Source organism: Anas platyrhynchos, chromosome 7 (assembly GCF_047663525.1).
Source record: "Anas platyrhynchos isolate ZD024472 breed Pekin duck chromosome 7, IASCAAS_PekinDuck_T2T, whole genome shotgun sequence".
NCBI lineage: Eukaryota > Metazoa > Chordata > Aves > Anseriformes > Anatidae > Anas > Anas platyrhynchos.
This window is the reverse complement of record NC_092593.1, coordinates 9032973-10030532: the sequence shown is the minus strand read 5'-3', so window position 1 is coordinate 10030532 and position 997560 is coordinate 9032973. Positions and strand designations below refer to the sequence as shown.

The following is a 997560-nucleotide window of genomic DNA, read 5'->3' as shown; positions in this document are numbered from 1 at the left end:
ACACTGCTCTGGGGAAGTCTTGGCAGGTGTAACTGGTGCTGTACTTAGTAATACGAAGTGAACCTGTTCGGAGCTATGGACAGTGAGATGTATGAGCAAAGACTGAGGTGCTACATCTGTGTCCTTTAGAGGAGAGAGGATCGATGGAAGATCTCAGTCCTGAAATGCACTTGAGAAAACTGCAAAGAGAAAGGAAGTGTTTCCAGGCCTAAGACAGATAAAGGAAGAAGTGCTGGACTGAAGCTGCAGCAAGGGGAACTCAGGCATTAGGAAGATATTTGTACTTTTGTGTTTGCTGATTCTAGGGGGAAGCTCAGAATACATCACAGTAAGCTAAAATATAGTCCAAATCAGCACTTCCCAGGCTGTCAGCTGGTTGATCTATCACTCTCCCTTGGTAAAGTAGTCAAGGGCAAGGATTTTATTTCTCCATGCCTCTTGTCCATTTGAACCACAATTAGGGAAGGTGTAGAACTTCCCCTGCTGGGGTTTAAGTTAGAGTTTGAGTTAGGTAGGTTTGCCAGGAATCCATCTACCCGAAAAGCAAGACGAAGTACTGGATATCTGCATGTGTCAGTTTAAAGAAGAAAAAAGTAAGGATTTGGAAACTGTAAGAGCCTGACTCCATCCAGTACTTGTGGTACTGTCACACTGGCAGAGCTGGAAGGACATTTTCCTTGTTGTATGGCAGATATGCAAATGTTCTGGAAAGGCTGGAAGGACTTGGTGGTGACGTCCCTTTTCAGGGGAAGTCTGCCCTGTGGCAGATCTGCTTTAGATCTGAGGAACCTGGCAAAGTCTGCCTGGAAATCAGCTCCGATCTGGGAACCAGGCCGAGGATTCAGCAAAACTCCGCTGAACACAAGACATTGAGAGAAAAATATTTCGGTCTGCATGGCTGTTGCTACTTTCTGATTAATGTTTCTGATTAAATTTGACCGGTTTATGGCAGAATCTGTTTGTTGCTGCTAATCTCAGAAATGCATTATTTAACAGCATTGAATTCCCTGGAAATCAGATGGGGAGCTGACAGGAGGCAAGACTCAGGCTCCCTGAAGCGTCAGCATGTAACGTGTGGCCTGCCATGTCGTTGCAAGGGACTGCGGGCCAATAATCCTAAACATTGTGCTTTCAGTAGCAGGGAAGAGGGAGGTATGAAACACACCATGTTGTAAATAATTCAGTAAATGACTTGCAGTAAGATATCCACCGTTTCAGTGCGCTAAAGATGTACCGTGCACACACAGGACTGGTTCATCTTAGCAGTGGTGGCACCTGTCCTGTATACAGGGCAGGAGGTATGTGGGGCAGCTACCTTCATCCTCTGGTGTGTTGTACCCAGCACTTTTTCCCTCACCCCTCACTTCTCTGGAGTGTTTTGCCCTTTCTTAACTACACTGACCCTGAGGTGCCACCAGCATGGCTGAGGAGCCAGCTGGGACCGGCCACGTCTGGCACAGAGCAGCTGCGGCCTCTCCTCACAGAGCCTCCTGCCTGCACACGGACATGCACACCAGGCACGACTTTACAAGAAACACTTGTACTTTTAGTCAAAAGGTTAAAAAAAAAGAGCAGGTTACAGGCAAGCACAAAGTGCACAACCTCTTTCTTTGGGAGCTGAGTTTAGGAAAGAAGCGCTTCTTTTGACGAAAGGCCCACACCTGTGGCTAACTCAGGTCTCTTCTTCCCAGGTTATCCCCAAATGGCTGCCGCCATCTGGCACCCCACTGCCCCAACACATGGCTTCCCCAGCTGGGTTGTTTCCCCCTCCAGCAACACCTGGGCTTGCTGAGGCCGCACAGGTGAGAGGAGCTTTGGGGAGGGTTGAAGTTTATCAGCCCCTCTTGGGCAGTAGCCAGTTTCCCTCAGCTAGGCCTTAGGAGTGCAGCAGCAGAGGTTGAGCTGAGTCTGGAAATGCAGAGCTGCATCTGAGGGAGAAAAGCAAAAATGAAGTGAGAGATAAAGGTACATGCACCTGTGCTTTGGGAGACCCTTGCTGCATCCCACATAGAAGAAGGAAGCTGCCCGTGGTGGTGGTGCAGAGCCAGCCTCAACTGTGTGGGACAAAAAAATAAGGGTGGGTTATATTCCACCCTAGTTTTCCACAAAAGTTTTGAACAAATGTTCAACAGTGCCTCTCCTGAGTCGTTGGTTGGCAGTGGCCAGTTACAGAGATGTTACAGAGGTCTATGCATCTATGGGGCAGAGAAACCTATCAGCAACTACCTGCGTAGTAGATAACAAATTCCCATTGTGGGCCAGCACCCCTGTGGCACTGGTAACAGAGTGACGGGTGCACCCCTGGGGTAGTGTGACCGATGGCTGGAGTGGTGTGGGGAGGCTGGGGCAGATGGCCTCAGCATGTCCCCTTGTCCTCTTCCTTCAAGCGTTACACCAAAGGGAAGCTGCGGAAGCAGTGATTGCTTCAGGTATGCTCAACTTGTTTGGAACTTGTACACGCTGCAGTGCTTCTCACTGATGCAAATGCCATAGTCACGAGAAAATAGATGAATTGAAAGCATCTTTTCTTTATTATTTTAAAGCAAATATATCTGTTCATAATTACAAGAGATACACAGTTAAAATGACAGGGGAGGAAATATATCTGAAAGGTAGCAATTAAAACTTTAAAACTTAACATTCATATTAAAAAATCTCTGGCAAAATTTGAACCTTACTCTGAATTGTTAGCTGTATGGAATCAAAACTTTCAAATATTTCCTATTTTATCATAGTGAAGACAGGACTGTTGAGCACTGGCATGATGGCACAATTAGTCTAATTAAATTTGTCATTTCTTCTAATGTTAGATGTGGTCTAGCATCCAGACTGAGTAGTATGACAATTTATCATCAATGTGGGCATTTCCAGTAAAATAGCAAATCTAATAAACCATAATTACTTCTTGGCATTGGAATTGCTATATTGAAACTCATTATAGTAATCATTGATTTCTGCCTTTAAAGATCTTGAAGTATTTGTTTAAAAAATAAAAACATTGGCAAAACAATTTACCTGAAAAAATGTAGATATTTTTTTTTCCTACGATGAGGTGGCAATTGTAGCACCAGAAGTTGTGGGTCTGAGTGTCTGCAGTGTGGTCACAGTTTTGCATAGGCTGTGGCAGCAATTTGTTTCATAAAGCTGAAAACAGCAAACAGGATGCCATTGAAACAGAAGGTGTTATAATTGGTAATAACGTCCTAGCTTACACTTTAGTTTTCTTGTAGTGGGTAACTTTTGTTCTTTAAGTTTTCTACTTTTCTAAGAGTTCTTGTAATTGAAAGTGAAACAACTTGAGCTTTTTTTTCAAGCATCTGGTTTAGCTTCAGTTATGATTTTATGCAATGGGGCAGTATCTCCTTATTTAAGCTGTTACACAGGAGCAAATGTGGAGATGCATGATAATAAAGTCGTGTTTCAGAATGTACGAAATTACAATTTCACTGCTTGGAAACGGGCAAGGATTTTAAAATTTAAGGTATCAGGCTTTTTTTTCATTATCCTCAGATGAATAGATGTGTTCAAGGTCTGCTATTGTTCAAATGCTTTTATACCAAGGACCTCAGTTCAGCCAATGCTTACCTCTGCCTGCCTGTGAGTACTGTAGGGTTTAAGCACCTACTCATAGCTAGCAGGTCTCTGGCATCTTCTCTGAGCCTTAACAGACTAAGATTGCCTTTCTATCAATAACACAGTGATTAAGTTACCCATACCAAAATTCCCTCTTGACTATATCTTAACAGATGTGCTAGCTGAGTGTGATAAGAAAATTACTTTTTCCTTTAAGTTGCTTCTTCCTTAAATGAATGTGGTATAGTCATCCAAAAACAGTTAGGGAAAGAAAAGCTTCTGACACTCCCTCTTTGTGTTTTCAGAGACTGCTGATAAATGTAGCCATAAATGCTTTTATTTTGAGATTTAAATGAAAGTGATGGCCTAGGTATCTGTAATCTGACAAGCTCTGCAGCTCCTTCTGGCTGGTGAAGGCATTGGCATTTACTTGGCGGTGCAGCAGTCCCAAGAAGGCAGGATACTAATGTGGTTGTGATGAGAAAAAGGTATACCAGATCGCTGCTTTCTGAAATGGTCTACCAAGTGTCACAGCAGAGATGGAGAAGACCCTACTCATCCAGCAGGGACATAGGCGACAGCTGCTGTATCTTCAAGCTGTGCGTGGGTGGTCACACATGTGGATGGGGGCAGCAGTGAGGAGCGCTGAGTCATCTGGAGAGACTTTCTGAGTTTCTTTAAAAATAGAAAGGGAGGGGGAGAAAAATATTGTTTTGAAGTGGTTGCTTGGAATTGCTTCTGGTAGGGGCAGATTGCAATTACAGATGTGCTGAATGCTGCATCAGCTCTCTTGATCAATTCAGTATTTGTGCTGCTGTCCACAGTATCTATTTCAGACAGCTTGAGCCATAGTGTTCTGCCTGTAAGGCAGAGTGTGAGCAGAGCTTGCAGATGCTGACAGAGCCTTGTGTTTGTGTTCCTTGCTTACATTTGCTCTGATTGGTGTAATGAAGGGACCAAAGGATTTTAAAGTCAGGGCACTATCAATGTGCACTTCTTTCTGTAAGTTTTATGCCTTTCTGTAGACAGAATGGAAATTGAAGTTTGATGTGCATCTTTATTTGCAGCTAGGCTTTGTAGTCTTTCCTTATATTCTGAAATGGTTAATATTGATCTGAGAGCATTATTCCTGTTCTATTTTTTTCTATCACATTTTCTAGGCATCCAATTGTTTGACTGGATTTTTGACCATTGCTGTGCCTGGAGCAGTTTTTTTGTCTACGCAGAAAGATGCTGTGTGAAATCAGAGTTGTGCAGCACACACAGGTAGCTCTTGCAGAACATCTCAGACTGCATTAATCAACACAGATACTTATCTGTCTTGTGTGAGTAGGAAGGGAAGCTAAAAACTTGAAACCTAGCTTCCTAACAGCCAGTGCTCCTAAGTGCATGCGTTTTTTTCAAATGTGTTAGGGATGAAGAAAGCTGATGCTTCATAAAAGCCACTTGCAATTTTAATTTATCTTAACCCTACGGATGTGACTTTTTTTTTTTTTTTTACTCCACTGCTTATTGTGTATATTGTCTTACAGATATGGTTGATCCACTCATGACAGAAAAAAAAAGTGGCTGACTTCAACATACTTTTTGCACACAGTATTTTTTCCTGAAAGCAGATTTTAAATCTCAGTATGGTTTGAGCAGAAGTTCTCAGGAAGATCTCAATACTGTGCATGCTTTTCAGTCCTTCAGGAAACAGTCCTCTAAACTATTCTTGTAGCTATAAACTGGTTTCTTGTGAGGATCTGTGCATTGAGACTTTATTTGATTCATGTTTCTTTTCCAAACATGAAATAAATGACAGTCAAGGTCCTCTGCAATGCCATAGCACCCTTTCTGTGCTGTCTTCTGTGTTACTCCCGAAGTGGCTAATGCAGGCTGCATGTCTAACAGCAGAAAATGGGACTGCATTTGGACTGAGTCTGTAGTCAGTATCTCACCTGTTGTCAAGTGATGTGCTGTTGAACAGTAAATAACACCTTCGACCAAATGCAGCTGCAGCTGAATTCCAGCTGGAGAAAGGGAATGATCAGAAGGGAAGTATCCATCAAAAGTCAAGTAGGCCTTTCATCAAAACACTTCTGAATGCTCTGTGAGCCTCTAAGTAGGTTGGTGATCTTTCAGATGTGAAGGGAAAGATGTGAAATAGAGGAGCATTTTGTGTCCTGGGACATGGGGAAGGATGAAAAAGCAATTTTTCAGAGCTTTGGGCTTCACAGGACTTCTGGAGTTGTATGCATTGCTGCCTCTTCTGTCTGTTGATGATATTCTCCACCAGATTAAGAAGTAAAAAGCAATTCTCATTTAAAAATAAGTGTCTGTGAAGTTTAAAACTGCTGAATTTTTTTTTTTTTTTTTGTCTCCCCTACCTTTTTAAGGACCATTTGGTAGTCTCACTACATTGTTTTCCTCAGGTTTGTCATGGTTTACAGCCTGGTTGGAGTTGAAATTTGTGATATGCTGAAAAACTTCATAGGTTTTCCTTCCTATTTTTTCATTAGGTAAAGTGTCTTACTTAATGAGATGTACCTTTAAACAATCATCTTTACTAACTTTCTGTTAAAGTGTTTCTACTCTGTAAGACCAAGCACTGTTAATCCAGGTTTTAGGATGTAATTAGAAATGAGTGCTAAAGTTTGTCTGTGTCAGTGACTATTGACCTCCCTGGTGGACCTGCCTGGTCCTGTGGATGGGTTGCAGTGGCCTTGTCTCCTGGGAGAAAAGCAGGACAGGCCAGGGTGAGGTGGGAGATCTCCAGTGTGTGAGAGCTTGAAGGGTAGTGGAAAGGAGTGCAGGCAGTCAGAAGTTGAACACGTTTGTCTGAGGCTCCTTGTAGTTACCTTCTTGTATCTGAGAACACTTTAAAGTATCAGTGAGCTTTATTCCCGTATTATTACATAGTGCCTTACAAAATCTGTTTGCATTTTTGAAGTTGGCCTCTCATGTTGCGGAGAACTGGCAGCTGCTGGATGCTCTGCACCATCGATTCTGCCACACTCTGGCACCTCTGCTTAGCCATGGCATGGTTACATATCCAATAAGACCTAAGAATAGTTCCTATTTTTACCTTCTAAAATAAATTCTTGAAGTTCACCTGCAGGCTTCTACCCTTGATACTCCTGTCTCCCACCCCTACTTCAATGCCTGTTATACTCATTTGCAATTACATTGCACAGAGCTAATGTAATTACTTTGCAAAACTGATTAGTGTTTAATACCCACTGTATTTCTAATTTAAACAACCTCCTTAAAATTATTTATGAGGATGGCAGATGGCATTGTGCTGATCTTTCTAAGACTAATCCCTCCTTTGGCATTATTGGCAGCGCAGGTAAAGGTTCCTGGTTGTATGTTTGTTTCTTTCCTGAGGACCACACTTTTTCCTGCTTATAACTTTGTCCAACTACCAGCCCTTTACAGGAGACATTTCTTTAGAAACACTTCAACCAAAATTGTGGGATCAGAACAAAGTTCAGGGAAAAAAAATCTTGTTTTGCTCCTGTTAAAAATGTTCTTATAACAGCTTTCAGTGGTTAGTAGGCTTCTCAATCATCTGCAGGCAACAGAGCGCTGAAAGAGTCAACCTCTTATATGAAGAGATCTAACCTCAGTCAGTAGCAGGGGAGATGTTGGAAGCAAACCCCAGTGCAATCAATCTAACCTTCCCAGAATATCAGTGAATTGATTTGTGCAGTGTAGCTAGATAAGTGTTCCCTTGTCTGGGGAAGTGTTTCTAGCTGACAGGGTCCTGGCCCACAGTACCGAGCTCCTCCTGATGCTGCTCCTGCCATCCTCCCTGGCTGCCAGGCAGGATGGCTGCGGGATGCCTGGCTCCCCCCCAGCTGGGGGCTTTAGCTGCCAAGTTCTGAGTGAATACAAACTGAGGTAACAAAAGATCTGGGAGGTTTAGATGAATATGGGTACATTTTCACTAAAATAGCAAGAAATATATCCATAATACTATTCTGTTCTCTTAGCCAATGCTTCTCTGATACTTAAAAACATGTGGACAGCTGGAAATCCCAGTTATCCATGCAGGAAAATATTGCTACTGATGAAAAAACATTATTTTTACCAGTCTTGCTTTCAAATGAGCCAAGTTTAGGAAAGACTTAAATCCAATTTAAAATAAATGTCACAAAATTGTTAATCCAATTATCTACCCTAATTAGAAATGAACAGGGTGCTTTTAATTTTATCAAGAAATACCTAGATGTTGATCTCTGCATAATTGCTTCTTAACGGGTCAGTTCAAGTGTATCTGTAACCTACAAGGCTTATTTTTTTCTATTGTACCCCCAACCATCCATTTCTTCCAAAGATGAAATGTTTTGATGTATTAAAATTACTAAATTCTGCAACTAATCAAATACACTCTGCAAATATCAAGGTTTTATTAATGTATTTCACCAGGTGCTGATGCACTAATCTTTGTTATGATAACTGCTGGATGAGTGGATTTTGTATGGTAAATTGTCTAATGGGATTGTCCTGTTATTTCAATCCCATGATATCACTTACAGGAAATGCAGATTTTCAAGAGGCAACTTGTTCACCTATGTCTGTAATAGCTGCATTGCTAACAAGAAAAAATGATGCAACTTAGGCTAACTGAAAGGATGCTGATGTTTTGAGAATGGCACAGCATGTTTTTCCCGTGCCAATCACTATTTCTTCCTGTTGTAGACAAGTTTTTCAGCCATACAAGTGAATCTGTCTGCTTCCCTTTGTCCTGTCCCTTGTAAGCAAATAATGGCTTTTGTGCTTCTGAAAGCTCTATCTTAAGCCTCTTCCTTTTTCTAAGTCCACTTGACATTGGTTCTGAAATATGAAATGATCATTCTTTACAGGTCTAGTACTACTGGAAAAAAGGAGAGTTAAAGCAAGAACACAACAGATTAGAGTCCCTCCTTAAATAGACCCTAATTCTAGCAGTGATGTACTCAAAGAATAAACATTTATGTTAAACATAAGTTGTCATAGTTAGGTTTTTCACCCTTCTTTACCACAGGTATGACTTTACAATGTGCATCAATCACTTTTGGATGTCTTTTTTATATACAGCTATTATAAAAACACATTTTTTTCTGCTACGTATAGCAATTTGGAATAAAACAAAGTGCTGCCACTTAAAATATTTTCAGTGCCCTTTTTACTGAGTTTAGGCCATATCAAATGACATTTCATAGGTAGCACAGGGACAAGTCATCAGCAGGGCAGTCATGTTTAGCTGCTCATTAATGGAATCAGTGTTATGAAGCATGGATTGGCAGAATGAACAAAGCTAAAGCAATTACCAAACTCTCTGCAGAAATGTGTAGAAAATTGAGGGTCTCATTTAAATTGTTAACATCTTACCAGTATTAGATTTGAACCCAGAAACAATTAATTTGATCATCTGCCATACATACAAATTATGATACGGCTGAAGTGATGGAGAAGAGGCTTATATTCCCCTTTAGTGGAAAAAGGAGTAGGAAAATAATGTAATATATACTTGGTAGGGCTGATCTTAAACTGGGAAAAGCATATTGAGTCACTTTCCTTCTCTTGAGCAACTTCCCAGCTTCTCATTCTGGTTTGTTATAAGACGTTTATATAAGCTGCTCATCCTGCTCCTTACCTTTATTGCAGTATTTTTTTCTTGCAGTAGCAGATGTTGAGGTTTCATGCACAATTTTTACCAGCAGACAGATTGGTGAAGTTCTGTCCAGGTGTACACTGAAGTGTGATGTTTTGTTGATGTAGGTTTACCTCATCTGTAAGTAACAGTACTTAAGAGTAAAGCAAAAAGAAATATCTCTTTTTAGGGGTGTTAACCCAGACTTGTTTAACTCCTAGGAGTCAGCTCTGCTTTGGTAACACTTTTACATACTGCAAGTGAATACGTACCAACACCTGCTGCTGCTGCTTGATGCCATAGTCTCAGTGCTCCTGTTAACCTCTCTGTTTCAGCATGGGAAAGAGAGTGAGTGAGGCTGGCTGAATGCAGTGTGGAATAAGGAGCTCTTTCTTACTAGTGTGCAGGGGGCATGGGTGACCAGAAAGCAAAAATGTACATGGTTTTGTGGGCATCCAAAGTTCTGTTTTGAGGTGCATTGCTGGAAGCACATGGGAAAAGATCTGACAAGGGCTGGTGGAGTGCCCTGAAAAGCCAGAATAACTGGAGACATGCTGGGGAGGAGGTCCGTTCTGAGGGGTTAGGTGAAGGTGTTTTGTGTGTGTTGTCTTGTTCCCTTTGAAAGGGCAGAGTTGTTGGGAGGGAGAGGACATGGTGGGAAACCAAATGGAGGGCACACAGAAGATGCCCCTGTGCTGCTCTTTGCTGCCTGTGCCTTAATTACTGTCACTAGTTGTGACCTCAGAGCGGCAGGGCTTGCTCATCAGAGCTAGCTAATCAGCAGCAGAAAGCATTGCAGTCTTTCTCAGGTGTGGGAGCTGCATCCTCACCAGTTACTAATCCAGAGTCCCCTGCAGGAGGCCAGGCTATGCACCACTAACATCTCACTCCACACCAGCCAAGCGATTAATGTGCTGATTAGCAGCAGTTCTTACAAAAAGAGACCAAACAGTGCGTTACTCCCAACATAAATCTCTTGCAGTGGTGCTAAATTGGGTAGGAGCAAGGGAAACAGCCCAAATGAAGCTCGTACCTTGCTAACAGGCCAGTTAGATAGACGGGCTATAACTTTTGAACAGCCTGGAACAAATCTGTGGTGTATATGGTTCCTGAAATGCCTACATTATCTATTGCTTAATCAGTAGTTGTGTAAGAAATCACTGTGGTTATCGGAGCATGGGAAACAGCTTTACTGCTTCCATTAAGAAGTACCATTATGCTATAGCAACACATTATCTTCATAAATCATTTGTACTGGGGATATATTTGTCAGGTTTCAAACAGATTGTGTAATTATCACATAATTTTATTTCAAGGGCTCATAACAGGGAATTAGATATGACATTTGGTAATATAAACAGTGCAATTGACTTGCATAGCAGTTAGCCATAAATGTTTAAAGAACTTGGCTCTAAAGGATTTTTATAATGCTGTTTGACAGCAGGTTCTCAGAATTCATATTGTACCTATGGCATATATATAAGGACAGCTTGCGAGTTGCTGGATCGGCGATGGATGTGCTGAGCATTGTGAGGTGAGCACAAGCACTTTGCAGCATCAGGGCTGCGAACGGTGCCCACAGTGCTTCTGATGGAAAAGCTAAAGGGGAAAAAAAGCATAGAAAAGGTTAGAACTGTAAAACTTCCTACGTTTGTTATAGAGAACCTCTGAAATGTGGAAGATTCAGGAATCTGAGCAGTAATGGGCCAGTAGTATTAATGTATTAATGATGTCTGCCAACATGCTAATATTGCTTTGTGTTAGATCTGTGCAATATTTTTGCAGAAATGCTTAGATGAATTTAACAAATAACCAATGACTTGTCCTATGTCTAGCTCTGTCACCTGCTGCTGAAACCCAGTAGTGTCCAGAAACTCTTTTCTTCCTGCAAGTAATGGGGCTTTTCATTTGCTGTACCCTCGGTATCTCAAAGAACTGTAGTATGGCATGTGGGGGTGCTAGCCCTAGTCTTGGTAACTTACTCGTTTGCTGAAGTGTGGGGAAGTGTCCTTTAGAAACTTGCTTAATTTCATTGCTATTCAATTTGTTCCTCTGTCATGTGAATGTGAAATCTTCTGCCTCCTGTGGGTGCCCAGAGAAGCTGAAGTAAGTGAAGTCCTCAGGTACCTACAGTGTAAATGCAGGGCCTTATTTTTATGGTGTGAAGAGGCCTGTATGGCAAGTTTGCAGAGGGAAAAGTTGACTGGAAACACAAGTATTTGCCCTAGCTCCCAGGCTGATAAGGCTGGTTGTCCATGTTCATTACCATGCACATCCTGCTTTTTGATTCCTGTATTACACTGCTAAGTGTGAGTGTATGATCTCTTCAAAGTAACAGCTTCCCATCTTGTTCTCCTGGTAGCCCTTTAAATCTGTGATCCACAACCATGGAGCTGATAGCTCTGAAATTAGGATGTTTTTCTGGAACTTTTTTTTTTAATAATCCTTAAGTAGGGATTGATGTCAGAATGGACATCTGCTGTTGCACTGCACCCACTGGAGTGACAGCAGGGTGCAAATAAAAATGATTGTTATTAAGCTTTTTTCTAGGAAGTTTTCATGTAAACCCTGGCCTTCACTGCTTTTGGACTGTTTGTTTCTACATTATGTGGTATGCACTAAATGTTTCATACTTCTCAGCATTTACAAATTAAATAGCACAGATTTCAACCACTGTTATAGCCCTGAGAAATACAACTTTCACAGAAATATCTTTTGCTCCCCTTACGTTTCTGTAATTGTTTTAATACCCAGAGTTATGATAAAATACTGTGTTGTACTCCAAATGCTGAATTCTGATGAGAGGGGTCTGGCTGTGGTGCTTTTTAACCTGATTTTCACCACGGTTCTGGCAGCGACACCAGGAGAGCAATACCCCTGTGCTCCCACCCTTTGCCTTTTTCCGTGGGAGAATCTCACTTTTTTTTGAGACAGGAGTTGTCCCCTGTGGGTGCAGGAGTTTGGGCCAGCCCTGTGCAGGGTGTTTCCCAGAGCATCCTGCTCTACCGATATTCTGAGGTTTCCTGACATATCTCAGTCCCCTGTTGCTCTGGATAAAATTACCTATGAAATCAAGTGGCTTAAGAGAGACTGATGCTTAGTTTCAGCATTATTTGTGCATTTTTTTATTTCAGGCATAGAGATCATAGCTGGCTGCTGCTGAGGCTTTTGCTAGTTCATTGTTTACCCAAGGCAATATATTCTTTTTGCTTCTGTCACTGTCAATTACAGCAAAATCCATTATTCTTGTGATTAACAACGAGGCTTTATTTCCATCTCAGAAAGACTAAAGGCTGCAGCAAGGAACTTGGGAGCTTGGCAAATTGGGTTGATTACAGGAGTGACACATGGGTGATGTCCTTGACACCAACGTGCAGATGGTGATACTGCCAAACTCTTTATGTCTGATTAATTGAGCGAAGGCCTTTTGAGAAGCAGTATATCCTGAAGGCACTATGACTTGCATCTTTAATATATTGCTCCAGTTGGCTCTCTGCAAAGATGGTTAGCATTTTATTTTTCACAAAAGCAAGTAGGAGATAACTTGATGCCAGAAGTTTTAAGTGAAATTCCAACAGGCTACTGAGAAACAAGCTATGGCTATGTAGCTGGCATTTCTATTATTTTGAACTTATGTTGCATTTAATTTTACATAAAGTCAAGTAATAGTTGATAACCCTCGGTCTTTCACCTGCCAAAAACAACTGAGGAAAACAAGTGTTTAAAAGGAGTGAATTCACAAAGTTGGAAAATCCTAATTAAGGAATACAACAAACAAAACTACCCCATAAAAATGTGTACTAACACACAAACAAGATCAGTGTCAGTCCAGGGAATCTAAAATGTGAAGAAACACTGATGGTTGTTGGCTGGCCTGAAAGGGGGTAAATCCTGCCCAGTCTCACTTATTTAATAAGACTTCCACTTCATTTCACTTTATTGAATTCTTATTTATTGCACCCCAGATGAACAGGAGCTTGAGGTCAGGGAAAAGGACTGCAAGGTCGAACCCTTCCGTTGTTACCGAAGCAGTGAAGTTGCACTTCAGTTACACGACTGGTGGTACATCAGGCAGACCCACCTAACCCCCTCCTTGCTTCCAGATGTGCCAGGTCTTGTTTTGGACTTACCTTGCTACCCCCAGGTACCTGATCTGTGCCGATCCCATCCCTCAGATGAAATCAGCTTGGTCAGGTGCAAGGCGATCAGTGTGCCTGTAGTGGCTTGGCTGTGGAAGGGGATTTTCCTCAGCATCATCCTGTTCTTCTGCTAAAGGCTGTGATCTGTATTAACTTGAATTCTTGTGAAACAAGCTAAGACCTTCTCAGTGGCATGCTCAACTCCATTTGCATTATTGCATCCCCACTGCTCTTTGCTGTAATTTGTTTGCTGTTTGGGATGGAGCATGGTTTTTGTCTCTGCACAGCACCAGCACAAGGGGCCCAGGCTTGGGACCAGGTCCTGTGGAAACATCCACAGGTCCTCCATGCGGTGCTAGGGTAAGCAGCGCTTTGCTTCTGAAGCTGAGTGAAAGAAACCAGTTCTCATGTCAGCATCATCTGTGTTAGGTGACTAATAGGGATTGTGTCTTTTCTGCATGAGATATGCATGGAATTACAACACCCCTTATTTTGCAGCATTTATCCCGCATTACTTCAAGGTATTTGGCAAACCCTGGGCAGGATTTGATGGTGTGCAGGAGGCAGAATACCAAAGGTGCAGCCCAGGGATGGAGGGATTAATATGGCTTTGACTGCTCTGCCACTCTCGGATGGTATGCTGTTCTGGGGTTGTGTGATATGGGCCACCGCTACATGCCAATAGCAGAGCTGCACGAAGCCACTTGCTCCTGATGTGACCTTTCCAGCAGCTGCATTCCTGGCACACCCCTGGGTTGCAGTTTGCAGGAGAGTGGTCAGGGAAGAGCCTTTGCAGGGCTCGTGTTAGGGCTTCTCTGTGTGAGCCAGCACTTTCATAGGTTGTTCAGAGACTTGGGCATGGCAAAGATCTTCCCTTTTACAAGTATGCACAGTGCATAAATAATGCATGTCCCTGTATAGCAGCAGCTGGCAAAAATGCTTGCAGAATATCAGGAGCTAAAGGATATTGGTGTGAAAGACACAGAAGTAAACGTTTAGCTGTAGCATTCTGTTTTAGTAATTTGCTTATTTAACGTGCGCTGGGGGTAGAGAACCTTCTGTGTTATTTTGGCCTTGTCAGACAAGATCAACATTTTATTCATTTACTTAGATTATTTTATTAAAGGTTTCTGATGTCTTGGGATATCTCTGTAATCCACTACATAGCAGATCTTTATCAATTCTTTTTCACTCCAAATCAAGTAACCCACCACAAGCATGTGCACTGAAGTAATTCTGAGAATTTTTGGTCACTGGTTCATAGGGGAGTGGGTAAATATGAATTTCAAAGGCCGAGGACTCTAAAGAAGAATATTTGGCTTTTTTTTTTTTTCCAGCTACCAAAGCACATGAGCTTGACTACAGCCCCAGCAGTTATGATAGGAAATGGAAAGGTGCAAGGGCTTTGTCTGATAAAACCAATATCTTTGAGTCATTTGGGAACTTCCAAGAAAAAGACTTGTACTGCTTAACACATGAGCTGCCAGTTTTTTCAGGATCACTTGTAATACAGTTAATATAGTCTCTTTTTAAGATGCTAAGGCACAGGTATTCATTACTTGCCACCTCCTCCTGCAAAAGAAGGCTGAGTCTTTAGGTGACTCTTAGCTAGGAAGAGGTTGACTTGGTCTTTTGGCAGTAACAGAGCAGATGAGAAGCCCAGGAGGCATGTCTTTATTTCATGTCTTTATTCAGACCCTTTAGAAACAGGCAGTATCTGATTTTCCATTATTACCAGGATCGGGTTGTCTAGCAGCCTGTCTGTGCTGTGTCAAAGCTATTAACCAGATAAGCAAGGGTGAGGGAAATGCTGGATCTCACTACAACTTTTACAGTACTCAATCAAACCAGAGCATAATCGGCCTAATCTCAACTCATGCATATTTTGGTGCTTTCTTTTGGAGGGATAATGAAAGAAACGTGCAGGAATATTTGGTTTGCAGGGAGGAGTGATTGACGCTACAGCAGCACTGACAGCATTGGGGAATAACAAGTGAGTAAGAGCAACACAGTCTCTGAGCAGCAGATGATGCTCTAGAGAAACAGGACTTTCTCTCTCTGGTCTCTGACAGGGGGTGAATGCCTGATGCCAAGTTTGCTCCAGCTGTTTTCAGCAAATGCTGGAAGAAAAACAGCTTGGGGTTGCCCTGATGCCTTTGCAGCCTGCAGAAGGCTGTGTAGCTCTGCCTGCTCAGCCCCAGCCAGCTGCTGTGCACTCCTGGTGTCGTGCTGGGTGCAGCGTGGGGTTAACGCTGGGCAGACAAGTTGACCTGGACTGCTGCTCCATTGATGTGTGCAGTGTGGTGCCTGTGCTTAAGGCTATGGCAAGGGTAGAAAACAACTTATAGAGTCTGCTCCTTGGCTGCCACCCTCTCAACAGCAGAAAAGTAAAATCATGTTATCTGCCTTGCTTCTTAAAGAAAGTGAAGTTATTGCAGGTAAGCCCCAGTGAGGGCTCTGTCAACAAATATACAGGGAGCTAAAACAAAATCCTCTTCCTCTGGGAAAATTCAGTACAAAATTGATGGTACCAAATCATTCCTGCCAGGGAGCATTTATCCCTGGTAACTCAGAGGTAATGCCAGATATTTTTTTTGTTGAATTGTACAGTGCAATACTTTCTCACTGTTCTTTGGCAAGATACTTTGTTTATAATTACAAAAGCATTTAATCCATTACTCAGCTGTATTTCAAGACAAATTGTACCCAAGGTTTCCTCTTACCATTGGAATGTGGACTTTCTTTTAAAAATAAACATCTTGGGTATTTTTTTTCCTCGAATTTTATGGTATACAGTGAGGTGGGGAAGGCTCTTTGGAGTGAGAAATCATAAGAACAGGTTTGTCCATTTCTTGCTGTTCCTCTACCCATGCACATGAAGCTATCAGACACCATGTTGGGCTTCATGGAAGTGCCTTGTAACGTCAATAAAAGCAGTGCTTTAATCTGGGTAATTCCTGTCTGACTTCAGGCATTCAATGTAAATGTTGAAAAGCTAAAAATGTCTGTGGGTAATGGCTCTCCCACTGTACACTCCATGTGCTGGCACCCTGGGGGTCCTAACTGGCTCCCTGCCGTTATTTGAGCCTCTTCTGCAGTGCCGAAATAGTAAAGGCAGTAATTGGTATCAAAGGCATTTTGTTAGTTTGGAAGGTAATACCACTCTGCCACTACCTCTGGGAAATCTAAATGAATTTATTTTAATTGCTAATTCTGAGTGTTGATGGATTTTCTTCAGGAACTTAGAAAAGTGCTTCACAAACTTCACAGACTTTCTCTGAACTGGAGATTAATTTTTCTATGTGGATTTAAATGTAGACAATGAATGGGATATAACTTGATCATTCTAATTTTTGTCCTAAGGGTGCTTTTGAGTTAGCTGGAGGCAATTTGGCTTAAACTAGCCCACAATGTTTGTTGTCACTGTTATGACTTTACTATGGTTTTTCATAGGCAAGAAATGGAGAAAGAAGCAAATGCTTCATTATATACTAAGCATATTTCAGTTCTTGTATAATTCAAAGCAGGAAAAAGTCCTACTTTGCTGTTGAAGCTATCAGTGCCAGGCATTTAGAAAGTTGTTCTCAATTTTAAAGTTAGTCCTTAATTTCCCTTAGCTTGGAAATCCAACATCCTGTGTCTAAGTCACGTTTTAAAATACTGACCTGCTGTGCATGCAGCAGCAGTTTCCTAATCCCGATTCAAAGGAAAAGCTCAGAACAGTGTCTCAGCACTGTTCTTTACCTGAATTTGATGTGCAGAGCTCTAGGATGGGCTTGAATATGGAGAAGGCAAGAGGAAGACACTGGGGAGGAGCATTCAGTTCAGAGGTGGGTTGGACGCCAGCTGGAAACACCTAGGCTGCCTTTCCCCATTGCCCTTGCTAAGGCTCTGTCAGGGGACGTGATGCTAAGGCACCCCAGGACTATGGGGAGGAGAAACCTTGTTTTGGGGAGGTGATGGGGCTTTTCAAGGGTTCAGGCAATGCAGTGGGTTCGGGCAATGCAATGGGAGCTGCTGGTTTGGAGGGTTTTCTTACCTTGACAGAGTAATGTGTATTTACCACCGTTTCAGTAAAGTTAGGAGAATATTGTTAACATCTCTTTCTGGAAATAAAACATATAGATAAAAACACCCCAAATATCACTTATAGATAGATTTACTCCCCAAAAATGCATTTAAATTTGTTTCCAAGTCAGTAGCGTTAAACAGGCTAGAATCCTGTATTTACCTCAGTCTGTCCGATGAGTTTTCACCCCCCTAAAACTGACTGAACAGATTACTTGGGGACAAATAATGCAATAGAATAATGTGTTAAAATAAGTCTTGAGGAGAAACAGAAGTGAAAAAATACAATTATACCTGAAGAAGAAACTTTATATGACAGCAACCTTTTACAAGAGGCGGCTTGTGATGAATTTCCATTCTTCTAATGGAGTCCTGGTGGATGGCAATAAACACTGTCAAGTTCTATTTGTGTAGTGAAATCACACTGAGTGAAGCTATTTAGAAGTTTTTTTGAGGACTCAGTTCTCCATCAGAATATGCCAATTTGTCATAAGCGAAATGCTTCATGGAAACGTGCAGAATTGGATTCATTTTTCAAGGCAGGGTGGGCTGTGCTGGAAGCTCGCCCAGCTGCAGCTCTGAGCCGGGTCCTGGCGGGCACCCTGAGCTGGCATGGGTTGCATTGGATGCATGCAGGAAAGTATTGCAGCTGGAAGATGCTTGCTTGGGAAGGTATTTTCTTTCTTGGAGAAATGTTTTCTTTCTGGAAACATCAAAATATCACAGAACTGAGTTACTTTGATTTTTCCTTTTCAGTTCCATTTTCTAGACAGCTGTAACACAGAGCCCCTCAGAGAAAACAGCTTTGGGGATTAGCCTGACTGGTTTTTCCTGACCCATGCAATAGATAAGCAGAGAGACGATCTCTGGACATAGATATTCTCACATTAGGTTACCTATTTTGTACTGCTTGTACTGTGAAACAGTATTTACCAGTGCTGGGAATGAAGCCTTTCAGCAAACTTTGGGGAGGGAAGAAGCATAATTACCAGCTTCAGATGTATTACGACAAAGAATTTATGGAAATACCTGTTTGATTTGGAAACGAATAAAAACGAATTTGCCGAACTTCAAAAAATTTTTTCCAAAGCCATCCGTTATGTTTAGCTTTACTGAGGAGGTGTTATTGGAGCACAGTTTCAGGTTTCAAAGTTGCATGCTGGCTCTGGCAGAAGCAGCACCACCAGAACATGTTTGCTGTTGAAGAGAAAACATGAGACAAATGTTTATCCAGTCAAATGTTTGGTCTGATTAGCACTAATCAAGCCAGCAGAGGTGATTTAGTAATATTTGGTTAAAAGGTTATAAGGTTTCATTTGGAATAATATCTAACCAGCTACTGTATTAAAAGATACTGAGATTTAATTCGGCAAATAGCTTGCAGTGAATAATTAATCTCTTCCAGTTACATTTAGTTTTCTCTTCTTACGTTATCCCTCAAAACATTATTGTACAGCCCTCATCTTTGTCTACTTACTGAATTAAGTTGTATTTTTGGCAAATAAGCACCACGCTATCGCTGCTTCAGCTTGGTAGCTGCTTGCAGACGTGCTGGGGGAAGCTTTGCTCTTAGCAGTGTGTGGCTGTCAGCTGTGAGCCTTGAGGATGCTGGTGGCTGATACCACCTCATGCCAGCCAGCTCGGTACCTCAAGAATATCAAACGATGCGAAATGCCACTCTGAGAACAGCAGCAAAGGCCCAACAGCAAGCCATGCTTATCTGTTCAGCTGTGTTTTCCCTTTTCCTGGGCTGCAGAGGATGGGGAGGCAGCACTGTGGGGGGCTGCTGGAGGAGGAGGCTACTGTCTGCCCTGAGCCACAGCCTCGGGCGTGCTGTGAGGCAGCAAAACTCAGCCTTGTCTCCTGTTCCCTTTTGAAACTACCGAAACTGAGATTAGCAAAAATAATAGAGAAATGAGAGGTTTGACCTCTCCTTTTAAATGCATGGAGGTGTTCTGGAGCAGCTCACTGCCTCGGAGCTTGTGATAAGAGGCTTTTAGGACTGAGGTCCTATGAAACTCTTAAAACCTCACAGTGAGGGTGGCTTTGCCTTCATCTGCTGTTGCATCACTTTGAGATCGAAACTCAGGGTGGGGAAAATCTTCTCCAGCAGATTTATTCTTGTCTGTGGCTGACAGCCACATCCCGCAGGAGATGTGGGTCATGGTCCTAGGCCTCAAGGTAGTGACCCCACAGTTTTCTAGGAGCATTCAGCTGAGGGCTGTACATGAGAGCAAAAGGAGTTCATGTGTCTTTTGGATTGTTGCTGTCTGGAAGTCTCACAGCTTTGTAAAAGTTGGAGGAGATGCTCTGCACTCATGTGCTAATGGACTCCCCTGTGAGCAGCTGTGTGGCTGAATGCCTCAGTATCTGAAAATAGTGTTTTTTTGTTAAACATTCCTTAAAGTACCTGGCAAAACATGTCAACTAATAGGAGGTGAGTGAGGCAAGTACTCTTTACTCCTGCAGTGAAACCAGCTGGTTATAGATTTAAGAAAATGAGTTGTTGTGTTCTGTGTCTTAATCCTCGTTATTACTGTGTAAACGACTCCATCCAATTAAACTCTAATGTGTTGACTTTATTATGCGGTGGCAGATTGGGCTGATGCTCTAACAGCCACTGTAGCTCACTGGAAAATAGGTGTGCTCAGAGCACAACAATGCTCTGCTTAGACAAATGGTGCAAGCGAAATTGCTTTCTCATCGTGTGTGTTACTGGGCAGACCTTACAGAGCTCTTCCCATCGCCTCTTCCAGGCTCGTGGTGAAGCCAGTAGGAGCCTTGCCATGGATTTTATGTAAGCAGGCAGAAGTCAGCAGTGAGTGCTTCTCCAAAGTGGCACTGTGTGACACCACGGGGCAGTTTGATGGGCTTGGGCTGCCTCGCAAGGACATCCAGATTGAATTCTCTTACAAGTGGGGTTAAGGCTTCCTCTTCTCACTTGTTTGTCTCTACATAGATTGTGCTCTGAAGCGCTTACGGTCTCCTGTGGCCATGAGAGCTTCTTGTTTTGTTTTTTCCCCTGTTATTTTTGAGGCTTTGTTATAACATGCTCTTAAGCCCAACTCATCAAAACATCCATAGAAATTTTTTTAAAGTTAGTTATCTAGTTATCAGCCTCTGTCCCTATTGTATGTATTAAAAACTTGAAAAGTCACAGAAAAGTTGTCTATAAATATATGCTCAGTTAACGTGAGAATGTATCGCTTCCTGAATTTGACAACTCACACTGCTCTTAATCAGATAAAGATGTTGTGAGCGCAATTTATAAAAGCGAGTACTTGAAGTAAATTTTTTTTGCAGTTGTGTAAATACAAAATTAATTTTGATCTGCTAATTTCTTCAAAAACTAACTTGCAGACAGCATGTGAGTCCAAGTGGATGCTCACTCATCCAAATCTCTACAGCACTCAGTATCAGATCAGAGACTTTCATTTCTGTTAAGATTACATCCAGCTACTTGATTGAAGTTGCAAATATTTTCCAAATTCATTAGATATTTACATGGAGCTGGAAGATAATATCTTCAAAAGAACAATTTCAAAGGTGATTTTCCCCTCTTTTGCTAATCAATGCACAAGCTTGTTCCCGAATCAGAAATTAAACCCCGTCAGAAGTTCAAAAGGAACAATCTTGGTGCATTAGAGGAAGGGTTCATCTCTGTGAAAGGCTTTGATGAGGGATGTGGGAACCTTGTTGCAAAATAGTACCTTCCTCCACATATGTTTTAGGCTGTTCTTGCTTCTTCACAGCACAGACTAGCCTCGCATCAGGGTGTGGGTGTTTAGGTTTTATCAGGGAGCCAGACAGAGGAATCCAAAGCCCAGGCAAAGCTGAGCTATTGGAAGACTTGCTGTTCTGTTCAGGTGCACGTCGGGGAATTTTGGCTGCAGCTTCTGCTTGCCTGAGCATCATCTCCAGTGCTGGAGGCTCTTGGCTATGGGGAAGTCTTATCTGAGTGGGTGAGTTACTTGTGGGGACTGAGGGGGATGGTCAGGACCCCACAGGTGGCAGAGGTCTCAGCATTGGTGGAGTGTGGGTGCAGCTCAATGCACAACTGGGACCACATGCCATTGGACTCTACCTCTGCCTGCTTTTTTTTTTTTTTTTTATCAAAGCCTTTGAGAAATCTGGGCTACTATCTTCAAATGGGGCGAGACATTTTATGCTCTCCTGACCCACTTTCAGACCCACTGCGGACTGGTTTCTGAGTGTTTTCTTATGTAGGGAAGTGTGCTCCTTAGGAACTATCTTTTCTGCTGTGTAAGTGATATTCACTAGGTTGGACAAAGGTAAAAACCTGTTTTTAATGTAAGTTCATGCCATGATTTTCTATAAAGTCCATTTTTTTTATTTTTCTTTTCAACCAAGTGCTATATCTGAAAAAGATCCATAAGACTTAAATGATTTTTTAAATTGTGACTCCAATCCAAAACCCAAGACTGAAGTTCATTTATTGCATGTTTGGGTCCTAGGTGGTTTAGTTAAGTAAACTTTCATTATTTTATCTCTTGTAATATTTGAATTTGATTTGTAAGGCATTACTTATGCATGACTTTGTTTAAAATATGACCAGCAACTTATTAATATTTCTGAGTTCAGATGCACCTAATCACTTGTGTTGCATTATGAATCACCCTGTTCTTTCCTGTAAGTTTCCATGGCAGGGAGGGACGCTTGGGGACTACTAATTGTACTAAGAGATGCAGAAAATCAGAGTATGGAGCAATTTTTCAAATTTTGCACAGATTCAAATGAAATATCCCCTATTCCTTCCAGGTCATTAGTTTAAAAGGTCCTTAAGTTAGGATAACTGTGTTAGTCAGGAGAAGGCTGTATTAAGCAACTTGAAAATCGAATTTATTATCAATGTTATGAAGACTTCTTCAAGGATGTGGAATTTTTAATAACCTTCTTTTATGTTGAGCTGCCTGCTGCAGCCTTCTTGGGAAATAGGAGCTGAAGATGAAATGAATGCTGTCGTGTCTGGTTCCCAGCTTTACCTTAGCAATTTTATAACTGGCAAGAAACACGAAATCCCTTTTTTGCTGTAAATCAGTGTCTTCAAAAAGAGCCCTGGGATGGTACAATGGGTTATAGTTATTCCGTGCTGTGCTAATGGAAAACTTAGAACACAGTTAATTGAGAGAGCAATCACTGTACTTTTGAAAAGTCAAGATAAAATCATTTTTCATAATGAAAGAGGAAATAAGGAGCATTTCTGGCATTCAGTGCAGTCAAGCTTTTATCTGGCTTTCAGCTGACATCAATCTTTGTGCTCAGGCCACCAAGGCTGAAACCTATCACAACCTGTCCTCCAGGGGGGCTTTGCTGGGGAGGGCATGGTGAGGAAGTGTAGGGGAGCAGCAGCTTTGCTCAGCAGCCCATGGCTGCGGGCATGATGTGGGGACATCTGGGGCTGTGCCCCAGGTAAAGGAAAGCCTGTGTCACCCTGGGGAGCTGTGTGGCGGGTGCCAAACTGAGCAGGATGCGTGCCTGGAGGCTGAGAAATACCTGGGAAAGCAGCTGTTCATCAGTATTTTGTGCCTTACTGAAAACTTTGGTTTCTGGTTTCTGTTTTCCTCCAAAATACATCTTTGGGTTTCAGTTATTGGGGTTTTTCTGTTCAGTCCTTCCCTGTGCTTTTCCTTTGTGTACATCTTGGTTTCCTTCCACGTGACCTTAACATGTGCAAAGTCTTAGAAACGGGTGTTCAAGGAGCCACTGTTCCTGTCTGTGCTGGCTTCATAGCGCTCGTCTGAAAGCCAGCGCTACAGAATTTGCAGGGGTAACACAGCACAGCATTTAATAGCTGCACATCTACTGCTGGTGCTTTTTGAAGTATTCCAGCTTTCAGCCCAACATATTAAGGGCTTTGAATAATGAAATGGGGCAGGATTCATGTACAATTTGGGGAGTAGTGATGCTGAATGTTTTCTTGGATGTGGAACAAAGCAAGCTCTCTTTCTTTCATGGTTGGCTCTTGCTGATTCCTCACTCTTGACACGGCATCAGATTCACTTGGAGAATGCTAAATACAGCTCAGACAAACGCTGGTTTTCAGTTTTTTCAGTTCTGACAGCTTTCTATATGAAGCACTCCTATGCTGTACACAGGCTTGTGAAGTGTGTTTGGAGGTTGCTTAATTACATGTGGTGGTATGCATGTTGAGAAGAGGGTCCAGGCAAAAACAAAAGTAATGGTACCTTTTAAAAAATAAAACAAGAGGCAGGTATAATACAGAAGTAACCAAAGAACTGAAAATATATGCCTAATAGCTTTAACTGTTCAAATTTTCGAGGCCATCTATGTGATTTGAAAGCTAGCCATTGTGCAAGTGGTCGGAACTGCAGATCTAAATCCTTTGTCTGGCATTGAAAGTCTCAGCTTGTCATGGAGGTGTGGCTCACAGAAGGAGAAGTAAATACAGACATTTTTCTCATTTTCATTATTTACATAATTAAGGGGTTTTTATTGTTATTGGCATGTGATAAATATTTTCTATTGGATAGTTATTGTAATAAAGATACTGTCTGGAGAAATCTTCATGTATTTATGGGAGAACAGCTGTCAACAGTAGCAAATAAGACTCAGACTCCTCTCCCCATGAACAGAAAGTGCTTCTGTGCTATGTTTGAGGCACTTTGGTTGTCCACCAGCATGGGGACCTGTGCCTGCAAGCTGTGCCTTCTGTTTCCCAGGTGACAACGTTGTGACATCTGCATGCTTGCCATCAAGCTGCATCCATTACTTTTCGTCTCATTTTCCTCTTCCAAGCCCAGTAGGGAAGCATCAGGAGCTTCTTCACGTTAACCCCTGAGGAAGGCTGTGGTGAAGCTCTTTATGGCATGTATAGACTAAATTTCAAAGGCCATAGTGGAATATCTGTGAAAAATTCATGTGTAACAAACTGAACAACCCTTTGGTGACTTCCAGACACCACTGTGAAAATGGCTGTTGAGGTTATGTTAATGTTTCCTGATGGCTTCTTGATAAGTTTCCATTTGAGCTCATAAGAACTACTACTTTCTTGGTGTTGCTACCTGTGGATTTAACCCTTTATTTCAAAGATTTTCTTACTTAGCCCTCAGGAATTTTTCTTTCTTCCCTGAATAGAAGTTGCAAGAGCAGGAACACTAGGTGTGTTTTTTTTCAGGCGAAACAGAATCAAGCAAAATAAACTACAAAACCTGCATGTATTTGAAAGGGGTTCCCTGTCGTGCACTAACAGGTGTGTGCATTGTGTTTTTATATCTAGAATATATAGATTTACATACTTGCATACCAGTGTAGCTGTACAACAGTGAATTGGGGCTCTGGGAACACAAATCTTCAAAAGTATTGTTACAGAGAAGTAGTCTTGGTACGCAGCTATTCTGTTTCTGACAAGGGGATCTCTCTGAAGTGCCAGAATAGCAAGTAGGTTTGTACTTGGCCCACTTTTACTGCTGTGCATAAAATATATGAATGCATGTGTATGTATACACTGCTGTGTATACAGTGTGCGTTCACACCTGCAGGTTAGTAGATGGCAGCCATTCCTTGGGCTGGATTTCCGCTTCTGCTTCTGGGGTGCAGTTGCTCAAAGTTAGAATTTGCTTGGCAAAGTACAGATCCGGAGAGTGCAGGTGGAAACCATTTCACAGCTTGAGAATTTTCTTGGATTTTGTACCCCGCTTCTTAGTGTGATCTTCAGAGATTTACGACAGAATTGACAGCTGTTTATTTTGTAATCCACAATACTACTTAAATGTTCTTTTGGTTAAGATTCAGGCTGAAGAAAATTCATCAGATTTCTGCACTTAGTTGAGTGTTTATTCCAATGTCTGCTGTGCCAAAGTGCAGCATTTGATCATAGGTTTCTCCCTTTTGATGGTTATTACATTGAATAAATACCCTGTGTGTGCGGCTTGTAGATCAACAATAGATTTCTATTGCTTTGGGTGTTAATCTAGCTCAGAAAGACAATTTGGCCTGTCACTCTACAAGAGATCCTACACCTAGAGATAAACTCACCCTGAATAGCTTTGGTTTTAGATTTGACAGCCACGACTCCTTTCCAGGAAGCTCAGTTAGGTTTTACCCTACTCCATGCCAATTTAACCAGGCTTTTCTGCTCGAGCTTGGCAAGCAGAAAAAGAGAAGCAAGAAACCAGCTTTTAAGTTGCTACCAGCAGAGAAAAAAGGTAGGAGGACTGAGTTTGAGAGAAACCTGATCTTGGAAGGCTTTCACTTACTGTTGACTCTCAGAGGATTTGGATAACACTAGGAAAACCATAATTAGTGAATCAAGACCCAAACCTTTAGTGTCTCTTTCATACCTTTCATACTATTGAATGAGGGACCCAAGTGACATTGGAGTGTTTATTGCTTGATACACATGCTTAGGACGGTATCACGGTAGAAAAGAGGTGGAAAATTTTGGATTTGCTGAAGATGCAACATTAACAAATCACTGAAAGCTGTTATAAAATATCTCTGTCCTCTCTTTAGAGAGGGTCCTGCTACTTTTCTGGTTTAAAATGAATTGTAGGCATGGATTTATAGTTCCTTGCTATCCCAAGCTAGCTTATATTCTTAAACCAGTTGACATCAAATCAAAGATTTCTGGAGCTATTGAAAGCAACTTTGTTGCATGCTTTGTAGTTTAGACTTTAATACCTTTCGGTAAGGCTGCTGGATCCTTCTTTATTTCTTCTTGGACTTCTCAGTCAATGAAACAGAAAGCCCTGAGACTGTGAAACAGCCTGGAAATGTTTTCTCTTCCATCAAGAAACACAACATGTCCTTTCAAAGCTTAATTGAGCAGCACAAAGCTAATTAGCTGTCCGAAGACATGCCATTTAATTCACAATCCAGCATTAATTTGTTCTACAGACTGAGCTTATCTCATATATAAATGCCTTTGCCCTGTGGCTTTCCAAACAGCTGCAATACACAAAAAAGACTGATAACTCTGTCATTTGAATGTTGCTTGCTTCCTTCACTTGTGCATAAAATACCAAACTGCATGTGAATTGTAACTGGAAAGTTTTCACTGTCACAATGAAAAAATAATTTGTATTTTTATTCCCTTCTAGCTGGGAATAATGTTATCGCTCTGGGATGCAAAAGCCATCATTTGAGGTTTGTGCTAGATTATCATTTACAACCTGCTAATCTAATGTGTGATTTTGATGGTATGTTGAATAAATCGTTTCAAAGCTTTTTTGTGGATAGTAACTAATTGCCTTATCACTTTCTCTTTATTGTAAAAATCCCAAGTATATTTGTTAAGCTATTACAGCACAGAGGAATTACTACAGTTAATGTGAAAGAAGTTTTATGCTGCTAATCTTTGAAGCATATAGTATCATTTTCTGAGACTATTTAACAAATTCTTTCCCTTATCCATCTTCAGCAAGAAAGTCCTGATTTTCTTAGGATACATAATGAGTGAGTTCATGAAGTATGACTTCTCATGCCCAGATACTAAAGCCTATAATGTTACACTGGCTGCCTTGCTGAACTCATTGTTCTAGCAAATGTTTGCAATTAATTTTCCCTCCTCTTCGTATAAGTTGATTCCTTTGTACATTATGCTATCTGTGAAGAAACCCATTAGGAAGGAAGTTCAGAACCTCTTTTTCGTTGCAAAAACCAAATGATATGCCTGGTCCTTATAAGCTTGTTTGCAGTAAGGATATTTTTAAACATATGTGTTGAAGATTTTAGAGGTCTCCAGGCTTTTCCCAGGCTCTGCCAGATACTCAGGGGCCAGCCTGTGGCAGAGCTTCGATTTTTAGAATGACTCCTAAAGGCTGAGGGGGCAGAGGTGCTGCTTTCCCGGGCTGCCAGCAACTGGGAATAGGGAAAAAGAATGTGAAAGGAGGGAGGAATGAGGGAAAATTGTGGAAGAGGCTGGAAGGACAAATGCATTATTAATACTTTTTGCCAGTAGAGTGAGATGTAACTTCCCAAAACTTAACCCTAATCCATGTAAAGCAACTCTGGTAGGAAATAAATCTATCTCTTCTGTTAACATTTTTTTCATGGAATCCTTTCTCACAAATGGCTTGTATGGTCCAGCTGGCAGGCAAGTCAAATATAACTCCCTGTCAGCATCCAAGTGCATGGCTGTGGGGTCTGCGAGTGCTTTGGGGTTTGAATTTTAGCCTTAACTGGGTACGGCAGCCCAGCCCAGTGGGACCTGCCTTGTTCACTCAAGCCCCAGCTGCCCCCAAAGTCCTGTCCCAGTTAAGGGCTCACTGTGCTCCAACAGGGCTGACCTTCCTCTGGGCTCACCACAAGGGCAGCCCCAGTGGGTCACTGCTGGGCTACCTGTGTCACTGCCACTTGCTTGTCCTAGGGAAGATGGCACTATTCAGGCAAACTGGGGCAGATCTGAGGTCTCTCCTCTTCCTTCTGAGATGACTCCAGTGGAGGTCTGCGTGGTGTGAGATGTCTGACAGCAAATGTGCTGCTTGCATGCCTGATGTCCTAGGAGCTGCTTACAACATCAGTCTGCTGAAGGGTTATCGCTTATCCACTAAGCTCAGGTTTCTGCTCCAGATGCAGGAGACCACTACACAAGTTGAGGTGCTGGTTGACAAGAGGGAAGAGGTAGGAAAAAGGCAAGAAAACTTGAGAGCAAGCTTCCTTAGAAGCAATAGCAAAGGCAGATATCTTGGCCCATGCAAGCTGCATGTTGTGCTTTATCCAACACACCAAACTGACTGCGCCTCTGTTGCTTTTACAGTCTAAGCTTTTTATTCATAATTATCCATTAATTTTTTATTTTTTTTTGCCAAATAAAGACAAACTGGCAGATTGAGTTTCTTAGAGATGTAGATGAATGAAACAAAGCTGACACCTGAGAGGGTCAGGCAAGTCACTCTAATGGTCTGTTCTGGTGTGTGGATGAGAGGGAGCAGATATTAAGCTGCTGCCTGTGAGCATGCCACACTGTATTGACTGCCCCATGTATCCTCACTGGCATCCTCTCTGGACAAAATATGTTTATCCTCTCCTCCAGGGAGTTTCATGCCTGCATCTTTCTTGGTCATTGAGTTGGTCAGCTCTGTGAAGGGAAAAAAATGGAATTGCATTATTATTTGCTCATATAAATTGGTTCCTCAGAGTAGACTAATGGAGTGCTAGTGATTTATAAGGCTGATATATCAAGAAAAGAGATAATGGGAAGATACTTTCCATTTTTAAACCTTAAACAAAAAAAAAGCATCCCTATGAATTTTATGACTGGCTCATAATGCATCTTTCCTGTAGCTAACATATCTCTTTATTTAGAGAAGCCAGGTTTCAGGATTTATAGGAAGCTGCGGGCACTGTCCTCCCAACCTCAGCCTGCAGCTTAAGGGATGAGGTCTCTGGGACAGCCAGCATTTCTCAACATTGCCTGGTCCTGCATGCTGCCTCCTCCAACCCCACACTGTATTAACACGAAGAAGTCTCCTGGGTGCTGAGCTCCTGTCCCTGTCCTCCTGCATGCGGAAAGGTGTCTCCTCTTCTAAACAACAGAGGTGATGGTCCAGTTGCCAGCTGGCAGGAGTGCTGGTGGAAAGGAGGATTTCTACCTGGCTGGAAGGTAAAGGACAAAATTTCACCTTCCCTGAATAACAGCTGGGAAGGTGATCAGTCCATCTGCTGATCAGTTTCCCTGGAAGCATGCTTTCCTGCTCATAAATGTTGATGTTGTTGGTGTATTCAGCTGCTGGTCTCCCTTTGCCACTGCTGAGACTGCAGCAGCTCCTACTGTGAGGCCTGGGGTGAGTAGCTGGGAAAGGACTTTGCTGATGGGTAAAGTCCTTCAAAGCAGTTGTACACACTGTATACCTTATCTTGTTTTACAAAAATGCTATGAGAAAATGTCAGAAGATCACAAAGTCTTGATGTATTACAAAAAAGAGCACTTGTCACTTTGAGGCATTAAAGTTTGAAAGTAGATTAAATAATGCACTAAGGTCCCCTAGCTGGGAAGAAAATGAGTCTGTGAAACTGGTCTGTGCCAAGGCAGAGAGCTGAAAGAGAACCCGACTGCTGTGAGAGGAAAAATCATAGTTTTGGAAATCATAGTTCTGGTTAAGACGTTGTGTTTTGGCTGTCCTGGTTATTCCTAGAGACTGTGTGCACTTATCTGTGTAGGTGCTTGAGCACTCAGTCTACATACCAGCTACCTCTTGCAGAGAGGCTCCTATCCATCAGTTCTTGCTGACTGCATTTGAAAGCCTGTCTTTTCAGATTTTCCTGTTTTTTTTTTTTTTTTTTTTTTTTTTTTTTTTTTTTTTTTTCCCAACTACTCATAACAGTAGCTTCTGCTCCATGTTTTTATAAATGTGGTGCATACTTGGCTGTGGTCACAAGAGCTGCAAGACTTTGTGAAGTAGCAGTCTGCATGCTGGTTATTTAAAGTTGGTATTTATCTCAGTAGTAGACTGAAAAAATCATGATAGAAAAAATAAATTTGACAACATCCTGATGGTCTGGGCTAAGCAGGACAGAACTGAGAGAAGAATACTTCTTTGGAGATCTCCCATTCAGCCTTTTTTTTTTAATTGTTTGTTTTTCTGACCGATTTTCTGAGTTTTTGAAATACTTGGAGAATGAGCTAAGTTTATTGCAACTATTTATATTTCAGAAGAGCTTGGATTATCTATTTTATTATAAGTAAATTAGTTTCTTTTTGATGCCAAACTGTGTTATCTGCATAAATAACTTCACTGTGCATCATCAGTTGCAGCAATCCTTCATTTTGGCACCTACTTTAATATCATTGTTTATTTTTATCTATTATGTTCCATGTGAGATTAAGGAAAGGTTTATTTTTTTTATTAAATGGCAACGTTATTGCTGATGGATGATAATTTACAGCTCTGCTACCAGTAAAAAAGAAATAAACCTTTTGTTTTTATTATGCTCTTGGAACTGATTACTGGTATAAAAGAAATAAAACAACTCATACATCCAGGAAAGCTTATTGCATTATCAGGCAATACACCTGCCTAACTGATGAATAGGACTCAGTCACACAGTTAATAAAAGCCTGGAGTTATTTCAGGCTGAAATATAGTAGAATAAAACAACACAAATATTGTTCTTGACAATTTTACCATCATAAGAGAATCAGAGGTGTTAGCTGTGAGTTGAAGGTAGTGAACATCCTGCTCTAAGTCTGGACTTCTGGCTTTAGATTAATCTTTTGTTTAGCTTTCTAAATATCATAACAATCACTTTGTCTTTAAGATGTTTGAAAATGATTTGGTAGTAATGTATATATTTCAAATACATAAAATCCTATACTTTTTTTCTTAATAAATAAAAAGATTGTCTAGATAACAGACTCTAGTCATCCCAACAATAGCTGATCAACAATTGCAAAGTTTTGCTCAGTAGTATCTTACAGCCCACCATTAGACTATCATCTGGTGAAGAAGATAAATATCCCTGCAGAAGCAAATCAAACCCTTCCCCTTCCAGGCCTCCCCTCAACCATTGCCCACAGCGGCAGCCCCATGTAATGGACTACACAAGTTCTACAGATGAGAAGAAAGAGCAGGGGAGCAGGATGAAGAGAGCTCACAAAGAAAAACAACCCAGAACACACACTCCCCACCCCCATTCTCTAAGACAGAAATAATCTGACTCCTTGTGTGATACCTGTTGACATTACTGAGCTTTTGGTGAGATGTCTTCATCTTGAGTTTGGGAGAGCTCAAGGGCAAGCTTTGCACACCCTCATCTCCCTCCTTGCTAACTTGCTTGCCTTGCTGTTTGGTACCTGAAGGAAGGATTGAGCTCATGAGATAAAGTTTGAAATGATTCAAGTGTCTGGTCTCATTAAACTTTGAGGGAAGACCAAATATTTGGCATTACATGTCATACCATTAATGGGAAACACAAAGCCTTCTGTTAATGCCACTCTACACATATTTAGCAAATGACAGTTCTCAGCTAGTGGTTTCAATAATTGTTTGAATTACATTTGAGGGAGAGGGTGATATTAAAATTTTTTAGGTAGGAGAAATTTATGAAGGCTTTTTTTATTTTTCTTGTGTGCCTAGGGCAAACTTTCTTGGATGATCTTGCAAAGGAGAGTTGGACTTGACAGCTTACAAAGTCAATGAAATTTTCTCTCACCTTTTTGCCTGAAATACTTATACCTTCAAAATAATTTTAAAGTAAGCTTCTGGGCTTTCTGTGGCAATTATTCTCATCTCCTTCTGCATACAGAAAACCTTAAAAGCATAAATTAACTGTCTCTTCTGACAGCTGCACCTCCATCTCTTTTCACTAGAGTTTATGCTGTTTTCTGTGTTCCCATTGGACACCACCTTCTAATTCCTGTCCCCTTTGAACGAGGGAGGGAAACCACACTTACTTTGTAAGTAGATATTTTTCTTACTTTAATGTAATTCAGGGCATTAAAATCAGTGCAAGTCAGCTCTGTGAAAGAACAGCTAGGTGACTTCTGATCCTTTTAAGAGCGAGTTAGAGAAATTACTGGAAAGTAGCTGCCAGGTTCAAAGGTATTTGGCTCCACGTGGAATGTTTGCAGCTTCCTCAGAAGCTGAAACAAATTGCTAGTTATCAGGAAAAAAAGCAAACTAGGGCTCAACTCCCCCTCTCTTTACATCATTCTCAAAGATGAATGCATAAATAATTGTGGGAAGTGAGCAGATTGACTATTTGATTAAATAGAAAAAGAATTATCCTTCTGGGAGGGCAAGAGCATAGAAGTTACAGATCTTTGAATGATTTATTTCCAAGAGTCAGTCCCGTTTCTCTACGTGACACATTCTGGCTTCTTTCAGTCTCCATTAATAAAGAAAAGCTCCAAGAATGGCAATACAAATGTTTACAGGGCGTTCTTGGGATCTTTGGGGAGTGTGGTGTGATCTTCTCTGACCCTGGTGTTCCTCACTGCTGGGCAGTGTCTGGCACAGGGCAGTTTTGTCCTCTTCTCACAGAGGCTACCCCTGCTGCCCCCCACTGCCAATCCCTGCTACCTACACCCAATGCAAGTACCAGAATAACTCCACGCATGCACAGCAGGTTTCTGTTCACAGGACTGCTGCATGGAGACTACCACAATTTTTAAGGGCTTGTACTGGGGGCTGTAGAGAGCCTTTGTGGGCCACTTTGGTAGAACTTGAGAGCTGGATGTGTTCACAACTAAAACCAAGTAATGTTTTAGTACTTTTGATGCTAAAATGTGTTAATTTTATAACAGACTGGCTTGTTAGGCTTTGTAGAAAACTGCCCACTGAAAACACTGATAGTTTGCATCCCCATCTTCTGAATGGCATCTAAATCATCGTTATGTTGAACTCCCATCGCCATCAATAAGGCACATCAAAAGTGAGCAGAAAGGGAAGCCAAGTTTGTTTTATACGTTTGATGCTGTAGAGTTCAGACACAAGGCCATATATCACTTCAACATGCAGTTCCTCTCAATTTACGTTAAATAGGGTTCAGTGGAGAGTTGTCTGTCTCTTCTCATTCTTATAATGGACATTGAGTTTTCTAAAAGAAGACTGACCTAATTCTCTTGACAATTTTGATGGTATTTCTAAGGCAATCGAAAGAGTATGAATGAATATATCCCCACTGATCATAAAAATCAAAGCAAGCACCCCTCATTAATGGCAGGCTGACCCCAGAGTTTCAGTAATCCAAGAACAGCATGCGTCAGTCAGGTTTTTCATGTTGGAAGTCTTCAGCCGACCTGTAAGGTCTTGGTAGGATCTTATGTTCTTTGTAAAGAGCTGATGTTTATATTTGACAGACTAGGACACGGAGAGCTAGAAAACTCCAGCTTTTCTTGCTTCAGTACCACACTGAGCAGCATCAACAAAACGCTTGTCAATCCTTTGGCTGCTTTTGTGTATGGCCTTCTCTTACTTCATTTTAGCTCCTGCAGTACTGCATGTTGGCATGTTTCCTCCCTAGTGAGAGGTTTTCAGCATCTTGAGGTGGTTCCGAGGAAAATAAACCAGCTTTTGCTAAAGCTTAGGCCATCAAACAGAGTAGAGGGGAGTGTGCTTTCTCATAATGCCTTCAAGCTGAGAAGGTTGAAGCAGATGAGATTTTTTTTAATCACTAAACTCATAAGGAGGTTTCTCTTTCCCTTTTTTAGAATTGCAAATTCTCTTTGATCAGAGGGAAACTGATTTTCTGAATGACACCTGTTTTGTACAATGATTAAGATGTAATAACCTCATTTGTTCATAGCATGACATCTCCTAAAATAACAGTAGCAGCTTTAATACTCAACAGTTTGACACTTCCTTATTGCCTTATGGAATATATTTATAAAAGAACCTGCTAGAATTGTCTGTGTAACACATGACTTAGATCTGTGCAAGTTTTAAAATCAATGGTACATTGAAATGTCTGGAATTGCAGTTATTTTGTAAACTTGGGAAGATTGCTAAGTATAAGCCTATTTTGCTCTTTTACAACTGTCTGTTACTTATGTACTTAAGAGCAATTCTACAGTAATAAATCATTCACATGTACATAACAAAATGCAAAAAATACTGTAGTGTTTTTTTTAGTCTAGGGAAGCAAAGAACTTCCAGAGGGTTTTAGAACTAAGACCGAGAAAAAGCACAGGATTTAAAAAATGAGGAAATACATGGCACCTTGAAAGTACATTTAAAGCCTATCAGTAGGAAAAGCTGACTGTATGTGTTGTCAGTGAGTAAACAAGATAGTAAATTTACTGTTTTTCTCAGTTCTTTAGGTGGAATCTAGCAAGGTAAAGTGCTACAGCTTTTTTGTACGTGATGTTATTTGGTCCTAACACTAGGCTGTGAGGTCATTTTACTGCACGTAGGAGTAAACGTTCAAAGAATCAGAAATTCAAGTAGTTTAATCAGAAATCAATTCCAGCCCCTTAATTGGCTGAATGTTCTTTGCTGAGTACAGAAAATTGGATGCGGTAGTTTTTTTGTGGGGTCTGTCTATTTGCACGTTTCTTCTGTGGAATTGGTTTTACCAATTTTTGTGGTCTTGTGTCTGCAACGAGCTCTATCTGAACTGCTAACGTAGTGCATGCATCTTGGAAGCCTTCGGTGACTGTCATCTCCAGATAAAATAATGTAATCAGTTACAGATTTATTTTTATGACTTATTATTGATCATCATATAACCTTTTACAATTCCTTAAAATTTTGCAGATGTTAAATGAGGAAAAATACTTCTTCCAAAGATTTTATCTTTTACCTGTGCAATGAGTTAAGATTTACCTGCCCTCTGGATTTCTCTAGTTTGTCTTGCCCAATAACACTTTGGGAGCCAAAATAATCCTGCTCTGTCTCTTCCCATATCTGTAGAAAACATTTGGATTAGGAGGATTTTTATTTTAAAATAACCTCTTTTGCATTCTCATCCCTGAGCACTGCTGAGATGGGGGAATGGGAGAGTGAGGGGTTGCTTTAATAAGGAATGGTAAGGCAGCATTTGGAGAAGATTTTGGTGCCTCTTCAGCTGTTGCTTGTGTTTTAGGAGTATTTCAATCATCTGTACGCTTCTGGTAACTTGAACCTTCGGCTCATTTGAATCAGCTATGATAACAATAATACTATAAATCTTTCTGAACTTTGGGGCTCAATTAACAGTTGACTCCTCAAGCTGAAGTGGTCTCTGGGTAAGGCTTCCAGGAACACTCATCTGCCTCTTACAGACTGCACAAACTGGAAGGAATGCAAATATCTGCTTGTCTTGTTGGATGTTCATATTAATAATTCAGCTCATTGGATTCCTATTTTCCTATTGCCTGCAATAGATTTTTTTTATAGTTTGATACGTTTCTGTAGGCTGTAATTCAGCAATGTGCAGCTCCCAGCAGTACTGCTGGAGCCTCGGAGGGGTCTATACACATACCTAAATATTTTGCTGAACAAAGTGGAGAGTAGATTTGTGTGATATGAGTGCCTATTCATATTCCGGACTTACTGAACTATGGTAAGCTTTACCTGGAGGCACTAAACCCACCAGCCGTGAAGGAGCTACGTTGTGCTGCAGTGGCTCTTGCAATGCAGCAGTGCAGAGCTCAGTGGCAAACTCAGCCTTTTGCTTAACACCCATATGAAAAAGCAAAAAAAAAAAAAAATTCCTCAGTATGTGCTAGAAGTGCATTTGGTTTTGTTTGGTTTCTGCCATCCCCAAATGGTGACTGGCTGGTCCTTGAGCCATGGATGAGCCTCCCTATGGGTGCTGCTGGTGTCAGCTGGGCTGTTTAGCACAAGGACACCCAGTCCATGAAAGGCAAAACAGTCTACAGCTTTCCTAGTGAGCCCAAAGCTGGCATTAAGTGTCCAGCAGTAATCTAACCATGGCAGGCCATACAGGGGGCAGAAACCCAGCCAGGATTTAGCACAGGTATTTCCCAGCTAACACCTGTGCCGTGGTAGGACTTCTGGCATTGGTGCCTCGTGTAGTTGTCTAGCTCAGGGTTGCCTGTCTGCATTACAGCCCTGTCTTTGACTGAGCTGAGGACAAGTTCAGAGCATTGAAGTTGCTTTTGAAAATGAGATTTAGGGGAGATTAGAAAATTGGATTTCCTTAGCTTATTGACAGGCTTCTAAAGGACCAGCCAAGTGGGCCAGAAAACAGCTTTATAAATGAAATGTTATTTACTAGTGGAACATTAGGGTTGCCTCTGGTGAAGTGTTTTGAATAAGTTTTCCACTGAAATCATTAATGAGCTGAATTCAGAAAGAAAAGCAATGGCTTCGTTAGTTGCTATGATACAAAATAATGCAAGAATTCTCACTGTTATTACTTCTGGTTCTGTAAAATAAAACACTCAGCGTCTTATGGATGCTACGTGTTTAAACTGTATTTGCAAACATTCCAGAATATATAAGCAGCTGTTTTTTTATTTCCATATCAGGTGCTTGAAAATCTTATTACAGTCTGTTTCTGGGGCTTAGCAGCTGCTTTATAGTACAGTGACTGGTGTTTGATATATGAATAAATCAGACAAGATACACCACGCAATATAAAAGAATCAAAATGGGAATGCTCATTACCCCAATATATGCTCTCAGAGCTGCAATGAATACCTGACTAGTACTGGAAATATATGCAAAATTTCATGAATCAGTTAGTCTGTACTCAAGTGACTTTTACCAGCAAAGTGTTTAAGCTAAAGCAATTCCTTTGTACAAGCACAGAGCTCCATGAAAGTGTTTGTATCTGAATCTGAAATGAGAAGTTGGCGCACAATTGGAGAAAGGCTCGGTGTCCTAAAAGATGAAACATCTTCATAAGGAAAATGATATTCTTTATCATTTGCATGGGCACAACTCTGTTAAGTTGTTTATAAGCAAAATTGTATACATTTCATTGTCCCAAGTGTTTGTGTTTTCCTCTAAAAGACGTTTCCTGCCTCAGCCAAAATTTACGAACAAGGTGCAAGAACTGTTTGGTCAAATTCTGCATTGGGTGAGCCAGGTGAAGGTGGCCTGGAGGAGGGAAACAGTAAAAGTAATTATTTGTGGAGAAGTTCTAGAAAATGCTCTGTGTGCCTTCAGAGGAAAAAAATATTGACTGCATTCACATTTTATTGCTTCATTGTTATCTTCCTTATGACATTTGGCTAAGATTGAGACATCCTGCCATAATAGAAGACGGCACCGTAAAATCTACAGTAATCTGTGAAGGACCTTAGTGGAATTCCTGCATTTTTGTTGGATTTAGGAAACCAAGGGCAATTATTTAATGGATCTACTGAGGGGCACCTCAAGGAACTGCACAGGAAAAAGAAGAATATCTTCAGCCATACATTACAAATCATTCTCCACTGTATTTCAGAGTGCTAACCTTCAGAGGACTGTCTCTAAGAAGATTGAAAACAGGTATTTAGGTAACCTGAAGGGTAGAGGAGGAGGTAAAACTCTCTTTAAAGAGTGTTCAGACTGCATTTTCTTACTCTGGTGTAAGCGCGCAGTATCGGCACTGATATGAGATATGAGTGATAGTGTGATACCAGGTATTGTAGCTCAGCTCAACAAACTAGATTTGGCACTAGATCAGCTTGTACTTGAAAGCAAGTAAATCTGATATGTTTGGGACTTGAAAAATGTCATATCCAAGGCAAGATTCTTTTGAATACTTGAAATTGTTGAAGATACGGATGATGATGAAAAGACACTAGGTGAGGCCTAGATGACACCTGCTTTATATACCCAACTTTAGACTTCAGAAAATGTACCAGCACAGTGCACTTGTGGTTCGTGAAAAATGTTCTCTGCCCTTCCTCCTGCCTCCTTTTTTTTTTTTTTTTTTTTAGATAGTGAATCCATATGAATAGTGATCAAAAATTCATCAGTCTTCAGATTAATTCATCTTTTTCACATTTGAAAGTTATTCATGTGCAAGTTTTGTTTGCTGGTGATGCAATGCTTTCAAACTGTCTTGCAGACAAAGATGTGCTGTGCCTGTGTGCTTATTTATGATGCCTGGTCACTGGGGTGATTATTTGCTGGATCATGTTTTTCTCTTTTAATTTTGCTCTTGTTTAGTATTAGTCAAGTGATCATGGAGTGCTTATTTGGATCTCTCACCTCTGAAATGGATGAATGTATCAACTCAGATGCCCCATGTCATTTCTTTAGAGGTGAATATTTCTGCTCTGATAGACAGCAAGTGATTGCCTTTTTTCTTGATGTTTCTGTGGCCAAGGAGTCAGTCTGAAAACTGATGTTGTCTTGCACTGGAGGCTGCTTTGGCTCTTCCTACCCAAGGTGGCTCCCATAACATCAGGGGGTTGGGTAGGCTGACTCAGGGTAGGACAGGATTTTTGGAAGATCTACATCTGGTAGCAGCAAATCCTTCTATTCCCTTGTGGGTTTTTCCAAGTGCTCTGGAAAGGGAAAACAAAGCAAAAGTGATACAAATCCATTGTATTGAAGGAGGGAAAATATCCATTAGTTGTGTGGGTGCTGCTGATGATCTGTGCATTATTTCACAGAGATGTCTCTTTGTATCTTGAAACGTGGATTCATCTTTCCCTTATGAGTTCTCTCAGAAATTACTCTTCAAAAAAGTGTCAAGCCATGTAATAGATTTGTGTGGCTATGACAAATTACAGGAAAGAACAAAAACATTTTTTTTCATCTTACTAAAAAATAGGGCAATTTTGAGACACTTTTCACCAGGAGTAGTTTTAATTTAATGACATCTCAGTAGTCAGATCTTTTTAAAGCATATTCCATGACAAAAAGTGAGACATTTGCAGTGGCCTTTGTATCATTAAAGAAAGTGAGCATATTTAGATTTCCTGATGAGTGCTCCTAAAATCATTCTTCACTGTTCCTAAGGCTGCAACAATTTTCAAAGCAGTTACCCAGTATTTTTCTTCCAGCGGACATTGACGTTCTTAACTGTTGCTTCAATGTGCCCAAAGAATTCAGCAGTTTACAATGTTCTCAAACCTGTGTTCACTGAGAGATGTCCATAGATCTGAAAACAGGTGCAAAGAGATGGTCAACCATTTTGGATGGTTCTACCCAGTAGAAAGTTACTCTATACTAATGGACTGGTACCCCCAGAAGACACCTGGGGAGCAGCCTGCTTGGCTCTTGGACTGGAGCAATCACTTTGGGTTTTGTGCTTCTCATTGCAGTGTCTGTGACCTCTCCAGATTTCTTAACATCTTTGGGCTGAGGGTACCTCTGAGAGCAAGGGATGACATGATTGTCCCTGCTGCTTCTGGTGCAGTTTTGTTTATATGCTGAGCTAAAACTGAGGAAATGGGATTTTGAAGGTGGTGTTAGCAGGACTGTTTTAATCTGTTACATGGACCCACACCTAAGATTGCTTTATTTATTGCTTTTTAAAAAATAATTGTTTGAGCCAAATAAGGATGGACAAGGGGAGCCTCTTCTGGAGTTGCTGATGTCTGTACATTGTGAGTACGTTGTCCCTGTGGGGTTGGGTCTTGGCTATGGGCTGCCTGGGGCAGCTTTATCTTCCTACGTGTGCACAAGCAGCCATTTACATTTAAAAGGATTTTCCAAATTGTCTTTCCCCTCCCTGCCACCCTGTTGATCTCATGCAAATGGAGGGAATTTCTACTTAGCTATGGCCAGCACATTGCTGATACTCCACAGAGAGTATTAATTGAGTAAGAAACAAATTCTTTCTAAGGATCAATAAAATTCTCCACATCTCCTCCTGCTACTGTTGGTACTTGTAGGAGAGCACTGAGCAAGAATAAAGTATTTCTGGTGGAAGTACTGACATCAAAGTGGGTTGACCAACCTCTACCCAGTGCAGACATGAGCCTGAGGTCATGGGACATGCCTTGGTTCAAGGTCTGAAAGAAAAGACTGTGACCCAGCTCCAGTGGGTGTCTCTGCCTTTTCTGAGGAGAGGAAAGAGTGTGACAAAGCTTTGTGGTCCTCTTGAAGGAAACAGGGAGGCCACAATCCAACTACATTAATTTAAAAATGAAGAAATTTTGCTGGAAAGGAAAATTCTGGTCTCAGAACATCTTATAGGAAAATCTTGAGGGTGCATTCACAGGCTAGCCCGCATCACTTTTTGCGGTAGTTTTTGCCAGCTGAAGACTTCTACCACCTACATTTGAAAGGGAAGAACAGCTTAAATAATGGTAAAGTATTGTCTTAGCCCCCCAAAAGATTTGTATATACCTGTTAAAAAGCCTACATGGCCATAATTACTCTCATTTTAAGAACATTTTATAAAGACAGTAACTGTAACATCCTAAACTTGAACACAAAATATGAAATGTTGCCCTCCAGTCCTTTATTCCTATGACAACTGAAAATCTTTGATACTGTTTTCTGGTGTGGGAAAGATAAGAATAAAGGATCAGCATGTTCTGCTCTCTCTGTACTGTTTATAAGCCTGAACATGTCAGTGTCAAAGGATTTTGAAGACTTTCCACCTTAATTTTCAGTATATTCTTGAAAAAACAAAGCTAAAGGATCACTGAGACAAGCTTTGACATATATATATTCTTAACAGTATCTCTGTGTCTCGAATACTGAATTGTTAGTACAGCTTTGCTTGTAATACTGTACTTGTCACTGAAATGTTTTGCTTATCAGAAGCACTACAGAGAAAATGAGTCTTGTTTAAAAGAAAATACAAAAAGTAAATTGGTAAGTGTTTGCATCATGAATTTGGAAAGCTTTCTTATTAAACTTTATTATATTTTTTTTACTGCAACACTCAAGTGAGAACACTTAATTTCACATCATTAGCTTCTAAAATCTGGCTGGTTATTGGTCCTGCCACATGTGCAGCCTGATTTACAAAAGCTGTCAATGCCTTTGGCTCTCTGTGACTTAAGTGGGACTTGCAAATGCTCAGCAATTTTAAATATCAAGACAATAATTTTTTCAGCAATTTATTTTACCCTTTGATTTTTCTAATCTTTTGTGAAATAGTATTTTGGCTGACAATCTTCACTGCTGGCTTGGATCCCATTCCCTTCCCATGGGAAAGAAGGATGCAGCCAACTTGAGATATCTTATCCAAAAGGTATATTTTAGTGCTACAAATAAATTAACTTAACGTAGTAAGAAAGATATCTATCAGCTGCTCTTGGTTCGTTATTCCACAGGTGCCATTCTTTGCATCTTTATCTCTGTTTTTCTCTTTTTAATCCCAGTCCTTTTGGTTATTTTTTCCTTTTGGACCATTTATGCTACTGTACATGAGTATGGTTGGAAATAAAAAAAAAAATAGAGCATTTAATACGCAATGTCTGTTTATTTAATATCAGAGCTGTATGTTTTGACATGCCCAAAGAGGCAGATGAGTCTCTAGTGGATTTTAGAACGGTAGTTATGTGTACCTGTGCCACTAAATAGTTATAAAACGCTCACCTCTGAGTTGTAACGTTTTACAGAAAATGACAAAAAAAAAAAAACCAAAAAACTCACAGGAGCCCTGTTGGTGTTACCCACAGCCAGGAGCGGCCTTGAAGCATGGAGATGTGCAGCCAGCAGCTCTCTGAGATTTTATTTCCTAGCAGAAACTTCTCTGTTTCAGGCTGTGTAGCAGCAGGAGCACAGTGGCTGCTGGTTAGGATTTCTTCTGGACAAGCAGGGAGTGCCCCAAACTTTCTTTTGCCCGAGATGCTTACACTGCTTTGTCTGTGCTAGGAGTGGTGCAGCTGTGCCTGTCATCTGGGGAGGTAGCAACACTGCTTTTTATTGGCTTTGTGAAATACCCCAGCTGCAAAGCCAGCTCTGGTGTCTCAAGTCTCAATCTTTTCTACAGACCAGTGTGTCCATTACAGATGGGTTTGTGTGTCATTTTAGCTTATAGCAGGGTAACATCAGCAGGGTGAGCCTGGATCTGCCTGCAAACACCGTTATTAACTCGGCCACAGATGTTTTGCTGTTCTGCAGATTTTATCTTGACTTTGTATTTTTACTTTGTATGTAGATTCTGAAGTTCTCTCTTTTTACCCCCAAATTATTCATCCTTACAAGTGTGTTATTGAGTTTTTGCAAAATGCTTGGGGGTGCAGTTTTAATGAAAGGTGTATTAAAAACTTTGTGGGATTGTAGAAGTAATGATCTCCCCAAGGTGATATTAAATTCAGTCTGTGTCTACTTTGCTAATGATGGTCTGAGATATTGGTAATTAGATCCGTGTCTGTTGAGTGTTTGGGAGGAAGAAGAGATCGGGAGGAGCTGACCAGGGAGGGAGTGGGAAAAGGCTTCACGATGGCTCAACCTTTGAGGTATTTTATGAAGTGTTTGTCCCTGTCCCCATCTTGCAGGTCTGTAATGCAGACACAGGAGTAATAGGAAACCTTTAGAGAAAACATTCAGAGGGATGTAAAACAGCCACGAGTAGCTACACCTGAGCCCAGCAACTGCAACCTATTAATAAACACCCAATTTTCCTTTCATATACATTCATGTCAGTAACAGAAACCTTTATGCAAGAAGCAGACAAGGGAAAGAGGAAAAGTCATGAAAGAAAGATTGATTCAGATATGGGTTTAACGAGACAGAACTGGGAGCAGGAAGCTTAAAACACAAGAAAAGTAAAAAAGGAAATAACATTGGAGGAAATGAAAGGAAGAAAAGTGGCAAAGAAAATAAGGGGGAAGAAGATAGATAGGAGAAAATAGGACATATGTGTTGCTGCCTAAATGATGTGCAGTGGTACCTACAAAGATTAAATAAAAATGAAATGTTCATCAAGAGCAATGAAGACAATTGTGTGCCTAACTTTGATGGCTGCATAGATAGTGGGATCTTTGTTTTCCAGATGTAGGTTTAAATCTACAGCTGGAAACAGGACCTCATGCTCAGATACAGGGCCACCTCTGTGGAGGTGTCAAGGATTTTCTAATTTTTATCAAAACATTATTTGCCTTTGAAACTGAGTCAAATTTGTTTTGACTTCTAACAAATGCCAGAATGGGAAACACCAGTTTTGTTTGGCTTTACTAATATATAGGAAGCTACCTCTGATGGTTGGTGTGTAAACAGTGCCTGGAAAGGCATGTGGGGAAGGGAGCACGTGAGGAGTTAACACACTTAACAATCTCTGAGGTTGTCAGAATAATTAATGCTTCCAATAAACATGCTAATTAGTTGACGTGCAGAAAAATCTTCCCGGGTACATGCTGGACTTTCTCATATTATCCAGAATGCAAACACCACCTTATCATATCCTTACCTTTGAACACTACCTCTACATCATTTCCTGAGTTTAGACACTTGTTATTGACTATACAAGGAGCGGCAAAAAGACTTAATAAAATCTGACAGCAGGCAGCTTTTCCTGCCTGGAAAGATTAAGTGCTCAGCACTTTGCATTTCAATTACCTAAAACTAATGGAAAAAATATTTTACATTTTAGCCCCTTATTTGGCAAATTGCTTGGAGGAAAATATATTTCTGAACTGGAATTACGTTATTCTTTTAAAAGTGCTTGAAGAGTGGATTAATCTATTGGCTGCAATATATAAGGCTGCATTTTTAATTAAGCAGATATTATGCAAATTTTAATCAATACTATTGTGTCTCTTCTCTTTGCTAATGTGGCCACTGCCAGAATTTTAGCACTTTCCTGATCTAAAAGTATATTTTAGAACTGGTTATATAAATTGTTTCTTATAAGTCATGACTATTCTCATCTTCATAAATTAGCTAACATCATTACTTATCCTTACCAAGGCCCATAAATGAATGTAATCAGTGGAGATTTTTCTGTTTGAATGGTCATTGTATGGAAGAAAACACCAGCTTGAGTTCCAGTTCTCCATTTGTTCTGTTTGAACTCAAAGCTTTTCATGCAGAAAGCTGGTTATTTAAAGCAGCACATACAAATGACTTGAATCAAACTGTTTACTGAATAGTGTCTCCATAAATTATAATTATATCCTTCTTTTTCAGTATTACATATTTCCGTTTTAACAAGTGCAACAAATCTCTTGGCTTATGGATAAGGGACTTGCCAGTTTCAGTATCTGAAGCATTCTTTTGCAGAGCAATCATGTATTTCTCGGCAGGTACATCATACTTTAAATATTGTTAGTAAGAATAAAAATATCATTTTGATCTTGAAACAAATGATACAGCAAGTGGCTTGAAAATGTGTATGAAAAATAGTGTAATTTTAAAGGCAGAATACTTGATGCTTCTGAGTTACTAAAGCAAACGTTCCCACTGTAGTTGGCAACTATCTCTTGAGTGATATTGCCCTTTTAGCCTGGACAGTTGCCAGCGTTTCTTTCATTTATTCCCTTCCTTTGGGAGAAGAATTAATAATGTGGGTCAAGTGTTGCTTTGGCACAGCCATGTTTATAAACATGGATTGCATGCAATTCTGTATCTGTGAATGCAGCAGAAAATGGGCTGCCTCTGCAGCAAGTCCTGCATCAGAAGGGATAATATTCACTCTGGCCTGTGCTTAATGCTGCCTCTTTTCTTTGCTCTGGGCATGTCCTTGCTGTAGAGCAAGGAGCTGAGCACAGACTGCAGCTGCACAGCACCTCACTGGAGCTGAGCACCAACAGTGCTTTAGGGAACTCCCAGACTCTTCTAAAAGGAGCTGCTCTCAGGTGTCCAAATGCATGGCTTTGAACAAGATCCTTCCCTCAAGAGGAGACCAACTCTGGTGCAAGAGGTGATAGGGGAGACCTGGAGCATCTCTTTGGCCCTAACTCAGGCTGCACAGGCACACAAACCCGTGACTTTGTTTCCACGTTTATGTTTTCATGAGCCAACAGCTCATAGGTTAAAATAAAAGGTGAGCTTTTGTTTAAAAATGCCTGGCTAACTTTGATTTACATCTTTGTGGTTAAGTTGCAGATACATTTCTGCAGCTAGGAACAACAAAATGGTGACAAAGTAGAATAAGGTGGCTTTGGTATGTTCTGGTTTTGTACAAATCAGAATTGAGTCCTCCTTTCCACTGAACTAGTTTTTTGTTTAAACTTCTTGAATTGGAGTTTTCAAATTAAATTAAACTGTTTCTCATTAATGTTTCATATCTCCTCATTATTTCATGGGTAGAAAAGTGCCTTAATATGTAAAAAGTAATAAATGAAGAGTTTATAAATTGCATCAGATGGACCCAAGCAGCAGTCTGTCAGATGGCAAGGTTCAGTGGCTGGTGAATAGCTTTGTGTCTGGCTAATAGGTGATGGATTTTGAACTATTGGGTTATCTGCTAATACATATATGTATATTTATTTATGTGTAGTAATTTTCAGTTGAAGAGCATCTAGTCTGATGATCATAATTGTTTTGGAAAAAAGCATAGCACAGAATGAGGAAAGCTCATGCCACAGCTGAATACAAGTTTTGACCACTTAAATACTAAGGGGACTTCCACTGCAGTGAGGACTTGATTGGAATGTGGCTCTGGCTGAAGAGAACAGTGAGAAAACCATAGAGATGGATTTTGTGAGTGGGGAGCCTTTCTCTCTCTCTCTCTCTTTTCTGGTTAAATTAGAGATATAAATACATATATAGCTCCCTGGACTGTACTTGATGCAAACGTTTTGTACCAGTCAAGCTTTCTCTGCCTATTTTACCTCGCTGCTCAGTCTAACACAAAATGTTCATTTTTGTCCCTAAGATTTTATTCAGAAAGGCAAAGTAATTGAATTAATCCTTCATTAGATATCATTAGATATGCTGCTCTTCAATGGAAATGGCTGCAAGCAAATTTGTTAGGCAGTGTTTGCTATACATTTCCCATTTGCTCTGATGTATCTAGTCCTGCATATCAATCTAGAGTTAGCAATCTGCAGCGTGGTAAAGATAACAGAGTGATTTGGGACTGCTGGTTTTGACAGGATCCCATTCTTGTTCCATTTTAAAATCTCTCTACAGAGATAGAGATGGTAATAGGGAAAAAAGGGTGTTCCTCAGGCAGGATAGCAATGGGCAGAAGCTGACCGATAATCTCCAGTATCTCGTAAAGCGCTCTCATTACTGACAAACAAAATGGGCCACAGAGTATGGTGGAATTGAATTACTGCTGCTGTCACCCACTTGTCATGGCAACACGCGAGCATCACCTCTGAGACCAAAGCCTTGAAGCAAATAGATAGTTTCAATTATCTAATTTTCACAATGAATGAGACCTGTTTATTGGAAATCTATAGGTGCTTGGCAATAGCAAATGGTAACTGCGAATATATACAGTTCAGAGTGAGCTGATTTACAGCCTCTTCTGAACTACAGAGTAGCAACGTTATTTCTTGAAATGAACAGATGCAGTGTAAGTACCTGGGGCAGAATAAGCAAACTTTGTCTGCTCCTTAATAGCTTTAAGGAGTTTGAGCTTGTATTTATTTGTAAGTGAGCAGCGGCTGGGGATCAGGACCCTTTGTGCCAGGATGAATAACTGCAGATAATCACTGCTTTTCTGGAAGGTCAGTCACAGTATGTAACAAGATGCCACATGTGGAAAACAAGCAAATAAGGGTGACATTTGCCATGCTAACAACTTAATAGAGTCAAACAAATAAGCTGGTAGCAGCTTGTGACAATTTTATTATCAATTGTTCTCAAATATGCAGAGACATTTCACTTTTAATCAGCTTATTGTTTTGTTAGGTTTTGCATGTGGTTTTATGTTATAGTCCCTACATATCTCCCTAAGTGTGTCTTAGAATAGGTGCAATAAAAGGATAACCAAGGACTTGTTCATGCCCTCTGTTTGGCACAGAGGCCTTCCTACCGTGAGAACACGCTCAGGTGTCCTGCAAAGTCAGTGAGAGGGTGCTTTCCCCTCATGGGCAACCCTTGTGGCAAAAGGTGCCATCTAATTTGGATCACGGCCTTAAACCTGAAGCACCAGGAAATATCTGAGATACACAAGGTGACTGGAGGATTAGGATGGGAACCTCACTGTGGCTAGGACATCTTCTGGGCAGCCACTGGACAATGGAGGACATCCACGATGTCTTATAACAGTTCCTGTGGTTGTGCCCTCTTCACAAGTCCTGGACTCTGTGTCCAGATAAATCATTGTACAGTCTCTGACACATCCAGTGAAGGCACCCAACTTTGTGCAAAGACACTGATTGACAAATAGAAACCTGCTAGTCTGCAGGGATTGTAGAAACTGTTGTTGCTGCTGCCTGGCAGGAGCGGGGCACTGTTTGTGGCTGGGCAGGTACTATCAGCCTCAGGAGAGACCAACCTCTGTCTGCAAACTTCTCACAGTTCCTCCTCCTGCCCAGGAGTGTGGCTCCCTCCTGGTGTGGATTCAGCCTTAATCCTTTGATCTTTATTGATGGATTGATCTGCTGCTCGTTGTGGGAAGAGTGTATCGTCCATGTCTTGCTGACAGGGAGTTTAGCTACTGCCAGCTTTGCTTTCTGTGGAGATATTGAATAAGTCTCCATAAACCAAAGAGCTGTGGCATAAGCACGGTTTTCCTTCACTACCCCTATGAATGTATCTTAAAGATAAGAAACTGGTTAAATAAATTACCCATTCCCTTGCAGCTGAGCTGCTCCCAGGGGGAGCTGCAGCCCCTCCTGACCAGTGGCACAGGTAGGCCCAGGCTGAGCCCCGGATTGCTGTGATCTGCTGAATGCCACTGGGCTGACTTGCTACCACTCGGACTTACATCCCTACTGTCGTGGTTTAACGACAGGCTGAGATGTCCTTGGCTTGGTATAAGCACTGCTCTGCAACAATTAAAACATCGGGGTGTTATCAGCACTCTTCTCATCCTAAGCCAAAACACAGCATTCCACCAGCTACTAGGAAGAAAATTAATTCTGTTCTAACTGAAACCAGGACACCTACCTTACAGGAGGGCAAATTGTTTGGGACAGAGCTGGCTGCGAGACCTGAAATAGTTTTATGTCTTGTGTGCCCACATAACCTCAGGGACATCCGAAGTCTTTGAGAAATGAGGATTTCTTATTTTCAAAGTAATTCTTTTCTTTCATGTGGGATCTCGCCAAAGTAAGTGCTGAAATCTCCCAGGATAAGTCCGGGACATTTCACCAGAGTGGCTGCAGTGCATCCCTGTTTGCCTGCTTTGGATTTGTTTGCTCTTTGGTCTATAAATGAACATCAAAGGAGCATGGTACACTTATAAGAGACTCCTGATTTCACATCACTTGAGTGGCTATTATTAAAGCCTGTCAAGGAACCTATTTGAGCTTTAGTAAAAAATATAAAGGCAGTCAAATCCTTTGAGTAAATTGTTAGAAAGGCAAATGAATAGAGTTCTGTCTGAGCTAGAAAGAAAATGTAGTGTGGGAAATGGCTGCGACCACAGGTTTGAGGAAAACCCTTACAGAGCCCCCAGTGGCATGTGCATCATTGGGGCAGTGCATTCACATGGGGAGAAGCAGCCGATGCTCTGCCTGTCTCCTGCAGGGAGCAGGTGAGCATGTGTGATTTTGATTGCCTTAGCAGACTGGCTGAAAGACAACGTCTTCAACCCTTTATGGGGCTTTTTCTTGTCATCTGCATGGCTTAGTTATGATAAATGAGCAATTAAAGAGAGCATGTTGCTTTTTTTTTTTTTTTTTTTTTTTTTTTTTTTGCTTGTTTCGTTTTCTTGATTTTCCTGGTTATCTTTAACCTCAACATGCACAACTTTTGTGATGTTAAAGGGAAGTTCATTTGTAAATTGAGACCAAAACTAGAGATTAAACATGGGCATTCCTGGTACACTGGTAGCAGAGGGCAATTTGAAGAACTAAGGTTGTGGATTTTGTTGAACAATTACAAAGACGACCCTAGAAGCTGTGTTTAATATCCAGTGTCAGTTATGACACTCCTGTATTTGATTTCAGTTCTATTGAACTAAAACTGGTCATTTTTTAATTAGTGGATAATAGCAGTTGAGGAGCAGTGAAGAAAGTCAAATCTCTGCTCATGGCCAACATACTCTCCTTAAAACAGGAGCTGCCTGCATTGGTGCTAAGTGTAGGAAGTTTCTTATTGATACCTTGTGCCAGTTTAGATACAAAGATAATCAGTCTTTCTTTCACTAAAATGGCAGCCTGATGTCTGGATCAATAACTGCGGCTCCCTCAGTTTGGAGGACAGAGTGGACTCAACCTTTTGCTGATATTTTTTTTACAGATATAGGAAATGCCATCCAGAAGGATTGCATCTGCCCAGCTTTCACTGAATACTGATCAAAGAGGACATAGTGTCTGTTAACCAGGGAAATAGTCTTGAAAAGAAAGAAATTCAGATGTTGTGTTTGTGGAGTAGAAGGCTCAGAAGATAATGAGTTAGGAACAAGCAAACATCCTCCTTTGCTGGGGCCACTGGTCTCGCAAGTCAGCCCTGCTGCATCCTCCTGGTCCTGCTGCCTGCCCAGGGTCGGGGTGTGATGGGGCATGGATCAGTTGTGTGTGAGCTGCAGCCGACGGCCCCCATATGGCACTCAGCATCTCCCATGGGCATCTAGATCACAAAGCTGTTTCCTCCCTGTGCACACAGTACAGAAAAGAAGCAATGCTGGGAATTACTTTTTCAAATGTAAAATACCAGGGAATCCTTCTCCTCGACAGCAGTTTGGCCATGATGATGATCTCGGAAGAATATAGTGGCTGATGTCTTTTCACTAAGGATTAGCCTGAGCTTCAATGTAGCCGTCAAGCTGCAACCTTTGCAGGGCTTAGAACTGTTATTTCCAGGTATGGCTTTTTTTCTACATTATTCAGATGACAAATTTTGTTTAAATTTGATGTAATTACATCCTTTGCCTGTGAAAATCTGCATGGATGTTTTTAAGGTCAAGGATGGTGCAGACCCCAGATAAAATCATTTAAGCTGCCTGTGAAATGTATCTTCGGTTACAAATATTCATGGGGTTGATATATATGATAGAATAGCCTAGTCTGCAGTAGCACAGGGTGAGACTTGCCACACTTACCCAAGTTTTGTAACTAATGTTGCATCCAGTCTTTTCACTGAAATAAACGCATGACTAAATGCAGTTCTTTCCAAAGAACATCCCAGAAAGGTGCATAAACAAGGATTGGAACCCACTGGAAAATAAATGGGGGTAGGTAATGCTTAAAGGTTTATGTAGTGTCCTGCCAAAGCACTGGATACTTGAAGATAACATGAGAGAAGAGTGGTCTGTGCCATTATACATTTAGTTTCATTTTTATGGCACAGTTCTTCATACTGTACATGATAACTGAATGCAGCAGCTGGATTAAAAACATTCATGTCTTGTTTCCTATGGAGGGAAATCAATCCTTTCCTTGATGTATTTCCTATGGAAGAAAATCAATTTAGCGTATTTTCTTTTATGTGAGTTAGTGATTGTAGGAGGGGGAAAACGCTATGCTTAACGTGAACATAATGAAAGCAAATTTTTATGGTTGGCAATTAAAATAATTAAATTTAAAATGAAAACAAATCCCTTTTTGAGGAGGATCCAGGAATACAGTTTCTATGAGATCTGAAATGAACTTTGTAGTCAGCCAGGCCCCTCACATGTCAACCACTGGCATTAATTCAAGGAGACTGCAAGGAAATGAGGTTTACTGAAAGCCAAATTTGACAGGTGCCTAAATGCAGCTTCAGCCTCTTGAAGACGTTCCTCTGGTTTTAACTGAGGGAGGAGAATAAAACCCAGCCCTGCTGACAAACACCCACAAGATCTTTATAAGAAAAAGCTGCTGCTGTCCCCGCGGTGTGATTGCCTTGTTTGCTTTTTCCCCAGAGAATGGATGATTGAAAACAGGGAGATAAGTCATTGCAGTCTGGTTCAAGGCAAGAAGATGGGCTAGGCAGCAATGAAAAAAACATAATACAAAATAAAAATAGCCTGATCAAAACTATCTTGATCTCCGATGGAAAACTCTGTGCAGTGTTGAAGGAAATGAAGGATGGAAATTCAACCCCAGCCTCCCTGGGTCACCTTGCAGGTGCCTGCCTGGTGTGCAGAGAGGCACAGAGCTGCAGCCAGGTGGGGGCACGGCACGGAAACTGCCTCGTGTTGGAGCATAGTGCATAGAAATAATGCTGTTAATGGATAGCAAACTGCACAGAGAAATCATCATTGTCCATGGTGATTTAGTGAACACATGGCTGGAGCTAGAGGTGGCTCAGACCATTTCTTTTACAGCAAAGTGCTTTGAAATGGAAATGTTCTGTTGAAAATCTGCTTTTTTTTTTTTTTTTTTTTTTTTTTTTTCAGAAGTTCCTCTGCAGCTTTGGCACCCTGAAACAACCAACCAAAAATGGTTTTTGCAAGTACATTTCTCAGAGGCAAGAGCAGGTACACTGTCTCCTCAATGTTTTTTCAGGCATTCCCAGCCATATTAATGCTTTATCCATTGATAATTATTTAGCTTTAAACAGCAAAATATTATTTACATATTGCAGTAATATTCTGTAAAGCAGTTCTCATAAAATGACATTCAGCTTTTGTAGCCTATAATATCTTTCACGTCTTTGCAGGAAACGTGCTGAGTTCATGAGTAAACATTTTAAATGGCTTTTCATTGCAAATCCACAAATCAAGCTTCATTTTGCTTGACAGAACCTCATTTGTAAAGACGTCAGTCAGATCTCATCTTTGGCAGCATCGCTCCTATGAAACTGTCAGTTAGGGAAGATTTCAGTCAAGAAACTAGAATTTGGGCTGTGGCATCTGCACGTCGTGTGTGGATGGGGATGTAATAGCAGTCAGGAGGGCTCAGCACCTGCATGCAACAGCCAACAGGTGTGAAGTTCCCCCAGATTTTTATGGTGAAGAGGAGGCGATAAGGAAAATCCTGCACTGTTCATGAATTTAGTGGCAAAATTTTACTGTTCTCTCTCAGACTGAAGGATTTTTTCCAGTATTCAGACACTTTATTTAAATAAACACCACTAGAGAAGATTTGGGTCTCACTGAAAAGTTCTCTTGTAGTTGGAATTAACGTCCTGCAAAGAGTATAGAAAGTAACATAGATTTCTTTTAGTTAAACATCAATCAGGAGCAATCATTAGATAGCAGTGTTGTGTTGTGCGTAAATTTTGTTTTGTGTCAAGTTTGTTGTTTGTCTACAGTGATAATATAAATTAAATAACTTGCAGTATTCATGTTTTTAGAAAAACGTGTTCGCACCTGTCTTATTATTAATGACATAGTTCAGATCATTGATTTTACCTCCCGTATGGCTGGCTAATGATTACAGAAAGGCCTTCACAGAATGTAAATTAATGATATCAATTATTGCGAGCGATGGGCTTTATGGATTGTCATGAATACCAAGTGCCTCTTAGGGTAGGAACAACAGGAACAGATGACATGTGAAGTTATGCGAAGCAGTTAAGGTCATGAAAACTTCCCTTCGTATCTCTTTTCTAAAAAGGTTACTCAATTATAATAATGGTCAATTCTCAGCAGATTAAAAAAATCCTTCATCTGGTTTCCTCCTGGGCATTTAGTAATGGAGCTCCCACCTGCTGTTTAACATTTTATCATGTCATTACCAGTGAAAACAATTTGCACCGGTGGCACTAGCTGAGTGGAAGCTTCCAAATGTTATTTTTAGAGGAATAACAGCACTGAATTTTACGTGCCAACTGCATTCTTCACTATCAAATTCCTTGCTTGTAGTAGGATTTTTTTTAAGGTCTAATTTTACTCATTTTTTAAAAGAAGAGACTGAAAAGCAGGGACTAGCCTGTTTTAGACTAGGCAGCCTGTGATGCCACACTGGTGGTGTGGAGAATTGAGCTTTGCCAGTGACGACCCCACAGACCCCTGCCGTGGTGTCTGGCTTCACTTGGGGGACCCTGGGAGCCCCGCATGGTGCCGAGGAGCCGTCCTACTCCAGAATAAGAATTAGCATTTGTGGTTATTGTCCAGCAATAAGCATTGGTCGTGAACACACAATCAGTCAGATTTGCCAGCTCTCTGTCATCTACTCCAGAGGTTTGGGACGTGAGTGTCTGTGGTGGCTTTACTGAGCCACGTTTTACCCTACCACATAAATCCAGTAAAGGGTCACCACCTGTGGGGCTGTTCCTGCCAGAAAGGGCATGCTGAGGGTGCAATCCTGCTGCTCGGTGAGAAAAGGGGTTCTATGCACACCCAAAAAGTGGTGTGGGAGAAATAAGGTGATGTGTTGCATGAACCAGCTTAGGGTGTCCTCTGCAGGTGGGAGTGGCAGAGGTGTCTGAGCTATCTTCACAGCTGTGGGCTGTGGATAGCTCACAGATATTATGGTATTTCAGTGTAAATATTAAAAAACAAAACTTTTTTTTTTTTTTTTTTTTTTTTTAGCTAAGGAGGTGAACAATGAGAGTTTTTCTTTTAGGAGCTTTCTAAATACATATGAACCACATGGATCTGTTTGTGCTCTGTTTGGTTGTGGTTTCCCTTTGAAGAGGGAGAGACTTTTGATAAAAGTGATATACTTTACACTGGGAAGTGGGATTGATGTTGCAGTAAAATGTGAAATGCCTCGGCCAAGGCAGGTTGGGGAGCAAGGGCTTCACGTCCCCTCCCATGTACAGTGTTCAGCTTGTGGGCTGTGCTTTCTGCCACTGGGGTTTGCAACAATTTGTCTCACAATTTAAGCTGCTTTATCCCTTCCTCTTTGCTTTCTGTGCCACAGGGCTTGCCCTGGGGCTCTGCTCTTACGGACTGGCCCAAATTCTTCCTCCTACCTGCCAGCACCCACCCACTGCGAATTTCTCGGCGTGGCGTTATTACTGAGGTTAACCTGCAGTTCTGTCTGGGGCTGACCAGCTGGCTCTGCCCCAGTCAGGATTTGTCTGAGCCAAGTGTCTGCGTGAGGATGGCTCGGTCACGAGTATGTTTGCTCACTTCTACTGACTTCCAGAAGAGTGATTTAAAGTGTTTGTTGACTTAGTGCCCAGTGAGACTCAACTGGGGGTACTTTCCTGCTGCCGCTCAGTTTGTAGAAGCACAGGAAGAAGTTAAATCACATTTTGGGCTCTGCAATGGTTTCTCAGTGGCTCTGGGAAAGCTGCTTTGCTGCTGTCTGTCTCTTTACTTGAGAAATGGAAGGCAGCAATGCTCACCAGCTTCACAGAGTTTGTGATAATTAATGTTTGAAGATGAAAAGCTACTTGATCTTGTAGCTGGGTTTTGGCTTCTGTGTCTGCTGGTGGGAGACAAGAAGAGCAATAGATGAAATTGCACAGGAGACAAAATCCAAATCACTTCAAACTCCACCGAAGCTTAAATAAAGCCACTGTAGCACATTCATTTTCTTAGGGATATGTAATAACTTAGAAAAAGTATTATAATGGACAAATGTAGACTTTAAGTCTCACTCAGCACTGTTCAACCTCCTTTCCTGTGCAAGAATGCTATGAATTTTCACTGTAGCCTGCTGACCACTGATTTGTCTTCAGAGCATCTCCCACTAAAATCTGGTTGAGTTTGGTTTTAAAGCAAAAATCTGAAGCAGGGTTGGAGCCGAGAGGGACCTCCTGAATTTCACGTCTGATCTGTGGTTGTCCTACACAGCTTTTTAATATTTATGCAAAAAATGCAAACTCTTGTACTCTATAGTCCAATGTATCATTCTGGGTCCAAATTAACAATATTACCCAGGCCATCTTCAGCTGCCTGGCTTCGATGTTGTGACACTGCCTCATTCCTCTTCTGAACTTAGTCCAGGGCAAAAAATTGTAGTGTCATCTGCAATGGTGAAAAATAACATGGTTCAAAGAGATTTCGGTCCCTTCATGGATCAAAAGCTTAAAAGATGAAAACACAGCAAGTTAGAGGGTTGGAGTGTTGATTTGAGATGTGTCAGCCTCAAATTACTTGCTTCTTTCTTGCAGTTAAAATGAAGCACAAAAGCCAGGTCAGGCAGAATCTGAAGCAAAATAAGAGGTCTTCCAACCATGCTGGTAGAAATCTTGGGCCCTCTGATCTTTCCCCCTGGGCTTGTGCTGGTGGTTATTTAACGCCTGGAGAAATGCTTTCTTTTGCTTTCACCCAGCTGATGTGAGCCAGCCTGCAAACATTGGGAGGTGTGTGCATTGACACAGCGCTGCTGTGCTCACGCAGAAAGACGTGAAGCCATTTAATGTTATTAATTGCTAGCTGGCTGATTAGATTTACAAGGAATTGTCAAACCTTAAAACCCCAAATAATCATTTCTCACAACAAAAGAATTTATTGTGCCATTAACTTTCTAGCAGGTTTTCCAAAAGTGAAATCACTAACTGCTGTAAAACTTTTACTGCATATTTTAATTTATTTCTCCCTCCAGTTAGGAAATGTCTCAAAGAGTTATTCTGGTCTTCTCCACTATCATTCTTTATGCATAAAAATAACAATATTTGTGTTTACTTATTCAATCCATTATCAGTTTGAAACCTATGCCACTCAGGTACTGTTAAAGGCAAAAGCTCTCTCCTTTCTTCTCCCAAATGTCAGAGACAAGAAACATCAATCAAGGTTTTAGTTTTTAGGGTTTTTAATGGGAAGGACCAGATGCCTTCTGCACATCTGTGACAGTGGGAAGGAAGAAGATGGACATGAACTTAATTTTCCTGCATCTTGGGTGAAATACATGGCATGAAAACAAAGCACCAGGCTAGCTTCTTTGTTGTGTTTGTGTGTGACTATGGAAAAAGGACCCATGAGTGGGATTGAATACTACAGCGGGAGACCAGCTGATTTTTGACCTCCACAAGAGATGCAGTGGTGGTGAATCAGCTTCTACATGGTGGGTGCAAGCTCCTGGCAGCCTCAATTTTCAACAGGGCTGCAAGGTTTCAGCATCAAAAAAACAATCTCTGATACCTGCAGGAGAATCTTAAAAGCTTTTGGCAGAGTGGTACGCAAGACCCACATGTGTTTTGGTTGTATGAATAATGAATGTTTCCCAGATGCTCAGTGAAGGATCTTATCTCCTGTGGTGTAAGGGGCATCTCTGCGGACAAACTCTCTCTGGTTTCATCAAACCATTTACTGTCAATGACACTCCTGGAAGATCTCCATCCAGTTGCAAGCAGTAGCTGATGTAAGAGAATACAAAAAATGTCCCCATTAAAACCATCTTTAGAGCTCAAAGTCTAGGCTTGGGGTCAGATTAATTTGAGCTTCAGAAATATTAAAACAGTGAAATGATGGTTGCCTCTCAGTGGGTTTGGCAGATGGACATCTCCACTCCACCTTGTCCAGGCTGCCAAACCCTTGAAGCTTTCCCCCATGACTTGGCGTTTGCCAAGCACTTTCTGTTCCTGCCTGGAAGTTTCTGTTGTTCACTTCAAGCTTGCTCGTACTCCTAAAACAGAGGGATGAATGGCTGCTCATGTGCTTGTCAGAACTGTTATATGCTCCCCTGTCCTTCCGATAAAGATATGATTTAGTGGGCTACAGGAGCTGCTGTTGCAGCTAGGGACTCGTGTAAAGGAGCGAGCATCTCCAGCAGCTGGAGTTGTCAGACTCTAGCCTTGCCGAGGAGGGTGTATGAGATTGCCTTCGAAACTTATTGCATCGGTCAAATTCAGCCCACTATCTCCTTCCTCCCTGTCAGATCCTGAGCAACTGCGTTTTCCCCTGCAGCTGACTGTCAGTACAAGGTGCCAAAATAGGAAGAGTACACTTCCATTACTTATGTGTCAGGCAGAGGGAGGCAGAGGGATGCAGAGCAGAAAGAGATGTCGGCGAGTATTAAATCCTTCAAGGAAGATGCTTAGGGAAGCATTAAGACCCTGCTAAAAGCAGCTGAGTGCTATGCCTCAGCATTGCAGCAGCTCCACTAACACCCCTGTGCTCGCTGCATGGGGCTGTGAGTGGGCAGAAGGTGGATGCAGGCAAAGTGTTAAGTGGCGACAGTCCTCTGAACTGCCGCGTCCTTCATCCCATGATGGGTTACACACAGAGCTTGTATGTTAGCCTGAAGGGACCTGCAAGGCCTCGCTTTCCTGCTTATGCCTGGTGATCTCCGTGCTGGGAAGAGCTGGGTGCCGGCACGCTGTGCTCGCTGCCACTTCTCTTTTGCTGTAACCTTTACAAATTTTACAAATCTACTCTGCAGAGCTGCACCTCTTGGAGGGGACAGACACAGAGTGCGGTGTGGTGCCCGTGCATGCAGCGTGGCAGATACAGCCGTGCCCCTCCTCTGGTGTGCTCTCAGATGGCTTCTATAGACGCATGAACTCTGAATGGGGTTCAGCTGTCAAAAAAAGAAACAACAACAACAGCAAACGCCGAGAAAAACATGACATGGAACTTCATGCCGCTCACAGCATCACAGAAAATTAATGAAAGATTATTTCCCACAGCCAGAGACATCCTAATCTGGGTGCTGTCAGCTGCTGTGATGTTTTACATGAGAGCATGTGCAGAATGCTTTTGGAGGAAGAAAAATCTTTCTGGCTTTTTTTTTTTTTTTTAAATCTTCTGTGCAGTTGCACAATTAGCAGTTTCATCCCTGAATCTGTGGTTCATGTGTACAAATGTGCAAATGCTGTGACTTCCCTGGAAGTTAGCATAACGATAGGAGCAGTACGGGTGTTCTTCAGTGAGAATGAGCACATTTAATTTTCTCTCATCATGAGAGTTGTTTTTAATGTCGTTAATCCTTTTTAGAAGATGAAACGTTGACAACACTGTTACATTACTTGTGATAAGAAGAAATGAATATTGATTAATGTGGGAGACTTAATTTAAACTGAATCGTCACGTCATGGCACTTAGATTTCTTCTGAGTGATTTTAAAAGCAAGAGAGACTTCTGTGTTACACAAATATGTGGCTATTTATTTTTATTTTGAATTGCTTTTTCCATCTGTCTTCTTCAAGGCTTTCTTCATCTGTATGCACGAACCTCTCATCCTTGGTAAAACTCTCACGTAATAGCTTTTATCCAACTAAACTCGCTCTCAGTGTAACACAGTAGATCTCACCCTTACAAGAATTGTTCTTCTCTTTGTAGATATGACCATATTTTCATTATGGCGTTAAGTTCGACCAATACCTGAGGGATTTCTGGGAGTGGGGTGGTAAACATCTAATTAGATTTGAAACCTTCATTCTTTGAGGTGCCTGAAGAGTTTAAAAATTTATATTTACAAAATCTGCACTGGAGTTAGGTGATTCCTTCAGTTGCTTATTCACATGTGTTTATGCAAACTAAGAAGTTTTTATTTATGTAATTTCTTAACATTTCCCTATCTCTTTGCACAAAAAAAAAAAAAAAAAAAGAAAAAACATGCTCTGTAACTTTTAAATTCTTTGAAGGTATAGAGATGGTGGCAGGTCTGAATCTGTGGTCTGTTTAGGTGGTTTTGAATTAGTCCTTCCCAGTGTCATGTAGTACTTGAAGGAGAGCACAATAATGAGACGGTGTTTATTGGGATTTTAGGAAACAGTCATAAGTATCACCATGGGGAGAAGATCTGAACATCTCCAAAGTTTGATAGGAGAAAGATTAGAGGGGATGCTGTAAGAAATGCTGCACAGCTTCTACATTTCCAGTGGAAAAGTGGCAAAAATACGCGTATCAGTCGAACAAGAAATTGTAGCATCACTGCTTCCCATGCTGCGTGACAGGCACAGACAGTGTTGTGATGTGCTGTAAGTCTGCCTTGACAATTGCTTTCTGCTTCTTGGGCTGCACTTTCTAGATCTCAAATCAGCCAGAGAGTGTAATCACGTGCTAAGCCTGTCTTTATTCGTGATGCTCTCGAGGATGCTTATCTTTCAGAGGCTTTGGCAGGACTGAGTGTGTATTCAACGGGAGCACACGTTTAAGTGCTTTTCCAAAGTGATGCTTCCCTGAATCAGAGCTATGAAACACAAGTGTTTTGGGGCAGGATACAGCTCCCTCACATCCCCTTGATCTTCAGCTGTCCCTATTCTTTAGGGGAATGCCTTCTTTTCAAGCATGCCTACGAAGTACCTCTTGTCGCTTCAGAGCAGTGGCTGGGAAGGGGGGAGGTCTGGATGCTCTGGCGTGGCTGTGCCTGCACGCCTTGGTGCAATCCAGCTCCCTGCAGCTCCGTTTCCTTTCCAAGAGCTGTACCACAACTAACTAATAATAACAGTGCTGTTGCTGGGGGAAAAAAACATCCTTGTGCGGGTAAGTTCACATCAGATTGAGTGGGATGTCTGCAAACTTGAAAATTAGACCGGGGAGAACAAAGCAGAAGCTGTAAGCTTATTAGCTTCACAGAGGCAGTTTCATGTGAGCTTTCCCAGCTCCTTGGCAGAAGAAGTACTTTCAAAATGGGTTTGATTGCTAATCTGATTATGGCAGCTCGGAAGTTAAATTGAAACATGAAATAAATGAAGGCTTTTGGAGTTATGAATTAATTAGAAAACTAATTAGGATGGATAAAAGAAATGCAAGTCAGTGAATTGTTTTTCTTATCTTGGAATAAGAACATTTAAATGGAAAGGATGATATTAAACAAAGCCTACAAACAACTGGAATTCATGTTAGTGGAAAGATAAGCACTAATAGGGGATTTTTTTTAACGCCATGATAAGGCTTTTCAGAAATGGTTTCGGGAGAAGGGCTCACAGATTGGAGGAGCAGCTGTCAGAAGGCTCTGGGCAGCTGGGAGTGTGCCAGAGTGTCAGGGTAGAAGTATTCTGGTGCTGTCCTGAGCCCACACCATGTACCTCTGCACTTGGTTCAGCCTTTGGATGCCTGCTGGCTCGACATGGTCGTGAGTGCCTTGCAGAGCCTGGGCATCTCAAATTAACATGGCTGTAGTGAGGCTACCAAATCCTTTACTTAAAATATAAGGACTTTCACTGCCATGCACTGTAAAACCAGAATGAGCTTTAAGCACCACTGGTCTAAACAGAATTAAAGAGTCCCTGCCCTGAAAAACTAGAAGGCTAAATATTAAAGAAGTCTAAAGTGTTCATTAACATTAATGTATTTATCTCTTCTGACTACACGAACATGAGAACAAGAACCGCAGAGGTGATATATAATATTCATATTACTTAATGTGTTACAGGGAAGTGTTCAGTCTGGCAAAAAGACAGATAAAAGAGCCAGTACCAGGCAGAAAATGAACGTGTTCCTCAAACGCCTTGCAGTGTTGGGTGATCGCTCAGCCTGGATGGCAGAGGCTGCATGGCAGCTACCTGGCTCCTGCTGAATGACCTGGCTACCGGCTTGCAATGCCTTGTTGAATTGTATGTTAGCAGGCAAGGTTAAAAAAATAATTTCCTGAAGTAGTTTCTCTCTCAGATTTCAATGAAGAGCTTGCAAACAAAGCATTCAAGGAATTAGGAATAGCCCATAGATTACAGATTCTAACAGGTGGAATTGTTGCAATGATGTCTACAAACAGATGATCTGCTTGGATGAGCTATCAAGCATTTAACGATGATTTAAGCCCAGGCTGGGAACTGTGATTAGGGTGTGGGTGAGATGCTGGAATAGCTCTGAGGACCACCACACCTGCCTTTTGGCCGAGACCACGCATGCTGCTATTGGAGATGACACGACCCTTGTGGGTTTTGCCTGTGTGTTCTTCTGCGTGATGAGCTGGGTTTGTACCTACCAAAACACAGGTACATTTCTGCTGCAGGTTGCCTAAGCAGAAAAGCAAACATTGCTGGTGAAGTGACATAAGAGGTCTGTGCTTGTTGTCCTGGGAAAGTTTCCTTCTGTAGTTTTTCTCATGGACTCAGGAGGGTTTTCTCCTGAGGCTGTAAAAGGCTTCACAAGGTTTGAAAGGCCATTGGCAGAACAAATTGAGGATACAAGTCAGGTAGGGCCTTTTGGATTACTGCTTGGGTTTAGATGGGACGAAGTCCAAAAGCTGAAGCCTTAACCGTGCTGATGGTAAGCATTGCAGAGATGAGTGCAGGTACAGGGCTGAGCTTCCTGAGCCCTCTGAGGACCTTCAGACTGGGTGAGCCCTTATGGCTTTGTTTTTTTTTTTGATATGAAAAGCTATATACTGTATAGAAGGGATAATGGTATACCAGGGCAGTGCTTAATCTTCATTATTGTTTAGTCACTAATTTTTCATCAGTAGATTTGTATGTTTTCACTTATTCCAAGTGTCCTGTGCATCAGTGCTCTGACAAATTTGAGTTTAAAATCCCTCTGGGTTTAGGAAACAAAAATTACCTTAAGCTTTAGAAATTTCTGTTTGCAGTAGGTGCAGGAGCATGTGTCAGTAGCAGGGGTCTGAATCCTGACCACCGGGCAAATCACGAAGTGTTTTCTGAGTTCAATAGTGTTTTCTGTTTCATTTTCCTATGCACAGGGCTGAGAAGCAGTCTCTAAATGCAGAAGTGTGTTCTTCTGCGTTTAGAGACCAGCGAGGCTGCCTGCAACTGGCTGCTGAACTTTGTGCTTCGCAATTGCTGGGTGAGCGGCTGTGTGCTCGAGTGGCATCTGCTTCAGTCCCATCTCACGGCGAAGTGCCCCTCTTTGGCACTTCAAGTGCTGTAGATGAATTACAGACAGTAGTCAGAGGAGCCTGTTAATTTTCTCTGAGTTAATAGTTGACTTCATTTTTTTTTTTTTTGATTGTGCCCAAAATGTTATCATAGGGTTGTCATTCCTAAAGTATGGCCTGAAGGGTGGGGGCAGTCCCTTGTGCTTGCCTGTGCCTTCAAACCAGGCTTCCTAGCGGAGCAATTTGGGAGGTGAACTCTGGCACAGGGAGGAGACAGCCACGCTGCCCTTGCACAGGCTTTGCCTTGCTCCAAGTGACATACAGGATGCAGCAGCTCGCTCAAGCAGAGCAGTGATATCCCTTGAGGACCAGCTTTTGGGGCTGGCTGCTGTGCTGCCCCAGGGGTGCTTTCCCAATTATTGTGCTTATAGGTCCTTTGGTGGCAGCCACTTCAACTCAGCAGCCCCAGTGAATGTCTGCTCATGCCAGTGAGTTAGCAAGAGAGTCAAAAGGTGTTCAGGAGTAATAAATATATACATGTTTTTCTTTTTCTGATATTTTGCACGTGATAGGAAAGTTATCCTTCCCCTAAACTGTATCATTTGTAAATCCAGCCTCTAACATGCATGCAAAAAGGTCTCGCTTGGCAGCTTGGAGCGAATCCTCTTCTTTTGTTGCTGTCTTTCCCCCAGAACAGCAGGTTGGTAGCTAGCACCCATCACAGATTTTACCTGATGTTTACATGACGCTGAGTAAACAGCGTTTGGTAAGAGGATTTGATCTTAGTTTCTCTGAATACAGAGGCATGTGGTGTAGCTAATTCTTCAAGAGCAGCTGCAGTCAGCACTGTCACATGAAGGCATCCCAGATAGTTTCAGACAGCAAGGCTGGAGGTGGGAGTATGGCTACAAAGGCAATTTGGAGATGATTTAAGCCTTTAGGACAGCTGATTTTAATCTTAACTTGGATATCTCTTAGCTGCCCTATAGCTGTATGATGGGCACATGAAGTGTTAATGGCTGAGTGGATCAAGGGAATGGTTTTGAGACCTTTCATCCCCAAACGGGCAAAACACACTTGTGGCACACCCGAGAGAATCAGCAATGCTGGGGCAGGTCTAAAAGAGGGTTCAACAAAGAGATGATGCAGCAGTTATAAAACAGCTTACCTCAGTGATCCAGGAGTTAAAAGAAAACACACAGACTTGAAGGAGAGATGCAACAAGAATTGCTATGATAAGATACACTCTAGGAAGCCTGAGAAACTGAAGCTTGGCCTAATTGACAAAAAGTGTCAGTGAATAAAGAATGTGGTTCAATAATTGATTTTCTCACATTTTAATATTTTAGTTCTAGTCAGATATTCTGCAAACTGGAGATAGTGAAAGACTTTTCAACTCTCTGTTTCTTTGAAGTTTAAGATAGGTTGATAGTTGCTGTTCAAAACATATTTTTCCATCATTATAGCACACTGAAAGTAACACAGCTTGGTTTGGTTTCAGCAGTTTAGTGGACGCAGCAAGAATTTGGACAACTATCAAAGCAATAGGATACACATCATGTCTGAATGAAGTCAATCCTATGAATCTACAAAGATAAGGCAGGAAAATATGATCAGAAACTACTTAGATCAATAGGAGCAGTAATGACAGTCAATGTCAACTTTTCAGCGAGAAAAGTTCTGTTCCAGTTAAGCTCGCTTATGTTCTGAGGAAGAATTCAAATGCTATCCATATTGATTGGATAAAACAGAATGGGAAAAAGGAGGATTTGGCTTCTGAATTTATATTTTTAGCCCATGCAAACCAATCTTTTCTGATCATAATCTGTGCAATAAGTTCACCACTGCTAGAACTTCAAGCTCAAAGCTTGCAGGACGACAGTGTGGGGATTAGGCAGCTTTTTAAAAGTCCCTACAGCTCCGAAAACTTCCTCAAATGCTAATCTCCAAAAGGAGTGCAGTCAGTCTTGCTTTTCAATTTAAAATAGTGAAGTAGCTTAAGAGAGAGAACATTTTTCTTAAATTTAGAGCTAGGGCCTCCAACATGCACATTTGTTTTGCTCTGGACTAGACTACTTTGTGTCTGCGAGAGCATTTACACCTCCTGGGTGACTGAGACATTTGACGAAAGCAGCTAGATGGGGTATTTTTAGCAAGTGTTTTCACAAATACTTAGAAGGCCTATTTTGGCCAAATTTATGGCCAGTGAGGCTAGGTTTATTGTCTGATAAGGGGTGAAATGAGAAGAGCTGTGCCAGCATCTCTGATTTGCCTTCCTGCCTGACACGGCAATATTCACTGCAAAGGTGCTTACAGTACCATTAAACAATCCTCAGACTGCAGCACAGAGGTGGGTAGTGATGCTGCAGCAACAAATACAGCTCAGAAATAGTCCCAGAGGCTACTGGAGATAAAAAATACTACTTCTGTATCCTGAGAGAGCTTATAAGGACAGCTGGGAAAGGAGCACTGCTGTATGAGGGGGTGGACACTGCATAGCAGCAGTGAAATTGTGCACCTCGAGCCTGCTCTTGAGCTCCAAAAAAGTGCCTTTGGGTGCCTTGTGTGAGCTGAAGCCAGGGTGTGGGTGTGCTACGTGAGCTCCCACCCTGCAGAAGCACCCTACTGGGGCACAGCTGGGCCCAGGGTCCTGGAATAAAGAAATAGGGATAGGGCTGTCTGGATGCTATATAAATACTCTCAGTTTATGCTGAGCAAGCTGGATAAATCCTGGTTACCCATGGCTTCTTGCAGGCAGGGTGTAAGCTGCCATGGTGGTGCCTCTGCCAAGTCAGGAACGGGACTTTTCTGCTTTATTGGGATTGTCAGGGACACTTGTCACCATCTTACCATGGAGATGGAGAAAAAGAAGGGAAGGGGCTTTTGAACCATTAAACCATTGCCTGCTATCTGCACAGGCTACACGGGCTGAGATGCAATGTTTGGGTACAGACTTGTGAAGTGTGTGCTGCAGAGATGCAGGCGTGCGATTTTAAATTGATTTTTTTTTTTTTTTGAGACTGGAATCCAGGAGGTAGACTCCTTCCCCCTCACTTCACAGAGGATGATGCGTGTAATGTATATGTAATATAAGTACATATTTATATATAAACACAGACTGTTTGAGTAAACTAACTTATGCTAGAAATCAATGTTAAATCTGCTTAGTGTCAAAATAGCCCAAGTGATATTAAACCATCAGCAATTTTCATTCATTAGCCTGATTTAAAGGCAACACCAAAGACAGAAACAAGCACTAATTGGATACCAAATGCATTTCAAGCATCTGCAATAAGCAGCACTAGCAGAAAACAAAGAGTAGTCATTAGGTTCATTTGTTAGGGTTCCCCCTTCATGCACTTTTAGCTCTGGATCACTCCTGGATTCTAGATGTTTTTCAGAAATAGGTTTCTGGGCACTATGCAAGGGTGAAATGCAAGCTCTCTGGGATTATTTATTTGATAAACCAGATAATCGAGCAACTTTGAGAATCAGAGTGATCTTTTTCTAAAGGGCAGTTTGGGCAATCAGCACTTGCCATCCCAGCACGCAGTGAGCTGAATCATTCGTGTTACAGACACTAACAAAACTTGGGTTAGTTAATAAAGCAGGGTGGCTTGCTTAGTTTTAAAAAGGAGAATTACTGAAAGTGCTGCATAATGCTTATGAATAAAATAGGATTCAATTTAGGAGGCTGTTGCCAACCTGAGAAGTAGTGATAGGAGAGGAACAAATTGGCTTCCGTGCGTTTTGTGTCTGCTAAGTGAAGAGCATTTTGCACAGTCACATTTGCTTTTATTTCTGACAGTTCTATGCTACAGCATAGTGCGATTGCTAATGACGCGGCTTCTTGTCTCTATTGATGTGTTATGTGCATTACATCCATTAAGTAATTTGAGAAAAGATGTCCTATAATTAAGATTACAAAACCCAAAAAGCACCTAGCGTTATTTAGCCTGGTATCTAGTTCATGCCCTTTGCAGTTTACATTAAGTGAGTGATTAAAGGATCAGGACTGGTTTCTGGATCAGATCCAAAACAGTAATACATTCATCTGTCAAAGTGTGTTGTGAGTGGTCCTAAATCCAGACCTGCTCCTGAAAATCCTTCATTGGTAGTTGCTGGGCAGTGGTGACATCTGAACTGGGTGCAGCATCCTCCTCGTTTGCTGTAGGGAACTCAGCAGGAAGCGTCATAAACAATGTACTGTAATTAAACATTTAGCAACTGTGCTAAAGATGAACAACCTCATAAAGTCTGTGTTAGTTTTCCAAGGTAATCCAGGCAGGTACTTGAAAACCTCTCCAGAGACATGAAGGCTGCAAGATGGGCCTGGGCAGGGCTCTGGGTTAAACCTGCCTTGTGCTTTCCATGAGTAATCCTACTGGAAAGCAACAAAAATCACCTGTGATTATGAAAACTGACATTTAGGAGGACAAGAATTGCTATCTGCAGACTGGCATTTTCTTAGGGAAAGCTGTTTTGTGGGAAGCTGTTGGAGCAGCTGCAGCAGCAGCAAGCTTTTAGCCTGGCAGGAGGTGGTGCGAGGGGAGCAGGGGCACTCAGGACATGGGCAGGGACACGTCCTGCACCTGTACAGAGGTGTGAGTATCGGACGGGCAGTTCTGCCAGCATCTTTTTAAGATGTGATCATCCATGTTTGGACGTCTTTCTAATTCCCTGTGTTTCTGACCATGGCAGCACTTGTAGCTGGGCTCTCCACCAGAAGTAAAGCTGTGGTGTTAAGCAGCCGATCACTTCGCAAGTCACCACCTTTCTGACATCTAGCTCGGGTTTGTCATTTCATAACAGGGTAGGTGAGTGACTCACGCCTTACTTTTCAATTTCAGAGCAGATGCTGACGTTTAAGGCAGAACATCCCCAGCGGGACGGTGATGAAGTACCTCATTTCTGAGCCCAGTTTGGGCTCAGCCCGGCTCTTGTGAGGCTGTGTTTCAGGATGCAGCCACCTAAGGGAAAACATGATGATAAAGGACTTGTTTCTGCTAGTTCGTTTTATATCCATCCTTTTGTTGGCCTTCAGAAATGCAGTATTATGCCAGAACTTAATTGCAGTGCTGTTAATTGCATGCAGAGCCATAAACACTGAGTTAATGTATTGCATATGCCTAGGTGTGTGTAAATGTCAATTACAGATTACTTAGCTTCCTTTTTAGGCATTTAATTTGTGAACGTTCCTTAGGAAAGTAATCTTGACAATATGAAGTCTTGTTGAACCACAGTGAATCGTAAGCCATGAGGAGAGCTTGCTTGCCTGGTTGCAAACAAATCAACATTGGCATGGAAAAGTCTAACATATTAGTAATCGATAGCTCATCTCTGGGAGAGATTCCAATATACTTCTGTGGAAATTAATGAGGAATATTTCTTATGGCTTAGCAGTAATATTTTAAGACTGCTGTCAAAAATAATTTCACAGAAAAGGTGTGCTGAGCCTCTACAAATCATAGCTAGGTCTAAATATAGCATTTGCAGATGTTTGCTTTTCGTGTGATTTTTTACTTCTGGCATCTTTGTAATGTGCTGGTGCCATTCATCCAACGTGCTCCTGTGATCCCCGTGATTTCAAACACAGCAGCACAGTCGTATATCTCACTGCCTGCTCCTGGTGGAGAGATGATGTTCACATCCCAGGTACCAACTGGGATGTGCTGTGCATGGGGCAGAGGCAAGCTTGCTTCACCCTGAAGGTGTTGTAAGGTTCTTAAAATCCATTTTCATGTTGTGAGAGCAGGGTGGTGTGGGTCAACATTTTTTTTTTTTTTACTGGCAAACTAGTTTGTTAACTAAATAAGTTTTTTTTTTTTTTTTTTTTTTTTTTTTTTTTTGAGTGTCTGCTTTCTGCCAAAACCATTTTTTATTAGAATTGATTAATCCAAATCAATCCAATTAATTTATGATCTAAAACTTGGACTATTTCTGTTTAGAAATGCTTCCTTTCAGAATACCACTGCCATCAGTTTGGGATTCTGTTACCAGTGCCTCTGATTTTAGCGTCTTTTTGGACTCAGTGCCTGCTGCTGCTCTTGCCAGTGACCAGCTGCCTCCCTGCTGGGCTCCTGGTGTGCTAGCAGCTGCCTGCCACCTTCCTGGATTCCTCCAAAACCTTTCTGCAGCAGGGGCTTGCCAGGGGTCCCCTTCCTTATTGAACCAAAAAGGGGCCTAATGTCCAGTGGGCTCTCTGCAGAGCTGTCATCTTCCAGCGGAAGGAAAAGCAGCGATGCCACGCTGGGGGAGACCTGTTCTAAATTACAGACCATACACAACTTCAAGTACTTGGTGTGCATGGAGCTCACAGATATTTACAGATGTGTTTTTTCTCAAAACAAGAAGTTATCTCTTAGGATGGAGTCAAACACATTCCTTATCATTTTGCAGATAATTTATATTTTTCATGCAAAGAAGTTTTAATAATTCTCTTTTTCAAATCATTCCTGTAGAAAGATGGAGCCAAACCAACAGAGCACAAACTTGCTCTCACATTTCTCAAATATTCCCAAATATTTGTTTATAGTTTACTTTGAGCATTTTCCTGAGTCATTTAAGAGCATTCAAAGACTTGATATTCGTGCAGTGAGATATTCTTACTGCAAATCCTTGTGCTTTTCTAATATGGGAACCGAAATACAGAAAGGAGGCTGGAGTACACCCCATTATAAATTTCTTATTATTCGAAGGACTTCATACCACAGAAGCTAGTCTAGAATGTACAATGATTTAGGTAAAATACATAAGTAAACCAGGCATAAGGAGAGAGTTGGTTTTGTTTGGGGTTCACCGTAACCACTTGTTTACCTGTCTATATCATCAGACTCTCAAAATCGGGGCTTATAATGAATCTTTAAGGGAACTGCTTGTTGAGGATTGGCATCTTCAGTATGGTCAGGCATGGCCTGGACTTCAGGGACAAGAGAAATCAGTCTTGACATCATGAAAAGCCCACAAGATGTGTGTAAGCAAGGATCAGCTGAAATCTTTGAAAAATGAAAGGATCCATCTCCCTGGTGGTGCGGGTTAAGGGAGTATCAGCTAATGGAGCCTGTCTCTGGGCTCTCTCTGCCTGCAGCTCTGAGCCTCACGATGAGGGTTTGGAGCCAAATACTGAGCTGATGCTCAGGAGACATGATGGGGCTTTGAACTTGTGTCCTGGTACAGTGCCCTGCAGTGTCCCAGAGCAGAACCCAGCAGTGCCAGGGTAGCTCTGGAGCAGCAGCACAGCACTGGTGCAGCTCTAAGCAGGGCAATAATTTGGCGCACAGATTAGATAATGCTGTTCAAACACAACGGTGATGCCAAGAAAGCTGCTGCTTGGAGGAGCTGAGAGCTTGCTTCTCTTCTGACACAGTCTCATGGTGCAGGGAGTTATGATGGGGCTTGAGGAAAGGGGATTTGACAGTCGTGCCAGTCATGCTTCATTTTGCGAGCAATTTCAGGAGCAGAGCAGGGATCAGAGAAGAGGCCCAGTCTTATTCCAGGATATGTTTAGTACTGCAGGAACGCTTTCCTCTTTCCCTGCACTCCTCTCAGTAAAAACAAACACGCAGCATTAAAACACAGTAACAGGTGCTGAATTTTTTATGCACATGTAGTTTTGCCCTTGCTTTCTCTCTTCCTTGTCAGCTCAGGCACAGTTTAATGATTCAGATCTGTCCTTTATGTAACGTTATTTTCTTCAGTTAAATTAAAACAGGGGAATTAGCCCCTTTGATATTTCTCTTCCAAAGTTGGTTGGAAGTGTTGTACGTGTGGAAAATGAGGTTTTAAATGGAAGGAGAATGACTCATATTAATTTAAAACCCAAACCAAGGAGATAATTGCATATACTCTAACTTCTGCTATAATGAGGATTTAGTCAGAAGTGATTACATAAATTTTAAAGTTCGAATGTGTTTATGGGCTAAATCCCCTACTGGCTAGGGGCATCCTGCCCCCTTGGCACAGGACTGCAGCTGGGTGCCCCGGCATCATTTGGGGTGGGCTCAGGGATTTGCTGAGGACATTTTTTGGTTCCTTTCACACCAGTAGGTTCCTTGCTTCAGCTGGGCACACCACTTTTTGGCCAACACAACTATTTTTGTCTTCTTAGAGTTTCCCAGGCTTTGGGTACAGATTTGACCTGCGAAAGCCAAAAAGCTTTCCCTATTATCTTCTTCTCCCCTCTCCTTTTTGGCCAAGGGTTATCAATTAGTTTGTTAAGAAGAGCAATTCCCAGTACAGATTAGCAACACTCACTGTGAATACCTTTTCTATGTGACCTCTGGAAGAGACATCCGATCCCTTATTGAATTGGCCTTACTGGGTTGATATGAATTACTGAGTTAGGGCTAGTTAGCAATAGTCAAGGAAAAAAACTGTTATGCTGTGCATCAGCAAGTCACATGCCTTGCAAAAATAGGTGGCTAAACCAGTATATGGGAATGAATGATGAAAATGGTTGGTAAAATCACAGCAAAGCTATATGCCACTATTTATTTCCAAACGCTACGTATGCTGGAGTCTCATTCCATCCTGGCACAAATCATTCAGTCTTGCCAGTGCTGATAACCAAGGCCTTTTTTCAGATGCAATGTTTTTGTTTTGTTTTGTTTTGTTTTGTTTTTTTGAATGTTTATTCTCATCTTACTGAATTCCCAGCTCTTAAACTAAAGCAGCAAAATGCCGTCTCTCCCCAGCCCCAAGCCTTCTGTTGTGTATGTACCAGCATAGTTGTGGTTTAAAAGCAGAGGTTAGGCTTGAAATGCCTCAGTAGCGGAGCAGTTTCTTTCGTGATCTTTACAAAACTAAGTGTAACAGCTCCGATACTTTCTTAGGTCTTTTTTTTTTTTGTATTATTAGAAGAATTTCGCTGCTCTCTCCGAGCCATCCTGTCTTCAGTCTTGGCTCTTCTTGTTGGTGGCAGGTACCTCAGGGAAGGAAACACCTCGCGATGTTCGGGTAACATAGAAGGGCATGTTCCCATCGTGTGGCATTCAGACCTTCTGCTGACATAAAAAGAAACATTGCCTTTACAGAGATGTCAGCGTGACAGCTCTTACAAGATCAAACTGATATGCTGCTGCTGCAGGAGGGTTTTTCTTTTTCCCTAATAGAAAGATTTAGTTCGAATAAGTGTGTCCTGCACAAACTGACATTGCCCAGCTGGCTGCTAGGATGGGGACTCGCTCCTTCTGCTGCTCAGGGACACCCCCAGCTCTGGAGGGGATGCTCGGGTACGTTGGAACAGTAAATGGCTACATATGCTCACGTCAGACATTTCTGTTTTCTGCCGCAATTTGTTACACGCTAAATCGATTTTCTGGCTTCTTTTTTCTTGCAAATTCTCTCATTAAATTAAACAGTCTGAGAGGAATAGCCATTAACCGTTCATTCCTTATTAATTAAGTGGTTTAAAATCTAGGTCTTTGAACACTTCCCTAATTAATTGTGTAAAGCTGGGTACAAAGCGAGCAGGGAATGAAAGAGTATTACCTTGGGGAAGCGCTTCGCCAGAAACTGGCGAGCTGTTTGCCCAGCAGTGCGGGACCTGCAAGATGTTTGCTTTCCTGTGAGCCCTGAAAAAACAGGCAGGGTTCCTCCCTGCCACCTCCTGGACCCTACTAAGCCCTTCTGTAGGGTCCCCTGGGACCCCAGGGAAGACATCAGTGCCTCTTGTTTCTAGGCTGAAGGGCCAGGGCTCGTGCACCCCACGGGGTGGCTACTAGATGAGTGCTGTGACTTTTACAGGGGCTGTGCTCTTGCTTTCTGTGCTTTCAGGTTGCTGGGATTCCTAAGCATCTGCAAAGGTCGGTTACACTCGTTTTATAAAATTAGAACTTTAGTCTTCATCCTGATATTGTTTCAGTTTCCCATTCTTGGAGGTTATATATATAGCTAATTACAGATTGCTTTGGCTCTGAATATATTCCTGCATAGATACTGAAGTTAAAGAGGTTAAACTGCTTTAGTACCTCATTAGGAGCTGCATTTCCTACTCATGTCATTCCTGCAGCTCTCCTCTTACCCTTCCCTAGCCTTTTCAACAGCTCCTTTAAAAAATGTGAAAAGAAAATCCTTCCTGGACAGTTTGGGGTCTGCAGCTTACGCAGCCACAGGTTTGCTTTGCCCTCTTGGTGGCAGCTTCTCAGTTGTAGCAGCCACATTTCCGTGGGGACTTCTTGTGTCGAGTCACTTTGTTGCCAGCATCTCTGACCGTCCCATTTCCCACCTTTTAAGGATCTTTAATACACGACATTTTGCAGTTTTAAAATCTGTGTTACTCTGCCAATTGATTTACATAATTGAGCAGTTCCCAATGTTACTGACTACATCACTAGTTTTTAATGTTACCATAAATTTCATTAATGATCACTTATATCTTCTTCTAAATACAAACTGTACGGCTGCACTGAAGTGGGACAGATACTTACATTTAAATTTATGCCGTAAGATCTATCAGTTCTATAATTTTAATCCATTTAGCGTGAACTTTGTTGCATAGTGTCAGAGTGCTCTTCTCAGTTAGAGCATCTCTGGAAGCAAATCAAGTGAGATACAGAATTGTATTCCAACAGCGTGGCCGAGCTTGTACTTAAATGGCAAGACCAGATGACGCTGGGTGCTGAAGACCTATTTTCCATGAAGCCACATCTATTCCTAATTCTCCATTGGTTGTATCTCGGTGGGTATTTTTGATAGTGTGATGTTTGCTCCTGCCCAGAGCTCTTCAGAGGCCACAGGGCTTGGTGTGGGAAGCTGCCCCCGATGCTGCAGGTGCCTGGCACAGAGATGGAGAAAGCAGCACTTCTGGGAGCTGTAGAAATGCTTGGATGGATTCAGCTCCCTTTAAACAACCTTTCCTCTTAAAAGAGCCCAACACAGTAAAGTTGTCTCTTGGCTGCAGCATCTCTTTGGATGTCTCTCTTTTCCCTTCCTTCCCAATGCTTTAATATCCTGAGAGTGTAAAAAACACTTTGATCAAAAGTGTCTGGCATTTCCCACCCACCGACTGAAAGTTTCTGTAGCTAGAAATAAAGCTACACAAGATGAAATGTCTTATGACAAAACAAAGCAATCCATCAGCTTATGTAATGGACTTCATTATTTGGTCACCTGCAGCAGCACGGAACTGGACTGAATGCCCCAGAAAGTCTTTCCAGACCAGTGCAAAATGATTAGAAGCAGAGGAAATGGCAAATACATGCTTGTGTTATCAGGTCTCTGCGGTGATTCTTCATCAAAGCCCAAAGCCAGCGCGAGACCTGTTGCACTGATAATCAAAATCCATGCTATTGCCAGACCAACTTCTTGCCACGGCTGTGTGCCATGAAAGCAAGGAAACGGTGGATAAAGATTTGTAGGACCAATGGGGTCATGTAATGTACTCCCTCACAGCCACAGCTCGGTGCAATAAATCATTTTCATAAATGTACGAACACAAGACTGGACTGTGGAATGAACTCCTGTGTGCAGTACAGGCAGCCACAGAGCCTGTATTATCCACAATTTACTGCAGAGTCTTACTCCTTCAGTCCAGTATTTTTGCCCTTGCATCCATTCACTTTCCCCAACCCAGTTTTGATGTCTCTTGTGCTTTGGATGATTTGGAGAGGATGGGAGAGAAAAGGAGTGTGTTACCCGTGACACTCGGGTAATGCATTTCCAGATCCAGGCTAGTCCCTTGGCAGGTATCTGTCAAAAATAGGGAGGAATGAAACAGCAGCACTGGGTGAGATCCCCAGGTGGCACACATAGGCACAGCTTCTTTGGGCAGCTAGGAAATGAAATTGTTTTCCGCTTGTGAGACACAGACTGAAGCAGGATGAAGATTGAAAAACAAATGACCCTTGTATATTTGTTTTTTAATTTCAGAATTTAGCCCAAACTAGTCTCATTATGAGGTTTGCTTTTATTTTTTTTTTCTTTGGCATCTATCTCTCGACAGACAATATTAAATACTTAATTTCTGTGGACTCTCTAATTAAAGCAATATGTTCATTTTGTTGCCACTTCCCCCCCCCCAAAAAAAAGACATAAGGAAAAGAAATCCAGCGTGAGGCAAAGTGATCAACCCCCTCCAGCCTTTCTTTATGAAAACTGCTTGAATAATTCACTACTCTCATGTGTCATTAGCGCATCAGCTGCCAGCAGCCCAGGATCATGAGGAAGGGAGAGAAATCCCACCCAATCACTCCTCTCTGTGTTCTTTCACAGCAAACTCCTTGCTCCCTGCTGAGAGATGCTGTGGCTGCCACCCAGGACTGAAGCTGAGATGTGCTGTGCAGGCAGCTCAGATGGTAACGTTGTTCCCTGATGCTACTTTACTTTAAAAAAAATCAAACAAGCAAAACTTCCAAAAAGCACAGTTGGCTTTCCCTCCTTCCTAAGCCAGTAATGCTCCTGCAGCCCAGTGGTGAGGCCAGCTCCTCTCCCTGCTCAGACCGACTGCTGGTGCATTAACCACACAGACTGGATGCTGCACTCCTGCTGCACGTGCTGTTGTCGTTCAATCCATTAAAAACCCTTGTGTTTCTCTGGCAGGCCAACATACCTGGTTTGGTAGAGAAACAGAGGGCTGAAGAAGGGAAAAGGGTGAGTTTCCTGACCTTGAGAGTGAAGTGGTGTGTGGCACCGAGGTGTTTTGATTTGATTTCCCAATTTTAAAAGGTGGTAATAATACACAGCTACATCTTGAAATGCTGGGGTGTGCAGTGACCCCTTTGGACCTGAACAGTGCCAGGGGGCTTTGCTGTTGTTGGCATCTATAACTCCCGTTACAAAAGAGATCTTGTTTTCCAAAAATTTGTATTTTGGAGGTCCTACAAAGTAAACAGCTCGTGCTTTCAGAGTTTGAGTGCTCACAAAATTTAAAAAGAAAATTTCTTCTAAAAAGAAATGCAAAAGTCATGGCTTGTAATATAGAGCCGATAGCCCTTTTCTATATGAAAACTGCCTTGAAAATGTAAATGGATTACCGGTTAATTTCTGAAATATGTATTAGTGCAGTTCCTCATGCTGCCTTTCTCCCAGCGCCCCAGGAGTGCGGTTTGGGGATATAATATGGGGGTCCAATGTTATTGCCAGTGCTGGGACTCCATCAAGCACCCGTGGACTGGCTGCTGTAATTTGCTGAGCAGCCAGCAGGTAAAAGATGGTATTTTGGTGCTAGCGCAGACAGAGCGAGGCTCTGCCTGCACACCAGTGTTTACCCAGAGCCCAGATGGATCACAAACAAGTCAGAAACACATAAAAAAGGAATAGTGAAGTAAGCATAGAACTTGAAACCTTTCTTTTCTCCTGAAGAATGTGTTAATCCTGCTAGTCCTGGGGATGAGCACCTCATAAAACTGGGCACAACATCCAATGGGCAGTGTTGTATGCTCTCCTTTCTTCATTTCTCAAACTCACTGACTGGAATTGAAGTTCAGGACACATATTTCAATATGAAACTAGACTGTTCCTAAACCTGGGACAAAGACTGTTGTGGGTTTGGTTCCGACTGCTAGTAGGATAGTGGGTAATGTAAAGTTTTGGTCTGCAAAGAGCTGTAGAGTTCAGAGCATTCCTCAATTCCCAAATTGCTCCCTGCCATTATTGTTTTCATATCAGCCACATCTGTATTGTGTATAAATTGCTTTGGGATCCTTGGGGTGAAAGGCTTTAGATAAGTGTAAATTACTGTGTTGCCCTTAATTATTTTTTAAGTGGTGATCGCTGGGCCGTGCTTTTTATTTGTGTTGTGGGGGGTTATGATTCCAGCATGGAGATATGGCAGATTCAGAATTGGAGAAGAAATATGTTCTGAGACTTTGATTTATGTTTTTCTATTCTGCTCTTTGAACATAAGTAGGAGGGCAAGAAGGAGAGCATGAATGTTTAGTGAACGTGCTCCCGCAGTGTAATTTATCTTTGAGACTGAAACAGCAGGTTTATAAACCTGGTTAAGCCAGCTCCAATTTCTCTGCTCTTTTTCTTCCACCTGCTGGAATTGCTTTTGACAATTCATGTACTTTAATAAAAACATATTTTCAGAATGATTTGGAAAATATACTGAAATCAAAATAATGGTTGGATTATGTGTTTAGAGCTACTATCCTTTTACTGTGCATGCAGGATGGCTGTGTTACATTTGTCTCAGAAGTTATCAGTGAGTGTGATGCTCAGCATTTGCCTACAGGTATCGGAGCTGTCACTGAAACCTGCATTTTGAGGCCTTCAGCATCGCAGTAAGTGTAAATTTTACTATTCCACCCAAGGTGAGAAGTTTCTGGATTTAGTTATTGGTAGATTGAACAGTTTCTGGGGACTCTATAAGCACACATACGACTTGGTTGGTCTCTGACAAATTCCTCCCAACCCTGTGAGCCCCACAGGTCTTCAGTCTCTGGGGTACTGAAATCCCAGACCACCTCTCTGGGATGTACTAAAAGCCTAAAGGAAAGAAAAAGCTGTTCCAATCTCATCTCTCGTCCCTTCGTTAGTTTAAGCACTGTGACATTGAATGTAATTTCCATTGAAAGAGTCCATGGTTCATTGCAAAGTATAGGAGGGAATGATCCACGCTGCTTTTTCCCATATAGTGTTCTACATTTTTTTATAACTGGAATGTAAAAAGGATGCTAAATATAAAGAAATTATTTCTGTGCATGTTTAAGTGATATTTGAATGAGCAGCTGGCAGCAATGTTGCGTCTCATTAACAAGGTTGTATTTCCTAACTAGTTGGAAGCACTATTTGACGGCATTAAAACTCACTGATGTATAAGTGTGAAGGTACTTCGGTACACAGCAACGAGATGCAGACATGGAAACACAAGGAAATAAAAATGTTCACAATGATTTTGGGCAGCCAAAACTTTCAGAGCTTGTCAGCTGAAGCACAGCAGCAATCATGGTGGCTGGGTAATGGAGGCTTGTGACTGACACACTTGTGATTCAAAAGAGAAAGAGAGAGAAGGGGAGAATATAAACATTTTATTATTGAAAAGGCATCACACATCTGAAAAGGCTGAGAAAAGTTATGCACAGGGAGGAAAAGGACTGTCTTCCAGGAACATGCTGCATTTGTGCCTGCTAGCATCAGCAGTAAAAGGCACAGTATGCCCCAGCCCCATCTTCATAGCCCTATGGCAAGGTTTATATCTAAAATGTGAGGTTTCTTGCTGAATTACTTGTGCTTTGATCAACCTCTTCCTTCAAATTCCTGTGGTCTGCCTCCTCCTAGCTTCATGAAGGAGGTTGTGTAAAATTTTTCCCCACAAGTGCCTTCCCTGCACCATCATGCGTTTCCTTTACTGAAGCAACAATTAGAGATTGTGCACAATCCTTAGTTTACTAGGGTCAGTTCACTCTCAGCTCTCAGCGCTGCCAAAATGATTGCTGGCTGCCTGCATGAGGCTGCTGCTGTTTTCAGGCTGCTCTCCCTTGCCCCAGAGGTGGGCAGGCAAAGACGTGTCCTCAGGATGGCCACCTTGGAAATTGGAGCTGCAGGCCTGCTGGCAGGGATCTTGCTGTCCTGCCTTTCATCTCTTTTAATGAAAAGGATGGCTTCTGCCACGACATAGAAATACATACATAAACCATCCCCAGCCAATTAATTAGTACTGTGAGGGAAGAATAAGTCAGAACATGAACCACTCATCTGCTATGTTACGCATGTGGCAATGAGTTAGAGCCTTTGGTGTCCTGAGAGTCATGTAAAAGCATCTTTAAAGTGGGGAGAGAGGAATGCATGTCTTGTAGGGCAGGAAATTTGGGGTTGGCTTAAGGGGTAGAGAAAGCATCTTTTTGTTCTTGATGGTAACCACTCCCATGCGGTGTTTTAGAGAAAATGCATACTTGATTGTAGGCTACCTTTCACCTATGTTAAATCCATCATGTTATGTGTTACTAGATTCACCCTGAGCTAAGGGAGAGTGTTGATCTGTTTTTCAGTAACATTGAAATATAATGTTGGGAATAATTATGGTTCAGTATTATTCTTCTACAGATTTTTTTTTCTTATGCCCACAGGTGATAGCATGCCTCTAAAATTTTGCTTAGGTTTGTATTAACCCAGAAAGATAAAGGAAAAGGGTCTGTAGTAACCAATTTGCATTCTCTCTCCCTCTCTCTTTTTAGCTGTTGTCATGAACTTTTCTGTTTTTGTTTAATCTGGAAAGCATCACTCTTTCCTGCAGCCTCTGAGATCTAATGCAAAAAACTCTATCTCCACTTCAGTCTCCATAGCTACAAACTATTAATTAAAACTTCAAACCCTTTAAATATGCAATCTTTCTTTCTGTCAGGAAGCTACCTCTATGTGCAAGCATCTCGGGGTAAAATTTCTCAGGCCGACACAATGGCTTAGAGTGAATTTTGTTTGCAGGAGGCATCTTGTCCTTCAACCTGGATGCAGAAAGAATCATGGAGCAACTTCCTCATGTTGAGGGGACAGATTTTAGATTGAGTTCTGTTGTAATAAGCTTGGCAACGCCTCGACAAGTTTGCAGGGCTATCTATAAGGTATGTAACTACTTGGAAAGCCGAGTTTGGTCTGAGGGTGGGGATTTGTATAACATTTCAGAGGTTTAGCTACTAGCTGGGGACCAACCTTTAAAAAGGGGGGTTGCCTCTGTGTGGCCCATTACATATATTGCTTAGACACAGCACCCTTGGTCTTGACTGACATTTCATTCAAGCTTCTGTCCTAATCTGGGGCCATCACTAAAGCCCCACTGCACTGTGCATTTTGGATGTGGACCCAATGAAAGACTCAGACCTTTCTTCAGTGAGGAAGAGCATCCCTGGAGGACCAGCGATGGACACTGCTGTCGTGCTCTTGCATTCAAAGTGTTCTGTGTAAAGCTCAGTGTTTTCCATGGCAAGAAAGATTTTAATGCTTAAAGAAGCATAAACTGGTACAGAAAGGCACTTAACACTACTTTGGGCATGTCTCCAGTGTTTTGTGACAGCTCCTGAGTGCTGTGCAGTAAGCATGGGAATACTGCAAAGCTCACAGCAGGGAGGTGGTTAGCTGGGTTCCTCCAAGTCTTCAGGTGTGCAGAAACATTACTCATCCCAGAGCTCTCTGGCGGTAGAAATACTGAATCCTGTTAGGAGTGTGAGTAATAGTTTTGCATGAAATTAAATCTACTTCTCAAATCAGTCAGGTTCACTTTTTTTCTTTTTAGAATGCAGTAGCTCCTGCAGACACAAAGCTAAATGAATGAGAAAATTCTTTACGAAAACAGTAAGATGGAGCCTACTCCTCCTGGGGTCTGCTATGGACTTCATGGGAGATTGAAGAAAAAGGATTTGTTCTTCTTTGCAGAAGTTCCTTATGTGCAAAAATATGTGCTGCTTATTTAAATGCTGTGTGAACAGGGTACAACTTTGGTTTTTGGCTTTTAGGGAATGGCCGCAATGCAAATATGGAATCAGAAAGAGACACTTGTGGGCTAAAGTAAATTAGTATGGCCACATTTTTTTGTTTTGTTTTGCTTTGCTTTCTTAAATCTTCTTGGTTGTTACTCTGAAGAGTAACCCCTGTTGAGCCTGGTAACACCTCACTCCTGTCGATTGCTGCCAATGTGTGCAAATGCAGAATTAGGCCCTGGGTACGTGGAACAGCAGTAAAAGGGAATTTTATGTACTTGCATGAAAAAGAAAAGAAAGCAAACAGCTATTGGAAAACATTTTGTGAAGTGCCTCTAATTACCAATACGCACATTAATTTTTTATTTCTTAAAACAGAGAGTATACAAGGTAATTCAGGAATTGTGGATCAAAAAAATGAAGAAAGCTTTGTGTTTTTTTTTTTTTTTTTTTTTTTTTGGAAGAACATAAGGTTTAGAAAGCAAGCAAGCAAGCAAGCAGCAGGGAAATGTGCAGCCAGGGAACTGTAGCGGGAATCACTGGCAGCAGGTAATGACAGGACAGGGACAGTGATGGGGGCCCAGGGAGATGTACCTCCAGCAGGAGGACCGTCTGTGTGTGGCTGCTCGCTGCATTTGGGCAGCGCGGCAGGCAGGGAAATGGGGATTGGCTTTTCATTTAAACTTTCTGGATAGTTTCATCAATTTTCCTGGCTGATCATGCTGATTTCTTTACTCTTTTTAAATATTTCAAGAAGGGGGGTTGTTCAGCGCGCCGAAGGGCAGCTCTGACACCAGCAGGTACCACCTGCTCTACTGCAATATGTAAGAGAGGCATCTGCTCGCAGCTTTCATATTCTCCAGCATATTTTGGTAATCACTCAGTTATTTAATTGCACCCTAAGGATGCTGAAACTTTTGAACAACTGCCTTGCAGGGCTAACATGGATACTTGTGTTCGCAGTTAACATCCAGAGTGAGGTGAGTTTGCTCGGCAGCCAGGTCCCCGAGAGGATTGCCAATGAAGGAGGATTGACAGCTGCATGAAGGAGCTGAGGGGTGGCATTTGGGGGAGCCAGCAGTGCAGGCATTCTGCTGGCATCACATGGAAACCTGCTCTGCTAACCTAGGTTGTTTCTGAGATGCGTTGTAATGATGAATGGTGCATTTATAGAGTCATTACAACTCCTGATCACCCTCGTTAGGTTCATGCTGTAATTAGGTTGTACCCGGTAAGAGCAGGAGGTGAACCAGCAAAATTTATTCCCCCTAGAAACACATAAATTACAATTTGTAGAAGTTGATTTAAAAACAATGCCAGCAAATTATTGATCTTATCTCTGACTGACAGCTTTTTACCCAAGCTGCTTTTTCATTGTTTTCGTCAAGTAGAGATTTTTGTGTTAGCTTAAAACTTTGTTTGTGTGTGTGTGTGGCTCACATAGGTCAGCCACTATGAAACATAACATCAAGCACAAAAACTTTACACAAAGTTCCCACAGGAGCTTACAAAACTCCACGGCTACCTAGTCCAACTAAAAATATCGTGAGTTCATCCTTTTGGCTTCGAGTAGTTCCCATCTGAGATTGTCAAACACAAACATATTTCAAGATGAAAAAGAAAAATGTGTCCTTGAAGCCTCCAGGTTATCTCTGGCTGCTTCAGCTCGTGGTGCTGATAACACACAGTCTTTCTTTTCGGAAAACATTTGGGTATGAGGCAGACTATGGTGCAAGTCAGAAAGACCACTAGCCTTTGCCCCAAACTGCAGCTTGCTTGCTCCTTCTCCATCCGCACCAACTGAGGAACCTTCAAGTTCAATCTTCAGGCCCATTTTTTTGGGAATGTCGCTTTTGGTATGGTATCTGGAGCCTCATGCAGCGAGAGGCTCCAAACCCACACGTTCCTCGGGAGCCCCAAGCCACGGCTGCTGGCTCTGCTCTCTCCCTTCCTCGTGTCCTCCTGGCCTATGTCGCTGTGGTCTCACACACCCCTCGGAGCCACCTTAGGCAGTTTCTCCAAAACCAGAGGTTATGTAGGAGTGTTGTGCATGCATGGCACACATTTTGCTCGCTGTCAGCCCGGGGTGTCTCAGCCTGCCCGCAGCGCTTACCCACTGCCATCCCCTCACCCCTGCCTTGGGTCCCACCTCAGGTTTCTCCTGTGGAGCAGCACCGTGTGCATGCTGCCCGCGGGCCGGCTTTGCAGATTACACCCCCCCCAAAAAAAAACCCTCAAGGAGCCGTGTGGCCGGATCAGAGCCGCGTTTATCACCGAGAGGGGAGGTTTCAGCCACCCCCCTCAGCGCTGTGGCTGCCGCCACCCCGCACCTGGCAGCGCAGCGGAGCCGCAGCGGGAGCGGTGCGGAGCCCTCAGGACCACCAGCGGTCCAGTTCAGCCCAGTTCAGCCCATTACAAGCCAGTTCAGCCCAGCCCAGCTCGGCCCAGCCCCGGGGCGGTGCCGGGCGTCCCCCCCCCTCCCCCGAGGAGCCGCCGCCGTCGCAGCCCGCTCGGAGGCGGCGGGCACCGCAGCCAGCACCATGAACCAGACGGCGACCGTGTCGCACCAGGGGCAGTGCCAATCCTCCAGGGCCGCCAAGGTAGGGCCGGCACCCGGACGCGGGAGGCTGGGGGGGAGCCGGGGTGGTGGCCGCGGAGAGCGTGGAGAAAGTTTTCGGTTTCCTCGCCCCCTCGGCGGCTGCCCGAAGTTTGCCCGCAGGAGCTGCCGGGGTGCCTCGGGGGGGACGGGGATGGGGTCTTGGGGGCACCGGGGCCAGGGATGTCGCCTCCCCTGCCCCCTGCCTCTCCCCTGTCCCCCGGATCGATCGGGAGCTGCTTCCTCGCCGAGGTGTGGGGCGATCAGATGAAGTTGCCAGGCAGGTTTGTATTCACTGAGAAGCCTCTCTGTAGAGATAAGTGCCTTTTATTATTATTATTGTTGTTGTTGTTTCTTCCTTGGAAATAAGCTGGTAACACAACCAGCGACCCGTGTTTGGTTATTGATGCCTAGCTGTGAAAATCTAACACCCTGAAACTTTGCAGCAGCGATTCAGCTGCCTCCAAGCACGCCATGGGATGGACGGGTGCCCCTCAGGGACTGGGGCACTGTGGGGCCTTCATCCCGGTTTGACCCTCCAGGACAAGGCTGCTTTATCTGGTATCTGCTGGGAATGGGATCTGGGGCTGGGAGCTGAGGCAGGAGGGGATGGAAGGTGTGAATCCTCCAGTGGCACCCTCACTTCGCTGCTGGCTGAGCTCGTGGACGGGGTGGGATGGACCTGGGGCTCTAATGATGGGTCAGGTAATGTGTGACCGTGCCAATCACACTGCAAACAGCTGGTCATTACGTGCTCAGATGTGCAAGGTCATGGGAAGTGATGAATTACAGCTGCCCTGGTCCTCTTTGGAGTCTTAGTGTAACATCACTTGAAACCATTTCATCCTCTGCAGGTCTGTCTCTGAAGGGACCGGGGACCTGAGCAGTGTGGTCCTTGCTCAGGAAAGTATTGCTATCCCGTGTTTGCTACAGCCGATGCTAATTTTTCACTGACAGCAACGTTTAGTAAATTCATTTGACTGGACTTCTAAGCCAAAGCAACAGCAACAACCAATATCAATATGCCATTAACAACAACAACAACAAAAAAAAGAGTGACCCAGACAAGTCAATAGTCTTCAAAAAGAGAGAACATGAATCAGAGCCTTCTAGACGTGAGTCCGTTTTACAACCAGCACAGTAATACTGATGCCATTAGAAAACCATCCCATTTTTCTGCTCTTAATTCAATCTGTCAGGTGTAAAATGTGCTTTATACATAGTTTCAAGTGCTTCCATGCTAAGCAGGTGGCTATTCCGTGAGAAAATGTATATGACAGGTAGTAGCTGCCCTATGGTGATGAGGGCATCGTATTGGAAATTATTTCTAAAATACATCATTAGTGACCAGACAAATATAAATTGCATATTAATCATACCTTGCCAAGAAATATTGTTAATTCCAGGAATTATGAAAATGCAAGAAAAACAGGTTACAAAATTCTTCACACCTGATGTGAATGAGATATATTTTTCCTCTTTATAGTATGGCTTACATTTCTGTAGACAGGACCCAGTGACATCTCATCTCCTTTGCGTTATGATTAATGTAATGTTGCTTTTTGGTGGTTTTGGGATCAGTTACGCACTGCTCTGTAACACAGCTTAAACTTTTGAGCCCCCATCACAAAAAAAGCAGCCTCTAATCCTCTTGTCCAGTAGGTTGAATCTTGTGAACTTCCCCGGGGAGGGTTCCTGGAACTGCAAGGAGGCTGGGGGCATCCATCCCTTTCTCACTTCTCTGCTGTTGAGGGAGGGTGCTGTGTTTGCATCCCTGAGCCCTGGGGATGCACTGTGCTGCATCTGAAGTAGTTTCAGTGACGCAGCAACGAGTTGGCAGAGGAAATCTAATATAAAGCAGAAAAAAAAACCTTGGATAAAATGCAAAATCTCCTAAAGCTTTCTTTTACCTCTAAGCCTTTTTACAGCTTTTCAGAAATGATTGCAAATCTTACACCTTGCTGGCACTACTGTGGATAATGATCATGCACTCTGAGATCTGTAAGAAAAACTTTTAGGGTCTAGCTGGGAGTGCTAAATGCCCGCCTTAGCTCTGTGTCATTGCAGCCTGGGCTCCAGGAGCCCCCTGCACAACAGACCAGGTTTTATTCTTTGCATTCTCACTCGTCAACACTGTGAGCAAACCAGATCTTCCAGGAGCATCACTCTGCAGTTGTGCATGTTTATAGTATACAAATAGCCAAATTAGTAGTAATAGTATTTTTGCCATAGAGGAGATGTCTGTTAAAACATTGTTTAACTTTTTTGGAGAGAAAAAGCACACACACACACACACAAAAAAAAAAAAACAACCACTAAAAAAACAGAAATAGAAAATAATTCTTAGCTGTCCAAGGTCTGCCATAGAAATTCTTCAAATCTTTCAAATGAAACATTTCAACAGAAATTACAGGTACTGCAGATGAGAAACACTTATGTCTTGCTTTTAACACAGTCGGGACTACAATTTTCACTTAAAGAAAAAAGGAGTTAAGCTAATATTTCTGTGGTTTTCCACATTCTTTAATAGTAAAACATTCTCCACCAAATCATGGCTCTCTGCCTGTATCAACCTAGTATTGATCTGTCTGTGAGCTGGATGATGGAAGGAGTTACTAATTGGCATTTCAGAAGCACATAATTACTATGTAATATAATATGTATGTTATCCCCTTTTACTCTACTCTTGCTTCTTTGCCTTCCTTTCACTTTTATTTATTCATTAGCTTTTAGATTGTAAACTATAAAAGGCAGGTGCAGATCTGCCATCAGCAAAAATTCTGCTGCAAGTTCTGGCAGCATCCAGGGACAGAATCAGGAGTTTCCATGTTTCAGGTTATTGTAGCAGTGTTTTAATGCTCACTAATTGATGAATAGTGGCTTACTAGTAGTTCTCTTATTCACACTTAGGTTGAGGAGCACATATTTAAATGGGGGTTGTGATGGTCCCTGCGGACTTCATGTGCTTACAGCATCTGGGACTTCAATGCCAAAGCTGCACCTCAGCTGCAAACATCTGCCTGCTCCTGCAGGCTGCTCTTCACATACCTCCTCCTAAAGCCAGAGGGATACGAATATGTAGCTGGCCGTGTTGATGAAGACAGCCTGGTGTTGCTTTTCAGGTTGAAACCTCAGGTAGTTTGATCTCTAAATGCCCACAGGATGTGCACAAAACAGGCTTTGTGCGTGTGTGGGAATGGTTCAAATCTACCAGCTGCTTGGGAAGCAAATCCCTTAAAATGAGAACAGTCTTTCTGAAATCCATTACATCAAAACCAAGTCACTAACAGATAATCTCAGCAAACATTCAATTATGAATTATCCAGAGTAATATATAATGAAGGGCACAAGGAATATTGTTGGGGCAACAGATGATGGCAGCTTAATAATGTTAAAAAAAAAAAAAGTGATACAGTTAAAACTAGAGGTTTGCAGGGTATTTTGATTAAGGCATCAGATGACCAGAACATCCCTGTGCTGCGTGTTCCCACTGGTGCAGCTGGTGCTGCAGCTCCATGTGGCTGTCTTGAAATGCAGCCTTAGGAGAAAGCAGAGCTCTGTCTTCATGTAGGTGCAAAGTGGGAACCTCACACTTGTCCTGTTCCTGAGGCTCTGTCTGGAGGTGTGTAGCAAGTGGGCTGGGGACACCAGCAGTGATTGTGACACCAAGCGGAGAGCCTGGCTTGCAACAGGATAGAGGTGCCTTGGGTCTTGTTCCCTGAAAGTATTTTGGGCTCTTGTGCATCCTCATCGTTTGTTTTTCTTCCATTCTAGGGAGCTGTTTTTGATCAAGTTTGGGTTGAGGGGAGTTGCGGGCAAGTTTTATTTGTATTTTATGGACCAAAAATACAGCCACGATGGAGAACAAGCTTTCTAGTGTAGTCGGGTATTGCAGGTCTCTCAGCAGAAATGTAAAGGCTAACCACAACCTCTAAATCTTCCCATTTCTACCTATTACCTTTCTGTTCCAGTCTCCCTGCCAACATCTGTACCACCACAGCAGAACCGGTGCCTTAGTTCTTTCTATAAACATCCATTCCTTCATTGTAAGATGTGCAGTTACAAACAAAAAGCTGTAGGAATGAGGAAAAAAATACTGGAATATTTATATCTTCCCCTTCCCATCTATTACAACGCAATTGCTCTACGTCAAAGGGAACATGAAGGTTTGTTTTATTTAGGTCACTTTTGATTGGGACCAACTGGTAGAAAAATAGCTAATAAAAAAAGCAGGATGAGTTAAAAACCAAGGAAGTGGGGACAGAAGAGAGGACGAAGTGCTCTCCAGTCCCACGTGTGTGCTGTGCTCACACAGTGCATCCCAGGGGTGATGGCCCAGCACTTCCTAGCAGTGGGGTGATCAGGGTCTGTCCTCACAGGGGAGCCTGGCTTCACTGCCAGCCACAAACCTGGCAGCGGGCTACGTTTCTTGGCTCTTCCTTGCACATACAAATTGTTAATGTGCCTCCAGAACTTCGCATTCTTAATTCTCTGCTCATTTCATAAAAGCTTAAAAGCAATTAGAAAAAAGCTGCTCGATAGTTGCATATGTTAAAGTATATATACAGGTTCTGTGCTGCAGACTTTATGCATGTAATAAATAAAGCCACACACGCATCCCACTGCATTCTAATATGTTTGCAATTTATAACTTTTAACGATAATGCTGGGAATTTAGAAAAGGCACTCATTGTAAAACTAATATACACAAAAACACATGAACGTTATGATGAAGTGTATTTAATAATAGGTTAGTACTTTCCTGGGTTGTAATCATATAATTCTCCTACCCCAAATCATTACTTTAGGAAATAGGGCATTAAGTTTGATTCTCTCTGAAGCCACTTAAGATACGGGTCTGTGAGTGTTAGATAACACTTCCTGAAAGGACACCACATCACGGAAAATTTAATCTTCCTCATTCTGTAATCCAAAACTGTTTCACTAAAACATGGAAAAATAATTTTGCGCTTATCTTGTTCAGTATTTCATTCTTAAACTGAGCATGGAAAGATTTGCATGCTGTCCCCCAACTAAACATTGCTTCAGGATATATTTAGGACCTTTCATTTCTAAAGATTTTCGTTTCAGGCCCTCAGAAAGATTTATAAATGTTAAATCATGCAACACCCAGGTTAGTGACTGTGCTGTGTTAATCATCTGACAGTTTTCTGGATCAATAACTTTGTCTTCTCATGTGTGTTGACAACACCCAGTGCCACTGGCAGTATGTGCCAGGAGGAAGGAGTCATCAGCATTAACCTCTGTGATCCTCAAAATGTGGTACCTGGCCGCAGCAGAATGCCTCAAGGGCTTCTTGTTTCAAAGAAACACAATTAGGCATGCAGGTTCGTTATGCAGTGAAGGGAGCTAGGAGTGATTCACAGCAACCCCGGGCACCTGAGGAAAGGCAGCAGCGGCAGTCGGTGCTCTGCTCAATGAAGGACCCCACAGTCCTGAGCCGTGAAGGTAATGCAGCTGCCATGGGCGAGGGCAGGATTTGTTTCATCCTGAATCTAACCTGTGGAATAGTTTGAGTGCGTTGCACTGTGAAATGCTCGCTTCTTGGTGCTGGCCAAGAAGAGGCAGGCAGGGCTGTGGTCTGGGACCTGTGGGGCTGACCCCAGCTGGGCACCCTGAGGGGAGCGGGATGGAGTCGTAGGGCAGATGGGGTCTGAGTGCAGTTGGTGGAGGCAGCTGCAGGTCAAGGAGATGGGGCTGGGGTATTGCAGTTGGGCTTCAGCTAAGGAAATTCCTGGAGATGCTGGCTGCTAGATTTGATTGCATTGCTAGATCTGGCCAGCTGCACTGAGATTGTTGCAGAAAGTCTCAGCCTTAAAGAGAGAACAGGAGCCAGGAAACCTTTCTCCCAGCCTTTAGTTTAGGATACAAATTAGAAGAAAGTTTTCAAATCTCAGGTGATGAATTTTTGAAAGTGTTGGGCAACAGGGGCAAGAAACCCCCCCAAAAATCCCAAACCATAGAGTTCAATATGACTGGGCCCCTTGGTTTGTGTAACAGAAACGGTAAAAAAAACAAGTTTGTTGGGAAAGTTATGTTAATAACTATGTAGTTTTTCCCTCTGGGGAAATGTTTTGCAAGGATATAAAAATTATTTTATATTAAGTTGCCTGTGCAATGGTGGTTTAGCACCATGAAAGGCAATGGCAGGGGCAGGAGTTAAACTCATAGTCTCTTCAAAACAGGAAGTTGTTTTAAACTTATTCTGTAATGTTTTAATTCATGTAACTTGTAAAAATGAATATTCCAATAATAACAGTTCATTATTTCTTGTAAAACCAGAGCTACCTGTGTATGTAAAAGATGTCAGACAGGAAACCAGTGACATTTCTGCTCACAGATTTCTACCAATTCCTGTGTTAACACAATTGTGGAGAAGTCAAACTGAAAGCTATTTGGTTAACGGCAGCATGCAAGCCCCTGTGATTTACAGCAGCAGGCTTTGGAGGTGCTTAATGGCTTGCTAAGTGTGGACAAATTGATGCTATTATGTTAAAGGACAGCATTTAGGTTATTTTATTTTCCCATAGCTTGAGAACTCAGTACCACATGCCAGCACTTAGTATCAAATTCACTTTGAAGCTTATGTCATTAAAGAAGATGAACTTGGTGTCGGGAGGGGTGGGGGAGCTGCACAGGCACAGGAACTGTGCTCAGGGGCTGATCCCTCTCCCATGGGAGAAACAACAGAGAGCGACCCAGCCCCTCGGCATGTCCTGCTCTGGATTTGCTCATCGATGCAACACTCAAGGCATGAAGAAACTTTGTTTAAGTGCTGTTGATTTATCAGTCTTATTTATGCTTCAAAACTTGTGGTTTCAGCAGTGTAAGGCAAGTGTCTACCCATCAGGTTAGTTTTCCCTGGGTATTACAGATGAAGAGCAGGTTAACATTTCAAAATTAACTTTTTTGTTTTGTTTTGTGAAAGCATTTGCATAGGCTGGAGAATCCCTAACTTCCCAATTAAGCTATACACCAAGAAGAAATCTTTTTTCCCCCTTTCCCTTTAGAGCACCAAACACTCAGCTTGCAATCCACCCCTGTCTGCCAGCTCAGGATTAATGCCACAAACATTTCTCTTCATATTTGCTGCAGAGGTGACGTGCAGACAGGAGCATCATTTTAAAAGCCAGCTTTGACACATCCTCGTGTGCGATAACAGGGCCAAGCCCTGCCTCTCTCTGCCTTTCTGTCTCACTGGCTCACTGAGGGAGCAGGAAGGGGGCCGGGGAGCACCCGCGCTTCCCTCTGTGCTCAGCCTCTTGTGAGCACAGACCTGGAGTAGCAGCACCTGAGCTGAGGCTTCTCCTGCTGAGCAGCGTGTAAATGCGTGAGGGAGGTCTTCAGGCTTACTTTATTTAGCTTTTTTGGGTAAATTTAGAGGAGGGAGGAGATGTTTTATTACTTTTTTCTTTAACCTGTTTGCCTGTTGGCAGTGTAAGTTTGGACATGTGTTGAGGTTGCAGTCACAGCTCCTGAGCTGGAAAGGAGTCAACTCGCAGAGCTTTTTGCTTTCCCATCACTCACATTTTACCCATACCAGCAAATCCAGTGTGTGCAGAGCCAAGCAGCACAGCAGGCTGGTTGCTGTCTCCGTCCTACATAACCTTGCTCCTCCGTGAGGCTGGAAGGAAATTGCCGCACATCATCCCCTTCTGGGACGTATTAGTTTCTGCTGCTTGGGAGGATCCTTTTTCTCCCTCCCCTGCTAATCCAAACCCATAAAAGCATCTGCAATGATTGACTGAAAGTTCTCCTGCTGTAATTTATACACATATCAATAATCACTTAGGTGACCTTGTGTGTGCAGGACGCAGGGCTGATGGCTAGAGCTGAGAACGGAGTTGGGGCAGACTCACCAGCTGCTGCCTCTGGGGCCAGCAGCACTCAGCCAGGCACAGATTCCACACAGGAACCCTGGGGTGGCTGTATTTTTTGGGGAAAATGAGCAAAAATAGAAAGGCTGACAACCGGCAGGAAAATACTGAGTCAGTGGTAACAAGAGGAGGAAGAGAAGGGAATGGCTCGGAGCTACTCCGTGACCTCAGGAGGTGTGCTTGCTGGTGGTGTGTTGTACAAGTCTGACCCATGTGAATTGTCTTCATCGTGCAGGTGTTAGACTCGGTTTGATTTTTACTTTAAACCTGGAGGTGACAGCGCTGTCCCCATACAAGAAATATTTTCACTGATTTTTCAAAGTTTCTATCTACTGTAAGTCATAATAACAAAGGATTTCTCTGTTTAAAGCCCAGATACAAGCTACTCAGGACTTGCTTTTCTAGTGATAATTTTTGAGCTGTGAATTCCCTGTGGTTGTCTTCAGTAAAACCTCAGTTTACATCCACAAGTACATTTATTTGTATAGGTTTAGTCTGGAGTTTGAAAAATCTCAGCTTTTAAAATTCAACAGCTGTAATGTGTTTGCTGGGAACATTAATGTCTCTGAAACTCGATTATGCAAATATTTGTGGAGGGCAAACAAAAGCTCAGTGAAAACAAATCCATAAAATAATTAAGGAAATATTGGTGTTTTTCTATTTTTCACAGTATTTACTCCTCTCTAAGCATATCCTAAACTCTCTGGATGCTTCTTTAGCCTCGGTGATTTACAGAAATCTCTGGTGACAGTAGGTGCATCCGAAGCAAGGTCACATTTACTGAAGAAACCCATTGAGCAGCTTATGCCATTTTAAGACAGAAGCTCTTTAGCAATGTTTTACAGCTCTGAATAATGTTATCTGTGTTCATAGGTTTGGGCAGAGAAGTGTTCTGGAAGGAGTGTTCTGCGGCAGGTGGTGTGCTGAAGTAACACTCCTGATGCTGCAGGACAGCTATAGACAATTTGGGTCACCCTGCCTGAGAAGATTTCTGTAATTAAAATTGCTTTTACAGAGCATATCTGCCTTTTTGTTTACATGGAATATTTGAAAAAGCTTTTAAATCTCATCCAATCTATCCCCTTTCCCTCTGAAACATATTTTTTATCTGCTAACATCAATTTAAAATCATTTAGCACCAAATTCTGATACAGGAAAAATCATCACAGCAGGATTTTCAAAAACTTAGCTTCTCAGGCTGAGAAAGATTAATAAATTTTATTTTATTTTTTTCTGCATATGTCATCCACTAAGTACTCTGAATACAAATCCCTATAAAATAAAGCTGGCCCAGGTTACATGCCATAGAAATAAAAAAAGATTGAGTTTGACTGAAAACACATTTAAGTCTCAAGTTTTTTATGTTTCACGTTTAAACTGTAATCAAAGAAAGTACTGTATACTCTCATTTGAAGAATGCTGCACACACTGCAGAAAAAACACATTGCCAGACTTTGGAAAAGTGCCTGTGACTGATACAGAGGGTTTTGGACAGAATTTTAGTTTTATGGTGCAGTATTTTTAAAAAAGCTACCAATTCTTGAGCATTGTTCTTGCTCAGCTCAATTATTTTTTGAAGAGCAGCACAACGTGCTCATTATTTCCCACTATTTCTTCTTTGTTGTTACTGTGGCAAAAGCAGACAGTATGTATCTGAAACGTCGCAGATCAGTCTTTAATGATACCTAGGTTTAGAGCAAAGGAGTGAAATTAGTAGCGTTACAGTTTTGCACAAACTTGGGTTTCTGTTTAATAACTGCTTTCAATAATGACCGGTGTAATCATGCTTGCACAATCTGCATTCAGATTTTAATGTTTGAAAATGAAATGTTGAATACCTATCAGTATAGCATTTATAGAGCAGCGAGTGATAATGAGAGAGTTCTCTGGAATAGTTCTGTGAATGTTAGACAAAGTCTCATCATGTCTGATTAAGGAGGTATTGGGGAGGCATTGGGGAGGCAAGGACAATCCCCAGACATGGACTGTATATCTCGAAACAAGACACTGGAACTCATGATAAGGAAGCGGCAGACGGACAGAGAAACAAATGTAAGGACTATAAATCTCAAAATTGGACATTGGAATTCATTATAAAGATACAACAAACGGAAGAATTGGCAACAACCAGCTCTCGCAATTAAGAAATGTGCCAATTCAGCAGATTCCTGACCAAAGGTGAAAAGTACACTGTGAGGAAGACTCGGGGTCTTCCTCCCAAAGACCCCTGCCCACGTCCCAAAGACCCCTGCCCACAATTCTTGGGAGGCTCTGCGCAGGCGCAAGGTGCCAAAAGGCTAATTAGCATGAGAAGCGAGGGAAGGCGGGGATAGGTAATGCATATGTATAGGCGCTTGTAGAATATTGATAGATTGATTGTATAAATTCAAGACTGCTTTCCGCTTTGGGTATGCACGATAGGTGGAGAGATCCCCCGTGCATCCAGCGCTGCAATAAAGAATATACCACTTAAAGGAATTTCGGCTTCGATCTTTGAATCAATCTGGCACCCCAGATGGGACTACCTCTCTGCCGGTCCGCAGGACCCGCTGGGGACAGGACTCCCTAGGGTACCCCCGGGATTTCCCGGAGGGACTCCTCGACTCACCGGATCACTGCGGAGGCAGACAAGGACCCCATCATTGTAAGTGAGTATATTCTTTATTCTGGTTTGGTTTTCTGGTAGACCGGTCATCTGGGACTGTCCAGTAAGTCGGAAGGTGACTTCTGCAGGACAGTGTTTGGTATATACTTTGTGGTTAGTACCACAAGTATATTTGGGGACCTTGGGGTCCATCTGTATCTGGAACTGTCTGTAAGTCAGAAGGTGATCTTCTGCGAGGCAGTGTTTGGTATATACTTTGTGGTAAGCACCATAAGTATATTTGGGGACCTTAAGGAAAGAGCTCGCTTTAAGGTCCATCTGGAATTGTGTTGTTTATTTCGGTTTTCTGACTCATGGAGTATGGTATTTAACTCTGGTTATTGTTACTGTGATTTTGGCTATTTTTCTGGTGGTAATAGTAGGTTCGTGGCATTGTTATAAGAAAGATATCGTTATGGTGTTACACAGTTCGGTTTTCTGACTTATCGCATGTGGAATTTGACTCTGACTATTGTTATTGTGATTTTAGCAATATTGCTGGTAATAGTAGCTTTGTGACATCGCTACTGAAAGATATTGCGTGCCTGTAATTTTGTGAGTGATACGTTTTTGTGATACGCTTTTGTAAGTAACACGTGTATTCTGAAAGTGTAAACTGGAAAATGGGGGGGCGAGTAAGCAGTGAAATTCCTAAGAAAAGTGCGTTAGGATGTGTTTTGAGTCACTGGAAGGATATTGGAGGATCTGCCGGTGGAAGTGTGAACAGGAAAACATTGATAAAATATTGTAATCAATGGTGGCCGCTTTATAAGCTGGAATGTGGAGAAAAGTGGCCCCTAAATGGAACTTTAAACTCTAATGTTTTGCTACAGTTAATGTTGGTTTTGGGAAGGAGAATAGGATGAAATGTTGTATACTGATGTTGTTTCAGCATCTTGGTGGGAAAAGGTACGGAATTAAGTTGGCCCCTGACTGAGCCTTTGATGTTGGCATTAGAGAAGTACAGGCTGGAGAAAGATAAAGGAAGTGTTAAAAGGGTTGTTGAAAGTGTTAAAGGTGTTTGAAGTTGAATGAGCAGGGAAAGAGGATGTAGGAATGTTAATAGTTCTGCCTCTGCTCTAGGCAGAGATCTTAAAATCATGGGTGTTAGCCCTTTGGGGCAAATGGATCATGATGGGTCCGAGAGAGAGTTGTTATGGAAACAGAAAAGCAGTTAACTCTTAAAACAACCTGAGTTCATGTGCGAGCTCAGATTACCGATGGGACCGCTCAGGGAACTGTGGACAACTGCATTCCCCTGACCGACCCCACTGAGACCCTAATCATCCCTAAAATTATGAACGGCTAAGTAAATACTAAAATCTGGATGAATTGGGAATTGAGAATATGCTTCCAACAAGGTCTAAAAGAAACCCCTATGGAATTTTTGGACCAACTCTGAAATGTAATGAAAATAAATAAATAAATAAATAAAACAAAACGGTTTGGACCTGGCTTCGGAGGACAAATTGACTAGCCTTTTTCTAGGGTAATCATTGGTCCCTGATTTCAACAGGAATAACGGGGACCTGGGGAATCTACCCTAGTGGATCCTCCACTGATTATAATGAAGCTAGGGGAGGAATGGAAGTGAAATTTCTTATTGATATGGGGCAACGTATTCAGTTCTAAATCAAGCATTAATGCCTTCACAGAATTATTATGTTAGGGTAAAAGGTGTGTTGTGGTTTAACCCGGCTGGCAGCTAAACACCACGCAGCCGTTTGCTCACCCTCCCCCTCCCTCTCTGAGACGGGGGAGAGAAATGGAAAGTGAAGCCCGTGAGTTGAGATAAAGACAGTTTAATAAGATAAAATCTAACTGAAACCAGGACAAGGTGTAACCGAAAAGGCTTATTTTTGTGAACCTTTGAAGTACAAGTTAGGGAAACAATGGGGCATACACAGATTTTTATATACGCCTAACTCCTCATGGGCACTCTTAGGTAGAGATTTATTAGAGCAATTAGGAGCAGAAATTGTCGTTGAAAAAGGGAAAATGAAATTAAGAATAGGAGAAGAACAACTAATAAATGTGTTAAGCTTGGCACTAATACAAACTGACCCTAAAAGTGAAATACCTTTAGAGATCACAGATCAATATGTCCAGGAGTTTGGGCTACCGAAGTCCCTGGAAGAGCAAAAATGTGACCTTAATAATTATTAAATTAAAGCCAGGAGAGAAACCCGTTAAGGTTAAGTAATATCCTTTGAGGATAGAAGATAGGAAAGGAATTAAAGAGATAATTGATAAATTTTTACAGTATGGATTATTGATTGAATGTGAATCAGAATACAATACACCCATATTGCCAATTAAAAAGGCAGATGGAAAAAGCTATAGGTTAGTTCAGGATTTGAGGGCCATAAGTAAAATCACTGAGGATATACATCCAGTAGTGGCAAACCCTTATACTTTGCCGACTAAATTAAAGAATAGTCAAGTCTGGTTTACCGTACTGGATTTAAAAGACGCCTTCTTCTGCCTAGGCTTAGCCACAGAAAGCCAAAACCTATTTGCCTTTGAATGGGAAAATCCCAATTCAGGCAGAAAGACTCAGCTCACGTGGACATTACTACCTCAAGGATTCAAGAATAGCCCCACTATTTTTGGAAACCAATTAGCAAGGGAACTCGAAACATGGATGCCTCCGGACACTGAAGGTGCTTTGTTACAATATGTAGATGATCTCTTAATAGCTACTGAGACTAAAGGGAGCTGTATTCAATGGACTATAAGTTTTCTTAATTTTCTGGGTTTAAAATGGATATCAAGTCTCTTGACAGAAAGTCCAGCTGGCTCAACAAAGTGTGACCTATCTGGGATTTGAAATTTCGGGAGGACAACGAGAACTAGGAACTGAACATAAGGAAGTCATTTGCCGGACTCCAGAACCTCAAACGGTAAAGGAGCTACAAACCTTTTTAGGAATGACAGGTTGGTGTCGCCTTTGGATTTATAATTATGGACGATTGGTAAAGCCTCTATGTGAATTGATAAAGATTAACCAGTCAAAGTTAGTCTGGACTGGAGAAGCACAAAAAGTCTTTAAACAACTTAAACAAGAATTGATGATTTTAAAATATCAAGCAATATTAGTAGAACAAGGTGATGTGGGAATTGTGGTCATTAACATCGTAAATCCAGCTTCTTTCCTTAGTGGAACTCTGGATCAACCCATAACCTATGATTGTATAGAAACAATGGAGACTGTGTATTCTAATCGACCCGATCTTAAGGAAGAACTTTTAAAAGATGCTGACGAATCTTGGTATACTGATGGAAGCAGCTTTGTGAAACAAGGACAACGTAAGGCAGGATATGCTGTTACAACTGCTCAACAGGTAATCGAGTCTAAACCATTACCCCCTGGGACATCCGCCCAGAAAGCAGAGATAATTGCTCTTACACGAGCACTGGAACTAGCAGCAGGAAGGAAAATAAGTATTTGGACAGACTCTAAATATGCATTCGGCGTGGTACATGCTCATGGAGCGATATGGAAAGAACGTGGATTGCTGACTGCTCAGGGAAAACAAAAAGAAAACATGCTGAAGAAATTTTAAAATTGTTACAGGCTGTAAAACAATCAGAAAAGGTAGCTATGATGCATTGCCAAGGACACCAAAAGGGAAACTCTGATTTTGAAATTGGAAATCGATTGGCAGATCAGGAGGCTAAACAGGCAGCTGAAATAACTGAGGTGAAGGCATTGTCTTTAATACCAGACGGTAAAATCCAAACTATATATATGAACCAAAAAGCCAAATTATACAAAAGAAGACTTAAAATTAATTGAAGATTTGAAAGGTAAAATGAAACCAGATAGATGAGTATATTTAAAAGATAACTGTGTAATAATACCCTCTAATTTGATATGGCCCATAGTTCTTACAGAACACAATAAAACACATCGGGGAGCTGACACATTGCATAAGAGCCTGAGTCAGACATTAGTGGAACAAAATTTATATACAACAATAAAACAAGTAACTCAACAATGTAGCATTTGCTTACACAATAACCCCAATACCAAGAATAGTATAAAATTTGGAATAATCAGTAAAGGAAATTATTCGGGGCAACTGTGGCAAATTGATTTTTCAGAACTCCCTAGAAAAGGGGGGTATTGTTATTTACTGGTTCTGACTGACATGATTTCAGGAAGGCCTGAAGCCTTTCCCTGTCGAACAAACAAAGCAAGAAGAAGTGGTTAAAGTCTTGTTAAATGAAATAATACCATGCTTTGGGATTCTAGTAGCAATGTCTTCTGATAGAGTTTCACATTTTTGTGTGCAAGTGGTACAACAGATAAGTAAGATTCTAAAGATATTCTAAAGACAACTGCATACTCTTTATAGACCGCAGGCAAGTGGACAGGTAGAAAAAATGAAACATTTAATTAAACAACAAATAGCTAAAATCGGACAAGAATCTAATTTGTCATGACCTCAATCCCTCCCTTTAGCATTACTTAGAATTTGAGTTAAACCTAGAATAAAAGGGAATTTGAGTCCCTTTGAAATCTTATTTGGAAGGCCGTATCCATTTCTATTTAGTGGAGAGGATCGAACGCAGTTAGGATTAGAATATTTATATGCATATATAACTGAACTTCAGAAATAATTAAATAAAGTACATAAATTTGTTCTCAGGACCTGGGCTAGACGGTTGGATCAACCAATCCACCCTTTTAAGCTCAGGGATTATATATATAAAGACTTTTTCAGGACAACCCCTAGAGGAAAAATGGAAGGAAAGTGGACGGGACCATACCAGGTATTACTGACAACACACACCGCCATTAAGATTAAGGAGCAAGCAGCTTGGATCCACGATTCAAAGGTGAAAAAGGCCCCGGCGAGGAAATGGACCACGACCCCAATTGGACCAGCAAAATTGTGTTTTTCCAGATCCTAATGATTGTGGGGATATGGTTGTCAGATTTGGGATGGGCAACTTGGGACGAGAACTTACACCTGACCTTAATACAAACTGTATCTCAAGTGATTAATAAGACGAACTGTTGGGCATGCACCCATCTGCCACAGCATGGGAATAAGGGTATATCGTTAATTGGGATTCCCTTGCCTGCAAACTTATCTTGGACTAATTTGTGGGAAAACACATCTTGGGTCAAAAAAAATATGAAGAAGTTTTGGAACTAGAAGTTAGTAGCTTTGTGCCATTGGAATCTTACTATGTATGTGTACAAAGGTGTAACCCGCCTAAGGGTATGGGAAAACAGGATTGTATAAATACAGGTACTACTTATGTGGGAAATCAGACATCTTGTAATCAAACAATTGATATTAGTACAACTAGCAGTTGGGCAAATTCAACCAGCTGGCCAGTTCCAGAAGGAAAAGGGTGGTATTGGCTATGCAATGATACAGCCCGTAAGGTCTTGCCCGAGAACTGGAAGGGAACTTGCACTCTTGGAGCAGTAGTCCCCAGTATGACAGTACATGATGTAGTGCCTCGAGGTTACTTGAGAAATCATATCTGGAGAATTAGACGAAAAATTAACAATCCATTGATAGAGAGACACACCGCTTTTCATAGTTTTGTTCGATGGTTTATCCCATGGTTAGGAGTGAATGAATTGGAAAAGGCGATACTTAATATTTCTGCAATTATAGAGAAGTTAGAAAACAAAACTCTGGATGCTATAAAGGCTCAACAAGAAGAGATATCTAGTTTATCACAGGTAGTATTACAAAATCGGATGGCCCTAGACTTGTTACTGGCCGCTCAAGGGGGAGTCTGTACAGTAATAAATACAAGTTGTTGTATGTATGTAGATCAGAGTGGAAGGATCTCTACCGACCTGGAAGAAATATGGAAGCAGACAAGGGTCCTACATGAGATCAGTAAAGATGATCTTTCATGGAGTTTTAGTGAAATATGGAATAAGTTAACCTCCTGGTTGCCCAACTTCCAATGGTGGGAACAAGTGTTCATTGCTCTAATCACATTAGTAGTGTTAGGAATATTTGTGTGCATGTTGTTTAGATGCCTGCTTTGTTTTGTTACTGTAAATAATAAAAGTATCTGATGCAAAAGAATTTGCATGGGAAAAGAAAAGGGGGGATTGATTAAGGAGGTATTGGGGAGGCATTGGGGAGGCAAGGACAATCCCCAGACATGGACTGTATATCTCGAAACAAGACACTGGAACTCATGATAAGGAAGCGGCAGACGGACAGAGAAACAAATGTAAGGACTATAAATCTCAAAATTGGACATTGGAATTCATTATAAAGATACAACAAACGGAAGAATTGGCAACAACCAGCTCTCGCAATTAAGAAATGTGCCAATTCAGCAGATTCCTGACCAAAGGTGAAAAGTACACTGTGAGGAAGACTCGGGGTCTTCCTCCCAAAGACCCCTGCCCACGTCCCAAAGACCCCTGCCCACAATTCTTGGGAGGCTCTGCGCAGGCGCAAGGTGCCAAAAGGCTAATTAGCATGAGAAGCGAGGGAAGGCGGGGATAGGTAATGCATATGTATAGGCGCTTGTAGAATATTGATAGATTGATTGTATAAATTCAAGACTGCTTTCCGCTTTGGGTATGCACGATAGGTGGAGAGATCCCCCGTGCATCCAGCGCTGCAATAAAGAATATACCACTTAAAGGAATTTCGGCTTCGATCTTTGAATCATGTCAAAACTTAAATTATTGAGTAGCTACAATTCTGCTGTAGAAAGTGCAGTGGAGATTAATAGACATAAAAGAAATCATGTTCCAGATGAAGTACCTGAGCAAATATATCATTTAAGTGGCTGATAAAGTAGCTAAATTGCTATAAATAAACAATAAAATGTCTTAGAGGAAATGTCTCAGGAAAGTTGCATATTGGAACACTGAAAGATAAATGCAAACTGTAAATACATAAAGGGGAAAGGCAGGGTGACTGTTTCTTTGGTGTAATGTGTAGGTTCTCTTGGCAACTTGTCTAATAAAGTTGCTGCTGAACAGTGGTGAATATCCCCTCTGACGTGGAGTCATGCCCAGCATGTGGCAGGCAGTGCACGAGATGGATACAAACTGCTTCTGCCACCAAAGACTACTTATAATGGAAATACCTCTGTGCGCCGTCACATGAAAATGTTCAGTAAAAGTAAAATGTCGGGGCTTTATACCTCATTAATCAATTATAAGCCCTCTTAATGCATAATGGAGTGAGAAAGCAGGGTCCCTAGGTATGTTTGCTTTATGAGTGAGGCCAGTCCTGCAGGGCATCGACTCACTGTATACCACACAAGTAGCTTTCTTTTCCTTTATCATTACCTCCATTATTTGAGTTTCTAAGAAAATATCCAGGCTGGGACTGATCATCATCTGCCTCTGAGGCTGAAGATGTCAAATACATGGTTTTAAGCCAGAAGGTGTTTATGGAGGCATCAAAGTTCTTGTCTGCCAGCCACTGGCTAAATGCCATTGTTAGCAGCTGGGAGCTTTCAAGACGTAACTAAAGTAGAGCCCTGTTGTAAACTGAAGTCTTACTTCACAGAGTAGAAAAAAAAAGGAGAAAATTAAAATTACTAGCAAAGGCAGCAAGGTTGTCAAAAATATTCCCTCCCATCTAACCAGAGGCAGCCTAGAAGGGCTGGAAGAATCTGCATGTCTTGTGGGATCGTGCCTTACTTTGTGCTAACTTTTTCTCTTTCTATTGTATTTTTCATCCTACTTCCAGCTGAGGACTCTCATGTAGATCAAAAGGTAGTGGTAATGAGCCGAGCTGATGAAACTTTCAAAAGAAAAGGCTAGGAAAAAGAGATAAAGTACCGTAACTATTTTCTGTAAGGGGCTTGCTTGAAAATATTGCATTTCAGTTTCTTAGTGTTTTCTCAATTTGATGTTTAAAAATATGCTGTTAATTTCCAAGAAAATGAAGGTAGTAGGAAGTATTAAAATCACACTAATTACTCCTCTAAATTCAGGACTATTTGATGTAACTATTTTCTTCATTATGGTTATAGAGAACATAGATGGCAATGAAAGATGGGTAATAGACTGGTCTTATCCTTTTTTTAACTACTCCCCAAATCTTTATTTAATCAAAACTTACTCTTTTCAGAAGTTTTCTTGTACGTGTTGGTTTCCCAAGTAACATCTGTGAATTTTAGAATTTAGAATTTTCTGTAGGAGACAGTTTATGTTTTCAAGAGACACTTTACCAAATGGTCAACATGCCAACAGGATGAACAGTTAAAATGATTAATTCCTTTTCAGAGTGGACATTGAGACAAAGTGAACATAAGTGGCTTGTGCAAGGCCGCAGAGGAGTTAGTGCTAAAGGTAATGAGACTTTGAGGATTCCTGTCTCATTTCAATATATCTGAAGGACAGCTGCAGAAATAGAAGAATATTCAGGAGGAAAGGTGCTGACAGCAGTTTCTAAAACCCTGAGAAAAAAAGATAATCAGAAGGTGGAAACTCAGCAAAACAAACTGTTGCCCCATTTCAACTCATCCTTACCCAACGAAAGACAACTCCGTGGTCAGCAGAAACTCATTGGGTGTCTCACCTGAGTGGAGAACATTTTATTCCTTAGCAGAATTGCTTGTTTGTACTAGTTATCAGTTTTGTGTGTATTAGCCAATAAATAATCACTTTGTCCTCTTACACTGTGTGTGTCTAGCAGTCTCTTTGCTCACAGTAGAAGGTGTCTGAACAAAGTGACCCAGGGAAGGAGCATCGCACATCCTTGTATGATCCATCTCAAAACCCCCAATATTGTCCAATTTAAAGACCAGTGACAAAAATCCCATTGATTTTAAGAGGACGGAGTCCCTGAATAAGTGAGTTCTGAATTCTGACATAAAGATACAATTATGCTGTTTAAGTAAGGCAACTGGATCTAAGATAAATCACACCTGAATGAGGGAAAGCCCTTGGTGGGGAAAATGCATCAAAACCCTTCCAAAGTTTGAACTTGAATGGCCTCCAAAGCATCACCTAGAATTTAGTACTTGCTGCCAAATCTCCAGGTATCCTATGAGCTACAGGTCAGCCTTCAGCTCTCAGGCAAGGCATAGTGGCACCGAGCTGTGGGAAACGGTGGCTTCTGGCCACAATTCCTCCTGTTTCTGTGCTGCAGTGAGAGCAGCGATGGAAGGGCAGCGTTTGGGTGCGGGAGAACTTGGAACAAACGCCTTTTGGGATCATGTACTTTTCATTGCTACTGTGTTGATTCTCTCTTGTAAATGTCCCGCTTTAAAATTGCCACTTTTCCTCTAATTTCCTATTTGAATTTATTTTTGGTCTTCATCAATAATGGTTCTGGCAATTCAAGAGATTTTTTTAAAATCAGACTATTTCACTTTCTGCCCCTAGATACATTTTATGGATTTTTCAAAAAACAATATCCCAATGCCTAGTTTTCTTTGTGTTTGTTTAATATGAGCAAAACATTACTGTAGCAGTTCTGTGCTCAAATAATTTTTTTAAGAGTTTCAGCCAGGATTTATATTATTTACATTACCTAAATTGGAAGAAAATTATGTAGAAATTACACTAGTATGAATAATTTTTAATTATCTTTGCATTGCCAAAGTAATGAACTGATGTAGCTATTATCTTCATTGCTGTGTGAAAAAAAGTAGGGATAAAAAATAAGCAAGACATCTAATGAAAATCTTCCCTTACCAACCACGTTTGATTGATTTGCTTGCCTTTCATTGACAAATGCCACAGAGTTGGAAAATCTGTCTGGCTAGGTCTCTGCTGAAAGAGTTTGAGTTATGTTTCTTAATAACGCAGCTTTATATTTAGTGGCGACTTAGGATGATTTTGCACTTCTTTCCCTGAAGGCAGGATATGATCCAAGTTTCCTGATCAAATGAAAGGTGATGCTGTTGAGTGTAATCAACATGTGTCAAGTGATCTTATTAGGCAACTCAGTAATACAGCTTCCTGGAGCCTGACTCTGGGGCTCACTGGGGACATCATTTCTCTGTAGAATCCCGAACATGCCGGAGGAATACATAGCATGTATAATGCATGCTGTAGTACATGCTGATGAAATATGAATGGAATCGAATGGTAAAATGGGAGGAATTGTTGAAGTCTGTTGCAGATCCTGGGCGTAATTGATTAATAACTACTAATAACCAGAGCAATGACAGTTCTGCTATGCGTACATTCAGAAGAAGTTAATGTTTAAAGGGAGGCTTGAATACATCTGGGTTTTGTGCAGGTTTCCATGGTGAGACTGCACCCCAGTGCTGCCTTGCATTGCCTTTTGGCTGCACCGCAGCCTCATGAAGCCACGTTGGGAAGGGGAAGGTGCCAGACATCAGCCTTTCTGCGCTGTTCTTAACTCAGTTAATCAGGGTGGGAACACACAGAGGTCACACTGGTTCAGCTGATATGTGGTGACCCCATCTAGCTGCTGGAACGGGATCACCTCTGACCGTGGGTTGGCACCCTTCATTACCTGAGTTCAAAAGTGGTTTTGAAAAGATGTGATTCCTCTGGTAGTGACTGCATTGAGGTCAAGCTTGGCTGGTCTCGACTATGGAAGAAAGACTTCCTGAAAGTTCAAGCACATTAAAGTAATACAAAATAATGGGTGCTTTATGTTTTAGCATGATGATAGACAGTTCCCACTGATTCCCTCCTTCTTAATCACATTTGAGTAGGTGGATCTTGGACAACTAAGGCTAGTAGCCTGCCAATTATTATGTCAGTTTTAATGCCAGCTTATCAATTTTATTTAATTACTGTGAGACTCATTGCAGCTTTCTGATCCAGTAGCATTTGAGTAATTAGTGACCTAACAGACATACAATACCACAGCGGTCATTTTGATGAATATTTTTGTTGGTCAGAATATCAGATACCTTTGCTCCACCTATATGTGACTATGGAAAAGGAGGACCAGCCCAGGCAGGGGAAGATCTTGCTTCTGTAGATGTGATCTGGTGGGGACCATGTCCGAGGAGTTTTCTTGCCCAGCTGGGTGGTGATGGGGCAGGCTGGAGGTGCAGCTGCAAAGTCTGGAAAGGACCTACTGGACCCAAATGCTACGTTACGTACTGCTAAACTGGAAATTTTCAGAAGCCCTTCGAAAACAGATGTTCATAGTAAATCTCCCCATATGTGTGAGAATTGATAAGTTGCTAGTTTTGATGAGTTGTTTTGTTCCAAAGAAATTCCTGAGGGAACAAAATGAAGATTTTGCCTTTTTTTGTATTAATACTTCAGTTAAATATTTATAAATAGAAGCTTCTCTGTTTTACTTTGAAGCCAGACTGTTTCTTAGATATGTATTAGTGTCCAAATCTGTCACTGTAACATCCTAAATCCCTTAATTAGGTTTGCCAGTTCATAAGCAAAATAGGGTTTCTACATCAGATGTTTATTTGAGACACAGAAGACGTTTCCTTGATGTTTCGGCTTATTTAAATTTTCTGCAATGCAAATTTTAGACAGTCTTAAAGAAGGCTAAATCAGCTTGAAAAACAGAGGTCATATCAAAACTGGTGTAGAGCTGTGGCTTGCTGTTTGGGGCTTTTTGTTTTTGCTAAATAAATCTTCAGAAGTGAAATCTCCTCCTTCAGCTCAAGAGTTCATCCAGGAGAAATTGCTGAAATTCTGGTGGCTGAAATTCTCTTGTGGCAATAGACTTCCTTCCATTCTTTTTCCGTTATTTATTTTTAATTCAGGTGTTACAGTGTAAAATCCCCTATAAATTAACAATATAAAAATATACTTAATTGATAGACACTGCTACATTTTTCAGAAGGAGCTGTAGCATTTTATAGCAAGATCTTCTTTGCAGATGGAAAGGCTTTTCAGATTCAGGGTTGTTGGCTGGGGTATGAAGCAGCGTAGCTACTGTGATGAAAGAGTCAGAGTCAGCATGTGGCATGACTTCCTTCTCTGACAGGGCATGTGTCAAAAAATATATATGAAAAGAAAAAAAATGATGCAAGCTTTTACACTGTATATGAGGGGTGACTATTCCACTGGGTCCAACGATGCATCTTGTTCCAAGGAGCAGTATTAGAAAGATAAAACATTGGGTTGGCTCATCTCAGGGGCCCTCAAGTCAAAAGAGTAAGCATGATTTCCTTACTTGTCTACATTCAGAGATATTTGAGGGGGAGGAAGGTTAAGATAGATTTTTATGAAAAATATTCTTTGAGTACCTCTGTGCTTTACATTGAAGCTTACCTTTAAAGCTGTAAGTTTTCTATTTTCATCTAAAATGGAAATGGGTCTTTAAGTAGAAGCAATCATGCTTTGCACAATGTACTGTTGTATTTTACAAGCTCTTTGTGTTGAACTGAGGTCAAATTTCACATGCTGCAAAGGAAGGTAAGATTCAGCCTGCAGAGAAAAGTTGATGATGAGTAAAAGCTGATTTTGGTAACCAAGGGAAGACTTCAGAAAATATATCATAATGGTTCATTTCAGCATGGTTCCAGCTCACATTGAAGAATAATGTAACCAATTATTGAGGGAAAAAAACACCAGTGAAGAATAATTTAGCAAAGTTGTGTTTACTGTACAGTCATACATATCGGAATTAAACGTGACAGAATTTGTCTGGCATTTGAAACACTTCATGTGCTCCAGCTGAAAGATGTGATATTGCCTCCTTTGATACAGCCTTCATGCTGATATAAGCTTGAGGAAGACTGACGAGCATTTGCTCCAGTAGCAATCCCACGTGTACTTCTCCCTGCTGAGATTCAGAATAACGTGACTCCAAAAACTTATGCTTATCTTTTGACCCGAAGGAAGCATCAAATGGGATTGTAGGTGGAGATGTGCAAAGAAAATCAGAAGGGATAAAACCAGCATTTGTTTTGAGAACAGATTATTCTAATAATAGTTCAAGGTAAGAGTTGTCTGCAAACTTTTTTGAAGTTTTGAAGCCTTAGAGATTAAAATGCCATAAATACTACACTTTTTGCTCTAAAATGAATAAGAAATCTGAAAGCTGGTTGTGTAGCTCAAACACGACAGCCTGTTCCCCCAGCTTAAAGCCGTGGGGCATGTGGAGATATTTTAAAAGTAAACAAATACATATTCATTCTCTTTCCGTTCCCCTCATTTGTTACAGTTTGTAGGATTAAACAGGTGAGCAGCAGAAGGCTTACAAGGCTTTCAGAAGAGGACCAGAAGGGTGTTGCAGTCAAAAACCCCTTTGAAAAATGCAAAGTACCTTTTAAAGAAAATACAGTCTTATTAATGATTATTTTACTAAAATGTTGATAAAACACCTAATGTGCCACCTAATCTGCAAAACAAAGTAGCTAGTTTTAACATCAAAGGATCAAAATAAATTTGTAATACCATAAAATTGTGCTGTACAAGGTGCTAAAAGTCTGCAGTTTCCTTCTACTGTGTGAGATGGTCAGAAGTTTCTGAATCCATCCTCTAAAACTCTTGTTACTGCCTCCTGGCACTGCTCATAAATACAGTCCCCTCATGGGAGCGTCTGTGAGAGTTTTTCTTGGAAATAAGACTGATGTTTTCTTCAGATTCATTCTACAGCAGCCCTGGAGATATTTTTGGTTAGTTTTTCATTGGAAACCAGAGACTTAAAAACCTAAAAGCACCATATTAGAACCATAGATTCTAAGTTTTTTGCAGTCCTCTGATGACAATGGTACAATTTCCAGCTTCCAGTGAGTATTTAACATCAGTATTGGATGAATTGGGTCTGTTTTTCTCCTTTTAGCTGACTTCTCAGGATGGCCGGAGTAGGTTTATGAGAGGAGCAGGTGCTGGGGCTCCTTCCAGCTGTGCCAGCTCCAGCCAAGCCACGGCATTGTGCTGCATGGCAAATAAAGTTTAAAATTTGAAAAAGTGAGAACCTGTGCATTGAGATGGGGTGTATTCTTCTGTAGTATGTCCTGCAAGATGGTTTGGGAAAAGAACAGGTCACCTATGAGCCTAGCACTGTGTCCATATATGCAGTAAAATACAGAGAGCTGGAATATTTAATCAGAAGCAGCGACATATTTCAACAGCAAGAGGATTTGTGCAGAAGCATCTAACGCAGGCCTGGCTGCAATGGACATGTTTTTGGGCAGGCCTGAGTAGCTATCCAAGGAGGCAAAATTGATGGCACATTTCTGAAGCTGATTAATAATGACATATGCATAATCTTTAATAAGCTGTTAATCAGAAAGATGCCTGCCTTTACAGTCTCAACAGATACTTCAGAGCTGTGCCCTGGAATATCTGCTTATGCCTGAGTAGCACAGACAGGCAAACAGGAGGGGCTGGAGGCAGACAGAAACTGCAGGCACAAAAATCCCAACACTTGAATACATGCAAAGAATGCATTAGCTTTCCATGAGGAATTCGTGCTGGAATTAGCATCCAGGTCACCAAACAGTTTTTTGTCCCAGGCTGGTCTACTCCTGTCTTCACCACCCCCATGCAGCTCTGGCTGTCATTAGTGATTACAACTTTTACATCTTTAATTACTGAGATACTTTAATTCAATCTGATATGAAATGAACATAAGGCTCTGTGGATTCTTACTCCAGCCTTTTTTTAAAGCAGGGTTTCGTAACAGAGCCTGAAATGTAGTTCACTGCGAACCTTGTAGAAGTTGGGAACTGTTGGTGAGTTTGGGCCCAGTTTTGCCTAAGGCAATGTATGATTTTGTGGGAAATTGCATTAAAATTTTGGGTTTTGGAGGAGTTTCCTCTTAGTCATTTACTTCATGTGAGAAGGGAAAGCCCAAAATATAAAAATTTTCAGGTTACAGTTATTTTTTAGCCGAAGTCAGGAATTGCTTCTGTCCATAAAGGCCCTCCTAAATACACAGTCTGTATCTGCATGCTAAACAGCATGAAACAGCAATGAAAATACACACAGAGAGGAAAATGACTGTAAATGGATTCATGGAGAGGCCAGAAATGCTGCTGATGTAGATGCACTAGTTTTTTCTCCTCTCTTCTCCAGTCCAAAGCCTTCACTGAGCCTGCCTGTCTCTTGACTAAGATGTGTTTGAGCAGTACTGATGGTTTTTATATATAAATACATATGTAATACAATAACATTATATTGACAGCTGTTTAATTTAAACAGGACTTAATTATTAGTGTGCTTTATTTGTAGCAATGCATGTGTACAACGTTCAAGTTAGATAAAGGACTCCACAGCAACAGACACTGCACATAAAAACAGGAAAGAAACAGTCCCTGACCCTGGAGAATCTGCCATCAGAGACAAGAGGGGTAGGACATCGGTATCTGGTTTTATTTGGGGTAACCTGGTTGGCACAGTACCTACAGGAAACCATGTCTTTCTGGGTCATCAGCTGCAGGTCAACCATGAAACCCTGAAGCATATAAAATGACCCTACAGACACGTTTAAGCACCAGGTTTCCTCCAGGGATGTCCTGTACATGCAGAGGGAGGTGTTTGTAAGAAAGCAGATCTCATAAAGCCATATCATTATCTTAGAGGTTTCAGGAACACTGTGCCCTTCAAACATAGCTTGTAGATGTTTACAGGCAGCTGTCTGGCCAGGGAGACAGCACTAATTTATGTGCAGAGTTGTAGTGCCTATAAGCAAAAAGATTTTCCTAAACACAGTTAAATGGCATTATCATGTAGGACAACTAATGCAAAGTACCAATCTGATTATCTTCCTTTTGTCTTGTGGCATTCAGTATTGATCTGACACAAAAGCAGGAGCCAGATAAAGAGCAGCAGGGAGTGAAGTAAGGAGTATAACTCATCCTCGTAGTTAAGCATTTCAAGAAAGAAGTGCTTATCTGGAGTCAGAACTGCAACTGTCTGTAAATTGCTTAAAGAAATGCCCTTGGTACAACTCTTAGAAGCGTGTATTTAATTTTGTTTAAAATATGGATGCTTAGCTTTGAAATGCAAAGAACATGACATAGCATAAAAGTAATTATAGAAGGACACAAAGGCACCCGGATATTCTTTATTTTGCTGTGCTCAGCAATAATATTATACTCTATACCTGTACTGTACCTGCCAGGCAAATGGAGAAATGGTGATGGATGGGCTTGCTGGAAAATGTCAAGAAAGAAATGTATAAATTAATAAGGATATTTCAGTACTTTCCTTTGAAGGTTTTGCTTTAGAAGGAAACTCTAGGCTTCCTAAGGTACTTGAGAAGAGTGAGAAATCAAAATTATGCATGGAGTGAAGGTCTAACTACAGCTAGCTAATGGAATATATTAGAAAACAAGGATTTTCCTTGAACTCTTGCCATCCCTTTAGAGCTTGAGGGAAGAACCACTCTGCTGCCACCCAGAGACCTGAGTCTTCCAAGGACCAGAGAGACCACTCCTTTTTCTCAGCAAATGAGTTTTGAGGAGGAAACACCTACAGATTCATTTTGCAGGGGCTGAAATCCTATTTCATAAATGATGCACCATGCTGGGTGTGCTTCATGACATGAAGGCTGTTTCCTGTCACCATTCCCTGTGGGGCAGTGGGGCTCTCTTCCAGCTGAGTCCCAGCTTGCTCCTTGAACTGGCCTGTGGCTTTGGGCTCTCAGTTTGCCCCAGTCAAGTCATTTCCTTACCTTCTGCATGCTCCCAGGATGGCCAAAGTCAAAGCTGGAAGATGTGGTCGTACACACAACGCATCCAGGAAATCCTTCCATAACTGTGTATCACCAGAAACTGCTGTTAACTTGATAACTAACCTCAGTGTACAACATGGTTACTCTCTGCATCAGTACCAAACCGAGCACAACACCCTCTGAAACTAGAACCTAAGGAAACTGGCTGGCACTGCACCTTTTTGTTACTGTCAGCACCAGCAGCAGAAAAAGCAAGAGAGCATGAAAAATGTGGTCTGTGAATCTCCTGCGGGAAGACGGAGTGGGAAAAGAGATGCCAGACCTCAGGCATAGATAAGGTATTTCTGCAAGGGTCAACTGACAGCCTGGCGCTACAATGTATTATAAATCAGTCCTGCACAGAAGTTAGCTACTGTTTTCAGCTGCTTCTGGTGAAAGCAACACGTACACCTTACCTTGCCATCTGCAAATACTTAATAATAAGTTTTTTCTGCAGAAGTTGACATTTTCATTGCTTTCATGCTACCATGGAGGAACAATATGGTACAATATATCTTTCCATTTTTACTCTTTTACTTTGCTCTGATATTATACTAGAGTCTGCTGGGAAAGGAAATATAAATCTCTGTGCTCTACTATGTAGTTAAATAGAATTTTTGATATGTAAATTGAAAAGCTAGATGGAACTGTAAGTTCATTAGTGAGGTTAAAAGTTGTTTTCACAAAACATTTAATAGACTCTAACCACTAATGTTATCACTGGATTGCACTTGCTACATATATCAGTGAAATTTAGGGAGGCTGAATAGGAGGAAAGTGCCTTGGGTTGACAAGAGCAGCGCTGCACTGAAGAGAAGTTGCAGTTTATAAACAACGTCTGCCTACACAGCAGAGAAGAGAACCTCAGTATTGTCAGCTGAAATCACCAGAAGCCTTTGAGGAAAGATGTCAGGTTTCCCCAGCAAGTTGGCTGCTTGCTGTGTGCTACAAGACCTTTTCCATACAGTCATTTCTGTTCCTGGGAGGGATGGATCAGCACAAATTGTACTGGGAGGTAGCTGTCCTGCCTCTCTGATCTGAACCAAATATTTACGTATTCTGAGAAGGGATGGGTAAAACTTCCCAACTTGAATTCTCTGCAGTCCTCATTATTATATCTTTCTGATTCACCTTTTCAAAGCCAAATATTCACATTGTTCTGAATTTTCTTTTTTTGTAGTGTCATAAACTTTCTGCTTGGAGGCTCATCCACTGCCATCTCCTGTAGATAGCAGACTTTCATGTTTGGTTTGATGACTTTTGTGTTGAGCCTGGTTAATTCACAGATGTCCTTGGGAGTATAAATACTCAGTTCGGGCTGCACTGACAGCAGTGCAGAGAGACCCCCATGTTCCTGCTGTTCTGACTGGGCATCAGTCAGCTGAAATTTGTAGTCTGCTTTAGCCCACGTGTTTCACTCATCCAGTGTCTCATTTCTGCTCCTGCTCTGTTAGGGATGGATGTGTGCAGTGACAAACAGAGGTGAAGGGGTGTTGCAGAACAGACTGTTAACTGACAGATGAAAATAGTGGCTGTACTTTATTTCAGCTAAAATGAAACCGTTCAACAGCCCTGGACCAAGATGTTTAATTTTATCTTAGTTGTACAGTAATCCATACCCTCGCGCAATAACACACCATGAAAGCTTTAATTTTGATGCCACCAGCCAGACTTCTCTCCTAAGGGCTGGGTTCCTGGACCATGCTATAATGAAAAAGAAGAAGAGACAGAGACAGAGAAAGAGAGGTTTAAAATATTTCTAGAAGACTGCTGTCCTATGAAACTTCAAAAACTTCAAAGGATTATAAACCATATCAGTAGCTACTGAAATCTTTAGTCACAAGTATTTTGTGCAGAAAATGTCAGAAAAAACATCACAGAATGTGCTAGCTGTGACTTTCTCTTACTGCATGATCCTGAGTGTACGTGCAAGTGTTAAAAATGAGTATTTTACCCCCCAAACTGGCAGCAGAACAGCTAGCACTTTCATCAGGAAATGTACATTTCTTTTGATGTGGAACATGTTAGCAAGGAGAGATATGCGGAAAATATCATTTACTCACTCAGAATCATACCATATATAATTCTTTTATAAATAATTTTCTTCATATATGACTAATTTCACAGATTTTGTTGGCATTACCTGTTGCTGGTCTGAGATATGCTGGCAGCTGTGATTTCAGGTCTTCACCACTTGGTCTGATACCCTGTGTATTATTATTAAATCTTATGATTGTTTCAAAAATTCTCCAGCGTGGTTTATTCCCATATTCACACTATTCCTGTTTTTTCACAGTTTATTAAAACCTCATATAACATAACATATTAAATCACAAAGCATGCATGGTTTTCCTGACAACAGTGCCAGTCATTTGGACACAAGTCCCTTGTCTAGCAGGCATGTGACCACACCAGGGACATAAAAGCCTGAGGTTGTTGCACTTGAAGGAGAACATGCAAAAGGCATTTGGGCAAAACACTTGGCAGAGAGCGCAGCCCGTTGTACAGGTGAGCACTCCATAAAAACTCTCTAGATGTAAGCTGAGATACTAAAGAAACGCTCAAGAAAAATGTGAATTATTTATTTCCCCATGTCATCCTTTAAAGGCACTTTAAGATCACTCCAAAACACTCCTGTCAGCACACAGTAATCTCAGAAACAGGAGGAGATGAAAGACATACTTCTTGGGAGAGGCTTTGGAGAGTGGAAGTTCAGATAGCTATTGCCTAAATGGGCCGGCACTGTTTTTCTTGTGTTCTTAAGACACTGCAATAGGATTGAGACATTTATTTTAATTTGCAAATATCTTTGCTTCAAAATCCTCAGGCCCTAGTGATCACCATATGACACTGCTCAGCTTACATCCATGCAGAGATCTTGTTGAGCCTCAAAGCAGGGCTTAGTTCTGCTGTTAGCCCCAAATCTTTCTTCTTGCTTAGATGAGCTAAATGAGAGTGGATTTCTGTGCCCCAAAGGGACCTGAAAGAGCATGGATCATCACCTAGTTTCTTCCAGGAGAGACAAGACAGGCAGTGTAACAGGCCCTGAAATGACAGAAGTCATTTCCCTACCTAGCAAAGAGCTGTGGCACAGGCAGCCCCCATTCCCTCCTGCCATTTTCAGTTATTCCTACTTGCCAAGTAACTTAGAACAATTCTCTGAAAAATGTGAAAACAAACTTGCAGCTTTGCTCCCTTCTAGGTGTGCTGGGGCCATACAGTGATCCCTCTGGATCTGGCATTCAGGCTTGAGAGATAATTAAACACCATATGAGAGGTGATCCTTGAGGGTCATTCTTACAATTTGTTGTGTTGGTGGTCAAGATTTGTGGCAGCATTTATTGGCATATATTTAGGGTCACTTACCTTGCTTCGGTGCTACCAAGGTGTGAGGGTGTATTCAGGTCTCTGTCGCGGAGCTGTCTTCATGCCTTCTTCATTCCTTCTCATCTGCTTCATACTAACATTTATTTTCTTCCTTAAAAAGATAAAAGGAGTAGATCAGACAATTTATTCCTAGCATATTTTTAGATTTCTATTGTCTGTCACTAAATAAAAGGGAAATGAAGAGGATGAAATTCTGGGAGAAAAAGTTGTGTGGAAGTGTTTATTGCTAATGTGTGCAATTCTAAAATTCTCATTTAAAATGATGCAATGACCTAAAGATTATGTTTTTAAATTGGCCTTTCCATACTGCAGAGACAGTGCAAAACAATTATTTGCATGGATTTTCAAATATCCTAAATGCGATTTACACTCTGTTGAAGATCAGTGGGATATATTTAAAGCACTGCTTCTGAAATCCCACCAGGGATGTGGGCTTCCAAGGATGCCAAAGTACTCATTCAGGTACTTCGATCTGCGATATCGTTTTGAGATGAACAACTTGCTCACTCTATGGAAGAGGAAATTTAGTCACTTAGTCAGCTTTTTGGTATCTGACAGGAGGTGTTGTTGATCCAGCATTTGCTGGTGAAAGACGCATGCCTAACCACATTGGTTTTGACAATCCCCACTGCAGATAGGATGGCATGAATGAGGCTGCTGGTTACACTTCTGTCTGGGTGGTGTTTGAGCAGGGTCAGTGGATGTCGTGCCTTTCCTGCCAGAGCATGGTTTTATGTTAGCTGATATGGCCAAGGTCACAGGAGAGAGTATTGCAAAATTTGGACATTTTTGTATGTCGATCGAAGCCATCTTTTTTCTAAAGTGCCAAAGTCATTCCAGGAATATAATTGAAGAGCTGATAACCTAATTTGACCTGGTTTTAGCTGCCTGAATTTCCCATTAAAACCTATGACATTTGATGCTACTGTGAAACAGGGAAAATATTTGTAACAAAACTGCATAACTGAAAAATACTGAGCTGTCGAATTGAGAAAGGTTTCTTTCCAGTGTATTGCCTCACTCATGAACTAAGAGAAAAAAAGCTTTGAAATTGTGGGAATATTTTAACAATTTTGTGAAAAAAAAAACAACACATAATTAGTATTCTCTAGTAATTTAAATTGATGATTAATATATTTCTAAAAATGAGCTGAAGTCAAAATAAAACATCTACAAAATATTGAAAAGAAACACCTGCCTCTTTTGAATATATACATAATGGTATTTACAAAACTTTTTCCTGGTTTAAGATGAGAAAAAAAAAAAATGTTTCCCTTAGCTCTATCCAGACCTCTTAAGATGAGAACGATTCAGTACATTGATAATATCTGAAAGCATCTGAGTTCGTCAGCTTACGTTACACAGAGACATAAAGCCTGGCTACAAAACAAGAAAAGAATATAGACTTCCTAGAAGTGTTGTTGAGATTTAAAAAAGCAACTCTCCTCTTTCTGAAGAAACCCCCCCCAAGTCTCTTACATCGCTAAACCAACAGTGCTCTGTCATTTTTTGGAGGTGACCTTCCAAGGTTTCATTTCCCCAGGTTTTCCAGTAACCTGTGCTCATAGGTTAAATGTGCTTTTCTCTTCTGTAATAGAAATATCCAGAAGACAAACCTGTGATATTTATTGCACTTGACTGAACAGAATGCTGTATTTCCCTTCCTAAAAGAAGCAGCTGAAATTATTGCATACAGGGTGGTTTACAGACCATAAAAGATAAATTGTGGAGAAGGCTCTGTCCCCTTTCAGGCAAACAAGGTTTCAGATGAAAAGAAAGCCAGACAAGCCAGTAATAAATTACAATGAAATTCAATTTGCTGTAGTTAGAATTTTGTTTTCTAGATGCACTACATGTCATGTTTACAAAATGTAATATTAGACTGGGTGCAAAAATTTTATATATACATAACTTCTAAGAGATGTGCTAAGTAGCCCAGGACTTGTACATCTGTCTAACAAGTTAAGGAACTACACTCATCCTTACCTGCTCCCCCAGTGGTTTGGGAAGTACTCATTGGCTGCAATCTTTTCTTGGTTTGTTTTTAGGACATAAAATGTAGTCATATCTAGATTGCTGTCAGCTTCCCTACATGTAGGTGATAAGCTTTTTACTCCTCCTGAAACAGAAATGTCATTCAGCAAGCAGGAGAAAAAAAACCCTAAGGAGATGGTTCTGCATCTACTTCTCTTGGTGTAAGTTGAGGCCCCTGAACTCACGAAAGAGTTCTCCAGTTTAACTAGATGTAAATTAGGCTCACTGGATGTTATCATTTCTTCTAAAGATGTTTTGTCTGGAATTGAACAGTCACCAATTTTTAAATATGGAAAATCTATGGCTTTTGAGGTTTTCCTGGGGAACACCGATTATATTTCCCATGCCTTTGAATATGGTCATTCAGTCAGAGATTTTAGCACTGCATAGGAAGTAGTGGTCTCAAGATAATAAGCTCCTGTAAATTTAGGAACTCATGGACAAGTAGAAAATAGAGAAGCTGTTAATGCTGCCAGAGGGAGGAAAATGTCAGTGTGAGCTCAGAGAACATGCAACTTCCATCCCCTTCTAAGGAAGCCAGGAGACCACGCTCAAAAACATCTGCAAACAGGTTTCATCAGTTTTGCTGTTTAGGGACCTACCTAATTACCTATAAAAATGCTTTTTTTTTTTTTTTTTTTTTTTGTGTTTGTGTGTGTGTGTGTTAGCTCTTTTAAGCTGGTTGCAGCCATGGTGGCTCATAGCAAGTACTTGCTAGCAAAAGTGTGGTGTGACAGCACATTTTCTTTCCATTTGCAGATTGAGACAGACCCTGTGATCATACTAAGATTTATTTCAAAGTGCTATGTGGGTATTTTAGCATAAATTATTGGATTAATTAATACTTAGATCATCCACTAGGCTTAAGTTGGTAAAAGACCATTTCCAGCTAGCAAGGTGAAGGTTTTGATTTAGTGAGATATTTGTAAAAGTGAAGTAGGTTTTTGTAATGAATAGGAAGAGACTTGAGCAAAGCCAGGAGACATCACGAAAGGCTGGGCTTTAAATCAGAGAGGGAGGTGAAAAAATGAAGTATTATGTCATTCACTTTCTATACTTCCTTATGAGAACTCCCTGAAATATTTTACCATTACACGGCATAAAGAGTTTGTCCCTATCAGGTAAAAAGCATATCCTTTTAAAAAGCAAGTGGTGAGATTATTATAACTTGCTGTAATTATGTTTCTTCACTATACATCAATGAGGTAAATAGGGTCCAACAAGGTGACAAGGCTGGCAGATGAGAGCAAAGCCTCATGCAGGTCCCTCACCTTCCTGGGAGATGTAGGTAATCCCCTGGCACAGGGATACTCTGTTCATTTTTTGTCCCCAGAGTAATAAAAGTCACATGGGAATGTGTTTTTTTATTAGAAATTCCAACATTCTCTGTAAAAAGCAAGTTTGACTGCTGTATGGCAGGCATGTAGAGCTGGTCTCCTCGCTGTCTGCTATGGAGCACTGTTGGGACCACCCAGCATCTTGTTGGCCCTACAGCAGCTCCTCTCTGACTGACAGTTTGAGGGAAGGCACCAGCAATGAAATTAATATGCTTAATATATACCGAGGAGAGCAACAGCCTCTGCTTGAGTCTCAGCAGGCTGGAGATTGCTTAAGTGGACTTCTCTGCAGGCAGGTTTTGCCCTTGTATGAAAGTCTGTAAATCTTTAATGGCAGCTGTACCTCTCTGCCTTTACTGGCTAATTGTTTTTCATGTAGTTGGGTTTGTCTTTTGGTTCTGTGAAATGATTTACATGTGTTAGGTTAGCAAATAACTCTTGGAAAGATAAGCTTTTGCTCTGTTAGCTGGAGCATTTCTTCCCATACAGGAGAGCATTTGCTTTTTTATGGATGTATCTGCAGTTCAATCCCCTGGAAAAAAAAAAAAGGATCAGGGAAGACCATTTAATGGTCTCACCACTTGCATACCCGCCTTTGAAGACACATCAAAGAAGCAGTTCAAGGGGGAAAGAATAATTATTTTATTTTTGTGGAATAAGTTTGTAAGGGAAAGTTAGTCTGGTGACTATGGCAACAAGGGAATACGTATGCTGTTTGCTCTTATGTAGATTGAATAAAAAAGTAATTATTTTCTAATATATTTATTTTTATATTGGCAAAAATCTAAATAGTGTTGCTAAATATATTAATGCCATACTACATTGTAAGTTTTACCATACAATGTTTTTTTTAAGAAATAATAGTTCAGAAATTTTATTGAAGATCTTACTGCAAATATAAATTGACAATATTTTTCATTGTATTAAATAATTGAATATGAAATAACTTATTTTCACAGAATTATTCTGTGAGCTCCTAAGTAATTTCTACCTGGAAATTTAGAGGGATGCCCTAATTAATTTGAATGGAAATACTCTACATGGTGAAAAAAATACATCATCAAACTCTTATGCTGTAGTATGAATAAATATGACAGATTAGGGTCAAAATAATTAGCTTAACACTGCCAAAACAAGCATGCTAAATTTGGTCAGTGTACTCAGGTTAATTTTCAATGCAGAGCACATGCTTTGATTTGAGCAGTTAAAAGGAATCTGATGGAGTTTTAGTTCAAATCCATGCATGTCCAAGGGATAAAAATAAAACCAGTGGCTGAAAATGCAGCAGTGTTGCTGTGAAATTTGTTGCACTGTTAAGATTTTGATTAAACCCTTCATCCATTTATATTGGCAGAAAAAAATATGGCTTAAGGTACAGTGGACTTGATCGTGTTTTGAAAAAGGCATTAATTGGTCAAGTATCAGGCTAACAAGTGACTGAGAGAGTATTTTTGATCCATGAAGAATACCTATATACTTCCTTCATGACCACAAATATTTATCTTCCATTATGTTCAGATATCGATAAAAACAAGACAGTTTCTGACCACACATCATTTGCAATATTCAGGAGTTAGCAATTTGCTTTATTAGTTGTTTTCTCCTCCTAATGAGGGGGTGTTTTTCTTCTGAAAATTACTCACTGTCTACTTTCATAGTATTTGTTTAATTAGTACCTCTTGCTAATGAATGAGGAACACCTTGCAAAGTATGGTGTATATAAGCTTCTCCTGCAGCACATCATGTTATTTGCTCTTCTTCTCTGGATCTGTTTACAGAGAGCAGACTTTCTTTTAATTGGCAAAGTGATAATGTGGTCTCTGTTGCTTAGAGCTGTTTGGCTGGTGATAAATAGGTAAGTCAATACAAAAAAGAGCATACATCATCAATATAAGCATTTTCCCCAAACTAGGAATTTGACCTGCTTGTAGGTGAATGCTCAGGATTTTCTAAGGTACAGAATGTGTTTATATATATTAATATATGGGCATATACATAATTTTATGTATATATAATATTCTACGATATAATTTAGCTGTAAACAGTGGAGGTACTTGATTCATAGAGCTACATGTAGGAAATAATTAATTTTTTTTTGACCTGTAGACTAACTCTTAGGGAGCAGAGCCTGTGTTTATTTTTCAGTTATGTTCAGGAAAAGTAATCTGTGAAATATGGCCTTGGGAATCCAGTGTTTGTTGTAAGATCTTCTCTAGCTGCATGGATGAAATCTGTAGCATGCCCCTGCTTGAGTTAAGTATTTTATAATGTGGAGTGGGAAGGAAAGAGATTGTAATTGCAATACTCAAGGATTGGTTTGTATACCTTGTTGCTCCTATCAAAGGGGTAAAAACTAGCTAGCTTAATATGCTAAGTGTGGTTTGCATAGTTGTATATATGGCTAGAAATCTGTGAATCAGCTTGTGGAGGCTGTGTTGTTCAACAACGTTTTGATAGCAACTAGTAGCTAAGCCAAACTTCCGTCTCTAATATTGATGTATTTAAGATGCAATAAGAAAAATCCAGTGACCCATTTTACCTGTTATGCCTTACAGGCCTATAATAAGGAAGATAATAGAAGCAATTATAAATCTGATGCTTTCAGCTCAGGAGGAAAAAAAAAAAGATTGGAAAACCAAAAAAGATTATCTTATTGATGAAGTGTTGGGGTGCCTGGTTTTTGGTTTTGAGTCATCTGAAAAGATAACAGAATTGAATGTTAGAACTACTGGAAACTCTAACACCTGCTTTAGCTTTGAAGGTGTAAGCTTCCATTTCCTTATTGTTTCTCAACAGAGTCTGTGCTTTAACTGTTGGTATAATATTAGTTTTACTGTAAAATGGGATAATTCAGAAAGAAACAAATCTTAAAAATGTGAAGATTTTTGTTAAAATATTTAGATATCTAAGTGATGTAGCTACTTTTGAATGAATGTGCACTTTGAAAATAGGAGGTAGTCTATGAACTAATTTTTATTATTTCTTTCTGGTCTGGAATATCTTCATTTATTCATATTACTTTATGTATGAATATATACATGTATTTTTCCTTAGTTCAAAGTCTTAAGTCAAATCAAGATGCCATATCTGTCAAGAACTGTGACTCTTATTTTAGTGAGTTCAAATGTGCTCAGTCTTCAAATTCCAGTGCATGTAAACTTACAGTCTTAAGTTCTTAAGCAAAGTTACCTGCTGCTTTTTCTGCCTGAAAGTAGAGAAAATGAGTTTTTGTTTTTTAAGTGATCTTTACCAGGAGCCAAGGAGAGAAAAAGCTCCCCTGTTATTGTGTGTAACAATTTCAATGTAGTTCAGTAGTGAGTTTTATGCTCATACATCGCATATGCATTAATCTTATTCGAAATCGTGGTTATTGTAAAGAATGAGCTCAGTGAATGTGTGTTAAATGGTTGAATAGATTTATTAATTTGTAAAGTGTTCCTTGCTTTAGGTAAGTTGACTCTGACAAATATTGGAGAGAAGTTGGAGGTTTGGAGAAAAGTTGGTTGGTTTAATGAAGATTAAGAAAGTTTAAAGAAAGAAATTCAGTATTTTCAGAGAGGAATATTTTGAGGTTTGTTTCAGATTAACATTTTCTTTGTTTTGATTTGATCATAAAAATAAGTTTCATACCTATATGAATGGAGTTCACAATTACTGGAAGACCTAGCAGAAGTAGGAGTGTAATATTGTAGGCGGCACTGATAACCTTATAGGTGTGCCATTAACCAGGTCAGTGAACTAAGCCTCTGGAAGATAATACAGCTGGAGAACTGAGATGCTGGTGCAGTGCAGGAGAGCTCGGGAACCATTAGCTTGGTTGGGCAGCTGCTTATGGGGACGCAGCAACAGGCAATGACAGTTTTTTAATGGAGCTTCAAATAGATTGTTTTTGGGATCAATCCTACTTATATATTAAATTATGACCTTGGCACAAATATGAGCACACTTATACAATTTGCTGAAGACATAAAGCCAAGAGGGTTTGTCAATAAGGATTGGAAGACCCTACAGAAAGAATTACATGACCTTGATGATTATAGGAATAGAAATGAAATTTAATAGTACAATGTGAAAGGTCATTCCCTTGGGGATTAAGAATAAAAATTTTAGGTTAGGTATAGGTTGGGAGCAAATTTTGCTGTGGGATACAGACTTTTAAGGTACATTTGAGACTTTATTCCACTCTTTCCTCTTAAGATTATAAAGCAGTGGGTTGTGAAGGAAGGTTCAGCTTATAAAGCTGGGGATTGTGAGGGAAGTTAGTGAATTTTGTTTTCCCAGTTAGTCATATGACAGCTATTTGTGTGAACAATCTGATTCATTCTCTTATACATCTTTTTGTGTATATGCGTGTGTTTATGTATCTTCTGAACCTAGTGCGATGAACAAGGCAAAGAAACTATCACTTTTTATTGTGAGATAGACTGGGGAAAGAAAGGGAGAAGAAGCAAAAGAAAACTCAGCATTCATATTTCCTCAGAAGCTTATTTATGTACTAGCTGGATGTGTCTTTTTCTCCCTCAAGATCAGAAGGTTTCTGTAAGAGCTCAAGGAAGTAAAGGGATGCTGAGAGAAGCTTTGAAGTTTCACTTTAATGCTCAAATCCACACAACCTCCTGTGCACAAACACAAGGGCCCTGCAGAAAAGTCTGGGTGGACCCTGAGTGTGTGGTTTAACTCACCAGTGTGGGCTCTCCAGGGGCTGCAGGGAAGCACTGGCCTAGTGTGTGGAGCACCTCAACCTTGGGTGCTTGCAGGGCTGTTTCTCACACTTTTCAGTGCCTTCACTGCCTTAAAGTGTTTTGTCCTTTCATAATTATGCTGTCCTTGAGGTGTCCTCAGCATGGCTGAGGGGTTCAGCATGGACACTGTGGAGCTGCCTGTGTCCAGCATGAGGCAGCCCCGGCCCTTCCTCACAGAGTCCCCTGCATGCACCTGGACACGTGTGACCAGCACACGTGGTACTGAATGTCAGCAATTTGAAGCCCCTGGTCCTTAGGTGTGCACCTTTATGCCATCCTTTCAAGAGCTGGTTGTTTCAGCTTTAACTGTGGCATGGCCTAGTGACAGATGGCTGTGAACATGAGTGTCAAAGGCAAATACGCTTTTGGTAAGCCACAAGAGGAGACAGAAAGCTATCTGTGACTTCAGAAATACTGGTCTTGTCTGGGGTTAGCAGCTGGAGATGTCTGAAGAAGAGTGCACAGAACTGCTTGCTGTCCTGGGATGGCTGGTGTGTGGTCTGGCGCTGCTGGAGAGAGGCTGAGGTGGCTGAGGTAAGGCATTTCTGCTGGAGCTGAGGGGTGTGAAGTGCTGCTTTCAAGTGATCAACAGCTCAGACTGGGAAAGATACGAATGTTAATGTGGTCTTTAGGGGTGAGAAGAGCTGTCCATGCAGAATTGGAAAGAATTTGTCATATTTTTTTCTAGGATATTAATTTGTATCTTTAAACTGGGACAGTAAACATCTGAGTATACTTCAGTCTAATGATACTGTTGCACAGGAGAGAAGGGTAATAAATAGACCTTTATTAAATTCAAGCTGGACATAAAATGCTGTTAACAAAGAATGTATTTCAAGTTTCTTAGTTTTTTTTTTTTTTTTTTTTCTCCCCTGGCCTACTGCAGCTGCTTTTAGCTAGAGCCTGACATGAAATGGGGTATGAGATGTGCAGTACCAGACAACAGGCAATAGGTAGCTCCAACTCATATTCGGTGGAAAAAAATAAGAAAATAGATATATAGTTAACATAATAGCAATATGTTTCATTAATATGGCAATGATTCAGGATCTCCCACTCTACTGTGCCACCAATGGTGCTCCTCCAGTTGTAAGGTGAGCTTGTTTGGTGGACAAATCCAGCTGATGACTGCTGTGGCTGAAAAAATGTAGAGTGGTTATGCTTCAGGTTGAATATCTTCATTAATAACTTTGACATAAATATTGCTCGTCTACTTAGTTTTGCTTCTTCAGCAAATTTTATAAGAAATTCTAGAGGAATAAACCTACTGGCTTAGGAGACCTTGTTCATTTTGGGATGACATGAAAATATTTTTTCATCTCTTTTGGTCATTGAACTGAAACTGTATTTTTCACATTGTTCTAGTAATAAGTGTTTGTTTATGTACTTTCCAGCCTTTGATACAATGCTGCTAGTGGAAGCGGAGAGGAAATATGAACACAAATGTTTCTCTATTTCTTGGAGAAATTATAAGACTAAAATAAACCAAATAGGAGGGAAAAACAGCATGTTCCAGCTAGTGACGAGTAAATACCATGGAGAAAAATGTATTTCACTAAAGCATCCCCACATTGACTTATCACGGTTGAGAATTTTCTTCAGGAGTGAAAGTTGTTTTTCAAGACCTCATTAAAAACTTAAAAGACAAACAAGACAAACATCTAGGCATGATGTGTTAGTAACTGTTTCAGCTGTCCAGAGGAAATTTTGAAATTATTCATGTGTAAAGCTGGTTGTGTGGGTGCACTTCACTTACAGTGACCTGTGTCTATCATGGTTTATCTTGGATGTTCTGACTGACAAGGGGGAATTAAAGCTAAAGCTTTAACATCTCTCACTATTTGTTTGGAGGAGTTTAATGCACTAATAAATAGTGGATTGCTCTAAAATGGATACTGGGTTGATCTGCACATCTTGGTCCTTAAGCCAGTCCATAGATGATTGAGGCCTCCTGCTCATTCTTGAGTTTGACTACTTCAGCAGTACAGAATCCATGTAATCAATCAGGCATGGTGGACTGACAATGAAATACTGATTTATTTTGAAAATATCAGCAGGAATTGTTTGTTTCTGGTAGGTATTTGGACCTGTGTGAGACGTTTTACCCTTTTGTGGTGTTCTGACCACTGCAGGCATAGCCACTGGTAGAAACCAGCTGAGCAGATGTAAGCTCTGAAGAAGTGGAGAGAGAGGGAGAGCTGTGACATTCCTGAGGGAAAGGGAAGGGAGGTTCAGAAATAACCTCCACAACAGGTTGATGTTACTGCTAAGGTTCTGTATCAGTTTCTTGCTCAGTGTGTCAGACACAGCGCTGGGCATAGTGTTGTAGTTCTGTTGGAGGCACAAATGATGGCTCTGCAGTCACCTGAGCTAGGAGGCAGGATATATTTTGCTGAGCAGCTCTAGGATCAGTGGAGGTGACCCATGTTGGCAGCCATGATAAAGCGCTACTTAAGGAGCACCCTAAAATAGTATTACAGCCTTTATGTAACTTGCACTTTAAAAAAAATTATACTGAGGGAAGGCTTTGGTGATGTGCAATAGATGTGCTTTGTAAGTCTTTGAGCATATCTGATAGCTTTCAAGGTCATTTTTCTTTATTGTACATTTATAGCAGCTGTGTAACAATTATTGAATAATGACTGTCTGCTTTGTCTATGCAGAATTGATTTTTTTGGTGAATTACTGATTGGATTGATTTTATACTTTAGATAGTATTGGACAATTAAGTGTATAAGTTACTTTGATCTCTGATACTTCACTTGATCTGCTGTGGCAAGATCAAGCTTTAGGCATATTTATCTGAACAATTGCAGAATCTAGAATGGAAAAGGCCTCAACTCCTCCAGTCCCTTTGACTAGACAGGACTCTTTTCTATTATGTTTATTACTATTTTTCTGCCCCTGCAAACCTAGAATTGTCAAGGCATGTGATTTTTTTGTTTGTTTTTGTTACTCCTAGGACTAAACCTGGTCTATACTTGAGATGTTTTACCTGGTATTCAGATTCAAGTCTGTTAGACTTTTTTTTTGTGCTTTTTGGGTACCATGATGAGAGAAAGGGGAAGGTCTGACAGTCATCCATGTCAGTGGGATGGAGAAGTGGCTTTTAGACTGGGAGAGTTACATAGCTGTTAAAGCAGAAGACAAGAAGCTTACATCCAGGCAAGGGGGAGCATGAAAAGGGATTCACAATAGGTTTGGTACAGTGTGAAGAGTACTGAGGTATCTGTACTTTGCATTTTTATTTGGAGGAACAGGAGGTAACCTAGGAGCAGTAACCTATTTTTTTCCAGGGAGGATTTTTCTCTCCAGTGGCTGATTTCATATCGGTAAGTAAATAGATAACCTTATGTTCTGAGTAATTTGCTTAATATGTTCGTATATATTTCCTGGGCGTTTCATTGTTGCTGATACTTGCACAATTGTGGTGTTGTCTTATTGATAGCATCTTAACATCTGCTCTTTTTGCCCTCAGTCTATCCTCCCTTCAGGGTATTATTATACCATTACTGTAATATCCAAACACCTCAGTCTTTTATGGCTCTTTCCTCTTCCCCTATGAATTAGGCAGATGCAATTATTCTGATTTGACAAATACAGGACTGAGGCACTTAAAAGCTAAAGGTGATATGCTGAAAGATATTTAGGCACCTAAATGTGTAAAGTGCCTAATGTGATTTTTTTTCTAAAGCATCCAAATACATTAAGCATCCAACTCCTGCTGACTGCAATGGAAGTTAAGTACCTAACTCATCTGGATGTTGTCAAAAAAACGTCCATGGCTGCCAATCTGTCTGGCTCCTTATTTAGGTAAATATTTGAAAATAAAAGTCCATGACTTGCTCTATATTACAGAGGGAGACTCCTCCCCCCCCCTCCCTCCAACTGATAACCTATTACATTAACATTTTTCTTTATCTTTTGTTTTATATTGATTATTTGTTCTACTTATACGATCATTTATAATACTTTATCGTGAAATATTATAAACATGGTACTTTAGCTATCAAGTTTCTTAGCAATTCAGCAACAGTACCACACTTAGATTGAATCATGTTTAGATTACGTTGCTCCTAAACTAGCTATTTTCTTAATGGAATTTATCAAAGCATTTTGGGAGCTGTTATGTCTAAATGCTAGTGTACTTATTCAGTTAGTAGTTGAGTAGGTAGGAAAGGGATTGTGTACTGACATTTAGGTTTCTGTATAAAAGCAATGTTTCATTTTTTTTCTGTGCTTTTAAAACGATAATGGTACTTGCTGAAATGATAAAATACAAGAACTGCATTTTTACACTTCTGAATTGAATTACTTAAGTCTAGGAGGTTGCGTTATTGCATCATTATCGCGGGGTTTCTGGGGGCGTCCAGAGAGATGGTATGAGTGGCATGTATCTCAAAACCGTGTGAAGGTGTGCACCCCTTAGCCTGAATGCTCACCCAGCCCTGCTGACAGCTGCTGCACCAAACATTGCCAGATTAGCTGCTTCACAAGTGGCTGCACACCTGTAGGTGGCGGCAGTAGATGTAAAGGCTCACTCTAAAGATAATCAGCCAGCCACAAAGTGGAATCAAAGAGTAGAAGAAAACTGAAATTAGAAAAATCACCCTAAATCCTGAATGGTATCCATTAGGAGAACGTTTACATCAAAGCTGAGGTCATTCTGGTAAAGAGCTTTGTGTTGCTGCACAGAGTAAGGGCAGGCTGACAAACAGGAAAACTTGTGAAACTGTTGTTACAGAATGGAGATTCAAATTACAAGCAGATCATCCTGCTAAAGCACTACTTTTACTTACTAATGAAGGGAAAGCTGTATGGGCTACCTGGCAAATTGATTCAAATCCTCTGTGGGATATCAGTACACCCTCACAAGGCTGGAGGGTCTCCCCACCACTGGAGCTGTCCAAAGTGATAAGAGCTTGCATTTCTCATGCAAGGAAGTGCAAGATTGGGTAAAATAAGAAGGAATTCAATGGGTGTTTCACACCTCAATCAAATGGGCTGGTAGAAAGAGCTAATGGCTTATTGAAAAGAAATCTCGAACCACGGGAGGCTTGCCGAGGTACACGGCTTCTCAAGCTACTCTCCCAATTAAATGACTGATCCGGACCAACTGGAAGCCCTGTAGGTAGAGCTTTCTTCCTAAAAACGGAGTTTAGCGCTCCACCTACTGGGGAAAAAGAATATCATGCAAAATTACAAGCGGGTTTATGCTTGACAGGGTATCTCAGATTTGTGTACAGCACTACGTCAAACCCAATAGCAAAAAGAGTTGGCTGACTTCTGGCCCTGGCTGGGGTGTCCTGAGATGAGGCATTTAGCTGTGCCTGGGTCGTGGCCCATCTGTGCCTGAGGTGAGGGCTCTGGACAGAAAAGGGCTGGGGTCAGGAAATAGCACTGGCACTTGCCCTCTCCAAAAACATCAAGAAACTTCTCAATAAGGCTTTCTGCCATACTAAATAACTATATTAAATATTTGACAAGTTCAGTTGTAAGGACCCCACCCATAGGTGGTTAAGGGACCAAAAAGCAGACGTCTGTGTCAGCGCCACTCAATGGCAGCTTTAATCTAAGCTGGTTGGAAGATGATGGATCTGTCCTCTTAGCTGCAGACACTGTTCTTGACAAGACAGCTTGTTTGGTGCTGGCTTCCTGATCTACCACGAAGATAATGACATTAAAAATGACCCACATTTGTTTAATATTAATCTTTAAAAAAGGTTTTCTCAAAATGAGAAATTCTTGAATGTGCTCTATCTTTTGTTATTTCCTTCAGGCATTACTTTTGTTACATCTTTTCCTCCTCTGTATCACAATGTGGAAAGAACTTCCACTGAAAGATTAATATTGAAGGGACTGCAACTTCCTAAAAGTAGTACCATGTCATTTTATCAGGTGATAACTTGGTTTCCAAGTGGTTAAAACATGACATATCAAAGTGTGCTGTAGCAGCAAGCAACATGCATCTACCATTGAATTCACATCTATAGCCTACAGTGGTAAAATTGCAATAAAAAAACCACACACACATAATGTAATAGATATTCTAATCTCCAGTTATTATCTCCAGAGTATTGTTCTTCATTAGTAAGAGAACATCTTTCTACACCCTTGCAAGTACTTAACATTACTCATTTTCAGTCAGCTACATACATTAAAAACAAACAAAAACCACCCATCTTAAAAATAATTTTGTGGTTAGCCCTTCATGTTGAACTGAAGTCATAGTTCCAAATATCTAAAATCCCCTCAGGCAGTGGATCACTTCCATAATTTTGTTAACATAAATTAGGAATTTGGTAAAAAATTGAATAATTCTTTCATATCTTCTGCTGAATCAAAACTGAATGAATACACTTTCTATCCATGTTCTTAAGGCAGGCTACTTCTGATCTAAAGAAGCAAGGGGAAAATACAAAGTGCATACAAAGGGTTGTGCCTCCTGGTGGCAGCACGATGCAATTCAGTTTTCCTGTCTACTGGCGGGTTTATGACTAATTTAGGGGAATAATTAATTATGGAGAGTATATTTTGCTGTATGAAACCTAGATTTTTCTCAACTTTAAAAGCAGTCAACACAAAGGAAATAAAGGAAATCAACCTCTTCCATTTTGCACGTGGTTTTCAGCCAATGATATTTTCAAGAGTATGCACTTCATTCTTTTATCTTTTGGAATTCAAGTCTTTTAAAATATGGCATGTCTGTGACATTTGTATCTTGTAAAGGGGTCTTGGATCTGTTATGTCTCTGTAAATTGATGCCTGAAAGGAGACAGTCACACACATTCAGCTGCTGTTATTCTGCTGTTTTACTCTGATGAAGTCCAGAAATATCTCACTGAAAGTGGCAACCTCATCCTCCTTTCAGAGGAAGGCCAATCCACATAGTCGTTCAGTCAGACCAGGGCATTGTCTGGCAGAAGAGCAATCAGACAAAGCCCAGATTTCTGCTGGCAGCAGTAGCAGAGGGAAGAGATTTTTCTTGGCAGTGGCACTCCCATGTACAGTGTGAGGCTGGCACATGCTGGCCATGCTGAGGGCTTGGAAAGCCCTGTGCTGTGGGACATGGCTGCTGCCCTTGGGAGATGAAAGATGCTCCTTTAAAGGGCAGTTTTTAGGAATGAAATAAGGCTATTCATTTGAAGTGCTGGCAAAGCCCATCTTCTCCCATCAACTGTAGATTGAGCTGTTGCAAACTCAATCCCCATTTTCAGTTATGCTCCTGGGGTATGGAGGCTGGAGATTTATAGGTACTGAGGCAGATATGAGGGCTGCAGTGGAGGGAGTTCTGTGCACATCATTTTCAATAATATCTTACAAGAGAAAACCTGCCTTCAGCATGCACTGTGGCTGCTTAGTTTCCACCAGCACATTACCCAGCATTGTTCCCGTGTTCTTTGTGTTCACACAGTAATGTTGCACAAGGTACCAAAAGATATTACCTTTCTGTAATTTTTTCCATCAGCAAAGAAGCTATGTCTAAAATGAAGAATGAATTACTGTGTTAGGTGCAGCCTTTGCTTCTGCCTCCTCTTAGGACAAAGTCTGATTTGAGCCAAGTTTTCATGCCTGCCAATTTGTCTGATGCCTTTCTAGAGCAAGGAGAGAAACTATTGTAGTAGCTGCTGTTCAGAAATGTGGCATTTACCATAAACATCATATTGCAGTATCTAAGGTAATGGGAATGGTTCTGACTATGTCATGAAACTTGGTATAGTGCAAAGCCTGTAGCTGCTCCGGAAAGCTTCAATGCACAGAGCTGTTTTATTGTACCAATCTTCCTGATTTCTGTCTCAATTTCTTAGTAAAATATCCACAGCTTATGAAGAGGTGAGGTTCATATTTAAGGGCAGAATGAAAAAGTGGTGCTGGACAACAGCTAGGAGACTCAGCAAGCATGGAAAAATGTGCAAAAATAGCTTGCTTTGGAAAGTATGTCAAATTTAGAATTTCAATTTTGTATCGGGGTGTGTTAAATAGCCAAACTGTTTATCATTTATTTTTCTTTCACTGAAAGTCAAGCCATCACTACATCCCCAATGTCTAAAATTGAGGAAGATGTCCAAGTCATTTCACTTACCTGTTGCATGTCATCCACAAATCTAAAACACTGATACTTTTTATTTTCCTTTTTCCAAAATAGGCCATGTTTCTAAGGCTAAGGTATACAGAATATATGTAAATGGAGAGAACTACCAAAATATACTTGCCTTGTTAAATCCTGGAATAGAATCCTTTTTCGCTAATTTAAAGAGATCTTTAATTTCATTCATAGGAAGCTTACCTTGAAAAGAAAAACAGGAAACATTTTCCTCAGTGCTGTGGCAGATTTTCTGCCTGTTCACAGCTTTTTCAGATAAACTGTAAGCAAAGAAAAAAATGTTTTATGGAAATAAGTTGTGCACCTGTAGCCATGCTGTTTTGGCAGATAAACACTGAAATCTGACTTTTCCAACTATCCAGTAATAGTTGGAAATAAGGGCATTTTTTTGTGGAGAAAGATGCATGTAGGGGAGATAAGTTAATGATGGCATTAAAGAAATCTGAGTTTTTCAGCTGAAAGGTGTGTGTTTTGAAATGGCAGTTACTTGTGAGGGGAAGCTGATATGGTAGGGGTTTGACTTCTCTCTGGTTGTGACTTCAGGTGTTGGAGGTGGCTGTGATAATTATTATGCTTAGAGCGACTTCTTTCAGTTATGTTTAAATAGTCCCCGTCTGAAAGAGTAATGTGCTCTGCAGATGAGGAAGTACTTGCTCTTTAACTGATCAACGTTTCTTATATTGTATGTTTGTGGCATTCCTGTGGCAGTGTAGCCATGTCTTTTATCTACTTGCCTTGGAAAGGAAGAAAGAAGAGAGCTATTTTTCTCCTCTGAATGCATCAGAGTTTTTTCAGTGTGGTAGCTAATGCAGACAGTAAGAGGCTTGTCCCATCGAGAATTAGTTCAAAGCATTCTGGTGAGAGGTGCTGGACACGGTGTGGTAACTCACTGCTCTTGAGGAATACTTTGGCCTTGCTCTGAAACTTCACTCCATGGTGGGGCTCCTGTTGGAGCAGGAAGAGAAGAGGTGCATGGGTCTGCTTTCTCATCAGTGGTCCTTGCCTGTCATAATCTCATGTGTTTGTCAAGTCACCAACCTTGATTTCAGATTCCAGATGGATTATTTGTTCTCTGCCTGATTAATCAGATGAATTGTGAAGCATACTGGCAAAGGAGAAGAAAACAGTAACATCTGATTTTTATTGTTTTAGATTAAAATAGGTACACATTTCTTATTCTGTGACAGCAGTCTTGTGAGCTGACTGAACTACCCAGAGGGGGAAAATTGCAGAGGTGGTGCTAATGCATCTTCCTTGAAAGGCTGTTGGAATTTCCTGATCTGATGAGTCCCTGGCAGGTCGTATGGGGAAAGAAAAAAGCTCGGAATGAGGGAAAAACCTTTTCTTATAACTATTCTGGAGAGTCTTTTTATTACCTAAAATTGAGAGGACATCGTTTTGTCTCATTAATTTCTGAGTAAATACATACACCCAGCTGTCTGCATTTCTTTAGCAGATTCATCCCGCTAAATCATAAAACAATTTTTAGCTATGTGGTGTGAAAACACTATCACTTACATTGCTTTTTTTTTTTTTTTTTTTAAGATTAGGAATAAAGATTTAGCTTTTTCCAGGGCTCAGCAGAGTATCTTTAGAAGGTCATAGAAATCTTAATTCAAACTAGGCGACGTTCTTAGTTCTCCCCACAGGTGGGGGTAGTGAGGTGCATATTCCCATTCATGCTTTCCTGTTGTGGGTGCAGCTGGTTTGAGTCAGCCTCAATACTTGCAGTTCTATCTAATTGTGAGAGTATCAGACAATTAGAGGAGAATTATTTCAATACATGCTAGCAATGGGCTCTGTTTCAAAAATGGGTATGTAGTGGGTATGGCTTTGACATTGGAGGCAATGACTGTTGCTGTCATTTGGAGTCTTTCCCCTTATTCTTGGGTTTTGGGTCAGTCTTTGGGTTGGATAATCAGCAGGTCTTCTCTAATTAAAAGCCTTTATCTGTGAAAGCTAAGAAATACTTTGTCTTCTGTGTGTATCTAATACAAAAGTTTATTATGCCAGTAGTCTTACAAAGTGTGTTGGGCCTTTCCCTTTAACATCCAGAGTTAGTTGTATGTCAGTGGCAACAAACCAGGCTCTGTATTAATCACCTAAGCCTGTGAAGCAAACATCAAAGCTTTTCTGTTCTGCATAGCATTTTTTCTGCTTTCTAAAAAATGTCTTGTCTCAGTATACACTGTCTGCTCCTGCTGGTTATATCTTGCCTACTCTCAATCAGCTGTCCTCATGCACAGCTTTCATTGTGACTGTCACATCCTTTGCTGCCTTGCCTTCGCTTGAAGTATTTAATCTACTATATTCATCTGCTGCTTAAATTCCTCACAGATTTGGCTGTATGATCCTCACTTCTTTTTTTTTTTTTTTTTTGGGGGGGGGGGGGGGAAGACATCTTTGACTCACCTTTCAGACACATCTCGTCTGGCAGATGGAAAGCTGCCTCTTCCCCACAGTACCCAGTTTTGTTTTTTCACCTCTAAAATCTGTTACTCGTCTCCTTCCTGTAGCCATCACAGATCAGTCCCAGGTAAAATCTTACATATGTAATTTCCATATCTTTGGAGCTAAAATCTCTTGGTGTTATCAGCACACTGTGCTCATAGGGAAATGTAATAGAATGACAGATTTCTAGTAACTGAAGTTGTAAACTATTTTTTATTGGAAACACTTCTGTGTATCTTCTTTGGGCTGTGGGATGCTGTAGTCATCTTGTCTTCCTGGGGGCAGACCAGAATCTTAGGAGACTGACCAAAGTTTGTTGCTATGAGAAATACTGGCAGTAAAGGAAATATCTGGACACTTTTTCTTTATTTTAAACCTAGCCCTTGAGGGAGCTTAACCCCAATAATGAAATGCTGAGATAACTGTACTGTGTTGAAGCTAGCTCTTCTGGTTTTATGCAGATATGACCCTGTGTAATCCTTCCAGGAAGGTGACGATGCTTTTGTTCTTTTGTCAGTCTGTCCCACAGAGACCTCCAGTTGTTTGCTCTCCTTTTCTTCCACTTGTGTCTGTTCCCTCATTTTGTCTGTCTATTCCCCCTCCTTTCTCCCCCTTGTTCTCTCAGTCCCTCCCTCATACTCCTAATACCCTCCTCTGTCACTGTTGGCAAGTGGTGTCCCTTGGCACGATGACCTTGTGCATGTCTCCTCCACATGGCTCAGACTTGACTTTTTTCACTTCCTGCCCTATGGCACTCTGGAAAAAAGCAGATGGCTCTCCAGAAGCCTACTTTAGGCATCCTGATAATCTCTGAAAAATGAGAAAGTGGAAGGCAAAACAAGGGCATGGCCATTAAATGGAGCAATGCTGGACTAGTAGTTAAGGTTGAGAAACAAACTTTAAAGTGCTGTAATTAAATTGAATTCCTCTTTACCTTAATATACAAGAATGTTTCTTAGCAAGGAACTGTATGAAGATGCATGTAATATTTAATGATATGCATTTAGTCCTTGTGAAAGTTAATTATCAGAGCAGCCATTATAGCCAAGAGCAACATATGTTTCCTCTGGAGGGTCTTTTGAACTCATCTAAACAGTCTTTCTAAGAAGGTTATGTGGGGAAAGTCTAGCTAGTGTGTGGTGTCCCTAGAGAACTGTGGTCTGATCTTTCCGTGCTCAAAGGTGTCTACTGCCACTGGTGTGCGTTGTTAGGGTTTATAAACCTTTATCTGTATGAAGCCACTTCCTTCTACCTTATTCAGTTTGGTAATTCAGTAAGGTGATTTAGTGACTTAGCATATTAAGACAATCAAATTATTTTGGGGTCTCAAAATGGTTCCTTTCTCAGCTTTAAATATTTTTTACTTCATATTTTTTGATGCACAACATATTACAAGGAAGACCAAGATGAACTGTTTTCAAAACTGTCTAAAATGGTTGCATTGGTCTATACTCTCATTTATGGATGCCTAAATGTATATGCATCTCAGTCCTGAGCATTGAGAAATGCTTCCCAGGCACTGAGGTGTGAAGTGGGGTTTGGAGAAGTGGCTTATGAAAATCTGAAGTTACCAAACCCATCAAAGCATTTCTGAAGAACCGAAGAATCACCAAGTTTTATTTTATTATTTTTTTTAATTTTATTGCTACTGTGCAGTTCTCTTTCAGAATTCACTTCTTTAGAAACTCAGATTCAAAATGCATTAAATTACACATTTTTAATAGTGGATGTTGTTACCTTTTCAATGAGAACCTGTACATAAAATTCATTTGCCAGTTCTGGCAGCAGTGCTACTGTTGAAAAGTTTGCTGGGAGATTAGTCTTTGATCTGTCTCTGCAGTTACTTGTATTATTCCAGTGCAGTGAGAAGCTCTGAAATTAATTTGATCAAATATTTGTTTTGAATATAATATTTAGAACTGTGAAGTAAATGAAGCTTCTATAAATACACTCAAGGATGCTGTTAGTGACTCAGTTTATAAATCAGCTCTGTTTTGTGCTGCTGAATATAACCCAACCATTGGCAAAGAAAAAATAGTGAAAACATACACCATTGCGTAATGTTAAGGTATTTCGTAGCCTGGAAAATGTGGTGAATTCTATAGAAGTTACAAATAACACTAATAAATAGCCATAGTTTATGGATTGTGATTTGGGGTTTAGATTCAAATTTTTTTCAGCAGGTTGAACAACATACTCCATCTCACCACCTCTCCATGAATTATTTTGATTTCCATATATTTTGCTATATTTTAATTAGTTATAGCATGCACGTTCTATTAGATATAGTAAAACTTAATCATATTTAAAAGGTGCATAAAATCACTTACTGTGAATATATTACATTAAAATATACATTACATGTGTATATCTCCAATAGGACAAATTCTGTAATTCTGTCTTCGTTTAATTCACAATGCCTGGTTCATTGTCTGTGTAGAATGTCTGGCTCTTACAGAGTTATAAGTGAATGATTCAGGTGTATGATACATCTCTATTACGGTATTTAAATCCATCCTTCTGGAAAAAAAAACTTTTTCTTACACTTAACAAATATTTATAGGAAGGAAGTTGTATATAAAACTCTTAAAGTTGTTAAAATGTAGGATGAGTCTTCTGGAAAACAATGTTTTGGTTGCAGTCTTATTAATATTGGACAGATTACAGTTAGGGTATTTGCAGTTGATATTATTTAAATGAAAATGCATTGGTAAGTATTTTAGCTACAAGGAATTATTAGAGGGTGGAAAACTGAACCAATATTGGACTTGATACCTCTTGGCTAATTAAGCAGTGCAATAAGTAATCACAAGGCTAAAATCTGTAGGATTTAAGTTATTCCATGAGTAGTTTGACTTGTAGACTATTGCCTAATTAGAATTTGTCTGGAATATTTTTCATGGCTGCATTGTTCCCCAATGAAAAGTAAACTTTGGCTGCAATTATATTACTATTTACCAGACTAGAACAGATCCTACTCAGCCTTGAACAAAATTAACTTCTAATGGTGCATCACGTTCAGGTTCAAAGTTTTGCTGCTGCGGGTGAATCAGCTTGAGCTAGTGTTAATAGCACAGAAGTCTTTGAGCTGGGCTCTGTTAAAGAGAGGATATGGTAAGACTGCATAATACCAATGTGCTCTGTGACGGGTAGGAAAAATGCTCGACATTCCCAATACTAAAGGAAAATGGTTTCTAAGCGTATCAGTAGACAAGTGAGATTGGTTCGCAACATCAGTTTGGAAGACTCTACAAGACAGCGTATCTGAAAATGAAGCCCACCCTTAAGAGAATATTTTGCACAGGAGTTGCATCAGGCTGGGCTGCAGCAGAGCTAATTGGGTGTTCTGCCTGCAACTGTTGTGAGCAACACTTATATCAAGAGAAAGGTATGAATAATCCTGTCAGGAAACATAAACATCGCCTTGGAAAATGCAGCCTGTTTCCCAGAGGTTGCCTTAAATTGTGAATTGTTAGTGTTTGCAGACATCAAGATTTTAATTAAATCTTTACTTGTAATTCTAGGTGCTTCCTACTGCTCTAAAAAAACAACAACAAAAAAAAGCAAATGCATGTAGGTTGCTCAAAATTACACTTACAAATTGAGGAAATGGGTTGCTGAGGGAAAGATCCAATATAAACAAAATTATTATTCATGGACTGAAAAAGTAGTATTTTGGATGGAGTAGTAAAACTTCCAGTGAAATAACTGAGCAAATGCATCAGACTGTTTAAAGTCTGCCTCTTAAATATTTGTAAATAAAGCACCTGTGCAGCTAGAGTAAAATAGTGGTTTTATTTTTACTCTAGTATATTAATATGGAGAAGTTGCCAAAGGGGAAAAGATGTGTGCAACAGATTACTGGAGGATAAAAGAAATAAACCATCAAAATGAAACAATCTGTAGAAGATTAATATGAAGCATAGTGCAGAGCAGAAAATTAACGTGAGATTCTCCTGTACTAGAGCTCAGCTCTGTATCGCAAAGCTTGAAGTAGCACAGTGCTCTGCTGATACACTTACCTTGGGGTTTTGGTGTAGCAATGCTTAGGAGCCAGAAAGTGTCCTATAAAGATATAAAGCTTCCCATGGCTTGAATGCCTAAGACCCTAAGGAGGTAATTTTCCACTTTTTGTGGCTATTTAAGCTCCAGGTCAGTAAACCACTTGAACTTTCTCTTCATTCAGTTTAAGAGTACTTATTTGAATAGAAGTAGAGTGTGTTGAGTTGAAGCAGGGTGTGTGCTCCAATGTGCCTTGAAATCAATGTTATTTGCTTCGCTTCAAATTGCTGTAATTTCAGTATTTTTCATTTAAAGGCAGTGCGGCTCTGTACTTTGTGTGCTCAGAGCATTTTTTTTTCTCAGCAGAAGTACCCAACTCCTGTAGTTGTATATGACCTAGGAAAGTGATAACTGTACCTAAAGCAGGATCCTTTGGACTTCAACTATGAGAGCTATGAAGTATATTTTTCACTCAAGCATATTTTTGATCTATGACAATTATTGTAGAATGCAAAAACACCAACAATTTTGATTTTTATCTGTCCATGAACACCAGAACAAACTAAAAATGAACAAATATTGACTATAAATGAGCAATTAAAATGTGCCACAGCAATGATGTGTTCCTTCATGTAAACAACCTTGCAGGTTATTGGCTCAAAACTCTCATCTTCTGAGACAGCTGATGTGGTGCAAGTCTGTGGCCCTGCTTGCTGTTGCCTGGCAGTCCTAAAGCTGTATGGCGGAGCTGAGTGAGGATGGACGAGTCCTGCTGGGGCTGCAGGGGAGCTTGTGCTCCGCTGCCATCCGCTAGCACTGGTACCTTGTGCTGCTGCTCCTTACTTTGAGAGAAAAGGCAAAAAGAACATTCATAACAGAGCAGCAGTGATTTTTTTTAAAGCTTTTATGGTAACAATCTTATGTACTATAGTATATATCATAAATTTAGATGTTTTTTTTCTGTATACTATTTTTCTTTCTAGAAGAGTAATGTGCTTATAGGTAGCTACTAATGGTTTTACTCCCTGTATCCAAACCTGGAAAGAGGACTCAGTCCAGAGGCAGTTGAGAGATTTGCAATTTTTGATACCTGCTTCATGCTGTATTTCTACAGCTAAGAGGCAAATAGGAGCTATGTATCTTGTGTTCCTTGTGGCATTGCTGGCAGAAAGTAATGAAAGCAATGCATCCTAAAAACTCAACTGCTTTTTGTGCTGTGTACATCTACAGTACATAGATGCCTGTATCTTCTACTTTTGTTTTCAAAGATTTATTGCAAAATAAATTCATGCAGATTGAGAGTTAAAGATCTTTTATATTTATAGCTGCAAGGAGTCAGTGAAATGCAAGTTCATTCATAGTGAACTTACTTCAGAGAATCACAGAACATCTTGAGTTGGAAGGAACCCTCACGGATCATGGAGCCCAAGTCCTGGCTCCACACAGGACCACCTAAAACCAGACCCCATGTCTGAGAGCAGTGTCCAAATGCTTCTTGAATTCCAGCAGGCTCAGTGATATGACCAATACCCTGGGGAGCCTGTCCCAGTGCCCGACCACCTCTGGGTTGCACCCTTTGGTTGAATGTTTCCCTAACCCCCAGACTGACCCTCCCCTGTCCCCGCTCCATGCCGTTCCCTCGGGTCCTGTCGCTGTCCCCAGAGAGCAGAGCTCAGCGCCTGCCCCTCCGCTCCCCTCGTGAGGGAGCTGCAGGCCGCCATGAGGCCTCCCATCAGCCTGCTCTGCTCCGGGCTGAACAAACTGAGGGACCTCAGCCACTCCTCAGATGTTTTCCTCTCTAGACACTTCCCCAGCTGCATAGCCCTCTTTTGGATACTAATAATTTAGTACTTTTTAAATTGTTGTGCCCAAACCTGCACGCAGTACTTGAAGTGAGTAGTATAAGTTGAAAAAGTAGTTGAAGACTTTTATTCCTTCTAGATGGCTTGCTTTAAAGTAAGTTATTTCAAACTTTAAGCAAATAGTTCATAAAATATGTAAAAGGAACATGTTCAAATGTTGACATTACAGAATTCTTTTGACATAGAGGGAATCTCATCCTGCTGCTCTATTGTTTGACATAAAGGGAATTACATCCTGCTGCTCTATTGCTTACATGCTGATAATTTGTCTTGAATAAATGATCAAATAATTAACTATATAATGAATGATTTTGCTTTAAGAAAAGTCTACATGCAATTATTAGGTGCTTTTATTGTTGTTGCTATTAAAAAAATACATCAGCTTGCAAAGATGTCACTGCTTGAAGTTGAGATCTGGAGCTGTGTCTCCCTTGATGGCAATTCTCATTCCAGTTTTTCAAAGCAATCTTGAAAAATTAAAATGTATTCTAGTACTTTACTTTTTCATGAGAAGCTGTTGCCTAAAATGTCCATTAGTGAAAAGCTTTTCAGTTGTTTGACAAACTCCCTAGTGAATATCACCAAGGATATGATGGGGGTGAGGAGGAAGGTGGTATTTATATTTCAGGGGCTGAGGTGCAGACAGAGCAAGCATGGGCATAGGGCAAGAAGGGAGGGAGAGATCCCACCTGACATCAGGTGTAAGCAATCTCCAGACTGCATTTATGAGATGCCAGGGATGTTAGAGCAGTCAGTCTTCTGTCCTGCCTTTGCATAAACCCCAAGCAAGCCTTCCTACAAGAACAGTTGTTTCATCAGCCTCAAATAGACAAATGAAATTTTAAAACTCATTTAAGATACTGAAACAGGAGCTGTTTTTAAAAGGATAAAAAGCTGGTGTGACTAAGTTGAAATAGAAATTGCTGTGATATTCTCTAACCTTAAAAATCTTGAGCTGCTGTGAGGGCATCAGTACCACAGTGAAGTAAGTACACATGGTGAGAAAACACATGCACTAAAAAACCCACCCACATAAAAGCAGAAGTAAATCCCCTACCTTGAGTCTGAGGGACTTGCAGGAGGAGGCCAGTGGGAATGGAAATTATTTAATACATAGCAAGCATGAAGAACAACCACAGACTGAAAGAAAGGGCAAAGAGGTGGACTTAAGTTAAAAAGAAAAGGTGTATGGGAAATTGGAGTTGATGGTGTTGAGCCTCTGCGATTTAGTTGCTGCATTTCTGGCAGTAACAGGCTTATCTCCAATGTTTTCTCTGCAGGACAGATAGATCAAGCTTGTACTGTTTTCTGAGCTTGCTTTTTGTGAACTGAACACTGATGGCAGACTTGAAGAGAAGGTTAGAAAATGTGAAGGCAATTCAAGATGCGGCATATGGATGCAGGTGCTGGTGTAGCTAATGGTGGTGGCTTGGACAGCGCCTTCTTGAGCAAGTGATGAAGCTACATGGAGGTGGGTCTGCACAGCAGGAGGAGGGTGCTACTGAAGTCCACACTGGACAGCTTTTGTGGACAACGGGAGTAAGACTGAGCACCCTTCAGCAGCCCTCTGTGTGCTTTTGGGGCCGCATGGGAGTGGGCTGCCCACTCAGTGCTGCAACCCCAGTCTGGTGAGTGGGGTGTTGAGGACAAGGGGATTCCCTGAAAAATGCACTCCTAACCCAAGCTAAAATGGTAATGTAGACTTACCTGCTAGCTGTAGCACTGGAAGGTTACCTTTTTGACATCCACTTGGTTTTCCCTCTCTGCTTCCCTGCTGATATTGCAACTCTGGCCTTAGCAGAGAGTAGAGAAGACCAAGACAAGGGAATATTTTTTTTTCACCACTTCGAGAATCCCCTTACTTCTGTATGTATTCAATCAGTGGATCCACTCAGTTGAATAATTGTTTGCTGAGGTATACATATCACTGCTTGTACAGATGCTCATGTATGTATCTCTGTACATATATAGGGAAAATTAAGAATTTATTGCAGCAAATATTTACTGTACCACAATAGTCCCTTATTAAGAATTATTAAAATAATGCACAATATTATTTATTCATGTAATCATTGCTTTTACAAGATGCACCACCATAAAATATACATTGTAATAATTTATTGAATACTTAGCATATAAATTAACTAAAAAGGCCTTGGGCAAAAATAAAGATCGTGAATTCTTGTTAGATTTTAGCTGTACAAAAAACATCAGTATCTGAATATTTGCCTTATTGTGCTGAAGAACTAGAGCTGCACAACAAAGCACTGGAAGTGAAGGAATTTGGTGTCAGTTTTGGAGGAGCTACACTGCTAACACATTTTCTATGATCAATTACTTTCCTATACCTCAGTAAAAGTAGTTTGGGAAGAAATTTTACAGTAGGTTGTATACTGTATGTGTTATGTACAAATTATTTCCCCCTCTGAAGGAAGGAGGGGCTGGGGGGAAGCCATGGGAAGGTGTGTGTTTTAATTGAAAGAATTAATGTCAGAATCAGGAATCACTATCCCAGCATCTTGCGGGTAGGTTCAGATGCTATCATTCTCCCTGCAGGAAAACTACTTTTTGCTGCTAATGGGGTACCAGGGGAAGGCAGCTTGCTCTCATGCTTCTTTAAATTGCGTAGTAGCTCCCTTATTAAGTCAACACAAATGTTAGATGAAGGACAGTCATTAACAGTTAACTCATACCCATAGGGAAATAGGAGTACAAATGAATTATGCTTGAATCTAAGACAGGATAAAGTTCAGTAAGGTATCTGAAAGACCAAAATATTGATTCCTTACCTCCACAGTGAGGAGGGCAGGCAGATTTGGTCCTGATGTTTAGGAATAGTGGTAACCCTCCAGTGTGCCTTGGCCATGTGTTTTGTTCCTCAGGCTCCCCTCGTCTTCCTCAGCCTTTCCTCATAGAAGTGTATAGTAGAAGCAGATAAACCAAATTTTGCTAGGTGGTTGTCAGGCTTGGTGATTGTCTTTGTGTGAGGATAGGACAATGACAGAAAACTGGAAGATCATAGAAAGAACTGGCTATCAAGAAAAAAAGCAAAGCTTTCTCAAAGATGTAAAGTATCTTTAGTTTTACATTGAGAGTCTGCCCATCTCTGTGCTTGGCTCCCTGCTAAAGATTTACTATGTCCTCATAAGGAAAGGGTTATCTAAAATATTGGAGTAATGTACCTCTCTATTCAAAAGTTTTAAGATCTGTCCTTTTTACCAGAGAAGACTGAGCTTTGGTAGTTTTTGCATAGTCCTGTGACAAAAAACAAGTGATGTAGGACAGGAGGCATGTATGTCTCAAGGCATCCCTGCTGCTGTGTTCCCAGTCTCTTTGCAGAAAGAGAAATTGCAGAAAGGAAAAGGACAGAGATGGTACTCAGAAGGGTGTAGTCAGAAGAACCAGAATGAATTTAGCAGTATAAACTCTTCCTGGTAGCTAGTATATGGGGTCAGAGCAGGCGTGACGTGTATCTCCTGACTGCTCCTCCTACAGTTGTGTAAGTAGAAATCCAGTCCTGGCAAGACCAACTTCTCCTACAGACCTTTATCTCAAATACTGCCTGATGACCCAATCCTGTACTTATTTATCCAAATAATTTGAGTCTTTTTCCTTATAAACAACTTGACTGGTCAGATAAAACATGTCTTTTTCAGAAATGACATCTTTTTGCATGCTTTGGCACCTGCTGCACCTGATAAATGCCCTGTGGACATAATTGCAGTAGGTAAAAATAGAGAAGTAGGACAGTCAAAAATATGTTCAATTTTCTTGCTGGTCTTGAGTTATAGCTGTATGAATCAAATAACAGTAGGTCAGCCAGAAGTGACAAATTCACTAACTATATGATTTTATATTGCTGTAGGTTAGAGATTGCTAAAGAAAACATATGCATGTGTATTTTCAGCTAATATGGTCCATTTAAGTGGATTTGTTTGCAGAATTCAAGTTTTTTCCTTTTAAATATTGCTTTAACAATATTGCATTTGGCAGCATGGGAATGAAAAATCTATTTTCTACCCACACTTAAGAGTTAAATAACATTTAATAATTTTAAATTGCTGGTAAATTTATACTGGCTTGAATTGTCAGGATGAGAGATTAAAATAATCTCCTGTAATGACAGAAGGTACTTTAACATTTATAGGGCCTCAATCATTCTGCCATATAAGGAAAATGCATTTTATCCATTTAATTTTTTTTAAACTTTATGATGTGATAGAGTTTGGTTTGACTGATTCATTTTGGTTCTCCTATTTCACGTGAAGGAGAGAATCACCATGATAAATTGATGTATTATGGATTTGATGAATGGTTACTTTCCATTCAGTATAATTATCAGGCGATAGTTTCAATGAAAGATGCTGGGAAATGAAACTTTTCACTTCAGATAACCATCCACCCTGTCTGACAAGAAAAATGGAGCTCTATTTTCAACATATTACTGTGGAGCAAGGCCAACAGAGGTAGGGCAACTGTTTGTGAGTTGTGAAGGATAGGATGGATTTGATTTTGAAGAAGTGCCTGTCTAAATGAATTTGTGAAAGGAATTGTTGACAAGAAATAAAATAGCACATGAAATGTTGAGAAACCTGATTGTTTAAGAAAGATGGTTTTATTTTGTATCTGGCAGAGAAAGGATTATCAATTTGTAAAAGGCACCCAAATGTAGTGGTAGCCATTATTTTTTAACCATATAGATAAAAAGGTATCTCATCCATTAATATGTAGATAGGCTTAGAGGTATACAGAAGGGACTTTGCACATTTTTAAGTGGAGCTCTTTCCTTACAGCCAGGGGTTCTGCTGGTAAATGCATCACCCGTGTGATCTTAGTGCTCTCAGAAATTGCTCTGATGCTACTTTCAGGGTTGTTTCATCCAGAATATGCAGACGGTATGTTTGGAAGAGTGCATGCATATTGTTTTTCCAGATTTTGAGAGACTGTTGTGGGGAAGCTTGGTGTAAATGGAACAAATAGAAATATCAGGATTCAATCAGCTGTCTGTAAAAAGCCACTAGATTTGTTTGTTTTGCAAATATTTAGATAGCAGTGAAACATTTTTGAGAATGAGACTGCTTAGGAGATGTTAGTCTTATTGTCACTGGTTGTACACAATTAACAGAATAATAGCACATGAACTGAGTTTACTGTGAATGTAAGTAAGATAGGAGTTGGAACTATATTCAGATGAAATCTGAGATAACGTTTGCTTGTAGTGAGTCTCAAGAATTTCTTATGTTATCAAAATGCAAAATTTTCCATCTGCAAGAAAAAATCCTATGTTAAATTCATCAGGAAGTGTTCACGAAGATAAATTCAGGAAGACGAAAGTTCATATTTTGTCAAAGATTGTTTTCAAAACAGAGAATAACTTATGCTTTTAGTGTTTTAGCTTCATGAAAGGAAGATGAAGCTCTTCAGAGAAGAGCAAGGAAGCTGGTGAGGGGGCTGGAAAATGATGTGTAAGAAGCCCTGAGAGAACTGGAGAAGAGGAGGCTGAGGGAAGACCTCATGGCTCTCTACAGCTGCTTGAGTGGAGGTTGCAGCGAGGTGCATGTTTTTCTCTTTTCTTAGGTGACAAGTGATAGGATGCGAGGAAATGGCATTGTGTTGTGTGGTGGGGTTTAGACTGGATGTCAGGAAGGATTTCTTCACAGGATTTCTTCTTGTTAGTCACTGGACCAGGTCCCTTAGACCTGTGGTGAAGATGCCTTCCCTGGAAGTATTAGAGACGTGTGGATGTGGCACACATGGACCTGGTTTAGTGGTGGACTTGATAGTGTTATGTGATGGATGGACTTGATGATCTTATGGGTCTTTTCCAACCTAAATGATTCTATGGTTCTGTTTCTTATTTTAAGTTCCTTTATAAAAAAGACTTGTGCTGTAGTGTTGATAATATTGCATTAAAAGCCATAGAAACGGGATACCAGGTAAGTTTTACTGATGTGTACTTTGCCTCTTGTTATATATCTAGTTAAAATTATAAGCATTTTATCTTATGTAAAGTTTTAGGGAAAACTTATTTTATTTTGCAGAATTGTGCCAAGGCTTACTGAGAGTATTCACCTTTCCTATGTTAAGAACTATTACAAATGACAGATAAAAATATTCAATTTCTAAGAAATGAAAAAGCTTCTTTTCAAATGCTATCTTGTATGACTTAAGATGCAGCAACATTTTGTACTGTAAAAATCATTTTGGGAAAATGTATCCATCTATCAATTTGTGAGCGCTGAGATAAGTTCTGTGTTGAGCTCCACCAATTGAGCTATAGTGAACAGGGATGGGCTGTCAGTGACTTCTGTGTTATCTAGTAATTTCCCCATAGATCCTTGTTTTAAACTGCTTCTAGATTTTATTTCATCTTAAAAAATAATCATTTTTGTCCTATCAGTTTGTCTCCTTGTTCTTTTAAAGCATATATATGGTAAAATCCAGCAGAATAAAAATCACTTTCTTTTCAATTTTTCTTCTGAGCCTTGTTGTAAGACCAACCACATGGGGGAAAAATATTTCTTCTTTTCAATTTGTCTTTTTTGTTCTTTTAATTCTTGGATATAGAAAAATTTAGCAGGTTCTCTATCCTTGACAAGCTTCTGCTTTAAGAAGCACCCATTCTATGGATCATATATATATGTAAGTAGAGGAGTTGAGCAGTGAAAGCGTTAGTTTGTATGTGTAAGCTATTTTAAAAATATTTTCCTCTAACTAATATATAGAAATGTAGAAAAATACTTGTAAATTCTATTGACTCACATGGAAGTTTTTTGCACGTGAAGGAAGATTTAACATGTGGTTGCTGAGTGAAACAATGCTGCCCTGGGGGAGTTTCTTTGTTGGTTAGGTAAAACAGAACTGCTTGGATTAATGGTTGTGCTAAAATGTAGCAAGCCTTCATCCAGGGTGTGTTAGTAAACTTTTGTGGTTTTAAAATATCTAACTAGGAGAACAGGAGTGATTTCTACCATGGTAAAGCTTGCAGTTTATCAGCAGTAGATGGTCAATAAAAAACAAAAGCAAACAACATAATCAGAATAACTAATGGTGTTTATCTGGCAGTCTCGAGGTCTAGGCTGTAGAGATCACTAAGCAAATATTTCCATTAGCAGTGACACCACAGGGGCCTGTTTGCCTGGGATTTTACAGGCTGAGGATGAGTTTGCATGCAGATTTCCTCATCTGTAGTAAGGAGTGAACCTACACAGTGGTTTGTCAGCAGGAGCGCTTCTCTGCTCCTCCCGACAGAAGATGAAGAATTTGTTGCAGGTTTGACTGAGACTCATGTAGGTCCAAATTATGGTGGGGTGGTAAGGGCACCTTACCTTATACTGCAATGTTCCAGTGAAATGAAATTTAACACTTGATCTGTGAAGGAGGAAAAATAAGAACAATCAATTACAGCATATGTATTAGTGACACAATGATACAGATAAAGTTTAAGCATGTAACGCCAACACGAAATTACATAAAAATAAAATAAGTTATGATTATGATGAAACAATAATTCTCTGTTAATATAAGAATTTGAACTTCAGCTTGAGTAAACTGAGGCATACTTTGTATTTTATACTACCACAAGGTTTAAATAAGGACAAGAAAAGTTTACACTTTTTCATATACTTTTCACTTTTTAAATAAAAAAACATTGCTACTATTATTGTATATGTAGAAAATCCCCTATTATTTTGCTTCCTTCTATGATTTGTATTGTACTTGTAATATTCTGTTTATTGGTAAAACGGTTGCTTATTCCGTGGGGTTTCTTTGGAAGAGTGCACTGGCCAGCTTTCTCCACTAGGGTGTACAAACAGCCTGTGCAACTCCTGGCAATGGGATAAACATGATCTTAATTCTGCATAAATTTCAATAGTAACAAGCCAGCCCAAATTAATCATTATTCTATAAAACAAGCAAGCAGATGGAAAGATGTTGATGTCTGTAGCAGGAATTTTTTTGAACAAAATATAGAAGACATGGCATTTCAGAGTAAATTAAAGCATATATTTCAGTCTCTACAGCCCCTGGAAACTTGACATCCTGGAAGTGTTACCATGCATTTCAAATCTCTTGAAAGCTACCATCTATTATGGCAAGATTAAAGGACTGAGAGTATTGTTGGAGTAAATCTCATATAAATCTGTTTTGAGTGGAACTCTCGAACTAGTTGGGTAGGATACTTAAGAGGTAGTATGTACACATACAGATAAGAGTGCTGATCTTCATTCCTGTAGTGGAGTTAACTAGACTATTTTAATGATAATTAGGATAAGAATCATAGCTTGAATGTATTTTTGGAAAAGAAAAAGCAAAGTCCTTGCAAGTGACTACTTGATGACCTGAAATTTTATTTACCCAGTTTAAGTTATCTTGAAAGATTTGTGTTTTTCCAGAGGATTCCTATTGTATAGCTTGACTTCAACTGCTAGCTGCTTTAGGATATGGTAGTGATATATTAACTCTTAGCATGCTGTGTTCTTCATTTGTTCATTAAGGGAGCCTGTGCCTGCTAGTCATCTTTCCCCTGTGCTTGTACTAGGTAGCTTTACTGGGGAGCTTGCAGACAGTCTGCTGCTGCTGGAAAAACTGAATTACTGCTCCCATTTAGTGACCAGACTCTGGTACTTGCTGGGTCAGAAACAAAGCTGGGGATGGAGATGTGTGTGCCATGAGATACTCAAGAGGGAGAAGTGTGAGGCCTGATCCATTAGGGAAGTGGTGTGCTGGGGAAGCAGCAGCAGGAGAGTGAATGCAAGTGCAACTTAGTGTAGGTAAGTTCAGCCTCTTCAGGCCACTTGTCTGCTGGAGTTGAGAATGTGTTGGTGCAAAAGAGCTGCATTTTATGTGCCCTGTGACCAGATTGGCTAGGCTTTTCTCTCCTGATGTAGCACTTAATGCTTCTAGACTGAGAATGTTAATAAGGATATCCATCTTTCCAGTTGCACGATCTAATTTAGCACATTCAAATTCCACACCAGTGTGCGGCCCAAATGCTTGAAAGCTATTTAGAAGCGAGAACACCAAAACAATACATCTGCTTTTCTGTCAGAAAATTTGTAATTTAATTAATCACATGGAGACACTTGAAGAATAAGGCCAGTCTTAAGGGTTTGGAGAAGAATGGGGGTTCAAAGTGCAGTGTAATGGTGCTGGTTGCACATTTCATGCAATTCATTATCAGCTCTTATTTTAAGCTGATAACTGACGCTTCAGCTGAAAAATGAAGTCAAGGGGATACAAAAGCTATACACAAAATTCTGAGAAATGCCAATTTGCAATGTTTTATTTGCCAACTGAAAGGAACAGCTTGTGCTTACCTTGGGTGCTGTTGTATACAACTTCAGCAGTGATGGAGAAGTTGGGAGAGAAATGACATAGCTGAGTTCTCAAACTTGCAAGTTTTTACCATCTTGGGAAGCTACTGGCAGATAGTAAAAGATGTAGTGTTTATTTGAATCTAGGTGCAGAAGATGTTCCTTCTTTACATATACAGCTGGGACTATTACAAAACTGGCACAGCAGTGAGCTGGGCTGACCAGTCGGCTATGAACTTGAAATGGAAGGAGTGTGGGTGAAGGTGGTCTATTGGGCTCCACACTGCAAATTACATTTTGCACAGAAGATATGAAGGAGTTTTGGAGAAACAAGTAATTTACTTGTGTGTGTGTCCCCGTTAGCAACAGTAATGGGAAATAAGACCTGTAATACCAAGATGGTTTTCTCACCCCTTTGTAATCCACCTTTATGAGTTTAGGTGGTTCTGTGCTTTTGCAGTGTTATGAGAAATGAAACATGAAAGACAGTCTTGGCTAAATTTGAGGTAAGATCAAAGCCTTATAATACTTTCATTTCTAAAATCTAATTTAGGTAAAAAAAAAAAAGTGGACTGGAACTTTTCTTCAATGAAAATATACAAAAGAGATAGATTTCATATCAATATTTTACTGGTCCAGTTTTCTCAAGATAGTTTCCAAATGCTGGTAACAAATGCAGTTTATTATTAAATTACAGCTGGAGGTTAAGACAGAGGTCTGTAGTGCTCTCTACCTGCAAGTGTATGACTGTATGTAGGATGTGGGTTTCCGGAAGAATCTAGTACTTTTGCCACACTTTCATTTTTGAAACATGTCTGTGTGGCATCTTTAATGTGTCATGTGCTTTGATCAATACTCTGACTTCAGCACTGTTGGCATTGGTAAGAAATTATCATCTCCTTAGAAGTGTTGATTAATATTAATAATTGCTTAATATCAATACGACTGATAAGGCAGGTACATTTGGATGGTGAGGGGATGACTTCTGATTATTTTCTCTCTAATAATCCTTAGTAATAAGCAGAATTTCTTATTTCTATTGTGGTCTGGTTCCCTCCAGCCTCTTGGTATTTTTTTCCCTTCTGCTTCTTCCTTGAGACACTTTATTGTAATCCCTACTTCCCTACTGCCAGCAGCACTGTGGTGGAGTGGAAGAAGTTCAAGTTCTTCTAAGTAGTCTGCCTTAAAGGCTAAGGCTGGTTCGGTGACTTGCTTTACAATTTCTGTTTTAACACTAAAATAGAAATGATTGTAAATAATGTGAAATATTCCCATGTAGGATTATACGAGTACTCTTACTCAAACAACTCTGTCATCTTAGAGGTAGAAAGATAATACTTCTTGGAGAATTTAAGTTACTTTATCTTAGCAGAGAACAAAAAAATGTTTATGCCATCAATTTCTTCTCATAAAGTGTCTTGCACTATTTCTGTGAAAGACATGACAAAAACAGGAATAGAGAATGCTATCAGTGATGGTTAAACAGGGACAATTTGGATGAAAATATTGTAGGTATTTTTTAAATTCAAATAAAAATTATCAGAGGGGTAGGCCCCAGTTTCCATTTCCATCACTGATGTAGTACCAGGATACAGATGTAATGGTGTAACTGGAAGCCAAAATAATCCTTTTGTAATGCTCTTGTAACCTAAACTACTTAAATTGTGGCTAGTAGACTGCTATATATCTTCACACAACAGACAAGGAAATTATTTAAAAATACATAAAGACCCAATTAAGCATGTAATCATTGTAAAATAAATGTTTGTAAAAAAAAAAAACAACAAAAGCAAACAAAAAAACCCCACCTATTTCACGTGTCAGAATAGTCCTTCTAGAAGTGCATGAATACCTTGCATGATAGGCTTATTAATCTCTTAGAGCATAACGATTGTTTTTGAAGTTATCACTGCTAAAACACGTGACACATGCTTTTTCCTGAAATTATTATGTTGGTAAGTAATAACTTCATAGCTGTTACATAAATAATTTTCCCTTTTATAACTCGAACTATAAACTTGCAGACATATATAGGTTGCACTTAACTCTTAAGCCCATTAACATGAATCCATTGCCCAACTAAATGGGGAAAATGATCCAATTTATACCGTTTTTAGCAAAACCATGTTTTCCCTGATGTGCATCTCTTGTATATGAAGTAATTTTTAAGGCTAGAAAACAGCATGGTAGAAGCTGTTGTCTTCCTTTACATAGTGCTATAGATTTGTGTTGTGAACAGCTTGGTGTTGAGATGGCTCTGCGCTAACAATTGAAATAAAAGGAAGAGAAAACCAGAGAGGAGCACTCCTGACTGATTGCAGGTACTGTTCTTCCTCCTGCACTTGTTCTGCACCACTATGTCTTGTCCAGTCATGCTTTGCTTCCTAGAGAGCCTATAACTCATGGGGAAAAGGCCATCTGCCTCTCCTGTACTTGGAAAGCACTTAACACGACAGGGTCTCTGGGTAAATAATGGATAACTATTCTTTTTCTTGCTGTCCTTGTTTGCATGCTATGGTTCAGCTGGCTGTGTAGGAGCTGTACATTAGTCATGTGGAAGTGAAGAAATTGAGCCCGTAGCATTTGGAGGCAGGTCCCAGGCTGCAGCAATGCAAGAGGCTGACTATGGGACTTGGGGAAAGCATGGCTAACATCTGATGTGCTGGCTGAACTCGGGCTCCTTTAGCCATGGCTACCAAGGCAAATAGCCAATACTAAGTTTGTTTTCATACTTCCAGGGAAGTATTTTTAGGTGTTTCTACAGGGATTTTATCTCCAATTCTTGTTGACATTTACAGGAATGTCCTATCTAAATTTATGTGCTGTATTTCAAATGCCGTGACTTACTCAGCATGTAAGCTGGAAATGAAATATGAGAGAATTTTAAGAGTTCACATCTTCCATGTTGCACACCCCCAAGGTGGGTGGACCACGAGAAGCATCTTTGAACTTATAGGGTGTGTTTAACAAAGAAATCTTCATTTTTGAGATCAGAAAGTATGCATCACAGGGCATGGGATTTTATGACCACGAGCACAACAAGGATGCTGCACACTGAATTTAGTCAGCAGAGAGAAAGGATTTTCCTTTCTCATCAGTCATTTACTAGGGTAAAGAGGAAGCAAAGTGTGGTCTAAAGGTTGAAATTAATGTTGTCTGGTGGTCTGGATTTAGTCCTCAGCCCCGAGTGACACTCAGTCAATTTCTGTGCCTGGTCTGCTTCTGTTCTAGAAAGCCTTGTATGTGACTAATGTGTGAGTAGTGAAGTGAAAAAAAAGAAGTAGATGTCCTCAAGATTTGTACTTAATGTGCTGTCTTGAAAGATCCTTTCATTTTTGAACCTTTGTGTAAAGAAAAAATAAAAATAAAACAGAAAATAGAAATTATTGTTTCCCAGAGGGCAAAAGTCTTTCAGACATCAGAAATGAAGGTTTTAGTATAATGGTTACTGTTAGGGGAAGAAAAAGACAAAATCAGAATAGATAACTAGTTATCTAATAGAAGTACAGTCTTGAGAAAGCCGTCATCTTTCTGAAAAACAAACAAAGGTTAGCGGACTCTGTTCTTCAGTGAGTGCTGTAAGTGCAGATCGTTGTAGAATAGTATGTGCCTAAACAGTAAGCCAGAAATAATTGCTGTTTAAGAGCAAAGCAAAAACTGTGAAGAATGGTAAATAGAGGCAGCAGTGATGCTGGAAACCCCAGTTTAAAAACCATTTTTCTTCATCAGGAATCTTATCCATTGGTGCAATGAGCTGTCACTTTCCCTTATGCCCTCTCATCCCTACATGAGTCCTTTTGTATCCGAATTCCTGCCTTGCCATGAGAGATAGTGATTCACAAAGCAGGCTTTGGTAGAGTTTCCTTTCATGGATGACGATGAGGCTGCTACCATATGTGGCATTACAGAGTGCCAGGAGTCTCTTCTCCACTTCTGATTCTCGGGCGCTAATCACCACCCAAAAAGTAGTGTTTTTACACTCACAGCATGAAGACCTGTCTGGCTAAGCTGCTTTGGACAGCTTCAAGGGGCTTACGCCACTCCATACAGAGGTTGTTTGACTCATTTCCAATTGCTGATTAGTCTCCCATTAAGAAACTCCTGTATTTTCTTAATTAAGATAGCTTCCTGATATTGCTTTCCGGATGTAGCTTCCTAGTGTTTTCCTTTAATTGCCCTCAAGATAGTTTTGTGATTGTGCTTCTCAGGTGTGGTTTCCTAATTGCTTTTCTTTAATTACACAGTAGGCATGCTTATTCTAAGGTCATTGAATAGGTCCTGTAAACACTTTTGGTTTAATTTCTTTAGAATTCATTTTACACTGCCATAACTCATGAAAATAATTAACATACTTTGAAATGTATTAATATCTAGAAAATCATGGCATTGTTTCTAAAGTTTGCAACTTTTTAAAAACTTAAATTACCTCTCTTAAGGTAACACCAATACCTGAACCTGTATTTTTAGTGTAATGTGAGAAAAGTTGCTGAGAACCTACAATAAGGTCATGGTGTTCCTGGAGACACATCTCTGCTTTCAGTCTGCTGTCAGGAGGCCAGAGTTTCAGGGGTTTGCTCTGGTTACCACGGCCAGGACCTGTCAGTAGTGTTATTGGCTTTGGACAAATTTTTATAGGGTGTCAGATTGAAGGGAAAAAAAAAGTGATGAGGGGAAAGTGTTATGAGAAATCTCAGAAGGAGAGATGTGTGTCCATGTACAAACAGGTGATAAGTAGTAGTTAATGTAATAAATGATTATTGAGAAGACGTATCTGTGTCAGACTAGTAAAATTTATCTGTTGGAAATGTAAAATTCATTATATGTCTCCAAAAATACATTATTTTTCTGTTTTCCTTTTGAGATATGCAGTTGGAAGCCCCAGGGGCAGTATCAAGAGAAGATCACTTTATTACTTCTATCCTATCAGCAATGGAAAAAGATACATTGCTTTATCTTCATTTCTCTTGCCAACAGGTCAAACAAGGAATAATTTTTCACTTGTTTATTCATGACATTCCTGCAAGGCTAACTTAATTGGAAGAAAAATCCAGTAGAGCACTTCTGGATTTTTTTTTGTCAGTGTAAAATAGATGACCTAAATAGATGTCATGCTAATAATATTACATGAATGAAAGTTAGGTATAATTTTAATAATGGAATTATTGATTTTGATGCTTGGACAGACATACTATTTGTATGTGAATGTTAAATTATGTTAATGTATTGATCATTTAATTGAATACAAGTGTGAGGAGTTGTGTTCTCTAGGTAAAAATGGACATGCAGTTTTTTCCATGCAGGTGGTAAATGAATTGCTTGTAATAGTTCCAGTAACCTGACAAACAGTACTGCATAGTTATCAGTGTTTGTAACTGGCACACCATGTCTCTTGGTCTACCTCTGGTAGTACTGAGGTTTAGTTGACATTGTTAGCCATTTCATAACCTAACAGAGGTAATTCTTAAAATGACTGTCTTAAAACTGTAGATTTGTCAGGATTAAGACTTATGACTGAGGCACAGAATGGCATTAACAGATGTAGAAATGAACTCTGCCCTTTGGTGCCCTTTCATCTCAGCAGCACTTGTACACGTGCCTAACTTTAGGCATATGAGATTTTTCCCCTGGAGATTTTCTGATGTTTTACCAGATTAATGTGTTTCCATGGTGTATTTTCAAATGCTTTTTTTTTTTTTTTTGGGGTGGGGGGAGGGGGGAAGGTGTATAGGATAAGTCTTTGTAAAATGAACCTTTGTGAACTTTTGGAACAAGCTATAACACCTGCAGCAGATAACATTTTGTTGTTATTGGTTGAGAATAGATTTGAGCTTCTGTTGTTTGAGGACAGACGCTTACATCCCTCCATGCTCACTTCCTTGTGGAAGCTGCATCATGTAATATGTGAGTTGGGTAAGGTGCACAAAGGATGCTCGCTAGGTTCAGCAGTGGTAAGAGGGTACATCCAGTTCTGAGCACTGCGTTTCCTGAAAAGATGCAAGGAGGCAGAGAATCCAGATGAGGTCAACAAGAGTATTTGTGAAACCACAGAAGAATTGTAGTTTATGTGAAAAGTGGAGCAAGACATTTCCAATCCTAAGACTGGGAAGAAGTTGTGAAAAGAAAAACTACATACACTGTGGATGGGACAGATGGTAATGGGATTAAGATTAAATACAGGAGATTTAGATTTGATACTTGGAAAAACTTCTTGTTAACAATGAGGACAGTGAAGCATGAGTAGATTAAAAGGGGAGGCTGTGAAGTCTGTCATACGGACTTAGAAATTACACAGGTGTGACAAAATATGGATAAGTGGCCTCTCTTTATTTGTAGATGCTGAACAGTGAACATTGCTCTATTGGTTATTGTATATGGGAATGTTTTGGGTTAGAATATGATCCCGGCATACACTACAGAGTTGGGATTCTGAATTTTGCTACTCCTTGGTTCCATATGCATCTTTTGCGTTTTCAAATTCTGTCTCTGCTGTTCAGTGCAAAGCTGTCTTGGCTCTATTAAGTGAGGAAATGTTGTCAGGATGTAATGTCACTGAAAATGTGTTCATATTTGCCAAACAATTGATCGGCAACATAAATTTATATAATGAGTAAAGCAGAGATTAGATCTCTTTATAAAAACAACAACAACAACAAACGTCCCCCCTCCCCCCCGAAAAAAAACAAAAACAAAAACACTCCCAAACAAACAAGAGCAAAACAAGACTTGCAAATAAATGAGCACGGACTCTTTTAAAAAAAAAAAAAAAAAGTAAAGTACCAATCCATTCAAAAGATCCAAATATTTTTCTCTGGGTTCATTTCTCACAATTGCTTTGATGCTGTTTTGGGGGATGGCTGTGGCTGATGTCAGGGCTCCTGACAGCATTTGAACCTTCAGGTTTTTGATTGCTCTCATCTCCTGTGCTCTTGTGGCACATTTAGGAATGTACTTTGTCTCTAGTAGCTCTAAATCTGGATGCCTAAGAGGTTCCCACTCCTAGTGAGCACTTTAAATAACAATACTCCTATGCAAAAAAAGAATCTGAATGGAACAGACACACAAATCTGAACGTGCTCCAGTGATGATATTTGACAGTTTCCTTAGACAGCTGTGTTAAATTAGCACAGATGTGGGGACTTGCTGTGTTCTCAGAGTAAAGGAGATACTTTCTGTCCTCAGGATCCCATCCCAAATCTGCCTGAATGTTTCAGTTCTGGGGATTGCATTGATGTCAAGTGAACTGGTTACCAGAAAGCTGGTGGCTTAGCACTGCTTTTGGCAAGCCTGTGATAAGGTCTGCATATTTCTATAATTGAGTTCTTCAAAGACTGTTTAGGGATTCTAAAAAAAATGGGAAAATTGCATTTTAAATAATAATAATAAAAAAACTGCAGTTGTGATATGTTATTGATGAAAGCAGAATATTTGATTTGAATAGAAACAAGTACTGGTTCCCATGAGGTGCTTGGTGGTTCTTAAATGAAACTTGTTTTTCTGGCTGAGGTTTTGGGGTCAGCAGCCTAGTACTGTTCTGCCTTGGCTTGAATCTGTTTTCACTCAAGTCAGTGGAAGCAGAAACAGCCCTGGGCTGCTGCTTCTCAAAATCTGCCAGACTTGGGGTTGTCCATGCTGTGCTTTGAAGTGCAGTACATAGATTTCTGAGCTGGTTACTAACCCACCTTTGGAGCTAAAATCAGTCCAAGTGAAGCTGTGACTAAGCTGATAAATCTTTCTGGGAGGTAGGTTAATTACCTTAAGTGTAATAGTGAGAAAATACAGTTATATTGCCTTCAGGTCATGAACCACCAACATCGCACCACTGCATTAAGCTGCATGGTTTTATTGTAATAAACTTGAACTACTGCTGGGACCTTTGCACCTGCTCTGTTACATCTTGTAAATTCCCCCTTTATTCCTTGAAGATGACCTGATGTTTTTAGTACTTCTTATTTTCCAATATCTGGGAGTTTGTCTGCAAAATAGGAAAAAAAAGAAAAAAGGGCATTAAAATATATATAGCTCCCTCACTTCTCTCTGGACTAGGGCATCATAAATGCAGAACTCAAAACCAACAAGTCCTTTCTACTATTAATATATATATATATGGAGAGAGAAATATGCTACATAGTATTTAACAATATTTGCAATATTTAATGTTAATATTAACTGTAACAGTGATTAGTAATCCCATTTGTCTGGTAGAATTTCATTAACAGCTATTCATTACAGCCAGATTATGTGTGTGATGTGTATTACATAAGTTTTAAAATATACACAGGGCATTTCAAGTTGCAGTTTTGCTGAAGCCTGTTTATATGGTTATCATTAGTTTCACGTGCTTGTAAGACCCAAAGTTTATGGCTATATAAAACACTTTCGAGCATTCTAAAACTCTGACCTTTTCAATGGATAACATGTGAATTGCAGTTTATGAATTGAGGACAACTAATAAAACTGAACCATTGTAAATTTAGAAACATGCAAGTTACTCCAGGTCCCTTAGAGGTATTTACCCCCTGTGAGAATTGAACAGCTGAGAGGTGATGAACAATTTCTTGAAAGGGAAGAATTAAACTGCTTAGATTGTCTTAGCAATTGCCTGCTTCTTGGCAGGCTATTTCCCTAGTTTTCCAATAGGCTAGGGTTGCTGCAGTAGGAAAAGAAATGGTAATGGGAGCCTTGGAGTTGGTTTGTGAGGGCAGTGGGTGTGCAAGTTTGTGTTTTCACTTGACTGTGAACATAGCTCCCTGGTTTGAGATCCTGTATCCTCAAGGTGTGCCACTTCACAACTGTCCACCCAGAGTGGTGTAATCCCTTTGAACTTTTGTTCCCTTGCCAAATATCTGGTTTGTTGAGGAAAGTGGGAGGGGATGAAGGAAGCAAGCTTGCATGTTCTACGTCTCCTTAAGTGTTGCTGGATCTTATTTCTCCCATGTGCTTTCCCCTCCCCGGCATCGCTCCTCTCTGTTGATCTACAGTTGGCAATCCCATGGTGGCTGCTCTATTATTGCTGATAAAAGGTTCTTTAAGACACTATCACCCCTTGTTTTCTTCCTTTTCCCTTCATATCCTTATCTTTCTCTTCTACTTGTAGCAGAAACAGTTGGCTTCTTATGTACCCTGACACTGTTTATTTCCTTGCAAGGGAAGACAGAATTGTCTTTCTTAACACACTGTCAATCTTTATCTTCTTCCAAGGTCTTTCACTTGATATATACTTTTTTTTTTTCCCCATGGATCTTGCTTTTTCTTTCAGATGCTCAAAGTTCCCTTCATTGTTGCAATATTTGAAGGCCCCTTCAATCTCTGCTCTTCTTTCCGCCCTGAAACCTCCTGAGAACCTGCCTCTGCTTCCCGTTGCTTCCCTGCTTTGCACTGTGTCCTCTCTGCAGTGCTACTGCGTGGACGCAAGCCTTCCCCTGGCAGCTCCTTCCTGCAGTGCCAGTGGGCATCTTAAAAACGCTGCAACTGCTTCTTCTGGAAGGAGAATCAATATATATATCATGTAACCTGCTCAGGCTTGCGGCGAAGATAGGCATAGCCTGACATAAAAGGAGAGAAACATGAAAACATGACAATCTTGGAGAACATTTATGTTTTGGATACATAATAGTCACAGTCTGAGGTGGTTTTCATTCTGTGTTGTAATGAATATGTATATGGTAACAATACACTGGTTTTTGTTTCAAAAAATTTAATATTTCAATTACTACGAAAAAGCAAGGTCTGCACCTGATCCATGGTAAATGTTGTAGAACATTTTTATATGGTTTCCTGGCTAAAGCAAAAGTCTATTTTAAAGTTATTAAAGTTCTATAATGAGCTACCTTTCCAAGCTCACCGATAAAAGTATAATATTCCGTGGCTCAATGTAATAATTCAGTGAAATTAACCAAGTAAGTGGTCAATGAAGCAAATGATTAAAAAGAGGACTGAAAAATGAAGATTAGAAGGGATAAAATTGTATTTGTTATTACTGTGAATTTTGTAGGTCATAATTAAAGCCCACTGCACAAAAAGGAAAAACACCCTTTTAAAATGCAAAAAAAAAAAAAAAAAGGTATGTAAGGGTGCTTACATTTTTGGCCACGGTATCAATCTGTGTAGCGTTGCTGACTTAATGCAGCATTCGTACCAGGAAGCAACAATCCTACACTCATCTCTGCTTCCATTGCTACAACATAGATGATTGCCTAGGTTCACTGGTTCACCTTAATCTCTTATATTCCAGATAAGCACTTCTAAGTATACAAATTGTCAAAACTGGAAGTGTTAGCTAGAACACCTGCTCATTTTACATCTGTATATGCAAAGAGGATTATGAGGTTTAGAAAGTTTGCAGGAGAATCTGGAAACCAGGGAAAAGGTGAATAAATTACTGAAATGGTTTTAGGTGGCTATTCTAGCTTTTCTCTTTTTCTGTTTTTTTCCCCTCTAAATATCCCTATCTGGATTATACAGGCATCGTGGGGTATAAGAATGATCAATACACTTCAGGACAGAACATATTTTTCAGTTTGTAATAAACATGTAGAAAACAGTTGTTTTATTGCCCCACACTCCTGGATCTCTTGTTCAGCACTGAGGAATGATCTGTTGCACAACTATGTAGTGGTTTTGTAAAGTGGGACAGGTTTCCTTTAAACTCAGGAGACTTGCAGTGCAGAGTGAGGCTATTTCTTATTTCTGTGTCTGTCAGGGTCATTTCAGGAGCACACTGTGGGTATCTTGTGGGTCTATTTCCCACCCTGGTATGTGGGGTGTGGTTGGGACATGTACCTGCCCTTGGGACTTGAAGGGGGGCACTGGGGGACACTGTTACTGAAATGTACTCTACAACTTTAATCTGGGTTCTTCTGAACATATTAAAGGGTACTTTTGTGTGTCCTGGTTAGCACGTTCTGATGTGGAGTGCACTGTGTGCAGCGAGGTTTAACACCAGTTATGTTGCCTTTTCCTGGCCTAATCACAGCTGCAGCTACTCCCAATCCTCTTCAGCTTTGAATGTGAAAATAGCCTTGAAGATAGCCTCAGCCTGCTTCTTCCACAGTGAATGGATGTCTTCATAGCAAATCTACCAGTGCCCTTAGCACTAATTTTCAGTTTTGGCTGACCCAACAGAAAAGCTGAGACTTCAGTGGTAATCTATTGTGATCAATTATTTAGCAATAGGCTTTTTATCTCTGGGAGCACTAATCCATCACCCTGCACGTTAAACAAACATTGACAGGAAGGTTCACAGGCCATTTTAACACATTGTTAAAGCTGCCCTGAGCCCTGGTATTTTGCACAGAGATGGTATATCTGAAGAAGCAATGGGAGGAAGGAAAAAAGTCAACCTCCAAACTGTTTGCAGCATTGTTTGGATGCCGAACAAAGGTGGCTGTGCTTGTGTGAGCAGAGCAGCCACTAAAGAGGAAGGAGAGATGCAGGGCTAGGGGCCCTGCCAGAAGGGATGTCAGTGGAGACGTGCTCGGCAGTCAGCAGGAGCTGTAACTTGACAGGCTGGGCTATTTATTTTAAGAGCTGACTGCTCTTAAATATTCAGTGCCACTCAAAATTCCTTTTGATTTTATAATGCTGAGTGTGATGAGCAGCAGTTTAGAGCCTCTCATGTGTATTTAGTGTCACTTGTTGGCTGTACTGCATGCATGACCTCGTACAGAGACTGCTATGGGCTTGGTTTACAGCATCATAGGATATTGCCTCGTTACATTGATGCCTGTATTTGGGTCTTTCGGATCTTTGCTTTCATGCTATGGCTGAAATATTGTGAAATCTGTACTTGGCAACAAGTCACTTATTTTAGCCCCGTACATAAATTAATAGCCTGGTTTTTCAGTGTCAGACTTTCACAGTACCTACTGGTGTCAGTGGAAATCATTTAACACTGCTGAATTTCAAGCGGTTCACTTTATGCATGTAAACAAGTGTCTTTAGGCAATTGGGTGAAAACATAATGGTTTGAGTTCTATAACGCAAATTCTGTGACCAATTAAGGACTATTAATAGATTTGGCATTATTAAGTTATTTTAATTAATATTTACCAATATTTCAACACTATCGGTATTAGATGGGAGTCTTTGAAAGTCTCAGTGTATCCTGTTTTCATAATTAAGTCTGATTTTTGCGGTTACCTTTAATATCCCAGCTTGGGTACCTCAATTGAATCTAATTATATTACAATTGAAAAGAAGATATTCTACAGACTGAAGCTGTAGATCAAGGCTCATTACTAAACCAGCTCATTATTTTTAATGAGCAACTTCATTATATCTGATTCTACAGAGAACAAGACATAATTTTGTTGATGCAGAGAAGCTTGTTAAGTTTTGCTAGCCAGCAGCATATAGCTAACAGTCTGAATTAGGCAACAAAGTTGAAGAAATTAAATCAAAGGACCCCAGCCTATCCCCACAGGTGTTTCAAAAGTCAGCCTGCAAGATCATTTTCTATTTCTTTTCTTTTGGTGTGAACTTTGTTAGACAATAATTGTATGCTACCTTTTAACCAGTCTGTTACAGAAAAGGAATTGCAATGAAAATTCACAATAAAACAATTTTCAGGAAAGTTTTAGTCTTAAAAAGAAATGTCTTTCTCCCAGTCTGAGTACCTCCTGGGAGCGTTAGAGTACACGTAACATTCCCAAGTGCCGCATTTTGTGTTCGGTCTCTGGATTAGTTTAAGAATACATAAAATCATGTTGCCCGACAGCTCTGTTGGGAGGATGCAAAGTAGCAAAGCATCCCAGGTAAACCTACGTTCATACAGCCTATTGTGGGTCTTTGTGTGCCTCCTGGCAAGGAGCTTGCTGCTGGTGTGCTGTACTGCACCTCTCGGGGATGCTCCGTGAGGGAACAGGAGCTTTGTCTATGCTGTGAGGACGAGTCTGAAGATCTGCTGCTGTATTTCCTGCCTTGTAATTACTGTCTTGTCAAAAAGGAACAGGCATTAATAGAAAGTGAGGATATAACAAGAAAATATGCTTACTTTTGAGTCTGACAAACCTTCTTAGCTTCTCTCTAAGAAGACATTTGCTGAAAAATGCATAGTTTGAACTAAATTTATTGGAGACTTTTGGTTTATTTGTTACTGTTCAGGGTCATAAATGATGTTGTGGTGTCTGCAGCTTTCACACTCCAGCCCTGTGGTTAAGGGAAGTTGTCTGGAGTGCAGAGAGCTCAGCATTGGTTTGCTCCCCTTTCTGCCCAGGCAATGTAGAGCCAACATCAGCAGACCTGCTGACACAGGGTGTTTGGGCTTGCCTTTGTGCTAATTGTGCTTGTTTTCGGAGAAGTATTTGGAGACCAAGATGATGAGAGCAAACTGAAATTCTTCAATGTGAATTTTCATCAAAGTTTTTTAATTTGGGCCAGTTCATGAACCCATTAACTGGAGGAAATTAAGGTAGAGAGCCCCTGTGCAATTCAGCTTCCCTGCCCCAGTGGTGGGAACACTCGTGCTGCAAAATCAAATGTTTCCTGGCTCTGGCAATAGGCATGTACTTGCTAGACTATTGCTTTCTGCTAAGTGTTAAGATCTCACCCTAAGAATAGGGATATTAAATTTTCAAATAAAAACAATGAACAAAACAATTCATTTTTCTTCATCTTCGGGGAAACATGAATTATTAATTAGGCTGTAAACACCCTGAAGAACACTCCATGCATACATTTAGTGTAGGCAGTCCCTTTGATGTTATAAGCGACCAAAAGAAGGGTTTTATAAGAGGAAGTGTTGGTAGGCAGTCCTATCAGCTCTGTCTGTGATATTTTTAATCATTCAGATTCTATGGAAAAGATACCTACATGCTCAGGTAGACATCTGACTTACAAATTTCAATCCTGTGTTATGGGTCTGTAACAAGAACTGGAAGATCTGTAATAACAGGTAATGAAGAAATGGGTGAGCAAGACTGAAGTGGAGATCTTTACGTAGAAAAAAGTTAATTATGACCAGATACTTTTATAATTTAATTCCCGAAAGGGAAAGGAAATAGAAAGGGACAGGAAAAGAAACCATGCTGTTTCTGTAAAAGAAATTAGTTTAAATTGGCAGTTCTCACAGGTTCCACAGAAAAAGAAAGTAAAAAAGAATTTTAGAATCAATCATTTTATTATCTACAGATTATATTGGGCAACATGGAAGATAAGGGAGGTCTCTGAGGATTCAAAAAGGGCAAACAACATCCATCTGAAATGGAGAATAAAAAACTCAGGAAATTGCACCCATGTTAGTCCTAAATTCAGAATCTAGATAGACTCTGTAGCAATTTTAAAACTCACAGTCTGGGGAATAATATGGCAATAAAAAAAAAGGAAAGTCAACAGTGTTGGCTCAAGAAGGTGGCACAAGACCCATGTAACTGCCTTTGTGACTTGTGGCTCAGTTGGAAGCAGTGATGTGATACATAGACTTTGATACTTTCCCATATGACAATGCTATTATATGGCAGATACAGTCCAGATAGAAAACACTGTAAGGCGATCTTGCAAGAGGATGAAGAGCCTTCTAGCAGTGTGTGTTGTCAATTGGGGGTTTTGGTCCTCCTGGGAATTTTTGGATTCAGACTTATTCAGTATTGTCATAGCATGTTATATGATGGGATAGAAAATACACTTATTAAATTTGTAGGTAGTATTTGAACTACATTCACTTATGTTGCCAAAAGCTCTTGGGAAACTAATAAAATAACAAAATTGTGAAGATGAGAAACAAAGTAAACACAATTGTGTATTACTGTATTTGGAAAGGTGATGTTAAATGCACAAATAGAAGAAAACTTGCTAGGCAGTGATACAGTAGACATCTGTCTGTTAGAGAACAAATGAAATATGTTAAAGTTTCATAATTCAAAAAAATCAAGACCTGATGCTGGTCAAGCTCTTATTTTAATAAGCGTCAAAGCTTCTCTGTTTCAGTAAAAATAAATTAAGGTCCTTGTTTGCTGCACTTTTCAGTGATATAGATATGAAGATTTGTTATAAATAATGCTCTTCTCTTCCTTTCTTCCATTTTTTTTTTGTCAGTTTAAGTTTTGCCAGTTCTTGAAATAGAAATGGAGGGATTTCCTTATTGCTGTGACGGTCTCTAAAAGATCTGTCTTATTCCCCCTACTTGTGGGTGATAAACCAAACTACAAAGCATTTCATATGCAATGCGTTTAGTATTCTATTTTTTTTCCCATTTTAAGGGTACTTTTTGTTTCAGTCAGAGGTGTTAATGCGGTATATATGACATACCAAAATTAGAGTGAATCTTGCCAGAACAAATAATTTCAAAAATCAAAACCACTGTTACAGTTTATAGTAAGTTTATAGTATAGTAAGTATAACATTTGTTTGAGTTCTTGGGTGTTCATTAGGTGTTGAGTTCAAGTCCCACCTAATGTAGTAAAATCCTATCTTGGTGTCACTGAAGTTGATATAATTATCCTTATATTTATTATTTCTTCCCATCTGCAACTTTAGACATCAGTTATGACTGGAGTGCTTTGGGATCTCATTGATTTTAATAGAACCAAACCCTAATTAAATTGGCTGCACTGTCTAAATCAATTTCATGATTTGATTTGTGACTAGAATTAATATTGCTGACCACCAGCAACAGTGTTCATATTTTGCATGTATGAAATTTTTATGTAAAGACCTACAGAACAACTACAGCAGCGTGTTTTTACATAAAAAGGAATTGGATTTATTTTGTACCATACAAATATTCATTCAAATTCTTTAAAACACAGCACAAATATACTTGAATTTCAATGTCTTAAAGTTTTCCTTCCTGTATATCGTATTATAGTTGCTAATTCTTATAACAGAGCAATTTTACAACATATAATCCTCTATTTAAGTAATTTCTTCTGACCTAAAGCTGACTACATACTATTTCCATTTTGTTGGGAAGGTTTTTTCAAATTTCTTTTTCCAAAACAGAGCATGTCAGAATTAGAATTGATCAGAAGTGATGCTGCCTATTCAAGTCAGAAGCAATTATCGGTAGGCTCAAAACACACCAGTATCTTCAGAGCACAGGTAGCTGATAATGAGCCAGAAATTACACTTAGAGGGTGTACCTCATGTACTGTTTTGATATGCTATAATGTGCAGTGAATACCCATACTAGCACTGAGCAACATTGATACTGTAAACATTCTGATCTCTAGAGTTCCTTTGTCATTTCTTTGTTCTCATTTCTTTGCCTTCAATTTTAAATTCTGATTTTAGGTATGCAGTGCTTCTTGACGGGTCATATTTTTCACATAAGCTTTTTTCTTGTTTTGTGCTAATATTCCTCTTTATGAGAAGTTCCTTTAAGTATTTTTAAAGGGATCGGATATGGATTAAATCTAGGGGAAATAATTATAATTAATGTAATCTTTCAGGCTGAATTTTGCTCTTCATGTGAATGTGATCCTCCTATTCAGTAACAGAAAATTCAGTAATCTACGTCCAGGTGATTGTTGATATGATTCTTCTCCCACCATGTCCCCTAATTACAGTTTCTTTGGGGGTTTGGGGCCTCCTGGAGAATTATTTAACTGATGATCCCTGCAAGACCAGGCAGATCAGGTAAGTTTACTGCCAGGTAAACCTTAGACAAAGCTCTGAATCACTGCAATGCCAGCCCTCTCCAAATTTAGAAGTCCTCAGAAACTTCTAAGCTTTTATTTGAAGAAATCATTCCAGAATCATCCATGCATCCAATTCTGACTCCATTGTGATTCTGTGGCTCATCAGAATTCCTGTTGGTAATGCCACAGATTCCTTGCTTGGAACAAAAAAATCCTTGGCACTAGCCTAGTTGCAGAGTTTCTCTTGCATATATTGACAATTTTAAGGTGATATTACAATAGGGGATACTACTGTTCTCTTGTAGGAAATACTTCTTTCAGTTTTTCATTCTCTGTATAGCAATAACTTATTGCCACAAAGCAATGCATGCTGCAAAATGTAGTAATATAGGTTGCTGACAAAAAAAGGAAGACCTGGGTATGTGTGTATACAAAATAAATGAAGAAATGCTGCTTCTGATGACTGAAGTCACTAAACTAAAGAATCTCGAAGCACCTTATCAAATATTCATGTTCAGTAAATACTAGTTTGTGTACTATTATTCTCTAAATATACCTGAATGGGTGGTAAATAAATGTAGTAGCTGAGGCGATAAGACTCAAGAAAATAAATGTGCAAACAAATGGTGTGCATTTTTGAGGAAGATAGTTGCATAGTTGTTAAGAATAATTTTTATAATTATGATTACCAGTAAAAAGAAACATGCTGATTTTTCAGATACACTACTTGCGATTTCCCAGAATAAATTGAGGTAAATAGTGTGTGAAGGAGGGATTATTTTTGCTTTTACAACAAGTTTGTTAGCTACCCATCCTGTAAGTAAATTAAAGAATCCTAAAGCAAAGGACCTAAAACAAAACCCAAGTGAAGGCAGTTTATTTATTTATTTATTTATTTTTTTAAAGCAAATTTTGAAGTGCTGCAGTACCAAATGAATTGTTCTGAATGTAAAGCAGGTTGTCATGCAGAATCCTGAATTCACGAGCTAGGTCGTGACTGGCAGTAGGAAAATCTTTATGGGAAAAAAAAAAAATAATCAAAATTAGCAATTGAATTAGTAGTGGCCTTAACCTAATGCCAAGTAGAATGGTCTAGTGAAACACAAGCAATACAGGGCCTATTGCAGGCAAACAATGATTAAAATAGGTGCTGAAGTGGCATCTAGCCATGGAGATCATGAGAAAAAAGGAAGCTAATCATTATTGGATTAGAGTTTCTTAATGTAGTCTATGGATTACTGCAGCTGTAAATATTCTTTGAAAGAGCCATGCTGCCAGGGTCTCTGTGATGAATAGATGCCCTTGGAGCTCTCCTCCAGGGAGTATTTAGAAACTGTGAAGGTAGAAATAGCATAAATAGAGTACATTCCCTTTTCAATAACTTACCCTGGCTTCACATACTGAGTTTTTTATTGTTGGATTTTTTTTTTTTTCAATAGGGAAAATCTAAGAGTCCAAATAATGTTCAGCCTTGTAGTATCCTATAATCACAGCTCCTTTTTGACTCTGTCTTGTGGAGGGTTTGAAGAAGGATGTCAGTGGGTCAAAGAATATTGTTTTGGTGTCTGTCTTCACGAGGTATACTCTGAGAATAGCTTGTTATTTTCATATTTTGTGTTCCTCGCCTAAAGCCATAATTTTTGAGAAATGTTTGTATTCAGAATTAAGTAAATACCAGAGTTGAGAGGATTATGTATTTTTTTTTAATTGTAATGGATAATATCAAGCATTTAGGAATTGTCTAGTTCCTGTGGACTCTTGGTTAATCTCTGGGTATATCCCAGGAAGATGGCAATAGGCATCACTTGAATTTAAGTAATCTCCATTTGCTCAAAGTGTAATGTTAGTATCTTTTTAGGCACTGACAACAAATAGCTGCAGAGTAGCCAAAATTTTATTTATCTGTAGAGATTAATACATAGAAAATAAAATCAGTGTTTGCTTTAAATAACAAAGATCAATAATAACAATATCAATGAACTGCATGATTTTTATTTTTATCAACAAAAATACTTTTTCAAACATTACTGGAAAAAAGTCACAGGCAAGGGAAATATGAACTGTTAAAGTACTTATAACATGATACAAGTGACTTTTTATGGAATAAATAGTAACTTTTGCAGAGGTCAACTGCTAGCTTCAAAAAGCAAAACTAAGTGCTAAGGTTATTTCAAAGATGTCATAACTGTAAATTCAGGAATTATTCTGCTTTGGTCTTAGTAACAGCCTTTTTGTAGTTCAACTGCTTTTCTATTTTGGTCTTATTTCAGTTTTTGGTTCTTGGTGCAGTGGCTTACCTTTATCCATTGTAGTTAAAGCAGTTATGTCATTTTATTTGTCATTTTATTTTTTTCAGATGTGGACCATGTATTGACTAAGTGTTCTTAGCAGAAATGTGCTACACAGGGTTTACAGAAGCGTGTTATCAGAGGGTTCAGCAGCAGGATGAGACTGTAGGCCGCTGACACTTAATGGTTATGTTAATTGATGTAAGGTTTTAGCATCCTTTAACCAAGCTATTTCAAATATTCATATAGTTGGATGTCTGTTGGAATTTGATTAATTTCTTGAATGTTTGTCTGGACAACTTGTAAGACTGTCCTTACAACACTTGTAAGACTTGTGGGAAAGCTCCTTTGAAGTTAACAGGCTCTTTCCAGGTAGAGAAATGTACTGAGAGTTGTTTGACCCGTTTCCTTCCTATTAGCTCTCAAGTGTACATGTTATAGCAGTTGCACAAAGGAATAAAGTGCCAACTGATTGCAGCAGATCAACTGAAGGAGTAATGACTTTTAAAAAACTGAAACTATTTGGGAAATATGCTGATTCCTATCCTTCTTTTCATTTTAGTGAAATGTTCAATTAAAACTTCTGAGCAAAAGGTATGTGATAAATAGACTTCATTAGGAAATCTAGATTACAGTGGAAATCAAGGTTTGAGTTTTCACAGCAGAATAAGGACTTCCTTTCCACATAAACATTGTCCAAATTGGATAGTCCGGAAAGAGTACTTTCTAACATACTTTCTCAGGTCAGTCTCAATCTTTAATTTTTTTGGCCAACTCTACTACTGAAATACGTGGAAATCACTTGATATTTATTTTCTGCAGTAAGTCCTGATCCAGAAAAGCCATTAAGGATAGGTGTAATATTAACTGAGTAGTCCCATTGATTTAAATGGGGCAATCTTGAAGTGCAGATATTTAACTACTTGTTTGTACTGGAACTAGTTCAGGGAATCTAAACAAATATCAGATTCACAAATACCTGCTGATGCACTGAGCAGTAATTAGTGCCTTCTTGACTGATGCATCAAGAAATTATAGGGAAAAAAATAAATAAACTATTCTCATGTGAATATCTACTTTCTCAAACTCTTGTAGCATCTCTAGCAACATCTCTTCTTTTAATATCATCCTGTTCCATGAGCTCTTTGCCATCTGTTTGCAATTTTTTTCTGCAATTGTGTGTATAACCAAAATGTGGCATTGTTGACCACTTTCTGCATCTGTATCACAGTCGATATATCACAGCCTGTTGGCTGAGTATGTAACTCTCAAGTGCCTATTTTCTCTTTTACAATTGGTTTATGACATGTGTGTGATGTAAATGCCTACACCAGTCTTTCCACAGCCTCTGTTACCTTGTTTGCTACCCTGTCCATAACATTGGTGCCTGCTGTGGTTTTTGTCTTGAACACTGTACTTTTGCTGGAGAACATATATATACTTATATACAAAAAACTATATATATAAGTATATAAAAGTATGGGTGTATTTTCCATTTTGGATGTTTAAAAATTTTGTATCTTTTGTACAGAAATTTTATGTGCACTGAAATTTGATATTAAGGATTGTCTATGAAAATAAAAATACTTAAAACATGCAAACAAACCAAAGTCTCAGACTACTATATCTATCCTGAGTTTTCAAAACAGGGATACCTTCATTTCTGAAAAGCTGAACTGAGGATCCTTCAGGGTATGGATTTTTTAAAGGGATCAACAAGTTTGGAGAAACAATGCCTTTGACTCAGCATCTGAAAGCACTGAAACTACTAGGAGAGTAAAGTATTGCCCATGGAAACCTGGATGGCAGAATTTGATTAATCTGTCTCTTCTGAAATTGATTTCTGCACCATTTTGTTACTATTCATTACAATTTTTGTCATAACTTTCCCAATATGTGGTCTTTAAAAGGGAATGGCATTTTACCCTCAGTATTGCACTTGAGGCTTGGAAAAGGAAGATTATTTAACCGGTAGAAGTTACCAAGTAAAAGGTGACTTTACATTTTGCATCCCTATGAAATTAGGCAAATAATAATCATCAGGTTGACAAGTAGATATTGAGACTTTATTTACAAGCACACATCATACATATATATATATATACATAGTTAGACACATATTAAAATGCATGTAAAACCTGTATGTAGCAACTATCCGTAAATGCTAAATTGAATATGATCACTTGTCTTTTCCTTTGGGGAAAATAATTTTAATAGGTGTAGCCTTAAGAAGATACGTGCCTTTGTCAGTTTAATTAGTTCTGTAGGAACAAGTAAAAACAAGATTTTCAGCCTGACTAGTATCTTCTGTTCTAATATAATTACAGAAAAATACCAAGACTAGTATGCTTTGTCCTGGTGTCCATCTTCCTGTTTGGTTCCTTCAGCGGCAAATATTTTAGACCAATGAATATCACCATCTGCTTCTACAATGCTTGAAACCAACTGTTTTGAAAAAATAATTATAAAATTACATTAAAATTCAAAGCTATGACCCTTTTTCCAGGTCCGTAAGACATGCATCTAATTGTCCACTGCATTTGTTTTAGCATTAGGACAAATAACGGTATTTCTGCTGTGAGGATCAAAGTGAGTCCTATTACTGAAATGAATGAAAAGCAGCAGATATAATGTGTGCTAGAAAAACTTACATAATTTTACATTTTTTGCTTTTTTGTTTTGCAGGAATTTATAAAATTAGTCTCCCTCCTGGCTTGCTTGGTCTTCCTGCCCTAGCCTTACTCTAAGCCAGGCTTAGTTTGGGTAGGCAAGGTGCTTGCTCCCTCCCTTTAAGGTAGTTAGGTCTGCATGGATCAGATACACCCCAAGCTCTTCAAGGCACCCCATGCTCCTTAGGAGGGGCACCCATCAGCCTGGTGCTCTAGGCTCTGGCACAGAGAGGGCAGTGGTGCTCTGCTCATTTTGTTGCCCTCAGCAATTTGTACTTCCAGTTATCTGCCTGCTTTGTGCCTAGAGACAACTTTTGAACTTTACAAAAAAAAGAAGAAACTCCAACAGAAAAAAACACCACCAACAAAACAAAAACAAAACCCACCAAACCTACAACAAACAACATAAAGTTCCAAGTCTTAAGGGTTTTTTTTTTTTTTGAGAATTTTGAATAAATCTGAAGGTGTTATCAAGACTGTTTAGTGGAGAAATCTGAGTTCATTCATACTTGTGTATAATATTTTGCAATCATGGGCACAACAAAACCTGAACAACCCAAGCCCTTATCCAAATGAGCATAGCCATAATTAGTATTGCTGCACTTGTAGCCTGACAGTAACATACTGGCTGTTTTATTTGCTCTGTAATATGGAATGAGTATTCCATTTGGATTATAAAGCAACAAGATGAATGAATCGGGCTGTATCGATTGAACTTCTGCACCAGTCAGTAATCATTTTGTTTCTCAAGCTTTTATGCCCTCAGAGTGGGAATTAAAAAATGGTTTAATTAGAACATGGGGAAGTATCCCTTTCAGTCAGCATCTGCTAACAATAAAGAAAAAGGGCTTAAAGCAGAAAGGCCCAATGACTTGTCAAAAGAAATGGGAAGTCATGAAAGATGGTGGTGGTTGTTTCTTAATCAGACTCGAAAAAACAATCATAATGTGTTTTGCTTAATTTTTTTTTAGCTTTTTCTCATTTAATCATAGTATCATCTATCTAACCAGCCAACTATGATTCTTCAAGAATTGTCTATTTTTTAAGAGTCTTGTAATTAAATTGTATTCCATTTAAACAAAAAATATTGGGAACATACAGTAATAGAGAATTAAGGAAATTTGTCCAAAACTAAAAACAAACAAAAACTCCATGAGCAGCCTCTACCTCATTTTTTTTTTTCTTATGAATTCAAAAAACAATGCAACATGGCTCAATCCTGTAGAAGTTAATGGGATATCCATAGTGATTTGCCCTTTCTATTGTTTTTTTATAGTTGTCATTTCTGTTGGGCTGTCCACTAACAAAAAACATGCTTCTATTGAAGTTAACTCCAACAGCATTCATTATAGAACTGGAATAATTCAGTAGTTTTACTTCCATGTGATCTGCTGATTTTCTGTATCCTAGTAAAAAAGAAATGCATTCTGCTGTGTATGCTAATACCATGCATGTGGTGGAAAACTGGATTTGCCCTATATGTGATTATTTATCTCTCCAGCACTTGCAAGAAACACAATGCTTTTCATTTTGGAATCAGCATATTTTGTAATACCTTAGCCTGGAACAGATAAAAATACCTGTGGTGGAGTTTAGTTTTCTATGGGAGACCTCACATGAAGGTCTCCCAGAGCTTCATGGGGCTTCTCAAGGCCTTTTGTTAAAGGGGTGAAAGACACCCTAACAGAGGAACAGTTATGAAATACAGCAGCTGAATTGTTGGCGTCGAAAACTCACCTAGTGACAAAAATGAGTAGCAGATTGTTCGGTTTTCTCCACAATGGGATTCAGAAATAGCTATTTAATACCCCTATTCAGCTTTTGTTGAAATAATGTTGGTTTCCTGTGCTTTGAGTTTGTTATGGTCTGTGGCAGTGCTGGTGTGTTTTTTTTTTCTTTTACCCTAAAAAAAAGAAAAAGCTCTTAAATTGGGTTGAAAGTTATTTCACAAAACCACCACCAGCTACAACAAAGCAATATATTCAGAAGTATACAACTGAAAAGTGCTTTTCTCTGGGTTATAAACTGGCTGAGGACACGAGGTGGGAATTAAGACTCAGGGCAGAGGTGCAGCAGGTGGCTGCCAAGGGTTATTTTGTGTTGTGCATTTCAGGGCTACCTCCTGCTGCTCCTGCTCCCAGGAGCTCTCAGCACTGCTGGCGCTGCAGAGGCTAACAAGGCAGGGCTGCAGCTCAGGGTACAAGGAAGGGAGAAAACCAGCAGGGTTTAACCAAGATTACATCAAAAAGATGAGGTCTGTTTTTCTCTAGAAATGACACTTACTCCATGTCAACTCTGGAGGCTGGGGGGTGGCTGGAAAGGAGGAGAGGGATGTGCATTCAAATAATGAAATTTAAGATGTAGCAGAGATTTTTTGGTAGACTTTGGCTGAACACCCTGGGACAGGGATGCAGGGATGGCAGAGTTTGTTACCTAGCAACTGCTGGAAGGTGATTAACTATTTGGTATCCATCATCGCTGCCTCTCTAGCAGGCAGTGCAGAAGCTGAGTTTCTATAGAAAAGAGGGTTGGGAAGGTTTCTTCTATTTGCAGCCTAATGTTTTATAGAGGCTATGATTAAACTGTTAGTAAAGAAAAAAAAATACTGCTCTGAAATGTTGTAGTTCCTATTTAAACTACTGTAGCCATTGTAGGGTCTGTTAGTAGGTTGTGTATTAACCATGGTTGTGTCCGTCACTAGCTGTAATGTTTCTTCTGCCTTTCTGCAATGTGACTTTCTATATCGTGTCACAAGCATGGGATGTCAACTAATCATTTACTAATTTCCTGCAAACGTGAATATTTTTAAGATCAGAGATTTTTCTGTATAGAGTATAAAGTATAGAATAAATTGCCTATGTATTGTAGATGAGACTCCAAGCAGGAGTCAAGTTTCTGCAGTTAAGAACAGCTGCTGTTCCTGTTAAATCAAAGCAGCCAAAACAGTTACTAACAGTTGAGGATGTAACCGCTAATATGGTGTTACTGGATAACAGAACTGTTTTTCAGATGAGAACTCCTTTCAGATGCTATGGTTTTAATCGTTTGCTAAGTCAGATTCTGTGCAATGTGCAGGAAACGCAGAGGATGTTTAGAGGGCAGTAGAGGACAACACATCAGACTCAATTATGAGTCCTGTAACCCAAAATGAAGACAAGCTGAACTTAAATTACTTGTAGCCTTTGGTGTTAGTGTTAGTGATCAATATCTTTGTCAGGGTGCTTGTGGATATGTGATATTATTTAGATATTTCAGAGTACAACTAAATTGGCTTTTTGTGACAGTTAAATAGAAACCTTGATAAGTGTTACTTAGTGTTTGTTCAATTTTCCCAAACTGGGTTGTTCTTCAGGTAACAACTATTACTTATCAATGCCATGATAATAAAACCATTTGGAGATTTTTATGTTCTTTAAATACACAGAATTGCTACAGTTATTTTTATGATTTTCCTAAAATTATTGCATAGAACATATTTGCAAAGAGGCAACAGGCAAGACAGTCCATCAATTTCCCTATCAAATAGGGGAAGAAATTCCATGGTCTGGTGGGTAGATATATGTACACGTATATACTTACACCTTTATATATAAAGGTGAAATAAGAGGGTGTTGAGCACAAATGAAGTTATAAAAATATTGCCTAGTAGCATTCCCGTATTACTTTATCAGCTGCAAATAAATATAGATTCATAAAATCTCTAGTAATAGAGTTGCAGTCAGTGTGTCTTGGTAGTCTGCTACTAGTAGTCAGCCATTATAGAATTTGGTTTGTGAGCCTCTGTTATTTTAAATGTTCTCATGAAAACTGAGAAATTGAAACTTGAATAATTTACCTCTTTTCAAACTGTTTTTTTTTTTTAAACTTGTTCAACCTCATCATAAACCTCATTATAGTTCTCTCACATTTGTTATGAGTAGTGATTTACTAATAGTAGATTCTATTATGCAAAAATAAGAAAAGACTTGATTGAAAACAGCAATGAAAACTCAAAAGAATACCATGAGTATGATGTGCTAATAGCTGCACAGACAACTTTAAATTTCATCAACACACTGTAATGTTGTTACTGACAACATTACTGAAATAACAATTTTGATTATGAGTTAATATTTTGTCACACTTTCTCATATGAGAAATACATAACTGAAATTCTAACTTCGGGCATATCAAACATTATTAATCTTTTAGGTGACAGTGTAGGAGCCTCATACAAAAATATTTTTATTTTTCATTCTATTTTGCTTATTATTCATGGTTCTGTCTGACCTGTCTGGCTTTGCAGTGGAATGGAGTTAAAAATGTTTGCATGAAACCTCAATAACAGTTTGCTGTTTCTATAGTGAAAGTAGTCTAGTCTTTCATCTCAGCACAGGTACTTTCAGGTGAGATGAAAAACTTCTAAGAGAGAATAAAGGTAAAGAGAATTTTGCATTCATCTTGTTTCCAATAGCTGATGATGACAAGGAAATTGTGAGGTGGTCATTGAGATAATTGTCCCTATTCTTCATTTCAATTTTGAACAGAAGTATAAAGTTTTGCAATATGTAATTTTCTTTGCACTGTAGAATTAACAGGGACCTGCTTGCAAGAAATGTGGGATGGTCGTAGAAGTTGTAAAGCTATTGCAAGAACTCAAGACGAAAGGACAGTAGGAATGGAGCTGTAGGAGTCTAACTGTATTTTACCTCCAGTTACATTGTGCAAGCCCTACAGAAACAGAAGTCTAACAGTTGGCAATATTTTTATTATTTCTCTGAAAATGTTAATTCCTGGGAGATATGACTGTTCAAACAATAGCCTGTTGAAGAGGACCATTGTGCCCATTACTGGAAGTAAGTTCTGGGCTGTTAGTAGCCAGCTCTGACACTAGTGTGAGCATCCCCTTGCATGCCAAAGCGGCTGCTTCCACCAGAAGGCATTGAGTTTCTATGATCGTCATAAAAGCATGCTGGTATCCCATTCTATTTAGTCTCCTCATTATCAGTTTGGTTTTAGACCACAGTTGCAGAAAGCCCGGACTGATTTGAAGGGAGGAAACAAATGTCCAGGATATGTTAGACACAGAAGACTGAAAAATGTTTTAAAATATTATATTTCAAATCCTTATGTGAAGTGGCCACATTCCAGGGTAATAAAAACAGTGGTTTAGTGATTTCTGTGAGTCAACCATCCTTGTCCTGGCAGAAGACCGGAGGCAAAGAGAAATCAAAATCAGTTAAAAAATAGCATTTTATTTCTCACTCTATTTGCTCTGCATTGGGCCATGTTTAGATTATAGGAATTACACATGAACGTGATCAGTGGTTATTGTTAAAAATCCGTTAGGTTTTGCATTGTGGCTTTTTGGCTTCGTGATATTGTGATGCTTCCTTGTGCTCCCCAGGGGCAAGCAGCAGGAATGTCACACTTGCCAGGAGCAATGGAGGGTGACACCGTGCTGGTGGCTCCATGCTGCCTTCTGGGGTGCTTGCCCCTTTTGGTCCTGGTCTGAGACTGGTGCAGTAGGACTTTTCTTCCGAGAACCAGTGCAGTGATGCTCAAACAAGGCCATCAATCTGATAAATGCTCCTAATTTCTTCATCCCAAAAAAGAATTTAAAACTTGGGGCCTTGCTTCTCAGTTCAGTCCAGCTGGATTCAGACCTTGACCTCCAGGGCCATGCCTGCAATCCCCCAGCACACACTGGAAAGGTACCAAGTGACATTTATTTCACAGAGCTAGTCATTAATGTGGTTAACTTGGCACATGTATAATGAATGAAAAGGAAATGCATTTTTTCCCTTTACAGCAATGCTGTGTTGGGTGGTTAATTTGCGGTAATCATAAATATCCATGAATTTTGATAATAATTTGTTCATCTCACAGACTAAAGTCCTTGCTTTATATTTCATTTAATGGTTCAAAATTAATTGGAGACATGCTTCGGAGCTGGCCAGGAAAAGCATGGACAGATGCAACCGAGCTATCTGTGCATGCCACTCAGGCTGTGCTGTGCTCTTCCACAGAAGCAGATCTCTCCAGATCATTTCTCTATGGATGTGTAGAGCTGAACCATTTTTTTTTTTCCCTGTGTTTTTTTCAGTACGTGTTCTTGGCTTAGTGTTATTGATAATTTCTCTATGGATGTGTAGAGCTGAACCGTTTTTTTTCCCCGTGTTTTTTTCAGTACGTGTTCTTGGCTTAGTGTTATTGTTAACGTAAAATGTTCCAAATAGGATATAATTTTCATAACGGTTATGTAAAGGAAAACTTCAATTACTCACTGTGTGACATCAGACTAAAGACTAGGTTTTCCTCCTGCTTCCTCGCAGTGTTCAGTTAAATGGTAATTAGTGACGATTCTTTCAGCATCCTGTTGAAGTAACTATTGCATTTCAAAGACACATCCCAATGTAAAACTTTAAATTGTAATAGGAAAAGAGGAAATGTTTTTCTGTGACTGAGAGTATTTGAAATGCTAAGCTACACAGATTTCTTTCCTTCCTGATTTTTCTCATTGTCCTTTCACAGACATTAACACAACTCAGGCTTAGAATATAACATGACATGAGGCAACAGCAATATAAAAGAGGTCTTTGAAGCTGTTTCTTTTTATCATTCTTTATCCTTAACAGGGTTTCTCTGGTCTAATTCCTTTGCAGTTCTAAAGAGAATTACATTTCAAGTTCCATAATTGCACCAGGGAATTGAAACCTTGTATTAAAAAAATAAAAACAAACAAAACCCAACAAAGTATTATGTCCAATACTGATCTTATCATCAACTAGACTTGTATGGTGATTTATCATAAGAAAATGTTTCGAATGTTGTAGTAAAAATTCTTCTTAATATGCATGTCTGTGAAAAATACAACTAGTGTTAAGGTAACTGTTTTTTTTTTGTACACATATTGACCTACTTAGAATGTATTTGAAAAATTATAGGCTAGAACAAACACCTCAAACTTCATAAACTAATTTTTAACTGAATATGACTTATCACTTTCATTGTTTATTACCTAAAATATGGTATCAGTGATGTATCTTTATGCAATCTTTTATGCTATTTGTGCACAGTTCTTCAGAAGCATTATCTGATTTGAGGGTACTTCTTTTGGTTGTACTCATAAGAAGTCTTGGTGATGCTCTGTAGTGTTCTGTTGATTTACATGTGTAGAAAACTTACAAATGTAGGTTGTCGTTATCTCTCCCGAAAGCATCCAAATAACATTGTATTTTTTATGATATTAGGAAAAATCTTTTGTAGGTCAATCCAAAAATAAATTTATTGACAAAATGAAAAACCCTTCCTGCAGCTGAAGCACATGACATAGAACTACATTTGAATCTTTTCTCTTTTTTTTTTTTTTTTAAGAAAAGATTTTATTTATTTTAATCTTCAGCAGGTGTGGAACTGAAATTTATTTATGGCACTGAATTGTGAGATCATTTATCATATAAATAATGAACATATGGTCCTGGGTTCTGAAATGGCATCAGAAAACTGTTATTGTTATTAAGGAGTGAAACAGATTACAACTGTCTCTAATCGTAGAGGCGTTTATTTTTTTCCTTTTGAAAATTCAGGCTGATCTCTGGTCACAGAAAACCATGGTAAATTATCTCCCCAGCTTACAACTATGTTGTATTCAATGGAATAATATCCAGGTATGCTACAGGTCATCTAACTGCTACTCTAATTTAAAAATACATCTGAAGGTTCAGCATATTATTTGTCCTGTTTAACAATGAATTCTGAGTTCATTTTGGAAGATGGTGCTTCAGTATTCTTTGACAACACAACAATTCAATCTATATTAGAAAGCATTAATTATATTTAAATATAGCTCGTAGATAAAACAAACAAACAACAACAACAAAAAAACACAGGTGGTAATTTACTAAAGCTATATTTGAATGGAAAAGGTGTAAATATTGGAAAAAAATTCCAGTGGTCAAGCTATTCTGAATAAACTTGTGTAGTATTGTAGCAGAGTTATTGAAAATGTTATTTTACTTAAAAGAAAATTACTAATAGCTGTATGGACTATGAAAAGTTAACCCTTGCTATCCTGATATATGGAAGATGCATGGCTTACTACTTATGTAAATGCTTCCATAAATCAGCCGAAAGTTCTGCATAGTGTTTCAGCTTGAGGAAGAGAACCCCTACTGACACAATCTGAACAGTAGACATCAGATTTAAATTCTTTGTTTTAGGGATAATACAAGAAAAAAAATATTATAGCTAACGTCTTTTTCTTTGCCTTTAAAAATAATTCAATTTCCATGTGCTGTGAGTGTCCTTTATTATCCTTTGGGTATCTACATAGATACCAGGCTATACAGAAATATCAAACTATATTAGCACATCATTCTTGTAAAATGTTGCAATATTATTAATAGAATTATCTATTGAAAAGCAAGGCTGAATGTCACATGAGCCCACATTACTGCTCGAACACAGTAATACAGCAAATTACCTAGGTAAGCATTTTATATCCTTACGTAGGGTGGTAACATTCATTATTCACAGGCTAAAAGCACGCATGATCTTACATTTTTACATGAATTAGATCTATGCAGATCATAATTTCTGTTTTTAGTGAATGCTGGAAGAAATGTATTATATAAAGATAACTACTAGAAAAATAATTATAAATTAGTTGTTATTCTGTCTGTCTGCATCTAATTGTAGTCTTTTTGCTTACACTAAGATTGTACATGCCTGCAATGCATAGGCCCTGTTACATTAATTGCTAAGTCTGTGATTACAGCTTTTACATGACCACTGTTCATAACAACTGTTCATTCTGGGGAAAGACACTTGGCAGATGCATTTACCCACAACTTTACCTCATGAAACCTACTTAAAATGAGGTATTTGCCACAATTCCACTAAGAAATTGAAAATGTGGTGGTTTCGTACTGAAAGTGCCAATCTCATTCCTGCATCCGTCTGTTACTCACCTACTTGTTACTTTCTTCCTGTATTACAAATGTTTTCCTAAGCTCTTTGCCTGATTTCACTGTAAATGGCTGATTCCTGATGTCTCTCCTAAGCTGCTTGTTTCTTCTTTGATCAATGAAAATTATCTGTAGAACTGTACATTCAGCAATAGAAATTCAAGTAGATTACTGGAGAAAATGATTAAAAACCAGCCCAACTTTGTACTGCTGTAGCACTTTTGCTGAACGTGGTTGCAGATGTCATGCCCAGCTTCCCTGCTTACACCGGGCAGCTTTGTTACTCTGAAGGAAACATTTGTTCCAGAAGTGATCATGCTGACAGCAAGTCAGTGCAACTAGAAACTTGCCACACTTGAGATTTGTATGTGAGGTTAGCCTACAGCCCTTTGTTTAATTGATTATTGAGTGTATTTAAATAGAAGGCAACAGTCTGAGGAAAAAAAAACTCGAATTGATTATGATATTCTTCTATCTTCCATGCAAACCTCTGGTATCACAGTTTGGCTTTTTTCTTTAGAAACATTAAGCTCTTGTCTGTACCAGGAATCCAATGTTTACAAGCATCGAGACTAAAATAGTGTCTTATTTTATTTAATGATGGAAAAAAAATCCATTGAGAGAGTATCCTGAGAAACAGTGAGTGGCACTATTGGTTTGCAGCTATGGAGCTACAAAGATGGAAGCAGAACTTTAATCAACATTTAAAACAATAACAACAACAAACAGAATTTGTTTTAAACAGATGGAGTTTTTCTTAGGCTGTGTTGGAGCTCTTAGTATGGCTTGCAGAAATTCTCAGATAAAGACAACGTAAGATAATAAGACTGAATTTGGTCATTTCTGTCTGTCAGCATGACATTTTAGTTTGTCACAGAAGGAAAAATGTCCAGCTGACTGAGTTTGGGGTTAATGGCAGTAAAATAATTCTGCAAAAGCCCTGGAAGAGCAATGGCTTCCTCATTCAAGGCAGGCCTGTTGGTATTTGTGGATTTCAAGGCAAGATCATAGCTATGGCAGAAGAGCGAAGAGAATGTGTTCAGACTCTTCGGCAACTGTTTAGAGATCATCTCTAGAAATCAGGTTGTAGTTATCAAGTCTGTTTATTTTTGGGAGGTGAAGAAGTGATGCAGGCGTGGAGTTTAACAAGTAATAGCCTGGGTAATAACACCCCAGTGAAAGACACAATGAGACCTGTGGGATTCCTTTTGCTGATTGTAGAGAGCTTTGCATCAAGAGCTTAAATGCATTTGAATGTTTGCTTCTTTGTTTTTGAAAAGATAAAATACATGCACGTTTAATCTAATTTTATTTTTAAAAACATGGTACACGTTTGACCATTCAATATGCCTGGGAGAAGACAAGTATGGATGTTGCTAGTCTCCTCCTAAATGTGCAGTAATCTGTCCAAATCATATGCAAAATTATTTTTTTTTTTATATTGAGCCAAAAATTTAGTGTGCATGGGCTCAATACCTTTATGCTTGGTTGTCAAACATTAAAATTTAATTCCTATCATGTAAATGTCATTTAAAGAGAGAGCAATTCTTTAAAGAGGAAATATCAGCAAAAGATGAACACAACTGTCATTATCCCCAATCCTTTTTTTTTTTTTTTTTTGTCCTGATAATGGCAATGTGTCCAAAGAGTAAAATTACTTGTAGAAGTTTTACTTGATTTTAAAATTATGAATTCAATGTTACAACATTTCTACAATGCAGCAAATATCTAATCCCCTGTGAATCATATAGAAGCTTGATGGCTAGGAAACCTGCAGAGCTATATATTTGCTTCTTTCTTCACTAGATGGAAGATGTCTGTTACAATTTCTAACAGTAATAACAGCCTATTTGAAATTATGAAACAGTATTGGTGGATTAATTTGGCACAAAAATAAACCCAGTAGCTGGAAAGAGTAGTAGTACTCTTGTGAATAATACTGAATAACGGAATTCAGACTGTAACAGTAAAGCAATTGTCATACTGAATAAGAGACAAGATATTGACTATAAACTTATTGTCAAATTTATTTTTTATTTTTTAATAATAATCATGTTTGTAACAGGATTAGCTTCATGTCAGGGTAAGGATTTGATATTAGTGAGTTAAGTTCAACCTTTTCTTAATTTTGGCAAAGAGGAAGACCCAATGGATTTAATGAGGGAATCTGCTTGTTTAAATGCTTGTTTAAATTCTTGCTTAAATGAGCCATTTTTTTTGGTGAAGTTTGTGTCAGTATGTGGCAGTTTTGTTACTCAGATCACCTTATTGCTGATAACTTGCTCTTCTTCCCTCACTCCATGTTAATGAGGGATAGGAGGCTTAAGATGTAAAGGGTTATTCATTGTTATATGGGGGTTATTTTGTTCTTTTCTCATGAAGACTTCTGGTTGTGTTCATATAGATAAATATATTCTTGTAATTTAGATTTAGGTGGTTCCACAATATTGGGGGAAAGATTGATTTGGCTAGTTATAGATAAATAGTATTGTGATCAAAACTAGCAGCTTTAACTATTACTCCATTGCTGAGATGACTTCTGCCTAGATGCATACTTTTCTTTGAAAGGTATACCTCAAAATGAAATATTCATAAACTCCTATTTTAAAATGAACTAGGTACTCATCATTGGATGACAGTTGATTCTTTTTACAAAAAGTATGGGTACATCATCTGTGTTTGAGTTCTGTTTTAAGATTGCATGTGCTTTAAGAAGGGACTTGTTCTTAAATAACACTTTTTAATGCTACAGAAGTAGATAATATTGATCCCATGGCTACTTAATCTGCATCCTGTAGTCATTATGAAAGAATCTTAGTTTTTATTTACCTAAACACGTTCATAGTCTAATAATAAATTACATTGGTAATGAAATTATACCATTCTGTGTTAATTTTGTGTCTCAATTCCCTGCAACATCTTTGTAGCATTTGTGCCAGCTCCAGATATTTCATGTAATGGTCATCCTATCTACTTCTGGAGCATGTTTTTATTGCACTATGGTGTGACAAGGGATGTTTAGTGCTTCACCTACAAGGAAGCAATGTCACTGTTGCATACTGAGGCCATGAAGTGATCAGTTGAGCATACTTCTGACTACTTGTGTGGATCCTTATTGGTTGTATAAGACTAATTGCTAATCTGTTTTAACTAGCAGAACTTAACTAGCCATTTCCAGCCAGGATGCAAGAGGAACAGTAATTGCCTACACCAGCATAATTCAGGATTAGATACTAGGGAGCATTGCAACAGAAAAATCCTAAACTGATGTTAGTTTTCTTCAGGGTTTGGTACACTTAAAAAAAAAGTTTTTTTTTTTTTTACTACAAAACAAGGTGTTCACTGACACAGAAACTAAGGACTGTGATAATAAAAGTGACTTGCCTTAGATTAGAATCCTTTGAGATGATGAATATGTTTGCCAATTAAAATAGTGTGGGAGGAAATGAAACAATTTAGTCATGAAGAGGAATAGGAAAAGTGCAGTGGTGCAATTCAAAGAAGGAGGGGAGAAGGATAATGATGAAATCACTAGCTGAATCTAGCTTCAAAATTTAAGAAGAATGTAGAGCCAATCCCTTTTTCTGCTCAGATTCTCTGAGAGGAAATTGAATGCAGCCCTCTGAAATGTGAGGGGAATTAGGCTGTGCTGATAGAAAAACCTCAACATGGATATCAGCCAGCAGTATAGTAGAAAAATAAGGTTTTGTGCCAAAAATCAGACCAGATATTGAGTAAAAAGGCAACTTCAGCATTGCACTTGTCCAGCTTGTTGACCGTATGCATCTTGTTTCTAAAAATGCTTTTTTATCATTAATTTACTAGTATTCTATGATTGATATTTATTATTTAATTTGTTACAAGCATATTATCTTGGGGAAGGGCTGTGATATACGTAGGAAATCTGCAAACATTCTTGATAGACTGAGAAGAGGCTTTATACAACTTGATGATTCCAGATAATTAAATATGCATTATTATATTTGCCCAGAGGAGTTGTGGATGCCTCATCCCTTGAGGTGTAAAAGACCAGGTTGGATGGGGTTCTTGGCCAACCTGATCTAGTGGGTGACATCCCTGACTATGGCAGGGGGATTGGAACTAGATGATTTTTAGGTCCCTTACAACCCAACCATTCTATGATATGCTACTTAAGTATTGCATAATATGCTCAGTCTGGGTAGATAACAATGACTCAGCCATTTGCTGTTTGTTTTTTGAAATATAAATAACATTTTTAGTTCTGGAATTATAAAAGTTGTTCTTAATGAAATTTTTCCTTCCCATACCCTGTTTCTTGGACATCTGGATGACATAATGGGTTTTATTGTCACATAAAGGCATTTTACCATGAAGGCCACTTTGCTGGGGTCAATTTGAAAAATAACACATTTTGTCCCAACACTCAGCACTGAATTTTCTGTTCACCTAGATACACACAGTATTGCTGAGCATCCAAAGCTTTAAAAATACTCCATTTTGCACTAAGCCACCATAAAACCTCTTTTTTTTTTTTTTTTTTTTTTTTTGAAACTTCTTTTGCAAGTCTTTGGAGTAAGATCCCACCCATGTAATGGAAATATGCCAAGTTCTAGAGAGCTTTGACAATACTTAGTACAAAATGTAAAGATATATTTTGATATATACAGCTGAACATCAGGAGGTGGCAGTAGTGCTTGCTGAATCCCAAAATAAGAATACTGGGGAGAAAACCCTAGAGGTTAAAATAAGCAATTTTGTAAGTGTGCCAAAGCAGATAGCAATATTCTGATTTATTAGAACAATATAAAACCATCTTATTAAATTGAGACTTTCATTGACTATTTGATATGGTTATTAAATAATTTATCATTTCTATTTAAAAACATTGTAAACTCTGATGTTTGTTTATTCATAAGATGTTATCATCATCTGAATTTGAAAGACTTTCTAGAACAAATACAGGATTTAGTCCTTGGCCAAATTTATCATTTTTGTCTCTTGAAAGGTTAAAACATCAGTCTTATTCGGGTTATAAGCTTTTAGCAGATACAACATAAAATAGCAATCGCTCCTTAGAAGTAAAAGTATATGAATTTATAGTCATTTAATTTTACTGAATTTGTGTGTCTCAAATATGTACATGAACTCATTCTATACAAAACAGTGAAAAGAGAAGCTTTTCTTTTGCGTACAGAGTATCCATATATGATCCTTGCATTGTAAAGTGCTTTTGGCTTCCTTCAGCATGTCTGATATTTGGAATTTATTTTGAAGTCTAATCACAATTTAAATGCTTTGAAATGCCCCGAAGGCGGAAAGAAATCTCCTTATGAAGTCAAAGGAAGCAAGTTTTACATAAAGTGGAGTTACGTTTTATTAGTGAAATATAATTCAATAAGTGTTGAACAGTACTGTATAACGTGTAGCTAAAGAATAAATGAGGCTATACCATTTTTTGTGCATTTATGGAAGATAAAATATTGAAAGTAGAGCTCAAAGTATTGTGACTCTGGTGAAACTATGTTCTCCTTAATTGCTCATTATTCTACAAATACTAAATGTGTTCTTAAGGACATGAACAGCCTTGGATTTTAAAGTAAAAATATACCCACTATATTAGAAACTAACATTATTGAATAACAGTTCATGCAAAATATGCATTGGTGTTGCTGATCATGAGGATAACATGCTGATGAAGCCTTTGTGCAAAACGCGCAGCAGTCCGACCAGCCTGCCACCAGCAGAAGTCATTTAAACCACTACAGGGTCAGTGCTGTCTGGGGTTGATCCCATGGCTGCATGGTGATCCAGATCAGGAAATGGATCCTTGAAAGCTGAAAACTGAATGTGTGGATTTATGTTTTGTTTTGTTTTGTTTATTTTTTAGACAGAGTAGGATGTGGAGAAAAAGGTGACCTTTCCTTTCCAGAGGCAGGCTGCACTTGTGTTGCCTTAAATCTGTCGGCAAGGCTCACTCAGTTATGGCAGGTCTTGAAACATGTGGGTTGAGCCCTATGCACTGTTGTTTTGTCTCAGGACTGAACATTGCTCTTCCAGTTGTGCTGCTTCAGCTGTTGAGGGACAATGCCTGAAGCTGTACTGTGGCAAATACAGAAGATTAGCTCAAATGGATATCAGAAAAAAAATAGTAATCAAATCCCCATAATATGACATAATTTTTGGCAGGCTGCAGGTTGGAGGCTTCCTAAACTGGAGGAGGTCGCACCCAGCCTGTCATGTTAATCATCTTTGAATCTGTGTAACCAGTTTTTAAATCCGTTTTTATTGTTGGCAGTGGCAATTGATCAAGCAGTTTATTTACATGTATGTGAAAAACATTTTCCTTTTGTTCTAAACCTGCTGTCTGAAAAATTCATTTGGTCCCCATTTTCTCTTGCTTTATGAGGGGTACTGACTAATCATTCCCTATTCACTCTGTGTTATTCATCCTTTCTCACTCATCCTTTTTCCCCAGCTGAGGAGTCTCACTATTTAAACTCTCTTGATATTGAAGCCATTATATACCTTTGATCCTTGCTGCTCTTCCCTTTTATCATGTCCTTTCTGAGATCAAGCAATCAGAACTACATGTACTATTCAGGATGCAGGAACAATGTGAATTTACATAGTGGAATAATGATATTATTTTTGTCCTTTTCTCTATTCTTTTATTAAGAATTCCTGGCATTTTGGTCATCATCTTGCTGGCTTCTGAATGATGCCCTGATGTTTCATGGAACTATCCACGAGACACCCTTCCTGAGCAGTATGAGCTAGCATAAAGCCAAACAGTGTGTGGGCATAGCATGGTTACTTTCTTCTCCATTTACAGTGTTTTGTATATGTCAACACTGAATTTCATTTGCTATTTTATCACCCAGTCTCTCAATACTATAAAATCCCATTGCCATCCTTTGTAGTCTATTTTTTTTAATATATTTTTTTTACTACCCTGAATAATTTTGTATCATCAGCAGATATTATCACCTCCCTCTTCGTTCTCTTTCCAAAGCCCTTCCCTGTGCCTCAAACAGCACAGGTTCCTATACAAGGCTGTGAATGTGACCTCCAGGTTTTGTAACATCTTTTACTCCTGCTGTTCTCTTCAGCTACTGTTGTTTATCCTTGCCAGCTTTTGAAGGGATAAGGAAAAAGAAAAAGGCTTTTAAAGCCATAGCTGTTAAAGTAGTTTGTTTACTCTCTCTGCTGTGTTTCATTCAGCTCAAAATATTTCACTCTTTTGTCTACTTGTAATTTTCTTTTGATAAATTTTGATGCTACCATGCACTGCCTCCTTTTGAAATGAGACACTTGGGTAGATTTTTCTTTTCTTTCATTTGAAAGATGTTGAATTTGAATACTGTATACATACATGGTATCAGAATGGTACTCCATTGTGAATTGTCTTCCACAATGCTTATGTCTAAATCCAGAATTGCTTCAATTTACAGGATTTTTGGACTTGTTGCTTCAAAATAATGATTAATTGTGCCTAAAGATGTTTCTTCTGCGATCTCCTCTAACGTTTCACACTCTGTGCACTGGTTGGTTGCATTTCACTTGCATGATTGTTTTTCTTTATGTAGGTAACTGAAATCCGTGAGAGCTCCGCAGTACTCATTACACTCTATTTTGTTTGGTTGTATGCTTTCTTTCACAGTAAGGCTTTTGTCTGGCACAACCAACTCTGTCATTCCCACCATTCCCACAGAGTCTGTTTTGAAATATTAGAGAAAACAATTTTGTGGTATTTTCATTGTTAGCTTATAACGTAGCTGCTGAAAGCATTACTAATTTTTAAATGTTAAGACCTGACATATCAGTGTCATGTCTCTTTGAAAATTGACATTTGGGAAGTTATATGTGATGTCTGAAAGCTGTTTTACGTGCCCATTTTCAGCTCATGTCTGTCAGACTTTTATTGACATCAGATGAACTGAAAAAATTTTGATTTAACTTTGGCACGTGGCTGGTATTTTTTGCTTAGGAGAAAATATTACTGCTATGTCCACTCCTGCAATTCACCACATTTCTAAAGGATACTTTTCCTAGGCTAAGTTCTTCATTTTTTAATGCTTCTATTTACAGTAAGTGAAGCTGGGAGAGTTTGGAGAATGTAAAATATGTGTTGGGCTGTGCTTGAGAGTGCAGCTAATGAAGACAACCAACAGACAGCAATTTGCTGTGCATGCAGAGAGGAGCTAAAATCTTGTCCAAGGACACAGTGTACACGTGTACAGCAAGGTGGTGGCAGGGCACAGAGCATACAGGCCAGCAACCACCTGAGCGCATCAGGGGCTGTGTCAGTTGTCAGTGAGCTGCCAACCCCTCCTGTCTGGGACACAGCCCCTCGGGACAGGAACAGGGGGAGGTGATCTCCTTGAAGAGTCCTGTGGCAATGAAGGCTGGAAGCTGCTGTCTTCTGGCACCAGGAGGAAGAATTACACTCCTTGGAATGAACACTTAGTTCCTATTATTATTTTGAATGTTACTTGATGCTGAGAGTAATGACAGTAATTTCAAACATCGTCTTGTTTCTGATTTACTTTTAGGGAACACTGTTGAAAAAAATCACGATGAAATGTTATACAGAAGTCTGTTTTCCTGAAATCTTTTCAAATTCAGTCTAATTTTGTATTGTGATGGGACATGGGTCTGTTTAAGCATTGCATTGCTCAGTATTCTTCTTGGGGCAGTGGCAGATAATGTCAGATATTCCTGCTGAATAGTATTATTGGACATGTTCTATCAATAAACATATTGCTCTGCTAAACTAATTATAATGTTAGCAATGGGGAGGGTTTTGAACACAAGTCATTAACAAATGGTTCTCCAACTAAGTTACAATCCAGTAAAAAAAATCCAGTAAACAAAATACTGAAAAACTATTTTCACTGCAGTATTGGGAATAAACAAAAGCCTGAACCTGAATAAAAATTAAGATTATAAGTATATCTTCAGCAGGCTTTTCATCTTCTTTTCTGATCTCATTTCATAATTGCTTACCACTCTGAGGATATTCACTTAGAGGGTATTCACTTAGAGGGTATCTCTTGTTCTCTTGCTTAATTGTATAATATGCCACTGCAGGTAGATAAGAAAAATGTATCACTAGTAATGGTTTATAAAGATTGCTGAATGCTTTCTCACATGTCATTTTTTGTACAGGCCCTGAATTCACATTCAGCCTTGACTGAGTGCAGTCGTTAAAGATCTAACACCTTTCTCATAACATTTTCATGAATATGAAAATGAGGAATGCATTTCAAGTGATGAATAGTAGTGCAACTATTAGGATTAATAGTGTGACTGCATTGTATGTGCAGTGATGTTGTCAAGGTGAGTAAAACCTTTTTTAGTGTATTGACTTGATTGGCATGTAACCATGGTTTTCTGCCTTCCTTCTTCCTGCAGTCCATTCACACACTTTCATTTAGTGGATGAATACACTTGACTACTGGAAAGAAACAGTTTTTACACTTAAAGGAAAGAGACCCAAAACAAAGCATTCCAGGAGACTGAATGGCTTAGTGAATCATGTAAGAGTTGCAAAAAATACTGTATTATTCAAAGGAGTTTTTATCACATCTAAGATTGGGGTGACATTACCAATGGCAAGACTGGCAAGTACATAGGCATCTGACATTTAAATAGTGCCAGAAATCTAAAGTTTTAAAGATTAATCTTGAGCTGTATGTTAACTATCAAGGACTATGTGTATGCCCTAGAGGCATTAATTATTCCTTTCTGTTCTCTTGTCGAATTGTGTCTAATAGAAAGAGAAGTTTCAGTTTTTATTTGTAAATAAGATCACAACAAATACAATATTTTTTTTTTAGTAATCTCTAAATCATAAGTTGTGTCCACTTTATATTAAATAACAAATAATTAACTTTTTTTTTTTTTTTTTTTTTTTTTTTTTTTTTACTACTAGGTGCTGTTCTTCCTTTTCTTTCTCTCTGAAGTACAGCTAAGATCTGATTACTTTCAAGTCTAGATGAGAATAAAAATAAAATCCACAAAAAGAAAAAAATCCCACTTTTAACTAAAACGCTGAAGTATAGGCAATTCTAAGAATTCAACACCACAGCTTTTGAAGTCTGTGATAAACATCTATTTGGTCTTAATAGAATTTTATCAGGTACTTACAGTAAGATTTTTACTTTGCAATAATAAATATCATAGCATGAAACATATTAAGCCATTTATTTTTTCTCATGTGCTCTCTACTTTTCTGTTATCCATTTTTAACTTTGATAGACAAAATAATTCTTGATTTCATGAGATTTCTATGTTAAGAATTATAAATATGTGAAAAATGCAATAGTATTCTCAATAGTAACACTAAAATCTTCAACCAGTATTTAAAATTGATCTGGTAAACATTTTGTTTAAGTTCAGATTTTCACAATACAAATAATGGGCTGTATTTCATATTCTTTCTTAGATACTAGCCTTTAAACTGTCAGTTAAAATAATCTAAACATTCAGAGCTTTTAGAGTTGATTCTTTCAATAAGATAAAGCAAAGATCTGACATCTAGAAAGAATCATTTCTTTGGGGTATGTTGAGCTTTGTCTGTCTCAAACCTCTTGAAAATGTTAATTAGCACTACATAAAGAACAATGAAAAATGTCTGCGATCTTCCTTGGAGACTAGGATTTGGGACAAGTAATTTTGCACGTGAGTTGAATATGCAAGTGTAAAGAGATTTAAATATCTGATTTTAATAGGTTTCATCCCACTGGGAGAGACACTTTTGATTATCTATGACCTATACCAATTATTGTGATTCTCCCTGTAGGCTAGCCATAATTTTAATAACTAATCAAACTAAGCCTTGAAGGTTCTGTAAAATGCCAAATATGTACTTGCACTCTTGCTAGTTACAGAGCTCATACTTGCTACCTGACCTTATTTTAGTTTCTAAAACTACTTATTCTCAATTATTTGAAATATTTACCTTTTGAAGTAGAACTTCTTGAAAATCAAATGAAGTTGACAAACAGTTACTTCTTTACTTGTAGCTTCTGATCAAGCATAATCATAAAATAATGTTAGACTCCAATTAAATGAAAATTGGTTTGATGGACACTGAGGCACAAAGCGCCACTGGTATGATGGTATAAATTAAGTCAAATTCTAAAGTGCTAACCCCATTAAAATCTGTATGCAGGGGAACAGCACCTACCTCACGTTGCTTGTCAGGTCAATAAAATATCTTGTCTATTAGTACCTATACTAAGGACTTTCTCCTGCAATATAGGCTTCAGGAAGCCCCGTAGGATCAGAACTGAAAATAGTGCTCTGTTGATCTGAGAATTGGGACTGTTCTTCCAAAAATGCACTTGCTAAGCCAAAATAGGATTTTTTTGCGGTTATTCATCAGACAGTGGTGTAATGCTCAATTCAGAAAAAGCTGTTGGGCTGTTTAGGCAGTCTAAATACCAGCTACATTTCTCTGTTCAGAGTCTGTGGCACACTGTGCTTGGTAGTATAAATTGAAGATTTTAATGCCTCGATGTAAGAGATTATGTTGAGCTCAAGTCAGTGTAGATCAGGTGTTACATTTTATAAAAGTGAGATATAGTTGAGAATTTTAACTCTGTACACAGCGTTGCATATATCTATATGCAACGCTGTGTACAGAGTTAAAATTCTCAAAGTCAATTCTTAAAGTCAAACCCACTTTTTGAGGTGAAACGTTTTAAGGAAGTCCCTAACAGTTACATATAAGGTGAATGCTTGTAAAACTCATAACAGAAGCTATATATAGTAAAAACAGCTTTTAAAGGAAGGAAATAATTGTCTTGTTATTCTGTGAAGCATAATGCATATTAAGAATACCTAAAATATGTGTTTACAAGCATGTGTAAACATTAATGTTGGGTGTGGAGAAAGGAGCTCCATTTTCTGTCATTTGTGGATAGTTGTATATGAAAGAGTATATGACAGTTTGATATGAAACTAATAAGGTGAGTGCTGGGGAGCTGACGCTAATCCCTGAGTTTTTAAACCTAGCATCTCTTGGTTGGAAGATGACTTAATCCCACCGTAATTAATACCTCTGAAGAAGTCTTTTCCCAATTGCAGTTCTCCATTGTTTCAATTGTTCTTGATCTTTCTGACCAGGCTACAGGACTATGTATAAATCGCATTTTTTTTTCCTCGGTTGCTCTCTTTTACATGATTCTTTATCCTTTCTGTAGATGCCACTCCCATTTGCTTACTTCAGATCTTCCTGTCTTCCTGTCAGCTTTCTTCTACTCCCTTCACAGAATCCTGTTGTCTCTTGTTCTGATATCAGAGATCGTGTTCATGCCTGTTATCTCTAATACTTCTCTCAACCCTTTTCATCTTTTCTACCTGTCCTATGTCAAGCCACAGCTCCTCATGGCCCATTGTGCATGCTGCTTTGCATGACTACAACAGCACCAGACTGTGTCCTGTTGTAATACACTTGCTGCCAAAAGTCATGTGCTCAGAGAATGCAGACCTTGAAAGGAGATCTAGGTCTATAAAAGTAAAATCAAGTCCATAAAGTTTTACAGGCTTCAAATTTACTTTCATGCATGTTCCCTTCCATTAAAAAAAAATAAAATAGGTAATGCTTCTATCTCAGTTAGAGGTGTTTAGGAATGTAGCATTTTTTATTGTTAGTATTTCAGGCGGTAAAATTTTGCCAGCTATTTTTTTGTTACTCTGCAATGGATTTCAACATGTTTCTTACTGACTTCTTCTTGAAAATTGGGGACAGACTACTGAGATTTCTTTTCCTCCCTTCACACATTTCAAGATATAGTCTATGTTCTCCGCCAAATGCAAGTCCTCTCCTTGTTCTGGGGCCCAAAAGTAAATTCTAGTTTTAAAGACTTTTGAGGAAAAATAGGAACTATCAGTGCTGGAATGAATAATGTAACGTAATGTAGGGAACCTTATGTTTACATTGTCTTTGTCTGTCAAAAGAACAAAGCACCTTGAAACTAGTTCTTTTGTCCTTTTTCTTGTTGAAATGGTGTTTCCAGATCTGTGCAGAATGTGTGCATATCTTGATCCATTCATCCACGTGAATAGCACCATTGATAAATCCAGCACAACTCAGTAAAATCAGTGAAAGCCAATTTAATAGTTGCATTTTCAGAACACCAACCTCCAAAATGCCACAGTGATGCTCCTCATGCAGAGCTGGCTTGCTGCTGACCAACTTGGAGTACTGGCAGAGGAGATCCAACAGCTTGCACCTGTATCACTATAAATTCTGTATTAACTACTGCCATCCGTAGTCTAATATTTCCTAGCTGATTCCTTATAAAATACTGTCCTGAAATCTAGAGAGATTATATCTACTGTATGCTTTTTATCAGGCAAGACAATTATCCTTCAAAGAGCATATAAAGTTTATCTGGCAAGTCTACATCTGTTAAATCTGTATCGGCTTTTATCTCACTTTCTGTTTACTTTCTTCAGTTGCTTATTCCTATCAATGTCTCCTAAATTCTATGGGCTATCAAAGTCAGACTAATGGATGTGCAGTTGGATGATCATACCATCCTCTCTTGTGAACTTATTACCTGTGACATTCCCTGATCTGCAGCTGGCTTGGTCAACTACATTTAGGGTCAGACTGATCCAAGGTCATAAATCAGGGTTTCCAGGGTTTGTGTTATCATGTCTCAAGTATTAGAATTCAGCCTCTGAGATAGAATTATGTATCAGTAAAACAATTATTTTTTTTTTAATTAGATTTTTTTGTTGTTGCTGTAGTTGCTGTTGTTTTTATACCTTGTTCCAAGAGAATCTTGAAAACGTCTGTTCCTTAATGCACAACAGAGCATCGTAATTTGGGTTCACCCTCTTCCTTCCTGAAAGTCTGATCTATTATTCTTGATTAATAGAAAATGAAATAGAAAATTAATAGAAAAATCTCTGACTCAGAAGCTGTGATTTTCTTTAATGTGGCAGGCAAGAGGATGTATGCCATATATACATGTATAGTCCAGAATTTTGAATTACTGTGGCCCAGTGGTGTTTGTGCACAAGTGCACTTTGAACAAAGAAAAGTATGTAACGTATTAGCTGTGTTTTGCTTAGACTCACACTCTGACTGGACTTTATACCTTAATGGAAATAAGCATTCCTTTATTAGAAAGCTTTGGCTATCACACCATATACTTTCCTGCTGCTGCTGTTTGATTCACTTTGTGGCAGTACATACAAAAATTATTTCACCTCTCCATTCATAATTAATAAATCTAAATGCGTATATGGATACTAATAACAGGATTGTTGGGTTATTAAATCATTTGGCCAAAGCTTGAAGTCTTCATTGCTTCCTCAATCATGATCACAGAATTTGATTGGCATATCTAATCAAAGAACAAGAACAGTTTTAAAAATAATGTAGAGTAGAGGTTTGAATTGTCACAACCTTTGCTTCAATTAATGCACATCATTTTTTTTTTTCCTCAAAAGTAATTTAAAATGCTCTTTCCATTTCTAATTGTTTTAATTAACAACCCTAATTTTTCGTAAACTTCATATGGTATTTTATGTATCTTAATAGTTTTATTAGAATGTAGGGCGTTCAGTGAAAAATATACCTAGTTAAATTATATTTCATAGAATATATATACAGGCAAACTATTTTTAAAGAACAAATAACATGCCATTAAAGTGCATTAAGGTTTTAGAAAACATTCAAAACTAAGAAAACATCTTTGTTTTATTTAAGATTGAATATAATCAATTATAAATATTGTAGTAAGATACAACAGAAAGGAATGTGCTGTAGAATTATGTGGAAGAATATATGTAGTAAGTGATGTAATACATTTTACTAGACCAACTAAAGTATCCTGGAAAATTTACTTTCCTCAAAAGCATAGGACAAGCAGCCTCAAAAGATCTCAGTGATCCAGGATATTTACACTTAAATGTAAGAGAACTAATTTGAAAATAGCAGAGTGAACAAAGGAAGAGAGGGTAATAGGAGCTCTCAAACACCGTACAATGTCCAGCAGAGTACTTATCTTCTAAAGTCATTTGAGGAAAGTATCTGCTTAGAAGTGGTAGTATTATAATGATGATCAAATTTAGTCTGGAAGGGAAATAATGTTTTTTATTGCTTTATAGACCAATTTGATTTGAAAATTGCACTCCAAATATTTGTCCACAGGGTAAACATGTTGCCTATATCTATATAATTAGTGCTTCAAAATCAGCAAAAGTAGAATCGTATGACATCTACAAAAATCATTCAGTAGATTTTCCAATATATTTAGCTCCTTATATATTTTAATTCTACCCTTCATAAGCTAGAGTTGGAGTTTTAGCTCCAAAAGTAACTTAACAGCCCATAACAATGTCATGAATAAAAGGGGCACATAGGTTCTTATAAATTGAATGCAATGTAGTTGAAATTCTCTAAGAGAGGTTCAGAATGATTGAGCTATCAGTAAACCCTTTTTCACCAAGCATTGTAGCAACAATACAGAGAGATTCCGAAGTGCTGTTCTTTATTAAGAACGTATTGAGCTGAATATTTCTGAAATTGAGGCACCAATACTGAGCCAGAGCCAGTATCAGCTGCCATCACTCTGTGAAGTCAATCAATAGCCTCACCTGCTTATCTTTGTTTTGCCAGAACTTGACTGACAGATGGTCAGAAACAAAAATGTCTTGGTTCACAGTTCTTCATCCTTCCTAATCAGCCCAGTTTCAGTAATATGGAATAAAATGATATGTAGAAGTGCAGTTGGGGATTGGTTTGGTGTCATGATATCCAGAATAGATGGCAGTAATCAAACATAATATTGGTAGTTTGATTTAAGGTCCTCTCCCTTTAATGAGTGTCTTCTACTCTCTTTTGTTATATTTATACTGCTAAATGGAAGAGAATTGGGGATTGATCCATGCAGCTATATGGCAAGGCATGGTTGTACCCGTGCCTTGCCATTTGGGCTAGCCCGCTTTGCAGATTTGTACTGGAGAGAGAGAGCTGGAACTGTTGAAACAAAATTAGGAAGTAAGCTAAGAGTTAAGCAGTATGGGTGATTGGAGATCCAGTAATTATATTTGCTAACTGAAATCTTTTTTATTTATCAATATAGTATAGCTAATGGCATCACCTATTAAGTAAGTAGTGTATGCATGCATTTCATGCGGTAACCATAGCCATGTTTTCATAATCTTAATTTGGAGACTGGTTGTGCTCTGGAGTTGTAGAATGCTTGATATTTATGGCCAAGGGCTTTGTATCTTAATTGACCTTAATGAATGTTTCTCTTTGTGCGTGTATGTGTAGGTAAATATAATAAAGGAGACTGTAGAAGTCCATGCTTCCGTCTCAAACACAGCTCTCCAGCCCCTTCCACAGCTCTTTTGTCAATAACACTACCCTTTCAAGGACACCTGATCAGATGCCTCAAGTTGTTCGATACACTGAATCAGAGGCCTGCCAGTAATCTATAAAATGTGCTGTGAAGAGTTTATGAAATCCAGTTATTTTCTCAGAAAGCAGTCTCAAGGTGAAGTGTAGGTCAATACTAGAATGACCGGGTTTAAATCTGCCCTGAACATCCCATCTTTTGCCACAGAGTGCATCATCGATTTGAGACTTCACTACAGGATAAAAAGGCAACTCTCTTCTCTGGGACCAAGAGCAAAGTATCACTGCTAAGGCTGCTGTATTTGACGTTATCAGCCAGGGGCTTGGGACTGATGATAGATTACTATATGGTCTCCTACTGAAGAACATACTTCTATACCAACAGAGATAATCCTACAGTAAATGAAGATTGTGTATCTCAAGCAAATAGCAGCCCCACATAAGAATAGTTGACTTCTTGTGTAATTACGCAAACACCTCCATGCAGTTAGGACTGTGTTAAAGAAATGTGTGATCTGACATTAGAGTAGTCAATACTAAATTAGTGCTGTGCCTGAAAAGTAAGGTAAATTTCAGAGTTTTTCTATTATAATTGGGTGCAAGTATAACTTTTTTATTTTTTTTTAATTTAATTATTTTGAGAGGAAAAGGAGAGAGGAATAGAAATCAGACAACTTTTCAGTGCATATCGGCAAGGAAAAGTGAAGTTCTCTCATCACCAGTATTTTTAACTCATATATGGTAATTACTGATTCTAAAATGCTGTCTGTTGACTATTCCTTGTAGGTTAGGATTTTTTTTTTTCTTTTTCAGTGAGACAACTAAGAAGTTATAATACTTGTGACATTTGGTTTTAGGGGGTTACGCAGAATTTAGGTATTTTCCAGAACAAAATATTTGCAGTAATTATTGAAACACATTCGAACTCGAAGTTTTATTCTAAAATTTACCTTGCAATAAAAGCATTGCTGTATAACTGAAGTAAAGAAACATTTCTCTATTTCAATGTGGCTGTTCTTGTTTTGTTGTGCTATGTGAGAGGCAAAAGTCTGATTTATGCAGGTTGTTTTCTTGAATGTTATTTAAAAGTATCTTTTCCTGTTAAGTCTTTACTGAGTGAAAACAAATTGTGAATGATACTCCTTTTAACTTAAAATGATTTGTGTTTTCGTGTATTTGTCACTGTAGTGCTTGGAATATCTGAAATATTTGGTTTTGGTTTAGATTTTCTTCCTAACTGTTAAATATCTGTCTCACACATGTTTGTTTTTCAAATGTTAAGATGTTTGTGAATGCTGCTCTGGCTTGCTTAGCCCTGTCACTGTGAATCTTTCCTATTAAAAGACACATTCTCATTTTCACTACTTACAGTGGGGAAAGAACTCTCCAAAACACAAACAATTCACCTGCAACCTTCCCATTTGTAACTGATTGAATGTCTCCATATACCACAGAGTGTGCTCCTACCTATGTGCACATGAATACTGCACAAGAGGATAAGATCCAAAATCCTGGATCAAGTTCTGTAATTGACAATGGAATATCTGCACCAATTCTTGGATGTCTGTGTACGCGTATTTGGACTCAAGATTAACGGAAAGTTAAATAAAACTTATAATGGGGATTGAAACACATACTCAAACACTTGATTTTGTTGCTCCCAATTCAGTAATCAATCATATTAAGTAGTAAGTGAATTATAAAGGAGTAAACGTTCCTACATTAAAAAAAAAAAAAAGAAAAAGAAAAAGAAAAGAAGCTGGTTTGTCCAGTATGTGGGCCTAAGAAACAATTATTCTGGATGCAAATCAGGCACCTTCCATCACTTCAGTGGTGGGAATTCAGAATGGTGTAACTCTAAGGACACTGTGTACTCTCTACAGGGCAATACATGCAATAGGTATCTCAAGAGGATGAGTCAGTGATACAGATGTCTGAACTGTCTTTCTGAGCTCTGTGTCTCACTTACAGAAAGACTCCTAACTTAAATGTCTTAATCAAATATCTGAATTTAAGTGAGTGGCATCTGTTTTTAGGTTTGCATCATTATCCACATTCTGTTTGTTAGTATATCTATTTAAATGAATGTGTTCACTAGAAATTGTAAACTTTCAAGTATTCTTGAGCTGTTTAGTTCCAGGATAAGATAGAACTTCAAGTAATTTCTAGCATTCTCATCATCTTATAAGGCCTTGACATTGGTGAGTTGCCTTTCATCATAGTGACAGGCTAACTCAGTGGAGGCCAGCAGTCTAGGTCATGAAACAGAATGGATGGGAAGTGCTCCTTAAATTGTTTGAAATGATAGATATCTGTTACTGTACAGCGAGTTCAATATGAAATTACATTGTGGGTAGTGCATACACATTTTGTTTTTGAACTTACTGTGACTTTGTGCATTAGTGCCTCCAAACACTTTGTGTCACCTGCTGTAATACATGTAACTACAAATCAGAAATAATTGTGCTCAACTTGGTGGAGTTGCACCACGTGAATCTCATTCTAGATGAGTGTAAAGTTGTTTCCCTCTACTTCTTAAATTAGAATAATGATCATTCTTTTCTAAGTTACTGTATTCAGATAATGTAATCTGGAAAATTAGATTCCATGAATGGAACATTTTAAAAATTATTTTATTTTTTATTTTGTTTTTAATATGTAGGTTTGAGAACTGAAAAACCCTAGCCCTTCCTTGTGGACAGTATTTTTCTGTGCTCAGTTCATATCAGTCATGTTACCCAAAAACAGCTTAGAACAGGGGAAATGACTAGTAATAATTAAGGAAGGATTATTGTCTATCCTATTGTTCCTTGCTAGCAAAAATATTTTAAATATTTGATAATTAAAAAGGAAGAGGGGGTGGGGGAGAGGAATGCAGAAATATCATTTAAAGTAGCCCTAGTTCTATAATGCTGTTGTAGACCTTTTGAACAGATCTATTTTTCGTGTCTATATACACACTCTAAATATACCCATTCACTTCAGATTTTTTCTTTACATTAGGTCCTGGGATTCCTCATTTGACACTGCTCAGTTCTATCTTTTGCTTCCACAATACATCCCCAAACTCCCTAATATCTGGGTAGAATAACTTAAAGTTAGATTGCTTCATTGGTTTCTGTACAACATAAAAATTGCTTTTTGTATTTTGGAAAGATTAGAGCAAGATAGATTTAAAGTTAGTATTGCTCCACTTTCCTCAGTTCTGGATGGACAGGTCCTCTGGCTTCTCTATAAAGATCTTCTAAGGCAGAGGTCAGAAATATTCTGAATTATAACTCTAGAATCTATCTGAAGTCAATAGGATGGAAATAGCACTGAGAGAACAAAATTTATTTTTTTTTTCTGTGTTTATTATGCTTGTCATATTTTAATATAATTTTTTTGCATAGCCTTGAAATTAAGCTTTTTATGTAGAAGAATTGCATTTTTGTGAAGTTTTAGCTACTGTAATATAAATGTGAGTGTAGTTTTCTGACGTTTTTAGTTTTCAGATACCTGCACAGATACTGTGTAGTGCCACACAAAAGCATTATTAACACACTATGCAGCATCTCTTCTATTCTGAGATATTTCCTTCTGTATCTAGTCCTGAAATCCTCTGAAAATTTTTGTTTCCCTTTCTTTTCTTTCCTCCAGCCTTCATAGATGTTATATGAAAGGGATGTGCTTGTTTATTTTGTAATACTTAGTATACTTTGTGCACATGAAGTGAGATAGAACCTGTGAATCAGCACATGCTATTATGTTGAGTCATATCAGTAAACTTGTTATAGAGCAAGTAAGTCCGCCATTTAAGTACAGGCAAGTAATATATAAGTAATATATTTGACTAATGTATAAGTATCATAGCAAAATGAAAATTTATTAAATTTGGCTTTGGTTATTAAACAGCTCCAGACATCTGCAGTTGAGAAAGGGCTACCATGAATACTTAAGAAGTAAGACAAACATTTAGCTGGTGTTTCAGTGAAAACCATGATCAGAAAAAGACAGAGATGGGAACTTTAGATTATTGCTCTTTGTAACAGAATGCAGATTTAGGGCATACACAGAAGACAAAACTGTCTCACTGCATACCTGTCTTACTGAAATGCTTTATTATCGTGGAAGTAGTTAGAAGTATGCCTTTTTTTTTGCAGTAGGACTTTTTTTCTTCTGTATTCTGTGTGAAATAGAGAGAGTGAGGATAGTGTCTCAGTAATTCTATAAATGTGCCAGAATGTACATAGACAATTTTTTCAGTGATACCTACATGTTTGTAAACTCATACTGAAACTGGTTGGAAAATGTGCAGTGTTGCACAGTCTATAACTCACATTTTTATTTTTTATTTTTAACAGCATAAGACTGTATAAACTGTGCATGTTGAGGAATATTGCCTCAAAAAAATCCTTAAATTCTCTCAAGGATTATCTATGGACTGTGCACATTACCCCTGGAGAACTTATTCTTCAGCCTCTCTGCTGTATTTAGAGGCATTACCCTTGAAATATCAATCAGCATTTCATTGCACTACCACATGAAATAACACAAAACCTTGCTTATGTCTCAGCCCCACACCATGACTGTTTTCAGCAGCATGTCCATGGTTACAATATAAAATGAAAATACATGATGGCAGAATAAAAATTTCGTAGGATCTTCAGATATTCCAAACCGATAAGAGAAGCATAAAGTGCATTTTTCCAAAATGTTTGCTAAATAGGCTGTAATTGTATTTAGTCCCTCCCCTGTTGCTTTTGAACAGAAATATTCAGAAGCATTCAGAAGTGAGTGTTACTGAACTCTTAAACTTACATAAAAAGATCAACATATGTGCAGTGAATGTAAACAACTGATCACTGGGAATTTAGAATACTTTTGTTAATGTCAGGTAAGTTAATAATAACGTGAAATAAATACAAATATTTATGATGTGATAGGCTGTCTAACTTATGCTATATTCAAGTACCCATCAGTCACTTTTGGCATGTAGTTGGAGATTTGTCTCTGGTTATTTCCATGGCAGAGAAGGATGTCTGACTGTAGATCATTATTTTGCTCATCAGTTCTCTGTCACTCTTTTCACTTGCAAGAATCCTCTTAGGATGACCTATCCACATAATAACAATTGACTTGATAAAGACAGCAGGCTATTTGTAGCTTCCTTCTATATTGCAAGACGGGCTTTAAAAGTGAAATGCTCTTTTGATAAAAGAAACAGCGTCTCAGTGTGTGATGTCACCTACATGTCAGTGCATACGTGGGCATATGAAACATGGAAAAATCTAAGCTTGCTTCAGTTTCATTCTTGAAAGGTAACAGAATCTCACTTGCTTTGGCAAGATGTTATAGCAATGATAATACTCAATCTTTTGTTTTTGGCTCTTTTTTTTTTTTTTTTTCTGTCGTATGTGGGAGATGAGTGTCATGAATGAGTTAACCCTCTGTTTTTTATTGACGTGGCCTCATAACTACTTAAAGTTCCTACAATAAATTATTCAGCAGAAACAAGGATTTTCAGATTTAAATATGGATTATTTACTACTCCAGTAAGCATTGGCTATCAAGGCTGGGAGAACCTCAAGGAGACTTGCTCATAGTTGCAGCACTGAGCTCTCAGGTGACTTTGATCTGAGTTGCCTATGTTTTCAGTAAAGCACTCAGGAAAAGTTATTCTAAGAATGAGACTTGTGAAGGTCTGAATAGTTGATAGGGAAATGGCAAACAACTAGCTGTTAACTAATTAACACAACTAATTTCATCTTATCTTGTTATACTGACATTTATCTTCAACGGAGATACTTAATTACTTTCTATTTAGTTCCTGCCTTTCACTTCCTCTGCACATGCAAGGAGAAGCAGCTGGAGGAAGATTGTCTTAAGTAGGGATGTGTGAGATGCCTGTGGTCACGTTCAAATTTGGAATAAAATATTCCATAGCTCCTCAAATCCTCAGAGCTGGGATTTATTATTTTTCTCAATGTCATAGGGTATTTAAATTTTAATAGCAACATGTCTATTTGGATTGTGGGAAGTAAGTGAACTTCTCACTTCTTATAATTGTAGTAGAGATCTTTGAACATTCCTTTTCTGCCAGAGTAATTCAGCACAATTATAATTGCAATCAATAAAATTACTGGTTTATAATAGAAAAAAAAGCATCTAGGAAAAAAAGGGAATGGACTGATTCACAACTTAAAATGTATCTGATATTTTTTGAGTAAAGTCATTTTATGATGGTGAATAAAATTCAGCATTTTAAAACCTAGTTTGGTTGTATTAGGTCTTAGCAATAAACAGGAAGCCAAGAACAGTAAATATTTAATTGCCTTATCTATATCAGATGAATGCAGATATTTTGCTGCATAGTATATTTCAGAGCTGTTATCGAATTTTCTTTGTAGTGAGAAGAATTGAATATCTGAGAAGTTTCAATACTGGATTTTTAATACCAACTTTAGTAAGTGAAGTGTTCAGCAAAACGCACAGTAAATCAAGAAAGCTTGATTTAACTGCTTGAGCATGTTGTAAGTACAGTAATCAAAGAAATGAGGTAATATTTCTGTTATGAACAGTAATATTTCTTTAGAAAAGTGTAGGACTACAATACACAGTGGTATTTCTGCTTTTTGGAATATCAGATAACACTGATCCTTCACTAGTGGTCTGTCTTCTTCCTTCTTTTTCTAAGAAAGCTTTCAGACACATTCAGGAAGAATGTGTCTCTTGCAGAGACATTTTGGTTTCTGAGTATGATTGTTTTGGCCAAAATGCCTTCAGATGTTCCTGTGTTTGGTCTACTGTGTAAGGTTTGATTCTGATCATAGAACGGAAAAGGTGCAACTCTACTTTCCTAGGACTGTAAAGTTTTGCACTGAGATTTTGTCTTCAGCTTGAAATGTCATATGTGTATACAGTAATTATAGGTATTTATTAAAGATGAGGTACTGAGGTAAGCTGCTGTTAACAAGGTCTGTATTAAACCTACCTAGTTCTTAAGGTTTAGTTCTTAAAAACTAGTATGAAGAATCTAACATGCATAATCAAAAATCTGTAGACTTTCTAGTATGGGAAAGCATGGGTAGGGGTACAATTCCAGCAGTTTACTGATCCAGTACCAATTTCCAGAGAGATCTTGAGCACTGAAAGCTTCACAAAGGGAAAATGGTATTCAAAGGGATCAATGCTTTGGACAGCAAAAACATCTGCCTAGATTAGGCAATCATGGATGAAATCACTGGCCGTGCTTATAACAATCTCAAATGCCAATACAAATAAGTGGGTCTTATTATGAACATTTTCCAAAAGGATTTAACCTGATTCTGATCTCTAACCCCAATGAAAAATTACTTATTTGTTTAATCATCATCAAATTTGTGTGACATGGAACTAATGCCTCATGTTTTGAGGGTAAAAAAATAATTAAACTGTCAAATTAGTTAATTGAAGATACAGGGGAAAAATTCTGTGAATCTTCTCTGGGAGACATTAGCTTTCTTTGTCTAGGAGCTAAATCAATGCAAAAAAACAAAAACCAAACCAAAACAAACAAACAAACAAACAAACAAAAACAACAAAAGAAACAAACAAAAAAAGTTCACAATGGAAGTGTTCTGTCCTCATCCTCATTCACATACCGAAAATAAAGATCAGCTTTGAATTTGCATGTTGAAAACTTCAAATTGACTTCTGGAATGGAGAGTATATGATAAATTACAAAATTTTAGCTAAAAAATCTGACTGTCCTGCTCTTCCACTGAGAAGCTTAAAGGTTAGTTTAGTTACTTGAATTACACTATCCTCAAATACTCTGAAAGTTAGAATTAATTTTTTCTACATCCCCTGGAGAGCTGGAGACAATTCTTAGGCCAGTTTCACTAAAAGGAATGATATTCGATTACCGTTAAATGTCAGTCTAGCCATGGTGTACTAATATGTGAAATATTGTGCTACGTAATACCTCCTGAGGAGGTAATGTTGAAAGAGCCATTAACTTGCTTCAGTGCCGCACTGTGCCTGATGGGGGAGCTGAAAGATAAAAAGGCATAGGTGCACACAAACTGTGAACTTAGATGCTGGGGTACAATAAAGCTGCTACATGCAGAAGTTCAGGGACTAGAAGCCTAAAGATACTAAGTTTTCCTACCAAATCTCTGTTGTAGCTGTGCTGCATATTAATAGCTAAATGTAGAATTTAGCTTCCTTCTTGTATTGGTTATGAAGTTAAATGGACATTAAATTCTTTGAATGAGAAGAGACTGAGTGCTCTGGTTTACATATAGGAAGATCATAGTTTATATTGGAACAGTCACCTTGCTCTACTCTTGACCACTTTGAAAACTGTGACTGATCAGTTCTCTTCCAATGCTCTTAGGTTTGGTATGGGTTAACTAAATTCTTGTTGTTGTCAAAATGTCAACTACAGTATCTTATTTTCTTGAGTTCTTATTCATATTGTGATCTATAAAGCAGAATAAATATTTGGAAAACAAAAATTACAAAACCAAAATAAAAACAAAACAAACCACACCTTGGTATGGAACTTGAATCATAAAAGGAGCTATGCGGGGAGTGATGTTGAATGAATTAGGGATACCAAATGAATGAAAAATCAAATTTCTCTCTTAGGATCTGTTTATACATAAATATATATATATACACACACTGCTCTTATGGATTTTGAAAAGTTTAAACTGTTTGTTATGTAAAATCCTATTCCTTCCCTCAAATTACCTTAATTCATTGCCTTCTTGCTATGATAGTTTAATTGAGTGAAGGGTATAAAGCTAATTTATTTCTCTTTCACCATCCTAATAGTTCTCACTTTCTTTATTGAAAAAGTAATTACTGCCTTTCAATACAATAACTGGGAAATTACCTTTTCTAATAACTGAGGTTATCATATCATCATCATAGTAAAAATCATCAATGCACCAAAAAGAGGGTGTTATGACTAAAAATTTGTTTAAAATAACTGATAAAAAGTGACATTTCTGTTTTTACCATTTAGCCTTCTGCAACAGACTTTAATGTTTGCTATATAAGGTAATAATGCGGGGAAATGTCAGATTTACTTTTCTGATACTTCAAAGTTGATGGGGTAAAAAAATATACATACTGTTTTTACGTGTTAAGGAATGTATGCAATTTGTTGAGACTAAATTCGATGTTTTCACAACATTTATCCCTCTACCCAACATCTCTGAATGATGCAAGTTAATGAAACAAAGATTTAGAGATCTAAAAGCAGATCTCTTTTGCAATTACATAGATATATGTCATAAAAGAAGTTTTAAGTGTTAAAAAAAGAACAATGCAGTGTTGATAATGGCTTAAAATGATTGTGAGGTCTATGTTAACTGCTTTAAAAAAATGAGAAATCTGACACTTTTAAAATCTGTATCAGAAGAATTACTATGTAAGCATTTATGCACTGGAAGTGTGAGCAATTAAAGCTGATGCAAGGATTTTTGATTGCTCAGCTTTTGCAAATTGGAGGCACAATAAGTGGTATAGAAAATAAAATGGTGACTTCTAGTGTATTTAGAATATACAACTGAATTTTCCGCTTGTGCTTGCTTAATTAGGAAATTCGATATAATGTCTTTTTATTAACATGTTTATCAGACAAAATAAGCTATAAATGGGGTTGTTTTCCTTCCTTTGGTTCTGTTGTCAATAATTATTTTGTGTGATAATTAAATAGCTTTCTTTAGAGGTCTATGTGTCTCGGGGTAACCTTGAAAGAGTCATTACATGGCAAGATGGGAAAGGGCTGCGCAGAACAGGTGGAGCATGACAGGCTCCAAGTGTTGGATCTGAGGCACTTCATGTAAGGTGTGTTAAATGGAGAGTACCAGGTGATGATAAAGTTCTATAAATAATAAAAAGTTTTCACCTATGTTTAAGATTCAGTTCATGATCTAGAGCTGTCTTTCCATGGGCGAGAGTCCAAAAGACTTAGTTTTTAGGTGTCGTGGAACAACATACACAATCTTACACCTGGCATTGTGTGAGTACACTTCTCCAGAAAGACACCTGTTATTTTTCCAGGAGATCTGTGAAGTGAAGCATCATTTCATCAGATAATTACAGACCACTGGTAAGCTTGCTTTATTATTTCTATTATCAGGTAGGTCACCTGGCTGATAGGCACTATTCTAACAAGAGATGTATTAGTAACAGCAAGAACAGTGATGCCATGCCAGGGAGATGAAACATCTTTAGGATTTCATTGTTGAAGGCAATTTTTTTCTTGGAAATCGGTCACAATCTAAAATTAAGAACAAACAAATTAAATGCTGATTATTTTTTTTTTGTGTGACAAAAGCCTTCAGAAAGTTAACTCATATGCTTATGGGTGACAATTCAATTGAATATCTATTTCTATAACCTTTTGTTAGATTGGTGTGCTTGTTTAAAAAGAGTATGGAAAAAGATCAGCTGAATGTCCCAAAATGTGAAAGATTTCAGAGACCTAAGATGTAATAATCTTCCCATTTTCTTTTTTTATAAAGCTTAGTCCAAGACCAAATTGCAAGTAGCTAATAGAGAAGAGTCAGTTAACGTCATCTGCATTTAAACATGCTCTCTGGCCAGATCCCAGCACTTGGAAAAGATATTTCCTTTATCTCCATTGAATGACTAGATGACAAGACAAAATAAAAATGTTATTTTTAGCATTTGATTTTCTTTCTCCATGATTTATATCAGTCATGAAACTTGTGCTTCTTGGGGACAGTTGCTAGTACTGGTTTGGGGTCTGCTGTGCTGCTGTTGAGTCTCCAGCTTAACATTTTTATCTCAAGGAGCTGCTATCTGACTTACTTTTATAGTGCATACATAGTCTAATAGTCCTGCTGGACTTGTTGAGAAGGAGGTTTCCAAATAGCACACAGCATATGTGTTTCAGTTGTACAGTTTAGGTAAACATTTTACAGTTCAGGTAAACAGTGTTGTCCTTCAGTCTGTACTGAAGCTCGGTGCCCATGACATCGTTAGCCTCTATTTCAAGGATGCTCTCTTAGCACAGGCAGAAAACTTAGCTCTTGGTGCTCCTTATCATTGAATGTCTCTCCATGGCTTTCCACAGGTATTGATTTGATTTTCTGTCCTTCACTGCCATTTGTAATCTCATATTCAACGTGGAAGTGCATTTGTGTTAAAACCTGTGTCTCAATATTGAACATGCGCGCTCTCTCATGTGTATATGTTGGCTTCCTACACAATCAATTGCACAGAAAGATGAGGCCAGACAGTGTGAACACAGGCATTTCCTGCTGCTCTGAGCTCTGTAACTTGTCTCTGTCACCTTTCAGTGGCCTCCAGCATAAAAGATCCCCTATGCAAGGAATGGAGGATTTGGAAGAGGTGTCTTGGGACTCAAAATTCCATTATCCAGCTGGGGCTGTTCAGCAAATGCCATGTGTCTATTACTAACAAACAGATTTGAGATGCAGCACCACTGGGCCAGTGGGTCCAAGCCTCTGTTATATCAACACAGCTTCTGTGCAATTGCTGTGTTTTGTCCCAGAGGTCTGTTTAAAACATGTTAGGATAGGAGGTAGTTTGAACCTGGTGCTTCAGGAGCTGTTATAAAACATGATGTACAGTGGATGTTGCCTTGTATTGGCCACTGTAAATTGGTCTATGTCTTTCCATATGGCAAGATTAGTAGAACTGAGCAAAAAATTATAGTCATTTTATTGTCATGTGGCCACCTAACACCTAACTTTTCCCTGTATTGTGATTTCTCAAAATACCAGAATAAAGTAACAGAATATCTCTTCTTTGACAGTTTCATCTCTCTGGAGACATTAAATTTAGAATTATGATCTTTAGTTGTAGTATGGCTTCTCAAGACTTAAATTGATCATAATCAACCATTTGCACAGAATGCTATACAATTATTTATTGCTATATTGTGATATAATCTTAAATAATATTGTGTACATGTTATTCCTTGTCCTCATCTTTTCTTATTTTCACTCTAAAATTCCAGCTTTTCTATTTTTTTCTGCCCTTCTCTGCAGCAGAACATATCAATACCAGTGGTAGAAAAGAAATTATGATGCTACCACATGCTTCCCAGGAGATTTGGCTTAGTTAATGCTATAAGTATATTTTTCTACTGTGCAAGGTCATTCTCTCTTCTTTTAGTGGTAAAAGGCACCAAACCCTATGTGCAGCTTTTTGCCTGGCATATTGGTTAGGAAATATGAGACACCTCAGCTCACAGATTTCCCAGTAATAAACTGTATGTTTTCAATACTTCCTAAGTGAGGAAGATGGCAGTAACTTTGAATCAAAGACCCTGTAGGTATAGAGGTCTTTCCCTGAAGACGTATGTATCAGACATTTAAAATGGAATAGGAAAAGACAGTAGAGAGAGTCCCGTCTGAAACATTTTGCAGTGAACACAGTTTACCTCTGTAAAGAACAGTGCACTGCAACCAGAGAGACAAGCTAAAGTCTTGCGCTGTAATGACATCAGTTGTAAAATATCACCAGGGTAATTTATCCCTGGCATAACTCTTTTGACTTCAATAGCCTTATGTATTTTGCACCAGATTTCTAATTTTCCAGAAAGGAAGGAGTATATGTTGTGACAGTTATATTATTCCAGTATAGTTCTGGCTTCAAACTATAAAGAAAAATGGCAGAGATGAAAGAAGCTTTGATGCTGTTCATTACAAATAACAGCAGAAGAAAAAAGACTTGACCATGCCTGAACAATGTAGTTCCTGCTTTGAGATTTAGCTAGTAAGAAGGCTTATAACTTTATTAGGCACCTTTAATAACAGGTGTACAAAGGTGTGTGATCTCTGCACAATCACTTTGGTGGTTCTTCAGCACTAGAAGAGCTGGAGTCAGTATCTTACAAACAGAGGTCTGAGTTGGCAGTTTTCAGATCCCTTGAAGGATAGAGCAAGACTTCCCTGTAGAAGTAAAAGGATCTTAAGCACCTGTTGTAAATTGGTTCTTGTTCATTTGAATGTGTGTTGGAGTAAGTCTTAGCTCAATGAGGATTTTCTTCCATGTTAACATACTGCAGACTATGTGTTCTCTGGGGTGTTGTTTTGTACTGTGAGATTTTAACCAACATCCTTAATTTTTTAGGAGGATGTGGGAAAATAAATCACAGAGAGCCATGCTTGCTTCTGAGTTTATTGATGGGATCATCTTGAGATGTATAGCTGCTTTGAAGTAAAAACACAGTTTGCTTTTTCCAGATAGTGTTCTTAATGCTATTTACCTAACTGCATGTGCATGAGTTGATGAATCAGTTGGCTTTTAAATTTGGTGAGCTGATCTGTTTTTAGAATAGGATGTCTGATAATGAGACCTGTTATGGTATTGTTTTATCCTTATTCTTAATAATGGGTTTTATAATTGCCAAAGGGCGTATTAAACAAGCTTCAGCCTCTGTTATGCTAAACAGGAACCAGACTCTGACCAGCATTTTTATAACCAGCTAAGGCAGCTTTTGAAGTTGACTTGCCATCTAAAAAACATGAAAGATCCATTGGGACAGAGAGAACTTAAAATAAATAGTAAGACCATAGCCTAATATTCACCTGAAAGTAAATTCCTGGGTACTACCAGTGTACATGTATATTACATTCAGGTCCCCAGCAATCACATCTACCTATGAAGTTAGACCTGCTTCGAGGAGGAGGTTGCACTAGGTGACCTCCAGAGGTCCCTTTCAATCTAAATTTTCCTGTGATTTTTTATTTAAACATTTGTTAGGTCGGGTTATTCTTTATTTAATTTCTTTGGTACTCTGACCTGAGTTCCTGGAGTATGCTCTGCAGCTGATACTGTTAATAACTTGGAATGTAAGCTGAAAGAGTGCAACAAATTACATTTATTGGATATTTTTATAATAAAGGTTCCCCGTCTCTTAGCATGTTTTACAGAAGCAAGCAGGTTTTAAATGTTTAACAACTGGGAAAATTTGAGAAGTTCTTTAAATATTTAGCTTGAAAACATAATTATATGCTATATCATTTCATCTTTGTAGAGGCTAAATCATAGTTCAGTGTCCAGCAGAGTCTGTCTTTGAAGTCGACCTCCTAAACATTTGAGCTATGATGCAGGCTCGTTTGACTCTGAAGTACAAAAGCAGATGTCAAGAAATAAGGACAAATAAATCTCAGTCATGGGCTAAGCAGAAAACCTGAAACAAGAAATCTTGCTTGTGTGAGATTTGGCTGCAAAACACACAGATAACCATCTCACCTGCTGTGACTTTACAAACAGGAAAGAAATGATAAAGCTGGCATGTTACATCATCAAACACAATATTCTTTATGGTTATATTCATGAATTTTGTTTCCCTATAGGGAAATTTTCATGATAAGAGCACAAACTTCAAGTGCTTGGGAAGTATATTTTCTACATGTGCACCTTTAATCACCAAAGAGAAAGGAATATAGAATCTATGTTTATATTAGGATTGTCACACTGGCAGAAAAGAGAAGTCCCTTCCTAGCCTATGTTCTTTCTGACTTAATATTTTATAACCAGCCTTAATGCTACTGCTTTGTAAAAGATAAAGGTTCAAGGTTTAATGTTATTGAAAAGCTGGACTTAAAGTATTCCCCAGATAGCTATTGCAAGAATTTTACCTGTACTGAAAGTCAAAGTATTTTAGGTGAGTTTACTATTTAAACTGTTTCCTTCTGTTCAACCTTTTAAACACATGATCTTATACAAAATATTTACCATGTTTGTCTCAAAGTGGATTTACGATCTGTGCTGCTCCTGAAAATGTCTTTTTCACAGCAAAAAAATGTTTTTCTCTAATTGTGTCCAAAAGCATTTTTCTGTGGTGACACAAGAAATGTGCTGAATGGTAATGGCTAGGGCGAGACACAGTTTGGTGAGGTTGATATTATTCATTGAGTTAGAAGACTAAAAGATATAAATGGTATGGAAATAATTGGAGTGATCAAAGACTTGACGTGATGCCCACTCAAGCAGGGAGAATCTTCCTGCTGATTTCTTTCTACTTTTGTTTGGGCTCCTCACTAGCTGTTGAGACCTTGCTTTTACATTGTGTTTACAGTTGCTGCTGCCATCTGCTCTACTCCCCATCATGAGTCATGTTTTTCATTAGATCTGTGAAGGTGACCATATCTTCTCTTGCTTTTACTATATGTGAAAGGACCCTTAATTGGACTAAGGAGTTTGGGTCCTACAGAGATAATAATTAACATAATTTTATATATTCAAGTGTGCTCACTTGCATGTCAGCTGTAACTATTTTAAACACATATGTGTATCTGTTCAGGCTTGTGCAGGGCACATCCCGTTGCTTACCAAACAGAAGGCTCCAATACAACGGAATTCTGTAGCTCCTTAGACACACAAGTTGTGTAATTCAGCTTCACCCAATTCCAAGAATTCTTGGCAGAGCCTCAATGCGTAGTATCCAAAATTAAGCCATGTAACCAGTATTAGCAAGGACTTAACAAAGGCTGCAATTGTACATTTTCTAGTTAGGGTAAAAATGTTGTTATGGGAATAGATTGATGTCCTACCATTTTCTGTCCTTGTTATAGTATTTTTTCCAAAGAGTGTCATATCAGAATTTTAATGTCTTGTATAATCTGAATTATATCATTGTGCTCTACTGCTTTGACCTTTTCTACATACTATAATTTGATTGAGTAGCCATTCCACTGTTCTCTTTTTTGACTGCTTTATTATCCAATAGGGAATGTGTAGGTTAGGCAGACATTCAGAATACACTCCACCCTCATTTTGACATCAACTGTCAGCCTTTTCATTGCTTTACAGGGCTGTTACTCAGCCTTCATATTCATTAATTGGTATCTAAAAGGGAAGTAGCCTTATCAAGGAATATGTTATAAAGAGAGAGCTTTGAAGGAACGACATGTACCAGAATATTGAAAAGTCATTGTAGTGTTGCATAGGTAACATTTTGTAAGGCAGCATAGCTATACATGTTCCCAGATGACACGGAATTAATCTCTGCTGTGATAAAGGTGATAACAGGTGGAAAAAGAAATAATTTTCCCCAGTTCTCATTATGATCCGGAGATAGCAATCTCGTGGTCTTTCTCACTGCTGTAATAACAGCAAAAGGTATGATGAATGTGAGATCGTGCCAGCCATTACATTTCAAAGGGATACAGAAATAATGTTACAATGTTATCTATACTGCATTTGTGGCTGAATGAGATATAAGTATTAAAACTTTAGAAACAATTATTTGATTTTATACTCTTTTACAGAGTTTTCATTTGAAGGTTCATCATGAGAGTGAATTATTTCACTTTCTGATGCCACGGCAGACTGATATTATATGCTTTGCAAATGCTTGTTCTCCGGCATGCATTAAGAGTGCTTTAGGTATGCTTTCTCCTACTGTTTTGTTCAACTTACTCCAGCTTGTTTACTTTACATAAAATAATTTCATGAACTCTTGTATTTACTTTGAAGCTGAAGAAAGAATGATAGCATTATGTGATTGCAACATGCTTTGCAAAGAAGAATCAGTTATGGCTAAGGAGAGACTGGTTTTGAAATATGGATAGACTATGAGCAGAAGTTATCTGCTGTGTACACAATAATGCTTATCAATGAAGTTGACTCAATCAAAATTCTTAAATCCTAGAAGTACTGCACTCTCATCACTTAAAAAGCTTGTAACAACTTTTAACTTTACCTCACAATTAATAAAAATATTTATGGAGAACCATCTCCTTTCACTTCCATTGCTGAGTGACTTTTGAAAAGACAACCTCTAGGCTTTTTCTTCCCCTTGTGCTTTGCATCTTTCCTTTCCTACCTTGGAAGCCCTTGTGTGCAATGTTTTCTTGTATTCTGGCTCATTTAAGTATGTGTTTAGGCTGTGCCATAATACATACAATTAATATAATCAAAATTTAAGTAGACTTGTATCAGAAAACAACTTTGGTATGGAAGTCTTGTCTGGAGAATTGACACGGTATATGTTGAACGCAATTGTGTTCAAATGTATTATGCATATAGTCATCCTTCCAGTTTATTTATTATTGCACTGCATAAACTAGTTGCCTTTCTGTAACTAACTATACAAAAGTTGACTTCCTTGCTATATTCTATAATAGTTCCTGATTAAATGTATTCTATAACATATATATATATATATATATATGTATATATATATTCTATATATAGGATCCAGTCCTAACAAGGTCCCATTTCCCCTCCCTACACAGTACATGTAATGCATCATGTCCAACATAGATGCTGTGACCCAACTTTGTGAGATCAGATCATCCTGCAGTTAATTACTATTTGGTGCCACTGTAGTCTGAACGTAGATGACAATTCTCATTACACACCTATGTCTTTTATTTCCATGGGTTTTATGGACACAACGTTTGAAATGATTTGAAAAAGAATCAACCCCACTGATGGATGCACAAGAACTTTTCCTGTCATCACTGGGACTCTTTCCATTAATTTCCACTGGAAGTTATGTTCAGAACTCTTGTTTGCAGAGACCAAGTCAGAGAAGAGGGGGAGAGAGGCTTTTTACTTGTAATTACAAAACAAAAATATATTCCTGTGGTAAGAAGGATATCTTACAGTTTCCTCCACTTCTTAGGATTAATGTTAAACAAAAGAAACTTTAGGAGCTTTGTCTGCCTTCCGTTTATTCTTTTTTTTTTTTTTTTTTTTTTAATGTATTCCCTCTCTTTATTGCTATTCATTTTCTGTGTTTTCCGCATCTTTTGTACACTTACTAACCAATCAATCTCTCTCTCGAAACTTCCCTAGAAGATTGTCTTTTACAATAATTTGCTATAATCACCCATCTTAGTGATACACTGCAGAAGGCAAAATAGCTCCAAGAACAGACAGACAATTGGTGCTTATTTTCAGACAATTTTCATTTATATGATTTTTTTTTTCTCTTTCAAATGCCCATAAGTAACTACTTGACTTTTTCAAGGTCTCTTCGATGTGACTCTGCCTTAGGAAGATGAATCACTGCTCTGACCTTCATTTCTTTCTCCTCATTTTGATGAGGCAACTTTCCATTTTGTTAAACAAAAAGCTGTTTTCACTTGCAAAATCATTTTATTGTGCCAGTCAAATTGCATAAGTTGTACCAGAATGAATCTCTTTGATTTACCATGAAGGTTGAGGGAACATTTAAAGAATCTTGCTTTGTTTGCATGTGCATTGGGCTTTTCTTGTTTGTTTTTGAAAAAATTCAAAATTATATATACATATATTTTAAGTAGTTTGGTAAATTTGGTTTAGATAGCTTTTAGTAGTAAGGTGAGTGTAGAAATCTTGAATATGCACAATCACTTTCTTTGGTATGAAGGAGATGTTCTAACAAACATATAAGAGTTTATTTAAGATTAAGGGAAAATACAGTTAATGTTTCTAAAAAAATAATTTGCTTGATAGAACCTACTAGAAAATGTACATATTCCACACATCAGACAATTTGAATTGTGATTACTATAAATTACTGATATGAAAGTTTGGTGTCTTAGGAGATCTTATCTGTTCCTCTCCAGCCTTCACAAGTGAGGAGCTACTTCTCTTTTCTCTTTCTCTCTCTTCTCTTCTCTTCTCTTCTCTTCTCTTCTCTTCTCTTCTCTTCTCTTCTCTTCTCTTCTCTTCTCTTCTCTTCTCTTCTCTTCTCTTCTCTTCTCTTCTCTTCTCTTCTCTTCTCTTCTCTTCTCTTCTCTTCTCTTCTCTTCTCTTCTCTTCTCTTCTCTTCTCTTCTCTTCTCTTCTCTTCTCTTCTCTTCTCTTCTCTTCTCTTCTCTTCTCTTCTCTTCTCTTCTCTTCTCTTCTCTTCTCTTCTCTTCTCTTCTCTTCTCTTCTCTTCTCTTCTCTTCTCTTCTCTTCTCCTTTCCTCTCTTGAAGAGGATTTATAAGTTCTTTAATTAGGGTAAAATACTTGGGAAAAGAGAGGTAAGAAGAGAGAAAAACAATTCTTAAGTTGTATTCTATTAAATCATAATTACTGGCATTTTGATGTGCAGTGGGTTCAAAACATCTGCTGTTGAAAACAAACACCCTCATTTATTGCAAAGATCTCCAGAATTTTTCAATCTCTTCCATATATTATTTTCATAACTTTCCTTGTTGGAAGCTATTCATAGTGCATTTTATTAGCTATATGTTAGGTAGCAAACACAAATGCGGAACAAATACCATTCTTTGCCATATACACAGTGTTCTGGTATTTCAAATTTTATGAAACTTGTTTTAAACCTGCTTTTTCATTTTCAGGCTTACAGCATGCTCTGATTTATATAACTGTTGCGACTTATGTAATAGGCACCTAATGTGAAGGAACTGTATTCCTCTGAAAAGTGTAGCACATTTCCCATTTTCAGAGAATTCCTCTCACACGCTTGGTTTTAATTGTCAGCCCCAAGTTCCTGATAGAAACAGGACTTCTGCTTTTTGAGTGCCTTTCATAATTTTAAAAGTCAGGAGGGAAAACTCTGGAAGATTAAAAGAAATATAAAAAATATTAGTTATTCTGTGCATATGCGTTCTCCAAAAACATTGAGGCACAAGATTTCATCAAAGAACAAAATCATAATGCTACTTAATGGAAGAGGAAATTATGTTAGAGAAATAAAAAGTCACTAAAATACTGAATGCCACTTCAAGTAATTTATCAGAGGAAGCTCTAAAATTGGGCTAATGGCATGTCTTGATAAATTTTTTGGAATGATGTTATATCTTCTAGAAAACTTCAATGCCAAGAAGGATGCTATGTCCTTTATGCTGTTCCTGTGTTGATTGTGTTGCTTCTTATTGTCTATTTCACCTCTGGATTCTTTAACTTTTTAAAAAGAAGCTGTATGGGAAGTTTGTTTTAGAAGCCTTTTCAGTTTAAATTCATTGCTCTCTTATGCTTTAATGATGGTGGTAATGTATTTATTTGCACGTAGACCCTCTGGATCTCGTAGTTTACAAATGTTTAAAACATTTAAATGGATCAATTTTATCTTGTTTCATTATTTTAATTAAATTATTTGAGCTCTCTTCTTCCCAGTGACGATAATATTCACATACAATCAGTTTTTTTTTTCCTGTTTTCTTAGTTCAATTATACAAATCCAGATCCTGCCATATGCCACATCTTTAAAAACTGACTGAATGATCATTGCCTTTCAGACTGAAATCAGATGACATTAAGAGAAAATGAAGCCTCTTCCTATTTCAAACCCTTCCTTCTCCTTCAATCCCTTCAGCTGATGCCATTCTGTGTGCTAGAGTTGCCATGTCCCAGAAGGAGGTTGTAGGTCTTCTGATTTATCCAACAGTAACATCAGTGTACCCAATCCTGGACTCATACCAGAGAAAATGTCACGTTGTCTGTCCTGTTGTTTCTCTCTAAAACTCTTAAGTTTCTGCAGTATCCCAGCATGGTTTTCAAATGAGCTAAGACATGTATGGTTGTAGTCAGTGTCCTGTAATCCCTAAGCTTTTAAACCTGTCATATAATTTCAGCTGAATTTGACAAAGTCTTGATGACATTCGATCCCTATAAATTCTGTGAAAAATATCAGCGGCTGCTAGGAGGTAAAGACTGGGTTAATGCTGCGGTGGGAGAGGGAGGTGGTGCTCTGTGTGTTCAGGGACTGAAGCTGTGGCCATCAGCCAGCGTGGCTGCAACCCTACCTGCCTGTCTTCAACTTGTAGTGCTGTCTGTGGAAACGTTAGTTAACTGGAGATCTTTGCAAATTGGGTGTTAACTTTATGGTCATAGAATGTGTTTCTTTGTGGGTGTTGAGGTCCGTGTGAGTGCATAATGGTTATCATTTTTCCAGTGTTACCTAGTTCAGGGATGTGCTTCCAAATTCACCAACCAATTCAATCATTTATTATTTTTTTCTGTGCTACTTACAGACATGGGTGGTTGCACTAATAGTTACATGCACCTGGTGCTGTATGAACACTGAAATGCTCAGGCTGTGTCAGTATGGGTCAGTGAGAAAATCAACAGTGTCTGACCTTGGAGAACATGGGATACTTGCATTAGGATTTTAATTTTCCTATTAAGGCTTGTGACTTTAATTCATAGTTATTCTGTGCTGATTTCTTACCTCTTCCTAGATATACCATCCCTTGAAACATTTCAAGGACAAAATCTGTAGGAATAGGTCCCCTTTTTCTTTTGTCTAAATTACCTCAGATAAGAGGATTTCCAAGGACTGAGGTATGGTGAAATGAAGAGTCTTGGGAGCAACTTTTGATACCTGAATATCTTATTAGATGATCCTTACCTGCCTCTGGAGATTTGCTTCCACTGTTTCCTTTCCTCTGGAATTGATAAGCGTCTTTGGTTGTCATTGATTTCAGTAGGAGTGGGGTTCCAAATTTTAACAACAAAAAAATATGTAAAATTGTGCAAAAGTAAGGAAAGATTATTGAAAAATATTGGGATTTTTTTTTTTTTTATTTTTTACATTTTTTTTCTATGACAGCTCTCATGGAAACTACTTATCTGACATCTATAGCTGTTTATTTTCCAATAGACAAAATTTTCCAGTCAAAATATAAAAGTCTGTGCAAAGCGGACAGATCCTCCCCACCATTGTTCTGTCAGAGTTAGGTTTTCATGAAAAAATCTTCACCCAGAGCTGTAAAACCTCTCATGGGAGTTAGGTATAGAAGTCTTACGTTTCAGTACTAATTTGCTATTTACTTTCAATCTCTCTCTCTGTTTTTTTTTTTTAATTGAATCTTATTGTCTGCTATGAAACTAACCCCAGTAAAATCTGGAGGGATGGAGAGGGACTGTAGCAAATGGTAGAAAATATTAGGTAATACTGAAGAGAGTAAAGCCCTATAAATGTTACATAGTGTTGAAGAGAGTAAGGCTTCTATTTCTCCTGAATTACTTATCTATCCAGCAGTAGGTGCATTCTGTTTGAATTTAGGAAACACGGTTTGTACTTCATTAAATAATTACTTGATGTCAGCTCTGGAGATGTAACTTTTAATATTGCATTTGGTGCCACTTCAGTGGAAAGGAAGGCAACTTGGTTTAAGTGGAAAATAAGAGGCACAAAAAGGAAAAGAAAAAAAAAAAAAAGAGATGGTAAGATGGTAATTACTGAAAACCACTCTCTTTCTGCAGGAATGTTAGAAATAAGCTACCCTGAGTATGCAAAGTAAGTTTTTAAAAAATGGCGCATTTGCCAAGTTATCTAATGCATAGCGATGTTCCCGCTCTTGCTACTGACCCATAGCAAATTAGTCAGGTTGTATAGGAATTTATATGTCTAATACTGCTGCCTGACCTGTGATGAATTTTTGAAATCTCTGCATGAATTTTCCATCTAGTAACTTTTGTGAAAAAAATCAATGTATCCTTTTGTTCGGCGTAAGTATCTGACAAGTTATCATTTCTGGTGTTCCAAGCGGCAGTGCAGGATGCTAATCTTACACCCATTTTCTATCAAAAGCAGCTTAAAAATAACTAAAAATGATTCCCCCAGTTCTGGTTCAAATCACACACATTTTCTGGGTGAGGAGAACATTTCACAAAGGCAGAAACTCCAGCTTCCAGTGAGATTGAATTGTTGAGCTTCTTCTGGCGTTTTAGTAAAGGTGTTCCAAAAAGGATGACTTAATGGGGAATGTTCTTGCAGTTTCCTCCTGTGTAATTGAAATTCAGGCTCTGTAAAGTCAGTAGGAATGCAAACTATTTGCAGAACTGTAATATAACCTAACTGTATTGCCATACTTCACAGTTGGGTTTAATCATATGCTTTTTTAATTCTAGCTGAGTCTGTTGAAGGACCTTGACTTTTTCTAGTTTGAGGAAAGACAACTGAAAATAGTTTTGAAGGGAAAACTGAAATTCTGTTAGTGATTGTAATTTAGTTTAAAGTTCAGTTTTCTTCTTTTGTTTGTTTCAGTTCCTTTTGGCACTCCTCTTGGTTGTAAATCAGTGTAGCATGTCTGTGAATCTGATGTGGTATGGAAAATCATCTTTGCTATTGGGATAATTCATTGCTACCTTGTGACATTGCATTAAAAACAAAACAAACAACAACAACAACAAAACCACAAACAAAACAAAAACAGAAGCCACCAGTCTTTTCTTCCCGTGATGTAATTCTGAAAAAGAAGTGTCACAACACTGTGTTCTGCAGAAGTCTTTGTCCTGAAATGTTTTCTGGTCCCATCAATAATGATATTCTGATATGGATGTGTAAGTTTATGAAATGTGCGTTCCCCTGCCCCTACTGCTAGAGGTTATGTTTTCAAGTTGCTTTCCAGAAAGCTTGATTCCAGTCAGGGATTGGAATTTAATGAAAAGAAAATAAGTGGCCTCCATCCTGAGGGTTAGGTGGCATTAAAATCCAATGGGGTGTTTATGTAATGAACATCTCAAGTTTACTATGTTCTGTTTTTAATACACTTCAGTTTGATTGGGATCTGTAACAGAAACGATGTGCGATGCCATGCATAATGTGAATGCCTATTTGCCATGATCGGGTTGGACTTCTCTACTGAAATCAGCCCTCCTGGATATTCCCTCTAGTTTGGATAGTGGCTTACTACGTGAACTTAACTGCTAATCTCCTGATCAATTCATTTTTCTGACTGTAAAGTGAGAAGTCCAATATAATCATCTCCGTGGAAGAGCTGTGCTTCTCTAATGAGGGTTTTCCAAGTTATTATAGGATTTTCATATACACTGAATGTTTTTTGTGCCTACTTAAATACCCAGGCATTGATTGATTGAATTTTTTCCCATTATTTTCTCAAATTAAAAATTCTCACTGAAAAATATCCTGGGTGCTCTCCTGCACAAAATATATAGCTATATGAAGAAACAGAATAGAACACGACTCCATAAAAGGAGCATAATAGCTCTGCAATATGCAGCAACACATCTCTTCTTAATGGCAGCAGCCTATGGTTTGTGAAGTGTCCCGAGTTTCACTAGCTTCTTTCTTTGTGGTCTTAGTCTTTCAGATACTGTGATAACACTTAAAGGATTTGTTGAAGCATGTCAGAGCCTCATCTCCTTTTGATGCCTTCCTGAAGATCCTTAAAATTAAAACAGAATCTGGGAGAATAGAGAGGCTTAGGAAGAAATCTGTCTACTCATTTAACCCTCTTGTTTTTACCTGTTTTAAAGGCAGATTTATTTATTTTTTTAATTTTCACTTATGAGTGTTTGCATTCCTTTGTCTTTTTTCCTCCAAGAATGCAAATCCAAAGCAGAGAAACCTAAAAAAACAGAGGCCTGTTTGTCACTTTTGGGACCAGATGTCCATGTGAGTTTCAAAGCATTTAATATAGTGCTTGTAAATACTAAGGCAGAAGATTGCTTTGATTCAGAGTATTTAGGTATTCAGAGTGCTGTAGCTGTAGCCCTGCTGGTGACAAATGATGGGAACAGAGTTTGATAAAAATATCAAAGACCTAATTTATGGATTTCTGTTAAATTTTGATGAAGCAGAGAGAGATGCACACTTAGTGGGAATATTACAATCAAGTCTTCATTAATTCATAAATAGTAATTTGAAGCTCAGCCCTTAAGGACATAGAGATAGCATTCCTTGAACAACAGCTGTAGTTAAAAGTATTTTTTGTGCACTTGTTGAGATCTGATGATTTATATTGCTTTAGAATTTTTCCTTTTGTTATAAAAAGCAGAAAATCTAGAATATAGTCAGAAACCTACATGTATATGGGGCTTTGGGTAACCTCGTCTAGTGGGTTGGAAGGAGATGATCTTTAAAGTCCTTTCCAACCCAAACCATTCTATCATTCTACAAGTTTTTGTCCTGATTTCAGCTAGGACCCCTTGCAGCTGGTATGGTGCTGTGTTTTGGATTTAGGATGAGAATAATGGTGATTATTAATGGTGTGTGGTATAACACAGCAATGTTTCAGTTGCTGCAGTGCAACACCGAGGCAAGGACTGTTCAGCTTCTCATGCTGCCCTGCCAGTGAGGAGGCTGGGGTTGTACCAGATTAAACCACAATAGCTTAGAACTTTGACATTGTAGGAACTGGAGCTCATTTTTTGACCTAGTGAAGATGGAATAAATCATTTCTCTTTAGCTCAAAATAAACTTTCCTGGAGCTTTCTCATGCCCCATCAGATACAGTGCATGTCCACCAAAGGGATGCTCTATAGTTGCATAACATTGCATAGCCTTTAAAGTCAGTTTGCCAGTATAGAGAAATAGAAAATCATGGTAGGAAGGTCCCAAAACCTCTTTTTTTTTTTTTTGGCATCCGTGTTCTTACCTGGAGGAGCTTCATTGTTGCCTGCTTGCAGCTGCTGCAACAGGAGCTGGGTATGGAGCAGGACTGAGCAGTGCCAGCCTATTCTGCTTCCTAGGAGCCCATGAAGAATTAAGTCAAGAGAATAGAAGTGAATTGGAAATACATGGTCATTTTTCATCCAAAATGCTCTGTCTTAATATCCTTGTTAAACACCCTTGTTAATATCCTCGTTAAACTTTTAATTACCCAGTGCAGCTTTTTGAGCAGTCACACAACAGTGGAGGAGGCAAACTAGGTGAGGAGTTTTAAGGCAGCTGCTCCATGAATGTTTACTTTGGTCTCTTTCTTGTGCAGAACTGAAACTACCTACCTGGCAATGGTTGCCATGTTTTCTCATGGAAATTCTCTTTATTTCAAGTGACTGATACTGGCATTTGTAGAAGAAGATTTATATTCAATCCTTGATGTCTGAGTGAAATTCCAAGTGGCCATGGTGTGATAAATGTGAAACTTGGGTGTCCGTAGCTGTTGCCCTGTGTAAAACTAAATAAATATCCCCAAAGCTTTCAGTATACTGTGGAGTTGTGGAGTGTGTGTAGAAATGGCTGTAAATGTGCAGAGACTGCACCTAAGTCAATTAAAGATGGAAAAAAATTTACATAGCTGCATTGATTGGATGCATTCACCTAAATCGTGGGAAAAAATAAAAGCCAGCCACAGTTAGCATTTTATGCTTAATCGCAACAAGTAGTCATTTCAGTTTTATTTTAGAATATCCAGTGTTGTTCAGTGTACAAAAATTATTTATTTGTCTACTGTGAGATCAGTCAAGTGAGACAAGAACACCAGTGTAACTAAATAAAGTGATACTGGAGACCATCAAGACAAATATGAGTTTTTATGTTGGATATCGTTTATTTTCTCTGTCTCTCTAAATTTAGAGTTAATTTATAAAAGGATAGCTTTTTTTTTTTTTTTTTTTTTTTTTTTTTTTTTTATCATTAATTAGGTTGCAGACTAGAGCTGTGTTGTGAAATTTGCAGAGCAATTGAAGTTAATGAGTTTTCTCACAAGTGCAGCTGTGTCCTCCAAATACACCACATCAGTATAGTCTAGCCACAAGCAGGCACTGTAATCAGCCAAAGGAATTACTTGTTTGGAGAAAATAGCTATTGGCAGGTACTTACATATAAAATATGTAATTTATGTGTATATATAACGTGTGTGTGTATGCACCAGCATTTACATATACACTGAAATGAATATTTTATGCATTAGCAATATATACATTTAAGTATTTGCCAATACTTTATGTATAAACATGTGAATCAGAGAAATCAAAGAAATGGATGGTTCTGGGTGATTCAGAGAAAAGGATGTTTTGCTCATTCAGTAGCTGCACTCAAGAAATAAAGCAATTTTGTAGGTCAAGAACAGTGTTATGTACATGTAGATACTGATTTTGCCTTCTGTCCTCATTGCTATTGCCATCTTGTTAGAACTACAGAGCTTCGAGTTTGATAAGAAACTGTTTCATCTCAATGTTTCAGAAGATTGCACAAACTGACTAACTTTTGCAACTACTTTTAATACCAGTACATATTTTTTTTTCAGTAACAGACTCTACCTTTTCAAGGAAAAATCACGTCACATGAGATAGTATCTCATATAGTATATGTTACTTCTATATGAAGTGATGGAAAGGACAGGAATCTAAACTTAAATATTGTAAGCATTCTAATAACCTCGTGAAATCATTCTAATTCTGTTATTACCTAAGACCATACACTGAAAAACAAGTAATTAAAAAAAATAAAATTTAACATAGAACAAATAACAGGAAATTTCTTTTGAAAGCTCACAAAGGGAGATCTACTTAAACAAAGCAAGTATAATTGAAAAGTATAATCTTCCTGAAAAGGAAGATCATAGGTTTAATTATAGCAGTCTGTGGTAGTAGTTCACTTTAGAATATATCACTATATTACAAAAATATCTTGTAGCAGTTGAAAAATTGAAAGAGTGGTAGTTATATTGATCCCAGATTTTTAAAAGGAGAATAGTGATGTGTATTAGGAGGCTGCAAAATATAGCTGGCTTAGGAGAACTCAGTTAATTTATGATATCTTAAATGCTACAGGTAATGCCTTTTCAAGTTAGTGTTTCCAGTCTAATGCAGATAATAGGATAATGAGGCATTTATATAAATTATATTTTAAAAGTTACAAATGGACTAGTTTCTAGCCAGCAAGATTGCGCAGACAAACAAAGGGGTCATTCAGAAAATCATTAGAGATGTTCATAGTGCAGAACAGAAGGAATTGAGCTTTGCTGGGCATAATGGTTTCTACTTGTGTCCTAAAGGCCTCTTACATCCTTTTTAAAAATAGCTCTCCTTTCTATAGAGTTTAAAAACACTGTGTTTTTAAAATGTATTCTTCATCTCCTCTATCACAGGGACCAGAATTTCACACATTTTCAAATCCTTTGAAGTCTTGTAGCTCCTCAAAAGCCATAGTTATTTGACATACTCATTCAGCTGCGGAGTGGCAGGGTCGCTTTCCAGATATAATTTTCCCCATCAGCTGGTACCTCAAGTGGTGTAGCCTGGAGTGTGGTCCTTCATGTGCAGGAGCCCCACATCGTTACACTAAGTTGGAGTCCCTCTGACTTGTTTACTTAGCTCTGCAAACACATGATGCAGTTTTAATTTCCTTTCAGAAAGCTATTGCATGACAGGAAACTGAATTTCTTTCAGATAAATAAAGAGGCAAGAATTAGAGAAGTTTGCGGGTTTATCCTCTTTAGTAGCTGCTGGAGTTCGCTGACACAGTAGTTGACGTCTTCTGCCATGAATTTGGAGAGATAAGCCTGCGGTTTGTCCCATGTCGTGAGCATTAAGGGAAAAAAATATTATTGTGTGGGATGGCATCGGTCTTAAATTTACTAATCATTTAGTAAACCTTTTTAAAAAGATCAACAGGTAGCTGTTTTTATTGTGTGGACCTAACTGCAAAGTTAAAAAAATGAACAAACAAATAAACAAAAACAAACTTAAAATTGCATATATGGGATTCCTTTTTTTTTTTTTTTTTTTTTTTAAGCTGTGGAAGTTTATTACCTGTCATTATATAAACTTTGTTCTGTAAAGTCTGCTTTCTATGACCAGCGTGTTTGCTTGTGCTTTGTTTATCATCCTGTAACTTTTATAATATTCAACCTAAAACTAGCTTTTCCATAATTTTGAGTGGAACTGCAATAAATTTAGCTTTAGTTACCAGGCAATTGCTCAATTGCTTTTAACTTTCTGAATACTTACTTGTAGTTTAGCAGTCTGTAACTTAATACTGCAGTCCAATTTATCCTAAAAAAAAAAAAAAAAAAAAAAAGTAAAGACTTGAGGATGAAGACTCGAGGAGTCTTGAACTATTATCCAGACCAGATTATTTTAAAATATTTAGCCTATTTGATATGGTAAAACATTTGCACTATTTGTGCAGTGTGCTACTTAGCAAAGAAGGAATATATTTGAATTTGACGATGATTGTTTGAATATGAATTTCTTGCTATCGTTTCCACCTTTTTTTCTGTGGCTGGTAAAACATTTCCCTGCTCTGAGAATCCATTACTTCCTCAGGAAAAGAAAACCTGTCCACCTATGGACACCTATGGACAATCACTTGTCCACCTTGTCCAACTATGTCCACCATATGCCTGTGTGGTTCTTCATTAGTGTTCTGGATGTCTCTCCCATAGTGGTTCCATGTGATTCTCTTTCCTGTTCTTTGGATGAAAGAAATGCAGATGAAGCTCACCAGAAGCTGAGTAGCCTAAGGCTCAGTGAAAATATTTAAAGCATGCACTTAAAATACTACTGGCAAAAAAAAAAATAAATCTAGATAATCTGTATTGACACTAGAGACAGTTTCATTATATAAAGGAATTATTAATTCTTTGCAATGTAAGTCAAGCTGTAGAAATTTAATGCAGAACTTCTCTTCTGTGTTTTCTTTTTGAATAACAAATATTAAGATATTTAAGGCGATGCATTCTTTTCCCCTTTCTTCTCTCTTTGATGGCTTTATTTTAAGTGTAGGATTTTAGGTTTTAATCCTTTCAGCTGATGGTGTGCTGACATTAATGTTCAAAGTATCATTAAGGACATATCATTACAATAATGTATTGAGTATAACATATTACCCATGCAATGTTCTTATCATATATCAATGAATTAATCATTATTCTGAACTGTTTGATGTATCAACGAAATGCATCATTACTTTGAACCATCTGAATTTTTTGCACTGTAATACATCATTGATATGGTATAACCTTAATGATAAACTAGCATACTACCAGGCTTCATTATGTTAAATTATCTAAAACAAGATTCTTTATCTTGATAAATATATCATGTAAACAATCTCATTAGCTGGGAACTGAGAGATAGAAAAGACTGTTGAATTACCATATGTCTGCATGTAACAGGAGAGTAAACAGCACAATTTGATGTGTTTTGGAAACAAAATAAGTCTTAACATGGCTGTGGAAATAATTAGATAAACCAGCACTTACTTCAAACATGAAACTTGTCACTATATAATTACCTGTTGAGCTTAGCATTATCATTTTGGCCTGTCAAATAAAATGGAATGATAGCTGAAAACAGTAACTGAAAATGAGTATCTGAAAAAAGTTGGTATTTCCCTATATAGTACATGATCATTGAGAAGGGTCAAGCCTCTGAGGTACAGACTCCTGTATTTTCTAGAAAACAGGTGACATTTCTAGTCACAGAGAAAAGAGAAATTTATATGAAATATAAACCACACCCATAAATTTGCTACATTTTAAACTGGTACCATGAATTCTAACATCCTAGAATTCTAACATTCTAGCATCAAAAATGTAACTCCATCTGACTAAAATCATCCACTAAATGAAGGAAGTCTCAGATAGTACCTTAAAAGTAGCAAATTACATGTAAAATAGTTGTTGATAGCAGATTATTAAGAGAGGGACAGTTGTGTAGAATTAGACATGTATATAAATAACAATATTTATCTAAAAGAATAAAGCAAACATTTTCTCATTGGGACATGATTTGGCAAAAAAAAAAGTTTCTCACAGAAAAATGGATTTTATTTTTTTATACAAAACTGACATTTTTATTTCTCATATCAATTAAAATTTTGAATGAAAAAATCCAAAGGAAAAATTTCCCTTTTATTATTATTATTATTAATGGAGTAAACAACCATTTATTATTAATGGAGTAAAGAATTATTGATGGAGTAATGAACCACTTTTAAACTAGCCCTAATTATAATAACCATGATGTTCTATTTACATGGACCTGTTGAAATATAGCAAGACAAGGATTACAATTCATTTATATTGCTAGTAAAATATATTCTTCCCTCAACCTGGAAACACTCTCTTTTGCTGTTTAATTGTTTTCATATAAATGTTTATTAGATTATGTGAAACAACAATGTGATCTCAGAGTTTTAAATACTGTTTATTTCAGTGGAATCTGTCTTCAAGAAAATGGATCTATTTGCAAAGAGAAAACTTAATTCTGAGGATGAACACATGCTTGTTTGTAAACATGGGCTGATACTTCAAAACGCTGATTAACATAGGTAAAGTTAAAGCAATGTAAATGATCATTTGGAAGGGCAATAGCCACTTGTGCTATGCACCATGTGGACAGGTGAAAAAAATCTGGCTTGTTAGCAAGCAGGGTTTCCCATTAAATGTTAAAAAAAATTGTTAAAAATTTCACGTGGTGGTATGCTGTATGAATGAAGATACTGGGAAACCTTTCTCATTTTATTTATTTTTTTTAATGTAGATTGGAAAGCCATTTCTTGATTGATGTGAGAATATCTCAAATACCTGTTTGTGTTTAGAGATCTAAAAAATGACATATATCCTCCAGAAAAGCTTAATGGCAAGGTAGCACCCAGCAAAGTGCATCATTTTGATTGTGTCTTTGTTTATTTCCTGAATTTAAATTTGAATATTAATAGGATTTGCAGAAAGTAGTTAACTAAGAAATGAAATCTAATTTAAAAATTCATGGGCTAAATAAGCAAAAGAATTTGTAGAATATAGTTAAATATTCAAACCTAATTAAAAATATCGTACTAAATTAAAAATGAGAAAAATGTTTTCATGATAACTATACTACTGCAGATAAATTAACTTTTCCATTAATACTATTTGTTTAATGCTCACCATAAAGTTAATGAAATGCTGGGAGATAATTTAGGATACATAGTTTTGCAAATTTTTCTTTTGAGCTTAATCCCGTGTGTATTTTCAAGTTCCACACTGATTACTTTTCAGTAGTCTGTAAAGTTTATGGAGTGAAAGTTTGTGGAGTAAAAAGCTCCACAAAAGATGATTTGCAGCAGCTATGTAAATATATTTGAAATTTAGCTCTTGGTTAAAAATTGATACAAGTGCCGACTACTCTTGATATTTATTTACACGTATTTCTACATCTACAAGCAAATAAAAGAAGTTACCAGATTCAGAACTGATGAGCAAAGTGTGTGTGTATATATATTTGTAGATATATAAACATCAACAATACACATATTTGATATAAAATATATTTATGTATACCATTTGTATATAACATGTATTTTATATATATATATATACACACACATATATATATATATTGTATATAAGCATATTTGCCTTGTCCTGATGTTTCTTTTACCTGCTGCCAATGAGAACAGAAGTTTTTGAAAAAGAAGTTTTTGGAAAGGATCACACTTGACATCTGGTTCCATGGAGACCTGAGCAATTAAACATCTTGACAAATCTCTCACTTTTCTATTTCTGCTATTACTGTTTACTTACAGTAAGGCTCAGAAACTTCAGGCAAAGATGAGTATTATTTTTTTTAGATTGGCACAGGCAGGATTTGTAGTAGAGGACCGATGCCTGGTGCCACGTCTCTCTCTCACCACCACCTATAAGAAAAATGAGGTCAGTGGTTCAAACTTGAACTGCTGACTCCAGGGTGTCAATTTGACCAGTCAAAATAATACACCTTTTTTTTCCCTGTGAGGAAGCAAGCTGTCTTAAACACATACATTCAAACAAAATAAATAAATAAAACAAAAACAGTACAGAGACCACTAATGCGTTAGCTATCTCACATTAAATTAAGGTTTTTAGGCAACAGTTTAATTACAAATTTGTAAGGTATTTGAACTACCAAGGAAATAAGCATTAGAAACAGTAGACATATTCTGTGTAATTATGAAGTGTGCCAGCTGTTGGTTAGGTTGTTAACATTAAGCTAAAAAAGGGAGCCAGAGAATTTTGACACTATTTTAACCCTATTACTTTTTGATACTTGTATAAATTTTCCACAAAATAGAAACTTTTGCCACTCCTGAAAAAGATCCAGAACACATTTTTTAAAAACCTTGCAAATCTTATAAAAATAACTCTGAATATCAACAGTCTAAATTATATATATTCATACATAATAATAATAATATAATAAAAAATAATAAAAAACACAACTGAATAGAAAGTTATAGTGCTTGGTGTCCTGTAGCACCATCTCTCTTTGTTTGCTCTGGTAATACCTGGAGAATGAAATGTAAGAAGTATTGAATGTGAGAAGAATGACATGTGGAGGGTGAATGAATAGCCCATAGGGCTTTGTGTATGTGATGTGTTGAATGTATGTCTGCATACACATAGAAAAAGAGGCAACATACACTCTGGACAGGAGCAGTTGTACTTAGTTAAATGGAGTCATTGGATTTTTTTTTTTTCTGATGCCATTTTTCCCCTTTACTAAATTTCTTTCCCTTCTCTGTGAAATCTCATCAAGAAACTAATCGACAGAGTAAAAGAGCATTGGCTTAGAGTACCTTTCATACAGCTTTTTTAATCAATCTTCAGTCGTGTATTTGGATTCATACAAGACCTTCAATTAACTTGCACATTAACATTGGTAAAACAAATTTAGATCCTTAGCTTATCAGGAATGCTGTATGCAAGGAATTCGAATAACTGAGCAGAATTTGTCATCACCTTTCTTCACCATGCCCATACAATGATGGTCACCAAACAGAAAAGGTAACAAATGAACTGAGGATGTTGCTTTTCTGAGATTTTCAGTTCTTGAAGCATAAATGCTCTCTGTATGTCTCACAGGATAAAACAGGTTTTCTGAAGGGAGAAGTTCTTGCTGTTCCTGTTGACTTCATTTAGGTACTCTTTACCTAAAGAAACACATCTCATTTGGTTTTGTAATGGTTTGTAACATTTGATTTTCTTTCTATATTAGACATCATCAAACATTAACAGTAAAGTATGTTATCAGTAAACTTCAGTTCTAAGACAATGCTTAACTTTGCCCATTGGAGTGGTGTTATCAAAGTCAATGCAGCAGCTCATACAGGAAACCTCAACCCATGCTGTGTCACTCACTCTCTTGGGAATAAAAGCTGTTTCCTAGGCATGCCCATGAAATGGCTAGTGCATCTAATCTTGGTTTTTGCAAGTTATCTGACAAGATTAGATTAGATGCATTGATCACTACTCAACATTTAGACATTTATTTTAAAATTGTATGCATCTCAGAAAATCTGCTAGAAAAAGTGAGTTAATTTTGTGCTTTCCTGTTGGTTTTAAGACATATGTTTATTTGTCATATGGTTGTTTTTAGGGTCTGCTAAGAAACAGGAACTTACTATAATATAGATAGTAAAAATGCACAGTCCTTACCATGAAGGACCTGGATCATTTTAAAATCCATTTTAGTCATTTGATGTCAAATTCCACTTTCAGAGTTTGCAAGGTAAATCTAAAACCCATGAATGGAAAGCATTTCCCTGTGTTGAATATTATCTGATGTTTCTAATTATTCAAAGGTGCTTACAGTATTTTAACCTGCAGTACATTAACTTGTCCAAATTATTTTGTGTACTATCCAAAATGAGATAATAGTTCTTTACCTAGTCAGAAAGAGAACAATGAGTGAGTTTCATATCTAATTATTTTGTTACCTGCTCAAAATTTTTAATGACCAGATGACATTATTTTTATGCAATTTGGCTGGATAACTATTGGGGTTGCTGTGATTGTAGCAATGAGAGGTTGCCTGGTGTTTTGGAGGCATATGGAGGGCCTTCATGTAGTACTCATTGGTGACCCTGTTGGTTTTGAAACTAATTTAGCTTTGAAGTGTGTGGTCAGGTCCACTCAAGCGAAGTTAGACATGGACTTGGCACCTGAGGTTGGAGCAAATCTTTTTTCATTTGACCTAGTGGAACAATTATGTGTAATTGTAATAACCATACAATTGTAACCATTGTAACCATACAATGAGAACCAATGAATATGAGTGAAGTTTATAAATTTATGAGAAAACTGTATGGCATCCCAAAGCATCTCTTGGTGGAACTGTTTGTGTGATATTTATTTCTTGACTTTAGTCTTTTTAAAACTAAGGAAAAAATAATTTGATATAATTTTTGCATCATTTTGCTGATGGGTCACTGTAAGGTTGTATTATGTGCATTAAACTGAACCCATGTCATCGCTGTCACATGTGAGCTTGAACATTTAATGCAATTATCAGACACAAAAAGGACAATGCGATTAAAGTAGAGCATTCCCAACACAGAAATGTGTAATGACCAATTAAAGATGTGAGCACACAGATCACTAGGAATTGCCCAAAAATAAAAGTTCACTTGAAAATAAGGTAATTAAGTTAATCTTCTGATAGTGGAATTTTGCAGTAAGTGCATGTATCAAATATGAAAGTAAGGAACTTAAGAGGTAATTAAAATTAATTCAGGCGTTAAATTAAGCTCCTAGCTATATGAAGTGGTAGTAATTACAGACATCAGAATTAGAACCATATTGTAATCAAAGTAACTACAGTGTAATTAATGTGATGACACCACAAAATATCTACAAAAATAAAATGTAAGGTGTTTGTTTCACAGAAAACGTTACTGTTTTAACTGGAGAGCAAGTCAGTCAAAACTTGGAACAGACATCAGTACTCAAAATATGAACAAAGCTGCCTGCACGCAGGATATGTGCCATTTTCCAGGTGCTGAACCCAAACTGCTCTTGAGTTTATAGAAAGTATAGCAATCTGGCTTCCTCATGTAACTTGACTGTCCAGAGATATACCTGTAGGGTGCACAAGCTTTGCAGACTACCTGGTACATCAGGAGTTACAGGCAGGCAGAGCCTCTGCAGTTGCTTTCTGCAATTAAACTTGTCAACATCTCTCTCAGGAAAGTACTACTGGCTCATTAGGGCTAATTGCTGGCAGACACCTGATTCCCTTTGAGGAGAAGAGCCAGGCTGTGGGGAGGTTTGCAATGGGTGAAGTGAGGATTGCCTGCCAGGCAGGTGGATGCACCTTTAATCATTCCTACAATTGACTTACAGCTACAGGAAACTTGACCTTTTCTTTGATTAGAAACTGAGCTGATGAAATTCCTCTCCTTCCTTCTCTGCAATCAGTTGCCATGTGAATTAGGCCATTACATATGTGTATCTACCTGTCTGCCTTAGGCATGTTGTTAACGCTGCTGTGATTAATTTATTACAAATTATTGGGTCTGAAGAGGGATCTGATAGTAAAAAGTAATATGTCAAAATAGGCATTCTAAAAGGTACAGCCAGTGTCATGCTGTGTTTTTGATTATTTTATATGGCAATCTTGATGTTTTTAACTCTGGCATGAACAGTAGATTACCCATTACAGGTCTTACATTGTAAGGCAACTTGTACATGATCTATGAAGCACATGGAACTAAAAAAAATCTAATTACAACTCAGTCTGAAGAGAGAATGGACCATTTTCTATGCAATAGAAGCAGATTAAGGTTAGCTTTCTATGTAGTACTTTAAGCATAACCCATTTTGAGTTTTGGGAAAGGTTTCTTGCATGTTATTTATCTCTCTCCCTTTTCTTCTGTGTCCTAATTTATTTAATGTATTTGCCTGGAAGGTGTTCAAGTTCTGTTTTATGACTGAATTCCAGCAATTTGCCTACAAAAAGTCTGGTATGTGTCCTACCGCTTTCATTTCAGAGAGGTTTTCCTTTAGACTGGCCAAATTTTTGGCCCAACACAGTTATCATGAAGCTAGATATACCGAAAAGACTAGGATGTTGCAGGTGTACAGGAGACTTCATAGCATCAATCATGCATCTGAAGGTTGATTTTTGGAACTCGAAGTGTTTGGAGATTTCTGTGGGAGTGTTCAGACACACCACTACTCTGTGCCGACGATCAGAAGCACGGGGACTCTCAGCAACACCTCCATGTTTCTAGGACTTGACGTAACTGCTCATTATTGACTCCAGCTGAAAAGATGTGAATTGCTTTGTGTAATTACCCAATTGAGCTACTGGAATTGCCTGAAGGATAAACTGTATATCGCGTTCATGGCATTTATTACTTTTTCATCTGACTAATAAAAAACAGCAGATTGCTGTGTAAGTCTTATCAAAATAAGGACAAGACTGTATTTATCGATAGTCAGGAGTTAACACCGTGTAAACAAAATTCATAGGATAGTCTGAATTTTATGTTAAAACCTGTTTGCTTACTGCATAGTGATGCATCAATGAAAAATATTGTCTTTTCTGTAATTGTGGATAACCTGGATTAGGATGAGGGTAAGAGGAAGGAATAAGAAAACACCCTAGATTTAGAGATGCGGTTAATTCAGTGAATTATGAACCTCCAATATTTTCCAAAAGATAAATCAGAGCTATTTTTCACTTGAATTGTAAGTAACTTTTTGGAGTTGGACATCTGTCCAACAAAACTGGAAAGAAGCTATTAACTATGATTTTTTTTTTCCTGAGAGACCTTTTTTTTTTTTTTTTTCCTGTAGTTCCTACAAAATTCTTAGAAATAAACAAATCTGTCATGTTATTTTTGTATTACTTAGGGATCCACTTCTAGTGAATGAAAATCAGAAATAATGCTTTGATCACCAGGACTGATAATCTCTTCTGTTTCTGATCTGAAAATGCACACGTGCTCCTTTATTGTCTAAATGTTTTAGTTCCACCTCTTTTTCCAATTTGCAGCTGACCGTTCCAGTTTTTACTTCCAAGGGTCTTAATGTGGCTTGCAAAATTGTGGCCCAAATTTTGTGAGTGCAATAAAGTGCTGGGACTTGAAGCCAACATTAGATATGCAGGCATAAAGGGCAATGGAATTTCCACCTGTGACTGAGTGCTTTTGCGATATTATAGGTACTAAAGGGAAAACCAGGTTGGAAATTGTTGAGAATGCTAAATACAGGTGTCACCATGGAAAAGGAATTGAGATTTCTTGGTATTCTCTATGCTGTGCAGAGGTTTGGAAATGCCATTAATATGCTTCGTGTTTATGCTTTACTCTGTATATCTGGGCCATTGCAAGAGGACGGTTTGCAACCTGTACTATTCTTATCTTTTTCAAATAGTTTGTTCCAAAAAATTGTAAGGATAATTCCACTGGCAGGTATTCTGGAGTTTGCTAAGCAGGCAGTTAGAGCTGTAGGAACAAAACGTTCCTTAAACCAAGTTCTAGGGAGTCAAAATGCCATCCAGAGGACTTCAACGTGTGAAACAAAAGCAGATATCATCATTTATTTCTCAATGAGCAGAGGCAGTGGCATAGTCTCTCTATTTTATTTCCTATACCATCTTACTACAACAGTGAAGGAAAATTTAGTATATCTGTGTGCTGCAATTTGGAAGGATGGATACTCAGTTTTTGAGAGTCCTGATTTCTGCATGGGAGCTAACACAATTGGATACTTCCGGATGTGTTTGTCTTGGTAACAGCTGCTCTCATTGGGAATTAGATTATTCCTGTGTGTCCTTGGAAGCTCTGTGGGAGTACATTCTTTGAGTTCTGAATAACAGGAAATCAAGAGTTATGCTTTCTTATTTTCAGAGACTTTAAGGTCCACAATGCAGAATTTTCTCTAAAATTTTGATTGTGAAATGTCTAATATATGTGTGTATATATATATATATATATATACACACACAAATTCTGGGATTTGATGACATCATAAACCTGAGGTTTATGTTCATAACTAGAAGCATTGCATTTTCACTTCCATCTTAGATTTAGCTGATGTAGAGAGCATGAAGCCATGGGAGCATGGGCTGCATATAAACCGTGGTGCCAGAGTGGGTCTAAAGTTAGAACCAAACCCAATTTTGCTAATCCTCTATTGTGGGTCCTTAATATTGTCTTTAGGACTCCAGAGCAAACAAAGCAGTACTTTAGAGCTTGTCTCAGAGCTTGTTTATCTGCAGTGTTGGCAACTCTCATATAATCCATCTCAGTCCTTTTGTGATGGCATGTGAATGACACTGTGCAGAAGAAACCATCTTGTGGATCCACAAGGGCCTCCAAATCACCTGCTATAAGAAATGAAGAAATTTATAAGCAGTTTGAAGCTCTGAGTTGAGACTCCGTAAGTGGACGATATGGATGCATGGAACCAAGTTTTATGATTGCTATGGGCTGGCAGCCACTCCAGGAAGAGTGCAATTCAGTCTGGATTACCTCCTTGTGTGTGATTCTTGCTTATCACCATCTGGAACGTGGTACAATAGGACAGCTGGGGGCACTCTTTGACACAAAAGCGAGTTGACTACCTTAGCTTCATACAGTAATGAATAGTGATGTCATTCCTAAATATTATCCTATGTACAGTTGTTAGGTGAGACCCACTGATATAAATAAGGTAGCAACCACTGAGTCTATTTAATTTTAACACTGTACCATGTGCATTATAAGCTGCCTCTTGAGCAAGAGCTTTGGATGCAATGTTAGAGTACAGTCAGATTTCTTTTCTGCTTCCCATACGGCATGACCTGATCAACAGGACAGGTCAGCCAGAACAGAACTTCAAATTGGGTTGGATGTACCTTGAATTTAACTAGCTCCTGCTGTTTAGGCCACTTCGACCTACCTCGCTTTCTGAGCTGAATGGTTTACTCGTCTACTTTCATCACTTCATGATGAGATGCTGGGTCCAAAGACACGTGAATTGAAAGGACCTCAGGAAACTTTGTAGGCCATTACAATAATAATGGGGGGAGGGATGGCAGAAGCTACCTTTTGAGCTGCCACGCACCAAGTGAGAGCAAGCTCTCTAAAGTGGAGGGCAAGACTACTGGAGTGCGCCACTCCTTAACTTTGTTCCTGGAGCTGGCGATGAATAGGGCAAGCTCCTGCTGTCTGCTCCTTGCACAGCCAGGAGTTTTCAGTAGGGAGCAGGGGAATGGGCCAGAATTAATGGCAGTTCTCCAGGTTAGTCAAGGCCCTCGTGATTCATCTTTGTTTTGTTCCTTACTAGAGTCACGGCTCAACAAACCTGTGTAACCAGTGGTGCTTTTAAAGTCTCTAACAGTAGCAGGCTGCCCTCCTGCCCCCAAATAAAAGGCCGTGTTAGATCCTTAGAAGTTCATATTCATATATGTCTGGAGAACTATACTCGCAGTTCACTCTATCATCAACCTGTCATTTGTAATGCTATCAGATGCGTTTGAAAGGTGACCAGGCCTGCCCTTACAAGGTATTAGGGGCCATGCTGATGTGAATAGAAGAGAGAACAGAGCTGTAGGATGGGACGGGGAACAATGAGGTGGATGGTGAAGTGTGTAAGGTTGGGTGAAGAATGGAAAAGTGTTAATGGACAATTTGTGTACAAAGAAAGCAGAAGAAGGAAAAGCAATAGCAGAGATATTGAAGGACAACACAATTGAAAAGCAGTGAAAGTGTTTTATAGAATGGAAACTTTATAGAAAAATAGTACGAATAGACTTAATGAGTAAAGGGATATGTAAACAATGCCAGAAAAGTCTGATTCTAAGATTAAGGCTAAGAAAGAAACATAGAAAAAGAGGAAAATTCTGTATATGTTTATAAGAGCAAGAGAACTCTATTTCATGGAGAGCTTGCTTTAATCCTTAATTTGAATATTTAATTTAATTATGGCTGTTTGTGTTACTTTCACTAATGCTTTCAGTAGCAAAACTGGTGCCCCTTTTGTTTTCATATGGATGTTGATTTTCTCTTGAGTAGTGACCAATTTTGAGTGCCTCAACAACTCAGATAAACTGTAATTATTGGTTCATGTATTGCTGCAATGCACTGGAAGTGAAAGTCATGATGATGTAGAGTCCACAGAGTAAATGAGAGTTACGACAAGATCTCCTTTATCCAAGTTTTGCTCTACCACTGTGGCACAGAGCTCTACTGGTTACCACCCCAAACTGGTGTTCAGTTAAGGCATCTTAACTAAACACAGATCAGTTAAGGGATCTGTGCCATGCATACAACACAGAGTAGGTCAGCAGCACCCCAGCCATCTCTGCAGTGGACCTCGATAAACCATACGGGCATGCTGGTGGGCATCTGTCCGCAGCCAGCTCCTCAGTCTGTAAACCAGGAGTCCTACCACTGCATTTGCTCAGTGTAATGTTATAGTGCTAAATGGTTTAATAGTTGCAGAATCACTTTTGAAATCCTTTTAAAGTTTGTTATTTTACAGTGTAAATATCTCTGTTGGTGGTAGTGGTGGCAAATAGGTTGTTGCAAGATATTAAGAAAGCATTTCCATTATATGGCAGTTGTATCCAGGTGGTGTAATCTGACATTTCTGGTTTTATGTACTCTTTGAACTTGTCACTGATGTAATTTGATGAAATATTTTTTCATTTGGAAAATAAAGCAGTAGAAACCAATTACTATATGGGGTAAGAAAACAGAATACATCTGCAAAATTGCTGGATGTTACTTACAGAGGGTCTCTTTATAAAGTCTAATTTGTTAGGTATCCAGCTTTAGGTACAGAAAATAGGTTCTCAGAGTACTAATAAAGAAATAGATAATTTGTGTACTTTGCATGCTTGTCTATCTAAGGAGGTGTCTCTGAAATAAGAGTACATATTTCCATTTAAAATATCGAACATCAATTTGCATATTGATATAACATTTCTGTAGTTTATGATTCCATATGTTTACAAATCTATGAATCATTTAAGAAATGACATACTTCTATAGTTAGTATTAGCAGCCTTTTACAGAAGAAAAAGATAACTTTCTGGCTGATACAGTGTTTTGCTAACTCTGGAAAAAAGATTTGCATTCATTAAAATAGGAAAAAAATATGTAAAGGAAAAACAACTTAGATGAAAAACTGAATATTTAGATTTTAAAATCTTGACTTATTTTGTGGAACCAATAAATAAATACTATGCTTCATGCTTACCTGACTACACTCTAATGTTGCATCCATGCTCTTTCTGCCTGGGTAGGACTTGCTGGTGGTCAAAAATCCCTGTAATGCACCCTCCTGTGGTTTGTTTTTGTGCCTAGCAGCTAGAGGTGCTCTGCAGCATCTGCAGGCAAGGCTTTAGATTTTCATCCAAGCTCCATAAAATGGGTCAGACCTGGGTCAGCCTGTTCTGTCACAATGCTCCAGGGAGATCTTCCAAAATTTTCTCTTTCCAAACCCATTTTTCAGCAACTGTGATCCAAAAAAGGAAGGGGTTCAGGCTTGAGCAGAGCCTGAATGCTCTCACCTGCCCAGAGGGTTTAGTGCCACAATCAACTGAGCCCACATAGAGCTGATAATTCATTGTAAGGGACAGTGCTCCTTCTGGTGAATAAATAGGTATCTATATTGTGCCTTCAAAAATTAGTCAGTCTTCCGTCTCCGTAGATCTTTTTACATGTTTTACATGATTTATTTTTTTGTGCCACACATTTGTTTTGTGCCATATGTCTATTTCTTCCTCAGAATAAATGTTTCAACAGTCACTTTAAAAGTACAAAAAAAAAAAAAATTGTCTGCAGCTGAGCTCTCAAGGGCAATGATCTAATAAGAAATGTGTGGATGAAAGGGAAAAATACTTGATTATCCATTTTGAAACCATTATGATGGACAACAACGGTGGAGAAATGTTTTTGACCTATAAAACTTAATTAAATTTTATCTTCCCCTGTAAAATATTCTGGCTGTGTTCCAAGAAGGTTTTGGGCAGGAATGGCTCCCTCCTCAGTCCCTGTCTTCTCAAACGGCTTGAATGACCCTGTGTTAAGCAGTTTGGCTCCCTAAGCACACCATGAGAAGGGCTGGGAAGAATCAGGCTGTAGCAGAACATTACTTTCAAGTGTTGTGCTGGTTTAAGTAACCCTGTTGATGCTGTTTGCTGCTGCCTCTCTCCCTGTCACCTTTAATCTGTGTCAGCTCCTGACCAGGTTCATGATGTGTCTGTCTACAGGCAATGCTGTACATGCACATCTCGGTGAGGTTCATGGGGCATGAGTGCAGGAGGAGCAGAGCAGCTCTCCCTCTGAAGGAAAGCATAAGCAGGACTTTGTCTTTGCTGTACATAGAGCTGGAGATGAAAGACAATGTGGTCTTCCTTGTAAAAAGGACTTCCTAGACCTTTCCTAGCCATGTTCTTGCTACTCGCCTTGTAATTCTCTGTCTTTGAACAGCAATTTACTAGAATCCTCTAGAATTCTTCACTTACCACTATGTAACGTGTATTTATGTCTCATTCCTTTCACATATTTTGCAGACATGTCACAGATAGATGATATCTGTTTCTAATGATTTCATATTAAAAGAAATATGGGAATTAGGGAAAAAAAAAAAAGTACATTCTTCTAATGGAGTTCCCATGCCATAGCAGGTGTGGGGACGAAACCAAAAGGGTGGGTGAAGAGTATTTCAGAATTAATGGCAGGAGATTTTGGCTCAGTATCTATGATAACACTTTGTCATCTCGTCCTTCTGACACAACCCTCCAGAGTCACATTGGAGCAATGAATGGAGGAAAATGAATCACAGAAGCCCTTGGCAATTCTTCTTTGCACAAGGCAAACTTCAGCTTACAGAAATAGAAGACAAGAATAGATACTCTGATAGAAATTAGAGCAGATGGGAGCTGACTAGGCCTAACTGTATTCTCCCAACATTATAAAACACTCAAATTGTTTTCCTGGTTATTGTCTGATCATTGAAATGCTTATGTAGGCGTGGTTTCTCTCTAAAAATGATTAGCTGTAGTAAATTTCTTTCATTTATATTATTGAGGCATTGAGTGGGAAATCTGTTAAACATTCTTCTGTGATGCTCTGAGAAAAACGTTTACGTTTTGCTTTATGTTACATACCCAGTGATATAATACTAAGACCTGAACTGTGTCTGTTTTGAAGAGAGATGTTCATAAACAGTCTGTTCACTGTTCATGAACCTTGCATTTTCCTATCCTTCTGGAATGTAAGTTGTCTTTCTATACAGAATTCAATTTTTCAAAAAATGTTATTTCCACATTTTTCCCCCATCTCTATGAGATTCTCAGACAGCACAGTGAAAATTTAAATAAAATAAGGATGTAGCAATTGTGTTGTCTGATTTTCAAGGACTGTAAAAGGCTACTTCTTTAATCTGAATTCAAGTTAGTCTCACTCTAAATTCAAGGCCAAATAATTTGTCAGACAATTTTCAATGTATTCTGTAGCTAGTGGGTAAGTACCATTATCCTCAGTTCACGTGCATGCCTTAACGATAGGAACTGAATTTAATCTTAGAAAGTGAGTCAGAACCAGAACTAGAACACAATTTTTGTGCATTTAGGTTTGACATTTGAATACAGATGCCAAAGCCAAAGCCCTGAGGTGCTTCTACAACTACTTCTGTTTCAAGCGTACCACTGAGATGATCCCTGCAATACAAAGATCTTTATATCTGTATTTTTGTGCTAATTTAATGTCTGAGTGAACACCAATGTTATGTTAGAGAAGACAAAAGTTAAAGAAATTAATTAAAAATAGGGAAAATTTCTGCTATAAACGTAACTCCCTGTAAATCTTGAGGGCAGATGAAATTCTGCCATGTATGCGCAAGGTGTGCTTAGTGCTTGAAGGAAGTTAATATTAAAATAATTTTATGTCTGACAAAAGCAGGTTCTGAAGTGTGTTCCTTCATGGAACGTGTAGTGAGTAAAGCAAAACAAAAGTGCCCAAGAAAGGTGTTGTCATCCAATGGACAGTTCCAGAATTTGATACAAGTGCCTGGGCATCACAAACAATAACAAAATACTGGTCTGTGAATTCAGACAGAGGTGCTGGCATGGAGAATTGATCAATATGCAGTGTGAAATTTTTTTTTTTTCTTTGATGCTTCTCTTTTCTAAACTGTTACTTGTTTATCTTGGCTGTGTCCATCTGGAAACTCTCTCCCAAAAATGTTAGGAGCATTTTTCTTTTCTGGTTCCAGGGCTGCATGTTGTAACTCCAGAACAAACTGAGAAGCAGTTGCATAGCAGTTGATACATTTTAGAACATACTTTATCTTCCAGCAACTTTCATTTGTCATTAGAAAGTCATTTAAAGACTGAATAAGAGCATTTTAAATTCAATTTAATAGCTCAGCTGCTGCACTGAAAAATTCAGAAAAGGTTTTAGTTGAAACCTAGTTGTATTTTTTTACAGTTTGCATTTGATTCTCACTAGACTACAAATTTTTGTTGTTTACTTTAGAGACAGAATAGCTAGAAATATTTTTCTGTTCAAACAAAAGCTCATATTTTGTAGAAACTTTATGGGAATGCATAAAAACATGCAAACGATCTATTTCTGCAGGTCGCCTACTGATGTACTGAAGTTCAGTCTCTGAATTAAGTAGTACTGCATAAGGCAGGGCAAGAGCACAGCAAATAAATGCAACAAGCAATGGAAGAACAGCTGTTGCAGAAGATGGATGTTTTGCTGTAATGATGCTGCTAAGATTATTAATTTATTTAATAGAATTCAGAAAGGATTCATCTGTTAGCTGTCACGATTTTATCACTGGGAGCCTGCGGGTTGCCATAGGCTATGGGCATGCTGTTTGCCTGTTAACAACATCCAAGGGGGGTCAACTGACAAATAGCTTTGTTTATTACCGTTTGGTTTATAGTTCAGGATTCGTTTGGAACGTCCCAGCTAACATTTGGTCCCTCAGTTTCCTAAGATTGCTGACACCAGCTGTAACAGTAGTCTTTCTCTCCCAGCAAATCTTTCTTCCTTTGATGAGCTTGTTCCTGTAATTGGCCTTACCCCCCTTAGATTTTATTGCTGTTTGTATTGCAAGGGTACCTGCAGAAAACATGACCTTGCTGTTTTAGTCACTGTCCATACACATCACAAAAACATGTTCTTCAAATGTGTTAGAGGCTGTTTAATACAGTTCAATAGGAGGGTAAAATCCACCATGCAAGGAGCGCAAGGTAACAATGATAACAATTAATGTAATAAGCCATCTGCCTCTAGTCACTACCAAGGAGTTTAATAATAAGCTTATTTTCAAACATTGTGAGAAAAGAGATGAGATTTTTTCTTACATATTTGATGACATTCATATGATGTGATTTTTCTTCTCCACTACACCTTTGCTATCTTTTTGTTTTGGTCTTCTCATTCTTTCAATGCCACGTACTAAACAGCTTTTTCCACAGTAGTGACAATTGCCTTAAAATATGCTGGTATCATTTGGAGGCAGAGGGCTGAAGGTGACAGTGATTTATCCTGCCACATGTACTGATGACATCCATATATAATCTCAGTTGCAAGCAGTTATTGATTGTAATCTGGGGCTATAATTCAAGAGGTCTGATTGAATACAAGGGGTGATAATTATTATTATGAAGAAAATTATTATTATGAAGAAGAAGAAAAAAATACCAGCAAGTGTCAACAGAGTCATGATTCCTGTATCACCTGAAAAGTGTGTCAGCCAGCACCCTGTGATTTGATTTCTGAGAAGCTAATGGAAAAAGATGTGGTAATTTCTTGTTCATTATTCTTTATTTTTCTCTTTTCTGTTCATATAAAACTTTTTTGGAAATATAGGAGCTTTGAATGTCTATCCTTCACCTCTCCTATCATAAATCTGTCATACCTTTAGAGAATAATTTTATTTTAATTTCAAGTGTTTTGTTTGTAAAAATTCTGGGGAATGTAAATAGCATGGCAATGCAAGCCACGTCATTAGGATCAGCTTTTCATTGAGTCTCAGGCAGATAACCCAGCTGAATTCTCTTTGTGCTTGTTGAAATAAGGTACGGTGATTCATAAAACTAAAAAGCCATGAGTTATGGGAATCACACATATATATGAACTTAGCAATTAAGAAAGAGAATTAAACATAAGTTTAGTGAATTCCTGAAAGAAAAACAAAGAAAGCGGGAGTGCTGGAAAAAAAATAATAAATAAAGTAAAAATGGCAGCTTCATATTTGTGAAAAAACATTTTAGGCAGGTTTTTCAGATTTTCTAAATCTGATACCCATGCCCTGGTTCAAACCAGTTATCACAAGCAAAAATACCTGGTATCACAGTCCCAAGACAGTGTTGAATTTTAACCTATAGCTTGAGCACCCATTGTTGGGCAGCTCTGCCGATGTCCTTGTCATTGCTCACCTTCTCTTCCATCTTCCCATATTCCCTGCCAAGTAAATAGCACAAAACTGCGACAAAGGAATTTATTACTTCTGACTTACATATTGCAAACAAGTGAAAGAAACGTAGCAGAATTTAAAAGCAGTGACAAGTACTGTGTCAGCCTGAAAAATAGCTGTACCTATGAAAATTAATCAGAACTCAAATGACCTCTTAGCACTGTGCCTTGAAAAGCGAAGTAAAATCTGTCAGTCTTTCCTTAGAAGACCTCTGCTGCAGGTGGCAAGGCATATGATCCTATCCCTGTGAACTAGCTTTTTGGATACACCTTTGTGTGGAAAGTTAAGCTTGCAGAAAATGGCAGCTAGTTTGTCAGTAGAGTCAAAGAGCTTAATTTAGCCATTCAAAGCTATTGTTACAAATGCACTAGGAAGAAATAAATGCATTTAAGCAGTGGTCAGTATACTACAATATTTTTACTCTTATTGAAGTGAATGCCTTTTATTATAAACATCGTGTGGATGCTAATTACAAAGCTAAAAGAAGACCTGTGTATTTTTTTTCAGACCCACGTACATTTTCTTGTGCTGCATTGGCCCTTCCAGAGCAGTTCAGTGAGGAAACACTTGACTGGTCAGGGTGAAACCCATTTATTTTTATTTTTATTTTTATTTTTATTTTTATTTTTATTTTTATTTTTATTTTTATTTTTATTTTTATTTTTATTTTTATTTTTATTTTTATTTTTATTTTTTTAAATTCCTTTATCTCTCCTGTGGCATTTTGCATTCATTAGGTTATGAAGTAACTTAAAATACCCAGTTTTTCCTCTATTAAAAATTGGAAAAAAATAAAAATAAAAAAATAAAACAAATCTGTTCAAATGATTGGGGGACAAAGTCATGTTGTTTAACACAGTAAGAAATGTGACACATTTGAACATTAACTGTATTTTTGGGGATTTTCTGTAGATACTCCCTTTAAGTAAATAGCCTTATCTGTGTATATATGTGCATGCACACACAAAAATATTGACCTATATTTCACTGTTGTTGTGTCTTTTCCCTGTTAAATGACAGTGTTCTGTGAAAGTCCTATAAAATACCTGGCAGTTAGACTGTTAGCATGTGCTGTATTTTTAAACTTTTTTTTTTTTTTTTTTTTTTTTTTTTAAAACAAGATATTTAGAAGTCAGACAAGGTGATAGATAAAGCATTAGGGTCCAATATGTTTTGCTTCCTGTGTCTTAAAAAAAGGTAGGTTTAGAGAACCCTCTCAACCTCGAGAATATCATGATATCATTTAAAGTAACACCGTGAGAGCATTGAGCTCTCCTAACAATGAGAGATGCAGGACTGTACCTTAAACCTGGTGTGGTGGAGGTGGGTGCAGTCAGCTCTACACCTGGATTTCTAGTGTGTCCCTCAGGCTGATCTGTGCTATGCTTGTTACTGCAGGCTGAGTCTTTCTGAATAAGAAAAATGTTATTTATTTTGTAATGTATTCGACATAATAGATTAACTACAGTAATGAAATCCTACTCTGAATTTGCCAAAGCATTATGGATGTTCAGGCCCTATGCTTCAGTGTGGGCTTGTTTCTGCTTGTCACTCCTTAGGGAGATCTGGCTTATTTACTGGACAGATGAGGGAAAAACCATGAAGGGGGGCTTAAGGAAAGGTTAAGGGTGGAGAGAGAGCAAATCTACAATGTGAGTCCAGGTGTCAATGGTATCAGCCTGTTACTTACTTATTCTGTGTTCTGATTCTCTACCTAGATTAAGAAAATTATAATATCTGAAGAGAGTTTTGTTTTGTTTTGTTGTTTGTGAAGGATGAGAGGAAAAGACTCATCTGCATAAATTTCATCTATAGTGTAATACAGCAGAGCCTAGTTTGACTGTTAATCATGTTTTTGTATTATTTGTAAAATTTTGTCTGAGACAAAATAAAGAATATTGTCTTGTTAAGAAATCTGGCATTATTACTGTGACAGTAATCACATTTTCATTCTATTTTCATAACGAAATCTTCAAAGTAGCTCAAGAAATATTCATTACTGATTCAGGCCTCAACATGCAAGTGAATAGCTGTATCAGCACTGTCACATACAATTTCAGCAATGCTATCAAGCACAAGAGAAGTTTAGCTAACTGCAGAATGAAAACAATGGAATGCTGGATAAGATTAATGCAAATGTTCCTTTAGAAGAAAATAAGCATCTTAGAAACCAAACAAAGCAAATGGTAATTTTTTATTAAAGTAGTAAATGCTGCTGTTTTATTGTTTGCTATTGATAAATTCTTTCCTTAAGGCTTGTAGTCCCATGGATTTTAAAGATGATTTTTAATATATTTTTGCTCAGAGGGATTTCTCTACGAACAATACAAAGGAAACAAATTCAATAATTTGGTTACAGCTTCCATGTTTAAAAACAATTTTGGATTCTATCTTTATTTCTGTTATCTGTTTGGAAGTTTCTTTTTATCAGTATTAGATGATGACTCCAAATTCTGAAACCTTTGCCTACAGTGAGAGTCTTTTTGTGTTGCTTCCACTTCCTCATGTGCCAGACCTAAACTTTGCCCTTTGCAACACTTGGGCTTCCCTGGCTTTGTCACCTGGAGGAAAGGTGACATAATCCTTCCAACTAATGTTGGATCTTGTCTGGGTTTAAGTTTTTCTTTAGATATTTATATTTATAATTCTTACTAACTACATTTAAAAAGCTTGTTGAAAAATATTTACTATAAAGATCCTTGCACAAAAGTCCTTGACGTAAAATGAAAACTGGTTATACAATAGACTGATGCTACTCCATTTGTAGAGTATGTTTGATCACTCTAACCCTTTTGAATTACTTCTACTAAGATAAATAAAGTTTAAAAAATGTAGCTAGGTAACAATTTTCTTCTGTTAGAAATGGAAATTTGTGACTACCTGATGGTTATGCAAGAATATTTCAATTACTAGGGCTAACATGATCTCCTTAGTTCTGCAGTATATTTGGAGGTCAGTCTAATTACTTGCAAAAGGAAATCCCCATTGCACATGAACTGAAACCTCAGGACTCTTTTCTGTTTCTTCTAAGTCGAGGCTGTCAGCTTTGAGACACACACACACACATATATATATCTTATATATAATATAAATATATAATTATATTATTATTATTATTATATATTATTATATAATTATATTATTATTATATATAATTATATTATATATAATATAAATATATAATGTATTTATTATATATATATATATACATATGTATATATGTATAGTTTTTTTCTTTCTTTTTTTTTTTCATGGTATGAGCTTCATCAGTAGTGAAACACAATGATGCTTCCAAAGTGTTTCTGTTTTTGAGTACACAAGTGCTTTTAAAGATACTTATCTTGCTTTGTTCCACTGTCATCGGCTTAGGTGACATTGCCCTCATCATCCCTGTTGGTCTGCAGTTAGACAAGGAGCAATGGTTAAGCATGTGACACAGTCTACCTTGTCCTTGTGTTAATTAGTGAAAATGAGGCAGACTACAGCCCCTGCTGTAAAAATTCATTTTTATCCATTAGTGAAGGGCAAACTTCAAAGGAGATCGAGGTTTTGCCAATTCAGGAATAAAAATGTGATACTCCAGGGTATTACAACTCAGTGGTGAACTCTTTGGCAGAGATGTGGAATGGCACAACTGCAAACTGAGAAGCATAATGAGGGGGTGACCACAGTCACTTGTGAAGAGCTGGGGAAGCATATGGCTGCCCTAGGAGGGGAGCACCCAGTCATTCTCTGAGACATGCTGGAAGAAGGTGGTGAGATCATGGTGATGATGAGCAGCTTGAATTGGCTCAAGCAATGGGGAAGTTCGAGAGAAAATTTGTTTTTCCCTCTACAGTTCCACCGGCTTGTTTTTTGTTAGTTTTCCATTTCTTTCATTAACCCAGGAGCAGCAGTTTTTCTACTGAAGTTAGAAATGCAATTTTAAACTTATCAGATACTGTGGAGTTGCAAAGAGAATGAAGAAAACTGGGAAATGAGTCCTCTTTCTTTAATTTTCATACCCAAAGGATAAAAGAGGGGCAGGAGAAGGAAGGTAAAATGTATCCCCACCATGTCATTCTTTACCCACTCAAGGCTGCGTAGTGGTTATGCAGCCCTGAGTCGTGACATGCCTGCATATTATTCCACTTTTTCAGTGTTATTTTTTATCAGGATAGAATTTAACCTTAAGCTACTGGGTTCGGTAAACTGCTTGAAGGGGGAGAAAGGGACAATGGTGGATATGTCCTGTTTGCTTTTTTTTTTTGTTTGTTTTGTTTTGTTTTGTTTCGTTTTTTTCCTGATGGAGCCACCAAATAAAGGAGTTGGAATTGGCAGCACTAGCATTTTAAAACCTGAGATGAAATGTACCTTCACAAAAAGTAGTTAAAATATTTTCAGACTAAATCCTTTTTCTGGTATTGTTCCAAGTTAAGCTTTTGCTGTCACTTCAGTGACAATGCAGCAATGCAAATCAGCATATGGTTTTGGAATGTGAAGGAGAGGGGTATTGCTTTCTAAGTCATATTTATTGTTGTCAAAGATCACCTTGATAAGTACAGCTATACCCATAATATATAAATCCATAATACAAATCTGCTATGCAAGCTAAAACTATGCTTTTGATTACTCACATGGGGATCAACCAAGTTTTATTTCAGAATGCAGTAATTTTTTTTGAATATTGAAATTCATACACAACACCATGGTATGTCCTGATTTTAACCTTGTATGGCCAAAAAAAACAAACAATTACAACTTGTTCTTGCTTGTTGTCCTGCAGTTATCACCATGCTTTAATGTGATGTTACATTCTTAGCAGCTGATTGTGCAGCCTGGAGACCTGGTGGTCTTCCAACAGAGCAGGCACAAATTTTCTATGACTCTCCACATCTCTGCTGTTTTCCCTCTGGAATCTTAGTCTTCTGTGGGTTGTGGTTTTAGGGTTTTTGTCTACTTAATATTTAATGATAGTTACAGCAAATGGAAAAACTTGTGGCACTTCTTGTTACTGAAGAAATGGTTGCGGATTTACTCTGCAATGTAGTGAGGTGATATTTAGAGCTGCTGTAAAGATTTATCTGCTTTTTGCCCTTAAAATTAATTTTTCATGATGACTGCAGTACTACTTCTATTACAAATATTTAAAGAAGTCAAATTAAATAGGTGGAGTGGGAAGAAACAGTGAAGTGGGATTAGCAACAAAACCCCACGTTGGAATGCTGGAGATTTCATAAATCATATCGTATGCTCAGCTGTTTGTGATAGCAAAATAGTCCTAGGCTAAAATAAACATTATGAGGTTCTGTAAAGCAAAGAAATATAAGGAACTGTTACAAGCACTAATAGGGATTGTGTTTAGAAAGGTATGAAAAAAGAGAAGGAAAGTTTAGGAGTCAAAACTTGTTCTGTTGTTTGTATGAAAAGCTTCACTTTTTTTTTGAGATAAATAATTTTACCTTAGCACCAGTTTATTTTTTCTGACATTTCTTCTGAAACTGTAATAAAGCAGCAGTTTTCATGTAACATTCTCCATGCATCAGAGCTTGCTGGTGGTCCAGCTCAAGAGGCTTTGTCAAGTTTTACATTTACTTCCCAGCTCAGTGCCAACAGATGTAGTAGTTGCTTTCCCAGTGTTTAAGTTTTGGGGAATTTACTGCACACATTTCACAGGAAAGCTGTATCTTTGTTATTCAAATGCTGTACTTGATTTTGACTGGGAAGTATGAAATACACGAGAGACTCTGTTCAGTTGCAGATATACTGCAGCTCTCAGGATGAGATGCTGGGCAGGAGCTAATGGAAGACCCTTTCTTTTGGATAAGAGCTTGGAAGACGCACACTGAGTGACTTCAAAAAGAAAAAAACAGAGACCTCATTTATTCTGTATCTGTTGTGCTGAGTATTGCTGAATGTTTCTCCTCAGATCTTCAGGTTCTTTGGCTTCTTTTTAAGTTCCTTCTTCAACCATTGCCAGCACACCCGAGCACCTGTGCAGCAGCCTTGGATTTTGTTTCCAGCTTGTAGGGCTCGTGCTGGGCTCGCACATCAGCTGGGTGAGGAGGACACAGCCACATGTGGCTGCCTGTGCTGCTGCAAGGTGCTGGGTGCTCTGCCCTGCCAGAAATGGACCCAGTGCTGATGGCCCCAGTGTGTGCCGTATTTTGGGCACTGGTGTGCATAGTTTCCTGAACCAATAACTGAAGCAGTAGCTTCCTGTTTTCTTAGTGCAGGCTTCCTTGAACACAGAAAGCTCTGAGCTTTAAAAATCCTTTTTATTTTTTTTTTCCCATCTTTCTAAATTTAGTTCTCCAAGAGCCTGTGTTGTGCCACGTCTGCATTCTGACTGGAGCAGTGTTTCTCCACATCTGTCAGCTACTGAGCTCCTTTTTGTTTCAAGGCTGACCTCTAGAAAGGAACAGATCCCACTTCACTCCTCACACTGTTTTAAACAATTTAGGGAAGAGCAAACATTACTTTGCCTCCTGAGTCTTCTGCCAAGTTTCACTACTGCCAGTCACTCCTAGGTTTTGTTATTCCTGATTCCTTTCCTTTCCTCAAGGTAGGGCTTTCAAAAACAGTGCAGGGCTGTGATGTTTCTGAGTTGATTTTTTTAGGGAAGCACACAAGATACAATGGCTATGTAGGGCTGTTTGAAATTGCAGGGATCACTGGGAAACATTCATAGAGGAAAATTGTTCTTGCTACCTCTTTTTTTCTAAGAAAGCCATGGTTTGCCTCTGTTTATCCTCTGTGTTGTTTTTGTTTTTGTTTTTGTTTTTTTTTTTTCCCACGTGGTATGTTTTTTAATGATCCCTTAAAAAAAAGCTGTTGGTAACAGAAAAAGAAAGGATTAAACAAAACTAAGTAGGACCTCAGTTAAGAGTTGAAAAGGAAAAATTAGAAGAGCAGAATATCAAAACAAGTGAATTGTAACAAAATTTCAACAAACATGGTGCACAGGAAGAGATGAATGGTTTGTGTATGTGTGTGTGCGTGTATGTCTTTCTGGTATATTTGTCACATACTGAAAATCCAGCATTGCTTGAAAGGAAGCAGTCCCATTTAATGAAAGCATAAAGATGTAACTAACATGCCTTGCAAATTGCTGTATGAATAATGGCACCAAGAGTACAGGAAAGAGGGGCTGGTGAGTCTGAAGTAAGAAGAGCTGTGCCAATGCTTAGAAAACTGAGAAACTGAAATGTCCATGTAAACATAATGGCAACTGATGAGAGCACATCAGTGGTAGGGCCCAGTAGGAAATTATCTGGCTGTTAATTAATTTATTTATTTTTGGTAATTCAGTTTCTAAAATTGGGAATTATTTAAGTGTCTACACACTTGATTAAATGGTGGGAGAAAAAAAATCACAAAAAACGAATTAGCTTTAAATAGGACAGAAATCGATCTGTTACCTGGTAAGATATTGTGTTAACTAGTAAACTAGTGTGATGCATGTCAGAAAATAAGGAATATAATGTAGGAGAAATATACTATGAGGAACAAACTGCTTGAGTACAATTAAAGGTGATTTGATAAGAAAAACATAATCATGGTTGTACTCAATAAGAGTCTTGGCTAGTATATTCTCAGCCAGTGAAAGGAATGTGTGTTGCCTTCAGGCAATCCCAGCCTCTCCTGTAATTTGAAACTAATCTGGACAAAGCACAGAGACATTTATCACATGGCCTAGTTCAGTTCCAGAAGTGATGGAGGATGGCTTAGGTGACCTGAATATGCTTACTGTATCTCAAACTTTTATAATTCCATTTAAAGTGTTTTCCTCCCTGTGATTGAGCAATGTAGACATGTCTCTAATCTGTATTCCTCCATCTTGTCCTGAAGGAAGTAGAGATGCTGTCTGGGAAGTAAGTACACTCGTGGTCATGCTCCCTCACAGCAGTTCTATTTCTAGGACCTCCAGTTAGTTTTCACCAATATCATTTGTTCAAACATGACATTTGTCTGCTATCTCCAGAGCCCAGCTTTCACATTTGCAGAGACTTTAGCATTAAGGACTAAGCCAAGGCTCATATCAGTCTGATTCCGTGCTTATCAACACAGCCCATCCCTTATCCATGACTGTAAACTGTTGCAGATGTCTGGCACACAGTGGAACAATCCTGAAATATTACCCGGTAAAGGCACTTTTATCTGCTTGCCTTATACGTTTTCTGATAAACACATAGGATGTGTCATTTTATTATTTTAATAATTATAATGCATGTATATTAGAAAGTAGAGTTACACACTATGAGGTGAACACTGTAGTGCATGAGCAAATAATTTATGCTGTTTCTTGAGAAGTGAAAATGTTGTACCTTCAGATTTAACAGTGAACTTCTTCATTTTCTGATTTTATCTGATTAGTCTGTTATGTCTAATGCTTTTATCTGAACTTTACTATTAGTCAGCTTTCTGACATCCTGTCCTATGACTTTTCTTTTAAAATTCTGTAACCGAGCAGCTGTAATTACAGCAACAAATGCAGCACACAAATTACACTTGATAAGAGAGTAGGGAGGCAGGGCAGAAGTTTGGCCGAACTACCTGGTTTTGCTGTGAAGTGTCATGCTTTTCCAGATTTCAACATAACAAAATTACAAAATTTGCTCAGTTGTTGTTAGCACAATGGCCTTAAAATTAATTATTGATGTAATAATTATTCATTTCCCTGAGGTGCAGTTTAAATGCTGTAAACAGTAGAAATATGAGCCAATATTAGCATTGACACATGTTTAGAGCATTGATTTTACATCTCCTCAGCCCAGTTTGCAATATATTTGTTCAGAGTAGTTAACCTGGCAAAGTGCAAGTATTTCTTTTCTGCCTTAATGTTGAGCTAAAACGTTAGTGGGAAACATACTGAGAAGCTTCTCTTTTCAGCTGTCTCTCCTACATCATTTTCTTTCTTTCCTTTCTAATCTGCAGTCAGCTTCTTTTACTGTCTGCTTCTTCCCTACTGGCTCTGAGTGCAGGCACCCTGGAACAGACTAATGGTCCATCAGGTCCATTATCCATCACTGGTGGTGACCTGTACCTGGGATCTGGTGCACTTTGTGATTTTTTTTTGTTTTGTTTTGTTATTTTGGCCTTGATGCTTGCCAGAGAATCATTTTGCTACACAAATGCATTAAGAATTCACAGCTTTCAATTAAAAAAAAATAAAAAAATAATAATAAAAAAAAGAGGTTTAGACCTTCCTGTTAAATAGAATTCATTTTGAATAGCAACTGAAGGTGTAGCAGCTCTGTTTGCCTGAGTCTGCTGGTATTGTAATGCTGTAAAAACATCTTTACAGTTCTGGTAGGTTTGACTTCAAAATGTAGAAGTCACATTATAAGTAACACTGTGACCACAACATCTGATTCCTTCCTTTGACTTTTAATACCAAATTTCTCCTGCTGAAGAATCTCACACCTACTGTAGTGCCGGTGTCCAAGGGACCAGAAATCCCAGTTTTGTTTTGGACACTTTTGTTTCACGTGCACATGATCTGTGTGCAGGTACCTTGCAAGCTGCTGCTGACAAAAGCTTTATTTTCCCCTTTCATATGTGGTTGTGGTGTTGCATCTCACACGTTAAAGGGGTGCTACATTTGGAGAAATTTATTTTTTATTGAGACTGATATTTTATGACCTTATCTCTGTGAAGGCAGATTTCTTGATTATCACCACACCTTTTTACCAAACATTATATACAAGTTGGAAGTGAACAAATACAAAATGGTCTCCTCTACCCCTAGAAATGTGATGATTGTAAAGAACAATGTCTCATGTTCCTCCCTGTGAGGAACCTCATGGAAGTACTGGGTTCCTTGGGACAATTTGGCTTCTTGGGAAGCTCTTAAATGCAGCTCTTAAGCTGTATTTGGTTTGCTTGGAAGCTTGTTCTCCACAAAAAGCAGTGTTCCCAGAGAGCTGTCCTAGAGGTTGAATAATTTAACCCAAATCTCCAGAGAACAAAGCCTGCCCCCCTAATAGCTGAGCTGAGCAGTTGGGTGTTGGTGTGGGCTGTGAAAGAGGTTAGCTCTCTTTTGCACAGGTACTTAAAAGGGATGGTTCCCACTTTTCTCCAAGGAGAATGAGTTGATTGTGCATATCTGAGAGAGATGTATGTACAGAGCACAGAAAATAGCATTTTTTATACTTTTCTGCTAACTATTTTTGTGCTAGAGCAAGGTCTGTGTGTAGTGCACAAAGTCGGTCGTTTAGCTGGCAGATATTGCAAAGTATTTCTTTCTTCTTAGGATGATGTATGCTGAGTCCTGAATGGATTGTCCCTTTTCTTGATGAAACAAATGGAGACTGTCAATAAGTGAAGCAGAGATAAGATAGATAGTGGCTTGTTAGTGATTTGGGAGTGAGGTGATATGGCACAATAGATTAATGCTTTGCCTTCATTTGTTGACATTTAATCTCTAGATTTTGGTTTGTATTCAGTGCACAGAGTAACTCAAAATCTCCCTTTTGATACTTGTGAATTTGATATTGGACTCTGACTTGGAATCAGCTTACTTAATCTTTAGTATTTCGTTTTTCTTAATAGGTGTTTTAATCTTTGCTTCTGAAAACAGACACAATTTCACCATTTTCCCTCCAGGGGATTCAGTTGTTATGGCTCCATACTATATCCTCTCTTTTTTGACCTTCTTCCTCCTTTCTCTCGTGAGTCTGGTTGGGGCCCCTGTGGTTTTGCTGCATTTCCTAGGTCCTTCCTTGCATCAGTCCTGCATCTAAAGAGAGTAAGGACCCTGAGGCAAGGGGGCAGTTCCATTTCTGGCCATAGGATGGATGAGAGTGCCGATGGATGAGAAGCAGGCATAAGAAGAGCAAAGTGGTATCAGTGGTGTGGGTACAAATCTCAGAAGAATATAGGGTTGTACTATTTTACTGAAATGCTCTTTGTAACAATGTGTTGCTGAGCTGATCATGAATTCAAGTTGGGAGACACAGCACTTCTACTTACAACTGCTGCCAGAAGCATCCATGGCAGGCTCTTTGCAAAAGATAACCATTACACATGCAGCTTGCATTTGAGAGAAGCCATCTTAAAATCACTGATGATCAAAGTTATTTTTATGCAAAGAATTTGTGCAGTTTGGGCAGTAATAACTGTGATTGCAGCCTCCTCGTTTCTGTTCCAACAAGCTTCATTAAGCTCCAGGGAATCTACATCCAATACTGAACTAGAAAGAGCAATTAACTCTGCAGATGTGGTGAAGGCTGCCAGCCCTGTTGATGCATTTGATGATGACCCTTCTCTTCTGGGAACTGCCCCTGCCTTTAAGAAATTTCCTACTTGCCAATGACTAGATGACCTCTTCCACCACAGGAGGACAAACTGGATGGCAGAGAGTGAGGCTGAGCATGGGCTGTGACTGCACACAGAGAGGGAGAGGGAGCTGTATAATGCTTCCTCTTCCCAGCACATCTTTTGTGCACAAACGATGGTGGTAGTCACAATTGTTCCTATCCAGCACACAATTGTCTTTACCATTGCCAAGGGTTTACAGGCACAATAGATCTCTTATAAAAGAAATAGAGTGGCAAAATCAGGAAACTGATCTCTACTGGCACGGAGCAGCATACCGACGAGCCCTGTGCAGCATGCTGCTGCAGCGTGTCGTGCTTAGAGCTGATGTTCTTATTAACCTAGAAAACATCAGTTGAGGCAAAGAGCCAGTTTGTTCTTATATTTTCTGTGATGAAAACAGACTCCTAGATATTATCTTCTCATAATACAAAATAAATGAATAACTATTTCATGCTCTGGATCAATGTATAAATAACATCTTGCAAGGATGACCCCTTTCCTTTGAAAACAACCAGCACTTATATCTTTTTTATTTCAACCAAACTTTCCCAACCACGTATATATCTTCTGCAGCAGGTTTTTCTGATGTTAATATGCATTACCATATCTGAAGATTAATTCTTCTAGTCTCCCCTAAATCAACCTTTTGTGTGTAGAAGAATGCTAATAGATTTTGTTTCTAAATCTTCCAATGTACCATGAAAAACTCTGCTATGTGGCTGACTTCTGCCTGTTAAATATTCAGATTAGTGTATTTGTCTGCACAGCTGATTTGCAGTTGTATAGGATATGTAGCTACACAGCTATTGTAAATACTGCAAAATCCCATAATCAGTAGAAAAAGCCTGAAAAATCTCTTAAAAGACTACTTAAAATAAAACTTCATGAGGTTTCCACTCAGTTCTGCTTGATTTGTTTTTAAAAAATATAGGTCACATTCCTTGTTGTGTGTAGAGCTATATATACACCATATCTTCAACAGCCTCAGATTTATCTTGACCTCCCTAAGATCAAAATCTATTATTGTTCTCCTAGGCTGCCATTCTTCTAGTTTTTAGGAAGGTCAGTTAGGATAGTTGTCTCCATACATCATCTCTTAGGAGTTTGTTAAGTTTTAAGTTCAGCACTGTTTTCTCCATTCCCAGAACCACTTGTAATGATGATTTCCATGGGCTATCTGAAAAACTGTGTGGAGATCAGCAGTCTGTCTTCCTCGCTGCTGTCTGCTATGTTCTCTCTTCTCCAGCCTCTCCTTGGTAGCCTACCATGTTCTGGGCGTCCACCCTCAGGGAGCTGGGGGATGAGTGTCTCTAATGTTGCCTTCTTGATCATTTCCTCAGGTTAATGAATATGTTTGTGGCTTTGGTGCTGGTAATCTTCTCTGGTCCTTGCTATTGCCAGGGAAGGAGAGGCCACCTCTTGGTGGCTAGGTGCTTGTCTGCATTTTTCCTCTGCAGATCCTGGATCCAGCACCAAGATTTTATCAGAGATTATAGAATTGTTTCTAGTCCCAAATCATAACCTCCTTATGTCTGATGCTACTGGGTTTCTTGTAATGGCTGATCCATAAAATGTGATAATGACATTACAGGGCTGGTAATGACATTCTAGCTGCTGAAACTCCCCAGTAACAAATCACGAGCTCAACCTTAGACATAGAGACCTTGACTTATGTGTTTTGATTCAGAAAATATATATGAAACCTTGAACAATACCATTTAGCAGTATGCATTTAACACTTTGTAGAGGATCCTCCTTTGAGGACTTTCTCCATTAGCCATATTACAATCTGGAAAGCAGAATAAGCCCAGATGCTTTTCTTGTATTCTGCATCATAATTTTTATTTCTGTACTAGCTTTTTTAGCAGTGTTGTAATTCACTATCTGAAAAAAAACAACAAAGTCCTGCATTAAATTACTCTATTTAAAAGTTCTTTAATTATATCCCTTTTGGGTTTTGGTTTCTGAGTTTTATTATTTTTTTCCCCAGTATTTTTGCACTTCATTCCTTAAGATTATTTTTTTCCACTGCAATCCTTGGCCCAATCTGATTAGATGATCTAAGTAGGGATAGATGGCTGTGTGCAGTTTGAATCAAGGCACAGAGCTATGAGAGTCTAGACTCCTATAACAATACAGCATTGCCTGTAGAAGGACCAAAACAGGAAGAAAACAGGATTCTAAAACAGATTTTGCTCCAGTGCGGATTTGATAAACAAGCTCTACCAAAATATTTATAATGCTGATTACAGGAAGGCTTGCAGAAATGAGCAAAAAAAGGTCATTTGCTGCTTTCTTGTGATGTTCATGACTCATTAATCAGAATGCAGAGTTTGCATTCATAATTTCTCTAATCAGATAGTGAAGTTGTGAAGGAGCAGGGAGCATAAAACTGTATCACAGATTTAATACTAAAATGGTTGAATATGTGTCAATTTGGCATAAATCAGAGATTTGTAGAGGTCATGCTTTTCTCCAGCAGGGTGGAGAGGCAGTACTCCCCTATACTCCCTAGCAGTTGATTTAAAGTTGAATTACTGCTACAATGAAAACTGTAAGTCCTTTGGTCTTTGAGGTCAGTGTCGTGATGCAGCAGAATATAGATAAGGGAGAGAGGAAAAACTTAAAGGAATGTGGGTATTCTTTTAAAGTTTCAAAAATTCCTTTCTGCAAAAGAAGGTAAATCCCATGCAGATGGCATTTTTTATTTAAAGGCTTAATTTATTAACTGAGACTTTGGAAGCCACTTAGATGATGCTTTGCCTAGGTCCTTTGACATGGAGAAGCATATGGCTGTGATGTAGTTTTAAACATGCAGAGAGCAGGTAAGTAAACCTAAGTTTACTTTATTTATTTATTTTCTCCTATGACTATGTTAACTGTATTGACATCAGCCTAACAAGTCCCTGTCCAGCTTCTGGACATTCACGCCAACCTAAATTATTGTATGATTCTGTGACAATGCTTTTATTTCACCTTAAGAGCAAGGCAAGCATTTTAGGGAGAAAAAAAAAAGTCATTGCAAAATGTGAATCGGTTAAGAATTCATGTTTGAATAAAATACATTTACAGAGAATTAATGCTGTTGACCTTTTAACATAAGCCTTCTGTTCCCTACAGTCAGTTCAGAGTGCACATTTAGTAGGCTACATGTCTTTATGTGATTCAATAATCTTATGGCTGCATAGGTAAGACAACACCAATAAAATTTTAGGAGACTCTTGAGAGTACCAAATTAATATGTCTGAGTGCTGCCAATATTAATTTATATAATACATTTTCTTTTATATAGTAGATCTTCAGTTTATTTCTGGTTATTTTGAATAGAAAATTCTCCTTTTCAGAGTGAGGAGAGCCCATGAGGACCTGTTGGACTTCTAGTCCACTATGAGGTTATGGGTTGAATGGCAGTTAGTGAAGATACTGCCATAGGTGGCCACTTGTATGTGTTTTCTCAATTCAGTTTGGCCTGTTCTTTTGATTTTTGCTGCTTGCTGTCCTAAATATTTTATTGAATATTTGTACAGATCCTTTAAAGAAATACTAAAGTCCAGCTAGCTTAGATACAATGACAACAGAAGCCTGCTGCTGGTCCAGTATATTTGTTTCAAAACTATAGGAATAAAATGAACAACAAAAAAATACATATAAAACTGATTTTTACATTAATGAATTTATATACATGTACACAGCCTGAAAAAAAGAAATCTAGGTAGCAGGAAAGGCCTCAGTGTGTCCCTCTTCTTTTGCCTTGTCCACCACCTTACATTTGGTGAGCACACAGCGAAATTTCATTGCTAGCTGTGGAGGGGAGCCTGCTAAATCATTAGGGAGCTCTGTCTACATTGCTTTCTGTCCTTTCCTGCTGCCTTTTGAACTTCAGTTAATGTGTGAATGTGTGCAGCTGCTGACTTCCTCCCTTTCTGACATTAAATTGAATGAGGGCAATTTTTCTGAGGAAACCTGGGTGATTGAGAGGTTTGCAGATGTCAGGTCTGCTCATGGCAACATTGCCCCCAGGTGCAGGCTGCTGGTGTCTGTATTTCCCCTGTGTGCTTGGGGTGCTGCCTGCTAACAGGTCCTGTCTGTCCTCCTGTTGGCAGTGTCATGCGCATTTTGTAAGGTTTATTTAAAATGGGAAGTAATTTTTCCTTTGAAGCTTCTGACAGCTGGGGAGATAGTTTGCAAGCTTTCCACAAACAGTTGATAAGCTATTGGAGCTGTTATGTGCATTATTTCAAGCCAATATTGTTTACACCTAATAGATACAATTCACTGTTTCATAATTATGAATATTTAGAGTGACTCTGCTATGCATTTTAAGAAACTTTTTTTTTTTTATAATTATTTTCAATACTGTGAAGGAATGCATAATATTTGCAAGAGAAATTACTAAATTTAGTCTTTTATGTCAAGAGATTTATAAAAATTATGGAAATCAATTTAATAAATGAAAATGATACTTCAACCTCATTATTAATAATCATTTTTTGCTCTATCTTTCACTTGGATTCTGACCTCAAGTTTTATCATAGCTGCGTTCTGATTTCAGCAGTAATTACTCTTGACTCTAGACAGTACAGAAAGATTCAGAACTGGCTCTCAGTTCCATAACCCAAGACAAAATGCCAGTCTGAAAACTAACTCTTTTTTTTTTTTTTTTTTTTTTTTTTAAATCAGGATCAAGCAGGAATACTTCTCATCTCACACAGTGAATCTAGCCATTCAAAAACCTAAGGAGGATAGGGGCAATTTTAAGCACTTCTGAAAATGTCTGGGTTTTATGGTGTTCACCAGGAATGCCCAGGGCAACACACTGCGATGGTGACTATTCTGAACAGCAACTTCCTGAGATGAATCCCTGGCATGAGCATAGCAGGGCTTTGTGCTGCCCCACCATGATGAAGAGATCCATGTAGTGAAGAGCCATTGCTGTGCTTGTTGACTAAATGTTCTTTGTCTTTGTATAGATATGGAGTGTTATGGATGTTATTGCATCTTTTTTTTTTTTTTTTTTCCTCTATAATGTGAGTATAATGCTTCTAAACTCCTTTACATGTTTTAAGAATCAAGTTTGATGACAGAAATTTGTAGAAAAGACAGAAAGGTAAAGATTTGACCTGCACAGTAAGCAAGAATTTTGTAGACAAAGATGCATATCTAGACCACTTGTATGCACTAATTATGCATCGATAACCTCTTCTGGCTTCATCCATTTGCAGTGTTGAGGTTTTAACAAATCACATTCATTTCACAAGGCTGCTTAATGTTCTTGATGTGCAAACCTTTGGAAACATTGAATATCTTCTCATGTTCTCATTGATGCGCTAATCAGCTAAAGGACACACACGTTTTGTTATAAGAACAAACAAAGTGCATCTGCTTGAGGGATCAGAGAAAGATACAAGGTTTGACAGCTGTACCCTTCTAAAACAGACTGGACTAAAATGAAATTTTACAGAACGAGCTGTTACTGTTGTGATAATCGTTTTTCATCTAAATAACATTTGCACCAAAGACATCTCTGAAACAGTGACGTTTTAATAAGATATCTGCATGTTTGTATTTGTGTAGTAATATAGTGGAGCTACAAATGCTCCATCAAGATCTAAAAATTGATTTTGCGATATGTCAGGAGAATATAAATGAGATAAACTAGAAATTAAAATGCTAAGGCTCAATAATAAAAAATAATAAGCTAAAGCACAGAGGTGAGAAAGCAATTATGGTATCATATTTACTTTGTATCGACTTAAGCCCCACAAAGCTAAAATGTTACTCTTATCCAGAGGTTTCAGAAATTTCACTATGTTTTTTTTTTCCAAGAACCATGATTTTTCCCTGAAAAATGTTCTTCAAAGTAACAAACATTTTGTTTTTAAACTTCTCATTCCAGTGGTAATTAACTCCATTCTTAATAAAACATTATAAATTCCCCCTTCCAATACAGTCAATCTTAGCCATAGTTTAATTTCTAATAAGTGAAGGATATTTTTTTAACATAAAAATATCATTTCCATGATTAAAGGGTCCCTAATATCCATGTATTCCTACCAAGATGTGAACGTACTCCTGCTTTTTTTGCCTAGTCTCCCTTCCCATTTTTGTATCTAATCTTGAATGCTGTCTCAGGCTTTCCCATCAAGTTCTTCTGTCATCTGCTCTTCCATCATGGTTTCTTCCCCTAATTTTCATTTATATCAGCAGCCACTGAATTTTAGCAGTGCCATGGAGATACAAAACAAATCTGTAGGCCAATGTTTGGGCAGCAATGCTATATAGCAACTGACCTTTGGGTGAGAAAAACAATACAATATTCTTTTGTAGTTTCTGAAACTCATCAGTGTCTAAGACGGGATTTCTGATGGAATCTGGCAGAACAAACTCCTGCACTTCCATGCCATATATGCATTCAACTTAAATACAATATAGTGTGTTGGGCTTTTTTGAAAGAGTTAGAATATATTGTTCTGCAGTATGATTTTTTTTAAAATGTCCTATGTATTTCTGAAATATGCTGTCAATCAACTCATGCACATCCAGAAAAAGACCTAATAAAAAGTGGCAGCTGAAAACTAATACTCCAAACTGTCACCAGCTAATTAATTTTCTCATTCATATTCTAACTACGCTCCCAACTTCCATGAACCTCTGCCAGGGAACTTGACAATAAAATGTTCATTTAAAATTCTTAACAATAAAGAAAATATTGCAAGGTTGGAAATAAACAGAATAACCTTGGATGACACTGGTGTCTTTAGTCTGCACATTTTACATTTGCAAGTATACAATAATATTGTCATCCCTTTGAAACAGTGGTAAAATCATAGCAACTGAGAAGCTTTCTTATTCTGGGACAAATGGAATTGGCCCATATTGGCCCAATATTAGAACCTCTCAGAACCACTCTTTTGTCTTCTCCCCATGTCTTTAAGGATATCAGACAAACCAATGGTTCATCCTGCTCTTACAATGTTATACTACTTATATTAAATGATTTATTTAGAGACTGGCCTGCAAGCTTGGTATCTACCTACAAGTCATTACTTTTAGTTGCAGTTATTGAATTCAACAACAAGATTTTTGAACGTACTAATGTACCTGAAGGTGCAGCTAACGAGATGTATTAGAAAACATCTGAGGACCTAAATCCCTACTAAAGCAATGTAGAAACAACTTGAGACATTACCTGCATTGCTAAGTATCTGTAAAACTCCAGCACAACTACACAGATAATTGTAGATTGCTGGAGCCTGGCTGTGTTCTTACTTCCCCTGTGAAAGTCTATTCATTTAATTACATAGTGTATAAAATTTATAGTTGTTTACGTACACTATACCTGGAATTATGCACTGGTGTTCATCAGGAAACCTGTGTATAGAATTTCTGCACTGGTAACTTTGCACCCTGGTTTCTTGTGTTGTTTTGCTGTCTGGTTAAACGATGCGTTTGTGGGAGCTGTGTTGTGCTGGGATCCTTTCTGACACCATAAAAACATTCCAGACAACAATGTATTTTCTGACACAGCAAGGAAAAAAAATCACCTAACTTTCTCTAAGATGCTGCTTGGTTTAGAAATTGAAAAATTGCTTGAAACTATGCTAAGAATTGAAAGTAAATGAAATGGAAATACAATATATTATAATGAGACAGATGTGAGCTTGTTTTCCCTAGCGCAGGTTCATGGACTGCTCATTCACTTGGTCTGCCTGACATTTAAATTTGAGTAAATTCAGTGGTTTATAAGAAAAGCATCTGTTGTTGAAATGACAATAGCAAGATACAATACCAAGGAAAAGGAATCTAATTGTTATTAGGTATTACACCAGAATGTCAATGAAGGGGCTTTCATTGTGTTGAGATTCTGGCATCAGCCTGGATATTAAATTGGCCAGCTCATCAGGGAATATAGCACATTAGTGAGTGATTCAGCTGTGACTGAGTGTGTGCATTAAAATGTGTGACTTAGAAAGTTTCTAATGCTATAAATCAAAAAGAGATTTAATACACAACACATTCATGAAGGGAATATAATATAAATTAGTGTGCTTTATTTCTACTAACTTTAACCTTTAATGACATTAGGCTCACTCTTTATTTATTTTATTATTTGTTTATTTCTTTTTAATAGAGATCATCACATTATTGTCATGTTTACTGTCCACTCTGTAGCACAGATAAAAGCTTAATTTTTTGCCTTAGTCAACCTGAACCAGCTGTAAAGCCTACAGATTATAGCTTTTGGTTTAAAGCTCTGTATCTGGGCACGTTCAGCAACTGAATAGTGGGGGTTGCTGTTAATGACTTTTAATTAAATCAAAAAGCTCTGAGATCATAAACCTGCTGACTTCATTTCCTTTTTCCAGTGCACTTCAAAAAAGTAATTACTGTACTGCACATATAGGCAAATCTTGTAAAATGCCCTCAAGATGCAACTCAAAATTAAGACTTCTGGTAATGAACAAAGTCTGTAATGTTTTTCGGTAAAGAAGTGAAGCAAAAGTTAGGATATTCTTCACAGCACATTTGGGAATGATTTTATTTCTGTTCTATTTTTTAAATAAGAATTCACAAGAGTCTGCATGTACAAGCTTGGAGAAGGTTAAATGTAAGTCTAATTTTCTATCTTTTTTTTTTTTTCATGATTACTTTCTTATCACTGAAGGAAATGTAAGGCCAGTACTGTACAAGTCTTTACATTTGATATTCTTAGTTTTCATCACTAAAATTAGGCCAAAAACCTTATCACAAAATACTGAGAATGTATAGAAAATGAACACAACTTTTGTCACAGAAGTGTCAGAAAAGTGAAAGGCCACAAAGATGAAGAACAACAATATAAAAATATATTTTATTTTACTCAAAATATTTGAATCTATTTTTCAGGTGATTTAACATCACCTCCATCTTCTCCTGTCTATCTTGTTCACCAACTTTTTTAGTTTCTTCTTTTTGGGCCAAAAAGACATTTTGAAGTAAAAGGTCTGAAAATATAAATTACCTATCAGATTTTCTTTTCTGAAATAAATTTTGTGCTGGTTCCATTATTTCCCGATTTTGGGAAGCATTTGTATTCATGGCATGCCTGCTTTTTTGGGCAGGCAAAGGTAGTTTTAATGAAAAAGATTCCTGACTTTGTATTTTCTCAGGGAGTAATTCTTGGTACAAATTAATTTATATGCCCTGTTTTCCCTCATACTTATTTTTTTTAATCATATTTATTCATTTATTTATTTTATTTATTTTTACTGCAGTGATGGGTGCAGGACATGCACAGCAGAACCCTGTTAGCCTAGTTCTGCACATGACCTGCAATCTCCTAAGCACAGCACTCTTGTTTTGATTTAATTGTAGTATTTTTTTGTTACTTCATCTACATTTTCAGCCAGATGTCTTGTGCCCTTTATTCTTCTGATATAATCAACAAATACATGCCTTATTTTATTTTGCAGCCCTCTTCTAAACAGGGGACAAACTGGTGCTTTGTACCCTCCTGATGTTTTACAGCAGTGTTTTACCCTGGCCTTGTACAGAATGAAAAAACATGACAATTTCTTCTGAATTTTAAGAACATGAAAAAGTGTTCAGTCCATGAAGTCAAGGAAGTCTGGTAGCTGAATGTTCACTCTAATTGTGTTTCGCTTTTTCTCACTCTTCCTTGAAAATCCAGTAGGTATTTTCCTTAGCAGTTAAGGACCCTGCTGTTTCTATAAAATGTTTTAATCTGCATATATGCTGCTTTCAGGGTTTGTGTAAAGCTAACACATCTTTAACATTAATTTGAATAGGAGGAACAGTTTTGTGCATGGTTGCTTTTGAATTAAGACAACAGTATTTTGGAGGTAGAGGTGTGAAATACTTCATTACCACCTAGCAGCTAAAAAGCAGTATCTATACAAGGTCAGGAACCAATACAGTTGTTGCTGGAAAGAGTAATTTTTTTTTTTTTTTTTTTTTACTTTTATGCTATTTTTATCATTTTATTTTTCAAGTAGCCTAAAGCAAATATGTGAAAAATCATGAAACAGACAAAGCCAACTGCTCCTCCCAGGTCTCCCAGCCTCTACCTCTGGTGGCTACCTGTGACAGAAGTCACATCTTTAGAAACCTCTGAGGATTTTTCTTCCCTGATCAGGCCACCTTCTCTATGAACCGCTGTAAAGCATTGACATTTACAGTGTCTCATGGCAAGGATTTTCACAGTCTAACTACAGCTGTCTGAAGGACAAAACCTCATTTTATTTGTTTACTGCCTTCCCTTCCTGTGTGTATTGGTAGAGGCAGTGAACAGCGGCCATCCAACCCCTTCGTCCTAGGCTGTATCTGCATTTGAGATGCATACAGAAGCTTGAGAGAGAACTGTTCAGAGGTGTCTCTGGTAAACAAATATGTAACATGGCAAGATACGCAGGATAGGCTCTGATCCTCTCATGAAAATCTGATCAGGAGTCTTGCAACAGCCAGGGACTGTCCTTCAGAAACGTTACCCCTACCCTTAGGCATTGCCTTCACCATAAACACTACATGGACTGTCTTTTGTTGGACTCGGGACAGTATGTTCTGAAAGACAGCAATTTTTTTTTCAGAGTCTCAGGGTCATCATTCTGCATCCCTTCAAGATGTTAATTTCCAACACAGGAACTAGCACGGAGGAAGAGCTCAAAGGCTATGTCTCCCAGCTCAGAAAATGTTTCTAACCTCTGGATTATGCTATCTGCTTGTACCAGTACCATGTTACATCTTTAGCTGTAAGAAATTCTTCACAGCACAGAGGAAATTCTCTTTGCTTCATTACAATTCCAAAAAAAATATAATTATCTGGAAAGAACAGACACAGTGTCCCAGTTTTATAGCTTCTATTTGCACAGATAAATGTAAATGTGAACATCTCATACCTATCAGTACCCTGCTAAGTTTGGCAGCCACTTGAGGTTTTGTTTTGTTTTTCTGTATTTTTAAGAGAGTGGAATTAGTTGTCTAAAATGCAGGTGTGAAGGTAAAAGATGTAACTATGCTGTTAATATTCAATTTATAACATTAGTTCGTGAGGAGATTAATAATTTGCTTGGTATTAGGAAGGCACTACAATGTACTGAAGTAAGAACATTTAGAAAATGACAATGTAGGTGGAGTACTGTTTATCTTGTTTTTTCAATCCTTCCTCAATTTCAATCGTGACTCAATTTAAAAATTGACAATATGTAGCCTCAGATGGAGGAGTCATCTATAGATTAGTGCTGTTATATTGCCTCACAGCATAACCTTTTTTAACACAGGAATTTGGAAATACGTTTTACCTTGAGGAAGGTAAAATACCATTATTTTATTCCAATGTAGCTTAGTCAGTGTATGCTTCAGAAATGCAGCCCATGGAGAGCGGGCAGGACTACAGAGGGTCTCTCTGCTTTGAGATTGCATGCTGCTGGATGGCAGGGAGATTGGTCCACGGCTGGGGACTGTGGAAGTGACTATAATTTATTGTAATTGCTATCTGACTAACACAGCTAACTTCCAAGACTGCATCTTTGTTTCCCTGCAGTACTGCTGATAACCACACTTCATCTTTCAGCTAAGTCTTGATTTATTGAAAGTATTCAGGTGGTATTGGACTTCAGTTAGGCAGTAATTACTGGAAGAATACTGCTCTTTTAAAAGACATTTAAATACAGGCATTTTATATCTGATTACTGATCATTACCTTCTGAACTGAATTACAGGCATTCACAAAGACCTTTACTAGACCACAGCAGGTGAAATTATCTGAAAATTTAAGTATTTTAACTAAAATATACCTATATTTTGTGGTTTCCAAAAGAAAAAAAAAAAAGTAAAAATAATGTTTCAATTACTTGCTCAAACCTAGGCTCTCACATGTTCATGCTCTATGGAAATGTCATGGAAATGACATTTTTTTTTTCCGGAATGTTCATAATTTTTAATAAATTAGATTTTTGTTTTAACCTGAAAATGTGGTTTTGGGTTCCATGGATTAGTTTTTTACTTTTGCTACCTTTCCTTTCTGTCCCAACCCCATCCCAGGGAATAATATGGGGACATTTATGACATCGTGTGACATTTCATACCGGTACAACGTGGATATTTTATTTTTTATCTGGTGAGAACAGCTCAGTAGTAGAAACATTTTAGTCATGGTGTTTGGTTCCTTTCATCTGTCTGCATTGAAAACATTTTGCTCAGCTGGACTACATTTTAGAAATGCAAAATACAGCATAATAGATATAGGTTGTTTACATATAAGGACTAATCTGAGCTCTCTGGAAATTCACCAGTACTACTTACAGTAACATCTGAGGAATAAACACATCATTATTAATTATTTTAAATGGATATTAATAGTAATGATTTATAAACATCTTTTAAAGAACAAGAGGACACCAAGGACTAATATTAGTAATTGCATTCTTAGCTTTCCAGTAGCACATATCATAGACCAAAAACTTCTTTACATAAATGTTACAGTTTAGTAGGTGTTTTGCTTGTAGTTCTCCCTAGAAAGTTCATTTTTTTCAGGAGGTAATATGACTAACAAAAGATTACTATTTAAAGAATTAAGATACTGCATTCTTTGGGAGGAAAGGAAATGTTAAAACTGCCTTTTTGTATATAAATATTTCCATGGAAATTCAGTAACAATTCTAGCCTTGTAAAATGGAAACTTCTCTCCTCTGTATTTGTGTGCAGTGGTGATGGTTCCACATGCTCTGTTTTCAGTGAGCCTCATGCCTCACTAGCATGGTCCATCTATTTTTGTTGATAAAGAAAGTTACACTTTTCATACCGGATCCTTGCTCCTTCTGGGAAGCACCATCCAGAAGAGCATTTTTGTATGGAAGAGTACACAGACATCAGCAAGGCAGTGCTTCTCTGTAGTCACTGTACCATAGGGGTGGCACTATGTAGAATTGAAGAAACATTATAGAATCATAGAATCATAGAATATCCTGAGTTGGAAGGGACCCTTAAGGATCATCAAGTCCAACTCTTGACACCGCACAGGTCTACCCAAAAGTTCAGACCATGTGACTAAGCGCACAGTCCAATCTCTTCTTAAATTCGATCAGGCTCGGTGCAGTGACCACTTCCCTGGGGAGCCTGTTCCAGTGTGCAACCACTCTCTCTGTGAAGAACTTCCTCCTGATGTCAAGCCTAAACTTCCCCTGCCTCAGCTTAACCCCGTTCCCGCGGGTCCTGTCACTGGTGTTAATGGAGAAAAGGTCTCCTGCCTCTCGACACCCCCTTACGAGGAAGTTGTAGACTGCGATGAGGTCTCCCCTCAGCCTCCTCTTCTCCAGGCTGAACAGGCCCAGTGCCCTCAGCCGTTCCTTGTACGTCTTCCCCTCCAGGCCTTTCACCATCTTTGTAGCCCTCCTCTGGACACTCTCCAACAGTTTCATGTCCTTTTTATACTGTGGTGCCCAGAACTGCACACAGTACTCAAGGTGAGGCCGCACCAGCGCAGAGTAGAGCGGGACAATCACCTCCCTCGACCTACTAGCGATGCCGTGCTTGATGCACCCAAGGATACGGTTGGCCCTCCTGGCTGCCAGGGCACACTGCATATTCAACTTGCTGTCTACCACGACCCCCAGATCCCTCTCTTCTAGGCTGCTCTCCAGCGTCTCATCGCCCAGTCTGTACGTGCAGCCAGGGTTTCCCCGTCCCAGGTGCAGGACCCGGCACTTGCTCTTATTGAACTTCATGCGGTTGGCGATCGCCCAGCTCTCCAACCTATCCAGATCCCTCTGCAAGGCCTTTCCACCCTCATTCGAGTCCACAACTCCTCCAAGTTTGGTGTCATCGGTAAACTTGCTCAAAATACCTTCTATTCCTACATCCAGATCGTTTATAAAAATATTGAAAAGTACCGGCCCTAAAATGGAGCCTTGAGGGACCCCACTAGTGACCGCCCGCCAGCCTGACGCAGCGCCATTCACCATAACCCTTTGGGCCCTGCCCGTTAGCCAATTGCTCACCCATCGTATGATGTTTTTATTTTTGCTTTGGATGGACATCATAGCAGCATCCTTTCCAAGCAGCAATGTATGTATATTGAAAGAACTTTCCAGTGCAGGCAAAATCTTGATCTGTGATGCATTTCAATTGACTCCTATGCTAATTTTCACTAGAGCATGAGTCTGTTCAAATCAGTTTGCAAAAAATGGGATCAACAAATAGTAAAGAAGAATGAGGTTTATACAAGAATAGCCATTTATTCATTTGGCATGTAACCTTTGCGTATTAAGATTTTTCATACACTTTCTTCCCAAAATTCCCTGTTTCAAAGTAAATTATGCAGTGCTCAGTCTCATTAAGTGCTCACTGCTTTGCTTCCATGGAAAGCAGGCTCCATTAAACACCTAATGGTGTTCATGGGAAGCAGAGGTAAAAACAGGCTGACAGGAGGTGTTCTCTTCTTGACTGGAAAAGCTATATGAGGTTCAATGACTGTAATAAAGTTGGCTAGGGTCAGATAAAAAAAAATAAATAATTCCATCATCTATTTACTCTATCTGTGTTTTAATCAATGACTAATGACTTTCTAGTGCCTTTTAGTAAGAAATGAATATCCATATTGGATAGTATTTGGCAAGATAAGGAGTGTAATTACTAGAAAAAAATAGATCACCTGTCTATAACATCATTTTCTAGAGTTTTACTTGTAATGAGGAAGTAGCGATATTTGCAGCTGTCCTTTCATTAAGAAAATAAAGCAGTTGCAGGTGTGTAGTCAGGTGCAATATTGGCTGGAATGTCAAGCACTGGGAGAAGGTACTACTGACATTCTTCCAAATATCATTTAAAGGGATTTATAAATGTGTCAAAGACGGTAAAAATAAATTTCAAGTTACTTCACTAAAATTAAAAAGCTGGATTTAGCAAATATATATTATATTAGACAAACTGTGTTGCTTCATTTGTTCCAAGAGAAAGTTGTCATTATGTGAGAGAGAAGTGATGTATTAGGAAATCATGCTAGGTTTGAAACAGTGGAGCACAATTGACGGTATTCTAATTTTAAAAGTAATTAGAAAAGTCAATACTAATAGGAAGAATAATTGCAAATGAAATTTTACTGAGTAAAGGGCTGTTCTGTGGAGTTTTTTTCTAGAAGATGACACCTTGGATAAATAATTGACCAAATGAGCAATTTGCAGCTCGAGAACGTAAAATGTGAATGCCAGTTCAATAAAGGGGAAAAAAACAAAACTATAGCCATCATACTATCTTTACTGGCAAGGTTATTCCATATGGCAGCAAGCTACTAAATCTAGCATCTTTAGCCCCACCAGTAGACTGGAATTAAAGGAAGATCTCATCATACTTTGCTGGAAACATAACTGAGAAAATCACTAAATTAGAGAGGCCTGATTTGAAAGCTCTTAACCAAGCTGCCAAAGAATGTGACCTTTCTTACTCTCTGAACCCTGAAAGTCCTGTGAAATGGGAGGGTGTTTATAACGAGTGAAAGTTGACCCAAAACAGCGAGTACTGTCCGTCTGCTTTCCCAGTAGTAGAAATAACAGATGCTTTCTCCAGGACAAAGCAGGAAATGTTGCCAGCTGTTTCTTGGCAAATGCTAGCACACGCAGATCCTGGGTATTAGATGGTATCTGCCAGTGGTTTGTAATCAGCAGGGCCTTGGGTATGGAGTGGAGGCAGAGCCTATTGTCCTAACTTGACCTCTTTCTGGTGAGGGCAAGGACACACTTTTCAAGTTCTTTAAGATGTAAATGGTGAGAACTAGGAGCAGAGTGCTTTCAGCTGGTAAAGACAAAACAGGTGGAGGTAGCTGCTCGGACTCCCTTCTTTCCTTCAGCTGGGTGGCTGAAGATCAGGTGAGAGCTCACCCTTGCTCGTTTGGGTAGAAGGAGCATCATCACCTTGTGCCTTGGCCATGAAGGTATGCAGCTGTGTGTGCTTAGCAGCAACCAGAGCTAATTAAAGAAAGCATGTCAGGAAGAAGGAGGAGAGTAGGATATCAGAAAGAACCTGAGAGTACGTGCTTAAGCAGCAGTGAAAGCAGCATGATTTCCAGTTGAAGCAAAGAAGACAGTGCAAGGAAGCTTTTAAAAGAAGTGAGAGGTAAATGTTGTGGTTTGACATACAGAAAATGAGTGGTGCTGGAACTGGAGGCTATTTGGAATCAGATGGAAAGTAAAGTGAGTAGAAAGTTGGATTTGTGAGTGTGTGATACAAAGATAGTTCTGTAAATATAACACTGTGTATGAATGAAGTTACCAAGTGAGCGAGGAGGGCTGAAGTATCAAATAGCACTGAATAATATTAGAAGAGACTCCAGGTGAAGATAGCAATAAATGTCAAAGGAGTGTTGAGATGGAAGAGAGGAATAATAGACAGTGAGGTAGATGCCTGACCAAGAGAAATTGGAGTAGCAAAGACTCTCTGGAAGGAGATAAATTTTTAGGGTTAAACAGCAGAACAAGCCCCTCAAAATGTTTCATTGCTCCAAACTCTAATATTGGCCGATAGATTTGGTTCATGTGATGCTGCATGTTCTATTGCTAGTGAATGAGGAATGATTGCGCAACTTGCAGTAAACTATCAGCACTCCCACAATAGAAATATAAAGTTCCTCAATTGTTTGATGGAGGCTCTCTGGGCACCTAATACAGCTTTCAAAAAAAAATCAGAAAAAAGGAAGATGTGGTGTGCTCCTTCCCTGCTCTTTCTCTCCACAAAAATTTGCACATAGGAAGAATTTTCTGCATGATCTTCTTCGTTTGTTTTAGGATCAAGCTATTTATTTCATGAAATTGAAGTTTAAATCACCATCAGTTGCTAATGCAGAAGTTTTTCATATTCATAGTTATATAAACATAATAGTTTATCTAATTTTTGTCTTAATGTTGATATTTTGTTCACATATTTGTCTTGGTATTTTGTTCTCATAATGATTTCTGAAGTGTCCTTATTTTTTTTAAATCGGCAAAACTAAAAAGAAATAAAAATGCATCAGTCCTCCCTTTAGTTTCACCAGTATAATTAAAGGGCGTTAGATAAAGACTGATACTGTATCCTGTAGCTGAGAGGTAAGTAGATGTTTTACAGCTATAATAATTTGACTTATGCCAAGAAATCTGGTATTGCTTGAATTAAATGTGGCCTTAGTTATAGAAACTATGAACAGCTGTATTGTCCCATGAAATATATGCAGACAAATCCCTGCTGTTGAGACAATGATCAAAGGAAAGTTTTCTGCTGAAGATCCTGTGAAGTGTTTAGGAAAAAAGATATTTTGGAAAACAAAGTGCTGCATTATGTGATCTCTTGTTGGGAAGGTGTTTTCTATGGAACATATCTGAATATTTCAGGCTGCTACTGCCTAATACTACTTCCACTGATCACCTGAGATAGTCCATATATTCACATACACAAATGTATGTGAAACTGTAGGTTGTGGGGAAAGAGGAAAAAGTGATTTATGTTGGACTGAATAGTATTAAGTTAAACCTACTAAGTGATTTTTCTTTTTTTTTTGGCGGTATTGAATTAAACACATTGATTAGGAATCTGTGATATTTTTTAATATGCTTGATAGCTAAGATTGTGTTGTAATTAGGTGTCACATCGTGAAAGCTCTTCTGCCATACACCTTGACTATTATTATCAGATTTAAAAATTAATTTACAGAAACTAATGCTAACCAGGCTCTTGAGTACTCTTAAAATTCCAAAGAGTAAACAATTCTCATGATAACACTTCTGCTGTCATAATATTCATTAATTTTTAAGCAATACACAACATGTTGCAACATAAAAAAATGATCTTGTGTTGTAAAGAACATAAATACAGGTTCAAAACACATTGCAGATAGTGTATATTTTAAATAACTTATTTTAGGGGCACATTTGGGTTATGATGCTTGTCATCGAAACAAACTCAGATTTAGCATGTGGGTATAATGCAATTAAAATGGAAAAATAGATTTTTAAGTAAATGTTAGCATTCAGAGGCAATTGGGAAGTTGACACTTAATCTGGAAGCCCTGATCCTTATTGTCAGATCAGCTAAAGAGATGCTGTATGAAGTGGCTGTCAAATTACATGCTTTAGCAGTTTTTGTAATTGAAATGGTTGCACATAATAACTGTATCATGTCTGGGTACTCTGTATCTAATGCAGCACTGGAATGAATTTTGATTATTTTTTTTCCTGTATGTTTCCTTTTTCTTTCCTTGGATACCGGAATAATCACAAAAAGGTGGATCGTTACACCTCTGATGAGTGTCAGAAAGTTCTGCTGTTGTTACTGTTACTTGGTTGGCTTTGATTTTTTTGAGGGGAAATTTATTTTTCTTTCAAGTCTAGAGACATTTATTCCAAATCAGTAAATGGATGCAAGACTATGGAGGTGGATCAGGGGCAGCTGTGATAACTGAAATAAATAGTTCTTACTGGGTAGTCCTTGGCCTCTAATGGTAAGTGGAGCATTAATTAAGTATAAAAGAACCCAGGTGGTTTTGTGGCTTCAGCAGGAACTCCAGTGCTGGGGTATTTCAGATTTCGTGGGCATACAGAACCCTCTGACCTGCTGCGTGGCAATAGATGAGAGAAAAGAATGAGCAAAGGCAGAGATGAGCTTCATTCACGTGTGTGCCAACGTAATTTGTGTGTGTCTGTTAATCCTCGTGCCTGGCTCTGTCCCTAAAGCTCAATCTTTTGCAGTGTAGAAGGAGCAAGTAAAGTGTTAATCACAAGCACATGCAACAAAGGAAAGTCTCTTTGCTCTGCAAAGAATGCTACAGGTGCATGTGCCAGTTTAACAGGCTGCATAGTGCTTGGGTTTTCATAAACACGACTTGCATCAACTGAAGAATGAGCCTGCTTCATAGATATGGCAGTCTAAGGAAACGGGACTTGTGGATTGTGTTAATCTCAGCTTTGATCCTAATTTTTTAGTCTGTTTTGTCTCTATGCTTATTTCTGTTGAGTGTACCTTGTTGTGTTCTACTTTATCTGCTTGTTGTGTCTTTCTTGTTTCTGTGTTTGTTTGTTTGTCTTTGACCTCAGTTATTTTGGAACAAACTCTTCCTATCCTGTATTGTTAGAAAGTGGAATATTGGAGCAAAAGAGAAAGCATGCGCAGGAATTTATTTTCACCGAATTTGTGTGTTATAGCAGTAAATAGTTGATATTCACCCGTTGGATGACATTAATTTCTATTTGCTGATTTTCCCCTAACTGTCAATGTAAAGTGATGGTACACAATTACCAAAATTTCCCTTGAAAATGTATCCTAGTGACTATATTATATGCTGAACTTATAATCCTAGTATTAGTGATCTCTTTGTAAATATAACAAAGGCAGTATTCAGTATCACTGTACTGGAACACCTTATGGTTTTGCATGGTATAACCATGGGAGAGCAATTGAAGAAACTTTTTAGTATTGCATTTCTGTCCTGAAATTATTTCTTCACGTTTCTAAGAAATTAATAATTTTAGGAGGGAAAAATATCTAACTTAGTAGTGTGTATGTGCATTGCATGTTAGCACAGCTGGTTGTAGGGTATTTGGCATTGCCATGGGAAAATGAATGTTAATGTGGGAGTAAAAGAGCAACTCTGTTTAGATGCCTGCAAATCACCCTGGCATATTGGTTTGTGGATTGTGTGGACTCGGTGAGGTAAATAGAAGATCCAGCATGTGATTTTTTTTTTTTCTACACTGTGGAGATGTAATTATTTAGGTAGCCAATACATAACAAGAACTCTTTATTAATAAAGATTTGTAAGATCAGTGTGCAAGTGTAGTGGCAACATGTGATCTGACGAGCATGGAGAGAATGGAAGATACATATAGGTGGATATCATAGTTCATACTTGTCTGTGATGTAAACATGGTCTAGGCTATATTTTTTACAAAGGTTACCTTAATAAGATTTTAGTCATCATTTAGAGAAGTCTCATGAAGATAACAGATAATGTTGATGTGAAATTTCTTTGTAAATAATAATGTGAAACTTTATTGGGTCAAGTACCTTAACTTTTTGTGTGTGTATGTTAATTGCTTCCATTTGTGTTTATCCTGTTTGTATGTAAATATAAATGTAAACAATCAAAATTCTTCAAAAAAAAATGCTGAAGAAACCTTTCTGCTTTCTTCACAAGATCAAAGTTATTCCTTTTCTTCATTTTCATTGTAAGACGTTTTCAGTTTGATCAAACTAACATCTTTTATGGAAAATTATTCCGTTCATTTTATTTCTAATTCCAGTCTCCCTATGAATACTGCAAAAGCATTGAGATACTCCACCATATGAAATCTCTTCGGTATCTAACACTATTTTAATATATGGGATATTAGAGCTGCAAATAGTTTTGTTTTGAATGATTGAGCAAGAATATGAGAAAAATACAAGGTCACTGGCGAAGCTTTTCCAAATCAGAAATGAATACACAGTTTTGTTGGAATACTATGAAGTTAAGGTTAATTTAGATTTATTGTTCTGCAATGCAGTCAGGGTTATTGTGCACTGTGTGGTTCTTTGGTTTGCTGATTTCATGAGCACACTCTTCCTCAGGTCATCCACGGGGAATGAATTTAGAAGCTTAAGACAGAGGCATACATTATATTTCTTGAACAAAAAGAGCAGCTGCATAATCTGGTAATACCAGCTGGTTATGTACTCCTGGGTATGTGACAGATATAAATACATTTTTGAATATTTTATTTTAGTAGATATACTTTTTTATTTTCCTTGTTATAAACAATCCTGTGCTCAACTTTGGGGAACTTTGTGTGTAGTGTAATCCCTGAATTGATTAACGCTGGTGAGGACCTTCTTGAATAAACGTTTTCCACTGGAAAATAAAGTTATCAGCTCATTTTCCTAGTTCCAGAGTGGAATCTGTGGTCAGAGAGGGGAAAAAAAACACTACCAGAATAACACAGTCCAGCAGTTGCTGACAGAGAACCAGTCATTCTTTGTTTGCTCAACTGTCTAATCCCTCACTTTTAAAATGTGTGCATCATTTCAGTTTCTCTGGCTTAGCTTTCAAGCACTGGCTAGAACGCTGGCTTCACAACTGGATTAGGCAGTCTTTCAGTACCAACAGTTTTTCTTCTGGAGCAATACGTGCACCCTCTAATGAAGTCTCCTTCCACTTGTCTTTTCGTAAGTTTAAAATCCTCTGCCTTCAACTGTAAGATGTTCTTTCTTGCCTGCAGTGTATAGCTTTTAAAATTTTTAATGTAAAAATAGTCAATATCGGATCTATAACCAGTTTTTTCCAGAATCAAAAATACCTTCCTATTCATATACATTTAGTAATTACCATTTTTTAACAACTATTATCATGGTGGCTGTTCACATTGACTTGTTAGCACAGTATAAATTTCCCCCTGCTCCCTTTCAGGGATCTAACCCTTTATTTTGTGAAGGTGATCATTGCATATGACACAACATTCAGCTATGTTAAGATGAATCTTCCCTAAATACTGCCAGCTTATCAAGCAGTTCATGTTTACTCTTATGACTGCCCCGCCCTTGATGTTTACCTGTTTGTTCTTTGCATCATCGGTGGATTTTACCAGCATTGACTCTGTTTCTAAATTGTTTAAGAACATCTTGCTTACAAACAACTTCTGCTTTTCCTTATAAAACTTTTTTTTTTCTTTTTCTTTTTTTTTTTTCCCCCCCAATTCCCTCCCCTCAATCTGCTTCTGATACAGAATTCAAAAAAGTTATCTCATATAGCCAGCCAGTTCTTTGTCTTTGGGTTATTTCCTACTAAGAATGTTTAGGTCAGATATTTTACAAAACAATTGCAACTACATGGCTTTCTAGTCTTCTGGAGTACATGTGAAGCCTCAAGATTTATTGAGCTATAAGTTTTGAGTACAAGTGACTCAGAAGCTATCCCAAGTAGATGTCTGCTGTGTACTTTGATTGCTAGTGAAGTGAGAGGTGTGCTCATCTTCTTTCCAAATACAGATGGGAAATACAGAATTCTTCATCCCTCTCTGTTATTATTCAAAGTGTTACCGTTCTGCTTCATCATAGACCTGTATTATTGCAATGTGTTTAGGAAAGAAACAAAAACATCCCAATGTCTTTCTTGGCAGGTTTTTCCTTCTGTCTCCTCAGTTTTTCTTCTGTTGGTTTTCTACATTTAGAAATTTCTGTACCTTTTGTCAGCGTTCCTGCCAGTCCCTGAAAGCTGACAGCCTGTCTCACTAACTTGCTCTCTTATGAGGTCTCAGCCAAATTTTGGTGCATTGTGTTCAAAGAAGAAACGACATGGGGTTACCTCTGGAGATTGTTTCTCACTCATATCTTTATCACCTCTTTTAGACAATGGTGTCTTAATAACAGGGCTTCTGCAATAAAAAAAGGTTTCTTGTTGGTGCAGGTCATTGGAAAGAACTTTATATCATCTTCATTTGTTACAGACATGCTGGGAGGCAAAAAAAACAGCATTTAATATGTGTGAGCAGTCTGACTTTGGTACTGGTTTCACTGAGAGGACATGGATAAGTCAGAAGGGTTTATTTTCAGGAGTGCTGCTGGAATTTCTTGTTCTGTTTGTGCACACTGTCTTGCTGTGCCAGACAGTGTTTGCAGTGCATGACTTCTTAATATTGATGTACCAGTCCTCCTGACACAGGGCAGCTCCCAGAGATAAAGTGTCTCATAACAGAGGAAAAAAAATGTTTTACAGCCAAGACTGTAATGAAAGGGGTTTTACTGTCATCACACTTCTTTGGGCCATGTCTATTCTGTGCTGGGATATGGTAGTTGGGGCAAAATCTGTGAGTTATCAGGCTACATAAGTGATCTTTTGACTGGGAACTATATGTAGGTTGTGCTTTGAAATTGTTCTAACACAGTAGTGTTGACAGGCTCAACCAGTTGCCTTCATGTCTGTGTATTTTACCTCCTTGGCAAAAAAATTGGTAGGCAATACATAATTATGCTTTCCTCCTCTGATGAAACTGATTTTGTGTGGGAGGATGCCAGCATGGGCACCCAGCTGTAAGGGGCAGGCATACCCCACACATTTGTGCGTGGGTAAAAATGATGGACTTCTGTCCCCCACATAGGAAACCATGACCTTTTAATCATCCATAGTTATTTTACTCCTACATAAAGAAGAAGAGAGAGAGCCCTGATGAGTGTGCTCCCCTCCCTATGGGTGAGTTTTTTTCATAAGCTCTCCTTTCCTAAACTTCCCTAATGATGTCAGGTGTCTGCAGGACCTCTAACAGATGGCTGCACACAAACTGCACTTCTTGGGCTCTGATGTACTTTCTTCAGTATTTAAAGTGCAGTTCTTAATAGTTGCTGTCATAATTTTGGGGTCGCTTTTTTTCTTTCCTTTTTAAAAGCGGAAAACAAGTGCATTTAACCATGAAAGCAGGTACAAATGTATTCCGGTTAGAGGATAATAATGAAAAGTCAGAGAGATTAATGTGCTGTTACTGTTTATTCAGTACTGCATTACTTGTGACTAACTACAATGGATGAGACCTTCTTTCTGCCTCATTAAATAAGTTAATCATGTAAATCAGAAGCAAAAACACTTTGGATAGTGTGAGTATAGGTTGAGCATCAGATAAGCACTTTTTACCACTGGGTATTAAAGGAAAATTGACAACATACAGGTGTCCAGCTACAAAACATTAACATTGGTCTTCCGTTATCTCTAAAGTAAATGAACACAAAATTAAAAGGTCAGACTGGTGCATGTTTCAATCAGGACTACATGGCCACTGACTGGAATTTCTTTCAGAGAAAGAGGTGTGCTTGAAAGGAAATAGAAGTACGTGAAGAGGATGATCAAATTATAATGGGCATCCCAATATATTCAGGTGAAAATAAAGTCTTTATGGATTTTGAGCCGTAAATGAAAAGCATATTTTTTTTATGAAGTAGATTTTACTAAAAGTTCTAGGTACTGCTTTGCTGGCTTACTTGGGGATAAAACAAACAAACAAAATGCAACAACAAAATACAACAATGTACTATGGGTTCAAAGCTAAAAGAATGAAAATGTAAATTAGGACATAATCTGGACAACCAGGGAAGGAATAAGAATAACATTTTTAGATGAAGCTAGCACTACAGTGATAAAGAAATGCAGCTTTTAGTATTACAAGATAGAAATAGGAAAAAATAACTCACTATATCTGAACACTTGTCCAACACATTTTTAAGCCAACGCTGAGCTGAAGAGACTCAAGAAACTTCAGGGTTTGATATTTGATTTTTAATCAGGCTTAGTGCTTACATTTTCTGTTTGCAGATGAAATTGGAAAAAAAAAAGTGGTGATCCAAGTTTTTCTTCTGTTTTCTAAACCTGAGTATTGCTAGAACTCTTTTTTTTTTTTTTTTTTTGTCATCATGGTATTTCTAATCTACAGGTATCAGACAAAGAAATCTTAAAGACTGGCTACTTCATTACAACAATAAAATGACAGTATAGGTAACTGTCAGAAATTGGATTCAAGGATACAGAAGTATTGCAAAAGTATTATCTTCCTTTTTTTTTTTTTATCTTTTATTTTACTTTTAGAGATTGTAGTGATCACAGGGGAAGCAAACAAGGAAGGCTGCAAAAGAATATTGAGAAAATGCCACCACTTTATTGGTCGGAAGGAAATGAGTATGGATGTAATGCAGAACTTTCTAAAATCAATGGAAGGTGCTCGTTAGTTTCAGCAGTATTTGGTCAAGGCTGAATGTGAGTGTGAATGTTACATAATTAGGCTTCCGGCTGCTATTTCACGCAACAAATTGCACTTATACTGAACTCCTTTGAAAAATAGGTTATGTCTTTGCAATAGACATAATCTATAATTCAAACCACTAGTATATAGCTTTAGTATCAAAACCCCTCTTCTTCAATTTCTGGATGACAGTGTAGTAGCTAGTGTTATTTTTTGTTTGTGTGGCTTTTTGTGTATTATTTTTTTTGTGTGTGCAATGCCTATATGAGTTTGGTAGTAAAACCTTATATAAAATTGTCATTGAAATGTACGAAAATATGGCTTAAATCAATTTCATAACAATAATAGATCTAAATGATATGTGCAAGAGAGTAGTAATGAAAAAATGTATAACAGTTTTAAAGTTGCATTCTAGTCGGGAGTTGGTAAATCTCTGGAGGCTTGAGCTTCATTACAACTGACTTAGTTTTTCTTGGAAAGCTTCGATGTGGGGGTGGGTGGGGTGTTTGTTTTTTTTTTTTTTGTTGTTGTTGTCAATGCATTCAGTTACAGTATGGGAAAAGTCAAAAGTAGCATCAGATCACCTTCCACTTTGTGATCAAATGAATCCAACTCTTAATCTAACTTTTGTAGCAGATTTGTCCTCAAAGAGGACCTACAACTAAAATAAATATAAGGTAGGAATGTGTAAGGACTGCTCTCGTGATGACATTTCTATTCAAGGTAATAGAAAACAGGCCAAAATGTCTCAATTTGATACTTATACCATTACATGCAGAAATGTTTTCAGAACAGTTAATGATATTTTGATACTCTTGAAACTAATCCTTAGCTTTATTTTGTTTGTAGTGATGTTCTTTTTATTGATGATTGAAAGAATATACAACTTTTTTTTTTTTTACAGTAAAATTAAGTACAGGTTTAATTTTTTTCCCATTTGTATTCTGTAGCAGTGCAAGTGGGAATACAATATATAGCTTACAATGACAAAAAAATCAATTTAATAAGTCGGTTTCAATTGAAAATATAATATATCCTGTATAAGACACTGCAATGTGGCAGACTGTAAATATTAGGGAAGGCCTACTATAAATGAAACAACATAATTAACACTCTTTGTTCATGATAGGCAAATAAACAACCAAGGCAGGTCTTTTTCAGTGATGGATAACATCTTTATTAAAGAATTAATCTAGATATCAAACCAGGATCTATCTAGTACATAAATCAGGGTCTTGTGGTTCCATTTACAATTCCTTTTACAACCCAAGTGCTAGGTTTATTGCCATATAGCCCAATAATTCATTGTTGAGGGATGCCAAGCCCCTTTCTCCTTTTTTTTCCTATTCTCACTGAAAGTGGAGATACATTTAGTACCCAATAACATCACTGATTTGTTCTATTGTTAGCCAGTAGCTTAAATTCTGAATGTCTAATGATAATGATATAGCTTTATTAAGAATTTTGCAGTTCTGGTGATAAAATGTATTTATATATGCTAAGTGTTTAGTTTCCTCAACGGGTTTGTGAGGTCAGGGTTGCCCTGCTTGGGACACTTGTAAAAGCTCTTAGTCCCATTTCTTTCTGGTTTAGAATACTGCTTGGGATAAGGTTTCTAGGTTGTTTAGACCTAATAGATTTATTATATTTGTCTGTGAGCAGGCTTCTAGACTGATTACTTAAGAACTTTCTGAGATTTTTGTACTTTGATGTGCAATGGATTAGTTGATGATGTTGTTTAAAGAATTAACAGATTTGGGAGATTGCTGCTACTGAATGGGCTCAGCAACTGTTGTTTCAGGTTTCCAGCTAATGCAGGAAGATATGTTTTCAGGGATTATACTCTTCAGACTCTAGAACTTCCAAAGCAAACACAGTAGGATTTTAACTTTGAGAAAACAAGTCTAATCACCAAGTCTCAAAAAAAATAAATCATGGTTTAGGTTGATCTGTTACTAATAAAAATACTATTTCACAAAAAGCAGGGGATTTTGAAAACACCCCAGTACTAGTGACCCTGTGGTTTGGTGTGAAGTCACCTAAGTTTCATTTCCTATCTAGATACATTTATATTGTAGCTTTTCTTAAACTTTTTTTTTTTTTTTTAATTTTTGTTACATTGCTAGTTAAATGTCTTGTGTTTCAAGTGCCTTACCTGAATACTGTTGGTAGCAGCATGGTACCTTTAGTGAGTATTTGTATGGCAACAGCTCTGCTACTGGGTGATAAAAAATCTCAGTATATTAAAATATAGCTAAATATGAAAAATAAAGAACCTCCTGTTCTTGGAGAACTTCAGGATTTAAACAAAAGGATGTATGGTACAAATGTGATATGCCATAAAACCTTGCTGTATTGAAACTAGAGAGCACCGAAGTTGTAATAAGATTACCCACATGGGTATTTTTAAAAAGTTCAATTATGTGTTTCTTTGCCTAGTTGAGAAAAATAAATCTCTTGTTTCAGAGCACCTTACTTACATTAGTTGGTTTAAGGTACATCATAGCTCAGGCACGTTATCTTCAATCAAGAAAGCAATAACCTTTTTCTTATAAATTTAAAAAAAAAAGTGGAAAAGCATTCCTGATGAAAACTGTTTCAGCTAAACTGAAATCAGCAAATCACAGCTGTCTAAACTGGTGTTAAGATGTTATATGCCCAAATCATGGTTCACCCAGGTTTGTGATCAAAGTTCATCATGATTTTAGTACCAAGTGTAAATAATATATTATTATGCAACATAACTGGCATTAGCAGTGGAGAAAACAGGTGGTGCAAGTCGAATGGAAAAAGAAAACTTGAGTAATGATGAAGGCTAGCAAATAAGTTACTCCCAGATTAGCAGTTAAAAATAAATAAATAAAATTCTTGGGATTAAATAAATGGACTACAGTTCTTCTGTAGGAAGCTGCTTTAATTGCTATTTTGTTTCCATAAGTCACTGCATAAATTATATCTTCTCTGTAAATTCTCTTTGTTTTTGGCTTTGCCTCCTGGGGTTTTAATTTATCAGAGTTGTCATCTCTTGAATATTATCACAGATTGAAATGTACAGTAGACACCTGGAGGCTTTTACGTTTTTCCATCCTTGGGCTCTGTAGAAATAGGACCATCTGGCCAGTAGGTCTGGAAGCATCAACATTCCCTCATTAAATGTGTCTGAAGTCCTCACTTTCAATCTGCCTCATTTAGCTACCTTAGGACTGTAGTTAGGTGGTTTGCTGTTTTCACCTGTTCACAAGTGATTTCAATGTGTGCTCCAAACTGATGCTAACATCTCAAACACCCATCTCCATCTTTAGGCTTTGTTAGCACTTGGCTACTCCTGGAATAAGAACCTGGGGGTTACGAGTGGTCTTTTTCCCCAAATTCTTGTTACTGATTCAGAAATAGTTTTCTAGCACAGAGCCTAAAGGGGACCCTGCTGGGTAATCTGGTGGGTGTTTCTTGTAACACAATCAGCAGGGAAGTGCCTGCTTCCAGGAACAGCTGCTGCTCAAGATCTCTGAGGGGGGAGCAATGCAAACCTTTCCCAAGTCAAACAGAGCTCAGGATCCCCAGTGTTACCTGTCAGCCTTGGAAAAAAGAGTCTGAAGGAGAGCTCAGCTCTCTGGTAGTCTCTGGGAAGGTGCTCAACTTTTACGCTGGGAGAAAAAACATCATCTAGTTGTGAACTAGCTGAAGACTGTCATCTTGTAGTGTATCCTGGGGAGAAATTAGAGCCCAGAAAGGAGTCTTGTTTTGATTATTACAAGTGCCTTAACTGCCTGTCAGGAGATGGTGACAGGCTGTAAAACCCACTTCTATTTTGTGTGCTCTGCAAGAGTTGACAGCAGCTTATTGTGAGCTCAGAAATGATGTTGTCGCACTGTCTTGCTAATCGAGAATATTTTTTCCTCTCTGTAGCTAATAAATACCTTTTAAAACTTTCAAATAAAAGTGGAGAGTCTGCAACTCTAAACAGAATCCTGTACCAATTAGCTCAGTCATGTGCATGTGTCACCAGATGTGAATGGCTTTGTGTTCACTGAGACTAGTTACAGGATCAATCATTACAAGTATTTGGCCCAACCTCGCTTCTATTGAAGACTGAAAAAAATCTCCCGTGTAAAAGAAAAACAGCCTGAAAATGTGCTGCTGTGATATGAGCATAAACAAGGACTTACTCGAAGGACCATCAGGTTGAATGAGAAATCTCAACGTGAGCTTTTCCATTGGCTCCTCCAGGACTTAGATTAGAGAGGATTTACTGACATGAGGCTTTATTTTCAAGCCAGCCAGACTGTTGCGGGTTGTACATCTTAGGTCCAGCCTGTATGCAAGATGTTGGGACCTGAGGAGCCTCACTGAACTGTATGCAACTGCAGTTATGCACATATACATGCCTATGAAAGGCTGAGCTGATCATCTCTAATTGGCATTTGTGGACAGTTTTTCTTCTTTCACTTCTACTGCCTATGATTAAAAGTTGTGCCCACACTGCACAGATTGCTTTCCACAGTGACTCCAGCAGTTCACTGTCTCCTTTCTGTTTCACTCCAAGTTTTAATTTATCATAGGGAAAGCAGATTTGTAAACTTGAATTTGCACAAATAAGACTTGAACCTGTGATTGACAGACACAGCACTAACTTTAATAACCAGGAATTCTTGGAGAAGCAAAATAAATATTGATGTTCTCTCCTTTTTTCTTGTTTTGCCTGAAATATATGCAGGTCTATCATTTACTCAGAATAAATGTACATCTGCCAAAGCTTTGGAAGATATAAACCATTCCTGTGTGTTTGCATACTTCAGGTTTGTTTTGATATCATTTCTCTTCTTGTTTATCCCATTTTCTTTGTAGGGAGATAGCTCTCAAAATTAGTGTTGCTTGAGATATTTTCATCTGAAGGTAAAATGTACCATGATTCAGTAGAATAAGTATTATGTTTAGTTTTAAGTTGCTGTCAAGAGTGGACCTGAATCACGCACTTGTCAGGCAGAGGAAGTCAGAGAAAGTCAGGGAGAAAGTAAAGCTGGAGACTTTTACCCCTGTCTCCAGATACTGCAGCAGCAACAGCATGTAACACCATATGGGGCAGCTCTGAAGGCTTTGCCCAGGCCAGTCCCATCACCATCCTCAAGAACATACACAAGCACCAGATGTTCTGATTAAACATGATGTTGAATCTGGTGCTCGTTGACCCACTGTGAAACATCTCCACCCTCCTGTGAGGGAATCACTGTGCCCTCGAACCTCTCACAATCTGTCTGTCGGTGGTTCGTGCTGATTTTTATGTGAACAGAGGAATGTACAACGTGGTGACCTCATCCATTTGTCTAGAAATACTGTTTGAGCCTGAGTTGCCAGCCCCTTCTTGATGATTCTGCCTCTTGCAGCTGTGGTACACCTGCTTTTTTTTTTTTTTTTTTTTCCCCTGATATAACCTGTCTTCACTGCAAGGACATGTATGCAAGTGCTGAGTGGAGGTTGTGAAAAGGTGCCACTCCTCCTGGTGTGCTGGATGTCAGAAGCCTCTGTCCCTTACTTCCAGCTTCAGGGAAATCTTTCTACAAGTTGCCTCCAACTCCAGCAGCCATCTCTACACAAGTAATACCTGTGCTGACTGCCAACATGCAAAAGTTTGGGGTCTGGCCTCCTTGTCTACTGACCCAGACCATAACTTGCTCTGGGAAGGGTACAAATGAGCCCTTCTGCAGAGAAAGGGTTAGTTCTGGTGCATCAGCCACAGCTGCTCACAAGACTTGGCAGTATCCTAACTCCCAAATGTGGGGTCAGAAATTAGAAAGGCTCAGCTGATGGGAACATAGAGTTATTTCTTCTCTTCTGCCATTATTAGTATTTGGCTTTGTCTATCCTTCTGAGTTAAATCTCATGGAGTAGGATGAGACGTTGCTTTCTGCCAGTCGGTAGGTGCGTCATGGCATGAGCCACGCATCACTGCTGCCAGAGCCCATGGCAAGGTCCCTGGTGGATCAAAGCAACAAGCTGAACAAAAGTGCTCATTTAACCCCCTGTGCTATCCTTGAGGGCTTCCTGGCTTCATAAAATGCATTTTGGTCTCTGTTATGATGATTTGATATGTGAATGATTTATGCACCTCAGGCAACAACAGTGAAAGAATATTGAAGAAATACTGAAATAGAAACCAGGGGCAAGATACCTGCCTCAGTCTGAAAGAGCAGTGCCATTGTCTCCTTTCCAACTATTCAACTGGAGTTTGAAAATGAAGGGATGAAACTAATTTACTGCATTCTTCATACTTATAAGAAATAACCTCTCACTGAAGTTAGGCATGAGTGGCTATTTATAGGGTTCAATCAAGAAGAAAGTTTTGTAGTCAGTTGAGAGAGAAAGCATAAATAAAGCATTAGCCCTTATCTCTAAATAGGGGTCTGCACTAAGGGAATCTGCTTTATAAATGGCAAAATCGAGGCATAAAATGATGCACGTGCTTCTGTGCAAACTTCCACCAGACATAACCACCGTGCTGGAGGAGCACAGAGCTTGTTCTGCCTGAGCTGTGTGAGTGCTGTGCATCTGAAGTCTTCGGGATGTGATAGATTGGGAGAAAGTCTGTGGAGTCAACTTGCACATGAGCAGTCACATTTTCGAATGAATCCGTGAGGCTGGGGATTCAGCTGGGAAGCATAAAAAATGAGTAAAAATAACCTGATTTTTCTGCATCAGGTTTCTCAGTTATTCTGAGGAAAAAAAAAAAGTATGAAAAATCATTTTAATCACATCAGTAATTTGTGTGAGAACAGACGTGGGACTCTTACAAAGAAAGCATTGTTTCAGATATGAATAAATTTAAAATTAACAGTAATACCTACTTTCAGGAATACACAATCCATCTTCTATTGGAGCTTGTTACTGTAAATGTGCATGAGTTTAATATATATGCAGCTAAGCAGCTAAAATCATATATGTATTTAGCTGCTTTAGCTGCATATATATATATATATATATACACACATATATACAAAGAAGGTTAAGTTAATAGATGTTATCTAAACTCCTATACTTATAGGAAATATCTGAAATACAGTGAACGACTGGGGTGAGCTCATTCAGTCTTGCAGGCAATAACGAGTGCTGTCTGCTGAAGCCATTCATTATATTGCAAACTGTTTTGTGCACGCTCCATCCAGCTTCAGCTGAGAGAGATCCCAGAAGTTGGTATCCTACTTGCAGTACAAAAGGGTAAGTTAGAAGTCACTGTACTAGTGCCAAGTTATACCAGCCTGGACCTGGTGAGGGTGGGCAGAATAGAGCCCTCTCTGTTCACTCACAGTTTATGAATGTGAGCAAAGTATCTTGCTCTGTTTTCAAACAGAGAAAGAAAAATGGCCTGTTCAGTGTTAATCTGCAAAACGGTATGAAGTGAAAGCTGCCAATTCCTTTCATAAAACTGAACAAGATAAAGGTCCACTGAATGTAAGCCTGAGACTTCAAGTAATAGCGTGACTGCTCATTGCTATATAGAAAACTAATCCAGAGTGTAAAGTTAATTAGCATTAATCACAGAGAAATTGTTGTCTGAAACAAATGTATTCTTTGTGCATGAAGCAGACTTAGGAGCATCTACTCATCCTAATATTCATAATTTCAGATCAAACTTTTTCTTACTATGCAAAGTTGGTAGTGTGAATGCTTTAAAATGGGAGACATCTTATTGTAGTGTGCATAAATTCTGATAGCACTGATTTATATCAAATCCAATCTGAACTGCGTACATGTGATTAACATTTTAAGCTAATATCCAAATCAGGTTGTTATTTTTATAACCTATCAAATGAAAATTATGAGACACTTAAAAATGAAAAAAAAAACCCTCAACAGATTCATGAAGGGGATAATGAGGGAGACATTAGCTGTTTATAAAAGATAATATCTCATGCAAATTTGACATTACATGTCTTACTGAATATTATTAGATGTTCATTGGCTATGCAAATATTATTCATTTTTTGTAAATGTTGTCTGCTCTTCAATCAGCATAAGGAAACATGAACTTCAGTGCTATGGTTTAGCATCTTTCAATGGAAATATAAAAGAGCTACGCTACACACTTGTCTTTGATCAATGCTTAGAATAAAAACAAAATATTAATAGTTATTTACAGTGTTCACTCTAAGGGGACAGTCGGTTGTTTAACTACATAAAATACTTAAAATTTTAATAAGAATAAATGAAATGTATTCATAAATTCTAAAATTGTCATCTATTCATATTTATTGTGTAGCACAAATATTTCTGAGATCTGTAAATTGACAGGCATGTGGAAGACCTGACACTTCATCTGTTGGGTTTCAACAAGATGATGATTTTAAGGGTAGCTTGCAATAGTATTTTTCAGCTGAGGAAAACGTAAAGTGTTTTATTCTTTCTTCATAAAAATTGACATGGCTACATAGTGTGGACTGGAAAAGAATTGGACATGAATTTTCTTATGATTGAGCAGGCCTTTTTAAATTTTTCTAATTTAAAGATGAAATATAAGTCATGATTTAAAATACAGCTGCCAGTGAACAGTGGAGACAGGATTCTTGGAGCTTCTGGGTCATCAGAAGCAGTCCTCTGCTGTGACTTGTGAATATATCATATAATCCTTTTCATGAATTAGATAAATCCTGTCTTCAAGCTGTTCTGTGTTTTTTGCCCCAGGAGGCCATTCCAGGATCTCTCTCTTCTGATAGTTTGAAATTGTCCTCTAATGTCCTGGCTAAATGTATTCAAGGCGACTTATACCCATTTGTTCCTGTGCCAGCATTACTTTTTTTTTACTTTTTTTTTTTTTTTTTAATTTAAAGTATATTTTCCCTTCATGGTGTGCCCCTGAAGTGTTTTCTGAGAGCAATCATTAGCCTAAACAAGCTAGGCTTTTAGCCTTTTCTCCTAAGATTGAAGCCTTTTCCCTAATTAAAATGCCTCTCTGCATCTCCTCAGGTTTTAATTCTTCTGTATATTTTAACCCAGGTGAACATGAATGTTCAAAGCCTTCAAAACAAAACTGGTGCCTTGTACAGTGCTGATTAGTACTTACCGTCTCTTCTTGGCAATATCTCTGCCTACACAGGAATTTACTTTTTTTTCTTTTTTTTTTTTTTTCCCTTTTCCCTACTTCCTCCACAGAAGACAAGTGCATTTTGATCCCTTGCCCCCTAGGCAATTTCTAATTTCATGATGCTCAGTTTATAACCATAATTCTTGCTCATCATTATATGTGTGACCTTGTACTTAGTAGCATTAAATTACATCAATTGTCTATTTCCCCTGTTTTCAGTCATGCAATTCCTCTTGTTTGATATCTCAGCTGACTTTGATATCAATGTTACTGCAAAATTTGTGTCACCAGCAGACTCCACTAGGGCTCCTCTTTCTGTGCCAATCATTAATGAGCAAAAAAGCTGTCCTCTGGTTCTCCATGTGATCTCCCTCCAGTCAATCCTTATCTGCTATAAAGTTCTCTACTTTAGATGGTTCCATCCATCCATAGTCCTGCAAATCCCTTGCACCTTCAGTTTAATTAACATATGACATGCAAGTGAATTACTGAAGGTCTGAAAAGTGAGATCAAATCTGTCTATCCTGTTAAGAAAATCTACCAGGGACTAGCAGGAGTTTTTGTACTTAGCTGCTCCAGAAGACACATGTTGGTGCTTTGTCTTGGATTTGTGACTTTTTCTGCTAAGATCTAACTTCTTTTTTTTTTTTTTTCCATGAAACCTTGTCTTTCACTGATCCTAAACCAACATATCTGAAGTTGTCTATATTACTGTACTTTGGTAAATTGTTTTTGTAATGTCTTAATAGTAAGGAACCGAAACTGCTAAAACCAAAGTCATGCAAGAGTAAAAGTGCCACTTGTGGAAACTGATTTATACTGATGGTATGTCCACACTAGAAGGCAGAGCTGTCATTTTTGCATATGTTAGCTTCTCCACTCTTTAATTTATCAGCTGTAAAAATTCATGTGCATGTAGGTCATGTAAGTATATCCTGTGGGCACATTCTGGGTGGTAGCAAGCATCCTGGCACCGCTTTCCTACCTGTGCTGACCTGCCTGTGCCTCTGCTGCCTTTGCTGTATGGACACCCACAGGGCCATTCCAAACTCAGCTGCCCTTCAGCATCTCCACCTCGGTAGCCAGTCTTAACTTGTGTGCTGCTGCTGCCTGGGACAGGGTTTTGTAAATCCAGTGATCCCGCAGCTCCAGCTACACTTCACCCATGTGCTTTAGACATCCCTAATATGTGTAGTAGATGTACTGAGCAAGAGCCAGGTAACTTAAAGAAAATCAAATGTGTTAGCAGCACAGAACACAGGCTGGAGCCAATCACCAGTTTTTCGGACTCTAGCACAGACAGATCCCTTTCTTTTAGAAACAACCTTGGGTTATATTTTATTCATAGAGATATTCCCTACATCATTGCCTTGCATGATTCCTGCTGCGTACAGATGCGAATATAGTGGCTTTAAATCCACCTGACTGCTGCATATGTCCTTGAATCAGCAGTCTGCAGCGCACTTAGCAGCATTATGATAGCTATTATTTTCCTGCTTCCCAGTGGGCTACCGTTCGTTCCAATCCTGACAAAGCCTCCAAGTGCCAAATCCAGAATTTTAACATTCAATTAACGCTCTGTTTTGTTCAGGGAGCATTTTACAATGGCAATATGCTGCTTGTGTATCATTATAAGAGTAGTCTTTGCAAACACCTTGCTGGAATTTGTGTCACAAAGGACAACAAAAATGGAGCTGTAATTACATATCTTGATAAAGCACAACTGTGTTGGTAGTTTGCCCTAAATTTCAGCAATTCATGATTAAAAACAGTCTCTTCCATCATATTTTTCTTGTATACTACTTATCCGTGACAGGATTTTCTTTGCCTGCTTTTTTTTTTTTTTTTTTTTTGAGAAAGTTGCTGTGATGATCTGTTAGTGAGGTTGTGTGACTTGGCCTTTGCACCAACCATTATTTTCTTTGGCAGACTCCCTCTTCCTTTGGGAGGATTTAGGATACCTAATATATGTGTCTAAAATATAAAGAATGTCAGTGTCTTTGGGTTAAATAGAGCTTCCGAAAGTATCGGAGAAAAACTTCAGCAGCTGTCTGAAGTTGAATTACAATCTATATTTGGTTCATATATATTAGTAGCGAGCATAAGGAGTTCCAAGGTAGAGGATGAATTTGGGCTTACTCAGGCTGTGAGTACTCTCAGCAGACCTAAGATAAAATAGAATTTGATTTGGCCACTTTGCTTTGCTTATTTTCCAATACCCAATTTGTGTTTCCTGAACCTGGTTTGGTCAGTTAAATGCTTAATAAATACTAGCTCTACATTATTTGAGGAAGACGCAGCTCCCAGCTGGGGTGAGCAAACCAGGAGAGAAAACAGGTAATTAACAGGCCTAGAAAAGTGTGGACAACCAAATTATTTTCCTGTCTTGTCTTGTACGAGAGTTATGCATGGATATGCAAAACCCCTGCAATGCTACAGGGACTGGTGCAGACTGACAGGGGATTTATGATCTGCTCAGCACTGCTGCTGTAGGACAAAAAGGACTTCAGGAAATGATGCCAACATTTCACCTGAAGTTTCAGATTTGCTTGAAGCTTAAATTCAACTTTTAGAAACATCACCATTTTTCCACCTATTCAGCTTGAATCTGTCAGTGCCTATGTAGGCTTTAACTTACTATCTAGCAAGACAGAGAATAGTAAAGAAGATGACTGAGGTTTATTAGCTGGTACTGTTGAAATAAATAAGAAGAGCACGTAGTAAAAAATGTTGTAAGCATTGTGAGCTGTACAAGAGTGGGTGGTATGAAATGCCCTGAAAGTCCATCAATTTTTCTTTCCCCACCACTTCTCATCTGTTCTTGTTTCCTACAAGCAGATAAATGGAAGCAGAGTGCCCAAATGCTTTCCTCATCTCTGAAAAGGAATCAGATTTGCTGTATCTCTTATGAAAGCAGTGACTCACTTAAATTATTCTCATTTAAAAGGTCTCTTTCCTTCATTTACTCCTTGCCTAATACTTGAAGAGGGGAAATATTCCTTCCCCGTTGAAATAAAGCAGCTCAAATATCATATTTGTATGAAGATGTTCTGCTTGGAATTCTTTTGACTCAGGAGGGAGCATTTGAAAGACTAAGTTTGTCAAAAATTGAGAAACTGAGCATTTTTATCTAATGTTCTTTATATTGGATAATGGAAACTATCCGTTTGGCTTACTCAAAATGCAAACTGTATTGAAGGAAGGAATCATAAATCATTTTTCTGTCGTTTTTGATACATTTGTGTGCAAATGTTAGACCTTGGGAAGCTGAGAGATACATATGCTTCCTAGCAGGTGAGAGGAGATAGGGAAATTGGCATCAAGGAGACTTCAGTAATGGAGAGAAACAGGAACAGTCACTCTGATCCTAAATTTCAAAGGAAGCTTTCCCTCCCTTCTGTGTCTTATGTTTCTGCTGATTTTCTCTTATTTCCACTAAGTTTCCTTTAGTGGGTGAAATATATATATGTGTTCAAAACTGTAAAGGATTGTGAAAAATATTCCTAATTCTGAGTGCTGTAGACGAAGTAGGGAAGCGCTATTTGAATTATTTGTTAAGGCTAGATGGAGAGTTCCATCTCTGTATGGAACTTTGATGGATCCATGAGATCCATCTTTAAATTTGTTTAACAACAATAAAAACGAAAAAGAAAATCTACTTTTCTTTGCACTATACCAGAATATTCTGGAATTTCTGTGGATGCCCAGAAAAGGGTTATTTTACAAAACTTATGCATCCTGTATGGATTTTCCAAACGTACGTTAATATAAATGAATATGGCTAGCAAACATCATACTAAATAAAAATTGTGTGTATAAGGGTGCTGAGAAAAATATGTTATAATGGAGATCTTGAATAATGATTGTTATGATCTTGAATATAGATTTTTTTTTTTTTAGCTTTAATTCTAATAACAGGCCTTATGGTAATTTTCAGTTGATGTTGTCTATTAGTAAGTAGAACAAAGCAAGTAATTCAAAACAAAGCAAGCAAATAAATAAAGATATAACTTGAGCTATGGTCCAATCATTTCATGGAAATGTAACTTCAATATTTAATTGAACTGACTCATGCCAAACTATTTGGGTGAATTAAAAAATAATATTTTTGATCAAGACTGAATTTATTCAAAATTAATATTTCCATATTCTTTGTCTTCCAGAGGGAAAACCAAATACTCTGAACTTACACCTATTTTTTTAGCAGTTGTCATAAATATATTATTATATTTCATGCTAAAGTTATAGAATTGTAACATTTGACCAATAACCTAAAAACTAGACTAGAAGGAGAAAAAAAAAAGTTTTAGAACAATGAACAGAAACAAAATGAGCTGTTTTGATGAGAAACAGGCATAATTTCTAATGTGTGGTTATACTTATTTTTCAATTGAGAATGAAGGACAGAAAGCTCAGGGGAGGTGAATGAGAAAATCTTGGAGATGGACCATACTGGAAAAAGGAATGAAAATGGTAAATGGCTCTAAATTATCATTATCCAGTGAGGATTAATCCTGAATCACGATCAGACTGTATTTGCAAATATAGGATTCATGCTTTGAAACATTAAGATTGCTCAGCATCGTCTCATCTCTTTAAACTATTACCTCTGTAAGTCAAGGCTGAACAAGGCCATCGGAAAGAAGCCAACTCTTATTATTGTCCCCTTAATATCTCATTAGGAGAGGAGGAGGAATCAAGGGCATAAGGATTACTTCAGTATTTCTCTTTACTTTCCTAAGGCAGAGAGCACAACGTATTGAATGCAATATTTTCAAGTGCCTAACGTGTCTTGTTAAAACTCAAAGACAAAGAAGGATGGCTTTAAATAGCCAAATAATTAGTTACATTAGGTGTAGGATATGTTCCCAAGTAAGAGCAGTAAGATCTTCCAAAGATTCAAAATCACTGTAAATATTGCAGTGTGAGAAAGACTGGGAACCTTTGAGATTACAGATGTTCATAGAATCTATGCTTCTTGAAGGGATGAGTCTGGTTTTTCTTTTTCCTTTTTTTTTTCTTTATTTCCTTTAAGGACAAATAAACAGATGCGTCATTAACCTCTTCTTTTTACCAGCAATTTATTCTTCCCAAGTGGTGAAAGAGAATTGTACCCAGAGGAACAAGATTGAACATTTTCTCCGCACCCTTCATCATTTATATACTGGAATGGATTAAATGTTAATCTCTTAATAATCCTTAATGAAGCAAGAAAGATCTTCAGAAATTAGCATGGTTTAATTGTCAGATGCCACCTCCAAGGAAATACTATTTGTTAGTCAGGGCAGGTCCTACTCATTGCTGGTTTTGAAAATCAATTGTTTATTTCTCCAGGACAAAACTCTTCTGCAACAGCTGGAATCTATATGGTTTAATGCCTGCTGATAAATGATATGTGAGTTATAAGGCTGTGTATCAGAGACAGGTAAATCAGCAATTTGGAAACTGTTGATAACTACTTTCCCCATCTGAAAAATGGGGTCAAGGAAAAAAACAACTTGTAGGATTAATAAAAAACAGTGAAATTGGAGTATAGGAGGAGGATTGAGTTCAGAAATTACAGCCTCCCTTCTGGGGAGTCCTCTGGTGTGTGTTGTAAGTGAACAAAGAAAGGGCAGTGATAAGGTCTGACTCCAGACTGATAAGGTCTTCAAATGCAACAGGGATTTAGTAACAAAAAAAAAAAAAAAAAAATCAGTGAACCATTTACTATTTCTCTTAAAATGCACTAAACTTGAGAATGAGCTCTGAAGTCACTAAAAAAAAATATCTGGAAACAGCCAACACTGCCAAATTAGGTTGAATTGCCTAAAAAATTTTTGATTAAGTAATTTTAAAATTCTTAGAGTTAATCCTAGCAGAAAGAAAAAAACTTGGAATGAGATGTCCGTGGTCTACTTCATTTATCTTATCAATAATGGAGCCTTTTGCACAGAGAATAAGGAATAATAAATCTGTCAGAGAAGTAATCTTGAAGGAACACATCCAAAAGAGTCTGTTATGTTTATCATGTTTTTATCTAACCCTGAGCAAATTTTTAAGTTGTTATCTAAAGAAACTGTGTCTGTCTTCAGATTAATACATGTCAAATGTGAAGTGTTAGCTGTATGCTTGCTTGAACTAGAGAACCTTTTTTTTTTTTCTTTTTTCAAATATGTTTTGGTAAAGATGGGTAAAATATTTTTGCATCTATAAATGAAGAGGAATTGGAGTTTCCTGGAGTTGACTGTGCAACCTTGCTATTAAAAAACAAACAAATGAACAACAACAACAGAATAACATAATAGCCAGAGGATTATTTAATGTAGGGTGTTTTTACTACTCCAAAGTCTCTATCTTCTCAGCCTAACTGTAGTAGGAATACTGAAAACACTGCTAGAAATTGTTTGGCATAAGAATAATAAGAGATCTCCAAAGTATAACCGTAAATACACTGTCTGTCTAAATAGTGATATGTCCATCTTTAAATATTGCATCACTTTATGCCACTTGAATAGGCATGTGAAAAAGAAGCAGGGCCAACCTAATACTCTATATCAGCCTGTATTTGCTGAAATGGAATAAATTACTTTCCTTCCCTAGCGATGCATAATGCAAATGGTTAAGTCTATAACCTGAACCCTTCTGTAATGAGAAGAGGAGGGTGAGGAGGGACCTCCCTGGTCTCTTTAGCTACCTGAAAGGAGGTTGCAATGAGGAAGGTGTTTGTCTTTCTCAAGTGGCAAGTGACAGGATGAGAGGAAACAGCTTGATATTGTGCCACGGGAGGTTTAGATTGGACATTAAGAAACATCTCTTAATGGGGAGTTTGATTAGTTATTGGAACTGGCTGCTTAGAGAAGTGGTGGGGTCCCCATCCCTGGAGGTATTTAAGATACATATGGATGTGGCACTAAGGGATATAGTTTAGTCATGGTGCTTGATGATCTGAAGGTTTTTTCCAACCATGATAATTTCATGATTCTCTAACTGGAGGTTTCAGAGACTAGAAAGCAGTGGGATGTGTACACCTGGCTGTCTGTTATCTCTGTCTCTAAAAATATCATAGGCAACTTGGTCTCCCTCTTCTTTGTCCCCATCAAGCTAAACACCATTCTTCTGAATTTTTCATGTATACAGCTAGGTTTAGTAGACAGAATTGTCTCTGTCATAAATTGGTTTTGCTAATTATCTTTTTAAAAAGAAAATAATTACAGTCATGTGGCTTTTAATGTTTTTGTATCTTTCATTATTTCTATACCTCCCTAAAATTCCTAGATAAGCCATAATAGTAAAATAAATAAATAAAATAAAAATCCTGTACTGGCATTAAAGTAACAAAATAAGCAGCAAATAAGACTAATCAAATCACATGTATCTGAAAAGAGGTAAGGAAAGCAAAGAATGTGAAGCAGGGAAATTTCTTATGAATAATGCTGATAAACAGGAGAAGAAAAAAAAAAGTAAGGTCCATGGTAAATGTTATTTATTAATTTTTGTTGCCTGTTCCTCATGACTTGAACAAAAACTTGTTTGTTATCTCAGAAATATTCCCACACTGCAGTTTAAAAAATCCATTTCACAATGAGTTATATATTTATAAACAGAGAGTTCATGAGCTTGTTCTGCCACTCACTCAGACCTGTCAGTTTTCCACCTTTCAAAGACCTAACAGCATCAGGATCATTTTTCTTCAGTTGCAATGTGTCTGTGGAAGAACAGCAGATATAATTTAAGCCAGAAGAGAAGTGTACTTATTTAAGTGTAGGAGATGTTGAACGCCAATGTTGTACTGTTGCGTAATGCACCATATCAATCCCTATGTAATCCAGAAGTGAAAAGGAACAATTGCCTTGCAGAACCTGAGGGATGGGAAATGCTTTACACGAGGTGCTCTTAACTCAAATAAACCCTTGTGTATTTAAATGTTTGTTTTGGACTCCTTATTACTTGTTTTCTGTAGTGGACAAAGAAAACAAGATCTTCTCACATCTTGCTAACAAGTTCAGTAGCTCCTCTAAATTAAAATGTAGAGCCTTTCTTGAGTGTTTAATGCAGTGTGGAGGAATCGTTAAGTGAGGCAGGACATGTGAATGTTGAGTAGTTGGGAGACAATGGGCTGGTGAAGCACCGTACTCAACTCACATGAGCCTTGGCACGTACACCGCTGGCTGAGAGCCAATCAGGCTCAAGGACACGATGCCCTTGGGCCATCGGGAAAGTCCCTAACGTGGGACAAGTAGCCAAAAGAAGGAGGACCAGACTGAAAAGCCCGGGAAGTGTTAACCAATCCTGAGCTTAGTTTCTGCAATATGTATGAGTTGATTATGTTCAAACTAGATAAAAGGCGACTGAGCTATCCATTAAAGTTGAAGTTCACTGTTCACTCATATTGATGTGCTGGGTCTTCCTTCCGTCGGCAACAAATTGGCGCCCGAACAGGGACAAGTCTGAACAGGATTTGGACACTGCTGGCAGTGATCCAGGGCCACGGTTGGACGGAATAAAGGAGAAGCCGGTCCTGCAACGCAGCCCAGGAGGTGGAAGGGACAAGAATCCCCGCACCCGCGCCGGGAAGGTGCGCGCGAAGGTGAAAGGGAGTCCCCGCACCCGGGATGAGCCTATTTAGGGTCCCGCCGGAAAAGTGCCGCCGAGGTCTTTGCAAAGGCTGCAATCGACGTATATAAAGGTATGAAAAGATAAGCGGCGTATTATTTGCTCAAATGCTTTTTAGAAAAGCGGAGCATTTTAGATACAGATTGTAGAAAAAGATTTGCCAGGGTTATTAGTATATGGGCTAGCTAAAGGTTGTTTTACAAGTCCTGATACAGTTTTTGAACAAACAGAGTGACGTAAATTTGGAAATAAATTGTTTGATGATGTTAGGAACGATGTTAAGTTTACTGGGAGATTTGATGAGGCCATGGAGAGTAGTGGCTAATGCATTAGCCACACATAAAGATGAACAAAGAGTTGCCGCTGCTGCAACAGAGTGGTCAGGACCACCAAGCAGGGTTAATAGTGTTAATCCACAGCAAATAAATATGGAAGGAACAGATTGCCCGTTGCCACCTTCCGTTAGAACTTCTACTATTACACAGGGGGCCTCGGGAATTTCGGGGGTGCCTGTGACAATGTCCTCTGTAGCAGAGGAGGAGCTCTCACTACCAACAGCTCCAACTGCTCCAATAGAAAGTGAGAAAGGAGCAAGTGAAAGGACCAGTGCTAACTCATTTCTATCAAATATAAATCCCTTCACAACGGGGGAGCAGGGAGGAGAAGGTCTGCAGCTATCGAAGGCCTTTGCTGTTACGCCCCCTGTTGACCTGAACGTGCCTTTTGACCCAGGCCCTATTGGCCTTGGAAAGGAGCGATGGAGGCAAATAGCAAATGAGGCACTGCATGAAGGGAATTATGAAACGGCAGCACAGTTAACACAAGCTTTTCCGGTAGTATACTCGCCAACAGATGCACAGGGGAATGTGACCGTTAATATGACAAATTTATACTGGAAACTACTAACTCGATTACGATCTACAGTAAATGATTCTGGTTTAAAGGGGGAACCTACTCGGCAAATGTTAGATTATATTTGGGGAACTAATATATTGCTCCCCGGGGACATACGTGGTATAATGAAGCTGATCCTAACACAACATCAACAGCTTCTTTTTAATGCGCATTGGCAAAGTGCTTGTCAAGAGGCAGTAGCTGTAATAAGGGCACCTGGAGATCCGTTGTATGGTGTCACGTTGGAGGAATTGATGGGACTCGGACCATATTATAGATTAGAGACACAAGCATTGCTGGGTCCAGACAAAGCTAAAGAATCAATGAGATTGGCTCGAAGAGCCTTGGACCAAATTAGAGAGCCAGGGGGGATACCATCCTATATGGGCATCAGGCAAGGAAGGGAGGAACCATTTGGGTTGTTTATTGATCGAGTAGCAAACGCAATACAAGCGGCTGGGGTACCTGATGATCTAAAGGGCACTATTCTAAAGCAGTGTGCAATTCAAAACTGCAACCCTTCAACTCGTAGTATATTAGCTACGTTACTGGGAACTTGGACAATTGAGGAGGGTTTAGAAAGGATGGCTCAGGTACCCGTGGGTCCGCAGGCTATGCTGGTAGATGTAATAAAACAACTAGGGAATAGCATGAAAGAACAGGCACAGGTATTCAGAGAGACTGCACAGCAATCGCAGAATCAAGTATTTGCTGCCCTTGCTCCTTTGCAAACGCCCGGAGGCCGTCCTACTGGCCGAGGGACTTCACTGCCACCGCGTTGTTTTCGCTGTGGGATCACCAGACATAGGAAACAAGAGTGCAAAACGAGATCAGTGTGGTGTCATCTGTCGGTATGGTGCGTCGGGAAACGGCCAGAGCAGCGGGAAGGACCGCCCCGCGACGACACAAAAAGCGGCATTTACCACAGCGGCCGGAACGACACCGTTTACCTCCGACCAGTCACCAGAGGGAGTCTCGGCTTGGATTTGGCAACAGCAGTAGATGTAACGTTATTGGACTCTAAACCCACCAGGGTAGGAACAGGAGTTATGGGACCAGTTACTGTCAATGGTGATCCTGTAGGAGCTTTATTGATCGGAAGATCGTCTGCTACCTTGAATGGATTACAAATATTGGTTGGACTTACAGATAAAGACTATTGTGGGGAAATACAGATTATAGTTTCTGCAATGTTTCCTCCAATGCATGTGCCGCGGAATACAAAGATAGCTCAATTAATTCCGTTGCCACACCTTGCAGCATCTCTACCACCGATGGTCAATAAGGACCAAGGACTCGGAGCATTTGGCTCCGCAGGAAAAATAGCGTTATTAACGCTTGGCATGCAGCAGAGACCACGACAAAAAATCACAGTATGTTTAAAGGATGAGAAACTGCAAATTGAGGCATTGTTGGACACTGGCGCAGATGTGACAATAATCATTGCGCAAAGTTGGCCACTGCATTGGCCTAAAAATGACTTAACACTGACCTTAAAACAAATGGGACTCATACTTGCACCGGAAAAGGTTCAGGAGACAAGTCCCTGGAAGTTTTTGGGTTGGAAAATTACAGATTCCACCATTCAGCCTCAAAAACTTACAATCCAATCAGATATCAAAACTCTTAATGATGCTCAAAAACTGCTGGGAGATTTACAATGGATCAGGCCAGTAGTCGGGATTCCGAATGAACTGTTAAATCCCCTTCGGCCGTTATTAAAAGGAACTGATCCTGCTTCAAAAGTGACACTATCAGAAAAACAACAAGAAATACTACAACAAATCGCATCTTTGATCACAACGAGTGTCACGCATCGACGTATATCTGATAAGCCACTCGATCTTACCGTTCTATGTGGCTCAAAATGCCTGATGGGTGCCATAACACAGCAAAAAATAAAAACGGGGGAGAAGGGAGGAGAAACTGTGGTATTAGAATGGATAGCTCCTCCGTTACAACCTCGACGAAAAATTCAAGAAAAAATTGCAACATTAGCAGAATTAGTAAAGAAGGGGAGGAATCGAATATTGCAAGTGGATGGGGTTCCTCCAAATATTATCTGGTTACCCATGAAGCCAGGCGATTTGGAATGGTATATACAAAACTCTGAAGAGTTACAAGCTGCACTACTACAGGATGGCGCTACTATAGTAGCAAAAACATTACAATCAACAGCTCTGACATGGATGGAAAACCAGGGATGGATAACTAAGCCAAAACGATCCTCTATCCCACTTAAGAATGCAGTGACAGTTTTCACTGACGCAGGAAAACGTTCTCGAACTGCTGCAGTGACTTGGAAGGATGAGTATGGTTGGAAACATCAAATTTTACAAGCCCAAGATAAAGACATTACAGATATTAGAGAGAGGGTGGATAAAACCTTATTTGTTCTCAATCATTTGTGTGTATTTGGAGATGATGAGGAACCACCCGCGACATGTCATTACATTAAGTCTGAAAATGATAATAAATGTATTATGAGAGTACTGTACCAAGATATGAAAACGGGACAATGGCTGGGGCCTGCTGATGTGATTTATATGGGGCGAGGTTATGTGTGTATCTCTTCCCCTACAGGGCCAACCTGGGTTCCTAGTCGATGTGTTAAACCAGCCATTGAAGAAAAGTCATCAAGTACGAATAACAGCAACCATGGCTGATCTAACGGCACAAGGGATTCTGGTTGCGTTATCTTTGACAATGACGGTTGGACGTAATAGTGCCATCCTAAGCAAAATCGATCCTCAAACCAATATGTGGGTCACTCGGGCAAATTAAACCAGACAAAGTTCATTTTGCCTATTCCTCGCTTCTGCGTCTGATCCTTTCGTTGATGAGTTGATTATGTTTGAAATGGTTAAGGGATCATACGCAAAAAATTGTAGTAAAAGATAGTGGGTTCGAAGGTTGGTTTACATCTGTTTTTGGGAACATGGGTGGATGGTTTTTTCTTTGTCAAAGAGGAACTTCGTTTTCTACTTATAGTTATATTGATTATAGTTGCTGCAAAATAAAAACGGGGGAATTGTGGAGGAATCGTTAAGTGAGGCAGGACATGTGAATGTTGAGCAGTTGGGAGACAATGGGCTGGTGAAGCACCGTACTCAACTCACATGAGCCTTGGCACGTACACCGCTGGCTGAGAGCCAATCAGGCTCAAGGACACGATGCCCTTGGGCCATCGGGAAAGTCCCTAACGTGGGACAAGTAGCCAAAAGAAGGAGGACCAGACTGAAAAGCCCGGGAAGTGTTAACCAATCCTGAGCTTAGTTTCTGCAATATGTATGAGTTGATTATGTTCAAACTAGATAAAAGGCGACTGAGCTATCCATTAAAGTTGAAGTTCACTGTTCACTCATATTGATGTGCTGGGTCTTCCTTCCGTCGGCAACAATGCAGTATTGTGCAACATTTGTAATTGGGATCACTGTATTGGGATCTGTCAGTGCACGGAAGGTTTGCTTGTGGAAGAGGATGCCATTACTCTATGATATAGCAAACAGATTTTCTGCCCCAGGACTGTACGGTCAGAAGTGTTGGACACAAAATCATGCAATCTCTCAATCAGCATGACTGGTGCTGGGAGATTCTAGGCATGATATTTTGTGTCTCTATATACAAAGGGACTTGAGGTGCACTTTGAAAAATATGGGACCTCGTTTTTATGGTAGATAAAAATAAAAGTTTTCATGTCTTATTAAATGTATAAATAATAAATCTTAAAGGGAATGTTTCTATGAAATTCAAAATTTCTGCTGCAAAATTGACTTTTTCATTCTCATTATGATATGGTAGACAAATAGAATTTTATTCTGATTGAGCTGTAGGTTTCTCTTAAAAAACTCATCAATACATGCACGTTATATGTGCACTAAAATAAAATTTATTGGGCAATGAGCTCTGTTTCAAACTTAAATGAGAAAATTAAGATTTAAAAAGTTATCTCTATCTGCAGATGTAATTAATGATCAAAGATGCAATTAAGCATTAAAAGATTTTTAAACTTTATTGAAGAGTTTCCTTAATGAGTTTCTAATAATAAGATAATAAATAACTTAGAAAAGTAGTTTAAATAGGCTGTTGATTTTGGCAAATGTAATGCTTTAACACATTTTATTTTAAATCAGAGAATAAAATGTATATACTAATGGAAGGTGTCCAAAACTGATCCAAAGCATATTTTCAGTATCTGTTAACTGTTGCTAAAATGCTAGAACTAGAAATATGTATGTGTTACTGGTATGAATACCAACACTTTCTCAATATAATTGGCATAGTAAATTAAACCCCATTTTGTTGCTGGGGGACATTCCTATGACAAACTTTGCTCAATAAAATGGTATGTGAACTGAATAAGTAGATGGAGCATTTAGAAGACGGTGAAGTAGAAGCTACTTTATTTTTATTTTTTTTTTGAACTAGGGATGATTGGTTGAACTGTTTCCAAATTACAATTTTTAATCAAAGAATGAAGTTTTGCCAAAAATGAATCATTCAGATGAAAGTGTGAAGAAATAGCTTCAAATTTAACAATTTATTTCAGATAAGTAAAAAAAATCTTTAGCATTTTTTTATTTTAGTTTTTGTTCCACCTGTTTGGGTCCTTACATTTACAGAATCCACTTGTATTTCTTATTTTTAAATGTCCTGATAAGATTGCATCTTGAAATTCTTTTGAAACATTTTTTAGTGATAGAACTCTGTCACTCAATTTAGTTCCTTTTCTCATTTGTCTATCAAAAATTAGCAGGGATATTCATTTCTGGGAAGAATGCATGGGTTCATTTATTTATTTTTTTTTAAAAAGGACTTATCACGATAAATATGACTGAAAGATTACACAGGATGTGTAGATAAGATGGTGAGCTTTACACATATCTCCTTTATCTCATCTTATGCTATCGCTTAAAATGTTGGATCTGAATTTCTGTGTTAGGGTAGGTGTTAAAACTTTGGTTTTGAAAACCAAAGAAAAGTGTGTTAGATTGAGGGCTTGTGCTTTATTGTATGAGAAAGGCAAAAAAAAGAGTGTTTGGTTTCTAATGCCTATTTGCATGGTTTTGGGGATGTGACATTTGCTTTGATGCCACAAATGGTTTTGAAAAACTAATTTTTCCACTAGTTTAAATTTGGAGCTAGAAGTTTCACCTTAGTGAGCGTAACACAGTGAGTGTTGTTCTAAATGTTTTCCTTGAAAAGTAAAATTTGTGAGATGCTTGTTTTTATTCTGCCACTTTGGTTGAACAATTCTGTTCTGAATTGAGAAATCTTAATCAGTCCATTGAAATGATTACATTTGAAAAGATAATAAATACTTTATATTGTTAATGACTGCTTGAAAACTACTGTAGTAGAGTGGTTTAAGCTTCTTACTGGATCTTTGTTTTCACCATACAACATCAGAACTGTATCTGATGTTAATATAGTGTGAAAGTAGTTATATTTGTGGTGCTGAGTTCATGGGGATGCTCTGTTTAACCTTCTATTAAATGATGTCTGATGTCTTCTTTCTTTTCACATCAGGATGATATAAATGGGTGTGATTTGTTTATGGCTTACCTAATCTATCTGGAGATAAATACTAAACAATATTTAATGAAGCACAACTAAAAACATTACACACCCAATTAGCCATTTCCTGTAACTTTAATAAAAATATGTTAAATTATACTGACGAAGAATTGCAGTGTGTTTATGACCAATTTATGTGATGATAATTGGGGGGAAATTGCTGCTCTCTTTTTCTCTTTCAAAAATGGAGCCTACAAGCAAAGTAGCCAGCGTGATGAGTCTTGGAAGGGTTTACTCAGAGTAAAGGAGAAAGCAAATGTCTGTGGAATTGCCATGTTGTGCTCAGGTACAAAAATGTACAGTTCTTAGCTCAGGCTCTTCCATTGCCTGAATTATTTCTCCATCTGTGCTGTTTAATGATGGGTTTTTCCTTCTTGATTTCAGTATTTTGGTATTTTGAGCTGGGATTTCTTCCAAGAGGAATGAGGTTTGCTGTCTGTGATCAGTCTTACATACAAAAGTATCATTTCATTGAAAAGGCAATATAGTACAAATGCTACAAATATTTTTTGGCTGTATCTGAAGAACTGCTGTGTGTTGTGATTATTTTTCTCCCTTAGTCTAAAAAAAATGCAGAAATTATTCCTGATATCAGTAGTTCTATTAAAGGTGTCTTTTTTTTTTTTAATGTATTGCTATAAAACCTTAGAATATCTGTTTGTTTAGCCATATGAAACACTATTTTCCTTCATAAAAGGAAAATCAGCTTGCACGTGTAAATTTTGGACATCATATATATATATGGTGATATGCCATATCTTCAGGGCTTAGAGCAAGAAAACCAAATGGAACTTTTTATTTCTTCTCCCACGATTTGAGTACCCAGCAACTATTTTAAAGAGTCACTATCTATAGATGAAGAACTCTTCTGTTTTGGCCATAGACAAACTTGTAGCTTTTTTGGAGGGCAGAAGCAGTTATAGGCTGATTTCCTGCAGTAGCTTCACTCATCCAGAAGTCCACTGTTGTCAGTATTTTGAAATGAAATAATGGCTCATCAGATGCATTGTTTTATCTCCAATTCTAGTTTTCAATTTCTGTTTTCTATTTTTTCCCCTGGTCAATTAAAGCTTGGCATGAAAATGTAAGACTATTAACTATTTATTTATTTATTTGGAAGCAGAAAGGAAGGTTAAAAACCACACCATTTTGGGATGTGACACATAACGCATCTATGTCCATAATGATGTCCACAGAGTGCTGTTGGCATTAAACTTCAGGGAAAAAAACACATTGCACATCATATATATCCCTAAGGGCATTTCTTCATGCAGTAATACTAGAAGCTTGTGGTTGTTTGTCAGGTTTATTTAAATGCAGTGCTATATAGTGTTCATTTCATCTTATTGTCAAATGAACTTTTGTTCATTTTTCTCTGGGAAGTTAGAATTGCTTTCAGATTAAGTATTTTAGTGCTGTCATTCTTTTTTAGGATTTAATGGTGTTTTAATGTCCTTTTTTTTTTTTTTTTTATGAGTGACTCATATTGACTCATTGTTTCTACACAAGCTACCTCAGCAGATGCTTTGCAAATTTTCAGGGTCTCTACATATTTATGCATTTAATCCAGTTGTACCCTGTCTTGGCAGGATCAATCCCTTTGCTATGATGATTTTGGGGATTGATTACTGATTATATGGAATTATTAGTCAAGTTAGCTGGTAAAGACAAGGAGAAAAAAAAAGTATGAACATGCAGAAAACAAGGAGTGTGTTAAGAAGAATAAAGCATGAGCAAGGGTAGGACAGGTTCTGTTTCTCTCAGTATTTAAGGCTGAGTGTCATAACCATGTTGTGCTAACTCAACCATACAATGGTACACCACGTGGCACAGATTTGAGCACATAAGGAGGTGCACACATGCTTTTTGGCCTTTTTGGCAGTTCTGAGGAGCAGTTTCCCTTGTGCATACTGGACACTGAAGCACGTGGTTGCTGTGCCAGATGCCAGTGTCTGTCCTGGAGAAAAGCACTGAGCTGTGTTGGCTGTTAGCACTAGGGTAGCTAACGTGCCTGGGGAGCAGATGTTATAGGTGAGACCTGACATTATTAAAATAGTTAAGCAGGCAAACACAGCAATGCCTGCTTACTCCAGCTCCCCCATTTTTACAAGGATAGCAAGTCCGCATGGAGGCTACTCCTTGCGGCAAATGCCTACGCTGCAAAGCCCCAGGCTGAAGTCAGAGGTTTGTGTATTTCCAGCAGGATTTTGAGCAAAGAAAAAATGTATACAGGAAGTGTAAAAGATGTGGGGGGGGCAGGGAAATGTGGAGTGGATTATTAATGCAGGTGATAAAAAAAAAAAAAAAAGCATATTAACTATACATATACATACAAATATTAAGTCTTTCATACTGGTATTATGAAGTACTATATCTCCAGTGGAGGGGTTTCTCTAATAACATAGCAAGTGTTGAAGTGCTAGAGAGAGAACTTATATGTCTGACCTTCATAACAGTGTCTGCATCTGCTGCTGGTTTGGGAACATTTTCAGTTTTTGTTAAAGTCCAGTTCAGTTGTGTACTGTTTTGTGGAACATGGGTTGGTACACAGGAGTGAAAGCACATTATCTCATTTTCTGATTTCTCTTTAGAAAATTATTTAGCATCTGCAGCTATTAGGTGTTTAGATCACTCAGTCTATATACACAAAATTCATGATCTTTAATGACCCACATTTTTTTTTTATTTGTTTGAAGACTTGATTTTTATTTATTTTTATTTTCTGTATGCTTAGTTCCACCTGGTTTAAGGGATCAGTTCCTGGGCATAACAGCTTCATTGCCATGACAAGATGTTACTAGTGCTCACTTTCAATTAATGGAAGACTTTCTTTGTAGATAGTGGACATTGTTTTCAATATTATGCTTGCAGCTTGGAATGGATTTTTCCTGTTAAACAATAAGTAGGGAAATCAAATTAGAGTACTCCCAGGATAGAAAGTATGTCTCATTTATACCAAAAGGGTGTCTGATTTACAGAAAGGGGGGGTGGGGGAGGAAGAAGGTTGTAGTTCACCATTTCTAGGATTGTCTTTTTGTACCAATTCTGAAAGCTCCTGTATAGGAGTCCAGAAGCATCTGAGATGCTGTCTTAGCTCTAGCACCAGCTGAAAACTCAGCGTAGTGCCATGCTGAAGGACTGAACTATCAGCTTGGTTTCAGCTTCAGTAGCAGAGGCTTTCCTCAGAAAAGCTATAAGTCAGGGGCAGAGCAAGAGACTGATAGCAGGGTAATATAAATCTCTATTTACTAATCTTTGTTTTCCCTTTTTTATGTATCTACAGCTATAAGACTCAAAGACTGGTAAAACTGTCTTAACACTTGAATTTTTCTGACTTTTCAAGGGAACTCAGTGACTCTGAGGTTTGGCACACTGCCTTTCCATTATATACAAATCCATAGCATAAATCTTCTATGGACAACCCTTCTGAGTTTACCTAGACCATATAATTGCTGCTGTATGGCCATAGGTTGGAGTTCCTGTGAATCAGCAGGTAAAATATATTTTGTTACAATAACGCTGATGGGTTTTATCCTCCTGATGCTGATTTGTTTGTTGTCCTTTGGCTTGGATATTGCTTAGAAAATAATTGTTCTTTTTTGTGATCTCTATAGAATGTCCTGTATTCAGGCTATTAGCTGCATTCTACATTAGAAATTAATGTTTTTCTTGTGGTAGATCCTGGTTTCTCAAAGGCAAGCATACTTTCATAAAGCTTGAACTCTGTTAATCAGTCCTTTATATAGAAATATAAAATGATTGACCTTTTCAACATGCTCCCCAAAGAATGGCTTGCTTCTCTTCTGTTCTCCTTTTTCTATTTGGAAATGACATTCTCTACCAGCGAACAATAATTTTCGAGGATAGAAAAAATCTAGAATTTAACAGAGCAGTTTAGAAGGAATAATAATTATGCCTTGTGGGCTTGATTATCCACTGGTTTTCACCTTTTGTAATTCACCAGTGTGATAATGTACGAGTATATCTTGCTTGGTTTGCACAGATGTAGATGATTGCTAGAAACACCCAAGAACAGCAAAGCAGGCTCAATATTTGGCATTTGTAATACTACAGAATAAATACACTGGGCATATAGCTTGAAGAGGAGCCTAGCTTGTTTGTTTTTTTCTCCAGAAGTGAGAAATGACAATTTTAACAGAAATATGTGCTACCTTCTGCCACCACAGGGGTAAATCCAACAGACAACTTCTCATGTTAGTGCAGGACAAAGCTTGAATGGTTGCTTCTGAACTGTGCAGCCTCCTTTTCTCAGTTGATTATTGCTCCAGTTGACAAGCTCTTAAGATGGGTTTGAAATGTAGGTGGTCTTTCAGTCGTTCTGGATTTCCCCCTCTTTATGTTCTCTTGTTATGCAGGACAGGCACTCTTACATGAAGATTGAGAAGACAAAACAGTTTTGTGTTTTCTTCCCCAAGAACTCCAACAGGGAGGTCTTTCTAGATGTCCTGGTGTAAAACCTACACTGCTCTCAGCTGTTCTGCAAACATGTTATGCAAACAACACTTCAAGCATTCTAATCAAAAGTGTTTCTGTTATCACTTATAACCAATCTGGCTTTGAAGTGGCTGTCAGCTCAATCCTGTCCTACAGCAAGTCCTCTTCTATAACTCTAAGTAAGCAATTAATGATTTTCCTCACGATGGCAAATCACTGCATTTTACACCACCTATTCTGTCCTATAGGTATAGAAATCAAAGATGTGGCCCAAAGGGATGGCTGGTAGAAGGTACTCATGCAGTAGTAGTTGTATATGCGTGACAGTATGTTAACACTGTGAAATGCTTTCAGCATCCCGGAGATCCCAGTGCTGCCAGAGGTCACAAAGGCAGTTCTGTCCTCCATACTTAATGGCTACTAAGCTACACTTGAAGGCCAAGCCTAAAGTCTTATCTTTCACTTCAAACAATCCAGATATTTCACATCTGACATGTACTTCATGGCAAATGGTTTCAGTTTAAGTACTATGAATTAATGCTTCAGACATATACGTTGAGATGCTGAATTGCTAAATCAAACCTGTGGGGAGCTGGAGGCCCCGCCAGTCTGAAGTTTCAGTCCATTAACGTTTGTAGCCTTACAGTTTCTGTTGGAAATAGAGAACCTGGTTCTGCATTTGAAGGCTAAGATCAAAACTGATGCAGCAAAACACCTGCTGCTGGTGGATTTGGAGGCTTCCTTCAGGTGCCAGTGTCTGAACCGAGTCTGGAAGCCTTGCTGCTTCCTGAGCTGTGCTGAACAAGGTTGGGGCTATCTCAGTTACTCTAAAGAAATGCAGGGGTCTGGAAAAGGCTTTAACTTCAGTGAACATTGTCCAGAGTGGACACTAGGAACAGTTATTCCTCAATGTCCAAGCAGCCACAATTTTATTTCTCATATTAAGCAGAAAACGTGAGCATCGACTGCTGCTACTAGATAAAGCAGTGTAAGCCCTAATGAAGCTGTTTCATTAATCACCTCCAAAATGTGCATTCAAGCTGTTATTTTTTAATGAAGCAGTGAAGGGTTATTTTTTGTTTCCTTCAGCTAGAGCCCTGATTTTTTTAATTTATTTTTAATTAAAGGGCAAGAAGCAACAAGCAAGGACAAATTGTTGGTGGGAGTAAAGGCATATTTTCAGATGTGTTATCAAACACTTTTTTTTTTTTAATCTTAAACTGAACCGTCCTTAATGCATTAAAAAAGATGTCAAGTTATGGCATGACCCCAGTGGTTAAGTGCCATTTCAGAGAGTTTGATACATAAATGTACACAATTTCTATCACTTAAACCTATCTTGGCATCATTGTGATGGCCTACTGTACTTATGCAAATTACTTTGTCTTCTTTGTGGCTTTGCAATTCTTCTTCTCGACGACATTTCACTGATAATGCCACTTTTAACAGTGACTGTACAAACACAAAAAATTACTAATAATTTTCTGATGCTGTGTTTTTAGATAAAGAGTTTCCTGTCCTCTTATTTCCTATCTTTTTTTGTTCTTTCCATGATTGTATAATGCTGATAGATTTTACTATAATGTTTAAATCTTTGGGTTTAAATATGATTTTCTTTAATGGAAGACTGTGCTTCAAGATTAGGCAGATACTAAGACATGTCATTCTTTAAAGTTGAGTTGAAAGGTGCAATATGGAATACCCTTGTAAAGATTTCATTCTGCAACAAGTAATTAAGTATGGCTTAAGCATACCATAAAATATGCAATAAAAAAAAAAAGACTATGCACCCTGACAGATAATATACTAAACTGCAGTCTTTCAGGTTCTTTTGCCTGCTGCCATATCAGAAAACACAGGTATTAACTTCTGTTGAAGGTCTTTTGATCAGATAGCTACATATTGACTGAACTGAGGTGACTGTCAATGTTGGAACCCAAGAGTCAAAATAAGTATATGTTTACTGGGTGTAAAACAGAGAGCCAGGAAAAGAAAGATGAAAAGCATTTGGATTGTCACAGTTTTTTTCCTTTCTCTCTCTCTCTAGATATATATATGTGTGTGTGTGTATTTAAGGCCCTCAAATATTCAGAAAGTCCTCACTTTCCTTCTGCTTTAAAATCATATTTGATTGTGTTGGGTCAAGCTGCTTTGACCAAGCACGTGCCTTGATCTGAGATTCACATGCATGTACTGCAGTGCTGTGGCCTGCCGTCACCTGTGTGTGAGAAATTCAGGTAACTTAAAAATTGCAATGCATTTCAGAAAACACCTCTGTGACAACAGGGTTATGCAGAAGGCTATCATTTTCATCAGTTTACTCTGGAAAAAAAATAATGTGAACACACTGAATGAAGATTAGTGGTATTCTTTTGCATTCTTCTTTCCTTTTCTAGGTCTCTTTCTTACATTAGACAATTACATTCCCATGCAGCAATAACTTAGACCCATGTCACCGTTATAATGACTTTGCAAAGCTATAAAGACACAGTTTGCAGAGTTTTAAAGTATGTGCTTAAAGTATATTGCTGTTGAACAAAGCACTTAAGCATGTGCTTAATTTCAGGTATGTGGTAAAGTGTCATTGGATTTATTTATGCTGCAGTCTAAGGATGGATGAAAAGTTAATTTGCAGCTGTATTCACCTGTTGTGCGGATCCAAGCGTGGGAGGGAAGGGAAGGGGATGCCAGGGATCAGGAAAACTGAGAGAACTAAGGAACACCTTAAAATCTGGTCCATTCCTGAAGTGCCTGTAAACTACCCCTGCCAGTACTGCTCAGCCAAGATCTGATTGTTGACAAGGGAAATTCCTTATTATTGGAGGCATGCTCCTGAACCATGCCTGTGGTTCTTGGGCTGAAGGTGTTTGCATTTCCACACAGTAGACTTTACAAATCCAATTTATTTAACTACTCTTCAGAAGTTTCTGTAACTGCTTGCCTTATTGCTCCCTTTCTTTTTTTTTTTTTTTTTTGTGCAGTGTAGAATGAGCCACAGACCTGTAAGACTGGTACTGAGAAGAGCAAATAATTTTTTTGCAGGCATGTATATGAGCCCTGCTCTTCATTTCTCCCAGAACTGAAATGTTTTTTTTTTTTTTTTTTTTTTGGGGGGGGGGGGGGAACAGCATCTCACTTCTGAGTTATGTTTATCTCATAGCACACTGCAGAATGGAGCATGGAACAGCCTTGCTGTGCTGCTTTTGGACTGCACTTCTGCCTCTTGTAGCTTTTGTGCACCTGATTGCGGCTCTGTATGGGTAGCACTTTGCATGCATTTTGATTGAATTTCACATTGTTGATTTTGGATCATTTCTCCAGTTCATTAAGCCTGTTTTGAATGCTGATCCTGTTCTTGACGTTATTTGTAATACACTTTCTATATGTTCCCAGGTCTGAATGTACCAGCAAATATCTGTAAAAGTACTCTTTAATGACTGAAATAATGATGGATTTGCACACAAATCTCTGAAAGGCTCTAATTGAAAATACTTCCCCCTTTGGCAATTAAATGTTAAGAAGTAACATTTTGTGTAGTTTATAAACCTTATGTGCAATAACAATTTTATCTGAATCTTGTTTTCTTATGAAAAGATCACATGATACAATTTCTGAACTCTTGAAGTGCTTTCTCTTAATTGTTCACAGATGATTAAAGAAATAAACTAGATTAACTGGATATTAACTAGTCTAGGTAAATCAGTGCTGTCTGTTCTTTTTATCACCTTTTCTTCTGTAAGCTTAAGCTGTTTAGATTTTTTTTTTTTTTTGGAGAACTAAAGTCTCAGCTGCCTGTGTATACTTTGCCTCTTCTTCCTTGTTAAAAGCCACTGTTCTTACCATTTCTCCAGAATTATTCTGTCCCTCTCAAGTTCTCAGCTCTCAAATAGTTCAGAGATGGCTTGATACTTCAAATATTTTTCAGTAGGATTGATTTGCTTATTTGAATGTACTTGATTTAGTTATTAATTTACTTGGTTTATTTATTTATTTTTATATTCTGGCCTTCACAATAGTTAGGGCATAGTTAACCAAGTATCTGGTCTCATATTTTTTTTTTGTATGACAAGTAATAGAAATATCAGCCTTGTTTCTTCTGTCTTCTTTTTGAAGTGTGCCTGTGCTCAAGTCTTTTATTTTTTTAACCTTTTTCTTATTTTTTCATATTAATCTCATCTGAATAACTTTCCAGCTTTAGATTTGTAACCAGGTTTATATTAACGCATTTCCCTAGTGGTTTATTCTTTCTTTTAGAAACATAAAATATTGTCCCTGATGAATACAGAATGTTGGCATGTCATCTTTGTACACCTATATTGCTCTTCCATCAGACCCATATGATAAAAATCCTCCTTGATGTCTGATCCTTCTTTGGATTTTTCTGCATTTTACTTGCTCAAATGTAGGAATGTGAATCTTGGGATATTTGTGAAGATTCAGGTTTCCTCTTGATTTTAAGGTAAAGAACGACTCCAATAGTATAGTACTTTTATTCAGAGTCCATTTTATCTTTACTCAGTCATTCAAGAGGACAGTAACTCCTTCTGATTTGTTGAACTGCAGACTTCAGGACCAGGATGTGTGTTACTGATGCAGAAGCAAGACCAGCTTTCTATCTGTTCATTCTTCTGAGCAGTTTATTACACTTTTGTAACAAAACCAAATGCTGCAATGTATCCCATTAATTCTATAGTGCTGTTTACATTTTGTCTGTGCAAAAACTTAAGCTTCTTGCAATTGTTTTTTCCTTTTCCTGACATTTACATGTCACTACCTTAGATTCTTAATTATTTTCTCTTCTATAATTTAATTTCAATTTCCCAACCAAGTAGTCTGCCTGAAAGTTTCATGCTTTCATAATATTAAGTTTTTGCTTGTGTGATTTTTAACTTTTTTTTTAACTGTATGCTCAGTTTAGCTTATGAGAGTGATGTGAAGAACAGCTTGTCTCCTCAATAGCATTTTTTTCCCAAACCCACTGGATTGTGCAGGGTTAGAAGCATCAGCAATTCTTTATCTGCCTCTCCTGCCCGATAGCCTGTCAAAATCCTCAAGAGGGTTTCTGAATGTAGCTCCCAGATGAGTAATGATGCTAAGGCTGGATTTTAGATGGTTATTTAGAATCAAAGTACTGCTGTGTCAATATTTGGTCCTCTGTAAGCCTCTGTAAGAGAGGACAGTATCAACACGATAGGGAAGTCTGCGGTTTGTGTCCAATTCTCAAGGTTAAAAATAGTCCCAGAGTTTCTGTAACACTTCTTAATGGATCCTCCTAATACTACAGTGCTATTAACTTTCCCACTGTCTGCATTGTTCTTACGAAGTTTGCTTCTAATTAGAGACTCTTGATAATTATATTGAAAGAGAAAGCGCTCTCTTTTGCCTCAAATCACATTCTGTGACTTCTGTAAGCACCCTTAAGTATCTCTGCTACCTTCTTTACTGAGCAAAAGTGTGAAAATGACTGCCAAGCTGAAAATGCTGTGAAGATATTAGAGACTGTTTTCCAAAGAAAATGGCTGGTCACCGCGATCAGAACTCAGAGTGAAGTGGGAGCTCAGCCACTTGAAGTTCAAATGACAGTGTTGTATGGGGGTTACTTTTTTTTTGTTTTTCAAATACTTTGTTGTGTAAGCAGGGAAATAATATGAAATTATGCTTGGATAAACCCTCTGGTATGTGTAGTTTATCCAGGCCCTCCACCAGTGTTTAAGTTCTCAATCATCCTCTTAAATTTACCTGCTTAGTGTCCCCCAAATATGGTCTGTTTCATTGTCAGGAGATGATAGAGTGCTTCTTTCTGAGTCAGTTCTTCAGTATGAGGCTGGATTCATTGCACTGCTGTTTTTTAATAATATTCTTATAAATTCTTAATATTTAATATTAGGATTATAACTATTATTACTGCACTAAACATTGTTAAGAGGATACTTACACTTAATATTGTGATGGCCAATGTGACATCCTGCTGTATTTTTTTTTTTTTTTAAAGAACTCGGATGTTAAAAGCAAGGTTCTTCCTAAATCTCATGCATTTACATGCTGTTTACTTAATGTCTTCCTTGTGCTCTTGACTGGAGAAGACTTTCTTCATTTGCTGAAGATTTTTGCTTGTATTATGCAGTTGCCCTTCTTTGCCTTGGGCTGTAGCTGTGCTTCCCTGATGGATGAATAACTTTCTGCGTGGATAATTTGTATGTCAGTTTGTAAAACAATTTCAGATCCTTTTTAGGGAAAAAAAAAAAAAGTATTATACAAATCTTCAATAATATATACGTGTGTTATTATACAAATGCTTGATACCTTCCATTATATAATGTGTGTTATGGATGAATAGGCTCTTATCATATAGTTCTGTGACAGCTCCATTTCTTATTGTAATATCATTATGGAAAAAAGCTCAGTACTATAATTGTGTACAAAATCTTTTATCCTTCCCTTCGACCTAGGAATAAGTCTTCCAGGATTATAAAACCTACACTATTCAATGCCTTATAATCAGAATTAAAGGTACTGAATAGAGAACAGGCCTCACTGATTTGCAGTTCCTTCTGCCAGTATTTTAAGAGATCGTAGAATTATGGTGGCCAGGCACAGTTACTGCTTTTAGAAAAAAACTGTGTTAGATGCTTTTTAGAAATAAAATGTACAGAACGTCTCTGTTTTAAAGGAAAATATAGTTCTCAATAGAAAATTGGTTTGCAGTCGTTAGCATCATAATGTTTGTTGATTTATTTGTTGAGAGAATTAGAGCTGGTTGGAAAATATTTCACATGACAAAATATGTCATGCAGGAATGAAGTCTGATCAAAAAGGTCTGTGGGATTATGCAGATTTTTACAACGTTTTACAAAGGGGGAAGAAAGTAAAGGGCATGGGTATTGAACTATTTTCTTTGATTTTCTGGCTTCAATTATTTTTTACTTCTGTTATTATCAGCGTATACTGTTATATGTATTATATACTGTTATTATTGGCATATACTTACTACATTGTTTTTCACTTCATAGTTAAGTTTTGCAATTTTCCTCCTTGCAACATTGGTAAGGAGGAATGTTTCCTGAATATAATCAAGCAAGTTGACTAGAACTTGGCAAGCCAAAACGTTTCCTCTGAGTGTATGAGATCTCTCTGGGTCACAGTAAGGATGTGCTCTGTAATGACACTTGGCTTCTGGCTGCTACCCCCAGTGAGGTCGGGGTGGAAGGTCCTGCAGGACTCTCTGCAGGTCCGGATACCTCTGGACACCTACAGTGGCACGTGGTGACTGTTGCAGCCACCTGCATTTCAGACAGTGGTGTTGGACGTACGTATTCGAATGTCCCCATTTCTCTTGGAAACTGCTGTGGTTTATGATTCTATACATCATTAGGTAATCGGAGGTGGTGAAATCATGGTTCCTGTGCTCTTCTGCTATGAACCATTTCTTCAAACGTTCCTGAATGCTGACTGTGCATTTTACCGGTTAGTGAGAGGTATTTTTGGAAATATGGCCCTGTTCAGTATAGTTCAGCTGAAATATTTGCACTTGTGTTTTAATAAGTCCTGTAACTACCTTGCTGGAATATATTTGCATTTATTTGTATTAATTCAGTGTTTGCACCGATTGTTTTTCTAAAACAAGACAAGAAGAGAAAAACACAAGTACAATTTATTCGCAAAGAAAATAGCCTTTCATTGAAACAGACACTAGAATATAAGGTGTTCTGAATGCAGAAGGTGACTGGAATTTTCCCCTCTAAAAGACTTTAAGTGGGAAATTTCAGATATTCTGTCATTTAAAACCAAAGCCCTCTGTACAAACCCACATCCTGTCTGTTTGTCAGGTTTATGTACTTCTGAGTGGTTCCCCTCAAGTATTTTTAGTTTTGGAAGCCCGCAGCTCCACTTACAACACCAGCAAAGAGTAATCAGCCTAACTTTTCCTGGGTTTGATTACATTAGTTTGATTTTTAAGTTCACCTTTATAACTTCAAGGATTTTTTTTTTTTTTTTTTTTTTTTTTAGGCTGGTTGCTACAGATTTAAGACGAATCAGAAATCCATAATCAGAGTATATTCATAAGATCTGATTTTAAAAAAGCCACAGAGAAACTCTCAAGCCTTGATCTTACAGATTTCAGAAACTCCTCAGCGCCAGGATGCATGGGGAGGGTGTGGGTAGGGTGACTGCAGCCTTGTCCTAGGTGGCATGATGCTGAGGTGAAAAAGAGATGAAAAAACACCTGAAGTTCCTGGCTGGTGCAAGTTGTGAAACCCTTTTGATCTCACTCAATTGGCTTAATGGCAAAAAAGCAGAAGCTGTTTTTAGGAATGGGTCAATTGGATGTAGAAGATTTAATGGGCTTTTTATTTTTATGGCAATGCTTATAATTAGCGGTCAAGTAGTATTTACATCTTCACTGAGCTGTACAGATCTCAATTACTCAGTGCAGAGTGCCATCGAAAAAAAGCAGAAAGCAAAACAACCAGTTCCACTCACCCTGGTTTTGTCCTTGTAAAATGCCCCATAAGCAGACTTACCAAAAGATAAACCCCTTCCCTGAGAAAGGGAAGAGACCTTCAGTGTGTCAGGTGCTCTGCAGGTAAATCTCTGGAGAGACAGGACCATGTGGGCTACTGGGTTTCTTAAGACAGAATTTCCCTTGTTCGGAGCATCCTTTGCTTTGCATGTATGTCCTGCCCTTTTACACCCCTACCAGGCTCCTGGCTCACCTCCTGGATGTCCAAAATTGGCACTGTGCATGAGCCTGCTCTGCCAATGAAAAGTCAATGGTATTGAGTTGGCACACAATGCATGCTGTGACTAGTGAGGAATGTTCTGATGGATTCCATATTCTATTTGTGTGGATTGTAAAATACTGGTGTTACATCTTGGTTTGTGCACCCAGGTCTTGTGTATGATGAGGAAAATGGAGAAAATAACAAGCAGGTTGTAGGATAGCAGGTCAGTTGGTAACTTATATGAATTAATGCAATGGCTCTCTAAAGAACTTAATGAGAACACAATTCCATTTAATTCCACAGCTATTTCACCCAAGCCTTTAGAAGGCATGTAAATGATTTTCCTGCTGATACAACGAGGTGTTTTGGTGCAAATGGTACAAGAAACTGCCATAAATACTGTACACCTTAATGGCTTTTACCCATATGGCATTAGTTTTAGTACCAGGCTCCTGTTTCAAAGATGTGTCCCATTACTGGCTATAAAACAACTGTTATTTTAAACAATCCAGTCAAATGACTTTGAACAGTAATTAAAAGGGGGAAGAAGGAAAAAAAAAAAAGACCTAAATAAAATTTTGTGCAGGCAGTACTGAAAAGTACTGAATTAATTTGTTATCTCCAAGCCAGTGATACTACTAACCAAAGAACTGGCATTCAAAAATAATGATAAAAGTGATGATTGAGTGTTATTAATGAGCCTGAGATTGTTAATTAATTATTAACTAGTGATTATTAATTAGGTATTGATTTTAAGAAGCTTTAGATTACTGTGTGTATAGAGCCACTCCCCAAACTCCTAGCCCCCAAATACTTGTTTCAAATAGTTCAGATTGATTTCTGAATACCCAACAAGCAGCACGCATGACCTTTAATGAAACCAGTGCTGCAGATCGCATCCCATTATAGTGAGAAAACTCACTGTGAATATAGTGAATAACCAAACTTCAGCTAAACTGACTGCTAATGTCTTTTTCCTTCTTGATTGATAGTGGAGCTCCAACACAATGGATCTCATCAAAACCAAGCTGAAAGCAATCTCTCTTTGAAACATGCCCATTCAAACCCTAAATCATTAGAATTCTTTAGCTCCGATAGGAGCTTGGTAATTAGTAGAGTTACAATAGACCTGTGCCATAAACAGCATGAATCAGAACATGTCTGTTTCTGAGGCTTATTATTTGTATTACTGTAGCACCTAGAGGCCACAGGCAAAATCTAAGTCTCTGCCTGTTATGCACTGCCCAGAAAAAATAAGATCCTCAGTCCTGCAGCACACAGCCAGCAGAAATGAAGGATTGGCAGCAAAGGCTGCTCTAGAGAAGTAAAACAGAGCAGGGGGGATCGATGTGCAAAAGATGCTGTCTTGGTTGCCCTTTTTTGCTTTTTCTTCACATGGCACAATTGTTATACAAAAAGAAACAGCAGCAGAGGGCAAGAATGTAAAGGGACAGGGCTGACAGCAGCAGCGATAGAGAAGTTTGTTAGGTAAGGAACTGAGAGAGAGAAAATAAGGATGTGAAATGGATGTGAAATGGAGGGGTAACAGCAGGGATGGTGTTGAGGTAAGTGCAGGAATGGCTGATTCCTGGGCTGAGAGGAAGCAACCTCACAGACTGACAACTGGGGTCAGTAACGTATGTCCTCGCCGTGAGCTCCTGAAGGTGGGTCGCATGCAGTGGGCTGCAAGTGAGCTTCGGCATCATACTGGAAAGGAAGAGATCATTGCTAAATTTAGACAGTTCTTCTACCTTAGGTGGCACCATCTGTACTCCTCATGCTCTGGGGAGATGTTTTTATCCAGCTTCGGGGCTGGAGGCCCCCAGACCTCTACAGGTAGCCCATGCCACTGTTTTGCTCCTGCCCCACCATTTGGAAATGTGTTTTTTTCCTCATATTCCACGTGTATCTTTCTTCCTGTTTTTTAAACCTACTATTTATTCCATCCACTTTGTACACAAGAGATTCTTTTCATTCTTTCACAGTACCTTTTAAGCATTCAACCAGTATTTCTGTATCTGCCATAAATTTTCTCTCCTTTATGCTAACTGATCCCAATAGTTTTCAGCTTTTCTTCAGAGGGTGTGTTTGCCAGCCCTCTGGTTATCTTTGCTACACGTCTGTGTCGCGGTGCATTTGCTGACTCTGCCCCTGTATATGCTGTCCAGTGCTCTGCCACCATTGACAAGGTCAGGATTTCTTCCTGTGTCACAGGGCACTGTCATGTTCATGACAGAACTGAATGTAAGGCAGTGTCCTGATGAGATCCTCCATAACTCCCTGATTCTCATCCAAAAAAGTGCTCCAGCCTGCTGTTCTCCATCCCTTGCACACACCCTTTCTGACTCAATTGCAAGTCTTTGAGCCCAGGTTCAGTTCCTTTCAGCTCTGCTGGTGTTCTCCAAGATGCTGCTCATCCTCCTCAGCTTCACACTGCTCGTGAATCCATTTCAACATGCTCCACCACCCTGGTACTGGTGGGAACATGGGCAGCTCCCCTTCAGGGGGTCATTGGGGGCCCCTTGCTGCTTGCCTTGTGGCTGGTAGCTGTGGGAGATGATCAGATACTCAGTTTTATGCACATGATGTTTCTCTATCTCGCTAAACTGTCCTGGAAGGCAGTGCTGGAAGCCCTTCTAAATCAAGATAGATGACATTTACTGCTCTCCTATCCACAGGCCTGTTACCCTATTAAGGAAAGAAATTAGATTTGTTTGACATGGTCTGCGCTTGACAAATTAATGGTGGCTATTAGTCAGCATCTAGTTTTCGGCTAGGTGCTTGCAAAGTTCATCTGATTATTTTCTGTAGAACTTTTATTGGAGCTTGAAACGAAATTGCGTCTGTTCTTGGTGGAGGAGTCGATGCAGTGGTGGGTGATGCGGAAATAATGCTCAGTGCTCTGTGTTGTGGGGCTGACTGGGTTGTAATTCCTAAGTCCTGTGTTCCTACTGTAGGCTGAAATCTTGGTCATTGTCACTGCTATTAATTGCTTGTGCCACCCACTTGGAACTGACCTTTCTTCTCAGTTCGGTGGAAAATAGTGCAACCCACCACTTCTCATGGTATGTGCTCCAAGCTTCCCTTCCACCTGGCACTTGGAGGGACCTTAGCTTGCTGGGGCTGTCCCCACCAGCCCTGCGCTGCCCCCCCAGCACACCCCCTCCTGCACAGTGACAGTTCTGTTTGTCAGGATCACCAACCAGCCCACCCCATCCTCCATGCTCTGACTCTCTCCTTCCTTTACAATGCTCACTGACTCGTGGCCACCATCCCTTGGGCTACCACCTGCCTTTACCTTTCCCGTGCTTAGAAACAAACCTCCCCCGTTATCAACCCTTCCAAAATAAAACCCCTTGTAGCCGGCTACAAGGACACTAGCGCACTGCCCCCGGGACTGCGGTCTGTGTGCACCGTGCGGTGCCTCTCGGGGCACTGGGGCCGGGGGCGGTGGGGCTGTACCGCCCCCGTGCCATGCTGCCGGAATGGTCTCTCCCAGGCCGGCGGGCACCGCTGTGACACCTGCTGGCTGCTCGGCGGCGGGACGAGGCGGGCCGGCCCCCGGCGGGCGGAGCGGAGCGGTGCGGGAGGAGCGGGGCGCTCCGCGGCCGGCGCCCGGCGGTGATGCTCGGGCAGCCCCCGGTGCGGGGCACGGCGGTGCCGGGCGCCCCCTAAGCAGCGGAGGCGCTGCGGTAGAGGCAGCCCCGCGCCCCCCTTCTTATTTCTCCTCCTTCCTCCTCTTCTCCCTCCTCCTCCTCCTCCTCCATCCGCCGCCGCGCCACTTCCAGGGGAGGCTGGTGACATGCGGCTGGCGCCCGGGGAGGGCTGCCCGGGGCCGTAGCGGCAGCGAGAGGCGGCGAGAGCAGCCCAGGCGAGCCGAGCCGAGCCCCCTGCGATGACAGCCATGAAGGAGCAGCCGGCGCACCCCGGCAGGGGGAACCCGCCGCCGCCGCAGCCCGACCAGGTGGGACCCGAGGCGCCAAGGGAACGGGGAGGGGGCGGCCGCTGTCCCGGCGAAGTTGCGCCGAGACGGGCGCAAGTGATGGGGTGGCAGAGGGCGACCCTCGGGGCGGAGGGGCCGGAGCCCCGCTTAGCATCCCTGGGGGGCTGGAGAGGGGAGGCAGCTGTGCGGGGACCCTAGCGAGGGGCAGAACCGTCGGGGGCTGCCGGGAAGCTCCCGGGGTCCCGCAGGAGTTTGTGCTCCGCTTTATTAGGGTGGGGGGAGCCGTGAGCGGTGGGGTCCTGTCCCGCAGAGCCGGGTGCTGCTGAGCGCCGGGGGAAGCGGGGTGCGCCCGGTGCCAGTGGCGGAGCCACCGTGGGGCCGGCTCCGCACCGCAGCCGGGGGCGAGATGGATCGGGAGCGGCCCCGCTCGGCTCGGGGAGGGGTTCCCGGGGGGGTTTGCCCGCATCCCGGCGGCAGCCGAGCCTCTGGAAGCAGGGACAGGACCGCCGGGCATCCCCGCTCCTCTCGGCACCGGGGCGCTGCGGAACGAGATCGGCTCGGGCAACATCAGCGTGAGGAGGGCGGCTGGCGGGGGCAGAGCTGAGCTGGGCTCTCAGCACCGCCAAAGCCAAGTTTTTCGCTACCACAGCCCTGCGGCTGCTGCTCTGGGGCGACGCAGCCGAGAGGGGTCGGGGGCAGCGGCCGGGCGCTGCCGATGCTGCAGGGGCGGCCCCGCGGGAGGCCCGGGTTGCGGAGCCATCCCCTGCCCACAAACACCTGACACGGGCTAGCTCGGACCGTATTTCTGACACCAGGAGTGGTGGTGTTTTGTTTTTTTTTCCACCCTTTTTTAGTGTTTTGAACTCTGAACGCGGGCTTGCGGAGCATAGCTATCTGCATCCCACATTTTCAGTCTCTGTTGCGTGCCTTTGCACAGCTTAATTTTCCCCTGGTACGCCGATACCGGGTGAAAAACATCACCAAGACGAGCTGCTGTGCACGGCTGCGGTTCAGAAAGCCCATCTAGCCCGGTATCCAGTCCTGCAGGGGCTGTTCGTTCAGGCTGTGGGTAGTCCTTCCTATATCAAGGCATCCAGCGTTTGGCTATATTTAAAGATGGGTTCTCTTTGCTGGAAAGTATATGCCTTCTGACACATCTCTGTGTAATATTGATAACATAATACATTTGAGTTTGAGGAGCGGTTTGGTATCTCAAATAAATTAATTGCATAAGTCATGTTATCTGGAAAAGGAAGATAGGCAATGCATCAGTACCTAAATTTCATGCAAATACTAGAATTTATGGAAAAGTCGAGATCACTTTGGGTAGCAGAGATTCACAGAACTCATAAATTTCATGAGCATTGTTTTGCTTTAGAGGGATACTGCTTCTAGACACAATAAAAAATACTTGAACTTAACCAATCTTTATTCCTTCGTATTCGGCTCAGATGTGCTGAATTGCCAGAATGGGTTTGTGTTGTTAGTGGGTGGAAATCTTTTCAGAGCAGTCCTAGTTTTATATACCAAAATGACTCGTTTGACTGCTCTTTTAGGTCATAATGAGGAATGGCAGTAAGTATGCCATTTAAAACACTCCAAGTATTAAGAATTTATCCTAAGTATAGGAATGTTATTACGAATTCTTAGCTTCTCCCAGTGGTGGATGGGGACGCCACTGGGCTCTCTGCTGTGCCTGACTGCGCGGAGCCTGAGTGCCAAGTCCTGTGTGTTTGCATCAGCTTCCTCCAGACCAAGTTTGGTTTTCCTGGTAAAAGTTGATATTAAATCAGTTTTGATTGCCTGTTGCCATAGATGCCAGGGATGTCATTTTGTGCAGTTGATAATGACGTCACTTAAAAAAAAAAAAAATGTTGCTTTCAGTGGATGGCAAATCTTCCTATGGGTTTCAATAGTAGCAGTAGGGGTGTGGGCCTAAATCCTGCTATGAGCTGACTGTTGAGTGAGGCACGAACACAACATTGAGTTTCTGGCCTGGGCATGGGTGGTATGATACCAGGTTTATGTTGGAAAATGTTCTTAGTACAGCAGGCTAAGGCTGTGACCTTAGCAGGGGGATATTATGGGCAGAAGAAGCTCTTAGCTTTTTGTGGTTGAGCTGGCTGCAGCTGTGGTGGGAATGGGCAGAAGAATGAACAGGGGCTTGTACATCCTCCCCAGTTTTCCATAGCCCAAAGCACTGTCAGTGTCTGGTCCCTCTGGCAGATGTAGCTGTCTTAGGGCCTTCAAGAACTCCATCTCTGTCAGGGTACTCTTACTTGACATTTAATTTTGCTTGATGAACTTGTATAAACTTGTAGCCTCACTAGAGGTGATGACTGCAGTTCACCTACTTATTTCTAACGATAAGCCACATCGGCATGGAGAGGGCTTCTTGAGATAGCATGAGTGGCAAAGCTTTGCTGGTATAGAAGTGGTTGGGCCTGCGGACAGTCTACGAATAAGTAAGGAATTGCACCAGGATTTTCTAAGAGTAAATCTCCTTTCTGATTTCAAAGTCTGGTATACAAACCCTCCTGAGAACAGTCCTACTGAAGCTGATGCATTTGTGGTAAATTTATAGGCTTGGGACCTGAGCTGCAGTTTCAAATTATAGCAGGCTAATGCTGGGACTCTCCACTTAAATAAAAGCTTGGATCGACTGATTGAAGCATCCATAGCTATCAGCTTATAAATAAATTGGATACAACTTCATATCCAACACTTCCCTTGATGGTATTTTTAAAGCAACTCTCCCCTGGGTGAAGGCATCTAATAACAACTTCCATTAACAGCACTATCGATGTTTCAGCAATTGGTTTGATAAATTAGCCAGATTTATTCTCAACTCTTTGCTAAATGATGACTCATATTTATTGCTAAAATTACAGTTTTATATTCTGATGATATAACTGTAGAAGGGAAATAGCTGTAAATTACTTGTGTTTCTCCTCGTTTCTGGAAAGCTCTATCAAAGGGCTCAGACTTGTGTCACTTGAGCTGTGTCGGAAGCAAATTTGGCTCCTTCTGTAAAAGACGGAGTACAAAAAAGGGTGTTTTTAATCTCATAGCTTTTAGGAACTGTCCCAGGGTCTTAGACAATGATGTTTAGTGATTGTTTTTAGAAAGAACAACCATTCAGTAGTCAGTGGACACAACATATTTGAGAAATATAATGTACCTCTATGACTTGCTGGTTGATGAATGTTGCTGTCTTTGCAGATGAAAAACTAAAATAATTCCTCTAGGTATTACCTTTGTGAGGCTTCAGTCTGTTTACACAAAACCAGATGATCTACACCACCTGGTGCTGCTTGCTGTTCTTTGTGTATATACAAGACAGACCTTTGAAATTTATAACCATCCTCTCCTGAGCTTCTCTTACTCAGCTTAAGGACTTTTAAAAATCGATTTTAAAATACAAAAAAAAAAAAAAAAGAAAAAGATTGTTTCTTTACTGTTTGTCACTTACAAACTACTGCATTCTTGTGTTTCAAAACAGGTGAGCAGAAATGAAATGAGACTACATTGTGTTGAATTAAATAGGGAAATAATTTGATAAGCATATGAATTACATATTCAGTATACATACAGGCACATAGCTTCATGACTGTCCTGGTTAAGAGGTTGGATTTTTTCTGTCTCAGGACCACTTTCTGTCGTCACCAGGCAAAGGACACATTCTGCAAGTATATCTGAACAAAAGAGAACAATCTGTATTTTATTTTTCAGTGACTAAGGCTAGAATGGTTTATATTTTTAGGTCTTCCTTCATTGCATTTCCCCAGATTAGACTCTGGTCTTGCAGTGGGAAAAATGCTGATGGATTGTTGTGTTTGTCCAAAGCAGTATTTATCTTAAGGTGGTTTTACCAAGGTGAAAGGGCTCTTCCCTGCTCCACTGAGGTAATTTTGAGCTCAGTGGGTCAGGAAAAAGCTTGAAGTCTTAATCGTATACTTACAGCAGTTCCAATAACATGAGAGATTATTTAGGTAGTCAGATCCATGTCCTCTGCTTTTTGATTGAGTTTAGAGTTAGCTTCAAGCTGGGATAAGAAATTCTGTTCTAGTACATAACCCAAAGTGACTTCGCATTTTTCTTTCTTACCCACCTAGCAGAATTTTGTACTTGTTATATTGTGGCAATATATCAAATGTGCTGGTGTGCAGGGTTCAACATAATGTCAAAAGCATCAGGTTAAAAAAAAAAAGCCAATAAAAGGAGAGAAATAAGGTTATATTATTATGCCCATAATATTTCTTAAAGAGTTAACATCTGAATTGTAGCTTTAATATTTACATTCTATTTCTTACACTATATATATGCCGTGCTATTCCCATGCTTGATCCAGAAAGAAATATTAGAGACTTGCAGTATCTGTTTAATATATGACCGGTAGCACAAGAAGCTTATGTAGAAAGTATTAATAGTGGTGGTTTGGAATATCGTTCAGGATTCAGGATCTAGGGGAGGGCAAGGAGTATGCATCTTTTAAATACTACGCATGGTCTTGATGTGCTTTCTCTTTCCCATGTGGCTGTTGAGATGTAGTTCAGTCATGTACCTGATTGTGGGGATCAGCACAAAAATCCTGAAGCTCATCTTCAGTCTTCATTACATTTCTAGTCTTCTAATGTGATCTCTGTGGAGAAGGGGCAAGTAGGATCTCAATTTTGGTGAAGTGCTTCTCATGTTAATTGAGAAACATCATTTCATGTGATATTTTATAAGTAGTCTATTTGCATGTAGGATCTTGTGTAGCTCAAGCAAGCAGCAATTTTTATTTATTTTTGTTGGTGGCTGTATAGCACATAAATGTGTTTCTCTGTACCTCTCAATTTCAGAAGTTAAGAGTTTCTCTTAAGAAACTCTCTTTCCTAATGCAGAATGCTTTCCAAAGAATTTCCAATGCTTGATCTGTCCAGGGCACCTGCAAGGAACACTGCTGTGAAGAGGTCTCTCTTGGAGGACATAAACCAAGGCAATGGTACCCATGCTCTCTTGCTCCTTGCACTTTCCCATCATGGCTCCCATGCCTTTATCTTTCAAAATAGAGTGCAGGAATCAGTGTAGCTCAGCACCTGGTTACTCAGCATTTGGAGCCCTCCACTTTGCAGGTGGATTAAAGGGATTACTCACTGCAGGAATGCAAAACCTGGGAAATAGGGTAATCTTTTTTGCTATTCTGGGTTGCAGTGAGTTACAGGCACGCTGTAGGTTACATAGTAGCCTCAGATATTTGAGCATAAGTACTGCATTAGTTATTTTAAAACCTACTTTCTGTGTTTCTTTCCAATATTTTCCAACTGAGGGTATTGCTTCAGGCAAGCTATTCTGATAATTAACAAGAGGGAGGAACTCTTTAAGCACGCTGAGATGTTGTTTGATGTTGTAGAATTTTGAAAGCCATCATCTTAGCATTTTTTAGTAACTTGAGGGCATTCAGAGATTACACACATATGTTACTGACTCACAAACATGAACAAAGGCTTTCTTTCCATAGTGGTTGTAAGGATGCATTTAACTTGTGATCCCTAGAGAAGTAGCTTAGTTGTTATTGTTGTTGTTTTTTTAAACTATTAGAGCTTGAAATATGCTTCACTTATGGAAAACTTTTAAGTGTACAAGTCCATACTTCTCATATTATACTTTCTCTAACATTGCATTGGAAGACATGGACAGACTCTACTGCTGAAGCAAACGCCTGTGTCCTGCTAGTGGGTAGCCGCAGTTGTTTGATGCTGTGTTTGTAACTGTTAGAAGACCTATGTCATTTTTTCAAGTCCATGCATTAGCCACGAGATTTCAGCTGTCTCAAATTCTGTAGCTTTCCACTTTAATCATACACTTCTTTTGCGCTCCACTCAGCTGCATCGAATAATGTTCATGAATATATGATAGTAAAAAGAACAATGCTGATGGTGACTGATGATGATAAATTACTGTATTTATCCATTAGGAAGGACAGTGGGTGACCTACAGATCTGAGGCTGAAGCTAAAAGACCTTTTCTAATAGTTCTTAGCATTGTTGGCAACAGTCACATAACTTACTATGTATCATTTATGCAGAGAATCTGTAAATATTTTCAAATGATTCTCAACCAAGATAAAAGCCCTCTGATGTTTGGAGGATGATGTCTTAAGAAAATCAGTTAGGAAGTATTATGCAATGTTATAACTTAAAGAGAATAAAGATTCTTTAAGGGCTTTGGGGCATTATTTTAGACCGTCTGGGGCAATATTTACAATTTACATTCCCTCGGGAATGGAAAAAAACAAAACAAACCACATTTTGTAGCTTTCCAGAAAACAAACAGGGCAAATATTAGCTTGCTTTTTGAGAATAAGAACAGAATTCTAAATGTTAGTGGGAAAACCATTAAACTTGTTTGGAATTCTGGCCGAGTGCTAGAAACTAAATCAAACACTGCCAGTGCAACTGATCGTTCAGCCTCAGTGTTTGTTCTTTCTGCTCCTGCCTGCACAGGGACTGCTGGCTTCCTTTCCCCCTTTCCTATCCTAAGGCTTCAGAGACTGCTTAAATCAATGCATTTAATATATATTAGGGGAGTCTTTCAGAGGAAGGATTTGAGCTTAAGTGCGCTTAATTAGGAGTAATGATGTGCTGCAGTTTTAAATTTTATGGTAGAACTATTTAGATTGGATGGTCTAATGAAAGTTCTAAACAAACACAAGATGCCTGTAAGAGTTGGGTGGTATCCGTAAGAAAATGTGCAGAAAATCTTAGTTGTCCCTGCTGGAAATGTTGTTTTAGGCATTCTTACCTGATTTATGAAGAATCCTGCAACGTCCCTGTGTGAACTGCAAAATAACAAAATCCTACTGAAAAGTTTAGGCAAGGACTTATTGTTCTAGGGCACAGATGATTGTATCAAGTAATTAGATGTCATCAAGCATAAATATAAATTTAAATCTTCTCAAGGTAATAAGCTCACAGAGTCAGAAACTTTGAAACGAGTGGGTAGCTCTTATGCAAGGGCATTAGTTACAAAACGTTCCTTTTTATTTTTAATTCAGAGGTTCATTGTATTGTGGCACATTGAATACATGTTACCTTTCAGTCCTTGAGACGGCTGAAAATATTTATACATCCTAGCCTGTTCCTAATGTACTTATTTACAAGAATATTCCCCTAGAAAGCTGTGGGACTACTTATATGAATAATGTCTACAGTACTAATCATATAATTTGCACTATAATCATTTTCATTATATCCTGGAAAAAAAAAAAAAGATAAAAAAAAGTCCTTTAGTATATGGTAAGATGGATCAGGCTGCAGTACTCAATCTGCATGAAAGGTGGTTATCCAGATTTCCTCACTGGCATTTTCTCAAGGGTTTGGTAGCAAATGTTCCATGTAGCGGCATGTTTTCAGACTTAACAAACAGAACTACAACTCCAGTATTATAAGTCATGTTCTGAAAAGATTCCTGAAGTCAGCTGTTACTGTAAGCAAGGGGTTTGCTCACCCACTGCCAGAAAGACAGGGTTTCTACCTATATATAGCATATGCATCTTGTATTTCTTGAAGGGTTTCTACAAGCAATTCTGTGCTGAAGGTAGGATTTGCCCCTTTTTTTGTGTCCTGTCACTATGGATAGAAAAGGAGCTTGATGTTATAGTCGAAAGTAGCAGTGTTAATACCCTACACTTCTTATTTTGTGACTACTGACAACTGAGGGAAGGAAGATGAAAGCTGAGCTGGATGGGTTCATGAAGACTCCAGTGAAGTTTCTTTTTGTTGGTCGCTATTTGGATTGCATCCTCAGCTGTTATTTTGGCCCCTTTATAATCTCTTTTTAGACATGTTTTTGATGCTGTAAACTGCTCTGTTCTGCATGAGCAGTTCTCAAAGCTGTCTCACTGTTTTCTACTTTCAGTTTTATTACATCTCTGCTGTATCATACCTTTCCCCCCCCAGTTCCCCATCTTTAATCTTCTATACTCGGAGTTTTTTCTAATACTTTTATTCCAACAGTCCTTCTGCCTTTCTTTACCAATGTTGTATTTCTCTTTGTAAGCTAAACACTGCCTTTGTCATCTTTGTCTCCTTACTCTTATTTCCTCATTGCTAATCATTTGAAGAATGTTGCCTCATTTGATTGAATGCAATGCTAGCTTTTGTAAACAGTGTAAGAGGAGTCTCTGAGTAGAGGACAATAACATATATAACAAGTGCATGTGTTTTGATACTTCCATCACAATCCAGTAATTTCATTATATACTGAGAAGTTGTTATCTTTGAGGATGTGGAAGAGAATATACTCATGCTAAACAACAGTGCCATTGTGGTAATCTGTCTCAGCTGCCAGAAAGGTGTCTTCAGTGGAAACCATGGCAAACAGACATTTCATAGATTTTTATTCTAGTAGAGTAATTCCCCATTCTAATTTCCTATCCCACAACATTAATGATGTTAATGTATATTAAGCTTGTAGCTTGAAGACTGCACTTGTCAGCAAATGAAAATGAAGTAATCCTCATCAGAGATATCAGAGGAAATCTAGATTCTTCTTATGTCTGGTCTCTGCTATTTTAATTCTTGTAAATATAAAGAGATACTAGCAGAATGCCTTGTTTTTCATGGTAGATGGTATCATTTTTGAAAAGGACTTTGGGAAAAGAAAGTTCCTTCTCTTCTTCCTCATAGTGTAATTGCTAGTAGCGCAGAACCACCCTGCTTATCCAAGAAGAGGAAGAATTGAAGAAAGAAGGCTTAGCATACTAACTCGGTGAGCAGCACAGTGCAGTCCTTTGTATCAGGTCAGAGTATATCTTATTGCTTCATTTACATCCTGAACACCAAAACCAAAAATCTGGAGTTTCCGTCCATACAATGCATACAGAGAGACAATAGATAATTTCAGAAAGAAGCATGTGTAGGGCCATATGTCATGTCAGTGAGGGAATATATTCAGTGTGTAAAGGAAAAATAAGTTTCTCAACTGAAAATGTTGTTTTCTTGAGCTTTTTTTATCTCCCTCATTCTGGTCACCTCCCTGCATGATTTTTTCCTTGGGGATGGGGCACCCAGCTCATCTGGGAATCTAGGTCAGGGTGGGTCTTTTTATTCTAAATAACAAAAAAGAAGCAAGACAACAACAAAAAAGAACCAAAACTAGAGCAACCCTCCCCCTCCAAAACCAACTTTGTGAATTTTCCCCTTTATCCTTTCCTTCATTCATGTTGTACTTTCTTAAATGTTTTGTTTGTATTTAGGAAACTGTCAATTATATTCTTCATAAATCTTTCCTCACTTCTGAGTGGGTAAAGGTTCCTTTCTAAAATGTAAGCTAGGCAAGTGCAATGCAATACAGTGCCTTCTTTTTCTTTAGTTCACCTCAGTTACGGCCCAAGTGGACTTAATACCACTTCTTGCCTGAGATGAAATGGTTCTTCAGTACAGAACCTTTTCTCTTCCCTTTAACTTTAGAAAGGAACAGCAGTTTCTGCCAAAATAAAACATTGGAAGTGTAAAGTAAATGAATGTCCTTACCTGCTGCTGTTAATATCTTTTAAACCACTATAACTTACAAAGGTGTGATTCTATTTACTCTTAATTACTTGCTCCATTTCTTTTTGTCAGGCATCTTTCTCCCATCTTCCCTGCAGTGGGTTGGGAGAGATGCTGAATGCATTTGGGCATTGCTTACCTCTAGGGAGGAAATACTGCACTGACATAATATTCTCCAACTGTTTGCATGCCCTTTGGCATTCCTTTGGTCTGCGGTAATTTCAGTGTTGCAGTGCAATAATGTTTGGGTAAGCCAAAGTAGCATTTTAGATAGGATTTGTTTCACTGGTATGCTTTTAATCCAGCTTGTACTTATTGAACTTTGGCTTGCACCTCACGACAGTTTCTGTGTAAACTGGATTCCTTTAGGATGAAATTAAACAAGGTGATGTGCTCCAGAAGAACGCTTGGGGTGCTCCAGCTGCTAATGGGTATTTGTGTCCAGAATCAGACTAAAGCTGGCACATGCAAACCCCAGAAACATGAAGATTGTGGACATCAGGTCCTAAACATGAACAGTTTATCTCTCCAGTTCTGCTCCTCTGCCTGCTAATATACACAGAGCTTTAGAAAACACAGAAGGTGATGCATAAATGCATAGATTTAAAAGCAATTGGTGCTTTTTTTTTTTTTTTTTCACCTGGTTGTAGGCTTGATACATTTGCTTTGTAAGACATTTTTCATTGTAGCACTGTTTTATTTTTCTTAAGTGTTTGGAGGTATTTGCCATTTTTGAAAAACACTAGTATCTGTTGACTCCCTGGTTAAGATGGAAATATACTGGCAAAAATGAATGGGTTGCAGGTGCCGGGGAGGTCTCAGTTTCACTAGAGAGATGCTGATAGAAACAGCTCAGAATCTGGGTATGGGAGAGAGAATAGACACATGGAAAGATAATGAGTATAAATCTTGCTGGAGGTTTACAGAAAGTATGATGTTTTGTAATTAAGTCTTTTTTTTGGTCTTTTTTTAGCATGAAAGTTTCATGGTGGGGAGGGAGCATACAAGATTTTCCATAATGCTGTGTAGGTGAATGTACCTGAAAGAGTACTGCTGACTTGAAAGGGGATGTAGATTAGGGCATCAAAAACTGGCAAACCAGGAAGAGAACAAGGGTTTTTGCAGGATTTCTGCATGACTTGGGTAGCTCGTTCCATTATTCTAGGAAAATACTCTTAAGCTGCAAATAATGAGAATACATTTGGAGATCAGGTAGATCCAGTACATCTTTCAGTAATTGGCTATAGAGTGGTTAATAGGGCTAACTTTAAGGCATCATTTTACGTGAGTAGTTTGGGGTAGAATTAGTATTCCCTTTTTGTCTAATCCCAGCAGATAAAGTCTGTAAGTTCATTGCCTGTTCTTGCTGTTAGCACAGTCCCATGTGGCTCAGCTGAGCAAGATGGAGTCTTAATCAGTCAACTGTTCTTCAGTAGCCTGTAAACATGAGTTTTTTGGTGCTTGTCTGTGTGCTCAGGGACAGTGTGCCCAAGTACAACATCGAGGAATGAGAGAGCAATAGTCATATTGACATGGAAACCATTTCCCTTAATAAGGGGAATTGAGTTGTCCATTTTACTGTAGAGGATTTCCATTAAGAGCAGGGTGTTCAGCACATTCTCCATCTAAAATACGGGCTGGTCAGAGCTCAGTGGGAAGAAGTACATAAAGTAAGAGTGATGGATGAGACTGAAGTCCCTCACTTTGACCTGCTGAGGTAGTGAACAGATACACAGTAAGTGTCCCCTTCCAGACCTGGGTCTGCACAACATTTCGGTTCCCCATCTTGCAGAAACCATAACAAGGACCAATAGCTATTTTCTTTTCTTTTCTTTTCTTTCTTTTCTTTTCTTTCTTTCTTTTCTTTCTTTCTTTCAAAGGAGCATATTTGTTTTTTAAGTGAGGCAATATAATGCTCATAATAGAACTGCTGAGGTAAGTTTTGAATTCTGCTGCATTCAATGTATTTAAACTAAAAATGGTTTCTGGAAACATGCCCAAGGAAAGATTCTTGTCCTGCAGACAGAGGTATCTGAGTGAAATGTCATGGACTGGAGTCTACAGGAGACAGAATAATGGGGTTTCCTTTTGATGCCTTACAGGCTCTACAGAATGATTAGTATTCTTACCATGCTTGATAAATGAATTCTTGGTATTAAAAAAAAACAAAACACCTTCTTTACCAATCATCTTTCTTTTTTTCCCCTTCTGCTGCTTGACAATGATAGAAAGTTCCTCCTTCCCTTTTTACGTGCTATTGTAAATTTTTGTTGTAATAGCAAAGGAAGAATAGGCTTTCTTATATATGAGCTCAAGAGAACTACTAAAGAGCTGCAATTTGACATATGAAATCCTACTCTTAGGAAAGTTTCCATGCAGCTTCGGACAAAACTTAATATATATTTATTCTTGGGTCTGAAAGCTGCAGCTGTGACTATGAAAAGAAGTTTGAAGCCTGCATTTTTGCTGTATTCAATGGTCAGTATTCATCCATGACCTAGTGTTAATTCTGGTTCTGGGACCCCATCTGGCTATCACTACAATGCAAACTTTCTTCTTCTTTTTTTTTTTTTTTTCCTTTCCTGTCTGACAGTTCACGAGTTTTAATTTTACCAGATCTCATATTTGCTGCATACATATTAAGGAAATTCTTCCTTTCTTTTCATTTCTTTGGCTAGTGTAGTGAAAGGGACTTCTTAGGTGTCCTCTTGGTAAATATATTCAGTGTTGGTTCAGTAAAAGCAGGACTGAAAGCTACATTAACACTTCTTTTGTGGCTTCAGCAGGTACAAGTTTGGCTGTGCAAATGGGTAATGTTCACCTAGCATCCATTTGCTTGGTTGTTCTGTATCTTGGGTGGTATTTCCCACCCAACAAGGAAAGCCTTGTTTTATATCTGCTATACTGGGACTTGCTTTCAAGACTGGCCCTATGGTGGTATTTTGCCATATTGTATCTCTTTTCCCAACATTGTACACTGTGTGTAGACAAGTTTCGTATTTAAAAGTAATTGCAGAAGTGATGTTTAGTCATTGAAAATGAGTTAACTGTTTCTTTGAAGGCTCTCGGATGTAGCTGATAGATTACTGTGAGGATTTTGCCCTTAAGGATTCTTGAGGTTCTTGGTATGGAGAAAACTGTGCTTTGAGATTAAATTATTCAGCAAGTGTTTTTCAAAGTAATTAAAGCTTCTAGCATTTAATGTTTTATGTATGCAGATTAAAAATGAAGGTTGATTAAATCACGACAAAGGGAAGTTTATTCACAAACAGCAGACGGTAATGCCTCCTTTGTGACTGGTGGAGCACTGTTGCGCCTACTTCATTATATTGAATGTTGGCTCTGTTCTGCTAGTGCAAGTTTTTCTAGGTGATGGTATGGTTAAAAAGTGGATGGTGGATTTTGATGCAGTACAGCCCTGGCTTTGCTCAGTAGTGCAGAATACTTTTATTTTTCTTTCGAGTATCTGTTTTATAGGCAGCTTTTCAGCTCGTGTTTTTGAAATGGCCAGGTAAGGTATACAAAGCTCAACAAGATCAAGAAACAGCCAGAGTAATGATTTTCTTGTTGAAAAGTAATAGACATGTCAATATAGCATGTAATAACAGCAGGTTTTGCAGTGTGGTGCAGAACAGTAAGAATCTGAAATATGCATTACATAAATTATCTGAGCATAAGTTTCTGCTGAGTTTTGGGCTACAGTAATGCATTTGTTCTTTTTGTTTTTATTTTCCTAGTCACTTAGAATTTCAGTGTATAAAATCCTGCAACCCTTTAAAAATTGGACTTGGTTATCTTCTCTGGATTGAGTACCTCATCATTTGAATATATATACTAGCTGTTCAGGAATCAGTGAATGGTCTTAATTATTCCAAATCTGCTTTCTTGGGTGCTTTTGTAAGGGCTGCTGCACTAGTGATGGTGGGGCTCTTCTGAGAGTTTTCCTTGGTCAATGAGAATGCATGGAGGTAGATTTTAAAGCACACCTGAAGAGATGGTGTTTTGTCTTTGGTTTCACAATAAAGTCCTGCAACACTGTTACTCCTGAAACAAACTCATATGTGTTTACCTTCCTTACCAGTTCATGATTTTTACATATTTTACACACACACAGAGCTTTCTCCTGCAGTATGTCTTGTGTTTTTATTTCCGTACACATCAGCATATATAATGCATTATAACAGCTTGCTCCTCTGTTTGCTATTTGTCCACAGCAGATCTCTTTTACAACATCCAGGGAGGTGCTCTGCATTTCCTAATCATCTCTGCGAAAAGTAGTCACCAGAGAATGTTAGCCACAAATATTTGTGCGTAGAATAAGGGATGTATTTTTCCAGGTCAGAAGTAAGAGCCCTTATTGTTGAGGAGGGATGCATGTAGAGTGTAAATCCTTAAAATTTCATGAGCATTTGAGGGATTTCCAAGCCCAATTAAATAAACTAGTGAGCTCTGTGAAATATCTTAAGGGAATCATAAGTGTCCACCAGTCCTGCAGAAAACACCTAATAGCTGTTTCTGAACCTGTAAAGGTTTCACATTTTCATTCCACTGGGATGGACTACTCCAGGTGAAATTGATGGATTCTTCCACATGGGAAAAGACTATACCTTTTGCATGGTTTTGTTCTACCTTTGAGAAAGGTTTTGTCATCAGGTTACATTGAAGAAGAGGAGTCTGGTGATGAAAATGATCTCTTCATGTTATGAATGTATTTTCCACACTAACTGTTTTACAAATCCCACTTGATGAACTAGCAACACCACAAAATGTTTTCTGATTTGTTGTTATTTGCTATATTTCATGGCTATCCCTGTCCTTGTTACTCTTGTTGCTACTAAAAAATCCCTGCCCATCAGCAACTGAGCCCTTAGGGCTTAAGTTTAAGGTAATACTTAGGGAAAATGCCTCTATTTTCTGACCATGTTCCAGTCCTCTTCTGAGAATCAGAGGTGTCTGTACCTTACCTTGAAGAGTCTGAAAACAACTCCCTGTTATCAAGATTTGATATCACTGGAGAAAAATCAGAAGTTAGTTGGCTTTTAAGATATTGCCCAAAGGCATTACGTTCTGTACGCAGCGTTCTCTGATGTTGATGAAGCGTGAAATTTAAGACTCTCTAGAATTTCACCTTGAGTATAAGACTTCTAAGTATAAACAGGATTTGGTGGCTGCCCAGAGGGTTAATGTGGGTGAGCTGTTTTCACCACCAAAACCACATTCCATTATGGATCTCTGAACCAGGGCTTTTGGTACTGGGGCATGCAGCTCTGAGTCTGTCAAAATTTCTGCAATATCCCATCTTTTTTAGTGATCAATGGAAGACTTTGTCCAAGGTTGTAGGGCCTGTCATTCTTTCTCTTCAGAGCAGCCACTGTTCTTCAGAGGGCTCCATTCTTCAACTACATGGCACCTATGACTTTATTTCTGCAGTTTTGTACTTCGACAGTTCCAGTTTAGTTCCAAGGGAGCAAATGGCTGCTCAGTGTTTTGGAAAGTTTTGTTTATATTGTGACAGCGCTTCGATCCTCATCCAAGTTCAGGTTGTTCTTCTAACATTTGGGGGAGACAAAAGCATTTTCCTTAAATCCTAATAGATAGGATGAGAATTGGGCAGATGAATGATAAAACTGTTATTTCAATTTTCCATTTTTCTATTTCAGTTTTTCTAAAATGGAAGTGAATTGCTATAGTGTGACGAACCTAACCCACCGGTTGTTTGCATTGACTGTCTCTGAAATGGAGACGGTGTATTTCCATATAGAGGGAGACTATGGAGGGAAGAGTATTTCATTCACTTGAAGTGAATATATATTATTTTATTTTTTAAAGTACTACATAAATAGAAAATTTTCGAACAATCACATCAAACTGGAAAAAGAGGCAGTATATTTGGAGAAAAAGGTAGCTGCAGGGTAGTTGAAAATCTTTAATTAAAACGGTAGGATCATTTTCATGGTGACCTTTCTTGCTCAAGAACCCTTGGTGAATACTAAAAATTTTATGCGTACAGTGAATGAATTTAAATGAATATCTTTAGCATACCATGTAATGGTAACTATCTACTTTAACACTTTATCTGAGTTATAATTATTCATGCATACTGTTTCAGAAAATTTACCGTTTAGCCACCATTGGTACCTTGCTTGTCCTTTTTGGCCATGCTGTATGTTCAGCTCCTTCATGGTCCTGCTTTCCTGTATGTCTAGAAACCTGGGGGTTTGGGTGGGGGTCCTCACCTTGAGCCACTGAAGCTGGAGGTTGCAAAAAGCCTCTAAAAACAGAGACAAACCAACTGTTGCTTCTGAAAAGAATTTCACAGTTGTAATGCTGGCTTTCTCTCATCCCTTTTGTGTGTGTGTGTTCCTCCTCAGCTCTTTCAAAGAGTCTAAACATTGTTTCTGGAAGAAACAGGGTGGTTTATTCTGTTTTGACACTGACCAAAACTAGCCTTTTCATGCCTGGATTAATGATATCTAGCATATATAACAGCTAGTGTCTGTCCTTCCCCTCTTGATTCTTTTTATTTTTTCAGCATACACTCACATCCCTGGAAGATGTGCTAGTGCTTACAGTTCAGTTTGGACATGTGGAGGCACCAAATCATTTGTGATATTAAACTGAGCTGTAATTGGATGTAATGGTACCTACTTCCCAGGACAGTTTACGTTCTAGGTAGTTAACATTTGTGAAGCAGTTTGAAATGCTACAATGAAAGGTGCTTTGAAAATGCAAAATGTTGTTATTATTCCCAAAAATACAGAGCTTCTCACCAGAAGTGCTCATAAACATGTAGCTCTTACTGTTGAGATTTACTTAAGTCTTCATCTTGGGATATGTGCTGTGTAAATTCAGTTGGAGATTTTATTGATATTTTTCTTAGAAATTAATGAAGCTACAAGTAGCCCTGCTGCTTGGAGAATAGCTGTATTCTCATTCAACGTGCTACAGCTTTGAAGAAACCAGCCTTCCCAAAGTGTCTCTGTTCATATAAGATACTGAATGGGTAAAGCTGGATGTGATCTGTATTAACGCTTTACTCTAAGCAATACAGCTTAGAACAAATAACCCTTTCCCCTAAGCAAAACCTCTTCCCCTCAGCAGAATAACCAATCTTGAGAGGAGTAACAGAACAGTGAGCAAAAAGCTTTAATCCAGTCATCAAATCCCTGAACATTAAGCTAAAGCTCCAAATCCCATTTTCCTGTTCAGAAATTGAACATAATGAAAACATTGGTTATCCGCATGTAATCTGCCTCTTGCTCCCCTGTTGCTGGCCATTGAGCAGGGCTCCAGCAGCAGCATGCAGGGGTGGGACATGGTACACCCATGATATATATATTAAAAAAAAAAAAAAAGATATTGGAACAACAATTGGTATTTTTATATTATTATAGCTGCAGATTTTGGACAAGGCGTTGGTGGTTTGAATACTGGAGGAGGGTTGCAGTGTGGGTGGGTCAGGTGGCTCTGCTGTGCCCCATAACGCAGACCAATGCACACAGAAAGTTTCCCGTGAAGCTGTGGCTGTTTCCGTGCCCAGTGGTGCTGCTGGCCTTTGGACCATGCATGTTCTGAATGGTTGTAATGGAAGAGGCCAGGGATGGAGATGGACATGTGGTGGCCAAATGTGCAAAGAGGGGCAGCGCAGCACCTTGTCATTCTGGTATTGTCTGGTTCTATGCGTAGTCTCGATGCTGTTGTGGTATTATTACCTTGTTTCTTGTCACCAGCGTGTCGCTGGCACAGTGATTTTTTCTCATGTTTCTGAGTGTGAATGCAATGATTTGGGCACTGTTTGGAGCTACAGATGCTGAAGCATGGTTTGACCTCTCAGCCATTGGCAGAACTGAGAAGAAAGTCCGAGACTGATTTTGCAAACTCATTTCTCTGGAGAGGAATGTGACTAATCAATATTCAGATGCGCCAAATGCTCACAACATTTAGCTGAAGCTTGGTGTGCTTGGGCTCCTGAAAGCCACTCTAGAGGCAGGAACAATTACAAACCAGTAGGCAGTAACCAATTTTCATGCCATGGTGACAAAGCCTTTTCAAATAATTATTTGAAAATACAGCTTTGAAATATGTATTTTCTGTATTTCTATAATTATTTATTTGATAAGCATTGAGTTGCTAGAATTAATCTTCTTTTACAGACTTATTTCAAACAAAATGCTACAGCTCTGACTGTATTAATCCCATGAGTTTGCCAACATGTGGATATCTAAAGGGATGTTGTTTTGCTTTGATTGGGCTCTTGTGCAACTGATTCTATTTTTAAACATATTTTAATGCATTAAACATTTTGTGTGTTTAATTTTGTGTATTTAGACCTTGAGTAGCCATATTGCTTTTAAAGCATACAATCTCCTATGGTAGTTTCTGGATTGCTTTTTGTTCTTCGGGACTTATTTTAATTTCTTTTTAATTTGAAAGTCTTCTTACCTCACTTTAAGACTTTATATGAAGTTCTTAAATCAGTAGAGAAGATGAGACAAGTTTTAGGTATTTCAGTGTAACAATTCAGGTCATCAGTCCTTTGCTGTTAATTATAGAGTAATCATGGGTGACTCTGCTCTTAAATTAGATGTCTACAGTGATGCTGAAAAGATTTTGGATCTTAGCAATGTGAAATGACTTCAGGTCCCGGTATTTGCAGATTAAATCTAAAATACAAGAACTCTTTTTTTGTTGGTTGCTATTAAAAATGCATTCTCAGAATCAATTTTTATAAACATTTCCTTTGCATCAAAAATAGCAATGTCTGAGCTAGCTTTTCGTCAGATGTTTCCCTGCATTTCCTTTTGAAATGGAGAGCAGACACAAGAAACCAGTTCAAAGAGGAATTATGCAAGACAGTCAGAGCCAGCTGGGTCTCCTCTGCAGTACCTTTGAGCCATTGCTGCAATGGTGTAAGAACAGTGCTGACTAAAATCACAGGAGGTACTTTGGGCCTCGTTTATATCCAAACAGTGCTGTCATAATTATGGTGACTTATGAGAATTATGTCATTTATTTCATAGCTTCTGTATCCCAAGAGAGAAAGTGGCATTGTATCAGTGTGTCCTGGTGTTGTGACATGTAAACTTTATACAAAAGTGACTGGCAAAGATTAATGTTTTGTAATTGTGAACAAGAAAAGGAAGTTGAAGACCTTTGTACTGTGTATTTTTTAAAAACAACCAGCAAGCTGTTTGGAAAAGAATATGTGTGGATCAGCATAGGAATTAATTTCTCTGTGTGAAGAGAGCCTTGATGAATGTTTAGTAAAAATCCACTTTGCTTAGGTTGTTTCCTGGCCTTACTCATGGGAGTGTTTGCAGTAGTGAGTGGGGAGAAGATACAGCACATGAACATCTCTGAGGCTTGTCCCAAGTCCCTGAATCTGCTTGGAGATCCACAGCTGGTAACCATCTTAACCATCTTGTTTTCTGTTTTAGCTGTCAGATGAATAGAGGGGAAATCATCACTGTAGCACTTCTGCAGATTTTAAAAGGGAAAGACAAAAGAGTTACAGTTCTCCTTGAAGCATCAGCTACTGGATGGGGTATTTTTCCCAGTGTTTTTATCAGCTTGTAGTAGAAAGTTGTTGGTTACATACGTGCTTTATGTTGAGGCTCAGGTGGAGTCAGTAAAACGGGTCCACATGGACCATGGCAAAGTGTAACTCACTGATGTGCAGAAGGAGATAGGATTGATTCTGTCTACGTGACTGTCTGTGACTGAGCAGGGACATCATGGGATGAAAGCTGGCAGAGAACATAGCTCTGATACTGTAGACAGCAGGAAACAGTGAAGGAGTGATTTATTCTTCCCAGTAATCTGTTTTTTGTTTTTTTTTGATCATTGTTCAGTTGTGATGTGAGCACATCTTTGAGACACAACCTGTCTGTGTTTTTCCCTCAAAAGAAGAAGAAGAAAAAAAAGACTTGTAGTCAGATAAATGCTTGATTACTTTTCATGATTTATAGACTTCTCACCCGTCTCTTAACACAAGGTTCTCTAATAAAGTGCGATAATAATCAAGCACAGTCCAATTTTATGAAGTTTTATACTGTCACTGGGACTTTCTTGAAAAACGTATCACAGATAACTCTAAATGTCACCCAGTTAAACCAGAAGTCATTTTACCACAATAGCACCTTTATCTTTACATGAGATAAAGGAAATTCTGACGGAAGATATTTGTAAAACATGCATTTCTAGATCCTTTTTCAACAATGGAGCCTGCAGAACATCCTCAGCTGATACAACATGTTGTTGAATGAGCTTCAGACTGAAGCTGGAACAAGTTTTTGTTTTTTCACCAGGTGCTCTTTCAAAGTGGTCCTCTTTGGGCAATGTCTGACTGCTGGGTTAACATATTCAGAAAGTGAAATGCTACAAAAATTGTCTTGGTTTTGGAAATTAAAAGCTCTTAAGCTTCTAAAGTTCTAGTTGTGTTGTTTTGCCTCTGGAAAAATTTCCATCTTTTCCAAGTACCAACGTTGGTTTCCTCAGTATCCTTCCCTCATGACCAGCACAGCATTTACTGATACCATACACCAACATTGGTCAGCATGCCTTCGGGCTGCGTGTAGAAAAGATATCTGTCTTCATGAAGAGAAGAGCCCTAAGGCCCAGGTGGTATCTGAAAAAATATTAGGGAATTTGGGAATAACTTGGGAAAAATAATGACTTGCGTTCCTGAGCCGTGTGAGGCGCCAGGCCTCAGGGCCTCTCCACCCCACATGCAGCCCGTCCAGCATGGTCCTGCTGAGGTGGTGGTACTTCTGCTGTGTAGTGGTGCTGTGAAGGACACGGATAACCATTTTCTGCTACACTGTACAGGAAAGTGAAAATCTCACTCTGTGGCACTTCAAGTACTAAGGAAAAACCAGGAGGATTCACAGAAAATTACTTGAAGTGGAAAGGGAAATTGCTTAATATAAATTAAGCTCTGAATTTTTAATCTGTTCTTACAACTAGGATTGATGGAGGATTATTTATCTATATATCTGCATCATCATGACATGGAAGAAGCCACACGGATTAAAAGTGACTGCCAATCTGGCATGTGCCCATGTGTGCCAGGCTGTGCCCTCACTGGCAGGCCTGTAGCTGTTCAAATTAATGATGCTCCTCATTTACAAGTTTCTGGGGCATATTTAACCTAAAGCTGAAACACAGAGCTCAGTGATGAGTTTCCCTTGTGGGAGAGAGTATTTGAAGTCGTACTGAAAGTGATCATAAACATAGTTAATAAATTATGGGGTGTTTCTGTCCTGAAAGATTTCTTGTACAAGAAGAGTAGACATATCTATATGCATGCAGCAGATATTTCAATCAGCCCTTTTCTGGACACTCATGATTTCTTGTAGTTATTTCCTGTATTTATTTACATTCATTGAAAGCAACGAGGATTTGGCTGAGAGATCTTTGTGAATTTATGTTGGAAAGGAAAAAAGTGAAGAAGCCGGGTGAGGAGGAGGGAGATGCTGTTGAGACTCGGGGTTATTTTAGTGGATTGGAGGCACTTACTAATGATTTCTTCTCTCCATGGATCTGGCTTAGTTGTTACTTTCAGCAGTGAAGAGGGCTATTTGCATGCACAATCTCTTGCTTCCTTCCCTGACTTTTTGCAGGCTGCTTTTTCCTGCGCCCTGTCAGTATTAGGAAGCACTTTTCCCTGAAAGGCTTGTCAAACCGTCCTCGGTTGTATCTCCACAGTACTTCTTTCATCTGTTTATATATAAGCAGTTTTTAAAGGGAACAAATGTCCTGTGTGATCATCCCCCTGTTCATTTTTTATGTATTTAATTCCTGATGCTGAAACTTTGTTTTTCAAAGTGGGATTAGAATTGATGAGGATAAACAGGGCCAGCGCTGCATACAGCAGTAGTGGGGCCTCTGCAAAGCTCAGCCAGGGTTCCTTATTGACAAAGCCTAATTAAAAATGAATGAAGGTAAAGATTTTGCAGTTGTTAGTCAAATGGCCTGCCACAAACTATCTCATGCAGCTCTTCGTTTGGTGGTAACACAGGGGAGCTTAAACCTCAGGTTGGTGGAAGGCTTTGATGCCAAGATCTGGTGTCTGTAGGGACTTGGAGAAATCCTGGGTTGGTGCACGCCACTTCCCTGTGCTGTACCACTAACCCCGCATCACAGTTGCCTGCTCTGCAGGTATTCTATTTAAAAGTCTTAAATCCATTTCCTGGAGCAGTTCCTCAGTGCAGCCAGATTGAGCATCAAAGGATTGCCTGAAGCCCTGGGGTAGAGCTATTTATTAAGGCTGATTAACATGATGAACGTGCTGTGTGTGAATTAATGGCACCCTGTAAATACTGGACCTCTGAGAGTTTGCAGCATGCCTCTGGAGAAGCTAGGTAGGAAGCAGTGGTACAGCCGCTGCTTTTGCATGTATTTTAGTGCTTTTTTGTGTTATCCTAATTTCTTGACACTGCTACTATGTTTTACATTATATTAACTGGTTAAACGAATATCATCTTTATACCAGTTTAGGGGTGTACGGGATGTGTTTATGAATTAAAATAATTTCTTTTTCTTTTCTTTTTTTTTTTTTGGAGGGAGTGTGTGAAGACTTATGAACAGCTTTGTGGAGTAGTGTGTTTTGCTTTCTGTTTACTGACGAATGGTGTTTTCTTCAACCAGCAAGCTGGCAGGGAATTGCAAACAGTGACCTCATTTATCCTACTAGCGCTCACTCTTCTTGACGGTTTCATCAGCCAGGGGGAAGGCGTTTACTGTTCAACTGCTGCCAGCAAATCTTGCACTTATTTTTATCTCAGTGAATACTCTGAACACTGTGTCAACTAAAACAGTGTTACACTCATCTTGCAGGGTACCAAATTTTGGTGAGATAGGAGCAGAAGCAGACCCACAGTGAGGGAAGCAGGTTAGCTCAGTGGTGTATTTTATTACAGTTTTAAGCAGCATGTGCTGTAAAACTGTGCACTAATTTGAACCTCACTAACTGGTAGCTTTTTGCAAATATAATGAAATACACTGGTTCATTGAACCCTTTTGCAAAACTTGGAGGAAAATCTATAGAAATGCAATATTCTCTCACAAGAATGTTGTACAAAATTAAGCGTCAGTAAATGGACCAATAGTAAAATGACTTCATAAAAGAAAAAATATATATATATCCCTGTTTTTTTAAAAGAAATGGGAACTGTGAAGAGTTTCCTGAAAGGTCATGTGCTCCAGATTAGTTGTCAATTTGTAAAATCACACTTGTTAGGCTTTTTGTATAGTACACGACTTTTGTAAAGTGCAAAGTACTCTATTACTAAATAGTACAAGATAGTACTAGATATGAAGTATTTCTTTTAATTTTATTAACAGGTATTTGCAATGCATAATCTCTACAGTATTTATTGTGGTAGTGAAGGACACGGTTGTCCTTGCTGCAAGCTGGCAAACATAAGCTTGTTGACTGCAGATTGGCAGGTTGCTTTTGTACATGTTTTGGCAGTGATTCTGATATTTACATAAAGGAACTTCTCAGGGCATTTTGAAGAATTCATTAGTGCTGTAAGAGTCCTTATCAATAATACGTATTCAGTATTGTTTAGTATAAACCCAGGAATACTGATGAATAATCAGTATATAAATATTTTGAGCAAGTTTTCAGCCCTTGTCCTTTTAGAGTCATAATTAAGATATATAGCATCTTTGCTGAACCATTTTGCACTAAGTTCCAGTGGGAAGAATGATCCAGATTTGGTCATTCAGAGGTGATTTGGATGTCAGCAGCTCGTTTTGGGTTATTGGATTAGTTTGCTTTGACACATCGATGATGATTAGACTTCAACTTCGGTCTTTTTGGTAGAAGGATTCGGGGTGTAATATCCAGCATGTACAAATTCATATTTTAATGTTTTGGATACATCCCAATGAATTTTCCTTTCTAGTGGCCTTTAAAGACAAAATGGCTTGATTTGTTTTTTATTCTGTGACTGTGGAGAAAGAAACAATCCCAGAATGGGAAGACAGGCAGTCTGCCTCTGCTCAGATGCTTAGAGGGAGCTGTGATATTGAGAGTGGAGGAGAGAAAAGGAACGGCATCCCAGTTGTATCAGGCCAAAGCTGCTTGCTGGATTGGAAGCCCATCTTTTGAGATGTTTCGGTAGCAGATCATATGTGAAAGAGAAGAATGACTGGTAAACTGGATGTAGGGGAGAAGAACTGGTAGATCATCAGGTGCAGAGCCTTCAGCTGGAGTCCACGCTGGGAGGCTGCACAGTGTCGCAGGTGCCTTGCTTGTTTGTTGCACCGGCAATGAGGATAATAACGTGCAGGTGCAAGCCCTGAGGCACTCTGTTACCCTGTGTCAGGCAGGGAAGAGGAAGAGCACTGTCAGAGAGCTTCCCAGGGACCTTGCCGTAACAGGATATGGGAGAATGGAATGTCCCACAACTGGAACAGCCTTTGGCCAGTGTCACAAGCACGTACCTTACTGTGTTGTGTATAAGTTGTATATAAAAAATCATGTAAAATGCATCAGATAGATGAATTGTTAGATTCATGTCACATCCTTGGCAAATTTGAATAAATTTTTAGAGCCTTCTGTGTTAAAGAAAGACAGATTACCAGTAGTAACTCAAATCTATTGAGTGTACTATCAAGAGTTTTCTGATCATGTAATGAATTGATAGCCAAAACTTTGGACACTGTTTCTATTCAGATTACTTTTCCTGACTTGAAATTTTTCTGAAATAGGTTGAACTTTGATATTTGTTCTACAGCACACAACTGGGAGCAGATACATCAATTCCAAAGACAAGAATAGCTGATTTGCTGTGGAGGCATAATGAACTCATACTGAATGCTCATTTATTCGGTATCTGCTATTTATATCATTGTGTCAGTGTTTTATCCTTAACAAAACTGCTTGTTACTGCTCTTATTTCCTGAGTCTCAAACAAGACGAAGACAGCATAAAGTTCCCATACTGTCATCATATTGGACTTATAAAACCATTTGCTTTACTGTCCTGAATTTCAAAAAAAAACAAAAAAACCAAAAAAAAAAAAAACAAAAAAAAAAAACAGTACTTTCATTTAAGTTATTTTGATGAGCTTTTTTGTCATTGCTTCAGGAAATGGTACATCCGGTTGCATCTCTGACATATGAATTATGTCCTGTACTATACGCCTATGAGTAAAGCTATCATTAGTTTCTAATTTAAGCTGCTGGTTTTCTGTAGTGACCACAATAATTTTTTTATATACAAAGTTTCAGGACTTGACATTGCCATGCTGTTAAAATAAGATTTTGGTAAAGCAACACAAGCCTTGTCTTATTTTGGGCTCTTCATCAGGGTCTAGAAAAAAAAAATGTATTCTCTGTTAGTTTGAAGACTGAGGAAGGCATATAAACCATATTTTCCAGAAACTAATGCATTATTAAAACATTAGAGAGGGGATAGAGGGAATGTTCATTAGAGAAATTACAGGCAAATAATATAGCTGAAGGAAAGAATTCAGGAGAGCTCTCTGTCTCTTGTCTTGGCTGAAGAAGTGGTGTGTGTCAGCAGCGGAGAGGGGCAAAATCATTGGCTTCCTGTCCTCAGTATCCTATAGAGTTTGTACTGGAACAGGCACAAGCTGGTTGTGTGCATTTGCTTCGCTGTAAAGCAGAGAACATGAACAGTTTCCATTAGTGTTTTATTTCAATACTTAGTTCTGGCCTTAGCAGAGGACTAGTGGACATGCAGATCTGAAGATGTTCATCGTGATTTATAAACACCGATAGCATGGGCAGTACCTAGGAAAGGTAAATCCTGATCAGGAAACCAAGACATATTTAAGAATTTGGGCAAATGTGGCATGTTCATAGGAAAAAAGGCTTTGCTAGGCAGTACTTTAAGACAGATTTGTCTGCAAATATTTGGTGGACAAGAATAGGAACAATTTGCCAAAGAAAAGTATATTAAGATACAGGAAAATGTAGAAAGTTACTACACTAAAGGATAGGTAAAAAGCAGGGAAGATTAGAATAAGAAAACACATAAAGAATGCATGCAGACACTAGCGTTGGAGGACATTCCCTTCATGATATCTGCACTGAAAAAACCTACATTTTTGAAATAGAATATTGATATTGAGTAATGATTGGTTCATTATTGTGATGGGCACCTAGTAATCCAGATCCAGGTTTAGCACACAATAACAGTTATTTGTTCAAATGAGGGTACATCGATTCTCAGAAGGATCGAAGAAATTGTAAGGCATTTTCTATTGTCTAAATTCCTGAGGGGTGGTTCATTTTTCTTGAGAGACCCACAGAATTTAAGAAGAGAGTGTTTTAAGATGTTTGGAGAAGTTGAGAAAGAATTGGCTACTTCAGAAACCTTCTTTGTTCAAGTACTGTATGAAAAGTGTTTACAGAAGTGAAGGGTCTTCAATCCTAGAAGGTTTCAGGGCTTACTCAACCAAAGCTGTAGCAGCTTTGAGGATCATCAAGGGCATAGCTTCAGAAAAATGAATTATATTGAGTCCTACCTTCAGATTCAGTCCCTGCCTTCTGTACCTGAAGCAATCAGTGTGTCTCACCACCGGCAAAGCCCTGGTTGAGGAGGGGACACAATCCTTTTTGTAATAACCATTTCAGCGGGGCTTCTTCTATCTCTTCTTTATAATGTGCTGTTTTCAGTTGGAAAATTCTTGATATGGTTATGAGGTGTGGTTCTGCAGGGGAATTTGTCATTGTCCTGGAAATCTGTATATGGGTGACCCCCTTACTTTAACCTGGCAATACAGAGGGATATCCACTCTACTCTGACCAAATTAAAAATGGGCTCAGTTTGGGTTTCATCTGCACTGGAATTATCTCCTTTCATTTTGGTATTGCTACTCAGAGTGGGAGGTGAAATCAGAATCTGGTCTACTGTATTGTTTATGAAGCTGTAAAAAACAAAAAACCACCAAACTCATTATTGTTGTGAAAATGTATGCTATAACATTCAGTTTTCTGCAGTGAGATAAACCTGAATCTTCAACTCTGTCTTCTTGTCTCTGTTTGCTGTCAAGAAGTGGCAGTTGACCCTGAAGTAGTGGACTGATTTATAGTAACCTGGAAAAAAAAAAAAAAAAAGAAAAAAAGGACAAAAAAAGAAAAAAGAAGCCTTGTATCTCTCTCTCTCTCCCTCCCTCTCTCTCTATCTATCTCCCCAGTCAGAAGATGAAAAAGTTCATTGTGAAAACTTCTGCTTCTTATAATCTTTCTCAGAAGTCTGCTTCTTCATAATGTTTGGGAATATATGCAGTCTTAGGCATTTGTATGGAATACTAATTGTGATAGTTGTAAAATTAATGTTACCTCGAACATTTTTTTGAATCCAATTCCTGTGCCTTTAATTAATCATTACTTCTCTGGCAGTGCAAATTTACATACTTTTAAGGCTGGCTCTGATCCACGTTGGCATCTGAAGCCCAGACAGCAGAGCTCTTCTGAGCAACACAGTGAGGCACCAAACAGAAATATTGAAACTCGAAATGCTGCGTGAATTGTTAACTTCTGCCTAATAATAAAACTCATAGACTTGGCAGGGTAAAGAAAGGGTGGGCAGCTAGTGGAACATATTTCACTTCAAAACGTGCCATGTACTGCAGCACAGGCAGCACTCTCGGGCTCTTTTTGCACAGGGAACTGGGATCAGGGGAAGTTCCCAGAAAATTTTCTTGAAACTCACTGCTTCAATGTGTTCAGAAAGTAATACATGACCATTCTCCCACTATTATCTTATTTCTGTCATCAACGCTGTCCAAGAAAGACAGTTTTTTTAGATAAGAACTAATGGAGAAAAAAACATTAATAAAAATAATCTGTTCAGGGAAGATATGTCACGATGGGTACTTGTGGATGAATGGTATCTCTTGCTAAATTGAGGTTAAAGAAATATTTATAAAAAGAGCTTTCTTAGTGCGAGAAAGATTTGAGAGGGGTGAGTTTGTTATGCTGACTCCAGTGCTGCACACACGGGTGTGATGTGAGGTAGGTAACGTGTAGTTAGGAATTGTCTCTCCTGCTGCTGACATCAAGAGCAGAGGAAATGAGGCTTTCCTCCAGTAGAAACTTCTGGGGAAGACAAACGATCATTCTTCCTGGTAGACTGCTCCTGCATACATGGGTTTAAGATCTGAGGTGGCCTAACAGTCTGTGTGATGATGGTGGAACTTGCCCTATTTCTGGGAGCACATCAAAAGGAGCTGCTGGTGTGTAGTTTTTTTTTTTTTTTTTTTTTTTTTTTTTTTTCAACATTACTGAGCAGATTCAGCATGTGTACTCCTCACTCTGCTAGAAAAGCACACTTTTCCCCTTTCTTATCCCATTGCCTGGCTTCACAGGGCAGGAGCTCAGTGACTGAAAGGGAGCACTGCTCATCTCACATTGCTGCAGCCACCGCGCTGCATTGTTCTTGCTAAACGTGATGTTTGGAGAGGCAGGGTGCAGACATGGTGAAATCTCCAGGACACTTACTTGAAAAGGATGCAGCACTGGGAAGAGGCATGTGCTGTTGTTTCCTCCAAGACTGCCTGTCCTCCGTTCCTCCTGTGGCAAGGTAGGAGCCTCCACGCCTCTCCTCCCCTCCAGAGCTTTTCCCCAGGAACAAGCGTGGATGGTAACCTGCTCAGGTCTTCTCTCAAGCCAGACTCTGACCTGTTACATATCCTTTTCTTTTGCTTTGTTCTGTCATACATTTCCACCCTGCTCTTTCTGTGAGGTTTATTGACTTTCTCACTTTTTTGAGGAGCTCACCTCTTGTAGGTACTGCTGTAGGCTATGTTGAAGGGTTACCTTTCCCTCCTGGCTCCAAGGCAGCTGCACTGTCAGCCTGGTTGTGCTTTCTTTGCCACTTATATATATTCTATATATAGAGAGAATATTTATATTCTATATTTTATTTCCTCTGCAGCCCTGCCATTGACCGTGCTCCAAATTTTATTTTAGGTTTGTTTGGGGTCATGTTGTTTGGCATGTGGGAACTGTGATTGTTTAATCAAGTACCTGGCATTTCTGTGAGTAGAGGCGGGTTTGTGAATCTGACAGCAAGGGGCAACCTGTCCCTTGAGACAGGAGTGGATCTCCTCGGTGGCTGGGGTACTGCACAGCCTTGGCTGTTTGTGGCAGTGCTTTGGGGGACAGTAGTGCTTGCCTGCTGGGCAGTCTGCTCCCTGCCTCCCAAAACTGTGCTGCTTTGTGCTTTAGATATTCTCAGAGAAGTGTTTTGGACCCCTCACCTGAGGGGCTGTCTATGACTCCCCTCGGTTGTCTATGACTTTAGCTTGTACCTCTGTGCCTAAGTTCAGCCCCAAAATGAATCAGTTTTTAGCTCACTCCCATTGCAAGTAAGTATTACTTCTCTCTTGAGAATGAAATTGCATGTAACTTCAGCCACCACTTCTCTCTTTATAAAGTTTTAAGAGAAATGTATTTTCAGAGTTCTCAACTGCTGAAATATTTTTTTTAATGATCTGTTATATTTTAATTAAAAGGTCATGTTTGAAGACGGGAGCCTATTTTTTTGTATAATGGATCTGCTTCTGGAGTGCCTTTGTTCATTAAAATTTGAAAATTAAAATAGAAAAAATAGACAAGGGAAGTAAGGCATATTATACTATTACTTTCATGTTTGGTTTTGAAGGTAAAACTATGTCAAAGTTATAATTGGATTTTGTCCTCAAAATGGCCTTGCTAGAGTAAGTGTATTGATGTAGGCAGCTCTGGTACTTCTTCCTTTCAGGAATTACTGAGCAGGTTACTGAGCAGGGTGCCACTCCACTACAACTAAATTATCACACCTAAAAGCAACATGCCTGTACATTGGAAATACGTAGATGAGAAGTGGAAGCATCATTCTGACACAGACTCTGCAGAGTTGATTTTGCCTTGGAAAGATTTTTACTAAGAAAAATGGCTATATCTGCTAAAACTCTGGACTTAAGCATTTTGGCAACATGGCATCATTGCTAAGCTCTTTTGTTTAAATACTTTTACACACCGTTTTATTTTTTTTTTACGAGCTTACGATATAGATTTATCTTTGATATATAAAAAGTATTTATATGTCCATTAAATTAGATTCACTAAATAAAAAAAAAAAATACACTTCCTCCAGTGGAAGAAATGCAGCATCTGGATAACTTTCCACAGTGGGAAGGCACTTTTCATCCTTGAGTAGGTGTTCTTCATCTGAGTCCACCTTCAGAATTGGATAAGCATCTTATCATCCCTTTTGGAGTCCTGGGGGCTTCCCGTAAAGAATTTGTCTTCCACTGCTGTGTTCATCACTGCATCACTTAAGTTTTCTGCACTGTGACTTAATTACTGATGCCCAGATACGCAGAGCAGCTGAGCATCTTTAACTCCTCAGCTTGGCTTTTGTAAATAAAGGATGGCTGTAGCCAGATTGAAGGATTTCCTCGCTGAATTTCATAAAAACAGAAATTAGTATTTTAGCTTAAAAACTATTTTTAGCCAATCCTTATGCTTTTATTTATTTATTCATTTATTTAAAGGGAGGATTTTCATGTGATACAGGTCTGCATGCTGCTATGTGTAAACAGTAAAGTACAAGAAAATTAAAATGCAGTGCTTTTCATTGCATTTTCACTTGGTTAGGACTTAATTGGAACCATTTGTACTGGGGTAAAATTATCTCTATTGAAATCAAGAGGCTTAAATCAGGTGCCGTTAAAAGCCTGACCCTGAGAGACTGCTGAGGACTCCAGATCAGGTCCATGCTTTTGCATGATCGTTTCATAACAACTGAGCCCTTATAAAGTACGTTCAATACCAATACAATTACGGAGTAAACAGTGATTGCCTATAAACATGAATTGTTTTACCTCTTGTCTGATGATTATAAATTGAAGCAGCACCGGTGCTGTAGTAGCTCTTTTCTTTCTTTCTTTCTTTTTTTTTTTTTTTTTTTTACTTATTTTCCTTGTCTTCTTTCCCTCTCCTTTTTGCTTTCCCTTTCCATTTCCTTCCCCCCCCTCCCCCCCTCTCTTTTTTAGGGAGTAGTTTTGAATTGTTAAACCCCAAATTTTTAATCCTATTTTAGAAAAAAAAAAGCATATTTTTCATATTTTTTAACACTCTCATCAAACTCAGTCTGTCATGATAATATAATTTTTCCTTCCTTGTACCTCTCAAGAATAAAATTTAAAATCAGTTTATAAAATCTTAGACTTCATTTGTGGTTTAGAGAGGAGTCCATGCCCAAACCTGATACATGGCAATAAAAAATGAACTCAAAATTCACATCATTTCAGTTATATCTTTGATTTACCCTGTGACATCTGGTCAAGGTTGATTGACTATCAGTTATTTAATTTTTTATTTTTGTGCTTTTCATCTTAATTTCTAACATTATGAAGTTCTGCTTGTTGCTATGGGAAGATGTCATAATCTCATTGGCCTTCCAGGTTTGTTATGCTGTATGTTTGTTACTCAGATGTTCATTATGTATGCGTAAAGTTACAGTAGTGTTTCCCTGTAGGTACTGCAAACTCACATAATGTCCTACCTTCATTCAAAAATACAATACTAGTTCAAAAGAAAGAATTGACAGAAAAGATTCTTTTCTAAAATAGCAAAAAAAAATTGCATTGACTTTCTTTGATTGGCAGTGCTACGTATTTTTGACAAATCCTTTTTGATGTGAGCTAATACATATTGCAGCAGTAAGTCCCTCAGATTACCGAGTATTTGGAGATGTTGTGTAATGTCTTTACATCGTATGCTCAAATCACGGTAGAAATACAGAAGGTTATGCATGCACTTCTGCGATAAACTCACAAATTCTGACACCCAAGGAGCCTTTTGGACACATCACAGTGAGGTGATTGTGGGGTCTCTCAAATGTGCTGAAGTGTTTTCAAGAACAGGAGCAGTACATCAGTCTTCTTGTAGCAGTTGAAACAATCTTACCAGCTTCATAGTCTTGGAAGATGATTAAAAATATGTCTAAATATTACAAGATATTACTTCTAAAGTGTTTTTTTTAATTATTATTATATAATTAAAACCCAGTTTATTGTCAATAAACTAGCTTCACACTACAATATTGCTCATAAATATTTTTACTTAAATTTTTACCTAACATTGATCTTTTCAAATAAAGCCCTAAGTACTTATACTTGTTCAAAATGTTAGAAGTTGTTATTATCACTGTGAACTTTTGATAAAGTGGAGTGATTTGATTTATCTTTCTTGCTATTAATAGTCATTGTAGGTAACGCTTGCTATTAATAGTCACTGTAGGTAACACTGTAGACAGTAAAACAGTCAATGTGGAGAAAATGAGAGTTGTGGAAGGAAAAGGATAGAGTTCCATGGTGTCTGTAAAAAGTCTGTTCTGTAGAAAGGTAAAGATGAGAGAGACTGGAGCTTTTGAAGAAACGAACATAATTCAAACTCTCATTTCTCAGTGTTAGGGGCAACAAAAACAAGAGTAGGTAAGGAAGTGTAGTGACCTACATGGAAAGGAGAATCACATTGCAAACAATATTTACAGCAACAATCTCTACTTGAACTTGCTGTTATACAAAACAGAATAAGAAAAATAATTTTCCTATTCAGTTCAATGCCAATAATGATGATTCTATCTATTTGAAGAGATGTCTTCAAAAAGTAGTGGCTATATTCAAAAGGTTTAAGTAGGCATACATGAAGACTGAATTTGGGTGTTATACTGCCAAGCAGCAAGAATTTTGAATTTCTGAGCTACCTGTTTTGTTTGAGATTTGTTTTTCCCCCACAGGGTTTTCCACTGTTTTGTGATAACAAATCTATGACACCAGTTTGAATATAGGCTTAGACAGAAAGCTGACAATTGAGACAGACCTGGAAATAAGGGAAATAAAAGTGGATAAGCACTACACAGTCACATTTTAGAAAGCTCTTCAGGTATAAATTCTTATGTTTCTCTAAAGGAATTTTTTCATACTCTTTCTGAGTAATATATATATTTTTGACCTTGTGTCATCTGTGTTCCCTGGTTACTTGCAGTCAGACTCAGAACCCACTGAAATGGATAAAACGTCTCAGTTTTGGCAATGTTTATGGAGTGATTTAGGTAGAATGCAAAATAAACCGAGGGAAAAATAATATAACTGATGTTTTGGCTACTGCTGGTGCCCACGTTTCTGTCTAAGTTAGCGTAATGGCAATCAATTTTTACTGCCTTGGAGTATGTGCCACAATTTATGGAGCTTAATGAAGTTTTACCCATACTGTGATTATCATTCAAAAATAGGTATAAAAATAACTGTTGTAATCACAGAAGACAGTGATGCACAGAAGATGTACAATTGGAAATCACATATAATTGAAAATATGATCATTGTTTCTTTAAATACACATTTAAATGTTAGATCTATCTGGTAATATCTGTATCTGCCCTTAATTTACCTGTCATTAGCTGGCTGCTCAGATACAGCTGTCAGGATAGATGTGGGTCATGAAGATACTCTCCTCTGAGATGAGAGTGGCCTTGTAATGCTTTATATTTCTGTAAGAAGGAGTCTTTGGAAACACTGTCACAGAAGAGGGTGTTGCTGGGGAGGTCGAGCTGCACACGGCTGCTTGTGTTGTGTAAGATGAGTGAACTTCCACTTGTTTTTCCTTCTGGCTATCAGGTCCATTCTGACATGGATTTTCAGACGCAGTCTTTTGAGTTGCAATTAGTTTTACCAATGATTTCTTCCATTCATGTGCCTAATTACCCGATGGAGCCTGCAAATCAGCTTGGCTGCAGTCAGAACAAAAGTAATTGCACCTTCAATTTAAAGCCCGAGTGGAGCACTAGTGAAGATTTGCAGCCTTAATGCACGGCCATGAAGGAAAGCACTGAGTATTGTTTGTGGGCACTTCCTGATAAAGCAGCTGTAGTCAAGGCATTGATTTGATTCTTCTCCTTTGTCCTATCACAATAGCTTGACTTGTAATCTGAGTAATACGTTCGTCTTTTCTTTGCAACTTTCACATTAATGCAGTAATTATTGTGTGCCTGGCATATTACAGAACAAGAGCAGATCTCATTCTTTCAAGATTTTATGGCCTTTTCTTGCTTGCTGTGCTTAAATATTTGAAGTTGCAGTCTTAAAATAAATTGCTTGACAATAGTACCATGGGTTTCTTTCATTTTTCACTTGCAGGTTTACCTAAGTATGCAACTAATAACCTCAGGGAATGCATAGAAAACAGAAAATAAAGCATTCTTATTGCGGTGTCTTGCAGCGCTTTGACTACTGACATGGATATACTCAGAGGGAGGAGGTTAAGGGGAAGGCTGCTGTATTTGTTGGTAGATGCTGAGTAGTATATAGGCAGCTTTTGGGTAAACAGCAATTTTTGATTGCCTCTTTGACAAAGGCACCCAGAAAAATTAATGTATGTACTTCTAGTAGCTTCTTGTTTCAGAAGCTGACATATGCAATTACTGGTGGTGCAGCTGTATTTTGCAAAACTTTTCATTATTCTCTTGGATGTTTTCATATGTATAGTTTTTTAATTAATTTTTTCCATTCTTTCTTAAAGAACAATATATATTTTTGTTTGTAGTAAGGTGTAAATTCTCTTTATAACTTTACACAGTAACAACACTGGTGCAATAAAGATACCAAGTGAAAATGCTGTCCTAGTTTAATTTTGTTGCAAAATTCTTTTTTCATTATGCTTAGAGGTTATTTTATCTAATACAATTATAATAATATGTATATATGTTCCTCTCCTAATGGAAAGAATTTAACTATTCCATAATTTATAATGGGTTATAATGGGATATTATTAAATATATAATATTATTAATAATGTATCATTTATATTGCAGTATATAAATGGAATAATAACAACAGCTGGTAATTTGCTAAGTCAGAAAAATGACTTATAAAATGCCCCACCTAGTACCTTTCAATAATGTTACATGCAGCTGTTTTGATACATTTTAATTAAGAATAACATCAGCAATATGGATATTTAGTTATAATTATCACAGAATCACAGAATCTCTAGGTTGGAAGAGACCTCAAGATCATCGAGTCCGACCTCTACCTAACACTAACAGTACCCACTAAATCATATCCCTAAGTTCTACATCTAAACGTCTTTTGAAGACTTCCAGGGATGGTGACTCCACCACCTCCCTGGGCAGCCCGTTCCAGTGCCTCACAACCCTTTCAGTAAAGAAATTCTTCCTAACATCCAACCTAAAACTCCCCTGGCGTAACTTTAGCCCATTCCCCCTCGTCCTGTCACCAGGCACATGGGAGAACAGGCCAACCCCCACCTCGCTACAGCCTCCTTTAATGTACTTATACAGAGCAATAAGGTCACCCCTGAGCCTCCTCTTCTCTAGGCTGAACAAGCCCAGCTCCTTCAGCTGCTCCTCATAGGACTTGCTCTCCAGGCCCCTCACCAGCTTCGTCGCCCTTCTTTGGACCCGCTCAAGCACCTCGATGTCCTTCTTGTAGCGAGGGGCCCAAAACTGAACACAGTACTCGAGGTGCGGCCTCACCAGAGCCGAGTATAGGGGGACGATCACCTCCCTAGCCCTGCTGGTCACAGTGTTTCTGATACAAGCCAGGATGCCGTTGGCCTTCTTGGCCACCTGAGCACACTGCTGGCTCGTATTCAGCCGACTGTCCACCATCACTCCCAGGTCCTTCTCTGCCTGGCAGCTCTCCAACCATTCCTCTCCCAGCCTGTAGCTCTGCTTGGGGTTATTGCGCCCCAGGTGCAGGACCCGGCACTTGGCCTTGTTGAACTTCATACAGTTGACCTCAGCCCATCGGTGCAGCCTATCCAGATCCTCCTGCAGAGCCTTCCTACCCTCGAGCAGATCGACACAAGCACCTAGCTTGGTGTCATCTGCAAACTTACTGAGGGTGCACTCAATGCCGTCATCCAGATCATTGATGAAGATGTTAAAGAGGACCGGCCCCAGCACCAAGCCCTGGAGGACACCACTAGTGACTGGCCTCCAACTGGACTTGGCTCCATTTACCACAACTCTTTGGGCCCGGCTATCCAGCCAGTTTCTAACCCAACGAAGCGTGCGCCAGTCCAAGCCAAGAGCAGCCAGTTTCTTGAGGAGAATGCTGTGGGAGACGGTGTCAAAAGCCTTGCTGAAGTCAAGGTAGACCACATCCACAGCCTTTCCCTCATCCACCCAGCGCGTCACTTTGTCGTAGAAGGAGATCAGGTTCGTCAAGCAGGACCTGCCTTCCATAAACCCATGCTGACTGGGCCTGATCGCCTGCTTGCCCTTCAAGTGCCGCATGATGACTCCCAAGAGGATCTGCTCCATGAGCTTCCCTGGTACTGAGGTCAAACTGACCGGCCTGTAGTTCCCCGGGTCTGCCCTCCGGCCCTTCTTGTAGATGGGCGTCACATTTGCTAGCCGCCAGTCAGCTGGGACCTCCCCCGATAGCCAGGACTGCTGATAAATGATGGATAGGGGCTTGGCCAGCTCCTCTGCCAGTTCTCTCAGTACCCTTGGGTGGATCCCGTCCGGCCCCATCGATTTGTGCACATCCAAGTGCCGTAGCAGGTCACCAACCAGTTCTTCGTGGATGGTGAGGGCCACATCCTGCTCCCCGTCAAACTGGACGTCTAGTCATACTGGACTAGAAATTTTGGATACTTTTCCTACGAGATTTATCACCTCAATTTCTTTCACTGCATCAGGTTGGAACATCATGTGATTAAAATATCATTGTTTTGCAAATGATTCTGTTGTAGACAGGTAGTCTTTTTGAACTGATGAGACTAATACATTCATTTCAGTTCCAAATGTGTGATAAGCCATCCTTTTTGCCCTTGAAAACTTTGTAGTAAGCATTAAAGGACATAGGACTCTAGGCTACTGACTGTTTTGATTTTCAAAGCTGAGATTTTCTATTGACTAGTTTTCATGAAAAAAAAAATATAAATCACTGAGTATTGTCCCCATTCATCCCAAGAAAAGTCAAGACTAAAAGACTATACACAAAAAAGAATATCTTGGACTGTTGCACAGTGGGTTTTTTTGCAAGACCTGTGATCACTGTCGCATGTGGATTTGGGGTAGAAATTCCAAGTTTTGAACTAGTTGGTCCATCAGACTAACATCAGAGCCAGTTCTATTAGAACTACTTCTAGAACCCAAACTTCAAAACAACCACTTTATTAGAACCAAAACTCCCTATATATATATATAGATATATATATATATGTATATATATATATGTGTGTGTATATATATATATATATATTTAATGTGTCTCCTAACTGCTGGTGGTGAACTTTGAAAGGATGGAGTTCAGTCTCTAGTTTTATTTGCCCACTTCATGTGCTGTACAACAGCTACTTCAGTAGCTATGTTGTGTTGTGTATTTGGGGATGTGGCTGTATGTATCCATCATCCTCTACTTGTGGATTTGCTTCTTTGGAGGGCCACTGTAGCCAGAAATCACAGGTGCAGTGCGTGTCCTGCTGCTTCCTTTATCACTTGGTGTGTGCCAGGCCAGCTTCAAGAATCTAATTCTTTGGGCTAGTTATTCAAAACTAATTCCATGGAAACATCTAGAGCTGCCTAAAGGTGTAACTTCATCAACTGTAATATAGCTGCTCCCATAAAACTTAATAAGTTGTTTACACAAATGAGAGAAGGATATAAAGGATTATTCGGTTATTCTACATGGAAAAGGAGCTTATAATGTTATCAACTGTAGAGAACAGGAAGAGACCTCACAGGTTTCTGAAACATTGCAGACTCAACAGAAAATGTGAAGAGTAGTTTCCTGCACAAGATACTACTAGCATTTTTAATAAACTGTGAATTAGCCAAAAAATAATTAATGGCAGACTTCCACAAATTTGAAATGACACTTGTTAATCATTGGCACTTACATGTGAAGAAATCCACACTTACATTTTCCATGAAACATAAAGGTAGCCTTTAAAGTATTTTATGTAGGTAGTGTTAGCCATTAAGTTAAGAAGTTTGTAGGAAAAAAGAATGCTGGATTTTTAAATTATCTTAAAATATACTGTTGAAATCAATGAATCCTGTAAAACAGCCAAGAAATTCCTGTTATATATGTATTTTTTTTTCGTCTAGTACTGCATCTGCTTGTTAATTGAGTAGAGTGTATATAGGGAGATAAGTTGGTTACCCATAGTCTTTCTATAAATACCTTTTCATAAGCTCTATTCATGTATGTATGTGCATATGAAAAATGTAATGTCATTAGTCCTGTATGGACTTGCATTGCTTTTAAGTGAACTGTGGTCTTGGTTTCATTAGGTGATTATACATACATTATCTCTATATAATATAGTATCCGATCTATGAATCTCCTCCTGTCTAGTCTTCACCCTCTAACTGCATACAGGAAAAAACCATGTCTTTAGTTCTGATGAATCATAATCCTCTGTTTTATGTAAAGTTCTTTTATTTTTCTGTAAACCAGGTAACTTAATCATGGAGATAAATTTCTAATCAGAGCCCAGTGGAACTGGCCAAATAATTTTGTTTGTTACAGCTTTGCTCAGAGGTATTCATCTAAAGATATGTGTTTTGCCACTCTGCCATTACATTGGGGAAACTCATCCAACTTTCTACTACCCTGGATCCCCCTAAAGCAGAGGTTACGGTGTTCCCTTTCCTGCCACTGATACTCTTTGGTTTATTTACATTTGGATTTCTTTATTGTAATGTTGCCTTTAAGAATCTGTGTGTGTGTGTGTATATATATATATATATATATATACATACATACAATGAGACATTTATATGCGTATGTGTATATATATCTATTTATATCTATATATGCCCACAAAAGATTAAGGCATACTTGGATTTTAATTACCCGATTACCTGTTTTATTTGCAAGCAAGTTTTGTATAATCTGAACACAAGTGGAAAAATATTGATGGAAATTTGTGAAATATTCTTTACAAATTTATTCTGTATTTTGATAACTCCTAAATTAATATTATTGACTTTTTTTTTTTCTTCTTCTTCCTTGTATCAATTCTTTGGGGACTCTTAAATGATATAAAATCAATTGTGTGTATAAACACCTGATCAATAAGAAACTCCAGAAGGCGATTTTGGTTCTTCTGGTCTAACAGTAGTCTTTGTTTAAAGTTAGAATCTTCTGCACAGCTAAGTGTTATAACACTACATATGGATTATACTGGATTCAATTTAAATTATAAAATTATGTGGCATGAATTTAACTTACATTGCTGCAGTATGGTAACCTTTCCTTGTTTCTAACCCTCAGTGAACAGTGATATTATGTTGTCGAACAGATGTTTTCAGTAATGCCAAAATTGACTAAGTCAGTTTTAGAAGTCCTCTGTTATGGAAACTTGAAAATGAAATTGAGAATTAAAAATACATTTAAATGAATTTTTTATTTTTAATTGCAAATCAGGCAAATTGTTGTTTAGCTTCTGGGTAATGAAAATGAAGAATTCCCACAAATTACTGTTATATATATTGAAAGATCTGTAGGTATGCAGCTTGTATAGCCTGTGTTAATCCAATTCCGTATGTCTCTTTTAAAGGTATATTATTTTACTTGACTTTTTACTTGATTTTTCTTCAAGAGTGGAAGAAATATATTACTATATTGTGACATTTCATTAAAGTTTGGATCGATGGGAATTTGTGAAAATACCTTTTTGGCCATAAATGACCATGTCAGTATTTATGTAGACTTCTTCCTCTACATCACAGACATCTGCAATAAAATCATGTTTGTGTCTGATGCTTTGCCATCTTTTTCTGTCATTGGCATTACTTTGGTAAAATACATTAAGAATTTTGTTTAATTATGATAAATGAATTGTTACTTTCCTGTAGATACTAATGATGCACGGGCTTACTGGAAATGAACCATTTGTTTTATTTCCATGCAGTCTTACAGGCAATCTTCAAGATACAGATATATCTATATATATATATAGATATTCAGACAAAAGTCTCATTAGCTTCAAGATGAGATTTGTGTGAGGAAGAGAAGATGTAGCACAGTGCAAATGTTGGAGCTTTGGTCTGATGAGGATATTGGGAAGGTAGCCCGCAGTCACACCAGGGTTAGCAGTGATCCTCAAACCCCCAAAGGAGGTGTGACTCTTCTTGACAACTAGCTGTACGGAGGTGAGATTCTCAGGGAAGATTAGTTGAGTGTTGCAAATAGACTTAATTAGCCAAGCAGGTGTTCAATTATCCTACTCAGGAACTTACAAAAATCCTCACAGCTGGCTAAATGTAACTTTAATGTACACAGGTACTTTTAAGCCTCAACATACTTACACACGTCCTACCAGAACTTTGTGATTCTCCATAATAGTCCAAATATTTCTGCTGAACTGGCTAGAGTGCAGTATTTTTCCTTGTGAAACTTAGAAGCAAACTGCAAAAGACCGTGAACACAAGATGAAAAGGGAGAAAAACTTTCAAATACTGAGTCACAATGAAGTTACCTCTGAAGCTGCAATAACTCTATGTGGCATTGTACCTCTTTACAAAAATGTGTTACATTCAACTCAGCTCCCCAAAGTCAAAGCAATTCCCTTGTCTGCTGAAGCTTGTCTCTCCATCATGACTGGTTTTTATTTCAAATACAAACTAGTCTTGCCATCGATTATTATTTTATCCAAGTCTCCATCTGCCACAGCTATTTAGCAGTCCTTACGGACTGCTATACGGACTGACATTCCACTACCTGACTTTTACATATCTTCTAACATTGTGCACCATGAAGCTTGAGAATTTTCTTTTTTTCCCCTTGTTTTTCTATGCTATGAGTGAGAATATTATTGTATGCATAAAAAAGTAGATGGTCATAAATTTTGATTTGTGCACGTCATGCTGTTTTGATCAGCTGTGCTGATCAAAATTTCCATCTATTTAAAAGTCATCTACTGTGAATAGACCCTAAACAGTGATTTTTGGTAGAATGCTTTAGAAGTTGTGCTCTTACTTGTTTTTCTAGTAATAGCTAACTCATTATGTTTTAGTAAATGTTACAAGGTACACTGCAAAATCGGTTGGAAGATATGAAATTCCTTCTTAATACTAACCATAATAGTTTCCATAAATGTTTCTGACTGTTTCCACGAGTGGTTGGAAGTAAGGGTGTTGATGTAGCTCTTCTAAAATATCACGCAGTTCATGAATGGGAACTCGCAGTGCCAGGAGAAAAACCTCTGTGCTTAGAACAAAAATGATCAAGGCTGAAAAAAAGCACAAGATGTTTTGCAGAGTTAAGAAAATACATAACCAGTATGGGTCATTGATTTTCCCTTCTCCGAATAACTTATAAGTGCACATTTATTGTTTGAGTTTATTTATTTATTTACAGAGACAGAGGTGGATTTTTGTCTTCTTTGTCTTAGATTGGGAAGATTCCGCCCCCCCTCCCACCACATTTGGCTCTGCAAGTGAAGGGTTTCCGCCCCCCCTCCCACCACATTTGGCTCTGTAAGAGAAGGGTTTCTCTTACCAGCATATCCCAGAGAAATAAAAACGTGAAGTTAGATTGTTCCCAGAACCAAATCCCATACCTATGCTAAGCAGTATAATTGCTAACAAGCTGCTCTCTTTTTAAAAAGCCCATTATCCACAGGGCTGACAGCAAATCATGCATTCCGGTGAAAGTGGCATTTTACAGCACCTCTGAAAGGAAGCTGAAACATTTTGATGAATGAAGATATTGACCAGAGAAAGTAATTGTATGACCATAATCATTCAGACAAGAACTGCAGCAATAGGATCTTATAACACGGCAAATTGTAAAGGGAGCATGAGGGATGAAAATGATAGGTACTTATGCAAATAGATTGTAACTATCCTGTGCCACTTTGTGGGTCTGTCTTTTAGTCTCTCTTGCTATCTAGGCCATGGGATTACTCAAAAACAGCTGGAAAGGAATGGATGCAATCATTTAATCACAAATTCTAAATGCTTTTTGTAGTAATTTTCCTGCAAATAGTAACACTACAAAATCAAGGCAGGTAGTATTTAATACCAGTTGCAAGACCAGAGCTCCAGAAAGTCTGCATGCTTTTTATTGTAAGTATCCTGGGTCTGTCTTTTAAAACACCTGAGATACAACATGAAACTGTTTGTCTATTTAGGTTTATCACCTTTTCTTCATGTTTGGCGAATGTAAATGATAGTGTTTAATGAAGTAGATGCTGGAGGAGTCATTAAGTGATATTGTCGTGATTACATCTAAGCTACAGAATGAGCCTCATTCTCATTACTACTGCAAAGCAAATTACATTTGCTTTTCATAGCATAATGCACTTTGCCCCTGAAATTCCTGCCAAAATAAAGGAAAGCTGTGATTTAGAGCTTTCCTCTGTAGGCTTTGTCATGGTGACAGTACAGGAACAGTTTAGGAAAAACAGGGAAAAAAAAAAAAAAAAAGAAAAGAAAAAAAGGAAGACAAAAGAAAGACAATTCATTCAAGGCTTCAGAAGATGCTTTGTTAGCACAAACTAACCGTGGTCCTCTGACTGAAATCTTTTCACTGCCCGTTGTACCCCAGCACGTACAGGGGGAACCAGGCAACCACCAGACACTGCTGCAGCTCAGTGCTGCTGTTTTTTCTGCTCCAAAAACCCACAGTCCAGGGGTAAACACCTATGTGCACACCTGCGTGCTTGTATCACTGAACATGGTGAACCTGGTAACGTTCACCTAAGGCTGCACAAATGTCAGCCTCAGCTTTAGCTTTGAGTTGTACCCATAAACATAGCAGAAATAATTAAAACTGTTGGAATTCTTGTTTGTGATTTTTATTGATGGAGACATATTTCTGTGTTTGGATCATCTCACTGTTTATCAGCTAGGTCAGTCACAGCATGGGGAGGTAGTACTATTAGAATAGCTGTTTAGCAAAACTCCAGCTCTCAGAAGGTTTAGTGTCTCCCTAAAAGTTTATTTTTTAATTTCTTGTCCTAACTGGGATGCTGCATTTTAACTAACCTGTGTCTCTGGCAAAAGCCTGGCAGAGGCAATCTTCAGTCCCTAGGCTTCAGCCAGTGCCCTTCAGTGTGACTGCTCCCACCAGGCAGTGTCCTCCTGCTTCTGTCATTAATACCGTGGTAGAAGATACATTGAATTATGGTTTACATAACAAGTTTTCCGAGAAGTTTGGAAAGTGCTGTTAAGGCAATTCAAAAACCAGACTCATTAATGCATCACGTTAAGGCAGTGTTTTTCTGACATTTTGTTTTTGCCTTTGTTGTATGCATGCTTGCTGGAAAAATCGTCTTAAAGGCTTTTTATCGTCATTGATTAAGAATAAAACTGTTCAACTTGTTAAGCTTTAACAAGGAAGCTGTGATTTTCTTCTGGTTTTGCTGCTTACAAGAAAGGCTAAGTTTATTCAGGTGCAAATCTGAAAATATTAGAGGCTGTTACTTTTTTTAATGTATCTATTAATTTTAACTGATTCTTTTTTCCCAAATCAATATCCCCAATGCTACTTCAAAGGAAACAGCACACTTAAATAATAAGCACTTTAATTTATGTGTCAAATGATGAAAGATATCTCTATATGAAATGAATTTAATGGAAACTAAATGAATCTTATTATTTCTATTGTAATAGAACATTGGATTATATCTTCTTGTTAGACTCAGGTGTAACATCCATTATGAAGGTTATTTAGTTATTTATTTTAAAGATAAAACATATATGTCAGACTCCATATTTTGTGAAAAATAGAGACTATATCTCCTCAGCATTGTTGGATGAGGTTACTCAGAAAGAGTAGTCAGGAATTGGAAGAGGTTACCCAGGGAAGTGGTGGTGTCACCATCCCTGAGGGTGTTCAGGGAAAGGTTGGACATTATGCTTAGGGACATGGTTTAGTGGGTGACACTGCTGGTAGGGTGATGGTTGGACCAGATGATCTTTAGGGTCTTTTCCAACCTTAATGACTCTGTAAAATAGTTTGAAATTCAAAGCCACGTCCTGCTAGGACTTTACAGATTTTCATGCTTGCAGTGAATCAGTTCATCATCAGTCAGTAAATTGTGTTATATTTAGACAGCAACCTAGTAGAGGCGAAAGAAAAACACTTCCGCATATTTGATTTTTATTTGCCTTTTGTGTTTTCTGGATGAATTTTTCTAGCATTTAGCATTTGGCAGGAATAGGCCAAAAGCAATTTGACCTACAACATTGGTGTACTTTTCTTGTGCATGAACTAGAATAGATATTTTGTTTTGCAGATGTGTTTTAGTAAGGTATTACTCAATCACAAACTACATTCAGAAATATATATTACTTAAGGATTGTTTTTATCAACAATGCAATTAAATGGCTCATGAAAAAGGTACTTTAAATAAATAATGAGAATGCTTGCAATTGTATTACACTTTAGGCAGCCATTTTCTGATTCATTAGAGTTAGATTGTAAAATCTATAATAACATTATAGATAGTATTATATATAAAACACCGTCTTCAGAAGTTGGTATTTTTTCAAACCACTTTAATATAAGAGCCTTTTAAGAAGATTAGATCCTTAAATCTCCATCTGCATGTTCTCCATCTGCCAGTTAGCTGTTAGTTATGGGAAAACTTTACAATGTCAGAAGCTTCTCATTGTACAGCTTCTTAGATATTTCCTCTTGAATGCCTCTATCTTACCAAAAAGTCACAGCTTCTGTCTTGGCAATGATTTATGGTCTAAAAAGCTGTTTAAGTTCCTCTTGTTTATATCATTCAAAAAGCAGTGCAAGGCCAAATATATCTTATTTATTTAACAACTTATTGTATTTTTAAACTTCATAGGTTGTTCTCAAAAAGTTGCATTGCTTAACATCAAGAAAGTTGATCAAAGATGTCCTTGATACTGATTGTATTATGAGTTTCCATTACTATAGTAATTTTCTGATGTTTCATCAAATCTTTTTTTTGTGTGCATTATCTTCACAAAGGTCTTACAGAATGTTGTCTTTTCATAATGTCATCCTCATTAATAACTTTTAATAAATTGGAATTAATCAATTTTACCAAGTTATTAAAACCAATTTATCTCTTATCTTGTCTTAGAGATAAGTCTTTCTCTGTATGCCAGTTTCCAGTGTTTTCAGCTAGCAAACTAGTTTCTAGCTGGAAACCTGACTTCTTTCTCACTGTGGGTATGAGTAAGCTTTGTGTGCTATTTGATCTTTTCCTTTCAAAAATTTGTAGAAGTATTTAAAGTGGACATTTATTTTTAGAAACTGAATGATATTCACATCTTCAGAGAAGAACCTTCTGAATAATAAAGACTTTGTACAATTTTTAGAGGCTTCAGTACAGAGGACATTCATCAACTTGTCCAGCTTCTGTCATTTTAATTCAATACTTTGCAGTAGCCTCTCACAATTCTCAGGGAATAACTGCTGCTGTTTCACCACAGCTTACTTATACAAACTACAAGTTCTTCTGTTACAATTGGACTCTGTTAAATGTCATAACAATAAGGCTTATACTGTTTTCTTTAGGATAAGTCCTAATTTTCTAGACTGTACTATGAATATCGAAATAATTCTTACTTGAGTGAAAATAATAGATTGGATCTCAATTTATGTCAAGACCTTAGAGATTTTGCAATGGGACTGTCTTGGGATCCATCCAAACCTCATAGCCAAGGGATCACAAAACTGCGTGCGTATGATGCTGATATACACCCTTGAAGACCCACTATCTATAAGGCTATTCAGGAATAGGCAACCACCTACGCCAGACAGGTGAAAGGAGCCTGGTGGCCATTTCAGGGCAGGAGAAAAATCACACAATGGGCGGGATTGGAAGGCACCTCTGAATGTCATCTAGTCCAACCCCTCTGCCAAACAGGATCACCTGGAGCACATTGTGCAGGATGGCATTCAGGCAGGTTTTGAATATCTCCAGAGAATGAAACTCCACAACCTCTCTGGGCAATTCCTGCCAGTGCTCTGTCACCCTCAAGTATTGGAATGCCATCTCATATTCAGCCAGAACTTCTTGTGCTTCAGTTTGTGGCCATTGCCTCTTGGGCCTTCCTTCAGGTTAGTCCTCCCTGCAGAAGATGGCTGAGGTGGCAGACCTACCCTATCCATTTCGCTTACAGAAAGGGGAAAGATAAAATGGTATCTTGTTGTGTGCTTGTGACAAACCCAGATCAAATAGGAGAGACTACAAGTAATCTTTCATCATAATCTTTCATCTTTCTTGGGAGTCTCTCCCTATGTATTTGGCGGCAGCTGTCTCACAGAGCCTTGTTGGTGCAGGTCCAGGTCATGGGGAGGGAGAGAGATTGTATGTGGCCTTACTTTCAAAACCATGTGCGGGGGCTAAATTTCACGTTTTTTACTCCACCTGGTATTCAGTGGAGCTTGGTTAAAAGTTGTGCTGCATTCATGTAATGTAAATCAGCTTTGTAAATAGGCTCAAATAATATCTTCAGAGATGTTTCTTTTCACAGAGAGTGTTATCACAGCAGTTTAATTTTCAGATGATAGTGGTATATATGGGTAAATGTGGCAGAGAGAGTGGATATAGATAGAAAAAATGCTTACTGTGGGAGCAAATTAGGATCGTGTGAGACAATTGTCTTATTGTTTTTATCATTCTGTTGTAGGATGCTAACCTGTTGTTTGGTCTAAAATTGTACTGTGAATACAGGCAGTGCATTGTGGCTATTAACAAATCTAAATTGTGTTCAGCTGAAGTTAGTAGGAGTTAAACATGAACTACAGAGAACATAGGTTTAAGCATACTAGTCGTTACAGAAGCATTCATTTAACATTAGTTACAAGCTACTGTTGATTTTTATGAGTAATAAGGGAGCAGTTTACAGTTGAGCTACTGTACAGAGAAAGAAGGGCTGTTCAGCTTTGGATGGAGCCTCAGGCTGTTCTGTAAATGTTTTCTATTACAAATAAGTTTAATAGTGTACATTAAAAAGGATGTGTATTTAAACCTTTATGGTCCATACCACGTTAGGTGGAATTACAGTAAATTGCTGTGTTTCATTTCTGTAATTATCTTATAAACTGCTAGTTGATATTGTCCTGAAATTTATGTTCAGCACGTTTTAACACCAGTCATATTTTGGATAGATTATATAAGCTCATTTTGTTGTCTCTTAGGGGATATAAATTTACATGTATTAAAAAAAAAGATATAACTAATAAAAAAAAAAAACATGAGTTATGCACCTCAGATATGCACCTTTGGAGTTATGTATGTGTACTATTGAGAGGGGAGGGATAGTGATCAACTCCCATGCTGTGATTATGAGCATGCACTGAGCAATTTTTCCTATTGATAATAGTTCTGGAAATATATGATTATGAAACATGGTCTTTTCCTTTTATTTTATTTTTTTCCATTCCTGTAGGAACTTGGAAGTAACAGCCCTCCGCAGAGGAACTGGAAGGGAATTGCTATTGCGCTGCTGGTGATTCTAGTTGTTTGTTCACTCATCACTATGTCTGTCATTCTTTTAACCCCAGGTAACCTATTTCTTTATTTTTTCTTACTGAAGGTGTATGATTCATAATGCAGTCATTAAAATGACATATAAATGTTAAAATATCTCTTGCCCTTAAGAATTTTTAACTTCTGGCTACTATAAATTTGGTGCCTTTAGGGACTTGAGAGTTACTGGAGTCCTTGTGGAGCAGAGGCATTTGGCTGTGGCAGCAGGTTCTTAGGATTGTGTCAGCCTTGAGGTAGCTACAAGCGATCCTCATTAGCCTCAGTGGGTATGAGCTGAATGTTAAGATTTTATCACTTGTCTTAGTGTAATTTCTGATTCACGGATGAGCTAAGAGAAGGCTATATATCATAGGAAACTAATACTGAGAATGAAACTTACTGAATCAGAAGCATGCATCTTTCATATGTACCTGCACAATCTTTTTCCCTTTTCTTTCTCTTAATAAACAACTATGTGACCTAAAACTAAGGAAACTAGTTAACAGTTCACTTCCCCTGCCTCAAAAGTCAAAACTCAAAAAAAAAAAAAAGTGGGGGGCAATTAATAGACAAAATAACAACTGCACATATATAAATAATTATGCCTAATGGTTATTTTGTTCTAATTTGGTCCTTGTTATTTTCTAAAGATTTTATTGCTGGGGCAGCAACTGTTTACCTACATGTATGTGTATCTTTGAATTCTTTCTATCAGAATTGATTTTTTCCTGTCAAATTTGAATTCCTTCTATCAGATTTGAAATTATGATGTAAAGTATCTGATTTGGATGGTGTGTCTAATAAATATTGGTCTGCAAATGTTTTGCCATGTGAGTTCAATTTGTATAAGCCAAAAGGCTAGCAAAATGCTCTGCATTAAATGATGGTTCTGCACCATTTGACCACAGGATGAAGTAGTCATCAACGGAAGCTTGGTGGGTCCATGCCTGAGCAAGCATGCTAATAAACTGCTGCTGCTTGAAAGGAAGGTGGTAAAACTGAATGGAAAAAGATCAAAAAGCTTTTCTTCTCAGAGGTAGCAAAACAGATACCTGAGAAGCAAACCAAGTATGTAGGAACATTCTGGGCTATTCTACTTCCTCTATTTTGTAGAAAAATTTGCTACATATGAACGGTGCTGTCCAAGGTAATGATAAAGAAATGACTGCATGTTTCCACTTAGGACATTCTGAGACAAATAAAAGCAGAGTTGTGCCTCTCTAGTCTCAGTGCATATGAGTTTCTTCAGGGAATAATAAAGTCAGACACAGAGGGCAAATAGTGGGATGTCATGGTACACTTTAAGACAAAAGAGTGTTTTACTTTTCAGTGAGAGGTTCCTTTCTTTCACAGCTTGTAAAATCTCAGAAGTGTTATGCTGGAATTCACAATGATAAACATCAGTTCTGGCTCTTATATTTGAATAGAATTATTAATGATGTAAAAACATAAATTGAATTCTTTGAAGGCACTTGCTGAAAAAAAAGAATAATCAACCTAAGGAAATATTATTATTTTTGAATATGTTAAAAAAAAAAAACAAAAAACTTAGTGATTTACAACATCTCTGGGGTGGTTTCAAAATCCAGAGAACTTGCTTGAAAACTTGATGTAAGCTGGGACCTACATTTCTGTTCAAGTCATGCGAGTGAAAAGTAGTTTTGTCAGCTCAGATGTTCTAAGATATCCCAAAGAGACTGTAGAACCTGATATAAATAAAAACCTTTTTCCAAAAATGATCTAGTCTGTAAAACTGGGGTTTCTTGCAGGTTAAAAATGCTTACCAAAGAAAGCTTTAGAGGTCCATTGTGGGGCAGCTGCTTTCCCTACTTTTGATCTTAATCAGTGCTGCTCCTCCTTCACTTTCATGATTAATATGTTTTTGGAAGATAATGTTCTGATACTCTGCTGCTTTGCTGATGGGTGCTAAGCACTGTAGCTGAAGCTGTCTGATTCTGAATATATATCCAAGATGACTTTTGGATGTTTAGCAGTCAAGGAAGCGAAAAACTCAGGAGACTACTTCAAAAGTTTCTATTGCAAAGTGATTAGTGCTAAGGTGGTAAAAATGTGTTGTTATAAATATTTGTTTTTGCAATTCAATTCCAATATTACTGTTTTAAGTATTAGATTTCTTTCTCTATTTAGTTCTGCCTGTACTGATGAGTGTCTTTTAGACTTCATACAAATTCCCTAAGCACTGTGCATCATTCTGCTTCTTTTTAGGGGTATAATGATAATTTTAGACAGTGGCTGCTCAGAAGCCTCTTAATTTTTTATAAAGCATTTCAGTGAAATTCATGTCAAGGCAAGATTGTATTTATTGATATGCTAAATCCAACAGAAATGATCTGTTTTACTTACAATTGTTCATACATTGTTTTGTCCACAATGTGAGAAACCCTTAGGTCCACGTACACTAGTAGTTGTACAACTAATACGTTGTCCTTTGACTTATCTCAAGCTTTAAGCAACATCTTTCATGCCTTGTTTGATAGAGGGATCAATGCTTTTTAATCAGCTAACAAGTTGGTTTTTTGTTTGTTTGTTTGTTTGTTTTTAAATTCTACATGTATGTAAGGTAAATGTAAAATGCTTCAAAGAGGCTTTAGCTACTCCTAAAACACAAGTACTGTTATTTTATGACATGAATTATTGCTTGAATGTACAAAAATGGATGTATTTTGAGCTGTTAATATTGTAGCTTCTGCTAAAGTACAAAATGCAATATCTGTGTCACAATTATGGTTGTGGTTTTAGTAAACAAATAATAATATTGGTAATATTTTGGTTCCTGTATATTGTTTTTCATCTGTGATAATACTTGGAAGCTTTAGAAATATGTTAGTTTTCTCAACAAGGAGACTGAAAAATGGAAGAACAGGCAATTTCAGTCGTGTAATGGATTAGTAGTAGGGTCTGAATGGCCTCCCAGTCCTGTTACCTGTCGCTGGGACTCTTAACTGCTCTCTGTGAATGTTTCTCTGTAGATTTAGTAGGAAAAAAGCAAAACAAAACCATTGTGTCCACCAAATATAAATTGTTATGTTGCTCTTTAGGTGGAAGTAGAAGGCTTGCAGACAGCTATCCCTGATAGTTTTCTCTGCAATTAGATAAGTGTATTGAAAAAGCAAGTACATGAGGATATCAAAGAATATAATCATGTTAAAGTAAAGGGCTTGAGTGTGGAAGAACCTGGAGTTTCAGAAAAGTCTGTCTAGGCCAACTTAATTATGAAAACAGTGATATTTTTTTAGTGTGATATTTGGAGATTACTGGAGAAGTATTTAAGAGACAATAAAAGAAAATACTTTGAGAATAATAACTTTCTTTCTTTATATTGTGAATTAATGGCCAGTGCTAAATAGCTGATAATATCTGAGAAACGGAAATAGCTGTTTTTCAGATATTATCATTATATGTCAATATAAACGTAACACAGGTATCTTACCTGTTCTGTTTTTATTTTATTACATTTTTGAAGTTTCATCATATACATGAACATACTGAAATAGTCACAGGTAGACTTTCTGGGGTCAGTGCCTCACTCCTGCCTTTAAATCAGTGTGTTTTCAAGCTTTGCATCATGGCAGGATGTGCCACATGGTAAGAATTACCTTAAGACCTCATGTAAATCTGTATTTCAAAACCGAGGAATGTTCAGTTGGAGGTACTAGAAAATGAAAGCTTCTATATTAAAAATGTTCTAAGAGTTGTCCAGACACTGCCACTTTTGTTGAGGTGTTTTGCTGCAACACTTAAGGCTGATCCTCTTTTTGGGAATGACAGTAGTTCTACCTTCATGGTAGCTTACAGTTTCTGAAGATGTGGCAGGCTTGAATGCTGTATTTGGGACTCCTTTGCTGACATATGTTGATATCAGCATTTAAACCATGTTTGCTGATGTGTGGTAATTACTGTTGAGCAGAATGGCTTCTGAACTCTAGCAAAACATGGTTTGATTTGACACCTCTTGATGGGGAGAAGGACAGCTTTGCAGAAAAATTCCTTTAGGGAGCATGTAGGTCAGCCAAACTCATGGAAGATATTTTTGTGAAACTGGAGTAAAGTCAAGCTCCAGGAATGGAATCTATTGGGATTATGTCCAGTGGGTAAATATTCTGTTTAGAACAGGGTTGGGACCAACCATACCATTTCTCATGTTGCTCTTTAAATGAATAGAAAATGAACTAAAATATTTTTTGCTGAAGTAGATACCCATTACAAAAAAGATTCAAGCTTCTGTTTAATTACATATAGCCTCCATGTAACTACCATAAATTATCAAGCAAGTTTTGATATCTGTTTTATGTCAAGTTGTTTTTCCTTTTTTGTACAAACGTAATACAAACTAAGCTAATTTTTAATTATAGATGTTAGCTTGCACACAGTTAACTAGTGGTGTTTTTCCACTTCTCAGGCATCATTTAATATCAATCTTTTATTTCTAGTGTTAAAACTTTTTTTAATCCCCACAGAAAATTCAGTAAGGAGTTTGACTTAATATACTGCACTAAATAATTTCTAATTTTAGTTTCTAAGCTAGAAAGTAGATTTTGAGGTTTTAGACTATTTTTAATTACTCATTTGCAAAAATAATACACTGTAAACTCATGAAAAATAATAAGGCTATTCAATTTCTATTTTTGCCATCTTCTAGTTTAGTAAACATGAACAGGTTTGTCATTTTGAATAAATATGAACTAGTTGTTGAACTGTTAATGTGTTTAAAGTATGGTGTAGTTATTTGGTTTTTAACATTTGATTTTGTTTATATCTTTTGTAATCTTGTGTTCATTTTCTATGTAATTTCATACCAAAATATAGAAATCCATGGGAAATAGCGTGAGGACAGTGAAATATGATTCCTTCAAGGAATAATTCATTTAAATGTAAAATGGAAAAGAAAGAGAGCTAGTAGGGTATTAGGTAACGTGGTAATGAACATGCAGTGGAAAAAGGTAGACTAGAAATAAAGAGTGCTTTGCAAAATGCATACCAATTTGTGCCTGTGCTCAGGAAAGATTTACCCAGGAGAGGGGGTAAAGAGAGCTCACATGGTGAGAAATTCATCTTGCTATACATAAACTAAGCATTTGGGGAAGGTAAAGTACTTTTTTTTTTTTTTTTTTTTTTTTTTTTAATGTCAAATCTATATTTTACTCAAAAATTACACAATATGCAATATTGTCAGAGTGGAAAGCTGGAAAGCTAGTGTCCAAGATTACAAACAAGGCTCTATTTTGGTCATGACTTTGCATTGCAAAACAACAACAGCAACAAAAAACAACCAACCAACCAACCAAAAAAACCTCACAACTTTTCAAACATATATTAAAGTCGTTTGAAGATGCTGATTGTTTCATCTTAGAAATGCTAACATCAATTTTAAAAGTTACTCTAAAATCCAATTTATTTCAAGATTACTTGTCAGGCTTGTGAATTAAAAGACAGAAAAGCAGAACTGGTATGCCTTTCTTCTCTGATAGTCTTCTGCACACACTTGATGTATTGTTCTATTGAGTTTTATTAAAGCAGTTAAAAAACAATCTGTGATAACTAAACTGTCTTGGGCAAGACAATTTGTGGCAGCATAACAGCTTGTGTGATCTTGATTGATAGTTGGTAGACTGGCAATATATGAGGGGTCACAACAAATAGAAACATAGACTCATGAAAGGTTAGAAGGGGAATCCTTCTGAGATCACAAACAGCATCAGGACCAGGGTCTGTTATACCAGAATGAGTGATGGAAAACAGCTTGTGGGATAGGTAGTATGCAAGGTTATGGAGAGTGGGGAAAATGGGCTTATGAAGAACCCAGTATTTGATGCTGTTAAGTCTAAGGTAGTGTTTTGAAGACAGGAAATATATTTGTGGAGCTGAGCAGAGCATATGTAACAACATATGCTTGCTTTGAAGATAAAAACTCCATGTGTGGCAGGAGAAAGAGCTAACAAGGTCCCATGATGTATGAACAGAGGGATTAGGTATAAACCGTGAGAGATGATGTTACTCTGCTGTAAAGCTCTGGTAAGACTACAAGTGGAATATTCTGTCCTGTGCTGGACTTGGAGACTAAAAAACAACCCAAATAGACTATTTTTATCCCTGGAAGGTAGGAAGAGGCCAAAAAGCTTATTTAAGGATTAGAACGCTTGTCTTGTGAGAGAGGATTTGAAAAACTCTGCATGCTTAACCTTATATCATGTACAAGAGGAGTTGATTACGGTGAGTAAGTGCTTATTGAGAGCTGGGAGGGAGGTGCATGCAAAACACAGAAATGCCATGGAGTGAGCAGCCATGGTGGCCTTGCATCTATCCTAAATGTGTGGCTTGCATTAGAAAGGAGTTTGTCTCCAATGCAGCAAAGATGCACCTTATGAATACTAAATGAAGTGGCTGCAGCAGGCAGTGCTGACATTTAAAAGGTCAACAACAACAAAACCAAAACAAACAAAAAAACACACCAACAAAACATGTTGTTCATTTCTGTAAGCTTTCAGCCAGGCCTCTAATTGAGAAATTTGGCTGAATAAACACTGATAACTGAACAGTGCTGGACTTCATTCACTGTGAAGGGCTCATATTTTCATCTGAAAGGCATTACAGGATACTGCTACCTTTACAAAGCACGTTTTCTTTGTTAAAATTGTGCTGTAGCACATTGGGTCAACATAAAGATGACAATATTGTTCCTTGATTGCTGTGATTCTAGATACTATTTCCTATGGGTCTGTCCTCAGTGGTGATACCTAATATCAGCAATCCAGAAAGACAAAATCTGACTCTAAAAAATAAAAGCTCCTTTCACAGAGTAGTTTGGAGCGCCCATATGTTGGAGAGAAAAGCTCATAGAACAGAGGGATACTGCTGTAATCTATGACAGTCCTCCCCGATAATGATAAAATGATTAAAAGACTCAAGTAGGCAGCTGTCTGGCTGATTGTGTAGGAAGTGAATAGGTGCATATTTCTGCTAGTGCACTAGGGACGTACAACACAGCTTTTGGCAACTGCAGTTCTAAATAGACTAAAGCCATTGAAATACATAGCTGATATATATGAATATTCATTGGAAGCTTTGTGTTTTGACAGCAAAATAGTATTTTTGCTTGAATACTGCCTCTGATATCACACTTTTGTGTGACAGTTCACCTTTCAATCTCTAAAACTTATTGTTTAGTTAACCTAAAGCACAAGAAAAGCAGAATTTAGCAGAGTTTCCTTTTTCATTTCTAAAGTATGGAATTGATTTTAAAAGCTGGCACCTTAAAATAAGTGTTGGCCAACTTGCCAAAGTACTTTCAGGGCCCTCTCATGTTTTGGGAAAAACACAAAGCTGATAGCCAAGGTTAAAAAAACAAGGCTTCAGTACTTATCACTCAAGAACAAGTACAGGCTATAAAATGTGCATTTGATTTTTTTTTTTTTCCTCCCAAGATTTGGATCCTAAAATACATGAGATTGGCTCCAAACCAATTACTTACAGGAGTATATTACTTAGTTTCTATTTGTAAAAGGTGATCAATATGGCCTTCATCCTGTGGCTGTGATGAAATTCTTGTATTGGTTTGAAATCAGTTTTCTCATGGAGTAGAGGGGTGGGAAGAAGGAGCTATACTGCTACATTGCCAGAATAGTAACCAGCCACACACTTCATGTTTCAGCTGTCCTGTCTGTAAGGTACCAACTAGTGCTTTGTTTCCTCAAGCTTTACTGAAGAAAAATGAAACTACTACTTCCAGTGAAAAACGTTAGAGCAAGGTAGTAGTGTTAATGATTTCAACAAGACCTCTGAACTATGTATTCTAGTCCTCTAATTCCAGTGTTTTGCAAACCACGCTAATTATATTGTTTTAATAACCATCATAAATGATCCTGTTATTCTTATTTTAGATGAACTTGCAAATTCATCTGAAACCAGATTGTCTTTGGAAGATCTCTTCAGAAAAGAGTTCATAGTTCATAATCCAGAAGCCAAATGGATTAATGGTAAGTGTACTATCTCTCACGTAATTTGAATCTAGGTGGTCATTTTAAGAACTGAATGATGTCACTACCATTTGAGAAAGAATCAGTTAAAATCTCAAACTCTCTTGAAATTGGCCGGAGCCTGAGTTTTCCTTGTAATGTCTGTTTCATTAATTTTTGAAATGGTTTTCTAATTTTAAATTTCTGTCTATGCCAAAGTGTTGAAATTGATGATAACCACTTGCTTGGATACAGGTTTCTTTTGTGGCGTTCAAAATCCATCTTAAGAAACTCATACAATGGAAAATAATTTTATAGGCGTCATTCAAAATAACAGAGGATATAAGCAATCTAGTGTAAAAGTGATGAGATTGTGCAGTATGCAGCTGGAGGGGAGCACCTTGCACATTGATTGGATATTGGCAGAGTAAGTGCATCTGGACTCTGTACAGGAAAGTTTTTGTGGAAAATAAGTAGCTACTTACTTTACGCACCTCTTAGAGTAGAATTTGAATAAATAATTTAGAATAAACATCTAAAAATGTTATCATCTTGACCTCCTCGGAAAGGATGGGAATAGAAATTGAAAAAATGATTCCTCCAGTAAGCATTTCCTTCAGAATGTAGAGAATATTTTGTAGAAAAATTTCCAATTTTATATTAAGAATTGTGAGTTCGAGATGGATTTTAGGTAAGGTCTAATGTTTACCTGTTGCCATTCAGTAAAACTTTCCATACGAAGATATTAGTTTGTTTAGCATTATCTTTCCAACACAATATTGTTTCTTCCACATTTGGAAATTCATCCACTACAAAGATTATTGCCATGTAGTTACTTCTACTATAATCCAGTCTTAAATAAGAAAAGCTCCTATATGTTTTCACAGTCCATTTTCTTTTCTACTTGAAACTGAGTCCACATTTTTATGTGCTTGCCACCAGTTAATAATTCTTCAGATGTTTAAAGCTGTAGAGGAAGTGCTATTCTTTATCTGAGATAATCAGCTGTTGCCAAATAAATTAATTAGTAGAAAGTTATTAAAGTAATTAATAGAAATTGGTAGAAATTAATAAGTAAGAAAACATGTTTCTATTGATCATCATTTTAAGATATATCTATGTAGATATCCTTCAGTTTCCTCTCACTTCCCTTTTTTTCTTTTTAACTTCAAAGGCAATTTTTAAAGGCTTGAAATTTTGCATCAAATATGCCTGTATTGTTTTGTTTCTTTCTTGCTTTATGGATAAGGGCTAGTATTTTTCTTGAAAATAATCACTCAGCCATTTAGTAAGCTTTTTTTTTTTTTTTCAATTATAAATTGATCAATTCAACTTTATTTAAAAGGACATTAAGGAGAGCATACGTAGCCATCAGTTCAATCAGTGTTATCTGAAAGAGCACTAGATTTCAGAAAGCATTGCAGTTTCTTGGCATAGTTTTGAAGAAGTGATATGAGAATACATCTTTCCTTAGCATTATTGATCTTCAGATTTTCTAATAGAAAGTGAGAATTTAAAATGCTGCCAGTGAATAATAAAAGTAAGTACTTTATTATAGTACTTTTATAAGTACTTTACTACAGCACATTGCTACTGATAAGGCATGTTCTACTGTTCTGCATTAGATGGTGAAACAGCTTGCTTTACTTAGAATCACAGAATATCTTGAGTAGGAAGGGGGCCTACAAGGATCCTCAAGTCCAACTCCTGGCTCCACACAGGACCACCCAAGACCAGACCCCATGTCTGAGAGCAATGTCCAAACACTTCTTGAACTCTGGCAGCTCAGTGCTGTGACCACGGCCCTGGGGAACCTGTCCCAGTGCCCAACCACTCTCTCGGTGAAGAACTATTTCCTGATGCCCAGGTCTGTGCTGTTCCAGGTCCTGTCGCTGTCCCCAGAGCAGAGCTCAGCGCCTGCTCCTCCACTCCCATCGTGAGGGAGCTACAGGCCGCCATGAGGCCTCCCCTCAGCCTGCTCTGCTCGGGGCTGAGCAAACCCAGGGACCTCAGCCACTCCTCATCCATCTTGCCCTCCAGACTCTTCACCATCTTTGCTGCCCTCTTTTTGACACTGTCTAATAGTTTTACATCTATCATGTATCGCGGTGCCCAAAACTGTATACATCACTTGAGATGAGACAGTACCACTGCAGAGTAGAGCTGGAAGCATAGTTTAAATATGCAGAGTAATTACATTTAAGAAGGTACTGCAGTTAAACTTTCCTGGACTTTCTGTTGCCAAAAAATCTTGTTAAGAGATTTGTGTATCTATCATATTGCTTCTGTCTTGAATTTTAACTGCTTTTGACTGATTTTAACCCTGGCTGTTAATGACAATAAAGACCTGAATTTTTTTATTTTTTTTTTTCCTTCTGCTTGTATGAGATTTGATTTCATTTTTGCTGTTTAGATAATCTTTGTCAACCTTTCCTATACATAAAAAAGGTGTGCTGGATGCTTGTTTGTTTCCTTCAGATGGGTATGTAGTCAGCACAGTCATGATATTTTTCATGTATCTAAATTAAAAGTGTTGGAGAAGAGCCTGAAGTCTGAGTGACAGCCTGCAGCAGGCTATGCCCTTGGATCCCGTGTTGTACTACAGCTCAGCAAATCACCTGAGATATAGGTACAGATCTGCTTTCCAGAGCAGGGAGGGATGTGGGCATCTGCTTAAAGTAAAACTTCTGTAAGGTTCTATGCTGAAATTGTGAGATGATAAAAGAAATATTTTTCTCTTTCTGCCTTGCTTGCTGCTGGAGGAGCTGTCTGTTCCTTTACTGAGTAACCCTTACAGTTCTGCATCACAGGAAAAGCATAGGGGGATGTGTATGGCTGCTCAGCATCACATCTCTGCAGGCAAATACAGTCCTGCTGCATAAGGAGGGTAGGTTTTGGGGAAGTGAAGAGAGGACTTGGGAGGTGGCAGGCACCAGCACAGAGGGAATAGCTGGGATGGATTTCAGTGGCTGGTGTTTTGGGGAGGGGGCTCATTTTCCTGTTTGGATTTCATTCCCAAAACAAATGATTTTCCATGCACATAAGTTGTAAAGGCAAAGACTCTCCAACACTTTTCCTTTTACAATTTCATTGTGTTTCTTTTGAGATGATGATAAACTATTTCATCCTTAGGGATGAAATTAGGGATATGGTTTAGTGGGGACTGTTAGTGTTAGGTCAGAGGTTGGACTCGATGATCTTGAGGTCTCTTCCAACCTAGAAATTCTGTGATTCTGTGATCCCAACTCAGAAGTATTTTCACTTTTTCAGTCTGCCTTTAGAACTGTATCAAGACAGTAGATATGTTTTTTTCTTTTGTTTGTTTGTTTTGTTTTTTTAACTCAAGCCCTTGCATTTACTTGTTTTATATTTCTTTTTTCACTGTTTCAGAATTTCCTGTATTAGCTTCAGTAGAGACATGGTTTTCATTTTTCTGAGTAATATTTACTAGCTTTGATGATGGCATTATTATTTAGTTTCACATACCAATTTTATCAGCATGGACAAGAAAGGAATGAATGATGCCTACCCTTGGAATCAGTGGTGAAACCAATGGACTGGTTTCCAGATGAAATCCCTCTCCCCAGTTCATGTTTTATTTTGCAAACAATTACTGTATTTACCAATACAGTCTCTCATTTGTAAATATTACTATTAAGATTAATATACTCTTGCTTTACAATTGATACTCTTGTTTTACAATTTAATAATCACTTCAATGCATTATTTTTTAGATTGTGTATTAAAGTTAGCAGAAAAAGGTGTTACTTGGCTGCAGAAGTATTATTGCTGCTTTATTGCTTTATTCCTTAAGGAGTGAATGAGACAGTGGCTTCCCATGTGCTTATTTGTGTTTGTCCCGAGCATTTTTTCTAGCTGTGTTCTGCCTTTATCACCTAGGGACTGAAATGTGTACCCTTTGCTGGAGCTGGTGCTTTGCTCAAGTCTCTGTTGGATCTCGTTTATCCTGAAAAAAATAAATAAAAAGTGGATCCGGGAAAGTTGGCGTGAAGATGGTTGAAATTGCTGTAAGAATTGTAGATAATAAAAACGAAAGTGGTTTGGGAAGCAAAGCACACTGAGATTCCACAGTACAACCTGTGCCAGCTTTGTGCAGGAAATTGTGGTTTAAACCATTTGGCACTTTTTAAAGGAAGCTTCTTCCTGTGCACGAGACAAATGTGAACTTTATTTATCAGAGCTGAGCGAGGAGTGTTGTTTGCTAGTTGATATGGGTCAAGTGTAAGAAATCAGTCCATCGCTGAGCAACAAAAGAACACAGATTCTGCTCCAGAAAGTTGCAGCTGAGTTGGAGCTGACAAACAGGCAAATCTCTATTATAATTACATAGCTACACATAGCTATAGTGTTGGTATTACTGTTGTAATTTATAATGGATATTATTAAGAGTGAAGCCTTATTTTTTATTTTATTTTCCTAAATGAGTCAGAAGCAGCCAGGCTGGAATGCAGCCATTGTGCATTTTTAGTGCAGCAGGATCTGTGCTTGGCATTCAGCTATTTAGGCAGTGATATGATGCGTTAATGCTCTGGCAGGGACTTCGGAAGATGTGAGAGAGGTACGTACAGTGGTACTCTTGCCAACTCTGGATATAGCTTTCATTATTTATCTGAATCTATCTGTACAGAGCCAGGAGCTGGAAGCCAGGCCAGAGAGTTGTTTTGTTGCCTGTGGTTCACTGTGAAGGGTTTATTTCTGTAAGGCAGTGCAGGGTCGGACGTTGATTCCCCATGTGGGGAAAAGCAGCACGTTGAAGAACAAATAAAAAAATCCCAGACAGAGCTCCAATCTTTGGAAGCTTTTAGCTAAAACTCTTCTTTCATAGAACTGCAGCAGTGGTGAGAATTACACACCCAGTTTTTGCCAAATCTTAATACCGAGTTTTGAAAAAGTGCCAAAAAAAAGGGAAAGATACGTGGAGTGTCTGGATTGACTAAACTTTCTCTCAGAAACTGTCAAATAGGGGAATAAATGTTTTGATCAGTAGTTTTCCACTGATTTATTTATTTTTTTAAAATAACTTGTTAAATGAAAGAGTTAATGCTGTTGTAAAATTGATTGTTTTTTTTTTTTTTTTTAAATTATTATTATTATTTTTAAATAACTTAAACAAAAGAGTTAAAGTTGTTGTAAAATTGTTTGAGATAGCAGCATGATTAATTTCTCTTATTAGGGAATTGAATGCAGGGGTTTGGTGCTGTTTTTGCACTCAGGATGAAAGTTTCTCTTCAGGTCAGTTGTAGGTGGGTAATTGGTCATTCAGGCCAAGGTTGTGGTGGCAACTATCCCTGGTACCAGGCACAATGTTCCCCATTGTGTCCCTTGATGCAGGAATTGTGGCTCTGCAAATAATGGCTGATCTTGGTTTAGGAAGAAATTTTATCTATTTATTTATAATTGAAGTTTAACTGTGGTAGTTCTTTGGTTTTGTTTTCTCTGCGTGTCTCTTGTTACAAAATGAATGTATCCTTAAATTTTATAGGTGAAGAATGCATGAAAGCAGAATATATACGTGGGGTATAAAGCTCCTTAAATTTTAATGTGAACAGGAACTAGAAACAACAAATAGAAATAAATGATTTCATGCGCTATAGCAGAAGTGCAAATAAGAAATCATGAGATAATTTGATTTGCAGGTGTGCATGAATGTAACAAAAACCCTTAAAAATGGATTCTATACATTTTTTTCTGCATGGACATGGAGATTTCATCTTGCATACTAACTTACCAGACAACAGATGGTGGTCTTCAACAGTAGTTGTTGTTATAAAGCAAATACTAATTTTCTTACATGATACAGAGGTACTTTTGTGTTTCAGGTTCAGAGACTCAACCTTGTACAGGAATCTATTTTGATGTGTCAGAAGTTGGCAAAAGAGATCTTCCCTGTGGGGAGGACAGAGGACTGTTCCTTTTATCCACTGATTCTCTGCCCTTCTTTATTGTGTTACAACCTGTGAAGTAGTTTTTCCCTCAGTTATTTTTTACTCTAGGCTATACGCAGTCTAGCTTTTAAATAGTGTCATTTAGTGGCTGTTTTAACTGAACTTTCCTTCACGACCACAGTATCAGGATCTGCTGCATATACTATATTTTTTTCTGTTCTTTATTGATATTATTGAGGTCTCTAAGGTACCACATGATTTGGTTGCTTGAAAGTGGATCTTGGGTAATTTCTGCTCTGATCAACTGTGTTAAGCCCCACTGCTGCGTCGATACTGGTGTCACTGTTAATGATCGCTAACACGCATTAAATAGTGCTATGTATTCAGGGCCATTAACTTGTGTCACCATTGCATTTTGTAAATGACTTCTTAGCACACCTCTCCAGAAATCTCCCTTTCCTCACAGACATTCTCTGTACACTGATACGGCATTGTACTAGATATAACCTCTACACTGTCTTGTACCTCTTTTCACTTGACCATTACCATTATTGACTGCAAAAGTTTTTTTTTTTTTTTTATGGGCTTTTTTTTTTAATTTTTATTTTTATTTTTTTTTTACTAGACATTTTTCCTCTGCAGATTACCACAAATTTCTTTTCCTGAAGAGTCTTTTATTTTTTGTAACACCTTACTTATAGTTGTATTAAGAAAGACATGGAAATATTCCATGCTTAATGGGACAAAATACACAGATTGTGTACATGAAGAAAAATGAAATTAGGTATTCCAGCTAGTGGAACATCAAACTACCTTCTTCCACCTTTAGCCAAAAATACTCATTACAGTCTTTCTTCAAATGTCCCATTAATTTTTGTCTTATTCCACAACCCAAAGCATTAAAAATTTAACAAAAAGGTCAATGTACTTACAAAATGTTTACGCAGGCAGAGTGTATCTGTCATACATGGCATACTGTATTTCAGAAGATGTTAGCAGAATGGTTTACATTTTCCAAGTAAACTTCATAGATATCAACCTCATGTTTGGGGGTAAGTATGGTAATTCTGCATGTGAACCCCTAGGAAAGTGGACCAGACACTTAATAAATCTTACTTCTCCTTGTTTGTTGAAGGAAAAGTCTCCTGAGTATAGTGCACGTATTGAGGTTACTATTTCAGTTACCATAGCAATGTCTGTGGAAGTGGGAGACCTTTTCAAGCTAATACATTTTTGACTAAGAAAGCAGCTCTTAATGTACATGAGTAGAAACCTGATGTGCTACACCATTACTATTATGGATCCTGACCTCTAGGACAAACATTTTTACTGTACGGGAAAACCTAAATGGTGAATTGGAGAACAGGTCCTACGAGGAGCAGCTGAGGGAGCTGGGCTTGTTCAGCCTGGAGAAAAGGAGGCTCAGGGGTGACCTTATTGCTCTCTACAGGTACCTTAAAGGAAGCTGTAGCGAGGTGGGGTTGTTGGTCTGTTCTCCCACGTGCCTGGTGACAGGACAAGGGGGAATGGGCTTAAGTTGCGCCAGGGGAGTTTTAGGTTGGATGTTAGGAAGAACTTTACTGAAAGGGTTTTAGGCACTGGAACAGGCTGCCCAGGGAAGTGGTGGAGTCGCCATCCCTGGAGGTCTTTAAAAGACGTTTAGATGTTGAGTGATATGGTTTAGGGGAGGACTGTTAGTGTTAGGTCAGAGGTTGGACTCGATGATCTTGAGGTCTCTTCCAACCTAGAAATTCTGTGATTCTGTGATTGCAAGTACCGGAATGAGAGCAGATGAGTTCCCTCCAGCATTCCCTCCCACTTCTTTCTATTATACAGGAGGACGTCAGAGAAGTATGTGCTCATGCATCAGCAGGCTTATATACATATGGAGTGTCTCCTTGTTCTGTTTTCCCCAGTTATCATTACTGTTCCTGAGCAGAAGGATTCTCGTTTGTTTACTGGAGCTGTAGTCATTTCACCTTGGGTTGGGATTGTAGTGAACTGCTAACTTTTCCCTTTGGAAGCTGCTGTTTACACATGCAGCTGGTTTTATGGTCCTTCTTACAGGCTCACTTAAATCTGCTCTAATCTTTTTATCAGCTATTGGATCCTCTGCAAAGGAGAACTGCACAGTGGGGGGATATACCTTCAGCCGTAGAGCTTCATGAGACAGCTCTGTTGGCTGCTTCTGCCTTGTTCCCATTTGCCTAAAGCAAATCCTTTTCATTTTCTTCAGTTTTCTTACTTGTCTAAACAGACAGTGCTTTAATGAGTATGGCACAGTGTCAGTGTTCTGTGGCAGATTAGTAAGCTTTACAGTGTTTAAAGTAATCTTTAAAGAACAAAACTTTATGTATCTAATCCTTATGTATTGTTGTCTGTTCTTTTTTTTTTTTTTTGGATTGAGACAGCAAAAATATTGCTGTGTATACCATTCTGTGTTGTTGAAACGCTTATGTAATGGACCCATAAAAATGAATTTCTTAAGCATAGATATATCTACATATATATATATTATATATAATCCATTTATTATGCCTTTAGACCTTTTTTCTTGCTATCTTAGAATCATAGAATCATGAATCACAGAATGGTTTGGGTTGCCAGGGGCCTTAAAGCCCATCCAGTTCCAATCCCCTGCCACGGGCAAGGACACCTCCCACCAGACCAAGTTGCCCAAAGCCCCATCCAGCTTGGCCTTGAGCACTTCCATGGATGGGGCAGCCACAGCTTCTCTGGGCAGCCTGTGCCAGTGCCTCTCTACCTGCATAGTAAAGAATTTCTTCCTAATGTCTAATCTAAATCTGCCCTTTTTTAGTTTAAATCCATTATGTCTTAAAGTGATTCAGATGCATGGAAATGGGTACCAGGCCAAGGTTATTCTTATGAACATGTGGTTGGTACTTGAATGATTTTAGCTGATTATCTCTGTCAGTGTGATGCAAAAGGAAGGACTTTTGGCTTTAGCTTGTTTGGGAAATTTGATATATCCACATAAATTTAGGTTATACATTTAAGATTCTTTCATAAGTCTGTTCACTTCTGGTATTGCTTAAGTTCTCCTGGAAGATGTTTGTACTTCAGAGCTGAATAATGAGGGCATGTGTATGGCATAAATGACAGGAGCAGGAGGCAGTGTAAGCATTGCATGGTTTTGAGAAAAATGGGGAAAAAAAGTATAGTTAAAGTGGAAGCAGGAAAAAGAACAAGAAGGGAAGGGGCAGTCCCTGTGTAGAAGGACACATGGACAGTGAAAGTTTCCACCTAATCATGGTGTTCTTGATCTTTGAGAGTCAAGTGCTGGCCCTTGTGATGAGCAGGAGACATGAGGTTGGTGCTGAAGGCTCATATGTGCTATGTCACTTGTGGCTGTCCCCAGAGCTGGACTAAAGCTCTACAATTGCTCTCACCCCATTGACACGGTGCCCAAGGAACACCTGGTGAGGTGACCTGCCTACCGTTCTGTCTGGCCAAAAGTTGAACTTTACAACTGTAGCTATGTATTTATCTGGGGCAGTGAGAAATGCAGTGAGAACAAAAGTGCTATAAACTTCAAATTATTTTATTTTGATGTTCTGACTTAATTACATTTTTAATTTACTCATGCAGAAATCGAATGTGGCGAGCATACTGTCTGTATGAGACTGATAGTTGAGACAAAACAGAGGCAAATTATATTTGCTCGTCTATCCAGTCTGACAAAGTTTCTAGGCAATTTATGTGAGGTATTTGCCAACTAGTAATCAGTGTAGCAACCATGTGTCTCTTTGCCAAATCATTAAACGTAGATTGATTTTGATCCATTAATAGAACTATACAAACCCATAGACCTCTTGTGAGATAATTGAATTCTGGGCGCTTTCTTAAAATAAAATTACCAAAACGTGGGACTGGGAGAAACATTAATGTTTTTCACTGAATTTAAATATTGGATTCCCATGTTGAAAGTGCTTCAACTTTAATCCAATTTTATCTGATGTTTTCCACAATATTTCTTCTCATGTAAAACCCTCAGGAAAAAAGCCACTCGAGTTTTGATAGGTTTCGTTGTTGTTGTTTTGTTTTTGTTTTTGTTTTTTAATCTGTAGCTGACAGCTTACTTGATGCATGAAACCCATCTTACAAGGCAAGTGCTTCAAATGGAAATGTAGTGTGCTTTCTCTACATACAGCCTACTTTAATCATATGGCTAACAAAGTTTCTTCTGCATTTGGAATATTGATTTTTAAGTTCAGCCAAAGCTACTAGGAAGTCTAAAGTTAGCTTTAGATCTGTAAATTACAAATAGAAAGTAAAAATTGACAGTACTTGAAACTTTAAAACTGTGGCCATGAAAACCCAGGAGTTTACTTCACTAATACTTACAACAAGGACTCTAAACATCAAGCAGCTAAGTTAATCTATTTTACTGCAGGACAGGCACTACATGAGAATTTGTAATAATAGCTTCAAAAGTAATCGTAATTGACCCCATCCTACTACAGCCATTTCAAGCATAAGAAGGCAGCTTCTTTTCTTTTTCTTAGTCCTGGAGTCGTGTTATGAGTCTTGTCTGCAGAAATGGGTCAGTTAATTCTGTGATGATGATTCAGATATTTCTATGTTTGTTACTGATAAGCCAACTGAGAGGGCTCATCTGTAAAGGTCACTACCTAGCTGTTGGATGATGATAACTTTGCAGATAGTACTGGCATGAGTTAGATTCAGAGTGACAATTACAGTTGGCTGAAGATATTTTGTCTGAAAACTCTGAAATTTTCAGTCTTCAAGTTTTGTGTGAAGGAATATGTCTATGGAAGCTTTGAGAAAAAGGGTTAAACATTTCACTTCATCTTTCTTATATTTTGGGTGATGTTATCTTTTAAAAAAAATGAAATATTTTGCATAATCATTTCAACGTCTCTTATTTTAATGTATTTCATATCGCTTGTGCACTCTATTTTATTCATGCCAAAATACTTTTGACATGAATTTTGGCATTATCAGAGAGAACAATTCAATATTCTAAAACAAGTATTTCAGTATGTATTTGAAATTCTGAGGAACCTTTTCTTAAAATAAGAACTAGAAGATTTGCAGCATATTCTAATACGGAATAAAATGCAGGCACTCTCCAATGTTTTGTTTTCTGGTCATCTCAATGGGCAATTTAAAGAAGGAGGCTCTAAGCCATATTACCAATTACAGCTCTGAACTATATTATAAATCACCCAAACTGATGTTGTATTCTATTCATAGAAAACAATTTCAGAGTTAATATTGTAACCTGCAGCATTTCCATTGATTTCTGATGGATTCCAGATATGCAGAGATATGGAAATTGGCTGCTGTTATGAGTTGTTCCAAAGGTGGAAGCTGGGTCTTTGCTCTCCAGGTAACTGCACACGTAATGAAAATTTTCTAAGTTATGAATTTTGATCTTTTTCCATTTTCATACCCAGCGTTGTGTCTTGTCCTCCTAGAGGCAAGGACTTGCTGTTCTAGCCAGTTAGTCCTTTCTTTTTTTAGCCATTTAGAACGATCGTATAAGTGTTACATAAACGTTTCTCTCTTTTAATACTCTGTCCTCTTTTCCAGCTATTTCTTGTGCTCCTATTAAGGTAAATTGTGTTAGTTGAAAACAATTTGGCCAGAAAACTGTATTTTTGAAGACCTTGATTAGCCTATGCATGCTATTATAATGGAAATAATAACAATAGTTCTACTGTATTATTCTGGTATATGTTATAGTGTTAAATTATATTTTTTTTACTGCCTAGCTAAAGTCAGAGGGTCAAGAGTATTGAAAAAGAGCTAAAAGTGAAAGTGCACTTTTTTTTTTTTTCTGCTGTAGGTAATGTTTTCTTCCCCCTCCCTTTTCTACATAGTGTATGGAAGTAGAAGATAGACAATATGCCTTTCGGAATAAACACTTTGTATCCCATTACCATCTTCAGAGTGACTTTTTTACTTTTTTTTTTTTTTTTTTTTTTTTTTACTAATTTTAACAAAACTTTTTTTTTTTTTAATAGGATGTGTCTATCTTGAGTACTGTAACATAGATTCAAAAAGACTGTGAATTAACAATATCATTTATTCTGTTTCTCATTAAAAAAATAAACCTGCATGTTAAATAAATTGCATTCCTTTATGTGATTACTTGGAGTTTTTTTTTTGTTTGTTTGTTTCTCTGTTTTTTATTTATTTATTAAGTATTGCTAAGCTCTGAGGAATTAAAATTACATTTGAAATATAGATTTATCTGGGTGAGACCTTCCAGAAATAATAGCAAGAAAACTGTTTGATGAATAGCTTGACTTCACCTGGCAATTTTGTGGGAGTTCCTGAGCGCTGTGTTAAAAGCAGATTCTTTGATGAAAAACATGAAATTTCTCAGTTCCCAGTAAAGTATTTGGTGAAAGATATTTTCATTCTTAGTAAGTGCATTTGTGGAGATAGACTTAGTGTTTCTCTTATCCTCTGATTCAGGTTTTTGTTTATAAAAATAGAAAACTTCAGAGCGAAAATTTTCACACGATTTTGTTCAATAACTTTGGTACATTGATATATCTGTAGACACTCAGCAAATACCTGTTCATCTAGTACTGAACTTCAGTATGCTATCACAATGGAATATTTATTTATTATGGAGGTTTAAAAAAAGGATATTTCAATTTCAAGGAAGTCAGGATATATGGATATTCATTTTGAATTAATTTCAGAAAGGCTTGTCAGTCATGGATATTCATGGATATTTCCAGTGTTGTTAATCCTCAGCTGAAGAACTGTTTGTTTCATTTGTTGAATACAAAAGCAAAGCAAAACAAACAAAAAATTGTTAACAAATATTATAATAACATAAAACTTGATTTTTAGGAGTGCTGAGCACCTACAGCTTACTATGATGGCTATACATATATAAATATATGTATATATACACACTAATTTAAAAATACAACTTTCCAAAATAGCATATATTCTTTCTTTATAAAAGATTTTAATCAGTTCCTTGTCTGGGAGCTTTCTGTTTCAGTCAATGAGGTTTAGACAAGTGTGAAGAGCTTGGGGCTGAGGAAAAGCATTCGGTCTTCTAGAGAAGATGGAAATTGCTGCTGAGAAAATGCCTAATGGCCACTGATTTTGACAGTACTACCTAGTAGTGCACAGTTCTGAGCATGTGGAAACTGGTTTGATTTAGCAGGCAAAGAAGATTTGTTGCACGTCTTTTCAGGAAGTTTTTGTTTTGTTTTGTTTTGTTTTCACACAACTTGTGCTGCTCCAATCTCTGGTCTTTTTGGGGGTAGTTAGTCTGAATGAACAAATAGTGTCAGAAAGAAAAGATGGGCATCTGTCAGTTATCCTGTGCTTTCCTTGAGTTGTTCACAGCCTCCCTCTTCCCCACTCCCCAAGGAAAAATAAAAAAAAAAGCTTACTGCTGTTTCAAAATATTTACTCAGTAACTGGAAAAAAAAAAGTAAATATGAACATATTTTTCAGTTTAGAAATGCCATTGGTTCTTAATAAAGACATGATGATCTGTATGTTCTATTTAGAGAATTTTGATACACAAAAGCAATTTGCTTTCAGACAAAATCTTAATTATTTCTTGAGAGAGTATTAAATAAAGGACCACGGACAAGAATAATCAATTTACATCTTCACCAGAACAGCAATGAAAAGTTTTTTCAATGTCTTTTTTAAACCATTTACAGTGACAACCTTTAATTATAAGGGTAATTACTTTTATTGCATATTGCAATGTATGTTTTTAACATAATAGCAAGCTGATTTCTTGCATTCATTCCTTCCAGTGAAGGAAGAATCTTTTCTAAGTGCATAATCTGAATTTAAATGAATGCAAACCTTTGTGCTCAGTTTGCATAGCATGAGAGTGATAACTTAAGGAAAATACAGCTTTGTGACACGCTGATTACTTTCATAAAGATAGAAGTATATTCTCCCTTTGATGAGTGTGTCTAACTTCCATTAGCGCTAATGGGAGTTATGCATTTACTCTTTGAAGAGTCTACACTCCAATTAATTATAACACTTTAAAGAAAATGTGAGATGTTATTGAAAGTAGAGATTCTTTGCTGTTAATTTCTTTTCTGAATTTCTATTCTGTTCTTTTTCAATCTGTGAATGCTTTGGCATTGACTGACATATTGTCATGAAATCTTGTAAATACTGGTATCTGTTTAATTGAAATTACATTGTGACATATCGATAGTGAAAGTCGTCTCATGTCTAGTTCTTTCTGAGATATCTAGTCTACCTCCCGTTGGTTCTTTTTCTTCCTGTTTACCTTGAGCTGACAGCTGAATAACTGTTCCATTCAAGTTACCAATTCCAAGGTTAACCTCAGATCAGGTTTTATCTGACAGAAGTTGAGATAGAGGAGTGAGCTCTGTTCCTTGTGCCTTTCCTTAATTTTTCTGTTGTGAGCAGAAACCAATGAGCATCAGAAAACAAACTGTTCTTGTATCCTGTGCTACAAATCTGATTGTAAACAGGAAACGACACTGGAAAAAAGGCTGAATGGCTCTGCAGAAAACAAATGTATGTTGTTGTTGATTGCCACTCATATTGAAGGTGATGCAATAGGTTCATCTGGAAACTAAAAGCAATTAAGCAACTTGCTCTTTAAATAGGTATGTAAATGATAGGAGATCAGCACAAAGTGAAAGAAGATGAATCAGGTTAACCGAAGAGACCTAATTATTTCTTTTCCCCAGAGCAGCTTATTAATATTGGTCTCTATTTTTTCTCCCTGATGTATGACTTTTAGAGCTGCCTAGGCATCTGACAAAGCCACTGTACGAGTGAAATCTCTCTGTGGAGGTTATTTGGAGGTGGAAGAATAAAAATTGAATTCGAACTCAGGATCATGGATCTCAGATCTGAGCAATATTGATAAGAATGTAACAATTTTATATTTATTCTTTTTCACGCACAATGTAAAACTTGCCACTCAATTTGTCACAAGCTTGAGCTGAATCCTCAGAAGATTTTTGTGCTTCTGGCCTGAGAGATGCTGCTGGTAGCAAATGTGTCACTTGGAGTATCTGCCTGAAAGAGGCAGTGTGTTTATGGCATCTGCAGAGCAGAAGAGTAAATATTGAGTACAGAATATGGAAAGATACAGAGGATGTGCAAAGAGATCCAGGCAAAGAGAAAGACTTTCTGTTTGTGTGAGGGAAAGAGAGAGAAAAAAAAAAAAAAAAGCTTCGCTGGATGACATAGCAACTTGGAATCAAACTGCATCAAGCCCACAACTCTAAAGTGCCTGAGAGAGTGGAAAAGCAGACTGGGAAAAAAAAAAAAAAACAAAAACAAAGATGCCACATGTTTCTTCTCAGGCTTTCCTTTGAGTGGAGAATGCTCTTTATCATTTACCTTCCTCTTGCTATAGCTGTTTGGACTCAGTTTCCACTGAACAGAAGAATGGGATTTATGGATCCAGACTACCCAGAGGTTGTCAAAATTCAGCTTGTTTGACAACTAGAAAAGAAGACAGTTGGTGCCTCCACTGATGTGAAAGGTGAAGAAGAAAAACTTCTAATAGCTGCCTTATTGAACCTAAGGTTAGATGGGACAGATATTTCATGCCTTCTTGAAGTGAAGTATGTGGAGCAAGAAAGTTGCCAGTCCCATAGGAGAGGATGACTCCATGTATAGTTTCCTGCCTACTCTTCATGACCTTCTTGAACCCTGCAGCTGCAGGCAGGTGAATGAGGTCTCCAAAGAAAGACTTGGGAATGAGGATTACAAAACTGTTAGACTGCAAGGTCAGTTTTTGTTTCAATGACAAAAACTACAGTCTGTTGAAATGGGATTGCAAGGAGTTATCAGACTATTCTCTCTCATGATTTTTAGGCATGTTCATGATCTCGTCACCTTACCTGCTGGCAACAGGCAGAAAAATCATGGTCCTCTTGGATGTGAAGAGACAATGAACTACTCACATGGATCAGCCCTGAAGGGGAACCAGTCTTAAAATGCATTCTTAGTGTGGAAATATTGGCTCCAAGGCCTTGACTAAGACAAACAGTATTCTTTCACAAAATGCCTCATGGTCATGATGACACCAGTAACTCCTTGAACTATGTGTGCCGAGAAGAGACTGTTGTTCTGGATGGAGTGAAGGCAGCTTGTGCACTGCTGGGGCAGCATAGAGCATTGGCTCCTGCTCCCTCAAATGCAGCACCCTGGCAATTTTCTGGGGGTGAGGTTTGTCCTCTCACTGGCTGCAGCTTGTGTCCTCACCAAATCCCTGGCCAAAACAGTTATCAGAATGGAGGTGGTTCTTCATTATGGTACATGCCTAGAGCCCCATGTCTTGCTGTGGCTGTTATTCTTTATATTTAAAGCTAAATTTTATTATAGTACCAAAGTTTTCTAAATAGAGCTTAGGCTGAAAATATGATGCTTCATAATTTAGTCAATTCCACTTGTTTATTCTATCAACTAATAAGGACTGCATTTTGGTAGTACATGTTTTGTCTTTTCCTGACATGTGGAAGTCCATTATAGATAATGTTTCTTTGTGTCTCTATTTTCTTATTATCCACGATGCAGATTTTGTACTTTTGGAGAGATTTCTTTTATACTTGTGTACTGAGTTTCATGAGAGAAATGTTTTCTCATAGTAGCTCAAGTCAGGCTATTGCTTGACTGAAGAATTGATGATGAAAATCCTGACAGATACTTTACCACAGCAGTGTGAATGTGCTGTTAAGATAGTTTAGTTAGAAAACATGTAATTATGATAATGGCAAAAGAGCAAGTCTCTGTGGGGATTTAGATTTCATCCTGTAATGCAAACAAAAGGCACTCTCAAAATCTAAGTTCTGTTGTTTCATCTGTTCTAATGAGCAATTAATCAAGACGCAGTTAGAAAACTATGCTGATAAGGGTAAAAGCTGGCACATATCTTTGTAATTTGTATTGTAACAAATTGAGAGATGTAATCGCAAGAGAGGAGAATGTTTAAATAAAATTAAAGCTGTGGTATGAAATGACAACAGGAAGAAACTGAGAGTTAAGAATGACATTTTGTCTTATTTTAACAGGGCTGTGAAATGGAAAAAGACCATCTCAGTGGCTTGAGTTCTGTTGAAATGGATGAGCTGTCAGCCCTAAGTACAAATTTCTGGCTTTGTATTTGGTTATGATGTATCAATTGCACTAACAGAGTATAGTTTTCTGCAATTTTCCTGCTTTTATTGTGTTTTAACACAACTAGAGAATGGATAAAAGGTGCTTTTATTTAAAATGGGAACAAACTGGCTAAGTTTATTTGTTACCCAGCAATGAGACTGATTTATTAATAAACATATCACATATATTACTATCAAATGATTTGATTTTGTATCAGAAACCGAGATTGCTTGACAGCTACCAACAGTTATGGGTAAGTTAGAACTGTAACATAAGCAGGAGTCATGTTATGACTGTCATACCTGAGTTTGGAGATAAGCCAGCCTTTTTCCTGTGTATGTAAACTAAAACTTTCTCTTAAAAGAAGAACGGTACAAGGTGTAAATCTCAGTTTGTTGTCATTGTGTTCCATAAGCTATTAAAATCTTTGCTCTTTTAAGAGCACTTGGATACTATAATTCATATTTTTAATTACAAAAAAATAATTTTGTGGAACAAAATTTACGTGAACTGCCATTACCTCCTGGTTCCTTCCTTTGCATAAGTGCAGAAAGAGCTGCTTTGTTTGAGTATGAGTATTTTATTTCTGGAGCTAGGGGACTAATGACCTCAATAAAGATATGCATTGTCTAGATAGCACATTTTATTCCATAGATATTTGGGTGCTTTATCAATGAGAAGCAGAATCACTGTTCCTGGTCTTTTGTGAGGAAATAAAGATGCAGCACTCAAGAAATGAAATTGGTAATTGAAGAGAAGAGAATTATAAACTCTTTATTTCCAGGCTTGGGATGGCAAGAGATTACAGGTTTAGGCTATGTCTTGGTTAGTAGTAGTAGCGTGGGCCTTTAAGAGCAGATTTTCAGAGTGAATCAGCTGGTGCTGAGCTGGTGCTACCCAGTTTGCTAGATGGGATGTTTCAGAGCAACCTATAGTCTTACCTCAGAGACAGGGAGAGAACTGCTGCTGAGGTGCATCAGGTGCCTTCTGGGAGAAAATCTTCTAGTTTGGTGTCACTGTTCAGGACTCTATCCTGTGTGCTCCGAGGTTGCTTTGTGATGTGAAACAAAGCATGGTTGAAGGAACAGAAGTAGGATGAGACACATATCTACCAGGAGTACTTTAGGTGTAGCTGGGCAGGAGAAATTGCAGGAGGAATTGATCAGGGGAAGAGGAAATTTGATGGGGTGGAATAAATAATTTCTTGGTGTCTGTTCTGATCTTTCTTTAGTTTTTAAGTTCAGAAGCTTTTCCTAGCATCACAGGGGAAAGGAGTATTCCTGGGAAGTAAACTCAGATTTCTTCACCCCTTTTCCTGTATTGTAATTATTGCTGGACACTCCTTCCCATCAGGAATATTGATTAGCATGTGAAGCCTGTCATGAACCTTGTAATTTGTCTCTATACTTTTTGCATATTATGTTGATGACTACCTTGCAATGTGAAACCCTGAGAGAAATCCGTTCCAGGGCTGAAAAACTTTTGATCAAAGCAGTAGAATGACTTTACCCAAAGCTCTTGGGTAGCTCAAGGATAAAGTTTAATAATAATAATAATAATAATAATAATAATAATAATAATAATAATAATAATAATAATCTGCTGATGTAATTTATATAATACGTATATTAAATCATAAAGGGTATGCCTACACTATTGGTCTGTTTGAATTGGACTTAATTGATTACCAAGAGTAATCCACAAATGTTTGAGGTATGTCTAGACTAACATTTATAGCTGTGTGCTTAACTCAGCATAATGGCTAATTAATTTGAATTAAAATAAGAATTTGTGCTGAACACTCTTTTGCTATTTCATCTCATGATGGCTCAGAGGTGTGCCAAGGTCTTTAATCTGAAGCCATTCAGTTAATCATGCAGATACTCAGGGTGAATGTGTTTCAAGAAGTGGGATGAAAAATCTTGGAGTTTTTAACCTTTGATAAAGCCCACATATGCCAAGTTACTGTCGATATTGCAAAGCATACTTTGCTCTGTGCTGCATGTTTTTTGTTTTTTTTTTTTTTTTAGGACTGAATGCAAACTCAATTGCAATACTAAGAATGGGAATTGTATGTTGTTATGTTAAAGTTTTTTTTGTGTGAACACTATATACTTCTTTTATTCATGTGCTCAAAACTGCATTAGAATTATATATTTTTAAATAAGGCTACTTTAAAGCAACATTTAAGTAGAAAGTTATATTTTAAAGTATACACGGTAATTGACAGACTTTTTTAACTTGAGGTTCTTGCAAAGTGCTGGTTATTATTACAGTTTTACAAGGAACATACATGCTAGAGTTTCTATTGAACAAAGCTCTATAGAGATTAAATGCGTGTTGCTGGAAGGGAACCACCTCTTAACCTAGCTTCGATACATAGTAATTTCTTTGTTGGGAGGCATAAAATGACAAAGGCAAAAAGGTTGAAGCCAGTATAAGAAAAGGAATCATGGCATCTTTCAATAATAATAATTTACAACACTGTCTAGACCTACAATTCCTTGGTACCAAAATACCTTTTAAATGATCAATGACCGTATTTTAACATACACCTAGTTTTCAGTGTCTAATGCCAGCATTTAGACCTTAATGCCCCAAAAAATGTGATTGTGCTCTAATGGCAAAAATAATCAGGAAACTCAAGTCAAGCTGTTTGATATGAATTGCTGTAACAAACAAATTTCAGTTGTTGTATTGCCACTCCATATTTTTCTCTGCTCCAATATGCTGTCTGGAGAGTGGGATGGTGTAGTTTAGACCAAACAATAAAGGACAATTTCAAAAAAAAAAATAAAAAATAACCAAAGCAGTAGAAATCAAAAAAAAAAGCCACAGAATTCTGGAATCCTAATGTGTTATTCAAGGAAGGGTCTTTGTTCCTGAAAAGCTAAACCCGTTCACAGACATTACACCCAATGAAGCAGAGCCACTAAAACAAACCCAATAAGCAGAATAATGTCAAGATGCTCACTGGCTGTGCCCTGCTCCCTGCTATACCTGCCAAGGTAAGCAGTATTGCCAGGAAAGGTGTTAAATCTTTAAATGACTGTGAAGTAATTCCAAGTTGCTTTGCAGAAAACGTCACTTGCCCACAGGGAGGTAGTATGAGGCCGACCACTTATTCGGTAGTTGGTGAGGGATTGTGAAATCAGAGCAGTCTGATTCTCATGCAAGTGTATCTACACAGAAATAAGTGCAAATTACACCCAAAGGATAAAATATTTGAGACTGGAATTTCTTTTATTTTGCAACTCTCTTAATATGTTTGGGGGATAGGTGTAGCTTCCTTACTTTCATTGATTTCACAGCAGCACACCTCCAGGGATTTTAAGTGTTACTTTGTTTTCTGTAGCAATAAACCTAGACCGAAATATTCATCATCTACAGGCTCACTCTTGCCTGTTGCTGGGATAACATTGAGCTTGACTGAATCAGACTGGCATTTTTTTAATTACAAAGCTATGTGAAGAAGTGAAAAATTCAAGGAAAAGTCCTGTATGTCATCATACAGTGAAACAAGAAAGGTCTTCAGGAATTATCTTTTTCCAACAGCTTAAAAGTTAATAATTTATATTTCTCAATTAAACTGTAGTGTCATCTCATTAAATGGATATTAAGCACAATGTCATGAATGCTGAAATCTTCAGGCAGTCACTCTTCATGGAAATACCAAAAGACTATGTTTCAGCAAACAAATTTAGTCCCACTTCTTTTCTTCCTGGAAGCAAGTTTGATATCTAATTCAAACCTGTGTATAGATGTCCTTCCTTACCCTTAGCTTTTGTTAGGTTTTCTCTTCAGAAAAGCCTTTCTTCCACATTTTTATTTTTTCAGGTGCATGTACCCAAAATGCTGCTGGTGGAAACCCTTGTTAGCCATACAGAACTGCAGGATAAGCACTGTGTTAGTGCAAATAGGTGAAAGAGTTGAAAGAGGTCAGCCATTATAGCTCTTATAAGTCATTGTGAGAAGCTTGAATCTGTTCCTTAAAGCATAATAAGACATGCTGTGCGCCTGCCTATTGAAAACTACTGCAGTGACAGCCTCACTCCATCATATTTAATGTGGCAGGGATAAGTGTGGAAAACCCTTAGGTGAGTATCCTGTTCAGATTCAGGATTAGTGATGTGTTTCATGGCGGATGATTCTCCCAGAGGTTATTTGTTTTGCAGGCTTACTCTTTAAGTGGTGGGAATCTTTAAGTAGTATTTTACTGGGGAGATAATAGTCTTTTTTGACAGAATGAAACAAATTGATTAAATGGCTAAGGTAAAATGGTTAGTGCTGTGGTAAATTTTTAATTCTGAAATTCATGTGTGTTACACATCACTTTGCATTCTAGATTTTGGATTCTGTAAGCTCAGATCAGCCATCTCATTTACGTGTTGATGCAGTAAGATGTTGGCCATAGCACGAGTTCAGAAGAAATGACTGTTACTGAAAGTTATTTTTGTTAATTATCTTTCTTTTCCCATCACACAAAGCAGTTGGAGGGAGATCTTTGTTTTCTAATGATCTGAGAGCAAAGACGGACTGTCTCCTGGAGAACAGGTGGGCTGACTGCTTATGTAGTGTTGTAATGCTCCAACCAGGTAATGGTTGCATTCGAACCAGTAGGCACCTGCACAATCTGGGTGTTCCAAAAAAAGTACAAGTATGGAGAAACTGTATTTTTTTTTTTCCTGAAAGATGAGTACGTAAATTAAGTAAAATGTGTAAGACTATGAAGCTTGGAGAGCAGAAGAAAATTCAGTTATTAGCTAACACTTTTTATAGCACCTGTAATGGGCAGCATCTTGTAGAGACACCTGCAAAACCAAACCTTGTCATAAAAGCCTTGGAGCCTAAATTGAGATAACAGATGTGACAGATCTGTGGAGCACTAATGAGCAAGATGCACCATTACTTAGGCAGCTGGGGTCAGAGAGTAGAATAGCAGGGTGTGCAAAGAAGAATACCAGTAAATAATTCATCATTTCTGAATTGCATCAGTCTGTGTACAGCTAGAAATGTGCTTGTCATACAGCTCAGTCTGCTGAATGTACTCCTTGAAGGGTTTTCTGCTGAGTAGTGCAGCTTCTTTTTCAGGTTAGATATTAGGAGAAATTTCTTTACTGAAAGGGTTGGGCAGTGTTGGAATAGGCTGCCCAGGAATTGGTCAAGTCACCATCCCTGGAGGTCTTCAAGAAACATGTAGATGTAGAATTTAGTAGCATGGTTTAGTGGTGGACTACCACTGGGGTACTAGGCTGGACTAGATGATCTGAGAGGTCTTTTCCAACCTGAGTGATTCTGTGATTCTATTACTAAGAAGAGGTCATCTGTGACATGAGGTGTAACATGTCTGATAAGTGTTGCTCTCCATTTTTTTATGAGTATTTCAGCTCTCTGTGAACAGACTACTGAAGGGCTTCTGTGCAAGCATTTTCCTATTTCTTCTGAAAGTCCGATGATTATCTAATTAGTTTGTTTGTTAGAAGCGAACCGTGTCATAATCCTACAGACGTATTTGTAGCTTTTGTCAGGGTATCTCAAACTTAAAAGTTGCTTTTAGTGAGAACCTTTCACCTTTAGTGTTATTATAATATATACACGTGTAATAGGTAATATAAAATGTATACATAATGTATATTATATTGGTGTATTTTGGTTTCCTTCAAAATCACATCACCAGTGCTCCAATGCAAATGAATGACAGCTGTAAGAAGGGAAAGCAGTAGGTTTGGCCCTATTTCCCCTAGACACAGTCTTGCTGTATTTATTCATGGTCAGGTGGAAGATGGTGACAGCACTAGTGGGTGTCCTGTATGACCTGCCTCACTTCACAGCACAGTAGTGACAGAAGGATGAGCTGTTCCAGAGATGGATAGTCTTGTCTTTGGAATGAAGGCCTTTACATAAGATAAATATTTAAAAGACATGTGCAGGGTTTTAAAAGGTTTAATTAGGATTATGAAGGTTATTTTTTTTTCTCAACTTACAGACATCATGAAAGTAAGTAGGTACCGGTCTGTTCTAACAGAAATTCACCCCTCCCTTCTTCCCACCCTGTTTCTGGGAAATACTGTTTCATTCTGATCCTGAAATTATTATTATTTATACACTAGCCATATTAAAACTGATAGGACTTCTGCCATTTTACTCGAGGTTATGCTTTCACCATAAATCTAACTTTGCACTGTCAAATCTTTGCTCAGTCTAATTACCACTTGCCTCAAGATTTCCTATGACAGCAAGATCAAAAGGTTCATTATATTTTCTGAGAAAATCTTTATTCTATCCATATTATGTCTCCATTTTAATGTAATAAAGGAAACACTTGTCTTTACAGAGAAGGAAAACAGAGTATGAATGATTTCTTTGTTACAGTAGCTGAGGCATTATTCTATCTTTTTTTTTTTTTTTCCTCTGAATTGAGTGTATTGTCTGTAATTTTTTTAATGGAAAGTAGAAGTATATGTTTCTAACTGTGTTCTGCTTTTTTTATTTTATTTTTTTTTCCATGAGTCCTTTTGTGTCTTAGGTATAGAAAATAAATTGAAGATGTACCTCTATGAAATGACTGTTTTTAACATTTCTCAACACATCCCTTTTCCTTATGTAGTTTGACTGTCACAGTCAGACTCTGTCCTGCATTGAAAACATAATACATATGATTTTCTTCTGCTTTCTTTTACTGAGAAATTATAATAAATTCAGAGCTCATTCTTATACATAAATTATTAAAAAAATATTCTCATTGTGCACTCACTTGTGCTTGCCTATGGTGATAGCATTTTGTTCCTGCAGAAGCAAACAACTGCAGTTTACTGGAAATTAGGAGAGAGATGAAATGCACTGGTAGTGTTGTAATGTAATCTGTTGTCTGGATGGAACTGTAAGCACTAGGTTGGCTACATGGCACCAATGCAAAGCTTCTGGGATGGCCCCCATTTAAAATAGACAGAGGCTGTGATTTTTCCACAGCCATGGTGTGAATTGTAGGCTTATTCTCGTGCAGTCAGTGAAATGGTGAACTATTTTCATGCCTGTCTTGTTTTCATGGTGTCTCCCTCATAGGCCCTTTCCTGCCCTTGTGGGGATCAGACAGCTAACATTGCCTCTTGATTCCTGCCACTGATGTGTCTGCAAAGGCACATTTCTTATTGAGACACACACACTTCAGTGGGAGCATCACAGAGGTTCATCATCACTAAAGCTTATGCTTTGGATTGTGTGAGAGGGTATCACACTTACAATGGATTTTTGAGAGGGGATGCAGACAACATACTGTCTGTGTACAGAGTAAAGAAATGGGGGGTTGAGATAAAGATAGCAAACAGAACAAAGGGAGGAAAGCCTTGACATGATCGTTTGTAGGCAGCCTCCCTTGTGCACTTATATGTGATCTAGTACTGAGGGGGAAACCCTTTTACAGCCTAGGTCTTTCCCTTTATTCTGCTCAAAAAAATCCAAACTAAATCCAGTCTGCCCTGTGGGAACTGCTGAAAGTCTAACTCCTAGCTGAACCAAGACAGGAATTCTGAAAGCCTACTAGAGCTTTCTGTACGTGAAAATAATTCAGATTGATATTGAAGATTGCAGTGACAAGCAGGGACACAAAACTCAGGAACAGCTTAGTTAAATATTTAGAAGAATTTTTAAAAATTATATCTCTGGGTGAAAAAATGAGAATCAGGAAATCTGGGATCTGTTTGTGAGTTTAATATTGATTTTTATTTAACTAATAAAATGATCACTTTATTGCAAATGACCAAGTGCCATAATACTGGTGATCACCTTGGTTCATCTGTTGTTAGTCCTTGGATTTTGACTTTTAAAAGTGAAATGTTTTCAGTGGTTAAGATTATAAGATTTATATAGTTTACTAAATGTTGTACTCCTAAAAGTTCTGAATTAACGAATATGGGGAGTCACTCAGTTGATTTGTGAAGGTCGGTCTAATATTTTTAATTGCATTAACTTTTATATCTTTCGGTCTGCTACTGCATCTGCTTTGTTATTTTATTTTGACAATGTCAGATCTATAACTCATCATGTACTTTGGGTAGTAGTAATAATAATAAAAATAACAACAGTTATGTTGCAGAATTCAAGAAAAGATCAGACAGTCCTGAATCTTTGAACATGCTCTGTCCCAGAGGATGCAAATAACTTCCATAATTAATTTTAATGAGTTTCTTCCAAGGTTTCTCAGACCTTACTCCAGCCATTTGTCAGGAAGAAATAGCAGGAGCTTTTGATTAACATTCAGATGACTCTTCTTTTCTTCTATTGATAGTTTCTATGATCATTCACCCTCATCACCTTTTCATAGGCCCAGTATCTTGCCCTTCCTTGGAAAATGCAAAATCAGTTTGGTTCAAAGTTGCTTCGAGTGCTGTAGGTGGAATGCTAGGTGTGTAATATGCAGCAAACATTAAATTTTAATAGTAAGTTTTATACTCTAACATTTTATGAAGAGTTTATTTATTTATTTATTTTCTTCATACTCTGTTGTGGTAAGCTCCAATTGTGGTAGCACAAAGATTGTAGGGCATGTACGTGAAATGTCAGATTGCCAAAGATGCTTTTGTGCTGTTGGGAATTGAACTTGATTCATGTTTCCCAGATAAGTACCACCCTCTAGTACGTTCTGGAGCAGGGATTTCTCAGTGGTTCATGCTGAAGCGGTTTCGTTTTGCATACAATGATTAAATATTGATCCTGAATGCTGCACAGGTTTTGGTAGGCATAGTACTTCACTATAAATTGGGTATTTGACTCCTAGACTGGATGTCAAAAGTCCACTGTATGGTTTATGTAGCCTATGCATAAAATTTTAGGCTGCACAGCTCAGAATTATATAATTATACAATTTCAGCAGGGTTTCTAATACCATCTAAAATAAAAATTCAGTAAACATAGATAAGAAGGGTTTTCTTGAGAGTTTCTAAATAGATTGAGAGTGATAATGGTGATCCTGAGAACCTATTTGTTTCTATATTCCTGACAATTGACATACCTAAATGCTGCAGAGAAGGGACAAGAGGGAAAAAAATATTAAAAATAAATAAATAAATAAAAACGGAAGGAGAAAATTCTCCATAAGTGAGATTTTGAGAAATGTTCTCTTTTCTGGTTCTCTTAAATTCTAGTTAGCTAAGTGCTTCCATGGTGGAAAAGAAAGTGGTCAGTAAGAAGCTTTTATGTAATTTAATAAAAAAGACAGCAATGCAGTGCTACAGCAGAAAAAGCTCCTGGGGTTTCTGTTTGCTGGAATGTTTGATTACAGAACTATTGTACGGTATTTTTGTACTGTAATTACATATATGTGAAATACAGTGTATACGATAACACAGTCCTTTCATACAATTTAATTTGTTCTAAAATGGCTGCTTCTTTGTAAAGCTGTAAAGCTCTTAAATACCTGTTCTGATTTCAGACTGAAAGTTTCAGAGGTAGGCTGTTTAATTTATGGCCTAGCTCCCACTGAATGGAGTTGTCTGCAAGACAAATCATTGCATTTCCTCATAAGGAGGTCAAATTTATTTTTAATGTTGCTGATAGATGAATGCTGAGTAGCTATGGTTGCTAGTTCCTTTCAGTAAGTTATTTCGATTAATTTGTGGGATATGTTCTGTGAATCTGTGATAAATGTGTCATCACAAGCTTACTCTACCTAGACAAGTTTGTGCCAGAAGCCTACAAAGTTGTCTTGTGGTTTTTATTTGCTTTCAGTGTTAAGGTATGAGATGTCAGGGAGTTCTAAAAGGGAGAAGAAAGGGACCATCTTAGAGGCTAATATTCAAAATGTTGAGATTAATTGCTTTAGTTTTGAAAGAAAGAGTCTCTTCTAAAGAGTGCTCTTGTGTGCTCTGAGCTGGCTGCTGAAGGGGCTTGTTTACCTGGGTTTTACTTCAGGCAGTGTCTTGGGATATAAACCCTTATATACTAAAAATCTAGTTTTAGATACCCTCCTAAATCCTCTGGTATGTCTGTGGCTTGTAATCACTGTTTTTAAGCTGTTGACTTTTCTGAATTGCTGCTAGGAAACAAAGATGTCACAAATCTGAGTGGGTCAGTTTGTGTGCTCTGGAGAGAGGCTTTGTGCCTCATTTGTATGGCACAGGCACTGGCAGGTTGTATGACCAGAGCTGAGAAAACCTGTGACAGTTAAAGACAAAAATCTGCTTTCTTCACGTCAAAAGACCACTTACAACAACATTAATGCACCAGAGTCCCAGGACTGAACTGTAAGAGGAAGTCACAACACCTGAGAATAATGACTTAGAGCCTTTGGCAGATCTCCACAGCTGCAGGATTTCTATTGGCAGAAAAAGCTGTGCATCGCAATCATCCCAGTCCCAGGCTATTTCTCCCCCCCCCTCCCCCTTATTTTTTTTTTAGGGGAATCTGCTTATTTGCAAGTGCTGAATCTGTACACTTTTTCTAAAAATCAAAATTTATATTCTTATTTTAATCCTTCATCCACAAGATTCACTTGGGTGTGTATAAGAACATATAAGCACCAGTAAAATCCATGCAAATATTTTTGGAAGAAATTCTTCAGGTTGAAACAACTCTAAAACATAGTATAGGGAGTATGTTCCTGAATATGTGCTGTACTGTTTGTTTGACTACTGAAAAACCAAACATAGTAAAATGTTAACTATAATTTGTACATTTTGGCATAAAGAAATCTTATGGCTGTGGATCATTTAGGTTTTTGTTTTAGATTGCACTGCAATTTCTTAATATCTGGAGGAAGAGATAACTATAATTTAGGAGACCTGTTGGGAAAAAAAAAAAAAAGAAAAAAGTGATAGTCCCAAAGCATCTGTTCAGATTTTGCAGAAGAGTTTTGGTATTAAAATATTTATTTTGCTGTAAATTAAAGACTTGATTACATTGAGTTGTAAGCCTTTGGTTGTGGCTTATAATTAAACTGACAAAAGCCTCCTTAGATCTTTGATAAGATTAAGAAGGATTGATTATCTTTGTATTAATCTAACAATTTAACTAATTTGAATATTGAAGTTAGCTTGCTGATTTAACCTTGATTTGATTGCAATATTGCTATATTGCTTTATTCCTGATTTAGTTTGCAGTTATTGATAGTAGATTTTTTGTTTTGTTTTGTTTTTCCATGTCCCCTCCCTACTGATTTTATTTATTTATTTATTTATTTTAGAAATTATACTGTAGGGTAATATTTCTTTCAAGATAAGTGGAACGTTGGATGACTTGATTAAAACTCAGTTTTATTTTATCAGTCATATGCTTTCCTGTACTAAATAACAAAACCATGGGACAAATTCAACAGCAGTTTTGTTTGCAGTTTGTCTGTATGGAAGGTACGTTACAGTATTATTCATACCACCTATGGTTCACTGAGCCTGTAGATTTCAGAAATTTTGCTGTTGATTTAATTAGAATCAAAACTTCATACATTCATAAGGCAAGAAATTTCTATGTAGTTGTTTATTTGCTCTTATCGTTTTGCTATTTTTAATTTTCTCTCTTCTCCAGAAAATTAATTACAGGGAGAAAATGGATAGTATTAGTATACGATAATATTTATTTACAACATAGAATTATACAGAAATTAAATGTCAAAGGTGAAGAAAAACCATAGAAAGGATTTTTTTACAAAAATAAATCCATTATTTACTGTGAAAATAACATTCCATTTGACCTTATGAAAAATTGTTTGTTGGGTACTTTTTTTTTTTTTCTTTTAGGTCTTTTGTATTTCTCTGTATTTTTTTGTATTTCTATTTTCCATTTAGAGTAATTATACTTCATGAGCATCCTTTGTTTCTGACTTATTTTTTCAGTCTATGTCTTTTAATCTATTCTTATTTCAGAAAGTGGAAATGACGGAGATAATGCAGTATTTTCAATTTTAAGCATATTTTGTGCATTTTATTAGCAATATCTTGTTTACCTTTATTAAAAGTATGCATTTTCATGTGGTTACCAGAGCAGAAATAGTGTTTATTTTATTATTATTATTTTAAAATTTAATATGTGTTGTTGTTTTCAGAGCAAAGATACAAGGATAAATCTTTTCTGTCAGGTGACACTTTAAATTCTATTAATTGTAATTTTTTCATGTTTAGCTTAAAAAAAATAATTCCCTGACTATCCTTCTAGCCTGTATTTAACCTCAATATGTGTTTTGGCTAAAACTAAAACTCTTTTTTTTTTTTTTTTCCCCCTCTAATTCTGGCATCAATCACCAGAAAAATGTTTATTTTACAAATAATACCTATAAGATATCAATATTCGGATGTCTTTTTATATATCTGATGGGATCCAAGTAAGCTTCTTGTGCACAGCATAGCTTTGCATTGGTGGTGTTTTGACCAAGAGTCAATGACTGGGAAGGAATTTACCTGTATCTGAGTCATGGAATGGCCACAGGTACTCAAGAATTGCTGCACAAATTAGCTTAATGCTTTTTTTTTACACTGTCCTTGCAAATAATCTAACAGCTTGTTTATTTGGAATGGGAATTAAAAGTAGCTCTTCGTTGATGAATGTAACTACTGCTTTTTCTAGTGTTTTGCTCAGTTACTAAAAGGAGTTGCTGTAGACACCACAAGAAAGATAAATCCAGATAAAGCTGTCAGAAAAGCATGCATATACACTAGTGTCTAAAAAAATAACTCCTAGATGGCTTTGTTCTTCCCAAGACTAACCCTAGGATGTTGAGGAAGATACTAAGCAGAAAGATCACATCAACATCAGTGAAGATGGAATTATACAAGTGGAGAAGGGATTTAGATAGAATCATAGAATCATAGAATCATAGAATATCCTGAGTTGGAAGGGACCCTTAAGGATCATCAAGTCCAACTCTTGACACCGCACAGGTCTACCCAAGTTCAGACCATGTGACTAAGTGCACAGTCCAATCTCTTCTTAAATTCAGTCAGGCTCGGTGCAGTGACCACTTCCCTGGGGAGCCTGTTCCAGTGTGCAACCACTCTCTCTGTGAAGAACCCCTTCCTGATGTCCAGCCTAAACTTCCCCTGCCTCAGCTTAACTCCATTCCCGCGGGTCCTGTCGCTGGTGTTAATGGAGAAAAGGTCTCCTGCCTCTCGACACCCCCTTACGAGGAAGTTGTAGACTGCGATGAGGTCTCCCCTCAGCCTCCTCTTCTCCAGGCTGAACAGGCCCAGTGCCCTCAGCCGTTCCTCGTACGTCTTCCCCTCCAGATTAGTGGTGATGGTGAAATTTCTAAAAATTGAGCACTGCTACAATCAGTGGTATTTTTGTGGACTTTCCTTTGGTAACCAGGTAGCTAAGAACTATCAGGAAATGGAGAAAAGGAAAAAAAAATACAGTAGAAATGTTCAAGTTCTCAAAACCTGCAGGTGGAAGAAACTGGCATGGCTGAAGTGTGTTTGGTAATCCCTGAGAGAAACTGGGATGGAAACTGGATTTGAGGGAGAGGGAGAGCTACCCAACTGTTTACCACCAGTGATCTTTTGTGTGTCTGTGTCTCTGCTTTAGATGATGTATTCCACCTAAGAGGAAAATTTATAGTTATTGTTACTCCTCTTCCATAGCATGTGTTTATACATGAGTCAGTATATAGGATTTTTCAAGTTGTGTTTTATCTATCCTTTGACTCACGGGTTTACATGGAAATTTCTCCATTTCAATTTGTGCCCTTTGCCTCTTGTCTTGGCACTAGGCACCACTGAGAAGAGTCTGATTGTCTTCTTTACTTCTCCCATCAGGTGTTTAGAGACATTAAAATCCCTCAGAGCATTCTCTCAGTCTGTGTAACAGTCACAGTCTCTGTCAGATGCTCCCAGTCCACTATCATCTTTGCAGCCCTTCACTGAGCTTGCTCTAGTATATCCATGTCAGTCTTGGGGAGCTCAAAAGTGGACACAGCACTTCAGAGTTGTCTTACCAACACTAGGCAGAGATGAAGTATCACCTTTCTCAGCATGCTGACAGTATTCTTTTTCTCAATGTAGTAGAGGATGCCATTGACCTTCTTTACTGTGAGGGCGCCCTGCTGGCTGATATTGTCCAGCAGAAGACCTTCATGACCTTTTCTACAAAACTGCTTTCCAGTCAGGTGTTGTCAGCCTGCAATGTACCTGGGGTTATTTCTCCCCAGGGGCAGGACTTGACATTTCTCTTACTGCTGAACTTCATAAAGTTCAACATCAACCTGCTCATTTCTCCACCCTGTTGAGGTCCATCTGAATGGCAGTGGAACCATCTGGTGTTTAAATCACTCCTCCCAGTTTTGTGTCATCTGCAAACTTGATGAGGATGCAATCTGATACGTTGTTCAGGTCATTAAGGAAGCTGTTAAACACTACTATTGACCCAAGGGCTATACCACTAGTGACTGGTGAACAGCTGATTTTCTGTTTCTGATCACTGCACTCTGAGCCTAGCATTTTAGCCTGTTTTTAATAGCCTTCAATGTCCATATATTTAACCTGTACTTCATCAGTTTGTCAATGAGAAATTGATGGAGCACAGTGTCAAAAGCCTCACTCAGGTCAAGATAAACAACATTCACTGTTCTTTCCTCATCTGCTGAGCTGGTCATTTCACAGTAGAAGGCTGTTGGGTTGGCTAAGCACGATTATCCCTTCATAAATCTATGTCAGCTGCTCCCAATCACCATCTTGTCCTTAATATGTTTGGAAGTGGTTTCTAGGATTAATTGCTCCATCACCTTCTCAGGGATCAAGGTCAGTCTGACCTGTCTGTGTTGCCCCGTGTCTTCCTTCTTAAAGATGGGAGTGATATTTCCTGTTTACGGAAATGTTCCCCAGTTGCCAATACCTATCACAAGAATGTGATTTAAAATATATATATATATTTAGAAAAGAAAACAGAAGTGAAAAGTGGACGTTGACCTTCTACATTCTAAAATGTTTCCTCAAACAAGTTCTGTCTCTTCAGGGTATAGTAGTATGTGCATTATTATCTGAGAGTTAGCTCTAGTAAGAACTTTTCAAAAATTGAATGATTTTTTTTTTAGAATATATACTTTAAAATGAGTAGGACTGCAGAAGATGTCAGTGGTGGCTGAAAGAGAGGTTAGAAAAAAAATTAGAAAGGAAAATAATTCTGTTTACCTATTGTAAAATAGTATTTCTATGACTGATTGAGTTTTGTAATTGGTTTTATTATCTTTTTTAGCAGGAAAAATATATTCTTTGCAAATGCTAACCACTAGCTAAGTAAAATAATTGATTCAAATTTATTTTCTAATTAAAGATGATAATCTTGTCTTACCTTTTTACTTACTAAGTCATATAATATACTGCCTTCATAATTTGCTACTTTAAGCAATTGGGAATATATTTTTCTTTCAGTAGTTTTTTTTTTTTCATATCCTTTCAGGGAAGAAATGAAAAAAGCAGGACCAGATGTCTGTGAATTCCCTTGACAGAGTTTACTTTAGACAGAAAAAAACTTGTCCTTTTTCAGGGGGCACTATGATATTCTTCAGCATTTGAGTCAGTTGAAGGTGAAATTCACCTTCATGTTTACTACCAGAACCTCCTTGCTTGCACTCCTGGTCAGTTTTGCAGGTGGAATTTACTGTGATTGAGTTAATTTAGCACTTTTAGAGGTGCAGACAACCTAGACAGATGGTGAGGACTAAAAAAGTTTGGAAAAGCCACCACTGGGCAGGAATTGTGTTGGATACCATGGATATAGCATGTGTTTTCCAGCTAGGGCTGAAAGACCATGCTTTGCCATTCTGTTTTCTGTGCTCAGAGCTTGGCTTGCATAGGTAGAATTGTAGTAAATGTTTTGTTGGGTGTCATGTGTGTTTACCCTGCCTGGAAATTAAATAGCTCTTCTCTGCTGTTCTGTCAGTTTGTGTCTATTTGGAGTAGCAGTTCAGAGGCTGGAAAGGTCAGCTTGGATGGTGTCACTCTTGGTTCCTTTTCTGTGAGAGGACGTGAGTTATGCAGACTTTTCTTCATTTCTGTTTGCTGACTCTGTGAAGTACAGAACAACAAATGGATTTTATTTTTATTTTTAATTTCCCACTCCTCCTTCAGAGTACAGGAGATTTAAACTAATTAAGGAAACCCTCAAAACCAACTTCAAGATAAATAAGGAGAAAAAAAGAGAAGATATGCTTGGAGCCCATCACTAACAATGAGAAATACAAAATCTGTACAAAATAGCCCTTCAGTTTATGTTTCAGAGCATTTTTCTCTTTCCATAGTTAAAATGAATACAATACTGAAGTGGAGAGAGAATAACTTTGTAAAATTGGATGAATGAGTTACATTAGTGAATTTTACATAATTTAGCAAATGCTGTATGATAAACCTACATTGTTAATTATTATACTACATAAGTGCAATGAAAATCTGTTATTGTAATTAGCATTTTCCTGTTGAATATTGAGTGCTACTTTATTTTATTGAAAATATTTACTATTACAGAAGTCTTCATTTTTTAGGAATACATCGAAAATGCTATAAAGATTAGATATGACTAAATGGCTTTAGCTTCAGGTCATTTTATACAGCAGAAAGGACAGTGGGAGATAAGAGACAGGAAAGGGTAAAAGGATTTGTATATACAGAGGTCTAAACAAAGTGCTTTTAGAACACAGGTCAGAATGAGAAATACTTAGAAGTCAGCACACTTGCATTTCTCCCACTAGCCACTGCAAAGTTATAAATTAAGTAGATTTATTGAAATGATCCCACAAATAAAATGCTTCCTTTATTTTTTATCAGTTAATTCTATGGAACTGTAGTTGTTAAAAAACTGTATATGAGATTGTTTTAATGCTTTTAGTTGCCTCATCAGACTGTTAATGCTGTGTTAACATCAGCAGTTAATGCCATATTGAAAGAAGAAACATTAAGGTTTTTTTTGGTGTGTGTATGAGAATAAAAACTGTAACCAATTGCCATTTTTGAAATTGATGAATGGAAGTGCCAGTCAGCCCCTGACGATTTCATATCTGGGGAGCTCTGCCCGGCTCAGACAAAATATGTACATCAGCTTCTTGAGATGTGCTTAGAGAACTAACAGGCTGAGGCCTCTAGGAAGACTCAAACAGAAGGTAGGGAAAATACTGGAATCAAATGGAAATGTAATTAGATATTTTTTTCCTGAGTAGATGAAGAGCAAGGGTGGATTTTCCTACTGCACAGTCCTGTATGTGCTAAGACACTGTAGAAATAGAGTAGTAAATTCTGATACATGCACACAGAAATTATGCATTGGGACATTAGGGCTAGAGACAGCCAGAATATTTGTCTTCAGACATATCTGAGTGGTTTGGTATCACCAGAGGCTAAGTACAGTTCCTCTCCTACCTCCCATACTACCAGGGCTTGGAAAATATCACAGTATTAGGGGAGGGATGTGTGCATTGCAGAACTTGCTCTTCTTGCAATTTTTGCTCACAGAGGCACCAGCTTCATGTTTGGGCTGCCTCGGCTTTGTTTCATGCTTCTCACTTGCTGTGTGCTTCTGTGCAGACAAGGTACATCAGAGGTAGACTGTGTGCCTTTTGTTACTGGAGCCAGTGGCATAATCAGCTCTGGAAAAACCCACTAGCTCAAACAATGTCCTATGTTTAAATATTTGTCTTTTTTTTTTTTTTTTTTTTTCTGTCAGTTAAAATAGACTAGAATAGAGAATCCATAACTATGCAAAACCAAATCAAAGTAGATTAAGTGGAATCATAAAATGAGGATATTGCTGTTTATTTTTAATGGGAATTACTCTGCTTCCTAATTCAGTTTTCTGAAGGCAGTGTTGGAACAGCTACCAGGCTGAGTGGTGTTCAGTGTTGGAAAATGACAGCTCCAGAGCAGCGGTCCTAGCTGTACAGTGGGAAGGCCATTCATTATTAGGTTATTGGAGTAATCTCCTGTAGGAAGCAATTTGGAATGACTGCAATCTGTCTGCCTGTCTGTTTTCATTTTAAAATAACATTATTTTGTGTAAGCTGCATGAAATGATTGCATGCATGGTAAGCTGCTTACTAAAAAATCCTTATGAAAAAAGAGGTGCTGTGAGTTAGCATTAGGCATGCAAAAAATTCACTCCTTTAAACTCATTTGATAAAAATAATTTCCTTACCATCTGAGAGACTGTGGAGGGCAAGTTTCAGTGACACCACTGGCATCAGTGAATATTATTATACAGGTGCCTTTTAAACCCTTGAAAAGAAGTTAAATTTTAGAAGTGTTGTTTCTTGCTCTTCAGGATCCTTGTGTCCATTCTGGCCCTGTCTCATCATCCAGCAGTTCCTTTGCCATCTCTGTGCAATCAAGAGACAGGCTGGAGACCAGCTTTACAATGTAATTAGCTTTGCGTTTTGGTGTAAATGCCATTGCCATATTACTGGAGTGCCTTACAACTGTGGAGGGAAGAGGGATGAAAATGCTTTTTTTTCCCCTTTTAATAACTGAGTAAATGAGTCAATATGAGTGGTACATCTGAAACCAAGCACGCCAGTAGCGTGAGAAATTGAACTGTATTTTTTCACATTCCAGACTTGGACCTTTTTTTATATTAAGGTAATGCTCCTGCTGGAGTGACTCTCTTTCCTAAACCAGGAATGACAAAAATGTGATCCATGACACACACACACTAGTCTTATTCTACCCTCCCACCCATTCCCCAGGGAGCAAACACATTATAAATGCCAGGTAAATGCTGTTACCTTCCTGTTGCATGTCCGTACAGGTAAAAAAAAAAAATCCAACCAGGATAGCATTGTTGGTTTGCATGCATATCTGCATGGCTTTGCTATTTTTTTCTTTCAGATCATGTCTCAGTGACACATTGCAGCAATGATAAGGGTATGCAGAACTGAGACTGGAGAAATGTTGCTTCTCTTTTTATGAGGATTTCATTTATTGCAAAGCTGTTTCTGAAAAAGTGTTACGTATATATAGCACTATTGGTACAAAAGTTAATACAGAGAACTGATTGTCATAAATTTCAAAGTGCTAAAGAAAGAAGAAAAAAAATAAAAAAGATATTGAAAAGATCAGTTCCCAGAACTGTTAGTGTTGTTTCTGACCACAGAGGTTACTGAAAACATTAGACTTCTTTCATCATCATCTCAGTCAGGTCTCCATTCACCTTTACAAGAAGTGTGAGTTGTGCAAACCACATTAAAAGATGACTCTTTAATCTATAAGCTCTTTAATTTAATGATTGTCTTTCTTCACTTTAGGTGGAAAGGTTAGAGGGCAGTCTCAAAGCTCTGATAATTTACTTCCCTTTACTTTCCTTCCTGTTAACTGAAAGGTCATTATTTAGGGGTTAAGTGGTTGATCCACATAACAAAGCTTATTAATAGCCTCTTTTTGAACAGGATTGTATAATATCATTTTTGCTAGATGTCAAAAATTCCTTTGATATTAATTATGTTATTCCAAAGTTGTAATAAAATATTTTGCTTGTGTATAATTATTATTTCAACCTACACTGGGGACAAGAAAAAAGAGACAGCAAAGCAAGATGTGTACAGTTTCTTTCGTGTTTACTTCTGCCAGTTCTAGCCCTGTCTGTCTTTGATTTTAGTGGAGGTACTCTTGGTGCATAATGGTGCGTATTGTCACAAAGCAGCTCTGAATAAATCTGTGGCTATTTTCTAATCCAGCAATTTGCAAACATCTAGACTAACGGTTGAAGCTTTCAAACTCTTAAGCAGAACTTAATATATCATATGAATCATCATACATCATCATTGTGAGCCAGTTGAAGTGAAATGTTACAGCCCTTTCACAACATCTAGAGATCATAATACAAATGCCGTTGGGAAGAACCTTTTTGTTGTGCCAGAAGTTTCCAGATGTTTCCTCAATGAGGATCACTTGAATATTCCTGGGGAATGTGGGGCACTATGTTATAAGTTAGCCTTGTGAAAGTACAGAGATGGTCTTGGGCTTCCAGGTTATGTGGGTCTATGGAAGATTTTCAGGATGGTGGTATCTTTTGGTCTAGGGTCAGATTTGCACTTTCAAAGTGAGTTACCCCATCACTACCCACTTATTTTACTGAGGTTTGCATTGTGCGTTGGTTCCAAAGCCTGTGAAATGGATTCCTTTCAGATGAAGCTTGCTTGCTCTGTGTGATCCCAGAAGACCCCACATGTACTTCAGTCGCTAATGGAAGCTTAGCCCTTCCTTTTATATATATATATGTATGTGTGTGTGTGTGTGTGTGTATATATGCATATATATAATATATATGTATATTTTTTGCTTTCTACTGTAGAAAAGTAATAAAGCAGTAAGAGAGATTTGCTTTATTTTTTTTTTCTTCCCCTTCATAGCAAGTTCAGGCACTTCACTGAATATCACAAAGTGATTTTTTGTTATAACTCAGGACCTTAGCAATGTAGCATCGTAATTTCAAGTAACCATTGCATAAGTAGTCCTAATAAGGATATATTTGATTCAGTAGCATTACTTGCATAAAAAGAGATTTGTACAATCAAAATTTTATTTCTTGATAACTTTTTGTCCTTATTTTTAGATTCTAAGGATACTTAAAGATTGACCAGATACAAACTCCTCAGGGAGTTACTTTGAATTGCTTTGACAAGAGTACCGTTGACTTCATTTGGCTTTGGATCAGGGCTGTCGGATTTCTAGAAATATTAGATTTTTAGATATGTTTTTGGTATTCCCTAGATTCTATGGATTTAACTGAAAGACCTCCCTTACTTTCCCTTCCTTACTCTCTTTTCTGTCTGTTTCATTATCATGAGAGTGTTTATTCATTTTGCATCTTTGTAGTAATTGTGAAGACCCTGATGCGTGTGATCGTGGTCTGTTTTATGTTTTCTTGCGACAAGAACATGGCTGCTGTGTCTTGCTTGTACTTGACTCAGTTTATATAATTTCAAGAGATCTGCCTTTATCCCATATTTAAAATTTATATTTAAAGAAAATTTTTCATGTATGTCACTATACTACAAATGATTACCATGTATATTCTGGAGGGGGACGTGTGTAGCAAAGATTACTCAGGGAATTAATTGAAAGAGCTGACTGCTCTGTGTTTATCATTGTCATCTAATATTTGCAGTAGTGTTGGCTAAAAACAAAACAATACAGCAAACAAACTCCTCTGCTTTTTTGCCTTGAAAAGCTGCACAAACCCAAATTATGTTTGCTTTTTGATGAAATACTGTTATCAGACCAAATAGTTCCATTTATCTTGGGAAATAAAGCAAAAACAGTATTTTGATCCCTGTTTAATGAAAAATATATTAAAGTTTTTAGAAAGTAAGGTCTTTTGTCTTCCCTGGATATATGCTCATCAGTGCCATATCTATAGCAGAACAGAATGCAATGAATAACATGCTTTTGTGATTATAAAAATATTCATTGTATGATATTGGTTCTTACAAATTTTACTGTAGCATGTTCCTTATGCCAATAAAACTATAAATGTCAATAAAACAATAAAACTAAGCAGAGAATATAAACCAGATGCTAATACAGAATTCAACAGTGACTATTAAAATATAATCCATAGCTCCTAAAATGCATGATGGAGTTTTTTTGTTTTTTTTTTTTTTATTATTATTTATTTTTTGTTTGGGAAGATTCAGTAGCTTGGCACTGAAGACTTTAGACGATAGGTTTCAGAGAACAAAATGTGCAGACAGGTGTGCACTTCTTTCATTGAAATTTAAATTAGTTATGAATTCTAAGGAACAAAATCAGCTCTTTCTGTCAGGAGTGTCTTGCAGAATTTCACACAGAAATGGAGTTGCAATTGCCTCTGGTTATGTGAGTGTTTGTTTTGTGCTGAGACACAACTGAAACCAAATCTCAACACAGTCAGAATGTTTGCTATAATGCATATTTAATTGAGATCATGGAGGCCAATTTTCTCTTTATGTATTTGGAGGCATATTTTATGGTTAATTTGTTTTTAAGCATACAAAAATGTTCAAAATTCCGAGCATTTCCTCCTGATCCCAACACAAAATCATTGATGAGTGGTGCACAGGGAACTCTTTAGAGGTCAGAAGGACATTAATCTGCCTCATCTGTGGCTAGAGTTTTTGACAACAATATGGACCTGTGTGCCCTGAACAAAAATGAAAACACCCCAAACCCACCTATATTCCTACGAAAGATATATTTGTGTTACAATTCTACCACTATTGTGATACAACTGTATTTTGGAAAACAGTGACCCTGAGAAAAGGCTAGCTGTCATGATAAAGACAAGGGACTTCCCAGTGTGATATTCTAGCAAAACAAGACTGGGAGAAGTGGTACCGTCACACAGGGCCTGCAACTGCTAAAGCAGTTGTGGAAGTAGAGAGGTGACTAGCAGCTCAGGATGTGGCATTGGCATGGGTGATGGAATTTGGTACCTCTTGATAGGGGATGGATTAAAAAAGTATTTTCTGTATCCTGGCTGAATGTTACTTAGTTACTGGATAGAAGTGTTTCTATGAAAATGATTGTGTACAGAAGCTCCTACTGCTGAATTTGGGAAGATCCCAGTCCTGTTACTGTTTGTTTTCAAGTGCCTGGATGGAGACCTGCAGAGGGCTTTGTCAGCAGGACTAATTTATTGGTCAAGACTGAGGCTTAAATGCAGGTAGGCATCAGGATGTTTAGCTGTGAAGTGTAATGAATGCTCAGAAGCAGAACTTAAAGTAACTTAAATGTGACAATAAAAAGTAAAGTTGTTTGTCATTTAGGAGTTCTTGAGTTTAGGCAGTAATTAGGAGCAAGATTTAGAATTTTGGCTTCAAGCCCTCAGGATTTGAGTATATTTATTTAGAAGACTAAAGGTTCAGTGTTTTATTCTGATGGCCCCAAATAAGTTGTTTATACTCTCCTTATTACTCACCTATATCATCCACCAAATGAAGCCTTTTGTATTTCATTATTGTGTTATGTTTTGACAACTGAATGTTTCTGCACACCGTTCTCCTAAAGAAGTGGAAAAGAAACTGTCTTAGAATGATGGGCACTTTGCTATCTACCAACTGCAGACTACGCTGAAATGATAGGTAGCTTTTCCACAAGTTACAGAAAGGTGAAGGTTCATTCAGGGAATGTAGCCAATAGCTTAAAGCTGCGGAAGGCCAGGGTCTTGAATGTACATCTCAGCTAGTCCTGATGCTCAAAAGCATGACCTAGAATATGTGATATGCCATTGATTTTTTTTTCTTGAAGGTTCTTGAAGACTGGCTGGATTCCTGGTTGTACTCAGGGCCATTATGCAAACATGGACTCTAAAACTGGACAGTGTATGCCCATTTCCTCTCAAAAAGAAATGAAGTTCAGAGCTGTGAAATATATCTTTGAAAGTTTATCTTAGAAATAAGTATTCTAGAAGGATTAAAATAATGGTAGTCTGATACTTCATCATGAAGTAGAAAGCCAGCATCTTGCTTGGAAAATAATGCACATGTGCATTGTGTTGTCATTGTTGTTATAGCTCACATAGTGTTTGTTTCTTCAAATTCGCTAAAGAAATCACAGGTTAATGCAGGATGTGCAAATAACAATGTGTTTTGCTGTTGTCAGAGAACATCCTTTCCATTTAGTATGTTTACTGTGTGTACACTTCTACACAAAGGCTCATGCAGTAAATGTATCTTCTCTGACGGGTTCACCTGAATGGGTGAAGGAAAATGAGAAGAAGGGTTTGAGAGGGGTTTTGTAGTCTGAACATATATTCAGGTTCTTTACAACTTTCAACTTTTTTTTTTTTTTTTTTTTTTTTTAAGACAATGAACACTTGAAGTCTTTCAAGTTCCTTTGAAACTTGGCTACTCTTAGCTGTATTCACAGAAAATTGCAACTTGTTTTTTGTTTCTAAAAGAGCTGGGTTGTTGAATAGCTGTCAGGCTTGTTTTTATCATATTACATGTTCTCAGGGAGTTGAAGGCGAGGTTTGACATTTAGAGGGAAAAAATTAAAACACCACGCTCAAGTGCTTCTTTTATCTTCCATGTTTCCAGTGTGACTTATTTTTTTCTTTTCCAAAAAAATCATCTTAACAGCCATGTATAGTACATTTCTGTTTAGGCCCAGTCTCTGTATATTAGTGTTTTTAGGTGTTGCAGCAATAGTAAGCAGGCAGCGCAAAAGTGGCTCTGGCCATCAGTTGGACCCCAGAAGGAAGTGATGCCACTTGACAGTGAGCACACTGGAACTCCTGTGGCTGCTTTGCTGGAAGATCATGCCATTGTTTATAGTGCTGCAAGGGGAAAGCACCTCCTCTTGCACATTTGCAGGTGTTACATTCCTCACAGTTTTCTTGGTTTTGTCAATTAACCTTGAGATCTAGTACACTGTCTGAGAGCTGGAAGCACAGCATGTATTAGTGATACTCTTGAGGACGGTAGGTTTCTAAAGCAATTTCAAAGAACAAAACCAAGTACTTCCAGTAGACTCTGGTGATGTGCTGGAACATGAAAATCTTTCTTGGACTAACCTTAGTGCTTAACTGAAGGTGAGACTGGACACCTTTACAGATTAAGAATTCCCACAGGTGGCATAACAAGTTATTCAAAATTGAATTTTACCTTTAATGACAGTCTGTACAGTAAAGAGACCAGGCAGAAATATGATTAAAGGAAATGTCAGTGTTGCAATCCACCCCCTCCTCTGTATCTTTAAAATAAGAAAATAAATAAATTAAGGTGTATCCAGTGCTAATGCAAACATGCATAGTGTCAGTGATGTTCATGATGACATTATAGTAAATTATACTGTGGGAGATCTAATTCTGATTTTATTTATTTATTTTTTTCTTTAAGTTGGTGGAGGGATTTTTTTTTTCTAGTATGTCTGGAAAAGTTCTTAAATGTCACTGGACCTAATAATATCAGATCATCAGATGATGATCTACTGTTGCAGATGTGTAAATACAACATTTTGAGCTGTAAACATGCCAGTTACAGAAATGTTTGGAAGCATAAATATTTACACTTTAAAAAAAAAAAAAAATCCAAAGTCAAATCAATAACTATACTGAGCTTCAACTTGAATCAGTCTTTGTTGATTAACTGAAATTACCATAGCATTGAAAAAATTCCAAATGCTGAAAGTAGTTTTGTTATTCAGTTTTCTGCCATTACAAATCTGTCTCAATGAATTCTGTCACAATCAAAGAATATCACCACTAGTGATGATAAAGTAGATTTCATTGCCAGCGAGAGACCAAGTGTTTAATATTTAGTAGTGAAACATTCTCTGATAACCCTTGCCTTTTCCCTTTTCAAGCTTGGAATACATTATTCTGGGGGGAGAACAGAATGAAACATAAATTTGTAGATGTATATTGGAAAGAAAGGGTTTTGTTTTGCTGCACGTACTTTTTTGGGCCTCTGGAGCTGATACAGTAAATTATTCATTATTCATGACAATTCTGCAAACAAAGCTGACAGCAATAAAATACATGATTAATAGACTATTCTTTAAGAAGATTACCAATATGAATAAATAGATAATGCCTAGGTAGTATTCCCATCTGCACATATGTATTAAATATTCTCCAAATTTGCTTTTTTCTTTGTCTTTGCTTTGATTGCATCTCAAATAAGAGTAAAACTTTGCTCAGCTTGGGTTACCACCTCAAATTTGCCTATTTCCATGTGTGCACTTGATCATTTCAGTGCTCATGTTATTGCTTGATACTGAGCTTTGTGTAATTGATCTCAGCACTCTTATCCCTATTGATCAGAGTGAACAGGATTTCACTTGTATTCAGAATCATTGTACTCCCTCCCAGTCTAGGATTTTGCACACCTTTGAGTGACATAATAGCTGCATTATGGAAACGCACCATAGTTCTACAAACATTATCATGGATGGATTGTAATGGGTTTGCATCTTAGTTTTGCGACATCAAACTTGTTGGGAGGAATCATAACAATAGTAGTGATTGTGAGCAACTGCTGTGCTCTTCTGGAAACAAATAGCAAGAAACACCATGGTTCCTTTCTCTTCCGTGTCACAGCAGTGGTATAAATCACTGTAGTGATTGGGAGAATTGCTGGTATGCTTGATGGCCCCAAACCTACCCCCATTATAAAACCCTGGGATTTCAAGTCTCATGCTGTTTTTTGGAGGATAAAGGTAATTCTTTAGGTAACTCAGAAAAAAGGTATTCTTTCCTGTTTGGCCTGGTATCTGAACCTGCACAGGATGATTATGCTTAAGAATCCAGGCATAAAACTATGTTACCTTTTTAATGTCCTTAAATTCTCCATTTTAATAGCTATAAGCTTATAACTGATTTTTTATAGCTCTATCACAGCTAGTATGCTGTAGTATACAGCAGTACTATATTGTCTTATATAGGAAGATCTATTTCAGGATTAAAGTAAAAACTTGCTTAATAATAATCTTTGCAAATAATTGTCATCCCTGTAGCAAATCAGAATTTGACATTTTTTTGGAGGAAGGAATCAGTACTTGCAAACTTTATACCTGCAAAGGATATGAGTTAAGTGTATATGCAGTACGCTGTTCATAAATATAATTTCAAATGTTTCTATACTCTTCTTCTTTGCAGAACTGGCCTTGGAAATACTGAGTGTTCAGTTCTCATGGTCTGTCAACCCAAAGAAGAATGTTATAATTTTTGGTGATTGTGTGTCAAATATGCAATTACCAGCTTCATGTTTTTGTGTTTACGGACATTTTCCTATATTATAGGATAGTTTTAGGCTATATCTGAAAAGCTTGGTCACTATTCATTCTTCTTTGTTCATACTCAGGTAAAAAAGGTGGTGATCACTTCTGGTAGTGGAATTAAGTGATGTCCTTGCAGACATCAGCCTGAAAGTGCAAGAAAAGAGCCCAGTATCCAATGCAGCTGGTATTTCTGAGAATACGTTGTTGCTAGAAACAAAAGTAGTAGTAATAAATTATTTACCTAGAAATATAAAACTGGCTTAAGAACACTGCTGAAAATAGAGGGAATTCTCGGCCTTGTGAATCATTCATGAAGCTTCATTTAATGCAGCCTTCTTTTTGTCTTCACAGACCAGTGAATTGTATTTTATATCTTTTAGGGTGTTGCAGTGTGATTCATCCTACTCAAAAATAAGTGGTGGGTCATGGCTTCCTTCACCCTCCCAAAAGCTTCTAAGGAATGCTTATAAGGAAACACAAGAGTTATAATTTTATGTTGACTCCCGAGTACCTGTCTGTTTGCTTTTTTTCACAAGTAAATAGCTATGAAAAGACACAAAGTAGTGTTGTGAAGGAAGAAGAAACTTTTAAATAGTTCCTGCTTGATCATGTAATTTGTCTGTTTTTTTTTTATGGACAATGAATGATGTGACACCACAGTACCTTTTAGCTGGTTTCGAGATTTGCTCAGCAGCTCCCACAAGGAAGCCATTATCTGCTCTGCCTCATTTTCATAATTCTAAAATAATGTTACTATTCATATATAAGGATTTAATTAAGCAGCCCATTAAAATCTCATCTCTTACAGTGACAATGGAAAGCTATTTGTGTCAATAGTCTTTCTTTTATCAGGCCATTCCAGAGGTTGTCCCAAACAGGGATGAAAACCAATGCACACCCAGGGCAATCAAGTTTTAGAACTTGTGATACTCCCTTTTCTTGTAAATAACATGTCTTGGCTACATTAATATTTTCTTTAAAATGTGGTGAAACATCTGATTTTACTAATGAGGCTTGACCCCCATCTCCAAATGAGAACAAAAAGAGTCTTTCCATTAACTTGTACAGTACCCAGATTAGGCTTTTAGAGTGACATTCACACCGCAACAGTTGTTTATATGTAGACACAAGAATATCTAATATGAAAAATGTTGCAGGCTGTTCTTTAACCATTATTCTGAAAAACAGACAAAAACAAAACAAAACAAAAGTGTTCTGTTTACTTATTAGTCAGGAGGTTTTATGAATAGTGCTTAATATGACCAAAAATTTATTTTCATATGTATGAATATTTACACTGTTCACATTTGGAGACACATCAGTGACTGTTGATTTGGTAAAGTTCAACTGTGAGCTTCTAATAATCTCCTTGGGACTTTTAAATATTAAATAGCTTGAAAGTTATATTGATGTAAGAATAAAAGGAAAAAAGCATGGAAACACAATGCAAACACATGGTACTTGATGTGCACTGGGGGCAGTAGGGCTTTTCCTTGTAAGTCAGTGCTTCCTTCAGGAATGCTAGCTGTTCAGATATGTGCCAACAGATTTTAAGACTTTGCCTTTCTCTTGCTAGGAGAAGCAAGTGAAGGCCCACGAGAAGGAATCACAGTCACTGAGGTCTCTGTAAGCACTTCTGAAGACTGTGCTTTGGCCCTTTAACCTGCAGAGATTCTGTCAATGCCTGTTTTTACGCATGAGCCTATGAGGCTTCCTTGTTAGGATGATAGGAGGTAACCTTGTAATGCTTATTTGAATGACATGATGAGTTAAAATGTTTCTTTTAGGTGAATAGCGGACCTTCTGGCATACTATTGTTAAAGAAACGTGAAAATATATAAAAAAAAAATCACACACAAAGGAATCATAGCTGGATTTGAGGAAAAGAAGATAAACACTAGAAATATCAAAACCTCTCAATTTTCAGTCCTCTTCTTCTCCCTGATCAACGATGAGCTAAGAATGATGTTTACCGTCAGAGTCAGAGGTAGGATAGATCACAATGACATCCTGGGTCTTGCTTGTAGCAAGACTGCAAGTGAGTTTTGTAGTGGTATATATGAAAGAGAAGCACATGGAAAAAACACTTGAATCTATTTAAAGGTAGTCTGATTTCAGAACAGTTTATACAGTGAAAGACATGCAGATATGATTACATGGTATTTTTGCACATTGCATTTTCTTGTAAAAGCTCTTGTGGTGAGATAGATGTCTCAGAAAGAATGCTCTTTGCAAATATAGATATAATAAAAAGCATACAACAGGCAACATCTATTGGTGGATATCAGATAAATTACCTATTTGTAGCACAAGTCTGATACTAGATTTAATAATATTTGATAAACAAATTAGTCTGACTTCTTGGTGCTGGAAATTACACATTTGTAGAGAAAAAATTAAGTAATGAATAAAGTGGATTTTTCTGTCAAATAGGTCTTCTCTACTTTGTGGCCAAGATTTCTCCACCCCATGTTAGGACAAGTCAGTCAAGTTGGTTTATCTTTGAAAGGAAGAGGTGATCACAAGAAGTGACCTGTAGTTTGTGCATCATGGGGAGAGAATGGAAAAAATCTTAACAGAAAATAATTTTTGCTAGTAGCATTTTTTTTTTCTACTTACATGAGGACCCTCAACAGTTGTGAAAGAAGAGTTATCTGTATTCTCTGCAGCTTACACAATTGTTCTTCGTCAGACTTGTGAAGGAAATATCATTGAAGCAAGAGGCTTTTAATCATCCAAATTAGCAAGAGAATATGGTAATTTATAGAGCGGGAGCCTAACAGAAACATGCTAGTAGCAATAGGAAAGGTATATTCCATATGTGTTTATGGTGCCTATGTAAATGTACAGTTTTTTTCCTAAAGCTAATATTAGAGACTTCATCACCCTATCCTTTTTTTTTTTTTTTTCCTAGTCCATCTCCAATGACGCATATACATTGCATTTTTTCATTCTCTGTATGGATGGTGTCGCCATCTCCATGAGTTAAGTGCTAGGCTTAGTTACTTAAGATTAAGAAAATGTGAGTGAAAAGTTTGATGTATGACTTGTATGACTGGAGTGTATCTGGAAGTTCTTTCTGCCTCTCCTTTCACAGGATTGATTGATTCAAAGCATATTAGCACTTCTCATCATTCTTTTTCAAGAGATGTGTGCAGCTAAAGCAAGTTTTGGCTGCTGTGAGTCCTGAGTTCACTGTTTTGTCCTTTCTGATACTGGTACAGCAATTGCTCATTCTTAGCTGAACAACTGACTGTGCAGTGAATGAATGTTTTGCTATAGCAACTAAACTGAAGAAAGATAGAGGGATGTAGGTGTGTGTATATACGTAAAATGCTGATTGTGGATCAGATCAAAGATCAAGGATTTACTTCAGGTAAAGGGGCTTTTAGTTATTTTGAACAAATATAAAGGTCTGATTCACAAAGGGTTTCAGGTACAATTCATGAAGCAGCAAAAGAAATACACTTCCTTTTTATCTTGTAGCATTTGGGATGTTTGTTAGAGATGTGGTAAACATCTTTTGAATTATTTTCAGCTCAATCATTTTGGAAAATTAAGACCAGCCTACTCAAAAATTGAGAGAGACAGATTACCAGTAAGGCCAGTCTTGTCCTTCCTGCAACTTGAGTTAATGCTGTTTGTTGAAGTTTATGGTGAGGGCATTTGAACTTGCATTTTGTGCTCACCAGGTTCTACTTGTTATGTCAGAAGGCATAGTTGGTATTAAAACATTTTCAGCTCCAGTTGAAGCAAACAACTCAGTCTATTTATTTTCAAAAAGCTAGTTTAAATGGTGTTTCTTTCATCTTTCTAGTACGCAAAATACTCCCCTAATGATAAAAACTCTAAATGTGGTTCACCCAAATTCAACATACTTTTAGCTTCTGTTATTAAGATAACTTTTCTTTAGGTCTACAGACTAATCTTAGGGTGAAATTTAAGAACGCTCGTAACTCAGTAAATTTTATGATATAACACATTCTTCTTTTTCCTTTTCACCTTTTATTTAGTTACTCTTGTACCATTTCTGTAGCTTTTTCAGACATCTATCTTCAACCTTATGAGAAAACTGATGGAAGCTGAAGGTGCAAGAATCTTTAGTCATCCGTATATTATCTAGGGAAAAGTCAGGTATCTCCTCTACCTGTGTCTTTAGGGCATCATTAAAAATAAAGATGGGAGTTTAAAGTACATTATAATGGCATTGCAGCTGTTATAGTTAGTGCTAATACCTCTGTTTTTCAGAGCTGAGGAAGAAGTGCTAACAGTATATCTGCTATATATGTCATAAAAGATATTCCTTCCCATTAAAAGAAATATTGCAGGCTAGCATAACAAATGATATGCAAATTACAGCATACAATCTGCAGAGAGTACAACTAAATAATGTGGATTACCAGAAGGTTCAGATAATGTCCTCAACATTTCAGAATGCCAAAGCTGAATTGCAAACCATAAGCACCTATTTTGTCTGTGTTGTACTACCACTGTTACCCGCAGGGGTTGTTGACATAGGTTCTTCATTAAACCGGGTGTAGTATTCTGACTCAAACAGGTTTAATCTCAATGTTCTGTGACTTTTACTTAAATAATTATAGCCTGTGCTGCTACCTTACATCACTACTAGGGTAATCTGTGCCAAGAAATACAATGTGCAGTTAAGAACTAGGCACCAAGTGATAAAGGCATGTATTAAGATCCTCCAAATGGCCTTATCTAATGGGTATTCTGCTTGGCAATATCATATACCATGTTAAGTTCATTAGTATGTATCTTCAAATGCCTAAAATACAATGGAGACATTACATGTAGCACACAAAGTACTGCATGTAGAAAATAAGGAGGTTGAAATCATTGCAAAATTACAGAAAGCCAGTAATAAAAGTCACACAACTGGTGTGTTTGTTGTTAGTGCAAGAAATTTACATTTTTGTTTTCTAGCTGAAGCAGCACAGAAGTCACCATACTTTCCTTCCTGCCATTTGCCACCATAATTCTATCAATGCAACTTACCTGATTCAAGAGAGAATGCTGCTCCCCCAACTTTTATTTATAATCATGTAGAAATGCTGTCCTTGGGCAGCCACCCACCTAATGTGTTTATGACTGTGTCCTTGAGTTTTCATGCAGACTCCAACACCTTCATCTTTGCTGAAGGTTTGCTGGGATCTGTTCCAGGATCAGTCTCATCAAGTGTCTAGGAGAGTGTCAGAGATACCATTTCCATCTATAGAAAAATAGCAATATGAAAAAGGAAAGGTTTGTCAGCTCATTTTATCTCCTTTAGATTTGAAGAGACTGTAAAATGTTTGCCTGTAAGCACGAATTTGCTTTTGCAATTGAGTGAGCTGACTTCTTACTTTAGTGCCTTCTATTTGCTGTCCTGTAACACTTAAATATTACTGGCATGGATCAGCCGTGAATAGCAAAATCTCTTAATGTTGACTGAACACAAAAAGGAACTGTTACATTTTACTGAAATATTTTTAATTTGTATGCCTCACTCACTTACAGAAATCACCAGCTGGTGAACTAAATGAATCTATTGTATATTCTATAATGGGAGGCAAACTCTTTCTTAGCATTAGTAGCTCCTGTGAGTGGAAAATATTTGTTTAAGGAATTCACCAGTGAACCTTACAACCAAATGCAAATCTCCTCAGAATGCATTTCCATCACCACCAATGGCACTTCAAACAGTTGTAGAATAAGGTACTATGTAAGGAGACCTATTTCTATGCCCAAGCTGTTGAGGGAAATTTTTTCTAACTCAAAGGATGCAAAGCTAGGCAGGGTGCTTTACAGATGAACTTGCTCTGGACAATGTGCAAAATACTTTGATTGGAAGTATGGTGGAAGGGCTATAGAAAATCCCTTGCCTGTTTTACTCTCAGTGTATGCTTCTATGAATTATCAATTAGACTGTGTGCTGATATATTAAGCTTTAAATATTTTAACATTTTCTCTAAAACCACAATGTATTGAAATAGTTTTTCTTCTACAAAAATAATTAAAATATAATTATAAACACAAAACATTTAAAGGAAAAAATATCTATTTTGCATTTTTGGAAATATTATATATGTTAATTACATATTAGTTTTTCAGAATCTATAGAGCACAAATAAATCCTTTTGAATTTATATTCTGGATTAAGTGACTGGTGCTGTGCCAGGTGAGTGTGAGTTCAAGTTCTGGTCCCCTGGGTCAAGGTGACTGCTGTGCTTCTCCTCACTCTGTGAAGCTGTGCTCAAACAGCCTTTGCAGCAGCTGCTTGCTCTCATAATGCTTAATGCCACCCTGGTGTCTTTTGCATGGGAATCATGAACAAGAAAGTACATTTTGAAAATTGATACTCAGAAGAAAATAACTTAATTACATTTACATTATATGAACTGTAGTTTTTCTGTTTATTTATTTATTTTGAATAATCAGTATATGAAATTGTGGAATTGTGTTATTTATTTTGTTGGTGTGATATACATTCATATTATATGATGTGATTGAAGTTTGATTGGACATATTGAATAGTTAAATGTATGGATCTTAGGAAGGCACTACAGGAACTTCAGAATAGTATCTATTCTTATTTCTTTTAGAACTTCCTTTGCTGCTTGCTTGCAATATTCTGTTGTTTCTAAAGGATTGTTTCCCTGAAAGGCTTTACTGAATTGTCTCTGAAATATAGTTTAAAGGGGTCATACTAAATGACCTCTTCTACATGGATATGAGAAATCTTGATGTGGTCTATTCAGTGTAGCTAACATTTATCTTTTGATAATTATTTGTAGAACTTTTTTATTGAATTTATAATGGTGTACGTGAAATGCAACACTGTAAAAAAAAAAAAAAAAAAAAAAAGTACAGTGTTAGATGCCACTTCACTTTAACATTGAACTATGTATCCCACCCTCAGGTTTAACCATCTTTGTTTTTCTGCTTTGCAAGTGAAAAATAAATGTGATGGAATCACAGATACTAATTACAAGTCGTACCTAGAAGCACAATATTTTGAAACCCAGTACATTTTCACTGTGCAAAATATTTTGTTTAAAAGGTGGCATTTAAAAAAATGCAGGTTATTTATTGTATTTCTTAAGTCAGTGATGTGTGGTGTTTCAGAAGAAGAGTGAGTCTATTGGCTATAGACTGCAGAGTATGTTTAATAACATTTGGCCAGTTTTTCATAACTAGAAACAAAATCATGTTCTGTAGGTAGTCTTGTAATTATTGAAATTACTGAATGTATTTTGGATGCATACTCCCACTACAGTTCCTAGAGGTAGGAAAAAAAAGATGTAAGTCTTGCAGGAACAGCCAGAGCCAAGCTGTGCAAAACTGCCAGTGATGAGCTTCAAATATTTTGAAAGGTAGAGTTTTCTCCCAGTTAGTCTCCTTGCTGTAGGGAGTAAGTAACCTGCTCTTGCCAAGAGCTAACTTCTTCCTTTTTTTTTTTTTTTTTTTTTTTTTTTTTTTTTTTTTTTCCACTTCTGTCTCCTTTCCTCTCATTTCCGCAAAACCAAGTATGCCAAGCATGTCCCATGTCCTCTTTACTGTGCAATGACTGATAGTGCTGATATTTCACATTGAGGGGGTTGGATACTCTCTTCTTCTGCCTTACTGCTGAGTAAGAAAAGTGAAAAGTCTTCCTTGGAGTCACTGGCACTAGGCTGGGGGTTCTTGGTCCAAACTAGGCATTGCTTCAAACAAGACATCCATCCTCAACTGCAGTAAATTCCTTCCTTGCTTCCTTGGTGAAGCCATCCTAGAAAACTTTTTTTTTTTTTTTTTCCCAAAGGAAAAGGAGGGAGAATATGTCTGTTGCCAGTGAAGGCCTGTGTCTTAAGAGCTGATCCAATGCTGCAAATCAGTGTTACATTAAGAGTAAAGTTTCCACTTCTTATTGCTTTTTATATTTAGGGAAATGCCACTGTAAAGAAAGGACTGTTTGAGCTCTGTGCAGATGGAATGTGTGTTTGTATGCAGTAAGAAATTTATGTGTGCAGTAAGCAATAGGGATTGTGTAATACATCTCTAGATATACATCATTTTTATCTGTGACTTGCAGTGGCCCAACTACAAAATGTATTTTCAGAGTCATAATGAACCATCAGCAAGTACTCAGAAGTCCATGTTTGGCCCTGAAAACTTGAATGTCACTAATGGAGCCTTCCTAAAAAGTATTGCTGCTGAAAATGTGGGGGATACAAAAGGGCATTGGGAAAGTAGATGCAAGTTCACTACATGTGCTCCTTTCTGGTGGGACACATGAGGCACTAAGGAAGTGTTGAACACCTTTATTTCAGCATTCCTTTTCTGTAGGGAATTTGTGCTTTCAACCTACTGCTTGCAGCCACACTGTCTCCAAGCTCTCAGCAGCACGTGCTGGGCAGTTTGGTCATGGAGCCAGCTGAATGTATAATGCTCTGTTGTCATTGCTGGGTAGGGATTTATCAAGAAAGCCTGCTTCTATAATTGTTTAAACTGTATTTCTCTAAGCCTGTTACTGTTTTGGAAAGCACAGATCTTGATGGACTTAATGGATTCCTGCTTCTTGTGTGTAATATATTAAAATAAATATGCTTCCTCTGCACTGTAATAGTCAGAGAGGGGCAGTATTTGGGGCTGTTTGCTGTAAGTGAGAGGGAGATAGAGCTGAAGCTGTTCACAAAGCTCCTGAATGTCAAAGTACTGAAGCAAGCAGCAGTTTAACTGGCAGTGTAGGGCCAATCCCCACTGGTGTGTTTGCAGTATGATAGATAACTTTAGATGCAATTTTTATTGTTACCCTAATAGTGATTTTTTTTTTTTTACAATGACACAGACAGATTCAGACAGTGGAAGTGCTGCAGCAGGATGGAGCAGGGCAGAATGGGCTCTGAGTTCTTGCATTGCCTTAGTGGGTTTCACACTACAATGTAAAATTAAGTGAATTTATTTTATTCATAATTCCCCCAGCATTATTATAGCAAAAAGTCATAGGTAAGATGTTAACGGTGTCATGATACATTTTATTTTTCTCTTTTGTCGGCTCATATTATAATATGCTAATGTTCAGTCTTTAATATTCTTCTTGTGATGTTATTGTTTAGCTAAATTTTAGTTTAAATTTATTGCATGATGAGCTGCACAAGGTGTCCCTAACATATCACCTTCATAATTTTGAAAGAACTCAAAATACAGGCCCAGTCCATACAATGACATCTGAAAAAAATTGAATGCCAAAGGAAATTCTGCCAGTGTTTTCAAATGTTAGTGCTAAATCTGTGTTTCCGTACCTGTGTTGATTAGAGACCTAAACACTCAGCATTTAATTTTCAAATTAACAGGCACGGGTATTTCCCACGAACTCCAATAGCATGGTAAATTATGAACACATATGAAAACAAGGCCTTGTAAGTACTTACATTTCATAAATTAAATTTAAATATTCAGGATTTAATACATCTGGACAAAAATGTTAATGGCATATGTAACTTTCAAATGTCTAATTCCTGTTCAAAGTCCAGGTGACTGCTCAGTACAAAAATAAATAAATAAATTAGACTGCTGTTTTAGGTTCACAAAAATATATAAATAAAATAATTAAACTGCACTATGATGTGATTTACATATTTCTGGTTGTATAATAATTCTCAGGAACTAATGATCTTCATTTAATCAACATGTTTTTCTTGTAAATCAGAATGAGACACCTGCTATACTGCAGGTTAAATAATTAAGTGTGAACAGAAAATTGCCTACCTTTGTTTATTGTAATAATAATGTTGAATATTTTGTGTATCCTTTGGCAGTATATAATAAAAAAGCACATCCTGCTAATCATGTAATTCTATGACATTTAGTTGCACCTGCTGAATTCTGCATCCACAGCACTGTGAAGCATAATTCTTATTAACTCCACTAGAGTCAGGATTTTAACAAACATGTCTAAATTCTAGCAAAGCTGTTGGATTCAGTGCAATGATACTGAAGCACATGGTAAAGATATTGCTGAAAGGGGCTGAGAGTAAATGTACTTTTTTTTTTTTAAAAAGGTTTACTGAATTTTTTGTACCTCCTACATAGTGACAAAATCTTATCAAAATCAGAAGCATTTATGTTGCACCAGATATATTAAGCTTTTTTCAGGGTCAGATTTTTAGAATTCTAATTTCACTTTCAGTAGCAGCAAATTAGTAGGTACAAAAATGTCTTGTTATCTATAAGACAGAATTCCAGTCTAGATCTAAACTATGTATCTAAGATCATGATCTTTTACCTATTGCTATCCAATTCTCAGACCTAAACACAATGTAAGAAAAAGTAGAGAGGATTGTTTTTCAGATAATTAGAAATCTCTTTCACCATGTGCTGTTCATCTCAAATGGAATACATTGCATATCACCAGTTGATGGTGATGTTACTATTTCTAGAGGTAGAAGCTCAGACTTTAAGCTTTGAAGATTCACTCCTAGACAGGAGTTAATATTTGTTATATTAACAAGTATTTACACAAAGTGACAGCATAGTTCTTGCACTGGAGGATGCTTGCATCCATGCATCCAGAGCCAGAATTTTGGAACCATTTCTATTTTTGGTGATTAATATGCATTAATATTTCTGATAGTATTAAATAAATCTGAAGCAATGTTGTCTTTTGTGTCATTTCCTTTTTTTTTTTTTTTCTCTCCCTGTGGAATACAGATTCAGTACCATTTGTCAATAGGGATGTACCTGTGGTGTACCAGTTGCAGAAAAAAACTAACAGTAGAGAGTCATTCAAATTAGGCTGGATAGAATTAAATATCCTCCTGATCATTGAATGATGAACTCCAGTAGATAATGATGATTAGTTTTATTCTTAGATTATTCTCTCCGTGTACTGACCACAGGCTAAGGTTCAAGATAGTCAGCCTGTTTATTACAGAGGAAAGTTTGCTTGTGTAATGAGTAATTTTCGTGTGTCTAATGAGTAATTTTTGTGTGTCTGATGCAGCCTTACAATAGCAAAGCCAGGTGCAGTAAATTTGGTGATTTCTGTTTTTGTTATAATAGAAAGCTGTTTTTGAAGAAGAGGAGTCATTAAGAATTAAAGAAAATGGAGCAACAAAACGGAATGTTATTTGCCACGACCATATTCTTAAAAAAAAAAAAAAAAAAAAAAAAGTTTTTAATGGGATTGATATATTTATTTCTTGTGGAAAAGTATATATTGTCCTCTGATTTCATTGACTAAAGTTAGAGAGACATAATACATTGCTAAAAAGTTGTCCAGTCCTGAATGAAACATATGATAAGATCTGGGTAAAGTTAATTTGGTAGTAAACCTATCTATTTTTCTCCTTTCGATTGCCTGCTTGCTTTCCACAAAGCCATCTGCAAGCTTTTGCAGTAGCAAATAATCTGTCTCTAGATTATCTTTGCTTTCACTTACTGTTTAAAGATTACATTGCATAATGACTTGCTCTCTACCCTTTATTTTGATTATAATCTCTTTAAGGCGAAGGTTACTACACCTATACTAGACTTAGCACAATTTTAATGTACTATGGAAACGATCTGGAGAGTAGTAAATAATAAGCATCATGAATGTGAGTGTAAACCCAGCGATCCTCTGCTGTGACCTTGCTTGCCTTTCACATGCTTTGCTGGGATTGCTGGATTCTCCAGGGCTGCATTGCACAGCTTGTTAAGGACAGCCCTGTGACCACTACAATATTACGCTTGTGATCTTCTCACTGCAAGCCTTCAGCCTGTGAGGTATGGTAAGTAGTGGGCCACCAGCTTTGGCTGAATCAGCTTGCTGAGACGCGTTCATGTAGACAAATAGGGGTGAGCAAACTGCAGCCTCGAGACTGGTCTTTTACTGCGATATGTACATAGCCAATGAATTTTAATTTTCTAACTTGTTGGTTTTGTCTGTGCCACATCTACAGTACTGTAGCAGGAACAATGCTGAGCTGTCAGGGGTGTTTTCAAAGCACAGGAAGCTTACAATTCTGTCACAGGTTGAAATACCCAGTTTTATTTGAGAATTGTAATTATATAGGACTAGAGAACTGTATAAATCTTCCCACATTGAAATCACTGTTTGTTATACAAAGTACAACCCTGCCAATAATGAGCTGTGTGAAATCTGCCCTAGGCCATGCTGCCTGTTCCGGAGGAGAGCTGTCCATGTCCCATCTGGCTTATCTTCTTGACAGTCTTAGTAGAAGGGTCAGCTCCCAAGGCTGTCAGAGAAGTGCTGTTGTATCGAGATACCTGATTATCTCTCTGGAGAAGAGGCTGGGATATGCTGTGTGACTGAGACTGCAATTTGTTCCCTGATTTTCTCAATAGTCCAGGGACATGTATGTTACTTGGGCAACAGCTGGCTGAGTCCATTGCCAAACTGGCTCAATCATGGTCCTCAGTACAATTCTAAGAGAGCAACCAGAGATCAACTTTTTATTTCAGAACAAAAATGTTTCCACGGAGTAGGGAAAGCTGAGCAGCTTTGTGTGAAATTTGGGAAAAGGTGGACTCTGTTCTGTGCTGGCAAAACTACACTACAAAATGGCTGATGTCACTGCATGATGTGGTGTGAGGAAAAAGTGCTGCTATATCTTTCTCTATTCTCCATCTCTACATTTTTTAGCATCTTACATACAGTATAATTTCTAATTTCAAGTCCCTATATTTATTATATTTTATTTATTTATTTATTTATTTATTTACAGAGGGAACAACTAAATAAAAGCATAGGTACTACAAGGTATGCAGAAGGAAGAACCTGGTGGGCCTTGCCAGCACTGCGTGGCACACAAGCAGTTATGTATCCCCTAGGAAAGCCCTCTGTCACAAATACCGTCCCTTCCTTTCCTCTTTTTCTTGATGCCGATTTACCAGTAATTGCATTTCAAACAAATTGGAATGGACTAATAGACTTGAGTCTATTTTCCTAGCTTTCAACACCATGAAATCATGTTCAATGCTCTCCTCTGTGGTGGGAAATGAATATCCCTAACATTTTACTCCCAGTAATGACAGAAATTTCTGCATTAAAAGAATTTCAGTGTGGAAAGTATGAGGAGAAATGACAGAAATAGACAAATCTCGTGCTTTAGTCCATCAGCTGATTGCTGTTTGAGCTAGATAATTGCTTCCCATTTGTGGCAGTGCACAATTAGCATTTGCATTTACATTTATTTTTATTCATTTCCTTTGCTGTGCTTTGCTCAGTTGTGTTCTAAACTTTTATTATTTCTGATAGGAGATTAATTATGGCATAACTCCTATTTTCTTTTAACTTTTTGTAATTTTTAGCTCCTTAAATTATGTAAAATTAACATCTTGATCTCACGTGGTGAACTGACCATTGCAGAAAGCTGGAGTTCAGCTGTAGCTGCATTGATCCATGTGTGCCCTTGAAATGGAGAAAATGACAGACCCTGCTGGGACAACCTGGATTTGGGAAGTCTGAGTGAGCAGACTATGTAGAGGTGCTGCACTCCCTCCCAGGCTGAGTCCCAGGAGGGCGGGAGTGAACTGAAAGAAAATTTCTCCATCCAGGGAGACTGGAGAAGAAATAGCTTTTACTCTATCCGACAAGGCTAGAGAAGAAATAACTCCAGCCAGCTATTTCTGCTATCAGCTACAGATGGAAGGACCAAAGTCCTCAAGGGGTTATGATGTATTAAGTTACCAGTGAATAAATTGGTAAGCTTGTAGGAAAAACTTGGAAGTTTCTAACTCACATCAGCTTTGTGTTATTATGGCAACACATAGAAGAGGAATGTATCTTTCAAAAACCTGGGTGTGATGGTTTAGTTTCTGTGAAAACTAATTTGACAGAACACTGAGATTCCACAGTGTGTCTGGATTAAGCCACAGTAGAGTCCCTGGGACTTTTTTTCAGCTACGCACTCTGTGATTGCATTCATTTTATACTATCTAGCTATGTCTTTCATGTCCTTGGGAAATAACTCAGTTCCTTCTCTTGTGTTTACATTTTCCCAATACATACAGAAGAAATGACTTGCTTAGGCAGCAGACAGTTTTGTTCTTTCAGCTGAGCTGGTACAGACATTACTGCCTGTGGCTGATGGTCACTGTCCACCTTATTCCCTTCCACAGATCTGCAGTGAATATTTCATCACCGGCTTAGTTCAAACTGAAGAAGGCTTGGTTGAATTGCACTATATATTTCACTTTTTTTTTCTTTCTTTTTTTTTTTTCTTTCTTTTTTTTTTTTTTTCTTGTAAATCAATCCTGAAGCAGAGTTGTTAATACTCAGGAGCTGCCTGCTTCCTCTCTCCCATATAAAGTGCTGACATGAGGTTATCAGTAGTTGCAATTATAAGGCAGGACCCTGTGCAATTGTGTGGTAGAGAAATCTGTGATTCTGTAAATGAATTGTGCCTCTTGAGAGAGTTGAAGATTTTCAAACACTGATGAAAAATATATCTAGGACCACTGAAAGTTGACATAACTGGAGCATGACTTTATATAACAGCTGATGGTATTATTCAGAAAAGAGGAGGAAACATTCATAAAGGATAGAGATTTTAACTCTTCCGGCCAGTCCAGAGCAGCTGGTCACTTTATTTTGGAGTTGAACAAAGTAGGAGGATAGGTTTTGTGCAAATGCCTGCACTCCCACTTTGAGCTAGTTGCCCCTTTCTACAGCATACAATAAAGCAGAATTCAAAAAAATCCAGGTTGGTTTTGAATAGGCTGATGGATTCATCGCTATTAGTGCAACAGTCTGGATCTGCTCTGTCTTCCCATTAATATGACTCTGTGTAATAATTGAGAAGTTGACCTTCTCAGCAGAGCTAATTTGCTGGTGTCTGGAGGAATGCCACTGTGACTCTGCTGCTTCCATTTCTGTAGTTACAGTGCCACAAGATCTCCGCCTGTTTTTTGGTTAGTTTGTGTTTTGCATTACAAGGGAGGGAGAAATAGAAGACTTGGGGAAGTCAGGAAGTCCAGGAATTACCTGTGTCTATAACCACAAATGGTGCAAACCATTATGAATAGGGATTTTTCTACTAAATTAAATTAATTCTCTAGACAAGTGACAGTTGACACTATAGAACTAGTGCTGAATAAATGTTTTCTTGAAAGCACCACTAGCAAGAGCCCAAACTTTTAGAAAAGTAATGCAAATCTTGCTCAGCTGACACGTGACTTGTCTGGCATATTGAAATTTCATCTGAATCTGTAATATCTTTGTAAATGACTATTTTATTTAATTAGCAAACACTTAATTAGACAAAGATTTGTCTAGCACCTCCTGTTCATTAAATCAGAAAGCATTCTCTATTTTAATTAGCATGACATTTTCTATAATCAATTTAATGAAATGCCATCTGTAGTTCTAATAATACTGTGTATAGTGAAGGCTGATTGACATATGTGTTGACAGCAAGGTATCAACCTCCTCTTATGTTTGTATTGTAAAAAAATGTCAAATATAAGAAAAAAGAGGACTCATTTGCTAATTGTTTTGTGCTGTGAAGCAGAATTTTGTTTAAACAAACAAAAGCTCAGTAAATAATTTCAGTGGGAAGATAAGCACTTACAGTCCTCAGGTTAGCACTACAAGTAATTTCAAAAAAACTGCCTGAGGCCTCCTTATTCTAGATATTCCGGATCAGATTTTCAGCATCATTGGGATGTCTCTCTTCTCTCCACTTTTTAGATGCTAGTTACACCCTCAAAACTGTCTGAGAAATTGCCTTAATATATGATTGTTGGGTACCCAGACTGGCTGGGTACTGAGGCTGCTATATAACCAGTAAAGCTGCTTCAGCCCTGATGCATAACGGGAGCCCTGGGGATGCGGAGGGGGGAACCTGGGGCTCCTTTCCTGTCTCATCAACAGGGACCCCCTACCAAGCAAAAGGCAGGCTCTGCTGGGGAGAGGGGGGCATGTGTCAGCTACTCTTGCTGTGGTCCTCATTCAGTATGAAGGAAACACCTTCAGATTCCTGTTCTGTGTTATTATGAGGACATAACAAATAAAATGAACAAAAGACCATCAGGTTTCTGTGATGTTCACTCTTTGTAAATTAGGATGTGACTACTTAAAGAGTATCAGTGTGTGGTGCTTTTGTGCTCCTTCAGCCACATTTTATACTAAGATTTAGTGTTAAGTACAGTGTCTGTGCACCTTCTTTATAGATCAGTTAATTCTTCAATCTATTTTGACACAATAAATTCTAAACCACTATACAGTCAGGTTCTAGCAAGTTGGACTTGGCACGTCTCTTGGAATTATCTCATAACAAACCTCATTACCAATGAGGAATTCCAATGTAGTACCTATTTTACCAAAGTAATCTTGTTTTGTAAACAAATATTACAGCAACAGTAGTGCAAATATGGAAGTACCATCCTCCCCCCCCCAAAAAAAAAAAAAACAAAAAAAAAAAACAACCAACAACTAACAACAACAACAACAAAATCTCTTTGTCACTACTATTAGCATCTGCAGTCATTATTGAAGTAAATCACAGTAAATAGGGTGGAAATGTAGATTTACAAGCTAGGCAGTTTTTGTGTTTTTGATAAGCTTGGATTGCTGTGATGATCATAAAATCCCAGAGGAAAAACACAATGGGAAATGTACACATTATGTTAAAATCTCTGTGAACAGAATATAAAAGAATAATAATCAATAAAATAAACCCACTGGTAGGAACGTAATTCTTGTATGTGTAAGAATGCACAGAAAAAGCATGCACAGAATATTTAGAGTCTCTGATTAAGAAATCTCCTAACTCCTGTAGCTTTAGTAATTCTAAGCTCTCTCTCTGAGATTCCATAAATTGTCAGAGGCCATGCAGGGCAGGATTAATGATTTTTTGTATGGGAATCACCACTTGTTCCTGAGGCTGTTGGATCAGGTGCAACACTAATGACACTGTCTCAATGCTTAATACGTAGTTGACTGATCCTGCTTCATATCTCCACTGGTCGGGAATCTTTTGTAACATATCACAGATTTAGAGACCTACAGAAATACTGACACATATAACATCACCTTTGTTCATTCACATTTAGGACATGACTACCTTTCTGTTGGCTCTCACAGCAATTATGTGTCTCTCAACAGTTTATGGCAGACACAAAATCTCTTGCAGTATGGGGAAAAAAAAGTATTTATGTGATCAGTAGCTTGAAGCTTTTTGTGTCGTGTAATATGCAGATACCAACAATGAAAGAAGAAAGCTTCCAAATAATAAGTCAAATCAATGCTGAGGTGAAAGTGAATCAGGCACAGGACTAAAAATGGAGACTTGAGTTCCTCACCATGCTGTCGACATCCTGTGTGACCCAAGGCAAATCACTTCAGCTCTTCTATCTTCTTTATCTGTTACCTTTTGCATTGTCTTTTCTTTTTTAGTTCTTTGGAACGCAAACCTCTGATGATGGGTAATACGGATTCTAACACAACAAAAGGATTTACCTGTAAGATCAAACAAGGAAAAGGCAGGTTTCTCAGGAAACAGTTGCAGTGCTGAATATTAAATGTATTCTTGTGTAGTAAGGGGTAATGCTTCTCTCTTAATAAATCTTGTTTTTCAAGTTGGTGAAAAATTAATGTTCATTTGGGGAACATTAATAAAAGGGAATAAAAAAAATAGTGCAATAGAGTAATATTTCACAACTGTTGTTTAAAATAATTAGATTATTTATTTGGTCAAGCAATTACAATTGCACCAGAGCAATTACCATTTCTTATAGCATTCCTTGCAGATATAATCATAGTGAGTAAGGATAATAGAGGCGGTCTTTAAACAGTTGTAAGCTTTTAAATGTTTGGAATGTGGAGCTTTAGCCACAACTTAGGAGGTTAGATTTAAAGCATATGGGCCCTTGCCCTTTCTACCTAGTCTGCATAATTTAAATTAGTTGGAGTTGCTTAAGTTCAGTGACATGTGAAATCAGAGTCTATGCTCATCAAATAAACCACCACAATTCAGCATTCTGCTTTCAGAAAGCTAATTTGCTAAAGGCCATATAGACCCCGTGACAAATTCTTACATTAGCATAATTGATTTTCAGTGACATCAGTATAATTCAGGGTGGGATTTAGTCCATTTTTTCCCTCCAAATAACACAGATTTTTTCATTATTTTTTTCATTAGGAATTAAAAAGGTCTTGATTTTATTTATTTATTTTTTATTATTTTTATTTTTTTAGAAAAAGGGGAACAAGTATGCCACCTAGAAAAGGGAATATTGCAAATGAGCTCTGTAGCATTTAAGACATGACAAGAGTGTTATCAACTCGATGAATGAGGGTAAAGAAGTTATTTCAGAATTGTCTAGGATAGGGTTCAAGCTGCTGGTCAAATATGAAAAGTTTTGCATTGATTTCATTACATTTTGTGATATTTTGCCTGTACTTTGACGTTCCCTGGAATAAGGTGTATATAACACCAAGCACAGTATAGAGCTGTAACTCCTGCCAACAGGAGTTACATGCTCATCCTGAGCTTGAGCCTTACCAGTGGTGAACCTAAAACAGGAACTATAGCCTTAGTAAGACTATGTATAAATGTGCTGCTTTTGTTTAAGAGACGATTGGGATTACAATAGTGCTGTATTTATGTAATATCCCATCGCTATTACGTAATAGCCTATCATGAGGATTGGTCTGTTTGTTGTAAATTGAAGAGGTTACCAGGTAAAACTTGAAAAGAGTAGTATGTAGTGTTTATGTAGGACTTTTTAAAATTTATTTGTTTAAATATTATTGATAGGAATGTAGAAGGAAGAAGGAGGTTTCACATTCTTTGCCTAGAGACAGAGCAAGTGGTTTAGACATTTAGCCTTATAATGTTAAAATAAATTATTGTTTGTTCTACATACAATTTTAATAGTTATGTGTAAGAATGTAATATATTGCTGACTCCAGTGAAATAATCATGATGTGATAATCATAGAATAATTTTATTTTCAAGGCATTTTTTTTTTTATTATTATTATTATTTTTATTTAATACTGTGTTCTTTGTGAAAGCAAAATACTTTGCAGGGAACCTGTTCAGCAGCAGGTTTGGTTTATAGAGCTGTATGCTCATTAGGCAGTCACTGAGTCAGCTTTAGAAATAAGATCAAAATCAAAATGGAATAAATTCTTCCCAAAGGGAGTTATCTAATAATAACAGCTAAACTTACCATAACCTTTTCTATCTATCGACAGAGTGACTGCTGAATTACCAAGTTTGTTACCCTGTTCTCACAGTCATTAAGTCTTCTAACAAACCCAGTGGGGTTAGTTAAACTAGATACTGCAGTTCTGGTGAAAAACTTTAAATATACAACAGGGGCAAAGGACAGGAAAGATATTTACAGCACTCTTTGCTAAACCCTCTGCAAACAAGTGAAACAATTTGGGAAGCCGTACTCAAACCATCTCAGCAGGTTTGAGTCCCAGCAAACCACACGCTGCAGGGTGGAGCAGGAGAGGGGAGAAAGAAGCAGCCCATTTTGTCTGTCTGGGAAGGATTATTCTTCTGAGATTCACTGAATTTGCATGCTGTGCCTTTGAGCATCATAGCAGGCATACACCCACGTGGATTCTCTGAACCGTGGTGCAGCATTAACCAACCCCAGTATCCCATCTGCAGCTGAGATCAATATTTGATAGTTTGTAGGAAAGTGGAGTATAAGGCACAAACAGCAGACAAATTACGAATCAGAAGGAAAAATAAATATCCCTTGATCCCACAGGCAGTCGATTAAAAAAACCTCAAAGGGTTGAGATTTTTATTAAAATTGCCTTAACACAGAACTACAAACACAAGTTATGTAATGCAGACAGTCCTGTACTCCCAAAGATTCATTGCAGAAGGGGATGAGAAAATCAATAGAAGGAGTTAAATCTACAGATTCCAAGCCAGAAGTGATCACAGAAGCTATCTGAACTCAACCTTTTATATTTTTACCCACATTCAGACTAAACTAATTCTTGACATAAAGATCTAAAGCATATCTTTAAGAGAAAGTGTCCCAGGGCTGCCGATTCTGTCATCTTCTTTACTGAGCTCCTCCATGCTTCCCTACCTCCATGTACGTAATCAGCTTTTCAGTAACTATATATATGTGGCATAGATGTCTCTGAACTTTCTCTTTGTTAACCTGAATAATTTTAGCTATTTGAACTTTGCATTGTTATATTTGCCTTCTGACCCAGAGTTATACTTACAATTTCTTAGTGCTCCTCTCTACTCATTTCCCATTTGTGCAGTGTGCATTTCAGGAATTGGGCATTTTATGACAGTGTCAATCTCACCAGTTTTGTGACCAGAGACAAGATCACCCTGTGACTTTTACCTGTGGCCCTTACAATGAAGAATTGCATCAACCCTTTTTACCATGCTACTGCAGTGACAATGCACAGTACAGTATCCATCTATATAAACCCATAATTTTAATTTCCATCACAGCTCTTCAATTCCAGTCTCCCATCTACAGTTCTGATTAGTTAACCAAGTGAGACAGATCACTTGATAGGAATACTCTGTCTTCCTTGTTTTTCTTTGTGAGACCACTTTTGGTCCTCCTGATGTGTTTTCCTTTAATTCTGTATGATGTAAGTTTTGGATTCACAATGTCATAAAACAAATCAAATGCCTTGAATAAAACCCAATATACAGATTAATCATAGTTGCCTCTATCAAAAATAACGCTGTCAAAAATTGCTTGGCAAGATCTTTATTCCAAAAAAATGTTATCAGGTATTAATTATATTCCTAGTTAGTATTTTGTAGGAAGAATCACAAATTTATAATGACACTACTTTATCTGGGGTTGTTGACAGGATACAGACCCTTGGTAGTCTTTCTTCACCTTTATTAGCACAGAATAATCTTATCCATCAGAAATTTGAGAACTATTATAAGTAGAAAGTTTTCAATTAGTTGTTTTAAAGATTGCTTTGTGTACATCATCTACAGCAGGAGACCTGAAAATATGTGGTGTTCATTGTGCTTTGCTCAAGATAGAATACTTTCTATTTTTGTGATGTCCTCGGATAATATAGTTTTCAGTGCTGTGTTTTCTGTCCAGACATAGGATTTTTCCATGACAGTACTCTTCCTTCACATCAAATTAAACAAGAAGTTTTGGAGGAGGAACTTTCCTTCTCTGATTGGCTTTGTGAAGTGGTAGGGATCCCTGAACTTCTTTGTTGCAAAGATACTAAGATAATAGTAGTAATAATAATTAAAGAAATAAAATAAAAATCAGTTGTTTGAATAGGCAATGTTAAGGACTGGGTATTATTTTCTACTGTAAACTTTGTGACCCTGGGTAACAAAAATTTAGAAACAAATATGTTTATGGTTCTTACATCTGAGCTATCAATGAAAAAATCATCTTTGTGGCCATCAACTGTCCCATTATCCAGCCTGAGAAGAGCTCTGCAAGCTATTGACCGGAATGAGACTTCTGTAGAAATTAATATGATTACTTTTGAAGACTGCATTTATGCTGAGCACTTGCATGGTATTTTGATGAAATCTTTTATCTGAGAATCTCCATGCATTTTGTAAGTGTTTATTTAATTTGTGCACTTCAGGAGTTAACTACTGAATCCAAAATGCAGATGAAAGCCTGGACTCAGTGAGAGGTATAATTACTGTCCACTAAAGTCTGCCTTTTGGAGAGGTCTGACTTTCTGTTTTCTGTTCTGATCATTTGAATAAAATATGATTCTAACTTAAGAACAAAGGCTTTGCTTTATATAATTCATGGTATCTGCTGTTTCAAATTCTGTTGCTCACCATGTATATAGCTTGTAAGAAGAGCCCTAGGACTGTGTTTATTCTATTAGTAATTTTAAGGGCAAGTTCTTTATGTGAATGAAATTGTCTTGGTAGTATTTATTAATACAGCTTGGTATTAAAAATCCTGTTGACCAGTTGTACGTGGCATATTAGCTAGAAAAATAGATAATTGAAAAGGAGTTATATCCTGATATTGTTATTTGGACTGGGGTAGTTCATTAGGCTCACCTGCGGACCAAATGTACATCATTCAGAGCACTGTACAAGCAGGGAGCATGAACATGAGAGTTGTTGATGGCTGTTCAGTGTCTCTGGGTTATACACACCATTTATCACATTCTGGTTTATTCATAACTGGGGACAGCACTTTGGCTGGGCAACTCTATTTTTGTATAATAATATTTAAAAATGTGGAACAAGATTATTAGGAATTTTCAGTGCTAGCCTACCTTAAAAAATACGTGCAAAAGAACCTACAAGAAGTTGCAGAAAGTTTAATATCGGGGGGTAGCCAGTAACCTGAAACCGAAGCAATTTTCTTTAAATTGTTACCTCTTTTCTGTCAAAATGATTTTGATATCTTTATTTACTAAATTTTTAAATTTCACACTTCACAATATAATTTTTCTTGCTAAAAAACAGCTCTAATATGTCTGTCCTGAATTCCATCAATCCTACCCCACTTCCCAGCCATGATCTAAAATAGCTTAGTACACTCTTTAAATGAGGCTTCATTAATTTTTCAGAACGTACCAGAGGACTTTCACTAACGCTGTATATCTGGAGCTTCTGTGCAGTCAATTAAAATATAGCTACATTTTTCTGAATAAGTGAGGCATATTTTTATGATAGCATAACCTTTTTCTCCAGTCATGTTTACTTGCTTCTTCATAAAATTCAGGGATCTGTAATGAATTTCTCAGGCATTACTGAGGATTAGCAAACTTCTTTTGTGTTTCCTTTAGGCTTAATTTAGAACTTTTCTTATGCTTTTCCATTTTTATAACCAACTAGTTGAAGTTGATTAAATATACTTATTTTACAAGGGTTTGAAATAAAACAAAGAATAAGTATTTGATCTCTTTTTAGAAATAGTGAGAAATTTTGAACCAACTCTTTTTTTTTTTTTTTTAATCAAGGTTTATGTAGTTATTGTGCGTTATGTACTGTATCATTGCAAATATTTATACAAACAGGAACAAAGCCTTTTTCATAGGAACCACAATTAACTTAATAAATCACATTTTTTGTCTGTAGTTCAGATGTATTTGATTTTTTTTTTCTTATGGAAACTTATAAATCAAGATAAGTGGTAGAAGGAAAAATTATGACAGAGTTCATCCCACAGTGTTTTACATGTTTTACTAACATATTGCTTTAACCTTTCTTTCTTAACACACCACTTATCTGATGATCTGATGTTCTTTGGCCCAGCCCTAATCACATAGAACACAGACTGTAAAGATATCTATATTCAGATATCTTTACCAATCCAGTTACCAGAGGTACAGAATAGTACGGAGGTTTTCTTAGAAACATTTCCAAGGAGGTACATGAACATGGTGTCCAGCAAAATGTTTTTGCTTTGCAAAACTTTGGTTTGGTATTCAGCCCTTTAATAGTGAATGTGCTCAGACCTTAAGATGTTAGAGTGGCAGTGATTTCTTGATGGGAGCATTTTGGGTTCAAGATGTTATTTCATTCACATCAATCCCACTAGTCATGTTGTCACCACATAACATATTTCCATTTAAATGAAATCATATTTTTGAATGAGGTGAACATGCCATAGAGCATAAAATAATACTTTTGAAGCTCATGAGGCCGATCAACAAAACTAGCTATGATATATGCAATTCTTCTCTCAGTCTTGTTTGAAGCTCATGAGGGAGATAACAAAACTCATTATGAATCATAAAATGGTTTGAGTTGTAAAGGACCTTAAAGATCATGTAGATCCACCTCCCCTGCTATGGGGGTTCCACTAGATTATGGCGTATGCAATTCTCTCAGTCTTGTTTGTGTATTGTAATGAAGATATTCTAATGACTTTAGTATGCTTGTTTTCTTTACAGATATTTTATTAAGTACTCAATATGTTTACTAATTGTTAATGCCTTTGTTGTTGCAGATACAGCAGTGATATATAAAAATAGGAATGGACACGTTATTGAACTGAATGTAGAAACAAATACAACTACATTATTATTGGAAAATACAACTTTTGTAAGTAATATGTTTTATTTCTTGTTGGAAGTCTGCTAGTCTGCTTTTTTTTTCTTTTTTTTTTTTCTCCCGTAACAGTGAGTGTAATTAAAGATTACAGAAACTATGTTTATAATCTAGAGTAGGTTATATATGTAAATGGAAAGTATAATCCATGCTTTCTTTGGGCTATTTCAAGGATCATACCTGGCATACGTGCTAGTGAATCTAGCTGAAGTCTATTATAGGAAGAGACTTCATAAAATTAGGGCACTCTACCCAAAATTGAGAGCTTTTTCCTGTCAGAAATGGAGAAAAATGTTCAAATATCATATGAAAATTTTCCTTTAAGCATTTACATATATAAAAATATATAGATTTTCCTAGTTGTGGTATTCTCTGGTTTACCTGTTCTTCTGTGCTTTAATGTCAGACTAGAGTGTTGGGGATTATTCCTCTTGACCAGTAACTAGTATACACATGAGTGGTTTGCATATGTTTCTGAGTAGCAGTAATTGCTAAGAAATGTTTTATTTCTTAGTCTACATTTCCCTTTTCTTTATGTGGTTAGTTTCAGTGATACCACTTATATCCTACCCTGTAATTCTCATTTATCAGAGCTTTGCAGCATAAATTCATGGCGTGTCAATCAATCCTCCTAAATACTTCATACAGACCACTAGCTGTTATTGCTAATCCCTGTATTTTTAATTTAGAAAAATATTTTGCACCTGCAGACCAAAAACGATGACTCATTTTCATCATAAATCTTCGGCAAAGGCCAAAGATTTTATTCCTGGTTTGTTCCTGGCCTTTGCTGATACAGATTCCTCATTTCAAAGCATTAAGCCCCTGCTGACTTTTCCTTCTAACTCCTTGAACTAGAAAGGGGAGAGCAGAAGTTTGGGAGAGTGAACTAGACACTGACTTCCCAGATCAATGTAAAAATGAATGAGAAGGGAGGAGAGATTTGAATATTAAGAGTGCATGTGTGAGGCTCCCTTACTGTGAGCTGCACCCTTCCATATGCTGGGACGTGCCTCAATGTACTTCCTAGCCCAAAAAAGACTGGCAGACACAAGTAAAAGTGGATGAAAAGGGGAATATCTCTCAAATACAAACCACAAAACATTGAGGAAACATTTTCCCTCTTACCTGTGTATACCTGTGAGTGCTTTCCTGGCTAAGTAGAGGATTATCTGTGTCAGGCCTACAAATTACCTTTAGCACATAACTTAAATGCAAGTAGCTACGTGGACATCTCTGGCTCTAAAACTTGACTTTAATGACAAGACACGAGTTTCCTCATAAATTAATTCATACATTTTTGGCTGCAAGTGTTTGGCTCATGCAAAGGCTATTGCCAGCATGACAAGCTATTCAGGCCATTATGCTAAACCAGTGATGCCAAGTAATGATGGATCAGTATGGACAAGCTGCTTCACGCTGCGAGTGTCTCATCTTGTCAGAAAGTTGCTGTCTGTTTTTTGTTTTTTTTTTTTGTTTTTTTTTTTATGGAGCTGATTCATCCTGAAGTCATGCAGACTGACAGAACTGTAGACACTAGGTATCTACACTTAATTAAGTGTGGGAAACTGATCCAAGATGGATAATATTCAAGCAACCATTTAATAATTATCTATGGAACAGAGTCAAATGAAAACGTGTGTTTTTTCTTGTGAAGCTTCAGTCTGTACACAGTCAAAAGCTAAGAGTGTTAGGTTTAAATACAGTGGATTTCAGCAGTGACTATTTACATAGAAGTAAAATAAAAAGCTGAAAACAGAGCAGAAGTCTCGATAAGTTTGTTGGCATATGTTTGGCAGAGAGCAATGGGAAATGTTGCTGTGCCTAGTTGTCTGTCTGTTGAAAAAGGTGGCCAATGATCCTAACAGAAGATCACAATATTACAGAGGCAGACTGTGCATCTGAAACCAAAAGCTGTCCTGTTCTTATAAGGTCCATTGTCCCCAAATTCATACTGCTGAAAGTACTCTTACAAGTTAGACGCCTGGCTCGTTAATCAAACATTTTCCCAACTCAGTGTCACATCTGCTTAATCACTAGTGCATAATTAGAATGGTGCTGGTTTAATGACTCTGCAGAGCTGTCTAATATTAATAAAAAATACAGCACAGATCCAGCATAAGCAGTGGCAGTGCAAGTTCCCTTTTTCTTCCCTATAAAAATGTTTCAGTTGCGGAACAGTCACCTTTAGATGGGAGTGATTAGCTTATTTTCAGAGTGCATTCCCTCTCCTGTTTGCCTCTGCTCAAGCAGCCCACAGAAGTGGCAGGTTTTTCTTAGTAATGTTGATAATTATCCACTGAAAACCAAACTGCCACAGTAAAGTCATTGCACAGAGAAGGCTAGTAATATTTCCTTGTCACTACTGATCGGGCAGTATTTGAACCAGCAGAAGACATTTTCTCCTTTCCTTATTACTAATCCTGTAAAGTAGTCTTCCACTGTGTACAGATCACTGCCTTTGATTTGCATCTTACAGACTGCCATTTTTTCTGCAAAGTACATCTCTTTTATCCTTCTTTGTGTTGCTTATTGCCTAAAATCAAAAGTACTCCTATTGAAGAGCTGCTAGCAAAAACAAACAAACAAAAAGCAAACTACATTTTTTAAAAAAACTTGTTATATAGAGTGTTATAAAATACAGCTTTTAATTATAACTAGAAGTACCCATGCACACAGAAAGAAGAAAAGCCAGGGTTTTGACATTCTAACATGCCCATTTGTCTTCCATAGGGAAATACGTATGCAAAGTTCCTGACTTAAAGTATTTTTTTTTTCCAGTTTCATGAGGATTGATTCAGACAGTAGAAGAAATTACTGCACTTCATTTGCCCTCTTCAAATGGAATTCTTTTCTATAATCAATCTATTAGTGAAACAATCTGACCTTTATATAATTAAACTGCTAGCAAAGCAATCTTATGTGTAACAAATACGGTGTTATAAGAGAAAGGAGTAGCTTTTAAAGCATGATGACTAAATTTTAGCTTCTCTGGAGGTCATTATTTAAAGACAGGTTTTCTAAACTATACCTGTCCTCTGCCTATTTTCATGTAGTGTATCCCATTCAAGCTGCCTAATAAATAGTTAATATTCTCAGCCAGCCTCATGTAAATGTTAACAGCTGGAGGCTAGACAGGTCTTCTAGTAGATGGAGCCAAAAAAAGCCCTGGACATTAATCACTGTGTGGCATCCTGATGCTTGCGCTGTTGCCTCGATACATGATTACAATATGTTCTCTATCATCTATCTGAGGTGCCTATCACCATGAGCCTAAGTGACTTGCTTACCAGTTATTGAGCATTTAGCAATACTTTATTGCACATTACAGTTAAACAAAAAAGACATTATGCCTCATTTATCTAAGTAATTTCAGAGTTTAACAAATATTTTATTTATATCTTTTGTCATCAATCATTAAATAGAGCCACTAAAGGCAGGTTACCACTTCCTACACAACCTGGCCACAAGACTTGGGTATGCTGTAGAGGAAAGGCATGGGAGGTTGTTCATCTGGTCCCTTATGATGCTTCTAGCTCAGCCTCCCTCATCTGTTTTACAAGACAAAATGAAGAAAGCAAATAAAAAGATGAGAGAAAAAGTGGGTAGGGGCTGTTCTATGTTCTGTGTCCATATGTGTTGTAACCTCTGAAAGAAGCCTTTAGAAATTTTGCCTTCATATCTTTCTGTTAAAAAAAAAAAAAAGCCAGAATAATTATGACAATGGTAAGAACAGTTATTTGTTCGGCCTCACTTCCACTGTTTTTGTCAGGGATGTATGCAAAAGTAGTCAGATGTCTTGCATGCACTCAGTCCAGAATCCTGGGTCAGAAATGAATCTATCATGACTCCTTTTGCTTTTCCGTTGTAGGTGATGAGAGGTCTGAGTCATCAAATAAGAAGATTTTGATTTCTTTTTGATACCCAACAATATTCTAGTGTCCAAACTGAAAACAGTTACACTTGTAAAGTCTTGTATTATAATAGCTTTCACCCAGCTGTGTGCTTTGGACTCTTCTAAAGCCCAGCCATTGCTGACCTTCTCTCTCCCCTGCTTTCTGTGCCTTTCCATGACTCTTTTAAAGCTCAAGGGGAGACTGCATCCGAGCACACAGCAAGCAAATCCTATTAAGTTGCAAACCTGTTTTCAGGGGCTTGCCAGGACTATACTCTAGAGTGTGTTGTATTGTCATGTTCCTGTGGGCCATCTTTTACACAAGGATGGAGAGAGAAGGATTGCTTCTTGCTGCCTAGTGATGCTGACGGCATCAGAAGGGTGAGCAGAGCAGAAGTAGTCTTGGCTCATGAATCATGATTAGGCTGTGGCAGCCCAGCTGTGAAAACCCTGTGGAAGCCTGGCAGCCAAAAGCCGAGAATGAGCGTTTTAGTATGAACAGAGCTTTTGGCAGGAACTGTTTTGTGCCATTTCATAGAGTGTTCTTCATAAACACCCCTTCTCATTGATAGTCCTCTTTTTGATTTATTTTTTGTTTTGTTGTTGTTTTGTCCCCACACACTCCCTTCTTTTGGTGGGAAAGTCAGTGCAGCATCTTAATGCAATTATAGTTTCTTTGTTGATTAATATAGCCTTAATTGCAAGAGTAGCTTACATGCTTATATTTTAAGAGTCTTGTATAAGAGATTAATGAAAGGGTGAATAATGGTAAATACATTAAACAACATTATATAACCTCATAAATATTAGTAATTATTGCAACACTGGACATTTTAATGACCCACACATGTTGTAAATAGGTTGTTAGGAACACTGCAACATTATCTCCTCTCTCCCATGCTTCTCTAAATGTTAAATAACCCCCTCAGCAAAACCTTTTTAGTAGAGGGGTTTTTATGGGTTAGGGTTTATTGTTGCACTGCACCACTGCACAGAGAGATGGGAAGGCCTGACAGATGGAAGGGTTTGCCGTCACTGTGGTCTGGTGGTGGCCAGTGGTATTTGTTCAAGTACAGGAGGCTTTAATGTATAAAATGCGGTTAAGTATGTGCCATACTGTCAGGTTAGGGTAGCTCCATGTGGGATCTCTCTAAAAAAATACCCCTGATATAGAAAATAGTTCAGGGCTAACTATGCCAAAGATGAGGAACGAGAGGAAAAAAATTCTGTGGTCTAGTTATTAGAAGTTATTTTCTACTAGAGAAGCAATGGTGCAAGGCTCTTCATAGATCTGTTTTTGTTTGTTTGTTTGTTTGTTTGTTTTTGTAACCTAAAATCCATGTGAAAACTCTTGAGGGGGTTGGTTTATGTTTTTCAGAACGACCAGGATGCCCCCTCTATAGTGTAGAGGTCAGATTGGATTATACTTTAAGTCATGCTCACCTTTTACACTGGATAGGAAACCCGAGTGTTAACAATTACAACATACAGAATCACAGCATTTTTGGAGGTGAACTAAAGGCTCAGGTGACACGGGAAATAATGTGTTATGAAATGTAACCTTGGAAACCCAAGTTTTTCAACATTCTAATTATGATGCATTTTCCTAATTATAACCAGATTCTCTTCTCTGAGGTCCCCTATTCTTCCTGCTACAGGGTTTGCTGTTCTGCTAGGCTCCACTCTTCCCCGCTCTCTCATCTAACCTCCCAGTGGTCCGTCTTCTTTCAGTCACAGCAGTGGTAATGGAAGAAAAATCCCATTGCTCCCTTGATTGCTAATACCACTCTAGAAACCTGCTACATGCCAAATCCCTTCTCATTATGCATCTACTGTAATTCTGTCCCATCTGATTCATCTTATGCATTGCCATTTGGTCAAAGCCTGTCTGATAAGTTGAGCTGAATACCTACCAATGAATGCTAATGAACTGTCAAACTTAGGTGTTCAGTTATAACATTAAATTAAAATTCTGATGGAGATACAGGTAGGTGATATAGAAAGATGTATAATGTGCTAGGTAGTAGTATTTCTACCAGCTTTAAAGTGACAGTCTAGAACTTCTGAAATATTTTATCCCGGATGAATAACAAAAATTTTAAAAGCCTGAATATGTGCAAAGGGAGTATTAAGCAATAGAGAAGAAGAATAATAGTAGTGCGAAAGATGTAAATTTGTGGCGAAATCAGAAATATAAGAAACTGAAACAGAAGAAAGTGTAAAACTAAAGGAAAAAACAGCAACAAATAGATGAATTCAGCAAAAGCAAAAATTTCCTGTAATGAGTTTGAAATATGATGTGTTATTTCACTTAAAACTATCCAAATGAAAATATGAAAGAAGAGTACTATAAAGTGTTTGACAGGTGATAAGGATCCATTCTTATAGCTGTAGGCTAGACCGTCTTCAAGATAGCTTCTATGTGTATGCTCTGTGGCATATTTTTGAAAGTTTATGAATAAGGGACTGATTTAAATGTTATAGCAGTTTAAATCCACAAGAAGCATAAAAAGGACATTTTACAGTAAATGAAAAAAGAAATAAAAGCATGCTTATACTGAGGGGCACCCAATGTAAAGGCTCTTCTATACACAATCATAACAGGCATTTCTGTTAATAGCAAAACACACATAAAATGCAAAATTAAAAAAAAAAAAAAAAAAAGACATCAATGCAAAATGTAGACTTGAGAAATGTTCACTGGAATTTTTGTTTCCATTTCAATCACCTGTGCATGGAAAGGTGGAATGATAGCCTGTTGCTCGGGGGGGGGGGAGGGGGACATTATATTTCTGTGTTGCACAATCTCTTTCATTCCTTTACTTTCACTCTTACTGTCTCAGGCTGTTCTCATACTCTTTTTCTATCCATGCAAAACTACGTTTTGCAAAACTTATTTGGAAACTGGACAAGAGAAGAAATATGGAAAGCTAAAGGGCAAAAGATGCTACCTCCTTTTGCCTCCATTTGACTCATACCCTTATTATCTTTGGTGGCAGTGAGACTTGCAGTCATTGCTTGTCCATGAGATCATGCATCACTGTCAGGAAAAAAATTAAAACTCTTATCATATGAAGCATTTATTTCAAAGGAACCTAGAAATTCAGTGTTAAGTATGGTGAGATAAAGCAAGAGGGTAAGAAAAGGAAGAGCAATAGGGTGAGAAAAGCAAGAGCAGATACAGAATCATTCTTTCATGTCTGAAAAAGTGAAATGATGTCATATTCAGCAGTCTTGGAAAAAACAGATGACAGATTTGTAAATTAAGAAGGGAAGACTGTACAGGTGAAATGTGACTAATTTAGTGACAGTGATTTAGTGATTTAATGTGACAACAATTCATCTACTCAAAATGTTTTATGCTTGAATACAGCTGATTGCTTTTGTAGGGATTTTATGTCTTGATTTTTATGTCTAGGTAGTACAGCCAAATATAAAGGACGTAAGGAAATTACCTTTCTTTCTTCCTTGTCTTCAGCCTTTCCTCTTTTCTGGTTTGGGAAGAGGATATGGGTGTATACGGAGTGCACAGAGCAGCACAGGTTTGGGTTATCCCGTCTGCTAACCAGCTGATACTGTGCAGTGATGCAGAGAGAAACGAGCCCTGCTTCTGTATCCAGGGACAAAGCCTAATTAGCTGTGTTTCTCCCTGTTTCAGTGCTTATTTGTCCAGAGCCACATTTCTTAGAGATCAAGAAAAGATAAGCCATAGAGGCAGAATCATAAGGGACAGCATGTAGTTCTATCGTCCTGAGGAAGGCTCAATAGCTCCTGACAAAGCAAGAAGCTTGAAAAGTTGCAGATATGCAGACATGACAGTGGAACAAGCATTCTCCAGATTTCTGATAACAAGACACATGAGGTTTTTTAATTCCCACTGTTTCCAATATGATATTTTTCTAACACTTTCTTTAAAATTCAGAGAAAAAAAAAAAAGTATTCTGGGAAGGGAACAAATCTATGAGGTCAAAGCCTTCACAAACTTATTTTTAATAAATAAATTAATCCCTGTAGCAAACATCCCAATACTCTATCTCCTCAGGGTTTCAGCAGTATACATCTATTGGAAGGAAGCAAAGTTTTCTTTTAAATTCATCACCTGGTAATCTTATCTCCTCACTCATGGAGTCGGACTTCTGTTGGTTCATGAAATACCTTAGACATATTTATGGAGGAAAACTGAAATCTATCTGTCCTTTGTTTTAGTCAGCTCAGTTTCTGTGCTTGCTTTCCATGTTAGGCAGGAGGAATGAGTCAGGTGATTTTTGTTTGTTTGTTTTGTTTTTAATCGGAAAGGTTTCTTCTGTGCACACAAGTATGGTTTCTGAGTTTATTGCCATGATTTTTCTTGTCTGATAATAAAACAAAATTTGGTCACTTAAATCCCTCTGAAATTCTGTTTATTTTTTGTAAATTCAGCTTAAAAATAGGTTGATTATGTTTTTAGGATAGTTTAAAGAAATCAACAGTACTATCAGCCTTAACCATGAACACGTGATTTCTTGTGGTCTTCTAGTTTCTTAAGTGGAATATTAAAAACGTATAAAATAGCTTTATGATCCTCTTAGCAAGAATAATCCCATTATACCAACAAAATGAAAACTGTTTTACTAAAATCATTACCTGCAATCAAGAGATTATGGCTCATTGGTATTACACTTATACCATGTGTCGAAGGTATTCCTGGAAGCAAACAAAATTTTGCGAGTGCAAGCTGAATGAACAAGGAAATCTTGAGTGGGATTCAAATTATTTTAAATCCCAAATCCACAAGACTCTACTTGGATAGAGAGTATGTGAGTAGTTCTTCCTGGTGATGCCTGGGACTACCAATACTTTGTAGCTGAGCTATTCAGGTGTTTGCATTAAATGCATCATTATTTTTGTGATGGCATAATCAGTGAATTAAGATTCTTAATAAATGGAGGAAATGGTAAGCACCACATTCCCTGAGAATGCATTTGGAAAGCTGCATGCGTTATATATTGCTTGAGACTGAGGTAGTGGGACTATAATTAATAAACCACCACAAAGCAGAGAAATTTCCCATCTAAAATTGTTTTCAGTGATGTGACAAGTAAGGGGAATGATGCTCATAGATTTAGTCTGCTGAAAGATGGTTATCTCATAAAAGTCTCTTTGTACACAGCAGAAATCTATTATGTGTACATTTTAGATTAAAAAAACACACAACCTAAAAGCATATTTTTGTCTTCTTTCCTCAAGACTGCAGACTTATCTTCTAAGTTTTGATACTTCCTTGCTCTTATACATGGTTTGTCTTCAAAACTTTTTTTTTTCTTCCCCTTTAGATTTCATTTGGATAACTTGGTTCTAATTATGTTACCTAATAACTTGAGTTTAATTTGTACGTCAAGATGTGGTGTCTTCCAAACTTATTGGAAGATTAGACTTTGTTTTGTTGTTTAGGAGTAGCTGAGCTACTATAAATATATTGGTCTGTGATTGTTGGTTAGTGCACCTTAAACCCTTGTTGAATTCATTAGATTAGCAGTGGGATTAGGCTAAAGAGAACAGGATGCTTAAGAAGCAAAATCGGGGAAAGTATTCAAAGAGGGGATAGGTGTTGTTTCACACAGCTATTTGTATGCTTTTATCTTGTATCTTTGTGGATCTGTTTGTTTGTTTGTTTTTGTGTGTGTGTTTTTCTGCATCTATTATTTCCATTTTTTCCTTCTTCCTTCCCCTCTCCTTCTTCAGACCTGTCTCAAGATTAATTTAAAATTATTTGCTGCAATGCCCTTTAGAGCCCATTCTTATCTTCCTTTTACATTAGATGCATTAAGTTCTTTCCAATGTCAACATTACTCCTTGATTAAATTACAAGCCTGAATTCAATTGGGTGTCATGTAATCTTAGCTAGATATAAAGCAACGTTAGTTTTATAATGGTACCTTATGTTCCACTTTACTTTCCACTAAGCATTTTACTTCTTATACGAAAAAGAATTTTTCTTTAGTGAAAGTTGTCGTGCAAAATTTTTATGTATGTGGTATTGGAAGAAAAGCAACAGAGACATATTGCAGACCTTTTTCCTTTTTTGTATGTTATCTTTAAGATTAACCTAGCGATGAATCTCCCTTATAATCATTCCTGAAGTACATACCAACCAAAGCATTTTCCTTCATCCTCTGTAAATGAATTGTTTTTTATCCTTAAGCTTAGTGCCTGCAATCAAGACTAGAAACTCATCAGATTTTTAATTCATAGTTAGTGTTGAAGCCAGATTGATCTGTCACCATTTTACCCATACCAGCGTAGACTAAGAATTATTGGAGTACTTCTTTTGTGAAAATTAAGTAGGTTGTACTAATCAGAACTCTTCTGAATGGGGAGTTCTTAAATTAATGGTAAGAGAATTTGAAAAAAAAAAAAAATCATTCTTTCTGTAAACTCACTGTAATTGTTACTTCATTTTAGGTAACTTTCAAAGCATCAAGATACTCAGTTTCACCGGACTTGAGATTTGTTCTTCTTGCATATGATATAAAACAGGTAAGCCAACTATTCATTTTTAAATGAGCCTTTAAAGGAAAACTCTGAACTCCTAGTTTATTTTGTATGCAATTCCACATAACATAATTTGATTCAATGACTTCTAGTGAAATGATGGTAAAGTGAAGTATGATGGTAAAGTGTGTATGTATGATGGTAATGTGTGTATGTGTGTGTGTCCCTCAAACTGTTGTGTTACAAGCTGCCTGTTTCATACAGCTGCTTTTGTCATTTATGAGCTATACTTAAAAAAAAAAAAAAAAAAAAATTAAAAAAAAATAAAATAATAATCTAGACTGTTTCAAGTCCAACAATTTTTATCACTGGCTTCAGTAATCTGAGAGATTTTGAAGTATACTAAATTGTTTTTTAAAAAAAGTTTCAATGGGTAATACTACATTCAGGTTTTGAAAATAAATCTTGGAATACAATAAAAAATGAAAATGGTTTTATGAATTTCCTCTATGCATATAAGTGTTCATATAAAAAGTGCTAGTAAAATGTTTTTTTTTTTTTCAATTTTAGAACATTGAACTTCACAATTACCCATTAATACTTGTTACGTTAATATCAGAAGTCAATGCTCAGAAATAAATAAAAAAAAAAAAGATTACCATTATTGTGTTAGATTACAATATAGTCTTTTACTTAATGTTTCGTGTCAGTAAATAATATGGTATCTGTCTCTTGATCATTAAAATTCTTAGAACAATAAAATATTCATTTTTCAGGTTAGGGTACAAAGCTTTCCAGCCTCTGCTAACATTGATTTATTGACCTGTGTATCTGCAGCTTTAATAATTATATCTCCAAACTAAAAAATATGCTGAAACCTAATCTGAAGTATTCTAGAGGTCTTGAGGTGAAATGATTCATTTATTTAGGACTGGAATAGCGTAGGTGATTTTCTACCGATTCTAGTGGATTGTAGATGAAACTCTTATAGTGTGTGTTGACAAATAAGCAGGAAATAGCTGCTGCTGTTCAGTTCACTGGTTTTGTTTGTGGAGGGTTCCAGTTTTATTATTGCCTGAAAAAAACTTTCTCCTTGCTGTTTCCCTTCCTCATTGTTTCCTATTATGTGCAAGAATTTATTAATTCATCATACTATCGTAATTTCCTTATTTGTTATATTCTGATTTTTGTTTTGGATGGGTTTGGTTGATTGAGATTTTCTTAGTAATTGTATGTATAGCTGATATACAAATATGGCAAATCATGAAGATACCCATCACTTCTTATTACATCTAAATGCAGTTGCATCAGTGCTGAATCTCTGCCCCTCAGTTAAGATGATCCACTGGCATGCAAAGAATTCTCAATGTGTGCTGATTATATAACTTGGCAGGCAAACTCCCTTTCCACATTTCCATAAGGAAATAAATTTTTAATTCCTTTTACAGTCCAGTTTCTGGAAGATACATATAGGGATAAGATTTGAAGCATTTATATTTTGCATCTAGCCATCTTCTTTACTCAATTATACTGATGAGAAATAGCTAAAATGTGAATGGAACCGTTTGCCAAACAGCATGTACTTGTAGTCCTGGTTGGCTTTGGATAAGGCTTGTGTTGCTTACTCCTGAGTGCTCCAGCTGGTCTCATGGCTTTCAAAACAGAAAAGTATTATGATTTTTGCATCCTCTAGAAGTGGTGGTGTCAAGTGTTAAAATTGGTTAATAACTGTGTGTTGTCAGCTAGATCCTCAGTTCTTGTAAATAGAAATAATGCCACTGAAGTCCAAAGTGAAAATCACCAAAAAGTCTAAAGCAATTCTTTCAAAATTTATGAAATGAATGTGAGGTAAAATAGCTATTTTTTCCTCTAAAATGTTCCGTTCTTGAGAGGTTTGTTAGACTGATGGGGCACTTCTATGTTTTCTCAAAATCTTTAAGGGAAAAGGTATACAACTCTTTGGAAAGCCTCCTTATTTGTGCATTTTCTAATATTGTGAAGGAGTAAGTTAATGTTCATTTTCATTGGGTCACCTTTTTATTCCTCAGTTAAAGCCTGACTTAATGGTTCTGAGGATTTACTTATTTTTGTGTTCGTGTGAGGGTAAAGGCTGAAGTTTTAAGATCCACTACAAGGAACTGCAGGTAACCTGTAGGCATTTAGTCGATCTCAGCACCTGCGTGTGTCATGGGTATCTGAACTTCAGGACTTCAGTGCCTCTGTTTGTCCCTTATTTCTTGTGATTTAGGTATTTAATTGCACTGTAAGGTATTTGACGTGTGTTCTGCTATTACTGAATTTGAAGGCTTTATTTTTTTAAATGATAATGGTTGTTTACATACATTAATCTGTGGTCTTTGTAGCATACAGTGATACAGCTGGAACAGATTTATTAATCAACAGTTTTATAAATAAGCTAGTGTGCTTCAGCTGAACAGATTGAAGAAAAATAGAGACAAATGTTTCTTCGAGACATTTTGTCATGAAATTGTAATTAGAAATAAGGTTATTTTGATGTTTGGATTAAAAATAAATGTTGAGTTAAATTAAATAGTTGAATATTTATTTTACTCTTGTCAGAATTTTCTTTGATCTATTTTATGCTTGGAATGGCAAACTTTAATTAAATTTGCAGTTGTTTCAGCACAATTAAAAATGTCCTCTGTGCAAAACGGGACATAAATCTGCATGAAAATAAGCCATCTTTGAATACAAAAGTAATAATTGAATGAATCATTTAAACCATGCTTAATGGAAGGAACATAACCATTTTATTTGGTATAGCATCTGTTTTAGTGTAAGTCTGTAAACTTCATGTGGAAGAAATTTCTTTTATTGAAGAATTCAAAGTGTTGTAAATTGATTTTTAGACATCAAGGTCCCTCCATCTTTATCATAGCAAGTCACAGAATGTAAGCCAGTGTTACTGGTATAAACACTGGGGCTGTCTGGTATTTTCATTTTTTAGCAGGAGGCTGTGGCAATTTTAGAGATACTTTGTGTGTTCTTTGCTGTAGTACTCCTTGCTTCTGAAATGATTTCATCAGTTCTCGAAGTTTTTTGACTTTGCCAAAACTTGCATGAATTGACTGTGTATAGTTCAGGCTTTTCTTTCAGTCACTCATTGCAATTCGATTGGCATCACTGAAAAAGTTTCATTTTCCAAGGCACCAGATCAGTAAGTAGGAACTAATCTGAGAAATGAACACACACATTCTTGCAGAATGTCCTGCCAACCTGATTCTTCTAGGACAGTGTGAACACAGCAGCAGGGAAGCCATCGTACATATTGTATGTAGAGTGGGGATAGTTTTGCAGTGGTATACCTTTTTGATTTTGATTTTTCTTTGAAGATTAGCAAGGTATGAGCAGAGAATGTGATCCTCTGAGTCACATCCAAGCATCTAAGCCAGCTGAGATTCCCAAAGGAAAGGTTATTACGCTAATTGCTTTTAATAAGGGATGTGTTAAAATGACATACAAAATTTTTCTTACTCTGGTGGTGGTAGTATTCATGACTACCAAAAAGTAATACATAGGTTTGATTAGAAAATGGGAATCAGACACTCTGCCCATGCGTTAATGGTAACGGATGAGGCAGTAAATTTGCAATTTGTAGTGCAGTGAGGTCCCAAGAAATTTTTACCAGTGGGGACTTCGTGTGTCCCTCAGCAGAGTTATGGGTTGTGAGTTGTCCCTAGAGTCTGTGTGAAAGTATGCTTTATACCAGATGTTAGTGGTTTTTGAGCTCAGACATCATAGGCATATTCTTCCTGTGCTTTTGCTAGAATATAATATGCCACAGAGAGCACGTGATGAAGGAAATAGGATCAGTTCCTCTTTTTCTCTGTAACTCCCCTTTTTTCCTCACTTGTTTTAATAATCTCTTCCTTGAGATGGTTTTGTTTTCCTACCAACTGCCTTCTTCCTGCTTTCAAATCCCTATTGAATAACAATTTTAATGAATTTTTACTACTTTATTCTCTTTGTTACTAATGCTTATTTTCCTCTTTGAATGTATGTTGAATTACATGTAGTTTGTTTTTAGCCTTTGGTTGAGGAAGGTGCTTAAAAAACAAATTAAAGTTCATTTATAGTCTAGAAGCATGAGCATTTGTACATTCCCTAAAATAGAAAATGTTTACCTGAATTAAGGCTTCAAATTATAAACTCTTGTAGCTAAAGAATTTTAATAACACAGTGTATTTATCATATAGCACTGTGAAAATAATAGTTCTTATGGTAAGATCAAGATGAAGAGTAATCCAGTCCTCTTCACAAAGGTAGGAGAAAAGGAGAGCTGTGGAGCTAAACTTGTGTGGAATTCATCATTCATTCAGTAGGAATAAAAAATACTTCAGAAGTGTTTCTAAATATTTGTAGTTTAGAGTAACAAAGGAAAGCCAATAGTCCGACACAGTGTCTGAAGTAAAGAAACCCCAAGAGAAAGAAGTTACTTATCTGCTGCACATTGATGCCTGTCATCGCTTTGCTGCTATAATCTCTATTTTTAGAGGCTAATGATAGGGAGTACTAACCGCGAGTGGAGAGCAAATGGCAAGAAGTGACACGTTCATCAAGCTTTTAGAGATTGCCTCTGATAGTGGGTTACTCGAGTGCACTGAAAAATCTTCAGGAGTTTATCTGTAGATTAGAAGAATCCATGAAGGGAAAAATTCAATGAAGTCTTAAATTATGATTATCTGCTCTACATTAAGAGATTATCTTCCTGCCAATTAGGTGGAAACTACACGTTCGGTTGTTGGTAATCTTTTTGGTCAGTGAAATTAATTATTGGATTTTTTTTCCATGAAAATGAAAGGATAAAGAAAATGCCTTGTGTTATTTCATATTTTTAATCTAGACACTACTGTTAAAATATCAGAATATGTGGAAGTGTTTTCAACAAGTACTTATGAAAATTTTACTTTGAAAGCATTATCTGGAGCACTAACTAGAGGTTGCTAGCATACGCAAAAAGATTAAATGAAAACTATCTTCCAATACTAGAAACAAAGTTTTTTTTCAAAAAGGTGTCTCCATACAAAGCAATTTCAAAAGGCTTCATGTACCTGTAGTGATCTGGACAGTAGTATTTTATGTAGAGCTATGTACAAAGTAAAGATCTAATTTAAATTTTACCCTATCATCTTTTTCTTCAGAAGTGCTTATTTCTTTAGATAAGCCTGTTCATGTGTTTTGTAGGTCCTCGGGATGTTCATTTTGAGATGAATCCAGAAGCAAACCATGCAAATGCATACTTGTGAACTAAGAGGTGATAAATAAAAGTCTGATCCAGACATAACTATACCATTCTTCTTTATTTCTTATGAATGTGGAAGACCAACTTTTACTAGCTTTAGCATAGTGAGAAAAAAATGAAGGGAATTTTAAGTTGCATCCACCCCCAGCATTCAATTTTGAATTTTTACAATATATTTTATTCTTCTCAGATATCAAAAGAAGAGGTATCTAAAAGATCAGTTTAAGAAATCCATGAAAGCAGGCTACTCATTTTCTCCCCTTTAAAGGCTGTTGTTTTACTTTGAGTTGAAGTTTTAACTGCATAAAAAATTGTTAAAAAATTAATAGCTAGGTTATAGGTGATCTTGGCATTTACTACATTTTTTGCTTAGGCCATCTTACATGTTAAACTTGCAAATTTATTTTTCTTTAGAAGTTTACAAATACACAATATTAAATTTACTATGCAATAACAGATCAATAACAGATTTTATCACATGGACATGAATATTTGAAGGCAGTATATATCAATTTTTATGTCAAGCAGCAGAATATGTCAATGTGTTTTGAGAGCATGTCAAGCAGCCTGCCAATGGAGAAGCCTGAAAGATGCATTGCCCCCTGTGTCATCTTGGACTCTCCATCACAGTTGGAAAGGAGTGGACGTATCCACATCATATTCTTTTATCATTATTATTGCTATTTGTGAAGTAATTACGTTTACTTTACAATGGATAATTGTCTTTATCCATTGAGCATTGTATTGCCTCAACTCTGAGCACTAAAACTGAAAGCTGGGAACTGAGTCAAAAATAAAGGCAGACAAAGCAGAGGACATGCTCGAGGAGTGCTGCTCAAGCACTTTTTATGGTGTTCAGCCACCTGCCAGGGTCTAGCTCAGAGAAGAGGTAACCTCTTTTGCCTACCTGTGGTGGATCCAGAGCTGAATTCTTGTACAATGAGCTAAACAGACTCCCCAGACAGTCCTGGTTTTATATGCTCTTCAATTTATTGTTTTTAGTCTTGAAAGAGAGCCTTTCTGTACATTGCATTCCCTTAGATTTAGTGAATTGAGGAGTGTTTAGTGTTTTTTATTTTTTTTTTGTTCATTTGCCTGTTTTTATGCAGGGGGAAAAAAAAAATAGTAGTGTGAAATACAGAAATTCTGTCACCTTTTTGGAAACCACAAGTCATTCCAATCACAAGATCAGTATCAGTACATGTGCTAATGGCAACCTGTATCAATGGCAAGTGGGCCAGAACATACGCAAACGTTTGAAAGCTGTTCCCCTGGAGAATCTTTGTTCTTCTCCAATACCCACACAAAAATGATCTCAAAGCTGGAGGGTGTTCTGTGCTGCGGGAGCTCCAAATCTGGTTGTAATACTTCAGAAGACCAGTACAAGCACATCAGTATTTAATTTTCTTCTACAATCTTTGGCTTTCACTGTGCAGGCAATATCATTAACTTTATATTTAAGTAGCAACCTTTATCTAGCAGGCACCTAAAGTGCTTATCGGTTCTGAACTTGATGAAAATGCCATTAAAGTCAGGGGAACATTTTTTTCATTGACTTTAAAATGGATTTTTGGATCAGGTCTTGTCTACCTATCACACAAATGTAATAAAGTCATCTCTGTAGTGTGAGAGCAACAGCAAGGTGGACAATGAATAACGCACAGTATGCTGCCAGGATTTTCAGCAGGATCTTGTAGACATTAGATTTATCAATGTTTTTGGAGGCTCATCTGTGCTGTATATTAATCTTCAGGTCTTTAGTTTGTTCGCACCTTTGTGAACGTTAGTCATCTTGCTTCCCATGGTGCTCCCACTCTTAATGGACAGCCATAACAGACTTCTGACAGCTCACTATCATCCTTGTTATTTTCTGTAGCATTTTGAGTGCAATTCACTTGACCCTGGTGCACTGTCAGCTTGTAGGTGTTCTAAATGCTGTTTGCAGTATCATTATCATAAAGGTATGTTAAAACTACACTTTTCTCCAGGGGAAAGCTTGCTGAATGTGACCCCCAGCTGCTTCTGGTGGATGCTAGGACAAGCATTGATTAAAGTTCTTGTCACTGTCAACTTCATCTGTTTGTGATTTCTTTTAAGACCATTCCTTCCATTGTTTCTGCTGACACGTATGTGAATATACCTTGCTTAAATGGTAGCACAGAAGAATGAGAGCAAGTTTCTCTGATTCTCTCATTTTTCTGCTTCTCCTTTTCCTTTATGGGGAGTTGACATTGATTGGTAATACTGCTTACTTGCATCAGTTTATATATCTATGGAATTTGTGATTAAGGAGAAATTATAAGGTGACCAGGGCCATTGCACCCATTCCTATTCTCCACCAGCTGCACTGGCTGGACCTGCAGAGAACAGAATTATTATAAGGTACTGATATACTGTGCTAAGTGCGTCTGAATCTCATCATTTCCTGTGATAATTCCTCATTTCTGTACATTGCCCTGGGGATATCTGTGTCTGAAACTATGATCTAGCAATTTCTGCCTAACAGCCTGCGCTCCTGGACCAGTTTTGATGAGGATTTATGACTTACATAGTTCATTTCTGCTTATATTCATGTTTTACTCAACTTAGCCTGAAGGAGGGTTGGTAGGAAGAGTCTACACCTATTATTAGATCAACTGAGGAAAAGTCTGCATGTGGAAGACTCGTTTTCTCACTGTATCAGTTACATAAGCTGTTGAGCATCCTCATTTGGACTTTTTTCAACTGCAAAGGCCCTACTATTAACTTAGCTCTAGTCCTTACCTCACTGACTTGTGGGCTTTGTGCATTCTAAAGATGCAGCTTGCTTTTTCTGTTCCCCTTAGTCCTTCGATATTCTGTCCTCCGTAAAGTACAGAAGATCAAACAGGCTGAATTAACTTTGTGTCTTTCTAGCACATGATCCCTGTACTATTTTATTTTTGGCTCAGAATTCTTCTTGAGTCAGCAGTGTTTCCAGTAGTGGAAGTCTTGGTATGGCAGTGCAATGAAGATCTCAAACGAAAAAAATCTACTATATCTTGCGTGTAGTTTTAGCTCACCAAAATGTCTCGGGGCTAAGGACAGATCAGTGTTACTAATGTAAACTTTTTTTTTTTTAATGCTTCTTTCATGCATCACATTAATAGTTTAATTTGCTATATGGACCTTTATGCTTTGTTGTGAAGTTTATATTTGTTGTATAATGATACCCACATGAATAGTGGTCAGTGGTGAAGAATCTTTTCTTGGAAAATGTGTCTGCCTTTGTTGTGCCATCTTAAGCTGGTATTGTACCAGGAAGGTTCAGGTTACCCTAATGGCTGAAGAGCTTACTTGAAATAGTGTAAATATACTGCAGTTAGACTTGGATGAGCAAGTTGAGTTTGTACTTATAAAAATCTTTTTAGTAGGGAACATATGGCTATTTATTTGTGAAATTTTCTGTAACCCAATCTTTTAAATGAAATAAGGCTTGTGTATGAGTATTAGAGAACTTATTTTTGTCTTTTTTTTTTTTTTTTTTTTGAGACAGTGGTTCCTTTTTCCATATGTGTCACTCTTCACTCACGTGTGACCCCATAATGTGCCATTCTTGAGGTTCTCGAGTCTCAGTGATGTGAAAGAGTAATGTCATTCTGTTCAGAGAATTATTGTGTATAGTAGTTCTCATCCAGAGATCCCCAAGTGATATAAAAGCATTCATGAATTATGCCTCTGAAGAGTTCTACACATACGTTTTTAAATTTAAGTATAATACATATTTACATACAAATAAAATAAAATAAAATTTTATGTTTTTAAGTGATAGAGAAATGTCACTAGCAATATAAATTTTTTAATGAAAAATGAAAATTTTTGAATGTGAAAAAAGTCATCTAAATTGGATGTTTTCATGAAAAACTTTCTCTCTGGACTACTAGTATTATAAGTATTATGCATAATCAATTTGTTAAAAGATTAGGAGCATTTGGAGTGGATATTTGGTAACACATCTACATAGTAAGTATAAAAACAATTAAGCATATATACATACACGATAAAAATGTGTGTGTATATACATATAATATATAGTGGTTACATTGAATGTTTGGTTTACAACACCTTGAGATGTGAAAAACAGTCTTATTCCCCCAAAAGGCAGATTATAAAGTAAATTTTGATGGTTAAGAAAGGACATTTTGATATTAATAGTTCTCATCAGCAGAATTTTTTTGTGACCCTCAGCTGTGGTATCCTTTACAGCAACCATCTGTTTTGTCAGTGTCATAATTTCTTTTTCAGTATCTCAGATGAAATTAAAATCATCATACAGTGAATTTTGCCCGGAAACAAACAAAACAAAAAAAAACACTTGAGTGTAGCATTAAAGTTATTGCAGTTCATTGCAATTTATGTTCTTTATATGTGCTATTCAAAAATTAGAAGAAGAAATAATATTTTGAATGTTTGGGGAAAGGCTGTCTATTTGGGTTTTGCTTATATTGGTGTTCCAGTATTTTTTGCAACTTTACAGTGAAACAGGATTTTAGAATTTGTAAGTGTGATAAAGAAATTAATGGGGAGAAACAAAATCAGCGAGAATCACAGTGAGAAACAGGTTGCTGTTCTCTCCCACTCTTTTCCCTTTTGCCGATGTTCAACAATATCTCCTCATTAACTGTTATTTTTACTATATGTCTTTACAGTCTTAAGCTTTCAGGTATTTATAGTTACTTCCATTTGTTGTTATGTTCTGCTAGGGAATTCTTGTAGTGTTTTAGATGCTTCCATAATCAGCACCTTTTAATACCAACTTTTCTCACCCTTTTCTTCCTGCTTTTTCTCTTCTTGCCTTTCCTTCCTCTACCTTGTTTAGTGTTCATGAGACTATTTTCTGTTTCTTAGTCCCATCCCCTTCCACATAAAGCATGAATGGTATGATCCTGCTAGACAGCATAAGAAGGGTGACGAAGCTGGTGAGGGGTCTGGAGAACAAGTCCTACTAGGAGTGGCTGAGGGAGCTGGGATTGTTCAGCCTGGAGAAAAGGAGGCTCAGGGGCGACCTTATTGCTCTCTACAAGTACCTTAAAGGAGGCTGTAGTGAGGTGGGGGTTGGCCTGTTCTCCCACGTGCCTGGTGACAGATGAGGGGGAATGGGCTAAAGTTGTGGCAGGGGAGTTTTAGGTTGGATGTTAGGAAGAACTTCTTTACCGAAAGGGTTGTTAGACATTGGAATGGCCTGCCCAGAGTGGAGTCGCCATCCCTGGAGGTCTTTAAAAGACGTTTAGATGTTGAACTTAGCAATATGGTTTAGTGGAGGACTGTTAGTGTGAGGTCAGAGGCTGGACTCGATGATCTTGAGGTCTCTTCCAACCTAGAAATTCTGTGATTCTGTGATAAACTAGGCGGGTGGCCCAGTTCATTTGAATTCCTATGCAGTGCTTTCCATTGTTTTATCAGAATGGCTGAGTTCAAGTACAAATAACAAATACAGATAAAGTACGGACAACAAATGCTGGGAGCAAAATTTGATCCTTGTTTCCACTCTTTCATACCTGATAAAATACTCCAAAAGGATAATTATTACAGTAGTGGCCAATGTATCTATCAATTTATACATCTAGTTATTTTAAATAATAGGAATGAAAGTCAATTTATGAGCTGTTTGTCTTTCATAAATGCTTGAGCTTTTTTTTTTTTCTTTTTAACCTTGACATGATTTGTATGGTAGTTTATTAAATTAGCATAAAATGTTGTGATCACTTAGAGTGATATGTGGTCATGTGTTCCCCTAAAATGCATCAAGAATAATGAGTGGTAATTGGCTTGAGACATTGATTAAGGAGCTGTTGACTTGATTGGAGATGTAGTTTACCACACACATGGCATATCAAGTTTCACCTATGTTTTTCATTATTATTCTAAAGATAAAATATTTTGTGAAAGTATATACGCGTATTTTTGTAAGAGTATATATATATATATATATATATATATATAGTTTTTTATGTAGTTATATACTTAAACTGTAGAAAAAAGTTCTTTGTTCAGTGGAGTTGTTTAAAGGGATTACTCTAACATCTCCAAAAGAGTTTTCTGTGGATGATTTTAGTAAAACTAGACCTTCAGCTGTCACCTCTTTCATTACAGAGAATCATGGAGAGGACATGCTAGTTATGCTAAGCCTATTCATACCACGCTGAACAGAATGCGTTAAGTTTACCTATGTGGTGTTAGATGTTTCCATCAAAATGATGCTAAAATGAAGGAAGCCTCTTGGAAATGGCACACTAATTCCTCATATGTGTTTCAACAGTTAGGAAATGGGGATTTTGTTGTTGTCAGCAGAAGATGATGTAGGGAACACTGTATATAAATAGATTTTCAGAGATGTGAAATGATAGATTCTCTGACATGTTTCTCATTGATTTACACAATATATTCTTTTTCTGATATTCCTACATGGTGGAAGTTCAACTATGTCAAAGGAAAAATAAATAAATAAGCAGAAACTTTTGTTTTGGAAGTGTCATCATATGTTAGAAAATGGTATCCAAAACTTAACTGACATAAAGTTATTTAATACAATTTTTTGCCAGCTAGCTTTCTGCATATGTAAAAACAACAGAGTTATCTTGAGTAACAGTTCCCTTGTATTGTTTTTGAGCAACATTTTATATTACAGTATTATGTCATAGGGGTTTATTTTCATAAAACAAATGGGAAAAGAAGAAATCGCTCTTCGTCCATACTTACTAGAAAATTACAAGAAATTGTCTTAAGAAATTATTAAAAAATAAATAAATAAAAAAAAAAGATTACCCTAAGCCCTTTGCACATGTATATCAACTAACGTAAGACAGATCTGCAAGTCAGTCGTGGCCTTGCACAGAAGGTTGCAGAGACAATAAACAAGAAAGGGATAGTTGTGCCAACATGTCTTTCTCCTGACATTCTCCACTGAATACGTAATGTTTTTCATAACTTTTTAAAGTGCTCTGAACAAGACTGGTCACCTTGGCTCAAGATGTGTAGAGGTAGACCATGAAAAGATTCAGGGACATTGATGTGCCATCTTGTAAGAAGAAATAAAGTTCTTTGTTTTTATAAAAGAACAGAGTAGAGAAGTGCTTTATGTGTTAAAGGGCAATGTTGCCATGAGGGGAAAAAAAATAAAAAGGTAAATTACAAATAAGGAGAATAAAGGAAAAAATTTTAACCTCCAGAGTACTAAGGTCATGGAACAGTCTTGCAGTAGTACATCAGGGACAACAACCTACTACTCAGTTTGAGGGGGAATTTTTTATCAGTTAGTGCATGGGAGTCTGGAAGGGTATTGAGTACAATTGCTATGGGGTATATTTGATAGAGAAGAGGTCTTTTTCAATTTTATGACTCAATAGTGTACTGTAGCTTACAATAAGCAGTTTCAATGATTAAAAGAAAAATAAGTTGTAGATTTTTAAGAAGTGGGAGAAGCTGATCAGTAAATACTTGCATAAAAAGTGGAAATTCAAAGAAAAGTCTGTAATGAAAGTAGAATATTTCTGTATGATGAAGTAGGTGGTTGATATATGAGAAGATTTCCATGTCTAATTGCATTTGATCCCTTTGATCTTCACAGTCTGGTATATTTCTCCCTGATGATTTTCTGCTTCCAACTGCCTTCATTCATTTCCAGTCCAACATAAAACACTCTTGCCCTCCCCTGTGTCATTGAGCTATAATCTACCTTTTTTTTTTTTTCTTTTTCCTTAAAACACCAACTGTAAAATATTTCTAATATCACTAAGAACTGTCCACCAGCAAAGTGAGTTAACAAAGAAGTGTTTTTGAGCAAGCTTAAATAATAGTGCTCTGCTTTAGTTAATTCCTGCCCTGTCACACTGCTATGAGTGACACAGAAGAGAACCTCTCACTTCCAGAGTATTTCAGACAAAAATTTAATAAATGAAAAATCTCTGATTCATTTTAACTTGACCATATTAGTCATGGAAAGGATTCAGTAACTTAAAAGAGACAAAAGTAAGTAATAGTAACACGAAGTCTCTACTAAGGATTTTCTTCTACGTCTCAGGTTTTGAGAGCGGATAAAAGAGGCTACATAATAGTGTGTTGAATCAAGTCAATAGATACAAAATCCACAAAGATACCTAAGCAGATTAAATAAGACTGAAATTATAGATGAATCAGTAACAAACTTTGGTGTAGGTGATGAGATGCCATCTCCATAAGAATACCCTGAAAACGGCCATCTTGGGAAACTGAAAATCTTGGGAAAGGACATTCATCCACAGAAATGTGTAAAGTTAGGAAGAATCTTTCTTTATAAGTACTTAATCACTAATAAAGACTACATTACTGTAGTGTCCTCCAATTGTGATTTTCAAAGTGTTTTAAGAATATACAGAAATATATTTATAGTGTGGTTTTAGCATACTATGGCTGTTCTCACTGAGAGCTGATCTCTTCCTCTCAGAGATCCCTCCTTTTCAGGTTTGTTTGTATGCAGACTGTACTTTGGAGAAAAGCTAAAAAGAAAATAAAAAAAATAAGTGGCTGGGAAAGGGTAGTCATGAGTACTGGACAGTGCATGTCATGGTCCTTATACTTTATGTGAAAGTATGTGACTAGTGAAAACTAACTTGAAGGGCAGTGAATATTGTTATGACCTCTTTGCATTTGCTAGAGTTTTGCTCTCTCTGGTTGGGTTAAAGATGACCTTTTACTGGAAGTAGTACACAGATTTGATGTCATGGCCAGGTCTTCCATAAGTGAGTTGTCTCTAAGAAGGGCTGTTCTGCACACCATTATTGTGCTCCTGGTTGATTCCCCTACTTCTCTCTCATAAAGTATTATTGCAGGCTCCCTTAAGTGTTATTGCAAAGTGCTATAGGTCTTTGGATTCTTCAGGGTTATTTTTTTCCTCAATTTCCTGCTTGTTGCTTAAACATGGCATCTCTGGTTGCATGTATGGCAAGTGGTGCTCTAGTGGCACAGCAATTTGAACAAGATAATCGCTTCAGAATGCACTGATTCACATTATCTGTTTTGTCTTTTGTTCACTTGCTCTGGAGTAGCAAATTTAATATTCTAGAGGACAGTATTTTGTATTGATTTTACTTACAAAATCAATAAATAAAAATAACTTGGCACAAGAGGAAATTCTATCACACAGTCTTCGTGGAAATTGTTGGAAGACATAATAAAACATTAAAATGAAGTAATATGTATAAGTAATCAAACAGTGTTGACTACATCATTAGGAATGACAAGCTTATGATATAAAGTACTTTCTTAGTTCTGAAGGTCTATTTTTATTTTGGGACTCTGTTCCTGTTCTCATGGGCATAACGCATAAAAATGATCTATGTTGTTTATAGAAGTGTCAGAAAGGATGCTGAATCTTTCAAGAAGGTCCTAAAATATGCTCTTCATTTTTTTTTTCTGCTTGTCTTGAGCTTAGTCTTCCACTCACGATGCTTCCGAGCTCTCACTGATTCAGTGAATGCAGTAAACACTACTGTACTGAGCTAATTGGCAGTGGGTTTTACTAGAGCTGTTCTGTTATACTTGGTTGGAATCAAGCCACTATTAAATCAGTTAAAGCAGCTGTTTTGCATAGTGATCTGGCAAAACGTAAAGTGACTGTGATCTAGACTTGCATAAGTGAAGACAGGATTAGTTAAAGAAGACTATAGCTGGAACAGCCGACTTTAAATCCATCTGGGAGATCTTTTGGTCAGTGTAATAGGCCAGGAAATGAGGAAATCACTAGCAGAAATTTTGCATATTTCTTTTTTTTTTTGTTTTGTTTTTTTTTTTTTTTTCTTTTCACTTTGCACCCAACCTACTACTTATTATGAATTCATTATAGCTGCTTACATACAGAGGAAAACATACTCCTCATTTTTACATTACAGATGAAGCAAAAAAAATATCTTATTACTTTTGAACGTTCTACAGTCCCTGGAAGGGTGGAACACTGACAAACTTATTTGAAGGTTGAAAGTATTTCAGGAGAACAAATATGAGTTAGGATCTCTTGTGTGTCTGTGGAACATGCTCCCTAAATTGTTTCCATAAGATTGAAATTGCATGTTACAACATTTTTAATAGAATCATAAATCAGTTAATACATTGCATAAATAAAGAAATAAATATTTGAAGATTATGTGGTATACTAGAGTTTGCAGCTTAAGCATATTACAACTTTACAGTGTTAGACTTCCTGACACCTTTATACTTAAAGAGAAATATTATTCTGTAGTTACAACCAAAAAAAAGTTCATATAGGTAGTACTGTTTTATCATTGATCTGATTTATTTCAGATTTTTCTGGCATTAAACAACACTCGTGCACAGAGTTGAAGTAAAACTCTTTCAAAACTCAGAATTGGATTTTGAATGAGCTTTGAGGGTGTAAAACTTTACCTGCTTTTGAATGACTCTCTTTACTACTCCAAAGGGCCAGTGAATCATGGAATGAATAAATGACAGACCTATAAGCATAGCTTTTGGATTTACTCCTTTTCTTTTAGTACAAAGCAGAAGAAGTTGCCAAGACCTGTAGCTGATGACTTCATTTATTTTTCTTTTACCTCTAACAAACATATGAACCTTGATATTTGATTTATTTTTGGTTTATTGATTACATCAGGAATGATTTTTTTTTCCTCCTTATAAAAGTATTAGACTGATGCATAATTAAAGAAAATGGCTGGACCTGGTGATCTTTCAAGGTCCTTCCAACCTGAGGGACTGTATGGTGGTATGAAAATGGTTATGTAGGCTTTACTCTTCTTCTGTGGTAATGATTGAGGAATAATTTGTCATGTCCTTGCACATAATAATCTTCCCTTTGGGATTCCAGCCATTTTTGACAGGAAGAAGGGAAAGGGGAAAAGATACCTGAAGAGGGGGAATTTTTCAGCTTCTGTCATTGGGTCCAAACCTCCAGTTATGCAAAATGTTCTGCTATCTGGACCAAAAGAGCAAGAGCAGGGGCAGGGGTGCAGGAACAAGAGAAATATAAGACGAAGACATAAAGAACAATTAAATGATTCAGCATTATACTTTTTGCAATGTGAGGCACCGTATTACATACCCTACATATTGTGCACAATAATTAGATCCACAGAGATCTTAACCATGACTGTACTGAATGTATAAAATTGTCAGAGAACAGGCATCGAGACACACATTGCTAATGTTTATTCAGTCAGAAAATAACACAAGAACTAAAAAGAAATGCCAAGTCACCAATAAAAAAAAAAAAAAGTAAAAGAGGATGAAGTTCTCCTATGTTATAGTATTTCACTTAAAGTTCTAACAGTTTAATTATACATTTAATGAGAAAGAGAATTTGTAAAAGGAACCTGTAAATCAAATGTAACTTGAATTTAATCCAATGAATTTTATTTTTCCTTTTCTGTAACTAAAAAAGCAAATAATATAAAAGCCCTAATCTAAGCCTGATCTGAAATATCAGTGAATGGTATCTTTGGAAATTTGATTAGTGACCAGCAGATTGAGGTAGGCATGCCAATAACATGGGTTGAAAATATTTTCCTATTTGTTTTGAAATCATAGAATATTGAAGTCCTTAAAGTATTTGTTGGCTTAGGACTGTGGTTCTGAAAGAAAGCATAGAATTCCCAGTCATACATTAAACTTAATTCTTCTAATTATTCCTGAATATATGGAAGCATTTTTAATAAACCTATGTTTCTTTCTGAGCCTCGCACACCTGGTGCATTCTATTGCAGTTGTTTTCTTTCAGGTTTGACTTAAAAATATATATTTGATAGGATATTAATATATTACTTTTTAAAAAAAAAAAAAAAAAAAGATATTTTGAGAATTGTATCCATTTCTTATCAGCCCCTTCAAAAAATCATGGAGAAATCTTTAGAAGCTCTTCTTAGTTGTGGTCCATGAACAAAATGGTCCTGAATAAACAACTGAAATCAACTAATCAGGTTACATAACCAGAGTCAGATAATTGAAGGAAGCACTGATATTTTATTTATTTTTTAAAACTAGATGAAAACTATATATAGTGGACAGATATAAACTGCCATTTTAGTCACAGTTTAAATAAATCATACTGCTTAACAGAAAGCAATTTTAAGGAGAGCTAAACATTTTTTTTTTTTTTTTTTCTGAAAGTTAAAAAAAAACTTTTTTTAGAGAACAAATTCTGGATGGCAGATGTAAAAAAATATGTAATTTTTTATTATGCATTTGTCTGTTTTTTCTTTATTAACTTTTTATATAAGTGTTCATGTAAATTGTTTTTTAAAAATCTGGACAGGCTTTTGAGGAGGAAATGCTGAAATACCTTATTTCTTAGCCACTCAAGAAACTATATTTTTAATCTACTACTTGTTCTTCATGTTATCTACCACGCCAGAAAGACTTTTGTTTGCTTTTATTACAACTGAAATCACGCTATCTCTGCTGGCTGTAGCACTTTCAGGAACTGTCACTCTCATTTTCCCATTTATAAATGTGCCGAGAAAGTATCTCCATTTCCCTTCTCTCTCTAAATTCAGAGCATTATCATGCTTTAATGCAGAGAGTACTTTGCCTTTCAACACTGCTGTTCTCCATGGTCACATGTTCATTGTTAGAGTGCATCTCTGCATAGCTATACAAGAAAATGATTTTAATTAGAGGTGAACCTCAGGAAGATTTAGCTCCAAAGTACATGTGAGCCTTCCTGCATCTATGGAGTAGGTAGGAATTTTCAAATGACCAAGGTTTATTTGGTGTATATATATTTTTTAACTAGTTTTATTGTTACGTGCAGTAATGAGAGTTTTTGAGCATCACAAAATGCTTTTCCATTTTTGAGAGTGAGGAGGTGGTGCTTTCTTTTTGTCTTTTTTGTGCATTAAATTTATATATTTAGAAATAATTCTGTAGTCCTCTTGTGCTTGCCACAAGATAAGCTGTAAGGGTGACATGCTGAGAATTAGAGGAGGTGAAAAATGGGTATAATTTAGTTGCATGAAAGTGGAAACAGACACCATTAGAGCTGTGATATTTATGCAGTTCTGAGACCCACATATTTCAGATTTCTTCTACCTTGATTGAAAATTAAAAGAAAAATGAAAGCATTTGTTTCTTGCTACAAACTTCAAAAAGTTCCAATTTTAATGTAGCTACAGTCATCTGTCTGTAAAGGTGTGCCATTGAGCTTTTTTGGTTTTGTTGTTCTGGTATAAAAATGGATGAGTACAAGTCCAAGGAACTGGAGAGGCCTTGTTTGGTGGACTAACGCATGAAGTTAGGAGGCTGGAACACAGCATGCAAGCAAAATGAGAAATGAAAAAATGTGCTGCAGAAAAGGGAGTTCATAATAAAGAGGTAGTGCTAAAAAGAGTTTGTATACTCTTTTTCTTCTGATTGGGTGTTTACCAATAAAAGTTATGGGATTTTTCTTTTTCTTTTTTTTTTTTTCCCCTCAAGCAATGTAAACGAGCATTGGCTAATTACACCCTTGTCTGTGGTATTTTAGCAGATATTTGTTCAACAGAATACACATGTTGCTATGGCAATCATTTTGTTTGTCAAATACTAAGTAAACTTCAAAAAAGAAAAGCCTTGAAATATTTTTTTCTGTTGTGACTAGTATCTCCAACCCACACACAGTATATAGGATCCACTCTCTAAAACTGGCAGTGGCCTCACTGCTGTGAGAGGTGATCTCTGCAGTTCTAGGTGTATCTGTACACCCATCTGCAAGCATGAAACAGACCATTCCTCCTTCCTCCACGCAGGGTATTTTGCCCTGTGCAAGGCACTATTTGTTCAAGCTGCATTGAACTCTCCTGCCTGTTTTCAGAGGGCATACCCCATCTTCCCTAGATGTCTAAAATATCTTTAAGAGCTCTGTGGGATAATTCACTTTTCCTTATGGCCCCAATGAAAAGAATGATTCAGCTGGTCATCATACACAGCTATGGGTAAAGCTTAGTTTTGTGAATTTATAGGTCAGGGAAGGAAGTGTAGTTTCTTTGAAGGAACTCCTATTTCCTGGCTCAGCTGCTTACATGGTAGGGCAAGTTAGGTTGATGTATCGCCTACTTTCCCTTCCAAGAGCGAAGAAACACCGGTAAGATCCACAAGTACTATTTGCTCATAACCATTACTGACATCATCTCTCCTCAGAGAGCCACCACAGTCATAATGGATGAAAATGAATGCTTTGCACTTTCCTCACATTTTCTCAGAAACTGAATATTAGTAGTATGGATTTTTGTCCCTTACTATACCAGGTAACAGTTTTCAAGGGTGTACCTAACAAATACCCTTCATACAAAGGACATTCTTCTTGAAGTTAACTGTTTTTCCTTTTCTATGAGTGCTCTCTTAAACTCTGATCTGCGAACAACATACTTGTCTAACGCATGTCTAGAAATTGATAGGAGATAATGTGAAAAGAAACCCTGGGAATCAGGGTTCATCTATCAGCTTCACTTTGTGAAGCAGATCATGCTGGATGCAATTTCAGCGGAGATTGTTACATTACTTTGATATCACGTGGAAGTACAGCCCATTTCTGTAGTCAGCCTTGATTTGACATTTACATCTGAGGGAAGAGGCTTTTGTTGGCTGCTGCTCTTGACAGTCAAAGAGCATTTATGGTGACTGATTTTTAAGGTTTCTGATTCAGGCTGCAATAAGATTAACAAAAAGTTTCCTTCAGCACCAAATCAAGGAAGATTCAAGGATTGGATGACATTAGGCTGGGCACTGAAAAGATTTTTTTTTTATTATTATTATTTTTTATCAGAATGGATAAAAAAAAAAAGCTGATAACTGCATGCCTCTCTATATTGTGTTCCATTTTTAGACATTTCAATTGTTTGGACTTGCTTCCAACTACTTAATAGTTTCACAACTGTGATTTTCTTCCTGGTCAGACGGCTGTAGTTCTCAGACACTCTAGGTAGTTGCATCACACTTACAAACCCAATGGAAAGCAAGAATAGTCAGTAGCAGACAGGGCACAGCTTCTGTGCTTTGCAGACAAGGGGCATTTAATACAAAAGAACTTTCCTATTACTCCAGTTAGTATTGTTGCCCAGGGCAACTGCAGACATCTGTAATTTGCAGGCCAAACCTCTCTCTGCTGCTGTTTGAAGGCTGTTGCCCATCCTTCTCCCCTTCTGTCCTCTCCCCTTCTGTCCTTGCCCCTTCATTCTAATAAGTTCTTTTGGGAAAACTAAGCAGTATTATAGCTGTGATTACTGAAATTAAATGTGATATTTCCCTGATCCATTAGTTGTTCAATCTACTTGATAAATATCATTTTAATTTGGGGGCAGGCAGATTGTGTAAACATCACCTGAAATCCACCCTCACCCCGACCCTCCTCGGTTATTTACTTAGGAGCAGTGACTGCTGGGGGGAGGGGGGGGGGAACTGTTCATTGATTTAATGTTGTTTAAAACTAGTATACTAGTATACATCTTTCCCTTACTGTATTTTATTGTATTTTACAGATAGCTTTGGTTCTCTGGTTTTGGTGCACATAATTGAAACACTATGTTCTTAGGTTTTATTAAAATATATATATCAGGAACTGAGTGTAATTAGACCTACACAAACCATCCCTCTCTGCCTTCAAAGTGTTCCCTCTGCCTCTAAACTCTGAATGAAGATGGTGGGTGAACTTCAAAGAGAAATCCTGACTCCCTCTGTCCAGGCCAACCGCTGCCTTCAGCCACTCTAGAAAATATTGGAGTGACTTTCAAGTTTAATTGCTTTAAATGCTGAACTGGGGTTGCTTCTGATTAGCTTGAAATTTAAATATACCTTTTTTTCCTCCTTTTTTGAACTAAAACTTCAGTATCACTTCAGAAACAATTATATGCAGGCTTGGCAGACCTGATGGAAAAAAAAGACTCATTTGGAAATGTGACTTTGCAGTGTAGTTCTTGCTGAAACATCAAGTATTTATTATAAATATGTCTTCAGTACTGGGAAATAAATTCTAATATTTTTTGAGAGTTTTTTCATTTAGCCCATTTCTGTTTCTCTAAATTATGATACATGAAAGTGAAATGGACTGATGATGCATGACCCACATTTAATCTGAATATCCACCAGCAGTATAACTGTGACAGCATATGTTTACTCGGAATCATACAGCAGACAACACATACAACATAATGATAGAGGCTGCATATGTGTTTTTTTTTTCCCTCTCTGTTATACTTAAATCAACAGAATTTATGACATTCACTTGGGGGGTTATTAATCTCAGATCTTCTTGCTTTGTTTTTGTTTTGCAGTAACATTGCAGGTTTGGTCTTTAACACAGCTGGCTGAATTTCAAATGTCATACAGGTGGCTTTATCACATGTGCTATTAGCTGTGAAGTGAAGACCTTGAATACACATATGTGCACAAATAAATGGAGGGTAAGAGAAGAAAGATGTCTGTATAAAAGGAGGAGTGCAATATATTTCAGCTGTTTGTGTGTGAATACAGCTTGCGCTTGGTAAAGATTTCAAGTTGGCAGTTATGCCTTTCACCACTTGCCATCATCAACCCTAGTACAGCAATACAGGAAAGCCTTTTCTGTTATCTTCTGAAATAACTCATGAACACTTACATTATTTATTTACAATGTCTATTCTTATGCATAGTATCTGCATGTTTTATGGGTGCATTATAACAGCAAAAAATGTTCCACATTGCTCAACTCTTGCTTTACCGTCTTTGGAAAGGGCAGAGTACCATACTGGGGAAAATTTTTACACATTACATATTTTTCCACGTAACTAGTATACTAATCTTTTAAAGTTTGTAACTTGTTTCTAAGCTGTTAATTGAAGGGAACAAGTGTGTACTGAGAAGTGAGCTTGAATATGATATAAAGAGACACACATCAATTCTGCATTTCAGTGAGTCAGTTGTCTATTTCTTCTGACAATCCTCTAGGTAGGTTTTGTGTTGTTTTTTTTTGGCATCAAAAATCTCTACTCATCTGATTCTTCTTTTTTAAATCAGTGCTTCCATAATCTGCTGTGGATACTGCCTCTCAGGCTAAAGTATGGTATAAATATCCTTGACTTGAGCAGAATTTATTCTTAGTACCTCATCAAGTTACATACTGTGATGATGTCCTTGAAATCTGGGATTCAGTGCTTGACTTTTTAGCTTCTAAGCTCTTAAGAAATAATGTGATTAAGAGCTGGCTCCTGCTCCCATTGTCTTCATTGACTTGATTCAGTGGTGATGGATCAAGTGTTTCATGTACAACATACAAGAGTGAAATTAAGGCTTTAAAAACGTTATGTCTACTCAGTTAATGGAGATCATTCTGTGACTAAATTATCTTGAGCTGGAAGACTTATGAACAGGTTGGAAATTATAGAAAGTTAAATAGAAATAGTTAAAAAGGCCTGTTAATATAGCAGGTTTGAGTATGTCTGTAATACTTCAATCTGCTATGAAAACATTTTGGAGCTGGTTTGCTCCAAAGTGACTATATAATAGTGACTATATATATGTTTAAGTGACTATATGAGGTAAAAGTAATGTTTTTTTAAATGGCAAAATCACTGTTTAAAATCAACCTCTTCCAGTGTGATAGTGATGAGCCATTGCATTTGTAACTTGTAAGCCAGCCAGCACCATCCATGGTCTTTTGCTGTGTGGAAGTCCTAATGAGAGCAAAAGGCACAAGTGTTGCCAAATACTTGAGTAGAATATTTGGGAATCCACATTTCCCGCGCATTGTAGAAGCGTGTCATGTAACAATGAGTTATTGTAAGAGCCTGTGTGTGTGTACTAGAAGAACATTGGTGGGAAAGCTTATATTAAATGTTTTTCATCAGAAGTTTGCTCACAAGGCAAACTTCTTTTCTTTTCTTTCCAGGGTACTGAAATCTTATTGCAGAAATGAGAATTTCAAATTAAGATTTCATTTAACAATTCTTAGCTTGTCAATCAGTAAGTAAGAAGTGCAGATTGTCAGAGTTAAAAATTCTAGGGATTTTGGTTTTGGCCAGAACTGGCATCTAAAAAAATGGTACTACATGCAATTCTTTTAAGTTAACTACATTACAGAAAACATGTTATATTCAATATACAAGAACTTTAAGGGATAAGTTTTTAAACAGAAAAGCTTATATTAATGTGATTTATCAGGTTCTTTTTGGGGAGATCTGTCCTGACTCCCAATAGCAGGTGTTGACGGAGTAGAAAAAATAAATAAAATTAGTCAAGATGTTTATGTTTAATTCTTCATTTTGATTAACGGTGGTCTTTGGCATCAATAGTGAGGATGATTTACTTTTAAAAAATATATTTTGTAACTTAACCAAACTGAAACTTCTAAGGTCAGTAAGGTGTTTGTGGTTACAAATCTTACTGTACTGAACTTCATCCTTGGTTTTGTTAAATTTGAATGGGCAATTCAGATTAATTGGCCTTACTGAAGGTCTGCTTAATTGCTGCAAGAAGTACTTACTTGCCGCTGAAGCAAAAAGTGTGTATTATCTGCCTTATATCTTGAAATTTTTCCTTTAAAGAGATCTGAAAGCTCAGTCTTCTTTTAGTGAAGACGTCTCAACTGTCATTTCTGTGGGGCTTGAGGGCTTTCACAATGGAAAAGTGTTTTGTGAATAATAAGGCTGAGCTTTATAAATAAGATGTCTCTGCTTGTCCCTAAAAATGTGCAAGAACAGATCACACTCTTCAGCAGAACTGAGAAGGACATGACCAAGACCTTTCCACAGAGATATAGAAAGGAAGTTAACACATGGTTTTAGGTGTGAGTTTGGAGATTCTCCTCCCCAGTCTCTTTCTGTTTTCAGAGGAGGAAGAGGAACTTCTCCAGGGGATGATTCAGAGCAGAAGCTTAACTTAGTAATGAGAAGCCTTGTGCTACTTCCAATTATTGATTTTTTCTATATGTAAAATTCATAGTTATAAATACTTAAAGAGATCATTCCAGTTTTATCAAACTTTGCCAGAGAAAAAATATATATATATTTTTTATTTTCTGGTTACTCTCAGGTTAGCAGAATGCAAATATCTGGTTTTCCTTTTTCCCACTTTAGTACTGCTTGTTTTTTTCTTTGTTTGTTAGTTTTAAGGTCATGTTAAGCAGCATAATGTCAGACCTAAGGGATTGTAGAACACTTTCAGTTTTAGTTCATTTTGAAATTTCAAGATGATTTCAAATACTTGGAGGTCTTGACAGAACACAAAGTGTTGTGTTTTTTTTTTTTTTTTTTTTTTTTTTTTAAACTGGATTTGTATTTCTTCCCACATTAGCTATTTTGCAACTTTTTAGCTGTAGATACCTGGACTGTCTTGTCTGTAAATTCCCATGGGAGTTGGTAATCTTTTTAATGCAAATATTACCCCACCAAAACTCACAACAGTATGCCTGATAAATATTTATAGTTCATATTTTCTTGGCAATGACTTGTAAGCATACAGTAGTTGTCTTTTTTTTTCCTGTCAATTTCTTTATTCTGATCTTTTTCCTTTTTTTTTTTTTTTTTAATATATATAGTACTAATAAAAACAATGCCATTTTCAAGAAATGTATAATCATTTCACTTGTTTTATTTTTCCTGCTGAAATTCAAAAGCTTATGAAAGTTGTCAACATCTCAGTTTTTAGACAGGTTCCTAAAAATGTTTCTGTGAGTTGTCTCTCAGTCATTCCTCCTCCTTTCCCATCTCTCACTCAAAGCATTAGCATTTCTTATCTGCTTTCTGTCAACTAAAAAAGAGGAGTAGAAGTTTTGAGGCTATGAACATTCTTCATTTTCTTCTACTTGTCTTCTCATTTTTACCAAGGGATACAAATTAATGCATGGTGGAAAATCTTTTCATAAAGAAAATCAGGGGGAAAAATAAATAAATAAATGAAAATTTAAAGATGTTTAGTCTCTTTAAATTCTGAGGCTCCCAGATTGATCCTTTTTCTGTATTTGATTTTCTTTGTGATTTTTTTTTTTTTTTTTAATCAAGAATTTGCAAGATCTACTGTGAGCTTTGTATCGTTCCTGTAGTCTGTGCTTAGGCATACTCTCCAACCTCTAACTTTCTCCCACTGTTTTTAGGATGTACTTCAGTTTCTCTGATATGGTATTAGCAAACAACCACTTCTAAGTGTAATGGTTTCATGAATGTTATCATCAGACATGATAAGAAGCCATTAGCTAGTTAGAGATTACAAATCCAGTGAACTTGCCAATTCAACTTCTTGCGTTCCTTTTCACATACTGCCTTTTTTCAAGTACTGTTTTGTATTGATTGTTCTCAACTCTCTCTCCAGCTGTTGTTAAATCAATTTTTCTGTTTCTATGTAAGGTATCTATAATATCCATTCTTTCTTTCACTTCAGCATCTTACCTGTGTTTTGTTCATCTGCCAGCTTGATCGATGTATTAGAATTAACTTCTGTATTTCTTAGGAACTCATCTGCCCTGAAGGCAGATGTTACTTATGCAACACTGATTCAGCATAAGACAATGGAGATGGCGTTTATTAAACCAGTATATTTATCATTATATCCTTGGTATAAATTGCAGCATATATGACAAAATACAGAATGGCATGTTATCCCACAATGTCTGGAAAGAGTTAATTTCTTTCATTGCTCCTTTAGTTAACTGAAACTTTATCTGTCTTAGCATGAAATGGCCTCAGAAACCCACAGACCTGCCTTGCTGTCACAGTCCAGAATGAAAAAAAGACAAATCTCCCTGACTATATCAGTATTAAGAAAAGTCATTTATTTGGCCTAAAAACCTTGACTGTACCCTGTTAAACCAGAGAATTGATTTATTTATTTTTCCTAGCTTATGGGAAGTTGTAACTGGCAGTCTGCAATTTCCTAAGCACCTGCAGTTTTTCTTATACATACATTTTATAATTCATCAAACTAGCCATATACATGTATGATCATCATCTTTGGTGCTACTGTAGTATTCTCCGAATGTGCTTGTGTACAGTCAGTGTTGGCTTTGAGAGTAAGAAATTATGCCTGGAGGCTATGACTTGTTTGATTGTTGTGAATAGTTTCTTCATGTTATTAACAATAAACGCATCAACAAATGAAAAATAGAGTTGCATTTATTTGGAAGGTTCTATTAAGATGTATGATACTATACAAAGTACATGCTAAGTCCCAAGAGCAAGGACCTTTGGGTTAAAATTTTAGAGGTGCTGAGGATGTATTATAAAACAAATTATATCCTAGTACGGTAGATATTATACCTTGGTTATAGATATACTTTTTCTTGAATGTGGGCTAGAATGTACCTGGGAGAATTGACATACAGAGTTACTGAAAGTGAATTAAAGATAAAGCTCTCTGTAAATTTTAATAGCACTTTTGTACAGGTTCTGTTGTCATTATCCTTTATGAACTGTATATACTTAGGCATTTCTACCTAATTCTTTTCAGTGTTTCTATATGTTATGTATTTTTAATGCCTTCTGGTTTAAATGTTTCAAACAATCTGTTTCATCATCACCTGCTATGGGAAAAGAATATGCACATGATTGAATTTGAAATAGAGTTCAGACAAATTTAAATTATTTTAAGAGCCTACAACATATAACCATCATGTACGAAGACAGAATTTCTAATTTGTAGGAGATATTAACTTTGAAGTTGACATTTCTTTTCTCTAGAAATGATTGCGACTACAGATTCTGCATAAATGGCACATTAAGTAAAGTGAAAGTTTAATTATAAGGAGAAACTTAATTGAATATTTCTGTTTGATTAATAATAGAGAAGCAGGAGCATCACACTTGATTTTAGACATAAGCCATGTAAAGGATGTTGAAATATGAGTAAAACGTGCTAAAATGCTAGATGTGCTTTCTTTTGCTGTGTTCCTTATAACTGAGTATAGGCTATGACCTTCCTGTTTGATTTCTGCTATATGTGGAATTAAAGCATAGTCCACCACAGACAAGACATCAGTCACAAGGCTTTTACTACAAACTTTTGCAATTGGTTGTTAATATATCTTCAGTTTAGTGAATGTAGCACTGTCTCCTAAAGGAGCAATACAACAGCTTTATTTAACTAAAAAACATATTGAAGTGGTGAAAAGGCTGGATATAGTCCTTTCCTCAAATTACCTGAGGAATAAAAGACCCAGCAAACAATTCAGTGGGTCCAGTTCATGTCTTACATACAATCATGTGAATCCAAAATTACCACAGTAAAATCACCCTATGGGGAAACACCAAGGAGAAGCAAGATGATGCAAAAAAAAATATTATTTTTTAATATAAGATGCTTGACTTTCTTAATTTTAATTCCTTCAATTTTAAATAAAGCATATTTTTCGGTCTAGTTGGCCACTATGCATTACTGAAAACTGCCCATGTTCTTTCAGCCACTGGCAACATCTTCAATGCCTCCTTGCCAGGATTTCTAACTGGAAAGCTATCAACTTAAGAGGAAGCACTATCCACTGCCAATTGGCATGTACTTTCTCTGGGCATTTATGTGACATAGTTCTCTGATGACTGTCACATCACTCAGATCACAGTTCCCTGCACAGCCACCTGTAGTATATGTACAGTGTTTTTTTTTACTTTATTTTTTATTTTTACTTTATATAATATTGTGTTGTACAATAGTTTAAATACAAAATGTTACTAAATATTCATCATAGAATCATAGAATTATTAAGGTTGGAAAAGACCTTCAAGATCATCTGGTCCAACCATCCCCTTACCACCAATATTACCCAAGAAAACGATGTCCCTAAATACCACATAAAGCCTTTCCTTAAACACCTCTAGGGATGGTAATTCCACCACCTCCCTGAACAACCCATTCCAATGCCTAACCACTCTTTCTGAGAAGAAATTTCTCCTAACTTCCAACTTGAGGAATACAAGACCTAGCAAAGGCCAATTGTCAATTGCAAATGCCAAAATATAGTTACTACACTGAGAAAGAAATGTGAAATAAACCTACTTTTTCCAACAGAATGAATTTACTGTGTAACTCGGTGTAATCAGTATCAGGCTTTGTGCATTGTAAAAGTAGTTCTCTGAAAAGCGGTGTTTGACACAACTGTTATAGCGTACTGTTTCAAATACTAAGATAAAATTTTCCTGAATAACTAAAAATACTTTTAAGTACTTCAGTTTTCCTTGGAGAAAAAGAAACCTTCAAACTTAAAAAAAAGAAACCTATCAAAAAAACCTTCAAACTTATTACTTGGGACTAGCATCTCTCTAGTGAGGATGCTGGGTGTGGCCCGTGTCTCACACCCAGCTCAGTCTTATGATTTTTATTTTTATATTTTTGGCTTGGTTTTGTGCCTTTACTTGTTTTTTTTTTTGTTTTTTTTTTTTTTTTTTTTTTTTATTATTATTATTATTATTTTATTTTTGTTGTTGTTGTTGTTGTTGTTTTTTTTTTCTTTTAGATACAAAAGATTAGTGGGATCCAATTTCCAACACTAAAAGTTTTGAGAGGCATAGAAGAGAGCTTGCTTTAATTTTCAGTAATATTATTCAGCTTCGTAGACAGATAATTGTAAATGAATGCTAGTTTTCCACAGAGTATGTCAGGAAATAACCAAATTTGGTAGAGCACTAGCACTGCTTGACATTCTGATAAATGAAACTGCACTTATGATGATACTTTGAATGTGCAACTTAGGAAACTTGTACTTTCCTATATACCTATGCTATAACTAACCCATGTATGTAACCTACAATATTTTGCTGTGAAAATTAAAATAGAAGAATTATAAGCCTTATATTTTATCTGAAATGGATGCCAAGACTCCTGTTGCATAACAATAGCCCTACAGTGCTGCATGTAAAAGAGAAGAAGCTGCTGAACTTTTCAGTAGGTGATTGAATGCATATGATGTCAGATAGATCATGTCATGTTAGTGTAGTGTACTCTATGTTTAGGATACAACTTTTTTTATTATTACTACTCATGCATAAATTGTCTCTGAATACAATTCAAAAACCTAATCTTAGAGTTAGCAGCGAATATTTCAAAAAAGTGAATTAGTATCTTCCAGGGAAATAAATATAATTTATTATAGAAGCACCTACTATTGCTAGTATAATTATGGGATTTTTTTTAAAAAAAACTTCTTTCATAATAAGGTTTAGCGTGGCTTGCAGCTTGGCAGGCAAAGTTTGAGCTTGAGATCTCTCCTGCATGTAGAGCATTGCGAAGGCAAGTTTGTCTCTTCTCCCGTGAGAAGTCACACACAAGTTGTGAGATTTCCAGAGATGCTGGCTTTTCTTTGTAATTCAACTTTCTGTCATCTTGGTGTGGAAAAATCCTGCCTAGGATGCATTTAAGAGAGATCTTTTGTTGCTGAAAGCATGACTCACTCAAATCCAGGTCATGCCCTCTCCTGCAGGGGTGGCCTTGGCAGAGCAGAGGACAGACCCAGTCTTCCCTCACGGGGTTCAGCCGCACTACCTGGAGCTTTTGGGGACCTCTAGAAGTTGTCTGAGTGAGAGTGACCTAAACCAGGGTCTGCTTGCTACAGGGCATGCCTGCGGCCCATTAGCTCTACTTCATGTTTCTACTTCCAGTGAGCAACTGGTTTTCTGTTAAGGTCCAACTCATCTGCATGTTTGCAGTGTAAGAGCCCACTGCCCTTTACCTGCTTTCCCTGCAACCTCTAGCAGAAAGTGACTCATACATATGGAGCTTTCTCGCCTGAATTTGCATCATGCTTGTGTTAGGGCTAATTCTCAGATGTTTATGTCTAAAAGAAGCTTAATGTTGACAGTAGCATTGGCAGCTGTGTGGAACAATACAGAAAGAAGGCCCTAGAAAATACTGGCTATGCAATATAAATCTGCTTCATGAATGAGCAAAATGTATAAATAATTTTCCATGAAAACTATTTTGGTTCCTTGCCTTCCTGACAACTTCCTAGCAAGTTGCTAGTTACTGCTGTGTTAGTTTAAAAAAAAAATGCAAACTGTTACTGCATCTTCTGACACCAAAAAAATAAAAATGAATAAATAAATCAAATAACAACAACAGCACCCTTGGTCTAATTACATTTCCCGCAACAGTAGTGCATATATAATTAAAGGGTAGTAGTTCATATTGTAAATTACAAAAATAAATTCAATTCAAATTTCAAAGTTAATTATTATCCCAATAGACATATATAAGCTTATGAGAAAATTTAAACAATTTTATATAACCTAATAAAGTGGATGCAAATTAACCACACTGGGTTTTTGCTTTAAAATGGTGAGTTTTTCTATTATTTCGTTGGAGATCTTCACTTTGTAGTCTGTAATGACCTTGTGGTTCCTAAGAAACTGTTCTGAAACTAATAAAATGAGAACTAGAGGGAAAATGAGGTTAAATAAATGAGATGGAAAAGCAGACCTCCTCAGAGTGAGATTACTGGAAGTATTGACAGAGTCAGTCTGACTGTCTAAATATCTCACAATTTCTTGTAATGTGAGCAAAATGAAAAGCAGGGAGATAATAATTAGAAATATATATATAAAAACAAACAAAAAACATTGATCCTTGCTTCTTTAATCTGCAAGCAGGCTACCAATTTATGGTGAGCCAAAAGTGTTTCTCTGTATAAAAATAGGTAGAGATGAGAAGTGTTATTGGTTTTAGGATTTGTAAAATAAGAGAAAAATAATCAGGGAATTCTGAATAATCAACTAATCCAAACATTATTTTCCTCTGCTTTAAAATTGCTAACCCAACTTTGATTGCTGTGGTTTGATCATTTTGGAGGGTCTCAACTAAATGCGAAAACTGTATAGGTATATATGAGGGAGCCTTCATCTTTGAGTGTTTCTGTGTGGTCTTACAAGCATGGAGATTTGTGCCTCTTATCTGCTACAAAATCCTGCTCCGTGTGAAAAGTCTGGGGATTTCTAATACAGAGTGGAAATTTTTCATCCCTGTCCGCACTGCAATATCCTGAATTTAATTTTCTCACAATTTCTACATTTCCAAATATTTCCAAGTGTGGGATCATCTTGATAATAAGACAAAAAATTAGAGACATCAGGACACTTCCTTTGTTTTCCTGTAAAACCCACAGTGTGGGTGGTGACTAAAGGAAAAAAAAAAAAAAAAAAAGACAACTGGAATAAAGAAAACAAGGAATGAACCTAAACACGTGAGGAATTGAGGTAAGTTTTAATGGCAGTGTTAACGTGAGTGAATAAGGCAATAAAGAAGGGTACTTTTGATATCTCTTCTCATGGCAATTTCAAGATGACCATAACTAAATTTTTATTTGAGTTTAATTTTAGGCATGATGCACATCCCACTTAGTCCCTCCACAACTGGATGAGTGTTGCGGGGGTGCAGGTGGGCTGTGGGTCCCATCCACAAGGCTTCACCTACAAAACCTGGAGCAAGAGATTGATGGAAAGAAGCAGAATAAGAACAAATACAATTTTCTGTCTCAACTGATAATGGCATTTGAGCGTTACCAAATGAGTGCTTAAAAATGGACATAATTTAGATTTTAAAAGTCCTACTTACTCCTCACAGTTCACAGCATGTATTTAAATATTAGTAAAGCCAAAGGCTAATCAGATCATGAAGAAAGGATTTTCTTCAGAGGATATTTAGAGGATTTTTCTAAAAAGACAAGTCACTGTATATGCTTTATTTTATTGATTCCATAAACTAGATAGGACTCAGTGTTGTAACTCTGGATGTGGAAAGAAGATTGGCTAGCTCTTGATAATGACAGTGACTCAATGGTTTTCTGAAAGAGATGTTCAAAACCACACAGAAATTGTAGGCATGAGGTGTTAATCACTGAGTAATGTCTGTCATTAGCACAAGTTTGGCAAGATTTCAATATATATTATAATGGTCACTTTTGGTCTTAAGAGTAGAAAAGTATAATACTGTCCTCGGTGTTCATATCTGGTAGAGGAACTCTAATTGCTGAGTTTTATTTAGTCCTTGAAAGTATCAGAAGTGGGATACCTTTTTGAATGTCTGCAGAAGAGCTTGTTTTCTAACTCCTTTGTAATATGTCCAGTGATCACAAATAATCAGTTTGTACAGTTCATCTTTACTTCTAATCCTTAAATTACAGTTGCACTAACTGAAATCACTGAAGGTGGCTTTCATGAATAGAGGAGGGCATGGTTCTGAAAATGGGATTGTAATTTAAAAAGAAAGCACTTGGGAGAAAAAAACATACTCTAAATGGCTAGTGTCTATTCCCTATTCTATATACTTTGAGCAGTATATTTATTCTTTGATAATGCCAGTTAAGTGAGCAGAATTGCTACGCATTTTGCCTAGGTAAACTATGGCTCTCTAATCCCTGCAAATGTTCAAGGTCAGGTTGGATGGGGCTATTGGGCAACCTGATCTAGTGGGAGGTGTCCCTGCCCATGGAAGGGGCTTGGAACTAGGTGTTTTTTAGGGTTGCTTCCAAACCTTTTTCTATGATAATTAAGATACTATTAAATATGAATAAAGCTGCTATAACCTGAACTTTCAACTGATTAAATGAGACAGAAAATGTCAGCTGAAAATGGAACATTAAAACTTCTAGGACTGATACTTCACTGCTCAACAGCTTGTGCTCTTTTTTTATTTTATTTATTTTTCAGTCATAGTTTCAATAAAGACTAACACCTATAGAGTAGTATTTTAGACTCATTTTCCATAAATTAGAGAGTTTATAGAAATCCAGTCTTAATTTACAATGTAATCAGAATATTTTATGAATATATCTTTAATTTCTACATGCTTCTACTGTCTTCAGATTTACTTAAATGATGAACCAATGCCAGAATCTCATGCTGTCTGTCACAGTAACCACAGACCAGTTTAAGAGGAATATAAAGAAAGCATTTAAAAAGTGAAATACAGAATTACAAATAAACAAACAAAACAGCAATTATTTTTAAAAAATGTTTTGAATACAGGAAACTTTTTTTTGAATACTAAATAAGTGATTTCAAAATTTTTGTTTTCTTTCCATGCTCTGGCAGAATATAAGAATAAAACTGAATCATCCAAGACTTCTGTCATGCAAATGAGCATAAAGAGTTTATAGCACTGTAAAGATGAGAAAACTCTACTGATGTTTTAAAATAGTATTTCCCAGCATTTTCCTAATTAACAGGTTAGCTTGGATCACTGAAATCATTACCATGAACTTGTTGCTATCAGCAATTATGTATGCATCTGACTAAACGTTGGAACAACGACAAAAAAACATGTTTGGGCAGGTCATAGAAGATACAGGAGGCAGATAGTTCTCAAAACAAACTTAACCAGTTTCCATTTTAATCCCTGGTGTGCCATTGGAAAGACTTGCATGGGAAGTTACGTGCAGTTGTTTGCATACAGGAGTATATCTGGTGTGTACTTAGTCTATGTATTTGTGTATGTATACCTGATACTTTCTGTGTTACATATACACTGCTTTTCACCATTTCTTCTTCAGGGGATAGTCAGATCATACTTGAGCCTAGATTCTTAGTAAAGTTGTGTATTTCTCTTCTAGGAATGCATTATTTTAAGATACTTTGGTTCACAACAAAGGCAAACAACCATCTTAGGCACAGTTATCCTAGAAATACTTTGTAATGCTGAATGACGTTTGCATTTTTCTTGCATATTCCTTTCATCTTGTACAAAATGGGGTGTATCCTATATTACTGTGAGAAACCTATGGCAATTCCACATCTTTCTCTTTGATTTCCTGAGATCATAAGGATACGCAGAGACTTTTTTTATGTGGTGGTTGGTTTAATGAATGTGGTGTCATCAAAGATGAATCTTCAATTTCTCTGTAACTAGTAATGTTTCACTCTTAGAAGATGGAATTTTAAATACATATACACACACATCAGCTTTCTCGTTTTTCTTTCTTTTATATAACTGTTTATAACTTAATTTTCAAATATGCCTGAAATCAAATGGAAGCTTGTATAAAGAAATAAAAATATTTCAGTAAAAGTAATCTAACCATTCTGTAGCAGACTTTTTCCAATGAAGGACTGAGGACTGCAGAATGAACATGCGATGATGTGAGTGTGCACATACATGTATTTCATGTATTTGGGGATCCCTCCTCTCTCCACGTTGTATTTTGAATTAGTATTTATAGGTGCAGTTCTTGCTTCCTCAGTGGAAAAATGAGTTTCTTACACCAGCCAAGGCAAGTCTGGAATATTTTTTATTTTTTTTGTTAGGCTCTGAGCCACAGGCTTGCATATGTGTGCAGGCTTTTAAAACAGGTTCAGCTAACCCTGAGGAATCAGAGCGGCTCCTGATGCTTTGAGGAATCTTTTGCTGCTGTGCCATGTGCTGTCGGCTGCCCTCCTTCTCTGCTTCAGCAAGAGCCTCCTCAGTTTGTTTTTAGAAATGGCAGAACAGTTTTTATTGAGGACTTCTATAATAAGGAAAAGCAAACATTCTAATTGTTTTGAAAGATCCTGAAACTGAATAAATGAATAATATTCAAAATTTGTCAGTCCTAGGCATGTAAAGCAGTGTTGCAGGAGGTGACGGCCACCTGTAACTGCAGACATGTATTACAGAAAACAACTTCTACAACTTTGTAAAATATTTAAATACATTTGAAATGAAGTTATTCCTAACGATGAAGAATTGAAGTGAACATACCTACTTTCTTTACTTTTTTAAGTTTGAAGGGTCTTCTAATTTAAAATCAGATGCAAATTGTTTCTTGTCAGAGTATAAAATTTAAAAAAAAAAAAAAAAATCAACTATGGGCAAATCCATAGACCTTTCATTGTTCTTAGAGTGTTTTCCCCACTTCTTGCTCAGCTCTTTGTATAAAACTTCATGCTCCAAGTGGATTTAATTCTGTAATGTTATCAACTTTATTGCATAACAGTTGGAGATGTTTCTCTAAATGTCAGGTATTATCAGAGCATGGCACATTTAGAAGAACTCAGACTATATAACCCCAAGGTTATATGTATTTAAATCTGACTTCATTACATTTTATACAAGACAGAATATCTCTATTTGAAAAGGCCTGTGATTTTTTTTTTCACCCATTAGTTTGCCATACTTTAAAGTCAGTAGAAAAGGAGCTGCATAAAGCATTGACATACCAATGTTATATGTGTTTATTTAACTGTGAGATACAATTTTGTGTTCTCTGTAATTCCAAAAAAAAAAAAAAAAAAAAAAAAAAAAAAAAAACTCTACAAGAACAAGCTAATTTATTCTCTGGAAAGGACTGACAAAAGGAGGTATTATTTATTAATATGAAGCCTTTTCATTTAGTATTGCAAGTTGCCTGGCTTGAAAGCAAATTTGCACAGAAAAATATCCCTATGAGTCCAGTTTAGAATCACATGCTTCTTTCAAATGTCCCCCAGGTGACACAGAAAGCTCTCCTGAGGCAGACTTTGAAACAAGGGAGAGTTAAATTCAAAAAGGGCTGCAGGGAGGTGTATCTGAACAGCATCCCTGGTGCCCACTCCTCACTTGCATGAGTTGCAGTCTCCAGCTGAGGATCCTGCTGTATGCTCCTGCTGCCCCTGGTTGTGAACCAAAGCAAGAGCCCCTGAAATCCTTGTCCCGGTGGGTCCAGGAGCTCTGGTCGTGGTGGGGACAAGTTTCTGGCATAGCCTATCTGCAGGTCCCTGCAGGCAGGGAGAGAGTTCTTCTGCCTGGATGGGGGTGCTTGTGGCAGCGGGCAGGGAGAGTGCTGTGAGCTGCCTTTTTCAGTAGCATTTTAAAGGATAGCGTTGACTGCTAGGGCATGGGGTGTGAGTGTGCAGTGAATATAAGAGGATATTCAATAGACAACAACGAGTTCAGATTTGGGGATATCAAATGTCTTTTGTGTGATAGTAAAGCAATTTAGCACCTGTTTCAAAACTATGATTCATATATATATATATATTTATTTTTTTTTCCCCTGGGTGTGAAGAAGTTTAATGTAAAAAGGACACCTCTAGGAGTAGTCAATAACTGAGTTTCTTCCAGTGATTCTTTTTCCTCTAGACTTGCAACATTAGGTTACAACCTAAATTTTACCTGCAATCCACTTTACATGCCTGAGTTCTGTTTTACACCTGGCTCTTAAATGCAACTGAAAAATCCAGACGGTATTCAAATAGAATTCTATCTAAAAAAATCTGACCACGTAATATTTAATATCCATCTGAATCTTGATGCACGGGTGATTAGCTATAATGATAGTGATATTAAACAGTTTGCTTAATTATTTTGATAATAGAACAGGGAGTAAACTGATGTAAATTGGAAGATTGTACCAAACTAGTTTACTGGGAGGCTGGAGAACAGGGTTAGCATTCAAAGCTATATAAACAAATTGGAGAAATGTTTAGAATATGCAGGATATTATTCAGTAGCTACAAAGGCAAGCTGTTACACTTAGGTGGGAATATATCTAGTAAACAAGTGCAGAATAGGTAATGTATTAGACAAAAAATTATTTTTATTATAGAAAAAAAATGGGGATTAAAGCAGGTCACAGACTGGACATATAAATAATGTTTCCTACTCTTTAGGAAAAAAAATCACATTTCAGTGTTTAAGCATGTGTATTCTGTTAGATGTGAAATCTTGAAAATATTTTTTGAGCTTATGGCCTGAAAGAATTGAGTTTCCTTAGCTTCGACAGGTGAAGTCTGGGACTGTAGGTCTTCAAATATGTAAAACGTTCTTACAAATAGTAAGGTGATAAACTTCTCTCTTTATTAGAAAAAAAAAAAAAAAAAAAAGCCCTTTTTTTTTTTTTTTTTTTACCTAGTTAAACTGGTATATCCTGAATGCTTTAGGGGCAGCTCAATTCTGTTTTGAGGTGAGACTTTCACTGATTCTCATTCTGACTTTTCTATGACTTTTGCATCAAACCTTGGTATGTTGGATACTTAATTCCATCCCAACTCTCTCTGTTGCAATGCAGAGGACAGCACATATTTGAAACTTAATAAATTCCCTTTTCTTCATTGATTGTAAGACCTGCTTAAATTGCATTAAATAGGATCAGAATGTTGATCAGCTCTTCCTTATTAGCAGATGAAGTTGTAGCAGTCCAGCTTCTTTATTACACTGAGCTGTATTCCAGCAATAGCATTTTAGAGAAACGTATATTAAGCCAAATCTGACACAGCACATAGAAAAAACACATTCTGATTGGGAAAATCATGTAAATAAGAGGAGTGAAAAAATAGCCAAAAGAAACTAACTTAGAAGATCATAAAGTATTACTTACCTTCATAAACAGAAAACTGAATTTAAAACTAACATCTTGTAACTATTGACAGTTTTTAAATTTATTGGTGTCTGTCCTGAAAAGTAATATGATATGCTATATTGGCACTATATTTGTATTTGTGAGTTATGATAAATTGCTTTAATTGACCGCAACTCTTTTATTACTAGCAAATGTTCAGTTGAAGCACATGAAAAGTACTCTCGAGTATGTCAAATTTTCAGGTATTTTAATTTTATTTTTTTTTCAAGCAAAAGGGGCTGCTTTTGTCTGTTTGCATACATCAATTTAGTGATCAGAATTAATTGTGTACTAAATTAATTAGACAAAAAATAATCTACCAGTGCTAGAAAAATGATTATAACTTGTAACTTACTGCTAAAATGCTGTGGATGGAGCAATCTATGCTTATACCACTTTATTTCTTAAAACGTGTTTGTGGAATATAATGCAGCACTTGGCTGCATGATAAAAATCTTTTAGAAGATGTAAAAGTAAATATGTTATTATTAGTTTGTAATAAAATGGTTAGTCTTACTAGATTTAGCCTTGCTGTATAACACATTACAAAGCCTTTATCTCATCTTTGTAGTTCAGAGTTACAATCATCAAAGGGTAATTGCTTGAGAAGCACTGTGGTCAGATTAGCTGCAGTGGCCACAATGGAAAGACTAGAGAATATTTGTGTTGCATTTTATAGCTAATGGTGGACTAATAGAGGTTCATTCATGTAGGATAAGGAGCTATGCAAGAAATGCAAATGGAAATTTAAAACGGTTGGCTTGGAAATACTGGAAAATGCAGTTCTTCCTAGATTTAAAACAAACAAACAAACAAAAACCAACCAAACAAACAACAACAAAAAAAAAGCAGTAACGGGCTCCTGGATATGAGTCCTGTTAGATCAGCTCTACTTATTAATACAGGTGTAAAGAAAGCAGTCTTCTGTCTTCCCCATCATTTTAAAACTGGATGGATGATGAGAGTTAAAATTTCTTCTATCAAAGCATGTCGTTAGCAGGCTGACCAACTTTGCCAGTTGGTAAAGTTGGTTTAGATACTGAGAGAAGTGTCTTCTAACAGAAAGAACTAATTTAGTTATATATGTCTTTAGGTGTCAGGTACCACTGATCTAATTCATACCAAAAATAATAAATAAATGAAAGAGAAAAACACAGAAGACATATTTAATACAAAAGAAAGTTCTCATTAGTTATAAATTCCTAACTCACAAATGAATATGTAATTAATCATGTAGTTTACACCTGTATATGAACCAGTAGTAGCCTGTATTATTACACTGATAGTGTCATGCTTGTGGGGTGCACTGATCTTGATGATCACCATTCTTAATATTAAAAGAGAGAAGAAGGAGTGATCATCTTTATAATGAGTATTAATTAGGGTCACATTTAATCTCATTCCCACAGCATTAGCATGTAAACCCTATATCTCTATGCTCACTTAATTTTCTCTGGAATGGGATTGGTGTGTAGTCAGGTCACTCCATGGATCCTTATGAAACACTTACTTATTTAATTACAAGCTGATTTCCACATGTGAAATAGATCCTCAAAATGTCTCTTTACATTTGTGAGGGTAGCTGGCCTCTGTGCCACTGAAGACCATGGGACTTTATTGAACTAATTCAGAGAAGATCCAAATTTGAGCAGTTTGGAACAGTTATACCCCTCGGTCTCAGGTTACAGAACCAGACAGAATAAATCTGTGCCCCACAAGAGGGTGCATTTATTGTGAATCCTGTCCCTTCTCCTTATTGTGTAGAAAGCTTTGCTGCTTGCAGCAATCTGACATTGTTCTGATCTTTGAGAAAAGCCTGGACCATATATGTTTCTGTATTTTTTTTTTTTTTTATATCAGATTCCATATTGAATTTATGGATTTCATAAGTAAAATATAACCAAAGAGACCTAGGCAAGCCATTCAAACTGCTGCACAATTATGAGTAATGGCAATTCTGTAATGACCTTGCTTAATAGACAAGAAATTTTTGTAGTGTAAGGTTTTTGAGAAGCTTTCAGGTAACCTAATGGTTAAGATCCAGATCAAACAGAAATTAATGGTTATTCAACCTCTTGAGTATGTGTCCTATTGCCTATTTCTTCTGACAAGTAAACCACTTAAAAAAAAAAAAAAAAAAAAGACAAAGTGGAATATTTAAAATTAGGATGTAGATGTTCATAATGGACATAGGTCAACAGAGCCCACAGAGATAGAAAGCAGTGCAGCAACTGAGAATCTGGTTAGTAAATTATAATAAAATAGCAACCAGTTACTTAAAAATCTAAGAAACTTAATTTTATTAAAGTATCATTATTATTTTTAAAAGGATATAAATGTGAATTTTACTGAGTTGTTCCTTATATTGAAGGTGCTTAAACATTTTTATAACTACCACTACTGAAATTTAAAAAAGCATTGCTCTGTTTTTACTCATTATATTCATAATCACTTTAGGTTTAATCATTGAATTGTACCCATAGAATTATAAGAAAGATGAATTAAATGTTAAGTAAGTGGCTATATTGTGGAATTTACTCCACTTGAGTATGTGGGAGGAATGTAAGCATCAGGTATTTGATATAAAATCACTTGGATTATTTCATGTTTTAATTATGATGGCTTTAGCACATATGGAAAGGGTAAAGTTTCAGTATAGTTTCCAGTGACTGAAGTGAATTTTAGAGGTATTTGAATGCCTAAACATGCAGATAACCACCATGATCTTTGGGAATCACAGTAGAGGTAAGTGTCTTATTTGTTTATTAACATGTCATTGACTTGATCTAACACTGAAATGCATCCATCATTGGAAAGCTTAGAAGTCTATTCCCCGTACATGTTTTTTGCAGGAACATATAAACAGATAAGTCAAAAATGGCCCTGAGAGGACCATGATATTATTGTTGTCCCTGCAAGAGAGCTCCAACGTGCAATAATCTGTTGAAATTATAACCCATCCTCATGGGTGCTGACTACTTTGTTAACCTCCATGAACAAATAAATCTTTAAAGTTTCATTGTGCAAATAACCCGTAGTCCCCAGATGTCACTTTATATAATGAGTGAACCACTTTGATCCTATCTTACTATCTTAATAGTACACATTTAAAATTATTGGTTACTTGTTTATGTATACATTTTAATGGACTAGTTACAGAAGTTAATTAAAAGAATTTAATCAGAGAGATAAATTTCCTTTATAGATATGTTCACACCATAGATGAAATTGGTTAAAAGGATAGGTAGTAATTTATTTTTGTATTTCTTTTTTAATCAATAGCTAGATTTGAAAGGCATAAAATGAGGATAGTCTTCCTTAATAGGGGACTTCTTCTTTCAAGAATCATTTCCTTTCAATTTCTCTTTGTCAGGTGATATGCCAAAATATGAAACTAGATTACTAGGTTAAGAATTTGATCTGAAACATTTATGTTGGGTTTCACAAACTATTTGATTTCAGTTTTCACAGAGTGGCTATTGAGCTTGTTAGCCCTTGCTATAGCAAAACCCAGACTCTTTACTTATTTCTTGAAGATATTCATAGAATATCTTGAGTTAAAAGGGACCAACAAGGATCATCAAGTCCAACTCCTGGCTAAAACAAGTCTTAAGCAACTTATGAGAGAAATTTTAATTTTCATTCATCTGATATCCCTAATTCATTCAACATCACTCTCCACATGGCTTCTGTTTATGATTAATTTACGGTCTATGACAAGGTCTGTTTTTAATAATAAATAAATAAAGTTTTGGTCAGTAGACCAAAAGCTCACAGAAGAAGTATTCCTTTGGAGTTCACATTCAGAACCCATTCAACTCAGTATATACAATGATAAATACCTTTGAAATGAAGCATGCTTAAAAGAAAAGCTGTAAAAAGAACGTCCTACCTAATAAGTCATAGAAAGACCTTGCTTGCTTATCAAACTTATTTATTTTTTTACTTATCTGAAGTGACTAGATTTTTCACAAAGATTCTGGGATCAGAATGGAAGGTCAGAAATGTGCAAGTGACTTGTCAGAAGGTTTTGCAAATTGACTCATAGCCCATGCAGTAGTGTTAAAAGATTAACTCCGAGTCCTTCACTTGGTGTAGCAAAGCTGGATCATGGAAACATTTAACCTACATACAAGAAAATACGTAGTGGTATCTTAGCTGATGACTGATACACCATTGACTGAAGACTTGAGCACCCTTTCTACAGCTTTTACACAGAGGTGATTAGAAAAATATTTTTAGTGAAGCCACTAAAAAAGTGAAGCCACTTTGCACTCGAGATAGCAACCTGAGATTGCATCTCCCTGTAGAAGGTGTCCTATACCAGCTGTAGACTGGTATTGTTAACTGTCATGGGGAAGGTCAAGCCTAGCAACCACCATGAAGTTAGTCAGTTCATGAGCATAATTCATGACCTTGTAAATCTTGTTGGTGTAGATTATCAGAACAGGGCTTTAATGAAATACTTGCAAATGATGTCTCTTGATGGAAATAGGGAAACTAGTTAGTTAACAGATGGGGAATTCTATAAATACCACAAACAAAACTGTGAAATGTTGAAAGTCAAGGGAGGAAAGGTCTGTCAGCACAACAAAATTAATTCTCAATATTAACACAAGCAATACCATCTGTGTTATTAGTTGTGCTGATATGTCTTTGACCTGTGCTTTTCATATATTCTGTACCAGCCAATATAGATGAATTAAATACAGATATTTTTTCTATTTTATTGAATTCATTCTTGAAGTTGAATTTGCCTTTTCCTGCTTTGACACGCAGTAAGTGAAGATGATGAATAGTGTTGTTGCTAATGCCCTTTTAAACGTTTTAGGAAAAGCACAGTGTCAAATACGAAGCAAACCATACTGTATTTTATCAGCTCTGTTAACACAAGAGCATCCAGAACTGTTACATGGAGGCAGTGGAAGGAAGATGTGTGGTGATAATGAAGAAATTTTCCTTCAGAGATACAGGTGGAAACAGCCTTGTCAGTAGTCATTGCTGTGTACACCATTAACAGTGATCTTGTGTAAGTGTGCTAAAAAAAAAAAAAAAGGTTGTTTTGCCATTACTTAACAGCAAATATCTGATGCAATTTAACAAGTGGTCTGTTATATCCTGTGGCTGTACTGTGGCTGTACAATCAGAAGAGAAAATAATTCTCTGAGAAATATTTAACATCAAGAACAAATGAAGAAGTTAATTATTTTAAAAATAGAATAAAAGACATGGTAAAAACATTATATAAAGGATGAAAATAGATAAAAAGAAAAAAAAAGTACCAGTCACTTCCCCAGAGAACAACAATAAAAGAATTCAGAGAAATAATGCAGTTAAGTACCTAGCTAGCTCTTTTATCATTGGAATCTGGAATTTGCTACTTCTTCACTGAAAGAGGGGCAGGTAACCTTAATGGAAAGCTTGGAAAGCTTTTTTTTACCTTTTTTACCTCCAGGAATAAATATAGATTTACTTATCCTAAAGGAAAAGGGTCAGCCTGACCCAGGTCATTGCTTAAAAAAAAACTGAGGCAGAGCTGCCTTTCATTAGAAACTGTATTGCAAGAACATAATTTAAACCACCATTTCTAGCTTTTAAAAAACAGTTACATATTTCTGTAATTGAAAACTTTGTCCTAGAGCAAATGCCCAAAATAATAAAGGTCTGTGTGTTTTTTAGACACGTCAACCATCCCATCTTGTGATTCTCTTATTGTAGCTCATTGTATGGCAGGGATATCTCCTGTCTACGTTATGCATGAGGAACCCATCGTCATTCTTAGAAGAGGCTTTGGCTGCATTCCTGGCTGCTTGATCAAAGAAAAATTGGCTGACTGTCTCTTCTCTGACTAGGCCAACAGGTCAGTCAGAAACGCAGATAAATCTTCTGGCATTTGCATTTCTCAACAGTGTTGAAAAGAGGAGTGATGAATAAGTGGATTCCTGCAAAATGAGAGTTAGCAGTTACTTTGGTACAGATGGAATGAAAGATCTTTTAACATACGTACACAGACAGAGTTGAAATACCTTGAAGTAGATTGGAAAGACTAGACCTTTATGTAACTGTCCCAGAGAAATGTTTTAAGCACATCTTTGCAAAGTTGTCTTTGTTGCACATTATGCTTTAAACCAAGCTCCAGTCTCATGCTCTGCAGAACATGGGTAGTGTGACAGATCTACCAGATCAGATGGCTGGGTCCACTTTTTAGAGAAATATTAAGATGCGCCCCTTTATTATCCAATTTTTGTGCTCTTTTTAAGTAAGGACAGGTCTTTTCAGGTATTTAAGCATGAAAGGGTGTTAGCCTGGGGTCTCAGGCAATAAATTAATGTTTCAGTGAAGACAGTCAACTATCTGCACAAATTTAACCTTTTTAATTCTATTTATTGTCTGCAAATATAGCACCAGATTAGATGTTTCCCAGAGAGCTGAATTTGGTGTGAGGTATTCATCACTTTGTTATAGCTTCTTTGAGATCACTGTGAAGTAGTCGCTTGTACTAAATGAATAGCTCTCTTATCATGACCTTTTAATCACTTCATCATGAAGAGGTCTTTTATTTGCTGCAAGAGTCTACTTCATGTGGCCATTTTATGATATTACAGTTCTTTTGACAGGGGTAACGGCAGAGACTAATGTAGAAATATGGTACAATAAGAGAAAATTAGTGAGGGTAGGCCTAGTAGACTACAAGAAGCATCATGGCTTGTTAATAGGAAGTGCTGGAGTGGATAACTGGCTGTGAGCTCAATTGTTGGAAACTGCATGGAAAGGTGGTATTTTGCTCAGTTTTGCAGCAAGGTAGTGGAACAGAAGGTGAACAATATAAGCCAGCTAGCAGGACGAACAGCACCAGAGAAATCATAGAGAAAAAGGAGATGAATAGTGCATGACCAAAATGGAAGTTTAAAAGTAAAGATAAAATTTAGCCTTAATGAATTTTATGGAATTTGTTCCTATGGACAGGATTTTCTTTTCATGCTGTCTGAACATAGTCTGTGGAAGATACTAGATTTCACAGTCCAGTGCAAAGTGATGTAAGGAGAGAAATCTGGCTTCCAGTCTTTAAATCATTTGAAGAGTTTAAGCAGGGTTTGTAGAGGATGGTTTGGAGTGATCAGCTCCCAGCCATGTTGGCTGGCTGATTCATAAAGATGTGTTGGTAGTACAGGAACGTTTAACCTTGTGGGTTTCAAATATAATTGGTACACCTGTTCAGCTCAACCCGTTGGGATGTTAAGGCAGTTAAATACTCAAAAGTCAAAGCAGACCAACAGCCATTTTCTCACAGAAGCTCTATAATACGGAATTGCATGCTATGAGGGAAAACAAAAAATAAATAATAATAATAATAATAATAAAGGCATACAGCAAAAATCCCTGGAGATTCTTAACACTTAGAGATATGATTAAAGGTGTCCTTGTATCGCTCTGGGGAACTCCTAGAGAAGGCAACAAATTATCACCTGGGAAAAACATGCTGCATTCCTGCCATTCCATATGGTGCATCCATGCTAAGCAATTAGTAATTGTGCCAGAAAAAGTATCAAAAGACAGGAAGTTCATGCATACAAGTACTGCCTTTTTCACTCCTATCTTTTATCTTCAAAAGAGGAAGGCTCTACAAGTCAATCAGCTCTTCACAAATTTCCTTCATCAGTCCCAAGAGGCTGTGTTTCCAGCCACCATGCCCACATGCTGCAGATCTGCTGACTGCTCATTCTCTCTTGATCTGATTGTCTTCATTTTCATTCATTTAAGGGACTGAATTCTGCTTTGTTCTATACTGTTTGTTCTTCTTCTTTTTATTTATTTATTTATTCCCCCATTCTTGTATATTTAGCCCTATATTTTTGCTTTCTTTTTTTTTTTTCTTTTTTTTCCCATCTTCTTGCTTGCTGGTTTACCCATCTGCTTCCCCCAGCTTTGTTTTCTTTTCCATTCTCCCTTTGCATTTTGTCAGGCTCACAGGCCATTTATCTCATTGCTTATCCCTTCTTGAGCTCCATTGGGTCTTTTCATCTCCCTATGTTATTTGTAAGCAAACAGCAGAGGAGCATTTGCTATCAGTTGTCTTACTGCTGCCAGAGCAAGTCAGATGGTCTAGAGAATAAAAAAATAAACTGAGACTGTAGTCTTTTCTTCAAAATTCCTTGATTTCTTCAAAATCAAGACACTGTATTTCTAGATTTTGATTTTTATCTTCATTGTTTTGGGGCATCTTCATCTCAGTTTTGTGCTCAGAAACTTGACATTGTTTTGTATGGAATAAGACTAGAAAATATTTTTCATCTTTCTTACTCATTTCTTTGTACATATTTCACTTGAATCAGCTATTGCACATCTTTGTAAATATCTCCACATGTACAACTGCATGTCTTCAAAACAAGGTGTTATTTTTTTCTGCCTCTTCCCATTTTCCTCTTTTGCAATCTGCTTGAATAAATACAATATGTGAGGAACATATCTCAGAAAAGCTGAGAATAAAAAAACAAATCTTGGCTCAATTCTTTCTTCAACAGTATCTGAAAGAGCAAACTAAATTTAACCATCACAGACACTCTAAGGAGGCTTGATGCAGTTCTGCCTTCAAGAATCAGTGATATATAACATATTTGGGTCTCAATTAACAGTTTTCAATATGTGTGGAGATACTCGATATAAATTTCTTATAACAGATGCCTCTTGTATGGGACTCTATGCTATAAGGACCCTGTGAAGAGATCAGACTGAAGTATTGGGCAGTAATAAAGTGTTTATATATGCATTTTTCTAAGACATAATCGAGCTGTTCAGATCAGTTGACCAGAAGCAAGCACTTTCATCAGTCTCATATTTCTGTGCAGATAAATTTCTGGTTGTATTTTCAGAATTAATATATTTGTTTCCCCTTATGCTAGTTTGGATCAAAATATACATTCACATTGTGAATCTGCCTGTAAAGAAATTTAGAAAAAGACAAGTTTCTATAAATAATGAAATATTTGTATAGTCATATTTTTAGTCATACTGAATTTGAGTATGAGCATGCATGAGAATGACGTGTGAGTACCCGTGTATCAATATAAATATGCTCATTTTATGCTTGAGGCTTACCAGCTTCACCATCATGTAACTGTGATTTCAGTGATGTTACACGTTTTTTAATGCTGAAGGTAAATAAGCCAGAAAAAAAAAATATATATATATAAATTTTTGTTGTAAGTCATCTCATACAAGACTCAAGAAACATATTTTACATGATAGTGTAACTAACGGAATTTCAAAAGGCAGTGATATATGAGGCTTTCAGAAGTAGTAATGCAGAACAATTTATTGAATAATTCACTCATCTGAAATTATTATGTATTCAAAAATGATTGAGTTGCATATCCAAATATAGGGTGGTCTATCTCAGCCCTTGATGTATCAGAAGAAAAAGAAGTTTCTGCAGTTATTCTCAACTGCACTTTGTATCACGTTATTGTTTGTTAGATGATCTGAGTTTAATTGATTGTGAATTAATTAACATTCTACACTGAATGTCTTCTTCTTGAGATAATTAATCTTATTGAAAAGTTATATGTGGAATGGTTGAAGCTTTAGCAAATTTTTTAGAGGTGCCTTTTTGTTTAGGCTTCGTTGACAGCCTTTTTTTCTTACAGACAAATTACATGTCTGGAAATGTCTTGCTTTTATATTTATTTTAGTTTGGCAGCAAATAGTTGTTATGGCTGGTAATATTTCATACTGAAAAGTATTAATGCTAACCATAAATTATTACCAATGATATGTCATGGTTCTTATCAATCAGGACAAGTAAATGATGTTGATTGAAACAAATAAATATGATGCTTTGCAAAGTAATAACCTTGTCATTTAACTCTAGTGCTACAAATGCATCAAGCTAGCTTAGATTAACACTTTGCAATTAGATACAGAGCTTTCAGAAACAAGAATGTAACAAGTTATGCGAAAAATATGTAGAGATTTAGACATCAATACTGGCAAAACTTACTTCTAGTTTTTCATTTCCAAAATTGAGTAGGAAAAATAGGATTCAAAGATGTGCAGAGATACTTTGTCCTGGCATTATAGACTCTGTTTAGTTGTTTCCCAGTGCTTTCTATGAAACCCATTGAAGAACCCATTGGGAATCTCTATTTCTTTGTCAAACTACATGTATTTGAAATATTGAAGTCTCATAAACTGTTTTTCAGATGAAAGAGATTGGGCATGATGATCATAACAGTACTTTCTAGCTGGATGAACTATCAAGCGATAACTTCAGATCTTTAGTATCAATACAGAGTCTGAGGTTTCACTGTAATTGTTGCCATACCTGAAAATCTACAAATTTTGTTAGCCGGTATTATTGGTGCAACTGTTGCACAAGCATAGTGCTATAGTGCATTAATTTCAGTAATCCCTTCAAAATGGTTCTCTAACCGTGCTATGAGGAGTCTATATTCCATTGTGTTCTCCTCATATTCTCTCCACTTTGCTTCTAATACTTACTTATTTGTAGTTCATTGCATATTCTGCAGGCTCCATTTTTCTAAAAAGACACATTCATCCTGAAGGCAAAAAAAAGACACAATGTATGTTTGCATCTGTTTTTTAAAATTGATTTTTTGAGTCTTTAGTGAAGGTCTCTAGTAGGTTTTTCAGAATCAACAGTGAATGAGGTTCCATGTGTAGTTTTGTGGGAGTATTTCCTTGCATGAACGATGAATGAATGATTGGTTAACTTTTATCTTAGCCTTGTAATTGTTTTACCATGGAAAAGCCTTTTGGTTTGGTTTTGAGCATAAGTAGATTTTTTCAGTAATTCTTCAAATGCATAATTCAATTGCAGAAAAGAGGATAAAGGCAAAATCCTATTCATGTTGGTATTCTTCAAGCTGTACAACAGCCAATAGTTCTGCGTCTGACACCTACCATGGCATTTTGAACACAATGCGTAATTGTTTCACTGATGTGTTAACTACAATGTTAAAAACAGAGAAAGGCCATGGATGAATGAATAAATGAAGATTCTTGCAAGATATATTCTGGTTTATTTCACTGTTTCGGTGTGTCCTCTCCTACATCTATGTTTTCTTGGTTCTTAGGTGTTTCATGCTATATACTATAATAAAGGTTATTAATTAAGAAGCACCACTTACAGGATTTATTTGTTTTTTTTTTTTTTGTTTTTTTTTTTTTTTTTCTCCTGGGTTGAGGAATCTTTGTGTCTCAGTAACACTGTTTTTATAAATGTAATGGCTTTAATGGGTAAGTGAGACAAGATTTGTGGGAAGAGGTATTATCTTTTATTAGACCAACTGATATAACTGGAAAAAATAGAAAAGCTTTGAGGCACACAAAGCTCTTTCAGATTGAATTCTCTTAGCTTTGAACTGCCTAATAACTGCCTGCTGTGAAAGAGAAGGAATAAAAGCATTTTCTTGTTCTTTCTCTTTTTTTTTTTTTTTTAATGAATAATACTGTTTGGGAATCATGGAACACACCTTGGAACAGTTAAAATTATTTGCAGCTAAGACTGATCTTTCTAATTCTGATTCATTCTTTAATTGTTAAAATAGCAATAAAAGCAATTTTCATTCAGGCTAGTAATGTCTTAAAATACTAGATTTTTTTTAGAGGTGATTGGAAGTGTAAATGAACCCATAAAAGATCTGATATCTCACTGATGAATCATAAAGATCTGTATGGTTTGAAACCTTATGTGAGAAACTGCCTTTCTTTTCACAAGTCAATGTATGTGTTTTGAGATAGGAGGGATAGGTGTAATGGCATATTCTATGTTTTTAGTTATTTGATGATACTCCTTATTTATTTATGTATTTTAAATTTTAATGGGAAAGATATCACTTCCAAATAGTCTCCTTGCTATTCACTACATATAAAAAAATAAATGTATATCTACTGTTGCATATGAGAAATAGATCCCATTTGGCTGATAAACTTTGGGATAACTGAAAGTATACTGCAGATTCTAAAATTTGTATTTCATATACTGTTATTTTTTCATTGTTCTTCCTCAGACTGAGTGCTATTATGCCCTGTGAAAAGTCTTATTTGAATCTAAAAGGAGAATTTGGAGAAAAAGAGGGTATAGCAGCAATGAGAAACACAGAAACTAGTTCAGAGTATGGGTGTCTATGTGGGTAAAAACAAAAATAGAGAATAATCTGCTCACTACCTTGCCAAAAAGCCAGGTGAGCAAGGAGGCATTATTATTGCTCTAAATAAACCAATTATATGCTTTCACATGCTATTTCTAATATAGGAAATGGATATAGGATTCATCAAGGTGTTTGGCATTTTGTGATTATAGTGCTGCAGAGTTCTAATGTCATAAGCTCTCCTTCATTTCCCAGGAGTTGAGGACTCTCATCATCCTGTGGAAATACTGCTGGTGAGGTTTTCCTTTCAGATTTTTGTCACAAACTCTATTCTATGTGGGATATTTTCCAAGTTACCCAAGGACAATGAATTGATTATTTCCTGGAGTATATTACAGGAGTGTACTTGACTATGTGTGTATTGCAAATTGTTTTGCTGCGTCTTGCTGGACTATGCATTAAGTTCTAAGACAATATTTTGTTTTTAGCGGCCTTAGAATTACAGAGTCATTCCTTGAAAGGTAGAAAATATAGGACACAAAACTCAGAACAGTATGTCATCTAAAAGTTCAGATTATGATTGATAAATGTTTTTTGTTGTTTTTGCTTGTTTGGTTGGTTTGTTTTTACAGTTTGTTTTTTACAGTTGACTGTTAGCTGAATAACAGATTATTATTTCAATACATTTTGACTAGAAGAATTTGTCTTGAAGATACTTTTTTTGCAGGTTTTTTTTTTTTAGTGTTGAACTGATCACATTAAAACCTATATTCAGTTTACACATTGATGAAAGACTAAATTTAAAAAATATATGTCAAAATAAGTACAGTTCCAAATCTTACAGGCCTTTGTGGACTTCTTGTAACATCAGCCAGCAAAATTCTGTCTGTATGTTGACAGGGAACTAATAATGGAAATGAAATTGCTGGAGGGATCTTTCAGATGACTCTGTTACTGAAAAACTTTCAGTCAAAATAACTACCTCTGAAACCCCTCACATGTGTTAACTGCAAATTCCAATAACTCTATTCATGTGTGATCCTCTTTTGTCTCTCCTCTCTGGAGAAGATGCTGAAAGATTCCTGGTACAGATAATATAAACTACAGAGTTCCCAACAAATACTCCATATCAGGGTTTCAGCTTGGCTAATGTATCTGTATTCATCTAACTGGAATTAGCATGACACTGTCCAGAGGGGAAAAAAAAAATAATAAAAAAATTCATATGCCAAGTAGAGATATAGTAACTCTGTAGATGTGAAGCTACAGAAAGTCTAGTAAATGTTGCTTTGTTTCTTTATGAAAAGAGTTTACATTAAAAGGAAGAATTTCTCTTAGTACAGTGATACCTAATTGCAATTATATTTTTGAACATGAAGTAATTTCAGTTAATCATAATTAAGTAATTGATACCACAGAGTTATGCTATTTTCATACTGTGAGACTGTTGAAGAAGTGAGCTTGGTTAAAACTGATCACCCAAATCCAGAAGGCAGCAAAATGTCTATTACTGATGATATATATATAACAAAGTAATGTTTGATTGAAGAGTAGACATGTAATAATTTACTTTGATCTAGAAGATTTTGGCCCTTTGTCTCAATGGCTTATCACATTGTCAGCTGTACAATTCTGTTCCTCAGCATCAATCTTCTGGCTCCGCATACATCAGGCCCTGATATTTTGCACTTAAATGACAGTCACTTGACTTCAACAAAATAACAAATTAAGACAACAGCATAAGATCTCTCCCAACCAGAGAATCCTGGGCTTCCTGGGATCATAACAATAGTCTATCGATCCAGTATTTGTATTTGTTATTCTTATGCTTTCTTTTTCTTTCTTTTTTATTTTTTTTTTTTGTCACAGGTTTTTCATTATTCTTTTACAGCTTCGTACGTGATTTACAACATACACACAAGGTAGGTCACTTTGCATTTTCAATATAATGTCATTGTCAGTAGTTCTATAAGTAAGGTGATGCCCGAGTATTCAAGTAAAAATGTTTAATTTTTTTTTTCAAGGGAAGTTTTGGAGCTAAACCCTCCAGAAGTAGAGGATTCAGTATTACAGTACGCAGCATGGGGCATCCAAGGACAGCAACTGGTAAGCACAGTCATAAAAAATGCTACAGTGAAAGTAATTCAATAATGTATTTGTTCCAGACAGGCTGTAGTAAAAATAAAAATTAGAAGCCTTAAAGTATAAGCAATCTTGTTGAGTGGAAGGTGTCCCTGCCTATTGCAGGGAGGTTGGAATTAGGTGATCTTTAAGGTCTCTTCCAACCCAAACTCTTCTAGGATTCTGCAAAGGTAAGTTTTGTTATGTATTTCTGCTGGATGCTGGTATGGTCCTGCTGCAGATTTTAGGGGATGTTTCTATTTTTATAAAAGTCACGTAAGCATGGTTGTCTGTTTGTTGTTGTTGCTGTTTTATGTTTTTGTTGTTGTTGTTTGTTTGTTTACTTGTTTTTCCCCTAATAAACAAAGTCTTTAATTGTATGTTTATTGAAAGAGTCACATCTTCATCCAAATATAGACTCAAATAATTTTTGGAATAGCCATCTTTAAGATGTTCTTCTCTCACCTAAGAGAGAAGAAAAGTTGAAGACAAAGAGGTTTTCAAGGGCATGATCAATGAAAACTGTGGACAATAGCAAGAAGCTTAGCATCCAAAAGTGGGTGCAATGAATTCAATCAAAAGTGTTTTCTTTTCAGTATGAAAATTACTGCCAAGGTCATTTGTGCTGCATTGAATTCATAATAATAAAACCAACAATGCTGTGTTTCATATGTTGTTTTCTGTCAAAAGTTTGACCATGTTTTATGAACATGAATCACACTTTATGACCAAACTCAATAGGAGAAGAAAAAAAAATAGTGGTTCTAGGAACAGCATTGATTTAAAACTGACCTGTGCTGGTAGATGAATGCAAGAGAAAGACTTTTAAAAGCACCAGCTCTCTGAATAGGAATCACATATCCTTGATGCAATTTTCTAATAAGCTCATTAATGCTCACAGGCACGATCCTGGAGACTCTTTGAATGTGTGACTTGTTTATGCAGAGAGGTTGTAAGTTCAGTGTCTAGAGAATATATCCCCTCGCCTATATCATTCATCAAGATGGTGAGAACATAAAAAGTGCTTCTGGTTAGAAAGTATTCTATCAAGCAAGTGGAGGCAGGAAGGCAGAAGTAGTTGGAATATGCTTGATATGTTTTAATAATTGCCAACATTAATTTATCAGTAACGAGTGCATGGAGACAGAACTGATGGGAACAAATATGCAACTTAGTTATAAGGTGGTAATATGGAATGCAGCAACCTGTGTAGGTTGTAACAGAAAGGTGATGCATTTGCAAAATTAATAAATAAATAAATAAATAAACCAGAATTAAAAAAAAATATATATTAAATTAAATTGCTGTTCATAAAACTATTCCTATGTTGTTCCTCTAATCTAAAGTATATGCAGTGATTACTGAGAAAAGCTGAGAAAAGATCTTTTTTTTTTTTTTCCTGAAATGTATTTTAAGGTCAGGGACAGACTTAACTACCAAAAGCTTCAGAAAAATTATAAACCAGAATAATGCTATATCTAGCATTACCTGGTTTTAATCTAATAATCTAGTTTTACCTAGATTGCCATTCTAGAAATAGGTATGAATAATTTCAGATACAGGCAGAAGTTACATCCTATTAAGTCTCAGACCTGGAAAAAAAAATAAAGTAGTTAGTCTCAAATTTAAAAATGTTAGTATAATTTATACTTCAGTGAATATAATATTACTCATACTTTTAATGTCCCTAGTAAAGTTAATGTCATGCTTTAAAAATATCTTCTCCACTGTGGGCTTTATGGTGCCATATGGTTTGCAGAATTAGGAAATAGTAACTTTGATTAAAACACAAAATCTGTGCAATCTGAATGATACCAAGTTTCGACATAGAGATGGAAACCTGCAATGACAGCATACTTACGGTCACTTTCATAAGAATCGCTCATGAAAAGAATGTTATTTTGAAGCTATTTATATTGTAAAAGGAAGTTTCTAAAGCAGCAGAAATACATCACCAAATTACCCTCCCACTTCAGCAGGAAGCCAAAAGAATAGAAGGAGGATGAATGAACACTGTTGTGAATAATTGTTGTTGCTCCTGTCCAAAGGAACAGCTGCCTCTTTAGCAGAAACAGAACAGCAGAGATCATTCCATCAGGAAAGATTAGGCAGGAGTATGTGTGACTGAGGTCACTTCACCGTATTTGTTCTCTGTTATAAAATTTGTTATTGGAACAAACAATTTACCAGTGATTTTTTAATAAAGGTGGTATAGGAACCAGTTGGCAGTCAAACTGGGTGAGGAGGAAGTTTCAAAGGGAAAGATGTAAAGCTTGGTAATCCAGCAGCAGCAGCTATCAGTAGTAGCATGTATCTGAGTTGAAGGAAAGACACAGTCTTACAGATCCGTATTCACCAATATATGACAATTGGTTTACCAAACCCCTCTCTAAACAATAATTATGTGTCTTTCTCATCTAATGATGGAAATAGTAGTAATTCATAATAAATAAAATAAGCAGTGGAATTAAAAAACAGAACAATTAATAGTGTATTAACTTGAGTACTCTCCAAGAGCCATTCATTGCAACTAAAGAACAGAGAACAAATAAAGTGTATATATATACCAAAATTTCATCCAGAGGGGTTTATGACACATACCCTTTGGCCACTGCAGACACTAAGTATAGGTAGACCTCAAAAATGAAGAGGAATATTGCCCTTCCAGGTGCTGTGCAGAAGACAATAGCAGTACTATAGCCATGACTGGTCAGCAAACTTCTCACATGAGATGTGAAACAAAAGGCACAGGTATGTCTGACTGGGTCAAAGACATTGACCAACACTATGAGTGCTTGGATGATCTATGATTAAATTTAAATGGTGTAGGATAACACATGGACTTGGATCAACCATTTTCAGTAAATTGACTATAGTTTAATTTGTTTTCAATCTTTAGTTCTGCAGACTTAAGTAACGATATAGCCTGTGCAGAAATCCTAATTTGAGTTCCTCAAATGTGGGGGAATTGGCAACAGATTCAAATAGATCATATACACAGTGTTTGAGCAGGAAAATTCATATGAAACCAGGAAGTGCTTATTGTACAGAGGACAAATATGGTGGCAGTGACATCAAGTATACAGTAATACATTACAACCATGTGAAAATCAAACAGCGCTCTAAGTTGTCTACTCATATGAATAATTTCTAGGGTTCTCTAATGGGACTGCAAGCCACATGTGACTGGTGAAGAACAGCAATTAGGTTTGTATCAGATATGAGATGTCTGGGTTGTCATACCACTGCTCTGAAGTTACCAGAGTGGCTGTGAGTTATTTCAGTTTCTTGCTATTTACCTAGAGTAGAGGATTCTATAAAGATTAAGAGAAAAGCTCAGAGAAACATCTGCTGTTTGAGTCATGACATTTTGGTGGTAAAATTGAAAATGTTTGCCATTTGGGAGAACAAACTTTAAGTTAATGAGTTAATGTATTTTAATGTCACATAGCTGTTATTTTTGAAGACTGTTTCCAAGGTCACACTCTTTAAAATGAAATCTTTTAACTATGTTAGATCTGTGCCAGATCTTAAATACCATTTGTGTGTGTCTTGGTATCTTAGGGAACTGTTTATGTATTAGTTAAACATTTGTCATATTTGCTCAGTCTGAAGTTTGATAAAAATTTTGAGAGATCAGTTGATCAGTTGATAACCTTTTAAAGTCACCTTTACAGAATCCATTACCTCAATATTAAGTATTTCCAGGGAAAATGAACCAGCATAAATAGATACTTAACTGGTTTCATCAACATTTATCTGCCTGTTGTTTGCTTAACATCATTGCATGTATCTGAGAAAGAGATATCCCAGACGTGGTAGGAAGGCCTTACCAAGAATAGTGGTGTTGGTTTTAAAGGACCTCTGGTATCTAAATGCCCAGTTCTCATTCATTGTTCTCTCCGTTTTGGTCTTACCTTCCCCAGTAGTTTGTAGCAAAGGTTTTCATGTTTCCATGCTGGACCTGGCTTGTACCTGACGTTGTGGCAGAGACACTGAACAGCAGGAGCAGCTTTTCCTATGTGTATCTATCCATGGAGACATATCACAGTAGAAGCCTGAATATAAAAACTGCCCACCACTGTATGAAGAGTTTTCTATGAAAGATGTTGTGTATCTTTACTACGTTTCTTGCAATATGGATAGTTTTTGAATTAAAGTATCTCTTAGTGAAGTGTGGTTAGAAGTTGTTAGGTTTGACATAGCTTTTTCTTAAAAGTTTTGCATAGCTTTTTCATGATTTTTATTGCATTGAACTTATTATTGTGATATATTAAGTGGCTGTAAAGGGAACTGGAGTTATATATTTGCATGGATTGGCATAAATTATGATCAATTGATTTATGTTTGAATGTTTATGCATAAATAAACCCATATTTTAACATAGCAGAAATAGAGAAAATGCTTTAACTATCTAGAATACTTTAAAAAAAAATCATTTTTTAGAAACGATAGTTTTCTTTGTCAGAATTTGATGAATTTGAACAGTCTCTATTACCATAACATTTCCTTACAGTTGCTGTCTCTTCAAAATTTATTTTTTTTTGTCTGTTTTTTAAATACTGTTTTAGATAATAGTAGTGCATAAAAAAAAAAAAATTGCTTTGAAGTTATGTTATTTGCTGTGTACCTAGATAAGCACAAGACTAATTTTAGTAAATTAGAGAAATTAATGCGACTGTGCTAGACATGTGCCTTGCTCAGCAGATGCTTTAAGATCCATTAGTTGCTGAAAACTTCATTTGATATTTGCTCAATCAAGGTTAAAATTACAACTACTATAAAAATTTGAAAGAGACATTTATCATGAGTTTTATTTTTGCATAATTAATACTGTGGGTCCTTGGCACCCCCTCCTGGCAAAAACACTTCTGTTTGCAAATGAAGAAGAAAAGATCTAAGGGTTCATGAGCCAAGTAAAAACTTAACTAATGCTAATGAATTAAGTCCTAAATAGATATATTTAATCTGCTGTTTTTATTTTCAAGGTCTTTTCCTCTTTGGACTTGCTGTATTTTAATACGACTAACTTAAAACCACATATGTAAATGTCAAGGCTTTATTTCATCTTTCCTTTTAATCATGTTACTAATGAGGCAAATGGCTGTAAAACTGCGACAAAAATGTCTGCTTGAATTTATTTTGAAAACCAGAAATAAGCAAGAACATTTTAGTGTGACGTTAACCTCAGGTATGATTTATTTAAAATGTATGACAAGTTCCTCACAAAAAATCTATTCTTTGAAGAATTGGGAATACTCTGTGTCTATGAAGAAAGGGAATATATATGTCTGAGCATTGCCCATGTAGTAGAGTCTTTAAGGAATTTGACCATAATTCTAGCAAATGTTGAAGTCACTTAAGTCACGTCTTTCTGAAGGCTAACTACTTTGTCATATAGATATTTGTATATTTATTTACACACGGTCACACATTTCCAAATGTTTCTATCCACATTTCTAGATTTCAGCTGGGAAACTTACAGTGTCTAATACCAAGATCTGAAAAGAATGGTGAAAATATTTATGCGAAAGGACTGTTTGAATAGCATTTTTTGTTGTTGTTGTTTTTGTTTTTACCAGCAGTTAAAATTAGATTGTGTATTATTTTGCAAGACTGAGCATTCTTTCTTTTGTTGTTGTTCAAAGATGAAATTGATATAAATGTTCAGATCCTGTTATGAAATGATAGGAAAGTCGCTTACTAGCATACTAACAAAAGCTGTGTTCTGCTTCATGTTTTGATATCAGAACTGTTTTTATTTATCAGGGTCACTGGTGAGCAGAAGCAATACAATATTTCTCTTCACATAAGAATTAGTTACCTGATACTCTTGAGTGAAACTATATTCTTCAGAATTCGCTACTACACATTGTATTTCCTCTTGAAATTCTCAAACCACCATTGTAAAATATAATTGTTTCTTTGCACTTCCATCTAAATTATTTAATTCAAACTATTCTTCAAATAATGATAATAATAAAAAAGAATGATTATTTTCTCCGAAGTTATTATATGGAACAAATTTCCATTTTCAATTATTAATTTCTAGGTGCCTACTTCACTTATTTAATGCCTATCCTCTCCTTCAACTTTGTCTATTTCTAAGTGAAGTGGGCTCCTAGAAACTAATAATTATACAAAGTTGAAGGAGAGGATAAGCATTAAATGCACATTTACAACATCTGTTTTCAAAAGTGATACTCAATATGAAAGGATTTTTCTGCATCTTATAAAAGGGAAATACACAATGCAAGCAGTTTTGGAAAACAGGGATGAATACCTTTTTGTATATCAAGGTTGAGTGTATTCAGTAAAGGTTTTGTGAGCTCTATATAGCATGAACAAGTTCATCTATATGAACAAGTTGAAGCAAGGCTAAGTTGAGCATAGAAGTTATTTCATCATTTAATTGCTTAGTGATATGCAATGAATGTGTCCTGGTATTAAAGGTATCTTTAAAATTTTAAGTATTAAAGGTAAGGTATTCCTAGCCCTGTGTGAGAATAGCTGCTTGGCTGCATCTAAAAGATGCTAATTAATTTTTCATATAGATATTTATATATATATTTACAGACAGTCACACAAACATGCATACAGATAGGCTTAGGTGTAAATGTTTGATAAGGGCAATCACCAGGATTTTTCTTTGTAGCAGCCTGCAGGGAGCAATGAAAGTAGAAATACGCCCCTCTCATCTAGACTATCATGTTGTTCAACATGTGTATGTGTAACAAAGCATAACTGAATATTCACACTTTTGTCTGTTAGCTAATATTAACTGCAAGTCCAATGGCTCATAAAATAAGACTGCTGTGCTTCTTGTGTGAAAATTGCATAGCTTTTGATAATGCAGAAACAGAAATCTAAAATTTTTTAGAAACAGCCACATATGAAAACTAAATATACAGTCAGTGAGAAGAGAGATCAAAATCTGAACCTTTTGCTAAATCAGAATTGGGAAAGATTAGGTACCAGGATGGATTATGGACTGTATTTTCACATAACTCTGAAATCCTGCCCAAAAGCATTGCAGACAAACATATATCCATGGATCATCTGTTATAATCCTTTAGTCACTTCATATTTTCATATTTACTATCAAAAAAAAAAAAAAATATATATATATATATATATACAACAAAACGCTAGAAAATTTGCATGTATTCATCTAGGAATATCATTTTAAAGTGTTGCACTTTAATTTCTAGTTTTAAATAACCTAAGTGTTACAGCAGGTGAGTATCTTTTAGTAATATAATACAAATGTTGGTTTTATCTTTGAGATTAAAAATAAATAATAAATATCATATTCTCTATTACCTCCTTACCACCAAGGGAAAAAGAAGGGAAAGCTTGACTATGGTGAAGTGCCAAAATCTCAGAACACAAGAGTTTGAAGAACTGACGTGTCTAATACATTTGGGGTTCAAGTTCTAAGCCAGAGATTGTTTTTAGATGACAGTGAATGTGAATCTAATTTACCTTTTGTAAAATTTTTGCAGAAGACTTGCAAAAGACTTCTGAGTCTCTGTGATGGTACCAGTCTCTTCAGAGTTCAGCTAAATGGGTAAAAGCAACATAGCAGCAAAATTTGCTGGACTCTTGCTGCATGGTGCGGTTCCTCAGACTCTTGTATGTATATGTTCTTTTTCTATTTGTTTTATCGTGACATTTACTTTATCATTTGGCATGTTGTGTCCTGCAAAAATATAGACACATTTTTCTCAGTCAGAGAGACATTGACTTCCCTCTTTGGAAGGGTTAAGTCTCCCTTTTGCCCTATGATGTTTTTCTTTGAAAGCTAGATATGTTTTTCCAGTGGTCAAGATATGACATCTTGGTTCTGTTCAGATCAGTCCTTTTTTATGTCAGTCTACCAGGATTTTACCCATTGTGTGTGGGTGATGTCCTTTTGACAGTCCTTTTAGTCCTTTTTGAAAATAAGCAGCTTTTGTTGTTGTTGTAGTAACTTTATAATTCATGGTTGATGATATCATGACTCCCTGTTAAATCTATATTGGTAAGTTAGCTGTAAGGAGGAGAAAAGAAACTCATACAGACGGCATGTCTTTGGATGTGTTCAACATTTTGTTTGGTTCTTACTGTCTCCTGTAACAAAGTTCTTCTTGCAAAAGAGCAATTAAACTCCATTGCCACCAACCCATAGAAATAGAAAAGTGTTGTGTGGAAAGAAAGCAACATTTATTTATTTTATGTTGCTTCACAGACTATGAAATGTCCCAAACAGAAATGATGCTATAAGAATTAGTCAGAATTTTCTCATCTCTATTTGTCTTGTGAGATAATAGGTTTTTGTTGTTTGTTATTGGTAGTTTATTTTTTTCTAGGAAAAAATGGCTTTCTTGTATTGAATGCCCTGCCTGTGGGAAGTAGTAATTGGGTCTGGAGCCTGCAAGTAGATGTCCCGCACAGGTAGATGTAGATATATATTGGCCCCTCCTAGAGAAACGTGGCAACTTGAACAGTTTGCATAGCACATTACCACACAAGGTAGTCTGGGTCAGCCGTAGTAGCTGAAATGACAAAGTTTTGTGTTAAACCCTGCCTGGATTTCTCATGTACAAGATGCTCCGAGGTGTCTTGGTCTGCTTCAGCTTTTGAATAATGCACAAAGTTCACAGGGATTGCTTACCACCACAAGAATAGTAGAAAATGCAAATACAATCACCCTGCCACACTTAATTGCACAGCATTTTCAATTCTGTCTTTTTTGACTTTGGTCCTTGGTTTTAGGTTGTTTATTCATATGTTTTGTCAAATAAAATAGAGAACATTCCTCCTCTGGCATGAAGTCTAGACAGCTATATTAATACTTCTCCCAGTACTGTTCTTTTTGTTTTGGAGTAACTAGGTAAAATTCTTTCATTTCTGATTCTGTTATGGATTAATCAGTAAAGGCATAACTGAAGACTTAAAGAGATGAGTCAAAATAACAGAGATAACAGAGATCATATTAAAAAAAAAAATGGTAATGACGGATTATGATTTTATTGTAAGTCCTCAGGAGCAACCCAGTGACATTTCTGTCCATGCTCCTCCATGTTGGTTTATTACTCAGAAGTTCTCAGTAAATATGAGCAACAAGGAGTGTGAGTTCCTGAGCATACATGGTTTATAAATAAGTCTGTTATACTCATTAATTACACAGACAAAGACCAAAGGGCTAAGCAGACCAATCTCTCAAACACATTTGCAGTCAGCGTAGTTCTCAAGACAGCTCCATGGGGAGGAAGCAGACCATCAGTTTTCGGCAAGGCGGTGTTACTGTAATGTTCTGTGCAATCAAAAATATTTTTAAAATAGTTTTTTTTTGGTGGAGGTCCTAGGTTAGATATTGTATGTGAAATTATTTATGTAATTTAGAGCACAGTGTTTGCACTCATGAATAAATTATCATGGGATTAGTCAGGGTGTGAATTTAGTGGACATCATGCTCCAGTATCATTGGAAAGGCAATATAGTTAACATGTCTCAAAACAAAACAGGGCAATGCTTTCTCATTTTTATTGGAAAACAAGGACATAAACATCAGAATTATCATGGAGTTACTAATGTCCTCTGAATTCAAGCCCTGGTTCATTCCATGACAGTAGTAACTAATCTTGTAGCTACATTATGAGTGCATCCTTGCTATTGTTTATAGTAGATTTATTTAGATAGTTTATAACAATTAAATATAATAGCCTTGTAGATTGGTTGCAGTTGTTCAGAAATGATTGTGCTAACATACTACTGTGATGCAGTGGCATTAATCTAGACAGCAGAAAAGTTCTGCTTCAGTGTTCAGTGTTTTGCCATGCAGCTTGATGATTACAAAAATAAAACTAACATATTGCAAGTGACAAAAAAAAGGAAAAAAAATAAAAGAAAAAAAAGATTGCATACGACATTGGATTGTACATGTTTTGAGGTCTTCATGTTCCATACTGATCAACAGCCACTGCCTCTCTGCCTTGATTACAACAAAATCAAAAGGTTTGAAAGCTTCCCCTGAGAAAATTCCTGCCTAGGTCAATCATAATCTTAGAAAATTGGTACCTTTAAGACAGAATATAGTTATTATTGCTTACAATTATAATCATTTTGCTATTAACTATTATTTGTTTTCTGCCTCATTTGCAATGCATCTGATGATTTCGAAACAAATCATATGAGGGTAGATTTTTACCTACTGCTACACTTTTCTTAGCTGATTGTACCTCCTGTGCCTTGTATCTGTATAATTTAATGGTTCATAGTGCACATGGAACAGTGGAGTAAGAGTTGAAGCAAGTCAGAGCTGAACTGCTTGGAAAATTTTATTGGTATAGATTGTCCTGCAAAAAAACAAAATCTTCAGAGGGGAGATCAGAGCTATTCTGCACTACTGGAAATGTTCAAAGCATCTGTACTGCAAAATGTACAGACATAAGCAGACATTATAGCCTGCAATCCCTATTCATGGGAGCTCACAATCTAAATAGGCTAAAATGTAGGGAAAAGAGATATAACATAAAGATGTTTTGCAATACAATTCCATAAAAATTTCCCTGAAATTGTCCAGTAACATATGTGATCTGGATGGAAATTTGTAAGTTGTGGAAAGGATATGGCAAAAAGTCTGTATAACAGTAACTAAGTCACTAGTGAATAGCCTAACCATCTAAAATTCACACTTATAAAAGCTTTATAAGCCAATTTCCTTTTTTTATATTATCCAAAATATGGTAATTCTCTTTGGTTCTGTTTTGGGTAACAGTCCTACTTTGCATTTTATTTACTTCTCAAATAAATGTGTGTAAGTGTGTTTGAATTAATTTCCATTGAGCTTCTTACACAGTTTAATATCATGGATAAGAATGGTAGCTACTAACATTTTACCTTGCTACTTTTCCAACGTGTGCAAAATATGACTGCAAATCTTTTTTTTTTTTTTAATTTTAATTTTTATTTTTACAAAATGTAATTTTGTATACAGTGGAACCCAATTTCACATGTATGGAAAGGTAAATCAACACCTAAGTTGCTCAAATCAAGTATACCCATGTATAGAGTATTGTCTCAGGCAAAGTGGTGGTGTGTCTATCATGCTTACCATGCCAGTAACCCATGAGCGGTTTTAATCACCTCTGTGCCACCACTTTAATCAGTAAAGTTATGTTGAGGATTGGAACTATTCAAGTCTCAAACTGTAGGAAGAAACAAGCTAAATGGCATCATAACACCAGATTATCACAGAAAACAGGAAAAGCCTCTCCTTTCCTGCAACAAAATAGAGACCTGAAGTGTTTCTGTGGCTCACTGCACTATTGCTCTTGGCTGTAGAGGAGCTTTGATATGGACCAAAAAGTTTGGATTGCCATCATGGAGCTTCTAACTGGGTATAAGAAACAACTCTTCCTATAAGTTTCTATATGACCAATTCTTCTGGCTGATTTTGGAAAGTATTTTCTTACCAAAATGAACTTTCTCTTGTGAGTGGAAAAATGAAAATAGCAGTTATACTATTGTTGCATTAACACACAGAACGTAATCTTAAATACACCTTGTTCTTGACTGGAAAGCTATTTCAACTAAATGAAATTTTGCCAAGGGAAAAGGGCAGAAAGGGGTACTTATGTTCCATAATGGTGGGTATAAGAATGGCAATCTCAATTTAAGTCTGTAAGTCCCAGGGGTAAGTGAAATCATAGATGGCAAGAAAACATTTGTTTGTTCAGTTTGGACTTGAATAAGGGAACAGACATTACACTGTGACTAAAAATAACACAACCAGTGTCTCTGTTAGAAAAAAAATGCAGTTATCAGGACTTTGGAGGATGTTAAACAGTAGAGATGCCAAGCCAGGTCTTTATCTACAACAATAATTCAATGGCAGCTGCTTTGCAGTATATTTTTTAATCGGTAAAAATGTATTGTAAGTTTCTGAAGTGGAGCTATTTAGTTGATTTTTCAGATCTGTGAACCCAAAAGTGATAACAAATATGTTAGGGAATTAAATGAAAACCAAACTTCCTATCTTGACAAGTGTTGAAAAACTGCAACCAAATGCATTCTGTGTGGATGCAAGTTTGATTTCAATTTCTTCCTGTCCCAAGCTAGTTCAAATATTATTTACTTATCAAAGGAATTTGAATGATATGTATTTCCCATAATTGCAGGCAAAACAACTGTAGGAACTGAACCACATTTATGCGTGTGTGTGTAAAAATTACATTAAAAAAATCATTGTAAATTAATGATTTTATATAAGATACCACTTATTTATTTGTTAATTTAAGATCACTTGCTTGTTTTCAACTTTGTGTATGGGGCAGTGTGTTCAGGAAACTCTTTGTGTGTGTGCATGTGTGTGTGTATATTTATGTGTATGTGTGTATATATATATATATCTGCATGGTCATGTGGTATGAAGACTGCCAAACAGTTTTGATTGATCTATTTAGCTTTAAGCTAATTTCTCCTCATAACATTGATGTATGAGTACACACTGTACTGATCTTTGACTGAAGGTTATAACCGCTTGTTAACTGCCATTTAAATTGACTATATCAAAGCCATTTAATCTGTGCTTGCAGATTGCACTCCTTTAGCTGTGTCCTATATACCAAAACAAGTTATTGTCATTTCCCCATTGCTGTGTGTTTTGTCTCACTGCATGTTCCAACATAAACTTAGGACGAGGAGAAATACAGCTGCTGTCTGTGGTTTGGGACCTTCTGGCTCTTCCTAGTATGTGGTTGAACTGCGAAACAGTTAGTGCTGTGCTGTGCCAACTTAGTACTGCCTGGAATTGGAGAAGTCATGGTTTGATCTCTGAAGAGCAAACCAAAGTAAAAAACAAAATTGCTGATCAATTAAGAAAGTAACTTTTTGACTTTTTTTTCCTGTATAGTGTATAGGTGATATTATTTGTATTAAGAGTTATTAGCAAGAAAGCACATTTCATCTAGAAATTTTATTGACTAACTAAGGAGAGTTGTATTTGGCCATGGTTAATGTATGGTAAGACAGGAGACAGAACAAATGGTGAGAGGCAAGCCCAGATGGAAAAACATCTTGAAGCTTTTGAAGAATTAATTATGCAACTAATTAGCTGGCAATCTCACAAGAAGAAGGAATTGAAGAGGTCTGATAGATTGTATGCTGAGATGTAGCTATCAGCTGTGATTATGGTGAAGTCATTTGGTTAGCCAGACTATCTACAGGAATCCTTAGGACCATATTTGTTACTGTGTCAGTAAAAACACCCTTTTGCAAAGAGCAAAAAGTGCAATTGAGTCGTCTGTTATGTAGAGTGTTGGGCTCTGAAGACACTTGTTTTAGTCCAAAGACTGATGAACTGGGGTAGACCTGTGGGTAGACCTGTGCGGTGTCAAGAGTTGGACTTGATGATCTTTAAGGGTCCCTTCCAACTCAGGATATTCTATGATTCTATGATTCTATGAACTATGTTTCCTTACCAAGGTCACACAGGAATATGTCTGCCTGACAATGCTTTAGGTCTTTCTTCTGCTTCATTTGTTTGTTATTAGTGACTTCAACTATCATTTCACATCAGGTAACGTAGAAACATTAGATTGGGGATGTGCAAACTTTCATCCTGTAGGTCATCTGTACTTTGTCCTGACTTGTAGACAGTGGCCACACCACACTAAGGTGTGATACAGGCCAAGGCCATGGATGTACAGAGTTGGGAAGAGTTGTTTCAGCTTGTGTGAAGCGTGTCATGGATGAGTATAGTTGCTTCTAGACCCAAGATGGGTCCCTTTTGAATTGGGTAACAGCAATGAAAATACATTATACCCATAAGGTTAATGTCTGTGTAATCTATTTTAAGAAGCTCTTGCATGGCAAGCTACCTTATCATGTTTATATACAATAAGTTTATCATTGCATGTGTTAAAGAAAGGACTAATGCTAGGTTGTTAGGTCTACCTCCTTAACCTCAATTTTGAGAGGCATTTTTCCTCTGCTAGTTCAGTAGCTTTTCTCTGCGAGCAAGACTAATGCCTGATTCCAGGGAAGGAGATAAGTTTTGTCAGCCAGGGCTGCAGCTCTGAGATATGTTTCTCTTCCAACGTGAAGAAAATGGCTTTTGCTTTTAACTACGAATCTGAACTTTGGTGTCTGGATGAATTTCTAGGACACATGCAAGTACCTTAGAGTGACTCTGTCTCAGCTGCCAGGGCTAACTATCTGCTGGCAGCTTTTGGTGGAGGAGCTGCTCCCCCTTGCAGAGCTCAAAGCCTTGCTCCACTCACTGCTTTTGTGCAGGGTAAGTGATTGCACAGCAGCTTCCACAAAGCTCTGGGCAAGCTGCTGCTGAAGCCCAACTGGTGAGTGAAAAGCTTGTCCTGCCACTGATATGCTAGTGTAGAGTCAGGGGAGTGTGGATAAGCCTGTGCAGAAAGCTTCAATGGAGCACCTAATGAGAAAAGTGCAGTTTTTTTTTTTTTTTTTTTTTTTTTTTTTTTTTTTTTTTTTATGTAATTTACCAGCTTTTCTCTGCCTGTAGTGTTTGAAACGATTAGACACACAGGGGTCTCTCCAGCTATTGGCACTGGGTTTGCCATTCAACTGGGTGATTGGATCTCCCTGTGTTTTCACAGCTGTCTGCCATCTGGAACTAGCTGCTTGGACTGGGTGCTCCACTTAAGACCTCAGCCTGAAATAAAATCACGCAATTGTGAAACATGTGGCAAACAGCAAATAACTGTTTTTGAAGAAATTAATTTAGATGAAGGTTTATGAAAGAATAGTTTAGAGACTGTCAAATGTGGAAGAAAGGGAAGGATTAATACCATAGGTAGAACATCAAAGTAAGCAGAGCCTCTAATTCTTCACAGTCAGTAGAAATAAATATGATCATTATCAAGAATTAATCTCTCACTATTCTAAAATATTTTTGCAGATGTTTTTCATTAATTGGAAAATAGTTATTGAAATAAATATAGAAATGCTGGTTTTAATTTTATTTATTTATTTATTTGAGATTAATGTGATTAGCTATGACAAATCTCTAAGAAAACAAGGTCCTGTAATTTTGAAGACCATAGTTTTTTTTTATATTTATTCACATTTACAGCATTATTAGTTGAGGGTTGTAAATAAAAAATAAATTGAAATCATTTAAAAATACTTGGGAAGTAGTTGGTGAAGAGAGGAGTTTTAAAAAAAAAAAAGGCGTGATAATAATTTCTGTCTAAGATAGCATAGCCTGGTTCCACTTTGTGCCTTTTTCAATTTATTTTCTTATCGTCATGCCTAAAAGCTGTGAAAGCATTTTGGGCACAAAGCCACTGATGTATTCATGAGAGTACCTGTCGGGTACACACTTAGCAACTCCTCCTTTTAGTAATGTTGGAAGATTCAGTAGTTCCAGTCAACATTTTAGCACTTATGATGTAGTAATTAGACTCAAGTGTATACTAAGAAAAGACATTTTACTTTTACTTGCTCCTAGATCTGACTGGAGATGGCCTAACAAGGGAAACTTTTGGTTTGGGACAATGCTCAAAACACTGTGTACAAAGTGACGAAGTACGTGAAGTCCCTAGCCTCGAAACATTTGGGCACATGGTTAGTTTTACTTCCTGGAGTCAGGATATTAGGCACATGTATTTGCAAGATTCTGGTCCAAGAATATATGTAGATATATATAGTTTGATCATGAAGTCTTATCACAGTGTTGTGATTTGCTGTGTACATTGCAATATTTGAGAATTTAAATCTCTGTTGTAGGACAAGTACTAGTTTCAGTTCTTTTCCAGCTTGTTGCTTTCTCCTTCACTCACTTTTAACAACTGAACTTGGGGAAAATGCCTCATAAATTCAAGCTCCTGTATATTGCCATACTGCAACTAATCAGCAGCCACAGCTGCCGCCTAAAAATTTACACCTAGTCTTTGTGCTTTGAAGGAAAAGCTTGAAAACGTTCTAATGCAGCATGAAGTAGAGCTGTAAGGAGTTTTCTACAGATATTGTTTTCACCAGAAAGTATTGAGTTTAAATTGAGAAAGAAAGAATTAAGAAAGTAAGAAGTCATTGAGGAGTCTAAAATGTATGAAATAAAACCAAACAAACAAAAACTTAGGTATTTTAAGGGCAGGGGAGAGTTTGACAAATGCTGTTTAAAGACTTCCTTTTCTTCTAGGCTCTAATGTAGATTTTTTTGCACAATTCAGATGATGAATATTTCCATTTCTACTCTTAGTTTTTGTAACCAGGACAATCAACATAAAATCAGTGACCTGTTAAAGCCATAACTGTTATTCACTTGCTTCTCTTTGTGGCTGCTTCAGATGGACACAAATCCAAGATGCTTGTCTGCTGGTTAGCATTGGGAGTTCAAGCAAGATTTGTTCACGTCTTATGAACAAAATTAATTTTAAGTAGTGATACATTACAATTTCAGTGTTTCTAGAGTTGTATATGACATACCATATAAATATGGTTGGACTTGATTATCATTGTGGATCCCCTCCAACTTGGATATATTATGAATTATACTGGGAATTACTATACAAAAGTAATACCCAATAAGTGTGCCTTTTCACAGTGTCTTAGCTGGCTGCATTGCTCTGGCAGTGCAGTAAAATGGGGGATTGGTTTTCTTGGCTACGCAAAATGTCTTCAGTGCTTGTTCTTAATGAATCCATAGCTTGAATCTGCAGACAGCAAAGCAAAGAGCCTTGCAGGCCACTACTAGTAGTCTTCACTGTAATGTTGTCACTCCTATTACAATTCCACTGCCTGTTTTGCTGTACTAGCACAAACTGACAATTTAAGTCTGAGTCCTTACTTCCAAGTGGTAAAGGATATAAATAATTACAGATGTCATTATTTAGTGCTTTGACATGGTCAGGAATGGAGGCGAATCCACGCCTGACTTCAGGGGTTAGTCAGCGCTTTTGTAGGCTATGCGAATGCAGCCATTCCTACCAGTACAAGTTGTACAATTTGTAGGCTTAGGTGGAAAAGGGCACCTCCTAAAATATAACAAATACTCAAATTACAGGTGAGATTGACTACCCATAACGGTGAGTCTTTCTAAGATGTTTTTACAGCCTCAAGCATGGGCATATGGATTTTTCAAAATGCTGCAGGCAGTGCAGAATTATACTTTCCAGTGCACCAACCCTAAATCATTGATATGGATTTACATGATGTTTAGTTATGTAGAAGTTGTATTTCATAAAATGTTTTGCAAAGGGAATATAAATTCATCATTTTTAATGTAAAATGCAAGTAAGCCATGAGCTTGAGGATTGCTAGGGAGAGAGCTGCTGGAGGGCTTTGGAGTTTCTAAAGAACTTTGAAATGTTCTAATCCATATGTTTAAGAAAAAAAAAAAGTTCATTGGTCTAGCTTTCAAAATTAAAGGAACATGTTCTACAAGTGATGGGGAGAGATGGGAAATTTTGGGTGACAGAGTTGACTAAGAGGATTATGGGGATATTCAAAGAGTGGCTGAGAATTGGTTCAGGATGGAGACAGAGTCATTTTATGAAATGAGTGGGAAATAAAAGACGAGGAAGCTGGCAATCAGTGGCAGAACAGTGAGTATTCCTTCTGAGTTATTTACTTATCTGAAATGTTTCAAATGTAATTAGCAATGCCTGCTAACTAGCAATAACAGGATTAAAACCTTTACATGGTTCAGTCATAAAGCAAGCAGTTCTTAATCCTGTACTTTGACTGACAATGATGGCTTTAAATGAAAGTTTTTCAATGCAGAGACTAGATGCTACAGGTATGTTCACCACTAAAAATATAAATGGCCTGAAAGGGGGGGGGAGGATTTCATTTTTTTGGTTTTTTTTTTTTAGATTTTTTTAAGAGAATTTTATTATTTTAATAAAGAATTATAATTCTGATCTTCAAAAATTGATTATATTGAGCTCACTAGTTACAGAAGCTGAAATAAAATAGAATCATTTGATCAGGTCAGCTTTTTTGTAATCTTCTGAAAACAATTGCTTATGTAAGAAGAGATAGTCAACTGTAAGAAATCACTCCTTACTGAGCAGTGGCCAGTATAGTGGTTTCTATTACCCATACTATCTGTAATTTAGTCTGATATGAATATTTTTAGTTCACTTAAATAGCAGGTGCTTGGCTAAATTATTTTATTTTCAGGGGCTAAGCAATTAATCATGCCTTGTTATTACTTGTATTTGTTCCTTTTATCTCAGGAAAACAAAACAAAATATTTTTACTGTGGAAATATACAATGACAAGAAGTATTTGTCAATATTATTACAGAAGTTTGTTATTTCCAGAGTTCTCTAATCCTTGTTTTCTCTTGGCAATAATGCGGCATCATATGTCAACTATTTTTACTTTGGTTTTGAACTCACTGCAGAGTTTTGAATTTCTGACAAAAAATCATCCCAAGTCATCCTTGATTCACAGGAATCTTGAAAATCATTGCATTGCTCTTGGGATGAAAAAAAAATCAGCTTTCTGGCCATATGCCAGGAATCATGAAGTGGCTACTATTAAATATCAAGAAATGCCATTAGTTTGGGGACTCAAATAGAAATCTATTTCAGATGGTAATTTAGAAGAGGAGAGAGTAGCAGTAATAACGATCATAATACTTAATTCTCTGGTTAGTGTTTTCCCATAAGTCATTTATCATTGAAGTATGAGAGGATAATAAACGACTAGGCTTTTAAAATTTCTTTGGTGTAAGTAAGTTTACTTAATATTAGCTGTCCCTGAGATTCCATATGTCAGCATACGTTCATGAAATCATGGTACAAGAATTTTGCACTATGTGTTGTTTCTCTTGTGCTGCTAGCTGAATTTTCTAAGCGTGAATCAGGTTTGGTGTGTAATATGGGTATTAGGTTGGCTATGATTAAGCTCTGCATCTGTGGCCATTGCAATTTCACAGTAAATAAAAAAAAAAAAAAAAAAAAAGCAGCCCTGACATGGTTATAGCTGAAAGAAGAATCTAGTCATAGGCCTTGGCAACACTCACAAAATCAGGAAACTGAGGAATCAAAAGGTTTGCTAGCTGATAGTAGAAAGGTGGTGATACAGCTGAGTGTGCAATTCACCTGAGTGTGCAGAATTACCATGTAATAAACCATCCTTCATCACTGCATTGTTCATTTTGAGAAAATCATTGACTTTTTTTGTCATCCTTATGTTCCTTCCTAGTCATACCTTCTCTTTATATTTCTCTGATTTCAATTCATTGTGGAGCTTAGAGCTTAGTCTCAAAAAATGAGTAAACTTTCCCGTTAGTAGGGGAAGTTTGAGAAAGAGACAAGAGACAAGGCTGAGAAATATCAGTGGATGTTTCAGAGGAAAGGACATCTATTCTGTCACTTGCAGGAAAAAGAGGAGAAGTCTGCACTTCAAAGTAAAGTGCATTTTTGTAGCACAATTGAAGTAAAACATTTGTGTATCACAGTTGGAAGCTGTGTCAGGAAGTTGAGAGGAGTTAACAGCAGTGTGCAATTTACTTTTGATTTTTTCAGTAAGTTTCCACACGATAATCTGGTGCAACTTAACATTTATTATATATGTACTGTGCTGCATGTACTTGCAGAACTGTGTCTAATTTCTTGGCTAGAAAGACAGAAGATTTTATTAGATAAAGTAGAATTAATGGAAAATTTTTATTCAGCTGTTATACAACTTGCCTCCTGTATGATTCTGAGGAATGTAATAATGTTTCTTAAAGTTAATAAAAACATCTTAACTGGGAAAATAATTTCAAAGGAAGAATTTGGCCTGGCATAACTATTAAAAGTTTGCTTAGTTTGTCCAAATTGATAATAAAAGGAAATACAAAGTCAGAGTCAGAGGAAGCTCATGATGAATTATTCTGTAGTCTGTTCTAAGCCTGAAGAAATTGCATATTGCTTGCTGAACATTAATTTATATCTACCAAAATGTTTTTTTTTTTTTTTTCTCTACATGCCTCTTACCTCATCCAGATTTATATTTTTGAAAATAACATCTACTATCAGCCTGATGTAAAGAGTAGCTCATTGCGCCTGACATCTTCGGGAAAAGAAGGAATTATTTTTAATGGAATTGCAGACTGGTTATATGAAGGTAAGATGTACAAATATTTAATGTTTATTAAAACAGATGAGAGGTTCTTGTGCAGACCCTACAGCACAAATCCATTCATTCCAGAAAATGCTTTCTAAGGTTGCTTTTGCTTCTTTGACTTTTCATTTTCTTGCAAGATTGCCTTTGTATCTGTTCATTCTTTGTATCAACTGGTGTTTTGCATATAACAATATTTTATGAGAAAGAGGAATTTATTTTTGAATAAATGAATAAAATTATGAATACTAGGTAGTATGTAAAAATGTTTTAGTAATGAAATCTCAATGTGTTGAAAACAGTGTTTTTTTACTACTGACTTCAGTGGGTCTGGCATTCCAAATAGAGCTAGTCAAGTAAAACTAAACACCTGAATGTTTTTCTTATCTAGAATAACTCCATTCATAGCTTTGGAGCTATTCTGGGTTTGTAACACAGGTAAGGAGGGGAAGGACTCAGTTTGTTGCTTGTATGAAAAACAGTGCTGATCCATTTACATTTAAAACATCCTAGAAGAAGACACAGAAGAATCATAGCATAGAATTGGCGGTGTTCTTTCTTTCCTGCTGGACATAGCATAGACCTCTTCACATGTACTTGGGTTCATTTTTACCTATGAACATAGTGATATGTAGGTCATACCTGGCTGATTTTCAGCAAGGCCACAAGCTTGCTGATATTCACAATTCATTCTCTGCTGGTTTTCTGTGTAAAAGGCTTTACTTATTGAGTCAAGGAACAGAGAAGCATGACCCAGAATGTATGGCTTTGAAGATAGGTCCCAGCTTAATTACAACTAACCCTAGATACTTCAACCCATTCAGACACTTCAAACCTTTCAGGATCTGATTTGCATCTTGGAGAGTCTCTACTGACATTTTAACATTTTAAGTATTTTTTGTAGGTATGGAGCCAGGCCTCTGATCTGGTTAGTATGTTATTCTCAATTAGCTTTCCAGACAAATTCTTAAAATCTGAATACAAAATGCTCACACACACACACACAAAAAAAAAAAAAAAAAAAAATCAAATACATTGCAAAAATATCCAAGTCTTTTCATAAACGGAAGACAGAAGACCTGCACAGGGTGATTTGGTGTTGGTTGGGAGATGTTGTATTAGAATCCCAGGAGTTTGGGTACTGATTCTATGGCTGTTTCTCTTTTGTTTTTATTTAATATGAAATACAATGGCAATAAATGTAAGGAAATGCTGCATGGCATTTTAAAGAATGACTTTAATTTGGCAATCAAATACAAGTTGGATTTTTTTTTTAAAAAAAGGAGATTTTTGATTTTCAAAAAGTTATATTGCAAAAATACCAAAAATATTGAACTGTCTAAGAATTAAAACTGAGGTAAAAAGACAAAAATATTGCACTTCAAAAGTTATTACATAAATACAGGATGAGAAGATATGAAGGTACCCAGCTGCCACAGCTCAGAGAAATCAGGTATAATAAAATTTCAGTTACAACAGTTAGAGTCATCTTTCATGTTTACATTGATGTCAATGAAAGTATTAATTTGAGTAAGGTGGTTGAAATGTGGTATTTTGATATGCCTTTATCCAAACATTCATCCAGGACAATGTGAAACTGCTGAAATTGCAACAGATACATTTGAACTAGGCAGAGAAAGAAGGAATCAATGGTAACTGAATGAGCTGGGAACTTTGTGGTAGTTATTGTTACAGACCCTAAGGAGATCTGTTTTTGCAGAGGAACTTCTTCATTCTCATATTGCCCACTGGTGGTCTCCAGATGGTGAAAGACTAGCATTCTTGACCATAAATGACTCTCTGGTGCCAAACATGGTTATTCCCCGGTTTACTGGAGGCCTATATCCAAAAGGAAAGCAGTATCCATACCCTAAGGTAAGATGAGTGAGTGCAGCTCCCACCTCCTGTTTTTTGTTCTGTGATAGTATTCAACCATACAGAAGGAGTATTTCTAGAGAATAACAGAAGCTGAATTGGTTTTCAGGAAATATTAATTATGTGTGTTTTTTTTTTTTCTTTTTCCAGTAGGCTTGTAACACTTTTTGCTGTAAAGAAACTATTGGGTGAGGAAGCAGCAGACAGACTGATTCATAGCAATTCCATCACTGATGCATGGTAAAATCAATGCACCACTTCTGAGAGCAGAGTAAAATGTTTGAAGAACTGCACAGAAAAATAAATACTGTCACAACTGCATTGGAGTCACACACACTGTGTGCAAAGTACAGCACAAATTCTGCTGCAGTTATATAGATCTCACTAAATTATGCTACTATTAATAAATGCAAAAGAGTGGCTTTGGATAAAATAAGCCACAATAACATTTTTTTTTTCTGGCCATCAAATTAAAACAAACAAAAATGAAAAACCCATCACTGAGTTTCAGAACAATTAGGGAAAGATTTTTTGATTTGTGTTGGGAAAAGACAGAAGAGCTCAGGCAGGGAAATTGCTTCTCATTTTCTGGGGATTTTCTGATCAGCTGCTTCCCTAACCATAATTTCTGTGTTAAGTACCAATGTTGATATTATTTTCCAACTTACCAGTTTGTCCATATTTTGCATGCAATTTCAGAGTGCCTGAGTACCTTTCTGATGGTATATGTAGGTCTGTGTGTGTCAAAGTTTCCTTTGACATTTCAAGGAAAGTTCATTGAGGAATTTAGATAATATTATTGTTACCCTATTCTGCTACCACATTTTGGAGATGAACCTTTGTTCTTAAGGAGTGGAAAGGTAGACTGTAGCAGGTATTATGAAAAAATAGCATGTATAAATATAATGTGTGCTGTGAAATAATACTCTGAAATAAAGAACTAATGGTGTTTGCAGAGGTAGTTGATATGGTTTCATAGATAAAAGCCTTGAGTGACAGAGAAAAGAAAAAAGGAAGGAATATTTTAAAAAATGAGCTTTGTAAACAAGAAATGAGAAATTGCATTTCATTAGCAATTCAGCATAAAAGTGATACACTACTATCTCAGTAATCTCATTAATGAAAAAAACATTATCTTTATTTAATGTCTCAATTTAATGCCAATCTAGCTACACATTAAACACCATTAATTGGCAATGAATTTTGTGGTAGAGCTACATAGATGAAAAAAGTTGGGTCTTTATTATAAAATGAAACCATCAGAGAAAGTTATAACTATGATTAAAAAATAAAATGAAACCCATATGTGTTTGTGAGTACTGAAATACGTAGCTGTGTGTACATGTCCAAATACCCAGACTGTGTTCTTAAAAAAAAAATAAATAATGAGAAAGGAAATTTATATTTTGTATAATCTGCATACACCAGAACAAAGTGGGGTTTCAGTTTAGAGTTCTTTCACTTCTGAACAATTTATTATTATTGTTGTTGTTGTTATTATTATTATTATTACACAATGTCTATGCAATTTAGATTGCTGAGAGGCCGTTCATTGTAGAGGGAGAGATGTGAATCTGAGAGTTGGCTGCTCGGGTAGGACAACTACCTTCAGCTGCTTGAGTCCATTGCATGCTGCAAAGGGTGGTGCTGAGTGGACCTCTGATGGGCAGTCCCATGCCACAGCCACCCAGTGCCACAGCTGGACCAGGCTTCAGTGTTTCATGCCCAGGATCTGGTCATGCCCACTCATACTCATACAGGAGATGTACAAACAATGTACAGTTCAAATGATACAAGGAGGTAGCAGTTGTGTAGGAAGGACTTGATGTCAGTGGTTTTCTTCCACAGCTTTGCATCTGTATAAGCTGCTTTCATGTGGAGGATGGCTTTGAAAGACCATGTTTCTTTCAGGCAAATTTTAAAGTTTTTATGGATGAAAGTCCAGGAGTCTAGTTAAATCCATTTTCTAAATTTTTCTAAGCACTAGAAAAAATACACATATGTCACTTTCTTCTCCCCCATACCACTCAGAAATAAGTGTACACAGCATTCAGACCGTGTATATTTTGAGAAAAGTCCACTTTCTAAAGGAAACGTGTGGGTATATTTCAACCAGGCACTCTTCCATTTCTAAATATCCCTGTGAAGTGTATGACATACAGCTTTGTAGGTTATTATGATTAAATATGATTACCTTCCCTTTCAATATTAACAACTTGTTTCCATTGAAGCACACACTTGTCATTCCCCCATATCCCAAAGAGGCAACGTAGTTGTGTGACTCCTGTGTCTTACGCAAAAAAGAAGCTTGAGTGGCAGATGTAGGACTAGCAGTATATTCTTACCAGCCCTGCAGTGCCTTGCTTTCTGTCGCCAGTCCTTTCTCTTCATCTCAAGAACTGCTTAGTAACAATCTGTGTTACTGGGAGAAGGATGAGTCCTGGCTTCCTATAGATCCTCAGGATTTATCAGGCTCTTCCTGGTGGATATATATCAAACTGCCATTTTATTCTCCTTTAGCAACAAGTGTTTTGTTTCTCTTAGAGCTAGCTTGCCAAAACAACAGGGTCCTGAACAGTACCAAAACCAGAGATTTTCTTCTCAACAAGCCAGGGAAGGAAGTCCTGGGGAAACTGATAATGAAAGAGATGGAGGAAGAGAAGGGATGTTATCTCAAATGGAAGTAGAGTAGCCTTTTGGAAAAAGAGCAATAGGGGTTGGAAAACGCTTTGCTGCAGACTGGCTCTGACTGCTCTGACTGCTTTAGGAGCTGGCTATTCTTGCAGCTGACTTTAAAGAACTGGGTCAAACTACTTTCAGCATTGTTCCCTTGCTCTGCACCAGAAGGTCAGAAGATCTGCCGAAGTAAAAGGGCAGTGAGAGAACGATGCAATTAATACTTCACATTTTTATCTATGTAATTTGTATGGCTGTGATTTTTTATTTTCAGAGCTTTCTCTTTATTGTAAACATACTTTATTATGTTAATGACTGAACCTATTTAGCTGTCACTTTTTCAGTGCCACTAAAGCCCCTATTTTTATTTATTCTTTTCAAAGGCAGGTCAAACAAACCCAACAGTAAAGCTCTTTGTAGTTAATCTGTATGGACCAGCACATACACTGGAACTGATGCCACCTGACAGCTTTAAATCAAGGTATTTAATTTCATTGTTTAGTGGAATTTGGGTTTAATTTAACGTGACTCAGGCTAATTGTTGCCTTTTTACTTCAGCACAACACTTACCTGAAATGCACTTGATCTCTGTTCTCGTGACTGGACGTAATGATGGTGAAATAAAATACAAATGTATTGGATTGATGCTCCTCTTAGAAAACTCAGGGACCTGGAATTTGCTCACTTCTGATGTTGAAGCTTAAATTCTCTTGAAATATATGAAATTAGGAATCTGAAGATATTGCCAAAGGCTCTGAATGCTGCCCTGGTTCTGAACTTGTCATAGCATTTTCCTTTACTTGCTGCATGACAGCTTGTTGCTTTCAGTTTGTGAAACAGAATTGCAGAATGTAGAATTGTACCACAGAACACATAATCAGGATGTTCTGTCATTTAGAGAGGAATATTCTGAAATTTTAAAGTCTGATAGATTATGGAAAGTTTAGTTTCACCCTACAACTGACGGATGCAGGGAGGTGGTAGAGGGTGAGATGCAATGCCACCAGGTAGACTAAAAGAAGGCCTATGCTGTGCCTGTGCTTGATAGTGTGGTCATCAGGAGAAACTGAGCTTCAGAGCACTTGTAAAGAGGTCTATCTGTAAATGGTAACTCTCCTGCTAAAGTAACTATCTCAAACTGAGCTCCTGGTTACCTGTCCTCATTTGAGATCCCTTGAAACTTTTCTTTAAAGGCAAAAAAATTCATCCTTTCCCTTAGGCATATTCCAATTTGTAGAATTGCAAAGATCTTGATGAAATTCCCATTGTGGTTTCAGTGCACATGCTAATGATCTTCTAGCCCTAACCTGTTATACAATAGCAATAATCCAAGAGGTGCTATAGTCCAGGTACAGCTGAGATCTAAGGGCAGGGGAAGTACCACTTCCTCTCCTCTCTCCGGGCATTGGGGCATTTTCAGGTGGAGAAGAAAAAGAAATAAGAAAGATTGTCCATCATGAAAATGAGTGGTCAACGCTAGCTAAAAACAACATCAAAAAAACAACAGAACAACAACAACAAAAAACCCACATCTCTGTATGTTGTTGTTCTTGTAGTTCCTACAAAAAAAAAAAAAAAAAAAAAAAAGATTTTACAGTAACTGTTCCCAAAACAATCAGGATGGTAATGGTGGTTCCTGATTCACAAGGATTGCCACCAATTTTAAGCTGGTTTAGCTTTCTTCTGCACAAATTGAGGCATCCAAACAGTGCAGGAATAATACAGTAGTGAATTATGTCTTGCAATTATTTATGTCAGCTAGAATGCTTACTGATTGTGCTAGTAAAAGGAACTATTTTGAGTGCACTGTGCATTTTGAAGTATTTTCTTTCTGTTGATGCACTACTGCTGAAAAACAGAATAAAATCTCCTGCTGTTTGCTAACACCTCATTAATTAAAGTGCTAGTATAAGATTTGAAAGAGATTCTCTGCTACCAAGGTTAGCCTCTTCACTCTCTTAAACAGCATTAAAATGGTACTTTAAATGTCAGAAGATATGAAGTGAAATGAGAAAGCAGTATGTAAATCCCCAAGGAAAAAATAATCTTGAAAATATGATGGTTTCACTTTACATTTTTCAGATTCATTCTTGCTCTCTAACGCATTGAAAATAAAAGTAAAATTAAAAAAAAAAAAAGTAAAAATTAATTTAAAAAATTAAAAAATAAAATTAATATTGATATCTTAAAACCTTTTTTGCATCTTGAAATTGAACACTATCTCAGTTTATGGAATTTCTGGTGTGAGCCTGACAGGGCTTCTTCACCAGATTTTTGAGTCCTTTATAAAGGTATTGCAGCAGTTTAATTTAAATAATACTCATATTCTCTGCTCTCTCTGATATGCTCCTTTAAATGTCAGTATTGCTGCTTTGTCAGAAGGCTCAGTAAAACTATTTAAACCTGGAAAAAATGAGTTGTATCTTCATTTTAGCAATCTAGGTATAACTCCTGTTCTATAAAATTTAGAAAAATAGGTGCAAGCTATTATTATACTGCCAGTTTTGCATTTTGGCTCTGGATTTGAGTAACTCCGTCAGGTCATCACAGTATATACATGTATGCCAGTATGAGGAGTGACCTTTGAACAGACCTTTCTAAAGTGGAAATCTTTGGACTCCATAATGGTTGGGAGAATTTTTTGAAGTATTAGCTTTTTAAATGAAAGTAGTAACTACTTTCAGTGGTCTTTTTTTTTTTTTTTTTTTCCCTCCCTCACTGCCTTTCTAATAAATTCATTGTAGAGTCTTTAGGAAGTAAGCAATAGGAGCTTTTCGCAATCCAATGGAAGAGAACACTATCATTATTAGCTTTGTGGATCTTTCAGGGTAGACACATTTTGGAAACACATAATGCACGAATCACCACCAACTGCTATTATACTACAACTCAGAGAAACAACACAAATGGGGCCTTCTGTTATTTAAAACCTTAAAAAGTAACAGATCTGTCCAAACTGTGGCAAAATTTTAAATTTATTCCTTTAAGTTTTATTTTGTGGAGAAATTTATTCAACTGTGCACTTATAATATCACAAAAAGATTGTCAGCCTTTCTTTTAACATGTGGTTGTATTCTGTGCAATTTCAGTTATCCCTTTGGTATTTCTATTCCATGTGTACAATTATGCTATGTTTTCTTCAGTAGCAAACATGATTTTGTACTGCATTAGTGCTAGAAAGCCAATATAGAAATGAAGTGAAATTTGTGTGTCTTCATACACCACTAGCTCCTGAAGTTCCAGTTGGAAAGCTAATACTTTCTGCAACAAAAAAAACCACTCTGGTGTGCAAGAGGTCAGTTCAAACCACTGTAATTTAGGACACCTGAAGAATCTTAGTAACTGATGATATTTAGATAAAAGGTTGATATTATGATATTAAGAAATTATATAGGACAATTTTTCAAACCCCATGCTAGATTTTAGACCCATTGAGAAGAAAAATATATTTCTTTTTACAAAGTGTAAATCACTAATACAGAGAAAATGCGAAATACCACATTAAAGAACGTAGTTGATTTACTGGATTACAACTGTGCCTCCACACATGATGAGAAGATTTCTCTGCTAGAACTGTGCATTGGCTCTCAAAATCTCAGTGTGGAGGTCATCCACTGTTTACTTTCTCTGTTCTCAGCCACTGTGAGCAAACTACATTGGCTCTGCAGTATTCCCAGACACTGCTGACCATGACATTTTAAAAGGCACTTTAAGAAATCAAGTTAGTCCTTTTTATTATTTTTTTCCAGTAAAATTTCAAAGCCTAAAAATACGGTAGATGATTCTGATTCCATATATTCCATTTTGAAAGAGACTGTAATATACAGTCAGACCCTTTGGATTTTGTATGACAAATTTTGAATATTTTAATTGATTTTTAATTAATATTTTATAATGGAATTTTATACACTTAATAAATTGGGCTTACATAAATAACAGTCTTCCAACCCTCACTGTTTTTTTCTTTTTTTTTTTTCTGTATTTATGCATTTCTAAATCTACAAAATTATTTGCGTATTTATGTACTTCTATTAGAAATCAGCTTATGAATCCCTAAAGGTTTTTATATTTCTGCCAGCCTTGCTATTGAAAAGAAAGCTTATTTGATTCTAACTTCAGGTGGGAAAGATGGAATGGGGCAATTTGTTATTAAAACAAAACAAAACAGTGTTTTGTTTTCACTTTTTCTTAGATATGCTGTCTAGTCACTTCTTTCAAAATTCTTTCCCTCCTTTCTTCCGTAGCAATAACAATACTTACCTCACAAGGTTAATGTAAAGGATTAATTCACTACCATACCTTTTAGCAAATGGCTCTAATATATTCAGCCAAGGGCTGCAAGATAAAAGTATATTCACAGGCTTTTTTTATTGAAGCTTTCCCATGCAGTGCCAAGGTATTTATTGATTATTCCATTTCCATTTCTTCAGTAGCATCTGTTCAGTGTTAGTTCAGTGGAAAGAAATGCAGCTCTGTACATGGGGCGGAGAAGGCCCACCACTTACAAGTGAAACGACACGTGTTGAGCACTCTTGAGTGATGCTAAATGTTTTAGCAAACTGCTCAGCTATCTCCCTAGAACTGTGATTATCTCAGTTGAGATAATAAAAATAAATGAAAAACATTCTATAAGAAAAATGATTAAAAAAATAAAATAATTGGGACTTCAGTTTTGGCAAATGCTGATAAACACTTTTGATATCTAACATGCTTTTTATCAGTACTGAAAAATGAGTCCAGATTTCACCACGTTACAAGTCTTCAAAAAAAATTTAATTGTCATACGGTAAGGAAAAGCATTTGCTTTCTTAGCAGCTACAGTTGGAGATTTTTCTCTCACTGAATAAACTCCATTCCCTTCAGGCCCCAAGAGGTCACCTGTCTTGGTGCTGCAGCACCTCCACGGCACTTGTGAGATGTTCCAGCTCCTCCTGTTGCACTGGCTGTATACATTCTATGTTCCTGTTTCCTAAGGGAAAGCTGTATTTTCTTTAGATTGCTTGTCTTATCTGATTGCCTTAGGCTAATTTGAAGCCAAGCAACAGATTTAGATATAAAATGTGGAATTTTATATCTATTTATAAAATAGGAATATCTCTCAGTCTGGTCAAGGAGTTTTGAATCTCTTGTTTTTATGCATCGCCTGATTAAACCCAACTTGCAATAAAGTGAGTCCTGTACAACCTCCATCATTACTGACTGATCAGTCTGACTTGAGATATGCTCCTGAAGAGGAATGGAAGTTGTGCTTTGAACATGCAAAGTACTGTAAAGCACCTAGTTAAATGGTTTCAGACTGAGAATCTAGTGTAGTGTTTATTTCATGATTTGCTTCAGTCCTTTGTCCTGAAAGAATAGTCTCTTTAAAGTGATGTTGTGAGGAAACTTTGTATATGTACAAATGCAGAGGATCTAGATCTGGTAATCCCTGTCCATTTGTGTATTTGAGCTTGGAGGGAAAGAGAGAGAGAGCTTATTTTCATTACTAGAACAATAGATTAGTTGAAAACAACCTAATAAGTTTGGAGATACAGACAGATAGCAGCTTCCTCAGAACTAAGACAGGTTTTGTCCTGAAGGCTTCTCTGTTTCTATTCAACTGTAGCAGTCAGTCTAATAAAACATACGATTTTTTGCTACAGAGTTTAACAAGGTTATATCTACTGATGGGCAACAACACCACTGCTTTGTATGTATACGCACACTGTGTTTATGAAACAAGTTAAGTGGAAATTTGTGAATTATAAAGGAATACTACCTGGAGGCAGTATTTAATTTCAGTAGGATGTGTTTTGTTACATATATATATACACCGTACTACACTCCTGATAAACCAAGTCCGAATTTATTGACATTTGAACACATTTGTATGCAGAGTTGATGAGAGGGGAGAAAAAAAAAAAGAAAAAGATTTTTTAAATGATCTTTTGCTTTCACTTCAGTGATCATGGAGTTTATGTAAGTGATGGAAGATGATGTTATGGTTTGATTTAGCCAATTAATTACTGTATCAGCTGCATTCTGAATGATTAAATCTCCTGTTTCCTTCCCTCCTTGCAGACTTTTTTGAATGGAACAGCTCAGGCTCTGTTTTGTAAAATTTGGTTCTGGGATAATTCAGGCACTGGGGTCAGTGGATGCTGTTTACCTTGTGGATGCTGTCAGTGGTACTGAAGTACAGGGAGAGAAAGGCAGTTCTTAAAATACATGAAAATATCTGTTTTGAACATATTGTTTTGGCTGTCTTCAGGCTTCTGTACGCAGTGTCACCGGCCTTATGTAGGTGTGACTGCAGAGGGGGAAGGAGGCAGATACTTCATACCATTAGCCCCTACCTAGGAAATCTCTCTTGCTTCACCACAGGCCTGGAGGGACAATTTGTTTGATATTACGAGCAGTTTGATAAAATGGAAGCTGACACGCATGGATATTTAGTGAGACTTTGTTTTCTGTGGAGGTTTCATAATAAAATACTTATTATTTTATATCATGACATTTTAAAGTGATTTCATCTGTCCATTACAGACCTTTTTTTTTTTTTTTTTTTTTTTTGGACCATATTCTTTTGCAAAAACATGTATATTCTGAAGCAATTTTGAAAATACTGTTTTCTGTTGGAATTCAGTGTTGCTTTTTAAGCTGGCCAACAAGTACACAGCTTATGTGTGTTTGCAGACATATGTTACACAAATGTCTGAGAAGGAGGTGCTAACAGACTACAAATATCCCACAGGAACAGAATACTAGGATTGAGCATTCCTGCATATTGCCTCCAGGAACACAGATGGTGGTCTTTTTCTTTCATTTTCTTTTTTTTTTGTTTTTATCTCCACCCCTTGGTACTGATACTGTCATGCAGTGCAAATACATCCATACTTTTTTTTTTCAGTATTCGGTGAACTATGTATCTTTTTTACTGTCTAATCTGAAATAGGATTGATCTGAACATTTTGTTTTCATTGTTTACTCAGAGAATATTACATCACCATGGTGAAATGGGTAAGCAACACTAAGGCTGTGGTCAGATGGTTAAACAGACCTCAGAATATCTCTATCCTTACAGTCTGCGAAACAACAACTGGGGCTTGCAGCAGGGTAAGTCAGGTTTCTTCCCAAACTTTCTTTTCAAAGTTTCTTCTTGCATTTTGTTTTCATGTTCAGAAAAAGATTTTTGGAAATCAGTTTGCAGATGCCATAGTTGCAAGCTGAATGTAATTAGTCAACAGAGAGGAAATAGAGATGTGAGAAAATTCCAAATCTGGTGAAATGATTTTATGCAATTAACAACTTTGAGTGACATTTTCAGAACTACTGAAGCTCTGTTCATTCATTAACTTCATCGGAAACTGCAGTTGCTGAGCATCATGTACTATGAATATATCTAGTGCAGTGGCAAGCTTGTCTTCCTTCAGATATTTTCATGCCGCCTGATTTCTGCTTTCTTCCCTTATAGAGTTTCATCTCAGATCTTTCTGTCTCTCACAACTTACATGCATTTAAGGAAAACATGTAAAATGTTGATAATTCCTGCAAATTCAACAGCAGAATTAAATAACTAGAAAAAAAATAAAATGGAAAAGCAACAGGGATATTTCAGTTTTGAGAGCCAAGCTGAAATATGTTTTTTGCTGTTAGAGTTCAGCCTCATCACATCCTTTGTCCCAGACTTTGACATCTGACAATCCTGCAGTACATCTCTCCATTTTCACAGTCACTCTTGCATATTGAGTGCAGCAGGGCACTTTCCCATTCTGAGTCATGGTCTCTTCCCTGAACCAGCTAAAAGTAGAAATATTGCCTATCCGTGCTAATATCAGTAACAACAGATGCTCCAAAGTAGAGGGTATAATTTGGAAGTGTAGATGCTTATGAGTCATTAATGTAGGTCTGTCTGGCCTCTGAGTCAAAAGGCTCTTATCTGTGTGCCACTGAAGTAAATTGTGTTAAAGCGTTAGAGATCATTTCTAAGCTTGTTGCTTGTATGCAATGTTGTTGCAACATGCAGGTTGCTTTTCCTGACTCAGAAACTGATCATTAGTCCCCAGACCACGGGTTAAGGTTGTGAACATGGATATTTGTTGATTGGATTGCTGCCTGGTTCCTGTGAGTCTTCTGTCCTTTATTTATTTATCTACTTTTTAAGAAAGTCAGTTTAAGAAAGTGCTTTAAGCGAATCACTGTGAGCAGTTGTTTCTGAAAGGAAACCCTTATGTGCTCCAAGGTCAATTGGATTTATCTGAAGTAGGTATCCAGGGAGCTGTAATCCAGGACATAATATAAGAGAGAGGGATAGAGAAATTCCACTCCAGAAGAAATAAAGTGCAGAGAAGGGCCTTAGAGGTGGGTGAGTAAGGCCAGCAGTGCAGTGAGCACAGCTCAGACAGGGCTTGTGTTTGTAACCCTGGGCTGTGCTAATGCGGCATCCACTAGGATACGGTGATGCTTCTGAACTCAGTAACGGATAAGTAAAGGCCATACTGTGGAATTATAGCCTTCTATCATGCCACTTGATTTCAACTCTAAACATTTCTAAACTTTTTCTTCAACTGTAAACCCTTTTAAAATCATTTTGCGTGTTCTCAATTCAAAAAAATGCTTTATAAAAACAGTTGTTATAGTAGCCACAGCTTTTTCATTTTTTCAGGCCATGTATGTACAGATGCTTCTATAGCTAATAAATGTTCATTACTTCAGTGTGACTGTGACAATTTACAACATTTGACATACATTCTACATTTTTTCCAACATGTACATGTTATTGTTTTTTAAGATTGCATGATTTGAAATATGAGCATGACCAATAAAAAAAAAATCATTTTTTTCCTCGTCACTGACACCAAACTACAAGCCATTAAAACAGGGGATTGTGATTTGAAAAGGTCTTGCACTTTGAGTTTTATGCTGGCTGTTTGCCCAGTGTTGATGAAGAACCTAAAATATATCCAGTTGTCAGATAATGCCTAGAGGTAAAGAACAAATAGGACTGCATGCATAAAGCTTCTTGGTAGCTAATCAAAAAGGATTGAAAAAGGCATTCTTAGGTCCCCTGTGGTGTTCTACCAAAAACCCAGAATAAAGCAGCTGACTTTGTAATTAAATTATCATTCAGTTCTATGTAAGTGCCAAAGAAGAGATGTGAAGATTGTAACACAGTAGGGGAAAAAAAAAAGAAATAGTTAAAGACCTTTTGCTGAATGTGTGAAATATTTTGGGGCCATTTCATAAAAGCCATTTTTTCTCTTATAGAAATATGAAATGCAGTCAGACCTGTGGCTTCCTAAACAGGTATGATATAAATGCTGTTTCTGTGTGTATAATGTATAATTCACAAAATCAGTGAATGGTTGAGGTTGGAAGGGACCTCTCAAGATAATCTAGTCCAATTTCCTGCCAAGATAGATGAAACAAATCCTTTTCAACACATCCTATATGCTCTGCTGATATTTTGTTATCATTGTTGTTGGTGGTGGTCTTTTATTTTATTGTTATTACTTTATCAAATTAAGCACAAAAGAGTTCAAAGATTAGAGGTCACACTACAAGTGGAAAAAAATGAGAATATTTCTAAATTCATACCCAGAACAATATGTTGAGCTAATATGTCAGTAAATGGTTCCATTTTCATAGCTTCAGAAGAGTCACCCCATAAATAGATGAAATACATTCTATTTAAAATACATTTCAGGCATCATTTTGCAGTGTGCAAATGAGAAATCATTTTTTAAAAAATCTGTGCTTTTATAGAAAGCAGTTTTCCTTTAATACTTCTGTGTAAAGTTACACATGGAAAAATGGTATCACATCAGACTACAATTTGTGGTAAGGCCACGATTCAGAATACCACTTCAATGTGCATATATTTTTTTTCATATAACTTTATCAAAACTAATGAGTCTTCAGTGTGTACTTGGTAAAGTTTTTCTGAGCCCAGGCACTGGAAACATTTATTCTTTTCATCTGTAGTAGGATTTATTTCTGTCATTGATTGCATGCCTGTAAGAGAATGTGTCCTAGGAAATCGCAATGCATTAGGGATGAGACTACCAGAACTTTTACTGGAAACTCAATAGTAACTACCTGCATGTGCTACATGTAGCTGTAGCCACCATATATATATATGTATATATATATATATATTTTTTTTTTTGGTTTTGGTTTGTTTTTAATCTTAGCAGAATATATTTAAAATCTAAGGATTTTTTTTTCCATTTGTCTTAAGAACATGGCAAACAACACAAAAAAAAACCATCAAGAAACTCAGTGATGTTTTCTTAAAACGTGTAATGGAAAGCAGGATGAAATAAAGCAATCTTATATTTACAGAATGAAGAACCAGTTTTCTCTAGGGATGGCAGTAAATTCTTCATGACTGTGCCAGTGAAGCAGGGAGGCCGGGGTGAATTTCACCACATAGCCATGTTTCTAGTTCAGGTAAGTTTTTGGTTATTTTTAATATCCCAGATGTTATGTGGGACTCTTACTGTGAACATCAGACCCAAGCAAAGACTTCGTACTTCAGTAGTCTCAAGATTGGTTTTGTGGATGTATGTGGTCATGTATCCTGTCCAGATTGCTACTCTGTGCAGTACTTCTTGCAGAATTAGTGGAGTTCTTTCTCTTTCCTTACAGATGTGCTATGGTGGCATGTAAGATCTGTAAATTAGAGGTACTTCCAAAGTATTCTCTTTGGAATGTTTCATGTTTTGTTTGTGCCTCTATAGCCAAGAAGAGATGTTTTCTTGATAAACTTGTCTGTCAGTACTAACGTTTGATAGCCACAGAAATTCAAGAGACCTGCAGAAGTACTTTTTTTTTTTAACCCTCTTTCTATACATTATAAACATATATGTATAATTTTAAATTTTGGTCGGGAATATTCAGAATTCTGGCTGTGCACAAACAAGAAAGGGAAACAATACCAAAAACTTATAATGCTGCAAAAATTAGGACCCTTTTATTACCCATCTCAATATTTTCCAGTGGCTTCCACTTCTCAGGGCCACTGCTTCTCCAAAGAATCTGAAAGAAGATACATTTGTACTGTGACTTTGAAGGTCACTGGCATGAAGTTGTGATGACCTAATAAAGGAAATTATGCCCTGGAACAGAACACCCCAAGGCATCTATTTAAATCAGCAGAGCATTAATTCAGGTGCTTTAGCAGACCCATATGACACAGGAGGGATTATCAAGATACCCAAAACATCAAAACAGCAGACTTGGCACCCGGCAACTCTATTATCTCCCTTTATGACAATGTTCTGGTGTGAACATTATTAAGTCTGAAATATGTTCACAGCATACTGCAGACAGCAAAAGAACCTTAACGGAATTTTAACCTGAAGAACCAAGAAGATACTCATTCACTAGAGTAAATATATTGAGGAAGAATCAGAGAACAAAAAAGGGATCAAAGACGTGTCAAATTCTATCTTCTAAAGAAAACAGTAACTCAGATGAGAATTGGGTAAAGGTGTATTAAAGGAATACAAAGTTCTCACCAGAACAAAGCAATTTAGTCAATTGGTCATATTTTGGCTTCATTCCAAATATTATGAATAAGTATCTTTAAAAAAAAAAAAAAACATATATATATATATGTATATATATATATACATATATATGTATATATATATACATATATACATATATACATATATATGTATATATATATATACATATATATGTATATATATATATAAACATATATATATATATCTGATAAAAAAAAAAAATTCAGTATTCCCAAGGATGTTACAGATACAATAAAATTTTCCTTAAACTTGTATGCTGTGACATTTTTACTACTAAAGAACCCAGGAAACTTGATGCTCATTTGAGAAAACATTTAAACAAAAGATTAAGCCAACTCATACAATAAGATAATTAAAAGTACACATACTTTTAAATGTATGTTTTAGTACCTCTACAATAATGTTTAATGTCAGGCTTATGATTAGGAGTTTAGTATTCTATCCCTGGTAGGCAGAATTACAGCCCTGAGTCCTGTGCAGCTCCAAAAATAATTTAAAAAACTTTATATTTTGACTACTATAATCATGAATAAACAAGTCTAAATGGTACCACGTATGTCAAATTTGTATTTAAGTATATAGCTGCTCCTAGGAAGGCAAGGAAATGTGATATCTCAGGCAGCAACCATTGTTCATCAATGATCAACATTCTGCATGGTAATGGGGCTGATACAGAGCAATGGAGGACTCAAAATGTGTTTATATGATATGTTTTACACACTGCATTAATCTGATTGTCCATTATTTCTAAAGCAAACATGGAAGCATAAAAATTATATTAACCGTTGCACATAAAGTCTGTTGTCCCATCAGATGTTTGTCACACCCTGTGAGAGCCACGACGGGTGCCCTGCAGAATGTAAAGCAGCCACCAGGCCGCCAGTACCCACATAATCACATTTTTATCACAATGGAGCTTGGTTAATGTTGGAATTTGTCTAATTTCTCTGTATACTGTATATTCTCTGTATATTTCTCAGATCATTAACAGAAATCAGCCAAAGTTAAAGTTCAAACTGCAGGAAAGGTGAAATGATTTTACAGACCCAACATGAACGATGACATAACACATATATAGTGGACATACAGTGACAAAAGTAAATTTTAATGGCTTGCTTTAGATTCATTTAATCGTGGTTTTGTATGTCAGTCTTCAGCACAAGTAGTAACAAATTATGGTCTTTCTTGGGTTGCATTTCTTAGCGCTTTAGAAAAGCATGTGTCAATGGTATAATAAAATGGAATATAATCAAAGCAGGTTAGCAGAAGCATCTAATTAAAACTTCTTGAAGGGGGAGGCTACTGTTTAAAAGGTTATTGTCTATCATAGATAATTTACTGTCTGAATGCAGAGGGCTAGATGTGTATTTTATTATGTTCAAATGCTTTTAGCAACTTATGAAATATTTAAAAGAAACTAACCTCAAAATGGGATTGAATCATATGTTATGTATCCAGAAATTTCTTACTTGGGATTTTACAGCTCTAGAAAGTCTTTTTTCTGACCACAAAAGAAGAATTATAAAGTGACTTTAATGGATCAAGGCAAGAACTTCCTGCAAGCTTCATAAATTATGTATCATGGCTGTAACCTTGAAAAATAACCATATTTATTAATGCTTGGCTGGGATTTTTATTTCTGTTTCTTGCTAGATTCTGTGATCTCAGTATTTAAATATCTATTTCAGTAGTTGCAGCTCATCTCTTTCCAGAAAGGAAATAGTCACTAATAGTAAAGTTGTAATTTAGTCATTCGTGGAGACGTCACTATTATCAGAACTTTTCTGAGTACAGTAGCCAGCATCATAAACATATGTACAGCACCTAGTACAGCATCTTGAATTCAGCTGGTACTTGCAAGACTTGTCATACAGTTACTCAGCCATTCCTTCCTTGCAGATCTGTTAGAAAACAGATCACTTCTAAGGGACACATTTTTGTCTTTCCATTACCAGACATGTCTCATAGGAGTCCTTGAGTATCTTCTGCTTTCTAGGTATTGCTGTTGGTGGTGTAGAGCTCAGAGTTTACAGGATATGGTTGAGAAATAGAGGTATATATATATATATTAAAAAAAAAAAAAAAAAAAAGAAAAAAAAAAAGGTCTTTGGCTTTATGACTTTTTGTAGGACATTGAAGCCACTGTAATCAGGTATGGACTGGTGCTCCAGGTTCATGGAGCCTAAGGCTCCGCTGGACCCTCCATCTGACCTCCCTTGTAATTCTGGAAGTTTCACCCAGTAAAGATGAAAGATAAGCTGAAGTATTACCTCTTTTCTTTACAAAGTTTATCTTGGATTTGAAAACCTAGGAGGTTTTATATCCAGGCCTAGAACAGAAAAACACTTCAAGCATGCTCATGTTGTAATACATTAAGAAGTGAAGTTTTAATAAGCATCAATCCAAGCAAGAATTTTACCTTTATCACTCTCAAGCACCCTCAGGTGAGCTTCTCACTCTCTAGCTTTCGTGTTTTTAACCTGTGTGTGGTGGGGAGTCTGCTGCTGCTTGCTGCTAGAGAGTTTGGTTTTGCCTCAGGTTAGATATGCATTGCATCCTGTTGCTTCTGAATTCAGTTCCTGGTACGTTTGCTGGAAAAACTGCTGTCACATGCTTCATTAGATAGAAACAATTTATGAGAGGGAGCAAGCACCCAACTTGTAAGGATTTGGTTCAATTGCCAAAATTTAGTGGCTATTAAACTCTCCTTTTATTACCCTAGATAGAGACAGGCTTCTGCAGAGTACTTGTTGGAGCAGGGATTTTGATGAGATGTAGGTCCTGTGAACGTCTATGTCCGTGTTGGTGTATTGCATTCCTCATGGAGGCAGGCAGGGAAGTCTCTACGACAGTGCTGTTGGTGCAGCATCTCAGTAATGTTAGCTCACTACAAGGGGACAATAAACACAAAAGCTTAGTGAGCACACCCTGATGCAGAGCTTGGGTTAGAGGAGTCTGAGTCAGATTCCCCTGCTATGCCACTGTAAAGGAAAAAAAACACTAAGAGAAATAAAATATGTGCAGCGGCAAGATCCTTAGCTTGAAATATAGGAATTCTATCATCTGTTGGCATATGGGCAACTGAAAGAAAAAATTGTGTGGAAACTGTATTGATATTAATGGCTTTGAAAACTTTATATATGGGAGAGAAAGGATACTTAAAGTTCAGCCTGTCAAAACGTGGATTTGGGGAATTAAAGATGTTGTACATTAAAGATTAAAAAGCTCTAATCAGTAATGACATGCACAAACAATCCTGCTAGGCAAGGAAAAATGTAACAAGTAAGATGAAAGTTAATATAGTCCATCTCTTTCCAGGCTAAAAGTGAACAGATCAGTGTGAGACACCTGACATCAGGAAACTGGGAAGTTATTAAAATCCTGGCATATGATGAAAATACTCAAAAGATGTAAGCACTACTCTCTTTGTCTGTTTATAAAAATATCAGAGTTATTAAAGTGGAATCCATTTAACTGGAAATAGTGTATCTAAAATTAAGCAACAATATTTCTTTCATTTTTGAGCATTACCATAAAGTGTACACTCCCGAGTACATAAAATGCAGCAGTAAGACAATTTATCTGCCAGGGTATTACTGTGTGTGTCTTTACGCAGAGGGAAAAGGAACATACTGTGACATCAGTTGCCTCATTATGGTTTCTAAATACAAGAAATCAATGCACAATGCATCCGTAATAACATTTTTGTGGCCTTTCCCTGGGTTCCAGAAAAGCAAGTCATACCAAATTTTTAGTACTTGATAAAACCCCAAATACTTAATTTTTCCAGCTTGCTTGTGAAGTCTCTGGACTTTGATGATCTGACTCGAATTCTTAATACCAAATGATATGGAGAGCATTATCGAAACCCCTGATTTCACCCAGATCATTCAAAGAAAGAGAAATTTTCCCAAAGCCCCACTTGGTATTACATTGGAAAGGAAATGCACCACATAACTAATGATTCCTGGGAGCAGTAAAGAACTGACACACAATGTCTGAAGGCTCCAGATGACTTTAGTGAATCTTGATGAGCCTTTGTATATATCTGCACACTGCAAAAAATAAATACGTGTCCAATCCTGACTTTCTTTGAAGTAAATGGTATTTCAGCAAGGACATTGTGTGGCTGCAACAGTGTCTGTCATCTCTAGAGTCTCAGGGTGTGCTCAACCTGCAGAGAGATGGCAGACTGCAGGTGAGTTGTCTCGGCCACCTGACAGGACTTCATTACCCTCCTTCTGCCTCACAAGCAGAAACTTTTTGGGAATGTCATCTGGGACGCAACAAGGACTTTCCTTGCAGCAGCTCTACTAAGCTGCTTTCCACCCACGTAACCTTGCCTGTAAAGCATTCCCCAGGGTGCTAGCTTCTGTCCCTAGGTAGAAGAAAGAGTCTACAGCTCAAAAAGGCTTTTGGGTATCACAATGCCTATTGTATTTTATGATATAATTTCAGTGTGACCTTTTTCTGCTCCTTGGATTTATATTGCGAACTCTTGCAGAGAAGGAAGAACTTTTTGTTCTGTATTTGTTATGTGCAGAAAGGAGTCCTGGTTGCTACTGGAGCTCCTGGACATTACAGAAATTGAACAGAAACCATGAAATACTATGTTTGTTGCTGTTTAGATATTAAAGCATATAGCATTTGAAATAAGTATTCTGTATACAAAATTTTCATTTCTTCTTGGGAGTTTCTAATAAAAAAAAAAATGTAATTATGTCTTGCACCAATCTAAGCACCACACAGATCAGACTGTTTACCAAACTGAGTTTAACTTTCTTCATCTTTTGGGTGCAGTTATTTCTTAAGCACTGAAGAATCTCCAAGAGGAAGACAGCTGCACAGGTAAGAAATGGCTGTGTTAACAACATATTCATCCCAAGCCACAAGTGCTAAACTGGCATAATTGTTGCTTTGGGGGTTGGGTAGACTATGTAAAAATGAGTACACTTAAACTGTAAGAAGGAAAGAATCAGAATTTTTCAAAATTTCAAAAAAAAAATTTTCAAAATGGCACTTTAAAACCATTTAAATAGCTGGACTGAAAGGCAATCATGTAATATGTCTGTGTTTTTAAAACTGATGAAAATCTTCCAAATACAGATCAAAACAAAACAACAACAACAAAAACTTCTTACACAAACCTCAGTGCTTAAATCTGAAGTTAATGATGGTAACAACCAATGTTGTTACTCCAGAGCTCTGTTAGCTATTGAAACCCCAGTCTTGCTTTGGGTAGGTTTTCGATCTTATCCACATTGCCAAGTTTATAGAATGGTAATTCACTCAATCCTTTGAAAACAGTTTGCATCAGGGTCAAAATAAGATGGTGATAGTTTGGCAGGTTTTGGGAGTGAAAGCAATTCTGTCACTTGGAAAAACTATTTCTTGGTTTATTGTATTTTATTCCAATGGAAAAATGTTTCTGATGTATTTTTTTTCACCCAGTGTGTCAACAGTGGGATCATTGAATCGTCAATGCCTCTCGTGTAACTTCCTGAAAGACCAGTGCACATACTTCAGTGCAAAGTTTAGCCCCATGAATAGGCACTTTTTACTGCATTGTAAAGGTAGGTCAAATGCATAGCTTGTATTTATACCATGTTTCCTTCTAAGTTAATGTTTTCCTTTGAGAAGCACATTAGGCTGGAGTCTAACATTTAGCTCAGTAGTGGATTACTCAACATTTTATACCGAGCTTATTGCAAAATAATAAGTAAGAAAGTTCTGTGTAAAAGCTAAATAAATAAGTGGTATCAGAAAGTTGCTTCAATCTTAGTAAAAAACATTGACTTTTAAATTCACCCTGAATAAAAATCCTTTACAAAAATTATGGGATTTTATAGTGATGGCACTGTGGTTCATAACAATGAGTGGACCAGTTAACTTCATTATAGTATTGGGATTGATCTTCTGCAACTATATCTAGTTAAAAAAAAATGAGGGCCTTCTTACTGTAACACTATGTCTATATAACACTGTAACACTATGTGTGTATGGATATAATATGTGTATAATAAATGTCTAGTATATCTATCTGTACTACTCATCTGTACATGCATGGGTATATATATGGGTATGTGTGTATCTACCAAAAACCAGTTAAGGTTTAATCCACATAGACTGATCCTCTTTATCAATGGAATTGCAATAAATAACTTTTAGCTTTTTCTGCTAAGTGCATTCCAGCAGCACTAAATGGCACCAGTTCAGAGCTGGTATGTACAAACAGAAAACTAGAGCCATTCCACACCGAGAATAAACACTGATCAATAAGTGAGATTATAAAGAGGTTCAGAAAAACATGAGACAGTCAGTGATAAAGTTTATAGCTAGGCCTATCAACCTTGAAACTTGTAGTATTTTACAGACAATGTTCCTCCAGTACTTTGCTCAACTAACATCAGAATGAAAATAGTGGAACCCGTCATCTGAAATACATGTAACTAGCCCATTCTATTTGCATACATTTTTCTATTTCTTTTGAAACTGCACATGGTTTTACACACACACACACAATAAAATAAAAAAAGAATCTGCCTGCTTCAGAATTGAATCTATTTGAACAAACTATGAATATATATTGGCTAAAATAAGGTGTGTTTTTGTTGTTGTTCTTTTTGGGTTTTGGTAGAAGTGCACCTATAATACATAGCTGATCATAAGAAATAAATATACCAAGTGTATGATTTATACATGGTTAAAGCTGTGGTAGAAGTTATGGAACTAATCCTGATGCCCTTATCTGAGTAAAGACAGCACCAGTAATGAGCTCCTCATTAAGCAGAGTATGCAAAGTTTTCCCTAGTGCTTGGCACAGTCCCTAGGGGGAGATGTCTCAGACTCCTGCAAGAAGGAGCGCTGGTAAATTGGGAAGAGTTTTTTGCTCTGAGTCAGCAATGTCCTAGGGCCCAAAAACATAGCTTTATTTTTATTTATTTTTTTGGTAATTTTAAATTTGTTCCTTTGGTATCAAACCATGGATGCCAGTAGGAGCTTGTGCATGAAATTCCTCACAAGCTCATGACTTCCAGTGACTGGAGATTCCAGCTCTCTGAGCTGGTAGGACCATAGATCGCCTCCCAGGTTAAACCTATATTTCACTGAACTGCATCCAGCAGACTGTCCTAAGATGGGCAGGGATTGATAAAACACCATTTTTATTTTTTTTTCTTACCTCTAACATTAATGTGTATTAAGATTATTCAGAAGTCTTCTCTTCTGTTGGTCAGCGCTTGGCAGTTCTGGCAGCAGTGCAGCGCCCTTGTACTGCCACAGCTCTGTAAAATGCCTGTGATGGTGTGGATCTATGACAGTATTGTTGACAGCAACATTACCACAGAACTGCTTAAAAGTGTACAAGGTAAACTAACTTGAGGAGACAGGTGACACCACATCTACGTGCATACACAATCGTTTTCCAACAACAAAAAGCCTGTCTGAATTGTTGTGAAAACAAGTCTACCCCAGAGATTCAAAAATCTATGGGGAACTCTGGACTGGTTTGATCTGTGCAAGTTTCTTCCGCCTTCTGTTTACCCATAAGCATATTTATTAGGATAATTTTTTCTTCTTAATTACCCTCAGCCAGATCTGTCTCAGTATACTGGTTGTATCCATCTCCAGAAGGTCTCCAGAGACTCTCCTGAGTGAGGTGTTAATTTCTAGTCTGGTAGAAGGAGGACCAGCTCTCAGCCTCTCAGTCTTGGCAAGCATCACACTTTTTTTTTTTTTTCTAACCTGCTTGTGGATTTTTCCTTTAGCACTTCATAAACACTGACAGATGTAAGTCTCTCAATTCAAATAAGATAGGGAGTAATTCACAAAGGGAGTAATTGCTTAGTGTTAGTTATAGGAGGTCAGTGGCAAACCCAAGAGTGTGCTTAATTCTGATAAACTTTAATGCTTTGAATAACACAGCACCTTTAACACAAGTCTTTCTCCTTTCTGATTGGCTTCTAATCTCCTTTAATGTCTTTTATTTATTCATTTATTTATTTTGAAATCTGGCATCATCCCTCCATTTTCTTTTAGAATGACAAATAGAGATGGCCAGGAAAATGCCAGTGCTTTCCCCTCCAAAATAACATGTTCTGAATAACTGTTTTTCTTAAAACAGAATTCAGAGCAAAGCACATTTAAAAGAAGTAAAAAGGACTGGAAAAATAAATAAATAAATAAATAAGAACTACTGAAGAAATTCTCTTATTTAAAAGCTAAGGCAGAAAACTATGATTTGTCAGCAGTCTTCCTGTAAGATTTTTGTCAATACTGTCCCTTGAGGCAGAGAATTAAATTGATAAAAATCTTCGGTGGAGGCTGTGAATGGCATCATGCTATTTATTTCAGGTAGTTAAGTTCCCTAGGCTTGTGCCACAATTAATTGAGGGAGACAACCTCCTTAGGATGACTCAAAACACATGAATTAAACTTTCTGTGAACTGTTCTCAAGGTATTTTTTTTTTCTCCAGAGAATATATAAGGAGTTGGAAATCTTAATTTCAAAGGAGGGTCCATATCTACCATAGGGTTCTCAGGCACTTCGGCTTTTCTGCATCATCCTTCCTAGCCCAGTAGTGGCTACCTGCATGTAATTGAAGCTCTTGTCTTACCAAGATAAATCTAAATTTCCTCTACACAAATTCCATGTTTGGGGGAGGTGGGGTGTGGGACAACTCATGAAGTAAGATTAAATTACATTACACCTAGATTTAACAGTGACATTGTTGCTATTACAGAGCTGAGATACTAAAGGAGCTTCTTGAGCAGATAATTAAGTGAAATATGTGATAATTTTTCAACACCTCTGTAGTTTTTCCATAAAGAATATAAGTGGATATTATCATTAATTCAATTTCCCATCAACCTAAAGTTACGGCTTTGGAATGTCAAACTGCTGTATTTTAGAAAGTGCCTTTAAGTGCCTCTAATTTTTATACTCTTCACTTGTTGCTAAACATGGAGATAAAAAGAAAAAAGATCTCCTTCTAGGTGCAGGAAGTAAGACTGCTTGTTGAAGAGACAGAACGCAGCCTCAGTTTCACACCATTGGTCCTTGGCCTTAACCATGTCCTTTCCAAGAGAGACTGATGGAATTACTGCTGTATTTTATGTAAAGCATATGTACAGGGCTTGTGGGATCTGTCCTTATGAGGTTCCTTGTGTTCTCATTCTTTGTTATTTACTGAAATACAAGTACTAACCACCCTACACTTGCTCTGTTTTTTTTTTTTTTTCTGTCTTCAACACAGGCCCAGGTGTTCCAGTCGTTAGTGTGCACAGTACAAGTAACAGTGGAAGTGAGTATTCCTTATGGACTAGGTATATTTCATTTTTGTCCTTGATTGATTTGGGAACTGTGGAGGAGGAGGGGGAAGATGGTTGCAAGTAAATGAAAACTAACAGATGTGTCATTCATAAAAAGTTATATTATTTACCATTTAACAACACACACATCTGAAAATGATACGGAAAGAAGGCAATCAAATGACTAAAACTTTTCCAGACTTTTCACATGCATTTTATACTAAGTGCTTATCTTTCATCTTCTATTTACACCTGAGTTAATTAGACGGCAGGTTGGTCTTCATCCCGTTCACTTTCTATGTAAATTATGCTGCCTTTACTGCAGACCTTCAGATTTTTAGTGATGTTTTTTAAAGTTATAATCCAATTATCTTGAACTGAAGTACAGTCCTTGGAGGACTGGTCATAAAATCTGACCTACATGCAATGAACTTAGTCCTGCTCTTACATTTCTCAAATCAGACCAACTCCACTGACATTTTCAATTAAGACAAATCCAAAAACAAGGCCTTTTTAGGAAGGTATTCAATACTTCTAATTTTGAAATTTTACTCATTACCTTCTGCATACTGACACCAAACCTATAGCCAGGTATTTCCTGGCTGTTTGGGATGCTTTGTAATAGAAGACTATTCTTGAGCATCAGAGTTTTCCTCGCTTAAGGTATTTCTCGAGTGCAGTAGGGTAACAGCACTACCACCAACTCCACTGTGGTTCCACATAGCGTGAAGGTGTGGATTGGAGGAAAGGTTGAATCTTTCCATTCAAATCTACTAGACCAATCCTTACCTGTCCCAGTTTCATTCAATAGATTATCCCCAGAATTTTTCCCAGAATCCAGAAATTATGTACTCTGCTTGCCTGTATTCCTTTTGCCCTTGCCAGCCACAGATGACAACAACAGGTGACCTAACCTTGCATGTTGAAGTAGCATACTAATCAATAGTATCGTGCTAGCAAGCATTAATTAATGTTTGCACTTCAGCTTTGTATTGTTTTTTTGTGATGTCACTGTTGACAGTATTTGTAAATCTCAGTGCCATGTCACACCAAGGGGAAGGAGTTTTATCCAACTCAGTAAGAGGTAGATACTGCTAAAGTAAAATTAATTGACTTCTGTAGAGCTACTCAGTTCTGTGAAGGTACTCTTTGGCTCTTTATTATTCGTATCTAAACTGCTACTGATAGTGAATCATTGTTAAGAGATTTATGTTGAGCATCTTAAAAGAAATAAAGCAAGTAAGGATAGAGGGATGTTGTTTGCTGTAAAAATGAGAAAGCAAATAATGAGAGATAATTTATCTACAGTGTTAGATTATCCTCTTCAATTAATAAAACAATGATTATGGATTACTTCAATTATTTCATCCTCAGACTATAATTACACCATTTTGGTTGACTGCCCAGAAAAGGCATTGTCTCTTTTTGACCTAAGCACAGGGTTTATTGTTTAATGAAAAATATACATTTTGGAAACAAGATTGTTAATTTGAGTGAAAAAAAGAAAAGAAAAAAAAAAGACTAATCATTCTTCCATATGCAAAAGGATTGCTTCACATCTGTCTGCAGCTTTAAACCAAACTAAGTCTTACTCTTGGCTGAAGTGCAGAAGACAGAGAAGGACATGAAGTGATCAAGTATAGCTGTAATGGCTAAATATTGATTTGGAATATGTAGCCTGAAGAAGTGTGCTTACTCGGGGCTTAGGATATTGCCAAGCAGACTAGCCTGTGACATCTGCTGTTAGTATTTGTCAGGGATACTACTATTCATGTTGGTCATCAGTGATATCATTGTTAGTGCTTAAAGAAAACAAAGCATGCTGAAGCCAGAAATGAGAGTAGTTGTATATGTTCTGAATTAAACTGATTGCCCTTGAATTGCAAAGCAGTTGCATTATATCTATATTTAATATTGTATATTAAAAAAAAAATAAAGAAGGAAATAATTTATAAGAGTTGTTACTGCACGTTTGTGTCCTTTCCTTTATTTTTTTTTTTTTTGAATATTGATTTCTCTTTGAATGATGGTTTTCTGTAACTCTCAGCTTGTTTTTTCTTCCTGTTTTCTACAGATTTTTATATTTTGGAGAATAACGCTCTGTTGAAAGAAGCTGTTTTGAAGAAAAAGAATTCCAGAACTGAAATTAAAATGCTGCACATTGAGGATTACGGTAAATTTGGCAAAATATTATTTTAACAAACAAAAAGCTTTCTTGAATTGTTACTGTTTTTCATCTGTGTAACTACCAGCCTTTAATGTCTTGCTCTTTTCTTAAAAGAACTCCCTTTACAGTTGTCACTGCCAAAAGATTTCACGGATCGAACCCAGTATGCCCTTCTATTAATAATGTAAGTATTTGTATAGAATCATATAAAATAATAAAAAGTACTACATAGAAAACATATAATTCCATAATTAGAAAATGTAATTTTTCATTGTCTCACGGATTTGAGTTGATAAATTAAAAGACTTTTTCTGAGGTAGATTTTGTTTTAGGCACTGTATGGAAGAGATGCCTGTTGGGTTTTTTTTGGGTGGTGGTAGCGGTGTTGATCTTGTCAAACCTAGTTTGACCACTAACAAGTGGTGCCTTTCATATTGCTCAGCTACAGCTACTTCCTTGCTTACATTTTCAGCTGTGTTACAATTGTTACTGTATTCCAGCTGCTGAAAGTTTGAAAAAGAATGCTTACCATTGTCCTTGGTAATAATGGTTTAAATGGGTATCAGTTTTGTTGGAAAGGAAATGTCATATAACATCGTGATCTATATAACATCTTGAACTACATGCACCTAGATGTATATAAAGAAAAGACAGACATTTAAAATAGCGAAGTGTTAGATACGAAGTGTTTTTTTGAGCTCCATTTCAGCTGCAATTTGACAAGGGCTTATGAAAAAGAGAGGCGGAAAAGGAAGAAAGATGATTAAAAGAGAATATGAGTTTAAAAAGAAATTTACCTAATATTCCTCTGCAGTCCAATCTGAATGCCTAGTTAGGTGTACAAAGGTTTCTGATACTTTGTTTCCTAACCTGGAGGGTAAATATTGCATGTAAGATCTAACATGCTTCAGTGATTGCTTTAGAGACTCTCCAATCCTCTGGTGAAGTTTCACCTTCCGCGAGTCACACATTTTGCCAGGATCTGGTTTGCTTATGTGGTCTCAGCTCTGTCTGCAGAGATTTTGCACTGGTGGCCAGTTTCACTCCTCTGAATAAAGTCCTTTTTTGATGGCTGAGGTTCTTATTTTGACTGTAATTTTTGGTAGCAGCAAATGCTTCTGTGTAGTGTTCTTGTGCTCTCTGGATTGATAAGGTTACAATTCTAAGAAAAGTTGGAATAGAAAAAGGGAAGAAAGTTTGGTGTTATTCTCACAGTCACACAATAGCAAATATATTTTTTCAAATCACTGAAAAAATATAGCCATATCAAAAGTGTATGACTATAATAAGGCTCCTACATTTATGAAAGGCGCATACAGATAAATGTGAGCTCCCAAGATATGGCACCCAGGCTACTGAATCTTGGAAGGGAGCCTGTGTCAGTGGGTTGTGGACCCAGCATAAAACCCAGATGCGAATGCTGTACAGCTCCATGTTGTCATAAGCTCAGTTTAAGGCCTATATCCTAAATATCCTGTACCCTTCATGGTAAGGATTTTGTGAAGATTCATCTACTAGTAGTTGCAAAGCATGCTGCAGTGCTGAAATAGATCATTGTATTGCTATGTTAAAATCTATGTTCATCTGTGTATGACCAGACTATCTAACAAATAGGTATCATATAGAAGCCAGTTTTGTTGTTTAGAGCTATTATTCTTCCAGGAATTGTGATGCAAAGGCCATAAAATGCTAAATAGATTATAACACTTTTTTTCCATTTGTTCTCCTAAACAACTAATACATTTCACACTTGGTTTCCTTCTGATATAATACATGCAATGTAGCTATAGATTAGAGAGGTGTACAGTAATTGCTTGAAAATGTGATTATCATCTTTTTCTATATAATTAAGATCAAAGTTTAAATTCCAGATCCTTGATTTTCTCATTATGATTCACCTTACTCATTAAAAAAGTATGATACACTCCTTAGTAACACACAGGAAATGATTAAGTAAAGATTCTGGCATTTAATCCGGGTAATAAAATGAGAGGTGATAATCATTCTTTATTTTTTCTTGAACGTAATTAACCTCATTCCTTCAAAATCTTTAGGATAATGTATCTTAAATGTCAGCATTTATTATTTAACACCATTTAAAATTGTCCAATATGTAGGTGGATATTGTTAAACCAAATCAGTGGAGAGTTTGTTCTGATATTCAAGGGAAATAAACAGCAGGGTACTCTCCAAAGTAACAGTGAATCGTCTCCAAGAGGTTTCTGTTTGTTTGTCTGTTTACTTGTTGTTATATTTTGTTAATAAACAGGAATCACTTCACCTGTTACTGAAACAATGAAAGATTTAGGCCTTGCCCAAGCAATCAAATCTGTTTATGACTCCAGTTAATACACTTTTGGGGCTGATAGTATAAGACAAAAGACAGCAAGGTTGGAAGTGAAGACTTTTACAGCTTCAGGAATAACTCATTATAAGACTAACAGAAATGTAGAGAGGCATAATACAAGTACTGGAAGATATTCAAGATGTGGGGTATAAGGCTTTATATATTGATAGTCATGTTGCGTACCTTTCAATTTTGTATGACTCGTTATATTACTCGTTTTAACTGGCAGCTGTTGCCAGTGAAGAGTTGATGCTTATCTACAAGGTGAAGCATAAAGTACATGGTGAATTCCCCTACTTTGGTTGCAAAATGCTTGCAAAGGAGGATGTACCTAAAAGCATTTTTATTTAGCCAGTTCTTCCCCTGTAAGACAGCTGCAAAGTTTAATTTTGGGGAGATCTTTAAGTCACATGAATGATTCACTAGTTGCTTTGCAGACCATCCATCCAGTGTGTTCATTCTTCCTGTTTTGACCAATACAGAGCAGTATTTCACTACTCTCTTGTGCTTCTGTTACATTAAAGTCTGATTTTCTTTCCTCTCCTTTGAACTTCATAGCATTTCTCATGGCCCAGAGGGAGAATTCATTTAGCTGTAGGCTAAAAGAGGGACAGGCTAGAGTTTTACTCCAGCTGTTTCATTTGCAGTAGTGGTCCCAGTGCTATGGGCCATAATCAGCTTTCTCAATCCCCTTTTCTTCACTCTTGTCCCCAAAAAGGAGTTAGGGAATTGTTGAGCTAAGATCTGTCCTCCTTTAGCTTCCCCTATCTTTTAGGTTCTTTCACTCCCAGCCCCCAGCAGTACACATCCTGCAATGTGAATAAAATGCATTTTCAATCTTTCCTAGAGAAAGACAAGAGGAAATTCAAAACTTCACCTCCTTTTCTGGTAACACATCTCTTCATCTCACAATTGTATTTTCAACATCTTCAGCCTTGAGGGTCTGAGAAAGATATTTTAAGAATCTTTTTCTTGTATTGTATTGTCTACTTCAGGCCTATGTATCACATGATTTTGCCCTGGTAATAGAGTAACTTCTGGTGATGTATTTTAATTTGTTTGGCCATATCTTCAGGGAGGAGTTACAAATACGCTAATGGTTTCTAGTTGGAGTCTGGTATATCTTAAAAGGCTACATGTATATGGAAAAAATGTTTGGGATTTTCTGTTCTCAGTGTGTGAGGCTATTCAGGTTCCCTTTTTGACCAGTAATGGTGGGTGTGCTTGAAAGCTGAACAAGAGATGCCCATGAAATCTGAAAATGAAGTGGATTTTTTCCATTGTACTAGCTTTTGCGAAATGGTATTCTTTTCCCACTCAGTTTCACTGTAAGAAAGATTTTTGTCAGTAATATTTCTTTGTCTATAGTGGGTAGATTTTATCATTTGAGATGTCTTTCTTATGTTTGTTATCAAGATGCCTTTTCCATATACTGCATCAAATCCACTGCTTGGCAGAAATAGATGTACAGGAAATTAAGCAGTGATAATGGCAGTTATTTTCCACATATATTTTGAAATTGTTTTTCTCTCTGTTTGGTCAACTGTATAACTTCTAAAGTTCTGATTACAATCTTCCCACTTAGTTTTTAAATGGTGCGAAACCTGAAATAAATTTTGCTGCAGTCATGGTGTGAGATTGGCAGAGGAGTAGAACTTAGAGTACAGCAGCAACAGCCTCTCTGGTAACATTATGTTATCCCCTGAAGGCTGTAAGTCTAGTCATGAACAGAGACTTCAGTTAAAGCTTTTGGTTATAGAATCCTAAATAACAGATTCTTCTCTTTTCAGCAGTTTACGAACTTATGATGAGCTGCCCCTTTTCCCAGACAGTCTGCAGTGTATGTGACTGCCTTGCAAGAATCATACAAACTACCCACTAAGGTCAATGATATTGGTATATTATTGATGGCTCCTGTCTGTTTAAATGGTGCCTCGATGGTGAACTTCTGCAGTTTCCCAAGTTGTCAGCAGTCGTGCTGCCACAGAGGACTCATAATCCGGGTGTAGTCACTGTTGAAGACATAAACTAGGCAGCTCTTAAGCTCCAAACTTTGAAAGTCAGAAGAAAAAAAAAAAAAAAAAAAAGTGCAAGTGCTATCACATACAAGAAGGAAAAAAAAAAACGAACCAGAAAATGTTAGGCGTCTTCTTATCTTCTTCATTTGAATCATTCTACTCCTGTTGCTTGACTCTGGAGATGACAGGGATACTGCTCCTTAAGGAACCCCTGAATGATTGCAAAGATGTAACTTTGCTTATGCATTTTGGTGTTGGCTTTGATTTTACTGTAGTACTTTGCTTCCCTTATGTTTACCCACAGTCAGGTGGGAAGAAGACTTCTGTGTTTGTATTACAAACCAGCATAAATGGTATGGACTTTCACTCAGGCTTACCAGAGGGGTCATGAAATAATCCTATGAACAGGGTACCACTGAACAAGAGTGAATTGTAATTGGACTGTAAGTAATAATGAGTGCAAAACAAAAACTGACCTTTGAGAAAGCTGGAATCCCAAGACAAACTTCACAAATCAGGCTGTACATCTATTATTGCACTGCAGTAACAAACCTACTTTGTTCCAGAGCCCTCAGGGTGATGTTCAAACTTGCATAAAGGATTAATACTTTGCAGAAGTCTCATTTAAGGGCAAAAGTGGGGCCTAAGAGGTGCATAGAATATACAGTCTCTCTGTGGAGAACAGAGTCACACCTCAGATAATCAGTATTATTTTAGAGTAGCAGCTGAAGAGTAAAGAGACATTTTGAAGCTAATGGGAATTTTGACATGTACCTCAATGGAAATGGCTTTAAATGCCTGTCAAAGACTACTTATGTGGACATTCTTGAAATAAATTAGCCACTGGAAAATTGCTTCCAAAAGCAATATGTCAAACAACCCATCACAAAGGAGAGTGGTAGATGTGTTTAAAGTCTGAGCCTAAAAGTAGCCCAGCTGTGCCCTCCAGAGAAGGAGCTTGGAAAAACATTGCTGTCAGTTCTCACCCACAGAAAATCTTGCTGAAGTTCTGTCTAATATACTTTTTTTTTTTTTTTTCAATAGAAGTAATTATCTGAGGGTGGCATCTTTCACTTAAAACACTATCTTGGTTTAAAGCATCTTCTGGTACTGAAGAAAGCTTGCAAATGTGATGGTTCTTCCTCTTTTCCCAAGTGCCTAGATATATAACACATAAATGAGAATGATATTTGTTTTGTTCTTAATTTAGGTGGGAGGGATGTGGGCTGATTCATGATAATTTCACTTGTGCATTAAACTGTTTTAAAGATAACCAGCCAGACAAGGATATTTCTGACAGATTTTCTTCATTTGAAAAGTTAAAAGAGCTTTACTTTAAAAAAAAAAAAAAGATTGGAGGATTGAGGCTGCTGCTGTTCTCCTATTGGAAATAGTAGTAGAAGCTCTGTGAAACCATCTATGTCAATGCAGAGTGCTTCTGAAAGCCTTGATCTGTACAATTACCATACACTTTAAAAGAAATTTTCTTCTCCTGCTCTTTTACAAATAATAATGATAATATAATTCTGAAACTTGTGTTTTCTGCAGAGCTCACTCGACAATGAATATTTCCAAATTCATTGCTCTACATTGTTTGCATTTATTGTAATGGTGTGTAATCACAACTGAACGGTTAAGCAAACAAAAAACACTGTTCCTTTCTTTTTATAAATCCATATATAAAATTGTTACATAGGACAATGAGGAATGAAGCATAAAATATTTTGACTAACTCTACAAGTAAGTAATGCAGATGATACGGAAGCTATGTATACATGGTAGGTCTTGCTGAATTTGAGAACGTATTCATCATATGCTTGCAAATTAATAGGGAGATTACCTTGAAGGTGTTTTATGCTATCCACAGCCAAAAAAAAAAAAAAAAAAAAAAAAAAGATAATGAACATTATCTTATTGTACATATAAGACAGCAGTTATTGTACAGGATTCTTATCTCTCTTTCCTCCCCCCAGGTTTTTATAAGTCTCTGAAGCTAAAGCTTCTCTGGCAAAATAATCATTTCTGTCTTCATCTTTCTTTCACCTTAGACAGGATATTCCCACAGACACTGTCCAATCTAATTTCCATACATCCAGCACAGACACTTTTACATTTTAATTTGTATTCAGCTGGCAGATGCAGCCTGCATAGAAGTATTTTGCATTTTGTAGAACTTCATGGTAGCCTGCTGTCTTATTCTGCGTTTATCTTGGGGAAGAAATAATGCCAAGCTTCCCTTTTAAAACTGGTATTTTGTTTTCTTTGAAAGGAAAATAGAATATTTGCCTTCAATATAAAATGCTTATTGTTCCTCTAGACACTGCATTCTCCCATTCTTTTCCACCTTTTCTTCTCTAAAATACTTTTTTTTTTTTTTTTTTTTTTTTAAGTCATAAAATAAACTTATCATTCCTGCCTGAATCCATTTCTTGCTGTGAGTTTGGATGGAGAAAATGTAATTTTCTCCAACGTGTACTTTAGTCTTCTTTGTACCGTATTTCAGAAAATCCATTTGAGGACACAATAATGCAATTATTTGTTTTTGAAGATGGCAACCTTCTATATACAACGTATTATATATCCTACAAAATCATACTCAAAGTACTGAATGAATATTCCTTTTTTTCTGTTTAGTGCAACTTAACAAATTGTACACGAGCTTTCTCAGAACTGAACTAGCCATTAGTGATTATATTATTTTTTTGTTCACTTTAAACACTACATGCTTTGATTTTCTGTTTGTTTCTCAGCTATTGGCAACACCACAGCATAATGGTTTTAAAGTTAAATTATTTTGCTTACTGCTACTGCAGATACAGCAGCACTAGCTAATGGGATAGTATCGATGGAAGGGACAGTAATTCAACATGATTGCATAAACAACTGAATTCTGCCATCTAGGTTAATTAAAATATCAGAGAACAGCAAAGTGCATCACATTGTCAATAGTCTTCGTTTCTGTCTGGTGTGTTGGTATTTGCAGTGATGAAGCTCCAGGCAGCCAGTTGGTTACAGATAAGTTTCACATTGACTGGGACTCAGTGCTTGTCAACTCTGATAATGTCATCGTAGCTCGATTTGATGGCAGAGGGAGTGGATTTCAAGGCCTCAAGATCCTACAAGAAGTCCACCGATGCTTAGGATCAGTGGAAGTGAAGGACCAAATAGCAGCCGTAGAGTACGTATGTGCAAACTTTTCTTCTTTTACCCTGCTTCCACCTTGATGAATAAACGTTTTTGAATGAAACTGCCCAGAATGGTTTCTCTGCATAGTAAATAATACTAATGTTTATTTTTTAATGCAGTTGCAGATATTGAAATAGTAACCTTTTCATTACAAACAGCAAATTAAAGATCAAAGAGATGCTTGCTTTATATGTTGGTGCTTCTCTTTGGTAAAGCTGTCCTTCAGTGTGCCGTCTAGATATGTCATCTATGCTACTTTGTATTTGTCTGTATTCCTTATAAAAACTTCTTACAGCACAAATGATAATGTTTAACTGTTTTTGTGTTAAAATTTTTTAGGTCTATATGGTAGGATGCTGCTCTCATTTTCACAATGGAGCTTTCAAGTAATTTTACAATGCAAATGAAGTTATAATGTTGTAAATGAGAACAAAATCTGGGCCAATGTCTACATATTTCTCATTTGTATTGTCATTCTTTGATATAAATCCACCAGCTGCAGAAGAAAGTAGTCTCTCTGTGGATTAATCACACATAGCTTTGACAACCCTCTTTACTCAGGGTGCCAGTAGGCTAATATCAAGGTCTGGATGGACTCTTTCTAGGGACCTTCAAGGAAAGACAAAGGCAGACTTTCAGCTGGCTATGTTTTTTGTTGTTGTTGTTTTTTCTTCTTCTTTGAAAGGGTTTAATGCTTGAACCTATCCATGAGTAGGTATCTGTGTATCTGTATCTGGTATGACAGAGCTGGGCACTGAGGCTCCTGGCGTTTATGTTGGTCAGGAATGGGCTGCGTTGAGCAGAGCAATTCATCTTCCGAGCATCCAAGTGACCCTTGCAAAACGGCTGTCTGAAGCAGACCACAAGCTGTGCTGTGAGATCTGAGCTCTCTGCTTAAATAACAAGTAGTTTCAACTCAATGATATCTGGCCTCTTTTTGGGTGCATTGCATGGGGAAAAGGGAGAGAGGAGGTGAGAGGCTGAGAGGAGGTACTGAAGCTGGTTTTGTCTCTTCAAAAGCAGTTGGGTTTTAGCCTCAGGTTATTCTGTCTTTTCTGTATAAAATTCACCATTGCTAATTAAATGCCATGATGAGAGAATTAATTGTTTGGATAATTACCTAGACTCAGGAAGTTGCAGTCATTTTACCTTTAACTGTCTGAAAAATAGGCAACTGGTCAAAGCCAGTCATTTAAGCTCTAGTTAATGGAAAATCCTGGCAACTCTGAAGGGTTGCGCTCCCCAGGCTGTGCCTGACATGAGTGGGAAGAAAGGCTGTTTGAGAGTGCTCTTCTCCCTGACAGAGGAACAGATGTAAATGTCCAATTTAGACAAGATGCTCAAATTCAGGTATCTAAAGTTAGGTAAGATGAGTTCAATGCCATGTGTTTGCCATACAGAGGATGAATTAGAAAAAAAAAATCACATTTCCTAGTGCAATATCACTTTTATTGCTGTAATTTGTTCTTCTACCTTATCCACACATATAACAGTTCCTCAAAGTACAAATAATTTTCTTTTTTACTTTGGTGAATCTGGTATATAAAGAACTTTTTATTTCCTTTCTCTCTCTCTTTTGTTTTGTTTTGTTTTGTTTCTTGCAGATCATTATTGAAACAGCCCTTTATTGATCCTAAAAGACTGAGTATATTTGGGAAGGTAAGATGCAAAAATAATAGGATAGTAGGATATATCATCATTATTCTTTATGAGAATCCTAGTTCATAAATGAATATATTTATCTCTTTTCTTAAGACAATTTCAGTTATTAAAAGTGGGAGAAATGCTACCATAATTTACTGTATATTCTGTATATTTATTTCTCAGAATGGGTATTTGAAATCAATCAAATCCATTTTATGGTACTGTAGTATTTGCTTTTCAGAATCTGCAGGACAAAATTTTTATTGAAAAACATCTGCTTTCATTACAAAATTTTAATATCAGCTTAGGTGTTGTAAAAACTTGTTTCTTGCACTTTTACATTTGGGCTACAGTTAAATTGACAATGTCCTTCTAATACAACGTTTATATCTGAATATTTTACTGACTGCCTAAGGTACAACTGAGTTACAAGAACTTTCTTTTGTGTCTTTGCTATTTTGTCAGCTGCTTCATTGTGTAGCATATTGTTGCCTCTAGCATGATTGGGAGCAAGTCAGAGGCTTAACCTTTCATAACAAACTGAATAGCATTTTATTGGTCTGTTAAAAAACAGCAGTTAAACGCCAAATAATTGCTGCTTCTTCTATAAACTATAAACTAGCATGTGCATCTTTTTTTTTTTTTTTAATTACTATTATTAGTATTTTGTTATCCTGAAAATGAAAATATTTTGTGCCTTTGACCTTAAGGCAACAACAAACCATGGCCAAGTACCTAGACAACACCACAGTCACCAGTTATAGGAACAGCATGTTTTCCACTGTGATACTAATATTTAACACCAGTGTGGTAGCAATTTGGAAGACTAGTTAATGTTTGTGTAGTGTAGTGAAAATGAAGTACTGGCTACTATTAACATCCCAGAGGAGAGTGACCTTCCTCAAAGATGTAAGCTTCTGCCATACTCCCTGTAGCTACCAAAGCTGTCATTGCAAGAGTATCAGTAGCAACAGAACAGTATTTGGTTTGCAGGGCAGCTGTTAGAGATTTTTCAGCTAAGTAGGGGTGATTTCATCCACCAAATGATCACGGCACACATTGCTATTCAGGTTTTAGTGCCTGTTAGCAATGTATATGAAAATACACATGCATGTAATTATATACATTTCTCCACATGCTCTTCCCACAAATGATTACAAATGTTATTTCTGAATTGAAATCACGAAACATCCCCCAAATATTCCTAACTTCAAAAATTACCACATTTCCTGTAGGAAATTCAACACTTTTCTAACAGTGACATGACAAGCCAAAATTACCATAAAGCGTACGTAAATGCAGTTGTAAATATCTGCCAATGTCTATACCATTATTATAATTTATTTTTTTTTTTTTTTTTTTTTTTACCTCTCAGCACTTTTTTGTTTTATTTTGTGTGTGTGTTTTCAGACAAACAAAAATTCATAAAATTGAAAAGTCAGTTTTAGAATCGGGAAACAAGATCTATTTAACAGCTTCCTAGGGTTAATTGTATTTTACCTTTACTCTGCTTATTTTAGAGTCAATAACAGATCTTCTTTAAAACTTGTTTCCTTTTAACTGTGTACAACAATGTGATAATGAAAGTGTTTGTTTCTATGCATTAAATTGGGTTTACTGATGGAAAAAGAATATATACTTTGCTTAAAAGTAAGATGACTTTGGAATTGCTTAATGCTAAAAATTCTGGGCTCATGCACACAGTTGTGGAACTCTTTGAGAAGTTTTAGAACTACATAGAAGTAAAATTCTTGTCACAATCAGTAGTGTTAGCCATTCACAAGAGTAACAAGGCTGTCCAGAGGGCACAGTGTGAAAAATACCTACTTCTGACTGCCAGGCAATCTGCCAATATCATCTTGCTTATCCCTGTGAGAGGGATACAAGCCCAAGTGATGTATGATCCAAGGGCTTTTCAGTACTGTTACATAGCAAATTGTGTTTCCATGTAGTTTGCCTTTTTGCCATGAAAGTAGGAAAAGAGCTTGAAAATAAGTTGAAATTTCACAGCCAAACAGCTTCCTGGAAATAGTCAATTAAGCTGTAACTACAGAAATCCAGCCCATGAGTGAGGCACCATATGTCCTTGCATGAGGACATAGGAACTGCTTTCTGTATCATCATTGTGAAGTGATTCTGAAAATTTGATCTCACAGTGTAATGCTTTTGTCCTGGAAAGCCTGACTGGAAGCGAGGGCACAAGCACAGAGGAAAGAAACTCCTAGGAGAACTAAACCAAGCTCTTAATGAATACATGGCATAAATAATAAATAACATGGCAATAGTTATCCTAGGATTAAAACTGTGCTGTGGAGCTATTGGAAAAGACACAAACAGAATATTAAACAACAGCAAAAATAGAGAACCCAGAGGCAGAAGAAAGTTGCTGTTCTCTTAAACTCTGTGAATTATGAAAGTTGTTGCTGCCCACTCAAAAATTCTTTCTTGACTTAAGTCTACTCCTGTACATGGAGTACTGGACTACTGGGTTACTCTTGGTCTCCTTGGCTGGAATTTCTGTAGGAATAGGGATAACTCTGTTCCTCATACTCCTGTGAAAATCAAGTTCTTATTCTACGTTTCCTTTGAAGCGTCCATTCACTTTTACTACACGTTGATTGCAAAGAACACTCCCGTTGGCTTATTTTTCTTAACGAAAGTAAAAGGATTTTCAGATATTCCAGTTCTTCCAGAGAAATCAGCTATTGATTAAATATTTAGATGTGAAGACAAGAGCAGGCTGGGTTCAAAAAATATCCACAAGAAACCTGTGTGAGCATTTGACACGCTATATTCTCTTTTGGGGTTGTCTGGTGTTTTACACTATTCTTTTCCTCTCATGGGATGATTTCTTCTTTCTGAAAAACAACAATGAAAAGAACTGCAAAAATCATTCTTCCAGCAGTGATGAAGGGAAAACAAAGGTGGCAAATGGAGAAATTTGAACAGCCCATAATATATCATAATATATGAGAAAACCATTGATCCTAGACTCCACAACTCAGAATTTCATTTGCTGTGGGTCTAGAATGACTGTGGGTAACAGATGTGGATTGCTGAAGAAAGAAGCTGTCAAAGAAATCTGTGGACTAAAATTAAAGCTTTCATATGAAGAGAAGCTTTCATGACTCTCTTTTGTCTCACAACTCTTCCCAAGGAGGTATGTTGTAGACATTGCAAGGGAGATGGTGAAGGGATGTGCATAAGGACAGAAAAATGTGGTAAGGCGAGGAGAGAGCTCCCCCTGCTCTGCCCCATGTCTCCCAGCTTCTTCATTCTGCCCACGCTCTGTGCTTTGTAACAAAGCAGCTGACTGGGTGCTCTTGTGGCCAGAAATCACATCACAGAGATTAACATAATATTGAGCAATGTGGCTACATATAGATTTTATTTCTGTAAAGCACTTCAGGACTTGTACCCCTCTGTGGGATGTTTGACAATGCTGCAGCAGAAACCTCATTAATAGCAATAGGATTTAATCTGTAAAGGTCCAAGTGCCAGGAGTAGGACATGCTGAAGTCAGTTCATCATTTTCCCCCATTCCCATACTCTGTCCTGTCAGCAAAATGCTCAGTGTTTCCCAGTAATTTGCAAATGTCTACATTAAATACATTAAAAGTGAATACTTTTTTTTTTTTTTTGGTAGGTTGGTTGTTGTTGTCGTCCTCTCTATGATTTTCATATCTTTTGCTAACTATAGGCTAGTCTGCCATGATGGAACTGTGGAAATTAAACTGAAATATACTCAGTGTTATTTAACTGCTTAGTTTAAAGGTCATGACCAGGCCAAATAAGATCTCTATTCACTCTTAACTGTGTGTTTGTATTTCCATTAAAAGCAATTCTTGCAGATATAAATACATACTGTAGAACGATACCATCAAATTAGATCAATGCCCTTTAACTTTATTATTGCTAAAAAGAAATAAACAAACAGAAATCTCAATATTATTTCCTTCATTAGGGTTATGGTGGCTACATTACATCGATGATTCTAAAATCCAGTGAACGGCTCTTCAAATGTGGAGCTGTGGTGGCACCAATTACAGATATGAAGTTGTATGGTGAGTATTCCCTGCCACTCTCCTGTTTGCTAGTCTCTTCAGAATCTCTTTTATTCATCTTAAATAATTGCAGGTAATGTAGCAATATCAGCTAGGTCTAAATTCACATCCTCATTCTCTACTTTAAATGAATGGCAGCTAACACTGGGACAGTTTACCAAGACATGCAACAGGTCCATTATTGGTAACACTACAGATTTTTGTCAAAATAGTTGTATTTCCCATTTCCACCAAAATTCAGTCAGGCACCCCATTTCCTTAGAACCCAATGCCTTAATCAAAAAATTTAATAAGAATGGAACTTTTAAAGTTAGTGGTAAAATTAATCAGCATATCAATCACATTGTTATTCAATCACAGGACATTTGGTTCTATATGTGAAGTATTGGGCTTATGCTAGATTGCAGACTGTCGTGCATGGGAGATAAAACCAGATTACTGTAATTCTCTGTTAGCCCCTTTTTTAATGTATTCTGTTTTTTAAATGAATGCCTTGTTTTCTACTTAATGCCTTAATTAACTTCTCCTGACCATAAGTCAGAACTTAAGCTTTTTGAAATAGACATCACAAGTTTATTTTATTTATTTATTTATTTATTTAACTTATACAGCATCAGCATTTTCAGAAAGATACCTTGGTATTCCATCAAAAGAGGAAAATACCTATCAGGTGAGTCAGCATAAACAAGTAAATTAAAATGTTAGTTTTACTTCCAAAATTTGGTTCACTCACCTACACCTTTGCGTGTGTTTGTTTACTAGGCATCCAGCGTATTACACAATCTTCATGGTTTAAAAGAAGCAAATTTACTAATAGTTCATGGGACAGCTGATAGTAAGTATTACAGATGCGATTACATTTGGGGTCAGAGGTTTTAACAGACATCCAAAGAAATATTAGGCGCACACCTAGCAAGGCCATTTTAGTTGTGTTATGCCTTTGACAGGAGTTTTGGTATTCTGTTTTAATTGTCATTTCTAACTCTAATCTGATGACACTTTTCTTTGCTGAATATTTGTACCTTTTACGTGCTGTATGTTCTAATTTGTTTAAATCTTGTGGATGACCGTCTAGCTACTGAAAAGTATTGTATGAATTATTAATTGAAAACCATACATTTTTAATGGTATTTTAAATTCATAGAGATTCTGCAACTGAGCAAAGTATTATCAGTACGTTTGGAGAAGTACAGTACCAAATGGGAAGTTAAACTTTTCAGCTAATTAATTACAAGGTAGTGCCAAAGCATCTGAAGCTGAAGCCATAGGGAACCTTTTAATAGCACCACTAGTTTTAACGGTAGCTAAAACAGATAAAAAAAAACACAGGGTAAGTTCTAGCACTTTTAATGTAATTACAAGATGTGTCAATCAAGAGAGACTTTGTAATTATGGATTTAAATTTACCTGCAGTATATTTTTCTGAATTTTCCTAATGGATGTAAGACTAGAGAATCAGCCTTGTGCTGATGAGAGCTGGGCGGTACAAGCCCCATCCGGTGTTTCTTCCCGGAGCTGGGGAGGAGGACAGAGGCAATGTACTGGGTGACCAAGCAGGCGTGAGGGTCTTGGGCTTTGCTGATTGTAAATGGCAGCAGCAATTTCTACCCCTCTGAACTCAGCGCTAGAGGGAATTGGGATTCTGATAGCTGTCTAGGCAATGCAGTGTGTTTGAGACTATGACTCTGATTGCCTGCTGCCCTTGTTTAATATCACATCCAGTGACACTGCCTAGCCCACTTGCAGCCTTAGCTCTGCAGGGGTAGGGCATGGTAATAAAGTTGCCTGTTTTTACCACACAAAGATTAAGTTACTGATATGTTGCAGAAAGTCCATTACCTGAAGAAGTATGGGCTGTAATAACCCTGTGCAAGCAGTAGAAAATCCGATGTGCTTTCCCTTAACGCAATTATAAACTGTCATGATGTTCAAACAGAATGGTTTTACACACCTCTAACCTATCACAGTGTGTGTAAATCAAGGATAGAGAGAGGAGTCCTTGTGGAGTACCTGGAAGGCACAGCTTCCGCGGGACTTTCAGCTACGTCTCCAGAACCTCCTCTGTTATGTACTGCGTTGCTTCCGCTGGTTGGGCTCTGCATGTCTGACCACAGAGGTAGTCAGCTTAGATCTGATTATTACAGACACTGGATATGTTTTCAGTCAGAGTTGTTTAACAGGTAAACATTTCATATTAGCTCTGCTTTTTCTAATAATGTTCAAATGTCATTGTATTGCAGCTAAAGTCCACTTCCAGCATTCAGCAGAACTAATTAAACATCTAATAAAAGCTGGAGTTAATTACACTATGCAGGTATGTGCAGCTATGGCATCCCCTATAAACATGGCTCAACATTTAACCTCACATTGCTGTTTCTTCACTTGAAAAGGACACTCCCTACCACAGCCCACTTGTGTTACCACAATTTGCAGCTAGAATGCTGTTTCCTTACTGCTGGTATGGACATTAAGAACCATATGTTCTTTGTGTTCTTCTGAGCTCTTTCTCTTCTGTTTTCTCCATCTGTTTACCCTACAACACCTTTACAGGCCATATACACCCTTTGTAATATTCAAATGCTACTACTTTATTCCCTTTTTACCAAAAAACCTCACAGGTCACATGAAAGTAATTTCCTCTCATTTTCAACCCTTGTGTCTATTAAATGGCAGCTAAATTATTGGAGTGCTGCTCCCCTTTCCATGGCTGTATGGAGGGTGAGGGCACTGGGAGGGACAGGCTGGGGCTAGCAGGACAGGGCATGCTGCAGGCATGCAGATTTGCATGGGGCAGAATCGTAGGGTCCCAGGACAGCTGAGGTTGGAAGCCACCTCTGGAAGTCACCTTGTCCAACCCCCTGCTCAGGCAGGGCCATGGTTACATCACCTGGTGATTACCAGAGTTTAAGGTGAATGTGTGGTGAATCTTTTTGCCTCAGACCACCAAAGGTCTTGTCCTAACCTCCATGGCCTGGATTTCTTCAGCCTGCAAAATCCTGTTCAGCTTTCCTTGGGAGAAATTTCCAGTGGCATTTGACTTGAGATAAAACTGCCTATATCCACCTAGGAAGGAGATACGGTAGGCTTTAGGTAAAATAGGAAGACAGTTAAAAATATGAATTAAAAGGTTTTTACTGAACACTTAGAATCTGGGATATTAAGAGAAAAGCAGGAGGTAATTAATCCTCATTGAAGTTGATGGGATTCAAGTACCTAGACACCACTGTAAGTGCCAGCTAAGTAAACTGTTGTAAGCACAGTGACTGAGCATATAAAATTTTTCACTTCTGCAGAGCCCACTGCAGTGGTTGTTTTATCTAAGTTCCAAATTTCAAGAGAGAACAGATTTTGCTTTGAGTTTTATTAGCTTTCCTTGATACAATAAAACTAATGTTATCATCCTGTTGTCATCTAAAACATTTTGAAGATCAGAGAAGGAAAATTAGAGCCCTAAATATTTGAAAAGCCTTTGAAAAACTATTTACTCTTTTCCTTTTTCCTCTGCTAGATTTACCCGGATGAAGGTCATAACATTGCTTCTGAGAAAAGCAAATATCACCTTTACAGCACAATCCTTGGGTTTTTTAGTGCTTGTTTAAAGGAGGAGACACCAATTTTACCACAGGAACCTGAAGAGGATGAATAAGGAATCCTATTTGTGTAGTACTGAAGGGGACTTACTTTGCGGCTCAATAAAACCTTAAATAAAAGTGACTGTGAGATTGCAGATTCTGCAGAAGCTCAAGGGCAGCTAAAGGATATCACAGTGGAACAGCACATTTACAGACAATGAGCTAATAAACTGGAATTCGACTACAAAGTCCAGACATATTACCAAGGGACAAAACCTTTGCCTTTGTGGAAGGTCAACAGTTGGTTACAGTTTCCTGGAAGAACTTAGTTTTGCATAAGTGTAGGGTTAGTGCATGTTTGTTATGTTAAGCCTCACTGTTGGTTCTGTAAGTGGTTGCTCGTTTTTTAATTTAAATGCACATCTTTATTCATCTTTGCATAATGCACAACCTATCATAAGTATTATGGCCACTAATATTTTAAAAGGTGAGCTGCCATCTAACACTTTACTGTAATGTTACAATAAGTGCAATTCTTCCGCTGCCTATTACACATAAGAAACCACAGAGATAATAAAGGGCACGATATTTTCTCTAGTTTCTGCTCAAAGGGGATATATGGTCTAGTGCATCATATAACATTGATATTGAAAATGTTTTTTTCCCCCAATTTCAGCATTTACTATTATTACCGTACCTACTAGTAACCAATAAGGGACTTTTTGGTAGTGTGCTCTTGGTCTTTATGTATATACCCAAGACTCCCTAAGCAGAAAGTCTTTCTGAGCTTGAAGATTTTTTTTCCAACATAACAGCTGTATTTAAAATAATATCTGCAATTGAAATCTTTCCCCAGTCCAAAATGTATCTATTGTTTCCTTAAAATATGTTTGAGTTGTGTTTTGGTATTGTTTATAGTAGTTAATAGTTTGCTGGTTACACTCTAATTTTAGAATATGCTACTTTCTCACATGTAAATTAGATACATAAATATTAAATTATAGTTTCAGATAAAGAAAATTTATTAACAATGTATAATGCCATTGAGTAATACTTTACTCTTCAAATGAAGAATTATTTTGTATAGTGCATGTTCCTTTTCTTCCATCTGGTCTCCAATTTAATTCTTAAGTTCCTCAAGGTGGCCACGTAGTTGAAACTATCCATTAGTTTTTATTCCAGGGCTGCTTATTAAGTCTGTTGCAACAGGATTTAGATTCAACAGCATCTCAAAGAGGTGATATGTTTTTCATTCAAGGCAAAGGAAGATCCTGACAAGTGAAATTTTATTATTTACTCAGAGGGTGAGCCCCTCATACATACATTTATTTGCCAAGGTGAATTACAGCAATAGAAATTGAAACTATGAAATAAACAAGGCAGCCAGTTTGGGTTTGCAGAATATTAACGCTGATCACTAAAATCAAGTGCAATGTTGACTTAATTTGAGGTATCTTCCTGAAGGTATGCGAAAACTCCTGACAGACGCTGTGCAGCTTACATGAGAATAGCTGTAATTTCGTCTTTCTGGGTATACTCCAAGTACTTTCCTACCCAATTAAGAGTTCATTTCTTGTAAGATTAAAAGCAAGTATTTTTTTGGAAGGTAATTTACAGTATTTAGGATGCAAAGTTCTACATATTTTATGAAGAATGGAAATTGTTTTTACCACAATGAAAAATCACCTGAAGGTTTTTATTTGTTATTTTCTTCCAGAATATTTTCTTTAACTCTTAGCATTTATTATGATGCAAATAATTTGACTGAAAGATATGGCTTTATAGAACCCTGAAAAGTCTCTTTCTTTTAATGTTTAGTATTTATCTTGTTTTATTAGCATTTTAAACTATTTTTCATTTAGTTTAATACGGTTTTAATGTGCAAGGAAATCTTGTCCCAGTGTCACCACAAAATATGACCTTGCTCTGTGGTATTTATAGCACATATTTTGAGTACCATGATAAGATCATAAAAAAAAAAGTTTCAGGCAAGTGTGCAAAAACCACATTGGGTGTACATGTGTTGAGTGTACAGCCAGGCTACGTGAGGAGGTTAATTCTTATCAACCTGCACTGGCTGTTTCACTGTGAGACAGCGTGTTCAGATTTACCACATTTCACATATATCTCCTTTAGTTATCTGCAAAAGCAAACAAGCAAGGCTTGTGTCTCAGCAATAGGGTTATGCATGCACTCAGGAAATATTTTATCTTGGATCCATGCCTTTGGCAGTATATCCCTTATCTCTGAACCCACAGCCTATCTCCTTTTTCCCCACACTGCTCTGTTTCAGGCCTCCATTCCTCACTCTTTCTACACCAGCATCTCACCTCCCATTTTGATCAATTTACCTGAATATGAAGGTGGCATGAGGACATGACTTCTGTAGAAATGTTTTTGCCAGGACTGGTATGTTTAAAAAGTATGTATTATCTGAAATGTGGGTTATCTATGTGGAAATGTGGTCTGCTTTTAATATATTTAATATTTCTCATGCTGTCCTACAAATACAATTATTTTTATATAAATGTGTATAAAAAGGCAAGCATCAGACCTAGATTAATTGGTTGTTATGAAATTTTGAAGTATGAGTTAAATTTAGGTATTGCAAAAAGTATTTGCAGAATCAGCCTCTGATTCTCTCTAGACTAAAGGATTTGGTACAAGGTGAGGTCCAGAGCTATCTTTAATCTTGCTAACCAGTTCAAATGTTTCTTCCACTGCCAGCACAACTAAATATGGTTATCTGTCAGACTCTACATACACAGCAAATAGCAGTCACTCATTAATTAGTCTAAGTGACCTATAGTATTGATCAGGAATTATTACACATTGCAGAGAAATGGCATGAAATTCATAGATTTTTCTGTAGCTTACAGTTAAGCACTGTGATGCTATTTTACGTCTGAAAAACTATTGTCTCGTTCAGCTGTCCTTACAATGTGACACTTACTACACTAGACCTACTAATCTAAAAACCTAGGGAATCAGCATATCCATTTACTGCTTACTAGAGCTTATCTCTACCTTCTTGATTTCATCTATCCTTTTTCTGCTGTAAGGACTTGCAAAATCTGTGAAAGCTGTAGGTCATATTGAAACTTCAATTATATTACAGGACCAGGATAAAGTGTATGTCAATTGGAATATATTTTCCAGATTGTTGAGTACATAAAAAGGCTGATTATTTTTAAAATCAATGTTTTAATCTTTTTGCAGCAAATACAGAAGTATTAATGACTTAATTTGATCAACATTTACTATGATTTTCTGTAACCAACTGCTTGTTGTTCCTATGTTTATGTCATATGTAGATCTACCCATGTCTGAAAATGAAGGTGATTACCTCTGTTCTCTCACCTCTGGCACTTATTTTGAGCGTGTAGTTAGTTAGATTCATTTAATTGACAAAAGGTGCCTTTAAGACAGAAGAGCTTGTATTTGATCTGAAGCCAGAGATTCTCCGTGGAAAATTGGGAGCACTGAGCGTTCACTCCTTTAATAAAATGCAGAGGATGCCAGGTGTGACCTGGTATCCCTCCTTTCAGGTCTGTTAGATGTTACTGAAGAAACTGAAGCAAAGGGAAGACTGGCCCAAAGAGACTGAACACAAGTTTCTTTTGCACAGCCTAAAAACACTTACATAGGCAAGGTGCGGTGATCCTAGCATTTTATATTTCCTTCAAGTAAGTCCTGCTGTTAAGTCAGTTGCCTCTGGGGAAGGACGAACCTCACTGGTACATCTTCTGCAAAACATCCTTCAGTACCATTAAGATCATTCCTCTCTTCCCTTTGAACGATTTCAAGAGTGCTTCTGAGGATTGGGAGCTCATGGATATGGCTAAGGAGAATCACAACTTCCAAGGTGGCTGGATCTTTGAAAAGAAAAGAAAGATTTTATTTAAACTTCTATCTGTTGCATTTCATACATGAAAGTTGAGAAGGAGCCTAGCTTCTTGGAGGTAGGTTGATGAGAAGTGGTGGTGATTCATTCACCAGGAGGTAACAAAACACGCCTCCTACAAACTCACTTCCAAAATTATGCAGTGGTAAGTAAAATAAATGCCTGTTTTCTGAAAGAAAACCAACACCTGAAAATTACAGTGCGATTAGATTAAATTACATAAATTATTTGGACAGAATTAAGAAAATTTAAACCATGTCAGTATATATGGTCCAAAGTTTCCATTAAAGTTGGAATTAGACTTATTGCCTGTATAATTAGTTTAGAAATACAATATTCTACCTTTACATAAATCTGAATTAACAACAACAAGATTGGTTTAATGAAGACACAAATGATACATACAAGTCTTCTTAATTAAAATATCCCATAAAATGTTAAGAGCCCAATTTAAGATTTTGTGACCATATGAAACATAAAAAGGAGGAAAAAATAAATAAAAAGGCTTCTGATCAATAAAACCGGCAAAGGGATTGTAACTGTTAAGAAAATACTCAGGAAATATTTCCCTAAAGACAGCTGATGTCCAGAGGTCTTAGGTGGGAGGTAGGTAACTCTGTGGGTGGATAGTCTAGTCCTATACCCGGTGCAGAGCCCTTGCAGCTTTCTGTAGAGGAGCTGTCTGCCAAAGCCTCTTGCTTTGATTCTTGCATTAGAGTCAAGGTCTTCTCTGCTAGTAAAGGAACACTGTAACAGAAATGCAATTTGATAGGCAAAGACATTTAATTGTTACATCAGGGATGAGAAAAATATTGTTAAAAATACTATGTGTTATGGTCTCCTTGCTATTCTCCTATTAGTTGAAGGTAAGGAAGGGGAGCTTTGTAAGGGCATTCAGTGGCTGACTCAAAGGTACTACAGCTGATAGACCAGCTGGGAGAAATTGCAGCTCTGGCATCACCTGTAAATGTTCTAACATAACTGAATAAAGGAAAGGGAATATATGGATTGGAAGGAAAACAAACAAACAAAAATTGTTAGTACTATAGAAGAGTTGGTTTAATAAATGGGCAGTTCGTTTCTTATTTTGAATGAAGAGTAAAACAAGCTTCAAGGATTTCAACGTTTTGTGTCCAGTGGCACCTATCACCCTTTTCCTGGTACATACATGTGGTAAATGAAATAATGCATAAAATCAATTGTTAAGAAGGTTTTTGTCACCATTAGAAGGGAGGTATGTAAGTAATAGCGTGGCAAAGAGACAGTTTATTGAAATACGTTGCTCTATTAAGAGTTTTCATTCTGAAATAAAGTGCTGTGCGTACAAACAAAAAAAAAAAAAAAAACAAACAACAAAATCTAGTAAACTTAGAGAAAAATGTAGCAAAGGTTTGATTCAAACTGTTAACTAAAGCTGGAAATCCAGAGTATCCAGTTAGTTACAAAAATAATGATGAATTATATGGTTTCTTATGGATTTTTACTCCTGTATTTAATTTTAATTTATAACCTACAGTTCAGACAGTCACAAAACATGAATTTTTAAATATAATTCCGCACTTGAAATAGGTAGTTACAGTGAAATATTTTGTTTTGAAAAACATTGTAAATTGTTACATTTAAAGCTATTTACAATGTCAAGTTATCTGTTCTTCCTTTTTAGCTGTACTAAACCCTACATTTTTTAGGCTAATGGATTGATATATTTTTTTAATTGGAATGCAAATTGTACAGAGGGGCTTATCTGCTTCTATAAGGATTGCTTGTAGAAGTACAATGAAAATGAATGCTAGCAAAATATCAAATATTTTAGGAGGTTTTATAGAACATCTGATGAAAAATATATATTATACCAGTGAAGCTGAGGAATACAACTGAAGAAACAAGATCATTTGGCAGTGTAACCAGAATTAAGCAAGACAGAAGAAAAAGTGTTGTGGAAAATCAATTTTAGCACAATTTTCAGGCTTAAAAGGAGTACTGAGACAGAGTGTATCAGATTTTGTAGTTTTGATTTATCCTTCAGTTTGGGGTTCAAGTACTTCCTTCTGAGGTGGAAGCCAGGTTGTGGTCAGGTTTTTTTGTTTGTTTGCTTTTTCCATTTTAATTTTTGTTTTGTTTTGTTTTTCTAACAAGGATCACTCTATTCAGAAAAGCTGTGGTTACAATTTCTTGACCAAAAACCATTAAAACCCAGAATGTAAACTAAGAACTTAGCAATAACAAATAGGGAGAGCATGAGATTCAACTAATTACAATGAGTGGCACATTACTTCACAAAGAGGCCTCGCCACAGTGGGATAACAGAGCGAGGTGCTATTTAACCTGAGTGAAAAAATTGAAATCTGGCACTCAAACACCATTACGAAAAGACTATTCTATCTTGATATGATGTAGTGAGAATTGGATGAGAATGTTTAATTCATTTGGTATGCTAATGAGTATTCATTAATTATAACAGAGACCCAAATTGTGTGGCTGAGCACCAACTGCATCTGGTGTTATATAGCTGCACAACACAGCATCTGACCAGAAGACAATATGATAGTCCTCTGCTAAGGGTTGGCTTTCCTTCCCATGCTGCTAGAGCAGAAAGAGGTAGAGAGCCCCTTGCTTGGGGGAGCAGCACCCCAAATGTCCCTTTGGGAAAGTGGGGAGAGAAAAGGAACTGCATGGTTTAAAAAGACAGACTTTCCTCCTTGGGGAACAGGGGTCTTTCCAGGGAAGGCTTTTGGGTTCTTCTTGAGGCTGGAGCTTGCTCTGAAATATCCTCTCATGTCTCCATGAGGCTGTTTTGGGGCACATGGGTGACAGAGGAGCCTGAAGTGGGCTGGGGATGTGCTTAGGACTGAAGTGTGTGGGGCATTAAGTGAGAGTTGGCCTTGTGGTGCTTTTGTGTGGGTTGTCCCCCACAACCATGTGGGGTTGGTGTTTCTCTGTCCTGTTTTGTGAACCAGCCAGAGGCAGAGCTCTCTGGAAGAGCTCCTGCTTATCAAAGCGTCGATCAGTTACATTTTTGTTTTGTTTTGTTTGTTTGTTTGTTTGTTTTTCCCTCATATTTTTTCCTCATAATCAGAATTAATGCTATTTTATGTTTTCAAAATTTTTGTGTTTTGTCTGAGCCTCTAAGATACATCACAACTTTATATACATCAAAATGGTTTTGCATTTTAACTGGATCAGTGTGTGTGAAAACAAGTTGTAGCAACTTAAAATGCAATGGGTGGGGTTGTGAAACTCTACAAATGCACCCTGAAGAGCGCTATCTAGGAAATCTCTGTAAAGTAGATTTCTTCCACCCAGTATAGGAAAAAAAATAAGGCTAATTGGAAGGAGGAAGCTTCCAGTTTCCTGCAAAGAAGAAAACGAATCCCCCTTTTATGCCTAACAGGACAACATTTAAGAAGGACACAAACAAACCCAACAAAACAAAGCAAAATAATAAAAAAGCCACTCAGGAAACCTTCAAGCCTGATTTAAACAGTATTTTTATAGAGAAATATTTAGTTAAAATGAAAACATTTCTGAAAAATAATGGATTTTGTGTGTGTGTGTGTGTTTCTCATCTATAACACTTGTTTTAAGATAGGAATATAGAGAGAATAAATCCTGCTGTCAAGCTGGTCTATGACAACTCCCTACCACAAGTCTTTGGCAAAATATCAAAAAAAAAAAAATGCCTTGGTGAAGAGGAGCACTATCCTTAAATGCAAGCTGTTATAGATGTATTAATAGCAAACTCTCAGGAAGTTGTCCTCATGTGGAGTATCTAAAATGTTCAAAACCTCAAAATCCCACTTGCAGAGTAGCAAAAGAGCTACAGCTGAACTGAGCCATAACTGAACAGACGGCTCCCTGCACACACTTTAAAGACAAAACAAAGCTTTGATTGAGGTGTTTGAAAACTGTTTTTTCTTTAAACAGAACGACTAAAATTGCGACCCAGCATCACTCATCAAAAATATTTCCTGGTCTTTACTGTTCTATGATTAACTCTTAGTATTTTTATGCCTGTCAAAGATGCCCAGGATGGAAGGTAGGAAATGGACAGAGGAAGACAATCTTTTAGGTCTTGTCTTACTATCTAACATGGATGCTTTGCAGCATTGACTGCCACTCTGTGTGTTGCTGTTTGTACTCACAACTGGTGACAGTGCCAGAGACCATGCCAAAGATCTGTTACTGTCTCTTAGTTCTTAATTTTTCTCTCTGTATAACCATCATTCAGATACATTCTGGGCCTGGTGTTGAGTATGGCAGGCAATGTCTGTGCAGTGGTTTCCTCCTGTTGAGGTGAGCAGATCACTTGAATGCTGGCTGAATCTCTCCTTTCTCCTCTAGAAAAGCTCATAGCTGGCTCACAAGGATGTGCTGCAACAGGAAGATATATAAGCAGTTTTTAAAATGTGGTGATATTAAGCCTAAGAAATGTGCAGTACATCTTGCACACGTGATCCTTAGGACAGCAGGGCGCATATGGAAAACAGCTTCCACGCTTCAATGGAAAATTGGTGCTTTGATTGTGAAACGTTCTTGTGGATAAGCCTGATAAATATGGTATATTTTCTAAAACTTTCAGGTTTATAAATGATAACTTTTCTGTTAAGAATTGGCTTCCTATCACATTCAGTCTGTAAACTCTGTTAAAGTCTGTTATGGCTAGACTCTCCCTCTTCCCAAAGAAACCTTATTGTCCCTGTGCTCTAGGTCTTGTCTGTGTGCAAGGCAGAAGCACCTCTTGCCATGTATAAAGGCCAGAACTTATTGTCAGCATATGAGTAGTATTATGTTTCTCCTGATCATGACACTTATTAAACACTGGGGACAGTAGCATCCTCACCTGGGCACAGCCAGCACTTGTCTGTAGAATCAAACTTCTGGGGAGGGTGTCTTTGAAGGGGGAGCAGGGCTGGGTGGGCTGATGCTGCTGGAAGTGGGGAGATGTCCCCTGCCTCTGCCTTTTCCTTTCCTTAGATGCCCAGGTGCTGCAAAGGATCAGCCTCCAGTCTTTCCCCACCAGCTCCATGCACAATTTTGCTCACCTCAGACCTGTTTGCAGTGCCTGCCTCTTATGCTACATTTTTGAGTTCACCCTTGCTCTCACTGCCTTATGTCACCCATGGGTCATGTTCTGGTGCAGAGCCTCCACCAGGACTTTGAAAGGCACTGGTGCAGACCTTGGATGTGCAGAGCCCAGGGTTCACACTGGGTGCAAGCCCACTACAAGCCTGTGAGAGAGAGCCTGCACTCATGTCTTATGCCTTAGCTATGCACAGGATGCACTGCTCTGCTTCTGTAAGCACAGACACTTGAGCAATGCCTGCAGATTAGTCACTATAAGTAATGCCTTCTTGCCTATATAGCACTTATCTTCTCTGCCACAGCTCATTGTGTTTGTTCTTAATTGAATTTTTAAACCTTCTGGGGTGGTTTGCACACAAACATCAGGTGTTGCCATGTCTCACTTTGAATGGGGCCGAGTGTGTTGCTGAGCTGCACTTTAATAACATAAATGCATAGTAGCCCTATACAGTAATGATGTCCAGCACATTTGTACAAAGGGTGGCAAATACTCCAATACATATTCTAGTGGAACAAGATATGTATCCATAGGTCATATATACTTATTTTTTTTACTGACTTCAGGAAGTGCAAATTGTGAATTTACTTTGGGAGATTTATAAAAGTGCAAATCCTCCAGGAGCTAGGCAATTATATTGCAAGTGGGTTGTATATGCCCTGCATGAGGTCTTTCTCACTAAAGTGGTCCAAAGTGTCCTCAAATTCTAATCTTTGTCAGCTGCTCAATACTGGAGAAGATGAATGTCTCCCAGGTGTGCTGCCCCTCCTGAGTGATGGATTTAGGGTATCTACAATATATAGCCCCCTCAGTCCGTGAAGGATGGAAAACAAAAGCAAATTCAACCTCTTCTGGTAACTCAATTTAGTATTACAGTTTTGATGAATAAATAATGGGGTCAGCCTGAGGACATAAAAATAAATTGAGATATAAGCAGCCACTTATCCACTTAAAACAACATCTTATTTTTTAATCCATCTGCAAAACTAATTTTGGCTGTCAATTGCCATGTTTCAGCAAACACACCCTGGTTCCTCTGTAACTGTTGTGGTGTGGGTACAACACCATGGGAAGGTAAGAGAGGACACCTCAGAAATACAGGTATGGAGAATTGTGTTATAAATTACATCTAGCAAGCTATCTTCTGAGAAACAGAGTTAAGAGATTTTTTTTTCTAGATTTCTAGCTGAAACTTTAAATTTCTACAGATAAACGTGGATGTTCTTACTATAGAAGCCCCCAGTTATCCATCAACTTCTGTTTCGGGTTTTGTTCTGTGCTAGACAGGGCACAGGGGTGGGGTGGGGAAATACATGTTAATTGAAAACCACACTGTGGAATTGATTTCTGTGTTAACTCTGAAGTACTGGTTCCAGCTTCCATTAGCTGAAATTTTATTGGAACTGAACACTTGAAGCCAAGCTACACCATTAACCTGTGCTTCATTCAGCTACTGCAAATGGAGTCTGGAGCTACAAATATTTTGTTTGTAGAGGAAGGAAAAACAACTTGGTGCCTGCCAAGCTATCTTAGTGTATTTCCTTATAAATGTATAAAAACATCTTGGTACTAATTCAGGATCTCTGCTTATTTTGGATACTAGCTTCAGAGGGGATGTCTGAAAAAAAGTTGAAACATTTTTTCATTTCCTTTTGCCTTCTTTATAACACTGATGGAGGCTGCTTATTATGGATGTTGTACTACATTTCTGTTTTGTTCCAATTAACCTGCCACCTTCCCTAAATGAAGCTTGTACAAATGTTGCCATGCATGACCACCAAATGTCACTGCAGCTCATCGCACTCAACAGAGGTTTGGCTGTTTTATATCTTCCTTATTATAGCATTAAATTGATTATTTAAATGTTGCTTATTAAATCAAGTTCATCAATTTAATGCCATAATAAACTTCGTATTGAACATATTTTCAGATGTGTCAAAGTGTGTGTGTGTATATATATATATATATATATATATATATATATATGGACATGTTTGAATTGCATGACTATGAACCAGGCAGAAAGCAAAAACTAAAAGCTATTTGTGACATTTAATGACCATATTAACATCACTAATAGTAAATGATAAGGTAATTAAGGTGGAAAAGATAATCCCAACTAAAGTGGTTTAAGCAATTACAATAATGTCATGAAAGTAAAAGAACACATCCGAATGGAAGAGAGGTAGATCTCAGATTACCCAAGTAAATTGGTTATTCAAATCATCAGTGTTTCATTTAAATACCTCTAGCTATATACTGTGATATGTGAACTGATATGTATGACTGTTTTAAGTGATGCAGAGAATTATAAACTCCACTTGGTAATATGGAAATATATCTACAGCTGTTGCAGACACCATAGATACAGAATGGATTGACATGGCTGAGAAAAAATCAAAACTAAACAAAAATAACAACAACAAAAAAGATGTTTTATATGGTTACTGCACTGTAGAAAATCTGTACTGGGCCCAGATTACTAGAAAATCTAAACCCAGACCTAAGGAATTTATATATAGAGAGATAAAGGTTGTACTTGACTTAACAGTGCATTTATAAGAACTACCAAATAGCAGTACAAATGATTGGATGACATTGTAGTGAGGTTGTTCAATAAGAAGTTGGAGAGATGGAGATCTAGTTCTGCTGCTGTGTTGTGGTGCTTCTGGATAAAAACATGTTGATACTTCCATACTTCCATGTCATAGTATCTGCTGTATTTGGATGCGCTTGTTCTGTGTTTTCCAGGTAGTTCTGGGAACAATGTAGTTCTATGATTTGGTGTACAAGACATGACTTGCTCAGATATCAAAGGCAAAATGGTGAAACAGAGGTAGTGAAATTGGAAAGAAATCTTTCATTTTCAAGTAGTACACCTCCTATGGTGAAAAGGGAAGAAAAAAATGATAAAAAATGAAAGCGAGGCTTCTGGAGAATGATTGTAACACAACATCAGCACTTTTCCTTCCATCAGATCAAGGGACACATTTGTTTGCAGTTCTGCATGCCACTGACCATGAAGTAAGAGTGATACACCTGAGATATACTTCTTTCAAAGGGACCAAGCCCCTAAATATGCAATTTTAGGAGGGAATTCAGGCCTCCAGCCTGTTCAACAGTTGCACTAAGTAGAGAAAAAATGCTGGTACTAAAAATGAGATTGAGAACCAAAGGTAAGTCTAATTTTCTGTTACCTTCAATTTCAGAAAGAAGCACTCCAAATCCTATGTTCATACCTGGATGAAAAAGCCAAGCGACCACACACTGCCCAATAATAAATAAAGCAGCTTATTCAAGTAAATCAGCTGTGTCTTTTGTTTTCAGCTTCAGTCACCCAGCTTTCAAATGAAAAGCTGTTGAAAGGTTGCAAGAAAAGTCGACAGCTATCAGTGGCAGCATTCAGTGCTATAGGAGTTTGACACTGCCGCTGGGGTGCCCAAAAGATCTTAATTTCTTGATTAAAGCTGGGGTCTTGAGCTAGGCAACCTGAAGGCATTAAATATGTCAACTTCACAACTAGGAGCAGATCTGCAAGCTGAGGAGCTTTCTCTGTTATCTTTCTAAAATAAATAAATAAATACAATTTACACAATGGCTCTTATTTCTCTGTGGGCAACAGTAGGGTTGTGATTGTGAACCAAGTAACCAGGGAGACTTTGTTGCTACATCACTTAAAACTTGCATCTCAGAGAATCATTTCAGTAATAACACTGATACCACAAGCCTCATTCAGAGCTTAAGTCCTGTCCTTTGCCTCCCTAAATTAACTGCTTGTGTCTGGGCAGGTCCTGTGATAGTTTTCTCTGTACCAAGATGCAAATGCTACTTTGGTCCATGGGAAATAGCCTTGTGAAAGGTATCCAAGATCTGACAGTTTTCCACATGGCTCATAAACTTCCTTTTTACCCAAACCACTGTAATTTCTCAGCTCCTTGAATTCCTGTATGTAAAATGCCTTGTGTACACCTTTTTTTTTTTTTTTTGTCATGTACATTTTTATTTTGCAGCTTTGAAACAAGATAATCTCTTGCTAAATAGCTGAGAAAATGCTTAAGAGCTGTTTCTCCCACCTACCTCCCTTACATCTCCCCCCACCCTTCTCACAGTTTTCTTTCTTTGATTTAATTATTTTGTTATTTGATATTTGTATTTTCCTTACCATGCATCCTCCTTTTCAGACAGGCAGAGCAGTTATGTTTCTGGGTGACAGAATTTTCACAAGTTTTTCAAAAGCACGTGACCAAAGAACTTCTCACTCCCTCCAGATGAATGAAATCACACTTTACTACACATTTCAGAGTGCCTACAACATGAAACTAAAATTCTGCTGGAGATCATAAACAGTAAAAGCCCTATTTTTATGACAAAATGCAGTATCTCCCCCAAAAATATCCACTGAATTGGCCTCTTCTGTTCCTCCTCCCTCTTGCATGTGTTCTTTTGTCCTTCAAAAACAGGCAGGGTTCTGGCATCAGCTCCTTAACCTCTTATGATGCAAGGAATATATAGCAGAAAGGTGGCTGGATAATTTGGGAAAAGGCTAATGTGGCAATTTTGTTTCTATATCAATTAGTGGTTTGTTTGTTTGTCTGTTTAAAAAATAAAAAAAATAAAAAAAAGCATTATTTTTTCCCCCTCAATATAATTGCACTTAAAACACATTCAAGCAGATTATCCTGCCTAACTTTTGTCTTGACATCTATGCAGCTGGATTTCTGCATGTTAATAATAGCTACATCTCCTTTCGGAATCTCTTCAGCATGACACCTAAATTTAGAGCATCTAATAGGAAGAGTATGGAAATCATTATTCTCCCATTCCCTCTCTGGTAACCCTTATTAGCGTCACGTTCATGCTTTCTGTTGAGATGGTCGACTTTGCTTCAGTCCTGTTGGCACTGGTGGTCCAGCAAGCTTGAGTCCTGCTGCTCTGTGGTTACACAGTGCTATGGGAAGTTGCAGGATAATAGGGGGCTGTAGCATTAGAAGTCTTGTAGGAGTGCCAGTGTTTCCCAAAGAAGGACTATGCTCAAAGACCCATGCAGTCAGCAGGTATCTTTCCTATGACTTCAGTGGGTTTGGATCAGGCCAGTCCTCATCTAAAAATAAAATAAAATAAATAACCTATTCAGTTTTCCCAGGTACTTTTCCCAGAGTCTGAATGTGCTAGAGGACAGCAAGCCTTTAGGATTTTAGTGAGCTGCACTCAAGTGGAGCCTGTAAAACTCTGAAGACAGTTTGGACTTTGATGGATACTGTATTTTCTCTCACTGAAAATGCTTGGTGTGAGACCGTAATTTCTCATGTGTCTCATTCTCATGTGGGACAAGGGAGATCTCTCCTGCTGTATGCTAGACACACTCTTCCTGTCAGAAGGAAAATGGGCAAACAAGATGTGGAGTGGGAATCCACATCTTGTTTGCCCAACTGTGAATAGTCTTCCTGAAGAAGAATGGTGTTCAAGACAACATTTAGGAGGTTTCCCTTATTTAGCAATCTCCCTAATCCATTCACAGCCATAATAAAGCACAGCTCCTCTAACCTGAAAGACCAAGCTAATGTATCTAGTGAAATGGCAAATATAGCTTAGCTTGGAAGAACAAAGAATTTATGTTATAAAGCTTCAAATAATTCATATTTATTTTTGACATTTTACATCATAACACACTAAGAAAATCGTCTGACTACTAGGACTTTGTCTGTATGTGAAACAGAGAATTGACAGTGATGTTAAGAAGCACACACACACAAAAAAAGAGTAATTTGTTTACCTTAAAAAATTAACTCTAGTGTATCGACATATTACCTATTTATGCTGTACTAACATAGTTTTTGTGGGGACAAGGGCAAAGGGATTAAGCAAAATAAACTGTTATATGTATGTTTAAATCATTATTTGTATTGATCCTTTGAGCATTTGCATTCAGCAGAAGTGTAGTACATTACTACTGTTGATTGCACTGTTTTATCAATGGGTGGGAATAAAATGCAGGTAAATCTTATTGCTGACTTGCTGTTCCCAGCTGAGCATCTCCTCCCTGGTGGCTGGTGAGACTGGGGAGTGGAAGTGAAATGCACTGACAGGGTATTTGCTTGATTGATGGTCATCCTCACTGATGGAGAGGGTGAGCCTTGTGAGAAATAGCAAATGTCTAGTGAGAGATGAGAAGTACGATATGATGGTAATTAAGTGGCCAAGAACAATGATGTTTCCAGACAAAATATTTGTCACTTTCAGTGGCTGCAGTATTTCATCTAGTGTCTTTTGTGGTTGTTGTCTGTTTCATTTCTCTTTGTTTTCATGTGTTTTGAAACTATAACATAGGCTTAGGGGGACAGAAAAATAACTGTCTAATTTCTCTCCCTCCTACTGTTTTCTGCCTACCTACCTACCTTTTGTTTACTAGTGAGGAGTAAGGCCCTTCATGCTTCCTTTTACCATCCTGATGGTATAGGTTGGGTGTGGCTTATTCATGTGGTACTAGCTTTTGTCTAAAGATTTGATTTTTCCATGCATCTCAATTCCCTTCAACCCCCTTATCTTATTTATTTATTTATTTATTTATTTATTTATTTATTTATTTATTTATTGACTGTATATACCAGCTCTCATGGGTGGAAGATGGGAGATGACCAAATAATCATGACTATGCAGGCCTAAATGTTGCAGAAAGACCTGCTCTCTCATTATCCATGGCAGAATTGGCAGACTTGACTTCTAGGTGGTATCTCCAATGCTGCATACTACCAAAAATCATGTAGACTCTCTATATAAATTAATTTTGCCCACTATGTGTGGCAGCACCACTGCAGTGTAAATGGAGATTTTGGCTCTCTCTGCTATCAGTGTTTGCTTTTAGACAACATAATATCCTTCACCTGGGCAGTGATAGGGTTGCTGGCATCTATCTGGTGTGGAAAGGTGTGATATCAAGAGGTCTAGAAAGAGGAATATTTCTCCTGATCTGTCAGGGAAATTTTCAGAGGATTAATCTGTAATGTCTTGGTTACATGAAGTACCTTTCAAGTTCTGTGCAGCTGGAAGACACTTCAGAATGAGAAAGAAGAAAGTTCTTTGGATTCATTGGGATACATAAGTGTTTTGTCTCCAGAACTCCAAAAAATGCTGCCACCCTTTTTTCATATTTATATGTAAAATTCTGTCAGTGTAGAAGATTTAAATCTCTTTTCAAGAGATTGAAAGCCTCTGAGATTGGTAATCAGCAGTATGAAAAATGAAGTAAGGTTTTCAAGACCTGTTCATCCTTAAGCTTCTCAGCTTCTCTCAGCGTCATCCCTGCTTTCTCTTTAGAAAGCATTTCTTGAACTTTTTTTTTTTTTTTCCTCTCCTGCTGTTGGCAGTTCTGTTTTCTGCCAAAAAAGATTTTCAGGAAACATTCTTGTGTAATATTTTGAGATCTTCATACTGATGAAAACTACTGAAATACACTAATGCTCTCTCATTTGTATTTGATGGGTATTTGAAACATAGCCTCCTGCTGTATTCATTCACTGTCATGTCCCCCTGCTCTGCCCCCAGTAATCAATACCATGAGCCAATTTCCCTGTGAATTATGACCACTCTGTACTCTGCTGTTACCATAATCTTGTCCTAAATCCTGCTTAACTTTCATGGACCAACTGTGTTGGTATGCCAGAGCCACAGGAGCACAGGCTAAGCCACCTCTCTTCTTATCACACTGGTCAATCAAGGGAAGCAAAATAGCCAGGATATCTGTGGGGATGTGCTGGTTTCCAGCTACGCTGGCAGCCACTACAGGGCTCTGCATCCTGCAGCACTGGAGAGGTGCCCTCAAGGAGGAGGCAGAGGAAGGACAGTAAGAGGATTTCTTCCATCTGTAATGACTTCTAGTAGAGACCTTTGAAGGCACTCTAATTGATACATTCATCTAGACTTGGCCTGCCGTTTTAATGGCTTTCACTTTTACTCACAGAAGCACAAGTACCTGTGTGAGTGAGAACTTTTGACCACAGATGTTTAAACAGAGCTTGCTGAAAGGTGTAGTTAAAAGGATATAAAATGGTGAGTGAATATTTGTTTCAATAACAAAAGTAACAGAGGCACTTGGGGGGGTAAATTCAATTCTTCTATAAACAATCCACTTAGCTGCTTTTCATATCTTGTGCCTTGTGCATCTACTGTGCACAGTACAACTTTTATGCAGGTTTTTCTGTCTCACCAATGAAGAAAGGGGGATAATAAACCTGGTCATATGAGAACTAGCAACAGTCCTTTGGATTTTTCTCTTTTCAAAGTCTCATTCAGAGTTTTTCATGGACATGAATCAGTACTATAGCAGGCAAAAGAAGGAAGTCCTCCACACAGTTCAGCTTCTTCTACATGTGCTGATGCCTTTTCTTGAAGCTGTTCTCCACTCTATCCCTTCTGAACTGGTTTTTGGGTGCAATTGCTCATTTTTTACCTGTAGGTCTGGTTTTGATATGAGTCAGGAGAAATAGCCTTTTATTACTGGAAATGTAGAAATGATAACTGTGTGTTATGCACAATTACGCTGATTTATGAAGTGACATAAATTTGTTACCTGCAGTCAGGAGCGTAGATGTGGTGGCTCCAAGCTGAATTCTTTGCTTCTTACCATCTGTCTCTGGCATTTCAGGAAGCAGATTGCTTTACCCAAAATGCCTACTGTTCTTCAGTGGTACCATGTTATAATTTGAACGAATCTAAATAAGCTTTCAGGTGGAATGCATAGGAAATATGCATAGGAGTCCTACGAGGAGCGGCTGAAGGAGCTGGGCTTGTTCAGCCTAGAGAAGAGGAGGCTCAGGGGTGACCTTATTGCTCTGTATAAGTACATTAAAGGAGGCTGTAGAGAGGTGGGGGTTGGCCTGTTCTCCCATGTGCCTGGTGACAGGACGAGGGGGAATGGGCTAAAGTTACGCCAGGGGAGTTTTAGGTTAGATGTTAGGAAGAATTTCTTTACTGAAAGGGTTGTGAGGCACTGGAACGGGCTGCCCAGGGAGGTGGTGGAGTCACCATCCCTGGAAGTCTTCAAAAGACGTTTAGATGTAGAACTTAGGGATATGGTTTAGTGGGGACTGTTAGTGTTAGGTTAGAGGTTGGACTCGATGATCTTGAGGTCTCTTCCAACCTAGAAATTCTGTGATTCTGTGATTCTGTGAAATCTGATGTTCCTAAAATGTAGACGTCTTTCCAGTGCCGTGTGATATTTACTGTTTTAGGGCAGGTTAATTAATTCAGGTTACCAAATAGTAATAATTATATGTAACATCCTGATTCTGTGCTAATTTTGCTTACTGTAATTTCTGCATTTAATTCCTGTGCTACCTGAATTACAAATGTAAATTCCCACTTGGGAAAGCAGTGGAAAGAATGGAAAGAAGAGCTCACTTTGAACACGCACACCCCTGGTTTATATGTATAAAACAATTATCCTTTGCAAATGAGGCCATGGATTTCTTGAATACACCTTCATCTTAGGGGATATAAAGTTACATTTCATTCCAACATGCGGAAGCATCAGGGTTGATTTTACGCTAAGGCACTACTCTGCTGAAGAAGCTTTCAAAAGCACAGCAGCATGTATAACACTTCAGTAAGCAATGTAGATTCCCAGAGTTTAATGTATGAAGATCTATTAAAACTAATCTCTATTTCTAGTCTTTATCTTTCATCTACCTGCCCAATAAATGAAGCTTAAACCCAATAGCTTGTGTTTCTTTAGAAGGTAAGATTGTCTAGAGAATATGTGTCAGGAGGGAAACCAGTCTTTATTTGCAAAGATAGTACATTTAGCATTAGTACACTAATAATAGTACATTTTCTATTCCAGTTTCTGTAAGCAAAAATGACAGATATCATATAGGATTTGGTAAAGAGGGGACATTTTTAGAGATGTTTATGTTTCTTTCTTGGATCAAGTAATGACGGAAGCTGAAGAAAGAAAATCAGCTGTTGATTTAATTGTAAGTGGCTCATTGAAACTTGTGTGTGATTTAGCTGTAGAAGATCCCATCTGTATTAGCGAACATACTACTCTTCTGTTCAACATCTTGCTGAGATGAAAAAGTCACACACTGAAAACCCATCACAGTAACTTTTACCTTAGGTAGGAGGAACAACACAAAATGAAAAAAATGTAATTAAAGGAACAGATTATAGGGGGCATGATGATTGTTTAACGATACTTTATTAGGTGCCTGGAATAAATGTATATTCCTCGTTAAAAGAAAGTCTGTTTAGAAGGACAAAAAAAAAAAAAAGCCACCTGAGTACAACAGCAGTGCAGAAGTAATAAGAATACACTTTAACATGTGAATGAAATATTTAAATGGGAAAAATAAATTTTAAAGTATTAAAACATGGGGAAAAGAAATAATCATTAAAAAAAAGTTAAGAAAAAAAAAAAGTAAGAAAAATGCATGGTATTATGAAGGAGTGGTGCCATGAATTTTGCAAAAATCTCTGTTGCATTAAGAGTCAGTTCAGAGGGTTGTTCTGGTTAATACCATATGCATGGATTTCTAAAATGTTTTAGCAAGACTCTTCACCAACTTATCTTTCTAACCTAAGATTTATGTCATAAAAGAGTTAAAAAATATAGTTAAAAAATGGGAAATGGGAAACAAAAGTAAGAACAAATTATCAGATTTTAGTTATCCCAGCAAATACTCTGTTGGGTTCTGTGAGTTTCATGGTACCCATAAATGATCAGAAAAAGCAAGAAAAATTAAACCAAGGAAACAACGATGCTGATGATACAAAATTACTGTGTTCTGACAAATCTGAAGATGACTGCCAACACATACAGAAGGATCTTGCAATCCTGGATGACTGGGCAATAAAAATTGCAGATGAAATTCAGTGGCAATAATGCAAATTAACGCACAGAGGGGGAAGACTGTTCTATTTTGGAAGTCTCTAACTGTGCTATTTATATGCAAGAGAGTGATCATGAAGACTCTGGATTATTCTCTGAATACTGCTTAGAGCTCAACAGCAAGAAGGGCAAGCAAAGCACTGGGGGTTATAGAGAAGGCATAAAGAATATGAAGGAAAAGATTATTATGCAGTTGTAGAAATCAGGTTTTTAGAATGCCACCAAGAAATCTTGAATACCATGTGTATTTTTATGCTCCCTCAAAAAGATAAGATGATAGAACTAGAAATGCTGATTTTTAGAAATTGTGAATATTTACTTTATAAAGCTGATGCATACAGCAAATGGACATGTATGTCCTCAACAACTAAATCCTTAGATTTAGAGACCTTAGACAATACAGATTTTCTAGAAATGTTTCACAAAATAAATCCGAATTAGCCAACATTGTGAGTAAAGAAAACTAAGTGGATTTTCAAGAAATTTATCGTCCACGTTGATTATTTTTCTAAATAGAATTAATGCATTTTTTATCCAGATTTATTCATTCATGTATTTTTAACCAAAATTTTATACCAAGCAGGCGTGAACAATCTGCTGAGAGGGGTGATATGTGATACTTAAATGGTAAACCAGGCATACCTGACATTACATAGAGAGTTAACAACTTGTTAAAGATGAAAGGAAAGACTTGGTTTGAGAGATGTTGTAACCTACAGCTTGTGGCATTTTTGCATTACTTTCTAATGGTCTAGAATTGTTTTCTTTGTTGTTTATTTCCACAAATACTGTCTTTGAACTTCTGCTATGCCAAGCGCATGCCAAATGGTACAATGATACTGTTCCCTGGAGCATCACTGTTAAGGGGTCTCATCCCTTGTGTAGCCTCACAGTAAATGTCAAGCCACTGACATCCAAGGATGTTCTGAGTGTTTTAAATTCTCCTGTAATTTCCAGACCTTTCAGCACTGTACTGTGCAGAAGTCTTACTTTTATACCAAAATAAAGCAAAAATAGGAAAGAAACAGCAAAGTAGTAATTTTGCCATGCAATGGCAGATAAGCTCACTGAAATTAATTAAGCTTAACTTTAACTAAAGTTTATATAAAACAATAAAAATCTAGGTTATGAAACAGTGTTTAATACCATGATACGTTTTATTTCATTTTATTGATTTGCATGGTATGATTTATAAGAACTCACCAGCTCTGGTGAGGAATCACACAATGAATCACAGCTAGATGAGGCAAACTGGAAGTTAATACAACATTAAATAATTGGAAATGTTTTCCATTCCATAAAAATAGAATGGAGAAATGCTAAAGCATGCTCTAAACTGCTTCTTTCATCATGCTGTTATCCTGTCTTAATACATTATTAGAGTAAAGTGGCAATTTTTCATGTGCTTTACTGTGTAACACCCATCTGTTATGGAGCAATAACCGGATTGAAGGAAACAATCTATTGAATCAAAGACTTTAAAAATGAACAATAAAAAGCCAGTTTATACTGCATGTAAACGTAAAACAGACATGGTCTGGGGCATTTGGACAAAATATATACATCTAGTAATGTGAAGTGTCATTAATTTGCTAGGACTCTTAGACCGAAGCCTTGCTGAACCAGAGGTAAGAAAGAATTACTATTTAGCATCCTCTCAGGAAGACTGGGCTGCTCAAACCCCTGCTGGAAACGTCTCAGATCAGATGACCTTATAGCTATATAGCTCAGGTGCAACACATAGCATCTCAGCAAATCCTCATGATTTGTTTCCATTTTGTGGTTTAGGATCTAAAATATCCTAAATATCTAAAGTATTTCAAATATATTTAAGGACTTATTTACTTCTCTAAGTAATGAGATACCTGATTTTTTTCTAGACACCACAGGTATTTTTATCATTCCAATTCATTTGCTATTTGTCTATCGTACAGTAGTTTGTCTAATTTTCTAGTAGTATTTTGCTGAGACCTGACTTGCCATGTGTTATATCAACATTGAAGTGGTGGTCTTGACTTGGAAGTACTACATGGATGAGAATTCAATTTCTCATTAAGAAATCTGTTGCTCAGGTGACTGGACATCTCAGTCTTGTTGAAAATTTATATAATTTTGAAAGATTTTAGATAAAAAACACTGCATGGCATAATTTATTTTTTTCTTCTCTCAAAATCAAAGCACTGCCTAGTTTACCCATTACATGAAACCTAAGAGGAAATCTGAAAAATTACTGAAAATGAAAGGCAAAAATAAAGTAACTTGAGAGCATTAATTTTACATTTGCTTGAAATCAACCAGCTATTGGAAGTTTTTGCTCTTAAAACAAGTAAGGGATAAAGAGCAAGAGCATTATTTTGGCTTGATTTTTTCTTGAAGAATATAGGTACCAGGAAAAAATTATTTAAAAGCCCTTTTCAAAAACACTGAACTTTGTCCCGGGTGAAAGTTTGTTCTACCAAGAAAACATTCCTCAATAACTCTCTAACTGAAATAATGACAAAAGATGGTGCTCAAGAATACATAGTAATTATCAAAGGTGCTTTAGATCCAAGCAAAACTGTGGGAACTGCACAGCAGAAATGGCTCGTAACTACAGATATGATGGGGCTTATTTTGATCCTGCCTGGAAAAGCCCATGCTATAATGCACTTGGCCTTCTCTGGGATTCCTTTGCCAACTCTGTAGTGGCTGCCATGGTGAGACAAATGGTATATACTTCAGTCTCTGAAGTTGCAGCAGCCCTAATTTAGCATGCCTCAGCTGTCAAATTGGTTCATTGGGACACTTTACAATTAAAGGCATAGAAAATGGGCTAACAGTTAGAACATATATAGCCTATTGGCCTTTCCCTGAGCTTCACAAGAAAGAACCAACCTCTTTTTTTACAAAACAAAAACAAAAATACACAGTTCCTTAATTAAGGATGATAACAAGCTAAAGCCTTAGAGAAAACTCATCTGTGAAATGTGTTCTCTTTCTAATGTGTGCTCAAGGATGAGATGGGACTGAAGCTTGCCACAAAGTAAAGAAACAATCCTTTTGGTGAGTGGATAACTCATACTGCCTACAAAAAAAGTGAAAAAATGTTGTGAAATTACTATTTTAGATGTATATTTATACAAGTTAGGAAAGGGGAAAATGAATTTCATGAGAGATACTTTAAGGAAATGGTGTGTTGTATTTTGTGGCTGTTAAGGCAGAAACATGCCAGTTACTGTTACTACTATTAGACACATGATAGTAAATCAAGGCTTTTCATTAATGGATCAAAGGTGAAAAATATAACTTTAAGACACTAAAAAAAATCATTAAAAAGTCTTATGCATTTTATAACAATAGGAGAGTAGTTCTGGTTTCTTTACATCTGTACCATAGGAAAATTTTATAGCTTCTTGAAGAAATTCAAGACACAATTACAAAACTTGTGACTGTTGCCTCTTCTTGGCTTTTCAGGGAAAGGCCTGGCTGTAGAAGTAGTCAAAATCATTATGTTTTGCTGTTGGTTTCCTACTTAATGACAGTTTCTGGTTGAGATTACTGTACAAAGAAAACACACCTGAGCACAAGATCTGTAGAAATCATTGAAAACTGGTTGCCTTTTTTTTTTTTTTTTTTTTTTTTCCAGATACAGAGTAGAAGTCTTTGATTATTTTAAATTTAAGGAGGATTCTTACAGTACAGAGTTGCAATTTAAAGTAAAATATTTGGGCTTCAAAAATGCCCCCTCCCCACTTCCCTCTTTAAAAGTCAGCTGAGGAAGCTTTATGAGCTAGCTTGCTCTGTGCTTGACACAGGAACTTTCAGCTGAATTAAATATCAATTCTAGTAAGTGTAACTCAAGGGTGCAGGCAGATGCTGAATCTCAAACTGCGTAACAAAACTAGAAAGTGAAAACACTACAGAACCTCAAGAAGACAATGTGGACACAGTAAATTGTTCAAACTCCAGGTTTTCTGTGTAGAATCATCCTCAGAGATTTGTATCTCAGTCTGTATCCAACATAAACAGCAAAGCCAGACCCTGGTAAATAAGATTTTATTTATTTTTATTTTTTTTAAAGGTTTTAGATAACATTAGGAACCTTTGTAAGAATAAAGATTGTCTGTGTGGAAAAAATCAAATTGTGTCTTCAGCAGTATGTCTCTGGCCCCTCTTGCATCCAGTTCCTACTCATTTTTTCTTATGAACCCTTCATGAGACTTCTAGTGCAGAAGCTTCAAACACTTGTGAATTAGGAACATTTCCTTTATTCTCTTATTTGTTTAAAGTATTCTCTCAAGCAGTTAATAATGTTTATTCGTTTTTGTTTTGATGATTAAAGTTTATAACATTTGAAATCTTTAGAGGATGGGTAAAGCTCTTGCCTCAGTGCAGTGAATAATGGAAACATAATAGCACAAATTAAATGAGATGTGGAAAGTTTATCTTTGTTCTGTGAAACTGTTCATTTGTAATGGCTGAATTAGTTCATTTTACATGTTGATAGAATGTTTAATCTTGTAAACCAAGTACAGTATGTTTTTTTTCTCCCTTTATTAAAAATGTCTCTTGCAATACACAACATTAGTTTTAGTGGAAGATTGTGTTATCAAAGGGAAAGGTTCAGGTTAAGATTCTAATTTGACTTTGGTTTGGATTATACACATGTATGCCGCTGTCTGTGTAATTACTCTGGATTTTGACTGTAATTCAGAAAGTAAAACTGCAGTGAATCTATTTGCAGATGTCATGTGAGCTTGTGAATTCTTTACCTAGCCTACTTGGTTGCTACATATATAAGTACTGCAGGTCACCATCTGCTCCATCAAGCCTGGCTCTTATTTTTATTTTGTATCAGATTGGACACAGCTCTATTCCTACTCAGGATTCTTTACAGAAGTTCATCTTCTCATTTCCCTTAAGTTTGATCAAGTCTGACAATGCCAACATACAATATTTCTGGTTCTGGGTGTTTAAAGGATCTCTGAGAATTGTGATGTGTGAAGCATTCTTAGAAAAAATGACGCAAAAAGACTTCATTAAATAAACTTAAATATATATATATAAACTAGGTTGAAAATACTAAAAGGTCTAATATGTTTACATATATAAAAACTAGGTTATATATATATGGGGTGTATGTATATATATGAGATATAAGATATATAGGATATGTAGAATATAGACACAATATACAGCTAGTTATTTGACCTAATTAGCAGTTATCTATGTTCACCACAGACAATTGCATTTGAGCATGTAGCAAGTATTTTATAATTTTCCTGATGTTCTCTTCTTTTGTTGTTGTTGTTCTTCTTCTTCTTTACTTTATTGATTCTTTGAAGCTGGGAACTCTGTCATCTCTTCTGAAATGCTGACAAAAAAAATATTGAGAGCCTACCTAAAGTAAAGGGTGATGGTGAGCAAGAACAGGAGAAGGGCAGAGTGTCCTGTCCTGGATGGATTGGATCTCAAAAGTCTCTGATCAGTCCAGCAATCCTCTTTCTCTATTATTTGCATTTTTAAGAAATTAGTCCTTTCCTTTTCTCATAATACAAAAAATAAGATGCATTGGGACAAATTAGCATTCAGGTTCTGTGCTGCACAGCCTGCTGGAACATGGGACTAGGTCAACAGTGCTGGAGCTGTGTGGAGAGAAGAATATACACTTTTTCATTTTTTTTCAGATTCATGTTTCCCATGATGTGCTCTCTTAGTTTTGGTAAGTATTTTACACAAGCTTTGAAGATAAATCATATGACCATGGCATGTATTCTAGGTTGATTCTGATGGTGGAATGTGACATGTTCTTATAAATTAAATATAATAGATTTCATTTAATACACTTGGTCTCCTTGTTCATTTTATATTCCTTGACTTATTCTGACTAATTAATCTTAGAAGTACAGGAACACTCATGAAGTACTTGCCACTTATTATTTAAATAAAGCAGCAAGAGAAATGGGAACAAAACCTCTAATATTTCTCTTTCTGAAATGTCCCTCAACACCCTGTTTGCTTGAATACAATCAGCTGCCCTGGGACTGTATGGTTCATTTACTCCCCTGTTTCAATAGCAGTGCTTGATGATGGAGCCACAGGACACTCTTATTTCTCTTATTTTCATCCATTGGGATAATGACGAGCACTGCTCATTTGTGGGTAAGATTTCACTACATCAAATCAGGAAGCAGAAAACAGGAAAAATATTTTTTTCAAGTTTTTTCAAGGTTGTATCAACCTCTACCCATCCTGGGGTACCTAATCACTTCCATAGGGAAAATGATAGTTTCAATGGTAGCTTTTTGACAGTGCTGGTCTCACTACAGAAAAATAAGAGAAGCTCAGGCTTAGAAGTCAAAGAGATGTTTCACAATGCTTCTTAAAGCTGCATGATAGAAATGTGTTAGAAAAGACAAGAATGTGCTGGCCAGAAGCAGCTTTTCTCCTAAGACTGTGTGAAGTCATTGCTGAATCTGGGGACTGATAAGTGAATTCAAAGCACCATCCATCACATGAGAGCAAGAGCACAGAGCTTTGTGCTGAGCAAAGTGCTCCAGGTGGTGGCTGACAATAGGCTGAGGTTCTGTAATGTGAGGTGGATGCACAGGAATTCAGAATTTATGGGTATACTTCTCTTCCTCACTGTGTTTAGAATTCCACCTCTGCTTTTCTTTTCAGACTAAAAATCTCTCTCAATAACAAGGTCATTGTCATTTCCACTCCTACAAACACAAATAATTTATGCAATGGTGAAGTTATGTTGAATTTAACAAGCTGACTTATCCTCTGCAGCTGTCTACATTACATAGTGCTTCAGAGTGGAGCTGTGTGAGCACTACTGCTGCTCAGTTTACTGTGAGCCCTTCTCAAACTGAAAACCATGTTGGAAGTTGAATTTTGGCAATTTTTTTTCAGACCCTTATTTTTCCTGGTTCAAAATGAATCACTTTCTGTCACTGTGTCATTTCTGACAATGACAGAGGCTCCCAGAAAAATGACTTTCTGCTAAAACTGACCCAAGAAATTTATTAGAAAAAAGGAAACAGTATGAGCTATAAAGCTACTTACTGCCTTTTCTTTTCCTTCTTTTTCTGAAGTAAAAACATTTGTGATGCTGTTTTTTTTTTTTGTTCTTTTTTTTTTCTCTAGCACACTTTGCTTGACCTTCTTGTACAGATTTAAATAAACAGCAACACTCAGAATGCAGCTTAATTATGCTAAGTGCAGAAGCCAGACCTAAAAGAAGAAACATTTTTTCTGATGAGAAAGGCTTATTATTCTAAAGATAATATTCATTTTTTTTCATCTTTCCCATCCTTTTATTTTATTTTATTTTTATTTTTTTGGGGGGTGGGGAGGAGTATCAGATGTCTGTATCTGAAAACTTTCTTACCCACCTCCCTAAATCCCCATTGCCTTAGACCACACTCAAATCCTAAGACAATCAAGCTACCAAACACTAATACAGCCTTTGAAGTACACTTGCTGAGAGTAAGCCAACAGTTAACCTTGGTGTAACTTCTAAAAGATATTATTCTGTTTGAATTGTTTTACTAATGGGCTAAATAAGTTAACTTGAAAATGTTCTGGAGCATTTATCATCCCAAGGGTAGCTGGACACAGGAACAGGTTTCCAAAGAGCCAGTGAGTCTTTATCCCCAGAGATTCTCAAGTTTTGTTTGGAGAAGGCCCTAATCAAGCTGCTCCACGTGGTCCTGCTTCCAACAGCCTCCTATTGGAGGTATGACTTCCAGCAGAAGTCATTCCATGATTCTGACAGATTTAATAGGCGAACAAGCTGCTAAAAGTTTTTGTCTCTTTCATACACTTAGACAGGTCTATGCATTTCTAGAGCCAACAAACAACAAGGCCAAAGCAAGACAGATTCTGAGACAGGTCCACTGTAATTTAATGAGCTACTTCCAGCCCATAGATGATAAAGCAGTATTTCCAGTTTCAACATGAAGAGGAAGGCAAAACAGCATTATTGTATTTGTGGCTTGGAGAATACTATTTTAGCAACCAAAAGGCATCAAAATTGGTTGTTTATAGTCATCTTAAAAAGCTGTTTTCCAAGAGTAGGCAAAAAGCTGCAGTCTGAAAACGATTTAAGTGCTGTATCTGGGCCACGCATAAAGTTGTTTTAGTGATCAAAAAGGGTACATGTATTTTCCAAGCAAACATCCCTTCTACCGTAGCAATGGGAAAAGGTGTCACACAGCCTGTCAGCATGGATGGAGTGCATGGCTATGGTGCCTTTGCAGATGATGAATCCTAGATGAATCAGAGCAGCCTTTGAGTGCCCACCAGCCCCCTCTCATCTCCCCCCCCCCCCCCCCGCCCTCCCCCCAGATAAATAAATAAATAAATAAATAAATAAATAAATAAATAGCAGTGTTTAGTTGGAGCTGATGACATAGTTGTTAGCATTTGTTTATCATCTCAGATTTTAGAGGTGATACATGTCTTTCACAGTACCATACTGTCAAATCTAAATGCCCAGTCACTCTCTAGAGTGTTAAAGAGCATGTTGTGACTTTAGCTATTGGTGAGGTTAAAGTTGGCTGAGATGGCATAGCTTTGAGTCTTCTGATAAGACCACAAACTGAAAGATTTTGCACAGTACAACTCATGTACTTGTATTACATATCACTAGATAGATGGAAAGAACCCTTTCTCATCCTAAACTTGGTAGAGAACTTTTCTGTGAGCTGAATGGTGGAGATATTGCAAAGAGAGGAGCATAAAGCTTTGTCTCACAGCTTGGGGTGTGGCTGGTGTGATAGCTGCAGTTTCTCCCAGGTTCTGCTTGTTGCCTTGATACGTGGCTTTATTGGCCTGGGTGGTGACTTGGTTCTCTTCTGCCACCTGGACCTTGGATTTTCTGGTGCAGCAGGATAAAATATATCCTATGCCCAAGGGAGTTACTGCATCAATAAAGCATGTTGATGTCTGGAAAACAAACAAACAAAAAAACAGTAGTCAGATAAAGACAATGCATGTGATTGGTATGAGTTAATCAGTTGCTCTGCAGGCAAAACAAACAATATGTTCTTTTCCCAAAACACAAAAATTATTTCAAACTGGTCATGCTTTTGGATTGAGGCTTCTTGAGTGGGTGCTGTATTTGACTGATGGGTGTAATTTAAAAGAAGAAAGGTAGCTATAAATATTTTTTAAGCAAGCATAACTTCATATCTGAGTATCTAAGCTTTTCTGCCTCACAAACTGTATATAAAGATGTGTGTCCTTAGGAGACAGTAAGTAAAGCACTAGTGAAGCTTTTATCTCTCCAAACCATAAAGTACAATGAAAAAAAACAAGGGTTATTCACACAATATCTTACAAATGGAAAATGGCAGAGCACTTAAAATGATGCTGTGAAATATATACATCCTGTATGCTAAACCTACAATATTAATTTTACCACTTTTTTGATTATTAATTTAATCTATCAGATGTAATCATTTTATGTATCAGGAATACCTGAATAGTTTTAGTGTTTTGGTGTTTGATGTGATCAATGATATATTTCAAAGGTTAGCTCATTAACATTAAGAGCCCTCTTTAGGGCCGAGCTCCATAACATCCCCTTGCATTGTTGGTAAAACTACCTGTTTTGTGCTTTATGATGATGAGGTGAATCTACCTGGCTAGGTTTATTACCCTGGAGTTTCTGAAATTAGCAATAGATGCTCACATGTAGAAAAACACAGCTGGCCAGGGCAAAGATATTAAATTTACCATATAAACAACCCAGTTCATTCACTGTCATAGGGCACCTGGTTATAATGCACCTGATTCTTATAGAAAATCCTCCAAATGTTTTTGGACTATTATACAATTTGTTTGAAACAGTCAGTCCAAAGAGTAAGATCATATGAAGACACGATTGCCCTTTCAGAAGCAGAACTGACAGCTGTTCAACAATATGAGGCTAGTGTGTTATGAACCCCTGCAAGCCCGCTGTGGCTAACCTGTTACTCATCGCCAGATGGTCTGTGCCTGGTATAGTCCCCCTTGATAAAAGATTAAGGAAGACCAATAGATTTTACCAATTGAAATTTAATGAGGAGTGAAAAGAACTAGGTATGGATTTGAAAGATGTTTGCTCAAGCTTGCCCATTTTCAGAATGTCCCTGTGTTTTGAATAAATATAGATTAACCCCCAGTGCCTAATGCACATACCAACTGGGTTAAGAAAATATAAAGGGGTTCCTAGGAAGAATCATAGATTTTACACAAAAATATAATAATGACTTTGCACACAAAAAGTTGATTATTTAAAGAAAGGCAGGAATGTTGTGCTTATTCCCAAAGTGAAAGAAAATAAATCAGAAGTGGTTGCTTCCCCAACTATTTGTTTTGGGATAAGAAACCTGAGAAAGTTTTAATGACAGAACATGGAAGGACTTAGCACCTGTGTCAAGACACATCAAATGCAGTGACTCCTGCCTGATTCTGACACAGAAGCACAGTGTCTTAGCTACTTTTAATAGCCAACTCCTCCCAGACATCTTATGTTACTTGGAGTAATAATGGGGTATATTGAATTATTAATTTCTAAACAGAAGGGTCTGTTTCAGTGAAGCTACTCTTCAGGCTCCACTTTATAAAATACTTTCATTTCTGAAGAAGAAGAGGTAGAATGTTAAAGAGAAACCATTGATACATGCAGCTCTTCAAGGATTTTCAAGTAGACAGGTTGGAGCCTCAAATGCTACATCTCAGTCCTGAGACCAAACCTGTGTTTGCTGCAAGATATTTCTTCCTTCTCACAATGAAGGAGTGGTGCTATGTAGACTAGGAGACAAAATGGCATGAGCTTCTGAAAGACCCATTTACTTGCAGCAGCTTTGATATCCTCTTTTTTTTCCTTCCTTTCCACACTGCCTAAATTAGGGAATAACTGAAAAATTTTGTGCCTGGGGGCAGTTGCAAATATATGTCTCTTTCAGACCAAATCCTACAAAATGCTGACTAACAGAGCTAGTGAATGCTAGAAAATTCTCAGGGTTTGATGTCAACTAAAATGGACAGGAGGTAACATGCACCTGTTCATGAAGAGATCAGTTTGAATGTGCTCAAAAAATGAAATGGAAGGATGCTCATTAGAACTGACAGCCTTAAAAGGAAACACAGTCAAACCAAATGAAGACAGAGGTGGTAAATTAAAAATAAAATGGCCAAAATGCAGCTTTAAGAACTTTAGGAAGTATAAGTCAAGTAATATTTTATTTTTAAATTCCAAGGAAAGATTCTTTAAAAGGTCAGATAGATTTGCATGGAATAAGCAAATTTTAAATGTTGCTGTGAAAATTATATACAGATTATAAGAAATCTATCAAGTGAGATGACAGAGCAATGCAGTATAAATCTGCCCAGCAAATGGTTGACACCCCACCTTCTGGGTTTTATCAAATTGTTCTAACCTAAAATATTTCAGGAAATGCTATCATTTGTAAAAAAATGATATAGTCTAACTGTAATCAGGAGTAAAACAATATCCTTCTTTGGGTAAATTTTGAAGAGTGGGAAAATAAATCTTGGGTCTGATCCTATTTACACCTGATTTGTTTATTGTCTCTAATCCAGTAAAAGTTGTGGCAAGTTTATTATTCAAAAGTCTCCAAACATTGCAGCATTGAAAAGTATTATATGAAGTCTTGGAGCAGTTACAACATATTCCTTGAAATGCCATAAAAACACTGTTGTAATGTTGCACAAATTCTGATACTTTCTCAAACTTCAATTAGAACTGCTAATCGTGCTTATAGTGTTCTGAGAAACAGTCAAACAGGGATTAAAGATCACCAAAATAAGACTCTGCTCCTGAAGGGATTTCTTCTGTTTGCCTCCAACACGTAACAATCTGTATTTATTTATTTAATTATCTATTTCTGTGATAGCTTTGGCTTCTCTGTGCCTGGGGAGACAGGGAATTCCTTGGCAAGCTGCTCAGTCCTGCACCGTCTGGGAAACCATCAGGCCACATCACAAGCATTTGCCAGGTTGTGAACCTGGGTTTGTGTTTTGTGGGGTCCCAGGCTGGAGGAGGAAGGTGGTGGGAGGAGGTGTGGGGCCAGGTCTCATGCTGGCTAGGGCAAATGTACCTCTATCACCTGCAAGTATCATTTCCATGAGCTGCAGAAAATAGAGCTGTGCTTCTACCAGGCTTTGAGTTTTTAATTACATTATGTTCGGTGTTTACTCAAGCCCATTCATCTTCCAATCAAATGGGACATCTTTTCCCAATCCATAAAATGCTGTTGATTTTTATTAAGTGCTGTGTACATAGCTGGACTGTGATCTGGTTAAAAGCACCACAGAGGCTCCTGCAGGGCACTGCTGCAGTTTCTGTGGTGCTGATAGTGGGACTGGATGTGTCAGTCAGGGAAAGTGAAACATGATTCTTGTTTGGAAATAGCTTGTGTCCTGCTGGACTCAATGACAAGACAGAAAAATACATACATTTGTTGCCATGTGCAGTAGAGATATAGTCAATATGACACTAAAGCAGTCAAATATTCAATTTAATTTTAAACATTGAGGGCAAAGTCCAAATTTAAATTCATTGTGCAAAAAATGGTGATGTTTTTATCACAAAAACAAGCTGTTTCAGCCTGTACGAAGTCAAAATAAAGAGCAACTTCTTACCCATTTGAAAGTGAGGCTCTGGGACTGCCAATAGGAGTAAAGTGAACTTCAGTTATTTTTAAAACAGACTTTAATCAGTGTATGAAAGGGGATTACAAGGTGTGTATTTATGTGATAACAAAAGACCAGGCTCAGGGCCCAAGGATGACTTTCTAATCCAGTTCCTGGGCTAAACCTCATCTGAACAGGGAAGCAATTTTGGGAGAACTGGATCTTTGTCAGAATTCAGATGTTGAATCAGAATGAAGCAGGGAAGTCCATTTTGTGATAGCAGCTTTCCATCAAGCATTGGAAGCATAGCATTGTGAATCATGTAGCATTAACAACTGTACTTTGTCTTTGCTGTGCAGGTGACATAATTTAACTTTTCCTCATCTTTATTATTATGTTGGGAAAAAAATCAATCCACTGTATTGCTTCCTGCACACTGATTAAAATGAACAGAAGAACAGGAAATTGTTGGTGCTCTGGCTTGTCTCTACCCTGCTGGATAGGGGGATTGTTTGGTAACTGGGATCTTCACACCAAACAGCTTATTAATTTTTGGCTAGTGATTGCAGTTGTTCACCTTGCAGAAATCTTTCATTGTTTACATCTCCTATCCACATGGCCTGTCCTGGTACTGACTAAATTATCAGCCAATCTTCAGGAGCATATTTTGCTCAGACACCTTCACACCATAGGAAACCAGGAACTCATGCTCGCCATGGGAGCCTGTCAGCCTGAAACCTCCCAGATGTTGCATACAGTGATGGATCCTGTCCCATGCACACCAGCTGTTTTAGGGTCCGTCTGCATCTCCTGCCAGGTACAGGGTTTTTTATCATCTGAGGACTAGGTTTTGACTCTTATCTAAACAAATCCAGTGATTCCTGTATTCAGTGCTCTGTGTGACATGGTCAATATGATGTGTATGTATCTATTGTATGTATGCATTCAAAATATGGAAACTGCTTGCTGAGCCCTCAGAACAGTGTGTTTGACTGGCTGAGTGTAAACAATTCAGGCCAGAAGTCCCCAGTATGTAGATTTAACCAGTGTCTTACAGAGTATTTCATACCTATTCCTACTTCTGTTGTTAACAGCACCTTGTATTCAGTCCATGCTATATATTCTTTATGTTGTATTTGCATGCTTCTCTATCTGTATTTCCTCCTCCATACAATACCACAGGTGCAAGCATAGAATTTCATTAAAAATTTGATGGACTATATGTTTTTCCTCAGTATTTAAACTGTTTTTCTGTCTCAATTTCCCGATTACTGCAGTTACAGAGCTACAATAGTTAGGCCTGTCTTTTTCATAATGTTGCTTAAGCACAGTGAATCTCAAGCAGCCTTAGATAGGTGATAATTTTAATATATATATTTTTTTCTTTTCTTTTTCCTATTCTAAGAAAATACATATCAAATGTCAGTTCTCAGCAACAGGTTATTCAATTATATGACTTTCTGCTCTGGCCCAGGAGGACCATTCTGACATATCATCTATTATTCCAACCACTCAGTCAATAGAAATCAGACATGAAAAGTTATGCACAGATTGCACATCCTTGCACATATTGTTATGCCATTCAAGAAAGGCACTAAAACCTGTGTTTGTAGCTGGTGAAGTATATTGGATCCAATCCTTTTAGTGTACTTTAAAATTTATTTTCTGTTAATTGCAGTTTACATTTGGTTAATTGGTGTCATAACTGAGACTATGCTAATTCTGACTTTATTCCCAGTTCTTGATAATGTCCCCATTCTTTCTCATGGCCCCTTCCCTAAAGACCTTACATCATATTTTTTATGTGAGGCATTGAGTGAATAATAAAACAATACTAATACAAGTACAGTTACAAGATCAAGAAGTGCCAGAATTTTGCATTTAAAAATAAGTTATCAAGGTTGATGTATAATAAAATTGGAGAAGAATATTTTTCTGCCAATTTAATGCAGAAATAATAGATAATAATACAACTTAGATAGAGTTCTCAAATAGTGCAAGAGGTTGTTTATTCTTTCGTGGCAGGCCATGTCATGTCTGAGCCGGATATGGTGCATAAATGTTGTCAACTCCAAACATATCTCAGAGAAGCAGCTAGATGATGAATCATCCAGCTGGAGAGGTCCCAAGCCACCATTTATCTTTATTTACCTGCACTCTTTTCCAGACATTTGGTGTTTTGCCTCTGCAGAGAAAATGTTATTATGTGTGATCTGTCTTTTTTTTTCCTTTCTTTTTAATACGTTAACAGTAGAGAAATTTGGCAGAGGCTGTAAAGGGCATAGCAGGCATAGGGGAATAGACATCTCCAAGAGGGAAATTCTGTTCTGCAGCCAGAGAATTAGGGAAATTTCCTTAAAAAAATTGTTTTTAAAAAATAAATTTTATTAAGTTAAAGTGTTAGGGGTATTAATTTAGAATCTTTCTAATTTAGATTATTTCCTTGTCCAGGTCCCAAGAGTATACATACCGTGGAATATTTCCTTTAGTGGAATATTTCCTTTAGGAACAATTTTAATAAACTTTTTTTTTTTTTTTTTTTTTTTTTTCCTGGCAGCTCTTCATTACCTTCAGGTACAGCTAAAGTCAGGAAAGTCTCTTGTTCCTAACCCTCACACTCCAGAAGATTATCATTAACATTCAGCACATCATCCTCTAAATCTGTAATTGAAAGAACTTTTGATGCACTAAATATGAAGTTCAGGTAGATAAAGAAATCCAAAGGGAATTGGCAGTACGATCCCTTAAAAATATCCCTTAAAAAAGAAAAGTCTCTCTGTTTTCTCCATGTTGCTCAAACCCAGGACACAGACAGATGGCATTAGGTGACTGAAGTAATGATGACTGATTTAGACTGGGTCTTGTGCTATATACAAGGCTGGCTTTGTACAGCTAGTGATGAGTCAAGAAATTCTGGGCAAAAACAATCCTGATGAAATCAGGTCCAAAGTAACAACCACTCACATCACTGTTGGAGTCAGATGTTCAAAGGCATAGTTATGTCCTACATTAAGTGTGATTTACAGACTCATCTCTATCTTTTAATATGTGTTTTGATGTATTAAATGAAAACATGTGCTTCACAGACTGTGATAGCAACAGTGCTAAGCTAAGAAATGATTCAGAAGAGAGCCTGTGCTTGTCCTCACATACTTTGATTTAGAAGATGTTTTTTTCTGCTGCCCTTTTCTCATTTGGTGAGCCTGTCAATATTCATTGATGATTGATTTTATACACAGAAAAATGTAGTACATATTGGGATTTAAACTTTGCTTTCTGCTTTTGCTAAATGACAGAAGACTTCCTATGCATTTAAGGCTATATTCCTGACATATTTACTTGCTGATGACTGTTGTAACATCCAGTTTTTAGGTATTTATCTCTCAGAGTTGAGCACACAAACCTCTTTTAAGTAGCGGTACTATCTGGATAGTGCACGAGAGCTAAACTCTTCAGCATGGGATCTAGAGCTATAAAAATGAATTAGCCATAATGCAATGTGCGGGATGAGAGAAGGTCCTTGCCTTTCTCAAGACCTTATGTGTCTCAGTTATCAATAACAGGGCATCCCATACCCTGGATGAGTGGATTTCAGATTTTGTGGCCTGATTTCCAGGACTGTAGGGAGATATAAGTAATGTTTGTTTATGCCAGCCCATGTACAATGATAGGCCATGTCTCCAAGTGTCAAGAGTGTATCCATGCTGTCCTCCTGTCCCCATGGAGCCCTGATGCCTTTCCATGGAGGAATATGGGTGATTTTTAGAATTTTTAGAATTTGCTGGGAGGAGGCAGTGAATCACCACATCAGAACAGCTGGCCTGGTCATAACCTTTCTCTGTCTACAGTGGTTCAATTTTGTGTATAAACTGCACAAACTTCTGCATACAGCAATCATTTTAAAAATGCTGCTGAAAAATGTAGGGGTGGAACAGAAGAGCCATGAAGAAATTGCTTGTAATGTTTAGCAGTAGGAGACAAAGTGAACCCAATCTATAATACTGATCAACATCAACTTCACAAAGGGAGAAAAAAGCCAATGCCAACATTTATAGAAGAAATGTAAATTAAATATTAGCACAAAAATGAAAAGCTTTAATTAGACATGAGGGTGTTTTTTTGGGGAGGGAGAGGGGGAGGACGATGATTTCAGGGATAGAAGGAGAGAAGAGAAATATTTTGTGTCTCTGTAGAGAATTAGTCATCAGAACAAGTTATTACAGGTGACGGTGGGTACCAGAGCTTTCCATCTCATCACATAACTACTGGATAAAACCTAGCAAGATGTACATAACTGAGAACACATTATAGTTTGGCCAAAAGCAAGTTTTTGTGATCATAGCTGGTATATAATAATCTGACACAGAAATTAATCTTTGATGATTTTATGGTCCTATCAGACCTAAAATTCCTTAAATCCATTTATTTCTTAAAAACTGTTCCCAGCAAAATCTTGGTCTTGGAGGAAGGCCCTGTGTCAAGATTTCTTCTAGTGAAAGAAGCATTAAACAAAGAAAATATATTTGAGGCTGGGCAAAGGAAAAAAAAAAATAAAATTAACCAGCCATGTGTAAAAGACTTATCACTGCATATCAGTAATAGATGTCGGAGTATCAGAGTACAGACCTTAACAATGAAGTGGGGGAGTATTTCCAAACATCCATGAGCAACAAGGCTCTTGTTCTACCTGTAGAAAGAAGACAAGCAGGTAGCCACTGTAATTCTAACTAGATTACACTCCAATCTAAAGTAAGGAGAGAGACAAGTGGAAAGGAATGCAGAAATTTCCAGCTTCCACCCTCACTTTTCTCCCATTTTTTTTGATGTATAAAATGTAGTTATCCTCCATTGCTGTCTAAGGGGTTCAGGGTTCTGGCTTTGCCCTTGGAGCCAATCAGTAGTTTTCCTCTGCCCAATATAGCTCTATTGCTACACTAAATATGGAAAAGCTGGTGTCAGCCAGCGAAATAACATCAAATCTTAAACACAAAGAAAACCTAGAGAGAGTCACCTTTTATTGTACTGCAACAAAGAAACCTTGGAGCCTGATCTATGGCCAAGGAGGTCAAAAGAAATATTCCTATTGTACTTTGGGACTAGGAGACAGTTTGGTCTTCCAGCAAGGTCAGATTCTCTCCCATGTCAGCAGATATAACCCAAATGAAGCTGGTATCAAAGAGGTTGCACAAGCCTTAAGCAGAATAAATTGTATGCAACTCACCTGGTGTTTCTATACAAAGTATTTTATACATTAGAATTTTCCAGCCTTTATTATGGCTCTTTGAGTTGGCTGGTTCAAAATCCTTAAGCTAAGAATTGACATCTTGCATAAAGCATATGCTGATATGCACAGAAGACAGGTCAACAAGCCAGGCAGGAATGAAGCCTGGGCAGCAAATTAATGGTGGGTTTCAGTTCTGCAGGGCACAGGATGAAGCCAGGCATTTTGTGTCTGTAACTTTTTCCCTGGCAGTTTAAAGCTTTATAGCAATTCACTATTTCTCCAAATACAGCCATCCCATCTGAATGCTGTCGATTGTCGATTCAACACAGCTTTAATGCCCATTATCCTGGACTGCACAAATCAATGCATTTTAATATCAAGGAAAGTACGATTAAGCCTTCAGATGGAAACTATTCCTCTTTTTTTTTTTTTTTTTTTTTTTTTTTTTTTTTTTTTTTTTTACCTTTTAACCCTCCTCAGCAATATGTACTTTCAAGCAGCTAAATTTCTGGGATAGATTTCTCCCCACATTCTTGCATTCCTCTCAGATTCCCTCTGTTTCTCAGTCTCCATAGTTCCTTTTCTTTTCAGATGCCCACATCAAAAATCATTCTTTGACACCATGAATATTATTTCATTCCAATTTAAAAAATAAAATCTAAGGCAATTGAAAAAATCAATTCAATTTGTTTTCTCTGTTCCCTAATGGGAGAATAATAAATGAATGGCTTTTCAGAAGACAAAATGTCTATGGAATAGTTTGGATTTTGAAACCTGATTTAGATTGGTATCAGGCACAGCACTTTGAAGAACAGATTTAAATGGTTGTTCTCCTTGGAGCTCCAGACACTGTGGATTTTTTTTTTGTTTGATTTTTTTTTTTTCTTTTGTTTTAGGGATCTGCTTGAAAATGGAATAGCTGGGGTGAGCAGCTATCTAGGATCTTTCTAGTTGGACGGTTTCAGATGAGTGCATGTACCTTTGAGCAGCCTGGAGTCAGTGTCATCAAGAATGCTGAGACACCGTTGATGACCCAGAGGTTAGGCTGCCAACCAGCAAGGTTGGGAAGCCAGCCTGAAGCCAGAACATGAGTTAGAAGCAGGTATTTTATTACCTTATGGTCCTCAAAGACTATCAGTACCCAGGTTTTATGCATCTACTATGCATAACTGCTTCACACTCAGAAATGTGGGAAAGTCAGTTTTACAGATATGTACAGCCCAAGGAAGTAATTAGCACCAGCCTCATTTTCATAAATGTGCTTAAGTAGCTTTCTTACTTAAATCATAATAGTCATAATGTATGCAAACTAAGCATTACTTCCATTTCCGTGGATTAGTTGTAGGCTCGGGAACTGTTATTACATATTATTTTTTTTTTCATATCCATGTTTATTTTATTTTGAATCAGCTCTTGTCCTATATCTCACTAAGTTTGAATCACCCAACAGTAAATACAAGGGAATAATTCCAAAATCACAAAGTAGATTTACTATGGTTATCTTTCTTGATAATTAATGAAACTAAAGAATTTATTAGCATGGCTTCATATTTTATAAGTATAATCTTTAGGAGTGGGATTTATTAACTATATTTTATTTAAGCTGTGATAATTTTCAGTCAGTAGTTAACCTTCCAATTACCTGATTTAGTTAAAATTATAACCATCAAAAAGCATATGTGGTATAATTAGAGCCATTGGAGAGTTATTGCAAAGATAGAATAATAAATTATTCTTCATGTCCACTTAGAATAGTATATAAAATAATGGGATTAATTTTCAGCAAATGAGATTTAGGTTAGGCTTTAGAAGAAAATTTGTAATGATGAAGACACTTAAGCAGTAAAATAGTCTCTGGACTCCAGCCCTGGAGATGCCAGCTTAAACAAACATTTGTTCTTAGTAGCTGAGGTATGCCCTGGCCTTTCTCAAGGGACCGTGCTCTACACCTCCTACTTCACCCCATTTCCCATTCCTTTTTAGTTTTACTTTGAATTGTCAGTGCCATTGTTTTCATCATTTTTATGGTTGCTTTCTAAATTAGAAAGGTTCATGGTGCTTTTATTTTATTAAACCTTTTCTCAAAATGTATATTTCTTTATGACTAGTAACAGATTTTTGAGAACAAGGTCATGTATTGATGTTTTGGATTCATTTTTATGGAAATTTTGAGACTGTAAATTTTCAGTGGCATTCCTGCTTAGTGAAAAATATTTCTGATAAATGTTATTTTATTATTATTATTATTTTTTTTTTTTTAGCTGATCTTTTGGTATCTTTATCTTAGGAAAGTGCACAGAACGCAAAGACAGTCTGCAACTTAATTTAGTTTACATTGTGTTTACCTGGGAACTTACTGATACCAAGAGCTTTGGAGTGAGAGTATTTAGAGAATAAGGCGGTGACTGAAATACATTACAGTTAAAGAAAGACAATTACATGTTCAGAACATCAGGTTGCTTATTACTTATTTACTCTAAGCAATATTTTTCAGAAGTAATAGATTATTGTATCAAATCTATTCTCTTAAACGTGTTAGGTTAATTATTGAACAGAAGGAAAAGGGAAAAAAGGAAGATAAAATTCTTCTTAGGTAAGTTGTGATTCTTTGGCAGTTTTATGAAAGCTTTTCAGTTTTTGTGTTACATAAGTGATTCAGAAGAAAGCAGGACTTGATAAGCTTTCTTTTGTGAAGCTCTGACAATGCATTTATTCATTGCAGTCACCAAATTGTGCCAAAACTGGTTGCAATAAATGGTTTCCTTTTTATAAGACAATATATAAGAAGAGGATTGTATTAATATGCAAAGTGCTTTCCATTTATTCATTATACACTTTCTGAGATTTGTGCCTCTAGAGATTCTTTTGTGTTTAAGCCAGAAAAAAAAAAATCAGATACTTAAAAGATATGCAAATTCTTTGTGTAGCAGGCTCAAAACACCAAAGGACTTCCAAAATATCTTGTAGTATATTAGAAGCCTGTAAATACGGGATTACACTATATCTATAACAGGAAGTAATGGAGACTCAAAATAAATTTGTGTTCTTAAAAAATAATTAATTTTTCAGGATTTCAAATACCTTCCCTATAACTAGGCTATTTATGATTAAGTCTAGAATCTCCCAGGGGTTGTAGTATACCAGAACATTCATCCAGATCATTATAAACGCAAAGAAACAATGAAAGGCTGATAGTGACAGTTTTCCATATTGCTGGCACACTACTAAAAAAAAAAATGATTATAAAAAGAAAAATGACAAGCTTTTGTAATTATGGTTAGCACATAACTGGCTATTTAAATTATTTAAATATATATATATATATATATATATATATATATATATATATATGTATATACACGTATAATCTGAGGTTAATAAAAAAGAAACAGCAGAACTATTTTTTTTTCTTACATAATATTTACCACAGGATACACTTTCTGTGTAATTAAGACTGTTTCTAATTTGCAAGATAGACTCTCATTTGTTGTTAGAGTGGAAAAGCTGAGAAACCAATTTGTTCCTTTTTGAAGTAGTTGGTAGAAAAACAGAACGATTAAAAAAATACCACCCAAATTAGGCTTCATAAGTCTTCTCCAAAGCCCAAAAGAGTCAGAAATTGACGATGCTCAGTGACATTGAACAGCATCTTGATCATTTTCTGATGGAGAATTGGGTTCATGAGAAGCAGATCCCTGGTGCTACGCTTCCCATATAAATGTCAATATGCCTTTTTCTGCATGGCTTTCACCAATTCTCCCCCTTTGTCACCTTCCAAAAGACAAATTTCTCTTTCTTTATCCTCCTTATCTGTTTTTTGTTTGTTTGCTTGCTTTTGTTTGTTTGTTTGTTTGTTTTCCTTTTTTTTTTTTTTTTCCCTTTTCATGTCCACTTTTACTTGGTCATAGCAACACAACTATCTATGGTTTCTTCCTTGGTGAAGGCCTGAAAGAGTTTTTTTATTTTATTTTATTTTATTTTTTCTAAATTAAATTTTACAGAATCAGGCAAACTGCTAAAGAGCGTTTTCGTTTACAAATTGATGCTTGCTACTCAGAAAATACTTCATTGTAAAATCTCCACTCAGCTATAGCTATGGAAGTCCTTTAGATTTATTTTATTTTATTTTATTTATTTTATTTTATTATTTATGTAAGGCTCTAATCCTGTTCCTATGCTTTGTCTGAGCAGGCAGGGAGAGAAAAGAAAAAATAACTGTTTTTTTATTTTATTTTTTTTTTCTAGTGGAGAAATATTTAACAAAAAAAAAAAAAAAGTCCATTGAGACTGTTTTCATAGACATCTATCTTTGCAAGGCAATACATCCCTAACTGGTGTAAATAAAGAAGAAAAATATGAACTGATTTATACAGCATGGTTCCTATTTAAAATAAAATACCTTCTACAACATTAAAGAAAATTATTTCTATAAATGTGTTTATATAAATATTATATATTTATATATAATATAATCTATTATATAATCTATTTTATATATATATATATTTATTTATTTATTTATTTATTTTCCTGTGCAAGGGGAATCTTTTTTTAAGAACAGGCCATGCTAAACAAATAACCAGAAGACTTGTTGGAGTTACATGGGATAGGCTTTTAAAGACACTGTTTAGTCTTGCTTCAAATTCTGCATAGAGTGAAAAAAATAAAACTTTGACATCAGCTAAATATGTAAGAAGCAAGAAGCTATCTTTCTTGAGCTGAGCTGAGCAACTTCAAAATCTTGAGGATAATCTCAATTGACATGTAAATTATGCAGCCCAAACAGGGAAAAAGCTACTCCTTCATTTATTCTTGAAAAATGAAATTTGGTCTTCTGTAACTGGGGCTTTCTAAGAGATAAATTTCTCAAAATGATTAATATCTCTGGTAGAAAATTATATCAGTAATATGTGTAGAGCACAAAGGATGCTTGAAGTAAAGTAATTCTGCTCAAAACGATATTTTTTTTTTCATAAAGAATATGGGTAGATTATGCCATCTAGTTAAACTTTAAATATTTTAATGTGAAGCAGTATATTAAAATTCTACATTACACTTAAAATTCAATAAATTTCTGTCTGCGGGTTTGTGAACCCTCAAGGTAGTGATTTAAAGGAAAAAGTGATATTTTGGAATAGGGTGAAATTTTAAAGTACTGTCTAAGGAAGATTCTCAATTCTTAAAATTATGTTTTGCTTTGAAAAAAATGCCAATATTGCCGAGAACCTAGAAGAAAGACTTTAAAGGTTCCCTTTATTTTATTTTTTAAAAAATATCAGACTTTTCAAATTCTAAATCTCTAATACCAGTGGACAGGACTGAAGGACACTGCAAAAATATTGTTTTATTGAATAACACAAATAGTTCAAAACAAACTTCTCTTAAATGGTGCATAGTTACATCTCAGCACTTATTCAGATCGGAGCTTCTCCTGAATCCCAAGTCCAGACAGGTGACCTGGATCTTAAGATTTATTTATTTATTTATTTATTTGAGCAAAAGGATTATTGCATCAGACATGTGAGGTTGAAGGCCAACTGCCTGTGGGATACTTTCTGTTTTACCTGAGTTAATTAGCTACAAAAAACATTTGTCAAAGAGCAGATAGATACTCTTTGCCAAGAATTTAACAACATTAACAAATTATGAAATAATAGGGTTATATCACTTTCTTCCAGGTTATTGTTTTTGCTTAATAATTAATTATAAATATGTAAGATCAAAAGGGGATGCACACCACATAATCGTGTCTCCCATACATAGCAACATAAAAGAAAAACTAAGCAGTCCCAGACTTGTTTTGTGGAGACATTTGTGTCTTGATTCAAGAGGTGGTGGGGAGCTTTACCCATGTTTGTATCCCAGAGGAGGATTTGTGGTGCTGTAGTGAGGGCATGCAAGCATGGCCCATAGTCTCCCAGGCGCAGTAGCCCCAGCAGGTGAAGGCAGCTGGCAGCCAGCCCTCTGCTCTCTGGGGAGCCACCACTGCCCCTTTGCTCCCCTTCAGCACAGCTGCTCTGGTTAAAGCAGTAGAAAACAGGATGGCTGATGTGCTGCATTTTTTAAATTACTGGAAAATAGGGGGGGAAAAAATCATCTTTCGGGCATATTTTGTTGTGCACCACTCTTCATTTCACTAAATCCTGTACCAGATGTACAAATTAATATTGGATCAAAACCTTAACAACTCTTTAATTTTTAAGTTTTTCTCCACTCTTTCTTTGATTTTTTTTTCTTTTACCCAATTAAGTATTCTAGATGAGGTTGCTGCTACTGGGTACTGCAGTAATTATTCAGGATATAAGATATTTGATGTGGATTTTGGAGATGATTACATGTTTAAGCACTGAACTTAGAGAGGAACATTTCACTATTAGTTGGCGAAGGAATCACAGAATCACAGAATCACAGAATTTCTAGGTTGGAAGAGACCTCAAGATCATCGAGTCCAACCTCTAACCTAACACTAACAGTCCCCACTAAACCATATCCCTAAGCTCTACATCTAAACGTCTTTTGAAGACTTCCAGGGATGGTGACTCCACCACCTCCCTGGGCAGCCCGTTCCAGTGTCTAACAACCCTTTCAGTAAAGAAATTCTTCCTAACATCTAACCTAAAACTCCCCTGGCGCAACTTTAGCCCATTCCCCCTCGTCCTGTCACCAGGCACGTGGGAGAACAGGCCAACCCCCACCTCACTACAGCCTCCTTTAAGGTATCTGTAGAGAGCGATAAGGTCGCCCCTGAGCCTCCTCTTCTCCAGAAGAACCAGGCTCTTGTGTGTCTTTGGGCAGCACCAAAGGCCACAGCCTGGCCCTGATACCACGTTAGGGCATTTCTGAAGCACTGGAATTGGGAATATGTTTATCATGGGTGAGAGCAGAGAGGCAGTTTCCACATGGCTCCTCCAGCACAGCACTGAGTGTGTTGGCTCTGTCCTGGGTGGTGTCACCAGCTGGTGAGGACCTATGGGACATGTCTCAGTTACCTATCAGAAAGAAAAATGATCACGAATTCATCACTCTGTATGCATTTGCCAAATACCCACTGTTGTATTCTGCCTTGCTAAAAGCAAGCCCTTTGGGACAAGAGCTGCATTTATTATGAGCAGGCCTTGCTACATTGGAGTGTAGCATGACTCACCACCAGCAGCTACTGCAGTGACACAGTGATGAAGATATTCTTCTGTCAGGAACAACAGCTACTGAGTCTTTGTAATTCTGCAACTGGTACGCATGTCCCAGCAGGGCTGTATAAGTCTGCAGTCTGCTCTTCCCTGCACTGTTCCTCTGCAGCCATCGGAGTGATGCTTCTGCAGGGCTGTGCTGCACTGAACAGAATTTGGCATGGGTAAGGTGTGGATTGTGTTTAATGAGATATTTGTGATTCTTGATATGAAAGATTCAAGATGTGAAGAAACAGATAAATGAGGTAAATGTTCTTGAAGAGAAATCTTGGAAATTGCCCTAAAATACATGGAAATAAAATAACAACTGCTTTGAAATAGTATTATGCATGACCAAAGAGGTGTCACATGCAATGATATTCTAGGACCAGCCTCATTTCTTTCAAGTCTGATGAGGCCTCTACCTCTTAAAAATTGAAATAAAACTCAGATACAAAGATGGCTAAAAAAAGTCCTCCTTATTGCTTTGTACGCACAGTTTTTGCTACATGCACAAAATTGCAGTAAATCCTTCCCCAGAGTGATTCTGATTTATATTGGTGGGACAGTGAGGAGAACCAGGCATGACACTGGGAAGTTGAGCTGCACTGCTTTCACTCCTTCCACCCAGAAAGAGTTTGAAAGTGCTTATAAAAAAAAAGCCAGCTCCCTTTTTACAGATCAGTGCTCTGACTTACTACCTCAAGCACGCAGGAGAAATCTGGGATGGCAACTGCAACAGATGTGGTTCTTCTCTTTCTCTGGTTGGTTTCTTTCTTCCCACTTCTCAAGGGGATTTGGGAACTATTTTGCTTTGTCCGACTTAGTTATTTTTGAAAATGTTAGCATTATACTTTCTGTAAACAATTCTTAATTACTGAAAATCAAGTCCAAAGAAGATGTCAAGCAGGTATACATCCCACATGATTGTTTAATACGTTTATTCCACTCAGAGATGTTAAGGAATGAAGAAAGGACATTGTTGCATCTTAATCTCTGCCTATTTTATTGCTACAAAGCAATTTCTCTTTACAGGTGTCTGTGCAGTGAGTTATAGTACTGCCATATTTAGGCAAGTAAAGCCTGAGTATGAATTTTGAAATCTGGTCTTTGAGCTCATAAGTAACTTGTTAGATTTTTCTGCTGGTACAGTTTTCCGCAGTTCTATCAAATTTTTATCATCTTCAGCCCACCAGGTTAAATGTAGGCTGTAAATCCACTAAAACTTTAGCAATAAATCTGTATGAATAACAGATTCAGGGAAAAAAAATACCATTGGGAAAAGTACATGGAGTTAAGAAACAGACATAGAAATAGAGTGTTGTGGTTGCACCCTCAACCACAGACAATCAGGTTACTGAAAGAAATAGCCTTTGTCTGTGCGGACAGACAGTATATCCATATTTCTGGTTGGCTCATATTACCAGCCATTGTCAACTTTGTTCACCAATTTTTCTTGCTGTGCTCTGAAACTTGCTGGAAACAGAGACTGTCACTGTCTTTTTTGAAAACCAGAATCTCCTGCAACCTCTCAGATTGAATGGTGAATTATGGCAGTACAGTCGTGTTGACTGGAATGACCTCTGTTTTGAAAGGGAAAGAGGTAATTGGGTTTCCAAATTCAAAGCTGCATCTGACATCAGTCAGTTGTCAAATTTCATTAACTCTCACACCTTGGGTTCCAGGGAGATTGACTGTACATGCCTTCATTTTTGGGAAAGCACTGAAACTCTGGCAAGCTTTGATAACCAAAGTTGCTCGAGAGAATGTCTTTAATAAATGCATGCTCACTTTTCTGAAGGTCCAGATTTCTTCAAGTGAAGGCTATTATCCCAAGCTGTAGAAAAATAAATAGACATATAAACAATACATGCCATGTATATAGGTATATATGGAGAAATATGTGTCATGATATATTTACACACATACATATATATATGTATGTGTCTGCATATATTAAAGAAAGTCTCAGACCTTCAAAGTCCCTCTGAAAGGAAAACCTCTTATAACTAGCCAGAGGAATGGACTCAACACAGTGATCCCCTTGTGCAGCAACAATATTCAGGTGCTCCTGTTTTAGTGGATAGAAAGAGCCAGAGGCATAGCTGTGATAAAAACATGCTAAAAATACTTCCTCTTAAAAGGTTGTATTGCAGGTGGTTAGAGTTTTGCTAAACCTGTTACTGTCCTAATGAAGAAATTCTTCTACTTCTTTAAAAATGTTCTAGCCATGTTTCACACTGGGGATAACAAATGACCTTGAGTGGATTTGTCCATAAAGAAAAAAGCAGTAATGGTGACTCTAGTGTGCCATTTGTTACTCTGTCTTCCTAAGCACTGCTGAATACTGCTGGGCATCCGTTATAATGAAGTGTACTGCCAGGTCCTCTCTTATGTGCCAGACTTAAAGATGACTTCTGCTCATAATATCAATGTAGTAAGGTCTTTTATCAATAGGAGAGTCTTTATCAGGCTTCTTATTGCTAACGTCCAATATATGCCCTATTCCCATGACAGCTGCAACACTTTTTGCATAGTTTATACAGTAAAATATATTTTCTAGAGCTCACATACCCTGTTTCCATTGAAATTATGGAATAATAAATACAGATAGCTCTATTCCTGAAAAAGTCTTGGTCTCCAAGAACTGCAAAAGTTCTGGCATGCATAGAAATCAGGTGAGCAGAATTTATGTCTTTTAATTTCCTGATAAAAGAAGTATACAATTAAGGAATCTTAATTACCTCTCACTACACTTGTGTAATTTGTTGGGATATCTAAAAACTATAGTATACATGTGGATTTAGCAGCCTACAGAGATTCACACTGGAAGGAAATGCAATGACTCCCACCATTGTCTGATATGATAAACAAGAACACTAGATCGATCACAAGATCAAGTAGATCTGACTTCCTCTCCTTTTTAATTAATATATTCATATCCTAATCTCAAGATTTGTTTTACTTAACTATTAAAACAAATAAACAGATTGCTTGCAACACACTGCATCACCTCCCTATCTTTCCTACAAGTCAACCAATCTGTCACAGATCTACTTAATATAAGTAGCTGGTTGGAAAAGTAGATCTATATTTTTTATGTGTGCCATTCATGTTTTCATGTTATTAAAATATTAGAAACTCAATTGCATATGTTTTATGCTCAGTTGTACATGTCAGCAGCCCAGAACTCATTTCAGATTCTGGTTATTAATGTTTATTTATGACGTCTGTTTTTTTTTTTGTTTGTTTGTTTTTAAGACCCCTCTGTCATCTATTCTTCATTAAAATTTTTGATTCCATTTTTGGATCTTGGTTGAGTCTTATAGAAATATTTTGAAGGCTTGTGTAACCTTGAGTACATCCAAAACAATCAATCTGGTTAAAAACACAAGTAACATTTTGCTAGTACTGCATTACCTTTCTACTTTTGCATTTTAAAAACCAAAGAATATAAAAAAGTCATAATTTGAAATAAGGTAGGCTCATGATTAAGGTACTCATTACAAATTCCATACAAGTGTTTGTTTACAATGTTTTTTATTTATTTGTTTATTTTTGCTTGTTTCTCAGACAGTAATGGTAAATTAAGGTGTGACATTTCAGCAATTCTAATTTTGAATGAGACTCGTACCATATTGCATTATAAATACTGACTTACATTAAGACCCATGTGTGCCTCTCCTGTAGTAATGAAATAGACTGTATAGTCATTATTCAACTTAATTCACAATATTTATTTCCCTTGCTGGATATGAATGTATTCGTTACATTCACAATAAATGACCTCTGTGTTTCAGAGATGTGTATTATATTGGGAGGTACTTACAAGAAGTAAATAATCTCCTTTCTCTATTTCTGCAGTGCCACTGTTGTGTCTGCTATCTAAACTGAAATTAAACTAACCTGAAGGAGATCCTGCTTGTGAGATGGTGTGAAACAAGAATATTTTTGTGAATGTGACTTGCCCTGGGAACATTCTGAGAAAAATGCCCATAAAGACTAGCTGTAGAATAAATGTGACAGTCTTGGAAAGTGTAAAAGCTGGCATAAACGTTATTTCTTGGAAAACCTTCCTTCTTGCTGGGAGCTCTGCATTTGTGCAGTCCTCATCTTCCCTCTGGTTCCCTTGCTGTTGTGGGGGCTCATAGGAAAGGCACTATTTTAAGAGAGAGTCTTTCTGGGTAAGATTAGGTTGTGAAAGAAAAGCATGATAAGTCACTCCCATCTCTCATTGTATTCTTAACCTCAAGATCAACTTTTTTTTTTTTTTTAATAATTCCTATTCCTTGTTCTGGCAATGTTTACTGCTTCATTAAATTTTAGTATTTCAAATGAAGAAACCTATGTAATCTGATCTTGAATAAAGAAGTTGTCTTAAACCAAGATGTTTTTGCCTACAAAATGAAAAAGAGCTATATGCAATTAGATTTTATTATCTTTAAGAACTTTACTAAGCTGAATTTATTCATAACATTTCCTCTCATCCCATGTTAAACAACTGCCTAGGATGTCAACAACATGATAATGCAAGATGGATCAGCTACTTATTTATTTTGCCCTGCAGAACTTGTCAGTTTTTGTGACAGTCAAACACATATTTGCTGAATGATCAGTCCTTCACCCAACTATATGATGATCATCTCAGTTTGTGCTACTTTGTACTTTGTACTACAGTTTGTGTTGCTACTGTACTTTGTACTACTGTACTACTGCTTTATCTTAATTCATAAGTCAATTATGGTGTCATTAGATGTGTGTCTCTCAAATGTTATGGATTGACTGTGAAAAAAATCACAATGTTCAGACTACTCCCGCTCATGAAAAGTACCTGGTCTTACCAGTGGCTGAAAATAAATCCCGTTAGAGACACTAGGGCCAAAGGAGGCCAGCAAAATCATCAATTAATTATCTAAAACACCCTTTTCCTTTTGAAAAAGGAGGTCCAGCAGATTTTAGAGAAGCTTCAGAGAGATGGAACTGGAGAATGCCTATGTTATCATCAGCTGGCCACTGCACCAATTTTTCACTCCAGTGAGTTCTGCCCACATGACATATTTCTCTTGGTTTATATTAATAAGGAGGTTAAGATGAAGCTTTGTATTAGCTTTATAAGTGATATGTAAACATACTATATAATCAATACTGATGTTGCCTTTCCAATTATTGGACACCATTCCTAATCCTTTATTTACTGTGTTATGAGTTGTATTATTTTTGTTAAAAAAATAAATCTAGAACATGATATGATCACAGCAGGGAAACTTGTCTTGGTGCATGCATAAGAACCACAATTATGCAGCAATGAATTAAAACATTTTTTTTTGCTGCCATAATTCATTCAATTTTTCAAGCGCAGAATTTTTATATGAAGTATGACCCTGGAAAATATACAAGCAAACAATGTGGTCAATGGTAGTTTGGTATTTAAATACTCTTTTACGTCTTCTATCTATGAGTCTCTTATTAGCCATATTTCAAAAGCAGTAATGGTCAGAAAGGATGCCTGAGATAACAAAGGTAATGTGTCACAAACTGATAAAGAATCACAGATCCCAATATATTTCTTCCTGTGTCTTCATAGTGATTTGGCATAAAAATATATACCTAGAGTATATTTTATCTTATTTTACAAGCTCTAAACAAACAAGCAAAAAGACATCTTTGTTCTTACCTAAATGAGCAAACATTGAGAATGCAGAGATTAGTAGCAGAAAAGTTTTATTGTTGAGTGTTGACTAATTTACATGAATATTTTATTTTAACAAATATGTCAATAGATCCATTTAATTGCTTCTTTTTTTCTCTCTATTTTTATCAAAGATCAAAATATAAGATACTGCAAACTACATAAATATAGTTGTTGATAGTGGCCTTAATTAGAGAACAAATATTCCGAGTCAGAAAATGCATGGTGCTATATACTAGCAAAATAATAATTCAGTCTGCAGTTGCAGTAACTGATAGATTGTTTACATTAACTAACAAGTTATGGAAAAATATCCAGAGACCTTTTATGCATTGTTGGTTCCTTTAAGTTACTGACGGTGATTTCCAAGCTAGTACACCATCCACCAATGTCAGTGATGTCAGTAAAGATTATTATTATGCCTTAGAAAAATTAAGCTGTTAATCCCATTGAAATGAAACACAGTCTTTTTGTCCACTTTAATCTGGTAATAAAACACTTGTAGTTCAAGGTTATGAAAAGGCAAGTCTCAGTTATGGGGGCAGACTTCAAGAGGTGAAGCCTCTTTTGAATAATGTGTGCTTGCTAATTAAATGATCTACAAAATGGGCTGGTTTGACAACAAACAGAGAACTTGTATTTGAGATCTCAAGATTACTTTAAGATAAATATTAGTAAATTGGAAAGTCAATATTGGAATGCAAGGGAAAGTTTCTGTATTAGATACAAAAAAGGAAGAAAGAATCATTCTTGGAATAAATATGTTTGGATACACCTCATAATTTCTGATGTTTTTCAGCAGAAAAGAAAATTCCTGTCTCACAGAAATTCATGTTGCAGAAGGTAGTTTTATTCAATTCATAAATCCTTATACCAAAGATTTTTGCTTTCTCAATTATCCAGATATTCATTTCACAAGAGATAATAAAGTATGTGGTAAATGTTTCAACTGATCTTATTTTAACATTGCACCATCCATGTGACAAAATGACATACATAAAATTTTATATCGTGTTTTTTATTGATGTAAAAAAATGATACCTCAAAACATTATGCATGCTCATGGATGAGAGTCTAAAATCAAAACCCATAAAATGTGTTATCAGAGGCTGTGTTTTTCATAAATGGCAGCTGTGCTCCCCTCCCATAATGTCACTGCTGAAGCAAAGTGAGATAAGAGAAATAATGTTTCTTTAGCTTATTTTCTTAATGAATTATATATATATAAAAATGTCACATATTTATTGCCTTATGGAAATGTTTTTTAGCACTTAATGCTTACAAAGGAGAACTACCAAATATCCTTTTGGTCTAAGACTCACAGTGCATTACTGAAATGAATCTCAGACTGGATTCTTTGTTTTTAATTCAAATGTTGGTGTTGTAATTATCAGAGGGTTATGTAAAAATATGTAGTACATTATCATCTGATTCCTGTTTCTCTGAAGCAGTTACTATACAGCATAACTTAAAAAGCAGTAAAGCAAAACCTTGTAATTCTAAATATTATAATTCTAAATAGTATGTAGTAATAGTCTTACTACACAAATACATGTAGAGATAAAAAGCATTGCTTTAATTAAAAAAAAAAAAAAAGTATAAAATAGGAAAATGAGTGAGAAGTTCCTGTTTAAATAGTTAGAGCACACAAAGAAAATTAGATTCTTACAATTTGAACCGTCAGTATATAACTTCTCCAAATATAGACTAAAATCCCTCTGGTTCATGAGAATGGATTTTGGAGCACATTCAGGGCTCAATCTCTATTATCATGTTAACACATGAAAATATAAATATCCCAAATCCTAAGTGTTTGTATCTCATGAAATTTTATTTAAGGGGAAATGTCTTACTAAGAAGCAACTTTCCCAGAACTTGGAACCATTTAAATTTTTGTGGAATGGAATGGAATGGAATGGAATGGAATGGAATGGAATGGAATAGAATAGAATAGAATAGAATAGAATAGAATAGAATAGAATAGAATAGAATAGAATAGAATAGAATAGAATAGAATAGAATAGAATAGAATAGTTCAGTTAGAAGGGAGGTTGGACTCGATGATCTTGAGGTCTCTTCCAACCTAGAGATTCTGTGATTCTGTGATTCTGTGACCTACAAAGATCATTCAGTCCAACTACCTGACCACTTCAGGGTAAACCAAAAATTAAATCATATTAGTGAGGGCATTATCTGAACGCCTCTTGAACACCTCTTGATGGGGCTTCAACCATGTTGCAAGGAAGTCTGCCTACCCTCATGGTAAAGAATTTTTTCTTCATGTCCAGTCTGACCCTCCCCTGGAACAGCTTTGTGCCATTCCTGTGCATCCCATTATTGGGCACCATGGAGCAGGGAGCTGTACCTCCCTGTGTGCTTCCCCTCCTCAGGAGGCTGTGTAGAGCAGTGAGGCCACTTCTGAGCCTCCTTTCCTCCCAGTGAGACAACACAAGTGTCCTCAGTCTCTCCTCACAGGACAGTCTGGTAGCCCCTTTACCAGCTTTGTTGCCCTCCCCTGGAGCTCACAGTAAGGAGGGTCAAGATCAGAACAAGGAATTGGGATTGTATATCGAGTAATTATAGGTGCAGGCATCATATTGCACTGATGTGGTTTGCTGAAGGGACTTGTTCCTGGCAGCTCTCTACTGTTCTCCTTTTCCACTTTTCTGACTTGGCTTTGACTCTTTTATGGTCCCATTCTTCTCAATCCTGGAGCAGAATACAGCTGTAAAAACACTGAGAGCTGGATGGGAACTGCATTAACAACAGTGACAGAGTTATTGCATGACTGTCTCTGCAAATGTCTTTTTTGATATTTACTAACAAAAAAAAACTCACTTAAAGTGAGTTTATGTGGGCATTTCTAGTGGGCTGAAGCAGCTGCATATTGAAGAGATCAGCCTTTTACTCAGATATCATCTCAGTGATACTTAAGATGTGCACATGGATGAATTTTTGCTTGTTAAGAAATGTGTCCCAAAACCATCTTAGGGCTCATACATCTTTAAAGCAGCACTGAAGATGCTATAAACTATGGCCATCTGGAAAAACCTAAAAAAATGCTTTGGGCTCTAGAGGTAAACAGAAAGTGGTATCACTACTGTATTCACTGTATTTTGTTAGGAATTAGCTTTCTTTCTTTCTTTCTTTCTTTCTTTCTTTCTTTCTTTCTTTCTTTCTTTCTTTCTTTCTTTCTTTCTTTCTTTCTTTCTTTCTTTCTTTCTTTCTTTCTTTCCTAATTATCTGAAGATGGCATTTTAATGTCCCACTTTCATTCCTAGGTTGCAAAGAAGCTGTGTGAATGTCTGTTCTAGGAAGTTTCACAAATTTTTGTTATGCTTTCAACATTAAGAGCCAAATTTTAGAAGTGATCATGACAAAAGGGAGAGGGAAGGAGGTGTTTCTGGAGTAGCTCCTCATAGCATAAAGCATTGTGCCATCTGAAAATACACTAATTTTTGCTGAAGTTTGACCAAGATCAAAGGTTTAAAGAGTTCTCAGATATATTTGTGAAAGTGATGAAGTAAAAACCAGAGTTTTATAGGGAAGAGAAAATTCAACAGATCACTGCCTTGATCCTTGGCTCTTGGTGGGATTTGCCAGTGCATTCTAAAATGGTGTTTCCCATGAATCGTCCTGCTCAGCCAAACTGCTGGGCCATTGTCTGTATTTTAAGAAACTTAATTTCTTTCATTAAACCTTTTGACTATAAAATGAAGTGGATTTATAAAGTACTCATTACTCTTTATTTTGGGCTGAATACCTTGTGTAACATCCTTCTTTATATGGTATTGTAACAGCCTTGGGTAAGATTGTAAGGCAGCACTCCTAGTGAGCCCCTCATAATGATGCGATGTTCATCTCATCTGGCAGTTGCTGAGAACAAAAAATGATAGATAAATTATTTTTAATGGTACCTGTAAATGTTACTTGCTAACAATAGAACCACAATCCCTCTCTTTTGCCTTCCTTCTGTGCTTGCTCTGTAACATCCTTGGTAATAACCTTGGGCTGGAACAGACCAATGCAATTGTGATAATGTCAGCAGAATTGATTGTTGCATTTGCTGTTCTTTTCATGAAATAATACGCTTTGTTTATTTGAGCTGCATATTGGGACTGAATATTTGTTGAATATCTTCAGACTTTCTAGAGAGACCTTCCCCACCTGAAACAGCCATAAAAGAACAACTATTAAATTTAATTTCTGCTGAAAGAGTAAGTTACTTTTTACTTTACTATATTGGTAAAATGGACACTAAACATCTGATGAAAGATCACAGTTGGATATGAAAGAAGCTTTTGTTAATCACTTGACTTTCAAAATTCTGATGTATTCTACATTTGTGGATAGAGACATTGATTTTATATATATATACATCTATATATCTGCTGGGCTGTCAGATGTTAAATTTCTATATATTGCTGAAATGTGGCTTTCCATTGTTCCTATATGAGTGCATAGCAATAAAATAAAAGCCGACTGAGACTTTTAATGAAGGGTTAGGTGCCAGGTGTCACAGAAAGAACATAAAACACAGCGACAATAAAATTAGAAATTAACCCAGCTGCTGCAGAACACATTCTGCTTTCCCGGCATTGATGGGTGTCAAAGAATGCAGAATTGAAATACTAATACTAATCCTGCACCAAGATTAGTTGACCTCCTCCAAGGTATTGCAAAACCATGCCACCATACTAATTGTAGGTGATGTAGTGATTTAAGACCACCTCAGTTAAGAATCAGGGCTAGTATCACAGCACCTAACAGGATTTCTTAGTATTTAGTATAAATGAGCTCCTTTGTCAGGTAAGAAAAGAGTGACTGAGGTGATCACCTATAAAAATTGCCCTGGACAGATGGCTGTGTGATCCATGAAGATATTTCAGGCAGAGTAGTGAAGATGAAAATGAATTTGAGGCTGTTTAATATAAATAGAGAGACAGGGCAGTGAAGAGGATACATGAATAAAAAACAAACAAACAACAACAAAAAACACAGACTTCATCACTGCACCAAAAACAATATGCTCTTTACCAATGAAAATGCAATAACTATTAATTCACTTTCAGATATATACTCAACTAAAAACTTAATTAAAAACTATGTTATTCTGTAACCTTTCCCAGCTGGCAACAATGGAAAAATCAACAACAAATACAAGATCTGACTGAAGAAAAGGCAAAATTTGAAAGAGAGCCTTCACACATAATAGTCAAGGAAGCTTTGATAAATGATGGAAGAATATTGACAGGTGCTGGCAGGAGAGAAACAAAACAAAACAAAACAAAACAACAACAACAACAACAACTGAAATTATTATGGATTTTTTGAGTTACATTACAAAAAAATTTACAACAAAATAAGTTATAAAGAGAAATTTTCAAAAAGATTCTAATTGTCATCTATGGAGATGTTCATATGAGATATAGAAAGCTTGGAAAAAATCTATTTTTTGGGAAAATTTAAGATGACATAGAAGAAGAAAGCGTGTATCTTTAAGAAAGTTTGTCTTTAGCTAAAGAAAAGTAAATTGGAATGTATTTTTCTGAAATATTCTTTGCAAAAACTGTTGTTTGGATTCAGAAATATATTAATTTCCCTGTGAAAGAAAAGAAAGAATTAATAAGATTTTGTTTTACTCCACAAAAGCTCAATATTCAAAGGTCATTTGACAATATATCTTATAGCAATTAATGTGAAATGAGATCCATCAGTGATCCTTCACTGATGTGTCTGTTACATCAAATCAATCAGGTTTTATTTTTTTCAGATGCTGTTTTGCATGCTTGTAGAAAAACAAAAACAAAGGTTCATCTCAGGTGGTATGAAAGGTCTTAAAACAATCAGGAAAGATGCACAACTATTAGTGGTAATGATTTAACAAACCAGACACTCATTTCTACCAATAACATATTGTTCTTTTGCACATGGAGAGCCCAGATTTTCAAATTCTACTGTTAAATGGCTCTGTTCCTGAGTGTAAAGCAGATAAGGACTTCGTTTTTCACTGGATATAAAAATAAATAAATAAATAGAACTCATGAAAACTGTCACAGCTATTTCCACTGTAGGTGGAATTTCTGTGACCTGCTGAGAGAGAAGCAGTGCAACCCAAGCTGTATGTTAAATGAACATTGATGTATTTAGACTTCACCATTCCGTACAACTCAAAAGCTATTCAAGCCACTATACTTGTTTTCACTCAAGTCAGTTAAACTTAAGAACTTAAGTACATACTGAAGTGTTTTGTTAACTCAAGGACCAAATGGACTCTTTTTTTTTTTTTTTTTTTTTTTACAGTAAACTGAGCAATTACATCCCATTTTCGCAGCAACATGAAAAGCTGTGTTTATGAAAAAAAGGATCAATGATTAGAAGAAAAGCATCCTTTTTATTGATTTGAGATTACTGTCAGCTGTTAAAATAGAGAAACTAAAAAACTGTGAAACATTAAAGACTTGGAATTGCCAAGCTGGAGAAAAATGCCTGCTGTAATTCAGTGTTGACAGGGTTACTGCTATGACCAGGGGTGAGTGGGCAGACAGGCATGCAGTTACAATTTGTTTTAATGTAAAAAGTAAGTTACACAGAGAGCTTGCCATATGACAGTGAAGTGTACCTATGGCAGTCCTTCCGAGATAGTTGATCTTTTATTATGTTTTTCTTTGATTTGACTTACTGACGAATAAATTCTCCAACAAATGTTTATTCCTAAACACTGGCAGTTTTGACTTTTATATATGTTCAAAATTGCTATGAAACTGTTTTAAACTTGCGTATTTATTTTCTACGTGCAAGATGGGTAGAAAGTATGTATTTGATTTTTGGTTTCCTTTTGTTGATGTAATGATATTTGGTTTCTCATTTTCTGATTATTTTTATTAACAGTATTTTTAATAATGTAACTCGCAGTATGAAAGTGTTTCTTGCTGGGAAGATATATTTCATCCCACAAAATTCTAGACAGTGTATTTCACAATGTCAGATTTTAATGATGTAAAGATGAGTTGTTTTATTGTAAAAAAATTGATTTTAGTTCTCTTTGTTGCCCCTTTCCCTAGTCAACATAATCAGAACCACTCTTTTTTAAGAGCAACTCTGTCAGAAAGAGAGGTTTTGTTGATGGTTAAAAAAAGGTGGAATGTGTGAAATACATTACAGATTATTTATCACATGTTATTTTACACCTTCATTGGATCAGCTAGACAACAGTAAATTATACCATCTTAATTTCATTAATTTATGTATTTTTATCACTGTTTCAAATGTAAAGACCAGCAGGTGGATAGTAGCACATCCATCTCACAGGACTTTCTCAAGACACACAAGATTAACACAGGCTTCTTAAATCTCTAAATCCAGACAACCAGTTATATAATCCTTTTCATAAACAGATCAAAAAGCCTCTTTACTCCTTTAGAGTAATACTTTTTTAATTTCACTAAATGGTAAGCCTGTGACAGAGTCTTTCTGCTTGGATAGTTAGGTGTTTTTCTTTTTACTGATTTCCAGATTAAAAACACTAAGAAAAATAATATCATTTTTTTGATTTATTTTTTAGGTTAACTATTTGTTGTTGTTGTTGTTTGTTTGTTTTGTTTTGTTTTGTTTTTAATGTTAATGTCAGCTGTTTCTACAAGCAATGATCTTATCCTCTGATATATTCCTATATTCCAAAACTGTGTGGCCCTTCCATCTTCCATCTTCGTATGAGCTCGTCATTCCTCGGATCATTCTCATATCTCTTTTCTGTCCAATTTCCCATGTAAGCTCACCTTTACAGACAGCCTGTGTTGTAGGGGACAAGATATATCACCTGTGCTTCTCTGACACTTTATCACCTGATGGGTGACACTTTCATGGCTGATGAAGTTGGAGTCATCCTATAATCCACTAATACTGCAGACCTTCCTCGAGCTAGTGTTCCCAGCTCTTTATCGCTATTTGTCATTTCCAACTGATAAAGTCTCATTTTACACCTGAAGCATGTACTGTTGGTGACCGTGTGCTTGAACTTGTACTTTTTTTCCACAGTTCTATGAACTCATTCCTCAAGACTGCGCCTTGATATAAAAAATATACGGTAAGTTTAATACAGTGATTATTATCAGTATTAATGATGCCTCCCACCTTTCCATCATCAGCAAAACTCAGATGTACTCTTATTTTTGTGCTGATGAGGTAAATACAGACTAATGAAAGCCACATTATAACTAGATCATAATGAAAACAGTCCTTGGCAAACTCAGTTTCAACCTTTTCTCTCTTTGGATACTTTCCCTTTGATACCTCACCTTTTGCTATTTGTATTTCTTTTATTTTTCAACTAAATCCCATATTCTCCAGCATAGTTTAAAAAATAAAAAATAAATCATCACATAGGAACACATCAAATGCTTCATGAAATTCAGATGTAAACAGATTTCAGTTCATTTAACTGTATCATCCAGTCCTGTTGCCTTTTCTGCTATCTGCCATTTACCTTCATGTTTTTAATTGATCTTTCAGACTCATGGATCAAAGTCAGGCTAATAGACCAAGGTCAGAAATGATTTTCTGAACCACTTCCCTCAATCATCCCTCTTAAATGCAGGTACTGTGTTTGCTGCTGTTGACTCTTACAGCATCATTCACATTGTAGCACAATTATTATAGTATTACAATAGCAGACCTATGTTCCCCTCAGTCTCCCAGTCCTGACAAAGGACTGAAATAGGAATGTTGTTCTCAGTCTGCAGATGGCTTGCTGTTCCATGTTCCTCTTTTCATGTTTACAGTTCATCTGCTTTTTGATAAACAGTGATTAAAGTCTCAGTGTAAACAGGATTTCAGTACAAACCTTCAGCAGTTCTGTACAAACCTGAGGGAAAATCCCCTGAATTCAGTCGTATGACTCAGGTGTCTAAAGTTTAATAGAGCTTAAGTGTTTTTCTGGACTGAGGCCTAAAGAACCCACAAGTCATCTTTCTACATCCTCACTATCAATACCTCTCTCTCTGCCTTGGGAATGTCTCACAAGTGCTCATACACACATGAGCACTGCATGAGTTTGGGTATTTCTTTTACCTCCAGGTCTTCAGCTTCCCTATGCAGCCTATGGATGGATGCAGCAACATCCTGAACCTACATGTATGTAGTGACACCAGGAGAGAAAATAAGATTGTGTTCAGAGTCAGGCCTTCAACAGTGGAAAGTTCTGTGTAAATTAGATCTTAGAGAAGTATTTTTTTTGCTGCATCATGCTAATACATGACTAATAGCTATACTAGCAAGGTAGAAAGTAAGTGATGAAGACTGTGTGTTCTGTGGATTGGCTCCAGAAGGAATTTAAACATATGCACAACAGACTGTGTTTAAGGCATTCTGAGTACACCAAAAGATATATTTTATTACAGGCCTGGTTAATATGAAAGGAAAATGGCCATAATTTTGACATGGTAAAATAAGAAAAACGTTTTTACAGAACTATTCATTCATCTGAAGATTCACTACTTCCTTTATACATTCACTGGAAGACATTTCACTGTTTCCTTTGTGATTTATTTCTTTGAATCTTGTCTGATTAAACACTGTAAGATTTATTTCTTCAATATTATATTCCTCATGGAATTTTAATTGTAGAACAGTGGAAAAAGAGCTGGAGCAGAATAAAAACATATTGATTTAATTCAATTTTTATATCAATTTCAAGTTATTTTACCTTTGGGGGTAAGTGTGTTTGGGGATGATGAGGGGAATACAAGCTATAAATTCTGCTTGATTGATCAGTAGTAAAAATAAATGATCTCATTTAAAAATTTACAATTAAGCAATGAAATATTGAATGGTCGTATTAGTTTGACAATAGGTGCCATGGGGCACATATAAAAGGGAGTAATGACAGAGTAGAAAAAAACTAATTTTAGTCAAAGAACATTCTCCATTACCTCTAGAAAATATGGCTCTTTTTTTTGGCATACTTTTGGGTTCATCTTCCTGCAAATGGAATTTGAAATCGCTACATATTACACAGAAAGGTCTTTTCTAAGAGTATTCTTATACAAAGTTGAAGAAATCAGAGTGTTTGCCCATCTTGTGGTATTTACAATAATAATTTTTCATACAAAGTATTTCTTAATGGTTCAATTTGAATCTGTCATGAAACCCTTCCATACTGGAGTAGTTGCTGCTTTAATATGTAGTATATTGTCCTGGGCAAATCATTAAAGCAAAACATTTCGGAATGACTTGCAGAGATCTGAAAATCTCATGACCTCTTGCCTTCCTTCCACTTCAGAGCATTTATTTCTGGGTGGGTGAAATTTATTATAAATAATTCTTGGTATTCATATTATTGAAGCATTTAGAGTCCTTAGGCATGGCTAGGACCAAGGGCTGCTTAGTGTTATACAGTGTAGATTAAAAAGTTGGAGTGCAACAAAAAACGTGCTGTATTATTGATCAGCTTTGCCAGCTATACTACCCATGCAGCTTACACACTTTTTATTTGGCTTCTCAGCAAAGGAGAGCTTCAAAGAGAAACCCAATGGATGTTTGCTCCTGTTGCCTGAGCTGTGATGCAAAAGATGTCAGGAAGTTGTTTCATGGCAATTGCAGTGACCTTCTCATTGGAAGCTGATGTTGGGGAAAGCATCCTTCTTGAGGCAGGTATGATGAGTAAAAGGAAGAAAACTTGTGAAGTCTTTGAAAGTGAGACTTTTCTCTGAAGTAACTAGGAATTAGGAGCTAGCAGGATCATGCTTTGAGAGAAGTGGCGTACCAAAACTGGATGATAGGAAAGATGGTAGGAAAGCCATCTGTCCAAGAGGCTAATGGAGAAAAAGTGTGCTAGAGGAGGCCAGGGAATATTGCCTTAACAAGCAAGACACATAACTGCAATTCTAGACAAGAATATTCATCTCTATTGAGAACAAATATGTACAAATGGAGGAACAACTGAAATCTCCATCTCCCTAAAGAAAGTGTTCCATTTGTTGGAAAGGGTGTTTGTGTTTGAATATACAGCCAGTGCTTAAAGTTGGTATGAGCAAGACAAACTTTCACAGGTCTCATATAGTGTCTGAGTCAGGCTAGTATGTTCACTCTCTCATTTTGATCTGACATAAAGTCCTGAACCCAGGAAAACATATGGCATAATTTTTCATATCTATCTATCACTCTCTCTCTCATTTCTATGTATATCCATATGTATTTATATGTAATCTATATCTATATACATTTTAACATGAGAGAATAGCTGCATTTCACAATTTTGTTTTGCTCTTTTGTGTCTGGATTTGGTTTCTTAAACTCTCCCACCTGCTAAATGGAAATGAAAATATTTATATGGAGAGACTATGGGTGAGTCTGCTAAATAGTTTGAGAATAGTCAGTAACACAGATTTGATTTTCAGGTATGTTGAATAACTTTGTTTCCAAATAACATTGCAAGCACCAGAGAAAAGTCAATGCTAAACATGGAACTCTCTGTGTGTTGTTATTTTATTTATTTATTTATTTCCTAGGATGATAACTGTGGGAGAAAAACAGGTATTTTTAATTTCATAATTTCAATTTTCATCCCACATTTTTTAGTCATATTACAATTTCCAGACCCCTCATCTGAATTACAAACAGGAAAATCAAGGTGTAGCCTGCACCCTTAAGAGCAAAATGTGCTCCAGCACTTCAATCTTCAACTCTTGGAGCTTTATCACTGACTTCACAGGTATTGTGTTGCTATTCATAATTAATAAGCAAACATTTCATACAGTGTTGTCAGTGGATAATATAATTATAGTGTACATCATGCATTTAAGTCAAAATAGACAAAGACTAATCTCTACTAGTATCTTAGGAGATTTTGCAGACATCAGGCAGGCTGAAAGATATCTGAACACTATTTCTAAGCAAAAGATGAAAGTGCTTCACAAGATATTGATCTGTACCTGAGCATGAATGATTAATGCGTTTTGGTTCAACTTCAGCTGGCTTTCTTTAGATAACAGCCAAGAAGTAGGCTATGATCTCATACCTATCGACAGGTAGACCAATAGATAGATAGATAGATTTATGTGTATATATATATATATATGTATATGTATATGTACATATATATATATATATATATATATGTATATATATATATATGTATATGTATATGTATACCTTTATCATATGTTTGAGTGGAAGACCTTGCATTATAAATAAAGCCTTGGCAAAAGCAAAAGTACAAAGCTGACAGATTTCTAGATTACTATATGATTCAGATATAGAATTACTATAATTATATAGATTACTATAAGATTCAGATTACTATATGATATAGTATTTATTAGTTTTTATTCTTAGTGTGATTCTCTTTCCATCCTTCTTCATTTTTGACTGAGAATCACTTGATAGATACTATCATTTCTGTTGAAAATCTCTCAATGCTAGCTGAAATATATTATGGAAAGAATTCCAACTCCCCATCTCAATTTCCTTCTAATTTAAGTCAAAACAAATAAAAAGGTGAGGTTGAAATTGACTATGAAGTTAAAGTGGAGGAAAATTGAGACAAAATGATTAATTTTTGAAAAGTAACAAGGATTTGTGAGTTTTGAACTGAACTGAATTTTGGAGACTTCATATTTATGGGGAGAAAGAAGAGTAAAATTATTGCATCTCAAACGTTGTCATTTAACATTGGTGTGTTAAGTAGTGTAAATTGCTACATTAATGATCTTTTCTGGCATTTCGAATGGGAATTTAGTATTTATTTCTTCATGGAGTTCTTCAAAGAACTCTCTTACTTGTGCTATCTTTTCTGACAAGTGAACAAGTATGCCAACAGGATAACTGCTTTCATTGTCATGCACAACAGATTGCTTTTAATGCATAGATTGTGTTTCCAGTCTAATACCTAGGAAAATAAGAATTGTTCTGAGAAGCTTTCAGAATAAGTTTGTCATCTTACAACCCACTCAAACTGCAGATTTTTTATATATATACATTTTTAATGGAATAAAACTTAGCAAGTCAATACAGTTATAGCTGCCCAGAAACTTTGCACGTAAAACTGACTTCACACAGGTCCTGGGAAAACATTATGTCAAAATGATGATATAATACCTAATTTTATTATAAATATGCAATCTGAATAATTTGAATTGTTAGTGAGAAACATTATTTACCTGTAATATTTTGGATGAAGCTGCTGCTTTTGTTGAATGCTTGTTGAATACACTGTAAACCAATAATGAAAAGTAATCTTCAGAAGTAAATATGGAAATTATATTGTCTGAGGAAAACCTGTCACACTCAGTAGTGATAACCAACTCAGTTAAGGGGAATTCAAATGGAGAAAAAGCTAGTTTAGTTTTCTTGTTTTCAAACAAGAAGATAGACAAAGATGACAATTTTCTTACTTTAGCAAGGCCCAAGAGCTCCCCTGTTACTGAGGTCTGCAGTACCTCTAGGATGCTGCAGACTAAATTCTGCCTATATAGGTAAATTTATAAGGCAAGTTACCAGGGACACTTGGTCATCCCATAGGCTTGTGGCTGGATTATTTTTCTGTTGCAATCTGTCTCTGCCTGTTCTCCCAGCTGGCCTGCCCCAAACCAGCTGCATTTTAGCAATCTTTAGCTCTGTCTGAAACCCACCCCTTCCCCAGGGGTGGCTCAGGGGTAGCTCACAGGTGCCCCTCCATGCCCCAGATCACAGGAATTCGGTGCTGCATTTTGCTATTCCCCCAGCAGCACCTACCTGTTGGCCTGCCATGCTGACCCCCTGTCACCTAGGCCTCTGCTTCCTGTAGAGACATCGCTTTGATATTCTCCCTGTTCTTTGGAAACCCTCTCAGTTTGGCCTCATGTCAGAAGAAATTGTGTAGACTGGATGTGAAAATGTCCAGGACAATTGCATGGCTCACAATGTAAAGATGAAAGCAGCCTGATCTTTCTGGTGCATCCCTGCTTTGATCTACAACACACGGACAACTGAACCCCTTCCTAGAAAAATGTTTCAGGCTCCTGGCATGCTGTGAGTCTTTGGGACAGAGAGATGAAACGTTAAGCTTCTTCGTGGTAATATCCTTCATTTTCACTGTACCCACACTCTCAAATGGGAATTAAACACTTTTTTTTTTTTTTTTTTTTCATGATTGTGTATCATGCACCTTGGAATAAGCCTGGTGTGAAGAAAGGCTGCTGAGAGCTCAATGGCAATATTACAAATAAGCCTGCAAATGCATCCTGTTTAAAATGGATTTTTAATCAGAGGTGTTTGAGTTTCTCAAGAAAATGAAATTAAACTCATTTCCCACCACCACTGATCAGATAGGAACAAAACAAGCCATGAATTAAACATATTTTAACTCCGGGCTTTTTGTCAGATCAGTTAAACTTGCCTCTCCTCTATCTATCTATTGATCTATCAATCATCTACCTATCGATTCATTGATCTATCCTTTTGCTTGTTACATGAAAGGTGGGTATTTCTAGGACATTCTTGTGCAAATGCACACTCTAATTCTAGTTCTATTTTTTCAAGAATGTGCTTTCTTCTAGAAACACTTACATGGAGAAAAACCCAGACAGAAGTGATGTGCAAAGTAAATAGTCATTTCAGAAATGGCTGTCTGTTGTCTTTTTCAGGATCCTCAAGTTGGAAATGTAAATCTGCTGGAATTATATTATTGCATAGCTCAGAAATTAATGTGCCACATTTCATTAAGGCCTGTGGCTGCTTCACTGCAGAATATTTTCTCTTCTTCATTATACCTGCAACTTACACTTCAAAATCCAGAATGGATCAGTCTGTGACACTGTTACAGCACAATACTTTCTGACAAACCACTTAATAAATGCCATGAAGAAGTGATGCACAGCCTGCTCCTAAACAGCCTTTTGCCAGATGCCAACAAAACTATCTGCATCTGTTTGATAATAGGAAACCATAATGATTTTCTTGTCATGTAGCTTGTGAATACGGAGTGAAATCTCTTCACTGAGTTGAAGATGGCTGCTTGTACACTGACGAATGGCTCCGATGTTATTAGCCAAAACTATTGACTTGCCTGGCCCCTGAATACCACTAAATGTAAACAAGGCAGGTTTCCATTGGATTCCAATAATTGCATGGAACGAGCTGTCGTTCTCGCTGGCTATAAATACACTAATAGCCCTCCTTAGTGAGTTTTAGTTTTCTTTGCAGATCTGAACACACATTGCCATTGTATTCTCATGTAAATGAATACAGAGTATAGATGGGATAAAAACTATTAAGTGGGAAGAGGGTGTATGATGGAAGAAATAGAAGAAACTGGAAGTTAATCTCAAAGGTAATATTTCAGTAATTAGCTCACAAGAACACTGCAGAATGCTGGCAGCTTTTTGGAAATATTTCTTGTAGGCTTTGTTCATCAAATAAAATGAAATGATATTCAAAAGAGTTTGCTACTATTTTTAAATAAATTACTAATGGTTCTTCATGGTAATTTATTCAAGCTTTCATAATACTCTCTATCAAAATATGCACAGTAAGGACCCCATAAGTGCTTTTGTTCAATATTTCATTTCAGGAAGTGGCTTACTGAGGTTGCACCAAACAATTTCACTGAAGCCTCACTGAATAATTATTCAAATATCTTCACAGGAAATCAGTGAAACCTTTCTTTTGGCATTTTATTGTTGATACTGTTTTGATGCATCAAAATGATGTATGTCATGGTGATATTTCAGCATGACATTTCAACCATGATCCTTTGTCTGCAGGTACACAGGCTTCCACTCATTCTTCCCTTATAGCTGAAAATACAAGTGAGAAAGTTATTCAAAAAGCTAAGTAAAAATGTCTTATTTTAAGGAGTGATTCCATCTTTGAATGTGAATAGTCCATATTCCACGGTTTTTATTTGGATGAGCTATATGATGTTTACTTAGCTTATACAGCAATGGCATTTACACTATGCTGCCTTTGAAGCAAGGGACTCCTCAGACTGGCTTTACCTTTCAGCCAGAAGGCAGAGGAAGGGGAAGGCTTAAGGCTACGTCTCTTAGGAGAAGCTTGCAGGGAGCTGGTAAAGGCCAAAGCACAGGTAGGTGGTGTGAATAAAATGACCTTATACCGTCGAAGGCTGAGGCATTACCGTAAATGTGCAAGTGAGGTCTGGCTGGATCTTATTGTGATATTGATAAATGAAGATGATGAGAATGCCTTGTAGGTATCAGGACCTATATATTGCAATGACATTTAAATACCTATCTTTCTTAAAACAAAAGTAAAATAAAGAGATCTACGGAATGTTTGAGTTGTGCTATGAAGGCATTTATTGCAGAATCATGATCATACTGATAAGTGAAATTGTAAATTTAGAATAAAAATAGCAGAATACACCTATGAAGATGACATTTGTATCTATAGTCCTGTACTCTGTATGCCACAGGTTTAAAACTTAACAGTTCCATATCTGCTGCTGAAGCTATTAAACAGTTTGAATATTTACAGGGACAGAAACACAAACACTACTTAGATCATGGGTGTGTTTGATATTTGTCCGTTGTTGCTTTCCATACTCTGCTGTAAGACCTTTATACTGAAAGTACCATCCACCCATTGTGTATGGGACATGCAACTGGTGGGTTGATTTAGAAAGGTGGTCCAGATAAGCCAACCAAGTACAGCTGCTAATCAAATTTGGTATAAAGAAAAAGTTTTTTTATAAAAAAAACTCCTTTGTATCTGCTTATGTAATTTTCACCCAACAAGATTTTGAGCTCAGATGGATGAGGGTTCCTTATTCTGTGTGAAGTGGGGAACACTTGGCAATGGAGGCACATGATGCCCCCAAGCACTCAGCTGAAGGCTTAAAATAAGCTGAGAAAAATGCCAGTTATCTGTCCACATCCCAAGAGAGCACAACACGCATGTTGAGCTGGCTGAACTGTGAGTTGAAAGGAAGCAAAACTATATCCAGAGACAAGTAAAGGAGCATTATTTCTTCTCAGTGCTCTCCATTGCTCAGTGCATGCAGACATCCCTCTCCGAGGGTCTCCCAACAAAGAGGGCTGAATGCTTTTAAGGGTGAACTTCATGTCAGACAATTTGGAAAGTTTTCTTGGACACCAAGGCTCTGTACATCGTTCATGTCAGCATTTATAAAAACCACAGGACTTCAGGGGTGCTTGTAATATTTGCAGTATACTTCAGACTCCCCAGATGAGACAAAAAGCTTTTGTTTTTAATAATTCCCTATAGTAAATCCAAACCCTTGAAAAATCAGCTGGGAACCTCTCCATCTGGCAACAGCCCACTAATTAAAGACTTATATGTAATGTCCACCTTTAGTTAAAATTGAAAGCATCTCTTCTGTTGTAATATAGGCAATTATGTTGTTACCTAGATAGTCCATTATATGGAAACAACTTTCACTACAAAAATGTCTTTTCCAAAGAATGACTTCCATAGGACTAATATGATTCTTTCTTTTCTTTATTCATGTCTTTCTTCATTTCTTCCTTCCTCCATTACTCTTCCTTCCTTCCTTCCTTCCTTCCTTCCTTCCTTCCTTCCTTCCTTCCTTCCTTCCTTCCTTCCTTCCTTCCTTCCTTCCTTCCTTCCTTCCTTCCTTCCTTCCTTCCTTCCTTCCTTCCTTCCTTCCTTCCTTCCTTCCTTCCTTTTTCTCTTTCTCTCTCTCTTTCTCTCTCTCTTTCTCTCTCTCTTTCTCTCCTTCCTTCCTTCCTTCCTTCCTTCCTTCCTTCCTTCCTTCCTTCCTTCCTTCCTTCCTTCCTTCCTTCCTTCCTTCCTTCCTTCCTTCCTTCCTTCCTTCCTTCCTTCCTTCCTTCCTTCCTTCCTTCCTTCCTTCCTTCCTTTTCTCTTTCTCTCTCTCTCTCTCTCTCTTTCTCTCTCTCTTTCTCTCCTTCCTTCCTTCCTTCCTTCCTTCCTTCCTTCCTTCCTTCCTTCCTTCCTTCCTTCCTTCCTTCCTTCCTTCCTTCCTTCCTTCCTTCCTTCCTTCCTTCCTTCCTTCCTTCCTTCCTTCCTTCCTTCCTTCCTTTTTTCTTTCTCTCGTTCCTGGTATTATTAAAGTATTATTCAGTTCAAAAGTTGATAAATGTATCTAATTCACCCCTACCCATATCCCCAGTGCATTTCTTTCTGTCACATAGACACACACAACAGAGATCTTCTCCAGACAATGTCTTCTCTAGTTCTCCCTCATAATTTTCTGTTATTTTTCTATCAGTACCCAGCAAGACAATTAATCTGATAATATAATGATAATGATAATGTCTCCTCACCTTGGGGTGAGGAGAGAAAACAAATTTGCCTTTCCTGCTTATGCATCAAAAAGTTTAACTTTCCTCTGCCTTCCCAAAAAATTAAGCGAGAACTGAGCCCATGGTCCCTGGACCTCCCTATTTGCTGCAGGATGTTGAAGAGGGCATTTGTTTCTTTCTTATTTTCCCTCTCTTGTTTTCTCTGAAGTACTTCTTCCTCCTCTGTGAAGAAGTTATTTTTTATTTGACATGCCCTTTATAAATATTCCCCAAGGACCCTCAACTAAAATTGTCTGGTATTTTAGACAGCTTTTTCCTGTTGTGATATTTAACCTTCTTCCTTGCCTAACTTGGTGGCAAAGCTGTTATTTTCAGTTCATCAGAAAAGCTTTTGTTTTTGTCTTGTTTTTGTCTCTCTCTCTCTTTTCTTTTTTTTTTTTTTCTTCCCACTCTAGAGCCACATTGCAGTTTTGTAATTTATTATGGGCATAAATCCTTTCCAGATCAGCCAAATTCCATTATAAACCTTATGTTTAGCTCTTAATAACTTTGTTTACAAAAATTGATCTGCCTTGAAAATTTCCCAGGTTTACTTTTTTAAAACAAGGGACATTTTAAAGAGTATTCAGAGGAAAAAAATCTTGACATGGCTGCCCATTTTTAATAAGTACCTGAAATTAGATTGTGCAACTGCAGTTCTACTGCTTTTAAAAAGATTGTAGTTTTGCACAGGAAATGAGTAATGAAATCTAAAATGAGGAATTATTTTAGAATAAGACTCAATATTTTCTGTGAAATGAAGGACAGGCAAGCCATGTATGTTTGAAATGCTTAAAGGTACCTGTTTCATGATGCTAATCAACTAAATTTGTTGGCTTTCTTCAACCTGCTGACCCTGAGACAATCTACTTGTGAATTACTTTGTTATTTTTATTCTATTCTATTCTATTCTATTCTATTCTATTCTATTCTATTCTATTCTATTCTATTCTATTCTTTTCTAATTTTTTTTAAATACAGATTAGGCTGGGATATGTGCTTCACCTGGTACTTCACTATGCTTGTAGACTTAATATTTGATCCAAATAGCCTGGTATAAAGTAAAGACATCATTTTGCAAACAGAATGATAAGTATGTTGTGATGAAAATGCTGAGTAGACATACAAATCAAGTGTCACACACTTACCAAAGGTTGTCTTCTATGGGAAGTGTCAGATGTTGAGAGAGCTGGTCCCTTACCTGACCAGAGGTATTCAGCCTATGACTCTCAAGCTTCATTGAATCTGCCAGCAGATCAAATTCTCTTTCCATGGGGTGTTACACCAAGCAGCTCCTTAAGAGGAGTATTTTCTTCTTAAAAGTATATTAAGAAATATTAAAAAGCTTTGCTTTTTTTTTTTTTTTTTTTAAGTTTTCATATTATGCTATGAAAGACCAACAAGCAAAATTAATAAGAAATTAAAATAGTCCATTGTTTAATCCCACAGTCTTTCACCTATGATTGACCCTATATTGAGAGTAATCTGTGATGGATTATGAACGGGGTGAGTCATGCATAACCTGTCAGCAAAGGGTTGACAAATTTTCTTTGCCAATTTTCAATATTGATAAAAAGGCAAGGATTAAGGATTGATAGCAGATACAATGTAAAGGATTTTGTGTATCCATATATAGATGGTATATAAAAATGCAATAGATTGTAACTGAAGCAGATTGCAATCTGCATTGCAACTTTTCTGCATAAATTCTTATGCACATAATGTTTATATCTGGAAAGTCAGACTACTAAATGAAAACTATTTTGGAATAACTAAAGCCAACTGAAATTATGATATCTGAAACAGCACAGCAGAGCAGTATTCATGAAATGTAGGAAGGCCTCTTTAAATTGCAGTCATGAATGGACTGCTTTAATTATTATCGTGAAAGTTTGATAATCCTTACTTGCAATTAGTAGCAACATTTTCTGCAAAGAGTCCTGTTGACTTTAAACAGGAACTTCTGCACAATAATATGACAGCAGAAATGATGTAGAGAGAATTCAGAATAATTTATAGTAAAACATAAGGCACTAAATGTTGGGATATCTGTATGCTGCCCCAGACATGATATATTGATATATATTCAGAGCCCATTCACTATATTTAGTTATTTACTAATAACTAAAAACTACACCATGAGCAGCTCTTTTTCTGAGGATTTTACACTCCAAGTACACAGAGACAAAATAATGGAGAGCTGCTTCAGTTTTTAGTTGCTAGAGAATCTGAGAGATATCAAGGAGAATTTATGAGGGATATGTCCTTGGAGTCCTCTTAGCAAGAGAGCAAATTACTGCTAGTCTTTAGATGGGTAACGTTTTCCTTTCCTTTTTGCCTCAAGAAGAAAAGTCTGCAAGACTCTCATGCAAAAACCTTTAATGGAGAAAGAAAACAAACTAATTTTCAAGCCCCAGTTTTAAATTGTGGAAACAGAAGTCAAAATGACATCAACCTTACCATACACTTTTTTTTTTTTTTTTTTTTTTTTTTTAATTAAGCAGGTTTGACATGACAGTTTAAGTAAGGAATAAATAAAACACCCCATGAGATTAGCCTCAGAATGATTTCTGTGATCATACCTGATCTTTGCTTAAAAAGTAAGAAGTCTTTTACTCCTGAAAGAGTTGTTTGTTTGTTTGTTTTATAGCAGAACAAATGGAAATACAAGCTACAGTTGTATTCCCCAGTATGATTTTGTCTTAATTTCTATTAATATGATAATTCTTCTGCATCTTTTCAATATTAAAGACTTGTTATTAAGAAAAAAATATTTGACCAGGTTTTAGTAATTAACAAGTATATTATTTGAGCTTGCTATGACATCAGGAAACTTTCCTAAGCTATTTTGTTCCTACATATGTTTGTGTCCCAGTCTTGGACAGAATTAATTAATTGGGACAATTAATAAATTTAAGAATTTAATAATAATTTATTAATTGTCCCAGCTAGGAAAGAATTAATTTTTCTCCTAGTAGCTGGTATTGTGCTGCATTTTGTATTTAGGATTAAATGATAGTGATAGAACACCGATATTTTAGTTGTTGCAGAGCAGTGCTTACACTGAGGCAAAGACTGATCAGCTTCTCCTACTGTCCTGCCAGAAACTGGCAGTTGCTTAGTCAATCCTAGTCACGGAAGTGTTAAGTTAATTTTACTAAATGTACAGAGAAATTGGTGAAAAAAAATATATATATACATATATCAATTGTGCTTACAAATAAAGAAAACAAACAGCATAACGGTAAAAAAGCACTTGTCCTTTGTGAATCTATTTTTTTTTTCTTATTGGTGTGGCTTGCAGGAGCAGTAGGCATGATCTATTCAGATGAGGATGCAAGTTTTACGAAGACAGAATATCTTTAACTTTCATCAGTTTTCTGGCTGTACTGAGGATTTCTCCTTACGAGTAGAAAAGGCAACGCCATTTATCCTTGGCTGAGAATCACTGATACATTTCAACAATGGAATTAGTTATTCACTGCATTACAATGACTTTCTTTCTGTAATTTGCCATTAATATGCTTCTACCTGAACAGTTTAAATTGTGAATTAAATTGCTAAAGGGAAAAATGACAAAACTATTCTTTGATTCTATCTAAAAGTGTATGGTTATAGTCTCTTCCCATGATAATGTTCATTCCTCTCTTCTCAACAATTTTACTTTAAGTTGTCTAAGTTTTCTTTTTAACTCATGAAAAAGGGTAGCATAGGTCTAATACTGTACTTCTACAGATTTTGGTATTTCTAAGAATATACATCATTTATCAGTCAGGAATTCTATTTGTGTATTGATACAGTGGTTTAATGGTATATACGTACCTTTCTCAAAGGCGCTGTGCTTGTTGAAGCAAAAATCTCCACACAACATTTAAAGATTAAGAAGAAAAATTAACATTGGCAAAATCTTTGCTATTGTCTAACAAAACACATCTTTCTGTCTTTTCATAGCTGGTCTTCTTCCTTGCGAAGTCAACTGCTTAAGATATTTAAATGGGAAAATGTCTTTACATCTGGAGTTCCACCAGCTGTCTGCCTCTTCTCTGAAACTAAGGGAAGAGAATATTTCATGGTTAACTGTAAGATGCAAATGTTCCAAATTCATAAATATGTTCTTTGAATAACACTACCTATATAGATGATGTTTTATGCATAACATTTTTTCCTCTCTCAAACTGTTATTTGTTAGACATCTGTAAAGATCTGAGGCACTGGACTCCTTTTTATGATATTTTCATGTGCATTGTTAGGTGGTCTCGGCAGATAACAAAATTAAATGATCTGTATTGCATTTTTTATACCATACTTACAGAAGTAAATTCAGCGTATTTGTGAAAACAGCAAAGGTTTTGGCAACACGTTCCAAGATACAAGAGAGCAAACCCTTCCCAGCTGGCACTACACTATCCCTGTACCAAATCTCATAGCCCTCAAATCTCATAAGTTTTAGCACTGAATTTTATCAGTAAGCACTGATATGATTTTGGATATCATTTGTCACCACCATTTGACATTTTCCTAGATCTGTTTTCAGGTACAAGAGCATCCTGGGAAGCTCCTAGACCCAATGAGTCACACTGACTTGCTAGAGCTTGAAAGGTAAAGTTGAGATTTGGTGTCCAAATGCTGGGGTTGTTCCCAGGGGAAGGGAAAGGAGTGGAGTAGGATCATTTCTGTTTAGCAGGATACATAACATTTTCATCCCTTTCTTTAGTTTTCTGTCCTGCACTGAAATACTTTTCTCATGACAGATAACACCACATTTGAATAAATCTACCTATATCTTTATATAATTTTTTACTTTTTATCTGCTCCTTTTGGAACACAGTACACAGTGAGCACAGTAAATAAGTCTTTTTTTTTTTTTTTTTTTATCAGGGAACATTCTCCCATATTAAATTTCTCATTCATTCTGGAACCTACAGGCAGCTTAAAATATGCCTCGTGTCAGTGCCGTCACAGCCTGGAGACACATTGCAAAGCCAGGAATAGAATGACTTTCTGATAGCTATCTACTTGTGATAATAGTATAGATGGAGTGTCAGTCATACTCCCCACATCTGTTCCAGCTAGGGAAGAAACACAGCCTAATCACTTGTATGTCTAGCCCAAGAATATTGGCCAGAACTCCATCTGATAAACAAATGTGATATTTCTCATTCTCCTAATATATATAGTATATAATTCTAAATATCTTATTGTCTGAAACCATTGCAGCATGTACAGGTTTTTCTTTTTTTTTTTTTTTTTTTTTTTTTTTGTTTGTTTTTGTTTTTGTTTTTCAGGATCATTTCAGGATCATTACTGACTCTCACACAATTATTGGGAAGTTATTCTCTTTGGGTTATTTATTGGCTCTTCCTTCATCCATTGAGTATTAAATGCCTTTAAATAAGTTTCTATAAGATACACTATCTCTTGTGTTTCTTTATTCCTATTTCAGTGTTTTTAAAGTTATCAGTATTAAAAATTAGAGAAAAAATATACCAAGGCAGCTGGGGAGAATATGAATTATTAAGATTCTGAGCTAGCAGTAAAGGAACACCTCACAATTACACTTTCATGTGCATATGAGTTGAACATCTGTGGCTTCTTGGCAGTGGAGGTAGTTGCACTATGGAAGGCCTCCAAGTTTAAAGGTAGTCTTTTATTTTCCCTTCTTATTCTTCACTAATTCTTCCCTTCTCTTTCTTTTGTTCTCATTCATATTTTTTTCATGGACTTTTATCTTCCTATGATTATGCTAGCAGCTTCAAGAAGCAATTACAGAACCTAATCAGGTGTTTTGGGGTGAGGCAAAACACTCTCAGAGATGAAAAGATGGATAAAAGGGAGAATATAAGAAGTAGGAATAAGTGGCACACATTTGAATCATGGCAAAGGAGTGATGATAGGGTACCACAGACACTGTATATGGGTCTAGTATGGTTCACAGCTCTTTGGAAAAAATTAAGTAAAAGCAAGAGACCACTGAGAAACTCCTGGGGAACCTCATGAAGCTAATTGTTTCAGCAAATGATGTTACAAGAACTTTTTGCTAAGAATTACTTTTCAGTGCATAAACAGAGGAACAAATGTGTTCATTTTGCTAGATTTTTTATTTGAAAAAATTGGTCAAAGAAAAGACCCAGAGAATTATTTTACATATAGGGTCATAGGATAATTAGCATAGCAAGGTTAGCTGTGAGGTAAAACCTATCTCTTCAGGCCTTTATCCTGGTGGACTTGTCTTCCTTGGAGTTGAGGCAAGATGTTCACTGATATCAGCAAGAATGAGATTCAGCTGAGACAGTAATTTATTTATTTATTTATTTATTAACTACTAGACAGGACAGACCTTGAAAAACATCTTCCAAAAAAGGCTTGCTTTTAAATAGAAATAACATCTTCATTTTGTAGGCAAGATTCATGACAGTACAGTTCTATTAATATCTGTGCAGTCACTGCACAATGAATTTTGCCTATTATATATGCCTTGTTCATAAAATCTCAGCTTTTAAACAGATTGTCCTGAACCATACCTTCAAGTGGCAGAGAAAGCTTATGTTGCTGCTGATTTTATCATACAACAATGAAACAGTTAGAGAATGAATTATAACTTTTCCTTGTAGCTCAGTATGGACTTCTTTGCTTTCAAATTTACACCAACAAACCTTTAAGAAACTAAATTACTTCTTTAGGTTACACAATCACACACTGAAAATGAGATTCTGGTCTCATGGCAACAAAGACACTTGCTTTCAAAAATATTTTGAAATAAACTCTTCTTACCTTTTAAACCTCAGTACCCTAGGAAAATAAAAATCTTGCATAAATAAACTTAGCAAATGATTATCTTCAACACAAAACAAAATTATAAATATGATTGTAATACAAAAAGTTCTGCTTTATTTCTTAATATGAATTATTTGAAAAAATTGCCATAATTTTGTTTTATTAGACAGAATTGATCTATTCACATAAGAATATATTGTAGTCTACACTAAAATTTGTAAATTTGCAATTAAACACTAATCTGAAATTCTATGTAATACTTTAAAGGCTTTTCAGAATATATCCCTGGATTTAAATGTAATAAAATTGCTCACGTGTCCAAATATAAAGGGAAAAATAGGCTGTGTTTGTGTAAGACTGACTGACTGAAATAGAAATGGAAATTCAAATAAACTGTGCTTCACAAATGATGAGGTGAAAAGATGTAGACATTGCACAGTAGTTGTTATTGAGTCCTAAAAAAGCCCATTAGGCACACATGGTTTAATCAGATTTTTTTCTCTTGCTTTGAGAAGTTACATGGCACAATCAGCTCAGACACACAGGCAGAGGTAAGTAATGCAAATGATACATTTTAATGAGTTGTCTGATGGAGAAACATTTCTTTCTTCAGATGTTTTCAGACAAAGACTAGAGTTGCAAAATTTCCTCTTCTTTTGCTTTATGATCATGAATTTTCTCAGGTTATAGAGCATAAAAAGTATTTCTTTGTGAAGGACATGATAGGTCGTGTGAAGGCCTCCCAGCTCACATCTAATGAAATCTCACTGACTTTAAAAATTATGGACAGATTTCTTTAGCGGTGTCCAGCCTCCATGGCCTGCCCTGCCACCAAGCTGACATAAGTTCTGTTGGAAGAAAAAGTCTTTACTCCTTTACCAGAAACACTCTATTGAATATGAAAAGAAGTATGCTGGGATTTCAGATGCAATATTGACGGAAATAAGGTGACCATTAATTTTTTGGGTTGCAACCTAAGAGATTCCTGGTGGTCATGGTAAGTCTGCTTACCTTGACCTTGAGACTAACATAGAAAGAACCTGATGATGAGTGGTTAAAATTAGATCATGATAAGACTGAAAGGACATATAACTAGAACATGTAAGACCTGAATATGTAAAGGACATCAATGGGAAATTCACACGAATCCCAAAATTTTGTGTCTTGCTAAGTGTTTAGGCAGGCCAGATGATCTGAGGTGGCTTCTAGAGCTGGGATGTGCCCAGACCTCCTGCGTTTGGTGATTCACTCACAAATGAATCTTGAATTCCTTCTCCATTCAAGGCTACTCCGTTCAAGGACCTTTCCACAAACCCAAGCTAAGTATTTTAAGGTCAATTCAGTCACAGGCACAGCTTCACCAATTTCTCTATTAACAAAGTCATTTTAGGACATTATTGGCTTGTTTTATGTTTCCTAAAAGCCTGTGTAAGATTGAAATTTTTGAATCTGTGTATTAGACATTACCAAATGCTAATAAAATCAATAAACATAATTCATATCTTCAAAATAGTTTCAGAATTTCAGCTGGAATTAATTTGACCTTGCTGAGTTTTCTTCACAAGTCAATACACAATTAAGATTTTATGAGGCTGATAAAGGTAACAGATAAGTAGTAAATACAAACAGAGAGTGTTATATAATTGCCTGATCTGCTTAGGACAATTTACTTTGGCTAAAAAGTTGTCCTTGTTTGGAAGTGTCACTTTAAAAAAGTCTCAATATTCTACTACCACAATAACTAAATAAATACCGATGGTGCAGATGAGGTTACTAGAAACTAAGGCTGTTCATTAAACTATTGTCATAAGCTAAGACAATGAACTTGCAATAATAAGTATCCACAAGTTTTTGATGTGTTAATGCAATGAAAGGGAAAATAATTCATGATTAGATTTTCAAAGATTAGAAGGTGAAGAAAGATTCAAAATGAATACTAATTTGGTTTGGGAAGCCTTGAGGAAGCTATGCCCTTCATGGAAAAAATCTGTTTTTGAATTAGCAAGATATTTTGTCTGCCAGATGAACATAATTGAAATAAAGGGCTTAAACAGACAGAACAGAAGCTAGCCTTGTCTTTATCCTTTGCATAGCCCTTGGCTGTGGTGCCATATCATGATATGAAAACCAGTCACAGCTGGAAGCTGGTGAGGAGGTCAGTGTTTGTGGGGAGCCATGGAAAGATTTTAATCTGGCAAGTAGCTAAGAGGAAAGAAACTACCTGGAGCTGCCTTGGTTATAAGGGTGGATGGTTAAATTCACAGCCTGTATCCTCTGAGCATAGAGAGTATAAAAGGCTACAGAAAAGACCTGTCAGAAATGTCCATTCAGAGAATCGTGCAGACATGACATGTAAATTTACCTTTCTGTCAGCAAAAAGTCTTTTAGAAAAGAGTTCAATAATCTTTTGAAATCACTGGATTTCTTATCCAGTTTTCTTTTCCAGATTTCTTATCCATGGCTCACAAAACAGTAAAACATATATCATTTAATCACATAAAATAATGACAAAGTATAGTTTTCCATTGTTGTATTTGCTGTTACTTGTCATACTTCATATATATTTAAGATATTTTATCTCTATGATTTGATTGGTTTGCTGTGGAAATCACTATATTCATAGACAATTCTGTAGAGGATTTAAGTAACCTTTTGTTATGTCAGACGGCAAACAACGTTTAAAAGCCAAAGTATCAATTAATGTGTATTAATTAGTTTCAAACTGTAATTACTTGCAAATAAAAATATATTTGCAAAAAAAATATTTTTTCCCTTTCATTTTGATTGCGATGGGTGAGGAACCTTAGATGGAGCTGACCTTTGTCAAGTAACAAGCAACTAAAATCATTTTTATGTGGTGTTCTAAGGTAGATAACCAACAACTGAATCATCTGAAAACATTTAAAAATAGATATCTTCAAACTGCAGTTAGGGTTACTAGGGTCCTCAGAACCCTGTAATAATCAGGAAATAAAAATAAAAATAAAACCCTTAGAATAACATTAATTTCTTTTTTCTTCTATGATAAGTAAATATCAGTAAAATAATCCAACTAAAATAAGTTCATATTAATACATAATCAAAGTATACATAGAAAATCAACATTTAGCCTGTAGTTCTTTTTACAAGGTATTAGAATTTACCTCGAAAAGCAGTGATTTAACTGTTTCCCAGAAACATTCCCACAAGTTGCTACAACAAAACTAGCGCTGGAGAGAAACATTTGCCAACCATATAAAACATGCCAAACTTTGAATTCACACTTTTGTCTTAGAGTTAAATGGGTTTATGGGATAATTAATGATCTGTTTTATTTTTCAGTTCTCTTTTATAATGTGAATGAGATGCCACTAGAATGGCTGGGTGGAGGTGAATGAGAAATACCTCTGACATTAGAAACATGTCATATTATTCTGCCTAAACAACCCATGGTAAGAATTAGGCTTCTAAATTAGATTACCTGAATTAGTTATTCCAGAACGACCTTCTTTCCATTATCTGTTTATGGAATGAAGTTCCTAATTTGAAAGCAAATTTAATAAGCCAGTTGAGATATTCTGTTGCACCAAGCAAACATCAATGAATCTATACCGGTTTATCTGAGATCTTGCCTTTGGATTTGGAAAAGCTCAGCATTTTATCCTCTGCTTTATACAAAATGATATCATTTCTGCTGTCATGGGGTGAAATTCACCTTTAACAGATATACATCAAGAAAAGTTGCTAGACAAAACATGAAAATCACATTTTTAATATAAATAAATAAAAGCTTTCACGCCCACCAATGTCTATTATTTTTCTTTACAATGATTCATGGCTGCACTAAACAATATTTTTTGGCTACCATAGATATTTAAAAGACATGAAAATTATTCCACTTATTGATTTCCCTTCATACATAGCAGATAAATCAATAGAATGTGAAGATGAGGCTCCATTAAAATGATTTCTGGTGACATCACTTTTGCCTGAAAGTTTCCACAAAAATGACCCTTGAGTTTCTCTCTGAGAGGTCATTCAAACAAGCGAATGCAGTAAGAACACACATCTCTTTTGAGTTTAAGTTATAATTTCTTCTTTGTAGGAGACTTTTATGTCTTAGTTAATATTTCTGCTGTGATGTAGGTACAATTTGTTCAGATAAAAACAGAAAGAAGAAGATAAAAAAAAGCAGGTACATTATTTTATCCTGCATGTTAAATAACCCCAACTCTCAAACAAATGACAGCTGCTGTCTAATACAAGAAAGTCTATATAAATGTGTGTCAGAAAGGCTATGTATATAGTTATATAGAGATGCCAAAGACATCCCATACTTTGTACAACTGTTGTGTAAGCTGTAACAAATACAGCAAAAGAGGAGACCTATTAACACAACTTTTTCAAGTTTTTCCCCTAAAATATTCTTAATTAGAAAGATCCCTGAACAGGATCTGGTCACCAAATTGCACAAAAGAAACACAAGCTGAAGTTTTTGTGGTTAACACTATTTCACTATTGTTCTGATTGACATTATAAACATCTCCTCAGGAGTGAAGATCCCTTAGTGCAAGACATTGCAAGGAGGAGAAGGGTCCAAACACAAAAACATTTACAACCTGCATGTAATGCTAAAGGTGGCAGGGAGGAGCTGACAGGGTATAGAGGGAAGCAGTAACTGATGCTACTCAGACAAATATAAAAAATGGTATAATGAATTAAGAATTACTGAAATGATGTTATAAGCATCATGTTCAAGGGGAATTTGAAGAGTAACTTACAAGGGATATAGCATGTTTTTGCATTGGTTTTGTTGACTCTTTTTCTTAACATGATTGGCAGCATGAAAAAAGTATGATACACCTTAATTTGTAAATGTCTCAAGTGAATTCTGAAGTACAGTATCACAATCTCTGGTTGCTCAGAATGGCTTGAAAAAGCACAAACAACTTCTGAAGATCTCTGAACTTAAAGATGAGAGAAGTTATGTACGATTCTCTTCACTCCCTTTATCCTCTTCACATGCATTAATGGTGAGTGGGAAAATCATCTCTTAATCACAATCTGGGGCAGTAAGAATGGGCAAGATTGGGGAATGGGCAAGGGAAAAAGTATTATTCTATGCTGAGATTCAAGATGATGAAACTTAGATGAGATTTTTAACATGTTTTGATAGAAAAGGCAAATATTAGAGCTGTTATGCAGACCATAAATCCTGGATAGGGGATGTAAATATCTGAGTTAAAGGCAGGGGTGCTGACAGGGAACACAGATATTTTCCATCATGACTGAGGACATCAATAGCAACATAGCTTCCAGGAGCATTCATTGAAGACCTATGCTTAATCAAATTTAGGTTGATATTAGATGATTATCTATCCTTAAGCAGTCAGAAAAACTGATAGAAAATGTATTTATTTGTGGAAAGAGAGAGAAATAAAGTAGAGGTGTAGATCAGGTAATCATATACTCAAAGGTGTTTTAATTTGTGGGATTAAATAAGAATCCTGTGGAGAAAGGATGAATGAATAAGTAGTTTGGAGGAGAACTAGGAGAAAATTGAATTATCAAGGAAGGGCAATATTTCAGGAAAAAGAGAATGGTGGCAGTGTTGAAGGCAGCTGTCAGGAAGCAGAGATGAAGACAGAGTACAGGTTCTGGGACTTGGCTAAGAATAGGCCATTAAAAATTTTGGCATGAGTGCTCTGAATTGATCGAGTGCAAAGGATTCAGTGCAGAGCTAACAGGTCTGAGCATGGAACTGAGGGAACTGAAAACAGTATGGTAAATAAGAATAAAGATAAATGAGAATAGGAAAGGAAAATAGTCTCCACAAAAGTAAAGGGAATAAAGTATGGGATTGTTGATTTTTAATGGGAAATACCAGATCAAGACTGTGTAATGAGGAGGAATAAAATAAAAACTGCAGCATATGAGAAAATTAGGATAAAAGTAACATGACTGAATGAAAGGAAGATCAGCAGATGTGATGGAATGCAAAAAAGTGCACAGGTTGGAAGATATTTTTGAATCAAGATAGAAGGAGAAAGAAGAAATGAAGGATAAACAATGAATGAAATAAGAAAAAGAGAGGAATAAGGTCATGTTACAGGCTTGATAATTTTATCTCAAAAGAAACTGTTAAGAACCTCCGAGGTCAGAGGAGGCAGGACACAGAAGAATTTCTGAGATTTAAATGAATTCTGTGAGGAAAATATGCTAAAAATCAGCTGTGAGAGAGATGGGAGCAGTCAAGGCTTCATTGATGTTGATAGACCACAAATAAATAAAAACCCAAGTGGTAGGATCTGGTGAAATATAGAAAGTGAATGGGGACTGTATAGCAGAAATACAGTACTCAAATGGTCTGAGAGAGTTGGACAGAGTAGAGATCAATTGATCAAATTCTTTCTTACAGATGAGAAATCCAGCATTAAAATCCAGAGAGCCAGTGTAGTAGGTTCACACATTATAAGGACTTAGGGAAATTGTTTTCTTTTGCCCCCAGGATTGCACTGACCACAGAATTTCGCTAGTGCCTGTATAAATCAGGGATTTGGGGGCTTCAGAGATCAAGCTCAAAGATTTAAGCAGGTCCTCCGTGATCATCTTCAGATGTCTCAATGTCTTTTTGTGCTGATCAACTCCACAGATATGAATTTTAGCCAGACAGAAACGATACAAGTACTCTGTCTCCTCTGAACTTCTTTCCTTCTTGTAATGGGAGAAACTGTTATCTGACATTTCTACAGCACTGAGTAAAGGTAAGGACAGATGTAAACAACTTCAAAACATCGGGGTTATCTTATGTCTTCACTTGCCCACTGGTTTGTTATAATACACAAATGTGCAATTTCTGTCAGATATTTTAATATCTGCTTTAAATGGTAGCTATATCTACTTTTCTGACTACGCAACTCACACTAAGTATTCTCAAAAGAAAATTATCATTAAAATCACTTCATGTGGATTTTTGATAAGCAGAAAATATTAATTAATGCAGAGCTACACACACACAGACAGAGAAAGACTGTAGGAGATTTGCTTTTGGGTTTGTTTTGTATTAGGTATCTTACAGAGAAAGCTTGAAGAGTCAGCTTCATATGAAAGCTTTATCCCAAGAAACCAGGACCATCTCCTGCAGGGAAAAAGTTATTACAAAGCCAATCATTGGAAGTCTCTAATATAACAGTCTAGATGGTTTTCCCCTGAAGAAGGGCAATATTGCTTTGAATTATAGGGATCACCACCTCTGAGCTGGACCTTTGACGTCCTGCCAGTGCTCTCCTATGGTTGACTACTACTTTCAAGGTATAGAAATTCAGAACCCCCTGGATAGGAAGATCTCACAAGCTGTGTAGAAGAGCAGCCATTCCTGTATTGCATAAAGTGCTCAACACCATGGTTAATAGCATGGCACTTTTGGAAACACTTCCCTATCAATAGTTAAGAAACTCAGATCCATATGTATATAATCAATCCATATATAATCAAGAAAAGTTTTGTAATGTAACTATGTTTCCCTGCAGGGATCTTCTAGTGTGTAGCATTATAAGATTATCTGGCTGATTTATTTATTTATTTATTTATTTTCCCCTTTTAAGAAGCAGTGGGTATCAGTTAACCTAGTCTGGTAAAGCCCATACCCTTTCACTCATGAGAGATCTGGTCTTACTCTAGGATCAAAAACTATGTGACAAACATATCTTACATATCTTACATACTTTGTTCGACTATAAAAAGCCTGAACCAGTGGCTCAGAGGTTATTCATTATTTTCATCCCTTCCTTAATATTTAAAAATAGACACTAGATCAAGTGGAGATCCACTGAAAAAAATCTATATTTATTGAGAGGATCTATATTATGAATTGAAACAGAAAGGTCCATCCTTCAATAGAAGCCTTTGTCACGTATACCAGACAAAATACATTTCCTTTGTGTGCCAGATTCCATGGTCTCCAGCATCTCACCCAATATTTGGCTGCATGTCAGCCTTTCTGTGAGAACAATGGTCAATGGATTGTGTTTCTTTCTCTCCTGACCCCTGTGGTACCAGCTCTTCACTCAGCCCATATAATTGCTATTGAGTGCTGTCTGTCACACCAAGACTGCTCTGGAGAATGTGCAAAAATAGTTAGAAAACTTGTACAATTGTCTTTGCTCTGTATTCTCCTTACAAGATAAATACAATAGGAGTGTGCAGGTGTCACTATCCCCTGCTGAACAACAGAAAAAGAATTATGATCAGCAATTTCCAAGCTGTACAGTAGCCAGTGGCCTTCACCCATGTTTTCCTATCACCATGATATTCTTAGGAAATACAATGATGAATATAGTCTGCATATCCTTTTGGGATCATGTCTTCAGTTATTAAATAGGTGCCTGCCCCAGTTCTGGGTCCTTAAACAATGTTATGCAAAAAAAGTAGACGAGTTAACAAAGATTTGTAATAGGACAAGGCTGTTAATCTAGCATTTTGGCTTCCTCTGCTGTCATTCAGGCTGCAAATGGTGTTGCCATCTGCTTCTTTCCTCTGTGTTCTCATCCAGACTACAAGATGAGCCCTTGAGAGAATGAAAAAGAAAAAAAAAAAAAAAAAAAAAAAGAATAAAAAGGACCAGCTTCATTTCAGGCTGCAGCTTGAAGTTTGTGCCAGTCATTGGCTGAACGTTTTGCTTGTAGGCAGCCATGTGGTATTAAGACAAATGGCTTTTCTGCTAGGAAAGTATTTTCCAAGAAAAATATTGGGATTCAGCCATGAGACCCTTATAGGCATAATGGAAATCAATCTGGAGGTTTTGAATGGTCTTCTTGCCTTCCTTGAAATGAGTTTTCTCCATTGACTGAAATATGTTTGCAGTCTTTTCATTTGATTGAGGGAGCACTGGGACAATTTTTGGCATTCTGTTTTTTAGTGTTGAAACTTCAGTTACATAAGGTACAATTGCATAGAAATAACAAGTTCATTCTCTGTGTGTATCTACACAAATTGACCTTTTCCACCTTGGAATAGTCAATGTCCTGGTGATAAGTAGGTAGTGATTTAGCAGAATCCTTTTCCTGAGTGCTTTGAACCAGGATCTTCAAGACCAGTCTCTTAAATCTAATGTGAGTTACAATAAACTGATATTTCCCAAATCTTAAATATCTCCAAGTTTATGGGATGCTAATTTTAAATAGCAATTCAAAATAAAATTACATTAGGCTTTGGCTATACTGGATGGTAGCCCCCATATTATTTAATTCCATATCTCTGGTTTCTCCTACATAATAACTATTAACATTGTTATTAGAGATACCATTAGTTAACCAAAACCTTACTCTTGGTACACCTTTTCTGTACAGAACTGCAACAACAATGTACTTTTGCTTGGAAGATCTCTAAAAAAAATGGTCTTTTTTTTTTTTTTTTTTCTCACCATTTCCATTTTTTAATGGAAACATCATAAACCAAATTATCATCTCATGCATATTTGTACAGACTCTAGAATTGTGATTGTTGCACATTTCTGGATCAACATAACTGGCTCAGCATTACTGAGAAATAGCACAGGGAGAAAGGAGCTTTAAGTTAACAGGTAGCTATAGTATGTGATCTAGCCTAAGTTTTTGAAGTAATTGAGCAACAGTCAACACAAAATCAAGCTAATGAAGTCCTGTCTTCTTCCACATGTGCACATTGAACTACCAATGATGCAAACACAGTTTTAAGCACATAACAGTTCAAAATTGACCAAAATAAACTTTTGCTGATTATTGAATTCCAGGCAGTCACAAAAGCACTTTATTTTATTAATTTATTTATTGTAACTTGATATGATGATCACAAGAACTTTCTTAAAGTTTTAAATTGTTCTGCAATCTTGATCTTAAAGTTTCTCTAAGATGAAGGAGTTGGTATTAAATACATAATAGCCTTTAGATATATAATGACATTTTGAGGCACCAGGCAAATGCACATCTCTTTGTAGAAACAATCTGAGAAAGGGAAAAAGGAAGAAGGTATGGCTAAACTGCACCAGAGGGTAAATCACTCAAGGTGAATAGCAGTTTTCAGGAATCTGAGAAATGAGAAAAATATGTAGAACACATATTTCTATATTCATATTTCTTTATTCATCCCATTGAGCTTGTATTTTACCTGACCTGATTCCAGTGTTTTAAGAGCAATTAAAGCATCTCTCTTTACCCAAGACCTTCTTATTTACACATTGAAGGGAAGAAAGAAAACAAACAAAGACCTTACAGGCAACCCAACATCTTGTTTTACAGTATTTATGTTTGTATTTTATTTTCTGTAATGGAGCACTTGAGTTGGGTTCAGTTTGAGCTCAGTGATTTTAGGTGTCACTTTCCCATTTATAGAAAACATTGAGTTTTAACCTAGTTTTCCAAAGTGATTGTCTTCTTTCTCTATTTGATGGGCTGTGTAACCAGATGCAAAATTCTATGATTTCATCAGATCTGTATTTTCCTATTTTGCTAATAAGACACAGAGCAGTGCTAAAATCCTTTCCTAAATCAATATATGCATATTTGCTTATTTGTACATTTGCTTTCTCCTTTTTATCCAGTAGGCAAGTTAGATTGCCAAAGAAAAAAAAAAAATAGCTTGGACTGACATAACCGACTTTGACAGAACTAGTTTCATTGACTTCATTACATTAAGTTAACCCTACTATTATTAGATCCTGTCCTCTTAATATTTTTTTTTATTTTTTTTTTGGGGGGGGGTGTGAGGGGGGCTGCAAAACATCATTCCATCAATCCATTTGCCATGCAGTCTAAGATGTTGTTTCCCTTCACTGACATCTCTAACAGAAAAGCATGACGTTTCCTAGATAATTTAGGAACAGTATCCATGCACATCATTCAGGAAAACAGTCATTTAGTATGAGTGATGGTATAGTTTGTTTCCAGTTTGCCTTGAGCAATGAAAACCTTAAAGCCAAGAATATGTGTTTCTACATAGCGAGACCTACAAAGAACATGTGCATACAAAGTATGTACACACAATACATACAAAGAGTGAAAGCCCATCTCCAATTTTATTGAACAAAGCAATCTAAATAGTTGAGAGTCCAAAGGCACCAATGTGCTGTTAGGCTCTGGAACAACTTCAATAGCATAAGAGCTGAGTAAATTATTTAATGGCTTCCTTTGCTATAAAGGAAACATAATCGCAGCTCTGCTGGGTAACACATTTAACAGTTATGATCAAAAGCCTTTTTTTTTCTGCTTTGTCTACTGCACCATCTGCTTATTCCTTCCAGAACTTCACTCTGGCAAGTGACCCACTTGTTGCAATGCAGATTGGTAGACAAGTGACATTACAGTGTACTTTGTCTGTGTGTGTCTCTGCATGTTTAAATTTATAAATATTCATCAAGTTACCTTTTGAGTGAAATGAAGTTTACAACAACACAGCCCTTATCTCAATTTGCTGTTTCTGTAGTGAAACAGATTTCTTGCATTTACTCGTAAGATAAACAAAAACAAAATGAAAATAACATTTCTAATATGGAGTTACTGATCAGGCCTTGGTAGATTTTCTAAGACTCCACGGCTATGTTTGGAAAATTTGGGTTTCTTGTACAACAATTGGACTAAAATGCAATTCCAGGAAGATTACAGGTATGCTACTAAGTTATAAAACAGACAAATTTTAAGCTAGAGATAAATTCACTATACAACAAACTTGCCTTGTAGAGCAAGGGCCTATTTGGGGGCAGGCTACTGAGCATAAAGACTCGATTAACTTCATCATTGACACTTGGACAAATGATGGTTTCTAACTTACTGACTACCATTTATTAAATCTACCTTGTTAAACATTAATAAATGTCTGAACAATACAGTTTATTAAAAATTTTGGATTTTTTTCAACAAAGTTCTTAAAATGGTAACCTCTTCAGTCATGGGAACATGTTTGTTGTTTTCTTTATCAAATACCAAGAAAGGTTTTAGTAAATATATCAACCTGCTGTTGGCATTTATCTGAAATCCTTTGCTAGGCACCTTGAATATCACAGGTGGGTATCCTTACAAACATGCAGCACAAAGAGGGTTTTAGATCTCTTTGATGTGACAAATTAGATCATCTGTTTGAATTCTGCAAAATAATATTTGCAAAATAATATTTGCAAAACAGCTGTTTTATTTAACCATATTTGTGTCCCTTTTTATTCTTTATTTGAGAACATTTTTATGGATGTTTGGAGTTTGTTTCAATCACATCACATCAAAAACAGCACTTACCACATGATATAGGTGTTTGATTCATATGAATAAAACCCTGTGACCATACAAAGTGAAAATTTTCAGGCAGACTTTTATTAGAACTTGGTAGCTCCAAGTGTCTAGCTAATGTTTGAAAAATTTTACGTTGGGTCATAATGAGATGAATTAGTCCATGTATGTATAATAAATACATCCACATTCCAGCTGCTTTCCCTGTTAAAACCATAAAGTTTGCTGTATTTTTTATACGTGGGACTCTTTGCTGGTGTACCTCTCTGAGCAATGTCAGTTCTGGCAGGACATGTACTCTCCCTGGCTACAATGAAATAGTATGAAGGAAGAGCAGGATTTCCCTCATTCATTTAGGAAAATAATACATTCCTCTAGGTTATGAAGCTACTTATTCCCATAACCCTTCTGAGTAATAATAGAATATATATAAACACCAACATTTTATATTTATGATGGAGTGACACCTTAAGCAATGTAACCCAAAGTACTAATACTGGAAACACTGACTTGGGAATGGATATCTTTATGATTCCTCATGTAAATTAATTCACTGGCTATGATGAAAAAAAAAAATAGTATGCTGTTTCTTCATTGAAAGCTTGTCTTAACAGAAGCTGAGAATATAAATGAATATTGGAATAAAAATTTCTGAAAGGGTGGTGAAATGCTGTGGATTTAATTTTTTTGCTGGTAGTCCTAATGATTCTAAAATTTTCCCAGGGTTATATTGCATCATACATGCATACATGCAAATTTACTGAAGAGTTCAGGGAATTGGAACCTACAGGTGAGAAGCTACCTCATGAATTACATGTTATTGCAATTCATTCAAGAACCACATGGCTTTGGCTAAATCAAATATTTTCTTCATCTGAGCACTATTTTCAGTGTCCAAACTGACTTTCAAAAAGTTAGCAAAATTTAAGTGTTCAGTGCCAAAAAGTGTATGGAATTTCTTTCTTATATAAGATCTTAATTTGAGAATCATGATGTCATTCAGTTATTTTCTGGTGTATCAGTTGCACAGGTTCCGAAACTTGACCTAAACATAGCATTCAGTATTTAGGTTTGAAAGCCTAAATAACCAGAACATGGATCTCTGGGATTTATTCTTAGCATCAACAGCTGCATAGCTATAGATACAAATTAACATTTACATTTTTTTTTTTAAATGATATAACATCTGTGTTTTGACATGATAAATTGCTGTGAAACTTTTGACTACTCATCAACTGAAAATGTGAAAGGATTTATAGTTACTTTTTTATACTATTCTGTTTTAAAAAAATCATGTTTTTAGGAATGTAGTTTTTATGGGGTCTTTTATCTACCACTCACCACTTACAGAATCCAACTATATAGCAGGATATTTCTAGCAGCACTTTCTCACTGAGTGTACCAACAATTATGAAATTTCTTGGACTACTTTATACAAGAAACATGCAAGATTCACCATGTTCAAAGTGTTCTGAATCACAGAAGAAAAACAAAGCAGAACAGAAAGCATGACATGATCTAAACCAGAATGTAATGAATGAGATGACAAGTACTGAATAGCTCACTGAATGTATAGTCTCTTCTGAGAGTGACTAAATGAATGCCCGCTGGGTATTTGTATAAGGCAACAAATGTGGTACTTTTCCAGAGTGGTCCCTCAGGTACCTCAGAGAGTTTCTGAGCTGAAAATCATCAAGATATATTAAGTAATAAATGTTTTGTTCTACCATGAACCTGTCGTCCAGTCACCTCTTGGAGCCATTCAGCCTCCATGACGTCCTACGTCTTGGAAACACAGGGTGTTGCACAGTTAGGCACATGGAAATCCTTACATACAAAGTCTTAAAATAGCAGATTGCAACCAGGTTGGACGGCAACCTGATCTCACAGAAGGTGTTCCTACCAATGGCAGGGGAGTTTGAATTAGATGATCTTTAAGGTCTCTTCCAATCCAAACCATTCTATGATTCTATGATAGTACAGAGAAACCTAAACTTGTTCTGAGTGAGAATGGCAGGATGTCCAGAACAACATGGCCAAATTACCATCACTTTCCACTAGAAACTATTTGAACAAGTTACTTATATAAACTTAGGTATAGCCAGACCTACTAATCTAGGCTGGTCCTTCCTGGGTTTTGCATTAAGATGAAATATGTCACTAGCTGGGATTAAGTTACTTAAAGGTTTTCAGTTACCAGCTACCCACATCCACATTCTCAGTTTTACCCTGTTCCATAGGTTGGGTGGTGTGATGGATATATTGCCCATTCAGAAAGGAAATTTAATTTTCTGGCTATTTTTCTCCATTTTGTTTTGCTTTTCAAATTTTTATTGTAGCTTTGTGGAGCTTTGTTGAAGGTTGGAATATCATAATTATCAAGAGTAAGAAAGTGAAAAATAAGTGGACTTTATCAGATGTCTTGGCACCCAATCTCCTGATACTCCCAATAGTATATTTATGATGTTTCTAGCTTAGAAGTGGAAGGAAGTAGTCATAAAACCTTTAGGAACTTTCTCAGACCGTTCTGTACAAGACTGGTTTTAATGATATAATAGAGAAAGCACTGACATATAATGTTAAGGAAATGTGTTCCATTTCAGAGGTGAAGTCATGTAGACATGTTGAGAAATCATAAACCTATCTCCTTCTTTTGCTGACATATTATGCTATTATGACTGGCTAAAACTAGCCTGCTAATTCTCCAGAAGAAATTAATCAGGGCTACTTAAAAGGGGAGACTATTTATTTCATTTATATCCTAATTGAAACAGTAGTTCTAAAGCCAAATACCATTTTTAACATGCCATATGATTATTTTTTTTTATAATGGCCTGCTTGCTGAAAGAGTCTCAAGTTCTGCTTTTAGAAGAATCTGAACAGCAGATAATAAGGTGCGTATTAATTAATTTTATTGCAAAGAAAATTGCATTGCCAATCATTGTTACTGACTAACGGGTAATGACATGAAATTACAGTAAGATAAATGATTATTCTTGCTAACTACCAAATATTCTGTTTTGCAGTGCATAATTTTTTTAAATAGACAAATGTGAATGTAAAAAAAGGTTACATCATTGAAAAATTTCATTTCACAAGCTGTCAAGAAGGATGAAGATGAGAAATAATTAATAGTGAATGAATAATTGGAGATACTACTTGGAGAACATGATTTTGCTGTTTCTGGGTTTTATTCAATCTTCCCTTCCTTAGCATCTTTTTCTTGCTCAGGAATGAAGATGTGGAAAACACAAAACTTCATTTCTGACCTGAGGGTTATCATTTCTATAGAAGAATAAGAAAAACATTTGGACATAGGCCATAGCAGCTTATCCAAAAAAAGTAATAGGGTGGAAGAGGGAGACAAGAAAACCACCATCACTCTTAAGCAAAGCAATGAAAAGGCTTAAAAATGTCAGCTCTGATGATTGTTGTTGACCTTCTTAAGTAATAAGAACTTAGATGTGACTGATAAGTACCACTCTTATTACATCAAGCAGAACTCCTGTGTCTTAGAGATGTCTTGGAATTGTGTTACAAACTGAGAAAAAAATATATATTACTTAAAGATACATAACCTGAAGATATGTAGTTGCTAGTGTTTATGAGCACATCCAGCTTATAAAGTAAAGTAACTAGCTAAAGTGCATGACAGGTACATGATCAGAAAGTAATAACAATATAGAATTTGTGATATAATGAGCAAAGAAAATTTTCAACCTTTGGAAATGAAAAATGTTTTTGCATTCATTGATCTGGGGTGCTGGGCAATCATGGCTGGATTCACTAGCCTGTATGTGGGCACCACACTGAAAATGCATACCACCAATGGCAGGAGTGATATGAATGTATAGGATCCTTACATCAAAGTAGGCAAGGTGGGATTTACAGATAGGCCCTCAGGAGGCAAAATGTTGCACTGTGTAGTGCAAGCAAGGCAGGAGTCTGCAGGGCCATGCTCCCTGCAGCTCTGTGCTGGCTGTGGGATGGAAAAGCCAGCTGAAGAAACAGCAACTGTAATTTAACATGTGAATGCACATCACTACAATTTTAATCTCAGCAAGTTTAAAGGAATTAAATATGTAAAAATAAAGATGACATATGAATCAGATTTACAGGACTTGAAGCACTGGAAGTTCAGAAGAGTTTGTGTACCACAATGATTTTATAAAAGGTGTATATTTTGTGTGGAAGCCAGAAATACTCACAATGGAAAAAACTTTGTAGGAGGAGATAATTTTTCTTCTCATGCTAATAGGCATGTCATTATATAAAAAGCTTCTAGGGAGCAGTTTATAAAACAGCTACCCAGAATAAATATTTTGAGCCAGTGAAAAGATAGACCATCTGAAATGAGCTTATATGTGACAATCAAAGCCACCCACATTGTGAACAGAAGAAATATTTTTAAAGGCTTACCTTTCAATCAAAATAAGAGACTGCTGCTTTCTAGACACAGCAAAGTACCTGCTTAGAAACTGGGACAACTCCCTAAATGTGTGACTTTTTTGGCAGAAGAAAGAGTCAGCTGTAGTGAAGTAGGTATGCATCCTCCGTGTTCTGCTCCCCACCTGTCTTCCTAAGAGGTAGCAAAGCATAGGTGTTTTTGCCCCCGTGGGGCACTTTGATCTTGCTCAGCACTTGGTGTGGCTGTGGGAAGAACAGTGTCCTCCAAGGGGACAGGGTTTTAGAAGGTGGTTGCAAATGAATAAGCATGGACTTAACTCACAGATTTATGAGAAATTTTGATCTATAGTCCAGCTGTCATCCACAGTCAATAGGAGATTTCCCTCAGGCAAAAGAGAAAATAAAGCCTAAACTTACAGCTGTCCTCAGAGGTCTGTAAAGGCTATATCATCTTTTTCTCTATAAATCTTCAAAAAGTTAGGGATTTTTCAAGCAGGACATAATTTAAAGAGTATATGACATTTTCTTAATGTCATTCCCATGGATCTGAGACTGCAGGAATGGTCTCTGTGTTTCGAGCCCTACAGGGTGCACACAGCAGAGGTTGATCTAGATAGTGTACACAGCACAAAAGTTTTGCCACTTCAGTCCTTCACAGGGCAGCCTTGTCCAGGCTCAGTATCTACCCATCCTTTCCATGGGACAAGTTCAGCCACAAAATACATTTTCCTCAATCTTTTTCCCCCACAGTTCTTCTTTCCTTGATTGTCACATTTTATTTCTAGGTTCCCACTGTTTCAAGTCTGACTATTATTTTTGGCTGCCAACAAAGAATAATAAGGGGGAAAGAAAAAAACACCACACCTTCTTCAACAACACTGCACAACACCAGTTGGAGGGTAGCTGAAAAGAATGTGTTACTTTTTCCATGAGCATGCTTTCTCATCATGCCCTATATGTCATCCCCTACTGAGACTCTAACTATTGCAGGATGAGCCAGATTGCAATTATGTTCAAATTGAGCGATGTTACCTATAGAATTATTTTTTCAAATAAAATCATTCTTTCCTCTGAGAATGGCTTGCTACGTGCTCCTCTTCCCTTCGAAAGAAAAGGATAAAGCACAATAAAAAAATCAGTCACTGAGATGAACTGATCCCCTGTGGGAGAGTTGAGCCTTGAGCTTTTGGAAATTCATGTAACCTGACTCTATGCTGCAGTGGGAGCAAATTTCAGGTCCCAGGAAATACGGATATGTAGCAGTTAGCTATAGATTCTGTATACATAGAAAAGAAATATAAAACCAATTGTTGTGGTACAAATGATTTAATAGCAAGAGTTTGAGGTGGAACCATTTCAGTTCATCAGCACTTTAGATAGTGAAGCCATTAGCAGTACACCCAGTCTATTTTTAACAAATGTATTTTAATTAATTTTCTTATTTTTTTTCTTAATTTGTTTTCTTTAATGTTCTCCCTTAACCAAACTGATGTAGTCAAGGCTCTGAGCATACAGCTCACTACATGGGAGCTAGTTACTGCCAGGGTCCTCAAAAGGCAGTGGGACTCAGGACATTAAATTGCACTATTAGGGATTTAAAGCAACAGTTAGCACAAAAGACAAAACCAAAAGCATATGTGTCATGCATTTTCAAGAACTTTTCCTTGTTTAATTATCTACTTACTCTTTTATTCTTTCTTTTTCTTTTTACGTTCAAGTCATAGGTAGCTTTTACAGTGTTTTGTTTTGACAGACATTTTAAAACAATTGGTATGACTGTAAAGGGTTAGATAAGCTATCTCCTTCTCTACATTGCTGAATGTAAAATAGTATCTGTCTACACAAATGACTGAACCTCATCCCATTTCTGAAATAATTGTGAAATGTAACACAGGATCCAATTCTTTGTACTGGATTTTATAACACTGTGCTTATGATACTGCGTATGCATCATTATTAGCTATTATAGAACAATTACACAACCATAAAAGCATAGTAATTCTCATTTCTCAGAATAAACCATGGGAGATTTCATTGCATTTACAAATCTGAACCACGGGAAGAAGGAGATGTATAGTTATACCAACATTTAGAGCTGACAATTCGAACTTTTTAGTTAACCCAGGCTGTTGATAAATTCTTCTGCCTAGGTTTATCTCTGTAGTCCTCATTTCTGTTAGAATATGTTAGAGTACCTTGACATTCATGTCATTTTACTTCAATGTGAATATAGAATCCCTATACAAATGTGACAAGACATGTTCTAATGAGAGACTATAATAGACTGATGAGAAATTAATTTACAGTGTAAGATTCTTGGTGGGAACAAGGAATTAAAGCATCATTCAACTGAAATCAGTGGTGGAAATCTCATTAATTTGAGATTTCACCTGCTATCTCTGGTAACATCTCACATGGCTCAGAACCAGGAAACTATTCCCTAACTCCACTGTCACTGATGAAACTAACAAATGCTTATCTAATACTTATCTAATTATTACTAATTAGCTTATCTAATACTTATTATTACATAATGTTTATCTAGTATTATATAAGCATTAGATAACACTACTTACTAATTCTCCATTTAGAACATCAATAATTCAGAGTTTTAATTACTGTGACTGCTTGGTTTTATTTATTTATTTTTCATTTAAGTGACTGTATTTTCACTTCTTTACATCACTGAAAAATGAATTCCTGTCTCTGCTCATGTCCACATTAGTCCCTACTCCCATTTTCATAAATTCTTATGACTTCAGCATCCCTAGACTAGACTATGATGGATAAACTCTGCAACCACTTCTGTTAGGGACTAATACACATTCCAACCACTTTCTGATACGTTTCTGAACACAGCATAAATTTCTTTTCTTTGGACTCTTTTCAGGACAATATTCATTCTCTCTAAATTGTCAATGTTAATTATGCCATTGCTACAGTTTTGATATTTATTAATCTAACACATGGCACAATCAAGCTTAAGAAGTTATAAATCCATTGAAATCCATTACTGTTATTATATATTCAAGTCCCAGCATGCAGTAAAACTAGCAACTTGATCCAACAGATAATGTCTTCTCAGAGAACTCCTCCCCCTGCCACCCTTCACCCATCCTCCAGGTCCAAAAAGATATTTTGACTTTTCTGGTTGCATAGGGGCATGATGCTGAGTGGTACTCAGCCTAGGCATTCTTGACAGGTTCTTCAATTTGTTAAATCCAGCATTTTTGTTAAGCCTATGCCACACATCACTCAGCTCTGCTCTGTAGTACTAGCGTAACCGAGACCAGGCTTTCCAATAATTCTTCCTTTTATTGGCACTGGGGTCTCAATTCCATCTTAAGCTTGAACAGTATGGCGAGGCAGATTCCATCTCATACCTGAGGAAAGAAAGTCTCCAGTGTGTCCTGGGGCTCAAAGCTCAAATTTTTTGCTGCTTTGTGAAACTGCCTGGGATTCTTGCTCATCTGGAAGTAAGAATTATCCAGTTGGGGGACTGTGGGGGATTGAATTGATCCTGATGTTTTCTGATAATATCTAACTCAGAGTAAATTTCATCCTAACCAAAATCACATTTACCACACTGACATACAGACATTTAGACTCACAAAGAGAGCAGAACAGATTTTTTTTCCATTTCCATTGCTGAAATTCTTGGTAAAGGATTGTTCTTAATACAAGCTCCGTCATAGAATGTTTTTATCCACATATGCTTGTGCATTTTGAAAATAAGCCATAAAAGACTACTGACTGTCTCTCCTGTCTGTTTCTTTTGATATTGCATGATGTTGATAAGTGATAAGAACATTCTTCAAGCTCTGGGATTCATTCCTTTCCATTACAACCTTCATTGAGATTTTATGTTTGCAGTTACAATCTGATAGGTTTTAAGTTAATAATATCAGAAAGAACATTAATTTGTCTGTGGATGAGATGTTATTAGGAATAATGATATAATATTATCTGATGTTCTTTTCTAACATTCATTTATACAAACTGAGCAAGTATGAATATATTTAAATGATGAATGTAATTGCTTATTAAAATCATTATCAGGAATAAATATTTGTATTTCCAATCAATTTTTTTTTCTCAAAGGTATAGCCATAAATGGAAAGAAAACAACATGTGTATCATTCATGCAAACATATGTATCCAGTTCCTCAGCTGGTATAAATCACCATTGTACAATTGCTCTCAAAGTCACGCCATTCTACATGAACTAAGAATCTGGCTTTTTCAGTCTGCAGTGGTAATTGCAGTATCTTACCTTTCAACTGTCCAATGTTGGATATCAGAGATGGCAGCGATTTTCAGACAGCGGGAACCTAGCATTTTCCGGCAATCAGGCACCTCTGTGGGTGGCATTCTGGCCTCCTGCAAGTCAGTCCAATTTTGCCCTCTTACTTCAGTAGGTCTGGGTTCTCCACTAAGATAGTCCTCAGCACTTAACACTTGCAGTTATTTCAAAAAGGTAACTATACGTTATTATTCCTTTGGCTTTGTAGTGTGACCACTTTGGAGGAATGCAAAAACAAAAATACAAAAAAAAAAGAGGCAAAAATATAAAGAGAGACAATTTTATATATCTGATTCCATAAACAAGCCATGAAATTTACAAATAAATCTCTAAAGGAATGTTTTTTGTGTGTTTTTTTTTTTTTTTTTTAAGTCCATTATCTCCCAGTCCCTCCAAATCCTGTCTAATTGCACATTCTTCTCCAGAAAAACCCTGTGATGTTAGAATTGTGCAAGTAGCATAAAGTTTAAAGGTTAAATGTAGCACACTTCAGTTAGAAAATCAGTGATGAGATGGCATCTAATTTCTTTTTAGCTCCAAAATGCTGCAAACTGTTGTATTAATTCACTGCTATACTCAGTATTATCAAATGTAAATAATTGCATTAACCCCTATGCTACCCCACCTTGTTTCATATCATAGGGAAGAACAGGCTGACAGAAAAGTCACAGCAGGGCATAGCAGAGCGAGGTGAAGAATAGCAGTATGATTTCTAATTAAGAGTCAGGAGTCTTAGATGACACATTATTACTGGAGCTGAACAAGGATAAAAGATGAATGTCTAATATAATAGCGCGATAGCTAACAATGAGGTACAATAGCAGTGCCCTATTTAAGGTACCCTTTCCATTCCAAGGATTTTCATTAATTTTGGCTGGTCTGTAGGACAGGGAATGCATGCATGTGCAGACAATTGTGCACGCTTGAGGGATAGCTAACATATACTTTGATGTTACCAAATTTTAACAGCATTTGAAGGGTAACCTTGGAATCAATCATGACCCCAATGGTCTGCTTTCAAACTCAGGACCAGGATTTGACTGTGGTTCCTGAAAGCTGATTTGTCATCAATTGGATAGGTTACCATGTCTGAGATCATTTTGTTTTTATGCATTTTCTAGGGAAGCAACCTTCAGTCTTTCCAATATATGCATATGTATATATGTGTATGTTTGTGGGGAAGTATTTACTGATTTATCTGTGCATATTCAGTATATGGAAAATAACTTTCAAGGGAAAACATCACCTGTTTATGCATTTTGAAGTTATTTCAGCAGATACTCAAGCACCTTGTATATTTTATTTTTTCACCACTCCAGTGAACTACTGTTTTCCATTGCTGAGTACAGCACTGAGGAATAAGGCAGTTAATTTTAGGTTGATGAATCAGTTAATAAAAAAAAGGTTGCATATCAGAATATGAAATTAATCTTTGCAGATACTGTATGAAAGAAATTTATTTTCCAACTTTGCCCTGCTGAAATGATCAACTGATTCTATTGTGCTAACATCTCCTTACCAATTTTCATTCTTCGGGTCATTTCACACTTAAAATTATGTGGCAACCTTTTCAAATCAGAATTACACCTCTTCATTTAGTGAACTGTCTGCTATACCTTAAGTACTTTATTTTACCAAAAAGTAAAGATGATTTCTTTATGTTAAACTAAGTCTTTGGTTCATGAATCCCTTTATCCATATGGCTGTTTGAAGGTGAGGATACACAACACACAGGACAGAGTGGGACAACAATATTACTGAAGGATTTTTACATCTTCTGAAAAGAATATAAAGCTATGTTCGGATACAGAAAAGTTCAAGAAAGGAACTTAAAAGTGGGAATTCTCACTCCAAGCACCTGTAGGATGTTCCATCATGTCTCCTAGTAGTGAGGGCTTTTCTCTGAAAAAGGAAAGACTCTTCAAGTTTTCAGTTGTCAACTGATGTGAGAGGAAGAAAACTTCTAATTTCTCTTTAATCTCTGACTCTGACTACAGATCTCTCAGCTGGCAGAAAAAAAAAAAACAACAGACTGCAGTTCTTCACTGGTGATACAAGTTACAACCTCCAGTTATTTCTTTGCATACTTTTCCATTATTTATTTTTTTTTATGTTCATCATCTTCCATTTCATCCAAATCAAGTCTGATTGCAAATTGTTCATAAAAAATAGTAATAGACTGGCTCTTGGGGGCTTGGAAGGAGTCCTGATACTGTGCCAGTACTATGCAGCAATAGACACCACAGTGGAGTGATACCAGTGTGGTTCTATCTACGAGTGCAGAGCTATCTACGAGTGTGTGGGCTGCTGCATGGAAAGCTAACTCCATCCCAGACAGACTCAGCACAAGTGCATGGAATCCTAAACCCAGATCTAAAAAACTGTACTGAGATTGTTGGCAGGGAGCTTAACCTACAAGCATTGAAGATTTCTACTCTGAGATCTTACAGCACATATTACTGCAATAGCATGATAGATAAATCTGTATCTATACATAGTATTGCAGTAATGTATAGTAATATCACAGACCTTTAGAGTGCTCATGATTTCTCCATTTAATATGTTTCAAATATACAGAAAAAGATGCCAATTCTGACCTAAAGAAATCATGTTTGAGTTGGAAGAATAAATGGGAAAGCAAACACAAAGAAAAAAAATGGGGAAAATAGGTTATCACATTGCAACATTAACAGGTACTTGTGAAAACTGCATCCTTAGAATAGACTTTAATCATATTTTAGGAAAAAAATTAAGTAAATATTTTAAAAATGAGAAAGTGTGCAACTGAGATAACATTCTCAACTTTACTTTTACTGTAAAGTATAAGCGTTTCAAAGAACAGACAAGGCAGCATGACAAAAAAAAAAACCCTACACCCTCTCCCCCTCCCCAAAAAAACATCCAAAGAACAGCCCATCTAAGACAGTTCTGCAGAAAAGTTAACATCAGTTCTCACAGACACAGCAGTTTGTTTTGAAAATTTTTAAATATAACCAAAAAAATCAGGTCAAAAGGCTTTAGAGCTTTTTAGTTTGTTAAGCTGTTCTGGAAATGACTAATGCTGATCTAAAATGATAAAGGAAATTATATTTAATATCAAATTTTGTATTTACTTGCTTAATTAGTAGTCTAACAATACATAGATTTCATATTAAAGGTCAGTGCATAAAGTTTATTCTGTTGAAGTGAATAAACTTCACTTCTTTTCGTAATTTAAAATGATATCAGCCTACTGTGTTTCTCTTTGAAAACAGTAGTAAATATTATCACAAAACATATCAATTGCTGATATTATTGTGCCATCTAATTTAGATGTAGCTGTATATCCCCAAACCCATTTTTATGTCACATTCATTTCTACTTCTGGTTAAAGCCATGCTTCTTCATGAAAGGCACACTGATATTACAACAGATGGCATACTTCTATTCATAATGACTGTGGAAAATAATAATGAATCATATAAGCAAGAACAAGCAATTCACTTGCTCTACAAGTTACTCTGTGCCTGCCAATTTGAAAAACAAGGGAGAGCTCTGGCAGAAATGCAGGCATGCTCTCCAGTTCGGCTGCAATGGTGTATCCAGTCAAGGAACAGCAAAATTAGCAAACCACAAGAGCCTAGAATCTCCCCACTTGAACATTCAGGTCCTTCCTTCTTAACAAGATGCTGAAGGAAAAGCAACATAAATCCTCATTTCTATGCCAGATTATAGTTTTAGCCAGGTACTGCATACATTTTATGTCTCCATCCATCTTGCTCCATGGTAGGAGACTCGCGTATCTCTGCAAATGGTGGGTCAGGATTCCAGCCCCACTGTCAGCAACCTTCCAAATGACTGTAGCTTCTTTCTGAAGTGCAGAAGAAATGTACATTTCTTTAAGGAGGAATCAATATGCAGAACTTAATTTTGAAGAATAGAAACTTTAGCTGGTTGCTATATACTATAGAGTATATACTCTGCATAGCATACAACACATTATCTTAACATACCTCCCATACATCCCATCTCCCAAAGCATCCCAAGTTATCTCCATTTTGTCTCACATTGTAATAACATCCTGTCCACTTACACAGTTCTGCAATGCAATGCATGTTCTGAGTGCGAGAGACAGGCTCTGACATGTTGATGGCTTCTAAATCACCACATGAACAGAAGGTGTTCCATACTGTCCTTCTTCCTCCTCTATTCTTCAGTAGCACTGCGCTGATTCTAAAATATTATGGCACAAGAAAGTAGTTATTGAATAGAAACAAACATTTATTTATCACTTCTCTTTGCAATACCCAAATTTGGCTGAGTCAATGCAAAGAAATATAAGGTTCCTCTTAGGTACATACATTTTTGTTCATTTGTTTCATTTCCCTTATTTTTGTCTTGTTCCTAAGGAACGAATGGTGCTGTGTGACCTTCTTGGTCACATTATTCACAAAGCTCTCTCAGAACATAAGAATTAACACCCAGAATTAAACCAGACATTACCTTTTAACTGTTTTATCTTCCCAGAGTAAATGAGAGACAGTAATAGAGTGTAGACAAAGGTTGTCAGAAAAAGCAGGAAATACTTTTAATAGCATTTTAAGGAAAGACAAAAACTGAATGACCAGCCTCTCTGATGATGTAGAAGTCTTTGTAAAGACCAATTACTCTGACATGAGATTTGAACTCAAACAGATGAAAAAAAATATTACCTAAATACAAACTTTTAACATCATCTTTTTAATACATCTGATTATCCTATGTAAACTCCAAAAGGACACAGTTGCCCACTGTCCTGTGCCATACCAGTTGTACCAATCTGGAACCCTTGCATACTTGTTTGCATCTCCAGTGTGGTTGGTACAGCTACTTGGGAACCTGAACTGTTTCTGCAGAAACTGAGGAATATAACCCCCAAAAGAAAAAGGGGGGTCATTGTGATACATAATGCATCTTTGTCCAGATTAGCACCCTGGATGAGAAAAACAAAAGAGAAGGAATAAGGACACAAAAAGGATTGACATATTTTCTATGAATATTTTCTAAGTTAAGGTATGTTTCATTTCCACATTTCTAAATTAAACTGCATTTCAGTTTTGAAAAGGCATTTTTCATTCAAAAAAAAAAAAAAAAGATTAAAGCAGGGAACTAAGTAGTTGAAAAGAAAGAAAGCAGATTACTTTGGACAAAAAGAACATTTTGAGGTGATTCAAATGATTATTTTTTTGGCTGGTTCTCTGCTTTAATAATACCCAAGAAATCTTTTCCTGCCAGTACAACATGCACTATATGTGTTTTGGCTGTGAATTGCTAAACTGAAAAATGTCTTATTATTCAACTCTTTCTCCCCCTTTCTGCTTCCTGCTAAACACCATCCTTTTCTCTTCTTGTCAGTTGCTACTTCAAGCATAAATGTCCAAATGGGATGTATAGATGCAAAACCCAGGCATGATTTAATGTGTGTACATCAGTCACTTCTGAAGTTCACTCATCACTCATTCTGCTCAGGAGGCTTGGGAATGACACCAGGCCAGATTCTCTGCCACAATTAACTACACACTTGGAAACCATGAATCAGTGTGCGTAGGCACAAATAGTTCATTCTTCTCAGTGAAAAGTTAACTGTGCTATATCTCATTGCATATTTATGAATTGTGTGGGTAATGGTGGATGGGAGTCTATTGTGGCAGCAGTTTTGTTTTATCTCATTTCTTATGAATTGTTTCTATTATTTTCTTTTTGTGTTTGTTTTTGTTTGTTTGTTTTTCCCCTTTTACTGCACTTTTTATTGCTTCACCAGACATATTTTATTCCGTTGTTTTCACACAGAAGATACACACCAAGCAGCAACTGACTTTAAGCACTTAACTTATATATCCATATATACTGGCAATTTAAGATGCTTTATAAACTGCAAATATCTTAACATTATAGCTTGCAGCCAGGGAGTACATCTATAAATTATATTGTTTAAAAGGTGTCAGTATAAATATGTATATTTTAGATATAGATATATAAAAATTAAGTATGAAAGAATACATTAGAAATTTATTTACTTACCAAGTTTGTCAACCCACTCACATGGTATCCTTCTCTTTAAAAGATTTTCAAGTACAATGTTGGTTTCTTCTGGTGTACAACAGCCTGATAGTTCTCTACATTTGACCTGCAAGTCAGATATTCAAAGAATTCTTACTGCTTTCCCTAGAAAACTTTTCTTACATAGCACTGACTTCATACTGCTGACTACACCCTTTGGAAAAAGGAAGATAATTCAAGATCCACAATATATACATTTGGGTGGATTTCTCTGAACCAGGCTCAGGTTGGAAAACACCAGGTGCACAGCTGGAACACATTGGGTACACAGCTGGAGTGCATATTTCAATTTGGTTTAGTCCACAGAGAATTCAGTATCTGTGCTGATACTTACTGAGTGAGACATGAATGAAAGCAGTTCACAAAGTGATTGGGAAATTCAATAACCAGGAGGTTCAGAAGTATACTCCAGATCTAACACACATTAATACAGGTGAATCCTGTCTTGACTACATGGACCTTACATTTCTGTCTGTACTTCTGACCTAAGGGATGTAGCTGGGACATGGAAAGGGGACACTGTTGCAGGGCACTTAGGAATTTGGCTGAGTCTTAAGGAGTGTTCTTTCCTCTCTAGATTGCACTTACTGTGCAGGGAACCTGACAGGTCTGACAGACCTTGTCAACTAAGCGACAAAAACGGAGACCTATATCTTGCTCATTTTTTTTCTATACTATTTCTACCTCACAGTAGGCAAAATTTGAGATAGGTGAGATACTCTGTTACCAGTATGCAAAATGCCACCAACTAAACTAGCATTTTCCATTTGCAAATGTGAGAAACTTCTGTATAATTAAGAAAGAAAAAAAAAAAAAGTAGATTTTGTGCAAAAGCCTATAAAACACACATGAATGATGTCTCCAGCAGGGTAATGGAATAAATGTTCACAGGGGGCTTTGATTTGAGAAGCTCACTCATTTAATGTTATATTGATAATAAAGACGATGTATGTGCACTGGGACACATGGTCCTTTTTGGAACTCTGTTCAGGTTATAAAATGTCCATATTCTCTGTTTTATGTTCAAAATCTAATTAAGAAATCTTTGATTTACTTACTAATTCTTGATGTACTTCCAATATACTTTTCTATTTTTGTTATTGTTTGTTTCTTTGAACTTGTATTCAGTATTCATATATACTTTGTTATGCAAAGGTATTCATTACATTTTTAATTTTGATTTTAATATGCTGAATCTAGAATATGAAAGGCACCATGACAGCCTCATAATATTGCATGCATGGATCTTTGTTCACTAAATGTCATGTCCACCTCAGAATCTGGATTTAGTACATAAATTCTAACTTGTCCTTATCAGAATTCTGCTCAGAAGTATAGTGATGCATAAAAATGGGAAGAAAATGATAAATCTGGCAATTATTTTTTGATCTTGTGAAATTTTGAGTTTTTTATTATTCATTGAAAACCTACCTTGATGTTATTGTGCATGGATTTCATCTTGTGAAATGCTATTGGCTATGATTTTCACTGTATGTACATGGTTACATTTCTGTAATATCCTCCTTTCCCAAAGTGAGCACTCTTTTTAGAAGTTGGTCCTCATTTGTGGAATTAAATAAAGAGTAAACTAGTGTCACCAGAAACATGTTGAAATGGTATGTTCTTTCATTTAATGCCTCAGATATTTACAAGGTTGAGAACAGAGTGAAATTTTCAAAGCAGTTCTTTCAACATTTTAAATGTTTGCTGAAACCAGAATCTTGCTTTCTTTGAATAAACCTTGAACAGTGGAATTTCTCTGGCACAAAACTATGCAGGAAAAAGCGTTAGTGTGGCTTGTGGAAATACATCAGAAATGCATATTCATCAGCTCTGTGTCTATCAGCTTAGAGAATGGAAAATCTATCTTGTAGTACAAACAACATATAAGAACTAAGCAATGTGTATTGCTCTAATTCTTCATGGTCAGTCTGTGATATAACTCAACAAATAAGCCAAATGTCAGGTATATCAGGAAAAATCACTCACAAGTGTGCTCAGATCACACACACACACACATATAAATAAATAAATAAATTAATTAATTATTTGTCAGTTAAGGTCCCTGCTGTTTCCCAGCTGCTCAGCTCCAATTGTGATTCCTACCAGGCAGAAGTAACAAGTTCTTCATTTTGCTGCTTGAGGTTAATTGTTTTCCTTGAACAGCAATATAATGTAATGAGAAGTGTCAAAGTTCCTCTGCTCCTGGAGTTTACAGAGCTCAGGACAAAATGTGTGGGAGCCAGAGATAAAACAAGATCAAGAGAAGAGATCTAGCAAAGGTATGCACTCTCCAAAGAAATATGACTAATCAGAATTCCTGATCATTTTCAGGGTACATTGCAAGAACAATAGTTTGAGTAAATCCCCAACCTTATACCCGGATGAACAATAATAGGACCGGCACTGGCTGTAACCAGAGAATAATGAGGAAGGTTCCCTGAGTTTAATAAGGCTCATCTTTAAAATTTAAAGTTTATTTATTTATTTTTTTTATTCCATAATTTTTTATATGCCTTAGGAGGCAGTGGAGGACTATTGAGAGGACTCAGGGCAATTCTGTTATATCTGCATATTTTTCTGTTAGCACCACATAAAGACTTTAATCCTTCTGAATCGTGATAGATGAAATGAAAGGGGGAGAACATTTTACTGCACATATTGTTAAGTGGTTTGCCAAAGTATACTAGGCAAAGAAGTTGCTGCTTCACCCACCAGCAGGAGCAATACACACGCTGGAAAATCCCTGTTTCCTTGCTAAATGGTGTTTTAATTCACAAAATTTCCAGTGTCATGGATAAAAAACTCTTCTATAGTGAAATGTTTCACAGGGTATGGCAGTGCAGGGATGATAAAAATCAGAGAGCACTCAAGGTCTTATCTCCAACCCATGAACACTCTCTTGCATGGAACAACTATCTCATGTGCTTGAAGGGGAAGAAAAAAAAAAAAAAAAAGCAATTGATATCTGGCTGCTATAACAATTGGTTCAGCAAGTTACTCCTCACTGGAGGAAAGTGGTCTGGCAGCCAGGGAATGGATCCTGCCCTGCCCTTCCAGGGAGCTCCTCCATCACACCTGGCACTATGTGTTTACCAAAGATCTCCCAAGGCATTTTTTCAAAGGAAAGGAAAGAAAAATCCCTGTCACTTGAAGCATTTCTTCTTTCCTCTTTTCCTTCTCTTTGAATGAGTTTTCACACACAGGAAAAAAAAGTCTGTACTTTCTACTGATAAGCAAATTAAATAAATAATTATAAAACTTAGTTATACAAATGTTTGCGAACAGAATAAAATGAGATATTAAAAAAAATCTATTTTTTAATATTTAGGTTTCCCAGAAAGGATTAGAGACTAGAAGTGGGCATAGCCTGCAGTAAAGCCCTTTTTTTTTTTTTTTTCCTAATCTGGATTGCTGGTATCATTTTAAGCTGCCATTAATCCAGTGATGACTACTGAGCAGCAAAGTCTAAGCTATGTAAGATAGTACCATTTTGAGATCGTCTGCAGAGTGGAACATCAGTATATAGAAAGTAAAAGGCTTCCTTGCACAGTCATATGTTGGAGTCAGAAGGTGCATGTAGGATGTTTTTTCCTCGTTTAAGGGATTACTTGGAGCTGAACTCCCCATTCAGAAAGGTGATGAGGCACTGTACCTCTTGTACATGGGGAGCCATGTACCACGGGAAATTGACTCCAGTCTACCAGAGGAAATTGAGGCAGACAGATTCATAATCTGACTCCTCTATTCTGGAGCAGGGTAGTAACTGGTTTTGTCTTGGAGTCATGGACAAATCTAACTCAGAAAAATGGAGAAAAAATGTCCCCCTGTGAACCTATTGTTTTTGCAGGCAAGTATATCTGTCCTGTACTGTTTCTGAGGTGAATGTGGGATAACTGTTTCTGAAAACTTTCAGCTCTTTTAGCTCAAGTGTCCTGAGTTTGTGTAGAAGTAATATCACAACGGTGTTTTCAGTGCTGTCTAAATCACAGTGAGATCTTAAAGCCCTGTAAGCAGTAGTCTGAGCACAATAAATAATACAGCAAATTATCCAAGACTATCAAAAATGAAGAAGTGCAGCAGGCTGTTCAAAGACAGCTCTGCACTTAGTGTTTTATTAAAAAATAATTATATTCATGAAGAAAGACTTCTACACAGCTGTTTACTTTGCACAATGCCAAACAACCTTAAGAAAAATTATTACAAGGAAAATCATGAAGTGTCAGTATTTCCTATTCTGGGAGTTAAATGTGGCGCCCTGTAAACTCAGAGAACTTTTTGTTGTTGTTGATACCCACAGGATGAATCTTTAGCATAACTCTAGATTTGCATGATTTGCTGCATAATCTTCCATGCTAGCACAAGGCTGTCTGTCCTTTATCCTTGAAGTCCAGTGTGTTAGGTAAGGTAACCTATGTTATTTAGTGTGTTATTTAGGGTGAATATAAATCATTTTTCTCTCTGTCTGCCCTTGTATGCAGATAGACCTTTTCCTGAATTCTCCAAAACACCTAATATGTTTATTCTTGTAACATTGACATGGGGCCAAGGAAGTTCTGTTTGTCTCAACACCACAGATTAGGAGATTCCCAATAGTAATGAGACCTAATACCTCTTCCATGTACCTCTTTGAAAGTCTATACCTATGAGACTCACACCAGGTAAATAAGTACACAAGGAGCTTTCAGCTGTGCTGAGATATGAGTGTGGACCTCCCAATTCTCAGAGCTTCATCAGCAGAACATATCCTTTCCTCCTGAGACACAACCTCAATACCAAGTGATATAAAGAGCTAAAAGGATTTTCCAGGAATAGAAGGATATTTCCAGGCTTCCAGGTCACCGATAACTCCTCTCAGGAGAAAACTAACCTACTAACCTTCCTCTCTCCCCCCCCCCCCCCCCAATTTTCTTCAGAGTACACAGATCCATGACACAGAATTACACGATGATACAATATCTGGTATTCCCTGCAATATGACACCAATATGACATCATCTTACAATTACTTTATGACAAACAACATCTTGCAATATACTACAAGTATCTATAAGAATCAATGCATAGCAAATATCCTTAATCTTTTTCATGGGACATTGAGTTAAATTTTCTATGGGCCTAAAATTCATTTCCAAATGGAAAATATATATATATGTTATATATATTCTTTGGAATTTTGTAGCCTTATTAAAAGACAATAGAATTTATATACTTCTGGAAAAAATCCTTCCCTAACATTTTTCTAAGCAAGCTTGAGCAATGATTCAGACAAAAAATGAGAGTAATAAAACAAAAATATTAAGTCCTTTTCATCTTTATTTTCTTACATCTACAGAAAAATATGAATCTTCAGGGTCTTTTACATGCAACTTTTTTTTTTTTTCAGTGAAACTATCAGGTAAAGCAGAAAAATAGTAGAACAGAAAAGGAAAAGGATAAAGTATGGCAAAACTGTCACAGGAAAACTCCCCAACTCCTGCAGTTTTAGGAACTATTTAATAAATTCTTATACTGGGTAAATGAGTAGAAAATGTAGAGCCTATTCCTGGATTAATCTTCCATTGAGAATAGCCCAGACTAATCTCTCACTGAAGTATTTTGCTTCTGCTTTCCCTCGGGCCTCCAGTAAGATTAATGTGTGAACATAGCACATTAGCTTATTTTGCTGCACAATGGTCATACTTGGTGGCAAATTATTAATATTTATGAAGAAACAGAGGTACCAGAAGGCTCTGTGCTGGATTAGCTCTCTAGGAACACATTTCCAATTCTGGGACAAGTGGAAACACTTAAAATGAATTGTCAGTTTTTGAGTGTCACTACATTAAGGCTGGAAACTAGTGGCAGTATTTTCACAAATTCTGGCCCAGTGTACATCTACATCGTTGAAAACTCTACCTGTTTTAGGAGCCATTGCAATATGTACTCAGGTTTAGATTGTTGATCGTCCCTGAACATCTCCAGCGAATGACCTAACAGCAGTAAAACAGGTCTATTCTTGCACTCTGTATTAACCTTCTCAGAACAGGTGTTAGGTTTTCTTTGCCTGTGCCCAAATGAAACCATCTTTCATTTCCAGGTGTGCTTGAACCTTGGAAGTATTTCACAAGTCTTTCTGGCCATAGGTCATTGTTGGTGGAACCTCACCCACCTGTAAGATGCACACTGTGTCACCTCCCCTGTATTTCCTCTGTAAAGCTGCAATCAGTGTTCCACCATTTTACAAGTAAATAGGGAATCTAGCACCAAGAGATGGCCTGTAAACTCATGCTTGCATCTAACTACGAGCTATCATGGCAAAAATAGCCTTTCACATGTGTGTGCCTCTGCTGGAAATGGCATGCCAACGGTCATGTACTATCTAAAATGAAGCTTTAATTGGGGCATGATGGGATCCCATTCTAGGCACTGCTAGAGCTTATAGGGATTAGAAAAATGAATGTCCTATGTCCTTGTGCTAGTAAACAGCACCTACCTAAAGCACCTACTTGCTGTTTGGTTTCTGACTAAGGTTTCTCCTTCACATTAAGTGTATCGAGCAGTTTTCTGTCAGAAAGATGAAAAATGGGTCACAGCTCTACACTTTGCTCCCCCTACCTTCAGTGGGGCCAAGTTGATGAACTAATTCTGGAGTATTTAAGTCAGTTCCTGTAGAGTAGGGAAATACACATTGTGAGCAAGGACCTAATCCTGTAGTCACTCAAGCTAACTAATTGCATGAAGGGTCATGGCCAGATTATTCTTACAACTTAAATTCTTTTATTACTTGAAAGCAATAAATCTAAAGCAGAAAGGAGCACCCATTCGCTAGATATAGATTTATTTTCTGCTTTGCAATTCTCAGGAATCACTCCTGAAATGGTGAACTTTTCTAAATGTCAGTTAAAAGGTTCACTGATTTCTTTGCTCATTTCCTAAAACTAACGTCTGTGTGTACTCTCTGCGCCTGCTGCTTTAGCTTATCCTGCCCAGCCATTCTCTAAGCAATTCCTTTGTCCATGCTTCTGTCCAGTACTACTATCTTCTGTTCTTTCCAAGCTGTCTTTCAAAGATCAATTCATGACTTCATCATAAAAAAAAAACAAAACACTAATACATTTCACTGTTCATTTAACACAATAAAAAATTGTTGTAAATTTTAAAACACGTATGCATTTTCTTTGTCTTCTCTTTATTGAATATGGACTTGAAAATTCCTTACCTTTGAGGTTTCAACTTCTCTTTGTCATTTTCTTGCTTTTATCTCTTCTAACTTGTTCTTAAAAACCTCCTGGTTGCTTTCAGTGTTTTGTGTCTCCCTTTTTTTTTCCCAATAGCATTTGCATACTCAGCCATACTCAGCCTCTTCAAGCACAAATGCTCTAAGATGTAGCAGAACAAAGACTTTGTATGCAGGGTCCCAACAATACAAAAAACCAGTATAAATAAATAATATACCTTCCTTTCTTTCTCTCTTTCCTTTATTAGTAACGTGGACACTGTGAGAAGAGAATTACTTTCTGAGGATATTAGGAGCTTTGTTCCAGTGGCTGGTGAGGGAGCACAGCCTTGGAGAGGGGCGAGGTGCGTGGAAGTTGTGTGCTTACACCAGCTCCTGAAATAAGAGGTTGGAAGCCTCGTATAAACCTGCTGGATAACCAGGTAGAGACCACAGATTTAATTTTTATGTCTGTAATTGAGTAGCCCCAAGGGGGTGAATGAAGCTTACCCTATGATCAATATGAGTACACCAACCGAAATACAGATTCTGCAGTCTGGTTTTGAACTTTTTATTTGTTTTTGATAGCGTGAAATTTAATTGTAGTCTTGCTGTTGATATCTGAAAATTTTAGTTGTTTCCCACTTCCTCTGTGTATTATTAAATTTCAGCCAAACTTCACACTCTTTTCACATTCCTTCAAAGTTTGCTTCTCTCCAAGCCCACTATATTGGCATTGCCACCTTCTCTGCAGACCTTCATCAGCACATTAAACTCGATGGAAGAGAAGAACAAGGAGTCAATGTGCTAAAAGAAGGCTTTTTTTGTGATATATGTTTGAAAGGGATCTTTGAAATCTCAATGAGCTAAAATTGCATGCATGAAACAGCCTGCTTTCCTGAGGTCACAAGCAAGGTGAACTATTCTCATCACAACACAATAAAAATGCTTTTGTTTTATGTATAGCAATTCTGTAGTACACTCTGCCTTGCGGTGAGCAATTTGTCTGAGAATAAAAGATAAGTGTTCACACTATACTTTTTATATGATCATTCCTGTTTGAGGAATCTTACTAGCCAAACTGAGGTAAAGAAAGTGAATGTAAAGAGAAGAGAAAAAAAAAAAAAAAAGAGAGAGAGAACAGAAAATAACATAAGTTGGAGGATCAAGAAAAAAGAAAACACAGGGCTGTAGAAAATTGAAACTAAAAGGACAAATTTTGCTTTAGCAAAATTTTAGCATTAAGGGGAACTAAACCAGGCTAAACCTATCATTAGTGAATTCTACATGGCATAAAAGATTTTCAGGAGCTTTAATGGCACCACACTCCACCAGCAGTGTCCTGACCATGAGAAAGACACTCTTATCTCAGTTTCATGTCCCAAACAGAAGCTAATGGTGGAGACTGAGGGACATGGGTCACAGCAATGCCATCACATGACTGTGCTTTTCCCATATGATCTCTCAGCTCCGGAGGTTTGTGAATCAAACCTGATCCCCAGGTAATTTACATTTAATAGTCTTCCAGAGAATATTTTTCCCGCCATGAAACTGTGTTATATCTCAACACAGGTAAACTTTTTTTTTTTTTCTCTCTCTCTCTCTGTTTTTTTTTTTTTTTTTTTCTTTATTGTATAGTTCATTAAGAGAAATCACAATGAAATGCAGGAGATCCATTTCCACTGGATCCACACTCCTGGTTCAGGACAGTAAAATCATCTAAGATGAAATCTTGTTTCAAGTGTCCATAAATCCCGGAGTTTTTATTTCCAAGGATAGATCGGGTGGTACTTTGAGCAACCTGGTCTAGTGGAAGGTGTCTCTACCCATGGCAGTCTATTGTAAGAATTAAAAAAGTCTGTTTTTACTTTCTACACTTGTAAAACTAAAACCAGTCAACTTCTGGATGTAACATTATCTTTTTTTCTTTTTTTTTTTTAATCTTTTGCTCTTTTTTGTTTTCTCCTTTTTTTTTTTTTTTTTAATATGTTCACAGTACATTCACACATATCTCAATAAATAAATAAATAAATAAATCTACAGAAATCTACAGTTCCTGTAACACCGTATGAGTCTGGGAAGGCTTTAGGCTTCTAGATTCAAATTACTGTAATTCTGTCTTTTAACAAAACTTGTTATTTTTCTCATTTTTCAGAGCCACAGAAATACTGCAATAAGACAATTAGAGACACATTCAGTAACTTAATTACTCTAGATACAATTCTATGAACAGATTCAAATCTTTGACCATTTAATGATGATTGAGTATTTCATGCCACTTCCCATTAGTGGAAAAGGACCCTCTGAACAAATTGAACTTACCTCATTGAGCAGTCACCCTCCCAGGGCAGCATATTGCACTCAGTTGAAGCTGATCTAATGCAGGCCTTCTATCACTTCAGTGTCAGGCAATCAGCATACATTTCTGAAGATTCATGAATGGCAAAAGGGCGACTTGTATAAAGTGCTTCTCAAGAAAGAGTGTCTCTCTGTTCAAAAAAAAAAAAAAAATCTAAGTAAGTTTATTTTTAAACTGAGAACATATTTTTAAACGTAGAACATGACTTCAGACAGAGAACTGCACATATACACGTATATATTAAAAAATTATTATATATTAAAAAACAAAAACAAAAACATGTGAGAGAATTAGAGCTGTGCTGGCTTTCATATTCATATTTCTACCAAAGGGTTTAGCCCCTTTGGGCCTCCACACATATCTTCTTGAGGAGGGATGAGGAGATATGTAGAACAGGCAGAATTTTGTCTTGTTCTTACTGTAGAGCAGGGTCAATCAGTGAAAATCAGGATCTATTGCCTTTGCTTAAGGTGCCAATTGTGAGGTATTTATTAGCATAGACCCATGAACTGTCCCCTTGCACAGACTTATTTGTACAGGGAAAAGCACAGTTTTCATGAGTAGGCAAACAAAATAATCATTTTACTTTTTTTTTTAAATAGGAATTTCTCAACACTCTGCTTGATCTTTTTGAAAAATATTCACATCTGGTACTGTCTTACTTGGATCTTTTACTGCCATTTAAATTTATTTGTCCCTCTCCCCCTTTACTGGATGAAGCTGCCATCTGAGCTGTGCTCCCAAAGAACTGGTGTTACAATAATGCTGCACTGCAATATCGAGAAACATTGGGCCAAACCTCATGTGTCTGTGGTGGAACTGGGCAGATGCTGACTAATAGTCAAATGCAGTATACAAGGCAGTCTTCAGAGATACTTTTAGAAAATATCTTCCTGCATCATGTCATTAGTGACTAAATTATACATTTTATGATCTATAACTTGTGCTCAATGTAGATAGAACAGGGCAGAGGCAGAGTTACAGGAATGGAGCAGGCCTTAGGACCAATAAAGCTATAGAGAACAGCCACTGGAAATAATGTCTTTGCAGACACAGAGGCAACTTTTTAGTGCTTCCTTGAGGTGTCTCAAAGCAGATGTTTGCACTGTTGCATGTTTTTCAACTCAAGGCTTGCACGTAAGAAACTCAAGAACAAATGTTTCTCCTTGTTTAGGATATATTTTTATTCTATTACTATATCACAACCTAGCAGCTTACTTCTTATATTCAGAGTAATTTTCCTCATTCTTTTCATGGTATTCTGTGTTCTAAGATGTAAATTGAGATCTATATCTTTTTCTCATTAAGGAACAAAGCTCACTGCTTGATGACCACTAAACTGACTGCCAACAAGTGAGGAAAACCATGGATGTAAAAGAGAATTCTGCTCTCCAAACAGCTTGGAACAACATCAATCCAAGAGGGCGATACACTTTTCTGACACTTCATAGCTGCACAAACTTCCAATAAATCAATAAATTCCAGAAGAAGAAAATGTTATATTAATAGTCAGAAACAGCAAATATTTTGCAAAACAGTGATCTATTTTTGTCACATGAACTTTGCATCTCCTTCAAGCCATGTATTATAGTTATCAAGCAACTTTTTTTTTTTTTTTTGAAACAAACAAACACATTTTTCAATTTAGATTATATAAAAAAACACGTTTTGTTTTTCTACACATAGAAGTAACTGTCCTCTTCTGTGCCTCAGACAGTTTTTTGACTTTACTCTTTGCCTGAGAATATAGCCCATATGGAGGCTCATGGAGGAAATCATTGCTTTCTATGTCTAGGCTCACAGCAAGATTCTAAGAATCTAAACCCTTTGGTGTCATTCTAAGCTCTGGAACATCAGAGACTTTTCAGGTTAGCAGGGGAAAGTCTCTTTTTTTCTTCACTTCCAAATTCTATTTCAGTGCTTGACTACCTTCAGATTTTCTCTGCCTTTCATGGTATATTCTGTGGAGGCTTCTAAATGCCAGGTGTTTAAAGGGATGAGGTTCCCCCACCCCATCACTAACTCTACAGCTTAATGGTAATGAAGAAAAGGAGAGATAGGTGGAAGCAGACAAGTTTTGCAAGGCTTTTCAGTATTATTTTGTTTAGTTGTATTTTCATACAAAACTAATTTAAGAACTGGATAAATGGCTAGATTTGTGGTATATTCTTGCATAAGCTATTTCACACCATTAACGCCTGAAGCCAATCTTAGCATTAACCAAAGCATGCACCCTGTTCCACTGCAGTCACATGCACTAAAGAAAAAGCAGCATTACAGATTCTCACACATAGATTTTCCTGTGGGAAAAGAAAAAACAATTTCTATTTTCATACTGACGATTACCTGACATCCAGTTCTATCTGTGTTATTTGCTTGTGGACATCCAGATGCAATAAGCATACAGGAACACACATACACAGAGTGAAACTGAAGTAAAGTGTCATGGGACTTTGTAAAAGTATAAGGTACAATGACAATTTAAATAATTACAAGGAATTATTTCTCTCTTTGAAGAACAGCTCTAACATAAATATATCAAGAACAACCAACAGTTCTAGCTAGGTAAAAGGAAGGAAATATATAAACATTTTATTTCTTGGTAAGGAGCCTGTCTAGAAGTATGCTGAATGGACTGCTCTCTGGGTTTTTATAATTATTCTTTAATACTTCTCTGAATCTGTCACAGACACAGAAAGCAAGCTACAGGTGGAAACCCTAGATAAGGTCCAAATATTTCACGGAGGCTGATGACATTTGCTCGATGATATTCAGTAGCTTGTTACAAAGGTTTACACTATGACATAGTGCACTAGAGCTAACCTGCATTATCTGGGTTATTCAACTCAAGGTTTCAATATGAATCATTTTTATTGGTTTATTTATTTTTATCTTTTTTATTTTCTGTTCTTATTTTCTTTTTTAATCTACCCTATTGGGCAAATTTATTAAGGAAAAAATCATTGGAAAATTTCATTCAGAAAGTGACAGAAGGAAAATAGGTCTCCAGTAGGTTCCTACAGGCTTTGCAAAAGCACATGAATAGCTAGAGGAAAATGATCCTCTAACTGCCCTGATGGACAAAGCCGACAGCAAAAGCTGACGGTATGAGATGTTGAAGAACCAACATAGCAGGAAAAACAACAACAACAAAACAGAAATGCCTAAACTGCACAGAAAACTTCAGCTAAAGTTTGCAGCCAAAAAAAAGGTAAGTCGTAGATCCTCGTGAACACCAGAGAATATGATCTTTGATATATCTTTTGGCTCCAAGACTACTACTATTATACACCTAAAACCCTTCACTTATAATTTAATTTTAAGGCCATACAGTGAAACTGCTTAGAACACCCACTCATTCTAGGTTTTGTTTTGACTTCATCCAGTTAGCAGGCGTTTCCACAAAGCTATTGCAGTATGCTGTATTTCTTACCTTTCCCTGGTCTCTGCAAACCATTGCAGATCTCAGCTGTAGACATAGAACTTCTGGAAGCCGTGAAGTTCAGATCTCCATAAAATAACCGGACAGACATCAAGTCTGTGTAGAAAATTAGCAGCCCTATCAGAAAACATTGTCCTATACATTTTCACCTTACCCTCCAATAATTCAATCAAAGTTCCACTCAAAACAATATGCCACCTTTGATTTCCTTCACAGCTGACTATGAAGTTATTTTAACTATTAAACTTTCATATTCTATTCTCTTTGTCTCACAGATTATAACACAAAGAGGAGAACACTGAAGTATGCACCAAAATGGTGACTCTTTGGCTTCACATTTTGTAATATAAAATATTATGTGCTTTCTTTCTCTGCTTGTCTCTTTTTCTCTGCTTTTTCCCATCATGAAGTCAATTCCCACAGCAATGCTTAGGGCAGAGTGTATCATTGCAGGGCCCAGATGGTTAGCTATGGAAAACTATCTTCCATCTGGTTTCTTAGTAATATCCTTAAGCGGATAATCTTGCAGCTCTGAAACTGTGTTAAGCTTTCCATGCAACTACTGTCTGTAGCAATATATGCTCGGCATCTAGTTTGTTTTTTAATTTAGGGGGAGGAAAAAGGTTAGGATGAAGCGAAGTACCACAGTAATATCGAACTCAATTAAAAACAGAAGAAAAGTTACCCAGAGAAAAAAAAAAAATAATGCTAAAAGGTGGTTTCAATTTTAAAATAAATTTAAGCCTTTTGAATTTTCATACCATTTTGTATTTCTTAATTTCCTTTCCAAAACAAAGGCAGATATTTGTTTCCTTTGTCCTTGTACACTTGCTGTGATAATACAGACTGTTCTAAATGTCTAGATACTACTGCCTAATGAAAAATGCAATGTGAAAACCTTTCTTTTTGTAATTTAAAGAGATGAAGTGATGTTGAGAACAAAGTGAAATCAGGGGTGAAGCTAACTTCCAACTAACAATTGGAAAGTCTCTCAGTGCAGCTGGAGGGAAAAAAGAGACAACCTGGATGATAATATGTGCACAGATGGGATGTTTGGACTACAGAGCAGGCAAACTCCAATAGAAAATAGAAGAATATTTTTAAGATGTCCTAGAATAAAATGGAAAAGAGATTTTTTGTACATTTGCTGTCAAACTCGTCAAGAGTTATTCCAGCTCCAATGACTCTGGATCTTACCCCAGGCTGCAAAAAAGCTTTGGATCATGCTACTAATTGTAATTAGAGCAAGCAACTATTAAAAGTGCTGCATACTATTTCAGAAGGATACTGTGAGAAGATTTGATCATTTTGGGAAGGCAACTCCCAATCTACAAGGGTTACTGCTGTTTGTAGTTAGCAACAAGAAACACTTTGTTCTGTTACCAAAGAAGACTATGTTGAATCATCTGCTTGTAAAATCACTGTTTGCAAATTGCTAAAGCCCAACAATTAGTTCTCATAATCCTTGTTCATGAATACAATAGTCCTTTGGAGAACCAGCAAATACAAATATTTCCAATTTGTTTAATAGAATAAGGGCACTTTTAAAGGGCTGCTGCATTTTTTAGTAACTTTAAAATTTATTTAGACTGTAATGGTGTGAATAAGATGACTCATTCATGATGATATTGTCATATTTTTGCTGAAGTAAGAGAAATTGCAATTGTCACTTTTAACTGATAAAAATGAAGAAATATGTGAGGATTGTTCAAACCCATGAGGGGACGGTATAAAAGGGGCAGAGACGCTTGCTTGCTCAAGCACAGAAAAGACTTGTTTCACCCCCGTGGGACCACCATGGTGTTCCCCTGCTCTGACATGGATACCTGGTGCCCCTGGAACTGTGATGTCCATAGAAGGACTAGCAGTAGCTTTATGGCACCTGAGCACTTTAGTCCATCAGAAACCTGAATTTCACCAATGTTCCACCATTGCTGCATTTCTGAGAGGAAGCGGCATTACCTGCTGTCTCATTGCTGAGACCATGAGAAGCTGAGCGTGCTCTTCCGTCACCTTGCCTGCTTCCATGCCCTAGCCATGATGGAGAAATGGGAGATGTTTTCTGCCTGGATGGTGACAGGTGTGAGCAGTCCCCAGAGCTGAGCCTGTCTGTGAGTTCTCGATTTCTTTATACCACCAGAAGCTGAAACTGAACAGCCAGACTGCAGTGCCAAGACCAGCTGGGAAGCAGAGCCTGCTGATGCCTCCCTCCTTGGGGATATTATTATCTGCAAACAATTTAGCCCTCATCACTAGTGGAGCAGAGCAGGACGATTCACAATCCAGTGCTGTTTTTGGCTGAGATGGACTAGCTGTGGAGAACTGCTATTTCTTGGCCAGCCTGCTGCCTACTGCTCCCAGCTGCCTTTGGACAGGATAGTGCTGAGCTAGTGGTTTGCTGGGATGGAGCCTGAGTCAAACACAAATGTAGGCAAAACCATGAACAGATGGCAGCAGGACATGGTCTCTGGTCTCAGCCTTAGCCCTACGATGTGATGGTGGCATGGAGCATCCACAATCTATTGGGTCTTTGTTGGGTTACTGAGAAAGTAAGTAAACAGGTAATAAGGGGAAAAACAGAAGTGCTTTATGTCTCAAAATAAACAGAATTTTACTGTATTAAAAAGAAAACAAACAAACAAACAAAACAAAACAAAAAACAAACAAAAAAAAACAGAGAGACACTTTTTGATCAGGGCCCTTTTTCCAGCCAAGTATCAGAAGGGTGATGCACAAGGAAATTCTGCTGCTTCTCAAAGGAGTAATCAAAACAACATCTTGAACATAAAAAAATGACTAGACTAATAATAATAATCAGGGACAAGTAAATTGCTATGTAGAATTAGAGTCAGAATGCATATAAACATGTAATGATTTCACGGGAATTGGGAGTTGACATGCTAAATCTACATGGACAAGGTTCTGAGGACACAGTTTGAACAGACAGTTCATGGGTGAAATGCTGAATGTAAACAAGAAAAACAAAGGAAATTAATGAACAAACAGAATTTAAAAAGCCCTGTGTTGCTGCTTCACATTCATGACCAAAAGAACAAAACAGATGTGAGAAAGGATTCACAGTGAATAAACAAATTCCTCCAAGCCCTTCACAGGGACCAACCTAAGAAAGAGAGGAATAATAAGGAAATATTTATGAGGCTTCCTCAAAGGCAAAGCATGTGGGGGAGGGAAAATTAAGGTCTTCAAGAAATAAATAGAAGTATTTCACTTTATAGAAAATTAAGTGAAATACACCATTCTCAGAGCTAAAGATTTATTATTTATAGCTGCTGTCCCCAGTGCACATGCCTATACAGGAGGGAATTTTTCAGAGGTTGATTTTTATTTCTTTTCTTATTTTTTTGTAGTATATATCTGGTGCACATCCTCAGGTCCCCACCACCTGCGGATGGTGCCAGTCAGCATGGTTCCTTTGGTGTGAATGAAGATGGGTTTTTATTTCACTTTGGGATTCTGCCCACCATCACCTCACACTGAGCTTTATGATTACTTTACTACTGGTCTCTCCAAATATTCATTTATTAAAACCACAAGAATATATATATATAGTTTTTGTATGCTATCTGCACAACAATTTGCATAGCAGAAGTGATGAGGGTTTTCTTTGTTTGTTTGTTTGTTTTGTTTTATTGTTTGCCATATTTCCTTTTTAATGTATTTGTGATCTCAATGAAAAAATCAAAGAGTGGGATTTCTTAAGAATACAAGGGGAATGGGAGTCATGGTAGATATCCAGAGAGCTATGGCAAAATTTAACTTCTAAAATGAGCTACATCAGACACAGTACCCTACGGCATGTGAAGTCCTTATTGCCTTGAGAAGAAAATTCCCACACAGTAGTATACATCTTTCTTCACATTATTCTTGGTAATAGTCATGATGACAGTCTCGTGAGCTCTAGATCCAAGAAGCAGACTCACAGGGAATATACTAATGACTTACTGTTGTACTGTCTTTACTGCATGATTTCAAATTCCAACCCTGAACTGGATTGGATGCTTTCTGAAGGATGGCTCTTGGACTAAGGTGAAGAACTTAGAAGATCTTCACCAATAAAATACAACCCAGAATACTTAATTAGACAAGCTTTTTGCCTTGAGTGGACAGTCACCTGAAAAACTGTGAAAAAGTATGAAAAGGTGCCAAAAGGGGAAATTGTCAAGAGCCTTTCAGCTCTCATTCTGAATGCTGCACCTACAGCAGACACTGGTGTTCGGACTTCTCATTTATAATTCCTCCCACTCCCCTGAAACAGGATACAACAGGATGATTATTATTTTTTTTCTTCTAAGAGCAAAATACCAGCAGTTGTTTGTTTGTTTGTTTTGTTTTGTTTTGTTTTTGTTTTTTGCTCTTTTCTGCTTTTGTTTCTTAAGTAGCTGACAAACCATATCTGTGCATGGTTGATCTTTCAAGGCTTGTACTTTGTTTGCATTTCAAGGAAAGTGGAAAAATAATGTGAAAGCCTGAAGGACAGCAGCTTCTGGCATATGCTACTCTTTCATATTTTGTAAAACTAATGGTGCATACCATCCTAAGCCATGAGAGATATGTTAGGCTGTCATCTGAACTGTTAAAAACATGTGGTGGTTTCATTTAGTCTGGAGCAACTTTGACCACTTTAGCCAAATTTCATTAGGACAAACTTGTAAATGATGCAGCTAACATGCATTACGGCTCCCGACATTGTATGAGGGACAGATACTAATGTAACGGTACAAATAAAGCAAAGACCAGCACCATCACACAATATAAAGGTAAAACATAAATGTTAAGGTAACAAATGCACCTGGAAAGGAGTGGAAGTCTGACAGCTTCTTTGCATCTCATTGATGCCACCAAGCAATGTACCTTGCCAGCACCTACTCATGGGATGGAAGCCATTTCCGGTTTAAATGAAACAAAAATCTTAAATGACACAAGAAACTTCAGTAAGCAACCTAAGAGGTGTTACCCATGTTCAGAGTCTCTGATTAATACGGCCTCTATATTCCAGATAGCTCTAAATCCAGATTAGTTTCAGTCATCATCTGCATGTGGTTTTATGTATTCATAATATAGGGCTTTTGTAGGATTCCCCGTAATGGTCTATACTGACACATATACAGGTGTTTCAGGCTGAAAACACTACACCATTCAAAATATAAATTCATGGTATACTACTATTCTACTTAGAGTTTATTTCTTGTAATACACTTAGTGTCTTTCTATTTTTAAGTCCAGTCCTGAGCTCCTTGCAGCTGCAAGATGTGTCTTAAATGGCAGAATAAGTAAACCCCAATGAACAGAACACATAGCAGTATATTAGCATAGCTTCCTTTGTGCTTTGCTGCAGATGCACTAAGCCACGACAGAGCCTTTCAAGTGCTTTGCAGCAGCTTCATCAGTGAAATTTTTTTATTATCACAGTAGCTAAGTAGTTTCATCTGTACCTGGAAAAAAGTGCATGCCAAGCTAGGATGTGAATCTGTATCAGCTTTGCTTTTTAACTCCATGTGTAGGTACCCAGTGTATCCTAAGGACAGGTTTGTCATCCATTTGTTTCTGCAGCCCTGGAAGCCTAAGTGGCCTGTGCCCTTCTCCTCTCTTCTCCCTCTCCTGATCACGCAGCTGCTCCTGACATTTCCCCTTTAGGCATCCTCATACAATTGTTTGTGCCACCATGGGGACAACTGATGCAGAATAATAACAGCCAGTTTTGACTAAGTTATTTTTAACCAGTACCAATCGCTTAAAGTGGTTCAAGGCATGGATGCAAAAATGCCACTGCTAGCAGAGCTGAGGAAGGGTGAAGGAACAGAGACAAGCAGGCAGCGTTTGCAATCAACTTTTCACTCTGTTAAATAGGTTCAGCAATTTATATCAAACTAACCAAGAAACTACTTGTTTAGAGATTGAAACTGGCTTACCAGGTGAAACAACTCCCAGTCCTGGTGCAAGGGAAGAGCTGGGAGCGTGCAAACAGGCATGGAGAGAAGGAAGGGACAAAGAGGAAGTGACACCACCTTTTTGGTGGCAGCTTGCAATTTGATTTTCCTCAGGCACAGCTGAAAAATGCACCATTTGCTATTCATTTAAATGAATGTCATGAATTTATGGAAAAACTTTTCCAGGAAACAAGTTGTTTCTGTGGTTCCTCTTGTTAAGCTCAAACTGTTTAGGACTACTCATGTGTTCTGTTTCTCAGAAATCTGGTGGAAAGCTGATATGAGTTCCAATAGAGCAGCCCCTCTCCTGGGGTGCTGGAGACTGACAGAAGTTAAATGCTTTCTGCAAACAGAAGATTATTCTATCTTATATTTTTCACTTAAAATTGGTAGAATCTAGTACAGTTTAACCTACTGGTTTTGACCAATTGACACTTCATCTGTGAACAACCTATGGTGTGCATCATCAATGCACTGAAGCAAACACACATAGCAACACCTGTTAGAGCTGAGTGAATACTTTTATTTCAGTATTTTGTATAAATGGGTCATTAAGAGCAAAAGAAATTTTTCCACAGTGTACCAGTTGCTCAGAAACTAATTTAGAAAAAGAATGAGCATTGTGCTTATGTCAACATAAAATCTTTTTATTTTTCATCTAAAATTACTTTTCCAAATACTACTGGTTCCTTTAAAAAAAAAAAAAAATATATATATATATATATATATATACACAAACACACACTTGGGTTGTCTGAAAACATTTGGACCAAAAGAATAAGATTACAAATTATAGAACTGTTAGTAAAATAGAAAGTCTGAGTCCTTCTCATCTTTAACGACATGGCACAGAATGATTCTGGTTCTGCACAGTTATTTGAAAGGGAGAATACTGCTGGTAGTAATGCAAGAGTCTTTTCTATTGTCAGTCATCAGGAAGCAGATGGCATGTCTTGGCTGAGTGGCTTCTTGGGCATCTTATTTTAACAACTACTTCAGCATACCTGGCAGCAGAGTCAGATGTAAAACACACAGCCTAAACATGAGCTGCGATAAATCAAGTGCAATGAATTCCCAGTCACTGCAAGATTAACAGTAATCCAGAGCACAGGAGTTTTGTTTGCCCTGTACGGGAAAATACCTTCATCTTGTCTGAAGTTAAGGTACTTATCTGCAAAATCCTTAGATCATTTGCTCCTTCTTTGATTATTTAGCATTAAAATGATGTTGTGTTTTTTGTTTTTGTTGTTGTTGTTGTTGTTTGTTTGCATGTTTGTTTTATTTTGTTTTGTTCTGTTTTGGTTTGGTTTGATTAGCAGCCTAAGAATGACAAAACTAGTGCCAGAAAATAACAAAAACTTTTCACCTGTCAAGTCAGTTTAAATCAACAAGAATATTTTTTAATAACTCTTGACTCATGAGGTAAAAATTGTATAGGAGGACAGTGTCACTTGCCTTTTGTTACTTAAATTATGACTCTATTACCAGACTGTCTTTGGGATTTCTCATTCTGCAGAACTACTTTGTGGAGGACTACTTTGACAGTCATTCAGAGCTTTCAGTAGAAATTACCAAGTTGGTCCAAATAGTAATTTAGGCACAGGGATGGGATACTAGCCACACTTTTATATCGAGGTTGATTGAAAAAAAAAAAAAGGAAAGTTTATTGTAGTGGCTTCTGGAATCCCTGTAGATTTAACTTCTCTGTTTACTTTTTTTTTTTTTTTTTTTTTTTTTTAGTACACTTGAAGCTCCAAGGATGCCTAGATGTCCACACACAGTGGCATCATGGCATCATCAGCACATAGGAAGAAGGACAGCAAGGGCTGACTCAGCAGGCTTGCTGGGCTTGGAGCTTTGTTTTCTACAGGAACTCCGAGAAACTCCATGGAAGCCAATCCCCTGCTGTTTCTGAAAATAACAATGGATGTTCACTTGCTGCTTCACGTATTAAGAGGGAGAAAAAAAAAAGTCCCGAGAACACTTGCCTACCATCATACACTAAATGTGTGACATAGCCAGGAGCTGAGCTCCATTTTTTTAAACAGACAAGTGCCTGCAGCACAAAGCATTCATTCTCATTCTGTTGGTCTGAAAGAAAAATTATTCTGGATATAGCCTAATCTAATAGGGATCTGGCTACTACAGCAGTCTTTAAGGGTCATTATTCTTTAAACAGTCATTAGAAAAGCAAGATGCCTATATGGGCAGTATGTACCAAAATAACATCTGAAAGCAAATAGCCAAAATACTGTTGTCAGAGGTAAACAAAGCTACGGAACTCTGTAACTCCAGAAAATAAAAGAAAATATATAATTTTAAAGAGGTATTTATTGTCCTTGCCCATAAACATGTATCAGTTCTCTTAAGTCTAGTACAAATCATGCATGCAAACTGGGACAAGAGAGATCTCACAGCATGTATATACATAGGAAAGGAGACTTTAGGGGTTTGTATGAATTAAATAAGGTATAAATTGATATGCATACGTGGAGTCCAGACATCTGAATATTTAGTTAAGGCCACATGTCTGAGTCATTTGTGGAAAGGTGTCACTTTATTTTATGCACCATATAGCAACTGAAAGACTGCTTGTGAACAGGGTGAGACCATGAACCTATATTATCTAAGCTCAAGACCAAGCTGTAAGTACATAAAGCACCTCTAGATCAATTAAAAACCTCAATAGATAGCCAGTAAATCACTTTACTGCCATTATTTATCACTGCATTGGATCTAATGCCATTAATTCTCTTTTGTCTGTACTGCCTCTACCAAACTGTGGATACAAAATTGGAGTTTATGCAAAAGGGAATTATTCCCATTGGACAATTAAATTTACTGTAGCAAAGTTATAGGCACTTCATAGATATGTGTTGCACATGCACATTATAATTGTTAATTTTAGGGACAGTGGTGGGTACCCCACTGAATGGAAAAGGAAAGAAAGCAAAGAAATGCGATCTGAATGCAATGCAGGAACCTCTGCTGCATTTCATCAGTTTGCCACCTGAACCAACACTAGTCTATAAGAAAAAAAGACAGACTCACAGTTAAGACTTCTTACTAGCCTGACCTGTGGGAGATTGAGACAGACAGACAAGGATACAAAGGGTTCACAGGCTAATTTTCCAGACTGCAGCCACTGCAACAGTCTTATTAGGCAAGGTGCACAGAAAAGAGAAAAACAATAAATCCATACAAGTTTTCTTCCCCAAAGTAACTACTGCCATGGAAAGAAGTACAAGAATAAGGTCCTAGGGAAAAAATATACTGATCGATAAATCTCTCACTATGCACTCAATTAAAATGAAATTTATATAAACAAGCCTCAACTATTAAAGTGTCTGGCCATCTGCCCACACCCACTTCAAACAACTGTTAACTATGAACCCAGAAGTTGGGCAAAAATACAAAAGACTAAAATTAGGTGCCTTCAGCCTTTTTAATTTCTTGCAGAACTGCTTCATATGATTTATTAGTGAACAGATACTTGTCATACATTTTAAAATTAAAAATCCCTAAGAGGCTCTGCTGCCCCCTCTATCACATTACATGCAGGTCACAAAGGTACAACTGGGAAAAGAACTGGGCTCCATCAGTCAAAAACTCTATTTTCTTCTGAAATGCTAAAATGTCTCTAAGTGTGCAATTTGAATCATTCTTAAATTCCCCAGTCCATTTAAGCACCGTGCTAATAGGATAAGAAGGTATTAAAGCATACAGTTTAATCCCAGTGCTCTTATGCTTTGGTTTGTCGGTGGCATCCAGGCCTTGGTGCATGGCAGAAGTGACAATCTCTGGCCTCTGTCACTGTGGAATGAGGAGGGGCAAGCATTGGGACCTGCAATATTGCCCCGCACTTCCCCAGAGATTCACAGCTGAGATTTCAGAGCCATATTCTCCACTCCATTGCTCCAATTTCACTGTAGTTTAATGTCTCCAGTTTCTACAGGGTTACTTCAAAGAGGCAGAGGGTCTTAGCTTGGAAAAACAGGGGAGACAGGCTTCTCTGCATGTGCATCATATCCCAGGGATAAGTTCACTCTTCTGTGAAGCCACTGACAGAAATGAAGCGCAATAATGATGCCTGGGAGAAAACTGAATCTGAGGAGCCAAAAACAGACAGGCAGATTGCCACAATTAAACCATATTCAATCTCAATATCCTGAGCCTCTCAGCTAAGGAAATGTGTAAACTGGTTATCCCATCAGCACGTCATGATAACCCTTGTATAGACAAGGTGCATTGTACCTTCATCTCAGGAAATAATGCATACAAAAAGGGTTATATACATACCGAATACATAGGGTTAATACATACTAGAGGGTTGCTCTTCAGGTCTGACTGGTACTGTGTATGAGCTGTGTTTATGATGTTTTGACATGCAAATATATTTTGTAGGTGAAAATGAAATGGATTTTAAGACAGCCGCAAAATCCCTTCCTCTGACAGCCACGTGACTATACATGCCCTCTCCCAAGCTTCCAACAATGCCAACATTACGAGAGGGCCTGTGCGAGGTTTGTAGGTGAAGTTTTCAGTATGCCTGGCTGCAGGACACATTTCCCTTTTGTTTCAGATGTGAGCTCCAACCTTCTGCTGCAGTTACCTGGTAGGGGTTTGCCTTGAAGCACTGTACACAGCCATTATTCTCTGCAAAACAGATCAGCTCCTCTCCTTGAGATAACTTTGTAACTGGCCTAGAGGTTCAAAATCATAAAACTTGTATAGCCTGGATATTTCCCACAAGGCAGCCATGGATCATCCAGACAGCATATCTAAGGGGCTGGTAATTGAGGGGACAAATCTTTGGCTGCAATTAATTAGTACACTTCAGCCTGCGACAACACAGGGCCCATCAGCAGGGAACATGAACACATATGTGCCTCATAATTTTATTCAGACAGCTTTGTTTCTTACAGTATTTGTCAAATCTTAAATAATTAGATAAACTTTTACCTGATAGAACTTATTACACTAAATAATTAGGAGGAAAGAATACAGACCAATTTATTCAGGCTCTTAGTTCCAGTTGTACCCACCGTGTACATTCTTGCCAGCACATTAAATGCAGCCAAAGAAAAGCCCATCTGTTTCCACCCCTTCAAGAAAAAGTTGAGCATGTACAACAGACCTTCAGAGCTTCAGGGATTTAAACACAATCTTTGCTACCCAGCTTTTAATGCATATGTATACCACAATTCATCCTTTTTTAAAGTAAAATCTTACAAGTACAGCCAAGTCCTATCTTCTCTAGCTGGTCAGAACAAAGTCTGACCTATTCTTTCTCCAGTTTTTGTTTGTTTTTGAAGCCTGTGACATTTTTTGCACCTAGCTTTTTCCCCAGAGGAAATATTTCAATGGTCAGGATTCTAACAAACAACAGCTGAGATGCTGTGTACAGAAACCTTAGTATAATGCTCCTGTTCACATGAAGAGTAGAGTAAAATAAATTGTATTAAAGAGCAGATTGTGGGTGAGGTTCTTCAAAGACTTTGCAAATAATCACAAATGTGTTTTAAAGTTAATAAAGGAAGATAAATTCTTTTTCCAGTTTCTTTGTCCTTCAGTGAAAAATTAGAAAATAAGAGAAAAGTCATGATAGGCAGCACAGACACTTCATATTAAAACTGAAGTAAATAAGGTTTGTTTTCATATGTAGAACAGAGGTAAAATGAGCAGCCTTGATCTTCAAAGAAGATGAATTCCACCATTTGCATGTCAGCAAACTTCAAAAGACTTGAGCAAGTTAAAAGCAAATTAAGAAAATGGAAGAGAAAGTCCCTAATTAAGTGTGAACAACAATCTGGAAGAGAGACTTCATTTAAGTTGATGTTTGCTCATTAAATGGACATTAAAGCAAAAACCCTTCTCCATGCATGCCCCACAGTAACTGCTCTGTGCCTTGTGGGGATTGCAGGACTGAGTGCCTACTGAATATCTAACATGGCCATGGTGTGAATAGGATATCCAAGGGCCAGTTATGAAATCTACCTGTTTAGCTAAATAGGGGAAGAAAGAAACAGAGAGCTTTGTGAGAGGCACCTTTGTCCAAACTGCTGCCTTCTGTGTGTATGGAAGGGAGTAGGTAGGGCTTTGATGGAAAAAAAGAGCAGGGCTTGGTTTCCCCAGGGAATAACTGAGTAGCTGAGAAGTGGCTATAATTTGATCTCTGCTCCATTTCTGGGGAAAAGCAAATACATCAAATACATGCTGCCCTTTACTCACCACAGAATGCCAACTGCCTATCAATCCCAAGCCCTGGGAGAACTGTCCAGGTGCAGGCTAATGAGCAGCAAACCTGGAGTCTAGGGCTTCATAAGATTATTGATATAAATACCTAAAAGAAATACACCCTACCTAAAGGTAATTAACACATAGGGCATGTATTAATTCTCAGATCAACTGCTTTGAACAAATACAAAGGATGTGTGCAGGTGTATGGGTGAGTGGGTGAGAGAGGATGGGTGTGCATGGAAATGTTTCCACATACTTACATCCAAAATCCAGGGTTGTTTCACCCCCTTATTACCAGATGTACAGTAGAATGACCACACAGTTAGCAAAATCAATGCAATCAGCTAGTCAGTGAGAACCATCATTTGGGAATTCTGAGTAAAGATTACCCACAGCAGCATAAAAGGCTGCTGCCCAGCCAGGCAAAAAACAAAGCGTAAGTAAAAAATGTCCAGAGAAGCATTAAAGGCTACCCAACCAGGCGTTAACAAGGGAGAATGAATGAGGAAAAAAAAAATAGCTATGCAATTTAAACAAAAGTTAAAAAAAAAAAATCTGTCAGTAACCCAAACAGAAATTTTGTGCAAGCTTTTGCTGCTATTGCTATTTCTTTTAAATTTGTTCCAGTATCAACTGGTAATATCTACCTCATTCTTCAATCATCCATCAGTTCTGTCCCTGTTTGCCAAAAGTACGTTTTCATAATGTTAAATTTCAAGACGTCATTGTTTCTTCAACAGATATTTTAGGTATTTTGGCAATAGTGAAAGGAATAATTCATATTCTGAAGGGCAAACTCCCCTGCAACAGTCATTAGCAAGGTCTATTGTCTAGCAACTGATGCTTATAGGAACTTAATTCACAATTGTGTGGATCTGCTTCAGTTTGGTGAAGCAACAAACAGCTTGATTGTTTAGCTAAATTATTTGCAGACCTCCCTGTTTTTACTAAGTGTACACCAAGAGAAAACTTTAGGAAGGCAAATACTCAGTGATAACTTTGAGGATGAAACTTTTTACACTTTTTCGAGTCTACTGGAACACAAAGAGAGACAAAACAGGAAAGTATATCTTGAAGAGTTAAGCAATACTCTCCAAAGTACTTATTTATTTAGTTATTTTGATGAAGTTCTGAACCATCTCCAGTAGCTACTGAACTCACTTTTCCATGTGTAGGTCTCAGTTCTACTGCAATTACTAAACCACCTAAGGGGTAAAATGGCCAGTCATTTCCCAATAGAGGGAAGTCCTTAAAAGTCATCCTCTTTTTCTTTAAAAATATCAAACTGAAACTAGAAGAAAACCAAACCAAATAAAATTAAAAATCCTCTAACAAAGTTTGAGAATTATAACTTAAAAAATTACACAGACAAACAAAAACAAAACAAAACATAAAAAAAGGAGCTCTTTAATTCCCCAACATGCAAAAAAGCACAACTGCAAACAGACTTAACATGATACCTTGCACCTTAGCTTTGCAAAACCAACAAAGAAAAACCAAACCAAACCAAACCAAAATGTTGGTTTTTAAATAAATTGTTCAATTTAAAGTTGGGCAATATCCCACGGAAAATTTGGGATGACAAAACTCATTAATGTCTTAGAAAAGATAACCTGCTGAGGGTGGTCTTAAGGTTTGCAAGTGGTAGAAACCCACCAGAATCACTTTGGCAGGCTGTCACACCTCTGTATCCCCTTGCACACAGCTTCAGTTATGAAACATGCATGAAATACTATTTTTTCCTTCCATGTGGTGAATAAATCATAATCTGGTGAGGGGTAGGACTGATAGCTGTTGTTAAATTTCTATATTGGATAGTATAAAAGCAGAGATTATCATTGTTCTCAGAAATTTCTAAATTTAGGATGTTTTTACTGAAAGCTTTTGTGTTGTTTACTAAGAAATAAACATCACCACTACCAGTTAATTAACTTTGATTCTTTGCTACTAATATTGTTATGGAACACTATAAAAATATCGGCTATATTCATAAAGGTCCACATCACACTGACACACATCAAGGTTTGCAAAAAGACAGGAGAGTCACCATTAGCTTTAATTAACCCTGCATAATTAATTAACCACTGCCAGGTGGCTACTGCCTTGACATGATGGAAAACAGTTGAGACTGTGTGTTATTCCCAAATACAGTTTGAGCCCAGAGCCACTGTACTATGGAGCTTCAATGTATGATTCTTTATAATCTTGCTAGCAAAATCAAGGGTTCAGACACACAAGGTGTATGAGAACAATAAACAACTGGCACAGCCTATAAAATGTATACAACTAATGTAGGAATGAAGCATTGTGTCATGTTGGAAGAATGCAGGTGTATAGTAACAAGTGCTAAAAAGATGTGTAGCACTGGGGGAGAAGTGACCTGTAACAGATCTGATTTGCAGTATCACATGCCTGATCTTACTTGCAGTCATAGATCAGAGTCAGAGAGATTTGGTCACTCACAGATACAGGCAGTAACAGTGAAATTAAGCAATGATGGTTTTCTACTAGACAAAAGCACTGAAACAAAGATCAAGACTTCTATGATAAAGTTCCATTTTTGCTGTTGGCTTGAAATATATGAATCACTGAATATTGCTGTAACACCTTGACTCTTTTCTATAGATATAACTGAAACTTTCCAGTACAGACACTATCTTCATGTTTGTTTACAAAATCTCACTGAAGTGGGTCTTAGCTTCAGTTCAGAATAAAGCCATATTAGCAAATATGTAGAAAAAATGCATTTCTTTTTACATAATATCTGCTTTGATTGTATTTTGTACTTTCCCTTTCATTAAAAAAAAAAAAAAAGTTAAAAATAAAACTCAAACAAGACCAAGCAAAAAGATCACTACAGGGATTTCTGCTTTTGGTACATCTCTTTGTTGGGATTGGTCTGCTCCTGCTCTTCCTAGTTTCATTCCTGTTTTATTTAAATTAAAATCTGAAAGCCACTCCTTACTTTCAGTTCTTTTATTTTTTCTACCTCCACTCAACAACATTGTTTTCAGCTAATAGTTAAAAACCTCTATGAACAATGTCCTTTAGCCTCTCTTAGGTTCCTCTGTAGAATGTTCTTGATTCTGCAAACCTGATTTTTACCTAAGCCATTTTTTGTTGTTTTTTGTTTGTTTGTTTTGTTTTGTTTGTTTGTTTTTGTAGTTACCTAATATTCAGAAGCTTTAATGTAGCTCATATCCTCTTGTTAAATTTCACATTTGCAGAGGGAATATCTATATTTTTTCAGAAAAAAAAATAAAGATCGAGTGAATTAGAAATAAAAACAAGTTACCTAAGTGTGTATTTGTTCATGTCATCTGTGCAAGTGTTCACAGTTGTGAGTGAATAATATAGAATATATGACTACCCTATTGTTCGCGTTTAAGGTAGCTACTGCATTCTTTTTACAGAAATTTTATATTAGAGTTTAAATACTTTCCCCAGTGGAAGTTTCATCAAAACCAATGCCTTTTTGTCAAAAGTTTTGGTAGTAATGAACTGACATTTTCTGATGAAAAACTTGCCCCAAACCCCTGAACTATCTCTACATACATCCTCACGGAATGTAGGTAACTACTGCCTTGGGCTCTTTTCTTTAATTGTATATATTTTCATCAAATTCTGGTGTCTCTTGTCAGTTTGTACAATCTCTGAGCGGTAGCTAAGACATTTACTGTATATATCTGTTCTTTGACTTAATATGAAATTATTTCACAGCTCTGTATGTTTTTGTTCTTATTCCTGATATATTTTAACATTCAGAGATTTAATTTGACAAAAATATGTTCAAACTCAAGCAGATTACATGCAAAATAATTTAAGTCAAAACATTATACTTGGAGGCTAACAGGCAGAATCAGAGTGGTGCCCATTCAATCACTCGCATTAAATAAATGCCACATTATAGAACCATAGAATCATTAAGGTTGAAAAAAACCTCCAAGATTATCTGGTCCAGCCATTCCCCTACCACCAATGTCACCCACTAAACCATACCTGTAAGCACCACATCCAACCTTCCCTTAAACACCACCAGGGATGGTGACTCCACCACCCCCCTGGGGCAACCCATTCCAATGCCTAACCGCTCTTTCTGAGAAGAAATTTCTCCTGGTTTCCAACCTGAACCTCCCCAGTGCAACTCGAGGCCATTCCCTCTTGTTCTATCACTAGTTATCTGAGAGAGGAGGATGACACTCAGCTCCCCACACCTTCCTTTCAGGTAGTTGCAGAGTGCAATGAGGTCTGCCCTGAACCTCCTCTTCTCCAGACCAAACAACACCAGTTCTCTGCGCTGCTCCTCAGAGGACTTGTGTTCCAGGCCCTTCAACAGCTTTGTAGCCCTTCTCTGGACACATTCCAGGGCCTTGATGTCCTTCTTGTACTGAGAAGATTACTTGTCTCTTCAAGAAGTATCCAAATACCAAAATCTACAATCATGATTTAGAAATCAAAGACTGGACTGTTTTCATATTATTTTTGTTTTAAAGTAAAGATATGCCAGCCAAGATCCAAATCCTGTTGTATGATGTCCTGTAAGATATGTGAGCTTACTACTGACATCCCAAATATCTTCCTGGGAAAGAGATTTCTCCTGTCTGACAGTTTTTTAACTTGTCACTGAAAGACTTTCAGGGAAATTTTGTACAATCCTAGAGAGCAATTCAAAAACTGATCATTTAGAAGGATAAAATGAAGAATGGAAGTCATGCCTAACAAATCTTGCCTTCGTTACTTCAACAAACTAGACATTTTAACTTGATGGTGTGCCCATCTGTGCCTGTCTACTCATGTGACATGAGTATGTTTAGAAATTTAGAAGAATTTGTAAGTGTTCTAATTAATTAATCAATTAATGCTAATTTGCATACATTGTTTGGTTTAATACTATGAGAAGATATTTCTCCTTTAGTGAGAGGGTATATCACTAAATAGTGATATTCCCAGATGACTGATGGGTAGATGACATCCAGGGTCTTGACTTTAGTAAGCATTGGACAAAATATTTTCTAATGCACTGAGAAGACCCTCAGTTTATAGGTAATTCAAAGCACTTCACAAATTTACCTTCTCAATATTTCATAAAAATCTGTCAAGAACTATTGACTTTTCTGCTACACTTTCCATATTAAGAATTGATGTGAGTTTCTCTCTTAAATAAAATAACATGTGATACAGTTTGACTGTGGCATAGAAAACAGGTAGAGGTGTATATATTTTCTGTGATTTTTTTCCTAGGACAGTAGCCAACAATTCTGCAAGGTTAATATTTAACCCCTGATTAAATCTGCTGGAATTGAGAAAGATCCAACTAACATTCTGTGGTACTTGGTACCCAATATAAGAAAAGCAGGAAGACTTGATAGATAGGGAAAATCTAAATATGGATAGTTAGGCTTATTTCAGTTGTCCGTTCAGGTCAAAAAAAAAAAAAAAAAAAAGTATATATATTTAATGCAGAAAAATCAAGGCAATATTTTAATTGTTAAATTAAAAGTGGCTATAATTATTCCTTGCCAGTGATTAGCCTGCATCCGTGCTTTTAAGCCTCCAAACCAGAGTAACCACATTCAAACTGCCTAGTGACAAAAAGCCTTATTATATGCCAGCTACCGGACTCTGACATATTTGAGAGTGCATTATTTGGCCTGAACCAAAATTGTAAGCAAGACCGCATCCTTACAGTTTAACAGCACAAATAGTAGATTTCCAGCTGTTAGGAATGTTCTCTGGACCTTTTTAAGTTACTAAAATAAATGCATTCAGAATGTCCCAAATAATTAAAAACATACAAACAAAGAAACAAAATACTATTAATACAATATTTTAAAATAAATAAATAAAAAGTCTTAAAATCTTCAGCAGCTTTAGCAAAGATTCAGAGAAAGACACGGAGCACACAACTTCTCAAAAAAATCCTATGACAGAGCTCAAATCTCAAATCCAGACTCCTGGATTATGTTCCAATGGTTTCATGACAAATCTTCCTCAGGAGGAGAAACAGATACAGAAAATGTTGAAACACACAGATTGGCCTGGCATCTTTCAGTATTAAAATAGCTGAAGCATTTCAGTTTGTAGTGTGAAGCAGGGGTGGGCAATGTGCCTGCATGTTCAACAGAAAAAGTAAAAATCTTTATTTATTTTGTGTTAGTGAAATGTATGAATTTGAAATCAGGACAGCTTGCGGTGCCATGCTGAAATGTAGTCAGTTTTCAATGTGCAGAGTCTTAGAATAACTTTCTTACAGAAATATTAGAAAAAAGACACCGCTTTTTTTCCCAGGTTGTTTGTACCTCTAACATATAATTTTGCCATTAGTTAAGTGTGGTGAAAATCAAGTCACTCATAGAGACCAATATTCTCAATCAATTAACCATTATTTTTTTTCATTGTTACTAACTCCAAGCTTTACTCAGCAATAAATTGGCTGTGGAATTCAAGCTGCTAAAAGCTTTTCAAGGGTCTTTAGCATTGCAACCATGCTGCCTCCACCAGAGCTCTAATCTATAAATCTGAGGACAGAGTAAGGTCAGGCTAAGAATGATTTCAGAGCCATAACCTTATCTCATGCCTCAAAACGCGTCCTCTACCACCACATGGCTGGTTGACATCACTGGCAGGCAGTTTTCTAGCTAATAGTGATATCACAAAGACTTAAGGAATCATATAGAAGAGGACCTTCTAACCTCTTGTTTTTCTTATATCCATTAATATTTGTAGCTTCGCTACTTTCATAGAACAGCTGGCTGATGGAGTTCAGAGGCTAGTTTGTGCAGAGACTGCTAATAGGAACGGCTGTATCAGGGCGATGCAGAGGATCATCTGGGCCAGTAGGCTCCAACAGCTGTGAAAATCAGACAGCTAGGGAGGAATAAAGAAAGCCAGCAGTAATGTTTTCCTCATGGACTCCCTCAGCCATGATGAAATCATCTTTTACAGGATACTGTACAACAACTTACTCACTTTTTCACTTGGGCTACATATATTTAACTATGTGCTTAGGAACCCCTACCATAAATTTCCCCTCTCCACCTCTTCTCATCAAAGCCCTCCGAAATCAGAAGAATGGCTGAGCTTTTCAAACAGACTTTTCAAGGATAAGCGACTTTGTGCACCTCCCTTTAAACTCTTGGCAGTTTTTCATGACTTTTACTTATACCCACAAGAAGAAAACAATATACCACATGCAGTTAGTGATGGAAATTTCTCAGATTACATCCAAGATTATTTGGAAAAGCCTGGAAAAAAAGAATGCAGCATGTGATGCATGGGAGGGTATCCATGGAGAGCTAACCATGGGTTTCTTTCTATATCTCAGCTATCCATTTTACCACTAAACAGTCTGGTCTCCTGAGACTTTTGGAAAGAGCAGCAGAGTACTAGACTAAATGGAAAAGAAAGCAGCACTGACACTGCTTGCTTGCTTATCTGTGAAACAGAGATCAAGGAGGGAAGTCAGACACTTCATTTTCCCGAATCCAGAGCTACAGCATAACTTCCATTGCATTTGCTGCTCAGATTGCTAAAGAGACCCTGGGTATGTTAAACCTTCCCAGTGAGTCTGACCTCCTGGTGGATTAGGAAGATCCCAGCACAAAGTATGGAGAACTCTGCTTCTTAATGCATTACTAAGGGAGTATCACGGCAACTGGTTGTAGTTTCTGTACTATAAAAAGTGAATATGTTAACTTTTTCTTTTTCTCGGCTGAAATCTTGAAAAGTGAACTCAAAATATAGTCAGACTCTCAGGATCTCCCCAGTCAGACATGACAAAGTGCAGTAATGATCCCTGTATACCCTCCAGCACACTGCTTATTCATTGCCTTTCCCTCTTTCTTGCACCCAGAGAATTCCCTACCCACCCCCAGCAGAAGGATGCTTGTTCTGGGTACCTCTTGACAACCTGGCACAAATTACATCTTTCTGGCACACCACCAACCTGCTCTCTCCCCAGCCTTTGCAAATACAGCATTTCACAGCTCTCTGAAATGTTCTTTCTGATGCTAGACTGCAGCTCAGCTTGCCTGCAAATATTATTGCCTGTCTCACAGCAAAACCATGCCATGCTTAGTGCTGTTGCCCAATGCTGCTCTGAATGATCATTTATCCTCCAGCACATTGCTCAATTGTGATTTTTCTTTTTCATCATACCTTTTTTAAAAAATAAATTAAAAAACAAACAAACAAAAAACATTGGAATGTTCAATAAGGTTCACTGTAGTAGTGGAATGAAAATCATGTTCTCCCACTTCATATTTTTCCCTCTGGAGAGTGGAATAATTGAAGTGCTTTTCCTGCCTGTTTAAGTAAAATTAAATTGAAATTTAAAGCACTTTGTTTTTATAACATTCAAAATTTTCACTGCAAAAGGAAAAATATTTTCATTTGGTTTTAAATGTTTTATACTTTCCAGTAATTTCCATTATCACATTGCCTAATGGTCACAGTCCAGAAACGGACTCAGAACAAGCTACAGTAGAAATTTTCCACATAGAAGCTCATAGTTATTCCTGCTCCAGTTGTGACTATGGTACTTCTCAATAAGAATTTCCATGCAGAGGGTTGGGGAAGTTTAGTTAATTGGCTTTTAGTTTTAATTCAGTTTGTTTCCTGGGTTCACTCACATGGATAAACTCTATTTCTGTATCCTCCGCTTTCTAGCCCAACTTGCTTGTTAATGGTGTCATACATTATTAAATAGCTAATATAATGCCTTCTTAAAACCATAATGAATAACTCTAATAGTAGAAATGTCAAGAAAATATAGTGCTTACGACGATGTTTCTAACTCACAGTGGAATTGTGATGCTTAATTAGTTAATGTTTCTAAATTTCAGATGAAAGAGGTTAATAAGTTCAAAGTATTGTTATTCCTATCTTTTTCAAAATATATTACCCCTATTAATTTCAAAAAAAAAAAATTTGCAGAGTCAGAACATTCACATGGAAGCTTCATTTCTATACATACTTATTTTTTTGAAGTAAACAATAAAGCTAATGATATTGCAATTGAAGTTATCAGCTGGGAAAACTTAGACACACATGCAATTTAAAGACAAGAGTTAAAGAACCATTTCAGTTCCCAGATATCAAGGACATTATAAACAGAACAAATAGTATTTAAAAACAAGAAAAACACATATTTGGCTTTGCTTGTGCAGTACACATTAAAACAGATTTGCACACTTCATTCATTGTCATTTTCATCCCATGCCAAATTGTCATCAACAGTACTTTCCAAGCTTGAATTTTCTACAATGGATTTATTTTATCCAAAAAAATAATAATTAAAAAAAAAAAAAAAAGAAATGTTAAGAGACCCTTTACCGGTCTAGATTTTTTTTTTTTTTTTTTTTTTTTTTTTTCTTTTTGTCTTTCTGGCTGTATGAACTCATTTGAGAAAACAAATGCATACAATGATGCCACTTCAAGTTTTGATTCAGCAGGGATATCTTGACCTTCAGATGAGCCACTATGTCACATTGCATTATCAAGTGGCACAACCCCATGTTCCTAATTCAAAAAAGACTGGTTTCTTGTTCAAAACCCAAACTGGCATAAACCCATTTGTAATTTGAGTAAGTTACTAGCAGTTCCTAAAATGGCTTTCCTGGAGAATAATGAGATAGACTGGTGGAGTAAGAAACATGATAAGTGACTCCACAATGTAAAGCATAATGAATGGTAGCTCTGTCCCTGGCAGAAGACCACAGTAGCAGAGAACCCTGTCATGCAGTGTCTTTTATGGCAAGTCATAAATTAAAAGAGATTTTTATTGTGAAAGCTCCTGTCACTACAAGGAGGAAGAACAACATAACACCACATTTCTTTTCAGGACTGCAAACCAAGGCCAAAATCTCTCCTCATGTAAATTATGTCAATCCATTCACTTCAGCTGCATTTTACCCACATTTATCAGCAGAAACAGTCATAAACTGCTTCTGTTTTAATTTAATTAATTATTGATTCTTCAAAATAGTTATGTTAAATAGCATTTTAGTTACCAGTGTCTCCTTGTAAGAGACAATCTGGCACAAAAAGAAAATTCTGTGTATAAGCCAATAGGAGTATACAGGAGAAGAGTCACTAGGGAGATGGAAAAAAAAAAAAAATCTATCTAAATTTAAAAGGCCAGAGAAGTATCTATCTTCTACTGTAATTGCCTCACATGAACAGAAAAAATTACAACAATCAATTACAGCCAACACAGAAAGAAATCTAGCAACAGCTCCCAAATAAAATGTTACTTATTTTACAGGATCTTTCTTTCACTGCTCATAACTTAAGGAGAATTGAAGACTTAACTAAGTTTGGCTTAACTTAGGAAAAAATAGCAAGTTCTCAATGCGTCTTCTCAAGTGTTCTATCCAGTGTTCTAGAGGCACCCATCAGGATAGCCAAATTTTTAACCACATTTGCAGAAGTGTGACCAACATTGTACAATGATTGTCTGTGTTTGAAGGCTGACCTCACACTGGACATCCTGGACTTATGCATATATATTTGTTTGTACACACATACACAAGTATATTTAAAACTTGAACTGACCCAACATTCAGTCTACCCAGGACTCAATTCCCTTGCTGCACAACTCCTTCAGTAAAGAAATTTATACTAATATCCAATATAAACCTCCCCTGCTGCAGCTTGAGGCCATTTCCCCTCATCTTATCACTTGGCACTTGGGAGAAGAACATGATCTCCACATCACTATAACCTCTCTAAGCAGCTAAGAGAATAAATTATTTATTTGTCCTTCCATAGTGAAATTCAATGGAATGCTATGAACTCCCCTGGCCTTAAATAGGAGCAGCTCACGTACATTTTCTGTGAACCAGACCATGATTTACAGTTTCATATCACTAATCAGTTATTTCTCTCTTGTATTCATTTAATTATATATTAATAAATCTTGGCTTTTAGACAGAAGCGCTATGAGATGCATTCTCAACATGATTCATATGTAAATCCCTATAGCGTCATCAGTAGTTAGGCTAGTTAGGCACACATGGAAAATTGATTATAGACTTAGTTTTTTAGCCATTGCTCACTAATTCGTTTAAAAAAATTACTGGCAGCTCCAAACTGCACACGTTAAATGTATCTACAAAGGACTTTGACAGGTCTCTATAAATCTAACACTTTCTGTCTTTTTTTTTTTTTTTCTTTCTAAAATGACTGGATAAAGCAGAAACAGGAATTAGTCCCTGGTACAACTATATTAGTGATATATCTGAGCTTCTTCTGCAGAGTTTAAAGTGAGGTCAGAAACGTTCAAGTAATCTAGCTGGATCAGATGTGGGTTAACTGCTTTTTAATTTTTTTTTGTTGTTTGTTTCATACATGTAATCTAGACTACTTTAGAATTTAAAGCAAGGTTATGTTGAAAATACTAACAAGTAGACCTGATTATGCTTCAGCTTTTCTTTCTTTTACTATTTTTTTTTTTTTTTTTTTTTTTTTTTTCCCAATACCCATTTCCTATTACTTAGAGAGTTTGGCTCTTTAACTAAATCCCTAATGAAGATGTGATGTGATGATATTTATGTTCCTAAATGTTAATTACCTTGTGTGATTAAAAAGGAAAAAAAAAAAAAAAGGTTCAGAAGAGCAAAATGTAGATCTTTTTTTCTTAATGTACCATTTAGTTATTATTAAGTTTAACAATAAAGTGTGAACATCTTCACAAGTACATATCCTGCTGTCCCACGGATGCTGAATTATCAAGTGGTGCTTCTATGTTAGTGAATCAATATGACCATTAGAAAAATGTAATTTTCTGAAATGTCTGTTCAAGTACACAATGGTTCCAGAAATGGAAAGCATCAAAATTTATCTATAACCAGCTTGGACATTCATTTGGTACCACTGAATGGAACTCTTTTACAGTCAGCAGGAACCGACCCTATTTTATATCAGCTGAGAATCTGGATGTGAGACAGAATGATAACAGAAATTTAAGCATAAAATTCTGAATCTATGCCTTTGCGTTAGTTTCAAATTTGTGGTTATCAAGCAACCCATTATACACCATTTATCTTTTTTTTTTTTTTTTTTTTAGCTGACTTAGTGTAGCAGGGATTATCATTTAAAAAATACATGTAAATAAATAAAATATGGGATCTGGGAAGTAAGTCATCCATCCATAGATTTTATGAATCTAACTACTTGGAGTTACATATCAAAAGAAGTGCTAACAGATTTGCCCTAGTCACAGCTATTTCACAAATGGTGAGTGTTGCACATATTCTGTGCATATATAAATAAATCATATGGAAGAAATCAGAGCTGATTGTTTTTGACAGTGACAAAAATTGAAACTTAATTTAAAAGATTGATTTTCAAAAAATGCTGATAAGACACAGGGATCTTAGAGTGAGCAACCATAAGTAGGCATCTGAAAATCATTGGACGAGATTTTGAAAATCATAAGTGAGTTAAAATGTCACGGTGTTGTGATTTTTCTGCAGAGTGTTATTTTTCTGCAGCAATACCATGACCCTTAACTTTTTCTCGGAGCAGGACTTTGCAGTTAGTAGATCAGTGTCACACTGAATATCACTTTGCCATTGGATTATAACTGGAAGGCAAGGAAAACATCAATACTGCAGCTTCTGATATAGAAATGCAATTCAATAATTCACACTGGTGTAATTGTACATTGCAGCTGACTGATGCATTATAGGATCTTAAAAGACTTTGTTGGAAAAACTGTAATAAAATGATTGTTGCTTTAAAATATTATTCAATCAGTTCTCTTGGAAAACAATATCCTCCTCTTAAGAAAACATGTAGTTTTGCTTATCTTATAATGGGTATTCCATGTATTTGAGTCTATCTGCTTGTTTTGTACTTAAACTGCCCATTTCTAATAAAGCAAGTGTTCAGTGCTTTTTAGAAACCTAGTCCTGTTTGTTTTCTCTTTAATGTTTATTACTGCCCATGACAGATCTTTTTCTTATACTGCTAAGTAATGCCGAAGGCTAATCTAGGGCAGCATTGCTCTCCTCGGGCAATTTAGATGAGATCAATGTTCATTAACATTGGTAATTTACGAGGCAATGGGACAGTGGTTTAAAAAAAAAAAAAAAAAAAAAAAAAAAAAAAGAATGGCCAGCAGAGAAGTGGGAAATGTTATCCCATGGATAAGATACACCACATTCACTTTTTACACCTTCTTTGGACAACAAGGAAGAGCAATTGGTATCTTCTACTGGAATTGTATAATGCATTTGACACTGTCCTACATGATATCCTTGTCTCTAAATTGGAGAGACATTGATTTGATGGATGGACCACCTGGTAGGTAAGGAATTGTCTGCATGGTTGCATTCAAAGAGTTGTGGTCAATGGCTCAAATGTCCAATAGGAGACCAGTGACAAATGGCATTTCTCAAGGGTCAGTGTTGTGACTTGTGCTGCTTAACATCTTTGTCAAAGACATGGAGAATTAAATTAATTGCACACTCAGCAAGGTTGCTGACGATGCCAAGCTGTGCAGTGTGGTCTACATGCTGGAGGGAAAGAATGTCATCCAGAGGGACCTGGACAGGCCTGAGAGGTGGGCCTGTGTAAACCTTGTGGGGTTCAACAAGGTCAAGTGCAAGGTTCTGCACCTGGGTCAGACCAATCCTAAGCACAAATACAGGCTGGGCAGAGAATGGATTGAGAGCAGCCCTGATGAGAAGGATCTGGGGGTACAATCATCAACCATGATGGGAAGCTTAACATGAGCCGGCAACATATGTTTGCAGCCCAGAAAGCCAGCCATACCCTGGGCTGCATCAAAGAAGAGTGGCCAGCAGGTCAAGGGAGGTGATTCTCCCTCTCTGCTCTGCTCTCATGAGATTCCATCATCCCCCTGTACTCAGCTCTGGTGAGGCCGCATCTCAAGTACAGTGTTCAGTTTTGGGTCCCTCACTACAAGAAGGACATCGAGGCCCTGGAGCATGTCCAGAGAAGGGCAGCAAAACTGGTGAGGGGCCTGGAGCACAAGTTTGGAGAAGACTTGTTTAGTTTAATCTGGAGAAGAGGAGGCTCAGGGGAGACCTCATTGCACTCTACAACTTCCAGGAGGGAGGTTGTGATGAGGAGGGAGTCAGCCTCTTCTCCCTCTCCTCTTCTAACTCATGATAGGTAGAACTTGAGGAAATGGCCACAAGTTGCGCCTGGGGAGATATATAGATTAGATATCAGGAAAAACTTTTTCTCTCAAAGAGTGGTCAGGCACTGAATGGCCTGCACAGGGAGGTGGTGGAGTCACCGTCCATTGCGGTGTTCAAGAAGCACCTGGACAAGGTGCTATGATATATGTTTTTGTAGCTTAGTGGGCAGTATTGGTGACAGGAGGACAGTTGGACTAGATGATCTTGTAGATCCTGTTGAACCTTGTGTTTCTATGATTCAGCTCTGGGGCCACCAGAGTAAGACGGTCATGGACCTGTTGGAGTAATTCCAGAGAAGTGCGGCAAAGATAACAAGAAAGCTGGAGCCCCTCTCTTGTAAAAGCAGGCAGAGCTAGGGCTGCTCAGGATGGAGGACAGAAGGCTCTGGGGAGACCTTACTGCTGTCTTGCAGTACCTAAAAGGAACAGGAAGGCCTAGAGACAACAGGAAGACCTACAGGAAAGATGCATAGGGACTTTTTTTCAAGGGCATGCAGTGATAGGACAAAGAGTAATGTCTTTAAACTGAAAGAGGGTAGATTTAGATTAGACGTTAGAAATAAATTCCCTATTTACTAATTCCCTAAATTTACTATGAGGGAGGTGAGCCCTGGCACAGGCTGCTCTGAGAATCCCCATCCCATTCAGGGCCAGGCTGGATGGGGATTTGAGCAGCATGGTCTGGTGGGAGATGACCCTGCCCATGGCAAGGGGGTTGGAACTGGATGAGCTTTAAGGTCCCTTCCAATTCAAACAAGTCTTTGAGTCTATGAACACATCAGCATCTATTCGATTGCACTGCATTTACTTTTTTTTTTTTTTTTTTTTTTTTTTTTTCCATTCTGTCCAGCTGGAATGTCTTTTGCAATACTCTGTGACCACTGCCTCTTGTCATTTTGCTGTTAGCCTCCTTGAACCTGTTTGCTTAATTCTTTGTTCTTCCCAGTGGTGCTTCCCTGGCTCACTTCCAGTCTGGGCTCACTCCCAACATTTTTCCTTCTCCTGCTTATGGATTGTTTTTCTGGTAGAAATCACACGGCAACAATGATTTGCTTCATCTTTACTTTCTCCAATATTGCACAATATTATATTTTTCTTCATAACATCTCTATGATATGACCATTAACATTAAAATAGGTAAAACATTTAGTAAGATCCTATTTGTCCTTCTCCATATTGCAACATTTGTTCAAAATAGTATATTCCTGTGAAGATCTCCATTAACTTTTCTTGAGAGGTGGTTTTGAGGTGGTTTTTTTTTTTTTTTTTCCTTTTTAAAGCATGTAGCCAAAGGTAGGGAAAAAAAAATCCTTTAATTCCTCTATCCCAATAGTATATTTGGGCACACACTCTTACATTTTCTTATGCCCTATAACACCTGACTACCTGAAACATTAAAGGAAATTCTAAAATGTGGCAAGCTGTGTAACTGCACTTTACATATTGAATATTATTTGTACAAAAGAAAGATATACAAAAAATGTTTGAATTTGAATGAAGTGTTTCATTCTGAGATATTTGTGTAGATGGAGGCTTTTAGTTGCTTCACTGCAATTAAATTTTAAAAACTTAAAACAGAGCAGGAAGATTTTACTAAACACTTAAATCTCTATTTCTCACAGGTGGAGAGACTAAATAATATAATTTATCTTTATTGATAAATCTTTAAAATAATAAAAAGTTGAAATTGGTTTGTAGTGTGGTTTATTTCTTTTATGAAAGAAGTAACAGATGCAGTAGAAACAGTACACTGTTACTCTTTAACAACAAAAAAGCCATTATCTATTAATGGTTACCTCTACTAGAATTTCAATTCAGTAACTCCAATGACTTCAGTGGAGTTAAACGGAGTTACTGGATTCCGAAGAGCTGACTTCTGACATATATTTTAAAAGTTATTTATACCTTTTTTTAAGTCCCATGAATTGCATATTTCTCATGGGCTAGAGGAACAGTTGATCTGTGGGATTTTTTTTTTTTCCTTTTATCTTTTACTTCTTACTCCTAACACATAATTAAAATGATGCCATGGTGAGATGACAATAATAAGCCATTAGAACAACAAAGGCATGATACTAATACATTTATAAATCAGAGAACAGATACCAAAAACAAATTGCTAGAATGTACATAATCTTTTTTACTAATAGCTTTTCAAGCTGAATTTAATTAGAATAATGAAATAACACATGGAAAGAAAGTAAAATAAACACCATAAAAAGATAATGCCAGAAGACAATTACTGACATCCTACCAACCCTCAAGATCAATAACATGGCAACAAAAGTGGACATCGTCAAGAAATTCAGCTTGACTAGATGTAGATTTGTTCCAGTCTCTCCTGCTACTTGACAGTCTATATAGATGGTGTTTTGTTATTCCATATTGTCTTTTGGAATGTTGCCACCCACTTTGTTTTAAATATGACAATAAACTTAATATTAAACTACACGTGTCTGTTCAGTGCTCTGGTTTTGGAGCAACAATATGATTTACAACAGATAAAATATTTTTCCATATGTGAAAAAAAGTTTAAAACAAAAATCTGGATTTGAAACAGAAAATAATACTATAAGAACAGAATTAGTTCTTTTCACCCTAAAATTCTGAGAGATGTGTCGTCATATTTTGTTTATTCAAATAGTATTTGTGCATTCAGGTTTTTATCAACATAAAATATAGGAAAGAAATATAATTATAAATATAAAAGATATAAAAATAAATAATATAAATATATTTTAAAAAAATGTTATTTTCAAATGCTATTTCCTGTTTACCAGTTTCTTCCTAAGATTTTTATGTCATATTTGTGTTATAAACTTTTATTTCCCTATCTGTCTGCAGTCATCACCAAAAGTCTACAGCATATGACAACATCCATTTCATGATGTTGCCGTTTGTTAAACTCCTTCAAGATTGATTATCACCTGTTTTACTGATGGGTTTTCTTGCCAGTTTTAATACATTTGTTCATTCCTCCAAGGTAACTGCATGTCTTTTCGCACATTACTTTATACTGAATTAATAATGACTGTAATCTGTTAATAATTTAATAATGCATCCCTCAAAATTATATTTCAGGTGCTTGGCTTTGCTGATTGACCACATCATTTAGAAAGAGGAATTAATTGTGAAAGACTTGCAATTCTACATAGGTAGACATGGCAAAACATGTGTGTTACCATGGAGCAAATCTGGAGTAGCTCCCCTGAATTAAAGCAGATTATACAATACATTTGAAACTGATAAAACTGATATCTATATATGTAAAAAGTAAATAAAAAGCTATAGAGAGTTTTAAGCCTCTTCAATGGCTGTCAAATACTCTAAGTAAATTAATAAAGAAAGAAAGAGAGAAAGAGATAAAATTAGCATACAGTGCTAAGTATCATTATTGTTATTTTCAAATGCTTATTTCCCCCAATAGAACAAGTGCGTCTTTGCATTATCTTAGTATTGCCAGCAGTTTCTAATCAAGGGATTTCAAGCATTTATAAGTTCAGTCTTAACTTACAGGTTAGCCTCGATTCATATAAAGATATTGTATTTATAGCAAGTATAGAAAACTAGTGTCTTAGTGTCTTCTATCAATTTAATTAATTTCACTGTCCTGTGTTCTGAAGACAGTGTTTAAGGTTCTCTCTCATGCTTGCATTGGCCATGCTGCTATACCTTGCTAAAACACATCTAACTAGGACTTGAAGGTAATATCAAGCATAAATGCGACAATATGGAATGCATGCTATGTCATGGCCATGCCAATAAAGCTTTTTGTGGGACCTTAGGTGGTTTGCTGTGAGTAAACATAGCCCTAAGTCCTCTGTGCCCTACTTTGCACTGCTACCCTGTGCAGCACACATAGATGAGTGTTGTTATACAACTTGTAATGAGTTATCATGTGATAACCCATTTGAATGTAACCACAAGGGAATGAGAAGCCCATTTTTATATGCATTAGAAAGAATGAAAGGAAATTTAAATATTTCCTTAATAAGCAACAACTTTAAATAGATCAATAGATAGTACTCGTGCAGCCAGTGTCCACAAGCAGCTCAACTGCATTTCAAACCATCAGATTTTACAGATCCAAATTATACAGGTTAAAAATGCATTTAAAACTGCATCCACAGAATTTAGTTTGAGTCCAAAAGGTTTAGGAATGAAAAATGTGAATCGCAAGCCAGATTCTCAGCTGACATTAAATCAGCATGACTTCAGTAGAATATCTGCCTCCAAATATATATTTTTGTTGGCAGTGAAATATATATATATATAGCTTGAACTAACAATGAAGAATTTAGATTAAACAGAGGTTTGAAGTGCTGACTCAACATATGGCCCCATTAACTGAATTATAGTGAATTATTTTTAAAGCATAAATTATAAGTGACTGACACTTACATGTGTAACTATGCACATCGATCACCTGCAAAATGAGAAATACAAGAGTATTTGGAAGACCACAAAGCATACATATTGGTAATGTCTACAAAGACATTCCTCTAAGTGATTGAGCACAAGCTCTGGGAATGAGCAGCACATATTTGGTTTTGAACCTTCCATCTGACCGAATACTAAGCACAACCAGATGGCGAGTCATGTCCTAAAGTTAACACGTTTACTTTTCCACTTAGCTTCCGCAACAATGATGACATTTCTTGATAGACCTTGAAAGATGAGTAGGTGATTTACAAATATAAGATAGTTTAAACTAACATGCTTGGTGTGTGTGTGTTTTTTAGCACTACTGAAGATAACAGATTCAAACAGGGAATTTCACTGTCCTATGTCTGTATCAATTCTGGGATCCAGGGAGTAGGGTAGCTACGGTGCTTCCCCTTTTCTTACAAAATTCCGTAGACAAGCTCTGCTGCTGGAATAGGAGAGGATGTTTCTCTTGTCAGTCAATGGTAGCAATTCTTTTCTCTTGGATAATGATTTAATTTAAAAATTAATTAAAATGTTTCATTACCAACTCCAGTTACCTATAAGTATCATTCTCTAAAACTTCAGCACTAAGACAATGAGATCTGCAACAATTCTATTTGGAGGATAGGAAGAAATATATCTGGCTAATTTAAAGGCAGAATTTTTTTAAGTTTAAACTGTAGGAAAGGGCTGGAGTACATCATTCAGAACCTCCTTCTGGCTCTGTGCCCTTTCTTCACAAACCCATTACAAAATTATGAATTCTTAGTAGAATTCTTCCTCATCTTAAGTTGTAAATGGAGCTTCAAGTATATTTTATTATTAAAACAATATTGTTGTGTGCAAGAAGAAAATAACACCAAACATATTATACAGAAAAATACTCATCAACACAAGCATAATGAGGATTTTATCCCTTTCTCATTTCTAGCTGAGCATTACAAATTTGAAACACCATATCTTAATGGGGGTGTTTCATCTTTCCTGACTGTAAGACTATGATGCTTCAGGACTACTATCATTTCATTTATTTTCTGAAAATGATGCTGTAACCTCTACAGAATTTCAGTGTAGGAGAAAAAGGCACATTCTATACTTTCTTCTGCCACATGTTTATCAAAAAATAAAGGCCTTGGAGACTGTAGGGTGTGCATAAGAGGGGAGAAGGAAGATTATTTTCATTATTATTATTATTATTATAGAAAAGTTGAGAAAATTAAGGATTTACTAATTTATGCAAGTCAATAAACAGACCCCAGCAAACCTAAATTACAGTTAGTAGTCCCTTTGTACAAGTGAAAACACAATAAAGAACTGGCACAATGTTAATTAAGTTTATGTTGTGCACTAGGGAGCATTTCAGAAATACCTGAGCTAGCACTAACATGGGTTGTAATATACACAGCACCATGCTGAACAGATGCATAGCTTCTCTTTCCTGATGAACAAGGATTCAAATATGCAACTGCTTTTGTCTACCCAATGGTTAGAATGAGATAAATAAGCCCAAATGAAACTGGTTCTTTCCAAGAGTAAACATGGGTTAATTGTTTGAGTACTATTAGCTATACAAAGTAAGAAGAAAATACTATGGTAATTTGAATTTATAAAGAGATACTGCTCAACAGTCTGCTATACAGTCTGGGAGAATGCATTACATTGAATTTTTGTTCTTAAATATTTAGAAATGCTTGCATCCAGAAAAATCTAGCTATACAGTTTCAAGGCTTGACTGCCATCTGTTCTCCACATACAAAATGCAAAACATCTGAGCTCACCAAAGCAAGTTAGCAAGGCAATCAGTAACCAGATTGGCAGACACTGTCACCCCAAGAGGCAGCAGCACAGAGAATTCCAGTGCATTAAACATGGGTAATAATCAAAGTTTCGTTTGGCACATTCATTTGATGACAGGTAACGCAGATATCGGTCCCTCTTCCCCAATGCATGAGTGTCTGTCCTGCTGCAATGGTACCTTTTAAAGCTGAATGAAGAAGTCTTAAATATTTCCTCAGTGACTCTGTTGCAGGTTGGAGAGAAAAAACACACAATTCCTATAAAATGGAAGGGAGGGCTGCTTTGGAGGCCATCTGGCTACACAGCTTTTCTAACCTTTGGAATCTTTAGCTTTAGTGCACTGTGTATGATGGGCTACAAGAGGACAGGGAGCCACTCTGCCAAGGCACCACATTGTTGGATACCAGAACCACCATTTCAGTTCATCAGCAGGCTGAAGTTCAGAAGAATTTTTCCTGTGAATGCACAGGAAAATTAAATTCATGAGCCAACACTGTGTCTCATATGCATTTTTGAAGTGTTCAGAACAATGTGTCCAGAAAATGTCAGCATGTTTGTTTTCTCCTGTTTCTTGCTGAGCTGCTGTAAGCTGCCACATATGACCTTTTCCTGACTTCATGCTTGGTTGACATCTGGTTACCATATGTTTGTATTGTTATTGCTCTACCCTTTTATTGTACATGGTGCAGCCTGAAAGATATCAATCTGCAGTACATGCACTCCTTTATACAGAAAGTACGTTTTAGGTAAATAACAAAATAATAATAATAATAATAATAATAATAATAATAATAATAATAATAATAATAAAGAGCTGGAACATCTAGAAAAAAATATAGTCAAAATAGAGTGTTATGGTATGAAATCAGAGAATCAATCAGTAGCAGGTTAGTTACCTTCTTGTTTGTTTGTTTTTTAACTAGATAAATAGAATTAGTTTTATATTTTGATGAAATAGGGAAGAACTGTAGTAACATTCGTGCTTGAACTGAAACAGTTCAGCTAGAGACTTATTTAGTCTTCATGATGAATGGAAAAAGATCCATTAAAAATCAAGAATTAGTATTTAAGCTGTATTGATTCCCCACCTGAAAGATAATCCTTACTCAGGTGAATGTTCCCACTAGCTTTAGCTAATTTACTTCATTAGCTGTTAGTAACCTTCAACTTCATGGATGGCACAAGACAGACACAGCTCCGAAAAAACTGCGAAGGCATATTCCTCGACTGTGGGAGGCTGAACTGGAGTTAGTATTTTTACCATTTGGTATTATATAACTTCCTAATATTTGTTGATATTCCAAAATATTGATGGCATGACAAGAAAGCATATTTCTAATGTGAACTCCATTGGAAATCATTTGATTAAAGCAGCTCTTCATGAAGCCTAGTGTATGATTAACAGCAATTACTTATTCAGATTTGGAGATGCTCTGGCAGTCATTCCACACTTGGAGTGCCCATTGATTTTAGCAGGATTTTTAAATAACAGATGAGTTGAACACAAGGCCCTCCAGGGAAATATGTATCGTGCAAACAATAACAAGTAGATCGTTCACTTTTGCTTTGAAAAATTCAGTTGTCAGTACGCTATTTTCGCAGTTGTGTGAGCAACAGAAGATCTGTCTCACAGAGATACTTGTTTTTTACACTGGTGTTACAATGCAGAAACTCCCAAAGTTGGAAAGGGGAAAGTTTGGATGCTGAACGTCTGGGTGATAAAGGATGGCAGTGGTGGTTGGGTGAGAGCTCTGATCTCAGTTTCTGTCCACCCTCAGTAAATTGAACTCTTCCCTACCACAGAGGACGTCTGAACCACAACATTAGTCTTGATTCTGGTTTTGCCCCTCTGGCACTATGATTAACTAAACAGTACAGTTTAATATTTTCAGCATTCCAGGCGTATTCATTGGTTTGCAAAGTTTGTGCAATCACTCACACTGACAGCTCTGCCTTGCTGATCTCTCAAGTGAGTGTCACCAAGGCAACATGCAAGATAAACTGCTTTATAACTTTGCAGAACTTACTGGGGAGACAGTGCTGGAGTGAAGGATGCTGCAGAGTGCTAAATGGTTTCATCGTCCATGAGGTTCTCAGCTATCATGCTGCAAATACAGACAGAGGGTGCCTGTCAGACAGAGCATGATGAGTCAAAAAAGAGCCATTTTATGTGACGTTCCCACGTCATTCTTCAGCATGTCACTCAGGCACTAGAAGGAATACAGAGATCCACCAAAGATCAGAGCAAACTTTTGGCTGTTTACTAGAGAAGGTTTCATGAATCTGTCTGGATTTTTATGTCTTATTACAATGTCACATTATTGTAATATATAGGGAACTAAAAAGTTTCTCTAAAAATAAAAAAAAAAAAAAAAAAGGCCCCAAAGCTCGAACGTATTTTTTTACCTGGCTTTCTTCAAAAATGCTTCACTAACACCTTTCTGGTGTCTTACAGCTCAGGCCTGACCTAACCTCAGTAAAGAGTACTTTCTTTACTTGGAAATAATATGCTGTATATTTTAACAAAAAGACCATTGCTGGAGCAATTGAGCTGATATGGCACATTAATGATGTGGGGAAGGAATTAGGGCAACCAGCTACAATTGTCATGTTTTCTCTGGCTGAGTTTTATCTCATTTCACTTAGCATGTTAAGGTGGTAGAGAAGTTGGATCTGACAACATGCATGGGCAATTCCAACTAACAAAGTAGCAATATGGAAAGTCAGAGAAGTTAAAGCACCTTTTTCCATGAACAGAGGACAGAAATCTCTGAGGTCTACACTACAAAGTGATGCCAGTCCTCAAACTTAACCTTTTGCCTAAACTTTTTGAGATAGCCATGGATTACAGAAGTACTCATCAACAAGACTGAAGGTCTTAGGAAATTATCTGTTATTATTGATGTCTGCTTTCTTTAAACAGAATATATTCTCTGATTTCTACTTTCTACTTTTTTCTTTTCCCATGAATTTCTGACTCAGTCACACACCTTTTCTCTGGTGTCTTTGCATTTCCTTGACTTCCATAAGAGTCCAGATATGCAGAACAGCCTTTGCACCAGCCAGTATCCTGCTAATGAATTATGCACTTCTAAAAATAACCTTTAATTTGTTTGGCCAAGGAATGGTGTGTTTGGTGGAACAAGAGTGTAATCACTGCACCAGAGCCTGTCTGTATGTTATATTGTGCATGTTAAATAAAAACTGAAATCAATCATTTCAGATTGAAACAAAAAGTAGAAAAAATATCAGAGCCTTCTCTATAGCTTTTTTTTTTTTTTTTTTTTTTTTTTAGAAAACAAGAAACAGCATACATCTGTATCTTGTTTTGACAGACAGCTAGGATGAACGTACGACAATGACGTGTTAATAGCATGTGTCCTGCACTGTGGACACTAGCAATCATAGATTTTAGCTTGTGTTTTAAACACAGAACTACTTTTCTCTTTCCTCTATATTTTTTTCATGTCTACAAATTGTGTGAGGTATATGTACATCTGTCAAGAATCTATCACAATATAGCGAATGACTCAGGAATAACGGATTTTTTTTCATATTTGGAGACAAAGTGACATAGAAATGTTTAAAAAGTACACTTTCTAACACTCCCACTCACCCGTGATCAGATTAACAATTATATTTTTATGGAGAGGGGTCAGCAAAAGTTGTTTTTCAACTAAAGTCAGTTTTAGAACAAACAAAAATGTTTCTAGACAATAATGTTTTCAATAAATCTGTACAAAATTTAGTGAACAAGATTTTGGGAAGAGAGAGAATATGTATAAAACATATAGGAAGAGGAGGGGAATAAACAGAAATATATATATATTTTTTATTTTTTTTCCCAAACAAATGTTTTAACTTTTTGCTGTAAAGTATCACTTTAAATTAGCAGCATTTTAAAAGCAGTCCAAAACAGAAGAAATGAAAAAAGAAAAAAGAAAAAAAAAAAAAAAAAGAAGAAAAAAACAGTGGCAGTGAATAATTGTGATTGACATGAAAGGAATTCCCTCCACCCTCTTTTTCACATTAGCCAGAAAATTGTAAAGCCCAACACGAAACTGTACCTGACATAAGCAATGCAGTCACTGATCTATTTTAGGAAACTAGAGACAGACTCATAATGCATTGCTCTTATCTTTCGTACATTACTTACTAAGTAACGATTGTTGCAGGGGAACTTGCCTGCCCATATATTTCTCTTGCATTCATTGGCCTCTCCAGAGAATCCCTGTGCTGTATGTCAGAATAACATTCTGCTCCTCCCTACTGAATTCCTGTCAACAAGGTCTGAACTGTAAGCGTGACTCCTGCAGTCCAATTACTTAGTGAAACCAGCAGCTACTGTCAAGGGATGGTGATCACTTGCCTTAAATATTGCATCTTATAGGAAAAAAAAATATTATATATATATAAACTAATATATATATTTATATACATATAATATTTATATATTATATATATTATATATAATACATTATATATTATATATGTAATATATAATATTATATATATATATATATTGTATATATATAATATTATATATATATTATATTATATAATATTATATATATATATATATATTAGCAAAAATACTCGGGAGAAGATCAGGAACCAAGGAACAGTTCCAGCAACATTGAATGAAACCTGAGACTATGTCTATCTGCAGGAGATCTGGCCTAGAAGCAATGCTGGTTTGAGCAATAAGGTGCCTTTATCATAACAAAATGCAACAAAAGCAAAAGCCTTAATTAAAAGCCTTAATGAACTGAGAATTATTCTACTTACTGAGGAGTTTGCTAAAAATGGAAAAGTAAAGCTTCCTCTTGTGATTAAAAATATGCAACAGGTTTACTTGCCACGTGCTTAACAGAACACACAGTGGCACTCAACAGTTTGCTTACAGATCTTAACAGGTGCATCTCCTCTGCTCTTAATGGCAGGAAAGAAACTTATACTTCCCATTATTTCAATGCCCTTTTTGCTGTCCCAGCAGAAAAAAGCCAGTGTCACCACAAAGCAACCATAAGCAGTAACACCTACTTTGCTATATGGAGTCCAACAGCGGATCTATAGAAGTTCCTTTTATTCTGGGACTGGACTGAGCTGCTGGAGTCAACTCTTTGTCTAAAATGCTAAGGATCACTCCAGGATTAGCCAAAAGAAACTCAGATCCTCTCTCTATCTTCACTGAAAGGATACAGAAGCCAAGCAGGGATGCAACAGCCAGGCTTATTTCTTATTATAGCCCTGTCTGGTCAAACAAGGACTGGGACAATTTTGCCTAATACAAACAGTCAGTGGTGCATTTGAAATTCCCATTTAGAAAGACTTCAGACTGTAAGTCCATTATGCTTCTATGAAAGTTATGCTCTTAAATTAGTAAGGATTAAAACAGAAAGCAGCTTGCTACTATATCCCAATTTAAATGTTGAAGCACCACATTTTTTCTTTCAGGATCTCTGCAAGTAAAGCATTTTCCTTTCTTTTATTGAATTCTGCTGTTCACAATAACAGACTAAAAGTTTTTTTCCAACCTGAACTAATGAACAATAAATCATTTAAAGCATGCAAACGCAGTTCAGAGAAAAGGAAAAATCAATTGAAACTCATTGAGCTTCCAAAGTAGATTTTTCTGCATGATGTTTTTCGTTTCTCCTTTTCACAAAACATGTTCATTTTTAAGAATTAAACAAAACAGAATAAAAGAAAATGAGATAATTTTGATTCATCTTAAAAAGTGTTAAGTAGCAATCATGGGAAAGGGAATGAAGCCTAGGAAGTGAAAATAAAAATTTGTCATTTTTTCCATTTGGAAGTATTTCATACTTATTTTCTCAAATAAAAAATATTTTCTCTTCCAAATTCCCCCAAGGCACTAAATAATATAGCTCTATTAGACTTATTAAAAAATCTTGGTAGCATTAGAAAAAGAAATTCAAACCACAAAGACACCCAATGGGAAAATTATGACAAATGATCTTAATTCTGTTTTACCATTCCTCTACTTTTCTCTACTACAGAATATGAGTGCTGAAAAAAAATAATGTAGCAATAGGAAACCCAACATTAAATTATGGAAAAAGAAGTAAATTTAAGTGCAAAGTTTTCCTCTTAGAAGTATAAGCCATCCTTCAGGAATATTTTCTGTTAGTTCTTCAGTTTGCAGTTAATATCTAATTATAAATATTACAACTGGGTATTCGTGCTCCTGCAGAGTGATGAGATGTGACTGCACAATATGTGATTCATGCGTATACATTATTTCTTTTAGTCCCTCCTGATATTTAAAGATATTTATTTATATTCCAGAACCTTGAACTTCCTTATGCTGGCAAATATTTGCTTCTTAACCCCTCACCTGTTTTGAAGTGAAAGACCATTGTAATCCTCATTTTATGAATGCTCACTAAAACAAGTTTGGCCCTAGAATTTTAAATCTTTGTAAAGAGTAGGTCAGAAGGGGTTGATTTTCATAAGACAGGTTACCCTCAGGGGCTTTGAACTCCTTAAAACAAAATTTGGAGCCAAGAACCATGAATTTGCTGTTGACAACTCTTTAAATTATTGAGTGTAACCAGTAGTGCACAATACAGAATAAAGAGGAACACTGGACAAAAAAATTGCACTTGTTTCAGTTCCATGTGATTAAAAGGCAAATGAATACTAGTTGTGGAAACATAACTGTTACTTGAAAATAATCGGTCTCACTTACACGACATTCTGATAACATGCAGTTTGCAGACCAGGGTAAATTTTGGCTTCATTAAAAAATAGTCAGCATTTAGTTTGTGGCATTCCTGATCTTCCTTACTAGAGAGAGTTGTAAGACCAGACCTGAACTCCTTGAGTAGCTAGACTGAGTACCTTTGAACCATGCCTGGCAGCCAGTCTTGTACACAATGCAAACCTAAGAAAATAACCACACTTTTAGTTTTAATTGATCTATTTTCTCACATATGTAATTGTGTAAACTGCATTACCTTGCTCAAGGCTTGCTGTAGTATATAAACATCTAGTTTATATACATGATGTTTCCTTCAGCATAGAAGCCATTCATGAGGAAATTGTATCCAATAAAACAGGCACTCAACAGCAAACCTTCAGGGACTGATGCTTAATGGACCATGTGAAAAGAGGAGTATACCCAAACTGAGAGGGGAGATTCTGTTTAATTTATGAGTAATTTAGTTAATAAACACAAAGATGTATATACCTCACAGATATTTGCATGTAAACAAGGTCATCTCAAGAGCATATATTTCTCAGTTTTTATTGGCAATTTCAAGTATAAGCCACATTTAAGCAAAAATCAAAGATCCTTTCCTAATCACCAAGAACTTGAGACTGTAAAGATGGAATACAATCTGTGGATTTAGTCCTATGCAAATGTTTTCCTGATCAAATGTGTTGTGTTTAAAGCAACTGCATTAAATACATGGAGCAAACAGTAATGTAACGATGTCAGATATTGCAGTGATCAGATTTCTTTCTGTTTTAAATAAACTTTTCCATAGCAGAATACAAGCAATAAGAAAGCTGACTTTGCTTTGAAAATGTGCTGGTTATAAAGATAAGACATCTCCTGTACCAAATGACACAACACTCATCTTTATAGCTTCAGAGGTCAGCAAGAGATAAGGCAGGCTTTAGAAAGAAATGCTGCTGCTTTACAAAGCAACAGCAACAATACATTCATAATGAAGTCTATTCTAACCATAAATTTTCTGACTGGAAGGTAGGAGATAACAAAGAAATCATCTTTTAGGTAGTTTCAACTACTCTGTGTTTTCAAGTTATTCATTCTGAGCAAAACAGCCTTGCAACACAATCTCCTGGACTTACAAGTAACAGCATTTTATGGTCATTTATGTCAACTTGCTATAGTGTCATAGCTAGTACCATCTCTGAACTTGGTTCAGAAAACAATTTTTTTTTTTCCAGAAATTCCTCTTCCACAGTGGGTTGAAAGGACTCAGCTCTGAAATTAGATCTGCTTATGGAGGAGCTGCACTCTTTGAGTGGGAGAAGCCTAACACAAGCAAACCTCAGTATGTACAAACTGTGGACTATGGGAAGGATGTCAATAGAGTGCAAAAAGTCAGGTTTTATGCTCATAAGCATAATGTAGAGGAGGCTACAGTTTACATCAGTTTTGCAGTGGCTTCTATGTTTTGCACAAAATCACAAGGATGGGAACAAATTTCAGTCTCGTTTCAGAATCTGGATTGCCCCTGGTCTTTCTTTTTCACTGCTGTGATGCTCCAATATATTATCACAGCTTCATTCTACCTGGGTCTGCACATGAAGTTCAGCAGCATCGAGCAGTTAATAGTGCCTGCAAGGTGCTTGTACAGCTTTATTTATTGAGATGCATTTTTCTGTTTCAGCATTAGATCCAGATCATTTAACCAAGAAAAAATGCAACAACCACCAGATGTTATGTTGTGCTAGTGACTAATTATCAAAGAACATGAAAGACACGTCATTTTTTGAGGGTGTTAGAAAAGATATAGTGAGTGGCGTGAGAAAAAAAATGGGATTAAGAACTCTTGGAATTTAGAGTTAGGAGAAATATATATATATATAAATATGGGGAATGCTATAGCTTTTCTATAAAGGGCAGAACATCAAATGACAACTTGCTGAGGTTGGAAAGCACCCATCTGTTCAGAGCATAGTCACGTGGAACAGGTTACTCAGGATCATGCCCAGTCAGGTTTTGAGTATCTGCAGAGACGGAGATTCTGCAACTTCTCCGGGCAACCTGCACCAGTGTTTAATCCCCTTTACACTAAAGGAGTTTTTCTTTATTTTACTTGTAATTTGATGTATTTCAAATTGTGTCCATTGCCCCTTGTTCTGATGCTTTGTACCACTAAGGAGTTTAACTCGGTCTTCTTTGCTCCCCCTGTGAAGTATTGATACACATTGTTAAGACTCATCTGAGTCTTCTCCAGTATGAAGAGTAAGAGCTTTTTCAGACTCTACCTGTATGCTGGATGCTCCAAGATGTCGTTATCTTCATGGCTGGACTTGCTACAACTCAACGAACCACTGCAATATTCCCTGCTGTGGGACAACAGAATGTCAGACCTTGAACTCACATGTATGCTAAATATTAAACATGTGCCTAATCATGATTCTTAGTAAGGAGTTTATATTGAAATCTTTTCTTTAAGCAAGTAAATCAAGATGAATTCAGTGAAAAATTCTTGGCAGTTATCTGCCAATTTTTAACATCTTTGGTGTCTGATACCGCTCAGAAGTAACCATCTCCTGGGGCTTTCAGAAGGCATTGAAGATAATCTGAATTCCTCCCTGGAGATGTTCAGAAACATCATGAGACTCCTTCTTAATAATGAGGATTAGATGGGACAGTGGTTGTGAGATCAGACTTACTGTAATATCAGACATCCAGAGGGTGCAATGTACCCACTTACCACTTATCAGTAGGTCATTGAAACTGGGTATCAGTCCTAACTGTTCACTAATGTGCTGCTGCTATCATTCTACTGCATTTACTTCAGCTGCATAAACTTACTACACAACACGGTTTAACTTGAAAAGTCTTCTAAAGCATCTAAAAGAGTAAGTCTTTTCAAAATTTGGAAAAAAAAAAAAAAAGTTTTTCTCAGTCACAGCAAGGAAATTACAGGGAACTACTTATTTATACCTAATGTACTGTATTATATAGTCTGCAGGTGAACCCAGATGCTCTACCATGCTCTGAACACGTTGCAGTATTGTGCCACAGTGCCTCTGCTTTATAAACTCCTATACTGCCACTCTCAAAAATCAATGTGTCGTTCTTTGCTTTTACTGTCCAAGTCTTGCAGAAGCTATGTGAAGTAAAGGAACCAGAGTAGATCACAGGTTCTTTGCCTTTTTTTCTATCATTTTCTTGTTATAATACATGTTATAATGCAGGTCATAGCTCCAGCATAGGTTAAGGCAAAATTCTCTTTTTCCTTCCTCCCCTCACAATGGCTTCAGCAGTGATATTACATTCTGTTGTTTTCACAAACACATAGGAGCTAATTTCAAAGTCAATCCTTCAGGCTTAATGTCCCTGGATTTCCCTCAGGGCAAGACATTTATTCTTTATAAAGTACCCTGTTTATTGCCTGACAAAGAGCCTAGTCTTGTTAATGCAGCTGATAATTTAGAATGGGCTAGAATGTCCCAACAGAAGCTTTTCTCACCTCTGTTCCCCACAATGGAAATTCATTTATTGATGGGCTACTGTATAAACACTGAGTTGAAGGCAACAGAGAAATGTTTCACTTCTGTCCTCTCCCTCTGTTGCTAGAGCATCACAGTCACTCCCCTCCTTATGACTATTTAATATTTTGACAATGCTCTACATCTCCGCAAAGGTGCAGAATTGTTAAATAACTCATACTGCAAAATTTGCAAGATGGGTGCATTTGAGAGATAGCCAGAAATTTTCATTTACCATTTTCACAGGAAATTTCTGATGTATTGAAAATTAAAACTGTTATTAATTTTCTAAGAAAAATCTAATTTTTCCCATTTTTGTTTTTAAAAATATTTTTTTAAATAAGAACTATTAAAAGAACATTTTTCTTTTTGATTGAAATATTTTTTATTATTTTTAAATACATTTTAAAAAGCTCTGTTCATAAAACAATTAATGAAAATTAAAAAGTAAGCTAATTTACAACCATTAAATATATATATATATATATTGATTTTCCAGGTCTGATTTTTCTCTAAAGATTGAAAGCATGGAAATGTTCAGTTTTTTTTTTTTTTTACTTTGATTAGCATTGCAATAATTAGCAAACATGAAAAATGGTAGTCATAAGGGAAACGTTTCCATTCAACACTTACATATTATATCACTCTGCAGATAGGGAAGTAGCAAACACAAGCAGAATGATTTTACAGTGTCACACATTTGGTGGCATATCCTCTAGGAAAGCTCAAGGTTAGGGACTCTTCGGGGTTTAGGTTTAGGTTGTTATATCTCAACCGCAGAGCCTGGGATTTGACAGGACTCAGTCAGAACTACTTATGAATGTGAGGACCACCATTTGCTTCCCCAAATAAAGGTCTAAAATTAGATGGTTGTTACATTCTTGCTTTCAATGAAAGAAATTGTGCCTTGGACTCTCCTGTATTCTGAGGTATTTGAGCAAAGAGAGAGATTTGAGCAAAGAGAGAGAAAGGAAAGAAAATAGCAGTGCCTGTATGGCAGGCTGCTGTACTTAAAACGCACAGAGCACTGAAACCATTACTGCAGAACAGTGAACATACACCAGCTTGGGAAATCACACAGAAAACTTCTCCTGAATATCTCCATTCACAATTGCTTTAGGAAGGTTAATCAGGTATTGTAAGATGTACCAAAATAAGTCAATTTCACAGTTTTATAAAAATGGAGACAGTGATAAATGTAGTTTAAATAAAGTGGTGTGTTAGATCAACTTGCTTAGTGAGAAAACTGCACTGAATAGTCTCAAAGCTGAGATTTTGCCAGAGATAAAACTTGCATATCTCCATTTTTACGTATACCTGGAATGACTAAGGTCTGTGTATTTATTCGCTGCCATTTTAAATTATGTGCAACTCACTACAGAATTGAGTTACACAGCATATTATAAATACTAAATATAAAAAATAAAGTATATATTGTGCTAAACGGTTGCTCACTAAACTCTCTCTTTAAGTGGAAAAGAGTTTATATGTTTTGGTTTAACTGTGTTGTAAATCTTTTCCTATAACTACCCACTTGAGTCATTTCTCCACTAGGCATTTATAAAATAAAAGGAACACACACCAGCTCAGATTGAGATGAATAATAGTTATGACACTATCCATACACAGGATATTATTCACAATATAAAAATAATCAAACTAATGCTGCTGTAAAGGTGATAATGTTCAGCTAGAGCACTGGGATCTCAGGAAGACTAAGGCAAGACTATATAGATATGCTTTAAAGGGGAAGAGATATATTAAGATCATGCAAAGTGGTGCTGTTTGCTATATCAAACAGAGCTCCCTGTACGGGACAGGGACCTATAAGGATGCAAACATTGATCACTGGGCAAATTCTGCCCTTCAATACCTCTTTAGGACCTACTAATGGCACTAGCCATGCCATTGGCATGGTTGCTGCACCAACAAAATCGCACCTAAGTACTGCTATATATAAATATGGGGCCCATTGATTTATATGTTAAGAGGATAAGAAGATGGGAAGTACTCTCAGACCAACACCCACTGTGGTGTGTAACTTCACTGATTTTTGTACTTAAATAACTTTAGGTGATTAAAACCTTAGGTCTTCTTTCTGGCCACCTAGGACCCAAATTTATTCCTTTCTATGAGGTCTCATACAACATATATAGAGAGAGAGACAGAGAAAGAGAGAGGACTACTCTCTAAAGACAAATATTAGATTCCATTGATTTAAATGTTTACAGGGATATAGAGATTTTAAGTCTTAAAGCAAAAAAAAAAAATAACTAATGCTTCTAGAATTAGCACCCTCCATCTTCCCTCAAATACTCTATCAACTTCATGTCATCTTACAGCTGCCATGAGAAGATAAAGGTGTTGATATATGAGAAAAGCATGGGTACTTTAATGAAGCGCATGACTGAAAAGGCCATGAAGAAATAAAAAAGCCCAAATTTACAAAGGGGATTAGAAGATCAGCAAATAAGTCATGGTGCTACACATTGAATAATGAGAATAAAAGGAAACACTGAATTGCTGCTTATTTAGTGAGACACATTCATCCAGTGCACTGAATGAGGTAGGAGCCCCGTGGAGAAAGCAGTATGCGATCAGGTAATTAAAGACTGTATCATAATGCATGCACACAAGGGAGCCAAATTAAACTTGCACAGAGCTATCAATGTAACATTTCCTAACTTTTCTGCATTTGACTTTGTAACCTTAACATTCTTAACACAGCAATTTTTGTTTGGGTTCTTTTTACATAGTCATTGGTATACATTACCCATGAACAATTTATTTTGCTCTTAATGATCTAGCATTCATGTAGTTTAGCTATAGCTTTCCAAGCACTGTGAAAATGTGATTAGGTGATGCAGATAATCACCTATAGACTTGGTAAAAAGAAATAAAAGGCTTCAAATTAAAACTGTGAAAATGTACATTAAACCATTCACTCACATACGACGAGACACTTTTGATCACAAAAATGAGCTACCAACTTTTCCAACAAGTTCTTACTTAACTTGATTTTCTAAAGGAACACAATGTATGTGATTTTGATGACTGTTTGTCTATCTATATGTTTGCCAATCCTTCTCATTCTGATGAATTCTAAATCTATTTGTGAATTATAGGGCGTATAAGGAAAAATAAAGGTGTTGAAGATAACAATTTTTTGCATATTTAATGAAAACTATGGTTGAGACTGGTTAGGAGACAGGTTAGAGTAAGACTCTAAATTAGTGAAACGAATAAATTTCACCCAAAGTAATGGTAGACAGAACATGGCTATTATTCATTCTGCTTTTCAGTATAAAATATGGAAATATATTTTGTGATATGCAAGCAAGAATTCAAAAGTAAATAAGAAGTTACAATTTTATTTTTTTTTTGGCTCTTACTATGCTTTTTGTCTCTTACTATGTCCCTCACTGTTATCTCACTTCTTCATGGATTCATTAAAAACCTGAAAGAATCAGATGGACTGCCCACGGTGTCATCCTCACCAGGTGCTGAAGGGCACCTGGAGGAGGAAACTGAGACTTGTGAGGATGATTAGGCATACCAATATGAAAGATAACATTACTTGTCTTTGGCCTATGTAGCTTGGACAAGGGTCCTGCACAGACAAGGTATGATGGTCTAAAAGGCTAAGAGAATAACATTAATGACTACCAAGCCATGCAAGAATCCTCAGATCATGACTACACTGTATGGGTTGGATAACTGGAATGCAAAGTCTGAGGAGCAGATTTCACTGACACATAACATTTTAACCCATCAGTGTTCACCAGTTATTTTACTGCACATTATCTACAACACTTCCATTCACTTTTTTTTTTTTTTTTTTCCTTTTTTATTCATAGCCTTTTTGTAACCCTTCCCTACTCTTCTCCCCAGACATAAGATAGTTTTTCATACTTGCTGCCTGGGCTTGCTTACAATGGCTGAGCTACTTAAGTTGATTTTCATCTTCTAGTTTCATCTTGGAGGGCTGTTTCTCTCTTAGACTTACAATAGCTTCCCACTGAAAAGTGTTTTGTAATACTTTGTACAATGGAATAGTATGCACTTTAGAAACTGTTCACTTGGCAATGTGCTGTGCATACAAATAGAAGTAATGTTTGCAAGTAACAGAAGTAGTTAGACTAACCTAAATCCGTCTTCCATTGACTCATTTTTAAAGCTGTGATTTTTTTTTTTTTTCAAATCAAATCTAGAAAGTTCCTACTTAAATGAAGCATGCAATTGTGTTAAGTGTTCCGGTTTTGAATAGCATTCAATTGTATATGACTGTCATATCCTGGCAAAATTTCTGTAAAGAGAAGCTGAGGTAGAGGGGAAGGTTTGAATTAGCAATCTTGCTGAGATTAAACCCTCACATGGGATAGGTGAGTGCAGGCTCAGAGAACTTGTACATCCTCACCAGTCAGCAAGGACTGCAACTGCATTTCTGCAAGCAGTGAACAAGGGGCATAGGTAGGACTATGCGTGGCGGGATTTTGTGGAGAACCTTGGAAAGGCGTGGAAGAGATGAAGGAAAGATGATCTAATAGCCATAAAGACACTCATGGAAAGCATATAACAAAAGATTTCATGGAAAAAAAAAAGAAAAAGTTTAATTTGTGGTGGAGATGAAAACTAGATGAGAGATAGGAACCAGGTATTAGAAATAAATATTCAGTCTTAGCACAGGAAAAGTTAATAGTTAGCTGACCAAGGCTTGGTAATATACCCATTACTCTTTCATGCAGACTTAATAACTTGGACAAAGGAAATAAAATAGGAGACAGGAAAATTTGCAGATGTTTACCTCCCTTTACCCAATGACTTTGGATCAAGGTCTCTGGAAGAAAAAAAAAACACTAATTTATTCAGACTTTCTATTCCTCTACTGAATTTCAGGATTCAAGTTTAGTATTATTTTTGACAGATAATGTGAGGGTGGTGAATATCTGAAAGGACAAACGACATAAAAAAAAAAAGTCTGCATAGTTCAGCGGTTTGAGCTGTTTTTGCAAATTCATAAGCTGTCATCTTATACCATGCCATATAGAAAAAAGTATATAGTTTGCCAGTAAAAAATAATTAGGTAAAATTAAGAACTTAATTATAATGCTGATATTCTTTTGAATTTAATTTCTGATTTTATGCAGACATCATATTTCTGTTTATGCATATATGTTGTAACTCATTAAACTTGACCATAGATTTACTATCTATTTCCCATGCCTCCCTCTCCATAATTTCTTCTGTACACTGTAACTATTATGCATTTAGATGGTAACTGATTAAACTTTTCCAGGATAAAATATACGTAATAAAGAGCACATGCAGTAAGCCAAAAAACACCTTAATCATCCTCAAGCTCTGTAACTCAAACTGAAAACAAAGAGAAAAAATAATCTTAAAACCTAAAAATATTAAAAAAAAAAAAAAAAAGCAAGCAAACAAACAAACAAATAAGCAAAAGAAAACAGAAACTTTCAGGATCTTGACAAATAGACCTCATCTCAACATATGACATTAAGTAATTTTTCTGTCATTCACCAGGTGTAACTCCAGTAGTTGATGTTTTGCTGTGTCCATTATAAATTTCATAATTGAAAACTCTGTTGGTTCTGAAACAAGTTTCATAAGCACTGCTAAACTTAACTACAATTCTTCGCTATGAGCAGAGATGATTTAAATACAATTTCTGTGTTCTTTGTAGAATATGGAGCAGCTTTTAGTGGTGTAGTTGACAAGGGATATCATGACAAGATAGATCTTGAAATAATTCTTTCTGCTAGTGGTTTAATTTAAAGTCCCTGAAGTCGGGTAAGACATTAATGAGTCCTAGATCTTGCCTCAGATGTGCAAAAAGCCTTGCTTGCAAAATAACACTATATGCAGATTTGGGGGAGAAAAAAAAAAAAAAATTTGGACATGTTTTCTGGGAGAGAGCATATACTGAATCTAAAAACATTAACAAGAAAGGTTGAAGAGAACTTTGATTCAGAATCTGCTAAGTTTTATATCACTAGGTGACATGGGAAATAAATACAAAAATGCCCAAAAAATAGATTAAATGCATATTTAATATATAAAATTACATTATTATATAAACAAAATGTGACTTAAATATTCCATTGTTTATTGAAGGAAAAATGTATAGTAGAATTTGTTATCAAAATAACATATATTTTTCTATATTTGATATATCTTATATTCCATGAACACAAAAATGAAAAAGGATTATCTATTATATCCTTATTGGAAAAGAAAGAAAATGAAAATAGGGCCAGGAAAAATAAAGAAAAGAAAGGAAAAAAAAAAAAAAAAAAAAAAAAAAAAACAGCATGGCAAAACATTAGACTAAATTTAAGTCAAGATAAAAGAGAACTGAGTGATGAATAATAAATGCCGATCTCATTATATATCAAAAAGGACAAATCACAGCAGATTCAAGTTGAGTGAAATGATTATTAACTCAAATTCAACTCACAGATACTTTGACTATGAGTAGGTCAAATTGCCTGGGGATGAGATGTTACAAATATACAAATGTGTGACCTTGTGGTGAAGATAAACCAGAGACAAGACCTCTGCTCACAGTAACACAGAACATCTTATCATTAATTCACTGTCATTATCCTTATTCCTTAGTATTCTTTATTAGAGGAAATAAAATATAGATGAGTCTTAAAAAGAGTTTGAGCGTGAGTTATCATAAAATCAGAATGGTTTGGCTTGGAAAGGACCTTAAAACCCATCTAATTCCAATTCCTTGTCATGGTCAGGGACACCTCCCACTATATTGGGTTGCTCAAAATCCCATCCCACCTCACCACTCTCTGCACTATAAAAAAGAAAGAAAAAAAGTTGTCTTCAGCTTTTTGATACCACTTGATCCCATAAATAGGTTCTTCATTGTTCTGCATCTGCTAGAAGTCAGGCAATGGACAGAGTGGGTGGCCCTCTAGGGACTTGTACAAAACCTTACAGAGCTCCTCCATCACCTATCTATATACATGTATGGTCAAATGCAGCCACAAAGGGGATGTCACCAACACACAAATGAGGTGAATAAAGACATCCACAGTAAAGGAATCCTACCTCTGAGGAGTTGAGTAGACTAATTTATTTTTTTTTTTCTGACATTTCTATCAATAATCTCCTCTGTGGCATAAAGGTTAACTAACACTAGGGATAATAGGAACAATATGTTTTGATCTCTAAAACAGTGGGCTGTCCTGTTTCACTGTGAAACAGCTTACCTTTAGGCAGAAGGGAGACTGATAAAACAGAAATCTATAAGAACAAATAAGTAAAAGACATAAAAAATAGGTGCATCAGCTATACAAGTGGGAAAAAGACAAAAAGGAAGATAAAAGCCTGAGGAGTCCAAGCACTATTATGAAACTGCATTTGTCATCCACCAGCCTTAACACACCTTAGAAACTGTTACATAATAAGACAGAAATCTTCATTAAGTAATAATGAATATTATTACTTCTTAATATATATTTAGCGAGAAAGCTTGAGTCTATTTAGTGGATTACAGAGTGAGATAAGGTAAAACTATGTCATATTTTATATATAGTGTCTAAATAGCAATTAAAGACCTCTAACACTGGGCAACAACTTCCCTCTACTACACTGCTTCAGCATTCTTATTACTGAAGTTTCATCCAGCAGAATGAAGTTAAACAGTGTTAAACTAAACTTTCAGGCTAGAATTCAAGCCTGTTGCAGATGAGTAATTTCCTACAAATTCCCAACAACTTTGTCTGTCCTTGGAAGCTATTATCACATTCCCTGACATTTTCTCAGCTTTAAGCTAACCAACCGCAATTCATATTTATTTTTCTATGATGATTTTTTTAGGTCATATGCGTCAGTCATACTTGTTTCCATTCCCCAGGCTACAGCTAGTCCTCATTTAACTTGAAATGAGGTGCTAAAAAATGAACACAACAGTTACAACAGACCTTACTAAAACTTAATTTTGACCTTTATGATTTCTTTTCATACAGAAATCCAAATGTACACACACATGTGCATTTATATATATATAAAATAAGATGTATATTCTAAACAAGAATATGGCCTGCAAGACTGACTGTAAAGATTAATATACACCTTGCAGGCTTTACTCCTGTTTAGACTGTGTTCTTTATATGTGTAAGAAACATGAGGCACTGAAAAGGTCATAATCATTATATACACCAACACTGTGATTTGCCATTACGCTTCAGATGTTCTATATCTGAACCTCTTTCAGAGTCACCTCTAGTGCAATACTTTTTCCCAGTGTACATAGACTTATCTTTCTCCACACAGAAAGTCAAGGGCAGAAGTACATATTTTCTGTCTATAACCAGACAAGGAAATCAATGAGTTATGAAACTGGAAGGCTGATTTCATATTTTTTTTGAGAAAGGCTAACTCTAGATTCAACAGCCTTATTTACATAAACACAAAAGCTGTCAGTTCATTATCAGGTCATTAGAAACATGGAGGTGAGAAGGGCAAATTGTAAAAATCTCTGGTAAAACAGAAGAGGATTAGCTTCTGCTTGCAAATTTGTGTTAAAACTTGATAATGTCTAGAGTCACAGGTCAAAAATTATCCTGATGAGTAACCAGAGTTCATCTACCTTATGCTTAGAACAGTCTCACAATATTAGCATGTTTAAATCAAAGCAGATTTATTTCATAAGTAAAGTTCATAGAACATACTTCTACAGCATATTTGTGATTCTATAGCACAATTTCTAAGTGAAATTGTCTAGAACATGCTATTTTAACACGTGAATTAACACCAATGATGTAAAGGATGATGTTACAATGAAGTGAGCTGATGCTTCATGTACTAAATCTGAGGTAACCAAGAGCATTCCTTCCAGCCAGCAGGTGTTATAACCAACCACTAAGCCATAATGGTATAGGAAGTTACTGTAGCAGTTTGATGATAGAGGTAAAATTTCTTATGCTAAAATTACAAAAGTGAGGTTAAATTCAATGCACACATCATTTTTAAACGATAGTGACTGATCCCAGTGGTTGTCCAATACTCACCTACATGAACAGAAACATTTTTCAGTGGTTTTCAGCAGAATTTTGATGAGCCTAGAAAGATCTTGCCATTAGAGAGGACAAAACCGGTATTCAGGGAATTTTTAAAAATTGAGATCAACTTTTAAAAATTAAGACCACATTATTTTGGCCTAAACATAAGAACCCAGAAACACAAGATTACTCAAATGCTACATTATACAAAGTTGTGAGTGAGTTTCCAGCAGGCTCTTTTCTAGAGATATTTACTAAAATTGTCTAAAGCAGAAAGTGTCAGGACAATATCAACAATGCACAGGGCCTTTTTATGCCTTTTTACTCAGAATTAGTTCAAGAATGATGAAAGAAAGTCCCAACTTCTCTTATCTCTGATAATCTGAGGGGTGTGAATTTTGATGTACTTTATTTGAAAAATAACTTCCACTGTTATTTAAAAGTTATAAATATTATTTGGATTTGTCATGATTTTAACATTGGGTAAAACTGTGATGGTTAAAATTAGTATATTTTCTTTTTCTGGAAAAGAACACCATCCTACAAAGTCTTTCTAGCAATCTCCCAAGCACACTTTCTGACCAGTCAGTTCCACTTACAAATGTGTTAGAAATGGAAACAACTCACTATAGACAGACTAAGGCAGAATTTAATACTGGATTTTACTTTTGCCGGTTGTCCACTCAACTGAGAACATTATTGCGCAATGAAACCGGGACAAGTAGGTCATATGACAATAAAAAACAAGATGTCCTCTTCAAAAAGGCAGAAAATATAGCTCTGGTCTAATCTTGTCTTGCACACAGACAATTTACAAACTGTTGCAGAATCAATTGGCAATTACTAAGAGCTTTCTGAGTAAATGGATTTGACAGCAGATGATTTCACCAAATGACAACTACGGTTTTTAGATAGTTAAAGGGCTAATGCGTCAACAGAGAGTAATGAGAGGAAAAAAAGGTACTGACAAAAATATGCAGTACATCTCCCAACACATGCGCCCAAGGTTTTCTTTAATCTTCTCACTTCTGTTCATGAAGCCAAGTGACAAGAGCACCACTGTCCTTGAGGAACCTGTGTTACTACAAGACTAAGCCCTGGTACCTTGCTCCTTTATATGTCTTCTCAGTCCTGTAAAAACCTTTCAAAATGCCAGAAAGTCATACCACATACCTTCAGTTCCATGTTACCATATTTTTTAGCATATTTTAGGTTCTTACTTCCGGCAAGTCCTCTCTGACTTTTTTTTGTTTTTTCTTTGAAAAGACCATGAGATGTGCTCTACTCAGCTCTACTGAGGCTGAGCTTGGGACAGCTGCAGGCTGTCCAGAAGTGTTTTGATGTTTGTCTCAGCACTCCCTTTCTTCTCATGGTGTACCATGGAGATGTTCCCTTTGCATGTGTTTCTGTTTCTCTGGTTACATTGTGGTTGGGTATGTGCAGTACTCTCCAAAAAGGTGAAGAGATCCACAGTGTTCACCTATCTCCAGTTGTGGAAAGGATATTTTGCTGTGTGCTGCTTTTTGCAAGAAAACCTGTCCACAGATGTTGGGCAGTGTAGTGGGCTTACGTGGCAAGGTTTTGGTAGCAGGGGGCCATAGGGGTGGTTTCTGTGAGAAGGATCTAGAAGCTGCCCCATGTTTGGTAAGGGCCCCACTGTTTTCCAGAGCTGAGCCAATAAGCGATATTGTTTTGCGCCTCTGTGAGAGCATATTTAAGACAGGGGGAAAAAAACGCTGCACCTGTGTGGTTCACAGATCTCTTCATCTAATGTCAGTGATAGAAGAAGATCTCAATGATAACAAAGTAAAGCTGTTTCCACTGGCCTAATGTCACCAGCCATATACTTTCTAAAATCTAGTACTCTAAGTGTTGATTGGGAATATGGTTACTACACCAAAACAGATTGGAGTTTGGTCCGCATATATTGACTGTTTCAGAAATATCTCTCCTTTGCAAATTGATAATAAAATTAGGAAGAGCCTGCAGATGCCCAGATTTCCTTATCCACTTTCAATGTGAGGAATGTTTTCACTTGTATGCAAGGAGCAGTATTTGTGGATCTGGTCCCTCAGGCTATTTAGCCAGGTTTGTTAGCTGTTTGTTAGTTGTTGGTTTTTTTTTTGTTGTTTGTTTTGTTTTTTGTTTTTGTTTTTTAAGAATTTTCGGGCAACTGAAGTGGAAAGTTCCTTGAAGTCAGAGCTCTCTTCATCTAAATTTTCTGTCTGAATGAAGCTTTCAGAGGGAAATTTCTGAAGTCAAACTCAAAGAGGCACATAATCACTATGTTGAGAACTCTACAGTGTCTCTGCTATATTAGACAGCTAGGTTCAACTCCTGTGTCAGCAGCTTGTGCTTGAATCATTTACCCCACCTCAGAATTAATCTTCAGTACTCAGCTTTCTCTGTTTTGATGCAGAACTCTCTAGATCTCTAGAACTCTTTTTTTTTTTTTTTTCTACAAAGAAAATATATTTTGAAAGCTAGAAACCTCTTGTGAGATGAATTCCTTTCCCCTGCTCACCCCTGCCCAGCCCCTGTCATTCCAATATCTTCCAGCTGTATTACTAATAGTATTATGTTTGGAAATAGGTCTTGTAATGGCTTTTGTAAATCAAAGTAGAAGACTTTGGCTGAGACACTTTCAGCTGCCCATTTCAATAATTCATATCCTACTCAAGTCCTACAGACTTGTTCTGTCCCTTTGCTGGATGTTTTCTATAGTAATCAGTGCCCTACCTCATGTAAGCCATCATGTTGACTTATCATCAGCATACAATTGTACAGATTCTGGCAAAATGAGAGATGTGCTGGATGTGCTATGAACATTGGTAACAAGTCATCTTCAGTAAAATGAATCTGCAACAACTAAATAGCAAATACTAGTTTTTTGCCTAAAAATATTTTGACCTTATCATGTTGACAGATTGACTTTGAGGTATGGGGAAAAAAAAAAAAAAAAAAAAAAAAAAAAAGGAAAAATAAAAGAAAAAGAGAAGTTATTTTTACTTATACTAAATCAGAAGCTTCACATTAAAGCTTTGGGAGAAGCACAATTCAATACCCACACCTTCAATGAAAGTGAACTTGGATGCTGGTACAAATGTATGCTCTTAGAATCTCAATTTACACTTAATTCCCAGAATAAATAACCAAATCAAATCCCACCCCCAACATTAAATGCTTTCTGAGCAAAGCACATGTCCTGTTGCACTTGGGAGTTGCAGTGGCTAAAGTAGCAGTCAGAACAGAGTTAGCCTTGCCTTGGGAGAGCTGAGCTAATCTGCCCCAAGGGGTTAATGTAGTGAAGGACTATCCCATCCCCTGCTGTATTATTTTGTGACTAAACTTGATGTGTGTTGACAGAAAGCCTTCACTTCACCTCAAGAGATTCAGATACACTGGCAAATTAATATTTGCTACTTTGCAGGAGTAATTTAACAAAGTGATGAATCACAATGTACCTTAAGGCCCTAAACTGTATATTTTAAAGAGTTTTATTCTGCTTCTGATAGCAGAATTTTCAGGAAAACATGGTAAAGGCCAGAGAGGGTCTTTAAAATTGACCTTTTTTGTAGTGTAACGTCATTCTCTCAGCTTACAGTGCTTCATTGCTTTTCATGCAAATAAACCTGCCACAGCCCAGAAAGTAACCCTCTAGTATGGGAAACTATAAGAGCCAGCACAAGAAGGGAAGTATCTTTTCCTGCCTTCACTTTCCTAAAATATTAGTAGTAACCTGAGCATTTCTAAAGAACATATCAGCATGATAGTTGAAGTTTCATTATTCTTTTAATCATTTTACAGAGAACTTTTCATCTACAAGTGCTGCCAACCAGAAATTACCTAATGTTAAGGTTAGATTTGGTTCTTTTAAACAGACGAGTGATCCTGAATAATGAAAGAAACTAAAGCTATCAATACGTTATTTTTGAAGCACTGTAATATGTTCATATTAAATATTTGCTATTGTTCTGTCCTCAAACTACTACAAACCAAGTAGATATTGTGCAATTGGAAATTTGTCAGTATGAACTCCCACGTTTCTGAATTCTAGAGACAGAAATGAAACACTGATATTCAGAGAATTCATTTTGATGCACTGACAGCTATTAATACAGGTTCCCTGTTCCAAGACGACAGTTCGAATAACATGGAGTGTTAAATGTATGACACAGCACGGTGCTAAAGTACCAATGGAGTTACTTCGACTGGGGCAACTTCCCTGCTCTGTAGGATTTATTGCCACACTGTGCGACAGTCTACTGATTATGAAAATGCATGCATGAACATGTAAACCTCCCCCCCTCCCTTGGACATTAGACCCAATTTTTTGGGGGGAAGAAGCTTTCAATATCCCAATATCTAGTGAATCTAAACTCTGAAGCTGAACCTGATTGAGACCATGCAACACAGTTAACTGCAGTGGTTAGGAGGTGAGCATTTCAGAGGGCCATGCTGGAAGGCAGGAGCTTCAGAGTATGGGAAAAAGGAAAATCAGACTGGCCAATGTAAGAAATTTGTGTGCGAGTAAAAGCACAGAGGCAAAAGAGGCGAATTGTGAGCCTCTGCTCATAAGAAACGCCTTACATCTTTTCCCTTTGCTAATTTGATTTCCACAACTTTAATCACAGTCTTTCCAGGAATTCCAAAACATTTTGCATGAGCTGATTTCTGTAACTTATTTTAAGCATTACTATTATTGTTTAAAGATATATATATATTAAGCATTTAGTATTACAAAAGTTGAGACTGCATGCATATGTAGAAATGAATCATAACTTGGTCATCAGAGAAAACGCGTTAACAGTAATGAGAATATATTGAAGTATCTACAAGGGCTTCAGAGAAATTGGATGACAGACCACCAATTATTATCTGATATATCTGGGATAAACAATAATAGTCAACATTGATAAAGGTTTATGGAGAGCTGGCCTTATTTTTCTGCTTGGAAGTTATGTCATAGTTGGATTTGGTAGAATAAATAACGAGAGAGAACTTTTTTGACACACAAACACAACTAAGGGAGTCTGTCTTATGCTGTTCCATTAGCTGGGACATGGGAAGTGATACATCTTCTGGATGACATCTCCATAAAGCCCTAGTAAGCAAAGAACATCTGAGAGGAACACTGACCATTTGGGATCTGAACGCAGGTGAAACTCTATGCTTGAAAGTACTTGTTGACATTCTATAGTTACCAGAAACTACTCCATTTCCTTCAATAAAAGGAAATAAGAGAGATTACAAGATTTCAATAATGAAATTAACTGTGCAACTTATGAGAATACACAATAAAAGCAAGGGTGAAATGCTAACTAAAAAATATTAAAAATTCTTTAATAATTGAAGAATTTATGAATTTTAACTAGCATGATGCTTTGAAAACATGAGCAGAGAGAAGAAACTGTAGAAAAACAGCTGTATCTGGCATAGGAAGAAATCTCAGCAACAGGAGTAACCTCCAGCAAATCAGATATCTCTGATAGGAAAGAATTTGAAAAAAAGGACAGACCAGGATAAGAAGAGCAATAAATGCACATTTTTGCAGCCTTGATCAGATAAGCCTCAGACTAACAGAAAGCAGCAGACAGAAACATAAATAAGAAGCAGTCAATGGTATTGTAGGGATAGAGATTTTGTTTCCACTAAAATGTTTATTCTTTACTCTGCAGCAGTGAGCAGGCAGCTGAAGTCATATTAATAAATTGCAGCTTTAGTAGACATCAGAAGAGCATAGAAAATGAACTATTCCTGGCATGGTTTTAAACAGAATATTTGCATCTTAAACCCTCCATGATTAGGACTATGTCCAAACACTGAAGCCTGTGTTCAGACAAGCAAGTAATATATATTCTAGGTTCACGATATATGACTGTTCAGGCTTGAATCTTTGTCTCCATTTTAAGAAGTCACAAAAGTCAGGCTTGGACTCGAGATCTGAAAGTTATACACTGACACAGGATTTTGAATTGGAAACATTTTCACTTGCAGTATATGGTGAAGGGCACCTTCCCCATCACACATGGGAGGAGCACATTCACATTTCTGGAAGATGCTTTTATAATCAAGTGAGGAAAAAGCAGGCTTCAGCCCTGATTCCTAGGGAACTCTGTCTGAAAGCAAAGCTACAGTATGTGTGTTTAAGGTGATTATTCTCATTTTTGGAGTGTTTCTTTCAAACATTTCACAGTATTCTTGGCATCAAGTCAGAATTTAAAGTGGTGGCTCAAAAGCTTCACCTACATCCATTGTTTAACATAACAGCAACTTGACAGTGACTTTCTTTTGTAAGGGAAAGCAATTTCCCCTGTGCAGCTTGAGCACAATGGACACCAGTGGGGCTGGCACTAACATTTACTGGCACTGCCCAATAAGAAAACAACTGCAAAATCAATAATTTAACATACAAATAAACTTTTAAATGCCGTACTACAAATTCTTAGTTCTCATTTCTTTTAGTGTAGGCCTTCTCCTGGTAGCTAGAGATTTATATTTGCTGATCTATAGGACAAATATACATGCATATGTCCTAGAAAATGATAGTTTGAATCCAAAACACAAGACAGAATTGTTTATTGACCTTGTTACTAAGAGTTTCATAGAATCACAGAATGGTTTGGGTTAGAAGAGACCTTAAAGACCATCTAGTTCCAATCCTCCTGCCAGGGGCAGGGACACCTCCCACCGGACCAGGTTGCCCAAAGCCCCATCCAGCCTGCCCTTGGACACCTCCAGGGATGGGGCATCCACAGATTCTCTGGGCAGCCTGTTCCAGTGCCTCACCACTCTCATAGTGAAGAACTGCTTCCTAATATCCAACAGAAATATACTCTTTTTTAGTTTAAAACCATTACTCCTTGTCCTGTCACTATGCTTCCTGACAAAGAGTCTTTCCCTAGCTTTCTTGGAGGCCCACTTTAGGTAATGAAAGGCTGCTGTAAGGTCTCTCTGAAGCCTTTTCTTCTTTAGGCTGAACAACCCCAACTCACTCAGCCAGTCTTCATAGGAGAGGTGCTCAAGACCCTTGATCACCTTTGTGACCCTCCTCTGGATTCGTTCTAATACTCCCATGTCCTTCTTGGGCTGGGGGCCCCAGAGCTGAACACTGTTTTTTATATGTTGTATGAAATTATTTTTTTAATTTAGCAAACCAGTCATGTTCAAGATTTTACACTGCAAATGCATGTGAGTGTTGTATACCCACACAGGCGTACCCAGTATGAAATTGTGTATGTACACAGGGATGCCTGAAAGCAGGTGTGCATGCCTCATGGGCACAGCCTCTGTGTGAGTGTGTGCACCTGCACAATTAACTTCAAATTTAACAGCAAATGTGTGAATCCATTTGTATTGGTTCCAATAGTGTTGGCATTGCTGTATAGCAGAACTAAATCTGTTCAACTTGGGAGCTGAACCCAAAAACAATTGATGTACACCAAGCTTTGGCATAAATATTAAACAACAAAAACAACACAGATAAATGCTGAGAGAGTAGGCTAAGAACTTTTGTAGGATTACAGGGATAATTCGTTGTTGCCTCAGAAGCCCTGTTCATACATACATGAAAACCTTTAAAAACTGTTCCCTCAGAACAGAGGTGGTGCGTGTACATATTCTGGCCCTGTACCATCTGTCTGCTGAAAACACATGCAGTAAATATCTTTAGAATATGAAGACTACCTGAAAAGCAAGGAAAGACATTTTGAAGGTCTGAGGCTTTATCAAATTGTTTTTAAGTTAGATAATTGGACTTTAAAGGGAAATTTAATTGTACCTAAAGGCAAATATGTTTAGACTGAATTATGGAGCATTCACTCAGCAATACCAAAACCTGAATTAGATTATTTTTAAATATCTTGCGTAGTTTAAATTGGGGGGGGGGGGGGGGGGGGGGGGGGGGGTGAGCCAGGCTTCAAAGATGAAGCCTGGCTCAGCCTTGAACTATAAACAGTAGAGCTTGACTGACCTACTTGTGCCATTTCCAGTAATTAAGTAGCACATCTGTCCTTTAAGCGATTCACAGTAATGAACAGTAAATCAGAAGCAAGGAGGTATGCCTATATCTCAGAAGTGAATCCTCAGCAAGACTCATTATATCACTGAGTTCATTTAACTTTTAAGAAGAGAGTAATTGTAGCAATTGCTGAGGGCTCCAGAAGAAGATGCAGATGTGGAACAGGCAGTGGACAGGAGCAAAGCCTTTTGGACCCACCTGGACCTGGGGCTCAGATTTTCACTTGTTGCACTGGAACAGCCTTGTTATTTATAGCAGCTGGAATCCAGCCCCATGCTCCCAAGCACATGAAATGCACACACTGACCATCCAGGAGCTTGTACATCTACAACATTTATCACTCCCACTATAAGCTGGTTTTCCAGCCTTGTTTGCATACTTCAATCTTTCTGAAATTACAGTAGCACAAGATACAAACTCTCCATGCCAGCTGCGGGAGAAATGTTATTCCTTGAAATGCAATGGTCTTTGTAGGTGTATTGTATAATAAAATCAAAGTGGATATAGCCTTTTATTATTTACATTACAAAAGCTCCTTCATGCACCAGCCAAGGTCTACTGTCTTCACAGGGCAAGCACTTCTTGCCCCATAAAAAAAGGCAATTTAAATAGGTCGTGAGACCCGTTAGAACCTTTCCAACAAAATCATTTACTCCCTTGAAAATAGTTTTTGCATCACTAAATTTTTAAATGAATTGAAGTCAGATCAGTTTGAGCTTGAATTGGCAGAAGCCTAAACAAAGTTTTAAGAGGGCATTCTGTGTTTCCAAAAACTGTTTCAATGTATGGCTTGAAAGAGACAATTTCATTTTTTAATTTGTTTAAAGTTAATTGTAATAACAGCCTTTAAAATTTCCTAAGGAGAAATGTCTTGTCTCTTTCAGACTAAATAGTTCAGTTCAGCTAAAATTAATCTAGGTATTCCAATTGCAGAGATATTTATCTTTTTTTAAACATGGAACAGGAAGATGTTTTTAAGAAACATATTTAATGATGTGGCAGGGAAAAAAAGCAACAGACAATAGAATTGCTTCCCCTTTGCCTCTCGTAAAGTGTGTGTATTGCTGAAGGATCAAAAAGTGAGGTGTTGAAGTTTTTTAAATGGGTTTATTTTATTGCTTGAGGGTGCCCACAAAACTTTTATCCTGCCTGCATTTATATATGAAAATACCTTGAATACCAGGAGCATTGCTATTAATCTACTGATTACCAGAGAACTTTGGGGCAAACTTAGGCATTCTACAAAGACAAGTAGGCATAATCTCAGTAAGGAGCTTCTTTGGTGAAAAGACTGAACAACTCCTGTCAATTTGAGATTATGTAACTTTTATTATTTTCCTATGCTTTCTCTCCCACCTTTGGAAAATTTGAGTGTAATTCAGGAAAACACATAAGTAAATTCATAAATTAACACAATTATATGGAATAATTTCCTAAATTCAGGGGGTATTTGAATTAGCTAAGAATGAAAACATTTGAAAGTAATGGCTATCAATAAATGAATAAATAGTACAGCAGAAAAATTGCCCCTGCATACTGGGCACAGCCTGGAAAAGGTCTCTGTCTTCTTGGCAGATCAGGTTCCTGTAGAATGATAGTGCTAAATCAGATAATGTTGAATGACAACACAAAGTGTAAGTCTGGAAATAAACCCAAGAGATCAGACAGAATCTTTGCTTTCCTCCTTCATTTGTGATTAAAGAACATACTGCTTTTCACAAATAAGAATTACACAGATAAAGTAAAAATGAAAACAAGAGAAAGCTAATGAGAAAGTGTAACCAAGAAAGTTTTCAGTGTGTTCATAGATGAGAAATTTAACTAAGGAATACAGGAACTGTACCTTTCCTTAGAGAACAGGAAATATCCCTTGGACCAGTAGTTTCACCTATTTTTATGATCCATCCATATATGTAAGCATTGGGCAGACTGCTCATAAAAGAAATATTTCCTAAAGAGGACACTGTCAGTCTGGTTTTTAAAGAGCTGATATAGAAACTCCACATCACCTTAAGTGCTGCCTGTAATAAATACTTTATAAAATACCCATAAAAATATTTATATGAGAAAGTAGGGAGCTGTTAAAGTAGTCTATGTTGCCACTTCAGCTTATTTAGGGCCAAAATTCATGTTTCCAGTAAGAATTTATGACAGGACATGTGTACATGCATAAAAGCACATATGAAAAGTTTAGTGTTGTCACATTATTGTTTGAATAAAATTTGGTTGTCTTTGTGAGGAGTTTAGAAATATGAGAAACTATATACCACAAAGTGTTTTCTCATATACCTGACATCATCTTTGAAGAATGCCACAAACATCAGGCAAAAAATAAGGACCTCATCTTTGCAACACCAGTTGTTTCTTTAGAGCAGCTATACATACCTGAAAATAAAAAGGGATTTTGTTCTCTAGCTTATCCGCCTGCAATTACCTTTACACAAACTTTTCCAAATAGAAAGAACTTGATCTTCACAGCATGCAACAGACTTATCTGGGACTGGAACTCTTGCTCTGCCCACCACTTTGACAAGCACAAGTCAGTTTATCTTTTCATCTACTAAAGTACTCATAATTGGCAAATCCCATCAAATATCATACCTGGAAACAAAGGACCCAAGGGAGCCATTTCCCTTGTGGAAGATGCAAGGATGCCTAACATTAACATTAAAACAACTGAGAAGGAGCTCAGCACTCTCTCTTCTAAGAACACATATATTTTTAAAACAGGTTACCAGCAAAGAAACAGATTTTCTGATACAATGTCAAACACGGTAGTGTTCCGATTAACAGCAATTCACCTTACCCAACACAATTCCTCAGTCTGGATGTGTTGCAGGCCGAAGGAATAGTGTATGTTCAATATTCATTATGTGGGAAATTGAGGGGAACTTATCCACAGATTCTGGACTCAAAACACTATTGGGAGGAGCAGTGCTGGGCTGGTGGGCACTTGACACAGTGAGAAACCCGCTGGAAATGACGTTTAATGGAAAATAAATTGCTATTTCTGAACACTACTTCCCCCTAACCCCATATGTGTTAAAGCTGGAATCTGAGACTGGAATAGATCATTCTGACATTCAGACTCCACAGTCCTTTTCTGGGATCAGTTGACCTTCAGACTCATAACTTCTCTCCACCCAAACAGACTGAAGTACAATATCCATTTCACTGTAAACCTAGCCATGCCATATGTTACTATTTTATTTTATTTTATTTTATTTTATTTTATTTTATTTTATTTTATTTTATTTTATTTTTTACTACAACATACATAGTCGTCTTTATTATAAGTAAAAGTGACATACATCTTATTTTGCTATTAAAAAAAATAAATAAATACAGATTACTGTACAGTAATATCAGATCATGAAAGAGATTTAAGGTTCTTTTGCCTAAGCTTTATGAATGGCAGACAACAATAACAATGGAAAGGGAAAAAGTCCTCTCATGGTGTTTTCTCAAGTGGTTCCTGTGATATTAGGACACTGCTGTTATATAAGACAGACCAGGTAGTGATCTATAAAATCACAGTAGTTCTGAGGTCAAAAGAGCTCTGCAGAGTGACACCATCTGCAGGAGGTTCCATTGTAGCTGATATTGCCCACTACTGTAGGCATAAATACAGAATTCATTAAAGCACACATTGGCTGCTGTAGATAGTAAGTACAGCTTCATAAAAGTCAGAAGAGGTAAAACAGTAGCATCTCACCACAGCTGCCATGAATGACAAAACCAAAAACTACAGTGAAGGGGATAAAGAAACAACGGGGAATATCTGAAGCTTCTCTACAAAAGATGTGTTTTAGTAAAATGCACCTGACTAGTTACAGGAGAGAAGTAAGAGACTGAAGTACTTTGGCCTGTTGATGCAGGAATTTTAGGCAACACAATGTTTCCCTCTATCTTTAGAGTCTCTGAAAATGTCCATTCAGTTAGGTAGGTCTTGGGTCAATTCCCAGGAAGATTGTAGTGTTTCTGGAAGAAGTGAACTGTGGCTCTTTGCAGAGAAACACCAAAAACAATTTTGGAAGTATAATTTTTTTGGCATAACATGAATTTTGGACTGTCAGGCTGTACATCTACAGTAGACGTTCAGATTTCTGAAGCATTTCTTTTTTCATACTTCCACAGAAGTTTTCATGAGGAAGAAGCAGTTTCTGAGACTCAGCAGACCATCTGGCTACAAAGCTTCCCTGATCTCTGAAAACTTTGGCTATTAGCAACAGTTTCACTTCACTTTAGAACCATAAATACACTATTTCTTCCTCTACTTCTTCTTTGGGGTTATCCCAACTGAAAAAAAAATAAACCCCAACAGCTACTATGAAGACAGCAGGAAAATAATAGAGATAAAAATGGTGTTGCTTAGATACAGCTTTAACAGTGAATGAGATCAGGTATTTTCTGCCCATTAACAAAGACGACCTAACTGCGGAACAGTAGTAAAGCCCATCACATCCTGCTAAATAAAATCTTCACTAGAAGGGTGGAGGAAAGATTATAGGAGCTTCATTTGTGAACTTTTTTACACTGTGATACTTTTGCTCTCTTCAGATCGAGTAGTACAATCCTGGCTACTTCATTCATGTGACCAGACACCCATGCCTAAACCCAACAGTAAAAATTGTTTCAATGGGGTTATTTGTACAAATAAGGGATTGCAGAACAAAATCTTAAGATGCCAACCTATGTGGATGAAATCTTCAGAGAAGGGGGGATTTTCACAATGTTGTGTAATTTTATTTAAGAGGTTGGGTCAGATGCTCAGTTGATGCAATTACTAATAAATATGTTGTTTTTAGTGGTTCTCTAAGGTCTTTCCTGTAAAGACATGGACTGTAGAACCAGCTGTGTATTAATATCACACTATCTTTTTATGCTTCCACAACAAATAGGTTTAATAAGCAGCCATCTCTTTTCAGAGTGTTCTTGCTATGAAACTAAACAGAAATATGGTCTGCAATAACACCAAGGTCAACATGTACTGCAAAGAAGCAGGAGAGTGTTTCACCAGAGAATGGAAAGGATGTTAAATATTTTAAGAATCTGCTGCTTAAATAAAAGGAATTCTCCTGTGCATTAAAAATACATTTATTGATCCTGCTCAGAATTCAACGGAAGATGACTTACAACAAAAGAAAACTTAAAAGGACTTGTCTGTTGCCAAAATGGGTAAGTATATAGGACAGTCTTTGGTAAATGTAGCAGAAATCAAGAAACACACTTAAGAAAAATGTTTGGAGCCCTCTTTTCTATTAAATATTTAGCCTACATTACAATTTAAGCATTGACAGTATAAGGAAGGAATTTAAAGGGCAAGATGAGAAGAAAAATGTGTGTCACTTAAGATGAACATAGCAGGCATCCTAGCTAATTTATGCAGATGAAACTGTTAAACAAATAAATTAAAAAGACCCCCACTGTCTGCACTTGAGAGAAATGGAAATCATCATCTTTTCTCTCAGTCCGCTCTTTTTATCTTTCTTTTCCTTCTCTAAGTAAATATGAGTCAGAAATCACCACTGGCAGTACAACCTTTGACAAATTTTCAGACCCCAAAGAAACAGAAACTGGATTTGTGTGTGCTAATATGGACTCTGGAAAGCCCCACTGTTTTCCCTCAAAATAAAAGAAGTACTTGAAAACATGGGTAAAATCCCTCAGCACACCACATCTGCCCCATTTTTATTATCTCTTTTTCTCTTTGTGTTCTGGGCTTCAAGTTGTAACTTTTACTGGGAAGAAACAACTCATTTTGGACAAGAGTGAACAGCTCTGATTTTGGTACAATTAAAAAGAAAAAAAAAAAAAAAAGATGCAAGAATTTATTCACTACCAGACAAGGAACATGCACTGAAAATCTATGCCTTCCACAAGCACTCTGATCAATATTTCAATATTTACCTTTCCAGGCTGAAAGAGTTCAGAAAACTTATTTTTATCATCAAGGTCTGATATGACTTTGGAGCATATGTACTCTGAAATGACTGTTGGTGATAGAGCAAACACAGCATGACCTAACCAAGATGTATTACACTGCAAAAATGTTATTCTGAGAGGTGAAACAGCAATTTCCAACAGCAAACAGCCCATTGCAGCCCTCTTTACACTGTACTAGAGATTTGGGTGGGCACTTCTAAGGAGTATGTATGTGGACAACCCAGATCTCAGACTTTGTTCTTAAAGGGTGGATAAAAGGTTAAGAACTTTACTTTTTGTATAGTACATATCTAGACAAAAGGCCCCAGTGCCTTAAAGGGCCATATCAGTACATGTCCTTTATTTATGTTTCCAATCTTGTCTTTATCTGTACATGCCCCTCAGAAAATTGCACTGCATGTATAATCTGAAGTGGGTTTCCACTCCAAATGACCCATAAAAATAGCTGGCTTGGACACTGTCAGACTGAGGATACTGTAGATGTGATCACAGGCTACATAGTCAAGACCTAGTATCTGATACATGAAGGAGAAAAGGATGACGCTTTTTGAAGACTAACATGGGAGGCCTCCCATTGGTCCATATGCTTGGGTCAATAGCCCCAAGCAGGGGGTGTTGTTGACATACTCCCAGAACCATCAAAATATTGTGTGCACAAGCCTGGTAGCAACAACTGCCTTCAATTCCATTTGTGTTGTGGAGCACTGAAAGTATCGGGAAGAATGGGATAGCAAACTAACATCAGCTGCTGCTTCCAGAAGTAGTAGTTGTTAACCAGCTAGTAGCATTACAGAGACTCAAAGGTTTGAATCTTCCGTTCCAAAATTATTTCCTCATATGAATACCACAATCCAAGTGCTGTGTTGACTGGGAAATTACAGCCAAGTTTCCATCCTTTAAAAGTACATCCCACATTATGAAAAACTACTAGGCCAAGTGAGGTCAGATTTGACATTAAGATCCAGTGCCAAACAATTTCTTCCACAGATGGCACTTGCAGGATCCACTAAAGCACAAGTCTCTCTTACATGCCTGTACTGAAAAGCAATTCATATTCATTTCAGCCATAAAAATAAATAAATAAATAAAATTGATTATTCACCATGATGACTCAACAGATTGTAATGACCCTTTATGGTACCTCTAAGTTTTAAAACCAAATCACATTTCTTGTAATTCACTATATTAATCCGTTAATTAATTATACGAGTGACTATATGAGAGAGACAAACTAACAAAAGTAATAAATATAAAAAGGAACAAAGAATGACAAATATAATTTAGTAATTACATTCCCAAAAGGAACACACAGATATTTCTAGTCCTGTTTATCCTTCTAATTTCCAACTTCTCTGTTGTATGCAAATGATGTAGAAACCCTACAATAAGTGCTGAGGTTACTCACTAAAATTCAGAATGACAGTGAAGAGAAGCATGAAAAACATTTCTGACATCTAAAGACAAGGTAAAGTTATATAAATAAATAAGATTGCAGATCAATCTCATGGCTAAAATACTGGTGTAAATTAGCATTCTTGTGCCAAGTATCTGAAACACTAAAAATATTGAACAGGTACTTTTGCTTTCAGCAGGACAAGTATTTTGCATAAAATGAAATATTCATATTACAACATGGCTATAAAAATAGGTAATTTATCACTGTGATCATAAACAGCAAAGATATATCCATATGATAGGAAAGATAAGGCACATTCTGGTACAAGCTCTCTCTCAGGCCCTACTGATGTGTCCTGCAAAGGCTTCTGTTATGCTGCTGCTGTGTCATCCTGTCTGTTAGATGACCCAAGCATGATACAAAAATACAACAGAGAAAATAAAAACTTTTCTAAATCAGACATAACACTTTTCAGAAGCTCTCTCCCAACGCCCTTTTTAAAATTCTTGATATGTTTGCTTCATCTCTGTGCAAGTTCATTTAGTATTCACATAAATGAAGGGACTGCTTCATGAGTTGCCCACTGAAGTGTTACAGCCCGTGAAAGACTCCTGGAAAAGAAGCATTGTGGACAAGGCAAGACACCAGGGGAAGACCAGAAAGATTTTACATTTTCCAGCACAGCTTGGTTCTGACAAGGCTTTACTGGAACACATAGATTTGGCTATTCCTGATTGATTGGCAGTTTTATGAGGTGTACAAATGTGGGACCTCAGCTGGAACTGTCATACATACCATCTTACAGTGGTTATCAGAATAAAACTACCTCACTCTCTGTTACAGTTTGGAAAATACCCAAAGAAGTAGGATTTTCAGCTGGGAAAAATGTATAATGTAGTATGGCCTATATGTTTGTTTGTTACAGTGCCTGCAAAATAACGTTTTTGCCACCTGCGCTTTTCAGTGTCCAGCGGGGATACAAATCAATTGCAAAAGTTTGTTATATGGCAAGAGAATAAAGATCTGTGTTAGGCATGTCTTATGGGATCAAATTCAGTCCAGTATAAATTTTTGGCTCTGTTGTTGCAACAATAAGTAATGGTCCAAACCCTCAGTGACCCTAAGGTGTAGTTTCTATGAACAGAGAGTTATGCTGAACTTTTCCCTCTGCAGATCTATCCCAAATATACCTGTCTGGTTTATATTTAATACAAGTCATTCTGGACTTAGAAATGTTTCTGAGTATGAGGAATGGTGTTCCAAACAAAAGAACATGAATTATGAACACTTGGGAAAAGAAATAATCCTCTCAGAGTATCCATGTATGGCTAATATTATTCTTTAGTAACTATTCTCTTCATTTTAATCTAGACACATTTTCCTTATATTGGAAAAAAACGTTCATTTTCTATAGTTAATGATAAAGGAGAGGTTTTTGTTAGCTATTATTAATGGGCCTGTGTCAGACTAATTTTTTTCTATTTTACTTTGTGATTACTAAAGGTACTACTGTCATTTTGTCTGAGAATTTCAGAGCATTAAAGGTACTTAACTATAAGAGGAAAATGAATGTTTAAATCAACTCCCTAGTCAATAAGTTAACACTAAGTTCTTCAATTTCCATGCATATACTATTTCTATTGTCTTACTTGATAATACATGTACTATCAGTATCTTATAAAGTGCACACAGGTTCCGTAAGTGTAAAGTGGCATAAGCTTCACTATGTCTAAATATATTTTTTAATAAAACATAATGGTTAATGCCACTAAATTAATGTCTATGACTGTTTCATACAGCCATAAGCTCAAAGAATTTATAAAGTACTATGTTTTTCTATGACAAAAAATAATAATAAATACAATGGATCTAACTTTGGTAATGAAATTACTAAAGGCCTCCATCATAGTCTTAAAATTCCTGTTATAATGATCTCGTTCTATTTACAGTTCCTACAAGTCTGATAATATTCTGTATAATTTTTCAAGTATTGACAACTGCAGTAGAAGACATAAAATACAGCACAAACTGTCCTCCTCCAGAAAAGTGCAGATGCAGAAATCACAGAGAAGACAAGCAAAGTGAATGCCTTTAAAAATGTATTGCACACCTTTCTCTGACTTCACTCAATGCTCTATGAACATAGACACAGACTTTTTGTGCTGCTTCAGTGAGATTCAGGAGGTGAATGAAAAGAGTGGTGTTTCCTGGCATCTTTGCACAGGAAGCCCACTGGGGAAAATGGTGACACTGAAAACAGTGGCAAAATGCTACTGGACTTCAAAAAAATCACAATTTCAGTCTTGGTTTGAAGCTTTTCAAATGCCTCTGGAGAAAAAGTTGCCTACCAGAAGCCAACATGAGGACTTGATATTATAAAGTCCACAGTTTGTCACTCACAATAAAACTATCACACTTCTCCCCATACCAGGTTTTGATCAGCATTAACATCATTAAAATCACCACATTACCCAAGGGCAGTGAACTTGCACCCACATACCCCAGCATGCTGTGCCCTCCTCCTCCACAGTGTGCTCTGCCTTGTGCATTGTTAAAATTCGTCTAATTATAGGAAATAACCACCATCTGCTTCTTCTGCTTATGTGGATGGAAAAAGACAGAGACATGGAATGAATTTAAGTGAATTAAAATTAACTGAATGCAGTCACAGTTATTTAAGTGATAGTAGGTGGTCTGGCTACCACTTTTTACAGTTTTCAACTGGAAGGGTGCAAATACCCTACTAAGTGTGTATTCCATTTTTTAATTAGATTTTCTAAAGCTATTTACTAATTGAGGGAAAGGAAAAAGAAGGTTACTACTAAGTACCAATGGGAAAGGAGTTTCAAAAGCTCTCAGTGTAGAATGAACTCTGATCCCATTCAGTTAAATGGAGATGCTATCATTGATTTAACAAAGAGCAATGCAAAATATCTTGTAAAATCTGATGCAAAGATGCTCCTTGTGTTGAAAAGTATTGAATGGTTATTTGTCCATTCTGTTTGTTTGTTTTTCCTGCCAAGTTCCCCCTCTTGCATTCCTTCTTCAAAGCTTTGAAAAAGCAGAGGTTATAAAGAAAACTCAAATATATCTCAGGGGTATGAGGAGGGAGAAAAGAATTTCTGTATCGGCAATGTTATTTTTATAAGGTTTAGCTTAAGAGCTACAAAATATTGCAGATGCATAGCTGGAAGGGTTGGCAGGAACGTCCCATGGAGATCTGTTTTTCAGATTAAGAACCTTCTGAATCTGACTGACATACACCTGCTATCTAATCTTTCTCAGCAGTTTTACTATGAAATGAACATAAAGCAGCAGAAGAACACATCTAGTAACTGCTTTCAACTAATAATGGCCTTTTTAGGGAGCAGAAAGCTGACAACAGCAGCTCTATCACCTGTACCCATTGGGTAGATTAACCTATTCCTGGGTTAGGTGACCCACACTGGGTCTCCTGGAGGCTACATCTGAGGGTGACTAACACTGGGTCAGACACCCTTGATGGGTTGTACTACCTGTACAGAGCCCCATGAAAGGCCAGTCACGATCAGACAAAAGGAAAACTTAGACATGAGCCATTTTTATCTTCTATCAGCCACCTTCAAATAAATCTAGAAAAAGTAGAGCAGCACCCTGCACTCCATGATACTGCATTATTGGCACTTCTCAAGCATAGCATCAAGACAAGTGTTCAAGTCTGAATCTAAACCAAAGTTTAGATTCTGAGTCTTCAAAGTACGAAGCAGAACTTGTATCCTGTCTTCCCTGTATCTGGACAATGGTGACGGTAATTCATATTATCCTCTGAAGGCGTTTCTGAGCTAGGACTGCAGGCTTACTGAAGTGTTTAATTCAATGAGGTCAAAATTTGGTGTAGCATTACATTAGTTAAACAAATAAACAGAAACAAAAACAAACAAACAAACCAAAAAACAAAACTTGCTCAGATCACAAAAGTTACCAAAAAGGTAACATTATGTTGGGATCAGCAGTTTTTTAAAAAAATAGAAAGATACTTTCCATATAGCTAACTAGACTATTTTAACAACATTATCAATTTAAATTCATTTTACTTCAGAAATAAACACTTTTTCATGTTTTCCTTACTAGCTTAGTAAACAAGATGCAGTCTGAACATTTGTCTTGATATTATTTCTCTTTCTCATTATCTTCCTTGGTATGAAAACAACAACATCAAAAGAAAAAAAAAATCTGCAAAAAGAAGAGAAAGAAACCCAGAAGGAAGATCAAATTTTGCTATCTTGATATTTAAAGGATGTAGGAGGTGCACTCTGTGAAGAGCACGTTTCCCCAGAGGCCTGTGCAGATCTGAGCTTCATCTGAGGTAGATGCTAAGTACAGAGGCAAGATGAAGCAGTCATGGTTAACAACATTTGGCTTTCAAAATCAAATACATATTTCTGATTTCCTAAAAATCTTCATTTACTTTGACCCACTTCAGTATTTTAACACTGAAGATACAGCAGCTCACGTGAAATAGAAAAGGGAAGACAGCTGTTCATTTAAAAGAACATTGCCCGATAAAAAGATGGTCAAGAGTCTTCACAGTAACAATACTACAGAAGGCATGCATGAAATACTGAATTTAAGTTAAATTCTTTTTTTCTAATTTATATTTAAACCTGAGTGTAACCAGATCACACTTAAAGACAACCATAACTTACTCTCTATATATATGAAGAACAGCAACTTACTTGCTTTGTTTCTGTGAATCCTTGAATCCGCTTATTGCCTGTGATCCCCTTCTCCATTTGTTTTCTTTTCCAGTTTTCACCTTTATCTTTCTTTTCCTCCTTCTGTCCTTACAAACCAAATTAAAAAAAAAAAAAAAAAAAAAAAAAAGAGATTGGTTTCAGATAAATAGGACACCAAAAAATCACAGAACAGGATACTTCAGACAACTCTGTTTGCATACTATGCCCTTCTCCCTGTGCTTTTTTCCTCCTGCTATAAGCTCTTTAGAGAGCTACCTCTAAATCTACAATAACAATAGCTTTCCTCTCCCACCAATGTCAATAATAATTAATGAACTTTAGGGAGGTTGCAAACAGTGCTGTGAAGTATCAAGGATAGTTGTAAGAAAAAAAAAAAAAAAAAAAAGGATATTTCAAGACTTTTTATTCGATGATTCAGAGGAAAGCAAGTTATTTTGTTTCTGTACTTAGCCCAGAATTTCAGATAGTACTTTCAGGGGTTTTGTTTTGCACTATGAAGTACAAAAAAAGCACTAAGAAATGCAATCTTATTCACTTAATCAACCAGGAAATAGAAAGCATCAGATAGATATTGCATCTGCACCACCATGTTACTGATTCAGAAGAAGTTACAAGGTTTAGGAAGTGTTTATATTCATTACTTCATTTGAACATTTGCTATTAAAATCCTGTTTTATGTATATAGCTGAAAAATAGCTCTTGGTAAGGTCTTCAGGATGATAGATGGGATTAGAAAAAATTATTGAGAAATAAACAGAAAGCTATTCCAGATTAAACAAACAAACAAACAAGCTTGGTCGGTATTTAGGGGGCTGTAGGATGTATTAATTAGGATAATTAGAAGAAAACTTGCAGTTTGGAAAATGACAGTAATTTAGGATAAAATGGTAAACATTAAGGACTAATAAAAACACCAAAGGACATCCTGAATTTGAGAATGAGACACAGCAGGCAGTGGATGTTATTGAAAATGCACAGAACTAATTTCTAAGGAAAACAGAAATTTTATGATTATTTTCCAAGTGAATAAAATGTATGTTTAGAATAGGCAAAGACAAGACAAAACCTTTGTGAGAAAACCTCAAAGTCTTCCATGAAATAAGTAGCTGAAGTAAAACCAAACAGAATTCTCTGCTGTATTGCATCAGGGTTGGTTTATTATTTCATTGACTTATTTACTGTATTATGACTGGGACTATGTTTAGGAAGTACGTATTTTCAAACAATGCTGTGAATTAATTTTTAATTTATGAGGACAAAAAACAAACAAATATGGATGTGTTGTACTCTTGAAGGAAAAGACTTTGCAAGCCATAAGCTTAAATCTACTATATTCTTAAATAAATACATTTAATAATGACATTGTGCAAAAAGTTGGTTCCTAAAATTATTGACCAGACAGAAGAAAAATTTCTGGAATCCCAATACAACTCCAGCAACAAATAAGTAAATCTATTTAGTTTCTAGTCATTAATGTTAATAAATATTTGAAACATGAAACTAATTAAGCTAATAACTCAAGCCTGCACTACTTTGGGTGGAAAAAAGAAAAAAAGAAAAAAACAAAAAGAAAGAAAACTGGAAAAAAATAAAAAGGAAAAAAGTAAAAAGAAGTCTAATAATGTATGTGTGAAATCTTTTACTAAATTTATTTATTTTAAAGAAAAAAGAAAACTCAAATTTTGTAAAAACAAAATTCAAAAGAAATTTTCCTTATTGATTCTAATTCTATTAGGATTAGCATCTTTAAGAAACTAAATATTTTGACTTCAGTACTGGGCAAAAACTGTACACAAGAGCATATGAGGCCAATCAGAATAACAACTTTATCTGCATCCTTTTGATCTTTCTGAGTACACATATTTTGACTATTCTTACTCACTACAAATTTGAATATGAAGAAGCCATATTAAAATCATTTTTTTTTTTAGCACTAGAACCTCCCTCTCTTTGAACAGCTGTAACAATGATAGATGGTGTTACTGAGAATGACTGAGAGGCCTCATATATATATTTATCAGTTTACAGGTGGAAACCAAAATGTTCATAACTATTAAATCACAGATCTCCATATTTCCAACTGGATCTATCTGACAACAGTGAAAAAAAAGAAAAAAAGTTATTGTTTTAAATTTGTGTTTAAATTTAATTTTTATTTGCATTTTCTTCTGCTGCCTAGTACTCCACGCAAGTGTTATCTTCAGAAGATGAAACAGTTGAGCTGACAAATATGCTTTGCCTATGACATCATTAATAAGGTTTGATAAATATCCACTACAACGTCCTTTGGATTGTTATTTGTCAAAAGATACATTTCAATCAATTTAAAAGTATTTTCACTTTAAGGTCTTTTCTCAGCTGAGATGAACAATGAAAAATGATGGCATATTATATTGTCTTATTAACACTGGCACACACCCACATGCTCCAACCATCTTCTTTCTTTTTTATCAACCTTCTTCATCACTGTAAAGGACAGGGCAGAATTTAAACTATTCTGTATAAAATTAGACAAATTACCATGCATTTATAAGCTCACATTGTTCCAATGTAGTCAGTATAATACTGACCTGGGATCTTTTGACATGAGATCATGCTTCTCCAGCTCATGAGTACCTGATTCCCTGGCACAGAGATTAAAAGAACTTAGATATAATTTTCCCTGTGCATTTAGATATTTTTCTTGGCAAAGATTTCTGCTGCACAGTTCTGGAAGAGAGGTCAAATTTGGATCTTCCTTCAAATTCCATCATTCTATTCTTGTCACAACAGATAAAGAATAGCCCAGCCCCCTGGCCTACTCAGTGCCAGTTTCTGTGCTAACAATAAAATGCTTTTTGTGGTGTATTTTTCTGAGTCTATTTCTGGAGCATGGTGTTATGAGCCAATAGGATATACAGGCTCTGAATACCAGAACCTACATTTGTTTGAAAGGATAAACAAAAATGTCCTCCAGCTGGGGCCAAACGCCATATAAATATTACTTGCATGAAGTACACAAAAGACTTTAGGTTTTCAGCAAAATTCTCCCTGCATTTTGTCCTTGACTGGCCTGAGTAGAAATTAAACACAATAAAAACAAAAAGCCACAGTCCTCAAGATAAGCAAAAACTCAGAGCAGTTACAGAGCTTTTCTAATTTCTGACATATAGGAATAGGAGCAATGTTGGAAACAGCATTTACATAAAGTTCTACTTAAAACAGACAAACAAAAAAAAACATTACAATTCTCTTAATTATATTTACATAATTCTGAAAAGTAAAAGTCTAATGCAAATCTAACAATGATTTGAATCTCTGAATGCAAAGAGTCTTGGAAAACTCAGAAGAAAGCTCAGATAAAATATTTTTGGAGGAAAAAAAAAAGGTACTAATATGTTTGTAAGTGAGAACAATGAAAAGCAGATGTAAATAATAGTCCCTTCAAAATACTTTCCATCCATCCATCCATTGAAACAGCTGGATAGACATTTAATTATTGCTTTATTTGTCAGGAAGCTCTCAGTACAAAATGCATAATGAACAGTACCAAACACAGAAAGAAATCACAATAATTCAATGCTATTTTGAATAAATAAACACATTTAATGTAGAAATAATTTTAGTATAATATTTCATTAGCTGTGATAAAATCTTCAGAATTGTTTAGGAAGCTATAACCACTATTACCTATAGTTATAATTAAAAGGATTATTTTTCACTTAAAAGTAGTTTTATTAAGTAAAACTGTGATATTAATGGGCAAACAAGATAAATGAAGAGTAAAAAATGACATTTCACCATTTGCTGTATTTCAGGATGGTTAATTTCAATTGTCTTAACCTATGTCAGCAGACTAACCCCAGTGATTCTCTTTTATCAAATCCCCATGTTTTTAAGTCTAAAAATTAATTGTCTACCCGAAATACAGAATCATTTAAGATAGGAATTTTTCTGAGACATATCTTATAGTATGGCATTCACATTTACTATCCACTATACCACATTGTGAAACCCTGACTGGGAAAAATACCTCATCTTAGGATGGTATAGACTATCATTTATTATTATTATTTTTTTTTAATGTTAGTACTTAGAACAAATAACAGAAACATTTCTCCTTTTCTTCCTGTATCTGTAAATAGTAACCATAATGATCAAAACAGCTGAAGGTCACAGAATTCTTAATTACAGATACATTAAGCTACTGATTGTGGTCATAATGTACTTTGAGTAAACTTTTTCAAGAGTATTCAGCTGCAAAATTATAATGAAAATGCAGGGTCCCTCGAAATCCATCAGGATTGTTTTTGATGAAAAGTGTCAGCTATTGACAAAACAAAATTTATCAAAGACATCAAAGGACATAGGGTTAAAAAAAGTGCAGCTGTATTTTTTGATGTTGAAAAAGCTTTTGATACACCTATTGTAGAGTACAGGGCAGATGACTTAGCTAAAGGCTTTCTAAGTGAAATAAAAGTTCAAATTAATCCAAATAATTATTTCTTAACTTCATCGTAAATATATAAAAATTACAGCCCAGAAATGCATGCTTTCTATTTTTTATATTGTTGTTGTTGATGATAGGAATACCCTTATTTGAGAAACAAACCTATTGAAGTGTTTATGCATTAGATTGTTTTTTTTAAGAAAGATAAGGTTTCTGTATCTGTCACAAAACTTCCTGACTATTAGATGTATTGGATTGTTTCCACATAAATATCCATTGTTTAGCAAGAACTCTTGTCCTTGGAGATATGCAGACTTGCATAGAATAATAAATGTACCATCCAATATTCTGCTAATGATATCCAGAAAGTAATTTGTGTGGAGATAATTTTTACTGTAAAGATGACTGCTGAAGGTGTGTGCTGCACTCCTGAGAGTGCATAACTTTACTTATTATTTACCAAAACTTGTGGACCTCAGTGATGAAACTTTAATTAAATAACTTCCTAAGTAGATTCTTCTACTTGACCTTACCCAGTTTTATAGATGTAGTTTACACAAGGGAGTTCACCACTTGTCCACTCAGTTGGAATCTCATGTTGTTTTATTCTGATAAAATGCCTTGTTAAGGAAAAATGGTATTTGCACAATAGCATGTGGTTTCTTTCCACCATATTGCAGATTTACTTGTAGAGAGGCACAATTTACTATAGAAAAGACAGATGTGTCATTTAGTCTCTCACAAAGACCTCACTATGGTTCTTTTTATTTTTCCCAAGTATACAGAAAAATAATATTTCATTGAAAACTCCTCATGATGAAAACACATTGCTAATTCCAACTGTACAAGATCATGTAACAGCCCAACACACACTAGCTTTCAAATTACATTCAAACTACATAATTAAAAAGAAATGTTTGGAGTCTCATAAACAGAAAAGTACAGCATCAAGTTATTCACAGGTATGTATAGATTCAGCAGGGAACAGTAGATATGAGAATTGCTTACCAGAAGAAAAAAATATATTGGACAGAGTAACAGGATAAGAAAATAACAACCTTTATTAACTGTAGTAATAAATCATTACAATCTGAGAAAAAACATTTTAAGTCATTTATGATACTTCCTTATCTTTTACAATAATCAAATTTTTATAATAAAAATAAATCAAAAGACTTCTCCAATCATTTTCACCTAGATTTTAAGACTTCTATGTACTTACCACCTTGTCAAAATTAAAGCTATTAACCAATTAGTCTTCCAATTTATTCTCTTTATTACCTCACACACACACACACATATACATACAATAAAAGAATTAAAAAAATGAAAACACTTTTTCAGCCCTAGAAATGGTGTTATTTGCTTGCATTAAAACCAGATAAATCGCATGACACCAAAATAGCTGGAATGTTGTCCTTAGAAACAACTTCCAACTTCATAGCATTAGGAGTTAAAAATAATATTTCAAGGCTTGGATTATGTTCTGAATTAGAAGAAAAGCTGTCCCATCCTTTGGCATGAAATATATGAAGTCAGATCATTAAAAACACCTCTGACAGGTTATATTAAGTGCTACAATTATGCCTAACTTTGGTTTAGTACAGCTAGTAAATGTTAAATAGTTTAAGAGATTGCATTTATTTTCTCCCTGCTTTGAAAGTGCACTTCACTTCCACCTCACCTTAATCATAATTTTTATATCTGAACTGGCTTCATTTCTTTATCTCACATATTGCAAAGAACAATTGCGAAGAACAGTTTAGTAAGGGGGGGGTTATTTATTTATTTATTATTTTTATTTTGGTAGCAAACTTAATGGCGTTAATGATAATATATAGGAGACACCCTGATTATTTCAAAATATTCTCAGCAAGATCATCATCTCTTTCCTTGGAGAGCAGCAACAAAATTTTTACACACCTGGCAAGAAGAATTCACATTTGAGCTTAAACATATAAACTACAACACCTCTCTAGGTGAACCAGTGCAAGAAGTAAATGTTTCTGTAGAATGATTTGGAGATGTGGGAACAATCTTCATGTTCTTTATTCTGGATTTTTTTCCCTTCCTGTAAGGAGCTGTAACAAGTAAATTAGCAAAACCAATTGGAAGAGAAATTAAGGAAAATATCCATTTTTAAACTGAACAGAAATAAAAGAACTGATGTTATAGATGGATTCATGTGAACTTCAGGTTAATTCAAAAGGTAGAGCTCCACTCTACATTTTCTTTTAAAGATAAAAGAATAATGATTTTAATTTTCTCATTTGAAAGGTACTATAAAACATAAATAATATAAAGCAATGTCTGCCTGGATTGAAAATCAAAAGAAAGTTTCAGCTGCAAAATAACATAAAAAGCCTGATTCTTAATTCTTTAGATGAAGTCTTAGGTTTTATGATGGATCTGTCATGAAACCGGAAGTGGTGAACATTACTGGCTCTACAAAATACATACTGAAATCTTCACGTTGTCAAGAGATACAGGACACATAACATAGTCCAAAGAGCAGATGCTAATGAGGAAAAGATAAGAAGGGGTCAATGGAAGTCTTGTCTTTTTATTATGTTCATTATGGAAAGGATGATATAAGAACTACAGTTGAATCCTAGAACATGGCAGATGGAATCCTGTCAAGGGAAAATCCTTGAAACTCTAAGGTGAAGCTCAAGAGAGAACATGATAATCATATAAAAGAAGTCTAATAGAAGATGAAAGGATCAGACCTAACTCATCATCTGAAAGAGTAGTTTCAGAGAAAAAATAGTAATCCTCACTATCCCTAATCCTCACTTTTTGCTCTTATTTGCTAGTTCAAGAGCAGAATTCTGATTTACCTGTACCTTTTTCAAGATTACTGGAGAAAATCCTAAATACACAGCATTCTAAGAACTTTCTGTTGATTGAAAAAAGACAAGCCATAGACAGAGATTACTTTCCTAGCTGAACTGTATGTTTGAGTCACTTTGCTGATAGAATTGCAGAGGTTTTTACTACCCCGAGAGATGGAAGAACACTGGCAGGGAAGAGTTCTGCTCCCACGTGGGCTGTTTCTAGGTTAAACCATTTAACGAAGATATTTGTAAGTCTTTAAATTTCAGGTGTACTGTAAATAGAAAATAAATTAAAAGAAAAATGATAATAATACACTGTGAAGATTGAAAAGGCACTCTGTGCATTAATAAATAATCATATTATGTATCACATTACACATTCTGTCTGAACATTTCCGACTTAATCAAGACATTAACTTGACTGTCAAGCACTAGAAAAGAAGGATTTTCCATGGCAGATTCCTTAACCATTAGAAAATATTCTTGTGGCAGAGTCCCATATCATATTGGTAACTTTCCATATTTAAAAAAAATATCCTATTAGAGAATTGCAACGCATTACCAAGATTCTCATAGGATATATATATATATTTAACACAATTATAAATATTTCCTGCCACCCTGGACCTTTTTTAAAACTATGTACATATTTTATGTTAAAGATCTGATATAGATATGATCTCTTAAGAGAAATGTAGCAGACAGAATGTGAACCACAACATCAGAAGTTGTAGAAAAAGCACATTAGTTTAGGAAAACATTAGTACTATTTCCACTTGAGCACCATCCTGTGACTGAAGAGAACAGTCAGTTCTTGCTGAACACTGACAGAAAAGTTCAGTGCCTAAGTGAAGTAACTTCTGATGACTTTTATCCTTTAAACATTTTCCTTTGTGCTTTCTTTGCATGCTGTTTATAAGCAAAGAAGCCAGTGCTGTTTTGACTTATAAAAACTGTATTGTGGAAAGGCTAGAAAAGGCTAATAAAGCTGTGTTTTGTTTTGTTTTGTTTTGTTTTGTTCTGTTTTTTCTTCCCTTCCCAATGTTATGGTACCAGTAGTTTCCCTGTTAAATGTACTAGCCTATAGATGCTATCCTGATATTCATACATTTATTATCCAGAAACCCCAGAAGAGTTGTGAATTTAGTGTATAAGTCCAGTGGTAGTAGGTAAGATATTTCTGAATAAAAGAATAATTTTAAGAAGCATCTGGTGGACATGATGTAAGTATGGTGCTGCAGTGCCATCACATTGAGCAAAGATCACTCACATGTCTGCTGAAGGAAGTGTGTGGATTTAAATACAATTTAAACAGAAACAGCCTTTTAGCATTGCATTCAAAATTAGAAATGTCCAATCTTCATAATACATTTGGGTTTTCTGCAGTAATGCTGTGGACAAATTCTTAAATTAATAGTTTATGTCAGTTACCACTATGGACATATTTCATTTTTTGTACATGAAAACGTTTCATGTCTTATTTTTGCAACTCATGAAAACGTGTGACCTTCATCATAAGTAGCATTCACAGATCAAAACGAACTCGGAAATATTTCTTACCCTTATAAGCAGAATTTTTCTTTTCATAGCACTAAGTCTGCCTGAGCACACTCATGGTTTCAGAACACTGTTTTCTTACAGCACGTCAGATTGAGGAGGACCTTGTAACTAGAGATTCCTCCAGGCAGGCATCTGGATATGCTAGCATGTCACACATCCAAGCAGGTTTTGAATATCTCCAGAGATATTCAGAAGTTCAGATGGTGCCTTGCATTAGTCTGAGGTCCATAGAGATCTGCAAATACCTAAATACTCTTGAAAATGTCATCCTGAGGAATCAGTCAGCTGAACTGATGTCAGGAGGACAATAGAATTTTATAGCCATTGAAAACTTGAGCCAGGAAAAGAGAAGAGTGACCAGATAAATTCTTTAGATCCCAAACATCAATACATAGGATACTGATACAATCCAACAAGATTTTTACTATATCTGAAAACTTTATTTCTGAATAATTAAATAATCCTGAAATATTGCATTTGTTTCCATCTAACCCAAAGAAAAACTTTTAAGATCTATGTAGGGTGTGAGGTACAGCCAAATTTGGAAAATGAAGCATTTTAGAACATATTGTCTCAATTATCTGATGATACAAAGGGGTTGTTGATGAGGTATCTGGCAAATACTCCACATCACTGCTACTGGCATGTTTATCAAGCAGATGTTTAAAATGAAAGGCTGACAGTTTTTGTGTGATAATTAAATCTCTTTAGTTGACAACTGCAATTTAATTTAATTTTAATCAAGAGTAATAACCACCCATAATTGCTATTATGGTGTTGCTTCATTTTTACGTAGGGCCTGGAGCAAAAATGAACAAAGATTTTGCCTTTAAGGTTTCACAGAAAATATTTCTGATCTAAGATATCCTTCTATATACTAATTTTGATGTACTACCAACCAATGAATAAAAGATGAATAAAAAGGTAAAATCACAAATCATTGAAAGTTATTATACACAAAGAAAGTGGGTATACGTTCCAAGACTTGATAAGGAAATATAATTCCCATCTCATTGGTATTGTTAGGAAAACTAAAGAACATTTTATGTTAAGGTTGTGATTTACTCAATTACCAACCTGTCATGGAGCCACATGATCCCAGTGTCTTTTGAAGACCCTAAGAAATGAGTTTAATTATGACTCCTTTAGGGCCTTGTATTTACACCCATGGCATGTCTGCCTCCTACCCAACACCTCTCTTGCAGGGCAAGAGCTTGATTACCAATTGCTTCATTACAGAGAACTGTGCTCAGCATGCTCCATTCAATCTGCAGTTCAGGCAAGTTCATAACACACACACTAGCTGTTCAGAGCAGGTGAGCATAAAGAAGTATCTAGTATTTCATGTTGGTAGAATTTTTGCATTTGTGTTTGCTTATCTCTGTCCTTTATACCTAGAGAGTCATATAAAGTAAGACCTTCAGCAGAGAGAAGAAGCAGTAAAGCTTGATAGCTTGAATTATACCAAGCTATCCCTCCTCTACCAATCATGCTGGTAAACAAGATTAACCCACTTTCATGGATCAGACCCAGCCAAGCAGTCTCAGGGTCACATCTAGAAAATAAGGGATAGGCCAAGATCAGAAGCAGAGAGGTTCCTTTCAGGATTTCTTGCTGTGCTTTTCCTTTTCTTACAGGCAGCTATATGACCAGGTTACCAAGAGTTACTCTAGTTACAGTGGTCATCACTGCCAACCATAGACCTGGAATTTCTTGTAACACAAAAACGAGCATGGGGTTGCAACTTATTATCAAAAACAAGCACACTGCAAATTAGACAACTGTTGCCTGATCTCAGGAACAGATGTGTCAGTTTATTTCAATATCAGCTAAAAGAATCCAAGACAACATAGTTTATACCTGGGCAATTTTTCCCATGATGAACTTTCCAGTTGGGTTACAACTGGAAGAAGTTTCATTTGCCTCCAGCAGAAGCAAGCCAGTATTGATGTCAGCCATTCTGCCCTCCCAAAGCAATGAACTCACTCCTTCCAATTTAAAATTGCTGTAGTTTAGGAAAGAAAAAATCTCAGCCTTCTAGAAATTGATATATTTCAATTTCCAGAAATGTTTGCAATTGTTCACATATAAATTCCAACAAAAATAATGCCACTATAAGGTATAATATATCAATACAAGATTTCATGCAAATTCTTTACCACTAGCTGTTACATCTTAGATATAAATTTGTATAATTCCATTTGGAAAATTAGTGTGTGGGGGAGGGAGAGGAATAAACCACCTACAATTTAGACTGAGTACGTTGAATTAAAGAGTGATATCTTAATGGACAGTTTAACCTCTCATTCTACTTTCAGTTTTGTGAGTCCAAATTTATTTGCTTCATCTCTGTATAAAGAAAAAAGGCACCAGAAAACAAATAAATAAATAATCAGAAATTGGTTGGATACAAAATACATTAAAATCCATTAAAAACAAATATGCGTGTTTTTTTTTGGCCAAAATTACATAGTGATAAAGAAGTTTCTTGTTGTTTTTTCTAAGACAGTACATAGTAGAGGTCTGAAGCCCCTAAAAAAATGTTGAGTCTGTAAATACAAAAGAAATAATGTCGTGACTTGGAGTAACAGTTGTTTTGAAAATGTCTTACAATTACAAAAATAATTAGGTGGAACAAAGACACTTGACATGAAAATTAAATGTTTCACATTAAGATGAATGAAAATAGTTATTTTTTTCCTTATTTAAAGTTCTGAAAAAAAGTGCTGGCTTTACCAGAAAACCAGACATAAATTATTAGCTACAACTAAAACAAAGAAACTCAACAACTCAGACCCAGATCTAATTATCAGCAATTTTATATGGACAAGTTATGACACTGAAACTTTATTTCTTATAAAAAATAAATAGTTAAGGGTAGTGAAGAAATACCTTTCACTCAGTAATTACAACTTTTTTTTTCGCATTATGTATGTATCTAAGCAAGTAAATTGAAATGAGCATCTTATATAATCTTTATTATATATTCTTTAATAATCTGTATTATTGTAGCAGATACATTCAATTTTTCAGCTGCTTCATGTACTAAGCTTATATACTGTGTCTCATATTAAGTGAAGATGCACTTATTCTCCCTCCTTTCAAAAAAAAAAAAATAGAAATTTTCTGAAATAGGAGAATGTGAATATGAGAACGTGATTTCTAACCTCTGAGAACTGTGAGCACTATGACTTCACCAATTTGGAGGGACTTTCAAATTTGACTGAGTACATATCTTCCAGATATAAAGTGGTAGTGTACTCCTACCCCCATCCCCAAGATTAAGCAGGGCATCTGGCCTAAGAAGATAACCATAACTGGCAGTCATGATGTATGCAACGCACTCCACCTGCACACACACCCCTCCCCACCTCCCCACCCCACCCCGCTGGCTAGATTTGAAAGAAAGCACAATTCAAGTCACATTTGGAAGAAAACTGATATCTGTATTCAATGTGACCATGAGTCACACTTTACCCTATAATAGTGAGCTCAAAGGCCCATTGAGCTCTCCTGACACAGCAGTGGGATGCACACCGGGACCTTCCCTTCAGCAAGAAAACCTCCCAAGGTTACTTCTGCAGATTCAGAGAACTCTTATCACTACAGATAGTCAGAAAGCAGACTGGGAAGGTAACAGCATGCTAACACAGGTAACAACATGCTAACACACCGTAATGGTGCTTTGTGATCACACTTTATAATCCTAGCTAATTGGCATAAAAGATCTGTGAAATGCAAACAATACTTTAGACATAAAGTGTTGACCAAGTCTGGGACTAGGAGTGGACTGATGTAATATTTCCTAACCCAATGTCTTATGCAGTATTTGTGTAGTGTATAATGTTTTTCATTTACTGTCTTTGAGTAGTATATAGTGTCTTTCATATAGTGTGTAATTAAGTGTATCTTTTAAGTATAATTAGGTGTACCTTGCCATCATTTAATCTTTGTTAAGTTGCATAAACTTTGTTATTAATAAATCATGTCATTGCTTCTTTGTCATAAGTGAATGTATATTATTCTTCATTCCTTTTTCCACCCACAACACAGTAATTAAGACTTCTTATTTCTCGTCATTTTTGAAGATATAAAATGATTGTGTCTCTGAATGAGTAAAAAAATCAACATCCAACATTATCAAAAAGATAAAAGAAATCTTTCTGAAGGTGTTGAAAAATGGTTAAGAACTTTGTTTAAAAAAAAAAAAAAAAAAGTGGGGGAATGTTAAAATGATATCACTCAAAGTTTGTTCTATCAAAGCTGTTAAGTCATGACAGAATGAGAGATTATTTGAAAGAGACAAATTGAAACAGTTTATTGAAACCTTACCAAAGTTTTCAATACTTTGTACCAGAATGCACAGAGAGGTTAGAAGACAACCAGGCAATGGGCTTTGAAAGAAAAATAAATAAAATAAAATAAAATAAAATAAAACAGAAAAACAGAAGCATATTATCCTTAGTTCTCACTTTTTTTTTTTTTTTTTTTTTTTTTTTTTTTTTTTTTTAAGAGGCAAAAAGTATGAAGAAATCTGAGGGGCAGGAAACTAATAATATCACAGGGACATTGAAATGTTTACTATGAATAAGCATTGCTCAAAGGACAAACTATTCTGGCATTTCAGTTCTAGGCATCATGAAAGCAGATGAATGACAATTGGAAATTTAAGTAAAGCTTATTGTAAAACTCTTTATCATTGCTACTTTAATGCTTGTCTTTGCTTGGTTATTACTGAATTTGGGAAATGGGCTTAAAAATCATTATAGATGAAAAACAGCCCTAAGACACAGAGAAGACCAGACCTAGAGTTTTGCCTTGATCTCATTCCCAGCTTCATACATTTCATGTGCAATATGGCTGTGCTGGCAGGTCAAATAATCCAGAGCACTGTGGCAAAAATGTCTTCAAACAGCACTGGCAGAATATTTTCTTTACAAAAGGGTTGATTGAGTAATTCAGAATAATATCAAAGCATACAACTTCCAGTGAAGCTTATATTCACAAATGTTTTCTTGGCTCTGTTTTACAATGTCTGGTCAAAATTGGAAAGAGATAACTTTTTCTCAGCCATAAGCCAGAGCAACTATCGGGGATATGGAGCACCAACAGTCACATCTTTGGCCTGAAAGAAGCACAGCTATGCTCCAGATGGAAAGCAAACTGTACAAAATCTGTCCATATAAAAGATGTCTCAAAAGGAAATGTGGTTTCATAGATGAATCGGGAAAATCACTTACAAAATAAGTGGAGTCAGAGGCCTGAAGGCAAGAACTTGTTATAGCACCTTTCTTGTTCACAGGCATAACTGATACCATTTTGACAGAGTGGTTCAGGCAAAATAACCTTCAATAATGAGTGCAGTGTGGAAATTTCAGGCTATGTGAATAAGTGAAATTTAGGGATATCCTTGGTTTTTTACTAGCATCCAAGAACGCAAACTGAAAAGGCTGGACAAGTAATGGCAACAACACAAGCAATCACAGAAGTAACTACCTCCCAAACCCAGATGAAGTGAGTCAAGGAAGCTAGCTGGGAGACAATATGGTCACTAAGGCAAAGCTCAAGACTTTTCAAGTTAATTAATGGAACACAAAATAAAAAAGCTAAAATCATTGAAGAAAGGTGGCTTCAAGGGAACAACACACTCTAGACTCTCACTGGTAGAGGTCTGAATAAAACATCACTAAGAAATCTTTCTGGTGCTGCTGAGCACAAAGGAGCAACAACAAATTATAGGTCTCATTCCTCTATTGAAAAAAAAAATGTAATAAACTGCAAAACCTTTTCTTCATTATCCTACAATTTTCAGATATTAATGGTAAACTTTTTACCAGAGCTTTGATGGGATACACTGTATTTGTTCTTTTCTGATTAGGATGCCATCAGAGAAAATGATATATTTTTTAAATTTACTCTTGTATTTCTGAATGCAAAGCCCATTCAAAACAAGATGTATTTATCCCTTAATTAAAAAAGATATCTCAGGCAATCTCTTCTCCCTTTAAAAATCTTGAAGATATTTAATTTATTCCTTCAGGTAGGAAGCAGTCACATTTAACAAGCACTAATAAATGTGCCAACAACACACAAAGAGTTAAATTTTACATTTGACAAACACAATAGATGTTAGTATCTTTGCCAGAAGATAACTTCAAAAAGCTGTTCAAGTTCTCAATTTAGAGTTCCTGTTCATTTCTTCTACAAGGATGTATAGCATCACTGTAATAGATCACTAGGGCTGCTTTTCTCTGATGTATTGTTGCAATATATCATAAGAACCGTGTCTGGCAGGAACATGAATTTCAGACGTGGGACTATTTTATATGTTTTATTTGAGGACACTCTTAAGGAAAATCAATGCGGAGTTCAAGAGCTGGCATCGGTGTTTGAGAAATTCAACTGAGCCTTAAAATGCTAGAGGCGTCACAAAAATGTTTAAGAAACTGAAAGCAGGACTAAATGGGCTACCTATAACTGTTCATTTGGTGAGTGGAATACCTAAAGATTTGGCTAGTTAAATTCATCTGACTTCTAGCCCATCTGTGGCATCACTATGGGGTCTGAAATACTTCTCTGTTGCTCAGTCTTGCTATTCTCTCCCACAAAATAATGTTAAGTAAACCTGGATTGAATGGTGACAGGCAAAACAAATAGGACTTTTCATGCTTCAGAAGGGCACAAATTTTAAAAACTTGCCTAATTAACAAAACATCAACAAAAAATAGAACATGCTTTATAGTATACCAGAAGATAATGATTATCGGTCCCTTCTGAAATCCCTCAGAAAATCCCTGTTACAGAAGGATTCGAAAGGGGTAAATATAGACTTGGGTTCATCTCCACACTTGATGCCAGCCCTAACAGTGAAGTGATGCTGACCCAGAACTGGATATAAACCCACAGTTATGACAATAAACATGTTAGGCTTAAAAGGAAGTCTACTGTCCAAGCCACACTGATCAGCAAATAGGACAATCAGTACATTTTACTTCACACAACTATTTACCAGTGTATTTCTCTTCAGAAAGCAATGTCATATAAACATTTTCATAAACAAATAAGCCCAGTAAGCACTCCTCTGGCCATGCTCTTAATATGGATTTTCTATTATTCAGGATGAGTTTCCCAAGAAAAGATGATCAAATGTGAGGATGTGAATATTTCTGCTATCCGGCCAGGCTGGCTTGGTGTTAGCCACTTGCACAGAGAACAGTGCTGAACACATTTTATCAATAGCGGCATTCAGGAGCTGAAGTAAACCTTTCACTTTCCTGATTTGGTCTGCATGGATTTTCAGGGGATTCATAAACTTTAAGGCCAGGAGAACCATTAGATCATCAAATTCAATCTCCAGTATACCACAGGCTATTACATCCAGTTACTCCTCTATTAAGCTCAATAAAGCATAACCATCTCTCTCGTAAAGCACCAGTCTTCATTTCAGGTATCAAGAGACTGACAATCTACTATTTTCGTTGCTGTTTTCTATATTCCACAGGTTAATCATGTTCACAGTTAAAACCATTTGCACAAGTTGTCATTTGAATTTCTCTAGTTCAGCTTCCAGGCATGACTCTCGTCCTACTTTTCTTGGTGAGATTAAAGGTTCTTTTTATATCCACTATTTTCTCCACATGAAAATACTTACAAACTGCAATCAAATCATATTCTATCTTCCTGAGATGCTAAACAGATTTGAATTCTTTAAGTCTTCCACAGCAATATATCTTTTCAGCTCCTAAAATCACATCTGTGTTTTTTTCTATACCAATGTGTTTCAGCAGCTTATAAAATATGTTGATACTACGAATGTACATGGTATTGCTTCGTCTGTCTCTGCAATGCTGGAAAATCAGGTAAAAACAGTCCCTAAAATGCATGCACTGTACCACTTCTTATATCCCTAAATATAACCTATATCTTTAATTTGTGTAAATGTATTAATTTATTTTTCAGGTAGCAACGTCACATAAGGATTTCATGTTGAGTTGTCTCGATTCTGACTGCTAAAATTACACATTCAAATAAAATCTGAGCCTTTCTGTTTTCCCTTAGAGTAAGCCAAATGAATATAACCTTCTGCAAAGCAGTTTAGAATTTTTATTTCTCTGCTTAAAGAAAAAGACATCAACAAAATAACAAAATCTTTTGAGACTGAATCTTCACCCTTTGCAAATTGTGTTGTACAGGCCACTTTCATGGGGCTGCAGGGGACAGGACACTCAAATTTGTCCCAGTTTTGCTCAAAACACAGCCCAAACTGGTTCCCTTTTCTCTGTCTTATGATTTTCAGACTTTGCTTCCCAGCACACTGAGTGTGGAGGAGGCAATACTGTCTGAAGCAAGGAGGTACCAGTCAGACCCTGCAGAGAGCTCCAGGACTCCATTTATTGTCATGATCCTGTCCCTGCCTGATTTCTCTTTTTGTTTTTTTTTAATGTCATCACTTTCAGCTGCAGTTCCTCATACAATCTGAAGTGTGTGTATATATATATATACATATAAATGTAGAAAATCTCAGATCTCTAAACCTCTGAACCTGTGACTTTTGCAAAGCTCTGGTATCTGAAAAGGAAGAAGAGGATCTGAACTCCTAGCCTTGCACTGTCACCAAGGTCTTTCTGTGGTGAACCCTCTGAAAAGAAAGGTGATGAGAATAATCAGGACAAAATAGCTGTTCTCTTATTTGAACAGCCAAGTCTGCTCAGCTGTGGCAGTTATCATTAAGCCTTTTCTCAGCCAGCAGTCAGTTTGTGCTCTGTGCAGTGACTTCAGACATAGTCCCAGGAAGATGCCTTTCCCCTGCTGAATAGTTCTATTTTCACATAACATGATGGTACAAATACAGCTGCTGATTACCATGAGACCTGAGAGCTGGTGTGGGGGTCCTACGCTTCACACCATGGGAGCTGTAGATGGAAAAAGAATGTCTCATGCTTCTCAAGCAGTATAGACTTCAAACAAGTGTCTTTTCCATTGGGGTGGGAGGTAGAGGAGGGGGAGGAAGACATAAAACTCTCAACCAGTATAATTAACTCAGCATTTAAACTTTGTGTTCAAAAACCTATCTCCCTTTTAGTTTTTCTGCTGATGTGTGTTGCTTTCTATAAAAGGAAAACTGGACTATTGTGAAGAAGGTGTCTGCTGTCTCCCTGCTGCCTAGGCTGGGTCAGGCAACAACAAAACACATCAGCAGCAATGCACCAGCAGGGAGTTCTCACTGAACAGGAAAGAGGCAGCAGGCACTATTCTGCTCCATCAGCAGGGTTCAAGGAGCTTGAATCTCTGAAGATCATCACTGGCAGTTTGGAGTTTTCTCTTCTTTTCCTTTTCAAACCCTAACAAACCACCATCGGGGAAAACTGAAATCTGCATCTAAAACTTTTGTTTTGAGGATTTGCTGAAAATGATAGCAATCAATCCAAATGATGATGGTCTATAATAGTTAAAAACATTCTTAATTCATGCTAACTTTATGAAAAAAACAACACTGCCTTTGTGTAAAAATCTCTTTTTCCTTTGCTGTTGCCCAGACCTGCTAAATCGTATTAGTAATCTATGCTGAAGTTGTAGAATTCAAACAGCTTGTCCTGAATTCATTAGACTGTCACCAAAGCAACACCATATTGCCATTAAAAGCAACTACTTCACACATGTTCCTGGTGTTATCCTCCTGACCTTTCAAACATATATTGACCACATCAAATCAATTACATAAATTCATTATACCACTATGAATGGAGCATGTTTTTTTCTTAAATCCTCTGAAAAATTAGTCAATACTATTAGACTTTCAGTAAGCCCACTGGGGAAAAAAGAAAGAAAGGAAAAAAAAAAAAAAAAAAAGTCCCATGCCCCAAAATACAACACTGTTGAAGTTAATGAGAATCTTGAATTTCATGGGTGCAGACAATAAAATCACTGCAGGCACCTGAGAGGGGTTGTGATACCTGCAGACCAAGAGAGGAAAGAAGGTGACTACAAGGTGGAAAGGTGGAAACGTGACAGTTTGTCTGTGATGATGACATCTAGATGTCATCAAGTGTCATAGAGAAACGAGGAAAAAAAATAAATTATTCATTCACCACTGACTAGCATCCACCTCATACAATATTTTTATCTATAGCTTTCTAAAACACAAGCCACTAATAAAGGAACAGCTAACACCTAAGAGCAATATTTGAGACTGAGACTTCTAAATGCACAATGATCTCCTGATGTTCTGCACTCACAGTTACCTTGAAAGGTTTTTCTCCTACGTCCTGACAATGCAATAAGAGATGATGGAAGGAGATATATCTCCCCTCCATCCTTTTCACAGTTTCATTTTTGGGACAGTGTCTGTTTATTCTGGTCTAAGCCTGGTGGAATGAAAAAGGATGAGAAAATCAACTTGCATAATTTAATCATGTATTGGAGGTGAATCTGGTTGTGTCATTGTCGTGGTTTAACCCGGCCGGCAGCTAAACACCACGCAGCCGTTCGCTCACCCTCCCCCCTCCCTCTCTGGGACGGGGGAGAGAAATGGAAAGTGAAGCCCGTGAGTTGAGATAAAGACAGTTTAATAAGACAGGAAAATAATAATAACAAAATAATAATAAAATAATAACAATAATAATACAATGGTGATAATAGGAAAGTAATAATAGAATGTACAAACAAGTGATGCACAATGCAATTGCTCACCACTCGCTGACCGATGCCCAGCCTAACCCCGAGCAGTCCGGCCCCCTCCCCCCGGCTAGCCACCCCTATATATTGTTTAGCATGACGTCAGATGGTATGGAATACCCCTTTGGCTAGTTTGGGTCACCTGTCCTGGGTCTGTCCCCTCCCAGCTCTTACTGCACCCCCAGCCTGCCCGTTGGCAGGACAGAGCAAAAGGCTGAGATGTCCTTGGCTTAGTATAAGCACTGCTCTGCAACAATTAAAGCATCGGGGTGTTATCAGCACTCTTCTCATCCTAAGCCAAAACACAGCATTCCACCAGCTACTAGGAAGAAAATTAATTCTGTGCTAACTGAAACCAGGACAGTCATCAAGGCCCAAAACTTCTGAACTGTTATTTTTACAGCTGTGAAAAGACATGAGCCCAGATGCATAGGACTCCAACACAAAATTTTAGCAGAAACGAAATACAAAAGGGTGAAACAAAAGCAAGATAGGGATCTTGAAGCTGATCCTAAGTCTAGGGATCCTGAAAGTAATAGCTGGAAATGTTAAGGATGAACCAGTGTTCAGTATCAATTTCTTTTTCTTTTCCCCAAGCTTACACACTGTTCTGCAAGCCAGGGCAGCACGGTGGGAGGAAAGATTTCTCTGTGCAGCCTCTGTTTCTGATTTTCCTTTGGCACATATTTGCTGCCAAGTGAAAAAGCTGTGACCTTGGTGAAACTGATCTTTGGTGAAACCCCTGTGGTCCTTCTCCTAGACATACAAACGTGAGAACAATCTTCTGTGTAACTAAAAAATGCATAAAACACATAGTTAATTTTGTTAATTACTGCCTTCTGTCAACAGGCTATTACTTGAGGCAAGCACCAATTTTTTTGCCATTTCTGCCCTCTCTTCACTCAGTGGAGAACATTTCCTTCAAAACTACAGCCAGGAAAATGTCTAGTACATTTCCTTAGTTGATAATGATAGAAATCTTAAACTGGTACTTTAAAAACATCTTCTTCATTTTATACATTTCAGGAAATACTTTGTATCACAGAATAAATACAGATAATGAAAAAATAGGAACTCTTCTACCTGTTCCTTGTTTCTAGCCGTCAGTTTACTCAACCAGAGAGGGGAGACAAGAAAAAATAAATCAAGAAGGGAAAAGGTGACAGATGCAGTGATGAAGAATGTACACTTGTCTGTCACCTATCAATAGCTTGTCAGGGAATTACAATGAAATACGCATTGTATACACATGAACAGGAACCTTGTGTGGACCCAATACAGACCTTCTGCAGAAAAATAAGCAAAAACAAATGATGGAAATAACATTCAAGAGATTACTGAACAGATGCTAAGCAATTAAGTAGCCAAAGTACATAATATACATAGATAGGTCCTCTTCTAAATGTCAGGTGAATACAAAAATACAACAAAATTATTCAGGCACATCAAATGCCTTAGGCTTTTTCCATCTCTTATGTTATAAGACAATGAGTTATTCTACCTTGTAAAAAAACATGAACATTCAGACAAACAAACAACAACAAAAGAACTGAAAGGTTCCTTTTTTTTTCCTTCCTTTCTATTTCTGGAGGATGCTTTGACCACTACAACATTTTACCATAGATCTCCAGGAATATTAATTAATCTTCTCCTAACTGCAATGTCTTCAAATTAGAGTTTGAGACATCACTACTTTCGGCAGACCAATAATTCACACTTTTTTTTTTTTTTTTTTTTTTTTTGTGAAAAGCAGGAGATGTGACCTCAATTTTCCTCTTTTGGTTATGTTTCTGTGACCTGGGAGTAAAAGAATAAAGTAGGACCACTGAAAGATGTATTCTGTGAAATTAACAGAATTTCTGTGTATTATTTGGTTCTAAATGACAGGTGGAAAGCACCTCTTCAGTCTGTGCTAGATATTCTGTTCTCCTCCAGCTATTGCATACTGCACAGCTTAGATGGGTCTCCATCTATCCCTATACATCTAGGGGGCTGAAATTCCCCTTGGTCCTCAGTCCTACAGTCCTCAGCAATCAATGTTCTTCAGAGGGTTGAATCCCTGGGCTTGGATTATAAGATGCATTTATGTACCACAATCTTTAAATTTAAAAGGCATTGAGATAATTCTCATTCAATTTTAAAACATCTTGAGTGCATACAATTCTCAGTGAAAACTTTAGGTATTAAGCATATATTTAAAATAAAAATCAAATAAGAACATAGCAGACTTTTTCAGCTCTGAAATATAGATTTAAAGGGATAAATTTTCATAGAGTTTTAAAAATTTGGTTTAGTTATTTACCTGTACTGTCTCACTTTTAAAGATGAATATATTAATTTGATCTGGCCTGTAGAAATTATCAGTGCTTTAAAAATTGATGATTTGTATTGTGAGGATGTGTGTTTGTATGTGAGATGAGGCTTACTAGATTGAGCACAAAAGATGCGCAGAAGTTTCTCTGCTGAATGACCCCCATAGAGAAAAACGAGGTTCTTTCAGCCTTTTGGACTGTAGACTTTACGATAAATTTAAACTAGAGATGTCTTAATAAATGCCTCTACCCTGAGGATATTATATTTTCTGTTCTTCTTCAGGGCTTCTTTTGTGGGGGTGTGTGGACGTCTCTGTGTTACATTCAAACTTAAGAGTGAAATGAGCAATTGTATTTTTGGTATCTGATTTACACTTCTTTATCATTAATATACTAGAAGCATTCTGCTGTTTCTTGGTGGCAAGACCTTTGGCTCTAAAACTGCACCAGGATATTCTCTGAAGGCTCTGTCCATAAATCAATTTTAACTATAATAGTATAGCCCAGAAAATTCTGCTTTCGTATATTAACTGTATATGAAGATGAACTTCAGTAGAAACATGATTCACAGATTTTATCTGAATCTAGACCTTTTACATCTAAGATTAATTCCTGTTGTGCTTTTTACTGTACTCCATACATGGGCATCTGACAAATACTAGAAAAGGTTTCCTTTCCTGTTAAACAAGATACATTTTCTCTATTTTCCTTTACCTTCTCAGTCTATAAATGCCTAACAACAAATACTAGACAGTTCAGCCAGTGTATCTCGTTACTGAGATGCACAGAGGAAAAAATGTAGAGAACAATTTAATTTATAGTTAACGCATTCCTGAAAAAAAATATCAGTGTGCTTCTTCAATGTCTTATTAATATAGCACAGTGTAAGCAGTTGCATTTTATTCAGGTCCATTTAGTCTGTGTTCTCAAGGAAGAGAAGAAACCTGAAACGCCAAAAAGATGTGTACAACCTAGTTCATTCCTATGCATCCCTAAATTAAATGTTCCCAGACTCATCCTAGCCAGCCCAAGGGGAATGTCCTCACTTCTTTAAGCTCCTAAGATAAGATCTTTACTTGAAGAAAAATGTAAGTCTCTCTCTGGGGTCATGGGGACATACTTCTCCAGAACTGTTCACCCTTTCAAAGGCTTCCAAAAATGGGCTTTTGGGACATGCAGACAAAAAGTAAACACCTTACAAATAGGCTGAACCTTCTTCCTTTAGCCAAGGAACACCTACTACCAAGGTGAAGCTAATGTGCTTTGCCCTTTTCCTAGCCTTTGCCAGAGGTGCTCCAGTCCAAACATTGAATGGACCAGGAAGTACCTCAGTGAGGTCAAACAGCAGAGCACTGGCATGAGCTGTACTGCAAGAGGCAGCTATGAGTAAGCCCAGCCATCACATAGTACCAATCCTCGTGCAGAAGCAAAGCACTTTTACTGTTGAAAAAGGATGCACACAGTATACAAAAAGAATTCTTGTTTTCATTGCTACTTGAGAAAAGAAGCATGTCAGTGAGCTTGAAACTGATAAAAAACAGATTTTCAACATCACAGTTCAAAGGTTGCCTTGCTCCTTCATGCCCTACATAGCCATAACATAAATGCATTGCTTTTCTTTTATCCATAGGACTCTCAGGTCTTTCTTTTTGCCACTGGTCTATCACCATCCTTGTAGTCACATAGATCTATATTCACATATGTGAATATCTAATTTAGCAAGAGCTCTGGTACTTTAACTGATAAATAGAAAAGAAAACCAGACTTCTTGCTAAAACTTTTACTCCTCTTTATTAATGAGTGAAACTAATCAATGACTAAAACTAATTGATTTAGCTATCCTTTGATTTTGTTTAAGCTTTTCAAAGTTGAAGATTTTTCATCAACTGGAAATAAAGCTGAAGGATTAAACACCTCCAAGATAAAAGATTAAAAGGGATCTGACTTTATTTGGTAGGATTAAGAAGCTGTGGTAACACAGTCCTGGAACTAAGCAGAGTTGATGTTACTATGGTGTTAGAAAAAACAGGTGGTTGCTAACGGTGGTCTAATTAAGAGACCATTATTTTAAGATAGTAACATATCTCTGGTTTACTCTCATACCTTTTCATCGCAACTGTCTAAGTTGCACAATTAACTACAGTACCTACCAAGTCCCTACCTCTAAAATTTCTAAGTCAAGAACTATTTTACGCAGAGGTATAAACTGTGTGAAGGGCACCTGTAGATGTCTGATCTTAAAATTACAGCCAAGCCCAGGAAGAAATGTTAATTCATACACACTGGCAACACAGGGATATCATGCCAAAGCATCATGTCTGTTGCTTCTGCAGAAGCAGGGATTTGAACTACCAATGGGAAAGAAGAATATCAAATACACTATGTATGTTATACTATTAATACAGTTTTTTGCACCCAAAGTATATTTATGTGTATATAGCATAATATGTCTCTATGTGTTTGTATATGATATATTAATTGACAAAACAAAATGCATGCATCTATATATGCTATGAGTACACATACATTCTATATTATAGTATACTATGCTGTCAGTAATACCTTCTAAGCGCCAGACAACTAAACTTTTATACACACCAGCATCGAAGAGTATTAAAGAACAGAAAATATATTCCAGGACAGCTCAACCAGAAAGCCCCCTTGAGGAAGACCAGAAAGGATCCTCCCAGGGCCAAGAGGAGCTGAGCACCAAATACCTTAATGTTTCATGTGAGCTTCACACTTATATTTGTATGTTGATGAAAAAATTCACATTCAGAGTCTCAGCTTAACTTTCTTTTTCATTCACATATTTTTCTGTCAAAGCACTTCTATCATTCTATCACGGCTCTTTGCTTTAGATATAATCCATCATTCTTTCCTGCCGTTTCATTTCATATTTTCCAATAACATGATAGGCATTTCAGTTTTAGTTATGGCTTATTTTTTAAATGTAGACTAATTTTTAAAATAAGATGCAGCTTTAGTGTAAGATAATTACATTTTTGTAAGAGAGACTGTCTCTTGTTGCTGCATCAGCTTTCCTGAACCTTTAGCAATATGCCACTGCAGAACCAAATAAAATCAATAGGTGAAGTCCAGCATGGTGAAATTTTTTCCATTAATAATATAACTTTATTAACCTCGAGAACCATAAATTGCTGAAACACTTTTTTGATAAAATTGCCTCATCTGTATAAGAATCAAGAATAGTATTTGTAAAGTGGCTGTATTGGCTGTAAAGTTTGTGACTGTATTGGTGCAAAACGGCTGTATACATGCAAGACAATGTACTTGATAAATCTGTGCTATATATTTTGCAATATTTAAGGGTTTCCTTTTGTTTATTTCTGTCAATTTTGTTTAGCATAGCCAAAGTTAGTAGTCAGCTTAATGGAGTAAAATGATGTATCACTTCCCCTTTCTTCTAGGTTTTGTTCAAGCTGCTGAAGCTTTGTGGTGTCTTCCAGACACCTGCTGGTGTCAGCTGGTGTTTGGGATTTAAAGTAGGTTGGCTACCTTGATATTTACATTTTTTTAGCTTTTTTTTTTTTTTTTTTTTTTTTTCCTGGATATAGTAAATTTTTTGCTGCATCAGATTTTTGAGAGGAAACAAGAAAACTATTCACTTTCTAACTGTTCCTTGGCTTCAGTTCAGAAATACAAAAGAGTCTGGAAGTTATAAAGGATTTTGTTTGGTTGGTTTGTCCCTCTGACACAGACAAGAAATCAAATTCTGCCAGTGGTGAGAAAGCAATTTTACAATGATAAAACTGGGCTATACTCATTGGGCTAACTTCTACCACATCTCTGTTTCTATTTTTAGTGGCTTTCATTCCAGAAGGACCTGAAGCAAGGTACATAAAGCAGCTGATATTTGTTGCTGTTATGCTGTTCACCACTTAGAAAGACTACTATTGATTTCAATAAACTTTGGTTCCAACAACTAGAATTAGGCAATTTTCCTACTTCGGAAAAGAAAAAAAAAAAAAAGAAGAATTGGTCCCTGGTTACTCTCATATGGTTGCCTCTGCTGCCTTCACTATCAGGTAGCTACAAGTTTCCAGTGCTAAATCTAATAACATTAACCAAAAGGTTCCTACTGACTTCCACGTGCCTTAGGTAGCACTTTCATTAGTTCAAATTCAGCATATTTTATTCCAACTACTTTGAGTTGCACACAGATTCTGTTTAGGGAAGGAGTTTTACCTTTATGATCTGTCTTCACTCTTCCTTCCACCCCACTGGAAGTAGGAGAGAGATGTTTTCTAGGCAGCAAAGAACAACCACTGCCTTTGCCTCCAATATTTGATCTCTGCTATTACTTTTACAACAAGGACAGGTGATTACTTGTTCTTATTCTGGAAGGACCCTCTGAAGCCTACCCATTCTTACAAGATTTTCTCACATCCAACCTAGTTCTGAGTGGTTATTATTAGAGTGCAAGGTCTGACTCAAGTCTTCTTTTTAAACAAGAATAAAGCTCCTTAGCATAGCAGAACATGTTATAATCAAAAGAAGTCAGATAAAACTTTTATCTTAAATTTCATGTTCTCTTTGAAAGACTATTTTTTGCCCAGTTTATTCTTTTTTTTTCATCTTTTTTTTTTTCATTCCACTTTCTGTGTGTGTGACTAGCGGGTTAGCTTGAATAGTTAATTTGTTGAATAGCTATGTCCCTATGCAACATAAAAGCATTACAGGTGAAGCTATAATTTGACTTACACAAGTGCAAGCACAAATCCTGAGCCTAATAAAGTCCTGCTATATTTCCAATTGACAGGTGGAAAAAAAAAAAAAGCGTACAGGGGTGTCAATTAAACATCCATCTGAACCAGAGGTCTAAAAGTTGAGGGGAGAACTTAGGATATAACTTGTCAATGGCAAAATACATTCAAGAACATTCTGGACCTGATTGTATATGCTTGATTGGTATAATGAAAATGTGAATGAAACAGAAAAAATATATATATTTTATGGGTACTTGAAAAATTCTTCTGCTCTGTTTTTGAAAGGGCAAGCTCATTGAGCAAAGATGATGGTATAGTGCTGAACTGTTCTATCTGAGAGACATATCTTACTAGTTAAGAAATAAAATCAGAAAATTATTAGAGTTGTGAAATGAAGTATGGGAAGGAGCATAAACTAAAAAGATCTAAGATGCACTGCATTACAGGATGGCTTGTGGGGTTAGGACTTAAGAGAAGTAATTTAAACTCTGATCTCAAACACCTAAAAGACCTAAGACCTGCAGTAAATTACATACTCCTCATGGTCTTTAAATTTCACATGGATTACATGAATGTCAAATATGTTGGGCACAATCGGGTACTCAAACTGTGAGAGGATTCAGACAGAAAAGTCTCTCTGTAATAGGAAATGAGAACACAACAGTCAGAAAACAGACCTATCAAACTGACAGGCCAGCAGCTTAAAACCTTATGCACCTACATGCTTAGCCTCTGTTAGGACTTGCCCTGCAGTGGTTTGATTTTTTAACATGTATGCAAATAAACATTTGAAGTGAGTATATAACTCACTTGATAGTCAGTAGGATCAGCCTTTAAATCCAGCTGAATTCACTCTGTCCAGCCCTATTCTTAAACTCCAGTGTCAAAGACTCATTATTACATATGATGTGTATCTAAAAAATAAGATCTGGTCTATGCCTCTGAGTATATTAAATATGCAACATCCAATATGGATTATCTTTCACAGAGGAGAAGTACCAACTTTTCAAAATTTAATAAGACAGTGAAATTAAACCGATACATAGAACTGTGTCTTCTAGTTGTTCAGTTTGCACAAAACGTATTTTATTGAGTATGAGTTTTCACTCTAAATCTGCATCAAAAGACAAAAAAATACAAATTATTTTAGTTATAGTAGTTAACATGATGAGATTCTGACCACAGGTTATCATTTGTTACAGGAAAATTAAGAAATGTAAGATGTGTCTAAACATCTCTGCTTTAAGGTATAAGGAAAGTACATGTGGATCCACCCCCAACAAACAACTTTTACAAGAGTACTGAGAATATGGAACACTTGACTTGATGGTAAGAGAGGTTGTATCTATCTTGCACTCAGTATTTATTTCTACAGACACTTTTCATTTCTAACTATATTTTTTGCCTTTATCATTTAGGAGACATGAAAAGATTACATGACCTTTGCATCATCCATCAAAAAAAAAAAAAAAAAAACACAACAAAACAAAACAAAAAAAAAACCTTGAAGGTAAAACAAGTAAAAAGAGTCTTAATGACAAGGCTAGGAACGTGTCTCAGAAAACCTATGGCACATGCTGTAGCAGCAAGAGATGTGAGAAATTTTCTTGTAACAACAATTTATGCAAAATTACAGGCAGTCATTTTCAGATTAGATGTTTGGACAGAGAATGCCTCAAAATACATAATTTCAAATAGCAGGCCACTAAGGTTTCTGAAAACCCACAGATGTTCCTGTTACTCTTTGATAAAATGCTTAGCATTGAAATAAGTCTCTCCAATAGATTCTGAGATTATTTTGTACATTTCTCTGGAAATATATTGGACTTCATGCAACCTATTTTGTTATAATTGATATCAAGCCCAGCACCAGAAATGCAATTTTGGTGAAAAGTTGATCATAGAAAATTCTATAATCAGATACTTCTCCCTTGGGCTTGCCAGTTGTTCCTATCACTAGGGTACCAAAACAATGTTTCCCATCCAGTTTGTGTCTTTTCCAAACCAATCATTGCCTTCCCTGATGAACTGAGTAGTTGCAGGCAGCTGGCTGTTTTACTGGATATTGTCACTTTGTGAGAATATCTTCTGTCAACAAACCATCAATTTCTACAGTTACCTTTCATTGTCTGGGCAGTTCTTATTATTGGATTTATTTTTTAAATGAAAGGTACAACTACCAGTCACCTATGTATAGGTGATCTTGGCCTGTTGTCTGAGATCTGAATTTAAATCTCCAGCTTGAAAATGTCAATCTGAAAAAAACAGTTGTTACTCTAAGAGCTGCAACAGACTGAGAGCTCTCAGCTGCCAAAGAGGGATAAGAATTGCACAGGCATATTCTAATGGGGGAGTCTGCAGCATCCTTGGGAACACAGAAACCAACTGCACTGCTCAAATGCAACCGCAAACCAACATTGCCCTGACTGACCTTACAATCACCTTTTTATTTGCCCTTGATTCTCTACCAGCTTGTCCATCTGCAAAGGAGAAGGTGTTCAGACATTGGCTGCATTTAGTGGTGCAAATTCACTGTGACTGGACGGGTGCTTTAGCAAGGTCTACATTCCACCACCTTTGCCACTGACTCATATAATATTAATACATCTCAAATAGAAATGAAGAAAAAGCTCAGGATTTGTCTCTGTTTGGACCCTCACAAGTTCTCTTTCTTAATGTGCATAACACAGTTTAAGTCAAACATTGAAAGTCACAGAACAGAGAAGACTCTTAGATATGAGCATGCACACTGAAATGTTAATGTTGCACTCGTATAGTTATTTTTTAATGATTTGGTACTAGAAGAAATGTCCAACAGTTTTATGCGGTCATAAACAAGACAACTGTAAAAAGAACCAACATCAGTAGAAGTCGACTTTATGTTAAAGATGCATATATGCACTTTGGTATGACCTAAACACTGCATTAAACGAAAAATCCCAAAAGATAATTCTGTGCAAAGAGCAGCATGCCATATGTTTTAATATGTTTTATGTAAATAATAAATGCATATAATGGAGAAAAAAATAAATTCTAAATAAAAGAAAAATACATATTTTTTATTATTATTATTATTATTATTATTATTATTATTATTATTATTATTATTATTATTATTATTATATTTGCTTGTGATAGTGTTCCTACAGTCCCCTAGCAGGAATACTAGTTTGGTGGAGAGCAAATCTGTTTCCAAATCTGTTTCCAAACTATAACAGAATGCAGCTAATACTTTAAAAATGCATAAGATTTAACTATTTTTTCCTGTATATTTTTGAATATTGAGGAGATTGTTACAGATTGCTGCCATCACATCTGCAGTCAAAATGAAGTGAGAGAACAAAGGCATTTTAGCACAAGCAGTGTCTCCTACAACACCTAGAGACCTTTTCTAGCACTGACAATTCACTGAGTAAGGAATGCTATGGATAAGCCAAACAATATTTTTTTTTTTTAGATAAAAATATGGTTCAAGGGCAATCAGCAGTGCCCTCACTGTCAAATTTGTCAGCATCACTTGACAACACCAATCATGACTTGCAACTGATTCATCTTAGACCTGACAAAAAGAAGAAAGAACTGCACTGAAACCTCTTTTGAGATCATGACCCAGAAGATTCCAGACATTATTTATTATGTAAAGAATGCACAGAATATATAAGATTTCTCTTGAGATCTGGTCCCTTTTTCAAGACACTCTGCAGGTTATGCAGGAAGCTGCTCACACACAACTGTGTGCACAGTTTAACTGCTCCTACAGAACCAGAATAAAAGTCTGCATATTCTTGAGCACCATCTACTGGTGCCTCTTCTATTAATTCCTATAGAGCACCTTAGTGGAGACAGACAGAGAAAGCACTTGCTAATTCTCCTTCCGCAAGACACCTCACTAATGTTGAAAATAATACCCATTAATTGCCTGAGCCCTAGGTCAAGGCCCTTGTTCTAGCCATTGTGGAAAATGAAACTCTTTGCAAGTCTTTCTTTTTACCTCTCTTTGAAAGTTCTCCAACTTTCAGAAATCTGTCTCTTTCTCCTCTAGCTCTTCAATGCAGGTTTTCCAACGCAATCTCCTTATAGCTGTATTAATTCATCTAAACCTGTTTACATCACTCTTTGTTTTTCTATTTGCTAAATATAAGTCTAATTCAAAGCTCTTTACAGTTGCAGCAGCTTACCATCTGTTTATGAGTTCTGGACTAGAACTTCAGTCATCAATTCTTAAGGGAAAACATGAACCAGAGTAAACATAAAATGCATCCCAATGCCTGGATTTATAAGATTCCAGTAAAACTTCTGGAACTTTTGCCCATGGAGAATACATCTAGAAGAGAGGTTCATTCTTGGTTGTTGTACCTAAAATATGGATCAGGTACAATACCAAATATATCTTTGACAACTTTCCTTAAGGCATGATGTATCTTGGTTATGTCAGAGAAAAATCTCAGCATCTACTGAAGTGTAAAATTATACTTGTTACCACTTTGTTTATATCATGGGATTATTGTGCTTAAGACACAGGCAGCTATAAGCAGTTGTATAGGGATTTGGGAGCATCCAAGGTCAACATTCTGCTAATGGAACATCTTGCTGTCCTTAGAGAAGAATGCAAGAGTAGACAATACAAAGTTTTGTTTTTCCAAATTGCCAGTCACTGCACAACCATCCCCTGAAGTCACTAGTTATGCAAATACTTTTATGCTTCAGGGTTAGGTTTGGTCAGACCTATCCAAGTATTGGTTTGTATCTTGCAAAAAGTTGGGGTAGAAAGTAGCAGAGCATTCTTTATAACTGAGCAATTCACATAATATTAAAGTTCAGCAACTAAGTTGCTACTGAGAAGGAATACAAATAAATGAATGTTCTTTAAATGTCAATTAAAAATCAACAATCCCTCAACAATCTTAGTACAGTGGGGAATTGTTAGTGTTTGAAAGATATAAGCACAGTTTATGATGTCAAAAAAGTGAACTAAAAGTATTTTTTATAAAACAAAAAAATGGCTTTAAGACATTAACATAAAATATTAAAATGATGTGGAACATCAGAATATTATAAAAATATTTTAAGCCAAAAGCAAATTTGAAGTTTGATCCCACATATGGGAATATATCAAACATCATTATTATTCAGTTTCTTACTCTCTTACCAACACATCAGACATATATGAAAGAAATTAAAAATTAAGGGTAAAACATTGGCATTTCTAACAACTATATTACTCCAGGGACATAAAATCTGAAAATGTGCATAATAAGAAAGCAAATTACAGACTCTTGTCTTCATCATTGTTCACTGGAAGATGTGAGAAATAAATACTGTTAAAAGATATTTTGGTTTTCTAGGGTTTCTTTGAAGAAATCCTGCTGCGAAATATACATGTATATATATATATATGCTGAGATATATATATGTATATTGGATATATATATAATGTACCTGTGAATATAAAATGGGTATTTACAGAGCAAACTTTTTTGCAGTAACAAGGAAGCCTTACACAAAATAAAAAGCTATTCAAGCATGATAAAGACAGTATATGTAAAAAGATAAGTGTTATTTAGTTTTGCTAGGTAATTTTGTTTGCCAGTCCAGATACATCACAGCATTTTCTTTGCCTAGGCTCACAAGTTCACTTCCCCAAACACAGAACTGTGTACCAGCATGCCACACCAGCATGCATTCTGTCATCTGTTTTGGCAGGGGAGTCTGACTCAGAGGTGAAGGGATCACAAAGAACAGCAGCTGTGTGGGCAGATGGAACAGATGGTTTAGGCAGTCTGAAGTGTTTCAGACTTTGCAGGTGATTAAGAGAAGATCTATAAAGTAACCATGCCCATTTTTGTGTCTGTGTGTGTCTGTGTGCCAGAATACCCATGCCACCATCTCTAGGTTAATGACACTTCTCTTCCTTTCTGATCTCCTTGAGATCTCTTATAGGCTTAAACCTTGCACTTGACTTTTCTGTGGCTAAATGACACAATTTTCACCCCATCAGCAGGGCTCTGAGCCACCCTGTGCTGTGAACAGCCATGTTATCTCAGCGGTTCTGACTTAGAATTTTGTGTTCATGATTCTCCTCCCCAGGACAAATGGCAATGGTGACTAATGACTAGGTAGCCTTAAAAAGCAAAGAACACTCATTCAACACCAAAACATTTAAAAAATATATATGTAATTGAATACCCTGGATGTACATTTAGCTTTCCAAGATGCCCAGCCAGTAGATCTAACCTCTTAGAGTTTTACCCACAGGGTTTGGAGTTCCTGGACAGCTGCTGGCAGCTGGCCACCAACCTTTCTGTAGTTTGTTATTTCTTCAGTCAGAAGAGTTCGACTCTTCCATCTTCCAAAGTGACAGATATAGACTCCTGGGGGCAAAGATGAATTTGCCAATGCACACTAATGTGAAATTTCCTGCACAGGCCTCATCAAGGGAAAGCTTCACCCTTGAAAAATCCTCAGGCTTCTATTATCCCTCTTTGCCCTAACCAAATACACTGTTACAGAGGAAGGGGAACATGGAATAAATTATTGCATTTCACAATATTTCTACACCTTTTCTAAGAAGGTTCCCATGGGATAAAAATTATTGTTAATCAGCCCCACATTTTAAAAATAAATAAATAAATAAAAAATCTCTTGCAATGTTTTATACTGTAAAACGTACATGAGGAGATTTCTCTGGCATCAATAATTTTGGGGTTCCTTTCAAATACTGTTGCCATCAAATCTAACCTTAATTCCCTGCCTACTGTCACCCATAATCAACTTAAAACCACAATTACACATTTCAGACAAAGAAAACAATTGAACCTACAGCATGCAGAAAGAATTCGGGCATCTGGAAATTAAATACAAGAGTATTTGGTACCAATATAAAGAAAGATTAAACATTAACTAAAGTGCACAACTAGGGTTGATTTCACACACCTGTGTTTCTCATACTGAACTTGATACCTTCCTTTGGAAACTACTTACAATTTCTGGAATTAAGCTAATTTTAAGGTGTCAGCCTCTGCTTTTCCAAACACCACTTTTGTAGCAGGACATGTTTTGGGAGGAGCAGAAACAAAATTATTATATCATCATATTTTAATGATTTAATGACATTATTACAATTATATGTTGTAACACATCACAATAAAACACTTTTAACATAGATCTAAAGTGATGATTAAGGAGGTATTGTGCCATGGAGGGCTTCAGCGTTTCTGGATTGCATCTTCTTAGTTTCTGTGCAGCAAAGAAGACAACAACCAACATTCTGTGTCTACATCTTTAGATTAAAATCCACTGTTTGTAAATTTATTTATGGGAAAAAATAATTTAAATGCATATGAAATACCTAGTAAATATCTACATAGTGTAGCAGATGAATGTATGAAGAAGCTATAATATGAAGATATTTTGTAGTAACTATAGATTAGTCTTGGTTCTTTGTCCAGAACAGGAAGAAGCTACAGACACTCTAAGGACATTTTCACATCTTGGTTTCTTCAAATGCAGATGAAAGAAATGGGTTGGTTCATCCCAAGAAACAGAGAAAATCTGTCCTCCTGGAGTCCAAGCAGCAGTGTTATTTCAGTCATGCTGAAGATTTCTCTACAAAAGAAATTCATTTTGTCATCAAAGCCCTGTCAGAAATCCCCTCTTGAGAGGTTAACCTTAAACTTCCTCCGTATCCTTCCTAGTCAAACCCTATTTAAGCCTGATTCTCAGCATCTGTAAAGTTTTTGTCACAAAACTCCAGGTCCTCACTAGATATGATGTACTGTTAACTATTAACCTTTCATAATGCATTTTTGATTACCAAAATACATAGCTTATGTATCATATTTTTTGCTACTATCCAGTCTTGAGTTATCATGTAACTTACATTTCCATAATAGGTTTTCAAGATGTTTGCAAAAATGATATGGAACATTACTGTTACAGAAAATCATTCTGTAGACATATGTGATTTATTGGAAAACTGTTTAAGGAGAATAAATCTTACTTTTGCAAATATGCTTATTTAATGTCATCTTCCAGAAACAGTCCACAAAAAGGCTATCTAACAAATCCCAAGCTACGCTAGAATGTCACATCATTGTTCTTGTATTATTTGCTATACGACTTCTAAAGAAGAATAATTTTTTTATTGCTCTACCAGAGGAATGAGTAAATAGATCACAGAAAGACCTAAGTGACAAGAGTTTGCCCTTAAACTACCCACAAATTCTATACTGAAACTATTATAGATGTCCATGATAACCTAAAGCAGCTACTTAGTTTCTGAGGACAAGAACTATTAGCCATAGCATTTTCAACTCTGACCTTTCTATTATTAGTTATCAAAATCTACCTTTGACAGTCATCAATTGTATAGTGTGTCTTTTCACAAAATGAGCTCAATTCCTTCTTTTCCTGTCAAAGAGAAGGGACTGATAGCACCAGAATTCACCCTAAGCCATTTCTGAGTGACATTAGATGGGTCAGCTAAACAGAAGGCTTACACTGTGTTTCTAACCTGACAAGTTTCAGTTGAACTTTATCTTTTTATAGTAACTTGCACAATGTTGGATGAAGAGCAGAAGACTTTCTCAAGGATTTCAAAATGCAGCCTGCTGGAGAGCCGATGAGCACCTCCAGGATACATGTCAGGGGCCTCTGCTCTCAATCAAAAGAAACAGGGCTGGAAAACGGTAGACATTGTTTCTTACTCGATCACTATTGTTTGCAATAAACCATCGTGTAGGTTATGCCTTACTTGAAATAGCTGTTGATTCTTACCTCAGTTCCTGTCCTATTCGTGTAATTACATTTACCAGTATATGAAATAATATCCTTTTTTGGGTTAACTGCTTCCTTACACATAAAACCTCTCAGGTTAGCAATCCTGCATACCTACTACCTTGGCTCTTATTGAGTTTAAAGAAGGAAGCAGCTTAGATGAAATATAATTTTGCTAATCAATCTGCTTGATTTTGTGACCTAAGACTGCAACAGCCACTTCCTTGGAATATTTTACAGAGTAAAGGGTTGGATTTGACAGTGTTTTAAAGTAATATAAAACAGAGGATGCACTTTGAGTTATTTTCATAACTCCTAAATATGCATGTGCACCTACTACTCTAACTGTAGGTGTAAAGAAAAAGCATGTTACTGTATCAGTACCTCAGTGCATTCTTGTCATGCACTGTTTTCTGTTGTCATTTAGTCTTCATAGGTGGGTACTGCCATTAAGAAACTTTTTGGTCCAAACCAAAAAGACAACTTGGACAATGGAAGGAATTGATGTAACTTTTCAGAAGATCAATACTAGTATTCAAACTGGGCAGTCTATCCTTGCTGACTAATTTAGAACAATTCTCAATTAAGTTTCCTGAAAGATAAATTATTACTTGGACAAATCATCAAGACAAATATTTTCAAAAAAGATCAGAAAGAAGAAATAAGTCTTGAGAAAATATTTCTCTTTTTAACACGGAAGAAAATAAATAAACTACCTGCGCATACACTGTAAGCATTCTTGTTACTATAGAATCATTACTATAGAACATGGCTATAGAATCAGGAAGACTAAAGAAGTATGGAAGACCTTGTATAAGTTGTGTTTCTTTGTTTTCTATTTTACCAAAATGCAGAACATCTAAACTCTTTTTCTCTAGGTAACCTTAATTAAAGTATACTTAATAAATGCTCAGTACAGATGGAGAGAACATTACCAGACTTTATCCCCTGTCATGGCTGGTCATGAAGTTGTCATTGAATCTGTACTCATTCATTTCTCTTAAAAGCTTGTCATAAAAGCATTAAGCCCTAGTTTCTCCCCCCTGTGCAGTGACTTCACAGTGAACTTATCAGCCCCAGCAAGGGAATGAATACTCTCTGCTCTTTTCCATGCATTCCCCTTTGCTTGTTTCCATAAACCCTGACATTTCTATACCCTTAATCTTTTATGAAGTTTCTGCTTACCAAAAGCTGTAGGTCAACCCAATATTGTGTGAATGAGCTGGTGCCCTCCTAATATGTGCATATAATCTATAGCAACAACACATCTCTGTTACTCTGGTGTAAAGCTCTAGCTGAAATGGATTCTGAGTTTGCCTTGTCAATCCATTAGTCTGTACATGCTGAACCCCTGCTGCCTGATTCACGGGTGTCAGGTTCAGACCAAAGATAAAAATGTATTGGAACCTGAATGGAAATATCGCTTTCCTCTAATCCTGGACTGCAAACACAAAAATACATGAGAAAGAATATGTTTTGTAGAAATGGATTTGTAGCATTTAGGTACCTTAAGCTTTGATTTCCATGCTTTTAAGTAAAAATTTTGTAGTCATTCGAATTTAACTATAGCTGGGTTCAGTTCAGGATTTGTGCTGCTACAATGACTGCTTGGTTTGAATTCTTTGTCATTTGTATATGTTGCCAGATTTACTTGCATTATAATATACGTTACATCTGGGAATGTCCCTCTAAAGAAATCATAGATTTCTATATAGGGAAGAAAAATATTGAAGTTTTCATGTTTTTATCTTCTGTGTGGCTATATTTAAGTAAGCATGATAAGCAATACACTTTGAAGATGTCATGTTCTTATTGTTGTTGATCATTTTGACAGCATTCTCCTTAACTATAATACAGTATTGTTATTGCTAGTAACAGGCCATAAGCTATGTACTGTTTGCAAAGCCACAGGATGGAGGCTCAACACCATTGCTTTGTCTGAGCTTCTCTCAGCCAGCCTGTAGCTTTGTTACACTCAGTTTCGCCACGACAGTGGTTTTGTTAATTGAACAGGTGTTTGTGGCTAATTTGCTTTACTTTTGTTTATCTTTGTGAGCTACAACCCTAGGTTGATATAGATAGCAGTGACGAGCAGTTGTTCCATGCATAACGACATATTTACAACTAACATCACAATGCAGAATAGAGAAACACAGACTGGTACAACAGTGGGGCCCAGAGAAGTGGAGATGTGGCACAGAGGACATTGGGCATGGGGTGATACAGGATAGGACATGGGATGGGCCTGGACACCCCATGGCTATAAACAGCTCATCTATGGTTAAAAATGTGCACACCTGAGAGCAGCACAAAGCAGATTGTAGAAAGAAAACAAAGAAAAAGTATCTGAGAAGTAAAGAGCACTATCTACAGTAAATACATTCAGATATATCATGGAGCTGCAGATCAGTGTAGAAAGAAAAAAGTGTAAAAGTGTAGAAGCAAATATAAAAATGATCCCAATTTGTTGAGGGATTTTTGAAACAGCAAAGATCTTGGCTTGCTGCAGCTGAACAAACCAAGCTACCAGGACGACTATGAGAAGTTCCCATGACAGTGTTCCCACATCACCCAACTGAGGAATTTAGAAAAATATTGTTGCCAGCAGCTGACTTCAAGGACGGGATCTAAGTGACTGCTAATCACAAGGGGGTTGTTTTCTTGCAGGTGGGGTTGTTTTCGTGCAGTTGCTTGTCTGAGTGCTTTTGACCAATAATCTTGTGTGAGACACTATCCGCCCCTGTTAAGTTTACTATAAAAGTCAGGCTATTCGGGTAATAAAGAGAGCATGATCCGACCATACTAGTGTCTGTCGTGTTTTGGGCTGTTCTTCCTGCAACAGTCATAGAAGAAGGCAGAAAGCACCAAAGCAAGCATGATTCCCAACTGAAACTTGTACGCTTTCAACTATCCTTACAATAAACCCCCGTATATGTATATATGTATGTGTATATCTATACATAAGAAGAAATACACCTGATATATATAATAATATATATAATATACATAATATATAACAAATAATATATATATATAATATATATAAATATATTATAGTTATAATATATATTTATAATCTATCATATAATATATATATAATAATAATAATATTTTTATATATCTTCATCACTTGTATTTATTTATGTTAGTCCCAGGTTCAGGTAAACTGAATTATTAAACAATGCTGCTGAATATCTAAAATGAGCTGAAGAACAGAAACACTTTGGCCAAAAAAGAGAGTCAGACTTAAGAAAATAAAAATAAAGCACCACAACGTCTATATCTCCAGAGATGCACCCCAAATTCTGAATGCCAAGTTGCCCCCTAATATTGCAAGAATTGAGTTAATGTGTCTCTTTCCCATGCTGCTATCCCTGATATGGTTAGCAGTATTTGTTAGCCATCTTGTAGGACTCAACAAGTACTGATAGCCTTGGGATTAAAAATGAAAGCATAATTAAATAGAAACTGAAAAGGGAAAAAAAAAATAATAATAAAAAAAAAAAATCCTCTCTAATGTATAAATTTGTCTGATTTGTCTGTGGCTTCCACTCCACCTTTTCTTCAAATCTGATCCTTATTATTTCAAAAATAGTTCTAGAAATACCAGCAAGAACATTCCCAAACCCCAGAATGCAATCCAAGATCAGAAGCTCAGAGGCCAACACTTGGAATGACCATCTGAAGCTCAGTCATTAATGGTATTATCTTTCAGTCTAAATCGTATGTGAAAGCAAGGGATGTCATGCAAATCTATACCAAGAAACACATTTTATCTTGTAGAGCATTTAGAAAATGTCATTTTCTTGAAGAAGCTATTCCTAACTTTCAATTATTTTTTTTCCCTAAGAGTATAACAGAAAAAGATGCTACAGGTAAAAGGTGTTTTTATTGGGCCAGTGTTCTGTGCTTTGAAATTAGGTAAATGTCTGCAGACTTATTCAGTCCCTAAACCTGAAAAAAAAATAATAATAGTTTCTCAAATTTAGTTAATCAAATAGTCCATTAATTATCCAAGCGACGGTTCCTTCCTTTAAACCAATACAGATAAGAAAATTCCAGTACTTGCCTTCTTTCTCCCTGAGAATAATTGATTAAGTAGATTAAGGTGCTGCCACTTCATGCAGGAGAAACAAAATCAAGATAGCAAAGTATTTGTACTGCCTATTTTGAAGGCTGACAGACCACATAGGAAGATAAATTCTCAGACACACCAAATGCTCTTGAGCACAACAGCAGTCCAAGGTTTTGCTGATAAACTTCATCCCTTTTCACATGTCTGTTTGCAGAAGGAGTTGGAATTATTCTGCCCCAGTACCCCAATAATAAGGTCACATTAATGATGCTTCTATTTTTTCATATATTTATATGGTATCAATACTTCAAACCATTTAAATAAAAGGTCAATTGTAAGAGGTCATAATGATGATGGGATGTCATTATGTTGATCATAAGATGTAAACAAGATTAAATGATGTAAGCTTACAAAATGCTTTTACTTAAGTCATAGAGACTAAATAAACAAGTAACGCAGTAATGGAGCACAAAAGTTGAGCAATCCTGCTGAATGGAAGCTGGACAAATTACCATATGTATAAGAAAGATAAAAGGTAGTCCTTTTTGCATTCTGCCTTGCACATAATGTACCTAACTGACACATTCATACTCCATTTCCACAAATAGCACTACTCTCTGGAGTTGGAGAGTGAGGCAGAGAAAAAATAAAATACCTTTCTTGACCAAAGCACAAAAAAACAGTGTTTTTTCTCTCCTCCTCTTAAACTCCATCCAAACAACAGAAGCAACTTTAAGGCATTTGTACCATGTAATCATACAAACCAGCTGTAGGACAGTGCAGTGGACATCCAGAAACAGAAATGCTCTCCTGCTCCTTCAGCAGATGGATAACAATCTTGGCCCAGTACAAGAAATAGAGGCAGCAGGATGTCCTTTGTACAGTGCTTTGGGATGCACTGCCATGGACGACTGCAGAAGAACTGCACATCTCATTTCCAGGAATGTTGCTTCTCTGCACACACTCACTTAACTCAAAATCAGATTTTATACCGGTGTAATACTAGAACCCAATTCAATAAAGAAATCACTTATTCTTTATTACCAATTTAGCTGAGTCACAACAGAGTGAGTCTGTTTTGTTTTGTTTTTAAAGTTGATTTATAAAAACACTTTTTAATCACTTTTGGCAGCTAATTACATTATTTACACTCATGTAACAGTACTGTTTATTATAGGATCTAAAATTATAGTATCATAGAATGGTTTGGTTGGAGCGGACCTTAAAGATTATCTAATTCCAAGCCCTGCCATGGGGGTTGCCATCTCCCTAAAGAATTTGTCTGAAAGTGTGGCTCATTCATTTAGAGGTGAAAATTAATGAGAACACACACTACAGGTCTTTGGAAGAGATAGCCAATGTTTCCTCTCCAGTTGCGAAACAACAGCATCACAGAATCGCATCATCCGGAAGGTCTTTCATGTTTTCTCTGTATCTTGGAAAAACTAAAGTGGAAAGACAAATCATAAATAATATCCCTTCAGGTCTTTCTCATGTATCTGTAGAGTTTCCAAGAGCTTTTTGGAAAAAGATACAGCAGAAACAGATGTAAACATGAGCTGTGCATAATTCAAAGCACTACATTTTAGGGATCTGTTACCAAAAAGTGCTATAAATAAAATTAGTTAGGGCTTACTTGTGCCAATATAAAACAAACTAGCATACCAATATAACTTTATAAGTTATTAGAGCCAAATTGTTATGCACACGCACTTTTGGAAGATGTCCTTTGGTTACAGTATTCTTTATGTCAACAAGTAACCATTTTTACATATTTTTTTTTTTTCTGCTTAATACTCACAAGCCCCCAAGTGCTTTTTAAGAGCTATGAGTTTATCTGTTTATCTTTCACCAAAGGGATGCACAGAGAAGCTCTGAGTTATTATAGGTGCAAAGAAATGAAACAACATCTTTTAACTCCCACTCTTCCTCTCCAAACACTGACCAACTGACCACTGCAGTGCTCATACTCTGAGACTTTGGTATACTGAATAACAAAAGGAAGTTCAGAAAAGTAAATTGTTCTAAGACCCATGATGATTCAGACTTGCATCTGATGGCATCTTAAATACCGTCAGTTTCAAATACTTATGAAAGTAGAAAGCTTGATTTCCAAGACCATCTCTACCACTACGCTGTTCTCCTAAATACCATAACTGTTAGTTAACTAAGCGTTAATTGGGGTGAGGTCATAGTACTGGAAATGTTGATGATTACTAAGTAGGATAATGTCTTTCTGAGAGACCTATTAAAGTCTAGCACAGAAGGTTTAACAATTATTTCAAGTTATTCCTATTATTTTTTTGTATTTTGTTATTTATTTTTTGCTATTTCAGTGAAAGCTTACTTTTTTACAGAATAACTTTGTTCATATAAAGGTTGGTCTGGTAGAAGTAGTCAGAGAAGCTGAATCCCTTTGAAGCATCAAGGGTAAAATTGGTTCATTTCAGCAAGGTCTGGTTTGCTTCTCTAGCTTCAAAGGAATCAGATCAGCACACAACATACTGCCACAATCCACTTCAAGACAAATTCACATTGCACATCTAAAAAAAAATTAAAATCTTAAACTGAAAAATACTGTGTATTTTTCATCTGTGATTGGATTATTAAAAAGAAAAAAAAAAAAAAGAAATAAAAAGAGGTCTGGTAGTTTACCATTGTGGGAAACTTTTAATTAAATAGCTGCTGTGTGTATTAAAAATGCTCTTAATTTGACTATAAGGGATAGAAAAACTGTTTGCTCAAACATCAGTGCAGTAAATTTTTTTTTATTTTTACTTTTTCCAGTATGTATCTCTTTCTTGGTTAGGCATTGGAATGGGTTGCCTAGGGAGGTGGTGGAGTCATTGTCCCTAGGGTGTTTAAGGAAAGGTTGGATGTTGTGTTTAGGGACATGGTTTAGTGAGTGATATTCATCATAGGGGGACGGTTGGACCAGATGATCTTGGAAGTCTTTTCTAACCTTAATAGTTCTCTGATTCCTCTGGGAAAAATGATGACCTAACAGAGCCTTCATTCAAATTTGACAACAGTCAATGTTATTCTGTTTTGATATTATTTCTCTGGTGCCTTTTTAGAGTTATAGATATGAACGTGTAGCTGGTTGTAAATATAACTCCATATTTAAGGTCACGTTTAAAATGAAACCTGCTGCAATAACAATCCAAAAGACCATTACACCTAGATTTCAAGTGAATACTGTCAATATAGGAAGCTCAACCTCCCTTTCCACAATCACCACTTCATTCATCCAGGCTAAGGCAAGTCCCTTAGGCTCTCTCTGCATTTGGGGGATTGGAGTTAGCACTTCAGAAAAGGTGGTTTGCAAATTGTACAAGACTTCACATCTCAGCCCACCCTGTAGCTCCATGCAGCAACATACCAGGACATCACCAGCTTTGTACACTACTAATCTGTGTCATGCCCTCTTCAGAGAGACTCTAAACTCTTTGTTGGCTGAATATGAGCCAGCAGTGTGCTCAGGTGGCCAATAAGGCCAAGAGCATCCTGGCTTGCATAAGAAACAGTGTGGCCAGCAGGGCTAGGGAGGTGATCGTCCCCCTGTACTCGGCTCTGGTGAGGCCGCACCTCGAGTACTGTGTTCAGTTTTGGGCCCCTCGCTACAAGAAGGACATCGAGGTGCTTGAGCGAGTCCAGAGAAGGGCAACGAAGCTGGTGAGGGGCCTGGAGAACAAGTCCTACGAGGAGCGGCTGAGGAAGCTGGGCTTGTTCAGCCTGGAGAAGAGGAGGCTCAGGGGCGACCTTATTGCTCTCTACAGATACCTTAAAGGAGGCTGTAGAGAGGTGGGGGTTGGCCTGTTCTCCCACGTGCCTGGTGACAGGACGAGGGGGAATGGGCTAAAGTTGCGCCAGGGGAGTTTTAGGTTGGATCTTAGGAAGAACTTCTTTACCGAAAGGGTTGTTAGGCATTGGAACAGGCTGCCCAGGGAAGTGGTGGAGTCACCATCCCTGGAAGTCTTTAAAAGACGTTTAGATGTAGAGCTTAGGGATATGGTTTAGTGGGGACTGTTAGTGTTAGGTCAGAGGTTGGACTTGATGATCTTGAGGTCTCTTCCAACCTAGAAATTCTGTGTGATTCTGTGTCTGTGTAAATAGAAGAATAACCTGCCATATCTTTTTATTGATTATTTTTAGTAAAATGTGTGAAATAAAACCTGGAGATGATACACTGCGACATTATATACATGCTTCTGTAGGTAAGAAATGGTGGTGGGATATCATGTAAAGATTACAGCTCCATAGATTTTACTCACATGTGCTAATGGCATAGTTTAAAAATCAGAAGATTCTCTTCATTTCACTAAACTATACAAAAATATGCTAATGTAGTTAAAGAAGTAAAGGATTTCACTTCCACTACTGGAAAGTTTTTATTATTCAACAGAGCTGACAGAAACAGAGGTCATGTCGTGTCACTGTCTGATGCTATTATTGATGGCAGTCATGCTGTCCTCTCCACCCTCTTGGGACTATTTTGGAACTCTCGTTTATAATAATTCCATTAATGTCTTCCATACAAATGCGCTGGGAACTTCAACTGCTACCTACTTTTTTGTGCTAGTTAAAGTTAATTAAATATATTTCTAGGTGACATGTTCCAAAATGCTCAACTACCTTGATATATTCATTTCTGCACTTTGGAAATAATCATTTTCTGTTCCACTGCATAATTTGAATTTGCCTATTTTTTGATTCAAAAGTAGCTTAGAAGAGATTGAAGAAATTTGTAAGCACCTACCTAAAAAGCAGACTCTCAATTTCTCTCTCTGCTGTATTAGGTCTTCATCAATACCAATGGATTCACAGAAATTTCCCTTTCACGGGGGTCACTGCAGCAGTGGAAGGAGCTATAATTAAAAGTTCTTTCTGGTTCCCACAGGTTGAAGAGAGTGTTATGCTCTGAAACACAAGGTCTCTCCTTTCCCCACGCACAGTTCTCCTTTCATGGTACAATACTGTAACTCTGCATTTTCACATAATATAAACCATTAATCAAAGGAGCTGATGCTGAGGAATCCCATGGGTCCTTGTTTCTCAGCAAGGCATAAAAACCTGACAAAAACCAGTGTTTGTCTGGAGGTCACAACAGCCCACCGCAACAAGCTCCACAGTACTTTCACTAATATAAATGTGAGAGGGAAAAGGGAACTAAAGTTTAGAAATCAGTCTGTCACTAAAATTAGGAATGAAAAACCAAATTCTGAGCATGCCCTCAGTAACTGCCTTTTCGTTTGTGGTCCTTATCATCACAGTACCATGTTAATATGCATTCAGACATTAGCAACAGAAATAGCAGTGAATTAAGTTTCTTTACAGTTGTGGCCAGCTCTAAAAGGAAAATGATTACTGAGTTCAATTCTGCTTTTACATTTGCCATTACAATGAAGCTATTTCTTTCTATAGACTATAAATTTTGTCATTTGTCATCTAAACCATTTGGAGAAAATAAAATTGTAGTAGAGTTCTTAGTTTCAGAAAATTAGTTAGTGTACTTCTCACCAGTTTCTGAGTGCAAGGAAAGCATTTTTTCCCAAACTATTCAGATTAGGCAGCATTTTATTTTAGGTCTATCACTGCAGGTTTCTTTAAATCTGCAGAACTAGTGTGGTTATTTTCTAGAAAACTATCAACAGATATAAAGTGCAAATCTTCATACTGCTATTGACTTTGAAATGGGACCATAAATTTATTTCATCTGCAGTCTTAATTTGTTGAAAAGAATAATCCTGCCACCAATTACTACAGACTGCTATTGCAAATTCCATTTTGTCAGTGGGATAAAATGATGGTTCTATTCCTATGGAAATTAGTGGGAGCTTTACAGCTATATTTTTTTGTTTACTTTTTCAGTTAACCCTAGGACAAAAAAATTACTAGCCACAGACCTAGGAGCTACTTTGAGTTTACAGGTTACCTTGGAATGTTGACATTTCTAGAGCAGGTATAATAGAAGCACAAAAGGAATTATTTTATATAGAATATGAAGACAACATTCGCCTGCAAGTAACTCCTCCAAGGATTTCCATGTACACAGAAACAAAACGTATTTGTCAAGCTGAACTAGCCACATGTCACCCTGCACATTGGGACTGATGCCAGCAAGGGTTTCCAGAGGAAAGTTGGGCTGAACACCAGGGAAGGAATCTGAGTCTGGAAGCCTGTTTTTCTTGGGTTTAAATCACTCCTAGGACAAGGATCTTTTCCTATGACTCCTAAAGCAATTTCCTCAACCTGGTGCTATGATTGTGATAGTTGTTCTGGCTTTCTCACTAAAACAAATATTTACATTTTCTCGTGTAGATAAGTTTACACAGAAGTTGCTAATTTTTTTTTTTTTAATTTTAAGGTAATTTAAACTATTATCTTGAGTTGTACTTGAAAGTTTTTACTCAACTGCACATTCAAAGGCTTTAACAAACTTGTTCAACTCAAAAATTTGCATTTTAAAATCTGTAAGTTTGTTTTAATTGTTAAATTTTCTTACCAGGTCTCTTTAAACTGCTAATTGTACTTGTTGCTTTACTCTTGATAAAATTCTCTCTTCTTGAAAATCTACATATTGCCCTCAAGCATTGATTGCATTCCATAGTTCTTTGAAATACCATTTAAACTAGGTACTTCTCTAAATTCTCATTCTTTCCATGATCAGCAATTAGTAGGATTGTATATTTGCCAGCAACATATGGACATCTGGTTTAATTTTAATTACCACTGAGATCTATATAAAAGAAAATCTAGAAGCAACATATTACTGCTGAGCAATGTCTATATTACACATGAAAAATTGTTCCTCATAATAAATAAAATGTAATTCCCAATAGAGATATGGACATATTCCCTATTTTAACATATTAATTATACCATTTACTCACAACTTCAGTTATTTTAAAGAGGATGTTGCTCTTGGTGTTAGACCATCCAAAACTCTGTAGTCATTTCTGATGCTTTCAGGCAATTTACAAACAAACACTTTTGTGCTAAAAGTTGGTTCTCATTGCCATACTTTCAGATCTGCCACTACTTTAGATAAACTTCCAGCTCATGAACACTGATTTCAAATAAATATATGCAGGAAAACAATTGTAACTGATAACTGAAATCTTAGCTTTCAAATCTATTTAGCTAATGAAAGGAAGAGTGTAGAAAACAGATCCAACTGTCAGCTGCTTGATCAATATGAAGACTTAAATACATGCAACTAGATTTTTATATGACACAACAAAGAAGCAGCTAGTATAACATTGACAATCCATTCCTTTAAACCTTCTAAAAGTAAAAGAATTAAAAAAATAGATTTGCCTGTTACTTTATCTCGTTCAACCAGCACACATATTTCAAGCTCAAAACCATGCAAGGATTAGGTTACTGTCTGCAGACAGTGTAAGACATTTTAGTGTTTAAAACAGAGTCCCATTAATTCTACTTGCAACTTATATTCATTGTCCTTTTTCCAAATGAAAATCACCTTGGCCCTGTAAAACGGATTTTCCCAGATATGTGTTTTCATAATGGATTGAAAGATTTTGCTCTGTGATTTTATCATTTTTACCATTCTATCATTATTCATCAAGATGTTGTAGAAGAAAAATAAAAATAATAAAAGAAGTTGTTATGAAAAACTTCCTGAAACTACATGGGCTTTAATAAATATCATCCCCTTTTAAACAGGTCTTAGAAATAAAATCAGGAGTAGCTGCTGCTCAAGAAGAAAAAAGAAAGTATAGCACTTAGTAGGTGTCAGTGAACTTTAAGAAGACCCAGATAGATGGAGAGAGACTTCAGTTGGTTGGTTGGTTTTCCCCAGAAGGAAGAAAAGAAGAATCAGAAAATTACAGAAAACCTATACATCTCCACAAGCCACAAACTCTTTGCAAACTACAGGTGATGTCCAGACTGTTTCTATATTTGGTGGTCTGAACAGGGAACGCTGAGATTATACATTTGCTAACACCATGGGCACAAAATTCTAAACGGTCTACAAAGGTCTACAGCACAACAGAGATGGTGTCATCAGCCAAGATCTAACCCAACCTCTCTGGAAGGAAGGTCTACAGACTTGCTAATGGATGTGGCAGAGAGATTGTGGTAATTTCATTTCACAGGCAGTCCGAGACTTTAATTTCCATTTTAGCAAGAACAATTCTTCGTTGTTCTTTGCTTAGTGGGAGCACAAATTTTCATTCCAAATTTTACCATCAATGGATGTCTGCTCTCTTAGATATTTACCAGAGACAGAAACACGGCAACCAAATTTAACAGTGGGGCAGTTGTTTTTCTAGTGCCAAGATTTCACAAACAAAAAGGGAACTATGCCTATAGAGCACGTACCTAACTGTCTGGAAAACTATATTCAGGGAATCATTTTTTCAGTAACAAAACGGAAGGTGTGAGCAGGATTCCTTGGGTTATGTCCAAAATACAGTACTATTCAGTATGTTCCATTAGTGATCTTGATGATGGAGTAGCAAGCAAGCTTTTAAATTCACAGAAAAACTCAAACCTGGAAGGACAGAAACCTGATAAATTGGACAGACAAAGTGGCGGGAAAATGAAATAAGATGCAGTTTCATAAAGCCAAGTACCATGCTTTACACAGAGACAGAAATAATCATCTGTGTAAATTCTGGGTGAGGGACTAGATACAATGGGGTAGATCTTCAGAGAAGTATCTAGATAATAGCATATCACAGAAACTACTGAGGGAAACACAAAAAATATACTGAGATGTATGAACAAAAGATCTCGAGAGACTCCTTCATCAATTATTTCTTTTTCAGAGGTTTTACCAGATTTCTTTATTGATTTCAACCCTTTTCACCCAGAATCAGACATGCCATCTCCCTGTGTCTGCTGTCTTCCCAGAGAGGTCTTACCACAGGACCCACCTCCTCCACATCAAAGCAACAAGCCTGTCCTCCACAGGATGCTGAACTTGTGAAAGATCTTAAACAACTACATATTCTACCATGGAAGTCATTTAATCTTCATGAAATTGCATTGTTTGAGACCCCAGGATAAGCACAGAGATTTTAAAATTTCTGAAATGTAATGAAAATTAGAGACGATGGAGACTGCTTTTGGGTAGCAGTGAGAGTAGCACCTCTCAAATAGGAAGAAAACATCGAGAACAGTCAGTTTTCCCACAAAACTACTTTTAAGAACAAAGTATTATTGTTGAAGTACATCCATATGGTCTGTATTCAAAACTCAAAGGGTTATAATAAAGCAAAAAAGAAGCATTCAGCAAGGTATTTTAAATGCATGAAACCTTGATATAGGTCATAGATCAGGGAGAAAATGTAGGAAACAAAAATCTACTGTATGCTCATTGGGAACACATAAAAAATTTATGGAGGGGTGACACCTGGATGATTCAGGTTTTGGCTTTGTGTCAGAAATTTAGCAGTGTCATGTGGCAAGTCTGGTGTGCAATTCATGTGTGTTTTTCAGTCATCACTCAGAGCCAAGGACACTGACAGAGGTCCGCTCCCTTTCCCATGTTGGTTTTAACTGATCAGCAGTGCTTGACAGCAGCCTCTGCATAGCGTAGTGCTCCTCTCCATCTCCTCCTGCCAAAGCCTCTTTAGGGGACTGTTCCCCATATTTCCCATGAAATGCTCGCTAGCATAATACAAAATTTCAGAGTTTTGAAGCAGTCTATCAGCTCAGAGCAGCTAGCTGTGTTTGTTGATCCTTATGGCGCTGTACGGGTCTTTTTGTCTCCCACTCCTATCCCCCCTGGATCCCAACATTACTGCTTGTCATTTGGGTTCGACAAAGAAAGACCTGATATAAGACATCCCATCTTCCTGGGTCATAGCCCAAGATCTACAGCAATAAAACGGTGAATAAAACGGTCTGCATTTCCTGACAAATATAATTCTGCTTAGCTATAAGGTGGCTTGGGGCAAACCAACTAGTTAGGATCCCAGCTAGAAGAATTAGACACAACATCAACTTCTCAGGTGCCTACCAAAAAATCAGGTCAAATTCATAGGTACCCAGTACCAGGAGCTGAACCAGGCATTCTGGCTTAAAGTTTTGGACTCTGATATCTAAATTTTGCCACAATCCTTTCTTAGGCACTGAAGTCCTTTCCTGATCTAGCCCTAAGAACTTGCAAAAAGTAATCTTGATTCACAGATATAATCATATATGTCATATATATTATTCCTCATGCTACTCCATTCTCATGCCAGATTACAGATTTACAGATTTAAAATTGGTATAGGGCAGTAAAAGATCAGAATCTGATCCAGACAACATACAGAACTGTCAATGAGGGTTATGAAACATAGCTTTCATAAAAATCCCCACTGTGGGATGTACCTACTAAATTACAGCTAAGAGTAAGTGTGGAGTTACTCCTTCTAAAATATCTATTATCTTCCTATTAGAGATGGTTCTAAACCTCACTTTTTCTCTGAAAGTCCCTGACCTCTGGCAAGTTTCAGATTCCAAATTTAGATCAGCATCTGAATTTTGCAGCTGGTCTCTCATTCATAATGAGCCAAGTCAAAATTGAATACATCCAAATTAGAGGGGAGTATCAAACTCTGGACTCACATCTGAGTTGCATAGCAGAGCTCTTTCTAATGCTCATCATGTACACACAACCATAATCCACAATTATCTATAAATATCATACTAGGCTTTTTTTTTTTTTTTTTTCCACAACAAACCCAGTTATCCTGCAACAAACAGTTAGTAGTAATAGTCAGCATAATCTGTCACATACATGTATATAGCAGTGTTAACACCAATTAATCAATCTAAGTGTCTGGCATACCAGTTATGATTCACTGAAAGCTGGAGATCAGATCTGAACACTGATAAGATCTACTGGAAGTTAGTAAAAGAAAAAAAAATCCTTTACGTGTTTGTCACCTGCTTTGCCAGTTCTTTGCCATTTCATTCAATAAATGACAAACAAAGAAATGGCTACATAAAATTCTTCCCTTGATAGAAAACTAAGGTTCAGTTGCTCCTCCTCTTTCTGTCTGCAGCTTTCTTCTCCTAATGTCAACTCTATTTGTCTTCTATGGAACTCGATATCCTCTGAATTGTCTACTTAATCACTTGCAGGTTTGTTCCCTTGTTTGGCTGTAGTCTGCCCTTCATTTATCAGCTTAAGTCTTCACTCTGCCTAGCATCCTCGCCCTCAAACCACCAAAACTTTTTATTCCTTTTAAGCACATTGTATTCCATCAGATCACTCTTCTGTTGCCCTGAGATTGCTTTAGTTTTATTAGGGCCACCAAACGTGACCGTTTTCTGCTTGGGAGGCAATACCTTTGCAAGCATATGCATCTTGTCTCTTCTATCTCCTCTGTCCCTAGCTTTACGCAGCACCTGGTCTCTCATCTACTTTCTGCGATGTCCTTAGAGCCTGCACCCCCTTCTCCTGACATCTTTGTATTCATAAATAAAATAAATAAAATAAAATAAAATAAAATAAAATAAAATAAAATAAAATAATAAAATAAAATAAAATAAAATAAAATAAAATAAAATAAAATAAAATAAAATAAAATAAAATAAAATAAACACTTTTTCAGATTTGTTACCTGGAATAGAGAACTTCAGATTACAATAAGTTTGTTGTCAGCAGAAGCAATTTGTTTAGCACAGCACTGTTGCTACACAGTGATTTACTTGATTAAGAATCATTCTACATTATTCATTTCTGTATCCAAAAATAAAAAATAACCAAGAAGTTTGCACTCAAACTGCATTCACTCACATATTTACACTTCTGCTATAAGTGAGTTCTAGCACTTACAGCTTTCATCTCCTTTATTCCTATATTTAGATTCTGAACAAATACTCTCATTCTGTACTCTCATACATCCAATTCTGTATTAATAGTTGCAGGTTAGCATATAGATGTTCAACTGATTTGTTAATCTTTGCAGCTTGACCATTGACATTTCTTTCTGGCTACTACAACAGACTACCCATATTTAATTCTACAGATATAATAAGGAAAATAAATAAATCATCCTCTGTTTATTTTCACTACCTGATTTATCATCCTCAGTTCTTATAATTAGTTCAGTGTATTTAGGAGAAATAAGAATTTCTATCAATAACCAATTAGATGTGTCAGTCATATTTTGAAAGAGGCACTACCCTGTTCTGGAGATTTTCCCTCCAGGTCCTTGGATAGATGAATATTTTCACAAAGATGAGAACCTGCATCCCTGGAGAATCTAATCCAGGTTTTCCCACATTTTAATCTGAGCATGATAGGACGTGAACTGAGGATTTTATTCAGATATATTCAGTAAAGCCCAGGTACATTTTGCAATGTTCTGCCTCTATGTAAGTAGATAGCTGATGTTGCACTCCAATTGCCAGATAGAAAGAAACTAATGAAGCTACCAAAACTACCAGCTACAACTGCAACAGGTCTTCTTCAACAGGTCTTCTTCCTCCAGCTCATCTTTGCATCTTTTATATATCTGGAGGATCAGAACCAATCTCCAGAAATACTTCTGTACAGTGCAATTGCTAAGTTGGGTGCCTCCAAAAGCAAGTTTCATAAGAAGCTTTAATTCAAATCATTTCCACTCATTTGAGGTATAATATTTACCTACTTTATTAAAGTAATTTTGATACTACCAATCAGAGGAAGAAAAAAAAAACAGGATGTGACTTCTGAAACACCCCTAGGTGCCACTCTGGTACTGGAGGAGATAAAAATAAAATAAAATCTGTGTTTGTAGAGCTGTCTGTGCCTTGTCATTCTTGACATCTTACTGTATGTCAAAATTTATACATACATATGCATAAGCAGATATATTTCTTTTTAGAAAGAAATAAAATTGAAATTTGTTAAAGGAGACATTCCCAAAATTCATAAATTCTAACTTTAAATCTTAAGAAAATTTTATATATATATATATATATATATATATATATATATATATGGAATTGTTTGGTGTAATTTATTTTACAGTATAAAGAAGATGAAATATACTCAATTGTACACCATTATCTCTGTATCTTATGGTCACCTATGCACCCTATCTCCACCATGGCCTAAGAATATCGAAGACTCAAATTCTTCAACAAATCTTTGTGATATCTACAATATCTTGCCCCAGCATCACCTAGCCTGTTTCAGAGGTCAGCTATTCAAGGAACTGAGTACCCACTGCAAGACTCATGGCCAGGCTTTCAAAAATACTGAAAATCCAGCTCTTTGTAAGACAGGCTTATTAATTCCCATTTGAAAATTATTACTCAGTACAGATACTTCAGAGCTTCCCATTTACTGTCAGAGAGCTGTCTCATTCTAACAACTTCATGCGTGTTTTTTGTTGACCACAGGAGTCATAAGCACAGGCTTGTTGGCTGTTCCTTGACACTGATCAGAGCTGTGTACAATGTACATCGAGTAATAACATTGCAGAGAAGGGTTATTCTCAACCAAAATAATTGCTCAGCCTGACCTTTTCATATGCTTGTTTTTCAAAACTGTCTGTCCTTGCGTAATTACAGTGTACCTAACTCAGCAATCCTTTCCTACCAAAGATTTACTTCCTGATATGCATCATCCCTGGTACCACCCAATTATTATAGAATCAATTGCAGCTTAGCTATAGTTATAAAAGGTAATTAGTGAAAAGACTACAGCAATTAGAGGGTGTCTGCCTTTGCTTTCTAAAAGTCAGATGAAGAACTCTGTTTATTCTTTGCTAAGACATTTAAAAGTGAAAGAAATATGTTGGTTCAAATTCACATACAAATAACATTTTCATGGCTTTATTTAGTGACAATAAATAAAACAGAAAATCATATACATTATTTTAGCCAATGCTTCCACAGGACACTGCTTTCAGATCCCAATTTCAGCCTCTAGAAACAAATTCCAACCAAAGCCAATGCATTCTTTACCCAAAGCTAATTATGCACATTTTATGAGCTTGGGTAGATAAGGAGAGCAAAATTTTCCTTTCTCCCCTCTCTACAAGCCTTTTCTGCCTTCTTCTGCTCTTGCAGTAGGACATATCCTCTCTACCAGGTGATATTTGAGTATCTACTAACACTTTCTATGTCACATCACTATTTTGTGACCTAATCTGTTAACTGCTCAGTGTTTTATTTTGGTCTATCTTGGAATAACTGGTTCTTAATTCCGTAATAAGAGGTCAAACACTGTAACTTGATTAAACACCCAAAGTGAAAACAGCTTGACAAGCTTTCTTGGTAGTAATGTGGTAATTCCTCCAATGACTAAAAATAGGCCATTAGCCTATGTAAAATAAAATTAGTTTGCTTTTATTTATAGGGGTAAATGTGAGCAAAATATAAGATTCTGAGATATATAGCATAGCATCATTTGGGATTAAATCTGATTTTAACAAATCTAAGGTTATCAGTGCAGACATTTAAGGAAAAAAAAATCCATTTTTCTTACCTTGTATTTTCTATACCTCATTACATATGACTATTAAAATCACGTCAGAAGTGACCACCTTCAACTGCCATTTCCATTTTTTTTATGAGGTTTTACTTTAAGAGCTATGGGAAGATTTTTTTTCCAACAAAGCTGAATCTAACTCAGAACTTTCTATTCAATTATTAAGTTGTGTCTGTCCCCTGATTTTCCCTGACTGAATGCTTGGTTTTGATACAGAATACATAATCATAAATGGAAATGTATACATTCATGACAAAATACCAGTCCAGTTGGGCATGCCCCATCTCACTAAAATTTCAGTAGATACCCATTTGAAAAATGTAACTTCAGGGGCTAACCGTATATCTTTAAATATATTTTCTTTAAAGCTTAATGATCGTTAGCATTTTCAAATATAATTGACATTTCTAGTTTATTAGAATACTTTTTCTTCAGGATAATTTTGTCCATTCAATTCAACTCTCTGGCCAGGAAAAAAACAAACAAACAAACAAACAAAAAAAACTATTAAAATATGTTTAATATCCGCATACAAATATTTTGTCTTGTTGATTTATTATAAAACTTTCAATACAAAACATCAATAATAAGTTTGTGTTGCCTGATCCATCAAAATGCAGATCAGGAACTTGATCGAAGCACATTTTTGTAGATATAAAATTGTAGACTCTAAACGTCTTATAGAGTATACCTCTCATGGATGAAATTTACTTTTACAAAGAGAGAACATGTCATTTAGATATATTTAACTGTTACTTTGAGAGAGTGAGACTGAAATCCTTCATGGGCTTGATCACCATGGAACCAAAATTTCAGGGACTGTAATGTTTCAAGCTGTAATTATGGATATCAAATCACCTGTTCTCAGCAGCCATTTTTCTCATATTCCTAAGGACTCTGCACAGCAAGCTTTGGCTTAGGTGGTGCTGCCATAAGGTAGAACAACAGTCCATATCCAGCTTCATTTTATCCCCCAGATTTTCCCATTATGGTAATGAGGAAGGCTACATCCTTCACTCTGTCATTTCTATTTGGAAAAAAAAAAAAAAAGCTTTTATCACATTGAATAGGTTGTGTTACACATGCAGAATAACTGGGAGTACTTGCAGAATAGTTATGCTGTACTGGACTGCACTAGATGTCTATATTGCCCAGTACGTAACAAGGTCATACATTTAGTCAAGGATAATCAAAAAATGAAAGGAACTGCCACTTTCTGGAAGACTCTGGGACAAGATAGTCTGTTGCAAGCTGAAAATGAAAGAATGCTAACATAATACTGTAAAAAATAAATAAATAAATGTCTTGCTGTAATGTAGATAATTTTTACTAGAAATATAGCTTGTAACGCAGGTAAAAGAATCCTTCAGTCATCTCAGCTTCATAAGACTTTAGCTAAAGGATTTCAACTGACATGGGGCACTGCAACATACAAGACACCTGCACAAATCAGACAGAATCCAGAGGTGAACAATAAAAATGATTCTATGACTTGAAAATATTATGTGTGAGGGAAGACTGAAAGAGCTGATGCTGGTTAGTCCAAAGAAAAGACAGCTGAATGAAGGCTGTGCCAAATGTCTTAAATACAAAAAGGCTGCTATAAAGACGAAGTGAATAGTCTGTACTACAAGCACAGCTTGGAAGACATGAGTGAAGCAGTAAGAGGAGTAGAGCACTAGAATATATAAAGGGGGTGTCAAGCCTCTATCGTAGAGGTTCATAGAAGTTAGACAAATACCTGTGAAAGATATTGCAACTGTAGTTGAACATGCAGGGAAAAACACTTGAAGGTCCCTTTGATTAAATCGAGAAAACAAAGATAGAGGATTGACCCTTGGCTTCATGAGATTACCCTCTGTGGTATTTCCATCTGGTAGCACTGAAATGAAGTGAAATAAATTTGTGCAGCTGATGACTAAATATGCTAAATATGTTTTGCCTTGGCTAAGATATGCTTCAGCTACATCTATCAAAGATCATCACAATGACATGATGACAACCGAAACTGAATGACAGAAGATTATGTTGTTTGACTATAATAACAACAACAAAAAACTAGCTGAAAGATTTACCTTTCAATGAGTCCTTGATAAAAATATATTAAAATAGAATTTGAATAAGCAAGCAAGGTTTTTCACGTTAGTAGCAGATACTGAAGTATAAAAGAAGCAAGTTATAGGCTTATCTATAGCCATCAAAATATGACTGCATTTATTGTTAGGGCTGGCATATCACTGACAACTTGTGTCCTTGGAGTCTCAAAGGATCCCTGTCAATTCCAGGAGATTAGTGTTCCTCCAAGGAATTAGCACTAAAATGGATTGAAGGTCATGTGGAGAATCAATATTTTAGAATATTTCTCTGTTATGGGAAACTTCATTGTGCCACAAGAAGCTACAGCTCTGGGTCTCTAAACCCATCCAGTATTTTGCATGCTTTGGAGCTTGTAGAAAGGGTAAAGCTATGCAGCCAGGTGAGGCAGTAAGGTAAATAAGTCCCTTCTTTGCAGGTCCAAAAAGACAGTCAGAGTTTGTGATCATAACACTGATCTTTGAGAACATTTAATGGATGTCACTTCATTCCTGAAGAGTGAGCCAAGTCCATCTCCTCCAAAGTGATTGGCATTCCTAAAGAGCACAGCTAGTCAGAGAGAAGAAAATTGTCATATCCCTTTTTTTGCTAGTTTCCAGTTACTTGTTTACTAATGAAGAGCAATGTCTCTATGTGTTTCGGAAAAGTGAGAGCCTTTACAGCTGCAAGAAATCTCATCTACCTTCCTAATGTCAGGTTAAGTGATATGATCCTAAAACATCCTAAGGCAACAATTGCAGCTCTACTCTGTATTCGCATGATGAAAGGGGAAAAATACACAAACCTCATATTTTGTTCATCTGAGTAGGAAAATCTGAAATTTTGCTAAGACTTGGAAGCTCTAAGCTCCAGATCAACAGGCTAACATTTCTGTAGTACTTTTTTTGCACATGCATGAGGGACAGGTTTCAGACAGACTCCGTGGCATAAACAGTTGCTCACCACAAAAAGAGAACAAAGCATAAACTTTCTCCTTCCTGCTCAGCTCAGTAACATCAAATCAGTGAAAGCTAATCATTAACAAAGAAGCTGCTGAGACCTATGCAACCATTGCCTCTGATGTAGCTGTAAGTTTATGGCCTCTTCCCAAAACCTAGATGTGCAGAGATGCAGCAAACTGGCATAATTCAGTAACAACATGCGTGTCTCTAGCCAAATGCCCAAAATATAACAAAAAGCAAGTACATCATCACTCTGAATCTCTGCAGCAGCAACTAGGCAGGAGAAAAAAAAAAAAAAAAAAAGCTGGGTAACAGTCCCAAGTCTGATGAATAAGCAGAGAAATGACCCAGCCCTTCTCTAGGACATGACTCTTCAAAAGTAATCAGAGGTCTCCTTCCAAGCTATGTCTGGAAACACCACTGCTCTGGGTGGTCAAAACAAAGTTGCAAAAAGCAGCTGTTTTGTTTGTTCATTTGTTTTAAGAATAAAATCACATTTCTCATAGAATTAAAACCTTCTTAGTACATTAGATTTGGGATCATTTTTTCTTCATCCAATATCTATTTTTTCTCACAATTACTAATTCAAGGAGAAATCTATTCAAATTCAAAATTTACCTCCTCCTCAGTTCTTCTCTCCATACTCTTTCCTTCAGAGAATCCAGTGTTGAATTTGTCACAATGTTCATTTCCATGGCAACAAATGGGATGGCATAAAGTGTTTTAATTCAAGGACAGAGTGGTATAAAAGTGCTAGTTTCAGAAATAGAGAATTCTTACTCAAATAAACTGCCAATGATAATTGCAAAGGGAATATAGAAAATTATTCACTAGGTTAATTTTCTTTTATATACATAGAAGTTTGCTTCTCTTCAAAAAGGACATTCTCACCTTGAAATGCTGAGTGCTCAGAATAATGTTTATGGGTAGAGGTGATTTAATATGCTAATATTTATCCCATTTTCCTTGATTACATGGCATACCTCTTTTTTCTTATCAGGTGATAAGCTAGTTTATATTAAAATATGAGCAGAAGATGCTATGCTTGATTATTCTCAGTGACATCTGCATATTTCAGTAGGCTGTGGGGTGACAAAATTTATGTGAACAGAAAACAGTCACACAATGACTTTCAGCCTAATATATTCCACAATCCCTTTCAAACCCAGCCTGATTCAAAGGCCACTTGAATTCTTGCTGTATATTATCTGCATACAGCCTAAGTCCTCCTACGATATGAAATTTCATTTGAAAATGTTTTCTCTCCCTGTTATCCTGTTATTGTTGGCACTTGTTTCTCTTACTCCCTCTCATAGTAAGTGATTTTCTGTCTTTCAGATCAGAAATTTCATTACATTCTTGGTTTTAATCTTTCAAGGCTCCTGAAAACAACTGACCATCAGGGAGATCATTTGTATCAGGGCTGTGAAATTCATCCTAAAATATGGTTTGTTCTTGAAGTCCCAGGGAGATGCTCCCCACAGCATCCCATGGGATATGGACAAAATAAATCCCATGTTTTATCCCCAACTCATTTTTGCAATATAAGCACCTTAATTAGGCTTCACTTTATCCAACTCTTCTTGTAGATGTGAAAATAAATCGGAAAATAACAGGATTTTTATCACTGAAAACTCCTAAAACTTTCACAATAATCCTGATAATAGCCAAAAAAAAAAAAAAAAAAAAAAACAACAAAAAACTCACATAATGGCAATGCAGGTGTTACTCTGTGCATCAATGATATGCTCTAAGCCAAGAGATTGTGTGCTCCAAAACTAATAATCCTAAAGAGGAAAACAACCATTGAGGTTTTTTTTTGTTTTTCTTTTTTCTTGTAGAATAATGTTAACAACTCGTACTCTATTCTACTTAACATCTGATGCTCTATTGTACTCTAGCACGTTTGGATTTAACAGTCAATGTACAGAACTCCGATGTAACTCTCAGAAAACAAAACACAGATGTGGATTTTTCTGAACAATTCAAAATTAGCCAATGTCTGCAGATATAGGTTACTCAGAAAAGCTTGCTCTACCCACAGCTTAAAGACTTCTGTCAAGGTATTAAATATCAGAAAAAAATATGCTATAACTCATGCTCAGAAACAACATTAAGAAGACATTAATGTTGTGACAGGGACTGGGAAAAGTGATAAAAGGAATAGGTTAAAAAAAAAAAAAAAAAAAGCTCATATTATACAATATCTTCTTCTAATGTTTAGGCACAATAGGATATCTACTTAAATTCTTTCTTAAAGTGCCCTGATTCTCATCATAGGGAGTATGGCAGAGCTCTGCACCACTGTGTGTCTCCTTTCGTGGTGCTTCATACCTCAGCCTTCATGTCCTTCTAACAACAGCTTTTGTTTTTCTATAAACAGAGCAAAGCAAAGGTAAAGAAGAACTAAGTGAGCATTCAAAGATTTGAAGCTATCTTTGAAGTTTTGAGTGAATAAAAGGAGGTTGATAAAAGATTCTTAAGAAAACTCATCAGAAACTTTATTTAACTGGAAAATAACTGTCATTTCATAAAACTGCCTAAAATAACTATCTTAATAAATCTTCCAGTAAAACAAAACTTGTTTAGTCACACAGTGCCTCAGCACTAACTGAGCAATAAATGCAGAAATGACAACCGTATGAGACTATAACACATGAAGTAGTTTGAACTCTGATTAGAATTTCATTTTAATGCTCTTCCCAAAGTGTTTCATCTCCAAAGTAATAAATTCATTTAAAATATTCTTTTTTTATCATCCAATATAGCCACTGAAATGATTAACAAATAACTTAAGACACTTGCACATTTACATTATTATAAACTGCACAAGTATTTCAAAACTGTCATAATAGAGGTATAGAAAAAATAGTAATAACAATGATAACAATTGCCAATAATAATCTCATTTTTTCCAACTAATGCACCTTTTTCTTCATTTAAATGTCATTTCCATAGGACAATTTATCCACTGTTGTGTTTTTTTTTCTTGTTTGTTGTTGTTTTGTTGTTGTTATTGTTCTTTTTTTTTTTTAGTGAAGTGGTTTCTCCTGTGCTTATTATTGAATATCTTGTAGGAATTGAATCAGAATCAATATCCATCGAACCAAAACTGGCCCTGCATGCTCCTGTCTGTAATCAAAATAAGAATTATTTTGAAATTCTGTGCCATCTGAAAGAAACTGAAAAGAGCAAAAAAACAAAACCAGATATTTTTGACCAAATGTGAGTTTGAAAGTCTTGCTGTGATTAAGACTTTTTCATTATTTATTTTTTTCTGACAGTAAGGTGAAAAAAAAGAGAGGAAAACCTCATTATTTCAAATAAAAATCCTAATTGCCTTTTCTGCCTGTCTCAACAATTTATGGTTTGCACTGTAAGACTACAAAGCCACAAATTTGATTCTCCACTAAAAGGGAAATGTGCACTGTCTAGCTCCTTTATGTCACATGCTAAAGAGAAAGTAATCTGTGACAGTATTGTGCTAATCTTTTGAGAGGAAGGATTCAATACTTTGTCCATCCAGATGCACAAAATAATCACAGAAGTTTGATAGTTACTACAGGTTGCTTTTTATAGGCTCCAGTGACTAGTCCACCATGGTGGTCAAGACATCTGAGGAGCAGCTGAGGTCCCTTGGGTTGTTCAGCCCAGAGCAGATCAGGCTGAGGGGAGGCCTCATAGCAACCTGCAGCTCCCTCAGGAGAGGAGCAGAAGGGCAAGTGCTGAGCTCTGCTTTCAGGGAACAGCGACAGGACCTGAGGGAATGGCATGGAGCTGGGACAGGGGAGGGTCAGGCTGGGTGTTAGGGAAAAGTTCTGCACCCAGAGGGTGGTTGGGCACTGGGACAAGGCGGTGGTGAAGGCATCGAGCCTAATAAAGTTCAAGACTTGACAATGCTCTCAGACATAGCATCTGTTTTTTGGGTGGTCCTGTGTGAGGCCAGGAGTTTCTCCACATGACTCACAGTGAACTCTCTATACTTTTGTAGAAGCACATTTTTGTAGATGTGTTAAGTTATATAAGAATATTTTGTGGGTTTATGTTTATGTTTTACAACTTCCGAAATGTCTAAAACAAACAGCACAGTGTATCCCAATGATATCATGGCATAGGTATATATTAGAATGGATTTATTTTAACAACTGTTAAACACATATTCCCCATGTTCTGTCTCTGTGATACCCTTGTTTGGCTTTTGTTTGTTGTTTTTTTTGTTTGTTTGTTTTGGTTTGGTTGTGTTTTTAATCATTCACAGTTTGTTAGGAAAAAGTCTTCTATAATACAGTATGTTAAATGTTAACCTCAGTTCAATTGTGGCCCTTGCACCCAAGAATTTACCTCATTTCTTTACATAAAATTAATAAAAAGACATTTTAAAAATACTACAACGTTAGTTTCCATCCAGCTGAAACTGATGCAAACAAAAATCTCCTCTATCCAAAATCAAAGATTAGTTCATTTTTGCTTCATAACTGAGTGTCTCTGGTATAGCTGTACTGAAATCAATAGCTTTCTACTGGCATCACATAAGTGTAGGAATCAAGCTTTTCCTCCTTATCTACAAAGAGGTGAAGAAACATAATGTGCATATCAAAGTTTCTTTTTAGAGATTCAGAGTAAATTTCTAAGTCCCTGGCACAAACTGCTTCAAGTAATCTTAGCAGTAAATTGTATCTAGTTACTGAGCCTGAAGCATGTGATACATGTTCGACTCTTTCCTTGCATGGCACAGAACTTGACATATCTTGACCATAATATCTGGACCAGTTACTTCAGCATCAGATTGGATCTTTGATCTTGCTTCAAAGGGTTCAATTAGTCACTATTCACAGGGAAAAAAAAAGAAGCAGCAATGTCAGCTTTGCTTAAAGCCAAAAGAGTTCAGGGCTTGGTATGTGACTACACAGAATAGATCGTACCATTGTCCTCAATTTGAGCTCACAAAATGGGAGGTTATAATGGAACTGTAATCTATTATTGCCTACTAGACACTCCTTTTTGAAAGCACGATACAGCCATTTGGGCTGGAAAGGGCACACAGGAATGACACCTTTCTCTAGCAGGAACAAGAAGTTACAGAACAGATAGAGGAACAGGCTTCAAAGGGAACTTTATCAAACCAACTGAGCAGAAAGTAGTAATATGTCCATGATTAACCTTAGCAGCCCCAGTAGTAATAATATTGACTAGGACACCCACTGTATTATCTGTTCTTCCTGCCAAGCCCTTTAGAGTAGTCACGCAAGTACTGGTACTAACAACAAGCAAAACTGGTCTTTAATATGAAATTTAAGGATGCAAAAACAAACATATACCACAGAATCTGTTTCTTACTTTGAAGAAAGATTAGTTGCATCAGTGTCCAAAGTCATTTAAAATTAACAAACTTGTTTTTAATTATGATACACGTGTTTAATAGCCTACAAATAATCTACCCAAGACTATATGAGACTGACGATTTAGTCTAGGGAACCTACATTTCCTCTTCTCAAAATCAAATCAGGCTGTGTTACTGAAGAGACAGGAAACAAGATCAGTGGTCCCATAGTTTGTGGGTTATTTTTAGTCTATTTCTCCCACTGTACCAGTGTTGCCTGCTTGTGAAGTGTAAAGCAAAATGATACTTCATATAACTTAAATTTTGGTACCATATTTTGCTTTTAAATTAATTTCAATATGAAAAACTATGTACATCAATAATCATATTCTAAATAAGTAGATAATATATATATGAACATTTTTGCTTCTAAAAGGCCTCAAGTTGCATTTTTGCTGAGATATTCAAAATGAGGTAGAAGATTCAAACTCAACATTTTCAATTTTAATACAAGATATGTATCTGAATTGTTCATCTAAATCCCAAGATTATTTTGCAATCTCAACCCATTTTTTCCTAATGATGTGAGTTCACTCAATTACATAATGACACAAAATGATTTGGATATTTAATAATCATATCTTAAATTTATGTTAGTACAGAAGATCAAAGAAAATACAACAATACTGTATTATCTGTACATGACATGGAACAATACAGAGTAAGAATACTTTGTCAATGCTTTGCCACACTGTAGAATGGCAGAATAGCCTTGATGATTTCTATTTAAAGGTAATTATTTAGAGAGGGTGGCAGGGTCACTGATCAAAATACCTGAGATGATGTATTTTTCATAGTCTTCATTGAATAATTCATTAATTTAAAATTCACTCTCCATTTTACATATTTATTTTGCATGTATTTGACAGCTCCTACATTCCCTTTAATATTTAATGTTCCTAATATATCTCTGTAGGTATATTAGCAAGAAAACTTAACTGAATTAACAGCATCATAATTTGAAAAATGATTGTCTAAGTTTCAGTGGGTAGTAACTGTAAACAATGAAGTAATTAAGCAGTACAGGTTTAAATACAGTCAACATAACCCTTTACAGACCCCTTCAGGAAAAATAGAATACAAAAATGCTAGATAAAAAATGATATCCATCTAATTTTGAAACATCGGAATAAATGTCAGATACAATTATAATTCCATGACACTTTCAGCAAAAGCTGTTTGAGCCTTTTTGCTTTAATTACTTGTAGGTAGAACTTGCCAAGCTTTTACACTAAAAAGAGAACATTTCATGTCTAAGCATGTGCAGGAAGGAATTAATACTTGAAACATCTCAGCAAATTAGCACTACATTTATTATGATGAGGCATTAGGGGTAACCAAGAACTGGTCAGACATAATCCAAGAGATACTTTCCATTTAGAGTACTATAAAGAGGCCATAAATGTATCAGAGAACAGAGAAGTTTGAACACAAATCCAACCTTGTTTTTAATCACTACATTACAGACTACTCTGAGTTTGTTTACTGAGGACTTTCTCAGCTTAAACCACTTGACTCATAAACGAGCTCTCTGTATAATCTATGCCCTGCTAATGTCATCTTTGTTCTGCAAAACAGCCAGGACAGCTGCCATAATGTAGTGTTGTCTTGTCAAGGTAATCAAGGCATTATTGTGGTAGGTGATAATAATTGAGTTGGAGAGATGTCAAAAGTGTAAACAAAGCATGTGATCTGACTGCCTCTTTAGAGAACAGAGAATAAAAAATATGTCAAAATATTTTGTGCCTTTTAAAGACAGTCCACAGATGATGAAAGCTAAAGGATGTTCCCACGCTTAGGCAATTGAGAAAATACATGAGGCAAGATAGAGAGGAGGGAGAGGCAGAATCAAAGGAAGTCTTTAAAGTGCTTTTCCATCTCTGTAATTAACCAGAGTGCCAAGCGTTCAGCAAGAAAGGGTGCATCTGACCTGTGATCACCTCTGTGCCTCTCAGCAGCACATGTAAGTAAAGATTTCAGCGTCAGAAGCTGCCACTGTAAGGGAATCCAAATGTCACACATCATTCCAGAACGGGAAGCTGAAAGTCAAAAGGTATATCCAGCCTGCTGCATGTGTGTGCTTCAGCTGAGCCATTATCCAAATGTCAGGTGCTGACTGGTTTAGTCAGAACAGGTGAAACCTTAAAAAAGTATCCAGAAGAGAGAAAAAAGTCAAAAGCACCAGTACAAAATAATAGGTCACCTCTCTCCTTTTTTGCATGTTGCTTTACAGGTCTTTGGCCTGCCAGTCAAAAAGTAATCCACTGGCTTCTGAAGCCAAAGTCAGAGGCTGAACAAATGCCTAGTGAAGTCATGCTTTTATTTCTAAGCCCTTCACAACCAAACAGCCTCAGAAATGTTGCCTTTGGGTGGTTTGTGCTGCATGACTGCTTTTTAAAGAACTGCAATATATAGGACAGAATGGCAGTAGCCCTTCTGGTAAAATCCTAGAGCAAATTACATTACATTGGTGGTCTAAAGGCTGAATGGTGGAACCTGTATGTTTAATTGAAGGCATTTAATTATGAATCTAGACTCATAAACAGGGGTCTGGACTAGCACCAGTCTAAACTATCATAATGGAGGTAGCTGAGAACATATTTTGCTTTCTGATACCTGAGCTGCCCAGAAACAAGTGCCCAAAATGATGTATGAGTACATAGCAGCTGCAAATGCAGCTCCCAACTAATTAAAAATGTTAGCTGACATCTAGCTGCTGCACTAATTTTAACTGTTAGACTGGAAAACATGAAATCTCTGTTTGCTTTAATTATCATCAAGAGAACAACAAATAAGGTGGTTTCTTTTGTTGTTTTTGTTTTTCAGGGTTTCTTTTGTCTGAGGTGGAACTCACTATACTCTTGGCTGTGCATGCTGTAAATTCTCCTCCAAAAATTGTCTCTGACTTAAATGATTTAGTGCAGGATGTGTTCCGATGTAATTGAGGACAGAATTTAGTTCCTGAGCATTTTATATTATGACAGAGCACACTAAGAAATGAAAATGAAACCAAAACAAGCAGCACCATATTTGTGTTTGTTGTCAAGACTGCAAGTATGCACTTGCTTCTCTCTACAAATGCTGAAAAAGCCTGAGTGATCAATCCTACATATAGCTAACACATCAAAGGTAATGAACTCTCTGATCTAAAAAAAAACAAAAACAAAAAAAAAAGTTATTATAATTTTATTGATGTACTATTAGAATTATTGAAGCTACTAGGGTTGTTGACAGTTCAAGGGCTGCCTGAGGTAATGCAGCTTGAACTATTTTGATGTTGGCCTTGCCTTTGGCTTGGAAATAACTTTCTCCTGAATTAGTTTTAGTATATGTTGTCCAGAGGTAAATTCAAAGCCTGTAAAATTCCTACCACATTCCAACAGACCATTTGAAAGTAGCTATAATAGGGTTATTTCAGGCAGCTTAGCGGCATACGACTATATCATGCCACAGCTGTTCTAAAACTTTGTAGAGCATTTGTATTTCCATTCCCAGAAAACTCTGAGGATTTCTTCATCATCCTGTTTGCATCCTTATAACTCAGTCCATAGTGGTATCTTGATTGAAACAGATTCTGGTCACTGTAAAAACTGCTATATTCGTAGTGACATATGGATATTGACTGTACTATGTATGCACATGACCAAACGAAAGAGGAGCCATGGAGACAGACAGATGAAGTTGTGTCTTAAGAATAGGACTGGGGAAACACCTGTTACAAAATATTCATCAAGAAATTCAAAGACAAATGGAAACAAATCTGAAAAGCTTCTTCCTTACTTTGTAATGTTCCTCCTATCAAATTATATCATATTCTTGTTTTAAATGTTGTCTTTGGTCATGATATTCACATGCAGTAAAATTCCAAAGGGAAAGTCAGTGAGACATGTTAAAATACAAATGAGATGCTGAAGTAAAAATCTCATCTAAAACTAAGAAAAGAACTGCAGGAGTTTTAAGCATGTGATACTTTGCACTTGAAAGATTTCACCCAAAGTATTCTGAGAAAGAATTAGAAATGAAGCTGTCATCAGTACCGCGATACCCTTCATTTTAATTTTGCTATGAAGCAATGGAAATTCAAAGGACAATAACTCTTGATCATACCCCAGAATGCCAAAAGTTCTCCAGTTTTGGTGCATTTTTGGATGAGGTTCAGGCAACACTGGTGAGCAACCAAACTTTATTAAGGACATTGTGAGGCACAGTTAAAAAAAAAAAAAAAAAAAAAAAAAAAAAAAAGATTCATTTTCATCTCAGTGAGTCACTAGAAGTAACATTTGCACAAATTTCAGTTGAAGTAAAAAGGGTATTGTAACTGTGTTTAAATCAGTGGACCTAAAAGCACTTCCAAGATATTAAATACAAGCCCATGTCCTTGAATATCCTTATCTACGGAGAGGAATTTTTACATGCAACAGCCATGATGCTCTGATTTTCACTGAAAGGAAATCCAGACTGCAGATCAGCATCTTCCAGACATGTCCTTGATATGGAACAACCTGATAGGCACAACCCAGACTCTCAGAGTCAATGCATCTGTCAACCCAAATTTCCTTCTCCAAGTAGGACTGAGCATAATCATTAAAAAAGATCAATATAAAACTATTGTGTAGCACTTTGATTTCCTCATTGCACATGATTTGGTTTTATTTGATATGACTTAATGAAAGAATATTTTACAAATGTCATGAAAATTTTCTGCAGAAGTGGAAGACCTGAGACAGTTTATGCATGTAAAGGCGGTGTTTTGAAAACCTCGCTTTCCCATAAAGTTTTAATTTCTCAAGGGAATCAGGATTTCCTACCCCTATACTCAGCTTATTAGCACTGCATAAATATAAGTGAGGATGCACTGGATTTACAAAGGTAAATGTGTGTTCCCTGAAAAAAGAAGTCATCCATATTTCATCTCAAGGACCTTTGCACTGTCAGCAAAATGAGCAGCTAGCTGTGCACCTCCACCGTGTGACACAGACCTGCCTGGAGCCCTGCCAACAGAAAGTTACAAAACAGGCACATTTGCACGTACACTGCTTCTGGGACTGATACCAAAACAAGAGGAAAGAGGATTGAGCTTGTGTGGAAACTGGAAAATGAACTCTAACCACATATGTAAGTAAACACCTTATCCTTCTTCATATTTTCATGACTGCTAAAACATCACTACAAAAAGTTTATTAAAAAATAAAAAGGAAATAAAACAATCAAATAAGGTAAAGATTTTCAGAACTGCACCAATAATCTCATGGGCTTCTTCAGTGCCTTTGCAGTAATTGGCAGTGTCCCGGCATAGTCACAGGTCAACAAGTGTCCTGGCCCACCTCTCTATTCATCAGGTATTGACCATTTGTGTAGTAATGTGCATCTGTTGGTCAGCCTACTCATTGTTTCCCTGGATGATTTTGATTTCATTGAGGGAGATACCTGAGGAGAAGAGAAGGACTGAAAGATTTTGTCATTGTTTGTATCATTAAAAATGATTTCAGTGGATTTTGTATTTGTATTCACAACTCACCAAAGCCTCATTTCTTCCTTGGGCATGTTCCACCATGGGAAATCCTCCTAGGGGCACTAATGACCTTCACCTACCCAAAGATGATTTGAACTATTTTTGATAATTCCACAGTCAAAGCAGGGACTGACATATATTGCAGATATTTTATCTATAAGCACATCAGACTGTCTGAATTTGTTATTTTTTGGTATTGTTTATACCATAAGGTATTTCTTTCCACATTGCATTCTTTCACCGTAACTGTATAAGGATAAGTTCGTTATTTAGAGCACGGTCAGCAAAAATGTAGATAGAAAGGAAAGGATTATTTTTTATTTTGTTTTAGTTTTATGAAAATACTTTCTCCTATAAAAGTCACAGAGCTCTCCTCAAAAAGTTCCACTAAGCCTTCAGTATCTTTACTGCATTTGGGAAAGCCAAGACAGCTAGTCAAACCAGAATTGAGCAGTATGTATCCACACTCATAACAACATTGCTCTGATCCCCGTACCTCACCTGCCAAGCTCATTCTGAGAAAGTCAGTATGAATAAACTGATTAAACACATATTGAAGGACAAGCAGAGAAAAACACACAAACACATAAAGCATGCATCCCAGCCAGTGGAGAATGTAAATGTTTCCAAGTCCTGGAGCCAACAAAGCTGCTGAAATATGAGATAACATTCAACAAAAGATCCCTGCATCAGGATCTCTTTCTGAATATGACTTTCATTATTGCTTATTTTTCGTAAAAGAGATAGATGGGCACAAGGTCAATGGAGTGTCAGTGTCACAATGAGAAAGTAGGTCTTGGCTCAAATGTTAGGAGTGGATATAACGAGTATAGGAAAGTATAAAATCATTCAAAGAGGGCTACAGGTGGTATCAGGGATTATGGAGTTTGAAAGCAAAAGGACTGTTTTTATATTCAGTCTTGTGCATGTAGAATGGGAAAGGAAAAGAGAAAAAAAAAAAAAAAAAAAAAAAAAGCAGCTGCTTCAGTGTTAGATTCTCTCCCAAAAGCAAGCAAATGGACTTGAAATCCATGTCTGTGGTGTAAATGCATGTAGGATCTGTGTCCCAAATAAATACATCACCTACTTGAACAGATTACTACAGATACAGACAAACCATTTTACAGATATTCTGGCTCCAAGGCTTTCTAGGAGGACAACAAAGGAAGATGCAGGAGAAAAGACACCTAAGAGATGATTACCTACTTACTAGGTAAGTATTGTATGTATGTTTCATCCTGTCCTATCCTGTTTCATCTTCTTCTGCCCTTGTAGTTACCTTTGAATCACTTGATCAAGGATTTACCAAGTACCCTGGCAGCACTATAGAGTCACAAGATCTTCAATCTCTCCCTCCTCAAGTAAAGATGACTAAGTTTACATTTAGGAATATATTCAAGGACATACATGGGACTGGCCCACTGTATCTGAATCCCTTTACCACTAGAACTACTGGTGAAGAATCAAAAATCCTAATCTATCATACCAATGGCAAGCAAAAATGAGGTTGTAGTTATGCCAGTTTTCTTTTAAAATCTAAGCAGAGTATTATCTGGCATACTAACCATTATGCAAAACATATGCATTTTAGCCCTGTGTTTTGCCAGCCATACTCCATTGTCCTTTCTTCCATCACTTCTATCCTGTAAAACATTCAGGATATCTACTCTCTCTTTTGTATGTATTAGGAAAGTAATTCACACAATAAAGACTTGTTTATTATTTGGCTCTCCAATTCTACTATAATGTAAAAGAAACAACAACAACAACAAAAAAAAACTAATAATAATAAAAATAACAATAAAATATTGCCAATAGAAAAGGAGACATGGAAGGAAAACAAAGCATCTATCCCTGACTACACAAATACAAAATTAATGTGCAAATACATTCATAAATTAAAGCATTGAGTTCTGATTACTATTATTTCTGGAGCTGTATTATTCATTGTTTGCTATGTTGTACTGACTTATATTGCAGTCTTGTGTGAATTCCCTGACAGCTATGTAAAAATGTTCATTTCTCTTGCAGCTTTCATGAGTTTTAGCACAAGTAATCTTTTGTACCTAAACTGCTGTATCTGTTATACAACATAGTTTTTTCCCCCCTTCTAAAAAGTTTTTTTTTTTAAAATAATTTTAATACAAAGAAGTACAAGAAAATTCAATATAGATACGATGACATGCTTAGTAAATAGAGCAGAATAGTTTGTCAACATATCCTCAGCTGAAATCATTTGACAAACCTTTATGACTGACTAATAGAATTAAGGGAAATGAACAATTCAGTGTGATTGATTTCCAGAGTGTAAAAGAGCTAAATTCACCAGGGTAAATTTTAAGCAGATGATATCAACCACAGATTTATTGGGTCTGCCAGATCTCTGACAGCTTCACCAGCTGAAACTCTGCTTTGTGAATAAGATCCAAAACCCACCCATTCTTCCTCATGTGTTAACCATCATTTTTGTAAACTTAAATTGCAGCCTATGTTACATATGGAAGGCTCCTGTTTCACACAGATGGAAGTGGAATTTGCAAAGCCATCAAGCACCATGCCCTTTACCAACATTACGCTATTTCAAACACCTGTGCTAACCAGCTAACCTACTGTGAAAATGCACACTATTCTTCAGCCTTTCAAATTTTTCATTTGTTGCCCATGGTGAGGAAAAGTGGAGGTGAAGTGGCCGCATACCAGTCTACAGAATTAAGAAGAAAAAAAAAAAAAAAACAAACAAAAAAAATGAGACAATGGATTTTAACTCCTAGAAAGACCTTTTGATAATCTGCCAGAAAGGTACCCTGGAGCTTCTTCACCTGTTGATCAATGTATCCTTGCTTCCACATTGATATTTAATCACTTTCTAATGGGACGGGGAGGAACTTTAAAATATAATCCCAGTGAAGAGTGCTGTGAAGAGCTTGTGCTCACAGTTTCAGTTACTTTCGCACTGTAAACTAAGATGAATGTAAAGGCTTGCTTGTTTTATAAAATCTAAGCAACCCTACCCCATATAGGGAGAGCACATAAGAGGAAAGGCAAAAGATGGTTCATGAACATAAAGCACATGGCAATGCTATCAAGCACATGGAGTTCCACAGTAAACTATGAAGTGCTATCAGAAAAAATAACTCAGCTTTAAAGGACACTGGATTAAGCTATCAGTTTGGAGGAAATAGTAGCTTTAGTGACAGAAAAAGAGACCAAAGAATCTCAGTTAACTGCTGGCACAGTAGGCTATAAAGTGACCTACAGAGTCTCAGCAAGAGCATACTGGAATAAATGAACAGTGAATCATTTTCATGAATAAAAAGCAAAAAGCTCACTCAGTGAAGAGAAAAGAAAAGAAGAAAAAAATGAGGGAAAAAAATGAAGAGGCTCATCAGATAACTTTCTTATCTGTAAGACTTGGGACAGAAAAGGAAACCATGAAAAAAAATGGGACCAAACATACATTACAGATTCTCAAGAAATGCTGGAATACTATATGAAAATGTATTCTTATAAACATCAAAGCTGTAAATTTCCACAAATATTCATGTGAATACACTTATTCAGAATCTACATAGTAGGGAAAAATATATATATACAACTCATATTCATGTCCATGTGAAGCTACAGCTCCCTAATTAGGCATAAGAAACAGTTCTATCCGACTAATGCAACCAGTTGTGGAGAGTGACCAGGATTTTACAAATGAGATTTGGAAGATCACATTAAAAAGCAAACTGACATGCCAAAGCCAGAAACAGAAGCAAAACATGCCAGGTTTTGACAAAAAGGTGGGTACCCACCATTAGCTATATTACAGAGAATGTTTTTGATACTTCCAGCAGGAATACTCCTGCAAGTGTTTATTGACATAAGTATTCCCAGTACGTTCTCTTTTTACCAATTAGTAGGCAGCCATGTATGATCTCTGCCTACAAAAGAGTTCAATGTTAATTCTTTGACCCACAGAAGTCACTCATGCTGTTTATCCTGCTGAAATGTTCATTGGCCTGTGCTGAGCAAAAGATTTCGTGTGGATCGCTGAAGAGGAAAAAACAAGATCAAAAGGAAGAGGCCAATTAAGAGGTGTTGTGGCTGATAGAGTAAAGAATAAGAAAATATTTACTTCACAAGTTTTAAGTTAGAGAAGATGCCATCAATAAAGCTAGAAAGAACAATGCTACAGAATATGACCAAAAGCTAATTCAAAAAATAATCATTATAAGGCTAACAAGGAAAGGGCAAGCTTTGCACATGCCATGGAAGATCAGGAAGAAGAATTCAGTCCAGCCATGAATGGGAAAGGAATTTTAAAAATTGCAGGAGATCAAATTATAATCTCTTATGAACAACTATTTATTTTTTTCTGGTTATCATCAGCAGACATCCTGTTCCAGAGCTGGAAAAAATGCAGTGGCTAGAAGAGCATGGAATGGCTGACAGTGACGGAGGAGAGAAGGATCGGGGGAGAAATAATTATTGAAGAATATGGTTTTATCTAATACCATAAATTGAATTTGGGCATGGAACACAGATCTCTAGGATGACAAAAGAATGCCCCAGAACATAATAAAGATAATTGGAACACCAAGAAATGCCTTCATAGTGTACAGCTTTTCCTCCAGAAAAATTTAGAGATAATTTGTCACTTTTTATAAATGTCAAGAAAACTTAGCTTTGTCTGCAGAATCTTTGAATTTGTTGCCAAAACTGTCACAGAAACTGCACTAGCAGTTTAATCCAAAGGTCACTGAAGTCAACAGGAAGAATACCACTTTTTTATGGGGCTTTGGTTAAAACAAAAATATGCCCTGTCCACATTTTAGTATTGAATAAACAAAATTCAACAAGAATGATAGCAAAAAAAAAAAAAAAAAAAAAAGAGATGGGAAAGTAAGGAACAAACAGCTCTAAAATTAGAGTCACTACATATTTCCTCTCTACCATTATAACTGTTATTTTCAGAAGAGAAGGGAACAGCAAACTCCCTTTCACTACAGTCTATTTAAGTACAGCAAGGATTGCACTCACACATCAGTTCTGTGTCCCCTCCTTTATTAAAGAGCCTTGCTTTGAGCTACATACTTCTGTGCTCCTCTTGGGATGGTCTAGAGCATATAATTGGATCCACTTCATATGGAGAAAAGAGACTGTTAACCAGTAGTCAGTTGTAACAGCAGATGTTCATTCCCTTGCAAAAATAAAGACGGAAAGTTCCCATCATTCATTTAGAACTATAAACATAATAGGCTGGGTACATTTTCTGCAGCTTTCATGTGCATGTGGTGGTACACTTTCCCTTTCTGAATCAGTGCTCAGGCTTTCAAAAAAATAATTCATTGCCCTTAAATAATGGTGTAATGGTTAGTGAGAATCACTAAAGTCATCCCTGCCAGTTGGCAGTAGCTCCTTAGCAATATGTCACTGAAGTAATTATATCTTGGTACAGATTAGCACAATGTATCATCCAAGTGAGAGTCCTTGATGATGTACTGATGAAGACAGGACTGTCCAAAAAGAAGAAATGGATTCAGAAGGCAGCTTCTTTCTGATTATGCAAAGGGGAAAAGGACTTCTAAAGAGAGATGGAAGTTATACAGGGCATATCACTTTTGAGAATGATGTAGGTGATCTTAGTAAAGTAGGACAAAATTATGATCCTGCTGAAAGACTGCTGACCTCTGTGAAAGTAAATCCATTTCTTTCCTTGCAGCACACATGGATACATATAATCCTCATCTGAGTACTCATGCTTGGGCAACTTGCACTAGGTTAAAAATGAATTTCACGGTAAAATCTCTTGTAAAGGATACTCATCTCTCTAAGGATGTTCAGATGACCACCACAGTTCTGCTAATTATAATTCTTTCTTTCTTTCTTTCTTCCTTCCTTCCTTTCTTCCTTTCTTTCCCTCTCTCTCTCTTTCTTTCTCTATTTCTCTCTCTTTTTCTCTTTCTCTCTCTCTTTCTTTCTGCCAGCTTTTCTATCCAGTTAATCTACAAGATTTCTTTATACCCTAGTTAAGTAAAATTTGGCATTAAACATGTTAATAGGGAGGACAGCACAATGCTTAAAATAGGTAATCTCCTACAACATCATCTCTTCCCTCAGCATTATGTGTACCATGGCACTGCAGATTCTGGGACCAAATGTTCATCTGTGCCCCATCTGTGCAGGTAGTTGTCATGGGTAGCCGCATTCATACCCCACAAATGCCTGAAGCTAGAAAGCTGCTAGGGCTAAAGTAGTTCTTAAACAGCTAGAGATTTGCTTGCTGTATTCCAGGAAAATCCTGGAAGCATGCAAACGATCTTAGAATGTAGAGGTGCTGGGTTTGTGGGTTTTTTTTAGAAACATTATCTTTCCTAATTCCATGTGTTGAGGACTTCATTTCAACCTGCTGCATAAGGGATTCAGATTTCATAGCCAGAGCTTTTCCCCCTGCATGCCAGAATGGCACCAACTGCTTTGCCTTTTGGCCTTTAGGTGCACAGAGAAAACAAACAGGATTTGGGCAACAGAGAGAAAGATTTTTCTTGAAATAGCTTGTTCCCTTGGCACTATGCAAAGCCAGCACAAGACTGCAGGCAACATAAGCAGCCACTGAGGGATAGCATAAAATCAAAGCAAGAACAGCTTTAGTGTCTAAGCTGCAAAATTCAACTAACGTAGCAAAATGGGAGCATTAGCCTAAAGATATAGCATTCAAATGATTTTAAAGCCATTTGGAAAAGTAGTTATTTTAACAAACTACTGTAGCTCAAAAAGAGGATTTTTGTTTGCTTTTTTTGGTTTTATTTTGTTTTGGTTTTTTATGTAGCTGGAGGTAGGTGGAAGGAGTCTTTTTTCCCAGAAAATTCAGTCTTTGTAGCACAACCAGAGAAGAGATCAAATGTTTACCTTCTATTTCATTCTTCTATACATCCTGCTTTTAAAAAAACAGCAGACCAGAATGACAAGAGTTAAACAGGTCTTTTGGGCCTGATTTCTGGCTGTTCATACTGTTTCATGCAAAAACACGGTAATGTCTCACATTTCAGAAAAAAAATTGAAGAGTGTGAAGGGAAACAGAGATCTGTGAGTCATGGACAGGAGTCCATCACACTCTCCCTCTCAGCTCCCCCTTCTAGTTAGTTTGGTGCTGTGCTAAATACCCAGGGATAATACTATGGTATAAATATATACATATATATGGAAAGAGAACTATCAGGAGCCTGCAGGAACAAGCAATCCTCCTGTGCTTGCAGCAAACCCCAGTGCTGCACCAGGGCAGCACACTCGCACATGCCAGCATGCACAGCTGGGGAGCAGCAGTTTGCTTCTGCACATGCAAATACACACAGGCAAGCTTCCTCCCTTGTATGCACATGTTCTCATATCCATTAGCCTCGCAGCAATCTGGAGTTCATACTCAATGGTGAAAATCTGCAGCCATATTCAAAAAGCAGCTTTTACCATATTGAGTAATTTTTGCTTAGATGGAAGGCTAATATTTTAAACCTTGGCATTTCTTCTCAGCAGCAGCAAGAAGCATGGATCAGTAGGCAGGCAGAAGCTTGCTCACTAACAGGTACCATCTAGACTAATTTCTATAGGTGGTGTTGGACACAGTGTCTTAAGAGTCCCTGTGGAGGCTGCTTTGCAGATGGGGATTTCTTAGACACCCGTGTCCTGCTTCTCAGACAGGTCCACCTGAGCAGACAGCTCTGCCTGAGCACCAATACCTCTGGGAGCTTAGGAGCTGACTCAGGAAACCAGAAAGCAGGTGGGCCACAAGACAGGGCACACATAGTGTTGAGTGTTTGGTGAAAGGGTACAGCACACAGATTTAGGTCACTTCACGGGATTGGGGTGGCCAAGGCTGCCAGAAAGAACAGCACAGAGCCGGGTAGAATCCATAACGCTTCCCATGGGGCTCTGTGTGCAATGATCCAAAGCTCACCACACTCTGCAGATTAGGCAATAGGAGTAGTGATGCCTCTGACCAGTGTTTTCCACTTCCCAATAACTATTAGATTAAGGAATGAGTCAAGAAAATGCAGCTCTGCGCTGAATAATCACAAAGCATCCATGAGTGGGCACTGGGAATTCTGCTGTAAGAGAAAACTAGCATAAAAAAAAGCTGAACCCCAGCCCTTTCCCTCAATAAAGCCTGTTTTCTTAATGAGTCAACTGCTCAATCCATTTCTGTCCACCAGCCAAAAAACAAGATTCACAAAAGCACAAGATAAATCATCAGAAATCAATTCACTATTCCCCAAATACCCCAATTTATGCCTTTGTTTTGCTACAATAAGAAATAATGAGACTAAGAAACATACCCTCATTTATAAAGCTTAGCCTGCCAAGAGGAGACTGTTCTGTTTCTTTCAGCAAGTGGGATTTAGCAAAACAACACTAGAGAAATTAGATGCATACAGTTTTTTAACGATACATTGCTTCCTATTTATTGAGGAATATATAACTGTGCCCAGAAGAGAAACAAGAAGCCAACATGAAACCTCACACAACCATTTTAATTTGACCAGCAAAACATTAAAAAACTTTCAATGAAATGAGTCCCACAAAGTACAGGTGTGATTTGTATCAGGAGTGCACAAGTCCCACAAGGGCTGAGAGATGACAAAACTAAAGAGATACCGAAAAATAAATAAATAATAAAAGGAAAGAGGAGTGGAGGGACAGGACTATCTGGCCAGCCAAACAATGAGACTGCACCATACATCCATACGTGTCTGATCTTTTTATTACAAGAGAAATTTAGTGGGTGTTTTGATCACATAAACACCATGTGGAAAGCTGCACTACAGATCCTCTCTTGCATCATGAAACAGAATTTTTAATAAATAATTACAATAAATATTTAATAATATACATTAAAAAAAAAAAAATTGAAAATGGTGTTCCTAGGTATTCACACCACTTCTATTTATGATTCTGAATTAAGAGACTATCACTTCTAAGAGTAGAAAATAAAAAGTAGAGAAAAATACCACCTTTTCCACACAACTTTACCTTGGATATGTTGAATTACTTAAATTGATCATTAGAGACATAGAAAGTTAATCTCGATAATTTTGATATTAAAACAGCAGAGACTTGGCAATAAGAAAGACATTCTGAAATGATGCAAACAAAACATCTGTAACAAAAACATATCAGTGAAATTTTTCACTTACTTAAAGCAACATAATATTTTATGTTTCTAAGTTATGATTTTTTTTTTCTTTCAGCAAAAGGCAGGTTGAAAAATTAAAAGTGTCACTGTTTTTCTTTTTAGAAGCATCTACTGAATTAAGAATGCTCTTCCCACTGGAGCAAAACGACCCCAAATAACCTCAATGCTTTTCAAAACCATGTTTTCTATGCTATTATGCTGAAATGAGATGGTTCCTGCTTGAGAAATTTTCCTTGGAATCCAGATTTCAGCACTTCTTCTCATAACAGTTGTTTTCTTCAGGAAAAATCTCATTAAAGCAAAGTTCTGAGCTAAGATATTTAAAACAATCATACCTTCTGCAACTAAGCTATTGCTTTTGAAGCCAAGGTCTTTAAAAAAGGAAGTAAGAAAAAGATTTTTGTTTAACTCTTCTAAATGTTCACACTCAACAGCTGTTTTGTTGAGAAGTAAAAAAGGTATAGCTGCAAAAAGAAGTTAATTTTTCTCTTCCACTACTAACCTGTTTTGCAAGCTACATGAGAACATGGTCTCTTGCTCCAGCTTTCAGAACACTCAATACAAGAACTGCTGCTGACATGGTAGGTCCAAGTCAGACACAACATGGAAACCAGAACACTGGCCATAACCTCCACCTGTGTGCTCCTCAGCTGAGAATTTTTATCAGGATATGAAGACCTACGATGCATTCTTCAGAATCTATCATTTTATTACATTGCTTTGCACTGGAAGCTTTCATTTGACATGGTTTTGCAGGTTTCGGTGATTATACGAGGTTCACAATAAAGAACTCTTATTAGATGACACTGATAGACTCAGAGAATCATTAAGGTTGGAAAAGACCTCCAAGATCATCTGGTAAAACCATCACCCTACCACCAATGTCACCCACTAAACAATGTCCCTAAACACCATGTCCAACCTTTCCTTAAATATCCCCAGGGATGGTGACTCCACCACCTCCAAAAATTCAGTGCTCCCAAGATACATGAAATAAAAACACACTAAATCCCTACCTTAAAATATTAGCAATGTAAAATAATGATACGTGGATAATTCCAGGGATCACAAGTATTCCCAGCCTCTCATAAGTACAGACATTTCAATGAAACTCAGATAGGGAAGTTCTACACATTTCCAGATTTGGAGAAGGAGATGGAATAACATAATTTGAAGTAAATAGCTATTAAAATATGTAGTGACAACTGGTAGGTTATATCCTTTATAGCCATATCCATGGAAATGTCCCACCTATATGTTGTTTTGTTTTGCAAGCTCCAATGGCAGTTAACATCACTGAAACTGGTGAATATTGCTTCATCCCAGTGAGCAAGCAGGAGAGCAACCCAAGCGGGAGTGAGCAACCCATGCTGCTCAGTAAGTCTGTGTCTTGTTCTAGTGGCTGGTAAAATATTAGTTCTATTAAATTTGGCAGGTTAAGGCTGGAGGCTTAAACTCTGCAAATGTACCTGCATATTTTTCAATTACCTAAGTGTTAGCAGGAGAATACAGAGGTCCCAGACAACCCCCAAGGCATCCTAATGTCTTCAGATATGCCACTTTCAGCCTAATAGACCCACAGAGACTTTGTTAGAGATGCATAAAATGATTGCCTCTGGCTCACTTTGCTCAGCCACCTTCAAATGCTGGGGTGTTGCAATGTGGAGTGTTGCAGAGTCAAAGTGCCTTTCTGGATCCATCCTTTACATCATGAAGCAGAATCTCAGGTTAGAAGCAATTCTCATTTTAAACAGGAATTTCATCACTGGTATCACCTGGCCTTCCATTAGAAATTTAGAGGGAAATCTCCCAGTCTCACTCCTTTACAATGACCTATATTCAAACCAGAAGAATATTTCAATTTATTTTAGAGAGTTATTAGATGCATCCTTCTCCTTGACTTCTTAGCATTAGTTGTTTTACTATCATTTCTCTTATCTTACTAAATGGAGTCAAAACCTCCTACAGAAGATTTCTTAGTTGATGCTAAGCTAATGAACTTGAATGAAATTAAGTGGGTGAGGGCAGCTTGGGGAATTCTTTTTTTTTTTTTTTTAATACTAATTATATTTGTCCTTAATAAATATCAAACAGAGCACAGGAAAATATCCAGAGTGCCTTTTTATCTTTTGTTGGGTAAGGAATTACAAGAGTAAATGGACAAAACCTGTTACACAGTTCAGGATGATTTTATTTTCTTCCACAAAAAGTGCTACAGCCTGGTACTGTTTTTGGACTTGATGTTCCATCACATTCCAGTACTGAAACTATCCTCCAACATTACACATTTACAGAAAAACAACAAAAAAAAAACCTTCTCACTGGGATTTAAGTGACACAACCACATGTGTGGGCTGTCCCAGTAGTGCAACTAGGCTCAGAAGGAGCCCTGCACTTAAGGCAAAGAGACATCAGTAGAGCAATCCCATAAAGGAACAAGACCAAGACATGTAGTTTCAAATTAAAATATTGCTTCAAAAAATTACATCAATGGCTCTGGTCTTCAGATCTCTGAAGGTCAGAATTGTTTCGATTATGGTTAAAATAGCCAAAGAGCTATGAAAGTAAGCTTGCATGCAGCCCCAAGCCTCTTTCCTTGGATTTAAATTTTTACCCCTGAGACATGTCTTAAGTGCATTTCACAATTCACCTCTAATGTGGGTCACGTAACTGCTAGCAATATTTGAATTAAAATGATGCCAAAAGTGTTTAGAGGAGGTTGCAGAAGGTTCAGTCTGAAGTACCTTCTTTATTGCTACAAACTAGAAAAACTGCTGAAAGACAAAGAAGCCCCCCCCCTCCCTTTCATTTTTTGTGGACTCGTGTTCATAACAAAATGAAGTTTTAAATATGAGTGCAAACACAGGTGTGGACATGTCACGCAGAAGGCCATCAGTCATTAAAAAGTGGAGATAAGGCTCCACGGGCAGCCATGGGAGCTCCATCTCCTCTTCTAGTGGAACAATGTCCAATTGTTAAGGGTTTGTGATTTAACAGTATTCTTAACCCTATCCTGCTTGAACCTATATCCTATCCTATCCTGCTTGATAACCTATTTTTTCCTCACTGGATATGTGAGCTTTAAACTGTCTGGTAAACCACTAGATTATAAAGAGAACTTTCTTGCTGTCTACTTCTCTTCTCATGGTCAAGAACACATAGAAACCAATATCAAGACAAGCTAAAAACAGTACTTAGACCTTACAGGACAGTTGTTCTATTTCTTAGGCCTGTTCAAGCAGACCATGTGTTAGATATGTGAGGCTAGCAATATTCCAACCAAACGCTTCTTTCAACCAAGACCCGCAATATGCCTGTGTGGAGCAACTGCAGGTGTGCAGCACAGGCTCCAGATCTACACATGCACTTTGGAAGTGTAATGGCTGCATAAACCTGTCCATATAATGCGTATTGTTGTGCTTATATGATCAAATAGTCTCTGTAATAGATGGCAAAGTGACAGAAAAAAAATATGCAACAGAAGTACTAATTTTTGTGATCAGAGTTTCAAAGAGTTACTATCTACAGTGTTTCAAAGAGTTATTATAAGTGTTGCTTCAGAAGTTTTCACTAAACCTGAAGACATCAAAACTTAATTGGTTGAAATATCTGAAATAAATCCATTCTTTCTAAAATAAATCAATTCAGTCATTCAAAGTACAAGTTCCTAATAGGTTTTTGCTGCTGCAGAAACAAAGATTTTTTGGACCACTTTCACAGATTAAGGTTCCTAATTTCATCTAAATCATGACTTTCTTGATGTTTCCCTGTCCTCCAAATTTGCTAAGTCAAGTTCAACTTTAAGTCTACATCCTCTAGCTTTTGGCAGTGTCTTTCATATTCTTATTGTTATTTCTGTGTCATTGTTTTTATGGCTTAGTGGTTATTTTGTTACTTAATGCAAATCAAAACCATTTGAAAAGCAGGGAAGATTCATAAATCTTGGAAAGGAGAACTGCTGGAATACTAGATATTAGCTTCCTACCAAAGAAAGAAAAAGAACTAGTCAACAAATAAGTGTGCTCTAGCACACTATGCAAATTTTGCTTCCCTGAAGTGACATGCAAGAATGATTTTCTGATTTTAGCCTTTACAGCGTCCTCTGAATAGTTTTTGAAAAAATGAGTATTGTACAAAAAATATGACACCATGTAGAGGTGTTAAGTTTTATCTGAAAACCCAAATAATGGGTTAATAAAACATAAAATTGCTGAATAAGAGATGAAACTAATTAATTGGTTAGCTTACACGTTTTGCTCCTTCCTTAAGAAAAAGATGAAACAGAAATATATACATATATATATATATATAAATATATATATATATATGTTTAAAAGGTAGGTTCCCTGCTACCATGGAAAGTTGAAAGTGTTAATTTTATATTGAAGTTAAAACCATTAATTCTGTTTTTAATATTTGTCCTTGGTGTTACCAGTGTGGTTATAACTTGACACATAGAGATCATAGCCCTTACATCTTCCAAGGTGTTAGACATTAATATTGTAGGTGAGCATCACTATGGGTTATGTCAGTGTATTTTAATCTAAATTTAAAAGTACCTATTAGGAGTGGTTTTGTTTGCTTTTACTGTACTTGCATTGCACAGGGTATTTTACATATAAACAAAATGAGAGAGTAAAGAATCGCTCAAAAAATTGTCTACAACAAGCTGTGCAAAATTCTCAACATGAACTCTATTAATAAAAAGAGTCCAAAGAGTTCTCTTTCTCTTGCTCAGTCTCTCCCACATAATGGTTGTAGAAATAAAGCTCTGATACTGCAGTCTGCATGCCAACAGACTGTCTTTGAAAGCTGTGACAGAGAGGAACTGATGTGTGAGATGAGGGAAACAACAGTGAAGAAAATAAGCAATTTTAGATGACTTCTGAATGCTGAAAAATATTTCACACAGGTTATTTCATGAAAAATGAAATATTTTTCAGTCATTATTAGATCTGAGAATGATTCCCTAAAAAATGAAAGGAAAATTGCTCCAGTTACTCAAAAAGCGTAAATGCTGTAAAGATGTTATTTACCTGATCTGTTCCCTGCATGAAACTGTTCTTATCTGCTTCCTTTAACCACACAAAGAAAACTCAGCCTTTTTCAACCTTTTTTTTTTTTTTTTTTTTTTAGCAGAAGATAGTTTTAACTGTCAACATAGAAAAAAGGATTGGATTCTCTATATGCTCCTGGCATTTTATCCCAGTAAGACATTTTATCCTCCTGTTATGCCTACTAAGAAACATGTGAGCATTCCACTAAAACAAATAGTTTAGTTATCATTCCTGTAAGATAAATGTTTGTTCAGTGATACACTAGATATGTCAACAAAGCCTTCAGTTCCCACATGCCCAGTTGACTTCTGGAATCTGGTGGGAGCTTTGTCTGAATATTGACAACAAGACTGGGTGAAATTGCAGTCATCCCGTAGCAGGCAGCCAGTCAGCACTTCATCCATTCCTCTTCCCAATCAGGAACAGAAGGATTGAAAATTAATAGGTAAAATAAACCTCTGGAAGCATTTGGAAGGACTGAGAGCCAATAAATAATCTGAGTGCTGGTAAATTGTGACAGCATAGACTGGGGTAGGACATGTAACATGATAGATAAGATCAAAGAAGAAAAGGTCACTGGGAAGGTTTGGATGATAAGCTGCTCTATGAATATTGTGAAGTTGTATATATGAGACTGATCACAAATGGAAAGCATCAAAAATATGGTTAGAGAAATACCTGGCTCTAGTATTCATTAGTACTAATGTTAATTAATAACTTTGTGTTCCTGCATCCAAAAGTTGCCATTGAAAATTTTAAGCATTCTCTTTTAAAAGCATTTTATACTGCATAAAAAAAATAGTGAGAGCATATGAACATGTAATTGTGTCACATTAAACTTCATTAGGATACTGTAGGCACATTAGGAACCTGTAGGTGCAAAAAGAATCACATGCTAGGTATCTTACTAGTCATTACAAGAGGAAAAACATGAAGGTTTGTTTTCAGGAAAGGCATAATACACAATCCAAAACAAATCCTGCACACTTCATTTATAATCCTCCCTTGATTAGTTACTACCCTTTATTCAACAGAAGTACTTTTATGATTTGTGCTCTTAACATCTGCTACTCTAATGTAGTGGCTACTCTTGTTTAGCATCCTCACCTTTAGCATATCTTTCAGGTTGAAGTAATTACATTTAATAGAAGCTGCCCATTTTTGAAGTTGCCTTTGATTTAGAGCTTCAAAGGGAAGTACTTAAATAGAATAAAAGTCATGACCTGCAAACAAATTCTAGAACAAAGATTAGTTCATACACCCAATGTAACACTATCTATAATTGAAGCATGCCAATGAGAGAATGGTTCCTGGAAAAGATTATACTTCATACTGAAAGAAAGCTTCATTCATATCTGAGCAAGAGGACCACCATTCTGTTGCACCATAAGCAATCTGCTTTTGTTTAGGTGAATCAATAGCCCTTCAAATGATCTTACCATAAAATGTTATGCTTCTGTTTATTTTTAAAACCGTTATCAACCTACTTTCTGCATCTCTGACACAGATTTACTTTATGGCTTGGTGGAAAGATTTGTTGCCTCAGTCATCTCCATTTGTGAAAAGTGAGATTTCTGTGGCCACTTTGTCTTGCCCATTTGCACCAGTAAGGCAGAAACTGCTTCTTCCTTTGGACTTGCCATGTATCCTCTACTTTAGGGTGTGATAATATCCTAGAAATCACTCCGACACCCTTTGTTAATAACAGTCTATCAAAACCATCTATGACAGTCATTCATATCAGTGAAAAAAACATGATTGCCAGGGGTGACCTTTTGGCTTCCAATTAAAACGGATGTATTTTACTTAGATTTAAAAAAAAAAAAAAAATGTGCTCTGGAGGTCACTTCCAAAGTCCTAAACAAAGGGATGTTAACTTCCAAATGATGGTCAAATCAGCTCCATTAACAGGCACAGCTCATCCATGCAGACCAGCACAGCTCTCCCTATACAATGAGGCTCTCTTCTGGAAATAACCACCAGCCCAAAGTTCAGCGTCTCCACGCACTTCATGTCAAAAGCAGGCATATAATTACTCAGCTCTGCCCCCAGTGAAGAGAAAAGAGGGATTTTCTGCCATCTCAGAAGTCAACTGTACAGGTCAACAGACTAGACCCCTTCATTAGCCTGTTCCCTGGTGAGAGGAAAAGACTGACAGCTACTTTTCCTACTGCTGATGATGATCAGGACGTTTTTCAGTCTCAGAGTTTCCCTAATATATATAGATTAGGACACACAATTCTAATGTAATTTTAACAAGAATAAATGAATTGCATACTGGAATATGCAATTACACTTTAATGTAAGTATACTAAATTATAAAATAGAGTAATTATAAGCATATTACAAAATTATACAGTGAGCTACACATGCCAGAGATGGTAATGAATATTTACTTTCCATGTGAATGAAAACTGATATAATATTCAGCTGATTAATGCTAAAATTATTTATGTTCTCCTCCCATTAAAAGTAAAAAAATAAACAACACAGACTGAATTGATATATAACTATCAATAATACAAGTACGACATGGAACAATATACAGTAAAATAACACGAAAATTCAATTTAACTTTTCTAATGACCTCAGTGTTGCTACGTCTCTACCCAGATTGCTCAGAAAGTATCTCAGCTAAAGATGATCCGTAGTGAAAGAGATGAGAGTCATCCCACTGGAATATAGTAGGTACAAAGTATTTTTTCTTGTAATTCAGTGTTACTCATTTGGCAGCCAATAGACCAGATCTCATCCATGGTACAATTTGCCCCCATTTTTTCTGGGCAGTACTTTGTGCTTGAAACTGCTAAAGGATATCCAAACATCTAGTTCCATGAGCTCTGGTGAAAAGAATAGAGAGAGTTATGCTGTTGTTGTTGTTGTTATTTTCAGTGTCAATATCTGATTGACATCTGTAATGTACAGGACTGCTGAGCAGTCTCCTCTCACACAAGGCTCTTACCTTGTGATAAGTGAAATTTGCAGTGCATATTACAGCAATGAACTATCTATACATATCTTTCAAATGGGTATTTGATTGCCCTTAAGGTTAGTTAGAAGTTTCACGAGTGAAATTTGTGAATTTTATTTCCAACAAAACTATAGAAGTGAATACTGACAACACCAAAAAAAGGTATCTTTACAGTATCTGAAGGAAATTGTCAGTACAAGTAGCTTTCAGCAATGAGCAAAAGACAACTGGCAGTGAAGTGACTAAATTTTATAGCCATTCTTACTGATGAGTTCTCGAAGTATTAAAGACATTGATTTAGAAATGGAAGCAGTGGACAAGAATCTATTAGAAAGCAAGAAATAGGGCACAACTCTGAAAATCAATGCAGTTGGCAAAGAGAGGGACAAAAATATGGAAAAATGCAATCACCTTTAAAGTGGAAATTAAGAGAAACATGAAATAGGGCTCCCAAACAGAAGGACCTAACAAGGCATCTTTGCCTTGAATGAATGAAATATGAAAAGGAAAGCAGCAACTGCTTAATTGCTACAGGGCACAACGATAAATTTATCTTATGACAACATTTGTTTGATAGCCAGGTTAAACCATTTTCTGTCAACTAAGCAACTATTTTAGACTTGTCACTGTTAAAAGGCAACTGTAGACCTTTTTAGGAGTGAACATAGACAGGGTATGTTTGTCTCTGTGATTGTCACTGGCATGACAGCAGAGGAAGTTGAGCCCAGTGCTGTGCTGCCCACAAAAACTTCTGCAAACAGCTCCATTTTAAATCACAGGTAAGAAGTACTGCACTATGTATGGAGACATAGAGACAGTTCTCATGGTGGAAAGCAGTCTAGGGTGTGTCAATAAGAAACAGGATTTCAAGTTAGCCATAAAACTCTTATATACCCTGCTAGGGTAGGATACCTGACCACACAGACACACTTATCAAAACTTATTTGTAGATCTTATTAATAATTTTTATCCCATCCCTACCTGAAGAACAGGTAGGCTACGAACATAGTTTTGCCTGGTTATCACCTAGAAGAAAATGCTAGAAGAAAATGCTCCACCACCATTGCCTCTAGGAAAACAAATCATAAAATGTAGCCTAACATAGCTTTGAACTTCAGTATAAATTGTCGTGCATTTCAGATAAACATTTCTTTTTTCTTTGCAAAACAAATGTTTTATGCCATAATTCAAAATTACCATAAAACATCTAATAAAAATAAAGATTATCTCAAACCATAAGATTCAGAAACTAATCATGGTCATTAGCATTATATAACAGTATAACAGTGTGAGAGAATAAGATTATAGTTTCATCTAAAACCAGAAGATATATACATATTTCAAAAATGTGCATACAATACACTGCACTATGCAAACAATACTCTATCTTCAACTGGACTTCTATCCCATTACTAGACAACATTTTGCATTATAAATTGTATCAAATAATAATAATATATATATATATAAAAGTAAAATCCATATATGCAAAGTCTATTAAATCTGATTGCACTTCTGTGTTTCAGCTGATTCTGTCTAGGATCTCAGACCATGACCACACACCAGCTCCTTTTTCTCACTGTCCCTTTCCTCTTGTGAAACAACAGAAAGCAAGGGCACATGAGCTCCTGTTATTTAAAAATAACCTTTTCCTGCATTGCCTTTGTTTCCTGCCTACCTCTTTTCCCTACAGCTTGAGAGGGATCAAATTTTGCCATTTGAGTTGCATGTTCTCCTTGGGGAAGAGCACAGAAGCCAAGAACTGAATGTAGCATAGTTAATGTTAGACACAGCCACAGAAGTTCCTCTGTGCAGAATGGCAAAAAAATGTGACAATGATTATGTCTGTTGTACCTAGCACAAACCTTTTACAACATCATTTGGCTGAATTTTGGCCAGCACTGCTAGGTTTTCATTTTATTGTGCCAAATGTAATGTTGGAGTGCATGTGCCATCTTTAGGCATTTTAACATGCTGGATGAAAACCCAAGTGCCCTAAGATCTGAGCATTTAATCAGAGCTATCACTCTGCTTTTACAGATGCTACCAGAAATGATGTAGACAGGGAAAAGTGCAGGAAGGGACCCTAATATGTACTCTTTATTAAAATAAAAAGCCAAAATAAGGCTAAAGGTATGTTTAATTGGTGAAATGGGAATTTCATAGTGAGACACTTTTAGAATTTATCCTAAATTATATGTTAATTTACGTTTTCTGCTATATGCTACTACTCTGGCCTAGATCGCTACCTGGACTGGGTACACACCAGCCTGTAGATGTAGAAACCTGACTTTGCTGCTTACTTATTTACTTCACATAATAGTAGGAGTTCTTCAAACCTAACCCCTTTAAAGCACTGGGCAGGAGGATCAGGACTGTGTGAAATGTGTTTAAATTTTGTCTTTTGCCAAAAAAAAAAAAAAAAAAAAAAAAGCAAATATAAAACCAAAAAGGACATTACTGTTCAGGTGGAGCACTTCATCAAGCTTTAAAACTGAAGTATGGTTTAATCTTAAAACATCTGGGGATGTACTAGATTATTGGCTGGTGTAAATCAGCATATTGCTCTGTTTTCTTCTGAAGCTGTCAGCCTGTCCATACTCTTTATAAATGTTGTTGCAGAGAATATTTAGTAAGAATAAGACTCAGAGTTCACCATTTAGTACTTCTCATAGCTCAAGTGAGAGTCTCAGCTATCTGGAAGTCTGCCTACGCCCTTGTGTTTGAAGGTGCCAGATCCAAATCTAATCCAATCAACCCATCTTTGATAATTACTGGGTAGGGATTTAGTAGGACATTTCTCATTATGCCAATCTAGTGTTTCAGTACACTATATCCCTAGTGACTAGATGCCTTTTTTTTTCACCCTCCTTTATCTTTATCTCTCTCTAGTATTTCTTCTGTCTAAAGCCTTCAAATCGTATTAGCCAGCTGCTATATTTATTAGGCATCCTCAATACATTAAAACATTGTTCCCTGTGAAATGTGCTGTTAAGTATTACCTTGGTTAGTAATTTAATTTAATAGGATAGTGACAACACATTGACATTGTTCAGGTTTGTGACCTAATGATTTATGAGACAAGTTACATTTGCAGACACATTGATTTTGGTAACTGCAGTGAACAAAAGTGAAGAACAATTTTCACTTTTTTGTTTTTTTAAACATCTTTCTTTCCTCATCTCCTAATATTACTTTATTCATAGAATGGCCTCTTTTAAAGCTGTCTGGCAGTTTGAAAGAGGTTTTAGGTCATGGCATTACTTTTTGAAAGATGCTTAAATCTTTTGTACACTTGAAAACTTCTGTGCATCCCAACAAGTGCCAATTAATGTGTTCCACATCACTGGGCTTTAGAAGTGATATGATAAAATGCACTGACTGTAGTAATCCAATTTAAATGACGGTGATAACTTTGTGCCTTGATGCTTAGATGAAATAAGGAGGACAAGTGATACAGCAATCTCATCACAAGCAGAGTGCTTTCCTGCATCAGTTGGTGAGTGTGGCTGGCCAGAGCTGACCCTGTTTGCTTAGATGAATGCTACTGGGAGCATCTGAGTAGAAGTCAGGATCGTTCACTGCTCATAGAAGATATGCTCTCCTGTGTCACTGTTAGCTACACCAGTCTCACCATGTAAATCAGGTAGGGTGATCAGAATGGAGAGGAGTGAGGAAATGTTGTGGGAGGTAACCATCTGCAAACAGCACAACAGATGTTAAGAATTGCCCTACTTTTTTCCTCCATCCATACCCAAGTGGCTGTGTGGAACAAAGCATACCAACTTTGTATCAAGGGAGGGAATGCACAAATATTTGCCATCAAAAATATGCTGGTATTTATGAGATGTTTGAGGACTGAGAGTGGAGATTGTGCCTGTGATAGGGCTGTAGCCAACACTCAGAGTTTTCTGCAGATGAGAAGCAAACAGTGAGCAACAGCCCTCAGATGTAGATCAGGCAGTGAACAACTCACCTGACTGTCAACTTAGTAAGGGCTGACACAGGGAGTGCACCCTGTATGGGCTGAGAGAGAGGATCCACACTCCCATACTGGTCCCCACCAGCAGGAACCATGAAGGACAAACTGGGAGTTAATTGAGTGCTTTACTCCCCTAGTGATGTGTAACTAAATTTTCCCACATCTAGAAACTGTGCAAGAGTCAATCAAGGTTCACATAGTTCACAAATAGCAAACATCTCCTTCATTCCTTCCTTTACTCCAGGTTGAGTGAGAAAAGTCATGTGCTGGTTAGACAGACTGCCAGACTAAAGCTAAATCCATGACAGACTCATGGATTACACCATACTAGGTAATACCACAACATTGCAGTATCTATCTGAAATCTACATGTAGAAGGTCTCTTGTTCTATCAAAATGTATCCCATTTTAAATCTTCACGACCGATTCATGTTTTCCAAAGACTGATGGAATCTCTTCACCTCTTCCTCTCCCCACTTCTGCCCTCATCCTGACACCCCCAAGCATGCTACCAAAGCAAGCAACATTCATTCACTGTTACAAGCCCTGCTCCATTACTCTGTTCAACTTGCTTCAATTTATGTCATGCTACCTCACATTTATATCCTTTTCACATTTATTTTAAGCTATGTTCTCATCCTCATTAAATATCTTTTCTAGCTTTAGTCTGATTTGGATATACTAAGTCCATGACAGCATTTTAATAGGATCTTAAATACAACTTTGTCTACTTTGTAAACTCCATTATATTTCTTGCACCCTTGTCCTTTTCATGTCTTCTGATGTTTTCTAGTTAAATAACATTCTTTTAAAATGTGAAAAAGCGTGTTTTTTTCTTTTTCAATAACGTATCTTTCTATGCATTTATAAATAGCAGCACCTTTCTTACACAATATTATCAAGAGGATTTCTATCTGTCTCAGTGCTGCATCAATGAAAACTAGCAGAAGTGGTTCTACAAAAGTCCTAATGAGAAGCAGAATACAATAGGTGACACCTGGTAAGTGTCATACTGCGTCCCATCATTTGAGCTTACCTAGCTCATTCGAGCTATGAGTAGCTTGTGCTGTAAGCAAGCAGTGCTGCACTGTCCTTTGTAGGTATATCATAAAAGATACTTAATACCAATGCGGGAGACATAAGATTAATGATGGAGGAGATTTAAGAGAGAAATTAAACTAAGTAGTGGTAAGAAAAAAAATGGCAGACAATACCAGGAAGGCCTCTTGAATTCACTACTCTATTAGAGAAAAATTTCTTGTTAATACCACAAGTGTGATAGTAACAACAGCAGAGATTGAGATTCCTTTTCTGCACAAATATAGGACCTTATCACCAGTCTTGCAGAATCATCAATTTCCATCACCAATTTAAATTTGCATTGGGTTTATAAGCTAATATTCTGTTGGTTAAGGAATAACATTTTATGCAAAATGTACCTTTTTATTGCATGGGGTTAATACTTTCATCCCTCTTCTACCATTAAATTAGATTTTACAATAAAATAATTATTCGGTTTCTGTGAAGTTATTGATGGATGGAAATGTATGTGGCTTTGTGATACACATGTCTCTGTGAATGTGACTACCCACATTTGAACAGATCTGCAGAGATCACTGGTGTTAAACACTGCTATTCAGTTAAGATCGTTTCCGCCAAAATAGAATTTAAATAAATTTTTTGAATGCTATATTAATTCTAAATGAACAAACATAGTTTAGCAAGTTTATCTGCTTCCAGATCTGTCAAATGCCACCACTTCTCACTGGTGTGAGCATAGTGAGATCAGCACTCTGGTACCCTGCCACAGAGTCCCTGTGTGAACCTGAACATCTCACTTACAGACAGATCGAATTATATACTTAAATTGTGCTGCAATCCAGAACCCAGATGGAGTCACTGAGGGCCCCACAGAGGATGAGGAACTGTTCCAAGCAGGAACTGAACAGACAACAGTCAAAAGCTACTGTAGCCTGATTTAATGCAGCATGGGGTACTGGGGTACTCTCTGGGCAGGAGTCGAATCCTAGACCAGGATTTGATTCCCTCTTCTGCCCTGAAGCCCTTAAACTCTGATCCTCTTAAACTAGCAGACTATATAGGTTAAGTTGTTTTTCTTCTGTCCTGTCAATCAAAAATAAAATTAAATAATAAAATGATTCACTAGGCCAGAATAGGGAAAAACAACCATTAGGAGCCATGTTTCCCTAGCCTTTGTTACTCTGTCTCACCTCCACAAAACTCATTTAAGAACTTCACTATGGAAGCAACCTTTTTTACATGCTCTTTCTCAAATCCTGAAAGTCTTGTCCTAAAAGTACTCATAGCACTCATTTGTACATGGGTACAGATGCTGTAGATACCATTGCAGAATTATGAAAGGATAAGAATAACGAGAAAAAAAAATGTACCTTAAAAATTACCATGTTAAAAAAATATATATATATATATTTGAAATACAACTCTAGAAGAAAAATTTTACAGAAAATCCCATATTTGCCAAGACAGAACACATGCACAGTTTTTATTCCAAGGGACAAAAGTTTCCATTGTGTTTATGCATAAAATATATCAAATGTATTTGCAGAGAATCAACCAGAAGCTCTCATTCACTATTGTAGTTAAAGGGGGGAAAAAAAAAAAAAAAAAAAAACAACACTGTGGGAACTGTGTATGCCTTATAACAGAGTCTCTCAAGGCTAGGCACAATTCTTAAATGTCTGCTGCCTTCCTGGTACTATGACTATATCTGCAGTGAAAGCAATAAGCTTAGTCAAACATACGGAAAATTAGAAATCAGAACATTTTCAATTATGGTTATTTCACTCTGAAATCGTTTACTCACTTTAGGAAAATCTTTCCAATTTTCAGACTTGTCAGTTCTCCCAGTATCTTGAAAGTCTCTCAGTATCCTAGGGAAAAAAAAATCCTGTAATTACTACATCATTGAAAGACATCACAACTGTGAAGCATCACAAACATCACAGGAGTCCTCTCATTTACCTTCATTGGTTTTCATATCATAAAAAGCTGGAAGATGCTCACAAAAAAATAGAGAAGGTAAAAGCTATGATGAAATGTATGCATATAGAGTCAACAGAGTAGCTGAAATTAGTTGTGGGAAGTTACTTTTCTTTTACTATAACTGATTAAAGCCAACTTCATGCCTATTTTATGATTTTCTAAGCTAACACCACCTCAACTCCTTGCTGGAATTTTCCATGAGTAAAGAATTCATATTTGTTTTGCTTTTGAAATTATGGTTTTCTTCAGAGGCTCCAGAATACTATCACATACAGACACTGCATTGCAGGTATTCCCTTACAGAAATAGCACTGAATCTTATGCCACACTAATTGATTTATTGTTTAGAGAACTTCTAATTACAGTAGCACTGAGTCCAGACTAAACTTAAGAATGGCTATACCAAACTTAAGATTTGCTCGTTACTAGTACTGTTATTTGTTTTGTTTGTTTGTTTTGGATACTAATGTGCAAGCTGCCCACATCAAAAGAATATGGTAGGCCTACATGCGTAGTGAAAAGAACTGCTGCTACAAAGAGTTATCTTCACATGTCTGTAAAATGCATATGTTTTATTCCCATTGTCGACAGTGTAATTAAACAAAGAACCATACCATTTAGTACAATACAGATAAAAGATTTGCACAAGATCACTTGTGGCATCTTCAAGAGATCTGGCAAGAAAAGACAGATCTTAGTTTCTGCCCAGTGTTATGGTGACAAATTTTTCTAGAGCCTACCAAATCTGATAAGAAGACTCCTGGCCACTCTATGAGCCTTCAGAAGAAGGTTAGTCCATATCATCATGAATTTCTACATTGTTATTTTCTGTTTAAGAGAGTCTTATGAAAGAATATTAACTAAGCATATGACATCGCTTTCCACAGTCAAGGGTTCAACCCATCAAGCAAAGCACATCAGTTGCAACAGCCTAGGAAAGTCTTACACATCAAGAACATGCAATAACTTTTTCAAAAAGCGTACAAATGTTTACCTTCAGTTTTAAGATGAAATCTTTGTACTGGACACAATCTACCCAACCTATCTGGAATTAATTTTTATTGTAATACTCTAGAAAAATAATACTCAAAACCTCCTCTAAGAAGACCTGATTTTTAAGTTTGAAGAAAAAAAATCTGTCTAGATCACATTAGGATGTATTTTAAACAGTTAGGTTTGGATCAGATTTGGATTTAGATCAAACATATACTCAAGAAATCAAAGAATAAATTTAATTTTTGTTTGTTGGTTTATTTATTTTTTTCTGAGAAAAACATAGGTTGAGAAACCTGTCTGGAATCCTATCCCCAACTGGCAAGCACCACAAAAATTGACAAATAAAATTACTACACAGAAACTGTAACATCAATGACTGTGTTTTGGAAAAAGGGAAAAAATATAATTACAGAACACATTTCTCTTAGAAGTCTGGTCTAGTCCAGTGACAAAGTGAAAGCAAAAGAAGATGCAAAACAAACTAATTACATATCAGTTATTCTAAAATGGAAATAATAAACTTCTGCAGACAATGCAAAGTAATTGAAAGACTTGTTTTTTTTTCTCAGAATTACTTGTAAATGAAGGTGGCTTCTTACCTAACTGCATTTTGTTCTTAAACTATGAGTAAAATCGTAATATTAGATAAAAAGTAACCAACAAGAAATCACAATTAGTTTGCCTACATTCGAGATGTTAAAATGAAGCTTCATATTACATCAAATGAGCAGAGTGGAATTAATCAGTACACTGAATTTATGATACTACAGTGAACACAGCTCAGCAGTAATTGGTCCAACAGCAGGTGTATGTGTAAAATCTAAATACATATTTAATAAATTGGACTAGCTTGCTAATTTTTACTTTGGATTTTCATTTATAATCATAACATTTCAAACATGCATCACTACATATCTTGAAAAGACAGTTTTTGGGCTATCAATTTCTGCAGAAGTATATCTGCTTGGCACAGTACAGAATGCTTCCATTTGTTATTAGTGAAATAAATATACACTCATGAAATTAAGATAAATTTACTGTGTCACTTTTACAGAGCAAAACATAGCATATTCCTATGGCTTCATTCACGGAACAGGCCATGCCTGATTTCTGCTTGGGGAGGGAAGCACCAACTTGTGCAGAAAGGAGATGGGGAGGAAACCAGGCAGCATGTAGAAAAGCCGACTTCATCCAATGAGTCTAGTAATGCCACACTTCCTCTTTGCTTAATGGAAAGAGACGAGTTTCTCTAGAGAGCAATTCAGATCAGGAGTCTAATGTAGTTGTTTTGTCTCCTATCTCTCCCTACTTAATACAGAATGTGTCTAAAAACATTAGTTTTAGTAGAGTTACCCCCAAAAGCAGCTAATCGACTAAGACATGTATTGAGACTAATTAAGAGCTTGATTTTCCTTTATTTCTAGGGCATCAGAAAGCTCCAGCATCTCCAGATAACCCAAAGTTCCTGTTAGGCAAATTATGGCACTAATTTAAGACATTTTAAACTCAGGGCTAGTGGTGGGCTGTTGGGGGCACTGCAGAAATCTGCTGTGCTACTCCTTTAACAATCTGCTGCATTGCTGATATCCTTCCAGTGTCAGGGGAAAGGCTCAGAGACCAGTTGGCAGAATAGATGCATAAGCAGTAAGTTCCTAAAACCAGCAAGGTGACTTCTACATCCTAATGCCATCTGCACACAACTGCAGACAGTCTGGTGTCTAGAGACCCAAGCAAAAAAAAAAAAAAAAAAAAAAAAAAATCACTCTTGTTCCTTTAGGGATGTACCTATTGGTAAATGCCACTAATCAAACAAAACAGCTGACTGCCATGTGTAAGTTCAATTCTGTTTGCCTAAATTATTGATTATAGTTTGTATAGCAAGTATGAAGATATGACCCACAAAGCTGGATTTGAACTATCCAAAGTATGTGAAAACTATATATCCTTATGGCACTTGTATCTGAAATCAGACATTAGCCTCTGAGCACAGCAAAGGAAAGGAGCTGTGTTGAGAGAAATACTGAAAAACCATTGGCAACGGCCCTGCCTGCCAGATCTAGCCCTGGAGTCACTTTATAGCCCAAGAGGGCTAGCAAAGTATAAGCCTGGGGAATTGCAGGAGTAGTGCAAATGTGGTAGAAACATTGTTCTGTGGGATGGCCAGTAATTTCCTGTTAATGACAAATAACTCTAGACACCAGTGGTACTCCAATAGCTTCAATAGACTTAGCATTGTTAGTTTAAAACTGATATTTGTAGCAACTGTTGATCAGCTGGGGTATTCAGGAAGACTAAGCAGGAAAACTGACATCAGAGGAAATACATCAAAAACAATTTTTGAAAAACAATCTATACCAAGTAAAACTGTATCTTCAACTGCAATAAATCACTGGAATTAGAAAAGTGAAAAAATTCCATTCCTTAACACTTTTTTTTTCCTGAATTTTCAGAATTATTCATGAAAAGTATCCAGTATCTGAGAGAACAGAATGCATCCTTAACTAGAAAGATAACTGATGACATGGAACTACTGCTGAGACAAATTTGTCCAAAAGTCTAGAAACAATATTCTTCCATGTTTTCATTGCAGTAATGTATTTGGTTTTATATCATTTGCTGACAACAAATGGATATAATCCCATCTGTTCTATATGCCTTCCAGTGATGAATTACCAGCTGTCAGATGGGTTCTTGTTATTTGGGGGCAAACTTAAAAGAGTTTTTAATTTCATTTCAAAAAAATATCAAGTACCTCCATATTTAGCTTCCACAATAATCCCTCTGACTCCACCTAAAAGAGTGGTCTGAAAGCATCTATATTCCTGAACACAAATAAAACAACCTACATATAGTTGATAAGTTACATTTAATATGGCTGATTAGCAATACCTGTTAAACCTCACCAACAGATCAACAGTTTATACTGACACTTCAGATATTCAGAAGAGATTCCTAAAACAGAAGGTTTGAAGAAGTGTGTCCATTTTCTCACCACGGCCACTGCCTGGCACAACTTCTCAGTCCTATTAGAGTGACATCAAAGCTGCTCAGGGAGCCTGGAAGGATTGTGTATTATCAGTGTTGTTTACTGAGAGATGTATTACAAAGTACTGCAATGTGCCCTCTGACACCCAAAGAACACAAGATTTTTCAGCCAGAGCCGCTGTTGCATTGCAATTGATAATTCTGTGTCTTTCAGCCAAGGTATAACCTCATGGTATTGCTAAGGAACAAAGAGAACTGTATTGTCTTATTCTTCCTTTTCTTTAGTTCTTGCTCTATTATTGTAATGCCAAAAGGGTACTGGACTTCAGATGCCAGCAAAGTTGGCATTTCATAAAGGACATTCAATCAGTCAACAAGCAACTTCTGCAGTTTTTAAATTATTGTTCTTTGTCCCAGTTCATCTGTTGCTTCTTTGGTTCTTTGATATCATTGACGAATGGCCAGATTATGCAGCATGGATTGCAAAATAGAAGTGCAAATTAGAAATCACAGAACAGGGTCTCCCATAACACAGCAGGCTGATCTAAAAGCTTTTTGCCCAGTGACCTTGCAACATATGCTTGCCTCAGAGCAACCACTCAATAGCGTGGTAGATGTCTGGGTCTGACTTTTCATTAGGGCACGACATGGTCCAGCACACCAGGGTTTCTGTGAGCAACTGTAGGTTTTTGACAAGTTTCAGAAGAAAGGTCTCCCACCAGAAAGACAATATTTACTAAAATACCTAGGTACCCCCCTCTCCTAAGTGAATCCATAAAATGTGGTATTTCACTGCATTAGAGCAGCTGATAAAATCCAATTAATAAAGAAGATGGGACTGTTTGGAACACCTCATGCAGGTCAGGCTCATTCTCCATTTGTGCATATTTCTTGCCTTTCATAAACACTGCATTTATCCTTGACTTAAAACTAGATCTATACCTTTGCAGAAAAGATTTTTTCAACAGGTGTCAAGGGACTGAAGTAGAATTTTCATTTTGTTACGCTCAGATTTCACTCCTGCAAGCACCCACGCACTGGGGAACCTGGGACTCAAGCAATTCAGCAGCATATCTCACTCAGGTGTCTTGAATCCACCACTAAGAGAACCTCTCTTCATTTTGGGAGAAAACAACTGACATGAGACAGGAGTCCTTGTCTCTGGTTGCAGAAAGGAGTTTCAGCAGCATGCCAGGAGTAAACCCTGCCTTTTCGCTTCCAGTCCTGGCTGACAACTGCTGTCCTGGGTGATAATTACACAAATGCTGTGGGATCTTCACTCTTACCTCTCACAAGAAAGCAGTAAAACAATTTTATATCAAAGAAGTAAACAAATATCATAATGATAAGTACATAACTTCATTTATAAGGGGTGTGTAAATATAAGCCTGCTATTTGGTACGATGGTTATTACATACACATCTTTCTGAGTATTTTAGGTGCTTACAAGTCTCTTATTATTAGAGTGATGCATATTCTTTTATGAATGTATCCTCAGAAGACCTTGATAGTAAGGGTAATGTTACTGCCTCCTTTTTCAAATTTGTGGAAATGAAACACAAGAAGGACTATATTAAGCATAAATAGATGAACTCGGGATCTTCACATGGCATTATCCCATAATAAAAAGAAAAAAACAGAAGTCCAGATTTTTCAGTCCACAATAACTTGTTGAGGAAAGGTCAACAAAATTACATTTGTTTAAGTTTAGAAAGAGCATATTGATTATATATACCAGTTCCATGAATTTAAGGAAGGGTGAAGTAGTAGAAGAGAATTCCTAAATCCTAGAGGCTTTCAAGGAGAGATTAAAGAACTATTTGGCCTAGGAAGATTTAGATTAAGTTGTTTTTACTTTTGCAGAAACGGGATGGTCTTACTGACCTCTGGAGGTGCTCACTGACATAAGCTGAAAGTCCTTCTGTGCCTTCAGAGTGATTTAAGTCCGGATCTAGGTGACATAACTCGTTAAGGATGATCTCAGTGGAAACTGAACACATCCCAGTGCCATCCTTTTAAAGTCAGTGCAGCCTGCTATGGTAGTCACTGGGATGAGTAAATCCAGGCTCTTCTATCATTCAACAAACTCAAAGGTTTACACCACTGCTGTTGGTAGGCAATGTACACAGACAATGTAATCAGGCTAACAGTATATATTTATAAAAATAAATAAAATAAACAGCTGATGCATTAGCTTATTTTAACATTAGGAAATAATAGTCCTTTCAGATATAGTCCAACACAGAATGTTGAACAGCTGCAGATACAACTAAATATAAATAACTCCTGGAGTTATAAGCTCACTGCATCTCAAAATTGCACTTTTACATGTCTGGCCACTGTGGTGATTGTTACTATTAAAAGCGAGTACAGAAGAGATAAATAAAAAGCACAGTGATGCTCTTGATAGTTCACTTATTTCTTTCCTGTAGCACCCTATTCTATTGGTAAATATATATATATATATATAAAATAAAATACAACTATTCTTAATAGCATAATATTTAATTAACTTTTCAAGACAACATTAAGCAACACACCAGATGCTAATGAAACTCTGGAAGTCCATTATGTAATGAAGCACATATGTACCAACGTATTTTGATTTCAAATTGGTTTAGAGATTACAGAGAGAAATTGGAAGCTACAACCTTGAGATGCAGTCTCAATACTGCATGCAGACATGCAATAACAAAAGGAAGACAACTGATGGTATTGGGAGTATAATTAACAGTTTAAATAAAAAATTATTATCAACAATTAAAACCCAAACCAATCAGTGTATTCATCAGATGAAAACAACTATGACAGCTGGCAGCACTACTGATAAATTGCTTAAAGATTAAAATGAAAACAAAACAAAACAAACAAACAAAAAAACCTCAGAAATCATTGGTAGTCTGAAGGTAGCCTAGAAAAGACTCAAAAAAAAAAAAAAAAAAAAAAAAAGAGAGAGAGAGAGAGATGAGTAAAAGATGTGTAATTTGATAAAAACTGAGTGAAGATCTGCAAACAGGGAATCATGATCAAAGGATTAGGCAGGAAAATTATCTATTTAAAATCCTTTAAAGTTACCAGTGTGAATTTCTAAGTCTCTATTTCTGCCTAAATGTAAAATCTCTCTCCAAGGACCCAGTTCAAAGCCAGTCAAAGTCACTGAGAGCTGTAAATTTTGGATTAGGCCTTTATGGTCATCTTGAGGATGTCTATAATTACCCTCATTGCATTGCCCTTTTTAGAGGGAAAGCAAAACCAGCATGTGGTGTCCCACTCTCATGTGTGCCCAAGGCCCAGAGCTGGGAATTGAACCAGATCATGACTTGTCCCAAGCAGTCCCCTGGCTGCTGGACCTGTGGGCAGTAAATAAAGCCTTCCCTCCTCCCTCTGCACTTGCTCAGAAAACCCCAAAGTGGTGCTTCTGGTCATATTAAATAGAGAAAACAAAAAGAACAAATTTTCTGATGGCCTCACTGCCTCAGAAAGTAGCACTATCTTGCTGGAGTGGCATGAATTTTCATGTGCCTTTGAATTGCTGTGGTGCTGAAAACATAAATAACAGTTCTACACAAAGAGAATGGAAATTGAAGCAATTAAGAATTAGTTTTTGAAAATCCAATCCTCTAACCATTGGGACATCATTTTACATGACATTTTTGTTACGTTATTGTGGCAGTACACAGCTATGTTAATATCCTTTTACCTTATCATATTCAGGAATGTCTCTATTCTTAAACATAAAAAAATAAAAGCAACAAATATAAAATATCTACCATATTTTACAGGAATCCTCCATAACATTCCACCTAATCTCCATGATATTACTGCATCTAGTGCAGTAAATATTTTTAAGGACTGAAATAATGCAGCAATTCTAACAATTGAATTGATGCTCAGAAGCACAATTATTGTTTCTCTCCACTATCTGGAAACATTCGGTTTCAAACTCTTTGAAGTAACCTAAAAAAGAAACTGCTGCAGAAGCTCAGTCCATGACCACTGTCAAAAATGTTATTGCTCACAATAAGATTACTGCAGTGACTGGGACAATTCCCACTTCTTTACAGAATGCTTAATAGTTGTTACACATATTACCTAATAAAACATGCACTTTTTCAAGCATAGGTGGAACATAAAATTCATGTAAGAGCTTTATGTGAAGATGAATGAGCATAAAAATGAGCAAAATGAATGAGATACAGTTTTATTGACGTAATGAAATCTAAACCCAGCAAATTCTCCCTCATTTTAAAATTAGCAGTTACATCTATGTTATTATTATGCGGTTCTCCTTCTTCCTTTGCCCTCAATGTATTGATTTTTCTTTTCTGCTAATGAACTAGGCACTTTGACAAATGTAAACATGCCAGTATCCAGTAATTTCAATAAATGAGTGTACTAAAAAGTATTTACAGAGATATTCCACAGTAGTCACAAAATGCTTATGTTACTAGTCATCATCAATGCCCACTACATAAATGTATATAATTGTTCAAGTGTTCCATAAGCCATTGTTCCCTGGTCGAAGAACTTGGACAAACTGTTTGACTTATGCTGTGCTCACATCCTCAGCATGCATTGGAGATGTGCCAGAGGAATAAAGTACCCAGCAGATGTTAATTGTGCGCTAGACCACACTGCATGACTCTGCATTGTACATGATTTTAAATATTCCAATTACCCAAAGATATAGGGCAGACTTTTCAGACAGACTTCTGCACCTTAAAATTATTTTTGGAAACGTGCAAGGAAAACAAAGTTAAGAGCTTATGTAAAAGACACAAGGAATTAAGACGTTTTCAATGAGTTTCCCCAGATTTTACATATTATGCTAACAGAAAGAGAAATTAAGCAAAATACAAGTAAAGAAGTTTTGGGAGGGAAGATATATAAGGACTAGAAACAACTGAAAAAGCCTAGAATAAACAAAGAGCAGAGAAAGCTTTACAATCGGCACCGTTGCCTCACTGGTAAGGCAGGGGCCCTCTACAGACCTCTGACTGCTCAAGAACTAATTCAGGAGCATAAAGTGGGGGGGAAATTGAAATCTGTGGATTCAAAGATCCACAGTGGAGTTTGCGTATTTGAATTCTAAATCCGGGTTTGTAAATTTCTCCACACTAGGCCTGTTAAAATACCAGGCCTAGAATACCAAAGACGTATAATAAGTCCAGATCTGTATTTTGCATCAAGATATCACCTCATCTCACAGCTTTTTTGTTTTTGTTTTAGAAAGTTTAGGTAAAAGCTGTCTGATTTCCATTTTCCTTCCACCAACATGCAATGATCATCTTGTCCAAGGTGCCAGTGCTTTGGATATGAATTTTTTTTTAATAAACTTTTCATTCCATGATTATACAGGGTATGCACAACAGTACCCTGCTCTTACTTTGGGTACTGTTTTGATTTCTTGCTTATATTCTCCTTTAAGAACTCCTCCTGTGTGTATCCTAATGACCAAATAGTCATTAGGTAAGCATCAAATTAAGAAGAGAGACATTTTCTAGAGTTGTTCATTTCATGAGACAATGAATTAGGCTTCTTCAAATAACTGCTACCTAAATATAATTAGATAGGTTTACAAAATATACTCCCATATATATTTTTTTCCCTCTAATGAAAATCGTAATTTAAAGATATCAATGTGTAAATTTTAAGCAGAATCAAAGGAGCTCATCAACACACAAGTCTTTTATTGTCTGACAAGCATGAAAATTTCCTCTAAGTAGAGATTGATTTGATGCCAGTTTGCTGCAATTAGGAAGTAATTAGCATTCTTTCAAAGTGAGGACCAGAAGAATGGCCGGAGGTTGATATTCAGTTCAATGAATAAGCAAGAAAAATGGTGTCTCCCCATCTTGTGTAGGTGCCAATAGAATATGGAAATCTCTGGCTGTACTGTAATTCAACTACCTCTAAGGCCAAACCCAAGAAGTACAAAACAGAGACCTTTTTAATTACTGAACACATCATACCTTGACTCCTATAAAGAAGTCTGCTAGCAGGTTTTCCTTATTATTTAACATGTCTTCAGCACCTTTTAAGATGAATATGTTGCCCTACTGGCTTATTGACTAAAAAAGCTCAGCTGTCTTACTTGCCAAGGATGGTAACATTACACAGAAGACAAGTCCAAAAACTTCATACCTTTTAAGTTCTACTCTAATGCTTTTTTTTTTTGTTTTTCAGCTTTTTGCAGCTCTTTTTCATTTCAGTCTCTGTTCAAAGTTGTGCAGCAGCATAACTTGAACAAGCAGCAAAGACTACTTCACCTTCATAAAATGACAAGAATCTTTAAAAACAGCCTACTGAAGTAGTTCTTACACAAAAGCAAACCTTAAATTTCATCATGAGCTAGCACTGCATCTGACTATAGTAAATGCAGATCTAAATACTCTACTTATATGATCACCCATTCCTTTTGTTTTCTTAAATGACGTATCATTAGGAAGCTTGTTGGAAGGTAAAGTTACTGAAAACACAGAAACATTTCAAGTCATCAAGAAAAGCTGTTTCATGATGGAAACAATGAAAAATGCAAACCAGTGATCTGTCATCTGTTTTTTTGTTTGTTTGTTGTTTTTGTTTTTTTAAAAAGTTTTATATTTTATGGCTAAACCAGGAAAGAGTGTAGAGACAAGAAGACAAAAGGTCTCTGTTTCTGCACTAAAAGTGGTTATTCCACCAGCTGGAATAGGGCTAACCACTATCACATGCTCATCGTTAATGGTTCTGAATTGCTAGAAAATAGAAATAAATATATATTTTAAAAAATCACAAAAAGCAGAAATAAAGAAGAAGAAAGAACCAGAAATAAAGCTGAAGAGAGAAGGAGCCAAATTAATTTCTCGATTAGGAAAAAAAATAATAATAGAGGATTAAATTTAATTTTCTTTCTATTTAAAACTTAATTGTTCTTGAGTTTTATGTAGTTATGTGAAAATTAAATAATGGTGGAAATGGTGTATAAGTCTACTTTAACACTCACCAGCAGCCACAACAGGCTGTGACAAAAGCTGTAGTTATACATGGTTCTACTTGGCAGAGTTGTATGAGTTTCAGTTTCTTGGCTTTAATGACTGAAAGTAGAAAAATCTTTAGATATTAGAAAGACACCTCTCCTTTGCCAAAGACTATTTCACTTAAAAACAAACAAATAAACAGGCCTCACCAGAGGTGAAAGTTTTAACAAGTTCTGTGCCAGGAATACTCTTACTCTTACAGACTGAATGAACAATAACTGATCTGAATATAAATATCACTTGTACTGTGGCTTTCCTTATTGAAACACCAGCAAAAGTCAAAACAGCAAAACATGACAGCCCAAAAGCTCTTCAATTAAGTAGTCTGACAAGACCCAAAACCAGAGTAAAATCTCATTGAGTGGAGAGAGAGAGAGAATTTAGTAGGGTACTAGGAAAAGAAATTTTAAAAGTATGTATAGGGGGAAAAAAAACAAAAAACTATATTGTTATTTTGGAAAAAATACTTTAAGGAAGATGATAAAGGCTTCTGTAACCACTGATAGAAGCAAAAATAATTAACAGCCATGCACTACAGTTAAGTAGTGCAGTAAAATAAGTTTGTAAAGTAAGTAAGTGACAAATCCTTAGTGCAGACGCACTTTTGAGAACCATGCATGGATCACAAAGAGTAGCAGAAAAGTAATCTAAAGAATGAAAGAAACAAGCCAGCACATAAAGAGGAACATAAAGAGGAAATCAGTGTTACGCCCTTAGGTTTGTCCTATAACTTGGACATCTGTGGTAGAGCATAGAGCTCTGACAGAGTACAGGACACTGTGCCTAACAAAATAAAGAAAAATAAACCACTGGCTGTTGATTTTTTCATGTGATACTCCCTTGCTATTTTACCTAAGAGCACTGTTCATAAAGTCACATGAAGATAAGCTTTCTGGCCAAAAACTCAGCCAGGGTTTGTACCTATGCTGAAGTTAATGACTTTGCCCTCCAAGGGTGACAAGCAACTCAGTAAACAATTACACATAACCATAAAACAATAGTGCTAAACCTTCAGCTATCCCTCATTGTTGTGGTGACGTAATGCAACCTCAGCAGATCCCCACACAAATACTCTCTAGTTCTGGTAGAACACAAAGACATCAAAAATGGATAGAAGAAGAAGAAGAATGCTAAGAGCTCCCTAGTTTTGTAATAAAGTTGTGGATCAAAACTGTGGTCAGGCTATACTGTGCTATACAGGCTATACTCAAATACTGTGTTCAGTTTTGGGCCCCTCACTACAAGAAAGACATTGAGGTGCTGAAACACATCCAAAGAAGAGAAAAAAAGCTGGTGAAGAGTCTAGAACAAGTCTGATGAGGAGCAGTTGAGGGTCTGGGTTTATTTATCCTAGAGAAAAGGAGGTTTGAAGGAGACCTCATTGCTCTCTGCAACTAGATCAAAGGAGGCTGAAGCTGGGTGGGAGTCAGTCACTTCTCCCAAGTAATAAGCAAAGGGACAAGAGGAAATGGCCTCAAGTTGCACTAGGGGAGGTTTACGTTGGATATTAGGAAAAAAATTCTTCACTGAAAGGATTACGGAGCATTGGAATAGGTTGCCCTAGGAAGTATTTGAGTCACCATTCCTGGAGTTATCTAAAAGAAGTGTAAAGGTGCTTAGGAATATGGTTTAGTGGTAAACTTGGCAGTAACTGGTTAATAGTTGGACTTGATAATCTTAGAAGTCTTTTCCAACCTAAATAATTATATGATTCTGTGAAAATCTGGGGATTGATATGTTTAAGAAGATATATTTGTATTTATATGGATATTTATATGGATAAATGAATAATTATTGGAGCATACTATGAATTTATCTTGTCTTGCTGGCTTCAGATCAAGAGTAGAGACCTATTTAGAAGATACAGGTTTAGCATAAACAGATTCAATGTAAGACAAAATTCCATGGTCTCTATGACACAATGTCAGAGTAAATGATTGAATGTCCCAGTTTTAAAATCTATGGGTCCATAATAAGAATCATTTTTGAAGCAATGGGAAGAAGGAAACAAATTTTCTACACTGATTAACGTTAGTCTCCTTTGCTTCTTCTTATAGACATCAAAGCAAAAAGATTTATATTCTTAAGCTTTGAATCAACAAAAGTGGACCCTTTAACGTCTACTCCTTTCCTCATAAAATAGCAATTGTACTCTTATGAATAAATGTCCCAAAACTAATGATTTAAAACACAATTGACTTGTTGTTGTAATTACAACAGGGTTGTTACTTAGTTTTATAATTCCGACCAGGAAAAATACTTATTTCCACTTTGAAAAGCCCACTTCTATCTCTCTGTGAATACAGCAAATAGGTGCATTTCCAAAAATTTTAGACTGCCTTGCTGAGTTTGCAGACAGCTTTGAAATGGAAACAAAAAGACTGACAAAGAGGTGGACCTTTCTGGAATAAATGATTACATATGATTTGACCAGTTTATTTAAAAATATATAACTTTATTGTTTTAAGTAGAAAGCCTGCATTCTTGTGTAGTATATTCTTTTTACTTTAATTATTATCTAAGCAATTTAAAGGAGAAAATTTTCACAGTCACTGTTGTTATCAAAGAGACTCTTGGCTGCAAAGTCCCCCATGGTCTCTAATCTTCATTAAGTTTTAATTTCAAACTCATCCAAATTTTCTTCACTCTCAAATCCATGTGAGGGGTGAGACAGAGCCTTCTAAGTCATTTAAATCCACACAGACCCTCAAAATAGAACATTAGCTGTTCATTGAACCTAATCCCCCTTAGGCAAAACAGCAATTCAACCTCTACCTATTTCTCAAAGCTACCTGTGTCATTTCCATATGATACTTCCAGAGCTCCTCTGCCAACTTCCATCAGCATTTTTCAGCCCTCAGTGGTGCTCTCAGGCTAAAACCAGTGGAGCACCACTGAGAACAACGTTCTCAGCTGAGAATGGGGTCCAAGTCAGCCTATAAAGCTTCATAGCCTTTTCCTGAATATTAACATAGCCTGAAACTACTAGACTGAAAGCAGACATTTTTGGGTGTGGATAACAGGAACTGCAGAAAGTGAAAGAAAGGAAATTAAGAAAGCAGTTTGGAGGCTGCTCCCAGAGCCACAGAAATATTGATGATGTGACAGGGAATGATTTGGGGTTACATATCATTTGAAAGAAGCTGAGAACTTCAAGAAGTTAATGCATCTTCTGTTCAATTCTTATGTTCAGAAAAAAAAAAAAAAAAAAAGAAAAAGAAAAAAATAGAGGTTTTACCTTTTTTAATTAAATAGTATTGTATATAAAAAATAACCAGTTCCCTTACAGACATATCTTAACAGAAGCAACCTACAAGACTCAGAGATTTTGACTAATTGCCCATGTCAAATGGAGAAGGGGCATAATACAGCTATAAGTTTAAGTTTTAATAATTGGATGTATTAATGAGACCAACATCTCTGAATGTCCTTGGGATCACAATTTCTTTTGGCAATAAAGCATTCAGAACAGTTATGGTGAGTGTTATGAATGTTTATTAAAATAACGGTACATTCTCATTCCACAACGTGCAGGAAGTTTATAATGGTGCTACATGCATTATTCATACTATGCAAGACTAAAATAATTCCTCGCTCCAGTCTTATGGATTCATAATTTAAGATGAAGAGACAGTCCCTCTCTTACAAGAGATGTTTATTTTGCTTATATTTAGGTTCACATGAGTCTTGTGGGACACAAGGCAGAGAATGTGACCTAACAAATCAATCAATATGAGAAACAGTTAACAGCATTTCTGAGCACCCTGATAAACTCAGAATAAAAAGCAATATGATGGTCCCTTTTCTCATGCAAAATATCATGTGTTAGACATAACAGATGGAAAATGGCATTATATAAGCTAGCTGGTTGATAGATTCAGAGTAGGAGCACAAAGCAGTGTGTGTAGGAGCCAGCAACTTATTATTTCCTATTGTTGTTCTTTTGTCTCCTGCAACTCTAAATTTGGAAACACAGTAGCTTAAACTATTTTTGAAAGCTGAAAGAACTTAAACAACAAGCACAGCTAAGGATGAAATTTCAACATAGTCATTGTGACTGCCTGCACACTGAGGTTAATAAAGGAAGTGTTGACAGATCCCTACCTATGGCAGTACCAAGATATCAATCAAAATGTCTTGTTTGCCTCAGCAGCTCTCATTTCTCGACCAGCTGAAAGGATGACAATTCTTTTTTTTCTTTTTTTTTTCTCTTTTTTTTTTTTTTAACAGAGGACTGAAATGTAGATTTTAGTAACATCTCTTTGGAAATATTGTTTGTGTACTAGAAGTATTTAATGGTTTGTATTCTTTTTAAATGTTATAGAACAGTACATATTTTTGACAGATATTTGCTGATTTATTGTTTGTAAATTCAGATTTGGATCAAGCAAACTATTCAGGAATTCATAGAAAAACTGTCTAAAGCATGAAGCTGAAAAAAATCTTCAGAAACAAGGTATTCAATATTTCATTCTGACACTGTCAGATAAAATACTTGAGTTTTTATCCAAAAAATATTTTTTTGTTCATAATAAAGTAGTAAAAACAGAGCTTAAGTTTATTTCATTTTGGTGGGGAAATATATATATTTGTATTAACCCAAACCAATTCCTTCAAAAAATCATAGCAATAAAATACATCCCAGTTATTGGACCAGGTAACAATTTGTTAATACTCAAGTACAGAAACACTCTCAAGTCCAGATCCACTGTCTTCTGAATGGGATGACAGCCCTTCTTGTGCCCTGCAGGACCAGGTATCCTTCCAGCCTATGAACCTGCCAGCAGCTATGAGCTTCTGTTCTATACACTTGAATATATACCTTGGATGCTTTTTAATAACAGGGGGAAAAAATGACCTTATTTTTCTTCATGCTTCCTCAGTTACTGGTTTCTCAGTAATATCCCCTTTCTTTTCCCTTCCTCTCTAGGAAGGGTTTTTGTTGTCAGGGCCAAACACTAGAATTTCTGTAGCATCCCATAGGATTAGTGACAAGTTGCAGACATTTAAGAAAAACCCTGAGAAAACAAACATGAAGGTCAGTGAACCTGACCACAGCATTCACATGTGGGGTCTGGTGATCACAAACTGAGCACTTTCCTGACCCAGAAGATATAAAAATAAACTGTGATGCTTGGTAGAAACCGCCAAACTGTGAATTGTCTAACCCATTTTTAAATCTCTTCTCAGTTCTGGCCTCACAATTTCCATTGTGAATGAGATTTTATAAGATATTCATAAAGATTTTGCAAGATATTTAATTATCCATTAATTTATCCAGCAATATTAACTATACATTACGTGGGAATTGGCAATCCACATACCCTACAGAGTAACTGTTTTAAGCAGTCAAAGGGATTCTCAGTGTGCTTTTGATGTGTAAAAGCATGTATATCTTTCCCTCTAGCTGCACTCTGGCATACCAAGGTTGGATTATGCAACAACCTACCCAGTTGTTGCTTCTAGGAGGCACAAGTCAAATGCCAGTTTAAAACCTCTGTGAACAGTCCCCAAATCAAACTGTAACGTGTGCCATTTATATGTCCCTCTCCAGACTTCTAAAATTTATTTTTTAAGGATTCGGTTTGACAGGTGTTTTGATGTATAAATCATGCCCATAAATTATATCTGAAACTGCTTTGGTGTCTGACAACAAGCAGAGAGTAAGGATGCCACTTATCTGGAAAAGTGATGAAAAATGACACGAAAGAAGACCTTGCCTGTCCTTGAATGAAACACAGGCACACTCAGAGAGATGACTGCCCTGCATGAAGCAAAGTGAAAATATCTGCCCTGGCTTGACCAAGGCGGCTGAGCTCCATGTCCAGCTGAGTCCATCACCAATTCCCTCACTGTTGCAGGCTCTGTTTACAAGCCACTTCATGTTCCCTTTTTAAAAGATACATCTGAGCATTCTATTATCTTGTTTCCATTAAACAGAGTTCACAGCTTGTATCTATTCACACAACATCACCATTATGCCCATTAAACATCAAGCCTAAGACAGAGAAAAAAATGTGAATCCTTTGCATTATACATCTGCCTTATACTTTTGTTTTATTTCACAGTTTAGTCAATGTTTCAATTCCACATGCAATTTTTAGAGCACAGCAGTGGCATTTTTCCAAGTACAAACCAAATTAGTCTTTCATTATATGAATTCAATTCAGAATATAAAATATAATAACTTATTAGTTTTAGTGCCAGTTATTTAATCTAAGTGTAAGTAAAGTTACATATTTGATCATTTTTCTAGGAATTAATGTCGTGTCAGTTTTTCTGATAACAAAATTTGATTTCATTTTCATCTGTTATTAGAAACTCCTAACAGTGGAACAAAAAAAAAATACAATTACTCCTCTCAGTTAAAATTGAAGAAATGGGCTTCTTGACTGAGTCAAGAAAGCATCCCCAGCAAGCAGCAAGCTTAGAGTGCTTGTTGTTCTCAGGACCACGGAGGCATGTAATCACCCAACTTACTTAGCTCAAATAGAAAGACATGGTACCACGGTATTTGAGAGAAAAGAGAAGCCAAATTCCTGAATTCTCAAGTGAATTTTATCACAGAAAGATGGCAGAGTCATACCAGAGCAAGCAGCACAACATTTTTGAGTGCAGTGCACAAATAGTCCAGATTCTGCAATTGGGCTTCAGTAGACATGAAGTGATTGGCACTGCCTAAGAAAAATATTTGCATTTGTTTGGTTTCTTTTGGCTGGTGAGCATTTCTAAGAAGTCAAGAAATTTTATCTCATTCTCTCTTGAAATGTGTTTTGTTACACAAGATCTGCTTTTGCCATTAAGACTGACCATCCTCCCAGCTCTTCAGCATGAGTAAAGTATGATCTGCATTTCTGAAAGAACTAGTGTAAGTTCACTTAGCTCAGATTCACAGTGGCATTAGACAGTGCTTTTGCAGCTTAATGTCTAAGATGAAAACAGACAAACTGCCCTCTCTTTCAGGAAAGCTGATAGCGTCGCGTTGGAGAATTTCAAAATGAGTAGCTAAGTGCCTGTATAGAAAAACCCTATAGCAGTCATATACATTTTTAATATAATATTTCACACACTTAAAACAATAATAAAAAATCTGCTCAGTGTTTCTGCAAAAGAAACACCACCACTCTGAAGTGAGTTGCATCCCCTGTGAGCTGTATCCCATAACATCCTTGCAGAGAAGCCAGGACCCACAGCCTGCCCACGCAGCCCCATGAACAGCAAAATTCTTCTTGCTTCAGCATCATCTGAGTTGTTAGAAAATAGTTTGTTTGTCACATATGCTCTCTGAGTGTGAAGTCATTCAAATGAAATGAAAGACAGTCTGGTGTAGCTCATTCATTAATTTTCACAGCAGTTGGTGCCCTGTTGGCATTTCAAATTAACGTAAGGAAAAGTTCAAGAGATTTAGCTTCATTTCAAATCATGTCTACTATGATTTTCAAGAAATGTTACAAATAGATTAAGTTACATTAGTAAAAGCTAATTGCAGAGCAAAAGAGAAGAATATTAAATGCTAAGTAGCACACTAATTTCAAAGTAATGTAATTTTGCCAGATGAATCACCTCCTACACGAAAAACTGCACTCGAAGTGTGCAGTGGTGATGGTGCGTCACTATGCAATGCTGCAGTCCCAAAAGATGGTGGTTGCAAGACTTAACCAACAAACTGAAAGGGAAGAATTTTAGACCTGTTTTATTTTTGTACAGCTTCAGACCCTTAACACACCTTCCCTATATTTTCCAAGGGTCTAAATAAACCTCTGCAGGCCTGCAGTTCCTACACTTATAATAAACTCTTTAGAGCTACTGGAAAAAATGCAGATCTTTAGGAACACGCATGAGCTTTTTTGATGGGACTTGAGCTTCCTGACAAAGCTCCCAGTAACTTTTTATGTATTGAACTATCCTGATCTGACCATTAAACAAGAAATTCACATGAAAAACCTGTGATCTGGAGATGCTAACTGAGAGAATAGAAAAGCACCAGTTCTTCCCAAATAATAGACTATTCAACCTACTTTATGCATTACTTCCTTCCCTGTTGCGTGGGGAATATCCGCATGACAATGCTGCACCTTCTAACTGAAAACACTTGAAAAAATGAACAAAATGTGATAGCGCAGATGAAACTTAGAAACTGTAGCGAGGCATTACCTACTTACACATCTGGGAGCTATTGGATGTTGGATCAGAACTGATGAGAGGACTGAGGTGCCGTGCTTACCTGTTCCTTGAGGAGGTGAGAGTCACCTCATCCAATTCAGGTATTGCAGTGCAGATGACTGTATTAAGCATTTCCTTCTTACTTAACAGACAGAAATAGATTCTCCTACATTGTGATTTATCTTTCCCCTGTGAAGTCAGCAGTACTGTCAATTTTTCTTCATTACCTTTTTTTTTTTTTTTCTCCATTGTCCATAGCCTAGGTAATCTTCAAAGTTCGGTGGGTTAAATCACACTCTCTGGTGTATGCATGCTACTGAGAACCTGAAATGAGGCATTGGCACCCTCAAGAGGGTACACTGAAGGGATATTTATGAGGTAGGAAGAAAGGATGAAATTCATCATGTTTCCAAAGAAAAGTTACCTAAGGGCAGGACCTGCACTGCAGTGGCAACACATCAGTCAGGTCTACATGCGTGTTGACAAATAGACAAATTCTCACAGGAATAAAACATTTCATTGAAATTTTTCTGACCTTATTTTTCTCTAAACAAGCCTGACTTCATGCTGAAACAGCAGCAAGATCTGTAGAGTTTCTGTGATCAGATGAATTCAGAACTGAGTTAGATGGAGAAACAACAAATACCCCATGGTACTACACAAATATTTCATGCCACAGGAGTAGGAGAAAACATCGACGAGGAAGCCATTTTATGTTTGTTATATTCAAAGCATGGGAGGAACACTGATTACAGTTCTGACCTCAGTAGACACGGAAGAGCTGCTCTGCATTGTTTGTTTGTTAGTTTTTGTTTTTCAAAATAGAAGCTGCATAAACAGGATCATCATAATAGTTCAGTATTTGCAAAGACTACAGACCCAAAAATTGAGGAAACATGTATTTAAAAAAAAAAAAAAAGTATAGGAACTACATCATAGAATATTGAATAAATGAATTAAGAAGCAAGGCTAGAAAAGAGCAGGAAAAATAAACAGCTTAGACTTCAGTGACATGAAATCATTAATGTCCATTCATATTTAAGGCAACCTGATGGTTGGCTCTTAACTAGTCTAAACCACACAAGCTTCTCTTTCTTTTCTATGCTGTAACATAAAACCTACTCTTCAGCAACCTGCACATGCTCAGCTCCTCAGCATGACGCGGAGATGACCCTGTCATAAGGCACATTTCTTTGTGTCTACTGACATGAAACCCTTGAAGAAAACAGTGTGTAGATCACTGCCTTTTCACAGGCTTCAGAGTAACAAAATAAAGAGCAGAAGAGCCAGGAGTCAGAAAGAAGAAAGTGAGAGCTGTTTATGGGTTTCTTCTGTTCAAAGCCAACTGAGCAAGTCTAAGTTTCTAGAATGGCTCAGAAGCAGAAAAGTTTGGAGGAGATCACTTATGAGGTCAACGTCAGAGGGTATGGTCACATCTTATGCTGTCTGAATCAGACTTAAGATTCAGGTCTAGCATGAAAGGTGTTTTAAATGCAGAAGTTGTTTGTTATTCAGAGCTGAGTAACAATACTCTTCCCTCCTTGATAACTGGTATCAGACCAATGGAACAAGCTCTGTTTGGAACTTTCTGCAAATATACAGGGATAATTTAAAGGTAGCTCCCTTTTGTCTACCTTCTTTTGGGTCCTTAAAGATGCTTTTACCTGAATTCCATCTGCTTCCTCATCACGTGCATTTATGTGGGTGCCCTGCCTCATCCACAGCTTCACCCATTCTCATCTGATATTCATAATTTATAAAAGCACCAAAAAATCTCTCTAGAGAGACTATTCAAATTTTCTGCAAACATGTAACTTATCTATTTGAAAACATTGATGTTGTTCAGCAGCGTGCCAAGTGTACTTTTCAAATAACTTTGCATAACTACCCATTTCCACAATGAGTTTGCAAGATATCTGGATTTTCTTCGACTGAATGCTAAAGCCACAAATTCTACCCGTGACATGGAAATGTTGTGTCAGTTGATCTGGGAAGCTAGAGCCAGCAGGGCAGTGCAGCCATACCCAAACTGCAAACTCCACTGAATTTCCACAGATACCACTTTTTGTCAAGTGTGGATGTTTACAATGCAGATAATCCATATGGGTGAACTAGACTAATAACTTATGCCTGACGTGAGCTATGTTCAACCATAAATCTGCAACACAGTATAAATATATTAAAAAAAATTCAAAACAAAACCACTATGCAATGGAACATTGGGATGCTTGAAATGCAAATTTAAAGTATTAATTTCTGCACATACGAGACAACATGCTGTGTGAGGTTTTGACCACCTTTTATATAAATAAGAGGGAGAAAGCAAAATAACAAAATTGGATTGTAAAGATGAAACTATCATCTAAAGTTGTTATCTCATCAATCTGAACAAGGCAAAAAAAAGTCACGCTATATGAAAGGCTGGGACTGAGGATTTCCAATTGCTGCCTGACATTTAGTCATTGCAGTAAAAGGTCTGCTGTTTTGTAGTGGTTTCTGTTTTCCACATTAAGCACAAGAATATTTGTCTGTTACTTTTTCAAAGGTTACAAAGTAATGAGTAAATAACAATGCATATAAATTTCAAAATAAACATTGTCTGAAAATGTAATATCTGATTCATTATATGCATAATGTATTAATTACTAGCACAGTGTTGAGAGACAAGGCACTAGTGTCTATAACTTAGTCCCATATCAGAAAGGGAATTCAGAAATTATCATATCCGAAGAGGAAGAGATGGAGATTCACATCTAGGTAGATTTTTAAGACCAATGGGAAAATCTTGGAGAAAGAAAAATGACCATAGGGGTCAATCGGTCCTCCAATTGTAATTGTCTACAAATGAATCATGTGTTTTGACAAATTCTGTCATCTTAGTAGCAATAGCAGAGTCTCCAAAAATGTTGTGGTGTTTGCAGTATCTCACAAACATTTTGATTTAAAATGTTTTTCATTAGAAAATTGTGTTTCCCGATACCTAAATATTCTGTGTGAACATATTGATTCCAATATTCCTAGCAGTAAATTGGGTTGAGGATGGAATTTCTGGGCAGGTCACAACATCCTGGGACAACTGCTACCCTGATACTATTTAAATTTTCTATGTACAGCAATGTTTAGTGGAGCAACACAAAAACACCTTTAAAAATACAGACCGAGGACCTCAAATCCCATTAATCAGAGATTTTATGATGCAGACATCATGTTCTGCACAACACACTGCTTAATAAGCACTCTACTACGTTTTATAGCAAATAGCGTCTCTAGGGAAAACCAGCCTTTATAACATTCTCTGCAGGTCTGAAATTCCTTCTTTTCCCCAGAGAATGCCAATCAACCAACAAAAGAAGAAATTAAAATGGATAGCACTTTGTTCTTTGAGAGAGAGTGAATCTCGATACTAAGATAAAAATAAGATCTAATAGTTACAGACCCTTCCACACACACCCCTTAGGAACACTACGTAACTTCCACCAAAAAAAAAAAAAAAAAGTTACTGAGACAAAAAAAAGTTACTATGAGAGAAAAAAAAAAAGATACTCCATTTTTATAATTATTATTAATTGTTTATATTTGGAAAGAACTGTGGGAAAGGTCCCACAATGGGACTCCAAAATTCATGCTTAATCCAACTTTGTTATTGGCAAGAAAACAGTTAATTCAGTTATTAGAAATGTCATGATTATCAGAAGAACAGCTGGTGTAGTTTTGGAAGCTTCAATAAAATAATTTGATAGTTTGAAAGATCACAGACCATTATACTGTAGGAAGCGAACTTTAAAGCTAAACATAGGTGGGCCTGGAAGTAAAAAGGTCGCCTACTAAGTTGAAGGAAGATATCTTTTGAAATGCTTTTTCTCAATGACAACTCTGAATCCTACTCACAAGAAAAACCACACAGAAAACTTACAGCTAGAACTTTGGATAAGAAAGGCATAAAAAGCTTTAAAAGGAGATTGCTTTACCAACACTTCACCAAACAACGTTTGTTTTCCCCACATTCTTCCATCTTCTGAGCACAGCTAAAAGCCAACCTTAGTTGTCTTATAGATTATATATCTACAGATATATGCTGTTATCACAGCATAATTATGAAACATAGAAATAATGTCACTAATAAAAATAAACAAGTCTAACACACAGGTAAGAATAAGCATAGAAGTAAATTGGAAAACTGTAATGTGATAGCAGACATTTATATAAATGTTGATGGGAAGATTTGTCTCAGTTCTAATGATGATGAGAAAAAAGGCTGGCACAGAGGATTTATGCAGAAGAAGCAAATCCTTCCACAGCTTTGACAACAATTTTTATTCTTAATAATGAATAAAGGCTTAACCTTTGTTGTGGCATTGTATAAAACATATGTGTAACATGGTAAATGATGATCCCACCTACTTTTATCAGTAGCTTTTAATGTGTTTTTATGTATATTACATATATTTATATACATATATATGTATATATATGCTATATATATATATATATATATATATATATACTGCCTGTGTTACAGATGGCAAAACAGAAGCACCAAGAAGTGAAATGATTTGCCAAAGATCACCTAGGAGATTAAAATCTCCTGCAATTGCAGACCACAGCTTTATATCTTTAGAGCATGCAGCACAGCGGGTTGCAAGGCAGTTATGTTGTTCTAACCAAGCCAGACTCACTGTTCCTCATTAGTTCTCTACATAACAGAAATCGCTGCACCTGTTTACAAAATTATGGCTCCCTCTGATTCACAAAATCTCCTTTAAACAACAAGGTGAGATATTTCATAGTTCAGATTACTATTTTTGTAACCTCCTTTACTTTCTACTTTGCTGGAAGAAACAACGAGCAAAGACATGATATTTCCTTGCTCACATGCTTTCTGTCCTTTGTACATTACCAATTTTCAAGAAACTACAGGCAGAAGGAAAAGCATGTATATTGTTCTCTCTTTCTCAGGAAAAATGAAAAATAAAAAGAAAACATGTTCAGATATTCACAAGATTTATGCAGTCAACAGAACTCAATCATATCACTTCTCTTTATTACAGTCATGCTGGAAATGTGAACAGAGGCAGTTTGCCTTCGAAAATGACAAAGAATTATGTTCAACTCTAATTTACCAGAGAAGTTTACAGACACGTAGCTTGAGGATGATTTTATTTTTTTTCTGTTTCATGCCCCAAAGACATCCTTGACCTACAATAATTGTATACTTGAGGCCATCAGTACCAGAAAGGTTGATGTAACTAAACTGTGGTGACAGCAGAAAACAAAATGAGTCCATGACATCAGACAAGAAAGCGACATACATATATATATATATATATATGTTGCTTTCTATATATAGAGAGAAATATATAGTTTATATATATATATATATATATATATAGGCAGCATCCAAAAAAAGGGAAAGGAGACACAAAGCATGAGAACAGGGCTTCAGTACCAAGATCACATTTGGCATACACAAATTATCAATAATAGACCAGCTGTCCCAGGATGATGGACAAACTACCCTTGCTAGATGGTGTAGACACACAGGAGCTGCTTCTCATACTTAGTGAACATGTGAAAGGTCAGAAGGTGAAGGCATATAGTATAGGTGGACCAGTTTTCACTGAAACAGCAAATTAATTCGCAAGGAGCAGAATGAACCAGACTCACTTTGTCATGGATTTGTGTCACATGCCTCTTTTCATTACTCTGGGAACCTCTCCTCTCTAATCCCAGTGAAATCAGTGTCCTGCTTTCCCCATCCCTTCTACCTTTTTGGCTTTCTTCCCTAGAATTTCACCCTGAATCTGCATGCACACAAATACACAAGCATGCTCCCCTCACCTTAGCTCCTACTTTTAGCATACTCAGCTGTTTCCCCTTTCTCCAGCAGGATCACGGTTTCAGTGTCTTCTAATGCCTCCCATACCTGCTTGTTCAAGCAGAAGAAAGGACACACTGGTTTAAAGCTGCTGACAACCTCACAAGCTGCCTCCTTTCAAAATTAATAGCAATTGGTACCTTCCCAACTTGCTCTTGAGTCTTTATTTGACCTCGCTCATCTGTGCAACCACTCATTTGCTTCAAGTGTGTAAGAACTTGATATTTTTGCAGAAGTTTGGCAAAAATATAGTTTTCAGCTTTATGAGAAACAGTAGCTCAAAGCTCCTTATCTTTGGTATTGTTTAGTCACAAGAACACCTTCAATCAAGCCAATGTAACATTTACTGGAAAAATGTGCAGCCTACATCAACTCTTAAATAAAGCCCAGCAGTGGTGCAACAATGGTTCAACCAAAGTATGTGGAAAAGCTCAGAACAAGTTCAAGGTATTCTGGCAGCATAATGAAATTTGCTCATGAAAGTTTAAACTTATATTTTTCCGAGGGTAGCTAGAACCTGTTTCTGTCTACTTTCTCATTCTTTGTGGTATGCAGAAAATCTTGTCATAATCATGCAGATCAGCATAGCTTATATTTATTGTTTAATTATGAAAGAGCAATAATGAAAATGAAAAATGGTAGTATAGATTTTCAGTCATATAATTTCAATGTTCCACTTTGCTAAAATGATGTAAAACACATCCTCGTTAGCCAGGAAAATGCTGAAACAGCATTTAAAAAGACAAAACCCACAGCCAGGCAGTAAGCAAAAATGTTATGGACAAATTTTACGGAGTTCCCAGTTCAATACTGCATTGAAAATAAGATATCAAATAACAGATTTCTTTCTCCATAACATTATACAACATACAAATATTTCAGGTTAGCATTTACTGTATAACATCTATCTTACAACAGTGTTTTGATATGTCCAAAACAAGGGTACTGCTTACGATCAGACAAAAAATATATTTTATTTATTCTCAGATTTTCTACGCATCTTCACTTATGGAAAAAGACTGTAATTGCTTGCCTTCATAGTTACATGAAATATGATTTACGTGCATCAAGGACCAAAGCATTTCTATCACTGTGTGAAGCTGTAGTCTCTAAAATGTTTCAGTCATTTGGTAATCTAAGCTTCAGACACCACTGTGTTTAAATTACAGAAAATGCTAGCATGTTAATGGAAACAGCTATACACACAAAAATCAAATTAAAACAGTGAGTATTAAAGTATTAATGTTGGGAGTTTAATTAACTTTCCTGAAAGTCACTGCTCTCAGTACATTGGAAATCAGACATTGGTAGCTGAACATGCAAGGAGTAGAGAAGGTGAGGGAAGAGAAACAGTGAAATGATGCAACTGGAGAGAGCTGGAAGAGATGTAACTGAAGGTCACAGCACTGTATGGCTGCTGGCTTAGACAATCAGACACCGGAAAGAAATTTTCCACTGCTTTAACGCCACAGAGCAGATGATCCAGGGACAGCCATTGCTGATGCCTGTTATACTGGGGGGACAGCAGTCTGCCTGTGCAGGCATCAGAAGGTCAGTGAGCAGCCTTAGGGAGCCCTGAAATTCACAGCATAAGAGTGCCAGGCAGCTGAAATTTTTAGAAGCACAAGATAAAACAGCCTCACAAATCTTTTTATTACTGTGGCTGTGATGGCAGGTGCTCTGCTCAGCAGTCCTCTCTCCAACACTTCATCTCTTCATTTATTTTGAGTACCTCTAACATTCCTTCAGTGCTCCCATCTATACACAAGAAAATAACTGTAAAAAAAAGTCCTCTCTCTGTTTCCGACATGCCTTATCATGGATCTCTTTCACACTAAGTGGTGTTTCTGGAGGCCACAGATCCTGCCAGCTGCTGGATTTTAAGGGGAAATGTTTACAGGACAGTGAATTTAGACTGGACAGGTAAGGTGGCAAAATTCCCAAATCATTTTGTTGAGTCAGAGAGGTGTTGTGGAGTGGAATGTCTATTATATTGTAAGTACAGATTCTCAAAAATTATTTGGAGATAAAAGGAAGCAGAAGGGACTCTAAAATTTAGATTAATGCTGTTGCCCTGTCCAAGCCTTGTTTTTCTCACACCTCACATCCCTCTCTTATATTTTAACTCCAGAAGACCTTTGTGGTGTCTCAAGCACTGATGAGTTCTCAAGGGAGCAGGCACTAGCTTTGCTCACAGCCAGCAACAGATGAGGGAGTTCAGCAGACAAGGTGATAGCTTCTTCTTTTCACAAACCAACAGATGTAAGGATTTGAGGCACACAACACAGCCTTTGGGCTATTTCTTCACAGCAAGATCCTTTCCCCCTAAACATATGGCAGCCAATACTCACTGAACTGCTTGTGTCTAAAGCCGACCCAGTGCACGTACCCTGGCGAACTGCATGTGAAACCACCAAATGCTGTTAATTTGCTGGATAAATTGTTCCAGCTCTAAGAACTGCTTCTTTTTTGTTGTTGTTGTTTCTACCATACATTTACTTTAAAACCATGAGATAACAGCTCCAAAGTTGTCTGCCTCTGCATGCATCTACCACAGACACAAAAGACACAACTGCAACTCCTCCAATTAGCTTTCGTACCGCCAACGATATATTCACAGAGCTCTTTGGGACATGCTGCATTGAGGCAACTCCCCCCAGCACCCAAATGCAGTGTCCACTGCCTGCTGTACCTGAGCTGCAGATGTAAACCCTGCTTTTATGTGTCGCGTGTCTGCTGTGTTGTGGATAGGCCCTTTCTGCCCCTCAGACAGTCTCTTAGCAGAAGGAAAAGGGATCGCTGTGCTCTTCCAGTTTCTGTAGAGACAACTGACCTGGTCCTGACATCAGTTCAGGAGCCAACTGTCAGGAAAGTATCTCTTCTGTAAGTCATTAAAGTTCAAAAAGCTAGGCTAGAGAGATGCTAATGAAGAGCAGAAAGAAAACTAAGGCTTTCTTTACCATTCTCCACTATTGTCAGGAAGGGTGGCTTCTTAACATGGGAGCATTGGATAGGAGATATTTAGAAGTACTCATTCTTTGACTACAAAGATAAGCAAAACAACTTCCGCTTTACCTATGGAAATATAATCTTCTACACACAGTGCAGAACATTTTACTTACAGCTACGCAAGTGACTACAACACACGTAGTGACTAAGCTGTCCATGGATATAAATGAGTTGTTTGGGAGTGTATTCTCAGTATCTCTATGCTAGCCCACCTAATTTTTTTTTATTTTATTTATTTTTTTTTATCTTTTTATATCACTTGAAAACAATGAATACATGTGTTGGATTTTTCCCATCTCTGATATTAACATGAACACAAACTGTATGAATATCTGGGAAATGTATTGCCTACATCCATTGCCCTGTTTACTCTTTTAGGCTTAATTTAGCAATATAAATTGTTTTTCTTTTCTCTGAAAAGGAAAGGAGATTTGAGCAGATGACTGTTTCAAGCTGCATACCATGAGTGGGTAACACAGAGATACACCACTTGATGTACCACTACACAAACACTTCTGCAAAATTATACCATGTAGAAGGACAAGCACAGACTGTGTGATGGAAACCAGCTCAGGTTATAATTTATTTTTTATTCTACTCTCTCTTCAAATTAATACAAAAACAAAACAAAGGCATGAGCCACACATGTTATGCAAAGGCACATTTCAATTCAATACACTGATTTACTGGGAAGTTAGTTTGCCCTTATGCCTAATGTTACTGAAGTCAGAAAAGTGCCAATAGCTTTAAATAAATAATTAAAAATTAAAAAAAAAAAATAAAAGCTACATACAGACCTACCAGAAACTGGCATCTCCAGAAATCATTTTAGTTTACATGATAAATTTTTATTAGCAGCTCCACTGAGAACAAAAACAAGGAAGGTAGAACACAAGCTCTTCTCTCATCTCCCTCACGGTCAAGGTGTCTGGCTTTGACATAGGGTTGGATCACCCAGGGTCATTTTTCCTAGTGAGGTACAGCCAGTGCAATGGCCTGCTGTGCTTTAATCTGTTCCTTCCAACAGCTTAACCAGCCAAGGAAAGAATAATTGTTAAAAAAAAATGCCCTTGCAAAGGTGAAGAGAGGTTAGGTGATCTTAGAGCACTCCTTCACCTTGCTGTCAACAGAATAAGAAAGTAAGTGCAGCCTTGGGAACGTTTTAGCACATCCAGGATTCCCTGGTATCACCAATATTACGTGCCACAGTTTCAGCTCTCTGTAGGCTTTTTCCTCCTTTTTTGAGGCAGAATGTCTCTAGTGCTGCTCTATAACATGTTAAGGACGTTAGCTCACTACTGGCCTCCCACTTCAGCAGCTGCTGTGCTGTGTGCTCTGCTTGCAGTTGAAAGACTGACATTTTGCCACTCATACATCCCCAAGTCTATTATACTCATTTTGTTTTTTTTTCAGTTTTAGAAAAATAGGAAGAATCAGATTTCCAGACAATTTCTGGTTGTGCCATAGAGAGTCACAAATCCTACTAATAGAAATCCCTGAAGTAAAGAGTATAGTAATTCTGAGATTGTTCCCTATATATATGATAACCGCCTGTTTCATGAATTATTTTATTCACTGGTGCTGTCAATCTATCATCTTCTATGAATATTAAACTTATTACAATCAGTTTTAAAAATTGCAATTTCAAAGTCATCTTTTGAGATGACTACTACAAGAAAAGGAAAAAATGAGCATGGGGCACCAAGGATGCCCATGTGTCATACCTAACTTAATGTATGAATTTATGGAAAATCATCCACGAGTGGTCATCAGAAATATACTGTTTAAAAAAGTAGCCCAAAACTTTATCTCAGAGTTAACTACTATGACCTGCGTTCACTTAGAAATACTGCTGTGTCCCCTCTTCAGCTACACACACACTCCCTACGTTTCCATTCCAGTTAGATTTTTTTCTTTCTTCTTTACACTGAACAGATCCTGTTAGGTACTTCAAAGGAATTACACATATGGTTCTTTATTTTTTCCTGAAATTAGAGTGAATATAATATGAAAATGATGCAGTGATGTGAAGTGATAGCAATGCAAATATTTAAACATTATTATTATTACTACATGTACATAGAGGTCTAAATCTTACTTAAGATTCCTTTTTACTTGATGCAAAAGGAACATCCAAGCTTCAAACTAAGGACAATTTTAGACTAAAGAATAATAAAATTAAGTGGGTTTTTGTTTTTTTTTGTTTGTTTTGGTTTTGTTTTGAGCCTCATTGTTGTGCTTATCCCTGAACTGTAACTATTATAATAAAACAATTTGGAAGTAAGGCATAAGGTAACACAATAAAATAAGAGTTTCTTTCACCTATGTGTTCCGAATCTAGTGACTGTTTTCAGGATCCTAGAAATAGTCATTACCAGAACTTACCATACTGACTAAATTCTCAAGGTAACCTCATCCCCAGTGCCAGGCAGCCAGTGGTGTGTCAGAAGTCAAAGTGCTTTTCTCTGAAATGCTGCCATACCCTGAGAATCCAGGTATATGCCTTTCCTGAGGCAATTTTCTCTCATGCAGACCAGACAACCCAACTCAGGCCAGCAAAGGCTGTACAAGGTCCATTACATGTTTACTTTGGGACAGAAGACAAACTCAAATGTATAACAATCCTCATATCATTTTTTTATTTTTATTTTTTGTGATTTTCCCAAGAGACCTAATCAAAGCTGAAAGGGCACAAGCAGAAGACGCTATGAAAACATACAGAGGCAGGAAGGGATTTTTGCAATAGCAATCAAAGAATCTAGAACTATGAGTTGTCAGACTGCTGTGATTAGGAAAGGTGAAAGGTTTGTTTTTCTTCCACGTTTTTCTTCCAGTATAGAGAAATTGCTTTCCATGACTTTTGCTTTGGTGTAACAATAAAAGCTTAAGAACCATTCAACTGTTCAATAGATATATAATCAAGATGAAAGTACTCTAAAGTACATGTTTCTATGCAAAATAGACAAGCAGAAACATCTTCAAAGGAATGATTCATACTTAAGCTATATTCTTTTCTCATATCTGTCTTTCAGTTTCTGGAAATTCCACGATTTGAAGCACCTCTTGCATACTATTCACTTTCTAGCAGCTCAAGTAGAATAATGTAGTACCATTATTCATATTTCATAGATGAAAAGTTAAAGCAAGTTTAATTTTTAAGATGTCTTCAAGTCAAACAAACTCTGCTTTAAGGGGAACTGAGAGTCTTAAATATTTTTATGGATCTGGAAAAAAATTGATTCAGGTGATAAAGTGTGGTGGAACACGTGGAATTAAAGCCAGGGACCTGCAGATTTTCTGGGCCTAACCCCACCTTTTTTTTTTTTTTTCCCCGCCAAAGACAGCCCATCACTTTCCGGAACAAGATTTGAAGTTATTTTTTGAAGTACCTATAATCAACACCATGAATTACCATTTTTTTTTCACCTTCTAGATCTTTTCCTCTGCATATTCATGCCTGCTCTGACTGACGTTCACCTCCAAGCTTTCTGCTCTTCTAATGAATTTTATACCTTGTGTTTCAATTTGCGTTTTACTGCCAAATAAACCTAAGCACTATTTGTTACTCCTCAAGCTATAAGCACAGCACACTCATCCTGCAAAAAGTGGTTTTGTAACCAAATCTAAATCTGACGATATGCTAAGTCTTTCTGCCTTTCAGCACAGTAAGTTTGCAAATGCCTACTTGCCTTTTAGTTGGCTATAGCACACGCAAGTATGAAACCACTTAATTTGAACAATAATCAATTAGTACTGAACATAGAAACATATTTGGTGAAGCAGCTCACTAAAAGCTCTCACCGACTTCCTTTAAAAAAAAAAAATCCACAATCTTAAATACCATTGTACCAATTACCAGAGGAACACATGCAAATTAGGCAGGTCTGCTGGACCATCAGCTTCCAAGTTAACTGAATGACTCCCCCAAGCTTACTCCGTTATTTCATCACGCCCTGAAATACCTTGGGCAGAGCATCCCTGGGCTTAGAGAGGTTCCACCATCCTTGGAGCAGGGGAGAGGACAACACACTGAAGATATGATCTGGTCCATTATGTTTTCCTGAATTATTCCTTATGGAACGCTATTGCTTGCTAGGTAAATTTAATAATTATAATATTAATGAGCAGCATGGTTCTCTAGCAGTGACTACTACACTGCTTTCATAGGCAGAGCTGATGAACTTCTAGTTACTTATTGGAGTAGAAGGTATAATCATTATTCTCACACTATCATATTATGCATTAACAGTAATACATTTTATTGGAATAATCATCATGACAGTGCATGTGGGTAGAACTACAATTTAATATATTTACATTTTTTTAGTGATGAGATTTATGATCTAAAGTTCAGCAACTCCTCTTCAATAATTGATCTAATTTTTGTACTTTAAACGCATCTGCTGCCTATTCTATAGAGACCCTCTGATTCATAAATGCAAGCTGCAATTTTAAGTTAAATTTATTTTTTGATGAGATTCATAGCACACAGAGAAAAGATAGAGAAGGTCACCAAGTACCTACTGTACAAGCTAAGAGGAAAACATTAAAATATCCTTGTCCTTTGTTATTAGTCTACCGTATTTCTTTGATAGATCTTTCATGCAGCAAATGTTATTGATGTCTAGATATCTTATCTGTTGTTTCTGGCTTATCGTTACAGTCTGCAGTCTTCCTCTGTCTAGCTTAAAACTATAACATGCTACTAAAAGCATATTTAAGTGTTTGGCTGATCTACCATCAATATTTTTTGCCTCTGCTCCTCCTCTCATAAGATTTTCCTCTGATAACATTATCTGGAGACTCACTCCATACCAGATCCTAATCCATCACATTCCATCTCTGAATGTAAAATGCCATATGCAGTGTCTCAGAAGGCACAAGGGCATTCAAGCTTGGATCAAGTTTGGAAGTACAGTATCACTACCAGATGCAGCACATACTTCTTTTTTTCCACTTAATAAAAGCAGCTGAAGCTACCCAGTATATCTAAAATAGTTTTTTGAGGAGGTTCTTGAAGAAATGTTTGTGCAGTTCTTCTGAAGGTAAAGTGTTTGGAGGCATGTTTGCATGCACACACATTTGGTATTTTTTCTATTGTCAGTACTGTTCTTTGCATAAAGGTCACATATCCCCCCTCCCCCCCCCCCAAAAAAAAAAAAGTGGTGATAAGAGCGTTGTTACTCCTATTTTCATTCAGAGAGCAGGTATTGAGTAATTATCTCCCCACTCCAACTCCAACCCCATGGTTATTTAAATCCTGGCTGCCTTGAGAAATCCCTCTATAAATTTATATCAGGGAATTCTTGAAACAAGCCCATACAATTTAATTGATTCTTTTTACTTTTGAAAAAAAAAAATACAGAAACCCACACATCCTTCCATAGGGAGGATGTTATCCCATAGAGGAGAGGGTACTGGGTACCAATGACACACACTGGTTAGGTACAGAGGGTACCAATGCTGGTACAAGGAACACTCAACCCATTGGTGAGGGTATGAGCCAACAGCAACAGCTGTGGGCAGGGCAGACCCTGGTCAGGAATAAAAGCATTATTGGTGCTCTGAAGGATCATACAGTAGATTTATCATTATGTTAGTGGGAAAAAAAAAAAAAAAAAAACACACCATGGGTCCACTGTAGTGTTAATAACCTAAGAATATCCAGATGATAAATCAGAAGGTCTGAACAAGGGAGAAGAGAGCACCTCATCTCCCAGGGTCTTGTAGGAATTAATACTATTTATGATACCAGACTCTTACTCATGTATCTGGTCTTGTCAGATTCATCACATCCTTATTCTAATTTAGCATTTCAACCTGATTTTAGAAACATGCAAAAAGCCATTCATCTCAATGCTTAATCTTTAAAAATTTAAATTCTGTGACTTACAATGAATATAAGATTGGGTTAAATACTTGATCTGCCAATAATTTTTTCCCCCGACGTTTTTCTTTTTAATATAAAAATAAGCCTGTCAGTGTTTTTTGAAAAGAAAAATTACTTATGTGCCTTAGAAGCCTACTTCTTTGGAAACATCTAAAATGCCTATGTTAAAGAATTGAATCGAATTTGAGTTAAGTCACTTGAACACAAATGAAAATATTATCCTTGGTGTTACTCCTGATAGAAAGAGATTGGTGTTTTCATGAAACAACCCTGTTGAAATCAAAATTCTGACAAGTTCTCCATTTTGAATAAAAAACTATTTTTCTCCAAAAAAAATATTTCCAGTGCATTTTCACCTGCCTGATTAAACACAATTTATGGATTAACACCAAGACAAAGGCAAGTTTAGTTAAACAATATCTCAAAGTTTCCCATTTTAGATGGCTATTATACACCATCTTACCTATACATATTATTTCTATTTAGTCGTAATTCAATTATCTTCCATGTCTAATTTAAAGACTGAGAATTTAAGCAGTTTAAATCAGAGGGCATTAACAGATCCCTAGCAGAAGGGTCCTTCTCCATATGAAGAGGTTATTAAATAATTGGCTCTGTTAAAGACATTGAAATGAATGTTCTTTAGAGTTATTACCCTGTGCTTTCACAGTTTACATAGTTTTTACAATTTAATACAAGTAGAAGGTAATTTCCCAAGTTGGCACATAGTTTTCTGATTAGCAAAAACATTTTGAATGAAGGACAAACTAAATGCAATTATCAGTATAATCTTATTATCATGATAAATCTTTAGACAAAGTTCAGACAAGAGCCAGTAACTTCTATACATGAAACTAAGTTTAATTACAACTAGTTAAACTGTTAAATGAGAAAGCTTGGGCTAGGCTGGGAGCTTGTGGATATCTTTAAGCAAATGCCCAAGAGAGTTAACAGGTATTAATCCTACCTGCCTAGTCTTCATGCAGAGGTTTGGAAAACAAGGAAAGATCGATTTTGAAAGGGATACTGTAATTACTGCTTCCATGTGTGTCATACTTAGCATGCCTGGGATATGGACCTAAACCTTTTCCCCACAGGAGGGAGCAACCTGCTGTTACAGGTCACAGTGAGACCCACAGTCCTCTCCCAGGTGCAACTCCACTTGCCCAAAGCTGCTCCTGAGTCAGTTCTGTCCCGAAGCCCACACCACACTATGGTCACTAAGCAAAGGCTTAATGTAGACCTAAAATAATCCTGAATCAAAGATGCACAACATTCTGCAGTGCTGCTGAGGTCTTTTACACATTTTCCTCCTAAAATATTACATTTCTGGTACTACAAAGCCAAAAAGATACAGCTCAAAGGTCTGTACTGCCAAACAGATGCAAAGTGATCACCTAGTCACAGGACTTGGGCTACAGACCTTGCAGCGCTGGTCTCCATGTTTGTTTTCTCACACACATTGCTGTCTATGCTAGCATACTCCTTAAAGGAAGCCCAAGAGAATCAATATATTAGTCTCAGATGTTAACACATTTAATTTAAAAGGCCTTGGTGAACTGATACAGTGGTGCCCTGCTCTTGCTTTGTAATCATCTGGCATATGCAGTGACAGACCTGACCCACCACAGTGGAGAACAGTGCAGGATCTTTTCCTGCCTATACAGTTGTGAGATGAAGTGAGACAAACCCTGACAGTTAATAGCAATGACTGATTTACTATGAAGTATGATCAACAAAGAGTGTAAAGTTTATTATACATGGGACTTGTTACACACCCTCAGAAGTACAGTAGATATGAATATCTGGAGCATCTGCATCCTAAATAACTGGTGGAAGTCAAGGGAAAATATTTGAAAGGGAACAGACACATACAGACTTGTAACCATTCAAATGAAAACATTGGTTTCAAGTTTGCATTTGCATATTATTCAAGTCTTAGTCTAGCTGGTGTGTGTTAACTGTATTAGGAAATTTAACTATAAATTGTATGGACAGAGAAGTTACATCTTTCTGATCATATCAAGTCAATACTGTTATACCCTTTCATTGCACTGTACTCTTGACCATGGGTGTTTTTTTCTTTAATTTTGAAGCCAACAGTATATATTAATAGATATACATTTCCAATAATGCAAAACAATGTTTTGAAAAGGACTTGCTACTGTCCATACCTGTAGTTTTCCACTAGTGAAAGTCATTAGATGCAGGCAGCTCTTACAAAATTGTTGCCATTCTAACTGCTGCACAGCACATAAATTATGATGCCATACTTCATAGGAAATCAGTCACTACATAAATTAGCCACCTTCCTCACCACCTTAGGCTTTTAGCTTATCACATCATCGACTAACTGCTTATAATGAGTAACACTCAGGGATTATTGTTACATACACAATTTACAGTAATTATGAGGTCACTGACAATGAAATGACTTATTAAAACTAATACTGCATCTGTTTCTCCAGGTTCCATTTAAGGAACTTGGCCATTTTCTTGGCATTTTAAAGCATCAATAAAGCTGTTTCCAAGTTGAACATTCATTTTCATTTGTATATAGACTATACATTTCAAAGGACAGAAACCCATTTTTGTATTAGTCACAGGAACAAAATGATGTCTCATTGACCACCAAGTTTATTAAAAACAAAATGTTTTTTATGTTGAGTGAAGATTGATTAAAAATTTATGTTAGCTACTGAAATTAAAATGGAGTAATTTTATTTCTTTAGTCCACAGTCTGAGGCATCATACCATTAGAAGTGTGGATTTTTAACAGATATTTTTGAACTGTAATTACTGCCTTAAGAGGCAAATCTGGACTCCATGCAATTCGTGTATTGAGATATAGTCTATAACGGTGGATACTCATAAGGGTTTAATTATGATTTCCTCTTTTAGAAGTACCACTGCATAATACTGACTGAGAAACAGTTTGCCAGCCACCACTGATACATATTTTCCTGTTTTTCTATCATGCATAAGGAGAACGCTAAAATCCCTACAGTTGCAATAGGAATCAAAGTATCTTATTCTGTAATACTTTTTCACAGAGCTGCTTACCAATAAAAGTGTTACTCATGAACACAGTTTAAGCAAATAATTCAATTACTTATTCAGAAGTCACTTCTGCCTGCTGCCTATTTCCATAAATAATCATTGCCCATGTCTGTGTACATGTGTACACACAGTCTATGCTTCTCTGCTGTGTGAGTAATTTGTTTAAAGTAGTAGTAGCTCTATGAAAACTTACACTTGCTTGAGTCATTAAGTGGTATTTCTTCGTGAAGCACCCATAAGACCCTGAAGGGACTGAATCAGGCAAGTGAGACCCAGCAAGGTCATACCTTTGACTTCATTCCCAGAGGACGCCCCTGCCCAAGTAGACCAAGTCTGTGGCCACTTTCATCCCTAATTTAAGGATACTGAAAATTATGGATTTAAAGACAGCATTCCCAATATAATCCCTACATAAAAGCTTTTAACATCTACTATTTCTGTCCAGCGTTTAAATAAAAATAATACAAAGCAACCAAAGATGAGGTATAAAACAGCCTAAGTACATTTCAATGTACTTTGTATATACAGATGTTATAAGGAAGGGCAAAGTCAGACCCAACAGGGCATTATACAGCTTCTAATTAGGCCGTCATTTAAGACAAAATTAGTCATTTTTCATCTGAAAGAACGCAAATGCTAAGCAAATGCACCCGTTAAACTACAGAAGTACTTTGAAGAGTCAGACTAATAAAGTCAAGTGCTTTGAAATGACCTGAAAAAAGCCAGACAGAAAATACCTCTTTTATTCTGAATTTGGCCATGAAGTCACGTTCAAGATTGTGGTTCCTTTGTGAATCCACTATGCCATTAGCAAGTCACAGCAGTGTTACTGGCAAAATAGAACAGGAACTCAGATTTCAGCAACAGACAAATCAGCAATGTAACACTTGAAGCAAACAGCTGTCACAACTCACTTTCAAAGCCTCTTTCAGGCTTTCTTTATTGACTTTGTAAAACAGGCAATGTTCTCCAGTAGCCAGAATGCTGTGATGTGCTTGTTTATGATTGCTCACATGGATTCCATACCACTTAGCACTTCCCCAGGAGAACATAGAACAAAATATTTACACAAATATTAATAAGCAATATGCAACCTCATGGAAAAATCTGGACCATGTCTTCTGAGTGATGAAAATTCATTTCAGCCAACAGAATTGAGACAAAGTTCATCTGATTTCAGGACTCTTCAGTCAATGAACTTGCAACAAGAGTGAAAATATATATTTAAAGCTTTAGGTATAACCAACCAATCCTGTTTCTGTCAAGGGCAATTTGGAAAAAAAAAAAAGAAACAAAGACTATGAAATCCAACCAATAGAAATTCCAATTGCTGTTATTCAAGCAGCAGAGAAAATGAGGAAACTGAGCATGATTTATGTAATTGCCACGTTCTTTCTAGCAGAAATGACAAAACTTTGTTTCTTGGTAAATACAAAAAAAAAATCCAGAAATTTTAAAATAGAAGGCAACTACAGTGGCCCCACTGATATTTATACATCCTTTCTTGTGTTTTCAGTGCAATCAATGGAAAGATGACTTTCTTGAGAAGTTGAGGAGGAGGAGGGGCAATATTTAAAAGTTGATGAAGCTGAGATTTATGGATTTCTCAGCTGAATTTACATTTTGCATCTTTCTAACTTACTTCATGAATCATAGCATGGGTAACTTTTTTTCTAAATTTTTTAAGTCAAGCACACGTTATAATGTTAGCTGCTTCCTATTCAGTCTATGCTTACATTTAAGATTTCTTACATTTAAGATTTGGAAAATTGGAAGCACTATGAGAAACAGTCAAGATTTTACAACAGCCATGTCAACATATACAATATATTTGCTTGGACAAATGAATAAACTGTACACTGACCTTAAACTCTTTAGTTAATATTAGCATCTTCTTGATGTCTGATTACCCGTGAGACAGATTACCTAAATATTTACCAGCATCATTAAGCAATTACAACTTTATAGCAACTTTGCAAAGTATCAGGGAAAGATACAAAAGGTCACAATTCACTGTAATTAATATTGCATTGATAGTATATATTTTACAAACACTTTGAAGCAGGAATAAGACTTTACACCTAGATACATTGTAAAATGTGTCATCAGACATTCAACACACAATAGTAGGTATTTGCAGGCAGTGTTTAAGTATTCCATTCTGTAGGCAATGAAGGGACAGATTACTGTTGTCAAATGAATAACTTTTTCTTGCTCTTTTTATAACCATCTCTCTATCACAGTTCCTCTGCTAAGTCTAAAGCAATAGCTCTGTTCCTGTGGACCTATGCACTTTCTGTGGACCCTCTCACTTCCAGATAGTCATTTGCTTTATTTCAAACTAACATGAAGGGTAATGTTAAACACTGAAAAAATGACTCTGGTCATAAGTCAATCGTGTTCTTCTATTTTATTTTTTGATGGGTAGAATAAATCAGTTTTCTAAAGCAGGAATCTAATTTTCCAATTGGGACTAAGACAAAAATATGGACAGTTTAAATTTGCATCAGTTACATCCATTTCATCTGCAACTCATTAATCAGTATTGCTAAGATGATTAAACAGTAAAATTTGACAGCTTGTGGAATATTTCTGATTCTATAGGTATAAGTAATAAGCGAAACAAGGGGTCTTCCTATTCTCTACTCTGTTGCTAATATCTGTCCAGCTCCTCCATTCTTCACCCTTTTTGACTCTTTTAGTGATGCTTTTATAACATTTCAGTCCTATGTGTTCTTGGCAAATCTCTATTGGAAACTACTTCTAAATTATATTTCCTGCATACTCCAGCTATTAGTCCTATGTGAAACCACAGTGCTTTTTGGGAGCCTTACAGCTACTACATTAACAAAAATTTACAGACCTAAAGCTTATAGACAGCAAAATTTACGCTGCAGACTTTCACTGTGATTCCCTTGGGAGAAGTAAAATGGAAGATGAATTTGTAAACCACCAAATCATCTAGTTGAATCCAGCACAAAACAGACTGTCTCTAGAGCAGCACCAGTAGCAGCAAGCAAGCCATGACCTCTTGCCTGTTCTACTTGTGGCCGAGAGTCATCCTCAACATTGTTTTATTTAGGAGATACCTATGTATGAGTAAAGAGCATGTAGAGGTGTACTACTGATCTTCCTTGTACCTGTACCACCTTCTTATGAAGATGTATGCTTTCTTAATTAAATAAGGTTCATAGCTATAAATTGACAAAGTTCATTTACTAGTGATTCAGAGTGAATATTTACCAAGTTTCTAATGTGAATTGCATCACCTGTAATCTGTTTGTTGATCAGTGAGAATTAGGTTGTGATTTAAACTAGGAGCACACTCAGAGGTGAGAATGATATTAAATATAATTAGCGGAACAAACTGACACCAGTTTTCTAAGTCATGTATAGGACTGAAAATTTGATTCCTTTTGCGTACAAGACTTGAGACATTCATTAGCTAGCCTGAGAGAACACAAACATGCTCTTTGAAATCATTGCTATAACCAGCTGATGTTCTTTCTAATGAAAAAACATTATGCCTGATGTAATTCTAATTACCGGATTATTGTGTTTATAACACTTTGTATTTTTACAGTACACTAGCAAAATGCAGTGTGCTATAGACTAGGAGTTTACCCTCCAAACAATTACACACTTGAATAAGCTTCCTCTTCGAAGTTCCACTTCAATAGCTTTAATGAGACAGGTCATGTGAGCAAAATTCCTCTTACATATATTAGAAGTTTTCACTCCTTACTATTTAACCTTTGAGTCATTGGTCATTCATTACTACCACACTACCCATTAGTGGTAGTAACTTTGGTTTTCCCCCTTTTTTCCTTTTCCTTTAAGCTTTGTCTATTTTCAGTAAATTTGCATGGACAACATGTCTGTTTCAGACAGACACTTTTTTCATTGTCTTTGTATTTGAAAACAATATCCTACTTCATAACAAACCAAATAAAAATACATTTTACTTTGAAAAATATAAGCCTCAAGTCTATAAAATGAGATTAAAATTTAATTTTCATAATAAAAACCATATTCCTTTATATTTTTTCTTATTACTAAGAAACAGTGCTAAACTTCTATTTCTTTACAGCTTTTATTAAAAAATATGGTTTTCAGAAGCATGTTTTCAGAATATAGCTTTTTGTTCTTTTTTTTTTTTTTTTTTTTTTTAACTATTCAGGACAAGCTTGTCTTGCTTTCCCTGTTGGTTTGACATCCAGCAGATAACCAAGATCTGGAACAGCAAGAGATACTGTTTTTTTCCTTTTCCCTATTTACTGCAGTACAGCAAGCATACAGCAAAGGCTAAAAAAAAAAATCCCACCATGATTATCTCAGCATACAGGAAAAAAAAACTTGGTTACACTGGAAATGGCTAGGCATCATCCCTAAGCAAGTGAAGATTTATCAGGACACAGCTGGGGTATTCCAGCTCCTCTTTATCCTCCCAACATGATTAAATAGATGCTACAGGGTTACACCAGGTAGTTGTAGGCACTGGTTACCTAGTTCAGCAGAACCACGTCAGGTTTGTCCCAGCATTTGAACAAGACTGCTTCTATATAAGGACAGCTGACTCAAAACTCTAAAAATATCTAAGGATGTGGCTTATGAAGCACATTTTCAATTTGCATCTTCTCTTTAACCAAGTCACTCAAAACCTACATGTAGCCAGTCCATAAATTGTTCACCATAGCTTTTCCAAAATCCTTCCAGAAGGTCAGACACAAGCCCTTGTTTTCTGGCATATACCTATACATCTCCAGCTACATTCAGTAGGACTTGCATATTTATGCCTCCAGAGTATATTTATATTATAAATTCAACATTTATAATGCCATGCTATTTATTTACTGTTGCCCATAACTTCCTGTTTTTGAGGCACTGTGTTCTTTATCCTGCACATCTGATGTTCTCTCCATTATTGGTTATTTATGAAGCTAACTTGTGCCATCAAGAATTCTGTTCATCTTTAATAAAAAGAGTATTAATAAAAAGAGTAAGCAACTAAAATTACAATTACAATAAAGGGGAATCAGGCTTGCTGACCTGTGACAAAGTATATTCATAGGAAAAAAATATGATTTTTAAATTGTGTATATACAATACAGTCCATATTACTACAATATTACAATATGTATATACAATACAGTCCAATATTCATACATAGCCTTGCATATTTATTTGTTTGAATGAGCTTGAGCAGCACTTAATGGCAGTTTTTAATTGCCTGGGAGATAAAGCATTGACAGAGGACCTGTAAGGGAGTGTCTGTGAGGGGTACAACCAGGACCACAGTGGACAACGTAAAATGCACTGTTCTCTTTCTCTGGCTGCCAAAGAACAGAATTGATATTGGGATTCATGAAGTGCTAGCTGCTTGGTGCACCAAACCAGAAGCAGACCTGGCAAGAGCAGAAACTGGAAAGTCATGTGCAGCTTGGGACTGAGAAGGAAAAGGAATCAGACTAGCATTCAAAGGAAAGTTACTGAACAGGGAGCCAATGTGTTGCAGCACTTCTCACTAGGGGAAGTGAGCACAAAGATTCTGGGGACAAACTCAACAACAGACTCAAGCAGGAGCACACAATGGCCCAGAGACCTCTTACAACTATCATAAAGTGCTACCATTGACACTGTGAAAACAGGACACAGAATCCAGCAAAGGACAAAATGCTGTATGTTATGGAAACATCAGCCCAATGTTAAAATGAAGAGGGGCCTTGTGGGCTTTTATCAAACAGAAAAGAGGTTAATCTTTGCTGTGGCCAAGCTGTAACAAGGGAGATTTTAAGCTAACTGTATAAAATAAAGCTGATGAGACAAATGAAGCACTATGAAGTCCAAGATGTCATGAACAAGCTCAGCTAAAGTAGAAAGACAAGAAACACTTCAGTTACCACTGTATCAATGTCAGGAATCTGTAAAAACAAAGAAAGAATTGGAAACTCACTGGTGAGAAGAAAATTCATATAATTAGCATTAGTGAAGCCAGATGGGATGGTTCACAACATCACTGAAATGTTAAAAATCCTGTTTTATAGCCTGCTTAAGGGCAGAATGGGCAATAGAGGTAGAAGCATATATTAAAGACATCATTACTTGTTTTACGGTTATTGATTACCATGGCACAGAGTGTCTGGAATTAATACATAGCATTTTCAGCAGCTACCTCCCGGAAGAGGCACTGACGCCATAAATGGAGCTGGAGAATGGGATGAGATTCTCCTTCAGCATCTACCTACAATGTCCAAGAAAAAAAACTATTCTATCAGGGGGCTTCAATTTTAGATGCCTAGCAAATGTTTCACATGCCCTGAAGTTTAAAGTTTATACAAGTTATGCTTGAGGACTGATATTAAAATAAATTAATATTAGTTAATTCTGTGTATCACTTCTTGATAAAAAGAAAATGTTGTATGCCTAATCTTGACAACAAAGCCTGAATACACTGGGGGACAGATGGTAACAAAATACAATACTTGCCATAAGCAAAAGAGAGAAAGATGGTGAAATGTTAATAGTTCAGAACAGCCTGAAATACTGAAATAGTTCAGAACAACCTGAAATTCGAAGTGACAATCCTGAAAAATGGTGGATTCATTTCTGTCCACATTATCATCTCAAGATTGGAGGATATCCATTTCAGGAAACTAAAATAGTCCAAGACTTACTGTCTCTAAGCATAAGTCATGAACTTGAGGTGAGATAGAGTGGAATGGAGTGGATGATGCTACACAGTTCTTCCTTTCTGACCCTGGCTTACATCTATGAAAAATATCGAAGTTCAAAGAATTGCTTTAAACATGAATTTTTACAACATAGATGTAAGATATCATTTGCCTTTGGGGTTAAAAAAAAGTTTAATCATTTGAATTTAAAAGGTGAAAATCATGCATAGTAACAGGACTCTAAAGTTTGTACCTTTAAGAACAAAAAGTGTCTTTAGATCCCCAGTTACAGGGAGAGAGTATTTCTAACATTGTACAGTGATGTGTGTTTATCCATAGAGAGCAGAGGTTTCATGCTGGTAAAGAAAAATAAAAGGAAAACTAAGCTGAAGAAAAAGTATTTTGAAATCCTAAAGTTACAATTAAGCAAACGGGGAAGGATATGGAACCTCCCTACTACTTGATCCACAGGCAAGGTGCAAACCAGCCATCATATCTGAGACCCATATAGCAGATATATTGGGTCAAGAAAGATAACACTGCTTTCCCATCTAAATAGTCCCTGTCGAAAGCAAACGTGCTCTCCCTAGATTCATCCTTTCCCTACAGCTGCCCATATCAGTGCACTATGTGGATACAATGCCCAAACTCCAAATTTTAGTCATATAGCCCAACAGATTATCTCAGGGATTAATTGCAAAAGCAGAACTGATTTGGGGGCCTGATTTAAGAAAAGAAACACTGTTAATTACCATAGTATGGCATAGTTTAATTTCATATGTTTATGTTAGAAAATTTCTGATGTTAATGAAAATCAAAATTACACAGAATGCTTTCACACACAGATGCAAAGTCTGTATCCTTTAACCTTTCAGATGTTTTTAAAATTAAAAAATACACATATCATTCACTGGAAACCTTATTTATCTAGTAATTTGTTTTAATAAAGGTATTCTCCTGTGGTTGCATAGCCTATATAGAATTTATCAGCAGAAACAGCAGCTGATGAGAAAAGCTCTAAGTTTTTTCATATTGTCCTGCAATGTTAAACAACTCAAGAGAACTTATCGTTTAAACATTACTATGCACTATGCATTAACCGCTCAACACAGCACTTGCTCTTTGCATTTTAGATTACATTGTCATCATCACTGGAAGTCCTAGCTTCACCAGGAAAATGTATTCAATTCAAACTTCTATAAGAACTTCTTGCTAAAAACAAGATACATTTTCAGTCTACTTCAATATAACCTCCCATAGCAAAAACTCAAATACAACACTGCATAAAATTTTTGTGCCTATACAGCAGATGCCCTAAAACATTATTGATCTCTTCTGTTCAATAGGAGCAACAGAGTTACAGGAATGACTCTTAACTGGAAACCACAATCTTAAGGTCATTGCTTGAAAACACAGGGTTTTGTTTAGTAGATATTACAGCAAAAACCTGCACAACTCTTGAGCACAAACCAAAATGTTTATCTCCAATGTTATTTTGAAATTCAGTTAAAAGGAAGCTGAAAGCACCATTTCAATGTCAGCAACCATGATTAGGTACTCTGAAGGCAAAAATCAATTTTGTTAGAATTTGACTTATGCACAAGCATTCAGTTCTACATGTTTTGATCCTTTGTCAGTCTACTTGTTTCCTACATAGTGATAATTCCAGCCTGAGCTGGAAGTCATATTTGGGAATATTAAACCATAGTGAATTACAAAAGCATAGAACTAGGCTTGATCTGTGTCTTTGTGGCCTTACAACCACCACAGACAGAATCTTGAGGGACATTCTTCTGTCTCTCTACCATTGTCATGCTTTCATCTGCTTGATTAGGGTCCTCCCTAATAACACTATAATAATTATTACCACCGCAATCCGAAGCAGAGCATCAGCACATTCAGTTAAGATCCAAGCACTGGGTTGAAACCTGGATGTAATAAATAACATCTTCTTATTCTTATGAAGAATGTGATCCTATTGCTGAAGTTTTTGTTATTCAATAAAAACACTAGTATTTTGGCCAAACATCTGGTAAAGTCACTATATCTGTACAGGACCTAAGCTGGTCAGGAATGCTGTCTTGGGAAGACAGTAACCTTTTGCTTGAGGATGTTCTAGATAAAAGAATAATTTATTGAAAAGGCTATATGCCACAAGTGATTTTAGGCAGTAAATAAGAAAAATAACTCAAGAAAACAAGAACATCTATAGTGAGAAGAAACCACTCAATCTCCTTGAAACAGATTGTTTGTTCCACATTTTTAAACACTTTAGAAAACAAAAATCTTTGTTCTTGAAGTCGGAATAGAGGAGAGCAAACAAAAGAATGAGAAACAAGTGTTCTTAAATTATAGAAAGACAATTTAGGCAATAAGGACATTAAATGACTCAGGAGAGAAAAGTGCATTTTAGTAAGACTGTCATTTAAGATTTCCCAGGTCCTAAGCTGATGCTATAACTATATTCCATCTGTTGGAAGTTTTTGATAAATGCAAAGTTTGAGAGCAGTTTAATACACTGGAGGTTAGACTTAACTGACTAATCTGTCAGTTTTCTAATACTGCTATTTTACATAAGGGAAATTAAGCTGAAATATACTTAAGCATATTCAGATTTTCAGAAGGTATTTCATGAGATTTTGCATTCAAGATTGATTAGAAAATTATGAATAAAGGGATTAATCAGGACTTGAAACTAGATAAGTGCTGGCTCAAGAACAGGAGATAACATGTTCACAATTCAGAAGACACTGGAAAGCACAACAGTCATCTGAAAATGTTTAGAAAGAAATACATAACAGGCCACATCAATTATCAAGAGAAAAGTATTAAATATATTTTTCTGCTACGGAGTATGAGACCCCATAGCTAGAGAAGTGGCATAATTTTATCACAAGCATAGCAGAGCTGGCTGCCTCTCCTGCAGCAAACAGGAATGAGTTGCCCCAGTTACATCCCACCCAAACAGAAGAGAGAATAACAACGAACCCTGAGGCAGCCACAAACCTCTCATCTCACCCAGTGTTGTCATCTGAAAGAAATACTTGAGTGGGATTGCTAACAAATCCTTAAGTGTGAGGATCATTGACTCCATGAGCCTGGAAAGACATGTTGAGTGGGTTTCTGTGATGCTTCCTCTGGGATCTGTCTGCTACTTTCATTAATGACCTTGATGGCAGAGCAGAGAACACATTTATTAAATTTCCAGGTGACATGAACACATAAGGACTGTGAGGATAAAAGGCTGAAGACAAGCAAAGAGAAAATTGACATACTGCAGAAGTAGTTGAAAGTACAGAATTAAAAAAAAATGTAAAAGTACATCAGAAATGCTAATCCACATGGAGGTAATGGGAACAGGCTTCTTGGTCAGAGTGTTTTAGAAAGAATTAATCGTTGATGACAAGTGAGCAGGAGTAACTAGCACCACATTATAATGAAAAACATATACACACCATAGGAGGATTCAGCCTTTCCACTCTCCACCTTCACTATTGATCAAGTGGAAACAACAGGCTTAAGCCACAGAAAGGAAAGATTTAGGGAGAACATCAGGAGTATTGAGAGTATAATGTCCAAATGGACATGAGAATCAAGAGTTTAAGATAAGTCTCATCATGAGTGGAAACTTAAGAACTCATTACAAAGCCATTTCTTAAGAATTGCTAATTCTTCATTCAATACTTAAAAGGAATAGCAAGTCACAGGAAAGACCTTCATCCAACCTCATTTTCTCTGATTTAGAGTGGCCTCCAACACTTGCATGAGAAGGCTGCTCTCCCCACTCCCTTTGTATGGCAAGTGAAAAAAAGCAAGCTTTTACTCTGAAGCACTTTCCACAGTCTGTCTCTCATGACTGCAAGAAGCCTAGAGATGAGTTTTCTGATTCGGGCTATTAATGAAATGCCTACATTTAAGCATTATGAATAGAATACCATGGCTCCATGTGGTTTGAAAAAGCTTGCATATGTGGCACAGCAGTTAACTGAAACCTCCACGGCTGCCTTAATATACTTTTAAACAATAAACTGGACTGATGTTAGTAAGATGTTGGTAAGGGAACAAATAAATTGTCACAATGAGGAGGGATAAGAAGGCAGAAGCCTCACTACTGGAGAGCTCCTCCCAAATCTGCATCAACAACTGAACAATAGATGAAATACTAAGACCTGAACAGATTTCAAGCGTCTCTGTAATTGGTTTGACAGAAGGAGAATGCAGTTCAGCGCAAATTAATTCAGCAACAAACAACCAATCACCCTATGCACTAATCAAAAAGAGTTTGAAAGGTCTTGTGAGAAAATAGTTATGACTGGTAGTCAAACATTGTTGTAGTTTTGTTGATTATGTTGTGATTTTAATAGCAGAAGAGTAGCACAGCTGTCAGATCTGTGGCATCCTGGCCACACCACTACTGCTAGCTTAGCACCATATGACATCAAAATTTTACAGCCTTTGGAGATCAGTGTGAGAAGTATTTAAAGAAGCCGTATGTTTTCATTTTGGAAGGAAAAAAAATGAGCTGGCCTAAAAGATGTTTAGCAATATAAGAGTGAAAAGACACAAAGTCAGATCGTTAGATAGTGCCTGAGAAGACACAAGAACACCATGAAAATTTACAATAACAATCCAAAAGTCCTATAAATGTTTCCAAAAGTAATGCACACTAAAATTATTTGATATGTTTAGATTTGAGTCAGCATGACTCAGATTCCTCCCTGAATATTTCCTTCCCCCCCCCCCCCCCATCTAAATATCCATAGTATCAAGTCTTATATTCCTTATTTTCTAATTTTCATGCTAAAATTTCTAGGGGCTCCAGTAAGAAGAGCTTCAGCCAAGCACATCTTTAAGGTATTCCCTCGGCAGACAAATCTGTTTCTTAAGGGCATTCCTCACTTAATGTTTGCCATCCTTTTTTTATGATATCTATTCTCTTTTCTTCTGGGAAGTACTTACAGCAGGCCAAGATCTTTCGGTTTGTGTTTATTACAAACACCAACAGACTGCATTTATTTGCCACTGTAGCTCTCCTGAGACAATCCAAAAAACAGAGAATAGGCTTTAGAAGAATAAATATATTTGGTTGCTAGCCCATCAAAGAGGATGTTTCCAGAATTATACCTAATAAACAGAGACAGTAGAGCTCCATCTTTGCTTCAGAGTACCATGCATATCAGTAAACCTTAAACACACACACTGATACCATAAGGTATGTTTTAGTCTACCTTTGTGATTGTTTTCTTATGCTTTATTTCCAGTACAAATAAAAATACCACAGAATAATCATTTACTTATTACCCTCACATTTTTTAAAGCTTGTTTTCTACATCGTAGAAATATAAACATTTTGATACCATGAGATCATATGAAAGAGACGTTTCCTTGCTGTTATTTAAGTCCCACCAAAAGCAAAATGCAAACCTATTGAAAGGAAATTTAACTTTTTTCTTGAGACAGAAACCAACCTATTGAACATGAATTACAGTCAGGAAAACTATTATTACCAGGTTCTTTTCTTTACTTGTACTTTCACTCACCAGAGACGTAAGACAGTAAGATAAGACAGCCTGGTATTATTACCAGTATTTCACAGATAAAAGAAACTAAGTAATAGATCCTAGAAATTATTTGCATGAGCAGTACAGGGCCAAGCATTGACTCAAATTTCTTCACTCCCAGCTTTATGCTGTATGATACTAGTTTTCCAGTTTCCTCTTTACTGCTTGTTGAATCCTAAGTCTCCAATACAGCATGCTGGTTTAAATCAGGTAGATCTCTCCATGGTTATTAGGACTCCCAAGGCCATAGAAGTGGTTAGTAAATTCGAGAAGATTCTTTAATTCCCTAACAACTAACCAAGGTAGAATGGTATCTCTGGGACAGACTGACCTTTCTTCCCTCTAGTTCTGTTTTCCTTATTTTTCAAAAGAATTCTTGCCAAAAAAAAAAAAAAAGCCTCTCTCCCTCAGGAAGTCTTTTTGCATTAAAAGATCTCTAGGGATTCCAAGATGCTGTCCACCAACATATTAACAATTATATTAGGCTTCCATCCATAGGACTTCATAAACCATACAAGAGGTTTGTAATCCTTTTTGTTAAATTTCCATCTATGGTGAAGATATTACCGTCTTTCAGAGTAAATTCTACTGAGAAACATTTAGTTCTACCCAAACCAGAACTCCTGAGAGTCTTGTGTACCTGAAATAAATTAAATAGGAATATTTTGTACTTATTGAACCAAAGGGTCAATTCAGCATAAGAACAGCATCTGTCTGTGACAGAAAATATTCTTGTCTGATTTTACTCTGTACTCAGGAGTATCCAAAACAGTAATCATAACCAACTCTGTATGAGCTGACAGACTGCAACAATATTTGTCTCAGTTAATTACTGTTGAGAGTTAAGATTTAATTTTTTCCTCCAAGATTTACACTCACCACTGGGATTTATTTTTTTTTTAATAAGACTGTCAAAGCCTGAGAGCAGACGCATCCAAACCATGCATAGTGGCAATTCAAAGTCGCTATGTGGTTCATAGAAGAAGCAACAAGATGTGGCTTTGATATGTTGGCTATAACAAATAGCTTTAAACAGAACCTTAATTCGGTGAATTACTCCAACAGCCAAAACTCACCTATCCATTTTCAAGATAAACCGAAGTTCACACAAAACAATTCTGCACATACTTTTGTGATTTCTGTTTTTGATTTTCTTTGGAAAGAAATATATGCAGAGATAGTGTTTGTTAACATTTGTTGTATTTAGAGCATGGCTTTAATTTTTAAAAAGATAGGAAATATTTGGGATGGTTTTTGAAGTCACTGAAGTTGTGCATTCTCTGCTCAGCTGGTTAGTTTTCAAAGTTACCATACCGCTTTTACTGTTTTATTGGGTCTGTTATGAGTTGACATCATTTGACTTAAACTACTGATGTTCACAGTTACATAAGTAAATTTTAAGTTATGTACTGAAGTGTAAAAATTAAAATCCATAGATCAGAACTGGAATTATTTTACCACTTCAAAGAATATTGTAATATTTGCGCTTAACACTGTATTTCTTCTAATCTACTTGTTGTAAAGCTTCCACACCAGCTATCACAGAAACTAGCTCCCAAAGTTACAGGCCAGTAGCCATTGCAAAACCATCTTAAAATTGAAATAACTATTTGCTATTTCAGTGTTGTGCTAATTCACCGTTGTTCTTAAGGCCTAACCAAAGAGGTTATTAATATGTAATTCTTATTATTAAACTGTTTTCCTTCCTCCTGGATGATTAATGGACAGACTAAAAAGACACCACATTTCTTCTTAAAATCTTCAGTGTAATTTTAATCCATGTTTCAGTTCTGACAGCCAAGTCAATCTGATTTTTCTCAACTATCCCAAAACCGTCAAACATGTCCTGAAATCAGGACATTTTCTATCTGTCACACCTTAATTCAATAAAACCTCATAGTTGTAAAAATCATCATGCTGTTTTCAGTGATTAGCTCTTCTTAAAAGCTTTGCTTTTCAGGAAGCACGTTCATCACGCTCAAGTAAAAGAGAACCCAAACAGCTATTCTAACCGAAATGAAGAGATTAGGCACCCGAGAATAGGATATAGCTGTCATATCCTGTGACTATAGGTCAAGTCCTCCTCCCTTGCCCAACAGAAAATGCTTCTCTCAGTCACAAAGAGGCACAAGCTGCAGTGGCATCAAGCTACCCTTTGTTCTCTTCCAGTATTAGTGAAGTTTCTTCAGAGACCCACGACATCAAAATCACCACTTTAAGTTTCATGCAAGTACATGTTATCTCAGGCAGAACATAACATAGCTATGCTCAACTTCTGATAATTTAGTTAGACCAACAATTCTTGAACTAATTTATAAGTTAGCTAAATACTTTTAAATTATACTAAAGTTACAACTTGCTTTGCAAAAGCCTTCTTCACTTGTGCTACCAGAGCCAGCTCACACCTCAGCATCCAGAGTACAAATGCCCTTATCAACACCCCTCCAATACCTCTTCTGAATTTCAAATATCATTGAAAGTCCGTATTTTGAGAATAGACAATGGACAACTATAGAGCTTTCCCCTTGAACACCTTAGTTATGAGAGCCTGAACTAGCAGGATCCTGACCTGTTAGAGTATCTGTGTGCCAGACTTTTTTTTAGTCTAAAAGGAGATGAAATAGGAAATGCAATAGGGAAAAAATTAGGCCTAACTCAGAATTAGTCCCACTGATAATTTTTTGCAGTTCAGAGGCAATATAACAGATGAGAGAAATCATTTTTCCATCCACATGAATACTTTTAAAGCCATGGATATGTCTGGAAGCATTTCTTGCACATGATTGCAGGCAGTCTGGGGAGCCCATAAAAATAGAAGCTAGTCATGAATAATTTTCACAAGTTGTACAAGGACAATGAAGATAGAGAATTAGACTTAATAAGCAATACCATGAGGTTCCTTCATAGAACAATACCCTCACAACATTATGATTGATAACATCTAATACCAGCAGAACTAATGAAATACAGCTTCTCATGCATTTATATTCCTTACTACTACACAAACCAATACCATCAAACCACATTCTCCCTCACTGAAGCACATACCCCCCTGCAGCATGTATCCCAGTTTCCCCTCTCCAGCCCACATACCCCCCAACAACCCTTCTATCCACACAACACCCTTCATCCTACTGACATGCCCCATTTGCCAACGGAGCAAGCACAGAGAAGGCTAGGGCACGCAGAAGAGCCATCACTGTGTAGGGGCACAACTGGACACTGACCATAAAAGCCCAAGGGATACTGATTTTAAACAAGAGCTTTAAAAACTTGTTTGAATTTACCTGTCTTTGAGACTCTTCACACTGTATCAAAGATGTCCTGGAGTTCAACGGTACAGTCAGAAAAAGGACAAAAGCTGGTGGTGTCTGACTTTTCTTAAGAAATCCTATCAAATAAAAAGAAAAACTAGATATTAACATACAAAAAGCATCTTGATATCATAGTACATTGTACCAAACTCCATACATCACTACTGAACAACATAAAGGTCAGAAGTACGGGAAAATGACAGAAGTTACAGAGCAAGATGACAACAAGATGATGAAATCTGCCAAAATCTGAATCATTTTGCTGTGGCAAAACTTGTCCAAGAACTTCATAGCTTGCTGCTTACAGGGATGTGGAAATGGACAAATATATAAATAAGGAATAGGTTTACATGTTCAAGTCCCCTAAGAATCTGAAAAGAAATTTTATGTTTTACTCAGAAGAGGAGCACAAGAATGTTCCAAATAGGAAGTCCAAAGGGTGAACACATTAGACCCCATTAACTGATATAGAAGGAAGAGAATCTTCCAGCTTATTTCTCAACATAGGAAAAAGCATTAAAAAATAATAATGAAGAAAGATGAACGGAAGCTGAAATTCAGATTGAAATGAGATGTGGATTTTGAACTGTGGGAATAGTTAGAATAGAAAAACATTTCTAGGAGATACAGAAGGTTCTCTAGTCTGAAATATTTAAATAGTCCATGGATTGCTTTTCAAGCAGGTAATCTCTTATCCAGGAACAAGGTTGCAAGAACTAATTCAATAATCATTACTTGGTATCATATGCTATATGAATATGACATGACCATGGGCTGGCCTTCAGTCTTTGAAGTACACTTTATTCATTTATAAATCTGTAGATATAGACACACGAAGAATAATTTTAATCCCTTCTATCAACAAAGTAGTATGCATTGAGATGGTCTTGGCTTATTTTGGAGAGTCAGAAGTCCTAAAACAAGGCAGAAAAAAGAAAACAGCGTAGAAAGTTGATCTTATTTGAGGCTTGGTTCTAATTGACAGTCACCTTAACAGAAGCTCAGCAGGATTCACAGCTTGCCTGGAAAATCACTGCTAAGGTTGAGCAAGATGGGCAGGGGTAGAGGAGAAAACACACAAGAAGGATTCATATGCTGAAGGGGAGTGGGTGAAGAAAACAAAACATTTTTTAAAGGCATTATCCCCCCCCTCCCCCCCCCAAAAAAAAAAAAATCAATTCAAGTAAATATTAAATGTTGAAGGCATTACATTCTCCCTGAAAGCAAAAATAGGAGCAAGTTCACAGGACTGTGACAACTCTTCTGTGATGAGACTATGGAGCAATGACACTATGGAGCTATGAGACCAGTTCTCTTCAGAGCTCAAGATCACAAAGAGGAAAGTGCTTGGGACATCCAGACCACAGACCTGTCAGATACAACATGATCGAGTTATTAAACAGGGGCTATGTATTCCCCACCACAGCGTAGTGTGGAAGTGGATTATGACTGAATATAGCAGATTGCTTTGGGCCCTGGCACGCACCAGCCATTCACCTCTAACAGGGGTCTTGGACACTGTTGCTTCCTTCCCAAGCAGAAAAACAGGGTACAATCAAGTAATTTCTGTGAAAATAGGAGTGTGAATTTGAATGTCAGCTCCAGGTTTGAACAAATGTCTGCTCTTTCAAGATGACACACATGAAAATGATACCTGACTATTTAAGCTAGGAAATCAAAACCAGCTAGGTTGTGTGCTATCCACCTCACTATGCTGCCGCTTTCTGAATTCTGGCAGCGATAAGTTCTTGACATTATCCTGATGGGCTGCTCAGAGCCAGGACGGACCTTTGATTTGACAGCTGCTTAAAAAGTAACCCACTTTGCTAAATAAACCATGTTTTCTCATGATAAATGTATATTAATCAGATCTAAAACCCCTCAAAGTAATCAAGGAAAACATTCATGCACTATAAGAACATAGCATACAAGAAGCAGGAAAACACCATTTCCATGAGTTAGGATTCCAAGCACTTGATTAGTTATTTTCTTCATATGAGAGAATGTAGCATTTGTATGTTTAATTTCTGTGGCAGCTACATAGAAAGAAAAATCTCCACTTATTGCCATTTTTAAACCACTTCACCCACCTTTTTATTAATACATGACAATTTAAATTAGATTGGTTAGGGAGTATAATTCCAATTTATGCTCAGTATGCTGAATACAATTTTAAAAACCTTTTGTTTTCCTATTCATATTCTCATGTGTTGACATTCTTGTGTGTTGATTTTTCTCTAATAGAAAATTAATAAAGGCTTATTTCTTTTCAATTATTGTCTATGTGGTAATGTGAAAATTGTAGGCTTGGCACAACTGAAAGGCCTGCAGTAGAAGAAAGCTATATATTATCTACTCCCACTATTGCAACATTTAGTCTTTAGATAAAAGGAAACATCTTACTCATTTTGGACTGGTTAATAATTACCTCTTAATAGATTCTCAAGACAAATTTCCACTAAAGATCTGTGCTAATATTAGGTTTGACAGCAATATAATAGAAATAATAAACAACTTGCAACCCTAGATAACAATTTTATAGATACAAATTTCAGACCATATGTACTGCTGCATATTACTCCTGTTTCACCAGAAGCATGTTACTAATTTAGTTACAAATAAAATGAAATGACTGTTTAGTTATATCACTGTGAATATAAAGTTTTTTTTGGTGAGATATACACAAAGTTTGTCAAGTAATAATATTTCTTAAAAATATACATCTGGGCAACTGTGCAACTTCTAACACCAGTTATAAAAGATTTTCATGTTTCTTCCCATCTCAGATAAAAACATTCCTTGAAATACTACTTTTAATACGGTAAATGACATGGGAAAAAAATGAAGGACATGGGAAGTGAAGACATGTACCAAACAAGAATGAAAAGCAGGTACAGAATCCAGCCACCTGGGAGAGGTTTCAGAGCTCTGCCATGCAGCTTCCTACAGAGTTCGGGCATCACATTCCAGCTAATGAATTCCTGCAACATGGTAGGCAGATGTGACTATTTTCACTGTTATGTTCCCAAGTGTCAAAGCCATCATCATTCTAGAAATCACAAAAATCGCTTTTATATGTTTTTATTGTGAGTGTTTTGACAGGAACTACTTTAAGAGTCATTAGAACACCAACCACTCAGTGCTTCAAGAAAAGCAACTAGGCAAATTAACTTAACATACAAAGTGTCAAATATCACTAACTGGTATTATACTTTTATAATGTTTATAACCTTAATTAATTTGCTTGTTCTAATTTCTACATCAGTTTGTCACACATATGTTATTCACTTAGACATTGGAAGGTATAAATCCTACTCTTATTGATTGCAAATCTGAGGCAAAACCCACTGCAATAAACAAAAACTAAAATTATTTTAAATATTCCTTTTTATGTATTGAATGAACTTAACAGCCAAACTATATTTCCTTAAAATACTTAATTACATCAAAGTTACTTCCTGCATGTGTCTTTCTTTACCTTATATGATGTTTTACCTTTTTCCCTTCTTAATAACTAGCTATTACTACATATTACACAGATTATTTTTTTAAACTATAGGAGAATTACAGTAATTAACTTTGTACCAATTACCAGGGTGCATATTAATATTCATATACTTTTACAGAAAGAATGATCTTGAAATCTCACAGCGGGGATGGTTAAAATGATTCATTAATGTTCTGCATGGGTTTCTTTTCTAATTCATTAAGAAAATATTAGCATAATCATGTGAAATTAATTTTCTTTAAAAGGTTGATATAAGCAAGGGATTAAGGGGACTGGTACTAATAAAAGAAACATGGCTTGCACCATGCTCTTGGTCTCCAGAGGCTGACTATCATAGTTGAGGTATTACTTGCCAGTGCACTTGGATAATGAAAAAGAAATCAGAGATAGATGGAGCCAGTTGAACTGAGGATTTCATTTCCATGTATACGGGGAAAAGAAAAAAAAAAAAACTCACACATCCTGTCCTTTTATTTCTGTTTTGTAAAGAGGTAGAGGGAAAAAAAACCACATTATTCAACATGAACAAGAGGCTGGAAAAAAAATAATAAAATGAAGTGGTAGGTTACAAATGAGAAAAGCATCCAGAGAATGGAATACCTAACGGTAATAAAAAGGTGAATAGAAAGTTCAGCAACGAGAAGGAAAAGCGATCCAATTGAAAGGACCAGAGTGAAAGGTAAATAGCCTTCCCCCCCCCCCCAAAAAAAAAAAAAAAGTTTCAAATAAAAAGAAAAAGCAATCTCAATAACAAGTGGCAGTGAGAAAGTAATAGACTTCATTCACAGATTCACATAAAAAGGCATTTAAGTTAGAAGGACATTAAGATATCTTGTACTATAAACCAAAGTGTCTCTTCATAAATACAGCTCTGAAGCATCTGGGAAAAATAAATAAATAAGGTTTGGAGATTACATTGAGTTAGATTAACATCACCAAAACAAACCCAGGAAGAATGCATTCTGTGAGCCAAGACAGGGCTTTCTGTCAGAACCACAATACATCTAACATTGCTCTTCCATTTCCTCACAGTGACTATTCTTTCAAGTCAGCTTTTAGCTCTATAACACCAAGTTCAATAACACTCAAGCATGCTCCAGAGACAGAGAACTGGTCATCTACTAAGAAAAGCAATAAAAGCTCTTTAATTTTCTTTGTGAGGACAGTGCCAGACTGGTGGCTTATAACCAGAGGATATTCAAGGAGCTCTTTGTAACAATAGATAGTTCTTCCGTCTGGCCCTGTTCCTGACATCTGATCTTGGACTGGAATAGGCCCTGGTAGACTACCAAGCAACTCCTCCCTGGATGGGAAGTTTGGCACAATGTGACATTTGATATATTACTTTGTCATATCCCCATATATGGGGATGTACCTGCATAGTCTGGGGCCACTTCAGTGCCTGCCCAAAGTGAGAGCTACCAAAAATCCCATAACAGCGCACACCTCCATATGTAAAACAGGTATTGTATAACACCTGTAAAAAGAGATATTCACAGGGGAAATCTGGGTACTTGAGAGACCATCTGGCCCTCATGACCTGAATGCACAATCTCATTTGTTCATTAAGCTTATTACCCAACTTTCAGCAGTGCCAAATTCCTTAACCTTTTTCACAAAAAAGTACCATATTTAACATAAAAATAGTGGAAATAGATACATATTTATCTTTACAGTAAATTTGCAAGTTACATAGCACTTGGATCTCTGAACCAAATAGGAAAACGCATATGGACTTAACCAAAGTTAAGTCCATATGCCCTTTGATGCCCTGAAAACTAATGTTTTTCATTTTCTTTTTCCATCAGTAATATCATAGTTAAACCTTGGTACAAGTTCTCAGCATAGTCCATTATTTATTACCATTGAAATTATTATTCTACAGCACATAATTTACTTGGAAAGGCTGAACTATATGCACGTAAGTTCCACTGATTTATGGCAGACATCAATTAATTGTTATTCATGCTCATAGTATTTAATCAATTGATGTGAAAGGGTTGCATCTCATTTGAAGCATCAAATCTGTATGTATAGACAGGAAATGTAGTACAGTAAGGACCCATGGAGAGGTGGGTGTCATGATTCTGTTGAATGAATGTACAATTAAGAGAAGAGAGACAAAGAATGCCCAGTGAAGTTTGTCTCTCCTGCACATTAATGTAACTTAAAATATTTTATGAGTTTTATTCTAGTCTTCTACTTTGAAAAATTCTTTGTTCTTAAATTTTAATTTGAAAAGTCAACATAATTACCCTCTTAATTTCAACTTTTAATAATTTTTCCTTAGAGAATAATTAAAAAAAATTGTAGGGCCTAATTCCTGACTCAAAGTATTGCTCAAAAAAGTTTCTAATTTTATTGAATTTCTTCTCCAGATCTCTCAATATTGTAGTTGCATCAGCTAAGATCATTTAGCTTTCTTCCTTCTGTAATTTTGTCATTTCAGGTAAATTGCTTTTAACACAGGAAAAGAAATGCTTTCCCTAATTCATTTTTACCACTTTATCTTACTTACAAGGCTAACATCATATTTATCAAAAAGCTCATAACATTATTTCTTCTAAAGACTGTTTTTGTCCAAGTAAAAGTCATTTAAAGAGTTTTGAAGGGCTTGGATTTATATGGATTCAGTTCAGACCTGTAACAAAGATTCTTGTTCTCCTATTGACGTTTCTGTTGTAGATGGTTTCTGAATGAGGAAAGGGAATACACTCTGAATATACTCAGAGGCATCTTTTTTTTTTTTAACATGGTCTTTTTCCTCACAAAGCTTTTCTTCTTGCAAGTTTGCCTGTTTGCTGTTGGGAAAGTATTTTTTTATGGACCTTGAAAATTTTGTCAAAGCCACAAAATTCACATTCTGAAAACTTTCAAACTACAATTTAAAGGTCAACAAGAAAATCTATGCAGATTATTCTTGTTAATAAAAATCATAAAAAGTTAGGAAGGCACGTACATACACTTCCTTCACACTATATTTAATTCAATTGGGTTGTTTCACCTCCTCCACTCCCTTTGTCTTCACAGAGAACATTTGCTTCCTCCACACGTTTTTATTAGCATCCTATTGCTCTTCATCACTGTGTTATTGAAACTCGGGCTTTTAGCTTCATCTAGTAACAATGTTAGTAGAATTTCCATTCTTATTTGTGATTCATTAGTTATTATATTGAATTTTTTTTGTTTGTTTTGTTTTTTCTTCAAATTGCTCTTGAACTGGACAACTTACTTAAAAGCAAGTTCAAGAAAGAAAAGACACAATACTCTCAATACAAACACTCTACCATGCATGGAAAGGAGATGTTTCCAGGCAGTCTTAAAGAACAGATTAAACTTTTTCTGTACTAGCAAGTGGGTCATGCAACTACAGAGGTAACTTATTCTTAAGCCCTAAGCAGATCTAAACTTGTGTTACCTTTTTAAAGCCTTATAAAAACTCTAATTATAGCCATTCCATGAATAAAATTGGAGCAAACTAAAGCAATGTTGTACTTCCAAAGACAGATTACATAAAGATATCCTCATGCTGAAAGACATAATAATAAGCACTTTAAAAAAAATCAAGCTTTCACATACATAGACATACACATACATGAAAGGATAGGAAGAATTAAAGAATTATCTTTGCAGAAAATAAAAAACCTAAGTCTTTGATACTATGTCAATATCCTGTGACTGCTGTAGTCTATATATGCAAAAGTACCTCATGCTAATTATGTATAAAAATATAGTTTCAAACCTTACATCTCATATTTCTTGGCCACTGCCAAGTTTTCCAGTAATAGCAAGAAATGCTAGTGAAATGCCAAGGAGTTTTACTTTTGTCACAGCACTCAGTGCTATCACCTCTTGCTCTCAGCATTGTACAACCTTCAAAGGTTTTCAACATGTTTTGTCTAGTACCAGAGAATTATTGCATCCTTATCTCATGTTCCAAGAACATAATCTGTTTTTACCATGACAATTATTTTGTTTGTTTTTTATGAGAGCATGTGAGCATGTTCGAGTTTTGTTAAAAATGCAAAAAATAATGCATTTAACTAAAGTATTCTTCACTGGTTACTATTTTCTTCCTGTGTCTTACTGAGCTTTGTGGAAGTCCCAGAGGTCAAGCACAGAAGACCTTTTCTGCTGCTGCTCTCATGGCAGATCTCAGCCCTAAAGTTTTAAGTGGACATACTGAAAATACATGAAAATAACAGCAGTAGAAACTCAAGTCTGGTCCTACGGTCTTTTCTACAGATCTTCTATCTAGTCTGTCCATTTTCCTCATTTTTCAGCACCAATGTTTGAAAATTAATGTTCTTCCCCATTCACCAATGCTTTTACAACATTTTAGCCAGTTCTAGTTTTGATCATTCTATTAAAGCAGCAACATGATTTCCATTTTTTATGCCAGATACATTTGCTCCTTTAGAAGTCTGAATCACTCTTTTCTAACCTGTTATCCAGAGTCAGTCTTCTTGTTTGTCATTTTTTATGAAATTATAGTTGTCTCCTCACTCTCAGAGATCCTCTCTTTACTGCACTTTCTCCCTACTTATGACCCTGAAAAGGGTCCACACCTAAATGTACATGTTATAACCTAAACTGTAAAAAGCATGTGAAAACCACCCTATTTCATAATGCATTCCTCTCCAAGATCAAATATGTTTCAACAGCCACAGAGTTGATTTGTGGGATTGTCTTCAGTCACTGATTTCTCAGCTGTTACAAAATAAAATAAATAATATAAAGCTCTAAGATATTTTGGAACTGTGATCCTCTCCCACTGAGAGACAGACAACACCACCAGGAACAGGCTGACCTGTGCTGAATTATTTCTAATACATTTCAGTAGTGTCTCTGTACAAAGTCAAGCGGTACTGTCTAGCGAATTCCTAATCTGCATCCTGCTTTATTGCAAAATTCATAGAAGCCTCCAGCATCCATTATAACATCTATGTTCATAAGCTTATAGTGTTGATTACTGACAGAACTCTATAATTTGTTTTGTCTTAATGAAGTGTACAAAGCAAGTGACTTTTACATGGAATAATTCAAGAAAATGAGACATTAATAGTAAAAGGCAAAAATCTATCAATGGTTCATAGGTTGCAGAGAAAAAAAGAACTGCAAATCACAGCCTGGTTTTCACATAGGATAAACAGACTGATCCATAGAGAATCTTAAGAAGTTAAAGAAGTTAAGTAATTTAAGTAAATATGACAATAGAACTGAGGAGATACAGTGATGGCAAACCTCTCTGACAACAGATTCTGGAGACTGGTGTAGTCTCACAGGTATAGTGACGCACATCAGTCAATTTCATCAACATATAATAGAATCATGATCCAGAGAAGTACAGTCTTTGTTAAATATTTCTCTAAATGACCCTAAAAAGAGTACAAAGGTTTTTCAACATACAGAAGCATAGTAAGGCAAATTGCCCATATACCTTTGTAGACAACCCAATTAAAATGGGGTTATTTCACACAACCCCATAAAACTGCATTTGACATTTAGTGACAGACAAAAGGCAAGGTATGTCAAGTTCCATTTAAAAGAATGAAAAAAAGCTTTGAAAATATGATTTTTACTTATAGTTCAAAATAGAGTACACCTGAAATTGTGTCTGATTTTGGTTATCTTTAAAAACAAAGCAGTGAAGAAAACTCACTAGGTTAGAAGGTTAAAGTTAAGACTAAAAAAAAGGAAAAAGAAAAATAGGCCAGAATCCAGGCAAGAAGCAGGCAAATAAGTACAAGTGTATAGGCAGAATACTTTTTTCCACATGCCAAACAGAACCAGAGAATAATGCATCTAAACAGAATTAATGATTTTATTTTTTAAATAATGTATTGATGTACTGTGGCTGCAATTATAATAAAGTTTCAATAATGCTGTTCTTAAAAACAAGAAATTGCAAATTCATCATCCTCGCTTAAATGAGCTTGGTCACAGATATGAGAGCATAACTACCATATATCTGGAAAATGAGCAAAACATTTGTTGGCCAGCCAACTATGCTAGCAAAGCTATTAGCCAGCCTGCATATACCCATACACAGTCAGTAGCTAAGAGGTACCTTCTGCACTTACTTTGAATACGAGCATTATGACCACAAATACATAAAGGGCATAAAAGTAGTATGGGAAATGAGCTTGAAAGTTAAGAAAGAATGCTAGAAGTAATGCTAGAAGCAGCCCTAATTCACTGCCTGGTGCACCAAAATAAGTTTGGTTTTTAACATTTCTGAGTTTGGTTGCATGGGTTGTGATCAGATTTCAGGTAACATTCCTTCAAGAGCTGGTCTGCTTCCTAACAAATAGCCAAAACAACAGTGTAAATTAGAAGTTACATAAGCATGCTATACAAGTTACTTGAACCTACAGAGCTACAATAGCAGTAGCATACAAACCTAGAAGCATCTCTTCATATAACATGCCTGCACCCTGCAGAAACTGATTTCTACACCCTTCTTCAAACATCCATCACCTCCCAGACATAGATTGCCCCATTTCTACTGCACATTATCTTAAGTTCCATTACTGCTGGACATGAGCTTATACACAGCCTGGTATTACCTCACTCAGGTTTCACCCTAGCGATATTGTGTGCGAGGTTCTGCACATACCCACATACATCCCAGAGTAGCTTGGAAGACTCACCACTACTGTTTATTGAAGCACCAAAGGGCAGCTGCTTCATCTCTCTGAATTAGACCCTCCTTGATCCTTAGAATTTATTTTAATTTTTGTTAAAACAAAACATTAGGCAGTTAAGCCCCTACACTCTTTGGAACTGATTATTAACTTCTTGATAAGTTGTCATCTTAAACCACTTTGAACCTCAAAGGCAATAAAAACCCAAGCTACAGACTGCATTCAGGAACTCCTGCCTGCAAACTTACCCATTACAGAGTTTATGTTCTTTCCTCTAGACAGTGTAAATTCACACTGCTGTGAATTCAAACTGATGTGTTGATGGTCTGGGGTTGTTTTGCTGGTGGTAGTTGTTTGCTTGTTTCTTCCTCTCACTCCTGTTTTAAACATAGGGCAATACAACCCACTTAAGACAAAAAAAGTGAGAAACTGTCTTGTCTAGTGACTAGAACTGAGAGTGCCACTTGTAAAATTTTGATCCTAGAAAGCTACAATTCCCTCATAAATGGCTATGAAAGATGTATTTGTGAGCTATCTCCTTGAAAACATAAGTCTAAACAAGCAGAAAGACAGGTGGCTGTACAGTTGCCGTTGTCACTATGAAGTAGACATAATCAGGCTAGATTTAATGATGGTCCAATTGAAAATAAGGCTTATAAAGGCTAGTGTGGGCTTTTTAATAACTGGAATTGCATATAAAATAGGTTAAAGCCATATGCAGAACAAAAATAGAATCATTTAGATTTAAATAAAATCATTTCAAACCTGTTTTAAACAACCCTCAGAATGTAACATTAAACTATTGTTCGTTTTCATAAAATACAGGATATTGTTATGGTTCAGAGCAAGCCATTATAGATAACAGGATGCAATTGCACTGCACATTGTCATTAGTGGAGATGTCACATTTTGTAGTGTAGTTGCTCAAAGTAACATGTATCAGCTTACCAAAGACTATATGACAGTTGCAATTTATTTTTGCCTTTTTTTTTCTTGCTTATTAATCTCACAATTTGTTATCAAGGCATTTTTGGCTGTTTACTTCCAAGTAACTCATTCTTACAATATATGACATTACAAATAATTCAACCTCCCATTGCATTATTACAGCAGCGGGTAATAGCAAAGCAACACATGGTGCATTGTAGGGTTGTTAAATCACAGCCCTATCTCCACAGCTGCTATAGACGTGCAAACAAACATAACTTATTTTTCTCATTTTCTCATTTACCCTCATATCTCCCTATTCTTTTTTCCTCACTTTTCTGTTGTCCAACATAGATAAGCAATGAAATAAATAACTTGAGAAGAACATATGTTATTTGTCACAAGCTACTTGACTCTAAGTAAAATTAATGGCAAAACCCTTGAAGGCTTCAGAGGTGCCAAGACAATTCCATTGTCCCACAGACACTCAGTGAGCATTGCATCCCTAGACTTCCTAGTGTCCCCAAACACCTTGGAGAACCATAGAATATCCTGAGTAGGAAAGGATCCACAAGGATCATTGGGTCCAACATTTGATGTATTCTCAAATATGTTTGCATCCTAACCCTTTTATCCCTATCCTCAGAGTTTCACTTAGAGCAATGTCAGACTTTTGACCCCTACTGGGGAAAAAAATATATACATACATGTGTGTGTATATATATATATATATATTTAATATATATATATTTAAAAGAGCTAAGAGCTAAAGACTATCAACTATTCTTAAGTACTGTGACAGGTACTCCTTGGGTATGTCCACATGACAGGTGGACAGACTGCTTTGATAAGTGAATTTAGAAACCAGAAACAATTAGCAGCATTCCCCCTCAGAGCTACTAATTAACCTCACCAAAGTGAGATGTAGTTCAATGCTTTGCTCAAATATATCAGTCACCCTGCATGGTGTTTCTGTTTGGTAGCACCAATATATCCTCTTGCCATCAAAGCCAGTTTGTTTTCATCTGACATCTGCTCCTTTGTGAAAACACTTAAGTCTCAGTTGAGAAGCATTCAGAGAAGCATTCCCATGACCATTACCTACAGCTCATTAGCCTTTTTACCCGTAATTTGTTCAGAAACCAGGGAAAATGTTGCTAAATCCATTACTGGACATTTCCAAAAAATCATGTTGAGAATCAAAATAGGAACAGATAATGGAGGGGGATTATTTTTTTTTGTCACCAGCCCTTTTAAGTTTTCTGCTTACACAAAATAGTGACCTTCAATTTTCAAATATCAGTCTAAAGGGAATCACAAAAGGAAACCCTCTGAAGGAGACTGAACAAATACACTGAGACTGCTAGGTCACAAGAACTTGACCAGTTCTGATATACAAGAAATGTTTTTCTTGTCCTAAGCCTTTTCACCAGCAGGATTCTCTTGGGCCAAAAGAATTATATTCAGTACTTTTGTAAAGGTCAAAAAGAACCATTTCTAAAATCTGTTCAACTTTCTTCTTTGCTCCTTTTGAATGGTGCACAAGAGAGCAACCAAATGGGCTTACGCTTCCATTTAACATTTTTGACATTTTGCTCCTCTGGCGATGGAAGGAAGGGCAGACAGTTAACTTCACTGGTGCTCACAAAGGAAGATATGTCAACAGAGCTTAGACTATATCTTTAGACCTTCACAGGTGTTCTGAAGACTGATGTCAGAAGCCACACTAAGTACTTTGCCACTTCTTTTTTAATCATTTAATGTTCCCTGATGGACCTAGGGTTCCATAATGTTTTATTTCAATTTATTTGATAAAGTTAACTCTCAGTGCTACTACAGATAATTTTAAAAGCTCCCTTAAAATATTAACTAGCATCTTGGGTCTGCAAAAGGAAAAACTTATCACCTAATCACAGCACTACTGAATTACAGAAATTACAGACAGAAAGGAACATCCGCTCTATCCATATGCCAGTGAAGGACTGTCCTCCACAGTACACTTTCTACTTTTTTCACATCTAATTTTAAGCTGTCTTAAGAGGTAGGTCTTTCAACACTTCTCATTCTTTCTGTTCTGCACTCTGAATTTAGGTGTCATGAAGCTTTGTCATGGCATTCATCCCTCATTTTATTTTTCTAACTTTCAACCCATTATTCTCAGTTATACCCCTTCATCATCACTGGTCTTTACTGAGCAAGTATTTCAAGACAGTTATGTCCTCTGCTCTATTTGCATATACAGTCTGAATATATTGCACTCCTAATATCACCTTACAAATCAGATCCCTTAGTCACTTAATCTTTCTGGTTGTTCTTCTATAACTTTTCTCAAATGTGCACTCAAATGTGCACATCTCTGAGGCAGTAGCAGGCTTTGGGCTATGCTCAGCCTAAAGACACCAAAGAACATTAGCGCTATTTCACCAACCTCCCCGTCCTCCCCCCCCCCCCCCCCCCCAAAAAAAAGCATTGTCTGTCATTGCTGTTCTTGAGCCCTGCATTATAGCATGTTACAGCAGAAGGTAGAACAGACAGCTAAAACGTATGTGCTGTAAAACCACGGCAAGGATAAAGGAAGAAAGGAAAATACTTTGATGGAACAGAAAATGGCAACACAGAAGATGGAAAAAGAGAAAGAAGAAAGCAATCTTTCATTAACACATTCACAGAATTTCTAGGTTGGAAGAGACCTGAAGATAGCAACAGAAGATTAAAACTGTTTTTAGTAGTTACTACCTTATAAGACCAAATCTCCAATGGCAGAACAGAAAATAGTTGAAAGGTTAAAGCTGGAATAGGACTAGAGAGTGAAAGAAGAGCAGAGGAAGCATAGACATTAGAAGTCCTGGTTTTGGCTAAAGCGTTGGTGAGCAAGGCAATGAAGATTCTCTGAATCACAACCACCCTCCAAACTTTAAGAACCCTGAGGAACTCTGAGAGTTGATGAAACAAGATCAAATACCTTTCTAAAACCTGTTTTCTAAATATAAAATCTCATTGTACCGTTGTGCACTACTGGTAAGAATTTGTCTTTGACTTTAAGCCCTACATGCATCATTCCTCAAAGGACGGCATTCATTGCCAACCCAGCTGTCCACCTGGTCAGAGGTGGATATGCTTTTTAGCAAATAAAGTGTTAGTTTTAATTAAAAACAGATTTACATATGTTGGTACTACCATTTTCTGAAGTATATATTTCCTTTTCTTATTTTTAAATTTTCAACTTGGTTCATTATTCTTTGGAATTGGAAAAAGTCCACTTAAATTGACTTAAGCAATTTCTATATATAATATAATCAGACTTTAACCTACAGAAATAACCAGATTACTCATGTAGAAAAGACCACTAGAGCTGTTTTTTGGGAAAGCAGAGTATTGTAGTTAGCAGACTACTATGGTAAGGAGAAAAGTCCTATCTTCAATTAAATGGAGGGGGAATGCTTTCTGGGACATGGAAGAGTATTGATCATTGATTGGAAGTTGATTTTTTTTTTTACTTGCGGTTCTACACAGCATTTGCTTGTTTCTTCCCTTTTCCTATTCCCTTCAATTAAATTACCCTTATCTCAACCCATGAGACTTTTTTCCTCTTTCCCAACACATTTTTTTCTCCTCCTCTTCCTCTAAGGAGGGGGAGTGAGAGCACATTTGTGGTGGAATTTGGCTGGAGTTTGACTGCCCAGCAGGGTAACTACACTCCTCAAACTAGCAGCTCTAAGGACCGCACACTACATTACGACTGAAAGGGAAGACAAATTCAATAGTAGATCTTCCTTTTGTATTTACAGAGTTTTCCTAGTACACATGCCAGGTATTTGACTACAATTTCTGTGAAAAAAGTCTCAGGTGTTTCCACAGCTCTGTCCTGACCAACGAGACAGAAGGTTTAGGAGAGGCAAGGAGCAATAACCAAGATGTCAGAAGCACAATTATCACACTGTACTCTATTAGTAGGAACATTTAAATGTAGTTGGACATTTCCTTTCTGTAAGATATTGTCACTATTTTATATGAAAGTGTTACATATTCTTCCCTGACAAGGACATGTTATACAACTGGAATAATTTTTAATTTTGTCAGGTTTGATTTTCACTTTTAAATCAAAGAACTACACAAGTGACTCCCCCCATAATTATTGTTCATACCATCACATGCATTTAAAAATTACAAAACACTCCTCAGGCTGCTAGCCTACTCCCTTATCTTCCCTGGATTATTTTTTTTGTGCATGTGAAATTCCAGAAATGTCTCAGCTATTTAATGCTTTTGGTTCCCAAACAATAGTGATTGATTTTGTTTGGTCTGGCAACCACAAATTATTCCATAATCATTTTAGCCTGCCAGCCATGCTTACATTGACTTGTTTGTGTTTTAAGAAAACACAGCGATTGTAATGAAAAATGGATAGGGCTAGAGGCAAATAAGAGATTTTTCTCTGCTGTGGAAAATGTATCTACTTTCATTGTCTACACAGAATAGGTTTGGCTTTCCTGTGAAAGCAAAATTAATTTAAAGAAAAATAAAAGGGCATTTTACTTTCCCTTTAAACTTGCCTTGCAATTAGCCAGGGTTTTATTTCCCCATTTTTCCTGCTTTATAAAAGGAGAACACAAAACGGTGATTCTTTTTATTTTTGATACAAAGTAGTAAAAGTTATTTGAAGAGGAGAAAAGGAACCTGGAATCGAAACCTCTCAATTCATAAAAGCAGCTTTGAGATTACATGATCAAGAGCAAAAGGAGTCAGACTAGGGCAAGGTACACTGGTGGCCATGCACCTGAACATTTATTAGAGGGCAGGTTGGCATGTTTTGCTAACAGGCTCAGGAGTCTAAAGACCAGGTCAGGACAGCAAATGCCTGGCTGCTAAACCTTATCAGGGGCTGCTGCCTTCTCCTGTACTGTTCAGCTTATTCATTCCTCATGGCAGTGAATTCATGCATTGCTGACAGTGCTGATGACTTTTACTCACCCTGTACTGTGGCAAAGCCATGCCTTCAGCATCCGTTACACGACTTCAGTTTGTGGTATGCATCAGGTTGACTGTAATCTGGGGTGCTACAGGAGGTGCTCTTGGCTGCCAGCAACTAGTGGGGCTGAGGCCTGTACATGGGGAGGATCAAAGCCAGGCAACCAGGACATGCTGGGGGCCACCCAGCTGGAAATCAGCTCTGCAAAAAAGGACCTAAGTCTCTTCCACCCTCAACCGTTCTGTGAAGATGGTTTAAGTGGGTCCTCGGAAGAGTCTGCTTCATATTCTCAACCCAGCTTCAGGAATACATAATTCTTCCAAATATATAAACAATGATGATATTGGAAATGGCACTTGCAGTAGGAGGAAAAATGCATGCAGTTCTTGGTCCAGCTGAAAATTCAGTCTAGAAGAAAATGTGAGATGAATTAAAAGGAGGTAAATGCAAGGAAAAAGGAAAGAGAAAGACGGAAAAATAAGTACATCCTACTGTTGGACATTATTACTGTACTTCAGAGAATGAACTGAAAGACAATAGAAATTCACCAAATTTACGGGAATGTGGAAAAAAAATGAAGTGTGGCAAACAAAGTACAGGAACACGCAGCTAAAATGCATGAGCTACTTCTGTATGGCCTAATAAGTGTTAGCATTATAAGCTTATTTCTGTGTGACAGACTGACAAAAGCTAGTAAGGTGTGTGTGGAAGGACAAATAGGCCCAAATTTAAACCAAGTTTGTGGTGTTCTCTTCAAGTCTTGAGCTGAAGATATTGGCATAAAACCAAATTAGCTTCCAAAAACATTCTCAAAGTTTTGTACAAAGTCACTTTTACACCAAGGGAAAATTCCAGGGTTTTTCTTCTTAAATATAGATGAAAAATTGCTCATGTTCACTCTATAACAGACACCTCTTTGAGTGAGAGTACATGTCTGTGGGTATGGGAGGATAAATACTTATGGGAGAACAGCACACCAAAGAGGAACAAACTCTGGATTGAGACAGCACGTCAAATTCTTGCATGGATTGACGAGCTCAGGAGCAGTGTCACATCCATAGGAACTGAAACTTAAGACACCAAAACTCAACCAAGCCTAAGCAAAACTACCAGCATACACTAGTATCAACAACAGGCCTCAACATCCAGGGGAAGTGGTGGCCGCTGTCTGGGCAGGCTACAGTACAACCTCTCCCCCCCAACACACACAGGCATATATCAATATGATGGATGTCTGAGCAAACAGATAAGGTTGGCCCCTTAGAGCTTTGCTATAATAAAGTATGAACATACAAGTCAGTGTGATGTGAAAAACATTTTCTGCTTACTATTAATGGAAAAAAGCTGTTATTAAAGAAAAATGTGTTCCACCAGTACCATTACTGATCTATATATCCAACCCCAGTTTGACCCTGTTAGGGAAAAGAGAATTTGCAACACTTACATCCAACTACAGTCTCACTAGATTTGAAATTCCTTACAGTTCTTCAGTTTCTTGCCACAAATAGCCTAAGTGCAAGTATATCCTATGAGTTGTTTCAGGGAAGCACTACTAATATATCATATTTAAGAAGTTTTGTTCAGAAGCAAAGACAGCCTTTTACAAGCAGTTATTGGATCTCAGCTCCTGAAGACCTCATACGATGGAAGGAAGCAAGACTAAGTGCAATAAATCTATCTTTCATGTCAATACAAAGCTCATTGCTGAGGTCTATTGCATTTCATAGGAGTTTTAGGAGGTTCAGAAGCAAAACACTCACTTGAAGCTCCATCAAACATAGCTATGTCAAGTTCAAGTCAGTGGTTTTGAAATACTTTATTTAGGAAGATGGCAGACAGCTAAGGTCTGTCAGATTCTCCCAAGCAATTCAACCTAGCAGCAATTCAGCAGCTGCTGCTTCAGCTGCTCCAACCCAAACAAAGCCCCCTGTACTTTGCTCTTCTCCTGGGCAAGCACTCTGCTCTGAGACAGCTGGAGTGCAGACATGTACACACATTCTTTAACTGTTAACACTCCCAGCTCCCTAGAATATACAGCCAGCTATCCAGGAAGCACAAAACAACCCAGTGTTGAGGCAGGATAATCATAGTGGCCATACAAATCTAACTGCCCACTGTACCATGTCACCCCAGGGAAAAAATACATCAGGAAATAATCATCTTTGGTTAGGGTTTGTTGGCTTTCCATTCCCATTCCATTAACCTCACATGCTGTGTGGGCCCATCTTGCCTCCCAAATTTTAGCTGCCACACTATTATACTTTCACTGTTATAAACATCTAGAAACAAGTTTCACTGTAATATATTCTTACATGCTGAGGAGTCTCAGCTAAAGATGTACTCCTTTAGGTATGTAGAAAGGCATTTGAGGTAACAGACAAGTTTTAAGAAGGAACATCAAGAGGAACAGAAATAGATCCACCGGTGATGCTTTAATCAGTGTTCCATAGATGTGGAGGCAAAAGACTGAAGACACATACCAGCAGCCTCAAACTGGAGTTCATTAAGTGGGAGGAATCAGTGCATTTTACAGTTCTGATACTACACCACAAGTTTTCTTTTAATCTCCCTTGAACACATTGCTTTCCCATTGATAGCTTAAGACAGTAAGAAAAAAAGAGAACACCTTTTAATTTGATTCAGACTAAGAAAGTGGCCCAAATGAAAGAAACCAGAGGTAGACTTTTCATAAATGGTTTCCAGCCCTACAACAAAAACATTCTCATCTTTCCTAGTTTGAATACAAGGTCCCTTTGACATATCCAACCAAGTCATTCAGATGTTTGACCAGAATCCAGAACAACCCCACCAACAGATGACAAAGTGCTGAGTTGCATCTGAGGATAGCAATGACTTTCTGCCTCCCAGGCACCTCCCTTCTGTGAATCCACAGTCCAGTCAACAATATTTGATAAGACCAGTCCATGCAAGATCTCTAGTCTTCTATTGACCTCAGCTTAATGAAATTCTACCTTCTGGCCTAGATCAAAGTTAATACCAAAAATCCAGGGCTCAACCTATTTACTGGAGCTAGGTTACTTACAATTTGCCCATTAGCCATTTTAACACCACCCTCCAGCCTCCCCACCCCCCTGCAATATCCAGCATAGCAAGTCACATGTGGCCCTTTCTTCTTGTCAAGAACAGGACTGAAAACAGCCCCACACAAAATATTTCAACTTGAATGTCCTTGAGGGTCACAGGCTTTTCTCTCAAAAGGATAGTCTGTGAGGGGGGACAGCTGACTCCCTGCACCTTCCTGATTCTGCAACACAGCAAATTCACAGCAGCTGCCTTGCCCACGAATTAAACCAATAAATGTCAGCTGAAAATCTGGCTTTAAACTGGAAGCATTTGTCTGAACTCTGACAGGAGCAAACAGTACACACTGCTGCTTAACAGCGAGCTGTTAGCAGCTGGACAGCATAGAAGTTCGAGGAAATCAAATAAAAGGCTATTAGAGCTGCAGTTTCTCCACTAAAGTACCCAGTCCTATCCCCAAACTTCTGTCACCACATCCCGCAAGTTGTTGTGATGGGCACCATGGACACTATGAGGGGCAGAGAAGGGAAGAGGGGAGGAGTACTGAGCTAATACATTTACGTTTATTAGAAACAAAATGGGAACAGATTGAAGCTCACTGCTCCGAGCTGCATCCATCTCCATTCTCTCAGCACCACAATCACTCCCCTGTGCCAAGCTGCTCATCTCAGTGGTGCAGAGTCCGGCAAGACAGAGCCCTGGGGCATAGCAGCTAAATTATTCACAATTTGCCCAGGAAGGCTCTGAACACAATGCTTCTCAGCAAGTACCTTTTCTAAAGATGACAAAGGTTATTTATGTTTCTCCTTACATGCTGCAGAAGTTATCACCACCCTGCAGAGGCAAAAATAAAGTGAATGCTCTGTGCTCCTGGAACGGGCACTGCATTTGCACAGTGCTATCAGAGCTCAGAAAGACCTTATGGTTTCTGGTAAATGCCATCCTGCTCTTGTCCTTTGATAAGATGCATGTCTCTAATGTTTCAAGGATGTTCCTTAGGGCACTATTATCAGAGATATGGAGGACAATGAAAATACTGTGACTTCAGAGATACACAACTGTAAAGAGCTGTAGGAAGATAAAATAATCAGGAAGGATATTAAGAGCAATATTGTACATCAAACAATCTCTTCAAAAAAGTATGTTTCAAGCCACAAATGTGAAGCTATTTGCTGCTGCAGTTTGCTGTAGATGAGCTGCAGTCTGATTTGCAATCCAAGCTGGGTGAATACTCCCTGCTCTAAAAAACACAAAACCAGTGGCAAGGAACTGAGAATCTGGAGGGCAGCATGTCTTGCTGTGATGCCATAGGAGATGCTGCTGCCCCCCACACCACAGAGTGACAGTCATGGTAGCTGGTGAAAAGTAACTGCCTTAGGCATAGAAAGGTCATGGGGGCAAGGAGGAAATAAAACTAACCACTAGCCCACAAGTATTGGGAATAAAGCATTTTCAAGCATAGCAAGCTACATTAAAAATGGTAAGGAGTCTTTTTGCAGAGCTTTTTTTAATTCTTAAGTAACAGGGTGGTTTTTTTTTCATGCTTTCTAGCAGTGATGAGATACAAACGATGAAGAAAATACCCATATTTGCCTACAGCTGTGTGTCAGACCCAACCACGTCAGCTCCCTTCTGAATTATGAAAGGATTCATGCTAAAAAAGAGTCAGGTGACTGCAATACATGGAAAAAGATTTTCACATAACTAGAGGATATAAAAAAAGTTACTGTAACCCACAACATTTTAACTGATCTAAACTCCCAAAGGTTTAGAGGAGAAGAGAGAAAGAAAGTGGTAGAAGTGGCAAGTAAAACCATTCCTGATTATTGCTGGTAATGCAGGGGAACACTGACAAACCTCATATATTTGCAAAGTTATCCTAATAACTACACAATAAAATGCAGCAAAATGCAGAGGTGGGATTGAACCTCCAGATTTCCATCCACAACTGTAAATGCATTGTAGATAGCTATTCACAACATTTATCTCCCCACTCTAGTTTCCTCAAAAATAATAGTAGGGAGTTGTATCACAGCAAAAGAGACCATCAAGGACTATCAACTACAGAAATGCAATATAGTCTCCAGCTCAGAGGGCCCCTAAACCGCAGATTGCCAGAAGCTAGAAAAGCCCATCAGAGCTGCCAGTTTGACTTATTCACTCACTCTTTCCACAGGCTTCTGCTGCTGAGGCCACACAGTGGGATGGAGCGACCTGTGCTCTGAGCTGGCAGGACTGTTCTTACACTCTTCCTCACCAGTCTGGATGAAGGCCAAGACTTTGAATGGTGTCCCCAAAATCCCAAAAATGTCACACAACGGTGACAAAACAGATACTTTTACAAAATGAATTGGAAGTAAAAGGTGATGGGTGTTATGAGCAAAGAAAATGAAAAAATGTACGCCATAGACAACGAGTTATAGACAGGAAAATGAGAGAGGATTTAAGTAAAATCCATGTGTCCTTCCACAGGGAGAAGACCTGAATAAAACTGTAATCCCTTTATAGTAAAGGATATTGAAGTGAAAGTACCTGCCTTGGAGACACCAAGTGCAGTTGATACAGGCACTCTGATACAGTCAATGCCTACATTAATAATAGCCTTGGTGACCCATGAGATCAACATGAAATGAACCTGTTCCAATAAGGCTTTTATAGAGAATGTAAATAGGAACAGGTTTATCATGATCCTACAGCTGTTGTGGTCTCAGAAACATGTGCCACAAGTGTGCCATTATTTATCTAGCTCAGGAGGCAGAGCTTTCATGAGGATTTATGGCATTTAGTCATGTCTTTCTTAGCATAAAGAAGAATTTAGTCTGTGCAGAGCAAATAACTAGGAAAAGCAACCTGTGCATGAAAGCTTGTCATAGCAAGGGCATGATAGACAGGAGTACTCATCTCTCAAAGTGAGGAGTGAGAGCCTCTCAAAGACTGGAACCACTGAAGGACAACTACAGAAAGAGAACTTAATAGACTTCCATGATGTTTCATATTTTCCATGCAAACACATTTTCTACTTTAGGCTGCAGGTGCTGCTGTTAGCTAGAGACATGGAACATACCTTTATCCCCTTCTAACAGTACACAAACTGTGCTTCAGCTCCCAAACGTACATGGAAAAAGTTGCTGAATCAAGTATTTTGCTTAGTAACATTTCCATGGAACTGCAAACAAGAGACCTGAATTATTATTTCATTTCCATAACTCAGGCCTGTAAGTATTCATAATTAACTGCTGTCCTGAGTAATTGCCCACAAGAATCTCTGCCACTGTGAGCAAAATAGAACCCAGCCTAAAGCTATACTGTTGTTAAAGTAAATTGAATTAAAAGTTAAAATATAAGTAAAACCAGAAGCAAGTACGTAAAACCAGTTATTTTTATTTCTCCTCCCTTTCCCAGCAATAAAAAATACTGGTATGTTCAACATGAAAGCATATTCTTTCTTTCAACAAATGGAATGGAAATAGGTCACCATTCAGAGGGGAAAAAGAAGTCAAACTAGACAAAATCTGAGGTATTTCTAGGTCAGGACTTGTTGATGGACTTGCCCCCTCCCACCCACCCACCCCCCCCCTCACACTGCAGCCTGTGCTGGAAAAAGCAACTCTGTACAGCCCCATGCTCCTCCAGACTCAACATGGGAGTATGTCACAGACCAAGACAGTGATCCTAACCCAAAGATATCAATGTAATGTCTGCTTACATTTTGTAATGTCATTAATTCCATAGTGAAGATAAGAACAGAAAAGTTACTGATACGTAAGTCATCCAGCACTGGAAAGGGCTAATAGCTCCTCCAAAAGGAATAAAATAAAACATGTCATAAGGAAAATCCTGCCTGATATAGCTGAAGTAACATGAAATAGCATCTGAATTGGAGAAAAGAAAAACTGATAATGGTGCCTGTGTCCACTTCATCCTCATAAAGTAAGCAGCAAAAGTCCAATACCACTTTGGAAGACAGATAAAAGAGCATCATATCACCGGGTGCTCAGAGGAAAACACCTCTCTGCACCAAATTCAGTGAATTGATACTGAACCACTATTGATCGAAGTGGCTGTGAAATGCTTGAAGTGCAGGTGTACTTAAGCCTTTTAAAATAAAGTAACAGAAGAAAAAAAGTATAGTAAGGTATGGTCTGGTCACGCACAGGCCCAACAGCCAGCTTCCACAGCAGTGGGTACAACAGAAAATATACATCAACAGCAACCTTCTTGGAGCAGATCATTAACATTGTTATGTACATATACAACAGAAGCACAGAAACTGAAGAACCAGGCAGGCAGAACAGCAAACAGCTCACAACTTCTACACTTGAAAAGGATGCTAAAACAGGGTTTTCTTTAATGTTATTTTTCCTATAAAAATTGTTGCAACTGTTAAAAATGTTTTTTGTTTCAAGGCCTGTTTCCAGCCTTCTCTCTAGTTACACCTCAGCTTGTTTACTTCACGATACCCCAGTCACACTCAGTTCCGTTCTGTCCATCTTCTTGCAATTCCTCTGAAAACACTGGTATGATCTGTACCTAGGTCTTACCTCACCTTCAGGCTGAAACTTCACCAAGGCACTTACTGGCAACCAGGAACTGAGAAGCACTTATGGGTCCCACAGGTTAGATTCAGGTTTTATATTTGTTACTACTCATATATTCACATAAGTACAAGAAAAAAAAAATCAGCAACATTTAAACTCAAGTCCAACTTGCTGAGCAAGCAGAGCTGATAACACAGCATCCCAGGAGAGGCCCAAAGCTCTTGGAAATACTAGAGCAGAACCGACGATGTAATTGAATCAATGTCAGTTAACCAAAGAAATGCCACTGACTATGAATACGTAGAGACTTCTAGCCAATTGAAAAATACTAGTACAGAAACGGATTCAATAAGAACTCCTTAATCAATAAGCTTTTCCAGTATTCGGACAATTTTCTGACTAATGAATACTCTTATATGCATATTGAAGTCTAAGCATTCCCCAACACAAGCAAAATAAATCAAGAGGGAAAACAGTAAGGGTCACTATCCACAAAGTCTCCACTTCATATTTTATGTAAAACTTGCAATTTTATAGCTTGGAGAATTTCATGCACTTGAAAGCTACGAAGATTTCTACTGAATAATTACTATCTCAAAACCACAGAGCCGTCTTAAGCACCAGAGTCATAATTTGAAAATTCAATTGTTTAATAAAGGCAGTGCAGTTCTACTGGCTGGGTTTTGATTTTTAAAAAAGCCCCTTACATAGAAAGGTAGAAAAAGGGAAAGCAGGAAAGTATTCACGAACTGATTCAACATTCAGTAGAACTTCCTGTCCAGTTGGCTTGAATGTTCTTCTCCAGAGTCACAGTCTCTCAGACTGAGACATTGAACTAAAATACTGGGAACCAGGGAGAGATCAAAGGTAACTTCAGAAGTTCTTCGTATAGCACCAGCAGCTCAAGTGAGAGCTACTCTACCACAGGTAATAGGCCACTGGGGATTCAAACAGCAATGCAAAGAAAAAAAATGAGCAGGAGGATGATTTTATTTTTTAATACTGTAAATGCAACAGAAATATAAAGTAGCATATCTAAGAAGCGTGGAGAAAAACTATGAAGGTTGTTGGCAAGAGCACTCAGAGCAAAGAGGAAAGACATAAGGGAAAGAAAGTCAAACTGCAGTCCTTCTGCAGTACCTTCTCAGAAGGCTGCTGCCTTTTCTAGGTTTCTTTTGCTTTGGTGCAGAAAAGTAACCAAACATAAACCCTTTTTATCTACAAAGTTAGACATTTAACACTGGCATTTGAATACTATTGTTTCCTCACAGGAACTACCAATGAAATAAAAAAAAACCTCAACATTAGGAAAACTTTGCATTAAGAAGAATGAAGTACCTTTATCATTTTTATATAAAAGAAAGGAGCAGAAGAATCTAACATCGCATATGCCAAGCACCTTTCTTGTTTCCCCCTCCTATTTCATATTGGTTATAATTGAGACCTATAGCTGATGAGTTTAACATCCAATCAGGAGACACATGAATTGTTTTAGTGTTAACACCATGTAATTGGCCCCACATATGTAGGGGACCAATACAAAGACAACAAACACTGGCAGCAGAATAGGATTACATGCAGGTATGGTGCAAGCATCAGATACATCAACATATTGGTGAGATATTGATAAACAACATAAGTCTAATTTGAAAATAAAAATATTAAGAAAGAAATATCAAAGATCCACTCATGCACAACTTGCATCTGCATTCACTGTATAATCAGGACAGGCACACACTACCAAAGAACACCAAGGATAGAGTCACAAGGATAGAGTCACAGATAGTGCCTAAACAGCTTCCTCCCTTCCTCTATCTGAAGATATAAAACCCACAGATTATCCCTCCATTACACTCACCTTTCAATTTGAACAGAAGAGTATGGCTTTTTTTTTAAGCAGTTTGTCCTATATGCAATTTTTATTTTCCATTGATTTCCTGTTGTAACTGTACTTTATGTGAAACAGCATATAATAGAAAATATATATCTGCATTTTACTGACCCAAATTGGATTTGTGTGCCATTTCTTCTGAGAGCCCAGTTTCTTTTCATCCATCGTTATTTTACTCTGCTCTCAGCCTTCATTTTTTTTCAAGGAGAAACTCATCCTTACACCTGAAAGCCAGCATATGATATAACCCACATTAAAAGCTCACTGAAGCTTTATTTGGAGCTCATAGTTTGCAGCACATGGATGAATTTCACCCTCAATAAACACAGGATTTCTGGCCAGATAAAGGAGTATTCAAGACAGTATTAAACAGGCTTTCTTCAAAACAGAATCCATGCTTCATTTTGGAGATGAGCCATGGCCACATTCCATTTCTGACTTTCAATATCACCTGAGCTTCTCAAACAGCAGATACCTGAGGTTAGGTTATTGCCTGTCAACCAACCCGTGTCACAGAGTCAAAGGTACTGGCAGCATCAATTAAGCCCTTGCTAACAATCACAGCTATATACCTCCGAACTCTTATATTATATAATTGAGGATATGATCACCTGTCTTGGTTTAACCCGGCCGGCAGCTAAACACCACGCAGCCGTTCGCTCACCCTCCCCCCTCCCTCTCTGGGACGGGGGAGAGAAATGGAGAGTGAAGCCCGTGAGTTGAGATAAAGACAGTTTAATAAGACAGGAAAATAATAATAACAAAATAATAATAACAATAATAATAATAATGATACAATGGTGATAATACGAAAGTAATAGTATGTACAAACAAGTGATGCACAATGCAATTGCTCACCACCCGCTGACCGATGCCCAGCCTAACCCCGAGCAGTCCGGCCCCCTCCCCCCAGCTAGCCACCCCTATATATTGTTTAGCATGACGTCAGATGGTATGGAATACCCCTTTGGCTAGTTTGGGTCACCTGTCCTGGGTCTGTCCCCTCCCAGCTCTTACTGCACCCCCAGCCTGCCCGTTGGCAGGACAGAGCAAAAGGCTGAGATGTCCTTGGCTTAGTATAAGCACTGCTCTGCAACAATTAAAGCATCGGGGTGTTATCAGCACTCTTCTCATCCTAAGCCAAAACACAGCATTCCACCGGCTACTAGGAAGAAAATTAATTCTGTGCTAACTGAAACCAGGACATCACCTTCCCCAGTGTTTGCTCTATCATGAATATATTATATCTACTTTTTGCATTTAATCCAGCCTGCTTAGAAATTGACCCCCAAAAATTAAATTCTTTAGAGAAATATGTATTTCTGCAGTTTTAAATAAGATTTATTAGTATACGGGAATATCTGAAACACCTAACTTCCTCAAATGAATGGTGATCACAAGAGCACACAAATACCCTCAGCCTAAAAATAACTAGAATAGGACAGTGGACAAGTACTTCCCAGCACATCTTTTACATTGTCATAGGTGAAAGAAAAGGCTCCCCAAAGAAATCATCTCATTAAAAGAATTACATTTCTGAAAGCATTAATAATTCAATAATCAGAACAGTCATACCAGGCTGTCAAAACACCACTAGCTTTTTACAGTTATCGGAGCTGACTGCTCTTTATCCCATTTTGTTTACCTCCTTGCTTAAAACTGCTGCATGTATGAAAGGATTCCCCATGACCAAGTAGCAATTGGCCTCTCAAACTAACAAGGTTAGTGCCTCCATTGGGATGCCTCCCCAACCCTGCATCATCCCCAAGTTCCATTCCCACCTCACCACCCTTCCTTCGGACTCTTCAAAGGCTTCTTCACACCACCCATGATTAACTCACTCTGGGATTCACATGGGTTTTTCTACCTTTAAAAAGGCATTTTTCTTTTTCTACGCCCAGTGGTATTTTCTGAGCTTTGTCAAGTTGTTTCCTTTTTCTCCTCGATAAGAGGCAACCCCTCAATGTGAGATAAATGAATTACAAAGAGTCTGGTATGATGGGTTTGTACTAAACACTTCAGTCTTATTAAATATTTCCTACCTCTTAACTCAGTTACATTCACCAGAAATATATCTTTCTCAGGGATTTTTTTTTTCCTATACAGCTTTTTTCTGTTTTCTATTTTAGTTTGACACATGGGTTGACATCTTTTGTTATTCCCTTAGACCAGAAGGGGCATCTGCAGGCCTGCAAACTGAAAATGAATCTTATTTTGCTCAACAGGGAAAAGGCACCATGGGATTCATCATGGTTCTGTATCAGAGAGACTAATTGACAGCAGACTAAAGGCATTACACGGCTCTAATTTCATGATTCCCACCACAGCTTCACAACCACTTTTTCTTTTCCTTAGAAAGTGAATAAGCATTAAAAGCAACACCAAGCAGCCAGAAGGATGAGAGTGATGTGAGTGTTGTGCATTTATATGAACCAACCTACTGCAAATATCTGCTAAACCACAGCAATTTCATGCAATGCAGTAATTTAGTATAGCTAGAGTAGAAAGAGGGAAAGAAGGCATTATTCTATATTTGCAAAAGAATAATTGTTACTTAATTTAAACGTAGAAGTTTAAATGCTCACAGGCCAGAATTTACCTGTCATGTTCAAGCACTAATTTTAGTGGCAGAAGAGGCACTAAGGCACATTTAACCTCAGACACTTCAGTGCTATTTAGTCAGAAGTAGGAAGTTAGGCACAAGTGTTTTTTGTTGTACACACACTGCCAATTTCCTCATCTCTATTCTGTGTGGTTTGGAAATATCAGTCATGACTAAAAGTATTAGTTTCTTCTGAAAGTCTTCCTTTTCCACAACCAATGCACTTACACCAAATCACCTAATACACAATGACAGCTGCCAAACCTCTTTCATCTCCAAAATACGCAACCCTTCTTTTATTTTAATCTGTTAGGTTCACAGTCACAGCCCTCCAAATTATTCACAAATTCTGAATCACCCCTACCATCAGCTAGATAAAGCAGTCACTTGTGACAGCAGCCCTCCTCAGCCATCCAACCAGTCCTGGCAGATGTTCCAGGTCTCTTCCTCTCAATTTCCACAGAAGACATCAAAATCACAAACCTTGGCTCTCTTCTTCCATACCCAAAATTCGCATGTGAATTCATACCTAGTATATTCTTTACACAAAGTCAGAGGGCTGTGTTCTTAGACAAACTCTCAACCAATTACTACATTCAATTATGTTATATATGTTTTATAGTTATATGAATTTAAATAATTGCACGTAAACTTCATTTAAAACATTTTCCATATTAACATCACCTAAGCTCCAACCTTATTTCTAAAAACAGAATGATCATTTTAGGGCACTAACATAGGCAACATGTTTCAAGCTCTTGCCTTGCTGAACACAAGTCAAGCTAGTGTTTAAGACTAGCTACAGAGCTATTGTTTAGTCAATATAAAAATAGTTTTTTTAAAAAAGAACTTCCTCACAACAACAAAAACATTAACATGCCAGTTTAGAACTTTCTCAACATCTAGAACTGTAAGTGTAATTTGAAGAGTCCATAACTCAAAGAGGGTGAAAAGAGCAAAGAGCACTAGCACTTTTATTTTTATTTAATCCAATCTTTTATCACACTTTGTATTCATGTAATTAAATTATGTAGTGACAGGTGTCACACAGTCCCTCCCTTGCAAAAAAAAACAGAATAAAATAATTGCGAGTCCTCTCCACCAATAACAAAATGAAAGCCAAAAAAAATAAAAAATACAATTCAATTGCATGGGACTTTGGTTCTTCAGTAATTTTGAATTGACAATGTGACCTTAATGGGTACTTAATTTGCAGTGTTTGTTGTTTTATGTTAGCATTACGTTTCCAGGAAAGCTAATGTAACATCAATGTAAGGTGAATTTAGATATTTGTAATGCCATAGGAAATACACAGTACTATTTTCATTATGATCTGCTGGGAGCAACATGGAGGAAGGACAGCTTGCCCATGAAGACACACAACAGCTTCTTTGCATGATGAACCAAGCAAGACTTAAGTGCTACAGAGCTCAAACCAATGCAATCCTCACTAGGCTTCCAGAAGTACCTGTCACTGCTGACACCTTTCTGAATGATCGAAAAGACATTTCCCACAGCCTGCAGCTGTGATGCACAGGGTCCTACTAACAAAGCCAGAGACAATTTTTGATCTGCTCTGATATTTGACAACCCTTTTCTGTTAAGGACTCTTCATCAAATAACACCACTTTGGCTGGAGTCAACAGGTTATAAGCCAGTTTCTCACACATCAAATGAGAAGTTGGTGCCAACTTCATGAAGGGGTTTGGTCACCAACACCAGTCCAATACTGGTACAACTCAGCCACAAACAATGGCCTTTTAAAACAAGGAATATGCTATCAAAATTTCAAAAGCAGTGACCAAAACCACACATTGGACTGTGATTAACTGTTGAGGGCAGGAAGTATGGAGGAAACACACATGCAGAAAACCTTTAACGACCATGTCAGACTATGTCTTTAAACCTAAAGCAACAAGTAGGGCATAAAGGGTTGGAGAAGTTTGTGTGAAACCTCTAGACAGAGTGAAAGCAGAGTACAAGAACCATATTGCCTACTATTAGTAGTACTGATGCTGAGAAAGTGTTTACCCTAAATTCAAGTGATGAAAGTTACCAATGCGTTCTCTGTAGAAAATACTTAAAAAATCCTTTTGAGAACTTAAATGTTCCACAGTATATGTGAAATTAGAATTTTACCTCATTTATTGTCACAGAAACCAACAGCTCTTGCGTCCATGAAATTTTTCACCACACAGCCACAAAGGGAAAAGCCTACCCTATTCTTCCAAGTAGCTTCAAGACCTCCCAGACACAGCATATCCATACAGACCAGCAACGATGGGTGAGTACAGGAGCATGCACAAGAAGATCAAAGGACCACTTGACCGCTTGCTTGCCCCTGTGGTTCGTGGGAACACTGTAAAAAGTTGCAGCTTAAGAGAACTCTCCACTACCATGCCAACAAAAATCAAATGCATTACTCCTGATGCCACCACTATGTACAGTGATACATCTAGGCATACAAAACCTACTTTACCTAGTTATTTTTAAAAAGGGAATTTTACTTTCAAGCCCCTTACAAAGTGAATTAACATTACTTAAGGAAATAACACAAACCAGAACGTTTGTGGCTACACTAAATTTGATAGTGCTTGAAGGAGAAACGCCAATAAATTGATTAAACACTAGCTGCAAGAAGCTGTGTCATTTTCCTTACAACAGAAATGCTTTTAAACCTTACAGACTTCAGCATGAATTTAGTCTGACATAGTTTCATTCAGTAAAACAGGATTACCAACCAGATCTGCAGACTAGACAAATACAGCACATGGAAGTAGTAGCACTTACTCTGCCAGCCTAAAACAGATTATTTCAAGCATCACATATCTCACTCCACTTAATGTTTCTCAGCAACATTTTTTCCTTCATACTTCAGCACTTGGTATGAAGATTATTAGCATAAAAAGGCCAAATTTTTAACCTTGCCTGATGCAGTAGATACTTGATATCCAGCCCACGATCAGACATTGTGGTTCTGCTAGTTCATATCAGATCAGTTATTTTTAACTAGTTCATTGTAGGATAATAGAACCGCAGGTGGTGTTGATGTGTCTATATCTGTGGGTTGCTTAGATAAGGTTTGTATGTGCTCTGGACTTGAATAGTCTCTTCAGAGATTTAAGCTATTTATTAGTCATGGTTAAATAAACAACAGTTTCAAACACAGAGAGAAGATACACTTAAGTAATAGAAACCCTGTGCACGCAATGTGTGGAAGGAGAAAGGAAGGCTCTCCTGCTCCAGCCACGGCAGAGACACTAAGCAGCAAAACTTCTACCCTGCTCAAGGCATTGGGGTGTTACAGATGGTCCCTCCAGAAGCAAGCTGCAGCTTCTACAGATCATGCTTTGGAAGCAAATTTCTGTACCACTATGGCTCTAAATATAAGATTTAATGCAGCATCTCTCTGCTGCAGGGACTTCTGGTCACAGAGCTTTATATTTACTCTTTGCTTCACTGATTTCAGAATATAATCAAACTCCTGGTCCACGAATTTCAAAAATTGAAGTCTCAGAACATCTGTGCAACATTTCTACTTGGTGTCCCCTTTATCAAGCTGATCTTCCAAGCATAATACTGATGCACCTCACCATATAAGAAATACCACAGAGTGTTGCTTGACAGCTACCAAACAGTTACTAAGGTCCTCAGAGTTTTCACGGTCCATAAAATAAAAGGATGAGTAAGGGGAAGTAAGTGTGATATACCAGGACAAAAAAATGCTGCACTGAAATTAAAGGAATACAGCTCTCCTTTTAGAAGATATATATTTTTTTTTTAATATATACTTGCACAGTTATAGGAAAGTCATAAATGGCATGGTGATTTATATTCCACATAAATAGGAGTAGTTCCCTTCAGCACATTCCTAGAAACCTAGAATTTAAAAACCCTAGGTACAGGGAGCAAACTTTTAGAGAAGGAAGGGGACAATACATATCACATGAAAGTGTGTAGAGCATTGGGATAATGAGTGATCATACGCAATGGCAGTACCTGCTATTAGTCCTAAAAATTAATGCAATATTACAAGGCTTGTGTTCCCCATCTCCTCGCGGAATCCCAAGAGAAGTCTGGTTAATATCTACCCATACCCCAATAGTATTAGTATTACTATTAATATGGTATGGTATCTACTAATAGTAGATACCAAAATCTACACATACCCCAGTCAAAATTCAGTTTCACAAACATTATTACTCACAAGCAGAAGTACTCTCAGCCTACCACTTCCCACTTTGCTGAAAGGAAAAGAAGTCTACTGCTCACTTCAGCAGTTATCAAATTGAGGAAAAAAACAGACTTCACAGCCCAAACAAGTTCAGAGTTTTTTCTCATAATGTGGGTTCATCCTCAAAACTGTCCTCAAATTAAAGACAGTATCTGGCAAGTCCAACTAGAGGGACCAAATGCATATTTGGGAGTCAATTTTTGTCATACACACACACCCCTCATCTCAGGGAAACTGCAGTTCTGGGAAGCAAATACCCTCCTCCCTCCCCCCCTAAGGCTTTCTTCAAACATCAACCTTCTTCATTTAGTGGTTTTGACCAAGGCACCAGAGTGAGTTTTTCTTTCTTCCACCACACTACAGAAAACATTCTCTACAAAACAGCATTAAATATCAGAAAAAAGAAAAAAGTCTACAGTTAAATCCAGAGGGGACTGTGAAATCAAATGATATGACTGAGACAGTAGCTCATTTTCTTATTTTTTTCTTTTTACCTAAAAGTAAATCCAATCAAATCCAAATAAAATTTTTGGCTTTTATCTGTATGAAACAGAGCAAGCAAGGCAAATGCAGAAGAACAGCTGAATACAAAGTTAGTGCTGGTACAAAATGAACTGGACTACTGTACTACACTGAAGACAGATGCTCCAATTTGATACTCTGCAACTTCAACACCCTTGTGGCTTGGGAAGGAGACTGGGGTGGTGATGGCACTTGCATACTGTGGCACCTCAAAGCTCCAAAGCATCCATTGAAAGAGCTGCTTGAAAGGAGAGCAGAAGGTAAAATAATGAAACTAGAGACCAAGAAACTCATAGGGTACGGACTTCTCAGAAGTGCTCTTCACACAATGTATGTTTGCAGAAGCCTCAAATGCCCCTTTTCTGTTAATAGTTCATCTGTGTGTAGTAAGTCTTGACCTAAACTGGTCTTTGACACAGACTATAAAATACACATCTTATAAAGACCCCATGGAAAATGAAAGTCAGTATCATGACAAAATGGATGATTTCTGATGTAATTTCTTTCCACTTGTGCCTTCCATATAAAGGAGACATGGAAAATATCTTTCCCACTATAGAGATTAAGAACTCTACTTCAATAAAAGCACATCTGGCTGCTATGATGTTGAAGTAAGGGCTTATTAGTATTACTGCTGTTATTATGATAGCTGTTCCCAAATGAACAGTTGTCCCTTCTGAAGTAGTCAGTTAGACAAGAAGATATCATTCCTGTAACATACAAAATATTACTGTGAAGACAAGCTGAATCCAAAGATGCTACAGAATGGGATACAGATAAATAGGTATTTTATCTTTTCTAGATATTTTGACACCAAAACAGCTTGATGACAAAAAAAAAAATTCTTCTACAGCTAACAACTTCCATGACAGAGGAAGCTTGAATAGGAGAAAAAATGTAAGTAATTTGTTTTCTAGTTATCAAGTCCTTTGTCTTGACCCGACAACAAACCTATTGATCTATTTGAAAGCACAAAAGGAACAATAACTGTCACATTGGTATGGCACAAACCAGATTCAAAAAATATAAAGAGAAAAGGAAAAACAGCTTGTTTATATTCTGACTATCATGTGCTCCGGCTTTCCCCCTCCGTCACTGCACATACATAAGCACTCATGATGGAAATATGACATACCTATCCCACATAGCTCTTGTCTCCTGAGTATCTTCAGGACACCAAGTCCCAAAAAAGCCCTTTCATCCTTACTTCATCAAGGAGGCCAACTTTCAAAAAACAATGCACTTTGTCATTCACCCAGAGAACTTCTAAGCTTACTTTGGAGGATAATGTACAGGACAGGTTGGAAAACTGCCAGCCAGAGAAGGACCTGGAAGTATTGGTGGATAGTCAGCTGAATATGAGCCAGCAGTGTGCTCAGGTGGCAGAGAAGGCCAATGGCATCCTGGCTTGTATAAGAAGCAGTGTGGCCAGCAGGGCTAGGGAAGTGATTGTCTCCCTGTACTCAGGTCTGGAGAGGCCACACCTCGAGTACTGTGTTCAGTTTTGGGCCCCTCACTACAAGAAGGACATCGAGGTGCTTGAAAGAGTCCAGAGAAGGGTGACAAAGCTGGTGAGGGGTCTGGAGAACAAGTTCTACAAGTAGCAGCTGAGGCAGCTGGGTTTGTTCAGCCTAGAGAAAAGGAGGCTCAGGGGCAACATTATCACTCTTCATAAGTGCATTAAAGGAGGCTGTAGCAAGTTGGGGGTGGTGTATTCTCCCACGTGCCTAGTGACAGGATGAGGGGGAATGGGCTAAAATTGCGCCAGGGGTGTTTTAGGTTGGATGTTAGGAAGAAAATATGTTCTTTATGTTCTTCACTGAGAGGGTTGTGAAGCATTGGAATGGGCTGCCCAGGATAGTGGTGGAATCACCATCCCTGGAGCTCTTTAAAAGATGTAAAGACATTTAGATGTTGAACTTAGCGATACGGTTTAGTGGAGGACATGTTAGTGTTAGGTCAGAGGTTGGACTCAATGATCTTGAGGTCTCTTCCAACCTAGACAATTCTGTGATTCTGTGACAGGTGCCACAAGTAGGTGATGGTGCATGTAGATGAAGTTAAGTCATACTAACCAAATGTCCTGAAAAGCCAAATTCCCTAGAACTTCAGTGAAGATGCATGAAAAAGTATTATGCCATGTAACCCTGCAAGACTGTAGGGCACTGAGGAGAAAAGATACATTTCTTAATATCAGTTAGAGCAACACCTTTGAGCAGATGAACTGTACAAAAGCTAAAGTGTTTAGTGGCAAGCAGAACACAGAAAGGTGATAAGTTTATTTTTTCTTTCCTTCGACAACAATGGAGATATCTGGGCTGGTAGATTCTACATGTTATAGATGTTGACAGCTAAACCCTTTATTGAGCTTTCTGAACTGACTATATTTTTAAAAGGTTACCAAGGGAATATGCAGACACTGCCCCAGTGACCAAAACAACACAGTAGATGTTTGCAGGGTGCTGGACATCTTCCTGTTGAGTTCTCAGCTGCTCTTACATATAGAAAAAAATTTTCCTTGGGACTCACAAGTGAAGGCATCCTTTTTGTTTAATACCAATATTTTCTAAAGAATAATCAGATATTTAAACTATAGAAAACAGGTATTCTATTCATGCTCCAAACACAATATGAGTATTAGTGGGTCGTTCAGCAAGTATTGGCCAACAAGAGGCACAAAGGAGCAGAACTCCAGACACATTTTGTTTAAAAACATTGTTTATACATACCCTTCCTGCTTTCACAATGTTTTCACAAAATATAAATTCATTTATCTTCATTTCACGCAGTAAATAAAACAGAATTCCTTAGAGAAATGCATGCATGTAGATCTAAAATTTGGCATATAAGGACATGAAACAAAGCACAAAATAAACACATTTTAAAAATTTATTTTCAAAGTCCATTTTAGCTTAACTAAAAAAATAAAGTTGAACTTAGACATTTTCTTGAACCCAAAAGTATCTGACTTAAGAAATATAGGCAGATAAGTCAAAGTCCCAGAACATCTGTTAATATGCAGTTCATGTGTTTAACAAAACTGTCTTAACATATGAAAAACAGTTAAGTGCTGAGCATTTACTGTACCTCAACAGGCAGTTTTGTTTTCTTCTGTTTTGATGTTTCAGACAAGTCCAATGAACAGCATTTTGTAACTTTGCCATTCCAGTAACAATCTATAGTTGAACAAAAATGAATTACTATTTTGTAAGGGAAAAGAGATAACCTATTTTCTTTCTGCAAGCAGTTCATGTTAGGATGTTTATTTTTATGTACTTCTTACTGTTCAAAAAAATCCATAGCTACAGCAGGAACTATTGCTTCAGTAAAAGTGGCAGAACAGCTTTAGATATAAATCTCATTTCTAGATGTACACAATTTTCAGGCATGGCCACTTGTGTGCTCTGTTTCACCAGTCTATAAGTAAAATGAATTTATTGCTTCCTTTACAAAGGAAGTCAAGTAGCACCTCCCTGTAGCTTTCAGCTCAGAAAGCTTGAAGAAGATTTTTCTCACCTGGTTTAATTTATAGTAGACACTACCTACTCACAGAAACTGAAGACTAATCAGGGAAATTCTCATTACTGAATTTTACTCAAGTGACTAAAACACAGTTCTTCTCTTGTTAGGGATGGATCCTATATACCTCTCTAGAATTATCAATTATGCTTTTGTAGTTAGAGTGAAGTTAATTTTTAATACCTTCTCTAGAATTGCTGACTACCCCATAGCTTAGAAAGCACAGAAAACACCACTTGAAGTTCCTGTTAATAAAGATGTGCTATTTTGTTTTTTCTCTTTGTTTCTCTGGTTTGTAGCAGCAGCTTTACAAACTAGGGGAAAAAGCCTGTATTACATTTGCCAAAGAACAACTCCTTCAGATTATTTATTCCCATTATGTCATATCTTTAAGTAAGATGAAACAAAATTTATAGAACCTCTTCAAGGAGTGAATTATGTTGAAATATTCATTGTCAGGGTTGAATCTGAGTTTAAAAACTAGTTTTAATAAGCACTAGTATCTAAAACATAGCAAGATATACTAGAGCAAGTTTAAAAACACTGAAAAACTAAAGCAAACATTTCAATAAAATGATCCTAATTTCCAACCAGCCTTATAACTTCAGACAATTCTAATTCCCAACAGCAGCAGTTAAACAGACATGAAGAGGGAGAAGGAAGGAGATATTACACGTAATGCAAACTCTTGTCTTGGCAAAACCTATAGAAGTGCTGAAAAGTTAAGGTATTCCTTTCCTCCAGCTCCTCGTTTCTAGCATTGTAGCTGCCTGCTGACTTAAGAATTGAACTGTGAACACCCATGGAAGAAAAGCAAGGAAATTGAGATTTCCTCAAGATTTCCTGCAGGTTACTTGCTTATTACTTTCTCACCATTTAGATACACACCATAATTCAGGCTATACCTTATTAAACAATAAAAATGACATGGGGCACAATCAAATAGTATAATCACATGACAAAAACATGCATCTCACAGCGACTAAGATTACATTGCACGTATTTAATAAACAGCTACATGCATACTACATAAATCTGTAACAGATTTACTCAGGAACAGGTTGACAGGGACCACAAAACAGGCTACAGCCAACCTTTTGCTTTTATTCTTGGATGTGTCATGCAAGTGGGAAATGTCTGAAATAAGTTTAAAAAATCAGAAAATGACTGTACTTAAAAGGATTAAGTGATTCGTTCAATGGCATTTCTGCAACCCTCCAGGTAATTGAAGAGCTTTTCTTCCACCTGTCTCATGAAAAGCCCTTAATTGTAACCATTAAACAGAAATAGATTTCTGGCTATTTTTACAAAATGTGTTGTTATGTAGCATCAATCCAATGCAATTTAACTCTGCAATACAGCTATAAAATGGTTGATTTGGTTTAGTGCCTTACTTCTGAAATACCTCAAACTGTACATGGAGCTACCATGAGAGTAGTCCAGATTACAGAAGGAAAAAAAAAGTCTTGTAATTAGAAACTTCTGTGGGGCTTTGGGTGATGTTATTTTGCAAAAAGAAAGAAAAAAACGCCACACTCCACAAGCCTGCAAAGAACTTCATTTCCCATTAGTCCAAAGTACAATCAGAACCACTTTGGCAAGACATTAGTGTGCAAACTGGTAAATGCTGAAATATGTAGGTTTTTATTATAATTTCTTTCCCTTCCACTCTTTGCCATGGGATGGTATTTCTTTGCACCTCAGGCACTACAACAAAGCACAATTGGAGCTAAGAAGACATTCACCCTATCACTACTTGACCACATACCTACTGGATTACATTCTTCAGGAAGACTCATCCGTGTTGCTCCCTTGCCCACACAAAGCACTGCAAATGAGCACTCATCTCCATAGAGGATCCCACTCCAGCTACAAAGTGGCTAAAACAGGCTAGGGGATTCACTCAGATACATCTCTCATTATTGATTCATTCAAAACAAGCCAATGGCACTGATGCTCATTTACACTAAAGGCAATTAGTCTGAAATTTCATTTACCCTAAACCCACACTATCATCCTGGCAGAATAAATAGGCTTTAAAATGAGTCAGCTTAATTCATTATGCTCCTCTGGCATTGTAAAGGAGGAAAGTGGCCTAAGTGTAGTGAAGAACATAGCCAAACGATTTCTGCCATTGATTTTGTCAAAGTAGAATTCAACCTGATTTTAGCATTTATTGAACTGAGCTTGAAGCCCAGCTCAGCTACGCTGGCATCAGTGAAACTGCCTGGTCAGCTCAGCTATGGATGTAAGATAACCAAATGTCTCCAGCCACTTCATTAACCAGTGAATCCCAGTTAAGGCCCATTAGAGAAGATATAGAATTCAGAGGGTAGGCACTGAACACATTGTAGCTCATGTCCTTCTGTTAACTCTTAACATGGACACCAGAAGCAGATGAGTCAAAGGTATCCAGTTGTTCCTGACCCAAATTCCATTTTTTTTTTTTTTTTTTTTTAAGTACAACTACCACCTTAACATTAGTTAGCTAAGCATATTACTCAATATCTCAAGATTGTAATTTTCTACACTTCTGAAACTTTTTTCCCTTTCCCATCCCCCTTCCTTCACAGGGTGGGGGGTAACTAGAGCAAGAATTGTGCTAAGAGGCCTTTAACAAAGGCAGTCATTGTGTCTTTTCTCATTGTGTATATAGATCACATTTACCCTGCTCTAAGCCACAAATAGTTATACAGCAAGAAGCAGAACATCAGAAGATACTATCAGTCTTCATCTATTCCAGGAGTCTGTTGTTAATAGACAATTTGTAGTTATAACCTGTGTTCACCTGTTGTCCACTCATACCTCATGATGTTACCACTAGACTTTCAATTTGCCAATTTTTATTTAAAAACTCCTTTGTTGACATCCCAGCTGATACTCCCCCCCCCCCCCCCCCCCAGCAACTCCATAGATTATAGATTAAATAAAAATTATTATTCCAGCATTCTCTTAGTTTTGACTCCTGTGGAGCACAATTGAAGTTGTCAAGTGGAGGGATGATGCTTTTATCACTGCTAAAGACCATGAGGTCTTCTCATTTCTACCCATGTAATTCCTTTTGGTTAAGCTTGCCATCTGATGCTGTTATGGTCACTATCTTGTCTGTAGAAATTAATAGCCAAAAACATCACTCATGGTCTAGGCACATGCAGTTTTTTAGTTGAAGTTAGGGTGGCTAGACTAAGACAAGGTCTGGAATTCCCAGTTCATTTCTGTTGTTTCCAATATCCATTCTTAAACTGCCCCAAACCATCCCTCCCTCCCCATCAACCCTCAGGCTCTTGATCAAAATCCTGCCCAGTATTTAAAAAAAAAAAAAAAAAATCAACTCATACTCTGGATGTGGAACTGCATAGAAATGAGAAATACATTGGTTGGATGTGTTTCTCAAGATATAGTGTCACATAACTATGGTCTCCCATTTATTATGGACAGATTATACAAGTGGATTATACTATAGGATATATAGGTGATATGAATACATGCTAAAAATAAGGTTCTTGTGAATGTTTGCAATAAAGCATCTAAGAAACTACTGAAGAAATAACTGTTTTCATGCATAAGTCCTACAGACAGCAATGAGAAAAACAGCATTATCTTCATTTTCAGCATGCATTCAAATATTTGTTTCCCTTTTTACCAATTATATCTGACATAACATGACTACTCACTCACTACTACTATCTCTGCACAGAATCAGTACAACGTGGGGGGCTTCTGGCTGGACCAGAACAAAAATTATGAGCGACATTCAGTTAACATCAAGGTCAATTTTATTAGAGGATGTGACAAACAGATACAAAAGAGCTCAGGTTAAACTCATAGTACTGGTAAACTCAAATCAGTAAAACAGAGGCGTTTGGGTTTTTGTTTATTTTGTTTAAAATAGCCATAGTTAAAATGCTTTAAAAGTAAAAATAAAAATTAAAAAAAAAAGTTAAAAATTACCAGGAAATGAAGATTTTAGGCTTTCCTTTTAAGAAAACTTTTGCTAAATATAAGAACTTTAAAATTGGGAAATTATTTGTTTTATCCACTTTCCAAAGGAAAAAGTTGTTCATTTATTCATTGGGAAATAAGTATTCTACATAATATTTAAGTGCATTTTGTTATAGTATAGACAAAAGTTTTGTAGTAGAAGGCTTAACACTTCTCAATCAGTATATGAGAAAAAGTGATCAACAGAAGTACAAATATAAGACTTCTCGTGCCCATCCCTGAAATCATCACCAACCCTGAGACCTTATCTTCAACATGCCATTTTTGTCCTCAGTTTTTCCTTACCAGTTTTCTGTTCTACAGGCAGCAGTGAAAGTGTACAGTTAGGCATAAAAAAATTAGTCTGCTCCAAGTGTAAATGTACCACCTGAGAACCTGACTTGGATACATGGGAAACACTGGGTGCTCAAAACAATGTGCTGTGTAAGTTTTTGTGGCAGCATCACCAGTCCTCAGGCACCAGCACCTCTGCAACTTGGACAGAAACGCCTGCCCTAATTAATCATCCAGTTGAATTTATCACCATCCATTGATGTCAAGAGTTGTTTGCATTAGAGATCCTAACTTAAACTAGTAAGCCTTTCTCCAGTCTTCAGTACACTTTGCTTTCCATTTGATATTGCTGAATTTGCTCCCATTCCTACTGCTCTGTTCTCCAAGGTCATTTGTTTCTTCTGTATGAGATTATCTTTAATAGTTTTAACTTTTTATCTGCCAGGAATTTTCACTAGCCAAACTTACTTTTTTTGGTGCCAAGGTGCCATATACAAGGGAAGAAAAATAGTGAAAAAAAGATGTACTGTAAAAGTGCAGTTACTTCAATGTTTACTAGTGCTTTGTACAAGAAACTCTGAGCCCTGGCTTGCCAAGTTTATTTAGACAGTTACACTGACTGTTAGGGTAACTCCAGCAAGTCACACACTGTGTGATGCAGCCCTTGAAAATATATGCATCTGCATGTACATCTAAATAATTTAAGCAAAGGTTATATCAGGAAAGGCAACCCCAATATCTAAGAATCAAAACAACTTGTGGCCTCCCATTTGCAGAAAACTCATATATACAGTATTAATAAAGGACAAATTACAAGGCATATTTTACATGCCCCATTAAACTGGTAGGATTAAGTCCACACAAAATGTAATTGCCTTTTGATGTGAATAATGCACAAAGAGCCCAATCAGATGCAGTACAGTCTAATTTATGACACAGCCCTAGAAATTTTGGTGATTAGTGTCACAGCATCACAAGTTTAATATATTACAGTGTTAAGAGGTACACAGCCCTGTTGTAAATTATTTCCCTTTTCTCTCCTGTACATCTGAGATGACAGGATGAAGCTAAATTTCTCCCTGACCATGTAGACAGCTCATTATTTCCCCAGAACACTCCTGTGCCATCACTAATCTCTACAATGTATCATCATTCATTTAAAATATCAGTTCACTACAAACAATGCTAAACAGAACACTTCTAATTTTTCAATACTTTCAAGGGCAAGTTCTCAGATGAATTCTATAGAGACTGACAAACTGGAAACACCCCCAGAAACATGAAGATAAGACCCTGCTATGGGCTAGTTTCTGAGGTAATGCAAGCTGGAATTGTTGCATTCCAGCAAATATTACACTGGGATTGGGTTAGCGCCAGAGAAGACATCAGGTACAGAAGCCATCAGAAAGTCATAGAAATTGTCTCCAAGAACCCAGAATTAGATCAATAACTTAATTTGAGGAAGAAAATATTTTTGCAGATATTCATGCAAGACATAAAACTATGCATTAAGAAAACTACCCAGAAATAGCTGTCTATAAGTAATCACTTCGGTACTAATCTGAGATCATGAGAAAAATCAGTAGGGATCTGATGACACGGATGAGCTTTTATCATTGGGGAGGAAAAAGAGGTAGTATACAATTAATGCATTATTTTGATATTAGGAAATGCAACTACCTACATAACAGCAGATCACCTACAGCAAAATAGATATTATTATAAATGTACTCTACCATAACTGCACTCTGAACTTTTTTTTAAAGTATACCTCCAGGTTACCCACCATCTGAGCATTTCAATTCTCATGTTGATGAATATTGCACATAAAATGTGATAATTGAGACACTTGAAGTTCTCAGTGCCATGAACAAGTCTTCAGTGGTATCACACAAATGATCACCACAAAAAAGAAAGTGTCAGCAGTTTGCAGGATCAGTCCCCACTATCAGTAGCAGAAGACTGTTTCTAGAGGAAGGGCAAACAGATGATTTAAAGTATGCTTGTGGGTTTACTTAGGGAGGAGAGGACAGATGGAACTGAATGTATCAGTTGTAACTGAAGAGGGATGCTCAAAAAGGAGGGCAGGTTTGTACTTCTGCATTGAGAAAAACATCAAGACTGTTGCACAAATGGCATGAGAAGAAAAACAAAAACACATGTCAAAAGTCAACACTGGTGTAGCTGTGATAGGATCCTGGGAAAGTTGCAGCTCTTAAAGAGACTGATTTGACCCTGGTTGGTTCAGTTTGCTTATAAACCTGTGGGGAAAACTAGTAAGGTACTATGTAAAAAAAAAAAAATGCTTGATAGATTTCCATGCTTACTTTTCCATGCTTGCTGCATTACAAAGGATGGTACCTCTACAGATACATAATGAAAAAAAGTATAAAAATACGTAGTAAATATATGCAGTCTTAATGAGGCCAATGAGGGACCAGGAAGAGGGAATAAGTAATCAGGGTCAGAGTAACTGAGCCTTTGCAGGAGTCTTGGGAAACGGAAATGTTATGTGGTAAAAGAAATACAAAACAGGATATCTTTACAACCCTTACATTAATTTTACTTTAAATATTGAAATGGAAACACAGCCCTGCCTGGCAATGCCATCACTAAAGCCACTGCTTTAACTGGCTACAAAAAACAAAGATCTTATACAGAAGTCTGAGAAGAAAATTGTAAAGCAAGCTTCGATTTCCAAATTTTGTTGTCAAAATCCTATTTTTCCAGTACCTCTCTGGTGTCCTGAGAGTGACCTGAAAAGAGCACCCTTTTGTTAGGAAGGGGAGCCCCATCTTACAAGCCTGCTCAGGCCTTCAGCACAGAGGAAGGCTGAGTGAGAAGTCTTATCTGTTACACAGCAATCAGAGGAGATGCTTATCTAGTCTATCTCAGGCTTAGCCTAAATAACAGATAATAGGCAGGTATGAACACTTAAAAAAAGTCAGAATCCTTTGTATACAGCAGTCAGATTTGATTCCAAAGAATAAACAAGAAATGTGGGAAAAAAAGTGGAGCAGCTGGAAGATCCTCAGAGAAGGCTTCAGAAATTGAAATTTCAGTTCACTGGACATCTTATAGAATGTGTCACATTGAATAAAAAAAGAAAAAAATCAGAACATTGCAATTGTTTCTGATGCACTGGTTTAACAGACCTCGGTTATTTCAGCCAGATAAAGCTTCCTGAAACACTTCATCTTTGTGCACTGCCATATTTAAAGTTTGTGATACTCAAATCTGAAGAAATATTACATATTAGAAAAGCAGGAGATTAACTGCAACAATGAAGATTAAATATAACTATTTGTAAATTAAGGTATTGAATTCAGATTGCATTTGAACCTCAAGAGAAAAAAAATCCACTGAAAACTGACAAAAAAATGCTTAACAATGAAGCCAGACAGGCCAGGTTATAACTGATGTAGATTGTGTGCTGTCTTGACACTGTGCACAACAGAATAAAAAACTGAACAGAAATGTACCAGAGGTCTGAAATGCAACAGAGCTGGGTCAAGGAACAATATTGGTTCTGCAATGTCCTTCTTTCTGCTGGCTTGTTGGTATTGCCTGGGTCAATCTGTTATGCCACCTGGAAAAGCTTTAAATTGTTCCAGTGATGGACAAAACTTGTCCAAAAAGAAGAGGTAAATAATGACAACATCTCTAGACCCCAGTAAAACCTCCATGGCACCTATCACACCACTTCAGGTTGATATGAACGAACTGCCAAGCTAAAAGCAAGTATGACATTTGTCACTTTAAGCTGGTGCACAACTCAGTGTCTTACCAGGATTGTCAGGAGAATTTGAAGTGGAGGCACAGCTAGGAAAAAAACATGAATAAGTCTCAGGATTCACAACAGAAGAAAATAGAGTCTATACACAATGTGAAGAACCAAAGGTTATACTTCGTATTTATACTTTGGTTATACTTCATGGAAATCATGGGGAGAAGGCCAAAAGTTATGCTCTTATTCAAGAGGGGTATTCTAGATTAATTTCTAGAATTGCTGCTTTAAGTAAGTGCTGAAAGTCATGCCCAGGTCTAGTGGGTTAATTTTTTTTTGTTAGAAACAACATGCATGAAAGTCTCCAACAATGAGGCACACAGAAGTAAACAAATATAAGGAGGCTGAAGTCATTTAACTGCTAAACCCCAACATTTCTTTTTACACATTGAAGGGGGAAAACATTTAAATAAAAGCCACCAAAGCAATTCAAGAGCTCAAGCTTCAAGCCACAAACAGCAATGTCACAAATTTAAAGATCAACCACAGCCAGTGAAGACAACTAAACCCCAGAATAAAACATCTCCAAAAGATAATTTCTTTTGTTTTCCCATCTAAAATCGGATCAACACAAGGTGGGATCAGATTCAAGGTAGCAAACTCACAAGTCTGTAATGCAAGGGATACAACAGGTGGGCAGTAAATTAACCCAAACACTAATTTGGTCAGTAAAAAATATCACAGAAGACATGTAGAGAAAAAAAATTAATACCCCACACTCTCTTACATCCTGTTCTGAGAGAAACTCAGGGGAACAGATGATTTATAAGCTTAGAAAGCAAGTCATAAATATTCAAAATAAGTTACATAACATTTGCCTTTTATCACTTAAGAACTGTGATTGCCTTGGAAAGGAGGCAGCACCTAGAGCCTGGGAAAGATGTTGCAGAGGAAACATGAAATTGCATATCCTACCAATGAAGAATCTTACACTTCTGGAACATGGTAGGGAAGGGGCTATTTAAACACTATCTCAAATACAAAATTAAACTCCAAGACTCCCTTTGCCCAAGAACAGTAACTGTACTATGCTATTCTGAATTATCAGTTTGTCCAGAAACATAACTTTGGTTACACCAGCGTTTCCCAGCATAACCGGGAGCAGGAAAAAAAAAGACTCCCCAGGCTACCACCTCAGCCCTGGGCTGCCCATCAACTGCCCTCACACACTCACTGCCTCAAATGGCATAAAACATGAAAAACTGCACTCTGTATTGCCCAGTATTATATGAAAAACTTCTATTGAAGCAGTTCTGAAGAATTCCTACTGACAAAAACCATCGCTTTCAGCCAATTCAGCTCATTCCATAGTTTACCTGGACCAAGGCCATGCAGTTCAAGTACAAGGTCAATTCAGGGGCTGACCCAAATTTTCCCAAAATCTGCGCAATTTAGTGGGAACTAGGTCAACTTCCATGCCAGTGAATTTCCACTTAAAGTCTTTTCTATCAGGAAGTCCACCCAAAGAAATTTGGTTTTAATCTTCTCTTTTTGATGAGGGAAAAAAGCTGCCAGCTCATGAACACCCAAACACACCTGCTTCAGCACAGAGCAGTCTCATAGCTAGCTATCAGCCTCTGGGCAGCATAAAAATTATGCCTTCTGACTGCTTTCAAATTGGATTCATAATTTCCCTGCAAGAGACATTGCATGTTTCTCAATACTGGATATGGCAGATAAAGCAAAGACATTTTTGCAAAATCGACCAATTTTTTTTTACTGGCACACTGTATAATCTGTCTGCTTGCACATCAGACAGACCTTCTATTAAGCAGAGCATTGCAGACTTTCAAAACACCTCCAGAAAATAAGTTTCTACCAGGAGCAACAATAATGTACATCTGCTCTAAACTGTGAAGTCCCTGAAAAGCTGGATTGATACAAAGGCATGTAGCACCACCTGCCAAACACAGGAGTGATGCAAGATTCCTGCCCCAAGCCTAGGCACAGAAGGTTTCTTCGTACTGCACCAAGCCTGGGCACAACACAGAAGAGGAAAAACTGATTTTTCAGCTTTTAAATATATTTCTAGTCCTTGGGTGAAGAATTCATCCTAAAAGAGCTGCAATAGAAGCAGCCATTCATTCAAGGTTTAACCTCTCTTGTATATCAATTTCAGCACTCATACAGGTTTTAGTTCCTTATACTGAATAACTGTTCAAGCCATGAACAGTTTCACTGGTGCTGAGTCAAGATGCAATGGATAAAGGCATTCATCATGACTGAAGTTCCCAAGTTTATGACTTTAGACTCCTGGATATTTGCTTAATTTCACTAACAGGGTACAGACTTAGGTTCTCCAACACAACTTGTCTGTTGAAGAACTGCTATAGATTTCATTAAAAAAATAGGAGACCACAGCAACTCCGGCTTACATACCCTTCCCTTAACGGATAAAGAATTTTTCTTCTTCTAGTAGAAATTTTCATGGATGCCATTGTTTGTTTGGAGCTGGGCTTTCATTTTCCTAAGGGAAAGTTTTAGCGGTCTCCAAGGTTCTCCTTGCCAGACAGTGCCCATAGGCACCATCATAAGTATGTAGTCTGGAGAAGGTCAACCCACAGCTAATGGATTTTGTCAGGAAGGTGTTCTCTATCCTCTTGTGAAGAAAGTAGTGATGACTTATCCAAAACAATTCCAATTTTACTAATGCAGCTTAAAAATAAATTCTATAGAATTCTAGACTTTTAGCACATAATACCTCAATTGCATAATTTCCTTTGCTCAGATCCGATGGCTCAGGTAATCCTCTACAGTAGCTCAAGATTCATCTTTATTGGGTCTAAAAAGAACTGTACAGTATTAACTTAACCTACAGAACTGAAGGGCAAAAAAAATAGTCATACCAGATTTTCCTTTTTGGGTTTTACTCCAATCCATAGAAGCAATTTACAAACACAAGTCTCAACAGTTTGGGAAATGTGTCCATTTAAAGCTTATAATGAGTTGAATAGTTTGCTATTTCCTACACCACTCAATACTTCCATGCACAGTCAATCAGCTGCATCAAGTAAGATGCATTATATCCTCCAGGCCAGAAATAGCTGGTGGTAGGTCCAAGCAATCCTGCTTTCTGGGTGCACAAACCAGAGCAAGGGGAAATCAGCTGGAAGGAGTCACATCAGCTCGACTTCCCTGTGACAACATAGACTTAAAAAGTAGAGAAAGGTGCACAGCAACCAATGTGCTGGAATTAGTTTTTAATAAAGCAGAAAATTTAAATTCAAATAAGGCTGAAAGAAAGCATTCCCTGAGCAACAGCAACCCTTTGACCAGTAGATATCAGCAAGCTGAGAAGAAGCAGTGGTACAAGCTGGAAAGGTTACTACATACACACAGCAGAAATCCCACTAGCAGATCACTGGCCAGATCTGCAATTTGTCAAGGACTAAAGACTGATTTGTTAATAAAAATCCTCTGTAAGATCTATTTTCTTTCCTTTATTTTTTTAAACATTACTGAATGGTAAAATATATGAATTGTAGCAATCTGAAGCCAAAGCACACCTGAGCAATCCGTAGGTCCTGGAGATCAATATCCTGCTCAAGGTGCCATTCCCAAGTTGTCATGCCAGGGAGAGCAAGCATCAGTTTGTGGGAGATTCAAGCATCAGTTTGGGGTAGATTGTGATTAACCACTCAAAAAAAAAAAATCACATAGCTCCACACATGACTTTAAATGCAGTTGTTCACAATTAGGTTTTCAGCCAGGACTGAGGAGAAAGATGGAGCCTGCACGTTTTAAATAAGCTCCTTGCAAAGCTGAAGCACTTCAACCATATTGTTTGAAATGTTAAATATGAGATTTAAAAACTGCATTTATCTTTAAAAACAGTCTGAAGGATTGAACCTCTAAATCCAGGGGTGGCATCTGACTGAGCACAGCCTGCTCCCCTCAGCTAGATGTTCAATTTGGGTACCTAAACATGTAGTGATCTACCTGCAGGCACCCTGAAATATAAAAATGAGTAAGTCAGATCTCAAGAGAAATCCACTGCATTTAAGCTGCAAAGAACAGCAAATCACAGCTTGAGCTGAAGGAAGAAGCCTGAGGGCAGGGCTTGTTACTGTAGTGTTGACAAACCCTCAGGAAAAGCAGCATTAATAAGGGGTTTCTCTACATTCTAGAGAAAAAGAAATAAAGAAACACATCTAACAACATCTTTTTGTTTACTAATAGTAACAAACCGAATGTACCTAGACTCTACACAACAGCTATACACACCTAAGCATAGCCTTTAACAAAGCGCACTGAGAGGAGATGACAGAGGAGTAAGAGAAAAATTTAATGCAAAGAAAATAAAAATTCACTAGGTATCCAAGTACAGTAACAGCATTCCCAGACTGAAATATTAGACCCTTTTTCTGCCCAAATTAATTTGCTCAGCATGACTAAGTTCAGAGCTCTTACAGAAGTCTACAGAAGTAAAGATAATCCTTAATGATAGTATTTTGTATTAAATTGATCTGTCCATTTTTATCTAAGCTTCCAAGGGCAGTAAATAGTTTGGATCCTGCACACTATTAAAACTTTGTTCAACTTCAGTTGGAAGAACTGAGCATCTCCCATAAACCACACCTGACAACAGTTAGTCCTCCTGTGCTCAATTAATCTCCTGACACTTTAAAAAAGGGAACATAGAAGCATTCCCTGCTTAAAAGGGGGAGCAGGATCAAGGGAAAAGCTGTATGCAGTAGGCTCTGGTCAGTGCCAGGTTTGTCCCTCCCATAAGCAATTGCAGTAAGTAATAAAATCTATGTAAAATATTTTATTCATTTTGTACCCTATAGCGCTCTACAACTCTTAAGCACACACACAAGGATCCAAATAACAAGCCCTGGGACGTCTAGCTACATACATTCCCTGCAGTACTTCAGGTTGATTATTTACATATTACAGCCCTCCCTGCTTCTGTCCTTTTCTCCAAAACCACACAGCCAGAAAACACCTTAGTTCTAGAAGGAAAAACAGTTTCCAGGGCTCACAAACCTCAAAATGAGGTTAGTAAGCCAAGGTCCATAAGTAGTGTTCTGGAAGACAGGTGTGAGCGATGCAGTTTATCACATTTAACAAGTGTTCTGCTGGATTGCTGCAATTGGTACTTAGTCAAGTCAGTGGGGGAATTGCAAGGGAGATTCATACAAGTCCAAATTTGAATTGTTAGTTCTTCATTGACACCTTAATATTTAGCACAAATTAGCTCCTGTGCCTACAGCGTACAGTAATAACACAGATATGATTTAAATACATTTGCACACACAAATCAATTTAATTTATGGCATTTACTCACCAACAGCCAATGCTTACACCACCAGCTGCACAGGCACAGCAGCTCAGGTCTGCAGGGTTATAAATGCCAGCCTACCTCTGCCATGACAGCACTCCACAACCTTTCTCCTTTTTGTTTGCATCTCTTTGGAGAGATGCAACAAAGCACTTACAACAAGAGAGTTTCTGAGAGTCCCAAAAAAGTCTTACAAGGCCCTCAGCACACAGGTGTCCAGGATGAACACAGCAGCTGTGCAGAGAGCTCAACCTTAAGTCCTTTGCCATTGCTTTAGCTAGAGCCTGTTCTCTCAGACAGCCTGGGGCATAGTTGTTCCCTCACTCCTTAGCAATGATATTGCAGATATTAAATCCAATGTTACTTCTTATTTATTCAGGGTTGGATGATGGTTCAAGTGAAAACACCTTAGAGGGAATTTTAATGTAAAAAAAACACAGTGAATTTTATAAAAGTCAGTGGTTGTTTTAGTGTGCTGCAAGGTGAAGGGTACATTTTTGGCAACAGCAAGCCTTTCTTTCTGGCAAGGAAAGGTTAGATGCAATTTTAGGGGCAGGGGAAAGCTTTCATCATTAGTAATTTCTACTGCAATAAAGTCTTGGAAGATCTAGTAAAACTCAACAGAAGTCTTTAAATTACAGCAAAGCTAAAATAACAGTTTAAAAATACAGAATTCTTGCCTCAATTATTTATAGTTTCTATCAAAAGAAGAAATCCTGGGGGAGGACAGAAAACAGTAGGTGATTTAAAATGTGTAATCTCTCTTATTTGGTCCAAGAAGAGCTTTTTATTAGTTTTGCTATTGAGCGATTTTTTGATTTATTTCTGTTTCTTTCCTCTTGCCTGTATGTAATATTTCTGAAAGAAAAGTCAAGTTTAATAACAAGCAAATGTAATGTATGAACAGATACAAGAAAAGCCTTCAAGATGATAGTTCAAGGTCCATTTTTGACAAAACGTGGTGGCAAGATTATACATTGCATCTTCTTCGGCTTCTATAAAGTAGTTACAATGAAATTGCATTGTTCCCCCTCATCTTTTTAGCATGCCACCTTTAGATGGAAGTGGCTATTTTTACTTACTAAAGTGTGCTAAAAAGTAGCAATATAACAGCAGAAATATCAGTTTCTCAACTACTTTTCCTTACAACACCCAAAAAGAGAAATGCATTAAGATAATGCAAGAAGCAAGAACCACATGCACAAAAAAGCCATTTTGCACATAGGACTTACTATGTCAGTAAGCTACTAACACACAAATCCAGAGAAGAGTTTAAGTGTTAGGTCCCCTAGGTCCCCTACACAAATTTAACTCCCTTATTCCACCCATTTCCTTGCTTTTGATCCTTTGATGCAGAACCTACACCTTGGACATCTTGTCTGTATAACAGGGCCCAGATGAAGAGACAAATGGAAAAAGACAGAGCATAGCACATACTGCAGCTATATCTCTAAGCTAAAAACAAAGAGCTCAGAAATCCACAAAGATATTCCCAAATTTCATTTGCTTAGATCAAGTCCAAACACCATGGGATTTTTCTATCCTTGTTGTCTTAATAGAATCTGGACCCCCATTGCACAGCCTAGGAGCCCCCCATTACTGAGCCTCTTGGCTCAATACTTTTGTTCACACATTATTTGCTTAATATATAATCATGGGCTGTTCTGGCAGTCTTGATAAAGCACTTAGTTCCAGTATGCTAAGCTTTGTCTCTCATTTGTCCCTGCACGACAGCTTTTGGCTCCCCTTAGATAGGCTCTGCATGCTCTTACAATTAAATCACTAAAAAAATATACAACCTATTTTAATCCCCTTTTAAAGTGCAAAAACACAAACAAGTGCCAAGAAGGACATTTTACAAAGGGACAAGGTACCTCAGCATAAGCTTGCAACGTCCAGCCAAGGATGTATCCTTCACCTTCTAGCAGGCAGTCCAGCAAATTTTCTCTCCCATTATCAAAAGGAACTGTTGGAGAAGCACACATCTTAAAAAGCAGTTTGGGTCAGCTCTTTCCTTCTCTCCATAAAACCACTACTCCTCCAAACACCTCCTTCTTCAACAGGTGGCCACCTGCCTCCAGCTCACCCTCCACGAGGTGCAGGTGACAGCAGTTCTTCCAAAGCACTCAGCAATTAACCTAAACAGGACCCAGATGTCCCTAGGACCGGTCCTGAGAGTCTTATTACATACCTATGCTATATTATACATGTAATAAATTACATGTAGCGCTGTGTGTTCCTACAGCATCACATATATGTTATCTGACAGATTACCTATCTCCCCAGAAAATGCCGTAGTCATAAACAACTTGAATAAGCTGTGTTACTTAATACTTTTATTTGAACTCAGTAAATACCTCAGATTCCATAAAATTCTGTAGTATTTTGAAACTATTTTGTTGGTCTTGGTCAATTCTAAAAGAAACACTCTCAGCCTATAAATACTAAATAATCAGGACTTCTGTTTTATGATGAATAGGAAGACACTAGATAAAACACACAGCCCAGGTCTGAAGTTTTTTATGCAGAAAATAAAAAAAAATAATGACTGCCTAAATCCTTTATAAAATGTAAAATAACTTTGTATAAGCACCAGTCGCTCATTACAAGATGCCACAGACATTTCCCATGAGTGAGAGCAAACTACATATGCATTCGATATGTTGGGCACAGCGAGCCCGTGGGGCTGCATTTCACACTGGTTAATTGAACATCTCAGAGCTGCTGATCAGTGTGAACCACAATGAGCCAGCAACTTCACTATTTTTCTGTCTCATGGTTGTGCACTTGGTAGTACTGCTATGCAACAAAGTGTTTCTGTGCCTGCTGCACAGAAGGATAAAAGGAGTTACTGATGGACTTAGAAGAGGAGTTTAAAATCAACTTTTAGAACAGGTGAAGGGCAGAAGTCCCTCTGTTTTCCTCTGTGTGCTTGGAATTGGTATCATTTAATTTCATGCACTTGGGGGGGGGGGGAAGGAATTAATAATCTGTAGATGGTGTGTGTTTTGGAGCTTGTAATATGCCTAAGGATACTGCTGTGGCTATTCTTGTTGAACAAGTATTGCTTACTCATCTCTCCTGAGCAGTGTGCCAGTAGTGTCAGCCCAAAGCGTTCAGCTACTCTAAGCTGGAAGCTTCACAACCATGAGATTTCAATTAAAAAATATCATTTTTTACTCTTTGCCTTCTGATTCTTATTTTTGTCTTCATAGTTCAGTCAATGCCTATTTGCAAGTTTCTTCTCCACAATCTCAAGAGCTTAGCAGAAGCTTCAATTCCCATATAATTGCCAAGAACTGGAAACTGAGACCTTAAGCAGAACATTAAATGCTGTAACAAAGACAGAAGAAACTGTGAAGTCTGAGCAAGTCAAGCTCCCAAAACAAGTTTATGAACTTTCAGAAGTTCTTAATTATTCAAAATTCACAGCTAATACAGGTGTGTTGAAGCTACACATAGGCTTGTTGTTCTCACTGCAGACCTTGATACCTATGCTTAATTTAAATGGGAATTCATACAGTAGGTACAATGGAGGTGCGTTGATTGACTCCAGAAGCCGATGTCAAAGTTCACACACACACACACGCACAAAAAATAAAAATAAAAATAAAAAATAAATAAAAATAAAAATAATAATAAAAAGATTATCTTCAGTAAAGCTTCTGTTCAGAGCTAATAAGAATCTTGGAAATGCTCATTAAGCAGGATCTAAATACATGTACACCATGTACACCTTGACCCCACTTGTCTTGAAATACTTGTGCTTCATTTCACAATATCCAGTTTAAGCACTTCTGAAATATGTAGTCTTTTTGGTTCCTGCTTTGATGACAAGCTTTTTCCTTTGATCTCAGTGTAGGAATTTTCTCTGGCATGCTCTCTGCTCTCACCTTTTTCTGGTCTACTTCCAAGAACTGAACATTTTTAGTTCTCCCATTAGATTTTAGCTTTTGTATATTTTGCTTTATTGGAACTGGCAACAGGGTGCTATTTAAACGCAGCTCCATCTGGCAGAGTCAAGTCCTGCAGGTAGGGTGTCATGTTTGATTTTATGCTTTCATTTTTTTTTTTATAGTTGGAGCTAAAGAAAAAAAAAATGTTTACTACAAAAGTTACCTTCATAAATTCCTTTGAAAGATTTTTTGCTGTTTTTGTGGGACCTACTTGTGTCCTTATGAATACTGCCCCTCCTACACTGCCAGAAAGAAAATAAGTGGGGTGTACATGGTTTGGCATTGGTCATAGGATTTTCCTCTCCTGCTGCCCATGCCAACTGCATGTCCTAGGCATGTATGTGATCTTTTTGTCAGCATTATATCTAGTCAACAACACTGTAGGCTTAAAATAAAGCTGACATTTTGGAGACTGAGTTTTCAGGTTTGAAAATGAACACAGTTTTCTTTCATTGCCTTGGTCCAGATCTGTTATATAGTATGAGGTTACATCTGACACCTGGAGAAGAGATATGCTAGACTATTATACCAGCATGATAACAGTTGTACTTCACAGATGGAGCTTCTCAGACAAAAGGTGATAATATGGGAAGCAAGGCCTAATAAATGTCATTTACTGGAGTCTTTCTGGTGAGCGTATCAGATAGATCTGGTGTACCCAACTGTTTCCTTCTTAGTCTCCTAAACTGAGACATTATTTCTTCTATTCCTTTTTCTTCTCAGAAAGACACATCTTCTAAAAACCTCAAAAATATGATGCTAAATATGATTTGGAGATATTCTCCACTTTTGATGGAGCATAGTCCACCAAAGCAGATACCCAGTGGCCAGAACATAGAACATGTGCACAACCTCTCATTAAGCTGTATTGAACTGGGGGGTTGGAGAAAACTGGTGTGCTGAACATAGTATAAATAGCACACAAAGAAATTATGTTCACAGTACAAAATAGGGGAAAGTTATAAATGGAAAGCTGGTATCTTCACAGAAAACCAGTGCTCATGTTTAAGCCTGAGCACTATTACACTACAGGTACACCAGTGCTGGCCTTGCCCAGGAGGGTAGCTGGGGTTCCTGAGACCCCATTTTCTGCCTAGCAAGCTAATTCACAGCCCTCTTCACTCTCAGGTAGTTAGCAGCTGTTCTGCACACGTAGAAGGAACTGCAGACAGCTAGAAAGCCCTCACACTGCAAAGAGCAGTTATCAGAACTACACTGGTCACAGCCTGGCCCACACGGAATATGGCTTCTGCCAACAAAAGGAGACAACAGCAAACTCTGGGTCTTGTAGAGCTCATGTAGTAGGTACTCAAGCTGATTGCACAACTGTGGAATTACAGTGATCTTTTATGTTGTTTGCCTTCCCTGCTTATACAGCTGTAAATGTCAAAGGCTGTCACGCACAGGCCAACAAGCACATTTAAGTACCAGGGTATGCTAGAACAGCTGCTGCCTGATCAGGAGAACCATCCTTCAGGGCCATCTCATTAACAATTCGGTAATTTATGTTGATGGCAGTGCAGGGAAACAAAACCAACTGTTGTTCAGGCACATGCAGTCCTCATCTGGACAGCTTGCCTTTCCACAGGAGTTGCGTGTATCCCCCTCCAGTTTAGGGAAGGATGAAAGAAAATGGAAGATGAGAGCTGAAAAACAGATATCTAAGTACAACCCACGTTGGCATTGGTAGATTACAGCTCACAGTGCATTCATTTTTAATGGATTTAGTAACTAATTTAGTAGTTGATGAAAAAATGCATGCTGCATTGGTTTGACCCATTCTTGTGTGCTCCAACCTGGGCCATCCAGGTTACATGGGCTAATGCCTGGGTTGGCCTCTGAGCACCAGGAGCACTCAAGTTCTTTTTTAACATTAGAAACTTAAGCTAACATTTTGCTTGCTTCTAAATAATGTCAGTGACTGTTGAATCAGGATTTAGTCTGAGACATTTGTCTGTAGCAAAGCATGAGCTGGCATGCCCAATGTCACCAAAGAATGCTGTAAACAAAGGGAAATGGGCACAAAATGGCCTGAGCATCACTGTCACAGTTCATGATTCTGTGTGCAGTGCTGTACCTACAGACTGAGTCTCACCAGGGGACTAATTCCCAGTGGGCATTGTACCAAACACTAACAGGCTTTCCCTTAAAGAATTGCTTTCTGATCTGCACCCTTGCATTTCTTTTATTCAGCCTTATCTTCTTGGTTTTCTTTCACTGTAAGCCACCTTTCCCCATATTGTTATTTATTACTTCTTATACTCTAGACACCTCTATTTCCAGACAGTGATGAGCTCCTTCTCACACATGCATTTGTGAGCCAGCCCTGTCTGTCTCCTCTTTCTCTGCAGCTTTTGACACTGTGCAGTTTAAACAACATGTGATTAAAATAGCTAGAAATGTGCTAGCATTTTTAATCAGACAGACAAGTCTAGGAGAGCTTCAGAGATGCTATAATTCACATAGAGACTTTGGGCAGCAATTTCAGGCTCCTACCAAGGTTTCTGAAACAAAAGAAGCTGCACCTCATTTTCCACATTATTGCAATGTACACCCAGTCCTCCGTTTGAAGTGGATAGAGGTAGGGTACTTAACCACATGTAAAGCATGTTAAAAAAAAAAAAAAAGGAAGCATCCTTGACAGACGTGACCCCATGAGGGAAAAAGATGGACTGAAGAGTCGATTAGCAAGATAATTAAACTAAACTGACTCCACTGGAAGTGAAACTATTCCATAGTAAAACATGACCACAGCTGCTCCCCAGGAAGACACTAGTTCTTCCATTGCTCTGCCACTGGGTAGGTACTACCTAATGGGTAATAGTACATACCCATGGGCAGGACTGTATTGTCAGACTCTTAATGCTTACCTTTCTTGGTAATGTGCAAGTCTGACAGAGTCTGACAATGAAATTTATATTCATGATGTTTTACTCCAACCACTGTAGCCAGCTGCAATGCCCAGCATGCTAAATGAAGTTCATGCTTTTTTCAAGTGAAGGTATCAAAATTAAATAAATAAAATTAAATTAAATAAACAAAAATCACTGATAGGACTGATGTCACTGACACTTTTGTCATTTGTTCTGATATTCCTAAATAAATCAACTTTTATTGATATTCTAAGCTTCTGCATTGCTTTGGCTTGAATTACATTTTAACAATGCCAGTATTTTCTGTTGAAGTTTAAATAGCCTCTCTTAGCAACAAAATGTCAGTTCTCACCTTCCAGCCACTTTCTGGCTGTCTGTCACAAACAACACATTCAGAGAAGTGAAATAAGCACGAGAGATGTTTCTGTATATGAATAAAGAGGAAATGTCAGCTGAAGCCTCTATTTCAGTAGCTTATTGATTCCCCCATACCAACAGATGTGACAATCCCAACACTGGAATTACATCTGACATTAAAAAAAATGCAGTTAAGGGCTGCAGCAACTAACAAAATTATAGAAGACATTATATGCCCTCTGTCCTTCAACATCTAGTCTTCACTTGCGTGCTGCATATTTTCCCCCACTGTTTGAATCTGTCTGCTCAGAAAGTTCACTTGGCATTCTGCTGGTAAGAGCCAGCTTGTGACACAGCCATATGTTTACTGCTGTCTTCTGCTTGGCCTTTGCACTAGGGAGGAGTGGCTTTTACTGACAGTGTATGAAACTCAGTGTCTGTCTTTTATCTCTTTGACTACCTAGAAATGACTGGGAAATTATTTTGGAAAGCTGTTTTTATATTTCTATTAGAAGAAGGTTCTGCCATCAAAGAAGCAATGGTGGAGAGCAGCCTACACACCCACCTCAAAGCGGGAATCCAAGCCACTGTGCTGAAGTGCTGAGGTATGCTACGGAAGTGCTCCTCAAGCTGTGGTCTGAAAGATAACAGGAGACTGGGTACATTTTTTCAAAAGGCAAACAAAGAACTTTAAGAAAACAAAATATTTTAAGTGCCCTTTTAGCCTATTTTTTACTTGCTTATAAACAAGAAAAATTTTGAGGAACCCTCAGTCATTTTTTTAAATGAAGTGAGTGGTCCCTTTATGAAAACAATTAAGAAACATAGTGTGAAAGGTCTGGAGAGATCCTCGTCAGAGAACAGCAGAACCGATCAGATTTGCAAAAGCAAATGTGCTGGACAGCTGGGACCTGGGACATCAGTCAGGTGCCTTGAAAAAAGAACCACCTTTCTTCAGAAACATCTACAGAAGACAAGGACTTCAGCTCTAGTTGGGTACAAGAATTTAGCCCAAACAGTATGAAATCAAATATGTCAGTTGAACCAGAACATTTCCTGCTAACCCTTAAGCTTAGATGGACTAAATGCTATCTATGTCTCCAAAAAGGAAGTTAACACTATTTTATAAGATACCTTTGAAAATATAAGCCACAGTACATTTACAGTCCCTCCTTTAATTTCGTTTTGGAGAGAAAAGTAAGTAAACAGGATGGTAAAATTGCAGATTTAGTTGAGTAATGGGAAAGCAATCTTAACTATTCAGATCTGCAAATGTCGGATACATTGTAGTGCCAAAAGGATATACCAGATTCTGAAGTTGATTTCTAATTGGATAGTAGTTCAGCATATTTCTAATCCCAAAATAAAAAATGTGAATGAGGTAGAAAATGTGGAAGCTTTTCACAATTTATGACAAATTATAGAAATAAAATAGTCTGTTCTGTATGGGAAAAAGCATAGTATTATGACAGACTTCCACGGCTCTGTTACAGGAATGATTTTCTAGCTACTGATAAAAAGTGCAGCGGATGCAGAGACTTATTCAAGTGCCATTTTACCATGTAGTCCTCTGTGTCAGTGGACTGTGATCTGACAATAAGCAGCAGGACTAGTTTACAATCCACAAACCTGTAATGTTTCAGAAGGAAGACTGAAGACTGAAAAAAAATGAATCTACATGATACTTTGTCTCAAAACTGCATATTTCTTATTTTTCTCTGTCTCTTCATGGAGAAATCTAAGGGAAGAAAACTTCAGGTGAACTTCATGTAAAGCTCACTCGTAGACTGAGTAAATGATTTTAGTTTTCTGTCTACCCTGTAAATCTGTTCTCTATTGGTTTAAATAATATCAAGTGTATTGCACATCTAGTCTCACATGGAACTCAAACATTTTTTTTAGATAGGAATTCTATTATAATATTTTATAACTTCTTTATGATTTTTTGTGTGTGTTTATATTATTACAACGATCAGTATGGTTATTTCTTTTTTTATGACTGCTGATTGGTGTATAAGATGGAAAATCTGTCAGGATTACAGATCAATTTTTATTTTCATTTTAAATAAATGTTTTGCAACTCTCAGGAGAGTAGAATCTTTCAGAATACACCAACATTTTTCAAAAAAAAAAAAAAAAGAAAAAAAAAGAAAAATTTATATTACTGTGGGAGAGGACTAGTAGAAAAAAATCTGCTTAATTAAAAGAGAAAATGAAAAAAGCACTGCTCATATAAAATATTTTCATTGCTGGGAAAATGTTAGCACTATTTTAAATGCTGTGCATTTCGTAATTGTGTCCATAAACACAACAATGTTAATTTAACATAACAATCTGAATTGAGGCATTGACAAGATACTGAAAATGTTTTGAGAAAGAATGAGATGAATAGAGTCAAAACCAAAATATTCAGATGAATAGTCTTACTCTATAGAGGGAAGCTGTTCGCTACCATGTTCACTTCATTACCTCCATTGAAATCCCCAAAATCATACTGGCATGTAAGAAGTAAATTTAAACATTACAACTAATGCTTTTACAAGTTAGAATGGAAACTTTTTTTCTTACAGTTGTGTTTGTGCCAGGGAGCATCAATGGCTGGCTGCCGCAATAAGGGAAGGTGAGCAGGAGCCAAGTGACAGCAGGGCAGGAGGGCTCAGGGACCTCACCGAGCTGAGGGCAAGATGCTGAGCAGACAGTGTAGGTCAGGATCAGGCCCAGAGGCAGGATGAGAGTCGGTCTTAGTCCCATGATCACCAGGCAATGTCTGCAGGGAGAAAGCAAGTCTGAGGTCAAGCCAGGAAGCCAGGACAACGCTGAATGGTCTCCTCAGGCTGTGGATTCATATTCCACAAACTGCTCAACACTAAGGCACTTAAAAACATCTTATCCATTATCATTGTCTTTATATTAGTTTATATTATGTTTATTATTTCAAAGTAGATTGAATTCTTAACTAAATAGCATTTTAATTAATTGAAAAGGAGAGTCAGCACATTCTTTGACAGCTCTGACTGTGGTTCTTGCGTGCATTGGCATGAACCACATACTTGAATATTCGTATCCATCACAGACATGCTGAGAAAAAGAGAAATCCCAGACTTGTTGAGAATGTTTGCCTATGCTGTAGGAAATCCAGGATGATTTTTCTCCTGTACCATTTTTCCATTTATCCCAACTAAATGCCTTAGCTCAGAACATCATAACTGCTCCAGGAGGCAACCTTAGAAACCTTCTGACTTAAGAATGCTTTTTTTAGGAATTTAGAGCAGGATTTTCTAGATTTTTTTCCCTTTTAACATGTGAGACAAGCTTTGAGAGGAAGCAGGCTTTTCAAGAAATCTAATAACGGAAAAGAAAAAAATCTAAAGCAGCTCTAAATCCTATGCGATGTAATTCACAATCTAAATGGGTAATGCTGTAAAATAGTAGAAAGAAACAATTGTTCCTTGGCAGGTAGGAAACAGAGAGGTAAGGTGTCTTTCCCAGTATAAATCTTCTGAGTAACCATCTAGCACCTTACTCAGAAGGTTATTCTAAGCTTTTTAAAATGTGTACCTCTTACTTTCTGTCCCATATAATAAACAGTAGACAGCTGCTTGCATTCTCATAACTGTAAATCTTTAATTCTTCTTCTGTAATCAGTTTTAAACACTAGAGTATGATTTTGCTGTGATAAAGTTCTGGAAGCATAATATATAAATCTGTTTGTGATTTGTAAATGTCAGTACAAACGGTACTTGGGCATTTGATTACTAAATGCTTCAAGCATACAAACTAGTATATTAAAACCTTTGCATTCTTGTCAGAATTATCTATTCTTAGTGCTTCTAAAAAAATCTCTCCTATGCGGGAGGAATTTATTTCAAGATTTTAAAAATATTCTTTCATTTAAGCTATTCTTTGTAAATGCCAGAATTTGTTTCAGCTGACAACAAACTCACGTGGATCACATGCTCAAAGTAGTTCACCTCTTCAGTTTTCAGGGACAAATAAGAAACAAGCAGAAGTCTGAAAGTCTTCCAGAAAACCCCAGTCATGGTCATAAACCAGCACTGAATGCAACTCCCACATCTGTGCATATAAATAGATAGCCAGGCTAAAGCTCTGTCTGTGAAATAAAATTAAAACTCGCTCCTTCTCACCTAACAAAATTTCAAACATTCAAAAAAAATACTGCAAACAAGTATATCTAGTCTCTGCTGACAAAATATCCTGCTCTCTCCATAAGTGTCCCATTTCTTGCCCATCTTGTCTTTTGATGGAGCCCTCCTCATCCTTCTTATTTGGATTATTGTCAGTGGAATTCACCTTTGCCTCCTTGCTGCTATCACTGAGTGGCTTCCCTATCTTTTTGGTTCAGTACAGACAAAAATGAACATCATCTCCACAAGTTTACAATTTAAGGTAACCTCCATGTAACTTTTTTTTTCTGTATATTCAAAAATTGACACCTGCACAAGGAGATGCGGAGCAGTACAAGTTTCAGGCTCCATTTCATAGGAGTACAAACTGGGAGGAACAGGTCGAGCACCTTGCCACCCCTCCATGTGTTCCAGTCTCTTCTCTCTTAACATAGCTTGCATTGAAAAATATAAAACAAAGTTATGTACCATAGTTTTAAGCAGAACGTTTGATTTCTCCTTTCTTGTATAAAGAGGACTACAAGATTAGAGTTTATACTGTTTTTCTCAAGGCTAATTCAGTAGTAGAAATAATATAGTAAAGTTGAAAGCAGATTATTTTTTTCACTGAATAATGTACTATCCCCAGTAAAGCAATTGCTCTTGGATGAATGCAAAAGAATTTTTAAACAATCTGTATCACAGAGATGAAAATAAAAAAAAAAAAACAAATGTGTAATTCCCAGGAAGAAACTCATTTTTGTTTTGTGATTTGTTTCTCCTTTTTCTTTCCTTGTTCCTAAATTTTAAGTTTGAGTAATAGCAAGGCATCTCCTTTTCATCTAATTTGCAGCTGACAGCAAGACACCTCTCTGGAGAAGGCTGGCTACTGAACAGCCTCTTTTATTTTATTTTAAGAATCATTTGTTTTTGTTGGTGGTTTTTTGTTTGTTTGTTTTCCAAATGAAAACAAAGGATAAGCAAGCATCTTATGTAGCATTACCTGTACTCTAAAATTCTGCAATTTGTACAAGTCTCACTGGATCCCAGAAGGTGAATAGTAACAGTTCCTCATATTCATGTTCAATTACATGAAAAAGCCATAGGAATCTTACAATTCTGCCATGGAATAGGGGAAGGCTTCCACAGTCAGTGCAGGATATAATTAGTGAAAAACATTACTTTGGAATACATTGTCAGCACCCAGCAGGGGGAATTAGATGTTCAGAGCTGCCAGTATGCTTAATTTCTCACATGCAGCATGGAAAGTTTACTCCACTGCAGCTTGAGATCGAACAATGAACAAGAGTGAATTTGCACGTGTATTTTGTTCTGTTTCTCTGAGGAAATTTGAACTAGGAGTTACAGTGCAATGCCGTATTAAAAGACACATTCATGTATACATTCAATTAGCTTACAGAACACAGTTTTTTGGGTTTTTTTTTTGAGGAAAAATATAAATAGATTTTCCACAAGAATCAAAAATCTGTTGCAGATCTGTTTAATTCGTGTTATTTTGTATGCCTCAGTTCTGCTTCAAGAAAATGGATATAACATGGCCTCCTTGGTCTCCAGGGCCTGCTGAGTATTGCACTGCCTCAATGCTGCAATGATCTCTTCCTTGGTAAACGGAGAGAAAACGTTTTATACCTAAAGAAGAGCTCTCAAATTGCTGAGACCTCTCCACACGTCCACATGAAATTCTTGTAATATCTCCTACCTTGGCTGTCAAAGCAAAGAGCACAAATACAGTTTAGACAAATTGGGCATAAGTAGAAGGAGGAGGTGGGACACTGTGGTGTGAATTGGTGGTGGTCATTCTGAAAGTTAATATGGACACATTGTAAAGTCAGCTAGTAAAAAAATGTGATGTTTCACTACTGCTTCATGGATGAATCAGTGCATGACAAGTCCAAGCCTTGCTTACCCCCTCCAAAACAGGAACTGTTGCACATGTCAACAAGGTTTATTGATTCTACAAAGGTTTCAGAATTAAAGAAAACTACCTCTAACACCCTGCTTGCACTCCCAGGGAATGCAGCACAGAGAACCATACTTTGTGTAGCTGACCGCGCTAACTCTCCCATACAGAAAAGCCATAACTAGCACTTCTGAAGGAAGTGCAGGAAGGACAAGCATTAACACCCACAGAGACTTGGATTTGGTTTTAATCGATGGTCAGAATTTTTGTACCTAAAAAGAACACTGAATCTTCATATAGGAAAGAAATAGGTGCAACTTTCTATACCGTAGATGCATTTGGTAATACTAAAGTGGCTGACTGGATTCAGCAGACGGTCTTGCTCCATCTGTAGGGAAGTGTTGGGTTTTTTGTTTCCTTTTTTTTTCTCTCTGCAGATAGGACAACCATAAGAAAGACCCATGTTGGGATGAAATAACCACAGAAACTTGTTTCCTCCTAAATTCAGAAAGATGATTAAAAAAAAAAAAAAGTTCTCAAACATTTTGCATTTTTGAAAAGTAAATACATATGATTGAAAGCAAAAAGAAAAGAAAAAAAAAACACATACTTTTGCACTTAATTACTATTTGTACAATACTCAATTGTGATACACTTGTCATTACAAAATTAAATAAATTGTTCAGCCTCACTAGTGAAATTCTACACTTGTGCATCCCGTGATTATAGCAATTTCAGATTAATGGCATATAGATTCCTGGTTATTAACAATTTAACAGCTATGTGATTAGCATTTTCAATTAAGGAATACAATTTGTGAAGCTGATTAAGACAGCAGCACTCTCCATTGTGCACATGCTGGATCTACAAGCTGTATAATCACCTGCGACACTGACGGAGGAGTTACTGGTTAAGGAATTGGCCTCTACCCCCTTGCCTCCTGCTGGTGATTGAAACCATGTACTAGACTTCTTAGTGAGGACTTCTTAAAATTGCTGCAGACATAAAATAAATTGATTCCTAGTTATTACAGGTTGTTGTACATTAAGCACACAAAAACCCCTACAAACACTGCCTGCAATTAAAAGAAAATGTGCATACATTGAGTATCTCTGCTTGGCCAAAATTTTAAATCCTAAATCCAAACAGCCTCAGGGGGCTGGATCTCATCTGTCTGTTGTGTTACAGAAAGCCCACGGTATCATCTGTTTCTTGTTATGTATTCTTTGTTAGTTCGTTAAGGGATAACATACACTGTGCCTCCAACAATAAACCTGCAGATTTAATCCTTACTTCTTACAAGCCTGAATGATGGCAACTTCACTTCAAACATCACAGACAGTAAAACTCCCAGGAGTGAATCTCTTGTTTCAATACTGAGGGCTCAATTTCTTGGACTTCACAAATCCACAATCCCTAATGTATTCACCATCAATTTATATAAGTTTCTTACTGCTCTCATACTGTATCAAAGCAGACTTTTTGGTGATATGTATGTCATCAACTTCTGCTGGGCTATAGAAGGGCAATTTGATGATGTCAGGCAGACATATTTATGGCCAGCCAAAACCAGGCAAAGATGTACTAACTGTCTGCTACACTAGACAGAGACTGATGACTACAGCAGATGCTTCACTGAAAAAATCTGGAGGATTTTCAGAGAGGTTCTCCAGTCAAAAGAAGCTCACAGATATTTATTTTAGCCTTCATCAGTGATCTTTCTGTGTTTCCATCAGAATTTACTTACCCATTATTTGTACGAGTAGAGCCAGTACAAGTGAGGTCTATTCACATGAAATGAGCATTTCAATATAAATACCAGAAATTTTCACAGAGATATTGATCTTTGATTTAGCCCTGCCCCCATGTGGTCTCTTACAAAGTTTGCTTTTAATAAAAGTAACTGCCTCACTCACCTTCTATTCCTATTTTCAGTTTTCCCCAACCCCTTTTTCTATAGGTTCAGCTTGGTCTACCTACCACCTCCCCTGCTTCCCATTTTTCATTCTGTTTCATTCTGGCAATTTCTAGTTAGATGTGTGCAAATATTCCCGTCTTTTGTCTATGAGGTATGACTGAGTTACTGCATTTTGGTAATCAGGTTTGGATTGGCAGTGAAATGTTAGATAGCACTACAATTCAGCAGAAATGCATCACTGTTTTAGCACTACATTGGCACTAGAAATGGGACAAATTCCAGGTCTGTTTCTGTAGTTGAGCTCAGCTCTCAGCATTCTCTCTCTTCTTCCATGTGTAAAAAAAAAATAAAATAAAATAAAATAAAAAAATAAAGTAGAAGCTACAGTAACCCAAGCTTGGAAAATTGTGATTAATAGCTGCCCTGATCTGCAGATTTTCACCAAATGGTGTCTGAAGTCATAGCATGAAACAGACGGGCACATTCTTTGCACCAAGGCACTCTCTCTCCTTTCACTGAAGAATATACTAGATGCATATTCCCCAGTTTCTTGCTTTTCTATTAAGACTCCATGGAGAAATGAAGAGAGGAAGGCTTAAAAGTCTGTCTATACCAGCACTGAACAGAGAGTTATACATGTCCAAGGGATCACAACAGAGGAGAGTAAGGAAGTTACACATAGTTCAGAAATAGTGCAAGTTAAGCTCCATTTGCCTGTCTTACATTCCAGAATACACACATCTACCAATGAAAATCACCTTATTTTATAGTGAAATGGAGCAGTTACTGAAATGTATGATATGTATATATTTATATTGGAAACTGAAATTTCAGGTCCGACTATGCAGTGGTTCTTTGTGCAGTAGACCCTGACTTAGAACTTTAAAGTTACAGGTGGACACCTCCAGAAGACATGAAAGGCAAGTGGTACAAGACAGCACTCCCTGTATATGTCTGGAGAGATTGTATGTCATGAAAGCTGAAAGTTAATCTACACTTTATTAGATTAACCCTCTGTACAATAGAAGACTGCACTTAAAAATAAATAAATAAATAAATAAATAAATAAAGTTTTTCACGGTATTTCTGCATTCAGAAATAACTATGTGAGAGGAACCTCAAAACTGCAGATGCAACTCTTTGAAGGCTGGGTGGGGACTGCCAGGACTGAAGCTGCATGAGCTTCTTAAAATTGTACCCTGGGTGGATACGAACAGGAAGAAACTTCAGATCAAATGGTTCAAGCTTGGCAGAATTAAGAGAATCTGAGAATACAGTTTTGTGTCTAGAAACAGAAGGCAATGTGCTTAAAAAAATGTATTAATACAACATGCTTTTTTGTGTGTTCATTAAATGGCAGGAAACTAGAAAAGAAACTACATTTTGACAGTCTAAATTTTCTTTTTCACCAGATTTCTCAGCTAGAAATCTGGTGGCTCTAAGAGGTAAGATGTAGGAAGCATTACTCATAGTTTACAATGTCTTATTTTGCCCCCAAAATTCCTACTTTTCAGCAGCAAGTGAATTGAACCTGTGAAATTCTTTTTTTATTTTCAGATTTTTTTTTTGTGTTATCAAGAAAAAAAAGTAAAGACAATGAGTTAAAGACTGAAATTTAACAAAGGTGGCTTCTGATGATATACCCTGCTCATGTTCTTTTCTTAACAGGCTCATCTGGCAAAATATTGTATGATCCTCCTTACTGAATTACAGTTCATTGCAGCTCCTAAGGTACAGGACAGTTTCCCTACACTCAAAGAGACTGAATTCAGGCTTCTCTAACCTATTTTAAAGGTTTCTGATGCCCCACATCATCGCTGGAGACACCATATACCCTAGTCAAATAACAAGTGTACTTCTAAATAATACCAAAATATTTTTTAAAAGCACAAAAATGTGTTTCTCAAGAATAATTTATTCTCAGAAAATGCAGTAGCTTTTTGCAGACACTTATCTGCCAACCACATTCCTGCCTTCTGTTCTGTCCTTTTGACACCAGCTCTACACCTAAAAACCTAGAGATAAATGCTGCCTGTGAAGTTGCCTGACCTCCTACTGTGATCAACAAACAGAGGTCATTCTTTCCTTTTTGCTAGCAACATGCTACTTTTTTTCCTGATACCTTTGTAGTCCCAGGTCCATGGACCTCTTTGCTGGAGGGATTCCACCTTTACTGATTCCACTTTGTATCTTTGCAGAAAGATTTTGCTCTCCATCCTCCTCTCCAGCTACATCACACTGATACATCCCAGGGAGACTCCTACAGCTAAGAATTCATGGATATGCTTCTCTTTGGTGTCCGTTTCTTCATTTCAGGAACAGAAAAACTGCATGATGTCTTGAAACAAGCAAAGCAGAAAAATCTCCTATGTAAAATAGAGTATATTCATTTTCCCTTCAAGAAGTTGACTATGTTATGCCCTAACATAACCTTAATACCAGTCAGAAATAGTTATAAATAAGTACTTATGACTACAGATGCTGACTTCTGATGATAAACTGCTTAATCATTAGCTAATGGCTCTCTTACAGTCAGCTATACCAGTGCCAGAGTTTGCTGGCTCAAGCTGCCCTATATGCCCTTGTGTTAATTACTTTGACTAACTACAGGAGAGACTTATTAAATTTACTGATTGCAGTGTCCATAAACCAATATTTTCTAATTCTTCTACATCAATAAGCAGAGTACTGCTCTCTTTAGCACTGACTATTTTTTATTGGCTTATACAGTCTTTGTGCAAACTCAGTGAAATTACCCTTTGTTTACAGAGCCAACACAGGGCACAACAAGATTCAGTTGTGCGTACTTTTTATGGCCCTCTCCAGGGGCAATTTTTCTTCCAACTTCAAGGTTTTAGCACTTGCAATCACTAAAAAAAGGCAAATATCAGATACCTTTGATATCTTAATATATAGAGCCACTAAAATATCTACCTCATTCCAGCTACATCTTCTTCCAATTCCACTGAAGCATTCTTACAATTTACAGAGATGCTGTAACAGTTCAGACATCATTAACAGTGCCATTCTCAATTTCTTTCAAGAACAAGACAATGTTATATCATCAATGGGCATCAGTATAGCCCTTGATCTGTCAACTATGAAAAGAAAAACATTAGTGAATAATGCCAGTAGATTTGTTAGTGTGAATGTGTATATCAGGAAATAAATTCTTTCAATCTGCTTTTATATTATATCTTCCATCCTCTCCCATTGCTGACTAATTTCTAAAATTCCTGTCTTTTCATTTAACTACAAGTTATTGCATTTTGGTCTTCCAAGACTGCAACTTTAAATGTTATCTTTGTTTAGCATATCTTGAAGCGTACTCCAAATGTCACCCTTCTGCCAGGTGCATTAAACTTTGGTCTCTGAGGTCCAGAGTTGGCGACTGCCTTTCTCCACTTTTAATTAGTATAATTACTTATCTCTGTGCTTCACCAGTTGCTGTTGGTAGAATGAGAGGAAGGGAGATTTATAATATTGCTTCCATTACCACAAGGTAACAAACCCAAGGTTTCACATTTATTTGAAAGACAATCTGAAATGGAACAACTCTAATTTCTGGTGTCTCTAACACATTATCTTCCCTTTCTGTAATTCCCTTTAGCTCTTGTGATAGTTATCTTGAGTAAGAGTCTGTGTGGCAGCACAGCCCAGACTGCTCAGTACAGGAGGATTAAGGGGTCATTAAACACCTTGGTACTCCGTTCTGGAGGGAACACAGCATAATTAGAATAAGGACCCAAGGCTTTCTAAGGTACAGTTATTTCCCCTTACTGCTTTGCTTTATAGCATTGCCTAGAATTTCAGAAGAGCTCCAGCCCTCTCTAATAACCATTTGCAGTTCAGCTGCTGCTACACAGTGTGCCACATACTTTGCCAAGGAGCTTTCAGAAGGCAACACCTGATTGTACCTGAGATGAAAGAACTTTTCCACTGCTAAATGAGAGAATGCTAGAGACATTTACCTTTATTTGGAGTAAGGAATGTTAGATCACAATACATTTTTAAAAGTTATTTATACTGAAAATTATTTCTAATGTATTCCAAACATGAACAAAAGACCAAATTACTACCCTACAGTTTTGTCACCGATCTGGTATTTCAGCAGGCACAGGAATGTGATAGGTACCTTGTATCATCATACAGCAGAGTTTCGTGAGTCCATGGTGATCTGGAAGTAAGTCGGGAAATAAAATAATGAGGGGTTTGGACATGAGACAGAAATAAATTATCCTGAATATTAAAGAAGAAGAAAGAAATACAGTTGACCAAAAAAGAAAGAAACATAATTGACCATGCTAGAATAAAAATCATGGTGTTTTAGAAATTACTGTTCATTTTTCTAATACTGCAGCTAGAAAGATATTGAAGAACCTAAAACCAAATGGCCTTATTTTCACTGATTTGGGGCATTCATTCACGCAGCTAGAGTGGTTTCTGCTCAGTTTATCTGCTATTTCTTTCCTTGTACAAGAAATAATTTCCCACACTACTGTCTGTCACCTCTCACAGTGTTATGACTACAAGCCATCAAAACCTTATAATGAATCAGATTTCTGATAGAAAATTATGATTAGTTTAAAAAAACAAAAATACATGTTTTATGGTGAAGGCACAGTTTTTGCAAATTTCTTAGTTTTTCTTCTCAGAACCTGGGTCAGGCTTTTCAACTTTGGAGTATACCCAACTTGCAATCATTTATAATGGTTCACCCAAGGAACCAGAAGACTTAAGAATCCCATTATGTATTAAAGATTTTAGGGTCAAAGCGATGCTTGGGATTTAATACATCTAGGTCCTCTGTCACAAAACCATGATCTTGAAAACTACAAGCTTTCTACTTCAAGATAATGATATTGTCTAGTCACAAGACTAGAGTTCTCAGTTGCACTACCAATCTGGGGAGAATTTACATCCAGAATTTTAATGGGGTTAACTCAAAATTGAGGTAATCATAAAATGAGGAAATGAGGAAAACAATGAGGAAATCATAAAATGTGTTTTAGCCAAACCTTTGAATCCTGAGCAGGAACTTCTATGTCCATAGGACAACTACCTCCATCCCAATCTACCTTGCCTAAAAGAATTAAAGGCCCATATCCTAACTTCCCCTCCAAATGTTTTCCAAAGCTCACTCTGCTTTACTTCTGCCAACACTTCCTCAACTACCTGATCAAAAATATTTGCTCCAAAGATTCAAAAGTTAATGACTTCTAAAACCTTCCCTCTACAAATGGATCAATAAAACCTCTCATGAAAAAAAAAAAAAAAAAAACAAAAAAAACATAGTTCATCACTCATTCCCATCACTCATTTACATCCACTGAGAGTGATCAGAAAAACAGAGACACTGTCAATCTCGTAAGGTTCCCAAGACACATGCTAGATGGAATAGCATGTGTATGGATGGATACCTGTACATCAGAGATCTCCAAAAGCGTGACATAAAAAAAAATCAGCTAACACATAGCCACAGTAGGAGAGTGCTTTTTACATAAATTTAAGACCTTGGGATACATTTCTAAAAGTGGTTTAAAATGTTAACTGTGGTTTTATTTTTTCCCATTTCTTAATACTCAGTATTGATTGGCCAGGCTTAATGTAGCACTGTGCATGCAAACTAGGTACAAAATTGTTGTTAGCACTAGAAAATCACCTGCCGTTAAGCTGCATACTGCAGATGCAAATTTAGCATGCTCATAAATGGAAAGCTTGAGAGGAGTACAGAATGTCCCTAGAACTACAGCTCAGAATATTAATCAGCTTGAAATATATTTAGACTGAATGAGATGGGATTAATAATGTCTCAGAGATAATAGATCTTTTTTCTTTAGATAGTCGATCCAGGTTTTACCTTATTACTATTTTATAGCTGTTTGGTGGGCCATCTGAAACAAATGGGAGGTTGCAGTTTCCTAGTGAGCAGCTTTGCCCACATTTCAAGACCTCTCATCTCAAACAGCATTTGTGGTCCCAGCTGAGCACTGAAAGGCTGAGTGAGCAAAAGCAGTTCAGGGTGAGATTTCCAAAGGCCGGCTCGTGGCATTGGCTTAAACTCAGAAAGCCCTTTGCTTCTCCCCACCCACATCAAGGCTGAAGGGCTCTTACTGACTTACCCAGGATGAGTTTTCCTTGCCACACCAGCACTGCCAAATTCTCCACTGCACACTGACATGGCTTCAGTAGGAGAGGCTAAGAGGCTAAGAGGAAGGGTACCTCCAGTGGTTACAGTGCTCTCCTGGAAAAGAGAGATACAGACTTAAAATTTTTCTTTGTGTGCAAGGGCAATTTGCTAAGCCAGCTTCCTGATGTATGCAACCTCTGCATGAGGTCAGAGGACTCATACCCTCTCCTCTTCTTCCTGGAAAGTAAGGTCATGTACTAAGAGAAGGCCTAAGGCAGTGGGGTTGTTAAACACAGTGCAGTGCTACAGCTGTGCTAGCTGTTGTGAATCAACCTGAACTAAGGCTTCTTGCCTCAAATGGCTGAAATCCAGCCTCATCTTCTCCCATATTTTGGCTACGTGCTTCACATACTCTGGCTCTAACACTTGACTTATCCCTCAGAAAGTCAGTGCATCTGCCTGAATGTGAATGTTATACAGTAGGAGAGAAAGTTGTCTATTTTATTTTTTTTTTCTGAATTGGATTTCTGTGGGCTTAGTAAGCAAAATGTTCTCACTAATGGGACCAAAAGATCAGCACAAATGGCAGAAGGGAATCAGGGGAGGATACATTTTGGACTAAGTAAGGAGTGGGACATCTCTGGACACCAAGTCAGTTTAGCAGTCTCATGAAACTTCCCCCCAGATCCTTTTTAAGTCTGAGTCCAAGTTGAGACACCCCACTTCTCAGTGTCAATCTAGAGTTATGAAGCTCTCTGAACAGCACAATTATTCTTTATACTTCCCCCTTCACATGCTTAACTCAGCATTCTCGCATCTCCCGCAGGCACCAGGTTACACGTTTTAAAAACAGCTTTACCTGAGACTCAGATCTCTAAGGGCATTTAAGTGGATGCCTCCCACTGTTTTCAATTAAGAAGTCAAGAGCTTAAATGCCTCTGAAAATTTCATCCTGTAAGTCCTCTTTCTGTAGCTCAGCCCTCAAGGTTTTAGTTCCTAGGCCAGGGACTATCGTTTTTAGTTACAAAAGGCTTACATTCAGACTTTACTGATGGCATAAATGAAAGATTTCAATTTCCAAGAAGTGATTTTGAAATATGAGATAAATATGCCACAGTTCCTATGCAGCATGGTTTCCAACTTCTTTTACTGCTGACTATCATCCTAAAATGAGATTTTATACTACCCAACCTAAAAATGGAATTTTATAATAGAACTGCTGATAGACGCTTTGTAATACGTTATATGCTAATATTTTTAAAAGTCCTTGCTTGCAATCTAATTAAAACACACACACAGAGGAGAATGAAACAGGGCCGCTAAGACAGTCTTTTCACTGTGAAAAGATCGTAGGGTATTTCCACTTAAATGCATTACCTGAGGGTAATTCCCCTTTCAGTTGCCAGCAAAAAATAATAATAAAAAAAATGTGTTATCTTGATAAAATAAAATTGCCTCAAGGAACTTGACAAAAGTTGAACTCTTGTATTAATGAGATTTTAATGAGCTACCCAGTGAAGATGAGAGAATTACAGTAGGATTATTACTTTTCTCTTTTACACCTACTGCTGTATCATGATGGACCAAATATATCCCTACGAACGTATCTAGTTTTCTTCATGGTCTTACCGTAGAGCTTAATTAGACTTTGTACTCTTTGTTGCAATTCTAAATAGTAATTACAAAAACACCTTTGTTCTTTCTTCGCAAGATCAATACCTGTTACTCTGAACACTAAGTCAACCAAGCGGATGCATTTTCCAGCTTTAATATTTAGCTAGTAGTGAGCTACCTCATTTCAGTTTGTTTTTCATCATGAAAAATTTCAACACAAAGCAACAACTTCATCTTAACTATGCATTAATTACAATACTTCAGCCTTTCTTCCCAGAAATCAAAAGGGATCGGCTTCTTCCTGCCTCTCACCTTCCTATCCCAAAATCTCAGCTCATTTTGTCAGTTTGCTCTCCTCTGAGGGTGAACTTGGACAGATTCAGCATACAAGGAACAGAGAGGGCATGAAGAACTCTCATTCTTCCGTGGGTTGGCCAACATGTCTTGTTATCAGGATTATGATCATACAAATTTGGGTGCTGAAAGGAATTTTCCTTAACATGGACGGACAAGGGTCTCACGATTATGAGGGGAGAAACAAGAAAAACAGAAAGAAAATTCTCTCCTGTGGTGATTTTACTTGGGTGGAGAGCCGAGCTCCACCACAACTGCTCTCTCACTCCCCCTCCTCAAAGGGGAAGGGGGATTAAAATACAATGCAAAGGGCTCAAGGGTTGAGATAAGGACAGGGAGATCACACAGTAATTATCATGATGGGCAAAACAGACTCAGCATAGGGAGATAGTAAGATTTATTGCGTATTAGTAACAACCTAGAGAAGTGAGAAACAAAGGAAAGAAACCAAAAAAGCCTTCCCCTCGTCCACTCTCTTCCACCTCCTCCCCCCCCAGGTGTCACTCTGAAGGCATCTGGCAAATGCAGAAATAACAGGAGTAAGACAGGAAATATATTCTACAAAAATACCATTCGGGGAAAAAGGGAAACAAAACAGAACAAAAAAAGTTTCAACATATCTCCTTCCCTCTACTATTAGCCCAGCTGTTCCACATGGAGCTTATCTTGACCTAGCACTATTTCTCATTCAAGTTTGTCCTGTAGTGACTCTACAATATCTTAAAAAAAAAAAGTCACTCTACCTGCAAAGAATGTGATTGGGAGCTAAGCAGGCCTTCATGTGCCACTGATATTGATGTCTGTAGTATGTCAGAGGACAAGGAGATGAAAAACTCAATCTTTTTAAAACTTCTCAGAAAAGTACATCAGGCTTCACTTCCAGGAAATGTTTAAAATGTATTAATGTCAGTGAGATTTAAACATGTGCTTGAACTTTGCTGAATAGAGATGAGGAACACAACAAGGTCTAGGAGTAGAGGAAGGGCCGCCCCTATGAAATGAATAGCTTAAGCCAATTTAATGGTAATTTACCAGTTCCTGCTGCCCCCCAGCAAGCTTATAGTGAAGTGAAACATAGGAAATATGTCAACGCAGTCAATGTGTTATCAATATGTCACCTATTCAGTCATGTACAAACCTCTTTGGATACTTTATTCAGGGATTTATTCTGTACCATGCAGGTCTCCTTACCATGTCACCCACAGACTTTCCCACAGAATGCCAGTTTCTGTTACTGGCACTCCTGAATGCTGTTACTAGAAGACTCTAATTCCTTCTCTCCACACCCTCTCCCAAAAAAGACTCAGAAAGACAGCAGGTGCACAAGGGAATGGACTACTACGGGAGTAACTCCGCTAACTGTAGGAGACAAAATAAGAAGTGATTCTTATTTGGTACCTGAAAAATTATGCTTAAAATCAATGAGAATCTCAACACTCACCTCAGTGGCAATAAGAAGAAGCAATCTTCTTTTATACTTAAAAATCAGGGGAGAAGAAGAAAGCAATTCTTCTTTAATCAAAGCTATTTTTAGACATCTACAGCTTCTACATAGTTTTAGTTCAAGATCCTCTTGTCTCCTGCCCTAGCAATTTTTAATAATAAATAAATAAATGCTACCACAAAGGTAAAATAAATAAATAAATAGAATAAAATAAAAACTATGACATACTAATTACACACATAATTTGGGAGGAAATTGAATTGCTATGATCACTGACAGGGAAAAACAATACGACACGGTATTTGTTCAGAACAAATATAAAAGTAAAAGCCAAGAACAAACAAGATTAACATTTATCTTTGAGCTCATAGGCTGCTGGTTTTAATTAGAAACAAATAGGCAAACAGACTCAGCAGAAGCTGACCACCTCAAATGGTTCAGAAACAGCTTCTTCAGGTCTCTTCAGAGAGTATCTACATTTGCAAATCAAATCAAAGAAAGAAAAAAAAAAAAAAAGAGTAGCAGTAGCCTCCTCCAGTCAGAATAAAACCCAGTTGTATCAGCAGTATTGAAGCTATTTTAAGTATTTTGAATTAGTAAGTCCTCTTACACCAAAATCAACAAAAAAGATGGTTAACTATTAATTTTTACTAGGTGTCTTAATATGTAATTTTCAAAGAATTTTAGAAATAAGCTAAGTGTTATTTGCTTCCTCTTACAGAAGGCTACGGTACAGAGATGCAGTGTTACCCAAGGTCAGGAAGGTTGGCAGCAGAGCTGGAATAATGCCCAGTGGAGTGTAATATTCTATGGTCCCCTAATCTAGAAGGCAATCAGGAGACACCACTGCCCCTTGAGAACTGGTTTGCCCTGAGGAGCTATTTAACCAACTGAAAACACCCTTAATCAGCTAATCTGGATGCTGTGCAGCAAGGAATCCAAAACAGGATATTTTAAGTTCTTATCCCAAGCACCTAAGTAAACAATAAACATGTTCCATTGCCTGTTCATTCTCCCTCTGTATTCATCTACAGATGCACCATCTTTACCATTCTCCACCTTACTCAGTGCACCTGCATTATTAAAAAAAAAAAAGTGTGGAAATAATTTTTCATCAGCTACACATAATCAGCCCTTCTTTAAGATGATACTGTTTCCAGTGTTTGGCTTCTCCACTCCCCCACGCATTACAGATACCCTAAAAAGGCAGAGAGACTCTGATGGATATGATTTATTGCCTTGATTTATTGAACTGAGCAATGACAGAGCTCCCGCTTGACAAGTTTTCGTTTCTTCATGGCAAGTAATTAGCCTTCATATTGCCAAAGGGCTCTTCAGCTGCCCTGTCAATGCTGTTCCAACCTAATGAAAATACAGCATCTTATCATAGTAAGACATTTACATTATTCACATACTGCTTTCCAGTGGCCTCTCATTAGCTCCAGCCTGCTTAACTTTGCTGGTTTATTTGCTGCAAAAAGAACAGAAAAATACTCAGGAAGGAAAGATATCATTCAGCTGCAACCTTGCCTTGCTGCTGGGCTAAATCAAAGTCTTCTGACACCCCTATGCCAATGATTTTAAAGAGACTGTGTGAGGATACATAATCTAACACACAATTTCAGCAATACATTTACTCATTTGCCTTCATGCAGCTGCATCTTGTTATTTCGTACAACCCCAAATAAGAGTGTTATAATCCACACCTCAGAGTCATAATCCCCCTCTACTTTGTCCTCCTGATAGGCAGTTTACAGCTATCTGATCCCGATGCTGAATTCCTCTCCTGCCAAGCTGCCAGCTCTCTAGCCAGCAAATAAAATCTATAACCACATCCCTGCCTGTTCCCTAACTACCTGGGGACGTGATAACTGACAGTAGTTCAACAGCCTTGCTAACTCTTTCAGGCTGGGACCAAGCCCTGCAGGCAGACAATCCAGGTGGGATGGAGGAGGAGCTGTGATGGCATGGTATGCAAGCCACAGTGCTGCTAGCTTTATACAGAGGGAGATGGTCTGTTAATCCCATCAAATCCCACAAACAGTGCTTTGTCCAGACCGGTAATAACATCCCGCTGGATTTTTGTAACATATAAAGTGCCTCAACACCTTAGAACATGTCACGCACAGACATATGCAAACTAATAGCCAGTGCAGGTGCCAAGAGCAATTTTGTCTAGCAGCAAGATCTTCAGTAAGGCCGTACAAGACCACCTAGTTAGTGATCACTTGTTAGGAAGGTGGTCAGATCTGTGTGCAAGAAAAAGCATATGTTGAGAGTAAATAGACAACCTAACAAAAAATATGAATTCAACTGGTCTCTTACAAATTTTCAAGAATAATAAATCCTTTCAGAACTTCATTTATCTTCTTTATCTGTCCAATTCACAGATTAGGATTATTTCAGAGCACAACAAATTGTTTCATGCTTTGCCTTGGCTTTCTCCTGTTCCATTTCCCCCACCTCGCAATAAATTTTGTTCTTGTTTCTCAGAGAACCCATTCACACAAGACCATTGGTCTTTCCATTGACTCTGAGTCTGGACTGCTGGAGAGAGCAAGGAGGAAGCAAAGCATCGTTAAGAAACTACCGAGGGAAAAATAAATAAATAAATAAATAGATTTCCTGGAAAGGATGAAAGGATGCTGGAGAAATATGAATATCACCTGTGAACTTCAAAGCTCTCAATGAATTGTTCAATACCTAGCCAACAATTTCAGTTTACCACAAACAAGTAGAAAAAAGAGGGATGTATCCTCCTATTAAACCAGTATAAGGCAAAGATACTGTTTAAAAAAGCTATTTTATTTGCAAAAGCTATCTTTCTTGCTTACTAGCCAGTGGGTTATTCAGTGTGTTTAAATTCAAGAAGCTAACTTGTATCTGGTCTGCTAAAGTCATACTCGGTTTATGGCAGATAATGGTCTAATCCTAGGTCGATACAAAATTGTAAAATGGGGGATAAGGCCCCCACAACCATGTTACGCTGTGGCCTAAATCAGATCCTGCCTTCCCAGGAGACATGAGGAGGCAAAAGCAAGTCCCGCTGCCTTCTTCTTAATCCTAACAGAGGAAGACAGTGAGGAGAAGGTGAAACACGCTTTCAATCTGCTATCCCACTGGATCGCACAACTGAGAAATAGAGATGGTAATATTCATGAACTGGGCATGTGACTCCCAGCACATTCCCCACCACTAAATGAGAGATAATAGAAAATAAAATTGTCCCTTAAATCCCACATTCTTCCTCACAGATCTTTTGGGGATGCTAAGGGCACGTGCAACTCCTAATTCTTGTCCATGAAAAGGTTTTCTCCTTCTGCCTTTCACCACCCATGGTATGAATAGCCTGCCTGTTACTTCTTTGTCCAATTTTATCTTTCAGGATAAAAACTTCCTGAGGTAAAACTCCTGTCCAGAAGATCAAAGCCTAAAATGGATACAGCGTTCTGTCTGCCCAGGTTTATTTTTACTGGTATTGCCCTTGATACTAACACTGCATCTTCCTTTCAAACTGAAAAGTACCTAGAACATTTTCTACTGCACATTAAAAATAAATAAATAAATAAATAATCATAAAACATTGCTTAGGAAGCTGTGAGCAACAAAAACAGAGCTGTCCTACAGACATGTATTCTGCCAAAAAAAAAAAAAAGCGTTGATTAAATTCCTACTATACACTTTAAGTGTTGTTATTCCAACTGTGAGCAACTGGATAGTTCACCTTGAGCTTGCTTTTCAAGGCACTATAATGCCTTAGGAGGGTCTTTAGTCATAGCTCCTTGCTTATTTCAGAAATTTCCCCATGCTGTGCTATTGCATATAAAGGAAATTTGGAAACTGTCAGAAAGCAGATATTGGGCTTCTAAAGCTTGGGCCAAAGCCTGCAGATAAGTAAGGTTGCGGTGACCAAAGTAAACGTGCTATATTTCTTCTAATTGCTTTTTTTTCATTTTCAATCTGAATATTCAGTGATAAAAAACTATTGAAATGTCAGGGTAGGGGAAGGAAGAAGAGTAAGAACAGAAAAGTAATTACTTTCTGTGGGCCTTTTCCAAGTTTGCTTAAGTAGTAAAAGAGGTTCAGTGGCAAAGTCTTGGAAAGGACTGAAAGTCCTGCCTTTTCGTCTGAAAGAGTCACCAGGAAAAGATAAATATACTAAGCTTGCCAAATATCCCTAATATAAATAGGTGCAAAAATAAAATAAAATAAATAAAATAAAATAAATAAAATAAAATAAAATAAAATAAAATAAAATAAATAAAAAGGCTAAGGCTGAAAGTTATGGGAAAATAAAGTACATCTGTAACGATTTTGATGACTAAAGAATAATCTGGTAAACTCCTTCTGTTCTTCCCTTCTGACCACTTTATTATCAATTTCATTCTTACCGTGGGTCATCAAACTTCTATGCCACTCCTGTAAGCACTGAGGATCTTCCTTGCAAGCAGAGAACTTTATGGAAGATAAAAGATGGTTCCCCAGGATGTGGGTGTTTTGCAATCTCATTGATGCCTTTTTGTCGTTACGATGCTTTCTTATGTTTCTGCCATCTCTGACAGCCTCATCCCTGAAACTTTTTTTTTTTTTTTTCAGAGAGTTTCTCTCTCTTCCTGCACCTTATACTTCATTACTTCTTCCTTTGGCTGCATCAAAGGACATCTTTCTCAATTCCCTGTGATGAGGGGTTGCCATTCATTGTTGCATTTAACCCATCCCCAGTCAATGTTGTAATTTTTCTTCTCAAGTTCATTCTACCATTCAGCTTAAGCCCAGAGTTGTTTGCAACAGTCCTCAATCTGGTTTCCTAGTGTACTTTCAAGTACAGCTTAACTGTGAAGAGGTGTCCTCAGAGATGACAATTCATGTGTAGACAACTGCTCTCTGAAAAGCTGTTTGTACTCAGTCTGGCCCAAGAACCTGTGAAAAAGCTATTCATCAGTGACTTCTTTCAGTTCTGAATATTGTCAAAGATCTTGGAGACTAATGGTCCAATTTGATAAAGGAGGGGTTCAACCAAGACCTAGATGTGCAGATACAGATGCCAGCTTAAAGGCAATGGCAGTGCAGAAGGTGAGCACTACCTATTATTGGATTTTGACAGGTCAGCACTGGCACTGAGTCCTACAAGCTGCTGAGTTAGTAATGAGTACAGGATGGGAACTAAGACATCCCTCAAGATAAAACTGATGCCCTTCTGAACCAGAGATATGAAGAACCTATTCTCGGAGAGGCTGAGTCAAGAGGAACTGCAAGTAATCAGCATCATTTAACATGTTTTCCTTCCTAAACCACCCACAAATGTGAATCCCTTTGGATTGTTTAGCTTCTGTGATTTACCAGCTGTGTTCATCAGAAATCTTTAAAAGTACACTTTTCTCAAGCATACTCTGGCAAATATATTTATATATTCTTATACTAAGTTCTTAACTACAATGTTATTTTCAACCCACTGATGTCTTACAGCTCACTGTGCAATACAAAAGTCTAATACAAAGATTCTGCTTGCTCGTGGAACAACTACAAAAAACTTAATACTTTAATCTCTTCAGTTTAAATAATATTTGTCAGCATTTTCCCTCTTCTGTTAAAAACTCTTCTAAAAGCATTACTTGACCCAAAGAGGAAAACAAAACAGAGTTACAAGCATGAGCCAGTTTTTATCTTCACAACAATGCCTCAGATATCTTTGACAAGCCCACTCCTCTAACCCATGCAGTCCAGTGAAGGATTCTGCCAAAATGAGATAGGAAGGAGTTTTGCCTTATTAAACGTCCTGGACTCCTGCAATCTCACACATAGACTCATAGCTCATGAAGTAAGCTCTGAAAGTCAGAACAAAAACGGAATGGGATGTCATAACTGCTGCAAGATGGTATTTGGATTCATTTCTAATAAACAGACTTTTCTCATCACTTTGTCACATCTAGATTAGATGTCCAGCCTCTAAGAGGTTTCAGCTGCTATATACAATAAACACTTTCCATCACATGAAAAGAGATGGGACTCAAACTGTAAATGATCATACATCCTGAACACTGACCAAAAGAGCTAATGGAAAACTCACTTCTAAGGGAAGAATTCCCTTATCCTTTCTATGGGTCTGTTACAGAAAGCAGATCAGAGGAGTAAATATGGTACCAGACAGATGGTACTTACTCATGCTGGATGACATTACTTGCAGCACTAGCATGATTATGAGATTAAGATGGTGTGGGGATAATATCTCTTCTTTTTCTCACAGTGTGTTTGTTTAATACCAGAAATTGCACCAGAAAAAAAATAAAATAAAAATAAAAACAAGTGTGGTCCTCAGTAGTATTTGAGTCACAAAGTAAGGAAACAGTAAGATGAAATGCTTTTAAAGTAATTTGAGATATTAGAGTTTCTGTCACAGAAACTATATAAAGTGCAAAAGAATTAGTGCAGCTAATTCATGTATCTAATCTTTTTGGACAATGTCCATTTTATGTACGTGCCAGTTGTCTCTACTCAAAATGGCTGATGTGAAATCCTTGGAGAAGGAGCTAAAACAAAGATTTCTATGCCTAGCTCTCCAAGTATTTTCTACCAGAGTGAAAGTTAATCACAGAGGGTTAAAACAAACATGTTGAAGTGGAAATTATTGTCCTGTATCTTTACCTGCAATGACAGAAAAGTAATGTAAGTACTTATCTGAATATTTAAAATTTTTGCTATTGAAATAAAAGAGATATTCTGCTATTTGAAATAACAAAATTAGAGAAAATAGATAACAATCCAGGGGAAACAGAGAAAATTAGAGAAAATAATAACAAAAGGGAAAATTAATAACAAAAGACTGGGTAAGAGTATTTTAAACATTTTAAACATTTTTATATAACTTCAAAAAGATCAGTTGATTTCTTTTGCGTCTTCTGATAAGGGCCTATTTAAAGCAAATCAAACTATAAGAGATATGCATTATAATAAATTATATAATAAATGTACTATAATTAGTATGTTATCACCTGTTGATTTTCTTTATCTGCTACAATGAGATGAAAAAAAATTTAAAGGTCACTTTCATTAGATGTTTCTTCATTATAATATTGCAATAAGTACTCAATTCTTAACAAAGGCTAGACAACCATGTAGTTTTATGAAGTAGGCCTAGGAAATAATTACATCCTTTAACAAAAAAAGAAAACCAGCTTACCCTTTGCTTGTCACTGGAAGGTGACAAGCACACAAAAATGCACATAGGTCCAGCTGTTCCCGTGTAACTCCATAGCCTCCTGCTTTTTGCAGGTCATCTTAACAATGCATTTATGTGTCAAATCTAAACTGTCACTACTTTGAATTGCCAACAGGAAAGAGAAATTAAATGGAGGTTAATATAAGGATCAGTAACACTGGAACTAAAAAAAAAAATAAAACAAACAGGGCCTATATGGACATGTCAAATTATAATTTATGAAGCCAGTTTGGGGTTTTCTTCTCTGATAGGTACTTCACCTGTGATCTTTGGCAAGTCATTTTAAAACATATCTGAAGAAAGACTTTGATTCCAAAGTTCTGCCTAATTTCCATCTGAGCAATGCAAATCCAAATTACAGTCCTCAGAATTACCAGTCACTACCAGTTCACAGACTCCTAAACTTTTTATATAGGAACAACCACTAGAATCTAGCTTCCTATCTTTCTTCAAAAGCACCAACACTGAGCTAGAGATCAGCATCATTTTTTCTTTCTGGTTCTCTGAATCTTTAATTTTGCCACTCAGTGTAAACTTACATCTGCTGCTGATGGTGATTTCCTTTTCCAATCCCAACTCTGCCAGTATTTTACAGGCTCGGAGACCGTGCCTTTTCAGAGAGTTGAAGTGTCACGAGAGGTGCTCAGCTTTCTAACCAGCCAGCTACTGGCTAAACAGAAAGCACCTTCTCTGAATGGATTTTGAAGAACCTCCACTCAGCTTTTGTAGTGTTATTCCAGGAACAAGGCTGTGATCCTCACACAGAAGGAGATGTTTCCCCGTTGACCTCTGTCATCTTCCATGGCCCTTCTCCACCATTCTTCTCAGGAAATAAAAAAATAATAAATAAATAAATAAATACATACATAAAAAGACATTGTGTCCTGTGATGTCTCCCCTCAACCTGCTAAGCTCTGCTAGGAAATGTCTAACTTCACCCAAGCTTTTTGATGAAGACAGTAGACGCCTGCTTTAACTTAGGTCATAAGTGGTTAGCAATAATTTTAAAGCCATTGCAACTCATCCGCAAAGCTGTGCTACACTGAACATGATATTACATGCCCTTTCAGGCAAATATTACTCCGGACAAAACAAATGAATATATGTGATCCTAAAAGTATTCTTAGAAGTGTTTTGATTACCTTGACAATTCATGTGACAATTAGATTATATAGCCCAGCTATTACACACATGAAAATATCTGAAGGAATAGTAGTAAAGAAAATGGCTTCAATCTTAACAAGTTTAAGAATGAAAACATGAGCACATGCAGGGAGAAAATAAGAGGTCAGCAACGGTATTATTTCACTATATTGGTGCCTATAATATGTGTGAGGTGCTGAATGGGTGAAGGAAGCAACAGTTGTTGCTTTATTACCCCACTTCATGCAGACATTCTTGCAAAGATAGCCACAGCTTTGTTGTTTTCAGTAGCCACAACATAGTTTGAGAAGGTGGGGAAAACAGCGCTAGAAAGTCAGAAGCAAATGTTTCAGAGAGAAAAAGGATTGAACTATGATCCTGAACTTTTGCTCAGCTTCAGCTGTTCTCTCTTTTAGCTGGATGATAACATGTATATAAAGTATTGATATAGAGTAGGAGAAGAATGTGTGTATAGGCAGCTAATAAGGAAGACCTTAACCTATGAGACTGTGTTCACAGTCTAATCTTTAAAGAACACAATAAGAAGATTCCCACTCACATAGAAACAGCAGTAATTAAGAACACAAAAATCTGAAATAATGTAGGGAGAGGAGGAAGAAAGAATGCAGGCATGTGAATTCATGAAGAAACCCCATTTGACAAGTTTAACTCCAGCAAAAGAAAAGGAAAAAAAAATCTTTAAGTAAAAGTTTAGAAGAGGGAAATGAAAAAGAAATGACAATTTCACCTTCAGATAAAAGCTACTAAAGGAAAAAGAGAGTATGGGATGTAAAAGAATATTTTCTTTAAAAAAATACTTTACATATTTCAATTCTTGTATTTCCCTTGGGGTTTGTATATTTCGGTCACATAGTTATCCAATTAAAATGAAAACTCTGTATTATCCTTTAGGCGAGGACAGCTGCCAGCTGCTAAGTTTTATAAAGTCTTTAATCTTGTCCATAAATATTTAACAAGAATTGGTTGGTACACAAGCCAAAGTAAAGAAATCAAAGGCATGAGCTCTGCAGTAACCTCTGTATTGTCTGAATGGAGATGAAATGCTAGAACAAAATTATGAATTTTTCTTTTTTTATGTTAAAGTTATTATTAAAATATATGCAGGTGACTTTTCTGATCATTTTCCCATTTTCTTCTCTTTGTGTAATGTATAGAAGAAGCAAAGAACTAAAGAGATTTCAAAACTGAGATTAGTGTCTTTTTTCCAAACTGAGTTTACAGCAAAGAAAAGAAACAATCTTTGCCACCATATTCCATATGCTTTCCATGTTAATTAGCTGCTGTTTGAGCACAGCCTTCAATAAAGGGTAACATCTTTTCATGATACATTGGATATATAGAGACTGTGTGTTCAATATCTGTAGGCATAAATATACCAAAACATATCATGAGACCACAAGCATAGTCCACAAAATGAGGTTTCACAACTTCAGCCTCAGCACATCTTTACAGGTGTTATGCCATCTAGATACACATTGCTTTCTCATTTAGACAGACATCAGTTTGACAACAGAGCTGGCAGCCTAAGTCACACTCACGAACAAGGAGGAGTCCCGTTATCTGCTCTATTTCTGCAGGCTACATGCACAGGAGGCCTCCTGGGACAAGGCAGCCTTCAGAGGCACATATCTGAGGAAACCTCTGGTGCAACAGCCCAACATCAAGCCAAGGAAAACTGGCAACCTGTGGCCAAGGCAGAAAATGACAGCTGGTGGTTCACAATTTCAGATCTCTTTTTTCAAGATTTTTGCAAACAGAACAATACGATTTGGTGCCTATGGGCACCAAAGCCCGCTTTTACCTTTACTTCAGGGAATTATCTTAGTTCAATTTTTGCTTGGATTAAATACATATTGTTAAGTATAACCAATCTGAGGCAAAGTCATTTAGCACAGCCTTACAAAAATAGTTGTCATGAACAAAACCAATGCTTTGCCCATTTAATTACCAGGCCTGTAGAAACTCAGGCTTGAAAGACAACACAGCAGTCTCAGTCTAATAAACAAACTCACAATGGCAGGCACTGCTTTTAATCTTTTCAGCTTGACAGCATCTCTTTAAACATCACACTGTTTCAATGGACGGAACATCAAATAATGGAAGCACAAGGTCCCTAAGCACAAAGAGTGCCCAAGAGGGTCAGCCAGATGACCTGTTGTCTCTTTTCTACCTCTGTGGCAAAAGGAGACATCTTTGTCAGCTGAACCCAACCTAGGTAAGCCAGAGAGATGCTTTTGAATTGATTGTTTTTTACTAATTCAGACTCAACAGAAACAAGTAAACAAACAAAAATTTTAATTCCCAGAAAGATCACATCACTTATAACAATCTAAAATAACTACCTGCCTCAGGATGTCAACCTTGATGTAAACAGACAGTTAGATATTGGAACTGTTCTCAGTAAGCTGAAGCTGCACATGCTATAAATTGGTTATAAGGCTCTCCCTGGCACAATGGAGCAAAGCACATGCTAGAGCTTAATCCTTGCTTTTTCAAAATCAATAGAAAAATTCTTCTCAGTTTAACAGGATGGGGTGAAAACACTAGAATCAGATTCACAGAAGTGGTGGAGTGAATTGTGATGGATGTTAGAGATGAAATCAGATTAAAGGAGATTGCCAGGACCTTTGTGAGTGGCAAGTGCTTTTCAGAACTTTGCATTTTCAGCTTTAATCTGAAACCTGGAAATAAAGGAACCTGGCTTTTCAAATGAAGATCTTTGACAGTGTTTTTAAGACAAGGGGTGTAGATGAAAGGGAGTCAAAGAAAATGGTTCTTATGAGTTTTCTAGCAATTAAAACCTTGATGAATTTAAAATCACTAGGCATTAATGAAAACTAGGACTCATTCTCCCAGCTCTGTCACAGGTGAGTCAAGTAAGTTGAACAAATTGTGGTTTGAAGTCCAGGTGATTGCAAGTCTCTCTAAAGCTAACGAAAGCTGCAGAGACTGAGAACACTGTAAAAAGTCAAGTCATTAATATCCCTGCACCAAAGTTTCATATATTTAAATGTAATTCTGAGGCAGTATTGAGTCCTCTTTTTCTTCTTCAAGTAAACAAAATAAGGTCTCCAAGTCTATCTATAAAAAAAAATAAATAAATAAAATCTTCAAATTAATCTGAACAGAGACTCCAAATACAAAGTTACTGGCATATTCCACCCAGTTTGTGATTAAGGTGCTATTTGAACTTTGGATCCAGACTTAAGAGGTATTATTCCTGAGTTCTGTTAGCCCAGAGAGATCAGAGCACAGTCCTTTGCAGGACTGTGAATTATTAACAAAGGAATTCACTGCTATGGTCAAGGTGAGCAGAACTTGATAAATATTTTTATGGAAGAACTCAACCTCATACAAAAATTTTATAGCACAGATTCATCTCTGAAATGTATTCATTATAGATGAGGGAGCTCAATGCAAAGATAAGCTACTCAAGATAGGTCCTGTGAAAGCCTCACAAAATTTGCACTTAGCCTGGCAAGCAAACCCACTTTTGTCAAAGTAGAGCTCACATGCCCCTAGGGCAGAGCTAATTAAAGTTCAGAAGGAGCAGGAAGAAGTGATGAGCATGACAATTCCTCTGATGGAGGAAATAATCCAGGGGAAACTGGAGGGAGACTGAGCATAACTACCCTGAGGTGAGATGGGTCAAATCTAGGGAAGGCCATGTGAAAACTAGTGATATATGGGTAAGAGCTGGGGTAAGCAGGAAACATTCCCATATTTTGCAGGGAGGAATCCATTACACAAGACTGTTTTTCTGCTTGATACAAACTTAACTTTTCTTCAACAAAAACACAGTTTGTGTGCCGAAAGACATGGTGCCTAATTGAGATCAAGCTCTGGACTAAACCACTATGCCCAAATGTTTAGTGCTTGGGCAAGAATTAGCTCTACATAGTGATATAATTCTACTTGGATATAATTCTACCTGGATAAAGCCATGGCTACTGGCAGAAATGCTGTGAGCAGGTAAGAACACGTAATTCAGCTGTAAAGACTACCAGGAACTCACACTTCCTGTGAGCTGAAATATGGCCCACAACTGCTATGGGACAAGGAGGAAAGGGGGAGCACCTTACCTCACATCATGTCCAAAGGAGTAAGTTGTTCAGCGGGGCAAAATGAGATGGGCAGAAGAGATAGCATTATCTCACTTGTGTGCATCCAGACAGCACCGCGCCATTAAGAAGCTTTGGTGAGAGGCAGACAAACACCATCACTCTCCCATTTTGGATCTCAGCTGTGGACAGGGCACAGAAGATATAGCACAAGACATAGAAACAACTTCAAGAGCAGTACGTATTGCAGATCTACTTTCACCTGATGCTTCATCAGAAGAGATTGCTGTTACACTAGTAGAAACTCCTAAAACAACACCAACTGCCTTTAACTGATGCTATTACTTTAAGTGATTCCTTCAGCGAAGAGCCAGCAATAGCCTTTATTTCCTAGGCTACTTCCACAACAGTAATCGAATTCTTGTTAACAATTTTCAGTTGTGGAGGAAATCTGAGCAAACTAATCTCTGATAAAGCACCTCTGTTCACAGCTGTGTAATCTGAAGTATTTCTGAAGGAGAGACATATTAAGCCTTGAAATTCTTCCATTTATTATCCTCATGCCAATGAGAAAATAGGACATTTTAATTGAGTTTTGAAAGACTGTTTGCAAACTGCTGACCTAGAAAGAAAGCCCTGCAAATCATTTGCCATAGATTTCTTACAGGACTAGTCAGAAACCTGATGTGAAGCAAAACAGCCGTCTGTCACAGAACTGGTGAGTGAGTAGAGCATACAGATCAAGCTAAAGGCTGTTTTTCACAAGCTTCAGCCAGAGCTATATGCAGCTTTGATTCAGGAGCAACAGAAGCATTTTGCTCCACAGTATCATATATACCATTTCAGGTTTTAAAAGTATTTTAAATATCCTTTTAAAAGTAAATAAAAAGGAAAATATAAAAACAGAAAAATAAGAACATAGATACAGATCATCCGGTTGATAATGTTTGCCTCCCAGCAGAGCACACAGGTAGAAAATTTGCTTAAATTTTGCCCATTCACCTAATCTGGGGGAGCTCTACAGAAGTTATCATAAAACTTAGTGCTTATGTTCATCTTATTCTGATAAGTGATTCAACAAAATTCTTGTCACTAGAATGTACACAGCACAACACCACAAGGCAGTATGTGTATACCTTCTTTAATGATAACTATCCATGATAAATTATTTGGTTTTGATTCTAAGACTGAATTTCTGATAATGAAACGTGCTACTTAACTCAGAATTGCTTACAACTGCAGAGGAACTCACTACAATTACTAGGAAGAAAAAATATGAAGCACTACAACACACATTCTTGCACTTCCAGAACAGGAGATTACATTTTGGATTATCTTGACAGGCTGGATTGCAATACTTGAGATTTTGGACAGAGTATACTTGTGTCAAATAATTGTTGTATCAAAAACTGAAAGACATTTATCAGTGAGAGACAGGTGTGAAAGCAGAGATCAAACACTCAGAAGCACCTCTGTGCAGTCTCCCATAGTGGTGCTGTGATGACTTCTCATGTTAAAATATTTTTGCTTTACAAGTTTGACCTTTAATGCAAAAACATGTCCCTTGTAACAAAGGACATGGAAATGGCTGAGGTACTCAACGACTTCTCCACCTTGATCTTCATCGGCAGTCCCATACCCTTGAGATCATTGGGAAAGCCTGGAGGAACAACGGGCACAAATTGAAAAACAGCAAATTCCATGTAAACATAAGAAAAAGATTTTTCACTGAGAAGGGCACCATACTCTGGAACAAGGTTCCCAGAGAGGTTGTAGAATCTCCATTTTTGGAGCTATTCAGAAGCAGACTGGACAGATTCCTGAGCATCCTCCTCTAGATGACCCTGCCTTCAGAAGAGAGGGTGAAAGACATAATTTCTAGAAGTGCCTTCCAACCTCAACTATTCAGGGATTCTGTGAATTTAGCATTTTAGTTAATTGTCTAAAATATGTCAGTGCAGCAATTCAGCAAAATTGTGAGATGTCTATTATGTCATCTAAAATAATGTATGTATACTACTAGGCAGGACATATCTGAGGCTGTTTGGCAGCTGCAGTGAGGGAAATGGTTTTAAAGTATACTTTATATTGCAGTGCATTACTGTGGCTGCTCCTGCTGTCAAGGTGCCATTATTAGATGGAAGCAACTGGAAAAATGGTTGTCATTGCTATTTCCAAAGTAATGTATTTACGAAAGAGCCCAGCCTCTTTAGTAATGCACAAAGAAATTGTAATTCATATTTTATATATTTTAAACCTTTCATAATTCAAAGATATCAGTACTTGGACATTATTGATTATACTCACAACTTGTAAGTCCAAAGACTTGTTTCTCAGAGACAAGGATCACCTCTTTTCCCTTCTACTACTTCTATATTTTTTACTGAAGAAGAGATGTTTCACCCACAGGCACTTGCTTATAGCCTGTCAATTGCTGCTTCATAGAAATGACTGACCCTCTGTTATTTACCCTTAGCTTTAGTATGGATCTCAGTAGTAATTCTGTAATGAATAATCTTACCAAAGTCTAGAGTACGTTAATTCAAATAGCATGAACACTGAATTTCAAAACACCACCTCCCATTGTGGTACTTCACTGCCTTTATTTCCCTTCTGAATCTTGTTTTCTCAGCTATATACTTCTTTGGAGTAAGGAGCATTTCATCTGAGGCTCACAGACACTGCTGTAACAGAAACATTAGGAAATAGGAACAATAAATCTCTCTCCCTACATACTGAATAAAGGTCTTGGCTTCTCTGTGTATGTTCACCTTAAGAAAACAGATTGAGATTATTAAGCACAGAAAGACTGCTTTTGTGAGAGGAACATGGTGAAGAGTGAAATCAAGTCAGACTTGAATAAACACTTTAAAAAACAAAACTATATTCTCCCTTGAGAATTCAATATCATGACCAGCCTTCTCCACAGACTTTCTCCCAGCCAGAAGTGTTAAATGCTGCTAAGGTGTCAACTTAATTGGCCAGTAATGAGTGTCTGCAATTAGACTTTATTTGGTCTCATCAGTGTTCACTAGCACTACATCACACCGCAGCAGGGAGGAGATAGAATTGGGGGAGGGAGATAAGATAAAAAGAAATAAGAATTAAGATAAATATTATTTCTTAAATTATACAGTAGATTTCAATGCTAATGGATGCCCTCTGCCAGACTTCATTTGAAGAAATTGGCGTAGTATATAGCAAAGACACTAGTATGATTATTTTTATTTTTGGTGGTTTTATTTTGGCAGCCTTATTCCACACAGACAAGTAGACAAATCATTCACTCTGTAAACAGGCCTCTGTTACAGCCAGGACAACATCTTCTATTATTCTCTTCTTCTTTCTCTATGTTCCTGAGACAATACCAATGTTACTCAAATAAAAAATGAATAGAGTATCTGAGGTCTTAACAGCACTTCAGGCTCAGATTTTTTTGGGTGTTAATTACCATGGGGAACATTGGACTAACTCCAGCACATATCAGCTGACATTCTTCATCTGCAAAGATCCACCAAAGATCCACCCAGAGTTTGTGGCAGACACTTGCAGCTCACACTGAAGCCTGTGCTGCTACAACACTGCTGCTATCAGTATTCATTCCAGCTACAGCAAACAGACTTAATTTCACATGCTGCAATCACACCTTCCAACAATGGTGTACACGACACATTTAAAAAAAAAAAAAAAATGTGTTTAATATAAACACTATATGCTTGTTATTAAAATTGTTTTGAATTCCACAAATCTATAGTTATGCATAGCAATAAAGCCATGTTTGTTAGAGGACTGTGTTTTTTTCACCCTAAAATCACTACTTTTGCTATTTCAACTTGGGCCAAACAAATTCTTAGTCAGGCCTTTAATGTTAGCACCTTGCTAAGCATAGGGCTTGGACTGTCTCCATGCATGGTCCCCAGGAGGGACAATCAGCCCATCTTCCCATGCCCTTCTGCAGTTCCCATCACCCAGAGTTTCACACTGACTACCTACATTGGCTCCTGGGGAAAAATGTGTTCACAATTCTGGTTTCATCTCCACAGACTCACACAATAATTGTGCAAGGTAGGGGGAAGTAACGAAACAATTTCTTCATTAGGATTTATGGCAAGTGCATGCAATGAAGTAGGAAGTGGAACTGAGGAAACTGTAATGAATTTACAGGTTAAGATACAGGTTTAGATAAAGTTTCACTCACAGTTTCACATAGTGTTACCATGAAAAGAAAAGTCCCTTCTGCTTAAAACTCCTCTCTCATAACATTGCTGGATATATCAACAGACTTCACTTTCAAACCTCATCACTTAACAATACATAGACAGATCTACAGCCGTCTCCAAGTGACTGTTTCTTTTTTTTTCTTTTTTTTTTTCTCCCAGACACCACGTCTGAAATTTTAAAAATGTCATAAAATAGAATCCCAGCAGTTTGCAGGAGATCTATTGAAAGTGATCATAAATTTCTGATTCCCATTTGTACTGGAAATTAAAAATAGGCATAAGACAAGAGAAAGAGATTTGTTATTAAAATTGAAGGTCAGGAGCCCATATATCTAGGTTATATCTCTGCCTTGAACCGACGATGCCTATGGATCTGCAAAAATCATATCATATTTGTGTATGTTTCTATAAAATGAAGTATTTAATTTCCTGAAGGCTTGCAAATGTAAGGTCCCATTTATAAAGGACCTGAAATCTGCAGGTGGAAGGGCAGACTGTTATCACTGGATTGATGTTAAGTATCCATTATATGCAATAGAAACTAAGATAAATGGAAGCTATTAGGAACAAAGGCAAGCATGCAGCAATTAGTCAAAGCCAGATCAGTTGCCATGATTCCCTTCCCTTTGTAAGTCCCTTCTGTGCACTGAGTAAGGCAAGAACCCTGTTGAGAACTAATGTAGGATATTATATTTAAGACACTGGGCATGTAGTTAACACTGTATGGCCAACCACAAATCTGGCATATTTCAGCCTCAAAATATCTAATTTAGCAATCTCACTAATTTCTTAATGAACTGCATTGCTCTGAATAAGATTGTTAATCTAGACAAGCATTACTTTGAGGTGGGAAGAAATATAAGTGACAGCTTTATGTAAGTTTTACCTGGTACTACAGTTTACATTTCCAGGGTTAATTTTTCAGTTGTTCTGCAAACACACATGCTAATCATACAGCCTCTTTCCTTGCAGGTCTGGCTGCATTTGCCCTAAGCCACTTCTGGATTAGGAAGGTACTGAGCCGTGAAGGACTCTCAGCCCCTTGGTCTAACAAGCATCTACCAAGAAGGTATGTTGTCCATGCTGTCCCTGTCCACCTCTTCTTTCTCTCACCCCAAAACCCACATATGATGTCTTTCCATCATCACTAGCATTGTGTCTTGCCTGAAAGGCTCCCTGGAACACCTGCCTATCCTGGCTTCTACAACCTACAGCACACCACAGCCATTAGCAACTGAAAAATTTCCAGGCACTTCATTTAATTTGTATTTGAACTAAACCGTTTATTTCTGTGAAAGAATATTCTTTCTATCTAGAAAGACAGTGAGATCTAAGCCTTACACTGGTTCTTTATTTCCTGTTCAATATTATCATCAAGGGGGAAGACTGTGTAGGTCAGAAGAGGTGCCCAGTTTCACCCGTGTAACACCTTCACTGTCAGTGTATTTGCACAGCTGTGACTTAGCAAATGGGTCTAATGCTGAAGAGAGAAGAGGAAAGAAGTGTTTTTCTTTGTGGTGCTGGCTGAGCAAACCTCACAGGCACTCTGCTAATACAGTAAAAAAAAAAAAAAAAAAAAAAAAAAAATCATTCAAAGCTGTCTCTTGTCACACCAGTCAGTGAGTATTATTTTCTGAGAGCAGCCTTGTTGGGAAGGAAGAGGCTACTCTTACAGGGATACCTTTTGATCTACAAATGCAATTTAAGGTAGAGGTACATATTTTTAAGGAAGAACACAGGGACCAGTAGGAGAAGAAAGAAAATACAGCATGTACTAGAATGAAACTAGCAATGGCAAGAAAGACAGGACTATGATGAAATACTTACTTTTACAGCATGGATACCCAGCTTCAGCATGCCCTTTGTATAGCCTTGAGGGCTGACCCAGACCCTACTGAAATGAACAGCAGCCTTCCACACAGAGTATTTCTAGTTATTCCCTGACTTCACTGCAAATACTAATACATTTCTTGCAAACGACACAGTATTTGTACCTACTGATAATCAGCCACCAGCATTACCCTGTCTGTGGGCGACTGACTGCTTTTCCATTATGTATGTTAAACACATAGACCTAACTAGGCTGCAATGTGGCTGCTTTCACATACTTGTTTGTCCTTGTGGCAGTGCTGTACAACTGACATCAGAAAAAAGACAAGGTAGGATCCTTCATAAGAGTGCTTTTGCTCTTGTATCTCTATTACAGTGGTGCAGCTGGACTCCTGTGGGTCACAAGAAAACACCAATAGGAATATCCCTGCTGGTCTCTAGAATGCATTGACCCAGTCTTGTCTTTTAGTTTCCTTTTCACAGATAGTAAAATAAACATTTTGGCTTCTTATTCTAGAGAGTCGCAGCAACTAGATAGACATCACTGCAGAGCGGTGGTAGGAAACCAATCCGGACCAGTCTTATCTCACTAGAAGAATTACCAGTGTCAAGGATAAAAAGGTCAATGTAGTTCCAATCTGCAATGTGCAATTTTATATTGCACCAAAAGCAGATATATTAATGGCACGCGTGATGTGCAAAAGCACCACTGTTATTCCAGTTCACAGAAATATGACTAGTTAGCATACAGCTTCCTCTCCTAAAACTAGCATTTTTTAAAGTTGCCTCTAGAAATAAAGTTATAGCAGGATCATGCTCAGATTCAACAGTAAAATGAACAGAAATACATTTTCTGTGATTTTGAACTTGATATTTGCTAAAATATACCATTATACTATCTTTTCCAAACCAGTCAGTTGATATGTGGCAAAATTTCTGTACTGATAGCAATAGCACGTGCCTTAATCTTGGAGTGTTCGTCCTGTAGCACTTTAATAAAACTTACTTCTTTTCTAGGCAAATGTTGCTGTCAGATGGACACTTATCAATCAAAGCACCAAAGCTTTGGAAAGCATGAGTCATGGGTGGGTTTTTTATTGGTCAGATCTGAGCTACAGGAAAATATCTGTATCAGTTTCTTCCCTCTAGACCTGATACGGAGGGTGACAGTACAGCAAGGGAAGAGGTGAGCATCTCCTGGCTCCACCATGCATAGAGGCATGTTCTATCCAACACACTCCGTGATGAGGTAAAAGTCTATGGCTGCCTATGCAGTCTCTTTAGGTTCTGCACATTTTTCAATTCTTAGTCAAAAATTACTTCCTAAACTTGTTCGCGAAAATACAGCCAAATCCAAAATAGGATCAACAAACTACCTGTTTGAGAAACTAAGCATCATTTTTCATATTTAAAAAGGAATACATATTCAGCATAATATGAAGCCAGAGGGTGCTCTTTTTATTTACAACCTCCTTGTGGTGGTTTCTATGACAGCAGAAAATCATTTTTTTTGTTGTTTTCCATACACACAACACAGAGGAACTGTTCAACTATTGAATTTAGGGAGATTCACTTAGCTTAATAAAAATATTTTTTCTTCTTTTATAATATGCCAAAAGTGATAAAAGATCAGCTACTTATATCACATCCCACTTTAAACATTTCTTTCAGTGTATCTGCAACTATTTTCCTATTGTTCTGTGTTTTAAGAGGCGTTTAGAGATGCAGCAAGGGCATTTGATTATACAGCACCAGCTGAGATGGGAAAATCACATTGACTAATGACATTAAACTGAGGAGAGTCACAAAATTAGTAATAACTTCACATCAGACCTTTACAAGAAGGTAGCTCTAGGTTCATAAGAATGACATTATGTTTCAGATAAACAGCTATATAGCAGATGACAATCTCTCCTATTAAAAGTATATGCATTTACATTTTTCTATTTTTATATCTGATAGCAGAAGCTAGAATCACTGACTCATGGTACAGATATGGAAAATTCTGTTCCAAGATGTTTGAGCTAGGTAAAATCCTAGATAAAAAAGAAAATTTATATTAGTTTACCACCCGAAAGTCATACATGAAGCAGTCAGCCTCGAAGACTCGAAGACTGTGGTCTCTTTAGGTTGCCTATGAAAGACCAATATACTTTCAAATGGTACAATATGTAGATCTGTGTTAAAAAAAAAAAAAAAAAAAAAAAAAAGCACACCACCTGGCATTAAACAGTGGTGAGCAACTACAAATACAGATTTAGGAATATCAGCTCTGGATTGTTTAAACTGTTAGGCACCTGCAGACTGATCTTATTCCCACTGACGTTGACAAACATGCTTCTTTTCACATCCATTGTAGAGATTAGACACTTTGCCTAGTTCCCCTGTTGCTTAATAGTCTTTTAGGATAAAACATGACAATTTGCATTGCTTACCAGCACCAGAGGTATGTATATATAATCTACATTTGATCAAACTTTTGCTCAGTCCAAGCTACAACTGTGCCCACACTATCTGGATACATTCGGGTTTAGGACTGCATAAACCCTTTATGTATACTAAGACAAGACAATCTTGTGAGACAAGAATCTTATTGAGACAAGAAAGGTTGGATCCCCCGCATTCTTCAAATACATCCAAACACACAGTGTCAATAAGCTGATGTCAATAAGTCATAGCATCTACTAGGTCTTTCCTAGGATCCTTTTGCTTGCACATAGGAAAATATTGAAAGAACTCCAAGCAAATGTGTGCTGTGGGTAACATTTACGTACACTGCATATACACAGCTCTAATTTTAACTTCTTCTTGGGTGTTTGCATGGCTGACTCTCTTAAATCTGCAAGAGAAACAACTTTGACTTACTGAAATTTATCTATGTAGATCCACTTCACTCTTTGTAGGACATCTTCCATTTTCTCTGCAGGACCAGGCTACCTTCTGCAACACAGCAAGTAAACTAAAGCTTTATAATTTCCGTGGTATTTTCAGGGTGATTTAGTCATGGAAGAATGTTAGCATTAGCACGGTCTCAAGTGAAATAACATTGGTTGATGGAATTTACATTCTGTATTCACAATTATTTGCAAACCTGACCTTCTAAGCTTAAGTTGTGGTGTCACAAATATTTACACTAATAAGCAGTTTCTGGGATAATCCATTTTTGCTTGAAGTACAAAATCCCATATATAATACCCAGTTCAACTACTAACATACCTAAATATTTGTGGGTACTAAATATAAATCTTTATAAAAGCTATTTAAATTGTGGAACTCTCCACGCCACTGTACTTCACATATTTCATCACTTTTTATTCAAGAGTGCCATACTATTGAAAAGTGCTCCATGTTTATTTCAAGAACCCAGCACTGCAGGATTGGGTTTTAGTCTGGATCCTGTGATCGCACTACACCTTTCACTGACCTGTATTAGGTCTGGATTGAGCTTGATAGATACACCTAGCATTGAGAAATTCTAGTGGAAAGACAGTTTTGCTTTATTTTCCAGTGAACACTTTCAGTTCTGTAACTGCTTCAGTGGAAGATTCCTCAGGTACAGAGAAGAGTGACAGCTCACTCCCACTGACTGCAGTATGAATTATACTTCATTCCTTCACAAGTTTCTCTCTTCCGTCTTTCAAATGGAAACTGCCTAATTTCTACTGGAGGGAGGAGAAAAAAAAATGCATAAAAAAGGCAACGAAGTATTAGTGATTGCCTTTTTCCCTATCTAGTGAACACTATCCCAAAGACGTTCTCCTCAAGTCAGATGAAACTGAATAATATATTTTAATATCACTGCAGGCTAAGTTTGACCTTTAAATATTAACATTTAAATATTAATGAAATAGCAGGTGGAAGTCAGACTGACAGGTGTAATACAAGTCAGACTAAATAGCACAGTAAAATTATATGCTGCTTTGAAATTCTCATTAGTGATAATGAGATACGCACATATAATCCATGAGCTGAAAATGTACTCCAGAAAATCCAGGTAGCATAAATGATCAGAAAATTTTGCTAGGAGTAATTATTCTTATTTTATAACTTTGGGGGCAAATCTTTGAGAGCAAAAGTCAGATATCTGCACTTATGCATGTAATTGGACTTTTTTTTTTTTTTTTTAAATTGTACCATTACTGGATTTGTATCCTGAAATATTTTACTGAGAAGTCTATTTCCACTCAACCAGTATAAGAAAATCTTAATCTTTACACAGTTCATCGCAGCTCACTAGTCTGTTCTTTATTAATAACAGTGTTTCTCTCAAACATGCCCTGAATACTGCTTATACCACTAAAGCTGTCTGAGAATAGTAGCAAATTATATGCTGCAATTATAAACATTTTCCCATGAAGAGCAGTATAACAGGATAGAGACTTTTTTTTTTTTAAGTAGGATCATGTCTTCCTTCAGAACCATCACTGCAATATAAAAAGGCAAAATCACAGAAGTCACGTAGGGACACTGTGAGCTTTCAAATCATCCGCACTTAAAATCATGTGTACAAAATGGCTTTGAAAACATAAGAATCAAATAATCTGTCTTGAAACCAATGCAAACAAGAAATTAATAATGAAAGAGAGCTTAACAAATCCAGGTGCATCACAGGTCTGTGTCTCTGTTAATGCTGCACTGTTTAATGGAAAGATAACATGATGTTAGAAACTGTAATTCCAAATATATCATTAAATGTAATTAAAATATTTTTAATTACTTTCTTTATCCTTCTGGAAGGTATTCAACTACCTAGAAGTTATAAAGGTGTGAAAAATATAAATGTGTAGAAATGCATGGTTGAACTGAGGTTTAGCTTTCCTGGAGGAAGTAACTATTTTACACTAATATCAGGCTGGCTGGGGAATTTGATTTTTTATATCTCTCAGTGTCTCCCAGCATCACCTATAGGGACAGACTTATTCAATGCTTTATATTCTGTCAGGAAAAAAAAAAAAATGTTACTAACACTAATTCTATGGCACGGAATTTACTTTTGCTTATCCAGAGCACTCATACTCCAGAGAAAGTCTCACAGCAGCCAAAAGCTCTACAACATCAGCCAGTGTGAGAGTATGACTAGATCACCAGTGCAGAATACAACTATAAAAATGTTACTTTCACTGGGCATATGTATTCTGAGGAGGCCAAAATCTGCACATGCTAAATCTGAGCTGCCAGCATAGCAAGTTTTAGTTTAAATAAGTAGAGGACTGAGAGACATATTCAGTTGCAAAATATTGAGTTTTCCTCCTCAAAGAAGAACAGCTGTGATCGGGTCTTTTTTCTAGGAAACTAAGTGGCAGGTAAGGAAAAATCCATCCTTAAAATAGCGGGAGAAGAAAATAAATTAACAGTTAAGAGAGCTCAGAGAACCTGCTGAAATTTATATGTCTTATACGTGGTCTTCGAAAATCAGGTTAAATTTAGTTTCCATATTTATTTACATGTTGCTAAAAGCCTTTTTAAAGAGACACATTTTCTTTCCAGTTGTTTCCTTGTGTTCCTAAGAACATAATTACAGAGGAAACATATAAATATTCAGGGAGAGATTTCCAGATTTAGTAAACTGCTGTAGCTGAGCTGAAAAAGAAATGTGAAAATATGAATCTCAGGGTGAAACATCCATAAAAAATGATTTTCTGTGTCAAGCACTGTTTAAGACTCCATAATCAGGAATTCAGAGACAATGCCCATGCTAGTCTGAGAGGACGTACCCTATAGTCATTCTGGTGTGGGTTTGCCCAGCCCCACTGCCTCAGCTCTGGATAGCCCTGGCTGTGCAGTGTGCTTTGCTCGATGGCCAGGCACTCAGCTTCACCTACACCATCCTTACTGGGCTTCTGAAATATCCCTTCCAGTACTTACAGACTCATCACCTCACCTGCACTAGGCACAACCCCATGGCTCAACACGAAGTCCAACAAAGCAGTCTGCCAGATAGTTTGTCCTGACTTTATTGTGCCAGAATCCTGTAACAAGCCCATGAAATTCATTGAGTAGGACTCAGGGAACTGGCATCCAGCTTATCTCAGAGACTACATTGCCCAAACCCATGTGAGATATGGGCTTGGACGAGGCAGCCTCAATGCACAAGGAATACGGTTGGCTTTATGACATAGATGTCTCCACTGTTTTTGTTTGTTTGTTTGTTTGATTGATTGATCTATTTTTCTTGCATCCCAGCTCAAGATTATTTTCCTTTTCCTTTCTTTTCTTTTCCTTTTTTTTTTTTTTTTGGCACTTTGCCACCTGAATCAGCTAGGTCTCTCTTATTTTTCTTGCTTTCTTGTGTGAAATTACATAATTACACATTAATGTTTTATGTTTTCTGTCATTCAGGAAGTAAGTACTTCAGGCTTCATTTAAAGCCTTAAATTGCCCTTTTAAACACTATAGAGTGAGTACATTTGCTGTCTGCTTGGAGCTTTCCTGTACAGATCTGCTGCCTCCTTTTTTCCTCCTTTGCTAATATTCATTCGTGATGGACATGGATGGGAAACAGTGAAACACACCATTAATCCAAAGGATGAGGATCATATAGAAACAATGTCATTCTGAAAATAAAACAAAATAAAAAACCTTTCAATTTCACCCAATCTTACCTTAAAAACTTTTTTTCCTCCACTCTGTATCCCCTAGGAAAGAAATGAAGACACATACCCCCAAAATGCCGCAAAGCAAGATGAATACCAGGATTCCTTCCTGGTGTATGTAGAGAGGGCTGAGGTAGAACAGGCTCTTTGAGAGAGCTGGGGCAAAGATTGGTTTTTACTACAGATAAGCATGCATAAATTCTACATGTATTTTCTGAGTTCCAGTCC

The 997560-nt window shown here is 37.1% G+C and overlaps 1 protein-coding gene and 2 long non-coding RNA genes across 8 annotated transcripts; 2 read left to right on the top strand and 1 right to left on the bottom strand.

The window, feature by feature from the left end:
- The first annotated feature begins 81056 nt into the window (after positions 1-81056).
- DPP10 (dipeptidyl peptidase like 10) lies at positions 81057-568191 on the top strand. Of its 6 annotated transcripts, none has more exons than XM_038182314.2 (26): positions 81057-81167; positions 363372-363486; positions 371350-371445; positions 439033-439127; positions 449470-449544; positions 500975-501027; positions 501130-501211; positions 521188-521308; positions 523026-523180; positions 526240-526337; positions 532828-532951; positions 535103-535141; positions 536180-536287; positions 540709-540800; positions 542191-542238; positions 542842-542963; positions 546645-546692; positions 548774-548872; positions 548981-549050; positions 556215-556409; positions 558022-558076; positions 562026-562125; positions 562737-562795; positions 562888-562960; positions 564366-564439; positions 565634-568191. In XM_038182314.2, exons 1-26 carry the CDS (start codon positions 81108-81110, stop codon positions 565769-565771), a joined length of 2394 nt encoding a protein of 797 aa, XP_038038242.1. In that variant the 5' UTR covers positions 81057-81107; the 3' UTR covers positions 565772-568191. The 6 variants fall into 6 exon arrangements, with proteins under 6 accessions (XP_038038242.1, XP_038038244.1, XP_038038245.1 ...); XM_038182316.2 differs by lacking the exon at positions 81057-81167 and adding an exon at positions 266329-266388; XM_038182317.2 differs by lacking the exon at positions 81057-81167 and adding an exon at positions 266470-266570.
- A 54558-nt stretch (positions 568192-622749) lies between these two features.
- Positions 622750-625950, top strand: LOC119717427 (uncharacterized). Its single transcript, XR_005266934.2, has 3 exons — positions 622750-622807; positions 624313-624361; positions 625351-625950. It is a non-coding gene; the product is annotated as an uncharacterized lncRNA (long non-coding RNA).
- A 353436-nt stretch (positions 625951-979386) lies between these two features.
- LOC106017340 (uncharacterized) lies at positions 979387-985071 on the bottom strand. The gene is made up of 3 exons (XR_001190750.5): positions 984952-985071; positions 984711-984871; positions 979387-980284 (listed from the first exon to the last, which is right to left on the bottom strand). It is a non-coding gene; the product is annotated as an uncharacterized lncRNA (long non-coding RNA).
- Between the last annotated feature and the right edge of the window lie 12489 nt (positions 985072-997560).

Excerpts from the sequence above, each read along its gene's own strand:
- DPP10 (XM_038182313.2), top strand. The coding sequence starts at position 316,392 with ATGACAGCCATGAAGGAGCAGCCGGCGCACCCCGGCAGGGGGAACCCG. Across the intron at positions 562,126-562,736 it reads TACAGATATGAAGTTGTATG|CATCAGCATTTTCAGAAAGA; the intron begins GTGAGTATTCCC and ends TAACTTATACAG. Across the intron at positions 564,440-565,633 it reads GAGTTAATTACACTATGCAG|ATTTACCCGGATGAAGGTCA; the intron begins GTATGTGCAGCT and ends TTCCTCTGCTAG.